The 1,153,433-nt window shown below is 38.4% G+C and overlaps 3 protein-coding genes, 1 non-coding gene and 3 pseudogenes across 20 annotated transcripts; 3 read left to right on the top strand and 4 right to left on the bottom strand.

The window, feature by feature from the left end:
- Nucleotides 1-421,450: 421,450 nt before the first annotated feature.
- UTRN (utrophin) lies at nucleotides 421,451-998,236 on the bottom strand. 14 transcript variants are annotated; one of them, XM_015137213.3, is made up of 75 exons: nucleotides 998,100-998,236; nucleotides 992,017-992,187; nucleotides 883,474-883,535; nucleotides 865,133-865,225; nucleotides 863,465-863,542; nucleotides 863,003-863,095; nucleotides 860,618-860,790; nucleotides 858,135-858,250; nucleotides 857,280-857,440; nucleotides 852,400-852,603; nucleotides 850,949-851,130; nucleotides 849,816-849,966; nucleotides 848,215-848,334; nucleotides 844,026-844,127; nucleotides 841,077-841,184; nucleotides 840,615-840,794; nucleotides 839,608-839,777; nucleotides 835,517-835,640; nucleotides 832,048-832,135; nucleotides 826,855-827,096; nucleotides 826,512-826,692; nucleotides 824,563-824,708; nucleotides 823,028-823,240; nucleotides 812,794-812,907; nucleotides 811,861-812,016; nucleotides 806,686-806,856; nucleotides 804,313-804,492; nucleotides 801,543-801,677; nucleotides 799,351-799,500; nucleotides 798,218-798,379; nucleotides 796,866-796,994; nucleotides 795,963-796,136; nucleotides 793,603-793,758; nucleotides 788,579-788,749; nucleotides 776,813-776,992; nucleotides 773,821-773,949; nucleotides 773,034-773,204; nucleotides 771,465-771,626; nucleotides 770,903-771,040; nucleotides 765,714-765,905; nucleotides 764,693-764,865; nucleotides 756,697-756,847; nucleotides 754,627-754,802; nucleotides 750,206-750,341; nucleotides 748,454-748,603; nucleotides 745,008-745,083; nucleotides 738,963-739,177; nucleotides 736,778-736,895; nucleotides 732,624-732,829; nucleotides 730,236-730,390; nucleotides 710,814-711,003; nucleotides 608,025-608,197; nucleotides 586,771-586,927; nucleotides 550,242-550,371; nucleotides 532,534-532,802; nucleotides 528,977-529,123; nucleotides 526,144-526,222; nucleotides 522,960-523,020; nucleotides 508,898-508,959; nucleotides 506,513-506,587; nucleotides 498,751-498,952; nucleotides 485,996-486,081; nucleotides 480,955-481,112; nucleotides 476,867-477,033; nucleotides 471,676-471,787; nucleotides 454,579-454,715; nucleotides 447,827-447,865; nucleotides 447,537-447,602; nucleotides 446,356-446,421; nucleotides 438,902-439,060; nucleotides 437,982-438,222; nucleotides 435,260-435,371; nucleotides 433,698-433,790; nucleotides 427,719-427,741; nucleotides 421,451-423,465 (listed from the first exon to the last, which is right to left on the bottom strand). In XM_015137213.3, the coding sequence occupies exons 2-75, from the start codon at nucleotides 992,093-992,095 to the stop codon at nucleotides 423,457-423,459; spliced, it is 10,305 nt and encodes a 3,434-aa protein (XP_014992699.3). In that variant the 5' UTR covers nucleotides 992,096-992,187; nucleotides 998,100-998,236; the 3' UTR covers nucleotides 421,451-423,456. The 14 variants fall into 14 exon arrangements, with proteins under 14 accessions (XP_014992699.3, XP_077855618.1, XP_014992700.3 ...); XM_077999492.1 differs by having other exon boundaries at nucleotides 826,855-827,093; XM_015137214.3 differs by lacking the exons at nucleotides 992,017-992,187; nucleotides 998,100-998,236 and adding an exon at nucleotides 953,921-955,857.
- LOC114677418 (rhomboid-related protein 4 pseudogene) lies at nucleotides 887,900-890,979 on the bottom strand (annotated as a pseudogene).
- Nucleotides 998,237-1,003,240: 5,004 nt separating the features above from the next.
- Nucleotides 1,003,241-1,025,284, top strand: LOC100429559 (single-stranded DNA-binding protein, mitochondrial-like; annotated as a pseudogene).
- A 39,691-nt stretch (nucleotides 1,025,285-1,064,975) lies between these two features.
- On the top strand, nucleotides 1,064,976-1,069,049 carry LOC144340292 (uncharacterized). Of its 2 annotated transcripts, XR_013416231.1 has the most exons (3): nucleotides 1,064,976-1,065,418; nucleotides 1,065,900-1,066,851; nucleotides 1,068,411-1,069,049. XR_013416231.1 is itself a non-coding variant. In XM_077999491.1 (2 exons), the coding sequence occupies exons 1-2, from the start codon at nucleotides 1,065,121-1,065,123 to the stop codon at nucleotides 1,065,980-1,065,982; spliced, it is 381 nt and encodes a 126-aa protein (XP_077855617.1). In that variant the 5' UTR covers nucleotides 1,064,976-1,065,120; the 3' UTR covers nucleotides 1,065,983-1,067,694. The 2 variants fall into 2 exon arrangements, 1 of the variants encoding a protein (XP_077855617.1); XM_077999491.1 differs by lacking the exon at nucleotides 1,068,411-1,069,049 and having other exon boundaries at nucleotides 1,065,900-1,067,694.
- On the bottom strand, nucleotides 1,065,032-1,065,114 carry TRNAL-UAA (transfer RNA leucine (anticodon UAA)). The gene has a single exon. It is a non-coding gene; the product is annotated as a tRNA-Leu (tRNA).
- Nucleotides 1,069,050-1,080,619: 11,570 nt separating the features above from the next.
- Nucleotides 1,080,620-1,081,407, top strand: LOC699612 (translationally-controlled tumor protein-like; annotated as a pseudogene).
- A 12,077-nt stretch (nucleotides 1,081,408-1,093,484) lies between these two features.
- STX11 (syntaxin 11) lies at nucleotides 1,093,485-1,131,553 on the bottom strand. Of its 3 annotated transcripts, none has more exons than XM_028846679.2 (3): nucleotides 1,131,209-1,131,553; nucleotides 1,130,477-1,130,783; nucleotides 1,093,485-1,095,506 (listed from the first exon to the last, which is right to left on the bottom strand). In XM_028846679.2, the coding sequence occupies exon 3, from the start codon at nucleotides 1,095,499-1,095,501 to the stop codon at nucleotides 1,094,638-1,094,640; it is 864 nt and encodes a 287-aa protein (XP_028702512.1). In that variant the 5' UTR covers nucleotides 1,095,502-1,095,506; nucleotides 1,130,477-1,130,783; nucleotides 1,131,209-1,131,553; the 3' UTR covers nucleotides 1,093,485-1,094,637.
- Nucleotides 1,131,554-1,153,433: the final 21,880 nt, after the last annotated feature.

The following is a 1,153,433-nucleotide window of genomic DNA, read 5'->3' as shown; positions in this document are numbered from 1 at the left end:
TTCAATGAATGGAGATTTTCATTTTTGGCTTTCTTTTAAAATGTGATGTCCAAGAATACTAGACTTTTTGGAAAAAAAAAAAAAAAAAAAAAAAAGGTAAATTTGATAGTGGGGACTAGATGTAGGTTGCTGGCCCCTCCTTGATCTACAGGGATTTCCTTTTTCTTTTCCCCCTTCCCAATTTAGCATGCAGCTGTTTTCTTTTCCCTTTAGACTTTTACAGTTTCTCCCACAGGGCTAGAGCTGCACTGCTGACCAATCTTAGAATACCAATGCATGGACAAAAAAACAGTGGCAGAGACCAACCAAAACAGCATCCAATTTATCTTTCCTTTCCCGACAATTTTGAGATTTAATAGAAAACAATATAGAAAGAGGAATTTTAATTCCCCCTCCTCACCCTATAACTGGAAATAACTCAGGGAAGTTCAAGAGTAGAAACTAAGAATCACCAAGGAAAGACTATCTGTGGGATTTTAAATTGTTAGGATGCCATTTCTCTTGCCTCTGAGGACTCATCTTTCCCACAGTGTCTCCTAGGTTCCCAGGAGATAGGATTCAGGGAAAACCTCAGGCAAAAGGACTCTGTTTGTGCAATGCTAATGCTACTCCACAAAATCTGCAAGTATTTTATTAACAGAAAAGTAAAATCTTCAAAACTTCAAAACTCTCTTTTCCCCAGGACTATACTCCCACCCACATTCCACACCCTCCTAGTTCCAAACATTCTCCTGAGCAGAGGACCCTCTTCCCCTCAGATACAAGGTTCCAGTTGTCACCTAGTAGAGAAGCTTGAGTAAGCATTTGGAGAAGGAGAACTTAGTTCTTTTATCCTTCTGTAGATGACTCCACTGCTATGCTGACCTCCTCTAACCCCATTGAACACAGGTCTTATGTTTTTCTTGATGGTTCCCCCCACTGAAAGGGTTGCATATTGGAGGAAATAGTATTTAAACAGTTTCTTGGCTAACATCATAGGGTTGAAGCCTACCTCAGTAGTTTGGGGTGGATTCTATTTCTATTCCCATCTTGTTACACAGATCCATCTGCATCCCACACAGGGAAGGTGCTAGTAGGAAGAGGCCTCTTATCTCTCCTGCCTCTTTGTCATGAGTAGGCATGCACTTTGAGAATAAATTTCAAGCTGGCAGCTTAGCCACCATAAACTTAAAGATTTTGATCCATTTCCTCTGTTCCAAAGGAAATATTAAATTGACATGTAAAATACAATCCTGAGCAAGGCAAGCAGGAAGATAAAGGGAGGGTGAAAAGAGAATTGTTGAGCATCAATTCTTTTTCAGTTTTGCCATTACCTTCAAATATACTATCTCGTTAATCTAAAAATCATCCTGTAGGCCAGGTATGAATATTCCAGGTGCGGTGGCTCGTGCCTGTATTCCCCCCCAGCATTTTGGGAGGCCAAGGCAGGAGGATCACGAGTTCAGGAGATTGAGACCACCAGGCTAACACAATGAAACCCCGTCTCTACTAAAAAAATACAAAAAATTAGCCAGGCGTGGTGGCATGTGCCTGTCATCCCAGCTACTCGGGAGGCTGAGGCAGGAGAATCGCTTGAACCTGGGAGGCGGAGGTTGCATTGAGGCAAGACTGCACCACTGCACTCCAGCCTGGGCAACAGAGCGAGACTTTGTCTCGAAAATAAAAAAAAAAAAAATTCCCAATTTTTATATATAAGTAAAACTTAAGCTGACTGGTTTTTTGTCTAAATTTAACTCAATGTCATGTAAATGATAGGATTTATTCACAAATATCCATTGTTTCTGACCAAACACAATATCTCCCAAAAACAAGATAAAACAAAGGAGCACAAGAGTTTATAAAAGGAGAAATTAACAGTCATCTTGCTGGCAATGTAGGCAACTCTTCAAGTGATTTCATAGGATCTGGCAATGCACAGATGATGTCTATGGACAAAATTCCTCTGTTTTGATATAATCGCTTTATCTTTAAAATGATTCCTGTTTTTATGAATAAAATCATAAAAAGGAGTACACTTTAAACAAGCTTTCATCAGTTATACTTTCAGTAAAGGAATCCCCCCATCCTCTGAAGAAGACAAGCTACTTTTAATTTCCTCCAAAGCTGTGAAAACCTGAAACATTTGGAACTTTTTGGCCAGAACTGTCTTTATCAACCACACAAGGGTATCTGTTTCATTACATGTATTCACATATTTTTAAACCCATTTGTTTATCTACTTCTTGTATTGGGCTCTAAATAACTTTTAAGGATTTCCAAAAGTAGAACTCAGTATGAAAGGATTAAGATTGGCTACTTTGGGAAGAAAATTTTAAAAATTTATGTTAGATTCTGAAGACAATGCCAAACACATTTTGTGTAAAAGCAAACAAGAAAAATAAGTCAATGACTTCCAAGAAGTTTATTTTGAAGGGGTCCAAACTTCTCTGAATGCAAAAGTGAGGGTATGTTTGTGATCATTTTCATTACATTAAGAATAGCATTTAGTATTTATAGCATACAATTAAAGAAAAATAAAAATCCTCTTCTTTCTCAGATTTAGGAAACTGGACATGAAACTGTGTTTTTACAGAAGTACTTGGAACACTGCTTTGCTGTGGTATGATCCTTTGCCAGTGTGAAACTGATATGAAATGAAGGAATAGATGTTCTCAGAGGAATTTTGAAGGAGAAGAGAGGAGCATTACGTAATCTGTAAAAATCCAAGAATGAAACAATCAAATGGTGCTGGAATCCTCACCTACTGAGATCTTATCAAACACACAGACAACCCGATTCATTAGTTGCAGCAGACGTTGGCAACACATAAACACTAGAGCTAGAATGTTCACCCAGATAGCATGGGACTGCAGTCTAAGGAATAAGGAAAGATGGAAGAAATGAGATGGCCCAAATACGGCACATGTTTGAAAAACTATTGAGGTTGTTAAGGTCAAAACACAGAAGGGAGAGATTGGTGCCTCTGTACCAGGATTGATTCTTTAAATTAAAAAAGAAAGAAAGAAAGAAAGAAGAAAAGAAAAGAAAACAGTGCTTATTGTCTGACAAGAGAACTTTGTGGAAACGGACAGGCAAACTAAATATTTACCCTTTGGCTGTTAAAAATGAACATTTTAGGACCGTATGTGCTCAGAACTACAGAAGCAAGTCCATAGTGGGAGACAAGGCTCTCATGTTTCTGCTGAAATGCACTGACAATATTTTGTTCTGGACTGTCTTTTCAAGGATGTTTACAGAGCAAACAGATTTTTGGAAGATAGAGAGAGTGTCTCTCTCTGGAGCAGAGGGCAGATTTTTTTTTTTTTTTCCCCTGCTGTCCGGGATAACAAAGATAATGTCTCTCTGGGGCAAAGTTTGAGCATGTTTGCTCACAGTCTTTGTAAATGAATGGGTTTCCTCAGCTCAGGTTCTTCAGGGCTACAGACCTGCTGTGTATGCAGCAGTCTGGGCTGCTGTGTGCTGCCCCGCCTGGGACTAGGGGGAAGGGGAACCAATGGGAACATGAAGCCTAAAAGGCCTGTTGTGCTGTGAATAACAAAGTCCTTTGTCTCTGATCCAAGAGTCTCATTTCTTCAGCTGGCATCCACGAAGCTGTGGTAGGCTACCCTTTTAGCTTGCACACAGGGTAAAATTTCAGACCTTGCACGGTTCTTGACAAAATCTTGACAATTTCCAAAAAAAGAATCATGCAGAATCTCTTGATAAACTCTTCAAAGCAACAACTTTTTATCTACTAGATAATAATTAAAACAGACATATTGTCAATGAGAAAAACAGATACAAGCACAAGGGGATAAAAACACTATCACACGCAGAACAAAAACCGTATTTTAGATGACTTAGAAATGAAGATAAATAGATGGGTTTGTGGATAGATGACAGAGTAACAGAGAGAGAATAAAGTGCATATTTGAAGGTGTGAGTGTATATGTGCATGTGTGTGTATTCATGTGTATGTGTGGAGACTGAACTGTGCACTATTATGCACGTTCAGTATGTATGCACATAATAATAAAAATCCATTTGTAGTTCAGAATTTCTATTTTTAAACAAGTATTTCTCAGGCAAGATATCAAGCCCCTCTCCCTTTGATGAGATGAGTTGAAGGTGAAGTAAGTTGTTTTTCTCTTTATTTTTCTCTTTGGTTTCTATCTTTGCTGGACCTTCAGGAGAAATGATGCTGTATGAAAATTAGGTTTAAAATTGGCTCATTCATTTCAATTTTATTACTTGTTCCCTAAAAGAAAAATGGAAGAGCAATAAATGATGTCTTGCCTCAGCATTATCAATTTGTGTTCACTGTGTTTTATATCTCCCATTCAGACACGGCTGTGTTCTGACCTTCCTTTTAATTTAGTTCCAATATATTGTTAGCATTTTATCTCATGCTTGGTCTCAAACACTTCTGGAACATTTCAAAGCTTTCTGAGGTTACATTTCACGAATACCTCAACCACTTAGTTTAGTTTTTTCACTCCATACCTAAATATAATAAAAAGTGTTGGCTTCATAGACTCCGGATAGTCTTAGCATATTTCTCTCGGACTTCATGCTTCTTCAGAAAGTTTTGCACATTAGCACTTACCTGGACAAGGAAAATATCTTGAGGCAAAATGTAAGGTATATCTAATCTCTAGAAGCCATCTTAGTGCATACAATAAGTGAGAAAATCCTTAATCTCTCTTAAATCATTGACTGTACAAATGAGGCTCACTGCCTTTGAAGGCGCTGCATGTTTTAGTCGGAGCTCCAGAGATGAGCTTCCCAAGGCACACGACACAAAACCTCCAACATGTTTCATCATACTCTTGTGGGATTCTAATGCAGCTTTTCCCACTCACTCTTATTTATTTCTTCTGTTAACACTAAGTCTAGCAATGGTAAGGGCATTGGAAATCCGTTTATCCTCCAAGTAGTCAGCGTTCATCGAGAGTGAGGGTCTGACATCCCTCACCACATGCTCTTTCATTCTTCATGCTGCAAGAGCACCAAACTATTTATATTTGTTATACCCCCTTGCCTTACTATAATATGCATATCTACATAATATAGTTTTAATTTCAAAATTTTAAAAAGTACCATGCTTACACTTCAGGTGGACAGTTAATCTCATTTCTAGCATGAAACTTCTTCAAAACGAGATTGTTCTTTTTCACTTTTCACTTTATTACTCTTTATTTAATGTTGGGTGCAGTTACATTTTCCAGAATATATGCTTTTATAAGTGATTGAAAAGAAGAACTATTTTGCTTTGTTTCGTAAGAAATAAAGTTAAAATAAAAATTTTGCACAACAGAAGCCTTCATGTAGAAAAACTGATCACAATTACTGGTTTTAAATTTCTCCTAAGAGTCCACGATTTCTGTTCTTTATAGATGCTCAGCTTTGGAAGCAAAACAAAATGATAGACTGTCTTCCAGAGTTCACTAAGGTGCAGCCAAGTGTCTCCAACATCATATCTCCACTTAGGGAGTGTCCAGTCCTCCTTACCTTTTTTCTTTAACCCTTTTCCTTTTTTTTTTTTTTTTTTTTTTTCCTACTTTGGATTATCTGGTTCTTTCCCCAAGTCCTCTGGGTTGCAATGACACCTAAAACTTCCTGGTTTTCCTAAATGATAAACCCTTTTCTTGATCCAGTTGTCAGCTTTGTCACCTTCCTGAATGGTCCTTTGATAACATGTCCCTAAGGTACGTGGACTTCCAGGAATCTATCATTGCAGTTTTGTCACAAAACTATTTTAAACATACATTAAGAGCATGCTTTTAATTCCTTCTAATTCTTCCTGCATAATGTTTTCCTTGGGCATTCAACAAATATGTCAAGTGTTCACTACGCACTAGATAAGTTGTTATGCAAAAGGAACATGGAAATTCATTAGACATAGTTCCTGCTTTCTTTGAGCTTACAACCTCTCAGATATATTAACAGGTGTTTTCTTTTGTTGCACATAATCAATTACTAACACTCAAGCTTTGAAATGTCAAATACATTAATCAATTTGAAGCTCTTTTCAACTTATCTGTATTGTACCTTTGACTGCATAATTTGCGTAAATGAAATAATAAAAAAAAAAACTCTTCAAGGCTAAAACTTTTTTTAAAATCTAGGTATACCAGCCTTTTAACAGATTTTAATACTATAAGCTATTTAATAAAGAATCATCTGAGAGTGGAAATAAAAGAGCCCTGAACCAACATTGAGAATGTCTAGGCTTTGTCACACACACACAAAAAAATCTCATGGCTTCAGAAAAGCCACTTAACCTTTTGAATTTCATTGCTATCATCTGTTAAATGATGGATGGGAGTAAATGTTCTCTTAGCTTTCTGATCTAAAATTCAATGATTCTAAATGTAAAAGTATTTCAGGTATGAAATTCTGCTCTAAATACATTTTTCATGGAAATTCAGTGAAATGTGAAAATTCATCCAGCAGATGCATGCAAATTTACTGGATAGAGAGACCAGAAGTTGCACCGCAATTCCCTGCTACAAACAGTCTAGGAGGCTAGCCAGACTTATCCATGGGCACAGGAAATCAGCTCTCAATTGGCTCCACACATCAACCTCCTCTCTCTGCAAGGTCAGGCTCAGTGCCATCAAAGCATTATGAATGTTCTGCGGCTTTTCTTCTACATCTGGTGATCATCTTTCCAAATTTGTCAACAAAATTAGATGGAAAGAACTATTTGTGATTAGATATGCATGACTATCACATTCATTAATCTGATTAAGGCAGAGGGGAATCCATATAATAATTATGTGCATATGATGAAAATTGATCCTTCCTGCATCCTGTGGGGATCTGGCATTCCCAGTGACGTAGTCTGCAGAGGGCCAAAACATTAAATGTGGATTATAAAATCATAACATTTGCAATGTTGATGACTGTAGTATTGCCTCTTCCAAGGACAATGAAATGAGGGGAACAGTAGACATTTTCTCTATGCAATCTTAAATTTATATTGACTCAAAGAAAAATGTTAATGCATATAATTTATTTTCATGCAAAATTGTCTTGGAGATGGATTTCTACTATTTCTACTATTCATTTAATGATGATTTGAAATATATTTTATATGTTTGTTCTAAGAAAAAAATGGTTTTTTTTTCTCTTTAATCATTTTTGTTTATACTGAAGTTGTTAGAAATTTATTTTTAAGACAAGCTCTTCTCAACCCTTGGTACTGTGTCTGCATATCACAATGTTGATATTTGGTTTGTTCCTTATTTTATAATGGGTAATGTCATAACCTTGATATGCATACTAGTGTCCTCTGACTTAAAGGGCATAGAGTCAATGACAGATCTCGTTTTCTGGGTTTTTTTGACAACATAAGAGTTTTAAAAATCAATAAATTTACCTTTATTAAACTTTGACCAAATGTGAAACTGTGTAGCAAATTATCCATAGACATATATGCTATTATAAAATAGTGCCACAGAGTAAGGATTACACTCATTTTCTACATTTTTCATGTTTTATTTAGCAACATAAAACTATTCATCATAACAAAATATGATTTAACTCACAATATTTCCCAAACTGTACTCCCAGAAGGTGATTTCTAATGGTTTTACTATAAATGCATATATAAACACTGCTTGTATTTCATATATGTATTATCACACTTTGATATTATCTCAACCTCTCAGGGGAAGCCCATAATGCTGTAATGGCTAGAGATGTACAGACTATCCATATTAAACAACAACAGCAATTTTCCTGGATGCTATGCAAACCAAGTTAAAGAGCACATTGGATAGAAATAAGCCATTTTATTTTCTTTTTAGTGTTCTAATTACAAAAGTAGAATCAAGCCATGGTTATTAGGTTTCCAGAAATTTAGTGTGTCACAGTAAAGCAATCTGAAAGGGTAATAAATATTTATGAGTGTCTAAGTTAAATTAATGTGTTTGCGTGTTTCCAATTTTTATTTGTTATGCAAAAAAAGACCATATTACTTTAAGGTCATTTAAAGTTATCTTAAAATTTTGTTATCTGTGATTTCTGTTTTTTTCCCCAAAGCTATCTTTTCCTACTCCAAATCTCACACTCTCATAAATGTCTACTGAAAATTGCAGTGTGCTCACATAACTCATCTTGTGGATTGAGGCCATAAATATTAACAAATTAGCTGCAACAGCACTTGGCACCTTAAAGTTGTATTTCTCCTCTTCAAAGCTTGCTGAGTCAGAGCCCTTCAACTGATAAAGGTCAGTCAGGAGATATGAACTAATAATAAATTATAATTTGCTGATTAAGGAAGGAACACTTATGAATGTACAACGTATGCTTGAAACCAGTGGATTTTGAGAGATACATTTTTCATTTACACCTATCTCTCCTGTCAAAAATGGGGAGGTAATAACTGGCATGTATCTCTCCCTTATAAGTCAACCAAAATTGGAACTAATTGGGAACTTCTTGATTCATATCCTGCTAGTGATGACAGGGTATTAAAGCAGAAAGTGCATCTTGGGTTATCAAGTATGTTATTGAGGCACATTGGTCAGAAACTACTTGGAAGAAGAGTCCATTTGTCTCCATTAGAAAGGAACTCCATTGAGGTAATTTATCAGGGGGATTTGGCAAGAATTTGACTAGATAATCCTGTTTGAAGACATGATCTTCTTGTTATCGTCCTGAAACCCTAGAAATGCACTGGAATTTTGTCACTTACAGCAAGTTTGGGTAATTTAAGAACTTATCGATAATGTCATAACAACTGGTTTATGTGGTCATACATTCCAAACTAAACATTCAATTCATTATAAAACAAACAAACACACAAAATGATGCCAAACCATATTTAGTGAATAATTCAATTGAAAGAAAAGCTATTTTTTAAATGGATAATTCAGGATCCTGTGTTGATATTGGTTAGATATGAATTACATAATGTCTCTATATGGAGAAATTTGAAGAAATGATAGGGGTATTATTAAACTTTTAAAAATAGAATGATAGGGAACTAAAGCATTAGATAAAGAGGTACTATAAATGGCATTATACATATATAAAGCAAAAGTAGACAAATATAAATTATGATAATCTAACTTTATATGTGTATTTAACCATGGATTTTTAAGAAATCATGCTAAGTTTTGCACTGTAAGAAAAACATAGTAACGTCACACAAACTGATGCTCCTTATTTCATGTTTCAGCTATCCATAATATTTTAATGATTTTTACCTGAGTACACAACTTCAAATAATTTGACCTATGTCAGTAATGTACCCAAATAAAGCTTTCCACTGAAAGATAATCATACCAATTGTAGAATTCCACTGGGGACTTTTGTATATAAAGTATATAAAGCTGTAAAAAATATAAATTTGGGCATAATGCTGAGATATGCTTTTAAACAATATAAATTTGGGCATAATGCTGAGATATGTTTTAAACATTTTTATCGGTCTTCTTTGTGCCTAAAACTTTGATGTATATGGACATTACATTTGTTTTCTTACTTCTCATAAACTATGCTTGATTCACACATTTTCCAATAGTGATTTTTTTTCATAAAAATAGCTGTATTTGTATTAGTCTCTATTTGAGGTAATAAACAATAAGAGAAATAAGAAGTCAAGTGAGAACAAACTTATGTTTTAAAATCTCAAGAAGATATCTACATATAAAGGTATTATATACAATTTTGTCCTGTGTTGAGGCAAAGCATGGCTCAGACTCATCTTTGGAATTAATATTTACTCTGATTATCAAGATGTGAATGGCTTAAAATTCTAAGCCACTTTTAGTCCTGAATAATTTGTAAGCTTAATTATTATATTTTTAATTCATTATTTATTTGTAGGTAGAACTTGGATTATTGTTATTTTATTTGTAGAATAGCTTTTCTTCCAAAAAAAAAAAAAAAAAAAAACAAATCACATTCAACTTAGGTAAATTGAATTAGGAATTTTGATCTTATCTAAGCAGTTCAGTAGAATACAGTTCTTGAATGAAGCCTTGCACTAAGATTTTCAACCCAGTTGTAGGTTGGTGCCCAGAGACAAGGTTTTTAGATTCTCTTTCAAGGTAGAAGTGAAAATTTATGAAAGACAGAAATTTAGAATAAGGGTTCCTAGACAGGAGAGAAATTTATCTAACTGAGAGAGTTACTGGGGTGGCCAGAACCAAAGGAAGAGTTGAAAGACACTACAAAGAAGGATCCCCTTGGGCTTAAATTCTACAATCCGACAGGGTTGGGTGTTAGGCGCACAAACCAGTCATTCTATGAGACCAGTAGGCATCTTAAGCCGTTAATGCTTGAAGTTTTCATTTCACTCTTATGGAGAGATTTCCCCCATGAGCACTTCACCCATTGGACAATGAAAGTCAGTGGAAGATAAAATTTTATTTCTAAAAATCACTTTGGTGTGTATTTTGCAATTCAAATAATAAAAAAATTCATACCTATATGAGGGTTTTCATCAGCCTTGCTTGGGTTGACGTGGGAGAATGTGTGCCTTTCCATAGTCCTGCTTCCTTGGAAGCTGCAGCATAAACTTGGAATATCATCTCTGTAGAACTACACTTGGGCTGTGGGAGCTGAAGGTTGGCAGGCCTTGGACCTATGGGACAAGAACAACATAAAAGATGTGGGAAGCTTGGCTACTGTCTGGGGACACTGCAGATACTCTCAGTGGGGAAGGGGACAAAAAGAGCTGTATACTTAAGTATCTGCTGAGCCCCAGGGGATGATGATGTGCCTGCTGAGGTTCCTGCCCTGTATCCTTCTATAAAGCTAAGGAAACATAACAGTAAAGCTCACTTGCATCTTGTGAGTCTGATTGCCAGTTCAGACCTCTTTGACTACATTGGTGCAATGCATATGCATTTCTTCCTATATTCATCAACGCTTCCACTCTGTTCCCCCAATCCTGCAGAGGCAGGGAATACCAAGAGATAGCATAAAATAGAATGCAACCCAATGAATATTTATTAAGTGCCTGTTATTTGAGAGGAGGAATGGGATTTTCAGCAAAATCTCCAGAGGAAGCTATTTTTCTTCATAAAAAATGCACACACAGCTGCGTTCTTATAGACATGCACATAGCCTGTGTGTCATCTCTCTGCACTGAGGCATAGTAACATATCAGAGAAAATGTCATTTATTACTACAGGTTGTGACAATCACTGAAAAAAATGTACTGGAGAAAATTAGCCAAGAGTATTTCAGCAGGAGGTACAAAAATTATCTATCAAAGATTAAGAGACCTGTGGAAACATTTCACTTCATTTATTCAAATGCTCTGGGCAAATAAAATTCTGATGAAGCACCTAGCAACCTCCGCGCCACGCATTTGGACAAGCTTACTGCTAATTGACTATTTGGGTCCCACTCACACTATGAGAGAAAATAGATTACTATTGACTTTAGCTGACATTTCATATTAGTGCATACATTTTATTTTTATTTATTTTTGTGGAACTGAAATCAGGCTTTGTAACACCATAGGAGGAAATAGAGGTGTCAGAATTTGGCTCCATGCTGTGGCCTTTAAAAGAAAGGGATAAAGTAGCCATCCCATTAACAGTACCATGAATAAACAATTGGTTTAACATTTGTAAAGCAATGATGTTAATATTACATCATCTAAGCAAGGCTATCATACTTGGCATGGAGAGGATGTTACACAAATAAGAACACAAACAAATTCCCAAATCAGGTTATTCAAGCATACCCACTCTCAACACCCCAGTTGGTCTCTTCACCCTCCTTGGTCTTCATGAAACTTAAATATATTTTAGGAGATATAACAGGTGCATTTGTAAAGAGTTCATAAGGGCTCCCTACATGCATCGGCTTTTAATGCACTAATAAAGCTATAATCTGGACAGCATGTTACATCAACATAATCAACTGTTGTGTTTGCCAAACGTTTATTGAAGATTTGCTGTTATCCCATGCTAGGCCACATGCAAACAACTTTACATTAGAAACAGACCGATCCTAAAAGAGTTCAAGTCTACTGGAGGAGGACAGATGAATAAAATCAGTCAAATGTGGTAACGGTAACAATAACAGTAAGCATGTGCTATTTGGGAGAAAAGATATGCCAAGCCAGTATGCTCAGACCTGATTTCCTCAAGGAAGTGACTGGAGAATAGTACCACCAAATTGTAGAGTATCGAAACCGAATGGGAATTTGAAGGTCATCTAGATCTCGTATCGTGAGTCTCGCTGTCAAACGAGGTGGGAGTGAGAACTGTGTGAGGTCATATACATACTTTCAGAAAGTATTTTATGGGCTTTCTCAACCTACAGAAAGGGATAACATTGCACTAGAGCCAGGGAAGAAAATTATTCCTAACCAGAAGACATGCTCTCTAGGACGCCACTTGTGAGCTGAGGTCAAGAAGCTGAGAAACACTGACCTAGGCTTTGGTTTTACAGATAGGAAGACTGGAAGACTGGAGCCAAAGAATAAGAAATGTCTTTTCAGAAGGCATTTTCATTGAACCTTTATTGAGCTCCTACCACATGCATGAAGGCATTTTACAGATTGGAATTAAAACACGTAGTTAAATCCATTCTATCCAAGGACAGTGAAAGGAAAATTTGCCTTCCGTTTTAAAGGAAGTTATTATGGGTGAGTATATGAACAATCAGACAAAGAAAAAGCAAGTTATGATGGAAAAAGATAATCAGGTCATTCTGTGCAATGGAAGAAGTCAAAAAGGAAGGAATACCAAATGATGTTCAAACAGCACAAAAAAGAACACATATTTCCTAATGTACTGCCATGCAAGGCAAGCCAGATGATGATCGCTGCAAAACTCAACAGAAATAAACACTTGAGACAGAAGGAGAGAAGCACTGAAATCCTCTACCCAGTCAAGGCCTGTGGCCTACCAGTGGATTTTTTGGTATCAATTACCTCTTAGTAATTTTTACTTAGCTTATTTATTTATTTATTTATTTATTGAGACAATATCTCAGTTGGTCACCCAGGCTGGAGTGCAGTGGCATGATCTTTGCTCACTCCAACCTCTGCCTCCTGGGTTCAAGCGATTCTCATGGCTCAGCCTCTCCAGTAGCTGGGATTACAGATGTGCACCACCATGCTTGGCTAATGGTTTTGTATTTTTCGTAGAGATGGGGTTTCACTGTTGTTGACCAAGCTAGTCTCGAACTCTTGACCTCAGGTGATCCACCTCTCTCAACTTCCCAAAGTGCTGGGATTACAGGTGTGAGCCACCACGCCCCACAATTTGCTTAGCTTCTTGAAAAGAGGCAAACACTTTAGCATCATGAAACATATCCCATTTTCCTTGTAAATGTTTTGTAATAAATGGGAAACTGTACAGTAGTTAGTTCAATATTACCCATGCAGAATGAATCCTCTGAGCAATTACCTTGTTTCCATGGCAACAGTCTATCTGCCCATCCTTCAGTGCAATACTGGGAAGTCACCAAATTGGGTCTGCCTAGTAACGCCAAGGAAAACTTGGGGGGAAATGCAAGATGATTGTAAATCTGATGCTAACTGCATTAACAAACAAACAAACCACTATCTCTACTATTTATTTACTGGTTCATTTGAGGAGATCAAAACAATCCACAAGGGAAGATCTGCAACGTTGGAAAACAGAAATGAAAAGCAAAATCTGTGGAAGAAAAGGAGGAAGAAAAGGACAACTAGGCTGTCTAGTGTCCTTGCCCCCACCTACTTTCTTGTCAGGAGGCCTCTGAAGAGTTCTAGGACCTTGAGTGCAGAATGGAAACGAATCTCCAATAGATTCCTGCCTGGACCTCACACTCCCCCCAGAGTTGGCCTGGGCCCAAAGCATGTACTTTTTATTTTTTAGAAAATCCTGAAAAAAGCAAAAGAGGCCAGCAAGTGTGTCTTGGACATCTGTGGAAAACTCATTCTCCTATTTTGGCTGCTACACTCCAAGGTACTGCAAGAAAAAATAAATCATAAGAATCACATCATGCACACTGAGACACAACTCAAGTCCAAAAGCAGAGGAAGCTACTTTAGAGCAAGACTGCCAGGCCTACTGCAGCTACCTTTATAGAGGTGGTTTTAGACAGAGATTTAAAGTTGGAAATTAAAGATATGTTCCTCAGGGAAAATCGGACATTAAAACAATGCCGTGTCCTCTGTTATCACTCTTGATTATAGGCTCTCATGGGAACTAGCTCTCAGACAGTTTTAGAAGTAGGATGTAATTTAGAGACATTTCCTTGGTAGGGATCATAAGGGAGGCTCTAAAAAGGGAGGTGGGAAGAGAATGTGGGAAAGGTCTAGGGAGGAGAGTAGCAGAATCATGACCTGAAACACTACTGGTTGATGAATATGACATGTAATTACATCTAATTATAGGCATCCCTTGGAACCTGGACCACTGGGTTGAAGATAAATTTAATACCTGGGAGAAATACTCAGTCTAATATAATAAAGGTCTTTATTCTATTAAGAGGGATAAATGTATTCATGTAAAATCTCTAAATCAAATGATTATGCTTCTGAGAAATTTGCTTGTTGAAAATTAAAAGGACATAGCAATCTGGGATACTAAAGGGACAAAGACAATAAAAACATTCAAGGGATTATTTCATTGTATAAACCACTCTGCTTTTAAAGTGCTTATCTTGAAGCAACTTGAAAGAAAAGTTAAACATAAGGATAGAAAAAAATCTCTGAATAATTAAGATAGACATGCTTTAAAAATTATCTTAAAAGTAGGATCATAAAATAAAAACTATAATGTGGCCCACAAACTCTGCTGATCTCTGTTCTATATAGGGACATGGAAACAAACTATTTGTACTTGATAGATAAAATTCACCGAGATTCTCAGCAATTACACCTACAAAAGTAATATTCAAATAAAAAATTTGAAAATGTTGTTTTTCTATTTATAAAATCATCTCATCATGTTTTATAATTAAAAATTGTACTGCTTGATGTAGTGTACAAGAAAAAAAATTTGATAACTTATGTTAATATAAACCCTATAATATTTCATATAGAAAAATACAATGTAAGAAACCTATGCCACAACTCACTGCTTTAAAATTATTCACATAATATTTAGTCTGTCCAAAATTAAATTACTCAGTTCAGATATTTGACCAAGATATAGCTAAAGATATAACATTATCAATGGAAAATATTAAATAAATGTTGAATTAATGAACTAAAGGGGAGTGCAAATAATCAGTTATTTTAATTCATCATGTAGTTTGGGATCACAGGCATAGCCACAGGTATGTCTAAACTGGGCATCGTGTATCAAGTGCCCTTTCTCCCTCCTGAAATAGCATTCTCTCTTCTCCATCCCATGCTCCCTAAGCAGGTTCTCCTTAACTTCCCTGGAACTGTGGAATCCTTTTTCCTTTTCCATTTTGTTACATGTATCCTGCACAGTTTGCCAGTCAAGATTTCCTTTGCTTTAGTGGATTATAAAATTCAAACACAACAGATTTACTTAACATCGCCTCTGTGCTCACTGCTATTCATCACTGTGAGGTGTGGGCATGATCTCCACCCTAATCTACTAAGATAAGTAAGACAGATAAATAATAAAACTACAGTAAATTATTGGATAAGGGTAAATAGGTGGTATACAACCAAAAAATTTTTGGTGGCTTAGAAAAGGACAATGGAATGGAATAGGTAAAAACTCCATAAGTGGAGAGATACAGGGAAACTAGTATTTAGTAACAACTGGTTTTTATCAGGCCCCGTGCTGGAGAGTTAACATGTATTATTTTATTTATTTCTCATCTCAAAATGTTGAGATGTATCTCTGATAGGGACAGCAGGCAGGGAAATTCTGGGCAGAAGAGGGAAGGTCCTCAGTGAGGGCCCCATCCTTAAGCCGAAAAGCCTGGGACCACAACCCAAAGTGAGAACCTACATCTCTGTTTTCCTGCTCCTATGTTGCCTTTTCCAAAACCACCCATGGCCTGCCCTGCGCCCATCCTATGCCCATAAAAACCCAAGGTTCAGCTGGCAGAGAGAGGAGAAGGAGCTGGACGTCTGGGACTACGGTTGGATGTTGGAGAGAAGATGCTTGACTTCAGATGGACACCTTGATGGAATAGCTTCAGAGAAGAGTCTACCCCTTGCTGGACTCCAGGGGAAGATTACCTTCCCACACGGTGCCCTTTTCAGCTCTGCTTCCTGCTGAGAGCCACTTTCACCAGCATTAAAATCTCCTGTGTTTACCATCTTCAATTTATTCAAGCAACCTCATTCTTCCTGGATGCCAGACGAGAACTCGGGTGCCATGAGTGTGGGTGCAAAAGGCTGACACTGACCCTTCAATGAACTGTTAACACTTAAGCCATCCACAGACAGCAAAGCTAATAGGGCACTGTAACACTTCCTCTGGGGCTTCTGGGATCATAGGCACCCTTCCCTAGATGCTGCCCTGGGGACAGCATGGAGTTTGCTCTTGCTGGTACCTAAAGGTGCTTACCCCAGCTCTTGCACCTACTCACCTGCACTTCCCTTCCCACAAGGGCTGGAATTCACGGAATTCCCCCTGCTGGCATCCATGCACTCCAGTTCTTACCTGCAAAAATGTCACGGAAATATCCTGCTTCATCTCTTCATAATTTCACAAGATACGAGGCCCAGTAGGGCTTCAAAGCTTACCCAGGACTATATTGCTGGCAAGTCTCTCAGCACACATTCTAATTCAAGTTAATACTATTTCCATTCCAGCCAGAAGGAGTATGAATGTGCACTGAAGTACCAAGCTAACATTATGCACAAGCGTGTTTGACAGATAATGATAGCTGTAGAGGACTACGTGCTTGCAAACGAGACGTTCCCGATAAGTCCTGCTCTTGCTAACGAAGCAGGGCGTTCCTTCCCTGTAAACAAGGAGGACAAAGGAGCCAGCTGCAAACAGCAGACTCTGGGGGCTTGTTTATGTGTAAACATCTTGAAAATCCAGAAAGTCAGGGAAAGGTCAGAAAAACAACAATGTGTCTTGTGACTTGGCAACATTCTACAAATGACTGTATAAAATAAAGCAGAGCGTGCCATTCGAGGCAGCTGCCATGTTTGTCTTGTCTTGTGTAGTCTTGTGTGTTCATTCCTTTGTTTAGGAAACATGTGGACCCCAACATCTGGCACAGTGAGCAGGATCTGTGGCTCCATGAGAGCAAGGAACTGGAGGTGGAACACCCCGGGCAGGTAAATAAAGAAAGGGAGACCCACGGGAAAATTATGGGGAATTCCACCTCTCTGGCCTCTGAATATTTGCGGTTACTCCAGGGACTGTTGATGTCTATAGGAGTAGAAGTTAGTTAAGGAATATAAGACTTTGAAGTGATTGTTTGCCCATGTTGAACAACATTGTTATTGGTTTTAATATCAAACCAAAGTGCAGTTAAATCAAAAGGAATGGTTACAAGTGGTTAAAGTCCTGCGTTGAGCTCATCAGTGAGGGCAAACAATGCCTCTGACTTTGTGGACTTTGTGTAGTTCCATTACTCAGGCATTAGAGTTACTTGAAACTGACTCAGAGCATGGCGATACTGCCACAGGAGGTGAGGTTTCTGAAGCTTTAGAGAGGAATGATCCTAGAGAGGAACATATTTATGCCCCGGTTGTTGAGGACAAGGAATTGGAAAAAGAGCTAATGCCTCCTTCATCTGAAGGAAATTCTGATTTGCAGCGCATTTTAGCGATGTTACAACAGTTGTTAAAATTGCAAGGTACCGCTGCTCCTGTTTCTCCTAGCTCTCCACCATGAGCCTTCCCTGTTACCTTCCCTTCTGCTCCTTTGGAAAAGGATTTCCCTTTGCCTCCACCTCCAACCTCTTTGCCTATGTCAGGTCAGGTTTTCTCTGTGCCTCTTCCTCCTGTAGTAGAAAAGAAGGAATCGAAGGAAAAGGATGATTTAGAGGAATTAGATTTATTCCCAATAACACGGGTTGCTTTTGGCCCCAATGCTCAGGTCCCAAACGGTGGCCAGAATGTGACTTTTACAGCCCTACAATTTAAATTTTTGAAAGAAATGAAAGCTACAATTTCTAATTAAGGACCTCAGTCACCGTTTGTTCTTGGCCTTCTCGATTCCTTCTCTTCAGAACATATGATGATTCCTATTGACTGGGAAACGTTGGGACAGGCTGTCCTTGATTGTTCGCAATGGCTTCAATTAAAAAGTTGGTGGTGGGAGGGAGCAAGAGTACAAGCTAGAAAAAATGCTACCCGAAATCCCCCAGGACCTACTGAAGAGCAGCTTATGGGTTCAGGACAATACGCCATTCTTAATGCTCAGGCAGGCCTAGATGATATTGCTCTTACTCAGATTAAAGCCTTGTTTATAAAAGCATGGACTAAAGTTGAAATAGCGGGTAAAACTTCTTTATCTTTTGTAAAGATCCTACAAGGAGCCACTGAGCTGTATCTAGATTTTGTAGCCCATCTTCAAGATGCTGTATTAAAGACTGTAGGTTCAGGCCCTGCTGCTAAAATTCTTTTGGATACTCTGGCTTTTGAGAGTGCTAATCCCGAGTGCCAAAAATTGCTGCATCCTCTAAAAGCTAGTGGAGCTGATTTAGCTGAATACATTTGGGCTTGTGCAGGTGTTGGAGGAGCTATTTACAATGATCAATTGTTTGCTGGGGCACTTTCTAAGGCTTTAAAACGCAATTCTTTTTGTTTGTTTGTTTGTTTTGTTTTTCAGTAAAAGGCAATTGTAAACAAGGTATATGCTATCAATGTGGGAAACTGGGTCATTTTAAAAAGGAATGCTGAAAAAATTAGGCTCTTCTGCTCTAAAAGAAAAAAGGTTACCATCTAATATGTGTAAACGATGTGGCAAGGGTCGACATTGGACCAATGAATGCCATTAAAAAACTGATAAAAGTGAGAATGTATTGTCACCCCTCTCGGGAAATGGGAGCCGGAGCCTGCAGGCTTGGGGCCCCAACAACTACAATGCAGGCCTACCCCAGTACCCAGTGAGCAGTGGCTTACAACATCAAGGAATGACCTTGAGTCCTCCTTAAAGACATCTTACCCTACTCCAGTTTCCCAGCTTTATGCTGCCACTAAGCAGAGTGCCGCTGCTGACCTAGCTATTGTCCAACCTTATACTTTATCTCCTAATGGAGGAATATATAAGTTGGCTACCAGAATGTGTGGTCCTTTGCCAAAGGGACGTGTAGGACTTTTACTAGGTCGAAGCAGCAGCGCTATGCGGGGGTTAATGGTGGTCCCAGGAATTATTCATCCTGATTTTACTGATGAAATCCTTATTATGGTATAAGTCTCACAATTTATGTGCCTAGAGGCAGGAGAATGTATTGAACAATTGCTTTTATTGCCTTTTTTTTTTTTCCTTTCTTATCTAGAGATGTGTCTTGTCAAGGAGGTTTCGGTAGTACTGGGAAAACTGTTTTCTGGGAAACTTTAGTTTCTGATCAAAAACCTTTATGTTCATTCCAAATTAATGGGATACTTTTTGAGGGATTAGCCGACACAGGAGTGGATGTATCTATTATATGTTTGGCTCAATGGCCTGATCATTGGAAAAAGAAACAAGTATCAGTTACTCTATCTGGCCTAGGTACTGCTTCTATAGTCTACCAAAGTATCAAGCCCCTGAGCTGTGTAGGACCTGAAGGACAACAAGGAAAAGTGTTCTTTTATATTGTTCCCATTAATATTAACCTTTGGGGCCATAATCTTTTACAACAATTTGGTGCCTTGTTAAGCATTCCTCATATTTCTTCAGCTGCCAAAAATATGATGTTCAAAATGGGCTACAATCCTTTAAACTCTTAGCCACTGTCCACAAGCCTCAAGCTTTACAATTAAAGTGGAAACCTACAACTCCTGTTTGGGTGGAACAGTGGCCATTATCTAAAGAAAAACTTAAGGCTTTAAAGAATTTAGTTAAGGAAAGAGGGGCATACTGAATGAAGTACTTCTGCATGGAATTCCCCTGTGTTTGTCTTGTTAAAAAAAAAAAAAAAAAAAAAAAAAAAAAAAAAAAAAGGAAAATGGCACTTATTAACTGATCTTAGAACTGTAAATACTTGTATTCAACTTATGGAGACTTTATCCCCTGTAGCAAAAGAAAAATTATCATTTATAGAAAATAAAATTAGTGAAGCTCACCTTGATTATATTGAACCCAATCTTCCACTTTTGTTGTGTCTTTTTCATACTTCCCATTCACCAACAGCCATTTTACACCAAGATAATAATATTCTGGAGTGGCTGTTTTTGGCTAATAAAGCCATTAAAAAAAAATTCACCCATATATTGATAAATTGGCTAAATTAATTATTAAGGGATGACATCGAGCTCATCAGTTGCTTGGTGCTGACCCTATAAAAATTATTACTCGATTATCTAATCAATACATTGAATCTCTGTTGGAAATTCGTACGGGTTGACAAGTGGCTTGCGCTGAGTATACTGGTTCTTTTTCTCAAAATAAATTATTTGCTTTTCTGCAACAATATTCTTTACTGCCATATAATCCTATTTCTTACACTCTTTTTTACTGATGCTTCAAGCAATGGAAAGGATGGATACTGGACTTCAGACAATTCAAAAATTTCTCACTATTCATTTGAATCAGTACAACAAGGAGAACTTTTTGCCATTCTTATGATTCTACAAGCCTGGCCTATATGTAACTAAATATATTTCTCAGACTTTTTTTACCATTATTTCCTCAAACTCCTTTACAAAAATTATTTTCTTTTTTATTTGTAACTCTTACTTCCCCCACTGCCCCCCTTTTTTATCACTCATATTCGTTCTCATTCAGCTTTGCCAGGACCTTTATCTTTTGGCAATAGTCAGATTGATTCTTTACTTATTCGCAGTGTCCAACGGGCTCAGGATGAGCACCAACTACATCATACTAATAGTTTAGGATTACAACGGTGATATTCTATAACACGCCGACAAGCCCAAGCTATTGTCGGAGCCTGCCTAACTTGTGCTCCTATTATTGCACCTTTTTTAAGTCCAAGTATTAATCCTCAAGGCATTCAACAAAATCACATTTGGCGAATGGATGTAACTATGTTCCTTCCTTTGGTCGTTTAAAATATGTTCATCATACTATTGATATGTGGTCACATTTCCAGTGGGCTATGCCATTACCCTCTGAAAAGGCTGACTCTGTTATTACTCATTTACTTACTTGCTTTGCAGTTATGGGAGTCCCTACTGAATTAAAAACTGATGATGCCCCTGTTTATTGCTCTTGCAAATTGGCTGCCTTCCTCTCTTTATACCATATTCATCATTCCACTGGTATTCCATTTAACAGTGAAGGTCAAGCAATTATTGAAAGAGCCAATGCTACCTTAAAATTACAACTTTTAAAACTAAAAGGGTGAGATGGGCGAGATTCCCCAAAACATCAAATTCTGAAAGACTTTTTTACTTTAAATTTTCTCAACCATTGGCGCCAATTACAGCAGTCTGCAGCAGTGAAACATTTTCAACAGCCTTTAAAAAAGCTGCAAAACAGTAATCTGTGGGTGTATTTTCCTTCATTACAAGAGAAATATTTAAAAGGAAAAGTTTCACAATGGGGCCGAGGCTATGCTCTTGTCCGTACAGGTGCCAGAGACGAGTGGTTTCCATCTCGAGGGTTGAAACAGTGCCATGGTGAAGAGGAGCTGATCTGAAGAGTTCCTGAAGGAATTCCAGGAGCTAAATCTGAGTGCTCAGAGAACATTCACCTTCGGAACTCGACGTGCAGAGCCCCCGACATGGGGACAACTGAAAAAGTTAAGAAGCTGAAGGTGTTGTTCAACAAGCTGGGCAGCCCAAAACCCCACTGACTTTATTCCTGGCTATGCTGGCCATAGTAAATTGTCAGGTAACAGCTGGAGAATTTACATACTGGGCTTATATTCCTTTTCCACCCTTATATCAAGGTGTGGCCTGGGGAGACAGAGAAGTCCCAGTATTTACTAATGATACTGCTTGGATGCCATCGCCTTTTTTAAACCAGGATCCTGAGTTAAACACTGGCACAGTTAATAGTTCATATCAATTTGGGGTTGAAGGGTTACCTATATGTCTTGGGGGTAGTCCACATTGTCTGCATCTTTCTCATGAGGTTTGGGCTGTTTGCTATAATTATAGTTATATCTCTGCCTTTACTATGATTATTGTGGCTCAAAGTTTTAAGTATAATCATACTGCTGTACTTAATGAAACTCTGCCAAGTACATTATCTTTATGCCCTATCCCTGATGTGTCTGGAAGTGTTTCCCAACTAGAGTGGACTAGATATAGAAGTAGTGGGCCACGATTGTTGTTAGAAGTAAAAGGGAAGAGTCATAAATACCTTGTTACAGGTTGGAGTGTACATGGAGATTTTCAGACTAAATTCAGCCATGTCAACCTGCGTTGGCATAAAGGTAATCACAGCATTTCCGCAGATGGCAATGAAACTATTATTTAGCATGATGGTGGTCTATCACCCCCTATGCCACATTTGGCTAATACCTCACAAATACAGGTCATATTTGGAAGTTGCTAGCTGCTGGTAAACCAATGTTCACTTTCATGGGAAACATGCCCTTAAATCTTACTAATATTGCTAACCCTTTCCATATATTTTTGCATCAAAATAGTTCTAGATATGTTATTGCATGTGTAAGAAAGCCCTACTTGTTGTTGACAGGAATTTTTAAATGGGACAATAATACAGGGGTAGTTAACTGTACAAACAATTGTACATTCTTAAGTTGTATAAATACTACTTGGTGGAATAATAATTGGAATGAGTCTCATTCCGATTTATATATACTAAGAGCCAGAAAAGAAACCTGGCTACCTGTAAACTTAATACATACTTGGAGTGAATCTGCTGAGGTTACTCAAATTTACAAGGTTATGCAAGATCTTGTCCACCACAGTGGGAGGATGGTTGGAATCATTGTGACCACGGTGATATGACTTGTAGCAATTGCTTCTGCCACCACTGTTGCTGGATTAGCTCTACACCAGAGTATACAAAATGCAGAATTTGTGCAACAATGGCATGAAAAATCACATTTGTTGTGGCAGCAGCAACGAGACGTAGATGCTCATTTGACTGAACGAGTGGATAATCTGGAGCAAGTGGTTTCTTGGTTGGGAGATCAGCTAACAGTGTTGAATACCCGAGCTTTGTTGAAATGTGATTGGAACACTACCCAATTTTGTATTACTCCTGTTCCTTTTAACAGCACTGTAAATGATTGGACTGAGATAAAGAGACTTTTAATTGGTCATAATAATCTTTCCCTAGAAATACAAGAATTAACACAGAACATTTCTGAAACATTTCACAATCAGTTACCATTGCTGACTGGTGCAGATTTGATGACTGGTATTGCACAAAGTTTGACGTCTTTGAACCCTATGAGCCCTGTAAAAACTTTGCTGACCTCTGTTTCTAGTAATGTATTGATTGTTATTCTTGCCTTTGTCATTTTCACAGTCTGCTGGAGACGGTGCCAAAGGGCAAACACCAAATCCCAGTGAGCCCAACATGTAATGATGGTTTTAAAAGAAATTCAAACTTGTAAATAAGGAAAGGGGAAATGTAGAGGACTACATGCTTGCAAACGAGACGTTTCCGATAAGTCCTGTTCTTGCAAGTGAAGCAGGGCATTCCCGATAAGTCCTGCTCCTGCAAACGAAGCAGGGCATTCCTTCCCTGTAAACAGGGAGGACAAAGGAGCCAGCTGCAAACAGCAGACCTTGGGGTCTTGTTTATGTGTAAATATCTTGAAAATCCAGAAAGTCAGGGAAAGGTCAGAAAAACAACAATGTGTCTTGTGACTTGGCAACATTCCACAAATGACTGTATAAAATAAAGCAGAGCATGCCATTCAAGGTGGCCGCCATGTTTGTCTTGTCTTGTGTAGTCTTGTGTGTTCATTCCTTTGTTTAGGAAACACACGGACCCCAACAATAGTAGTGATCACCTAGAATAGAGCATCAAAGGGGAGACCATGAGTTTGCAAACAGTACATTTGGAGACACCCAAATTATTTAACATGGCCTACAAGGCCCCATGTGATCAGGCCTGGCCTGTCTGTCCTCATCATAGCTGCTCACTCCTTTGCTCACCTCCAAACTCCAGCCATGCTGGGCTTCTTTCAGTACCCCCAGGAAGCAAACTCCTTCTGGCCACCAAGCCAAAATGCTCTCCTATCAAGCTGATGCCTGGCTGACCTTTATATTCTATTAGATCTCACCTGAAATATTGCCTCCTCAAAGGCATCTTCCCTAATTATGGAAAGGCAGGTCCCCCCATCCCATACCTTCCAACTTTATCATTTTATTGTAATGATGCATGTTCTTTTTTTCAATGTACTGATCACAATCCGAAACTTTACATTTATTTGACTATCTTGTTTATGACGATTTCCTGGCTAACGGGAGTACCTTGAAGGCATTAAACATGTAAGTTAATCACAGTTTAACCAGAGCCCAGGGCTATGGCTATCAAACAGAAGTTAGGCAATAGATAATCATTGAATTAATTAAAGTAATAATAAATGAATGATTCCTTTTTTCCAGTTTTAGTTTAGCACAATTTAATACATTGAAAAGAATGTCCATTCCTACTGTTTAATATCTGTTGCTAAATAAATGTTGAATTTGTGACAGATCTATTTAAAAATGTCAGGTGCTCACGCCCAGAGGATGAGAATATATGGCTGTTGATTAAAACAATAACTGTGACACATTGAGAAATCGTAATGTAAGAAAACATGGTGTTTCGAAAGTTAAATGTGGCTGAAATCCTAATTAGCTGAGCAAGTAGTAAGTTACCATTGTTACTAATATGTATAGACATTAACAACTCTAATGCTGGAGTTCTGAAACAAGCAAATGTTTGTTTCTGTGCCCTCTGAAGGATCTGATGCTAACAGAGGGTCTAACTGATCTTCAATTTTGGGTTCTTGTTCAGCTCTGGACTCAGATTAAACCTATCTCCTTTCCCTACAGATTCTTTAAATCTATGCTTTCCCAGTGTCTATGATCCTTGCACTAAGTAGCAGAATTAACATCGGGGTCACCAGCACTAACAGCTACAACCACCCTCAATGTGTGCAATGTGTGTGTAGAAAAAGAGCCCTCAAGAGAAAAATCTGTATGGCTACAGTGGTTGCAATTGGATGGTGGGCCTACGAGAAGTTTTTGGATGCTCCTTCCATTCACTGTTTTCCAATTGGGAAAATAAAGTAAAATAGCTTTATAATTAAAAAATAGTAATAAAGCCAGCATGATCCTTGAGCTCACTTATTGAGAAAATGAGCCTCCATAAGGCCAATTTCCTCACTGTTAAAGCTAATAATAGTGATGATGAATGAAAAGAATAGACTCATGAATTACCCTCCTGATAATGCTGACCAACAGTATTACCAGTAGAAGCAGAAAAGTTCATTGTTGGTATTATATTGTCATATTCAGTGAGCAATTACTACATCAGGCACCATGCCAAATGCTTTGCATAGTACTATCTTGTTTAATCTTTGTAAAAATCCTGTAAAGTGATTAATCTCATTATACTCATTTTGCAATAAAAAGAATAAAATCAAGAGAAGTGAAATGATTATATTGGCCCAGTGTTCAGTTGGACCTTGAGATATCCGATCCATGATTTTTATCTAAATCATTCCCTGATACATCTATTTGATGATACCATTAAGCATATATTATGTGACAGGCACTGCCCTTGGTATTATTCTGTCCTCAGGAATTCAAATCAGTGGGAGAGACAGTTGTATAAACAGACAAATCTAAAGTTATGGGCCTTTACAAAATAGCTTGCTAATTGGAAGATGATGAATGTGAGAACATTTAATATAGTAGGGTCTGAACACAAGCCTGGGACAGGAAACATCATGACAGATAAGAGCAATGGTGTCATGAGGAAGGTAGTGATAAGAAATGAGATGGAGAGACAGCAAGGATTTAAAGATGAATGAAATGTCATGTTTACATTATAGAGATATGACTTTAGAATATACTGAATAATTTGAGATAGACAACACAAAAGAGGCTAGAAGGTTTGTTGGGAAGTTGCTGAAATTTGATAAGCAATAGAAAAAAAAAGAGCCTTAATAAGGGTAGTATGGCAGAGACACAGTGAAAGGGGAAGAGTTGAGAAATATTTAGGAAATTAAATTTGCAAATTTGATTTATAACAAAAAAAGGTACAGAAATAAATAAAAAATAAATGAGTGTTAGCTTAAAACATTGGGGAAATAAATGTTGGCACACTTGGTCCCCTGTAGAGATAGAGAAAGCAGTAATAGAAGCTAACCAAGCAGGGCAGAAATGAACTCAGTTTCAGACTGTGGAACAATGGAATGAAATAATCAATGTGTGGCTGTCCTTCAATATTTGGAGTTTATAGACAGCTTTGAGCTGGGTGTAGATCTTTCATGATCTTTAGTATATTAGTAGTAGATACCTCACCAAGGAATTTGGCGAGATAACTCAAGGAGAGTGAAAAAGATAGAATCTTGCACACAAAATACAGGAATTTTGGAGGTAGAAGCAGAAGAATTCAGTGGGCAATGGGCAATGACAGAGCCTTTGGAAAGAGGCATTTTAAGAATGTGTCAAAGAAGAGGAGCACACTAAAAATACACAGGTAAGGGTCCGTCGTAAAAGCATACAGAGAATCAAAACAGAGTGGTACTATGGAAGAGAAGAAGAAAGATTTTTCAAGAACTGGGGAGAGATCAATAGCAACAGAGGCAGACCCATGGCCCAATTAGGTAAAATTGAAAACTTAATTCATTTGAGAATTAGGCGATCATTGGTGACTGGGTGAAATCAGTAAATTGGTAGGGACAGAAGGCGAGTTGTAGTTGTTAGATGAGTGAATGGAGAGGAAAGAAATGAAAACAGATAGATGGAGGCACTTTCTAAAATTTTGATAAGAAGTAAAGGAGAAAGAATGGAATTGCTAGATAGAATTCAAAGTTAAGAGTTTAGAAGAGATATTTGTGTTTTTTAGTAAGGGAGGGAGATATCAGCTAGATCTGAGAAGGTTTATGGAGTCAAGGGCAGAAAGGGACAGGTTGACCTTGGGAAGGAAAAGAAGTGCCCATCCACTAAGACTGTTGGAAATAAGGGAAGACTGGGTGTGTGTAGATAAATTTGTGAATGGAGACGGAAAGTTGAATAATAATCATTATGCCCGACGACTTCTATGTCGTGAATGGGGCAGAAAAATCGTATAATATAAGGCTCATAAACAGATCAGGGAATAATAGTCCAGTGAGAAATCTTTAAAAAGTCAACAGCAACAACAACAACAAAAAAAAACAGAGGGTGGTTGTTAGTGCCAGGACACCTTTTCTAAAAAGCACTGACCTTTGAACAAACATTTTTAGAAGCTGAGGGTTGGTCTACAATGCAGAATGTTTTATCAATGTCAGAAATCTTCAGTATGGAAGTTGGGCATGAATACATAAAAACAACCATTACAAATAAATTTAGATAAGAAAAAGAAGAACACCTTCCTACACCTTATCAATGAGACCTTTGCACTTGACTCAAAATGTTTTTCATTGGAGGAACCTTGTAAATTCTTTCTCATGAACTACCAGCATTATGTGACATTTAAGTCAACATCATAGCCCTTGAGTCTATCCCTTTGTCCAGTATTAGCAGGTGAGATGCATATGAAAATGACAGAGATTTCCAGATATACATGTATGGAAGAAATTTTGTTAACCAGAATTCATCTTAGTAAGGGCACTGCATTGTTTTGAAGAAATACTTGTGTATACTATTTCGTACATAGGAAAGGTCACACAGAATTCAAAAAATGTGCTTGCCAAAAGACAACATACATAAAAAGAGGAACTAATGTTTGAGAAATAAGTGGGGGAAGGAGTTCAGGGGAGAGATGTAGAAGACAAAAGAGAGTCCAAAAAAAAAAAAAAAAAGTGTTTAAAGGTGTGATGTCTCATAACCTTCACAGCTTTGGTAAATTCAATTAAATTCAAAAATATTCCAGTTCCGTGGAAGTACTTGAGAGAGACGTAAGGAATGTGAGTTTGTTGCCTGTATGCAGAGGATGTGTAGAAACCAAATATGTCACACAAAGATCCAGGAGACAGAAAGTGAGATGAGTGTAGGATTCCCCCCAGCTCGTGGGTATAGTGAGAACTGGAAGGAGAGGGCTAAGCTGTAGACTTTCACATGCTATGGAAGTGAAGATCTGAGCTCAGTCTAACCACCTGTCCTGGGACAACACTGCCATCCATCCCCACTCTCCCCAGCTCACATCTGCCAAGCACCAATATTCGCTAGGGAAAAATTTAGGCAAAATATTTAGACAGAGCTGTTTGGTAGACAACCAGTAGGATGACAGAAGTGTAACATTGTTTACTCAGAGAAAATAATGGGGAAGAAATATTAACTAGAACAGTTTTGACTCCAAATATTTGACAATTAAGCAGAGTCAAAAATAGTCTTTAATGTGAACAGATTGGTCATAGAAAAATAAATACAAATAGCTCATAAACATATGGAAAGATAGTTAACCTTACTCATAATCAGAGAAATACAAATAACATGAGTGAGATGCCATTTTTCACTTAGTAGATAAAGAAGCACCTCACTACTAGGAGGAGTATAAAAATTGACACACCTTTGTGGAAAGTTATTTGGTAATATTTATCCAAATAAATTTAAAATGTTCCTACACTTCAAATCAACAATTCAGTTTCTAGGAATATCCTGTGGGCAACTAGTATTCATGAGAAATGACACATATGAAAATTTTCTCATGAAAGAACTGTCTGTGACAGCCAATAGCCCATCAGCTTGGGAGTGATAAGTTAAAGGTTGATGTAAGCAGACAAGGAAATATTATACAGCCATCAAAAATAATGAAACATATCCCTATCCACTGATGCAGAACAATCTTCTAATTACAGTGTGCAAAGTAGGATGCCAGGCAATATCTCTAATATACTATCAATTGGTGTATACACACACATATACATGCTTAAAAACTGTTTATAGACACATATACACAAATCTATGTGCTCACATTTTATAGCATATTTCTAGGTGGTTAGACAAGAAGTTTAAAACAATGATTATCTTCTAAACTGAAAACTGTCTATTAAAGGGAGAGATCCAGAGGGAGACTCACTTTTCATTACACCTCTTTTTACCTTCAGAATTTTGATGTTGTTTAAGTTGAGAATCAAGATATGAGATCAGCCCAGATAATCAACTTTGGGGTCTGGCCTGAGCAAACCAGAAAGACACCCTAGAGGAACTGATAAAATGTGACAAAACTGCAGTATCAATAGCTTGCAGGTCTCTAAGCTACCAAAACCAGTTACAGTGGGGAATGAGGGTGGTAGGGTACATATTGGACAGTGAAAAGTGTCTGATAAAGCAGTTTCCAAGTGATGACCTGGTGTGGGTTGAGGGTGGCTGATTGCAGAAGAGATAAAGGTCATCTGAGCAAGGAGATCAGGAGTTGTGTTCTAGATGTTTGCAAAATTCATAAAAACACTGCATCAGTTGACACTTTGTTTTTTTTGTTTTTGAGACGGAGTCTTGATGTGTTAGTCTTGATCTATTGCCAGGCTGGAGTGCAGTGGTGCGATCTCGGCTCACTGCAATCGCCACCTCCCAGGTTCAAGCGATTCTCCTGCCTCAACCCCCCAAGTAGCTAGGACTATAGGCACGTGCCACCACGCCCAGCTAATTTTTTTTTTTTTTTCATTTTTAGTACAGATGGGGTTTCATCATGTGGACTAGGATAGTTTCAATCTCCTGACCTCATGATTCGCCCTCCTCGGCCTCCCAAAGTGCTGGGATTACTGGCGTGAGCCACCAAGCCCAGCTGGACACTTTGTTTTCATGAATGTTGCAAACATCTAGAACTACTGGCAAAAGGTAGAAAGGGAAAGTCTATGAACCAGGACGCAAAGTTTTCTTTGATGGAGAGTAAGGGGTGATCCTGAGGCTGGCATGTGATGGGGCAAGGATGAGGGAGAAGTTGTACAGTCAAATGACATGATCCCCACAGGTTCTATAAGATCCAGGTTTCATTACCTCTGACCTAACTCCTACCACTCTCTCGGGGTCACAGTGCTAGAGCCACGCAATAAGGTCCTCTTACTCCCTGGAGAAGTCTACCTCATAGCTTTGGCACTGGTCATTCCCTCTGCTTGGGGAACTCTTTGTGGGTAGCTGCAAGTTTCCGTTGGGTTTTTGCTCAAATGTTACCCCCTCAAAGAAGTCTGCCTGGGCAACCCACATATAAAATAGTACTCCTTAATCAAATCTTTTTCCTTCCTTCCTTTTTACCCATAACACTTATCATGTTCTTAATCTTCTCCGTTAATTGTTTCCATTCTCTGGAATAGAAGCTCCTTGAGGGCAGGAAATGTATCTGGGTTTTTGTTGTTGTTGTTGTTGTTGGATCCTCAGTGCCTAGAACAGTGACTGACAATAATATATACTCAATACTATTTGTGGAATGCGTGGAATTAGCTTTTACATAGGGGTAAATGAATAGTAATCTCAAATCACATTTATTTTCTAAGATGTGTGCATTTAAACATAAAGTGCTTTGAATGACTCACAGATAAATCTCTTCTGTTTCACCAAATGTTTATTGAGCACTTGCCAGGTGCTAAGTAAGCACTGCATGGCAATGCAGATAGAAGAGTCAGACAAGGTTCCCAGTCTCAAGGCTTTCATCACCTTGAGGGGGATATGAACATGTATAACCCCTAATAACAACTCAAGGCACAACCAAATAAGGACAAAGTACTGCATTAATCCAGAAAAATACTTTATTGGTTTCCAAAGTGGGAAGTAAGCAACTCCCTGCCACGTGTGATCACCCTGGGGGTCAGGAAGGGATCATGAGCAACAGCATAAATGGTGATGATGACTAACTTGCTCTCAACACTTGGTGGGATTCTTTGCTCCAAGCACATTATAGATGTATCCAGTTCAACTCTTGTTAACCCCATGAGGGAGTTAACAAGATGAGGACATTGAAACTCACAGTAACTTGCTCAATAGGACTTCATTCTCTCGGCAGTGGAGAGCTGTTGTAAGGGTTTTAGGAAATGACATCATCTGTCTTACGTTTCAAAATAATAACTGACCACATTGTGAAAGAAAGGAGAGGGTGAACGCCTACATTTGTTCAAAGGAAATGGAAAAGAGGGCCAGGTTGGAAGTATTTCAGAGGCATAAATGGTGGAACTAGATTAGGCCATAAGGGGTTGACATATGAGTGTTCTATTCACTGAGAGGCAGCATGGAGGAGATAAATAGAGAATTATTAGAACTCAATAAGTTTTTATATTCATTTGTGTCAATCCTTACTATCCAGCAGCAAGGATAGGAAATATAAGTTTAAGTCATTTCTGGGGAAGACATGGAAATTAAATATTCTTCCTTCCAGTCCAACAGAGATTTTACCACCTACTGGTAAACGCAATTTAAAATAACTGTAGTAAAAGGTGTGCATATGTTTTCTCGAAACTGTTTTAATAGCTTTTGCAGTTTTATGGAGATCTTTACCTGGGTCTAGGATTATAAATGGAAATTTTCACCAACTTTCCCTCTGATATTTGTCCCATAAAAGAAAAAAAAAAACCCCTACATTCTGATAAAGTTATTTTTAATTTCAATTTTATATACTAAAATATTTACTCCTCTGAATTTGGCTCACTTTTTCTTGGACTCCCAGTCTCATCTATACACATCAGGGTAAGAGTCAGCAGGGATCCGGCAGATGCAGTGGGGTGAAGGTGGCCCTGGAAGGCACGAGGTGGATTATATGTCCTCCAAGCAAGGATACCTTGAAGACATCACTACAATCTTTGGAGACTATTTCCTCATCCAGAAATGAAGGTGGTGAATGAGACATTCTAATGTTCATTCACTTCCTAATTAGTCATGTAAGTGATACAGGGCACTCGAGCCCCAAAACTGGGGCTTAGTCCAGGAGAATTCTTGGCTTTGCCAAGGAAAGAATTCAAGGGCCAGCCGGTGGTGTCAGACAGCAGCTTTTTTTTTTTTTTTTTTTTGAGACAGAGTCTCGCTCTGTTGCCCAGGCTGGAGTGCAGTGGTGCCATCTCGACTCACTGCAAACTCGTCCCCCCTGGGTCACGCCATTCTCCTGCCTCAGCCTCCCAAGTAGCTGGGACTACAGGCGCCCGCCACCAAGCCCGCTAATGTTTTGTATTTTTAGTAGAGACGGGGTTTCACCGTGTTAGCCAGGATGGTCTCAGTCTCCTGACCTCGTGATCTGCCCACCTCGGCCTCCGAAAGTGCTGGGATTACAGGCGGGAGCCACAGCGCCCGATCTAGACAGCAACTTTATTGATGCAGCAGTGTATAGCAAGAGCAGAGGTACTGGTCCTTGGGAGCAGGGCTACCCCATAGGACTTGGGCCCAGAGTAGCAGCTCAGAGGCAGTTCTACAGTCATATTCATACCCACTTTTAATTATATGCAAATTAAGGGGCCGATTATGCAGACATTTCTAGAAAAGGGGTGGTCACTTCCAGGTATTCGGGGGGTTGCCATGGAAAGGGGTGGTAACTTCCAGGTGCTGCCATGGCAATGGTAAATTGATATGGCACACTGGTGGGCTTGTTTAATAAAAAGCTGCTTCCACCCTGTCCCTGTTTTAACTAGTCCTCAATTGGTCCAAAGGCTGAACTCCACCACTGGGTGTCCAAATCCCCACTCCTACCTCACAAGGATTCAACAAACATACATTGAATGTTCACCATATGCAAGTCTTAGAGAGATATAGAGCTGAAAGAGTCAGCTCTAGGTCTAAAGGAGTTTTCAGTTTAAGAATCCCAAGCTAAGTAATTCTGATTTTAAAAATTAATATAATATTTTAAAAGCTACAATTATATCTCAAGGAAGTGGTCTCTGCATTAGAGCCAAATTAACCATTCCATTGAAACACGTTCAAAATTGTTGATATTTGTTTCCTAGATAATTTATGTTTTAGGCTTTCTTTCTAAAAATTGAATGACTCAGGGAGCCAAGGGAACAAAAGCCAGACTGCACAAATATTTGCTTTCTGTCTTCAGTATTGTTGTATCATATTTGTAAAAAGAGGTCTGAATTCAAGAAAGCAATGTGGAGATACTAGGAGACTCCCAGTTTTCCTCCAGCCCTTGCTTTTGCATTTGAAAAAATGAATTATTTGCCATCAGGTGTCATCTGGAGCAGCCTGTATAACTGGGGAAAAACCTGTGCTTCTGACCCCATACCCTCTATTACCCACTGTCTGCAGACACAGAGAAAAGGCAGGTCTCCTGTGGAGCATAAAGAATATTTTCTATGAAACATTGCAGGAGGGCTGCATTGGCACAGGTTCTCACAGCCTGCCTTACATGCATTTCTTTTCTTTACTGGAAATGCACCATTTCTAGAAAGAGTGTATCTGGGGTCTGCTCCCAAGCACAGCGGTGACCATGGGAAGCCTGCTCGCTCATAACAGGAAAGTGCTCACTGTTCCCATTGGCATGCAGGTCCACAGCTGTCAGCACAGTTCAGAGAGAAATGCTTCTTCCTTTAGAGCTTCAGGGATCTGTGCAGAGCATCATTCCCCTGGGATAACACAACCAACCAGCTCTGTTGTGCTCTGTTTAGCTTACACAGAAAGAACCAAGATTTTCTTCAAGCCTGCTTCTGAATATGAATAACAGCAGGGAAACCAAGAGTCAGGGCTTCTGATTCATGGCAGCTGAGATTTGTCTTTTACTACCAACTAAGTCCATGACTTGAAAAATGGTAGATGCTTAATAAATATTTGTCAAATTAATTATAGGTGATTTAATAAGCTAATTAATTTATGGGCCTAAGCCTAGCACAATGCCTGACATATGGTTAGTGTCAATAAATAGTTGATGAGTGAATGAACCAAGAGCAAAGTCTACAATGCAATTAAGTGTTGGGCTCCAGGAGCAGACCCAAGGCAACATTATGAAATGGTTGGCACTATTCCAGACTCTCCCGTCCTCACTTTCAGCTCCTGCATACACTTCCCAGGGCCTGCATGGTTCACTCGGGATACAGCTAACCTGTATTTCATTCTTTTAGAGTAATAAACAAGGTTCTGAACCCAGATAAGAAGGGAAAATGGCGGATGCTGCATTTACTTGTTTAATTCATTTGCTTAGAGAATTCCAGAAATATTTGTTGGGGGAAATTATTTGTAGTGGTTCCCAAAGTATAGTCCCATGACCAGTACTGACGTCATCTTGGATCTTGCTAGAAATGTAAATTCTCAGCCCCCCTGCAGATCTACTGAACCAGAAACTCTGAAGGTGGGCCAGTAACTTATTTTATAATAAGCCCTCCGTGTGATTCTGAGGCACATTAAAGTTTGAGAACAACTGCTTGGACTTTTGTTTTTCTTTTTGTTTTTCTGTTCCCAAATAACTAACTGCATGAGATCCACCCAGGAGCGCTCCCTGAACACACAGTTTGGTCTCTCCCCTAGATTCTGAGAATTTGTATCTCTAGGATTATAGCCAGGGAATCTGCATTTTGAACAAACGGTTCTTTTACACAATTGAATCATTTTCCTGGGTGCTTTGCTTTCTTTCCATCAGCTATTAGTCGATTAGTTTCAACAAAAGTTTATAATTGATTAGATTTATTTTATTACCTTAAAGTGACAACCAGGGATATTTTAATATTTGACATATAACTAAAGGACCCTCTGTCCTAAAACCAAGATAATCACTAATGATGGAAATTCAAGTCCTGCCACAGGCAGCACAGGGTGATTCTAGACTGGGGTGAGGGTCTCCCCTTCAAATTAAACAGCATCGATGGTTTCCTATTCAGCAAAATGAAAGGGGAAAGGAAAAAAGCGGATTACATATTGACTATTATGTTTTTAGAATTTGGCTATTAAAAAACTTGAAAGCCACAGGGAAAATTCAGCCTGCATATATGTGGGATTTTTTTTTTTTTTGAGACGGAGTCTCGCTCTGTCGCCCAGGCTGGAGTGCTGTGGCCGGATCTCAGCTCACTGCAAGCTCCGCCTCCCGGGTTCCCGCCATTCTCCTGCCTCAGACTCCCGAGTAGCTGGGACTACAGGCGCCCGCCACCTCGCCCGGCTAGTTTTTTGTATTTTTTAGTACAGACGGGGTTTCACCGTGTTAGCCAGATGGTCTCAATCTCCTGACCTCGTGATCCGCCCGTCTCGGCCTCCCAAAGTGCTGGGATTACAGGCTTGAGCCACCGCTCCCGGCCTTTTTTTTTTTTTTTACCATTAAAACATTATAAACAAAAAACTGTTAACACTACACAAAAATCCGAATTGCCAGAATTTCTTGAAAGAATGAAACCTCTGGCCACATTGATCATCTATTCCTACATGGTAACAATAAACTAGATCTGACAAGTTGCTGCTTTTTTTAATTCACCACAGTTGCCATCATCCCCTAATGCTTCGCATAATCTCCCCCAGTTTATGATACATTGCTGTTCTCTATAGGTATTTGATTTTGTGATTTTTGCTTTACATGGATCCACTACCACATAGCCTCAGAGGGAAGCATTTAGAGAAGAACTGGAATTCCCTAAGGAACAAGAGAAGGGACTACAGCACGGGTATCCCAGTCACTCCACAGTTCTGGCTAACTCACTTAAAACAACGAAGCTGCTGGTGCTACTGTTGCTGCTCCCTGTTGGTCAGGTGTATGTTCACGCAGTTTGGTAACCATTTGAGTTTTAATGTGCTTTTCTTGTCTCCTCATCTAGGTCAGGAGGATTTGCTAGCTTTCCAGTCCATTGAGAGTTCTTGACAAACATTTTAATGCATTTGGTTACACTGTGATATTTTTCCAAAAAAATTAAGTAAGCCTTTTATTACAGACATTTCTCATGTTTTAAAATTGCATCACAACATTTCCTCGATTTGGTATTCATTCGATTATGAGAGTGGTCATTTTTAACCAAGCATGTAATCAGGCAAAACAAATTATAGCTGGTCCACTTAAAAGCCTGTCCCCACATACCTATCAGAAATATTATATGCCTTATACTGTTATTGTACTATGTATAATGCATGAAAAACTAACCTTATAAATTTATACTATCTGTCCCTACTACAAATAATCTCCCCTGAACAAATATTTCTGGAAATATCTAAGCAAATGAATTAAACAGGTAAATGTGGCATCTGCTATTTTCCCTTCTTCTCTGGGTCCAGGACCTTGTTTATTGCTGTATAGTTATTTAACTAGCAATCTGGGAGTGAAAAGATTTAAACTCATGAGCTCCAGTAGCCACACAAAGACATGTCTTGCTCGTGATAGAACAGGTGGATTGAAAGATATCATGCTTTTTTCCCATGGTGATTTTTACAAGGTAGCCATTATTTCCTCCAATGCTCCTCCAAGTGATCTTATGCTAAAATAGAAAAATGTTGCAGAGGAAGAAGATTTGAAACCATGCACACCCATACAAGTTACTGTCGACTTTTAGCAAGACTTTACTATTCCCTTGACTTCATCAACAGGGCTTTACTATTCCAGGAAACTCCTGCCCACAAAGATAAAAGTTGCAGAAAACTTCATTGTTTATTTCAGAGACTTCTCCAAAAATCCACTTAATTTATTATCAGACTGCCCAGCTTTTCAATAAATAGCATCAAATGACTGTTAACTCTCTGAGACTCTTGGAAATCCTACCCGCCCATTTTAAATTAGTATGATTTTCGCTTAATATTAACCCTTACACATACAACCAAATCTCATAAATATTCTGACTTTTTGTTCTCTTCTCCTTGACTTTATGAGCAATAAGCTTGGGTTTGTCTTATCATCAGGTATTTTAATGGTATTATTCAGGGAACCAGCATTAACACTCCAACACACCAGAACTATCAATGACTTAGTTAATATTTTTACCAACAAGCTGTTTTCCAAGCTCAATTTCACCAAAGCTTCTTCCTCTATTTCAATTTGGTTCTTTCCTGCCGTGATGGGAAGTTGTTTCGAATTGGATTCCAACTCTGAAGCTTCCTACGCCTGCCCACGTTTCTGGTCCATGGTGGCTCTCATTTCCATTTTAGATAGCATTTTTATTTTCCTCAGCTTTAACTTCTACTGAAAAAAGTCACTTAGTCACAGAGTAAACCTAATTTTGGCCTCATCCCACATATACTTCAGCCACACATTACTCACTGTTTTCATTTCCAGAATGTAAATCACAAATACAAAGGAACACTCATCTCTGGACCCTTGGCAGAATCCAGTGTTGCAATGCACATGTCCAGCTTAGCAGGTTTATCCCACAGACAAATCCCTCCAAAGAAAGAGCAATCCAACCCACAGCAGTTCTTATGCAAATGTTAAATGCTTTAAATATTTTATTTTAAAGTTTCTTGTAAAAATCATGGCTCATTAATCCAGTGTGTTTTTGAACAAGTACCATATAGATCCCAGAGAGGTCTTGGGTTCAGCCTTGGGGAACAGTGAGGAATAAGCTTAACATAGTGTCTTCACCATAGAGCTCAGTCTTATGATAAGCAGCCATGAAGCAAGCATTGTAAAAATAATTGCCTACATTGCAATTGTATAAAGTTCTGTGGAGGGGGAATACAGAGGACTGCAAGAGTATGTCACAGGACACATTGTGGAAGACAATGTGGGGATTCCTCAAAGATTTAGAACCAGAAATACTATATGACCCAGCAATCCCATTGCTGGGTATATACCCAAAGGATTATAAATCAGTTAACTGTAAAGACACATGCACACGTATGTTTATTGCAGTGCTATTCACAGTAGCAAAGACTTGGAACCAACCTAAATGACCAACAATGATAGAAGGGATAAAGAAATGTAGCATATATACACCATGGAATATGATGCAGCCATAAAAAAGAATGAGTTCATGTCCTTTGCAGGGACATGGATGCAGCTGGAAACCACCATTCTCAGCAAACTAACACAGGAACAGAAAACAAAATGCCCCATGTTCTCACTCATAAGTGGGAGTTGAACAATGAGAACACATGGACACAGGGAGGGGAACATCACAAACCGGGGTTGGAAGGTAGGGAGCGAGGGGAGGGAGAGCATCAGGACAAATACCTAATGCATGTGGGGCTTAAAATCTAGATGACAGGTTGATAGGTCTAGCAAGCCACCATGGCATATGTATGCCAATGTAACAAACCTGCACATTCTGTACATGTATCCCAGAACTTAAAGTAAAATTTAAAAAAAAGAAAAAAAAAAGAGTACGTAAAAGGGGAACCTAGACAAACCTGGGAAGCTGGGGAAGGTCGTTCTACGAAAGTAATCTTTAACTGAGACTTGAAATTATTTCACCCTATTTGTCTCCACAAGGACATGTTGAATGTTAATGACATTAACTAAAAGAACAAAACCTTTAAAAGATAAATATTAGCTATTTTGATTTGGTTTGGTTTGGTTTGGTCGAGATATGTGATATGATAAAAAAAATTTACAAACTATCTGAGAAAAAAGAGAAATTTGGCATGTTGTAAATTGACAGGTGAGGCTGCTTATACCAATTACTGTAGCTAAATGTGTGCAGTTATTACTGATGACTGCTTTTGGATTTTTATTTGCTTGTTTGCCAATATAGATATTCATATATACATGCGAGACATATTGTGGTAATCCTCAAGTTTCAGGCCAAAGTTTTCTGTTCCATCGTCTGAAGTATTATAAAATTAAGTTTAGAAAGTAACGAATGACTTAGTAATTCCTTCTAATTTTTGTTTATCTGGAAGATATTCAATTTTATTTATAATATTTTTACCTTTCACATACTGTTTTCCTTTTACTTATATTGCAGAGAAAATGTCACAAGATGACAGGGCTCTAGAACTTCTTGGAGAGGTTAGACAGATTGTATTATATCTGTTTAGAAAGCATAAATGAGAATTCATGAATATAAAATAGTGTTTTATTTTTTCTAGTGTCACATAGAATAGATCAATTACCTGACAAGTGGCAGTGATATAAACAGTAAAACATCTCCTCATTTCTATGCAAAAATACAAGACTTAATAAGACAAATAAAAGAAGTATTTGAAAATAAAAAGACAAACATTCTTTTATGTCTCTTAGAGATGCAGTTGAGGATGGGTAACAGAGGAGGAGGGTTTCATAACTGTGTGATTCCTGGCTCACTATGGAAATTGACCAACGCTCCTATTCAAGCCTGGCTTACAGACAATGGGTTTCACAAATATTTTGAAAGCCAGAATATTAAAATATTATTTTTGCTGAGTCAATCTTATAATTCTCACCCATATCAGGCAAGCAATGCAACAGGAAAGACGGAGGGAGATAGGGAAGGAAGGAGGGAAGGAGGGAGGAGGGGAGGGAAAGAACAAAGAAGGGAGAGACGAGGGAGGGAGGGAGAAAGGAAGAAAGGAAGGAAGGAAGGAAGGAAGGAAGGAAGGAAGGAAGGAAGGAAGGAAGGAAGGAAGGAAGGAAGGAAGGAAGGGAGGGAGGGAGGGAGGGAGGGAGGGAGGAAAGGAAGGAAGGAAGGAAGGAAGGAAGGAAGGAAGGAAGGAAGGAAGGAAGGAAGGAAGGAAGGAAGGAAGGAACCCTGTCACCTTTGCACAGACACACAGACTCAGTATTCTGTTAAACAAAGCAAGTTGCCCAAAATTTATGTTTCAGTGGAGCTGATTTCTCTCCAACAAAAATGAGGATATTACAAGGATATCCTGAAAAAACTGTCTGAGGAATAACTGGAAAGTCATTATATGGACATTCAAAACCACACAAGCTGTAGATTTTTGGGCCCCTTGAAGGAGAATCTGGAAAGGTGGAAGACTGGGGGTTTTGTGCCTATATCACCTTAAACTGATTCTCTACGAAGTTTCTCATCTTGGTACTATAAGAAATATTTTCTCCCGGGCCTTACAATGGAAGTGCTCCCTGCAGTCAATAGTATGTCTCTCTGTTTAACTGCCCTTTTTCTTTGTTTCTTTGGATTTCCAGTTCAGTAATAAAATAATCTGTTGACAAAGAGTCAAACTCTGTAAAATTCTTGAAGAGATTTATTCTGAGCCAAATATGAGTGCCCATGGCTCATGACACAGCTCTCAGGGGGTCGTGAGAACATGTGTCCATGGTAGTTGGGGTACAGCTTGGTTTTATGTATTTTAGGAAGGCATGAGACATCAGTCAAATACATTTAAGAATTACGTTAGTTTGGTTTAGAAAGGCAGGAAAACTCAAAGCAGGGGTTTCCAAGCTATTGGTAAATTTAAACATTTTGTGGTTGACAATTGGTTGAGGTTGTCTGAAGACCTGGGATCTATAGAAAGAAATATTCAGGTTAAAGATAAAGGATTGTGGAGACCAAGTTTTATTGTACAGAGGAAGCTCTTAGGTAATAGACTTTAGAGAGAGCAGGTTGTAAATTGTTTTTTATTGGACTTAAAAGGGTGCCTGGCTTTTAGCTGATTATCTCCTGGATCTGGGAAGCAAGGAAGGAAAACAAAGGGGGAAGGGGATTCTCTACAGAATGTGGGTTGCAGGGCAATTTTAAAGTATGGCAAGGAAATATATTTTGGGGTTAAATATTGTTTTTCCTTGTCTCATAATGTTATGCCAGAGTCAGATTGAAAGGTAAGCCACAATATACAGGGCCAAATAAAACCCATCGGATGAGAATTTATAGTTTGTAGGGCATGACTCCCTAGACCTCTTAGGTAGGAATTTGGGTAAGGTTAAAAAAAAATTCAGAGTGGCTGGGCACAGTGACTCACGCCTGTAATCCCAGCACTTTGGGAGGCTGAGGCTGGTGGATCACGAGGTCAGGAGATCGAGACCATCCTGGCTAACACGGTGAAACCCCATCTGTACTGAAAATACAAAAATTAGCCGGGCGTGGTGGCAGGCACCTGTAGTCCCAGCTGCTAGAGAGGCTGAGGCAGGAGAATGGCGTGAACCCGGGAGGCGGAGCTTGAGGTGAGCCGAGATCTCACCACTGCACTCCAGCCTGGGCGACAGCGAGACTCCATCTCAAAAAAAAAAAAAAAAGAGAAAAATCAGAGCTTACTCCTCAATTTCCCAATCAGATACATTACCTTAACTTTAACATCTTCTATTTTTAAAGTTTGAATAACATTTTGCACATGAATGCTAATGAAGCATTTTTTTAAAGAAAACGCTAAATTGAACTCCGAGAAATTAAAAGAAACAATTTCAAAATGCCAAGATAATTCCTTTATCTCTTAACTGCTGCAATAGTTTAAAATGAGAGCCAAACAATGTTTTCAAGGGACAAGGTATTTATCAGAAAAGGTTAGGTCCTCAACCCTGTCCAGCATCTCACCCGGCTTCTGGGAAACCTGACTGAATACGTTGCAAACATTCTCACCTTTTGTCAGATTTCCCATAGTTCTTGAGGTGTGCTTGGAGCTAGAAAGATAGAAATGTTATTTTCCAAGGACACATAAATGATGGTAAGCTTAACTCATTGCCCTGGAGCTGTATGGTTAGACCCCCATTTCAAAGTTAATTTCCTTTTTTTTTTCTTCTCAAGATTTTACAAAGATCTTATCATAACACATGAATTAAGTTTGATCATTTGCCTCTCGTAAATCAGTTGTTGTTCTGTCACAGAATATAAAGGAATAGGGTAAATCCGTGCTTCTGAACCAGTAGCCACAGGCACATGTTGCTATTTAAATTCGAATATGTACTAATTAAAGTTAAATTAAGTTAAAAATTCAGCTCCTCAGCCACACTTGCTACATTTCAAGTGCTCAGTAACCACATGCGGCTAGTTGCTTTTGAATTGGCAAGTACAGAAATAGAACATCCACATTTTTGAAAAAAGTTACATTGGACAGTGCTGCACTAAATGGTTAAAGAAATTAGGAAATTAATTGGTGTCTTAACTGGGCTAAGATTATTTTCCATGGTTGTAGGTTTTTTTGTTTTTGTTTTTGTTTTTTGGGACAGGGTCTCACTCTGACAGCCAGGCTGGAGTACAGTGGTGCTATCTTGGCTCACTACAACCTCTGCCTCCAGGGCTCAAGAGATCCTCCCACCTCCGCCTCCCAAGTAGCTGGGACTACAGGCATACACTGCCATGCTCAGCTAATTTTTGTATTTTTTTTTTTTTAGCGGCATGGTTTCACCATGTTGTCCAGCTGGTCTCAAACTCTTAAGCTCAAACAAACCACCTATCTGCCTCCCAAAGTGCTGGGATTACAGATGTCAGCGCCATACTTGGCCTCAATGTATTTTTTAACTTTTCACCTCCTTTAGAAAAAAGGCATGCTCTTGCAACCATATAGCTAGACTAGTATCCAACTTGAGAGTTTAATTCAGTGTCCACTGAGGAGCTTATCAGGCTACATGAGCAGACATAGAACGATGTCATGCAAAGAAGGACCAGTTGAATCAGGCTGTTGATCTGGAAGATGCAGGAAATCAGGTGATCAGTGGTCTTTTTCTGTAGCTGAAACCATGGAACAAGTCAGAGGCGTTAGGGTTGGATGCAGATCACAAGGGAAGTTAAAGGCAAAATGCAGCTGCTGGCAAAAGAGCACAGAAGGATTCACAGATAACAGTTGGAGCTCAATGTCAGAGAGTAGTGGTTACTGACAAATGAGGGCAAGTTGTACTTTCCAGACCATGTCAGCAGACCCCATCTTCCTTTGAAATAGACACTAGAATTTCTAGGTCAGCTGCTCCTTGGATCAAAGGGTCATGGTCATGCCAAGCTGAGAATAGACTAAGTATAATAAAAAAAAAAAAATTCCAATATCTGTGAAAAGATGGCCCTTCTGGACCCTCCCACTTGAACTCTCTTCTAGTTTGTTCCCACCCTGTCCTCACAGACTCTTCTAATCATGAGTTGCAGTGTTCAATATTCTAATTTGTACCTGAAAAAAAACCCTAGCTCTCTCAATTGTTTATTGTAATGAGAATATACACACACATACATATACATACACAGATACATTTATATATAACATAATATATTTTATATATATTATTATATGTAACATAATATATTTTATATATATTATTATATGTGTATATAAAATACATATAAAGGTAGGCTCTACTGACCCTGAAAAGAACTCTTCACAAAGGGAGTGGAAGCTATGCAACACCCTCACTCCCAGGGCTGTGACACCTGAGTAGGAATTTCAGGTTGCCACACATTCATAGACTTGGTCTCCTGGTCCCTTCCCATGAGTGAGGAAGGAAGCAAACAACTTTTCTGATTTAATCAGGTCCATACCCCGCCACCCAACATTCTGCCTCAGCTCACAGTCTGGTCCTGTTTTGCTTATTTCTTCCCTAAAGATTCTCCCATAATACAGCCCAGCACGGGGGTCTACCATTAGTATAAATGACAAGGATCTATTCTATATGTGGAAATTGTTGTTTAAATTAAACTATGTCTTTTGAAGGTATTTTATTACTGCTGATATTTCTCTATTGTTTTAGGAGTTGCAGAAAAGTGTGCATGATTAAAGCATGCAAAGCCACCAATGAAATCATGTACCTCCAAATAGCTGTTTCTTTTATTTAATGCACAGAGAAGTTTAAAAAAAAATCTGCAATGTTTTTGGCCAGAAAATTACTCATTCAAACTAAAGTGACATCAAGAATTGCTTTTGCCCTGGAAATATTATTGGGATACTGACAGATGATATTTGATATCTCATGTGCCACTCATATGCTTGAGTAGTTTTTAGAATACAAAAATATTCATCTTTCCTATTGTGATGTTACATCAACTTGCTCTACACAAGCCTCCCAATTCCAGAGTACAGTAATGTAAAACTACATGGAGATTACTTGAGACAATTGAAACCTCCAAAAATATCTCTACTAAAATTCAAAAATCTTCTACAAAATTCTTCTATAAAGCTTCTACAAAATTTCAGCTGCCTATCCAATGCATTCTATTTTACATTTATTCTAGACTACTGGCTATTTTATTTATTCTTCACCTTCTTTTTCCTAGGTTTCAATATCTGGATACTATTTCAGGTATAAAATATTTTTGTTGCTAATGTGGTCAAATAAGGTAACTTTTTCTTAAAAAAAAAAAAAATACATCTGGCCATCATCATAATAGGGTGAACTTTCCTGTTACACAATGACAGAATATTTCTGGCAGAAGTTCTGGTTAAATTAATCACTATTTTCTGCACAACAAAATCAGAAGTGATATTTCTGAATCCCTCTCAATTGCACTTCCAAGTAACTTGACCCCATACTTCTTGTAAGCAATGTTCAGAGCACAGGATATGACTACTGTTATGTAAAGGCTGACCTTAGTATCAAAGTAGAAGGTTAAAGAGTCATCCTCAGAAACTGAACCTAAAAAACAGCAAGATAAAATGGATGCTGGTTTCCTATGGAACTCTTTCTAGAAAGGATCCTATTCTAATATATATTTTCTTTTAAAAGTATTGCTGATGAGAATAGGGTGTCTTCTAAAATCCATATGCTAAGACTTTTATACAATGAATATAAAGAAAGCTAAGCTTAACTATTTGATACATGATTGTCATTAGAAAGTTGGAGTAATAGGTTCTTTTGCTAGAATGTTGAAAAGAAGTGAGTTGGCTAAGTGAATACTGGTAAGTATTTACTGAGCATCATCCAAAAAAAATTCTGAATTGTTGAAGCACCAGTATTCTAATCACTAGTGTCTTTTTTACTATCTTGTCTGATAACATAAGAATATCTCTTAGGAAGAAATGGTCCTCAAAACAACCACCTCATGTTCCCTTAAGAGAAATGAGACATTAACAGAGGGCATGAACATCAGCAATAGACGTTGTAATTGATTTGCCTGAGAAAAGAAGTGTAATGTGTGGGATTTGTGCCCAAAAGCAAATGGGAAAGATAAGTAAAGAGGAGTGAGAAAGGGAGGATGAAGAGAGGAGTAATGAAATCTCCAGGGATGGGATGGTCTAGATCTCCATTACACTTGTTTTTCCCAGTGCTATTATGTGACCTTCTTCTCTCACTCATTTCCAAAAATCATTAATAAAGTCTACAAGGCATGAACACTTTGTTTGAGAGTGTGTTTTTGGGAAGGTGGGTGCTAAACTTGAAGGGGATGTATTCCATACCTTCGTCATTGTGGTTCATAATCGAGATTGCCAATGTGAACAAGAAAGAAAGAGGAAGAAAAGAAAGAAGGAAGGAGGGAGAGAGGGAAGGAGGGAGAAATGGAAGGAGGGAGAGGGGAAGGAGGGAAACAGAAAAGGAAAGGAATACGTTGAAAATAAAGTATCTATTAGATTAAGATTCCTTCTAGAAAGAACTCCACAGGAGACCAGCATTCATTTTATCTGGCTGTTGTTAGGTTCAGTTTCTGAGAATGGCTCTTTAACCTTCTGCTTTGATACCAAGGGCAGCCTTTACATAACAGTAGTCATACCCTGTGCTATGAATGTTGCTTACAAGAGGAATTTATTTGGTCAAGTTACTTGAAAGTGCAATTGAGAGGAGGGAGGAGGTAAAAGGAAGGGAGAAGAAGGCAAAGGGGAGGGGTAGGAGAGGGGAGGGGAGGAGGGGAGAGAAGAGGGAAAAGGGAAAAGGGAAAGGGAAATTTAAAAAGGAGAAGGAAAATAAAGGAGAGGAGAAAAAGGAGAAAGAGGAAAGGAGAGAAAGGAATTTGGAGAAATCTTGGGGTGTGACTTCCATAGGCTGAGAAACTGTGACAGAGTGCTGGGCTAATGTTGTTTAGATCTCAAAATACAGGTGGCCCCAGCAGATACCTCACTGGCCTTAGGAAGAGATGCTCCTTGTGAGGTTCAGTTACTTTCCTAAACTTTTCTAGAATCTCATTATTATTATTCAATGTCTCTTGCCGTGATGCTGACAGACCCTGCCTTGCCTCCCTGCCTTCATCTTTGACAGTTGCCCAAAGTTAGCCATATTGATGAGTAGGATGGGTAACAGCTTTGTTTCCATCACACAGTGGGAATTAGAATTCACTGTCAGGGCTTGGAACAGAAGCACCAGGGACTACCCTTCCCTAATAAGGGATGGCTCAGTGCACAGAGCTCCTTCTGAAAGTACCCTGGCTCCTCCGTTCCATGTTGCCACTTCTCCTCTCTCACTGGAACCAGACTCTGAACCCAGTGCCATTTTATCACAGCCATGGTTTGATGTCTTGAGAGTTCCATTTTGTGAGGTAAAGGAAACTACATTCTAGGATTTTCTACAATGAGAGTCCTTCTGATACTTTAGTGATCCAACCACCAAATTGAGACCCCTGGTAATGCCCTAGCCTGATGAGTACCTAGACAGCTACTTCTCTGGGGCCCTGCTTCCTGGGGCATGCAGCTATAATTGTTGAAGCCAGCCTTAGCAGCCTGTGATGTTTTCCCCAGCCAGTATCCCTCACCCTTGAGATGAGTATTCCAAAGTCAAACTAACCTGATGACATAATATTATCTTCATTTCTCAGGGGAAACTGCAGTTTAGAGCTGTTAAGAAGTTTCTCAAGGTCATCTAGCTAAATGAAGTTCTCAGAAACTCTTTTGTCTAAATCTAGACCATATGTTCTCTCTGTGTTGCCACCCAGCCTTCCATTATTTATATTCTGAACTATTCCACAAAGAATTTGAGGCTTTAAAAATTAACAACTGAATTATAAATTATAAGTAATCCTCCTGTGCAGTTGGATAACATAAATAAATTCCACTGAGATTTATCTTCGTGAGAAGCTGGTCTTCAGTATTACAGATCCAGAAACTAGACCAATAGTGAATTCACCAAAATGCCAGCCCCCTCCATAAGGCTACCTGAAACAATCCTGTAGTCTTTCCCAAGTATAGGAACTACCGAGGAAACAGCTGGGCCTCCACGGGCATCACCACAGATACTGGGGGTGATGCCTCTTATAAGACTGTTTAGCACTGAGACTTGAGATCCAGTTGCAATTATCCTCAGCTCTCGACAAGTCACCTTAACAGCAAATTGAGTTTAACGATTAAACCTTATGTTTAAGCTCAGAATAGTTGCACTGGGATGAGTTGAACGAGTCAGTCCTCCCAACACATTCTCATCTTAACCTGCCATATTGCAATGCTACCCAGCTGCTAGCACTGAGATACTGCCATAATTCTCCTCAGACTTTTTTGGCTGGATCTTGATTTTTGGAAGCCCAATGGGTATTTTATGTGCTTGACAGACACATTTGGCCCAGTTTCCTATTTTCAAAGTGATTATTGCTGGGTCATCATTAAAGAAAATTTTGAAATGTTCTTCCTTTTTGGTGGACCCATTTTGGTTTTCTACCCTGAGAATGGTCTTTGGCAGCCTAGCTCCTAACACTATATGCTTTAGCTGATTTAGCATCCCAAGTCAGTATGTCAATTTCACTAAAAAGAAGGGATATTTTTTCCAAAATGGCAAAGAGTTTCTTTACTCAGCCTGTTCTTTAGTGCCACAGTGGTTGGGATCTCTGGATTTACAACTGAGTGAAAAAGCCAGCACCAGCATTTACCAATTGTGTGGTCTTGGGCAAATTCCTTAATCTGTCTACACCTAATTCCTTAATTCATTCTAAACTCAGCCTTATTCCACCCTGTGATGATTAACAAAATGTATATAAAGGCACTTAGAATACACTCTTACACATAATTAAGTGTTCAGAAAATAATATTTTTATTAAAATTATTGCCATTCATTACATAAAAAGTGAGAAAATGTGAATTACTCCTTGGAAGGTAGAGTAGAGAAAATCATTTGTGTATCTAAGATATTTATATGAGTTCATGGATTAGGGTTCCATTTAGTTTTAAGAGGTCTGTCTTCAACTTTTTCTCTATATGAATAATATATTTAGCAGGCAACTGACAGAGTAATCTCTCTAAAACTGAGCACTAATCTGGTTGCACACCGTTTAAAAGACATCAATGAATCATCATTGTCAAATAATTTAAACACACACTCTTTGTCTTGACACCCCCACCCTACCCCTACTTGAGACATTAACTATAAAGAGTCCAGAAGAGGGTTTGAAACATAATTAGCACTCATTAAGTCTCACTTTGCCTTCCTTTCCTTGAACATTATTGCCCAACTCAGCAATAACTCCCTCTACACTCCTGTGTGTAAGGACATTTCAGTGTTTCCTGAACACAACCAGCATTTCCCAGTTCCATTTCTCATCCTATCAGTCAAAACCCTGCTTTTCTTCCAAGCTCAGGTCAAATGTAAACTTGTTTATAAATCTTTGCCTGTAAATTCCTATTTGAGGGAACTCTGTGTGTATGTGTTTGTGTGTGTGTATGTGTGTTTTGGAATAACTTTATATTCTTGTATATTTTACTAGTCCTAGAACTCTCCAAACATTCCATACCACTTTGGAAATGCCAGAAAATTTATATGCACTAAAGAAAATGATGCTGGGAGGATGATCTATTAGGAATCCAACACCCTTCCAACCTTAGGACTTAGGCTTGGATGTGTGAAAGAAAGAGCGCAGGCTTCAAGATTCAGCCAACCTGGGTTTGAATCTTATCTCTAGTATTTAATAATTATTTGGCCATGGACAATTAGTGAATGTCTATGAGAATTAATCTGCTCTAATAGGATCATTAATACCCACTTTTGAGGTTTGGTTCTGCAGATTCTAAATAATATAAATGAATTTCAGTGCCTAGCAAAAGGTGTATGCTAAGTAAATGGCAAATGTTATCATTATTTAGTCAACTGGCAAAAGTATTGGCTCTAGTCCTTACTTAAGCCTGTTAAACTGCTCAGGAAGTCCGTAGAATTTTCCTACGATTTAGATGCCGTGTTTCAGTCAAGTAATTCAATTCAGCTATGCCTGTGTATCCAACCCAAAATGGTACCTTGCTTTGAGAAGCCCAGTCAGATTCTTCCAGAGGAATATGAATTCCTTTCATAAATGTAATAAACCACGAAGGGAATTGCTTTGACTCAGTGCCATATCCACATTTCCTTTTGAGAAAACAGGACTTAATAAAAGATGAACTGATCCTATGTCTTACAATTTAAGTATCAATTGTAACTGAAAGGAACTCATTTTGTAACTGAAAAATGTGAGGCGAAAGCATTAATGTGTGTATTTTGTCCAACATCTCAAACCTGTTTAATGACAAAACTAGATCTGGAAACCAGGTCTTCTAACTCCTAACACAGCATAACCCACGTGAGACACATGAAAAGGCCCAGCATATCACTAGCATCCACTGTAAGTATTTTTTTTTTTCTTTTCACCTATTCCAAGCTAAACCTCTACTAATTACAATGCCTCCAAACTTATTTCAGTTGGGAAGTTTTTTGCAGGGGATCTAAAATGATGGTGATAAAGTGTTTTTTCCCATGGTGAAGTTATGTACTGTTCATGCAATGGAACCAAGTTGGCTAATGATTGTAAATTATTATATTTTTTAGATGGAGTCTTGCTCTGATGCGCAGGCTGGAGTGCAGTGGTGTCATCTCGGCTTGGCTCAGCTCACTAATACCTCCACCTCTTGGGTTCAAGCAATTTTCCTGTCTCAGCCTCCCAAGTAGCTGGGACTACAGTTGCACAGCACCATGCCTGGCTAATTTTTGTATTTTTAGTAGTGATGGGGTTTCACCATATTGATCAGGCTAGTCTCGAAGGATATCTTTCTCTAGTGAGTACGAAACAGTCATTCCTTCCTTTTGTGTAGAGAAAATTGAAGTACAAGGATAAAAGCTATGTCTAAAACATATCAAAACCTCTTAAACTTGCATCTGGATGTTTTTGACACCATGTAGAGTCAATCAAAGTAAAATTCTGCAAGTCTTAGAAAATCAATGTAGATGAATAATGAACAAGATCCAGAACTGCTGGGCCTCTTTTTTCATGACTTCATTAATTCAGCAGCAATGCTTCTGTATTCCTAATTGTTTCTAAGTATATCTATAGTTTTCTCTCAAAAATCACAGTGGCTTTGGAAAATGTTTATCATCTTTAAAGTCAATAGATTGCTTCATAATTAACAAATTGAATTTATTCTTTTTTATCAGACAAAGCGGGCAATCATGTTAGACTAAAATTTCCTCATTGATGGATATTCCAGGATGCTTGGGATGTTGGGAACATTCCTTACCCACACGCTTGTTAAAAAAAAAAAATGTAATATTAGATCATTGGTGTTTGTGCAGTTTTTGATGAAGTAGCGTTTTAACCAGACATAATTCAGACTCGCATTTTAAAGCCTTAGTAGGGGTAATCCACATGTTTCTCAAAAACGAGGAAACACTCTTCTTTAATATTTCATAGGGCAAAATTAGGTGAGTCTGGACAAATACAGTCTGCACACTAGAGAGGCCTCAGTTACTCCATCACAGACAACCACTGCTTCACTCTTTCTTCAAAGTTTACACCAACAAAAAGCAGAGATTGCTGTAAAAATTATAGGATTATTCTCAAGGTCGGTGAAGTTCCAAAACCGAACTAGGTTAAAGCTTTATATGCAGATCTGATGTCTTCAATATGAGTCAGCCCATCAACAAAAGCACTCCACTGATTATAGGGAGGAAAGCATGTGGCAGACACTCTCTTGCCTACTAAATACCCATTTCCCTTTATTCCTTACAATAGGAACTCCTATTGTTGCTGTAATATCAATGTTTCCAGATTAAAAACCAAAATCTCAGCCCACCTTGCAGGTGGGCATAGACAGTGACATCCTTCTAGCTAAAGATATGTAAGTGGAAGCCATGAAGTGTGACTTCTCAGAAAGTTATTTGAAAGCAGAGTGACAAATGCCTTTGGCCCTTTGTTCTTTCCATTACTCTTGCATGGAACACTGATGTGATGCTAGAGATGGAGCAGCCATTTTTCAACCTTGAGGAGGTATGATTATGAACAATCTAATCACAAGCTGAGTGGAAAGATAGAAAAAGCCAGGCACTCTGGAACATCAAGGTGCCACTTTACCAGTTCTCAACTTTCTATCTCATGCATTAGTTATTCTAGAAGACAAACAAAAATAAAAACAACTTTAAAGGCTCTAGCTGGATACATCACAATAAATTGCATTTTCTGTTTTATGCATTGAACTGAATTATTTTTCTCTTGAATGGGAACTTTATGTATCCTGTGGAGAGGAATATGAAAAATAACATGGCTTCTTCCTGATGAAGTCATTTTATGACAGGAATAGAAATCTTAATTTATCAGCAGCACAGAGATTCCTATATTGATCATGCCTACCCTGGAAATGTCCACAACCCAAATTAAAATAAGAATTGTTTACTTACATCAGATCCAGCAATAGAACTGATTAAGTCAGCAACTATTTTACTGCATCTATTGAAATGCTTTATATTTTAGGCTGCTAACATGGCAAATAGCATTGATTGATTTTTCCAGTGTTAAATCAACCCTTATTGCTGGTAAATTTCACATGGTTCTGATTTATCCTTCTTTTAATATATAGTTGTATTCGATATGTGAAAATTTTGCAAAATTTTTGTATCTATCTTTATGAGAAATATTGATAAGTATTTCTCTCTCTTTTTGTATTGTCTTCAGTTTTGGTATCAGAGTAATACTGGTCTCATGGAGTGATTTGGAGTCTTCTATTTTCAGGAGGGGTTAGTACAGAATTAATATTATTTCTCCCTTAAATGTTTGTTAGAAATAACTAGTGACCTTTTCGTGGCCTGGAGCAAGCTTTTGTAATTTGTATTTTACAAGAAATTTGTCTATTTCAGATAAGTAACAAATATGTATCATCCTTCTAATGTTTGCATAATCTGTTGTGATGTCCTTTTAATCAGTCCTGTTATTGGTAGCCTAAATCTCTTTTATCTACATCAGTCTTCCTATAGCTTTATAAGTTTTATTGAACTTCCAAATAACTAATTTTGGGTTTTATTGATATTCTATATTCTTTTTGTTTTCTACATCATTGATTATTCCTCATATTTATTAATTCTTTCTTTTGGTTTTGGGGATTAATTCGTTCTTCTTTTCTTAAGGTAGACACTTATACTATTGAATTAAGACTTTATTAATAAATTATTTATTGCTATAAATCTTCCTCTAACCATGGCTTCAGCTGCATGTCACAAATTTTGTTATGTAGTGTTTTCATTTTACTACATAAATTTTTTCTTTGACCCATGCTTTATTTAAAAATGTTTTATTTAATTAGCAAATATCTGGAGATTTTCCAGATATGTTTCTCATGTCTATTTTCCATTTAATTTTGTTGTGATGAGAGAACATACTTCTTGAGATTTCAATCCTTTCAAACTTCTTCCATCTTGTTTTGGGTCCCCCGAAAATGTGCATTCTGTTGTTTGGGTGAAGTATTCCATAAATGTCAATTAGATTAAATAGGTTGATTGTGTTGTTCAAGTCTAATGCATTCTTACTGGGTTTTGTGTGTATGTGTGTCTTCCTCTTCTATTTAATGTTATTGAAATGGCGTGTTAAAATTTCCAGACATAATTGTGTATTTGTCTCCTTTTTTTTGTTCTGTCTGTTTTTACTTCAAGTACTTTGAAGCTCTCTTTTTAAGTGAATACTCGTTTGAGATTGTTATATCTTGATAATTTAACACCTTTTAAATAAGAAATGCCACTTATTATCCCTGGTAATATTCCTTGCTTTGAAATGTATTTAATTTGATATAGTTTTCTATTGATTAAAATTTTATGGTACATAATTTTTCATCTTTTTTGTATTAAACTACCAGTTTCTTATATTTAAACTGTGTTTTTTTCACTTTTATTTTTAGATTTAAGGGTACATGTGCAACATTGTTACATAGGTAAACTGTATGTCATGGAGGTTTGGTGTACAGATTATTTAGTCACCCAGGTAATAAGCATAGTACCCAACAGTATTTTTTAAATCCTCTCCCTCCTCCCCACCTCCACCCTCAAGTAAGCCCTGGTGTCCAGTGTTGCCCTCTCTGTGCCCATGTGTTCTTGTTGTTTAGCTCCCACCTATAAGTGAGAACATGCGCTATTTGGTTTTCTGTTCCTGCATTAGTTTGCTTAGGATAGTGGTCTTCAGCTCCATCCATGTTGCTGCAAAAAACATGATCTCCTTCTTTTTTATGGCTGTATAGTATTCTGTGACATATATGTACCATATTTTCTTTTTCCAGTCTACTGTTGATGGGTATTAAGGTTGATTTCACATCTTTGCTATTGCAAATAGTGTTTCAATAAACATACATATGCATGTGTTTTTATGGTAAAATAAACTATATTCCTTTGGATATATACCCAAAAATGAGATTGCTGGGTTGAATGGTAATTCTGTTTTAAGTTCTTTGAGAAATCATCATCCTGCTTTCCACAATGGCTGAACTAACTTACATGCCTACCAGCAGTGTATAAATGTTCCCTTTTCTCTACAATCTTACCAACATGAGTTCTTTTTTGACTTCTTAATAATGGCCATTCTAACTGATGTGAGATGATACCTCATTGTGGTTTTCATTTGCATTTCTCTATTGATTAGTGATGTTGAGTATTTTGTTAATATGCTTTTTGGCCACAGGTATATCTTCTTTTGAAAAATGTCTCTTCATGTCCTTTGCCCACTTTTTGGTGGGGTTTAAAAAACATTTTTTTAAGGCCATATGTATTAGTTCACTCTCACACTGCTATAAATAACTACCAGGCCAGGTGGGGTGGCTCACACCTGTAATCCCAGCACTTTGGGAGGCCGAGGCAGGTGGATCACTTGAGGTCAGGAGTTCAAGACCATCCTGACCAACATGGTGAAACCCCATCTCTACTAAAAATACAAAAATTAGCCAGGCATGGTGGCAGGCACCTGTAATCCCAGCTACTTGAGAGGCTGAAGCAGGAGAATCACTTGAACCTGGGAGGTTGAGGTTGCAGTGAGCCGACATCACACCATTGCACTCCAGCCTGGGCAACAAAAGTGAAACAACATCTAAAAAAAAAAAAAGAAAAAAGAAGAAGAGGAAGAAGAAGAAGAAGAGGAAGAAGAAGAAGAAGAAGAAGAAGAAGAAGAAGAAGAAGAAGAAGAAGAAGAAGAGGAAGAAGAAGAAGAAAAAGAAAAGAACTATCTGAGACTGGGTAATTTATAAAGAAAAGAGGTTTAATTGACTCACAGTTCTACAGGATGTACAGGAGTCATGGATGGGGAGGCCTCAGGAAACTTACAATCATGGTGGAATGGTGAAGGGGAAGCAAGCGCATCTTCACATGTTGGCAGGAGAAAGAGAGAGAGGCACAGGTGAAGTGCTACACACCATCAAACAACTAGATCTTGTAAGAACTCTATCATAAGAATAACAAGGGATAAATCTACCCCCTCACAATCCAGTTGCCTCCCACTAGGTCCCTCCCCCAACACTGAGGATTACAATTTAACATGAGATTTGGGGTGGTGACGCAGAGCCAAACCATATCACCATATAATTGGATCTTGCTTTTATATCAGTCTGACAACCTCTGCCTTTTAGTTATACTGTTAACCCCTTATCTTAATAGGATTATTCATAAAGGAGGACTTATATTAACATCTGGTTATTTTTTATTTGTCCCATCTAATTTTGAGGGTTTGTCCTCCTTTTTCCTGACATTTTGGTACTAATTGAGTGTTTTTTAATATTTCATTTTACATCCGTTGTTGGTTTATTAGCCTAGTCTCTTTGTAGATTTTTTTATAGTAGCTTTAAAGTTTACCATCTATATTGTTAACTTGTACATTCAAGTAATATTGCACAACTTTATTTATAGTATGAGAACTTTACAACAGTATGCTTGTTGTATTTCCATTTCTCTGCTCTGGCCTTGGTGCTATTTTGTCACAGTGTTACTTTTACATATATCGGAAATGCCAAAATATATTATTCTTTGCTTATAAAAGTCTATTATCTATTAAATTTCTCAAAAATATTTTCATAAGCTTTTAAATTTACCCATATGTTTCCTCTTTCTGATGCTTTTTATTTCTTTGTGTAGTAAATTCAAATTTCTGGTAGTATTTTCCTTTTTCATGAAATATTTACTTTAATCTTTTTTGTAGTAAAGGTCTGATGGTAATACATTCTCTTAGCTTTTATTTATCTGAAAAAGTCTTTATTTTGATTTTATTTTTGAAAAATATATTGTCTGGATATAGATTTAGTTTTCTTTTTCTTTTCAGCACTTTAAAGATATTTCATCATTTCTTCTTGCTTGGGTGGTTCCTGATGTCACATCTGTTGCCATTCCTCTGTACTTGACTTGTCTTCTATTCTCTGGGTGGTTTTAACATTTTCTCTTCATCACTGATATCAGCAATATTACAATAATGTTCCTCGTGGTGGTTTTTTCGTTTTTTCATTTTTTTTCTGCTTTGGGTAATTTGGGAGTAATTTAGCTGCAATACTGAGACAATAGCTTCCTAAGAACTCTACCCAATGCCTTGTATATAAAAATATATCTCCCCTGTGACCTCTGGAAATAATAACTATTTCTGATCCATTAATGAGCATTTACGATTGTTCTGCCTGCTCCTTTCCGTGATTCTATGATGCTTTCCCTTGAGTCAGGTAGTTTTCTTACCTGCAAGCCTACATCACTATTTCACCAAAGACTTTAGAGGATCACTTTGTAACCTCTGAAGATACCTACCTCAATTTCAAATAGATAGGTAGACAGATGACAGAAGGATAGATAGAAGATAGATAGATAGATAGATAGATAGATAGATGGATCTAGAACAATATTATATATCATGTATCTAAATATAGAGATAGGGATAGAAAGAGAAAGAGATAATAGAGATAGAGATATATGAAGTGTCTGTCTCTCTGTTCCTCTGCCTCGCAATGCTAGCTTCCTTGGATTTCCAAACACCAAAATCTTTCTTCTTCCTTCAGTAAGATCACTGGGCTCTAGACATATTTGTTAAAATATGTTAATTTTATATTTGTCACTTTCCTAATTTATTTTCCAATTCCCCTTACATTTCCAGCCTCTTCTTTTCAGGCCTTCAGACCAACACAGTTCCAGTATTTCCCCCTTATGTCCTCAGTGTATGATTTAAAAAAAATATATGTAGCCATAATCACAGTATGATGGAGTATAGGGAAGTAATCTAAGCTTTCCAGGAATCAAGTTTCTGTATTTTAATTATCTATTCCTATCCCTCCAACCCAAATTCCTCTTCCTTCTATGATAGATTATAAAAAAATCTGGACCAAATACAGGAGGGCAATGGTTAAGAGGGTGGGCTCTGGAATCAGACTCGCTGTGTTCACATCTCGCCTCTGCTTCTCACTAGATGTGTGACCAGGGCAAGTCACTTAGTTACTCTGAACCTCATTCTTTCTACTTGTAAAGTAGGAATAATTATAGGTACTGTTAGAAGGCACTGTAGGGATTAAATAACATCACCTGATTAAAGAATTTAGGACTGTGACTAGTGTAAGAAATGCTGTAATGATATTAGGTGTTATTATTATTACTCAGTATGTAACTGATGAACCTCTTAGCACTTTCAAAAGACACTTTTATAGTTTTAGAGGGTGTTTATTAGTCCAGATAAACTCTAGATTTGTCAAATATGTAACTCTTTTTCCTTTGTATTATTCTACTTTCAAACAGCATGGATAGGGAACATTACATGGCAGGTCAATTTTTCCTGTGTTGAGTGTAGTCCCCAAGCCCACAATCTAGCTTGATGATTTGCTAGAGCGGCTAACAGGACACAGCATATAGTCATGCTCATGGCTATGACTTATTATAGTGAGATTATACAAAACAAAATCAGCAAAGCAAAAAGGCACTTGGAAAAATCCAGATGAAACCATGTACAAGCTTCCAAGACCGGAGTCACACAAGACACACTTAATTTCCCCATCTTTGAAATGGGACAACACAAATGTACTAGGCAGCCCATTGAAGATTCAGTGTCCAAGGCTTTTATTGCAATCTGGTAATAAAGGCATTCTCTGCCTAGCATGTACCAAAATTTCAGATTTCCTTAAGGAAAGCAGGTGTTCAGAATAAATTGTATTGTTTGTATAAATAACTTAAGGAGTAAGCACAGTGAGCCACTTGTTTCATTTAAGGAAGTTTTATTAGAGTAGAACGCTGTGTGCCAGTCAAGTTCCCTGATACCAGACAATGCTCAATCTTTCAGGCAGGCCTTTCCAAGAAAAGGAGTATCAGGTCTACTATGTTAATTCTTTTCTCGCATAGTCACCCTCTTCAAGCTTTTAAATCAACTTTTCAAGGCTTCCTGCCTAGCTTAAAATTCTCCAAAACTTCCAATGGTTTCAATGCCAACAGGCTTTCTAATAGAAGGCAATGAAAGGGGAGAAAAGGTATAGTGTCCAGGATTATTTGCACTATTTTTTTTATTATAATTCCAGATGAATACAATGTATTTATGAACCATACATTGCTGCAGATATATTGTATAATGCATTACTGTGTTAGGGGCAAGGTTTTTTTAGATAAGGCCTACTGAAATAAGATAAGATCATAATTGATATTCAAGAATAATATTTTGGCTAGACAGTCTCTTTCTATCTCAGTTGTATTAACTATCAGAACACGTTTATTTTTATAATTGCTACTAGTAATAAAAATGTTTACTGCTCAGATGATAAGTGTACCAAAATCTATCAAATCACCACTGAATAAATTACTCTTGTAATCAAATAGCACCTGTTCCCCCAAAAACCTATGGAAATAAAGAATTAAAAGAAATAAAAATGGTATTATGCTAATCACCTGAGGTTGAATATTTAGGCAAAATAACACCTTCATTTATTTACTTGTAAATATCAACTACTTTTTTCTTTACCTTATTGACATACAATGAAGAATGATACTTATGTGATATGTATATTTATTATAGGATCAGATCTTTATCCATAGCCCTGATAGTAATACATATCTCTCTCTTACTGATTGAAGATGGGAAAATTGTAAGGAGTCATCTTATGCAGCACACTGAGATCTGTAGCTTAACTAATGATGTGCTAATTTATATGATAATTTATCCCATGAAAATTCATTTAGAAAAAGAATATATATATTCTTGGATACAACTGAAATCACATTCTGGTGGATTACAGTGGTGTACCAACCTAGATATTGACTTAGAAATCAATAACAACAACTACAAACCTTATTTTTAAACTTCATATGTATGGAAATTTAAAACCTGCAAGTTTAAACCGTTCATAAGTTCAAGTCGAAGCTCAAATTATTAAAAATTCTCAACTAAATAGATTAGTCAACATACATACACACATGTGTGCATGTATTTTAATTACTAATAACATTGTAAATTGATACAATAATCCTATTTTGTTCTGCTGTATTTGGATTTTACTTTCAGTAGCTTATATTTTAATTTTCTTCCACTTTCTTTAATTTCCAAAGTTTCTACTTTTTCACTATATGTTTTAAGGCTCTAATATTTCCTCTAAATACTATTCAAAACTTTGTCCTATTTCTCCCAATGTGTAACATTTTCATGAAAGTTTTGTCCCTTTTATATTTTTCTTATGATTTCTTCTTTGACCTATAGATTATTTAAACGTCTGGTGTATTTCACATTTTCATTCATATAGAGTAGTAAAATAAATTAGCGATTTCTAAATTAATTGCATAGTGATCAGGACATTTTGTTCAAATTATACTACTTCTTTTAAATTTATTGACACTTGCTTTTTACCTGAATATATGGTCAATTTCATCCTCAAATTGTACCTTTCAGAAATACAGAGCTAGTTGCCATCTCCTAAAAGTGCCAAGCTCTCCCACATGCAATTCTTATTCTTTCGCTTGAAATTGTAGACTCCTTTTTGAATTCATTCCTTCTCATGGTTTACTCCTTATCAGCTTCTCTGACTCCTAATTGAATTAAACACACTTTTCTTATGTTCCCTTATACCTTGTGCTTACCTAGTTTTATAACATCCATTTTTTGTGTCAAGTTTTCGTGTGTGTTGTATGTCCTACCACTTGCATCGGGGATTACTTAAAATACTTCTGAAAAATACAGGTTCAAGGCTTTACTTTCAGACTTATTGGATCAGAAGTAATATAATTGTTTCAAGTAATCAGGCTCTATTAGAGCCCAGGAATCTACAAATTTATCAAATATTGCCAGTGATTTCTATAAACATTCAAGTTGAGGTACCACTAAGGTATGCCATAATCATTTGTTTATTTCTATCTTCCTAATGTTGTTTGCTGATCTATTGTTTATGACTATAACCCCAGGAGCTAACAAAGACTCAATAAATGGTGATGAATAAAATAAACAATAAGTGTGATATAAATTATAAGTAATAAACCAGGCAGTTGCCCATATGGCATCATTGAAGGAAAGGCTAATTGTTCAATCTAATATTAAGTCTGGGAAATTCTATCAGCTTTTAGTGCCCTGAATGCAGTATTAACAGTTGTAGAAGGTTTTAACTGGTCACATTCATTTAAATTTAAATTAATTTATTCATGACTTCATAGAGTCTCAGAATTATAAGAGAACACTGAACATAAATAAGTTAATCCCTGACATTATACAGATGTGTAATATGAGAATGAAAAGTAAAGTTGCTTGACCCAGATGTTTAGCAGGAAGATCACAAAATTGAGACCAGATTCTTCACAATTTGTTCACAAACAAAAAAGGAAACTAATGAAGAATATTGTGGGAGAAAGGGAAGCTGAGGTGAGGAACGGCAAGGAAATTTTACCTGGTTTGTCTTGGTTTATTGAGATGTTAGATAGACCAAACTGTAGAACACAGATGAGAGAAAGAATCAAGCCACAATCAGGCTGATTCACTAAGGGATACAAACAACATGAATACAGAGAATCAAAGATAAAGAAAATGTAAGCAAAAAACTTTCTATTTTTTTAGGTTTTTCTGACATTTGCTTCCATGTCTAAACAATCGCATTTGAATTAAAATCAGATTAGCATTGCCTACTACATTGGGACAATAAATTAATAACTAGACAAAGAAAATACAATTGAAGCCCAAAGTCTTTCTTTGGTTCAGATTAATTTAAGTTACATATGGGCCCAGATTAATTGTACATACATGGCTCCAGGTAAACTAGCATACTGACTCAGTGGAGAAATTTTACCTCCTTAGGTATTTTTAATGGTTCTTTTGGTTTTTTTGTTTTTGTTTTTGTTTTGTTTTGTTTTGTTTTGTTTTTTTACTAATCTAGTTTCTATTTCTCACTCCTCTCAAACATTCCACCAGGTGGCAGTAAATGCACCACCTATTTTTTAAAAAATGGCAACAACCTGCTGAATTATATCAAATTTAACACAAAGTATTTCATAGGGTTAAATTTTCACTGGTGTAAGAAAAAATTTGCAGAAAAAAATGTAGGTTGGATATTTTCTGTGTTAAATTAAGGGTATAGTCATAAGACTAATGATGAAGAAAAAATCAAAAGAAGAACTGAAATAGAGAATACAAAACACTGACCTTTGTAAAAAATCTATAAATTGAGCCAATAAAAGTAAAAAGGCCAAGTCAGCCACATGTTGAATATGTTTTAGTAAAGTTTTGCCTTTCTTTACTTAGTATTATGTTGTCTTTGAATTAGTTTCAAAGATTTCTTTTCCATAGTCCAACCAGAACACGTCAAAAAGATAACAAAAACCATTAAAATTAATGCACATCTTCAATCTACTTGAACGTACTGAAACCAGTCAACAAAATTAAACTTCAGTTCTACCTTGTTAATACAGCAGCACATTGAAATTTATTTGACTAAACTTATTCTGGGTCAATAGCTTCTAAAGCTGTCAAAATGTGCCTGTGCAATCACAGATTGCATTATTAGAATAGGATTCAGAGCAAAAGAGGGGATCGTTTAGTTCTTTTGTTTACATTGGTTAAAATACCCTGGGATGTTAGGCTTTGGGCCTATGACTTTAAGGTAATTGAAAAACTGAAAAACATCTAAAGAATGGCAACCACACTCCATCTCTACTGGACCTTTTGGGTGATGTCAGAATATAGCAGAAAGACCAGCAAGGAGAAATTATACTGAGAGGCCCATGTTAGTTCAATACAAAGCAGATGTTCTTTCACTCTCAGTTCTTACATTGGGAACTGAGATAGGAAGTCACTCCTCCTGCTATAAACAACTAGAAATTTGACATAAAACATAACTGAAAAACAAAGTAAATATAAATGGGCCTGTAAGAAGAAAGAAAAATCTCCATGGGACAGAAATGAAAAAGAAAAGAATGCAACCTTCAGGTGAAGTTGAGATAAGCTGGAGAATAGAAGTTTGGACCCAGAAATTTGCCCTGATAGCCAATGGCTTTAACATTGACTTGATCATGACATTTAAGATCTTGGGCTCCAAAGAGCCAGGGAGTTTGAACAGGACTCCTTGCATAAAGCAGACCCTTGGAAAAGCTACATCCTCAGTTAAAATGTGGCTAGAGAGAACTCAGACCATCAATTCAGAGAGAAGTTTGTCTCTGCTCCAGTGGAAGAAAACTCCTCCAGAGCCCCAACTACCCAGACTTCCCAATGAAAGATTGACTTTTCTCTCAGTTGGTATTTCCCAGCAGTGGTATTTACTGCCATTTGCATCATGCAACGCATGAGTTGGTGAGCTTGTAACCACTTGTACCATGGAAAGAAATCAAGTGAACAATTACTTGGGCAGAGTCTTAAAACTCTAATCAGAATCTGGCAAAGAGAGCCTTTAGATGGGATCCTTGAAACACATTCATAAATACACTTTTTAGTTTTTGTCAAATGACACATCCCATAATATACAGAACTTTTTCAAATTGTGTTAAACCTGTGACACTGCCAGAGTCAAAGCTTAACTTCTAAAGAAAAGGAAACAAAGCCAGGACTCAATGGTCTGGAAAATTTTTACTGTATCCTCTTTTGAGCTGCACATGTTACCCTTTGTAAAAGGAGGAACCTGGCTTTCAGGCCTACTTTGGTTTTATTTTTTGTTTGTTTGTTTGTTTGTTTGTTTTTTGTTTTTTGTTTTTTTTAAGACGGAGTCTCGCTCTGTAGTCCAGGCTAGAGTGCAGTGGGGCATCTCGGCTCACTGCAAGCTCCGCCTCCCGGGTTCACGCCATTCTCCTGCCTCAGCCTCCTGAGTAGCTGGGACTACAAGCTCCCGCCACCACGCCCGGCTAATTTTTTGTATTTTTAGTAGAGACGTGGTTTCACCGTGTTAGCCAGGATGGTCTCGATCTTCTGACCTCGTGATCCGCCCACCTCGGCCTCCCAAAAGTGCTGGGATTACAGATCTGAGCCACCGTGCCCGGCCTACTTTGCTTTTAACTAAAGGCACTTTGAAGTTATGTTAAGCAACTTATTATCTTCAGCTTCATCTAATTAATTATTCCATAGTTGTAAAAATACTAACAACAACAGCTCTCAGGTATCCAGTGAGAGCTTAGTATGTACCAAGAGCACTTTACATAGCTTTTTTGTTTGTTTGTTTGTTTGTTTGTTTTGTTTGAGACTGAGTCTCACTCTGTCGCCCAGGCTGCTGCAGTGCAGTGGTGCAATATCAGCTCACTGCAACCTCCACCTCCTGGGTTCAAGCAATTCTCCTGCCTCAGCCTCCTGAGTAGCTGGGACTACAAGTGCATGTCACCACGCCTGGCCAATTTTTGTATTTTTTAGTAGAGATGGTGTTTCACCATGTTGGCCAGACTGGTCTGGAGGCTGACCTTGTGATCCACCAGCCTTGGCATTAAAAATTGTAACCTCCGCCAGGCATGGTGGCTCATGCCTGTAATCCCAGCACTTTGGGAGACCGAGATGGGTGGATCACTGGAGATCAGGAATTCGAGACCAGCGTGTCCAACATGTTGAAACCCCATCTCTACTAAAAATTCAAAAATTAGCCAGGCATGGTGGTATGCGCCTATAATAATCTCAGGTACTCGGGGGGCTGAGGCAGGAGAATTCCTTGAACTAGGGAGGCAGAGGTTGCAGTGAGCCAAGATCACGCCATTGCAATCCAACTTGGGCAACAAGAGTGAAACTCCATCTCAAAAAAAAAAAAAAAAAAAAAAAAAGAAAAAGAAAAGAAAAGAAAAGAAAGGAAAAGAAAAGAAAAAAAGGCCGGGCATGGTGGCTCACACCTGTAATCCCAGCACTTTGGGGGCCGAGGCAGGTGAATCACGAGGTCAGGAGATCGAGATCATCCGGGCTAACATAGGGAAACCCCATCTCTACTAAAAATACAAAAAATTAGCCAGGCTTGGTGGCGGGCACCTGTAGTCCCAGCTACTCCGGAGGCTGAGGCAGGAGAATGGCGTGAACCCGGGAGGCGGAGCTTGCAGTGAGCGGAGATGGGGCCACTGCACTCCTGGGCGACAAAGCGAGACTCTTGTCTCAATAATAAAAAAAAATAAATAAATAAAATTAAAAAAAAAATGGATCCTCAGAAAAACACCGTGAGGAAAGTATTATTAAAATGATCATTATGTATATGAGGAAGTTAAAGTTTAGAAAAGTTGAAAATGATTAGCCAAGGCCACACAGCGGTAGTAAGCAATAGTGATCGCATGGCTAAATAGAAGTCATGTAAATATACAGATTCCAGGTCTCCGTTTTGGAGATTCTGATTCTGGGTTGAGGTCCAGCTATTTTATTGAAGGATACCCTTGGTGATTCTGATATGCAGCTAGTTTGGATAACAACTATCATAGACAATACAAATTCACGCTTCCAATAAGGAATTGGTGTAGAATAACTCTAATTCTCCTTTCAATCAGAGACGATTTTAATTATTTGAGAAATTATTGAAAACCCTTAAGCCCAGAGAAGTTGGCCATTCAGAATGAAGATTAACCAATAGACCTAAGTTTTGGGTCTATTCTTTTGCTCTTTCTTTCTTTTTTTTTTTTTTTTTTTTTTTCTTGCAAAAAGGATTTCAAGTTTAAAGACGTTTTGAAACACTGCATACTGCACCCTTCTATTGGAGAATGACAGTCCACCACAGTACGTTATAGACTGACAGGTCCCGCCATTAAGAAACTAGTTTTGTTTTACTTAGCCCAGGATTTCCCCAACTGTCTGAGTTGATCAAGCTGTTATAACAAAATACTATAGATTAGATGGCTTATAAACAACGTAAATTCATTTCTTACAGTACTGGAGGCTGGGAAGTTTAAGATCAAGGCACCAGAGGATTTGATGTCTAGTGGTGAGGGCTTGCTTTCTCATATATAGCCATTTTCTCACTCTAACCTCACTTAATATAAGAGACGAGGGGTCTCTCTCAGGCTTCTTTTATATAGGGACACTAATCCCATTCATGAAATCTCTGACCATGACTTAATCACCTCCCAAAGGCTGCATCGCCTAATAACATCAACTTGAGGATGAGGATTTCAACATATAAATTTGGAGGGACATAAACATCTAGATGAAAGCACCAACATAGCTCACCACTAACTTCTTTTCTCTTATAGCACCTGTGAAATCCACAGCAGTTCTTAGTCTAGACTGAAGACATTCAGGGGCCTGTGGAAGCAACTACTGCCAGGGCTTTCTGGCTCTGCTGTGTTAATTTATTGCTTCCCGAATTCAGTCTTCTATTAGGCATGTGCCTTTCTACCCTTGACCAGTTACCTGCTTTCAAAATGACCAGCCAGATCCACTACAACAGTCTTGCCTTCCACCTTGCCCTTAACTTATTGTAAACTGGACTGGAAACCTCTAAGTTATTTAAGCTTTCTTAGCTGGCATTTCTGAACCACTGGTCCAAATATTGGAAAGGCTAGAGAAAGATAGTAAGAGACCAGGAGCTTGGTTCCACCCCTATAGCTGTCTTTAAATATTAAATGGCAGCCTTGAGAAAGAGAAAGCAGGCTTGTAAGAGACTTCACTATCCAACATTGGAATGGAAAGCTCCACAAACTAGTAGTGGTCACCCATTCCTTGACATACTCAAGCGGTAGCTGTATGACCATCTTTTGAAGTTAACTTGAAAAGGATTCTTGCAGAGGGTTGAGCTAAATAATCTAATCCTAGAAGTTGTGTCATTTTTAAAGAAACTGCACGTTCTTTATAGAACATTTGCTATGGGCAAACTGATTAAATCACATCTCCAGTGGCTTTAATATAATTAGTGTTGTCTAGTCAATGAAGCAATGGCATAACCAGATTGACTGCTTAAATATTCAGAGAGAGTCAGCGAGGGCTCCCCAGGATGAGGGAATTCTGCATTCCATTTATCATATGCCCCGTGCTGAATGAGTCTGCAAATTTTACTTCAGTCGTTTAGCCATTTGACTACCTGACTGAAAAGATATTATAGGAGAATTATATGAACACCGTTTGTACTTGAAAAAAGATAAAACATTTAAATTGTCTATTTTTAAAGCAAATAAAATTAAATGCTTATTAACACATCATATTTCATGTGTTGATGGAACATTGCCATATTGTGTCTATCCTTCTAGGAGCATATTCTCTGTGTATGACCATGAAAATAAATGATTTGCAACTAGAGATATATACATAAAAATCAGGATAGTCCATAATGTAAAAAGTAGGTATGTTTGCATTTTATTTGCTAATGAATGAGTGATTGATTCGATTTTTGCAAAATCAGGTTTTTGTATCAGTGATTTGAAGGAAATGAAGTCACTCCACTGTAATAAACCTAGTTGTGCTACTGTATTCTAAAGCTGAAAAGTTTGTGGCTGATCTTAGTTTTGACAAACAGCTCTCAACAGACTTATAAGTAGAATCTTGCAGTGGGATAAATTGATGGGGTTATACAAAGAATTAATAGCAGAACAAGGAGAAAATGTTAGGTGTCCAGAGCCTTATCTCTGGATAAATAATGCCTGTTATATTCTTAGTGAGTGGGTCTAATCTTTGTTTTTAAAAACTCTGGCTTATCATCCCATTATTTGGTATATACCCAAAGGATTATAAATCATGCTGCTATAAAGACACATGCACACGTATGTTTATAGTGGTACTATTCACAAATGCAAAGACTTGGAATCAACCCAAATGTCCATCAATGATAGACTGGATTAAGAAAATGTGGCACATATACACCATGTAATAATATGCAGCCATAAAAAAAGGATGAGTTCACGTCCTTTTTAAGGACAGGGATGAAGCTGGAAACCATCATTCTCAGCAAACAATCCAAGAACAGAAAACTAAACACCGCATGTTCTCACTCAGGTGGGAACTGAACAATGAGAACACTTGGACACAGAGCGGGGAACATCACACACTGGGGCCTGTCGTGAGGTGGGGGGAGTGGGGAGGGATAGCATTAGGAGATATACCTAATGTAAATGACGAGTTAATCGGTGCAGCACACCAACATGGCACATGTATACATATGTAACAAACCTGTATGTTGTGCACATGTACCCTAGAACTTAAAGTGTAATAAAAATTAAATAAATAAATGCATAGAAAAAAAAAACCCTCTGGCCTACTTAGTATTTAATGTTGAGCCAAGCAAATAGAAAGAAGGCAACAAAATGTCACCAGTAAGAGTCAAGGATCCTAGTGATGAAGACAAAAGAATATCAACAGTTATCAAAGCTGTAAACTGTGATTGTTAGGACACTCAGAATGTGCTGGGAATGTGTCGAATGACTTGGAAGAGAATGAATGATTAGAGGTAAATGAGCTCCTTGAGGGCAGACGTAAGTCTCACTCCAGTTTATATCTTCAGAATATAGGGAAACAGCAAGAACTCGATACATTTTTTGAGTAAATAGATGGATGATTATCTATTATTTATAATTTAAATGAGGAATAAAATACTTGGGCAAGATGATTAGCCAAGAGAAAAATTCAACTGTTTATTAATAGAACTGAAACTGAAGGGAAATATTTTAAAACATGAAACGAGCATTTTCAGCAAAATGAGATCTTGCACGAGACAAAAAGGAGCCAAAGTATGGAAGAAGAGAGATTTCAATTTCTTAATTTTTTCAAGCTATTTAAAAAGTTCAAAGTTATCACATCTCTTCCAGCTCTAGTAAATTAAAATAACCTTAAAAGAACGGACATCTTTTGAGGTACTATAAGTCTTAACTCTTTTTACACTAAAATTATATTTTCATTTCCATACTATTTTCAGAGAACTATGAATTCAGATACCTTGAGTCTGGGTTTTTCTTTTTAAATAATAAGCCTACCAATTTAAAATAAGTGAAATAAAATGGATGTGAATAAAATAATGAATTTGGAAAAGTCAGTTTATAAAAATTTGACAAATAATGAAACTGTGTATCATTTCCAACTTGTTCTTTTCAAATGTCCATTCTACATAATTAGTTGTTTATAGAGCACTATATCTTATCTGTCAAAATTGGAACAAGATTAGGACACACGTTAATAAACGGAATGGAGTATTTATCTAGACTTTCTATATTTGTTCTTTTTGCCATTGTCCGATGCCAATACCTCATTGAGCTAGACCATCCCAGAAATGAGGTACTAATAATTCAGAAACAAGAAGCTTAGCTACTCGAGGAACAGGAGGTAGAGGCATTTGGATTCAGACTCTATTAACTGAATTTAAATATCAGTTTAGGAATTACTTGAAGTAAAAACTGAATGAATCAAAAATGTTTTTAATAATATTCACCACCTATGAAACACGATCTACATGAGCAGCTTGCCTCCTGTTTGGAACAGCTCAGACATCTAGAGTTAATATCCTGCAAAGTTTGAGATGGATGGGTGAGCTGAACCCTGCCCATTCTCTGTGTCCTCTGATCAAAATAGTTAATACATTCATGCCTGCACCCTATCAAATATAACCTTCAAAGATTGCCCCTCTTTGTCTTACTACAAAGTGAGATTTTTTTCCCCATCTTCAAATTCTGCCAGTTTTAAAAACAAAAAGAACAGTTTTTTAAAAGTATTTCCCATGTGTCAGGCACTGTGCTATGTATATTAAATACATGACTTCATTGACTCCTCCCTTTAGTACTGCTCATAGATTATTGTCCCTGTTTTTCTGAAGAAATTGAGGCCTCAAAAGACTGCTATTTGTTTACTTGCCAGCACCTGTTTTTCTCTCCAAAATAAGTTTTGGGGATTGGATTAGACCTTGGGAATGTTCTGTCTCTCTAAAGGAGAGTAGATTTGGTTACAGCAGAATAGACTTCATCCTTATTACCAAGTAAGTCAACCATTTGACTTCAGTCTTGAAGGTGATTTGGCCCTCTCTTTACCGGACTGTTCACTCTAGCTTATTAAGTCAGGTGTGGGTATATTCTTTAAACCAGAGTTCAAGATTTTTAGAATAAATATCAGAAATATAAATCTGGATGTTATACATTTCCCATCAGAATGGGAAAAATAAACAATATTTATTTCCATTTCACAGAATCAAGAATGTATCTGAAATCTCAGAAAGACAGAGGCAGAGATTAGAGAAGCAACATGAGCAAAACCAGCCTCTCTCACTGCTGGGAGATAGGGGCAGGACAGAAATGACAGGAAGTATAAATTCCATTGTTATATATTGTTCATATGGCAAAAAATACCTTGGATTCTAGGTTATTCCTCTCTTCCAGTTGGAAACTTTTCATATTTGTACCATATGCTTACATGTAGAACTTAAGAATAGCATGTTATAATGGCAATGTGCAGGCTGAGGGGTCAGGTCAAGAGGCTTGGGACCAGGCCCAGGTCTGTAACTAAATAGCCTGGGAGATTGAGCAGATACCAAAATGTTTTCTCTCTATCTGTATCTATATTGTTCTTGGATCTTACTTTTTCACAAATCAATAAACATTACATCATCTCGAGGGTTCTTTCCAGATATATGACTCTAGAAATACATGGGTTTGCTTTTCTTTAATTTAGTTTTCTTTTTCTCAGTTATTAGTTCATCTATTCCATGCTTAGATGGTATATATCAAATTGCTATCTGCTTTTACTCTGCTAATATTGGAAATGGTCACACATGTTGTGCTCACAGACCCTAGGAACTTTAAGACATATACCGATATAAAACGCCAAATTTTGCTGCATATATATAGACCATATGGATGCATAAACTGATAGTAGACTAACAGTTATTAACTTGAGAATATTTCTTGGTTTATAAGCCATATCTGATGATTTCCATGATCCTGTGGAGTACATATTATTATCCCATTACCTAAATGAAGAAAGTGAGACTCAGAGAGATTAAATTAAAATGCCCAGATTACTCAATCAATGGACAACTCTTCTATTTGTTGAACCATATTCTTCTAACCTAACAAATTCATCTTCTTTCACAATAGCATGATGCTTTTCAGTGGAACAAACATATAACATCTATTGAAATTTGGATGCAAGAGTGAAAGACAGAAGAAAGGGACATGGAAGTTGTATTTCCAGGTTACGTGGAGCCAGAAATTGTTTGCAGTCAGTGAGTAGGGGAGGAAAGTGATGAACTTAAACTGGTCATCAAAAGGGTTTTCAATTTTTTTTTTTTTTTCTGAAATAGCATACAATCCCTACTGGGAAAAGTTGGACTTATTTCTAACACAGTCGAAATAATAGACATTTCTGCTTTTTCCTGCCAAGACCCCGAGTGGTGAAAACTACAAGATCTAAGCATGTGATGTTAGTGATACATTTATTAGTACCTCTTGGAGTCCATCACAAGGCAGTGAGGCAAGATAAAGGGGAAGCAGAAGCCTAATTAAGAGATAAGATGAGGGAGGTGCCGACTGTTCAACAATAGAAAAACAACTGACACACAGGGAAAAGCACATGCTGGGAGCTAAGAAATCCTAATTGCCACACCAAGCATCCTCCCACCCATTAGAGACAAAAACCAGCCCAGCAGAAGCAACCCATTTAAAATGATTTCATTTGCTTTCTCCTGTTAATAGATATAAAGCAAAGTGCATTGCCAATCTTTCTTTGGAACTTTAAGAGATGCCAAATTTAAAGAGAAAGACTATCCCTGTGAAATCTCTTCTCTGATCATGGAGGCTGGGTTGAAGTTGCCCTGGAAAACTTTGTAAAATAATCTCGGAAAAGGACACCCAAAATGAAGATGGCCTGAATGCAGCAGACATGCCTATGAGTATCAATTCAGCACAATCACATTCTTTCTTTCTCACTGTTTCAGACAGAATTTTGGTGAGAAGATTTATTTTTTCCAAGAAAAGGCAGAAAGACTAACAAACCAAGTTAAGATGACACAAGAAAAGCCCCTAAAAAGCTTCATAACTACAAAATTGGTCACGAGGAAGAAAATGTTGCTTTACAAGTCCTGCATAGAGCTTCCTAGCTTGGGGCTATCTCGTGGATGGAGATAATCACCTCCAGCTGACCCATAATTACCTCGTTTGGACTGGATCCACTCTGATTATGTACCAGTAAATGGATTTAACTGAAATTCAGATTTTTCTAAAAATAAAACAGCCAAAGACCCAGAGCAAATAACAGCCTCTAGATGATTCATCATAAAGGCTAAACTTAGCAAGATTACGACGTCTGCTTGCCAGAGCTCTTGCTGTCTTGTTTTTGTAGACATGAAATCTTGTCTTCCTCTAAAATGCTTGAAAGTCAGCAATTCTGTTGAGAACCACATGTACCTGGGAGACTGAAAGATGGCTCTCTGAACACAAACTGGCCCGGTAGCCAGGGGCTACTGCTGTGATGACAGCAAGCCGTGCAGATAGCAGATGAGGTCACTCAGCTACGCTACATTGAGAAGGAAAAACACCATTTCACTAATTCACAAAAGACTATTACCCAGCAGACAGATGACAGCACTTACTGATTTACCACTGTGTGCACAGACTGTCAAATATGCCGGGAGGGAAAGTCGCAATATTGAAGATGCTGCCCTTGCCCTGAAGGACCTCCAATGGTAATTGAAAGGGTAAGGAGAGTAGAGGAAAGTGTGGTTGTGAAAAGAGAACCAGGTGGAGGCTTTATTCACTACTTACCTGCTGAGTGAATTAGGACAATTTACTTATTGACGAGTCTCAGTTATCCCATCAATAAAAAGGGAATCATATTAGAATAATAATATCCTTCTTAAATGAGAATTTCTTTTGTAAACGATGCAAATATGAGTTTCTATTTATTTGAAAAGATGACAGAAATATTTATTGAGGGCTTGAAGTCTCCTGTGTTTGAATTTCTTTTACTTCCTTCCCTCCTGGACAATTCCCTTTCCCTTTACTCTCTTCCTCAGTCCACGTAGGATAGAAGCATCTATTGGGGTTCCAAAAGGATCATAGTTACTAAAATACTGTCCTCTCTAGAGCAAGATGATTGAAACCTTAAAGCAAACAACATTTTTACACACGGTCACTAACAGAAGTGTTCTTGAAATGCATATACAGTTCTACTACCAATCCCTTGTGCTAACTTCCAAAAGCAAGGGGAAATGAACAGATTTAAGGAACAGGTGCTTGCATCGGAGACGAGAGGAGGAGAAGGATCTCAGTTTGGTACACTGCCATTGCATTAATTGAACACAGCACATCTACCTGCACTCACTGACCCAGATATGTCTTTTCAAGAATGGCCATCCTTGGTGAGAAAGTTCGCTTTGCTGCTGAACCAAGGTTGAGATTAGCCAGCCAGTCATTCACTGTCACAAGTAACGAGCTGACATCTACAAAGCTTGAGAGGAAAATCTCTCTAAGATTGATGAAATAAATACCTAGAATAATGGAAAAAAACAAAAACCCATTGTTGTAAGACAGAGGTTGTTTGTAAATAATCCAGTTATACATTATCATTTTATTGTCAATTTCCGTATGTGAGAAGTAATAGCTTTCATTGCAAAAATTTATTGAAGCGAATTTCCAAAGCAAGGAACCACCTCTTACTTGTCTTAGGCTTTCAATGTCTAGAAAGATAACTTCTGAATCAGGGACAATTCTCTTCCGCTTTACACATTTTTGTGTTTGAGATCTCACACAATCATTATTGTAATAAATTAACATGTTGAATCTGGTTGTTTATGTTAGTGGAAAACTAACGTAGTGGGAAGACATGGAGCTAAAAATTCAAGTTGTATTTTCGCCTCTGTCAATTACCCTATGACTAACAAATATTTACAGACTTATTAAGTATATCCTTAAATTACCTTAAACAAGGCATGTACTCTTTTTGAGCCTCAGTTGCCACATTTATATGATGATGACAGTAATATTTATTCCATTCTTCTACCTCTCAGGGCTGTTGTGAAGACAAATAGGAGGATATTTGAGAACACAGTGTCCTTCGAGTAAATGTTTTACTTTGAAGTGTAAAAGACCAAGTTTTGCAAGATTTTTAGTTTAAAAAATGTGGTGCCCATCACAGGTAAAGGAAGCCCTTAGTCCATCCTAGCCTGATTTTTCCAATTTGATATGCTTCTAATGTAGTGGAGAGGAAATGCAATTAAAAAATAATAAGTTCTTCTCTGAGAGCTCTAAACAATAAGCCAAAGGCTATGTGACCTTTCTGCCCTAACAATAGCATGAGGAAAGCCCATTTTATAAAGAAAAAGAAACACAGTGTCACAAGTATATGAGTAGTGAGAGAAGCCAAGGACATTTTATTTTCAATGGCACCATGTGCTCTCTCTGCTTTAGCAGAGGCCTATCACTTATCACTCTAATAGATTAAGTGAATTATTCTGCAAGACAGAACATCACACTGACATTTCCAGTAGGCTACAAAATGCACAAGACAGAAAACAAGTTAGAAAGGCCCCATGTCTGAGGTGCCACGTCAACATAATTTACTGTAAGACTAATTCACCCTCCCCTTGACAATAACCAGGATACAGAGCTATGTGTCAACCCTCTGTAGCTACTATTTCTCTGTTCTGTTTTGAAATGCCCAGAACAGTGCTGGAACACAGTAGGTGTTCAATTAAAACTCACTGATACTAAACCTGTCTTCTTTCACTCTTATTAGCCTTCTTTTTTGTGTTGAGTAACCATTCTGAAGGATCAACTTTTGCTTCTCATTTAAAAAAAAATGTACATGCTAGAAAGCTGAGAATATAATATGCATAAAGGGCATGAAGTTAACAGATTTGAGCCTAGAAATGACCTGTCTTATGGAAAGAAGAGCTGCAAACTGGAGCACTTCATCACTCTGATGCTTCCACCTTATGTGGAAGAGCTACTCTATGGATTTGAAAGAACAACCGGGAAAACAGTGCAGCTCCCCTCACTTCTCAAAGCTCTGAGGTCACAGTTCCTGACCATCCAGCACTCTGTGAGGACTGGGAATCTGCTGTCATCATGATCCCAAAATAGAAGTAGCAAGTGCCTCTGGGTGAGATGTAAAGCTTCTTTTTCTTGGTTAACTATGCTCTTCTCAACAAATGCATGGGTCTTTCAGTTAGGTCAAAACATTGGCTTTAAAAATATATACACTTTGATTATTATTTTTATTTTCAGACATGGTCTCACTCTGTTGCCTAAGCTGGAGTGGAGTGGCATGATCACGGTTCACTGCAGCTTTTCACAGCAGGGGCTCAAGCAATTCTCCCACCTCAGCTTTCCAGGTAACAGACCACAGATGTGCACTACCATGCCCTGCTAATTTTTTTTTTTTTTTTTTTTTTTTTTAATTTGTAGAGATGAGGCCTTGCTATGTTGCCCAGGCTGGTCTCAAACTCTTAGGCTCAATCGATCCTCCTTCCTTGGCCTCCTAAAGTGCTGGGAGAACAGACAACAGGCATAAGCCACCATGCCCAACCTGTACCTGGATTTTGTTTGGGAAATTTTGCTGTTTTGTTGTTTAGTTGTGTTTTCATTAGGTGCCATCTCTTATATTGATGATTTAATGAAATGACCATCTCCATGCCTTCTTTTTCTTGTCAGTATACCTGGTTTATTATTTTGAGTTTCGAGGCACTAATGAACATCAAAAATATATTTTTTCATAGAAAATTTCATGATAACATCAAGTTCTGATCTTGATGTAAATAGAGAGGAGTGATCTCCAAAATTCACAATGACATGATATAATTTTCAGGGGTGAAGTGTGAGATAACTATTCAAAACTTGTGATAAATAAAGCACCAAAATGCCACTGCACTGTAGTCAGGATTCATCTGCAATGCACCACGAGCTGGGCTGACATTAGATGACCTTTCTGAACTGGCTGTCTACAACCCACATGCATTTCTCAGAGTGTCAAATGAAGATGAATAAAAATCACTGAGAAAATAGGGAACAAGACTAACAACTACTCCTCCGTGTTTGCTAGCCTAAATAAAACAACGATACATTGGACAATTTTAGAGGTTGCCACAAGTGGGTCAGCGTGAGTAGTGGCAGTGACCTTGCAGGTCTCAGGAATCTATGGGTTGAAATGGGAATACTTGAACAAATTACCATCAGCATTAGACAAGTTGAGGAAGGGGGGTCTGGCTTATAAACATATTTAAAAAGAAATATTTCCCTCAGTGTGCTATCACTACCTACTTTTATCCTATATTTCCAATTTACATTTTGATGGCTTTAGAAAAAGACAGTAAGAGAGCTCTTCCTGGGAGACATGAGAAGGGAGGCCATGGCTCCAGGCTGCATCAGTTTTAACCTAGAGGTCTAAATAGCTCTCCATGCTTCATCTTTCTATTTTTCTTTCTGTTTTCCTGCTTATTTTTCTGAGCTACTTCTTTAATATCCCGCTCTGTTAGATTCCTTGCTCTCTTTCCTTCAACTAGATGTTTACTGAGCACCTCCTGTGTGCCAGGCACTGTATTAGACTCTGTGGCATAGCTAGGTGCAAATGACAAAATCCCAGCCCTCAAGAAGACACAGTTCAGAGATAATATTATCTTCTTTAATCCTCACCATAACTCTGGGAAATAGATATAATTTTTTCATTCACAAATGAAGAAACTAGGGGTCAGAAAGGGTGGGAAATGTGCTGCGAGTAGTGCAGAGAGGATGAGGCAACAGATGAAGCTGACCCGGGGGCAGAGCCCTGAGCTTCTCCACCAGGACTCAGCCACATGGATTCTCCTCCTCGGTCTGCCCTCGTTCGTCACTTGGTACTTCCACAATCTTCCTTCTAACTCCTAACAACTGCCCTTAACTTCTCCACTAGGAGAAAGCGATTATTTTTTAATTGATAGAAGTTCATTAGTTTCTAACCAAGTTGTTGAAAGCCAAGTGAGAAGAACATGACTCATTTGTCCAGCTTTCCACAGATGATGACGAAAACAAGACCTTGAAAGGAGTCAGAGAAAATTATATCCATTCCTTAAAGGACAATTTCTTGAGTTTCTTTATTCCTGTCTGTTTGTTTTGAAGTATATGGGTGTGAGGATTCACCCTGAGTCCTAACCCAATGCTCTTCCACCTTCTGGTATCTTCTCTAGCCCCACTATAAGAACTGAAATATGCCTTCCTGTAGCAAAGCTGGGAAAGAATAAAGAGGAAGGAAGGAAGGAAGGAAGGAAGGAAGGAAGGAAGGAAGGAAGGAAGGAAGGAAGGAAGGAAGGAAGGAAGGAAGGAGGGAGGGAGGGAGGGAGGGAGGGAGGGAGGGAGGCAGGGAGGGAGGGAGGGGAGGGAAGGGAAGGAGGGAGGGAGGGAAGGGAGGGAGGGATGGAGGGAGGGAAGGGAAAAGGAAGGAAGAGAGAAAAGTAGAAACGGAAGGAGTGGGGAGGAAGGAAGGAAGGGAGAGAAGAAGGAAGGAAGGAAAAGAAGGGAGGGAGGGGCTACCTTCCCCATGCAAAGAAAACTAAAACATCTGCTTTCATGTATCCTGCAAGTTTGTTGTTAACCAACCACAGTGCATTATCACTAAAATAACTTGCACAAACAATTGATCACTAAAAACAGGAAAGTGAGGGGTGGTGGGGAACACAGAAGAAATGAATTCTTTGCCACCAAATAAACAAATATAAAATAATAAAATAAAATAAGATCTGGGTACCATTCCAGAGGAAGGACAGGTGGACTAAATCAATATCTTTGAATCAAACTATAAAAAAGCAATCCAGTTGGAAACAAACAAGCCTGACAGAAATTGATCACTTGGGAAACAGGACAAGAGGAAAGAGCAGAAACCAGAAAAGCTTACAAATTAGTGGAACTGCAATGTAGGGTTAACATTCAGGTCATCAATACCTAACAACTCAGATTAATGACACCCCTGGCAAAAGAGTCTAACTTTTCCGTATCACTAATGCCCAAATGGGAAGGATGTGACTATCAATCAAAACAAGATAACAATGTGAAACTATCAAATCTCACCTATTCTCAGTATGAAATAAAAAGAGTTTATAGACAGAACTGGTGCCTGCCCACTCCTTTCTTTAAAAAAAAGCATTAATAAGAGTTAACCTGTGACACCTTCCTGCCAACATTTACAAACCATACTACAAAACAGGACTTTCTACTTAGAAGCAAACAAGTCTAGAGGTGGTTTAAAAGAAAAATGCAACAACAAAATCTTACCTCTCATTTAATCTGCAACTAAACAAACTATATAAGTATAATACTTATAATAACAGATTGCAAAATTTTCCCCATGCTGCATAGTTTTTTAAAAAAATCATTACTTTTCTGGCAAGTACTCTAATCTAATTATATATCTTTTATTTCACTTCTATTTGGATTTATCCTAATTACATTTATAAACAAATACAAATCAATCCATTTTATAGTCACAATTAGATTAAGACATTCAAAATTTTTAATAATTTTGATTCTGAAATATATTTTTGGTTAATAGAATTTGCAGGAAATTATACTTGGAGAGGAAAAAGTACTTTATCTCCATCAAATAATAGAAGCACATCCATTTGTTATTTTTTAAATGCTGACAGCAAAATCAATTCTAAGGGGGGAAAGGAAAATGAGATTCTGAATTTCTCACCATACCTCTAGTTCCCCTTGACACACTAATTAGTCTCCCACCCTTCTTTTTAATGCCTTACAGGATGTTTGTCTGGAGGAAAAATGAAACTGGCAAAACAGAAAATTGGCAGTGACTAATGAAAAGGACAATAGAGAAGTGACAATTTTTTTGAATAGAACCATTAGCTACATGGTGTTTGCGTTGCTCCAGGCCTCAATAGTCAAGCATTTCCAGTGTTTACAAAAGTTCCTATGGAGGGTTATAGACTGTATATGGCCTCATCCTTGACAGTTTGGTACAGTCATGTGTTGCTTAATGACAGGGTTGCATCCTGAGAAATGCATCATTAGGTGATTCCATCATTGTGTAAACATTATAAAGTGTACTTGAAGAATGTACTTCAGAGTGAACTTACACAAACCTAGATGGCATAGCCTTCTACACACCTAGGCTATATGGCCTAGCCTATTACTGCTCAACTACAAATCTGTGCAATATGTTGTATACTGAATAGTGTAGGCAATTGAAACACCATGGTAAAGATTTGTCCATCAAAACCTATTTAAACCTAAAACAGGCACAGTACAAATACAATATGATAACTTAGGAAGTCACTGATGTATATGTGTTCCATCACTGCCCAAAATGTCATTACGCCGTTAATGACTATATTTGTACAATTAAGGGTAGCATATTTTTTTGTTTTGCTTTTCAAGATTCTTACAGCTCTTCTCCGGAGACTGAAGAGGAGATTAGTGTAAAAGATAGTGTCACCTTATAACCATTACCTTGTAGAATTTAAAAGAAACTTTTTAAGTTGTGAATATCAAGTATAGATGACAGTAAAATTCCCTGAAAATGATAAAAAACTGTTATCTGCACAGTGTGTGGCCAAATTCAATATTTTAAAATGTATAAAGTTTGAATTTTAAATTAGGGGGATTATTTTAACATTTGTATTTTTAGGGAGTTTTTGACACAGTACAGAATTAGAGTTGGGATTTTACTAGAAATCACACATCGAAGAAAGCGTGTGACTGGATCCAAAGTCATCAAGAACTAGTAAATTACTAACGCACAAGAAATGTCTTCATTATTGTACTGTTTCAGGCATGATACTAACCTATCATACTTTTATTTAAATGCCCTGTTATACCTCTGAGAAAAAATAAAGCAAATTTAAAAGGAAAAACAACAATAAAATGTCTTTTAACTCTATTTTTATCATTTATTACATCTTCCAAAATGAACTAAGAAGTGCTAATTATTTATTTTCTCACTACAGTGAGGTCTGAGGTTATCCATATCTGTTAGAATTCTGAAATGTTACAAATGGTATTAGATTTAGCTAAGATGTGATTTTAAAATTTAGAGTGAAAACATCAAATTGACATTTAGGGATTAAGCTCAGGGGGGAAATCCTGTTGCTGTGGAAACAAGTGTGAACACATCCTCTATATACCTTAAGTTTCTCTGTATCCAAGGGCTAATTCTGACTTAAGTTAGTCATCTACACACACACAAACCTAGTGTTCTCCACACAGACTGGGTTGAGAAGCAGGTTGTGTAGCTGAATTAGTCTCCAAAATATGCCTCTCTGGCATGAGGACTATTTTCAGCCAGTTATTATAAGACCCTTTTGTTAGAAAAAAAAAAAAATCAAGTGCAAGTAACTTCCTAGAAGAAGTCACATACCTATTCACCATATTCAAGGATGGTTTCTACTAGTTGGTAAAGAGGAGTGGATCCTAGAAGCCAATTCATTTCCTCAGGGACCACCTGCCTGTGGATAGTCCTGTCTTCTTCAAGAGCTTCTCTTGAATCCGCCCCTCCATGGCCTGCAACCCTCTAAAATTTAGGTGAATTCCACGTGGGCAGAAGAAACACCAAGAATGAATCCAAACTGCTATAAAGATACCAAGAGCTGACAAACTGATTATGCACCTTACCTTACCAACTTCATCTATGATAATATTGATGGACACGTTATTCCTCACTGTACAGTTTTCTGTCTATAAAATTGGGGGAACATTCTTTTCCTACTGAGTTTAGTGTGAAAAACAGTGACTAATTTTTGTTAGAGCTTAGAAATTGCTTATTAAAATTAATCCTGTTAACAGATGAGTTCAGTTGTATAGAGAAGGCAGCTGAAGCATAGGAGTTCTTCCTTATTCAGAGAAAGTGCCTAAAAACATGTCTTTTAAAGGTTCTTTTAAATATCCACATACTATGAATGTGTAAATTTTATTCTGACATGCAGATTAGAATAGCTATTTGTAGTGATACGGAGTTTGGTGCTTAGTTTACATTGTTTCTCTGTAATGAAAGAGTTGGGGGTCTCTTCTTACCAGAACAAGTCAATCCATAAAATGCTGCCTTATTAATTTCTGCAATACCCTGGTTTCTCCAAATGGCAGAAGTAGAAAATCTAACCTCAAAATACTCTGATCTTGTTTTGTTATGCGTTTAGTTATTTCCTTTTATGAGCTTCACTTTGCTTTTAGTTTCCATTCTGTCTTTTCTATCCAGACAATAGATGAACAAATTAAAAGAAAATATATTCCCATGCAATGGAGAATTGCTAATAAAAACATATTGAGTTTTAACTCAGTATCTTTCTTCCTCACTTCCCACCAACCAGGACTCTCAGGGAAAAATGTCAGTTAAAACCTATGTTTTGAAGTTTATTTATTTATTTTTTTATTTGGGATGTTATACTGTGTCAGACAGAAACTGGCTGGGTGCAGTAGGGAGGTCTCCAGTAGGTAAGATTACAAGAAGACAAGGGTCATGGATTCATCTGGATCCAAGAAGTCTAGAACTCCTCCATGTGGAACTCCAGCCAATTTCATCTATAAGAACTATAGACCAAGAATATGTGCTTTTCTAGAGAAATTGGTGAAACTTACCAAAGGTAACTCAGAGACATATTCACTAGAGCATGAAAGTCTTAAACTATATAAAATTGTTCACTTTCAAGGTGCGATAGAGTAAAAAAAAGATTACAAATGCCACAGAAACAATGGAGAATGTATGTTTGGCATGCAGAGCTTCTAAAAGACTAGATGAGAATATATGCATTCTCTAAAATCCTTACAAAAGGCAAAAGAAAAGTGTAAGCAATTAATTGATTAGAAATAACAGTATATTGACTCTCTCCAACTACACTTTCTCTCTTTCTATTCTTCTCTGCCTGCTCTGAATCTACTAACATTTTAGCTTAGTTACCTTCTCACCCTAAAAATAAAAACAAAATTAAACAAGTGCCTTACAAAATTAGGCCTTCAGAACAATCAGATGTGCTTCTTTAACCACCTGTTCATTTTGATCAAAATCTCGAGCACAGAGAAAAAGTGAAATGTTTTCTTGTCCCAAAGGAAACTTCCATAAAATTGCCAAGAAGTTTAGAATACTCACTGGAGTAAATGATCCAAGACTATGACCTTTGGCAACTTTACATTTACATGATACTGGGACCTGGTAAACCCTGAAAATAGATGGCTAAAGCCAAACGGGAGGTACTGAGAAATATATCAAAGATTTGATTACTTAATCTTCCAAGATAGACAAAGAAAAGGGTTAAGAAAATAACCTCTTAAAACCCAAAGTACTTCCTAAAAAACTAAACAAACCCTAACTGATCATTCAATCCTGTGAAAAGAAAAAGGATGGGCCAGGCAAGGTGGCTCGTGCCTGTAATCCCACCACTTTGGGAGGCTGAGGTGGGTGGATCACGAGGTCAGGAGATCGAGACCACCTGAACACGGTGAAACCCTGTCTCTACTAAAAATACAAAAATTAGCCAGGCGTGTTGGTGGGCGCCTGTAGTCCCAGCTCCTCGGGAGGCTGAGGCAGGAGACTGGCATGAACCTGAGAGGCAGAACTTGCAGTGAGCCCAGACTGTGCCACTGCACTCCAGCCTGGACAACAAAGCGAGACTGTCTCAAAAAACAAACAAACAAAAAAAGAACCTGTTTCTGACTATAAGTAAAGGTTAGAAGTATTATTTATAAAAGATTCTAGTCTATCCATGCTGAGTCCATGAAAATGCTCTGTTTGCCCTACTTATTAATGAGCTCCACACTGAACTCAGTAATCTAGTTAAAGAAACACAAATTGGGTTGAGAAGCAGCCTGTGTAGCTGAATTAGTCTCCAAAATACACCTTTCTGGCACAAGGACTATTTCAGCCAGTTATTGTGAGACCCTTTTGTTAGGAAAAAGAAATCAATATATAAAGAATATCTCCATTTGAAAGTGTGGATCTCTCTCTGCACAAGAAAGCAAAAAAAAAAAAAAAAGGCTAAATCACTAGAAACTTTTACACTGGAGAGGTCTCAGCTTAAATCTATAGAACAAATCTTACCTTTGTTTACGTTGCTTTTTTTGGCCATCTTATTTTAACTGGGCCTTTACCTACACCATTCTTTCTGAAAATGATGGTATTAAAGCACAGGTTTAAACTCTGTGCATTTGAGATGTAATTTTTTTGCCTTGTCTTACCTAAGAGCCATTCCTGGAACCCACATGTACAAAAAGTCAGCCCTCCATAGGCATGGGTTTTGCATCCCAGGAATACTGTATTTTCTATTTGCATTTGGCTGAAAAAATATTGGTGTATATGTGGACCTCCACCTTTCAAACCTGTGTTGTTCAAGGGTCAACTTTATTTAGAAACTGGCAAATAAAAAATCTTAAAACTTCTTTTCACAAATAGTAGTAGAAAGTGTTAACTATCAATGAAGAAAATTTTATTTCATCGACCTTCTGATTAATATTATTTTATAAACTACTAGTGAGTTTTTTATTATTGTACATAGTACATGACATAAATTTGCAAACAGAAGCTGATATCATTTGAATTTGTTTCCCTACCCAAATCTCACGTAACTATAATCCCCAATGTTGGAGGAGGGGCCTGAGGGAGGTAATTGGATCATGGGGGCAGATTTCCTGCTTGATGTTCTTGTGATAGTGAGTGAGTTCTCATGAGATCTGATTGCTTAAAACCGTGTAGCACCTCCTGCTCTGTTCTCTTCCTCCTGCTCCAGGCATGTGGAAAGTACCTGTTTCCCCTTTGCCTTCCACCATGATTATAGGTTTCCTGAGACCTCTGCAGCCATGCTTCCTGGACAGCCTGCAGCACTGTGAGTCAATTAAACCTCTTTTTTTTTCTTTCTTTTTTCTTTTTTTTTTTTTCAGATGGAGTCTTACTCTGTTGCCCAGGCTGGATTGCAGTGGTACAATCCATCCGCTCACTGCAACCTCTGCCTCCTGCGTTCAAGTGATTCTTCTGCCTCAGGCTCCCTAGTAGCTGCAATTAGAGGCATCCACCATCATGCCGGGCTAATTTTTGTATTTTTAGTAGAGATGGGGTTTCACCTTGTTGGCCAGGCTGGTCTTGAACTCCCAAGCTCGAGTGATCCACCAGCCTTGGCTTCCCAAAGTGTTGGATTACAGACATGAGACACCACATCGGGTCAAACCTCTTTTCTTTATAAATTACTTAGTTTTAGATAGTTCTTATATAACAATGTGAGAACAGACTAATACAGAAGCTATATGATCTGTATTTCCTTCTGTCTATGTGCTTATGCACATCTATGTATGTATGCAATCTATATGTGATATTCTTCTATCTACAGATGGTATTGACAAAATTAACTTTTAAAAGAGCTTTATTTAATTGGCTTAAGGAAAACTAAGAGCTTATATAAATTAAGTACAGTCATGTGTTGCTTAACAATGAGGATACCATACGTTCTGAGAAATGAGCCATTAGAGGATTTTGTCACCATGCAAATGTAACCAGTGTAGTCAGTTTGCTAGGTTTCTCTAAAAGTAACCCTTCCCTCCCTTCGTTTCTTGCTACACATATATCTAACTACCTGTTCACTGGAGAACTCCAAAGGCTAATCTTAAAACAAACCAGGCATGGGCGGGTGCAGTGGCTCAAGCCTGTAATCTCAGCACTTTGGGAGGCTGAGGCGAGCGGATCATAAGGTCAGGAGATGGAGACCATCCTGGCTAACACGGTGAAACCCCATGTATACTAAAAATACAAAAGATTAGCCGGCGTGGTGGTGGGCGCCTGTAGTCCCACTACTCGGGAGGCTGAGGTAGGAGAATGGCGTGAACCCAAGAAGCGGAGCTTGCAGTGAGCTGAGACTGCGCCACTGACTCCAGCCTGGGTGACAGAGCCAGACTCCATCTCAAACAAACAAATAAACAAAAAACACAATCCTGGCATGAAGTAGAGATGGCAGTTGCACAGTTGATCCATAACCTGATACCAGCCAGGCCTCTGGATAGTCCATTACTCAAGATAACCACTGGATGACAAGCAGATCTATACCCCACACCACTCATGCACCTAGTTTCCATGCCACCTTTCCTCTTAAAGCCCCTTTAGTTAGCCTGAAAGTTTGCCATGGCTTTTTGAGACCAGAATATGGCTGTCTCCCAAGCAGTTACCACTTGAATAAACCTGCTTTCCTTCCACCAAACCTCACTTCCAGTGTCTGGCTTTCTGAGCAGCAAGCAGCCAAACGTGAGTTTGGTTACACAAACATTATAGAGTGTATTTACACAAAACTAGCCAGCATGGTCTGTTATATACCTAGGCTACCTAGTGTAGCCATTTGCTCCTAGCCACAAGCCTATATAGGAGGTTATTGTACTGGATGCTGTAAGCATTTGTAACACAAAAGTATATAGAAAAAGATATGCTATAAAAGATTTTTTAAATGGTGCATTTGCATAGAGTACTTATCATAAATGGACCTTGCAGGATTGGAAATTGCTCTGAGTGAGTCAATGAGTGAGTGGTAAGTGAAGGCGAAAAACAAGACATCATTGGGCACTACTGTAGACTTTATAAACACTGTACACTTAGGTTACCCTAAATTTATATAAAAACTTTCTTTAATAATAAATTAACTTTAGCTTACTCTTTTTTACTTTATAATCTTTTTTAATTTTTTTAACTTTCAGACTTTTATAATAACAGCTTAAAACACAAACACGTTGTACAATGGTACAAAAATATTTATTTTAAAAATCCTATAGCTTTTTTCTATTTTCAAATGTTTTTTAACTTTTTAAATTTTTGTTAAAAACTAAGACAAAGTACATATGTTAGCCTAGGCCTACACGGGGCAAGGATCATCAAGATCACTATCTTCCACCTCCACATCTTGTCCCACTGGAGGTTTTTCATGGTCAATAACATGTATGAAGCTGCTGTCTCCTATGATGATAAGGCTTCTTCTGGAATACCTCTTGCAAGACCTACCTGAGGCTGTTTTACAGCAATTTTTAAAAATAAGTACAAGAAGTACAGTCTAAAATAATGATAAAAAGTACAGTTCAGTATAGCAGTGAAGTAATGTAACAATGTGTAAGAAGGCAGGAACTAGGGAGGGGCAAGGAAGAAATCCAACTCATTGAATGTGGTGATCTGGTGAGTTTCAGATATTCGATACTTTTTTTGAGAGGCCTGAAGGATGTTTCCTGAGGAAGGAACTCAGATAAAACAAATATAAGTTTTAAACTTTAAGACCAGAAGGGTGGATTTCTACGTTTATTTTTAAAAAAAAAAAAACTATCTATGGAACGATTGGGTCCATTTCCATTTATGACCAGTGTCATGCATTATGTACTATACATAATCGTTTGTGCTATAATTTACATGACTGGCAGTTCAGTTGGTTTGTTTACAAAAACACATAGACATGTAGTATCATATAAGCATGTGAGTAATGCATTACACTACAAACCATGCTACAAAGCCATTAAGTAACAGGGCTTTTTCAACTTCGTTATAACCTTATGAGACCTCTTTTTATACACAGTCCTTCACTTACTGAAATGTCATTTTGCAGCACATCAGTACTTTTCTTAAACTCTTGGAATTACAGAAACTAACTCAAAATGTGTTTCAAGTTCTCATGATTGGTAAATCTTTGGTAAATAAGATTAGTTTAATATTGTTCATTTATTAAAAATAGCTGTGGCCAGGCGTGGTGGCTCACGCCTGTAATCACAGCACTTTGGGAGGCCAAGGGAGGCTGATTGCCTGAGGTCAGGAGTTTGAGACCAGCCTGGCCAACATGGTGAAACCCTGTCTCTACTAAATATGCAAAAATTAGCCCGGTGTAGTGATGCGTTCCTGTAATCCCAGCTACTCGGGAGGCTGAGGCAGGAGAATCACTCAAACCGCGGAGGGAGGCGGAGGTTGCAGTGAGCTGAGATTGCGCCACTGCACTCCAGCCTGGGCAACAGAGTGAGACTCTGGTTCAAAAAAAAAAAAAAACTGCATCTTCTGAGTTTTCAGTTTTAGGTATAATATGAGCTAAATATGTTTATTTTACCTGGATTTACTAGGCAGATACATTTATCTCTACTAGATATTTAATATCATAAATAAAATATGTGACGTGCAGTGTGCATTACTAATATATTTCAAGCACAAACAAAAAAAAAAACCAGTATAGTTAACTTTTTAGGATTCTTGCTTTAATGATGGCTGTCTAACATGTGCATGCAGTGAAAATACCTATAGGGAAATAACTTGATGATGGTTAGCTTTGTTTGATGTTATGTCTACTTGAAAACAGTTTTTCAGATCTCTTTGGTAACTTATTCCCTTGCACTTTTACTCAGTTAAATTAAATAATGAATATTTATTGAATATCTAAATCACTTTCCAAATCAGATAAATACTGAAACAATAATTGTGGAACGTAAGTTTTTCTACACTTGGCTTTTTATTACAGAAGAAAAAAAGATATTTGGGTCTGTTAGTAAACATGAACTGTGCCATATTGAAAGAGAATAGGCAAAACTGAATAGATACAAGAAAGGTGGCCGGGTGCGGTGGCTCATGCCTGTAATCCCAGCACTTTGGGAGGCCGAGATGGGCAGATCACGAGGTCAAGAGATCAATATCATCCTGGCCAACATGATGAAACCCTGTCTCTACTAAAAATACAAAAATTACCCAGGTGTGGTGGTGCACGCCTATAGTCTCAGCTACTCAGGAGGCTGAGGCAGGAGAATTGATTGAACTTGGGAGCTGGAAGTTGCAGTGAGCTGAGATCGTACCACTGCACTCCAGCCTGTTGACAGAGCCAGGGTCAGTCTCAAAATAAATAAATAAATAAAAATAAAAAGTAAAGTTGTATGTTTGTGGAAAAATAATCAAATAATGTTAGGAAAGGAATTGTATCTGTGGTTAAGATGGCTAAGATTTGAATGGATTTGTTTATAAGTTATTTTAAAAAATAATCTGCCTTAATATCAAAAGTCCACTGAACTACAACCAGAATTTGATCTTCTCTTTTAAACTAGTTGTGAAAGTTTTTTCTTTACCTTTAAGTAACTCACTTAGGAGAAAAATTCTGTGTTTTATTAAAATAATTTTCTGTGCTTCATGTTATTAGGTCTTCAAATACTTAAGAAAACTGACTCCTCTTTATTCAAATAGTGAAAGGATAATCTTCCCTAAAACTATGTAACTTTCTGCATTTGCCTTTGAAGTCTTTTAACTATCACTCTGGTTAAATAAGTGACTATTGTTTCAAAGTGACCTGTGATTGTCTTTTAAACCTTTGATATGTTTTAAAACTTTGATATTTTTTTTTACAAACTTTCCAAAATTAAGTTCTAAATTAAGTATTTTTGACCTTGAACTAACTTTGAGAATTTCTAGGGATTTCTGGAATATATAAAAATTATTTCTCCCTCTTTATAAAAGGAACGGTATCACACTAATTAGACTTATTTGATATGTTAAATTTGTATGGGAAGCATTGTCAAATAAAAAATGTTGTTGAACCTTCTTTGAATTATATTTATATGGATATGTTATGAGCGTCACAGAAATTACATGAAATTTCTAAAAATTTGGTGTGTCCTGACACTTTTATCAAGCATAATTTTGGTATTGTGTTAAAATATTGTATGCCATAGAAATATCCAAATTTCCTTGTCAATTTCATCATTATTATAATGAACTCTCTCATCAGATCTTTAACTATGTCCATTTTAAGCATTGATGTCCGTAGATGGTTACTTGTTTTACTCTGATATTCGGAAAGCTTTTGCAAGCATCTGTAGTCCTAAAATGTTTCATCATCAAGAAGATTCATGAAAAAGACTCTAACAAATACAGGTTTCTAACTTTAAGATCACACCATTGAACTAGGTAAAGAATTTCCAGGACTCTAATGAAGAAACTGATTGGTTCGTAAAACTGCTAACCCAACAACAGGCAGAACAAGAATTGATTACATGGGACTGAACAAATAGATTATTAATTTTATGGCCTTTTTGATTGAAACATTGCTGGCTCTTTAATGTTTTACTTTTTCAGATTTAAGGAAACCGTTTTCTTTTCCCTTAAGCTATCTATAACTTACAGCAATTTGATAAAGTATACCTCTGTGAAAAAAGATGAAATAATTACTTTTTCTTTTTACCTGATCCCTCTAGAATTCAAAAGCTATCTGTGAGTATTCTTACTTTATGACAATATCATTATTTGCATAAGTTCAATAGGAATCTGCTTGCCTTGTAACAGGAGACAACTGGAAACTTTGGTTATACAGTATCATTAAGGCTTTAAATGGGACGTTACATTTGAGAATGTGCATAGAATCAGATATGATCAGACAGTTTTAAAAAACTAAGGTTGACTTTATGTAGCCAATAAAGGCCCTTGTAAATAACTGGCCTGACATCTGGCGTTAAAGTTTCCCAAGCCTCGTGAAAGAAGGCCCTAGAACCTCAAAAATATTTCGCGATTCTTAAAAACAGAAGGATTGCCCTACATTTGTAGGTATTACAGGAAAATTCTTATGGCAAGTCTTTGGCTTACTAGCAGGGAGAACACTTTTAAAAGTCTAATCAGAGATTCCTTTTTAAAAGCAGACTTAAAAGGGCCTATATGGTTGATCACTGTTCTTGCTACACTTGTGTAAATAATCAAGTCAAGTTTAATGAGACTAGATCTGTTTTGCAAACAAATTGGTCTTTCTCTGATTATCTGTGGTAGAAATGTAGGCATCTGTGGAGATGCATATTCATATAATCTTTTTAAAATATTGCATCTTGGATAGCTAAAGCAAATACTTTATCTTTTAGTCAAATAATCTAAATAGAAAAATTATAGTACTTCATGGACAGGCATCAATAAATATCCATTTAAAGAATAAATGAATGAGAAATTTTTTATTTTTTTAAAGATTAATAATTTTCCAAATTGCAAATTTAAGAACCACAAAATATATTTTGACTAAAAGTACTAAAACATTAATATTTTAAAGTTTGACCAGAAAACAACTTTTTTCATATTTATTCTTCACTGAAATAAAATCATTTTTAAAATTTTTTATTATGAAACATATTACCTATATTACCGTTCTTGAGTTGTGTCTTTTACAACAAACTATGGAATGTAAATAAAGTGTTTTCCCAAGTTCTGCGAGCTGTTCTAGCAAATTATCAAATCCGAGGAGAGGGTGGTAGAAGCCTCTGATTTATAGCCAGTCAGTCAAAGTACATGAGACCCAGATTTGCAATTAGCATCAAAAATGGTGTTAGTCATGTGACACCAAAGCATTTAACTTGTGTGACCTGATGCTAACTCTAGGTAAATAGTATCAGAATTGGATTAAATTGTGAGACACACAGCTGATATCCAGAGAGATATAAAACTGCTTCATGTGAAAAAAAAAGCACATTTGCTATCAGAAGTGTTATATGTGTAGAGAAATGGTGTTTTCTTTTAGCTAGATCCCTAGGGGTAGTTAGGTTATAGGTTATGTATGTACTCATATATTAGTTAATGCCTATTTTCCTAAAATTAATTAATTAATTTATTTATTTATTGAGATGGAGTTTCACTCTTGTTGCCCAGGCCAGAGTGCAATGGCACAATCTTGGCTCACTGTAACCTCTGCCTCCCAGGTTCAAGCGATTCTCCTGCCTCAGCCTTCCAAGTAGCTGGGATTACAGGCATGTACTACCATGCCCAGCTAATTTTTTGTGTTTAGTAGATATGGGGTTTCACCATGTTGGTCAGGCTAGTCTAGAACTCCTGACCTCAGGTGATCCACCTGCCTTGGCCTCCCAAAGTGCTGGGATTGCAGACATGAGCCACTGCCCACGGCCCCTATTTTCCTAAAATTTACACCACCTAAAGTGAGTGGAATTCTAATTAATCAATATCCTCTCCATAAATCTGACATTATTAAATTTTCATTTTTGCCTAATCTGATGGTAATGAAATATTATAATAATTTTAGTTTAATTTCTCTTAATAAGCTTGAGCATCACGTTATGTTAATCAGCTGTATTTCTTCTTAAATAAAATACCTGCTTATTTTAGTTCCCTATTGTAGCTCTAATTATCACAAATGCAATAGCTCAAAACATACATTTGTTATCTTATAATTCTTGAGGCTAAAAGTTTGAAATGAGCCTTATGGAACTTTGTGATATTATAATATATAATAAAAATGTGATATTATAAAATATAATAAGAAAAATATATTTGATCTCTACACACTCCTCCTTTTTTTATATACATAGTCCCTAAAACCCTGAGAATCTTAAAGTGATTAGTGCCTTTTTGTATGCTGATTAGATCCTGGGGGACTAGCTGGGGTATCCTGGATAGCCTCCTGGTGAGGACTTGTCAGGGGAACCAACCTAGTGAAGAAAGGTTTGCAATTTTCAACCTATGGGGAAGGAAGAGAAGCTGGAAGATGAATTAATCACCAATAGCCACGGATGTAGTCAATCATGCTTACATAATAAAACTTCTGTACAGAACCATAAAGGACAGGGTTCCGGGAGTTTCCAGGTTGCTGAACTCCTGAAGATGCTGGGAAGGTGGAGCACCCTGAGGCATCATGGAAGCTCCAGGCTCCTTCCTCCCTATCTTGCTCTTGCATCTTTCATCTGACTGTTTATTTATATGTTTTTATATGCTTTTATAACACACTGGTAAATGTAAGTAAAGTATTTCCCAGACTTCTCTGAGCAATTCTGGCAAATAACTGAACCTGAGACGGTGTCATGGTACCTCTAATTTATAGTCAGTCAATCAGAAGCACAGGTTAAAACAATCTAGGATATTGGTTGGCATTCGAAGTTGGAAAGGAGGCAGTCTTCAGGGACTGAGCCCTTAACCTGTAGGGTTTGCACTACAGTTAGTGACAGAACTGAATTAAATTATAGGACACCCAGTTGGTGCTGAAGAATTGCTTGATACGGAAAACCTCACAGATTTTGATGACCAGAAGCATCCTCTGTTGAGAGTGTAGTTGGAGAAAAACGTTTGCCTTTCTGCCTTTTTCTATTAATACAGGCTTGAATAAAGACGTCAGCATGGCTGGTATTCCTTTTGAAGGCTCTCTGGGAAAATCAATTTTCTTACCTTTCTCAGCTTCTAGGATAGCCACAAAAAATATAGAATTCGTATATTCTTCCATAAAAAAATTATTTTTATGTACTATATTGAATCTTTTCAGATTTTTGGATTATCTTTTTATTATACTTCAAGTTCTAGGGTACATGTGCACAACATGCAGGTTTGTTATATATGTATACATGTGCCATGTTGGTGTGCTGCACCCATTAACTCATCATGTACATTAGGTATATCTCCTAATGCTATCCCTCTCCCCTCCCCCATCCCCACCATAGGCCCCGGTGTGTGATGCTCCCCTTCCAGTGTCCAAGTGATCTCATTGTTCAATTCCCACCTATGAGTTAGAACATGTGGTATTTGGTTTTCTGTTCTTGTGATAGTTTGCTGAGAATGATGGTTTCCAGCTTCATCCATGTCCCTACAAAGGACATGAACTCATCCTTTTTTATGGCTGCATAGTATTCCACATATTGTCATGTAATTCTCGTGTCATGGTTTTCATCTCTATCAGTTCGTTTATGGCCTTCTCTGCATTGATTATTCTAGTTATCCATTCTTCCATTCTTTTTTCAAGATTTTTAGTTTCTTTGTGCTGGGTACGTAGTTCCTCCTTTAGCTCTGAGAAGTTTGATCAACTGAAGCCTTCTTCTCTCAACTCGTCAAAGTCATTCTCCATCCAGCTTTGATCCATTGCTGGCAATGAGCTGTGTTCCTTTGGAGGGGGAGATGCGCTCTGATTTTTTGAATTTCCAGCTTTTCTGCCCTGCTTTTTCCCATCTTGTGGTTTTATCTGCCTTTGGTCTTTGATGATGGTGACATACTGATGGGGTTTTGTTGTGGGTGTCCTTTCTGTTTGTCAGTTTTCCTTCTAACAGTCAGGACCCTCAGCTGTAGGTCTGTTGGAGTTTGCTTGAGGTCCACTCCAGACCCTGTTTGCCTGGTATCAGCTGTGGAGGCTGCAGAAGATAGAATATTGCTGCACAGTGAGTGTTGCTGTCTGATTCTTGCTCTGGAAGCTTTGTCTTATGGGTGTACCCTCGCATGTGAGGTGTGAGGTGTCAGACTGCACCTAGTGGTGGATGTCTCCCAGTTAGGCTACTCAGGGGTCAGGGACTCACTTGAGCAGGCAGTCTGTCCATTCTTAGATCTCAACCTCCATGCTGGGAGATCTATTGCTCTCTTCAAAGCTATCAGACAGGGGCATTTACTTTTGCCAAGGTTTCTGCTGCTTTTTGTTTAGCTATGCCCTGTCCCCAGAGGAGGAGTCTACAGAGGCAGTCTGGCCTCCTTGAGCTGTGGTGGACTCCACCCAATTCGAGCTTCCTTGCAGCTTTGTTTACCTACTTAAGCCTCAGCAATGCGGGCACCCCTCCCTCAGCCTGGCTGCCGCCCTGCAGTTAGATCTCAGACTGCTGTGCTAGCAATGAGGGAGGCTCCATGGGCGTGGGACCCTCCGGGCCAGGTGTGGGATATAATTCCTGGTGTTCCGTTTGCTAAGACCCTTGGTAAAGCGCAGTATTAGGGTGGGAGTTACCCAATTTTCCAGGTGTTGTGTGTCTCAGGTTCCCTTGGCTAGGAAAAAGGATTCCCTTCCCCGTTGCACTTCCCAGGTGAGGCGATGCCTCGCCCTGCTTCAGCTCTCGCTGGTCGGGCTGCACCAGCTGACCAGCACTGATTGTCTGGCACTCCCCAGTGAGATGAACCCAGTACCTCAGTTGAAAATGCAGAAATCACGTGTCTTCTGTGTCACTCAGGCTGGGAGCTGGAGGCTGGAGCTGTTCCTATTCGGCCATCTTGGGCATGCCTCCTCAGATTATCTTTTATAATACTTTTGCCTTGAAGACTATTTTGTCTGATATTAACACAGATGTACTACCTTGTTTTGATTAATATCTGCTTAATATATCTTTCTATAAACATTTATTCTCAAGCCTCCTGTGTTGTAATGCATTAGATGAATATATTTTAAATTCATGCCATTGAGTGTATTTTTTATATCCAGTTGGTATTCTTTGTCACTTTAGACAATTAGGGCCATTTATACTTATTGTGATTATAGTATATTTGGGTTTATTTCTAGAACTTAATTCTGTGGTAATACTTTTTTTCCCCCATGTGTATGTGCATGCATGTATGCGTGTGTGTGTGTGTGTATTTTGTGCCTTCTTCTGGATCAATGGATTATTTTACTGTTTCTGATTCTACTTTTCTCCCATTTGTTTGAATGTGCTATGCTGTTTGTTATTCTTTAGTTTTTAAAATTTTTTAGTTAAAAAATAATTGTTAATTTTATGAACACACAGTATGTGTATGTATTTATAGGATATATGAGATTTTTATATAGATATACAATAGATATACAATGTATAATAATCATATCAAGGTAAATGGGGTTTCAGTCACCTCAAGAATTTATTATTTCTTAGCGCTATAAATATTACAATTTGACTACTTCAGTTATTCCAAAATGTACAACAAATTACTGCTAACTGTAGTCAACTTGTTGTGCTATCAAATATTAGATCTTATTCTTTGTATCTAACTATATTTTTGTATGCATTAACCATCCCCATTTCCCATATCCTCCCCTGCAACTACCCCTCCAAGGCTCTGGTAACCATCATTCTGCTTTCAATTTCCATGAGTTCAATTGTTTTAATTTTTAGCTCCACAAATAAGTGGAAACATGCAAAGTCTGTCTTTCTGTGCCTGACTTATTTCACTTAACCTAATGTCCTCCAGTTCCATCTATGTTGTTGCAAATGACAAGATCTTATTCTTTAAGGGCTGAACAGTATTCTATTGTGTGTAGGTAGCACAATGGAATACTGTTTTTTTTAATCCATTTATCTGTTGATGGACGTTTAGGTTGCTTCCAAATCTTGGCTTTTGTGAATAGTGCTTCAATAAATATGAGAGTGCAGATATTTATTTGATATACTGATTTCCTTTCCCTTGGGTATATTCCCAATAAGGAGCTTGCTGGATCATATGGCAGTTCCATTTTTAGTTTTGTTTTGTTTTGTTTTGTTTTGTTTTCCAGGAAGCTCCATACTCTTGTCCATAGTTGCTGTGCTAATTTACATTTTTACCAACATCGTTTGAGTATTCCCCTTTCTCCACATCTTTGCCAGCATTCTCTATTACCTGGCTTTTGGATAAAAAACATTTTAACTGGGGTAAGATGATATCTTATGGTAGTTTTGATTTGCGTTTCTCTGATGATCAATGAGGTTGAGTACCTTTTCATATGTCCATTTTCCATTTGTATATCTTCTTTTAGAAATGTCTGTTCAAATGTTTTGCCCATTTTTTAATGAAATTATTGGATTATTTCATATAGACTTGTTTAAGCTCCTTATGTATTATGGTTATTAATCTTTTCTGAGATGAATAGGTTGCAAATATTTTCTCCTATTCTGAGCTGTCTCTTCACTTTATTGATTGCTTCCTCTGCTATCTGGAAGCTTTTTAATTTGAGGTGATCCCATTTGTCCATTTTTGTTTTGATTGTCTGTGCTGTTGGGGTGTTACTCCAGAAATATCCAACCAGGCCAATGCCCTGTAGAGTTTTCCCAGGGTTTTCTTTTAGTATTTTCATACTTTGGGATCTTAGATTTAAGTCTTTCATCTATTTTCATTTTATTTTTATACATAACGAGAGATGGAGGTCTAGTTTTGTTTTTATGCATATGGATATCCAGTTTTCCTAGCACCATTCATTGAAGAGACATTTCCCCCAATGCATGTTCTTGATACTTTTGTCAAAAATGAGTTCACAGTAGATGCATAAATTTATGTGTGGATTCTCTATTTTGTTCCATTGTTTTGTGTGTCTGTTTTTAATGCTAACACCATATTGTTTTGATTACTATAACTCTGTAGTATAATTTGAAATCCAGTAATGTGATTGCTCCAGTTTTTGCTCAGGGTGGTTTTGGATATTCTTGTTCTTTTGTGGTTCCATATAAATTTTAGATTAATTTTTTCTATTTATGTGAATAACATCATTGGTATTTTCATAGGAATTACATTGAATCTTTAGATTGCTTTGGATAGAATAGAGATTTTAACAATATTGATTTCCAGTCCATGAATGTGGAATATCTTTTCATTTTTTGTATCCTCTGCAATATCTTTCATCAATGATTCATAACTTTAATTGTAGAGATCTTTCACTTCTTTAATTGAGTTATTGCCTAGGTACTTAGTTTTATTTGTAGCTATTGTAAATCGAATTACTTTTTAGTTTCTTTTTCAGATTGTTTTTTGTTGGCATATAGAAATGCTACTTATTTTGTATATTTATTTTATATCTTTCAATTTTACTGAATTGCTTTATCAGTTCAAATAATTTTTTGGTGAAGTCTTTAAGTTTCTCTAAATATAAGATTATATCATCTGCAAACAGGAATAATTGGACTTATTCCTTTCCAATTTGGATGCCTTTTATATCTTTCACTTGTCTGGTTGCTCTAGCTAGGATTTCCACTACTATGTTGAACAACAGTGGTAAAGATGGGCATCCTTGTCCTATTCTACATCTTAAAACAAAGGCTTTCAGTTTTTCCTTGTTTAGTATGATACTAGCTATCTGTCTGGCAAATATAGTTTTTATTGAGTTGAGATATGTTTCATCTGTACGCATTTTTTAAGGTTTTTTCATGAAGGGGTGTCAGATTTTACCAAATGCATTTTCAGCATTAGTTGAAATGATCATATGATTTTTCTCCTAAATTCTCTTAATATGATGTGTCACATGGATTGATTAGTGTTTGTTGAACTATCCTTTGCATATATGGGATGAATCCCATTTGGTCATGATGAATGATCTATTGAATGTGTAGTTAAATTCAGTTTGCTAGTATTTTGTTGAATGTTTTTGCATCAATGTTTGGCCTGTAGTTTTTTTTCTTTTTGTTTGTTTGTTTTTTATGTGTCTTTGGTTTTAATATAAGGGTAATACTGGCCTTGTAGAATGAGTTTGGAAGTATTCCCTCCTTTATTTTTTTGGAGTAGTTTGAGTTGGATTGGTATTAGTTCTTCTTTAAATGTTTGAAAGAATTCAACAGTAAAGTCATTGAGTCTTAGGCTTTTGTTTGCTGGAAGCATTTTTGTTATAGCTTCAATTTCATTATTGGTCATTGGTCTATTCAGATTTTGGATTTTCCCATAGTTCAATCTTTGTAGGTTGTATGTGTCTAGGATATATCCATTTCTTTTAAGTGTTTCGATTTGTTGGCATATTGCTCATGTTAGTCTCTAATGATTCCTTGCATTTCTGTGATATCAGTTGTTATGTTTCCTTTTTCATCTGTGATTTTTATTTACTTGGGATGTCTTTCTTTTTTCTTAATCAGGCTGGCTAAAGTTTTGTGGATTTTGTTTATCTTTTCAAAAAGTCAACTTCTGTTTTGTTGATATTTTAATTATTTTTTCATTTCAATTTCATGTATGTATGCTCTGGTCTTTATTACTTCTTTTCTTCTACTAAATTTGTGTTCAGTTTTACTTTTCCAGTTTATTTTTATTTTTATGGGCATGTAGTAGTTGTATATATTTATGGAGTTCATGAAATTTTTTTATTGTTTTATTTTTTTGAGATGGAGTCTTGCTCTGTCACCAGGCTGGAGTACAGTGGCACAATCTCAACTCACTGCAACTTCCAATTCCTGGGTTCAAGCGATTCTCCTACCTCAGCCTCCCGAGTAACTGGGATTACAGGTGCCCACCACCACGCCAGGCTAATTTTTGTATTTTTAGTAGAGACAGGGTTTTGCCATGTTGGCCAGGATGGTCTCGATCTCTTGACCTCGTGATCCACCTGCCTTGGCCTCCCACAGGGCTGGGATTACAGGTGTGAGCCACTGCACTGGGTCTGAAATATTTTTTTGCTGTTTTTTGTTTTTTGTTTTTTTTTTTTTTGAGATGGAGTTTCACAGGATCTCAGCTCACTGCAACCTCCACCTCCTGGGTTCAAGAGATTCTCTTAACTCAGCCTTCCGACTAGCTGGGATTACAAGCATGAGCTGCCACACCTGGCTAGTTTTGCATTTTTAGTGGAGACAAAGTTTCTCCATGTTGGTCAGGCTGGTCTCAAACTCCTGACCTCAGGTGATCTGCCTGCCTCAGCCTCCCAAAGTGCTGGGATTACTGGTATGAGCCACCGCACCTGGCCAAAATGTACTCCTTTGAAAGGTCTCACTGAGATTCAAACTCGGATTGCTGGATTCAAAGTCCAGAGTGCTAACCATTGCACCATGGGACCAACCCAAAATGTTTTAATACAAGCATGCTATGTGAAATATCACATCATGGAGAATGAAGTATCCATCCTGTTAAGCATTTATGCTTCATGTTACAAACAATCCAATTACACTCTTTTAGTTATTTTATAATATACAATCAAGTTATTATTGACTAGAGTCACACTGTTGTACTATCAAATAGTAGGTCTTATTCATTCTTTCCAACTACTTTTTCTTTTCTTTTTTTATTATTATACTTTAAGTTTTGGGATACATGTGCAGAAAGTGCAGGTTTGTTACATTGGTATACACGTGCCATGGTGGTTTGCTGCACCCGTCAAATCATCATCTACATTAGATATTTCTCCGAATGCTATCTCTCCACTAGCCCCAGAATGGGGTTTCACCATGTTAGCCAGGATGGTCTCAATCTCTTGACCTTGTGATCTACCCACCTGGGACCCAGTGTGTGATGTTCCCCTCCCTGTGTCAATGTGTCTCATTGTTCAACTCCCACTTATGAGTGAGAACATGTGGAGTTTGGTTTTCTATTCCTGTGTCAGTTTGCTGAGAATGATGGTTCCCAGCTTCATCCATGTCCCAGCAAAGGACATTAGCTCATCCTTTTTATGGCTGCACAGTATTCCATGGTGTATATATGCCACATTTTCTTTATCTAGTCTATCACTGATGGGCATTTGGGTTGGTTCCAAGTCTTTGCTATTGTGATTAGTACTGCAATAAACATACGTGTGCATGTGTCTTTATACTAGAATGATTTGTAATCCCTAGGGCATATACCAGTAATGGGATTGCTGAGTCGAATGGTATTTCTGGTTCCAGATCCTTGAGGAATCACCACACTGTCTTCCACAATGGTTGAACTAATTTACACTCCCACCAACAGTGTAAAAGTGTTCCTATTTCTCCACATCCTCTCCAGAATCTGCTGTTCCCTGACTTTTTAGCCATCACCATTCTAACTGATGTGAGATGGTATCTCACTGTGTTTTTGATTTGCATTTCTCTAATGACCAGTGATGATGAGCTTTTTTTCAAATGTTTGTTGGCTGCATAAATGTCTTCTTTTGAGAAGTGTCTGTTCATATCCTTTGCCCACTTTTTGATGGGTTCGTTTGTTTGTTTTTTATTGCAAATTTATTTCAGTTCCTTGTAGATTCTGGATATTAGCCTTTTGTCAGATGGATATTTTGCAAAAATTTTCTCCCATTCTGTAGATTGCCTGTTCACTCTCATGATAGTTTCTTTTGCTGTGCACAAGTTCCTTAGTTTAATTAGATCTTATTTGTCAATTTTGGCTTTTGTTGTCATTGCTTTTGGTGTTTTAGTCATGAAGATTTTGCCCATGCTTACATTCTGAATGGTATTGCCTAGGTTTTCTTCTAGGATTTTTATGATTCTAGGCCTTACATTTAAGTCTTTAATCCATCTCAAGTTAATTTTTGTATAAGGTGTAAGGAAAGGGTCCAGTTTCAGTTTTCTCCATATGGCTAGCCAGTTTTCCCAATACCATTTATTAAATAGGGAATCCTTTTCCCACTGCTTGTTTTTGTCAGATTTGTCAAAGATCAGATAGATGTGTGGTATTATTTCTGAGACTTCTGTTATATTCCATTGGTTATATATCTATTTTCTACCAGTACCTTGCCGTTTTGGTTAATAGAGCCTTATAGTATAGTTTGAAGTCAGGTAATGTGATGCCTCCAGTTTTGTTCTTTTTGCTTAGGATTATCTTGGCTATATGAGCTCTTTTTTGGTTCCATATGAAATTTAAAGTAGTTGTTTTCTAATTCTGTGAAGAAAGTCAATGGTAGCTTGATGGGAATAGCATTGAATATATAAATTACTTTGGACAGTATGGCCACTGTCACAATATTGATTCTTTCTATCCATTAGCATGGAATGTTTTTCCACTTGTTTGTGTCCTCTTATTTCCTTGAGCAGTGGTTTGTAGTTCTCCTTGAAGAGGTCCTTCACATCCCTTGTAAGCTGTATTTCTAGATATTTTATTCTCTTTGTAGCAATTATGAATGGGAGTTAACTCATGTTTTGGCTCTTTGTTTGTCTACTGTTGGTGTATAGGAATGCTTGTGATTTTTGCACATTGATTTTGTATCTTGAGACTTTGCTGAAGTTGCTTATCAGCTTAAGGAGATTTGGGGCTGAGATGATGGGGTTTTCTAAATATATAATCATGTCATCTGCAAACAAAGACAGTGTGAGTTCCTCTCTTCCTATTTGAATACACTTTATTTCTTTCTCTTGCCTGATTGCCCTGACCAGAACTTCCAATACTATGTTGAATAGGAGTGGTGAGAGAGGACATCCTTGTCTTGTGCCAGTTTTCAAAGGGAATGCTTCCAGCTTTTGCCCATTTAGTATATTAGCTGTGGGTTTGTCATAAATAGCTCTTATTATTTTGAGATACAGTCCATCAATACTTGGTTTATTGAGAGATTTTAGCATGAAGGGGTGTTGAATTTATTGAAGACCTTTTCTTTGTCTATTGAGATAATCATGTGGTTTTTGTTATTGGTTCTGTTTATGTGATGGATTATGTTTATCAATTTGTGTATGTTGAACCAACCTTGCATCCCAGGGATAAAGCTGAATTCATTGTGGTGGATAAGCTTTTAGATGTGCTGCTGGATTCAGTTTGCCAGTATTTTCTTGAGGATTTTCACATCAGTGTTCATCAGGAGTATTAGCCTGAAATTTTATTTAATGCAGTTTCTTCATAGTGTCTATGGTCTCTACAATTTGGCATGTTTTTCCAGTGGTTAATACCGGTGTTTCCTTTCCATATTTCGAGCTTCCTTCATGAGTTCTTGTAAGGCAGGCCTGGTGATGACACAGTATCTCAGCATTTGCTTGTTTGTAAAGGATTTTATTTGTCTTTTGCTTCTGAAGCTTAGTTTGGCTGGATATAAAATTCTAGGTTTAAAATTCTTTTCTTTAAGAATGTTGAATATTGGCCTCCACTCTCTTCTGGCTTGTAGGGTTTCTGCAGAGAGATCCACTGTTAGTCTGATGTGCTCCTCTTTGTGGGAAACCTGACCTTTCTCTCTGGCTGCCCTTAACATTTTTTCCTACATTTGAACCTTGGTGAATCTGACTATTATGTGTCTTGGGGTTGCTCTTCTTAAGGAGTATCTCTGTGGTGTTCTCTGTTTCCTGAATTTGAATGTTGGCCTGCCTTGCTAGTTTAGGGACGTTCTCCTGGATAATATCCTGAGGAGTGATTTCCAACTTGGTTTCATTCTCTCCGTCACTTTCAGGTACACCAATCAAACATAGGTTTGGTCTTTTCACATAGTCCCATGTTTTTTGGAGCCTTGTTCACTCCTTTCATTCTTTTTTCTCTAATATTGTCTACATGCTTTATTAAGTTGATCGTCAATGTCTGATATCCTTTCTTCTGGTTGCTTGATTCAGCTATTGATACTTGTGTGTGCTTCACAAAGTTCTCATGCTGTGCTTTTCAGCTCCATCAGGTCATTTATATTCTACTCTAAACTGGTTATTCTAGTTAGAAATCCCTCTAACCTTTCTTCAAGTTTCTTCGCTTCCTTGCATTTGGTTAGGACATGCTCCTTTAGCTCAGAGGAGTTTGTTACCACATTCAAAAGCCTACTTCTGTCAATTCATCAAATTCATTCTTCATCCAATTTTGTTCCCTTGCTGGTAAGGAGTTGTGATCCTTTGGAGAAGAAGAGGCCTTCTAGTTTTTAGAATTTTCAGCCTTTTTGCACTAGTTTTTCCCTCACCTTCATGGATTTATCTACCTTTGGTCTTTGATGTTGGTGAACTTTGGATGGGGTTTCTGTGTGGACATCCTTTTTATTGATGTTGATGCTATTCCTTTCTGTTTGTTAGTTTTTCTTCTAACAGTCAGGCCCCCCTGTTGCAGGTCTGCTGGAGTTTGCTGGAGGTCCACTCCAGACACTGTTTGCCTGGGTGTCACCAGCAGAGGCTGCAGAACAGTAACAATTGCTGCCTGTTCCTTCCTTTGGAAGCTTCATCTCAGAGGGGCACCCACCAGACCCTAGCCAGAGCTCTTCTGTATGAGGTGTCTCTTGACCCCTGCTGGGAGGTGTCTCCCATTCAGGAGGCATGGGAGTCAGGGACCCACTTGAGGAGGTAGTCTGTCCCTTAGCAGATCTCGAGCGCCATGCTGGGAGATCCATTGCTCCCTTCAGAGCGGGCAGGCAGGAATGTTTAAGTCTGCTGAAGCTGTGCCCACAGCCGCCCCTTTCCTCAGGTCCTCTGTCCCAGGGAGATGGCAGTTTTATCTATAGGCCTCTGACTGGTGCTGCTGCCTTTCTTTCAGAGATACCCTGCCCAGAGAGGAGGAATCTAGAGAGGCAATCTGGCTACAGCAGCTTTGTGGAGATGCAGTGGGTTCCACCCAGTTTGAACTTCCTGGCAGTTTTCTTCATGTTGTGAGGGGAAAACCACCTACAAAAGCCTCAGTAATGGCAAATGCCCCTCCCCCCACTAAGCTCAAGTGTCCCAGGTTGACTTCAGACTGCTGTGCTGGCATAGAGAATTTTAAGCCTGTCAATCTTAGCTTGCTGGGATCCATGGGGGTGGGATCCACTGAACTAGACCACTTGGTTCCCTGGCTTCAGCCCCTTTTCCAGGGGAGTGAAGGGTTCTGTCTCACTGGCATTCCAGGTGCCACTGGGGTATGAAGAAAAAAAAAAACAGTGACAATAACAACAACAAAAACTCCTGCAGCTAGCTCATTATCTGCCCAAATGGCCACTCAGTTTTGTGCTTGAAACCCAGGGCCCTGGTGGTGTAGGCACCCAAGGGCATCTTCTGGTCTGCAGGTTGTGAAGACTATGGGAAAAGCATAGTATCTGGGCTGGAATGCACTGTTCTTCAAGGCACAGTCCCTCACAGCTTCCCTTGCCTAGGGCAGGTATTTCCCTGACCCCTTGTGCTTCCCAGGTAAGGCTCCCCACCCTGCTTCAGCTCATCCTCCGTGGGCTGCACCCACTGTCTAACCAGTCCCAAAAGAGATGAACAGGGGAACTCAGTTGGAAATGCAGAAATCACCTGCCTTGTGCGTTGATCTCGCTGGGAGCTGCAGACCAGAGCTGTTCCTGTTCAGCCATCTTGCTAGTCACCCCTCTCTAACTAACTTTTCATATTCATTAATTATCCCCACCTCCCTCTACCCCTACTACCCTACTCAGCTTCTGGTTTCCATCCTTCTACTCTCTATGTCCATGAGTTCACTTGTTTGGATTTTTAGATCCCATAAATAAGTGAGAATATGTGATGTCTGCTTTTCTGTGCCTGGCTTATTTCACTTAGCATGATGAGCTCTAGTTCTATCCATGTTTTTGCAAATGACAGAATTTCATTCTTTTTCATGGCTGAATAATGGTACATTGTATATATGTACCACATTTTCTTTATCCATTCATCTGTTGATGGTCACTTAGGGTGTTTCCAAATCTTAATGATGGTAAACAATGATGCAACAAACATAGGAATGCAGATACATTTTTGATATACTGATTTTCACTCTTTGGGGTATATGCCCATCAGTGAAATTGCTGGATCTTATGGTAGCTCTAGTTTTAGTTTTTTGAGGAACTTCCAAACTGTTCTCTGTAGAGGTTTTACTAACTTACATTCCCACCAACAGTGTACGAGGGTTCCCTTTTCTCCATATCCTTGTCAGCATTTGCCTGCCTTTGGATATGAGCCATTTTAACTGGGGTGAGATGATATTTCATTGTAGCTTTGATTCACATTTCTTTGATTATCAAAGATGTGAAGCACTTTTTACACAACTGTTTGTCACTTGTATGTCTTCTTTTGAGAAATGCCTGTTCAAATTTTTTGGACGTTTTTTGATTGGATTATTAGTTTTTTCCTTTAGTTATTTGAGCTCTTTACATATTCTGATTGTTAATCCCTTGTCAGAGGGGTAGTTTGCAATATTTTCTCCCATTCCATGGGTTGTCTCTTCACTTTGTTAGTTGTTTCCTTTGATGTTCAGAAGCTTTTTAACTTGATGTAATCCCATTTGTCTGTTTTTGCTTTGATTGTGTGTGCTTGTGGGGTATCACTCAAAAAAATTTTGCCCAGGGCAATATCCTAGAGAATTTTCCCAAAGTTTTCTTGTAGTAGTTTTATAGTTTAGGGTCTTAGATTTAAGTCTTTAACCCATTTTAATTTGATTTTTGTATATGATGAGAGATAGGGGTCTATTTTCATTCTTCTGTATGTGGGTATCCAATTTTCCCAGCAACATTTATTGAAGAGATCATTTTTTTCCTCAGTGTATGTCCTTGGCACTTTCATCGAAAAGGAGTTCACTGTAAGTGTGTGAATTTGTTTCTGGGTTCTTTATTCTGTTCCATTGGTCTATGTGTCTGTTTTTGTGCCAATACCACAACTGTTTTGTTTACTATAGCTCTGTAGTATAATTTGAGGTCAGATAATGTGATTCCTACAGTTTAGTTCTTTTTCCTCAGGATAACTCTGGATATTCTTTGTCTTTTGTGGTTCCATATAAATTTTAGGATTGTTTTTTCTATTTCTGTGAAGAATGTCATTGGTATTTTTATAGGGCCTCTCATTAAATCTGTAGATTGCTCTAGGCAGAACAGACATTATAACAATATTGATTGTTCCAATCTGTGAACATGGAGTATTTTTTTCATGTTTTTTGTGTCTTCTTCAATGTTTTTCATCTGTGTTTTATCATGTTTATTATAGAAATCTTTCACTTCTTTGGTTAATTCCTAGGAATTTAATTTTATGTGTGGCTATTGCAAATGGAATTATTTTTAAGTGTCTTTCTCAGATTGCTCACTGTTGGCATATAGAAATGCTACTGATTTTTGTATGTTCATTTTGTATCCTGCACCTTTACTAAATTTGTTTATCAGTTATAATAGCTTTTTTTGTAGAGTCTTTAGGTTTTCCCAAATAGAAGATTATATCATCTGAAAACAAGAATAATTTGATTTCTTATTCTCCACTTTGAATGCCCTTTATTTTTTTCTCTTATCTGGTTATTCTAGCTAGGACATCCAGTACTATGTTGAGTAACAGTGTTGAAAGCCAGCATTCTTGTAGTGTTCCAGATCTCAGGGGGAAGAATTTCAGTTTTTTCCCTGTTCAGTATGATACTAGCTGTGGGTCTCATATATAGCTTTTACTGTATTGAGGCATATTCTTTCTATACTCAGTTTTTTGGGGTTTTTGTTGTGAAGGGATTTTGAATTTTATCAAATGATTTTTCAGCATCAATTGAAATGATTGTATGGTTTTTTTTGCCCTTCCTTCTCTTGATATAATGTATTACATAGATTGATTTGCATATGTTGAAGCATCCTTGCATTCCAGGGATAAATTCCACTTGGTCATGATTAATGATCTTTTAAATGTATTGCTAAATTTGTTTTGCTAGTGTTTTGTTCAGACTTTTTTTTTTTTTTTTTTTTTTTTTTTTTGGAGACAGAGTCTCCCTCTGTCGCCCAGGCTGGAGTGCAGTGGCCAGATCTCGGCTCACTGCAAGCTCCGCCTCGCGGGTTCACCCCATTCTCCTGCCTCAGCCTCTCTAGCAGTTGGGACTACAGGTGCCCACCACCACGCCCGGCTAAATTTTATGTGTTTTTAGTAGAAACAGGGTTTCACCATGTTAGCCAGGATGGTCTTGATCTCCTGACTTCATGATCCGCCTGCCTCGGGCTCCTAAAATGCTGGGATTACAGGCGTGAGCCACCGCACCTGGCTTGTTGAGAACTTTTGCATCCATATTCATCAGAGATACTGGTCTATAATTTTCTTTGTTTGAAGTGTATTTGTCTGGTTTTGGTATCAGGGTAATATTGGCCTCATAGAGTAAGTTTCAAAATATTCTTTCCTTCTCTGTTTTTATGTAATAGTTTGACTAGGATTGGTATTAATTCTTTAAATGTTTGGTGGAATTCAACAGTAAAGCCATTGGGTCCTGGCCTTTTCTTTACTGGGAGCCTTTTTGAAGTTTTGATCTCATTACTTGTTACAGGTCTGTTCAGGGTTTGGATTTCTTCCTAATTCAATCTTCGGAGGTTATATGTATCTTAGAAATTGTCAATTTATTCCAGGCCAATTTATTGGTATGTAGCTGCTTGTAGTAGCCACTAATGAACCTTTGAATTTCTGCAATATCAATTGTAATGTTTCATTTTTCATTTCTGATTGTATCTATTTGGATCTTTTCTCTTTTTTTCTTAGTCCAGCTGAAGGTTTGTCAAATTTGTTTAGCCTTTTTAAAAAACCAATGTTCTGTTTCATTTATCTTTTGTATTATTTTTCTTTATCTCAAATTCATTTATGTCTGCTGTGATCTTTATTATTTATTTTCTTCTACTAATGTTGGATTTGGTTTGCTCTCTTCTAGTTTTTTAAGAAGCATCTTGCCGGGCACAGTGGTTCACGCCTGTAATCCCAGCACTTTGGGAGGCTGAGGTGGGCAGATCACCTTAGGTTGGGAGTTCAAGACCAGCCTGACCAACATGGAGAAATTCAATCTCTACTAAAAATACAAAACTAGCTGGGTGTGGTGATACATGCCTGTCATCCCAGCTACTCAGGAGGCTGAGGCAGGAAAATCACTTGAACCCGGGAGGTGGAGGTTGCTGTGAGCCAAGATTGCAACATTTCACTCCAGCCTGGGCAACAAGAGCGAACCCCTGTCTCTCAGGGGGAAAAAAAAAAAAAAATTATCTTTGGATTGTTTATTTAAAGTTTTTTCTCTTTTTTTGATGTAGATGCTTATAGCTATGAAATTTTTAGTACTACTTTTGCTGCATCCTACAGGTTTTGGTATGTTGTGTTTGCATTATCATTTGTTTCAAGAAATTTTTCAGTTTCCTTCTTCATTTCTTCATTGACACACTGGTATTTTTCTAGTTCTTTAAAATGTATCATTAGGTGACATTTTCTATGTTTTTGTGGTAGGCACTTATTGGTATAAACTTTCTTCTTATAACTGTTTGTGCTGAATCCCATAGGTTTGGGCATGTTGTATTTTCATTTGTTTCAATACATTTTTAAATTTCCTTTTTAATATATTCATTGGCCCACTGGTCATTCGGGAGCATATTTTTTAATTTCCATGTGTTTGTATAGTTTTCAAAATTCTTCTTGCTATTGATTTCTAATTTTATTCCATTGTGGTCAGAGAAGATATCTAATATTATTTCAATTGTTTTGAGCTTTATAGTATCTTTTTTAAGACCTAATGTGTAGTCTGTCCTTGAGAATTATCCATTATTCTTCTGTTGAAGAGAAGAATGTGTATTCCCAGCCACTGGATGAAATGTTCTGTAAATATTTATGACGTCTATTTCATCTACAATACATATTAGGTCCAATATTTCTTTTGGTTTTCCGTCTGGATAATCTGTCCGGTGCTGAAAATGGGGTGCTGACATCTCCAAGTGTAATTGTTTTGGGGTGTTATCTCTTTCTTTAGTGCTAATAATATTTGCTCTATATGCCTGGGAACTCCAGTGTTTGGTGCATATATATTTAAAATTGTTACAACATCTTGCTAAGTTGATCACTTCATCATTATGCAATGATATTCTTTGTCTCATTTTATTATTTTTGTCTTAAAGTTTGTTCTATCTGATATACGTATTGCTACTACTGCTCATTTTTTATTTCCATTTGCATAAAATGTCTTTTTCCATCCCTTCATTTTTCATTCTATGTGTGTTTTTATAAGTGAAGTGTGTTTTTTGTAGGTATCAGATAATTGAGTCCAGTTTCTTAAATCCATTCAGTCACTGTCTTTTGATTAGAAAGTTTAATTCACTTGTATTCCATGTTGTTATTGATAAGTAAGGACTTAACACCTGCCATTTTGTTATCTATTTTCTCTGGTGGTTTTGTGGACTTCCCTTTCTTTCTTTCTTTCTGCCTTCCTGTCTTCCTTTTTCTGAAAGTTATTTTCTCTGGTGGTATGTTTTAGCTTATTGCTTTATATTTTTTGTGTATCTGTTATAGTTTTTTTAATTAGAGTATATCATGAAGCTTGCAAATAACATCTTATAACTCATTTTTTAAACTGATGACAACTTACTTAATTCTGCTTGCAAAACAAATAAGGAAAGACAAAGCTAATAAAAACTCCACAATGTGACATCATCTCCACTCCTGCTTTTAAGCTTTTTGTTGTTTCTATTTATGTCTTATTATACTGTCCATGTCTTAAAAAGCTGTTGCAGTTGTTATTTCTGATAGGTTAGTCTTTTAGTCTTCCTAGTCAAGATATGAGTAGTTTACACACCACAATTACAGTGTTATTACATCTGTATTTGTCTGTGTATTTACTGATACCAGTGAATTTTGTACCTTCAGATAATTTCTTATTACTCATTGGGATTCTTTTTTGTTTTAGACTGAAGGACTCCCTTTAGTATTTCTCATAGGTCAAGTCCAGTGTTGGTGACAACACTCAGCTTTTGTTTGTCTGGGAAGTCGTTATTTGTCCTTCATGTTTGAAAGATATTTTCACCAGATATGCTCTTCTAGGGTAAAAGGTTTTTCCCTTCGGCACTTTAAATATGTCAAGTCACTCTCCCTTGACATGTAAGGTTTCCACTGAGAAGTCCACTGCCAGTTGTGTTGAAGCTTCATTGTATGTTATGTGTTTTCTCTTGCTGCTTTTAGGATCCTTTCTTTATCCTCCACCTTTAGGAGTTGGGAAATACATGTCTGGAGGTATTCTTAATTGGGTTAAATCTGCTTGGTGTTCTATAACCTTTTTGTACTTAAATGTTGATATTTTCCTCTACATTTGGAAAGTTCTCTGTTATTATCCCTTTGAATAAACTTTCTACCCCTATCTCTTTCTCTACCTCCTCTTTAAGACCAATAACTCTTAGATTTACCCTTTTGAGGCTGTTTCTGGATCCTGTAGGCATGATTCATTATTTTTCATTCTTTATTCTTTTAGTCTTTTTTCTTTTGACTCTTCAGACTGTATATTTTTAAATAGCCTGTCTTGAAGCTCATTAGTTCTTCTCCTGCTTGATCAGTTCTGCTGTTGAGATATTCTGTTGCATTCATTCTTCACTTTGTCAATCAAATTTTTTGGCTCCCAAATTTCTTCTTGATTTTTAAAAATTATTTCATTCTCTTTGTTAAATTTATCTCATAGGATTCTGAAGTCCTTCTCTGTGTTATCTTGGATTTTGTTGCATTTCCCCAAAACAGCTATCTTGAATTCTTTGTCTGAAAAGTCACACAGCTCAGTCACTCCAGAGATGGTCATGATGCCTTATTCAGTTTGTGCTTTGAGGTCATGTTTTCTTGGATGATACTGATGGATGTGGATGCTCATCTATGTCTGGGCATTAAAGAGTTATTTATTCTAATCTTTGCAGCCTGGGTTTGTTTGTACCCACCTGTCTTGAGAAGACTTTCCAAGTATTCAAAAGGAATTGGGTGTTGTGACCTAAGCTTTTGGTCACTGCAGCCTTATCTGTATTAAGGGTCACCCCAAGCCGAGTAACACTGTGGCTCTTGCACATTCATAGAAGTATACTGCCTTTGTGGTCTTGGATAAGATCTGGGGGAATTCCCTGGATTATCAGGCAGAGTCTCTGTTCTCTTTCTTAACATTCCCCCAATCAAATGGAATCTCTCTTTCTTTCTTTTTTTTTCTTTTCTTTTTTTTTTTATTTTGTTATCTTTTGACATGGAGTTTCGCTCTTGCTGCCCAGGCTGGAGTGCAATGGCGTGATCTCAGCTCACCACAACCTCCACCTCCCAGGTTCAAGTGATTCTCCTGCCTCAGCCTTCTGAGTAGCTGGGATTTCAGGTGCCTACAACCATGCCAGGCTGATTTTTGTATTTTTAGTAGAGACAGGGTTTCTTCATGTTGGTCAGGCTGGTCTCGAATTCCCAACCTCAGGTGATCCGCCCACCTCAGCCTCCCAAAGTGCTGGGATTACAGACGTGAGCCACTGCGCCCAGCTGGAATCTCTCTTTCTGTGCTGAGCTGCCTGGAGTTGGTGGAGAGTTACAGAAGCACTCCCATGGCACCACTACTGGAATGTATTGGGTCACATCTGAAGCCAGCACAGTATTGGTTCTCCTCCAAGGCCTGTGGCAACTATTTCCTGGCTATTGCTGATGTTAATTCAAGGCCCAAAGGCTCCTTAGTCAGCAGATGATGAATTGTGCTAGGACTGGGTCTTTCCCTTCAGTGCAGCAGGTTCCATTCTGGTACAGGGTGTGTCTAGAAATGACATCCAGGAGCTAGGGCCTGGAATTAGGGGCTTTAGGAATCTACCTGGTGCTTTATTTGGGGCTAAGATGATATCCAGGTTGCAAGACAAAGTTCTCTTTCCTCTCCTTTTTTCAAGCAGAAGGCATATCTCCCCATGGCCATCACAGCTGGGAATGTGCTGGGGTCACACCTGAAGCCAGCATGCTACTGGGTCTTACACAGTTGCCCATGGCAGCTGCTGCCTGGGTCTTGCTGATGTTTATTCAAGGTCCAAGTGCTCTTTAGTCAGCAGTTGGTGAATTCTGTCAGGACTAGGTCCTTCCCTTCAGTGCTGTGGGTTCCTATCTGGCCCATGGTGGATCTAGAAATGTCATCTGGGGGTTCTGACCTGGAATGGGGGCATCAACACTCTGCCTGGTACTTTATTTTATGGTGGCTGAGCAGGTATCCAAGTTGCAAGACAAAGTCCGTTTTCACCCTTCCTTCTCCCAGAGCTGTGCTGTCTGGAGTGGGAAGGGGTGACGTGTCACAAGTACTCCCTTGGCCACCCCAGCTAGTATCTCACTGGGTTGCATGTACCCCAACTCCACTGGCTCTGAATACATCACAGCACCAGGACTTTTTGGGAATTGCAGTCCTGTGGCGTAGACTGCCATTGCGTTTATTTAGGACCTCAGAATGCTTTAGTCCATAGTGATGAGGCTAGCCAGAATTTAGGTTCCAACCACTGGGAGGGATGATTCCCCTCTGGTTAAGGCTGGTCTAAATGCTCCCTCCATGGGCACCAGTCAAATTGTTGCTTACCCTGTGTTGCTTTGCACTGTGACAGAGCAGCACTGAGTTCTGCTGCAAAGTCCCATGGTAACTTTGCTTTCCCTTCCCCAAGCACACAGATTCTCTCTCTATGCCACATAGCATTGCCAGGTGATGGGGGAGAGGTGTTGTCGGCAATTCAATACTGTGTTTCCTACCCTCTTCAGTGCCTCTTTCCTTGATACCAGGGTAAAACCAGGTACTGTGATTGCTCTCCTGATTTTTGATTCTTATGAAGATCCTTTCTTTTGTGGATAGTTGTTAAATTTGGTGTTCCTGTGGGTGCGGGATGATCTCCAGAGGGTTCTATTTAGTCACCTTGCTATACCTCTCCTAATTATGTTTTTAAATAAGCTTTTTATTTGAAATAATTTTAGATACATAAAGAACTTATGTTATTAGGGTCCAGTATTTTACATATTAAATGTCACTATTGTCATTACTATTATACATTTTGTGTTTGTTTATACTTACTCCTATATGCATTAATATATTTATTCATCTTTCATAAATTTATTTTAAATACTAAACCTAGACATACCTTCCTTCTTGTTGAAGTTGTCCTTTAGAATCCTCTAGCATCCTCTGATGATAAATTCACCAGCTTTTGTTCAGCTCTGAAAAGTCTTTATTTCATCCTCATTAATGAAAGAAAGCTTTCCTGGGGATATAATACTAAATTGGCAGTGATTTTCTCCTGCAATGTTGAAGATGTTATTCTGCTTTCTTCTGGCTTCCATTGTTGCCTTTGAGAAGTCAGAAATCAGTGTAATTTTTGTTCCTTTGTAGGAGGTCTGTAGTTTTCTCTGTCTGCTTTAAAGATATATTTTTTGTTGATATTCAGCTATTTCATGACGGTGTGTCTGTGTGTTGATTTTTTGTTTCTATAAGTAATTCATTGTGTTCCCTATATCTGAAGAATTGTGCCTTTGTACTTTTCAACAATTTTGGTAAAATATCCTCCACTATCTCTTACACATAGCCTCCTCCATTTTATTTCTTTTAATTACCTCTGGAAGATAGATAGATAGATAGATAGATAGATAGATAGATAGATAGATAACAGATATAGATTTATAGATTTTTACATATATTTATATACAGAATATATGAGTCACTTCTATCCTTCATAAGCATAGGAGTTAATCTGCCTTCATTTCTTTCATCTTGTTTTTTTGGATCAGTTTACCAAATTTTTTCAGACCTATATTCCAGTTCACTGAGTTCCTTTTCAGTGTATCCAATCTGCTATTTAATTCATCCATAAAATTTTAAATTTTGTTTGTACATTTTTGATTTCTAGAAGTTCTATTTGATTATTTTTCCAAGGTGTTAGGATATTTTTTGTAATCTCTTGTTTGTCCAATGGGCAAGTTGATTTTCAGCTTATTTAGGCATATTCCATAGTTCCATATTTCATATTTCATTTACAATTCAATTTCTGATAATACCAGAAGTACTTGCGGGTCTGTTTTAATGTCTCACCTCACTTGTTCTCACAGGACCTCGTGTGCTTTGGGATTTTCTACCGTGAGCCTGTTCATTTTCCTTGGAATTCTTTCTGTGAGAATACTTTGAGGCCTGGGTTGAAGTTAAGCTTCTCCAGAGAGGTTTTATATCCGCTTGTGTCACAACCTAGGGGTCACTTGCAAACATGGACCAAACTAATTTGCTGCTTGAAGTTTTTTAGACCACATAGATAGATTGAATCAAGATGATGTATCTTCACTAAGGCTAAATTTCGTTACAAATTCTCAGGTGAGATTATTTTTTCCTCCAGCTCACATCAGAGTAAAAATAGTTAAGTCTTCTTGCTTTCCACTACTAAGAAGGTAAAGACTGTAATTATCTGGAGTCTCAGCTTCAAATAAGTCTCCTGTTAGATTCCCCATCATATATACTCTTGAGTCTTCATATCCATCCCCTTTGCTTGTGCAGCCTTCAAAAGGAAAGTTCAAGGTCTCAGTGCAGATAACCCCAGAGTAAATGCCAGCATTAACATTTGCTTAGACCCCAGAATTTTTGTTTAACTTCGTTTTTGCCTCTCCATCTTTCTTCCTTTTCATCAGTGTACTTAAGAAGCTTTTCAAAACATATTTTATCCAGAATTGTACCTGTTTTAGTCAGGAGAGTCATCAAGGTATCTAATTTGCTATATTGATGGAAAAAGAAATTTCTGGGAGCAAAAGTGCTTTAGTTCCATTTTTAGACTCTGTTTTTGCTTCATAGGGGAAGTTTCCCAAGCTCTGTTATGCAAGTTCGAATAATATAACTCATGAATGTCCTACTCTGGTTTTATTTGTATTACTAATGTGTATAAACTGATGTCTGATATACAATAACACACAAACAAAGTGAAAAACACAGTCAACTAAAAGAAGCCCTGTATCTAGCCTCGCCAATTGGAAAAACTACGTCACCGATTCCTCATCAATCACAGTGTAGTGCCAGAACTAACACTGATACTATGCATATCACTTGTTTGTCAACCCCAAATTATGTGCAAATTACTACAGCATTGCCTGGCACAAAATTGTTTGGAGTAGAATAATGAACAGAAATTGAGAGTCAGGCAATGCTAGGCAGTGCTATAGTTAGCAATGCTAACTATCAATAGTGTGCCTATATAATTTGATTAACATTATGTCCTTGTACTTTTGGGTATTTATTTTTTTAACATTATTTATGAAATTACACAAATAAACTTTTTATAAGTTTTCTGAATCAATGGCCACTTTAAATTATAAACTTTTTAGTCTAAAATTTTTTAACTTTATACCTAAACATCAGTGATTAAGCAGTTTGTTATCTAGTCTTATCAGTACTATTCTCTTTTTTTCCATTCTTTACACCCAACTTCACTTTCAGCAACTGCTGACAACTGTTAAAAGTTTTCTTTTAAATGTAAAGATGCTAAACTAAAATTTAAAACTCTGTTTCAGTTGCTCTTTTAAAATGAAAAAAAAAAATTAACACTCCCTTGATAACCCACTGATAAGTCTGCTAATAATTTTTAGTGCATCAGTAACCCTAGAACTGTGTGAACTACCTTGAAAACTCATGAAAGTGAAATTCTGGTCTTGTTGACAACAAATTTTTATCATCTACATGAACCACTAACAACATTCTAATATCTGCTCTCTGCAAGCTTTATTTTGCCTTGAAAATTAAAGTTACCAAATGACATTGAATACCTGGATTTATTTTAGAAATTAAGCAATAGCATATATGAATTGGCCATAGGCCTTCCACACTTAACTTCAAAATATCAAACACTTTTTTAAAGTAAGCCTATTTATTGAGTGACACTATAAGAAAAAGAGAAAAATACAGAAGCAGCACCAATCAACAAACCTCTGTTAACTTATTCTTGGTGTAAGGTATCTTGTTCCTTTGGTGTTCTTCTGAAAAATAATGTATCTATTAAGCAGTCTGGTGCTGATAACTTCTCTGAACTATGATTTGGTGACTGTTGAGCCATTTTTCTAAGGGATGTTTCACGTTAGCACAAAGAAGCTAGAACTACTCAGTTGCCCCATTCTGAGTTAACTGCTCATTGGAAGCAGACAAGTCATGGGTTGTCCATCTTACCTAAAGCTCTTTCTTTAAAAAGAGAGTTATTTCTCATTGATTTATTTTTTTCTAAGGCTCACTCAGAGAATGAAGTGTAATAATTATTGGTTCAATTAATTTATAAAACTTAAGAAAAATCAAAATATTCTTCCAGGATATATTACTGGTATCAATGACCAGTAATTACTATATTTGATTTATTGTACTTTTAAGCCAAAATAGGCTTAATATCTAATATCAATTCTGTCTGCATTTTATGGCTTTTTTTCTATAATCTTAACAGTGTTGAATGGAATTCTCCTCTACCTGATGAGATCACAAACAGATTTTTAAGAAATCTATTTGAGAATGAAAAGGGCATGCAAGAAACATAGAATGACTTGGAGATTTTAGACCCAAGTGACAAGATCAGGTGGAACTTTTTTTTTTTTTTTTGAGGCGGAGTCTCGCTCTGTCGCCCAGGCCGGAGTGCAGTGGCGCCATCTCCGCTCACTGCAAGCTCCGCCTCCTGGGTTCACGCCATTCTCCTGCCTCAGCCTCCTGAGTAGCTGGAACTACAGGTGCCCGCCACCATACCCAGCTAATTTTTTGTATTTTATTTAGTGGAGACCGGTTTTCACCGTGTTAGCCTGGATGGTCTGGATTTCCTGATCTCGTGATCTGCCCACCTCGGCCTCCCAAAGTGCTGGGATTATAGGCGTGAGCCACCGCGCCTGACCCAGGTGGAACTATTAATAGAAATAAGGAAGTAAATAGAAGAAAGTGAGTCTAGAGAGAAGGGGAAGAGAAGAAAAATTTTTTTTTGGCATATTGATTTTGAATTGGAAATGCAGAAATGAAACGAATCAGTGATCTCCATGTAAAACAAAATGAAACCAATAGTGGTAAGTAATACAGTTAATTAAAAATCTAGGAGCAACTTAAAATATTAATAAATCTGACAATCTAACCATGAAGCCTTTGAATGACAAGAGACACCATAAACAATGTCTCACGATAAATGGAAGATTGAATATAGTACTTTGGCAACTTATAGATAAGACTAGTATCATTTAATACATGCAGAACTTTTAAAAAATGAGAACTTCTTTTAAAAAAGCAATACGAGAGGCATGATTTAAAATATAAATGGACAGTTTACAGCAAAATTGATTCAACTGGCCTTTAAACATAGGAAACAATATTTAGCCTCACTCATAATAAGACAGATATAGATGTTGATTTGCTAAGAAACTACTTTCCCCTGATCAATTAGCAAAAAAATCCATACTTCTCATAAAGGAGGATAAGATAAGACTGAAAGCAAACTTTTCTGAATTTATATACATAATTTGGACTGGAGCCATATACATTTTAATTTATGTAATTTAAATAATAATTTAAAAGTGATCTTTAAAAATCAAAACCAAACTAAAGAAAATGAACCTGCTGCATATGACCTTAACAGCACAATCAAACAGGGAAATAAATTACTTCATGAAGTTAAAATATAGTACCTTAAGAGCAAATCTCTAATGGAATACATTCCAGAACCAAAATAACTGCAGCAAAACTTGAAAGATTTTGTAGACTTGTTAACAAAATTTTAAAATTATTTTCAAATCATTATAGATGCTTTCCATGACAAAGAAAATAATTAATTATATTGATTTTATTAGAATTCAAGATTTTTAGAAAAAGAGAAGAGATTCAAGTATAAAATCCAAGAATTTGAGTAGCAATCATGTAATCTTATATTTAAATTGGAAATATCAGTATAACTAATATTTTATTCTCTTTAAAAGAAGGAGGGTATTTTCTAGTTCTTTCCATCGAAAAAGCAGTAGTAATGACTCAGTAGAAAGAAACACTTCTACAGCTCACATTGTGGTCTTTAAATACCAATTCTCTTTCAAGGAAACCAGGACTCCTTGATAAACATTGCTTCCAGGTATGATCAGGAAATATACAGGATTTGTTCATCATATACCGTGATGCTAGAAAGCTAGCAAAAACAGATGGTATCATGTCTAAGGGGCACAAAAGCCCATTTTAAGAGAGGATCTCACAGCCTAATCTTCAACAATATGAGCAGCATAAAGATTAATGACTGCAAGGCTGGTCACAGTGACTCACAACTGTAATCTCAATACTTTGGGAAGTGAGGTGAGTGGATCCCTTGATATCAAGAGTTCGACACCAACCTGGGCAACATGGAAAAACTCCTTCTCTGCAAAAAATACAAAAATCACCCAGGCATAGTGGTGCATGCCTGTAGTCCCAGCTACTCAGGAGACTGATGTGGGAAGAACGCTTGAGCTCAGGCGATAGAGGCTGCAGTGCGCGGTGATCATGCCACCGTACTCCAGCCTGGGCAACAGTAAGACCCTGTCAAAAGAAAAAAAAAAAAAAAAAAAAAGAATGACTGCAAAGAAATGAATGATATCAGATATTTTTTAAGAATTATGAGAATGTAATGACATGGACCCCTTCAGAAAATAAAACAAAATTAAAAATTTCTTTCTTCAGTATTGAAGTTTGCCAAGGCATCAACTAGTTATTCTGAAAATTCATAAATAAAGGACACAAATCAAATATGTATACTGTCTTTCTTGTATGAACTGTATTTCATGGTACTAAACAGTTGATCAAGGAAGATTCTTATAAAATTCCAAGTAAACAAAGACAAAATAATATAATAAGGATTTTTAACCCTTAATGAAATAGTGGATTTAAATAAGGGTTATCAAAGAGTGCCAAAATCATTAGGTTGATGTTGAACTTGACAATGAATAGATCAGAATTATGTAAACAGAACCCAACGATCAACATTAGCATGAAAAACATAAGATAACAAGTTATTATGTGCCTAATTATGTGACTCATTAGAAAATACACAGCACTCTCTGCGTATGGTATATTCTTTCCTAATGTAATTGAACTTGGATCTGGTATATGTAAAACGAAACTGGCAAAACATTGACAAGCTAGGTGATAGGAATGTGGAGATTCATGGTATTATTCTTTATATGCAAATGAAAATTTCTATTAAGCAGGTTTTATTTAAGGAAATGTAGGGGAATATCTTGAATAAACACAATACCCATGGAAGCCACCTTCATATAAGTGAGGTAAAGAGATAAACCACGAGATAAGAGATCCTTAAAGAGGGCGAGAAAAGAGAGAAGAGAGTCAAAGAAAAAGTTGCAGGGAAATACTGCATTAAGGTCTGTTAGAAGACAATGACCTAGAGAAAGTAGGGAGTGAGAGAGACCTAGCCAGGAGGAAGGTGTATTACAGACCCTTAGAGAAAAGGAAACAAGCCTAACTTCAGAAGGAGGAAAGAAAGAATGGTTGTCACTGTTAAAACTGGGCATTTCAAAGTGACTAGAATGGGAAAAAAAGAAGCTCAAGTTAGGGAATCTCAAGTCTCTCAGACAATAGGAATCAAAAGCATATCCTGAGACTGGTGGTCCCAGGGAAGAATTCTTCTAAGTCATCAAAAACATTTTTTATTTTTTTCTCTGCCTGGAACCAATAAACGAGCAGCTTCCTGGACACTGAAGCATGGGCATAAAAATTGAGAAGAAACTAGTTTCATTTGACATGACAAGAAAAGCCATATCATTGACAGAAATCCCTTTAATGGAGTTTTTATCTCTGGTAAGCAGACACACAAACTACAAAATCTGCCAGAAGAGGAATGGTTGATGGTTTAAAAATATCTCGACGAGAGTATAATATCCTGCGCTGAGAAAACACCATTTCACATTATACTCTACTGTGAAATCTACAACTAATACCACTTATGCTCCCTAATTCTAAGTATAACCACATAAAAAATTCAATGTCTTTTTTCCAATTAGTGGAATATTTGGGTATAAGTATTAGAGATACAGAGTTGTGGAAACGTTTTTTTAAAGGAAAAAAAAATTATCCTCCTTGTTTCATCCAGTTTCTTTTACAGCCAGGCAGCATTTCCCCTAACACATTGAGTTGTACAATGTTCTTTACCCAATCTCCCAGGAATGAAATCCAGGCCTTCTTATTGCTGAAACTTACCAGAAATATTAATTCCCAACATATTGCCATGTATAATACATCTGGGAAGGCAAGTTACTCTGGCCATAATAACATTTTGGCAGGATTTTTACTATCACATCATTAGTGCTTACAAATGGGGAGAACATATGTATTAATAATTAGAGAACTCTCATGTGAGATGACATCATCTATATATGAACTGAAGTGTATTCCCCTATAAAGTGAAGCCAAATATTTTTCTGGAAGCAACCTAACTCGTTAAGAATCCTAAATCATGTTGCCTGAAAACTTAAAAAAAAAAAAGTTTTTCCAAAATCTAGCATACAGGTCAGCTTCAGTAGTTCTCAGATTTGCTCATATTCCCTATGGTGTGAGGGTGTTTTAATATACCACCAACAGGCCCAAGCTTCTGGGGCCCCAAAGATGTCGTTTTTATATATTTTGAAGTATGTTTGGTGGTTTAAGATTGAAGGTATTTCGTGGGGTAGGAATAGGTCAGGCTGCAAATATGGGGGGAATTCCTAAACAAAAAATATATCTCATTAGATGTTAATAACCAAATCAATCTGATTACTGTTCCAGAGTAGATTTTAGATAGGACTAATTTGGTAATATAGGGTAAAATGCTTGAATTTTACCAGTTTGCTCAAGTGTTGATCATACACCAAAATTTGAGTGCCATCCACCTTCAAACCATGGTAAAAAGGGAATACCCTTAAACCATAATAGCTTATGAATCAAAATTCAATTAATTGATCCATTCCATCACTCAACCAGTAAATGCCTAAGATGCTTGTGTTTCCATAGAGAGGTGGGTAAAGCACATGAGAAGAACACTGCAATTAGTCAAAAGATGTAGCTACATGATGTTGAACAAGTTACAGTGAACCTCTTCATATGTCCTTTCCTCTGCTGTAAAATGAACAAAATACCTCACAGAATGAAATGAGTGAATGTATATAAACACTTTCCTCTATTCTAAACCAGTTGTTGACCAGAAATTTAGGCTTTGGGGCCATTCATTTTCCTTCCAAGATGTTGACTCTTTTGTCATCCCATTTTCTTTCTACAGAATTGCTAATTAACTTGAAAATAATTTTGTTTAATTACATTTCATATTTTGTTAACTCTACCTACTTCCGACAGATGCTTAAAAGTTAGTTCTTAGAAGATTGTATTAGTCTGTTCTTACACTGCTAATAAAGACATACTCGAGACTGGGTAATTTATAAGGGAAAGAGGTTTAATTGACTCATAGTTCAGCATGGCTGGGGAGGCCTCGGGAAACTTACAGTCATGGTGGAAGGGGAAGCAAACACATCCTTCTTCACATGGTGGCAGCAAGAAGAATGAACAAAATGGGGAAAAGCCCCTTATAAAACCATCGGATCTCATGAAAACCCACTCACTGTCATGAGAACAGCCTGGAGGTAACTGGCCCCATGATTCAATTACCTCCCACTAGGTCCCTTCCATGACTTGTGAGGATTATGGGAACTATAATTCAAGAAGACATTTAGGTGGGGAAACAGCCAAATCATATCATTCAGCTCCCGGGTCCTCCCAAATTTCATGTTCTCACATTTAAAAACACAATCATGCCTTCCCAACAGTCTGCTAACGTCTTAACTCATTCCAGCATTAACAGAAAAGTCCAAGTCCAAAGTCTCATCCGATACAAGGCAAGTCGCTTCTGCCTAAGAGGTTGTAAAGTCATTAGGTGATCATTAGGTTACTTCCTAGAGACAACGGGGGTATAGCCATTAGGTAAATACACTAGTTTCAAATGGGATAAATTGTCCAAAACAAAGGGACTACAGGCCCCACGCATGTCTGAAATCCAGCAGGGCAGTCAAACCTTAAAGCTCCAAAATGATCTACTTTGATTCCGTGTCTCACATCCAGGTCATGCTGATGCAATAGATGAGCTCATATGGCCTTAGGCAGCTCTGCCACTGTGGCTTTGCAGGGTGCAGCCCTGCTCCTGGCTGCCTTCATTGGCTGGCATTGCATGTATGTAGCTTTTTCAGGAGCACGGTGCAAGCTGTCAGTGGAGCTACCATTCTGGGGTCTGGAGAACAATGCCATCTTCTCACAGCTCCACTAAGCAGTTCCCCAGTGGGAACTTTGACTTCACATTTCCCTTCAACACTTCCCTACAAGAAGTTCTCCATGAGGGCTCTGTCCCTGCAGCACACCTATGCCTGGACATCCAGTCATTTTCATACATCCTCTGAAATCTAGGCAGAGGTTCCCAAACCTTAATTCTTGTCTTCTGTGCACCTGCAAAACCAAAATCACATGGAAGCTACCAAGGCTCATAGCTTGCACACTTTGAAGCCACGTCCCTAGCTATACCTCGGCCCCTTTTAGCCATGGCTGGAGTGGTTCAGATGCAGGGCATCAGCTCCTGAGGCTGCACACAGCAGGGGGGACCCTGGAACTGAACCATGAAACCATTTTTCCATCCTAGGCCTCTGGGCCTGTCATGGGAGGAGCTGCTATGAAGGTCTCTAATATGCCCTGGAGAAATTTTTCCCATTCCCTTGGAGATTAACACTTGGCTGCTCATTACTTATGAAAATTTCTGCAGCCAGCTTGATTTTTTTTCTCAGAAAATGGATATTTCTTTTCTACTGCATTGTCAAGCTGCAAATTTTCCAAACTTTTATGCTCTGTCACCTCTTGAATGCTTTGCCACTTAGAAATTTTTTCTGCCAGATACCCTAAATCATTTATTTCAAGTTCAAACTTCCCTGCCTCTAGGGCAGGGCCAAAATGGTTCCAGTCTCTTTGCATAGCAAGAGTGACCTTTACTCCAGTTCCCAACAGGTTCCTCATCTCCATCTGAGACCACCTCAGCCTGGACTTTATTGTCCATATCACTATGAGCATTTTTGTCAAAGCCATTCAGCAAGTCTCTAGGAATTTCCAAGTTTTCCCACATTTTCCTGTCTTCTTCTGATCCCTCTAAATTGTTTTAACTTCTGCCTGTTACCCAGTTCCAAAGTCACCTCCACATTTTTGGGTATCTTTACAGCAGCACCCCACTCCTGGTACCAATTTATTGTGTTAGTTTGTTCTCATGCTGCTAATAAAGACATACCTGAGACTGGTAATTTATAAAGGAGAGATGTTTAATTGTTTCACAGTTCAGCATGACTGGGGAGGCCATAGGAATCTTACAATCATGGTGAGAGGGGAAACAAACATGTCCTTCTTCACATGGCAGCAGCAAGGAGAACAATGGGCAAAAGAGGGAAAAGCCCCTTATGAAAACACCAAATCTCGTGAGAACTCACTCACTATCACAAGAATGGCATAGAGGTAACCACCCCGATGATTCAATTACCTCCCACCAGGTCCCTCCCATGAGACATGGGGACTATGGGAACGATAATTCAAGATGAGATTTGGGTGGGGACACAGCCTAATCATATCAGAGACTTCTCTAAAAACAGTCATACTCTTTCTTTATTTTTTACATGTTTAAAAAAGTAACTTTTAAAACACCTATAGGATGGTTTCCTCATTCCTCTTTTAGAGTATCTGGAATTTATTTAGCTATATAAGGGGCTTAAGCCTAAGCAATGAAAACTAACTGTAGGAATGTAATAGGCTGATGAGAGAATGATTTGACATTAGATGGGCTTTTCTAGTGAACATAAAATAATTTTTATCAAACTTAAAGTTAAAAATACCTCTGAGTATGAAGGGCATGCATGCTTAGCTAGTATCTCAAAAGAAACTTCCCCACAAGGAAACATTACTCCAGATCTTTCTGGACAGAAAGATCTGTCCAGTATACTTTCTATGATGATCAATGTTCCATATTTGCTTTATCTTAGTCCACTTGGACTTTTATAATGGAACACTGTAGACTGGGTAGTTTAAAAACAACAGAAATTTATTTCTTGTTGTTCTGGAGGCTGAGAAGTCCAAGATCAAGGTGATAGTAGATTTTGGGTGTGGGGTTGGCCCTCTTCATGGTTCATAGATGGCCATCTTCTCACTGTATCCTCACAAGGTGGAAGGAGTGAGTAAGCCCCCTTGGGCTTCTTTTATAAAGTCACTAATTCCATTCATGAGAAGTCTACCCTCCTGACCTAATCACTTCCCAATGGCCTCACCTCTGAACACCATCATATTGGGCAAATGAATTTGGAGGGGGACATAAATATTCAGTGTGTAGCAATCCTATGCCAGTTATTTAGGCATTAAATTATAATTTGGTTGTGCATATATGCTTTAACTCCCTAACTTCATTATAAGTTCTTGATAATATAATATCATCTTTTTTTTTTTCTTTGAGATGGAGTCTCACTCTGCTGCCCAGGCTGGAGTACAGTGGTGCGATCTTGGCTCACTGCAACCTCCACCTCCAGGTTCAAGCAATTCTTCTGTCTCAGCCTCTCGAGTAGCTGGGACTACAAGTGAGTGCCACAACGCTAGGCTAATTTTTTATATTTTTAGTAGAGACGGGGTTTCACCGTGTTAGCCAGGATGGTCTCAATCTCCTGACATTGTGATCCACCCGCCTCAGCCTCCCAAAGTGCTGGGGTTACAGGCGTGAGCCACTGCACCCGGCCCAACATAGCATTATCTTTTATTTTGCTTGTTACAGTACCTACTATTCTCCCAGACATATATTTATTAAAGATATTTTTGTTCTGTGAATGAGACTTTCCTTTTTAAAGTCAATTCGGTGAAATCTAACCACTAAACACTATTATATCATTTTAAAATCACTATTTCATTTACCTGTTTTCCAATGCCTCCATCTAAGGTAAGGATAGCAGTGTTGCTGCCAAACAGCCTTATGATACTTCTCAGCACAGCTATCCAGGCAGTCAATCTGTCAACCTAGGCTGCCCTCCTTGATCCAAGCCAAGAAACCAACATCAGAGCTACAAGTGATGCAGTAGAGGCACAAATATATTCCACATTCTCTCATTCATAAAAATAATTTTATTTAAATTATTATTCTATTTAAAATATAACCAACTTGCACTATCTTGCCCCCTTCAGTTTTAGTCCCTCCAGAGTCAAGCTTCCTGTAAGAATCACATACATACACCCTGTATTCACTTTGTCCCCTCCCATTCTCTTATCAACCCACACCAATCTAGCTTCTTCTCCACTAAACCACTCAGTGGATTTTTGGTAAGGTCCACCAATAATCTTCAGGGACTCAAACCCAATAGACAGAGTTCTGGCCTTATCTCTCCTACCTTCCTGCTTCACTAGACACAGTTGACCATTCTCTACTACTTGAAACAGTTTCTTTTGATTTCTATGACACATCTGTTTCCAGTTTCCCTTATATTAGGTGTATTAGTCAGAGTTCTACAGACAAAGAGAACAAGTAGGATTTATATACATAAATTGAGAGTCACAGGGATTCATTATTAGAAATTAATTCACATGATTGTGGAGGCTGAGAAGTCTCAAGATCTGCAAGCAGGAAACCCAGGAGAGCCCACGGTATAATTCTTGTCTGCTTCTGAAAGCCTGAGAATCAGGGGAAAGAGTGGTGTAAATTCCAGTCTGAGTTCAAAGGCAGGAGAAGACAAATGTGTTAGCTTGAAGACTGCCAGGGAGAATGACTTGTCTCTTGCTCAGTCTTTTGTTCTATTCAGGGCTCCAACAAACTGGATGAGGCCCACCTACGCTGGAGAATGGCAATCTGTGTTATTAAGTATACTGGTTTAAATTTAATCTCATCCAGAAACACCCACACAGACACACCCAAAATAATGTTGAACCAACTATCTTGGTACCCTGTGGCCCAGTTAAGTTGACACATAGATTTAGTCATCACACCACTCCAGCTACTCCATCTCAGTTAACAGTTCCTCATTTGTGGGCGTTAGTGTCACTCAGGGCTTAGTCCTATAAACCAAAAAGTATCTGAGACAGACCTCAATCACTTTAAAAGTTTATTTTGCCAAAGTTAAGGACCTACCCAGAAGTAATAAATGCAGAGTCATAGAAACAGTCTGTAGTAGATGCCTTTCTCCAAAAATGATTATGAGGGATTCATTGTTTAATGGAGAAAAGCAGGTTGGAGGGGAAACAGGGAGGGAATGGTAATCCACATGTTGCAAGAGAAAAGGGGCAGGTAGGGGAATAGACAATTATGTATTCATCTTATGCTCAGTAAATCAGCACTTTACATAAGATAAGGTGAACATAGAACAGGTACCTGTGGAGATATTTCACCTTTTATCTGTAGCTATCTGCTTAGGAACAAAAGGAAAGCAGCTTCTTGCATGACTCAGCTTCCAGCTTAATTTTTTTTTCTTCTGGCATAGTGAATTGGCATCCCAAGTTTTTATTTTCCTTTTATCATCCTGGGCCCTCTTCTCTTATTCACTCTCTCCCTAACAACGTGTATATGACAGATGTATATGTATATGTATACATGTGAATACATACAAACACATATACATACTTGGACACACATAGTTTACATTATCTATATAATGAAATTTCACTACATGTATACACATATATATGATTTACATATATATGTATGATTAGAGATATATATATAATTTTGTTATATGTGTACATGAAATATATAAAATATATGTGTATATTTCACGTACACATATACCAAAATTATATATACATACATACAGTGGAATAGAAAATATCAAAAAGAATTATATAGACTCACAAACTATTATTGTGTGAAGCTGCTAATTTCAGTATATGTGTTTATACTGAATATGTTAATTTCACACTGAATATGTGAATTTCAGTATACACATATAGTGAGATTAGCAGCTTCTCACAGTAATCGTTTATGAGTCTTTATAATTTTTTTGATATTTTCTATTCCACTATACTATATTCACTTCTACCCAGTTTTTAAAAATTTTAGTCTTAACTCACAAAAATGATGTAACATCACTAATGGATTGTGACTCACAGTTCTAAAAACACTGTTTTTCTCGTGACTTTAAACAACGTCTATAGGCTGAGGATTCCTAAATTTATCTCTCCTCTTAGCTACAGGCTTGTAAATCCAACTGCCTGTTTGCCACATTGTAAGAAAATCAAATGTGACTTCATAAAAACTGAGGTCTCCATTTTTCCCACAAATCTTTACTTTTCCCAATTAGCAAATGACACTATCTTGCACCCAGTCGATGGAGCCTGAAAACTCTGTGTTGTCCTCATTTTCCATCTCACCTTGGTTCCCACCCTCCCACCCTCAGTCACACAGAAGCAATCTATGATTAGGTCTGGTCAATTCTACACAGGGTCTAAGATGACAATTAGGATCATTGTGACAACTGGGTTCTGATACCAAACTGTAACTTTTTACCTGGAGTTATGCGAGGCCATCCTCACTTCAGTGTCTTGGGACAGCTGTTTAGTACCAGGTCTGTCAGGAAAGTCCTGCCCAACTTTCTTGTAGGTCAGGAGTTAATATGTTCCTCTCTCCATGAAGCCCCTGAGTCTGTTTCTGCTACCATTCTCTCTGGCGGGATGAAGAAATTCAACTAAGAACTCTACTGATGTGTAGTCCTCCAAGCCTCCATTTAACTCATTCCTTCCTTCCCAGTACTGGCCTTTAGTCAGCATAATAATTTGGTTGTTTTAAGAAAGAGAGGCTACAGTGTCTCACCCCAAATCTGCATCTAATAAATAATTCACCAAGAGGCAATGCACTCAAAGATGAGTTCTTCAAAAAATCAATTTTCCACATTTTGGAATATATATATATATATATATATATATATATATATATATATATATATATTTGAGACAGAGTTTTGCTCTTGTTGCTCAGGCTAGAGTGCAGTGGTGCAATCTTGGCTCACTGCAACCTCTGCCTCCCGTGTTCAAGCGATTCTCCTGGCTCAGCCTCCTGAGTAGTTGGGATTACAGGCATCCCCCACCACGCCTGGCTAATTTTTTGCAGTTTTAGTAGAGACGGAGTTTCATCATGTTGGCCAGGCTGGTCTGGAACTCCTGACCTCAAGTGATCCACCTGCCTCGGCCTCTGAAAGTGCTGGGATTACAGGCGTGAGCCACTGTGTCTGGCCATTTTAATTCTTTATACTGCTTATAATATTTAATATCAACTAGACTGACAGGGTCTAGGAGAATTGTGGGAAGCAATGACTGCAGCGTTTTGGAGCCTTCACACTGTCTCTCTGTCTCAGTCCTACTCTACCCTAAGGCTCCTCCTTTCCTGCGACTGGCAGCCTCCATCTTTTCACCAGTGGGAAGTTTCTTGGCTTTGCCCAGCTTCCAATAACTGAGGCAGCAGGGAGTCTGAACAGATGTAAATCAAACATTCTTTTAAAAGTTGTTATGAGCAGACCAAACTAATCTACAGAGATAGAGGTCAGATCCAGGTCTGAGATGGTTAAGGACTGGAAAGGGAGAGGGTCTTCGGATGCTGAAAATATTCTAGACCTTGATCTGGTTCAACAGGCATATATATATATGTTAAAATCCATTGAGTATAACCTTAGCATTTTTGCATTTTGCTGTGTTCATGTTATACCTCAATATGCAGTAAAAATACTGAAATCCGTGAAAAATGTTACAAATACTGCATGTCATACTAATTGTTACAAACTTTCTAAACAGTTAAAAGTATTATTTTCTATCAATTTGATAAATTATTTGGTCATTACACACACAGCAAAACCTGAACCCTAAAAATGTCAAAATACAAGACAAAAAGTGATTTCAAAACAATTGTGAAAAAGAAGAAATTGAAACTGAAAAACTTCAAAACAGAATTTGAAATGTTTGACTTGGGATCCCATGTTTGACATCCCAAGCTGAAAGTTGAGATGTTTCCTTAAGAATAATATGTTTAACGTATTAAACAAAAATAGTTTCATGAATATATTTAAAGGAAGAATATATACATAATAAGGCTAAACTACCCTTAACTTTTAACAAATTAAAAATTTCTTAAAATTTTGCTAACTATAATGTATTTCTATAATATTTTCATTGAATATATTCAAGAAAAATGCATTCATTAACACATTCATAAGAATATATTCCTATCCATTGCATACATTTAAGAAAATTATTCTCTTTTAAACCATTTTATAAGGTCATTTTTGTATATTCAAACAATTTTCATTCAACCAGTGGATGATGCTTCAGCAAATTGTTCTTTGGAGAATTGTTTTTTAAGGAATTGATCTGTTTTTGGTTTAGATGTAAGACTAATTTTTTTTTTTTTTTTTTTTTTTTGAGACAGGATCTCACTCTGTCACCCAGGCTGGAGTGCAGTGGCACCGTCATAGCTTACTGCATCCTTGACCCTTTTAGGCTCAATCAATCCTCCCACCTCAGCCTCCCAAGTAGCTGGGACTACAGGTATGCAGCACCACACGCAGACAATTTTTGTAGTTTTTGTAGAGACGGAGTTTTCTCATGTTGCTCAGGCTGGTCTCAAACTCCTAGACTCAAGCGATCTGCCCACTTCAGCCAAACAAAGTGCTGGGATTACAGGCCTGAGCCACTGCACCTGGCAAGACTGATTTTTAAAGCCAGAAACTACTATGGTTGAGCAAAGATTAAAGTCAAATTAGATTAAGGTAAGTGGCAACAGGTAACAGCAAAACCAGTGGGTAGCCTCAGAGCAATTGAACAATTTTGAAAGAAGAGACTACAGGAGAAGAAAAGAAAAAAAAGGGAGGCTAGACACCATCACTGCTTAAAAATTTAAAAACAATAAAAGTAAGAAGAGCCTCTAAAAGAAATAAAAAAACTATGTGATCAATTTGGGAGGCAAGGATCAATAGGAGATGCACGGAAGGGACTGGTCTGGATCAAGTCAAGTAGCAACTGTGGAGATCCCTTCAAGACCCAGGGTTTGTAGGTAAACTTGTTCAGAAATTAATGAAGATACCCTGCTGTGGGACGACTGTGTTTCCATCTCTCTTCTCCTGCACAGGTACAGGGCTTCTGCTTCATGCAAATACCTCTTCTCCTTAGGGGAACTCCCACCACAGGCTCTCTGTTCCTGCTGTTGCAGAGCTGGGATTTGCTCTGTATTCTTTCCCTCAGAGAGATGTAAAGAGCCAGCACTTTTGAATGTAGGAGTCCTCTCTGATTCCCTCCCCACACATTCCCTACTCAATTTCTACTTGTTTTGGCAGTCCCTTTACTTACTTTGTAGTTCAGGGTTTCATTTGGAATTTGTGCTTTTGTTTCATATCCTCCTGATAGTATTTGTGTGATTTCCAAGAAAGAAGGGGAAAATTCCAACTTCATCATCATTTTCAAGCCAGACATGGCTAAATGTCTGTGAATTTTAATGAAAGCATGAAGTCCAAGGTTATTGTTTTTAATGTAGGGTACCTTTTAATTTCTATAAAATAGACTTCTATGAGGGGAAAGTATTCCATGTTAAAGCAAGCAAACAAACGAACAGAATACCTTTTAAATTTCGAGTGAAGAAGATGTATAGGAGGAACATCTCAGGCAAAGGGGCAAGCTCCTAGTGAGTCTCCCTAGGGGTTTCTCTGATATTTCCTCTTCCACCCTCAAGCCAGGACCTAGGAGAGCCCACCACCCTCCTTTAAAACCCTGCTCCTAGCTATCCTACCCTCTTTTCAAATGGGAAGTTTCCAAAGATATGAAAGAAGCCCTGAGCAGGAAAGGGTATCTCATCAACTGAGACTGATATCCCCAGAAGGATGAAATCCTGAGAGGGTGTCCTGAGGTGGGGGACTGTGAGTGAGAGTGGGAGAAAAGAGGAGGACTCAGAGCACGGACTCTGTGCTGCACTAGGGATTCAGGATGACTTGACTTAGTCAGTTGTCAGGACACACAGGCTAGACAATAGTTGGCTGATGGATTCAAGCACCCTGAAGATGTGCTGTGATCCATGACCCTGAAAATTTTCCAAAAACCTTTTAAGAAATCAGAACAGAGTAGACCGATGAAACTGACATATCATCCCTACAAGGGGACTGGCCTATGTTTTCAGTAAAAGGTAGGGAATCTGAAGACTGGTCAAACTGGAAAAAAATCTCCTTACTTTAGGAAGACATGTAATCCTCTGCAACCTCACCTCTCAGTAGCTCAACAGTGACTTTTTATTTTTAACGAGACTTTGCTGTTTCCCTTTTTAAAGTTGTGGGGCCTAGCAACATGTCAAATGATCAATCAATCAATAACACCAGCTTGAAAGTCACCAAATCAAAATTTTATGTCCTTGTTCCCCTTAGCATAATTGAGAGAAGAATTTTTCCAGAGGAATTTTATTTTAAAAAGTAAAGGAGCCCCAGATAAATTAAATGTACAAAGAAAACACAAAACGCATAAAATACCTTGCTTCAGAGTGCAAATTTCTAATCCTGCAGTAGTTAACTTCCTAACATATTGACTCATTTGTATGTTAAGCCTGATGAAGTGCCACCCCCACCCACACAGATGCACACATCAACACACATTATGCAGCTAACTCTATTCACATTCATACTCTTGTGTTCTAAATTATTCTCGTCTATATGAGCAGGGCTGTCAACCTGGTTTTGACCTCTCGATTTGTTTCTTTTCTCAGTCCTGCACTCACCCCTCACATCAGATTCTAATCATTGACCACTGATCAGCTCCCTCGTCAGACATGAGCCACAGTTTATCTTCAGATAGCAGCGCTTTCAGATCTACAGAAGCAGCACCAGGAACCCCTCGGTGGTGTTCTCATTGCTCGAATTTACCTTGCAAATCTTGGAAGTAACCTAAACACATTCTGTTCCTTCTAGAAAATGTCAATTCTGAAATTTACATAATCACCTGAACCCTTTCTACTCCGCTCATTCCCATATTGTTTTCTGAACCCTACCAGATTTCTTGCATTCCTAGCAGAAATAATGGAGTGCAAATGAATCAATGATTCTACCTATGTGTTACAAAGAAATTGTCAAGGCATAGAGGCTTCTCCCTTCCACTCTGCCTGCTCCCTGACTCACTACTCTCCCACTAGCAGAGTCAGGAGATTTTTCTTTCCCTGCTGCAGTTACAAGAGCAAAATGCTGTATAAACTGAACACTGGAAAAGCCCTAAGTGTGGTATTTATTATGGGTTACATTGTTGGGTCTCATATCTACTATGATGCTTCTTGAAAGTACAATGGAAACTAGGGGGAAAAAATCATTGAATGTGTATATAAACATATTTTCTCTTAGAATTTATTAAATTCATACTACATGCCAAAAACTACTAAGGATGAGGGATTCAAATAGGGATAAGAAAAATTATCTGCATTTAAAGAAACCAGATAAAGGCACAGGTAATTAAAATAAATGTAATAATAAATATGGGATTGTAGGAGACAGAATAATTAATGTTGGTATGTTGGAGGAAGAATAGCAAAAATTGTTCAGTATTTGAACTGTAGTTGAAGATAGGAAACTGCATGAATTTTCATATTAATACATATAACTAATCTGTAAAATGATATCTGTCTCAATTTTCTTAAACTATATATTTATATATGTAGTACTTAACCATATATGTTTAAATAGAAAAAAAAAAAAAACCACTTAAAACTTCAGTATTCCTGAGAATGCTTTGAAAAGAAGATTTTAAGGATAGAAGTAAATTCAAGTAAAAAGCCAAGGCACCAGGACTCACATTTGTTGTACTAAAGAGGTTTGTCTACTGCCCTTCATGGCACGATAAGAAATATTGACCAGAGGGATCTATTGTACAGGACACTGGCCAAAGAGGAAGGTGACATCTATTCTCAGCTCTCCCACAAATGTGCTCACTGACCTTGGGTAAATCTCTTGACTTTCTTCTGTTCTCTGATTCTCTGTCTGTTCCATTGACATTTACTTTATTTTCTTTATGGGTAGCCAGGATCATGGATGTATCTTCAAAGTGCTCTCAATTCTTAATCAAAATGAAAAACACACATTCAAATGCTTTTGCCCAGATTTGCATACCAAGTTCGAGAGACTCTAAGTCTGTGAAATAAAAATAGTTTCACTAAAGGATAACTAGTGCAATCAGAATAGATTCAAAACTTCCGTAGTGAAACCTGTAGAAAGATTGATTTTTAAGTGATGAATCTGGATACTCCTTGTTTTAATAGCAACAGTCTTCAAAGTGAACAAAACTTAAGAAAAAAAGAGAAAAAGAATGGATAGGTATAAATAGGTAGTGAATAGAGCAGCCAGGATAGGTATACAGGAAATGCAAATGTAATACACAAGGGCCAGCTCTTGTTCACATGAGAGCCAGGTGGAGCAGAAGACAATCTTGAGCTGTGATGCAGGTGTAATGACAGCCTTGTCTGACCACACTGGGTGCCCTGCAGCTACAATGACCCATCAGAGTTGCCCCATGTTGAACCAAAATGCCCTTGAGATATAAACATCCTTAAAGTACAAAAGGAAATTACCCCAGGCTATATTGATATGGTGCCAGTATTTTTATGGCAAATATTCTCTGGGTGTTTTCCTTATCATGAACTTGTATATGATCACTCATATGCCCACTGCACATGGCTGGTCTATCTTCATTCCTAGGTTTAGCTACAATTAGAGTAATAAGTTGGCATTCTTAACAATAAACTCAGTTCTTTGTGAGCCTGAAGAACTGTCTAAGCTGATGGAAATAAGTTTGTGCCCACGTTCAGAAGACTACTACTGCTGGGCCATGTTAAAGGGAACACCCCCACAGCCCTTTCTGGGTTCATTCAGCAGCCTTCATCACCCCAGTTAGCCAGGGACTAATGAGACAGGAGATACTCTAGAGCTCTGTCTTTAACTATGACTATATTTAGGATCTATACCATATATCTACCCCTGCACAGGTCTAGATCTAGGTCTGTAGCTGTCTCTCTGTCTGCCTACTTATCTACCTGTCATCCTTCTTGAAACACTTGCATTAAAAGTGTTGGCAAAGCTTAGATGCAGATTCATGATGGCAAGTTATCTTAGAGTGTGACTTCTTTCTTTAGAAGGGGCCCAGAATCACTCGTAGTCTTATAATTATGAAAAGAATATTCACTTAGTACTGTTGGGGAAGCTAAAATGAGGGTACAGTAATCCAAATGTGTACAACTCAAACTGTATCATTAAGTATTTCTGATGTCATGTAAGGCCTCTTAGAGAGAGAATAAGCATAGTTGAGGGAGATGGGATTTTCAAGCTGCAGTTAGTCTGCAGGAGGTGAGAAAGCAGATGGGATGGAAACAGTGTAAGTGAAGAGGCTGAGCATTGGAGAATGAAAGGACAGCCAGCAGAGGTGACATGTGGTCAGAATGACAGATATAGAGAGTTCCCAGACACTGAGGTCTTGCTGTCTTGCATGTGGGCACTCTTCAGGGACTAGACATATGGATTTTGCTCACTTTACTTCATACTTCTACTATACTGTGGTTCAATCTGACAGATTGGAGAGATGAGTGTGAAAGTAGAACAAGAGTATATTGATTATATGTTGCATGACTTGCTATATTTTAAGGAACAGCAAATGTACTGAATAGAATTATTGATTCTAATTTTTAATGCAATCATTATTATGTGGATAAAGGGAGTCTATGTGTTGATGAGATGCTAAGAATACTGCTTAAAGTAAATCCTGAAGAATAAGCATTAGTGTAAGAAAACACTGGCATACACGATACAGAAAATAAATAATAACAATTACTGTTATCCCACATTTTACAGGTGAGGAAATAAGGCTTAGAGAGATCACACAGCTTGCCCAAGGTCTCACTTCTGACAAATTTTGTTCTCTTGATTTACGCTCTTAATCATTATGTTCAAATTTATTCAATAAACTTATCACAAAGGAAATATTCTAGCCAAAAATACAGTTGAAGAAATTCAAAAATACAATTGAAGAAATACAATTGAAGAAATGGCTTCAGAATCTTGTTTTCAGCATCCTTTCTCATCCCTACTTGCATGGGCCTAGCACGTAAGAACAGAACAAAGGAATCTAATCTATTAGAAAGTTCCCAAGAAAACTGCCGTTTGTCTTCTATCCTATGACTTAATAATTAATGGTGTTAACAGAGTCATTAATTAGAAATAATATTTTATGTGGTCATTTGCAATTTACAAAACGTTTTCATAGACATTATCTCTTCTTTTATCTATGTTTAAATCCTACAAAGCTTATTAGTTCAACTCTATCTGCATGATTCTAAATATTGGGTAAAATGTTTAGGATGAGAGGAAGTGTGAAAATTAGTCATTCAATCATAGCTAGATGCTTTGCATCCTGAAAGTACCACATACGTATGATTGAGTGATTTTTCCCATTCTATCAGGATGTTTTGTTATATGCCTCAATCTAACTTTCAAAAAAACTTGAAAATATATTCAATGTTTCTCATCTGGCAGGTTTCCCAGATATTTCAAATATATTTTATTTACTAGCATCAGAAGTTAAAGTAGGCTGGTTCTCAGTGCTATGCCATTCAATCACTTCTTTTTTTTTTTTAATCTATTCCTACCTGCCTTTTGAAAAACCCATTTATTCATCTGTCCAGATTCATTATCAATAAAGACACATACATTGAAACACACACACACACACACACACACACACACACACACACACCTATTTTCCAAATATATAAAATAAAGTTTGTGTTGGTATAGTCCATGTGATTCATTGACAAATATTCATATAGCAATTATGAGCTCTGATTTGTTAAATATAAAATTTATAATTGACATACTACTTGATTAATTAATACAATTCATTTTATCACTATGCCATTAAACATACATTGGTTGTTTTTGATCATCAGTATTGCAAAATCAAGTGACTAGAAATTAGATAAAGGACATATCACCTGTCCCCAGGTTTCAACAAGATGACTCTTAATCCCTCTGTTTCCACCAATTTGAGCATCTCAAAAATTATTTTTTTCATGTCTTGTAAGGCCATTCATGAAAATTAAAGGTGCTTATGTTACTATGCAACTGCAGAATTAAGTGTTTTAAAGTGTTGGAAAAATCCTTGTGTTTAATAAACTGTTATGCTTCCTTTCATATTGTCGCTACTCCTGTGGTTGTCATAGAGTTATGACATCCAGTTTCTCTGTACCCTGATTCTCAGGGGAATCAGAGCTAAGTGTGGCCTCCATTAGCATGTACTGCTCTTCTTGATACTGGTCTTAGGCTGGGTGCTTCGGGGACATATTCTCTACTATTTTTTACTGAGCTCCTATGTTTTATATTTTAAAAGCAAGTGGTTAGAAATTTTTTTAAAGGTTCCAATATCTCAAGAGTGAATCTCTGTCTCAATTCATCCCTAATACATACAAAAATTCTGAATTTCCACAGAATTCCAAATTCCTGAATGAATTACCTTTCCATCCTTGAATAGAGGATCTATGCATCCTGGGTGTTTCCTTCACAGCTGTGGCCATGGCTGCCATGACCACCTCCACTGGAGTCCCTGGAAGTTTACACAGAAGTACGGTTCTATGAGCTATTGTCACAGAGTGCTTCTCGGAGACAAAATATCTACCTGAACATAAAGGTGGCATCTGATGCTCCTGATGCTCTTGCAATAAGTTAATGGCTCAAGAAATGCTCATGTCAGAAAGATGCCCCAAATATTCACTATTCAACCACCTCTGTGGCCTTGCAGTTCACCGCAGGGTATGCCAACTATTTGCCCACATCACAAGGCCCTGTAGGGGTTGCAATGCTCTTCTGGCTGTAGGTGAGGTCAGACATTCACTGTATCTCAACTGCCACTTCAGAACCAGTGTCCTTTTTCCCAGGAGTAGGGTGATGTTGGGCGTTCCATTCCCCAACCTCTCTACCCACTTTGTTCAGAGGTTGAAAGAAAGCCTTGCTTTCCCTCCGTCTCCCCATATTATTTATTAAATGGCCATTGACATTATTTTCTAAGCCTTCCAGAGAGTAGTCATAGGACAAGGTCTATCCCAATTTAAGCTGAATGCCAAGCAATCTCTCAAAGGTATGCACCTAGCAAAGTGAATCCTGAGAGAAAGACATTTTGAAATAAATCCAATCAGAAAGGGAGAAAGAGGTTTGATTTAGGCAGCAAGACCCCATCCAAGAAGTCTTTTTATAATTCATATTATCTGAAGGCAAGGATAACTGAAAAATATGCCCAGTCATCTATTCTAGCAAACTAGTAAAATGATTATCTTGAGGTTTGAAAAGTCCTGAAACAGGAAGCTAAATTTCTATTCTTAGGTTTTTCTCTTCAGAAATGGCATCATCACAGTTAGTCAGACTATACCTTTAAGTCATATTACAATCTTGAAGATCAAGACTTTTGATTGTCTGTAAGAAAATTACATTTCAAATGGAAAAATGAAAGAATACACAACATAAAGCAAAAATCATACATCATACAGGGATCTCAAAAATAACCCACTGAGCAAATAATTGGTCTTAGAGAAGTCTTGAAGGACATCAGATATTTCAAAAAAAAAAAAGGGGTAGCCAATAACTCTTTTATTGACAAAGATTACAAAACAAACCTTACTATGCCAACAATTTTGAAAAATTTGTAAGACTGAACTGCATGGCATCATTGCTAAGAGACAAGAGTTCCTAATTTTAAAGAGTTTCACTGTGTGCCTAAATTTACTAATTATTTCACCAGCCAATTAGACAAACTAGCAATTCAAGAGATTATAAAATCAATGTAAGATGAAAAAGGGAAGGAAAAAAATGGTGTTTTTTAAAATATACACAATTATTCATAAAGGACACATTGGCTATTTTCAATAGAACATTAAATACATCTCTTTTGCTTATTGTAAAAAACTTAGTTTAAAACATCTGCCACTCTGTTTTATCTCTTATGTATTTTCACATGCTATTTTTAAATGAAACCTTTCTAATTTTTTATAGACTTTGCAATTTCATTCTCATTAACTCTATATTACAGTACGAACAGTTTTTATATTATCAGATATATATAGTCATCCCTTGGTATCTCTGGGGGACTTTAAGACCTCCTGTGGATACCACAATCCACAGATGCTCAAGTCTCTGATGTAAATATATATATGTATACGTGCATAGTTTTTGCGTATAACCTGCACCCATTCTCCCATATACTTTAATTCATCTTTATATTACTAATAATAACTAACACGATATAAAGCCTGTGAAGTAGTTGTTATACTGTATTGTTTGGGGAATAATAAGAAGAAAAAAGTCTGCATATGTTCAGTGCCAAAGCAATTTTTTCAAATATTTCCCATCTATAGTTTCTTGAATCTACAGATGCAGAACCCACCATTGACTGTACCCAGAAATGAGCAGGCAAAAGCAAACCGACAGAAATCAGCAACTTGGGCATGACTATCCAGCTCTACCCTTATGCAGTTGAGTATGTTTTTGTTCTGATTTGTTCCAGGGCATCTTTAAGTGTTAGCCCCATATAATCTTGGCTTTAGAAAATTCTTTTATACCCACTGTCAAGTGCTAAATTAGGGGGAACATACAGCTAGAGGAATCAGACAGACCTGGGTTTATATTCCAGCTCTGCCACCAAAGGTCAATCTATACAAATAATTTAATGCTGGGAGGCCCAGCACCCTTATTTGTAAGAAGAATTAACAGTGCCTGGCTGGGAGGGGTGGTGTGGAATCAAGTTAATGTACTCGACACATCTAACTGTAGTGTCTCTCATAGACATGGTGCCCAATAAATGATAGATTGTGGCAGTAAACATTGAAACAGTTTGTTTTCCCAAATTCACCTAGTTCCTTCATTCTAACTTCCAAAATCGTTACCTAAAATAAACAATTCTTAACCAATCTCTTCTTGGCTTAGTCTCTTCTTGGCTTAGTCTCTTTCTAATTGTATTATATGGGGGTTCCACACATGCATGACCTGTGAACAAATGAATAAACAGAAATGCTGTTACTCTTACATTAATCTGTTTTTTTAGTATCTCCTTTCTCGAGTTCTTTGCCTCTAGTTTTCTGTATCGCTCTACTCACCATCTCGTTTGGTTATTCTTTATCCATTTGGATAAAAAACAAGTCTATATTCTTATTTGAGTCACCCATTACTAAATTATTTATGCATATTTCTTCTAGGTGCAAGAAAATGTCTTTATTAGGCGTTAATTATTTTAAAAATAGTTATTGTTATCCTCAATGATTTCTTGGTTATGTTAGGGTCTTTCAGCAATGAGATGATATATGTTACTATCCAAGAAAGCATGACACAGATTAGGAACTCAGGTAACAGTGAAGTGGTCCCTTGTCATGCTCCCACGCTACTCTACTAAAGGAATTCTTACTCTGTACTGTATTTTTTTTTTTTTCAGCTGATGTTTCCTCCAACAGATAGTGAGTTCTCCCAGGGCAGAGTCTTTGCATTTAAAGAGCCCAGAACAGAATCTAGTTCATATTAGGCTTTCAATACACATTTGTTGAAAAAAAATCCAATGTTTTACCAACATTTTAATTACTATCCCTTACTAATTAAAAAAAAAAAAAGAAGAAGAAGAAAACTCACTTCTGCCTCTCATCAGATTTCTAAATATTTAAGCTAATTAATTCTACACTTGGCTGCTTACACTAAATTGATTAATCCCATTCTTATAAAGAGGTGAAACAAGATATTCATGCTTGGTCTAAAGTATTCCACTTAATCAAAGTAAAGGAATGGTCACCTGGCCATGTCCAGCCTGAAAGAAAATTCATTTATTGTTATTTTAGTCAAGTTCAAAGTCCTAAGATTCAAGACTCTCTGTATTCTGTCAGCAGAGGTAACTGCCCACTAAAGACAGCATTCCTACTGAGCGGCCCTTGGTGATGCCAACAGTGAAACTGGGGGAGTCAGCACTTCCCAACTGAACTAGTCCAGAGAACTTAGGTAAAAAATTAATTTAGAGAATCTTCAGTGAGCTGAAATAAACCAGGCAGAATTGGGAAACCTATCCTTTTGGCAAGGAAGCAAAGAGCCTCTGCCCTTTCACCTAGGTCCAAGCTTCCCTACTAAATAGAATCCCTGTATTAAAAAAAAAAAAACAAATTTTTACCTAATGCATCAAATATTCCAGTAACACTAGAGTGGATTATCACCTAGTAACAGTATGCACTGCAAAATAAATTACCAAACAGACTGTTCTTGGGGATCCCTTCCCTACTTACAATGCCGAATAGCATATTTAAATGTATTTAAATAAAGTTCATTCTAGAATGAATTTCAGGACTGTACAAAAAGGTTATTTCTGTGATGACTGGCAGATGGACAGTTGTAACAGTGCTTTACAGATTTGTTTCCTTGCCCATAAAAATTTTGTTCAATAACACTTTCTGATGAACCATTATCATAATTACTTCCTGACTATGTCAGAATTGGTCTCTGTAATGAAGAAAATGTTTTCTTTCCTTCTCCTGATTTTATTTACTGTAAATGGCATATTGTCTCAATGGAAAAGAACACTATCCAATTTCCCTTTGGGAAGAGAAAAAAAGAGTCCTTGTGGCAAGTTTACATCAAGGTTTTCAAAAGGTCATGGTGTGCATTTGTGGATAACCTAAAGAATCAATTGTTAGAAGGTAGAGGAGAAGTGATTAATTATTTCTGTGGAAGGAGTGAAATTGAGACATGCCTCAGAGGAGGGCTATGAGAAAGTATCTTCCCTCCCAGCACTTTGTAGAGTAAGTTTGCATTAAAATATTTCCTGACAGGTAAGAAACGTTATTAAATACAAAACTAAACTTTTCAAATGTTCATGAAGTGAAGCAAGAACTTAGCATTTGTGAATGCTTGTGCCCAGGAGAGGCAGTGTATCCTTGAAACAAACGTTTATTGACCATCTGCTGTTTGCTGAACATCTGAGTCCCCATGAACATATAACCTTGTGAGGAATATGCGAGCAAATACTGACAATAAACTACACCATTGGAAATAAAAGAGGTGCATATGAGAGGCAATGAAATAACAGAGAAATTAATGCTTCAGATTGCCCAAAGTAATTAGAAAAGATATTATTGGATTTTTGATTCAGTACCTCTTTTTTTTTTTTTCTGTGTCACCTGACAAACAACTTGGACTCATATTTGTTTAATCCTTGCCACCACCAAAATTATTTTGCTGTACCCACCCCACTTCACCCTTCCTGTACCCTACATACAATGCTGTGCTAAGCATCAGGGTAGATTCTCCTCCTGCCTCTTCTTTTCCTTGGGCTCACCAGTCCTCATCATGGAGTGACTAGAGGCTTAACTCTCTGCTTAACTTTAGGGCCTAAGGTGAAGGGCCAAGGATGTTACTAAGTTATTTTTAGTGTATGCCAGAGGCCAAGGCCATCAGCGCATCTTTGCCCTTCACTTATGGCCTGGCCCAGACCCTAGCCGTTTGAGATCAAACTATTTTATTTGTTCTTTCAAGAGATATTTATTGAGCTCTACCAGTGCTGGGCTGTGTTCTAGGAGCTGAGGATACAGTAGTAAAACTAACAGAGAAAGCCCTTGCCTTCCTAGGAAATTGAGGTGGAGAGAGGTGAATTTATTTGCTGAAGGTCAGATTGATGTCACTGGCAGAATCAGGCTTAACCCCCCTAGGTCTCCTAACTTACAGAAATCATGGAGGTATTTTTCTATTGTTATAGTTTTGCTACTTTCACATTGACCTTGGACACTCAAGATCCTGAAAGTGTGTGTATATGTATGTTTATGTGTATTTGTATATGAAGGAGAGAGATAGCATACAAGCACATGTGGTATACGCCCAGCTTCACAGATCCTGCCAGGCTTATTCAGTTCAGCCCATTGCTTATCATAATCTTATGTATGAGACAGTCCATGTCCTCAATAATTTTATTTGGGTAAATTTTAGATAGTACCTTTAAACATAGTAAGTCCTTAATAAATAGTTACAGAATGAATGAATGGACACATGAAATGTGAAATGCCTGGGTAACAGTTTACCATGACTATACTAATTGTGCAGCATCATCCATTAAGATAAATAATTCACAAATGGAGAAGAACCCCAGAATGAGGATGATATGAGAAAGTCAACCCTCTAATTTGGAAACGTTCTATTTCCAAAACAGGCTCCCTTCTAGTTTTTCCACCAATTATTGAATTGACTTGGGATAAATTGATATTGTTCCCAAACCCATTTTCAAATTTAGCTAGAGTTTCTGAAAGGCTGCCAACGTTCATTGTACACAGCAAGTGCACACTCTCACCCCAAATGCCTCGACTGCTGCACAGCAGGAGACTCAATCACTTCAGCTGTTTAGCAATCAATGTGAGTTACTCTCTGCCATCAGTGCTGATTGGGAAAGTGGCTGAAATGGCCGGGACACAGGCATGCATGTGCTCTGCCCAAGTTTGCATATATTTTCCCTCTCAACGTGCCTCTCAAAGCTTCTTTGTTATTAATAATTAGCCTTCATTATAATCTGAAAGATTTCATGTGAAAGAATTTATTACACTTGCTAAAATAAGTGCGTTTTTTGAATTTCTAATATATTCTTCATGACATTTTTTTCCTCTCCTTGCCATGGCTCTCGGGCTAAATTATTTCTGTGATGGCTTATTTCTCTTGGGCCTCCTTTACTCATAAGCAGGCAAGCTTTAACTCTGACATCCACAGTGTATATTCAAGCCACAGTGAAAATTGCATCTAATTTATTCTCTGAAATGTAGAAAACAATATTGAGGAAGAAGCTAGAAATCAAAAGGTAATAAGGTTTGAAGAACAATTCTGCCACGGCTGTCAGAATGCTGATAAAAGGCAGACTCTTCTTCATAATCAGCCCTTTTAAAGTCAGAAGAAGGAAGAAGACAAGGGGCTGGTCCTTTACTTTGTTTTCCCAGTGATTGAAAGGAAATTCTAACAAAGAGACAGACTGAGGCTTCAGTGCTCCGGATGAAGGTACCTGTGTCATTTGTGATAAATCTCATGCTTAAGTGTGAAGAATTGGCACCCTCTTGAAGATCAGAGCCAGAGCCTCCACTATCCCACACCCTCTCAAGGATTTCCCTAATGACTGCAGGGCCTCAGTCCCTAATGACTGCAGGGAAAGAATGCTTTTGAAAAAAATATTCCTGTGGTGAATAGTACTTGGAACAGAGTTTTTAATGCATTGGTGCTTTTGATAAAACATTGCACTAAACAATCTTTATAAATCCAAGGAATGTCCATTCGTGCAGCAATCAGTAGTAACTTTTAATTTTATATTATTTAATTTTATTTGTTTTATGTTTAATATGTTTTGAATTATATGTTTATTATATTTATTGTATGGCTATTAATAAATACTACGTTTATTTATTATGTATTTTTTTAATAGAGAAAAGATATTGCTGTATTGGCCAGGCTGGTCTTGAACTCCTGGCCTTAAGAAATCCTCCTGTCTTGGCCTCCCAAAGTGTGTTAATATATTTTTATATTAAAATATAAGAAATACTATGGGGAAAGTGGACTATTTTACATTGGGTTCTCCATAGGCAAAGCCAGAGACAAGGATTTGAGTGGAAATAGTTTATTTGCAGGGTGATTCTAGGGATCACTGGCAAAGGAGTCAGGAAAGAAAACTGGGTTAGGGAAGAAACCAATATGAATGGGTTAATGAGCAGGTACCACTATGGGCAGCCAGGGCTCTAACTCCAAGGAATCCTCCGAGACACTTTGGAAAACATGGCTTAGAGTTCTTCTATCTAAAAGTCAAGGAAGTTGGGGTACTTACCCACCAACATCTGTGTTATTATTGGTAGAGGGATGCTTCCAGGGATGTTAGCACCAACCAAGGAAATTGAGACCTGAATTTCATACAGACTGAGTACACTCCTGTAACAGAAAGCAGAAAGTTAGAGGTGCCACAGTAAGAAGCTGTGCATGTGCATAGAAACATGAACACTAGGGAGAGATGGGCTGGGCATCAGTAGCATCTCCACAATATGCTGGGTCCAACTCCTGGTTGAGGAATCATTTTCTGCAGGCCACTGATTGGATAGTACAGGAAAGGAAGAGTAGGAAGTCTGTCAAAGGATCAGGGGTACTGCAAAATTGTAGCCCTCTTGTCCTCCATCTTCTACAGTGATTATAAAAAGTGTGTCCCAAAAAAGAAAGAAAAACATTGACAATTGCATGTAATTAAGAGAAATGCAAAAGCATTCTCCCAATATGTCCTGCAGACAACTCCCAGTTTTGCTGCCTTCCCAAGCAATTCTGGCCCTAGCTCATAATAATAATGTATTGTTTTCTACCCTTTTACTTTTCAAAGTATTCTCACTCTTATTAACTTATTTGACCTTGAGGGGGCAGTCTGGTCATTCTCATCTACATTTTCAAAAGAGAGAGCTAAAAGCATATAAATATCAAATGAGTTTCTGAATAGAGCCAGGGTTAGAACTTCAGTCCCACTGAATATGTATGCAGCATCTATATTCCAGAAACTGTGCTTAGTTTGGGGGACATGGAAATTAATAAGACATGGCCCTCATTGTTGAGGAAGTCGCAGTCTACTGATGAAAACTGATATATAAACAATTTAATTATAATGTGGAATTCACAAAACAGATGTTTATGCTTATGGTTATTTAGTAAAATGCTGTGTGAATACGGAGTTAGCAGGTAAATCTTCCTGGATGAGTTAGGTATGTGTTATCAGTCAAGATGGGGCAGATTGTGCAATGGTAACAAATGAGTCCAAACTCTTTTGGCCTTAACAGGGCTGAGATTTACTTCTCACTTATACAAATTCTACTGTATTGTGGTCTGATCACCCACCTGGGTAACTCTTCTCTATATGGTAACACACTGGTCCACGGCTGAAGGAAGATTTGCCACTCAGTAGCTTCATCATCTTGAACACATGGCCTCTTCAGTTGATTCTGCAAGGGAAAAAAGAATCAGGCATGGGCTCTTACACGTTTCCAAGCAGAAGAGAACAGTAAACTTCTCACACTGTATTGGCCAAGTCACATGGCCGTACCTAAGTTTAAGGGAATAGAGAAGTATAGTCTTTTATTTACCTGTAAAGGCAAAAGAATCAAAAATATTGGTAAGAAGCATAATCACTTTCTAAAGGAGATCACATTTTAAATAGTCAGAATAATAATTGGGGAAAAAGTACTTTCGGCAGACAAAGAAACCTGTGTAAAGGCACAAAGATATGACATGGCCTGATGTGTTCAGAGATTCAAAATTCAGAAAGTTTCAGGAACTTGAAGGTAGAAGGTGAGGTTGGTGAGGTTAACAAGAGCTAGATAATTAATGACTAAATTATTTTGGAATTTATCATCATGAACCAGCAGCAGTTTAAAAGCATACAAAACACACGACTAGCTGCCATTTTTTAAGGAAACATCCCATGTTAATGAGAAATGAGTACATTGTGGCATCTCTCAGCTAACACACATTTCTAAGAGTATCTGAAAAGCTACAGAAAAATCTAACAGAAGAAGTATTTGCGTGTGAGAGCAGCAGCAAGTGTCATGATAGATTCAGAGTGCTGGAATCTCTTATACCTACCCAAGACTCATACCCAAATGATGTCTTGAGCACATGGGTATCAAAGCAAGCAAGTATCAATGAACATAAGCAAGACCTTCCCTTCATTTGTCATTGGAATGGCAGAAATTTAAGTACTATCTTTCCCATATGTCCTTGTTTATGATGTTCCTCTGTGAGTCTAGTCCTTTCTTACCTATCCCATGAGAAAGAATGAGGTTGTAGGTATTTTTCCTGTTGCCAAACTTAAATAGAGTAGACCAAACTTTTCATGTAAAAGATAGATTCAGGAGAGGGGTGAAGCAAGATGGCAGAATAGAAAGCTTTACCAACTGTCCCCCACTACAAGGACACAGACTTAACAACTATCTACACAAAAAATAAGCAACTTCGTGAGAACCAAAAATCAGGTGAGCACTCATGGTACCTGGTTTTAACTTCATATCTCTGAGAGAGGCACTGAAGAAGTAAGAAAAACAGACTTGAATCACTAATGCCACTCCTCCCCCAACAACCGGCAGCAGCGTCATGGTGCAGAGAGCAATTCTCCATGTGGGGAGAGGGAGAGCACAGCAATTATGAAGCATTGAGCTCAATGCTGACCTGTTATAGCAGAAAGAAAAACCAAACCAAATTCAACTGATGCCCACCCACAGAGTGAGTATTTAAACAAGCCCTAACCAGAAGAAAATTTCCAATCCTAGCGAGAATTTGGTTTCCCGCAAGTCTCACCACCATAGGCTAAATGCTCTGGGGCTCCAAATAAACCTCAATGCTGTGCTGGCCTCAGGTCTGACCCCTACGGTGGTGGCCACAGGGCTGCATGTGTCACTCCACCCACAGTTCCAGGTGACTCAGAACAGAGAGAGAGAGACTCCATTTGTTTGGGAAAAAGGAAAGGAAAAGGACAAGCGTCTCTGCCTGGTAATCCAGAGATTCTTCTGGATCTTATCCAAGGTCATCAAAGTGGTACCTCTATGAGTCTGTAAGAACCACAGTGCTAATGGACTTGGGGTCCCACTAAAGCAGATGCAGCTTAGATCACAAGACCCAAGTCCTTTCAAATATCAGGAAACTCTTCTGAAGAAGGATGGGTACAAACAAGCCCAGACTGTGAAGACTACAATAAATACCTAACTCTTTGATACCCATACACAGATGAATGACTCCAAGTGTCAAGATGATCCAAGAAAACATTACCTCGCCAAATGAACTATGTAAGGCACAATGGACCAATCCTGGAGAAACAGATATGTGATCTTTCAGATAGAGAATTCAAAATAGATGTTTTGAGGAAACACAAAGAAATTCAAGATAAAACAGAGAAGGAAATCAGAATTTTATTAGATAAATTTAACGAAGATATTGAAATAATTTTTAAAAATCAAACAGAAATTCTAGAGATGAAAGTGCAATTGACATGCTGAAGAATGGATTAGACTCTTTAATAGCAGAATTGATTAAGGAGAAGAAAGAATTAATGAGCTTAAAGAAAGGCTATTTAAAAATACACAGTCAGAGAAGATAAAAGAAAAAGGATCAGAAACAATGGAGCACACCTAAAGGATCTGGAAAATAGCCTCAAAAGGGAAAATCTAAGAGTTATTGAACTTTAAGAGGAGGTGGAGAAACAGATTGGGGTAGACAGTTTATTCAAAGGGAAAATAACAAAATAACAAAGAACTTTTCAAACCTGAGAAATACATTAACATCTAAGTACAAGAAGGTTATAGAACACCAAGCCAACTTAACCTGCAAAAAACTATCTCAAGGCATTTAATAATCAAACTCCCAAAGGTGAAAGATAAATAAAGGATTCTAAAAGCAGCAAGAGAAAAGGAACAAATAACATACAATGGATCTCTAATATGTTTGGCAGCAGAATTTCAGTGGAAACCTTACAGGCAAAGAAAGAAGTGGTTATTTAAAGTGCTGAAGGAAAAAAACACTTTTACCCTAAAATAGTATACCCGGTGAAACTATCATTCAAACATGAAGGAGAAATAAAGATTATCCCAGACAATCAAAAGCTGAGGGATTTCATCAATACCAGACCTGCCTATAAGAAATGCTAAAGGAAGTACTGCAATCAGAAAGAAAAGGATGTTAATGAGCAATAAATAATCACCTGAAGGTACAGAACTCACTGGTAATAGTAAGTACACAGAAAAACACAGAATATTATAATGCTGTAATGGCAGAGTATAAACTACTCTTAAGTAGAAAGACTAAACAATGAACCAATCAAAAATAATAACTACAACAACTTTTCAAGACATAGACAGCACAATAAGATATAAATAGTAACAACGAAGAGTTAAGAAGCAGGAGGATGAAGTGAAGGTATAGAATCTTTATTAGTTTTCTTTTTGCTTGTTTGTTTGCTTGTGCCAACAGTTTTAAGTTGTTATCAGCTTAAAATAAAAGGTTACAAGATAGTATTTACAATCCTGATGGTAACCTCAAACCAAAAAACATGAGATAGATACACACACACACACACAAAGGAGGAAACAATCATATCTCCAGAGAAAATCACCTTCACTGAAAGGAAGACAGGAACGAAAGAAAGAAGGAAGATAAAACCATAAAACAACCAGAAAAAAAAAATAACAAAAATAAACAAAATGGCAGGAGTAATTCCTTAGTTGTCAATAATAACGTTGAATTTCAAAGGACTAAACTCTTCAATCAACAGATGTAGAGTGGGCCTGGCACAGTGGATCACACCTGTAATTCCAGCATTTTGGGAGGCCAAGGTGGGCAGATCACTTGAGGTCAGGAGTTCAAGGCCAGCCTGGCCAACGTGGTGAAACCCTGTCTCTATTAAAAATACAAAAATTAGCCAGGCATGGTGGCAGGCACCTATAATCCCAGCTACTCAGAAGGCTGAAGCAGAGAATTGCTTGAACCTGGGAAGTGGAGGTTGCAGTGAGTTGAGATCGTGTCACTGCACTCCAGCCTGGGCAACAGATCGAGACTCCATCTCAAAAAAAAAAGAAAAGAAAAAAAAGAAAGTATTGATCTATTGCTTGCAAGAAACACACTTCACCTATAAAGACACATACAGACTGAAAATAAAAGGATAGAAAAAGATATTCCACACCAACGCAAACCAAAGAAAAGCAGGAGCAGATATACTCATATCAGACAAAATAGATTTCCAGACAAGAACCATAAGAAGAGACAAAGAAGGTCACTATATAATGATAAAGGAGTCAATTCAGCAAGAGGATATAACAATTTTAAATATATATGCACACAATACTGGAGGACTCAGATATATGAAACAAATATTATTAAAGCTAAAAGGAGAGATAGACTTCAAAACAATAATAGCTGGAGATTTCAACATCCCACTTTCAGCATTGGACAGATCTTCTATACAGTAAATCAACAAAGAAATATCAGACTTAATCTGCATTATAGAACAAATGAATCTAATAAATATTTACAGACCATTTCATCCAATGGCTGCAGAATACTCATTCTTTTTCTAAGCACATGGATCATTCTCAAGAATACACCACATGTTAGGTCACAAAACAACTCTTAAACCACTCAAAAAATTTAAATAATATGATGCATCTTCTCTGACCACAATGGAATAAAATCAGAAATCAATGAGACATTTTTGAAACTATACAAATATATGGAAATTAAACAATATGCTATGGAATGACTAGTCAGCCAATGAAGAAATTAAGAAGAAAATTTAAAATTTTTTTGAAACAAATGATAATAAAAACACATATCAAAACTTATGGGACAGAGTGAAGTGCCTACATCAAAAAAAAAAAAAAAGGAAAAAGAAAACTTTCAAATAAACAACCTAACAATGCATCTAAAGGAATAAGAAAGCAAGAACCAACCAAATTCAAAATTAGTAGAAGAAAAAAAAAATAAAGAGCAGAAATAAATGAAATTAAAATAAAGAAAACAATAAAAAGACCAATGAAACAAAAAGCTGGTTATTTTAAAAGTTAAACAAAGAGAACAAACCCTCAGTCAGACTAAGAAAAAAACCACAAAAGATTCAAATATATAAAATCAGAGATGAAAAAGGAGCTATTACAACTGATAATACAAAAATTCAGAGGATCATTAGTGGCTACTATGAGCAGTTATATGCCAACAAATTTGAAAATCTAGAAGAAATGTACAAATTCATAGACATATACAACCTACCAAGATTGAACCAGGAAGAAACCCAAAACCTGAACATATCAATAACAAATAACAAAATTGAAGCTATAATCAAAAGTCTTCCTGTAAAGCAAAGTCTGGGACTTGAGGGCTTCACTGCTGAATTCCACCAAATATTTAAAGAAGAATTAATACCAAATCCTACTCAAACAATTTCAAGAAATAGACAAAAAGGGAATACTTCCAAACTCATTCTATGAGGCCAGTATTACCCTGATACCAAAACCAGACAAAGACACATCCAAAAAAGAAAACTACAAGCCAATACCCCTGATGAATATTAATGCAAAAATCCTCAACAAAATATTAGCAAACAGAATTCAACAATACATTAAAAAGATCATTCATTATAATCAAGTGGGATTTATCTCTGGGATGCAAGGATGGTTTAACATACACAAAAAAATTGGTAGGATACATCATATCAAAAGAATGAAGGACAAAAATCATTTCGATTGATGCTGAAAAAGCATTTGATAAAGTTCAACATCCCTTCATGATAAAAACCCTCAAAAAACTGGTTATAGGCCAAGCGCAGTGGCTCAAGCCTGTAATCCCAGCACGTTGGAAGGCCGAGGCGGTCGGATCACAAGGTCAGGAGATTGAGACCATCCTGGCTAACAGAGTGAAACCCCGTCTCCACTAAAAATACAAAAAATTAGCCGGGCATGGTGGTGGGCGCCTGTGGTCCCAGCTACTTGGGAGGCTGAGGCAGGAGAATGGCATGAACCCAGGAGGCAGAGCTTGCAGTGAGCCAAGACGGACCACTGCACTCCAGCCTGGGGGACAGAGTGAGACTCTATCTCAAAAAAAAAAAAAAAGAAAGAAAGAAAGAAAAACTGTTATAAAAAGAATATACTTCAACACATATGTGACAGACCCACAGCGAGTATCATACCGAACAGGGAAAATCTGTAATCCTTTCCCCTAAAATCTGGAACATGAGAAGGATGCTCACTTTCACTGCTGTTATTCAACACAACTGGAAGTTTTAGCTAGAGCAATTGGTCAAGAGAAAGAAATAAAGGGCATCCAAATTGGAATGGAAGAACTCAAATTATCCTTGTTTGCAGATAATATGATCTTATATTTGGAAAAGCCTAAACATTTCACAAAAATAACTATTACAACTGATAAACCAGTGCAGTAAAGTTGTAGGATACAAAATGATCATACAAAAATCAGTAACACTTCTATATGCCAAGAGTGAACAATCTGAAAAAGAAATCAAAAATTAATCCCATTTACAATAGTCACAAATAAAATTAAATACCTAGGAATTAACCAAATAAATGAAAGATTTCTATATTAAAAACTATAAAACACTGATGAAGGAAATTGAGGAGGACAACAAAAACAGGGAAAGATATTCCATGTTTATGGATTGGAAGTATCAAAATTGTTAAAATGTCTATACCACCCAAAGCAATCTACAGATTCAGTGTAACCCCTATCAAAATATCAATGACATTCTTCACAGAAATAGAAAAGAACTATTCTAAAATCTGTATGAAACCACCAAAGATCCAGAATAGCCAAAGCTATTCTAACTAAAGAAAAAAAATAAACTGGAGGAATCATATTACCTGACTTCAAATTATACTTCCGAGATATATTAACCAAAACAGCATGGTGCTGGCATAAAATCGGGCACATAGACCAATGGAACAGAACAGAGAACCTAGGAGCAAATCCATACATCTACAGTGAACTTATTTTGAATGAAGTTGCCAAGAACAAACACTTGGGAATAGACAGTCTCTTCAATAAATTGTGGTTGAAAAACTGGATATCCATATGCAGAAGAATGAAACTAGACACATATCTCTCAGCATATACAAAAATCAAATCAAATGGTTTAAAGAATTAAATCTGAGACACCAAACTATGAAACTACTGCAAGAAAACATTGGGGAAACTCTGCAGGACGTAGGTTTGGGGAAAGATTTCTTGAGTAATACACCACAAGAATAGGCAACCAAAGTAAAAAGTGACAAATGGGATCACATCAAATTAAAAAGTTTCTGAACAGCAAAGGAAACAATCAATAAAATGAAGAGAAAACCAACAGAATGGAAAGAAATATCTGCAATCTATTCATATAACAAGGGATTAAAGACCAGAATATATAAGGAGTTCAGACAACTCTATAGGAAAAAAATCTGATAAGCTGACTTAAAAGTGGGCAAAGGATTTGAATGGACATTTCTCAAAAGAAGACATAAAAATGGCAAAGAAACATATGAAAAGGTACTCAGCATCATTGATCATTAGAGAATTGCAAATCAAAACCACAGTGAGACATCATCTCATCCCAGTTAAAATGACTTATATCCAAAAGACAGCAATAACAAATGCTAGCAAGAATGTGGAGAGAAGGGATGCCTTGTATACTGTTGGTGTGGATGTAAATTAGTACAACAACTATGGAGAACAGCTTGGAGGTTCCTCAAAAAACTAAAACTACAACTATCATACCATCTAGCAATTTCACACTGGGTATATACCCAAAAGAAAGGAAATCAGTATAGTGAAGAGAAATCCATACAATTTTAAATAACTAAGAGTATAATTAGATTGTAACACACAGAATAAATATCTTAAGGGATGAATACTCCATTTTCCATGATGTATTATTGCATGCCTGTACCAGAATGTCTCATGTATTTCATAAAATATACTCCTACTGTATATTTTATATTTAAAAAAATATTATAAAAATAAAAGAAGTTAAAGATAGAGGAAAAACTGGAGGTGAGGTCTAAAAATAAAAGGCTTTGTTTTCAGTGGCAGCCAAGATAACTCTATATGGAACTTTTGTCATCATAGGCCTAATTAGAAAATTGCATGGTATCAACTCAATTCTCATATCTGTATTTTGTTTAAGCGTCCTAAAGGAAGATGCACATTCTAGTGTGACTAAGCTCATAATTCAGTGGCTTATTGAGTACCATCATAGTAATAAGAGCAGCAGATATAGCAGGTCCTCTATAAAGAGAAGTGACTTCAACAAAATTATCTATTTATATTTCTTTCCTTGCTATGCTATTAATTCCTCAAAGACAATGACTATTTCTTACGGACCTTTACGTATCTCTAGGGCATAACCCAGTGCCTGGTGCGTTAGATGCTCAATCAATGTTGATTGAATGGAACTGAATTGACCAATAACTACTCACATGTGATAATTGGTGCTACACCAGCCTATAAGAATTAACACATCTTGCCATTGCAGGTATAGATTTCTCTATAGTATCCAATTCAACCGAGTGAAACAGATCATTTGTTTGAAATATGTATCTAAAATGATAAGGGAGAAAAGTTCCCAATTTGGTCTACAAATAAAGTCTTAGAGAATGAATACTTACAATCAGGGATGGGGGAAAAATCTGTCTGCCCTAGCATTCTCGGGCCACTTAAATATATTACTCTAATTCAGCTGCAAGCAACACCCAGCTCACTTGCGGGAAAGGCATAAAAGAAGCATCTCCTGTTGATTCTGGCCAGCCATTCTGCTGAGAACAAAGAGTGTTGTTTTCTAGAGGTGACCTCACCCTTTGCTACCCAAATCCTGCACAAGTACCTTTGTGGGGTTACCTTTGAGCCAAATACCCAATCAGGTAACTATGCTAGATTTAACATCATCATCTTATGACATATGAATAGATGGAAACAGAATTCTATAAATTTAGTAAATATATCCTTGGTGGCTCATTTTGATGTTTCTCATGAATGTTTCTAACATTCTTGACTTCTATGCTTATTATATGCCACAATCCTTAACACCTTTTACTCACTAATCTACCAAAAGCCTGTTGATTTCACTCAATTTTTAAGATTTTCTTTACTGTTTCCTTCTTCCACTATCACTACCACACACCTCCAATCTCTTCTTCTTTCAGCAAGAATATTTTAAAGTTAAAGTCTGATTATGTCATTCCCCTGCTGAAACCCTTTCTATGGTTTTTCAAAACCATGAAAAGAAGCCACAAGACTCTTGCTCTCACTACTGCCTAGGTCACTCACTCATCAACTTCAATACTCATACCACAGATCACCACCTATGCTAAAATGCTTTCCCCTCCAACCCCAAATACACTTTCCCCTTTTGCCTTCTTAACTCCTACTCTTCCTTTGGATTTCTTGAATTTGTCTGTATTAGTCTGTTTTCACACTACCAATAAAGACATAACCAAGACTGGGCAATTTACAAAAGAAAGAGATTTATTGGACTTATAGTTCCAAATGGCTGGGGAGGCCTCACAATAATGTGGGAAAGAAAGAGGCAAGGAGTAGCAAATCATATCTTACATGGATGGCAAAAGGCAAAAAGAGCTTGTGCAGGCCAATTCCCATATTTAAAACCATCAGATCTCGTGAGATCCATTCACTATCATGAGAACAGCAGAGGAAAGACCCGCCCCCATAATTCAATCATCTCCCACTAGATCCCTCCCATAACATGAGAATTATGGGAGTTATAAAACGTATCTCTAGGGCATAACCCAGTGCCTGGTGCGTTAGATGCTCAATCTTTGGGTGGGGACACAGAAACAAATTTGGGTGGGGACAGATTTGGGTGGGGACACAGAAACAAACCAGATCATTCTGCCTGTGGCCTCTCCCAAATCTCATAGCTTCACATTTCAAAACCAATCATCCCTCCCAACAGTCCTCCAAAGTCTCAACTCATTTCCACATTAACTTAAAAGTCCGCAGTCCAAAGTCTCATCTAAGACAAGGAAAGTCCCTTCTGCCTATGAGTCTGTAAAATCAAAAGCAAGTTATTTACTTCCTAGCTACAATGGGAGTGTAGGCGTTGATTAAATACAACCATTCCAAATGGGAGAAATTGGCCAAAACAAAGGGGCTACAGGCCCCATGCAAGTCTAAAATCCAGCAGGGCAGTCAAATCTTAAAGCTCCAAAATTATTTCCTTTGACTCCATGTCTCACATCCAGGTCACACGGATGTAAGAGGTGGGTTCCCATGGTCTTGGGCAGCTCTGCCCCTGTGGCTTTGCAGGGTATAGCTTCCCTCGCAGCTGCTTTCTTAGACTGGCATTGAGTGTCTGCAGCTTTTCCAGGCGCATGGCGCAAGCTGTTGGTGGATCTACCATTCTGGAATCTGGAATATGGTGGCCCTCTTCTCACAGCTCCACTAGGTGGTGCCCCAGTAGGGACTCTTTGTGAAGGCTCTGACCCCACATTTCTCTTCTGCACTGCCATAGCAGAGATTCTCTATGAGGGCCCTGCCCCTGTAGTAAACTTCGGCCTAGACATCCAGGCATTTCCATTCATGTTCTGAAATCTAGGCAGAGGTTCCCAAACTTCAATTTTTGACTTCCATGCCCTTGCAGGCTCAATACCATGTGGACGCTGCCAAGGTTTGTGGCTTCCATCTTCTGAAGCAACAGCCCAAGCTGTACCTTGGCCCCTTTCAGCCATGGCTAGAGTGACTGGAATGCAGGTTACCAAGTCCCTAGGCTGCACAGAGCAGGGGTGCCCTGGGCCTGGTCCACGAAACCATCTTTTCCTCCTAGGCCTCCCAGCCTGTAATGGGAGGGGCTGCCATAAAGACTTCTGACATACCCTGGAGACATTTTCCCCATTGTCTTGGGGATTAACATTCAGCTCCTCATTAATCATGCAAATTTCTGCAGCCAGCTTGAATTTCTCCTCAGAAAATGGAATTTTCTTTTCTATTGCATAGTCAGACTGTAAATATTTAGAACTTTTATGCTCTGCTTCGCTTTTAAAACTCAATGCCTTTAACCACACCCAAGTCACTTCTTGAATGTTTTGCTGCTTAGAAATTTCTTCCACCAGATACCCTAAATCATCTCTCTCAAGTTCAAAGTTCCATGAATCTCTAGGACAGGGGCAAAATGCTGCCAGTCTCTTTGCTAAAACATAACAAGAGTCACCTTTGCTCCAATTCCCAACAAGTTCCTCATCTCCATCTCAGACCACCTCAGCCTGGACCTTATTGTTCGTATTATTATCAGCATTTTTTTGTCAAAGCCATTCAACAAGTCTCTAGGAAGTTTCAAATTTTCCCATATTTTCCTGTCTTCTTCTGAGCCCTCCAAACTATTCCAATCTCTGCCTGTTACCCAGTTCCTAAGTTATTTCCACATTTTCGGGTGTCTTTTCAGCAACACTCCACTCCTGGTATCAATTTACTGTATTAGTCTGTTTTCATGCTGCTGATAAAGACATACCCAAGACTGAGCAATTTACAAAAGAAGGAGCTTTATTGGATTTACAATTCCACATGGCTGGGAAGGCCTCACAATCATGGTGGAAGGCAAAGAGGGGTAAGTCACATCCTATGTGGATGGTGGCAGGCAAAGAGAACTTGTGCAGGGCAACTCCCATTTTTAAAACCATCAGATCTTGTGAGACCCATTCACTATCATGAGAACAACACAGGAAAGACCTAACCCCATGATTCAACCATCTCCTGCTGGATCCCTCCCACAACAGGTGAGAATCATGGGAGCTACAAGATAAGATTTGGGTGGAGACACAGAGCCAAACCATATCATTGTCACACTCTATATATCCTTGGGAATGTCTTTCCTACACACTCTCCCCAACCCTCAGACAAATTTGCATCTCCCTGTTATCTCCATAGCACTCTGCACCTTTTCCTCACAGCCCTTAGAATTCTATTGTTGTGATTCTGTGAAAGAAATAGGAGGAGAACATGATCTGGGTCTATTTTTCCCCCTTTGTATCCCCAGCACCAGGCATCAGGCTTGACCTTCAACATATGCTTGTATCATGTTGAAGAAATGAAGAGAGAGCCTCCTTGTTCATGAATGTGTATGTGGAGTACATGAAGAGGTGAGAGAGCAAGGCTCATTCAGGGAACCTACCTTATATGGAAACCATTTCTCGCAAGTTAATTTTGCTATTTTAGAGATCATTAGCCCTATTTCAATTTCCACATAATATTAAATTTTGAAAATCCAGGGTAGAATGTGAATGCATATTATTTATGGAATTTAAATTAGTTTTACATTGACCTTCTTAGTTGTATTTTTATTTAAAAGCAACTCCTTTTTTAACAGCCAAGTAAAAAAAAGTACTGTATCGAATATCTCTATATCTTCTCCTTCTATCTATGTCTCAATCCATTGCAATCTGGCTTCAGACTTGATTTTTGCGTTAACTAATTCTTCTCAATTTCCTTTGCTAAAGATATTAATAACTTTCTAGTAGAACTCATGATAGTTGTTATCTCATTGGACCCCAAAGGAGAATTTGACACAGTCAACCAAACTCTCCCCCTGCCAGGTCTGAGACCCGTTCTCCAACTTGTCTCCTATCAGTTGACCCATTTGTTGATGATCTTACCTCCATCTACCTACTAGCCTCTTTATCTAACCTTGCACTTTAAAGTTCAGCACAAGGAGAAGAAAAAAGCCTTATAGATTTCCCAAAACATATCACACTCGTTCTTATTTCTATTCCTTTGCACATACTGCTTCCTTTTCCTGGAATTCCATTCTCCTATTTGTTTCCCATGGAATCTTATTTCACTCCAACCTTTTAGGAAAGTCTTCCTCAACTCCCCAGGATTCCACTGCTCCTTCAGCAGTGCACTCATTGAATGTTTTCTATATCCCCATGGAAGTTATTTTCTTGTTGTTTGTTTGCTTATCTCTTTCCCATTCTTTACTGTTAGCTGCATGAGAAAAAAATCTGTGCTTTTCATCTTTGTCACTGCAGTACTAGCACAATTCCTAATATGTGGCATATGCTTCATAAAATATCCGTAGGTTGACAGTTTAGGAGTACAGTTGGAGGGTGTATTTTTTCTTCTATTATAATTTAGATTCACAGAGTGGGAGCATTTGGGGGATGTTACAGTATTAGAAAATGATTACCCCGGCCGGGCGCGGTGGCTCAAGCCTGTAATCCCAGCACTTTGGGAGGTCGAGACGGGCAGATCACGAGATCAGGAGATCGACACCATCCTGGCTAACACGGTGAAACCCCGTCTCTACAAAAAAATACAAAAAAACTAGCCGGGCGAGGTGGCGGGCGCCTGTAGTCCCAGCTACTCGTGAGGCTGAGGCAGGAGAATGGCGTAAACCCAGGAGGCGGAGCTTGCAGTGAGCTGAGATCCCGCCACTGCACCCCAGCCTGGGCGACAGAGCCAGACTCCGTCTCAGGAAAAAAAAAAAAAAGAAAAAAAAAAAGAAAAAAGAAAATGATTGCCCCTAAGGCCAAGACTATGGAGAAGAATAAGTAGTCCCAGCTGCCATGTCTATGACCCTGGGACCACGTTCCCACACATGTTTTATTTTATAAGGAATCAAGAATTACAGATTCTAGTTCTCTGTCACTAAGTATTTGTAGCATTTGACCAATGATGAGATTTCTACTTAATCTCTAATATTCTCCCCAGCTCAGAAGTTATTTGAGGAGGCGACTTGTGCTTCTAGTGTGATAGAATATCTGAGTCAAATCAGCTTTCCCAATGAGAGCATCTGTAAACACTAAATAAAATATGTTAAAAATAGCAGTTTCTAAAAGATGGAAGAGCAACGAAGGTAGCCAACATTTGAGAGTGACAGATCCTGGAAAGAAGGGAGGCACACTGAGTTGCTTCATTTGCTCCACCATTTTTTCTTTCTGGGTATTTGTTGATTCATATGTAGTGCAATAGTCAGAAGCAGAGCAGAAACCCGTGGTTTTAGCTTTTGGAAGTTAAAAGTTTAAGTATACAAAAGCATTGAGTACTTGAGCGGCCAAGATCCTTAAGAAAATGTAATGTCAGGCCAGGCACGGTGGCTCACACCTGTAATCCCAGCACTTTGGGAGTCGGAGGTGGAAGAAACACCTGAGGTCAGGAGTTCGAGACCAACCTGGCCAACATGGTGAAACCCCCATCTCTACTAAAAATACAGAAATTAGCCGGGCATGGTGGTGTGTGCCCATAATCCCAGCTACTTGGAAGGCAGAAGCAGGAGAATCACTTGAACTCGGGAGGTGGATGTTGCAGTGAGCCAAGATCGCACCACTGCACTCCAGCCTGGGTGACAGAGTGAGACTTAATCTCAAAGAAAAAAAAAAAGAGAGAGAGAATATGTAACCTCAAAGAAGTAAGCCTACATTCTGTACCACATTTTCCCTCAAGACATTATCTTATTTTGGAGCTGCAGGTGGTAACAATGGAAATTAGATAATATTTTACCTAAATGATAAAGAAAAACATAACACAACATAGTTCATGTGATGTAGCTAAAGCCATATTTAGAGGAAAATGTATAACCTTAAATGTATGTATTATAAAAGCAAAAAATCCAAAAATTATATAAAGATCTATCTCAAGCAATTAAAAAAAGAATGGTAACTTAAATCTGAAGAATGTAGAAGAAAATAATGATGATAAGAGTAGAAATAACTGAAATAGAAACAAATGTATAATAGAAAACAATTAACAAAACCTAAAGTTAGTCTCTGAAAAGAATAATAAAATTGGTAAATCTTAATAGGATAGATAAAGAAAAAAATAAGAGAGTAGGAACAAATTATAAATACTAGTATTAGAAATGGTACATAATTACAAAACTTATGGACATTAAAAACATAAGGAGATTGTACTATTAATATTATGGCAATACATTTGAAAATGTAGACAAAATTTCTTAAAGACTACAAATATTAAAACTGACACAAGAAATATATACTTACATACATATGTATATGATATGCATATAAAATTCTTAATTTAAAACCTTTCAACAAAATATTCAAGACTCAGATGACATCAGAAGTAATTTATGACATTTAAGAGAGAAGTCACACCATCTTACAGAAGAAATTCTTGCATAGTAGAACAAAAGAGAAAATACTTCAAAGCTAATTTTGAGGACAGCGTAACCTTGATACAAAAACCTGGTAAAGACATTACAAGAAATAAAAATGTAAAGCCAGTCTCTCTCATTAATATAGATGCAAAATTTCTAAATGTAATATTAGCAAATTGGATACAGTGATACATGAAATACGTAAAAATTATGATCAAATTCATGTTTTTAGAAGAATACAAGGTTGCTTCAACATTTAAAAATCAATTAACTCAACCCCTTAGTTTATTTGAATAAAGCAGAAAGACCATACGATCATCTCAATACTTTCAGGAAAAACATTTAATAAGTTATTCTAAGTGAAGTTACTTATGCAGGAGTGTAAAACCAAAACTGTATGTTCTCACTTATAAGTGAGAGCTAAGTTATAAGTATGCAAAGGTATACAAAATGCTGTAATGGATTATAGAGACTCAGAAGCAGGGTATGACAGGGGCCTAGGGATAAAAAAAAACCTACAGTTCAGGTACAAAGTACACTATTCAGGTGACCAGTGTCCTAAAATCTAAGAATTCACTATATAATTTATCCATGTAAGCAAAAAAAATTATTAAAATAAACTTTTTAAATTTAACATTGATCATATTTTTTAAATAAAATAACTCTCAGTAGACTAGAAATAAAAGAAATTTTGTTTTATTCCAATAAAGGTCATTTACAAAAATTCTCACCAAACATCATGGTTAATGATGAAATATTAAAATCTTTGTACCTGAGTGATCAGAAATGAGACAAAGATCTCCATTTCCTTTAAACGTTGTAATAGAAATCCTAACCAAAGTAGTAAGGCAGTATTTAAAATTTTTTAAATGTAAAGACTGAAAAGAAAGAAACTAAGTGGTCACCATTTGCAGAACACATGATTCTATATGTAAAAAAATTCAAGGAAATCTAATGATAAAAATAGTAAGTTACTCATGTAACCAAACACCACCTGTTCCCCAATAACCTATGACAATTAAAAAAAATTAAAGTGGTAAGTTAATGTATTAGGCAAAACCAATCTATGGTGATAGAATTCAGAATAGTAGTTACACTTTGTGGGGGTAAGCTATTAGAATAATAAGTAAAGCTACTAGATTTAATAAGAAAGGATACGAGATACATGGTTAGAATTTCTACATTCTAGCAGAAAACAAACTCCAATTTTTTTTTTTTTTTTTTTTTTTTTTTTTTTTTTTTTTTTGAGACGGAGTCTTGCTCTGTCGCCCAGGCTGGAGTGCAGTGGCGTGATTTCAGCTCACTGCAAGCTCTGCCTCCCGGATTCACACCATTCTCCTGCCTCAGCCTCCCAAGTAGCTGGGACTACAGGCACCCACCACCTTGCCCAACTAATTTTTTGTATTTTTAGTAGAGACAGGGTTTCACCGTGTTAGCCAGGATGGTCTCAATCTCCTGATCTCATGATCTGCCTGCCTCGGCCTCCCAAAGTGCTGGGATTACAGGTGTGAGCCACTGCACCCGATCAAAACCAAAAATTTTTAAATGATATCACTGATAAGAGAACTTTCTAAAATAAAATAGTTATGCATAAACCTAATGGAAGATATCCAAATACTTTACACAAAAATTATAAAACATTATTGAAAAAATGTTTAAAAGCTAAATAGTCATGTATATTGCCAAGAAAAGGCAAGACAATTTTGAAGTTGGAAAGTTGGAATTACATAACAGACATTAAGACTTTTATAACAAAACTTTATTAGTTAAAACAGTGTGATAACTGCTCAAATATAGACACATAAAAAAGTTTAACAGAATAGAGAACCACATATGATCATTTATTTATAAGAAAGTTGACAGAGAAGTGTAATAAGGATAGAATGGTCTTTTCAATAAATAGTAAATTTATTTCTGTTAGTCCATTGGATATCCATATTGTAATATCAGAATCTTGACCTCTACTTCACAAAAATATTATTTTCACACAAAAATATTATTTCCAAGTAGACTGAAGAATGAAATATGAAAGGTAAAACTATAAAAATTCCAAAGCAAACATAGAGGAATATCTTCTTTATTTTGAAATAAGCAAAGTTTTCTTAACAAAGTGCAAGAAACACTAACTACAAAGAAAAAGACTGATAAATTAAATGCTATTAAAATCAAGGTCATCTATTCATCAAAAGATGCAATTTGGAGACTGAAATGGCAAGTCATAGAACAGGAGAAAGTATTTGCAATATATACCCCTGAAAAAACTTTTGTGTCTAAAATATATAAGGTTTTCTAGAGGCCAATAAGAGAAAAATAGTCTAATTTCAAAAGGACAACTGCAACTCTCATGCACCTGGTGGGGGCATAAATTGGTGCAATTACTGTGGAAAACTGGTAGAACCTGTCAAACCTGAGTATACAGAGAACCCTCAACTCAGCAATTCCATGTCTGTGTACTGTGTTCCAAAAGACCAACAGACATGAATGAACACTTCATAGCAGCATTAACTGTGTAAGCCAACATCTAGAAATAACTCCATTTCCATCAACAGAGAATAAGTAAGTGAAATGTGAAATATGCATATAATAGAATATTCTATGCATTGATGAATAAATTACTGCTACATAATGGTTTAATCTCACGAGCAAAAGAGGCCAGATACCAAAAAATACACACTACATAAATCCAACTGTATAAGTTCAAAAATAGCCAGAAGTAATCTATGAAAAAGAAGTCACAATAGTGGTCTCCTTTGGTGGAGGGGATGACTGGGATGGATGATGAGTTAAGCTACTGGGTGTTTGTAATGCTTTACTGATCTGAGTAGTGCTTACATAGGTATATTTACTTGGGAAGAATTAACTGAGCTAAGTGCAACTTATGATTTGTGCTGATTTTCTATATGGATGCTAAATTTTAAGTTTAAAGAATTATACTTAAAAATAAAGTGATACTATTTTTCTGTTTAGTAGTATACACAAGCAAATGCAGAAATTTGGGACAGAAGGATGAGAGAAGCAGAATGGCATTCAGCTACTGAAAGCACTGAAATAGCTCTTCTTTATCAGAACATAACCGTGGGTTACCTGCCAGCCTCGTCTGCACATTTTATGCCATTGCGTATTTGAGCAAGTGGAGAGAGAGCAGCTAGGCAGGCCAGCTAGACCAGTCTCCAGTGTAGACAGAGTATGTGGCCATATTTTGACACCATTAGAGGTTCCTGAAAACCCCCCGCCCACCCTGGTAAAGCCTACTTCCCACTAACCTGCTACAATCCCTGAAATACATACCGGTAGGTTAAAATAGCAGTCTTAAAATGTGAGTCTGACGTTTCCAACCGAATTTTCTAATTTTGTTGTTTCTTGTATGTGGATAAAAATCTTTGAATAGTCTGCCATTATAAAGACTGTTTCTCTTTTGCAGAGACTTTCTTAATAATTTCTTAAACTTGTGTTGGTGAATATATTGAAGTCCAGCTACATATTTTCCAAGGTTCAGGCAAAACATTTTACCTATAAAATGACTATCTCCAGAATGCTGCAGCTAACATAAAAACATAAAATTAAGTTGTCCAAGAAGGATAATTCCTTAATTATTACCACTTATTACTAGCTTAGGTGAGCCAAGAGGAGGGGTGAGCAAATTATGGTCCAGGGACCAAATCCTAACCAATGCCTGCTTTTTTTTTTCTTTTGAGATAGAGTTCTTGCTCTGCCACCCCAGCTGGAGTACAGTGTGGTGCGATCTCAGTTCACTGCAAACTCCGTTCAAGCACTTCTCCACCTCAGCCTCCCAAGTAACTGGGATTACAGATGTGCATCACTGTGCCCGGCTAATTTTTCTATTTTTTGTAGAGACAGGGTTTCGCCTTGTTCACCAGGCTGCTCTTGAACTCCAGGCCTCAAATAACCCGCCCTCCTTGGCCTCCCGAAGTACTGTGATTACAGGGGTGAGCCATCATGCCCTGGCCCAATGACTACTTTTGTATATAAAGTTTTATTGGCAAACAACCATTCCCATTCACTTACATATTGTTCATGGCTATTTTCCAGCTACAAGAGCAGAGTTGAGTAGTTGTGGCAGAGAAAATTTTAAGCTCACAAAATCTAAAATAGTTCTTTACAGAAAATGTTTGCCAGCCTTTGGCCTAGATTTATATATGATCTTTCTCATCTCAGAGGAAATAATAGTCCTATACACATAAAACACAAGATAAGTACCTTTCCTTAATGGCAAGATTAATTAGGTTGATGATGAGATAGAGAGCTACCAGAAAGGTCTAGATAGAACAAGCAGCACAGCAAGGAGCACTGTTCACGTGGAGAGCAAGCAAACCTCGTGGTCAATTTTATTAGGAAGGATTGAGGTTCCTTTGCAGGGTTTTTTTAAAGGCACTGTCAAATAGAAGTATTTCCAAAGGATATGTCTTCTAATGCCTTAGCTAGTATATTTAACAGGACAACTAAATGCAATGTATGATTTTTAATAGGATCTTGGATTAAAAAGAAACTGTACAGAATATTATTGAGATTGATGTGTAAATGTTAATATGAGATATAAATTAAGTAATATTGATCATGTTAAATATATCAACTCGATCATTGTCTTATAGTTTTGTAAGAGAAAGTTACTGTTCTTAGAGGATATTTATTGAAATATCAAGGGCTAAAGTTTCATGATTATCTGCAACTAACATTAAAAGGTATAATCAAGTCATCAGAGAGACAGAGAGAAAGTAAATGTGGCAAAATGTTAATGATTGGTAAGTCTAAGTAAACGACATACGGGTGTTGATTATACTATTTTCTCAAATTTTCTGTAAGTTTGACTTTTTTTTTCAAACTAGACTGTAAGAGGAACATTTTAAAGCATAGATATTGAAAGATTTTTCCCCTGTATTTGGGGAAAAGATGGAAGAGATAAAACAAAGAAAACTCTTTTTTTTTTTTAACTGAGAAGCTAAACTCGTCAGCAGCTAATTTATCTAGATATTCCTACACAATTATATTTCCCTCTCTCTTTATGAGGTTTTATCTCAGACCTCTCTGCATCCCTAAAACTCTTCATTTGATTTTCCACCCATAAGAAAAAATTGTGTTGAATATTTTCCCTAGGAAAACATTATACATATTACACAAGAGTATACCTAAAATGTGTTATAACCATATGCTTCAAATAAACATTTCCTCCAAAAAACAAACCTCAGTTTCAAAATATTTTGCAGAATTTGTCACCTTGTATGATATAAAATGGAAGATAAAAGAGGTTCAAAGGGATCTCAAACACATATCCCTTATTGTTTCTCGGAAATATGGCGCCATATAACCTTGCGAGATTGATGTAGTCACAGATGACAGTAGAGAATTACCAAGGGACATGTAGCTTCGCCTGGCATCATAATATATGTTGTTGGTAACTGTTAACAGATATTCCATGTGGCATTTAGATATGAATCTTGAAGTGTATTTGAGAGCCTACAGCTCTGAGAAAAAGAAGAGGCCTTTTCCCTAAGTTCTTCAAAGCAATTCCTAAATGTTGATGTGCCCACCAACATACGACGAATGTGTTTCAGCAGCTTCATGGATGCCATTCGTCTGTGAGAGGACAAGGCCAGTTCCTAGGTGACTCAGACTCCACTTACCTTGTTACCAAGTAAAATAATATAGGGTATCTGGTCCCATATCCACATCTGGTATGGAAAGCCAGGCATCTCTATCTGGGTTCTAAATTTGAATTCATTTATCTTGTGTGAAGGCATTTTACTTGACCGACTTACAGAGTGGATCCCTCTATGTACTAGTTCTAGTTTCTTTTTTTTTCTTTTTTCTTTTTTTTTTTAACCCCAGGGCTTTTCAGTAGACACCACTTTTCCTTAGAGTTCACAGTTGGAGCAGGGTCGCACAGCACCATTTACAGAGGAGGTGAAGACAAATTGTTACTGGGGAGGGGAAGGGAACAATGGCAGAAGGGGTTTAAAGTGGAATTGAGTGTGTAACAAAAATACTGTGCTTGTCTAATAAGGCTGAAATTGAGTGGTTGCTTGAATATGTCAAGTGAGCCAGTATATCAGAAAGACAAACTCCGTCCTGTCCTGTGTTATGACTGCAACATGGGTAAATGGGGCCACAGAGTCATAACATCTAACTACCACAACAATATAGAACCTCAAAGACATGATACTTCTCAGTTATCATTCATGTTCCAAATATGAAATGAGCAATAATCCTAATGATAAACACCATTTTGATGAAGTGGTCAGCAAGGAGTATCCTTTCTGGGTCAAAATAATGATAGCAATTCCAGGCAATTTACTTATTTTTAAGACAAAAGGATCAATCCTTGATCTTAAATATGAAGTTTGTGAATATTTTTTATACGTCCTAAATTAAGTAGGTAAGATCTAAATGCTGATGATATGGACGTAGATAATCAGTCAGGATAATTATAAAAGAGGCCATGTAAACTTCAAAAATTTAGCACATGCATCAGTTACATTGCAGGAAGAATAAAACACTGTTGGTTTGGGGCTCAGAGTTAATTCAAATAAGCCAAAAAATTATGTGGCTTTTCTGAAGTCCACATAGATGCCACAGTAGTTGAGTACTAACTGCTCTTTTAAAATTCAAAAAAAAATAAAAAACCTCAGTAAGTCAGATGGACACTAATTAGGAGAGAATCATAGACTATCATAACCTAAGTTTTCTTGCTTACTTTTCCAGTCATAATATCTAAGATAAAAAAAATTTCCATTACCCCTACCCTGTCTCTTTTTGAAAAAGAGCTTCCAAATGGTGAATATTGTTTTATGGGTTTTAAGAACAAGCAATGAGATTAGAAAATTTGTCTGAAAGTCTTGGGAAAGCAAAAGAGGCGAGATATAAATGAAGCCCTTATTTTTCTAAAATGAATCTTTTGGAACAATTATTACCTCACTCAAAGAAATAAATATGAAATATGAAACTGTAAAATCTACATCAAAAGCATCTATACCTGAATGGCAGAGTTTGTCAGTAGCAGATGAAAGATCAAACCAAAATCTATTTGGAATTGCTTTCAATAGATAAATATCTATTTCAAGCTAATTGTTCTAATACTTGGAGAGGAAATGAGAACTACTGAAAAAAGAAAACTACAAAAACGAGAAGACTGGATTTTAGGGGTTGGCTGACACTGACTTGCTTTACAAAATATTCTATATGTTGTTTACAACCCAAGCCAACAGCAGAGATTTTATTTAGTGGCTTGCTACATGAATTAGCCAAAGAATTCACCCACCCACAGCATTCATACTCCATGAGACTATAAAGTTCCCAAAGGCAGAAATCCTGTCCAATCTAGCCTAAGCCTTGTACATAGTAGGCACTCATGAAATGGTTTAGTGAATTAAAGTTAGAGAGGAGTGAAAGTGTGAATGAATTAAGAAACAAATGCCAAGCTGATAGGAAATATGATGGCATGAGGAGAATCGCTCACATTAACAAATTTCAGAGCTTCTTTACTCGTAAAGAACCAGATTATCAATCTGTGAACTGTATAGCCATTTGCAACAGGAAGATTAATTGTGCATGATATTTTTTTAAATACATATATTTTGTCTAGACTTCAGAAAAACAAAGCTCCGAAAGTGGTGTCTATCATTGCTGTCAGTTCAGAAATTGCCTTGAGCAAAATTGAATGAGAATTTTCACAAACATTCATGAAAAATTTGGTTTGTATGACTAACCTGTCTCACCAGGTCAGATCACTGCCCTTGACATCCAAAGGCAATGCCGTGGGCATCATGCTCTATAAAGGGGGCTGCTCAGATCTGAGAATGAATGTCTGTCCTTTCCATTTGCTACAGAATTTTTTGTTTGGGGTGTTGCTGTTGTTATTGTAATTGTTTGGTTGTTTGGTTGGTTGGTTGGTTGGTTGGTTGGTCTGGTTTTTTACAGAGCTTTTGTTCTTTTAGTAACCTTATTATTAATTATGGTGCTGATGTTTTTGTCCAAAGTATATTAAAATAGTTCCTACAATACTTTTTTGCAGCAATTTGCATTTCTCAGCCTATGAGTTGTCTAGTGTCTTTTTCTTTGCCTGGTGGTTTGTTTTGTTTTCTTTTTGTCAAAGAAAGCAATCCCACATTCTGGTAAGCTGCTTAAGAAAAATAACTGAATTATCAACATTTTACTTTAGAGAATATACAGATAATCAAATATGGTTTTGTACGCAATTTAGAAGAGCACTGCGTCCAGGTAAGAAGATTGAGGAACTCAAGCCTGAAGCTCTCACGTCTTATAGATGTCTGACTTTGATTGATAACTTATTCTCTCTGAATCTTCTTTTCCTTCACTTCAAACATTTAGGACTGATAAGGGGAGACGAGGTGGGTGGCAGCTAGTTTCCTGCCTTACGTGTTTTCAGGGACTATTGTAGACAGCAAGTAAACTGTGAAAGCATTTCAAAAACAAGAACAGTCCTTACCAATCTCAGCGGGGTGAGTTTCAGCTGTGAAACCTCATTTGCTGATTCTCAAGTCTTCTCAATGCAAACGCCCATTTCTTTTCCTGTCCTAGACTGTTTACAGCCCTGAAAAGGAAAGTTAGTGCCGACTGCTGCCCATCCTTTGCTTTCTTAACCAATCCAAATAGCGGAAATTCCCCCAAATTCACACAGTGTCAGGCAGCAAGTCTGTAGCTTCTTAATTGTTCTGTGTTCTTTCTTGAAGGGCTAAAGTGAGGCCATGGACAAAGGTCGGCTACCTTAGAATGCCCTCAGTAAGATCCAGCATGTAATATTAAAACCCAAGTATGCAACTAAGTTGTGTGACTTTGGAAAAGGTTTTTTTAAAAAGCCCATATGTGACTTAATGTCCTAATCTTAATTCAGAGCCTTTCTTATTTCATTTGCGATGCTATCACGAAATGCCATAAGCTTGGAGGTTTATAAACGACAGAAACTTATTTCTCACAATTCTGGAGGCTGGGAAGTCCAAGATCAAGACACCAGCAGATTCAAAGTCTGAGGGGAGCCTGCTTCCTTGTTCATAAGGTGGCTGTCTTTTTGCTGTAACTTCATATGGCAGAATGGATGAGAGAGGTCTCCGGGGCCTCCTTTATAAGGGCACAAATTCTATTCATGAGGTCTCCACCCTCTTGATCTAATCACCTCCCCAAAGTTCCATCTCCTAATACCACCACATTGGAGATTATGTTTCAGCATAAAGATTTTGAAGGGATACAAATATTCCATCTCTAGTAGAACCTTTCTCATGGGGCTGCTGTGGTCATTAAATCAGATAACAAATGCAAAGCACTTAGAAAAGTGTCTGACTGTAGAGTAGGTGCTTACAGAAGGATGTGAACTTATGATCATTGTTACCACTGTTATTAGCACCACTTGGATTGTCTGGCTGATGTCCTTCCCACTGTCTTCATAGGAGAGACTGAGAAACTGTTTCCTGAGACCAGCAACACTTATGCAGTTCACAAATGGCTGGGTTTCCCAATGCTTATCTGAGGTACTATGTGCAATAACTGATGAATGTCTGTTTGCACCTGCTTGCTTTCATAGCCAGGTACATTTAACTTGATTTCTCTCCGGAGTGAGGTCAAGGATTTGCTCACCCACACATACATGCATTATGCTGAGAATATTCAGAGTCCTCCTAGGTGCCAGGAGCTGTTTCAGCTGCTAATGATATAGCACAATGGCTGAGATTCCTGCCCTTAGGGATTTCTTAATGGGAGAAAGACAATAAACAAGTACATTTTAAATATGACAGATGTTGGTCAGTGTTACCAGAAAATGAGACAGAGTAAGGAGAATGGAGACTGAAATGGGAGCAAGAGCTGTTTTAGTTTGGGCAGCACAGGCATCTCTGATAAGGTGGTGTTTGAGCAGAGACCTGATTGAAGAAGGTAGGGGGTGGAATGCAACTGATTGGGAGAAGAGTCTTCCCTGCAAAGGAAGCTTAGGTGCTAAGATGTGTGGATTTGTGGTGTGTTCCAGGCACATACAAGAGGCCAGTATGGATAAAACGCAGAGGGAAAGGGACAGAGTAATGGAGATGAGGTCAGAGGGATCAAGAGGGGTCAGATCATGAAGGGCCTTCAAGTCCATGATAGGGACTTTGAATTTTATTCTGAGAGAGACAAAAAGTCATTGGAGTGTTTCCATTGGAGAAGGGACTGTTGTAAAAGGATCTAGCTTTTCTAGATCTTTCAGTTTCTAGAACTGTTGGGAGTTCTAGCTGTTGGCAGAAGAGTACAGCAGGGCAGAGGTGAGAGAAGGGAGATTGGGTAGGAGGCAAAAATCCAGGGGAAAGTGATAGTAACTAGAAATATGGTGGTCATTCTGGAATTAGTAAGAAATGGCAGAATCCTGGATACTCACTGAAGAAAGAGCCAACAGAATTTGCCAATGGATTGCATTTGAGAGAAAGAGGAGGGTCAGCAAAATCATCCATTCTAAGATGTCTGTCAGAAATGCTTGTTCTTCGGTGCCATAAAGAAATAGCACTTGAACATAACTTTAATTTCTTCAGCAAGGCCATTGTTTTACTTTCTGCAGAAGGGGTACACTTGCCAGCAGTTTTGCCCAAGAGTACACCAAGCAAAGGAGTCACGGTCTTTTATAATTAGATATGTCCACCTTACTGCTGTGTCCGGGTTCCACTGGCTGGAACGGGACCTCATGTTCTGTATTTATCCTGACTGGCTAGCAACTTAGAACTTTTTAAAAGAGGCAAAGGCAGAGGAGAACAAAAGAAGGAGGAAGTAACTTGTCGAATGTTGAGAAAGGTAAAAACACCTTCAAATAAGGAAGAGGACCAGGCTATGACCTAATGCTTGCTTGGAACAGTATAAGCATGCCAGGGCAAATATTTAGGCTAAATTGTGGGAGCTAAGAACATAAAGTACATTGATTTCTTTATTATGGCTAGCAGATATTTAAGAATGTTAGCACAGGTATTTGAATAAATTTTTCTTCTATGAGAAGCTACTATTTATTGCTGATTAGATGGGGAGGAAAGTCTTTGAAGAGGAACCTCTACTTTACTTTTTACATGTCTAAAACAAATATCCCATTAACAAGGCTTCTTGTTTGCAAGGGGCAGAAAACTAAGTCAAACTAACAAGTTTAAAAAAAGAAAAAAGTATGAAACCAAACTGAAAAGAACAGGAGTGATACTGGTTTCAGGACTGTTTTCCAGTCTCTTCCATTTATGTCTTTCTGCGGCCAACTTGTTCTCTCAGATTAGTTTTTCCAAATGGGAGTAGAGGGGCATAGCTACAGGCATTTCTGAGCCCAGGTTCTTACCCTTTTCACCTGGAGAGGATAGGAATGTCTTGGTTCTGCCAGATCTAGAGATTCCTGGGAGGAGAGTCTTTCTGTTACCACAAAGCAGGCCCCCATCAGACATTGAATCTGTTGGTGCCTTGATTTTGGATTTCCCAGCCTCCAGAACTGTGAGAAATAAATTTATGTTGTTTATAAACCTCCCAGTCTATGGTATTTTGTTATAGCATCTGAAATGGAATAAGAAAGGCCCTGAATTATATCTATTCGAGACTAGGAGATTAAGTCACAAATGGGTTTTAAAAAAACCTTGCCCAAAGTCACAAAATGTAGTTGCATAGCTGGGTTTCAACTATTGCATGCTGGCTCACAAATTTAAATTGTTAACCACACAACCTTAAACTGCAAATATTCTTTACCTACAGTTTGAGATACAGTTCTCATTGCCACTTAGTGTATACACACACAACAACAACAACAACTAAAGTAAAAGCTTTGTAAAACAATACTTTGCCCACTAATGAATTGTGATCAGCACTTCAAAAACTATAGCGATGGGCTCTGTTTTGTCATCCTTTCTTCTGCCATTCACACCTCTACCCTCAATCCTGCCTTTTCAAAAAGATTCTGGGGTGAATTACACTCAAGTCTCTGTTGATTGAAGGATCTTATTAGAGGGCTAACTCTATAAGGAAACGGATGTCTGGGAGGAGCCTCCTAGAGAGAGAGGGAAATGTGGAAAATAGAAGGTGAACAACCAACATCAGCTTCACCTACTACCCAATTTTGCCTAAGGCTAGCCCTGTCCTTCAAGTTGGAGGATTTCTGCCACTCTGCAGAACCAAAGGTGAGTCTCTGTAGTAAATAGAAAGCCTGAACCTACAGAGGCTTTTAACATTCTGCCAGTCTCTTTTAGCCCAGCTCCCTTTCTGCCATTCAGAGGGCAATGTCATTATCAACTGAGGTGCCCTACTAGGATAGGGAGTTTCAGCTATTTTTTAAACTTCAATTGTCTAATTGTGGGGGTTTTTTCCTGCTATTTTTAGCATTACTACTAGACATTTAAAATATTTGTCTTTTTATCCCTTTTATTTGTGCCTTAATACAGAAAAACACTGTAAAAATATCTGAATAAATTATAAACCACTGAATAGAATAACTGTCAGCTTTTATACAACAACCTCTGATTTTCACTCATACTGTCACCATGTTGCCCAAGGTAGTTTAGAAGTTTGGTTCTGCTGGTTCTAGAAAAGAGATTATTTTAGGATGTTTCAAGAGTAACATAACACACTTTATTTGTATGGCAGTTGTAAATGAAAATATTGGAACAAACTAGTTGTCTTTTATAACTCACCATCCTAAAGCCCAACCCAAAAAATCAAATGCAGATGATTTTTAAAACTTGGACAAGTTTTATCTAGTTGCATTTATGGGTTTTGAGCCATTTTCAGCTGATTTTGTGAAACTGTTACAGGACCTCCATAGGCTCTGCATCCTGATTCTAGGTACTTTCCTAATGCTTCACTACCCTTTTTTACATTCCCAAAGGCCTTTTTGGAAAACCAGTCCAGTCCAGGATGACCACAGCTCAGGGCTTGTCTCTGAGCTACAATTTACAATTACAGGCACCCTGGGAATGTAGTCCTAAATTTAATTAGTAATTTCTGCTGTGAAATGCAAAGCCCTTTGGAAAGTTTCTTTGGAAGCTCTAGAATTAGCCTTAAATTGTTCCTCCTTCTACAATAGATCCTAGCATGCACAGTGAAAACTAAACATCTTAGTAGCACTAAACTGAGTCAAAGTTTGTGATCTTGGAAAGAATGATGCTTATAATATCATAAAAACAGAATTAATGGCCGGGCTCCGTGGCTCACGCCTGTAATTCCAGCACTTTGGGAGGCCTAGGCGGGTGGGTCACGAGGTCAAGAGATCAAGACCATCCTGGTCAACATGGTGAAACCCTGTCTCTACTAAAACTACAAAAATTAGCCATGCATGGTAGTGCGTGCCTGTAGTCCCAGCTACTTGGGAGGCTGAGGCAGGAGAATCGCTTGAACCTGGGAGGTGGAGGTTACAGTGTAAGAAAAAAAAAAAAAAAACAGAATTAATGTCCTAAATCTAAATCTACTACTTATGAGCTATGTGACTTCTGGCAAGCCCTCTGGTCATGATAAGTCTCACAATCCTCATCTATAACATGGAAGGTGATAATGCCTACTTCATTGCCATGATAGATATTAGCAAAATTGCATACAAGCCATCTGCACATGGTACAGTGGGGGAGGAAAAATATCCTTTTATTCTCTACCCATCTTAGGTCATTAACTGGGGCCCTATGCAATTAGATTGACAAAAGACAGATTAATAGGAGAAAAACAAACGGAAGTTTGTAGCATGTGCATTGCACATATGCGTGAGAGATCTCAGTGATGAAAAACTCGAAGGGGTCGTTAGAACTTGGGCTTTTATAGCTTCTTGGCAAAAGGACAATAAATTTTAGAGAAGTGACAAGACAAAAGAAAAGGACTTTGAGTGTTTAGGGCAGCAAATTATGGAAAGGTAAATACATAGGAGTAACCAATGGAAGATTAGTAAAGCTGATTAGTGAAGTCTTTTAAGTAAATTCTGCTGAGCTGTTAAGGGTTGAGAGTTTGTCTCTGGTGATTCACTTCTGTCCTTCTTGATAGAGAGGGAAGTGGGGACATCTTTACAAATGTATGTCCTGCTCTTAGGCAAATGAAGGAGGACAGAGAGCTTTTCTTGTATTTGCTTCTTCTCACTTATCTTTAGCTCAAAATAATCAGTATCTGGAAGTGGCATATTTGGGGTGGCCTATTCTGCCACCAGTCATTACCTTGATAGAATGCAAGGTCGCATAGTGGCTAAGAGGACAGGTTCTGGAACAAGTCCAAGTTTGAGCTTCCTCCGTTACTTAACGATAGTAGAGCCTTGAACAATTATTTAACCTCTTTTTCCCTCCATTTCTTCATCTATATAATGGAGATAATAATAATAAAAGCTTCTCCTTTATAGAGCCTTTTTACTAAGAATTCAGAACATTTTTAAACATTCAAAACATTTTAAAAAAATGTTGTCACGTAGTAAAGGTTAAATAAATATTAACTCTTAGATACTAATAATAGATAATGAATATCCCTTGATGTCTTCCAGGAATAACTTGAGGGGCTTGAATATTTTCTTCAAGATATAGAAATTATAATTTTTTCTCCCCAAACATGGCATTGAAAAGAAAAACACTGAAGGAAAATTTCCTCGACATCTTGTTTATGTGCTTGTTTACTGAACATAAGGCCATTAAAATCATTTAAGTTTATAGAACATTAAAACATGTATTAGGCCAAAGGAAATGCTGATGCTGAAAACATTTGCTTTCATTGTGTTGCTGGTTAAATAAAAGGCAAATCTCACTTGGCCAGTGATATACTGCTTTCTCCAAGAACTCCAGGAAGATTTACTACCCAAGTGCCCTCAAATGATGCCTCTGCTCAAAGCCAATGTATCCTAGGGGCATAACCGACAGCAGAAACAAACAAACATTCTGGCAGAAGCTGAGCTTAATGTGTGCTTTACCTGGCAATGAATAATTTAAATAATCTCCCAATTTTGGGGAAATATGAGAGGAAAAGTTTTATTGTGGGTTTGACAAGGTGTAGTCAAGCATGAGTGGCAGCCAGAAATAGTTTCTTCTTTGGCAGTGATGGAAGTGTCCTGGGTTAACTGATTTAGAACAACTGCGGAGACCTTTTTGTATTTGTGTACTAAATCAGCTTCACTTCCATCAATACAGTATACATTTAGGACTTATAAAATGTATTGTGCACTGGCTTGTTTTTGAATAACAATAAATAGTAGAGGAATCAAGCAAAGCAGAGAATAATCTGCTGATGATACAATTTAAACTACTGCCCCTATGTGTTGTCAAATTATATGCTCACTATTATTAGAAGCACTATTATTGTAAGTTGAAATTGACTAGAAGCTATGTTATAGACCAATATGTAGTTTCAACCTCTGTGTAGATTTGGTAAAAATTGCTTCAATCCTATGTGGAGCCCGTGGAATGGATATATATGATTTTGGAAAGTTTACTCCTGGACCAAGCAGCAATTGCTCTTTTTATAATGAATCAAGTTTGGAACCTAAAGAACAATCTGTGCATGGATGTTAGTCACTGGACTAGGGAAACCCAACTGTGTCCTAAGCCCCATCTACCCTTAGAAAGCTCTCATTATTTCCCACTGCTGCCTTCACACTGGTCTCAAAGACCCTGCCACTTTTTCAAATGTTTAGCAGAAGCATCTCTTCAGACCTGTCCTTGTATACCTAATGATATAACTGATACAAAGCTGAGACATTTGAGTAAGATTTTCTCAAAGTCTCAGGCATAACAGAAAGAAAAAATACATTATTATAGTAATATGACAGTAGATATTACTGCTAAATAGATATGACCCATTTGCTGGGCTCACAGTATCTATATAATATTCAGATCTTAAGAAAAAATTGAAATGATGTATGTGGAAGTACATTATTTACAAGGTACAAATTATGGCTTGAATAGAGGTATAACATTCAAATTTTTGGCATTTTATACATTCTATGCCTTAAATTTCACCATGTATTACTCATGACTAAAAATACACGGGGGTAAGCCCTAGTGATTAAAGAAATATGACTTAGCGTGATACACTTATGGTTAGCTCATGAAACTTTGCACTTTTCTTTAAGATGAGAAAGTTTTCACTCCAGATTGTGGTATACAGAAAATACCATTATATGATTATTTATACTACAAGGGAAATGTGGAAATAACTTGAGAAAGAAAGTGGGAAAGGAGGGCGAGAGAAAAAAAAGAAGAAGAAATTAATTCATAAGGCTTCTAGATTTGCTTCATAATTGAGGTATCTTATTAACTGAATTGTAGTTTGTAGTCATCCCTTGTTACAGATTTGGTTCATTTATTTCTGGTTCATTTGCTTGTCATAAATTCTAGAGCCCCAGAGGTACTAGAAATGCATTGCTGAATAGCATCTTGCCACAGTAACCTTTTATTTCACCACTTAAGGCATATATTTTATGATGCTGGTTTATCTTGGATAATATCAAGTGATTCTGATATAATGCAGGCTCAATAGCACCCATTGAACTTTGTAGAATTCAGACAACTTCTTTCTGCCATTGGCCCCACCTTCTCCCTAAATCTACCACCTGCTCATTTTCTTTACCACTCCTACTTGCCTTTCTTTGTCACCAACACCTTTCTCTGACATGCATATTCCTTGGAGACAATGAAACTTCCAATGTTCAACCAGAAAGAGAATGCTCCCTTATTTCCTTCCTCTGCTCCTCTTTTCCTTCCCTCTTCCTTCCTTCTATCTATCCTTGCTGCCATGTTCTTCATGCAATAAACAGTGAGAACTTCATGCAATAAACAGTGATATGACAGATACTGTGCTATATCTAATAGATACAGATATATACAGTCCCCCAACTATCCAGGATGTTGCAGTCTGATGGGGATGACAGAAACTCCAACATGTTGTTACATGAAAGTGAGAAAATGTGTGAACATGGTGCTATGGGTGCAGAGACACTGGACACACACCTGGAGACAAGGGAGACTGCTTCCCAGGGCATGGAACCTTTGAACCTGTAGAAAAGATGAGGCTGAAGTGGAGACCAGAACAAGAGCATGGGAAGATCAACTGTATCAAGGAAATGAACTTCACCCTGTGGAGCAGAGGTCGGCAAACTAAGGCCCTCAGGCCAAATCTGTATTCTGCCACCTATCTTTGTAAATAGTTTTATTGGAACACAGCCATGCCCATTAGTTCAGTATTGTCTATTGCTACTTTCATGCTACAATGGCAGAAGTTAGTTAACACAGAGACCATATGGCCCACAATGCCTAAATCTTTCCTATCTGGCTCTTAAAGAAAAATAAAATGCCAGCCCCTGCTGAAGAGCAATATTTTCCAACTGTTTTCCCCCACATCATGGCATATGAAGAAAATGAAAACATCTGAACAGGAAGTTGAGTGAAACAGAGATTCTGTTTCAGACCAAGGACCTGAGCTACCTAGAGCCCAATCTGTAGGGCCTTGGGCTGGGATGAGGGTCAGCATTTCAGTATGCTGGCATCCATCTTTAGCACATTGGTTGGCAAAGAACTCTCTGATAAAATAAGAAGTCACTGGAGAATATTTTAATCAATAATTTACATATGTAATGTTTTAACCAGAAATTTTAAAAAGCACTGGAAAATGCAAAAGTAACTTCCTTAGGGAAACCAGAGGTTAAAAATGTATAGTTCTAAGCAGCAAATTGACATCAATCAGGCAAAAAAAAAAAAAAAATCTTTTATTTAACAACTTTTATCTGGAAGATACTCTGCTAGGTTCTGATGTGAAATAAAGACATAGGTCTAATCATGGATCTGGAGTCAACTTGGTAGAGCAGATTGTGTAGCTGAGTCCAAGCTCATACCACTCACCACACCACAGCCAGTAAGTCAAGAGACAGGGTGTTGAGGCTAAGCAAGTGACTTTATTCAAGAGCCAGCTGTTGCAGGAAGTCAGGGACCCCAAATGGAAGGACCAGCTGGAGCCACAGCAGAGGAACACAAATTGTGAAGATTTCATTTTAATATGAACATTTATCAGTTCCCAAATAATACTTTTATAATTTCTTATGCCCGTCTTATTTTAATCTCTTAATCCTGTTATCTTTGTAAGCTGAGGATGTACGTCACCTCAGAACCCTGTGATAATTGTGTTAACTGTACAAATTGATTGTAAAACGTGTGTTTGAACAATATGAAATCAGTGCACCTTGAAAAACAACAGAATAACAGCGATTTTTAGGGAACAAGGGAAGACAACCATAAGGTCTGACTGCCTGCGGGGTAGGGCAAAAAGAGCCATATTTTTCTTCTTGCAGAGAGTCTATAAATGGATGTGCAAATAGGGAATATATCACTAAATTCTTTTCCTAGCAAGAAATATTAATATTAATACCCTAGGAAAGGAATGCATTCCTTGGGGGAGGTCTATAAATGGCCACTCTGGGAGGGTCTGTCTTATGTGGTTGAGATAAGAACTAAGATATGCCCTGGTCTCCTGCAGTACCCTCAGACTTATTAGGGTGGGGAAAAACTCTGCCCTGGTAAATTTGTGGTCAGACTGGTTCTCTCTTCTCGAACCCTATTTTCTCTTGTGTAAGATGTTTATCAAGACAATAAGTGTACAGCTGAACATAGATCCTTATCAGTAGTTCTGCTTTGCCTTTGTCCTGTTCCATCAGAAGCATGTGATCTTTGTTCTGCTTTTTGCCCTTTGAAGTATGTGATCTTTGTACCTACTCCCTGTTTTACACCCCTTCCCCTTTTGAAACCCTTAATAAAAACTTGCTGGTTTGAGCCTCAGGTGGGCATCATGGTCCTACTGATATGTGATGTCACCCCCAGTGGCCTGGCTGTAAAATTCCTCTCTTTGTACTCTTTCTCTATTTCTCAGCTGGTTAACATTTATGTATAATAGAAAGAACCTATGTTGAAATATTGGGGATGGGTTCCTCCAATAGCCAGCAAACCAAGAAGATGGCAGATGAGTGTCCTAAAGAACTGTCTTAAGTTAACACAAATTTTAGGCTCCTTCTAGGTTAGGGTAAGCAGGAGAAGGGAGGGAGTTGAAGTTAACAGGTGACCAATGACCAAAGACATCTGGGCAGCAGTGAGGATCTAGGGAGATTGAGAAACTTCTTTGCCTTTGGTCAGGTCACATTACTCCTATAGATATTTAATGTAACATTGTTATTTGTGTGTACATCTTCCTTATCTCCTTGGGAGCTAGTTTGGGGAAGGAACTATTATTATCCTCACTGTAAACTATAAACTAAATTCCTCCCATAGTTAGCTTAGCCTACTTTCAGAAATAAGCAAAAGTAGCTAACCAGAAGAGATCACTACAGAGGGTTGGGGGGTAGGAACAAGATGGAGTTAGTCATGCTAAGCTTCCTTTTCACCATTACAATTACTCTGGAGAAGAAGGGTGATTAAACACATGTGGTGGTATCAGCAAGGGGCCAGATTGCTGCTGAGTATCTTAGCACATGCTTTCCTCATAGGACTGGATAGAGGGGCATCATTTTTCTGCCCCTGGTTTACTCTGGAGCAGAGGAGAGCTGGTGCCAGCTGTGGCAGCTTTCTGTGAGTGGATGCCCTGGATTGAGATAGAACCCAGAGTCCTAGAAATGCAGGAACTGCCTTCTGCTTACAAACAACAGGCAGTATACGACATGACTTCTTCATTGCCAGGCAAAGCTAGCTGCTCCTGTTCCTGATGTGATGCACCACCCATCCTATTGCCAGAAATTCTGTTATTAGAGGCTCTAGCTTTAAGAATGTCTTATTGAATTGTAAACACCTCTCCCTCCAGAAGTGACTGAGCCTCTTTTATCTAACATCTTATTGAAGCTTCCATCACTCATGAAAAATTTATTGAGCACTTTCATGATTCCAGGTGTTGGGCTAAGCCCTGGGGACACAGAGAGAAATTCAACAGCCCCAGCTTAGTGGAGAAATAGCTTCACTAGGCTCTGTAGGAATAAGACTCAGGACAGCTGCAGGAGTTGAGGGGTGGGGGTGATGCATGTGCACATGTTGGGAGGATGTTGGGGAGATGACAAGGACTTTAGAAGAGGAACAGAGGCAGGTGCAAAAAGAGAATGTGACAACCTTTAGCCACTTCACACATTTAGCCTCAGGCTGTCCCTGTAAGACAATTTCTTTCGATAACATAGGAGAAGCAGTACCACCCAAGCCTCATGTGTCTGCATGAAGAATTTACATACTTCTTTTCACTTCGTTCTCAGAGGGCCAATTGCTAATTTTCCAGTTAAAGGACCTGCTTATTTGGAGAGCAAACCAAGAAAGCAACAGAAATAAGAAACAGATGCTTATCAGAACCAACTGACGCACAAAGCCAAACTGGCATTTTGATTGATAGCTACCATTCTCCTCAGTGACACAACGGCCTTGGAGATACCCTTCTTCCTTCATCAGATGACCTATGACTGTCTTTGCTCCTTTTCGCCTTTCACTACTCCTGGTTTCAGGACGATCAAACTAAGCTGCCCCCACCCCCGCTATAAAAAAAAACTTCTCAATGGATAATATTTCAGTAACTTTCTTGAACAACCATTCAGAGAGCTCAAAAATAATGTGTCAAATAATCTAGGGCACACTTTATTGAAGTCTTTTAAACTCTATCTGGTTTCATTCTTTCTTCACTGTCACAAGGCATATAAGAGGCATTTTGATTCCAAGCCCATTTCTTTGTTGGGAGTAAATCTGGTGTCACATTCCTAGCAGGTGTGGGCCATTAAGAATAGATTGTTTTCAAGATTATTTACCTGATAAATGACTTCCATCATCCCCTAGCAATATAGCCAGTCCTTTATATAATTGCATGGTTACAAAGGAAGCAATTTAAAGTCTTTGCCAGCATGGGAGATCATCCAGTTCAATGACTAAATTTATTCTATTAATAAGGCAAAGAGTGAAGCTTGGAAATGTCATCTGATCTTGAGCCTTAGCAGATATGATCACATCTGATTAACCTGATGTGGTGCATTGTCCTATGCTCAAAAGCTGATAGAAAATTGTGATGGCATTTACCTGCTTTGCAAATTGCTCTTGAGATATTGCTACTCTCTGGAGAAAATTCACTAAACACACATTTCTCAGAACTTGCTTCTAAAGTATTCAAGTCAATTCAACCCATACTCCAGAGGAAACTACTATATTATGTGCCGGGTATTGGACTAGCCACTTGGAAGCCAGCAGTAAGCAAAATACTCCTACTTACTACCCTCAGGAAGTACAGAAAAAAAGAATGGGAAGTCTGATGGAATTGCTATACAGAGGTTGCTGAATATTCTGTTTGTGTCCCCTCCCCTCTAATCCTCTCTCTACCTTTTCCAACCCTCCCTACTCCTGAATGCTGACCTATGTGGATATTGCCATGGTTAATTTTATGCATCAAGTTAGATAAGAATGGTTGCCAGTTGTTTGGTCAAATACCATCTGGATGTTGTGATTGGTGAAGGTAGATTTTTAGATGTGATTAACATTTCAAATAGCAGACTTTGAGCAAAACAGATTACCTTTGATAGTGTGAGTGGTTTCATCCAATCAGGTGAAGGCCTAAGGGAAAAGACCAGAATACTCCAAGAAGGAAGGCATTCTGCCTTACGATTACGTTTAGACTCAAGACTGCAACATCAACTATTCCTTGGATTTCCAGATTGACAGACTGCAGACTTCAGACTTGCCAGTCCCCACAATCACATTAGCCAATTCCTTGAAATCTCACCCTCTCTCTCTCTCTACACACACACCCACACACACACACACACACACACACACACACACACACACACACACACTATTGGCTCAGTTTCTCTAAAGAATCCTGAATAATACAGGTCATATTCATAGGCTCTCTTTTCTCTGGCTTTAGATTTGATCAATAGAAGGTGCAGAAAGGAGCTCAGAGAGAGGAAGGAGATGATCCTTTCTTGTGAGGCCATGGGTTAGCAATGACTGCGTCCCTCCTTCTGAAGGCTATGGCACCTGTCCAGTGGTCCTTTCTTATGCTAGTGTTATAGGTCTCCCTCTGTGTCCTGGTATCCACTCTGTCCTCTTACCCTTCAGTCCCAGTGTAAGTGACAGTTCCTAATATTGTTTATTTGGATGTCTACCATACTTAATTGACATTCTTTAATCCTACCTATGTCTATGTAAATAGTTATTCCACCTAAGTTCTCCTAAATGTGTCCATTTGAATGTGCCAGCTATTTCCCACTGAGACTGTGATTCTGGTTCATAAACATCCAACAAAACACCCTATCTTCTACTTCTATCAAAAATAGTTTGAGAATACATAGGATACTTTAATCGAATGAGTGGATCACTTTTTCCTGGTGTCTATGAATTATTTAGGTGGAGAGGTAAATTCTCTTCAGTGTGACCTGAACTTGTTTACAAAGAATTTATTCTTTAATTTTTAGAGCTGAAGGACAATTGATTAAACATTTAGTTCAGTCCTGATCGAATCCTATTTTCACACTCAAGAAATTAAATGCAAAGAAAGGAAGAGACTGCACCAGATTACACCGGTAGCAATAGAACTGATTGTAGAACCCAGGGGAATCTAAAATTGTTAAAGTGGAATTTTATGACTCAGACCATGATTTTAAAAGTATTTTAGATAAGGAGAGTTGTTCTGAACAAACTATAAAACAAATTATTTAAAAGTTATTCTGCAAATAATAATAATAATAATAATAATAATAATAAAAGTCCCACTGAAGAGCTTCTGCTCACTGGATAAGCCAGCATTGCACTTTATCCTCAATTTGCTCTAGTTATGGGTATTTACTCTCCAAAGCATTGGTGGAACACCCTGTTAGAAGCATATATTTATCTGCACAAACACTTATGACTCTACCTGAATGCAGAGGTCTTTTCTTACTACGATAAATTCTATCAACAGATAATGCAACTATGCCTTTGATGGCAGTCAAGGATTAATGAATTAGTAAAACCACACAACTGGTTTCCATCTGAGCAAAGATCTGTGCCTTTGCTTACTTTATTCTTGTTTATCAGTATCAGAGGCTATCTTAATATTTACAATGGTACCATTTCTGATAAATTGGATAAGCCTATCAAAATAAAAATGTGTTTATAAATTCATATCTTAATATATCAATAATAGTTTACATTTGGACAATTATCCCCCATCAACGTTTTTAGGACTTTGGAGTAAACACATATGAAACTATAGCATAGTCAAGAACCAAAAGTAGACTTTTGTAGACTTATAAAAAATGTGTTCAAAGGAACTTAGCCGCTACCCACACTCAATTCTCATAAGCCACTGAACAGCTGACAGGCATCCCTGGGATATTTCTAACTATCTTGCCTGGATCCAACCCACTGAAGCTGAAGCTGCTGTGCTCCACTTGCTAATCCCCTGAACCCTGCAGCTCTCCCGTACTATAGAAGAGAGGTCCTTTTCTGGCTTCCAGCAGGCTCCAGGGGGAAAAAAGAGTTCATTTAGGTTTAGAAAGGCTGGGCATCCACGTGAGCCTGAACACCACAGCAGGCTGTCCTCAGCCAAGGGCTCAGTCATCAGCTCAGCATTTAAGTGCTCCTTGGAAAAGGAGCAGAAGCTCTACCTGAGCTGCTAATATTGCCTCTTCTCCTTCCTTCCCACCTCCAGGACCCTACCATTCCCACCACACACTTTTAAAATATAGATTAAAAGTTTGTGATTCTATTTTTAGTTAAACTGCATTTTGTTAGCTCCAATGTGGTTTTCTCCAAGACATCAGTGTGGAGGTGCTTGTGATTTACCATCAGAGTCACAGGAGAGCAGGAACATGAGTTTCTGAAGCACACTGTCTTCATCGCAGTATTTCAATTTGTTTTTCTGGGAAGAAAACGCATATTCATTTAACATAGAGAAAAGAGGCCTTCCCCTCGCCTTTTTTATCCTCAGACTCCACAGGAAATCTACCACCATAGGAAGATGATTTGCCTGGATTGTGCAAAGCCCAACAGGTGTTCTAGTAGGGCAAAATCCTGTGCAGTTTCAAATGCTCTCAATCAGCGAAGAAGGAAGGGAGGGAAGGAGGGAGGAAAAGAGGGAGAAAAGGAGGAAGGAAGCTCACATTTCTATACACTGCATTTATCCAACCTTTATCAGATTAATTGACCACTAGGTCAAAGTCCACCATATTGAAGGGTGAAGGAGTTAATATGTTTTTGTTGTGTGCTGATCCTTTACATAGTTTTTAATAAAAATATTAGTTTACCCTTTTTAAGGTCTTATGTCAGGCATTATGGAAAGCATTTTCTGTGCTTTCACTCATTTAATGCTTACAACCATCCAGAAACTATTTTTATTTCTGTTTAAAGAGGGGAAAACTGATGCAGTCCTAGGACTTCAGTCAGTGCCTGAGCTGAAATTTGTACATGGAGCACTGCAAAATCTGTCCTCTTTAATTTTTAAAATTCCTCACTAACTTTAAATCTGTTTTAAAGCTAGAAAACTGAGATTAGATGTACTTACATAACTCGTCCAAAACTGGGCATCTATTTAGCTGTGGGCTTTGACACCCAAAGCCCAAGTTCCATCCACAGCACCTTCTTACCTCTTAGATTCTGACTGAAATCAACATGTTTATAATGTTAACAAAAGACCACGAGATCTGTGAAGGAAAAAGGAAGAGCTTTATTTTCTTAAAACAAAACAAAACAAAATCTAAAAATAAGGAAGACACAGTCTTTGGTGTAAAATGAAAGTGCACTCTGAAGAGGGGAGAGGAAGAACTGGCATTTACGTCTTTCGGGGGCTATGTTAGATGTGTATTTAGCAGGTGTGGAGGAAGTCTATGAATATTTATGAGGGAAGTCAAGCCCTGTGGCAGTAGGCAAACATACATAACAAAAATATTGTGCTTATTTTTGGGTGGAGTTTTAACATTAAAGTAAGGTGAAATTTTATGTCAAAAGGTGAACTAAAGAGCAGAAAGATGTTTGCACATTCTCCATGAGCTGGCTGAAACGGAGTTGAAGTCTGTGGCTGTTTATCAGGCAAGAATGTTTGCAAGGTCAGTCTCCTATCCAGTTAGAGTTGCTAGTGGGGCCACAAGGAGGGGTGGGGGCAGTTCAGTTGGCTGCAGTTGGGTTGTACACCCAGATCAGTTGGGAAACTCCCAGTTGTAGCTGTTTTGACAGTTTTTAAGAGCTAGTTTTTGTTTAGTTACAGGAAAGAAGACCTTACGGCAGCTGATAATATAGGGGTACCTGATCAACCCTTCTCCCTGCTATGGACATTTGATTCCATTTCTGGTGTGTCTCCTTTTAGCCACAGGGTGTTCATTTGGTCTGTCAGCTGGGGTATATTTTAACAATAATAATCTAAACCATGCTGGGTAGGTGGAGCCTTTGAATCGCAATTTCTCTGCCTAGCCCCTTTGCACCACTGCCATTCTTATGCCATAGTCTTCGTAGGAACTGAACTTCACCCTCACCAACACAGCTCCCACATGGCCACTATCGCCGTGCCTGTGTTCCTGCTAGTAGCCACACTGCAGCTTGATTACCAGGATCCAAGAAGGGAAGCTTGCATCAGTAATTCAGCATTTTTGCCCTACAGCAAAACTTCAGACATATAGCATTCTTGGCATCTGTTATGCATTCATTCTGCAAACATTTATTAGTATTCCAACATGAACTATGAATGCTCTTAAGTTTTTAGATATGTGCATACTTCAATGAGAGCCCTTATCCACAAAAATCTTAATATTGATATGGACAGGAGGCAGGGAAATACTGAGTAGAAGAGAGCAGTTCCCCAGCAAAGGCCCCACCCTCGAGCCTGGAAACCCATGGCCTTAAAAGAGAACAGGCATTCCTGTTTTCATGCCTGAATGTCGCCTTTTGGACCACCATGGCTCACAGTCGTGTGCCTGTATAAACCCCAAATCCCAGGCTCCATAAGCAGAAGAGCAGCAAAGCAGCAGAGCAGCAGACTGGTATGGCAGAGAAGGAGAGAAGAGAAGATACGTCTGAACTTTGAGAGGAGTTCAACTGGGAATGGTCAGAGAGGAGATCAGCTGTAGGATGGTTGAACTCCAGGTTGATGGTTGATCACCTCCCCACTCTATCCCCTCTCCAGCTCCCCATCCCACTCAATAAAATCCCCACATTCACCATCCTTCAAGTCTGTGTGACCTGATTCTTCCTGGATGCCAGACAAGAATTCAGGGGACACTGGGTGCAGGAACCCAAAAAGGCTGTCACAGTGACTCTTCACTGAGCTATTTAACACTTAAGTTGTCCCCAGACAGCAGGGCTAAAAAAGCATTGTAACACCCCTAGACACTGCCATGGGGTCAGATTCCATGGCTCCTTGGCTCCCGCACCTGCCCACCTGCGTGCTCCTCTTCCATAAGAGGTTTGAGCACATGGAGCCCAAATAAATGAGCCACACCCCTGTTGCACATCTCACGAGGGGGTCAGGGAACTCTCCCATTTCAATATATATTTTGGAAATAGATATGTCAGTCAAACATTTATAAATAAATGCCCTAGGGCCTTTAAGTTAAGTTGAGATGCTATTAGTAGACCAAGAAGAAGTACCTAATTTTTCTTAGGGAGTCCCAAAGGAGCTAGCAACTGACCTGAGTCTTGAAAGAAAAATAAGTGTTTGCCAGGCCTAAAAGCTGACACATCATGCAGAAGCCCTAGCATGAAAAAGGAAAAGTGCGCAAAGAGCACAGCAGATTCTGGAAACTCCACATAGTTCCTTGATGGGAATAGAGGTGTAGGAAGTGTGGGAGATTTTGTTATGTAAAAAGTTTTGTACTGTATTTTATAGGCCTCTGAGTTCTGAAAGAATCTAAGCTCCTGGTTGCAGCTCAAGCTAAATACATGGCTAGCCTGGTTTAAGGGCTTGACATTGGCTCCATTAGATTGAATGCTCAGTTGTCTTGTCCACTTCATCTCCCTCAGATCTAAGCTGATGGAATGGGACCAGACTTTCTGTGACCTCCTGTCCTTCCAATATGGTTAGAACATCTCCAGCCAATGTGCTCACAGTCTTGCTGGCTCTGTGCTCCTCTCTCTTCCCTCCTCCCAGCAAAGCTTTGAATCTAAGATAAAACCACCTTCTGCCTTAGTGAATAATTACAATAATAATGGTATTTCTAAGAGCTTTGTCTCTCTCCTCTTCTGTCCTGTGGAGACCTCAGGGGACTGATAAACTCAGAAAATGTTACATGATGTGAAAACTAAATCACACATCCAAAAGCTCCCCAATGAGGTTATTTTGGAAGGGAACACTACCCAGAAAGCAGAAATCAAAATGCCAAGAGGCAGAGAAAACAATATTCCAATCATTGCCCTGATATCCAAAGCCAAAGGAAATCCAAGAGGACCAGGAATACTTGAAGTTAACAAAAATCATAATACATTCACAGAAAGCTGATCATCATACAGGTGAGAATATGAAAAATAATAACCCTTTACACTTGTGGAGCAGCATAGGACTCAACATTTCCCCAAAAGCTTTCATAACTGTCATCTCAGTTGAGACTCACATCTGTCGTGTAAAGGATGGACGCTCAGAGAAACTGGGGGCCAGATGTTTGAATAATTCCCATGGCCATGTGATGCACAGGTGGTAAAGCTGGGAGAGAACCCAGGACCTGTGTCTATGGTCAGTATTTACATAATAAGCTGAATTTGACTTTTCTTCCTGGAAGAAATTTATATTATTTCACAAATATATGTTAGCATTGATTATGTACTATTCAATATTCTAAATATTTAAAGATATTGACTCATTTAACATTGATACTAACCCTGGAGGCACAGAGGAACTAATTAACTTGCCCAAGTTGCCACAGCTGATAAATAATAGGGCCAGGATTTGAACCCCTGATGTCTGGTTCCAGAGACAGGGCTCTTAACCATCACACGCTGCTGCTCCCCTAAGTTCATTGATACATTCTGTTCAGACCTATACTTTTAAAACAAAGAAAAATGATTCATCTCTGATGTATATCTACTGACTTTCTAAAGACCGATTGACTTTTTAGAAGCTCACTCTTTAAATTTCTTTGAAGTCAGTGCATTTCATTGTTGCAAACTGGGGGTTCTAATGTCTTACACCTGGAGATCGTCTTAAAGCCCTTTCATGGGATCCCTGAGAATAAATCAATTTTATGGTAATAGTAAGACATTATTTGCCCCTTTCACTCTCATTCTGTCACAAGTGTGCAGTGGAGTTTTCAGAGGTTACTTAATGTGTAATATTGCAGTGGATTAAATGAAGAAGCAAATATCATATAGCCCTTGTCTGTTAAGCCAACATTAACTTGCAATAATATAAGACAATCCCACTCTTCTCATTAAATTGTTTTATTTAGAAAAGCAATTATTCTTTATTAAAAATATTCCAACATGTAATGGGCTTATTATTGCCATTTTAAAAGAAATTAAATATTTTAAATTTTCCATTTTTAATTTCTAATAAGTAATTATCAAAGGCTGTAACTCACATAAACAATAGCTATTTGGGGTCCCCAGTGACTTACGGAGTGCACAGGGCTCCTGGAACCAAACTTGGAGAATTCTTGTCTTAGACTATTTTAAATCTAGTATAGAGCCTAGCTATGATGAGCTCTAAGGTAGAGTTCCAGAGATGCTAAATATTGTAACATTTTGGAAGTGCCTTTTTCAATGTCATGTCCACTCCTACTCAATTCTTTATTAATAAGTCAGAAAACTGAGGCTTGGATTGAACATTTTAGTTTAAAACTGGTACTAGAACCCACATTTTCATTATAAATTAAACTGAATTTTTCTCAAGCTTTTGTTTAATAAGTTTGAAGACAGAATGGTAAATTAAAAATAATGATAGGTAAAATGCCACATATTGATAGTATTTTCGAGTTTTCAAAGTGCTTTCATGCTCATAAACTCTGGGAAATCTTGCACTTGTGATGTCTGATTCCTAGGCAGGGTAGATACCCCATTTTTTAAAATTTAATTTTTATCAAATAAATATGAGTGTTTAACTTTGAAAGTTAAATAGTGCTATAAGACTTACAGCTAAAATCAGTGATCCTCTGTTTCACCTGTACTTACCCTAGAAATCTTATTCTCTAGGAACAACCACTTTTATGTGCTTGAAGTTTTTTTTCTTATGTTTTGTATTATTTCCAGCTACGTTTCTGAACTAATATGCTTATGCTACTTATTTCTTGATGACTTTATTTGCTGTTTTTGGACTTTAAATTATGAAAAATAGGATTTAGCAGTTGTTTGGCTCCCCTATTGCTTTATAAAAATCAGCCCCAAAACATAAACGCTCAAAACAACAATCAATTATTACCACTTCTCACAGTTGTGTGGTTCAACTACGTGCAGCTAGACATGTCCAGCTGTCTCAGGGTTCTTCGTGTGGCAGCGGTCAGGCAGTGGCTAAGTCTGAAATCTTCTTCAAGACTTCTGCACTCACACATCTACTGTCTGGACTGTGATGACTCAGATGACTAAGTGCTGAAACAGCTGAAACCTGTGGTCATATATGTCATCTCTCTCTGCGTGGTATGTCCAGCCCTGTGGTCTCAGGGCAAGCAAATCTCTTATATGACAGATGAGACTCTGATAGCAGGAGTTCCAGTAGAAACAGACATAAGTTGCAAGGCCTTCGCTAGCCTAGCCTCAATAGTCACTTAGTGTCACTTCCACTGCATTCTGTCAGCAACAACTAGGTCAGAAGTTTAGTCTAGATTCACCAGAAGTAAAATTGGATTCCATCTCTTGATAGGAGATTGACAAGGTCACATTAGAAAAGAGTGTATGGATGGGAAGTAATGATAGGGCCACCTTTGGAAAATACAATCTACCATGGCACTCTTTGTTCAACCTGTACATCCATACTTCCCTTTCTGCCTCTTCTCAATATTCAGTGTTTACATCCTTATTGCCTTATAAATATTTTACATATTGTATATTATGCTGAGCCACATAATATGCAATAACAACATCACTTTTCTTTTACATAGTTTTATTTTTCTGGAAGTTAGGGATTGTACCTTCTCTCTCTGTGTGTTTTATTTTATTTTTTGCTTAATTTCTGTGTGTTTCTATCACTAATTCTTTCCCAAATATTCAACAGAACTGTCAAAATCACCACATCAGGAAATCTAACTACTATGTTTTGGATATGATTTATTTGGCCCTGCCAATTCTCATGTTGAAATTTGATGCACATTGTTGGAGGTGGGGACTGGTGGGAGGTGTTTGGATCATCGGCGTGAATCCCTCACAAATGGCTCAGTGCCATCCTTATGGGAGTGACTGAGTTCTCACTCTCAGTTCCCTAGGGAGTTGGTTGCTGAAAAGAGTCTGGCACCTCCTCCTCTCTTTCTTGCTTCCTCTCTTGCCATGTGATCTCTGTACACACTGGCTCCCCTTTTCTTTCCTCTATGAGTAGAATCAACCTGAGTTCTTCATTAGAATCAGAAGCAATGGTAGCATGCTTCTTGTACAGCCTGCAGAACCATAACCGAAATAAGCTTATTTTCTTTATAATTTACTGAGCCTCAGATACTCCATTATAGCAACACAAATGGACTGAAACACTAACACATCCACTTTTTTTCTTTCTAGAAATTCTTCCTGAAGGCTTTGTCCTCCTGATCCAGTATGTGCCATGTAAGCCAGCTACTCTGTCTCCGTTATAACCAGGTGTCTTTAGAATAACTTCCTTTAGTCATTAGCTTTTTTCTTTCTCTGTGTTGAATCCTCTGTTTGATGGATTTTATTTTTTTCCTTTTTATTAATTTATTTATCGAACAATGATTCTGTCAGCTTGATGAGAAAAAAATATGAGAAGATGAGATAAAAATTTTGAAGACCTTACCTATATGAAAATGAGTTTATTCCACATTTACACTCATTTATCTAGATATAGAATCCCAGGTTGGAAAGAACTTTTCCTCCACATTTTGAAGACATTATTTCATTATTTTCTAGTTTCAATGCATTGTTGAAAAGTCTAGAGCTAATCTCATCCACAATCTGATCACACAATCATTTGTGATTCCCTTCCTTTCCTTAGTTCTATGTGAAAATTATATGATGATGGAAGTTCTTCCTCATTGTGCTGGACATGCAGTGGGGCCTTTTGATATGAAGACATACTTGATATTATCTCTTTGATCACCACCTCCAATCACCATCATTTTATTTATTGTTTATTTTTTAAAATTCTGCTCTTCAGATATTGTGCCTTCTTTCTTGTTCTTCTAATTTTTTCCCTCTCGTGCTTTCCACCTCTTTGTACTTTACCCCTAGTTTCCAGGAGATTTTATCATATTCTGTGCTTTATTTTTCTATTTATCTCTTTGAAATTTTTTTTCTTTTTTTTATTTCTTTTTTTATTATTATACTTTAAGTTCTAGGGTACATGTGCATAACGTGCAGGTTTGTTACATATGTATACTTGTGCCATGTTGGTGTGCTGCACCCATCAACTCGTCAGCACCCATCAACTCGTCATTTACATCAGGTATAACTCCCAGTGCAATCTCTCCCCCCTCCCCCCTCCCCAAGATAGGCCCTGGTGTGAAAAAATGCTCATCATCGCTGGCCATCAGGGAAATGCAAATCAAAACCACAATGAGATACCATCTCACACCAGTTAGAATGGCAATCATTAAAAAGTCAGGAAACAACAGGTACTGGAGAGGATGTGGAGAAATAGGAACACTTTTACACTGTTGGTGGGATTGTAAACTAGTTCAACCATTATGGAAAACAGTATGGCGATTCCTCAAGGATCTAGAACTAGATGTACCATATGACCCAGCCATCCCATTACTGGGTATATACCCAAAGGATTATAAATCATGCTACTATAAAGATACATGCACACGTATGTTTATTGCGGCACTATTCACAATAGCAAAGACTTGGAATCAACCCAAATGTCCATCAGTGACAGATTGGATTAAGAAAATGTGGCACATATATACCATGGAATACTATGCAGCCATCAAAAAGGATGAGTTTGTGTCCTTTGTAGGGACATGGTTGCAGCTGGAAACCATCATTCTTAACAAACTATCACAAGAACAGAAAACCAAACACCGCATGTTCTCACTCATAGGTGGGAACTGAACAATGAGATCAGTTGGACTTGGGAAGGGGAACATCTCTTTGAAATTTATGCTATCATGTTCTGTTTTTAATTTTCTAAAAGTTCTTTCTACTTTTAGTACCAATTAATAGTATTCTCTTCTCAATTAATGGATATAATACTTTCCAAAATAATATTGTGAATGGGTTTTAAATGATTTCAGTTGTTTTTCTTACTTTTTTCTTTCTGTTTATTTTGTTTATTTCGTATTGAAAGCTTTCTTCACATATCCAGGATGCTTAGTGTTTCATTCATGTTTAATAATTGGGCACTAATAGTTTATTGCTTCTCTATATGGTGATTAAGGAGAAATCAGGCTGTTTCAAGTAAACAATCTGAATGACGACATCTGTTGGTCTTTTCTCCTTGGCCAATGAAGACAAACTGAAAGTTATAAACTTGGTAGCTAGCATTTGGGCACAGAGATGGAAGATGAGGTAAGAAACGTAATGACTTTTTTAGACTTTTACATAATCCTTTGGTTTTTAGCAATTTGCTGCTGCCCCTTAATGTTTTTGGTGCTCCAAGAATACAGTTCCTCCAGTTACATTTCTCCAGAGGAGAAGCTGCTCCTCTTCTTCCAGGTGGAAGAGCAGTAGCTAACTGACTACATGGCATATGGGATGGAGTTGAAAAGATTTGCCTGCTCTTTTTACAACTTGGGACTGATTCTCCTGTTCTTAGCACCTCCACTTACCTTCACCTTCCAGGAATGGATCATTCCAGTTCCAGTGGGATGAGCATGTACCTGCATCCCGTTGGTGCCCCATCCACATTTGTTTGGGTTTCAGCTGATTCGACACTGCTAAATTAGAGACTGCACATTCACATGCTTTTCTTTCTCTAGATATTTGCTTGCATATCAATCCTGTTGTACTTCTTCCATTTTCTTTGTTCTTGTGGGCTTATGCTTTATTTATTTATTTATTTATTTATTTATTTATTTATATGTACAGTTGGCCCTCTGTACCCAAGGATTTCACATCAGTGGATTCAACCAACTATGGATGAAAAATATTTGGAAGAAAATCCACAAAGTTTCACAAGCAAAATTTGAATTTGCCACACTCTGAGTACTTTGTTGAACCCACTTGAATGAAGCAATGTGTAGGCACTGTATTAGGTATCATAAGTAACCTAGGGGTGATTTAAGTACACAGGAGGATGTGCATAGGTTATCTGGAACTACTACACCATTATACATAAGGGAATTGAGCATCCTCAAATTCTAGTATCCAAGGGGGTCCTGGAATCAATCTCCTATTTATATTGAGGGGCTCAGAGGGTTTAGAAGTTAATGAGGGCATGAGTTTAATCTTCTGGAATATTTAGTTATAAATTCTGTTTCCCCTTCTTTTATCTGATATAAAAAGTGATTTTTCCAAAGTTATAAAGATAGCAACTGGTCAAGTAGATCCCAGAGACTGATACTCTATTTCATTCAGAATAAGGGCCACATCCATACTCATTTGGGATCACATTCCAGTTACAGATTTCATATTTTTTATTTCTAAGGATAATATGCAAGTTTAAATCTTTCTTGCAGAAATGTGCCCGAGGTTAACAAATTATAATACCCCACTTGAAATCATCAATACAAAAGGCTTATGAACCTTGAGAAATGATAACAAAATCTTAGTTTTATTTTTTATTTCAATGTGTTCCTGAATTAGTTGATGGAAATCTCTCAGCATCATAGTCCAGACTTACCTGTGATGAAAACAACGTGTCAGGCAAGTGCCTATTTCAATTAATTAGTACTTTCCAAGTACTGTGCTACTACTTTTTAAAATTTGTTTGTTTATTCTCAGGGTTTTTAAAGGAGATAGTGTTTCACTCTGTTTCCCAGGCTAGGGTGAAGTGGCATGATCATAGTTTACTGTAGCTTTGAACTCCTGGGCTCCAGCAATCCTCCCACTTCAGACTCCTGAGTATCTAGGACTACGGGCATGCACCACCACACTCAGCTAATTATTTTTTATTTGAAAAGACATGGTCTCACTATGCTGACTAGCCTGGTCAATATTTGGAACTCCTGGCCTCAAGCAATCCTCCTGCCTCAGTCTCCCAAAGCACTGGGATTATATGTATGAACCACCACACCTGGGCTACTACTTCTTTTGTATTTAGTTTGGAAGGGTATTTTTTATCTTTTGCTTTTCTATGCTTGGTTTTTGTTTCTCCCTTAACTTATTCTTCAGAGCAAATACATAGTTGTTGTTGTTGTTGTTGTTGTTGTTGTTTTTTTTTTTTTTTTATAAGGAAAATAAATGTATTTGGCTCATGGTTCTGGAGGCCGGGAAGCCCAAGAGCAGGGTGCCAGCATTTAGTGAGAGTCTTTATGCTGTTTAATGTTTAATACAACTGGAAATAGTTTTAAATTATATCAATTAAATGCACAGCAGTTCTAAGTAGAGATAAGAATTTGCTTGAATGAACAAAGTCATAGAACTTACACCTGAGTGATACTCTCATGAAACCAGGATGATAGCTAGTCAAACTAATGGGAAGATTTCTTTCAGAAAAGGGTTTCTATTGTTTTTGAGTCTGATAAATGCCATTCTGGAAGAGGCAGATGATATAATATGAAAGGCTATAGACAACACCAGCTTTAAAGGATAGGAAATATAGTGTTTACAAGAGATTTTCCTACCAATGACAAGCAATAATCCAGCAGCTGAGTTGTAGCCACATAGCCAATTAGCCTTTGGTTCTATTTAATAATGTTCATTTGATAATATAGTTATTTCTTTACTAAGTAGAAATTATCTAGCTGAGAAGTGGGAAAGAAAGAGGCATGAAATCAAACATATTCATGTTTTACTTAACAATGAGGATACATTCTGAGAAATACATTGTTAGGTAATTTCATCATTGTGCAATCATCATATGGTGTATCTATACAAACCTAGATGGTATAGCCTAATACACACCTAGGCTAGATGGTACAACTTATTGCTTCTAAGCTGCAAATCTATATAACATGTTACTGAACTTAATATTGCAGGCATTTGGAGTGCAATGGTATATGTGTATCTAAACATGTCTAAATATAAAAAAGGTACAGAAAAATACAATATAAAAGAAAAAAATGTATACACCTATATGGAGCACTTACCGGGAATAAATATTGCAGGACTGGAATTTCTCTGGTGAGTCAATGAGTAAGTTGTGAGTGAATGTGAAGGTGTAGGACATTACTGTTACTACTGTAGACATTATAAACACTGTACGCTTAGGTTACACTGAACTTATTTTTAAAATAATTGCACTACTCTATCACTAAGTGATATAACTTTTTCAGCTCTACTGACATCTTATGGGACTATTATACATGTGGTCCATTGTTGACCAAAACATTGTAATGGGTTGCATGACTAGATTATTCTCTCTGAATACTGACTTTGTTATTAGTTTTAAAGATGGGTTTTGGGGGCGGAGCAAGATGGCCGAATAGGAACAGCTCCAGTCTCCAACTCCCAGCGCGAGCTACACAGAAGACCGGTGATTTCTGCATTTTCAACTGAGGTACTGGGTTCATCTAACTGGGGAGTGCCAGACAATCGGTGCTGGTCAGCTGCTGCAGCCCGACCAGTGAGAGCTGAAGCAGGGCGAGGCATCGCCTCACCTGGGAAGCGCAAAGGGGAAGGGAATCCCTTTTCCTAGCCAGGGGAACTGAGACACACAACACCTGGAAAATCGGGTAACTCCCACCCCAATACTGCGCTTTAAGCAAACAGGCACACCAGGAGATCATATCCCACACCTGGCCGGGAGGGTCCCACACCCACGGAGCCTCCCTCATTGCTAGCACAGCAGTCTGTGATCTACCGGCAAGGCAGCAGCGAGGCTGGGGGAGGGGCGCCCACCATTGCTGAGGCTTAAGTAGGTAAAAAAAAGCTGCTGGGAAGCTCGAACTGGGTGGAGCTCACAGCAGCTCAAGGAAACCTGCCTGTCTCTGTAGACTCCACCTCTGGGGACAGGGCACAGTAAACAATAACAAACCCAGCCGAAACCTCTGCAGACGCAAACGACTCTGTCTGACAGCTTTGAAGAGAGCAGTGGATCTCCCAACACGGAGGTTGAGATCTGAGAAGGGACAGACTCCCTGCTCAAGTGGGTCCCTGACCCCTGAGTAGCCTAACTGGGAGACATCCCCCACTAGGGGCAGTCTGACACCCCACACCTCACAGGGTGGAGTACCCCCCTGAGAGGAAGCTTCCAAAGCAAGAATCAGACAGGTACACTCGCTGTTCAGCAATATTCTATCTTCTGCAGCCTCTGCTGCTGATACCCAGGCAAACAGGGTCTGGAGTGGACCTCAAGCAATCTCCAACAAACCTACAGCTGAGGGTCCTGACTGTTAGAAGGAAAACTATCAAACAGGAAGGACACCTACACCAAAACCCCATCAGTACATCACCATCATCAAAGACCAGAGGCAGATAAAACCACAAAGATGGGGAAAAAGCAGGGCAGAAAAGCTGGAAATTCAAAAAATAAGAGCTCATCTCCCCCGGCAAAGGAGCGCAGCTCATCGCCAGCAACGGATCAAAGCTGGAGGGAGAATGACTTTGACGAGATGAGAGAAGAAGGCTTCAGTCCATCAAATTTCTCAGAGCTAAAGGAGGAATTACGTACCCAGCGCAAAGAAACTAAAAATCTTGAAAAAAAAGTGGAAGAATTGATGGCTAGAGTAATTAATGCAGAGAAGTTCATAAACGAAATGAAAGAGATGAAAACCATGACACGAGAAATACGTGACAAATGCACAAGCTTCAGTAACCGACTCGATCAACTGGAAGAAAGAGTATCTGCGATTGAGGATCAAATGAATGAAATGAAGCGAGAAGAGAAACCAAAAGAAAAAAGAAGAAAAAGAAATGAACAAAGCCTGCAAGAAGTATGGGATTATGTAAAAAGACCAAATCTACGTCTGATTGGGGTGCCTGAAATTGATGGGGAAAATGGAACCAAGTTGGAAAACACTCTTCAGGATATCATCCAGGAGAACTTCCCCAACCTAGTAGGGCAGGCCAACGTTCAAATCCAGGAAATACAGAGAACGCCACAAAGATACTCCTCGAGAAGAGCAACTCCAAGACACATAATTGCCAGATTCACCAAAGTTGAAATGAAGGAAAAAATCTTAAGGGCAGCCAGAGAGAAAGGTCGGGTTACCCACAAAGGGAAGCCCATCAGACTAACAGCAGATCTCTCGGCAGAAACTCTCCAAGCCAGAAGAGAGTGGGGGCCAATATTCAACATTCTTAAAGAAAAGAATTTTCAACCCAGAATTTCATATCCAGCCAAACTAAGTTTCATAAGTGAAGGAGAAATAAAATCCTTTACAGATAAGCAAATGCTTAGAGATTTTGTCACCACTAGGCCTGCCTTACAAGAGACCCTGAAGGAAGCACTAAACATGGAAAGGAACAACCGGTACCAGCCGTTGCAAAAACATGCCAAAATGTAAAGACCGTCGAGGCTAGGAAGAAACTGCATCAACTAACGAGCAAAATAACCAGTTAATATCATAATGGCAGGATCAAGTTCACACATAACAATCTTAACCTTAAATGTAAATGGACTAAATGCTCCAATTAAAAGACACAGACTGGAAAACTGGATAAAGAGTCAAGACCCATCAGTCTGCTGTATTCAGGAGACCCATCTCACACGCAGAGACATACATAGGCTCAAAATAAAGGGATGGAGGAAGATTTACCAAGCAAATGGAGAACAAAAAAAAGCGGGGGTTGCAATACTAGTCTCTGATAAAACAGACTTTAAACCATCAAAGATCAAAAGAGACAAAGAAGGCCATGACATAATGGTAAAGGGATCAATTCAACAGGAAGAGCTAACTATCCTAACTATATATGCACCCAATACAGGAGCACCCAGATTCATAAAGCAAGTCCTTAGAGACTTACAAAGAGACTTAGACTCCCATACAATAATAATGGGAGACTTCAACACTCCACTGTCAACATTAGACAGATCAACGAGACAGAAAGTTAACAAGGATATCCAGGAATTGAACTCATCTCTGCAGCAAGCAGACCTAATAGACATCTATAGAACTCTCCACCCCAAATCAACAGAATATACATTCTTCTCAGCACCACATCGTACTTACTCCAAAATCGACCACGTAATTGGAAGTAAAGCACTCCTCAGCAAATGTACAAGAACAGAAATTATAACAAACTGTCTCTCAGACCACAGTGCAATCAAACTAGAACTCAGGACTAAGAAACTCAATCAAAACCGCTCAACTACATGGAAACTGAACAACCTGCTCCTGAATGACTACTGGGTACATAACGAAATGAAGGCAGAAATAAAGATGTTCTTTGAAACCAATGAGAACAAAGATACAACATACCAGAATCTCTGGGACACATTTAAAGCAGTGTGTAGAGGGAAATGTATAGCACTAAATGCCCACAAGAGAAAGCAGGAAAGATCTAAAATTGACACTCTAACATCGCAATTAAAAGAACTAGAGAAGCAAGAGCAAACACATTCGAAAGCTAGCAGAAGGCAAGAAATAACTAAGATCAGAGCAGAACTGAAGGAGATAGAGACACAAAAAACTCTCCAAAAAATCAATGAATCCAGGAGTTGGTTTTTTGAAAAGATCAACAAAATTGACAGACCACTAGCAAGACTAATAAAGAAGAAAAGAGAGAAGAATCAAATCGACACAATTAAAAATGAGAAAGGGGATATCACCACCGACCCCACAGAAATACAAACTACCATCAGAGAATACTATAAACACCTCTACGCAAATAAACTGGAAAATCTAGAAGAAATGGATAATTTCCTGGACACTTACACTCTTCCAAGACTAAACCAGGAAGAAGTTGAATCCCTGAATAGACCAATAGCAGGCTCTGAAATTGAGGCAATAATTAATAGCCTACCAACCAAAAAAAGTCCAGGACCAGATGGATTCACAGCTGAATTCTACCAGAGGTACAAGGAGGAGTTGGTACCATTCCTTCTGAAACTATTCCAATCAATAGGAAAAGAGGGAATCCTCCCTAACTCATTTTATGAGGCCAACATCATCCTGATACCAAAGCCTGGCAGAGACACAACAAAAAAAGAGAATTTTAGACCAATATCCCTGATGAACATCGATGCAAAAATCCTCAATAAAATACTGGCAAACCAGATTCAGCAACACATCAAAAAGCTTATCCACCAGGATTAAGTGGGCTTCATCCCTGGGATTCAAGGCTGGTTCAACATTCGCAAATCAATAAACATAATCCAGCATATAAACAGAACCAAAGACAAGAACCACATGATTATCTCAATAGATGCAGAAAAGGCTTTTGACAAAATTCAACAGCCCTTCATGCTAAAAACGCTCAATAAATTCGGTATTGATGGAACGTACCTCAAAATAATAAGAGCTATTTATGACAGACCCACAGCCAATATCATACTGAATGGGCAAAAACTGGAAAAATTCCCTTTGAAAACTGGCACAAGACAGCGATGCCCTCTCTCACCACTCCTATTCAACATAGTGTTGGAAGTTCTGGCTAGGGCAATTAGGCAAGAGAAAGAAATCAAGGGTATTCTGTTAGGAAAAGAAGTCAAATTGTCCCTGTTTGCAGATGACATGATTGTATATTTAGAAAACCCCATTGTCTCAGCCCAAAATCTCCTTAAGCTGATAAGCAACTTCAGCAAAGTCTCAGGATACAAAATTAATGTGCAAAAATCACAAGCATTCTTATACACCAGTAACAGACAAACAGAGAGCCAAATCAGGAATGAACTTCCATTCACAATTGCTTCAAAGAGAATAAAATACCTAGGAATCCAACTTACAAGGGATGTAAAGGACCTCTTCAAGGAGAACTACAAACCACTGCTCCGTGAAATAAAAGAGGACACAAACAAATGGAAGAACATACCATGCTCATGGATAGGAAGAATCAATATTGTGAAAATGGCCATACTGCCCAAGGTTATTTATAGATTCAATGCCATCTCCATCAAGCTACCAATGAGTTTCTTCACAGAATTGGAAAAAACTGCTTTAAAGTTCATATGGAACCAAAAAAGAGCCCGCATCTCCAGAACAAAGCTGGAGGCATCACGCTACCTGACTTCAAACTATACTACAAGGCTACAGTAACCAAAACAGCATGGTACTGGTACCAAAACAGAGATATAGACCAATGGAACAGAACAGAGTCCTCAGAAATAATACCACACATCTACAGCCATCTGATCTTTGACAAACCTGAGAGAAACAAGAAATGGGGAAAGGATTCCCTATTTAATAAATGGTGCTGGGAAAATTGGCTAGCCATAAGTAGAAAGCTGAAACTGGATCCTTTCCTTACTCCTTATACGAAAATTAATTCAAGATGGATTAGAGACTTAAATGTTAGACCTAATACCATAAAAATCCTAGAGGAATACCTAGGTAGTACCATTCAGGACATAGGCATGGGCAAAGACTTCATGTCTAAAACACCAAAAGCAACGGCAGCAAATGCCAAAATTGACAAATGGGATCTTATTAAACTAAAGAGCTTCTGCACAGCAAAAGAAACTACCATCAGAGTGAACAGGCAACCTACAGAATGGGAGAAAATTTTTGCAATCTACTCATCTGACAAAGGGCTAATATCCAGAACCTACAAAGAACTCAAACAAATTTACAAGAAAAAAACAAACAACCCCATCAAAAAGTGGGCAAAGGATATGAACAGACATTTCTCAAAAGAAGACATTCATACAGCCAACAGACACATGAAAAAATGCTCATCATCACTGGCCATCAGAGAAATGCAAATCAAAACCACAATGAGATACCAACTCACACCAGTTAGAATGGCAATCATTAAAAAGTCAGGAAACAACAGGTGCTGGAGAGGATGTGGAGAAATAGGAACATTTTTACACGGTTGGTGGGATTGTAAACTAGTTCAACCATTCTGGAAAACAGTATGGCGATTCCTCAAGGATCTAGAACTAGATGTACCATATGACCCAGCCATCCCATTACTGGGTATATACCCAAAGGATTATAAATTATGCTGCTCTAAAGACACATGCACACATATGTTTATTGCAGCACTATTCACAATAGCAAAGACTTGGAATCAACCCAAATGTCCATCAGTGACAGATTGGATTAAGAAAATGTGGCACATATACACCATGGAATACTATGCAGCCATCAAAAAGGATGAGTTTGTGTCCTTTGTAGGGACATGGATGCAGCTGGAAACCATCATTCTTAGCAAACTATCACAAGAACAGAAAACCAAACACCGCATGTTCTCACTCATAGGTGGGAACTGAACAATGAGATCACTTGGACTCAGGAAGGGGAACATCACACACCGGGGCCTATCATGGGGAGGGGGAAGGGGGGAGGGATTGCATTGGGAGTTATACCTGATGTAAATGACGAGTTGATGGGTGCAGCACACCAACATGGCACAAGTATACATATGTAACAAACCTGCACGTTATGCACATGTACCCTACAACTTAAAGTATAACAATAATAAATAAATTAAAAATAAAAATAAAAAAAAATAAAAATGGGTTTTATTGAAGTATACCATACAATAAAATACACTAGTTCTAAGTGCACAGCTCAGTGAACTTTTCATGCGTGTATGCCTGACCAACCACTATGCTGTCAAGATAGAGAACCCCAGGAAGTTACCTCATGTCCCTTTGCAGTCAATACGTCACTCACGGGTGATTACTGTGATGACTTAACTTTGCCTACTGTTGAACTTTATGAAAATATAAGCATACAATTTGTACTCTTTTGTTTCTGGATTCTTTCACTGTCACATTATATCTATGAAATTGATCCATTTTGTTAGGAGTAGCTGCAGTTTTTCTTCCTCTTGTTTTTTCCTTGTTCCATTATAAGAATATTTCACAATTTATTTTTCCATTCCAACTGATGGAGATTTGGGTTGTTTCCAGTTGGGGCTGTTGTGAATAAATATACTATGAACATTGTTACACATAGATTTTTGCGGGTGTATGAACTCATTTCTCTTGGGCATATATCTAGGAGTAGAAGTGCTGGGTCATAGGTCAAGACATCGAGACCATCCTGGTCAACATGGTGAAACCCTATCTCTACTAAAAATACAAAAATTAGCTAGGGGTGGTGGCGGGCACCTGTAGTCCCAGCTACTTGGGAGGCTGAGGCAGGAGAATCGCTTGAACCCGGGGGGTGGAGGTTGCAGTGAGCGGAGATGATACCCTTGCACTCCAGCCTGATGACAGAGCAAGACTCCATCTCAAAAAAAAAGAAATGCTGGGTCATACGTTATGTATGTACTTAGTTTTAATAGATACTGTCATATCATTTTCCAAATGCAATTGCTATGTTCTTCATGTCTATTTGTAAATTCCTAAATCAACTGACATTGTTCCATAAAATTTAAATTAAGACCAATTGACTGAAATGTCTGGTTTTAGGGATTATTGTAGAACAAATCTTCCATAAGGTACCATTCACTCTGACCGCTAACGTTACTTCTAATGCTTCCTACATGACTGTTAAGGGCTTTTTCTAGGTTCTGGCACTTTCTATTCCCTCTTAAGCCATTTTCAATTTTGCTGTTAATTCTCTGCAGTATACTTGAACGCTTTCACTTTACGCTTTTTATAGAAGTGCCTTTTGAGATATAGAAGTGCCTTTTGAGACTGACTCACAGTCATCAAATCTAAATCACTCTTTCTTAACAAGCAGTTTCTTATTTACTTTGTCACCAAGGCAAATTTTTAAGTTGATTCAATTACTTGAAAGAATACAGAAGAAATTGTAATGAACTGCCCAAATAAGAGTATGTAACTCAGGTTCACAGAGTCTCATCACACTCAATAGGATTATTTAAATATTAAAGGGGAATCATTCCAGTAAAAAGAATTCTGCAAATTAAAGATCTGTTCTACTATCTGAGAGGGATTATCTAGTCCATGTCCAAATCTATCTTGTCATTTCCATTGCCTCTCTTCTTCACCTTACAAGTAAAGTTATAAACCTGAATTTGACTTTGAAAGAGGCTGATTCTTTTTATTTTTTATTTAGGTTGGATGGGCTCACAAAGGGAAAGCAATTACCTGGATCAAATTAAAACTTTAAAGCATTATATAGAAAAAAAAAATTGTTAAAGGTGAACTAGTTTATCTTTTTTAGAAAGTACATTTCATTAATCTACTCAACATGTCCAAAATGGTCACATGGGTAATATTTCTTGAACCTATATTAAAACTGTAAATATTGAAAGGAAAATCTCATGGCAATATCAAAGTGCCACCAAAAAGTGGGCCAGGCTGTATCTTTACAAGGGACCAACTATCTCAAAAAAATGTGACATGGTCCAGTTTGTGATGGTAACTTTTAAGTTAAGCAACTTGATTTTGTCAGCACATAGCAAATACGTCTATCTCTTAGGATTAATTCATAATAAAGCAAACTCACAAAAGACTTGTGCACAAATTGGATGTATAATTTATGGATTAAAAATAAGAAGTATAACTCTTTCAATGTCCAGAACACACCAGCATTTTCTGTGTATTTCCTCCCTGTAAACCCAGTGATCGTCATGAGATTGCTTCTTGAGCAATGGGTTGTTCATTAAATGTGTCAATGGCACCAGGCTCAGGTAACTCAATACATCCATTTCTATGGGAAGAAGAGGGAAGGGGCTTTGAAGCACACTTTCTTCTTAGTGCAAATATTTTACCTTAAGCAGGAAAATTTATAAAAGTTATTTATTTATTATTAAAAGCTATTTATTTATTATTCTAGTTTACAGAATCTTTGAAAGACCAAGGCATGGAGGATATGAGACAGGAGTAGCACCAAATCACACCACAGGAGAACTCCAATGATGTCCTTGCTTCCTTGTGTCAGATACTGGACCACTGTAACACATATAAAGCTGTCCAATGTTCTTTATCAATCTTCTTTCATGAAGCTTGAGGTTGGGGGAAATCCCTCCTCAACCCACTGCAGCACAACGTACCTCTTTCCAGATAAATTATCTTGCTTATTTCCAACCTCCTAAGGCACTTCATCATCAGTCCTTTTGTAGCCAAAATGTGAAGAGAACATTTACCACCTGAATCCACATATAATACCCATAATTTAGGGTCATTTTATCAAAATTGAAATAGAATTCAGCGTTAATATCATTTCACACACAATCTTGTCTATAGCCCTACCATCTGAATAAACCACAGTCAATTATTTCATGTATTTCTTTCTTATCTTTTTTTCTGTACAAGTAATTTTTAAAAATTTTACCACATTTCATCAGATTTGTGTTTCCTGGTTTTTAGAAATAACATTTTATCATTAACATTTTAAAGATATTATTATTCTTCAAAAATGTGACTATATATATCTTTATTTACAATAGCTCCACACTGGAAACAATCCAAATAGCCATCAATGGGATGAATTAATACATTTTGATGTATTCATAAAATGGATTACCGTGCATCAATGAAAATGAATTGACTATAATCACATGCACCAACATACATGACAGACACAAAGAGTATGTAGTGTGCAATTTCATTTACATAAAGTTAAAAGACAGGCACAACTAATCAATGGTGATAAAAATTAGAATAGCAGCTACCTTTGGGGAGAGGTATTCACTGGGAGGGGATATGAGGAGTCTTCTGATATACTAAAAATGTCCTATCAGGGTGTTCACTACATGGGTGTATCTGTGTAAAACATATGAAATTCAGCTGGGCATGATGGCTCATGCTTGTAATCCCAGCACTTTGGAAGGTCAAGGCAGGTGGATCACTTGAGGCCAGGAGTTCAAGACCAGCCTGGCCAACATGGCAAAACCCTGTCTCTACTAAAAATACAAAAAAATCAGCTGGGTGTGGTGGTGCACACCTGTAATCCCAGCTATTTGGTAGACTGAGGTATGAGAATCAATTGAACCCAGGAGGTGGAGATTGCCATGAGCCAAGATTATGCCACTGCACTCCAGTCTGGGTGACAGAGCAAGACTACATCTCAAAAATAATAACAAATAAATCAATAAATAATTTTTAAAATATGTAATTAAATATAATATTCACTGTATTAAGTGTAAGTGAATATTGTGTATTAAATATAAGCGAATATTGTATATTCACTTAATACAGTGAATATTGTATTATTGGAGGAACCCCACCCCCGATATTTATAGTGGGTTCTTTTCTATTTCCTAGGCGTCTCGACTGGGTTGAGAAATAAAGGGAAAGAGTAAAGAGAAATTTAAAGCTGGGTGTCCAGGGGAGACATCACATGTCAGCAGGTCCCATGATGCTCCCCAAGCCCTAAAACCAGCAAGTTTTCATTAGCAGTTTTCAAAAGAGGAGGGAGTGCACAAATAGGGTGTGGGTCACAGAGATCACATACTTCACAAGGTAATAAAATATCACAAAGGAAGTGGAGGCAGGGCAAGATCACAGGACCACAGGATGGGGTGAAATTAAAATTGCTAATGAAGTTTCAGGCATGCATTGTCATTGATAACATCTTATCAGGAGACAGGGTTTGAGAACAGACAACCTGTCTGACCAAAATTTATTAGGCGGGAATTTCCTCGTCCTAATAAGCCTGGGAGCGCTACGGGAGACCAGGGCTTATTTTATCCCTTTGGCTTCGACCATAAAAGGTGATTTCCTTAAGGGGGCCGTCTATAGACCTGTCCTCAGGGCACATTCTCTTTCTCAGGGATGTTCCTTGCTGAGAAAAAGAATTCAGTGATATTTCTCCTATTTACTTTTGAAAGAAGAGAAGTATGGCTCTGTTCTGCCTGGCTCACCGAGGCAATCAGGTTCCAAGTCTTTCCTCCCTTGTTCCCTGAAGATTGCTGTTACCCTGTTCTTTTTTCAAGGTGCCCAGATTTCATTGTTCAAACACACATGCTCTACAAACAATTTGTGCAGTTAACACAATCATCACAGGGTCCTGAGGCAACATATATCCTCCTCAGCTTACAAAGGTGATGGGATTAAGAGATTAAAGTAAAGACAGGCATAGGAAATCACAAGGGTATTGATTGGAGAAGTGATAAGTGTCCACAAAATCTTCACAATTTATGTTCAGAGATTGCAGCAAAGACAGGCATAAGAAATTATAAAAGCATTAATTTGGGGAACTAATAAATGTCCATGAAATCTTCACAATTTTTGTTCTTCTGCTGCTGGCTTCAGCCAGTCCCTCTGTTCAGGGTCCTTGACTTCCCACAACATTGTATATTCACTTAATACAGTGAATATTGTATTTAAGATTTGTGAACTTGATGTATGCTATAACTCAATTTAAAAATTATAGAAGATGTGCAGAAAAAATATGATTAATTTGTAAGGGCTGGATGTCACTTCATCATTGCCCTATATTTATTATTTATTCCTTACTAAGTGGTTAGTGTTTATTTTCCCATTTGCCACTTTAATATGAAAAAAGTAAGTGGTGGAACATCTTTGGGTACATACCTTTTTCCATGGGAGACATTCTTGGAAGTGAAATCACCAGTACAAACATGCTGAGCATTTTTAATGTCTTTCTGACCACATGGCAGTCCCAGAGTCACTCTGAACCCATTCTGGTTCTGGGGACTACCTGTTCATGAATTATTATTTGCTCAATTAAATTCTGTTAAATTTAATTTGTCTGAAGTTTTGCTTTCAACATTGCCTAAATGACCATACACAGTCCCAATGTTTTAAATACCAAGTTAACTCATGAGTTTTTCCTCCAGGATTAACCACTCTTCGAAACTTCCTATTCAATTTTCCACTGGCAACCTAACTGTGACACTAAAGAATCTTAAGTTTCAGTATCCTTTCCTTTTGCAGGCCCATTTAAAGAGCCTGTGTGACATATATCCAACTTGTCATCTGTTTTTATAAAATGTGTAGAGTAATATATTTTACCTGTGGTTGTTTCATAAACCTATCACTTTCCACTTCTCCTTCTCATCTGTCATACCTTCTCTTCTGTTGAATACAGTTGTAGTGACCAAGGGTCATTAGGATGACCTTGTCAAAACGGAGTTAGTACTGAAAGAAATTTAATGTTTAGTTGGATACATTTTTGTCATTTGAAGTTACTTGCAGATACAGTTAAAGTATTGCTAGCCAGCTTCATTTAGCAGTGACTTCCAGGAATACTCCTAATGTCCTGAGTGCTGACTTGCCGAGTCATTACATAAAAAGGTAAGACCACAGATAACATGTTCTGTAGACACCTAGCATCAGATATATTTGGGTAGTGGAGGAAAAACAAGTTTTGAAATGTGTGGAGACAGCACACCCACTGGAATGACTAAAATGTAAAAATACATCCAGTTGAACAACTGGATCGGATACATTTCTACTGAGAGTGGAAAATAGCACAACCACATTGGAGAACTATTTGGCAAGTTCTAGTAAATTTAAAAATACAGCCACCTTATGCTTTACCAATAACACTCACAGGAATTTAATTAAGTAAAATGAAAATTTCTATCAAGAAAAGTACTTGTACAAAATACATACAGATGCTTTATTCATAATAGCCCAAAACTGGAAAAATCAAAATGGCCATCAAAAGAAGAATGAAAAAATAAATTATGGCATATTTACACAATGGAAAATTACTCAACAATAAAAAGAAAGAAAACTTCTGATACACACAAAAGACATGGATGAATCTCAAAAGCAGAAGAAGCCTGACACAAATCCCACAATGTGTGATCCCTTTTATAAGTTATAGAACAGTAAGAGTTAATCTGGAGAGATAAAAATCAAAGGAATTGTTGCTTCTATAGGAATTATTGACTAGAAAGTGGCATAAGGAAAGTTTTTTGAGTGATGTAAATGTTCTATATCTTATTTTTAATAATGGTGTACAGGGGTGTATACATTGGCCAAAACCCATCAAAATAAACAATATGTGCATTTTACTATCTGCAAAAAAAAAAAAAATGAAAGACATGTATAAAGCCATCAGGTAGTCTACAGAAGAGTCTTCAATTATCAAAATTTTAAGTGTAGGGTTGGTTTTTGTTGATGTCTTGTCTCAATGAAAGTTCTCTTTTACCAGGAAAATCCTTAATTATGCAGTATGTGTAACTATAAATGCATCACACTTTTTTCCTTTTCTGATAGAAATTGTAAAATTAGAATTTATCAGAATTCCTGTATTTCTAAGACCAACTTTGTAGAAGTACTACAAATAGGAAGTTCCTCTGTAGTTGTGTATAAAGTTGCATGATTTATGCTTCCTGACCTTCATTAATGTTTTTAAAAATTGAATTGAACATACTAGGGAAAAAATAACTGAAATGATACAGATAGGAGACAAGGGAATACTGGTAGAAGAGGGTGGTTCCCTGGCAAAGTCTCCACCCTCAAGCCTGGAGACCTACAGCCCTAAGTGGGAACAAACTTTTCTGTTTTCATGCCCAAAAAGCTGCCTTTTGGCCCACCACACCCCCCTATCCTGTACCCATATAAATCCCGAACCCCAGGCTCCAGAAGCAGATGAGGAAACAAGGAGAAAGAAAGCCTAGAATATTCTCCCTTCTTCCCTTCCTCCTTCCCTTCCTCCCTCCCTCCCTCCCTCCCTCCTATTCTCTCTTCCTTCCTCCCTTCTCCCATCCCTTCCTCCCTCCTTCCCTCCTTTTCTTCCTTCCTCCCTTCCTTCTTCCTTTTCTTCCTTCCTTCCTTCCCCCTTCTTTCCTCCCTCCCTTCCTTCCTCCCTCCCTTCCTTCCTTCCTCCCTCCCTTCTTTCCTCCATTCCTTCTTCCCTCTCTTCCTTCTTTCCTTTTTCTCTTCCTCCCCCCCTGCTTTCCCCTCTTCCTTCCTCCTGCTCTTCCCTAATCCCTTTCTCTCTTCCTTCCTACCTCTATTCCTTCCTCCCTCTCTCTTCCTTTCTTCTTCCCTTCCTCCCTTCCTTCCTCCCTCCCTTCTTTCCTTCTTTCTTTCCTCCCTTCTTTCCTTCCTTTTTTCCTTTCTTCCTCCCTTCTTTCCTCCCTTCCTTCCTCTCTCCTATTATTTAATTTAGGGCTTGGCAAGGAGAAGAACTCTTTGGTATTTAGACAAAAGTAACCCTTCTTAAAACAACTATGAAAAGAAGTTATATGAATTTAAATTATACTAATGTTAGGTTAATTTAAGAAGAATTTATACCTTTAAATAGTGATTTCTTCCATCTAGCTAAAAAATACCCCAATCTTCTTTTATATCTTTCTTAAGCTTTTGTCCTTTTCTTCATATAGAACCTACACATCTCTTTTTATGTTGGTTCATAACTAGTTAATGGTTTGGATGTGTTACAGCAGATGGAAATTTTTTCCATTACAATTGCTTAACAGCTGTCACTGGTATAAAGAAGTATCGATTTTTGTGCATTTCTCTTGATTCACGTGCTTTTTGAACTCTCATTAATTTAAAGTTCTTCAATGGATTCATTTGGATTTTCCAAGACATTTTCAGATGTATTGACACAGAAGATAAGTCATTCTACCAGTATAAGATGTATTTCTTCACTCTGTTTGCAGTCATTTTCTGCTAATTTTTATATTTTACTTTAAATTTAGTTGGTCCTCCTTGTTCCCACACTCATATTGAACACATGTATGCATGTACACACACAGTCATGAAAAACCAATGCCCAAGACATTTACAACATGACAAAGTCAGGACTATCCTTCATCCTCCGCCATGACCAGTTCAGAATTCTTCTAGATGATGTAGTTAACGTGGGAAAAGGGATTATTCCATTTAAAAAGTATGAGACCAATTATAAATGGTCCATGATAAATGAAACCAACAATAGTGACGTGGCGTTAAGGTTGTCTGCTTTACACAATTCTATAGCCTGAATAAACTATGACCAGTTATCTCCAGTATTCTAAGCACAGGCTGTTTCAAAGTACTTAGATGCCATTATTTCTGTCACCAGTCATAAAGACAAATAAAAATGAAGAGAAAGTCATGATGTTATTTAGTATTCTTAAAATTGTAAACGTTAAAATGTTTGAAATGAGTCATGAAGCAATTAAACAACATAGCTCACTCATTCTCATGTGTTACTCATTCCTAAGCAATTTGTAATCCCTGCCGCATCAGCTCTAGGAGTTAGCAGGATGGAGCTAATTTTGTTTTCTTAACATCAGGTGCAATATCAATATTCTTCTGGTTGCAAGAAATGGAAAGTCCAACTCATCCTGTTTTAAACAAAAAAATATATATATATATAATGGCTCATTGAACATAAAAATGCAGACATAGGATCCAGCTTTACGTAAAGCTTAGTTTAGTAGCCCCTCAAGGGCTCACCAAGAGAGATCACCAAGGGCCTGGTCTCTCTTTGTACTTTGCCATAGCGTCTGCTTCACCCCAGCCTGCTCTGCCCCCAAACCAATACACCCACTCCATCCTTTAGAAGCTCCAAGTTTCCTTCTGTGGAAGCCAAAACAAGAACCAATCAATACAAAATAAAAATAGTAACAATAAAAGATGCCGTATTAGTTCTGGCCCTTGCTTCCTTACATTTTTCAAAGAAGAGAAAAAGAGGACTTTCTTTCTTCCTTATAGAAGAAAGAGGGAACTTCCTCTTCAGGGCTGCCCCAACAGATTTCTTCTAACATCTAATTCAGTCCACTGGTGTGACATGATATCCCTGATCCAGTCACTCTGACTGAGGGAAAGAGACCCACTGATGGACAGTCCAGACTTATCCTTTGAGAGAGCAGTGAGGTCAAAGCCATGAACCCAGTGACTGAGAATGAGGAATGGTGGCCAAAGACAATGTGGGAGGGGGAATGGATGCTAAGAAGCAAACTGCACATACTCACCACTGATGGTAGGTGCTACCTATGGTTTTGTTTAATTCCTGTGTTCTGAAAATCTGTACCTACCCAGTTCACACGGTGTTAAGGCAGAGTCCCTTATAAGGATTAAAGTCTCCAAATTTGTGTTCAACCAGCATGAATTCATAGTCACTGTGATTTCAAACTAACCAGTCAAAATATTATGGTGTGTTTATAGTTTTCAACTCCTGTCTCCCCTCTTTTGGGGAGCTGAATATAGACAACTTCATAACTATGAAGCCTGTAGATTTCCTCTATCTTAAAGTCTCAGGCTAAAACACTATCCCTGGATTGCTGCAGGCCTCAAAGAGCCTGGGAGGCAGAGGACAAATAATTCAGTGTAAAGTCATCACTTACTACTGAATTCCAAACTCACAGACATAAATAACCACCCTCTCCCCTACTCCTCTAAGAATATCTTTAGTCCTAAATAGGGAATTTGCTTTTAAACAAGAGTGCAGGCTTGATCATACTCATGCTTGAATTCTGCCACTACCACAGAAGACGCCACCAGTTCCATCCAGATGCAGCTATTCTCTCTGTGATACAAGCCCCCACTCCTATGTGGACCCCACAACTTGCTTTTAGAAATGATCATTTCCCACGAGGTGATGGAGCTGATTCTGGACAGGTCTTATCTCAAAATCCTTGCCTGATTCACTCCACAATCCTTTTGACGCTGCTATAAACATTCTATGTCCTCAATAAATATTTTAATGACTTGATTAATTCAAAATCATTTTGCTGTGAGAATTTTATTCCTTTGGAAGAATTATATACCCCTTGAAATGGAACAAGGCAAGCTGAGACTGCATATATAATACACTCTTATTTCACATATATCTCTCATATGAGCAATGTCTCAGTAAACTCCCTTTTAGATTTCAACACACACACACAAAACAGTGTTTTTCTGTTAACAATGATAAGGAAAATTTTTATATGAATGTCACCAAAACTCATTACAATATCATTAACAACATCATGTGCAGAAAGAAGTCTTAAGTTACACTCAAAGTACAGCATCACCAAGAGTGTAAAGGGGCTGTGAGTGTCTCAGCTGTTAGTGGTGCTGAGAGTAGACCCTAAGAAAGGATCAAACCACAATGAGTCATGCAGAGGCAGTGACAAACATTATGCTGAAACATATTGGTGATATGACAATATTTCTGTTTAACACTTTTTCTTTGAAATAAGTAAAGTTGTTTGCTTTTAGCATTTTTTCATCCTAAAGCCTCAACCAGCTCCCCGGGAGATTGATCACAACCTCCTGTTCTGGAGCCTTTCAAATAGCCTCAGGAACATGGTGCCTCTTTATCGGTTCCTCTGATTCTGAGAGTTTGCCTAAAATTGTCTTGTCACTGCTGTGGTCTGAATATTTGTGTCCTCCCAAAATTCACATGTTGAAATACTAACTCCCAAGGTGATGGTGTAGGAGATGGAATCTTGGGAGGTGATTTGGCCATACAGATGGAAATCTCATGAATAGGATTAGTATTCTTATAAAAGAGGTCTGAGAGAGTGCCCTCCCCACTTCCACCATGTGAGGACACAGTGAGAGGCAATATCTAGGAACCAGGAAGCTGGCCTTCACCAGACACTGAATCTGGACTTGTCAGTCTCCAGAACTGTGAGCAATAAATTCTTATTGTGTATAAGCCACACAGTCAATGGTATTCTGTTACCACAGCCCAAGGGGACCAACACAGTCACCCAGGCACAGCAACTCCTCATACCACCTCTTTCCATAACCCTTGACAAACCACTGCTTCAATCCTTCTCCCCAGTTAAATTCTCAACTTTTTTCAAGCTGCAGATGACGAAGAATTTATTACAAGAAATGAACTTTTTATTGTAACTTTTTGTTTTTTCCCTAACAACTTTATTTATTGATGTGTGTTTATTTCTATGCCTTATCATAAACAAAATATTTATGATGTGGTATAAAAACTGTACATGTTACTGTATACATAGTCATTACTAACATCCTAATTAATTAGTGATCAGAAAGTGATGTTTAAGCTTTTTACTCCTAACATGGTAGTTACTTCTACCTACACATTTTGCTGGGTTTAGTTATCTTTTAAGAAATTGGTGGGTTGTTTTGTGTTGCCATATATTATATTCTTTCTCCTCTTCAAATAGTGGGCAAGAGGTTCTGGTTAGCATTTTCATGCAAAATGCCTGATTTCAGAAACACAGTCTTGTAATTATCATTTCATTACATTAGACTGAACAAAACAATTTATTCAGCATTTATGAAGTTTCTACTGTATTCAAAGAACTGGGCTAGCTGCTATAGAGAAACCAAGATGATCATTATGTGATTCCCCACCTTCAAACAGCCCCAGAATAGTAGGGGAGACAAATGTCTATTCACCAAATCACAATGCAGGTCTAATTGTGGTAAGCAATAAAGTCCAGGCAGAAACAAAGCTCTATGTGAGCAGAGATGCAATCATTCCAATTGCAACAAAGGATGGAGACTTCACAATGAAGCCTAAAACCATCAAGTTAGAAAAAGAAAGTGTATAAGCATTTGCACATGTATTGATACATATTACTGACAGCATCAGTGTTCTAAAGACAACAGCAAATATATCACATCCTCACTGATCCCAGCAGTAGTAGGGATGAGAAACAATTCTGCAATGCTGGTGAAAAGGGAAGTTTATTTACTAAACAAATTGTTTAAATAAGAACATGAATGAAACACCTATTTCCTAAGCAAATGATGTGCTTGGATTATTTTTAAATTATATATTAGTCATAAGATCTTGAGCAAGAACTTCTGTTGGCTTCATTTTTCTCATCTGGAAAACTAGGACTTGAATTAAGTAGTATCATAAGGTTGAAAATGCTGTAATTATATCATCTGCATACAATTCGCCTAATTTTTGAGTGTGTGTAATGCTGTGTACACTGAAAAATAAAAAATTACCATAATGCATAGCCTCTGACTTCAAGAAACATAATCTTTGTGAAAAGAGCCATCAATATCAGGCAGTATGTACCTAAGTGTTGAAAGGAATGGTCCAAATAATAAGCACTGTGGGAACTGAGCACATAGTGTCTAGGAGCCAAGGAAAGCTTCCTGGAGGAGGAAAGTCTTGAAATATAACTCAAAGGAAGTTAAGATTTGAATAGGATATTGAAGGTGGAAGGCAACCACCATCTTCACCCATCTGCTACCCATGGCCAAATGCATCGCCAAGTGGGTGTGCAGGAATCATTCAGGCTCCAAATCACTGTTTGGAAAATATTGTTATTTCATTTCAGCAGTTACCCACTAAATGTCAATATCCAGGCCATGCATTAGAGCAATTGGCAAAGACTGGTTTTCCAGGCTTTTGTAATGGATTAACTTACAAACATTTTATTACTTCTGTTGGCACTGTTCTTAGTTTTATGTAGTCACCAATTTAAACTTTGAAAACAAATCTACAATCTGCAATAGCAGTAGTGATGAAAACCATGTTACCTTATTCATAGAGTTTATTATTAATGATAATAATGCCTGTTCAATGATTCATCCTCCTTCCTACCTGGAGTGCTCATGGCTGCTATTATCTCATCATCACAGGTATTGTAACTGGACATAGTATTCTATGAAGTGTAATGGTCTTGTGATTATTATATTGTGGCATATGAATAATGTAATTCATCAGTTTATAGACTATCCTTTGTGAGAATATGTTACTATTATTTTGATTAAGATTTCTTAGGAAACAAGAATGAAATTTTAATACCAGAGATGCTTTCAGTTAAATACAATGACTCACTCACAACACGATCATCATACATAGTCAGTTGGGAAAATTAGAAAAAATGCAAAATTATTTACCTTACTTTTTGTTTAAAAGATCGATTTTAAAACATCAACCAAAATGGGAAACAAAATTATGCAAATGTTCCGTGGCTTTGTACACAGTTACAAACAAAACCCATTTTATAATATATACACTCAATGTCATATTTTTTTTTCACTCACTGACTGTGTGGCCAGCTCCTTTGTCATCTTTCCCAAGATGATCTATATACTTTGACTTATTCTTTCCTGTTAGTCTGTCTTTTTTTCTAACTTCCTAAATGATCATCATTACATATGCCTTTTGAGATTTGTAAGGTAAGGTAGGTTTTTAGCATTTTTAAAGGGTTCTGAGAGCATTCACCTGTTCATGTGAATGTATTACCATGCATTGTTTATGTCCAGTGAAATACATCAAATTCTACTTTGAGGGAATTTGTACCATGAGAACAATTCTGGCTAATGTCTGGACCACACTAAACATCATGACAGCTTCCCTCCAAGCCCTGAACTTAATTCATAACTTGGTCATGATTTTGAATCCCCAAATCATAAATCTACCTTAGACAAGGTAGAAACTGATAACCAAGACTTCAGATGGGTATATCCCTACTCTATCCCCATATGACAAGGATATTAGAAAACTCCAATGCATCAAGGACTTGACAACATCCTTGCTCATACTGTCTAAGGAATCTGTGTCTCATAATCTCTCATTTGGCAAGAAGCACTAAAATTCCTTTCTGTGCTAAAAGAGTGAAGCTTGAGGACTAATGAGAAATTTGGAAACAAGATGCCATTTGTCAGAAATGCAAAAGCATTGTCAGTTAATGCATGCCTCATCGAGATAGGAGGTGAAGGGGTGCATGAAAAAAAGGGGAATCATGCTTTTGTACATAATACAGCCAAATTTTTCACTTTCATAAAAAATCACGAAGATTAGTTTTTTAACAATAGGAGTAAAGAGGGGCATAAACACTGAGAGTAAGCATTTCTTATGTAGACTAAACTTGGGAAACTTTTGAAAGAAAATATCAGTTATCAAGGTCACCACACTATTTGTGTCAAAAATTTCTAGAAAAAAATGAGACCACAGCTCTGTTATTGGGCCAAGTTTGAACAAGAGAACCTTCTGTTATCTCAAACCCGTCTTCCTTACAACCAGAAGTCCCCTTCAGCCATAAGGAGACAGTACCTGTTAGAGCAGACAAAGCTCTGCTGACATCTACTCAAGCTACCCGAAGACTAGACTGGAACTACACATGGGACTGAGCAAAGACTCTGGTGAGTTGGGTTAGTCTAGAGAGAGATGGTGTAAACACTGAACAGTGAAGGATTAAAGAGGATTGCACGGGAGGGACTATGAGAAGGATTGTCAGGAGAAGGCTGGCATCATGGAAGGCAGGGGTATCCACCTGAGTCATCCTCTGAAGAAAGACTCACCACAGGAGAACCTATGTTTTACCAGGACTTAATTCCAGATATTCAAACTCTGCTCTTGTTCAGAACACTTAGAAAGAAATCAGTGAAAGGACAACTTATGCTTCCTTTGGAGACTAGTGTGTACTTACTATAAGAAGATGGGAAAGGTAATAGCTCTTTGGTCCATGGACATCTGAAGGACAGTTGCCAACTCCAAGTAAAGGAGTGTACCAGTCTGTACTCATCTAATCAGCCTAGGAGATTTTGAATCTGATGCCCCAAACTCCTCCTCATTCCCCTGCACAGAGGAGCTAAGAGCTACCTCCAAACCCCGAAAACCCTGCTAAGCTGAAGTAACATATCAGTCCATTTGGTGGTGCTCAAGCAAATCTTAAAACTATCATGTCTTAAAATGTTTCAGAATAAATTCACACAGTGGTAGGAGTTTGAACAAGATAACTTGTTTGAGTAACCATCTTGTAACTTTACTGGCAAAATTCAGGGTCCTCATCAGTTATCTCCATTTCAGAAAAAAAAAAAAAGAGGGGTAGAAAGAGGAGAATCAGGAAAAAATAAAGATAGGAATGAGGAGAAAAACACAGCAGACAACATGAGAGTACTTTATTCAGCCTTAAAAACCCGTGTTCTAAAGCCTATAAATATTATGATTTTCTTCTCCAGGCAAGATGGTGTTTTGACTTTTATTTATTGCACTGAGCTGGAAAAATCCAGAGTACCATGAGACAGCCAAAAGGGTTTCACTGGACCTTTATTTCCTATTGGATGCAGAACCAATTAATATCCAGACAAAACTTTCACTGCTTCCCACTGCCTGAAGATTGGATTCTGTAATTTTCCAAAACATCTTCAACCCACTTAGGGAATCTTCCCACAAACTTGATACAAGGGATAGCAAAAGCATCAGCAGCCTCTTTCAAGAAATCTTTCCTAAGTCCAGCACATTCTCTCTTAACTGGCTTTGTTGGCTTGGAAGGAAAGATAGCAATTATTTCTTTCCTCTGTGCCTCCCTTGACTGTGGTTCTGTAGATGACTGAGTCAATTTTAAAAGAAATGTCACATTTGGGTGCTGATAGGTTGCCACAAAATGGGGAATGATAGGATGTAGAATTGTCTACACCATCACACCCTCACCTTATACATTTGGAAATACTGTGTTTCCTAAGGTAAATGGCACTGGCACCCAGATTCCTCTGAGTCACTATTGGCTAGGCTTTTGTCAATGAATTAACACAAGTTTTCACACTAAAGTCTCCATGCAGGTTTCCTATGCTGCCTCCCTTCAAGGTTATGATTCTTAATCTTATAGTGAATATGACAAAATAATCAACTTGCTATCTAGAAAAAAATGAACAGATGCACAAATACTCAACATTTCAGAGGGTTCCTGGTCCCCATGAAGGCCATACATTAGGGGCACATCGACATGGAGTTACAAACTCCTACACAATTGAACTACTTCTGGACTTATACCATAAAGATCTCTGCAGCTGAGCTTCTAAAATTAGCAGCTCTAACTCATTTTAATAACTTCAATCACTTGCCTTGGTGCAAATTTTGAAATGAAGAAATGACATTCCCTTAGAGAATTGAATGAAATAGCCCAAAATGCCAGTAACCAGACTTTTAAGAGTGGCATATAGTATCACAAAGATCGAGTGACAGAACTGCAAAAGGATGCATGTCCAAATAATTGAGAATAAATTTAGATAAAGTCTATTGCCTTATGAGCAGACAGCTTCCATATACTTTACATCACTGCAATTCTCAGGAATTACAAACATTTGTCGTATTTCAGACACTGAAAATCTGTGTTTTAGAGGGTTTCTGGGTTCCCTGAAGCCCATGCACTGCTTGCCTAGGGGCCCATGAGTATTTAGTTACTACCTCCTCCACAAGTACATTGCCTCTGGGAATGCTTACACAATTTAATTCTCAATGTGAGAGTTTTGAGTATCATACATTAAGCAGCCAGTGTAGATAAGGTCTTGATAGAACTTTTTTACTTTAACACTAATTCTCACCTTATAAGAAGAACATGATACTTAACCCCAATAGCAAAATTTTAACAATAATTTTGTATGATATTGACATTAAGCAATAAAGTCAATAATAAATAATATCTTAAGTCATTATCAGCAAGAATACACACAAACAATAAGGAAAGACAACGCAGTGAGTCCAGAAGGAGAAAAAAGAAGCAGAAACAGAGAAGCATGGAACTCTATCTTTAGATACTGAGAAAAATACAGAAATAAGACATGAAAGAAGATTTTAAATACAGATTTATATAAACTTAAAAAATAGAAACTTTCAAAAAGAAAGGGCTTGGAATATTCCAAAGTCAGGAAGGCATGACACACACAAGGACAACGGTAGCTTGATCCCCTAAAAATAAACCCTATAGAATCATTTAAAAGTTTAAAGAATTTTCCAGGAGAATCAATTTAACCTGAAATATAAGGTGAAGTTTAGAATTGAAGAAAAGCTGACAAACAAATTTTTTTCCGCATGTTGGTATCAAATTTCGTATCTTTTTAATGAAGAGGACCATCTGGCTTGCTTTACTTATGTATACAGTCTTTGGAGATGTGGCACTATTTACTTCTGCTTAATTCTGTAATAGTCTCTTTTCTCTTTTTATAGCTTTCATTTCAAGCATGCCTTAGAGAACAACATTCTCTAGAAGACTGCTGAATTGCATGACTTCTGAGTCTTGGGAAAACATTTTGTTGTTCTTGCTATGAGGAAATCTTTGAGGGAAGTTATGAGTATAGTACATTAAAACAATAAATGTTTAAGTGAGTAGGAAGCTGTACATTTGTGTTATGTTATACAAGATGCTATGGTTCTAATGGGTCGGTTAGTATTAGAGTATTATGAATTTGATTATATATTTACATTTATCAGTGAATTTTATACTTTCACATGTTTTCATGTTATATTAGGTTGGTGCAAAAGTAATTGCAGTTTTGCCATTAAAACTAATGGCAAGAATTGCAATTACTTTTGCACCAACCTAATAATTAGTAGCCTTTCTTTCCAGCTTGAAGAACTACCTTTAGCATTTTCTGTAAAGTAGGTCTAGTGACAGTGAACTCCCTCAGCTCTTGTTTGTCTGGGACAGTCTCTATTTCACCCTCCTTTCTGAAGGATGCCTTTGTAAAGTATTCTTCGTTGATAGTTTTTTTGTTTGTTTATTTTGTTTTTGTTTTTTTGTTTTTGTTTTTGTTTTTATCACTTAGAACTTAGACTCTGTCATTTCATTCTCTCCTGGTCTGTGAGGATTCTGTTGAGAAATCAACTTTTAGCCTTATTGGCGCCCCCATGCAAGGGATAACACTAATATGCACAGGTTAGAAGAGAGTTTTCCTTCTTCAGGGGACCTGCAATTCAGCTTTCAGACAAGACATAATAGATACTAAATTCAAGGCAGTATATAATCAGCATCAAGTAAACAGTACACACAAGTGTACAGAGAAATCAGGGGATCATGTCGGGTTGGGTGATCATGAAAAGTTTCAAGGACTGGGTAGAAATTGACTGCTAGCTGCATGGACACCTGACTGAGATGGAGCTGAATGAAATATGCTGATTATGATGACATTGACCTAGAACCTCATTTCTTACTCATTTTCCTGGTCAAAATAACATGTACTCTAGTGGTCAGCTCTATACAGAGAATCAACTGCTAATCAAATTTTAGGAACTGAGAAATCATATTTAGATTAAAATCAACCTCATACCTACTTGCTCACTAGAATGAACACAACTTTAAAGAAAAGTGGGGAAAACCTAAAGGATTTAATAGTATATATTTAATTGTATTCCATTAGCCATTTTTCTCTTCTTAAGTGATGCTAAGTGGTTTTGGGAATAAAAGGTTATAATGACATAGGTTTTATTAATTATTCAATTAATGTTGGTGATTAATTAACATGCTATCTTACTATTAGTGTGTTAGTACTTTGAGACTCAATGAAGACATAATACTTTTCACCTTTACAATATTATTATTTTATGTGACAGGTGCATGGGTTTTAATGCCTGTATTTCTCACACAATGGCACATTACCTAACAAATGAGTAATGACTAGAAATGGCTCTGGATAGAGAATTTTTTCTAAGCTTCAAAATATTTATGAAGACAAAGAAAATGGGAGAAGAAGCAGATACATTTTCTGTGCCCTGCTCTATTTCCTTTCAGAATTTAAATACATTTGCATAATTTTTGATCCAGATTGTATGCAGCTGGTCTAATTAGATTTAGACCACTCAGTAAGTCAGGAGATATCTGTAGACTCCTTGTACCAGGTATATATTCTAGTTAATTTCCAATAGAAACATGTCTATTAAAAAAGTTCTGTTAAAAGACCAAAATTTTGACTATATTTGATTAAATGTGATTAAAATACTTGTCCCAGAAAGGTTTTTTTATCATTCTTATCACAAAAAATTCACTAAGTTTCAAGAGGATGCATGGACAACAAGGTGCAATCATTTAAAGCAATATCCTAACTTGCATTTCCAACCCCACATCTCCTTTCCTATCTTCTACCGTCTGGCCCCTGGGTAGAAACCCAGCAGTGTAAACCTCAACTGATACCATGAACTACAAACTAACTGTAACTGAGGCAAAGAGACTCCAGTTTTCTGGACTCTTCAGGCACTGAACACATATAAGCTATATTCACAAGATCTGAGGCAATAGTTCTTCTCACAACACTACAACAATCTGGAAAAAGAAAAACAAGAAACTTTAGAAGCTGACAGCCAAAGTCAATGGGATTCATAGGATAGTATTTTTGGTAGGTTAGGGTTTGGGTCATGTAGGCCAGGTACAGGTGGGGCAGTGGGGCATTTCTAACAAGTCGTCAGATGTTGTCATTGTTGCTGCTCTAGGGGCTTCACTTTCAAAACCACTGGTCCATCGATAAACTCCTTTCTTCCTGTCATCCCACCCATGTGGCAGTTTCTGGGCACACTGAATCATGCAGCATGCCACTGCTCCCTGTCGGCAAGAATGGACTCTTAAATGGTGACACAACATCTGAAGTAACTTCCCTTATTTATTTTTGAAATGATGCAATACCCTTCCTCAAATATCACTAACATTTTTTCTATGAAGACTAATTTTTGAAATTGGAAGTGACAAATTTATCAGAATTCTAACTGTACATTATTTCATATTAAATGCCATTAGTATGATTTCATTCATTCTTGTTCCCTCTCTGCCCCTAACTCTCCATCTTGCCTCTTTGTAAAATGGCTCAGTAGGGAAAATGAAGTATCTTTTTTATTCTCATGGACTTCTTGCTCTAAAGACATTTAATGAAAGAAAAATAATGCAAATGTTAATTCTGTCCTAGTTCTGTTTCCAGCCTGGGCGACAGAGCAAGACTCCGTCTCAAAATAAATAAATAAAATAAAATAATTTTCATTCCAGAAAATGGGTCCCCATCCTGGTAAAGTATTACCTTTGAATTAGTCTTTCAACTGTGTCTTCAATAAACTGTTCTTCTGTTCTATTGTCTGGCACTACTGGGTACTGTAACATACCAACAGTGAATTCTACAGTCATGGATTCCCATCTGTACCTCCTTTGCTGGAAAGTGTGTCCACTAGTCTGATGCAGTGGGATTTTTGCTTGGGAATCAAACACTCTCTTGGCCCCTGCTGGTGATGCTGGTGGGAGCCCTGCAGGCAAGAAAGGCAAACCATCCATATGTGGAATATGTGTCTATTTCTATAAAAAGGAATCACTGTTCCTTCCAGGGTGGAATGATTCAAATGTAATTGACATGCCACAAGTAGATATTGGTCTTCCCAAGGGATGCTATTGGTATCTCAACTGTATTGGTAGCTCAACATTGATCTCTGCCACTGGCATTTTGAGAATGTATTGTCAGCTCAATCAGCCTTCTTGCGCTGTTGGGCCCATGCAGAACTTCCACAACTGCAGTCATGACTATTCATTTCATGCATCTGTGTGACAGCGCTGGATTAAATAGAACAGAAGCTGACTGATTTCAATTCTCTATTTGGTTGTCCTGTGCCTCCTCCAGGGCGTATACCCTTTGACGGGTATTAATAGGCAATATAACAATTTTCACAATTGGTGTTTAATCGAAGGTCCACCCACATGCCTCTCCTCCCAGTTATCTTGGTTCCTGGTCTTCTAATCTGTCTCTTTTTAGGACCCAGGCCAGTCAACCGAGGCATGAACCTCCACTCATGTGTTTGGATATGTTTCATCCTTTAGCCACAAGGAATACCAGATGCACTGCCTGAAGCTCTACCCAAGAACATACCTGAATTTTACTGTAGTGCAGCCACTGTCCATTTTCAGCTAAGCCTTCTGTGAACTTTGCTTGGGCTTTTTCCTCTTCCATCAGCTTGTATAAAGGTTTTCCCATGTTACCACCAATGCAGACTGAGAGGGAGGCACTGAGCCAGTAGTGGTGGGAAAATGGGTGTCCAATGCACATGCTCATCTAGCTTGCTCATGCTCCTGGTTATGTCTCTTGAGTCATCCTAGATGAACATCGCCTATCCTATGAAAAGTTAGCTTCTGAATGTGCCTGACCTGGACTTACTGGGTCTGAACAAACCTAGCTGATAATGGATACTTCTGTCCACATGAGCACTTGGTGCCCATGGTCAGGTGTTCTGTTCTACTAAGGCCCAGAGATATGATGAAGTGTTTTTCAAAAATTGTGTTCTCTTCTTCTTTGTTGCCCTAAAGCCCTGCACACATGCACCACAATTTCCCCAGCAGGGGCTTACCATAAACTCCCTGTGGTATGTCCCCTCCACCAGTATCTCTCACACCACAAGGCCTGCCCACTCACCTAGCCCATATTGCAGAGCAGCCTCACCTACTTTTTGCTGTCAAAGCTTTGCATTTTCTGCATTTAATGGTGTTTTCAGACAGAAGCCTGTTTGGTGATTGTTAGTGAATCCTTTCTTGCCCTGAACCTAACTCAAATTTGGCAGCCTTTTGTGTCACCCACTATATAGACATGTCAGAGCAGTGTTCCCAAGTGTGGAATATGCTGCAGCTAGAGTCCAAACAGGCCTGCCACATGCTGGCCTTTCTTCTTTATGGTAGAAGTTGCAAAATGAATAATTTGTCCTTCATTTTCAGGAGATGTGCTGGTGCGGAGAATGTGTAGCCTTGCTAAACATTTGCAGGCTTGATTGCTCATTCTCTGGAGAATGAGTCCTTACAGAGTTCTCCATGATAGCAATTTCTTGCTTATCCATTCTCTTTAGCATGATATTATCATTACAGAAACCAGTGTAATGTTCTACAGTATGGTCTTCTGGTCAGTATTTGACAGCTGGAGGAGGAAGTGACATAACATTGGAACAAAATGGCAAATGCTAACCTCCATTTAAACACAAACCCTTTCTGTTCCTCTTTTTGGATAGAGATGAAAATAATAAGAATACATGTGACTGATCAGTGGTCAGATATCATGTACTTGAAGCTGTGTTAGTCTAATCTTGCAAAGATATGTCTTCAAGCACAGTATATGCGACCAATCAGTTACTGAGTTGAATTTGCAATAATCTGTCATCATCCTCTAGGGCCAGTCTGGTACTTGAAGGAGCCAAACTGGTAAATTAAATGGAGATACAGTGGGATCAAGACAACTTTAGGACTTTAAAAAAGGCACTCATTTCTGCCCTATACCCCAAGATAAGATTTTTTTTTCCACAGTATTTATTATTGCTAAGGAGGGTAGCAGAACATTTTAGGGATTTTCACCTGACCATTCCTACTATAATAGTTTTACCTCATAGGCCAAAGACGAAGTTGGGTTGAGTGGAGGATTATGACAATTACCTAGTGTGTGTACTTTTGGGTCCCAGGAAAGTAAATGATAGGTTCATCTAAGGACCCATTGAACCTATCATAAGCTGGACCAGATACACATAATGCTCCTACTCTAACAGGTTTCAAGTCTCCAGGAAGTAACTCAGATCCTTGTCCATCAGACCTCAAAATGTTTGGGTGTTGCTCTTTCCTCAGTATATAATTACTCCCACAAATGGCAGAAGTACCATCGGGGGAGGATTGGGAAGATCATGACTAGGTACATTTGGCCAGTATTGCATGGTCTGTCTCTCAGGGGACCTAGCCTTTCTTTCAGTCAATAAATCCCACAAATGGCAGAAGTACCATCGGGGGAGGATTGGGAAGATCATGACTAGGTACATTTGGCCAGTATTGCATGGTCTGTCTCTCAGGGGACCTAGCCTTTCTTTCAGTCAATAAATTCTGGGTTCGAAAACTGTTTCAGGTCCAGAAATCGGTTAAGGAATTGTGACATTTTATTGAATTAGCTGCTCATAGCTTCCTGATTACCCAATTTGATTTCCATTGACTGTACAAGTTCAAGTACACTTGTTGGCTGCCGTCTATTTTGCCTGTAGGTGTGTTTAACCATCTTGATAACTCTCTTTAAGTCAAGCCCCTTTGCTGCCACTAATTATGATAATTGGGTCCACTTGGCTTGAGAGGGTGACATGCTGCTATCTGGATTCTTTTTTTTTTTTTTTCAGGATCCTGTGATTGCCATTACCATTTCTGAGCCCGAATCTGTAATGGAATCTCGCATTACAGATGGAAGACACGACCTATAATGATGTCAGCCCTGAGCTTCTCGGTGATGCTGCCTCCATTCTCACCAGTGCATTCCTCACAGGTATGGCCAATGGCATGTCCCGCAGGCACATCCACAGAATATAGGCATCAAGTGGAATTCCCAGAACTACATATTATATCCTCTCTAGCAAGTCTATTTTTCTGAACCTTCAATTCCTTCTTTCATTGTCTGCTGTAGGAATTCTGGCATTTCCATCTGTTGGTGCAGACCACAGCATTTTCTATACTTCTGAGAGCCATCTGAGAAGAACATTCATGGCATCTCCAGATGCTTTCAAGGTGCTAAATTCTGTATCCTGAGAGAGCACTCTCTAATGATAAGTTCTCTTATCTAAATTTCTGTTATGCCACCTCTTGGGCTATCACCCTCAGCATACAGTTGCACATGTGCTCTTCTAGCTCCTGCTAGTACATATTGCCCAGGAATCCCATATTCTTCAGTGATTACTCCCTTTCCTCCACTGGAAGACCCTGCATAGCCCTGCCTTTGACCTAGTTATTGCTCTAGTAGCCAGGAAGGGAAGATCCTGAGGGAGCAGATGATGTCTTCCAAAAGAGAGGCCTCCAAATGCTCTTCAAACAAGAAAGGAGTCCCAGTCTTTTACCTCTGTGGGCTCAGAGGAACTTAGGGATATAAGATTTACATGCACATTCAACACATAAGTTTCCATCCTAAATGCAGGGTCCTATTCTCTTCTGATCAGGGCTTTTACTTCGACATAGCAGACCAGTCTTTTTTTTTTTTTTTTTTTTTTTTTTTTTTTTTTGAGACAGAGTCTTACTCTGTCCCCCAGACTGGAGTGCAGTAGCATGATCTCGCCTCACTGCAACCTCCGCCTACTGGGTTCAAGAGATTCTCCTGCCTCAGCGTCCTGAGTAGCTGGAATTACAGGCATCTGCCTCCACACCTGGCTAATTTTCTTTTTAGTAGAGATTTATACATTTTAATTTATTTTTAGTAGAGATGGGGTTTCGCCATGTTGGTCAGGCTAGTCTCAAATCCCTGCCCTCAGGTGATCTGCCCACCTCAGCCTCCCAAAGTGCTGGGATTACGGGTGTGAGCCACCACGCCTGGCCAGATCCCCTCTGTTTTTTTTGAGATGAAGTCTTGCTCTGTCACCAGGCTGGAGTGTAGTGGTGTGATCTCGGCTCACTGCAACATCCACCTCCCAGGTTCAAGCGATTCCCTGCCTCAGCTTCCTGAGTAGCTGGGATTACAGGCGTGCGCCACCACATCTGGCTAATTTTTGTATTTTTTTAGTAGAGATGGGGTTTCATCATGTTGGTCAGGCTGGTCTCGAACTCCGGACCTTGTGATCCGCCCACCTCAGCTTTCCAAAGTACAGGGATCACAGGTGTGAGCTACCGCACCCGGCCCAGACCCCGCTTGTTTTAGAGTTCAACCTTCTTTGAACTTTATGAGAAGGCAGGGGTGGCCTTCTGCTTTCTCTGCTGTTCCACTGAAGGAAATGAAAACCTCTTTATAGGCTGCTAAGGAGGCCCTCTGGCTTTCAAATTTGGCTTTTTTTCAACAATTAATCACTCTTAGCTTTAGAATTATCTTTTTTCAGAGTGCAATATTATCAATAGCTGCCTGATTCAACCATCCGTATAGTTCCCAAATTCCTGACACATGGCACCAACTAATGGTACAATTAACTTTCATCAGTATAGCATCCCATTTCATCACCAGTAAACATTTAAATAATTTCACTGTTAGTGCCATGAGCTATCTGTGTTCCACACACCAATAGTTCCATGTTCCAAATGGACAGTAGGCCATCCAACTCTAAAATCCCTTCTCAACCTCCACTTTCATGAATCTGGTACTCAGTTTTGTATTTGAGTCCTCTGGCATATAGACTTTGGTAGAAAGATGAATGTGTACAATGTTAACTAAGGTGTCTTGGAGCCAACATCTGTGCAAAGGAACAGAAGAAAGGAAGATTCGCAGAGGAAGAAAGTGAGCTGTGATGAAGTCCCAGTGAATGTTTTAGCTGACCTCCAGTGAAGTTCTAGAATTTGTCTGGCCGTTTAGTGGTGTCCCAGGTTGAGGCTAGGGATCAAGCTTTTATATTACTGGGTTAATTAGTCATCGATGTGGACTGTCCCTGAAAAGAGGTATGACTTTGAGTGGGGTATGACGTTAACTGAGACAACTTCCAAGTAAGAGTGACAGCTGAGTGTCATCTTGTGTCAGTCCTTCCAGCAGCTATAAATAAGCACTCTAATCCTGCAGGAGGAATCTGGGCAGCACCATAAAACATGTCTATGAAATAAAAATTAAGTATTCTAAGAATTATGGATACAAAAAAATAGAAAGAATAAGACCTACTATTTGATAGCACAATAGGATGACTATAGTCAGTAATAACTTAATTGTATATTTTTAAACAACTTAAAGAATGTAACTGGATTGTTTATAACTCAAAGTATAAATGCTTGAGGGGATGGATGCCCCATTCTCCAGGATGTACTTATTTCCTATTATATGTTTGTAGCAAAACATCTCATGTACCACGTAAATATATATACCTACTATGTACCCACGAAAATGTAAGTATTCTAAAAATCATGATTATAAAAATTATTATCGAAATAATATGACTGTGGGACACATTACTAATCATGAAGTATTTTGACTAATTATATTTTTCCTCCCAAAAACCCTGTGAGGCTATTAGGTTTGGACACTATTATCTTTAATATACAGATTTTTTAAAAACCAAGTCTCAGGGAGTTTAATTCCTCATAGTAGCAAAACTGTCACTCACTTGATGATTGACATTTGCACATTTGATGTTTATATAACTATAAAATGATAATAAAACAATGTAATCGGACTTCATGTTAAGAATGCTTTCCCCTCTACCACTGAGGATCTTTATATGATAAATAAGAGAATAAGAGATCCAATAATAAGAGCATAACATCAAACTTCCCCTCTAGACGATGTGAGTGAAATTTCTCAAACTTTTCATTACGGCTCTGATCTTTTACACCAAGGAATAATTATAAGAACTGACACTCAAGAAACAGGTTAATCAGTGAATAAGAAAATAGATTATTTTAAAAAATAAGAGTTCTTAGCACTTCTTGTGGGCTGTAGGGAGGCATCTCTCCAAACTTGAAATAAATTTCTTCCCTGAGAGTTAAACTTAAAAATCAGGGCTTAAAGATTAGAAAAGAATAAAGTAAATTCCTCTTGAAAAGACATACTTAGGCCCACAAATTTTAACTACAATCGAAATATAAAAAAAATATTTAAAGAGGAATAATGTGCCATTTTAAAGGGGCTTCGTCATGGCAGGAGAGAATCAGGGCTTCAGCAGCAACACTGGCATATTCAGGCTAACCTTGCGCCTAGAAAATTGTGTCCAGCCTAGGAACTGCCTGCCCAGGTCTAGTGAGAGGAATATGCAAAAAGTAAGATAGATGCATTAGATCACCTTAGCTTGCAATCATCAAACATCTTTACAAAAATGAACACTAGGCTATTAAAATTCTATTACCAGGGCTCCTTGCACTCCCTCCTCCCCACAAAGGGATTATTGCATCATCATGCCCTTTTTGCACGGCAGTCAAAACATTTGATGGAAATTCCCCAGCCACTGAATTTTTTTAGACTCTCAATTTTTACACTCAGTTTGTTCTTGGCACCTAGATAGGAGAAGCAATAGCTATCATGAGGCCCATACGGCAGGACAAGGCCATTTGCTTTGCACGGACTAATGGATGGGCTTATTCCAGAAAGCTTCAATTTCTAGGAGGAATGACAAGCCAAAATCTGTATCATTCTTTTCTGAGGAAGCCAGAATTTCTTTAACAATACCCAACCCTTACAAAACCCCTACTGTAGGAAGACCATGTGCTCACCACTGGACTGTCCCCAGAAACAGTAAGTCTGCAGAAACAGCTCTTCCTCAGAAGGCTCTCCTTCCATCACAGCCCTGTCTATGATTCTCCTATTTAAAGCTGACAATAGTTAATTTTTCTTTTCATCAGGGAAATCTCTGTTAAAAGAGAACAATCAACTCAAAGAGAAACTGTTCTTAAAACCATTGAATGAATATATAAATATATTGATATATGGTTTGGCTGTGTCCCCACCCAAATATCATCCTGAATTATAGTTCCCATAATCCCCATGCATCGTGGGAGGGACTAGGTGGAGACAGTCGAGTCATGGGGGCAGTTTTCCCCATTCTGTTCTTGTGATAGTGAGTGAGTTCTCATAAGATCTGATGGTTTTATAAGGGGCCTCCCCCTTCACTGGGCACTCATTCTTCTTCTTGCTGCTGCCATGTGAAGAAGGACGTGTTTGCCTCCCCTTCCACCATGATTGTAAGTTTCCTGAGGCCTCCCCAGCCCTGTGGAATTGTGAGTCAATTAAACTTCTTTCCTTTATAAATTACCCATTCTCAGGTGTTTCTTCAGAGCAGTATGAGAATGGACTAATACAAATATGCATATTAATACAACGTTTTACCTTTACAACTCATTTAGGAATCTGTCATGCCACTCCCATGAACTGGAGGTGGTATATCCAGAAGTAGCAAGTCTTTCTCTTGGAAATGGAGGGAAAGGAAGAAGAAGGAAAGGCCATAGATATCTTGGTGATTGTAGCATCCTTTATTGCTTTTCAGATGTAAGTTGAGCAGTGTCAAAGGATGTACTCAAGAGGCAGTCACTCTATCTAATGAGGCTTCAATGCTCTCCACAGTCCTTGGCTTCTTCAGCACCAAATTAACATAGCTCTCCTGAGAAATGTATTAGAACCCTAAAGTTCACTCCAACATTCTTCAACAAAAATGAAGTAAAGTAATACAATCAAATAATCAATAAAAAAGGAAACATGTATTACTCCCTTTTTTGCTGCCTCCCCTATACCTTTTACTATATAACTCTATTGCTTTATCTTAGTATACGAAAATTCTATGTTTAATAGTGTTTCTCTCCACTAGACTGTAGATCTGTTGAAAAGGTTATAATTGGGAGGCCATTAGACTGCTGCACCTTAAGTTTCTATGTAAGCAACCCAAAGCCCAACATGAACAGTAAAATGAAACCACAGACTTTACCAATCAGAACTGTCAAGTGACATCTAAGAATTTCCACTGTAACCAATCAAATATATTTTCTTTGTCTTGCTCTGCAAATATCATATAAACATTTCTCTATCACCTCATCCCTGCACAGTGGAATGCTAACCTGCTTGCAGTCTGGTACAGCACAATTCATGAATCACTAAATGTTCAAATAAACTCTTTAAAATTTTAATATACCTGAGTTTATCTTTTAACAGTTCTGGTGTCATAAATGAGGACCAGGGTGCTGATGGAGACCCTCAGAGTAATGAACAAACAAGCATAGGTACCTAGGAAGACCACTGTGCTTACTGTTTTTCTTTCTGCACCAAAGGTCAGTCAGTAAGCACCCACTCTCAAATACAAGTTCCACAACTTGGGTCAAGCACCCATAGTTTATCTGATCACTTTTAATCCAGACTAGATTTGAAAGTCATATTGGGTTCAACATCAGATTGGGTCTAACGAAACCTGAACTGGGTCCAGTAAGAGGCCTCAGGCAGGAAAGATCATGGAAAGATATCTAGGAAGAATCTGTGAAATAACTAAATAGATTTAAATAACGGGTTTATCCAAATCCAGAGAGTCTGGATTACTCCATCTTGGAACCTATTATTTTCTAGAAAAATAGGTAAACTTTGCCAAAAATAATTTAGAATTTTGGTGGCCACAGTGGGGAAGTTTTAACCTAATCAAAATTGCTCATCTGTGGAGTTCACCAAAGGAAAAGAGGGATCCCAAATGCCTCAGAAACAATGAGATGTATTTTTGATTATCATGCATAGGTTTCTAAAAGATGAAATAAAAAGTTGCCTCCTAAAGACTCCTTACAAAGTGAAAATAAGAAATGTTAAAGATCTGCTTTACAAATGTTAGTCAAAAGTTTTAGATATTAGGACAGGTAATTTTGTTCCATCTGCCAGAAACAGAATTCACATCCAGATATTTATTTACAAACTAGTAAGTTTTGTATGACTGTACCTGGATCATAACTAAAATTTCAGAATGAAAGCTATAAGATTTGCTTCTGTTCATATGTTCATGTATGTCTATGTATGTTACACATATGTGATATATTTTTCTACCTCTGTATGCTAATGTCAAAATTAATTTATTAAAAAGTTCTATTTAATTGACTTAAAAGAAAAACTAAGCACTTGTATGTTGTATTCTTTAGCCTCTTAGAAAAATAAGAACTAAACCAAAATATTTTAAATTTACATGATCTGATATAACCTTCAGTAAATAAAACCTAATGTATATTGGTTTAATTAAATGTAAGAATGTCTTCAGAGTGTTGGCATTATATATAATGCAAATACACAACTTTTGTTTTACATGGATTTATTAATCAAATGCATTTATGTTATCTGTACTAGATGTTGAAGATGCTAGAACTATAAATAACTTCTATCTAAGAACAATTGTGAAAATGGATGCAATGTTTATTACTTCATATATATCTAGCACAGCATTACAGAAAACAAAAAAATATATATTTAACTTTTTTAGGATTCTTGCTTTCATAATAACTACTGCCTAACATGTGCACGATGTAAAAATAGCTATCAGGGAAAAAACTTGAGATAATAGCCAGCTTTGTCTAATGGCTAGCTTTTGTCTCATAAATTTTAAGAGTAATCCAAGATAATTGTTAAATAGAAGTGAATTAAATAACTATAAGAGAAGTAAACATTTATAAATAAACCTTTCAACAATAATTATGTTTTTATTATGTCTGTTAAAATAATTTTCCAAATCTCTTTCATACCTTATACCCTTAGAGTTTTGCTAAGTTAAATTATGAATATTTATTAAATAATCTAGATCATTTCCAAATAAGGTAAATTACTGAATCCTATTAATTACTGAAAATAAGTTTAACCTTATTCACATTTGGCTTATTATAGAAGAACTAAAAACATTTGAGTCAGTTAGTAAACATTTCTTGTGCCACAATGAAAATTGTACTATGAGGAAGCTGACATTTCTCAAAATTATAAAAATGATGCTAATCTACTGAATGCTAATGTGACAGAAAGTTGACAATTTCTTCCCAATTTTTACTAGAAATTAAAGCTACGAGAAGGTAAGAATTCTAATTAATATGATAATTAAAAATAGAATTAAGGGAAGTGACTTTTGTGTCTTATTAAAATAGTTAATAATTTTTGTCTTTTTCTAGTCTTTGATTACTTCAAAATAAATACTGAGTCCTCTCTACTGAGAGAGCTAAGATTTTCTACAACTAGGTAACTTTCTCTATTTGCTTTTAAGGTATTTTAATTATCACTCTGGTTAAATGAATGACTCTAGTTTCCTAGTAGACTATGATCTTGTTTAATAAAGTATTTAAACATTTTGATTTTGTTTGAGCCAAAATCAAATTCTAAATTAAGTCTTTTTGACTTTGAATTAACTTTAGGAGCTTCTAGAGGGGACCCAGAATATTTCAAAATACTTTATTCTCTTTTCTTATAAAAGGAGAGATGTTAAACTAATTTGAGTTATTGATGTGTTAAATTGCATGGGAAGTATTGACAAAAAAATAAGTGATATTTATCTTTCTTTGAGTTATATTTACATGGATGAGTTATTAATGTGTTCCAGAAATTGTATGAAATTCCTGAAAATCTGATAGTCTTGATATAACTTTCAGTCATAATTCTAGTTATTATCTTAAAATATTGTATGTCACAGAAATGATAAAATTTTCTTATCAATTACATTGTAATCAACTCTTATCAGATCTTTTACCATGGTCATTTTAAATCTTGTCATTCATAGACAGTTATTGTTTTATTCTGCTATTTTACTGAAAGCTTTTGTAAGCAATTATAATTTTAAAGTGTTTTGTATTCAGGGAGATATATGAAAAGGACTCCGACAAGTACAAACTTCTAATTTTAAGGATTTTGCCATTGGAATGAGTAAGAATTTCCAGAATTCTAGTGAAGAAACTGATTGGTTCATGAAACTGCTCACATCAAGCAGAACAAGAATTAATTACATGGGAGTGCATGAACAGATGAAAAAAATGGGTTTTCATGGCCTTTTTGTTTGAAATATTGCTAGTTCTTTAATTTTTCAAGATTTAAGAAAATCTTTTTCTTTTTTCTTAAGTTACCAATAGCTTACAGCAATTTGGTAAAGTATACCTTTGTGAGCAAAATTGAAACATACATTTTTCTCCCTACCTCAACCCTCCAGAACTCAGAAATTATAAAATATTCTTATTTTCATGGCAATATAGTTATTTGCATAAGTTCAATAAGAATTAGTTGCTTTGTAACAGGATGTAATTGGAAATATTCATTATATTACCAAAGCTTTGACTAGAATGTCATATTTAAGAATACGCATAGTTTTAGATATGACCAGATAGTTTTAAAAAACTGAGATTGACTTTATGGAGGCAAAAAAGTTCTTGGAATAAATTGGCCTACTATTTGGCTTTAAGGATTCCCTAGTTTATGAAAGTAAGGCCCAAAAATATAAAAAATATTTTAAAGATCTCAAGAGAGGAATTTACCTAAATCTATATGTATTGCTGGCAAAGTTTGATGACAAGTTCTTGACATGGCTTGCTAGTCTGAAGAGGCTTCTAAAATTCGAATCTGAAAGTCTTTATTAAAAGTTCTGGCAAAGCACCCTGATAAGGAGCCTATATGGTCAACCACTAGACTTGCTGCACTTATGTAAATAATCAGTCCACGTTTCATGACTTATTTCACAAACAAATTTGTCTTACTGTGATTTTTCTTTGTTAAATACAGGGACAACGGTAGAGAGAAAAATAATGTTTCAGTAAAAACTATGCTACACCCTCATAGATACCAGATTTATCCTGTTCATTGTTCTTGAAATTTTTTTATATATGAACTTAACTTTTCACAAAACCCTACAAGCAGGAGCAAGACTATTCAACATAAATTTCACAGGACAACTTTTGGGCCTGATATTGTATGGCCCTCTCAGGGAGTTCACCAAGATGCCTGATGCCATAACTAGTGACATTCAGACTGCAAACTAGGAAAATATGCTTTGAGCTGAAATCTAAACATTCTCTTGACTAACTGCCTTCTCAACACAGAGACTGAGTTATATTCATTAACTTGTTTTTGTTGTTGTTGTTGTTGTTGTTTTGTTTCCACAGAAATGTTAGCTTGTTTGGTTTCTGAAAACCTTGGCTAAGCAGCATACTTCAGTCTCTTGGATTTATCTTCCTGATAGCCCTCATTTAATCTCCCAGGTGCACTGTGTTCTCTCAAGGGCTTTAAATGCATGTTTGCAGCCATCAACGGTACAACAGATGGTCTCCCTGTGGTTAGCGACAAGAAACAAGATGAACAAAAGGAATATTTCTACCAATGAGTCTGATGTCGCGAGTTATGAGTTCCATGCTGAGACCAAGACAAAGCAGACATGATTGTGACAGATATGTGCCAATGCTCCAGTTTTGCCCAATCTCTCATCAGTGAGTGGCAGATAAAAGGAGGAAATTGTTAAAAATATTTTTTTTAACTAGAAGGCCATTAGACTGGGGCAGTCAAGTGGTGTAAGTTCCTACATAAGCCAACTGAAGCCCACTATAAATGGTAAGATGAAATTAGAGAATTTATCAATCAGAAACTGCCAAGTAATCTCTAACTAAGGACTTTCTACTCTAATCAAATATGTTTTCTTTGTCTTTCTTCCACGAACATCTTATAAAAGTGTCTCTCTTCACTCTCACACCAACCCTCACCTCTACAGTGAAATGCTAAACCATGTGCAGTCCTGTGCTTCTCGATTCATGCATTGTTAAATGCTAAAATAAAATCTTAAAAATTTTAACATGCCTAAGTTTATCTTCTAACAGTTCCTTGAGGGACTATGGAAAAAAACAAAGACCACCACTCGAATGAGAATAAGCATGAGTTGCTTATTCAGAGCGTATTGCAGCAAGGGAGTCAGCCACCACCACTTGCATTTAGCAGAGACACAAAAGTAGGCAAGGGAGTGGAAAAGCTTTATAGTTCCCAAAATAGAAAGTGTCAGGTCTGCTCTGATTAGCAGTTATTAGCATGCGGAAGCTAGGGGTGAGCTAAATAGAAGTGGTGCCTCTTATGTGATAGCGGTCTGGGGAGCATATCTGGTTTTCTGTTTGGTCTTGAGTTAAAAGCAGAGCCAAAAACTAGGAAAGTTGGCAGTCATAAGCAATGCTCTGACCATTCTGGGCTGATTGCTGCAGAGGTTACTGTCTGGCTTCCTGTGCTGTTTGCTACAGAGGTCGTGAGTCAGTGTCCTGTATATGCTCTCACCATTACTCATTCGTACATTCAGTCTCTTGGGGAAAATCCTACATCTTGTTTTAATCTTTCTCACTTGTTTCTAGCCCCAAGACTGATAAAGAATAGAAGTTTAATAAGTATTTGAGGAAGAAGAAAGACAAGGAAGGAATTAAAGGGTTCAAATAGCAGTGAACCCTGATTAGGTATTGGGAGCTGGTAAGAGAAGTGTTCATGTAAGAAATGTAATGAAGTTCCTCCAGAAAGCCAAGTGCAGTGGCTCACGCCTGTAATCCCAGCACTTGGGGAGGCTGAGGCTGGCAGATCACTTGAGCTTAGGAATTTGAGACCTGTCTGGGCAACATGGTAAAACCCTGTCTCTACAAAAAAATGCAAAAGATAGCTGGACATGGTGGCAGCTACTCAGGAGGCTGAGGTCCCGGCTATTCAGCAGGCTGAATGGGAGGATGGCTTGAGCCTAGGAGGTCGAGGCTGCAGTGAGCCATGATCATAACACTGCACTCCAGCCTGGGCAACAGAGCAAGACCATGTCTCAAAAAAGAAAAGAGTTCCTCCACAAGATCTCAGGAAGCACTCCTTCAGGTGGTGTTGCTTTGCTTAGCTATGGCTTGATCAGAAACACAAGCAGACCACTTATGGATGTGATGTGCAGCAACCTAAAAGGAGGTCACTTAATCAGAGCAAAGTTACCTGGCAGCCACATGCAAATGAAAAGAGTCACAATGACTGGCCGACAATATTGTCCCCTGCCGGCAAAAGGAATAATCTTTGAGGTAGTCCCCTGTGGGACCAAGTGCTCCAGTGTCTTTTAAACCAACTTTCCCTGAAGAGTGAGCCCTGTTAGAAACTTCTGAAATTCAATGAAAGACAGAGAGACTATCTTCTGTTTAGACTGCTTCTGGATGAGTACTTTCTATTGCTTTTACAAGCACTTAAGCTAAAGAGGACATTGCAGATATGTTTGTCCAATTCCTTTGCTTTTTATATGCACCTGCACACATGCACATCACCACTACCCCCCACACACATAAAAGCCAGAGAGAATGTAAATACGTTCAATGTGATCTGAAGGAAAGAGTGATAGGTTCTTTAAAAAGGAAGCAAATGGGTGCCTGAGATATTTGTGAGAGCCCTACTTAAGAAGTGAGAAATAAGCCAAGGGAGGTGAGCAAAGACATAAATTGTATGTTAATTTCAAATTAGCATTTACACCAGTTTCAGGCTTCAAAGGACAAGGATCTGAGGAAAAGGTAGAAGTCTGTGTAGGAAAATTATTAGTCCTCATTGGAAAAAAAACAGTCTTGAGAGATTCACATTAGGGAGTTGGGTACTTGGGATCATTGTCATCTCTGCTGTTTTTAGCTGAGTTGCATGGAGCGAAAAGCCATTTCCTTTGGTGTGAAACTGAGGAGCAGGGAGGCACTGCAGAGCAGGCAATGGTCAAGGGCATTAAAGACTTGAGGTCATAATTCAGAGCCAAAAGAAAATTATGGAAGTTTTGATACCTGATGTCAAGAGCTGTCTTCAGGGCACTGGAGCTATGGAGATAACCACGAAAATCTAGAAAGATATGGAGTGAGAAATTCTGTAGGTCTTGTACTGGGTTAAGTAATTTCCTATTCTTATAAAGATACCAATCATTCTTTTAGAGCAGGCAGATAGCTAGACATAAGCAGGGGCAGGGAGCCCCTGAGAAAAGTGAGGAAAATGTCACACCCCAGAGATCACCAGAAACATGCATGTTAGAAATGAGCTGAGATGAGGGGAAGTACCTATGCAGAAGGAAATGCTTTTTCAAATGCACCAATAATCATTCACTCTGCAGTTAAAATGTCAGAACGTTGTTAGGTACATGCTAATAAGAAAGGAAAGACAGCAGAAGGGAAAATTCCTGAGAAATATGCTGGCACCATAAGTACAGGTTAGGGCAAAGGGGAAATTCCTAAGAGATACTCAGGTGCAATAAGTATAGATCTGACCACCGTACAACCTTCCTGGCGTGGCAGTAGTGAGCAATGCAGCCATTAGGTAGAATTCAGATCCAACACCGGGCCAACGTGTATGCACCAACTAATAGTAAGTGGGGTCCCACAAGCTTAGGGTGGGAACTAGGCAGGAAAAAGGCAGGGACTTAAGGCAGAAGAAGGAAAACTAGACAAAGAAAAAAGGCAGAGACTTAAGACAGAGGTGGGAACTTCAAGAAAAACATCTGACATCATAAATACCCAAAGCAGAACTGTTGGGCAGCTGTGGGCTCATACTCTTTATCAGCAGCCTGCTCTGCCTCATCTTTCAAAGTATGCTGTCTCTCTCTAAATAAACTCTCTGCTCTCTATTTTCCTCCAATAAATTGTCTTTCATGGAGGCTAAATTATCTCTTGGTAGAACTCTTTCTCCCAAGTAAGACTAAGAACTTCCCGATAACAATTCAATCAGGGCTCACCCAAACCAGTGTGACTTCATCTTAACTTGAGTACATCTGCAGAGGCCCTATTTACAAATAAGGCCACATCCACAGATCTTAGGTAGACATGATGATATGGTTTGGCTGTGTCCCCACCCAAATCTCACCTTGAATTGTAATAATCCCCTTGTGTCCAGGGTAGGGTCAGGTGGAGATAATTGAATCACAGGGGCAGTTTCCTCCATACTGTTCTCATGGTAGTGAATAAGTTTCATGAGATCTGATAGTTTTATAAATGGGAGTTACCCTACACAAGCTCTCTTACCTGCTGCCGTATAAGACATGACTCTGCTTCTCATTCGCCTTCTGCCATGATTGTGAGACCTCCCAGCCACGTGGAACTATGAGTCAATTAAACCTCTTTCCTTTACAGTTTACTCCAACTCGGGCATGCTTTATTAGCAGCATGAGAATAGACTAATACACATGAGTTTTGGGTGGGTCCTAACCAAATGACTGGTATCCTTATAGGAAGATGACAGACACAAGGGAGAAGGCCATGTGAAGACAAAGGCAGAGACTGGGGTGAGGCAAGAGTGGTCAGCAAGAAGCTAGCAAGAGGTGAGGGAGCATGGCCCTGCCAAAACCTTGATTTTAGACCTCTAAACCTTTACAAATGGGAGAAAGTAAATTTCTGATGCTTTAAGTCACCCAGTTTGTGGTAATTTGTTATAGCAACCATAGGAAACTATTGCAGGACTGAGGAAAAAAATTACATGAAAAGTTCAAAAATGGATGCCTAATAACCTCAGTAGCTATTTATTGTGTACTTGCTATGCCCCAGACTGCAGTTGCAGAAAATATAAGGATATCTATGAACCCATTCTGCTTTTGAGGAGCTTAGAATCAGGTAGGTTTGCAAAACAAGTTAAAAATACAATTATTTTATGATAATGAAATAGCCTTTTTTAGCCATCAAATTGGTGAAAGTTTTAAATATTGTAATATACAGTGTGGTAAGCACATAGAGAAATGGGCGATGACAGGAATGTAAAATGGTACAGCTGATTTTGAGAACAACTTGGCCGCATCTTCAAAATTTTTAACTTCCGAAGTTTATACTACTTACATAAGTGGACAACAATGTTTTATTCATTGGCCACATGCCTTTCATTATGCTAGAAGCTGGAATGACAACAATGAAAAAGAAAAACACAAAATCTGACATCAGAGCACTTATATTCCAATAGGAAGATGAGAAAACAACAAATCAAAAGACAAATATTTAAATCAATGAAGGGCTGAAAGATAAAATCGAAGCATTATTTGTACTGGTGAACCAACCTGAATAGTATTAGAAGAATAATTGTATAAACCATGCAGAGTCAGGCATTGGTTAATGACAGAAATACATTCTGAGAATGCCCCATTAGTCAATTTTGTGGTTGTGTGAACATCATAACGTGTATTCGCACAAACCTAGATGATCAAGCCTACCACATACCTAGGCTATGGTACAGCCTATTGTTCCTAGGCTACAAACCCGTGCAGCATGTTACTCTACTAAATACTGTAGGCAGTTGGAACACAATGGTAGATATTTGTGTATCTAAGCAGATTTAAACATAGAAAAGGTACAGTTATAGGGTCTTATAACGTTACAAGACCACCATTGTATATGTGGTCTGTTATTGCCTGAAGTGTCCTTATGCAGCACATGACTGTACATTCCTACTATGAAATATTATGCAAGTGTTAAAAAAGATGAGGTGTACTTTCTGTTATGGGTTGAATTTGCGACCCCCCCTCAAATATTTCTTGAATTTTTTTGGAAATAGGGTCTTTGCAGATATAATTAAGATGAGGTCATATTGGTGTAGGGTGGGCTCTTAAACCAATATAACAGGTTTTTTTTTTATTAGAAGAGAAGAAGGAAAACAAAGACGACATAAACAGAGAGGAAAGCTCCATGTGAATACAGACATGCAGAGGTGCACAGCCATGTGATGACATTGGTAGAGATTAGAATTATGCAGCTACAAGCCAGGGGATGCCAGTGAACACTGGCAACCACCAGAAGCTAGGAAGAGCGAGCATGGCCCTCCTGGACCTTGATTTTGGACTTCTAGTCCCTAGAAGAGTAAGAAAACACATTTCTGTTGTTTGACTCCATTTGTGGTGCTTTGTTACGGCTGCCCCACGAAATGAATACACTGATAGAAACATTCCCGTATCTAAACATCCTTAACATATATAAAGACAGAACCAAGACAGGAATCTCATTCAAACTATATTTTTAAGAACTCTCTTTTTCCACTGGTATTGATAACTAGCATTTTTTTGTTTTGTTTTGCTTTGTTTTTTGTTTTTTTGTTTTTTTTTTTTTTTGATACAGAGTCTTGCTCTGTCACCCAGGCTGGAGTGCAGTGGCACGATCTCTGCTCACTGCAAGCTCTGCCTCCCGAGTTCATGCCATTCTCCTGCCTCAACCTCTCGAGTAGCTGGGACTACAGGCGCCCGCCACCATGCCTGGCTAATTTTTGTATTTTTAGTAGAGACGGGGTTTCACCATGTTTGCCAGGATGGTCTCGATCTCCTGACCTCATGATCCGCCCGCCTCAGCCTCCCAAACTGCTGGGATTACAGGCGTGAACCACTGTGCATGGCTGATAACTAGCATTTCCACTAACATGAAAAGTGTGTTTTATTAAATATTGGGGCTTTTATATGAAAAACCATTCACCAGGTCTTCTTCAACAATAAAACACTCAGATTTAGCCCCCAACATGAAAGGGAGAGGACAGCCAAGAAAGGAGTTCATTGTTCAGACCACAGAATTAGAGCCCAGGCTCCGCTGAGATTCATCTGAGGCCAGTTTACCCAAATGCAGGCACAGTGCTGCCAACTGCAAAAGTAAGCCCCAGTACAAATCATAGTGATATCACTTGCAATGTTTCTGTTTTTCATACATCTGACTTATTTACCTCTACTTCCCCAGTTCTCAGACTTCACTTTACCTAAGAGTTGGAGAATCTTTAAAGAAGTCTTTCAGGTTATTCTTTTCCAGTATTACTGGAAAATCGTCCTGCAAACAAAGCAGAAAGCCCTCTAAAGTCTGAGCAATCTGCACAATGAGCAGCCTGGGAGGCCTCTGCTCTCATGAGCACACTGGATTGATTGAACTGCCTCATCCCCAAATGTTCTCATGGTTACAAAGCTTCCAGTGACTTTGAAAAATACTTTTTTTTCTTCCTTTAAATAACCCTGTCATGTTAGCAATCTAAGCCACAGAATGAGACAAGAGGATTCAAGCTGTATGTGGCAAGCAATATTTTGAAAAGACCTGTAAACCATGGCAGAAAAATACATGCAACCTTATGACAGAAAGGTACAATGCAGCTCTAGAAAAGTGAACTTTCTGAACCACTTTTCCTACCTAATGCCCATTCCTTTCTCTTCAGTAATAAAGAAGGCCAAATTTGAAGTAGCAAGAAAGTAAAAGGTTGGGGGGAGTTAATGACTAATAGCAATATCAATGCTGAAAGGTGCTGGAGGAAACCTCCAACCTCTAGCATTTCTACCCATAACAAACCTGTCATCAGTGAAGGCACTCAAGGAAGGCTCCTTGCTAGTCTTCTGAGCACCAGAAAAATAATTATGGTAATGTAAATGATCTAATAAACATTTCATGAATGAAAAAAGGATGACTCTTCTTCTGAAAATCCCCTTCCAAAATAATAGTTTATCCCCTAGTGATAGAAATTGACTTCTCTCTTCCCCCAGGTAATCGGATTAGAACAATTCCACCTGATATTGATCCCTGAAACTAAAAAAAAAATAAAAATTTATAAACTCTGGAACTGATGATTCCTGAGGTTAATTCTTCACACGGCCTTTCACATTCTCCCAGAAAGACCTCTTTCCAATATGGTGTGGGTTTGGGCTACGGCAAAGAAAAACTGCATTTTCTTTTCTTGTTAAACAAACAAGGAAGACTTTATTTAAGACGATTACAATAGGGGTCAAGTCTGTTCCCAGAGGGAACACAATTCTGGGTACAACTGAAGCAGCTGGGGATTTGTAGCCAATGGGAAGGGTAAGGGCCTAGTGAATGAAAAATTAGTAAAGGAATTTGGTTAGGTATCAGTGGTTGGGGGTGATGGGACTTCTGCTAAACTGGCTTGGCAGGATTCTTACTGAACTTGGCTAGAAGGCCAAGGACGGCAGGCCAGGGATGAAGCTCTCAAGAAGAGAGCTCAGAGGATCCCGAATCAGTTGATACACTCAGCATCTGAGGAATCGACTGCATTGACTCCGTGGTTTTTGCTTTGGTGTTTGTTTGTTTGTTTTTAAGACGGACTCTCACTCTGTCACCCAGGCTGGAGTGCAGTGGCACGATCTCGGCTCACTGCAACCTCTACCTCCTGGGTTCAAACAATTATTCTGCCTTTAGCAAGGGTTACAGGCAGGCACCCCCACACTCAGCTAATTTTTGTATTTTTTTTTTTTTTTTGAGACGGAGTCTTGCTCTGTCGCCCAGGCTGGAGTGCAGTGGCGCGATCTCGGCTCACTGCAAGCTCCGTCTCCCGGGTTTGTGCCATTCTCCTGCCTCAGCCTCCTGAGTAGCTGGGACTACAGGCGCCCGCCACCATGCCCTGCTAATTTTTGTATTTGTAGTAGAGATGGGGTTTCACTGTGTTGGCCAGGATGGTCTCGATCTCTTGACCTCGTGATCCACCCACCTCGGCCTCCCAAAGTGCTGGGATTACAGGCATTTTTATAGTTTTTTAATAGAGATGGGGTTCACCATGTCGGCCAGCCTGGTCTCAAACTCCTGACCTCAAGTGATGTGCCTGCTTTGGCCTCCCAATGTGCTGGAATTACAGGCATGAGCCACCACACCTGGCCCTTATTTTGTTTTTGTTTGGTTTATTCGCCAACTGTTTAAAACATTATAGAGCCTGATATTTAAATCACTCAAGTCATTTTTACTAATTGGTATTTTTAAATGTATAGAAAAGCTGCACTTCAAATAACCAATATGATTATATCAATAAAAAAAAACAAAATACTTAAAAATAACTTTCATGGTGAAGTTGCTTATTTCTTGCTGTTGGTGATAAATTATACATAAAGGACAAAGGGAAGACAGAGAAGACAGGAATGAGGGACACACTCTGTCACCCTTATGCACAGCACCTGGGCCACTCCCTCCCTTGGGGAAGCCTCAGACCTGTCCTCTGACTCACTCAATGTCAAGTGTAGGAGCCAGGATTTGAAGCCAGATCTGTCTGACTCCAGAGATAATATTCTTTCCATTACACCAGTGCTTCCCAAACACCAGGCACTGGACATGGGCCAATTCAGAATTAAGTTATAAGCTGTCAGAGGCAAAGTGAAAAATATAAGGACAATGTGTGAGTTTTTTGTAAAATAAAGTAAATTCAATTTAAGGCACTGTTTCTTCTGAGAGTATGGCCTACTTGAGGTGTTAAAAATGCTTTCTTTTATAAAATGATACTTATTGTAACAGTTATTATTTGTTTTGGTTGTTTAGGGTTTTTTTTGTTTTTTTGGTTTTTTTAAATTGTCCTTACTTGGCAAAATTAAAAATTCAGCAAAGTTGTATTAGCACATCTTTGGTATATCTGGTCACATTGAATAGTAACAGAAAGTATTCTAGTTTTTACTTTTTCTTGCTTGCTTATATGAATAGGACAAAAAGGAAAAAAGACCTTGTTTCCTACCTAACCTGAAGGAGGCAGAATAACGTCATGTTTGAGAATCGTAGAATTAAAACAATTAATGTGTGTACTATCCATTTAGGTGTGTTACTCAAGACAGCTCTCTGAACTCTGGACTTTTCTACTTCCACTCGTTCCAACCCACTCCAGAGACTCAACCTCTCAGAGTCCCACAAGGCTTGCACATGGAAGTGAGTGTGTGCCATGTGCAATGTTGGCTATCTGCCTCATGAGGTCAAGGCATGTTGGTTTACTTTAGACAGTGAAAAGCGCTGCCCAAAGGGCACTCACTTTTGTTAACAACTAACTGTTGGTAGATTGATTGACACTGAGAGGAAATATGACGGCAAAGTGAGGACATGAGTGTTATTCCGAAGACCAATAGTTGCCATTCGCCTACTTTGAGGGAATCCATTTCTGAAAACCTTTCGAATTCTTGATAACTTTTCCAAGTTTATTTCTAGGCATCAATGTCCTTTCTTATTGTTTCAAAATGATCTTATACTCAATCTTTTTTTCTTTTTAGTTTATCATCAGAGTTCATTTTTAAACCAAATGATATGGTTTGGCTGTGTCCCCACCCAAATCTCATCTTGAATTGTAGCTCCCACAATTCCCATGTCTCGTGGGAGGGACCCTGCAGGAGGTAATTGAATCATGGGGGGTGGGTCTTTCCCATGCTATTCTTGTGATAGTGAGTAAGTCTCATGAGCTCTGGTGGTGTTATAAAGGGGAATTTCCTGCACAAGCTCTCTCTCTTGCCTGCCACCATGCAAGACATGACTTTGCTTTGCCTTTGCCTTCCGCCATGATTGTGAGGGCTCCCCAGCCATGTGGAACTGTGCGTCCATTAAACCTCTTTCCTGTATAAACCACCCAGTCTTGGGTATGTCTTTATTAGTAGCATGAGAACACACTAATACACCAAGTTTTACTTTTTACTGAATTTTTTTTCACTGTAAAGTTGATAATCTTATTAGGGTTGACAGATTTCTGAAACGAAGTGGGATTACTACTGGAGGTCACCTAAAGCCACATTCCTTAAGTGAGGTGTCAGCAAACTATGACCGGCAGGCTAAATGGGTCAGCTGCCTGTTTTTGTAAATAAACTTTTATTGGAACATATCCATATTCCTGCATTTACATATTTTCTGTGGCTGCTTTCACACTGCAAAGGCAGATTAAATAGTCATGACAGAGAATGTATGGCCAACCAAGTTGAAAATGTTTCCTCTATGGGCCCTTACAGAAAACCAACTGCTGACCTCTGCCTAATGGAGTCAGACCACGCTGAGGAAAGTTGCTAACATCATAATTAAGTAATCAGTTCTGCCCAAAAAATTTTCCATCTACGTGGCAGCATGCCATAAGATCTGATGCTTGAAACTCTTTTCTGTTTTGATGGTTCAAAATTTTGATGGTTCAAAATTACTATCTTCCAATGGGAATTAACCATTGGAAGTTCTACATTAAGAATCATCTCCTAAAAAAGTCCTTCTGTTAATCAGAGTTGAACACCTTAAAAAACTACCTTGGGATAATTTTGGTAGGAAAATAAGAAAATGGAAACTTAGTCTAAGCCTTGATTAAATTTAATAACTGAGACAAAACTCCAGATTTGAAAATTTTTATACCTAAATCGAAACAACAGTTTAGTTGAAAAAAAAAAATAAAGTTCCTGTCTCTTTTTACCACACTAGAAGGAAGCTATGTATTGCAGTAGAGTCAACAGCAATATTTTTTTCCTCCTGCCCTCTTTATTTATGTTTTTGTGGTAAAAGCACCCTTGTGAGATTTACTGTCTTATGAAATTTTTAAGTATACAATGCCACATTTTTACCTATAGTCACCATGCTGTAGATGATATCTCTAGGATTTAATTATCTTGTGTAACTGAAACTTTATACTTTTTGGCCAATACCTCCCAAATTCCTCCTCCCCCTAGCCCTGGGCAACTATCATTTTACTCTCTGTTTCTATAAGTTTGACTTGTAGGTTTCTCAAAAAATTAGGATCATGTAGTATTTGTCCTTCTGTGTCTGGCTTCTTCCACTTAATGTAATGCCCTCCAGGCACATTTGTGTTTTCCCAAGTAACAGAATTTCCTTCCCTTTTTAAAGGCTGAATAACATTCCATTATATATATTCCTCACATTTTCTTCATCCATTTGTCTGTTGATGAGCACTTAGGTTGTTTTCATTTCTTGACTATTGTGAGTAATGCTGCAATGAACATGGGAATGCAGATATAGTCTTAAGATACTAATTTTATTTCCTTTGGATATATACACAGAAGCAGGATTGCTGCATCAAATGGTAATTCCATTTCTAATTATTTTTAGGAACTTCCATCCTGTTTTCCATAGTGGCTGTACCAATGTATATTCCCACCAACAGTGTACAGGGTTGCCTTTTCTCCACATCTTCTCCAACACTTCATTTTTTTTAATAATAGCCATCGTAACAGGTGTGAGGTGATTTCTCATTGTTACCTCATTTTTCTGATGACTGCTGATGTTCAGCACCTTTTCACATACCTGCTGGCTATTTATGTGTCTTCTTCAGAGAAATGTCTATTCAGTTCCTTTGCCAATTCTTTAATCTGGATATTTCTGACTTTTTGCTATAGGGTTGTAGGAGTTGCTTATATATTTTGGATATTAACAGCAATATTTCTGAGCCAAATCTGAAACCAAACAGTAAGTACTTAGTGTTAATATTAATCAAAGTAATCTATTCTTGATGGTTTGTTCCATTTATGGAATAAGAAACAAAGGATGGAAAAAGGAGACCATGAGATGTTAGGCCAGAAAGGCTACTCCTGGTTCCTCATGAAAGACATTTTTTAAAACTGAAATAAATAAAATATATTTCCTCTAAAGAATCAGAGAGAATGGTGTTCTGTTAAAAAGACAGCTTTCTCTTATTGTTTGTTATTTGTTCATAGTCACTGCCACAAGTTCCATGCATTTTTCCTCTGTGTGGGGGGGTCATATACTGCTAGGTCGCATATGTTCTGAATGATGTTAAGCTTTCACTGACTTCCCTTAATTCAGGCATCAATAAAATTTGCCACCCATTTAAAATTGTCACATCCCTTGTGGAAAGCAATTTGGAAAAATATTTTAAGACAACAGAATGTTCAACAGTCTTTGACCCAATTATGTCATTGTTGGGAATTTATCTTAAGAAAATAATTGAGAAAGAAATTATGCAGAAGAATAAAAATTCTTATTAACTACAAAATTATTTATAGTGGCTAAAACTCTTGACATCCAAAAATAAGGGAATAATTCAATGAACTATGATACATCAACCACAAGAGCTGTTATACAGTCATTTTAAAAATTATGAAAACTATGTAAACACAGAAAGTGTTTATGGCATCATGTTAAGAGAGAAAAGTAGAATGTAAAATTTTATCTGCTTTGTGATTACCATATGAAAAATGACATCTGCATATGAACTAGGACTGAAAGAATCACAAAAATGATTTGTTGGATAAGTCAAAATATAAAATTATTTACAGCGGTCTGTTGAATGCTATATATTTTTCTTTAGGAAATGTTCATTTTTATGGTATATTTATAAGATTAAAAATAAAGGAGAACATCTCATTTTTTCTCTTCTTTACTATTTAAATTAATTTAGCGATGATATCAGTCATAGTCTAGTCAGAGAGCAGATAAAATTTTTCCAAATACCTTAAGCAGAACAGAATTTATTACAGGATCAAGACAATTTATTATAGAATCAAGACCAAAAAAAATAGACTCTTAGTTGAGTTTGTAGGGATGATCCTCAAGGATGTACCACATATATTTGGACCACTGAAATAATTGTTTCTCCTGCCATGACCAGGAAGCAGCTTATAAAACAAGAAAGTTCTGCTTACAATGTGTTATCTTCAGAAGAACATTGCCTTTGTGAGGTCTGCACTTACTCAGTAAGATGGGGTTTCCTGTCCTCTTTTTCTATATAACTCAGTTCTGAATTTAAGTTTTGAACAAGCACATCAGACTGACAGTACTTAAATCATATGCAAAATGCCTTATACATTTCCATGTCATAGGAATACACCAGAAGGAGGCTGAATTAAATAGTGAATGAGCCAGTCTGTAGTACCTGCCATGTAGGATTGCCAGATAAAACCAGAGACACCCACTCAAATTTGAATTTCAGGTTAACAACAAATAATTCTTAGTATAAGTATTTCCCAAATATTGTAAGGGACATACTTATACTAAAAAACTATTCATTGTATACTTGAAATTCAGACTTAGCTGAGTATCTTGTATTTTTATTTGTTAAATATGGCAACCCTATTTCCATGAAAACTAACAGAAATTGAATTATTCCCAATTCATACAAAGTTTTAGTGATATTTATTCTCAGATACGGATTCGTGCAATAGAGTGGCCCCAAATATCTAATGGAAGCATTGTCGTTTTTTTAAACCAATAAACATTCTTAGATTATTTTAAGGTTTCTCCCAAAAATAGGAAGCAGACAGGTGTATATGGGTTAGCTGATCAGAGAGTATCTATGCTGGATGAGACCCTAGAGAGAATGTATTCCTTAGAGATAATCACTTTTATCCCTTTCATGTAACAAACAAGAAGTCAAGTTTGTATGTAGCCTCAGAGTTAGAACCCAGGACTCCCAGATTTAACCTTTTCTAGTTGGATGCCTCCAAAAAGATAAAACTTCCTATTTCAGTTGTGGGTTAAATTCAAATTTAAGTAGCTATTACCAAAATGTAGTGTCTTTGTTTACCTCTCACAATTATTGAGTGCTAGAGAAAAAGGTGAGTTCAACAATTGCAGTAGAAAAATCTCTGGGCCATGGATGGCCTGGATTTTAGCTCTGGAAGTGTTACTAATACACTCAATGAATTTGGATATGTGATAATTCTTCTGAGTCATAGTTCCCTTGTCTCTAAAATGAGATCATTAGTACTTTTTCTGTCTCCCTTATGAATTTGCCATAAGGATCAAATAAGTTCAAATCTGCAGGGTTTTCTAAAATATAAGAGGTGCTATTTCAGAAGCTTTGTACAATCTCATAATTGAAAATTTCTAAAGCTTTAAATATTCAGCTGTAGTCCCTTCCAGGAGTCGGGTGGAAGGGTTTATGTGTGATAATTTTAATTCTTGCTTATTTTACTCTTGAGCAGAACCAACTTAAAGTAGTGATGGAAAGCCCAAAGTAGAAATGGTTCAAACAGGATAAACACATATTTCTTGCATAAGTAAATGAATTCTAGAGGGAAGTGACCATGGGATTAAATGATCCTTAAAGACACTGTTTTCTTCTGTGTTGTTTCTCTGCCATCCTTGTCACATAGATTCTACCTCATTAGCTAACACGACTGATCAAACTCTAGCCATCACTTCCGCATTCCAGACATTGGGGTAGCAGGATGGAGGTAGTTTTGAGGAGAGTATCCATCCTTCCTTTGCATTGTACATGCTTCCTGGAATATAAATACCATTTTCACTTAAATCTTGTTGCCATAACTTCATCAAGTGGCCACATCTCACTACAAAAAGTAGAGAAATTAAGTTGTAATTTCAGGTAGCCACGTGTTCCTCTACAAGTCAAGACCTATATGGCTAAGTCGGTTGGCAGTCTCTGCCACAGTAGGTAAACTCCAAGTATCTTCTCATATGAATTAGCTGGTGATTCAATTAAAGATAATCTTTTTTAAAAATGAAGACACAGCTGGAAAAGCTAAATGATGGTTGCCTTAATCATATAATTAAATCACTGCTAGCTAGATTACAAATGCAATGCAGCAATAGCACAGTATCTGTCACATATTGACAGTTTATAAATATTTGAAGAATGAATTGAATAAACAACTGTTTAAGAAGAAAGAATCTCATATTTTATATCTGCAGAATAAAACTGCCAACACTAAAATTATTCTGCTATTGAGAACGGATATAGAATTAACTTGCAAAACTGTCCTCTGACTCACAAAACAGGTAAAGTATCCCAAATCATTAAACGGAAGCAAATTATCTAAGATCACATTTTTCATCCCATTCAGACCCATATGTTCCAAGATAAAACCACAGATAAACCGATCTAAATTTTCCTGGATTCATAAGCCTTCTGACTGTTCAAAAACACCCGAGTTTACAAATTCTGACCAGAACTCCAGAAGACCTGCCTGTGATTAGCTCCAGCCTACAAGTAATACTGTCGCCTAACTCCCTCTTTTCTGAAACATGGTACAGTAGCCTTGATATGTATTAGTTACACTAATGAATTTAACTTTGATACACCTGTGTTCCTGGTCTTGCTTGGCTAGTGGTCACAGGATTAATTACCTTAACAAAAGATGATGAACATAATTTCCAGGTAATGTTGTATTAAATGCTATGCTTATTGTTAATATCTGATTTCACAGAATATTTAAGGAGCCAACATGTCTTCAGGATGTAGATTGGACAATTCAAATCCTTTCTGGAAAAAGGTAGTAGAAATATAGACAGATAGTGCAACAACTAGAGAAGTTTTTTCCCAACACAAATTATGTGTTATCTAAATTATCCGTGGTAAAAGAGAGAAGAAATTGGCTGAGACATGGTAGCTGTTCAAAAAAATAATGTTATGAGAAGCAGCAGGTACAAGAAAGAAATATTTTGGAATCACTAGTAAACAAAATAGAAAATCACTAGTGAACAAAATAGAAAAATTTTCCATACTGAAAAATATAAGTCAGATACATTTATCTTATGAAAAGTTATTGCATTTCCCTGCTTTTTGTCTTTTCTACAAGCCTTTAAAGGCTAATAACTAGGCAGAAATTGACACCAGCTTTGGATTCAGAATGTATTATTACACATTTTAATTTTGCTTCTTATATGACTTGGGGCACCCATCTGAGTTTTAATAATCTCTTTTGTAAAGTAGAGATATTATATTACATTTAACATTACATGTTTGGCCATATGGCTGCCTTTTATATAATTAGAAAACACTGTAAATTTTATTTTACATCTATACACTATATTATTATATACTCATCTGCATGCATCATGTACTGGTGATATTTATAGTTCTGTACTATGTATGATTCTGCATACAAAATCATATTTATTATTCCTTATAAGCAATTCTAATAATTTTTCACAGATAGTTCTGAAATGTCTGGAAATGTATTGTAAAATAATTTTTTAAACCACTGTAAAAACTATAACACAGGTGAGTGGTTATGAACATTAAAAGAAGAAAATGGTAAAAATGTCGACACACGGTAAGTTCTCCTTTTTCTGGGCCAAATCTGAGTTTTTATTTCCTAAGCCTAAGACAAGCATGTTTTAACGATATAAACAGCAAAAGGGTAACATCTTTTAGCAAAGACAATGGCTGTATTAATGAGAGTCGCCTAACTACACTGAAGGCCACCAGAATATGGCAGTCACATTTCTTCAAGGAATAGAAAGAGACAAATGAAAACAAAGATGACAGATAGTATGGGGGACAAAACTGTTCAGGTCACTACTGGATACTGCCTGTCAGCATAATTCTTTCTCCAGGTAAAGCCAATAAACTTTCTTTATAGGAAGTGCCAGAAACTAAAAAGCATGACCATCAATGCTATAGATTTTGCCAAAAAAGAATATATACGGAGAGTAAAAAAGAGTTCACAATTCACCTGAAACTTTTTTACCAATGGCTTGTTCTCATTCGTCCTAGCACATTCCTCCTCCATGCTATGTCAGAGTACATGGATCCTGAGACAAAATGGAGGGCACTCCTTTGTCGTTTCTTCTAGATTCACTTATTTAAAGAGAAAACACATTTACTGTGGTCAAGAGGTGACACTGAGACCAATTATCTAGTCATTCCCATGTCCTTTAAAAAAGATATTCCAACCTAAAATACATTGAAATCCAAAAATATATATTGTCTGGTCTCTTTTCCAACCCTGAGAACTTAGGCCTTAAGGAACTGGACATAAGCAACACATTGGACCGTCAGGCTATGTGCCTCCTAAAACCCTCTCCTATTTGATCTCTGTGACTTTCAGATGTACCACAAAAGAGATACATACGCTGGGCACAAAAATTCAAACATTCTAAATTGAAGTTCTATAAGAGTTACCCTGCTCTTTTATTTCCTGTCTTTTTGATAAGTTGCGTCTCTCCAACCTATGCATATAGAACAGAAACAATTTAGTTTGCCCTTGAAGAATCCCGCCTCCCCCCAAAAAAGAACACTGACGATTTTCACATTTTCCAAATGTAGATTCATGTAATGCCATTTTTTTCGTTCAGTTTTGAAAGCTTGAAGAGTGGTGAAAGCTCACATTAATAAGCATAACCATTTATTTTCCAAAATTAATGAGTACAGCTCAACATATTGAGTGCACTGCACCAGAATATTTGATGCCTTTGGAATTGCTATGAAACAGAGAGAGATTATGATGACCAAATGGTGCTAAACTAATGATGTTTTCATAGTAGGATAGAAAAAGAGAGACATAAATATTGTAGCACGCATACACAATATTGTTTCAATTTGCTGATGACAAAACACATTTCATCTCAATTAGCAAGTAAACTTTGTTATGCAGTGCTAGCCAGATTGCTAATAATTAAAAACCCAATGTGTCTTCAGTCATTATAACAGCACAATGATGAAAGGTTGTGAAAAGTGTTTGAATTCTGTTTGCCGTCCTTATTTGGGGAAAGAAAAAAACTCCCTTTCTTCCTGATGAATTAGTTAATAGTGCCTATGATTATTCTGGGTCTTCTGGAAAAGTTAAGATATCGTTTCTGTGTTTTCCAGTGATGATACCTCAACATAGAAATTGCATCCAGAGAATCCCCAGGCTAGTTCAAATAACCGCCCACCCCCCAACAACTAACTCCCTGGCACTTGCTCCACATACCTGTGACCCCAATGTCTTTGATAATACTCACTCTTTAAAGTTAGTAAGTAAGAGTTTACTCAGATATGTATGCTTTCTCCTACTTGGGGTTATACTCCTTCTGGGTAACTGGCCTACATGGCAAGTTTTATTTTGTTTGTTTGTTTGTTTTTGTTTGTTTGTTTTGACTTGGACTACATAATTGCTTTAGCAGTTTGTGTTGAGATTACTTTAGCTACCCTCTTGCCGGAATTCTAATTCGCCAGTATCAGTGGCAACGGAGACAGTGAACTAGACCTGCACATGGTGCCCACAATGCCAGATGCTGTCCACAAGAAGCTAAAAAAATGTCCTTTTTGTCCCCTGGGAACTTTCTTTTTGAGATTAATTTGATCTCAAGCAGGATTACAATATGATTATTCCTGACTGAAAAATGCAGACAGAAGTTTCTGGCACAAATATGCCTTAAATTTATTTTGTTTTATGCTGATCCAGAGCCTCATCTTCTTACCAAAAAATTGAAGCGCTCAGCAAATGTTAAGGATATTTTTTATCAGAGTTAGCCATTCTATTTAACCATTATATTTAATTTTCTTTTACATTATACGCACTGCCTTCACCATTTAATCCCAAATACAGACGATTTGCCAATAGGTGATTCTTCTTGACGATAATGGTCAGGCACTAGATTTTCTATCCTTATGCTTATACTTAATACAAACGAGTGAATAACTCATTCAGATCATAAAATTTGAAACTGTAATAATCATCATCACAGTTCAATTCGCATGGAATTTTCATTTAAAGAATCCAAAGTATTTTCCTGTGTTCTGCTTTATTTTCTATAGTCTCCTAAAATGTAATAAGAAAAAAAATACATTTTATTTTGATTTTCATTTTTCTGACTGGCCTTGTACGGTACAATTTGGTTTAATTGACTTGCAATGGTGATTCATTCACAACACAGTATTCAATCAATATTTCCAGAGCACTTATTTCATGCCAGGGATTGTGCTACATGCAGGGAATAGAACACTAAAGGAAAACAAACACAGTCTCTACCCTTGAGCTTTCAGATACTTTTATCACCAATTTGAAGTAGACTCTAGAGATTCAATACCTCAATTTCTTATTTATTTCTTTAACCATTAAGATATGATAACCCAACAGATTTTGTTATTAAATTAAATTTAATTATCTCATATTCGTCAACTCTCAGTAGAATGTTTTGGCAGAAATTTTTCAGATATCATTAATTTAGCAGCAAAATTGCTATCAAATGTGATGATATTGTGAAAGTATTGTTCTAATCTTATAACATTTTCTTAGCTTTCTTTATGGAGTCTTCTTAAATGAACAAGTAAAAATAAGAAATTTCTTAAAGAAAAATTAAGAAATTATTATTGACTCAATAATAATTTTTTTTGAAAGTGCAGGTCTCTTTTAAGAAATATCTTGCACAAGACAGCCAGTTAGTGAATGACTTTTTGAATGAATGTAAGCTCCATGACAACAGACTTGGCCACTTTTGTTCACTTCTCTATTTCCAGTACATTAAACAATACCTGGACCATAGTAGGCACTCAACAAATGTTTGTTTAATGAATGAACATGGCCTAATTGGTAGCAAAATACCAATTCTTACTATTGAACTGAAAAAGAAAAAAAAATCACATGAAATTCCTCTGTAAAGAACATTTTTGTGATAGTTTTAGTCTACTAATCATGTGTGACAATGTATTTATAGGAGGATTTCTTTTTGAAAAATGTATATTGCTTAGGACTTTCCTGTTTTGTAGATCTTGCTTTGTAGATCTCTTTCTTGTTTCATAGATCTGTTTTCAATTCTGGAAAATTCTCACTTATCTCTTTAAATATTACCTTTCATTTTCTCTATTTTTCTATTTCTGAATACATGTTAAATGTTTGTGAGAGCTTTTTTTGTTTGTTTGTTTTTTGTTGTTGTTTGTTTGTTTTTGTTTTGTTTTGTTTTTGAGACAGAGTCTCACTCTGTCACCCAGGCTCAAGTGCAATGGCACTATCTCAGCTCACTGCAACCTCCGCCTCCCAGTTTCAAGCGATTCTCCTGCTTCAGCCACCTGAGTAACTGGAATTATAGGCACCCACCATCATACCCAACTAATTTTTTGTATTTTTATAGAGACAGGGTTTCACCATGTTGGCAAGGCTGGTCTCGAACTCCAGACCTCAGGTGATCCACCCATCTCAGCCTCCCAAAGTGCTGGGATTACAGGCGTGAGCCACCATGCCCAGCTGAGAGCTTCTTATTCAGTTTTCTATCATTTAATCTTTCTGTCATGTGTTTTATTATTTTTATCTCTTTCTGCTGTATTGTGTTAGATTTCATTGTTTGTAGCTTCTAGTTCACAGTTTCTTTACTGTGTCTAATCTGTTCTTTAATCTGTAAAGTGTTTAATTACAGCAATTGTATTTTTCATCTTCTGAAATTATATTTTTATTATTTTCCAAATCTATCTGCTTCATTCCATAATATCTTGATCATATTTTTATTTCATCTTTTATTTGTCACTATTATGTCTCTAAAGAAAATAATGTGAATCTCAGGAATCTATTATTTGAAGTTCTGGGGAAATGTAAATTCGTATTTTGCAACTTCCAATGACACTTATTCATGGCCTGTGTAGAGAGTGTGGCCCTGCTGAAAAAATTTCCATTTGTTTCTGCTTACTGCCTCCGGGGAACAACGCTAATGGACATTATCACCTCAAGTTTTCTCAATAGGTAAACATTATCTTTTCAAAACACTTAATGAAATGAGGCCAGGACTATAGTTAGAAATTCTCGGAGGTGACTTTTTTCTTCCATCCACCATCAAGGCCATGACAGATAGTTTTACCTTTGCTGGTAACCATATATATGTCTATGGTTGTGTGTGTGTATATATATATATGGTTTTTTTTTTCTCAGTTCATCTTTTCACTATGTGTTGTGATTGTGGTTTTCTATGCAGTTAGTTGATTTCCCATTGTATGGAGTCCAGGTTTTTGTCTCCCCCAAGGGCAATTAAAACCTGGTCACTAAATCTAGCTAATGCCCCTAAGAGAACTCAGCTATGACTTTCAGCTTCCTAGTTGTACAAATTTTCCCTTTCTGTCTTTGAAACTCAGCTATGCAATCAAAGTGTCTTGTTAAATTTTGCCTAGTGACTTTTTCTTTTTTTTGGAAGGGAGGGTAGTGGAATACCTGGTAGGTCATATTACTAAAAATAAAAGTCTTACAAGCTATTTTTAGCTTTCCTTTATTATTTTGCTCTTGATCCTGGCACACATAATTAAAAACTGCCATTTCCATCCGAGTTGAAAGTAAGAAAAGATGACAGATAAACTCTCCTCTTCCCAGGGTGCTGGGACATCTGCAGCCCTGCCAGAAAATACTTCAGCTTCCAGAAACTTCCTTCAAAAAGGTGCTGATGCCTGTGCTGGAGGGTATGACTGAAGTGTAATTTCTTCTTAAGTGTAAAAGAATGCTGCCTATCAGTCTGGGTGAAGGTTACTGAATTTTACTTCCTGTCTCTTTTCACATTGCAGTCTGCTTTGCTGATGTCCCCTTGACTTAGATCCCCCTCTGAGTCAAGGACTTTCTTCTTGAGAAAAAGAATCATAACTCATCTAATCCTAGTAGCATAGAAATACCCATTACGAGGCGACACCCACAAATGAAGAGACTCCTAAATCTTTCAAAAAAAAAAAAAAAAAGACAATGCATCCTTGTTTTCAAGCATTTATTTCCTCACCTTCCCCCTCTCCCCCCTTCCCCCGCCCACCACTGCAATCAATTTCCAGTTAAAACTTATGGGGTTTTTTGGGTTTTTGTTGGTGGTGGCTAAATGGAAGTTATGTGTGTTAAAGATAGGAATAGAAGTGAAAACGAGAAAAATCAGTCCTTAAAACATCTTCCTGAATGGAAGGCTCCCACAGCATTCAGACGCCATTCAGTGGTCCTGACAAGTTAAATCACTGGCATAATTATTCTTGCAGAGGAAAGAGAAGTCGTGATTTCAAAAGAATATGAAGAATGCTTATAGAAATCTGCATATTTATCTTATTCTTAAACCTACTCTTTTCAACTCCCACTCTCATCATATTTATGGACAAAGCAAAGGGTGAAGAGACAATTTAAAAGGTCACATGATGTGCAGGCTGATTAAAAATGAAATCCAGATCTGCTGACAATTGACAAAAGATCAGGTCATCATTTATTTAATTGGACTCTGAGTGACAAGAAGGGGAGATGATTATCGAAGAGATGACTCCTTTGTTCCAGCCTCACAGTTTAAGTCATTTCAAATAGACAGGGAACTTCTTCAATTTCTCTAGGACATCAGCCTGAAGAGGTTTTTCAGTTTTAATCCAGGTAATCAGGATCAAGAATACTATTTGCCTCCCTTACAGAAAGAAAAGATTATGGGCCACTGAAATGGAAGGGCTAGGAATGAGAAGGTATTAACTCTTCTGCATGTCAATGAGACACAGGGAAGTGAATAATCAGTCTGTGCAGTTTGACTCTTCCATTTTTATTCAGTGATATAAAATTAGAGCTCAAAAGAGAAGCACTCAACTTTCTTCTTATCATCGGTGTACCCTATGGAAGAATTGGAATTTACAGTTTACAACTGCTAGAATTCTGACCTAGGAGTCTGAGTTCTGGTACAGCAATCTGGATACTGGGGGCAAGTATTTTTATTTTCTTTGCATTAGATATATGAGAAAGAAAGAGAAAAGAGTTAAAATTCACTGGTTATCTAATATGTGAATATGTATGAAGGAATGTGCAAGGCACATTAAATATTTTATTATAGTATTTCTCACAATAACCTTGTTTTAAGAAGAAAATATCTTAAATCTTCATAAGGTTGAAACACTTTGAAAAAAAATGATTATTTACATCTCCAATACTTTTTTGTTGGATTTAAAAGTAAAAATGAAATAAAGAGTCAGCTTCGTGACAGAATGATGCTATGTTCCCTGTTTAAAGCTCAAGTATTGGCCACTCCAAGCAAAAATGGCCTCCCTCAATAGAATATCAACATGTCCTTAAAGCAGACTGTATCACTAGTAACTCCCAGCAGCTAACGGGTACTTTCTGAAAAAGAGGAAGCAGTGACCTGTACTGTAACCCCTCCTTGTGACAGGTGGCACTCCTCACCATGCTAGGGGACTTCATTTCCATAGTTGTAGGGTTGGATTTGATCTGGATAGGCTAGAATCAGGATAAAAGCAAATGGAGAATTTGAAGATTGCTGCTGATGTCAGACTAAATTTTACTTACATAAGTAATGCATGGATATAGGGTACTCTGGAGAAGTGGGTAAGAGTGCTGTCAACAAGCCTTGGGAGATGACAGTGGTATTGTGCAGGCTGAATGGAAGCAGCTGGTGTCTGGAAGGCCACCTTCTATACACCTTCCTCTGCCATTCCAGATGAGTGTAGCTCTGGAAAGACGTGAGTCCGTGAGGTCACCTCAAGACCAATGTCAGCAGGAGAGAGGCGAATTCTCAGATGGTGGCCACATTAAGGCCATAGGAGCTCTCCATAGAGGAAGCTTCTCTACAAGTAGCCCATTAGAGCATCTGCAGAAAGTGGAGGGCCGGGTGGAACTGCACCACAGTCTGTGCAGGTCACTCAGAGAATCTTATGTTAGACTCAGAAAGGGAGAATATCCACTGTGCAGGATCCAATGCCTAAGGACCCACCGGGCAGGGAGATAGACTCTGAGCACAAATTTCAGAGACTGGGAGAACATCTTTCTCTTGATCTCAAAGAACCTCTTGCTATGCAGTGTATTGATATGTGATTCCTACGGGGAGGAATAAAACCAGCAAGCTATGTGTGCGAAAAAACTTACAAGTATGTGCAAAGATTTTCCAGCAGACAGCAATCTTACCAGGATGAACATTGAAGAACACAGGAAACCTCTGGGGTGCAGTATAGGCAACAAGTCAGACCAGCAAGGAACAGGGCAGGGCATTGATTAATTATTTCTCTATTCATGCCCAGAATGGAGAGGCCTTTGCTGAAACTGAAAGCAACTTTACACAAAAGTCTATGAATCCCAAAAGACTGGGAATACAACCTACAACCTGTCCTGGTAATTTTATCCTTCAGGGCTTTCCTGAGACCATCTTTGAATCAGATCCAGGCAAACTAACTCTTGCTGACTGCTAAATTAGATTGCAAAGCTCTCTGATCTCTCACTTTATAGGTTTCACCTGATAACAGAGTATGCAAGCATTTTCCAAACTATATCCCATGGAGTTTCAAGTGTTTCCTGAAAGAAAAATTTCTACATCAAAATAATTTTCAGGATTCTGAAAACAGTGTCTCCCTTGTAGAGAGTCACATGTATATTAGGATATTAAAAGTTCTGAGGAATCCAGCAATAAGGGAATCCAGTTACATTTGTTTAATTCAATGATTGCTAAACTTATCTGACCATTGGACCCTTACTGAATCAACTAATAAAATCTCTTGGAACTTCATTCATCATAATTTAATAGACAGTGATCCAGCAGGTGAGATCATCATTCAAATTCTGTAGACCAATCAGAACAATCAACTTTATTTCATTGTTTCATGGGTTCTGCTTATCTGTTCATTCATAAAGTATTTATTCAGAACAATTTATATGACCCATATAGTAATAGTTGCTGGATAATATGTAAATAAATAGAACATATATGCATCCAACCATTTGGGGAGGAAGGGAAATCAGACAAGAAATAAATACTACAATTACTAATAGTAGCAAGTGCTATGATGAAAATGAAGAGTGAAAAAACATGGTCAGAAAAGACCTGAATTGGGGCCTAGCCATGAAGAATCAAGTGATGTCAACCTTGAGAAAGCTAGTATCAAAGACTCATAACAAACCAACTAAAACTGTGTGCCCTTGGAATACTATTTTTGTTTTTCACACAATAATGAAAGAAACTTCTTAAATTCAAGAAATTGCCTTCTTATTCTACCATTCTAGAAATAAAACGTGGGACATTATCATCGATATAAGTTCCTTACATTATCCTGCATTTTTCTCTCATACTAGTCATTAAGTCTATCTCCTGTTCCACAGGCATCTACTTTGTCTATGGTAAATGAGGCCAAAGACCACGTCTGTCCTATTCCCTATCCTGCCATATATTAGACATTTAAAAACTATTTGTTCCATGAATAAAATATTTACCTGGCCAGGTGCAGTAGCTCACCCCTGTAATCCCAGCACTTTGGGAAGCCAAGGCAGCAGGATCACGAGATCAAGAGATGAGAATATCCTGGCCAACATGGTGAAATCCCGTCTCTACTAAAAATACAAAAATTAGCTGAGCATGGTGGTGCGCGCCTGTAGTTCCAGCTACTAGGGAGGCTGAGGCAGGAAAATCACTTGAACCCCGGAGGCCAAGGTTGCAGTGAGCCGAGATAGCACCACTACACTCCAGCCAGGTGACAGGGTGAGACTCTGCCTCAAAAAATAAATACATACATACATAAATATTAAAAATAAAAATAAATTAAAATAAAAAGTTTACAAATAATTGCCTCAATCCTCAAGAAGGTATCAGGGCAACCCATCACAGAACCTACTACAAATATCTTCCTTTGGATAATATAATCTTTATGTCCAGGGTACTTACTGTGCTTTGTTTTTAAGTACAAACACTTTTAGGTGTCATTAATTTGACACACACAGTCCGAACAGATACAAACGTTCTTTACATTATTCTGTATCTAATAATAGTGGGTTGGAGAGTAGAGAGATGTTGGTCAAAACAGAAAATTTTAGTTAGACAGAAGGAATAAATTCAAGAGATTTATTGTACAAAATGACAACTTTATTAATAACAATTCACTGTGTTCTTGATAATTGCTAAGAGTAGACTTTAAGTGTTCTTACCGAAAAAAAAGTAGGTGACTATGTGAGGTAATGCATATGTTAATTGACTTGATTTAGCCATTTTACAATGTATACATATTTTAAAACAACATGCTGTATACAATAAATATATACAATTTTTATCTGTTGATTAAAATAAATAAATAAAAACTGAACAGTAAAATAGATATTTAGCAATATTTCAAAAGCTGAGGTGATACTCTTTTATTTAATTAGAAAAAATTTAAGGTGATTAATATATATTAAGAATCATTAGCATAAAATTATACCTGCATTTATGTTATGGCCTAAGTTCTCTACACATAAGACTATAACATTATTTAAAGAAGGACCGTAGGGGAGGCAATACCTTTTTCCGACCCATCTTAGGTTCAGGCCAGGGCTCTGTAACTCTGACTACCAAAATACAGATAAACAGAAGAAAAGCAAACACTATTTAGTAATTTTCACATATACATGGGAGCCCTCACAAGAGAAATGAAGACCCAAAGAAGCAGTTAGAGTCAAAAGCTTACGTACCAGGTGGACAAAGGGCAGTAAATTGTGAAAACACAGACTAGAAAAGGGTTTAGGCTGTGGTAGTTAGTTGTGGAAAAATAACTAGGAAGACAAGGGTTGGTTTAACAAGAGTTGTTTGTGCCGATTTATCTCATCTTGACCTCCCATCACTGATGATAATACCTTCCTTCTTCCTGGCACAGGGGGACACACCTTTCACAGGGGAGTTTTATCTCCTGCTTTCAGGAAGAAAATGGAAAGTCAGAATGCCCTTTTTGAATCTGCTATTATTTTTTAATGCCTTTAACTCAAAATACTTCTTATCAATACTCAAAATTCTTCTTTGCATATTTTGGGATGGCATTTCTGCTGCCCTATAGAACCAATGATGGAACAAGACTCATCTTTTGGAGTGAAAGGAGGGATAATCATAAAAATAACATAACTCTGAGTAATTTTAAAGTTACCATTTCAAGGAAAACGAAGACAAACATTAAAAAAAAAAAAAAAAACAATAGAGGAGGAAATTTAATAAGAAAACCAGATGACTTTAAGCTAAGAAAACTCTAAGGAGACCATTTGGGCCCTTTTGCTCAATGGCTCTCCTGACAGAGCAAGTGCTTCTGAGCCATGGTCTGAGGTTGCAGCAACTATGTTGATAAATACTTTTTTAGACTCATTTGCTTGGCTCACACTTTACAGGAAGGAGCCCTCTCAGATCCTCTAAATAAAAGAAACCTGATAATGTCTTGACTCAGTTAAACAGACTGCCATCTCCCCAGAATGGGGTTTTGCAACACAACTGTCATCTCTAAATCTTCAACAGCCTTCTGGATAAGGAGGGCTTGGGAAAATGAGGCAGAGATGTGATGCATGTAAGGATGGCTCTGACTAGGATGTGACCAGGAGAGGCTGAAGCACTGTGGTGGGTTTGGTGTTTTGTCCTTGCTCTCTTCTTTTTTAGCTTTCCACAAAATTCATTGTAACTCACAGGGTAGGAAAGCAAATAGGGACACGGGGTCATAAATAAAGTATCTGCAGACTGCTAAAGCCATGCATGAGCAGATGCTTGGTTGAGGCACAGACACAGAAGGGCAAGGAGAATATTGACTGTGTTTATGTTGCCTTGAAAACTAACCTAAGGTATTCACAGCTAATTTCTGTTACATTTCTCCTCAGCCAAGTAACCAAGTGAATAATCAAAGAATGAATGAATGCTTTTTGAAAATGATGTCTAGTAATTAGCAAACCACTCAGACATATTATAATTAAACTATACTAACTGATTTAAATGCTCTCATTTTATAAAATCTAACAAAAGTAAAACAAACATATTTGTGAAACAAGCCCAATTGTCCCATAGAAATTATATTTAGATTTTTGAATAAACATAGTGATTGACCCTCCTGGTCTCAAAACTTGAAATCTGTGTGTGTCACATCTGAGTTCTTCCCTCAGGAAACTGATCCTCAGGCCAGGGACTAAACCTCACCAGATCACCACATCCAGACAATGATACACCAAACCTCATTCCTTATGATTGCTTCCTTACCCCTCCTTAATTCTTATTTTACATTCCTTCCTCACTATATAAACTCCCCAATTTTAGTTGGTTGGGGTGATGGATTTGAGACTGATTTGTTCTGCTCAGCTGCAGCACCTGGTTAAAATCTTCTTTCCTGGCAATACTTATTGTCTCAGTGATTGGCTTTTTGTGAGGCAAGCAATGGGCCCTAAACCAAATCCCTGACATTTGGGTAACATTTGGGATTTTTTTAAGTTGCTCTAAAATAGACAGAAATAATTCTGACAAATATCCTAGGTCCAGAGCTACTTTTTTGGTTGTGTGAATGTGTGTATATATGTGTATATTTATATATTTTATATGTATAATTATATATAATATATGTGTGTATATATGTGTGTGTATGTTTGTATAATTTAATGATCCTTCAGACACTGTTGTGGCATTCTATGTGGCTAAAATTACATATGATTTGTGCCTTCTTTTGCCTTCACCTGTACCACATGTTGTGGTCACCATTTTGTCCCTGAATACTATGAGATACACAGTTGGAATGCAGATGTAATGTTTCAAGTGCATTTGGATAGTAATATGTCCTGGAAACCCAGAAATGAACAAGTGAATTCTTAAAAGTAACCTGCCCTCCTGACATGCCTCTTTAGGGAAGTCTATATAAGAAACTAAACCTGACTCAAATTATGACTCAGTCATTCCCATATTTGAGTCAGTAACTCCCAGTACTTGTCCCCCACACAGCAAGGCTGGCTGTTAACAACTGTGCTGAGCACACAGCTTAGACCCTGAAGACAAAATGTGGTCATTCACTACCTCCCTCTAATCCTGACTCTTAGAGTTTACCAAGGGCATTTATTTCTGCAAAGAGAGAGATAATGGCTAACCTGCCCAAGGTGAGCCAGCCTGGCCCTGACTAGTCCTCTAACCTGTGACAGCTTAAAGAGAGAAAGCAGGAGAGACAGGCCCTGGAGAGAACTAGAAAACCTCCATGCATTTTTAAACACATAACAACTCTGATGGCCAGTTTTAAAAGTGGCTTGGAATACCCACTTTGGGCCTAATATTTTTCTCCATTAGGAAAGCTGGCAAAATGCATGTGCTTGCACAGGAAAAGGACAGGAAAGATTTACAAATAAAATATTTGAAGTGACTCTCTTCTGGTCTTGGGGTTATATTTACATTTCATATGTTTTATACTTTTCTGTATTTTTCCCAGGGGGCATATATCATTTTTATAATGAGAAAAAAACTTTTAAAAAATGCTGCCTTTTAATATTGGTTTTGGCTTTTAGTTCAAGGACTTGTGAAAATGATAGTCTACAAATTTCAGGAAACATATTATGAGTTTTTTACTGGAGTTTTTACTTTTGATTTGGCAAGAAAAAAAATCATTCTTTAGTTCAGTATTGTTAATGTAAATCACTCATAGGTACATAAATTCAAATTTTTTAGTCATGTCAGCAGTTCCTAGTTGTGTTAACAAAAAGTAGTCTATATTTTAAAATATTTTCCAGGAAATAAGAAAAGGAATTCAAAATTCCTTTTTTTATTCATTCCAGCATTGAACGTATTTATTAGCTACTACACACAGAGTTTATAAAAATGAATGAAACACAGTCCCAAACTCAAAGCATTCACAATCTAGTGGGAAAGACTCATAAATTGACAATCATAAATAATTGCACACATATACATCTACACACACACATAATGTTAGAGAAAAACTAAAAATAACTCTTTTCAGGGGAGATGATGTTTGAGTCTTGAAAAACAAACAAGAGGTAAGTCAGCATTCCAGAAGGGAACACAGGGAAAGAGCTGCTGAGTCCAAGTAATAGTATTTGCAAAGCCATGAATCTGTGAAATACTTAGGGCCTTCACCACATTTCCACTAACTCAGAATGGTTGGAATATGGAATATATGAGTATGACAGAAGGTGAGCACGGAATGTGGATCACATAAGTTTTATAAATTCACTTTGAAGAGATACGATTTAACTTTTTGAGCAATGGGAAGCCAGTAAACATTTTTAAGCTTACAAATGTCAAAGTCACTTCTAACTCAATATATCCAAACCCAGTACATCTAGTTTCCCTCCAAACCTAGCTCTCACCTGGTGCTGCATATTCTGGTGACTGTTGCTATCATCTGTGCTGTTTCATAAACCAGAAATATATGTAGCATTTTTTATATGAAATCACCTTAATCCCCATACTCACTCTGTCAACAGATCACTACTAAATGTCTCTCCAGTCCCTCAGTTTACCTCCTTTTCAATGGTCACCACACCAGTGCAAGTTTCTAGTACTTCTCATCTAGATTATAGTGATAAAGTATTACCTGGTGTTCCCAAATCTCTGGTTTTCCTCCAATCTGATATTCATATTGAAGCAAAAGCTGATAAAAAGTACAAATCTAATTCCATCTTTACTGTATTTAAAACCTGTTACTTTGCAATGCTCTTATGATGAAAACTAAGGACCTTAAAAAGTGCCAGTTATAATTTGCATAACTTGGCCCTTGCTGGATTTCCCAACTCTTCTTCCCTCACTCCCTGGGCTACAGCCATGCTGGTCTTGTCTCAGCTCCTCATACATATACTGGGCCCCCACCCCAACGCTGTTGCACTTGCTGCCTTCTCTGTCTAGATTAAGCTATCTTCCCTCCATAGTTTCCACTTCTCTCCTCCATTGTCACTTCCTCAGGCTAACTTTTTCTGACATCCCCAGAAGATCAGGTACTTTTGTTATGTATTTACATATTCTTCAGTGTAATTATTAGTACTTGACTGTGTGTCTTTCTCATTGAACTGTCTTTTTATCATTATTGTATTTCTGGCATATAATGATGCTCAACAAATCTTTTTGAATAAATGAAGATGATATTAACAATTTGTGTTTTAAAAAGCTTTTTTTGATAGCAATATGAAAAAAAATGAATTTGCATGAACATTATTAGAAGTAAGGATCGAGTTAAGAGATAAGTTTGATAATCAGACTCGAGATGGTGGTGGTTTGAGCCACACATGGAGGGAAGATTAGAGAGAAGAAGGCAGATCTGAGCCCTATCAAATAGAAGCATCATCTTACGTAGCTAAAATTTCCTTCTGAAATCAGAAAATAACCTATCAGTTTATAGAAATTGCTGGATGGCTGTCACAGTGATATTTGGATGCTTCTAGATCTTTGGGCCAGGACCTTTTCCTTATAGCAGAAAGTTTAATTGATTGTTGACGTATAGGTTCTTTTAAACAAGTACAAAGAGGTATCCTAAGATAAATATAAGTTGTTTCTGTTGTCGGAAGAGGACAGTGGGGAAGTGAGAGAGATCCCAGAACACATGTATTTCAAAAAGTTTCCTATGTGAAATTGACATAACCTTTACTCCTACTTCCACCCTTGTTATTGGCCCCCGATATAAGCACTTTGCCTTGACTCCATTAGGGATGGGAGATGAGTATTACCATAATGTTACCTACAGCTTCAAAAACCTGTAAACTCTGAGCAATCAGAGCTTTTTATGTTGTAAAGAGCTTATGCTAGATGAATAGAATAAAATTGCGACTCATCTATGCATGAGATGTCTTAGAAAAAACTTAGCCACTGTGGTGTAGTCTTAGGCTACAATGAATTTCTGAGAAAATATGACAGTGCCATAATCTATTTCAAAGCACTTGGAACAGAAAAGTCATCTTTCTAATTTTCAAGAAAGAATTTGAAGAGTTGACTGTGGCAACACCATGTTTGCTCTTTCAACCTCCATTCAGCTCTTACACATACAACTCTAGCAACCTTCAGTGTGCTTTGTCACCCATGAATGTGCCTATTACAAGAAATTTGTAGAAATTTGTCTTTCAGTTAGTGTGCTTCCCTGTGAATGGGCTCATCTTTTTAAATGTGGAAAAACATTAGGGTCATTCAGCGTCCACTGCAAGATGTCTATTAGGGATGCAAATGTGTAGATATGGACAAAAATAGTAGTCTCACTTGTAAAACATTGAGTTTGGGAAATTTAACTTAGAGAGAAAGCACTGCTACTTTCCATTTGAGCAAAATTTTTTAATTCTTTGTATCTACATATTCTCAGACTTCATTTCCTCTCCACTCCTCAGATGTGGTCATACGTTTAGTCCTTGGCATTCTAACTTTCTTGTTCTATATTTTTTTATCACGAAACTCTCATACAAATTCTTAGCTTCACTATTTTCATCTGCTACTCTGAGATTTAGTCCAACACCTCCAACTGCCTAGTGCTAGACAATTTTACTTAAACTTAAGAAGTCATAAGCCAAGCTCATCATCCTTCACCTACCCCACCCACAGAGACATTTATCAGTGCAATAGACTAGGTTTCAGCCTACACTTAACACTTTCCGTGTTGACTGGTTCAAATGGTAATCAAGTGCTGTTGGCCCTTACCATGCCCACTATTTCACAAACCTGCCCTTATCCACCAACATTCCTTTAACCTTACCCACCTGTGTCTCTGATGACACCACGGTTCATGGATTTTTTGCCCTTTAACCTGAACCAGGCTGTCAGTACTGCTCATCAACATTTTATTTATCTGTAGTTGAATTGTTTAAATCCTCACCACAGCTGTTGCTCACATCCTCCCATAGCCCGACACCTTCATCTCCACAGTCAAGATCCAGGCTACATATCACAAGCTCTCTAAGCTTGCATACGCTCCTTCTCCAATGTATGTTGTTATATTTATATATATATCTTTTTATTTCCAAACACGTGTTTTACATTTTGCCCAGTATATCCATTTCCCAGTGTCCTAAACCCAGTTTTATTCATTTTCCCTGGCAACTTATTTCCTCATGCATCCTCCATAGTTCCTTCATTTCTGTTCACATAACATCCATTGGCATTTTTTTCTCTCATCTACAAGTATATCTAGTTATAAAATTTTCTTAAAAATAAATTTAGAAATGCCTATCTTACCTCTTCTAGCTGCTATACTAGCTCTATCTTCCATTTCTTGGAAAATGTCTATAATCAAATTATTTCTGTATACTTTTAATCCTGATTTCTTCTCTACCTACTTAATGATTTGGCAATGCATAATCAGTCATTGCACTAATAATAAAATCACACTTTCAAGGTCATCAGTAACCTCCTCATTACCAAACTCAGTAACCCCTTTCAGTCTTCCTTTTCCCTGACTACCCTGCATTATCTAACATTTAACTCTTTTCTCTTCATTATCTCTCTTGCCTGGTTTCCATGAGATTACATTTACTGCTAAGCAGATTCTCTCCTTAACTTCGTGACAAATCTTTTTAGCCCCTTATTGGCTCCTCAGTAGTCTACCTCCACAGCTCCTCAGGCTTCTCTCCATGTCCTTTTATTTTACTTCACCTTCAATACGTTCTTCCTTGTTTATTATTATTATTATTATTATTATCATCATCATCATCATCATCATCATTATTGAGACAGAGTCGCTGTATGTCACCAGCCTAGAGTGCAGTGGCGTGATCTCAGCTCACTGCAACCTGTGCCTCCCAGGCTCAAGGGGTTCTCCTGCCTCAGCCTCCTGAGTAGCTGGGATTACAGGTGCATGCCACCATGCCCAGATAATTTTTTGTATCTTTAGTAGAGACAGGGTTTCACTATGTTGGCCAGGCTGGTCTCGAACCCCTGACCTCAGGCGATCCACCAGCCTCAGCCTCCCAAAGTGCTGGGATTACAGGCAAGAGCCATCGCGCCCAGCCCCTTATTAATTTTTTTCTGTTGCTATTGCCTTTACTTAAGTGCTCATTTCTTAGAAATGGGTCTCATATTTTGTATTTCCAGTTCCAATGCCCAACCCTCTTCCTATACTTGAGGTAATTATTCATTACCACCATATTTTCCCAAATTCTACACTTTAAAATAAATCTCATTGTCTTCACCTAAATGCCTCTACCTCCTGCATTTCTTTTGGTTTTCATTTTTTCCAGTTCTCCATATACTAAGTGTGTTCATTCCACATTTACTCTGCTCATTGCTCATGCTGTGTCAGTTTAAGGATCCAAACAGAAAACTAAAAACCACTAAAAATACTTTAAGCAGAAAGAACTTTCTACAGGAAATTGGTTCACAGGTGATGGAAGACACGAAAAGCAAGACAGGATGTCTTAGTCTATTTCTGCTGCTATAACGAAATTCAGCAGAATGGGTAATTTGTAAATAATAGAAATTTATTTTCCACTTTTCTGAAGGCTGGGAAATCTAAGATCAAGGCAAGTTCAGTGTCTGGTGAGGGTTGGGTCTCTGTTTCCAAGATGGTATCTTACCACTTTGTCCTCCAGAGGTGAAAAACACAGTGTCCCTATATGGTGGAAGGTGGAAGATAGAAGGTCAAAGGGGGCCTAAGCTAGTTCCCTCTAGCCCTTTTATAAGGCACTAATCCCTTGCTCAGAGCAGAGTCCTCACGACTTTATCACGTCCCAAAAGGTCCCATCTCTATGACCACCACAGTGGGGATCAAGCTCCAATACGTGAATTTTGGGGGGACATTTAGATCATAGCACAAGGGATGGTGAGGCAACACAGCAACTGCTAATCTTAGCTGGAAGGATGAGGAGAGGAAGTTTTGTAGAAAGCTCAAAATTTAAGTTCACTCAGAAGAAACTAGAACTATGCCAGAAGCTATAGCAACAGAAAAGATGCAGCTGTTCCCAGGGAAGCTGTTCAAGTCAGGAAGAGAGGGTGAGAAGTACCCTAGATTCTCACTTCTTCTTGTCCACCAGTCTCCCCTAGCGCCTCCTACTGGCCAAACCAATCTGGAAGCCAGTGGTGATGATAACCTGGGAAATGCAATGTACAGAAGTCATCCCTCCCTCCCTCCCTCCCTCCCGAAACCTGCTATACAGACCAGAGTCAGAGGAGAGTGAAGACTGAATGTGACAGTAAAATAGGCCAAAAATGGATTATTCTGTATCCATTTTTACTATTCAGCCATCTATTCCTATGCAATACCACCAAGCTTCCACCTAATATGTTGTAACTATTCTTTGTAGAAAGTTGTTCCCATGTGCCCTAAAGAAAGGAGATACAAACCTCTGTGTCTATCCCTATGTCTATCTCAATAATTCAGGGACTCCTCATGATATGCAGTTATCTACATATATTTCAGATGTAATTTCTTGTTGGACTAGTGACTATGAAACTCAGTGGTAAAGTTAAGCACTGCCACCATCCCTTTTATTAAAAAGTAGAGGAAAGAAAAAGAGGAAAACATAATGTCCTTAGCAGCCTCAGTCCCCATTTCTGTAACTGATGCCAAGACCATAGCTAATATTTTTTTAATATAAGAACTTTTCTGAGATGTAATTCGTATACTGCTTAATACATCAATTCAAAATATGTAATTCAATGGCTTTTATTATAGTCAGAGTTGTACGGCTATTGCCATAGTTTTAGAAGATGTTCATCACCCCCAAAACAAACCCTATGCTCACTAATAGTCACATTCCATTGTTGAAGATCCCTCGTCTCATTTCTTTGAAGATCAGTTCAAGACTTAGCCACCTAGGCTTTTGAGCTCTTCTCCAGATTCTGAAATCTGTAGCATTTACTGTCTGGACAATTCATCTGGATTCCCCCTAGAGCCATTCATCTTGTTATGTATGTGCTCTTGTAAGCTCTTAAGAAAAAGACCCTTGTCTTGATTGAAGAGATAGAAAAAATATTTAGAAATGTAGCTCCTTCATCAAATTTAATCCTTTTTCTTTGTGTTTGATTAATTCATATTACTGCATGCTCTTCTCCTAACAAAGATTTTCTTTCTTAATCATTTTCCCAGAGAAAATAATTCAAAACTGCCAGAACAGACTTAAACAGAAAATTTAAAGTGTTCATTAAAATGCAAAAATGGAACAGATTAGAAAAAAAAAATCAGAAATCACTTGTTATTCTCATCTACTGTGAATATGCATTTAAGATGTGCTGGAAATGCTGATGTTTCTTTTATTCCAGTATTAAAATAGTGCCCATTCACTGTCGTATATAACAAAGCGTGATATTAACTAATGGGGGAATAAAACACATTCATTTCCTCTAATAAATATTACATTTGCAAGGTAAGGTCGGCGTTACATCTAGTGCACCTGTAATCAATTCTTTCAAATGTATAAACATTTACATATGTTTTTAAATATGTGTAAGGATACCTTTAAGAGTTTCCTATGAACTGGAACACCTGTACCTATTGTTTATACTTTTCTTTTTCCTCTCCTCTCTTCCCTTCCTTCATTCTTTTCTCATCCTTTCCTTTTTTTTCTTATATCCTCTTGCTTCTTCCATTTCCCTTAGGAAGACATTGGTACAACTTCTTATATTTGTTAGGAACAATCTTGAAAAGTTAAGAAAATTAAAATAACTGTGGAAGAGGACATTCTTATAAAATTAGTATGAAGTTTTTTTCCCTCTCTAAATCTTATGGTCACCATGAAAATAGCAACAGGTCATGTATCCTTTATGTTACACTCTAAAATGAATCCTTACCTTGAAAACTATTTTGAAATATACCAAAAATTTTACATTTGACAGCATCAGGTAACATTTTTATAGTGCTTATTTTGTGTGTGGAATTGCATAAATGGTTGGGAATGTTTTATAATGTAGTAGAGAAAGACATAAAAAGAAAATAATCACAAGGCAGTGAGGAAATTATGTATAAAATGTGATAGGAGCACTGAGCCTGGTCATTCAGTTCACAAGTAATTATGAATGCCCAGTTTGTTCAAGGTACTACTCTAGGTGCTGGGGATACCAAGTATTTTCCTTCAAGCAATTCATGGTTAATACATAGTGACCTTACAGTGTGATAATCCACCCAAAATTTAAAGGTGAATACAGAATGTTATGTGGAAACTAGAGAAGGAAGTCAGGACAGAGAAAGGAATTTCAGGAGTGTCAAGAAAACTTTTGAAAAGAATTTACTTCAGACTGGGATCTTGCGCAATGATTAGAAGTAGAACATACTCTGCCTTGTAGAAACAAAGCAAAACAAAACAAAAAACGGTGTGTGCAGATGAAAAGGACAAGAAAAGGGCATCCCATGCAGAAGGGATAGCACAAGATTGTCTTCATCTACTGAGGCTGCTTTAACAAAGTACAACGAACTGGGTCACAACAGAAATTTATTTCTCACAGTTCTGGAGGCAGGGAAGTTCAAGATCAAGGTGATGATAGACTGGGAGTCTGGGAAGGTCCTCCTGCTAGTTCAAAGATGGCCATCTTCTCATGGCATCCTCACATGGTGGAAGAAGTAAGTAAGCTCCCTTGGACTTCTTTTATAAAGGGACTAATTCCATTCATGAGGGCTCTACCCTCCTGATCTCATCACGTCCCTAAGGCCCCAGCTCCTAATTCATCACCTTGTGGGGATGGGAGTTAGAATTTTAACATATGAATGGGGGCAGGCACAAACATTCAGACCATAGCAATGATCTGTGTAAAGAACCAAGTATTGTCTTTCAAGGACTACAGACTGGTATCTCTGAATTTCCAGGTGCTCCTGAGGAATTCACAGGAGACAAGACTGGGAGGCAAGCAAGCAAGCAAGAACCAAGCCATTGAACCTTCTTGTGCCATGCTAAAGTCATCAGATTTCATTCTGAACACAATAGGAAGCTGTTAAAAAATTGTTAAGTAACATTACTCTCAGGTTTATGTTTTAGAAAAGTTAGTCTACTCCAGTGACAGGATATGCTGGCCAGCTGAATGTTGGAAGAAAATTATGGAGGATAGAAGGAGATTCGTGAAGAATCCCCATTGCAGTTCTACAGGTGGGAAAGTATGAGGGCTTGAATTGAGGCTCTGGCAGTGGGGATGGAGAAGAGAGTAAGAAGGTTAGAGAAAGTTATTTTAGAAACAATAGTGTTTAGTACTTCTAATTGTATAGAGAGGATAGAAGAGGAAAAATCATTGTGGCTTGTGCAGCTGATAAGGAACTAAGTAGAAGAATATTTGAAGAGGAAGAAATGAGTTAAATTTTGAACATACTGTGCTTACCATTCTAAGATAACATTAAATTTTTCAGGAGGCAAGCTGGGCACAGTGGCTCATGTCTGTAATCCCAGCCTTTGGAAGATCAAGGCAAGCGGATCACCTGAGACCAGGAGTTAGAGACCTGCCTGGCCAACATGGTGAAACCCCATCTCTACTAAAAATACAAAAAAAATTAGTTGGGTATGGTGGTGGGCACCTGTAATCCCAGCTGCTCAGGAGGCTGGGGTAGAAGAATCTCTTGAACCTGGGAGGTGGAGGTTGCAGTCAGGCGAGATTGAACCATTGCACTCCAGCCTGGGTGACAAGAGTAAAACTCTGTCTCAAAAAAAAAAAAAAAAAAAAAATTCAGAAGACAGTTGGAGGTATGGGTTTATGTTTGAGGAAAGAGGTCAGTGTTGACTGTGTGTGTGTGTGTGACAGAGAAAGGGAGTGAGGGGAGAGATTGCGAGATTAAATCCTAGAGTAAATTCCCAGTTCTAATATCCCAGTTCACCTCTAATATAGTTTGGTTTTGTGCCCCCACCCAAATCTCATCTCGAACTGTAATCCCCACACGTCAAGGAAGGGACCCGTGGGAGGTGAATCAACCATGGGGGTGACTTCCCTCATGCTGTTCTCATGATAGTAAGCGAGTTCTCACGAGATCTGATGATTTTATAAGTGGTGGTTTCCCCTGTACTCTCTCTCACCTGCCACCATGTAAAACACGTCTGCTTTTCCTTCCACCATAATTGTACAATTCCCGAGGCCTCCCCAGCCATGCAGAACTGCGAGTCAATTAAACCTCTTTTTTGTATAAATTACCCAGTCTCAGGATGTTTTTATAGCCATGTGGAAATGAACGAGTACAATCTCCTTCTATTTCAACTCCTCATCCACCCATATTCATGTATAGCAAGAGGGCTGTTGACCTTTACAAAGAAAGAAGATTCAAGAGAGCAAAGTATTTTGGATAAATCCCAAACTGCAATATCAGTCTGTTAATCAATAACTTGTTCTCTCAAGTATAACTATCCGCTCAATGATCCAGTGTATCATGGATATAAGGATCTCCTGGTGCATGTATTGGCACAGCATAGAAGTCCCTGAGGCTCCCAATGAGGCATAAGAAAATATGTGTGTTTTATGTATGCATATGTGACTGTGAGTAGTATGTGGTGTGTACGTGTGTGTGTATAGGTGGTATGTGCATATGATATATGCATTAGTGTGATACTAATGCTATAATATACTAATACTAATATACTAATGCTATGATAAATAAATCCTACAATATAGTAGCTTAACAAAAAAGATGTTTCTTTCTCTTGTGTCACAGCCCAATGTGAGCGTTTCTGATTGGTGGAAGTTTGCCCCTTGTGCAGTAATTCAGGGACTCTCACTCCTGCCATCTCCTGGCTCTGTATTTCCTCAGATATGAGAGTTTACTGCCTCCAGGCAGAAGGAGAAATAGACAGCAGAGAAGGCATGTTCACTTCTTAAACCGGAAATGATATACATCACTTTCTTTCACATTTTGTTGGTGAGTACTGATCACATGACCTCCGCCTCCTGGGTTCAAGTCATTCTCCTGCCTCAGCCTCCCAAGTAGCTGGAATTACAGGCATCTGCCACCACACCTGGCTAATTTTTTGTATTTTTAGTACAGATGGGGTTTTTCCGTGTTGGCCAGGCTGGTCTGGAACTCCTAGGCTCAAGTGATCCACCCACCTCAGCCTCCCAAAGTGCTGGGATTATAGGCCTGAGCCACTGCGCCCGGCTGGACCTGACATCTTGAGGGCCTTTATTCACCCTACTACTATTAGGGTAGTGGATCATGAACCACATCTGACACAAGGCTATGGGTGGTTGTGTAAGTGTTAAGTATGATATGGTATGTTGGGAGGTGTATTATGGAATATGTATTGGGGGGAATGTGTAGGAGATAACCACATTGTGGCACATGGTAGAGTGAGTATCTTTGTGTGTGTATAATATGTGGGGCATGGATGTATGTTTGGGCTTGCGATATGTGTGCCTAATATTATGTAATGTGTATATTTGTAGAGTATTTGAGTGTATTTTATAGGAATGTGCATAGTTGTGACTCCATATGTTTGCGATGTGCCTTGTGTTTGTGCACATGGGTAATGTGTGTATTTGTAATATTGTTTAGCCTAAGGGTGTTTGCACCTGTGTGAATGCATGCATTTGTGTTTTGTGAGTGGTTTGTGTATATGTGGTATGGCTCTATGTACTGATAGTGTGTGTGAGATGTGCACGTGCATAGTAGGTGTATATGTATTTGTGTGCATGTGTGTAAGATTCCTTAGATCCTCACATCAGCATCTGTTTCACTCCCATTACAACTAATATTTGATCATAAACCCTATGAAATACAGATTTGGCAACAACCAAAACTCGTAACTTAAAATGCTGAAAGGAAGAGGAGACTTGGAGCTTCCAACTATGAGGCTCCTAGTCCTAGAATTCCTCTTAAACACAGTTTCTTATTTTCTTCTAGCCCTCCATGCCTTGGTGCCCCCTTGAGGGCCTTGAGGAATTGATCAGACAAAATTGCTCACCTCAGCCTCCTACTAAGAACTCTGAGTAAGTGGAGTTGGGGGGATGAAATCTGAACTGTGTCCTAGAGTGAAATAGAAAATGTCATCCCAAACCTGTGGCTACCTTATTAAGAGCAATGTGAAGGAGGGGGTTGGAACTCTGGAGGGAAGGGAATGGGGAAGACACTTATTCCTTGCTCTGTCAACTCTACTTTGGCAAAGCAGGGAAGAGCCAGGATTTTCATATACATGAGGTTGTCCTTGTTGCAGCATCTTGTCAAATAAATTAAGTCTTTAATGTGCAGTGTGTTTCCCGCCCCCTCCCAAACGTTCACTTTCAATGAGACACAGTATCAAAGGATGGCACGCACTCAATTTCACGAACCAATAAACACAGCTTTTGCATTAATTACCATTTTCAGCTCCTTGGGAAAGCATGACGAGAGTTATCAGGAAGATGTTCGTTATTGCCAGGCTTCATTTGATGGAAATGGAAATCTGGCTTGTCACCAAGTGAAGATCTCCAAATGAAAACTAGCTATCACTTGTGGGAACAGGTCTGGCTGCCCTCAGATAGTTTCTCAATGTTTTATTAGCAACACTGGGCTACAAGTAAAACTTCTTTCTGCAGCCCTCTCTTCACTGACTGCCTGGCTCAAAATGATGTCAGCATTTCCAGTTCTAGCCTTGCTACTCTGTTCAACCCTCTGCTGGTCAAGACGATACTATGTGACCCTGTGTCCTGGGCCATCATTGGACAATCCAGGCAAGGTATCCATCTTGCCCAAGCTGGATCAGTCAGATCGGCTCTCTTATACCTTATTGTGAGGTCTGGGGACTGATTTTTACTCGAACTGAGTTGAGTTCATGAGTTTGACTACAGGAGACATTAATTTCTGCTGCTGAAACCCCAGAGTAGTACAAGGACCTTTTCTTCCACCTGGAATTGGGAAGGAACTCCAAATTCTCCCTGTAATTTAACAAACTTCCGTAGTATCTTTCCAATGAATTCTTTTTTCCTTTAAGCTCAGAAGGGTTGGTTTATGTTTCCTGCAACCCGAAGAAATCAAATTAATATTTCCTTTGGGATGTAGCTTAGAAACCAACAAGTTAATCATATTTTCAGCATGTTGCTGAAAATGAACCCTAAATCCTCTTGGAGAACAGCCTCAACATTTTTAGTAGCTATATTACCTCCCTCACTCTTTCCTCACTTCCCCCAGATTCTAAAAAAATCTTCAAGGGACTTGAGAATTTGTCACACTCTACCCGGGGACTTGACCTGCTTCTTACCAAAGTGTAGTTAGAATCGGGGACATTTGGGAGGGGAACTAGGAAGCAGAATTAGAGAGACGCCATGTTTGAGTACCCAGAAGCTTCCCCTGATACCCTTTCAGGCAGCTTTATAGAAAATTCCCCTGGAACCTCAGACAGTGGATTCCAGCAAGTTCTGCAAGCTTGGCACCACAATGAGCTCTTTGCTATCCAGTGAGCCACAGCCCTAGAGGGCTCCTTTTCAATGATGTCTGAAGCTCAGCCTTGTAGAGGTCATTTATTTGGGCTCTCTATCTCAACCCTAGGGGTAGTGGCTGCTCTTCACATCTATTATTCCTGGGTTCTACAGAGTTCTCTTCATATCCTATTAGCCAATCCCTCATTACATCGATCCCCTGTTATAGTTTATAATTTTATACTAAACTTCTCCTCTAAAACTTCTGCATAGCTTCTGTCTCCTAGGTAGACCCTAACTGGCTAATATAGTTAGTATCCCCATTTTAGAGATAAGGAAGCTGGGGCTAATGAGGTAAATAAGACACCTGTGGACAGGGAGCTACCAAAGGGAAAAAAACTAGTATGCCAGTTCTGTCTAATGACAAAGGCTGTTCTCCATGACCTGGAGATTCCCACAGCCTACATGATTCCTGGAGACATTCAGTAGTTTAATAGGGTGATTGCAGGCAAAGCCTTTAAGCATAATGTCTTTTAAACCAGTGCTATTTCATCTGATCTTCAGACTTATACCACTTTGCAAACTGTTTGTTACTGATGTGCAATGAAATAAGCACAAAAATTGAAAGGGTACAAAATCTCAATTGGAAGGAAAAACTTTTTATTGAACGTCATTGCACGGCATGGTGACTTATACAACAATAGTGTATTGTACATTTCAAAACTGCTAGGAGTACATTTCGTATGCTCACATCACAAAAAAATGATAAGTAAGAGAGGCCAAGTGAGGGCTGTGGAGAAAAAAAAGAGAAAGAAAAATAAGTGATAACTATTTGAGGTGATGAATATGTAAATTAGCTTGGTTTAATTATTTCATATTATATTCATAGATCATAACATCACTTTGTATCCCATAAACATATGCAAATATAAATTGTCAACTTACAATAAAATCTTTTAAAAAGAAATTTCACATTATGACAACATTCAAGTTCATTTTTACTGTATTTTACAAAAGTAGTGCAGATCCACAACAATTTAAAAAGAAAAGACAGTACTAATTCCTGTACCATGGACAATTTCCTAAACCTTAGGCCAAGATTAAGCATAAATATACCTCTGCAGTTGTTGCTGCTTTTTGAATTGTAAGTGGAGAATCACTTGAGCCTGGGAGGTGGAGGTTGCAGTGAGCCAATATTGTGCCATTGCACTCCAGCCTGGGCAACAAGAGCAAAACTGCATCTCAAAAAAAGAAAAACCTATTATCAGGGTGGAGATAAGAAGAGATTATAACTAGTATAATTATCACAGGACATAGATGTGCAGTAAAGAATATATAAAGTGAATCATCTTTGCCTAGTGTTTGAAAGTATACAGATCTATAGAGACTTTATAGAACCCTTTTTAAACTTCACAATGTTTTACCCAGGTTAGTGTGAGCACCAATGTAGTTCTTGACATCTGTGTTGATAATCAGGGAAATTTCAAGTAAGCAGTTTAGATACAAAATAAATTGATATATTTAACCATATTTAACTATATTAAGTTATTTTTTATTCAAGGTATGGTATAATATGTAAATTTATTCAAAATATGATAATGTGCATATCATATGTCTTTAGTTCTCCATACATTTTCTTATTTGGTTCCCTCTTAAACTTACATTGTAATACATTAACTGGTGATCATACATTTACTGAACAGTAACTGTATGCACAAATCTAAGTTTGTCTTTGTGGGTGATTCAGAAGTATTGTGAGTTACCCTTGTGTTGGTTATAATCTGAACCAATCTCAGTGCTATGAATAGGAGAATGGAAAAGCTACAGTGGAATCCAGTGGCTAACAATTGATTAAGTTCTGTAGCATAAATTACAAGTATTCCAGAAGATAAAAAATGCAGACATCATTATGAGTGAAATAACCAAGTCATGGAAAAAGAGGCTTTGAGTTGGTCCCTTACACCCAAGCCTCCTTATGTTGTAGCTAAGATGACCTGATTTGAGAAACCGTAAAAAGGTAGTACAAAGCCATCAAGATGTGGAAATATTATAAACCAGGAAAACGCCTGAGAAAACATATTGGGGTAGCTCATGCATAGTGCAATTGAGAAAATAAATGGTAGTGTCTGCTTTGATCACTACCCATGGAACATAAATCCTGCCTTTCTTTTAGATTCTAAAGGATGTCACCATGGAAAGAAGAATGAATATTCTACATTTTCTTCCTTGGAAAATATAAAATAGCCCTGCAGCTTCAGTCTGGTAACTTTTTCTTTGGCTGCTTCTCCTTGACTCCTAAGTAGAGGCGTGATTATAGAAGAGAAAAGGAGAAGATTTTGGGGAGAGAGCTGTGATAAATTTATCTATAATCCTATGTCTCTTACAAACATATTTCACTTAACAAAACTCCCCAGCAGAAGCAAAGACTACCCATATAATGACAGTTTCTTCTTAAATTTCTTTTTAAACATGTTTAAAAGAAAAAAAAAATTGACATGTTACACACATCTTGTCTTCTTAATCAAAAGGTGCTAGATATAATGTTGCATTTATGGAGAAGATAATCAAACAATAGTAAGGTTTATGCCCCTATACTTATGACAATGAATGAGATTATTGTATAATGTTTGCAATTTAGAATATTTTGCCACTTTCTTTCATCAGGCTCCATTTTTTTCTTAAGTTATAAATGGAGCCTTTTCTTTTACAACTGCACATTCTTTACCCTCTACTGCCTACTCCTTTTTTAGTGACATGTGCTAACAAAACAATTCAATTCAATGCATTAAAATGGTGTCTAGAGTAAAGGTAAGTAGATTTTGAGTGAAAATGCGTACTGCTTTTTAAGAACTAGCTTTTTTTTGTTGTTTGTTTTTTTCCTGAGATGGAGTTTCCCACTTGTTGCCCATGCTGGAGTGCAATGGTGTGATCTCAGCTCACTGCAACCTCTGCCTCTAGGTTCAAGCAATTCTCCTGCCTCAGCCTCCCAAGTAGCTGGGATTACAGGCATGCACCACCACACCCAGCAAATTTTGTATTTTCTTTTTCTTTTTCTTTTTCTTAGTAGAGACGGGGTTTCACTCTGTTGGTCAGGCTGGTCTCAAACTCCTGACCTCAAGTGATCCACCCTCCTTGTTCTCCCAAAATGCTGGGATTAGGATTACAGGAGTGAGCCACTGTCCCCAGCTGAACTAGGTCTTTGACACAAATTCCTGATCTTGACCTTTTAATTATAAAAAGGACGCAATTTTTTCTTCCATTTAAAAAATTTTTTAATTATTATGGATACATAATAGTTGTACATTTTCATGAAGTACATGTGATAGTTCGATTCAGGAACTCAATGCATAATGATCAAACAAGGTAATTAGGCTATTCATAACCTCAAGCATTTACTATTTCTTTGTGTTAGTGACATTTCAGAAATCATAAAAGTATTTTAGTAATAGGAAAGTTGGAAAAAAAGTAGAAAGTTTAAATAATTGTAATGCCATTTGATTGAAGACAATTTGATTTCTGTGTCTCAAAGAAGCTGAGGTTATCAAACTAGTGGACTTCGGTAGTATGGTCATCTGGATCAGTCACTGCTCACTTAAGACAGACTTTAAGAAGAAACTCTCTTACTCGGAGGAAATCCGACTCCCCATTCCTGCAGTCTGCAACTTGACCTCACAGATTCTATGCTATTCATAAGTCAGCCTCTCTTAGTTCCAGAATGTCCAAGTTTATAAGGACAGTCATAGGTAGAGAGGTACACCCTTTTACTTTGCTGATCCCACACTAATTTGCTGTTCTTCAAGTTTTGGTACTTTTCAAAAGCAAAAAGTCACCCTCAGTATACATAAACACATGTAAAGAAATGTCGTTACTTTCAACCTTAAGAAATCAGTTGGATTACAACCATTTTCTGGTCAGTGGTTCCAGTGGAAATCAAATTATTTAGAAAAAAAATTACTCAGCCTTGGTTAAAATTAAGAAAAAATGTAGCACCTGGTAGTATCTAATAAGCCTTGGAAGGAAGCATCCTGCTGACATAAATCTATTATAACTGGGTTCTGGAAAGATAAAGAATGAAAGATGAGAAAATAGGAACATTCCTTGAAAATAGGATCACAGTGAACAAAAGGCAATGATGAAAGATTATCCTGGTGAATAAAATGTCTCTCAATTTTTACATGTACAGTTCTGTCTTGTTATCCTTACTGAGAGCAAGCAGTGTGCTTTCTGAGATTTTTAACTGTTTACCACAAAGCTTCTGTTTAAAGTCTCAGGAATATAACCCTCAACTACAAAGCATATAAAGATCAGAACGCTCATAAAAATTTTGATTTATGAAATAAAATTAATTCCCATAACTTGTAAAAGAACACTCTAAGCCTTATCTCCAATAACCCTTTTTATTTGGCCATTAATCACCACCATCTGTTAATCAGATAAACTTACACCTTTCCATCCAGTTTTTTTCCTTGAAGATGCGTGAAATAAAAGATGTCTGCAAATTCTAATCCAAACATACAACTGGAAGCCCATTTTCTCCCATCCTCCTAAATATTGGTCTGCACATAAAGCTTCTTTGGTCTGCAAAATCCTGGGGAAAATGAGGAAATGGCATGTTCATTCAACAGATTATTATGGAGCACTATCATGTGCCAGGTAAACAGAGTCAACCCATGTTCCCAACATAAATTTACTTCACTTTTCAGACTCATTTATTCTGGTATTATGTTTTTCTTGCTGTTTTGGGTTAAAATATGGAGATACCAAATGATAATTGGTTCTTTTTAACATCCTTACTTGGAAAAATAAAATGTTGGCGGTCTGATATCAATCCCCACATTTATTTTTGCAATTTTACTCTCCATGAATTCCTCAAAGGCTACAACCACTGATTTTGCTCCTTCCTTCACTCAATCTGTCTATCCATTACTATATGTCCAGCACCTAAACCTATGGCTCCCAATTTATGATTACTGAATAAATAACTACTGGATGGATGGATGGATGGATGGATGGATGGATGGATGGATGGATGGATGAATAAGTGAATATGTCCATCTCTCTGAGACCATTTACTGATTAGAAAGAGCCACAGTTGTACTAAATCAGGAAACCAAGATATGTCAAATGTGCCCGAATGTGCCACCATCCTTTATTGGTAATATTAGTGTGTACTATCACAGCTCTAAGAATTTTGTATTTGCCAACTCATTTAGACCCCAAAATGAATCCCTAAAGAAAATAGTTTTATAACATCATTTTACAGGGGGAAACTGGGTCACAAAGAAGATTTAAAAAGTGCTTAAATGGAGGCATCCCAGATTCTACTCTTAGTGACAACATTATGCTGCCTCTTGTTTATAAGGAGAGTGGTAAGAAAATGAACCAGAAAGGAATATAGAAAATTCACCTGTGACTTCCAGTCCACACACACCAACCTTACTCTCATGTAGCATGTGCTACAAATTCTAATTCATAGTAAGGCTACTCCATATTAATCATAACATCAAGTAATGCCTATATCTGGTTTAAAAATTTAAGCTGCTATCGTTTTAGGCACGTGTCTTCACGTCCATTCTATCTTCTGCAGGGCCTAGAATTGTGTCATGCTCATAGTAGGCACTCAAAAATATTTGTTGGTGATATAGTTTGGCTATCTGTCCCCACCCAAATCCTCATGTCGAATTATAATCCCCAATGCTGCAGGTGGGGCCTGGTTGGCAGTGTTTGAATTACAGGGATCGTGAGTTACTGTGGAATCTGGTCATTTAAAAGTGTGTGGGCCTGGCACGGTGGCTCACGCCTGTAATCCCAGCACTGTGGGAGGCTGAGGAGGGTGGATTATGAGATCAGGAGATCAAGACCAGCCTGGTCAACATGGTAAAACTCCATCTCTACTAAAAATACAAAAAATTAGCTGGGTGTGATGGCGCGTGCCTGTAGTCCCACCTACTCGGGAGGCTGAGGCAGGAAAATTGCTTGAACCCAGTAGGTGGAGGTTGCAGTGAGCCAAGATCACACCACTGCACTCCAGCCTGGAGACAAAGCGAGACTCCGTCTCAAGAAAAGAAAAAAAACGAAAAAAAAGGAAAAAATGTGCGGCACTTCCTCCTTCACACTCTTTCTCTAGCTCCTGCATTCCTCATATGATGTGCCTGTTCCTGCTTCACCTTTTACCGTGACTGTGAGTTCCTGAGGCCTCCTCAGAAGCAGATGCCACTCTGCTTCCTGTACAGCCTGCAGACCCGAGAGCTAGTTACACTTCTTTTCCTTGTAAATTATCTAGCCTCAGGCAGTTCTTTATAGCAATGCGAGTATGAAGTAGTACAGTTGGATTCAGTAAAATTATTTCAGAAGTGCTAAGATGTGAATCTCACAGGTGCAAATTACCAAGCCATACGACCGAAGGCATTGAGCACCAGCTTAAAGCACAAAGTAGCAAATGAACAATTTCTGACATAAGGATGATCCTGAGGGCTTTAAATAAATACATATAGAAATCACCTGAAGTTGTGAAGACTCAATCAATTATGTCACAAAAACCAGGGAAATATACCACCTCCAACAAAGCATTGAGCAGAATCCTCATCAGGCAGTGCTTTCTTGGTGCATTGAAAGCTTACCATTCACAGTACATACCCAATGGCTGTTCAAAGTCATACAAATTATTGCCATGACAACTATGTCTTCACCAATAAAATTATGAAAACCACAATTTCTCTGGCAGGCAGAAGGAGCTTATCATTTTCTATTCAGAATGAGTTTAATGTTTACCCCTCAGCAGTCATCACAGATAAGACACCTGTCTAGTAATGCAGGCACTCACCAATGTAAAAACAGGTCTACCAGAAGAGTATGGACACTGTTTGGATTTCAGGAAGAATTATCCCCTAGAAGCAAACACAGAAATGATGTCAGAGTTCCACATTAGCCCACAGATGCCTAAATAGCCCATAGGATAGCAAAAATGCATTATATTTAAGGAGGGGGATAGATAACATACAATCACTGTATTCATAATTAACAAAAAAACAAAACAGAAAAGAAAGTTAATCTGAAGAAGAACCTCTGGAGAGTGTTAAGGGCTTCAAGGCTGACAGGATGGTTTGGTTGCTTTGCTCTGTTAAGGAAATGTGTCTCCTGCCACTTTCTCTACCCCGCTCTGCTTCTGCCTCACATACTTCTTGTTTTCTTCAACCTTTCCAGACTCTTCTGAGCTCAAGGTTTCTGGAAATGCTGCTTCATCAGTCTCTAAATCTCCCCCTCCTACACCCAGTTTCTTCACATTACCCAGGACCCTTATTCATCTTCACAACTTCAGACCAGAGGGCTGTCCTCTTTGAGTAACATAGTGCCCTGGGCATTCATGCATTTACTTCAATCCTAATTCTTGGTCATAGTAGGGTCACTTGTCTGGATAGCTCTTTATTCCTATCTCCCCAACTAGACTATAGGCTTCGTGATGTCAGGGTGCTCTCTGTCCCTGTCACCTCTATGACCCCATTACCTACCACTGTGTGTACTAAATATTTGTTGCATAAAAGTATTTTCAAACCAACTTTCTCTTTTCTTGACAAAAGTGTAGCCTTTACATTACTCTTAAGCCATGCAGTATTTTGAGGATATCATCTCAGAAACACAACAAAGGAAGAGAAAGGGGACTGATCTAAGACACCTGAAAAGAAGGAAGGTTAGATTTTCCACAGCAAAATAAGTGTTGGGGAAAAATCATTAAAAAGAAATGGGCAAATACATCCTCTGCATGCTCTCATTTCAAAGGATAGAAGGAATTGCTAGCAAAGAACTATTGCATCATACAATTCCCAGAACTGAGCAGAAGGGAATATCATGTGGATAGGTAAAGGCTGTCTGAATCAGGTAGGGGCAGAAGAGAATAAAGGCAAAACACAGCTCACAATTCATCTGTTTAGTACGAACACAACTTAGGGGTTTGTAACTCAGGAAATGCCTTTTCAGGGAAGTATGACTTAAACTTGAAAAATATGTTTAGTTTAGCTTCACTTATTTTTTATCTTTTCTTCATTCATTTAATTCTTGTGAGCCCCTGCTGTATACTAAATCCCGAGCTAGGTCCCAAAGATACAAGATTAACAGGACAAGAGCTGATGAAAAACTCATAATTAGGAAACTGGATGAACAACTATGAGACAATGTCGGAGTCCTGTGCCAAAATTGATTCAAATAAATAAATCATTGCATGGACTTGCCAGAGGGAAAGAGGAAATGGGAATGGGGCACTGGGCAGAGGCAGCGTTTAAGCTGAGACTTAGGGTGAAGGGAGTTTTTCTCTCCAACAAAGGGAGAAAACGCACTCGTAGAGAAGGAAGAGCATGTGCAAGGCAGAAGGGAGAGAGTGTGGCATGTTTGACAACAGAGGAACAGTTTTCGGTGGCTGGAATAGAGGATTCGTATTGTAGGCTGGCAACAGTGAGCCTGGGACAGAAGTTGGACTAGATCTCAAGAAGCCTTGGAAGTCACAGGTTTAAAATGTCTTTAAGATTAATGATTTTCCAAATCCTTAACACTAGCAGCTTCTTTCAGACAATCTTATATCATATCAAAGTCTAGCATATAAAGTAGAAAAAGACATAGCTTTTCCAGGGACCACCTGAGCCCCCACCTCCAACCTCCACACTTAGCCTAAGGTTCATCTTTAAAGCCAAGACCTTTGAAATCTACACTTGTGGACTGCCCAGTGTTGTGCAGGCAGAGCAGGGACCCAATAAATAAATCAACAAGTCACATGATTAAGTAAGGCATTCATTTAGTTCTTTAATTTTTGCTTTAGAGATTACTCTGAACGTCATGGCGAATGAATAGCAGATCAGGGAGCTGGTAGAGCAAAGGGCAGGCATCCAAGTGTGGCACAATGCTAGATGGAAGTATATTTTCCCTTTGTAAATATTCTCACAATATTTTCTACTCCCTTCCTTGCATTCCCCCCAATCTTTTGATCTCCAGTGCTCCAGGGGACAAAAATATCATTACCCCTAGAACAGAAGTTGCCTTCTGGCTTTCTGTCTATGGCTCCAGGCAAGAAGGAAAAGGTTCAAAGAGGAAAAATGAAGATACCTTCCCAAACCAAAAGGAAGCCTAAGATTAGAGCAGGGACACACCAAAGGTTTCACAGGTCTAAGTTGCATACCATTTACGGAATCTTTTTTTAAAAAATACAAAGTTGTGAATACAAAATTAAGGAAGAAAATTAATTGAGAAGGAGAAAAAAACACAACAAATTATATATTTTAAAGGCATTTAAAAATAGAAAGCAACATAAATACATAAATAAATTATAAATATTTTATTTATGAACTGCCCTACCCACCTATATGATACTATTTTTGCTTATGTTTATTAGCTGCATAGTCTTTGATAGCTTTTTCATGTGACAATTGTTAATTTTCTATAGAAAAGGTAGAAAATGTAGTCTTTCTTCTAGCAGAGCTCATTGAATTTTGATGCATTATTGTCTTTAGTTGTTATTTAAACTTCAAAAAATTTTCTTTCAGCTTTACAAATTATTTTGGTAATATCATGTTAATTTTTTGAATTGTCAAATTCAGGAAAACTTCTCTCAAGTTTCTTTTTTATGTGAGTTGTAAGATATCAGGTCATTTCAAGTTTTCTTTGACTGCGATCAATCTTAAATACCATTTCAATTAATAATACTCATTGACCAGTTTGCCATTGATGTCATCATTGTAGTATTGTATTATGCATTTATAATATGATCATTAAAGTCACTATTTCATCTTAAAGTGGCAAGAAATTTAAATATTTTTCTAATGTGTTCACTTCTCTTCGTTAATTGGATTATTAAATAATCCAGGAGCATATTCAGGAATTTCACTTATCCTTTTTACATACAGAGAATTTTTGGAATATTTAAGTAAATATTTAAAAGTCATTCATGAGGTTTTAGTGAAAACAGTAGCACACGATAATAACCAGTTGATCACATTTGTTGTAGATGCTATAATAATATAGTAATTTTTGGTATCTGGCTTACCTGATTTAATACTTTATAAGTTTTCCCATTATTTAATTCTAATGAATAAATTGGGATAATTAAGGCACATTTGGTCATTCATTTTGAAATTTTTTCCAAGCGTTCATACAAAAACAAATCAAATGTAGCATTTACTTAGTAATACGCATTATTTCAATAATTTTCATTACTTAAAGAACACTATTTTTCATTGTGTTCTCTGAAGGGGAAAGCCCTTCACTTAAAAATTTGATAGGAAGAATGACATCAGAAAAATGGCAAAATAAGATGTCTCTAGTTCCACACCCTTTACAGAAAGTTTATCTAGCAAGTATCTATAGACTGGAAGATCCTTTGAAAACCCCAACATTTGGCAACAAGCCTGAGACACCTACGTTTTCCATGGAACTGGTTGAAATTTTCATTAGAAGGATGAGGAAAACAGTCTCATATTGATTATGCTGCCTCATCCCTCTTCCAAGTCTACATGGTGCCAGATTGAGAGGAATTTCTTGGGCCTACAATTTCTACAAGGGGAAAAGAGAAGCTGAGGAAATCATCCAGTTTTCCTTGCATTCGAAGATGCTTTCTGGGCAGCTCACTCTAGTCTCATTTCATGGGAAACACTAGGAAAAATGGCATGAGTAGACCGGTGGAGTTACGTAGAAACAAAGAAAGAAGGCATAGTGACCAGTGCACAGATCTTGGTAGTACCTCTGTGTTCCTGTCAGCTATTCTTGCCAACCAGAGATATCTGAAAACCTCATAGCCCACCTACAAAACCGAGCTGATCCCCTTCAGAAGCATGGTGGGAAGTACAACCTAGCTTGAGTTCCTATACTACTAGTCTTCCTGCGTAGTCTCAGAGCCCTTCCTGATGACCACACCCAGGCAGGGAGACATGTACCTTCCCACATCTCAGGTAAGTGTATCAGAGAGACCAGCCTTACTTTAGCAGTCGAGCAGTGGCTCCACCCAGCCAAAAAGCCTGGCAATCACTCTGCCCAGGCAGAGAGACTCCCACTTTTATGGATTTCAGGAAAGCAGAGGGGCTAGGTCTGTTTGACTCAGGAAGTCAGGCAGTAGCTCCACGCAGCCAAGAAGCACTCCCAATACTCTTTCCAGGCAAAAAGACTTTCACCTCACTGATCTTAGAGAAGCAGAAGGGTTAAACCTGCTTGACCCAGTAGGTCAAACAGCCAGTGAACTCAGCCAAAAGCTCACCACACACATCTCCACCCTAACAGTGAGATAATCCTCAATCATGCATTTCTAAGGATCATAGCCTCTGATACTACCTATCCTGAGCAACAATTCTACCTATCCTCAAAGTCTAGCCTGCAGACCTGCACAACTGTAGATCCCAAAGAGCAGAATTACCCTGCCCAGAAATACATCTTGTGACCAATCTGATAAGAATCCCTCACAATTCCCAGCCAGCAGCTCCACTTGATAGCAATACCTAGCCAGTAACCTCAACAAACAGTGGAGCACAGTCAGTAGCCCAACCATCAGAACAAAGGCAGTGGGCCAGTCAACTGGAGAATTCACAACAAGCTCTCCCCGCCTGGTGTCATTACAAGCTGACCCTTCCAGAATCACAATCTGAACTAAATAATGAAAGTATATCCTCACCATAGAACCCCTGTAAAGGCTGGAAAAGGAGGCAGTCTCTTCACATGTACAGACAGCAACACAAGGACATAAGGATCACAAAATTCAGGGAATCTTGAAATCTCCAAAAGAAACTAATTAAGATCCAATAACAGACTCCAAAAAATGGGGAGCTATAAATAGTATTCATAAAGAGTTCAGTGAACCTCAAGAATATGCAGATAGAAAATTTAAATGAAATTTGAAGGCAATAGAAGAAAAAAAGTTAGAAGTTTGATAAAGAGCTAGAAACAATTAAAAAAAGAGCCAGATAGAAACCCTGGCAATGAAAAATACAGAGGCTAAACTGAAGCCTTTAGTTGAAAGCTTCAATGAAGACTTGATCAAGCAGAAGTAAGAGTCAGTGAGCTGGAAGACAGACACTTGAAATTACCTAGTCAGAGGAACAAAAAGACAAAAGAATGAAAGAGAATGGAGAAAGTCTGTGAGAATTATGAGACACCATCAGGAGACCAAACCTCCACATACTAAAAATCACGAAGAAGAAGAAAGAGAAAGGGGGCAAAAAAAATATCAAAAGAAATAATAGCCAAAAACTTTCCTAATCTGGGGATAGATGCCAACACCCAGGCACAGGAAGTGTAGAGGTCTCTAACCAATTGCAACCCAAAGAGGAGTACACCACAACACATAATAATCAAACTATCAAAAATCAAAGACAGGCTGGGCTTGGTGGCTCATGCCTGTAATCCCAGCACTTTGGGAGGCCGAAGAAGGTGGATCACAAGGTCAGGAGTTCAAGACCAGTCTGAGCAACATGGTGAAACCCCATCTCTACTAAAAATACAAAAATTAGCCAGGAGTGGTGTTGCGTGCCTGTAATCCCAGCTACTCAGGAGGCTGAGGTAGGAGAATTACTTGAATCTGGGAGGCAGAGTTTGCCGTGAGCTGAGATCATGCTGCCGCACTCCAACCTGGGTGACAGAGTGAGACTCCATCTCAAAAAAAAGAAAAAGAAAAAAAGTCTGAAATTAGTAAATAATAAGAAACACATCACATACACATACAAAGGAATTTGAATATGACTACCAGCAGATTTCTCAGCAAAACTCTGCATACCAATAAACAGTGAAATGACATATTCAAAGTGGTGAAAACAAATCCTACCAACAAAGAATACTTTATCCCTCAACTCTGTCTCTCAGAAAATAGGGAGAAATAAAAATTTTCCCAGACAAACAAAAGCTAAGAGAGTTTATCACCTTAAACCTGCCTAACAGGAATTACTAAAAGGAGTTATTCAAACTAAAACAAAAAGCTGCTAATTGATAATGTGAAACATGAAAGCACAAAATTCAATAATATAAATAAAACAGAGCCATATTCAGAGTACTCTAGAACTTTAAAGATAGCATGTAAGGCAATTGTGTCTCTAGTACAATGGTTACAAAACAAAACTATTAATAACCAACGCAGCTAAAATAAATTATCAAAGTATGCACATTGCAAAAAGGTGTAAATTATGACATAAAAACATAAAATGGAGGGGTGTAGAGTTGTATGCAGGCAAATTAGTTGTTATAAGCTTTAAATAAGCTGATATGAGTACAACATGGTCTATGCACACCTCATGGTAACCACAAAACAAAAATATTCTGTGGAAATACAGAACAAAAATAAAAAGGATTCAAAGCATACCACTAAAGAAAGTCATCAAACAATAAGGGAAGATGACATGACAGGAAGAAAGAATCAGCAAAAAATTAGAAAGTAATTTTCAAAAAGTAATAAGTTCTTACCTATCAATAATTACTTAAATGTAAATTGATTAAATTCTCAATATAAAGATATAGAGTGATTTAATGAATAAAAAAGTAAAATCCAACTATATGCTGCCTTCAGGAAAACTCACCTAAGTTTCATGGATACACATAGACTGAAAGTGAAGGGGTAGAAAAAGACATCCCACACAAATGGAAACCAAATAGAACAGTGAGAGCTATACTTGTATCAGATAAAATAGACTTTAAGTCAAAAACTGTAAAAAGAAACAAAGGAGAAAATTATATAATGATAAAACGGTCAATTCATCAAGAAGATATAACAATTTTAAATATATACACTTAACACTGAAGCACGCAAATATGTAAAGCAAACATTAAAGGATCTGAAAGCAGATATAAATTGCAATACTTTAATAGTGGAAAATTTTAATACCCCACTTTAAGCAAAAGACTGTTCACTCCAACAAAGACATTAATAAGGAAAGATTGGAATTTATCGTTTAGACCAAACAGACCTAAAAGACATATAAAGAACATTCTACTCAATAGCATCAGAGTATGTATTCTTCTCAAATGCACGTTGGCATGCCTCTGTTCCTTCTCTGACTTCCACCATGATTGTGAGGCCTCCCCAGCCATGTGGAATTGTGAGTCAATTAAACACCTTTCCTTTATAAATTACCCAGTCATTTGTATGTCTTTATTAGCAGCATGGACTAATGGACTAATACAGAAATTAAAGGCACAAATACACGGGAAGATATTTCACGTTCATGGATTGGAAGAATTAATATTTCTAAAACGTTTATAATACAAAGCAGATCTACAAATTCAATGCAACACCTATCAAAATTTCAATGTCATTTTTCATAGAAATAGAAAAAAAAATCCTAACATTTATATGGAGCCAAAAAAAAATTAATTAAATAAAACTAAAATACAGATAGCCAAGGCAATCATGAGAAAAAATAAACAAAGCCAGAGGTATCACTCTACCTGATTTCAAACCATACTACAGGCTATGGTAATTAAAGCTGCATTACTGGCAAAAAAAAAAAAAAATAGACACATTGACAAATGGAACAGAATATAGGGCCCAGAAATGAACCCATCCATTTTTGAACAATTGGTTTTTGACAAAGGTGCCAAGAATATGCAACAGGAAAATTATAGTCTCTTTAATAAATGGTGATGAGAAAGCTGGATATCCATGTGAAGAAGAAAGAAATTGAACCATTATCTCACTCCATTTACAAAATTCAACTAAAAATGGATTAAAGACATAAATATAAGGCAAGAAACTATCAACCTACTAGGAGAAAATAGAGAGGAAAAACTACATGACATAGATCTGTGTGATGATTTTTTTGAGTTTGACCCCAAAAGCACCAGCAATAGAAGCAACAAATAGATAAATGGGATTTCATCACACTGAAAACTTCTGCATAGTAATGGAAACAATTATCAGTATGCAGAGATAGCCTATGGAATGAGAGAAAATATTTTCAAGCCATAACTTTGATAGGGAGTTAATATTCAAAATATATAAGGAGCTCAAACAACTCAATAGCAAGAAAAAAAAATCAATGACAAGATTGCTACAAGGGACCTGAACAGACATTTTACGAGGGACCGCCATACAGTTTTGTATAATGCCTATGCTAATTGACATACCCCCCAACACGGTACAAGGTTGCTCTTTCTCTACCTCCTTGCCAACTATATGGAGGTCTCTCAATAAACTAAAAATAGAATTACCCTGTGGTCCAGCAATTCCACTTCTGGGTATTTGCACAAAATATTTGAAATCAGTTTGTTGAAGATATGTTTGCTCTCCATGTTAATTGCAACACTGTTCAAGTTATGGAATCAACCTAAGTGGCCATAGACAGATGAAAGAATAAAGAAAATGTGGCATATATACACAATGAAATACTATTCAGCCTTAAAAAAGAAGCAAATTCTGTCATCTGTGACAACATGGATAGAATTGGAGAATATTATGATGAGTAAAATAAACGAGGCACAGAAAGATGAATACCAGATGATCTCACTTGCATGTGGAATCTAAAATGATCAAATTTATAGAAGTAAAGAGTAGGATGGTGGCTACAGAGGCTGTTGGGTGCATAAAATAGGGAGATGATGATCAAAGGGTACAAAATCTCAGACAGGAGGAAATTTTTTATAGTTCTATTTCACACCATGGTAGATATAGTTAATACTAGAGTATTGTACTTTTCAAAATGCTAAGATAATAAATTCCAAATGTCCTCACCACAAATAAGTGTTATGCATGTGTTAACTGGCTTGATCTAATTATTCCACATTATGTTCATAAATCATAACATCCCTTTGTACCTTATAACATTGATACAATTATAAATTGCCAATTACAGTTAAAAAAATAGGCATAACCACTCTTCTAAATGTTTAAGAACAATACTAAACATTAATAATAAAACTGACTCTTCTCTGTTCTTCAAGGTAGTGTCTAGTGCATTTGTTTTTTATTGATATGTAATTCCAGTACCTGCTTGTTTGTGGAGTCTTCCTGACTTTCAGGAAGTTATGTATGCCTATTAAAACACGTTATCAATTACACAATATATACAACATCTTATCTTAGACTCACTAGCTGGGATCTCAAAACAGTTTGAACATTTTTCTTTTGGTGTTGTTCATAATACCAACTTTAAAGATATTTCTATTGTCCCTTGTATATTTGTTAAACTCTCTAATTATTATTGGCATCATAATTTGAAGAGGGAAACAAATTTCTTTTATGAAACAATGCTGGGGTACATTTATCAGGACAAACATGCCACTTATCAAAGTCAATTAATTTCTCCATAAAGCTGTTATTGAAATTCCATCATGCACTGGTAACTATAAAAATTATGTTTTTCTTTGCTATTACTTTCATTTTCCTTCTACTTTTTGTTCACAGCATGGGAGTCTATTCATTTCTTTACCTCTTCTGTTGTCATCCTTATTATCTGTTCATGTTTTTGTTTATCTATCATGATTTTTTTTATGATTTTGACCATCAGAATTCTTAGTTTCAGTTACAATAAAAGAGTTTTTGACATGTTACCAAATTTTGTCTTTTGTGCCAAATTATCTTTTGCCAAGATTGTCTTTTTATTATATTTTCTGGCTTCCATTAGAATATTCTCTTCCCATAGTATCTGGCTTTTTTTGTAGTTAATAATTCTGGATAGCAATGTACAAAATTAATTTGAATTTAAGGTATGTAAAAAAACAGTTCAAACTTATTTTTAGCCTACTGCCATATTGTCATGAGCTCTACAGTTGTGTAATAATAATTTTCTAATATTAAGTATATTAACATAATGACAAATATGTATAGCACATCATTGGACCACTTATTTTTTCAGGGTGTTTTGAAATGTTGGTGGTAATTTTGAATGTCAGTTCATCTGGGATCTCCAAATTACTTCAGGACAATATGCCTCGGATATACTAAGATATGAGCTCATTTGTTGGGAGGCATAAAACGTGATTTCGCACTTAGAAGAATTTAATATTTATGGCACTGCTATGTGGAAAGTATTTGTATTGCGCTACAAATACGAATATTCTGAGTAATAATATTTTCATGCTTTTAGCTTAAAAATAAAAATGTATGTGATATTTAAATAATTGCATATAATGGATTAACAAGTTTATTCCCTTTAGAGAATTTTTTGACTAATTATCAGCAAGAATTGCTTCAATGCTAAACATCTGATAACTGGAGGAATTTCCCATAGAATAGCTTCTGGCTCCAAACTTTTCAAACCTCATTTTTTCTTCATTACCCACATACTTCCAGTGCCTTAGGATCTGTTTATGTCACAATCAACCTCTGGTCCTGCACCACTGTTTTCAACACTGAGCCAGTCATGGGAGCATTTCTGGAAACCATTCCTATACTCATATGAAGAGCAATAATATAATCACACACAGAAGGCACTCAGCATGACCTCGGCAAACTAAATATTTCCTTGATTCAACTTCCATTTAGTACGATTTCCATAATGCCAGGAAACACTCTAAAGCCATCTAACATGAAAAGAAATCAGTGTACACATGCATGTGTCTTTATAATAGAGTGATTTCTATTTCTCTGGTTATATACCTAGTAATGGGATTGCTGGGTTGAATGGTATTTCTGTCTTCAGGTTTTTGAAGAATCACCACACTGTCTTCCACAATGGTTGAACTAATTTACACCCTCACCAATAGTGTATAAGCATTTCTTTTTCTCCACAACCTTGCCAGCATCTCTTAATTTTTTAACTTTTTATTAATAGCCATTCTGAATGGTGTAAGATGGTATCTCATTATGGTTTTGATTTGCGTTTCTGTAATGGTCAATGATATTGAGCTTTTTTCCATATGCTTATTGGCTGCATATATGTTTTCTTTTAAGAAATGTCTGCCAAGATGGCCAAATAGGAACAGCTCCAGTCTGCAGCTCCCAGCGAGACTGACACAGAAAAAAGGTGATTTCTGCATTTCCAACTGAGGTACCTGGTTCATCTCATTAGAACTGGTTGGACAGTGGGTGCAGTCCACGGAGGGTGAGTTGAAGCAGGATGGGATGTTGCCTCACCTGGGAAGCACAAGGGGTGGGGGATTTCCCTTTCCTTGCCAAGGGAAGCCATGACAGACTGCACCTGGAGAAACAGTACACTCCTGACCAAATACTGTACTTTTCCCACAGTCTTAGCAACTGGCAGACCAGGAGATACCCTCCCGTGCCTGGCTCAGGAGGTCCTACACCCATGGAGCCTTGCTCACTGCTAACATAGCAGTCTGAGATCAACCTGTGATGCTGCAGCTTGATGCGGAGAGGGGAGTCCACCATTGCTGAGGCTTGAGTACTCACAGTGTAAACAAAGAGGCCAGGAAGCACAAACAGGGTGGAGTCCACCGCAGCTCAGCAAGGCCTACTACTTCTATATATTTCACCTCTGGGGGCAGGGCATAGTAGAACAAAAGGCAGCAGACAGCTTCTGCAAACTTAAATGTCCCTGTCTGACAGCTCTGAAGAGAGTGGTGGTTCTCTCAGCATGGCGGTCGAGACTGCCTCCTCAAGTGAGTCCCTGACCCCCGTGTAGCCTGACTGGGAAACACCTCCCAGTAGGGGCCAACAGACACTTCAAACAGGCAGGTGCTCCTCTGAGATGAAGCTTCCCAAGGAAGGATCAGGCAGCAATATTTGCTGTTTTGCAGCCTCCACTGGTCAAACCCAGGCAAACAGGGTCTAGAGTGGACCTCCAGCAAACTCCAACAGACCTGCAGCTGAGGTGTCTGACTGTTAGAAGGAAAACTAACAAACAGAAAGGAATAGCATCAACATCAACAAAGAAGATATCTACACCAAAACTCCATCTGTAGGTCACCAACATCAAACACCAAAGGTGGATAAAACCACAAAGATGGGGAGAAACCAGAGCAGAAAAGCTGGAAATTCCAAAAAACAGAGCGCCGCTTATCCTCCAAAGGATCGCAGCTCCTCGACAGCAAGGGAACAAAACTGGATGGAGAATTAGTTTGATGAGTTGACAGAAGTAGGTTTCAGAAGGTTGGTAATAACAAACTTCTCCAAGCTAAAGGAGCATGTTCTAACCCATTGCAAGGCAGCTAAAAACCTTGAAAAAGTTAGATGAATGGCTAACTGGAATAAACACTGTAGAGAAGACCTTAAATGACTTAACAGAGCTGAGAACCATGGCACAAGAACTTCATGACACATGCACAAGCTTCAATAGCTGATTCGATCAAGTGAAAGAAAGGATATCAGTGATTGAAGATCAAATTAATGAAATAAAGCAAGAAGACAAGATTACAGTGAAAAGAAATGAACAAAGCCTCCAAGAAATATGGGACTATGTGAAAAGACCAAATATACGTTTGATTGGTGCACCAGAAAGTAACGGGGAGAATGGAATCAAGTAAGAAAACACTCTGCAGGATACTATCCAGGAGAATTTCCCTAACCTAGCAAGGTAGGCCAACATTCAAATTCAGGAAATACAGAGAACACCACAAAGATACTCCTCAAGAAGAGCAACCCCAAGGCACATATTTGTCAGATTCACCAAGGTTGAAATGAAGGAAAAAGTGTTAAGGGCAGCCAGAGAGAAAGGTAGAGTTGCCCACAAAGGGAAGGCCATCAGACTAACAGCAGAGCTCTTGGCAGAAACTCTACAAGCCAGAAGAGAGTGGGGGGCAACATACAACATTCTTAAAGGAAAGAGTTTTCAACCCAGAATCTCATATCCAGTCAAACTAAGCTTCATAAGTGAAGGAGAAATAAAATCCTTTACAGACAAGTAAATGCTGAGAGATTTTGTCACCACCAGGCCTGACTTACAAGAGCTCCTGAAGGAAGCACTAAACATAGAAAGGAACAACCAGTACCAGTCACTGCAAAAACATGCCGAATTGTAAAGACCATTGATGCTATGAAGAAACTGCATCAGTTAACAGGCAAAATAACCAACTAACATCAAAATGACAGGATCAAATTCAAACCTAACAATATTAACCTTAAAAGTGAACAGGTTAAATGCCCCAATTAAAAGACACAGACTGGCAAATTGGATAAAGAGCCAAGATCCATCAGTGTACTGCATTCAGAAGACCCATCTCACATGCAAAGACACATATAGGCTCAAAATAAAGGGATAGAGGAAGATCTACCAAGCAAATGGAAAGCAAAAAAAAAAAAAAAAAAAAAAAAAAGCAGGGGTTGCAATCCTAGTCTCTGATAAAACAGACTTTAAACCAATAAAGATCAAAAGAGACAAAGAAGGCCACTACATAATGGTAAAGGAATCAATGTAACAAGAAGAGCTAACTGTCCTAAGTATATATGCATCCAATACAAGAGCATCCAGATTTATAAAGCAAGTTCTTAAGACATACAAAGAGACTTAGACTCCCACACAGTAATAATGAGAGACTTTAACACCCCACTATTAATATTAGACAGATCAACGAGACAGAAGGTTAACAAGGATATTCAGGACTTGAGCTCAGCTCTGGACCAAGCAAACCTAATAGACATCTACAGAGCTCTACATCCCAAATCAACAGAATATACGTTCTTCGCAGCACCACATCACATTTACTCTAAAATTGACCACATATTTGGTAGTAAAACACTCCTCAGCAAATGTAAAAGAACAGAAATCACAACAAACTGTCTCTCACACCACACTGCAATCAAATTAGAACTCAAGATTAAGAAACTCACTCAAAACCACTCAACTACATGGAAACTGAACAACCTGCTTCTGAATGAATACAGGGTAAATAACGAAATGAAGGCAGAAATAAAGATGTGCTTTGAAACCAATGAGAACAAAGACACGATGTACCAGAATCTCTGGAACACATTTAAAGCAATGTGTAGAGGGAAATTTATAGTAATAAATGCCCACAAAAGAAAGCAAGAGAGATCTAAAATTGACACCCTAACATCACAATTAAAAGAACTAGAGAAGCAAGAGCAAACAAATTCAAAAGCTAGCAGAAGGCAAGACATAACTAAGATCAGAGCAGAAATGAAGGTGATAGAGACACAAAAAACCCTGCAAAATATCAATGAATCCAGGAGCAGTTTTTTTGAAAAGATCAACAAAATAGATAGACCGCTAGCAAGACTAATAAGGAAGAAAAGAGAAAAGAATCAAATAGATGCAATAAAAAATGACAAAGGAGATAACACCACAGATTCCACAAAAATACAAAACTACTATCAGAGAATACTATAAACACCTCTATGCAAATAAACTAGAAAATCTAGAAGAAATGGATAAATTCCTGGACACATACATCCTCCCAAGACTAAACCAGGAAGAAGTTGAATATCTGAATAGACCGATAATAGGTTCTGAAATTGAGGCAATAACTAATAGCCTACCAACCAAAAAAAGTCCAGGACCAGATGGATTCACAACCGAATTCTACCAAAGTTACAAAGAGGAGCTGGTACCATTCCTTCTGAAACTATTCCAATCAATAGGGAAAGAGGAAATCCTCCCTAACTCATTTTATGAGTCTAGCATCATCCTGATACCAAAGCCAGGTAGAGACACACTAAAACAAAAATAAATAAAAATAAAAAGTAATTGAATTTTAGGCCAATATCCCTGATGAATATTGACACAAAAATCCTCAATAAAATACTGGCAAACCAAATCCAGTAGCACATCAAAAACTTATCCACCACGGTCAAGTCGGCTTCATACCTGGGATGCAAGTCTGGTTCAACATACGCAACTCAATAAACATAATCCATCACACAGATAGAAGCAATGACAAAAACCACATGATTATCTCAATAGATGCAGAAAAGACCTTTGACAAAAGGCAACAGGGCTTTAACAAAATTCAACAGCCCTTCATGCTAACAACTCTCAATAAATTAGGTACTGATGGAATGTATCTCAAAATAATAAGAGCTATTCATAATAAACCTACAGCCAACATCATACTGAATGGACAAAAACTGGAAGTATTCCTTTCGTAAACCAGCACAAGACAAGGATGCCCTCTCTCACCTCTCCTATTCAACACAGTGTTGGAAGTTCTGGCTAGGGTAATCAGGCAAGAGAAAGAAATGAAGCATATTGGATTAGGAAAAGAAGAAGTCAAATTGTCTCTGTTTGCAGATGACATGATTGTATATTTAGAAAAACCTATCATCTCAGCCCAAAATCCCCTTAAGCTGATAAGCAACTTCAGCAAAGTCTCAGGATTCAAAATCAATGTGCAAAAATCACAAGCATTCCTATATACCAATAATAGACAAACAGACAAATCATGAGTGAACTCCCATTCACGATTACTACAAAGAGAATAAAATACCTAGGAATCCAACTTACAAGGGATGTGAAGGATCTCTTCAAGGAGAACCGCAAACCACTGCTCAACGAAATAAAAGAAGACACAAATGGAAGAACATTCCATGCTCATGGATAGGAAGAATGAATATCGTGAAAATGGCCATACTGCCCCAGGTAATTTATAGATTCAATGCTATCCCTATCAAGCTACCACTGACTTTCTTTACAGAAATGGAAAAAACTACTTTAAAGTTCATAAGGAACCAAAAAAAAGCCTGCATAGCCAAGACAATCCTAAGCAAAAAGTACAAAGCTGGAGGCATCACACTATCCTGATTTCAAACTATACTACAAGGCTACAGTAACCAAAACAGCATGGTACTGGTACCAAAACAAATATATAGATTAATGGAACAAAACATAGGGCTCAGAAATAACACCAAACATCTACAACCATCTGATCATTGACAAACCTGACAAAAATAAGCAATGGGGAAAGAATTCTCTATTTAACAAATGGTGCTGGGAAAACTGGCTAGCCATGTGTAGAAAGCTGAAACTGAATCCCTTCCTTACATCATATACAAAAATTAACTCAAGATGCATTAAAGACTTAAATGTAAGACCTAACACCACCATAAAAACCCTAGAAGAAAACCTAGGCAATACCATTCAGGACATAGGTATGGGCAAAGACTTCATGACTAAAATACAAAAAGCATTGGCAACAAAAGCCAAAATTGACAAATGGAATCTAATTAAACTAAAGAGCTCCTGCACAGCAAAAGAAACTATCATCAGAGTGAACAGGCAACCTACAGAATGGGAGAAAATCTTCACAATCTACCCATCTGACAAAGGGCTAATATCCAGAATCTACAAAGAACTTAAACAAATTTACAAGAAAAAAAAAAAAAAACATCAAAAAGTGGGCAAAGGATATGAACAGACACTCCTCAAAAGAAGACATTTATGCAGCCAATAGACATGTGAGAAAACACTCATTATCACTGGTCATCAGAGAAATACAAATAAAAACCACAATGAGATACTATCTCATGCCAGTTAGAATGATGATCATTAAAAAGTCAGGAAACAACAGATGCTGGAGAGGATGTGGAGAAATAAGAACACTTTTACACTGTTGATGGGAGTGTAAATTAGTTCAACCATTGTGGAAGACAGTGTGATGATTCCTCTAGGATCTAGAACTAGAAATACCATTTGACCCAGCAATCCAATTACTAGGTATATACCCAAAAGATTATAAATCATGCTACTATAAAGACACATGCACATGTATATTTATTGTGGCACTATTCACAATAGCAAAGACTTGGAACCAGCCCAAATGTCCATCAATGATAGACTGGATTAAGAAAATGTGACACATATACACCGTAGAATACTATGCAGCCATAAAAAAGGATGAGTTCATGTCCTTTGCAGGGAAGCTGGAAACCATCATTCTAAGCAAACTATCACAAGGACAGAAAAGGAAACACCATATGTTCTCACTCATAGGTGTTGAACAATGAGAACACATGGACATAGGGCAGGGAACATGTCAGGCAGTGGGGGTCTGGGGGAGGTATATCATTAGGAGAAATACCTAATGTAAATGACAGGTTGATGGGTGCAGCAAACCAACATGGCACATGTATACTTATGTAACAAGCCTGCACGTTGTGCACATGTACCCTAGAACTTAAAGTATAATAATAATATATATAAAAAGAAATGTCTGTTTTTGTCTTTTGCCCACTTTTTGTTTTTTCTTGTAAATTTAAAGTTCCTTATGGATGCTGGATATTAGACCTTTGTCAGATGCATAGTTTGCAAAAGTTTTCTCTCATTCTGTAGATTGTCTGTTTACTCTGCTGATAGTTTCTTTTGCTATGCAGAAGCTCTTTAATTTAATTAGATCCTATTTGTAAATTTGCTTTCATTGCCATTGCTTTTGTTGTCTTCATCTGATGAAATGTTTGCCTGTGCAGCACCATACACAATAGCAAAGACATGGAATCAACGTAAATGCCCATCAATGGCAGACTGGATAAAGAAAATGTGGTAGAGCCCATGAAATACTCTGCAGTCAAAACTAAAGAATGAGAACATGTCCTTTGCAGGGACATGGATGGAGCTGGAGACCATTATCCTTAGCAAATTAATCCAGGAACAGAAAACCAAATACCCCGTGTCTTCACTTATAAGTGGGAGATAAATGATGAGAACACATGGACACATAGAGTGGAAAAGCACACACTGGGGTCTATTGGAGGGTTGAGGTTGGGAGGAGGGAGAGGATCCAGAAAAATAACTAACGGGTACTAGTCTTAATACCTGGTTGATAAAGTAATTCATATAATAAACTCTCATGACACAAGTTTACCTATGTAACAAACCTGCTCATGTACCCATGAACTTAAAATACAAGTTAAAAAAAAAATAAAAAGAAATCAGGGTAGACATAGTGGTCTTTTGTAATCAAAAAATTTCACTTCTGAAAATTTTGTAAAACTAATCATGTGAATATATTGCTGGGCCCCATCCAATGACCTGAGAATGTCTTTTGCAAGCGAGGGGTCTTGAATCTAGTTTTATTAGCTTTATAATAGATTCACCTCACATCCAATGAATGTAAAATCAACAGGATCAGAAAATACAAGGAACAGACCCTGCCCAACAGATGACTTAGAAAAAAAGTACTAATAGTTGTGCCTAAGGAAGCTGACATCTTGGCATCAAAATATTTCCTCACCCACGTGAAACATGGAAGCCACATAGACACTGACTTCTCAGGACTTCAAAAACTTCAACAGTTGTGATCCTACAGAAAACTGGAGGGATCACCTTGAAGTTAGTCTTTTGTCATTACTATTGCTATTGCTACTGTTTTCTAATTAACTGGGAACTTCCTAGTCCCCTGGAATGACCAGCTTCTCTCTCATTAGCCTGACAAGAGGTGGATTCAGAGTGGACTATTTGACAACAAAGAAATGTAACATGTCTTGCATGCCCAGATTTGGGTTTATGACTGCAAATTCATGCCCATTATAATATCAGTATTCCATATGAAATACTTGTTATTTCTAAATGCCACCCCAATAAGCAGAGAGGGTAATAACAAATATATATCATTATAGACAAAGGCATGACACTAGCTAAGGAAGAGTATTAAGGACATTATTTTCACTGAGAATATCTTTTTGTTTTGAGACAGAGTTTCACGCTTTCACCCAGACTGCCATGCAGTGGCATGATCTCAGCTCACTGCAACCTCCACCTCCTGTGTTCAAGTGACTCTCCTGCCTCAGCCTCCTAGGTAGCTGGGATTATAGGTACCTGCCACCACAACCAGCTAATTTTTGTATTTTTTAGTAGAAATAGCTTTTCACCATACTGGCCAGGCTGATCTCGAATTCCTGACCTCAGGTGATCCACCCGCCTCAGCCTCCCAAAGTGCTAGGATTACACGCATGAGCCACCGTGCCCGGCCCATTGAGAATACTTTCAAAGGATAGTCCATGACACCCTTCAATATATGTATGCATAGTCTCCTTTTCATAACACTATAAAGAGTGACTTGCTTCTAGTTAAGTAGTTACATTTTGTTTTCATCAGTGTTAAGGCCAAATATCAGAGTGGAAATACTTTAATGGAAAAGAATAGTGTTCTGTCTTGCACTTGGGTTTCTTTAATGCTTCCTCCTGCCCCATAATCAGAAACCCATAGTTAGTCTTGTACCTCCACGAAAATTTCTGGATAGAATCATCATGTTTAAAATACTCCCTGGGTCTCCGACAAGCACTCAGAGAACAGTGAACATTGCACTCACAGCTTTTGCAAAGAACACTGGAAACTACTGTTACAGAAACTGCTGCCTGACAAATAATCAGGGATCTCATGAGTTTATCTCCTGGCACTAAATAAAAGAGAGATTCTGTGTTTCCTGACCAATCTGAAACACAAAATACTTTACGTTTTTGCAGCACTTGTGGAATAATTTCGATCTGCCACTAGTTTGACACTATGAATTAGTGTAACATTGGTTGAGAGAATGATGTATACACGTCACTCCAACTTCCTGGAGGAAAAACAAATTCTAGGTGCCTGAACAAAAATTGGTGGCACATGGAACAGGATGTCAGCAATGATCATTTTGAAATGTAAGTCCCAGTTCTATTGTGCCACAGGGTATAAAATGTGTTGATTTTCCCTTCAGGTTAAAAGAAAATCATGAGTGCCCTGTTATCATTTAAAGGATGATGACAATGTAATCTTTTCATCTCCCAGGGAGACCTGCCTCTAGCAGCTCTAAGAAGTCTGGGTTCTTATAAATGTTTTAGTTACTCTGAGCCTGTAATATTATGCTGCATAAACAGGGGCCTAGAATTAACTATCGATGCCCAGCAACTGAGGTAAGAGATAGCATGGGGTGGATCACTCTGCTCACCCTCACCTGCTATCACAGATGCCTCGGGCTGAAAAAGTGGAGCACAACTGGACCAATTTTTCTCAAAAAAAGAATGTTACTCACTTCTCTTTCAGGCTCATTAACTTGAGGTCAAGCTCCTCCACCAAGAAGGTATGAATTTGCATAGTTGGAGCTGGGTCATCTTGAAGTTATAATGCTATTCCAGTGCTCAAAGTGCACCATTTCTCAAGAACTAGGCAAAGTGGTTAAGAATGGCTTAGCCTGAGCTCAACCTGAGTTCTATCTCCTTGTGATTTTGTAAAAATGACTTGTTCTCTTGAGTCTCTACTTCTTCCTCCGTCCTATAGAGATAATGCCAGTACTTTCTTCTGACGTTAGGCAAGATAATATATGTAAAGTGCCTGACTCATAATAAACATTCAAACAAAATCGGGCTAATATTATGTTCAAACTCCAGATAGAAGTCGATTCAGTTTTCAGTTTTGAGTCATCCATTCAGTCATTCTAAATAATAGTCACAGCATATTCATTGAATATGCATTGAGCACCAACTCTGTGCGAGGTGCTAAAATGGGCACTGGGGATATAGCAATGGGCAAGCCACAGTCCTTGCTTACTGCCCTGCCCCAAAAGGCAAACTCAAGGCATGTCTGAGCAGGACAAACTCTTGACATGGTGTGTGCCTCGCTCAGACATAACGACTTCCTCAAGGAGACCTAAAAGGCAATCATCAGAAACAAACCACACACTTGAAATTATTCAGAGCCAAATAGATCAAACTGCTTTATTGATTTTTAAACACTGAAGACCAGAAAGATCATACTTCACATCAATAAATAAACACACCTTTTGAAGTCTTGAGGCATTTCCTCAAGAGTCTTCATTGTAAGGCTGGGTCCTGCGTCCGAGCACTATTTCAGAAGCACTGCAGACGTGCATTGCACCATGATGACATTAAACATGCAACTCACCAAATCACTCTGGATTCTGAATCTGTGACCCTCATTGTCATTCACTTTCCCAGGAGCTTAACTACAAAGAATCCATTCCCCATGCAGGCCCACATGCTGCCAATAACTTGGACATCCTTCCCTCAATTGACAAGTTTTCCTGAATGCCTACAATGTGTTAACTGATGTTCTAGATGTTGGAAATATGAGAGTGAATAAGATAGGTAAATTTTAAATCCTCTAGGAGCTTACATTCTGATTATCAGAAACAGTAGTTTTTCCATTCTTCATGGATCTGGCTATGGGACTCAGATGGTGGTATTAAAAAAAAAAAAAAAAAAAAAAAAAAAAAGCAAACACCGAAATACTGAATTATCCTATTTATCAACTCTTAAGATGCACTTTTTTTTTTTTCCCCACTTTGTAACCTCTCTGAAATCTAGGTACAATTTATAATCAGTGAATTCTGTAGTCACTGTTATTTGTGTCATAGTTTTATGAGGGAAAAAATACCTTGGTTATTCTAACAACAAGAAGCAAGCCTTTGCACACCGATTGCTGTTAACAGGTAAACCTCATTTCAGCAACTCAAAGTAATAAGTCTATTTCTCTCGCAGCCCAAAGCTAGTGTTCCTTTTTGAGTATCTCTCCCTCAAGTACTAATTCAGGGACTAGGTTCTCGAGGAATACCCTCCAATCAGGACTGTCAGAGTTTCTCTGTGGGTCTTTTCCTTTGTCCAGGCAGAAGGAAAATCATGTGGAAGGTCCTATACAGGAAGTTTCTGTGGGCCAGGCCACAAGTGGTCCACAGGACATTTACCAACGCTCCATTGGCCAGAACCCAGTTGCATGGCCATGCCTACATGCAAAGGAATCTGAGAAATAGGGTTCAGTTACAGGAATAGGAGGAAAGGAGATGAGTCTGTTGATCAGTGAGCTGATCTATTCCACCGGCATTTAAAATGATTCTCCATGCTTTGTCTCCTGTGTTTTCAGGAGCATGAAGTGCTTGGTGAAGTGTTTGCTGATATCATTTCAGCATTCTCTCCCTCTTTTTAAGGAGTGGAAGCCATCAGGTTTTTTTTACAGGAAAATAGCAACAAGGGTATTATCAGCGTTAGCAGGACAGCCCCGCTATGTGATCTTATCAAATCAGAAAGGGTCTTATTTTCCCTCCAAACATAAGATTTAAACCTGCAACTCAATCATTCAACCAATAAGTATTAATTTTCTAGTAGGAGCCATGTTTATCCTAGATTCTCTCAAAGATGCTGAAGACATGAAGAATTAATCAGTGATGTTCAGGAACTGGCAATATGGCCACAATTTAAAAACTGACTTACGTGAAACAACCAAGAAACAATTAGTTAAACTGTGCAATTTTACCTCTAAGTTAAAATTTGGTTTGAAGACAGAATGATTAGTGTAGGGTGAAAGAAATTATCTGCATCATTTCCAATGTGGGAAGGCTTGAGGTCACCTTCTAAGCAGCAGGCTCAGTCAGCTCTGAAGGCCATCTCTCTTCATTTCTCTCTTCTTTTTACTCTTTCTCTCTCACATATGGCACACCTAAGCAGGTAAGTTTCAAGATCTAGATCTGGACTAGGAATTAGAATTCTCCACTCCAGTCTAGTGCTATTCCAGCCACTACCAGAGCTCTGGATGGTGACATGTGCTTTCCCAAATGAATAAAGCGATGCTTCCTCTCCTATTTATTGTTTTTTGTGGGCTTTTTTCTTTCTTTCTTTCTTTTTTCTTTTTTTTGGTACCTAAACTTAATTGGCCAGAATCTTGGTAGGGAGGAGTTATAGATGGCACCTCCAAGCCCCTGATCATACTCACAGAAGTCTTCTTTCAAAAGATGTGGTTTGAGATGGGACTTTAGCTAAGAATACAGAAAGTGAGAGTGATAATGAGAAGCTAGATATTCCACAAGGGGGGTAGAACATGCAGAAAGATTTGGAAGCAGGAATGAGTGTGGTGTGGATGAAAAGTAGTGGAGAGCTTAGCCAGAGGAAAAGAACAAAATGTCTTGCCCATTTTTTTGGCTGAACCTTTAATAGAAAGTGCAATATCTGCTGCTGAGAGCAAGAATCAGGATCAGCTTCAAGAAGTCCACAAATCATTGTGTCTTTCAGACACAGAGCAGGAGGATGAAAAATAGGAAGCTTGTCTAATGGTTTGCACTTCCTAGTATGTTTTAAAGCACTTGTGTTTTCCTTCTCATTCACCCCTGAAAATAGCTTTCTGAGATGAGTGATTTTTTTGCAAATGAGGGATGGAAACACAAATACTTAGTGATTTGCCTGATTCTATATGGCTGATAATTAGGGTGACCACATTATTTATCTTCTAAACCAGTATATTTTTGAGAATGAAAGGGAGCAGTCTTAATAACTACAATGGAGAGCAGGTATAAATTGGGCCAATCCTGGGCACTCTGGGATCTATTTTCAAGCAGTACATGGGACACAGTATGAACTGAAGCATGGAACTCTAGTTCACAAATTTGATGTTCTTCCAACTATACTGGATCTGGTCTTTCAGTCCACTTGAAACTAAGAAATTCATGTGGAAAACAGTTCTTAGTTCATCCTAGAGTACTATATTTAAAATAAGCCTTTAATGATTGCAAATAATATGTTTGCAAAATTTTAACAAATCTCAGAAAATGTTCAATAAAAGTCAGAGGCATTTAATCCATACAAGTAAGATAAACTGGGCTTTAACTACAGGTAATTTAGTTTTATAGTGAAAACCAAGGGGAATACAGATTCAATCAATTCTGTTTTGCTCAGGAGAAATGAAATTAGGCGTAGGACTCCGTGCTGTGATCTGTGATTCATGCGAACAAAGGGAATCTGCCACCAAGGGGATATGTGTGATGGAGAGAGCTTTTCCCCTGGACTTGTGAATAAGAGGGACCATGTAATTTATCATCCAAACCAAAACACTTTTGAGAGTGAAAGGAGATTCGACTTACAGGTATTTCAGGAAAGCAAGTATAAATGTGTACCGCCACCTCAAGCAAACTGAGATGTGTGATCATTGCCTACAACAGGAGAAGGAGATTCTCTTTCTTATCTAGCCATGGCAAATTGTGCATAGGCAAAAACCAGGAGTCATGTCTACTTCACCAGTCCACCTTTATGTTTAGAAGAAAGTTTCAGTTAATGAGGGTTTTCCCAGAAGATGCACTAATTTATTTTCCTTAAATTAACATGGTATCCAGAAACTTCTCTGATTTCTATAATCGTATGAAGGACTCCAAAGCAATCAGAATTCCTGGAAATGTTTTTTATTGTAAATAATGCAAATGTTTAATTTATTTATTGGTAAATGTTTGCTTATTTGTATTATTAATAATAGATCTGCCCTATACTATAACAATGTTACATAAAACTGGCGTCTTCATTCAATAATAGTGCTGAATAATTCTTTAGAAATAAGTAACCAACTACTAAGGGAAATGACCAGTTGTTATATTAAACCAGTAGGCCTATTTATCCCAGAGGTTAATCCAAACAACCTTGCATATAACCAAGCCCAAATCAGTACCTCCTTTCCTAGTCTTTCAGTTCCTTAAAAAAAAAAAAAAAGTGAAATTTTATTCAAAAGCCACTCAATAAAATATCAGCAGAGAACTGCTTGTAGAAGACACAATTAACTTTGATACTGTTACAACTGTAGAAACCGGGCATCCATTGTACATTTTTCTCAATACATTGTTCGCTTTGTTTTTTTGTTTGTTTTGTTTTGAGATGGAGTCTCGCTCTGTCGCCCAGGCTGGAATGCAGTGGCGCAATCTTGGGTCACTGCAACCTCCGCCTCCCGCCCAAGCTAATTTTTGTCTTTTTAGTAGGGACTGGGTTTCACCATGTTGGCCAGGTTCTTCTCGAACTCCTGGTCTCAAGTGATCCACCCACCTCGGCCTCCCAAAGTGCTGGGATTACAGGCATAAGCTACTGTGCCCAGCCTACATAGTTCACTTTGGTTAGATCATCCTGGAAGCCTGAAAATAGAAATCCCCTACCCGCAGAATGATTTTCAACCACAGTTGCTCCAACACAATTTCCTGGGTCTGATCATCCCAGGAAGAGGAACAAAGATCATTTGGGTCTCACTAATCACATTTCTAGTGTTATCTGGGGAGCAATCAGAGAGGCGAGCCTTTTGACTCCGTATGTGATCTGGGTCAGGTGTTATCATTGCCTGTGCTTCGTGTTGCCATTATGTACACACAAATGCTGCTCTGAATGTCTGCCACGATTACGTACCCCAGACATGCAGAGACTCAAATGCAGATAGGATAAGAAGATACAGAAATAACCCCAAAACACTCAGACTCAAGTATTTGCAGAATAACAAGATAGAGAAATAAGCCCAAATCAACACAACAGTAAAAATAGGGGCCCAGGACCTTTATTATAAGGATTATAGTAATAACAGGGGCCATCTTCATTCGTTGTGCTGATGTTTCTTGTAGCAACTGTAACTAGAAATGTTAGGCCATTGCTGGTTTTCTAAGAGGTTGACGTGAGGGACTCTCACTCATGGATCTACCACTTCTCCAGAAGCCAATAACCCAAGCAATTCTTCCCTCTGAATATACAGAGCAAGCATGTGATAGTGATTTTGCGTATACCAAAGGCACTCAAATGTTTATATTTGCAGAGATACTTCTTTGGTATGTATTCCAGTTACGTATGTGTTAAACCTTTGTTAATTTAGTAACATACAACTATGACAGTTTTATTATGCTCACAGATTTTGTAGGCAAGGACTTAGGAAAGTGCATAGTAAGGACAGCTTTTTTTCTGCCCTACATTGTCTGGAGCGTCAGCCAGAAAGACTTCCGAGGCTGAGAACTGGAGCAGCGAGGGTGAGGGGAGCCGCTTCCAAAGTGGCCTCTTCATTTGCATGGCTGGTGCATGGGCTAGGGTGAGTTGAAGGCTGGCTTGACTGGGACTGTGGACAGAACACCAACAAGTCATTCCTCCATGTAGTTTGAGTTTCTTGTGGCGCAGAGGCTAGGTTTTGAGTGGCAGCATACAAAAAAGAGAGCTCCAAGAGGACAGGTAAAAGCCACACAGCCTTTTCTGACCTAGCGTCAGGGACCACCACCTGACCCATGGCACTAGGGGTCAGAGAAATTACAAATCCAACCAGATCCACAGGGAAGGGATGTGGACCCCATCTGCTAGCAGGAGGAGTGGCGAAGAATTTTTAGGCCATGTTTAAACTGTCATGTACGATAGTAGCAAGCGGCCCTTTTTCCTTCACCCTTTTCATCAGAATTGCATTTGGGGGCTAACTATCAAAACCACAACAGTAACAGCTATAATGAGCTATATTTTTAAAATATGAAACAAGTTAAAAGATAATTTGTAAAATAAAAATAATATTGTTGCCGGGTAGTTTTGCCACTTTGAATGTGGTAATGGGTCTGAGAGGGCAAACAAGGAGTGGAGAAAATACTAAATTCAAATTACTTACTCAGGACAACAGTCAAGGCAAACCCATGCAGGACACAGCATAGGCCATTGCTGGACAGGTTTGTACTCTTTTTCTTGTCCACTCTGGTAACAGTGAAGGTTCAGGTGGTCAGAGCCTGAGCTGCTACAGACATTCCTCAGCTTCTCACCTAAACCCTATCTTTAGTCTTACAGTCAGCAGTCATTTGTCTCTGTTTCTCTTATACTAGTCTTTGGGTAAAAATGTGTTCTATGAAGATAGATAGTTACATGATTCCGGGAGACTGGATTGAGGGAACTGTGATTAGAGTCTTCTTCAGTCTTGCTGTCTGGGCCCCTGGAGTTGATAACCCTTTCGTACTTCATAGTACTTTGTTACTGCTTGAGGCAGTGGTTGTCTTAGTCAGAGTAGGTTGCTATAACAAATTGCCATAGACTTAATAAGTGTTTGGTTGGGTGGCTTAAATAGCAAACATTTATTTCCCACATTTCTAAAGGCTGGGAAGTCCAAGATCAAGCACTGTAGGGTGTCTGGTAAGGACACTCTTCTTGTTTGGAGAGGACATCTTCTTGTATCCTCCCATGGTGGAAAACAGAGAGACACTCCTCTTTCATGAGGGCACAAATTGCATCATGAGGTCCCCCCTTCATGATTGAATCAAACCTAATCACCTCCAGATACCATCACATTGGGGATTAGGGTTTCAGCATATATTTTGAGGGAACACAAATGTTCAATCCATAAGATTGGTGATGGTGGTATTTAGCCCAGTGTTTTAATGGTGGTAGAAGTGGTGGGTCCCCTTTTTCATGGTGGTTATAGATAAATATTCCAGAGAACTAAGGACCACTCTCTCGCCCACCCCACTTCCTTTGCTTTGCTACCCTCCTCTAACCAGGAAAACTCAATGCTGTTCTTGGTCCATATACATGGAGACCTAATGGAAGGAATCATAACTATGTATATTCATGATTCAAAAGTTTATGATTTCTATGAATTCCAGCTCTGGCCTTTGCTTTGCTTATTATCTTGTACAACAGTTTTCCTATCTCAACCTGTTTCTCTATTGTTTTCCTTTCTGAAAATTGGTGAGAAAAGTATTTTAAATGGTGGTTGTGTAGTTTAAGTGAAATTATACATGTAAAGTGCTTAGCATATTATAAATATGCAGGAAGTCAGTACATATTAACTGTTCTTAGCTACTATGACTCCAGTCCCAGCTGGAACTGATGATTTTAACTTTTCCCTCTCCCATTATACATAATCACAAGTTTGAAACTTTATTTCTCCCCTAGAGCCATATCATTTCATTGCTTCATCTCTGATTGCCTCTGAATTTACAGAGAGTATTTTTCTCTGAGGGTTACTCAGACATTCTCAAAGCTCACAATTGCCTTAGAGTCTTAGAGTCCTGAGTTGCAGGATGTAACTTCTCAACATCTCCTTTCTTCTCCACCCAAAATCCACTCCCTACATACACATAACATGGAGTGTGGCACATGAGAAGAGATGTTGGCCTGGCATTTTAAAGCTTACCCTCCTAACAGCCCTCATCAAGAGCTACCACTCCCCTGCCAGCATTCCCCTCAAAAGGGCCCATGTATGGTAGAGATGCTTTCTCAGTGATTCACACCACGGACACCTGGGAACCAGATCAGAACTTACTCTGCTGATACAGTCTCCTATTCAAACAGCAACACATCAGAGTCCACACATATCAAGGACAAGTAATGAACAAGATGATCCCTCAAAGCCATGCCAGCTCGAATTGCCCATGATGATAACATTTTTAATACTCATGAGCTATGGCCAGTGGTGCACTGGAGCCCAGTTGCACAGGTTTACAAGAGCCAGTTACTAACTTTTCAGGATTTTCATGAGTCAGTCATTAAATAAAGCCATTATTGAAGGTTAAATTATATATACTTATAATCAAATGAATTATTAAAAATATAACAATGTACAACTATTACGTATCCACAATAATTTAAAATAAAAAATTAAAAAGCAAAGATAACAAATACCCCCAAATTCCTCATATCCTAATTATTTAACTACATTTTCCTATTGTCTATGCCTTTGAGGTTCCTTATGTCTAGTATATCTGTATGGAAGGAATAATATATGCTGATGTGCTATTGTGTATCACTTCACAACTCTGCAATCAGTGATGTTATGTTGGTAGCTTTAAATTGGCCATGGTGGCTACCAATCAGAGCTTGATTTATGCTTTTTCTGATAGTCTAGACATGAGAATGTGATGACAAACATGTTAATAATGCAGATTAAACTTATATGTCTGGTACCATTACAATGTGAAGAGCACAAAAATATTGAGGACTATTCTCCCAGTATTTGAAGCAAACGAGTTGCTCACATCATTAACACACTAAAAATTCTGGCACACATATTTATTTTTTCATTTCACTTTTGTCTTACTCATTAATGCCTGTAAAAATATCAAACAACATTCATATCAGAACTACCTTCATTTATCAATTGCAACCACAGGTTGGCTACATAAGGATAACAATTTCAGCAAATATCAGCTACAGCATTCTATAAAAATCAATTTACAATAAAGAATATGTGTATTTTATTATTTTTGTCAGTTGTATGCTATACACAGGAATAAATATAATATACATATAAATAAATAAAATTTGTGATAAACTTTTGTACATATATGTATGTATACTTTGTTTGTTTCTTTGTTTTCAGAAAGCCTGTTGTGAAACATTTACTAGACACCACTGATGCAATGACATTTTCTACTAGTTCCTTATGGAAGAGTCAGACAAAGCTTAGAGAATGTGTAGAGGATTCCAGAATTCCCAAGGTATTGATCTTAACTTCTTCAAATACTTGTGATGGCCTCTTTGCTTTATAGCATGACTATGATGTAATGAAGCTGATTTGATAACAACAGCCTACAGCTCTTGCTTACCATAAGGAAGAAGCCCTGGTTTCAGGATACAATCAAAGCTCCAGGAGGCACCAGTTTCTCAGCATCTGCCTTTCTGCCTTCTTTTTGGTGAAGCATTAGGAAAAAGCAGCAAAGATTCTCTGCAGGATGTCCTAGGGAAAGAAGGTGCTGGATCTTCTGTCTCCCAATAACTCATTAGGCCAGACCCAGTGACACAAGCAGCTGTTCTTGCTCCCAATATGAGGACGCAAAGAATCTGTTAAGTTCCATCTGATCTGAGATCGTGTCTGATGTAAGCCCAAGGTACAAGAAGAACAGGGCTACAAGTGAGTGGACAAAGGTTCTCAGGTGCATCTGATCTCCTCAGTAACCTGGCCAACGTGAGTAATAACAACCCCTGGAGATGCAAAGGACAGCCCAGAATGATCCAGCAGTCAAATGAGATGGCAAACAAAAAGCCCGGGAAAGCTAAATTTATGTAATCAAAAAGAGGAGACCCAGAAGGACATGGGTCTATACATTCTTTCAAGGTGCCAATAAAAATACAAAAAGAGAATTGTTGGTAGCATGGGTTAGTGGGAAAAAATAGAGATAGCATTTGATGCAAAGAAAGAAAACCTTTGCTTTTGATTATGGAAAATACTTCAGGGATAAGTAATTCATAAACTGTCTTCTAAGGTAAATAGGTTAAGAGTCTTTTTTAATGAATATTAAATAATGGGTTAAAGGATTACATAACCCTAGGAAAATTATAATGTGGAACTTTCAAAGTGAATGATGCTTTTACAGGAAAAGTTTTAATATGATTCTATGCCAATAAGTTATATAAATATGTAAGCTAATATTAAAACTCTAACTTTATTTCATAGGCTCATTGGTCTATGATCATATTTTTCCTAAGGACATTGTTTGCACAATAGAAATCCGCATTTCCCGTTTCCTATTTCTCATGATGACAAGCTCATCGTATATGATTTCATTGAATCACCTAACTGGGAGTACAGACTGGATTTCATTATGATTGTTTGGGTTATAGGATATTAGATTTTTACTCAGTAACTACATATCTTAAAAGGAACACCATATTTAACAGCATGTACATTTACAATTTCTAAAATTGTGTGTTCCAGAAGACTCTCTGAAAGGTTATACCTATTTCTAAGACTTGCAAATAGGCACCTTGTTCCCAAATGGAAACGAGTAAAACATTTAATGATTTGTAAACAATTTGTTACAAATTAGCCTCTTGATTTTAATTTTGAATGTGAAAGTTATCATGAATTTCTTTAGGTAAAATGGTTCAGATTGAAAACATTTAAACCCAGGTTCTAGTTTCAGCTAAAATGAGAAATTTGTTTAATTCTCTCAACATACACAAGTAGAAGGCGTTGGAGAAGCAGGCCGGCACTTCACAGACCTTTCTATACCACAAACTGGAATGTTTGCGGAATATCAGTACCGTCCCTGCTGTAGTGGATGTAGTGGAGCTTGTCAGATGAACTTCCAGAGCCCATTCATTTGCCCTTTGTGACTTAAACCCCACCATCAAAACCAGAATGCTGCCTTTGCTATACAACCAGTCCTGGCATGAGAGAATTGACACTCTTTCTTAGCAATCCTTATTTAAATGTGTTCTTATTTTGTCTAAATCTTAGATAGCATGTTTTATACTTAATTATTTGGCTTTATCCACATGAGCTATGAAAAGAAAAATTATTTATTCTTTGCTTAACATGTCTTCCTGTATTTGAACTTCACCAATCTGTCTTTTCTGAAGAGGAATAGTGTGATGGTTAATTTCATGTGTCAACTTGAGTAAGAGGGGTGTTGTTTTTGGGTGTGCCTGTGAGAGTGTTTCTGGATGAGACCAGCATTTGAATGGGTACACTCAGTAAAGTACTTTCACAATGACATTTCAGTCAAGGATGGATAACATATACAATGATGGTCCCATAAGATTAAAATGCAGCTGAAAATTTCCTATTGCCTGGTGACATTGTAGCCATCATAAGGTCGTAGCACAATTGCTTTTCTAAAAACTTACTAAAAATAAAGTTGAATGTGAAACAGCCTCAGGCAGGTCCTTCAGGAGGAATTCCAGAAAAAGGCTTTGTTATAGGAGATGATAGCTCCATGTCTGTTACTGCCCTTGAAAACCTTCCAGTGGGGTAAGATGTGGAGGTGGAAGACAATGATATCAATGATTCTGAATCTGTGCATGCCTAGGCAAACATATGTGTTTGTGTTTTAGTTTTTAACAAAACAATTTTAAAGTAAAAAAAAAAAAAAAATTTAACTTAAAAATAGAAAAAAATAAGGCCAGGTGCGGTGGCTCACACCTGTAATCCCAGCACTTTGGGAGGCCGAGATGGTCAAATCACAAGGTCAGGAGATCAAGACCATCCTGGCTAATACAGTGAAACCCCGTCTTTACTAAAAAATACAAAAAATTAGCCGGGCGTGGTGGCGGGCCCCTGTAGTCCCAGCTAGGCAGGAGGCTGAGGTAGGAGAATGGCGTGAACCCGGGGAGCGGAGCTTGCAGTGAGCCGAGATCGCACCACTGTACTCCAGCCTTGGCGACAGAGTGAGAATCCATCTCAAAAAAAAAAAAAAGAAAAAGAAAAGAAAAGAAAAGAAAAAGAAAAAGAAAAAATAAGAATAAAAAATAGAAAAAAGAGAATAGGATATAAAGAAAGAAAATACAAACAGCTGTACGATGTGTTCATATTTTAAACTAAGTGTTATTACAAAAGAGTAAGAAAGTTAACAAAATTTGAAAAGTAAAAATGTTACAGTAAGCTAAGGTTAATTTATTATTGAATAAAGAAAACTTTTTTTAGAAATGCAGTATAGTTTAAGTGTACTGTGTTTATAAAGTCCACAGTAGTGTACAGTAATGTCCTAGGCCTTCTCACTCACGGACTCACTCAAAGCAACTTTCAGTCTTGCAAACTCCATTTATTGTAAGTGTTCTATAAGGTATACTATTTTTATCCTTTATAACTTTTTTTTCCTGTATCTTTTCTATATTTATATATGTTTAGATACATGAATACTTACACTTGTGCCACAATTGCCTACAACATTCAGTACAGTGACATGTTATACAGGTTTGCAGCCTAGGAACAATAGGTTATCCCATATAGCCTAGGAACAATAGGCTATCCCATATAGCCTAGGTGTGTAGTAGGCTATACCATCTAAGTTTGGGTAAGTACACTCTATAATGTTTGTGCAATGATGAAATTGTCTAACAATGCATTTCTCAGATAGTATCCTCATGGTTAAGCAATGCATGACTATAGATCATCCTCCCAAATGTGGGTGGGCATTGTCCAGTTCACTGAGGGCCTGAATACAGCAAATGGTAGAGGGTGAGGAATTTGCTCCTTTTTTCCTACCTGTCTGCTTGAGCTGAAACATCTCTTCTTCTCCTGCCTTTCAACTGTGATTTCCCATGATTAGTTTCCCAAGTTCTCAGGCCTTGGAACTCAGACTGAATTACACCAGCAGCTTGCCTGGATCTCCAGCTCGCAGATGGCAGATCATGAGATTTCTCAGCCTCCATAATGATGTGAGCCAATTCCTCATGATAAGTCTCCATATAGATAGATGGATAGATAGATGATAGACAGATGGATAGATAGATGATAGACAGATGGATAGATAGATGATAGACAGACATCATCTTGACAATTGCATGGGGTAGGCCTAACAGTCTCAGTGTGTGTACTGAGGACCATTTACAAAGCCTTCACTTCAGACATTTCCATGTTTCACAGAAGTCCTAAAGTTTAGTTGCTTAGGGACTTAATTTATTTCATGTGAGCCTAATATTAGTTGTGTCACTGTAAGTTAGAGCTTTAGACAACCTCAGAACCAGTCTCCAAACAGTGAATGTCAAAATTCTCTTTTAATTGTAAAATGTGGAATATCAACTCCCAATAAATTATTCAACTCACCACAGTTAAATTTTCTTTAAGCCCACAGGCGTTATCTACATGCAGGCACATGGCACATGGCACATGGCCAAGCCAAAGTTGAGCTATTAGGTTAGTGCAAAAGTAATTGCAATAATTGAAGATTTTGCCATTAATTTCAATGACAAAAACGCAATTCCTTTTGCACCAATCTAATAGATTAAGAGATCACTGAAAGCGACCTAAGATAAAACTTGAAATAAGTAGTTCCCCTGTATTCCTATTCACGGGAAGATAACGAACTTCTTCACAACTCCTAACAATGTGTAGTGAACAATGTAAAGTGAAATTCTAGCGAGGACCAAGGCCATGAGTCATTGTCTGAATTCCACCAAGCTATATTTGCAGTCTCAGAGAGGAGATGCCATACCGGCTAACCAAAAGGAACTGGTAAGCATCTAAGGCAAATGCTAGAAAAGTTTGTAGTGAGTATTCAAATCATCATTATTTAAAGCAGCAACAATCCCTTCCCATCTATTCAGAACACCTTTTATTTATTTAAGGTGTAACATGTTGAAGGAAGTCTGGTCATGAGGGCTTCTCAACAGCAATAAAATAAATTGATGTAAAGTTCTTTTCAAAAACTTTTTGGAAGAACATGTAACAGTACTTATTGAATACAACAGGCACAGTTGAGGGTACAGAGCAAAAAAAAAAAAAAAAAGGAATCTTTACTGTTTCTCATGTTTGCCTTTCCTTCTCTTTCTTGGGCAGATTTCATAGTTTCTCTGGTGCCTTTCACATAATAATAAACAGTATCATCTTTTAAGATAAACAGACTAGTTCTGTCTAACATCAAACTTCACTCTTAACCAATTTAAAGTTTTCTGCCTCCTGACCTGAGCCTGCAGAAAGGAAGGGACAGGCCCTGCCTCACCTCAGAACAATTTCTTCACCGTCCTCCTTCCTTCCTCCTTCCATCTCACTGTGCTACCTCTGGTGTTTGGGAGGAGGGGAAACAGAAGAAGAAAGAAGGAAGGAGGGCCAGATGCGGTGGCTCATGCCTGTAATCCCAACACTTTGGGAGGCCAAGGAGGGCGGACCATTTGAGGTCAGGAGTTCAAGACCAGCCTGGCCAATGTGGTGAAACTCCGTCTCTACCAAAAATATTTTTAAAATTAGCCAGACTTGGTGGTGTGCACCTATAATCCCAGCTACTCGGAAGGCTGAGGCACAAGAATCACTTGAACCCAGGAGGCAGAGTTTGCAGTGAGCTGAGATCGCGCCATTACACTCCAGTCTGGGCAAAGGGTGAGACTTTGTCTGAAAAAAAATAAAGAGAAAAAGAAGAAAAAGAAGGAAGGAGGGAAATGGCTCCCTTAACTAGTATCATAACAAACTATCCCCACAAAGTCCTCTGTTCCACTGTTGGTTCTTTCTTTCCTGGGTCAATTCCAAAAACCCTTTGGCCCCCTCTTTACAGAGACCTCTCACAGATAGTCTCTGTGACCTATGTAGTCTCTGGCTGGACCCCTAGCCAAACCCCTCATTCTTGCTGTCAGTGTTTGCCCCAGGTAAGCTCTCTCTGCTGGGGTCCTTCCTGGGATCAGACAGCCCATTGGAGTGGGACCCGTTTCAAGCCTGACCCTTACTTTGTTCTTCTTCTGGCTCTCAGGAAAATACCCAGCCCCTTTGTCTGCCAAATGAGAAAATGCAGGTGGCCCTCTCCTTTCATGTTGCCATCAGGGGCAATGTCAGCCAGCTTCTCGCCTTTGCCCTTTCCAGGTAAGAACCAGACACAATCTCTGAAACTCCAGCTTAGGAGGCATAGCTCAAGTTCTCCAAGAACCTTCTCTCCTTTCTTTGCTCTGATCCTAGGGTCATCCCCGAATAGCTCTCCAAGAACCTTCTCTCCATTCTTTGCTTTGATCCTAAGGTCATCCCCGAATGGCATGGGGCCCCCAAGTTTTGCATCCTAATGTACAGGGCATGAGAAGAAGACTGAGATGGCAGTCTCTTCCCTGGAAGACATCCCTCCCAACTTAAAGAGCATCCTTGTAGGCCCTCAGCTCCCTTCTTGGTGGGCTAGCAAGCAATCCAATACCATCCTCTCCCAGTGAGGGCAATACAGCCAGCCAGTCACTTATCTCAAGGAAATCCTCATCTTCTGGATACATCAAGCACCCTCTTTAGAACGTGGGGTATTTACCACTTATTGTTCTTAGTTCTGAGGCCTCAACCACAAGCAAACCAGCAAGAATAGTCTCATTTGCCATCCTGTTACAAAGGTTTGCTCGATTCAGGCCCACCTTCCATTGTCTATCCCTCCAGAGGATCTGCTCAGAGTCTGCATTCTCATCACGAGTCTCACCTTAATCTCCAATGACCTGAGGTTGAAAGCAATGTTTTTGAATGCCAGCCACATTCTTTCATGGCTGCTAGAAAGGCACCACAGGTCATAGCCGGCCTGTGGCACACTTACCAATCTGATTAAAAAAAAAATGTGGGGGAGTGTCCACTACCCTTAGCTTGAAAACAGAGCTACTTTCCTTAAAAATCTGGAAATATGCCCCAGCAATGCTGAGGCTGCTGGCAGAGGTGAAAAGACCAATTCCCAAAACATAAAATGGTGGGTAAAACAAACTTATCAAGTATTCGCCAAGGGAAATTCTACTTTCCATAGATGTATAATAAATACAAGAGGAAGGGAGAGAGACATATACAGTGGGGGAGGAAAGAGACTGGGCAATGGTAAAATGAGATTTTTGGAGGGAGGCAAAGTGAGGACTTTTTTAAAAAAACACAACTATCCTTAGACTTGATCAGAAAAGCTGAGTGAGGAAGGAAGTTGTGTGCACACCTGCTTAGGCAAGGCAATACTTTGAAAATAATGAGCCAGAATTTTTTCGGCCAGAAATGGAACTCACCAAAAGTAAAGTGGGAAATGTTTTAAATCTTGTTGATTATAATAAATACATTTACTTTCACGTAATTTGATTTTTTTTAAATAATTTCAAAGGCAGAGCAGAATTGGTTGATGGTGAACTGACCTAGCCTGAATACTATAGGTAAGGGTCTGACATCTGGGATGATTTTACTCAAACATTCTCAATGAAATCATGTATTGAATTCTCCAGTTGAGTTCCTACCACGTGCAAGGCACAGTATCAGTGGAGGAGATAATTAAGCAAAATACAAATGCTATAAACATCAGCTATGGAGAACTTGTAAAAAAGCTATTATATTAAGAATATTTAATATTTGCCTTATTGTCTTCAGAAATTTCCAGTTTCCTATTTAAGAAAAATTTCCAGCTTGCAACTTTACCTTCTGATCATTCTAAATCAAGAGCTTTTGAATATATTTAACACTTTTTTTTTAAAAGGAGCTGGAAAGGAAATGTAGAAATGAGATCAATAAATAGATTCAATAATTTACCATCAGAAGTTTCCTCAGAGCTGCCAGAAAATCCCTTGCAAAGTACACAATTAATATTTATGAGGGAGATATGTAGGTCTTACATCTGCCATTGGTTGGTAATTCACTTAATTTCTTTATGGTTCCATTTTCTTAGCACTATGATAGAATCAATCTACCCCACTCCCTTGAGTGAGGGGGTTGGGATTTGGTGTAAAAAAAAGTAAAGACTTGAAATTTTTAAAAATAATCTGGATTGGGTCATCCTTCCTGGATGGCAAAGATAAACCAGTTTGCACCTAGTAGAGGTTCTTGTAACTTGATCCAAGCTCAGGAAAGAGTCAAAGCCTCTTGCAATAATGATAGAGTTTATTATTCTTCAAGGTCAGGGTGACTATTCTTTCTCTGTATGATATTTGGCTGTACAGTCAATTGCCATATCCACGGGTTCCACATCCACAGATTCAACCAACCACAGATAGAAAGAGAGAGAGAGATTCTCAAGAAAGAGAGAGACAGAGAAACAAAGAAGGAAATGAAAGGAAAGGAAAGGAAAGGAAAGGAAAGGAAAGGAAAGGAAAGGAAAGGAAAGGAAAGGAAAGCAAAGGAAAGGAAAGGAAATAAAGGAAAGGAAAATAAAGGAAAAGAAAGTAAAGGGGGAGGGAGGGAGGAAGGAAGGGAGGAAGGAAGGAAGGAAGGAAGGAAGGAAGGAAAGAAGGAAGGAAGACAATATAATAATTTAAAAGAATACAAACAAAAAATACAATATAACAATTATTATGTAGTATTTATGTTGTATTAGGTATGATAAGTCATCTAGAGATGACTTAAAGTATGCAGGAGGATGTGCGTAGGTTATATAAGTTGACCAAAAAAGCCAGACTCTGTAAAATATTTGAAGAGACTTATTCTGTGCCAAATATGAGTGATCATGGCCCAGGACACAGCTTCAGGAGATCCTGAGAACATGTGACCCACGTGGTTGAGTTACAGATTGGTTTTATACATTTTAGGAAGACAAAAGTTAGAAGCAAAGACATAAATCCATACACGTAAAGTACACATTGGCCTGGAAGGGTGTGACGTGTCAAAGTGGTGTGGGAGATGAAGGTTTCTAGGTCGTAGGTGAGTTCAAAGACTTTCTGATTTGCAATTGGTGAAAGTTAAACTTTGCCTAGAGAGTTGAAGTCAGCTTAAAGAAATGCGTGAGTTAAGATAAGGGGAGCTGTAGAAGCCAAGTTTCTTGTTATGTAGATGAAGCTTGTAGGTAGCAGGCTTCAGAGAGAATAGATATAATAGATGGTAAATGTCTCTTTTTGAAACTTAAAATGTGTCAGACTGTTAGTTAAACCTCCTGGATCAGGAAAAGACCTAGAAAGGGAAGGAGATTCTCTACAGAATGCAAATTTCCCCTACAAGAGATGGCTTTACAGGGGCATTTCAAAAGACATTAGAGAAAATATATTTTAGGGTAAAATAATTTCCTCCAGAACCTGCTATCTTTCACATGATGCTGTACCGGAGTCAGGCTGGAGCTGGTTATCTTATTGCTACAAAGAGTCTGTTTTTCTTATGATCTTTATTTTAATGTTAGTCCTGGTCAGTTGTGCCTAACCTCCAAAGGGAAGAGGGTATAACAGGCAAGTCCAACCCTGTCTTCCTGTCATGGCCTGAATTAGTTTTTCAGATTTTCTTTAGGATTCTGTTGCCTAGGGGGTGGAAGAGTCCATTCAGTTGATTAGGAGCTTACAATTTTATTTTTTATTTATGTGTACAAATACTGTGCCATTTAATATCAGGAACTTGAGCATATAAGGACTTTTATATCCATGAGCTGTGGATACTGAGGGATGATGGTATTATCCAGGAGAAAGTAATTTTAACTGTGACAATGTGTTCTGGCATCTCAGGAAAACTTGTGAGGAAATTTCCCTGCCTATCTCTAGTGGGGAGACTAAAGAGGATTTGAAATTCCCATGTCCATCATCACTTGCAAGACTATAGCTTGTAGTCTCCCTCCTCAAAAACTAATGGCTGAGCAGAGACGAATCTCCAAAATTAGTGTCGTGCTAAAGTTTCAGGAGGGAGAAATGGTGGTAGAAGCATCTCCACCTGGAGACTAATGGAGATTCTCAAGGAAAGGTGTGGGGTTGCTAGAAAAGTTGTTGAAGGGGGAGGCAGCCTAGAAAGGAGAGGGGACTGAGACGAAAGTGTGCAAGAGTGGGGGTCTCATGTGGGTCACCCTACTCTGGAAGGCCAAGTTTTAGGTAAAGCTACAATCTCCTCTGAAGTCTGAACCTTTAGCAAAATTTGTTTCCAACTCCATCCTGATTGAGTATGTGTTGGGTTGGAGAAGACTCAGAAGGAATGGAAGGAGGAGGTGGTGCCCAGGGGAAAGACAATCACCTGTCACTTTTATTCCAGAGGTTTGATCACAGATAGTGAAACCACCTTTGCAAAATTATGACTGAGACAGTGAAAGATATCTAATTTAATGGACTCCATCTTGCTTCTAACCTCCAAGCTGTCCTTGTCCATTCCTAGGTGTAGGCTGAACTCACTTTGGGAGAAATTTAGTTTATACTGTATAGTTTAAAACAAAGACAATAACAGCCCTTTCCCAAAACAGACCTCCTTCTTGCCTGGGGACTAGATTGCCTTTGTAGGACTAACATCAGCCACAAGATTAGAAATTGTGGTTTAGGAGTCATGCGGCTGGAGGCTACAAGATTCTCACCCTCCATAAACTGCTCCTAAGATCAGTGCTTGAGATATTTTGCAGACCCTGCACTTGATGGATCAGCTGGCACCACTCAGATAGATAAACTGGCTCATCTGATCTTGTGGTCCCCACCCAGGAAGTGACTCAGCTCAAGAAGATAGCTTCAGCTCCCTATGATTTCATCTCTGACCAATCAGCATTCTTGGCTCACTGGCTTTCCCCCACCCACCAAGTTGTCCTTAAAAACTCTGCTCCCCAAATGCTCACGGAGACTGATTTGAGAAATAATAAAACTCCAATCTCCCACATAGCTGGCTCTGCATGAATTACTCTTTCTCTATTGCAATTCCCCTGTCTTGAGAAATCAACTATGTCTAAGCAGTGGGCAAGGTGAACCCATTGGGAGGTTACAATGGAATGAAGAAGGACCTCCTGCATCTCTACACTTACCTCACCCCAGTCCTGGGGATTTCTAGACAGAGCTGCCAGTGACCCGCGGAGTGGGGAGATACAGAGGCCTGCAACAGCAGAGAGACTTCACTGGCCCACATGGCTGTCTGCCTTAATTGAGTAAGGAACAGTCTTTAAGACTGGAAACAATAAATCTTCAAAAGTACACTGTGAGTATCCAATTCGACAATTTAAATGAAAATACTTTTCTATCTCTAAAGCACTATACAAATAAAAGTATTATTTTTTAAGTATGTACTATTAACTCAATTACATAGATCTTGACCCAAAGTGTCTGGTCTGTCCTTCTGTCTCTAATATCAAAGTAATTTTTTCAGTGCCTACATATTAGCATTCTGGGTTAAAAACCACCTTGAATCCAGTATAACCTCTCCATTGACTCTATTTACCACTTGGCTTATTCCCAAGGTAGGCTGGAACAGAGTGTGAATACACATCTGTAGCCTGGAGTACAAATAAGAAGGCATTGAAGTAATTCACTGAACTGTTTTGGAACATCTACTTTGTCTTAGGCAGTGTGGGAGGTATCAAAGAGAAGAAACAAAAAAAAAAAAACAATTTGTACTCTAAGGAGATCTAAATCTAGGGGAAGAGCTAGACAACAATTCACTGGAATTTAGGACAGGATGTGCTATGATAGGAGCCTCACTCTTCTTAGAGACAAATCAAAGAGAAGCATTATATTCTAAGGAGTTGGCCTGGTACATTAACAGTGGGGTTAGCATAATACCTTTTACAATATGCCTACAAAAAGGGAGTTTAAATTGATTGCCTAGTGATTCACACTGGCAGATCTCTAGATTTGTTGTGAACTCTGGGTTGCCAAGAATATAAACAAGAATATGGTGGGCTGTGGGGTGTGAGCAGTAGAATAATATACATGGAAATGCAGAGGACACATCTCAACCATATAGAAGTAGTATCAATGGTCAATTAGTGCCTGGGCTGTAAATCTTTCTACCACATTTGAATTCCAAGCTCTCCTCCCTAATCACTATGTGATCTCCAGCAAGCTAATTTAACATTTCTTGCTTCCATTTTCTCATTTGTAAACTGAGATTAATAAAAGTACCTACTTCAAAGAATAGTTTCAAGAATGAAAAAGAATATCCTTGAAAAACTCTTAAAACAACTCTGGCAAAAAGTGAGGGCTCAGTAAATCCATTTTCAGTGTTATATTTTTCAGCTCCAGGGAAAGTTAAATGGCAAGAATTATTGGGAAGAAAATCAATTTCAAACAGGCAGGCCTCATGAAGTTTGCAATATCATGAACTGATAAGTCATTGAGAATCAGAATAGTGCTAATGCTGTTTTTTGTTTCCAGGCCTCCCTTCCACAGGCTAACCCTTCCTCAGCTATAGATCTGTTTGCTTTCACCCAGTCTTTGCCACTACTGTGCCTCAGCTCTTCTCCCAGATCCTGGGTCTATGGCTTCTTTCTTGGCTTCACTGCTGCTGACTTTCCAGTTTCTGTGGGTTCATGCTTCTTCCTCTCTGTGTGGCACTTAATTTCTGCTACTATCACCTACATATTGGTCTGTTTTCACACTGCTATAACGAACTACCTGAGACAGGGTAATTTATGAAGAAAAGAGGTTTAATTGACTCACAGTTCTGCTGGCTTAACAAGAAGGATGGCTAGGAGGCTTCAGGAAACTTACAATCACGGCAGAAAGCAATGGAGAAGCAAGGCAAAAGTCAAATCATCTGAAAATGTCTAGATTTTTTTTATGTATGTAAAGTAACATATTTTATGCACAATTGAATTCCTGTATCATGCCTAAATGCAAAACGAAAGAAAGAATACCTTTAGTTTAAACCCATGGAGGCTGCCCCAGGACAACCAATCCATTTATCATAGAATGAAACATCAATTAAGAGAGCCAAGAGAGCAAACTTATGCTCTCTTCCTGTTGAAATATTTCAGTACAACATGAAAATTCAACTGAGTTCAACTTTACATGCACACATATGCGAACAAGGTGGAGTATTCATTCTTCTCCCTTATGGTATGGACTATTATTGAATTTCTATTTTCTAAGCTAAATAATGGAATTTTTACTTTCTGAAAGAATATATGGAAGGAAAAACACTACCCATTTTTAAAAGAAAAATCTACATCTACTAAAGCCACCCTTGGTAAAAGAAAACAAAATTTTTATCTAACTGCCAGAACTATTCAGTAATTTTGAAATCTCAGAGTTCTGCAAATGGCAAGTTTACTGTGCTTTCTGGGTGACACACAGGTGATCTGTGTACTTGACGGTCCATGAGACCACTCACTTCGACAGTCACTAAGGGCCCCTTGCCAATGAGCTTGGTTTTCTCTATATGAATTGCCAACCCGCTCCTCAAACAACCAGTAAACGAAACCTTTAATCTTGGGATTGCTGAGAAAGATTTGATAAAATGTGTTTGATAAATATTTACTGAGTGTCTACTTTATGATAAGCAATATTCTGGTTCTGAGAATAAAGCAGAGAAGTACAAAATCTCCACCCCTGTGGAGTTTACATTCTACTTACAGGACACAGAGAATAATAAAATAAGTAAGTAAAATATATGAAATGTTAGATGAGATGAGTGCTATGAAGAGAATAAAGCAGGGAAGGAGGATAGGAAAACTTGAGCGAGAATGATTGCAAATCTTCATAAGGCTATCAGGGAAGAACCTACTTAGATAATATTATACTTGTGTAAAGACCTACCTGAAGTTGGTAAGAAAATGAGATGTGCATATTTGTGGAGACAGTATTCTGGGCAGAGAGAACTACAAGTACAGAGAGCCTTTATTAATTATTAATAAAATGAAAGCTATTCTTCATAAGGAGTTGTTTGAGATGAAAGAATCACATGCATACCCAAAAACAAAATCTGTTTACAAACCTGCTTCTCAAACTCTATAAAAATTTTTGCATCCTAAACATCAAAATACTAGGTGAATTTGGTTTTGGAAGTTTTGTTATCCTGCATCTATGTTTAACCAAAGAAAACTCAACTTGATAGAATACAGTAGGAAGCATAGTTGAAGAGTTAGTTATTGTATCTGTTAAATTTTTGACAAAATTTCCTACCTCAAAAAAATAGACCTTCTCAAATGGATGACTTACTCAGTTGGAATTTTCTGGCTTTTAATTTTAGAGGGAAGAAATAAATTAGGAGAAAATAAGCTCAGATTAATCATTAAAGGGGCAAAACTAAACTTTCAGATTATGCCTTTGGGTCTTTAATATTTATTCCAGTCTTTTGTGGTTTTTGTATTTGCAATTATAATTCTAGAAAATCAAAACTAATACTCATATGGAGGCATGGAAAAATTTCCGATGTTCAAGGAAAAATAAATTATCTTGATAGTATTGAATTTACTAAATAAGAAGTATATACATGCTGATATCAGAAAGCTCTCTAATGTTGATACATTAATAAACACTAGTATATTATATATTTATAAGCATATAAAATATCATAATCTGTATCACATCTCTTCGTGAGTCTCAGAAGAGCTAATCACAGATATTACTAAGGGTCTTAGTCAGTTTGGCTGCTATTATGATTACCATAGACTGGGTGACTTAAACAACAGAAATATATTTCTCACTGTCGTGGAGGATGGAAATTCAAGATCAGGGTGTTCTAATGATCTTGACCCATCATGGTCGGATTCTGGTGAGGGCCCTCTTCCAGGTTTGCAGATGATCACTTTCTCACTGTATCTCCACATAGCAAAGAGAAAGATCATCTGTTTCTCACATCTCTTCTTCTGAGAACACTAAGCCCATTCTGAGAGCTTCACTCTCATGACCTAATTACCTCCCAAAGGCTCCACCTCTCATACCATAGCATTGGGAGTGAGGATATCAACAGGTGACACAATCATTCAGTTCATGGCACTGAGATCCTGAATTCTAAGATGGTAGGGCCTTTTCTTCCTCCTCACAAAAACAGACTTGAGTCTCCAAGTGGTGGGATGAGGAAGCATCTCTGATGTTTGCCTCCTTCAGCAGATGGAAGAGTTCTACCTTTATCAAATGTAGGAACACAAACTCTTCTCCTCAGAACTCCAAGAGGTTTAGCAACCAAAATACTAGGATATGAACCTAAAAGTATTAGCTTTTCAGAAGGTGGCACAGTATGGATATCTATCTACCCTTCATACTAAATTGTGAACACAGAGCAGCCCCACTTTTGGAATATGATGGTGCGCCCTTCTTTATGGTGTCACTTAGCAGTATACTAGACCACATCTAAGATCCTTCGGCAGAAGAGAAGTGAATTCATAAAGTCTGCCAATTGTAATACACTGATGTATGAGGCAAGAGGAAAACATCTTTCAGCCTACTCTGAAATGGTGAGTTGCTTACTCTCCGAAGAATGAGAACCGAATTCTCCTTACAATTTTATTTCGCTAGAGTTTTACTATTGCCTGTTTACATTAAAAAAAAATAGTAAAGTCCCTTTGTTAAGCTTAAAATACCCTCAGAGAATTTTAATATACCATGTTTGATGTACCATTCACATAGGAAACTAAAATGACTAAGGTCAAGGTTACAAATAATTCAATCTTCAGAAAGTACTTCTTAACCACCTATTTTGTGCCAGAGCCTGTGCTAGGAACAGAAGCAGACTCTTCCTAAACAGAAGAGCCTAGGATAGAAACAGCTCCTCCCCTCATGGAGTCTATAGGCTCATCTAGGAGGATCTGGCAGAATGACTACAACTAAGATGAGGGGGTTGAAAATGCACAGGGTGCAATAATTACAAAACCTCAAGCACCTGACTTTCAGGGATGTCAGGAAAGGAGTTTCTTCTCAAAGTGCCAATTAACCTGATAGGTGAAGAATGAGCAGAAATTAATCTTGGCCTTAGGAGAATGGCGGAAGGAGTGTGCCAGGGAAAGAGGCTCCCAACAGAGGGATCAGCAGTTAGTGCCTTTCAAGCACCAAAGAGAATGTCTTTTGTGACTTGAACACTGTAAGAAGGGCAGCAGTCAGGTCCCGTAGGACTCCAGAGGCCCATGGAAGTTTCTGAACATCACTGTAAGAGTGCTGGGAGGCTTCAAGGGTTTTAAGCAGGAGAATTAAATGGCAGGTTTTAAAAGTTTGAAAGATTGCTTTGTGAGTGCGTTAGTCCATTTTCACACTGCTGATAAAGACATACCTGAGACTGGGTAATTTATAAAGAAAAAGATATTTAATGGACTCACAGTTCCACGTGTCTGCGGATGCCTCACAATCATGGTAGAAGCCAAAAGGCATGTCTTACTTGGTGGCAGACAAGACAGAATGAGAACCAAGCAAAAGGGGTTTCCTCTTATAAAACCGTCAGATCTTGTGAGACTTATTCACTACCATGAGAACAGTACAGGGGAATCCATCTCCATGATTCAACTATCTCCCACCAGGTCCCTCCCACAATACGTGGGAATTATGGGAGCTACAAATCAAGATGAGATTTGGGTGGGGATACAGCCAAACCACATCAGTGTGCAATCTGAAATTTGTCTTTAATGCTTACAGAAAACAAAAAGCATGAAATGCAGGCTCACGCCAGCCTCCATAAGAGAGGTTGGGTGCATATGGGTGCTCATGACAGGGCAGCCTTTCCTAGCTATTAGGAAAGCAACTTCTAAACATACGCTCTTGTAACTGCCCACAGAGTCATGGCTGGGCATTGCTCAATGTCTCACAAGAACAGATATCTTACTTGACCTTCATTGACATTGACTGGCAGTGTGGATATAATAAAATTCTCCTCAGAGGTTTTAATGGTCTGTTATATAGCTCAGGTCATAGCCCGTCTTGCTAATAACTTTGTCAAAAAGCAAGCACCAATATATCATCAAAAAGAATGTTTTCCTTTCCTTCAGTATTTGAGGGGTGCTGATTTCCTCCAAGCCCAGAGGCTAATGTTTGGTTGTGGCATTAATTAGAGAGCATGTTTGGGAACTTTATGCTGCACTCTGTTTAATATACTGTCTGAGGGAAGAGGTGATATTCTTTTTTTTTCCATTAAGCCCCAGTGCCTACTCCTGGATTCAGCAGGATACCAAAGAGCCTCGGGCTATTCCTGATTCAGTAATAATCCCAAAACTCAGCCAATAGTCTCTAACATGTGGCCTCAATCTGCATTTCCCAGATTCAAACCTGCTTGAGTCCATCTAGAACTCACTAGCCCGCCTTTCAGAACACCTAAGAAAAAGGTCTGTGTTTTGTCTTCCAAGGTATACATGTTCTAGGAAGGTGTTCACCAAGCTTGAGTTCTACATGTTCTCTTGGGGCCCAAGGTCAGGATGAGGCAGAGGATGGCTGAGTCCTTCCTTCATGGAACATGCCTCTTCACAGTCAGGGATCATGACAAAGACAGATCAAATTTAAAGTCTTTTTTGGCTCTGGGACTCCATTTTCACCTGGCCAGCCTCCCACCTTAGATATTTTTATGTTATCAGATCAGAGAGAAGAACTCTGAGTGATATCAGGACTTTCCAAAATGATCTTCACAGGAATCTGCTATACCGGATAAATGAAAAATCAACTCAAGAATAGGCTTCTCCCCAGGAGGATGAGAACCAAGGCCATTTAACAAATGAAGGTTGAAATGACACTTTGCAGTCACTTCTAAATTCACATCTTCATTCCACTCTTTTTTCCTCCTTTTATCCATCCATGACCTTACATTAAAAGAATGCACTGCCTTCGTGAAAGACCTCTGTTTTTTAAAAAATATATACTTTCTTAAAGAGTAATTTTAGATTTACAGGAAAATTGAAAAAAGAAACCACCAGAGAGTCCCCATATTCTCTTGAGCAACCGGCCTTCACCAATTTCCCCTATTGTTAACATCTTGCATTAGTACGATTCATTTATTACTTTCAGGAAATAATATTGATACATTATTATTAATTAAAATTCATAGATTACATTAGGATTTACTCTGTGTAGTAGAGTTCTACGGGTTTTGGCAAATGCATAATGTCATGTATCTACCATTATACTATGATATGAAATACTTTCACTGCTCTAAATCTCCTCTGTGCTTCATCAATCCTTCCCTCCATCCCTCCCTCTGAGACTTAGCAACCACTAATCTCTTTACTGTTTCCATAGTTTTCTCCTTTCCAGAATGTCATACAGTTTGAATCATACCCTATGAAGCCTCTTCAGATTGGTTTTGTTCACTGAGTAATAGACATCTAAGGTCTCTCCATGTCGTTTTGTCGCTTGATAGCTCATTTCCTGTTTTATTGTTGCATGGTATTCCATTCTATGAATGTACCATGGTTTGTATATCCATTCACCTATTGGAGGACATTTTGGTTGCTCCAAGTTTGGCAATTACAAACATTGGTGTGTGGGTTTCTGTATGGACCTATGTTTTCAGCTCATTTGGGTGAATACTTAGGATCACAAATTCTGAATCATATGGTAAGAACATGCCTTGCTTTGTAAGAAACTGCCAACCCATCTTCCAAAATGAATGTAACATTTTGCCTTCTTACCAGCAATGAATGAAAGCTCCTGCTGCTCCATATGCCGGCCAGTGTTTGATATTGTCAGTGTTTGGGATTTTTGGCATTTTAATAGGTGGGTAGTGATGTTTCCTTGTTGTTTTAATTTGGAATTCTCTAATGACATATGATGCAAAGTATCTTTTGATATACTTACTTGTTATCTGTATATCTTCTTTGGTGAGGTGTCTGTTCATATCTTTTGCCCATTTTTAATGGGATTTTTGTTTTCCTGTTGCCGAATTTTAAGGATTATTTGCATATTTGGATATCGGTCTTTTATCAGAAAGTGCTTTGCAAATATTTTCTCCAATTTGTCACTTAACTTTTCTTAGGAGTGTTTTTCACAGAGAAGACATAGAAGAACACACTGTCCTCAAGAAGGACCTATATCAAATTTAATTTCACACACTGTCAGTTCAAGGTAAGTTCGGTTAAGATGCTCAAGACACTTACTGCAGCAAAATCTAACTGAATATGTGTACATGAGCCCCTAGGGTGTGCCAATATGTTTACTTACATCAACTAGTAATGTTACAATACAACAGTTTTCCCAGGGCTCTGTACCTTCAAGGATTTCATACTTAAGTATTGAAAAGGAAAGTATAAGTGGGTATATAGAGACAACGGTAACGTCCTCAAAAATACAGAGAAAAGGGAGAAAATTGTTCCTTACGAGTTAGAAGAATATGAACAAAGCATTTATTAATTTAATAAGCTCTTACTCTATACTAAATAATAGGCTAAGTTTTGCTGATATCATACAAAATCCTCACATTCATGGAACTTACACTCTAGTGGGTGAAACAGACAATAAAAGAGACAAGACAACAGATGATAGTGACAAATGGTAAAGAGAAAAATAAAGCAGGAAAAGAAGATGAAGTGTTGGGGATAGGGTGAAATTTTAGCTAGAATAACAGGAAGTCCTTTAAAAAGTGGCTTTGGGAATGGGAAACGACCTGTAGGAAACGATCTCAGAGAGAGACCATTCCAGGCAGGAATTCCAGCAAGTGCAAAGGCTGGGCATGTCTGAACAACAGTGGGAAGGCCATTATGGCTGAAGCACAGACAACACAGAGAAGAGCGGTAGGGGATGCAGAGAAAGTTAGTGAGGTGCCAGGCTATCCCAGCCCTCAGAGGTCATTGAAAGGACTTTGGCTTTGAAATAAGGAGCCATTGCAAGCTCTTGAGCAGAGGAGCGACATTATCGGGATTATGTCTTCACAAGATCTGCCAACTGTGGAGAATAGACTGAAAGGGGGCAAAGGCAGAGGCAAGGCCCAATTAGAGACAATCAAAATAACCCAGGTGAGAATTGATGGTCAGCTGGTCTTGAGTGATGAGCATAAAGATAGTGAGAAGTAGTTAAATATTTTTCAGGCATTCTGTATTTGCCATCTGTGCTCTCACTTCACATTAGCAAATAACAAAATTAGTTAATAAACAAATACATAATTAAAATGTTGCTAATAGGCCCAGATTATGATATACAACTGCTAGATAACATAGTAGTAGGCTAACCCAAGGAATGGCCAAGGTTTCCAAACTCAATATTATGACCACCTGCCAGAACCTCTGACAGTCCTGTGTGGGTGAGGTAAGAGTTTTAGGAGTTTGGGTTTGGCCACAGAAGGCACCAGAGTGATAGACAGAGAATGTGGAAGTTGTGAGACTGCTGTGCAAGTGTCTGTGGGGCCATTCTCTCTCCAAAGTTTGATTATGCTTTCAGATAATCAAGCCCTCTCCTGGGCCATTTTGAGGTGATTGTTGTGTGTGCAATTTAGAGACAGGTCAAAGGCTTCAGGTATCACATAGATACTGTCAGTTTGGGCTTGGAGCCTGGAATCTTGGGAGAAAATGTAGGGTGTGGAAAACACAGTACCTTATTCCACTCCCTAGAAAACTGCATTATCTGGCCTTCTGGGACAGCCACGCACATCGTTTTTCATTTCTGTCTCTTTAATGCGATGAAAGTCTTTGCTCTGTGTGGAATCCATTTCTTTTACATCTTTTTCTCCTGAAACACATTGTTTCAATCATCCCCACTTTTAAAATGTCTCTTCTCAAAGTCAAAAGGGTGTTTTTCAGCTATCTCAGACAGAGAGTTTTCATGCCCTGCAGCTCTTATGAGACGGGAGAACTTTCTTCCATGTGTTGGGTCACTGAATACTCTCCCTGGCAGACCTAATCTAATCCAGTCCACTGAGGCCCTACACTAGTCAGCCAGTTGTCATCACTCATTAAAGAGATCATTTTAAAGTCATCTCATGAATGATTCACAGACATATCTCAGTGTCCTTCGTATTTCTGATGGCATTGGATCACAGAAGTAAATGTACTTGAAAAATATCCCAGGGCTAACCAGCAACTACTTCAATCAATATTTCCTATTTTAGTTGTCTTTGGCCCTGTCAGGGACCCTGAGTTCTTGAAGATTTTTCTCCCATTTCAAACAGTTTACTTCTTAGTAGATCATCCCTTCACCATTGTTTCCCTAAATCGCATGATTTCTGCTTTAATATTTCTGTGTTCCTGAATTGTATGGTACATCATTCCAAAGCTTTTACCTAAGATTAACATGTCATAATTGGCCATCATTAAAGACTTTTACAAAATAGTTCCTAAAAATATTTTTATTATTTTTTTATTATACTTTAAATTCTAGGGTATATGTGCACAACCTGCAGGTTTGTTACATATGTATACATGTGCCATGTTGGTGTGCTGCACCCATCAACTCGTTTTAAACTTTATCTTCAATTCTAAGGTCAATGAACCAAGCCCAGAAGGAGATGTTAGGCAACTGAAGAGAAATTCCTGAAAATCATGATCCACTGGGTTTCCATAAATTTTTGTTAGTCATAATCCAGAAGGCAAAATAATCATTTGGCATTAAGGTTGACAGCTTAATTTCAGCACTTTCTTCCAAGAATGACCTCAAGATTCTAGCCTGTGTATTTCTAATGCTGGAAGACAGCAGCAATTAGAAAGACCCTTCCTTTACTTGTTTTGAATTCCATACCTCTCAAAAAGCAACGCTACAATGAAAGTAACAGTGCCATCGGCTGCCATTTGTCAGGCTTCTGCTTGACTCAGCCTGGGCTGACAGAGGGGTTACCACTCCAGGTAATCCCTTCCAGCTTACCTGATTTCCAGTGCTAAAACGAAACAGTACAGGCCTTTGGTGTACTCTGCCTCAAATAAAAGTAAACATTTGCTTCCTGAACTAAATCTTTTTGATTTGGTCCTTGGTGTCTGGGATGGGTGCCAGGGCCAGAGAGAGAATAGACCGTGCCAGGGAGGCTCAGGTACTTTGCTCAGCAGTCTTTCCTCACCAGCACCGTCTGTGCTGTGATTCCAGAATGTGTGTTTGACAGTCTTTACAGGCGTGGCGGGACAAGCAAGAAATAAATGAAAAAAGAAGGATACAGTTTTATTAATATGCATTAAATATATAAACTATTTTGAATTATCAATACTGAGAGTATTCGTGAGCCCTTCTTTAGGGTATACTTATGTCAAATCTACAAAGAGAGTGAGATGGAACAAAATAATAACAAATGATTTTTTTTCCTTAAGTCAGCCAGCCAGGGATTTTCTGTCCCAGAATTAGATCTCTAGAATTATGGAGTTTTGGGCTGTAACTTTATCAACTAGACCAACAAGCTTTCCAGGTTCTATAGAAGTAGCTGGTAGAAAATAAGCTGGCATGACAGGTTAATAGTTTGTGAAAAATAAACACCCAACAAAGGGCTTAGGCTGCAGGAGGACAGCCACCACAGAGAGAGGCAATGGAGAAAAACAGGTAAGGATGGGAAGAGATTTAGTTAAAGAGGGCAATTTCTTCTATCATTGCTGAACCAAAAAGACAATTTGAATCTGTTAAAATAAAATTAATGGTTCCCTAATCGAAAGTTGCAATGTTTTAGGTTTCAATTGAACTTTCAATGCTTTGCTCACTGTTCTGACTCATCGCCTTCTCCTGCACTGAAACATGCTTCTAACATGGAACTAGAGTTTGGAGACAATTTCTTTATGCTGTGGTACTGTTAGTCTGGAGATTATTATGCACATGTGTCTGGTTAAAGAACAAACATTTGGGGTCAAAGTCAATCATATCTTTTTATACTCCCTCCAAATGAGTTCAACTGATGAGAAACTGAGAGTTAGCAGAGTTAAGTGATTGGTCTAAGTTTACACAGCCACTAAGAACCAGGATCAGACTTAAGGCTAGCTCTAGACGAGTTCAAGTCCCAAATGTAGCAGTGTGTCTTCTGCAAAGTCTGGTCAACCAATATCCTTTGGATGATAAGAGAGTGAATAAAGAAAAAAAAATTATAATAACTCTAAAACACTAACACTTTGAAAAGAGCCTTTCCATAATACCCAATTTCATTTTCCCATTTTTTAAAAAGATATGGGGATGGGGTCCAGGATTGGATAGAAGAGGAATAAACATTTCTTTTTATTTCACCAACAGCTAAGAGATCTCCTTTGGCAAGTCATTTAATCTCATTTGTTTTGGTTCTAAAGAAAATGAAGACACAGTACTGGACATTCTGTTACATTTCCCAATTAGTTTAAGAACCTCAGATGACCTGCACTGCATAAGAATAGTGACTGGAATTGAAGGCCATGCATTCCAAAATTCTTGATTATTTGTTTTTAAAATATATGAATAACTAGAGAAAGCAATCACAGGGTGTCACCTTTCCCACTTGAACTGATGCCTCTGTACTCACTGAAGGGTCTTAGCACAGAGACCCAGAGAAAGATCTAGAAGCCCACCTGCACCCTGACTCTTTTCCCAGTTTCCCCAAGAGATAAAATTTGGGGCCTGTTGAAAGACAGGCTGTCAGTCCTGACCCCTATACAAAACCTGAGTGAAAATGGCTGATGAGAAGAGAAGGACATTTGCTACCTAGACACAGAGAAATTTATGACCATTAATTCAATTATACTAAAGAAATGCTGATTGAGTGCCTCCTAAGTGGCAGGTACTGTGCTCTGTGCTATGTATACAGTTATGAACAAGATGAGGTTTTGCCCCCAGGAAGCTTACAGAAAAGTTGACTGAATCCCAGACTGACACAATGATGTCAACAGAATAGAATGAGGGCAAAAGGAGGAAGAAAAGAGTTCTGCTGGCTGGGCATGGTGGCTCACACCTGTAATTCTAGCACTTTGGGAGGCTAGGCAGGTGGATTGCCTGAGGTCAGGAGCTTGAGACCACCTAGCTAGCATGGCGAAACCCTGTTTCTACTAAAAATACAAAAATTAATTGGGCATGGTGGCAGGTGCTTGTAATCCCAGCTACTCTGGAGGCTGAGGTAGGAGAATCACTTGAACCCGGGGGCTGGAGGTTGCGGTAAGCCAAGATCACGCCACTTTACTCCAGCCTGGGTGTAAGAGTGAAACTCTGTCTCAAAAAAAAAAAAAAAAAAAAAAAAAAAAAAAAAAAAGAGTTCTGCTAGAGAAGAGAACATCCTGAGACTTGAAAGGTGAGCAGTGAGTAGGAAAAAGACAGAGAAGCATTGGGGACAGCATGTACAAAGGGTTGGCAGCATGAAACACACCGTAGATTTGAGGAAAAACAAATAATTCCATGACAATAAAAAGATCTGGGTAGTATTGAGGAGAAAGGACACAAAGCAGTGTCTGAAGAGGTAACTTTGAGGAGGGGAACAGAGATGATATGATGAAAGACTTACCAGCCTGGTAAGAAACATAAGTTTTAATATGAAAGCCATAGGAATTAAAGATATTTCGTCAGCAAAGGGCATACAAAAACATTTGGCCTGGCAGAGTTGTGGAAACAGAGTGTAGTAATTGTACAGGCAGGTTTTGGGGCCAAGACTGAGACTGTAATAGAAGGGATTGAAAAGTGTGGGCTAGACATCAAGATGTTAAAATTTACATGATTTGGAAATCATTTGAATATGGGTAGATGGAGGAAAAGTAAATTAGATAGGTGAGAGTTCATGCCAGGTGCCTGGCTTGGATAGCAAAGTGATAGATGGGGCCAGTCACCAAGCTAAACAAGACATTTGTTTATTGGCTTATACGCATGTGTGCTGGGATGAGATAATGAGCATTAGATACATCGTGTGTATGGTGCCAGTGGAATGGAAATCTGAGTGAAGATGTCCAAGGTCTTGAACACACAGAGGCCCAGGTTATTATGGGTCTGCAGTTAAAACTTTAAGATTAGGTGATATCATTTAGGGAGAAAATATAGAGTAAAAGGATCAAAGTCCAAAGACAAAATGCTCAGAAATAAACATAAACAAAGTATCAAAAAAGAAGAAAGATATCCAGGGGAGAAGGGTGATATGGCTTGGCTGTGTCTCCACCCAGATCTCATCTTTAATTATAACTCCCACAATTCCCATGTGTCATGGAAAGGTAATTGAATCAGGGGGCAGGTCTTTCTTGTGCTGTTCTCGTGGTAGTGAATAAATCTCATGAGATCTGATGGTTTTATAAAGAGGAGTTCCCCTAAGCAAGCGCTCTCTCTCTTTGCCTGCTGCCATCCATGTAAGATGTGACTTCCTCCTCCTTGCCTTCTACCATGGTTGTGAGGCCTCCCCAGCCACACGGAACTGTACGTCCATTAAACCTCTTTCTTTTCTAAATTGCCCAGTCTTGGGTATGTCTTTAACAGCAGCATGAAAATGGACTAATACAGAGGGTATCCTAGAAGCCAAAGGAGAAAAGGATCTACAGGAGGAAGGGACCCTCAACATTATCAAATCTCACAGAGCAGATGAGAAAACAGCAATGTGTCTGTCAATTGGAAAGTGTGAACATACATTTCTAGGAATGTGAGGAGTTGATGGGCTCTGAATAAATGAAAGCAGAAAGTGCAGACTACTTTTTCAATATTCTTGGTTGCAATGGGGTACCTTGATATAGGGCTTTGACTGAAGAAATATAGAGGCCTAGCAGAGGAGTTCATTTACAATGAGAGCAGCTTTCTCATGTTCACAAGGTGTTGAGAAGTCAGTGAAGAGGAAAAAGTTTAAAAATACCAAAGAGTAGTAAATATAGAAGTGATGGGAGAGGATGAATGAGCTTGAGATCAGCTGTAAATTGAAGCTTCTTTCTCTAAGGCTACAGAGGAAGAAGTGAAGATGTGAGTGAGCCTGGAGTTCATCCCGCTTCAACTTCAGTTATCTTTGGGACGTGGAAAACAGCCTCACAGCTATGAGAAGAAAGTGCAAGGGTGGAATGAGGAACTTGATCACAGCAGTTAAAATCCATGATACTTCTGGGGTGAATGGCAAAGGAAACTGACCAGAGGCAGACAAAGTTCTTGTTCAGCAGTTTAAATGGCTCATCTGAAGCCAAAGACCATTAAAAACGATCCTGGTACCAAGGATCCAGATGTGTTATTTTCTCTACTATTCATTAATTCATCTGTAGAAGGAGAAAGAAAACCAGTTAGATTAGATTGACTACAAGATTTGTGTGGTAGAAAAATGGAGGAAACCATTGAAAACATAGGGAAGAACTGATTGAAGTAACAAATTTTGAAGTCTGCTCTGAAGAGGGAAGAATGTTAAATCATAAAAAGAACAAACAAGGAGAAAAAAAGAAAGGATTGAGGAACTAGAAATCTTAGTGATGGTGAAGAACAGGGAAGTGTACGGACATGTAACATGCAGGAGGAATGGGATGAGTTCATAAAAGGAACTTTACTTTTGGTTCACACTTGCCCTTTAACCTTACTGGGTAGGGGCAGAGGGTAGAATGTCTTCTGTTTCTGAATGATCAGGTTCTCAACTCCCGCTCTGGCCCTTTTCAGGTAGCAAAAAGTTCTTCAGATCTTTTACTTCACAAACAATTCAGTAATAAAAATTATCTGATTCAACATTAACCCACCATTCAATCCAGCTTGGAAGATAAGCCCTATCACCCTATCCCCTGCTCACCTTAGGTTAGGGCCAGGCATAGGTAGGCTGCCTGCCACTTGGGGAGGAGGATGGTTTCTTCTCCCCACTGAACTAATATTTCAGACTTTGACAGAATGGAAGCAGAGGGTGGGAGGAGAGGTAAGGGGGACTCGAAAGTTCTTCACTACTGCTACTTTAACTTGCCTTCATTCTCTCTGAATCTAGCAAATATTTAAAGCTGATTCTTATCTCCAAGGGCTATTTCGTGCCTTTGTTAGAGACTCTCCTTTAGGGACCTCCTGACTGCAATTATCTTGATTCACAGAGTCAGCTTCTCTAGCTAACCATCCCTGATTCACTCAGTTTCTGTCCTTGCTTTTTGTTGCTTGGCCCCTTATCTGGCAAGTCAGAGCCATCTTTAGAGAAGAAAAGAGAGAAAAAATGTGTGTGTGTACGTGTATATATACACATTCATACACACTCACCCCCATATGTGTGTGTTTATATGTAATAAATGTATATGTATATCTGTTTTATACATATACACTTGCATATTTAATTTCTTCCTTTGGATTTCAGTCACTGTCCAGTATCAGTTCTTTCAGCCTGAAAGAGTTTCTTAAGTACTTCAAGTAGGACGATCTGCCAGTAACTAATTCCCTCAGTTTTTGTTTATCTTGGAATGTCTTTGTTTCACCTTCAATTTTTAAAAAAGAATGAACAGGGAGAAAATACATCATTGAATACATCATTGGGTATAGGATCTTTGGTGAATAGTTTTGCTACATTCGGCAGTTTGAATACATCATTCCACTGCCGTCTGTACCCCATTGTTTTGAAGGAGAAGTCAATCATTCATTGTTTGTCATTCCCTTGTATATAATGAGTCACTTTTTCTTGCTGTTTTCAGTATTTTATCTTTATTTTTAACATTCATCAATTTCACTATGATGTCTAGAAGTGGGTCTTTTTTGTTTATTTTACTTGGTATTTGTTCAGCTTCTTGGATTTGTAAATTTTTTCATTAAATTTGAGAAGTTTCCAGCCATTTACTTTTTCTTTTTCTTTCCTTTTCTTTTTTTTTTTTTTTTTTTTGACAGGGTCTGACTGCTTCCCAGGCTGGAGTGCAATGGCACAATCTTGGCTCACTACAACCTCCATGTATGGGGCTCAAGCAATCCTCCCACCTCAGCTTCCTGAGTAGCTGGGACTATAGGCACATGCCACTATGGCTGGCTAATTTTTGTAGGGGTTTTTTTGGTTTTTTTGTTTGTTTGTTTTTGTTTTTTTTGGTAGAGACAGGGTTTCATCATGTTGCCCAAGCTGGTCTCAAACTCGTGGTGTCAGGTAATCCACCCACCTCAATCTTCCAAAATGCTGAGATTACAGGCATGAGCCAGTGTGCCTGGCTACCATTATTTCTGAAAACATTTTTTCTTTATTTCCTCTCTTTCTATAAGACCTATTATTGTATAGATACACTTGATGTTGCCCCTCAGGACTCTAATACTCTGTTAATTTGTCTTCTCTCTTTTTTCCCTCTGTTCTTCAGATTTATCCAGCTTCAAGTTTGCTATTGTTTCTTTTGCCATCTCAAATGTGCTCTTGAGTCCATCTAGTGAATATCTTGTTTCAGTTATTGATCTTTTCAACTCTAGAATTTTTATTGGACTTTTTAGAGCCTCTATTTCTCTCATGAGGTTCCTTTTTATTGAGTCATTATCACAATATTTTTCTTTACTTCTTTGAGCATATCTATGAGAGATGCCTTGAAGCATTTTTCTGCTAAAGCTTACACTTAGACCTATTCTGAGTCTGTTTTTATAAACTGTGTTTTGGGTTTTATTTTAGTATGAATCACACTTCTCTGTTTCTGTGTGTGTCTCATAATTGTAACAACTGTAGATTCTGTTTTATTTTTCCAAGTGTTGCTTTTTTAATAATTTGCTTGGACATAAAATCCACCGTCTGTCTCCCCAACAATATGTACCTACTGATGTCTCCATTCTGTATTCTTTTCTTTTTATTTTTCTATTTTACCCTGGCTTCCTAGGTGTTACTCCTATAACTGCAGTTTAGTAGTCAGCCAATAATGTAGAGTAGGTTGTGTTCAAACCCCTCAAGCCCATAAGTTTTCCTCCTTCTGTTCATTGATCTGTATATGGGCTGGGAAGTACATTCCAAGTTACAGCAAGTTTTCAAGTTTCCCTTAACTTATACTTTATGCTAGGAAAAAGCTAGGATAAATGTAGTTTCCCAGTAAGCAAAGGATATATGAAAAGTATATCTTAGGACTTTCATAGCTCTTCCTCTTCAAGACCTTCTTGTTAATTTTTTTGTTTTTCTTTTTTTATGAGACGGAGTCTTGCTCTGTCACAGAGGCTGGAGTGCAGTGGCACGATCTTGGCTCACTGCAAACTCTGCCTCCTGGGTTCACACCATTCTCCTGCCTCAGTCTCCCAAGTAGCTGGGACTACAGGCGTCCGCCACCACACCTGGCTAATATTTTGTTATTTTTAGTAGAGACGGGGTTTCACCATGTTAGCCAGGATGGTCTCGGTCTCCTGACCTCGTGATCCACCTGCCTCAGCCTCCCAAAGTGCTGGGATTACAGGTGTGAGCCACCATGCCCAGCCATCTTGTTAAATTTTTACTAGTTCACTGCTCACCCTAACCAGGACCACAAATCTAGACAAGCAAAGCTACAGGTCCTCCCTATTTATATTCTACTAAGTTCTTTACTTTTAGCCGACATAGCTATGGGGTTTTGTCTTTTTCCTCAAATTGATTCTTTCCCCTCTGGCAATAAAGTTGCTGGGTTTTGTAGACAGCCCCACCCTGGTAAAACTATACTTCTTGTCAACTGTGCTGGGGCAGGAGGGAGGATGGGAGCAGCCCAAGCCAAAGGGCATAGATGTCTGCGTTTCCTTCCCAAAGCACTCCAGATTTTTAAGAATATGTGATTGTCAAATAGTGGTTTACACACTCTGGGCTCTATGGTCCAGTGCCTGGAAATATTTTATTCTCTTGACAATTTTGTTCAGTTTGGCTAAAAGGATTCGCCAATGTTTTTATGCTACTGTAACTGAAAATCCCTCCAACACAGTCACTTTTAAAATGAGTTAAGGCTAACATTACTAGTGTGATTCCCATATCTGGTCCTTAGGAATCATGCCCTCTGGTCTGCAGTTGGAATGAAGGCAGTGCTTTCACAGACAGTTCACTCCTAACCCACAAGCTACTGCAGGCTTCTCAAGCATGAGTCAAGCCCCACTAATCTGATTCAAAGCCTACGGAGATTCCATATCAAGTTCTCAATGTGATCCCATTGTAGTTTTTCACACTAGACTTGGGATTAGCAGGCAATTGCTCCCTTTATACACACTCTCTCCTTTCATAGGTTGAACTCAACAAGATAGATCACTGCAAAGAAGTCCTCTCCAAATTCTACTTACGATACCCAATACCAGCCACCTTTTATATCATTAAAAAGATCTAAAAAAAAATCGTATGGCTTGAGAGTCATTCCATCAGTGACCTGACTTACATTTTAGAAGGTGACATCTAGTGTCTTTGGCCTCAATTGAAAGATAGGATGAGTCCTATTTTAATGTCCTGTTATAGGAGTAACCTAATGAAATATTTGTACATACATAGGTTGAAGTTAGATGGCAACAAAAGTGTTGTAACATAGGAGCTTCAATATTGACAGCTTGCTTAATCCAAATAGAAAATGATTCTTCCAATATAGGTTCCTTCAATTTAGTTCGCCCTTAGAAATGAATTGACATTTTCCTTTGCTGTGTAAGAAAACAACTGCCTTCATGCACAGCTCATGCAGACAGCTAATTAAATGAAACAAAAGTTGCCACAAACAGAAAGTTTCATTAAGAGGCCCCTGTGGATGATTCAAGTAATTATGTCTGTCAAGGGAAGATATTATAGGAAGAATGTTGTGTGTGGAGACTACACAGTGTTATTAGTGTTATATTTTGGCAGTCTGAGACATCATAGCATCCTTTAATGTATCAGTGCCCTAGAGAAGATCAAAGGAGAAGAAACCTCTCTGCCTGCCTTTTTAAGAGTTAAAAGAGATTTAAGAATGTCAGAGCTTGGCTGTAATACAGTAAGCAAACAACCTGCAGGTATCTAGTGATTTCTGTTTTTACTTTTATTTTATTCACTTAATAATCAATAAAGTAGAAGACAAACATCATCTCTCTCAGAAGGCAGCACTTCAATACTGCCAATGTTAGTTAAGAAAGATTTTTTGGTGTCTCCAGCCTCCTTAGGGGTATCTTCAATCAGAAAAAAAGATTTCAAATGAACAATCATGTATATATGTGTGGTGAGGTGTGAAGGGGTATGCACATTTATAATAAGTACATTCGTTTTCCATATATAGAAATACAGTTTCCTGCTTAGGTATTTTTGGCATCACTGAAAGCATTAAGCATGCTGTTAGACAAATTACCTCTTAAGGTCTCAGTTTCTCTATCTGTATAATGAAAGGAATCACAGATGGCAAATAAAATTTTCCTGCTGAAACCAAATGGTAGAGACTGTATACTATAAAGAAAATGATTTTGAGGCTATTGAGGGCTTAATGGACAAATGTGCTCTGGTAAATAACTAATGTCTTTCATAGCCAAAGGATAGGTAATTTAATTTGCAATTTTGCCATCTCTAGACAATATATCTAAGGATTCTTTAACATCTTAGAAATCTCGAACTCTATATTATAGTCTGTATTATATCTTCAGGAGCAAGTCAGTCTAGTTCATAAACAGAAATAGATCTGAGGTAGGAGACCAGCAGGACTGGTTTTCTGGACACAACCCTGCAAACCAAATCAGGATCTGGTCCAGACGGATAAAGTGAAGAAACCAACAGGAACCAGCAGATGGCAATGAAAGCAATCTCTAGTGCCACGACTATTTACAAATGCCATGACAGTAACCTGGAAGTTACTCCCTCTTTTCATTCCAACAACTCCAAAGTTACTGTCTCTTTCTTAGACAGTTCCAAATAACCTGCCCCTCAATTTGTACTGACCTGCCTCTAAATTTACATGTAACTGAAAGTGGGTTTAAGTGAGTACAAATACACTTGCCAAGAGCCCATACATTGATAAATCTGGGTGCACTGCTTATGATTAGAACTTCTCTGCAAGGAGCAGTACTGTTCAACAAAAGATTAATGTCTAACACCACCAGCTTGCTCTTAAATTCTTTCCTGCATAAACCCAAGGACCATCCCAGATTAACACTCAATTTTGGAATCCATCTGTCCTGACAACAGATTCACTCCATAGAAAATTTAGGATGAAACTGATTTCACTGGTAGGTAGATTGGTCACTCATTTATATGAAGAGATTTGGTGAAGTAGAATAGACAGAAGTTCCCTTGCATCGTTAACAACAGAAGTGTCTTTCATGGGTCAAGTATTTTCTCTACAGTTTATATGGAATCATTCCTAGGAAATTAACTCACCACACTAAAATGTCATTGAATAATATCAATAAACACTTACATTTTTATTACTATATTCAGTTTATAAAATGCTTTTACATTCATTTTTTTCTCATGCACAGTTGTTATTTCATAATAAGCCTGTAAAGTAAATATCTTTATTCATATTTCAGGTGAACAGGTTGATGCCAGTGAGGTTAAGTGAATTAGTCGCTCAAGACACCCTGGCTATAGAGATAGTAAGGGTTAGAGATGGGACCTGAACCCAGAGTACAAAGAGTTTGGATTTTTTTTGTTTTTGAGATGGAGTCTCGCTCTGTCGCCCAGGCTGGAGTGCAGTGGCGTGATCCACATACAGTAAAAATGTATGTGTTTATTGATATTATTCAATGACATTTTAGTGTGGTGAGTTAATTCACTGCAAGCTCCACCTCCTGGGTTCACACCATTCTCCTGCCTCAGCCTCCCGAGTAGCTGGGACTACAGGTGCCCGCCATCACACCTGGCTATTTTTTTTTTTTTTTTTTTTGTATTTTTAGTAGAGACGGGGTTTCTCCATGTTAGCCAAGATGGTCTCAATCTCCTGACCTCGTGATCTGCCTGCCTCAGCCTCCCAAAGTGCTGGGATTACAGGATTGAGCCACCCTTCCTGGCCTAAGTCCAAAGAGTTTTATACCACATCACAGCAAATCCTTCACAGAAAGTAGTGTTCAATAGGAAGAAGAGAAATGGCATAACAGAAATAGTGTTTCCAGAAGGCAGAAATGGAGGAGGCTAGTGGTGGTACAGTCAGATGTTTAGGAAAGAAAAGAAAAATCCAAGTCTCAAAGCCACACATTACTGACTCTCTCTTTTATATCTCAGCATCCTTTACTCTGATTTTAAAACTCATATAACCTACAACCATTTCCACAGGGAGAACTGTTTATTTTTACTCCATGCTCCCACCATGCCCAAATCTACTCTTTCCAGAGTTTTCTATATACTATTACATGGCATATTCATTTGCTAGAGATGCCCTAACACATTACCACAGACTGCATGGCTTAAACAACGGAAATTTATTTTTTCACAGTTCCAGATGCCAGAAGTTAAGATCTAGGTGCCATTAGGGTTGGTTTCAGGGCTGTCTTCCAGGAATGTAGTTGGCTGCCCTCTTGCTGTATCCTCATATAGCCTTTCCTTAGTCTGTGAATAGAAAGAAAGAGATCTCTGGTGTTCTTTCTTCTTATAAGGACACCAGTCCTGCTGACCTATCCTATGACCCCATATATCCTTAATTTTACCTTTCTGGAGGACTTGTATCCAAATACAGTCAGTCACACTGGGATATAGGCTTCAATATATAAATTTTGGGAGAACACACACAGTCCATAACAACATGGAAAAGCTTTTCAGCCAATTATTCAGGTCAAAATACCAGGAGTTACATTTTGAAGGTAGATAGCTTGAATATGAGATGTTAGGGAAAAGAGGAGTCAAGGATAACTCCTAGTACACCAGTGACTTCTCATCACCTCCACTGCTATGACCAAAGACCAAGCCACCTGCCCTCCCCTGGACTACTACAAAAGTCTCCTACTGGTCTTCCTGCCAAAGTGGTCCTTTAACCCTGTAAATCAGATAACTCCTCTTTCTAAAACCATCAATGACTTCCCATATCCCTTAGAATTCAATCCAAACTCTTCCTAGTATTGGGAAGGTCTTGACTAATCTCCAAGTAACCTCCCCCTTGCTCAATGGTTTCCCCAGCCATCCTGCTTCTCTTGCTGGCCCTCTAACACTCAAAATCTTTCCCATGCCAGGAGATTCGCCCTGGCTCTTCTCTCTGGCTAGAATGCTGAATTTCCTAGAACTGCCCACAGGTCACCATTCACAACAGTCAGGCCTCTACTAAGGTTTCATCAACTACAAGGCCTTCCCTGACCACACCAGCTGAAATAGCCCCCAGCACTCAAACTATCTCAACCACACAGCTCACTGTCTGCAGCAACAGGACATCACTCTTCCAGAAAACCCTGGCTCAGGAAAATGAAGTTGCAGATCATGTGATTGTTTCTTTCAGGAACTTCCCAATGTCCATTTATCCAAACAACACTAGTTTTCATTCAAGTAAACCTCCTTTTCTCAGATCAATAGATTGCTCATCTGGGCTCATCAAACACAGTTCACTCTTCCAAACCCAAGCCTCTCTGTGTCCATTCTCAATCAGGCCTGACATTTAAAAGACCTGTCTTAAACCAGATTTTAAGAACTCGGTAATATCCTACCTTTTCTCTTCCCCTCCAAGACCCTCCTAAGATTTTGTCAAGGTAGTAGTCATCTTTCTGCAGTAGTGATAAACTCAGTTTTGCTTTATCAGCAGGTCATTTTAATGATTTGGAGGAGGAATTGGCATTTGAGTTTATTCATTTTCCACTTCCCCTGCTTATGTTTTATTCATATTATTTATTATCAGCAGGTACCTATATAATCATTTACTTGTTTTTCATTTATTATCTTTCTCTCAGACTAGAATATAAGATCTTCAGTGTCAGGGATCTCATCTATCTTATTCTCAGCAAAATTCCTAGCAACTAGAGCAATGCCTGGCACACAGTAAAATCTCATTAAACTTAAATTTAAAAGAGTGAGCTCTGCAGTTGTGCTGAGCTGGGATCAAGGAGACAAGGCAGAAATAGAAGCCTATCCACATTCATCAAGATCAACTGCATTTCTGGGTCCCTGGAAGGATTAGAGAGGCTGTAGAATATCCCTCCGAGTCCTGCACAACAGCACTGCACCACCAGAGCACAGATGCCATGGGGCCCACAGGGCTGTGTCCAGGGGATTCTGTGTGTTCCAGCACCCCTGCCTCCCTGGAGCAAATGCAGAACTTACCAGTGCTCTGCTCTGCCTTCCTCTCCTACCTCTCCTGTTTGCTGAAGGAAAGAGAGGAATGGTGGTGAAGCAACATGTATGGGAACATTTCTGGTTCTGTCAGCTCTTTCTCCTGAGGTGTGTGCCCTACATAAAAGCTGGCCAGAGTGAGGGTGCATGAAAAGCAGACACTGGGCATACTCTCAGCCACAGCTGCTACTGGAGACACAGTCACACTTTGGGAGGAGCATCTATTACCAGGGCAGCCAGAGAAAAGACAGGATGCCAAGTTAAATTTGAATTTTAGATACACAATGAATTGATTGTAGAATAATAGGACAAATAATTCATGAGATATATGTACACCAAAAATTAACGTGTTGTTTATCTGAAATTCAAATTTAACTGAGTCTCCTGTATTTTTATTTGCTAAATGCAGCAACCCTAATTTATACACTTATAAATGGGCACATGTAATAAATACAAGGGGACTACTGAAGGTACATATCCCCAAATATTCATTAAGGATAACTTGTGTTTTTGTGAATTTTAAAAAATATATAAATCCCTATGACATAGTGGTTTCCCATTCAGATACCATAAAAATACAGCACTGACGGGCATGTGCCAAAACAATTTAGTAACATATACAAGCATAAATAGAATTCACTAACTAAATCAATGCTATGTGGAAAGTAAATATTAACCAAATAGAACACAACCAAAGGAGTCAGCCACCGTCGCTCATGTTTTTGGCAGAGACTCAGAGGCAGACGAAGGGGTGGAAAAGCTTGGAATAGAGAAAGGAGGTTTCAAATGTGCCCTGATCAGAGACTGCAGGCCTGGAGCAGCCTAACCCATCATGGAGCACATCATATGGTTAGCTAGGGGTGTATATTTGGCTTTCTCTGGTTGGTCCTAAATGAGAAGTGGTGACAAAAAAGAGGGGAGCTGTCAAGTATTATTGAAGTCCTGGTTTTTTTCTGCTAAATGTTACAGGGGTGATTGGCTTCTTGGATTGTTCTTAGAGGTCTGACTTCATGCAAACCTGACTTGGCTTTTTCCTGGGCAGATCACTCTCTGTAATGAGTCAGCGTTCTGTTTTTATCTATAGCATGGCCATGGTCTGGATATTCAGTCCATCAGGTGTGAAGCTGCACTATCCAATCTAGTAACCACTAGCCACATGTGGCTATTTAAATGTGAATTAATTAAAATTAAATTTAATTAAAAACTCATTCCCGCAGTCAAATTAGTCACATTCCAAGCATTCAGTAGCCACATGTGGCTAATGCACTCTTAAATTGGATAGCGCAGATATAGAATCTTTCTGGCTTTGCAGGAAGCCATATTAGACAGTGCATGAGAGGGCAAAATCCTTTTAAAACTTTGTTCATTAGGCTTTCAAACACCTCTAAGAAAACACAAGCACCATTATCAACCCACTGGAAAAGCTCTACCTTCTCCATTTTCCCTCTGAGTCTCATTTATTCTGTTTTTCCACAACTTTATATTCCTCATTCTCCTTCTTCATTACCAGACTCTGCCTGTGCCCTGTTTTATGCTTTTCTAGTTTGCTGAGTTGATGGTCTCTTTTCTTCACAAATAGTTTTTAAAAGTTACTCTAATGAACACTTATTAAATTGTCTAATGCTACTTTTCTAGAAATGACTTCCTTTTCTGCTACCCACAAGGTTACCCCAGAAGCTGACATATTTCTACAGTGTGTAACCCCACCCTCAAACACTGTGGTCTCATTCATTCAATGCCTGAGACAGCAATCAGTTCCTGTCCTGGCAATTGGGAAAGCAATTCTTTAGATTTAGAGAGTAAGAAAGCTGCTTCCCACCGGGCCACTAGTCTGTGATAAGTAACCACTACCTGGAAGCACGAGGTACCAGCCATTTTATACAAGGCCATAGAACCTGTAAGAAAGCAGTGAGAGTCGTGAAAGAGATGTACAAAAGAGGCAGAAATGAGAGATGGAGAAGGGCTCTGGCTTCCTTGCAGCATTGCAATCTTTACTTTGGTTCCTAAGGTCTAGTTGCTTCATTACCCTCAAATCTGTCCAATAAATTTTCCTTCTTTTTTTTTTTTTTTTTTTTTGCTTAGAGTAGTTTGAATTGATTTTTTATTTGCAAGCAAAAGAGTCCTAATCAATATAAACTACAATCAAGGGAATTTGGAAGTTGCCTTTTTAGACCGTTTTTCTTTCTCAAAGTGTCACATGTGATCATCAAGCCCTTCTTTACTGCTGGCTGGCAGAAGATATGTCATAGCTGAAGCTAATCTCATGAAAAGAAATGAAGAAACACAGGACAAAATGTGGAAAGTGGGGTACACTTGTTTTTAGAATAAAGTAGCTCAATTAATAATGCTTACTTCCCAAGTTCTACCAATAAAAATAGAAAAAAAAAATAGGTGGTGTTTTATGTAATATTATTTAAATCATTAAGGTTCCATAATCTTGATCCTTGAGGAATCGCCATACTGTTTTCCATAATGGTTGAACTAGTTTACAATCCCACCAACAGTGTAAAAGTGTTCCTATTTCTCCACATCCTCTCCAGCACCTGTTGTTTGCTGACTTTTTAAAAATTGCCATTCTAACTGGTGTGAGATGTTATTATTGCGGCACTATTCACAATAGCAAAGACTTGGAATCAACCCAAATGTCCATCAGTGACAGACTGGATTAAGAAAATGTGGCACATATACACCATGGAATACTATGCAGCCATAAAAAAGGATGAGTTTGGGTCCTTTGTAGGGACATGGATGCAGCTGGAAACCATTCTTAGCAAACTATCACAAGAACAGAAAACCAAACACTGCATGTTCTCACTCATAGGTGGGAACTGAACAATGAGATCACTTGGACTCGGGAAGGGGAACATCACACACCGGGGCCTATCATGGGGAGGGGGGAGGGGAGACGGGGGAGGGATTGCATTGGGAGTTATTCCTGATGTAAATGACGAGTTGATGGGTGCTGACGAGTTGATGGGTGCAGCACAGCAACATGGCACAAGTATACATATGTAACAAACCTGCACATTATGCACATGTACCCTAGAACTTAAAGTATAATAATAATAAAAAAATAAATAAATATTTTAAAAAGTTCCATAATCTTTTTTGACAATACAAAAAAATGAATTCTTACCTTTTTATTCACTTTTTTATTTATTCAGTAAATATTTATTGAACACTTTTATGTGCTGGGTACTAAGAATATTAGGATTTCTTTAAAAAATTAATTTCTGAAGTCTGAAATTCTGACTTCTGCGTAATTACAAAATGAATACATACTAAAGATTCTATTCAACTTATTAATAAGATAACTGTCGGAAGGTAATCCTCTCTCTATTACTTAGTATTCTTGCACAGTATGTGTCTCCTTAGTATAGCAATTGATATGCTCTAATGACAGAGAAGGCCTCCTTTTTTCCCTCCCCCAAGCATTTGCTTTTCACATATTAAGGGAAAATGGAGTTGTTTGTCTTCTTTGTGATGAAGACACTTGCTCCGATTCCAAGATGAATAAAATATTTTGCATCTCTCCCAGAACCAAATATTTATTTTCCAGGGAAAAGACCTTCCCCTCTTCCATGACAAGACTTGTTTACATTCTGAGTAATAGAAAACCAAGTAAAAACTAGTATCTCTGTCTTTCTCTAGAGGGGAAGAGGGAGTAGATGTTCCAGCTTCTGTATAAGCTCCAAGCTGCTTCATAATTTTGCAGTTTCTCTCCTGTTGTACAACCCCCTGTACTTAGAGGTATAACCATCTGGCTCTCATGGCACCATCCAATATGATGCTGGACATGAAAAACCAGTGCTACACTGTTATTGCTGTGAATAGCAAAGGTCTGATATCCTGCCTAGAATCTGGTGTTTCTGCAAGTAAGGTAACATCTCAGGTCCTTCACACTTTCTGACTTGGGAAGTAGTAAAATATTAAAAACTGATTCAAAGGAGAATTTGAAGAACAGATACACAAACACACACCCACATACAAAATCAGAAATGCTGAAATAATTTGGTTAATAAATATAAAGCTGGTTAATATCCTTTATGGCAATAAAATGTAATGTTTTGACCATTATCTCTTTGATAAAACATAAGCTATAAGATAAGACCTTGTCTTTGCATTCCCATGCATGGCTATCTGTTTTCTGTAACTTCTATGCATATAAAACTATAAGATAGCTCAGTCAGTAGAAAAATGATCAAAGATGCAGACTCTTAGAACATTGATAATGCTAAGATAGATACTTAGAGAGTGGAGCTGTAAGGGTCCACTAGACCAGTGGTCCCTAACCTTTTTGGCACTAGGGACAGGTTTCATGCAAGACCATTTTTCCACAGACAGGGAGGAAGGAGATAGTTTCAGGATGATTCAAGTGCCTTACATTTTTTTATGCACTTTATTTCTATTATCATTTCATTGTAATACATAATGAAATAATTATACAACTCACCATTATTATCATAATTATACAACTCAGCCTTATTAACTGAGCTACTTTATTCTAAAAACAAATGTATCTCATTTTCCAAATTTTATCCTGTATTTCTTCATTTCTTTTCATGAGATTAGCTCCAGCTATGACACATCTTGTGCCAGCCAGCAGTAAAGAATCAGTGGGAGCCCTGAACTTGTTTTCATGCAACTAGATGGTCCCATGTGGGGATAATGGGAGACAGTGACAGATCATCAGGCATTAGATTCTCTTAAGGAGCATGCAAACTAGATTCCTTGCATGCACAGTTCACAGTAGGGTTTGTGCTCCTATGGGAATCTAAAGCCACCACTGATCTGACAGGAGGCAGAACTCAGGTGGTAATGTGAGTGATGGGGAGCAGCTATAAATACAGATGAAGCTTCAGCAACGTGCCTGCTGCTCACTGCCTGCTGTGTGGCCCAGTTCCTAACAGGTCATGACCAGCACTGGCCCTTGGCCTGGGGCTTTGGGACCTCTGCACTAGACAGTGCCCAGTACTCCAATGAAAGGATACCCAGACATCTCTTGCCTATTTTCAAGGCTTGTACAATTTTTTTCTGGTAGGATAAAAAGAGCAAAATACATGTGGTCCTGAATTTTTGGATCTTACAGTCTTGTGAAAGAGATTGATATTAATCAAGTAATCATAAGAATATGTTTTTATTTTTTATTTTTTTTATTTCCCTGTTCTGAGTCTCCAATGTTTATTATACTATTCTGCATGCCTTCGCATACTTATAACTTAGCTCCCACTTATAAGTGAGACAGTGTTTGGTTTTCTATTCCAGAAGCTACTTCACTTAGGTTAATGGCCTCTAGTTCCATTCAAGTACCGCAAAAGACATTATTTCTTTTTTTTTTATGGCAGAATAGTATATAATGTATTCACTATGTAATAGTATATATATAAAAAGTATATATAATATATATATACTATTACATAGTGTACGTACATATCCCCATATACAATAATGTCATGCTATTCTGTTTACTATAGCCTTGTAATGTAACTTTAAGTCAGATAAAATGATGTCTTCAGATTTGTTCTTTTTGCTTAGGATTGCTTTGGCTAGTTGGGCTCTTTTTGGTTCCACATGAATTTTAAGATTTTTTTCTAATTATGTGAAAAAATGACATTGGTGTTTTGACAGGAATAGCATTGAATCTGTGGGTTGCTTTGGACAGTATGGTCATTTTCACAATATTGATTCTTCCAATCCATAAGCGTGAGATGTATTTCCATTTGTTTGTGTCATCTATGAATTTTTAAGGAATATTTTGTAGTTCACCTTGTGGAGATCTTTCACTCCCTTGGTCAAGTATTTCCTAGGGTTGTTTAAAAATAACTATTGTAAAAGGGACTGCATTCTTGATTTGATTCTTAGCTTGGTCATTGCTGTATAGCAGTGCTACCAATTTTTGTATATTGATTTTGTAACCTGCGACCTTACTGAATCCATTCATCAAATCTAGGAGTCTTTTGGAAGAGTCTTTAGGGTTTTCTAAGCATAAGGTCATATCATTGGCAAAGAGAGATAGGTTGACTTCTTCTCCAATAGGCTGACTTCTTCTGCTAAAATTTGGATGTCTTTTTGTTTTTTTCTCTTCCCTGATTGCTCTAAGATTTCTAGTACTAAGTTGAACAGAAGTGGTGAAAGTGGGCAACCCTGTCTTGTTCCAGTTCTTAGGGGAAATGCTTTCAACTTTTCCCCATTCAGTATGATGTTGTCTGTGGGCTTGTCCATATGTGGATTTTATTATTTTGAAGTATATTCCTTCTATGCCTACTTTGTTGAAGTTTTTTTTCATAAAGAGATACTGGATTTTGTCAAATGCTTTTTCTGCATATATTGAGATGATCATATGGTTCTGGCTTTTAATTCTGTTTATGTGATGAATCACATTTATTGACGTGTATATGTTGAACCATCCCTACATCCCTGATGAAGCCCATTTGATGATGGTAAATTAGTTTTTTGATGTGCTGTTGGATTCAGTTTCCTACTGTTTTGTTGAGGATTTTTGCATCTATGTTCATCAGGGACATTGATCTGTACTTTTCTTTTTTTGTTATGTCCTTTTCTGGCTTTGGTATCAGGGTGATACCGGCTTCATAGAATGAGTTGTGTAGGATTCTCTCTTTCTCAATCTTTTGAAATAGTTTCAATAAGATTGGTATCGATTCTTCTTTGAATGTCTAGTAGAATTCAGCTATGAATCCATCTGGCCCTGGACTTGTTTTGATTGGCAGATTTTTTAGTACTGATTCAATTCACTGTTTATTATTAGTCTGTTTAATATTTCTGTTTCTTCCAGATTCAGACTGGGAGGATTGTACCTTTCCAGGAGTTTTTCCATTTCCTCTAGATTTTCTAGTTTATGTGTATACAGGTGCTCATAGTAGTCTGGAATAATCTTTTGTATTTCTGTATATCACCATTTTCAATCTAAATGCACTCATTTGAATCTTCTGTCTTTGTTTCTTCATTAATCTAGCTAGTGGTCTATCAATTTTGTTTATCCTTTCAAAAAGCTAACTTTTCATATCATTGATATTTTGCATTTCTTGTTTATTTCAATTTATGTTCTGATTTTTGTTATTTCTCTTGTTCTGTGAGTTTAGGGTTTGATTTGTTCTTGTTTCTCCAGTTCCTTGAGGTGTGACATTAGGTCGTAAATTTGCGATCTTTCTGACTTTTTGATGAAAGTGTTTAGTGCCATAAACTTTCCTCTTAGCACCTCTTTTGCTGAACCCCAGAGATTTTGATAACTTGTATCACTGTTATTATTCATTTCAAAAAACTGTTTTAACATCCATCCTGATTTCATTGTTAACCCAAAAATCATTTAGGGGAAGATTGTTTAATTTTCATGCATTTGTGTAGTTTTGAAGGTTCCTTCGGGAATTGATTTCTAGCTTTATTCTGCTGAGAATATTTTTTCTGAGAAGATACTTGATTTGATTTCAGTTTCTTAAAGTTTACTGAGACTCGTTTTGTGGCCTATCATATGAACTATCTTGAAAAACATGTTATGTGCTAATGAGAACAATGTATATTCTTCAGTTCTTGGGTAGAATGTTCTGTATTTGTTAGGCTAATTTGTTCTAGAGTGCAGTTTAATCCAGTGTTTCTTTGTTGACTTTCTGCCTCAATGATCTGTCTAGTGCTGATCACTGAGTAGAGTGTTGAAGTCCCAAACTATTATTGTCTTGCTGTCTACATCTTTTCCTAGCTGTAGTTGTAATTATTTTATAAACATAGGAGGTCTGAAGTTTGGTCTATATACATTTAGGATTGTTATATCCTCTTGTTGAATTGATCCTTTTATCACTATATAATGAAAAAACAAAAATTTTTAAAATCACAAAAATAGTTCAATAACTAATTGAAAATTAATGAATAAAGATACGACATATAATGACATGAGAACATATGGGGAACCTGGTATGGTTGATGGTCAGAAAATAGTCCTTAGCAAAACATTGTCATAGACAAAATTTTTCTATAAAATAATTACTTTCTTGTGGTTAAATGCAGATGGTACAAAATTTCAACGGCACCAAATGATATACAGTGAAAAAAAATTTTCTCTCTAACTTCTAATCCCCAGTCATCCTGTTCCCCTCCTGGAAGAAATTAGTGTCCAACAGTTTTTGGTTTATTTATTCCATCATACTCTAGACACAATCATATGCATTCATGCATACACACATACATACATTTTACACAAATAATAGCACTATTCTGATTTGCTTTTTAAAACTGAATAGTAGATCTTTGAAATTATTTTATATCGGTATATATAGAGTGCTTAATTCTATTTAATGATTACAAAACTGCCCATTAAATGTATGTGCCACAATTTACTTAAAAAGTTGTACAAATTTTTAATTGAAGAAAAATATTTACAAGTATAATAACTTCAACTAAAATGTATATATATTACTCATGTCATATGTAAGATTCACTTCTGTCCAGGCTATAATTATCTGTCATTTTTGTGAAAGAATATTGAGTTTGTTTGATGACGTGTCAGCCCCCATCTTGGCTCTGGTACTTATCACGTGTAAGAGTTTAAACAAATTGCTTAAATTCAGTTGTCTGAAAAACTTGAATTAAAAATGCCTTCCCTATGTAGTTTGAAGTGTAGTGGTAATAGTATATGTCAGTGGTTTTGAAGTTTGATGTATGCAGCTCAAAGTGGTAGAGCCCTTAGTCCACTGAGACATAATTTCATTCCCACAATCTATCATACACACATGTTAACCTGAATATCTCAGCTCTTTAATCTGAGCATCTCAGTTCTTTAATCCATTCATTCATTTTAAGCTTCTGTATTAGTTCATTTTCACACTACTGAAAAAGAAATACCTGAGACTGGGTAATTTATAAAGAAAAAGAGTTTTAATGGACTCACAGTTCCACGTGACAGGGAGGCCTCACAATCCTGGCAGAAGGCGAAAGTCACATCTTACATGGTAGCAGACAAGAGAGAATAAAAGCCAAGCAAAAAGGGTTTCCTCTTATAAAACCCTCAGATCTCATCTACTGAGAACATTATGGAGGAAACTACCCCATGACTCAATTATCTCCCACCGGCTCCCTTCCACAACACATGGGAATTATGGGAGCTACAAATCAAAATGAGATTTGGGTGGGAACACAGTCAAACCATATCAACTTCCAAGCAAGATTTGATTTGAAGGCAAAAAAGAAAAAAGTGATTTTTAAAATTTTCAAATATATGGTAAATTATAAACTATAAAACAATGTATAAATATAATATATTACTGTTACTATCTTTATTAGGATTTAAAAAAACATAAAAGAAAAAGGAAATACGTTAAGGTGCCAGCAAAACTATAGGACAAGTAGTGTAGCAAAACTCAACTCCCTTGAAGTATCCCTTTTTGAGAGTAAGTCATTTTGGAAAAGGCAATCTTCTATTAGAAGCAACTGAAAGGGATCATTTAAGGAAGAAAACAGCATTAGGAAACTCAATCTCAGTTTGATGACTTCAGAACAAAAGCTTGAGAGACGGTTCCAAATGAATGACTAAGTAGGCAGTTCACATTCGAAGCATTGAAGGCCTACACAGAATCCTTGAATAGGTACATTTTCAGTAGCCTGTAGGCCTGATGTTATTTTGAAGTACCCATCTACTCAACCTTTTCCAGAGAAAAGTACGTTTCATCACAAACACAAACCCACAATCCTTGACTTAAAGGTTCTGCAGAGAAGTAGTCTCCTGAGTATTACAAGTTATCTTATTTTTAGAGACAAAATCCCATCGTGTGACTCTCCACATATATATAGCACCACAAAAAAACACTTTTTTTTTTCTTTTTTTTTTTTCCTGAGACAGAGTCTCACTCTGTCACCCAGGCTGGAGGGTGCAGTGGTGCAAACTTGGCTCACTGCACCTCCACCTTCCGGATTCAAGCAATTCTCCCACCTCAGCCGCCCGAGTAGTTGGAAATATAGGCATGCGCCACCATACCTGCCTAATTTTTGTATTTTTAGTGGAGACAGGGTTTTGCCATGTTGGCCAAGCTGGTCTTGAACTCCTGGCCTCAGGTGACCCACATGCCTAGGCCTCCCAGAGTGCTGGGATTACAGATATGAGCTACTGTGCCTGGCCACAAAACACTTTCAGTATATTGAGCAAAGTGACCAAATACACAAACATAAAAATATGTACACAAAAAGACTTCCTCTTCTGAGCATCAGACAGTCAACAAAGAAAGATATTACAAGCTTTCTCCTATGTGCCCAACATTGTGCTGTGTTAGACACTAAAGCTACACAGATCAATGAGACACAGCAAGAGCTTCCAAAACCTGGAAGAGCTGTCTTTGTGGGAGATAACTAAGCAGATACTAGGGAGGGCATTCCAATCAGAAGGATCTGCTGGTGTGAGTTATTAGAATTCACATGAAGAAGCTCCTGCTTCAGGAAAAGGAGTCTAAATGCAAACCAATCATAGACAAAGTAATTGGAAACATTCCAGTGTTTGACTCTCTCTTCTGGTTTCACTTTTCCCCTTGTGGTAAAGTTAATCTTTTTAAACCTTCAGCCTTGCCACAGTTTAGACTAGCTCCTGAGAATGACTCATCTATTTTCTATAGTATTGTTTTTTCATTATTTTTTTTACCTATTAATGGTATAAAGAAATGTTATTAAAGTTTGCATATTGTTGAGCTCTCTTTTAGCCCAAAGAATTTTCCCGTTTATTCTCTTAGTTTGTTGCTTAAGAGACAACAGCATTTTCAAGCAATGACAGTTTTACCTCTTTCTTTCCAATCTTCATACATTTCATTTTATTTCCTTTTCTTATTGAAAAGACTAGGACATATAAATAGGAATAGCAGACATCTTGTCTTATTCCTAAATTTAATGGAAATACATTCTAAGCATTTACCATTAAGCACCACATTTGTTTTTGATTCTTGATATATCCTTTAGCAAATTAAGGAAGTTTCACCCTGCTCTTAGTTTGCTAAAAGTTTTTATTACTAACATATTCATCATAAATTGGTGTTGAATTTTATCAAATGCTTCTTCCTGCATATGACTCTTCTTTGTTAATCTCCATGTAATATGCAACATTATATTGACAGCTATTCTAAAGTTGAACTATCATTTCATTCAGCAATAGATCAACTTGGTTATGATGATTATTTGTAATACATTGTTATATTCAATTTCCTGGCCCACAATTTTATTTTCTTATACTTTTTCCAGTTTTTATAACAGGGTAATAAAAATGTGTCAGATAGCTTTAGCTCTTTTTATATTTTTAGGAACTTTTTTAAAAAGATGTAGTTTAACCATTCTTTGAAAATTTGCAAAACTTCGCCTATAAACAGCCTACTGTATTTTTTGAGTGGGTGAGTAGGTGAGGAAGAAATTTTTGTTAGCATTTGATTTCTCTGATGGTCATTGGTCTCTGCAGGTTTTCTATTTGTTCTTTTCAACTCAATTATGCTACTCTATTATTTTCCTTACAAAAAGTTCGTTTCAAATAAGTTTTCAATTTCTAGATGAAGGATCTGGCCCATGAAGAATCTGGCCCTTGTCTTAACATTTTGCTCCCAAGTGCTTAGCAGATGTTGAACTGCAACAATTAACCATTTCAATTCTCTTTTTGCCTAGGCCCATCATTAACTAGCATGGGCTCACTGCCTTCTAAGGGTGGTATGACACATTGATTCCTTCTAAGCCTGTCAATGAATACTGTGTAACTCAACAATCGTGATGTGATTTGTAACTGTAGCAAGAGAGCTTCTTTGGGGTGATATCTAGTCTTCTACTACCAAAAGAATCAGTGTGGCTTTAGCACAAAAAGAAAATTATTTTTTCCCACTTCTGTGTGTTGTATTTGCAGTTGCTTATTGATTCTTGTGAGGCAGGACAAACAGAAAGTCATACACCTTACCAGTAAAATGCAGATGTGCAGCCAAGCTCTTCTTTACATACTTTACTTTGAATTTTACTTTGGATTTTATAAAGAATAGGGAGGTCTAACTACTTTTGTGGTCTCTCATTTGTATGACACAGTCAAAAAGAACTATGGCCTTAAAGGAATTACAATGAATGAGAAGACGGTATAAAAGTTCTAAACAGACCCAGAGAAAAGCATTTCATTTAGAATATTTAGTTCATGGAAACATCCAACCAGAACAAACAATAAATATGTGCCTAGATGTTGTAAGGCAGGAGGTCCTTTTTCCTTTTTGGAAACAAACAAAACAAAACAAAAATTATTTCCCCTCCCTCTTTGAACTGCATGTTGGCTGACTTCAAAACCCCTGATCACTCCTATTTGCCTCACACGTGGTCTCCTGATCTTTCCCCCTTGCTTCAGCAATTGCTTTGCTGCCTAACTCTCTACCATTCATCTTGGCATAGTTTCTTGTGCAACATCCATTTTCAACATCTTTTCAGGTTCTTGATGTTTCTCAGCCCCAATTATTCTTCTCTCTGCCCCGCCTCAGCCATGCAACTCACTGACAATTAATTTAGCAAAATAGTGCTGCTATACACCCTTAATAAATTTTATCTCCCTCTCTTCAAAATGACTATTCAATAGCTTCTCCTCTCCCTTGACAAAGCCTCTCTGACCAAAGTTTAGTGAGTCACCACTAAGCCCTTTTCTCAACTAGGCCTTGTGCTTGGGCTTTGCTTCAGGCCTCCATAGCCCAGTTTCAGCAAGAATAAAGCAAAGTCAGTTGAGTAAGAATCATTCACTCTTAATATCTGTTACCTTTGGTGTCTCATCAAATCCTCATTTCCCTGCTATCACCCAAGTGATACCTGATCACCTTGGCCTGTCTTCAGCAAGGATCCCATTAGATCAGTTTAGCAAGAATTCCTCCTACTCTTCCAACCCTTGAGGGTTTTTTGTTTGTTTGTTTGTTTGTTTGTTTGTTTTCCCTGAGACCAAGTCTTGCTCTGTCACCCAGGCTGGAGTGCAGTGGCACAGTCTCAGCTCACTGCAACTTCGGCTTCCCAGGATCAAGCGATCCTCCTGCCTCAGTCTCCCGAGTAGCTGGGATTACAGATGCACGCTACCACGCCTGGCTAATTTTTGTATTTTTAGCAGAGACAGTGTTTCACCATGTTGGCCAGGCTGGTCTTGAACTCCTGACCTCATGATCCACCTGCCTCGGCTTCCCAAAGTGCTAGGATTACAGGCATGAGCCACTGCACCTTGCTGATGTCTCCTCTTAGTAATTTTCCATCCACCAACCTTGCCTAGCTGCCACCCCAACATGCTGCTTGGCTATAAATTCCCACTTGTATTTGGAATTGAGTCCAGATCAACCTTGAGGTCTGTTTTCTCCTATTACAATATTTCCTACACAAAATCGTCTGTCTTTCTTTCTTTCTTTCTTTCTTTCTTTCTTTCTTTCTTTCTTTCTTTCTTTCTTTCCTTCTTTCTTTCTTTCCTTCTTTCTTTCTTTCTTTTTTTTTTTCTGAAACAGGGTCTCACTCTGTCACCCATGTTGGACTACAATGGTGTGATATTGGTTCATTGCAACTTGTGCCTCCTGGGTTCAAGTGATCCTTCCACCTCAGCCTCCTGAGTAGCTGGGACCACAGGCGCATGCCACCACGCCGAGCTAATTTTTTTTATTTTTTTTATTTTTTTTTGTTTTAGAGATAGGGTTTCACCATTTTTCCCAGGCTGGTCTTGAACTCCTGGACTCAAGCAATTTGCCCATCTCAGCCTCCCAGAGTATTGGGATTACAGGTGTGAGCCAAAGCACCAAACCTAATAAAATCTTTTACCACTTTATCTGGCTCTGATTTTCTGTAACATCCTCCAATTTTAACATCTTATCCCCACTCCATTCTTTCAGGTGACAATGGCTCCGGTTCACACATAATGGAAAAAATAGTAGCCATCAATGTAGAACAGGGTCTGTAAATTATAGTTTTAACAATTGGGGAAAAATTCTTTTGAACACATGAAAATTCAAATTTCAATGTCTAGTTTTGGAACACAGCTACATTTGTCTATGTCCTGTCTGTGACTGCTTTCATTCACCAATGGCAGTTGAATAGTTGCAACAAAGGCAGCTTGGCCCACAAAGTCTAAAATATTTACTGTCTAACCCCTTAGAGAAAACATTTGCCGATATCTGGCCTAAGACAACCTCCTCCCTGCACGAAGGTCTCTGTGCATGGCCCATCCTTTGACTGCTTTTCTGTTCCAATGAGAGAACCTCCCTTCTCTAGCTCAGGCTCTCGCTCCGTTTACTTCATGCACTCTTACTTTCTCAAAAATTTCACTTGTACAATTAACCTTTTTTATCCTTCATTATCAATATATTCCTCTCTACTATCAAACAATACATTTTTGCTTTTGCATTTTATTCTATTCTGTGGCCGGTTGTGGGCTTGATATAGCAACAGTGTTTCATAAATATTTTATGTTTGAATATAGAAATAGAAATTAGGGAATGTATTTAATGTCCTTTATTAAGGATGGCATATAATAAAATTTCCTGAGTAATAGTACTGTAGCAATTTTGGAAAATGTCTTTAGGAGAGACATGCTAAAATATATAGAATTGTAACGTGGTTATAAATTACTTTCAAATGGTTGAGAAAAGATACAGCCAGGCATGGTGGTATGTGCCTGTAGTCCCAACTACTCAGAAGGCTGAGATAGATGGGAAGGTCGCTTGGGCCCAGGAGGTTGAGGAGCCGTGATTGTGTCACTGCACTGCAGCCTGGGCAACATAGCAAACCACTGTTCCAAAGATAGATAGATAGATAGATAGATAGATAGATAGATAGATAGATAGATTTGATAGATGTTTGCACGTGAGTGTGTTTATGCAGAGAGAGAAAGACATCAAATGTGGCAAAAAGTTCACAAATCTTCATCAAAGGTAGATGGATGCTCACTGTGCTACTGATTTTAACTTTTCTATAGGTTTGAATTTTTTAAAGTAAAACCTTGGAGGGAAAATTATGCCATAGTCAATTTGGGTTCATCCCAAAAATCAACATATCATTCAGCTTTAGAAAAACTATCAATATTTTGATGGTTTAGAAAAACTCTTAACTTTAGAAAATCCAAAGTTTAATGGAGAAAAAAGTAGTGATTTTAACACATACAGGAAAATCACATAATAAATTCAAACCCATTTATGATTTAAAAACATTTTTTAGGAAATTGAGTTTAGAAGAGAACTTTCTTCATTTGAATAAAGAAATTTACCCAAAATCTATAACCAACCTTATTCTGAATGATGAAATTACCATTAATTTCAAGACTGGAGATTCTGGCAAATTAATCAAGGAGAAAAAATACAGATATCCTTGAAAGGAAGAAATAAAAGTGTCGTTCGATGCAGAAAATAAGATTATCTACATAGAAAACTTAATAGACTCATTCATTTCTGGCAATGCAGTATGCTACCAATAACTAGAAATACTCTCTTCCCTTAAAAAAAAAACTAGAAATTTTGGAAAACATAATAAATTTATCCCAAGAACAGTAATTTCCCATGGGCTAGAACAAAGAAGATACTTAAAAGCAAGCAGAAGCTGATGCCGTGGCTGCATGGCGTGAAGGTGCATTGTCTGGTTATCAGAGGGCTTGGGCTCCAACAGCCACACAGGAATAGGAATTAAGGCCTTGAGCTCATGTAAGGCAAAGGATTAGAACCAAAGACCTTCTCATGAAGCCACGACTCTTGATGGGCTCTAGCTCCCATAAAACAGTGGATTAGAAAAACCTTATCCATCAGTCCAGAGATATGACAAGATCTCTTCTTTGCCTAAAGCTAGTATTTTGGTGAAGAAAAAAATTTTCCCCTAAGAGCTCATGCCTGTATTCATACAGTTTAGAGTTTGAACTTACACTACTAATATCATCTGAGAACTCAGAGGGAGAGAAATCAGCATACAAATAGTTCCAAGATGGTGATAATTCATACATAAAGAGATGGATATATTCTCTGGAAGAATAAAGTAAACAAGGTCTCACAAATCATGCACAACAAAACATGAGCTCCCAATTCTGAAATAAAAGACACACAAGGAAATAATTATTTACAAGTCAAACCTAACAGAACAATCAAAAGTAGACTTAAAGCCCTAAGAACCTGAGAGAATAAAATTAGCAAATATAGGTTCAAAAGTTAAAATTATTAAATACTTATGGAAGAAATGTAAATTCATCTATAAAATTAAAATCTAAGTTGATAAGTCAAAGAGTAATTAGGTGCAGCTAAAGAGATAAGTAATAAAAGCATAATCAAGCTCAAGAATGTAGCCCAATTCATCAAAAGAATTGAATAAGTAGAAAATATGAAAGGGAAATAATGAGAGAGAAAGGCTATGAGAAGATGCAACATGCATCTTTTTCATTTTTAAACATTGTTTCAGTAGGAAAGAATAGAGACATTGGGAAGAGATACTATTTTAAGATACAACTGAGAATTTTTCAAAATCGATGAAAGATATGAACTGCCAGAATAAGGAATATTTGAATTTGTTAATCCAAGACAAGGTAGATAAAATAGATCCACAGCTAACATAATTAGTATTTGGAATCCTGAAAATCTTAAAAGAAAATAGACAAAAAATGCTGTTTGCTAACATGGAGGGAATAAGACTAACCACATATACATCAATGTCAAAATTAAAGTAGAGAAGAATGAATAATATCTTCAAATCACTGAAAGAAAACTGTGTATCTAAGATCATGTACTAACTAGCAAAGAATGAAGATAGAGTAAAAACTTTTCAGATAGACATAATCTAAAAAACTTTCTTTAACAGACCTCACTTGAGGATGTACTCCAACAAAAAAAGAACATAAACCCACAGCAGGGGCCGTTAAAAAAGGCCTTCTCTATATCTGTGATTTTTAAAATTCTATCTAAAGGACACAAATACAATAAAAACCATTGCTAATGCTGGGTGGCAGTAATGTAAGTATTTGTTGTATTTTTTTACTCTTTAAAAACTTTTAAATTTAGCAAAATTTATATATGGTGGAGAACCATCAATAAACTCTCATGTAACTCTCCCACAGTGAAGCTGACAATGTTTCTTTGTGAAACTTTTAGGAAATGAAATATTTTTGAACTTTCATTTATTTAAATATATAGTACAAGTGTCTACCGTTCGTCAGACATGCAAGACAAAGGTAACTATGGTCATGGCCCTGCCTCAAGGAGCTTAAAATATGGTAGGGAGATGAAAGCAGCAGACAGATAACTCTCATTCTACAATTATAATCTAAATTAAATGCCTGACAAAGACACAATTAATAAGCAAAAGAAATAGCAAAGAAACCATTATTACTTTCTCTATCTTTACATTATTACTGGAAGTATTAATGTTTGTAACTTTCAAATTTTATTTATTGTCTATGGCCAAAATATAACTTATTAGTCCCAGAAAATCACAGGTAAATTATGAAAATGAAGCAACGTTGCCATTTAGAGACTGCTAGGAATAACTCAGTGTGCCTTTTTCATAGGAAGAAAAATAACTTCTCTTTTTTTCAGGTATATTTCTAAGATAACTGGAGATGAACCATTGACAAAAGATAGGAGCTAATATGACCGTGAACTAGAAAAATAGGGAGAAAAAAACATTTTTTGAATAGGATCTTCAAATCTCATACTGCAAGTGATTTGCGGACAGACTCAATTTGTTTTCTGTACCTGGAATGCTTTCTTTCAATCCAGACAATTGAAAGTGTTTTCAAACTACACCTTACTCTTCTCACATCGTATTCCAAGTTATAGGCAAAGGGAAATTACAAGATTATGTTAACCCTTAGAATAGCTATATGGACATAGGTTTATAAAGTCTTTATTTAATTATTATATTAACAAAAGGCACAATTTTGACATTAGTTATAATGTTAGTGAGTATGATTATTGACCTGATTATTTTAAAATTTGAGTGTAGTGAGATATAAAATATATATAGATTTGTTATGCTAAAGCTGGAATCCCCACTGTTTCTCTAGGAGGAGTCTCCGTGCTGCTCCTGTAAGTCATTGCTCATGAGCTATGGCATAAGAAGTGCTTGGAGGCACTTCCTGTATTGAAACACAGGGAGAGAAAACAAAGAAAACAACAGCCTTGTTACATTGAGAAGATGAAGAGCTTAGAAAAAAACAAAATCAGTGACTTGAAAACATGGCAAGAGAAACTATGCAAACTAAAGCACACAGAGAAAAAAGAAAAAATAATTTTTTAAAAAAACAGTTCCTTAGTGACTCTGGAACAATATCATAGTCTGATACACATGCAATTAAAGTCCCACAGGAAGGGAATGGGTGTAAGAAACTATTTGAATAAATTATGAACAAAAACTTTCCAAATGTAATGGAAACTATAAGTCTACAAATCCAAGAAAATGAACAAACCACAAGTAGAAGAAACAAACAAAAATCACACCAAGACACATCATAATAAACCTGCTGAAAATGAGAAAATTACAAAGCAGACAGGGGAAAAAAGAATGACTATAGACTTTATATCGGGGAATAAAAGCACATTTGAAAACAATGGTATAATATTTTCAATTTATGCAAGAAAATACTGTCAACTTGGAATTCTACAGCTAGCAAAAATATCCTTCAAAAGTAAAGGTAAACCATGTAGAATTAATCTCAGGAAAGCAAGGATGGTTCAACATACAAAAATCTATCCATGTAATATACTGTATTAAAGGAATGAAGGAAAATAAATGAGCAAGATTATCTTAATTGATACACAAAAGCATTTGACACATGATAAAACCACTTAACAAACTTGAAATGAAAGAGAACTTCCTCAACATGATAAAGGACATCTATGAAAAACCCATAGCTAATATCATACTCAATGGAAAAAGACTGAAAGCTTTGTTCCTAAGATCAAGAAAAAGATAAGGATGCCTACTTTTGCATTTGTATTCAGTATTAGATTGGGAGTTCTAGCCTGAGCAACTAAGCAAGTAAAATAAATGAAAGACATTCACTGGAAAGGAAAAAAGTCTGTTGAGAACAGCATCAAAAAGAATACGATAATTAAGAATAAATTTAATCAAGGAGGTACAAGACATGTACACCGAAAACTATAAAATATTGCTCCTGAAAGAAATTAAAGAACACCTAAAAAAGAAAAAACATCTATGTTCATGAGTTGAAGTACTTAGTTGTCAAGATGGCAATATTCCCCAAAGCAAACTACAGATTGAATGCAATCCCTATCATAATGCCAATAGCCCTTTTCAATCATTAAGGAAATGTAAATCAAACACAACAGGATATACCACTTAGCACCCCGTAGGATGGGTATAATAAAAATAATTTTTAAATCCCAACAAGTGCCAACAGTGTAAGAAAACACTGCCAATTTGGAATTCAAGTGCCAACATTTTTGGGATTTAAAAGAATATGGAAATATTGGAACCCTCATACATTCCTGGTAAAAATGTAAAATTGTGCAGCCACTGTGGAAGACAGTTTGGTGGTTGTTCAAAAAGTTAAACATAGAAATACCATATGGCCCAGCAATACACTTCTAAAATAATTGAAAACAGATATTCAAACAGATGTACACAAATATTCATAGCAGCAGTATTTACAACAGCCAAAAGGTGGAAACAACCCAAATGCCCATCAATGGATAAATGAATGAATAAATAAATTGCGGTATATCCATACAATGGAATGTTATTTAGCCATAAAAAAGAATGAAGTACTGATATATGCCACAAAGTGAATCAACCTCAAAAATATTATACTAAGTTAGAAAAGCCAGACATGGAAAGTCATATATTGTATATTCTACTTACATGAATTATGTAGAATAGTTAAGTCCCATTAGTGGTTGCCAGGGACTAGGGGAGTGAGAGAATTGCAAGTTACCACTTAACACGTACAGGGTCTCGTTTGGGAGTGATGAAAATATTTTGGAATTAGATAGAGGTGATGGTTGAATGACATTGTGAATGTACTGTCTCACTAAATTGTATACTTTAAAATGGTTAATTTTATGTTACATGAATTTCACCCCAATATAAACATATAAACAAATAAATTTGATTTTACTCAATTGCCAAAGAAAATGAAGGCAAAATAGACATTTTAGCAAATCGAATCTGAAAGAATTATAAAAACTAACCTAAGAAAGACCAAACCTCTGTGTGTGTGTGTGTGTGTGTGTGTGTTCATCAAAGAAACTTACAGTTAGCTTCATACTTAAAAAAGGCTAAATTCTTTTCACCTAAAATCAGGAATGAAGCAAGTATTCTATTCTCACTACTTCCTATTCAACATAGCACTAAACAGCATAGTCAATGCAATGAGGCAAGAAAAGAAATAAAAAGCATATGAATTGAAAAGAAAAAATAAAATTATCTTCAGATGACATAATCACAGGCATAGAAAATCCTTTAGAAACCACAAGTTACAAAGAACTAATAAGTGAATTTAGTAAGATCCCAGGATATAAGAAAATATACAGAAAATCAATTTTATTTATAAATACTATAGAAAAACAATTGAAAAGTGAAATTTTTAAAAATATGAAAGTTTATTCCAGAAAAGTATCAATAACATGACCTACCTGTGGATAAATTTAACTAAATATGTACAAAACCCATATAATAAAAATATCAAAACATTACTGAAAAAATGACTAATAACATAAATGGAGAAATATACCATGTTTACAAACCAGAAGACTCAATATTGCTAAGCTATTCATTCTCCCCAAATTAATCTGTAGATTCATCACAACTTCATTCCAAACCTCAGCAGGCTCTTTTATCATAGAAATTAGTAATGGTATTCTCAATTTTTTATAGAAATACAAAGGCTTAGAATAAAAATAAAATAAAAGAACAAAGTTGTAGGATTTATCCTACTTGGTTTTGAAGACACATAATAAAAAAATCATCAACAACATATTATTGTAGTAAAGATACAAATATAGGTCAGAGTAATAGAATAGAGTCCAAAAATAGGCATATACACATACACAGTCAACTGATTTTTGAAAAAGTACCAACTGGGAAAGAAAAGAGCTTTCAAAAAACATTGTTTGCAAAATTGACAATTTTTTTTAATGTCAAACAAAGAACTTCACCCCTACTTCATATTACACACAAAATTAATTTGAAATGTTAACCTAAGCATAAAAACTCAATTATAGGCTAGGCACAGTGGCTCACACCTGTAATCCCAGCACTTTGGGAGGCCAAGGCAGGTGGATCACCTGAGGTCAGAGTTCGAGACCAGCCTGGCCAATATGGTGAAACCCCGTCTCTAATAAAAATACAAAAATTAGCTGGGTGTGGTGGTGGGCACCTGAAATCCCAGCTACTCAGGAGGCTGAGGCAGGAGAATTGCTTGAACACGGGAGCCAGAGGTTTCAGTGAGCTGAGATCATGCCATCACACTCCAGCCTGGGCGACAGAGCAAAACTCCATCTTAATACCACACATCTACAGCCATCTGATCTTTGACAAACCTGAGAGAAACAAGAAATGGGGAAAGGATTCCCTATTTAATAAATGGTGCTGGGAAAATTGGCTAGCCATAAGTAGAAAGCTGAAACTGGATCCTTTCCTTACTCCTTAGACGAAAATTAATTCAAGATGGATTAGAGACTTAAATGTTAGACCTAATACCATAAAAATCCTAGAGGAAAACCTAGGTAGTACCATTCAGGACATAGGCATGGGCAAGGACTTCATGTCTAAAACACCAAAAGCAACGGCAGCAAAAGCCAAAATTGACAAATGGGATCTCATTAAACTAAAGAGCTTCTGCACAGCAAAAGAAACTACCATCAGAGTGAACAGGCAACCTACAGAATGGGAGAAAATTTTTGCAATCTACTCATCTGACAAAGGGCTAATATCCAGAACCTACAAAGAACTCAAACAAATTTACAAGAAAAAAACAAACAACCCCATCAAAAAGTGGGCAAAGGATATGAACAGACATTTCTCAAAAGAAGACATTCATACAGCCAACAGACACATGAAAAAATGCTCATCATCACTGGCCATCAGAGAAATGCAAATCAAAACCACAATGAGATACCATCTCACACCAGTTAGAATGGCGATCATTAAAAAGTCAGGAAACAACAGGTGCTGGAGAGGATGTGGAGAAATAGGAACACTTTTACACGGTTGGTGGGATTGTAAACTAGTTCAACCATTATGGAAAACAGTATGGCGATTCCTCAAGGATCTAGAACTAGATGTACCATATGACCCAGCCATCCCATTACTGGGTATATACCCAAAGGATTATAAATTATGCTGCTCTAAAGACACATGCACACGTATGTTTATTGCAGCACTATTCACAATAGCAAAGACTTGGAATCAACCCAAATGTCCATCAGTGACAGATTGGACTAAGAAAATGTGGCACATATACACCATGGAATACTATGCAGCCATCAAAAAGGATAAGTTTGTGTCCTTTGTAGGGACATGGTTGCAGCTGGAAACCATCATTCTTAGCAAACTATCACAAGAACAGAAAACCAAACACCGCATGTTCTCACTCATAGGTGGGAACTGAACAATGAGATCACTTGAACTCAGGAAGGGGAACATCACACACCGGGGCCTATCATGGGGAGGGGGTAGGGGGGAGGGATTGCATTGGGAGTTATACCTGATGTAAATGACGAGTTGATGGGTGCAGCACACCAACATGGCACAAGTATACATATGTAACAAACCTGCACGTTATGCACATGTACCCTACAACTTAAAGTATAATAACAATAAATAAATTTAAAAAAAAAAAACTAAATGATAATACTGTAAAAGAAAAACTAAACTGTTAGAAAATAATGTAGGAAAATATCATTGTAACCATGATAGGCAAAAACGTCTTAGATAGAACATAGGAAGCACAAAGGATAAAAGAAAAATTGATAAATTGGACTTCATTAAAATTAAAAACCTCTGTTCTTTGAAATATGACATTAAAAAAATAAGGTAAGCTACACACTAGCAGAAAAGTTTCACAATACGTATATCTAACAAATAACTTACACCTAGAATTTATTTTTTAAATGTTGTAAATGCAATTAGAAGAAAAGTAACCTAATATACATGAGGAAAATGTTGAAACAAACATTTAAAAATGGCTAAAAAGCACATGAAAATATACCCAACATCATTAGTCATCAAGAAAATCAAAATTACAACTGCAATGAGATAATAATATAAACCCACAACAATGACTGGAATTGAAAAGATGGACAATATCAAGTGTCAGTGAGAATACAGACCAACTGGAACTCTCATATACTATTGATGGGAATGTAAAATGGCACAACCACTTTGTGAAACAGTTTGATGGTTTTCTATAAGTTAAATTACACTGGCCACACAACCCAGTAATTTCACTCCTAAATATTAACTCAAGAAAATAGGATAAATTACATACCAAGTAATTACCAGTATTACATACCAAGTAATTATTTTGCAAAAAATTAATAGACATGTAAATACATAAACAGATGGTGTTACCTTTGTACAATGTAATATTACTCAGTGATAAAAAGGAATAAACGTCTGTTACACATGATTCGCATGGATGAATCACCAAATAAAATTTTTAAATGCTGAGCAAAAGAATCCAGACCCCAAAGAATCCAGCACTCCTGTTTATTTCATTTACATAAAGTTCTAAACAGGCAGAACTATAATTGCAGAAAGCAGATTCATTCTTGCCTAAAGCTGAGGTTGGGTGTGGTCTTTAATTGCAAAGCATGAGAAGGAAATTTAGGGAATAATGGTCAGACTTTCTACCTTGACTGCTGTGATGTTTACATCTCTACATTTGACAAAACTCATTAAACTTTCTCCTTAAAATTACGCATTGTACCTTATGTTAATTATACCTCCATAAAATTGCTTTAAAAAATAAATGCATAAGGAGATACTTAATTAATGTTATTTATGGCATAGGGCTCTCAAGAATGTGTATTTAACAAATATATAGAAAGAAAACTTGTTTGTCCATGCTGAATCTTTTGCTTTTCAGAGAACTCAAGGCACATTTCCTTCTGGCAGACAAATAGGAGTAGAAAGGCAGGGAAACTTTCCTTGTCATAAAAGCCACATATCGGCTGATTCCCAGTTAACTCATCAATTAGAAGAAACTTTCAGGAAACTACCAAAAGCAGAGATCAAAGTCAGATCCAAGAGCAATTTCTAATTCATCATGAAAGAAAACCTCAGAAAATCTGTTTTGGCTATGACAAGAAGTAGTGCACAGGGCCCTGAATCATAGATTTTAAAATCAGAGACACTAAGAGCATCTTTTTTGAATATTTTAAATCAAAGGTGAGGCTATGGCAATTCATGAAGAAAACCTCTGAATCACCCATGGAAATAAGAGGTGCTGACCACAAAGGGCTTTGACCTTCACAGAGCCACAGAAATTTCATGACTGATCCCTAAGAGCTTTGAAACACACCATTTGATCAATGGAATCATAACGGTATCAGGATGAACATACATAATTCCTCCTCTATGCTTCTTCCTAAAGGAGGTGAGAAATTTATGTCACTAGAAAAAGAAGAAATTATTCTATCTCCAATTGACAAATCAGTTGATTTAATACACTTAGGACCGATAAGGGTATTTTTAAAGGTCTGATGTGAGCCTTCGGGATGCTAAGCAGAAGTGTTATTGATTCCAATTGATTCTATAGTTGACTATGGGCTACGTGAGGTAAAGAAAAGAAGGCAGGGTTGAGTAAGAGGTGCAATTCATGGCTCTGTCACTTGCTGGAGTGTGAGCTTGGGAAAATCACTTGATCTCAGTTGTTTCATTTTTCTCATCTGCAAAGCAAATCTTCCTGGGCTGGGCTCTATGAAGAAGGAATTGGAGCTCTGCTGGCCACAGGAGGCCCATCATGCAGGAGGTTCAGCTTTGAAAGTCAAGTTCATGGGTGAAGGCAAAACCAGCCCAATCGCCCCATAGAAATTATGTTTACGAATTTTCGAATAAACATAGACATTGGCCCTTCTGGTCTTAAAACTTGTAGTTTACATTTGTCTCATCTGAGATCCCCCTCAGGCAAGGGACTGAAACTCATCAGATCCCTGCATTCAATGAGATGCCAGACCCTTCTTTCCTCATAAGTGCTTCCTTACCCTTCCTTAGTTCCTGTTTTACTTTCCTTCCCCACTGTATAAATCTCCCAATTCAGTTGGTGGGGAGATGGATTTCAGACTGACTTTCTGTTCTCCTTGGCTGCAGCACCAAAACAAAGCCTTCTTCCCTAGCAATACTCATTGTCTCAGTGATTACCTTTCTGCATGGCAAAGAACCTAGACAAAATCCTTGGTGTTTTGGTAACAAAACATTAAGTTGTAGCACTGGAGGGGTGTGATAGTTAATACTGAGTGTCAACTTGATTGGATTGAAGGATGCAAAGTAGTAATCATGGGTGTGCCTGTGAGGGTGTTGCTAATGGAGATTAACATTGGGAAAGGCCGACCCACCCTTAATCTGGGTGGGCACCATCTAATAAGCTACCAGCACGGCTAGAATATAAAGCAGGCAGAAAAACGTGAAAAGTCTAGACTGACTTAGCCTCCCAGCCCTCATCTTTCTCCTGTGCTGGATATTTCCCACACTCAAACATCAGACTCTATGTTCTTCAGCTTTGGGACTCTGACTGGCTCTCCTTGCTCCTCAGTTTGCAGACGGCTTACTGTGGGACTTTGTGATCATATGCGTTAATACTACTTAATAAACTCTCATATCGATAAAGATGTAGATATAGATATATATCTGTCCTATTAGTTCTGTCCCTCTAGAGAACCCTGACTAATACAGGGGGTGAAGTGAGAGGTACTGTAGCTCAGAAATGAAGTTAATTCCCAGAAAATTTTTATTGACATTCCTGTGGGTGAATCTATTGATGGTTTGGTCTGGCTTAAAGTATCCGACTGGGTAGAAAATCAATAGTACCATTCAGGATCATGGTGAGGATTAAAGAAGAGCATAGGTGCCTATTGCAGTGGCTGGCACAGAGTATTCAATACAAAGAGTATTCAAAATACGCAATACAAAGAGTATTCAAAAATAAACTTTGGTATAGGTAATGGGCTGAATTATGTCCTCCCAAAATTCGTATGTTAAAAGTGCTAATCCCTCTAATAACTTAGATTGTGACTGTATTTGGAGATACAGCTTTTAAAGAGATGACTAAGTTAAAGTAAAGCCATTAGGGTAAACCCTAACCCAAAATGACCAGGGTCCTTATAAGAAGAAGAAATTTGGACACATAGAGACGCTAGGGATGCACACACATAGAGAAAAGACCGCATGAGGATATAATGAGAAGGAGGCTGTCTGCAAGTCAAAGAGAGAAGCCTCAGAAGAAACCAAACCTGCAACAACTTGACCTGGGACTTTCAGCCCCTGGAACTATGAAAAATAAATTTCTCTTGTGTAAGCCACCCAGTCTGTGGTAGCTTGTTATCAGAGCCCTACCAAAACTAATACAGTGTTCAATTTCAATTTAATTAGTTGAAATTGATTAATTACAGTTAAGCTACATATTCAGGCAGTGAGGAGTATGTATTTGTAAGAAATGGGAGGCACCAGAAAAGCAACTTTCTAATTGGCTTTGTGGATTCTGTAACAACAAACAAATGAAGGAACATTAACTGATGTTCCTATCAATAATGTGCTAAAAGACATGTAAAATATCATATTCCTTAGAGTGTTTACAAGTAATACCCTAAAGTTAACCTTTCTGGAAGTAGACTGAGTTGCAAAAGACAAGAATGGAGAATGAGATCCAGATATTTTTTCACAATATGCTCATGATGTCCTAGAACTCTCTAGAAGTGGTCAGGGTAACCCTGAACTAATTGCCTATGTTCCAGTGCACTTATAGGCCCAGAGCTGTGACCAGATTTTTCTAGTGGCCCAAAGACAGCTGCTGGATGGCTTTAGACCAGCAATAGAGCAGAAGAAGCTTAAGTGTTCTTTCCACCCTCATTGACAGAACAGTGAACATAGGGAGTTCTGCCTGAAGAATCAAGAAAACAGAGGGAGATATCAGAGGAATGCAAACTGACAAATGCCCTGCTTTTACTTAGAGAAAGAAATAAAATGGACTATGAAACTCAAAAGCAGGTAGATTTCGTGTTGCTTCCCGGCAACCTCTTAAAACAGAATTACTTCTGCTTTGAATGCCAGACTTTTAAAAGAGAACAGGAAGAGTAAACAGGGCTATTAGGCAGAGAAAAACCCCGCTGAGAAAAGTGAAAATAACAGACTGGAAGCCTCTTTGGTCCAAGGTTGCAGCTCTGCCAGGTTTCTCTCCAGGAGGGTGGAGAGCAGAAAGGACATCACAGATCCCAGTGTGATGGCAGTCTTGGGTGGCTGGAGACAGCTCCCTTGGGGGAGAAACGTCTGGTTTTTGTACTCCTGCTCTGAGCTTGCCTCTGGCTTTTTAATCATGTGTACCAACACGTCGTTAGAATAGTGAAGGCATCTGGCATTTTCCAAACCTGCTAGGCTGGTGAAAAAGCCACCTATCCATCATCCATCCAGCCTATGGGATAACTAATTTCTGTGAACCTGAGGGCTGTTCCTTCAGTGTATTGCAGGTGACAGAAGAATACAAATTACATGTTTACAGATGTCAGTACCTAGCACAGTAGCCGGCTTGGTGGACAGTGTGGAAACATTGACAGATTTTAATATAATGCTGTCCAGCCATGGGAATGTGTACACAGACTCACAGACTCATCCATGACCTTGGAGGGGTGTCCTTTGTTCTTCAGTCTTCAAACAAAATAAACTTTAGCTATGTAAAACAGAACTTATCCATCATTTTCTTTTTCAATCTTCTGAAACAGTGTTTGCAGAGAGCGAACTGTGTGCCAGGCACTGAGTCACGTGCAAGGGGTTAGAGTGTGAATAATTCCAGCTACTCCCCAAGTGGTGCCTGAGAAACCGCCGACTTATCTGATGACCATAGCATCTTAGGGACAAAGCAGGAGCATCTTCCCTGATAGGAAAGGGAATGAGGCAGATTTATGAAATCTGAGACATCTCATTTTAAAACTTCTGGAGAGGGAGAAATCGTATAATCTTCATGAATACTATAGAAAACCTAATCCTCTGGGGAAGTAATCCATTTCCTTTCATTCTTTCTTCACTGGGGCCATCCTAAGACTCAAAACCATCCTCTTACTAGCACCTCACAACAAGCATGATATTTCCCTGATGGGTAAGCCAGTGCATCTCTCTTTTCACCCCATCCTGCATAATAGCTTGTGGGAAAGGAGAGGGGGTGGTGTTGAAGGTGAGACAGTGAGAGGCTCACCCATCCCAGCCCTGCGGAACAGAACAGTAAAGACAAGAAAGAAGCAGCAGCGGCGATGTATGAGAGACAGTGATGCCACAGAGTCAGTGTCACTGTTCCAGGTTTTGGGCAAAAGCATAGAAGGTGGTACAGACAACGTTGAGGGGAATGACTTGAGCAGTGGACTTTTGAACAGGAATTCAAATCCTATTTGGATTCTGAAACAGATCATCTAGAAGCTGTCCTCTGTTCATGGACAGGTAGCAGAACTTCTTCCTGCTCTCTGGTGTCATGGGAAAATAGCTCAAGTAGTATTGCAGGGCCTGCATTCAGCCTATCTTGAGGTAAGAGAGCCAAAGAAAGAATGTGCCAGAGACTCAGAATGGTCAGGAGCTGAGGGGAGCCCAATTAAACGAGGACTCTGGCCAAGGCAGGGAAGATGTAACCATGAATTACACAAGCCTCCAACTTCAGCTATGAATAGTAGCAGGGACTAGGGGTGAGAAACCATGCTGCAGAGACCAGAGGAGGCAGCTCTGAGGCTCCCTTCCGTCTGCTGGGAGGAAGTCCCAGGAAGCCTCTTTGTGCAGCCAGACAGCACTGCTGTGAAGAGAAGCAAAGGCAACAAGATCTGAATGCAAGCATTCAACCCAGAGAGACTGTTCAAATTACTGAATCAGCAAAAGGATGGTCAGCAATACGCGCTTGGTGGCTGCTGAAAAATGGCAGAATTTCAAGAGATTTTTACTTTCTTCTTTACTCTTATGTATCATTTGGATTTTCTACCATGAGCCTGAATTATTAATATAATCAGAGAAATATGCTATGTTTAGCATACTAAGACTGCTGGATTGGATTAAATCAATTCTCCACCCTTACACACACATATCTTATCCCTCCTGCTATTTAGTGAGCAAGGGGTCTAAAAATGATCACTAATGCAGGGAGAATAAAAATTACATTTTCCCTGAAGTCTCAGCTTAAGGCAAAGAAATTTGCAACCACCCCTTATGTGCCACCCCCACAGCCATGTCTGGAACTTCAGACTCCATGCCCCTCTTTGTTGACACACCACATCTTTTGTCTCTCAGAAGCAAACTATTTTGTGATTCTTGATTTCCCATAGTCCTGACATGCTCTTATATTTAGTTATTTATCTCAACGGTCCTCCTTGTTGAGATAAGGATTCATAATGTCTATAAAGAGAGAGAGAGAAAGCAGATTCAACAATTGTTTCCTTTGGTTTTGTTGTTGTTGTTGTTGTTGTTGTTGTTGTTGTTGTTTTTGTAATATTTGTGTGTACTCAAAAACATAGTTCTTACTCAACATCCCAAGTAACCTTTAACTAAATTGCTCATGCCATTCAACAAGAACAAGACAGGACTCCAGACAAAGAGGTGAGCAAATTAAACATAAAGATCCAATTCAATGCCCTCTACATAGACTTAACAGGAGTAAGTCAGCCCTTTAATGTGAGCAAAATGATCAGGAGAAAGGAACAAAGATGAAATGGGCCAAAGTGAATTTTCAACGTACAAATAATAATGACAAATGGAAGAAAAAGAACAACTTCCCGCCCCTGGGAGGTGGGATGGGAGGAGGAGAGACCAGAAACCCTCGCAGCCTGTGGGCCCTGTTTTCTCCGGGCTGAATTTAGCGATCCATCCAAATCAGGTGATTTCAGTCCCCTCTTCTCTAGCCTGAGGAGCCTACCTTATTAGCTCCTGTGTGACAATATTTCAATCACTTCTCCTAGGTCTCTAGGGCTGGGATAGCAGACGCCTGTTCAGCACAGGCATTTAGACCCACAGAGAACCTCCCAATTTGTCATTAAAAATGACCTCTTCCACACCCCAAATCATGATTGCCTTTTTTTTTTTTTTTTGGAATTTTGGAAATTTTAAATATATTTTATCCCTTTTCTTTTATTATTATTATTATTATTATTATACATTAAGTTCTAGGGTACATGTGCATAATGTGCAGGTTTGTTACATATGTATACTTGTGCCACGTTGGTGTGCTGCACCCATCAACTCGTCAGCACCCATCAACTCGTCATTTACATCAGGTATAACTCCCAATGCAATCCGTCCCCCCTACCCCCTCCCCATAATAGGCCCCAGTGTGTGATGTTCCCCTTTCCAAGTCCAGGTGATCTGTGTTCAGTTCCCACCTATAAGTGAGAACATGCGGTGTTTGGTTTTCTGTTCTTGCGATACTTTGCTGAGAATGATGGTTTCCACCTGCATCCATGTCCCTACAAAGGACACAAACTCATCCTTTTTTATGGCTGCATAGTATTCCATGGTGTATATGTGCCACATTTTCTTAATCCAGTCTGTCACTGATGGACATTTGGGTTGATTCCAAGTCTTTGCTATTGTGAATAGTGCCACAATGAACATACGTGTGCATGTGTCTTTATAGCAGCATAATTTATAATCCTTTGGGTATATACCCAGTAATGGGATGGCCGGGTCATATGGTATTTCTAGTTCTAGATCCTTGAGGAATCGCCATACTGTTTTCCATAATGGTTGAACTAGTTTACAATCCCACCAACAGTGTAAAAGTGTTCCTATTTCTCCACATCCTCTCCAGCACCTGTTGTTTCCTGACTGTTTAATGATCGCCATTCTAACTGGTGTGAGATGGTATCTCATTGTGGTTTTGATTTGCATTTCTCTGATGGCCAGTGATGATGAGCATTTTTTCATGTGTCTGTTGGCTGTATAAATGTCTTCTTTTGAGAAATGTCTGTTCATATCCTTTGCCCACTTTTTGATGGGGTTGTTTGTTTTTTTCTTGTAAATTTGTTTGAGTTCTTTGTAGGTTCTGGATATTAGCCCTTTGTCAGATGAGTAGATTGCAAAAATTTTCTCCCATTCTGTAGGTTGCCTGTTCACTCTGATGGTAGTTTCTTTTGCTGTGCAGAAGCTCTTTAGTTTAATTAGTTCCCATTTGTCAATTTTGGCTTTTGTTGCCATTGTTTTTGGTGTTTTAGACATGAAGTCCTTGTCCATGCCTATGTCCTGAATGGTATTACCTAGGTTTTCTTCTAGGGTTTTTATGGTATTAGGTCTAACATTTAAGTCTCTAATCCATCTTGAATTAATTTTCGTCTAAGGAGTAAGGAAAGGATCCAGTTTCAGCTTTCTACTTATGGCTAGCCAATTTTCCCAGCACCATTTATTAAATAGGGAATCCTTTCCCCATTTCTTTTTTTTCTCAGATTTATCAAAGATCAGATGGCTGTAGATGTGTGGTATTATTTCTGAGGACTCTGTTCTGTTCCATTGGTCTATATCTCTGTTTTGGTACCAGTACCATGCTGTTTTGGTTACTGTAGCCTTGTAGTATAGTTTGAAGTCAGGTAGCGTGATGCCTCCTGCTTTGTTCTTTTGACTTAGTATTGTCTTGGAGATGCAGGCTCTTTTTTGGTTCCATATGAACTTTAAAGCAGTTTTTTCCAATTCTGTGAAGAAAGTCATTGGTAGCTTGCTGGGGATGGCATTGAATCTATAAATTACCTTGGGCAGTATGGCCATTTTCACAATATTGATTCTTCCTATCCATGAGCATGGTATGTTCTTCCATTTGTTTGTGTCCTCTTTTATTTCACGGAGCAGTGGTTTGTAGTTCTCCTTGAAGAGGTCCTTTACATGCCTTGTAAGTTGGATTCCTAGGCATTTTATTCTCTTTGAAGCAATTGTGAATGGAAGTTCATTCCTGATTTGGCTCTCTGTTTGTCTGTTACTGGTGTATAAGAATGCTTGTGATTTTTGCACATTAAATTTGTATCCTGAGACTTTGCTGAAGTTTCTTATTAGTTTAAGGAGATTTTGGGCTGAGACAATGGGGTTTTCTAAATATACAATCATGTCATCTGCAAACAGGGACAATTTGACTTCTTCTTTTCCTAACTGAATACCCTTGATTTCTTTCTCTTGCCTGATTGCCCTAGCCAGAACTTCCAACACTATGTTGAATAGGAGTGGTGAGAGAGGGCATCCCTGTCTTGTGCCAGTTTTCAAAGGGAATTTTTCCAGTTTTTGCCCATTCAGTATGATATTGGCTGTGGGTTTGTCATAAATAGCTCTTATTATTTTGAGATACGTTCCATCAATACCGAATTTATTGAGCGTTTTTAGCATGAAGGGCTGTTGAATTTTGTCAAAGACGTTTTCTGCATCCATGATTGCCTCTTTGCTGCTGGTTTTTTGGAGTTGAATCTGTTCTCTTCTGATAAGTCATGCTCTTACCCTGCTCCGTCACACTCAGGCGTATGTTCCCCATTCTGAGGGAATGCACTTTGGTTTTCCTAAGTGCCCTATCTTTGGCTGGACCTTATTGAACATCAGACTGTTTGCTTTTGACCACTCTCCCTAAGTCCCCAAGATCCTTTGTGATCCTGTTTTTTAAGATGCCACTACCACCTGCCTCATTACTTCCTTGACAGCGTCCCCATGCTGAGCACTCCTTTCCATCACTAAGCCTCTAGAAGTTCTCAAGTGGGAGTGATTTTCCTCCCAGGGGACATTGGCTTTGTCTGGAAATATTTTGGGCTGTTACAAAACTGGGGATGGGAGAATTGTTACTAGTATAGAGTAGGTAGAGACCAGAGATGCTAGCAAACATCCTACAATGCCCAAGGCAGCCCTGACAGCAAAGAATTATCCAGCTCAAAATGTCATAGTGCCAAGGTCAAGGGACCACTACCTGGAGGATGATTCAGCCTTCAAGGACCCTGGTAGGTCTCTCCACTGGGGGTGGTGGGGGGGATTCTTTATCCCACCCCCTCCAGCCCATCAGCCAGACATCTTTCTTCCCCATCCTCCCCTTTTTTTAAGTTATGGAATTGAAGAACACAAATGTTGAAATTGCCTCATTTCACAGATGAGGAAGTTGAGGGCCCAAGGGAACATGCACCTCTGCCAAGGTCAAACAGTGAAGCTGAACTGTCTGGAATGTTCAGTTATGGTAAACACTCCCCATTAATCTACCTGGCAGGCATTTTATTCAGAAATGGAAGCTAGGTCAGTCTGACAGGACCCACTCTTGACAATTCTACTCTGGGTTCTTCTGTTGTCTCCAAAGGACATTACAATGCCATTCTTCAGGCAGGCTTCTGAATTATTCTTAAATTATCTGACATCTCTGTTCCCTGTATTATACATTTAAAAAACACATTGGTGTAATTCCCTGTGTGTCTGCATTGCTCTTAGTTTAATTATTGCATATTACCTTCCAAAGCTACACTTTCCCTGGACTGTCGTTTGCATACTAGGACTTTCAGTAAGACAGTGTGGCACCGTGATTATGAGCTTCCGTCCTGTAGTGACACAAATTCGGATTCAGCATCTTATGAGTCTTTTTTTCAGTTGTGGTGACAGAAGCTTGATTCAGACTATCTTAAGCCTAAAAGGGGAATTTTGGAGTTCATTTATTTGGGAAATTCAAGGTAATGACGGGCTTCAGGAATGACTGAATCTGGGGATTCAAACAATGTCACTGGGATTTATTTTCCCTTTGCCCTCCGTTTCCCCCTGCTTTTTTCCATGGGTTTTCTTTAAACCAACACTCTCTCTCTCTCCGTGGCAAAGAGGACCCTCAATGCCTCAACAGCACTAGGCAATCAAGAGCTGAGCTCTCTTCCTTCCAACATCTGAATCATTCTACAAAAACGTCTCTAGTTATCGGTGCGGTGGCTCACGCCTGTAATCCCAGCACTTTGGGAGGTGGAGAAGGGCTGATCACGATGTCAAGAGATCGAGACCATCTGGCTAACAGGGTGAAACCCCGCCTCTACTAAAAATACAAAAAATCAGCGGGGCGTGGTGGCGGGCGCCTGTAGTCCCAGCTACTCGGGTCGCTGAGGCAGGAGAATGACGTGAACCCGGGAGGCGGAGCTTTCAGTGAGTCGAGATCGTGCCACTGCACTCCAGCCTGGGCGACAGAGCGAGACTCAGTCTCAAAAAAAAAAAAAAAAGTCTCTAGTGAACCCACTTGGCAGAAAGGTTGAGGTGCCCCTTTGATTGTCAGGCTTATTAGAATCCTATGAAATGGGAAGGAGAAACTTTACCAAAAGGAAGCATTTAGAAGCAGAGAAACTATTAACAACCATATATACTGACAAATATATGTGCCAGAAAACCATCACCACAATCAAAATAATGAACATATTCTTTTCCGCCAGAAAAGTTTGCTCCATAGTCCCAGCAACGGTGAGGTCACTCTTTTTAATTTTCACCATATGAATAGATTTGTCATGGTATCTTATTATAGTTTCAATTTATATTGTTCTAACGACTAATGATGTTAAGCTTCTTTTTACAGCCTTGTTTGTCATCCATATACCTATTTTGGTAAAGTGCTGTTTCACATCTTTTGCACTTCTTTATTGGGTTTTGTTTTGTTTGTTCCTATTACTGTGTTCCTGGGATGCTTTTGTTTTCTTTGTTTGTTTTTTTTTTGTTTGTTTTTTGTTTTTTTGAGACAAGGTCTTGCTCTGTCACCCAGGCTGAAGTGCAGTGGCACCATCTCGGCTCACTGCAATCTCCATCTCCCGAGTTCAAGCGGTTCTCATGCCTCAGCCTCCCGAGTAGCTGGGATTACAGGCATGCACCACCATGCTGAGCTAATTTTTGTATTTTTAGTACAGATGGGGTTTCACCATGGTTACTGACCTGGTCTCAAACTTCTGGCCTCAAGTGATCTGTCCATCTTGGCCTCCCAAAGTACTGGGATTACAGGCATGAGCCACCATGCTCAGCCAACTAATTGTTTAACTAATATGAGAATCTGTTTACCTATGCCAGGCCAGGATTCTTTATGTATTCTGGACACAAGTTTTTTTTTTAATCAAATAGGTGATTTAAAAATTTGTCACTAATGTTTTCATCCTCTTAACAATATGTTTATAAGAGCAGAGGTGATAATTTTGATAAAGATTATATTATCAATTTTTTTCTTTTTTTGGTTGTTATTAGTGTCATATCTAAAACACGAATTGCCTAACCCAAGGTTACAGATATTTCTTGCATGCTTTTTTATAGAAGTTTCTAGCTTATGGTTTTACATTCAGAATTATAATTTATTTTGTGTTCATTTTTATATACAGTGTTCATTTTTGTTGCATCTTCATATCCAATTGTCCCATCATCAGTTCTTGGAAAGACTATCCTTTCTCCATTAGATTGTCCTTGTAATTTTGTCAAAAGTCAATTGCCAGCTTGGCACAGTGGCTCACGCCTATAATCCCAGCACTTTAGGAGGCCGAGGCATGTGAGTCACTTGAGGTCAAGAGTTCGAGACCAGCCTGACCAACATGGTGAAACCCTGTCTCTACTAAAAATATAAAATTAGCTGGGCGTAGTGACTTATGCCTGTAATCTCTGCTACTCAGGAGGCTGAGGCAGGAGAATCACTTGAATCCAGGAGGCAGAGGTTGCAGTGAGCTGAGATGGGCCCATTGCACTCCAGCCTGGGCAACAAGAGTGAAACTCCATCTCAAAAAAAAAAAAAAAAAAGTCAATTGCCCTCATATGTTTCAGTCTATTTCTTGACTGGATCCAGTTCCATCAATCTATTGAGCTAACATTATGCCAATACACACTCTCTTCATTATTATAGATTTTATTTTAAGATTTGAAATCAGGTAGAAGTCCTCCAACTTTGTTCGTCCTTTTCAAAGACTGTTCTGTATACTTGGCATTGCGTTTCCACATTAATATTAGAATCAGCTTATCAATTTCTACAGAAAAATTGTGCTGGTATTTTGACTGGGATTGTATTTAATCTTCAAATTAACTTGAGGACAATGGACATCAAAAGAAAATTGTCTTCTGATTTATGAACATGGTATATCTCTTAAATTGTTTAAGTCTTCTGTAGTTTCTCTCAGCAATGTCTCATTCTGTACACGGTTTCTTGCACAACTTTTGTCACCTTGATACCCAGGCATTTTCTATTCATTATGCAATGTAAAATGATATTGCTTATAAATTTTTTCAGATTTGTTTTAAAATTGTTTTCAATTGTTTGTTACTTGTTTACAGTTAATCTTTGTATGTTGATCTTGTACTCTACAACCTAGCAAGGATCACTTTTTATTTCTAGCTGCTTTTTGCAGGTTTTATATATTCTTCATAGAGGATCATGCCATTGGTGAATTTTTTAAAAATCAGTTATCATCTGGAGATTCAACTGGGGAAGAATTTGCTTTCCAACTCATTCAGACTGTTGGTAGAATTCACTTAGAGCTCATTCTTATCTCTAAGAAGTCACCTGCAATTCCTTGCTATGTGGTCTTCCTTGGCACGTCTGCTTATTTCATTATGTCCACAAGGAGAATCTCTGCATACAGTCTTCTTAAAAAACAAAGTGTTAAGGTAATAGAACCACAGAAGTGATATCCTACAACCTTTGCCATAACCATGTAGTTAGAAACAAGTCACAGGTCCTGTCACATGCAAGGGGAGGGATTATACAAGGATGTGAATACTAGAAAGTGATCATTGGAAATCACTTACTGTCTGTCCACCACAACTTCTGACATAGGGTAGCAATATTCCAGCTTCCAAGTGTTCTGTGCTTAGGAATAGGAATAGGTGTGTTTGTGTGTGTGTGTGCGCGCGTGTGTGTGACTTTTTGTTGGCAGAGAGAGAGCAATCAGCCCTTTTTGAGCTGCAGTCACTGCCATTTACAATTTTCATTTCCCTGCTTCATCAGTCATTATATGTGATGATTAGTTTTATGTGTCAAGCTGACTAGGCTACAGAACCCATTTATTTAACCCATTTATTGCTACAGTCTAGGTGTTGCTATGAAAGAATTTCATAATGTGGTTAACATGTGCAATCAGTTAACTTTATTTTATTTTATTTATATATATTTTTTGAGACAGAGTCTCACTCTGTCACCCAGTCTGGAACTGCAGTGGTACAATCTCGGCTCACTGTAACCTCCGCCTCTTAGGTTCAAGCCATTCTCTTGCCTCAGCTTCCTGAGTAGCTGGGATTACAGGCACCCACCACCACTCCCAGCTTGTATTTTTAGTAAAGATAGGGTTTCACCATATGGTCAGGCTGGTCTTGAACTCCTGACCTCCGGTGATCTGCCTGCCTTGGCCTCCCAAAGTGCTGTGATTACAGGTGTGAGCCACTGCCCCTGACCACTTTAAATAAAGGAGATTACCCTTGACAAAGTGGGTCAACTTCATTCAACCTGTTGAAGGCGTTAAGAGCAAAAACTGAGGTTTCCGAAAGAAAAACAAATTCTGCCTCAAGACTGCAGCATCAATTTCTACCTGAGTTTCCAGGCTGCTGGCCTGCCCCATGGATTTCAGACCTGCCATTCTCTCTCAATTACATAAGCCAATTCCTTAAAATAAATCTCGTAACATATACATAGGTATCCTGTTGGTTGTGTTACTCTGGAGAATCCTGGTTAATAAACCATACATTTGTTGAAATATTTCATCAGCTGGTAGCTTTCTTTCCATTCTTTTTACCTTGTGAGTTTATAGCTCTTTAAAATCCCTTTACTAATATTTTAATGGAGTCTTTCAAGGGAAACTATACAACCCTGTGCTCGATCTTAAAGCAGATGTCAAGATAAAGATTACTTGGTTAGGTAAGACTTGATCCTCTAATTGCAAATGTGTTACTCTCATGATTTTTTTTGTTTGTTTTTTTGGGTTTTTTTTGTTTGTTTGTTTGTTTGTTTTGGAAGTTTCTTTAAAAGTTTCTTAAAATAATACTATTTATGTGGAAGATGTAAAAGACAAAAGCTAAGGAAAATTACAATTAGAAGCAGCATCCAATATCCAAATAAATTTCTTGAATATCTACTTAGGCCCACAATTCATTCTGAGTGGCCATCTGTCACCAGGGAGAAGCAGATGGCCACTTCAGCTGGATTTGATGTGCTACCTAAGGAAGTCTCTTTTTATTGACTTTTTAATACAAAATTTCAAGGATTTTTCACCAACTTTTCTGTATATCTAATGTATTCACAAGTGAGCAGGAATGTGTTAAAAAGCAAGGCATCAACTGGACTAAGCAATTAATTGCTAGTGAGCAAGCAGGGACAAGAAAGCGTTTGATAGTCAACATGGAAAAGTGGACATGACGGAATAATGGCAGGAAGACTTTAATGTTTCAACTGTATGTGTTTTTTCTCTACCTGCTGAAAAATAGAAATGTATATGTAAGCGCTTTCACTGCATTAACACAGAGAAAAGAAAACATTTTTTATTACATAAGACTTCCCTAGGCAATCATCATAGCTGTAATAGGCATATTTGCACCATAGAGAAAGTCATGTACCTATTTCAGGATAACATAGATATGCATAGTAGCCAACAGGAAAAGAAATAGCTACCTAAGTACATGAGTACATGTTCACAAAAAAAAATAAATAAATAAAGTCTAAAAGTCTGGTAATTACTGAGATACTGACAATTTAGTGCAGTATTGACAATAACTAACATTATTACGTTCTCCCTAGATGCAAGGCACTGCTCCACATGATTTTCATGTATTGTGTCTCCTTATCTCTAACATTTTTTGCTTCGGACTGTCTTTAGCACAAGTGGTCTCAATAGACTATGCTTATCAGACCACACCAGGCCCTCTTCACTGGTCCAGCTTCATTTCTGCTGCATCATGATATGACTCTCATTCTCCCACTGAGCTTTTCTTTATCTTAAACTTTGACGAACTCTGTCCACTCAAGTTCACACTTCTCTTTTGCTCATTCAGCTTCAGACTTTCCTAGCCTTCATTCTAATCATTTTCTGACTGATCCCCTAAATGTCAACTGAAGTTTTAGTTTATTATTACGAAAAAAATCACTCTTAATCATTGCCATTGAACTTTTAATTACAGCAGTAGCCCTTGTAACTCGACTCATGGTGGCTCACACCTATTCCTCTCTTAGTTTAGGATTTCTTGATTGTCTGCTCCATATCCAGAATATTCCTCTTCTCTGCTGTGAGTAAACATGTGTAAGACCTGTCTCTGTCTATGCTGAGTTTAACATAATTTTCCCCTTTGAAAATTTTCCTCTGCCACCTCTACTGACACCTGCTCCTGAATTTCAACAGATGACTTTTCTCCTCCTGCTCCGTTCTTGTATTTGTGGATTTTTCTGCTGGTGTCTTCCTCATCTTGCACTTATTCTGTCCAGTTAGGCAAGATGTGAAATCTTGTCAAAGTAAGCACTTTGGTGGCTCTGCACAGTAACAAACTCTCAGTAAATGTCTTGAGAAGGATTCGATGTACTATAATGATAGAGTTGCATCCTTAGTTCCCATTTTTCTCTTTGGATTTTTCTTGGGGTCATAGAGTATGAGGGAGAGAGAGAGGAAGAGAGAGAAGCTAAAGTTCATTCATGGTAAACCCACCTGGATGGTGGCTGAGTATTCTGCAGGAACAATATATGGATCAGGATTTTTTACATTATTGCATCATTATTCCCTTTTTCTGAACTTCATGATGATGTTTGAAAGAACAGCACTTAGATAATAGTGAACATGAAGGGCTTGGAGACTTAGTTAATGTCCTTAAATACACCAATATGCTTTAGGAGCACAGTACCTGAAAATCTGATGAAAGTCTAATAGATAAAATATAAACATAAATAATTATAGTCCCTGCCCTTGGACATTTCTCCCTTCTTACACACTGAAATGAACATGCCACATTACTTAAGACAATGATGTTAGACTTGTATTTAATTTTTATTTGGACTACAACACCCTTTCCTTTTTTGGTGTTAATCGCATTTAAGAGAATTTAAATACAGACTTGCTCTTAGCATAAGGGAGATGTATAATAACTATACTAAATATGCCAATATTCCTGCTCTGCCCTCAGACCTCTTCTGAAGAGGGAGAGGTGAAGGCTGATGGGGTCAGAGTGAACCCTTGACCTAAGGGCAACCTGGCCATAGGGCAGGCAGCAGCAGTTCAGAGATAAAGAGCAAAAGGTGCTGCTTAGGCAGGTCACACAGACTGTTTCTACATAGAACTTGCATGGGGAAGTAAAAGAAAATTAACTAGTATTCTAGTTCTGGGTGGGTAGTGAGAGAAATAAAAATAAAATACACAAAGACAAGCTGAAAACAGAAAGAAGCGTAGTCACTAAGGTGGAATAAATTAGACTAGCTGGATCATGGACCTGCCTTGGGTCTTCAAGTACAAGTCTTGTGTTTTTCTGGTAGTTCAATCTCTCTTTATGCCATTGGTCTCATGGTAACTCCACTGCTGGAAGCAGTTATAAGCTCTTGACCACCAAATGGCCTAACCCAATACACCATTTCCTATTATCCTTTATTGTTCTGCTTGATTCTCAAATATGGTAATAACTGAGAAGTAGAGGACAAAGTAGTGTGTATTATTGGTCACTACCTAGCATCTGTTTCCTCCTGCAGCCTTCTTTATTAACAGAAACTGGGATGCAGTTGAAAATCCTCCAAGAAGCTTCTAAGAAGTTTTCTTGTTCCTAAGAAAAAGCTACAGGAAGTCACATTCTCCTTTTCTTCTGGTTGCTGCTAGAATGAAGTTGATGCTGAAGAAAGCGAAAGAGAGGGAGAACAGCCTGAGTCATGAAATCAACCTGAAGCTTCCTCTACTCCTGGACTTGCCATTATTCACATTTTTAAATGTCTCTTATATTTCAAACTGTTTGACTCAAGGTTCCTAGGACCTTGTGAAACCTCTAGTTGATGTGCATCGTTTCCTTTATTTTCTGCTGAAGATTTCTTGTAATGAAGATGAGGGGAGAGATGGGGGGCCACTGGAGTTTTCCTACAACAGGGGAAGATTTTAAATAGGGGCTCTGTCATCCCACATCCAGGCCTGGTACTTCATTCATAGTGTGCCAGGAAACACAGGTCAGTTTCCCAGTCCATACTTTGACCTAAGGCTCCAGGGCAAACCCGAGGCAGAGAGTTGATGTTTAGGGTCTGTTTAGTAAGGAGCAGCATCCACTGCATATTTCTTGGTGCCTGGCCACTCGCTTACGTCTTCTTCACTCCTGAGCATCATAGCAGGCATTGTGTTAATTCAAGCAGCACAGCTCAGGGAAAGGGAACATTTCAAGATGATTTATAATTTAGTATAAGCAAATTTGAGATATTTTATTTAAATTGTGTCCTCATATGGAATAAACAGAAGGGAGAAAGAGGAGGAAATAAAGGCTCTTAAAAAGAGAATGTGTTAGTTTGCCAGGGCTGCCATGGAAAGTATCACAGACTGGTGATTTAGACAACAGAAATTTGTTTTCTCACAGTTCAGGAGGCTGGAAGGCCAAGATCAAGGTGCCAGCAGGGCTGGTGTCCCCTGAGGCCTCTCTCCTTGGCTTGCAGGTGGCTGCCCTTGGGCCGTCTCTGCACATGGCCATCCCTGTGTGCACACACAATCCTAGTGGCTCTCTATCAGCCCAATTTCCTCCTCTTAGGCCACCTGTCAGGTTGCACTGGAGCCCATTCGAATGACCTAATTTTAACTTAATCCTCTCTATAAAGGCCCTGTCTCAAATACAATCACATCCTGAGGTCCTAGGGGTCAGGGCTCCAGCACTTGAATTCTGGGAAGACATAATTCAGCCTCTAACAGAGAAGGAGGGGGATGCGGCACCAGTGAAAACTGTCTTTTCCTGGGCACAGGGCGACAGCATGTTGGAAATTACATGTTTCGTAGGTGAGGTCCAGAGGGCCCCTCTAAGGAAGGCCCTGGCCCCTGGTGGGCTCTGCTTTCCTCACTGCTTACCTTGTTCACAGCACACCCCACCTTCCTGATTCACCTGAAGGTCAGGCTGTGGCTCTTCCTGAGCACTTGCCGGTCCAGGCAACCACATTCATGACTTGAACCCTTCAACAGATGTCATGTGTGGATGTTCTTGATGTTGGCAGCCCAGCCTCCATTGGCTGCTTTGAGCAACACTTCCTTCGCTCTCAGCCCTTCCTGCCAGCAGTCAGCCCATTTCTCAGAACTACCTGAATTATTTTTAACTCATGATTTTTAGCCCAGGTGTGGCGGCTCATGCCTATAATCCCAGCACTTTGGGAGGCCAAGGCAGGAGGAACACTTAAGGCCAGGATTTTGAGACCAGTGTGAGCAATGTAGCAAGATCCTCATCTCTGCAAAAAGTAAATAAATAAACTCATGATTTTTTAAAAATAGCCACCAGCAAGGCTTTCTGGATTTCTGTGCCCATGGGCTTATCCTCTGACCTGGCTGGGATGCTGAACTCCTTTAAAAATGTCAAACGCTGAGGACTCCAATGGTAAAAGTCAAGCAGGCTTTATTTCCACATGGTGGGCAATGTTGTTTTCCTGAATGTCTATCAAAGTAGATGAGCAATGCCCAATTGCATGTCTCTTTCTCGTTTGAAAATGTCTGTCTTTTGTGTCAGCTAACAAGCAGGGATTTCTACCAAGCATTCTTTCAAGCACAACAGGCTGACCTTGAACTCCATGAGTTTTAGGAAAACAGTGGGGTGTTTCTTGTTGGCAAACCACAGTAAATATTTCCAAAAGCTGTCACCATCCATCACGATGATACTCCTGGTGCTGTCTCATGCCATCTGTATCAGACAAAACTGGTTATTGGTCATGTACAAAACCAGTGAAGGAAGAGTACTATGTTTCTATGGATTATTTTTCTACTTCTGAACATTTGATTTTATTTTATCCATATTATATTTGCTATGTTTTATTTTCCCTTTCATATTTCCAATAAAGTGTTTACTTCCCAGCATGGCTGGTTTTTACTCAGTCCAGAAATCGTGGTCCTATCAGTCTCCAGTCGTGGAGTAGAGGAGAGATCTTCAAGATCATCCGAGGTCAAGGGAAGGGAAACCATTTGTGGGCTTCCTCCGGTCTTTGGGTCCCTCTGACATTGTGCCTGTGAACCACATATAACCCTCAGCCATAGTCTCCCTTCTTTTCCATCATGAGATGTTTGATAGCTGGTGACCAATTTCACTACGAAACCAGGCTTTCAACATGACCACAACTTCAATAGAAAGAAGCCAGTTGCCGGAAAGTTTCTGTCTGCCTAGCTCCATATTAATGCCTCCGGAGGTTTCTGCATATACTCCCAGTGCCTGTGTCTGTGGGAAAGATAAAGCCCTAATGTATTCATTTGCCTCCAGGGAAGCATTATCTCTCCCCTAGCCCCATCCATCTTTCTGTAAGTGGACACTGTAATAAATATGTACTAGGTGATGGCCCTAAAGGGGAGAGAAAATTCCTTATCCTCATAATTTCAATTCTAATTTCCAATTAAGTAAACTTAGTGAAGGGTGGAGATGAGACTATAACAAAACGAGAAGACTCCCTGAGTACCTCTTGTCTACTGAAATGGAATCATAACATTTGTGTGCCAATGAACCTGAATTGCTTGATATCCATTGCTGTCACAGCTAGCCTTGGGTTTCTTCCTCCAAGGGAATGTGTTCATAATAGCTAAGAGAAATGTGAAACAGAGGAGAGGAAGTGACATTTGTATTGAACCCCAAGTCTTGCTCCATCAAGTTTTCACTTTTTTTTTTTCACATCTATCTTCTTATGAAAAATTGATAGGAGCTGTAATTACTCTTGGAAAGAAAGAAGTCAAACTTTTTTGCTTGCAGAGAGGTCTGCAGAGATGAGAGGTGAAAGAGCAGCATCTAAACAGAGACACTGCTTGCCTCTCTGTACTCCTGTATTGGATTAAAAGCTGGTCAGGACCATCCACCAGGAGAGGCACAAAAAATAAATGTCAGGAATCAGAAAGATTGTCTCTGTCCTTATTGGTAGCTCAGTGCAAGACTACCAGCCCTACACCATTTCAATCCTTCCTAATTCTATTTTTCCAAAGTTTAGAATGATACCACCATTTAAAAATCATGCCATATTATACATAGGAAGAAGCTGCACTGAAGCCTCAGAAAATTGCTGGCAGCAAAGAGTGAAGGGAAGATGAAAAGATCTAGGAAAGTGATGCATCATCTCAGACCAATAGCCAGTTGGCTCCAATATGTCTGAATATTGTGGATGATTTTGTACGTGCTGTGGCTACAGGGCAGATGAAGGATTTCTTTTTCTTTCTTTCTTTCTTTTTTTTTTTTTTTTTTGAGATGGAGTTTCACTCTTATTGCCCAGGCTAGAGTGCAATGGCGCCATCTCGGCTCACTACAACCTCTGCCTCCTGGGTTCAAGCGATTCTCCTACCTCAGCCTCCCGAGTAGCTGGGATTACAGGTGCACATCATCACACCCTGCTAATTTTTGGATTTTTAGTAGAGATGGGGTTTCGCCATGTTGTCCAGGCTGGTCTCGAACTCCTGACCTCAGGTGATCCACCCACCTCAGCCTCCCAAAGTGCTGGAATTAGGGGCGTGAGTCACTGTGCCCAGCCCAGATGAGTGATTCCTTAGATCTGCATCCAGAAGTCAGTTGGAGCTTTGAGAGTATTTTACCTGACAAATGATGGTCACCCCTGCCAACTTTATGGCTGCCTACTACATGGCAGTCTTCCTGTGTCATTATTTCCTGCATCTCTGTGGCTTTCTCAGTGTCCCTTTCTCCAGCCTAACATGGTTCTCATCCCTCACTTTGCCTCTAACAGACTCAAATTTCCAGGGAAAAACAACCAGGTAGGTGTATAAAGCTCAGGGTGAGAGATGGGATTCAGTTGAAAATATTTTAGTGGGGACATTCCTCCACACTTCATTCAGATGTTTGAAAAATGTGGGACTACCTGGACCTCTTCTATTCCTGTGGTTTGAATGTCAGCAAAAGTCCTTGCAAGGCAATTTGATGTAAGTACTAAATTTTTGAAGACCTGTGGCAACCTGGAATCCTCACCATGAATTCTCCTGATTTTTGATGGCTAACTTGCCTCGGGCACCTTCTGTCTCCACCACCATGACAACATGAGCTGCCTCAATCACTGCCCAGGCACAAGCCTCACCTTCCACCCGAGTTCATAACAGATGCACTCACACCATACATGTGGGGAAGTTAACTTTCCTGGAGATACGAGGAGTCTTAGGGAAGGGTCCTATCACACCACATGCAGGCATCGGCAAAACCTCTCTCATCCGTCTTCTTTGTCTTTGTCTCTTCTATCTGTCACCTCCCTTCCCACACCCTTTCCAGAATAAAGGATATATTTGTCTCCTTGTCTCCCATTGAATGGCTGTACTCCTAGGAGCTCATGACATGTCACTGGTTATTGACAAACCCTGATGGGGTATTTTTCCGAACACAAAACCAGTTCTCTTCTTAAGGGGAATTCTGGTGTCAGATGCTCATCTAGTAACATTGGATACTTTTTATCAATTATATTGGCAGCTCCAGAAATGATATTTGTGTCCACTCATGCTGAAGGAGGAACTAGGGGGAACAAGGACCTTAGTGAATTCACTGCCTGCCACCCAAGCAAACCTTTCTAAGTTCTTATGGTTTCCTGTTCTAGGTGCTAGAAAGAACAACAAATAGGTTTTCCAGAATTTCGTTGCTGTGGAGCACATCCTAGGAGGAACAAGTGTTAACTCATTGGGTCTGGTGAGAGCTCCTCTCTGATGCTTCACCCCTCTGCTGTCACGTGGAGCAGAACCGGCAGTCCTGATTTGTGGCTCTCTTCCAAAAGTGCCATCTAGCACACACTAAGTAAAATGCAAATTAATTTCATAGTGAGAATGTCTTATCACTCCAGAACATTCCAGGATTAGGAATCATACTTTTAAAGGTGTTTATTTTTGGTACAAATGATACATTGCAGAAGAGGGTCTGTACATTCATCTGCTTGGGCTGCCATAACAAAATAGCACAGCCTGACTGGCATATTTTCTCATAGTTCTGAAGGCCAAAAGTCTAAGATGAAGGTGCCCTCAGGGTTGGTTTCTGGTGAGGGCTCTCTTCCTGGCTTGCAGACAGCTTCCTTATTACTGTGTCCTTACATGGCTTCTTCCCTGTGAGCACATGGAGAGAGTGAGCTCTTGTGTCGCTTTGTTTTCTTATAAGAATGTCAATCATTTCAGATTAGAACTCTATGATCTCATTTAGCATGTATTACCTCCTTATAGGCCCCATCTTTAAATGCAGTCCCATTGTGGGTTAAAGCTTCAACATATTAATTTTCAGGGGACTGAGCTCGGTCCATGGCAGCCTGAAATCAGACTTCTACATAGAACATCTTCAAAACGTGGCCATCAAAACAGCCATCGCTTTTTATAGCACAGATGATTCCTGAGATAAAACCACACATGTGGGCTTTATAGCTTTCACTATTTTATGAGCAGAAAGAAGGTAGTGTTATCCTTATTTTTGGATGAAGGGATAGGCTCACTGAGAGTAGTTTGCTTTAAAATGTCTTGGCTGGGGAGGGGCAGAGCCACAACTGGAGTCCCCGTTCCTGACCCCAAAGGGGTTCCAGTGCAGGGTTTATGCCTCACGGTGAGCCCTCAGCGTCCTCACACTTGCACAGAAACCACAGTAAGCATTTTCAGAAACACATAAAGTAAAAGGCTGACATCAGACACATTAAGTGTTTGCCTTAGTGGTAGGGGGAGGAGAAGGAAAGTGGATAATGGCAAAAAAAAAAAAAAAAAAAAAAAGAGAATTCTCAGATAAAAACAGGAGAGGGGTCTGGGGCCAAGCTGGGAAACCATGTGACATGAACCAGAGGCTATGATTAACTCAGCCCTCCACACCTGTGGAACACAGAAAAGTCACGGCTCGATGCCCAGAACGTCCCTGATGTGAGAGAGTTGAGGACAGTGATAGAAATACTCATCCTGGTTTATCTAAATCTAAACCACCTTCTTGTAACAAGTATGAAGGAAGCATGGAGCTCTCTTAAAACACTTATTCCCAAAATGTACTTTGTGATGTCCTTGCCTCATTGGAGTTTTAACTTGATTGATGTTAGTTAAACTATCTGTGGCATACTTGCTTCTTTGAGAGGCTGGTTTTTGAGGTGAGAACACAACTTTGGAGTGAGATATATTTGGGTTTAAAGCCCAGGTTTGCCTGTTACCTGCTCAGGAAGTAACCTTGCAGAGCAGGTTCTCTCATCTGCAAAATGGGGCCGTAATAGCCATCCTGCAGGATTTTATGAGAAGTGGAGTAAGGTATGTAATGGGTCTAGAACAAGTGTCTAAGAACATGGCAAGTGTTGAATAAAGGCGAGGTTTATTACTTTTATTTCTAGTAAAGTGCCAGAGAAGAACACATTGGGGAATCTGGAAGTGATCAAATGCATCTCCTCAGTGTTTAGACAGCCACCAGGCAATTAATAAATGACCAGATTTAAGGACAGATTTTACCTTGGGGAAGTCATATATGAAAGTATGAAAGAATGAAATTCTGTAGTTATTAAATATTGGCTATAATTAAATGTATTTGTAAGAATTCAATAGTAATAGGTATGTGTACATTTTTAAACTTTTTCAGAAATTATGATGTTAAATGAATTATCGCATGATTCCCTGAAGAAAACACCTAGTTCTTGCTAATCACAGAGAGAATGGTGACCCTAGGCCAGGCAACAGTGAAATATTGTAGTCCTGTACTGCGTGGTGGTATTTTACTAGATGTTTTAAAAATGGATAATAGGAAAGTTTCTGGTTCATAGGATCACAGGGTGTTCCTTGTTAGGAATGGAAAAATTCCTTCCTATGTTTAAAACAAAATTACTTTCTCAGCATTAAAAATCATCATTTTTCCCTCCTGTTTTGCATGAAGCTCAGTGTTAAATAATGACCAAGTTGGTGTGGTTGCAGGCAAATACGTGTTGTAATTTTTATGTGGCTTTAAAAAATGTTTGGTCAATTAGACAATTAGATCCATCTCCCTTTGTCCTTGAGTTTTGAGTGAGTGAGTGTGTGAGAGAGAGACAGAGAGAAAGAGAAGAGAGAGAGAGAGAGAGACAGAGAGAGAGAGACCAAGAGAGACCAAAACTGAGGCAGAAACAAAAAAAGACTATTACTGGTGGACCGGATATAGGTCAACTATCTGAAGAGAAACTTTGAGTTTTCAAAGTGAAGTTTCACAGCTGCTTCCCCCTTTGTTAACTGCCAAGTAAGCAGACACTGAACTTTCTTAAATTCTATGTTCTTCTTGGGTATTATAAGGATTAATGGAAAGAGAATACTAAGATTCCAAATGCAGTCTTTCTTGCTCTTAGGTTCACTTCTTCTCCCTTATCTTGGCACTTTCACTCTTCAGGCCAGAAACTTCTGTGATATGGACCACTCCATTGAAAGGGATATTGCATGCCTCCATGGCTTGTACCACATTTCCTTTCTCTCTCACAATTATACTTCTCGTGAATTGATACAGATAATGCTAACTAACCTCTTTATTCACTTAGTCTCTTGTGATCTGCATCACTCCCAGTACTCTACTAAAAAATGCACTTTCACAATAGTTAAAAGATGGAAATCACCTAAATATCTATAGAAGTATGAATGGATACGCAAAATGTATCATAAACCTATGATGTCGTATAATTCAGCCTTAATAAGGATGTTAATACATGTTACAATATGGATGAACTTTGAAGACAAAGTGAAATAAACCAGACACAAAAGGGCAAATATTTATGATCCCACTTATATGAAATACCTGGAATAAGCAAATTTGTAGACTAGTGGAATTAGTGGTTTCCAGGGTCATGGGGGAATGCAGGACAAGGAGTTAGTGTTTAAAGGGTACCAAGTTTCATAGTTTCAGTTTGGGATGATGAAAATGTTTTGGACATGAATGTGAATGTACTTAATACTACTAATTGTACACTTAGAATAGTTAAAATGATACATTTTGCAATATGGATTTTACCACAACGAATTTGAAATTCTTTTCCAATACTTTTGTAAGTTTCTAATGATTTCCTAATCAATTTTTATGCTTTCTCTTGGCCTACAGTTTCCATAAAAGGATTGGATACTCATCTATTCTTTTGTGTCTATGCTTTTGCCTTCAGAAAGTTCATGTGTCCGAATGTTTAACAATTGTAAATCTCATCTTGACCTTGTTATTTTTGCTCCAGTATACAAACACAACTATATGGTTTTTAACATCTTACTGGTACTTTAAGGAATGAATCTTTAAACGTTCATTTATATTTGTAGATGAGTCATGATTTTACCTTTTAAAAACTATTCTTATCACATTGGTTTTCTCAAGAGTATGGGGTCTCAATTAAAAATATTTGTATAGTTAAAAATATTTGTATAGTTAAATTGATAAAATAGCACAAACTCTCTCAGCCTCCATTGACTTTCTAATTGGTTTCTTCAGTTCCTGTAATCTTTGGGGCCCAAAATATTCAAAAGAATATTCAAAAGAAGCTTGCTATCTTTGTATCAGAGCAATTGGATTCTGCCCTAACATTAGGAGATTCTCAAACTGGACCCTATACCAGCTGTCAGTCCTCTGAGCCCAAGCCAAGCCATCGCATCCCCTGTGACTTGCACGTATAAGCCCAGATGGCCTGAAGTAACTGAAGAATCACAAAAGAAGTGCAAATGCCCTGCCCCACCTTAGCTGATGACATTCCACCACAAAAGAAGTGAAAATGGCTGGTCCTTGCCTTAAGCAATGACATTACCTTGTGAAATTCCTTTTCCTGGCTCTTCGTGGCTCAAAAAGCTTCCCCACTGAGCACCTTGGGACCCCAACTCCTGCCCGCCAGAGAACAACCCCCCGTGAGTGAAATTTTCCTTTACCTACCCAAATCCTATAAAACGGCCCCACCCTTATCTCCCTTCTCTGACTCTCTTTTCGAACTCAGCCCGCCTGCACCCAGGTGATTAAAAAGCTTTATTGCTCACACAAAGCCTGTTTGGTGGTCTCTTCACATGGACGCGCATGACACCAGGGCTGTTAAATCAAGATCATTGGGCCCAATCCAAGAGTTTTTGAGTCAGTAGCTCTGAAGTGGGGCCCAAGAATTTGTAGATCAACAAGTTTTCAGGTGATGCTAATGCCAATGGTCCCCAAAACACACTTGGATAATCAATATCTGAAAGTAAGCAAAACTTACTGACTATATTGCTGAGCAGGATTATCAGATCTTGGTCTGAAGATTCCACTTTACTGATATTAGCTCTCTTATCTCATAAAATTTGACAACCATTTTCTCAGTCGATTAATGATTATTAGGATTTTAAAAAAATATATTAGAACACCCCTCTCACCCCCTTCACCAAAATTCCTTTTATCCAAAATGAACTCAAACAAATGTGTGCACTGCATTTTCAGTTTCAGTTGCTAGCATAATACAATACCCCCGGCCCTTGCTAAATAAATTATCCATGACATGAGGCTTCCTTAGACTCATAAATATCACAATGTAATTTTCAATGAAAATTTGTGATGTACGAGACGAAGTTATAATGACGATAAATATTATTTAAATCATAGTAATTGCATGTTTGCTAGTAGATTTTAATATTGACATCTCTAAATGTGCAGTCTATTTTCATCAATAATATGACAATTGCATATGCAATATTGGGATAATTACATTTTGTGTATATGCAATGCTCCAAAGGAGATAAAATATATAAATATATATATAAAATCTACCTGTACACAGCTGTCAATGTTAACATGATTTTACTAACATTACTTTAGCATTTTACTGTCTTTGTCTACATGATTTTACTATCTGATAATCTCTTGCCTAGGAAGAAAAAAGTTGCAAGTAACTTCATTGTTTATTCCAGGAACTTCCCAAAACCCAATTTAAAGGAACATCAAATTGTTCGATTTTACCGTAGATAGCATCACCCATCTGTTCACTCCTCAGAGTCTTAAGATTTTGCCTCGGAATTCTTGCCTTGCTATGCCTATAAATTCTAAACTATTATAGTAAGACCCTTACCCACTCCAAAAATTGAAAGATCCTGTATTGAAAGACCCGTCTTAAACCACAATCCAAACCCTTATACGTATACATCCTGTCTTTGCACTCCTCATTCAAGACTGTCAAGTAGTACTTTATTACCAGCTGCGTCTTATCAATAGGTTATTTTGGTGTTTTGTTTTGTTTTCAGGAAATCAGTATTTGACACGCTTAGAGCTCCCACTAGGATTCCTGCTCAAGATCCTTGACTTAATAATAGATACTTGGTGGCTTCTTGAGCCCTGGGAGAACTTGTTAGAAATGCAAATTCTTGGAACGGGGGTAGGGTGGGGAAGAGCATCAGGATAAATAGCTAATGCATTTTGGGCTTAATACCTAGGTGACGGGTTGATACATACAGCAAAGCACCATGGCACACATTTCCCTATGTAACAAACCTGCATGTCCTGCACATGTATCCCAGAACTTAAAATATAATAAAATGAAATATTAAAAAAAGAAAGAAATGCAAATTCTTAACTCCTCTCCACCACTGTCTCAGAAACCAGTGGTGAGTTTTCTACATGCTAAGTTTAACTCTTAGGAATGAAGAATACATTTTAGGAATTATTTGTTCTCTGATCAGATTTGGAAAACTTTTATTCATGGTGCAAACTGCCTTAGTATTAACAACACAACCACTTGTTTCTGTCTGTCCTTGTCACTTTTTGTTGTGTATTTATAACAGGAAAGAGGACAAGCAGAGGTCCCACATTCCTTCACAAACTGACTCTATGGATTGGAAAGGTCGAAAGGTTTCTTCTCAGAATTTGTAAACACCCAAGGGGTTTTTCTTGCCTGCTGCACTGATAAATCCAATTCTCGAAAACAGCATTATTGCAGTAAAGAAGGAATTTAACTAACATAAGACTGGGCAAGCCAAAGGACTGGAGTTATTACTCAAATCAGTCTCCCCAAGTACTCAGAGACCAGAGCTTTTATGGATAATTTGGTAGGCAGGGGGCTAGAGAATGGGCACTGCTGATAGGTTGGGGATGAATCATAAGGGTGTGGAAAATGTCCTTGCACTCTGAGTTCAACTCTGGGTGGTGGGTGGGGACAGGAACCATTGAGTCATGAGTCACAAGTCCCAGTGGGGTCAGTCAGTTGCGAGAATGCAAAAGTCTGAAATACATCTCAAAATACCAATATTAGGTTTTACAATCATGATGTTATACATAGGATCAATTGGCAAAGTCACAAATCTTGTGACCTCTGGCCATATGACTCTGAGCAGTAAGGGATTGTAGAAAAGCAAGTTAGGAGATAAAGGTTAGTTATTTTTTAACTACACCTACATTTTAACAGAATTCAGGCCCCTTCCATACCCCTAATATTGTGGCCTTTCATTAGTTTTATGAAGGGAATTTCAGTCCCTGAACAAGGAAGGGATCAGTTTTAGGGAAGGACTATGATCATCCCTGCTGTAAGTTAAACTAGAAACTAAATTCCTCCCATGGTTAGCTTGGCCTATGCTCAGGGATGAACAAGGACAGCCAGTCTATGAGGCTGGAAACAAGGTGGAGTCAGCCATGCTAGACTTCTCTCACTGTCATCATCTTTGCAAAGGTGGTTTCAATTTTGTTGTTTGAACAAACCTTGTCCCAGATCACTACGCAAACGTTATGAGAACTTTCCATAGTCTCATCTTGTTTTGTTCACAGAAGTCTAATTCTGGAAATGATCTTTTTCCCAAGCATTTCTATATTCCCTAATTAGTTGGGTTTGCAGTCAAGACAGTCTGGCCTTTAGGCTGGGAGGCTTGAGCCATGAGATACACAAACCACACTTTGATCAACAGTTCCAAGATTTCCAGGGTTTGTTTCAGTCACATATCTCTCTATCTGCATCATCTGTGTCAGAGGCATGCAAACCAGAGCAACTGCATTTTGAAAAGGAGCTGTGTAAAATAAGGTTGAGACCTACTGGGCTGCATTCCCAGGAGATTAAGGATTTTTTTTTTTTTTTTTTTTGGCAGAATCTCACTCTGTCACTCAGGCTGGAGTGCAGTGCTGAGATTTTGGCTCACTGCAGCCTTTGCATCCCAGGTTCAAATGATTCTCATGCCTTGGCCTCCCAAGTAGCTGGAACTACAGGTGTGCATCATCACATTTGGCTAACTTTTGTATTTTTAGTAGAGACAGTTTTCGCCATGTTGGCCAGGACGATCTTGAACTCCTGACCTCAAGTGATCTGCCTGCCTCAGCCTCCTGAAGAGCTGGGATTGCAGACGTGAGCCACTGTGCCTGGTCTAGGTAAGGCATTCTTAGTCGCAAGATGAGATAGGAGGTCAGCACAATTTGCAAGTCACAAAGACCCTGCTGACAAAACAGGACATGGTAAAGAAGCCAACCAAAACCAAGATGGTGATGAAAGTGACCTCTGGTCTTTCTCACTGCTGATTATATGCTAATTAGAATACATTAGCGTGCTGAAAGACACTCCCCCCAGTGCCATGACAGTTTACAAATGCCATGGCAACATCCAGGAGTTACCCTGTATGATCTAAAAGGAGGAGGAACCCTCAGTTCTGGGAATTGCCTACCTCTTTCCCAGAAAACTCATGAATAATCCACCCCTTGTTTAGCATATCATCAAGAAATAACTGTAAGTATACTCAGTTGAGAAGACCATGCTGCTGCTCTGCCTATGGAGTAGCTATTCTTTTATTCATTTTACTCTATAGCCTGTCTCCAAATTCTTTCTTGCACAAGGTTCAAGAGCCTTCTCTTGAGTTCTGGATTGGGACCCTTTCTGGTAACATCTGGACCAATTCTGTAGTTTGAGTGTAAGAAATCTGCATCAAAAGGTGGAGCAAGATGGTCGAATAGGAACAGCTCCAGTCTCCAACTCCCAGCGCGAGCGACACAGAGACCGGTGATTTCTGCATTTTGAACAGAGGTACTGGGTTCATCTCACTAGGGAGTGCCGGACAATCGGTGCTGGTCAGCTGCTGCAGCCCGACCAGTGAGAGCTGAAGCAGGGCGAGGCATCGCCTCACCTGGGAAGCGCAAGGGGGAAGGGAATCCCTTTTCCTAGCCAGGGGAACAGAGACACACAACACCTGGAAAATCGGGTAACTCCCACCCCAATACTGCGCTTTAAGCAAACGGGCACACCAGGAGATTGTATCCCACACCTGGCCGGGAGGGTCCCACACCAACGGAGCCTCTCTCATTGCTACCACAGCAGTCTGCGATCTAACCAAAAGGCAGCAGCAAGGCAGGGGAGGGGCGCCCGCCATTGCTGAGGCTTAAGTAGGTAAACAAAGCCGCTGGGAAGCTCGAACTGGGTGGAGCTCACAGAAGCTCAAGGAAACCTTCCTGTCTCTGTAGACTCCACCTCTGGGGACAGGGCACAGCTAAACAACAAAAGCAGCAGAAACCTCTGCAGATGCAAACGACTCTGTCTGACAGCTTTGAAGAGAGCAGTGGATCTCCCAACATGGAGGTTGAGATCTGAAAAGGGACAGACTGCCTGCTCAAGTGGGTCCCAGACCCCTGAGTAGCCCGACTGGGAGACATCTCCCACTAGGGGCAGTCTGACACCCCACACCTCACAGGGTGGAGTACACCCCTGAGAGGAAGCTTCCAAAGCAAGAATCAGACAGGTACACTCGCTGTTGCAGCAATATTCTATCTTCTGCAGCCTCTGCTGCTGATACCCAGGCAAATAGGGTCTGGAGTGGACCTCAAGCAAACTCCAACAGACCTACAGCTGAGGGCCCTGACTGTTAGAAGGAAAACTATCAAACAGGAAGGACACCTACACCAAAACTCCATCAGTACATCACCATCATCAAAGACCAGAGGCAGATAAAACCACAAAGATGGGGAAAAAGCAGGGCAGAAAAGCTGAATATTCCAAAAATAAGAGCGCATCTCCCCCGGCAAAGGAGCGCAGCTCATCGCCAGCAATGGATCAAAGCTGGACGGAGAATGACTTTGATGAGATGAGAGAAGAAGGCTTCAGTCCATCAAACTTCTCAGAGCTAAAGGAGGAATTACATACCCAGCATGAAGAAACTAAAAATCTTGAAAAAAAAGTGGAAGAATTGATGGCTAGAGTAATTAATGCAGAGAAGGTCATAAATGAAATGAAAGAGATGAAAACCATGACACGAGAAAAACATGACAAATGCACAAGCTTCAGTAACCAACTCGATCAACTGGAAGAAAGAGTATCAGCGATTGAGGATCAAAAGAATGAAGTGAAGCGAGAAGAGAAACCAAAAGAAAAAAGAAGAAAAAGAAATGAACAAAGCCTGCAAGAAGTATGGGATTATGTAAAAAGACCAAATCTACGTCTGATTGGGGTGCCTGAAAGTGAGGAGGAAAACGAAACCAAGTTGGAAAACACTCTTCAGGATATCATACAGGAGAACTTCCCCAACCTAGTAGGGCAGGCCAACATTCAAATCCAGGAAATACAGAGAATGCCACAAAGATACTCCTCGAGAAGAGCAACTCCAAGACACATAATTGCCAGATTCACCAAAGTTGAAATGAAGGAAAAAATCTTAAGGGCAGCCAGAGAGAAAGGTCGGGTTACCCACAAAGGGAATCCCATCAGACTAACAGCAGATCTCTCGGCAGAAACTCTACAAGTCAGAAGAGAGTGGGGGCCAATATTCAACATTCTTAAAGAAAAGAATTTTAAACCCAGAATTTCATATCCAGCCAAACTAAGTTTCATAAGTGAAGGAGAAATAAAATCCTTTACAGATAAGCAAATGCTTAGAGATTTTGTCACCACTAGGCCTGCCTTACAAGAGACCCTGAAGGAAGCACTAAACATGGAAAGGAATAACCGGTACCAGCCATTGCAAAAACATGCCAAAATGTAAAGACCATCGAGGCTAGGAAGAAACTGCATCAACTAACGAGCAAAATAACCAGTTAATATCATAATGGCAGGATCAAGTTCACACATAACAATATTAACCTTAAATGTAAATGGACTAAATGCTCCAATTAAAAGACACAGACTGGCAAACTGGATAAAGAGTCAAGACCCATCAGTCTGCTGTATTCAGGAGACGCATCTCACATGCAGAGACATACATAGGCTCAAAATAAAGGGATGGAGGAAGATTTATCAAGCAAATGGAGAATGAAAAAAAGCAGGGGTGCAATACTAGTCTCTGATAAAATAGACTTTAAACCATAAAAGATCAAAAGAGACAAAGAAGGCCATTGCATAATGGTAAAGGGATCAATTCAACAGGAAGAGCTAACTATCCTAAATATATATGCACCCAATACAGGAGCACCCAGATTCATAAAGCAAGTCCTTAGAGACTTACAAAGAGACTTAGACTCCCATACAATAATAATGGGAGACTTCAACACTCCACTGTCAACATTAGACAGATCAACGAGACAGAAAGTTAACAAGGATATCCAGGAATTGAACTCATCTCTGCAGCAAGCAGACCTAATAGACATCTATAGCACTCTCCACCCTAAATCAACAGAATATACATTCTTCTCAGCACCACATCGCACTTATTCCAAAATCAACCACATAATTGGAAGTAAACCACTCCTCAGCAAATGTACAAGAACAGAAATTATAACAAACTGTCTCTCAGACCACAGTGCAATCAAACTAGAACTCAGGACTAAGAAACTCAATCAAAACCACTCAACTACATGGAAACTGAACAACCTGCTCCTGAATGACTACTGGGTACATAACGAAATGAAGGCAGAAATAAAGATGTTCTTTGAAACCAATGAGAACAAAGATACAACATACCACAATCTCTGGGACACATTTAAAGCAGTGTGTAGAGGGAAATTTATAGCACTAAATGCCCACAAGAGAAAGCAGGAAAGATCTAAAATTAGCACTCTAACATCACAATTAAAAGAACTAGAGAAGCAAGAGCAAACACATTCAAAAGCTAGCAGCAGGCAAGAAATAACTAAGATCAGAGCAGAACTGAAGGAGATAGAGACACAAAAAACCCTCCAAAAAATCAATGAATCCAGGAATTGGTTTTTTGAAAAGATCAACAAAATTGACAGACCGCTAGCAAGACTAATAAAGAAGAAAAGAGAGAAGAATCAAATAGATGCAATAAAAAATGATAAAGAGGATATCACCACCGACCCCACAGAAATACAAACTACCATCAGAGAATACTATAAACACCTCTACGCAAATAAACTAGAAAATCTAGAAGAAATGGATAATTTCCTGGACACTTACACTCTTCCAAGACTAAACCAGGAAGAAGTTGAATCCCTGAATAGACCAATAGCAGGCTCTGAAATTGAGGCAATAATTAATAGCCTACCAACGAAAAAAAGTCCAGGACCAGATGGATTCACAGCTGAATTCTACGAGAGGTACAAGGAGGAGCTGGTACCATTCCTTCTGAAACTATTCCAATCAATAGAAAAAGAGGGAATCCTCCCTAACTCATTTTATGAGGTCAACATCATCCTGATACCAAAGCCTGGCAGAGACACAACAAAAAAAGAGAATTTTAGACCAATATCCCTGATGAACATCGATGCAAAAATCCTCAATAAAATACTGGCAAACCGGATTCAGCAGCACATCAAAACATTTATCCACCATGATCAAGTGGGCTTCATCCCTGGGATGCAAGGCTGGTTCAACATTCGCAAATCAATAAACATAATCCAGCATATAAACAGAACCAAAGACAAGAACCACATGATTATCTCAATAGATGCAGATAAGGCTTTTGACAAAATTCAACAACCCTTAATGCTAAAAACACTCAATAAATGCCGTATTGATGGAACGTACCTCAAAATAATAAGAGCTATTTATGACAAACCCACAGCCAATATCATACTGAATGGAAAAAAACTGGAAAAATTCCCTTTGAAAACTGGCACAAGACAGGGATGCCCTCTCTCACCACTCCTATTCAACATAGTGTTGGAAGTTCTGGCTAGGGCAATCAGGCAAGAGAAAGAAATCAAGGGTATTCAGTTAGGAAAAGAAGAAGTCAAATTGTCCCTCTTTGCAGATGACATGATTGTATATTTAGAAAACCCCATTGTCTCAGCCCAAAATCTCCTTAAGCTGATAAGAAACTTCAGCAAAGTCTCAGGATACAAAATTAATGTGCAAAAATCACAAGCATTCTTATACACCAGTAACAGACAAACAGAGAGCCAAATCAGGAATGAACTTCCATTCACAATTGCTTCAAAGAGAATAAAATACCTAGGAATCCAACTTACAAGGGATGTAAAGGACCTCTTCAAGGAGAACTACAAACCACTGCTCAGTGAAATAAAAGAGGACACAAACAAATGGAAGAACATACCATTCTCATGGATAGGAAGAATCAATATTGTGAAAATGGCCATACTGCCCAAGGTAATTTATAGATTCAATGCCATCCCCAGCAAGCTACCAATGAGTTTCTTCACAGAATTGGAAAAAACTGCTTTAAAGTTCATATGGAACCAAAAAAGAGCCCGCATCGCCAAGACAATCCTAAGTCAAAAGAACAAAGCTGGAGGCATCACGCTACCTGACTTCAAACTATACTACAAGGCTACAGTAACCAAAACAGCATGGTACTGGTACCAAAACAGAGATATAGACCAATGGAACAGAACAGAGTCCTCAGAAATAATACCACACATCCACAGCCATCTGATCTTTGACAAACCTGAGAGAAACAAGAAATGGGGAAGAGGTTCCCTATTTAATAAATGGTGCTGGGAAAATTGGCTAGCCATAAGTAGAAAGCTGAAACTGGATCCTTTCCTTACTCCTTTTACGAAAATTAATTCAAGATGGATTAGAGACTTAAATGTTAGACCTAATACCATAAAAACCCTAGAGGAAAACCTAGGTAGTACCATTCAGGACATAGGCATGGGCAAAGACTTCATGTCTAAAACACCAAAAGCAACGGCAGCAAAAGCCAAAATTGACAAATGGGATCTCATTAAACTAAAGAGCTTCTGCACAGCAAAAGAAACTACCATCAGAGTGAACAGGCAAGCTACAGAATGGGAGAAAATTTTTGCAATCTACTCATCTGACAAAGGGCTAATATCCAGAACCTACAAAGAACTCAAACAAATTTACAAGAAAAAAAACAAACAACCCCATCAAAAAGTGGGCAAAGGATATTCTCAAAAGAAGACATTCATACAGCCAACAGACACATGAAAAAATGCTCATCATCACTGGCCATCAGAGAAATCAAATCAAAACCACAATGAGATACCATCTCATACCAGTTAGAATGGCAATCATTAAAAAGTCAGGAAACAACAGGTGCTGGAGAGGATGTGGAGAAATAGGAACACTTTTACACTGTTGGTGGGATTGTAAACGAGTTCAACCATTATGGAAAACAGTATGGCAATTCCTCAAGGATCTAGAACTAGATGTACCATATGACCCAGCCATCCCATTACTGGGTATATACCCAAAGGATTATAAATCATGCTGCTATAAAGACACATGCACATGTATGTCCATTGTGGCACTATTCACAATAGCAAAGACTTGGAATCAACCCAAATATCCATCAGTGACAGACCGGATTAAGAAAATGTGGCACATATACACCATGGAATACTATGCAGCCATAAAAAAGGATGAGTTTGTAGGGACATGGATGCAGCTGGAAACCATCATTCTTAGCAAACTATCACAAGAACAGAAAACCAAACACCGCATGTTCTCACTCATAGGTGGGAACTGAACAATGAGATCACTTGGACTCGGGAAGGGGGACATCATGCACTGGGGCCTATGATGGGGAGGGGGGAGAGGGGAGGGATTGCATTGGGAGTTATACCTGATGTAAATGACGAGTTGATGGGTGCTGATGAGTTGATGGGTGCAGCACACCAACATGGCACAAGTATACATATGTAACAAACCTGCACGTTATGCACATGTACCCTAGAACTTAAAGTATAATAATAATAATTAATTAATTTAAAAAAGACAAAAGATTAAAAAAAAGAAATCTGCATCAATTTTCTTACACTCCAAATTCAAATCATGAGTTTAATTTTCAAAATGTCATAATTACCCAAAGAAAATTTATCATTATATTTGTTCCTTGGTCTGTGGGGGTTGATTCCAGGACCCCTGCAGATATAAAAATCCATAGATGCTCATATAACTTATTTAAAAGGGCGTACTATTTCATACAACCAATACACATCCTACTGTATAATTTTAATCTTTAAACTACTTATAATACCTAATACAATGTGAATGCTATGTAAATAGTTGTTATACTACCCACCTCCCAGGTTCAAGTGATCCCCCAACCTCAGCTTCCACAGTAGCTGAGACTACAGATGCACACCACCATGCCCAGCCAATTTTTGAACTTTTTGTAGAAACAGGATTTCACCATGTTACCCAGTCTGGTGTCAAACTCCTCAGCTCAAGCGATCCTCCCACCTCAGTCTCCCAAAGTGTTGATATTACAAGTGTGAGCCACCATGCCTGGACTATATTATTTTTATTGTATTGTTTAATGCTATATTTTTTGAATATTTTCTACCTGCATTTAGCTAGATCCACAGATGTGGAACCAACAGTCTTGAAACATGTGGATATTTGGGGCAGACTGTACAATGGTCATTTTGGGAGAAGTTTGATATAATCATAATTGTTCATTTGCAAGTCACCTTAGAATTAATGGGAACCAAAAATTTCAAACATCCAATTGTCTGTAATTTTTGATTGGTATAAGGAAGCATTTAAAAGGCATTCCAATTTCAAAATTGTTTGCTTAAGAACACTCTTGGCCAAAACATAAGAAAACGTGAAAAACATAAAACAATCTCCCTTTTTGATACTCTCAAATCACATGATGAATCTGATGTCTTTATCATGCCATTGCTTTTCCACCACACTACACACCCCCATTTCCCTCTGCTCCTATCTCTCCCTCTGAAACACTGCCCTTCCATCCTAGGTGGCCAGAAACCCCCAAAGCTCAACTATTAAATTTTTCCACAGAAAAAGGAAAGCTTCTGTAGGCCAAGGGAAAACTTCTTCTTCACCCTCTGAAGGCTTGCCGAAAATCAACTGACAAAAGGCAGATTAAAAGGAGAAAAGGCATGTAAATATGTTAACATGCATGAGGGAGGATCACAGAGTGATTACCAACGACATATCCCAATGGGACCCAGATACTTATATAGCCTTTTACTAGAGGGCAGGGAGGAGAAAGGGAATAAAAGTAATGTTGATGAGGGTCAATGAATGGTTGCTAGGGAGAATGAACAGGCTGGGGAACAGAGGTTAATTTATAAATGGTTCTCTTTGAAAATTGAATGAACCTGAGAGACAGACATTATCTTGTAAAAGAGTCTGTCCAGATGTGGTTACATTCTTTAATCTCCTTTTCTGCAGGAAGTAATTAGATAAAATAACAAGGAGGGGAAGAAAAATAATTGTCCTCCTTGGTTTGACCCTCTGGTGTTTATGTAGATGGGCAGAAGGTTCTTCTAGCATCTGTTGATCTTGAAGGGTCTTTATTTATTTATCTTTGAGATGAAGTTCACTCTGTCACCCAGGCTGGAGTGCAGTGGCATGATCTCAGTTCACTACAACCTCTGCTACCTGGGTTCAAGTGATTCTCCTGCCTCAGCCTCCTGAGTAATTGGAACTACAGGCATGTGCCACCACGCCTAGCTAATTTTTTCGTATTTTTAGTAGAGATGAGGTTTCTACATGTTGGTCAGGCTGGTCTCAAACTCCTGACCTCAAATGATCTGCCTACCTGGGCCTCCCAAATTGTTGGGATTACAGACATGAGCCACTACTCTTGGCTTTGAAGGACCTTTAATCCAAATACTCACTATACCAGGAAGCCACATTTTGGGGTGAAATACTTTGGTTTCCTTCACTTCTGATGGTTGATTTTGAGTTCTGTTCTCTGAGCTGACAGCCATTTTCAGAAAGTTTTTAAAGCCCAGAAATTTGTGGAGGAATGTAGAATGGTTTTAGAAACAAACCAGTGTGTCCAGTTCTGTACCAATTAACTAAGTCATTAGTGGAAATTCAGATGCAGAAAATTAAAAGAATAGGCAGAACAGGAAGATCTCAAGGGTAACCCCCAAACAGCCCCAATTGCATAGGAATCTAGAGGGTTTTTTTAAAAAGCTAGAGGTGTGGAACACAGTCTTTTGGAGGCTATCCCCAACCACTTTCTTGTGAAAATAGGCTGGACTCTGATAGTCTTGTAGGCAAGAAAGGATGAGTTTATTGCATACTTAAAGGGCAGGTTCTTTACCACCTTTAGACAGAATGCAGAGGTATATCCCAAGGTAGACATCCATCAGCTTTGCGACCGTGGGTGGCCAGAAAATGCCACCCTGAAGTATGACTGTAGGATCTTAGAATATACCACCCCCAATGCAGACAGTCCCTGACTTACATTGGTTCTACTTATGATTTTTGCACTTTACAATGGTACAGAAGTGATATACATTCAATAGATACTGTACTTCTAGTACCCATATAGCCATTCTGTTTTTCCCTTTCAGTACAGTATTCAATAAATTACATGAGGTATTGTATTATAAAATAGGCTTTGTGTTAGATAATTTCACACAACTCTATGCTAATGTAAGTGTTAAGAGCATGTTTAGGTAGGCCAGGCTAATCTATGATGTTCAGTAGGTGAGGTATATTAAATGCCTTTTGACTTAGGACATTTTCAACTTACAATAAGTTTAACAAGATGAAACCGTATTGTAAATCAAAGATCATCTGTATGCCTCTTGACCATAAGGGTTAGTTTGAGCTGATTATTTTTAGAAAAGTTAGACACAGGAGAAGCTCTGAAAATGGGATTATCAGTTACCCTTTGAAAGGAAGATTTACATATATAAGTAAAATCTCCATATCTAAGGGTGTTTCCCTCTCTGTACCAGGAAAAGAAGTATAACCTACATCACAAGAGACTCTCACCAATGGAGAAGCCTGGGACTTAAATCTGCATAACAAACCTTAGTCTTGTTTACCATGCCTTTTCTAGTCATCTACCCAAAACTCACATCCCCCAAACCCATCTTTCTTTGTTTTAGCTAAAGATGATATTAAAGCCCAAGTTCTAAACACCTCTTAGAGTTACTCTTCCCAGACTTTGTCCAATGTATGTATGAAATACACATGTAAACAAACCTTGCTTGGTTTTTCTCTTGTTAATCTGTCTTTTGTAACAAAATGCCCAGCTGAGAACTGAAAAATGTAGAAGGAAAGATTTTCCCTCCCCTACACTCCCCATGTTTTGTCAATAGTCTTAAACTAGAGTAAATCAAAAATAAAATTCTAAGCCTCCCAACCAACTGAATGGACCCCTCCTCTCAGCCAAGGGCATCCTAAAGTAAACCTGAACACTACTTCAGGCCATGATGGGAAAGAGAGCATCAGACATGTCTCATTACATCCTTCTCCTTTTGGAACTCAGGCACAACTGATTAGCATTAACATTACAAGAGACCTTAAGACCGGCAAAACAGACTCTTTGTAGCAATAAAATACCAATGTGACAGATAGCAAGCCCTGATAGAAATCAAAGTATTTTAACCCAAAATATATTTCTTTGACATATTTTGAAATTGCCCTGCAAAGCTGTCTCTTGCAGGGAAATTTTACGCGCTGTAGAGAATTCCTTTCCCTTTCCAAGTTTTTTTCCTGATCCAGGTGAGAATTAACTGAGAGTCTGGCAAATTTTAAGTCTGATAAGAAATTTTTACAATCTATTCTCTCTGGAGACTTCATCTGCGTAATAAGAACCATGGTCTCTATAACCACTTATCTTAACCCCAACAATCCCTTCTATTGATTCTAGGTCTTTAGATAAAACTTTTCAACCTACTGCCCATCAGAAAATCTTTGAATCCACCTATGACCTGGAAGGCCCTGCCTCCAGTTGTGCTACCTTTCTGGAATGAACCAATGTACATCTTACATGTATTGATTGATGTCTTATGACTCCCTAAAATGTATAAAACCAATCTGTTGGCTGACCACCTTGAGCACATGTTTTCAGGATCTCCACAGGCTGTGTCACATATATTTGGGTGACACTTATTTGGGTCAGAATAAATCTCTACAAATATTTTACAGAGTTTGACTCTTTTCATCAAGACTAGAAATGGGGGATTTAATCTGAAAGCAAAAGTGAGACTGGGAAATAGTCTTTTTATCAGGCCTTCAATCCCTCATTGAACATTTTGGAAAAGGCTTACTCCAAAAACAGAATAATACTCAGGATAAATTTATGACTTTACAGGAAAAAAAAAAATACATCTAGATACTCCCATACCCATCATTGTATATGGGAGAAGGGAGCTTCTGATGAAGTCATGGGTAGTTACTGTAAGCAGAAAGACATTGGAAAAATAATTGTTTTGTATTTGCTAGGAAACTATAGGAGAAAAATAAAGTGGATGATCAATGAGGGTACTCCAGGGAGGAATCAAATACTCAGTTTCCTGTTTTACCCTGAAACTCACAAGGAGAAATTTCTCTAAACATTAAAGGGAAAGCTTGCGATTTGTTGCATTGATAGAGATGGTGCTATTAAACTGAAACCCTGTCTCTGTTATGCAACCTCACTTTTGATGTGAACAAACTACTCATGTGGTAGGTGTCTCTAACAATTGTCATACATTCCTTGTGTTCCAGTCCATAACTGTCACCCTCGAATCTTTAACCAAGATGTATGTTTTCCTCCTTAATGAGAACACACATCTGCTAACTTCATAGGATGTGGTTTGTTGTGCAAATTTAATTGCCAAATTAAATATTCTCTTAGTAGTTCTTTTCCTGAAATCCCCAAGGGTCCTCCTATTCATAATAATTGCATAGCTAATTTGAATATCGATTTACCAATGTCTGTGTATCTCAATCAAGCCCACATTGCAGATCTGAAGAAGGTATCAGCCTTCTATCAACAAATGTTCTAGCATTTGTAGATATCATTATTGGGGCTGAGCCCATCAAGGACACACACACACACACAGAAACATACCTATGTGTATATATACATCCAAGGGTGGGCAGGGGACTAGACAATGGCTGCTGCTGGTAGGTTTGGGATGAAATAGGGATGTGGCAAACAGTCCTCATGCACTAGGTGCACCTCTGAGAAGGGTCACAGGACCAGCTGAGTCATAAGTCATGAGTCCAGTGGGGTCAGTCTGAGAAAGATCTCAGGAAAATCAATCTCTGGTTTTCTGATGTTATCTACAGGAGCAATTGAGAAAGTCACAAATCTTGTAGCCTCTGGACATATGATTCCTAATCAGTAAGGGATTATAGAAGCTACACCTACATCTTATCAGAATTCAGGCCCCTCTCATAATCCTAACATTGTGGCCTTTCATTAATTTTTACAATGGCAGTTTAGTTTTGGTAAGAGTTGTTATCATCCCTGCTTTAAGGTTAAACTACAAACTGAATTCCTCCCAAAGTTAGCTTGGCCTACACCCAGGAATGACTAAGAACAGCTTGAAGGTCAGAACCAGGATGGAGCCGATGATGTTAGATTTCTCTTACTGTTATAATTTTGCAAAGGTGGTTTCAAACATGTGGTTGACCTTTTGTTTTGTTCTAAGGATGAGGTGAGCTCTAAGATTGATTCCATCTATCTGCTTTCTGTTTTCAGAGATGGCATAAGGTTTCCAAAGAGAAGTCACAATTTTGTCAAAGTAAAGTTCATTGCCTTTAATATGACTTTTCTCAAATCCTCTCTTAACAGACTTGGCCTTTCAAAACTTTTCCAGATGAATAACTAAGAAACAGAAGATTCCTGGATCTCACTGCATACAGGAGTTACCAGTTTTCTTAAAATCTCCACTTCACTGTATGGTTTAACCAAATTCTTGATGTATTAGTCTGTTTTTACAGTGCTATAAAGAACTACCTGGGACTGGGTAATTTATAAAGGAAAGAGGTCTAATTGACTCACAGTTCCCCATGGCTGTGGAGACTTCAGGAAACTTACAAATATGGTGGAAGGCAAAGGAGAAGTGAGGCATGTCTCACATGGCAGCAGAGGAGAGAGAAAGAGAGAGGTGAACTGCCAAACAGTTTTAAACCATCGAATCTCATAAGAACTCACTTACTATCATGAGAACAGCATGGGGAAACCATCCCCATGATCCAATCACCTCCCACCAGGTTCCTCCCTCAACACATTAAGCTTATAATTTTAGATGATATTTGAGTGGGAACACAGAGTCAAACAGTGACATTTTATGCTGGGCCCTACCCAAATCTCATATCCTCACATTTCAAGACACAATCATGCCTTCCCAACAGTCCCCCAAAGTCTAAACTCATTCCAGCATTAACACAAAAGTCCAAGTCCAAAGTCTCATCTGAGACAAGGCAAGTCCCTTCCACCTATGTGCCTGTAAGATCAAAAGCAAGTTAGTTATTTTCAAGATACAATGTGGGTATAGGCATTGGGTAAGTGTTTCTATTTCAATTAGGAAAAGTTGGCCAAAATGAAGGGGCTACAAGCTCCATGCAAGTCTGAAATCCAGCAGGGAAGTCATTAAATCTTAAAGCTCCAAAATGATCTTCTTTGACTCTATGTCTCACATTCAGGGCATGATGATGCAAGGGGTGGTCTCCCAAGGCCTTGGACAGCTCTGCTTTATGGCTCTGCAGGGAACAGACCCCACAACTGCCTTCATGGGCTGGTATTGGGTACCTGCAGCTTGTCCAAGCACACAGTGCAAACTGTCAGTTGATCTACCATTCTGGGGTCTGGAGAATGGTGGCCCTCTTCTCACAGCTCCACTATGCAGTGCCTCAGTGGGGACTCTGCATGGGGACTCCAACTCCATATTTCCCCTCCACACTACCCTAGTAGAGGTTCTCCATTAGGGCTCTACCCCACAGCAGACTTCTGTCTGGACACCCAGGCATTTCCCCATATCCTCTGAAATCTAGGTGGAGGTTCTCAAACATCAACTCTTAGCTTCTGCACACCCACAGGCCCAACACTACATGGAAGCCACCAAAGCTTTGGGCTTGAACCCTCTGAAGCAATGGTCTGAGTTGTACCTTGGTCCCTTTTAGTTGTGGCTGGAGCCATAGCTAGAGCACCTGGGACACAGGACACCATGTCCCAAGGCTGCACAGAGCAGTGAGGCCCTAGGCCTGGCCCATGAAACCATTTTTCCTTCCTATGCCTCTGGACCTGTGATAGGAGGAGCTGCTGTGAAGATCTCTGACATGCCCTGGAGACATTTTCCCCATTATATTGGCGACTAACATTCAGCTCGTTGTTACTTAAGCAAATTTCTGCAGTGGTTTGAAATTCTCCCCAGAAAATGGGTTCTTCTTTTCTACCACATGGTCAGGCTGAAAATTTTTGGAACTTTTATGTTCTACATCCCTTTTAAACATAAGTTCCAATTTCAGATTATCTCTTTGTGAACACATATAATCGTACACTTCAGAAAAACCCAGGTCATCTCTTGAATGCTTTGCTGCTTAGAAATTTATTCTGCCAGATACCCTAAGCCATCTTTCTCAATTCAAATTCAAATTAGGAAATTCAAATTCTACAGACCTCTAGGGGAGGGACAAAATGCCATCACGCTCTTTCCTAAAGCATAGCAAGAGTGAGGTTTGCTCCAGTTCCCAATAAGTTCCTCATCTCCATATGAGACTGCTTCAGCCTGGACTTCATTGTCTGTATCACTATCAGCATTTTGGTTACAACCATTCAACAAGTCTCTAGGAAGTTTCAAACCTTTCTTCATCTTCCTGTCTTTCTCTGAGCCTTCCAAACTGTTTCAGCCTCTGCCTGTTACCCAGTTCCAAAGTCACTTCCACATTTTCAGTTATCTTTATAAGAGTGACCCACTCTGCTGATAACAATTTCCTGTATTAGTTTGTTTTCATACTGCTATAAAAAAAATCCTGAGACTTTGTAGTTTATAAAGGAAAGAGGTTTAATGGACTCACAGGTCTGCATGGCTGGGGAGCCCTCAGAAAACTTACAATCATGGCTGAAGATGAAGGGGAAGCAAGGCACGTCTTACAAGGCAGCAGGAGAGACAGGGAGGAAGTGCCAAACACTTTTAAGCCATCACATTTCATGAGAACTTACTCACTATAATGAGAACAGCATGGGGGAAATCTTCTCCATGATCCATCACCTCCAGCCAGGTCCCTCCCTCCACATATGGGGATTACAATTTAAGATGAGATTTGGGTGGGGACACAGAGCCAAACTATATCCCTTGGTAACCAAAGCTCTTCTCTGAGAACCCCAACACAAACGCTCCTTTCAAAAGTTAAAATTAACTCTTCAATAACATCCCATTCTATGCCAACCTAATTATCATAAGCTTATCTATTTATATATAATGTGAGAGATTTGAATAAGCCCTGCGTGTTCTAATTCAACTTCTTCTGAATAATCAGAGACCAAAAGCTCACTACAGTTTCTCTCTTATCCCAGTGGCAAAAGTTTACTCACCTTGCCCAGGGGCAATAGCCACAGCAGCTAAACTAGGGAGACTCTGTTCACTTGATTTTTAGAATTTTCTTTAAACTTGATGGTCCCTCCCATTATCTGGTCCTTGTCTCTCACTGAAAATAAACAATAACACTCAGTAAGTAAGCTTACCTCCTAGAAGTTCTGTTTCTCTCTCTCTTTCTTTGCATATCTCTATAAATTACTGAATTCTGCAACTCTTCCATCATTTTCTTTAAAAGATGGACGCCTATGATTCTCTAACCTCTCTTTTCAAACTCTCTATTCCCTGAATAGATATGCTAGAAACTACATTAGAAAATCAAGATTTAGTTTTGTTTGTTGATGGACCATAAGACTAAACAGAAAAATATAATATTAGGTAAAACCTACTGTAACAGATCTCACATTGTTCCTAAAATATGACTCCTTGTAGAAGCAAAATCTACCAGGTGGTAAAACTTATTGCCCTCATCAGAGCTTGACAGTTAGTTAAAGATAAATGAGCTAAAATACACACTGAGAGTAGAAATGCTTTAGGAGTAGTTCACAATTTTGGAAGGCTTTGCAAACAAACAAGGATTCTTGACTTTTGTAGAAATCTCAAACAAAAATGCTCAGCAAATTAAAGGAATTTTGAGTGTGCTAAAGCTTCTTAAAGCAGTAGCTATAATAAGGTAGGAATTGGTACAAAGGAGTTCAGGCAACCTTCACCAGGATCCTACACTAGGAAACCAAATATCTGAGTGTGTTCAAAGAAGCTATTTCAGAATTCTAGGATTTGACTCCAGCATAAAGAAAGGATACTGGGAAATATCTAGTTGCAAACTTCCCAGGGATGATTTCAGGCACTCTACGGATGGCCCTCAGTAGCAAAGGAAATTTGCAGAATTTTACATGGAATTACCCACCCTAGCAAGGACATATTTGCCTCTACACTCAGTCAACATCAGCAGTAAAACTTTACCAAAATGATCAAGGGTCTCTGATACACGTCTCATATGTCAACAGCACAATCGTAGTAAAAGCTATAAAGATGGGACATGGACAACAGCCAACCTTCAGAACCCTTCCAAGTTGATTTCATATCTATGCATTCTGTGATGACTTTTGAATATGTCCTGATAAATATTTGTTAATTTGTAGTTGGATTGAAGCCTTTCATCAGATATTAACAGCTCTAACAGTAGCCAAAAATAATTTTTTTTGATTTTGTGTTCCCAAATGTGGGAACTATTTATCACTTTAGTGATGGAAAACCCATTTTACTGGTGCTTAGCAAGAGCTTTGAAAAGCTCTGCCACTTACTCAGGAGTGTATGAGTCCATATGGATTTAGGAATACCTCTACACGATTGCAAGCAGCCATGGCAAAGAATGCTGGGGATTCATGCAACACACTTATTCCTACCATGAACAGGTGGGAGCTGTCTTTCTGCCTCTTAAGTTATCTTTACATGAACTAAAACCTAAACAATGGGTCTTCTAGAAGTAATACCAAACAAAGACAGCCATAAAACCCTGATCCACAGGACCCCTTGAGGTACTGTTAACAATTAGCAGGACAGTGAAAATCCAAGTGGTTTATTCTGGAGCCATGTCTTTCAGTGAAACATAAACCGTCCTAGAAATGGAAGATGAAGTCCCCTGTGAAGACCTCAAGTTGACCTCTATAAACAGACTTTGGGAGGAAATAGCTTCCACCAAGACTTCTGAATTCACACCTTGGATTCATGGAACAAGGCCACAGATTATCAGCTTTAAAATGAATTATTTTGCTATTTTCCTAGTATTTTGTTTCCACTTTTGCTTGTTTCAGTTTGCCTTTAACTATGTTATCTACAAAGCAACTCTTTCTAATTTTTTTTTTTTTTTTTGCATTCTTAGTCACTGCCAGGTCTCAATTCAATATCTAGCTAGAATTTCCTTGAGAACTGCCATACAACCAAATGTACAGTTTCATTTGTGCACGATCCCTTTGTGAAATATTCTGCTTCTTTTCCTACCATTTATTTGTAATGAGTTGGTTGACTTCTTAGGTACCAGGATTCAACAATAAGATAACTTTTTAGATGCAAACACCACAACAGGACCGATCACTGGAAATCTAAAACCCTTATCACATTCGTATTAGTCAGGGTTCTCTAGAGTGACAGAACTAATAGGATAGACATATGTATGAAAGGGAGTTTGTTAGGAGAATTGACTCACATGATCACAAGGTGAAGTCCCACAACAGGCCATCTGAAACCTGGGGAGCCGGGGAGCCAGTCCAAGTCCCCAAACCTCAAAGGTAGGGAATTTGATAATGCAGCTTTCAGTCTGTGGTCAAGGGCCCAAGAGCCCCTGGCAAATCACTGGTTAAGTCCAAGAATCCAAAAGGTGAAGAACTTGGAGTCTGTTTTCAAGGGCAGAAAGCATCCAGCACAGGAGAAAGATGGAGGCCCGAAGACTTAGCCAGTCTACCCTTTCCATTCCTGCTTTTATGCTGGCAGCTGATTACATGGTGCCCACCTAGAATGAGGGTGGGTCTGCCTCTCCCAGTCCACTGACTCAAATGTTAGTCTTCTTTGGCCACACCCTCACAGACACACCCAGGAACAATACTTTGCATAATTCAGTCCGATCCAGTTGACACTCACTTTAACAGTAGACATCTGGGGAGGCTGTGTGCACCCCTTTCTTTGCAGGTCAGTCACTCACATGATAAGAGCTTGTGTCTGATTTTCCAAAATTTCAGCTCTTTCTCTACAGGAGATAAGACTCTAACTCCAGGCAATCTTAGCAGATTTGAGGCTCAGTATATGCTTCTGGAACAGGGAGTTAGAATCCCTGAGTTCATTGTTTTCCTTCATCATTTCGCCTAGCGAACTTAGTAGCAACCAACCAACTTAATTATATTCCTTGGTTCTCCACAAATAATCAAAAGTATTGTGTAATGAGTCACTAAATTCCTTGCCTCTCACAAGCAGTGAATTAAGAGTACTGAATGCATTTATTTTGCATAACCCTCGAAACAGTTCATGCCAAGAACTATGAGTGTTCTCCACACTATTAGAAGTCAAGTCCTTAGCATTTTGGGGTCTAATAATATTAAGCAGCCACCTCCAGAAACGCCAAAACCAACTAAATAAATTCATTCTTAGAATTGTGCTCCTCTGGAACCACTCACGGTACCAATTTACTGTATTAGCCTGTTCTTTATGCTGCTAATAAAGACATACCTGAAACTGGGTAATTTATAAAGCAAAGAGGTTTAATGGACTCATAGTTCCACATGGCTGAGGGAGGTCTCACAATCGTGGGAGAAGATAAATGAGAAGCAAACTCACATCTTACATCGTGGTAGGCAAGAGAGCTTGTGCAGGGGAACTTCCTTTTGTAAAAACCATCAGATCTCATGAGACTTATTCATTATCATGAGAACAGTGTGAGGGAAACCATCTTCATGAGTCAACTATCTCCACCTGGTCCTGCCCTTGACATGTGGAGATTATTACAATTCAAGGTGAGATTTGGGTGGGGACACAGAGCCAAAACATATCAATATCATACCTAGAAAAGTTGGTTCCTACCCCCACCAAGACTATATTCAGGGAACTTTCATGAAAGCTAGTCTTTGTCACTGAACTTTCACAGAAATAGAATTTGGAAACAGAGGGTATATACTTGGTGGCTACTTAAACTTTTGCAGCTCTTAAAAGGCACACTTTCCCTTCTCTTTATCTAATGATATCAGTACTACCAATTTCCTTGTCTGGTGTCATGCCACTTTTGATGAATTGTATAAAAATTGTTCAAAATTGCTTGGCAAGGGTTCAACAGTGTTTCATAAGGATATTGTGGCTAAAAAAAAAAAAAAAAAAAAAAAAAGATTATTGGATGGTCCCCCAGTGATAAGTATTGGATTTTTGGCTACTGTCTGGATTAGAGGCTCCTTGTGTTGTTAAACTGATGTCCACTTTCTGAATAATCTCTGACATCACTCAGAATATATTTTGGCCAATCAGTTTTTTTCTTGGACAAAGAGATAGTTTGATAACATTTCAAGAAGGCTAAAAATTTCAACTTGATTTGGAGCCATAACTGTTCAAGGAGTGTTCTGGATTACTTTCTCCTCTTTCAAGAGAGATGTCCAAAAGGTTAAGAGAATCATACATACTATACTTCATACACTAGCAGGGGAGTTAGGCAATACCACCAAGGCTATAGAAGCCCTGGCCTGTGAGGTTCAGGAAATTGAGCAAGTGGTGGTTGAGAACAGAGCAGCTTTAATCAGCAGCTCATTTTTATAGCAGCTCTTTTTCTGGGTTGCAGAATTTGGATTTGTGATCCCCAGCATTTTGCATACTCTGTGCAGCCATTGTCCCATATAACGGTCCAACAAATGATCATCCAACAAAAAGAACAGGAAAACTTGACACAGTGGTTGAAAAGACCATCCTGGGAATATAATACACAATCATGACACTGCAAATTGCGGTGAAGGTGTGGCTTGACCCTGCCTCCAGATGTTAATGATTTATTCTTTAACTCAGGCTGAAGAAGCTGAGAACCAAAAGCATCTTACACCCATGCAGCTTTCCCTACATTGACATGATGTTATGAGTTCATTATCTTCAGTAACATAGCTTTGATATTCCTCTGTCTTCAACATCATGACTATAATAACTTGATTATCTGTTCCAAAAATTTTCTAAAACTTCACTTGCATGAACATCAAACTATTATTCAAACTATTATTAACAGCTCTTTTCCCCAAGATTCTTCAAACTCTTTGCTTGAAAACCCTTGCCTTGCCATGTCTTCCAATCTACAACTATTACAGCATTCTCCTTATGCAAACCCAATCAAGCCGTTTCCCCTCTGAGATGCCACAAAAACTGTCAAGGACTGTTCTCTTATGGCTTTTAAAAATAGCACAGCTTTGTACTATCAATAGCTTATTTTGGTGGCATTTATCTGGAACCAGCAGACATATATAACACAGATTCCTGAGCACGGTCTGCGGAGGTTCATATTCAGTATTTTTGGGGAGAGTCTACCCAGACTCCAGATGATTCTGAGGAGGGTGCTATGAGGACCACAATTTACTGCTCTAATACACAGCTGTGTTTAAACTTGCAGAACCAGGTAAGGTTAAAATAACTAAACAATTTGTCTCTGAGGCTAGGACAAATACAGTGACATGTACTCTGGTGTCCTTGTACGTGTGGGTTTGGTCCTAAGCTGTTCTGATTCAGGAACTCCATTTAATTTATCTATGGGTGGTGATAAAACTAAAGAGAACTGATACTTAATGACTAATCTCAAGAGAATTAGTTCCTATTCACAGGGCACATTTCCAATAATTGCTATATAGAATTCCTTTTGTTATCAATATTATGAGAAATAAATTTAAGAATTAGTACATGCTTTCTCAAAACACTAAAGGAATAGAGTTATAAAATATTTCAAATAGGCTGTGACAATCAATCTATGGCACTGTTCTTCTTAAAAAAAGAATAAAATATCTGAAGAGAAATGTGAGTAAGCTTTTACCTGCATGCAAAGGAGCCAGACCTTCAAAATAGAGCAGTTGGAGGAGAGAAAATAAATGGTTCTTATAGTTCTATTTATTACATGGCAGTCACATTCCAAACTGGATAATATTTTATCATTTTTTAGAGAGAGGATTTTGCTCTGTGACCCAGGCTAGAGTGCAGTTGTGTGATCACAGTTCACTGTAACCTCAAACTACTGGACTCAAGTAATCCTCCCACCTCAGCCTCCTGAGTAGCTAGGACTATAGGCAAGTACCACCATACCTGCCTAACTAAAACAATTTTTTTTTTTAATAGAGACAGGGGCTTCACTATGTTGCACAGGCTGGTCTAGAACTCCCAGCCTCAAGCAGTCCTCCTGCCTCAGCCTCTCAAAGTGCTGAGATTACAGGCATGAGCCACCATGCTTGGCCTTGGATGTTTTAGTCAGTTACAGGAGAAGCCGGGAAATTCCTATTCGTAATTAGGCAAAGAAACAAACAAAACATTTAAAAATCAATATTTTAGTATTTTTGAAAAATGGCCCTAGAAAAAATAATATCAAGGACTAAGTGTAATTACATCCCATGGCAACCTGGAAACTCCTCTCATTTAATTATTATGATGGTTAACTTTATGTGTCAACTTGACTGGGGTAAGGGATGACCAGCTAGCTGGCAAAATGTTATTTCTGGGTATGTCTGTGAGGATGTTTGTGGAAGAGATTAGCATTTGAATTGGTACACTGAGTAAAGAAGATTGCCCTAACCAATGTGAAAGCATCATCCAGTCCACTGAGGGCTGGAATAGAACAAAAAGGTGGGAGGAAGGGCATATTTGGTCTTCCTGTGTAAGACTGGAAGGCCATCTTCTCTTGCCTTGAGACATCAGCACTCCAGGTTCTCAGGCCTTTAGGCTGAGATTAGGACTTGCACCATTTTTCCCCCTAGTTCTCAGGTTTTGGGGTTTGGACTGAACTTACCCAGCAGCTTTCCTGGGCTTCCAGCTTGCAGACAACAGATGGTGGGACTTCTTAGCCTCCACATTCATGTCAGCCAATATTTCATAATCAATCTCTTTCTACATATCTATATCTATCCTATTGGTTCTGTTTCTCTGGAGAACTCTAATACAATTACAAATTCAAAATTTGTGATTTCTGAGGACAGATATATGAGGACAGAGCTAAGCTGAAGGCAAATTTTCAGTTCATTTCTCCTAATTACCCACAAAATTCAAAACTACCAAAAAAGCAGCTGTCTTTAAAAGAATGTCTGAATTTAAGCATATGTGTCAACTGCAAATACCCTAAAATATGCCACAATTTGAAGGCCTCCAAAGTGAGAGATTAGAGCTAAGTTTGTTAGTTTATGCAAAGTGCAAATAAATTGCATGTTTCTAAACATGCCCCTTGGGAGGGGCACTGTATCACATGTGCCCTACTGATTTGGTCAAAGTGAGGAGCCTCCTACATGTTGTGTGTTCTTCCAACTAAAATTTTTTAACAATTAAAACTGAACAAAGGTTCATCTGAGCAGTTTATTGTAGCATCTTTATTCCATTTCTCACAGTTTTCTTTCCTATTTTTATTTTTCCTAATTTTGCTGTAAGTTTTGAGGTCTTCTTCTCTTAGGACTTTAGGCACAAGCATGATAATTTTCCTACTTGTTTTTTCTTTTTTGAAATTGCTTTGTTAGCTTGGAGTGAAAGGGCTGATCTTCTTGACCTTTGTTTTAAAAGATGCCCCTGTAAAGAAGCTACTGCTGTTTCCGTCCACTGGAGCAGTGGACATGAAGCCTAAGGAAATGGATACTTTATGTTCTGGCTCCAAGTTCTCCGCTTAGCCTATCTTAAGGTTTACATGGTGAAACCTAATGGCCACCAATTCATTATGCTTTCTGTAGCTATACCTATCCTTTGTCCTTGACTTTTACAGTTTCTCTCAGTACAGACATGAAATGTATTCCCCATACCAAGACTTGTAATTTGCTTTGACCAACAGAATTTGGCTGAAGTAAAGATGTGCCACTTTTCAGCAAAGGCCTCCTTCTGCATGCCCACCCTTCTGCCATTGCATGAGAATATCCCTAGGTTAGTCTGCTAGTGGATCAAGGAACTCATCCAAGTGTTCCCAGTCATCCTAGGTTAACCATGCCACATTGGTCAACAGCCAGTCAGCTCTCAGACCTGAGTGCAGCCCAGCCAAGATCAGCAGAGCCCTCAAGTGATCCAAAGCTGGCCACAAATGTGTGAGCAAGTCTAATTGAGATCAGAAGAGTCTGCCTGGAGTAGCTAAACCCCATATACCATAAGCTAAATAAATGTTTATTATAATGCATGGGTTTTATGGCTCCCATGCAGCATGACTGTGGCAATAGATAACTGATACCACAGGCAGTGGATGCAATGTAATTGTGATTACCTCCTGCTCTCCATAGCAGCCTCATTCTGGTCACTTAATTAACCTCACAAAAACATAAGCTGACGTTATATGTCAGTGAAGCTCTTGGACCCTACTCATAGGTTTAAGTAGTAGTGTTAGTGGTGGTTTACTGTATTATCATTAAATTCTCCACTAATGAATTTAGAAAGGCCTCTGAAAAAGCTGGCATACTGAAACAGCAAATGTGGGTGGGAGAAAAGCTACCCAAGAGCAAACTACAAAGATTATCTACCTGTCTATCTATATCTATCTATCTATCTATCTATCTATCTATCTATCTATCTATCTATCTATCTATCTAATCTATCATCTATCTCTATGTCTTCACAGTATATATAGTATACTGTGCCTTGATTGTAACATATATATATATATATTTGTGATATATAACAACCTGAAGGCACAGTATATGTCTGTAGTCTATTTTGTGTTGCTATAACAGAATACCACAGATTGGGTAATTTAGAAAGAAAAGAAATTTATTTCTCAGAATTCTGGAAGCTGGGAAGTCCAATATCAAGGTGCCAGCATCTGGTAAGGCCTGTCTTGCTGTGTCATCCTGTGGTGGAATATGACAAGGCAGACAGCATGCAAGAGAAAGTGAGAGAACCCAACATGCTTTCATAATAAACCCACTTGAGATAGCAAACACACTTCTGTGATGACATTAATCCATTCATGACCTCTAACCTCATGATCCAATCACTTCTTAAAGGTCACACCCCTCAACACTATGGAATTGGGGATTAAATTTTCAACACATGAACTGTGGGTGACACATTCAAACCACAGCAGTATGAAAGCAAAACTGGTTTGTTCTCACTTCTATTTTCAGCTACCTAGTCAACAAGTTGCTAGAAATCAAGTGTTTTCTCAGGAATGCTTAATGTCAGCAGTACTTAATGGTACGCAGGATTTTTAAAATGTTTGTTCATCAGAATGTATCAGTCTTCTTTATTTTAACAAATTATATTTTAGATGATTTTTCTAGTTCATAGACAGCTTTTAATTTTAGAATCAAGCAACATGATTCTCAACATTGTTTCCCACTGAATGGCTTCAGAAATTGATTAAACCTACTAGTTTGGATAAAAATCACACAGTATTTGAGAGCATGAAACTAAAAGTAGATTTGAAAGGAACTTCATGTCAACAGCATCTAGTTATTAAAACACTCAATAGGGTTTATGTACACACCTTTACATCCAATATTACTTTTATCAAACAGCCTTCTATCTATAAAATAAATTGAGAATCATGTAAGTATATGTATGTGTAAGAGATGGGGGACAGAGAGAGAATGAGAGCAACAGGAGACTGTATTAGTGTGTATGAGAGAAACTGCAGGAAAATATGTAGATATATCAAGATACAGGCTCTCTCTATATCTTTATTTCATAAATGTGCATTCAAAACTCAGATTCTATCAGTGAACCCAGCTGAAGAATATCAAAGTCATCTTGTGTTAAAATCACTTTTATTCAGGATGAAAAATACAATATGTAACCAGATGATGATAGTCTGTGATTAGTTCTTTACCATATATTTCAAAAGAACTACATACTTACTTCCCATTGTTGTTACTACAATATATTTCTTTATATTTATTATTACTTAGAAGGTTACAATGTAGTGTTTTACGTAGCTTTTCCTTAATAGCAGATAGAGGACATTTTGCATACAAATGCAGGCAGAAAGAAAATTAATACATGACTTTTTAAAGTAAGAACAAGGAAGACACCAAATCTACAACTTGGAGTTGAGAGTTCAGGGAATTGTTTTTTCTTTAAATAGGTGCTTTCTTGGGTATGACATGGCCTGATAAAAGCTCTAGACTTTGCAGACTGCAGCAGCATAAAGCAGTTTCCAATGCAATGGATGAAGATGGATCTGAGGTAGAAAGGTGGTCATGGCTTTCCTTTTATATAAAACAATTTTCTGCTTTTCAAAATATCTCTGCTGCAAATAGACACCCTTGCCCCCCAACCCACCCAACCTATTCTAAAATAATAGCAATTTCTAACTTTAAGCCTCCTTCTGGCCAGATCCCAGCTAAAGAGAACCCAAAGTTAAAATGTCTTTATGTTTTAAAAGCAAATATGTTTGAATCAAAACATATTATTTTCACTTTTTTTTTTGGTTCCTCTACATTTGGTAATTAAGTAACATGTTTAAACTGAATCAATTAAACGTTAAATCAGAAGCTAAACCAAAATACTTAATTGAATGCACTCAAAGATGTAGGTGGAGGTACCATCACGTAAGCATTAATTTCATTCTTCTGTAGAAGCAGTGACATAGATTTTTGATAAACATTCTTTCCAAATATATTGATCAAGTGAAGGGTATAAAAACATCTGATCTTTCACCCAAAAGGTAAAACAAGCTGTGCACTAAATGTGTGTCCGCTTTCAGTAAGAAAACAACTAGGAGATTCAAGAACTATTAAGGACTTGAAAATACAAAACAACAATAAAATTATCTTTGAAGGGAACTAAAGGCAATGATGTGTTCTGGTATCACCATAGGTAAAGGTGTGCTGTGCATATAATGATGAAAATTAAGACATGGGAACTAGGAAAGATTGTACTAAAGTTTGTTTCTGTGTCAAAATGAAAACATGCTTAAGTGGGCAACCTTTGGTAATATGATCTTTGAGATTATCATAATGTAGTCTTCTTTATCAAATAGATTAAGACATTAAATAAATAATTAATTCCTACTTACATAAAAAGGGAATAAAATGCAGGAAAAAATTTCCCAAAAGAAATGCCATTTAGGCCCATAGGATTTTTATTACGGTTATCCAAGTGGACAGCAAAGAAGTAAATGGGCAACGTCAAATAAAGTTAAAAGGCATACACAGGGCTGTAGCTTAAACCATATGTGTATATATATAAGATATTTGATTGAAATTTATGAATTTATTAATATGGCCAAATCACGGAAACAAATACATGGGATCTATTTGGTTATATGGCTGATAAATTATAAATAACCAAAACATTGTGGTGAAAGAGTCAAAGAAATAATGAAGTTACTGTGCAACGTTAATAAGAACAGCAGAAGGAATGTAAAAATGTAAAGTGGTCTTCTAATTCTTATGTAAGCTTTGTCATAGTTATTAAAAAGATGGTATCATATTAGAAAGCCCCCACCCACTTTCCCAATGCTGTATACATTATACAAATCCGTGACAAATGTATTACCATTTCCAAATACCTCTCTGTTCATTAATTTACACTTGCATAGAAAGGGAAGAAGAAAACAATAATATATGGTTATTATAAAAACAAAATATCCATTTCTCTTTGGATAGGCAGTGTTTTACTCTTTCAGTAGAACACACAGTCAGCACTCAACACTGTGGGCCAAGGAGCCATGGAGCTTCTGATTAAATGGAACTTGGAATTGGCATTTGCTGAAAAGGGCAACACTGTATCTCAGGAAACATTGGCTGGCCGAATCACATTGCCTGTGGGAAGGGAAAATAGCACTGTCAGAACATTTGCATGAAACATCACAGGAAGCAGAGATTTGTCAATTCTTGAAGAAAATAAAAGTGCTTCTTTCAGGAGTCTTACTTAACTCCCATGTGACTTTTGTTTCCTGCAATGAGGTCCTTCCCTCTCATGATGAAGTTACCTAGTCTGCTTTCTATCACTGCAGCTGATTTAGAGGGAGGTCTGAAAGTCTTTTCTCTTGACCAGGCTGAAAGCTAAGTTAAAATGGAGAGGACTTCACTTCTTTCTGCTGGAGGTGAGTGAATGAGGCTGGTGAGTGAATGAGGCTGGTGAAAATATCCCATGTCTTCCTGGGGGACTGTGGGAGGTCATCTGTAGAGGGGGTACCCTAACAATGCCAACCCATCTTGATCTCAAGCTGGAGTCCAGAGAAGAGGAAGAGAAGGCAGGAATCATAACCCAAGTGTGTGCAGTGGTGCCAGTTAAAGTTAAATGTCCCAGGTCAGAGACAATATAATGTCCCAGGCCACACTCACAGAAGTGGTATCAACCTTTTGGAGGGAGGGTCAAACTTTTGGTCTTCTAAAAGGATTTTGAAATTAGAAAAAAATAAGGAAAATTATAAAATGAAATCATCCAAATTGGACCATGCCTCAAAAACCATAAAACGCCATTCTGGACTCTCAGGAAAGATACTCAACTGCTTTACACCTTATTTTATGGGGGACTTTAGCATAAAGTCCTGCTCCCTGGAAGCATGTTCCTCATTGTTCCTGGAAAAGCTGCCCACGGAGCCCCTCCTTTTCCCAGGTATGCTGAAAGCGGCAAACTCATTTGACTCTGGCCTAGAGCCTATTCTCCATGACTATACAAACTTGGATTCTTCAGACACTTGCTTCTCCATTGTGAACATTTGATTGTCATGTTAGAGGGAGCAAAAATTCAGCAAACATTGATGGGTTCCAGGCATTGTACTGAGGTGAGGCCCTCCTGTGAAGCAAGTGTGGAAGATATCTCAGCCAGGCAGCCTCATTCAATTCTAATATGAGGTAAGTGCCAGACCTAGTAAATTGAAAGTGGTTTGAGGACACAGAAGGGGAGAGATTAACTCTGTATGAGAAAGGAACATTTTGTTACATACTAATATTGATAACTGAAACTCTGGCACAGATTCATGTTGAATATAAAGCCAAGAGGAGTTTTGCATTCTGTCTATATACTCCATTATCCTTGAGAATTAGATGTGTCTATTACTCGGACACACAATATTTCTCCTTTTAGGTGTCAGAATTCTAAAAATTTAAGTTCAGGCTATGTAAGCATTAGCTCAATCCTCCATGTGAAAATATATAATTTTCATGAGTTTCCATTTGACCCAAGACATGATAAATGAAGAAGAGGGAAGAGAAGGAAAATGCTGAAGGGTAAAGCAAAGAACAAAAAAATAAATGGAGAGGGAAGGAAGAAAATGGGAAAGGGGCCTCTTGTATTGAGTTAGATGTTTGCTTCATCCACTAAGTTGCTGTACAACCAGGAACAATTTAGCTCTTTGTAAACTCAATTTCTAAAATCTAGAAACAGAGTAGGAGGAGAAGGCCTCCTAAGATCATTTTCTGCTTTAAATTCCGAGCACTTGTATTATAATAAGTATTGGAGGATTTTAAAAGACTCTCTCTTCCCTCCTTGCCTTTGTCATTCACAGCCTCATTCCACCTGGGGACCATCAGGACTAACCTCATTTTACCCTTTATCCTTAATTTAATGGGCCACCCTAAAAAGCTCTAGACTCCTGGTCGCCTTTCCATCACCTGTATTCTAGTCATATAGATATCTGCATACCCCTTTTTGTGTCCCCATGCCTTGCCCTTCCTAGCTCTTGAAACCCGTCCTATATGTCATGTGGCCTGTGATCCGCAAAATCCAGGTTCCCAAACCCTTCTCTGAATGCTGCCTGCATCTACTTGCTCTAATGAATATCTGCATCTACCTGAAGACACAGTTTCCCTCATAACCCTCTCACATAGCACTTCCCCTCCCTCCCCTCCCCCATTCCTTATACACTGCATAAGTCTTCCTGGGTCCTCATTGAGGCCTTTGGGGTATCTTCTTTCTCTTCTCCCTAAAAACAGCCAGCTTTGAATCTTAAGTCATCAGACCACACCAATCCATTATGCAGTCATCTACTGACTCCGTGGGTCATGTTCCTTCACTTCTTGAAGTAAAAAATGGCTCAATGTCACCCACTCTAAAGCTGTTTTTAAATGTCAGTGATTTCAACACCCATGGAGATGATTCTCCAGCACTCTGGCTTCTCGGATCTTTAGGCTCTTTTCCTCCAATGGTCCTGTCTTCCACCCTTCTTAGCCATTCACACAAAGGTCCAAATATGGATCATTTCCAATACTTGGAAACCCCTCTAATTTCAATATCATTCAATCCAGCTTCTGACAACCACCTCTACCTCTACAGCATACTTCCCCTACAACTGCAAATTTATCCATCCTTTGATAATAGGATCCATTGATCCTCCCGTCTTTATTTCTGTCTCCCACACTGGACATTTCCTCATTCCTTTTGCTACTGAGCTGAAGCATCTGGTTCAATCATTATAATCACTTCTTTGCCTCTTCCCTTGAATCACTGTGCTCACTTTGTCAAACCCCAACTTCAACTTTTTAAATGCAATACTCAGCTCACTCTGGTGCCTCTGCTCATGAACATGAATATGCCTAGAGGGCAACTTAAAACCCTGCAGAATGGCCTCATGTTAAATTCATGAGTGGCATCTTTAATGCTGCTTGTAGTCACACTCTATTTCCCAGGCCATCTGCTCTTCTATTCTCCAAGAAGCTATCACACATCCTCCAGTCTCTCCTCGCACCTCTGACACCTCCTCCCCAACCTCACTCCCTGCTGAAGTCCTAGCTTCCAATTCACTCAGACAACAGAAGCAAGCAGGAGAGAACACCCACAGCTCACCACACCCCTAGTCTACTTCACATACTCTTGTCTTTTAGTTAAGATCCTAGCCTCTCTTGCCAATAAGACAATCATTCAGCAGGTTTATTGTTTCAAAAAGATTAGCAAACAAGTTTATGAAAGAAAATGTTCTCCAAAGCTGCTGTGGCTTTGTGGCACATTATTACTAAAAGTATGTGATAGAAAATGTGAATGGAAAACAAAATCTCAGGATCCCTAACTCACTATGCTAAAGGGAAAAATTAAATGTGGGAACTGAGTCACACAAAAACTACCTTCCTACACAGATAGTTGCAAAGATAGAAGGCCAGTGACCTCCCTCACAAATTGCTCACAAGGAAATTTCTAAGGGCCCCCAAATCTTTACCCAAAAGAGTTTTGTTGAATTTCACCCAGACAATGTGAATTAACAGCTTATCTTTACAGGACAAAGGCAGGACTAGAACTCATCTCTCCGCCCACCCTGAGAAAAATGCATATTTGACTGCTTCTTCTACTCTGGGCATACTTTATCTTACATAAAATGCAGATTTACTGAGCGTGAGACAAATGCATAATTGACTGTTCCTCCACCCCCTCCTGCCTGCTCTTTCCTTTTTGTGAAGTCCTCAAAATCCTTTCTTTTGGGGGGGGGGAAACAAAAACAAAAACAAACAAACAAAAAACAAAAACAAAAACAAAAAACCAACAGCAACAAAAAAACCACACACAGGCTACAAATCCTAATGAAACTTATGTCTCTTTTTCCCGGGTGTGTCCTCAACCTTGGCAAAGTAAACTTCTAAATTGATTGAGACCTGTCTATACACTTTTTGGTTTATAGAAAATACTAAAAGGCATAAGGCTATAGCTGCCAACAGTTCTCAGCAAATTTTTAAGTAAAAACTTGAAATATTTTCCCCCTCAAAGTAACAAAACCATCTCTGTGGTACCAGTCATTTTTTTTTTAGGTCAGTGTTCTGTGATAGCCACCTTAAGTACACATTTGAGAGAGCAGTGGTGGCCAAATCTATCTAGAATGACTTTATGTAGCACATAAGATGCCATTAAAAAGCTGTTAGAACACGAAGGATCAAACACATGGTATTTTCGGTATCTGTGGCTTGGGAGCCACCCCCCACCCCCAGACTGACAAACTGCTGTACAGAATCAACTAACATTTAAATGTCAACTAAGTTTACTTATTTACATGGAGAATAAAGTAGGAGTAAAATCAGTGGTGGATAATCTGCTTACTCTAGGTTGGGATCAGTAACATAGAGCCAACCAACCCATTAACTCTTACCTGTGGCCTGCTGGGAACATTTGCTGAAAGAGAAAACAAAAGAAGTCACTTAATGGCAGTCCCCTTACTTTGTTGGTTCCAACTTTCAGGCACGCAAACGCATGGAAAGTATCAGTCTACATAGGGTAATAATAGCCCAGCTGTTAAATGGATGCTAATAGGAAAACCCCACATTTTTTTTTTTCCCAGCTTAATGCTTCAATGAGGGCTAGTTTTCCTGGTTAGTTTCTCATATCCCATGTGATTTAAGATTTAGTGCATACGCTAAAGCATTTACTGAGCATTTAGTCTTGCAAAAAATCTCATTTCCTATTTAAAACACACTGTGTATTTGGTTTTTGTATCAGAACAGAACATGTTCTACTTACTTTACTCAGCACTAATTCTGACCAAGGGACCACTGGAGGCATAAGTCTTTGGTTTCTGCCTCCCTTGACCCACCCTTGACACACCCTGGACCCTAAGGCCCAGGAAAATGGTGGCCAAGTACTTGTATCAAGGAAAGCACTGGCCTAATCCTCTGTGTCCTTCTGGACACTTGGGATAGTAATAGTGCCTGGGATGGGCCCAGTTAGGAACACTGGAGAAGTTAGAATATGGCATCTAATTCTCCTTTCCACACAGATAGCTCAATTCTTTTTTGGTTCCAGAGCCCATGGCAGTGAAGACGATCTGGCGGGCATTGCAAGGGCAGCCACTAACATCTCTTCTCTAACACATCTGCTTTTCATCCCCTCTTTTGCTGCATGATCATCTCATTCTCAATGCTGGGAGAAAAAAGAGGAGATCTGTCCCCCAATAATGGCAACATCTGTTCTTGGTCAAATAAGAGTTGTCCCTAATCATCTAGCATGCTACACTCCTTCCATCTCTCACTGTTCTATGCTGAGTGGGAGAAAGGACATCAGTGACCATGTGCTGTGTGCCGGGAGCTATGTGAGAAAAAAAGAGCAGGCATGAAGAGTACCCTTCCTATAACGTCTGGAGGGAAAGTGTGAGCCCCAGTATTTGGGGGAGATATCAGGCTAAAAGGAGCCTAGTTCTACCAGATCTGTAAGTTACATCCAGGAGAAAAGAGTGGAGCTCCACAGTGTCCAGGGGATAGCTGAGTTGAATTATTATTAAGTACACCATAGGTTTACACACTCTTTTTAAAACAGACAGAGTTATGTGTCTCTTGCAAGTAACAAATATAACAAATAGCCAAACCCTGGACGAAGTCTAATCCATTTTGCTCCAAACCAATACTTTTAACCTTACAGCCTTTTATCAAATAAAAGGCTATGGGTATTCGCCTGAACAAATCACACAAAAATATTTTAAAAAGGAAATCACTGCATTGCAGTGGGTTTTTGGTTTTTGATGAGTGCCATTCAAGCTTAATAAACATAGGCAATTCATAGTAAAAATATGCCTGTGGGTCAAAAATAATTTTGAAAGCATTTGGTGGTCTATCAGCAAAAATTAGTTGGCTTACTGCCAGTATTCTATACATTTAAAGGACATAAGTAAAAAATGGACAAAAAAATTTTATACCAAAAAATAAAAATAGTTACTGCAGTCAGTATGCATATTTGTTAATTGGCAGTACAGTTAAACCCCCTTCATTATTTCCTTGCCAGGAAGTGACGGAAATGCTTGCTTCTCTGCTCTAAGACTCAACATAAATAATTTAAAAAAGACTTCAAAAGGCCATAATTCAAGGATGTGATCAGGACCAACTGGGATATTAATTCAGACAAAGGAGTTCTAAAGTGTTATGTGCAACAATGTGTAGACACAGTTAAAAAACGGTTATATTAAAGTAGGCAATTCACACAGTTAGGATTTATGAATACAGAGTTTCATTTTAATTCCAAGATTGCCAAGAGTGGAAATTCATTTGGGGCCATGTTAATTTTTAATCCAAAAAGGATAAAAGTCAAGATTAACATGCAGATCAATTCATTGTATGCTGGCGACAAGCATTTTTAAAGTTCTCATTAGTTACAGGGGCTCAAGGGATTGGTTTGGCATTGGGAGGGTGCCAGTCCAATTTGTTTAGATAAATTCTCCAAAGGTGGTTGGTAAGCTTTGGGAATCACAAAAGCTTATTAAAATATTTGCTGGCTGAGCAACTTCAAAGGGACAAAAGAACAAATGAATCCTACAAAACCTTCTGAGTACTATCTAGGAATGCTTCAAGGAAACCTTCCCAGCGAGAAAATGTAATCATTCACTCAAGTCAGAAACATGTACTGAGGCCAGGTGTGGTGGCTCATGCTTGTAATCCCAGCAGTTTGGGAGGCTGGGGTGGGTGGTTCACTTGAGGCCAGGAGTTTGAGGCCAGCCAGGCCAACGTGGTGAAACCCCATCTCTACTAAAAATACAAAAATTAGTTGGGCATGGTGGCATGTGCCTGTAGTCCCAGCCACTTGGGGAGGCATGAGAATTGCTTGAGCCTGGGAGATGGAGGTTACAGAGACCCGAGATCGTGCCATTGAACTCCAGCCTGGGCAACAGAGTGAGACTCTGTCTCAAAAAAAAAAAAAAAAAAAAGAGAGAAAGAAACATGCACTGGGCACCAAGTCTACCTCCCATGATGATTTCTATTCTGCATCAATTTTTAAAAGTTTTAATAATTATAGGCAGAATATGAAAATATGTATCAATTTTATAAATAAGTCAATTCAGCTTTTATTTTTATGGAAAGCTGTCCCTATCTTGTATATGTTTATAATACCAGAGAGAAAATATGAATAGCAGAACTTTCAGAAGCCAAGACTTAAAACATGGAGATTTCAAAGGATTCTAAAATACACTTTTCATCATTTCATATATGAATGTGCTTGAATTCTTGAAAAGAAGACATGACTAGTAATGTTCATTCAGAAAACTATGACTATTATAAATATTTGTGAATGTGCATAGTTAAGACTATGAGAACACGAAGCCAGCTGCTCCATACCAATACTTTGAAACCAACAGCTTTTTATCAAATAGACGGCTATGGGTATTTTACATACAAACATATTTAAAAGGAAATCATTGCATTTTAGTAGGTTTTGAGTTTTTGACGAATGTGATTCAAGCTTAATAAACATTAAGGAATCTTAGAACTCCATAAACCACTCTCTGAACACTGAGAATGACATTGGTGAAGATGGGACCAATGCAGGAGAGAGGATGAATCTCTGTGATGTGGATCCCATTGAAGGTACTGTGTATACTCCTCTCAGGAACCAATATCAACGAATAGCTAACAAGATGCCCAACAAATAGGAATTTTATACTTGCCTTTAAAGGGAGGCCATAAAACAGATACATACATTTACCTCTTACAATTCATTTTTGCTCTAAATTATGATTATTTATTTTTAATAATGTTCTGTTTTAAAGCCACATGGGTCAATCTTTTGTAAAATCTAGGTGTCAGAATATACTTTGAGAAAAATTTAAGAGTAAATTCTTTAGGAAATGGAACTTGTAAAAAATTCTACATTTTTAGAGTAAAAATTTTAATATGGAAATTATATATTTTATATTTATTACAAGGTGTATATTGAAACACATTTCCCACCCGGGCTGTCACTGCCAACTGACTTTTACAATTGAAAATGTCCACCATGATATTTAAATAAAAACTTCTAAACATGCTTTGATGTACAGAATTTGTTTTCAACTAATTATTAAGGTTATTTAGGTACAAGTTGAACTAAGAAGTAATTTCCTTTAAGAATTTAATTCTGGCTCAGAAAGACTATGATGAGGTTTTATCTACTTACTAAGTAACATACAACTGAAAATCAAAACCTCTAAATAAATTTGACCTTGAATTATAATTAATAAACAAGTTTTTATCAGTTTGTCTATTACGGTGGTTACAGAGCCTAGAAAATAAGCAACAATCTGGTAGCATGTGTGCATTCACTGACCCTCTTAAGCTTTTGCGAGACTCTACAGAGTTGAAAGTGTGTCTATATGTGTGCACATGTGTGTGCACATGCATGCATGTGCTTTGTGGGGTAGGGATGTGGGTGTGGAGACTGAAATAGTGTAAATGTGATTCTGCAAACTTTGAGAAGCATCAGAGTAAATCTACAAATAAAAACCTGGGAAACAAAACACTGGCAAAATACAAATAGATATATTCATGTGCTGGTGGAAACCATAATATATCTTTAGGCAAATATTCCTGAAAATTCAGAAAGAAATATATTTTTTATTTATTTTTGTCGTTGTTGTTGCTGCTGTTGTTTTGAGACAGAGTCTCACTCTGTTGTCCAGACTGGAGTGCGGTGGCAGGATCTCAGCTCACTGCAACTTCAGCCTACCGGGTTCAAGTGATTCTCATGCCTCAGCCTCCCAAGTAGGTGGGACTACAACTACAGGTATGTGCCAGCATGCCTGGCTGATTTTTTTTTTTTTTTTTTTGTATTTTTAGCAGAGATGGGGTTTCACCATGTTAATCAGGCTGGTCTCGAACTCCTGACCTCAAGTGATCCACCTGCCTCAGCCTCCCAAAGTGCTGGGATTACACGCATGAGCCACCACATCTGGTCCAGAAACATATTTTAAATAGCTGTTTTCACATTCTGCTAATGATGGCATTTTAAAAATTACAAAGTCTTATAAAATAAATAATAATTTTTAAATGAAGTAAATATATATTATTCATCTACACTTCTGATAATTTATAATCTCTTTTTCCTCATTTCGGATGGCTTTTTTTTTTGGAGAGATAGTCTCGCTCTGTCTCCCAGGCTGGAGTGCAGTGGCATGATCTCAGTTCATTGCAACATCCGCCTCCCAGGTTCAAGTGATTCTCCTGCCTCAGCCTCCTGAGTAGCTGGGATTATGGGCGCATGCCACCATGCCCATCTAACTTTTGTATTTTTAGTAGTGACGGGGTTTCACCATATTGGTCAGGCTGGTCTCAAACTCCTGATCTTGTGATCCACCAGCCTCGGCCTCTCAAAGTGCTGGGATTACAGGTGTGAGCCACCACGCCCAGCCTGGGATGGCATTTTCTAAGGAGATGACAGAAAAGGGTAAAATAAGAGGCTATGCTTTACATGAATTCTTATTTTAGTGACTGCCTTGGATTTAAAATCAGTTTAAGAATAAATCTCTCTAAAATTACAAATAATGTCTTCATATCCTTTGAAAGATTATTTAAAATATAATTGTAGCACAGAGTAATTTATATATATTTGTATGTGTATATATATATTTATTTATATAAACAGTTTACTTGTATGTATATATTCTGTTAGAAACACCAGAAGTGTTTTAGGTGAGAGCTCAGCCAAAATTGCAAGGTGGCAAGAAGCTGAAGACAAAACATTTGGAAAAAATGAATAAGTAAGAATTATTATATAATTTCCCCCGGAATTTGGTTATTTTCTGGCTCTTTGTTGTTCAGATGGAAATTTCACAGGGTCCTAATCTATGATGCCTTAAATTGTTTGGACTTTATATAATGACTATTTTATTCCACGAGAAAAGAAACCAGCAGGAATAAAAAGGGAAAATCTGAAAATAATCCCTTTCTGCACTAGAGTCTGATGACACTGGAGAACAATGTTTGAAGAAAACAGAGGGAATTACACTAGAAAGGCTATTTTCATGCCTTGTTTGGCATGCCACTGGAAGCTTTTCTTTGAACTAAGATGTGTTCCTTATGATAGCTTGCATCGAAGAGGATGATTTCTTCTTAAAAACAGACTTAATTTTTATTTGTCTTCATTTTATCACCCGTCGGGCATACTGAAAAATCTCAAAGAGCAGAACTATGTTGCAACTGTACTCCCGTGACTTGATAGTATCTAGGTTGAGCTTCATTTTCTTATATAATGTTTGCCTTATTTTCAAACAATATTCAGTCCTGTTTGTAATAAGGTTTTTGCTGTCTTAAGGAAGAAGGCGAAGGGCTGCATGCAGAAAAAGAGAAAGGGAAGGAACACGCACAGCTGTGGTGTTGCGATCTTTCCTACTCACGGCAGCAAGATGGAAATGTGCTGTGGATCTGCTCCATGACCTCCGTGAGATCCGTGCTGGTGTCATGCGGTGGGGCCAGCAAGTCCTCTCCCGCTGTGACAGCAAATACAGAGAACAACAAAGCTTCTCAAGTTAATGTCTAGCCTTCCACTAAAACCCAAATTCAGGAGGAAATGCTCCCACCAGCCTCTAAATATCAATGTGAAAAGAGTTCCCGTTGCAAAGGACAATTTTAGGGGAATATACCCAAAACACTTTTGCTTGAGTGTTGGTAAAATAATTTTATATAATGAACATGTACTAGATGCTTGTTTGTGTAGAAAGAATCCACACACCAGGGGACTGAAAAATACGAGACTGAAAAACAAGTAATATAGTCTTACTATTTCAGTGTTTGAATGAGAAATCTATTATTTTTGCACCACAGGTATTTTTTCATACAAAAAAAAAAAAATCCACCAATTTCTTTTTCTGTCCTCCTTTCTTTTTGGAGACTTCAGCTTAGGCCAGTTTATCCTGCCACAAAAGTAAAGGCATCTTATGTAAGATACTTTTCACTAGGATGTATTTTCTATTCTATAATCAATAGTCGAAATAATTCTCTTATTTAAAAAATATGAAAATAATCTTAATATTTTAATATATATATTTTTTGAGATGGAGCCTCCCTCTGTCACCAGGATGGAGTGCAGTGGTGCGATCTCGGCTCACTGCAACCTCCGCCTCCCGGGTTTAGGTGATTCTCCTGCCTCAGCCTCATGAGTAGCTGGGACTACAGGTGTGTGCCACCACACCCAGCTAATTTTTGTATTTTTAGTAGAGATGGGGTTTCACCATGGCCTCCCAAAGTGCTGGGATTACAGGCGGGAGCCACCATACCTGGCCAATATTTTAAATTTTTTCTGGTTAATGTACCAAAAGATATCCAACCAACAAATTAACTTGGTTACAATATATAGTTCTCAATAAAATTCTAGAATTTTAATTTAATTGATAACAAAATGTCATTGGTGAACACCTAGTTTACTGAGTCCTTCCTAGCATCAGTGACAGGTCCCCATGGTGACCAAGGATAGGCTGCATGGGTCCTCTGCCTCTAATGGGACAGGCAGGATAATGTCTATGTGGACTAGGATGAAGAAAAGTGAATAAATGAGTTTCCAGACCTTGGCAGAGAAAACAATAATGTTTGCTATAATATTATTAGTTCTGAATATGTACCAATATAAAATGTTGGAGACAGAAAGTGTACTAAAAAAATCATTCACAAAGCAAATAATTTAATTTCTTGTTCATTATAAAAGGGAAGAGGAGGTTTTTTCATCTTTCGCCAAAATTCAGTCCACTACTATAGATTATATAAACAAGTGTATTATAGCTTATTTGAGAATGTTTGCTTTTTGATATTGTTGAAATGGATTTGCACTTATTTAAGATCGAATACAAAACTTTTTTACTTCCTAAGGCACCAGTGTGTAAGAATGTTACTTAACAGGAAACACAAACAAATGGCAAAGCAGAAAGCAGACTCAGCAGAGGAGCTGTGTGTTGGGGATACCGACCTGCCTGGTGGAACTGTGCGCCAGAGGCATCCAGATCAAGCGAGTAGCTCAGTGCAGAATGCTGAGGAGAAGCCCACGGTGAAACACCATTGATTCGGGTATCAGATTCAGGCTGGAACCACATTCAGGGGTTAAAGCAGAGAAAAGATTCAAATAATCATAAGGAAAAACATTTCCTTTTTAATTTTCCCTCCCTCACCATGGATAATTAAATCATATAGAGGTCTTTGCCTTCAGATGTTTTCAATACATTTTAGCATCAGCGTGGTGGGGGCTTTGGTCCTTCTCTTTCTGCTTGGACACCTTGAAGAATCCACCTGGTTATGCTGCAAGATTCATTTATCAACATCATTTTTGTCCCTCAGTTTTCTATTGTTTTAATGTTAAGTGAATTCATAAGCATATTTCACTCATATTTTAAACATCAGAACTGGGTTTCTAATACAGTAAATTTATCCAATTTCAAAATCAGCTTATATTTCAAGGCAATATTGAAGAGTGGTCAGAAGCATGATTATGGATTCAGATTGCCTGGATTCTAATTCCCACTCTGCCACTCAGAAGCTGTGTAATTCTGGGAAAACTATACCTTAAGTTCTTTACTTGTAAAATGGTGAGGGTAATAATAGTGCTGTGTTATAGGGTTTTGTGAGGGGAGTGAAGAATGACTATTTCTTAAATGGTTAGAACAGCCTGACACCTAGTAAATACTTCGTAAAGGCACTCACACAAATCTTTGATACCGTGATGGATATGCTGACAAGTATGTGGTCAAATTAGAAAGTGCGAGCCACCATATAGGGAATGCAGATGTTACAATTTTTTCATGCAGATTTTTCCATTAAATCTATATTAGTTGAAGCCTGGTAGTTCTGTCAGTTTTTACTATCAGAGTTGAATTTTTCCGTCTACTTCTGGCATTCATCATGCTAAATTGTTTAGAAGAGATAAGAGCTCTGCAGTCCTGGATATAGAGAGCCATTTGGATATCAGTTATCTCTAAAAGCATTACTGTGCGATTCTCAATGCACATGAGCCATTAGGCAGCACTGTCTAATGGTAGGGAGGGAGTAGGGGAAGGCAAGAGTGAACAGAAAAGCCTTTTGCTCTCCTGTGAGCATTAACCAGCCATGGCAAATAAAGGTTTTGAGCACAGCTTCCTTCTGCAGCGATTCCATCTATGCACTAAGCTGTTAACACTAACACTTCATATTCTAAACAAGAGATTGCAAGAGAAAATCCATCCCTTACATAGCACCATTCGGATACTTCAATTTCATGGAATGAAAAATGTAACTTTTTCAATGTATGTGGCTGGCACTAAGTAAGACTCAAACATTCCGGAGGGATTCAAGAAACCCACATCTTGGGTCACTCTTGGGAAACTCTTACTTTCCAAATACGTGAGATTGGGAGGCCCCGAAGTAAGCCTTCCACTGAACGGCCTCACCCAAATTCTGAAACACTGAGAGACATAGAGAAAAGTGTATGGTCAGATTATAAAGAGTGATCCATGTGTAGGTAAGGCAGAAATGACACTGTTTTGAATTATCCTGATAAGTTAAAAAGACTGAGAACAACTGTGAAAAGGTAGTTTTCTAAAATTTGAGAGAATCACTGGAGAGAAAGTTGTTCCTGCTTTGAGACAATAAATCATTCCTGGAGAAAGGCACTCCTATGATACCGCCTGGGAGCTCCACACAGCACAGGCTAGAGAGAAAGACAAAAGATGACATGCATGTTGATGTCAGGGATTCTTCAAGAGAGAGGAGCTCTTGGCCCCTGTGCTGGGACTCTACAGTCTCTGCACCTGCTGCAAAGGTCTCTCCATCACTAGTTCTGAGACATCACTCCTATTCCTAACTACTATGTGCCATCAAGCACTTAAATCCCTGCAGTGTGCTGTGTCTTTATATATGAAAGTATCTTGCCGTGATCTCTAACTAGATGGCAGGCACCAGAAAGGCAGAAACTGTATTGATGCTTCTTTTATATCCCAAAGAACAGTGTTTTTCAAAACTGAATGCAATAACCCATTGATGAGTTATAGAATCAATTTAGTAGGTTCTGACCAGCATTAAGAAAGAAAAATAGAAGGAAGAAAGGGAGGAAGGAAGAAACGGAAAACAGAAAATAAGAGCTGGCATTTCTCTATAAAGGCAAGTATTATTTTGTATTCTGCATACATGTATGTATTCATCATAATGTAAATTGTATTTCTTATTGTTCAGAAAGCTTGCAAGCAACTCCCATAAAACATGGTCCAGTGTTAGGAAATAATAGTAGCAAATTAATAACCATCTTTTCCTCAATTTCTTGAAAATAGAAAACAACGATTCTTGGAGTCAGCAGAATGTCTCACTGGAAGAAAGCTTTAATGCTGATTTCAGGTCTCTTGCTGCTCCTTAATACAGAGGCTTCCCAGGTATAATTTAGGAAGATATATGTCGTAGGATATTTTCTCTCAAACAGTTCAGAGCTGAGGCAGACTTCATTGTTAAACAAGACTGGGAAATTCCATTGTAAGCTCGGCAAACACATTTTTGTGTGCTAGTGAGGATGTATATGCTTACATGTAAAAGGAAAATTCTAAGCCAGTCTAAATTAACTACAGACGTAAGAAATTGAAAGTGGACTTGTCTGCCTCTCCTGACACCTGGACCATGTCCCAGCAGTGCACAGTTGGCCTGGGGAGGTGTGACACTGAATTCTACACACCTACCTGCTCCAGCAGCTGTCGGAGGCGGTGGAGCTGAGACTCCAGCTGTTTATTGTGATCTTCTAAAATCTGCATCCTAGCTTCCAGTCTACCTTTGTGCTGCCTGAGGAGTTTTGCTTCTGCTATAAGTTCTGAATCCTCAGACGTGTGATGGGGAGATACAATCGACTCTGGCGGTGAACCAACAGGGAACCCCCTTCGGAGGTGCTGGTCCTTCAGCTGCTCATACTCCACCTGTAGATTTCTAATACAGAAAGAGGGAGAAACAGAATTACCACTATGAGCATTATCTTCTCTCCAAAATTATCTGCGAAGTTCAAATTTAGCTCATGCTAGTTCCTCTTATATAAAACCGTGTATTAATAGTAGGATGAGCATGCATGAATAAAATTGTAGTTTTTTATTTTTTATTTTTTTTTTGAGACGGAGTCTCGCTGTGTCACCCAGGCTGGAGTGCAGTGGCGTGATCTCGGCTCACTGCAAGCTCCGCCTCCCAGGTTCACAACATTCTCCTGCCTCAGCCTCCTGAGTAGCTGGGACTTCAGGCGCCCGCCACCGCGCCCGGCTAGTTTTTTTGTATTTTTTAGTAGAGACGGGGTTTCACCATGTTAGCCAGGATGGTCTCGATCTCCTGACCTCGTGATCCGCCCGTCTCAGCCTCCCAAAGTGCAGGGATTACAGGCTTGAGCCACCGCGCCGGCCTTAAAATTGTAGTTTTAAGCAAGTATCCCAGCAGACATCATCACTGAACCCCCAAATGCTGCTGTATTGCAGCCAGCATCCCAGTTTGTTAATGTCCTCTCAAATTTTCACTCCACTGAAATTTCTTAGACAATAGTCTTGGAAAGAGAATAAATAGGGGTTACAGTGAAATTCATATGAAAGAAAGGATGACATATTTCCTTCTCCCAGGCCTAGCACACCTTTGTTCTTCCTCTAGGTCAGCAATAATCCTCTCCAGTTCTCCACGTTCTTCCCTCTCTACCGACTTCAGGATCTGAGCTGGGCTTTGTGGCTGGCTCACCGGGGACTCTCCTCCGAGTGTCTGGCAATACTGCTGGATGAGGGCGTGCTCGTCTTCCCTAGCAACACAAAGGAAACAGAACCAGAGGCTCACATCTGGATGGTGATGTTTTTGGACATAAAGGAAGTAGAAATAATGATGGACAGGATAGTGGCTGGGACAAGTTTGTCTTAGAGCTCAGTGTCTCCATGACCTCCCTTTTAAAACTCTAGGAAGAAGTTCATCTAGCAGAGCATGTATATTATACGAGCCAACATTTCAGGCTTTTCTTTCATCTAAAAGCTCTATCTCACAAACTTCAGAAGGGATATCTTAGCATAAAAAACAAAAATAAGGAACAACATTTAGTGTAAAAGATACTGTAGACAAAATCAATTACTCCATGCCTAAAGAGTTGATTAAAAGACTACTGAATTAAGAATCATCTGACTTCACTGTCTTCAGAATTTAGTTGAAAGTAATTTTGAAATGATTTGTAACCCATATGATGGGGTTTATAATCCTTATGTTCTTTTATTTAAATAGCTCAGCACAAATCATAATTGTAGATATTTATAACATCTCTACAGATACTTTATATTATTAGCAGGTCATTTTTAGGGTTGATCACTCTGTATTAGAACAAGAAACTACATTTAATACATGAAGGTTGTCCCACTTATCTAACTAATTATCTAATGAACTAGACACAGCAGTATCGTGGTTGAATTAGTAATTGACATAAGTGAACGTCTAACAGAGTTGATATATTTATGGCAAGAAAATGCTTTCTAGCAGACTCGGAATTTCTTCTCTTCTTTTAACAAGAGAGATCCAGTGAGATCTTATAAATGTGCAAATACCAGATCTCCTGGCTAATGCTACCAGGGCAGATGACACCTGGTCTGTTTTGATGGCTTTTGGTAAACAAGTCCTGGAATCGATGGCTTTACAGAATAGGGCAGCAGGAAAACCTCATGTCAGTTACGTAGGTATCAGAGTATCAAATGGAGCTATCTCACGACTGAAGCAGCCCCTTCCTGTGTAAGCCATGGGGGTTTGCAAACGTCCCTTAGAGATTCTTCTGTTACTCTGGAGTCAGACAGCATCCCAATGCAGCCAGAAAGAACCTGGTGTGGTGCTAGCATTCCCGGGCCTCTCTCATCTTCACCAGAGCCTTGAGATTACCTTGAGCTGATGAGTAACAACTGATGCTGGGGAAGACCTCTGGTACTCGTAATTCTGATTTGAAAATTCATCTCGGTGTTACTGCAGTTTACTCTAACAAAGAAGGACTTGAAATTGTATCAGAAAGTTGGTGAATTCCTAGAAAAGATTTGTCCTAAGCATTGAGATCAGAGAGACAGATGAAGCAAATGAGAAAATTGAATATTTTGGTATTATGCTTGTCAAACAGCCAGAGCAAAAGTTCAGATGTGTCACTTGTTGATTTATTTTGCTTTCTTCATCAATAAACCCTCTCTCTTTTTCCCTCCCTCTAGGAATATATAAATATAGATATAGATGTATATGAATACATATATATTTAAATAAAGGTCATATACTTTGGTTAAGACCACAATATAATAAGAAGTACCTAACCCGACCTTCTTGCTTTTATCAAATAAATTTTAAAAGAGGATGGGGTGGGACCCTTACAGCACAATTAGAAACTGGAAATAAGGAACACCAGTGGGTTAAGGATTGAAGCAAGCTGCGGCATCATCCTTTGATTCCCTTTCCTGGGAAAACGCAGCGTCCCTGAGAAACGAATGAAGGAACCTCTAGAAGAACCCCATGCTTGTTCCTGGGTTTAGAAGGATGAGAAGGAGAGAGTATGGGTACTGCACCACTGCAGAGAGCAGCATTTGAAAGCAATCCAAAAGTTCTTCAGTTGCTCATGTATCTAAATCAAATGGAAATCTGGCAGGGAGATATGGGTCTGTGTATGTGTATACTTTCCTCATAGGAAGTTAATGGCCAACACCCTAAACCTAGCTGTGTTATCCGGGGCAGAAGCAAGCTGTGAGACTAATGGCTCAACACCACTGGGACACCAATGAGCTGCGATGAATTATATAACGCAAAGTCAGTGATGCCTGGAGGCACCTCACCGAGTTCATGTGAAGAGAGAGGTGATAAAAGATGACAAAAGAACAGCTCTAACATATGGATAGGACAAATGGACAAAGCGTAAAGATATAGTAGATATAAAATAAAACAGCAAAATAAGAGTTCAGTAGAACATCTTGTAAATATTTCTCAGTTCTCAGGATGAAAATTATCCGAGTATAGAAACTAAAAAGATAGAGTACCCCAAAATAATAATGACAAAAGAAGCACCTTCACATGTATCCCTGGAAAATGTCTGTATTTTAAAGACAAAGTATCACAAGCAATCTGCCAGAAATCAAAATAAAACAGTAAATCATGTTCAAAGGTGGAAAAATGTTTAGCCTCCTATTTTCCATAATATTAAATGTCCAAAGACAATGGAGCAATATCTACGGTCCTAACCTACCCACTCATATGACCCGGCAGGTCATTCATGTGTATAGGCAAAGCACTTTGTACACATGGTAAATGAAAGAAAGAATGAGCAAGGATAATTCAAAATGGAACTAAAGTAGATGGTAATCTCAGGCATTACGATAAAAAAGAGGTAAACTAATTCTAATATTAGGTAAAAAAAAAAAAAAAAAGAAATTAGTTGGCTGCGCACAGTGGCTCATGCCTGTAATCCCAGCACTTTGAGAGGCCGAGGTGGGCAGATCACTTGAGGTCAGGAGTTCCAGACCAGCCTGGCCAACAGGGTGAAACCCCATCTCCACTAAAAATACAAAAATTAGCTGGGCTTGGTGGCGGGCGCCTATAATCCCAGCTACTCGGGAGGCTAAGGCAGGAGAATCTCTTCAACCAGGGAGGCTGAGGTTGCAGTAAGCTGAGATTGCGCCACTGTACTCCAGCCTGGGCAACAGAGTGAGACTCCGTCTCAAAAACAAAAACAAAACAAAACAAAACAAAACAAACAAAAAATTAGTTCTATGATATCTATCAATAACATACCTAAAAGAAAATAATAAAAATGGAAAGAAAACATTTAAAATAAGAACTAATATAAGGACAACAAGAATTAAAAGAAAACTTGGGTCCCCTAAGCTACGTGGCTGATCTTGTGGCCATGATTTGACCACAGATCCTGGCATAGAGTTCCTCCAAGATCACAAGCCACCATTATGCCCTCCGAACATTTACTACAGCACCTGACCTCATGGATTAACTTCAGTGCTTACTATTAATACCAAGTAAATTTTTGTTTTAAAGATTTGGAGACTGACTATCCATAGTGAAACCAGCCAAAATTAGATTTGAGATGTATTTTTGTTGTCTACATTCATATAGATTCACTTCTCTGGGGAAGGTGATAAAATTTAACGTATTATTATAATTATCATCCCCACTATCTTTGCATTCTTTCGTTATGGTATCTGGAAGAGAGTTAAGGCAGTTTTCACAAAAATAAGAATTTAACAATCATTTATATAAAACATACAATTTTAGTCTTGTTTTTCACAGATTATTAGGTGTAAAAGTTGAATATAAAAATAGACACATTCTAGTTCTTAATTACATATAGTAAAAACCAAGAACAAACTCTTTAAATGCAGATAGAACATGAGTTACCAGATCAGGGATATTAAACATCAATCGTATGTCTTGTGCTAAAATAGAAAATCTTGCAAAAATAATAGGTTTGCACCAATGAAATACCATTAGATAGAATATAATTATACTACAGTTAAGTCACACATAGTACACACGATCTAGATTACAAAATTAGTACATATCAGATGACAAAAACCCGTGATTCATTCAATGAGCTTTTGAAAGTAGACAAGACATAAACAAAAATAATAATTTTCTTTCTTTTAAGGATTGTTCTGTTCTAGGTTTCAGATCTGCAAACTGCAATGCCTGTGTAAACCACAGCCCACCTCCCCATTCTATCTTTCCAGTGTCACCCAAGGGCAGATGGCAGATGGCAGATGAAGCAAGACATCCTGATAGTTATGGCCCAAGGGATTGTCGTCCTTGAGTTCCCGCTTCTGAGATTCCCCAGAATCGTCATGAGTCCTATCCTGTCCTGAGATGTCATTGCTCAATTTTTCCTTCAAAAATATGTGGTATTCTTTTTTTTTTTTTTTGAGACGGAGTCTTGCTCTGTCACCCAGGGTGGAGTGCAGTGGCCGGATCTCAGCTCACTGCAAGCTATTCTTAACATCAATTTCCTTTTAAATTGTGCAGAGTCAATCCAACATACTCATATATCTAATTGTAATAGATATATGGGTGATCATGGACATGCCATATATCTAATTGTAATAGATATATGAGTGATCATGGACTGTCATTTATCTTTCTAAATGTCATATTCCTTGTTTATAAAATAGGACTCATAATAATGCCCATCCAAGGGTTCATAGGAGATTATTTGTCTCCTCACATCATCTAGCACCTTGAGGTCACCTGCATTCCCCATTTTCAAAGTCAACACTGCGGCACCTGGGGATCTCTCTCTGACCTCCGCCTCCATTGCCACGTCTCCTTCTCTGACTCTGGCTCTCCTTCCTACCCTTTATGAGGACCCTCAGGATTACATTGGGGCCACCTGGATTATCCAGGATAATTTCCCTATTTCAAGGTCCTTAATTAAAAACCTGTGGCAAGGTCCCTTTTGCCATGTCAAGTAATATATTCATAGGCTTCAAGGATTAGGATGTGGACATCTTTGGGGGGGGCCATCATTCCGTTTACCACAAATGTCCTCATCATGTTCTTCTGATAGGACTTCTTATCTATTTCCTTTTTAGCCTATAAGATTCATGGAGACAATATCTGTATCTACAGACCTATTGCAGTATTGGGTGCATGGCGGTCGTGAGTTGGTAAATGTTTAACAGGTTCTCCAAGAGAAAAAGGCCTTGATTTGTGGCATTTGCAACTTCTGTGATTTAAATACTTTTATCATGGCCAATTTCAAGTTCATGACTTCACTGAATGTGGAACTGGGAAAATATACATATTTGCACACCACCTGATAGAGATAATGAATCAGGAGTATTCAATCTTTTGGCTTCCATGGACCACATTGGAAGAGGAAGAATTGTCTTGGGCCACCTATTATATACACTAACACTAATGACAGCCAATGAGCTAAAAACAAAAAACAAAAAGAAAATCACAAAACAATCTTATAATGTTTTCAGAAAGTTTACAAATTTGTGTTGGGCTGCATTCAAAGCCGTCCTGGGCCACATGTGGCCTCTGGGTTGTGGGATGGACAAGTTTATAATAAATAATCCCAAGGGCATAGATATTAGTCAAATGAAGTAAAATCATTAGGGTGTGCTGAGTTTTGAGAGTTACTTTTGTTTTTGTTTTAATCTAATTTATGTAATTGTAACTATATATATATATGTACATAAGTTATTTTTAAAAAGGCTCTGTTTAACAAACAGCTTACAAACATCCTGAAAATGTAAGAATCAGCTCTCGGCCGGGCGCGGTGGCTCAAGCCTGTAATCCCTGCACTTTGGGAGGCCGAGACGGGCGGATCACGAGGTCAGGAGATCGAGACCATCCTGGTTAACACGGTGAAACCCCGTCTCTACTAAAAAATACAAAAAATTAGCCGGGCGCGGTGGTAGGCGCCTGTAGTCCCAGCTACTCGGGAGGCTGAGGCAGGAGAAAGGTGTGAACCCGGGAGGCGGAGCTTGCAGTGAGCTGAGATCCGGCCACTGCACTCCAGCCCGGGCGACAGAGCGAGACTCTGTCTCAAAAAAAAAAAAAAAAAAAAAAAAAGAATCAGCTCTCACGATTGGCTCCAGCATACCATTACATGGTAGGTATATATTAATAACAACTATGTGTTGGATGGGTGAATGAGTTAATATATCTAATGACAGTATATTAAAATGTATTTGACTGTTAATCTTCTGACTTTTTTTCTTTTCTTTTTTAAAAAAGTTAATCTTTTCTGAAACAGTGCTAAATTTAAAAATAGTATTTGAGCATTACCTTTACTGTGTTCACAGGGCGTGACAAAACATTTTAAAGAAGTAAGATTTTGTTCTGAATTATTATCTTTTATTTCCTTTAATGCTTTGGCTATGGTCAGCCTTGAGGAAATTTGTTGATTTAGGAGAGATTCAAGACACTTAACTACTTTACATGAAATGTACACTAGTAGGTTAAATATGAAACAAACCTTATGAATACACTATTATTTTGATTTGGGAATTGTTCCACACTCGAATGATAATGTATAAATCTCTACCACATTACGGTCAAGTATTAAGATGCGATCTTTGAAATTTGAAATTGAAAAACCGCCTGATAACTTTTATTTATATGCATAATAATAAATAAAACAACGTTTAGAAAATATGGAAAGAGAACATTCTATATTTGAGCACTTAAAGTATTTTAACCTAGCACTCTCCATAGTTTTTTTTTTTTAGTGAAAACACCCAACTACTATGTTTGACAACTTTTCTGTCTATTTTAAACCTTCCCATCAGATCTAAACCACAATAAAGCTTTGTAAGTCACATAAGCTTGACAGTATTAAGTCTTTTAGATATTATTCAGAATTAAAAATGTGAATTCCAGGGCACACACAAAAAACGAAAAGTTCCAAAGTAAGATGACACACAATAGTAGGATAATCAGTGATAAAATATTTGCTGAGAAAGTTCCACAACCAAGTGGAATATACACATGTGGGGAAATCAGAAATAAAATAATTGGCTAGAAAGCTTTTTAGTATATAATACCTTTTTAGTATTCTACAGTCAATGAGGCTTTTCTCAGTTGCTAATAAAATAAAACATTGGCAAAGGAGTTAACAGTTTTCAATGAAGGGTAGGAGTATACATCTAAGCACGTGTGGGTCAGAGTTGCTAAATGCAGATATTATGGAAAAAAAATGTTAGCTAGTGGAAGGAAGAGGATTTCACAGAAAGGGCAATCATTCTGTCAAATCACCTTTGCTAAATTCATAAGAAATATAAGACAAATGGAATGAATATATATACCTATTATTCTAAATAAAACAATCTGATTTTCCTGGGGTATATGAGTTGACAAATGTAAGATTTTTTTCATTAACTTATATGAAACAAAGTAAATAAACATATTGAGTTTATACTACCATGGCTTGAAAGCATAAAATCTACGCAGAAATTGTTGGAACCACACTTAATAATTTTGATTGGGGTCAAGATTCAGAGCCATGTCAGTGAAGATTGTTTCTGACAGCCATAGTACAAGAACTAGCCTTCCCAGGCAGCACTGATTTCATGATTTACTTACACACTTCCTGTGGTGGAGCTGCTATCAGTGAGAAAAGACCCATTAGTCCTTTCCATCTGTGCCAGTCTGAAAAATAAAAATAAGGAGATTAGACAACGTGGCCATATAGGACACGGTCAATTGGATGTACATCCTTAATCATTTTTAAATTGTGAAAATTCTGACAAAACATAGAAAGATCCAAATCTCCTAACACAATTGTAAAACTAAAACATTTCATGTTGAGCTACCTTTCTATAACCACTGCCTTAATGCCTGTAGGCCTTTATCTTATGCTATGATGTAAAGTCTCCAAACTGACCTAATCTTCTAATTGAGCTCCCAGACCTAGGCTCTCCTTAACCCTCTAGTTGGTCTACATCGAAGTGAGGGTGACATTCTCAAACAAATAAAATGATGTTCTTCTCATAATAAACACTCTCCATGACTTCCTTTTAACTAAGGACATGATCCAACTCCTTAGTGGCTGAGTTTTTCATTATCAGACCTCAACTTTGTCTCTCCACTTTCTCACCTATTTCCCTTTCCCCCATCTGCAGTTCAGTAAACAAACCATGCTCTTTCCCAGCTCAATGCTTTTGAGTATATTATTCCATCAGCCCAAGACTTTCCCCTAGAAATTCTAGTTGTTCTAGACCCAGTTCAACTGTTACCAATTTTATGATGCTTGAATTAACCTTTCTAGGCATAGCTAGTTACTAGAACCACAGACACCTAGTATATACCACTTTTCTGAAAGTTTGTGCACACCATCAAGACCAGCCTACATATTATATTATTTAGAGACTCTAAAATAAACCGCATCCTAAAGCATTACCATAAATTTAATTATATATTATAATTCATATGTGAACCATCTCCTGAGAATACCTGCAATCCCACTTTCATTCACTGAAACTAGGTTACAGTATCTAAATTCTGTTTGTACAGTGTTTGGATTCTCTTTAGCTGGAGAATCACATCCTATTTAGGTTTACTTTTCATAGGATACATAGCAGGTGTTTGGTGAAGTACAAATTGCATCACGAAAATACAAGAGCCCAAATTCCAAATATACTGGAATCATAACTCCGGCAAAACTGCATTCCTTAAATCAAGGTATATTAATGATATTAGATTAATTAGAAATAGATACATTCTGGGTGGCAGTGCAGTGGAGGGCTCTGATCAAAGTTTCTTACCGTGTAGCATATTGTTCTATTCTTGAATGGGTGTCATCATGAAACAGTTGAGGAGATTGTGAGGGGCTTTAAAGGAAAAAAACAAAGCAACAATTTTATGCCCAAGTATTGATAGGTGTTACGATTAGAAATGTTAGGTTACTGAAGTAATGAATTTGTCATGCAAACAAACCACTAGGATTGTTACCCGGAACACAGAAGTATTATTTTAGACCAAGAGTTGAGTAAGACCCCCATGCTAATACCACTGATCAGAACACCTCTCCTGCACATGGACTCTGAATACTCACTCATAGTGCTCTGGCCACATACTGATGAGTGTGATAGGACTGCAAAGAGGGGAGAGGGAGACAAAAGTCACAGAACAAACACTTTAGAGCAATTTAAGACAAAAGCACTGGGGGTGTGGGGAGATTCTCAATTATCTTCCGCTCATATATGTGGTTGCCCTGAGAGCCACTATGGGGAAATCAAAAGTAACAGAAGTAACAGTGTATTCTAGAGGAGTCACTGTGTATTCAAGAGTCTGCAGGGGCCTTTTCACAGATATTACAGGATATTTGTTACAGGATAGCAAATACATCTTTAAACAGTCATACTGGGGAAAAAACCAGAATGCTCGAAAATAACTCAAAATTATAGAATAATTGTAAAGATAATATTCTATATTATACCAAGGGGGGATGCAATCATATTTTTGTTTTTCCTAGAGAAGAAACTTGGTTAGAAACATGAAGTTAAAAATGAAACACTACATTATATGTTGATGGCAGAGGTACAATAAAATTAGATTTTTCTGTTCTTCATCTAATTTTAAATGTAAACATTCAAACCCAGATGTATCCAAAGTACCTCAACTCACAGATCCCTTGAACAAACAGGCAACCTAGATACCACCCCTAGACCCCACCAAAAATGTCACATCATAAATAACACTGAAGGCAACTTCCTGAGATCATGATACATTTTCTTCAAAACAATGTTTTTTAGAAGTTTAAACTATGAATTGATACAAGAAAATTTGTTCTGCTTGATTCAGGGGCTTGTGTCTGGAGCCAGATCATTCGGTGTCACTCTTAATGCTGGGGATGTCGCATACTGCCTAGGAATTCCCAAGTCTCCATGAAATACTTTCAAATACAAGTGATCCTAATCAAAAGCTAGTTCCAACCCTAGCGTTCTGAGGAGGAAGGAGAGTAAATGAATGCAGAAAATGTAAAGTACAATGGAAATTATCTATTTAATTAAATAAAGTCTGCAAAAGCTAATAGTGATTGAAACAAAATTATTCCAAAACTTCTTGATTCTCCTATTTCCATTATACACACCTACTTAGGAAAAGAAAGTAGGTATGTATAATGCCTACTTTTCTCTTCATCTCCTATAGTGAAGTGCAGGTTGATGTCTGCACAGCAAAGACTTGTGAACGTTATCTTATTGGGATGAAAAACTAAGACTCTTGAGATCTATTTTCAGAACCAGGCATTTATCCACACGATTTGCCAGAATATCTATACTGTCAGTAAACTTAATTTATAGATGTGCAAAATAGATACAATAACAATAAAACAACACAGTATTAGTCAATACTGCTTCCACGTCACTGCTCTTCATTAACCCTGAAATATGTTAAATGTCAGGTGAATGATATGCTATAGACTTTCTAAAAACAGTAACTGCTAAAGAGATTATTTCTAAAATTCAAATGTAGCAAAACATATGCCATGAACTTCAAATAGAAGAAAAGTGTATATATTTTTCATCTTAATCAACCTTGGAAAAGCTCTGTCAAATTATTTGACTGGTTCTTGTGAACTTAATCCAGTTAGCACAAAAGTGATCCATGACCTAAGATGAGAATAGCCAGGGTAGAGAGCCGAACTAAAGGGTTTCTCAAGTTTTGTTATATAGTTGAAAATTTTCTAAAACAAGAAATAAAGATTGAAAAAAAACCCTTGGGCTTCATTGACTTCAGAGAATTTTGATTTGTAGAAAAAAAGATTAAATGATAAGCTTTTTCATTTGATTTTGAAAGGGGAAAATAAGAAACTGCATAGATAGAACCTATCATTAAAAGGGCTTGGAAATAAGACCAATGCGTGTGTTAGCCCAGGCTTCAGAATGCAGCCTATCTCTGCTCTCCAGCATGGAGGCTGAATAGGTGATTTTTGTCAATCACACACTGATATTCCAGAAATCAGACTCTACTACAAATATTTAGATATTATATGAAATGTAATGCAGGCCAGGCTTGGTGGCTTGTGCCTGTAATCCTAGCACTTTGGGAAGCTGAGGCAAGAGGATCACTTAGTATCACGTAAAATGCAACCCAGGCCAGGCTCGGTGGCTTATACCTATAATCTCAGCACTTTGGGAGGCTGAGGTGGGAGGATCGCTTGAGCCCAGGTGTCTGAGGCCAGCCTTGGTAACATAATGAGACCCCATCTCCACAAAAAATAAACACATTAGCTGTGCGTGGTGTCATGATGCCTATAGTCCCAGCTTCTCTGGAGGATGAAAATTTTATCCAGAAGTTTAATCTACAAACTGATACGAGAAAACTTGTTCTGCTTGACTCACAGCCTTGTGTCTGGAGACAGATCATTCAGTGTCAACCTTAATGCTGGGGGGACACCCCCACAACTTCACACACTGCCTAGGAATTCCCAATCTTAATGCTGGGGGGACACCCCCACACCTTCACACACTGCCTAGGAATTCCCAGGGAGGAACGCTTGAGCCTGGGAGGTTGAGGCTGCAATGAGATAGTAAGCTGTGATTGTGCCACTGGGAAACAAAACTGGACCCCGTTTCAAACAAAACAAAACAAACAAACAAACAAAAATATATATATACACACACACACTATTATATTAATATATATACACACATATATACATTTGTGTATATATATAAACATGTGTATGTACGTGTGTGTGTGTCTATATACATATATAATAGTTTTATATATAAAACCCAGACTTTGAAGAACTTAGTGACCCTTTTAGTGCCTTAAATTGTCAGTAGACTCTTCCTTGTTCTTTGTCTTCTGTCTTCTTCAATCCATTTGCCCCAGAGCAGGGTAAGTGGGATCCCTGCTGCTTTTACTTAAAGACCCCCAGTGACTCCCCATTGTTCTTAGAATAAACTCCAAACACCTTGGCATGGCTTAGAAGGCTCTTCATTATATAGTTCCATTTTCTCTCTCCACTGCCATTTCTTGCCACTGTTGCTAGTTTTCCACCCCCGTTTCTGAAATTACCTTGCCTCCAAGCTTTTGAAAATGCTTCCTTAGACCAGAAACTGTCCCTCTCCACCTCCCACACCAAACACGCAACCCTTAGCCCTATTAATCTTTCAGGTCTCAACTTAGCTGTCATACTTCCTCCCAGTCGGGTGTTAACTACAATCATAGTGAAACTTACATTGTATTTGGTTCTTGCTACAGCAAAGGCTTAAAAAAAAAATCTTTAAACTCATTTACTCCCCTTTAACCAATACCAGGGAGAGGTGTCTATTTTACTTTTTTTAATCTTTAGGGAAATCAATCTATCTCTTTAGCTAATAATAATTCTCACAACTCTTGAATTACTTTTGTTACTATTTTAGTTTGTTCCTCAGGTTTATTTTCAATGGAGTATTCTTTAATCAAACTCTACTCATTTATTGATTTATTTTCTGAAAAATTTTGCATAATTATAAAATTAATTGAATAAACCTTAGCATGGATTTGTTTACGCCCTTTTAGTAATAACTCATTTTCCCCATAAATCCCCTCCTCCATGCATGCATGGGCAATTACTGGGCAGAGGATAAAACGTTATATTTTGCAAGGATGAAAAAGAAAGAAGTGAAAGAAAATTCTAATTAGCTTCATAAATAACTTTAACACATTTGCCACTTTGCTGGTTTTTCTCCAATGTTCTCCTCCCACAAATAGGAGAATAAACAAAATCAAACTTTTTTATTACCCACTCACATAAATTGTGACACCAGAAGATTAAGCGGTCCTGTACTAGAAAGGGCTCAGCCGAAAAGTGAACTATATCAAATCCCGAGAGCTCGGTCTAAGATTAAAAAAAGAAAACCTGCCCACTACATCCAGTAGTTCATAAATCTTTCCAATAAGGATCTTGGGGCATCTGATGCAAGCTCACACTCCTTCCTTTTTCCTCTTGTTTCCTCTCACTAAAAATGCTTATAAATTCATTTTCAGTTGAATGAATTGAGGTGAGTCATTTTCAGAATTATACCCCAAAATCACAGTACAAAATTATTTGGCATAGTTTTCTGTTAACTTTTACCTAATAGAGTCACTCAGAATAGGATGACTGATGCCAGTGATTATTTTGACATTGAAAGGCAAATTAAAAATGTTTTAAAGGAGTATAAAATACACATCTATCTGCATGATTCCTGTGAAGGGTGTAGGTATTTGGGATGCAAAATGTCAACGGTTTAACAAAAGATTAAAAGGCACATCACTTAGTTCAAACCTATCAAATTATCCCATAAATTAAAGCACCAAGTAATAATTTTGTGCCTCAGAATTATCCATTCCAAGGGTTAATTGGATGGGAGACAAAAAAGGTACAATTTTGTCTTTATCCTAAGGCGTCAGCACAGTTAAAACATATATTAGCTACTAAGACAAATAAGAATCTATTAACACACAGGCTTTTGAAGGAAAGGATAAAAGCATACCCACAAATCAAAAAGAGGACCAAAAGTCTACTGTTCCTGAATGTATTCGAATAGCTCTCTTCAAATTGAAATTGCTTTATTAAAATCTTTTCTAGGGGCCGGGCATGGTGCCTCACGCCTGTAATCCCAGCACTTTGGGAGGCCAAGACCGGCGGATCACGAGGTCAGGAAATCGAGACCATCTTGGCTAACACGGTGAAACTCCGTCTCTACTAAAAAAACAAAAAAATTAGCCGGGCCTGGTGGCGGGCGCCTGTAGTCCCAGCTTCTCGGGAGGCTAAGGCAGGAGAATGGCGTGAACCCGGGAGGCAGAGCTTGCAGTGAGCCGAGATTGCGCCACTGTACTCCAGCCTGGGCGACAAAGCGAGACTCCGTCTCAAAATAAAAAAAAAAAAATAAAAAAAAAACTTTTCTAAATTATACTATGCAAAGGAATGTTTAGAAAGACATAGATCTTAATTGTACACAGTTTGATATCAAGTGGAAAGAATATATCTTAAGTGTACATAGTTTGTTACCAAGCAGAGTAATCATAAAGTTGAAATTTTTTCTTACATTCTGTATGTGTATGTGTTATACATGGACCTATCTAAATATGCATTTGCATTGTATTTCTTTCTGTATCACACACATGATATTACCTATAGAGAAAAAAAAGGTATCTCCTATGCTTTGGCTGTGGTCTTTCTTCCATTTCTTAGCCATTCCACAAATAAAAGAGATAAACCGGCACATAAGTTTACCAAAGTTTGAGGTCTACAGGGATTTTTAAAAAATCGATTTTGGTCTGCAGACCAAATAGTGTATTCTTCTATTTTGACATGTTTGAGACATTGACTATCACAATGCACTAAAATATTACTATTCCCTGATTTTCTCTCATGTACAAAATAAAATGAACTATGAATTTGAAAGTTAAAGTTTCATTTCACAAAAACTACACTTTACATTTTGTATACTTCTTACTACAATTTTCTCTATTTTTTGTAAAGTAGAAAACTTCACACTTTTGAGTTTCTCTTCTCTAGTCATCTGAGACCCTGTCTTTCTCTGACTGGAACTTCATTATGCTGTACAACTAGGCACTCTGTTGATGATTAGTAATAAAAGCTCATTTTCCCCAAGATTCAACCACAAGAAAATGGCCTTAGCAGGAATATTTATGCTGACGTATGAAAAAGCAATTCAAAGATTTAAAATCTATTTTGATCCTAACACATAATTGTTTAGTGCCTTAAAAATACTTCTTTGCATTTTTTTCTGGGTTATTGAAAAACGTTTTTTTCTTTTCATTTCAGGCCATACATTCTTATTCCCTTTGCTTTATAATCCCATAGTAATTTCACCATCTTGAAGCTTTCATCTATGCTAACCAACTCAAATTACACACTTGGAAGACATTTTTTCTATTTTATGTAATATATGAAGCTATCTCAGTTTGCTGTCTTCATTTTCAATAAAAAATAGATTAGAAACATAATGTGATATTTTAAAATTTTAGCATAAATATCTGAATCAACAGATTATTATTAATAAATTTATATTAAAGACATGCAAAAAGAGTATAAAACATACTATGAAAAATAGTAAAATACCCACCATAAGGGGAAAAAAAGGAAAACAAATAAATAAAGGAATGAAAGACTATATAATGCCACAATTTAAGTATTTTTAGAAAGAGATGACCAACAAAAAAGATGACACCAGTGTGTATTAAGTTTGACATATTAATATATATTTTTAAAGCTTAAGGACATGTGCAAGGTTAAAATTGAAATTTTTTTCTATTTTATGTAATATATGAAGCTATCTCAGTTTGCTGTCTTCATTTTCAATAAAAAATAGATTAGAAACATAATGTGATATTTTAGAATTTTAGCATAAATATCTGAATCAACAGATTAAGTATTATTAATAAATTGATATTAAAGAGATGCAAAAGGAGTATAAAACATACTACGAGAAATAGTAAAACACACCCCATAAGGGGAAAAAAAGGAAAATAAAAGAATGAAAGACTACATAATGCCACAATTTAGGTATTTTTTAAAAAGAAAAAGAGATGACCAACAAAAGAGATGACCAGTGTGTATTAAAGTTGACATATTAATACATATTTTTAAAGGTTAAGGACATGTGCAAGGTTAAAATTGGAATTTTGGCTGTGACACTGTCAAAAATGAATAGTAAAAATTCATGTTGTGAAGACTGATTCCAAGTTTAATCCACCTCCTCTAAAATGCAATTGGTATTAAACAATTTCTCGTGTTATTAACATGAAAAAGACAACATCATATATAAATGTTAACACTAGATTTAATATTAAAATCAAACTCACGTCTCTAAGTTGTCACCTTCAAGAACTGTCTGGACAGGCAGGTAACCAAGTCGAGGGTGTTTGGCAAAGTACTTCTTTGACCTGAACTTGTTCTTAAGCACCTTTGTGAAGTCTCGTACATCTTCCCCAGACGTTGTCTATAAGGTTGAAAACAATTACACTTCTCTCAGTAAAATGGAAGGCAATAGCTATCTATAAAAAAATCTGAGCAGATGTAAACTGATGCAATTAAATGTCAACAGTTTTGGTAGCTTTATGCATTTTTGAAATAAAGCACAGTCTCATGAAAACACTTGGCAATAAGAACTCATCACTAAATATATACAGTGATAAGTTTATAATTTTTCATTCTCTGTTGAAAATAAACCATAACTAGTTCATTTCCCCAATACTTTAAAACTTGGGCCAAAAAGTAAAATTAGTTTTGGAAATTTTTCCAAACTAATTTTTCCAAACTACTGGCTGGTGCTTATCACTAAAAAATTTTAAATTTGCTATTACTTTAGTGATGACAGAGTATTGTGGCTATTATGTGGTTTTAACTAAGCTGAGTTAATGGAAATTAGCCATATAGCTGATGCTGGCTACACGCAAGCCAGCATATATTCTAGTGGGGAAAAAGAAAAGACAATAAACAAGCGAGAAAGAGCAAGGCCACATTGGTGCTCTGTTTGGGAAGGAATACTGTCGATTTCTTTGTCCTTTCCTAACTAGGTAGACATATAATTATTTTACCTGAACTATATTTTTAATAGTGGTATAAAATGTTACTGTTCCCTTAGGTATTTCTAAATGATTAGTTTGATAATCATTTAGGGTGATATGGACTAACACTACCCCAACCCCACCTACCCCATCATCCTATCCCACGAACTATTGTTCTCCAAGCCCCAGTTTTCTACTGTACATCACAATTCTAGTTTCTCTTTGCAATACAGATATCAACTGTGATCCTTCTGAAGATGTATTTAAAATATTTACGTTATCTGCATAGAACTTAAGCCCATGATCCTCTGGTTCCAACTTGACTGCTCAACCTACCACTCATTATACCTCACTACCTCCTCTTAGAGACAGAAAGAGAGAGGGAGGAGGAGGAGGAGGAGGAGGAGGAGGAGAGAGAAACTTTCTTGTAATCACAGAAACTGAGTGACAAGTATATTTGCTTACCTGCTGCCTGCTCCCTGTCCCCGCCCTTCAGCTTTTCCTTCACAACATGCATGCCCAGGACTCACAGAAACTTGTTTTGTGGACAGAAACTTTTTTTATTTTTTTGAGACAGAGTCTCGCTCTGTCACCCAAGCTGGAATGCAATGGCGTGATCTCAGTTCACTACAACCTCTAATCCCAAGTTCAGGCGATTCTCATGTCTCACCCTCCTGAGTAGCTGGGACTACAGGTGTGCACCACCACACCCAGTTAGTTTTTGTATTTTTAGTAGATGGGGTTTCACCATGTTGGCCAGGCTGGTCTGGAACTCCTGATCTCAAGTGATTCACCTGCCTCGGATTCCCAAAGTGCTGGGATTACAGGTGTGAGCTACACCCAGGCAAAAATTAAAAAGCAAAACAAAGCAAAACAAACAAACAAACAATTTTTGAAAACTAAGTTCTGAGTCAACCCCTATATAGTTTTGCCACTTTCTATCCGTTCCCATTCTATCAAAACATGTCTGCTTCTAGTAAATAATTAAGGGAACTTTTGATTCTCTCGGCTTGCAAAGCAGAGATGAGGCATGATTAAGCTGCAGCTACTTATCATTTAAAATTCATCAGTTTTTACACTGACAAAACAAAAACCTGCAACAAGGTGCCAGCCCCATGCTATCACCAGGCTTTGCCATCAGATTCACAATGACCAATCTTTTCCTGAATAACTGAATATTAACTACATAATGATCTGCAGTTATATGGATATAGGCCTTCCCAAATGCAAAGCAAAAGTGCAGAAGAAAAAGCTATTCATGAAAAGAAAAATAATTCAAGGAAACCCTGTGGAGGAAAAAGGGTTGTTATAAGATCTGACTATTTGAAGGTATTCAGCTCTTACCAGGCAGAAAAGGAAAAACAAACAAACAAACAAACAAACAACAACAAAAAAACCCGATTGTAGTTGGGAGCAAATAAGGAAACTTTAGAGAAGGAGTATCTGGGTTTCAGAAAAAAGCCAAAAGGATATATCATCTACTATAAATGATTTTCACATCTTTTGCAATGGTTATCACAACTGCAGATAATTTAGTTTAGAGATATGCTTACCCTAAATGTTTTGGTAAGGAAGGAAAAAAAAAGAAGTTTCCACAATAGAAATATATAAAGAAGACCTGTGTGTAAGGATAAGTATGTATGACCCAATTTATTTCTTTGTCTGCTCTTAGTACACTGTTAATATAGACAGAAATACTTAATGAGCAATGGACTCCAGCTTTTACTTGGGAGTAAACTCCATACCTAGCAATGCAAAAGTTTTGATCTCTTAGGCCAGTGGCTTTCAAGCCATATTCAGGTCTTCAACTCACAGCCCTGAGTGGAGTGAGTGGGTGGGAGAAAAGGCCAGGTGGGCAAGGCATCAGGCCCCTTACCCAGTGTACCTCAGAAAGGGTATGGTACAGTTTACACTTCAGTGGTTTTCAGTACCACTGATGGTTAAAAAAACCATCATCACTATCCAATTACAGATCATTTTCATCACCCCAAAGAGAAACTCTGTACTCATGACCCTTCTCCTCCCACAACTCGTGGCAAGCATTAATCTACTGTCTCTATGAATTTGCTTATTCTGGACATTTCATATAAACAAATTAATATAATACATGGTCTTTTATGACTTGCTTCTTTTACTTAGCATCAGTTCTCCTAGTTTATGTATATCTGAGTTCCAACATGAAATCTGGTTTGTGAAAAAATGACAAATTATTCAGAAGTGCAAGTTCAATTCCACAGCATACATTCTTTAGCTAAATATTTTCAAGACATGAAAGACCAAAGCAAAACCAACCAATAAACAAAAACAACCCCTCTCTATCCCATGCACAAAATAACCAACAACTACTTGCTGTCCCAAAAAGTTATAGCAGTTACTGAAATTAGAGTTGCTAATAATACTCATATTTATATGTTTTTTAAAAATAGTACACATTCACTCAGAAATAGCTTATTTCCTTGGGGAAAAGCTAGCATGAAGAGTTGTAATCTAAGAGCATTAACTCACTAGTGCCACAAACTTTATGCAATATTAAAAGAAAAAGTGAAAAGCAATTCATCCCAAGAAATTAGAGATTATATTCAGGTTATCAGAATGTAATTCTTCAGCTGGGGTAGAGCCAATAAAATGAATTTAACCCATTTTTACACCGAAAATGTTAAAACATTTATATATACTTGGTCTGATTTTTATTATATAATGGTAGTACCTAACATTTTTCTATTTTAAAATGCTAAAGTAATGGTTTGTTTAGAAAAAAAGAAAAAGAAACAAAGAAAAAAAGAGAACCACCCACTTACCATAATAAATATAACCAAACTCAACTCTATCTTTACACTAGGTACGATACAGTTTTCTAATTTTTAAGCAAATAACTTTTGATATTACAATAGAAAGATAAAATTGAAAGGAACACTCATTACTACACAAATTACCCAACATTTTAAATGCATTTCTTGGAAGATTTGGTTTCTGTTTATTCCTGTAAGAAAAGGAGAACAGATTTTGCAGATCCCATTAGATCAAACACAAGGGTAACATGTTAGCATAGGACCTTGTACCTTATAAATTGTTTTCCTTCAATCTTATTTAACCATCATGGCCTCTCAGGAGATTATCATCAGGTTTTTGAAGCCTAAGTAAACTCACACTAAGCCTTTGATGGACTCCAGCCAAGTTCAGTAAGGAAAAAAATGTTTTTGAAAACCTGAGTCTTTAGAAAAATGGAACTGTTTTAAGTTTTGAAAGAGAAAGAATCCATCGCCATTCACTAAAATATCTAATATTGCATCCTAAATTTTTCCTTCATATTAAAGTACTGCTTAGATGACATGTGGTTGGTTTTTAAAAAAATTGTATTAAAATGTCATTTTATAAATAGGCTGGATGCAGTGGCTCACACCTGTAATCCCAGCACTTTGCGAGGCCAAGGAGGGTAGGTTGCTTGACCTCAGGAGTTCGAGACCAGCCTGAGCAACATGGCAAAACCCCGTCTCTCTAAAAAAAAAAAAAAAAAAAAAAAAAAATTAAAGAAAAAATGCTAGGCATGATAGCATGTGCCTGCAGTCCCAGCTACTTAAACAATATTTAAATGGCATATGTAACACATATTTGGTGTCAGTACAACTAGAAAGAAAAATAAAATATACATGAAGGAATAAAAATAAAAAATTGCCAGCTATTTGACCATCCAGAGATAGCCATTCATAAAGTTTTGGTGGCTAGACTGATTTATTTTTATAATTCTTTTTATCTTAAAGTGAAACAAAATATTTACACAAAAATGTATGGCTTAATGAAATATTATCAATATACCACCTCAGTTGGAAAACAGAACACTGCTGCACATTCGAGAACCCCTTTCAGGGACAATTATCTTCCTCTCTCCATTATTACCATCAACTTCATTTTCTGAAGTAGTTCATAACTTGAATTATGTTTTAAAAATAGTTTTATCACTCCAATGTCTATCCTTAACTGGTTTTGCTCATTTAAAAAAAATCTGATATATTTTAAATCACTTTTAATTTACAGATCCCTCCTCCACACCTGCCATTTCGCTACAGTTTGTCTGTTGGAAAACTCAATTTGACCTGCAGAGTTTTCCAGAGTCTGGATTTTACAGAATGTCTATTTTTGGTACAGTTCAGCACTTTCGTCTGTCCTCTTGATAACCTCCTGCAAATCTGCAACTTGATCCAGATAATGCATCAGACTTTTGTCAAGACAATTAGTGGTATTTGGCAGTGTTATAGGAGGCACATAATAGCTGTCATCTCTCTTATGTGATCTTAGCAGCTGTTCATGCTAAGTGTCCATATCCATTCATTGGGAATTGCAAAATGGTATCATCCTATTATTCATTTTTCATGTATTAGTTGGAATAGTTTGTGATTGTTAATATTGAGTGTCAACTTGATTGGATTGAGGGATGCAAAGTACTATTCCTGGGTGTGTCTGTGAGGGTGTTGCCAAAGGAGATTAACATTTGAGTCAGTGGACTGGGAGAGGAAGATACACCCTCAAACTGGGTGGGTACCATCTAATCAGTGGGCACCATCTAATCAGATGCCAGTATGGCTAGAATAAAGTAGGCAGGAGAAGATGGAAGAGCAGACTTGCTGAGTCTTCCAGCCTTCATCTTTTTCCATGCTGGATGCTTCCTGCCCTTGAACATAAACTCTAGGTTCTTCAACTTTTGGACTCTTAGACCAGTAGTTTGCCAGGGGCTCTGGGGCCTTTGGCCACAGACTGAAGGCTGCACTGTCAGCTTCCCTACTTTTTAGGTTTGGGGACTCAAACTATCTTCCTTGCTCTTCAGCTTGCAGACAGCCTACTGTGGGACTTTACCTTGTGATCATGTGAGTCAGTACTCCTTACTAAATTCCCGTTCATATATACATCTATCCTATTAGTTCTGACCCTCTAGAGAACCCTGCCTAATACATACTTTTATAAAGAAACACCACCACGTCTAACATTTAGATACTCTGTGGTACAGCTCATTTAGAAAAGTCAGGATAAATGTTTGACTGTGTTGACTAATTTTCAATATCTCGAAATGGTTTTTTATCATTTTCTAAAGACGATCAATGCTTTTGTTCATTTTAAATATCACGAGGAACTCAAAGATTATAATGTATTTGATGGACTTCAATCTATTGCAATTCTCATTATTGAACGTCAAGTTCAGTTGGCAACTTTTAATGTGACTCTAACAGTCTTCAACAGCTTCCTTATTAGCTACTATTACAAGATGTTCCAAGCACACCTTTTAGGCCTTTTCAGTGTTAATAGGCTTTTTCATTGCACAGAGCTGGGAAATATGCATTTGAAGGTGAAATTTCTCTTGAAGTTACATTGATGATTCAAATTCAAATTTCTGATTTAACTTAACTCATTTTTTCAAAACCAAAAATCTGGTTCTCAAGGACACAAGAGATGAAGGACCTAGACAATCCCATAATTATTCATTTGCTTTTTTCGTATTACGTACATAATAGTCTTAGAACACTAATACCAATACTACCACTCATATGATTAGTGAAAACATTAAAATATAGATTCACTTTTCTATTTTCCCCCCATTCATAAAGTAGTTACACTGGCATGCTTTATTTGTCACGATATAATTTTGTTCCTTATCTCTTTTTCTTAAAATTGCTTTATATGAGATTTGGTCTTAATACTTTTGTGCCTCATTTTTTTTTTGGTTGTATAATTAATTTTCCTAAACTTTTATAATGAAGTGAGATTGAGGAAAGCTTTTCTAAACTTTACAGAGATTCCTCTTTTTTTGCTTTTGTGTGGTATTTACAATTACAGTATGTGTCTTAATCTATTCAGTCTGCTATCACAGAATACTATAGACTGAGTGGCTTAAATTAAATAGTAGGAATTTATCTTTCACAGTTCTGGAGGCTGCCAAGTCCAAGATCAAAGGATTGGCAGATTTGTTGTCCAGTGAGTCTGCTTCCTGGGTCATATACAGCCGTCTTCTCACTGTGTCCTCCCATGGTGGAAGGGAAGAGAGAGCTCCCTGGGGTCACTTTTATGAATGCACTAATTTCATTCATGACAGCTCCATCCTCATGACCTAATGCTTCCAAGGCCCCATCTCCTAACACTATCACGCTAGGGATTAGATTTCAACCCATGAATTTTTGGGAGATATATACATTCCATTCATAGCAGTACTTGAGTTTGGGATTTCCTGGTCCTGTTCCCCCATACCCTCTACCAGCACACATGCACATTTTGGACTAGGCCTTCTCCTTTCATTTCTGTTGTCTTGAAATGCTCCATGTTGATTCTGTTCCCAGAAGTTTTGCTCAGCGTGAGACCTTCTTTCTAGCAGGAAGCCCTGATAGGTCCAGCCTGAGAGCTCACAGCAGGCAAGAGCATTCTAGAAATGTCACACCTTTTTACCCTAGTCTCTGTGCATGGCAAAACCCTTCCAGGTTTAGTGCTGCTCTAAAGCCAGCTTTCCATTAAATATCTGTTGCCTATTTTGGGGGCTATCCAGTTCTTAGGCACCCTCACTTCCTTCTCTTTCCTCTCATACAGGCAGTGATGTCTTGTACGTTTTGTGGCTGGTGGTGGCTTGTCGCCACCTGGATTTATTTTGGATGTCTCTTGTCATCTAGTTTGGTTGCAAACATTGTACATTTTAGTTTTGCTGTCTAGCCATTCTCTTTACAAATGTCTCTTTATAAATGTAACTACTTTAGAAATGGAAGGAAAATGGCAAAGGCAAAAGATATGAAAAAACTCTGAAGCCATGCTACCACAATCTTCCCCAGATGCCTCTGGACTGATTTTCAACAAGCACATAAAAATTCACATATACAAATTAGGGTTGTCCTTCAAACTGTCATTTTTGGAAAGCTAATGATGGTGACTCACTGTGAAAAATATTTTAGAACTGAACCTACACAGACAAGTGGGCATGTGAATTCTGAAAATGTACTTTACTCCACTGTATTGTTATTAAGTAGCCGTAAGACAATGAACTTTTACCTGTATAATAAGAATTAATCAATTTTTTATTTGTTCCCCACCAACTAATATAAATGAATAAAATATGGAAAGTATCACTGAACTATGAAATGTACCCTATGATACATCTATTTGTAGCAAAACCCTAAAGAAAAACCCTAAAGAAAATCACTTGTAAGGCAAAATCAAATAATTTTTTACTTTTGAGATTGTATTTTACCAACCAAAATACAGTTAGGAAATTTTAAATTTTCTTGACATTTTATCCTTGATAGAGAACAAATATAGATACTTCACATGGGATGTAATTTAGAGTTAGTCTTTTCCTTGAGTTTGTGTATCTCTATATGAATGCATGTGTATCCTTCTATATGTCCCTGTTCATGTTGCAAAGTGTATAATCTTACTTTATGCTGAAGTCTATGCACTACTGAACTTCAAAAGCATTAATATATGGCTGAAAGTTCCCTTTTCACTAATATGTATCACAAGGAGCAGCAAGGATAAGGTATAGAAGAATCTAGAATGTAGAAAAGCTAACCCCCCCAGTATTCATAATCAAGTGATCCTTGAATAAACAGCTTTACTAGGTCAGCTCAAAGGACTCTTACTATTATCCCTGAAGACCCATAAAGCAGCACACAAAAGGAAACTATTTACAATGCTACCAAATAAGCTAAATCCTGTAACACATAACTTCTAATTACCAAACAATTTAAACAAAACAAGATAAAGAACCACAAAAAAAGAAACAAAACAAAACAAAAAATATTTGTTTTAATTCTCCCAACAATTTTTTTGGGGGGCCACTTCTTAACTTGAGATATCAGTATTAACTAATTCCTTAATGCTCCGAACAGTGGATTTAAACTGTTAATTACAAATACGAATAAGTTACATACAGAGGAAACCAAGGACTTACAAAGAGGTAAATCAAGGTTATATATTAAAAAAAAAAACAGTCATTTGGCACAGAAGCAGAATAATTAAACATTATCATTTGGATCATGCACAAGTGCTAAAATCATTGTTGAACAGCACCCTCATTAGCAAGAGTTACTTCTTAAATATAGAAATCAGTAGTCCCAACTGGTGTACGCATACTGCTAAGCGGTACATTTCATTATCACAAGCCTTATTTTAAAGACATTCTTAACAGGTTTTTTTTTTTAAACTATAAAACAATCTCTCAGTTTTTATTTAAGTTTCAATGATTTCAACAAGTTGAAATTCAGACACATTTGAATTCCATGGATAGGATGCAATCAGTAAGAAAAGCTCAGAGACTTTCAAGTCCTAATGAAAAAATATGAAGCTAAAAAAATTAGCATTAGCAGAATCACCAAGGAGTCAAGAATCAGTAGGATGATAAGTCATCCAAAGTAAAATGGATTTTGCCCAAACCTCACCTGAAAAGCTAATGACAAATCTAAACGCACTGGACCTACTGGGAAAACAACATAAGGTGAGCAGAAGCTGAAACACCACTTCAGGATGCTGAGGTCAAAGAAACAGCCGTGATGCTGCGTTTTCAGTATATTGGCAAACACCCCACATCACATCTGAAGAGACAAGACTGCCAAAAACCAAACTTCCCTAATTCAAGGTAGAGCTTTCCAAAGAATGAATCAGCATTTTTAAAATATTTGATTTTTATAGTCTTACGAAGTACATTGATGTTGGCAGGGGTGGACAGGATTGGTCAAAACAACTGCTTCTAGATTTTTTTTCTTTGTTCTTTTTGTTTTTTGTTTTTGTCTGTGAGTTTTATTTTTGCCAATGGCATATAGTTCATTTAAAAAAGGCATAATTTATCTTTTAACTTAAAAAAGAAATTCGATTTTTTTACTACAAAATTGTAATTCTTCTCACTGAAAATATGATTCTTCTCATGGAAAACATGTAATTTTGGCGTATTTCCCTATATGTTAATCAATATTAACAAGAATGTGTTTGAACCTCTTGCTTTAAAAACAACTGTATTTGCTTAAAACCTGCAATATAAATCTCTTTTGAGTGGTATTAATTTAATAAGCTGCTTCTCATCGAGGTATTTTTTTCTTGTCGTCGCCTCTTCTCACTAAACTCATCAAAGTTACCAGTACAAACTAGTCCTATGTAAAGCTCAGCAATTGAACTATGACACTGACAATGAATCTACCCTTGCAATTGAAATGCTGGAAGTAGCTGATGCTGTTGACCTTTCAAACTACAAAATTCTGCAAATATCCCGTCTCTTCTCCCTGAGCAAACATGTCTCTCAAACCACCTTTCTATCCTGGCTAACCTTTCCTTGCTTATTTCCTCCTTCTTTCCTTTTACTATTTCTTCCATTACCTTGCTCTATTTCACATTTTCTCTCCATGGATGGGGTTACTGTACCTCACCATATGCACACAGCCTATCTACCTTTCTTTCTCCATTACAGTGGATTTTGTGTTCTTTAACACATTCCCTTACATCTTGTTCATAATTACTATTTCAACCTACCTCCTTGAATCAATCCTGATGCTCCCAGGATAATGCCATCTCCCATATAATCTTTTTCATTAGTGGCTGTATAATCTCTCTTTCATAAAAACCAAGAGAAAAGGATGTTTACACTTGGTAAGAGTTCAGGACACACTACCTCCAAATATGGCACATTAGGAGAACAGCAGATGTAGCAAGATCTCTCTGACCTTCTCCCACGCTTCTTACCTAAAGGGTCATAAGACCCTTAATCGAGAGGTGCCCTCCTTATTCCTGGAAGGAAGAAACATCCTTATCACTGAAGACAGGAGGACACAGAGAAGAATCCGAACAAACAGGCCTTGCTAAGTTCCCCTAGTTCATTAGCATTAGGTCATATCTTCTTATTCAATCATACTTTTACACAACTCTCCACTCTTCATCAAACCTAAGCATAAAAATACACAGGCTTCCATGTTTCTTTGGGTCTTCTCTTCCTGATGAAGGCTTCCATGTAATGTAAAATTTATATTAAATCAATTTGTATGCACTTCTCTTGTTAATCTATCTTTTGTTACAGGAGCCTCAACTATGAAACTAAGATGGGAAGAAAATATTTTTTTTCTCTCCTAAACACCCTTTCCCCCTAAGCTTCATCTACTAAAGCCAATGTGCCCTTCCCCTCTCCTTTGATGGTACAATGCCAGACAGGGCTATCACCTGTCTGTCACTTCAATTCTAGAGATGCAGTGATGACTTTCTAAAAGCCGTCTCATTTCTAGAACCTTCTGTGTCCTACTTCAGTCACACATTGGGGTGTGGCCATACCCCAGGCCTCATCATAACTTAAAACAGCTTTTAGTCCAAAATCTCTAACTTGAAAAAATCTCTCACTGACTGGAATCTTCTGACTCTTCTTCTCACTTCTTATATTACAAATAAACCTCTTCTTTCCCCCATCATCTTGATCTCTAGCCCTTTATCCCACCATGAGATTTCTTCAGCATGAGAATACCTCAAATCAACCACAGTATCATTAACACCTTTGAATTTTTCACTCCCTTGGCCTTCAAATATACTTTTCATCTTTTAATTCCAAAGCTGCTGAGCAATGATGGAGTCATAAACTACAAATCCTTGCCAATTAACCTCAGCTGCACTCCTGTGGCAAGGTAGCAATCAGTTTACTCATCTCTGTGTGACTCATGATTGACCCTAGTAGCTATTCTAAACATTTTCCATTCTTCTTAGTATTTAACCCTATCCAGTTCTCTCTCACTGTTGGCAATTGTATGAACTTTTATAAATCATGTGAAATTTAAAGAAGAACTCTCCAATTTAAAGAAGAACTATCTTTGGTTCAGTCATTATGAAAAACAGTCTAAAGGTTCTTTTAAAAATTAAAAATAGAACTATCGCATCATCCAGTAATCCCACTTCTGGATACATATCCAAAGAAAATAAAATCATTATCTCCAGAAGATATTTATACTCCTATGTGCACTGCAGCATTATTCACAATAGCCAAGATACAGAATCAACCTAAGTATCCTATAACAGATAAATGGATAAAGAAAATACAGTGAAATATATCCAGTCATAAAAAAAAAAGGGAATCCTGTTATTTGCAATGACTTAGATGAGTATGGAGGACATTATACTAAGTGAAATAACCCAGATACAGAAAGACAAATACTGCATGATCTCACTTATATGTGGAATCTTAAAAAAAAAAAAAAAGTCAAGCTCATAGTAGCAGAGAGTAGAATGGTGGTTACTAGGGGCCAGGAGGTGGAGGAAAAGAGAAGAGACTGGTCAAAGGGTATAAACTTTCAGTTATATGATAAATAAATTCTGGAGACCTACTGTACAGCATGTGGCTACAGATAATACACTTGAAATTCACTAACAGAGTAGATCTCATCTCAAAAAACAAAACCACACACTATCTTTTATATATCCTAACATATAAAAATGTTTCTCATTTGAATTAAATTTCGGTTACTTACAACAAAGATGATTTTAAAGATCTGAGAAGGGTAATTTTCACAACAAAATTAAATCATCATAAATAAAAAAATTTACATCTGAACATCTTAATATAAGACGTAACTATTTATTTACAAACAATAATCCCTGAATTCAAAGATGTGGTGCATGGATAATATGAAAAAAAAATTGACTACTGTCTTGATTTTTAATCATTCTAAAAAAAATTACAGTCTTGAATTTCTCCACATAGAGGTATTTTTTCTCCTTCATGAAATTTTCTCTGTATTTCCAACTCCTAGCAAAATGCCTGGTATGTAAAAGGGTATTCAACAAACATAATATTCCAGCTAGGATATATATATAAACTCCTATTTTCCAACTGCGTGTGTGTGTGTGTGTGTGTGTGTGTGTGTGTGTGTGTGTGTGTTTCCCTAATGGAGTTACGTCACTAAATCCATGCCATCCACTTTGCACAAACCACTTACCTTCTCTAAGACTTAGTTTTTTCTTCAAAATAAAGATAAGTTAGATGATCTCTTAGAGCTTTAATTCCAGATTTAATATTCTATAATTAGTATTTATAAATTCAGATATGAGCTCATTTGGCTTTTATGAGGCAAATTTAACTAACACAGGGAGAAAAGTATAAAAGTCATCCCAGTCCTCAAGGAGGTAAAAAGATAATTGAGAAGACAAAAACATCGCATAGTTAGAAAATGATACAAGGGAACATAGAATCAAAAGTTAATTGGTAAAGTAGAGGCTATTGGCAGAGGCCGCTGAACTAAGTGCTTTGATGAGGGTAAAACTGGAGGAGCTGGGGGAGATTTCACACACAAAGTGGGAGGTGAGCTGTTTTTGTGAGAAAGTAGGATTTGGACATATGGAGACAGAATGATGACAGGCATTAAATATCATCTGTGTCATGCTGTCTCTTGAAGATCAACTCTTATTAAGCCTAATGAAATAATTCTTAAATGTACAAATTTGGATTATAGAATAGTAGGGGGAAATAAGACAAAAAGTCATTTCCTAGAGAAATAAAAATTCTGCTACATTTCTTCAGATAATTTATATACATATAAATTATCAATATCATAAAACACTTTCATGAGTCATGATATTTCATTTATATACCATTAGTCTTCTTACAGCTAAAGGCAAACATTACCATAAATCATAAGCAGATATATTGGCAAAATATTTAGGGTGCATTGTGGATTTAAAATAAGGTTTCCAAATTGCAGAAAGCTCTTAAAAATAGAAACATTCAGAGTCAGCTGTAAAGGACTTTGAAAAGGAAAGAGATGAAGTCAGTAAGGTGACTGGAGCATCTTCTTAACCAAAAAGGGAGACACACTCTGAGGAATGTAAACATCAAGGTCCATATGGAAAAGTCTGATCCATTTAACACTCAAGTGGTGCTTATTACCACTGTACTGAACAAATCCACACTTGAGTTCATTTTCTAAGGCAGACATGAAATGACTTTAGGAAATGTTGAGTAAAAGATGGATGAACCATAAATAAAACAGTAGAGCAAATGTAAAGAATGTGGGCGAAAAGAAAGAAATTTCAGAAAGCAGTTAAATCAGGTCATTCATTGCTATTAAATGCAAGCATCTTTTTAAAGATTCAATTAATATATACTTCTAGTTATTTTACAAAAAGTTGTAGGGTCAAATGCAGAAAGTGACTTGTCATACAGATGATTTATAAGTAGGCTGTTGATAAGATCACTACAAAGCCTCAGAAATGGGCAAAGGATATCTTGAAAAATGAAGCTATCCTTGTATAATGCAGGATAAGCTGCAATCTTGGAAATGGTAACAGTGACTTTTGAAAGACTATGCAACAAGAACAGTTTTGGGTAACTTACAGATTTCATTTAAAATTGGTAGTTGGAGAGTGGAATTCAAACGTGTATCAGTGATTCTTAAGCATGCACCCACTGGATGACAACTGATGAAGATATGTGGGTTTCAAATTGTTTGGGTATTTTGTAAAGCCATTAAGAATTATTATACATTTAAGACCAAGAAAAAGAGTAATTTTATATATCTTTACTATAACAACATATATTTACTTGATGATATTTTGATACTAGCATTTTATAATCAGCTTTCTAAATTTCTATAATAGCTACTCATGTAAATATTACTATGATGTTTTTCCCCAATCCAAATTCCTTACAATGATCCCCGGGGTTCTATACAATCTGATAGTTGCCTTTCTTTTTAATTCCATCTCCTACTATTGTTTCTCTTTCATCAAATTTGTCCCGGTTTCTTTCTGTTCCCTGGTTACACCCACCTCTTTCCCAGTCTCAGGGTGGGCTTCAAAGATATTGGACCTATGCAGTTGCACAGGGCCCTACAATCAGAAGGGCCTTGAACTTGATTTACTGCTCTGATGTTGCCACTTTGGAAGTCTTAATAATTGTTAAACAAGGGGCCCCCCCAGTTTCATTATGCACTGGGCACTTCCAGTTGTGTAGCCAGTGCTCCTTTCCACGTGCCCCTTGGGGAACAGGCTCCACTTTCTGTAGCCCAATCACGCTAACCTTTTTCCCATCTCACACCACTGTATGTTCTGTTTCTTCTTTCTGAAATATGCTTCTACTAGTTCTTTACAGGCCTGAATTTCCCTCAAACTTGGATCTCAACTCAAATGTCAGCTCAGACAAACCTTACTGATTTCTTTATCTAAAGTGTCTCTTCTAATCATTCTATCTCATTATATACTCATTTCCTTAAAGGCACTTACTGCAATCTATAATAACCTCATTTATTTGTTTCCTTGTTCATTCTCACATATTCTTCCTCCTAAAGGGAGAGTAGCAGGAAAGTCCACAATCTTGTCTTTCTGGGTATACTATGATACATTATCAGAGCTGAAATGACTGACAAGGATTCTCTCCTTGACCAAATTTGTGTTGGCCTCCAGTAAGCTCTGTTTTTTACTGAAACCTTGACCTATAAAAACTGCAAATTTTCAGCACAAATCATTTTGTCCATCCCCTTCCACCCACTTCTCCATTAAAAAACTTGAACAAACATGAACATAATTCCTAACAGTTCAAGGCCACATCCCTAGATTACCCTAAAAAAGGGGATCATTAAGGCATCTGCCCTCTTAAAGCGTCGGCCTGAAAAACAAACTCCAAGCTGCCAAAAGAATTTACTGTTCGCTCTAGCCAACACCTGAAGACAGGTCCCTGCTCACTCTTTCTTAGGACATTTACTAAAAAGGGCTTACAATGGGGAATCCTTCCTCTGTCCCTTTGAGATGTGTATGTATCTCCAACAACTCAGGGGTGTCTTTCTCAAGGACCCGAAAGTCATTTCTCTGAAGTGTAATCATCAGAAAGGATAGGGCCCCTGTCTCCCAGTCTTTCTGGAATGGTAGAATCCTAACTCTTGACAATTGCCAGCTCACAGACACAGCTGGTCTGATGGAACTGATGCTGACCAATGCTGGGTCAGTTTTCACCTTCTTGCCTCTGCTCAAGTCCGTCTTTTGTTTCCCCAGCCTATTCCCTCCTGAAAACACCCAGTCACCTCTGTACAAATAGAAGTATATGTGCATAATCAGTGTATTATTGATTAAAATCTGTCCTTACCATTTTAACTAGTGTCTGGTTTTGTTTATCTTTGACAAGAGGGCCTGACACCTACAAAATGTTCAATATTAATTTGTTGGGTGAATAAATAAGTTAATAATAGTAATAAATGTTGTCTCACAAATTTTCTTGGGGAGCTTTCTTTTTCCTGGTTAAAGCTATTACGTGGTATGGGCACTTCCTCCATTATATTTCAGCAATATTTTCTAGAGATTTCTTCTCCATACATAGGGCACTTATTTATTTGAGATAAGATACTTATGAGTGTGAGATTTATATGTATATCTTTTATAAGTATTGCAGCCCTGCTGTCAATTTATGATCCAAACAAGTAACTCAATTCCCTAAACCAAAGAAAATAGACAGCTTGATGAATACATTTGGGCACTATTTGGAAGGAAGTAAAAGAATAGCTATTAATAGAACATGAGGATAACTTCAAGAAAAAATAGTTGTAAATCAAAGGAAAAACAAGAACTTATATCCAATGCTGGTGGGGCTATAGTAAAATTGAAACTTTAAAAAAGTGTGATAATAATGTAAAGTGGGATAAACCTCTTTTGAAAAAAAACCTTGACATCAAGTATTTTGACCATAAAAAATACTCATATTCATTGACTCAAATAACCTACTTATAGTGCTTTATTCTATTGCAATGTAATTTATATAATATCTGGAATGAGCTACCTTCACAAAGATACTTGTAAAAGTGTTATTTATAACATCACAAAATTGAAAATAAACGAAATGTCCAAATTTAAGGGAATGGTTAGGTAAAATGTAGTAATTCACTCAATTAAAAATTTTGTGACTAAAAAAAAATTATACTGTGTGACAAAATGGAATGTCGAGTAAAAAATATCAGGAACAAAATATATAAATATAAATATGAATAGAATCTTAAAACCAGAGACATGGAAAAATTAGAGGGTAGTTTATATAGGAGCTATAATTAGGAATTATATTTTTAATATCTCCATTTTCTGTATTTTTGCTAATATGAATATAGTATTTAACTAAGAAAGCATAAATATGTCTAAAAGAAACATGATTTTTCATTACATAGTATCATTTTCAATGCAGGTCAGTATCAGCTCTTAAAAGAATTTGCTACCAAAAAAGTTTAAAATCAAAACATAGATGTTAAAAAAAGTTAGTATTTTTTTCTGCACTAATTAATTCAACATAAACGAGTTTACTTAAAACAAAAAATATAATCTTCAAAGTGATATTTTTTCAAAAAAGATTAAGTCTAAATAAACAATAACATTTTAGATATTAGTTAATTCAATGGCAATGTATTAAAAACAAAACAGTGGGTTAGTACTCACAGGTATACAATATTCCACCATTGGGTAATGTAATTTGTGACCTTTTGCTGTTCGACCCGAAAAGAAACAACTCTGGCAGACATCGTAGTTAAAATGCTTAAGGCTTCTATACCTAGAGGAAAGAAAAGAAAATTTATTGGCTTGCATTACTATTATTTAGTCCAAATTTGCGGTAAGAAACTTCATTCATCCAAATTACCAAAAAAAAAAAAAAAAAAAAAAAAATCAAATTTTGGAGTTCAAGTCTCAAGGGAGACAAATACGCATGTCAGAAGATTTCTTTTAATGTTTGAATATGAATGGAAAATGATGGACAAGAAAATAATTATATCTATTAAGTTGAAACATCAAATTTTAAAATATCAATTACACCATCAATAAGAAATGAATCTTAAAATTCCCTCACAAAGATACAGTTTTTAACAATGAGCACTTTTATATTTGGTTTAAATTAGTCACTAGAAAAAAAAGAAATCAAGAAATACTGTGCAACAAAGGAAAAACAAAATAGAGCCTTTATCACAATGCATCCTTGAATGGAAATGGTGTTTTAAAATCTCTGGCATAAGAATGACACTGCACATTGACTTCTACTTGTAGAATCTTACTTACAAAAGCAAAACCTTAGATGACCAGTTTCTATCAGTCTGAGTGGAAAACATCTTCTCCCAAATATATTCTGTCAGCATTGCTGGTAGAACTAAGAACATAAATTATACCCACATCTACAGAAAAAAATTAAATGATACAACCAACAGAATGAAAATGGAAGCAAAATTTAAAGGTTGTGTGGCTATAAACTACTAAGTGCTGAGTAGCTTCTAGAATGACCTGAAAAATCACTTGCAAATCAATCTTAAGGAAATCATTCTGCATATACTACAGCCAGTTTACTTTTGCCAGGGAAGCTACTGGTTTGAATCAATCACATACACTAACAACATCTCTTGGTCTATCAGCATGGCTTGACAGGTATGATTGACATCTTCTTTCTAAATGGAATTTTATCTTCTGCTGAATACTCCCTTGGCAGATAGCCATTCTTCCTTTTTCATTGGTAACATATCCTTGTGCTGTTAGCACATTTTAGCAATGAGCCTTGAGAAAATTGCTGTTTCTTAGCCTCTCTTGCTGATGGTGGTGACCAGTGCAATAGAAACCAAAGTTATTAGGTGGGGATTCTAATTGGAATTTCAAGAGACTGACTCAGTTGGCAAGAGGCATGCTCCCTCTTCCTCCCCACTGGAAAAATGACTCTGACATCCCGAAGAGTCACTTTGTTAGCATGAAGTGACTTTGAAGATGGAAGCCACATGTTAGGGATGACAGTGCATGAAAACAGAGCTAAGGGCCCAGGTGGGCACAAAAAACAGTCTTGGATTACCTAGCTTCACTTTGTTTACAAGAAAGAGAACTAAAGCTCTAATTTATTTATGTGACCACTATTAAGCAACTGTGTATGATTCTAACTGAAAAAATTCCCAGCTTACAAAACACTCTGTAAATCTAAGATTTCATTAACATTTAATTTGGAGGTAATTAGTGAAAACCTCTAGCAGTATTTATAAAAGTTCAGGGAAAATGAATATTTTAAATATATATAAATATATGGTAGAAGCTTGATAGAGAGACAGTCTGAATGAAGTTAAGATTATATAAGATTATTCTATAATAGACATATTTCTCTATCTTTATTTCTGTATCTGCCTTTCCATTCATTCTCTGAAGACACAGAGAAAGATGCATCTTTTTACAACTAAGCTAATCAGACCTATTCCAATTGGACCCCATTTTACTATTGGAACTGTTCTTTTATTCATTCCCTTCATAGGTAATCTTTGTGCAATAATTAAGTTACCATTAGCTTGAAGAAACCTTTGCTCGGCCTTGTGCCTAAACCAGGCATCAACTCTGGACATATTTCTCTTTCATTCAAAAATTAAAAATTTTAGATGTACTACATTCTCAATGTAGAAAACAGGAAAAATATACATGCAAGTAAAAGGAAGACAATATATCACTTACCATCTTCCAATTTTCAATATCCTGACATATTTTCTTTAAGTTATAGTTAGATTTTTTAAACAAGTTGTTTGCACATACTAGCCTATGTATTTTCCTGAGCCATCTTTATAATGACATGGATAGAATCCTCTCTAAGATTCCCAATGACTTCTGATTCAAAGAATCTTTCTGATGCACCTAACACCTCTACCATCTTGCTAAAGCCTTCTCTTTCGATTTCCACAACACTATGCTTCTCTACTTCTCTGAAGAATCCTGTTCTCTCCCTTACTATACCTCTCTCTAATCCTGCCTTTTACTGAGTAACAGCATTGTCCAGGTTTTTCCGGCATTTCCACTTAATGGAAATGTTCAACAATACATTCATAGGTTTTCCTACTATCACACTAATGATGTTATTGGTAGTAACAAAAAAAGCCAACATTTACTGAATGTCTACTCTGTGATAGGTACTGCCCTAGACACTTTCATGTATTAACTACTACTATAAGGAAACACTCATAGAATCTGAAGTTGAAGAAACTCAGGTTCAAGAAGGCCAAGTATCTTATTCAAAGTCTCAGTGCCAAACAATAGATCCAGGATTCAAGTCCAAGTAGCCTGACTCCAGAGCTACTTCTCAATCCACTATCTCCTGAACATCCTCCCATAACCTTAATCTCTGATCTGCTTGTCAACTTCACATCTCTGTCATAGAGACATCTACAGGTCAATTTGATAGTACTAGCAGAAACTTAAACCCTTGAAATTTAACACGTCAGGTTGTTCACTCTTTATAATTGCTCTTACATATTTTTCTTTTGAAATATTTCAAGTTAATTGAAAAGTAGGGAGAATATAATAAACATCCATGTACCCACAACTCAGTTAAATCTTAATATTCTGCATAGTTGCTTCAGGCCTTTTTAATTTAAGAAATGAAACTTTAAAGGTCATTCAAATATTTAATGTTTTTAGAGTATTTTATCCTGTCCTTCACTTTTCACATCCATCAGATGCTGAGAAATATGGTCCCTCATGGCATCTCTAGGTTATACCAATGACCATATATGGCAGATTATACATATACATACATACATACATATATATATACATACATACATATATATATATATGGATGGCAGTCTCTTCCCAAGTCAATTAATGTGGATATTTCCCATCTTCACATTACAGTTTATATCCAGAGTAATATTTTTGATCCAATAATTAATGCCTTACTTAAATCAATTGCTCTTTCAATACCATTTCATTACTTTTTAATATTAAATCTCTCCTCTCCTAAAAATCTAATCTGCTTTTTAAAACCATCTTGATTAAGAACACAAACTGGAGAACCAAAGCGATCTGGATTTGAATCCTAACTTTGTCTCTGCACAGTCGGCTGCCTGGCCTTGGCAAGTTGACTAATCTTGGAGTCTTAGTTCCTTTAGGTAGAGGTAATACTCCCAATCTTACAGAGTTTTTATGAAAAGTGACTAAAATAACAAATACAACACCTCTTAGCACATTGTCTGGCATAAAGTAAACAATAAATAGCAGTGACTATTAGCTTTGATGACTCTCATTTGAATTATCTTCCGAGTAGTAGACCGACCTTGCCACATTCCAGCTATTCCCTCTCCCGTACACCTATGTCTACCAGATACTCCAAATGCAGCCATTCCAAGAACCTTGCTGCATTTAAACTGTGACTTTACCATTTTTCTCTTCCAAGATTTGTGCTTTGACTTCCACTGGGGCATCTATTACCCTGGCTGTCTGCCAGGCTAATGCTCGCTCTACTTCACACTACCTACCTGTCTTTTCATCCTCTTAGAATGCATAGCAGCAAGGCCCTCTGACCTCACAATACTTTAGTCTTCCCAACTACACCATAATGCGTGAGAGAACTTTTGAATTTCCATTTCTTATGTTAGCCATCCACAAAGAATGCAATGATATGCTTCATACAAAGTATTATGCTGATAAAGTCAGTCAAATGAAAGCAATTCTGTTTAATTCAAGCTACTAATACTGATATTATATATAACAACCACCAATCCCAGTCCTCCTGATTTGACTCTCCCTCAGAGAATCACCATCTTGGCACTTTGTCTTCAGGTACGAATAAAAGATACATATAAGGCCACGCATGGTGGCTCACGCCTGAAATCCCAGCACTTTGGGAGGCCAAGGAGGACAGATCACATGGTCGGGAGTTCAAGACCAGCCTGGCCAACATAGTGGAACCCAGTATCTACTAAAAATACAAAAATTAGCTGGGTGTGGTGGCATGCGCCTGTAGTCCCAGCTACTCGGAAGGCTGAGGCAGGGGAATCGTGTGAACTCGGGAGGCAGAGGTTGAAGTGAGCCAAGATCGTGCCAATGCATACCAGCTTGGGTGGCAGAGAAAGACTTGGTCAGAAAAAGAACAAAACAAAAACAGAGACACATAAAATCTTGAATTTCCCTACTGAGTAGGCTTATGTTGTTTCATAAAAGATTTCCAAATTAAACTGGGGCTATTTTCCAGATTCCCCCCAGAAGAGAAATATAATATATTCAAGAGGTCAAATGCATACCTATGTTAAGAGGAGTGGATCAGGATGTCCAAAAATCTCCACCTTAGGACAAAGCATAGACTCTGCACTGTCAGCTTTGGGGTCACAAACTGTAGAGTCTGAAACACTGATTACATTAAAGTATGGCATTCAGCAGTGCTCCTCATGGGAAGAAGTCAGGTTAATGTACTTCATATCAAGCTTGGCAGAAGTAACACAAAGTAATTTGGTTACTTCTCAGCTGGTAATTAAACATTGTTTCCTGTTTGCTAAGTTTGACCCCAAAGACCTCAGAATATTCACCAAATTCCATCAGGGTTATCTATTTATAATCAGCCATACAATTTTCATGCATGAATCATTTTTGTGACCTAAGTAAATGGACATTCATAGAAATCTCTGGTTCTGACCAAAGTAGTGTAAATGAAAATAATAATAGCAACAATAATAAAATATGCTTCATGTAGTAGTTATAAGAAGAAATGCTACTTTTTGATAGATGAGACATGCTGAACACGCCATTTATTTAGAAGGCAAACCTCCAAATGGGAATGGAGGATAGACGTACCACTGAGATTACGCAAAGGGAACAGAAAATAGTCTCCTCCAGCACTGGCACACCTTACCTGAACCCGACAATTGGACATTCTTTGCAGATGTTGCATTTGGCCTGATGTTTTGCAGTCTCTGCTGCTGCCACTCGATGTAAAACTGGCAGCCAAACCATGGACTGTGGTTCCAAACGCATCCAATCTATAAACTCTTTCACACTTATTTCTGGTTTATTGTTATTCTGGTGAAAAAAGATATATATTAAAAGTGAAGAAATGTCTTCATTTAAATGGTAGCAAGTGCTGTTGCTTCATAATCTTCTGAAAATTTGTGCAGAAGAGGAAACTATGTAACTCTTTCCATGTCAGTTAAGTCACAATGCTTTAAGGTTCTTCAAGTCAAGAAAATTCTAGAACTTATGAGTAGAAAAAGCAGAAATTGTCACATAGTAAGAAGTAAAAAAATACCAAGACTTCAATATACTCAGCTTTTGAAAGAAACAAAAGCAAAAACCAAAACCACCCAATTCAAAGTAATCTTTTTACATAAATAATTCTATAAAACTAGTTCGGCCAGGCATGGTGGCTTAAGCCTGTAATCCTAGCACTTTGGGAGGCCAAGGTGGGCAGATTGCCTGAGCTCAGGAGTTTGAGACCAGCCTAGGCAACACGGTGAAACCCCGTCTCTACTAAAACACACACACACAAAATTAGCTGGGCGTGGTGGCATGCACCTGTAGTCCCGGCTACTCGGGAGGCTGAGGCAGGAGAAACTGCTTGAATCTGGGAGGTGGAGGTTGCAGTGAGCCGAGATCATGCCACTGCACTCCAGCCTGGGTGACAGAGCAAGACTCTATTTCAAAAAAAAAAAAAAAAAAAAAAAAATTCATCTAAGACAGTAAAAACTTGTGAAAGACTCACTGATAATTTTACAAACTTGAAGGCCATTATAAATGCTAAATAAAAGCTGTCATTTTTGTGTGTCCTGCTTGCTCCAGTCCCATTATATCATCACATGGGAACCATATTGCTATGGATGTACTTTGCAGGATTTTCAAATTTATCAGGATAAATTACATAAAACTCCCCAATCCCTCTATAAGTCCCAAAACTAAGCAATTTTCCTATGTGCAAAGCTAAAATTTCTAACAATTTCATCCTCCTATTGCTGTTGAGGTTATTCTGTGAACCTATATGTATAACTATAAATCATATTTAGAATTTGCATTTGATATTTTTTGTATTTCTAAAACAAGAAAAAGGGCCATTATAAAATGTAATAACCCATGACATCAATTCTCCTCAAAGATATGGTGTGAGCCTTTTTTTCCCCTAGCAATGATAAATCACTGGCTATGCTTTGCCAAAATATCTGTAGACTTGTACTTTATGCATATGTATAACATCAGTAGTAACATTTCTAAAATGTCTTTATATGCAGTAAACATTAAAAAGAAACTAAAGTGCTTTCTCAGTTTAAAATTAGTAACTTAGATCAGTATAAAACTTTGTGTATCTTTCTTTTGTATGCATAGTTTCAAAGAAAAAAACTGATACTTTAATAACATCTTTAATGTATATATATATTTAAAATCTTGTCTTAAAAAGAACTCAGGACATTTTAATTCAGTTATCTAGCAGATACTTATTAAAGTAGGTATGATGTTCAAAGTGCAGGAAATCTAATAGTCTGAATGTTTTTGTCCCCCCAAAACTCATATGTTAAAAACCTAACCACTTAGGAGATGGTACAAGGAGGTAGAGCCTTTAGGAAATGATTAGGTCTTGAGGGTGGAGCTCTCTTGAATGGGGTTAGTGCCCTTATACAAGAGGCCCAAGACCTCAGAAATAACACCACATATCTACAACCATCTGATCTTTGACAAACCTGAGAAAAACAATGGGGAAAGAATTCCCTATTTAATAAATGATGTTGTGAAAACTGGCCAGCCATATGCAGAAAACTGAAACTGGACCTCTTCCTTACACCTTATACAAAAATTAACTCAAGATGGATTAAAGGCTTAAATGTAATACCTAAAACCATAAAAACCCTAGATGAAAATCTAGGCAATACCATTCAGGACATAGTCATGGGCAAAGACTTCATGACTAAAACACCAAAAGCAATGGCAACAAAAGGCACAGCAAAACAAACAAACAAACCAAACTGTCATCAGAGTGAACAGGCAACCTACAAAATGGGAGAAAATTTTCAAAATCTATCCATCTGACAAAGAGCTAATATCCAGAATCCACAAAGAACTTCAACAAATTTACAAGAAAAAACAAACAACGCCATCAAAAAAGTGGGTGAAGGATATGAACAGACACTTCTCAAAAGAAGACATTTACGCAACCAACAAACATATGAAAAAAAGCTCATCATCACTGGTCAACTGGCCATCAGAGAAATGCAAATCAAAACCACAATGAGACACCATCTCATGCCAGTTAGAATGGCAATCATTAAAAAGTCAGGAAACAACAGACACTGGATAGGATGTGGAGAAACAGGAACACTTTTACACTGTTGGTGGGAATGTAAATTAGTTCAGCCATTGTGGAAGACAGTGTGGCAATTCCTCAAGGATCTAGAACCAGAAATACCATTTGACCCAGAAATCCCATTACTAGGTATATACCCACAGGATTATAAATCATTCTACTATAAAGACACATGCACACATATGTTTACTGCAGCACTATCCACAATAGCAAAGAGTTGGAACCAAAAGCCCATCAATGATAGACTGGATAAAGAAAATGTGGCACATAAACACCATGGAATACTATGTAGCCATAAAAAAAGGATGAGTTCATGTCCTTTGAAGGGACATGGATGAAGCTGGAAACCATCATTCTCAGCAAACTAACACAAGAACAGAAAACCAACCACCACATGTTCTCACTTATAAGTGGGAGTTGAACAATGAGAACACACGGACACAGGGAGGGGAATATCACACACTGGGGCCTGTCAGGGGTTGGGGGGCTAGGGGACAGCATTAGGGGAAATATCTAATGTAGATGATGGGTTGATGGGTGCAGCAAACAACCATGGCACGTGTATACCTATGCAACAAACCTGCACGTTCTGCACACGTACGCCAGAACTTAAAGTATAAAACAAACAAACAAAAAAAGAGGCCCAAGACAGATCATTTAATCTACATGTTTCAGTCCACATTACCAAAGATATATTTTAAGTAAAAGAACACTGTAGGCAGATGGAAGATAACCTCTTGCCTCTCTTTGCAGATCTCTTTAAGGAAGTGGCGGGGCCCACGGAAATGTGTGACCAGAGGCAGCTTTCCATCATATGAGGAAACAGCAAGAAAGGTTGCAATGAACTAGAAGGTGGGCCCTCAGCAGACACTGAATCTGCTAGCACCTTGATCATGGACAGCCTCCAGAACAGTAGAAAATAAATTTCTGTTGTTTAAAAGCCACCCAGTTTCTGGTATTTTGTTAGAGCAGCTTGAACGAACTAAGACAGGATACAACAGTAAAATGATAGCCACAGTCCTTGTCTTCATGGAGCTTAGGTTCTTACGGAAGAAACAAACACTAAGCCATGAATTATATAATTCAGTGTGTAATTATAATTGTGCTGAGTATGAGAAGGAAGAGGTGGAAGATATTAAGGTGAATATAATAGGAAAATATAGCATTATCTGAAGAGGTCAGAGAAAGATTTTCAGAGGATGTGAGAGTTAAAGCTAAAATCTAAAGATCAAATAAGGATTAGGTATGAGAAGTGAGTTAGTGGGCAATGGGGAAGGAAGAATGTCTAAACAGCAGACACAGGTCTAAAGGCACTGCTGAGGCAGGAAACAAGGAAATAAAATAGTGCAGCTGGAAAGTGGAGAGCAAGGAGAGGAGTGGTAGGAGAGGAGGCCAGGAAAAGGGCAGAACGAACAGCATTTAATGGCACAGGTTAAACACTGTAGCTTTTATTAAAGAAAAACAGCAAGTCTCTTTGCAAGGGTTGCTATTTTTTGAAGCAAATGAGCCTTAGGAGATAAAATATACCACTTGTTGGATGGTACCCAAAGTCTTTCAGCATTTGGCTCCAGCCGGAGTTCCCTATCCCATGTCTCAGAACATCCTCAAAACCCTTCCCCAACACATCCTGCGTACCAGTGATCCTTCATGCTTACCTGTTGGAAGCAGCTGCGAACACTAGGCTCAATATTACTGCCTCCAAAAGCTGCCACTTCACCTAGCTGCCGGGGTATCTGGATGGCATCATGAAGTAACAGGCCCAGCTGCCTCTGGTCACACATTTCCGTGGGCCCCGCCACTTCCTTAAAGAGATCTGCAAAGAGAGGCAAGAGGTTAACTTCCATCTGCCTACAGTGTTCTTTTACTTAAAATATATCTTTGGTAATGTGGACTGAAACATGTAGATTAAAAAAATTTCAGAAGGACATGAATCTGATTAGTTGCCTCCTGAATTCCAATGACCTTAATATTCTGATCTTAATATTCTGCATTACATATGATATTAGATTATTTTAAGAAGCATGTAGTTAACCCGTTCCTGCAAGAATGGGTTATATATACATATAAACATAAATCATGCATATATAGTATAAATCAGTAAACACAAATTTCCTTTTTAAAATGATACAATAAGCCCATATGAATTAATTTTATGACCTTCATAAGAAATTCCCTTCTTACTGAGAAAGAATGAGCCAAAATAAAGCTTCCTTCATGACTCATCAAAGGAATAGACGTGGTTGGGTGCTGTGGTGCATGCCTGTAATCTCATCTACTGGAGACACTAGGGCAGGAGGATCACTTGAGCCAGGAGTGAGATCAGTTTGCGCAACATAGCAAGACCCCAACTCAAAAAAAATTAAAAAAAAATAAAAGAATAAACGTAACTTAAATAACAAACCTTCAAATTTTAACAGATTTGTTTACCAACTTTTTGTGTTCACTCCTAAATTCAATATTCTACTAAATGTACGTATATTATAACTTATTTTAAAGACTTTTACATTCACATCTATTTTATATAAGAAGCACTAAAAAGTACAAGAAGGTGTGCTTTTTCTCTTTCGGGCCAGTCTCCCATTCCTTATTAGCTATAAACACTGTTTTTGTTTTACTTTATGTAACGAAATACATTTAATCAAATTTTAAAATGTGTGCATATTTTCACAAAGTTTTTAGGTTTTTCCATTCATTAAAAAGCTGATCTGTTTTATAATTCTCTTAATTCAATAAAATTAAAACTCTTCTATTTTGTCCACTCTTGGTTTACCTTTTATTCACCATATACAATACTTTGAAGATCAAAATTATTATATAATTTTCAACAATAAAGCTAATATCCTAAGATAAGTTACTTTTGGAAGAGGAAGAAATTTCAAATACAAACAATCCATTTCATTATAGAAATTAATACTTTTTGGAAATAAATTCTAAAAATTCAAAAGCACTTAAAATCTAAATGTACTTCATGTGAAATTTTCCAAGAATAGAAGAAAGTGGAGTAAATATTAATTGGATTCTAAAAATATTTTCAAACAGTACCTGATATCAGATCACAATGTATCATTTTCTCTCTCTTTTTTTTTTTTTCTTTTTGAGATGGAGCGTCACTCTTGTTGCCCAGGCTGGAGTGCAACGGCACGATCTCGGATCACTGCAACCTCCGCCTCCCGGGTTCAATCAATTCTCCCACCTCAGCCTCCCGAGTAGCTAGGATTACAGGCATGTAACACCACACCTGGCTAGTTTTGTATTTTTACAGAGACAGGGTTTCTGCATGTTGGTCAGACTAGTCTCGAGCTCCCGACCATAGGTGATCTGACCCACATCGGCCTCCCAAAGTGCTGGGGATTACAGGCGTGAGCCACTGTGCCTGGCCCATTCTCTCTTTTTATAAGGAATATAATGCTAAATCTAATGCCGTCAATGGTGAAATTTCAAACTGAACCAAGCTCAGTGATACTGACACAGTAATTATAATGAAGTATGGCTTTAATTATAAGCATACATAGGGAAAGCAAATTCAATGAAGATAAATTTCATTTTTATTATAATTTTTTCACTTGGATTTGGTTAGAGCTCTACTTGTTTCTTTCCATTAAAAAAAATAAGGCTATCATAGACAAAAATATTTATCCAGTAGTCTTAATATGATGTTTATTTTAAACCAGTCCCTGGGAAGAGGTCTGTTAAGTAAATAAAAGTTGATGAATATGTATAATAATCTTTACATAAAAGTATATGTTTTCAGCAAGATCAACTATGCCCAACTTTCCTCTTTTGAGGCATAGGGCTATACCACTATGCCACTATTAAGGTAAAACTACTCACAAAACATAAGGACAAAAGTGTCCTTAGACATTTTGACATATTTCTATAAATCCTTATAAAAGTTCCTACAAAAGTTCACATTCTCAACATTATAGTCAGATACAAAAAGCAGTGTCAGGGTAAAGGAATGGGTAATAAGAAAGTCATAATCTAAAAACTCAAATTCTAATAAATCAGCACAGAAGAGATGCTAATGATAATTTAAAAGGATGGTTTGAAAATGTGTACTTTTTTTTTTTTTTTTTTAAGGTCTCGCTTCGTCATCCAGGCTGGAAGTGTGGTGGTCTGACTATGGCTCACTGCAGCCTCTGACTCCCAGGGCTTAAGTAATCCTCCCATCTTAGCCTCCCAAGTAGCTAGGACTATAGGCATAAGCCACTGTGCCTGGTCTGTAAATGTGTTTTTGATGAGGCAAGGAAGCTAGCCAGCTATAAGCATAAAGACCAGGGCACTGTTAGAACCTAAACAAGGGATATTCTTAGGAAAGGACCAAGAGAAAAAAGTGTTATGGGGTTAAGACACTGACATTGGGCATTGTATTAATAAAATCAATGTTCAGACAGATACCGATGATCTTGAATGGCGGCCTTGCCGTTGCATTTGAAGAGCAAACTGTCTGGAATATCAATTCTAATAAAGGAAATAATAATGAGGAAGTTTCTGATATCAAGGGGGAAATAAAAACTGGAATCAGTGTGGTGAAGGTCCTCAAAGTAAAAAGCAAAACAAAACCCCAGGACATTCCAAAGTCTGGATATCTCAGTAAAGATTTAGATTAAAGATTAAAACCCAAGAGATTTCTTATTTAATTAGTCCTAAAATGGCATACTTTGTGGATTCAATTAAATATGAGAAATTTCACTGCAGAGGCTTCTGCTTCCCTTGCCAAAATCTGAAAGTTAATGTTGAATTATAGACAATGAAAGCTTTGAGATTGAATTTGCATATATTTCAGAGTAAGCTCTACACTATAACTGTTACTTTCAGAGAACCCTAATTATTTCAGAAGCACAAGAAACCCCAAATCAGAGATGATAAAAAATCCATTTCTAATTTTGTAACATTGATATTTTCATTAACATTTGTCTTTCCTGATCATTATAAAAATGATAACTGGGCCGGGCGCGGTGGCTCAAGCCTGTAATCCCAGCACTTCGGGAGGCCGAGACGGGCGGATCATGAGGTCAGGAGATCGAGACCATCCTGGCTAACCCGGTGAAACCCCGTGTCTACTAAAAAATACAAAAAAAAAAAAACTAGCCGGGCGAGGTGGCGGGCGCCTGTAATCCCAGCTACTCGGGAGGCTGAGGCAGGAGAATGGCGTAAACCTAGGAGGCGGAGCTTGCAGTGAGCTGAGATCCGGCCACTGCATTCCAGCCTGGGCGACAGAGCAAGACTCTGTCTCAAAAAAAAAAAAAAAAAAAATGATAACTTCTTCAGCTTTGGAAATTACATCTTTTCATGATTATGATTCTGAAAACTACTTAAATTCTGGATAAAATGCCACAAAGCAAAAGCTCTGTGCAAAGCCTCCTTCTGCATGGGTAACTAGGCTCTCACTCCGTCATAGCACCCCATCTTGTAATCTTACAATCAGCTTTTCATTTCATATAAATCTACATCTCTTCACTGACATTCCTGTCAAACTATGTAGGAAAAACAGGCCATCACGGTCTAGACCTGAAATTCAAAATCAAATAACCTCACAGCAATCCCAGAAATGAAAAGCTATTAAAATGTACTCATGTTCACATAAGATACAAAACTGAACTAAGTTTACAGGGCCTATAATCAAATATCCTACTGTTTTTTAGTATCTCTCTATTCACAGAATATCCCTAATCCTCTCCCACAAATGTATGGATTTCTCTGTAAAGAATCATCTGGGAATAAGCATGATGGGATCAAATTCACATTTTATCAACAAAAATAAATCAAAATATATGTGATAGTAGTTAAGAGTTTGGGGACTCAGCGGCAATTGCTACCAATTATTCAACAACTGCTATTTCTAGGTACCTTAAACATTACTCCTAATTCTTTTCCAAGCAGGAATTATTAGCTTCAGGTTTCAGTTGAAGAAAATTTGCTAAATTTCAGCTTCCTGAACTGTAAAATGGGAATACTCTTAGTTGGCAATATTCAATGAAATCACATAACCTGCCCAAAGACACTCAGCTACTAAGTGGCAGAAATTTGAAGACAGGCCCCCTTGGCTCCTGAGCACAAGCCTTTTCCAAAGCCAAGATATCTTTCATCAACTGACAGATAAAGGAACACTGTTGATTTATTTGGTAAATCTAAATATAACAAAAATTTAAAAATCATGTTTTATTTTGTCACAATGGTAAAATATGTTTATTTAGGATTATCATCTATGTCCATAAAGGTTCTAGTTCATCTTTTTCTTTTAAGCATTGGAAGTATAAAGAAATAAAAAAGTTTGGGCTTTGGAGTCAGAAAAACCTAGTATCTAATTCTAGCCCCATCCCTTATTGGCTCTGCAGTCTTAGACTAGATTCTTAGCCTATCTCAGCATTAATTTTCTCAGCCAGAAAAATGGAAATCCCAATGCTTACATTATGGAGGGATTATTCTAAGAATTAAATGAAATATAATTTGTAGTTAGGTCTCACTCCATCCAGGCACCTCATCTCTTAGTTATAATCAGTTTTTCATTTCACATAAAGCCCCAAGTCTGTGCACTGCCACCTTTTGTCCAACTTAGTATAGGCACAGTAAGGTTTAAAAAAAAAGAGAGAGAACTATTACTACTAACAAATTATATAATGTAAGTTTCCAGTAAATTGTTATAATCATTATTATTACTAAAAACACTGTTGGTATATGAAAGCTCTTACATACATCTGTACTTTTCTTCCAAGAGACCTTTGGAGAGAGACATCAATCCAATCTTCAGACTCTGCACTCTAATTTTTCCAGTTCGACCCCTAAAATTATAAGAATGTTAATGTATTAGATGCATTTAAAACCATATGCAGCATGTTAATTGCTTCTGAATATCTACTTTCTTGGGGCTAAACCATTAAAAATAATTATATCTTAAAGATGCAACTTTTCTATTAACTTTTAACAACTAGTATTAAAGCTATACTGTAATTTCATGACATATATTAACAGGGTCTTTGGCCAAGTCTAGAAGAATACACAGCTTGAAGTCACTTTGCACATAACACATGAACTAAGAAGGACAAATTAAAGCAAAATGACAATGATAATTATAAAGCTGAAAAGATTTCACCTTTAAAAATACTATGAATTAAACCTATCTGTTAATAATTGTAGATGCAAGATTCAAAATAGCTAGAGCTGCACACTTTATACATGTGACTTCATACAGCAAGAAAAATCTAATCATATATCTAAAAACAAGAACACAAACAAGAAAATTATATACTAAGAGCTTACAACTTGCTGAATACTTATTGGTAATTAAGTATTAATTAAGTATAAATATTGGTATTTAAGTATTCAGCAAATTATAAGCCCTCAGTATGTAGTTAATTTTCTGTCAATGCTGTTTTTATTAATTACTATTGCAATTTTAATAGTCAGTAATCTTAGACAGATGTGAAATCCCTGTTTGGGGAAGTATCAAATTATAATTAAAACCAGAATGTATTAAAAAATCAACACTAGAACATGGTTTTACACAACACTAAGGAGAGATCATTTCTATTTCACTTATAAGTCGACCAGATGAAACATGTTTTTTTAACTTTAAAAGCACAGAGTTTTCTTAATTTCATTGCTTATCAAAGAATTACTGAGTAATCTACCAAATGTTAGTCACAGTAGTCCCACTCCTAGGAATTGGAAGATAATTACAAAAATTAATAAGATATTATCCTTGCTATGAAATAACACATAGCCCAGAAAAAAGCCTTTATTGCTATCTTTATTATTGCAGATTTAGGATCCGTTTTCATTTTAGGTTTTTATTGTCAATTTTCTTATTTGTTTTTAACACACAAGTAAAGCACACTTAAAACCTGTAACTGAAAGTTTACATAAATATATGAATGTATAAAAGTTAACAATTTGTGCTATTTTAAAAACATAAATATTTGAATCATGTAACTTTAATTTTATGCAGTCTTCTTGCCAAACTATATTTAATCACTGATTTTATTGATATTTTTACTAGTAATACTAATTGATATTCCTCCACTGTCAATTATATGTACTAAAGGAATTTTCTGTATGCATATTACAACACGTAAAGTATGCAATAAATAAGAAAGGAAAACGTGCTTAGGGATTGGTGCAATGTATTTTCAAAGTACTCCCTCAATAGGCTAGAGTTGGTAATTTATATTAAATCATATCTAATAAACTCACTGAACCCTTAGTATGTAGGTATGCGACATTCAGAATTAACCTCTGAAATGATTCATACTTAATATTAAAATAAGCATAGTCCTTCTAAGCAGACTTTCTAAATTAATATAATCATTCATTTCTCACAATTACAGAAATACTAGTTTCACATTAACCCTACAGACAGTCATGCTACAAACTGTGTTTCTACTTTATATCTTTTAGAAGTTTCCTAATTATCACATGAAACACAATATTTGCTTCTTTTCAAAAGAAGGAAATGTTTACTCTCTGGACCCAGTCAGACAATAGACTTGCAGAGGATAACAGAAGGCTTTGTGAATGGGCTGAGACAAGTACACGAATGTGGCTAAGGACAAACTGATTCCTACGGGGAAAAATGGTCAAAATAATATGCATTAAAGCATGACCCCCACTCTACTGTCACAATACAAGAAAGGAATATCGAAGATAGCTGAATACGAACAGCTCCAGTCTTCAGCTCCCAGCGCGAGCCACACAAAAGGTGATTTCTGCATTATCAACTGAGGTACTGGGTTCATCTCACTGGGGAGTGCCGGACAATCGGTGCTGGTCAGCTGTTGCAGCCCGACCAGCGAGAGCTGAAGCAGGGCGAGGCATCGCCTCACCTGGGAAGCGCAAGGGAGAAGGGAATCCCTTTTCCTAGCCTGGGGAACTGAGACACACAACACCTGGAAAATTGGGTAACTCCCACCCCAATACTGCGCTTTAAGCAAACGGGCACACCAGGAGATTATATCCCACACCTGGCCGGGAGGGTCCCATGCCCATGGAGCCTTCCTCATTGCTAGCACAGCAGTCTGCGATCTAACCACAAGGCAGCAGCGAGGCTGGGGGAGGGGCACCCGCCATTGCTGAGGCTTAAGTAGGTAAACAAAGCCCTGGGAAGATCGAACTGGGTGGAGCTCACAGCAGTTCAAGGAGGCCTGCCAGTCTCTGTAGACTCCACCTCTGGGGACAGGACACAGCTAAACAACAACAACAACAACAACAACAAAAAAGCAGCAGAAACCTCTGCAGACGCAAGCGACTCTGTCTGACAGCTTTGAATAGAGCGGTGGATCTCCCAACACGACGGCTGAGATCTGAGAACGGACAGACTGCCTGCTCAAGTGGGTCCCTGACCCCTGAGTAGCCTAACTGGGAGACATCCTCCACTAGGGGCAGACCAACACCCCACACCTCACACAGTGGGGTACACCCCTGAGAGGAAGCTTCCAAAGCAAGAATCAGACAAGTACACTCACTATTCAGCAGTATTCTATCTTCCGCAGCCTCTGCTGCTGACACCCAGGCAAACAGGGTTTGCAGTGGACCTCAAGCAATCTCCAACTGACCTACAGCTGAGGGTCCAGACTGTTAGAAGGAAAACTAATAAAAAGGAAGGACACCCACACCAAAACCCCATCAGTACGTCACCATCATCAAAGACCAGAGGCAGATAAAACCACAAAGATGGGGAAAAAGCAGGGCAGAAAAGCTGGAAATTCAAAAAATAAGAGCGCATCTCCCCCTCCAAAGGATCGCAGCTCATCGTCAGCAACGGATCAAAGCTGGATGGAGAATGACTTTGACGAGTTGAGAGAAGAAGGCTTCAGTCCATCAAACATCTCAGAGCTAAAGGAGGAATTACGTACCCAGTGCGAAGAAACTAAAAATCTTGAAAAAAGAGTGGAAGAATTGACAACCAGAATAATTAATGCAGAGAAGGCCATAAACGAAATGAAAGAGATGAAAACCATGACATGAGAAATACGTGACAAATGCACAAGCTTCAGTAACCGACTTGATCAACTGGAAGAAAGAGTATCTGCGATTGAGGATCAAATGAATGAAATGAAGCGAGAAGAGAAATCTAAAGAAAAAAGAAGAAAAAGAAATGAACAAAGCCTGCAAGAAGTACGGGATTATGTAAAAAGAACAAATCTACGTTTGATTGGGGTGCCTGAAAGTGAGGGGGAAAATGGAACCAAGTTGGAAAACACTCTTCAGGATATCATCCAGGAGAAATTCCCCAACCTAGTAGGGCAGGCCAACATTCAAATCCAGGAAATACAGAGAACGCCACAAAGATACTCCTCGAGAAGAGCAACTCCAAGACACATAATTGCCAGGTTCACCAAAGTTGAAATGAAGGAAAAAATCTTAAGGGCAGCCAGAGAGAAAGGTCGGGTTACCCACAAAGGGAAGCCCATCAGACTAACAGCAGATCTCTCGGCAGAAACTCTCCAAGTCAGAAGAGAGTGGGGGCCAATATTCAACATTCTTAAAGAAAAGAATTTTAAACCCAGAATTTCATATCCAGCCAAACTAAGTTTCATAAGTGAAGGAGAAATAAAATCCTTTACAGATAGCAAATGCTTAGAGATTTTGTCACCACTAGGCCTGCCTTACAAGAGACCCCGAAGGAAGCACTAAACATGGAAAGGAACAACCGGTACCAGCCATTGCAAAAACATGCCAAAATGTAAAGATCATCGAGGCTAGGAAGAAACTGCATCAAGTAATGAGCAAAATAACCAGTTAATATCATAATGACAGGATCAAGTTCACACATAACAATATTAACCTTAAATGTAAATAGACTAAATGCTCCAATTAAAAGACACAGACTGGCAAACTGGATAAAGAGTCAAGACCCATCAGTCTGCTGTATTCAGGAGACCCATCTCACATGCAGAGATATACATAGGCTCAAAATAGAGGGATGGAGGAAGATCTACCAAGCAAATGGAGAACGAAAAAAAAAGCAGGGGTTGCAATACTAGTCTCTGATAAAACAGACTTTAAACCATCAAAGATCAAAAGAGACAAAGAAGGCCATTACATAATGGTAAAGGGATCAATTCAACAGGAAGAGCTAACTATCCTAAATATATATGCACCCAATACAGGAGCACCTAGATTCATAAAGCAAGTCCTTAGAGACTTACAAAGAGACTTAGACTCCCATACAATAATAATGGGAGACTTCAACACTCCACTGTCAACATTAGACAGATCAACGCGACAGAAAGTTAACAAGGATATCCAGGAATTGAACTCATCTCTACAGCAAGCAGACCTAATAGACATCTACAGACTCTCCACCCCAAATCAACAGAATATACATTCTTCTCAGCACCACATCACACTTATTCCAAAATTGACCACATAATTGGAAGTAAAGCACTCCTCAGCAAATGTACACGAACAGAAATTATAACAAACGATCTCTCAGACCACAGTGCAATCAAACTAGAACTCAGGACTAAGAAACTCAAAACCGCTCAACTACATGGAAACTGAATAACCTGCTCCTGAATGACTACTGGGTACACAACGAAATGAAGGCAGAAATAAAGATGTTCTTTGAAACCAATGAGAACAAAGATACAACATACCACAATCTCTGGGACACATTTAAAGCAGTGTGTAGAGGGAAATTTATAGCACTAAATGCCCACAAGAGAAAGATTGAAAGATCTAAAATTAACACTCTAACATCACAATTAAAAGAACGAGAGAAGCAAGAGCAAACACATTCAAAACCTAGCAGAAGGCAAGAAATAACTAAGATCAGAGCAGAACTGAAGGAGATAGAGACACAAAAAACCCTCCAAAAAATCAATGAATCCAGGAGTTGGTTTTTTGAAAAGATCAACAAAATTGACAGACCGCTAGCAAGACTAATAAAGAAGAAAAGAGAGAAGAATCAAATAGATGCAATAAAAAATGATAAAGGGGATATCACCACCGACCCCACAGAAATACAAACTACCATCAGAGAATACTATAAACACCTCTACGCAAATAAACTAGAAAATCTAGAAGAAATGGATAAATTCCTGGACACTTACACTCTTTCAAGACTAAACCAGGAAGAAGTTGAATCCCTGAATAGACCAATAACAGGCTCTGAAATTGAGGCAATAATTAATAGCCTACCAACCAATAAAAGTCCAGGACCAGATGGATTCACAGCCGAATTCTACCAGAGGTACAAAGAGGAGCTGGTACCATTCCTTCCGAAACTATTCCAATCAATAGAAAAAGAGGGAATCCTCCCTAACTCATTTTATGAGGCCAACATCATCCTGATACCAAAGCCTGGCAGAGACATAACAAAAAAAGAGAATTTTAGACCAATATCCCTGATGAACATCGATGCAAAAATCCTCAATAAAATACTGGCAAACCAAATCCAGCAGCACATCAAAAAGCTTATCCACCATGATCAAGTTGGCTTCATCCCTGGGATGCAAGGCTGGTTCAACATATGCAAATCAATAAACGTAATCCAGCATATAAACAGAACCAAAGACAAAAACCACATGATTATCTCAATAGATGCAGAAAAGGCCTTTGACAAAATTCAACAGCCCTTCATGCTAAAAACGCTCAATAAATTCGGTATTGATGGAACATATCTCCAAATAATAAGAGCTATTTATGACAAACCCACAGCCAATATCATACTGAATGGGCAAAAACTGGAAAAATTCCCTTTGAAAACTGGCACAAGACAGGGATGCCCTCTCTCACCACTCCTATTCAACATAGTGTTGGAAGTTCTGGCTAGGGCAATCAGGCAAGAGAAAGAAATCAAGGGTATTCAGTTAGGAAAAGAAGAAGTCAAATTGTCCTTGTTTGCAGATGACATGATTGTATATTTAGAAAACCCCATTGTCTCAGCCCAAAATCTCCTTAAGCTGATAAGAAACTTCAGCAAAGTCTCAGGATACAAAATTAATGTGCAAAAACAACAAGCATTCTTATACACCAGTAACAGACAAACAGAGAGCCAAATCAGGAATGAACTTCCATTCACAATTGCTTCAAAGAGAATAAAATACCTAGGAATCCAACTTACAAGGGATGTAAAGGACCTCTTCAAGGAGAACTACAAACCTCTGCTCAGTGAAATCAAAGAGGACACAAACAAATGGAAGAACATACCATGCTCATGGATAGGAAGAATCAATATTGTGAAAATAGCCATACTGCCCAAGGTAATTTATAGATTCAATGCCATCCCCAGCAAGCTACCAATGAGTTTCTACACAGAATTGGAAAAAACTGCTTTAAAGTTCATATGGAACCAAAAAAGAGCCCGCATCTCCAAGACAATCCTAAGTCAAAAGAACAAAGCAGGAGGCATCACGCTACCTGACTTCAAACTATACTACAAGGCTACAGTAACCAAAACAGCATGGTACTGGTACCAAAACAGAGATATAGACCAATGGAACAGAACAGAGTCCTCAGAAATAATACCACACATCTACAGCCATCTGATCTTTGATAAATCTGAGAAAAAAAAGAAATGGGGAAAGGATTCCCTATTTAATAAATGGTGCTGGGAAAATTGACTAGCCATAAGTAGAAAGCTGAAACTGGATCCTTTCTTTACTCCTTATACGAAAATTAATTCAAGATGGATTAGAGACTTAAATGTTAGACCTAATACCATAAAAACCCTAGAAGAAAACCTAGGTAATACCATTCAGGACATAGGCATGGGCAAGGACTTCATGTCTAAAACAGCAAAAGCAATGGCAACAAAAGCCAAAATTGACTAATGGGATCTCATTAAACTAAAGAGCTTCTGCACAGCAAAAGAAACTACCATCAGAGTGAACAGGCAACCTACAGAATGGGAGAAAATTTTTGCAATCTACTCATCTGACAAAGGGCTAATATCCAGAACCTACAAAGAACTCAAACAAATTTACAAGAAAAAAAACAAACAACCCCATCAAAAAGTGGGAAAGGGATAGAACAGACATTTCTCAAAAGAGGACATTCATACAGCCAACAGTTCCATGAAAAAATGCTCATCATCACTGGCCATCAGAGAAATGCAAATCAAAACCACAATGAGATACCATCTCACACCAGTTAGAATGGCGATCATTAAAAAGTCAGGAAACAATAGGTTCTGGAGAGGATGTGGAGAAATAGGAACACTTTTACACTGTTGGTGGGATTGTAAACTAGTTCAACCATTATGGAAAACAGTATGGTGATTCCTCAAGGATCTAGAACTAGAAGTACCATATGACCCAGCCATCCCATTACCGGGTATATACCCAAAGGATTATAAATCATGCTGCTATGAAGACACATGCACATGTATGTTTATTGCGGCACTATTCACAATAGCAAAGACTTGGAACCAACCCAAATGTCCATCAGTGACAGAGTGGATTAAGAAAATGTGGTACATATACACCATGGAATACTACGCAGCCATAAAAAAGGATGAGTTTGTGTCCTTTGTAGGGACATGGATGCAGCTGGAAACCATCATTCTCAGCAAACTATCGCAAGAACAGAAAACCAAACGCTGCATGTTCTCACTCATAGATGGGAACTGAACAATGAGATCATTTGGACTCAGGAAGGGGAATATCACACACCGGAGCCTATCATGGGGAGCGGGGAGGGGGGAGGGATTGCATTGGGAGTTATACCTGATGTAAATGATGAGTTGATGGGTGCTGACATGTTGATGGGTGCAGCACACCAACATGGCACAAGTATACATATGTAACAAACTTGCACATTATGCACATGTACCCTAGAACTTAAAGTATAAAAAAAAAAAAAAGATAAAAAAAAAAGAAAGAAAGAAAGGAATATCATCAGGAAGACAACTGACACTGTCAATCACCCAGTCATCACACCATCACCAGTTACGAAGGCTTACTGTGATACCGGCATTGCTCTGTGTACTGTTGGGACCAAGAGAAAAGTAGAAGACATAATTCCTACCCCAGATGAACTCACACACTAGCTGAGGAAGGTAAGATAAGAACACAACTAGAAAACATGAGACAATCCTTTATGTATGGAAATCAAAAATCAAGTACAAGATGACTGTGGCTGTCTATCATAAGTAATACATAGTCATGTGATACGTAGTCATTACGTAGTTTGACTATGTAGTCTATACTAATACGTAGTCATTAGTTTTTCAACATGTGACAGAGAAGATAAACCTAAAATCAGACATAGAAGGTATATCGTGGCATGACTGTCCCAAGTAGGAGAAAGTGAAGTATCACAGAGAAAGCCTGAGCAAAGGCATAGAGGCAGGGGTGTGAACATCAGAGATAAGACACGTTCAGGCCGGGCGTGGTGGCTCATGACTGTAATCTCAGCACTTTGAGAGGCCAAGGTGGGCAGATCAAGAGGTCAGGAGATCGAGACCATCCTGGCCAACATGGTGAAATCCCATCTCTACTAAAAATACAAAAATTAGCTGGGCGTGGTGGTGCGTGCCTGTAATCCCAGCTACTCGAGAGGCTGAGGCAGGAAAATCGCTTGAACCAGGGAGTCGGAGGTTGTAGTGAGCTGAGATCGCGCCACTGCACTCCAGCCTGGTGACAGAGTGAGACTGTCTGAAAAAAACCAAAACCAAAACAAACAAATAAGATGTACTCAGGTGGGACAGAGACTTGCAACAAGGTTAACTGGTTGACCAAACTGTACAGCTTACGTGGGACCAGACAATAAAGGACATTGACGTAAATGAGCTACCTGGATGTGAGAGACAAGAGGGACACAGTAAAATATATTAGTGAGTGACATAGTCCAGTGTTGAAATATTTAGTCTCCTGATAGTTTTCATAGGCAACTCTTTAAGTTGGTTTAACTGTAAAGACATTTACTTTATAAAATTATATCATCTTTGGAACAGTGGAAAAAATGACACTGCAGCAAATGAGGTTAATATTTTTGGTAGGAAAAAACCATATTTAAACCAAGTACTCCAGACTATTGCTTTATACCATGATTTAAACACTTTTGATGTCCATTAAAGCCAGAAGGAAGATTGTGAAATCAAGACCTTTTAATCTGGGAAGATGACTGAGGCTGCAAATTCATAAATGAAATCAATTTTATCTTTATAAAGTACTTTTTAAATATATTAGTTCATTTGCCCTTCATAATCACCTTTTGTGTGGTAAGCAGAGTGGATATTTTTATTTCAATTTCAATTTTTCAGATGAAAAATTAAGATGCCAATGTTAAGTAGCTGCCAACCCACACAGCAACCAGAACCAAAAATCTGAATTATTGTTATCCACGACAGATGAAAATAAATTTTTTTTACAAAGTTCAGAATATTAGGAGGTGGGTACATGTTAAAATTGGAAAAAAAAAACTGTTTACTTAAAGTACTATGTTTCCTAGATATGGCAATATAATAAGAATAATCAAATGATTATCAAAAGATTCTGAATATTAGTTCTTTAATTATGACTAATAAGTAATAGGTAGATAAATTCTCCTGTCTCACTGGGTAAGGTTTTCAATTAGTAAAGAGAAAAGGGCAGAATTAAAGATCCCCAAATCCTTCTACTTTGAGAATTCTGTGATCTGCGTGTGCATCACTCATTATCAAGAGCTGGCTGAAGCTGAAAACACCAGTTCTGGCTATATCACATGACAGGAAGGAAGGCAGCCACGGATATATGATTAGTGAGTGAATGTCAGGATGGCTGAATGAATAGAAATGTTAGAACAAGGTACCATTCCTCAGATTCACAGATGTATGAGTCTGTAATGTCCTAATTGGAGGGCAGATAGTAATTTCTATCTGATTCTCAAAATTATTGGTTGAAAAGAGTTAATAACTATTATTTAGATTAAAAAATAAATCACGGTTGTTAGAGAAACCTGGGCAACCAGCTCTGGCCATCTGACACTACTGTCATAAGAGTAACTGTTTTTTCCATAGATTAATCCTCAATACTCTTCTCCAAGATAGAAAGCTACATTGAATGTGCACCATTCTGATCCAGCATGGTCTTTGCCATCTTTCTTTTGCATAGAAGGGAGATTAGTCCTGAAAGATTTTTTTTTTTCCTTTGAAATGAAAAATGAGAAATTTTGAGATACTGTCTTTCTAAATGAGAAATAGTGGCAAAGTGTAGCAGTTTCCACATTCCCATTTGATGGTGGGAAGTGGAACTGTGCCAACATTTAACTCCCTCAGTATGAATCATGCCATTTCACACACTGCTTCCTCCCAACCAAGTGGCACTATTCCCTTTAGGCTGTCCGGTGAAAAGAGCATATGTGTGCATTATGCCCTGAACTGTGTCCCCTAAAATTTATAGGTTAAGGTCCTAACTCCTAGTACCTCAGAATGTGACTGCATTTGGAGATAGGGTCTTTAAAGATGTAATTAAGTTAAAATGGGGTCATTAGAGTGTGTCTTAATTTGATATGACTGGTGTCCTTAGAGGAAAAGGAGATGAGCATGCAGCAGACAAGGAAAAATCTTGTGAAGACACAGGGAGAAAACGACCATCTGCAGACCAGAAAGAGTGGCTTCCATAAAGACTCAACCTGGCCAGCACCTGGATCTCACACTCTTAGTGTCTAGAACTGTTAGGAAATAAATTTATCTTGTTGAAGCCATTCAGTCTATCATTCTTTCTTATGGCAGACCCAGAAAACCAAAACAGTATGTCAGAGCCATGGACAATAGAAGGCAACTGAACCTCTTCTCCAGTTCTTCCTTAAAAGGTAGTTCAAGATGTATACCTCTACCATATTCTGTAGGACTGAATGGAGTTCCGAAGTATTCTATGAATTTAGCAATTTTCCTGGGATGTAAAAGTTAAGTTATAGGCTTTGTAGTTAAAACACCTTTGTCCAACTATTTTGGTGAATTTACTATGAAAAAGTATCTTTTGAGGATTTAAATTATTAAAGAGCAACTTAATGGTGGATTAAGGCTAATGGTAATATTTTACCCTAGGAGAACTTAAAATGTGCATTAAAATGAAATGTACTAAAAAATATCGGACAGGGATACTGTAAATCCCATATTCATTATGGTAGCTGAGACTCGTGCTTCAGTGAGTTTCTTAAGAGCCCTCAAGCACACAATGGCTGATTATTTAGAAAGACTTTATTAAGATATTTGTGAACACTGAAAGATAAAATATTTTTCTAATTAAAAAAATAGAGAGAGGAGGATAGGGAAAGTTTCATTAATTGATATAAAATTACATATAGGTGGGGGAATAAGTTCTAGTGTTGTATAGCACTGTAGGGTGAATATAGGAAACAATAATTTATCTCACAGGTTCAAAAGATAGAAGAGAGGATTCTGAATGTTTCCAACATAAAGAAGTAATAAATATTTCAGAACAACAGTTCTAGTTTTCTTTTCTTTTTTTGAGACAGAGTCTGGCTCTGTCACCCAGACTGGAGTGGAGTGGTGCGATCTCAGCTCACTACAACTTTGCCTCCTGGGTTCAAGAGATTCTCCTGCCTCAGCCTCCCAAGTAGCTGAGATTACAGGTGCCCGCCACCATGTCTGGCTAATTTTTGTATTTTTAGTAGAGAGGGGGTTTCACCATGTTGGTCAGGCTGGTCTCGAACTCCTAACCTCAGGTGATCCACCCCCGCACCCCTCGGCTTCCCAAGGATTACAGGCATGAGCCACCGTGCCCGGCCCAGTTCTAGTTTTCTTATTTCATCTTTGCATACTTCAACCCCCTACCAGAACAATGAGTAATTCCTAATGTTTCAGAAATGTCAGCCCACAGTAGGTCTTTCTAGAACTGACTACTTCACAAATGCACTGTCGTTTTCAAAAGGGCCAAAGTAATGGCAAATGAGTTATGCTGGGAGTTGTGAGTGTGCTTTATGTAACAGTGAGTACCTAATTAAATGACAGATATTAAAGTGTCCTGTAGCATAAATTATTTAAAACACCATATATATATACACACGCACACATAACCACTATGCAAATAAAGCGAATATTAAAAGACTATCTCGTTCATTGTCATTCAAATCACTCTTCAGTTGGATTACAAAGATTGTAGAGCAGATTATTATGAGCTAATAAATTATTCTAATTCATAACAATAAATAGAAGATTTTTTATTTTGAAAAAAGAAATACTGTGAGACATTATGAAACAAGAAGGAAGTAGGACTTAGCTATATTGTTTCCCTAGCTTCTTGGCAAAGAATACTATAAATTTGACAGTCTTTGTAAATTGAAGCAAAATTTTAAAATGAAAGATACACATTCTTTTTTGTTCTATCGTTTGTTAAGAGTTCAATGATTTGTAAAATCATTCATTTTCAACAACAAACATAAATATTTCCACTGGGAAAGTAATTTGAAAGCACTTATTAAAAAATACACTTAAAAATCAGACATTTTCCATTAACATATTTCATTCAATTATTATATTTTAATGAGAAAAAATATAAACTTACGTGTCATAGACATTGAGCAACCAATTGAGACACATATCCACACAGAGTGGAACATTGACCAGGTCCTTATGCATTTGCTCAAGTCCATCATAAGTTGTTGTCAGACAGTTGATGACATCTGGAACACTGAGGAGCTGGTCATTTTGGTTCAGCTTGTGCTGTTTGAAAATTTCATTTGTTGTACTCAACTCTAAGAGATCCACTAACCAGGGGAGAAGAAGGAATGTGTACAGTCATTACATTACATAACAACATAAAAACAAAGGCATTTCTAGTCTCAAGTATTTAGTTTGATTCTTCAATTTAAGAATCTTTCCTTTTTAGCTAAATTTCAGCTTTTAAAGAAACAAACACATTTCTATTCTTACATTTTACCACACTTTCATACTTTTGAATCTGGACTCTGTCGCTTCCCAATCTTATCCCATTTTTTTGCTCTTTGGAATATTAATTTTTCCTACTTTCTTTTTCTGGTTTTCCCTTTGCCAGGCTCTTTTTGCTTTTAAATGTAGCAAGGCATAAATCTCTCAATCTACTTCAAATGGCAACACATATCAAATATTACACTGCTCTCCTCATCTTAACTCCTGCAAACAGCCTGTGCACTGCTCTCTTCATTCTTTGTATCATAGCCAAACTAATTGTTCTTCAGCAGTTTTTTATCATGTACATCATTACACACACAGTTTACTGAAAAACAGGTTTTGTAGAAAAATAACAGCTCTCCACTGCCTGCTGAATCAAGCCCGATCTATAAGATTGTCACAATCTGGCCATAACCTGATTTACTTCCGATGATGCTCTGACACAGAGGTGACCTGTAGCTAAGAAGAAGTACTAGGGCTTCCCAGGACAGTCCCCACATCCATTAGTCTTCATAAATTTGTTCCCATTCTTACTCTTCATGTGCACCATATCTATGGTAGGCATGGCTGGTGATAGAGCCAGGAGGGTGTGCACAGGAGGCAAAGGCAGAGCCCCTGCTCTCAAAGACATACTGATGGCTTTACTAAAAGGAAGAGTAAACATGCCCTATAAGAAGAATATGCAAATTTCTGCTAGAGCTACTACTTCTAGGAGAGGAAGGACAACTGGAAAAGGCTCCTTGGAGAGGTGCGATTTGAAATGGGCCTTGAGAAATGGATAAAATACAAGAGATCCACATGAAGTAAGAAAAGAATTCCAGGTTTAGAGAAGTGCTTGAGAAAAGGCAAGAATTCAATCAAGTCCAGAGGCTCTAAGGAATGGTGGACTGCGGTGTGGGTGATGTGTGGCTTACTCATGAGTGGTGTTTGCCTACAGTGAAACAGGAGAAATGCATGGGCCAGGCACACACTGCCCAAGGGGAGGCCTGCAAAGGCCTGAAGGAGGAGTTTAGATGAAAATGACAAAATCTTTCTTTATTTAATCAATTTTGAGTCATTCATTCACTAACTGAAAACAGACAGACAAAGCAGATTACCAAACTACCATGTATCTATACATCTATTACCATCTATCTATTACCAAACTACCATGTATTCTTATTGATTGTAGAGATGACTCTTCCAAATCTAAACATCTGAGTAAGGAAAATTAGAGCCCACATTAACTCAAGGTCTGCTCATAGAAATCAGTTTTTATAAAATTCTTTCTCTGTCTCTGTATTTAAGCTTTTGGCATAAGAAAATTAGACTAGAAGAACTCTAATCTTATTTTTTCTTATTTTTTAACTTTTTAGCATTAAAAAATAAGAGGCAAAGAGAAAATATTTGGTTATATACATATATGTTATATATTTAAATTTTTAGCATTAAAAATAAGAGGCAAAGAGAAAAAATAAGGTTATATACATATAAAACCAACTTCTCTTCGTCTGATGCAAAAACTGTTCTCTCAAAAAAATGACATATTCTGACAGTTAACTAAAATGAACAAATAGCTTCTTTTGTATTTACCCATTTGTAACCATTCAATAACTACTAATTTTGAATTTTTAAAGACATATATGAAATGTGTCCATGCTAGCTCTCTGACTAACATAGAATTATTTATTTTTTCAAGTTATCTACAAATTAAAAGAACTGCTTTAAACCCGTACAGATTAAATGATTTCAAAAACAACTCAACAGGGAAGACTTTTTTTTTTCCTTTTCTTTTTCTTTTTTTTTTTTTAAAAAAAGATAAACATAAAACATACAAGTCTGGATAACGAAACAATTCATTTCCTTCAGATGTCAAATGTATCATTGGTAAACTTAAGCTAATAGCAAAAAAATAAGTCAAATAATCCTCATATGAGTTAGAGATGGTGTCAGAAAAAAACTAAGAACTATTTGGAATTTTCACTGTCATTCTTACCTCGTTTCTTTGCCCTGTACACTTGACTCTTGAACAGCGCAAGTTTGAACTGTGAGGGTCCACCTACACGTGGAGTTTTTCCAATTAAAGTTAACCACTGAGAGTGCCTGCCTCTCCTGCCTCCTCTGCCACCTCCTCTACCCTTTCTGCCTCTGTTACCCCTGAGACAGCAATACCAACCTCTTCTTCCTCCTCCTCAGCTTATTCAACATGAAGTTGACAAAGATGAAGACCCTTTATGATGAGCACTTCCACTTAGTGAATATTAAATATATTTTCTTTTATTATTTTCTTGATATTTTCTCTAGCTTACTTTGTTGTAGAGTAAGAGTATACAATACATAGCATATCAAATATGTTTTGACTGTTAATGTTAAGTTTTGGGTGTCAAGGGTCAACTGTACAGTTTTCAATTGTAAACTTCTAGAGGGCAGAAGCAAAGAGCCTGACAAAGGAAAGTGTTTAATAAAGGGCAGTAGCTAGGGAACTACAGCTCCCCACAGACACCAAGGAACATATTCAAATATGGCCAAAAGGCTCAAAGTTTTCTGAATTCCAACATCAATTATGCCAGTAACACAGCGCTGCTATTGGATCGCCACATGGCATCAGGTGACAACAGACCAAATTCCAAAAAGTCCATTTCCTGCATCAAGCTGTTCCTGTATTTCTTTCTGAAGTCTCCCTGGTGATACACTCTGTAGCTGTGACACTGATTTGCCACATCCCACAGACTATCATGTCTTCAATTTTTAGTGATTTACTCTGACACTTTGTCTTAGTGCCTAAGTCAAGCACAAATCTTCCTGAAGTGTGTCACATTTACGTACCTTTAAATAACTGACTGCATTTAAATCATAGAAAATTATGATTAAGATTTTCTCGTTTAAAAGGGAGACAAATGACAGCTCAGTCATGTGGTAAATGAAACAAACAGCAGAATCATTTTCTATCCAACTTTCTGACTTTTTCTTTAACCCCACATATAAGGCACAGTGGATGGAATAGAAATGCATCATCATTCTCCTGCTCTGCAAAGCAATGAACACTGTTTAGCACCCAATGTTGGGCTTCTCTGACACCTCTCCAGGTGTCAAGCTATGTAGCCATTCTTTATTTTTTTAATTATTTTGTTATTATTATTTTAGCATTTCCCCTATCTCCTCTTCCCCAGAAATACAGGCAGAGCTCAAGGTTTCACAACTGGCCTTTCACTCTGTGAGCCTGAGGCACTCACTCACTCCCCTTATTTCTGTTATTGCTTCTCTTTGGATGGTTCCAGATTCTCTTTTCTCCTGTTGATCTCCTGCCTCAACACTTGACCTGCGTACCATTGCTCTGATCCCTACAAGAGCTACATAATTCTCTTTCAGGAACCTCTACCCATAAAGGCCTAGCCTTCTTGTCATGATGAAATCCAATCTGCAAACCATGAAATATCCTAACATCCTTCCTTCTTCTACCCTCCACAATTTACCAACTACCCAGTTCCCCCAGTCATCAGTTCTCCCTCAGGCAGCCTTAAAAACCCAGACCCTCATCTCCCTTCCTACAACTCCCAGTCAGCTCAGCCTGGATCATCCTTTGCCTGAACTATTTACCCATTCTCTGTTCTCTGCCCTTTGGTCTTGCTTAGCTATTCCCTAAAGCATACTTCCACCTCTGGCCCTATCTGTAAACTCCCACAATAAAGAAAATGCCTCATGGCTTCCCATTCTACAATGAAAAATATCCAAACATGAAATACAACACAGTAAGAACTTGAGGAACAAAATAGAAAGGAATTTCAGGAAAGAAATGACCTTCAAATTGACCTAAACTAACTTTAAGGAAATTTCTGGATATTGGACAAATAGCTAAGCTATTCCATTCAGACTCTATAAGTTGATGTTCCCTGAACACCATCCACACCTTAATTCTCACACAGATAACTCCTTCCCTTCTTATCCCCAATTAACTGCCTCATGCCTAAATCCCAGGTGCCTTTTATAGCCTGGCTCATATGCCCACTAATCAAGGAAACCTGCCTTCTTCATAATGAGGGGACTCTCTTCCTCCTCAGAATATACTTCTCTTTTGCTTCTCTGCTATTACCTATCACATAAAGTTTCAAAATCAAAATACAAAGGAATACAGAAAATACATACATGTAGTCTAAAAGAAAATAATAGAACAAATACCCATTAGTCCATCACACAGCTAAAAAAAAATAGAATGTTACCACTATCTTGGAAGCCCTTTGGAAATCCTGCCTAATTACATCCTCTTACAATTACGGGGCTAACCACTAACCTTTGTATTTCATTTTCAGTTTTTAAAAGTGTCTATGTGTCCCTAAATAATAAAGCAGTTAGCTTTGCATGGGTTGAACTACATATAAATGGAACAAAGTGGTAGAAATTTTTTTCTGCTATTTAATTTTTTCATTTAATTTTATAGTTCTAAGATTAAATCATGTTGATGCTGATTACTAGCTCATTGATTTTTGTTGCTGTATTATATTTATAAATATGCCAAATCTGAATAAGTTTACTATTAAAAAATGCTGCTATAAATCTCCTTGGACACGTCTTCTGGCGTACTGCTATATAACCTTCAAACTCAAATCATTCACTCAGTGTGTCCTAAGCAACCCCTGCTCTGTGCCAGAAATTGTCTGAGATCCTAAGTAGAGAAGAACACAGACTTATCCCTCCCATGATGGAGAAGCAAACAATAACTAATAAACAGATTATTAAAAATTATGACTGACACTTTGCCTTAGTGCCTAAATCAAGCACCAGAAGTGTCATCTAAGGAAAAGAACAGTTCTATGAGGAGCCATAGAAAACCTCATTAAAAGAGAGGTGATCTACAACATTGAGACCTACAGGGATGAGTGTACCAGCCAAGGGAAGAACAGAAGTATTAAGTTGGTCCAAAAGTAATTGAGGTTTTCGCCATTACTTTTAATGAAACACCCTAACTTACTTTTAATGGCAAAAACTGCAATTATTTTTGCACCAACCTATACAAAGAGCTAGGACAAGTGCTTTTTAGGCAGGAGGAATGGAATACAGAGTTTGCCATTTCTATCACTAAGTGGATGATGAAATGGTGATACCCCGGTGGAGCAGAGGGAAGGAGGTGGACAGAGAGGTGAGCCAGGCAAAGACCATTCTGTTCTGAGGGCACCAGGAATCTTTTGTAAGCAGGGCATTGGGTCCCTGTGCAACGTTCTCCAAATATGAGTTCCTTGATTGTGAGAATCAAGTCCCTTTATAATATTTTATTTCCTGCACAATCTTGGGGCCCAACAAATGAATGAACAATGACACTGCCCTCTGCCTTATGCTGGGTGGGGATTTGCACATAATGAGAGACAGCCATGACTGAAAGTAGTTCACAGTGGAGACAGGGCAATCCACCTAACATTATTCGAGCACACAAAGGCAAGCACTTGTCACTAAGGTGAGAGAACCTGCTATTACAGGCAATCATAAACTACTGGGAAAACCATGGAGACAGGTAGGATTAGCTTATAAATGTTTCCAAAAGAGGTAAATCTTTAACAGTATTTGGGAGGAATAAAGGGTTATAGGCCATTGCAGAGAAAGGGTCAGGGTATTTCTAGTAAATGGAAAGGAAGGGAGAGGAAGAAGCAGATTAATAATAAACTGGTGAGCTCCAGGAGTGGCCCACAGGCCTTGGCTGGAGGGCAGTGGGAGAAGGCAGTGGGAAAAGTGAAGGCCAGTTGGCTCTGAAAAAAGCACCTCATATACTTGAAATCCAATACAATCTAGCCCTTTTCTAACTGTCATTTAGTTGTTTGTCACTACCAATTTAGTTTAGAAGTTGGAGGAGTCCCTTCTGTTCATCTCAGGTTTGAGGGGAAGAGCTGAGGAGGGGGTTTTTTTCTTTAGGAACCCAAAGAACCAAGAGAAGAAAACACTAAATGTGTTAATATGTTTATCCACCCAGAAGTGTTGTTGAAAACTGGGACCATGTTCATAACGACACAAAGCAGTCTTCTGTCAATGGAAATTTTGTGGCTGAGTCATCTGTCCCCATTTTACAGCTCATCAGGCCTGAGAAGAACTTCCAGACCCATCAGCTGAATCCTGGAGGTGCAGCTGAGCCTCTTTCAAAACTGCTGTCACCACGGACTCCTGCGCAGACCAAACATCCCTTTTGTGTGTTCATAATTTACTTCCTATTCCCTTTTCACTCAACATACTGATCAGTAGCCAGAGGGTGGTGGCTTTCTTTCATTTGTCCTGGTAATTCTGCAACACTTGCTGCAACTACTACAACCTGCTAATTATCTTTGAGGTTCTGTGGATTATGCAAGAGTCAAGGTCATCTCATTCTTCCTTGCATAGACTTATCTGGAGGTGTCTTTCAGCCCTTTAGACCTCTCTTCCATATATAGCTTAAGCTTTTCTTATTTTCAAGCTTTGCATTGCTGTTTTCTCTGAATGACATTATACCTCTCTTTCCTCAACTCTCTTCATGTAGCCAGCTTAAAATTTATTGCTAATTTCTGTTGACTTTCAAGGAGCAGATTTTTCAACCCTAACATATCATTTTTCAAAGCATAATTTTCAAAGCATCACTGAACTGCCTAGACATATATTAACAGTTAACAAAAGGTAGCAAACAAGAATATTTGGAACTTTTCAATTTACCCTATCTTAAAAGAATAGGTAAATACCACTTTCCATATCAACTATCTGACAAGGCCTAGGGTAGACTCAATCATTAGAACTACAACCACAAATAGAATCCAGGTAGCATAAATCTATATGCTAAGTATTCACATTGCTACTTAATTTAGGTTATTTTGGGGGGAAAATATCCTTTTGATGAAAGGACTGTCACAGAATTCCACTCTGAACACATCCTCCACAGGAAAAATGCATTGATAATACTAAATGTGTCAAGATATATTTAAAAGAAAACAGAGCCTTTTATCTAACTTGTTAAGGTGCCAGTTCAAATTTAGATCAGGAATGTGATTTTTTAGTGTTTCTTTATATACATTTGTCTCATACAAATTGAGACAAAATGGAACTCTACACTTCCAAATGGGCAAAAGGTACTGAAAACACATGACTTAATACTTTCTTTGATTTAATCCTCTTAAACTGGGTGGCAGCACAATTTTTGAAAAAGCTTTTTACATTACTCCTGTGTTTTGGTTAATTTTGTTCTCCAAGTAAGAATGGCATGTGTTCAGTACTGCACACTGATGGGGCAAATAATAAAATATTTATAGAAACAAAACCAACTCCTTGAGTGCGGAACACTGAAAACCAGATTAACTCGGCAAACACTCCATCCTCTTCATTTATCTTTCTCTCTCTCTCTTTTTTTTTTTTTTTTTTTTTTAAAAAAAGGCAATTCAAGTAACAGATTGATTAACTTTGGTAGAATAACTTACAACATAGCGCTTTTTGTAGTCTTCGGATTTTGATTGCTGTACGGTAGGCAGAAAAACGTACATTATTCAGGTCAGCTGAAATAGAAAAAGGAACAATTCGAAGATAGGCTTATTATTGAATATATATTGAATGCCAAGAATGTATTTGGTTACTTTGGATGATGAAAAAATATTATGTCTGCCTGAAATAAAAAGTCTTCTCCCAAATTCCCCAACATGTATCCAAGAAAAAAATTAAATGATCTTAAGGACCATGTTGAGATACATCTCAAAGCAGTGCTACACAGAAAATTCTAAGAAAGTATTTTCAAACAGGTGTCAGGGCTCAGAACATGGTGGGTTGAGTACTTTGAAATGAAGGAGACTGAAAGGCCTCAGAAGTAAGGTCTCTCTGACCTCTGGGTCTCTTGTCTCCTGCCCCTCTTTCTCCTCCCAAAGTGATAAACAGAAATCAGAATTCCTCTTCCCCAACATGGGTCATAAAAACTAGAACTCCAAAGCAAGCCATAAAATCTAGCAAGTTCACTGTGACCTTCACCCTTCTCTCCTGAAGATTCTCCTGCAACAGATATCCTGTCCCTACAGGAATATGTGGCAGGGAGAAGCCAAGAAGAATCTGAACAGATAGGCCTTGCTGGAATTCCCTTCTCAGTCTATTATCATTAAATTATACCCTTTCATCCAATCACAATTCAATGCAGTCATCCATTCCTCACTCAATCTAAGTGTAAAAATAGATACTTTTCCCTGTTGTCTTTGAGTCTTCTGAAGGCTCTCATGTCAGGTAAAACTTTGATTAAGTAAATTTCTTGTGCTTTTCTGGTTGACCTGTCTTTTGTTATAGGAGTGTCACTATGACCCTTATGATGGGTGAGAAAAGATACCACCCCTTTCAGTTCATTGGTAGGAAAAAGAGGAAGGTAATGAAGAGAAAGCACAGCTTATTAAATGCACTGCACAGTAGGCAGAGGGCCCTTCCTTTTTTTTCCCAATAAAGGAGATTTTCCTCCAGGGGCATCTGCCCCAAGGACACTTCATTTTCTTCCAGCCACACTGTCCAGCTCACTATCCATGAAGCTCATCTTAATTCTATGTTCCTCCCATCCTGATCGATTTGTTTTTCTGTCCTTTTGCAGATCTCGTTAAAATGATCCTATAATCAATACTCAACTCTTTGGAAACAACAGATATTGCAATTTCTTTCTTTGTCCCCTAAAGACAGAGTATCAGAGATTAGTAGAGTTAAAAGAAAACTCAGATATCATCAAAATTTGCCCCTTGTTTTACAAGCTAAGCAAACCAGTGATATGTCTTTTGTTTGTCCAACTTTTGCAGGACCCTTCACCCACCAAAATAAAAACTCACACAGAAGCCCAATAGTTGAAGAGATTAAAAAGGGGGCATCCCTTTTATTGAAACAGGAGAGAGAGGCTTCAGGTGCTGCTCTTCTCTCCAGCATCTCCTTAGTTACCCAAAGAGAAAACTTTAAAAAAACCCACGGAACCAAACAGAGGAAGTAGGTTAAACAATAAGTTGAAAGCCACAATGCCCTAGAAATTAAAACAAAATCGGAATTCTCATCTGTGTTTTCTTGCATTTTTGTATAAAAATGAATTTAGCTTTTAAAAATTTAGACAAATTTAAACAAGGTGAGCTAAGTTGATGACATGTACTAAATAAAAAGTGAGCCAAAAGCAAATTTAAGGCAGTGAATTGAAGTTGGCTGTATTGTAACTGTATATTTATGTATATATTTTTGCATGCAAAGCTGAAGGTTAAGATGACTCAATACGAAGGAGGTAAAACCTACAATTACATTCCTCCCTGTAAATCAAGTCCTTTTGGCTCACATGATTTCAAACCACACAATTCTCCTAAGAAAGGCAATACTTGTTTATTGCATTGCCCTTAGAAGTTTAACTGCTTTTAAATGTCAATGACATGATTCTTTTAACATTAACATGCCATGTAAGAAAAGCTGGTGATTAGCTCCTATTTAAGAATATACAGTTCTCGGCTGGGCACAGTGGTTCATGCCTGTAATCCTAGGACTTTGGGAGGCCGAGGCGGGTGGACTGCCTGAACTCAGGAGTTCGAGACCAGCATGGGCAACATGGTAAAATCGTGTCTCTACTAAAATACAAAAAATTAGCCAGGTGTGGCAGCAGGCGCCTCTGGTCCCAGCTACTCAGGAGGCTGAGAAAGGAGAATTGCTTGAATCCGGGAGGCAGAGGTTGCAGTGAGCCGAGATCACACCACTGCACTCCAGCCTGGGCAACAGAGTGAGACTCTGTCTCAAAAAAAAAAAAAAGAAAAAGAAAAAAAGAAAAAGAATACACAGTTCTTAGTTGTTTAGGTTAATTAATTACTATTAATAACACTTACCAAGGGATTGAAAGAGTTCGGTCATTTTAGGATGGTCCCAACAGGTGGTCTGTGTTTGATGGCTGGAAAAAAAAGGTAAAATTGTAAAAATAAACAAAAGATCAAAAAACATCATATAGGCCAAAAAGGAAATACCCAAGTGGAAATGATTTTTTTTTCAAATTTTTAAAAATACATGCAAAATTACCCTCATTATGAACCATTCAGAAACCCAATGTCCAATTATTACTTAATATTTGAAACATCGGCCAGGGACAGTGGCTCTTCCTGTAATCCCAGTACTTTGAGAGGCCAAGGCAGGTGGCTCACTTGAGGTCAGGAGTTTGAGACAAGCCTGGCCAACTTGATGAAACCCTGTCTCTACTAAAAATACAAGAAGTAGCCAGGTGCGGTGGCGGTTGCCTGTAGTCCCAGCTACTCAGGAGGGCGAGGTGGAGGAGGTGAGTTTTGGGAGGTGGAGGTTGCAGTGAGCCAAGATCCTTTCACTGCACTCTAGCCTGGGTGACAGAGTAAGACACTATCTCAAAAAAAAAAATTAATAATAAATTTTAGCTAGGTGTGGTGCCTCACATCTATAATCCCAACACTTTGGGAGCCTGAGATGGGAGCCCAGGAGTTTGACACCAGCTGGGCAACATAGCGAGACCTCATCTCTCTATACAAAAGTTTTTTATAAAATTTTTTAATAATAAATTTCATTTGAGCAACTACATTGTGAAAAGACAAATGAAATTTTTTGCTTTGCCCATTTCAAACAGAATTGAAACTAAAAATTAAAACCTAGATATAAAATGTGACTGTCACGAACCCTTGGGCCTTGACTTGATGTGGCCAGATCAATGCAGGCTCCAGAATACACCCATATCTGTTAAGCAGATGTAGATATCATTCAGAACAAATCCTCCAACAGCAGAGGTAGTGCTGTGAGAGTCACTACCCTTTAGAAGTCTCGTCATATTTCCAAAGGCTGCAGAAACAAGTTTAATCTGAATGACATCATCCCACAATCTATGGAGCCTCCCTCCTCTTCTACCTTGAGTCGAACCATCCTCTGTGCAAATCTACCCTTTCTTCTCTTCATGTGTATCTGGATTCCCCGCTCCCCTCAGGCAAGTGTCTCTTGCCACTTTGACTCGGTGTTCCTCTTCTCAGCTTCCTCCCATTAACCAGTATTATTATTTTCTATATGTATTAAACTATTTTCCTCATGTTCTTCACTTTAAAAGCAAGTTGTATACTTTCTCTGTTTCTGTAAATTTCCAAACTAATTCATACGTTAGATGGAACTTTTGGGGTAATAAACTGAGATTAAAACATAAATGGAATGCTTCAATTAAGTTTCTTAGGTAAACAGTTCATGACTTTGGTGGGTCAGTGGCCTTACATTTAAAAAGAGTTAACTGCCCCTTATCTAGGTCAGGGTATATTAATAACATAATAGTGCTCCAAAGACTTCTTAAATGACACCTAGTTCTTATAAAATTATTTAGTAAGTTAAATGAACCAGCATAGTACCTAAGACAGTGATATTACAACATTCATAAAATCAAATTCAAGAGAAATTAGTTTTTAAGCCTATGTAATATATCAAAAACTGGGGCATGTCAACTGGGAAAAGAACATCATCACTGTTACATACACACAGGTAACAAAAACCCCAAATAACTCAAACTTACCTTTGAAAAATATTTAAAGTGTGTATTTGCAATTTGGTATGTATCCTGGAAATATTAGCAACTGGGTATGTATCCTGGAAATTCCAAGCTCTCAAACAAAATAATATAACTACAATGTGAAGATCTGTCTTAGAAAAAGGTGGAAAGTTGTCTGGCTCCTCTACCCAGATTCTTGACTTCAATGCAGAGACAAATACTTCTACTTCATAGTCCACTACCGAACACCAACAAAACCATTCCACCCTTTTGGTTTGATGGTAGTGATACTATCCAAATTGCTCCAAAGCCCATGGAGTGGGTACTGAAGTTGTTTGACCTAAATTCTTGGTATTCATCATTAGGCTCAGAGCTTTACAGAAATGCAGAGTCTCAGAAAAATTTCCTCCCTATCACCAACAAGTATGGAAGGATTTGCTGAGGAGGTAATGCAATTCCAGTAAGGCATCATGGGCTCCCGGTCTGAGAGAACTTACTAGGATTCATTGATCTCTTGTCTTCTCTTTCAGGGAATTTCAATCCCCATGACAACAGTATTGTCCAGAGACAGACATCCCATCATGAAGGAGCAAACCAAGGCTCAAGAACCAGGGAATTTCAATCCCCATGACAACAGTATTGTCCAGAGACAGACATCCCATCATGAAGGAGCAAACCAAGGCTCAAGAACCAAACTAAAGCCATCGGTCATGTAGAGCCAGACGTTACACTTAAACAACAAATATGCTTTCTCTGGAATTACAGGTGTGGGTCTTCACCTCACACAGCCTCTATATAATCACAAGAGGAAAATACCACTATTTCTCAGTCAGGCTGAGAACTGAGAATTCAAGGTGAACACCACTTGCTAATGGCTCTTTTTAGTGAAACCACTATTGAGAGCTGAGGGGAACACACACATTTGGCAAACAGATGGAGGGAGGGAACGGGCATCTCCCTTTGTGAATTCAATACCAGTTGATTCATTAGGCAGAACTGCCAACACAGAAAATAAATACAGCCTCTGGTTACAAAAGTATAACTGCCGCTTACCAAACAACAGAAATAAAAAACAGGAGATGCAGTTGGCTGCTGGTTTGCTGTTTTTTTTTTTTTTAAAGTCAGGGGAGAAGGTTAAAGCAAAATTCACAATGAACCCAAAGGCTTAAAGTATTTGAACAGCTGGATAGCTCAGCTCCTCTTGCCAAAATGCCTGAAGTTCTCCCAGAGTAGGCAACCAAAACAGAATAGTAGCATTTTACCCCAAAATAACAACAGCTTGGGTTCTAATTAATCTCAAATATGAACAGGGAGTGGGACTTCATATTGTGCAGCTTGATAAGCTCTAAAATAAAATTATGATTTTATTACTAAAAATCCTCTTTTTAAAAGGCAACAGCCATGGGAATCTATCCAAGAATTAAATTAAAAAAATAAAAAATAAAAACCCAACAAAGTAGCAATTAACAGTTAAGTACAAAATCACATGAAGCAAACAATAGTGAGAACATGTGACATGGAACTAGGCTGGCCAGCCATCCAGTTTTGCCTGTGGAGGGAAAAATTGTGAAGGTCTTTGCTGTGGGCAAAAAATCAGTGGGTATCCTGTAAAGCTTAAATTCTCTTTGAGCTATTTTAAGCTCTGCAAACTGAAGAAAACAGATAGTAATGCAAATGATTTCTGTCCATATAAATGCAAATTGTGCCCAGGGGAATGCAATTGATTACTGTCCTGTGGATATTGACCAGTTTGTCAGCTTTGCGTCCAGAGGTAAACTCATTTTAGCATCCCTAATCTGACTATAAATAGGTGACACTTTGTATTCTCTTTGGAACCTATTATAACTTCTTACTGGTTCCCTTATTATGAGTTAAATGAAACATGCTCTTTTTGTATTCATAAAAGAGTCAAGATTTTTTTGCCTATTTTGAAAACTATACTTCAAGCAGCATAAATCCTGCTTTATACTAGATTGTATACAGGAATTGTACATCAGCATCCTGGTATAATTATTAAAAGTGCCCCCTTACTCTGAAGTGCCCCAGCTGGGATAACATATAATCTCTGCATTTTATGGACTTTATCAAAATATTAAGCCCATAAGGTTAAGAAGTAGTATATCCCTCCACCTATTATTATTCATAACAATGTGTACTGATAAGTCACAGAAAGTAAAATACAAATAATATAAGATTGTAGCACCAACAAATAAAACAAAAAAAGTTGTGCTGCAATACTGCCTAATATGTAACACAATGAACCAACAGCAAAGGACATGCACTTTTGATAGACTGGTAAAATATTGATTTCTGGGCAAAGGACTGCTCTGGGGAAGATACTTCTTAAACCCATTTGTCCTCATTAGAGTGGTCTGATATTTTTCCATGAAATCTTAAAGGATGATCAGAAGGCATCCTGCTTGTCCAAAAACTGACACTTACCAAATATACTTGTTACTAGCTATACAATTTTATGCTTACAACTGGATTTTGTGAGGTTTGCTATATATCATTCCATTCCAGTTATAATTATAAAGGCATATAACATAACAAAACTAAAGATGAGTTAAGTAAAAATACAAATGTGGGGACAAGAACTATGTATATTGCCCTGAGATAAGACAATCACAGAAAGAAAAGTATTTCTTCTTTGCTGTGCAAAGTAAAATATAACATACTAGGTCAGGATGTATTATATTAATCACAGTAATAACATGCTACTTGAGTGCTCAATTTGTACCAAGTAAACTTTTTTGGATAAACTTTTTCTATGTGTAAATTCAATTTGGATTACAATTCTGTGATTTGGGTGACAATACTGTCTCCATCTCACAGATGAAAAAAACTAGGGCAGAGAGTGCTTAGATAACTTGCCTGAGGTCCTATAGTAAGTAATAGAAACAAGATTTAAAGAGATAGTCTCATTTTAAGCCTAGACTCTTGATATGGAAGTATATTTGCATAATTAAGGTTTTAAAATATTTCTTGATGAATCTGTCCAAATTTGAGTCCATGGTCTATCATTAGAATCATTACAAATAACTTCATCTCCCTTGCTTCTCTCTCACCCCTTGCCAAGCCTGGATCAGCTCAATTACTTGCCTACTCTGGACCTGAGCAGCTGTGGATAAAAACTGGAGAAAATCACTCAACAGACAGACTTGTTTTACTTTAAATATGTGATTTCAAACCTCAAATGTCCAACTCCTGGCAACTGCACTACATTCCCTAATAAACTTGCCTTCCCAAACTCCAAAACAGAAATTCACTACTGCTATCTCTCTCCCCAAACTGGTTTCTTTCTCTGCCTTAGTATCATTTCACTTTATCTCACGCTTCATTGAAAACCGAAATACCACTAGATGAGGACTCTTTTCTCTCTCCACCAACTCAGGAAACCTCCCTCCATCTGCCAGTTTGTCATCCTCTCCCCCCTTTAACTGAGAAATTATCCCCCTTCTTACTAAAGGCCAATTCTTCCCAACGATTTCTTAAAAATTTCTTATGCTGCACTGTCAACCCCTCTTTCAAGAAGACTATCCTTTGTAGAATATAAATGTTTACAACGTGCCATCCTTAAACACACAAACACACACACGCACACACACACCTACCTCAAATCTACATTTTCTGCTAGTTATCACCTTTTTTCTCTCCTTCACAGACAAAATTCACCGATGAGTAGTGTACCACATCTACTTCCTCGTGTCCCATTCACCACTCAAGCCACTTCTGTTTGGCTTCTATCTTTTCTCCTGCATTCAAACTGGTCCTACAAATATTAGCTATGAACTCCATGGTGCCAAGTGGAGTGGCCATGCCTCAGGATGGGGAAAAATAAGAGACGAGAAACACTGTAAATAAGTCATATAGTGTATTAGAAGGTGGGAGGTGCTATGAGAAAACCAGAAGTCTCCAGAAAAGGAAGTTGACACAAGCAAAATACAGGTTCTGTTAACATCTACTTTATGTACACTTATAGAAGTTAGATATATACAGCAATCAGGCATGAGCTCCCAACTAATCAATTTTGCATTCGGCTGCCTAAAGTATGAAGAGTGAAAACAAATGTTGGCAATCTGATATGACATCATTTATTTGAGTAACACCTTCTTAAAGATCTGAGAGGTGATATACTTACTTTGGAATTTATAATCTTTTCAGTCCTTGTTTCACCCAAGACTAGAACATAGGAAGAATGTGGAGTACCCTCATCAATAACATCGATTCTCACTCTGTGCATGTGCTTGTGTGTGGGTGTGGGTTTGGGTGTGGGTATGTGTGCCTGTGTGGAAAAGCCCCTGGGGAGAGGATGGAGGTAATGGGTGAGAAAGCTGCAGGAGTAACTTATATATTCCTCAGGTTATACTCAACTTCCTCATCCACTCACAAACACTGTCTACAGTCCTCTAAGCTTTTAAAGACAGGAAATCCACATACTTTTAGAAAAAAAAAATTAACTTAAGAGAAAAGTTAAGAAGTGTAGAGGTCAGGACTTCAAGAAAAAAAAAAAAAAAAAACCATTCTGTCAAAATTCAAATAAGATATATGATCCCACTTGATAATAGGTACTGTAAAAGTTTAGAGTCTTCCTTAAAAATGCCATTAGTATCTCATGATAATGAAGACAGGAGGCAGGAAGACAACATTGTAAATAATGAATAATTCTGTAGGATTTGACTATAAAAGGCATTTAGGCTGGGCACAGTGGCTTATGACTGTAATTCCAGCATTTGGGGAGGCCGAGGCAGGAGGACTGTTTCAGGTCAGGAGTTTGAGACCAGCCTGGGCAACATAGCAAGACTCCATCTCTAAAAAAACATCCAATTAGCTGGGCCTGGTGGCATGTACCTGTAGTCCCAGCTACTCAGGAGGCTGAGGCAGGAGGATTACTTGAGGCCAGGAGTACAAAACTCCAATAAGCCATGGTTGCACCACTGCACTCTGGCCTGGGCAACAGAGTGAGACCCTGTCTCTTAAACAAGTAACACTTAAAATAATTTCACACTCAGGAGTAGATTTAAAGATACAAACATGGAAAGGACTATATAAAAATAAGCTACCATATCATACACCCCAAAATACAAGATGTCAATATTTCATTTTTGACTAATAGAACCATTGTTACAAAACAATAAGGCAAAGTTTATTTGTGTTTGTTTTTAAATAAAGTAGTAGAATTAATGATCAAAACTGATGTGCCTATGTGCGAGGGGAGGGATAGGTGATAATTGTCTTGAGGGTACTAGATTGTCTAGAAATACAAACATGCAAATACTCAGTAAACCCAGGGGAGCCTCTAGCTTGATAATATTTCTACATGAGCCCAGAATTCATAGGGAACCCCACCTCCCACCCAACCCTACCCTCATCTCCCTGACTCTCAAACTGGGGAGATTCAGACCATCAGCCAAATTCCTGTAGGTCACTGGTTGTTGCACTGGCCCTGGGGAGCCTTGCATGCCCCTATCTGAAGGTGTTAACACCAGGACTATGTTCCCACAACAGTTGAGGGGATCACTGTATCCCTTAAGTTTGCTTTTAAAAGCTGGATTTGTAGCTTTTAGCTTTTTATTTTAAGATAAATTACTACTTTATCTCTTTCTTTTATGTATTTTTAAAAGCAGGGATTAATTACTTCTAATTTTTTCTATATGGTTATACGAAATCTTTTACTGTATTATTTTACTTTATAATCAGCATATTTCTATTTATTTTACAATTTTAAACATTATTACTTCTGTACTTTTGCTAATTGCAATGGCAGTTTTAAAAATTTAATCTTTATAGAGTATAGGTATTTTTTTCCCTCTCTGAATGGCCCCACAGTGATCCTACCTAGATTGTATGGTAGAATACTAACTGTATCCCTTACCCTAAAATTCAAATTGCCCAGTAAGGCTGATGGTGCCATTATAATGCAATAGAGTTGGGTAATCTAGAAGATTCCAAGCCAAAATACTACTCCATGGCCCAACAATATGTAGATTAATGGCAGTGAAGGTGATATTTTAAGTCCTGAACTACCTAATGTCTCTCAAAGACAATGTCAATTCCACCTAAATTACCTCAATTAACTAGGACACCAGTAATACATAAGATTTCTTCGCAGTGATGGTTTGCTGGCTGCTGCAGGGCAGGCTTTCTGCTGTTTGGATTTTTAGTTAGCCAAGGTATGCTTATGCTCATTTATCTGAAGCCCCTCCAAGCCCAGGACTTTAGTGATCCTAAGGTACTTACATTCTTTCATAGATCAATTTTGTTCTTACCTCTCCATCAGCAGAGTTGGCCCAGTGAGTTTTAAATATTTATTTTCAATAAAAACAGGGTCACAGACTATTAGAAAAACAGACTCTCCAGTACATTTTTCTTATGCTTCTATTTCATTTATTTCTTTATCATTAAAATCAAAACCACAAGCTCCACTTCTGGAAAGAGATTCAAAGTGTGGCCCAACAGTTCTTCACTTAAAAAACTGGAACCGAAAAGATACCATCCCTCATCTTCACGGAAGAGGGAAGGCAGAAATAAAGACTGCTGTAGGGGCCCTTTTGGAGAGAGCTATCTTTATTTTTTCATTGTTAATTATACCTTTGTTATGGGTTTATTCTGTTCTGGGATAAGTTTTCTATAACCTTTAATGATAAAATGCTTTATGTTAATTCTTTGCAGTTGCTGTTACACATACTTTGTTAGCTTTCATTTTCCTGTTAGGTTGAGTATTTGGAGATTGCCTTGCTGATAACTCCTCTCTGCCCTTCTTTAGGGAAGGACTATTTCTCCTGTATTGCCTAAGCTGGTACACACTTCTTCTAAAGAAATATGCATGAATTCTCTCCTCTAGACGGTATGTGTAGTTCAGCCAAGACAAGTTTATGTAATCTACACAAATGAACTGTATGACTGAGATAAAGATCAACTACTCGCTCCCCAAGATTTTACAACTATTACAAACTTCATTTCCTTTCAGTTACTGAAGGATTAGGGGAGGTAGAGGGTGGCCTTGGGAAATGAGAGGGGGTCTAAAAGAGCTTTGCAGGATTATCAATAATGGACACAAGAATAGAAAATAAAAGTAAAAAGAGAGATGTAAAAAATTGAGGATAATCTTCATTTGAATCCTCTCAAAGAGGGAGTTAGAACAAGGGAAAGAAATGTTAAGACTGCGAATTTTATAGATATAGACAAGCTTATGCTGGTTATATTTTGCAATATTGAGGAATGTCAGTTTTAGAAAATGTGACATGCATGGTGTATATATAACCAGAGGTTACTAATATGTTCATAATGAAAGCTGTGTGTTGTGTGATATTGTACATTGTATTTAGGGTTCTATGAAGAATTAACGTGCGCACTTCAGACTCCAGTGGGAAAAACCGAGCTATAGAATTGTTAAATTGTGATGGTGACACCTTGTCACAAGAACAGAATAGTCAACCTTAGCAAAACTAAAGGCTTACTGAAAAGTCAACAACTCAGGCTTTAGAGAAGATGTCATAAGGAAAAAGGAAAACCTTATTTCCTAACTATACCTTACTAAATTCTGTTAAATACTGCGACTTACCAACAGGCCAGATGTATAGAGAACCATCTGTGTTTCAAGTCCCTTAGGACTCACAAGCCAGCTTTGTTGGCCATCTTACCCACAGATACTTAAATCTACCCATTGACAGAAATCTTCGGACCATGTGAATGGGGAAAGATAGAGGAAGGCCAAAGAATATGTTTCCCCACCTCAGAGCTCCTCTCAATGTCCAACTGGCAAGGACTGTGGGAATGACATCTTCCTATCTATGAAAAAGCACCTTTCTCCATTACCAGACCACAGTGTGAAACTGCTTTAAACATTTAGAAAATAGATCCTCCTATAGAAATTAGCCTATGGAAAAGCCTACACAAGGGCAGGGTGGAGTACTGGAAAAAGCATGGGCTTTGTCCTTGGACGGCTGGGCGCAGTTGCTGGCACATAGGAGGTGCATAGTAAATGGTAACCAGTCTACAGTATGAAAGAAAAGATGTTTGCTCATACTTTCTCCACTACTATCCTCCTTCCTAAATATAATGCTTCATCCTGTTCAAAGTTTCCATGGGACTAAAAACTTCCATCCTCTGACTCAACTAATATTGGGGCCAGGACACAGCACCGCATAGTGATCAGGAGTTCAGGAGCTGTAGACAATCCCTGGGTTTGAACACTAGCTCTTCTACTTACCGGCTATGTAATCTCAAGCAAGCTGTAAGTGTGCTTATTAACTACTTTTAATGCAGTTATTGATAATTCATTAAGCCTTATCCGTAAATGCGGGTAATTATAGTACCTATATTTCACTTGGCTAATGAGAGAATTAAAAGTGATCATCTACGCACAAGATTCAGCACAGCACCTGGCAAATGACTGTTCAAAAATGTAATTTATTACAATGATCATTATTATTTCCCACAGCAAATATTTATTATTATTATATGTTACATTATTTCTGTGGCAAACTGAGAAGTGGTGAATTTTACATGATTAATGTGATGCATTAAGAAAGTTCAGCCGAACCCAAAGCTTTCATTCCTCTTATCCCTCATACTCCCTGGAAGTTAACTTTTAGCTGAGGAAATGAACAACTTGTGCAAAATACATAACCAAAAATTTACAATGAGAGAGATCTGGCTTTTACGGCAGATTATCGTATATTGTGAAGGCAGCAAGAACCATTTTAAATTTTCTTTTCCTCTGTCTTTTTTTTTTTTTAAAGGAGACAGAGTTTCACTCTGTCGCCCATACTGTAGTGCAGTGGTGTGATCATGACTCACTGCAGTCTTGACTTCCTGGGCTCAAGTGATCCGCCCACCTCAGCCTCCTGAGTAGCTGGGACTATAGGTGCATGTTACCATGCTCCGCTAATTTTTTGTAGAGATAGGGTTTTGTCATGTTGTTCAGGCTGGTCTCGAACTCCTGGAGGCAAGCAATCCACCTGCTTCGGCCTCCCAAGCATTAGGATTATAAGCATGCGCCACTGCACCCAGCCCCATTTTAAATGTTCTTAAACCCTGAATACAATGAGCTCTCATTGCACTATACTAGGAGAAAAGAAATCACTAGATCGGTTTCAGAAAGTCTACCTTAGGGGCAGCAAATAAAATTTTCGAATGTTAGTATTAACTCAGGATATTAACAAATAGAGGGATTTATACTATATAGACTAGTTTTTAACTTAAGATATTAATAAATTGAGGGATTTATATTATATAGACTAGTTTTAACTTAAGATATTAATGAATAGAGGGATTTACACTATATAGACTCTTTCAGTTCAGATTTATATTCTATCATTTTCTACACACATGAGTCATGGAGCCACTGTAGTGCACTTCAAAATATTAATAAGGAATTACCTAGAGAGACAGAAATGCAGTGGGAAGCCAGCAAAGTGGGTTTTAAGTGATCTATAAAATTAAAATATGACATAAAAATAATTTGTCCTTCCTAGTCTCCTTTCAACTTTCTGGCCATATTTTAACAGTGAATACATAGATGATATACTTAAACATCGAAAACATTGAATATTTCTACCTGAATATTATTTTTTGTTGGCCATAAACATTCTAAATTTGCCCCAGGGAATTCTCCTTGCATGGCAATCATGTGAAATTTGTTTTAAACATTTTTCTTCTACTTTTGAAGTCATGCAAAGGGAAGTGTATATTAAAAGCTTTTTCATTCACCGTTTGCTTGGTTATTAATTTGGGAATTAAACTTTGTTTTCATAACAATTCTTCACACATAAATACTGGCTTTTATAACTCTAACTTCAGAATTTGATGTTCCTTCTTCATGAGGAAATAAACTGTTAAATTACACAATGAAAGATCCTGGTTAAACAAGTTTTGTGAAAATGGGAAATTGCTATATACAAATGGGCACATTTCTAAAAATTTGAAAGACTTAAAAGACATTTAACACTAAAACTACATATATTTTAAACAATCCAATCTTTTACTGGTGATGGAGAAGATTTTTTAGACTGCTACAGTCCTAAACGTTATTATTTAAAATACTGGCCATCATTATATTATATCTATTTTCCAGAGCTGGTAATAGTGCTCTAGCCAATGGGAAGCCAGGTAAAGCTAACTTTTACTCTGCCAATCTGCCCCATAAGAACTCTGCCCCATAAGAACAAGAACACAATCCTATTAGATCCTTCCAAAATTATAAACATTTTGAACTAGAGAAATTCTGATTTAGACAATTTAATTCTCAGTCGTATATAATTAACCTGAACATACGGAAATTCATTTTTAAAAAAGAGCTAAAATTAAGGATGGACTTTAAAAGTGCCAAACCACACAGATAATCATGATAGAAACATAAAGCAAGAGATTTAATATTTTCTTTATCTAGTAAAATCCATATACTAGATCCAGTTTGCATTTTTAAAAAATCAGATGATAAAGGATTCTAAGTCAATTCAATAAGTAATTAATTTCAATTAATTTGCATGACCTTCTTGAGTTTTGTATAGTACATGCATTAATTTTCTATTGCTGCTACAAAAAAGTCTCCCTGGGATAAAATCAAAGTTGATAGGGCTGTATTCCTTCTCTGGAGGTTCTAAGAGAGAATCCCATTTCTTTGCCTTATCCAGATTCTAGAAGTTGCCTGCATTTAAGGATCATGTCCGCTTCCTTTACCTTCCAAGCTAGTAGCTAGCATCCTCAAATCTCTCTTTGTCTCCTCTGCCACTCTTAAAGGCCACTGGGATTACATTAAACCCATCAGGATAATCCAGAATAATCTCCCTAATTAAAGGTCAGTTGATTTGCAACCTTAATTCCATTTACGACCTTAATTCTCCCTTGCTATGTAACCAAATATTTTCATAGGTACCAGGGATTAGGATGCAGGCATCTTTCGGGGGTTGGGAGCAGTTATTATTTTGCCTACCACAGTACATCAGATTTATATCTAAATTTGTAATACTAAATTCAAGTCAATATTCACCCAAGCGAATTAAAGTTCTCTAATACTATTACTATTATTATTGTTATAATGTACAATAAAAATGTAAACAGTTTTAAATGTTTTCAGTTAGACAATCACATCTTCTTTCACTAGAGACATGCCAACTTATCCAGCGTCTGACCTCTTCCCATTCTTACGTGGGCAAATTTGACACCAATCAATTGCTTCAATACCTTGTTCTCAACTCAGTTCACAACTCAGTGCATTGTAGGTTATACACTGATAAAAATATTAAACTCCCATAAGATAATATAATATATATTGCTTATTATATTTATTATATATTAGGCAAACCTGTTTTTTACTCTGAGCTTACATCTCAGACTGAAATAAAAAATTATTAAGAAAAGACTATTTCACTAACATGGACTTCACACAACGTTTTCAGGAAGTATATTGGAAGAGCAGATTATTAGCATTTGCATAGATTTTGGAGATACCACACTCCATGTTAGAAATGATATAAAGGAAACTTGGCCCAGAGATCTTCATCTGACTTACCTGAGGTCACACAGCTAACCTGAGACAGAGCTGTCTTCTGACAATAAGTAAGTGTTGTCATGATTATGATGTTGTTCATCTGACACATAAAATAGGGTGAACTATGACTCATCACTAGAGCACACCGTAAATTAATATCTTTACTAAGTTACACTACAAGGGACTGCAGAAGTAGTATTTTATCATTCTGTTCCATGACAATACATAGCCCTAAGCCAAGGATCAAGGCCTACTAAGAGCCTGTGTAAATTATACAAAACTTATAAAATGTCATATAAGAAGAAGAAACTGTGTGCAAGAAGGAGAAACTAACTGGACAACAAAATCAAAGAATGATGAGCCTATGCTAATAATGCAGATAACTTCTATAAGACAAAGAAAAACTTGACAATATTTAACTTTTTCATGATAAATCATTATTTCCTACTGGTGGAATAAAATAAGAAGAGTATAAGACATTTTTATATGGATTTTCTTGGAGGAGGAAAAATGGCTTAGAATTTGCACAGTTTGGCAAATATCATTGTGTCAAGAGTATTTTGAAATTCTGTCATTTTCTCCAATTTTTTTTTTTTAAATTTTTTAGAGACTGGATCTTACTCTGTTGCCCAGGCTGGAGTACAGTAGAGCCATCATAGCTTATTGTTTGTCTCCAAATATTTTAATCTCTACTTTAAAATATATCAGCTAAACACACCTATATCCCTAACCTAATAAATGAAAAATATAATTATCATGTTAAAACTAGTTTCTTTTTAACATTAAATATATCATAGTTTCCTTCAGATAACAGGACTGAATTCCATTTTTAAAAGTTACGGGGGGAGAAGCCTCTTAAGTTATCAATAAAACATGATTTTCTTGGTATTATAAGGGAGAATTAAAATCAACTTACTTGATGTAATAGGGCACTTTATTATGTGAAATGGATCTTTGCCACGGCAGCTGGACTGATGCTGAGGAAACAAAGGGAGATTATTGGAAACTCTGGAAACCAAAAAGCCTTACACCTTAATGCAAAACAACTGAACATTTTATAGCAAATTCAATGAACTGCTCTGGTTTCTGAGCTGGATTCCTATAATTATGAGATCCACTGGGCCAAACAAAAAATGGCTTTAAGGATTCATTTGAATAAAACAAGAAACAATACAGGTTCAAGGTCTAATGCCAACTAATTTAACCTGTTGATAAAAATACGTTTAAATTTTCAAATGGTGTTGTTTATAAATACTACAGTTTAAACCTTAGTGCCATCTGGAAACTGTACTCCATATATATTTTTGATAAAACCAAAATTAAATTTACCTGGTATATCCAGATTAAAAATGAGATTTTTGAAGACTGAATTTTCCAGATGACTAATAACATTCTTTACTTTGCATCATAGTCACAGGAGGAGCTATTGAGTACAGATGGCATTTAAATATATTCAATTCTACAAAATTTAAAAAGAGGAAATTTAAAAATAGGCAAAAAGTTGTGAAGAACTAAGGCAATCGTCTAGGCAGAAAAATCCCAATTTCTTACTTTCATCTGAAACACATAGAGAGCCCAGTCTCCTACTTTTGCACTAGACCTTACTATGATTGAGATTTTATGGGGGTTTTTAATTGAGGTACTTTTTTTTTTTCAATTCTAGTTACTTCTTACATATAAAAAATACTTTATTCCTACATTAACCAGTTATTTTAAGACTTATTTAAGAAGAATAGTACATGTGAATTTAGTGCCATAAAAGAATTTTGCTAAATGAACAAATACCAACATTCAGATAATACTTTGAATTTTCATACTTTGCAAATATCATCAGATCCTCATGTAGCCAGTTGTCACCAATACTTTTTTTCTCAATTTCATGTCACATTAATATCTTACAACTATTCAGCATTCTAAACTTTGTCAAGCATTTTCAAATATATCTTTTTGGTAAGGAAGCCAGCAAGATACACGTTAAAGTTCCATTTGATAGATGAGGAACTAAATGCGTAGAGATAAAATAACTTGCGCAAAGAGTGATAGCCAGTAAATAAATGGTCGAGCTCAGATGTGATCTCAATTTCTGAATATCAGTTGAGCAATTTTTCTACTCAACAATTCTTCCTCTCTTTATAAAAGGCAAATATTCTTTTCTCAATCTATGCCCACCAAAGTATAAAAAAGGGATGAAAATGAGGAAGTAGGTACATTATATTTCTCATTAGAGCCAACCTCATTTCAGTGTCGGCACCAGGCTAACAGGACAGTTTTTATTTTGTGCCTAACTAAACAGGCTTCTTTTATAACCATGGCTAAAGTCCAAGAAATATAATAAAGCCAAAGATTCCAAGCAGAAAAGGATAACAATTATTAAATTTATTAATTGGGACTTTGTTTATACTTCTCCACTCATTTTAATAATTGTTTTGATTTGAATAACTTCCACCTCCTTGGACTCTCAGTGTTAGATAATACAAGGCCATGTATTTGACTTGCACGAAATGTGTGTAAATTTCACAATATTTCACTTCCAAAAGAATATGTGCTTGATTTCTACTATGACAGTGATTGCTAGGTGAAAGTGTAGCATTTCATCAATATTAAAGATAACTGATACTTAGAACTGCAAATACAGTCTCAATTATTTTGTAAACTCCTCTTTCATTTGATCTTGGTACATAGTTTTACATTTTGAGAAACTGAGCTTTAGAAATCTGGAATATTTAATATCTAATAAGTATACAGCAAACCTATTTACTTCATCAACGTTGATGGTATCCGGACTTTAAAAATGTGTCCTGGCATCTAGATACACAGTATATTCCAGCAAGGCCTATACCACTCAAAGATTAACTAGCTAAGGTCTAAGGTTTGTGAAACAGAAAAACTATATGGTGTTGAGGTAGGGGTGGGGGCAGGGAGGACAGTGAGAGGTAGAGAGGTACAGGGCAGGAAGGGGCAGGAAATGACTGATTAAGATTCTTGAAATTGTAAAAGAAAAGCCCAACCTTTAACTGAGGTAAGGCAGTTTATTAATAGTGACAAAAAGATTAAGAGGAAATATAATGTAATCACTTTAGTTAGAAGATATAGTATTTTTTAGCTATTTCTATGGTTATAGTTGCAAAAAACTGTCATGATTGAGAAACAAGCTTTGTCCTAAGTTTTAAAGTTTACTTAAATTGAATTAAATGAAACAAATTGCTTTCTTACATATATTTGCCAGAGGAAATGAAAGGAAAGGAATTAATATTTACTGAAAGCATTTGTGTCAAGAACTGTGCTAGGTGCTTTGTGTAATTGGATATGCCTTGTCACTGAGTTCTCAAAACAATCAGAAGAAATAGGTAATATGGTATTTTAAGACACAGAAATCAACCTTCAGAAATTCACAGGTCTGGTAAGCGGCAGAATGAATGTTTAAACTAAATCTGTTTGACTATAAATCCTACATTCTTTAGTATCCTCAGCAGTGAATGATAAATAAAGTAGAAGCTCAAATTGTTTATTCAAGATCTCAAGAATAGTCTATAAATTTAAAAATTCCAGTTGAAAAATATTACATAAAATTCTACATAGGTGGTTTGGCTACATATGCAATACTTGAATAGAAGAAAAACTAAATATAATTGCATTGAGCCTAATAAATCAAAATCTTCCCACTTAAAGATTTATGGGGAGTGATTTTTTTACTTTAAAAGTTGAAGGTGTATTTTAAATAAGCACTTTTTAAGCAGAAAAATTAATTTAAAATCTTAAAATACAAAACTGATTTCTTTATTATGAAAAAGTTCATAATCTTTGCCTATGACACAGCAATGATGATATGATACTATGTTAGTTATCATAACAGACATTCCAATGAAAACCCATAGCTAAAGATGAATTCATTTCTGTTCCACCTTGAAGACTTCTCAGTTGTCATTACATTAATACAAATAATAACCATTAAGCAATATTTTCATTGACGTTAGTACCTCCTTACATGCATCTATCTAAATAAACATATTGATAGCAAGGAATACAGCTTCTTCAATTAAAGTGAAAAAAAATGCTAATTCATTCAATTAATGCGATCAGTCCAGTTTATTAGTACTTACTAGAGAGAAAATGCTGAGAGGATGGTCCAAAATCTCTGTGGGCTTCCTGAAGCTGTTTAAGGCGATCATCCACAGAAACCTGTACACATGCACATGTGAGACAGAGGAAATAATTTAATTCTGAAACAATAACTTTAATAATATCTTTGCTTTAAAGACTATAATAAATGATGCTATTGCCCAGGATATGATTGTTTATATAGGCTCCTTCTCTGTCTCTGGTATCAGAGTAATGGTAAAAAAAAAAAAAAAAAAAAAAAAAAAAAGACTCCTGGCCTCAAATAAGAGTAAACAGAGTCAGGCACTCTTCTAAGCAATTTATAGAAATTAACGCTTTAGTCTTCATAATAACTGTAAAAGTTATTTTTATCATCGTCTTACAGATTAAGAAACTAAAACACAAAGAGGTACCCAAGGACATAAAGCTAGTGAGTGGCAACACTCCTGTTTGTATTTTGGTCATACAGTGCCAGAATCTGTGCCCTAACTGTTACTCTGCATTGCCTCTAAGGCAGTACATTATCTCTAAAGCCTCTAAAGTCAAAATGTGGTCATGGAATTAGTGACTACTCATCTCTCTTTTGTAAGGAAGATGGTACAAAGTGTTATAGGGAGCAAATGAACAAGAAGCCTAGGAAACTAGATAGTTAGATAATAGATATATATATATATATGGTGAGAGAGAGAGAGAGAAATAGACAGTACATAGATAGTGGATAGTTAGAAGGATAGAGTGAGGTGGTAGAAGATAAACAGAAAATGAAAAGACATGTGAGTATGCAACATCTTATTTTCCTCCAAATTTATATCTGATCATCTCTACTTGGGGTTGAGACATATATTTAAGTTTGTACAGGCATATTAATGTACTCTCCATATTTTTTCATATACATTTTTGGGTTTGGTTTTGTTTTGTTTGTAAAGACAGAGTCTCACTATGTTGCCCAGGCTGGAGTTCAGTGGCATGATTATGGCTCACTGTAGCCTCGAGTTCGTGGGCTCAAGCAATCCTCCCACCTTAGCCTCCCAGGTAGCTGGGACTACACGCATGTGCAATCACACTGGGTTAAGTTTTTTTTTTTTTTGGTAGAGACAAGGTCTCACTATGCTGCCCAGGTTGGATACTCTACATCTTTTATCCACATCTTTCTTTTTGTTTTATTTTTAGAGACACGGTCTCACTCTGTTGCTCAGGCTGGAGTGCAGTGGCACAAACATAGCTCCCTGTAACCTTGAACTCCTAGCCTCAAGTGGGCCTCCCACTTCAGTCTCTCAAGCAGTTAAGACTACAGGCGCACACTACCACACCCAGCTAATTTTTTCAATTTTTATTTTGTAGAGACAGGCTTTTCCTGCGTTGCACAGGCTGGTCTCAAACTTCTGACCTCAAGCGACCCTCTCACCTCAGCCTCACAAAATGTTGGGATGACAGGCATGAGCCACCATGCCCAGCCTTTGTAAAATACACATTCTATAGTTAGTTATCTGCATTATGAAAATGTAAAGGGTTACTAAACTGAGAAACTAAATGCAAATCAATAACAACTGCACACAGCCTACTGACATTTCCATTTCCTTTTCCTAGCCTTGGTCATGTAATGCTAGTTATTGTTCCACTTAAAAGGACAACCTCATTTGCAGCTGTCCTTAAATGAAACTGTGTATGTCTGGTTCCCTGGACAGCACTAGTTCCTCCTGGTTAGCTATTTAAATTGCATTAGTATGCACTTTGTTCATTAAGGCCTAAAAGCATTCAAATGCCACACTTTATGAGTAAAGAAAATATTACTCCTGTAATTCAACAGTGTTGCCCATCAGCATAGATTTTTCTCTTCTTATCCAACCAGCAACTAACATCTGAGCGCTAGAGGTTACCAGGATCATAGATAAGGATGACAGAATACATATCTTCTTTCAAGTATAACATATTCCCTGACTTCTAATTGGAATGGTGATAACAGAAATAGAATGGTAAGTAAGTCAAGATGGATCATAAGAATCATCACATGAAGATAATGAATTAGAGAAACAAAGCAGAAGAAAAAAAAAGAATAAAGAGCAAATATTTCTGTGTTCCACCCACTAGAAAAACATGTATACATTTAACAGATTTTGCTTTACTAATCCTAGGTTATTAACACTCTTTTCAAAGACTGAGATTGTAAAATATTATACACTAATTTCTTCTTCAATTTCATTAAGAAAATATGAACGATTGAGTGCTTGGATATTTGAATTAATTCAGCAAATCTATTATATGATAAAATATTATCTCTCTCAAATGTTTGTATGCGCTATATCAAAACTGCATATTTAAATAAGGTCTGGAGTCATTAAACCAACTGCATTCGCTGAAATCTGAGAACTAAAGGTAAACACCACTGGTATAAATATGCTATCTTGAAAAAAATAAGAGAGATATTTAAATAGCAACCAGTTAGAAGAAAAACAATAGAGACTTTCCTAATTTTTCAAAATGAAACAAAAAAATACATGACGAAAGTAAGAAAAATGACTCCTTTATGAGCCATTATGTGAAAAATGTTTCTGTGACCTAACACAGGTTTCAATTACTGTGATTTATTTAACCTTTTGCAATTTTCCACAAATATCATATGAATAGTACACCAAAAAATTGAATTAAACTCTATAAATAAAGAGGCCTTTAGGTTCAAGATATTGAAAGACAAATACCTGATGTCATCACATGCTAAATTCATTATCAAATACCATCAATAAAGAAAGAGAAAACGGTGAGTAGTAGAATAGTGAGGTAGGGTTTAAAGGCCACCCAAGGTGTAAGCCTGCATTACGAAAGGGAATAAGCTGACACCTGTAACAGTTTCCATCGCATATTAAGGTCATCTAGCTGGCGAGACATCTTTAGAGAGGGATGCAGGTCAAGTGGAGACAGCTGACTGGATAAATCATTCACTGTTTTAACTTTTAAGTTGATTGGCGCAATTTCTTCTCTAAATGCCTAGAAGAAAAGAACCAAAAATATATTATTGGAAAAGAATATAACAAAAGCTGGTACAGCTGATCCTTGAATAACTTAGATCTGAACTGCATGGGTCCACGTATGCACAGATTTTTCTCAACCAAACTGCCTGGGTCCACTTATGCACAGAGATTTTCAATCAAACATATGGAAAATACAGTATTTGCAGGATGTGAGACTCACGTATATATGGAGAGCTGACTTTTCGTACATGCAGGTTCCATGGGGAAATGTGGGACTTGAAGTATGCATGAATTTTGGTATATGTGGGGTCCTGGAACTCTACTTCCAAATAAATGGCAAGGCCATCTCAGAGGAAATCAACTACAGTTGCCCACTCAACAACAGCTGACTTAATTCAGGTCTTCGGTAACTTGGATGAAGAACCAAAAAGTCACTGTTTATTACCCAAAGAATGTAAATAAGTGTGTGAAGAGAAAAATAATTCAAACTTATTTAAATGATTATGTATTTCCTTTCATGCTTTTTATTATATGCAGTTTACTCTGGAAAATGTTTGCCATTATTTTCTACTTTACTGATATCTAATGTTGATTCTATCTTTAGTTTGTATTCATATTTTCTTTTTATTCTGTTTTAACATAGCTACCTTAATATTTTTTCACCAAATCCAACAACTTGATTTTAACATGTTTCCACTTAAAATTAAGTTAGAAAGTGGCCAGCAGAAACAACATTCCTAACCATGAAACCAATGCCTATTACAGACTCAAGAGGTAAGATCTATCCCTGTCCAAATCATTTATAATCATTCTGTGGTTAGGCCTTGGGCAGGAAGAGTGGAGTCTACAGGAAAAAAGGTAAATGAGTCTTAGAATTGACAAATGCCACCTCTGAGCAAGGTCTAGAATCATCAAAACAACTCACTAAGAACACTCAGAAATTGTAATTATGAGCATCCATATTCTTGATGTCCCCAATGAAGAATGGAAGCTGCTTGGGAACAGACGCTCACTATTCAGTACAGGACATGCAATCCAAAAGAGACAGAATTAATTTCTATTGACAAAGGCCCACAAAATTATATTTGAGCAATACTTAAGCTAAAACAGAATGGAGAACAGAACTGGGATACTAAAGGAAAACAGTTTAAGTTTAAATTGGCCGCAAAATTATAGTTAATAATGTTCCAAACTTAAATTAGAAGTAGTAGGGATGGGGGTAGGGGGTGGGATAGCATTAGGAGATATACCTAATGTAAATGATGAGTTAATGGGTGCAGCACACCAACATGGCACATGTATACATATGTAACAAACCGGCACATTGTGCACATGTACCCTAGAACTTAAAGTATATATAAAAAAAGTAGTAGGTGTTGTAAACATCCCATTAGCTTTGGCCCTCAGGTTTCATCATTTCTACATTGTCCACTCTTTAAGTAGGGAGGCTCTTTAAGAGACTAGAGTCAGCGTAAGAACTATGAATGTTGGAACTTTGAAGTCAACATGTGTACCAACATTTCAAAGACAGGGTAGAAGAAGGGAAGCATACAAATTCATGGGAATTGCTGCAATATGGAAGGAGAAGAAGAGCTGAGGTAGTTTTTCTCCATTGCTGTAGATTTGGCATTTTAATAGATGACAGAATGTGCACACACAAGCCAACACACAAATACAATTAAATAAGAAGAGCAGTTGTATGGTAACAGAGACATTATAAGTGTAAAAAAAATCACAATTAATATAGAAGCACAGGGAAGGAGGAGGTGTGGGTTAGGGTGGGCAAAGGGAATGTTTCACTCTGGACTTTGAAAAGGCCGGGGTCCCTCAGCTTCAATTTGAGAACAATTACAGAATTCAAATCCTTCAAGGTTTCTTCAGTCATGATTTTAACTGTATGCATTAATATTCTCTCCATGGGTAGGTACCTTGGAGGACTCAAGAACTGTAATTAGCTTTTAAAATCAACATCTTTTTATTTTTTATCTATTAAAGATTAAAAATGAAATGCTAGAAAATGTTTTGAGATGCATATAATTTCAAATAATAGCCTATTTTATTTCAAAAGATAGTAAATTTTAAAACAATAGAATATAACTTCAAGACAGGCTTTAAAAATCTTTTGGAACAAAAAAGAAATTTAAATTTTTCCTCTCCAAAAATAATGTTTCTCTATATAAGCCACAGGTTATAACATTTTAAAAGCTTTGACAAACAAGGTCTTTGGTTTTCGTTTTTCATTTTATGGTCAGGTGTTATATGGCAATGAGGAGTCTTTGTATCAAGAAAGTTTATCTTTTGTTTTTGAAGAGCTTCCAAATTAAGGGGCTTGAGATAAAGCAAGTTTTAAAATGGTTTCAGAACTGCTGTGTGTTCTAGTATAAAGAACCAATTTATCATGTTATGACTGCACTTTCCTATAACAGAATAAGAGACTATGTGGCCTTCCTTGCCATAAAAACAGAACATCTGCTAGTATCAAAGGTGCTAACTGGCAGTCTGTTGGCAGGTGTGACTCCTAAGCCCTTCTCCTGCCAGAAGGTGTGTACTCTGTAAGTAAGAATGATTAACGATAATTTCAGGGAGTTGACATAATCTGATTATCCCCAAGGATTTTGTTTTCCAGTTGCTTTGACATATTTAATAATATTTAGCAAAATTCAGTACTTATTTTTATCTGACTACACTGTCAATGAGATTTGGTGTACACTTTAAATCATCTCTTATATCTCTTATTATCTAAATTTTATTAACTTTTTTTCTGAAGCTGTTCTAGAATATGGAGACCAAAGGGGAGGTAACCATAGGTCTAACATCCATAGCTTTGGTCAATTCCTGACTACAAACAGAATTTATAGCTAAACTAATTCTTCATTAATATACAAAAAGATGCAATTTATAGATGAGAGTTCCCAGTAAAAGAGTGTTCTTTTGATTAAATTTCTATCTCCAACCACCAATTTACAAGAGATATAGAGTAGAGAGGAACCTGGAGACTATACCATATGGACACAACTCTGCAAAATCCAGGCTCTGGGAATCAATACAAAACAAACAATGCAGTGTCTTTAACAAATAAACTGAAAAGAAAAGAAAAAAGGAAGAGAGGGGAAATCTGGAGATTAAAAATATTTTTAAAAAATAGGGAAACCTAATCTATATTTTCTAGAGATGCAGAGTTGGATAAAAAATAAAAATAAATGTAAATTATCATAAAAGTTGCATTAGTTGTTATTTCGGGGCAGGAGGTTCCAATGGTGAGGGTCATATGGAAGGCATCTGTCCTGACTCCTGATGGGTGAGGCTGCAGCAGTGTTGGCTTTGTAACAATCCCTTATCACAATTTATATGTGCGGCTCTCTTCATTTATGTTATATTTAACAAGAAAACATTTCTTAAAAATCTTTCAAAGACAATGATGCTGACCATGATTTTTTCAATGTGATCCTGCAGCGAGTCAATGAGTAAGTCTCCCACGGGCTTCCAGCCATTGCGCACGGACTCTGCCTCCTTCATGTCAGCGTCCAGGTCGTCCATAGCTCCCTGCAGGTCTCTGAGTTTCTCCAATGCCTTGTCCACTTGCTTTTGCCAATTGCTAGTTACAGCATTTAGACTTTCCCATTTTTCTTTGACTTCAGAAGACTGTTTGCGCATGGCTTTGGCAATCTTTTGGGCTTTCTCCTCAGGAGTCAATTCTGTGATTAAAAAAAAGAAAAAGAATAATTTGGATGTCTGATTGTATATTCTTAATAGCCAAGCGTGAGTGTTACCATAGCTACTGAGGTATACAGAGAAAAAGTAAGAAAAAATTAATCTAGGATAAAAATTGTCCAGGTTAAGAAAAAAATTCTCCATACTTCATCCATGAATTCTCTACTACACCTAATCATACACTCAAAAGGAGAATAAAATAGTTACTGAGATTAGTAAATTGACCTGATTTTTGAATTTTAACGTATTTGTAAAGCCACTGAAATCTAAGAAGATAACACAAGAAATAAACCAATTTTTCTTTATCATAAATTTAGTTACACAAAATCCAAAGACACTTTTTCATTTTAGTATTCTCAAGATAAATGGTAAGTATAATTAATGAAGAATGACTATAAATTATAAGCAAAAACTCTCAGAAAATAAGATTAATTTATTTTGTTTCTAAAAATAAATAACTGAAGACAAATAACGTACCTTAGATAGTGGTCATCTCTAAGGCTGCTTGGCAGTTTCTTTTTAATAAAGGGCATCATCTGCAGCCCACAAACATTTTAGCAGGAAGATAGCAAGATTTCAAGGACCACCCTAAGTATGTAACAGAACAAGGGGGCTTCCACAATGCCTGAAATAAACTTTTTTCAGATAAAAATAGCAGGCATAACACATGGACAGGCCACAGGATGTGGGCTGGAACCGTCCAGAGGAGAAGCAAAGGATACAGACAGAAATCAAAGTCAAGTTCAAAGCCAAGGGTCAGAAATATAAGAGATGGGGAGCTGGTAAAGCAAGGGCAGAGAAACGCGGTCAACACTGAGGGGAAATTCTCAAGACAGCTTAGAAAGGTCTCCAGCACAGTTCCACACTCCTGGGACTTCACTATCTTCTACACCTTAAAATACCTCCTTTCCTATCTAGCTGGTCTGATGGTGGTATCTAACCGTCCGCTGCAAATAAAGAGGCAGTGCAATCGACATAAACTGTACATTAATTTGAGACAGAAAACACATTCTTCTTTGTGATAACATCTCATCTTTCAGTACACAGCACATTAGCAATTTCCACTTCACCTCAAAATGTTCCATATCACTTGGAAAATGATCATCATAAGATGAACTTCATCATAAAATGCACAGAAGCGAGCTCTCCTAAACCGTAACTTTCATCCTCAGTCTAAATAGTTCTGCCTGACTTTATTTAAATATTATATAAAAGCCAAGTCAAGGGTGGTGGAACACATATGTTTGTCTCTCTAAATTTCCAAAAAAGTCTAGACATTGATATTTAGCAACCACAGAACCACGAGTTGTGCCGCTTAAGTGGTGGAAGTCTACAGGGAAACTTCAAAAATCTCTTGGCAGCTGAATTGAAGGAAAGAAGAGAAAACATCACAATCGATAGATAGGCTGAACATACCAGTACAAGATAAATAAAGAAAATAAGTGAATTAGAGGCCAGGTGTGGTGACTCATGCCTGTAATCCCAGCACTTTGGGAGGCTGAGGTTGGTGGATCACCTGAGGCCAGGAGTTGACCAGCCTGGCCAACATGACGAAATCCCGTCTCTACTAAAAATATAAAAATTAGCCAGGCATGGTGGTGGGTGCCTGTAATCCCAGCTACTCAGGAGGCTGGGCCAGGAGAATTGCTTGAATCCAGGAGATGGAGGTTGCAGTGAGTGGACACAGTGCCATTGCACTCCAGCCTGGGTGACAGAGTTGAGACTCTGTCTCAAAAAAAATAAAAAAAATAAAAAATAAAAAAATAAGTGAATTAGAGAAACAGGTTCAAGTAACCATCAAGGAGCCCAGAGAAAAGCCCTAAAACATGCAACATGTCAGGATTGCAAAGGCTTCTGAGAAGGAAACTCTCTGAAGGCCGGTGTATCATTAGAAAGGCAAACTTTATTTAAATCTTTATACCTGCAAGATATCTAGGCCAAGCACAGTGGCTCACACCTGTAATCCCTGAACTTTGGCAGGAGGTCAAGGCGGGTGGATTACCTGAGGTCAGGAGTTTGAGACCAGCCTGGCCAACATGATGGAAACCCCGTCTCTATTAAAAATAAAAATAAATTAGCTGGGTATGGTGGCGCACGCCTGTAGTCCCAGCTACTCAGGAGGCTGAGGCAGGAGAATCGCTTGACCCTGGGAGGCAGAGGTTGCAATGAGCTGATATTGTGCCACTGTACTCCAGCCTGGGCAACAAGAGCAAAACTCCATCTCAGAAAAAAAAAAAAGATATCTAAAAAATGATATATAATACTTACATTGCATACATTTTATATAAATATAAAATGCTATACCTAAGATGAAAAAAATCATTCTTAGTCTCATGAGGTGGTAACTTTTATGATTAAACACCTGTGTTTGTTAATAAGTTACTTGGGCTTTTTCAAAAATATATCTTAAGCATGGACTACTGTAAAAAAAAAATACTCATTTCAGAACGGACAACTTAATTATGGTAATTTTCCTCAGATAAAGTAAAAACTCATTCTGTCAGACATTAAATAACCTGGCACAGGGAGGCCCATGGGTTCTTTGTCTTGTGAGAAAACATCATCTACTGCCTCTGACATTTTTGTCTTTCCTTAATGTAAAAATCTATTGATTGAGCAGTCCTTGTGCAGTATTTCTTACATAATCCCCACTCAAGTAGCTACTCAGAAGAAAAGAAAAGTTCTATGTTCAATCACCATCTGTCTGCCAGAAAGGAAACATTAACGAATCACTTTTGAGTCAAAATAAGAGATTCCCAATGCAGCAACAATCTCAGCTGAATGCATACTTTAAGCCAAGCACAGAGCAAAGTAAAAAACAAAACAAAAACGTTCTAGAAGTCTGTGAGACACATAAGAAGAAGCAACATGTGAAATATGAAGGTATGACTATTTAGGGTAAAATAAATACATAAATAAATAAATAAATAAATAAATAAATTCAAACATCCAAAAAGCAGAAAAAAAATGAAAAAAAAAGAGGAAATGATTGCATTCTTAAAAAAATAAAGTCCTCTCATTTGAAAATCATAGGACAAATGCTACTTGAGAATTTCTGAATAAGTATTCTGTGGTAAATGCTAAAGCCCACCTACACGAGTAGAGAATCTTCTCCACCAGTGAAGAACCCTGGTGTCATATTAGAAACGACCCTCACAGTGAGGGATTGAGTGAGTTTTTAAGGCTAATAATCCAGGGGCCCTCCCCCAAAAGATAATGATTTGGTCAGCGTAAGGTCTGCCATGGATAGATACCAAAGCTCCCCAGGTGGTTCTAACAGGTTGTCAGGATGGAATGCAGCTAGCCTATTGGCACGTAAATTGATTTCTCTGGACCATGTAGCTGAAGCTCATTGGACATTTTCACTCCATTGGGTTCCTGGGTCAACCCCACACAGAGCACAGTCCCTAAATACTGGAGGCCAGAGAGCAAATGAAGCACAGTGATAAGAGGGTAATCTAATTTGCATTGAGAAAGGTGTAATAGAGGCTAATGCTAGAGACAGAGGAAACAGCAGGAGAAAACCAAATAAATTTGCTAGCAATTCTGAGACCAGAAGACTTTTTTTTCCTATGTCACTTTCCTACTCTCTAAAGTGTGTGTGTGTGTGTGTGTATGTGTGTGTGTGTGTGTGTGTGTGTGTGTGTGTGTACCCTGTCACTCTCCATTCTCCTCCCTTCAGGTCTTCCCATTGAACTGGCCAAAATTTGAGGGTAGAATTATATTTTAATTTTTATTACATACATATACCCTCAGCTACGTAGAAGAAAATATATATATTTATGTATAATATACATAAGTAAAATTATGTATATATTATATATAATTATATATATATATATATACACACACACACACCATTTTTCTTTAGTCAGGGTCTTGCTCTGTTGCCCCAGTTGAAGTGCAGTAGCATGAGCATGGCTCACAGCATCAAACTCCTTGGATCAAGTGATCTTCCCACCTCGGCTTTCTGAGTAGCTGGGATCACAGTTACGTGCCACAGTGGCCAGCTAATTTTTTTTTTTTTTTAGGGATGAGGTCTCACTATGTTACCCAGGCTGGTCTCAAACTTCTGGCCTCATGTGATCCTCCCACCTCAGTCTCCAAAAAGGTCTACGATTACAGGCATAAGCCACTGCACCTGGCCTCTTACTTAAACTTTTATATTTATTATATATTTATACAATATGAACATTATAGTTATTTTATATTCATATTTTATAATTTTAAACGTCAATTTATTTATTGCATTACAAATCTATTTAAGGGAGCACAGATAATTATCTTTTAGAAAGAAGAAGCAGGAAGAAGACAAAGGAAGAGAGGAAAAAGGAAAGATTAATCCTGATGTTTTCTGTCATCCAACTACCTTTACTTCTTCAAATATGCAAATTAGTGGCACAGCATTTATGCCACACTCTCCTTTATACCATGAGGAAAAAGACTATAATATACGTCACTAGAATGCAGGTGAAAAACCAAAGCTGGACCATGAACAGAGACTAGGATTTGGAATCAGTCCTGCTCCCATTTTGCCCATTGCTCCTAGGCCAGTTACTTGACCTGCCCAGCCCAGTTTTATCAAGTGCAAACCCTATTTTCTCATGCTAGAAAAATATTTCAAGAGTCTATTTTACCTCAATTCAATTATTTAAGAAGGTGTAGCCTCTGTACATCTCAAAGAAATCTTAATAGTAGAGGGGAAAAACAAACCTTCCTTTGAGTGCTCATGTAAAGCTATCTTTTAAATTTTAAAAATGAAACTATGTTTCTCCCATGAAATGATAGAAATTTATTAGAATTAGCCCATGTTATTGTTTAATAAACATTTCCCATATGTATTGTATTTTTTTTCTCAATTATGATATCAACATTTATAATCTCCATTGTGGCTTTTCTACTCTTAGGTTTTAAAGCCCAATGTCATGAATGTTTTCTTTCTTTTCATATTGATTTTACAGTAGCCAGTCTAGAGACTGGTGTGTCCTCAGTATATAATTGCTTAATTGAGTTGGACTGAATAGAATTTTTAGCGCTCCTTTTTATTGAGAACATTCAATTTTACACTTTTAAGTGGACATATTTTCACGTCATTTTTCTTCCTCTTTCTCACATCTGTGTAAAACACTTATAAAAAACTATCATGAAATAGAAGCATCAACCTTACAAAGTCATTTCAAGTATGGTAATTCCAAATACCGTATTTATACTATTTGCTTTTTTGCATGTATCTAAAATCATATTGTTTTATTCTACCAAAAGATGAAAAGGAAATATTAAAACAATCAAGCAAAGAAAACAATTCACAACTGGCATTTTTACTGCTGGACAATTTGATAGAAGAAAAGATTAGGAGATTGTATGCCAGTTCTAATACTAACTAGTTACATAATCCTAGATATATTCCTTGTCTCTTTCAACCTCAATTAATACATAGAAAACTACTGGCACATGTGTGGCACACAGTAGGCTCTTGAGGAAGGTTACTCTTCCATTCCTTTTTAATATTTTATAACTAGCTCTGGGAGGTTTAGATATCTGTAGAGATTTTCATGTAAGCAAACCAGGTTGATTAGCCAATAAGAACTCAAGGGGAAAGACTTGACTTGCTCTCTCTCAATCTCTCTCTCTCTTTAGCCCCCTCCTATTTCTCTCTCTCTTTTCTCATGACCAAAAGATGTTTCTGATGAAAATATTGGGAAATACATTATTTCCTAATTTTCTGATTAAGTGATTAAGATCCATTTAGTAACTCTGAAATGTTCAATCAGTGTTTGAGAGGGCCCTGACCATTTCCTACTCTGTACAATAACTGATGACAGCCACTCATTATGAGCCAGATTACAAGTACATCATCAAGTGCCATGGCTGATTACTGCTTCTAATTATGTCAATCTAATAAATTATAAGGATGAGAATAACAAGAGGCTACTCAGAGCAAATTCACCTGTTAATATGCAGCCTAAATCTTTCAATATGGATATGATAAAGACGGCATGGAGTCATCCATGCTGCCAGTGGACTTCTCAAATTCTTTTTTTTTAAAGAAAAAAGAACATAGATATATTTAGAGAACATCAAGACCTCAAAAGTAAATAGACTTAGGGACTACCTTCCACAAATATTAAATGCAAGTTATTAAGAGAGGGGACACAAATGGAGGGGAACTCAGAATACAAAACACACTGTGGAGGGAGCTACATGGCACCACTGACCTGAAGTCAATAGAGGCAGAATTGGAGTCTAAATATATTCAAGGTTTACTCTCCCTGTGAAATGGCCAAAGTAAGTAAGCCCAGCATTGAGTGGAGGAAGAAACAGGGCCCAACCACTAGACAGACACAACTCCAAGGAAAGAAGCAGGAAGATCAAAGAGTCCCTGGAACAGACAATCACAGCCTCACTAAGCAACCTGAGATCTTTCCATTTTCTTCATTCAGGAATAATCCCTGAATTTTCTCCAAGTAGTGGCAGTTTTGCGATTTATTCAAATTAATTCATTTGGGCTGGACATCAACAGATGGGTCACTGGGGGCAGGCGGGTGGCAACAAAAGGAAAAAGGAAAAGCTGAGAATGTTTCAGAAGGAAAAAAACATCTGTTTTGCCCACTACTGTATCCCGAGTATCTAGAACACTCCCTTGCAAATGGTAGGCACTCAAAACGTACTTGTTAAATGCACAAATCAATCTCTGTACAATATCTTTAACTAGAAAAAGAAAATAAAAAAGAAAATTTTCCCCTTTCTCCTTCAAGAATCAAAGGACAGGAGATTTAGATTCAAAGTCTTTTATTTCTTGCCACACAACTGCCCATCTCTCCCAAGGCTGCTTGCCAGCTAAACACAGCCCCTAGTGATTGATCGAGCTACAAAGAAGTTTGGAGCTTTCTATCCATGCTCTGCCATTCTAATAAGTTAAATATGGCTTATGTTTATGTACTGCCAAAATAAGTGATGAGCTTAATTGAAGAGGAGAGTTGATGCCTTTGCTAGGATTATACTTCTTAAAAAATGACAAAACCTCCAATTCTTGGAAGATTCCAGCTTTCTACTAAGAACAACAACAATCACAAAAAATAAGTATATTATACCACACTAAAAGAGCCTTGTATCCTCCTGTCCTTTATGTTTAAATCAGAAAGTAATGTCCCAGATGCTGATTATAATAAAATATACACGTGTAAACTATTGCCATCTTTTTATGAGGCAAATGTGATTTATGAATGGCTGTAACACTGATTAGAGAACATAACAGATGGTAAACAATTAATTGAAAATGCTATGTCCACCAAACAAACCTTTATCATATAATTCTTCATGAAAACTGTTGTTTATTTAAATGAGATTTTATTGCTACCTTTATCATATAATTCTTCATGAGGACTGTTGTTTATTTAAATGAGATTTTATTACTACGGTAGGAGTTAGCATGAAAAACATTTTCCAAATTTTTACCCAATCGATGGGCTTACTCAGCTGGCTCGTTATGTTTTAGAAAAGTTGAAGACTAGACGCATTATATTCATACAGATATTATAGAACTTTAATTTGTGAAAAATCACATTACTCCTCTGTAGTTAAGAACACTGGAAAAGAAAGTAACATTATATTTTTCTGTGCTTTTTCATGCATTACAACTTTATGAATCTAAATTGGACTTGAGAAGCTAACGAAATTATTGTCGTCGTCTATAGGCCTGAAAGCAATTACTTAAACTTCAAGTTTTTATATGAAAATTAAAAAGACAAAGTCTAATATTGCCTAGACACCTTCTCCCTCGGTGTTACGAAATCAGTGAACTGTTTATGATTCCATTATGCAGTGTGGTATTTCAGTGAAGAAAGAGAAACAGTAAAGAAAAAAGCAAAGAGTTATAAACATGTTCAATTACTGTGTGAATTATTTTAAAATCGAAGAATATAGAAAATAAAATGTTGTTTCTACTGAATATCTACAAATATTAACTATTATTGAAGTAGTTTAAGATAGTACACTATGGCAGTTTTAAGAGCATCAAGTTTTGTGACATAAGCCTTAGTTCATATTTTGGCTCTGTCACATAGAAGACAGTATGCCTCTAAGCCTCTCAGACTCTCAGTTTCCTCATCTGTAGAATGGGTGGTAAGTATTCACCCTCAAGAAGTTATTATGAGAATGCAATTACACAAGGCAGGTAAGTTTCCTGGCACAGTGTGTGGCACATGGTCAGCACCTGTGAAATGCTGGCTTGTTGGGAATGTCTGCATTTACCACCATTTTTCACTTTCCCCTTCTTTTATGGGATTGGATACTTCCTCCATTTAGCATGATATTATGAAGAGGGTGGATTGGCAGACCCTGAGTCCCATGTTACTCAAGCCAAGTCAACCAGAGCCCTCTCCTGGAATATTCTGGATCTAAAGAAGGGTGAGCCCTTCCTGGTATGAGGTTGTGAGCTATACGGTTATAGGAAAGCTAAGAAAATCAAAACCTGTACAGAGAAGCAGAAAGGAAGACATGGAGAAAAGCCTTCTGGGTGGTATTCCAGTCCCTGTGGTCAGCTACGTCTCTGCCGTGGTTCGGTTATGGAGGCCGATGCCTTCCCCTTCATGCCTACACTTAGGGAAACTGTGTGCCTGTCATTTACAATGAGTGAGGCTCCAATTAATAAAGTTGTTCTAAGGAAAACAAAAGCCCCGGGAGAAAACACCCATTAGTTCTACTAGCCCAATTACTTGTATTAACTAATGTGTAATTTGTACTCATTTTATTACATACAAGAAAATAATGTTATAACCTTAAGTTATACGGAGAATATAAAAGTAACTTCTACTAAACTATATAAATTTCAAATCTTCACTCATTTAATAACTATGAAATTGTATTTGCCTAAGTTTGCTAATACTGGCATAAAGTGGACTGACATAATAGACTGAATATGTCACTTATCAATTCTTTGTTAGATCACAAAATATGTGAGATTTTACAGAGAAGAAAAATACTCTTAATACTTGGTTTTCTAAAATATCAGGAAATATTTAAAAATTAAACAGTATACCCCGAGTTAAATATTAAATACTACTAAATATACATAGCCATCTGTCAAAGGACCAAAGAGGAAAACTTTAACCCGTATGTACTTTTTATCTGAAAAATCATTATTAACTATTCATCACATATACATTCATACACAACTATATAAAGTTGTATATGCATATGCATATACACACATACACAACTATACCCACTATACTCACCTATACATGCACAAGTATACTAAATTAAGTAATAACTGGGTTTTTCTATGATTATTAATAAAATATTTAAATTAAGCAAAACTGATTGCTCCAGACTGAAATGGAAATGGCAGCTTAAATAAAATAGTAGTTGTAGTGACAGTAATGTTTTAACTGTAATAATTTTAAAGACGATTCCTGAGGAAACTGATGAACAAAATAATGCAATCTCTTTTTTAATCTAAAAATATCAAAAGCAGAGGACAGGTGTTTTCTCCATACATATGTATACAATGAATTGCGTAATTTTCTAAACACATTTAGAGGTGAAATAGCCTATAAAATTGTTAGCAGTTTTATTTAGTGATTGATAGCTTTAAATCATAAAATACGTTTGGTCGTGGGTGCCTGTGCATATGCATGCCTGCCTGCCTGCATCTGTATGTGGTATAGAGAGAGGAAGACCGACAGAAGGCACCAACTCCCCTGTGCATATCTGACTTTTAAACTGAACTGAAGGTAATGAACAGAAGAGAAGACACAAGTATTCCCTGATTCCCTCTGGAGGTCTGGGGGTAGGGGTGGGTGAAGGCTGTTGTCTTGCACAGCTTCATTGTGCAGCAGTGTGGTTCACACAGGAATTCTGATCTGGGACTGAGAACAGCCAGGGGAGGTTGGCAGCACAAGGGAGAGACCAGAAAACATGGATGCAAGGTTAAGAGGCTCTAGACATTGAGATCAAGGAGAAGTTAGGAAGTTAGGGGCTAGATGGCTGTCAGTGAACACAGACAGAGGAGATAGAATTGAAGGGATGAGTCAAAAGCCAGCCAAAATCCAGAGGTTAAGGAAGTCATTGTCATAGATGCTTAGGGATCTATTCTTGAATCTACCTTTCATTAGCTGGATGACTTTGGTCAGCACCATAATACCTTCTTGACCTTTGTGTTTTTATTTATTTTTTTAAATCATACTGTATGATCAGCTCAATTCATTGGGATAGACAGGAGAATGAATATAAAAGTGGCTTGAAAAGTACAAAGAACAATGCAAAGGATGAGAGACTGTTGTACTGTGATACTTTCTAACACATGCAAACTAGGGATTAAAATCAAATGAAAAACAGTTCAATTGCATTAAAAGGAAAAAGTATACATTGACATGATACAAATTAAATGAAATTAAGTATTTCCATATTGCTCAAACAAAAGTCAGGGACTACTGACAAAGTTGTGAACTTGGCAAAATTTCTACACGGATTCAGATAATTTTAGTTTGGCTAAAAATCATATTTACTTAGTAGCCATTTGTAAGCAGAAATTTGAGTAGTTGAGTTTTCCAAAGAGCTACATTTTACCCATTTAGCCCTATTTTTCTATGGTTACCATTTTGGAAGAAAATTTACTAAAATATAATATAAGTTCCTATGCCTTCTCTTAACTGATTTATATTCTGTCTTCAGAAATACGCACACCATAATCCACAGCTTCAGTTTTCTTTTACTGTTCCAAAGACTACCTGGTTTTGTTTCATTTTAGGATTCTTGCATATCTTTTTATCATTTCTTTCTCCTTATTGCTGTCAGACTGCTAGAGTCATTTCTCACCATTGATCTTTGTCCCTGTCCTGTCACTTCATTTTGCTACTTACCTATCACTCACCGGACATCAAGTTCATACCAGTGTCTACAGTAGAAGTTAATACCTCTGAGAAGTACTTCAGTGGCTTCTTTCCCATGATCTAAGAAAAGGATCTGCACTATGTTTTCCACACAATCTCTATCCTGGCTGCTCAGATCATTTTTTTATACTCTTTCAGATTCTGCATCAATGAGGGTAGTCACTAAAAAAAGAGGAAAGGGCTGAGCTTCAGACACAGACATTGGAAAACACAGTGAGAGAGACAACAGGGTGCCAGGGAATCATGGCAGAGAGCTCGGGAAGGGAAAGCGTCCAGGAAGACACAAAGCCCCAGCAGAGCCGGCAGGATGACTAGCAGCTGCGCGGGCCAATGAGGCAAGCGTTGGAAATCAGGTCAGAGGACCTACAGGCAGAAGACCGGGATGGGCAATGGGGCAAAGGCAAGGAAGACCACTACCTGCAGAACGTCGTGAGGAGCCTGGCTTCCAATGAACCTCAAGAGTGGAGTGAAGAGAGGCACGAGGTGGGGCTGGATGGAAAAGCTGAGGCCAAAATGCTGTGCAGTCTTCTGTGCCAGGTGGAGGAGCTCAGACCCCATGGCATGCACTACGGACAGTTTTTGTCCCCAGGAAACCTCATGACAGGTTTGTGCTTTAGGTTTATCATTTTAGGATTTATGTTAGTGGAGAAATGCCAATTAAGAATATATTGAAATAGGCCTGGCATAAGATTGGCATGGAGGAAACTAATGTGGAAAGGTCAATTAATAGTGATTTTTAAATACTTAAAAATACATACAACACTATAAGATAATTAATAATAGAAAAAAATTTTAAAGGAGTTGGAAGGAAAAAAGGCGTTGGAGATAAAAATCATGGAGGAAAGTGTTTTCTAGAATAGTTACTTAAAAGAAAAGAGGTGACTCCATCTTGGTATGTCTTTATAGCATGGTACACATCACATACTCACAAAATGCTTATTGAATAGAACCAAAAAAAATCACTTGATTTCTTCCAGATCTAATCTCTCCAACATTGAGTACTTCGGCATCAAACAGGATAACTAATGTTCAAATGCTTGCTGCTTCTAATAGCAGATGTGCATAAGTCATAGTAAACAACGAAACTATAAAAGCTATTATGGATAGTTTTCTTTGACTTATTTTTAACAACAGGTAAAATCAGCCAGTGTTATAGAAAATAATGTCAGGAAAGGAGGCAGTATGAACATTGCTAATAATAAACAAATAAACAAAAAAACTAACATAAAGTTAAATTGACATGACTTTTTTTTCTTGCCCCCCAAATGTAGTATTAAAAACATGAGGCTTAAAACATCCTGAATGTCGCAGTAAAATAAGAACTCAAAAGCCAGTATCTTTTTTTTTTTTTTTTTCTGTGTATCTTTCTAGACATTTTATTAGGGATTTGAAACATGAATGCCCAAATGTACAGACTTCCTCACCAACACTATGATCCATAACTAGAATGTTCATGAAACTTTTTAAAAATTATACAATATCGTTTTAACCCTTAAATGACTGACCACTGAGGAGAGTCTAGAATAATGTGGAGTTTTAGTGATGTAACAGTTTGTACTGCTTTAAAGTAGCTTTTTATAAACTTTGCAAAGTACTCGAGAAGCAAGGAGACAAGAAAAGCCGACTGAAGGTAGATTTTAAATTGGGTAAGATGAGACAAGTGAACTTCTTATTTTTTTCCCCAAGCTTAAAAAAACAAAACTGTAGTAGCACCTTCTTTCTTGTTGTATGAAGTTACAGTGTTCTGCCTGACTTTCCAGGTCCTCTGTAGTCTGAACTGTTCAGCACATACAAGCATCTCATCCCCATCTGCCGTACAGGCAACCAGGCCAGGCTGTCTACTAACTCCCCAAAATACAGCTGCATTTTCCTTATGGCTGAGCTGTTCTGCTAAGGATCCTGTCCCCCAGTATGGCCATCCATCTTTCTCGAACTTAATCACTTCCTACCTGTCCATACGCCTAAGACTAGCTCAGAAATCAACCTCTCCACTCTGACCCTCGGAGTCCTTCTCTCCTGGAATGCCCACATCACTTAGAATCCTCAGGACACAACTGAGTGCATGAGTATGGACACTTTTACATGGCTTGCCTTCTCACCCTCTGTGCTAGTTTTGATCTCCCACTAAATTGAAACCTCAGGAACATGTCTTATACTTCTTTATCCATCTTGGACAGTACTCAGCTTATGTATGTATTCATTCAAACACTATGTAATAAGCACCTACCATGTTCCAGATAATATTCTAAATATTACAAAACACAGCAGTGGAAAGAAAAAATAACCCTCTGTCTTCATGGAGCTTACACCTGCAGGAAGTGGAATGAAAGGGACCATAATAAGAGACCAGGTCAGAAACGTAACATGGCATCCCCTGGCATAGAGTCTGTGAGCCATTATAAGAATCTGACTTCTCTGAGTCACATGATATGACTTATATATTCAAATGTTCCTTATGGCTGTTGTGTTGGAAATCTCTAATAAGGGAGCAAAGTCAGAGCAGGGAGATGAGTTGAAGGAACCTGCAATCATCCAAGGGGTAGTAGGGGCTTAGACCAGGAGAACATAGTAGATGTGGTGATAAAGGATCATATTCTTGGTACATTTTGAATGTAGTGATGACAAGACTTGCTGATAAAATGGATTTGGGTGACAAAAGGACAAAGGAGCCAATAGTGACCAATGGATTTTAGCCTGAGCAACCCAGAAGATGGAGGGGCATGAGGTAAGATGCAAAGACTGCAGGAAGAATGCTCAGGGTGGCAGGAGGGGGCAGGCGTTTCTTGATAGATATAGGAAAGGAATTTCGTAAATGTTGAGCGCTTATTCTAGAAAAGTTGGGGTTTATTTCCATTTTGTCTTAAAAACCAATAATCCAATTACTCTATTGCTGATAATATCAGTTTCTCCCATCTACAGTTATTCTTTATAGACTCAAGATTGTGAGGAAAAGTAAGTACTGATGAGTTCAACTCTTTCAAAGAATTCTCTACAGTTTGGGCTTGTTTCCTTTTTGTAAATTTTTTGTGGGTACACAATAAGTATACATATATTTATGGGGTACGTGAGATATCTGGGCTCATTTTCCTTGTTGTTAAATATGGTGATGGTGGTGGGAAGAGTGGGGTAGAAAGGAATCATTGTTAAACATCTAGCTCATAAAAACATTCTTGTAACAGGTTGTATATAAAGTCAGAATAATAAATAAATGAATTTCTTTATACCTCTTACTTACTCAGGCAGTCATGTACCCTTCATGAAACTTTTATTGAGTACCTGATATACACAGGCATTGCATAGGTTGTAAAATGATCAAAACTGGATTCCTGAATTTAGGGTAAGTAAGAAAATGTTAACATCTGAAAATCAATACAAATAAAAGCTGCATATGTTAGATATCCAACAGGACTGGGCTGAGACCTGAGCAGTTCATTTTTCCTTGATGGACCTCAGTTTTCTCATCTATTAAGTGAGTAGCCTTGGACTAGTTCATCTCTAAGGCTCTTAACCATTCTAATATTGTATATGAAGGACATAAGCAAGCCTTAAAATGTTCTTTTGAAAAAACTTCAAAAGATGAAAGAAGAGAAGGTCCATGACAAGACAGTTCCAAAATCATTCAAGGAAGTAGATAGTATAGATTGGTTATGGAACTATAAAAATGGTAGTAAAAAATTTGTTGAAAAATCAGGAGGGCTTCAATTACAAAGTTTTTTTTTTTTTTTTTTTTTTTTTGAGACAGAGTTTGGCTGTGTCACCAGGCTGGGGTGTTATCTCGGCTCACTGCAATCTCTGCCTCCCAGGTTCAAGCGATTCCCCTGCCTCAGCCTCCTGAGTAGCTGGGACTACAGGCATGAACCACCAAGCTTGGCTAATTTTTTGTATTTTAGTAGAGACAGGGTTTCACCATGTTGGCCAGGCTGGTCTCCATCCTCTGACCTTGTGATCCACCAGCCTCGGCCTCCCAAAGTGCTGTGATTAAAGGTATGAGCCATCGTGCCCGGTCTACAAAGATTTTTAAAATAAATATGCTAGGCTGGGCATGGTGGCTCATGGCTATAATCTCAGCCCTTTTGGAGACCAAAATGGGAAGATGGCTTGAGCCCAGAAGTTCATGACCAACGTAGACAATACAATGAGATTCCATCTCTACGAAAACTTTTTAAAAACATAGCCTATAATCTTAGCTACTCAGTAAGCTGAAGTGGGAGAATCACTTGATCCTGGGACACTGACGTGCAGTTGGCCATGATTTCACCACTACACTCCGGCCTGGACAACAGAGCAAAACCTGTCTCAAAATAATACATAAAATTAAGTAAAATGAAAATAAAATAAAATAAAATATGTCATGCTGGAGGCCAAGATTTTTTTTTCAGTATGTAATGGAAAGTCAAGAAAGATGTATAATCAGGGGAGAAACATGAATATGATTATATGATAAGATTTACTTATCAGTAGTAGACTAAGTGGACAAGGGAGAATATATGGGCAAATACTGTGTGCTGCACACAGATGATAGAACAATGCAAGGGGACCGATGCTACCAAAAGTAGCAACAGATTCTGCCTAAAACTATTCCAAGTCTACACACAGAAGCCTGAGAATGTGGAATTATGGAATTAATGGCAGTATGTGTGTGCACATGAGTATATTGTGTGTATATGTACGTGTGTGTGTATACATTATATATATATATATATATATATATATATACAAAAACACAGTACTCAGAAGGAATAATTCTTCAAAGACAGAAATAGCAAATGTAAGGCTGAGTGCAGTGGCTTACGTCTGTAATCCCAGCACTTTGGGAGGCTGAGGCAGGCAGATCACTTGAGGCCAGGAGTTCGAGACCAGCCTTGCCAACATGGAGAAACTCATCTCTACTAAAAATATGAAAACTAGCTGGGCGTGGTGGCAGATGCCTGTAGTCCCAGCTATGTGGGGCATGAGGTATGAGAATCGCTTAAACCTAGGAGGCAGAGGTTGCAGTGAGCCGAGATCGCGCCACTACACTCCAGCCTAGGTGACAGAGTGAGACTCTATCTCAAAAAAAAAAAAAGAAAAAGAAAAGAAATAATAATTATGAGTGATTTGTAGACCACCGGATTTGGTGAAAAGTGGAAGACTCAACAATGACTTAGCTTTCTAGGAGGCTAACTGGAAAGATGGTGATACCACCAGCAGAAAATAAAAAGAAATGCCAGACAAGTTAAGTGTGCTCTGTGTGTGTGTGCGTGTGTGTGTACATACACACACATATATAGAATTAGTTTCAGAGAGTCAAAAAGATTATGGTCTTGATGGGAAATTTATTCAGACTGAAGAAGGCTCCTTGCATACGATTCAGTAGGAAAATGGCTACCTGTCCATATGTCCGATCCAGTTCCACTTATAGTCAAAGAAAGCATTTTCCAACTATGCTTCCCTTACAAGTAATAAATGTTTATGATTTACACAGTAAGAGGCAATCTTTCAGGTTTGCTGTTACTATGCAAAGTGAATGATGAAAAATGATTTTGAACGGCATGTTTATTTTAAAAAATGTATCAGAATGATTTTATTGTCAGCAGTGAAAAACCACAATACAGATATACAATGGACCCAGAATTCATTACACATTTTCTCTTAAGTTTATTATATGATGTATTGCTATTTGTTAGTAGGGTAGTTACTGTTTCAATTTTAAGCTAAAGTACATAAATGTTACAGGTTATTTTTATTTTATTTTTATTTTTATTTTTATTTTTTTTGGAGACGGAGTCTTGCTCTGTCGCCCAGGCTGGAGTGCAGTGGCAGGTTATTTTTAAATTAAACAAATGCTGTTGTCTGCTTGTAAAAGAAAAGTATTTAGGTGTCTCATTTTTAAAAGTAACCTTACATATAGATATTTAAATATTTTATATAGTTACTATTATATTTTAATAAATTTCTTCTACTTGCAATTATTATTACATAACATGTTTAAATATAAGAAATTTTTTTTTGCTAGTAAAGTTGCTAGTAAGGTAGTTATCATTTAAATTTTAAGTCAAAGTAAATAAACACTACACTGTGTTATTTTAAAATTAAAGAAATGTCTGCTTGTAAAAGAAAGGACTTTGGTGTGTCATTATCAAGAGTAATCTTACTTATAGACCTTGAAATATTTTATATATTTACTTTTATATTTTAATAACTTCCTACTACTACTTGCAATTATTTATCATGTAACTGGTTTATAAGAAATATAAATTTTTATTTCTTACAGAAATTATTTTTATAGTTACAGTACACTTTTTAGATCAATCCATTTTTTCTGCAGTTAATTTCCTTTAAAATTGATATTGAGGTATACAAAAATTTTATTTTCTTAATTTAAGAATCTAGATATCTGTTAATTAATGACATATTTGAATAAAGTAACACTTAGAAGAAAAGATTTAAATATTAGATACTAAAATGCTATAAGGAAATTTCCTACTTGATTTTGGGTCTTTTGTTCTCCTAGCATGTGTTTTTATGATGTAGCGGAGAAATCAGTCTCACCTGTTTTTGATTGTAGGTTTCTTCTTGGTTCTTCAGGGGCCTCAATCGGCTGATCAGCCAAGAAAACTCGGGCCTGGTCGACAGCATTCAGGACGGAATATTCTTTCTCCTTTAACTCCCGTCTCAGGGCCTTTCAAAAGAGAAGCAAAAGTTGAGTTTGTAACCTCACGTGTTCACCAAATTAAGGGACATCGTCAACTATACCACTTCTGACCACACTTAGCAAGAAAATGACTAATAGCAAGCATTGCAGCTAAGTTAGAAGCCAAAGTGTAAATTTTATAGATATGAAGAAAAATACAAAGGAAAAAAGATAATTTCTGTAAAACTTAACTGTACAAAAAAAGAAACAGCTTTAAAATTTTTACCTAAGGGAAATTGTTACAGTGTATTTGAATTTGCGCAAAATGTACTTTTAGGCTTTTCACAAATGTCAGATTGATAAAATATAATAGCCTTTGCTAAGATACTTTTTTCTTGTAAGACTGACTGACAAAAAAATTACATCCAATGATACAGAGAAAGGTAATTTCACAAGTAGCAATAAGAGCCTCTGAAGGGTTTTACATTATTTAGAATCCATTAAGAAAAAAAACAAATGAGATAGAAACAAAGTACATACATGAAATCAAAACTAAACCAATGAGAGCACATACAAAACAATCTGCAATTATCTTAAAATATGTTCCATCTCTCATGCTGAGGCAATTACTATTTTTCTTTTGTGAGGTTTTTCATGCAAATCTATGATTCTCAGAATAGTTTCTCTTTAGCACCTTTGTTCTTTTAAGTGTAGCTAAACTTTCACCCCTGCACCTATAAAAACAGCAAAACTCCTTCAGCGACTGCTGCAAGATAAGAGTAAATGAAGATTTTCTCAGGTGCAATTTTAATGCTGTTGCCAAATGGAATTTGTTAATATTGTTATCCTCTTAAAATTAAACACATAACCACCTACTGGCTCTAATATTTTGCTTTCAGTGTAGTTTCCTGGCAACCTATTATGAAAAGTCAGACTTTTATTTTCTAAAATACTGAACTTTCATTATATTTTAGAATGAATAAAATATTTCCTTTGGAAGACAACTAAATTTTTAGTAGTATTTGACATCACTATGTTGAGATGTTACAGTATTTGCAGGCTAGATCCTTTTCTTCCGTTGTCAATAAAAAGTAAGAATGAAAAAATCTAGAAATACCAGAATAATCATCTTATGTAAAATATGGATCTAAGCAACACACACACACACACAAACCAATGGTAATGAAGTTGACAGAAACTAATGGGCTACATTTTCTATATCCAGAAAATCTCATGATAGCCTTTAGGAAATCAAAAGATTCAAGGAGGATTTAGCAGTAAATCAAGAGTAGAGTGCTTGATTGAGTAAGGTCATGAAGCATGCACATGCCGCCTGTCACCCTCCTCAAGAACTACTCTAGAAACCACTATTACTGATAATTTTCCTATGCGCGTATAGAGGAGATAAGTCATAACATGGTAAGTGTACTGGAAAGTGCGTTTGGACTAACCAAAGTGTAGCTTAACCATCACAGGTGGGGAGGGATGAGAAGAGCTGACAAGAACTAGTGAGAGATAGAGTGACATAAATACTATTTTTTGTGTGTAAGTATTGTCAATATAATTTGACTTTTAAACTACGCAATTATTACTTCGATAAAAAATTTAAAATAAAGGAGAAAAGTGAACCAAAAAATCCGCAATTAAAATATAGTGATGTAACACAGGATATAGGATAAAATAAAACTTTCTCTAAAATGCAAAGGTACATTTATATATCTTTCCTAGATTCCGTAAAACCGAACACTGACAGCAAGGTAAATCAACTAAATTCGCAGAGCAATTATCACTGATGAGCATTAAATGACTATGTTGGTTGGTGGGGGGGGGGCGGGGGCGGGCGGGGATAGCAAACCTTCCACCATCTCCTGTTTAACAAACGCAGCTTGTGAAGAAGTTGCAGGATGTGACATTCAGGAAATTTAAAAAAAAAAAAAAAAAAAAAAAAAAAAGATTATATACATCTGGCACTTAAAACTTTAATATATGGAAATAAAAAGAGACACAAGAGAAATGGAAAAAAATATTTTTAATCCAAAAAAATACACATTTACAAGTCTTGAGCCAGTTCTTTAACTTAGATTATTATGTTATTAGAGCACGAAGCTCTAGAGGAATAAAAATATTCCTAGTATTTACTTCCAAAATCACCTAAAAATATATAATAATGACATGAAAAATCATGCTACTTAAAAATTGTGAAAAATAGTAGGTAATATAGCAAAATTATTTTTTTAAATTTTAGTGGTCAAGATATCTCCCAAACCCAAATCTAATCAGTAAATATGGGAGCAGTAAACATTCCTTTTTTTTTTTTTTTTGAAATGGAGTCTCACTCTGTCACCCAGGCTGGAGTGCAGTGGTGCAATCTCTGCTCATTTGCAACCTCAGGTTCAAGTGATTCTCCTGCTTCAGCCTCCCAAGTAGCTGGGATTACAGGTGCCCACCCCTGCGCCCAGCTAATTTTTGTATTTTTAATAGAGATGGGGTTTTATACCATGTTGGCCATGGTTGGCCAGGTTGGTCTCAAACTTCCAACCTCAGGTGATCCACCTGCCTTGGCCTCCCAAGTGCTGGGATTACAGGTGTAAGTCACCACACCCATCTAGGAGTAGGTTTTGTTTTTTTTTGTTTGTTTGAGGCAGAGTCTTGCTCTGTCGCCCAGGCTGGAGCGCAGTGGTGCAATCTCGGCTCACTGCAATCTCTGCCTCCACCTTCCGGGTTCATGCCATTCTCCTGTCTCAGCCTCCCGAGTATCTGGGACTACAGGCGCCCACCACCATGCCTGGCTAATTTTTTGTATTTTTAGTAGAGATTGCATTTCACCATGTTCGCCAGGATGGTCTCGATCTCCTGACCTCATGATCTGCCTGCCTCGGCCTCCCAAGTGCTGGGATTACAGGCAAGAGCCACTGAGCCCGGCCCAGGAGTAGTAAAGATTCTTTAAACGCTGTGCAAGCGCTATGCTAGATTTCTTCCTGGGGAAGGGGAAGTCTCAGAAATGTACGGATTTAATGCAAGCCACTGAAGAGAAGGTGAAGACCTTAGAACACCTCTTCACTCTGTTTTATCAAATAGGAGGAAGAATTCACACAATGGCAATTAGAATTTAGCACAAAAGATCAACCAGAAAACAGCAACAGGCAATTATGTGGAAAGAAATTAAAAAATGAGAGAAGACAGGACATAAAGGTAAATGACTCAGAGAAGGAAGAGCAGAGGCAGAACTGGCCCTCAGGAAATATAAAACTACTATGGGCATATATTTCACAGGCAAATCCAGATCTTGTGTTGGAGAAAGAAGACAATATGATCCATGCAACTTAGGTGTACGGTAATTTCTGACTAGGAATTCTAGACTATTAATAGTCCACAAAATGTGCATTGTGTAGGAGTGTGGGGAGGGAAGACGGCAATGGAGAGATTTGTCTTTGAACTTCATTTTAGATTTCAAAAATTGAAATGGAAATATGTATATATTGGTCTATATATAGAAAGGATACTTTGGAAAACCAACCTATCAACTTCCTTTATGGATGGAATTTTATTAGTTTAACATGGAGACTCTGACAATAGAGTAATCTCTTTGGCTGGCTGTTTGCTCTGCCTGGAAAGCTCTTTTCCGAGATTTAGCCACATCACAGATTCCCTCACCCTTTTTAAGGCTGTCTAGAAGGTGAGGCCCATCCACCTGCCTTGTTGAATGTAGCATTCCACCTTTCCCATCCCCTACATTTTCCATTCTCATTATTCTGCTTAACTATCTTTGTATTTCCTAGACCTGTCACCTTCTACTATGCAAGGTAGGTGACATTTCTATATTTCTTGTTCAGTTTCTCTCTTAGGTAAAATATAATCTCCACTAGACTAGAGACTTTTTCCATTTTTGTTCAGCATGGTAAACAACGCACCCAGATTAATGCCATGTCTGGGACCTAGTACAGCCTTGGGGGATCTGTAATGCTTCCTGGGGGAGGTGGTGCCTAAATTGAGTCTTGCAGAGAGAGGAAGGTACTCCCAGCAAAGGAAACTAAACACTAGCAGAGAATGCAGGAGTGTCACAGTATGTGCCCTCAGGGAACTACAAACATTTCAGTACTCAGAGAGTGGCAGCAGCTCAAGCTGAAGGTGTGGGTGGAGGTCAAGCCACAGAGACCACTGCAATGCACTGAGACTTATGCACTGAGACTCACTCATCCCAATCATGGGCTATGGAAAGCCACTGACAAGTTGGGGGGTACTGTCAGATTTTTATTTTTGTTTTTTATATCATTGTCAGGTCTCCTGGATTCATTAAAAGCAAGTCTGAGTCAGATTCTATTTTCCTTCCTAACCACACTAAACTCATGTGCTTCAGGAAAAAAAAAAAGAAAAAAGAAAGAAATGCTCTCTGTGCAGGGTGCTGGCTGGAGAATGTCTCGTGAACTCCTTTGATATACCAATGTAGGGAAGTACAGGAGGCAAGCCTGGGCAGGTGGGAACCATGTCAAGTAAGTACAAATACAGGGTTCTGGCCCTCATGCTAATGCACCACCCAAATATCCTACCAAGCAGCATACATGTAATAATTTTCATTCATATCCTATTTTGTAAATTTAATTTTGTTATTCAATTTGTCCTACTTCAATTATATTTAATTGTATGTCAGACATAGATTTAACTTTCAACAGCTTTACACATATAATCATTTCACCCTTTACCTCTCTCAATTAGACATAAAAGAAAACCTGCATTTCCCAACCACCTGGTGAACACTAATGATAAGATCATTAGACTCCAGCGAGGTGTTTTGTACACAGAGCTACAAAGTGGCATTCAGCTTTAAGTTCCAATATCACGTGACTGATATATGGGCCACCTTAAATACATATAACATAATCTAATTAGAATTTTTCTGTTTTAATGAGTTTATATTTTCATTCAAAACAGTTCTGCTTCAGATAATAACAACTTTTGGTGAGGATGTGAAGAAACAGGAACCTTGATGCTTGTTGGTGGAATGGTAAAATTGCAGCCAGTATTAGTCCATTCTGATGCTGTTAATAAAAACATACCTGAGACTGGGTAATTTATAAAGGAAGGAGGTTTAACGGACTCATAGTTCCACATGGCTGGGGAGTCCTCACAATCATGGCAGAAGATGAAGGAAGAGCAAAGGGACATCTTACATGGCGGGAGGCAAGAGAGCATGTGCTGGGGAACTCTCCTTTACAAAACCATCAGATCTCCTGAGACTTATTCCCTATCACAAAAACAGCACGGAAAAACCTGCCCCCATGATTTAATTACCTCCCACTGGGTCCCTCCCGTGACACGCGGAGATTATTACTATTCAAGGTGAGATGTGGGTGGGGACACAGAGCCAACCCATATCACAACCACTCTGGAAATCAGTTTGGCATGTCCTCAAAATGTTAAACACAGAATTGTCAACATGACCCAGAAATTCTACACATAGGTATATACTGAAGAAAAAGTAAAACACATGTCCACATAAACACTCTTACATGAATGTTTATAGTAGCCTTATTCATAACAGCCAAAAGATGGAGACAACCCAAATATCCATCAACTGTTGAATGAATAAACAAAATGTGATATATCCATAACACAATGAATGACATCTTATTCATTAATAAAAATGAATGAAATACTGATATATGCTATAACATGGAAGAATTTTAAAAACATGCTCAGTGAAAGAAGCTAAACATGAAAGGGCATAGTGTAAGATTCCATTACCATGCAATGCCCCAAACAGGCAAGTCTATAGAGGCAGAAAGTAGACTGCCGGTTGCTTAAGACTAGAGAACTTGGAGAGTGAGGGGAGGGATAGGAATGACTACTTATTGGTATGGATGTTCTTTTTGGAATATAAACAAGCTATGGGCCAGGTGCAGTGGCTCACGCCTGCAATCCCAGCACTTTGGGAGGCTGAGGTAGGAGGATCACATGGTCAGGAGTTCAAGACCAGCCTGGCCAATATGGTGAAACCCCATCTCTACTAAAACTGTAAAATTAGCCGGGTGTGGTTGCGGGAGCCTGTAGTCCCAGCTACTCGGGAGGCTGAGGCAGGAGAATTGCTTGAACCCAAGGGACGGAGGTTGCAGTGAGCTGAGATTGTGCTACTACATTGCAGCCTGGGCGACAGAACGAGACTCCGTCTCAAAAAAAAAAAAAAAAAAGTTATGAATCTAGATAGCAATGATGGTGCACAATTCTCTGAAAATACTAAAAGCTCCTGAATTGCACACTTTAAATGGGTAAATATTATGATATTGAAATACTATCTCAATAACGTTATTGTTAAAATAAAACAATAATTCTGTTTTTTACCCAAAACAATTCTCTAGGTAATGTGCTTCTTTTTTCTTTTTTTTTTTCCTTTTTTTTGAGATGGAGTCTCACTCTGTCACACAAGCTGGAATGCAGTGGCATGATCTTGGCTCACTGCAACCTCTGCCTCCCAGGCTCAAGCAATTCTGTGGCCTCAGCCTCCCAAGTAGCTTGGATTACATGTGTATGCCACCATGCCTGGCCAATTTTTTTTGTATTTCAGTAGAGACAGGGTTTCACCATGTTGCCCAGGGTGGTTTTGAACTCCTGAGCTCAGGCAATCCACCCAACTTGGCCTCCCAAAGTGCTGGGATTACAGACGTGAGCCACTGCACCTGGCCTAATTTGTTTCTTTTCTAGTCTTTATCCCCAGTGCATCTGCAAACTAAGAGCTCATTCTGTATGTTCAGTACAGGCAATAATAAGGTGGCTGCTCCCACCTCAGAGCACTTCCTATTCCTCTAACACAGCTTATACTGTGTTAATATGCATATATTTTGACCATGCATCTGTTCCCTCCATTAAATTGTGAGTTCTTCCATGGTAACATTCAGGTCTTAATCATTTAAAATCCTCTATTGTACCCACCTAGACATATATACAAAACACTCAATAAATGCTTGAGCATAATAAATTAAGGAATAAATGCTTTCAGAATTAAATACTATGTATTTAATATTACAAAATATGTCAGAGCAAGATATAACAAAGTCACCCAATCTGTTCATCTTAAATTGAAATAATTAATGGATTCCAGTTAGGTCTGTATTTTTAAACTATCTATTTTGCAAATTACTGGTAATAATTTTTTGATGTAAAACTAAGTCTGTGCTATTAATAAGTATTTCAGTCTGCTTTTGGTTTTTATTTTAGTAATAGCAAAAATCCTTTTCTCTTTTTAGATAAATAAGGAACTGATCTCACTGTCATGGATGGTATGGATTCACTCTGTCTTCCTCATTTTGTCACATCCTCACCCATGAGGTAACTCCTTAGGGCATGGTTTCAAAATTACTGTCAGTCATTAGAATTGAAGAGTGTTTCCATTATCATGATTGTATATCAAACCTATATAAAGCTTATAGCTTAAAACAATGACAATTATTTTTCATGATTCTGTGGGTTGGCAATTTGACCTATTCTTTGGCTGGTACCACCTGGGATTACTGGTGAGGCTACAGTCATCCTGTAGCTTGGATGGGTGGGGCGGGACAAAACAGCCCCACTCACATGTCTGGAAATCATCACTGTCTATTGTCGGGAGTACCTCAGTTTCCCTCTCTGTGGTCTCTAATTGCTCTCCAATATGGTACCTGCTATTCACACTCGGTTATTTAGTATCTGAAATACGACTAGTACAACTGAGGAACTGAATTTTAAATTTTATATCTAATGTGATTTAAATACAAATGGTTACATGTGCCTAAGTGTTCTTATGTGAGACAGCAAAGCTTTAGAGTTTGCACATCACTGTGTCACATTCTATTGTTTGAAGCATGTCATGAAGCCAGAGCAGATTCAAGAGAATGGGAAAATGCACATCACCTTTTGGTCACAAGAGCAAACATTTCCCTCTGCATAGGAGTGTGCACACAGGGAGTCATGATTCATTATTATAAAAATGTACCACACAGGATAAGCAGGAGAGAGATGGCTGGGCTGAAGATGAGGGTTGGTAATATTTTGTGTAAGTGGTCAGGGAAGGCATCCAAAAGATAGTGATATTTTTAAAAAGACTGGGAGGAAGTGAGGGAGCAAGCCATGATCTGGCAAAAGAGTAATCTAGGCAGAGAAAGTGGAAAGTCAAAGGCTCTGAGGCAAGTGCATGCCTTGCTTGGAGACTGGTGCTGTCACAGCTGAGTGAGTGAAGAATGAGGGTGACTGCTTCTGTAAAAATATTTTCTATCAAGGAAATTAGGGAAAGAGTCCCTGTGGTTGATGGGAGAGGCACCTAGCAACCACATACTTCTCTGTGCAGCAGACATTTGGCTACTTGCTGACTCGAGGCTTGGCCATTGAGCTAAAAGTGCTCTTACATGACAACCTGTCACAAAGCTTATGCATTTTGCATTCCACAGGTTGAGCATCCCTAATCTGAAAATCCCAAATCTGAAATGCTCCAAAATCTGAAACTTGAGTGCTGAAATGATTCCACACCTGATACTATTGCTTTCTGATGGTTCAAATGTATACAAATGTTAGTGCATGAAATTATTTAAGTATTGTATCAAATTACCTTCAGGCTAGGTGTACAAGGTATATCTGAAACAAATGAATTTCATGTTTACCCTGGGGTCTCATTCACAAGATATCTCATTATGGATACACAAATATTCCAAAATTCCAAAAACTCTGAATTTTGAAACACTTCTGATCCCAAGCATTTTACACAAAGGATGCTCAGTCCGTAGTAGGTATGTGAAAAGACCTTCAATTCCCCTCTCAGACAAACTGTATAAAGTGAAGTTTTGGTCTCCAAGCAGTAGACCAGCATCAGTTAGAACAAGTGGGAAGATACAAAATAATCTCAAAAAGGAAAACCGAGGCTGGCTGTGGTGGCTCATATCTGCAATCCCAGCACTTTGGGAGGCCAAGGCAGGAGCATTGTTTGAGGCCAGAAATTTGATACCAGCCTGAGCAACATAGCTAGACCTCATCTCAGTAACAACAACAAAAATTAGCTGAGACTTCAATAGTCTCAACTACTCAGGAGGCTGAGGCAGGATTGCTTGGCTCCAGGAGTTTGAGGCTACAGTGGGCTATGATGGCGCCACTGCATTCCAGCCTAGGCAACGGAGCAAGACCCTGTCTGAAAACAACAACAACAAAGGGAATACTGAAATAGTATTTTAGAAGCTGCATGCTCTGAGGTGTTTAGTAGAAGAAGATATCATGCCAAATACCTCAAGAGTCAAAAATAACAACTGGAGAGCACAATGATTATCTTGAGTCCAAAAAAAAAACATTCACATTTTCTCCCATCCTTAGGCAGCATTAAATTATATAATAGATTTTCCAACAAATATTTCCACCAAAAAAAAATTTTTAAGTACAAATATATACAATATATAAAAAACATGCTAGGCATAAGAGAAGGCAACAATCAGCTATAAACCCATTCTTTAAGAAACTTATAGTCTAAAGGGGAAGAGAGAATACTAGCCCAGAACGTGGTTAAGTGCCACAAATCTTTGAAAGAGGTACGCATGGGGTACCAAGGAGCCTCATTATGAATAAGTACATAGAGGAGGGAGGAAGTTCAACTTCTCAAATACACACGAACTGTGTGTTGAAAAAAACAATTGTAACTAGCTTAAAGGTAATAAGGTGGAAAGCAACTCAAGAAAACAAATAGAATAAATACATTTAAGGTAATGTAGTCTCTCATGGCTTTTCCAATTGTGTACCTTCCAAATACTTACTTAAACTAAATGAAGCTCTTGAAATGGCAGATTAATGAAGACCTGATTGTAAATATCAGAATGTAGCTACTAAAAATCACAGTTTCCATTCTCAACAGAATTTCTAAGAGCCCGAATTCACTTTATTGAAGACACCTTTCCTCCTGTCCCACTCTCTGACTCCTTCGAACTCAGCGTGCTCTTTGGATGCTACAGGTGTGCCTCTGAGTGCCAGGCAGCCGAGTATTGCTGCTTATTCAACTTTAAATATCTATAGAGAGATTCCCAATTATCCTCCTTTAATGGTCTGGGAACATTTCTCCCCACTTGCTATAACTTAGTGGGAAGGACAAGCGATTAAAAGATAAGAAGGTATAAAGAAGTGACTGGCATGGCTTAGGGTAGAAATACTCAGAAGTCAATCAGCTGCTCTTCATTTTCTTCATAAGCGTGCCATCAGTTCACCATAATGGCTGGGTTGCTGACATCACTGACTGAGACCGAATCCTGCAAATCTTTTAATAAGAAAATAGGGTCTAAGAGAATTGGAGGGAAGAGGGGAATCCCTGCTAACCCCTTCTGTCCTAAACTAGCAGTTGGTCATATGGACTGAGCTAAGAACAGACAAAATGCAAACATGTGGGTGTGAAGTAAATCCTGGGGTCAACCCCCTTCTTTAAATAGCAACTCTTTCCTATGCTTTCTTCAATCTAAAGCCATTATCCAAATCGTCCGTATATCAAACATCAAACTTTGCTAGCACACACTTTTCTTAAAATTTTCTAAATTACAAAATTAAAATGATAGATAAATCAGATCCTGTCTTCTGTTTAAAATCCTCCCATGGCTTCCTGTTGCACTTAGAATAAATTCTAAACTTCCTCCCAAGGTCTGGACCCTCCCCACTCTCTGATGTCATCTCCTAATACACCCTCATCTCTAGCTTCAAAGTCCTTATTTCTGTTCCTAGAACATGCCAAGTTATTTCTTTCTCATGGTCTTTGCAATTCAGAAGGCTTTTGCTTCAAATTTTCTTTCTTTCTTTTTTTTTTTTTTTTTGAGATGGAGTTTTGTTCTTGTTGCCCAGGTTTGAGTGCAACAGCGCCATCTTGGCTCACCGCAACCTTCGCCTCCTGGGTTCAAGCGATTCTCCCGCCTCAGCCTCCCGAGTTGCTGGGATTACAGGCAGGTACCACCATGCCCAGGTAATTTTTTGCATTTTCAGTAGAGACGGAGTTTCTCCATGGTCAGGCTGGTCTCGAACTCCCGACCTCAGGTGATCCACCTGCCTCAGCCTCCGAAAGTGCTGTGATCACAGGCATGAGCCACTGCACCCGGCCTTGTTTCAAATTTTCAATAGCTGTGCTCCTTCTCATTAGATTTCAGCACTCAGTATATCCTTTGGATTAATGAATAAAAAAAGAATAAACTGGCATAAAAGAAAATGTGGAACCTCAGGAGGCCATTGTTAGAAGAGGATCAAGGAAGGAAAACTCCTGCAAAACGGGAGCATTTCATACAAAGTAGGTCTGTGGAAGAAAGCAGCATGGAGCAACTCCGCAGCAGGAGAGCGAAGCAGTCTTCCCCTTCCAGCCCCCATAGAAGAGATTATTGTCTCAAGACAACATCTGTGTTGTTTTGCTTTCTTAACAATCTCATTGACCCTCACTGGTGAAAGTCAAAGAAATCCACAGGAGTCACCCCTTTTGACCCTTTAGGGATCCGGCTCCAATGCCACCTGCACCAGCAGCATGAACCACAGCCTTCCCTCCCAGTGATCCAGCATTCACCACACTCCCTCACCTTTTTGCTAACCTGACTCTGGTGCCAGAGTGAGCCCTCATGAAAGGCTGAAATTTGTGCCAGAGCAGGTATAGTGGAAAGGCAATAAATTTTTGTATGAATGAATGAGGAGATGTTAAAAATGCCGTTCTGCAGTAAAGTAAAACCAGATAAAGATTTGCAGCCAAAGCCTTATGTACAGTCCAGTCCACACCACACAGGCACATCCTTACCCATCCTGTGCCCACGAGCCCTTACTTGGGTTTGTCTCTTAAATTCTCTGCATGTTAATCATATCTCTCATTTTACTAACTTCACTGGTGAGACAGTGAATGAAAAGATATTTTGAAACTATTCAGTGCTGTAGAATAAAAAATTACTTTTTTTAAGAGACAGGGTCTCACTCTGTTGCCCAGGCTGGTACGTCATCAAAGCTCACTGCAGCTTTGAACTCCCAGGCTCAAGTGATCCTTCTGCCTCAGCCTCTTAAGTAGCTAAACTACTTGCATGCCACAATACCAGGCTTTTTGTTTGTTTGTTTTTTTGTAGGGACAGGGTCTTGCTATGTCAACCAGGCCAGTCTTGAACTCCTGGCCTCAAGTAATGCTCCTGACTCTTCCTCCTAAAGCACTGGGATTACAGTGCTTTAGGAGGAAGAGTCACACCCAGCCCATTACTATTAAAATGATGCTAATCTAAAATTCTACCATGTTTCTCAGCTCTTCTCTCAGACTGAATTTCTTTCCAAAGCCTCTGTTCACTCTTACTTGTAGAGGAAGGTTCTAGCCATTTTACTTAGAGCTTTAGTTGACCAACGCCAGAACAAAGCCCTCCATTTGCAGGAACATCTGAAAGTAGATGACTTAACTCTTCTAAGGGCTAAATTATTTAATTATGAAAAAAATGGGCTGGCTGTGGTGGTTCAGGCTGGGCGCAGTTGCTCATGCCTATAATCCCAGCACTTTGGGAGGCTGAGGCAGGCGAATCACGAGGTCAGGAGTTCGAGACCAGCCTGGCCAACATGGTGAAACCCCTGTCTCTACTAAAAATACAAAAATTAGCTGGGTGTGGTGGCAGGCACCTGCAATCCCAGCTATTTGGAAGGCTGAGGCAGGAGAGTCGTTTGAACCCGGGAGGCAGAGTTTGCAGTGAGCCGAGATCGAGCCATTGTACTCCAGCCTGGGCAACAGAGCGAGACTCTGAAAAAAGGAGAGGAGAGGAAAGGAGAGGAGAAGGGAGGGGAGGGGAGGGGAAAGGAGGGGAGAAGAGAAGGGAATTATGTGATTCTCCAAGATGAAGCCAAAATGTTTCATAAGCAGAAAACTGTGTTGCAAGACTCTTATATTAGTTTAGATTCTTAGAGAGCAAAGAAATAAATGTAGTGGGTTTTTTGTGAATCAATTTGTTACAGAATAAAAGGGCAAAGCAGTGCTCTAAGGAGGTATAAATGGTCAGCTAGATGACATCACACACACTAATTTGGGATAAACATAAATTTTTTCAACTAATGTGTTTAACAAACCATGGACAGCTTTTCTCCTATCCTTCTAGGCATGACTAACCTAAACATCGAACCAGTTCTCTTCTTCCTCTTTGTGGAGAGAACCTTGACTCAGGTGTCTGATATTCCAAAATTGTTTTCTAAATTTCTACACATTTATGAGGTACTAGTATTTTAATGCTAACAATACAAGGATCACTAAAAATAGAACAAAAATGAGAAATCACAGACCAGGGTACAGTAAAGCTTCACTTTCACACATTGCTGGAGGCAAAAAATTGGTTTGATTATTTGAGAAAGTAGGCTGGTAATATATCAAGAGTCATTATTATGTTCATATTGTGTGAAACAGGAATTTCGCCTTTGGGAATACATCCTAAGAAAATGATCCCAAAAAGCTATAAACACAAAAGTGTTCATTTTAATATTATTTATGATTTTTAAAAAATTGAAAGAAACTTAAATCTCCAACACCTGGAATATATTTAGGTTCTATGATATGGCCACACTAGAGATCATTATGCAACCTTGAAAAATTATTGTGATAATGACTACATAGCAATGTGAAGAAATAGGCATGACATGTATCCAAGTGAAAAAGACAACATAAAAACTCTGCACCCAGCTGAAACTATGCAAAAGGTAAATATGCAAAAAGAAAAGGGTTGTTATGGTGATGAAATTATGGCCATGTTTTTATTCCTTATTTTATAAACTCTGCAATATGTTATTATTTTCATAATTAAAATTATACTTTTAAAAAAGGAATGCCCACTAGAATTGAGCTCATTTAGCATTGAATAAATTACTACTTTCAAAGAACAGTATTATTAAGAATTACAAATGTGTTTTAGAAGCCTATTTTTTATATTTGTAACAATCATAAAACTTTCCCTTTATATTTTGTTTCAGTGACCTCAGGCTAAATTTATTTATAACATATAATGCATGACCACATAGTCACTGAATGAGAGACTCCATATGTTTAAGCTACTCCCTGTGTTTGTTAAAAATCTCAACTCATCTAGCTTTCAAAGGTATTAAATTTCTACAACAGAGAGAAGCACAAACATGGAAGAATCTGGCAATATTCAGCACATACAGCTAAAAAAAATAAGATATATTTTTAAAACTATCTAAACAATTAAAGGTATGCCAATTCATTTTCCCTTACATAAAAATCTTTCCCATTCTTGAGTTGAACGATTCAGGCAGTATTAAGATAGAGAAAAGATAACCTCTGAACTGACTACAATATCGAGGCATAAAGTGCAATTGTGTTATTTAATTTGTTTACATTTCAAATATGTAACTGAAATGATTTCTAGCTCTTGAGAAAAGATTATTGCTTACACTTCTATGTCAGCTATAACCTTTATTAAAGATTCCTATTTAAAGTAGGAATATTTTCAAAATCTAATATTCTTTAGAACGCAAATGAATACAAAAGAATTATTGAGAAATAAAGAGACAAAAGGAACATTCACACCAAAAGACATGTTCCCTTTGGGTATAGTTCTCTCAGTCAACATTCAACTTCTATCGAGCATCCAGAGTACCAGGCATAAAAAAAAGACATAGAAAATAAGTCATTGTGTTATATTCTGATAAATGCTATAGAAACAGAAAGAAGTAGAAAAGGGTCAGGGGGAGGGAGGGAGAGAGAGAGCGAGAAAGAGGGAGACAAAGAGAGAGTGAGAGAGAAGGAGTGCTCAGAGGGAGCGGTAGTTCAACTAGAGAAGCTGAGTTAAAAAAACGGGCATTCTCTGCACCAGGCACGGTGGCTCATGCCTGTAATCCCAGCACTTTGGGAAGCTGAGGGGGGCGAATCACAAGGTCAGGAGATTGAGATCATCCCGGCTAACATGATGAAACCCCATCTCTACTAAAAATTAAAAAAAATAAAATAAAATAAAAATTAGTCGGGTGCGGTGGCGGGCACCTGTAGTCTCAGCTGCTAGGGAGGCTGAGGCAGGAGAACGGCGTGAACCCAGGAGGCGGAGCTTGCAGTGAGCCGAGATGGCGCCACTGCACTCCAGCCTGGGCGACAGAGCAAGACTCCGTCTCAAAAAAAAAGAAAAAAAGGAGGGGCATTCGTGGCAGAGCAGATAGCCTGGCACTGTAACTGAAAGCTCAGCAAGGGACCAGTGAGGCTGAAACCAGTGTGTAAGAGAAAAAACAGCAAGAGAGGAAATGAGCAAGGTGTGAGTAGGGGGTAGGTCAGATTGGGTAGGGCCTTGCAGACCATTCCAAGAACTGTGGCTTTTCCTCTGAATAAGTTAGGAAGCCCCTGCAGAGTTTGATTTATTTTAGTAGGAACACTCTGGTTGCTGGACTGATACTTCCAGAGACAGAGGAGTGACAGGTGGTAGATTCAGGTTCTATATTTTGAACAGAGAACCAACAGGATTTCCTAAGAGACTGAAAATGAGAGAAAGACAGGACTGAAGGTGATCATTATTTGTTACCTAAGCAACTGAAATAAGATTCCTACCAACTGAAATGCAGAACACTGGGTAGAACATGTTATAGGGGTCAATTCAGGAAGTCAGTTTGGTCATATTAAGTGTGAGGTGTTTATTACACACTCAAGTAGAGATGACATGTAAACTGATATATATTTGGGAGTGCTTGGCATATAGATGGCACTTTTAAACCCAAGAAGGAGTGAATATAGAGAAGGTGACATGGCCTGACAAGTGACACATTCCAATTTTAGGAGACAGGGGAGAGAAGGAAGAACCAGGAAGGGAAACTGAGAAGGAGCTACCAGTGTGGTAAGAAAAACATCAGAAGAGTGCAGTGTTCTGGAAGTCAAGTAGAGTGCAAGGAACAATGAATCAGTCAACAGGAAAGGTGAGGTCTTGGAATGCACCACCCCTAGACAAAGCTCAGCCAACACTAACAAACAGAGACATCGCAAATTATAAGCGGCATGGAACTCAGAGTGGGGCTCAGGATGGCTTCCTTACCTGGAAGGAGATAGAAAGATGCTTGAAGCAAGTTTTAAGAGGCATTCAATGTTGTGTTACATTTTACGTGTGTCAGGACATATACGTTAATGTTCTTCGCAATGTAAGCAGGTCTGGCTATGTGATTGCAGACCTCAGCGTGACAGGGTCCCTTGTCCAAATATTACTAAGAATCTCAAGATGGCAGCAGAAGAACATTAAGCCAAGTGCAGAAACCTTGTAAGAGCAGAGCCCTGTGTGACTGCACGGGACACCCGAGAAGCTGGCCCTAAATGCAGGGCAGCTGAACTATAACAAATAGAGGTATTGTTGGTACAGCAGGCTTCTTTAGCTTTTGGTTTCAAAAAAGCAGTTAACTGCTTACTGGAGAATATAAGCAGAAAAAAATAAATGATGCAAACATGAGACAAATCTGCTAGAATGTAATTTACTTTTTTCCCAACTTGCTTTCAAAGTTAAATCAGCATATATGGATCTGAAGTCATTAGAGAATGACAGCAGAAAAGGGCAGAGCACTCATTAAATTTGATAGCACTAATAAAACTACGTGAAAAAAGAGAAAGAAAACAGGCTTACTTTCCATTGGTATACAGACAAAATAAATTTTAAAAAAAAAATCTCCTACATAGTGCTTTGAAAGTTTTAGTTAACATCCCTCAATGAGCAGTTAATACACAAAATTCATTTTGGTTCCACCTCACGGACATCAAAAATAATGCCTGAATCAGAATACTAAATATCAATGTTAAAAATAAGACAGAAATTATTTTGCTTTTCATAGTAATAAAATAGTATCCTTCCTTGTATTTTTTTTTTTGAGACAGAGTTTCGCTCTTGTTTCCCAGGCTGGAGTGCAATGTCGCAATCTCGGCTCATGGCAACCTCCGCCTCCTGGGTTCAAGCTATTCTCTTGCATCAGTCTCCCAAAGTGCTGGGATTACAGGCATGAGCCACCACTTCCGGCCCCCTGTACTCTTTAAAATACATGCACACATAAATGTATTCCTTCATCCAGCTAATACATGCAATACAGGTTGAGTATCTCTAATCCAAAATCTAAAATATACCAAATCCAAACATTTCTGAGTGTCAATATGGTACTCAAAGGAAATGCTCATAGGCACATTTTGGATTTCAGATTTTCTGATTAGGGATGGTCACCTGGGAAGTGTAATGCAAATATTCCAAAATATGAAAAAATCCAAATCTAAATACTTTTGGTCCCAAATATTTCAGCTAAGGGATCCTCAATTAGTACTTATTCTAATGTGGCACTGGATTAGGTGCTGAACTTGTATTTTCTTCTTTCAGCCTTATCCCATGTATCATCACAAAAGGAAGTAAGCAGCACCCCTTACTCTATTGTGTACTCCAAAACATGCCATGGCTAATTTGGAGGATTTTCTCCCTAAAGCATTTTGGCAACAACCTTTAGTGATTTCTTACTTATTCCAAGGTGTCTTTCAGCTCAAAAGCATCTTACTCTATGGAGCCTTTCCCAATCTTCCCAAGCACAAATAATCGTGATTCGTGTCTCCTTGGCTGTGTGTCCATGGCTATATTACAGCACTTTTCATATCTACTGTAGTTACTTGTTTTCATGCCTGCATCACTGCTAGACAGTGAAGTGAGCTCCACGATGGCAAAAATAGTCTTACAAACTCATGCATGCTTGGCACCTAGAAAAGTATGTGGCAAACATCAGGTCCAATATAGAAGTTTCAACCTGAATGAATACGTGAACTGCTAGATAAAATAAATTGTCTCTGGGCTAAATATGTACAGAGGCAGTAAAATGATTGTTTTGTAAAGGGGTTCATTGGTTTTACAGGCCTCTGTTTCTTGCCTACATTTGTGATCCACTCTTAATTTTACCACCAGAGAGTGACACCTATTAGGCTGTCTCACCTTTCCCTCTAAACATGGATATTCTATGGCCCTTTGGGGTAAGGTTGCAATATTACATATTACGATTAGGAGACAAGTCCACGTGCAGACAACTGGGGTGTGGCAGGTAGGTGCAGGCTCACTGAGAGAACCGCTGCTTCAGGCCTGCACACAAGTAACAGCTTAACTAACAGGCTTTAGGGAGCTGAGCGTTTAATAAGGAGGAAGTCAACATAGATTGGCAAAGGTTGGAGAGGAACTTGGAAATTAATTTGTTTTTAATTTCAGAAAAAGACCAGTTTCCCACTGTAGGCAACCTTCTAACACAGCAAGACCTCAAAATTACAGAACTGCAGGCAGAGTCTCCGATTACTTTAGCAGGGAAAAAAAAAATTCCACCACACCTACATTTGCACGCGCGCACACACACACACACAGACAGCCTAAATGTAATGGTAGGGTGTTGTTGTTTTAAAGACAATGTTAGAATTTGTTATTTTAATGAGTAAGTTTGCTAATGTTTCTTGGTAATTCAGCTTAAGGCCAGATATGTTCTGAGTCTTATATAATAAAGCTTGAATATAGGAATCAAGCGGGTTAAGCAAAAGCCAGAGTAGCCCTGAGGGAAAGAACACACAAACAAGAAATTACACCTGAATCATGCACTTTCAGTTATTCTAGATTTGCTTTTCTAACATCAAATATGCGTTCTATTGGAGAAAGGGTATTAGAGCTCTGATAATTGCCCCTATATAACTTAATATTTACATTGTTATGAAAATGAAGTGCAAATTGAACAGTAAAATCTGCATCTGCAATTTTATCCACTCAAGAGTATTTGACTAGAGTAAATCCATAACATTACAAATGCTATATACATTGTAGGTGCATTATAAGTAATTGTTGACTGAACGATAAGCTCACATTCTTGAAAGGGAAGTTGCACATACGTGACCTCAGCTTCTTCAAAGCTTCAAAAATGATACTAAAAATCTGATTTAAGTCATTAGATGGGAAGATTCAACTTTATCCATTTATTTTATTATTTAATTAGTAAGTTAGCTTTTTTGTTTTTTTTTTTGAGATGGGAGTCTCAATCTGTTACCCAGGCTGGAGTGCAGTGGTGTGATCTTGGCTCATTGCAACCACTGTCCCCTGGGTTCAAGTGATTCTCCTGCCTCAACCCCCCAAGTAGCTGAGATTATAGGCACCCACCACCACGCCTGATTAATTTTTATATTTTTAGTAGAGATGGGGATTCACCATGTTGGCCGGCCTAATCTCGAACTCCTGGCCTCAAGTGATCCACCCGCTTCGGCTTCCCAAAGTGCTGGGATTACAGGTGTAAGCCACAGTGCCCGGCCTATCCATTTATTTTAAAACAGTCCTTAAAACACTACATGTTTTTTAAGTAGCAATTTATTTTAACATTTGGGGGAATCAAATATGTACTTACATGAAAAAAATAATATGATTGTGCTGTTTACCAAACTTTACTTGCAAAGACTGGAAGATGACCCTTGTCTAATTTGACAGGTTAATCTAGACAGTAATTGAAAGTTATTTCTGTTGGGTTATACTAGGTGGTAAATAACAGGTATTAATACAGTTTTACTGAGTTAAAACTGCTCATGTAGCCTATATAGTTTTAAACAAAATAAAAATGATCAAAACTATCAGAAAAGACTCCCACCAATTATGGGAAAAGATATCAGCCACCTTTTACTGAGTGTTTACTATGTGCTAGGCCCCAGGTCTCAAATGTTCATGTATTGTTGAAGCACTGAACAAAGTATTTATTATTGATGTTGCTGAAAATATATCAACATTCTGAGACACTGGTTAAAACACCCAAGAAAGTACACACATTTAATTAAGGGTCAACAATACACTGATGTTTCATAATAGCAGTTCCTGGGGCATTTACACTACAGAAGGAAAGGAAGCCAATCTGTGAATCACTCATTTCCGTGTGTAAGAGAAGGGTTTTGAACCCAGTCTTTGCTATGGGGCTTCCTGCCTGCCCATCACCAGGGTCTGCTACATTTTTCCAGCAGCATCAACATCAGAAAAGCTAACAAGCAGAAAAGCTAGTTCGCTTCAACAAGCAGAAAAGCTAGTTTGCTTTTCTGCTTTGTTTCTGGCCTGTAGAATGACTGTCATGTTTTAGAGCCCACAATGCCATGTTTGGTTTTCTGTTTTTTATATCTGATCTATAACTGCTAGGTGTTTGAACATAGGAGATGCGTTAAAGCATTGCTTTATAGTAGCATTCTAAAGGGAAATCTCAGAGCCATCACCTAAACATTTAAATGTAAAGTATTCTCTCTGGATACAGCCAACAAACTACAAGCACAGGGCTTTTGGTAATAGGAATTATTAAAATATATCACTGAGGTGCAGAGGCTGTACCTTATTGCTCTTCGTACATAAGCATCAACTTTAACATTAAGGCATTTGGTGAATAGTGTGGATAGGTGGATGGATGGATGGATGAATGGATGGACGGATGGGGAATGAAATGATTGGCACTACCATTATCACAGACTACCCCTATGAAAAGGAGTCATTAAATCATTTACGTACATATAAAGGACTAGAATATATAAAGATAGTTAGGAATGGGAAGACTTAGAATATATGAGTTTCTATAAATCAACCCCTAAAGGTTGTATACAGTGGCATTCAAAACTTGCATTTATGAGATCATATATTTTGGAATAATTAAGTTAGTGTTAAGTTCTTTGTCTCTTCACAAAATTCCATCTGATATTCTTTAGACATCTTAAATTAGCAGTGAGAGTTTATGTCAAATTAATCAGTACTGTGTTGCTTGAAATAAAGTAATTCAAACTATTACCTTAAGATTAGAGAATGAATTAGAAATCAAGTACAAGGTCCCCTACTTTCTATGGGAAATTTTAGGGAATAAAAAACCTTGGCTAATATTAGTATCAAGCCATCTGAGAGTTGATCTTGACTGATTCTAATTACGTACTTTTGAGCTGTAAGACAAGAGATTTTTGTAGCTAAAAAGATTTTTGATTTTATTACAAAAAGGAAAAGACCTAAAAAGTAAGAGATCAGAAAAAAATACTAACAGAATTTATAATAATATACAAGACTAAATGAAAAGAGAAGCAACTTTATTCCAGTAAGCTAAAACATACCTGAAAAAATTGGTTTTAAAAGTTATTTCATGTTTCGTTTAAAGCTACATCATAATGTTATAATTGAAAAGAGTTCTATATTCCCTTAAAGAAGAGATTAGAAATAAATGGGTACATGAACTGAAAGCTTGCCTGAATCATAACAAAGTGCTGTGGTTTGAATGTCCCCTCCAAAACTCATGATGAAATTGAAGTGACACTGTGCTGACATTAAGAGGAGCCGCCTTTAAGAGGTGATCAGGTCATGAGGGCTGGACCTTCATGAATGGACTAATGTCATTATCACAGTGGGAGTGGGTTAGTTACAGAGGGAGTGGGCTCAAAGGATAAGTTCAGCTTCCATCTCCTCTCTGTCACGAACACTCTCTTGCCTTTGTGCTTTCCACCATGAGGTGACACAGCCTGAAGACCCTCATCAGATACTAGCCCCTTGATTTGAACTTCCCTGCCCCTGGAACTGTGAGCCCAGCCTCCAGAAGTGTGAGTCAAATAAATCTGTTCTTTATACATGACTCAGTCCCTGGCATTCTGTTATAGCACCAAAAGACAGACTAAAACACCAAGGAGAAAAATTGGGGGTTATAGAAGTGGATGACTGGGCAAAGACAACCAGAGCTTTGGGATAACAATGTGCAGTTCACAGCTCAGCCATAACCTCTTGGGAAATGATTTCTCAAAACACAGAGAACAAGAACTCTAAGTTTAAGGATAAGCACAGGATCTCCCTTGAATGTAAATTTCACGTAAACGGGGGCTGTGTTTTTTTTCTATACCAGGACCTCTCTTGTGTCTTAGATCCTAGAAGAACTCAGAGGGGATGAAGGCATGAGGAGTCAGAGGCCTAAGAAGTCAGAGCCTCTAGAGAAGAAAGGAAAATATGAAAGGCCAAAGGCAAAGCCTCTAAATACTTTATCTAAAAAATGGCACTCTTTTTTATTGATTCAGTTTCGGGACTGGAAAATACAGAAGACTTCTTGGTTTATACATGGTCTTGTAAAAGAATCAGTACCTATAGCACTGCTGCAATTCCAAGTATCGAAGCAATCACAGAATTACCTCTAGACTACAAATTTACAAGATTCTCTTCAAGCAATTCAAAAACAGCTGGTTACTATCCAAACCTTCCATTGCTCTTGTCAAATGATGAGACACTGATAACCAAATAAGTTATCTTTACTGAAAAATGAAGTGAAGACCTACATATGCAGCTAAAAAAAGTTAATTTTCAACAAAATACTGTAAAAGGCTTTAAGAAACAAGTTTTTAATGAAAACTGACCAAGAAGTTGATATTTGTCCATAGGTCTCCTTTCTATAGGCCATCTTGATGTTTAACAGCTCTTATTATATTAAAATCTCAGTATCCTAGAACTTAAAAGAACCTTATTGAAATTTTGTATACGAATACTTTTGAGATAAGAATTCACCTGGGGACACACACACATGCACACACACACACATTCAATCTTACAAAAATGCCTAGTCCAGCAGTTCTCAAAGTGTGGTCAATAGACTAATAGCATAACATTACCGGAGAACTTGATAATTCACATTTGCAGGCCCCACCCAAAACTTGCTGAATCAGCAGCTCTGAAAGTGGGGCCTACCAATCTGTGGCTTAACAAGCCCATCAGGTGATTCTGATTTACACTATAGGTTGAGACCATATCCTCCAGAGACTGGCTTAATTGGTCTCGGTAAATATAACTGAGCATTGATATCTTTTATATGCCCTAGGAAAGTGCAGCCAGAATTGAAAACAACTGATGTATACCAATTCTTTCAATTAATAGCCTCACTCAGTCCAGTGAGATTAAGTGATTTTTCCAAGCTATTAGGTTTTATGCTATTACTGTATTCTCCCAAACAAGAAAATAAAGAGACATGATTTCTTCCCTGATGGCACAGCAAGTATGGGACAGAGATGGTCTAGAAGTCAACTATCTCAACCTCCACTCTTACTCATTAGGTTTTTTTCTCTTTAATAAAGTTAAAGGCTATTTAATTTATTTCAACTTTAACCCTTACATTCTCAACTGGAGACAAAAATTGATTCTTGGGGTGAAAAAAAAATCTTAGATATGGATTATGACCTTCCAAAATCATCCTACCCAACAAAATCTTTTAGTATTAATTTTTCTCATTAGGAAGAAATATATAGTTAAAGCTATTTAATTTAATTTGAATTTAATTTTTATAATTGAAAAGGAGGTTAATGATAAAAAAAGGTTGAGAAAAAATGCTTTAAATGGTTTTACACATATACTACAATTCAGGATTGCTGTGTTCTATGTGCTATGTATAGTCCTATTAGTAGCTATTTGTTGCAAGATACTTGGAGCCAGATAATGTTTATACTATAGGTTCCTGGCTACTCTTTATGCTGTAATTTCACTCTATCATGGGCAGTATTAGAAAATACACTGGTTTTCACATACTATCATTATTTTACTTGGATTATAGTGGAGAATTTAGCATATTGATGCATGCAATGGAAAAAAAAATAATTTGTTAAAATTTGAGAATGTTCAGAAAAATCCCAGATATACAGTGGGATGAGTATCTCTGGGTAGATAAAAAAAATTACTGAAAATTTTCCCTCAAAGTCAGTAGCTTTGTTTGATATTTACCAATAAGTTTATGATGACATCCTTGAAATGTATTTCCAGAACATCACTGGAATATTATAATGAGAATACATAATCAAGTTTAGGACTAAATGAAAGATGTTGTCTTGTGTATGCTTTAAATAGGGAATTAATTTCTTTTAAAAATAAACCTATTTTTCCTTAAAAAGTAAAATAAACTGCCAGGCATATAGTAAGTAAATGAAAGTAAGAGAGGAAAGGAGGGATGAAAACTCAGGTTTCCTTAAACTATACTGTGGGTCTCATGTTCCTCTACCATAAATAAGTGGACTGGACTAACTTACTTCTTAGGGTCCTTTCAGTCCAGTAATTGACAATTCTAAATTACACATGCATATACACTAAATAAAGACTCTTCTTGATCAATAGAATATGACAGCAGAGAAAAAGGACATTTTCAAGGACCTAAAGAAAAAAAAAAAACTGCCCTGAAATATAGAGTAATCTCTTACACAACCGTAAGAGATTTTGATTTTAAGAAAAGACTCAGGATAAGTTAGAGACTTATGTTTATGTTAGAACACTGGCCAAAAACTATTAAATAAACTCTTAGGAAGGGAATTGTTGGATGCAAGGCTAGGGTGAAACTATGCTTAGACTGTTCAATAATTATGACTGATGATGTTCAGTAAGATAAATAATTACAGGTAGGTATCACATTTCTTCAAATATTGCTCTGAATCTACAAATGTATAATCATTAGCCCTAATTGTAATAATATAGATTTATATAAGTATGAATTAATGTAATATAATTTTAAAACATTACTCTTGGTAATTGGTAAACAAGGTTGCTTTTGACAGAATATACATAATTGAATAAAATTATATATTGCCCTTCAGCACTTTACTATTCCTAAATTACTTCCATTTCCAATATTTCATTTGATTTTCAGAACAATTCTGTGTAGAAATGAAACTACTTGCTATAGTTTGAATGTCTATGTGTTACCAAAATTTACAGGTTGAAATCCTAACTCCCAGAGGTCAGGAAAAAGATGGCTGAATAGGAACAGCTCCAGCCTCCAGCTCCCAGCACGAGCGACACAGAAGACAGGTGATTTCTGCATTTTCACCTGAGGTACCGGCTTCATCTCACTGGGGAGTGACGGACAATTGGTGCTGGTCAGCTGGTGCAGCCCGACCAGCGAGAGCTGAAGCAGGGTGAGGCATCCCCTCACCTGGGAAGCACAAGGGGGAAGGAAATCCCTTTCCTAGCCAAGGGAAACCGAGACACACAACACCTGGAAAATCGGGTAACTCCCACTCTAATACTGCACTTTACCAAGGGTCTTAGCAAACGGCACACCAGGAGATTATATCCCACACCTGGCCCAGAGGGTCCCATGCCCACGGAGCCTCCCTCATTGCTAGCACAGCAGTCTGAGATCTAACTGCAAGGCGGCAGCCAGGCTGGGGGAGGGGTGCTCGCCATTGCTGAGGCTTAAGTAGATAAACAAAGCCTCCAGGAAGCTCGAACTGGGTGGAGCCCACTGCAGCTCAAGGAGGCCTGCCTGTCTCTGTAGACTCTGCCTCTTGGTGGAGTCTGACAGCTGTCTGACAGCTTTGAAGACAGTACTGGATTTCCCAGCATGGAGGATGAGATCTGAGAACGGACAGACTGCCTGCTCAAGTGGGTCCCTGACCCCTGAGTAGCCTAACTGGGAGACATCCCCTACTAGGTGCAGACCGATACCTGACACCTAACACAGCAGGGTACACCCCTGAGACAAAGCTTCCAGAGCAAGAATCAGACATCAGCACTTGCCGTTCAGCAATATTCTATCTTCTGCAGCCTTTGCTGCTGATGCCCAGGTAAACAGGGTCTGGAGTGGACCTCAAGCAAACTCCAACAGACCTACAGTTCAGGGTCCTGACTGTTAGAAGGAAAACTAACAAACAGAAAGGACACCAACACTAAAACCCCATCAGTACGTCACCATCATCAAAGACCAAAGGCAGATAAAACCACGAAGATGGGGAAAAAGCAGGGCAGAAAAGCTGGAAATTCAAAAAATCAGAGCACATATCCCCCTCCAAAGGAATGCAGCTCATCGCCAGCAACGGATCAAAGCTGGACGGAGAATGACTTTGACGAGTTGAGAGAAGAAGGCTTCAGTCCATCAAACTTCTCAGAGCTAAAGGAGTAACTATGTACCCAGCACAAAGAAACTAAAAAATCTTGAAAAAAGAATGGAAGAATGGATAACTAGAATAATCAATGCAGAGAAGGCCATAAACAAACTGATAGAGATAAAAACCATGACAGGAGAAATACGTGACAAATGCACAAGCTTCAGTAACCGACTAGATCTACTGGAAGAAAAAGTATCAGTGATTGAAGATCAAATGAATGAAATGAAGTGAGAAGAGAAGTCTAGAGAAAAAAAGGAAAAAAAAATGAACAAAGCCTCCAAGAAATATGGGATTATGTGAAAAGACCAAATCTACATCTGATTGCTGTGCCTGAAAGTGAGGGGGAAAATGGAACCAAGTTGGAAAACACTCTTCAGGATATCACCACAAGAACTTCCCCAACCTAGTAAGGCAGGCCAATATTCAAATTCAGGGAATACAAAGAATGCTACAAAGATATTCCTCAAGAAGAGCAACTCCAAGGCACATAATTGTCAGATTCGCCAAAGTTGAAATAAAGGAAAAAATGTTAAGAGCAGCCAGAGAGAAAGGTCGGGTTACCCACAAAGGGAAGCCCATCAGACTAACAGCAGATCTCTCGGCAGAAAATCTACAAGCCAGAAGAGAGTGGGGGCCAATATTCAACATTCTTAAAGAAAAGAATTTTAAACCCAGAATTTCATATCCAGCCAAACTAAGTTTCATAAGTGAAGGAGAAATAAAATCCTTTACAGACAAGCAAATGCTTAGAGATTTTGTCACCACCAGGCCTGCCCTACAACAGACCCTGAAGGAAGCACTAAACATGGAAAGGAAAAACTGGTACCAGCTGTTGCAAAAACATGCCAAAATGTAAAGACCATCGATGCCAGGAAGAAACTACATCAACTAACGTGCAAAATAACCAGCTAATATCACAATGACAGGATCAAGTTCACACATAACAATATTAACTTAAATGTAAATGGACTAAATGCTCCAATTAAAAGACACAGACCGGCAAATTGCATAAAGAGTCAACACCCATCAGTTTCCTGTATAAAGAAGACCCATCTCACATGCAGAGACATACATAGGCTCAAAATAAAGGGATGGAGGAAGATCTACCAAGCAAATGGAGAACCAAAAAAAGCAGGGGTTGCAATCCTAGTCACTGATAAAACAGACTTTAAACCATCAAAGATCAAAAGAGACAAAGAAGGCCATTAAATAATGGTAAAGGGATCAATTCAACAGGAAGAGCTAACTATCCTAAATATATATGCACCCAATACAGGAGCACCCAGATTCATAAAGGAAGTCCTTAGAGACTTACAAAGAGACTTAGACTCTCATACAATAATAATGGGAGACTTCAACACCCCACTGTCAACATTGGACAGATCAACAAGACAGAATGTTAACAAGGATATCCAGGAATTGAACTCAACTCCACACCAAGAGGACCTAATAGACATCTACAGAACTCTCCACCCCAAATCAACAGAATATATATTCTTCTCAGCACCACATCGCACTTATTCCAAAACTGACCACATAGTTGGAAGTAAAGCACTCCTCACCAAATGTAAAAGAACAGAAATTATAACAAACTGTCTCTCAGACCACAGTGCAATCAAACTAGAACTCAGGACTAAGAAACTCAAACAAAACCGCTCAACTACATGGAAATTGAAGAACCTGCTCCTGAATGACTACTGGGTACATAACGAAATGAAGGCAGAAATAAAGATGTTCTTTGAAACCAATGAGAACAAATACACAACATACCAGAATCTCTGGGACACATTTAAAGCAGTGTGTAGAGGGAAATGTATAGCACTAAATGCCCACAAGAGAAAGCATGAAAGATCTAAAATTGACACCCTAACATCATAATTAAAAGAACTAGAGAAGCAAGAGCAAACACATTCAAAAGCTAGCAGAAGGCAAGAAATAACTAGGATCAGAGCAGAACTGAAGGAGATAGAGACACAAAAAACTCTCCAAAAAAATAAATGAATCCAGGAGCTGGTTTTTTGAAAAGATCAACAAAATTGATAGACCGCTAGCAAGACTAATAAAGAAGAAAAGAGAGAAGAATCGAATACATGCAATAAAAAATGATAAAGGGGATATCACTACTGACCCCACAGAAATACAAACTACCATCAGAGAATACTATAAACACCTCTATGCAAATAAACTAGAAAACCTAGAAGAAATGGATAATTTCCTGGACACTTAAACTCTCCCAAGACTAAACCAGGAAGAAGTTGAATCCCTGAATAGACCTATAGTAGGCTCTGAAATTGAGGCAATAATTCATAGCCTACCAACCAAAAAGTCCAGGACCAGATGGATTCACAGCTGAATTCTACTGGAGGTATACAAGGAGGAGCTGGTACCATTCCTTCTGAAACTATTCCAATCAATAGAAAAAGAGGGAATCCTCCCTAACTCATTTTATGAGGCCAACATCATCCTGATACTAAAGCCTGGCAGAGACATAACAAAAAAAGAGAATTTTAGACCAATATCCCTGATGAACATCGATGCAAAAATCCTCAATAAAATACTGGCAAACCAAATCCAGCAGCACATCAAAAAGCTTATCCACCATGATCAAGTGGGCTTCATCCCTGGGATGTAAGGCTGGTTCAACATACGCAAATCAATAAACGTAATCCAGCATATAAATGGAACCAAAGACTAAAACCACATGATTATCTCAATAGATGCAGAAAAGGCCTTTGACAAAATTCAACAGCCCTTCATGCTAAAAACACTCAATAAATTTGGTATTGATGGAACGCATCTCCAAATAATAAGAGCTATTTATGACAAACGCACAGCCAATCATACTGAATGGGCAAAAAACTGGAAGGATTCCCTTTGAAAACTGGCACAAGACAGGGATGCCCTCTCTCACCACTCCTATTCAACATAGTGTTGGAAGTTCTGGCTAGGGCAATCAGGCAAGAGAAAGAAATCAAGGGTATTCAGTTAGGAAAAGAAGTAGTCAAATTGTCCCTGTTTGCAGATGACATGATTGTATATTTAGAAAACCCCATCATCTCAGCCCAAAATCTCCTTAAGCTGATAAGCAATTTCAGCAAAGTCTCAGGATACAAAATTAATGTGCAAAAATCACAAGCATTCTTATACACCAATAACAGACAAACAGAGCCAAATCATGAATGAACTTCCATTCACAATTACTTCAAAGAGAATAAAATACCTAGGAATCCAACTTACAAGGGATGTAAAGGACCTCTTCAGGGAGAACTACAAACCACTGCTCAGTGAAATAAAAGAGGACACAAACAACTGGAAGAACATACCATGCTCATGGATAGGAAGAATCAATATCGTGAAAATGGCCATTGTGCCCAAGGTAATTTATAGATTCAATGTCATTCCCATCAAGCTACCAATGACTTTCTTCACAGAATTGGAAGAAACTGTTTTAAAGTTCATATGGAACCAAAAAAGAGCCCGCATTGCCAAGACAATCCTAAGTCAAAAGAACAAAGCTGGAGGCATCACACTACCTGACTTCAAACTATACTACAAGGCTACAGTAACCAAAACAGCATGGTACTGGTACCAAAACAGAGATATAGACCAATGGAACAGAACAGAGCCCTCAGAAATAATACCACATATCTATAGCCATCTGATCTCTGACAAACCTGAGAAAAACAAGAAATGGGGAAAGGATTCCCTATTTAATAATTGGTGCTGGGAAAATTGGCTAGCCATAAGTAGAAAGCTGAAACTGGATCCTTTCCTTACTCCTTATACGAAAATTAATTCAAGATGGATTAGAGACTTAAATGTTAGACCTAATACCATAAAAACCCTAGAAAAAAACCTAGGTAATACCATTCAGGACATGGGCATGGGCAAGAACTTCATGTCTAAAACACCAAAAGCAACAGCAACAAAAGCCAAAATTGACAAATGGGATCTAATTAAACTAAAAAACTTCTGCACAGCAAAAGATACTACCATCAGAGTGAACAGGCAACCTACAGAATGGGAGAAAATATTTGTAATCTACTCATCTGACAAAGGGCTAATATCCAGAACCTACAAAGAACTCAAACAAATTTACGAGAAAAAAACAAACAACCCCATCAAAAAATGGGCAAAGGATATGAACAGACATTTCTCAAAAGAAGACATGCATACAGCCAACAGATACATGAAAAAATGCTCGTCATCACTAGCCATCAGAGAAATGCAAATCAAAACCACAATGAGATACCATCTCACACCAGTTAGAATGGCAACCACTAAAAAGTCAGTAAAAAACAGGTGCTGGAGAGGATGTGGAGAAATAGAAACACTTTTACACTGTTGGTGGGATTGTAAACTGGTTCAACCATTGTGGAAAAGAGTATGGTGATTCCTCAAGGATCTAGAACTAGAAATACCATATGACCCAGCCATCCCATTACTGGGTATATACCCAAAGGATTATAAATCATGCTGCTATAAAGACACATGCACACGTATGTTTATTGCGGCACTATTCACAATAGCAAAGACTTGGAATCAACCCAAATGTCCATCAGTGACAGACTGGATTAAGAAAATGTGGCACATATACACCATGGAATACTATGCAGCCATAAAAAAAGATGAGTTTGTGTCCTTTGTAGGGACATGGATGCAGCTGGAAACCATCATTCTCAGCAAACTATCGCAAGAACAGAAAACCAAACACCGCATGTTCTCACTCATAGGTGGGAATTGATCAATGAGATCACTTGGACTCTGGAAAGGGAACATCACACACTGGGGCCTATTATTGGGAGGGGGACAGGGGGAGGGATTGCATTGGGAGTTATACCTGATGTACATGACGAGTTGATGGGTGCTGATGATTTGATGGGTGCAGCACACCAACATGGCACAAGTATACATATGTAACAAACCTGCACGTTGTGCACATGTACCCTAGAACTTAAAGTATAATAATAAAAAAATAAAATAAAATAAATAAATCAGGGGTTGCCACAAGAAAAAAAAGTAAAATCCTAACTCCCATAGTGATGGTATTAGGAGGCGATTAGGGCATGAGTGAAGAGCTGTCATCAGTGGGTTCAGTATCATATAAAAGACTACCTTCCACTATGGGAGGACACAGTGAGTAGACATCATCCATGAACCAGATAGCGGGCCCTTAGCAGACACCAAATCTACTAGTGCACTGATCTTGAACTTCTCCACCTTTAGAACTGTGAGAAATAAATTTCTGTTGTTTATAAGTCACCGAGTTTATAATATTTTTTTATTGCAGCCCAAAGGAACTAAGACACTACTTATTTCCATACACTGAAGCTTGGGTAAGTCAAATGACTTTTTCAGGGTCACCCAGGTCATCAGAGACAGAGAGAGCCATTAAATAAAAGTATTCTTACTCTAGCTCAGTACCTTTTCTACTAGCAGTACCTCACTAACACCTCTAACCCAAATTATCACACCTATGAGGAACCAACAACCCTCCTTACCTGCCTCTAGTGCACCCTAAAATCCACGGCCACACACAATTCACAGTAGATTATCTACATTATAGATCTTGTGTCTCACATTTAAAAATGTGACACTGGGGAGGCTGAGGCTGGTGGATCACAAGGTCAGGAGATCGAGACCATCCTGGCTAACACGGTGAAACCCCATCTCTACTAAAAGTACAAAAATTAGCCGGACGTGGTGGCAGGCACCTGTAGTCCCAGCTACTCGGGAGGCTGAGGCAGGAGAATGGAGTGAACCCGAGAGGCAGAGCTTGCAGTGAGCCGCGTTTGCACCACTGCACTCTAGTCTGGGCGACAGAGCGAGACTCTATCCTGGGAAAAAAAAAAAAAATATATATATATATATATATATTACACTGGACTTTCAAACCTTTACTCACAAAGCAACAGCAAATGTCACAACCTATAAAGAAAATATGAAAAATTCATGTTTTGGGGTTTGTTTATTTTTTGTTTTTTTGAGATGGAGTCTCACTGTGTTGCCAGGCTAGAGTGTAGTGGTGTGATCTTGGCTCACTGCAACCTCTGTCTCCTGGGTTCAAGCGATTCTCCTGCTTCAGCCTCCTGAATAGCTAGGACTACAGGTGCATTTGCCACCACGTCCAGCTAATTGCTGAATTTTTAGTAGTGGCAGGGTTTCACCATGTTGGCCGGGAAGGTCTCGATCTCTTGACCCCATGATCCGCCCACCTCGGCCTCCCAAAGTGCTAGGATTACAGGTGTGAGCCACCGTGCCCGGCCAGAAAATTCATGTTTTAAGCTTTTAAGTTTTTCTTTTCTGTAGGCGTAATATCAAACATGATGAAAATTAACATACTTATTAATACATGATGACTACCCTGGAAGGAATCACGGAATTCTCCAGCCCTGCGACTTCAGCTATGACCTACAAAGAATGCTTACCCCAAACCCAGCACACTTTTCTGTACTGTATCATGATCTAGAGGAAGCAGATAGAGGAGGAGGAGGAGGAGGAGGAGGAGGAGGACGAGGAGTAGGGTTTTTTTCTATAAACTCTGTGAATCAATTTATTCAACTAATCTATACTGAGTACTAATTTAGCAGAAAGCTAGCACTATACACTAAAATATTCGTTCTTGAGAATAATATGTTAATATTCATTTCTTTATTGTCCATTTTCAGAAGGCCGCTAAAGAAAAAGATAGGGTGAAAAGGTGACCTCAAATTCTTCCATAAACTAAGCCAGGAAATTGACGTAATGGAGCAAAAAGAGGGAACAGATTCAAGTAAAAACAAAAACAAAAACGTGAGGATATATCCCCAGTGCTTAGAATGGTGTTGGGACATAAACCTCATTTGGTAAAGTAGGTTTTAAATGGATGATGAATATATTTGGAGTCAGACAGACCTAAGACCCACTGCTCCACTTGTGCAATGGATCCCATCCTCTCACTGTTTGAGCTGGTATCCTCTCTCCTGCGTCACTGATTCTTCCCACTTCACAGAATCATTCTTAGCAGCATAGAACATGCTGAATAATGAAATCATATTTATATATTATTTCATAATTCACTACTCAGCAATGAGTTATAAAACCACTACTTGACTCTACATTCTTTCTTCAGCTACTATCTGATTTTTCTGTTACCTTTGTTGTAAAAGTCCTTAAAATGGTTTTCTGTACTTTGGTTCATATTCTCTCTTGAATCTACTCCAATCATGCTTCCAACTCCATCATGCCACTGTAACACCTCTTGTCCAAGGTCAACAAGATGGTCTCGAGATGATTAATTTTCTGTCCTCATCTTATTCAACCGCTCAGCAATGTTTGATCTTCGTGATCATGCCCTCCTTCAAAACACATTTTCTTTCTTTGGCATCCTGGACTCTGTTCTCTCGTGGTTCTTCTAGCCTTCTGGCTCTTCCTTCTCAGTCTCCTCATCTTCTCAGCCTCCAAAATTGTGACTTCTCAGGGCTCATCTCTTGGGATTTTTTTTTTTTTCCCTTGGTAAAATCTCTCCCTATAGGTGATCTCATCCAATCCCAGGGCTAATACACAGGCTGACAATTTTGATCTCTAATCTTGATCTTTCTTCTAACTTCAGATTCATATATCCAACAGCTTAAACATCTATAAGCTTAACATGTCAAACATCGAGCTCTTACATTTCCTTCCCAGACCACTCCTCCAGCAGTTTTCTTCTCTCTCTAAATGGTACTTCCATTTTCCATTTGCTTTGTCTAAAAATCTCTGACTTCTGACATCTTTGTTTCTTCTTCTCACATTCCACACATTCAATCCATCAGCAAATTTTGTTGATTCTTTCCAAATGTCTGCAGAAAGTAGTTACTCTTCATCATCTCTCCTGCTATACCCTTTTCCAATTCACCACCACTTGGATTACTGCAATAGTGCTGAACTCCTCTATATTCTACTCTTCATACAGTATTAGATCACAGCACTATAGACACCTACATCTTCCATGGCTTCCTCTCTCATTGAGTAAAAAAGCCAAAGTCCTTAAGAAAGAATATTCAAGGACCTATATGATCTGAATCCCTTTCTCCCACCCACCACCCCAGCTTCATCTCCTATCTACCATATTTGGTTAAACATTTTCAACCATATTGGTCTCCAAGCTATTCTTCAAATATGCCACAAACATTGCAAGCTCTGTGGCCTTTTTGCTTTCTGCCTCCTTTCCCTAAATGTTCTACTTCTAAGAGGGGTTGCTAAGTGCTTACTACATCACTCCAGGTCTCTGTTCAAAAATCACCCGATTTGTGACACTTTCCTGATCTTCTCCATATAAAATAGCACCTTGGCTTATAATCCCACATCCTCCTCTATCTTCTTGACCTTGCTTTATTTTTGTTATTACTGTGGGACATATATATTTATTGCCTATTTGTCGAGTGTCCATCTCTCACTATCAGGTAAGAACCTGGTTTTGTCCATTATTGAGTCACCAGTGACCAGAATATGCTGGTTCATATTAGGCACTCAATAAACACTTGCTGAATAAATGAACCAATTGTATTACCATCATTATCAGTATTACCTTCATTACCTAAAGGCTTAGGTCTCAAGGACTGAAGCAGAGCAACTGCCTGCAGTGCTCTAAAATGGAGCAAAACACAACGCAAATCCAGGTTACCTTGTTGGGAGGGAGGCCAAAATACAGCCAGGGCACACTGAGAGGCGGATATGTATTTTATGTGCTAAGGCCAGAAGAGGAAAATCATTTCATACTTCAACATTTGGATTTCAGTAAATACTATTAGCATATGGCCACAAGCAGCTTGTATTCCTTACAGAGCACATCTATTAGAAGAGCTTTGTGTTATTCTATTTCATCCCTAATAGTGTAACCCACAAAAAGGGAATACTATATGAATAACTAACAGAAGCAAAAGTTAGAAGAAGTTAGGAGAGAATGTGATTTCCTTAAATTGGTCATTTTAAATCTTCTATTATTATTATTATCTTGCGTATCATACATCAACAGTGTTTTCCTTTTTCTTATCTTGGAGCTATTTCTTTATCATATTCCTGCTTCAAGTAGAAAGAAAAAAATACACCTAAATGGTAATTTTAATAATCTAGTCACAAGGGTTCAAAAATCCAATAAATAAATTTCAGGGTCTTATCATTTTGTATTAAAGCAACTTATTACATAGATTTTCCTTTAGTAGATGTGTGCATTTGTTTTTGTCATTTTTTAAATGGAAATAGAATCATAATGTCACCTTAAAATGACCAGATTTAGAATGAGAACTTTCATTACATGGGAGGAGTAAAAAGTACAATAAAACAAGATGATATGTATGTACGAGAAAATGGGCATAAAGAAATCAATGGAAAGTGAACAAGGCACAAATTTAATAACACAAGGATCTAAGAATTAATGTGTCAGTTGATAACATTTCAGCATATCTTTTGGCTAATCAGAGTAAAAGTATAGATTTGCATAGGAATAGAAATTTGAGCAGAATTATAATTCAAAGAAAGGGCTTGGCTCAGAAAAGTAAAACACATAAAATGATCTTAAATAGTATGGGCTTCATCTGCATTACTTTTTTTTTTTTTTACTACAAGTCCTTATTTTTCACTTTTATTAAACATAAACAAGATAGTTTGTAATTTCTTATGATTCGATGACTTGAATTTAAGATTAAGTTAATTTGTAGTTTAAAAACTTTCTCAGGTCAGTTGAGGTGGCTCACGCCTGTAATCCCAGCACTTTGGGAGGCCGAGGCAGACAGATCACCTGAGGTCAAGAGTTCGAGACCAGCCTGAACAACATGGTGAAATCCTGTCCCTAGTAAAAATACAAAAATCAGCCAGGAGTGGTGGCATGCACCTGTAGTCCCAGTTACTTGGGAGGCTGAGGCAGGAGAATCGCTCAAACCCAGGAGGTGAAGGTTGCAGTGAGCCAAGATCATGCTCCAGTCTGGGCAACAGAGCGAGACTCCATCTAAAAAAAAAAAAAAAATACAAAATACAAAATTAGCTGGGCATGGTGGCAGGCACCTGTAGTCCCAGCTACTTGGGAGGCAGAGGCAGGAGAATTACTTGAACTTGGGAGGCAGAGGTTGCAGTGAGCCGTGATCATGCCACTGCACTCCAACCTGGGTGACAGAGCAAGACTCCGTCTTAAAAAAAAAAAAAAAAGTTTGTCGGTTGTGATGGCAGGCACCTGTAGTCCCAGCTACTTGGGAGGCTGAGGCAGGAGAATCACTTGAACCCAAGAGGTGGAGGCTGCAGTACTCCAGCCTGGGCAACAAGAGTGAAACTTGGTCTCAAAAATAAAAATAAAATTTTTAAAAATTTGATTATAAAACCTATTAGAAATTTAGATAAACTTCCTAATAAGCTAAAAGCAATATTATACTTTAGATACTGGTAGTGTTTGAAAAAAAAATTTAGTTAAATGTGAAGATAAAACTTAATACAAATGGAAACAATGTATGCACTTTAAATGTCTACTGACAATTAAAAGCAGACAGTGGTGGTGGGGGGAATCCTGCGATAATTGGTTCAACTCTGATACTTACCTATAATTTTATTTCAAATATCTACCTCACTAGAATTTGAATTAAGCGACTCACTATAGGTTATCCACTTACCTTACAATGGTCATACTGGAGCTGTAAGGCTGGAACATCTCCTCCAATAGGCATTTGTTTCTTAAGCTCTTCATCTTTCATATTCAGCCATTTGATCAGTTCTTCTAAAGACATCAGCAATCTGTTCCACTTCTCAGCACTGGCCTCCAAATGGGCCCTGTTGAGAAATAATAATAATAATAATAATAATAATAACAACAACCACCACCACATTTAAGAAATGCAAATTACATTCACAAAATTATCTACTTTCCTTTAGCATAATAATCTCATCTGACCAAGTAATGTTTACTTCCACAAAAGAGAGTGACTCCTTGCAAATACATATATATATATATATGTATTTACACATATGTATACACACATACATCCATTTCCTGTAAGAAACAGCTATTTTGAATAGGCTATAATATTCAGAGGATTTATTGGTAATAACTATCAAAATTTAAAACACAGACCTATATACCACGAAGGCTTTCAAGAAGGATGTCCATGATAGAATGTAAAATTATAAACCAAGTTTTAACAGTTGGGCAAAATCACTGAAGTACTTTATACTCTCATTTAAAGGTGAGGTCTTTGTTTCAATAATAATTTCTGTATTTAACACAGAAATGTACCTTCAGGTTCTTAGATTATGAACTCCATAATCAGGGAAATGTTTAGGAAATACATTTTTATGTGGTTAAGTTTCCAGTAAGAGCAAAGGCCCTTGAGAATAGGAGTGTAAATCTGCGCACATGTTCCTTTTTTGCTCTTGTTAGGGCCCTGGTGAAAGCCCACTTATCCAGCCTCAGGCCCACCGTGGGCTGGATTTGAAAATATGAATCAGTCAGAAACGATTCCAGTGACTCAAGGAATCGAACTGGACTTGACTCAATCCTGCATCACCCCAGAGGGCAGATTGTGAATATGGACTTATGCCTTAACTTGGGGAAATGGAATTACTGTGACTCTCCACGATCTTTGAGGTTTAGAGGTGTAACAAGGCACATGTCTGCCTTTAATCAGCATATGCTGATTTTTAAAAAGTTAAGTGTGAAACAATAAAAAAAAAGTTTAAATTCAGAACGAAGTTCAAAGCATTTTGTAAATCTCTGAGAACGGTATGATTAGAAAATTTATTTTCTTGTATTTACTATCAGTTCTATTTATTCCACAGGTGCTACAACTGAACTCATTTTACAAAACTGTGTTTTAACAAGGTCCTGATTCTACTTGAGCTCCAGCTTTTCTGTGTTCATATTGATTAACTTTAGGCCAAATACGTAATTCCCTTTCTCTGATAAACAATAATTTCATTTGTCACAGAGCAGAACTAAATAATTTCAACTATATTAACTAAAAATTCTCTCTGTAGTTATAAGCCATTTTGCAGCAAATAAATTTGACTGAGCTACCGCAATTTATTTCCAATATTTTTAATTGCAAAAGCCAGCTAGAAATCAGATGTCCTCAATCAAGAAGCACTTGAGTGTCTCCGTGTGCAAAATATTTATACGTGTTCCCTGCCTTTTATTTCAGATGATTTGATCCTGCATCTTCAATGTCTGTAGTTTCACTCATTAATCAATAACTAAATCACACATTATATTCATTTGAAATTGAGTTCCAAACACTTATTGTATTGAAATGCCCACAAATGTATTTTTCAATGCAGTCTTTTTTGACTGCACAGAAATAATGAAACTGATCACTGAAACTTACAGTATTTAGAATCTGAAGAACTATCTATTAATTATAAGGATGAAGACAATACTTTTTAAAAGAAATGCTGAGGTGGCTTCGAAATAAAAAAGAAAACGTTGGTATTTGTGTGCTTCTCTACATCTTTGATTTCCCATAGTAAAAAGCAAGTTGATCTGGCAGAATCTTTGTCTGGCAAATCTGTTCTGGTTATTCTCAAATAGATTATAACTATGTGTTTAGTGGATTACTACCATATGCCCAAATAAATGCATGCTTCTGTAGTAGCCTTCAGTGTTCTAGTTTCATTTGAATTCTTTCATCTTGAAAGATGAAAGCCTTTTCTTGGGCAACAGGTCGAATGCTTTGTAGGAAGAAACTTTAAATTTGTGTTCAGCTTAGTGGTACTTTCTCAATTATCCTATAAACATTTTAAAACTTAAATTTCTCTAAGACTATTGATAACCAGTGATCATCCAGAGTTTCAAAATCTTCACTTAAAACATTTTTTTATCAAACATATCTGTGGGCATTCATATTTTTAGACAATTGACTTATTCTAACATCTCGGCTGCTTCAGTTCACTCCTTTAGTACTTTGATATGTACAAAGCAATAAACACTTTTATTGACTGTATTATCAACCTAGGATGATGTCGACTACAGAATATCTTTTACACAAGTTACCCCTTTTAAAAGTGAATCAGGTTTTACAACTCTATAAGCATTTTTAAGTGACCAGTTATTCTTAAAAAATGTAATGCAAAAACGTGTTAGAAGGTAAAGACCCATAAAAATGGTACTTCATCATTTAAGAATAGTAGAAAGGAATTATGGAAGTAACTACAAACCAATATCTGTTTTCAATCAGCAAAAGCCTCTCTGCCTTTCAAAAACACTGCATCTTCAAGCAAGTTATTATTCCTTCTCCCAGTGTACAGATATAAAAGGAAATAGTGTGAGTGAGTGTGAGAAGGAGCACTGGCTAAAATAAAATACAGTTTTTCATTTACTCAGTACAAGCAAACATTTATGGAGCACCCACTCTGGTAGAGATATCCCATCCTCTGTTGTATAATGACTACCCAGAGTCAAATGTCCAATTTGGCATTCTTACTACAAAAGTACGTACATACACATATCTTTTGGTTTATGGTAAAATCTCCAAACTATAAATTGGGTTATAATGAAAGAAAATGCCTTAATTAGTCCAAGAATAACAGGCAACTTTAAAAGATTATTGCTGCTCCCAGGAAACGAATTAAGACATATTAGGAGAAAAGAGTCAAGTCTTCAGAATTCAGTCTGACTGTGCTGAAAAGAACACCAAAGCCGTGATTCCAATATGGTAGACACCAGTAGCATGTGGCTATTTAAATTTTAATTTAGGATAAATACAATGAGTAAATTTTGAAATTCAGGTTATCAGTTGCACGGGTCACATTTCAGGTGCTCAGTAGGCCACATATGGCTAATGGCTATTATATTAACCAGTGTAGATATAGATAATGTCTATCATTGGAGAAAGTTCTATTGGAATGTGCTACACTAGATAAACCAGAAAAAAAAAAGAGACAGCAGTTGGATCTTCCTCTATTAGATTTGGGGAAAAAAAAAATTAGTAGTTTTATAATATGGTTAGGACAACCAACTATCTAAGGCTAAACATAGTGTCAATGACATTGTAAAATGTGGTAACATTAGATTTAAATGATGATGTTAAAGGTTAATCTTCTCTAGGGGCTTTTAAAAAGGTGCCCTGAATTTTTAAGAGACTCATAAAAGAAAGGGAAGATAGAATTTTATCTTTGAACTCTGTTTTCATTAGATTTGACAATTTTGCTGGCCTTTGAAACCATATGTTAATAAAGGTCTATATTAAACATCGTTATGCTGATAAATGGATATTTAATTAACATAATCTCAAATTAAATAAGTTTAACATGAAAATTTAAACCTATGTCATCCACAGCACAGAACGTATTAGTGTGATTCCAATTGACATTTTTTCAGCGAGTAAAAAAATATAATCAAAGTTCCTGACAGCCCGTCTTCTAGCTGACGTTTCAAGTCAATAGCATTCTTCTCTTATACAGATTGAAGTGAAATTTATCATTGTATGTATTGTTCTAGATGCTAAAGAAGATGTAGCATGTTGGATTTTAGCATTTAAAAAGTTTAATCACGGCTATCCAAAAAGACTGAAAAATAATATTTTAAGATATTAACTCGTGGTATTGGAGCCACATATTATTACATTGTTCCAGTGGCCACAACATGGTCAAAGAAGGTAATAACTGTGAAACACTTAGGGTAGATCTAGCATATAAATATTCAATAAGTATTAGCTGTTATTATGATCTTAGCAGACATTTTCTTTTTAAAAAATTATGATAAATCAGAGCAAATGTTCCCTGCCATGACATTTTATGCTATAAAAAGTTTAATATCAACTTTAGCACAATAAAAGCATAATGTGGAATACAGAACCAATTCATATTAAATGCTCCAAGTAGTATAAAGAGTATCAATCGATGGCCTCATTCTCAAAACAAACAAACAAAAAAAATGAAGGCCACCTGCAGAGAGAGAATTTGGGGACTAAAAAGGATCAAAATCTTTTAAAATAGGCATGGTGATATCAGAGCGGAACTGTAGGAGACTGAGACACACACACAAAAAAACATTTGAAAGATCACCTTATCCAGGAGCTGGTTTTTTGAAAAAAAAAATTAATAAAATAGATAGACTGCTAGCAAGACTGATAAAGAAGAGAGAAAACTCAAATAAACACAATCAGAAATGACAAGAGGGATATCACCATTGACCCCACAAAAATACAACCATCAGAGAATATTATGAACACCTTTATGCACATAAACTAGAAAATCTAGAAGAAATGGATAAATTCCTGGACACATATATTCTCCCAGGACTGAACCAAGAAAAAAATGAATCCCTGAACAGCCAAATAACAAGCTCTGAAATTGAGTCAGTAATAAATAGCTTACAACCCAAAAAAAGCTCAGGACCAGATGGATTCACAGCTGAATTCTACCAGATGTATAAAGAAGAGTTGATATCATTTCTAATGAAACTGTTCCACAAAATTGAGGAGGAAGAACTCCTTCCTAACTCATTATATGAGACCAGCATCATCCTGATACCAAAACCTGCCAGAAACACAACAACAACCAAAAAAAACTTCAGGGCCAATATCCTTGATGAACATAGATTCAAAAATCCTCAACAAAACACTGGCACGCCAAATCCAGCAGCACATGAAAAAGCTAATCTACCACGATCAAGTAGGCTTCATCCCTAGGATGCAAGGTTGGTTCAACATACACAAATCAATAAATATGATTCATCACATTAACAAAATAAGACAAAAAACACACGATTGTCTCAATCCATGCAGAAAAGGCTTTCAAGAAAATTCAACACCCTTTAGGTTAAAAATTCTCAACAAACTAGATATTGAAGGAACATACCTCTAAATACTAAGAACCATCTACAACAAACCCACAGCCAACATCATACTGAATGAGTAAAAGCTGGAAGCATTCCCCTTAAAAACTGGCACAAGACAAGGATGCCCTCTCTCACCACTCCTTCAACACAATATCAGAAGTCCTGGCCAGGGCAATCAGGAAAGAGAAAGACATAGAGGGCTACCAAATAGAAAGAGGGGAAGTAAAACTATATCTGTTTGCAGGTGACAAGATTCTATATCCAGAAAACTTCACAGTCTCAGCCCAAAAGCTCCTTAAGCTAATAAACAACTTCAGCAGCATCTCAGGATAAAAAATCAATGTGCAAAATTCACTAGCATTCCTACACATCAAGAACAGTCAAGAGAAGAGCCAAATCAGGAACACAATCCCATTCACAACTGCCACAAAAAAATAAAATACTTATGAATATAGCTAATCAGGGAAGGGAAAGATCTCTACAAGGAGAACTACAAAACACTGCTCAAAAAAATCAGAGACAACATAAACCAATAGAAAAACATTCCATGCTCGTGGATAGGAGGAATCAACATCATTAAAACCAACATCATTTGGGCATCAACATACTGCCCAAAGCAACTTATAAATTTAATGCTATTCCTATAAAACTACCAATAATGTTCTTCACAGAACTAGAAAAAACTATTTTTAAATGTATATGAAACAACAAAAAAGAGCACGATAGCCAAGGCAATCCTAAGCAAAAAGAATAAAGCTGGAGGCATCATGATATCTGACTTGAAACTATACTACAGGTCTATAGTAACCAAAACAGCACAGTACTGGTACAAAAATATACACGTAGACCAATGGAACAGAACAGAGAACTCAGAAATATGGCTGTATGCCTACAACTATGATCTTTGACAAAGCTGACAAAAATAAGCAATGGGAAAATGATTCCCTATTCAATAAATGGTGCTGGGTAACTGCCTAGCCATATGCAAAACACTGAAACTGGACTTCTTCCTTACACCATATACAAAAATAAACTCAAAATTGATTAAATGCTTAAATGTAAAACCCAAAACTATAAAAAAAAATCCAAAAGACAACTGAGGCAATACCATTCTACACATAGGAATGGGCAAAAATTTCATGACGAAGACACCAAAAGCAACTGCAACAAAGGCAAACATTTGATAAATGAGATCTAATTAAGCTAAAGAGCTTCTGCACAGCAAAAGAAACTATCAACAGAGTAAACATACAGAATGAGAAAAACTGTTGCAAACTATGCATCTGACAAAGGTCTAATATTGAGCATCTATAAGGAACTTAAACAAATTTACAAGGAAAAAACAAACAATAACATAAAAAGTGGGCAAAGGACATGAGCAGTCACTTTTCAAAAGAAGACATATATGCAGCCAACAAGCATGTTAAAAAAAAAGCTCAATAGCACTGATAATTAGAGAAATGCAAATCAAAACCACAATGACATACCATCTCACACCAGTCAGAATGGCTATTAGTAAAAACTCAAAATATAATAGATGCTGATGAGGTTGAGGAGAAAAAGGAACACTTTTACACTGTTGGTTGGAGTGTAAATTAGTTCATCGATTAAGGAAGACAGTGTGGCAATTCCTCAAAGAACTAAAAACATAAATGCCATTTGACTTAGCAATCCCATTACTGGGTATATACCCAAAGGAATATAAACCATTCTGTTATAAAGATACATGCACATGTGTTCACTGTTCACTGTATGTTCACTGTAGTACTATGCACAATAGCAAAGACATGGAATCAACCTAAATGCCCATCAATGATAAGACTGGATTGAAAAAATGTGGTACATATACACCATAGAATACTATGCAGCCATGAAAAAGAACAAGACCATGTTCTTTGCAGGAATAAGGATAGAGCTGGAGGCCATTACCCTGAGCAAACTAATGCAGGAACATAAAACCAAATATCATGTCTTCACTTATAAGTGGGAGCTACATGATGAGAACACATGGATATATAGAGGAGACCAACAAATACTGGGGCCTATCAGAAGGTGGAACATGGGAGGAGGGAGAGGATCAGGAAAAATAACTATAGGGTACTAGACTTAATACCTGGGTGATGAAATAATCTGTGCAACAAGCCCCCATAACACTAGTTTACCTATATAACAAACCAGTACATGTACCCTGAACTGAAATTAAAAGTTAAATAAAATAAACATGAAATCTAAATGATAAATAATTAAAAAATAAAATAGACAAGGTGGTGAATATAATAGAAAATCATTGAAAATAACAATACCAATTGTAAGTAGAAAGTATCAAATTATAGCAGGACCAATGTTACCATTTTTCACTTTCTAGTGTAACACTAGGCAGAGTCCAAGATTAAAGGCAAGGGATAGAGAGGGTGTGGACATTGGAATGTCAGAGACTGGGAAACAGAAGAAGTTAAAAGGGGAAAGGAAATTCAAGGTCCTGACACTGTTGAAGTATCTTATGATGGGCTCCAAACTAGGTAGAGGGGATTAATGGAGTCTGAAAAGAGAAAGGGTTTGATCAACTAAAGATTAGAAGAAAGATGTGAAAATTCAGGAAAAAAAAGGAATAAATGTTTAAAAGCTGGAGAATCTGACAGTTGAAAATACCAGAGGATATGCATTTTAATATAATCAAGCTGGGGCTGGGCGCAGTAGCTCAGGCCTGTAATCCTAGCACTTTGGGAGGACGAGGAGGGTGGATCACTTGAGGCCAGGAGTTCGAGACCAGCCCAGTCAATATGGCGAAACCTCGTCTCTACTAAAAATACAAAAATTAGTTTGGCATGGTGGCACGTGCCTGTATTCCCAGCTACATGGGAGGCTGAGGCTTGAGCATCACTTGAACCTGGGGGATGGAGGTTGCAGTGAGCTAAGACTGCACCATTGCACTCCGGCCGAGGTGACAGAGCAAGACTCTGTTTCAAAAATAAGTAAATAAATAAATACACAAAAATCAAGTTGAAATATTGTAGATCTAGCATATAAAGTGAATAAAACTTTTTTTTCCCCTAGATGGTGGATTGGAAGCATTGTTAGCATGCCTCTTCCACTTGGAAAGACAAAATAGTATGTAGAGATTCATACTGTGAATTTATTTCCAAGAAGCAACACAGGAACTTAACAAGGAAAACTGACAGACACCACAGACCGTTTGAAAGAAGCAGCAGGCTGCAGCATACATCACGAGCCAGGCCAAAAATTGTAAGTCCCCAGAGTGTGAGAAAGGGAGAAACTGCCTACAGGACATACACACCCACTGGGGAACCTGGCAATCCAGGTTAGGGAAAAGGCCTTAACCCTACCCAGCTCTGGAGCTGATGTAGTGAGCAATGGGGAGTAGATGAGAAGGAACCACATTGGGATGTGCTGTGTGTGCACTCCCAGTCTCCAGAGGGATGAAGGGAAGTCATTCCTGATTCTAACTCATAGGAGACCTCGTGGAGGTCAGCCAGTTAACTCAGGCAGGGGTCACAGGTTGAGAGAAGCTCCTAACTGAGATTCATGATATAAACTTGAGTGGGCACAGGAGCTGGGTGCCCTTGCTTCATGGGCAGATGAGGATGGGCATGGCCTGAAAGCCCTGCAGTTTCCATCTCCACTGGGAAGGCTTATGATCTAAGGCAGTTTTGAGTTTGAGTGCAGACTGACTGGAACTTTGCTAGCTGTTGCTGCTAGTGGAATGCTGCAGATGTGAGACCCGCCTTGCCAAATGCAGGGGAGCTAGGTGGGGCTTACTGCTGCTGGCTACTCCCCATTCCTCATTTGCACTCTTTTGTGCAGCAGAGGCAACTGTGCTCCTCCTTGTAACACTACCCCAGCAGCCAACAAAATGTCCTCCAATCCCCACGAGAGCTGCTGCTTGCGTCCGCCTGTAGAGAGCCTTGCTTGACCCACCTCCCTACTGGTTTTGCCCCTTCACTCCTCCTGGTAGCTTAACACACACACACAAAAAAAACCCAGAATCTTTTGGGAGCTCTACGGCCCCTCCCATTGCTTGGGACACCAGAGTACCTCCCCGGGGTAACATAAGGCAAGCATAAATCCCGCCACTACCACCACAGCCAGTGCTCTTTTCCAAGTGCCACCTCCTAGCTGGAGGCCAACTGACACAGTCCATGATAGCATCTGCAAGGAGAATCACACTGCACCAGGAAGGGGAAAACTTGTGTGACCTCGGCTGTCACCATCACCTGCATCACCCTGGCTAATCAGGAGGCCCTGAGTCTGCCCACGTGACCTGTTCATTACTGTTACACATGGCATGTGAGAAAGCCAACACACTAAGCCTATTTATAACCAAGGAATATCACAGAGTCTACATCACTCCTCTGCAGCCCCCCTCAGAGCTGGTGCTGGGACTCACTGCTGTGAGACTTCGAGACAGGTCACATCACTGGATCCCTTGCAGACATTCCCCCATACCAGCTTGGACTGTGGCAGTCCAAATGGGTTGCTAGACCCAGTGGAGCAGCAGCATTCACAGTAGTCTGGCCCTCAGGGACTCCTACTCCTACGGGAAAGAGGGAGTGCTCCAAATCAAGGGAGCAACCTGTGGGACAAAAGAATGACAAAAGAATGAAGATGGCAGGCCTTGAGTCCCAGACATTTCCACCTGTGGGAAGTTTCTTTCAGCAGAGGCATGGGTGTAATGCTGGGCTCAGTGGAGAAAGTCTGTAGCTCTGCCCCAACAGTCAGGCAGCCCTGGTGCTCGTGAAGGGTCTTGGAGAAGGGGACTTATTCTCTCCTTCACCCACCATAACAGATACAGCTGGAGGCTTCTCCCACAGGAGCCTAGCATGGGTACACTTGTAGACAGCCTTTCTAGAACAGTGGGGTAACTGTATCCCCACAAGAGGAGTGCCCTCCAGGTTCAGGCTTTCATGAACATCATGAAAGTCCCTCTCTATGTGTAACATCAGCATTCCTACAGATGGAAAGAGGTACCTGTGTCATCTGAATAGCCAGGAAACTGGGTCAGGAGAGTGACACACCAAGCACATTACTACTACAATGAGGATCTGAGAAAGCCATCATACAAAGGCTCCATAACCAAGGAACTCATGCAGAGTCTTCACCCCTGAAAGCATGCAGAGCTGAATTAGGTTACAATAAACTAGAAACATTAAAGTCACATCCTCAAGGAGAGAAAAAGAAATTTAAAAGAACACATAGTCAAATCTAAAATAAATTCAAAAATAATTAGAATAAATAGTCTTCTGCAGTGAGAAGGAGCCAGAAAAATAATTCAGGGAATATGAAAAAGCAGGGTTCTATAGCACCGCCAAATGATCACACTAGCTCTCCAACAATAGATCTAAACCAAGACGAAATCTTTGGAAATACCAGATAAAGAATACAAAAAGATGACTATTAAGTTACCCAAGGAGATACAAGAGAAGTGTGAAAAACAACATAAAGAAATTTTAAAAACAATTCAGGATATGAAGGAAAATTTTTCTAATGAGATAGATTTAAAAAATTAGAACTACTGGAAATAGAATACATATTTAAGGAATTACAAAATGCAATGGAAAGTTTTAATAATAGACTACACTAAGTAGAAGAAATAAATTTCAGAGCCTTATCAAAAGTCTGTCGAAAGCCTGTTGAAAGACAAGGCTTTTAAATTAACCCAATCAAACAAAACTAAAGAAAAAAGAATGAAAAATAAATGAAAACAGTTTTCAAGAAATATGCGATTATGAAAAAGGGCCAACTCTAAGAATCACTGGTGTTCCTGAGAGAGAAGAAAAACCAAATAGTTTCAAAAACCTACTTGAGGAAATAACTGAGGAAAACTTCTCTAGCCTTGCTAGAGATTTAGACATCTAAATGCAAGAAACACAAAGCAGTCCTGGGAGATTCACTACAAAGAGTACATCCCCAAAGCATATAGTCATCAGGCTATCCAAGGTCAATGTGCAGGAAACATTTCTAGGAGCACTGAGACAAAAGCATCAAGCGACCTATAAAGAAAAACTTACTGAACTAACAGCAGTCTTAGCAGACTGCTAAGTCAGACTCAGTAGAAACCTTATAAGCCAACAGGAAGTGGGATCCTACCTGTAGCCTCCTTAAACAGAAAAAATTGTCAGCCAAGAATTTTGTATTCAGCAAAACTAAGTTTCATAAATGAAGGAGAAGCATTTCACACAAGCAAATGCTGAAGGAATTTGTCATATGCATATATATTTAGGATTGTAATATCTTCTTGTTTGACTATTTCATTATTATATAATAACGTTCTTTGTCTTTTTTATTGTTTTTGCTTTAAAGTCTGTTTTATCTAATATAAGAATAGCTACTCCTCCTCACTTTTGATTTTCAATTGTATAGAATATATTTTTCCACCTCTTGACCTTAAGTCTATAAGAATCCTTATGTGTTGGGTGAGAAAGAGAAAATCTTCCCTAACTCATTCTATGAAGCCATTATCAACCTGATACCAACATCAGGCAACAACATACCAAAAAAAATTACAGACCAATATCTCTGATGAACATAGATGCAAAAATCCTCAACAAAATACTAGTAAACCAAATCCAACAGCACATCAAAAAGATAATTCACCACAATCAAGTAGGTTTCATCCCAGAAACCCAGGGATAGTTCAACATATGCAAGTCAATAGAAGACCAGGCATACAAGAAGTGCTAAAAGGAGTTCTCGGTCTTGAAACAAAAGGTCGATGTGCCCCAGAAAAGAACCTTTTAAAAGCATAAAATTCACAGGGCCTATAAAATAATAACACAATAATGAAAATGAAGTATCTAGGTGACAGTAAATATAACTGAAACAGTACCTCACATCTTAATATTAACATTGAACGCAAATGGTCTAAATTTCCCATCTAAAAGACACATAATGGCAGAATAGACAAAAACAAACTAAAGTGTCTCTTCAAGACACTCACCTAACACATAAGGATTCTTACAGACTCAAGGTAAAGTAGTGTAAGAAAATATTACATGCAAATGGAAACCAAAAGTGAACAGTAGTAGCTATTCTGTTTTCCTTTTTTTTGAGATGGAGTCTCACTCTGTCACCCAGGCTGGAGTGCAGCGGCGTGACTTCGGCTCCCTGCAACTTCTGCCTCCCGAGTTCAAGCAATTCTCCTGCCTTAGCCTCCCAAGTAGCTGGGACTACATGGCCTGCCACCATGCCCGGCTAATTTTTTGTATTTTTAGTAGAGACAGGGTTTCACTATGTTGGTCAGGCTGGTCTCAAACTCCTGACCTCGTGATCCGCCTGCCTCAGCCTACCGTAGTGCTGGGATTATGGGCATCAGCCACCATGCCCAGCCAGTAGTAGCTATTCTAATATTAGATAAAACAGATTTTAAACGCAACAACAGTTTTAAAGAAAGACAAAGAGCCGGTGCAGTGGCTCATGCCTGTAATCCCAGCACTTTGGGAGGCTGAGGCAGGCAGATCATGAGGTCAGGAGTTTGAGACCAGCCTGGCCAATATAGTGAAACCCTGTCTCTACTAAAAATACAAAAAATTAGCCCAACGTGGTGGCGGGCATCTGTAATCGCAGCTACTTGAGAGGCTGAGGCACGAGAATCACTTGAACCTGGGAGGCAGAGGTTGCAATGAGCCAAGATCGTGCCACTGCACTCCAATCCAGTTGACAGTGCGAGACTCCATCTCAAAAAAAAAAAAAAAAAAAAAAAAGACAAGGAAGGGACAAAGAAGGTCATTATATAATGATAAAATGATCATTCCAACAAGAAGATATTACAGTCCTAAATATATATGCATCTAGCTCTGGAGCTACCAAATTCATAAAACAATTACTACTAGACCTAAGAAAAGAGATAGACTGTAGCACATTAAGAGTGGGGACTTCAACGCTATACTGACAGCACTAGGCACATCATTGAGGCAGAAAGTCAACAAAGAAACACTGGACTCAACTGCACTCTAGAACAAATGCATCGAACTGATATTTACAGAACATTTTACTCAAGAACTGAAGAATATACACTCCTCTCATCAGCACATGGAACATTCTCCAGAATACAAAGGCCACAAAACAAGTCTCAATTAATGTTTAAAAATCAAAATTATATCAAGCATCTTCATAGACCAATGAAACAAAATAGAGAACCTAGAAATACAGCCAAATGCAACCAACTGATTTTGACAAAGCATGCAAAAACATGAATTGGAAAAAGGACACGCTATTCAATATATGATGCTAGAGAAACTGGAAAGTCACATGTAGAAGAGTGACACTGAATCTCTATTTCTCACCACATATGAAAATCAACTCAACATGGATTAAAGACTTAAATCTAAGACCTGAAATAATAACAATTTTAGAAGAAATCCTAGGAAAAACTCTTCTGGAAATTGGCCTAGACAAAGAATTTATGACTAAGACCCCAATAGCAAATGGAAATCTAGCAAGAACAAAAATAAATAAATGGGGCCTACTTCAACTAAAATGCTTCTGCACAGCAAAAGAAATAATCAACAGAAAAAAAAAATAACCCACAGAATGGGAGAAAATATTTGTAAATGATGCACCCAACAAAGGACTGATATCCAGAATCTACAAGGAACTCAAATTAGTGAGAAAAAACACAAATAATCCTTTAGTGGGCAAATGACATGATTAGACATTTCTCAAAGGAAGATATACAACTGGGCAACAAACATATGAAAAAACACTCAACATCACTATTCCTCAGGCAAACGCTGGTAAAACCACAATGAGATACCACCTTACCCTGGCCAGAATGGCCGTAATTAAAAAGTCAAAAAACTAAAGATGTCGATGAGGATGTGGTGAAATGGGAATGCTTATACACTGGTGAGAATGTAAATTAGTACAATCCCTAAGCAGATTTCTCAAAGAACTAAAAGTACATCTACCATTTGATCTAGCAATGCCACTGCTAGGTATCTACCAAAAGGAAAAGAAGTCATTATGTCAAAAAGACAATGGCACTCATACGTTTATCACAGCAAAATTCACAATTGCAAAGATTTGGAACCAACCTAAGTGTCCATCAATCAACGAGTGGATAAGGAAAATGTGGTATGTGTATACCATGAAATACCACTCAGCCATAGAAAAGAATAAAATAATGTCTTTTGCAGCAACTTGAATGGAGCTGGAGGCCATTATTCTAAGTAAAGAAACTCAGGAATGGAAAACCAAACACCACATGATCTCATTTATAAGCGAGAGATAAGCTACGGGTATGCAAAGGCATACAGAGTGATACAACGGACATATGAGACTCAGAGGCGGAGGAGGTTACCAGGGCAGTGAGAGATTAAAAAAAAAACAAAACAAACAAACAAAAAAACCTACAAAATGGGTACAATGTACACTACTCGAGTGACTAGTGCACTAAAATCTCAGACTTCACCACTATACAATTCATTCATGTAACTAAAACCACTTGTACCCTTAAAGCTATTGAAATTGTAAAACTTTTAAAAAATAAATAAGTAAAAAATAAAAATGAACCGGATAAAACTATAAAGTTACATAATAGTAGATAGATAGGTCCAGTATATAATAAGCTAATGAAGAAGGCACCCCCCTGGATAAGAGTCATAACTTCAATGTGAAGGAGAGCTGTTTTACTGATGAGGTTATAAACAATTCTTATTTGATTTGATACAACAGAGGGATCTTTACTAACTAATCGGGCAAAACAAATTGCATTCGGATGCACATGGCCAGGTCGAATGTAATAAAATAAAATGTGTACTCTGGAAAACAGTCTGCCCTTGATCTCCTGGAGATTGATTATCTCAGGGATGCCAAGATGACAGGAAATGTTAACTGACTTCCAGTGTGACCAGGTCTATGGGACTTAGAACAGGGATAAAGGCATTTACAGGTAAAGCAAAAAGAAACTTGGAAATCAAAATATAAAAAGTTATGAATATGGATATTGCCACCAACAACTGTAGCTGAGAAAAGGATAGAGAATGAAAGGTAAATGGGGCTGAGCAAGGCGGCTCACGTCTGTAATCTCAGCACTTTGGGAGGCCAAGGCTGGTGGGTCACCTGAGGTCAGGAGTTTGAGATCAGCCTGGACAATATGATGAAACCCCATCTCCACTAAAAATATAAAAATAAGCTGGGTGTGATGGCAGCTGCCTATAATCCCAGCTATTCGGGAGGCTGAGGCAGGAGAATCACTTGAACCCAGGAGGCAGAAGTTGCAGTGAGCTGAGATTGTGCCACTGCACTCCAGCCTGGGCAACAGAGCAAGACCCTGTCTCAGAATAAAATAAAATAAAATAAAAAGGTAAAGGGACATTTGAATGAATGAGGAATGTAGAAAGCATGCCCTACATATAGATCAGGAAGAAGCAGAAATAAGATGATGAAGGATAGATTAATGGATGCATTCACTTCTAAGGAGATGTTGCTGAGAGATGGAGAAGTAATGCTTAACAAGTCACAATGAGGCTGGCAATTGTCCCTCTTATCCCTGTGTGACAGGGCTCCCTTTTCAGCCAGTGTTTTCTGGCACCACATTTGATGTTTATGGCTGGTATTCAGACCGTTTGATGTACATAGTAGTTGGTAAAGATTCAGAATATTCTCATTGGCTGCTAGGTGAGGAAAATGAGGAAATTAACCTCGGTTGAAGAGTTTCAAGTAAAGTAGGCAATTAAGGGGAAACCCAACATTTATTTAGAGAGAAAAGTTACGGAAGAGTTTCAAGAAATACTTAAGACATAGGATAATGTGTCACAACAGAAGGTAGTATAAGGGGCAGATTGTACATTAAAGGAATGAGAGGAAAGAACAGAGAAGTAGGGCTGAACAGTGTGCTCCACAGTGATCACTTTCAGTAGGCAATGAAGGAGTCAGGAGCCTGGGAGGTGGACTGCCTCTACAGATTTGTTATGAGAACACTCCTCCCACTCCTTGGGGAGGGATTTATCTCACTAAGCACACTCCGGTCTCTTCTCCACCCCTGAAACTCACCGAGTCCCTGCAGAGGTGGAGTGACGAATCTGATCTGTAAATTCAGGGAGAATAATTGGGCATGCATGTTTAGCTCAGTCCATACGGACCACCTGACAACAGGCCATGCACATACTGAATTCTTTTCTACTCTTCCATGTATGGTTTCTCACTTGGTAAGCCACCTTGCCCAGTGACTGCTGGTGATTCTGCCTCATTCTGGGGTTTGGTTGACAGCCCTACTCACCTTCACTCTAAGTTACCACCTCCAATCTGGCCTCTATCAGTAATTAACATGGCATTTGAATTCTCTATTGGCCGCACGATGAATGCCCTTGAGCACACTTTGTTTCATACTTGTTCAGAATCCAGCCAGCAAAGGGGGAAGCTGTTTTGGAAGACCTTCTTAGAAATCCCCAACATTACCAACCAAGAGGGAAAAACATAGGGTAGAGATAATTTCTATGTCTTTTCAATTAGTGCCAAACAAAGAGGTAATCAATGAGAATAATAATAGCTAACGATTACTGAGCACATACCATATGCCACTATTTTTGGCAAACGTAGAGGCTAAATTAAATAACAAACCATTTTATCTTTTATAAATATGCAAGTAATAACAAATATGCTATTTTAATTTTATCTCATTCATTTTTTAAATATAAAAATGAAGAAGAGATCATTTACGCCTTTAGCTAAACATACCTAATCCAGTCAAAAATGGCTTTTATCCAAAAGTCAGGCAATAACAAATGCTGTCTAGCATGTGGAGAAAAAGGAACCCTTGTGAACTGTTGGTGGGAATGTAAGTTATAAACATTATGGAGAACAGTTTGGAGGTTCCTCAAAAACCTAAAAATAGGGCTACCATATGATCCAGCAATCCCACTGCTGGCTATATACCCAAAAGAAAGGAAATCAGTATATCACAGAGATATCTGCACTCCCATGTTTGTGGCAGCACTGTTTACAATAGCCGAGATTTGGAAGCAGCCTAAGTGTCCATCAACAGATAAATGGATAAAGAAAATGTATTTATACACAATGGGGTACTATTCTACCATTCTGCCACTTGCAGCAACATGGATGGAAGTGGAGATCATTATGTTAAGTGAAATAAACCAGGAGCAGAAAGACAAACATTGAATGTTCTCAGTTATTTTGGGGATCTAAAAAACAAAACAATTGAACTCATGGAGATAGAGTAGAAGGATGGTTACCAGAGGCTGGGAAGGGTAGTTGGTGGGGCAGGGGGGTGATGGGGAGGAAATGGTGATGATTAATAGGTCTAAAAAATAGAAAGAATGAATAAGATCCAGTATTTGATAGCAAAATGGGGTGATTATGGTCAATAATAACTTAATTGTACATTTTTACATAACTAAAAAAGTATAATTGGATTGTTTGTAACACAAAGGATAAACGCTTGAGGGGATGCATACCACCTTTGCCATGATGTGATCATTATGCATTGCATGCGTGCCTATACCAAAATATCTCATGTACTCCATAAATATATACACCTACTATATGCCCACAAACATTAAAAATAAAATTTAAAAATTTTTTACAATGCCATACTGAATCTCTGTAAAAGCAGACAGGTCTATATAGATATAGATACAGCCACCAGCTGTTATAAACTTGCAATAGTATCAACTATAATAATACAGCAAATGCATTCTTCCCTCCTCTTCCCTTCACAGATGAGTTCCTTGAGATAATGAGACTGAGTAGACTCAGTTCTATTGCCGCATCCTCACCTCCCTTTCTATCTCTTTAGTCCTCTGCAATCAGATTTCTCCCTCAACCGAAAAAAACAAAACAAAACAAAAAAAAGGGCCCTGGCAAAAGGCCACCAAAGCCCTTCTAATTGCTCCTGGACTCTGCAGACCTGATCTTGCTCCACTTCTTTAAGCAGCTGACACCATTACTTATGCACTTCTTTTAGAAACCCCTCTTTCCTTGGCTCTTGACAATATTCTCTCCTGGATCTCGTCCCTCTTCAGGATAGGGACTTCTCAGTTTCCTTGCTGCTTCCCTCTCCTTTGCCCATTCCTTATGTATTAGAGTTTCTTGGACTTCTTTGCTTTGCCCTCTTCTAATGTTTCACCCTCTCTAATAACTAACTCACAATGGTTGCCTGCCACCTGTCTCTGGACACCCCCTCCCATCTGTCTATTTCACCTACTGCACTCTTTTGAAGAGCAGATCTCCATCTAATGGCTTTGGCTATCTTCTCCTGGATGTCTCTCCAGTGCCTTAACAATGTGAACTAATTATCTACTCCATCTCTCTTCCCTTTCCTAGATGCTGAAAGTGTCTCTTACCAGGTCTCCCCTCTTCAGAACGGGCTCATCCAAGGCATCCTCCATAGTTGTGTGAGGGATTCCTCCAAAGCCCAAATTTAATCATGTTACTCAAAAGGCTCCCAATTCCATCCACAGTGGAAGGGAGCTTGGTTACACATAGGTATGCATGATTTGTCTCTTACCCCTCTCTCTTTTGGTTAGCCATAGTCTTTTCCCCACGACACCAGCAGCAAACTGTATTCTCAGTCAGACTTAATGTATTGATTTTCATATAAACACAGTGTTATTTCAAGACCCCAGCTTAGTTACCCTTCCCCAGTCATCACCTAGACCATCTGGGGAATAACTATGTATGTTTCAAGGCTCAGCTAAGGAATGAACTCTTTTATGAAGCCTTCTTCGATCATCTGAAGTGAGAGTAACCACTCTCTGCTTTGGACCCTACCTTAATCTGAACAGATTTGTGAGCCTCTAGTGGTAGGGACTGTATCTTATTAATAGCAATGCCTCAAGCATAGAAATAAGTTTGTATTACATGCTTGAATAAGTGCTTGAATCTCTTGAGGTGACTAATCAAAGTAAAAGTTATTTTAATTCATCATCACATTAATTTATTATCACATTTTACTGGAATATCTGATCTACCTTAATGCAAAAGTCCACTGGCACAGGCATATTCCCCCGTCTTCTAAAAATAACATTAACTTACTTATTATATAATATTCCAGCTGTAGTTTATAAGTTCTTTCTTTCCAGTTTAAAAAACAAAAATTTGTCATGATAGGCTTAGGCAATAACTCCCAAGAAAGACCAAAAATTTTTTGTCTATAACTTTTTACTTATCTGTTTATGTTATAGGTCTTCATTAAATTATTCTTCCTAAATAAGTCATTCTCTAACCTCTGAAAATCCCAGCACCATGTACACTTCACTAGGACCAGCTCTGGAATTCTTAGGTTGTTGACAGAGATGACTTTGTTGGATGCTCAGTGAATGCTTTTCACTATTAACATTTTAAATATTTTTGCTCATATTTATAAGGAATGGAAAGTTGCAACCTGATGGGATCTAGGCAGTTGAAAATTCAAGTCTTAAACAAGTATAATCCCTCACTACATAGTACTCCCTAATTGTCTTCTCTTTTTTTTTTTTTTTTTTTTTTTTTGAGACGGAATCTCGCTCTGTCGCCCAGGCTGGAGTGCAGTGGCCGGATCTCAGCTCACTGCAAGCTCCGCCTCCCGGGTTTACGCCATTCTCCTGCCTCAGCCTCTCCAGTAGCTGGGACTACCGGCGCCCCCCACCTCGCCCGGCTAGTTTTTTGTACTTTTTAGAAGAGACGGGGTTTCACCGTGTTAGCCAGGATGGTCTCGATCTCCTGACCTCGTGATCGGCCCGTCTCGGCCTCCCAAATTTTCTTCTCTTATTAAGAAAAAGTAGTTGGCCAATGCTGATCTATTATATTTTCCAATGGGAACTTTATACAGAGCATCCATGTCCATGCTACATTGCTCCCTTCCTCACATGTAAAAGGAACTGCAAATTCCACTCTCTGAGCTCCAGAAGAATAAAAACCTTTGAATACATCTTAGAAAAAAATTTTTTTAATTCATTCATGATAGGTAATCATTGAAGATTCTGTTCTCCATTAAATCTTGAAACCAGCGGAGGCAGACCCACTGAGCCCCTTTATGTATAAAAATATTTCACTAGATGCTTTCTTAGGCAGGATTTACATAGATTAGGGAACTATCAAATCATTCCATTCAATCTTCATAGCAATCGTGAGTGTTAAATATTTCTATTCTGATTTTGTAAATAAATTTAAGGCTCAAAGAGGCTGAGTAGTTTGTTCAAGATCAGAGAGTAAATAGTAAAGTCAGAGTCAAATTCAAGACCATTTGGTTTAAAGGTTGTACACATGGTACGCTGCAAAAAAACAAAACAAAACAAAACAGATCTAGGACTTCCTGTCAATGTTCTGCTTTTAGATTTTTGCGCAATAACATATTTTTCAGCCAGTATTCACTACATTTATATTTAATTAGGACCTGTCCACTATCTATTAAATATGATCTTAAAATATTCTTGACCCCAACAACACTAATCATTCTGTCTCTCTGGGTAATTTTCAAGGTCTTTTCCTAGTCAGAATTCTGGTCCTAAGGTTCATCCTCATTTAATTTTACTCTCTCCAAATGCAGACATGAATCATCAATTTTCCATTTTAGTGTCCATAAGAGATATTTAATTTCTATAAATACATCTTGAATGAGGCATATAAACAGCATGATTAAGCAAAACATGTTCACTGCCAAGAGTCAAAAAGATCTAGATTCAAATTCTGGCTTGGCACTTATTAGCCTCAAAACTTGGCAAGTTGCTTATATTCATTAAACCTCTGTTTCCTCATAGAAGGAATAATGTTACTACCCACCTTTCTAGGATTTTTTTTATTATGAAATAAAGTAACATTTGTAAAGATCCTAACAAGTACATAGTCAAGGTAAACACTCAGTAATTAGCAGATGTTGCTAACAGTATTATTGCTAGTATTGTTAGGTTTACAATATATGAACATTTATGAATAGTCTGGAACAGTTAGTAGACAGTATTGGACACAAATAGAGTTTGAACTATATAACTCAAGGAAACAGGCTTTGCATTTAAATCTTAAACTGCTTCTGATAAAGTAGCAGTGGTGGTAAGGCTGCCCTTTCTCTTTCTGATATACAAAAATCACAAGTATCTGCCCCCTCCACCCCATTATTTTTATTTTGATATTGACTATTCTGACCTGATGCTAGCAGATTTTGCTTTTAAGTCATTCCATCTTTGGTTCATATCATCCAGTCGATGTTGAAGCATAGTAGCCTCTTCAGAATTTCCCAAAGCTTTTACCATCTTCTGCCTGTTTCCGTCAATACTTTTAAATATGTCATTGTGGGCATCAATTTCTGCCTGGATGTCCTAAACAGAAAAAAAGCAAATAGATAATGCAAATATTAGGAATCAGTAATAGGTATTGAAATTTCTGCATAGAACTTTATAGCTTTATATTAACGGAAGAGTTTCTCTCAAGCAAAACAGTTCATTTCACCTTAAATTATAAGAAATTCAAGTGCTTCCAAAATTCTTATTATTCTGAAAATAATAGTCTTTAAATCTTCAGTACTTCCAGCTTTGTTCTTTTTGCTTAGGATTGTCTTGGCTATACAGGCTCTTTTTTGGTTCCATATGAAATTTAAAGTCGTTTTCTCCAGTTCTGTGAAGAAAGTCAATGGTAGCTTGATGGGAACAGCACTGAATCTATCAATTGCTCTGAGCAGCAAAAGAAACTATCATCAGAGTGAACAGGCAACCTACAGAATGGGAGAAAATTTCTGCAATGTATCTATCTGATGAATGGCTAATATCAAGAATCTACAAGGAACTTAAACACATTTACAAGAAAAACGCAAACAACCCTACCAAAAAGCGGACAAAGGGTTCGAAGAGAGACTTCTCAAAAGAAGACATTTATGTGGCCAAGAAACATATGAAAAAGAGCTCATCATCACTGGTCATTAGAGATATGCAAATCAAAACCACAATGAGATAACATTTCCTGCCAGTTAGAATGACAAACATTAAAAACCCTGGAAACAACAGGTGCTGGCGAGGATGTAGAGAAATAGGAACGCTTTTACACTGTTGGTGGGACTATAAATTAGTGCAACCATTGTGGAAGACAGTGTGGCAATTCCTCAAAGATATAGAACCAAAAATACCATTTGATCCAGAATCCCATCACTGGGTATATATCCAAAGGATTATAAATCATTCTACTATAAAGACAAATGCACATGTATGTTTATTGCAGCACTATTTACAATAACAAAGACTTGAAACCAACCCAAATGTCCATCAATGATAGACTGGATAAAGAAAATGTGGCACATATATACCATGGAACACTATGCAGCCATAATAAAGGATGAGTTCATGTCCTTTGCAGGGACATGAATGAAGCTGGAAACCATCATTCTCAGCAAACTATCACAAGGACAGAAAACCAAACACTGCATGTTCTCACTCATAGGTGGGAATTGAACAATGAGATCACTTGGACACAGGGTGGGGACCATCACATACCAAGGCCTGTCGGGGGATGGGGGGCTAGGGGAGGGATAGCATTAGGAGTAATACCTAATGTAGATGATGGGTTGATGGGTGCAGCAAACCACCATGGCACATGTATACTTATGTAACAAACTTGCACGTTCTGCACATGTATCCCTGAACTTAAAGTAAAATTAAAAAAAAACCAACAATTTTTAACTTGTGAGCAAAAATACTTCCAAAAGCATAGAATAACTGATATAGTTAGGCTTATGCACACACAGGAACAGAGAAAGAGGGGAGAGGAAGATTTTGACAAGATCTAGCCTTTATGCACGTATTGAAGTGATGTTATTTGATTTAAAACGATTCTTAAATTTATCAACCTAATTATTTTATTATTGATATGAAAGATCATTCTTGGGAATAAACACAAAAACATATATTTGGCATGTAAATAACAATCTAATTCTTCTGTAACAGAAAAATTTCTGGCTAAGTATAAAGAAAATACAAAGAAAGTCAGTCTCCCTAACTTTACTTGCCCTTAATCTATTTTGATAACTAAATATAAAAGAAAATATTATCCCACTGATTTATCCAAAACAATTGCATGCATTATCTGGGGATTTCAATAATTTATTTATATCTAATATTAAATTAAAAAGCCAAAAAAGAGTTTATCTTTATAAAATAAATTTGGAGGCAGTTTAAGTAAAATTAGAATTATTATAAAATTTTTTTAAATTGGTTCAGATTTTGGGGAAACATTTGATAATCTATATCAAAAGCCACAGACTTAAAATTCTTTTGAGGAAAATGGCAGATAGGAGACAGGTCTAATGCACTGTTCCTGCTTAGATGGACAGAACAGCATCTGGAGACTCACGTTGTGAACTTTTGCTCCAAGAACCACTGCAGGAACACACCAAGAAAATCAAAAGAATTCACAGACCCTTTTAAAGAAGGAAGTTGCCACTGCAATTGCCACAAGACAGCATAAGCTCTTGGGAGTTTTACAGCCTCACCCATCACCTGAGATGACCTGAGTACTCATCCTGGCCAACATAGGGCAATATTATACCATCCTACTACTAGTGCAGCTGGCGCTGTCCTGAAAGCACCACCTCCTGGCTAGAGGCCAACCAACTCAAGTCATGACAGCCACTCATAACAGAACAACCCTGCTCCAAAGAAGGAGAAAACAACAGTTAATTCCACTGCTTACCAAACAGCAGCTTAACCATAAGTTCTGAGTCTGTTCACATGACAACTTCACTGCTAGCATAACTGGCATTCGAGGAAACCAGAGCACTAAACAAAACTACAACCAAGGATTACCACAGAGCCCACTTCACTCCCCTGCAGCCTCCACTGGAGCAGGTGCTGCTATCCATGGCTGGGAGACCTGAGGACAGATCACATCACAGGACTCTTTGCAGACATTCCCTAGGACCAGATTTGAGCCCCGTAGCCCTGCTGGGTATCTAGATGCAGAAAAGCACAACAATCACTGCAGTCTGATTCTCAGGAAGTCCCATCCCTAGGGGAAGAGGGAGACCACTACATCAAGTGATCATCTTACAGGGCAAAAGAATCCAAATAGCAGCCCGTGAGTTCCAGATCTTTCCGATGAAACAGTCTATTCAAATGAGAAGGAACTAAAAAAGCAGTTCTGGTAATATGACAAAATAAACCTCCAAAAGATCACATTACCTTTCCAGCAATGGATCCAGTCCAAACCAACAAGAAATATCTGAATTACCAGATAAATAATTCAGAAGGTTGATTATTAAGCTACTCAAGGAGGCACCAGAGAAAGGTAAAAATGAACTTAAAGAAATTTCAAACATGGCTAAGTGTGGTGGCTCATGCCTGTAATCCCAGTACTCTGAGAGGCTGAGGCAGGAGGGTCACTTGAACTCAGGAGTTTGAGACCTGCCTGGGCAACATGGCGAAACCCCGTCTCTACCCAAAATACAAAAAAAAAATTAGCTGGAAATGGTGGAATGCACCTGTGGTCCCAGCTACTTGGGAGACTGAGTAAAGGATTAGAAAAGATATTCCATGCAAATGGAAACCAAAAGCAAGCAGGAGTAGCTATTCTTATATCAGACAAAACAGACTTTAAAGCAAAAACTAAAAAGACAATAAAGGATATTATATAATGATAAAAGGATTAGTCCATGCACCTAACATAGGAGCTCCCAAATTTATAAAATAATTACTACTAGACCTAAGAAATGGGACAGATGGCAACACAATAATTAGATGGGACTTCAATACTCCACCGACAGTACTAGAGGAGTCATCAAGACAGAAAGTCAACAAAGAAACGATGAACTTAAACTATATCCTAGAACAAATGCACTTAACAGATGTTTACAGAACAGTCTACCCAACAACTGCAGAATATATATTCTTTTCATCAGCACATGGAACATTCTTCAAGATAGACCATATGATAAGCCATAAAACAATCCTCAATAAATTTAAGAAAATCAAAACTATATCAAGTACTCTCTCAGAAGACCACAGTGGAATAAAATTGCAAATTAATTCCAAAAGGAGCCTTCAAAAGTATACAAATACACGGAAATTAAATAATCTGCTCCTGAATGATCTTTCAGTTACCAAAGATATCAAGATGGAAATTAAAAAATTCTTTGAACTGAACAATAATAGTGACACAACCTATCAAAACCTCTGGGATATAACAAAAGCAGTGCTAAGAGGAAAGTACGTAGCATTAAATGTCTACACCAAAAAGTCTGAACGAGCACAAACAGACAATCTAAGGTCACAACTCAAGGAACTAGAGACAAGAACAAGCCAAACCCAAACCCAGCAGAAGAAAAGAAATAACAAAGATCAGAGCAGAACCAAATGAAAGTGAAACAAACAAACAAAAAACACAAAAAGTAAGTGAAACAAAGAGCTGGTTCTTTGAAATGATAAATAAAACTGATAGACCATTAACATGATTAACCAAGAAAAGAAGAGAGAGGATATAAATGAGCTCAGTTAGAAACGAAATGAGTGATACTACAACTGATACTACAGAAATATAAAAGATGATGCAAGGCTACCATGAACAATGTGAACGCCTTTACACACATAAGCTGGAAAACATAGAGGAGATGGATAATTCCTGGAAATATACAACCTTTCTAAATTAAACAAGGAAGAAAGAGACACTCAGAATAGACCAGTAACAAGCAGCAAGATTGAAATGATAGTTAAAAAGCTACCAAAAAAAAAAAAAAAACAGTCCAGGACCAGATGGATTCACAGCCGAATTCTACCAGACATTCAAAGAAGAACTGGTACCAATTCTATTGACACTATTCCACAAGACAGAGAAAGAGGGAATCCTCTCTAAATCGTTCCACGAAGCCAGTATCAACCTGATACCAAAACCAGACATAACAAAAAAGAAAACTACAGACCAATATCACTGATAAACACAGATGCAAAAATCCTCAAAAACATACTAGCTAACTGAAATAAACAGCATATCAAAAAGATAATCCACCACGATCCAATGGGTTTCACACCAGGGATGCAGGGATGGTTTAACATACACAAGTATCTGAAACCATAAAAATTCTAGAAGATAACATCAGAAAAACTCTTCTAGACATTGGCTTAGGCAAAGACTTCATGACCAAGAACCCAAAAGCAAATGCAACAAAAACAATTATAAATAGATGGGACTTAATTAAACAAAAAAGATTCTGCACAGCAAAATAAACAATGAGCAGAGGAAATGGACAGCCCATAGAGTCACAGAGTGGGAGAAAATATTCACAAACTATGCATCCAGCAAAGGACTAATATCTGGAATCTACAAGGAACTCGAACAAATCAGCAAGGAAAAAAAAATAATAATCCCATCAAAAACTGGGTTAAGGACATGAATAGAACAAAAGAAGATATACAAATGGCCAATAAACACATGAAAAAATGCTGTACATCACTAATTATCAGGGAAATGCAAATCAAAACCACAGTGTGATACCCCTTACTTCTGCAAGAATGGCCATAATTTAAAAATTAAAAAAAATAGATGTTGGTGTGGATGTGTTAAAAAGGGAAGTTTTACACTGCTCATGGGAGTATAAACTAGTACAACCATTACGAAAAACAGCATGGAGGGTCCTTAAAGAACTAAAAGCGGAATTACCATTTGATCCATCAATTCCACACTTGGGTATCTTCCCAGAGGAAAAGAAGTCATTATATGAAAAAGACATTTGCACAGGAATGTTTATAGCAGCACCATTTGTGATTGCAAAAATATGCAACCAGCACAAATGCCTATCAGTCAACAAGTGGGTAAAGAAAATGTGATTATACACACACACACACACACACACACACACACACACACACACACCCCATGGAATTCCACTCAGGCATAAAAAGGAATGAAATAATGGCATTCACAGAAATCTGGATGGAGTTGGAGACCATTATTCTAAGTGAAGTCAGTCAGGAATGGAAAATCAAACGTCATATATTCTCACTTATAAGTGGGAGCTAAGCTATGAAGACAGAAAGTCATAAGAATGGTATAATGGACTCTGAGAGCTCCAGCAGGAGGGTGGGAGGTAGGATGAGGGATAAAAGACTATACATTAGGTTCAGTGTACACTGCTTGGGTGATGGGTGCACCAAAATCTCAGAAATCATCACTAAAGAATTTATGCATGTAACCAAACATCACCTGCTCCCCACAAAACTACTGCAATTTTAAAAAGTCATAAAAATGTTGAAATTATCTAACTTAAGAAGATTTATGTCTAAAAATGTTTTAACACACTGATTGTTTTTAGAGAAAAAGAGTGGAAGCTATCATAATATATTAGTGGTGATATATTTTTAAAAACAGGATATAAAACTATATATCATAATAATTTCATTTTTAAAAGTATGTACTTTAACTGGCATATGCATTTGTGTATAATTGTACACATACACAATAGGACTATAAAACAAAAATAATGTAATCTCTATAGAAGAGGATTACAGGTAAGTTTAGTTTTCTTCTCTATACTTCTCTGAGTTTTCAAAAAGTTCTACACAAAGTTTCTTTTTATAATCAGATAAATCTAACAAATTTAAGATATGGAGTGCCTATCCAATTTTCTTACTACTCTTCCCTTATAAAATTGTCAGCAACTATCTATATTAGTTTACCAATTATCTTTTCCTCCTGAATTTAATGGAAGCAACCTAGTTGTAGCTAACTCTGGTGTGACAGCCATTAATGTACCATAAGTAAGTGTGAATCTACAAACAGAAAAATAGGCACCAGAGGTAGCTATGAAGATGTGGTGAGTTTCCATGGCTTTCAGTGGTAATGAACAGTAAAACAGCTCACTGGAGAAGTAAAAAACTTTCATTCAGGCAATGAATCTGAACTAGTAAAGGTGAGCAAACTCCTAAACACTGTAGTTCTATTGTCCTTCTACCTTCAAGCTTTTCTTCATATGACTCTGCTATAGTCTGAATATTTGTGTCTTCCCAAAATTGTTTTTTGAAACCCTAACCCTGACAATGATGTTATTAGGAGGTGGGGCCTTTGGGAAGTGATAAAGTCATGCTCTCATGAATGAGATTACTACCCCTATAAAGGAAACCCCAGAGAGCTGCCCTGCCCTTGCCATCATGTGAAGACCCACCTAGAAGGTGATACCTATGAACCAGAAAGCAGACCCTCACTAGAATATCGAATCTGCCAGTGCCTTGATCTTGGACTTCCCAGTCCCCAGATCCAAGAGAAATACATTTCTGTGGTTTACAAACTACTCAGTCTATGGCATTTTGTTATAGCAGCCCAAACTGATTAAGACGGCTTCACTCATCATAAGTTTCTCTTGTTATAAATAAATAAACAGGGTGAAAATTTACATAGTAATACTTTAAATACTCAGAGTGTTTTTCTTCATTTAAAACTCACTCCTGAGATCCTGAGCAAGATGGCTGAATAGGAACAGCTCCAGCCTCCAGCTCCCAGCACGAGCGACAGAGAAGGCAGGTGATTTCTGCATTTTCAACTGAGGTACTGAGTTCATCTCACTGGGGAGTGCCAGACAATCGATGCTGGTCAGTTGGTGCAGCCCAACCAGCGACAGCTGAAGCAGGGCGAGGCATCGCCTCACGTGGGAAGTGCAAGGGGGAAGGGAATTCCTTTTCCTAGCCAAGGGAAACTGAGACACGCAACACCTGGAAAATCAGGTAACTCCCACCCTAATACTGCACTTTACCAAGCGTCTTAGCAAACGGCACACCAGGATATTATATCCCACACCTGGCCTGGAGGATCCCTCGCCCATGGAGCCTCCCTCATTGCTAGCACAGCAGTCTGAGATCTAACTGCAAGGCAGCAGCGAGGCAGGGGGAGGGGTGCCCGCCATTGCCGAGGCTTAAGTAGGTAAACATAGCCACTGGGAAGCTCGAACTGGGTGGAGCCCACCACAGCTCAAGGAGGCCTGTCTGCCTCTGTAGACTCCACCTCTGGAGACAGGGCATAGCTAAACAAAAAGCAGTAGAAACCTCTACAGATGTAAATGACCCTGTCTGACAGCTTTGAAGAGAGCAGTGGGTTTCCCAGCATGGAGGTTGAGATCTGAGAATGGACAGACTGCCTGCTCAAGTGGGTCCCTGACCCTTGAGTAACCTAACTGGGAGACATACCACACCTCACACCTCACATGGCTGGGTACACCTCTGAAACAAAGTTTCCAGAGCAAGAATCACACAGCAACGCTCGCTGTTCAGCAATATTCTATCTTCTGCAGCCTCTGCTGCTGATACCCAGGCAAACAGGGTCTGGAGTGGACCTCAAGCAAACTCCAACAGACCTGCAGCTGAGGGTCCTGACTGTTAGAAGGACAACTAACAAACAGAAAGGACACCCACACCAAAACCCCATCAGTATGTCACCAACATCAAAGACCAAAGGCAGATAAAACCACAAAGATGGGGAAAAAGCAGGGCAGAAAAGCTGGAAATTCAAAAAATCAGAGTGCATCTCCCCCTCCAAAGGAATGCAGCTCATTGCCAACAATGGATCAAAGTTGGACGGAGAATGACTTTGATGAGTTGAGAGAAGAAGGCTTAGGTCGATCAAACTTCTCAGAGCTAAAGGAGGAACTACGTACCCAGCATAAAGAAACTAAAAATCTTGAAAAAAGAATGGAAGAATGGATAACTAGAATAATCAATGCAGAGAAGGCCATAAACGAACTGATAGAGATAAAAACCATGACATGAGAATTACGTGACAAATGCACAAGCTTCAGTAACCGATTCAATCAACTGGAAGAAAGAGTATCAATGACTGAAGATCAAATGAATGAAATGAAGTGAGAAGAGAAGTCTAGAGAAAAAAGAGGAAAAATAAATGAACAAAGCCTCCAAGAAATATGGGATTATGTGAAAAGACCAAATCTACGTCCGATTGCTGTGACTGAAAGTGAGGGGGAAAATGGAAACAAGTTGGAAAACACTCTTCAGAATATCACCCAGAAGAACTTCCCCAACCTAGTGAGGCAGGCTAACATTCTAATTCAGGAAATACAGAGAACACCACAAAGATACTCCTCAAGAAGAGCAACTCCAAGGCACATAATTGTCAGATTCGCCAAAGTTGAAATGAAGGAAAAAATCTTAAGGGCAGCCAGAGAGAAAGGTTGGGTTACCCACAAAGGGAAGCCCATCAGACTAACAGCAGATCTCTTGGCAGAAACTCTACAAGCAGAAGAGAGTGGGGGCCAATGTTCAACATTCTTAAAGAAAAGAATTTTAAACCCAGAATTTCATATCCAGCCAAACTAAATTTCATAAGTGAAGGAGAAATAAAATCCTTTACAGACAAGCAAATGCTTAGAGATTTTGTCACCACCAGGCCTGCCCTACAACAGACCCTGAAGGAAGCACTAAACATGGAAAGGAACAATTGGTACCAGCCGTTGCAAAAACATGCCAAAATGTAAAGACCGTCGAGGCTAGGAAGAAATTGCATCAACTAACGAGGAAAGTAACCAGCTAATATCACAATGACAGGATCAAGTTCACACATAACAATCTTAACCTTAAATGTAAATGGACTAAATGGTCCATTTAAAAGATACAGACTGGCAAATTGGATAAAGAGTCAAGACCCATCAATGTGCTGTATTCAGGAGACCCATCTCACATGCAGAGACACACATAGGCTCAAAACAAATGGATGGAGGAAGATCTACCCAGCAAATGGAAAACAAAAAAAAAGCAGGGGTTGCAATCTAGTCTCTGATAAAACAGACTTTAAACCATCAAAGATCAAAAGAGACAAAGAAGATCATTACATAATGGTAAAGGGATCAATTCAACAGGAAGAGCTAACTATCCTAAATATATATGCACCCAATATAGGAGCACCAAGATTCATAAAGCAAGTCCGTAGAGACTTACAAAGAGACTTAGACTCCCATACAATAATAATGGGAGACTTCCATTGTCAACATTAGACAGATCAGCGAGACAGAAAATTAAAAAAGATATCCAGGAATTGAACTCAACTCTGCACCAAGACGACCTAATAGACATCTACAGAACTCTCCACCCCTAATCAACAGAATATACATTCTTCTCAGCACCACATCGCACTTATTCCAAAATTGACCACATAGTTGGAAGTAAAGCACTCCTCAGCAAATGTAAAAGGACAGAAATTATAACAAACTGTCTCTCAGACCACAGTGCAATCAAACTAGAACTCAGGACTAAGACACTCAAACAAAACTGCTCAACTACATGGAAACTGAACAACCTGCTCCTGAATGACTACTGGGTATATAATGAAATGAAGGCAGAAATAAACATATTCTTTGAAACCAATGAGAACAAATGCACAACATACCAGAATCTCTGGGACACATTCAAAGCAGTGTGTAGAGGGAAATTTATAGCACTAAATGCCCACAAGAGAAAGCTGGAAAGATCTAAAATTGGCACCCTAACATCACAATTAAAAGAACTAGAGAAGCAAGAGCAAACACATTCAAAAGCTAGCAGAAGGCAAGAAATAACTAAAATCAGAACAGAACTGAAGGAGAAAGAGACACAAAAAAGCCTCCAAAAAATCAATGAATCCAGGAGCTGGTTTTTTGAAATGATCAACAAAATTGATAGACCGCTAGCAAGACTAATAAAGAAGAAAAGAGAGAAGAATCAAATACATGCAATAAAAAATGATAATGAGGATATCACCACCGACCCCACAGAAATACAAGCTTCCATCAGAGAATATAATAAACACCTCTACACAAATAAACTTGAAAACCTAGAAGAAATGGATAATTTCCTGGACACTTACACTCTCCCAAGACTAAACCAGGAAGAAGTTGAATCCCTGAATAGACCAATAGCAGGCTCTGAAATTGAGGCAATAATTAATAGCCTACCAACCAAAAAAATTCCAGGACCAGACAGATTCATAGCCGAATTCTCAGGAGGAGCTGGTACCACTCCTTCTGAAACTCTTCCAATCAATAGAAACAGAGAACCAAATCATGAATGAACTCCCATTCACAATAGATTCAAAGAGAAAAAAGTACCTAGGAATCCAGCTTAAAAGAGATGTAAAGGACCTCCTCAGGGAGAACTACAAACCACTGCTCAGTGAAATAAAAGAGGACACAAACAAATGGGAAGAACATACCATGCTCATGAATAGGAAGAATCAATATTGTGAAAATGGCCATACTGCTCAAGGTAATTTATAATTTCAATGCCCTCCCCATCAAGCTACCAAAGACTTTCTTCACAGAATTGGAAAAAACTGCTTTAAAGTTCATATGGAACCAAAAAAGAGCCCACATTGCCAAGACAATCCTAAGTCAAAAGAACAAAGCTGGAGGCATCACACCTTCAAACTATACTACAAGACTACAGTAACTAAAACAGCATGGTACTGGTACCAAAACAGAGATATAGACCAATGGAACAGAACAGAGTCCTCAGAAATAATACCACACATCTACAGCCATCTGATCTTTGACAAACCTGACAAAAACAAAAAATGGGGAAAGGATTCCCTATTTAATAAATGGTGCTGGGAAAATTGGCCAGCCATAAGTAGAAAGCTGAAACTGGATCATTTCCTTACTCCTTATACGAAAATTAATTCAGATGGATTAGAGACTTAAATGTTAGACCTAATACCATAAAACTCTAGAAGAAAACCTAGGTAATACCATTCAGGCCATAGGCATGGGCAAGGACTTCATGTCTAAAACATCAAAAGCAACGGCAACAAAAGCCAAAAGTGACAAATGGGATCTAATTAAACTAAAGAACTTCTGCACAGCAAAAGAAACTATCATCAGAGTGAACAGGCAACCTATAGAATGGGAGAAAATTTTTGCAATCTACTCATCTGACAAAAGGGCTAATATTCAGAACCTACAAAGAACTCAAACAAATTTACAAGAAAAAACACACAACCCCATCAAAGTGGGCAAAGGATATGAACAGATGTTTCTCAGAAGAAGACATTCATACAGCCAACAGACACATGAAAAAATGCTCATGATCACTAGCCATCAGAGAAATGCAAATCAAAACCACAATGAGATACCATCTCACACCAGTTAGAATGGCAATCATTAAAAAGTCAGGAAACAACAGGTGCTGGAGAGGATGTGGAGAAATAGGAACACTTTTACACTGTTGGTGGGATTGTAAACTAGTTCAACCATTGTGGAAAACAGTATGGTGATTCCTCAAGGATCTAGAACTAGAAATACCACATGACCCAGCCATCCCATTACCAGGGAGAGGGGAGGGGTGAGGGATGGCATTGGGAGTTATATCTGATGTAAATGACGAGTTGATGGGTGCTGACGAGTTGATGGGTGTAGCACACCAACATGGCACATGTATACATATGTAACAAACCTGCACATTGTGCACATGTACCCTAGAACTTAAAATATAATAATAAAAAAAAGGTGAAGAAAGAGAAAAAATAATAATAAAATAAAATAAAACTCACTCCTAGTAAGCACACTCACGCATTCTACCAAGAATCCAGGCTTAGGCACCAGTATCTAAGTGATTATTTTTCAATCACCCATAGACCTCCAGTAACCAGAAACACCCATGGAAGGGCCTTTTGCACCTCACTACTCCCAATCAGCATGTTAGGAAGACATCACTTACATAAGGTGAATGGGCAGCACTGACCTAGTATTACTCCTGACGGGATCTGAGATGTCTAACATGACACTAATAGGGTTACATTTGGAGACTTGGTGAGATGAACACAAAGTTTAATAGACAGCTCCTGCAAGATTTATGGTCCAAATTTGCAAACCCATTGATCTCTGAGGTTATCTGACCCAAATGACAAACCCAAATCTGGTCCAATGCAAAGTGTGGTTTGTAGTTTGCAGAATTAGGCCTAACCACTGAACAAAAACTCGGAGATTGTTGAATCTTTTGCATTTCACAGGCAGTTCTATCCCACAGCAGTGCAGAACAGAAGTGAATAGGGCAGCCGGGAAACAGAGCCAGATAATGATTCAAGGTTCTCAGGAGTGCAACACTATGTATAGAAAATTGCAGTCTCATTATAATCATAGTTTGAGATGTGCCAAATAGAAATTCTCAGTGAAAAAAAGGAAAAGGGAAGTTCTGCTGAAAAGTTCTTTGGTGTCATCTCCTGATACAACTGTTCTATTTCTGTGTCCTGAAGTGCATTTTAAGACATCTAAAGAGACATATTTAAAGGTTTGCAGATAGTGTTTTGCAATGGTTTTATGCATCTGGTGTATATCTGTAGGGTAGCCATCTTTCTCAAGAAGCTCAATGATACAACGAGCAAGGCACCTCTTTGCTCTCTATTGCCAAGGAGAACCTGGCTTCAAATTTCCTGTTTAAGTTCCTATACATCATTATCGATGAACTACACCTAAAATCACAAGACAACTTCAAACGACAACATCCTGATGTAGTCTGACCTATTTGATTCCTTTCATATTGAAGAGAAGAAAAAAGTAAAAGGCCAGGGCAGTGGCTCATGCCTGGAATAGCAGAACTTTGGGAGGCTGAGGCAGGCGGGTCACCTGAGGTCAGGAGTTCCAGATCAGCCTAGCCAACAGGATGAAAACCCCATCTCTAATAAAAATAGAAAACAAATAGCTGGGTGTGGCAGTGCACATCTGTAATCCCAGCTACTCGGGAGGCTGAGGCAGGGAATCACTTAAGCCCTGGAGGCACAGGTTGCAGTGAGCTGAGATCATGCCACTGCACTCCAGCCTGGGTGACAGAGGGGGATTTCTTCTAAAAAAAAAAAAAAAAAAAAAAAAAAAAAAAAAAAAAAAAAAAAAAAAAAAAAAAGAAGGAAGAAGGAAGAAGGAGAAGAAGAAGAAGAAGAAGAAGAAGAAGAAGAAGAAGAAGAAATGCATTAAGATGCATAGTTTTCTAAGTTTCACAAGAGCATACGCAACATCAGGACATTTGGGTGGCAAGAACATAAAGCAAATTTGCCTTCTCACATCAGATCAGGCAACGTGTTTTCCAACCCAGCCACCATGAAGAATGGGAATGAAACAAGACTACATAGCTGGCCCAACCAAGGATGATAAGCAGTTCCACAAAGGTTTCCTTAACTGTGCTACCAGTGGTCGTATGTTCATGTTAGAATATAATTTTCAGAATGTGGAAAACCCTTCCACACATGATTATCATCAAAAGTTGGGAAGAAAATCAACCACCACAAGTGATCAAAGAAAATGAAATCCCATACATTATTTTGTTTTATTTGACATTTGGTGGCATATTAACTTTGCCAAACATACCTGGAGCTCCTCAAAACAGAAAATCATCTTAATATTTCTTCTGTATCCTCGCAGTCTCTGTTACATAGAAGGCGCCTAATGTAAACAGAGTAGATAGATGACACATAGATACACATTATCAATGTATGAATGGATTAATAGGTTTATCTTGATTGACTAGCAAATTGGCCACTATAATGCTAGGAGAAAACCAAACAATTGAAAAATTGGAAGGAAATGTAGTAATCATTTTGTTCAATTTCTTCATTTAAAAAGTTTAATGGGAGAACTTAAAATAATTTAGAAGCCTGCACTGCAAAGTCCTGGCTAAGCTCGCACTGAAAAATTAGAAATAAGTGCAGTTAATGAATCATGTTTCTTCGTAGATCAATATGTAATGATGCACTGATTTGAATCTCAGGATGTCAGCATGGGAGGCTGTCAGATCATGACCCTGATGTGGCGTCAAATGCTACAATAAATTAAAGTTCCATGAAAGACGGCTGACTCTCGCTGCACATTTGGGAGACTTGGCCCTACTAATGCTTACCTCTGTCACCTGCAAGCCCTTCTGAACTTTAAACAGCACAAAATGGTTACTGATAATGAGTTATGGGAATGTAATCCATCTTGAAACACAAAGCAATGCTCTTCCAAGCATTTAACATAAACCGCTCGTGTGCACAGAGGGGCCACAGCAAAATATTCAAGCAGTTGAACTAACATTTGAAAACAGGGCAGAAGCAATGTCTTAAGGATTCACTTGAAAGGTATTTTAAAATAATGTAAGTATAATGTAGAAGGTTAAGAAAAGCCAGGAGTTAGAAGAATAGGACTACACACTTTTCTCTAAATAAAACACCATCCAAAGTATAAGATGCAAACTCTCAGAACAGCCCTCCAGAAGATGGCTACAAAAGTTTACGGAGGTTCCCTGACAAATGGTTAGTCTTTCTGTAAATAACACCCACTAATCAGATCAAGATAAACTTCACAAATATGGGGAAACATTTATTTATTTACTTTTTACTTCTTTAATAATTAGTATTTTAATACAAGTTTTGCCCTTAACTGGGCATTTCTCTAATGATACAACCCATAGAGATATAACTGTAAACACTTTATAATGTATATCACATAACTTGTTTATAATGTTTCATAGTCAAGCTACTACTTGATTATAAAGCTACAAGTAGTAGCTTGATTATAAAACATTATAAACAAATTATGATATATATTATAAAACAAATTAATAAAACATCATGAAAATAAAACATATTTTGCTTAAATATGTAAGCAAAAATATTTCCTCACATTATAATAAACAGAACTGTCTGAAATCTCTGACAGGACACAGAGATTTAGAACAGTACTACCAGGAAGTCTTCAACAACTAAATGGGTACTAGACTAGATTCATCCTTTTTGGTCTTGTTAAAATAATTTTGGATTATTTTTGCACCACCTATCTACTTAACCTTATGTGGCAACAGTGATGCTTTTTCTGAAGGAGTTCTGACCCCTTTCCTGAAGGTGAAGAAGAAACGAGGTTAGAACAACTTCGCTATCATGTCCCAAAGCTCAGACTAACTAAACAAAGTTAATCATTAGGGGAAAATAAATCCACCATTCCTTTCAAAAGTTGGACTGGATTTCAGAATTGATTATCAGCAGCTCAGCAGGATTACTGCCACAGCTTTAGGTTTTGAAAATGAGGAATCATGATTTTAAAAAAAATACATATATATTACTTAAATAATAATAGAATAAGCAAATAATATCAGCTTCAAAGGTTATGTCACATGTAAATATGTTTTGAAACAGTTTGTGAGATTTCTGGGATAGTGAGTAATTGCCATTAATTATTCAATTAATTTATTGATTTTAATTATTATTCTATAAATTTTCTTCCAACAACTAATCTCACAGATTTTAATCACTCTATTGAATCACATTTTTGACTGACAACAGAGGTGGTATCATCAGGTCTACAGCAACATTTCTAAATTAAGAAATTGATGCTAATAATGTTCTTTTCCTGTTATCTGTGATGATAAATATAGGTAAGACTTGAGGTGGGTGGATAGCTTCATCCCAGGAGTTCAAGGCCAGCCTGAGCAACACAGCAAATCCACGTCTCCAAAAAAAAAAAAAAAAAAAAAAAAGTAAGACAACAGAGTAGAAAACAGTCAAATTACTAAGTGGAACAAACTCAGATAATGTAATGAAAACTGAACAAACAAATCAGATCATGTAATCAAAACTGAACAGGTTAGAAAACCCAGAGAAAAATTATTGCATTTCAAATGTTTAAAACTACAAGCCTGGGGCACACAGCTCCTCAGCTTCTGACCCATGTCAAAGCAATCCCTGTGACCCCGAAAGCTCCCAATTTCTTCCCATGACACAGGTCCACCCACGGGCCACACACATGCACACACATTGGTATATAATCTTATTTGCTTCCTTCAACTTAAACTCATCTGTTAAGTCTCAGTTTAAATGTAATTTCTCCAGGAGAGACTTCACAAGTACTGAGATTAGGGCTACTATTACTCTTATAATTTCATCTGCCTTTGCTTAATTATGCAGTTCTCACTGAAAACATCCTTGTCTGTATCCTCCCACTCAGCCATAAGATCAATGTCTTCTCCATCTATACACTTAGACCAGCACCTGGTACATATTTCACAAATATTTGCTAAGTAGGGAATAAATGAGTTGACTTTGAAAAGTGTTTACTATATCTTATTGAGGACACATTTGTTTTAAAATGAGATACTGCAAACTGAGCAATACAGTATAGCTTCAAATTGTAATTTTAAAAATTAGAGTCATGCAAAAGGAGGTAAATGCCATAAAGAAATTCAGCATTGAGTGGTTTCTCTCTGTGTTGTTATGATGGGAAGCATCTTTGCCCAAGGAGTCACCAAGAGAATGGTACTAAGAGAATGGCACTCAGACACACAGCAGACACACACATTAAAAAAAAAATTCCTTAGAGAACTACCATTATCATTAATCATCCAGTAGCAGGTCTGAATAAATTAATAAAAGGCAACAGTCACTCAAAATGTCACTGAGCTAAAATTGGCCATTACACTCTGTGACTAATAAACAAAAGAAATACAGTACAAAATGCAAATGGCTTAAGTATGACAGTATGTTAATAGTCCTTAAAGTCATGAGAGATACTTCCTTTGGGAAGTACTTTCAGGAAAAAAAAAATTAATTAAAATCAGGTTGGCAATAAAACTACCTACTGGCTGGATCTCAGAGTGGTGTGTTGGACCAGTCAACTTTGAGTGCGAACTCTTCCCATAGTCACCCTTGAGCCCGTGGTCACAACTTCTTATCCCTCATCACTTCACTAGATGATTAGGACCTGCTTGCTGGCAGGCACATCTTGCTACGGGGTCATCCTCCCCTGGTAAGAAGTTCTTCCTCCTTAGGTACCACTCTGGAGTTGGCATGGTTCCCTCCAATTGGGACTTCCTAATCTGTAATGAGCTGCCATCTTGTAGGAACAGAATACTTCCTGCCTGCAAGAGACTCCCAGCCTTGCCCTTTCTGGTTCCAGAAGACTAGAAATGAGTACCCAAGGTTAGAAACTGCCCACCCCGCCTGTGCCCAGCATCACACATGCTGAGACCAGGTGCTCAACCACATGCCAAACATTCTTATATGAGTGGATATCCAATAAAAATCACAAAACCACTGGATGTCTCCAAAATTCAAAGATATCAACTAAAATATCCCTTTCAATTTACCTTCAAAAACAAACTGCTGCCTTAACGTTATGCTGAAGGTCTGCTTTCACCTGGGAATTTTAATGGTCTGACCAGTCTATAACTTTCCAGATTAGCCACCATCAGCAGGCCTGCTGCTCAGCTGTTGGCCTCAACTACTGAGTGTATCAGGATTTGAGTCTACTAGTCCAGCAGCGGACTCTCGTTTTCTTAAAGCCTGAAATTGCTTCAGGAATACAGCAAAATCCCCTTTCCACTGTGGTCACCTAAACTTCAGACTGAACAATGACAACTGCTGATATGAAAAGTGGTAAATCGTTAAGGCTAGTATTCTCTCTAGAAACAGGTTACTAATACTGAGAAAGAGACAGGACTGAGAATTGAGAGTAAAGGGACTCTGCCTCTGCATATAGAATGACTGTTACTCAGCTTCTGAAGGGATCCTGTGGCTTCTGCATTATAGCAGTAGGCCTTGGTCTTTCCCTAGAAATGGCATTATTGTTTTGTTCGGGGAAGGTGGTTAGTTGTATTTGAGAGGTGTGAGGTACTGATACTTTTCCGTAACTCCAGTTTTCCTGCCAATAAACCAATGAAGCAACGTCTCAATATATGAGACAGATTTTGTAAGAATACGGAAAGGATTTTAACACTTGGGAAAGAACACATCCATGTATGACAATTTCCTATAAGTAAAATATGGCAAAGAGATCAACTTTCACATAGGTTTGTATAAAAGTGACTAACACAAAAATACATATATATGGAGAACTTCAGACTGAGAATTACAACAGGACTGTTTCTTTGAGTTTGCCTTTGTCTCAAAATAAATAAAAAAAAAAATAAAAATAAAAATCCCAAATCAAGCCTTTGACAGGAAGAAGCCAGTAGATATCTTTTATTGTCAACTCAACTACTAAAATAGAAATAAGAAATATTTAAATATTAAGGCTTGGGAGTTAAAAGGGGAAACATGCTAATATAACCAGAACTTCTAACTCTGCCAGTAAAATGGCTTGAAGGTAGAGGCAGGTCAGGAACCCCTGGTATCTGACCTAGGCTTTTAAGACTAATAGCAGCAATTACAATACAAAAGTCCAGCTATTGCCACAATTACTGCCTCTCAGGGGGTCTAAGTAATGAATCATTCATGTAACATATGCGCTATACCTTTTCAGGAAGAAACAGACAAATCTACACAAAACAAGCTAACAGACCTCTTTATGGTCATAAAGTTTGTCACCTGCTGTTACCAGCTGCCATAAGGAAGATATTCCTGGCTTTCTTCGCCCCTTCTAAGTGGAGAACAAGCTGAGGGAGAACCTCTTTTACTCTCAGGAATTCAGATGCTTAACGACATATTAAAGTGAGAGGTTGAAGTCCACCCTGTGTTACAATCCTTCCATTACAGTAGAGGTGCAGGCAGAGATTGGGAGAAACAACTACTGCCAGGAGGGAGCACCCACCAAGGAGGAGTTACATTCTTCTCTCTCCACACTCATCACACCAAAACGTTCCTGTCATCAAAAGGCAAGCAATGACTGCAATTGTTTTGGAAAAGCTTCCAAACTTTTCAGATGGCATAATACTGCATCTTTTCCCTCTGGCAATTGTGGTTTGTAAGAAAAAGCCCATTATTCTTTTAATGACTCAATCCATTCTTGCTTCTGCAGTATTTGTACTTGCAATGAACCACGGGGCATTCACGGTAAAAGCCACTGAGCACAGCTTTTTAAATATTAATCATTGACTTACATACCAACGGAGGGAGGACTTCACCCCTTTCTGCCTTTCCTTTTCTTTAAAGACTGGAAATTGGAAGAAGATTGGTGCTTGGCATCCAAAGGCTAAAGAGAGCAGGAGTGCACACATGCATGTGGAGGTTTTCTGTTTTAACTATAAATGTAAGGTAGTATTTGGCAGGCTAGACTCCATCTAGAGTGTGCCAGGAGCCTTCCTATGGAAAAAAGAGCTACATGCACATTTAATAATCCAAGCATTAAAGCTTCACAGTGCATGCAAGCACTCTATGTTTAAAACAGACACGCTCAGATAAAAAGCCTGAGGTCAGATGTGCCACTGTCACTGTGAAGCGACTTCTGCCACCCAGAGCTGAGTCTCCAGGCAGAGGGCTGTGCAGGGCAGTGCACGGCAGGCAGGGGCTGGACAGATAAACCTGAGGGGTATGGAGAACAGAACCCATGCCTACGAAGTCAGACTTTGGCACCAATACCCAGTGTTTGTTGCTGGTTTTTTATTTTATTCTCATTTTATTTTTTTTTTTTCCTCCAAAGAAGTTTCAGTTAAATTACCAGCTGACTTGAGTACAAAGAGTTTCTTCTGATGTGGAATTCTAAAAGTGACAGGCATCATGAGAAGCCCTCCTGACGAAAGGAAATAATTGCTAATTAGCCCTTTACTTGAAAAGCATATTTAAAGGAGAGAGCAAAATCAAATATTCTTTATAAATTACACTAAACCACCAAAGAGTCAACAGAATAGCTGTTATCTAAATGTGTAGTGAAAAATAAAAGGCAAGAAAGAAAGGAAAAAAGTACATTCATGAAGTTTGCTTTCTGCATACCTTTTCAAATTTTGTCAGCAGTTCCCGTAAGTTGAAGTTCAGACCAATCATTGTCCAGTAGCCCTTGAAGCCTACATCTTTCTGGCAAACTTCCTTCAGACAACAGCGTTTAACTTCTAAACACCGTATCTTTTCTGGCTATACTTTAAAATCCTTTGTAAAATCCTTTACAAGCCTTGCCCTTGAGCTATGGTCCATCAGCAGCGGCAGCAGCTTGCGCTGGGACATTTTAGCCACCCCACTGTGGGTCCGTTTTTTCATGGACTTCGGAGTTCGCAAGGAATAGACCTGCTTCTGTATTTCCTGGTAGCTGTGCTCCACGAGGCTGGCATGGTCTCCTCTTTCTCTGGGAAGCCCAGGATTCCCTTCTGCTCACCTCACTAATGACCTGCAGGCCACAACTGTTCTCTCCTGGGCCCCAAGCTTAGAGTTTGGTCTCAATTACACACAGCAAAAAAAGAAGCTATATCCTGGAAACTTGCATGAGAGAAGAAAAAAAAAAAAAAAAAAAAAAAAAAAAAAAAAAAGGCCAAGTATTACCAACTTCCTCCATTCAGACTGATTTCAGAATGAAAAAAAAAAAAAAAAAATCCTGGGTAAAGAGCCAGTTTTCAAAGAGCATGACTTGTGTAGAGTTCGAAGGAGGAGTGTACTCTTAGCTGAAGAAACACCAAAACACAGGACAAGAGGCCACCGGTTCTCACTCTCCCAGACACCAGCAGCCTGGGTTGCTATGGTAACCACCAAGCTAGTTTCAGTCCATTTCCCTAGGTCAGCCTGGCCTAAGGGATGCTGTCAATGCAACAGAACTAAAGTTGTTTTAAAAGGTGTTCTGTCTGTCCAGAGAAAAGCTCTCGCAGTAAATCTCCTAGTCCCTTCTGCCGGCTTTGTGGCAGGGGAGAGTAGCCTCAGTGGGCTCTGGCAGCTCCCCTGGCTGATCTGACAGCAGTGTGGTAATCAACTTCTCTTTCCAGCAGTTGTTTATTATTTTAATCAGCATCCTCCCTTTCCACCACCCCTCACACAGTTTGAAGTGAAAGCTCACTCCCACTTCCTGGAGGCCTGCCTGCCCCAAAAGTCAGTTCTCTATCTCTTACATTGTCTCAATCTTGAATGGATCACAGGTTCCATGTTCCAGTTGGGAGCCAACCCATGAAAAGAAAGGGGAGTGAATGTACAAAACAGCACAAATCACAAAAGGAAATACGTGTTGATTAATTTTACTTTTCAAAAAGGTGTTAGCAGGAAACTGACGAAGAAAATACTTTTAAAGTGTTTTGATCTCTTTGATGCCACTGAAAGTCATACAGACTGTTTTCTTACAGGGAATTTACTTGTTTCTGACATAAAACTTAATGAGAGAAACTACTATACTCAAAATATAAGTAATAACTACATTGAATTTGTCTTCCATTTTGATGTTAAATTACTACTGACACTCAAAGAAATACCATCGTCCACAAAGTTTTAAGTGTCATCACTTTAAAAAAAAAAAACTCCAATCCAAATTATAAATTCTTTGTAGTGATATTATGGATATCATTCCAAGGCAAATGTGATTTTGCTTTTGCATTACATAGCTGTACAGTATACCAATAAAGTATAACAGAAATGTCCATTTGAAACACGTTTCTCTAGTTGTATGCAGAATTCCATCATAAAGATGCAGTGCTTATAATGGTGACACTATCACAAATAGAATAATGTAAATTTTAATACAAGTAAGTTTACTTTTTTGCATCAGGGCATAGACCAAAATGGGAGAAAACGCTGAAATTGGAATATGCATCTCCTAAAGGGCTAATGAGTTGCTTAAATATCAATACTGTTAGCACTCATTTAATCATGGGTAGTAAGAGATTCCATTTAACACCAGAAAAACTGAAAACCAATCAGGGAACAATATATAATATTGTTATTATTTTTTGGATTTGCAAATCATTTTTCTTTCCATTTCATTCCTAACTTATTTTCATCAGTATTTAAATAGCATGTGTTTTACATATGCCCATCTATACAAATTTTAACAAGCTTTTAAAATATTTTCATTATTTTTTCATAAAAACCTGCATGTCCCCAGGGGAAAAATGGCTTTATGAGCTTTCTAGCAGAACATGTTTCACCTCAACGCACATTTGATTTCAAAAACAAATGTGTTAATCTAATGGTTATTCAGAAATTCACAAGTAAAAATAATCTACAGTTTGGATCAAAACAGCACGGACACCCGCATGAAGACCAACCATCAGAACTGTGGTGAAGAAACTTACAGGGAAAGCGGCCACAGGGAACTTGGTGTGTAAAGACTCTAGGGCCACATGCTGAGATCTTTCAAGAGCAGCAAATAAACTTTTTACATAAATACAAGACAAAAGAAACCAGAAGCACCATCACCACCACCACCACCACACACACACACACACAAATAAATAAATAAAAGAGGGAGAGAAAAAGAACAATCTTTCTCAGCTGGGCAAACTTCCAGCTACCACCCAGGGTGCTGGATGGCTGGGATCAGAGACATGTGCAAACACGCCATTCCATTCCCCCATGCACAGATCAGAAGGGTAAATTAAACAAAAACTCTGTGGAACAACAGGGAATATCATAGTCTTTCTCTAAAGTAGACCCTTTTCTGTTTAAAGGGCTCTTACAACAAGACAAGAATGATATGTTATTATTAGAGCCCCAAATATCTTGTATGCACACCCAAGGCTAAACCCAAGGCATAAAGATGAGGGAAAAGAAAGAATATCCTTTGTATTAGGCCTTCTTCCCAAAAGATAAGAGCAAGGGAACTTTTATCAGCCTGGTAAGCACCTGGGTCCTGGACAGGAGAAGGGAACAAGAGTATGTTCTCCCATGGAATTCGAGAGTAGAATATCCAGAAGTTGTTGCCTCTGTATCAGCTACCTTCTTAGAACTGACATCCTCTGCTAAGGTAGAAACGAAGACACTTAACGAAAACTCCCTTATATACAGTTATACAGCAACAAAAACTAAGATATTGACAAATCTAGCTACGATGGCAGCCTCTTTTTTTTTTGAGATGGAGTTTCACTCTTGTTGCCCAGGCTGGAGTGCAATGGCACGACCTCAGCTCACTGCAATCTCCACCTCCCCGGGTTCAAGCAGTTCTCCTGCCTCAGCCACCCGAGTAGCTGGGATTACAGGCATGCGCCACCACGCCCGGCCAATTTTGTATTTTTAGTAGAGACAGGGTTTCTGCATGTTCGTCAGGCTGGTCTTGAACTCCTAACCTCAGGTGATCCACCCGGCTCGGCCTTCCAAAGTGCTGGGATTATAGGCATAAGCCACTACACCCAGCTGATGGCAGCCTCTTTACAAGAAAGAGTAGAAAACTCAGTGGATCCATATTCAAAAATGGATCATCAAAAGAACATGGGATCATTCGAAAGAATTTTTTTTTTTTTAATTCTTAACTAGTTTTAATTACAGGGTAACTATACTCTCACGAAAACACAAGAAAGCAACTAAAAATGTTTTTTAAGTGTTAAAGGCAAACAGATTATCCATGTAAATATCCAAAGTCATTCTGTGAAATTCAAATAGCTAAATATTTAATATACTACTCAAAAGTATTGCACTCTTTGATAACTGATAGTTGCTTTAATAAAAGTGAGTTGCTTTAATAAAAGTGAGCACATTTCATCACGAATTTGTGGCTGATATCTATAAGATAGAGTGTACTTTCCATTACCCAGATGTAGTGGCCTATGACGATAATCCCAGCTACTTGGGAGTCTGAGGTGGAAGAGTCACCTGAGCCCAGGAGGTCAAAGCTGCAGTTAGCCAAGATCATGCCACTTTGCACTCCAGCAGGGGCAACCAGAGTGGTGAGACCTTGTCTCAAAAAAAAAAAAAAAAAAAAAAAAGAGTACTTTCTTAGTTTAAAGTCAGTACACAAAATATCATCTTGGTAATATACCTACATTTCCACAGTCCTTTTTTACCAACCAACTCTTTGATACACTATCACCTGTAATCTTGTAATTATTAAAACAAAAAATAGATGCCCAGTGAAAGCAATACATCACCAGAGAGACTTAATAAATTAGATGATGACATTTGAAGTAGTTGACATTTTCCCAATTTAAGCCAATGTGCAAATAAATTATTCACTAATCCTCAGTAGGTGGAATATGCTTGACACTACCAATCCCTATAACAGATCAACACTGAATAACCCAGGAATCTCTAGCTAAACAAACCATGTTTCAAACATAGACATAGAGTTTCATGAGAAAGCAAAAAGGTTCCAGAACCACAGAGAAGCACAGGAAAATTCAACAATGGACTCAATAAAATCTATATCTAAATTGCTCAATAAAAACCACATTCCAATGCCAAAATGAAGAGAGCTATGTGTATGGCTTTGCCAATAACTTTCAAAGGGTAGGACAATTTACAAACTTTTTGTACTTAAAAACTATATTTCATACAATTTGTTAAAAGATGACCTATTTAGTAATTTTATTAAGGCAATAAAATATTCTTTATGGTTCAGGGAAATAAGAACTTTACATCTTACTCCTATAGTGGATCTTAAGGCACCCTTCCCACTAAACACAATTTTTAAAACTGTAAAGATGAAATATGTTTTCTATGTAAATTCTAACAGGTTTCTCTTTATATTGGTGAATACAAAGGACAAAAAGAAAAGAAAAGAAAAGCTTCTTAGGAGTCTCTAAAGTGAAGCATATGGAAGGTCAATAGGTGATTACACATAAATTGCTACATCATGGCTTATTCATTACTAAAATGAGGAGCTTCTGGCATGGAGAGAAAAGTTTATTTGTTGTAAGCCCATTCTGACTTAAAAAAAGATCCAGCTTATTTCTTGTGAAAGAAATATACACAATTATCCTTTTTATAACCCTTCTAACTTGGGATTTATAACTCAAAAATAAAATAGCTTCAAGACCCTAATTGTGATCTGAGTTTTCAACTCATTGTCTTCTACCACTGAAGTTCCATTAGGGAGAGATCACTCCATACATTTCGGCTTTCGAATCAACACCAGCCAGCAGCGAAGTGTGTCAGCTGGTAGCTATTTAAGGTAATATACAGCCCTAAGGGGCAAAAAGTTCAGTCTAAGGATAGAGGCCTGAGTCCCCTGATGAAAGGGAAAACTCTCCTTTTATCCCAGGAAGTTCAGGCACTATGCTTTGTACACAAAGAATTATTTTTAATGTTTGTCTCTTCAATATAATGCCATCTACTTTGATAATTTTACAGGTTGTCATAGAGAAATAAAAATTAGGATTCATAAGAAAAAGATTCAATACTTAGTATATTTTCTATAACACATAACCAGAAGATTCCAACAGACATTTAAAGAGGCACAAAGAGCTTTTTCTTCTTCAGGGGAATGGGTGGGTGGGGTACGGGTTCAGGAGGAGAAATACCAGCTGATTTGCTTCTGAATTAGCCAACCAGATGCTGGAGTCAGCCTTCAGCAACCTTCTAAATATTTAATAATTCAGACAGCACTTTATTAGGTGACTAAAAATAATGCCAAGACAAGTTAATGCTTCCAAACCATATACTTCCTAAAAAATTTGCAGCATCAGACAAGAGGGAAACAATCTCAGGAGGCCAAGTCTCAAATTCCAGATGTCTACTGACAAGCCTGTAGGATATGCAACTAAATCCACAGGGCTCTGGGAAGAAGGCTTTTAAAGGTTTTCCAAAGGTTTCATAAGGGTTTCTCCAGTTTTTTTCAGCTATGCAGATTTAGAAAATTAAAGCCAAAATTAAAATACAAATTTTAATAACAGCAACTAAAATGTCAAAACAAATCAAAATTGAAAGCGCTGTTTTCAGTCACAGGTAAAAAACTGGTACTTTCCCCAGGAGGGCATTGTTCCTATAATCTGAATACATATTTAAGGAACTGAACAGTGGGCAAACACAGAGGAAGTTCAAACTAACCCCATGCAATCAGCTATATTTTTGTGTATAATACTAAGCAGTGGGATTTCTCTCATGCATGGAAGCTAATCCATTCATTGTGGAGTTACTGCTTCAACTCTGAACCAAGTCCCTGTCATCTTCTTACTTAGGAACCCATTCTGGATTCTCTGCAAAATCACACTCTAAACCTACTTCAACTCCCTAATCATGATCCATCTTCACTAATATCACCAATAACCAGTCAATACTTAACCACATGAACCACTCACACTTACAAGTATGGTTTCTCACAAAAAGTCATACACCACAATCATCCTTTTTATTCCCCTCTAGTCATATTTACTTTCTGTACCTTTATCTCTCTTCCTTCAGATGTTTGCTCTGTGCAATGAGTTCTACATAGACAGGTAACACAATGTATTATGCAGCTTACATGGAAATCAGTAGGCTGACTACAAAATGAAGATTTCCTTTATGTTAAGCCATTACATTTCCTAGAGATTATTAGAATCTGCCAAATTTGAGGGTAGGGGATAATTTAACAATGCCCATCAAATATTAAAATGCATATAACCTTTAACTCAGAAATTCTATCACTAGGAATTTGCAAACATGTGTATAGACATATATACAAGGATGCTCAATAAGTCCTACTTGACTTATTGAGCTGAAAACAATCTTTATGTCCATGAAAAGGTAACTGGGCAAATAAGTTATGGCAGACTCACATAATGAAATGCTGTGCAACTATGGAAAAGAGGGAGATAATTTCTTTTTTCTTTTTTTTTGACGGAGTCTCGCTCTGTCGCCCAGGCTGGAGTGCGGTGGCGTGACCTCTGCTCACTGCAAGCTCCACTTCCCGGGTTCACAGCATTCTCCTGTCTCAGCCTCCCAAGTAGCTGGGACTACAGGCGCCCACCACCATGCCCCGCTAATTTTTTCTATTTTTTAGTAGAGACGGGGTTTCACTGTGTTATCCAGGATGGTCTTGATCTCCTGACCTCATGATTTGCCCGCCTCAGCCTCCCAAAGTGCTGGGATTGCAGGTGTGAGCCACTGCACCCAACCAAGAGGGAGACAATTTCTAAGAGCAAATAATCTCTACTATGTATGCAAATGCATATCCTATGTATATGCCTAAAAGAGGGGGAGTGATATAGTTATGTAGTTATGTCCAGGTACAATCTATGAGGTATAGATAATATTTCTGTGAAGATCTATAATATAGCAATAGTGACGACCTCCGAGGGAGGGACTGGAGAGCTGAGTGTCTAGAATGGAACATTTCAATGTTAAATCTTTTATACTGTGTGAAAATTTCACCGCAGCCTGTGTTACTATTTTCACACAAAATTAAATCAATAGATGGAAAATACCCAAGTAAAACACATTTATCTTCCTGGGTAGATACCTATTCCAAAAAGGGTGGCATCATTACATTTGAAAGCTAATGCTGCTGGAGACAATTATTTTTGCCTCTAAAAGTTTCAGAAGTTTTTGACGTGCCAGATGGTCTAACACTCTACTAAACCAGCACTCAATAGAAACAAGCCTTCTGCAGCAGTGGGCTGGTCAATGGTAAGCTTTTCTCAAGGGACACATAGAACAAAGCCTTTTTGTTCTCATAAGTTACTTTATAACTAGTAACTCCTGCTTACTTAAAGGACAACTTTGTGTCTAAACAGGTATTATATAACTCAAGCTATTCTCTTCCCAAGGAAACGAGTATCCCTATTGTCATCTAATACTGTGATACTAGGGTCTAAAGTTTTTTGGAATGTTTATAAAAATCCATTGTTAACACTTGAAAATGAATGTCTGGCCTGATTTGTCCAGGCAATGGAAGCATTGCTTTATTTTTCAAGTAGGTTTAAGTGATCCCACCTAGACTGTGGCAGAGTGAAAGCGCCAGAGTCTACTAGTGTCTAAAGAGATGCTGCAATACGAATAGCACCTTCGTTCATGGATCTAAATTGAAGAAGTGAAAAAGAAAATTATAATTTAATCATGAGGGCAGGTCTTTCCTGTGATGTTCTTGTGATAGTGATTAAGTCTTATTCCCTGGACCCTGCTTGTCAGGTTCAGAGACAGAAGGCTTTATGTGCCATGAAGGTTACTGTAACAAAATACTAAAAGAAATGAACCTCCACAGGTGAAGCACCATCTGAGACTGACATCAGCCACGTTCTTGTTTAGGGATAAGTTAAGCCACAGTAGGAGGGACTTTGCAATGTCTGGTCATCTCAAGCTTTGCATTTGAAATTGCTAAACCAAGGAATTTAAAGTACAATTTCCATCTAGAATTTGATCTGGAGATTGTTTTAACTTTAAAATCGGAATACGGAACAATTAGGAAGTAATAGAGCCTTTACAAGTACAACACCGTGGGGACTCAGGGAAAAGGGCGGGAGGGAGGTGAGGGATAAAAGACTACACACTAGATACAGCGTACACTGCTCGGATGATGGGTGCACCAAAATCTCAGAAATCCCCACTAAAGAACTTATTCATGTAGCCAAACACCACTTGTCCCCCAAAAACCTATTGAAATAAAATATTGTAAAGAAAATAAAAAGGCAAGACAAAAACTGGAAGAAGATATTTGCAACACGCAAATTGACAACACTACACATTGGTATAGAAAAGACTATATATAGTTCAGGATGATAAGAACTTAAGTCATCAGAACATAACTTCCTCACTAAAAATTGAGTCAGATCATTCTACTACCATGATAGTCTGAAAAGCAATAAAGAAAACTTTTTAATCGTATGAGAAAATATTCATTGATGTTACATGTAAACTAGATGACTTATCTGTATTATTTCATCCTGGCCCTATAATATATATTTCATGGGATAAATAAGAAAGAATAACACTCTTGAAATCAAAAGACCTGTGTCATGATTTCCTTTATGACACTTATCTAGCTGCTTGACCCTGGAACTCTTGTCTGAACCTTGATTTTTCTGTGTAGAATGTTCCTCTAACAATTGAGCAAACACTCTTATCAAGAAAGACATTGACTAGTACTACATAATTGTGCATTTGTTTCAACAAAAATTTATTGAGAGTTAGATAGTTTTAGTTACAGGACAATTAAGACTTTCTTATTATTATATGTATACCAGGAATACCGGCATTGACTTTTTCAGAGGTGAGGGTTCCACCAGTTTTCATATATTTCAAAAAAAATTGATAAAAACTCTAAAAATATATTATTATAGTATATTGTTTATGTTGGTTTAACAGCAAAAAACATGATTACTTTTGCACAAACCTAATATTTTGAGAGAAGCTGAGTGTATGATATTTTAAAATATTTCTTCATTTTTTACTACAATGAAAACTTGTTAAGAGTTAACACTATTATTAACAAAAATTTAAAATAAAATATAAACAGATTACATGAAAATTTATCAATGACCAGTAATTATTATTATTGTTGTTGTTATTATTATTATTTGAGACAGAGCGAGACTCTGTCACCCAGGCTGGAGTGCAGTGGTATGATCTGGGCTCACTGCAACCTCTGCCTCCTGGGTTCAAGCAATTCTCCTGCCTCAGCCTCCTGAGTAGCTGGGATTACAGGCTTGTGCCACCATACACAGCTAACTTTTGTATTTTTAGTACAGACGGGGTTTCACCATGTTGGCCAGGCTGGTCTCGAACCCTTGACCTCATAATCCGCCCACCTTGGCCTCCTAAAGTGCTGGGATTACAGGTGTGAGCCACCGCGCCTGGCCTATGACCAGTAATTATTAAAAGCCACATTGAATAATAAAATATTCATCACATCAGTGAAGCCATTCCTAAAATAGCAATGCTACTTTTATTATGAATGCTAAATAGCAATGCTATTTTATTCATTGATGTAGCCCCAGAAATTATAACAGTCTGTAACATATAGTAGACAATGAAAAATCATTATTGAATTACTAAATTTTCTTATACATAACATCTCAAACAACTTTTAAACTTTAAAACAACTTGGAATCACCAATTAATATACCCACATATACACACTACTTAAATATCAAAATATCTTAATATTTTTTCATATTTCTTGCTTCACTTCTCTTTCACCTCCTGATATGGTTTGACTGTGTCCCCACCCAAATCTCAACTTGAATTGTAGCTCCCATAATTCCCACGTGCTATGGGAGCGACTTGGTGGGAGGTAATTAAATCGTGAGGGTGGGTCCTTGCCATGCTGTTCTCGTGATAGTGAATAAGTCTGATGAGATCTGATGGTTTTATAAAGGGAAGTTCTTCTGTACAAGCTCTCTTGCCTGCCACCATGTAAGATGTGCCTTTGTTTCTCCTTTGCCTCCAGCCATTATTATGAGACCTCCACAGCCATGTGGAACTGTGAGTCCATTAAACCTTTTTTTTTTAAATAAGTTACCCAGTCTTGGGTATGTCTGTCTTTATCAGCAGCATGAAAATGAGCTAATACATCTCCTCATAGGATTTCTTCACGCCATAATTCCTGACTCCATTCTCTCTGTATTCTCAAGTTCTGTATGCTGCACAACAAATCTGAGCTCGAAAACTAATGAAAAAGTTACTTCTTTTAGCTCACCTTCTATTTCCTCATTAATGTTAGTATACTAGTAGTTAATTTAAAATCAAAATTAAATATGACAGTTTTTAGAACACTTATACAAAATGTTTATACCTGACAAGTTCTGTTTTTGCTTCATAGAAAACACTTAACATTTAAAAAAAGATTAAAAAAAAAAGAAGTTCCCTTTAAGTTCCTGGCTTACAGATTTAAAATTCAAACATTCGGCTGGGTGCGGTGGCTCAGACCTGTTATCACAGCACTTTGGGAGGCCGAGGTGGGCAGATCACGAGGTCAGTAGATCAAGACCATTCTGGCTAACATGGTGAAACCCCGTCTCTAGTAATAATACAGAAAAATTTAGCCAGGCGTGGTGGTGGGCACCTATAATCCCAGCTACTCGGGAGGCTGAGGCAGGAGAATGGCATGAACCTGGGAGGCAGAGTTTGCAGTGAGCCGAGATTGTGCCACTGCACTCCAGCCTGGGTGACAGAGCAAGACTCCATCTCAAAAAAAAAATAAATAAATAAATAAAATAAAATGAAATTCAAACATTCTTTATATTATCATATCATTCCCTGTTTAAATTAAAACAAAGTAAAATTCAAACATTCTTTATATTATCATATCATTACCTGTTTCTTTAATGATTCTCCATATTCCAACCCCAAAATAACTAAACTGTGATCCAGTGCTTCCAACAGAACTTTCTGTGATAATGAAAATATTCCATCTTTGTGTTGTTCAATAGTAGGATGGCTATTAAACATCTGAAATGTGGTTAATGATGTGACTGGGGAAATAACATTTGATTTTAATTTTAATTCATTCAAATGTAAATAGTCACGTACAACTAGCGGCAATGGTATTGGAGAATGCAGCCCTAATTCCTAACTTTCAAGGTGCCACAATACAGCCTTATCCTACATACCAGGCATCATTCCTACAATGTTCTAAACAACAGACTTTCCTAGCATGCCCTGATGCACTTTGTACTTTTTCTCTGTTGACAGGATTCTATTTTCTTAAATAATATCCTCCTCATGGTTTTTTTTCATCTATTCAAATTTTACCCATCCATTGAGGTCCAATTCAATTTCTACCTTCTACTCAAAGCCCTGCATTATAATCCTAATTCAACGATTTCCTATCCAAATCGGCCATCTCCATTATGCTGTACTGTTACCCTGTACCTTATTTACATGTTGCCTTGGCTTGTTTACAGGTTGTTTCGGCAATGTGCTTTCCCTTCCTTGTCACCCTAAGGGAGTTAAGTTTTTTGAGAGTTAAATAATTAAGAAAAAAGTTAAATTTATTTGTCCCTCAAATAACCTATAGAATCCTACACATAAAACCATTGCTCAATAAATACTTATTTGACAAGAGTAAAACAATGTGAATATATTAAAATGATTCACTCTGCATGTTTTGCCATAATAGAAGAGAAAGACATGATCTTGACAGACTTTTACACATTTACAAAGTTACCATAATAATCTCCAATTCAAATTGCAAGTCAAAAATTCTAGGGCTTGATTTTAATCCATCGTTCCATTTTCTAAGGATCCCAAGTTACCCTGCAGATCTGTACTCATTTTAACTCATAAATTTCCCCCAGGACAGAGAGGCTCCCGTCTTCCTGTAAATCATTCAAGCTTAACTTTATGGGGGAAAACATTAATTTGATTGTATTTTTTGGGTCATACTTTAAATTTTAAAAGAAAGTGCTGCCCTCTTGTGAAATGAGGTAGAAGATTTATCATTTCCCACACTACAAAGGGATTAAAAGTTAAATTTTAACATTAAAACAAAAATAGAGTTTCTCTCAAAGTTGTAAATGTTTCCCCTGAGGTCTCTCCCCACTGTGCTTTTCTGCTCTGTCGGTGAATTTCCCAACCAAACGAGAAATGGATATTAGGGTAAACTGCTCGCCCTTGCACTATAATTGAAAGATAACGAATGAGTGGTATATATTCACTCTATTGGGAATGAAAGGCTGTAGTTTCTTTATATTACTGAAGGGATAAATGGGAACGAGAGCTAGTGAAGGAGAAGATGCATCAGTGACAACATGGGAAGACTCAAGTCAACTCACTGTCTGACCTTGGGCAAGAGGTTAACCCATATGTACTCTACTCTCTTAGCTATAAAGTGATTATTTCAGTAATATTCCAAACTGTGTAGAGTTGTGTTAATGTTAAGTGAGAAGTTTAGGTGACATAAATAGCATAGTGTTTATCATCACATAGTAAGTGCTTATTATAAGTCATTTAAACAATAGGGTCCCTAAGAAAATCTAACAACTGTAATATATGTGGTCCTTTATTCAGGCATTCACTATGTGGCACAGGTACTAGATACCATGAAAAAAATATATATATTAAGTATTATTTTGCAGGAGCTTCCATTCTGAACTATCCATGTGTGAAAGTTTTAGATACCAAAATGGAATAAATTATGTCAAACCCTAGCACATGGAGTTGGAAGGCCGTGAAGGGGGAGCCCTCACTCACAAATGCCTGTAAAGGCCTTATAGTAGACATTCCTGCATTTACTGCACATTTGCCTGTAACAGGACTTATAGCAAGGAAATTCCCCTAGACTGCAAAGCTCCAGATTAGCAGCTTGCACAAGGACACCTGTCTAGTAACGATGTCTTTAACAATGATTTGTCGTCAACTCTTAGAGCAAGCCCTTGTAACCAATGATCTTTCTGGTTTAACAAACAGTTTATGACGACTTCTTCTCTTTGTCTTTAAAAGTCTCCCTTTGGTCCCAACCTTTTTGACGTGCCTGTGATTGGGCACAGCACACATTTTCTGGGTTGCAATCCTCTGCTATTTTCAAATAAACTCCTCTGCTCTGGAAAGCCTAAGTTTCTTTTTAGGTTAACACACAAAAATACATGAACAATTATTCCATAGTTTCATGAAGAACAAGTATGAGCAGATTCACAATTGACAGAAATGACCAGTATAAATCGTATGGGCTTTAAGGATCCTATAAAATATATCAGTTCACTCAAAACCTACTTGAGTGACAAACAGTGAATTATCTCAATTCTAAGGGTTCTAAGAACTAGACAGGAAAAAACAAATCCCAAACTGAGTATTATCCAATAGAGTTTTCTTTTTTTCCAGTGTGTGTTTTTTGGAATAAGATTTTGCTTTTACTCCTACCCTCTGTTTTGGAATTAGGATGAAGGGAGGATGAGAGATTGGCTGGACAAAATAGTATAGCAAGAGCAGACTGAGCTATTTCGACTATTTCTCTAACATCATTAACAAAACTTGAGTAACTCACACATTGGTTTTCATTTACCCACCACATTTGGTCTCACATGTAAATAGGTCCATTTACATAAGAATATTAGGAACAGGTGTGCCCATTTTAAAAGGTATTTAAAATGTAGAACATTCTTTGATTTTCGGTACACTGAGGGAGTTGTCTACATAAAGTAATCTTCAGAAAATTCTTCTGTAATGTAGGAGATCTTTTGTCAAATTAAAAGCCACCCCCTGATACATTTGCTTTCCCAGTTTGAATTTTTATGTGTGAGAGGTTTTCCTTACTTAGGAAAACCTCCCATTTCTTGATGGGTATTATGATAGGGAATAAAGGAATGTTAGCATGGTGAAGTGAAAAAAATGTCTCAAGGAGAGTATGGATCTTATATTTCCTTAATATAATATGTATTTTCTCTTTTTAAGCAAAATCTCTTTTTAAAAATAACCTGTAAGAATGGAGGAATGACAGTCATGTTGTTCTGTTATTCTAATTAGTTGCTTGTCTGTTCAAATAGCAGACAGCCACACAGAGGAACCTAGTAACATGTTGGTAAGCTAACTGTGGAAAAAAGTCTCCAATTAAATGCTAAGAAAGGAAATTAACATGCACACATTTTAAATTAAATAATGCTTTGACTTTACTGGAGTCAGGCAAAAGCAACGTTGACTCATCATACACTTAAGGGAATACTTCTAATAAATAAATCAAGTTTAAAAAGGTGGAAAAACATGCCTCAATAACTTTTCCAGCCAAATAGAACTGCATGACACTGTAACCACTAATTTTCTTAATCTTGTAGAGGGGGTAGAAGTCTGACAAAGTGAACTGTTAAGTAAGTATACAGTAAAATCGAAGGAGTAGACCTAGGCCTTGTTACCATTTATTTAATCAGGTAAAATAGAATCGGTTTAGTGACCCATATGAAAGATCAACAAGAAAAGGATTTCAAGTTCAGAGAATAAAAGAAACGAACCCCGAGAGTGTGTGCTAAATAATATGTTTTCAATAAAGGTGTGTTGATTCAATGTGATGGACCACTGAATACCATTTTGACATAAATTTTTTTAAAGAGTTGCTTTCTCCCCCACTCCAATTACAAGCAGCCAACTCTGCTCTGACCTCCCACTTTTTGCCAGTCAGAACCACGCTTTGAGGAGCCCATAATACTCGCATCACCAACACAGCTTTCTCCATACCTCCGGCCCCTTTTAAAATTTGTTCTCCTTGAGCCCCAACAGCCCCGTTATACAACACAGATTTCTTGATCATCACCTTTAAGGGTGTCTTCTCCAGCTCCTTTTATTTTTTCAGATTCTTATACGTTTCCTCTTAACCCTTCAGATTCTGTCTCTTGTTATTAATCAAAAAACTAACATCACCCATATATTTGCTACCTTGTTAATTTTGAAAAGTATCAATTTATGACGTGAATCCTTTTCCATTATTTGCCTAAATGTTTGTGTTTCTCTGTTCCTTCTAAATTGAACTAAGAGGAAAGCCCAAGGAATAATGCAGAAGTTATCTTTGAAGTCAGTAAGTTTAAAGACATCTTCAAAACAGAATACTTTATAACAAAACAGTATCTAAGGACTATAACTATTTTTAAAGGTACAATTCTATTGAACTGAATAAACAAAATTATTTTTGACAATTAAGGCAGACACAAATAATTCCTTAGAGTGTCCTCAAGAACAAAAATTACTTGGGAATAGAATCCAATTTAATCCCCGGCATGGATAAAACTCCAGGACTTTACAAAACTCTATGCTAATCTCAGCCTAAAATAAACAATAGAGGGACCAACTCACCACAACAAACAGTTTCTTGAGAATAGCAAGAAACTGCAATTCAGGTTATGCTTGCTATGGCTGACCACAGGTGCATGCAAAGAGGCTGAAGCAAGGGGAAGATTTGAAAGAAAAAAAGTCCACATGAACTGTTTTGAAACAAAGACCACCGGTTCCAGGAGCTTGTTACAGGAATCCACATTAGCTCATTGGTGAAAGCAGTTCTTGTTATGCAAATTTCCTTGTGCAAGCAGCTTATCTGGAATACTATGGTTCTGAGGAATTTCTTGGGATAAGTTCCATCGTAGGCATACATGTGTGAGCTCCCTTACTTCATGGCCTCCTGGCTCCATTTTGTTACTGCTTGACATAAACCACTCCATTTTGGTACTGGTAAGTCTTATATCAACTATATTCAAATTTATTATTACTCTTTAATGAAGTTGAGATAAAATTGGTTTCTCTGACAAACTAAGAATTACAAAATGATACAGTTTATTTTTTTAGAAAAACACTGGAAAAATGTTACTAAAACACTGCCAGGGGAAAGCATATAAATTAGGCCCTAAAAATGTACGACTAATATATAGCCAAATATATAATTCCATATACTTTATATTTTATGATTATCATAATTATCTCCATTTTTAGAACTTCTTGAGATTATTATGATATTAACAGTTTGTAAAACTAAATCATATTACATGTGTAATAAAGTATTTATTTTTACTACTTAATGAGTCAGATAAAAAGCATTCATTTTGAATACCCTGGTATTTTATTCAAAAATGCTAATTCAGTTTAGAAAAGTATTGAACCTATGTATGAAGCTCTTATATTTTGCATGTCTGGATCCAAAATAACATGTAAGCATCAGCCATTTGAACAAATCAGGGAGACTTTTCCAATATTAATTTTAGAGTTAATTTAAAATGGCATAAGGGGAGAAAGATTAAGAATTTTTACTTAACAAGCATTTAGTTCTGTGTATAAGGTTTCTACATAGGTCTACATAGGGTTTTACTTTTCCTTCACATGTATTGATTTGCTTTAGCAATTGTGGATCCATGCCTCTTATTCACATATTTCCCTGCTTTGCAAAGGTAAATACAAATTAGTCATACATGACTCAACATTAAGAAGAAAAATTTCCCATTGGTTTTGCCTTTTTCAGGAAGATGACAAAAATAATTAACTGCATTACAAATGTGACATGACACAAACATCATGAACTCAATTGTGTAGGTAAAACAATTTTTAAAAACACATGTGCATATTTCTAGAAGAATATAGTGGTGCAATTATTGATCCGGTGTCAGGACCACCTCAGCAAAATTAACACATTTTTTTTTTTTTTTCAGATGGTGTTTCATTCTTGTTGCCCAGGCTGGAGTGCAATGGCGTGGTCTGGGCTTATTGTAACCTCCACCTCCTGGGTTCATGTGATTCTGCTGCCTCAGCCTCCCGAGTAGCTGGGATTACAGGTGCCTGCCACCACACCCGGCTAATTTTTGTATTTTTAGTAGAGATGGGGTTTCATCATGTTGGCCAGGCTGGTCTTGAACTCCTGACCTCAGGTGATCCACCTGCCACGGCCTCCCAAAGTGCTGGGATTACAGGCATGAACCACCGTACCCAGCCCAATTAACACAAATTTTTAACAAAACAAAATTATTTACAAAATAAACAAAAATCTGAACATCATAACTATCCAATACAACCTACTCTCTTACTGGAAAAAGTTAAACTCTTTTCTTCTTGTTTTACTCAAATGCAATATTTTAAACCTTAACTTACACTTTGGATATTTATAGTCTCCTTAAAATACATTAGTTTCCATTCCTCTCTGATAAACCAAAATCTAAACTTTCACCTTTAAAGTGGCCCTTACCAACTTCCATGACTCTTTCTCTAGTTTTAAAATAACCATTCACGTATGTTACTTTCTAGTCTCCATCATCTTCTGATAGAGACATGAGCTGTTGACTACCCAGAACCTTTAAGTTTAGCTTTGAACTTTTCTCTCATGCACCAATACGTTTTCCAGGACAATCTACTATAAAATAGTAGATACTACTATAAAATAGTAGCTATATAGATACTATAAAATAATAATAATAACTCCAGGAAAAATATCCTGAAGATCATGATGAAAGGAAGACTGAAAAAGAGGATTTGGGATTCTGATAGACTCCATGGAAAAGCAAAAAGTTTATGTAAACTCAGAAGGAACAAAAAAGTATTAAATTAGGCTCACGGTCAAAATTTCTCTGATTATGTAAAATCTATTTGAGAAGCACATCCAATAACACATTTTACAGTCATAAATATAATCTACCCAGGGAAATCAATATTAAAAAAACCATACCAATATTTATTCCCTCAATTCTAGGGGAGATTATATATTCAAAATAAAACAACTACCCTACTGGGAAAAGAAAATCTCCTCCTTGGGTTCGGAAGATTGTGTCACTGTTTTGTAATTTCCCCAAAATAAAGAAGGCATTTCAAATTAAATAGATAAGAAAACCTGACATTGTATAGTCCCCTGAGAGAGTAGAGGAGGTTCGCAGATTTGTGACATTTTATCTCTAGACGAACTCTCCTGTCACTAGTACAAAACAGGAGGAACGGAGCCATTTGCAGCACAACTTATCTGAACAAGGGGAAGGCAAGCAGAAAACTTCTCAAAAATTCCTCAGAATGTATTACTTTTGCCTCTTGGGATTAGAGTTAGGAAAACAAAAGATTGCAAACACACACACAAAAAGATATTAAGGTGAGAATGAAATCAGATCAGCAGAAAATGAAAAAGAAATGGTTTGAAATAAGATCTAAATATGACTAGGGCAACTAAGACAAAAAATTAGGCTTTATACAATGAGCGTAATTTCTGTGGACCCATACTACATATTAAACCCACACCTGTTAATTTTTCTGGCTCATAATACTGGGTATTTATACAAGTAGTCTAAATTAAAGGAAAATTAGCCATAATAAAAAGAGAAGTACAGACCACACTTTTGCAGCTTTTTAACTGGGTCAAAATTGGCCAGTCCAAACACAGACAGTAATTAAGAAAATATCATCATCTTTTCAAAAAGGGACATACACTCTATGCCCCGTTTGAGATCTCATTAATTTGGAATAAGTTCTAGTCAAAGACAAACAGGTTTTACATACCATACTAGATTTTAATTATAGCTAAATATAGTTGCTAATTTTATATTCATGTAAACACTTGCATTGCCTTTGTCAAGATTCCTCAGCAATATTTCTGTGAACCGAAAAACATAAAGTCAACCAATCACTAATCAACTGCTTCATTCATGGCAATATTATTCGGGTCTTGAGTATTTTTTCCTTAATAACTGAGTTCTACCCAATTGAATTTTGAAAGCATAAGATAAACTCAAACTCTAAAAGTAGCATTTTGCTATCTTACTTAATATAAGCATGGCATCCAGAATCTATAATTACCTTAGGGCCAAGGAATCATTTCCATAATGGGTTATGTAAACCCAAAATAAAACTCTACATGCCCCTGCCAACCATCTGAATGGACCAATCCTCTCGACCAAGGGCATTCCAGAGTTAACCTGAAAAACTAGTTCAAGCCAAGATGGAAGAGGGGGTCAACATGCCTCATTATACCCCTCCAGCATTAACATCAACACAGACTTCAAGTTTGACATGAAACATCCATAATCTGTTCTCTCTGAAGTCTGCTACTTGGAGGCTTCCTCTGCAGGATAAAACCTTAGTCTTCACAACCCCTTACTGTAACCCAGACATTCTTTTCTACTTTGAATAATCTTTCAACCAATTGACAATCAGAAAATTTTCAAATCTACCTATGACCTGGAAGCACCCGTCCCTCCATTTTGAGTTGTCCCACCCTTCCAGATCGAACCAATGTAAATCTTACATGTATTGACTGATGTATTATGTCTCCCTAAAATGTATAAAAGCAAGCTGTAACCCAACTACCTTGGGTACATGTCCTCAGGACCTCCTGAGGCTGTGTCATGGGTGCATCCTTAACCTTGGCAAAATAAACTTTCTAAACTAATTGAGAACTGTCTCAGATACTCTTGGGTTCAGAGTTATTATCATTGGTGAGAATGACTTAGGAACCCTAAGATACAATCTAGTGCACAGTTTGTATTATTAATAATTGATCTTCCTCAATTCCAAAGGAAAAAAAACATTTTATTTCACTCTATTTACTTATTAATCTGAAATAAATACTCTTTGTTCAAGGACTTCTGGTCTTTCAATGAAACCGATAACCAAAAGACAGCTGGCATTAAAATCTATTTCAACTGCAAAAATTAAAAATTAGTATATTATAGATTTCAAAAACAATGATCACAGTTGAGAAGTAGTTCTTTTCAAAACATTTTAATTTATAGCATAAATATTGGGACCAAGTTGGCAGACTTTTATACAAACCCCTAATAATAACAGTTGTTAAAACAAGCTTTTACATAGCAATTTTCAGGAGACCAGAGCTTTGAACAAACAAATATAAACTGTACTCCTGATTATATACCTCCCTGCTCAGATCTGTAAGTTGTAAGATACTCTTTAAGGGATAAAAACTTAACACATTTTTTTCTTGCAATTTCTCAATAAGGTGTAAGTTCATGATCTTAGTATAGAAATATATAAATTAAATGTCTGATACCAGCTGAGGAAGATGTAAAATAGAGTTTAGACACTGTAAAGCTTTTGGGGTTCTTTGGTATTATACTAAGGGATACACTTAATGTATCATGTTTAGGATTGGACTTTGGTTGTCCTCTCTAATCTACTCTTTACAATAATTCAATTCCATTTATAATATACTTGATAAGTATATTCTGATTTATCTTTGAGCATCTGACACAATGGGGAACTATATCTTATTAACATTAGATTCCACAACTTCTTATTGATATTAAGGTGGAGGGGGAGATGTTTCCATGATACGTCTTAGCTTCCTCTTATATCACAGAACTAACACATTTTCAAAAGATAATCCTTCCTCTATTTGACTATAACTATCATGATCCCTTGGTTTCTCTCTGTCTCTCTCACTCTCTCTCTCTCTCTCTCTCTCAATCTCTCTCTCTCTCTCACTCTCAAAACCAAAAACACTTTGTTCATTGAGCCATTTTTTGAAATCTTAATGTTGTCTGCATAATCTCTGGCACATGCTGGAGCCTTTCCTGGGAATAGCCTCCCTCTCTCCTGCCCCTGATAATGCCTCATGGCCCTATGGCCAGGATACTATCAATACATTCTTCAGAATTATCTGCAGATGCCCTTCCCTGGAAAGCCTGCTTTAGCATCTCAAAGCTTTGTTAATGCCCCTCTTCCACATAGAAACTCCCACAGCAACACCGTGCAGACAGCCCTAACACAACACAGATCACCTTGTCTGTTGATACAGCTTCATGATTCAAAAAAATGCTGAAAATAAAGGCAATAAGATGAGAAAAAAAAAAGTAAGAAGCAATAAGACTGTGCATTCATTGATTGATGGGGTGTGGAAAGGAATAGAAACAAAGTATTCGAGAATGATACCTAAATTTCTGGCTTGAGTAACTGAGCAAGATTAACAAACAAGGGAATATACTAAGGGAAACAGATTTGAGTTTTAAAGGGTCGGTTGAATCACAAACTTGTATGTCCTGTGAGCAGTTGCATATAATAGTTTAGAGCTCAGGAGACAGTTACGGGATGGAGACAAATATTTGGGAGTCATTAGCAAACAGATCATTACAGAAGCCTGGGAATAGTACATCCAGTGAAAATGAAAGAGATTTAAAGACAGAAATCTGGAAAATCAGTTAAGCACGTAGCAAAGGAAAGTGAACAAAGAATTTTTTCTTTGTTTTTTTCACTTTTTAGTGAAAAAAAATGGCCAAATGTAGCAACAAAACTAAGAGTATATGATAAATCCAGAGGAGAGGACACTTCAAGGAGAGTATTGTCATTGTACAATGGACAGGAAGATGAAATTATGTAAAATTTAGGGAGAGGTAAGCAGTAAGGTCATCCATGATCTTGGCAATGCCCATGCTGTTGTCATTGATGCAGAACATCATTGCCTTCCTTTTCTTTTATTTTTATTATTTTATTTTATTTTTTAGAAACAAAGTCTCATTCTGTCCCTTAGGCTGGAGTGCAGTGGCAAGATCATAGCTCACTGCAGCCTTGAATTCCTGGGCAATCCTCCCACCTCGGCCACCCGAGTAGCTGGGACTACAGGCATGAGCCATGCCTGACTAATTTTTTTTAAAAGTGTCTTAGAGATGGGGGTCTCGTTATGTTGCTCATGCTGGTCTTGAATTCCTGGCCTCAAGCGATCCTCCCACCTCAGCCTCCTGGGTAGCCCCATTGCCTTCTAAAAGGATCATAAGCAATAACTACAACTTAATATATACCATTCTATCATACAAGAAAAAGAAAACACACATAAAGTACATGTGCAACTTCCAAAATTAATTTTAAATACCACTGGTGACTCAGAGCACCATTTAGTAACTTTGATTAATTGAAAATCAATTCTGATGCAATTTTCCAAACAGATATATCCCAGACCTAACTCTTTGCTAAGAAAACGGATGTTGTACTACTATGAAATTCTACATACAGTGACAAAGACAGACCTATGACAGACCTACGTTAAGTGACTTCTTGACTGTTAAACAAAATTTTTGAGTGTTAAACAAAATTTTTTGACTGTTAAACAAAATTTCGGACTGTTAAATAACAATTCTAGTGATTTACTACCTCCGAATCCCTATTTAAAGGAAGCATCCAGGCCCTAGAGATAAGCAGTCCCAAGAGTAACAAAACCAGTTTCACCACATTCAAAACAAAACACTGTGGTCTGAAAGAATGACAAAAAACATGAACTATTTTTTCTATTTAAATATATTTCAAAGAATAAAAACAGTGTGAATACATCAACAAGGATGACAGATGCGCAAGAGCTTGTCTTCCCAGTATAATGAGCACTGTTTTAAAGAAAAGTCCCCTGTACTTCAAAATTGTTTCAAATGTTTCAACTAGAAAATCATTAGTGGTTTTTTAAAACAGTGCTCTCATTAGATAAAAAGCTTTTCTGAGTTTATAAACTATATTAACCATTTGGAGTATTTCAGAATTAACTAACATGGTGGAAAAGAATATTTCCTAAATATTATCTTGCTATCTAGAGCTTCCAGACACTAAAGTTATACAAATACAGCGTAGTGTCTAACAATGTCTGATGCATAAGGTTAAATATATCTCTTCTATGAGCCGTAATTCCTGAATCTTCCTATTCACTCAAGTTGTTTAAAAGGCTCACATAAAGAAGCCATAATAAAACTTTTTTAAAAGATTTTTTTTTAAAATTCAGAAAAAGAAGAAAATTAAATCAGAAAGCGGAGGCTATGGTAGCAACTATAATTGAGCACAGGGCTCCCAGCAAGTGTAAATGAGCCTGGAGCTCCCTGGCTGCCAAAGCAAACAGAAAAGCAGAAATTAGTTACATCATTAGCCAATGTCAATTAGGGTGGAGGGGAAAAGGCAAGATATTGAAACATATGCCATGTACAGAAAAACACCATTTCTTTTTTTTTTTAAAAAAAAAAACAACGTGCATGTGAATACAAGTGCTTGTATATACATACATAAAATGTTCTGGAAAGCTGTATAAGAAACAGTGGTTATTCTGGGTGTGGTACTTAGGAAGTGAAGAACCACAGGGCAGGAGATATTTCATGTTATAACATCTATATACTACTACAGTTGCTCTTTCAAGAAACGTGCATTATTTCATAGTGTAAACGTCTATATTAGATTTATATATAGTTTATATTAAACTATAATTTTATTTTATAATTTAGAAGTATAAATGAATGTAAAATAATAAAGAAGATAGTACAGGGCAGAGTAATCTAAGGGCCACATAACTACATTAGATTCTGAACATCACAATATGATAGAAATCAAGAAGCACTTGACTGGGTGCAGTGGCTCATGCCTGCAATCCCAGCACTTTGGAGGGATGAGGCAGTTAGATGGCTTGAGCTCAGGAGTTTGGGAGCAGCCTGGCCACATGGCAAGACCCTGTCTCTACCAAAAATACAAGAAATTAGCCAGGTGTGGTGGCATGCACCTGTGGTCTCAGCTGCTTGGGAGGCTGAGGCAGGAGAATAGCCTGAGCCTATACAGCAGAGGTTGCAGTGAGCCAAGATCACACCACTGTACTTGAGGCTGGGTGTCAAGGAAGACTCGGTCAGAAGGAGAGGAGAGGAGAGGGGAGGGGAGTGGAGGGGAGGGGAGGGGAGTGGAGGGGAGGGGAGGGGAGCCGGGAAAGGAAAGGAGAAAGGGAAAGGAAAGGAAAGGAAAGGAAGAAAGAAAAGAAGGAAAGAGGAAGGAAGGAAGGAAGGAAGGAAGGAAGGAAGGAAGGAAGGAAGGAAGGAAGGAAGGAAGGAAGGAAGGAAGACTTCAACCACTTCATTACAAAATAGTTACCATAAAAAAAAATAATAAAATAAAATAAAATAAAATAAAAAACCTCAAGGTTACTCTGTTACAGTTTGGAATCAAACTTAAAGATAGCTCAAAGCAGAAATCCAATCATGTTCTTTCACAAGACCAGTGAGAGAGAGAATGAGAGCTCAAGAAAGAGAGAATGAATGAAGAAAAAATAAGGAGGATGTAAATCCTATACTGCAAGCAACTATAATCTCAATTTATAGCACTGGAGTGAGTTATAAAGATTAAAATGTCTGTAAATATGTATTAAAATGTCTGGAAATATGAAGAAAAGAATACTTCTGCTGCTAAAATCTATTTTCTTTGTTATCTTCATTATCAAAGAAAAACTTTCTTAGATAAACCAGTTTAAAACTATTTTTTTTATTATACTTTAAATTCTAGGATACATGTGCAGAATGTGCAGGTTTGTATCATAGGGATATACGTGCCATCGTGGTTTGCTGTGCCTATCAACCCATCATCTACATTAGGTATTTCTCCTAATGCTCTACCTCCTCTAGCCCCCCACACTCTGATAGGCCCCGGTGTGTGACGTTCCCCTCCCTGTGTCCATGTATTCTCATTGTTCAACTCTCACTTATGAGTGAGAACATGCAGTGTTTGATTTTCTGTTCCTGTGTTAGTTTGCTGAGAATGATGGTTTCCAGCTTCATCCATGTCCCTTCGAAGGACATGAACTCATCCTTTTTGATGGCTGCATAGTACTCCATGGTGTATATGTCCCACATTTTCTCTAATTACAAGCATAAGAAAGTATGAAACAAATTATGACAGCTTATAGTTCGATGGAATAGAAACATTTATTAATAATTTACAACATACTATATCTTAAAAATTTCCAGTTTTAAAAATATTATCACTATTACACTCAATTCTAGGGTACTTAAAATTCATACATACAAATTATAAACGCCCGAATACAGTGTCAAAAGTCATCACATTCATATATTTAAAAAAATAATAATTTTCTAACCTGTCACAGCCAAAGAAAAGAATAACTAGGTTTAGATATTTTAATAATGTGAATTATTAATTTTTTTTTAAGTCAGCAGGGTGCCTAGGCTGACCATGATGGCTCATGCCTGTAATCCCAGAACTTTGGGAGGCTGAGGCGGGCAGATCACTTGAAGTCAGGAATTCAAGACCAGCCTGGCCAAATGGTGTAATGTCATCTCTACTAAAAAATACAGAAATTAGCCAGGTGTGGTGGCGCACACCTATAGTCCCAGTTATTCAGGAGGCTGAGGTGGAAGGATCGCTTAAGCCCAGGAGGTCAAGGCTGCAGTGAGCCCAGATCATGCTGCTGGACTTCAGCCTGGGTGACACAGTAAGACCCTGTCTCAAAAAAAAAAAAAAAAAAAAAAAGGAAACCACAAATAACTGAAGATTTTAGATTGTTGATTAACAACCATTTCATACTAGGTGACAATATTCCCATATATATCCAAAAGACTAAAAACATATTAACAGGCCCAGCAATTCTACTCAAGAGGAATAAAATCACACAAAAACTTGTGCATATATGTTCATAGCAGCATTATTCGGAATAGCCAAAAAATGGAAACAACCCAAATGCCCATCAATTGATGAGTGGACAAACGAAATGTAGCCTATCCACAGGGTGGAATATTATTCACCAATAAAGAGAAAGGAAAGTACCACAAAAGCTGCAACATGAACGAACCTTAAAAACATGATCCTCAGTTAAAAAAGCCAGTCATAAAGCACTATAAACTGTAGGATTCTATTTATATGAAATACCCAGAATGGTAAATCTACAGAAACAAAAAGTAGACCCGAGGTTTCCAGCAGCTAGGGAAAAGTGGGGATTCAGAGATAATAGCTAGAGGGTGGTGATGGTTGCACAGCTCTGTAAATACACGAAATACCACTGAACTGCACGATTTCATGGGTACACTATTTAGAATGTGAATTATATTGCAATAAAGATTTTTACAAAATAAAAAATGTATTATCAGATTTTCTACTATTGTCGCCGTTAATCTTAACCTCCTAAGTCCTAATTCTGCGCCAGTGCTGCCAGAAACAGAAAGAATCTACGCCATCCCAGCCATGCATCTGTCGGGGCATATTCAAGTAAAGTCTCCTAGTTGTCACCCACATGGCACCTCTAACTAGGGATGGCCAAAAGATGTCCCTGACGGACAGTCACAAGGTGGCAGCTCATCTGAAGGGCCCCGAACTGATACCAGGACTTCTTCACCCAAGCTACTCAATTCAAGATACTTCAGGGTGGCCCAACAGTTCAGATTTTCTAAACCCAAGTTCTCATGAGCTATTTACTGGGCTCTAAAATCCTGAATTCTTGAACACTGTGAAGGCAGCAGATCCACACATCCCATGCCTGGACTGTCCATGTTCTCACTAGGCACCAGCACCGGCTCGGACACTGTGCTACAATAGCATGACCTTATATTTTGCTGGAATGGGGCTGAACAATAGGAGTTTCCCTGAGCAGCCTGTTCTCACTGCAAGGTTGGGCTTTTTTCCTTAGCTGTGCAGCTAGACATTTAGAAGCAGGCAGAATGCCTATTCCTGCACATCTAACCTAAAAAGTTTCTAGCCATAGGAAACACTATACTAACCATGCCTGAGATTACCAGACAGTCAAGCAGTGAGAAAATATTTTCTGACAAATGCAAAATAATATTTTTTCAAGTATTTTCAGTTTCCCGGGATTGAATAAAACCTTTTAAAAGAATTTATCATACCAAAGGGAAAGAAAAGAATGAAAACTAGTCTAACAGGTAACTAAAAACATGCAGTCAATTCATCATATAGAATATTAGTGTAGTGCAGCCAATTAAATGTTACTTACATGGCTTTTCCTTTTGATGACTACTCTGGTGACTATCTGAAAGAAATGGTGTGTTCACTGAGATAATGTACTCACTACAAAACAATAGATCATTCAATGTCACACTTCTAAGGAAAAAATATTTTGTGAACAAAATGGACAAGCAGCGGGTTATATTTCAAGTTTCCTTATTCCTTAAGAAATGTACTATCTGATGGAATAGGTAAAATAATTATAAATATATATGTCCAATTTATTTTGTTAAATGCCTCGTTGCACATAAACAATGAAGCATTGGCAAGATACTAAATTATGCCATATACTATTGATTGTTTAAAAACATACTTTAAAAAGGTAAAAGTTGGGCCAGGCACGGTGGCTCACACTTGTAATCCCAGCACTTCGGGAGGCTGAGGCAGGCGGGTCACCTGAAGTCAAGAGTTCCAGACCAGCCTGACCAACATGGAGAAACCCTGTCACTACTAAAAATACAAAACTAGCCAGGCATGGTGGTGCATGCCTGTAATCCCAGCTACTTGGGAGGCTGAGGCAGGAGAATCACTTGAACCTGGGACGGGGAGGTTGCAGTGAGCCGAGATCGCACTATTGCACTCCAGCCTGGGCAACAAGAGCAGAATTCAATCTCAGACAAAAAAAAAAAAAAAAAAAAGGTGAAAGTTGAGAATATAAAATTAAGTCTATTCTTACACAGTATTTCTAACATTTGTGAAAATAAATCATGGATATGCTTTTGCTGTTAAGATGGGGTAAAAATTAAATAAGACCACAGGTATCAGAGAAGGGAGTTTTTGCAGTTCAAGACTGAGGACAATATTTTACAAAACTGTACATCTCTGCTGTCAAGAAAGACCATTTATAAAGGTCTGAGTCATGTTTGCTATTATTTCACTTCTCATATTTCTGAAATTTTCAGGAAAAAAAGTAGAAAAAAACTGCACCTCAATCTGTCTTTAAATTTCTATTACTTACTTCCCAGATCTTCAATTTGAGAAGATGTCCCCCATCTTACTGAGACTCTCCAGCCATATTCACAAATGTTTCTCAGCTTTTGATTTCTTTTTCAGTGTCAGTATATTTATAAATATATGTTTAACACTTGGATACAATTATAGAACAGAATATAGACAATATGAATAACCAAAAACCAAATGTTTAAAAAAAGAGGATCCATTTTCATAACTTAGTGCAGTTGAGACTCAAGTTGTTTTTACATAGGATGGAATTAAGAGGAAACTGGGAGGAAACTGGGTTTTCTCAGTACAACTTTGGTTCCCTTAAGATCATCTAAAAGCTATGTGGTCCCCACAGAATTCAGAAAGCTTTCGGATACGCACGTTCTAATAAATGTCTTTACATTTTTGATGGACCCTGGCGCTTCCCAGGTCCCTTACAAGCCAAGATATCTGAAAGACTTTTTCTTAACATCTAAAGGGTAGCAATGTCAGTCTTTTATGATTACTCAGAAAAGGTCAGAATTTCTTCACCATGGAAAATTTAACCTCCGTTCCCTCTAAATTAATTTTCCTTCTTTTTCTTTCTTTCCAGAGCATTAGTATGCCTCAGTGAAGTGTGATATTATTGTATTCCCAATGCCAAGTGGAATAACTTGTAAAACATTTTTTTAATAGAAGGAAATAGAAGATAGAGCCCAATCCCTCCCAAATAAGAAATGTGAAAAGAAGTAAACTAGAGGAGAATTGATCCACAGTAGACAATATGAAATAAAATACTCTACGCTCTTTTGAAATCATGACAAGCACCTCTCTCAACATCCTTGATTACCTGTTAAGTTACCACGATTTTCCAATACATACGCCAAGCTCTCAGCACTCCCTGCCACTGCTTTCCCTCCCAAAACCTTTTCTTCCTTAATTATGTATCCCTAAAAATTAGTCATTTCTGGAATTTAAAGAATGATGAGCCAAGAGTATCTTAAAACTTCTCTAAACTAAAATTTCTTTCCAAACTCCCTCTCTTTCCTCCAATATTTGGAATATAAGCTATACAATAAGATATCCTAAGATCAGCACTGCTGGAGTTAGCCAGGTGAAATAAATGAATGCCAAACAGGAGGTTACTCAGGAATAGTTCCATGTCATCTTCAAAAGAATAGTTATACACACACACACACACACACACTCTCTCTCTCTCTCTCGCGCGCGCGCGCTCTCTCTCTCTCTCTCTCTCTCTCTCTCTCTATATATATATATATATCTTTCTCTCTCTCTTTTGGTTTTATCTTTAGCAATGCAATCTCAAAAACTTGGGTGGATCATGAGGTCAGGAGATTGAGACCATCCTGGCGAACACTGTGAAACCCCGTCTCTACTAAAAATACAAAAAAATTAGCTGGGCTTAGTGGTGGGCACCTGCAGTCCCAGCTGCTCGGCAGGCTGAGGCAGGAGAATGGTATGAACCCAGGGGACGGAGCTTGCAGTGAGTGGAGATCGCGCCACAGCACTCCAGCCTGGGCAACAGAGCGAGGCTCTGTCTCAGAAAAAAAAAAAAAAAAAAAAAAAAAACTTGTCCTCCATCCTCATACTAGAAGGGAATATGACTTAGCAGGTTCAGCTATAGACAAGGAGAGAGAAGGGTCTTTCCACTGCAACTGATATGACACACTCTGCTTTGCCTCAACCGAGGTCAATGGACATGAGCACTAATACCACTGCATATAGGAAGAAAAGGCAAAGCAGGGAAGAGAGAAGAACCAAAACCAAAATAATAAAAGTATCTTCTTTCTTCTAGGTTTTTTTCTACATACAGATGAAAAAAAAATCTGAAAAGTCTTCTTGGGGTGGTTATTGCGAAAGATCAGGGCTGAATGAGGGACAAGGAGGGTGACAGCTGCAGCACAGGACAAGTAAGCAGATAAATACTAAACTCGAGCCTAATCTTCAGGCCTACAAACCGAGAAAACATATTAATGGTATGCAGAGTAACTTAAATATGCATATAACAAACTCTCCAGCTCAATCCTAGTCAATAAATATTTATTAATGACCTGTTTTGTATCAGGATGATATGGTTTGACTCTCTGTCCCCACCCAAATCTCACCTTGAATTGCAATAATCCCCATGTGTTGTGGGAGGTAACTGAATCACGGGAGAAGGATTTTCCCATGCTGTTCTCATAATAGTGAATAAGTCTCATGAGATCTGATGGTTTTATGAAAGGGAGTTCCCCTCACACACTCTCTGGCCTGCCGCCATGCAAGACGTGACTTTGCTCCTCCTTTGCCTTCCACCACGATTGTGAGGCCTCCCCAGCCAAGTGGAACCGTAAATCAATTAAACCTCTTCCCTTTATAAATTACCCAGTGTCAGGTATATCCTTATTAGCAGGATGGGAACAGGCTAATAAACAGGCCCTCAGCAAAGCATGAAAATTAACAAGACAAAGCTCTCTTTTTGAATGTTAATCCTTCCCATAATATATATGTTTAGTAACTACCAATCAGAATGCCACTTTATTTTTTATTTATTTATTTATTTATTTTTGAGACGGAGTCTCGCTCTGTCGCCCAGGTTAGAGTGCAGTGGCGTGATCTTGGCTCACTGCAAGCTCCACCTCCTGGGGTCACACCATTCTCCTGCCTCAGCCTGCTGAGTAGCTGGGACCACAGGCACCTGCCACCACGCCTGGCTAATTTTTTTTTTTGGTATCTTTAGTAGAGACAGGGTTTCACCATGTTAGCCAGGAGAGTCTGGATCTCCTGACCTCATGATCCATCCACCTCAGCCTCCCAAAGTGCCAAGATTACAGGCATGAGCCACGGCGCCTGTCCAGAATGCCACTTTTGAATGCTTTAAAAATTTTTAAACTGTCTTCCATATTCTAGATCTCCATTCTACATTAGCAGGTATTAGCAGGTATAGAATATGCCTAAAATGACACAAATAAATTAAATTACAAAGGTGTCTTAGGTATGGAATTATCTTTCACATATCTAAATCATGCCATGGCTAAAGCAGAAGCAAAGTTTCAGCTCAGATGAGGAGCACAGTGATTACATGAAAACATCTATATTGGAGTTCAAAAGCACAAGGAACAATCCAACCATGCTTAAAGGAATTAGTCTCTAGACTTAAACACTTAGGCATATAGTATGCAACATCCCTGCTTCCTTGCTGGACATGGAATCACAAGACTCAGAATAGAGGTTACTTTTTGAGAGAAGAAGGGGGATCCGATCAAGGAGGCACAGACAGCTTCCAAGGATCAGCAATAACTTGGAATACTGATTGTTTTAATTATGATTCTTCATGCTGTCCATGTATGTTTTATATACTGTTCTGTATGTATGCCACACTTTAAAATAAAAGACAATACAGCAAGTATCTCTGGAAGAACACACAAGAAACTGGTATCGGTGGCTGCCTCTTGCAAGTGCAATGATAGTCTATGGTCATGATGCATCATTTAGGATGCAGTACACTAGATTTTTACCACACATCCTTTTTACTTTTTTTTAAACTAAGAATATGTAGCACCTTCTGAAAAATAAGTAAGAGCAAATAGGCAAAAATGCTAACACTTTGCTCGCGCATGATATTAAGATTCAAGGTAAGCAATGAAGATTTGTACGTCACGGTCAACGGGAAAGATTTTCAAGAATGTGGATAAGTACTGCTATTGGCCACGCTCAGAATAAAAGAAAATTTCATAAAGAGAGCTACCAATGTAATAACCAATTTTCCATATACATGGTAATCATTAATCAAATTTAACAGTAGCAGAACCTTATTCCTCCCGCCCAAAGATTTGTCATATTTTACAGGTACAATGTCTACATGGGTTAAATGCCCTGATCAGTTAAACCAGTTCTCAACTCCAGAACCTCCTATCTCCCCAGGCAGTTTAATTCTGTAACAATGACGATTGTATCCCAAAGAGATGAGAGTTGTGAATCATCAGATCTATGATCCTCAGCCTCAGGGAGCCCTCTGAGGAATCTGAGATTCACCATACTGTAAGAACCCTTAATAGTCACAGACCAACCAAAATGGAATCAACAGAATGTTTCTATGTATTCTTTTGGATGATTCTATTTAGGATATGAGTTAGTAAGCCACGAAATCCAGTTCAGAGAACAACTCAGAATGAAAGAGTTTTAACTAAAGCATGTCTATTAGAGAAAAAGTCAAGGAAAAGCTGAAAATGTTGGAAGTTCTAAAGAAACACAGTTTTAACAGCTCAGAAGGGCTTCTAAAGAGAAGCACTTCAGTGGAATTCTTATGGGACAGAAACCAGTGGTTTCTGGTGCAAGTTTTAAGCACCGGAGCTCTGCATACATTTCAAAAAAAGGGGGGCTAACACCCTCCTCTCAGGAGTACAATAATAAAAGAATATTATATGCAAACAGATTTTTCAAAGGAAGTGAACACTGGAACAAAAGCTTTGAGAGATAAATAAAATATCTGATTAAAACGTCATGTTTACACAGACCCCAAAGAAATGAAAGCAGAGACTCAAAGGAATACTTGTATACCAATGTTCATAGCAGCATTATTCACAATAGCCAAGAAGTCTAAACAACCCAAGTCCCATAGATGATAAAGAGATAAGCAAAATGCAATATATACATAATAATTAGCCTTAAAAAGGAAGAAAATTGGCCAGGTGAGGTGACTCGTCTGTAATCCCAGCACTTTGGGAGGCCGAGGTAGGTGGATCACGAGGTCAGGAGTTCGAGACCAGCCTGACCAACATGGTGAAACCCCGTCTCTACTAAAAATACAAAAAATTAGCCGGGAGTGGTGGTGTGCACCCATAATCCCAGCTACTCAGGAGGCTGAGGCAGGAGAATCTCTTGAACCCGGGAGATGGAGGTTGCAGTAAGCTGAGATCACGCCACTGCACTCCAGCCTGGAGCCAGACTCCATCTCAAAAAAAAAAAAAAGGAAAGAAATGTGGAAACGTGCTACAACCTGGATGAATCTTCAGGACATTATGCTAAGTGAAACAAGCCAGTCACAAAAAGACAAATATTGTATAATTCCACTTGTATGAGGTACTAAGAGTAGTCAAATTCATAGGTTCAGAAAGTACAGTGGCCATTACCAGGGGCTAGAGGGAAGGAGGAAGTGGGGAATTACTGTTTAATGGGAACAGAGTTTTTATTTCAGATAATAAAAAAAATTCCAGAGATGGCTAATGGTGATAGTTGCACCACTGTAAATGTTTCTAATGCCACTGATTTATACACTTAAAATGGTTAAAATGCCATATTTTGTATATTTTACCACTGTTTTAAAAAATATCATATTTATAGTCAGAGTAACCAAATAGAGCAATGAATTCAAAGACAGAAAGATAAGGGTTATCAATATTATTCAAAATGCCTTTTATCTGAAATCATTTGAAGAAACAAAGTAAACTGATAAATGACTGTAGCAGCTATTACTCCCTTTGACAATGCTTTGGCCTTTACAATGGGAATTACACCATTTAGATGCAATGCCCTTGTGCAAAGCACAACTGTACCCAACATCTTCCTCTTGGAGACAACTCTCCCCCCAATCCTACCCCACCCCACCCCCCATCCCATTCATCCTCCCCCTGTGCCATGCTCCTCCCCAGCCTCCTAACCTCCAACCAGCCGACACGCACGCACACACAGACACACAGGTAGGGGAAAAGATTACTGAATGGGGCCTAAAACTAGGTCAGTGTTTTATTTGTTTAGATCAAATCTTATTTCTCAATGATTACAAAGACATAAGATATAAACCAGAGCTGCAAACTGAAATGCCTAAAAGAGACATGCAGGTAACACAAATGCAGACTGTGATTTGTGTGTAACAAAAGCCACAACACAAACTTGCTACAGAGGCAACAACCTCAGTGCTGGGGGAAACGTAGTGGCCTGTAGGCAGCTGTGGCCATGTGCAAACCCACTGTCACCAAATCTACTGATTTTTCAGTCTTAAAAGAGGAATTATTTTTAACTCATGAAGGTGGAGTAGAATTGGAGAAGTGCAGAAAGGCAAGGAGGAAAGTAGATTCACATTTGAGGTAGGAATGTCATTTGAGTTCTTCTCTAGTCTGGCCCTTGACCAGCTGCAGGAGGGAAACTGATTTAAAGGAGGTGAGAGTGATACTTTGTGCCCAGAAAACCTGCAGCTGTTTCTGAAAGCCATGCTTGGGATAACAACCTATTTATTACTGAACCTGTGATAAGGAGAGTTTTTCAGGTATTTGTTGAAATAATTTTTGCAGTACCATAGTAAACAAACTGAAAAGGTGAGAGATAATAGACTAGTTTAAAAATGTAAATCAAGATTTGCATGAATTATTTAAATAAACACCCACCACTGCTTAACATATTTTTAATTAATAACTATACAAAAGTCCACATTTGCTTTCTTTGAAAGTTTGAGGCAATGAAAATAAACTACTGGTCACTGTCAGGCCCTAATTTCTGTGATACAGCTTTAGAAATATTGTCTGAAAGAAAATTGTTTGCTCCGTCCAGTGTCAACAGAAACTTTCAAGTCAGAATTTTTTTTTTCCTTCAAGCTTAGAACAAGGCTTTATAAAATCTCTAGTTTTATGTTTTCAAAACAATTAAATGTAATTTGATGTTTCTCAATTATTTTTGTCATATAAAGGAAGATGAAATATATTCAATTGGCCCCACGAAAGCAAAAATAATCTTAGTAAGGCTGTGCTTTAGGTTTACTTCTACGGCACAGAAGGTAAAGGTTCTAATAAGTAATAGACGACTAAGGGGTCCCAGGGAAAATATGTAGAAGAAATCAATTCATAAGTATTTGCATTAGTACATTCCTTCATAAATTTGCCAGCTTCTCACTGAACATAGCACCAACTTATCTCAGTCCTCCGGCTTTTCAACCACTTCCTTTGAAAAATCTAAATGAATTCTAATGGTTGTGATTTTAAACCAGTATTCTTTATAAACCAAAATAGACAAAATTCTCTGAAAATCAACAAAGTCAAGAAGTCGCAGGTAAGCTAAGGAATCAAATATACAGATAAATACCTCACAAAAAGATTATCCTATCAAATTTCCCTGGAAAGCATAAACCATAAAAGTCTAACTCAAAATAGTATAATTACATAGCTTTCCATAAGACTGGTAGCCAGTAAGGGTATCCAAAATATTTGATGAAGGCAAAAGACAGTTATTTTAACAAGAAATTGACTCTGTGAATTCATTGCTGACCTAGCATTATGGAAGCCTGCTGTGGCTGCTGTACACTTGAAACATCACATTCACTGGTTTCTTTCCAGGGGACATCACACTATTTCTTCCAGACATGTGGATATTTTCTTCCTAATGAAAGTACTTCATTAGGGCCTTTATTGCCAATCCAATAATTCAATGTTAGTAGCCATTAGAGTGCCTTAATTTCAATTTTAGCCACTGCTGTGGAAAGTGAAATGGAATTTCAGAAGCATTATTTTCCTCTCTTATATTGTTCATCTTGTCCTCTCTTCTGACTCTGCCCTCAGAGAGAAAACACATTCTGCTCTCTTTTCTAAAAAGAAATCTCTCAGTCTCATCACTCCCTCAGCTTATTCATGGTATTTGATTTCACTGTCAAAAACGATCTAGACTGACTGCCTCATCAAGCATTGATTTTTAATCTAAGTTCCTAGGGCTATTTACTCAAATGCTCTTGTAAAGACCTGACTTCCTATCCTATCTTAGTACTGTATCACCACTGCCTGCTGCACATTTCTAGCTGGAGAGCTGACTTGGCAGCCAAGATGTCAATGAAGCCAAAAAGAAACTCCTCATCTCCTCCACATTGCCCCTCCTACCTAGCCCCAGCCAACCTTACCCTCACTTCACTTTTCCTGGTAATGGTCCCTGGCCACCCTTCTGATCTTCTGAACTGAAATTTTGGAAGCATCTCCAAATGTTCCCTCTCCTCTCACACACCCATGATAACCAGGTATCGGTGGCTATTTTCTACCAATTCAAACTGCCCATATCTACTGTTTTTCCATTTTTAGTGACATTTCCACTTTGGTTGTTGGCTGACTCTTGTCTAAGCTCTTACTGTCATCATGCTTGGTCTCCCTCTTCTTTCCACCTATTACTTTTCTGTATTACGTTATAATTTGTGGTCAGATTAATCTTTTTAAAGCACAGAAATGCCCTCCCTTGCTCAAAAACCTTCAGTAATATCCTCAAATCTAGACTAAAGTTCACATTCTTTGACAAGAATTCAAAACCCTGTATTATCTGACCTAATTTTACCTTTCTGTCCTCATTTTCCCAATATGCTCCTTTTAACAGACACTACTTGGCAACACTGGCTTCATTCCATTCCCAAGCCACTAATCAAGCTGTCCCCTCTGCCCTCAATGTTGTTTTCTTTCTTTCCCACCATTTCTACCCTTAGGAACCCAGCATAAAACATTTACCTGGTGGACAATTTTCCCAAATAGAAATAGTCTCCCAGTTCTGAATTATTGTAAGACTTTGTTCCTGACTCCCCAAGATTACTTTATTCTACTTGTCTTCTTTTATTGCCCCAGAGATATAGTTTTATCTGCTCTCCAAAATTCCAAAATTCAAAATTCAAAAATTATTAAGGGTATCATGTATTTTCCATCTTCCTATCTTTCAGTCCCCTACCAATGCAGGATAATTTTCCCAGGCTGGGCTATAGAACCTGTTGTTGAATGAAGGGAAAAAATTCCACAAATAATTTTTTAAGCACTGAAATCTAAACACCAACAAAGCAAAGAGTGAATTAGAAATATTAAGATTAAATACATTTTCTATCTCGGTAACTTACAAAGCTCTAAGACATTTTTACACCAAGACTTCCAAACAGCTGACTTAGTAACCTATCTGAAAGAGGACTACCACTTTTCTTCACTAAATTCTGTGTGCCATAATGAAATTAAAGGCAATCTCTGCCAGTATTCCAAAGGGGATCTATTTCAATGTACGAATGAAACAACGTAGTTAAGAGTAACAAGTACTTAGAATCATTTAAAGTCATTTACAAAATAGCCTTAAACATTAACTCTTGCTATCACTGTCATTTGCAAATAAAACACTTTGTAAAAAATTTCCAAAGGTGAATTAAAGGTGTATTTTATATCTAAGTTCCTTAAATGACTGAAAAAACAAATTTATATACATAAGCTTCACTGACATCACTAATATTTCTATTATGATTGATAAAATATATTGCTAAATCAATTATTGCAACCTTTCTCATATTACAGATGAAGAAATTGAGGCCAAGAGAATCTAAATGGCTTGACCCAATTCACACAGCTAATTCCAAAATCAGGACCCAAACTCAAGTGTTCAGTCCTCTATTTACAGAGCTACTACTTAGGCTGATAAAGTAACACCAGTGGGAAAATAAGTTATCTAAGAGATTCCTTTATAATTTTCTGTAAGAAATCTGGCTGATTGGGAAAACTGCCACTGTATTTCTTTAAAATGCCGTGTTACTAGCACTGTCTCTATACTAATATCAATGGAGTTGCCAACAGTCTTGCTTTTCTGTTAATTAATTTTTTCTCATTTTAAAAACAAAGGTGATCCAGAATGAAACAGGTATCATCTACAACAATCACTGTCCAATAGGAGAGTGACAGTCACTTTCCAATGCAGATGGGAGTTCCTACAATCCTTTCCTGTTTTCTAGAGCTAAATTTCCTCTGTGAGAAAACATACTTTAAAAATCCATTTATAAATAAAAGTCTATAAATGTTCATGCTTTATTTCCCCTTGGATAAGGTAAAACAACATTACAATACAGATGATTTCTAATGTACCTGTAATGATATCAGAAAAGACACATTATTAATCCATCTAAAATAATAAACTAGTATATTTTTCTTATCACATGATCCCACAAATATATAAATTGCTATTATTCTTAACTTTAATGGCATAATAATACTTATATCTTTTCTTGATTATAAGATACCATCCAGCCTGGCACAGTGGCTCACACCTGTAATCCCAGCACTTTGGGAGGCTGAGGCGGGCAGATCACTTGAGGTCAGGAGTTAGACACCAGCCTGGCCAGCATGGTAAAGCCCCATCTCTAACGAAAATACAAAAATTAGCTGGGTGTGGTGGCATGTGCCTGTAATCCCAGCTACTTGGGTGGCTGACGCAGGAGAATTGCATGAACCTGGGAGGCGGAGGTGGCAGTGAGCCAAGATTGTGCACTCCAGCCTGGGCGACACAGCAAGACTCTGTCTCCAAAAAAAAAAAAAAAAAAAAAAAAAAAAAGAAAATACCATCTATTGTAAGATAAAACACTGATTTCATGGTAATGAGAAAAGTAATATTATAAATATGTATAAGTAATAGAAAATATTCAACTCTTTATTAAAATTTCATGAAGAATGTGATAAAACATATCATGAATACAATGAAGATCTATTTATACTAAGGATGAGCAAAAATAAGCAAGAGCTTTAAATAAACTAACTATAACCAAAAAAAAAGAGAAGAGGTAGAGAGAGAAGGAAGAAAAAGGAGGAAAAAAAAGAAGAGGAGATGGAAAAGGACAAAAGGAAGAGGCAAAGGAGATAAAAAGAGAAGGCATAGGAAGAAGAATAAACATCTTTTCCATAAACCAAACAGATCAGCTTAACAATTCCCTTGAGCATTACTAGGAAATGAATCAGATAGTTATTACACTCTTATACTGGGGGTCTCATATTCAAGGTAAAAGATATGGCAGTGATTGAGGTATAAGGAAAGTCTGACTTGTGAATCCGAGAATCACTATGCCTTTCCTAATCAAGTATCAGCAACATCCAACTGTTTCACATACACAGGCTACATATGTTGATTATTAAAACTATGAGAAGACTCTGCATTCCCATCAAGGAGAGAATACACAAACATGAGATGAGAATTGCATCATGGTGAGATAAGTGCTAGATTAAAAATAGTCATTAAGTGCTATGGTAGCCCAAGATAGGGCGTAAACTCATTCTTTCTGAAAGGGTTGAGAGACAATTCACAAATGTTATCATAAGATAACATTTGATGTGGGCCCTGAAGGATCAGTAAAACTTTCTAGAAGAAAGCCATCCAAGCAAAAGGATAGGTACAGTGTCAGAAAAAATATGTGGTTTCTCTGGAGAACCATAAAAAGTTTCATATAGAGTATGGTTTGTTCACATTAGTAATAAAACAACTATTGTTCTCTAAAATGGTTCGTAATCAATGTTTTCTAACTCACTGAAATTGCTATTCCAACTCCTAATAATAGTTATTAGTAAAAACGAATATTACAAATAGGCATTTTTCTAAGCACTTTACCTGTAATAGCTCATTTAATCCTCAAAACAACCTTAAGAGGTAATACCACTATTAATTACTCTCATTTTATAGATGGAGAGACTGGGGCCCAAAGAGGTTAACTAGTTTGTCCAAGGTTATGGTCTGACTTCATGATACCCTTAGATCCAATGCTGGAAATCATACAATCAATCATTAACCCTACTAATACCTCACTGGAGCTGCTCTTACTATGCAAGCATCTCCTCACTTACACCTGACCAACCTAAGTATGCTGTGGACAAAAAGAATGGGAATCCCACATATCAAACCCATTTCATGCCTCCTTTGAATCCTTACCATGTCTCTTCTTTTCCTTCTTCTCCCTCAGTGTTTCAGACCTCAAAGTCGTTATTTCGCTTTACAATAATCCTTAATTCCCTCCTCATTCTCATAGTAATATCACCAAGAAGGCAGCAGGATCAAAAAGAAAAAAAGTAAAGAGTTTGTCTATAACAGGTAAATCCCCAGAGCTGTCTTGTCCCCAGCTCCCCACACCTCTATTAGAGGAGGTAGGTTTTCATGAAATACAGACATAGAGATGTGCAAGAGATGGAAAAAAAGTAGTAAGAAAACCAGTATTATCTTGGATGTTATTTCTCATTGACTACATACATCTCAGCACAGTGATGGCAGAAATTTAACATCTCCGAAATAATACATTTTTCAAGAGTTCTGGTTCTTCTTTCCCTTGAGAAGCTATGCTTTTTTTCAAAGTGATTTTTTGAAATAAGAAAGACCCATAGGTTTACCAATTAAGCAGATGAAGCCTTTATTAGAACAGGAGCAGAAGCTAAAATGGCAATGGCATGTACATCCCGATTAATTTACCCAGGCATCAGAGTTAAAGGAACCGGCTCTGGAGCAAAAACATATTAGCCAATAAAATGCAAATGGAGAGTTTAGCAGCACAGGTGGGTACTTAAAAATGATTTAAACAAACTGGCACATAGTAGTGACATTTTCCATTCTGCAATCATGGCCATCACAATGATCTCATTAAATTTACAAGCTAACTCCAAATAAGCCAGGCTCAATATAAGCAGAAGGCATCTAAAGTGATGCAAGAGGAATCCAATACATAACTCTCCATTTACATAGTTAACAAAAAAGATAAAGAGAGACACATTCACATAGACACACTGGATATCTGGGAGAGAGGTCCAGAAATACCCACACTTACACATTACATGGGATGCTGTACTCTAGGTTTAAAGACCTTTCCTATTACAGAAGGAATGCCCTTCCTGGGTGGTCTAGTGTTGAGTCACCCACCTGGTTTTAAAATGCTTCCTTTTTTCTAACTCAATTGCAATAGAAATTCACAAAATTTCACTTTCAAAATGGGGGCAAATATTAAGGCATCATTTTTAAGTCCTCTTCTCTCCGATGGGGTCCATCTAACTTTGTCTTCTCCTTTGTCATCTAATTTTGTCCATCTAACTTTGTGTTAGAAAATTAGTAGAACTGGGATACTTCACAGTTTTGGCACATTTTGACAAACTCAACCGAATTCCACAGCAACTTCACAAAGATTAATGGAAATCTCCAGAAATAAATCACACAGAATAAAAAATGTATTCACCGTTGAGAAATTTCACAAGGCACATTAACACCTTTTTCCATGTAGACACCCAAAAGTTTTAAAGGTAAATTGGGCTTCTCCTATATTCTTGTTTAAGAGGTTGTAAAGGTGTATTCTGCTTCAGTAAGTAGCTATTCTGCTTCATTCTATAATGAGTTGCATTTCTAGACTGACCAAATTGATAGGCAGAGTCCTCAAAGGATAATGGCATCATTTAAAGTAGAAGGCACTGCTTAAATGCCAAGTAATCCTGATGACATAAAAAACAGCTGTACTTTATAATGAATATGACATTATGGTCATACTACCACATATTGATTTAAAAATTAATAATGATAGCCCCAAAACTGACGAGTCTATTGGCACAATATTAAAATGTGTTTATCGACCAATTTGAAATGAATTTTGTTGTGCTTATTTAATCACATAGATAGCAAATTAATAATACGCTACTAAGACCTCGAGGTAGTCATCTATGACTCTAAACTCACTATGATCACAAAGAAATTATATCTAACATAATGGGTTATTTGCTAAGTGTCAACAAAAACAAATGATTCTATTGAAAAGATCAAATAGTTTAATCACATCAAAGTTATGCGTGGTCAACTTAATCCTTATCTTTAAAAAGGCTCTTCTTGAAAGAATACAAATTCTGATGCAAGGAACATAAAAGTTGTTAAATATTATACCTAAATATATCATTTTAAATATTTGCATGTAAATAAAATGTATTTGGTGTGTTCTAACTTTATTTGGCTGTTGTTGTGTTGAATGATACAGCACCATGCTTAGCTTTAAGTAATATAACATATAATATAGAGTATTTTAGTTTCCAAACTTTAAACAATAATAACAGAGTAAAAGACCTGGGAAAAGGTTATCATTGTGCCAAATACATAGTAGGCAAAAAAATAAATACCTGTCAAATAAACGAATAGCTAGATGGATAAATAAAATTAAAATGGGGCTCTTTTTTTAAAGTTTCTTGATTAACTATTGACTACTAAGATTCTTTGAAGCAAATAGATTTTGAAAACCAACTCTAAAGTCTTTTAGTCTGTAACCAAAGTACAGTTAGTGCATGTCTAATTAATAGGCATGTGTTTTGTACATGCCTAATTAATACATGGAAGATTAAATTCAAATGTCAAGCTAAAGACTGGTTTGTGGCAAAGTATTCATACAAATTGAAGAAATATTTATTAAGGAATACACTCAAGGAAGCACTGTACTTAGTAATATCATCAATAAAAAGTAAGTATAATTTTTAAAATTGAAAGAAAAAATTTCAGCTGAATAAATTTCCAAATTTACCCCCAGTGGATATCCCGAAGCTTCCATTTTCCAATTTATGACAATGACATTAAAAATTATGACCCTAATTAGAACTTTCAAATAGTGACAGATGGCTTCTCTGAATGGTCTCTGTACCTTTTAATTTAGTTTGCAAAAAAGGTCCATCTTCTGAATTACAATGTAAGTGCATTAGCACTCACATGTATTCTCTTTTTAAACACCCAGGTGCAATTTAATCAAAACAAGCTTTTAGAGAAACAATACGATACAGTCAAAGTAAAGGATTTCTCAATGTTCTGCTAAATTGAGGGATGGATTTTTTGATTATCTGGAAAAATAGCTGAACTGCATATTTCAAACAATCCTGCCTGAACTACCAAGCAAGCTCTACATGGTACTGAGTGGGTGGCAGTAAATTTGAGATTATGCTCCCCTGCAAGGATACTCCCCAGTAGAACAGTAGCTCTGTGCAGTTTATTCAATGCAAGATGATCATGCTTCAACAACTTGGCTATGCAAGACTGATGGACATTTACGAAGAGCTTAATGAAAAGAACACCTTCCTAAAGAGAAGTCCACCTCAGCTCTCCTGAAATGATCTGAAGAAGAACAGGGACCAAGTTCACTCAATGCAAACCCAAGGGCAATCTCCTACAGTTCATCAACAAAGCACAGCCACAATGACTTTAGACTGGAAGATGTTCAAAGCAAATATAAATCAATACTCATAGTTCTGGTCTCCATAAACATAACCACAGCAGGTCTAGTATTAAGAAATATAACTTGCTGAGGCTGCCAAGAGGAATTGATTGCCAAATGAAAACCTGGATACCAAATTGAGGTGACTTACAGTTATACTACTTTAAGTAGAGGAAATATCATGTGAAATCATGATGATGGTTTCAGAATAGTAAATTGATAGCAGGGATTGGATGGGTAGGCCAGTGGGTGATTACAAACATTCTTAGTTTATGTTTCTAGACATATCATTTGTATAACACAGAATGCTTCTCTTTTTGCTCACCAGAGTGATGGCATGGTGGATATAATTCAGCCAAAAGTGGCATCAAATCATGAAGAACTCACAATGTGTAGACAGATGGAATACAGAACACATTCCTGACTGATCCCAGTGAAAATTATCCACTGATATCTCAAGAGATCATTTCTATTGACCCTGAATGTAACCAACTACAGTATAACAGTATTATGGCACAAGTTCTGCTTGAAAATCAATAATGCAGGGTTTGAATTGAATTCATGGGACTTTATTCAATAATAGATTTCTGCTCACAGATTCAAAGGCAAAAGAATAGTCAATAAAGGCCACAAATAGTCTTCCCGTATTCCTAACAGATTTCTACACCAGGTGGTAGAACGCTATGGCGGGCTGGCTGCACTGATGCCCACCTGCGCCTGGAATAGAACCTGGCACGAGAAACACAGGCTCACAATTTATAAGAGCGGAACTGGCATAGACTTCAGAGAGACTGTACAATGAGCCTGTGGGCATAGGATTTGGGGAGACTAAAGAATTCTTTTCTTGAAAAGGAAGTGGTAAGCCATTCTGGGTATTTTTAGAGGATATTAAATAACTATAATAATATAGATAAAAATCAAAGTAAAAGGCTACCAAAGATGTTCACTTTGGTTAATCTTAGATTGTGTGAAATTCACCTTTATTTTTAAAATCTTTTTTAAAAAAGGACTTTTCCAAAAACAAAAACAAAAACAAAAAAACTATCAGACAAAACACAAATTTCCGAAGCAACCACTGATCCATGAGTACATAGGAAACAAACTGGCTCATATTTGTCATTAGCATTACAAGGCTTGCTACTGCAAATTATAATGGCTTGTGGCTTAATCCAAAAGATTTGCTAACAGTTATTTCTCTCATCTTTATTATACATTTCTATAAATTAAAGGTATCCAACAAATTGTCTTTAAATTCCAGCTACAAACCCTGCTTTATTAAGTAGTTCTTAAGCAATAATGGTAATTACAGTTAACCGTGTGAATTATTTAACAATAGTTCAGAATCAATACTTGTTAAATTATTCAAGATTTCACCTCTATGCTGTTAAGGCCCACTGATTCAGAGTAACTGAATTAAACACAGTATAAAACATTGTACATTCTTAGGGTCCAATGCTACTGCCGAGAAGGAGTTACAACATGGAAATCAGTGAAAACTGTTTCAGGATAATGAGACACTAGTACAAAGATCCTGTAGTAGGAATGCTTGGTATGTACAAGGAAGAGAAAAGAGCCAAATACAGTGGGCCAGGGGACAGGAGTGATGTTTAAAAATTTAAAAAATGTCAGAGAGACAAATGGCCCTGCCTGATCATGCAGGACCGGGTAGGGCAGGGTAAGGGGTTTAGATATTATTGTAAGTGTAATGAGAGCCTTTGGGTTGTTTTAAGTAGAGAACTGACATGGCTTGCGTTATGTTTCTAAAAGATCACTGGGGCTGCTGAGCAGGTTGTAGGAACATTAATCTTAGAAGCAAAAAGAACACTTAGATGGCTACTCCATTTGTCTGGATAAAATGGCATGGCTTTGATGGATAAACCATGAAAATGAAGAGAGACAGATGATTAAGAATATACTTTGGAAGCAGAGACCAATGTGCTAGCTGAGGTGCACCAAATAGGAATACAAAGGGTAGGTGAAAAAATGAGCAATCAAGCATGACTTACAATGTTCTGGTTTGAGCTAAAGGATTCAGAAACTAACTGAATGAAAAAGACAGGACAGGAAAGGGTATCAGATGAGCACAGAGAAACTCCTAGTCCAGGTGTCTAAAGGGAAAGGCAGTGAGATAGGCTTCCCAGGAGAAGTAATGCCTGAGATGGCAACTGAAGTTAGACAAGTGGACTCCTAAAGAGAACAATCTAAACAGACAGAGGAAATCATATTTATGAAGGCTCAGAATTAAAAGATTATGTCTAATCATGTATGAAACTGAATTAATAATGATTAATGCCAAGTAATATAGGAAATGACTTCTAGGAAGCTGCACCATTGAGAAGTGTGTGATTTTATAATATATAATACTGACTCTCCACTGAAACTATAGATCTAGTGCTTTGTGGACATTCTTTCAACGTAAGTATTTCTGAATAATTACAAACAAACTTTTAAATAAACAACGTTTCATGAAATTTAGTATCTTTTCTGTATCTCAACTTTTCTGTCAAATATTTTATACCTTATAAATGAACATCGGGAAAGAGGGGGTCTGTTATTTAGACTATACTCTAATTTGTGTCTTTGAAATGTTCAGGGTTTCTTAAAGATTCATATATTGAAAGCTAGAAGTTATTTTTGTTTAAGGTCAGAAATTGCTTCTGAACTTCTTTAATTATCATGTAAATAACTTTCCTGAGAGGAGAACAACTTAGAAAAAGCCTATACTTCCAACCCTACACAGACTCCACAGCCCAGAGTACAAGAAAGAATTTATTCATCCACATATTTACCACCACTGTGCAAAAGCACATTTAACTTTCTCATTTACAAGCTAATTCATAGAGATCATTCTAACTGAAGTGCTGCTGGTAATGGAAGCACCACAGGCCAAAGGAAGCTGGCAAAGTTCAGGGAATACCTAGCTCCTTTTGTTTATCAATTCGATTGTTCATTCATTCATTTACTTTGCTTGAAGAATATGCAACTGACATGTAATCCATCATATATCTAAGAAAACATTACAATTATTTTAGAATTTGTACTTAATTAGGAAGATGAGCTGAGAGTAAAAGGATGTATTTAACCTAGTGGTTAGGTTCGAAAATTCACTGGAAACCTTCCTAGGAATCTGTCACTGGGGGAAGGTCCTGGAACTCTTGTATTTTTTTCCTATGATTTGGTAGCCACTCTTTTCACTCATGTTTCTCCTTCATTTGCTCTTTCTAGAATCAGTTGGATTTTTTCTCTGTGCTCTACTGTTTCTGTTTTAAGATAACATTTGAATTTATATTCTTGTTTACCACCATGAATCTCACTCAACACCTCCCCACAGCACCTTTTAGAAGCAGGAAAAAGCATTACATACCAGCATTATACCTATTCTTTCAGGCTATACCTGCAACAATTGGTAAAATTAATGACAGGTAAACCAAGCTGCGGAGAAGACTTCAGTGTTGAGTCGTTACTAAAAATTCAGAAAAGGAATAAAAAGGCTCTGACTCATAATGAGAGAATCATTCTTTCCTACAGTCACAGGTGAGAGGAGGAAAGAGGAAATCAATGACAATGTGATGAGTACTTTTAGTATGGAAAAAGTCAGATTAAAGAAAATAGTGTTGGAAATATATATGTTTGCATACATGCATTAGAATATGTTTTAAAGCATGTATATACCTATTTAATTTTACAAAATACAAGAGAATCGTATTACTATTTTTTATAAGTTCCTTCCTCAGTTTTCTTTGGGGAGGGGGTTCTTGTCAGCTTTATTGAAGTACAATTAATTTAAAATAAAATTTTAAGTATACAATTTGATGAGTTGTGGCAAATCTATACAGTAGTGGGACCACCACCACAATCAGGATCAGGTCATTTTTAATCAGACGGTATTTATCATTCTTGACAAATGACTTCAATCTCTTTACATAATGACTGCCAGGCTCATTCATGCTATCACAAATGACAGGATTTCCCCCATTTGTAAAGGATAAATAGTATACTATTATGGTGATATACCACATTTTCTTCATCCATTCATCTGTTAATGGACATTTTGTTGTTGTTTCCATATCTTGGCTGTTGTGAATAATGCTACAATGAACATGAGGGTGCAAGTATCCCTTTAACACCGATTGCAGTTTCTTTGTATATAAAGACCCAGAAGTGGGATTACTTGGTTGTGTGTAGTTCTATTTTTACTTTTCTAAGAACCTTCATACCATTTGACATGATGGCTGTACTAATTTACATTTCCACTCACAATATATGAGTTCTTTTCCTTTTCTCTGTATCTTCTCCAACACCAATTATCTTTCACGTTTTTGACAACAGCCATTCTAACTGAGGTGAGGTAATATCTCACTGTAGTTTTGACTTGCATTTCCCAAATAATTCGTGATGCTACGCATTTTTTCATGTACCTGTTGATCATTTCTACATCTTCTTAGATACATCTGTTTAGATACTTTGTCAATTTTTAAACCAGTTTATTTATTTTCTTGCTGAGTTGAGTGCTTATATATGTTGGCTACCTTATCAGAGGTATGGTTTGCAAATATTCTCTCCCCCTCTGTAGGTTGTCTCTCCACTTTGATTGCTTCCTTTGCTGTGCAGAAACTTTTTAGTTTGATTCAATCTCATTTATCTATTTTTGCTTTTGTTGCTTGTGAGCAGTCATATTTAAAAATTCATTGCCTTACCCAATGTCAGGAAGCTTTTTCCCTACGTTTTCTTCCAGGAATTTTAGTGTCAGGTCTTATATCTAGGCAAATGCTTAAATCGATTTGAAGTTGATTTTTGCCTATGGTGTAAGATAAAGATAAGGGTCTACTTTCATTCTTTTACATGTGGATATCCAGTTTTCCCAACACTATGCATTGAAGAAACTGTCCTTTGCCCACTGTGTGTTCCTGGCACCTTTGTCAAAAATCAGTTGACCACAAATGTGTGGATTTATTTGTGGGTTTTCTATCTTGTTCCATTGATCAATGTGGAATTGTATGCCAATTTTATGGCAGTACTATGCTGTTCTCATTACAGTCTCCCAAAGTGCTGGGATTACAGGTGTGAGCCATGGCGCTGGGCCTTGTCTAGCTTTTGTATTGCTAGCTTTGTAAAATTAATTCGGAAGTATTCCCTCTACTTTGATTTTCTGGAAAAGTTTAGAAGAATTAGTATTAGTTCTTCATTAATATTTGGTAGATTTCAGCAGAGGAGTCATCCAATTCTGGGCTTTTCTTTGGTGGGAGAATTTTTATTACTGATTCAATCTCCTTACTTATTATTGGTCTGTTCAGGTTTTCTACTTCATGATTAATCTTGGTAGGTTGTGTGTGTCTAGAAACTTACTCATTTCTTCTATGTTATTCAGTTAGTTGCTGTATAATTGTTCAGTTTCTTATGATCCTTTGTATTTTGGGAGTACCAATTGTAATGTCTCCTTTTTCATTTCTGATATTTACTTCTTTAGGTCTTTTTTATTTTCTTACTTAGTCTAGCTAATGGTCTGTTGATTTTGTTTATCTTTTCAAAAAAGAATCTTTTAATGTTGTTGAATTTTTTCTTATATTTTTCCAGTCTCTACTCCATTTGTTTTGGCTCTGATATTTGTTCTTTCCTTCCTTCTGGTCACTTTCAGATTAGTTTGTTCTTCTTTTTATTGTTCCTTGAAGTGTAACATTAGATTGTCTATTCATAATATTTCTTCTTTCTTGATATAGGCATTTATTGCCATAAATTTCCCCCTTTCTGCTACTTTTGCTGCATCCCATAAGTTTTGGTATGTTGTGCTTCCATTTTTCTTTGTCTCAAGGCATTTTAAAATTTCATTCTAATTTTTTCTGTGACCCAATGGCTGTTTAGTAGCATATTGTTTAATTGCCACATATTCGTGTATTTTCCAAGATTTCTCGTGTTATTGATTTCTGGTTTTATCCCACTGTGATCTGAAAGGACACTTGATATGATTTCAATACTCTTAAATTTGTTAAGATTTATTTTGTCGCCTAACATCTGATCTTTTCTGGAGATTATTTTATGTTCACTTGAGAAAAACGTGTATTCTGTTGCTGTAGAATGGAATGTGCTGTTAGGTCTATTTGGTCTATAATGCAATTCAAGTCCAAAGTTTCTGCACTGATTTTCTGTATAGATAATCTGTCCACTGTTCAGAGTGGGATATTGTATTCCCTTGCTATATTAGCATTGCACTCTACATATCCCTTCAGATCATTTAATAATTGCTTTATATATTTAGGTGCTCTGATGTTACATTCATATGCATTTACAATTATGTCTGTGAATTAATACGTTTATCATTATGTGATACCCTCCTTTGTATCTTTTATGGTTTATGACTTTATATCTATTTTGTCTGATATAAGTATAGCTCCCCTGGCTCTCTTTGGGTTTCCATGTGTGCGAAATATCTTTTTTCACCCCTTCACTTTCTGTGTACATCCTAATTAGGAAAGCAAGTCTGTAGTAGGCAACATGTGGTTAGATCTTACTATTTCTTTAATCCATTTGGCTACTCTATGTTTTTTTATGTTAGAGAATTTAATCTATTCTTTATTTCCCCATTCATTGAGCCAGTCTTTGTGATTTCATTGAAGAATTTAATCCATTTACATTCAAGGCAGTTACTGATAGGTAAGAATTGCTACTGCCATTTTGGAATTTGATTTCTAATTTAGATCCTTTGTTTCCTTCTTCCTCTCTACTGTCTTCCTTTATGGTTTTCTGGTTTTCTTTGGTTGTATGTTTTGAATCCTTTATTTTTATACTTTGTGCAACTACTATAGGTTTTTGCTTTGTAGTATCAAAGTTGCAGATACCAAGATGAAATTACTCTTCTCAGACCCAAACAAACTGGAACCGGCAAAGCACAGAGGCAGAGGTCGTGTGTGGATGTCTGACATAAAACCTATCTCAAGTACTTTCTAAAATAGCCACACAATAACTTTTTCATGTCTTTCACACATCTCCCTCAAGCAAAGGGTCCCAAAATGGTGAGGAAATGGAATATCCTCCTCCAATTCACTTTTCCCACTGTAGAAACCATGGGTCTAGGGAAATTCTCTGTGTGTGGCAGCTTGGGGAAGGGGTGGTACAGCCAAATAAAACTGTTCTGCTTATTGTTCAGTCACAGCTTTTCTCAGTTCTGTGGTCAAGTGGATGTCTTAAGTTCTGGGATATTCACAATGGTATTCTTGCCTGATGATAGTTGTTAGCTGAATTTCTGGCGGCGGGGGCGGGCCAGGGGGGCGGTGGGGGACACAGAATGAGGCCAGAGAAACTCCTATTCCACTACCTTGCTGATGAGATTTATTTTAGGAAATTTGCTCACATGACTGAAAAGCTTGACAAATCCAAAATCTGCAGAATAAGCCAGCAGACTGGAGACCCAGTGAAGAGCTGCTCTTCAAGTCCAAAGGCCATCTGCTAGTAGGATTCCCTTTTCTTCTGGGGAGGTCAGTCTTTTTCTATTAACGCCTTCAACTGATTGGATGAGATCCATCCACATTATGGAGGATAATCTGCTTTACTAGAAGTTGACCGATTTAAATGTTAATCTCATCTCTAAAAAATAATTGCATAAAAGTCATAAAAAAGGATGAGTTCATGTCCTTTGCAGGGACATGGATGAAGCCGGAAACCATCATTCTCAGCAAACTATCACAAGGACAGAAAACCAAACACTGCATGTTCTCACTCATAGGTGGGAACTGAACAATGAGATCACTTGGACACAGGGCGGGGAACATCACACACGGGGGCCTTTCTGTGGGTGGGGGGCTGGGGGAGGGATAGCATTTGGAGAAATACCTAATGTAAATGATGAGTTGATGGGTGCAGCAAACCAACATGGCACATGTATACCTATCAAACCTGCACATTGTGTACATGTACCCTAGAACTTAAAGTATAATACTAACAACAAAATAATAAAATAAAATAAAATAAAATAAAATAAAATAAAATAAAATAACTGCGTAAAACATCTACCATGTCTTAATCAAGTTGACACATAAAACTAACCATCACAACATTAATGTGGAGAGATAAAAGTGAAATCTGGGGAACAAAGGATTTGTGTTAGAAGGCAGTAGAGTGATTGACCATCCTGCGTTATCTGGAACTGAAGGATTTCTCAGAGCAAGAGGATTTCAATGCTAATGCTGAGACAGTCCCAAATAAAACAAAACGAAGCCACTCTAAAGTAAGGGTATTTCATTAGTCCTTGTTCTTGTTTCAATCTCTTCCAGTTTATCTCTGACCTTCTAAGTTATACAGATTCATGGGTGCAATGGTCTTTGGACAAGAAACTACCAAAATAAATGAATAAACGTATTGTAGTTTATACAGAAGTTTTTGGTGAATTTTGATCATGATGATGAGTGTCCATCTCTCTAAGTGTACTGATAAAGTCTAGCGTCCAAGCCTATCAGGATAATACCATCAAAGTCACAAAGTGCCCAAAAAGTCAGAGCACTAGCCTTTACCCAGTGAAACCTGTGGTCCTTTTTGCAAATTTTCTCAAACAAGATTATCAGTAAAATGTTAGTATAACAGAAACAGCATTTCCTAAACTTATTTTCCATGGTAAAAGTTGGCTCAGGAGAAAAGAAGATGTTTAGAAAATATTGAGATGAACAAAGTTAAATAGCAGAACTTTTCGTAGCCTTAAAAATACAATGTGCATCATGCGGCTCCAAAGGAAGGCATAATTTGCAGAATTTTCCAAATTGGGCCACAGAAATCACTTTCCCAATACACACTGTCTCCCAGAATAGGGTTTAACAGAGATCCAGTTTGTTAAAGACAGGATTAACAAGACATACATAGAAAATATTTCAGCTCATCAAAATATTTGCAGAAACGTAATTTCTGGCTCGACATTGATTCTCATAAGCAATTTTGCAGACTCCAAATTTGTCTATGTATCTTAGTAAATGATTCAAATGTTGATTCGCTAATGAGTTTTACCTTTAAAGAGAAAATTACTTTTCTTCTTTCACTTTAACATATTTACAGACCAGCAAATAAATGGGTAACGGATGTACAATAAGGCCAAGGACATCATGTGGTGGAGCCACAGCCCCTCACTTCCCTCCTCCTTACAGAAGCTCACCTGAAGCATCCTGGGTAACAGATCTCTCTCTGAGTGAGGAATCGCAGGTCACCTGTAAAATTATTCTGATTGACTTACACTTCACTAAATTTTTAAAGTTAATATTGGTACTTAAACCTGAAACAGAAATTCCAGGATAAAAACTTAAGAAAGCTAAGACAATGAGATTTTAGGAAAATGTGTGTTGCAGGTTACAGAGAATTTCTAACTCAGTATCTAAATCATGTAAGATCAAACTTACAGAATCCAATTCAAGAGTATTGGATACTGTATTTCTATGAGTTTGCAAAAATGCTACTTTGACCCACTGGAAATACTGCTTTAAGACCCAGATCAATTTGAGAAAAGGTCTGAGAGACATTTTTAATATAATACAAGGCATTCATGCAACTTGAAAACAGATGAAAATATTGAAAATGTCAGTACATTATGTATAGCACTTAAACTAAGCATTAGCTAATTTTAATGATTGCTTTTTCCTGTGCTACTGCCAATATTGTCAACAACAGATGTTGTTACTGGAAATGCTAATTATTATAGGTCATAGACACCCTCTAGCTCACTCTCTCTCGCTCTGTCTTTTGGTTTGTATTGGTAATTATGTCTGTGCATGGAAAAGCTGCATATAATTTGAAGTCGTGTTTTGTGTAGGATGATGTCATCACATCAAAATAACAAAGAGATCAGTTGTTTAACTTCCCAATGTCAAACGTTGTTTTACAAATAGTACTGAATAAAACTAAGTTCATCTATGATCACCAATCATTGCATTGTCACATTTCAGGTCGGCAAGGTACAATTAGAATATATTTCCATTTGGTTATAACAAGCAAATAACCTCAAATTAAAATGTTAAGACATGAAAAAAATTACAAAACATATGCCATATTAAATTTCCAAGAAAGAGTTTTTGCAGTATGGACATAAATGCCACTAAGATAGGTACACAACTTGAAAATTATTTTTAGTCACTCAAAAATGCAAACATTTACAAAGAAATATAAGGAGAATTCAAAATAAGAGTAAAAAGCTGTGATAAAATCCTCAAAATAATTTCTTCTGCTTAATTTTTAAAATCCTAGATATCAGGAAACTTAGCCTGCATTTATACTATCAAAACCTGAAATTAAGATTTCTTACTTTATACTTAAGTATTAAGTTCAATTGTTAGATATAAAACATGGAATAACAACAACAACAACAAAATGGCACCCACACTGAAGTTAACAAATTCTGAGATTAGCCGCAAGAAACAGCAATGTAGCATTTTAAAATAGAGGTGACACAATAAATAGAATATTGATTTACTTCTTAGTAATTTTATACAAATAATTGACAGGTTATCGCTTGCCAAAACTGAATGGTACTGGAAAAGTTATTCAGTCACAATGAAGTAAGAGTGGGAACAGACCTGGAATTGGAGTTTCATAATGAAATAGCAAAGGAAGTTCTATTATCAATGCCCTGCCTAGCAAACTGGTAGTTATATTCTATCCTAATTCATCTCATAAAGTATTCTTGAATACCTATTATATGCCAATGCTGGATATCAGGGCTGTGATTCTGTGTATAGCAAACCTTTGGCTGATGTGCTATAAAATTTTGATGCAGGAACAATTTGATTTTGTTACAAATTTTGTACCATGTCATTTTGGATATGTAACTATCAGGGAAAACAGGATTAACTGAGAAGGTCCTATGACCCGGTACAAAGGTGATACCATTAGCCTAAGATCCAAGGGGTAATGTTCAAGACATTCCAAAGACAGACCTGTGTTCATTAGTAATTGGAAGAACTTTTTCAAGGCAATAGAGTTTTACTCAATAGCACCAGAGAGCTGCAGGAAAGCCAACGATATATTGTGACAAGTGGATCCTTCCATAAATATTATATGAGACTAGGATCAGATAAAATATTTGCAAACTTTAGTGATTTTTTTGTCTTTTATTTTTCTTTCATTTATTTATTTATTTTGAGATGGAGTTTCACTCTTGTCACCCAGGCTGGAGTGCAATGGTGCAAACTCGGCTCACTGCAACCTCTGTCTCCCACGTTCAGGTGATTCTCCTGCCTCAGCCTCCCCAGTAGCTGGGATTATAGGCGCCTGCAACCATGCCTGGCTAGTTTTTGTATTTTTTAGTAGCGACCAGTTTTCTTCATTTTAGCCAGGCTGATCTCGAACTCCTGACCTCAGGTGATCCACCCGCCTTGACCCCTCAAAGTGCTGGGATTACAGGCATGAGTCACCACGCCTGGCCTTTTTATGCTACCAAACTTTAATAGTCAAAATTGAAAAAAATTACAAAATACTCCACATACTGTACTGGGGAGACACATGACAGAAAAAGACAACTTCTTCATGATAGAAAGAACACACCATTAGTTGAATAATAATAATTCATTTATACAAAGCTCCTGAGTTTAAAAAAATTAATATTTGTCTAGAGTCAGTCTCATAATCTTGCAGATCAGCCTAGAATTTTATTAAGTATGGTAGCAACATGCAGTTTTTAATTCTTTAAAGCCTTAAAATTGGCTAATTGATTGCTTCAGGCAACATCATGCATAATTGAGTGGAAGGTGCTCCACTTCACACTCTTCTTTTTCTTTCATAATCCTATATGACTTTCAGAAGGCCAAAGGGAGTATAACTACAGCATATATGGTATACCTTATACATGTGTAGGCAACGTGCTGGGTAAGACCTGGCCATGCATGGTTTACCTTATGAGCTCAGAGATATGAATTACTGTTTCTACTGCCTAGATGTGAAAAGGGCTCATAGAGCTCCAAAGTAACATAATCAAATGTAAAACAGTATCTAATTTTAAAGACCAATGGATCTGGAATTACAAGGAAGCAGAAAAATGGAGACGGGATGCAGAGGTAGAATTCACATTTTGGAAAGCATCATATTTCAAACACACCCCTATAATTCAAACATTTTATTTGATGGAAATCATATGAGGCTCTGAGTATTGACACACCACTGCTGTGTCAAGAGTTGATGAGACCATTTCCGAATTAATTAAAATATAAAAGTAAATTCCCTTAAAAATACTAGCTATTTAAATAATGCTGGGGCCATTCTTGTACCTTCCACTTTCTTTTTGGGAACTAATGGATATATCAATGACTTTGTATTTTTAATAAATCATTGGAATGTCTACTTTTTTCATGAAATATCAAAAGTTTTTACGACAAAGACTGAAATTCTGTTCTCAAATACTTAGAGAACAATACACCTCATAACTTCATGACAGAACTCCTTCCTAGGAATTTGCATTTCTTAACATCAACGAGGTGTTTACATGTGTTGAAACATCAAACACATGTGTACCACCTCAAGGGAAATAAACAATTTGTCATGGACAGAGTCAATAAAAATAAGAAAAAATTCTTACAAGTAATCACTGTCTGATGCATAAAATGCTCAAATCAACAAAGATTTTAAAATTATAAAATTCAAGGCTAATCAGAGTATGGCGAGATGAGTGTTCTCATACATTACAGGAGCAGACATTGGGATAGCCTTTCTGGAAAGCCACCTCGTGATGTATAACCTTTGATCCAGCACCTACACTTACAGAAACCTATCCTAACAAAACACAATCATTTGTTACAGTTAAAGATTTATGCATGGCCAGGCGCGGTGGCTCACGTCTGTAATCCCAGCACTTTGGGAGGCTGAGGCGGGTGGATCAGGAGGTCAGGAGATCGAGACCATCCTGGCTAACACGGTGAAACCCCATCTCTACTAAAAATACAAAAAAATTAGCCGGGCATGGTGGTGGGCGCCTGTAGTCCCTGCTACTTGGGAGGCTGAGGCAGGAGAATGGCGTGAACCCGGAAGACGGAGCTTGCAGTGAGCCGAGATCACACCACTGCACTCCAGCAAGGGTGACAGAGAGAGATTCTGTCTCAAAAAAAAAAAAAAAAAAGAAAGAAAAGAAAAGAAAAACGAAACCCCGTCTCTACTAAAAATACAAAAAATTAGCCGGGCGTTGTGGGCACCTGTAGTCCCAGCTACTCAGGAGGCTGAGGCAGGAGAATGGCCTGAACCTGGGAGGCAGAGCATGCAGTGAGCCTAGATCGTGCCACTGCACTCCAGCCTGGGCGGCAGAGCGAGACTCCGTCTCAAAAAAAAAAAAAAAAAAAAAAAATTTATGCATAAAGAATTCATTGCAACCTTATAAAAATCAGAAAGTTATTTGTGTGGAACACAAAATGCAACAGAATGTTTACCAGTGCACTAAAAATATGGCATAAAATAGTTAAAGAAACACAAATATGCTTATAAAGTACTAATAGGGAGAAACAAACAAACAAAAAAACAATATCCATAAAAACAAAAGGAATTCTATAAAAGACAATTCTAAATTTGTACAAAGATGCTTTACATGCATGCAAGCATACCTTGAAGACATTGCAGGTTTGGTTCCAGATCACCACAACAAAGCAAATGAGTCACACAAATTTTTTGGTTTCCCAGTGCATAAAAAAGCTGTTTTACACTAAACTAGTCTATTAAGTGTGCAATAGCATTACGTCTAAGAAAAATAATACACAGCAGGTCCTAGAATAATGTTGTTTCATTCAGGGTCATTTAATTTAACATTGTTTCATTGTAATATTGATGAGAAAAAACAATGCTTCCAGTCAGGGCCCCTGTCTGTATGGAGTCTGCATGTTCTACCCTTGTCTACACGGGTTTCTCTGTCTACTCTAGTTTCCTCTCACGTCCCAGAGTCGTGCATGTTAGGTTTACTATTGTGTCTACATGGTTCCAGTGTGAGTCAGTATGACCGTGAGTGTGAGTACGCTCTGTGATGGGAGAGCATGCAGGCCATGACTGGTTTCCTCCTGGCAACCCGAGCTGCTGGGACAGGCTCCGGCCACCCACAACTCTGAACCAGAATATGCAAGTCGGAAAATTAAGGAATGAATCAACACAAATTATTGCCAAATAAAATTCATCAGATCTACCACTGTCATACAAAACATATACCCTAAACCATGTAGTCTGAAAGTGTTCAGTGAGTAGTGCTTGTTTGTGAATGTTTTGGAATTGCATGATGGGAGGAGGTGATATTGAGAATTTTCACTTTGCAAACATTTGCCCCTTTATTAATCTACTCCCACCATGACAGACATCACTCAATTGGGTATTGATTCACCTAAAACTGGGTAAATAATTATCTCACTTTTATTTACTAATCTTTCTTAAATGTAGGCATAACTTAACTTCAATGTTTTAGAAGTATTTTGGTCTTTATTGAGAAGTTTGGTGATCTTTTGTGATGAGAAATGTGCTGTAGGAGGCTAGGTGCGATGGCTCATGCCTGTAATTCCAGCACTTTGGTTGGCCAAGGCGGGCAGATCACATGAGGTCAGGAGTTTAAGACCAGCCTAGCCAACATGGTGAAACCCCATCTCTACTAAAAATACAAAAAAATCAGCCGGGCCTGGTGGTGCATGCCTGCAGTCCCAGCTACTCAGCTGGCTGAGGCAGGAGAATTGCTTGAACCTGGGAAGTGGAGGTTGTAGTAAGCCAAGATCGTACCCCTGCACTCCAGCCTGGATGACAACAGAGTGAAACTCAGTCTCAAAATAAAGAAAAAAAAAAATATGCTGTAGGAATTTAACTCTTCTTTGTATCAACTGACTTATGATAAAACTGGTTTTGTTATATGACATTCTGTTTAAAGTCATAGTTTCCAAGAACCTATCGACAGTGTTAAGGAAGGACTTACTGTACATACCTTAATTTTAAAATACTTTATTGCAAAAAAGATGCTAACGATCATCCATCAGGGCCTTCAGCAAATCATAACCTTTTTGCTGGTAGAGGGTCTTGCCCTGATTTGATGGCTGCTCAGTTAAGGGTTGACTGACATTTTCTTAAAATAAGACAGCAATGATGTCTGCTTCATTCATTGATTCTTCCTGTCTGCTCCATTTATTGATTCTTCCTTTCATGAAAGATTTCTCCGTAGCATTTTATCCACATTAGAATTTGTTTCACAGCTGGATTTGTTACTCTCAAGCCTCTCAAAGCCACTACTTTATCTACTAAATTTGTGTAGTATTCTAAATCTGTCATTATCATTTCCATAATAATCATAGCATCTTTACCAGGAGTAGATTCCATCTCAAGAAACCACTTTTTTTGCTCATCCATTAAAGGCAACTTCCCAATGATTCAAGTTTTATCACGAGATTGCAGCAATTCATTCCCATCTTCAGACTCCACTTCTAATGCTACTTCTCTTGCCATTTCCATCACAGCTGTAGTTATTTCCTCCACTGAACTCTTGACCCCCTCAAAATGATCCATGAGGGTAGGAATCAACTTCTTTCAAACTCCTGTAAATGTCACTACTTTGACCTCCTCCCATTAATCAAGAATGCTCTTAATAGCATCTAGAGCAGTGAACCATTTCCAGAAGTTTTTCAACTTACTTTGCCCAAATCCATCAAAGGTATTACTATCTATAGCAGCTATAGCTTTATGAAACATATTTCTTAAATAATGAGACTTGAAAATCAAAATATCATCTCAATCCATGGGCTGAAGAATGGATACTGAGTTAGTAGCATGAAAACAGCATTAATCTCCATCAGAGCTTTTGGTTGACCAGTACCTTGTCAATAGCAGTAATATTTTTAAAAGAATCTTTTTTTCTGAGCATTAGGTCTCAACATTGAGCTTAAAATGTTCACTAAATCATGCACAAACAGGTGTGCTGTCATCCAGGCTTTGTTGTTCCATTTATTGAGTATAGACAGAATAGATTTCACATAATTCTTAAGGGCCCTAGGATTTTCGGAATGGTAGTTGAGCAATGGTTTCAATTTAAAGTCACCAGCTGCATTAACCCATAACAACAAAGTCTGTCATTTGAAGCTTCGAAGTCAAGCACTGACTTCTCTGCTCTAGCTATGAAAGTGCTAGATGACGTCTTCTAATAGGAAGCTGCTGTTTCATCTACATTGAAAATCTGTTGTTTAGTGTAGCCACTTTCATCAATTATCTTAGCTCCATCTTCTGGATAACTTGCTGCAGCTTCAGCATCAGCATTTGCTGCTTATTATTTCTACTTTCATGTTATGAAGATGGTTTCTGTTCTTCAATTTCATGAACCAACCTCTTCTAGGTTCAAACTTTTCTTCTGCAGCTTCCTTACCTCTCTCAGCCTTCACAGAATTGAAGACAGTCAGGGCATTGCTCTGGATTAGGCTTTGGCTTAAGGAAATGTTGTGACTGGTTTGATCTTCTATCCAGACCACTAAAACATTCTATCAGCAATAAGACTATTTTGCTTTCTTATTATTTGTGTTTTCACCGGAGTAGCACTTTAAATGTCCTTCAAGAACTTTTCCTTTGCATTCACAACTTGGCCAACTGTTTAATGCAAGAGGCCTGGCTTTTGACCTATCCTGGCTTTGGACAGTCCTTCCTTGCTAAGCTTAATCATTTCCAGCTTTTTATTTAAAGTGAGCATTGTGCAATTCTTCTTTTCACTTAAACACTTGGAAGCCAATGTAAGGATATCAACTGGTCTAATTTCAATATTGTTATGTCTTAGTGAATAGGGAGGCCCAAGGAAAGTGTGAGGCATGAATGGCGTGTTGATGGAGCAGTCGGACCACACACAACGTTTATGGATTAAGTTCAGCATCTTATATGGGTGTGGTTTGTGGTGCCCAAAACAATTACAATAGTAACATCACAGGTCACTGATCACTAGGTAAAATAACATATAATAATAATGAAAAAGTTTGAAATATTGCAAGAATTACCAAACTGTGACACAGAGACACAAAGTATATGCTGTTGGAAAAACAACACTGATCGACTTGTTTCACAAAGGGTTGCCACAAACTTTCAATTTCTGAAAATGCTACAGCTGGAAAGCTCAGTAAAGCAATGTGCGATAAGATGAGGGTATGACTGTGTACACACAGAAAAGAAGAGTGAAATGAAATTAAGACATTAATAATATTCCCTTCTGAGTAGTATGGTTAACTGGTAAGTTTTATTTTCTTCTTCCTTTCTTTCTACTACATTTTATAAAATGTGCACTTTCTTTTTAATATATACAAGAGTAAAAACGTAAATGCTATTTTAAAGCTAATGAAATCTATTTTCATTTGCCAAACAAAATTATAAGTGATTTGCTGTACATGCGTATTCAAGCTGTCATTATACTTCTTTGACATTCAGAGGCTTTTCTAAAAAACATTTTTTATACCTCATAAAACCAACTTAGAGAGTTAAAAAAAAACAAGTTTCAGCACAGTTAGTTGACATATCCATTTCACTCCGCACAGTTAAAGCTATGTCCAGAATGATAATCTCCCGCCTCCAACCCAGTGTGCCCCTCACTGCTTCGTTAAGTACCTTATTTGTTTAACTTCTCCAAGATTTTTTTCAATACAAAATAATATCATGAGAACTATTTAATTGAATACTCTTTCTCACTTTCTTCCAGCCCTAACCAACCACCCCATTTCCCCAAATACACCTGTATTAAATCACGTATGTATCAGGAAATATATGGGATGCTTAATTCCTCGTCTTCAATTGCTGTCCTTTATTAGTAAAGAAAATATTCTACTGCTTTACACAGTGCTTTGTGCCTTAAATGAGATTTCTCCTAAACTGCAATAAATATTTGCTAATTTTGATTTAATTTAAAGACCAAGGAGGTTAACCAAGAGCAATTAATCAAGAGCACAAACTAGATGTTATAAATAAATAAATACATTTTAAAATTCTCCAACAACCTTTGAGTTATTTCTAGTCTAGCAATATTCATTCTGATTTGGAAACCAAAAATAAAATTCTATGGCCCCCAACCAACTGAATGGATCCCTCCTCTGGATTGAGGGCATTCTAAAGTAAACTTGAAACTCTAGTTCAGGCCATGATGGGAATGGGTGGTTGGACATGCCTCATTATAACTTGCTCTCGTTGGAATTCAGGCACAGCTGACTAGCATTAACATTAATACTAGCATTAACATTAATACAGTGACCTTATGATTGACAAAACAGACTCTCTGTAGTAACAAGATATCAACATGACAGATAGCAGGTCCCGTAAGAAACGTAAGTATTTTACCCTAAAATATATTTCTTAGACATATTTTGAAATGCCCCTGCAAAGCTGTCTCTTATGGGGAAAATCTACATTCCAGAGAGAATCTCCTTCCCTTTCCAGGTCTTTTTCCCTATCCAGGAGAGAATTCATTAAGAGTCTGGTACATTTTTATGTCTGATAAGAAACATTTACAATCTATTCTCTCTGAAGCCTGCTACCTAGAGGTTTCACCTGCAATAAAAAGAACCTTGTTCTCCACAACGCCTTATCTTAACCCAGCCACTCCTTTCTATTGATTCCAGGTCTTTAGAAGAACTCTTTCAACCAACTGCCAATCAGAAAATCTTTGAATCCTCCTAAGACATGGAAGCCACTTGAAGTTGTCCCGCCTTTTTGGACCAAACCAATGTACATCTTACATGTATTGATGGATGTCTATTTTCTTCCTAAAATGTATAAAACCATGCTATAGCCTGAACACCTTGGGCACACGTTATCAGGATCTCCTGGGGCTGTGTCATGGGCCATGGTCACTCATATTTGGCTTGGAATAAATCTCTTCAAATATTACACAGTTTGACTCTTCGTTGACAGATTCATCCTTGGAAACCAGAATGATACATGTTGTTCCATACAATTTTCAGTAAATAAGGAACAATGGTATGTTTTGAACACAGTAATTCCTATCATTCTTTCACCAGATAAGCAGGGGAAAATTCAGGTTATCTGGCAATGTAGAAATTCTAGATATAAAGAGGTTTAAAATGTAATGATTTAAAAACAACAGTATGTGTACTAAAAGAATCACACCATACATGATTAACTCAAATTATAAAGCACTAGCTTTAAGTAACGACTCAGAGAAATGAGAAAAGCAAAACAAAAAGGTATAGTTATGAATGGGCTTTACAATAACTTATGATGAGTAAATCATTCATTTGACAAAGTTTATGCTTCTTTCATAAAGACAAGGATAGTTCTAGAGCTTAAGAATACAAACTTGATAACTTTCTACTAACCTTGATGAATATGAAAGACAAAAATATACTACGTTAACACCAAAAGAAGGGCCCCCATGCCTATCTCAACAAAAGTTATCAGTTTCAAGCCTTGTTAAATAAGGTTACACACCAACTTTCCTATTACATTGAATTTTAGAGAATGACAGCTTTCATAAAGGACAATTTTGTTGCTCATTTCTACAGGAATTAGTAAAATATAATAAATGAGGGTATCAATCCTACATATTTCATGCTTTGAAAAGTTGCAAACTTTTATAGTAGGCATGCCCAGCTTTTGTAAAACAAAAAATGAATTTTTAAATGTGTTTCACTTAAATGTAAATGAGCAAAATGAATGAAAGCTGCAGACTCGTAAATGTTTATTGCCAGGTAACTTAAGACATTTTTTTTTTTTTTTTATGAGACAGAGTCTCGCTCTGTGGTCCATACTGTAGTGCAGTGGTGCAATCTCGGCTCACTGCAACCTCCGCCTCCCAGGTTCAAGCTATTCTCCTGCCTCAGCCTCCCCAGTAGCTGGGACTACAGGCGCGGGTCATCACACCTGGCTAATTTTTTGTATTTTTAGTAGAGACAAGGTTTCACTATGTTAGCCAGGATAGTCTCAATCTCCTGACCTCATAATCCACCCGCCTTGACCTCCTAAAGTACTGGGATTACAGATGTGAGCCACTGCACCTGGCCAAGGCACTTTTAAGCCATTTTGCACTTGTCACCATCTGAAGTTGAAACATGAAGAATACAAAAAAAAAAAAAAAAAAGCATTTTAAATTCTTTTATGATGCTCAACAGTAAAGTATGCAAGGGTTCAAGTAATCTGACCAGGTTTTATTAGAAGAGGGTTATTGTTACCTATAAGACATTTTATCATAAAAATATTCAAGCATACAGAATAATTGAAAAAAAGTAAAATAAATACCCATATGCTGACAACCAGACTCAACAACTGTTAAGATGTTACCATATGTGTTTTATCTAAAGTGATATATTTCATTAATTAATTTTTGGAACCACCTTCAAATAAATCATTTACTCCAATTATTTGATCATTTGGTATCAATAGTCCAAATTAGAAACATATAAAATACACTTTGGTAGTACAGTCCCATGAAACCCAAAAATGGAATATATCCATATCATCGCAGTTTGGTCACTGCCACTATTAATTAATCCTATAGGACAAATCACTTAACTCCTTTAAGCTTCTGTCTCCTGATCTTGAAAAAATTAGGAAGCTAAACTTGAAAATATCCAAAGTCACCATAAGTTATTAAACGTTATCATTTCAATACCCACAGGAAAACTCTACTCTCACTGCCCTGTTTGATCTGCATATGAAACTCGGAAAAAACGTAAGCGACACCTGAACGACAGCTGGCCAGAAGCTGCCCCGTACCCTAACCCATAAGGATGTGGACACATTTCTAGAAATCACTCCAGCTTTTAAAGTAAGGATGACATTTGGCATAAATAAACTATTGAATTATTAAGTTGTCTAATGAGGTATTGATTCTCAACCACATGCAACTTCCTGAAATTTTGGTTTACATGATATAATTTCTCCAATCTTTCACTAGCTTCCTTCCTATCAAGCTTACTGCTCAGCTTTTAGAAAAAAGCATAATAGGTCATTAGGCTTCCATTAGAAGCAATTACTTCAAAACAGAGCAAATGTTCCCCTTTCTTTACCACCACACCATATAAGGATCTTCCACAAAGGCAGGCTGTGTAATGAAGCAATTTAGGTTTTGTTTCAAGAATTAATGCAAAACAGCACTCGGTCATTATGGTCATTAATTCAGGTTATTCATTACCTATCAAAATCACACTCTCAAAAAACATATTATGCAAAAACCATTTGAGATTTATCAGAATGTTTAATTATTATTGAAATTCAAGAAAGATCTTCTTTCCTCAAGCCTTCCCAGCATCTAAGATTACTAACATATAGATTTTTAAAATTATGGCTACCCTAATTTTGGATGGAATAAAGACTTCAAAATACTTCGTTTGTCTAGATGCTGCAGACTCAGGGGCTATTAGTCCCACTCTGAAGACATGGACCCTTTTATGTAGCCCCAGTTTGAATCTAAGTTGTTTGGAAATAGTATGATTTTACTGGCAGAGAATGTACCTTAATATGGAAGCTGGCTGTGTGCCCTAGGAAAGAAGAAAAATGAACTGACCTTGCATTGCAGAAAGACCTCAGGTGGTTAGTATTCAACATTCTTCCACCTCAGTTGAGACACACAGAAGTTTGAGTCAGTCACTGTTTTCAAAAAGTATTTCAGCAGTGAATGGTGAGAAAATCAAATGTAGGTAAATATTGTCATTGATTGTTATTTGTTGTTTTTATTTATAGGAAATTTAATATTTCGATTTCCATAATACTCTAGCTCTGCATAGCAAATTCATAAACATTAATACACTGGTCCTATAACAGCTTTCTAAAATCTGGGATGTAAATTATTCCCACTGTCTAGAAGACAAAACTGAGGACTGTTATGTCACTTGTGCATTACATAAGATCAAACAAGTAAGGAATCAAATCTAGATATTGTGATTCCAAATTCAGCATTTTTCCCATTATACTTTACTTGTATTGTATTCTAAATAATTACTATTAAAAGTACATCACTGTGCATATTTTATAGATATGATTTGCATATCACTTAACATAAGCTACCCTAGATAGTACTAAGAATTAAAACTCAAAACTATCAAATTCTCCAAGATAAAGCAGTAAATTTATCACAATAAATTAGAATTATATTTCCATGACTTTTACCTAATCCCATGGTTTCAAAATCTACTGCCAATCTAATATTAAAAAGAAAAAGTGCTCAGGGTTGCCTAGGCCTGGGGCAGTGAGGTGGGAAGAAATAGGGAATGACTGCTCATGAGTATGAGGGATTTCTTTTTGCTAAGAGACAAAAATGTTCTAAAATTAGATTATAGTGATGGTTGCACAACCCTGTGAACATGCCAAAAACACTGAACTGTACATTTTAAAAGTGAATTTTACTGAATTATATAACAATAAAACTATTTTAAAAAGAAAAAAACTAGAGTCAAAGCATATAGAACTTCTGCTTTACTGTATTAATTTTTAAATCTAAGAAAAAATTGAAATTTGTTCTATTTATTCAATATTTACAAATACTGTTTTGTTCACAGAACTCGAAAACAAGGGATAGCCCCAAATTCAAGAGTTTACAATTCAGAAGTTCAAACAGAAATAAAATAGCTAATTATAGTACCAGGCAAACTTAAATACAAATTCTACAAAAATAAATGCATGTAAGATGTAGTGAAACATACTAGAGTAATCTCCTGGGAGCTTAAATATGGACTACCAGTGGGCTGTATGACCTTGGGCAGCACAAAAAAATATATTAAAGCACTTTAAGAGTGCTTTATGTAAAGCTCTACATAGATGTTAAGGCACTGCTTCCCTATTTATAAATAAGGAAACCGGTCAAATCATTTCTACAATTTCCATAAACTCTAATGTTCTGCAAATCTATAATTTAATTCTAGACAGACCGACTTTTACTGTGAATTATTTTTCATTTTTACGTGAAATACTGTGTAATTCCCTCATCAACTAAGTCATAACATAAAAGTATAACATTTTTGTCACTCCCATACCAAACTGACTTACATCCAAAAGAAGGCTGTTTCCTTTAAAAGAGGCATTCTGAAGAAGTATTCCTTATTTTAAAGATATAAATATTACGCAATTTCTTTTTTAGAATTCCTTTTCGGAAATGCTGTCTGTGTTTGAGTATCTCCAATATTCCCAAATATTTTTCCTTTGAAAATGAACTAAATTTTGGAAACAGAAAGATCTGGCATACATAGCTGGCAATCAAAAGGGCAACTTTTTTTATTAATATAAAAATGTAAATGAATGCACTTTGCAGACATGTATGATGGACAAGAATCAGCATACTTTTGTGCTCCATGTCTGAGGCAGGAGAAGAGGGTCTGGAGACAGGGAGCCTAAGGCCAAGCCATGGCTGAGTTCTTGGAACTGGACCAAAAGGAAAACCCCATCTCTCCATTCCCAAGTGACAAGGGGCCAGAGGCTCCTCTCTTTACAAAACCCCTCTACCCTACCCCACAAATGGGAAATGCCTCTGACTGGTCGCAGGCAAAGCTTCACTTCAGCCTCTGATTGGTCACAAGCCAAGGCTTCACTTCAGCCTCTGATTGGTCACAAGCCAAGGCTTCACTTCAGCCTCTGATTGGTCGCAGGCCAATCCTTTTTTCACACAGGGTATTGTAACCAATTGGAGGCTTCTAAGGGTACCTAGGGGTGTCACCAAATATTTTTAGTTTAATAAAATCCCTAAAGAAAATTGCAATCAGGTCTTTTGGGTCACCTGTTCAAGCCCATTCCCACTCTGTGGAGGGTACTTTTCTTTCAAAAAAATCTGTGCTTTCATTGCTTCATTCTTTTGTTGCTTTGTTTGTGTGTTTTGTTCAATTCTTTGTTCATTGCACCAAGAACGTGGACAGCTTGCAGTCAAGACTTTGCATCTGGTAACATGTTTACTCATTCAGTCTATTCCCAGAGTTTTCTGCTCTACTAAAATTCTGTCTACTCCTCAAGATCCATATTAGTACTACATTTTCTCCAAATACTTCTCTGACATTTTAAATTCAGATTTTACTGCCCCTTCTTCTATGTTCAAACAACTTCTAGTTTTATTATACTGTATTTGTTACATCCCATTGTAGAAACTATAGTGATTGGGTTCTCAGTATCTGAAATTCAGACAGTTCTGGGATAGAATATTTGATCCCACACAGGTAAATAATTCAACTTGACTAGGTTTTCAGTTTATATTCTATAACATGGTTGTGATTTTCATCTAACAACTTCATAAAATATTTTTAATTGGTATTGCCTATTGTCTGTGAGAGTACAAGAAATTAGGCATTCAAGCAGGTAGTGGTTATGTAAACAGGTGCTACCTTGCAAGATGGAAATCTGGCAATATATATCAAAAGCTTTCCATTGGCTGGGTGGTTTATGCCTGTAATCCCAGCACTTTAGGAAACTGAGGTGGGGGGATCACGAGGTCAAGAGATCAAGACCATCATGGCCAACATGGTGAAACCCCATCTCTACTGAAAATACACAAATTAGCTGGGTGTGGTGGTGCACGCCTGTAGTCCCAGTTATTCGAGAGGCTGAGGCAGGAGAATCGCTCGAACCTGGGAGGCAGAAGTTGCAGTGAGCTGAGATTACTCCACTGCACTGGAGATTACTCCAGCCTGGCAACAGCAAGACTCTGTCTAAAAAAATAAAAAATAAAAATTTAAAAATTTAAAAAGCTTTTCATTGTTCTGATTCTTTTGGTCCAGTTATGCCATTCTAATAACACACCCTGGACATAATCAGGATGCACTTAATGATGTATAAGGATGTTCATCATGGAATTATTTATCATGAGAACATTGGTAACGACCTAGTTACCTAACCATAGTGGGTTCCCTGAATAAATTACGGTGCAGCCACTCAACAGAATTTTATTTACATTGTTTTTAAAAAATCACAATATAAGACATAAAAAGCATTCATGATATACAAAGCATTCATGATGTGTTAAGTGTAAAAGGAAGGTTATAAAATCCCAGAATAAAGCTACAGAGCAAATAGCATCTCCCATACTTCTATATCACAACCACCCTGGCCTGCAGGATGCCAGGGGAGGTGCAGCTACACTGTAGTCTTGTAAAATTCTGAAGCCAGAGTAAATACATGATCAGATAATGTTTTCAAATAAAGAAGTTCCCCTTTTTCTCTACCTCTTTAACTCTTGCAACATTTACCCTGAAAAAAAGGAAAACTCATTTTATAAAATTTTTGAGCCAAGAATCAAGAGCTTTTTTTTTAAGGCTCCTGTATCACTCCTCCTGTATCACTCACAGTAAAGACGGCTTCTTTCCTTTGCTTTGTTTAGTTTCTGGCAATGGAATAGGACTTCTTTTTAATATGAAGTTTTATGTCCATCAGCATTATATCAGTTTCTGTGTGGGTTAACTGGATTTTTAGGGGCCATCTCAGAGCCTAATCTGTAATCCAAAAGAGGCTTCATAAATTGAGGAGCATCCTACAGGAGTTTCTATCACAAGCCCCACTGGTCAAGGGAAATTTTTTCTTGCATTTCCTCAAGCTGAGACTCAGAAAATAACAACCCCAGGGGAAATTACAAAGAATTATTTTCTCCTTCCCTGATGAAAGCAGGAGTTTATGGCACCTTCGCAGGTGACCAGGGTGCATGTGAACTCCAGTGAGTCAAAGTCTGCGGGGGCATGAATCCTTTGGAAAAATTCTCTGGCTGACTGTAATGTGAACATCCTTGTTAAGATTTAAGGGTTACTCCAGAGATAAAGATAATGAAGATGATGATACCATCACCACACCCAAGAGACATGAGACTGTGCTGGGCATGTCAGGTGGATCATCTCATTTGATCCACACTCAATCGAGGTGGGAGAATAACCCTACCAATAGTGGTAACTGTAACAACAGTAGCCAACCCACACAGCAGTTATGTGCCAGCATTTGTTTTTACCATTTTATCAATATTAACTTATTTAACTCCTACAACAACCGTGTGTGTGTGTGTGTGTGTGTGCGCGCGCGTGTGCGCGTGTGTGTGTAGAGAGAGAGAGACAGACTAATTCCAATCCTATCTTCTGAAAAGGGAACTGAAACACAGAGATGTGGAAGGATTTGCCAAGGTTACATAACTGGTAAGTGGCAAAGCCAGAATTGTTTGAATCTAGTCTCACACTAGACTCGTATGAACGACTAAAATTCCTCAGAACAACTTATTTGTACTTCCTTGTTCCCCATGGAAAATGCAACACTGCATTTTACATTTATGCTGCTTAGCACATATCTTTGGTGCATGACAGCCATTCAATACATGTTTTTTGAATTAAAATTTTAAATATATATATATATATTTCTTATTTTAAACAGCTCAGTCTGTTAAGTTAGTTGACTCCTTTCAGTTTCTTTCTTAGGGAGCTATTATATCCTTTTAAATATAATGATAAAAAACTACATTTGGATATGGAGAACTGGGTTCAATGAACACATAATTTAATGTTTGTATTATTAAGAATCAAACCAAATTAAGTTATAAATAAAAAACCAGAAACAACTATATTAATATGGATGGAAATGACACAATCCATCTTTCTTACCAAAGTGTAAAATGAACTCATTTTTAAAAATCTTTATTTCCTTAAAATTATATAGCCAATACTTTAACATCGAACATCAAAATAGTTTTGAAAATAATATATTTCCTTACTTTTAAACTTCTAGGAAAACAAGTACATAGCCACCCGCTCAAAACTGTCAGCAACTTTGGAAAGCCGAGGCAGGCAGATTGCTTGAGCTCCAGAGGTCAAGACCTGCCTGAGCAACATAGTGAGACCCTGTCTCCACAAAAAATACAAAAAAGTTAGCTGGGTGTGGTGGCATGTACAGTAGCTGTGATCCCAGCTACTCGAGAGGCTGAGGCGGGAGGATAGCTTGAGCCCAGGAGGTCAAGGCTGCAGTGAGCCATGATGGCACCACTGCACTCCAGCCTATGCGACAGAGACCCTGTCTCAAAAAAAAAAAAAAAAAAGCTGTCAGCAATAAAACATCCATTATAGACCATCTCTGTTTCCTTATGTCCAAAATGAAATGGTTGAATCAGATGATTTCCAACATCTCCTCATTCTCCAGAATTCCACGTTTTAAAGGAACATGGAATGTTCTCCTCATGCTCCAGCTCATGTTTTAAAGGAGAGTGTAGAGGCTAAATTTCTTTAGACAAGGAAATGCATACGGAGATAATTCAGAACAAAACAATATCTATTTTCTAGTTAATGTAATCTCTCTTTCTATATCTTCTATACTGAATGACCCATTTTATCCCAACATAATTCCTAAAATGATCTATCTAAAATTACATGTAGAGAGACACTGGCTATTGAAGCAGAAAACCTATGTTGAACACAATTTGCACCACATACTAGCTGAGCAACTACTGGCATGTTCCTTCACCTGCTGATTTGCAAAACAAATTTCTTTTCTACCTATCTCTTAGGACACACAATAACGTAATATTGTTAATATTATATTTATTAATGATGTAATATATGAGAAAACACATTGTAAACTCTAAAATACTAAAAATGTAAGGAAACTGTACTAGCAGTATCAAGGTATTTTCCCATCATGACAGCTAACAGTTATTCTATTGCTCTAGTCAATCATTTTTTCTCTTAATTCTGTTAAAATAAAAACAAAATAGTTGTCTATTGTGAAGACAGTTCAACATCGTCTTCCATTTGATGTTTTTCCAAAATTCTTGCTTAACTTTATGAAGCCACAGTTTCACATAAGCCTATTATTTATTAAGCATTAAAAGGCACTGTCTGCTTTTATAAGTGAGCTTTGTTATAAATTAATCTTTTAGAGTTCCATAGAACTAAACAAACTAGATGATGAAAAATGAAAAGCAACCCTCTGATGCACTTCACATCCTTTCCAATTTCAATTATTTGGACTCATTTACCTCGCCCAGAAATGAAAAAGCTTTGTGAAACTAAGAAAGCTACCATGGCACAACATTTTCTACATTCTTTTATCTCTATGGTAGGAACTCTCCTAATTACTTATTTTGGAGAACTAAAAATGAACTACCAAATATACTAAGAGAAGTTGGTAGTGATCACAGTTAAGAGTAAGAGGAAGGAACGGTGTCTGCACATTTAAAATCTAGCAGTACCTACAGCTAGGAAATTTCCACTTGAAATTTAATAAACTTTGCCTCTAGGAAAACACAAATCATCAACCCTTTAAGTTACAATTATTACATAATACTCTACAAATAAAAGAAGACTTTTTATCTGTATCATTAATACTACTTCAATTCCCTCTCAGAAGCACTTTCTATTTGTTCTGGATTTGTACTAGTATTACACTTCTAGACATACACCAATGACAATGATATTTTGGCCATAAAAGAATTTTAAAATGGTACATTGTAGAAAGTATTAGTTATCTTTAATTGAGTGACAAAGCATTGCATCAGATCTAATTATACTGCTTTCAGTTAATTATACTGACTTTATCCAAGTCATTGATGGCATGACTTTTCTGATTAACAAAATGTTAGTTAATTGGATAACTTTTTAAAAACATAATTTTGACAACACACATCAACTTGGGGAACTACAGCAAAACAGAGGTCCAAGAGCCTTCTAAAATGGCACTTGTGTTCTTGGAAGCCACAGGAATCATATCCGATAGTGGCAGGCAGGGGTGCGGGTGTTTTCTCCTTGAACACATCTCACTTTTGTCTGTAATCTTGACCTGACTAGGAACTGCAGAAACAGAGGCAGAGTAGAGAAAGTAGTCTGTGTGGGCATCCCTACAGTTCCCAGAAAGCACTTACGACATCCATGGAGAGGGTTAGATGGAGGCAAACCCGTCTACATATGCCATTTTTCTCCATTAAACCTCAACCTTCACACACTTTCTGAACTAATCCAACCAAGACTTTCTCATGAACCAAGAAGAGACAACTCCTCATATGGTCAAGTGGGAATTCTAACTTCTAGACTAGAGGGTTATGACTCTGAGCTCCGTGGTTCAAACAATTTATATCTGAGTTGATTATTGAGAGAAACTGAGGGAATCCAAGAGTTGACCTTAAAATACATACATCTCAACAATCAGATCATGGTAAAGTAAATCTCCATCGCCCTGGATCACTTCAGGATTTAATTGTTCAAGGAGAGCAGGGTTCTCCATGTGAAAAAAAGGTAGGGAAATGTTTGAGAATAAAAAATACAAAATTCAACCTGTCGAAAATACACCACTCCATTCAGTGTCTTCTAAAAAAACCACATACTCAACCTTAACTACCTCTAAATACAGGGAGCTATACATGTAGATGAAAAATAATGTGTGACCTTACTTCATCAGTGAATCTGAAAACCTGCTGAGAGATTAATGTGCCTTCGTGTTCATTATCTATTACTCATTAGCACTACAAGCAACTACATAGTTCTGTGTTGTCCACACATGAAAACACACACACACACACACACACACACACACACACACACACACAGCCACAAAGCAAGCCTTTTGTAGACATCACTGGTCAATCGTGACTTGTTAGGTAGAATCTTCTGGTCTCTTTCTATTTTTCACAGAATATTCAGAAGTAGCTGCTTTAATACCACAGAAGACACAGTTTTCCGGGGAAGACTTTGAGATCAGCACCACACTGAAAGCTCAAGCCCCCCAGAAGGCCAGGCTAAGAATAGCCATAGTTTCACTCTGTATGTAAATGACTAGTTACTGAAATCGCGTGTGTATACCACATAGAGAAAAAGAATCAACTGGGGTACAAAAAGGCAACAGTAGAAAGTAAGAACAGAATTATACACTACTAATATTTAATATAAGATTTCACCATGGCATATGTGTATAACTTTTAAATGAATACACATCTATATACAACTAGATGTTTAAAATATTTTTGCTGAAGAAACAAGATCAGAATAGTTTGGGGGTGAATAAAACCACTTAAGCTAAAATGATTTACACACACATTCAAGCAAATAGAAGTTACATCATTTAAATCAACATTTTCTAAAATGCCTGAGTCATGAAGAACTCAATTTACAGCACTAAATATTTTTAAATTTTTCTTATTATTCCTATAATATTCATATTCCAATCTACTTTACAGGAAACTGCTTTTTACCATGCCCTCAATTGTTAAATATTTTACAGAATTTGGCACTAAGAAAAAAATAAAGAGGACTTATAAAAATCTCTACCGATTTAACACTAACACAAACAACCCATTTCTAATCTAAAGACTTAATGATATAAAACACCCCAAAGTAATCACATAATAAAAATAAATTAAATTCAATATTATTTTTCAAATCATTTATATAAGCTTTGTTTCTACTGTGCTCTATTAAAAGAAAAATTATAGGCATGAAAATTTTAAAGAAACTAAACAAACAAAACCATATCTGAAAAAATTAGCATCCAGTGTAGGGTGATTTTAGGTCATCAGGGCAATTTCAATGCTGCTAATTATATGTCCAAGTAAGCAGCACTTACGTTTTTGCTTCCTGCTCAAATTTTATTGGATGTATAACAGAGAAGAAATATTTTTAAAGGCAAAAAATACACGTGAATGTGTAAATAGATTGTGGGAAGGGAGTATATTTTAACTCTGAGAGCTGTGACATGCCTTTTTTCATTCCTCCCTTCTCTTTGAAACATATAAGAAAACCCACAAAATGAGAATATTCTACACAAATATCTACTCGTGTAACGCACACGCTATCTTCTGACAAACAAGAGATGTATGAAAATAAACAGAAAAGACAAGCTGCCACAGAGGGAAAAGTCTAATAAAAGACTAAACAAATAATACCTAAAAAGAATGATCCTAAAGAGGAATTTAAAAGGGGATAAAAATATTCAGACACTGAATTTCAAAATGCCAATATGAATTTTAAATAGTCAAGTTTCTCTCAGATGATGCCACATTTTATTCTCATTCATTTTGGTCTCTAAATGTATTTACAATAGACTGTTTCTATATTTTTATGGAGAAACACAAACTTAAAGCATTTCTTTTCTAAGAAACTAAATTTAGAGAATGTGGGAGGAATAAGGAGAGAGAAAGTCAAGACAGCATTTACAATTTAATGGGAAGAGAACTTACAGTGTTTTAAAGCAAATAAATGTCAAACCTATTTAAACTTTTAGATATGACACATGGGCTATTGATAATTAAAATATAATTAAGTATTTTTGCTTGGTATAGCTACCTCTATCAGTATCAGAGATGGCAACTGTTAATATTTAAGTCTACAACTAAATTTTTATTTATTTCATTAAATTAATATAGCCCAAAAACTTAGATCAGTTTTCAAAATATAACCACACAAATAAAATTTATTTGTTACTAGTTTATTTATTTCATAGTAATTGTGCCGCTTCCTAATCTGGATTGCCAGTTCTTTAGGCAAAATCTCATATTATACTGACACCTGCTGGAAGGTACTGGAATTGTACATTTCTCATTGCGTTATCCAGGCAGTTGTTAATTTTGCATATGTGAAAGACTACGTGGAATATAGTATTTCAACAGCAAATAATGTAAATTTTAATTTTCTAAATGAAATAAGTAACATTTATTCTAAACATTTAAATTTTTGTGATATCTTTAGGAAATTATAAATCAAGCAGTCTTCCCAAAAAGCACTTCTGATGGTAATTTATCCAATGACTTCAGTGATTTAACTTGTGCCTATTTGAGGTAGAATTAGGAAACTAATTAGCAACTTTCTCCAGTACTTGACTTCTGCTGTTTCATACTTTGCACTAACTTAATACCTTAGACTTTAGAAAAATATTTGGTTTTGTGAAAGTGCACACACAAATGGATCAGGAAAATGACCCTGCTCTTTTAAAAAAAGAATGCTTTATATATTCATATTGGTGGTTAAAAAAAATAAATAACATTAATTAGTGAATGAGCTTTTCTTATCTATTATCAAAATTGCCTTTTCATGAAAAACATAAATGTTTTACCAGAATAAACTTATCCTTTGAAGTGGAGCAAAACACAACACATTGAAATACTTAGGTTTACAAATCTTTGTAACTGAATTAATTAAGTTCTGTTAAGTTTTAATTAACTTCTTATGCAAAGAAAACTCTTCTAAGTATTTCTGAAAAGAATACCCCACTACCTGAATCTGTCTCCCAAAACGTCCGGAAAAAAAAAAAAAAAAAAAAAAAAAAAAGTCTCCAGACAGCAATACATCTAATTGGCCAAATTGTAAAAAAATTACACTGTGATATAATAAAGTTAATGGAATACTGCTTCCCACCTCAATCTGCTGCCACATAAGCATCATCTAGATGCCTGGACATGCCATATTGTATATCATCAGAAAAATAATATTTTCTTTGAGGCAGTTGTTTTGATCACAAATGAGTTTGGGCAGCTAACAGAGCAACAAGATACATTCTTGAGAACGGTACTAAAAATATGATAGGAAGGATGAATATAGTACTGTGGTAGTATAAAAATTGCTATTATAATTCTCTCCTTTTATATCAAAACACTCTAATTTTGACGCAAGTAATGACATAGTATCACCATAGTTTGAATAAAACTATGATCAAACATATAACAGCTGACTTAAAAAAAATACAGCAGCTGATTGAATGGTTTATGTTCAGGATGATGTAGTATTAGAAATTTGCAACTGTCAAACAAGTTGCCTCCTGTAAGTCTACTTAATTCACCTATCCAAATGAAATTAAATTCTTCCAGTGTAACTATAGTATATGGAGATTCAAGAATATGGGGATGTTTTATGATGAAATTAAGTCTGATCTTTTTTTTAAATGTGTTTTAATTTTTTTAATTGAAAAAGCAATTAGCTATAAGAAGATGGAACATTTTTAAAAAATCGACTGAAAGATTATTTGTCACTCTTCTTTTAATTTTACTAAAATTTACATAAGATTAATTAAGATACTGCAAAGTACCACAGAGGTAACAGGTCTTAATGAATGTAGTAGTTTTGCTATCATATTTTCTCCAAACAGTTCACTAGCCCATCTCGGAAGACAAGATGATGTCAATTGCAAAATAAACTATGTACTAAACAAAATGTAATTATGCAATTCACTTTAACAGATTTCAAAATCAGTTACTAAGAAAGGGAATCTTCCTTGATAAGAACCTGAAAGATTAGTTTTTAGAGCCTGAGAAACAGTACAACTGTCAGACACCCGGCATCCTTATTTTCAATCACTCAGTTACCTTACAGAGCTTCTGATACCGAGGAGAAGAAACTGCCATCCTTTGTAAACGATGCAACAAAACCACAACTTTCTGCAGAGACGTTCTCACCACAGCCATCATTTTAAGTTTACCACACTTCTGGAGACACCTCAGAATTTGCATTATAAATGAAGAGCAACGATCATTTCCTCCCGGTCACTGGACAATGATTTGTCAGTTCTCTGAGCATGCTCGTTTCCAGAAAGCATTTGAAAGATACAGGGGGTTAGGTTCTAGGAAAAAGGAGGCTGGTATTCCTTCAATTTCTCAATTTAAAAAACACAGACAAACGCCACAGAGAAAGCCCCCCAGCAGATGCTCACAGCCAGCACTTGCTCAGCCCGGCATGGCCAGAAATGAAGGAAGCTGTCGAGCAGCCAAGCGCTGCCGGCTGCGGGAGAGGAGTGCGCTCAGTAGCCAAAGAAGATATTAAGTGAAACATTAAAGCTGCAGATAGAAAGCAGACATCCCCTGGGAACAGGGATTCAACATATTACCACCACCACCACGGTGCATGCCTTGCAGCTGGTTTCTATTAAGAGAGTGGAGCATTCACCCTCTCTAAAGAGGGATACATTCACTATGGAAGAAATGCAGCTCTAGCTGTGCTCTGTGAATTAGTGAACAGGAGACCCTGTTATAAATCTTGAGAAGAGCAGAAGGGTACACCTGACTCTAATAACAACAGCCCATACATTAAGTGCTAAAAAATCACCCGCCAGACAGGTCTCAGCCCAAGATCACCTAAAACAAAACAACAACAACAATAAAGCAAAACAAAAAATACTTGTAGGGGTTATGTGACTAAGATGCCCTAAAAGCAGAGGGATCCAGTGGATTCGCATCTGCCTGCCTAGAAGGAAAGCCATTAAAAATGGAATAGGTTAGGATTTATCTAATTAAACAGCTAAGTTAATAAAAAATTAAAAGTCTGTAATTGACTACTGAACATTCCAAATTGCCACATTTCCCCTTAGACAGCATCTTCATGATCTCATTTTATTTGCCATAAAGCTGTTTTAATTTTATGAATAGGAAATATGAGGCCATAATTATATCATATAAAAACCCGGTACAGAATTTTGTGGTTTTATGTGTATATATACACACTTGAGACATATTCTCTACTGCAGCCTGAATATCATTACAAACATCAACTGGGGTAAAGTACTATCAGGAGATGCGCAAAATAACCCTGGATGATTAAATGACTGGGCCAAAGAGCACAGCCAGATATAGAACCCAGATGTTGCTCATTATCAGTGTCCTGCTCAAACTGGTAACTGGGCTAATGCTGCAATTTCACCTCTGTCTAATGTTGTCATGATTCTTTAAAAGAAATGCAGTATTTTCAAGTATTTGTTTTTCCTCCTTTACTTCATTTGTCTTTCTTAGTCCTTCATGTTAGAATGATTTAAAGTCCTATATTGTGTCTTACAGAACGGTGTTTATCAAGCAGCGTTTTGCCGACTTTATTGGGTCTTATAGAACCGTGTTTATCATGCAGTGTTCTGTGGACGCCTGCCTGTATCTTTTTTCCCTGTAGGTCCATACTGAGAATCTACACTGCCTCCCTCTGGTGAGGCTAACAATGTCACCATATCTGTGTAAAGCCAAAAGTGGAGAACATAGTCAAAGGATAGAATACAAAATGTTAAGGTATTTGGCAAATAGATAGAAATAGATTAGTGATTGTTCAGGGGAGAGGGAATTGGCCGGGAGGAATGGGAAATTGATAGTAAAGGGAAGGGGTTTCTTTTTGAGGAAATGAAAATGTTCTAACTTGATTGTGGTGATGATTGTACAACCGTGAACAGACTAGCAACAAATGAATTGTAAAATTTAAATGAATGAACCATATAGTATGTGAATTATATGCCAAGAAAGTTGTTATTAAATAAGTATGAAGCTATAATTCTTGTCCTAGAACCAGCAGATGAAGTCCCCATGAGATAGGCATTCACCCCTCAAACACAGTGCTAAGCATGGAGCTGGGCACAGGAGAAAATCTAAAAAAATCTATAATCAAAGTCTGCACATACGAAACAAGAGGATGAAAATGAGGCTAAAAGCAAACATAGGAGATAAAAGTGTAATAATCATAAAATATAAATTGTTAGAGAGCAAAACCAGCCACCCACGACAACACCACTCCAGAAAGCAGGAACTCAGGATTTTACCCAGGAAAGAATCAGAGCATCTCAGTTAATTGGTAATGCCAAACGTACAGCTAAAATTTTTAAATATAATTAAAAGAATAACAATCTTTTAGAATATGAACATGCACATTAAGAATAAATGCATTTGAACTAATAAACTAGTTGGAAGTCAATAATGGGCTTTCACACAGAAGCAAAAAATAAAGTTTCTGCATCTTTGGCCAAATACTCTTATCTGAATACAGATTCACAGTGACAACTGCATATTAGGCATCTCCTCCTGGATGTTACTCCAATGCTTCATTTCAACAAAGCCAAAATGGATGAAATTTGCCATCCCCACACATTTCCCACTAACTTGCAACCCTGCCCTGACATTTTCTTCTATGTTCCCAGTCTTAGGCTCTAACACCACTTGGCAATCTGCCTTTCCCCTTCCTCAGTCTAGGTATACTATTGAGTCATTAGATCTACTACCCCTGCCATTGTCTCCTTTCTGGTCATTAACACCTGTAGCCTGGAGGGCTACATGAGTATCCTAACAGGCCTCTCTTCTGTCACTCTTGTCTAGTTCAAATCCATTCCTCATACCATCAGCTAAATTCCTATAAAGCAAAAATCCGATTGCATCACTCGTGTTACTATCCTTTATGACTTCTCTTCATTGCCACTGGGTTAAAATATAAATACTTGCATGGCATTTAAGACCCTCTATGAGCTGGACTGCTCAGTTCTCAAGGAGCTTGTCTCTCCTGCAGGTCTCCAAAGAATCGGCTTTTCTCTTGCCAAAAGGCCTCTGCTGGGGAATAAAACCTAACAGCCTTGCAGCAGGACGGATGAAACATAGATACATAAATCCAAATCATCATCCATCCTTAACAGAATGGCATGTATCATAGCATACTCCCAAAAGTTAATCATCTTCCATGTGCTTTAGAACTATCCTTATCAAAATTCACCCAAGATTCACCTTAAACCGAACATAGAATAAACTGCTTTATCTTCATGAAATACTCCGAAGGCCTTGGATCTGGTTGTCACAAGACATGAAGCAAGTATAAACAGTGAATGTGTCAGCTAAGCAGTTCTACATACACATCCTGTGCATGCAGCACAGATACACAGAGCTCCTTATTCCATCTTCCTTAGTGCACAGAGACTGTGCACCACCACGGCCACCACCACCATCGCCGCCACCATGCCACCAGAATTTCTCTGCTATGATTGGCCATGCTTTTTACAGTCATTTTCTCAAACAAACATCTCTCCATTTCCAAACAAGTTTCTATTTTAAATGTCTGTTCACTCATACAAAAGGAGAATCATTAATATACAACACCATAAAAAATTAAAATTATACTGCCTCAGAAAAACTCAGTAAAAGGTAATGAATCTCTAACAATCATCTATCTATATGGTGCTGAAAATAAAACCATAGAATATTTTTTAAACAGAATGGAAAGAACACCTTAAGAGCATTTAATAATGAAGCAAGGGAGGAAAAAATCATGCAAATTACTGTAATATGAAACATTTTAAACATAAATGTACATATTTATCTTTAAACAAAGGAATTTTAGTAGACTCTTAGTAAATGTCCTCTTTATTACTTTCTACCAGCCAAAAGAGACTATTTTTAGCAACACTAAAGTAATAACATGTTATAATATATTTTATAAAGCATTATAATGTATTTTAATATTTTTATCAGCAACCTTTCTTTCTTGATGCTGTTTGCCATAAGTAATCCTGTGCTTAGTTATTTTTATTTTGAAAGATTTTAAACATTTCTATTTACATTTGTCTTCCACTGTTTGAATATTCATTAACTATTGAGAAGAGTCTTAGCCATGGTAAATATATCCTAACACAAAACATGTCAGAAGACATTAAACTCTAGAATAGGCCTGTGTTTTGCTGATGGTCATTACCAGGGTTCATTTAAAGCCTCCTTTACTCATTGTGTATAAACTGTTACCTACTCAAGCCTAGACAGCTATTGAAATTAAAACCATTGCATCAATTAACTGAACATTTATAGGGCAGGCTTTTTCTTGTTTAAATCATTAAAAAAAAAAAAAATCTAGCATCTACCCACACTTAGAGTCCTCTATGACCTCCTAAAATATAGATGATGACTGAATATTTTATCAATTAACATTTATAGTGAACTCATGAGGCTCGAAAGAGTGAGACAAAGGAACAGATTTAATTTTGATACTTGCCTGGTCACACTCATTACCAAGTCACAAATGTATTGTGCAAGGCATAAGAAACAAGCAGCAATGCATTTAAACAGAAATTTTCATCAAATGAATCTTAAGAACTCAATAGCAAAACATCATGAGTTTTCATGCACAGGGACAATTTATAAATAAGCTCATTCCAAAAAGATCTGTTTTTCAAATTGTGTAACTTTTCAGTGAAAATAATTTCAAACTTAAAGAAAAATTGTAAGAATCAGAGTAGTTCAAAGAAAGCCTCTGTATCCTTCATCCAGATCCACACATTTGTTGACATTCTACAAAACAGTCTTTTTGATGTTTTAAGAGAAAAGAGTTCCTAAGAACGGATTTTAAAAAGGTATCAATGCTGAGTTTCATAACGGTGAGTCAAGGTACAAAGACAGCAGTCAATATTTACTTAGGATTTGCACACAGGGCACTGCGTAGGCAACAATATGGATAATATAATCTCTGCCCTTGAAGAACCATGTGATCAACTGGGATAGGAGGAGGAGACATGCATCAAAAGACAATGGAGGTCGCGCGCGGTAGCTCAGGCCTGTAATCCCAGCACTTTGGGAGACCAAGGCAGGTGGATCACTTAAAGTCAGGAGTTTGAGACCAGCATGGCCAATGTGGTGAAACTCCATCTCTACTAAAAATACAAAACCTAGCCGGGCATGGTGGAGCACACCTGTAATCCCAGCTACTCAGGTGGCTGAGGGATGAGAATCGCTTGAGCCCAGGAGGCAGAGGTAGTAGCAAGCTAAGATCGCACCACTACACTCCAGCCTGGGCGAAACAACAACAACAACAAAAGACAAAAGACAATGGAACACGTGTTCACAAGTATGTCAGAAATAATCATTGTCAAACTGATGTGAGAATGGCATGGTATAAAGTAATCAGATGTAATACTATGGTTGACAAGGAGACTTCCCCATTGAAACAGGTTTTTGTTTTGTTTTTTTGGGGAGTGGACAGAGTCTCGTTCTGCCACCCAGGTTGAAGTGCAGTGGCGCAATCTTGGCTCACTGCAACCTCCACCTCCTCAAGTATTCGCCTCAAGTATTACCTCAAGTAATTCGCATGCCTCAGCCTCCCAAGTAGCTGGGACTACAGGTGCAAGCCACCACACCTAGCTAATTTTTGTATTTTTAGTAGAGACGGGGTTTTGCCACATTGGCCAGGCTGGTCTCGAACTCCTGACCTCAGGTGACCTATCCACCTTGGCCTCCCAAAGTGCTGGGATTACAGGAGTGAGGCACCGCACTCTGCCTGTATCAGATTTTGAACTGGAAGTTCAAGAGCACTGAAGCAGAACTACTTGAGGGCAGAAAAAGATTCAGACATATTTCATAAGATTCCTCATAATGTTAGTAAATGAAAAGTTTTATATTAGCACATTTTGTGTAGAAGAAATATTTGAACGTCAGACTACATATACAATCACAGTTATCAAGCTAATGACATAAAAGTAATACCATCAAGCCTAATATTCTTAGTTATAAACTAAGCCATAGAGCTTTTGCAGCTTTTTATTAAGTATGTACAATAAATGGAGAAAGAAACAACTTCACATTAAGGGAAAATGCCCCTATAATTTAGGATTCAATAAAGCTAACTGTAATAGGGCTTAAAATGACAAAAAGCAGAATAGCTGTGAGCCTCTAACTCTAAATAAACACTTATTACTTCCATAAAACAAGGTGGGCTTTTTCCCTCTAATATTAAGTAAAAAGATCTGATAGAGCTTATTTCCAGAAACCAATTATTCACAGGAGAGCACAGATTTCGTCAGAGAATAAAGTGACAACCTCACCTTTTCAGGGTAATACATTTGCCTGCAGAGGGATCAAAAGTGCACAGGACAGACACAAGTACTGGTGTGGTTTCCCATGCACTTACCTGCATCTGCTGTTTGAGTTCCCTGGCCAAGATACTATCCTGAAGAGCATTCTCCCGATGAGAGGCATCTGCAAGCACATTCACTGTGGTCTCTGCTTCTTGGATCCACTTTAGGAAGTTTTCCAGATCTCCGCGAGAGGCCTGCACCGTCCTCCACTCAGCCTCCAAGGCATTCTGTCTGTCAGCAATACTGAAAGTAACGATATGACAGCACGGCTCCATTACTTACAGTAGTGACATCCCATATCACACATCCCTAAATAAAAAACTAACAGGCAGCCCCCAAAGGACCTTTTATTCAAGTCACCATAGGTATTTGGGAGATTTATTTGTATGTGTGTCTTGAATAATCCTTAGTAGAGGGGTCATGTGAATTCTGAGAAGAGTGAAAGGGGGAGAGCCATAAATATATTAAAATCACATCCATATCATAAAATAATTATAACTACATTTTACAGCTCATAATTTTAAGTTAAATTATTCCCCCATATGTTGTAGGTCAATACAAAAAGCAACTGTATTCATCCAGTCACTGAATCCTACCACTCCTTTAAGTATTAAATATTCATACAGTCAGTGACTGTCAATGCAATTGCCTTTTGTGTTGACTTACATAAAGACAATATCAACAAATATTCATACAGTCAGTGGCTAAATGAATTCTAGGAAGAAATGAAATCTGAAGAAATATTTAAGACAAAATAAAAATAATTGAAACAGCTGACTTTATATATTTTAAACAATTCATATCAATACAAGTTGGTTTCTTATTTAGTAATATTTAGAATGCATTGGACAAATGAGCTTCTATAAACCCTTCATTAAATCTACCTCAAAATTAGAACACAGAGCTATCTTGGAGTTATATGAGCTAAGAGATACACACACCTGTAAATTCAACATTTAAAACGTTATATTCTTCAGAGCTCTACAATAAGAAAATAACTCAATTTTTAAAATTAGTATTAATCATTTCACTCCTAGGTATTTAATTCCAAGAGAACTGGAACATATTTCCACAGAAAAACTTGTACACAAATGTCTACAGCAGCATTATCTATAATGGCCAACTAGTAGAATTAACCTAAATTCAGAGAGAAATTAATAAACAAAATACACTATATCTATACATAGAATATTATTCACCCATAAAAAGGAATGAAGTACTGACACATGCTACCATATGGATGAACCTTCAAAACGCTATGTTAAGTGAAAGAAGCCAGACACAAAGGGCCACATATGGTGAAATTCCATTTACATAAAATTTCCAAAATAGGTAAATTCATAGAGAGAAAGTAAATTAGGTGTTGCCTAGGATGGCACAGTGGAGGACAATGGAGGCTGACTACTAATGGTATGGAGTTTCTTTGGAGGATGATAAATTTTCTGAAATTAAGAGTAGTGGTTGTTGCCCAACATGGTGAATATACTAAAAATCACTGATGAAGTATGTGATACAGCAGTGCCCCCTTATCTGTAGGGGATACATTTCAAGATCCCCAGTGAACGTCTGAAATCACACATAGTACCAAACCTTATATAGACCATGTTTTTTCCCATACATCATACCTATTTTTGCATTATAAATTCGGCACAGTAAAACACTGATGATAATAACTAATAATAAAATAGAACAATCATAACAATACACTGTGTAAAACTTCTGTCAATGTGATCTCCCTCTTTCTCAAGATTTGTTTTTGTATACACCACAGGTAACTGAAACCACAGCAAGCAAAACCACAGATAAGAGGGAACTACTGTATACAAATTGTATCACAGTAAAAATCAGCATATCTAATGGACTTTATTTACATATTTTTTTCTCTCTGTCCATCTACTCATCCATCCATCCATCTGTCCTTCTATCTGTATATATACATACAGGGAGAAATGTCTGGAATATTAACTTAATATTCAAACAATTATTTTTGGGTGCTGGAATTTAAGTTGGTTTTCTTTCCTATTTGTACTTTTTGGCATTTTTTAAATTTTATAATGATGCAGTATCTTTTTAAACATACCATTTTAAAAAATGGACAAAAGATTTAAACCTATACATGACCATACAAGATGTTTTGATGACAAATAAGCAAATGAAAATATGCTCAGCACATTAATCATTAGAGAAATGTAAATTCAAATCACAATGAGACATTGTTTCACATTAAAACGGCTTTAAGAAAATGACTATACCAAGGATTGGCAGGAATGTGGAGTAACTGCAACTCTCATACATCGCAGGTAAAAGTACAGCCATTTTGAAAAACAGCTGGCAGTTTGTTATAAAATTAACCACACATTAGTGATACAACTCAGCAATCTTACCCCTAGGTATTTATCCAAAGAAACAAAAACACATGTCTAGATGGGGCACAGTGGCTCATGCCTGTAGTCCCAGCACTTTGGGAGGCCAAGGCAGGCAGATTACTTGAGGTCAGGAGTTCAAGACCAGCCTGGACCACATAGTGAAATCTCTTCTCCACTAAAAATACACAAATTAGGTGGGTGTGGTGGGGCATGCCTGTAATCCCAGCTACTCAGGAGGCTGAGGCAATAAGAATTGCTTGAACTCAGGAGGCAGAGATTGCAGTGAGCCAAGATTGTGCCACTGCACTCCAGTCTGGGCGACAGAGTAAGACTGTCTCACAGACAAACAAACAAACAAACAAAAAACCCACCATATGTCTATATAAAATCTGTATGCCAGCAAATATAGCAGCGTTATTGGTAATGGCCCAAAACTGAAAACAACCCAAATGCCAACTGGTATTATATACAGATAGACAAAGTTTGGTACAGGGATACAATGGAATACTATTCCACAGTAAAAATAAGCAAACTACTGATACATGCAACAATACGCATGGAATCTCACATGCATTCTGCTAAGTCAAAGAAGTCAGACATAAAAGATTACATACTAACATTCTGTTTATATGACATTCTTGAATGTCATCAACTTCATCCTAGCGCTTACTTCTTAACCTGCAGAATCAATTCAAATTGCCTCACCTGGAATTTAATTTCCTCCATAATTGATCCCAGTTTACTTCTCCAACTTTATCCCCTAGTTTTCTTCAATACTCTGTTTAGGTAATAGTGGTGTGCTCCTTTTTCTCTAGAATATTCTTACTACTGTGTCCACACGAAAATGTTATATCCATATAAAAATGTCCTGCTGACCCTCTCCATTTATCGTAATCCTACCACAATCCTACCACTCCTTTAAAGGTTAAGGACTACCTCTTCCAGAACATTCCATCCCAGTTAGGTTTCCTTGTCATGAGTTCATAAAAGGTCAATAATCCTCTTCGAACAACAATTATTCACACGGATCCTGGAAAAAGGCCTTGAATGATGATCTTGTTTCATTCTTAAATTGTATTTTAACTACATTACAGTTTTCGTATTTTTCCACCCATTCTATAAACTCTCTTTCAGCAGAACTTTTTATACCTTCATATTCCTGAATCCTAGTTATACAAGTATTTACAGAATGATAATCTTTCTATAATATTATTTTATTTTATTTTATTTTTGACACAGAATCTTGCTCTGTCACCCAGGCTGGAGTGCAGTGGTGCGATCTCAGCTCACTGCAACCTCTACCTCCCCAGTTCAAGTAATTCTGCTGCCTCAGCCTCCCAGGTAGCTGGGATTATTGGTGCCTGCCACCACACCTGGCTAATTTTTGTATTTTTTTAATAGAGACAGGATTTCACCATGCTGCCCAGCCTGGTCTCAAACTGTTGACCTCAGGCGATTGGTCCGCCTTGGCCTCCCAAACTTCTGGAACTAAAGGCATGCACCACCATGCCCAACAGATTTTTGTATTTTTTTTTTTTAATAGAGATAGGGTTTCACCACGTTGGCCAGGCTGGTCTTGAACTCCTGACCTCAAGTGATGTGTCTGCCTCAGCCTTCCAAAGTACCGGCATTACAGGCTGAGCCACCATGCCCAGCCATGCTATGTCTTTAAAATTAGCTCCTACACTTAAACAAATTTACAAGAAAAAAATCAAACTACCACATCAAAAAGTGGTTGAAGGATATGAACAGACATTTCTCAAAAGAAAACATTTATGTGACCAACAAACATATGAAAAAAAGCTCATCATCGCTGGTCATTAGAGAAATGCAAATCAAAACCACAATGAGATACCATCTCACACCAGGTAGAATGTGATCATTAAAAAGTCACGAAATAACAGATGCTGGAGAGGATGTGGAGAAATAGGAACGCTTTTACACTGTCGGTGGGAGTGTAAATTAGTTCAACCATTGTGGAAGACAGTGTGGTGATTCCTCAAGGATCTAGAACCAGAAATACCATTTGACCCAGTGATCCCATTACTGGGTATATACCCAAAATATTATAAATCATTCTACTATAAAGACACATGCACATGTATGTTTACTGTAGCACTATTTACAACCCAAATGCCCATCAATGACAGACCGGATAAAGAAAATGTGACCCATATACACCATGGAATACTATGCAGCCATAAAAAAGAATGAGTTCATGTCCTTTGCAGGGGCATGGATGAAGCTGGAAACCATCATTCTCAGCAAAATAACACAGGAACAGAAAACTAAACACTGCATGTTCTCACTCCTAAGTGGGAGTTGAACAATGAGAAGGGGCTCTCCTGTTAATGGTGAGAGGAGATCACAGAAAAGACGGTGTGAATCCAAACTGGAGCAGGTATGGGCTGTCTTCAGCATTGCCACCACTCTGTATTCCTGTTTTAACATGACAAAACTTACAAAGGAACACTCAGACAAAATCAGGAAATCGCCCCAAAGAAGAAAACAAATAAACCAAAAAACAAAACAAAACAAAAAGACAAAAACAAACAAATAACACGAAACATCCATGAGATCCAAGAAGCAGAGATTGTAAAGTAGGAGCAAAGCAAATACCCAGCATGATGGCTGTGTAGCAGGCCTAGAAAGCATGTCTCCAGAAGAGACGTCACCAAGGAACAATATTAGAAGTGATAGCCTGCTTAATGCGATTGGCATTGTGGAAAATTGTACTGTCAGGTCACTGGAAAATGTGGGAGCATTAGCAATAGGTGCAAAGAAAATTAGGCATATAAAAATAAGGCAATTATTAATTTCAGGTAAAACAAACACATAGGAAACAAAATTATAGTAAACCTCAGTTTTCAGTTGGTAATAATGTTTAGACAGAGAAAATAACGTCAACACTTTATATTTATTTATCTAAAATTCCATGATGAAGCTGGGAAAAGAACAGTGGCATCCCTAAGCAACTTCCTATGTATTTACCAAAATAGGACGTCAGCAGACAATGTCTAATACTGAAGAACTGAAAGATGATGGCATACTCATCTTATTTAGAATATGGAAATGCAAAAGGTAAAGAGAATAGTTGCCTCTAGGAAGGGCACTGCGGTGAGTCGAGGGAAAAGAACTATATTCTGTTATAAACCTTTCAGTGCTTAGTGGTTGTTGTTGGGGTTTTTTTGTTTTTTTGTTTTTTTGTTTTTTGTTTTGTAATCATAGGTGAATACTTTTTTAATTTTTAAAATTTAGAAGTTACTCACTAGAATTTCAGTGGTTGTTGGGGCTGATGTTTTATCGTTCCCCAAACCCTGTCTATATTTTCTATTTTTAAAACATCAACAGAAAAAACATTAAGAATAGCCAAATGAAGGCTGTACTAAAAAAGGCACTAGAAAACAAAGATTAGAGGAGTGCACATGTGCAATCAATCCACTACGAACAGGTGATTCTCCTTTAAGAACATTCAATATATAACAATTTAGTCATTAAAAAAAATTTACTAAGGTCAAACACCTTCATTTCCCATAATCAGAATTCTGTTTTATTATTTAAAAATATTCATATGCACATAATAGGTTATATGGCAACAGCTAATGTAAAAAGACATCATTACAGAATAATTATATTAAACCCTGAGAATGTCCAAACTAGGGAAGAGGATGTAAATGTCTAAGAACCCTAAGGGTAAAGGCAAAGGATTCTCTTTATATAAGAGTAAGAGATACTTAGATACCTAGCAAGTATAAAGAACCAGGTTAGGAGGGGAGGTGGGCAGCCTAAGGTCATGCTTCAAAGGAAAAGTGAGCTAAGAAGACCATGAGCACTTGGCCTCAGACGGTATTCCACTGGGTTGAGTAATTCCAGCAGCACACTTTGGTCACCAGTGGAACATTCTCAATCCAGAAGCTAGAGCACCTATTGACAAATTATCTACTGATCATCAGTGGGAAAAGAGATACTACTTTAAAAATATTCACTTTGTAGGATACTTTCCTTTCAGAAAAACAAATTTTAGTTGTTCTGGAAAAGATGTCTACTTTGTTGGTTAAAAAATATGGATTTTGGATTAAGGTAGACAAAGCTCCATTGCTCACTAGCCACAAGCGCGTGGGCAAGGATTGTCTTCATCATCCCTAAACTCTGCCTGATACACAGGTTTTCCATGATCTGACTCTGGCTCACCTCCCCAGCAGGCATCTCCCCACTTCACACTTCATGTGTTATTTATCTACAAAAATGAACCAATTATTAGTACTCTGAGAGGTCACTGCCTCTGTCACATCCAGAACTCTACATTTTACTTTTTTTACCTTAAATATCCTCCTGCTCCTCTCCTCCAGCCTCCACTAATTTTCCCCGTCCCACCTGGTTAACTTCTACTGACCCTCCAGACCTGGATGCAAACACTTTCCAAAACCATGGTACCTTCCCCAAGGCATCCCATAGTTTCCCCTACCATAGCTGTTGGTGTTTCATCGCTGCTATCATAAATAACCACAAACTTTGTGGTATAAAGCAATACAAGTTTATTGTCTTACAGTTTTGTAGGCTAGTGATCAACATGGGTCTCCATTAGACTAAAATCAAGTTATCAGCAGGGCTGCATTTATTTTTGGAGGGTCTAGGGATGAATCCGGTTTCTCTTCTTTTCCAACTTCTAGAGGTTGCCACATTCCTTGACTCGTAGCCACTTCCTCCACCTTCAAATCCAGCAACAGCAGGTGAAGTCCTCACATCACATCTCTCTGAACCACTCTTCTGCTGCCTCCTCCACATTTTTTTTTTTTTTTGACACAGAGTTTCACTCTGTCGCCCAGGCTAGAATGCAGTGGCGCAATCTCCGCCATTCTCCTGCCTCAGCCTCCTGATTAGCTGGGACTACAGGCACCCGCCACCAGGCCCGGCTAATTTGTGTGTGTGTGTGTGTGTGTGTGTGTTTTTAGTAGAGACGGGGTTTCACTGTGTTAGCCAGGATGGTCTCGATCTCCTGACCTCGTGATCTGCCCACCTAGGCCTCCCAAAGTGCTGGGATTACAGGCGTGAGCCACCAGGTCCAGCCCGCCTCCTCCACTTTCAAGGACTCCTGGGATGAAATGGGGCTCACCCAGAAAATTCAGAATAATCTCTTTGGGGGCCACTTTTCTGACTTCCTCATTGTATCTCTGATCATGACGGTAAGCAAATATCTTCTTGCCTGTTTAAAGCTGTTGTTCGTCAATGCATCCGGCATATGTAGGACCAGGACCTACCTACAGTAGCAACTCAACAAGTATTTATTGAATAAACTTATACAGCCATAGGAATAACATCTCCATATTGCGGCAATATTTTCAGGAGAAAATGAGGTATACACACATAAATGTATCAAGATATAGTGAATACTCAATAAATATTTTCCCTAACCTCATGTATGAATTTGGCGAAATACTACGAAATTATTTTTGCTTATTGAATGCAAATGTGAAATTTAATGATAAGTGTCCTGGAATTTTTTTAATGCCTACATAGTTGGTATCAAATTTTTATCATAAACTTAATCAACTAATAAACTTAATGACCATACTAAAAGTCAAGCCCTACTTACAGCAGTTCAAATTGACTTCATATTATTATGATGAATATACATGTTTAAATTTAAAATCATAGTTTATACATGTTATTTTATATTCTGATTTTTGAAATTAATATAATTTATAAAAATTTCTAATAGACTATAGCTCAGTTGTTTCCTCCACCTCCAGTTTATTTTTTCTTACTTTTAAAAATTAGATCCTAGGCTAGAGTACAGTATACTCAATATTACAAGATTTTTAATCTATTTTCAAGGAATTTCACATGATTTATTATAATATCATAAGTCAATAAAATCACTGAAATTAGAGTCTCAGTAACATGTATTCATACTTTATTACACAGGCTAATCTACTACCTTTAATGCCATTTGTACACTGCTCTCAGAAGACAATGACCTAATTCTATCACCTCCACCATTTACTAGCTGTATGGCTTGGGATAAATCATTTCAAATCTCCAATTTATCTTTTTCATCCTTAAAATAAGGGGCTTGTACTGGATCAGCAAATGACCCATTTCAAAATCTCCAGAGATCCTTTTAAAACTACATAATCCATTACAGGAATTACAAAACCTACTAGAAATGTTCCTCCACTCTCACCTCCATCCCTAGTTTCAAATTCAGCTTCATTAAGAATAGCTGCATGTAAATGAAACGTGACTGACAGGAATAGATGAGTAGTGTGCCGATCGCAAAAAAGGTTGGGAAGCATTAACACAGAAGAGTTCTAAGATCACATCCAGCACTGAACTTGCATTCGTTTATGATTCTCGATGTAGATTTCATATTTGGCAGTTCTGACTGTTACGTCTCAAGAAAGATCAGAACACAGCTAGAGGACGTATTGAGAAAAGTAACGAGATAATACAAGGGAAGGAATACTGTTAAAGGAAAAGAAATGGTTTTAAGCTTAGGAATTTGTGGCTAGAAGATAAAGGTAAAGAAAAATTTTTAAAACTTTTGTTAAATATACAAATCACAAAGTAAAAAAACCTAAAGATACAACACTTTAAGTTTAGAAGGGTAACATTAGCAGAAATATTTTTTTTTACTTCAAACAGAAGAAGTAACAGACTATAAAAGTCTTTACTGCAAGAAATGATACCAACTAAAAATATAATTAGCTTCCCATAAAAGATTTAAGGATATCCATGGGTGACAGATTTATAATAGTTTACATTAAAGGGAAGTAGGATATTTTTTAAAATGTAAACTCTTAGCTTTTTAAAGATATTTTTGTAATAAAAGCAGCTATGATACCCTATAGCCTACAGTCATTTTGTAACATAATAAAACATGATATACCTGCCTTTTTAAAATGTTATTTTAAAGATGTTAAATAATACTTGATATTTTAAGCTACAAGATATATTATTTAATCAATTATGCATTTACTTATAATTGGTCAAAAGAGTATTTGAACGTGAGTAGGTATGTCTCTCTTTTTAAGGAGTTTAATGAAAAGATCATCTTAGGAAAACCATCAATGTGTGTTGCCAAATTTTGGTGTGCTCAAAAGGTGACCTTTACATTAGTATAAGATTTAAATACATTTATCTCTTTTAGAATGAAAAACAGTAGCATCAGTAGTTTGAGTGGCAGGTAGAAAACTTAATATGAAACAATTCTTTAAACTTTTCAATGAGCACCTTCACAAGGGAATTTTGTTCTTTCAAATAATTCTCACCTGGGAAATTAACATTAAAGCATGCTATGGGAAAAATGCAGTTGAAATGAAGAATCAGGCACTGCACGTATTTCCAAAGATCTATGGTCTTTTAGTGACCAATCCTGGTTACGTAGAGGATAGATCGTCATCATATTTGAAAATTCGCTGCATGGGACTCAAGGAGACCCCGTCTTAAGCTGCTAACCCCCATTAGCAGCCCCACCACAATGCCCTGCAGCTACCCCATGATCCCTGCCCACAGCCCTGCGAATCCAAAGGAGCATCTCTCCTGGGGCTGTGATTGTCAGGAAATAAATAGTCAAGACCACAGAGTCATTTCCTTGAGAGGAATTCCCTCACCACATCCTATTTCCTCTTTAGCTAAGTCACTACCAGATATTTGGTCTTTATTAGTCAACGAGTATTGAACCGTAACTCCAATACCTTCCCCAGTCTGTGCCAATACACTCCCCCAACCCTTCTTCCACCAGCTCTAGAGCTCTTCTTCTACGATCAGCAGACTCTACTGTATCTTCCATCTCCTCGAACCAATCCCTTTTTGTCTTCACTGAAACCAGTTTCCTTAGGGCCATTATTTCTCCTGCAAACTTCTTGTTTTTTCCAGAGTCTGGTTCTGTCACCAAGGCTGGAGTGCAGTGGTGTGATCACAGGTCACAGCAACCTCCACCTACCACCTAAGCCTCCCTAGTAGCTGGGACTACAGGCATGTGTCACCACGCCCAGCTAATTTTTGTATTTTTTGTAGAGATGAGGTTTTGCCATATTGCCCAGGCTAGTCTGGAACTCCTGGACTCAAGTGATCCACCTGCCTTGGACTCCCAAAGTGCTGGATTACAGACATCAGCCACTGCATGGGGTCCCCTGCAAAATTTTCATGAAGTTTTTTCCTTTTTCTCTCAGATCCTTTATGCCTCAGTCTGAGGAGTTGGCATAAGGGTCGTCCCTGCTCCCCACTGCTACCTCCAGGTTATTGTTTACCCATCTTCCAGGCAAAATCCTGCTGTGGAAAGTAAAACACATGTATCCCCTATGTTCCTATACTGAGTTTCAGGTTCAGGGGCACTGTATATATTTATAAAGGTTGACCACTGCCTCAATGAGGAAGTGAAGTTTGAAATCCAATTCAAGATCTGTTTGCCAAGCCACAGCTCCAGTGAGGGATGGCACCACCCAGAGAAAGGGACACATGAGACACCATTATGGACCAGAGGCAATCCTGTTCTCTCATTTCCAAAGATCTTACTCTTCCCTGCTCCATCTTTCTCCCACTTCCATCTGCATTCTTCTTCATTGCCTCATTGGGCAGATGAATCCTATAAAGAGCAGTTCAACAGGGCTACCTTTCCTTACATTTAATAATATAAACCACAAATAGGCACTCATTACTGCCCAGAAATACTATAAATTTACCCTAGGAAACTCTCCATCCCACTCACAAAGATCTGATCTTACACCCAATCCTCTCTCTTCCAACTTCTCTTAGTCCCACCTCCAACCTCACTGACAACGTGCTTGATGGATCATAAAGCTCAGTTCTTGCATGAAGAACCTTTCGTTTTCCACCACTAATGGTCTAGTTCACCTACATCTAAACTCATCTTCTCGTTGCCTTTTCTGGTCATAATGAAAGGTGCATTCCAGTTCTTACCAAACCCAGTTCTCTAAATCTCACTTTCTTATCTTCTCAAAGCCTTCTTGTCCTCCTTTCTTTGTCCCCTCTATGTTTGATCACCAGTCTCTCATCTAGTGGGTCATTCTCATAAGCACACAAACATGATTTACTATAATCCATTTTAACAGAAAAGTCAATCAACTCTCTTTACCCTACAGTCCCCACACTAAGTACTACCAAATCTCTCTGTCCCTCTTCACACAAACTTCTCTAAAGTTGTTTCCACAAACTGTTTCTACTTCTTCACCTTCATCTCACTATCTAGCTTCTGGCCATTTTACTTCCTCCAAATTGCTCTTTCCAAAATCACCAGGAATGTCCAAGCTGTCGAATTCCCAAAATCGTGTACTGTGTCATCTTATTTGATGATTCAGCCCAATTCAACCCAGTAGAACATTCTTTCTTAGACACATTCCCCTATCTCCATTTCCTCTAAGAGATATTCTCCTCCCTCTATTTCTGAACGTGACAAATCTGCAATTTTTTTTTCCACTTCATTGGAAATTTTTTCTGAGACCCTTTTGCTCTTTTCTCTTTTTTTGCTCAATCACCAAACCCTAGGCCTTACGGACTCAGTCAGGCATGCCCTTCTCATCTTCATCTTCACTCCCTCCCTGGTGATCTCATCCAGTCCCACATGTTCAACCTCCAATGTGAATGCTGAGAACTCTCAATTCATATCTGAGGTCTAGAACGTCTGAGTTCCAGATATATATACATAATTGCCTATTTAACTTATATACTTAGATATCTAACAGGCATCTCAAACTTACCATAACCCAACTTATAATTTTTGTTCTTCCAAAACTCCTGCATCCTTTCCCAATTCAGTGAATTGTACTACCGCTCATCCTTTTACAAAATTCCATCTTGGATTGTTTCCAAGCCCTTAAGGCATATATCTAATCCACCAAAATGTCTTTTCTACTTCCATAGCATATCGCAAATCTACCATTTCTTTACATCATTACTGGCATACAATAGCCACGGGGACCACCATGTCCCAGCTGGACCACAGCCATCACTTCCTTTCTGGTCTTCCCAATTATTCTACTATACCCACTAGCAACCTATTCTCCATATAAGATCCAGAGAGATTAAATTTTAATATATACACATCAGACAGTGTCACTCCCTTCCTTAACAATTCCAATAAGTTTCTATTGTACTTTTAATATCCAAACTCCTTCCCATGTGATATGATTAGGTTTTGTACACACACCCAAATCTCACCTTGAATTATAACCCCTATATCCCATGTGTCAAGGAAGAGACCAGGTGGACATAATTGGATCATGGGGATGGTTTCCCCCATGTTGTTCTAGTGATAATGAGTAAGTTTTCACAAGATCTAACAGTTTTATAAGGGGCTCTTCCCCCTTCACTCAGCAATTCTCTTCCTGCTGCCTTGTGAAGAAGGTGCCTTGCTTCCCCTTCACCTTCTGCCATGATTGTAAGTTTCCTGAGGTCTCCCCAGCCATGCCGAACTGTAAGTCAATTAAAACACTTTCCTTTATAAATTACCCAGTCTCAGGCAGTTCTTTATGACAGTATGAAAATGGACTAATATACCATGTCTTACAAAGTTCAGCATGATCCGGCCTCTGCCTTCCTCTCCTACCGCATCTCAAGCTCTTACCATCATATTCATTATATTGCAACCACATGCTATGCTCTTTCCTGCCTCATGACTTTTATATTTGCTGTTCACTCATTTTCTTCAGATAGTTCCTTCTTAGCCTTCAGAACCAGTTCAAATGCTACCAAGTTATGCTTTCTAAATTTGCCTCAGTTAAGCCCCTCTCTTACATAGCACCTCTTTAATTTCTCTCGCCTCCAAAACAATCTCCTATAATTATGTATTATGTTCTTATTTACCACTTATGTACATTGCATGGCTCCTCCTAAGCAATGTAAGCTTCCTGGGAGCAGGAACATGGTGTATTTATGGTTGAATCTTTAGGGCTGGTCACAGAGCTTGGCAAATAGGAAGCTAAATAAATACTTGTTTAACTAGTTGATTAATCAATGAATGGAAAAAGAAACAAATGAAAACAAAAACAAAGACTGTGGGCATTGTTTCTGTGGGCATTGGCTCTTTAGTTTGTTTGATATGGAGCTAAATGTGCTGAGAAAATATCTGCATGCTTGAGTTTGATATTTACAAAATGAAAACACTAACATTCATAGGCATTTATCACAAAGACATTGTTGGCGATTGTTTTTTAAAAAAGTAATAAAATGATACTTGAGATATTAAAACAACATAACAGAAGAGGAAAATATAGAAGACTATAATTTTTATACTTCTCTTTTTGGCCAGCTTTATTCCCAACTTGGAAGGGAAAACTAAAAATCAAATGCTAGCAGAGAAAACAAACAAGTTGAAAAATAAAGGTGATTTTCAGGGAAAGAAGTAAGCTTCCGAGAGGATAAATCAAGTTGACTGACCCAAATCTCCAAACCTCATAGTTTGGGACATGCTAGGAGGATAAGGCTACCTGTACTTTTCACCTAAGCCCATTCATTCGGGAACAACAGCTGCTACAGCATTCGTTTTAAGAGCTTGAAGGTTGAGCCTGGCTGTTATCAGGCCTTATGAAACAATCCCAATATGAGTATCTTCTATTGATGACTGTTAAAAAGAACTGACCAAATTGGACAAAGAATAATTGCTGAAAAAAGCTTCATTTTTATTAATCTATAGGGACAATAAACATCATTACTGAAAAAGTAATAACATATAATAGAAGCTTCCAAATATACAACAAAATTAATTGGAAAATCAATCAAAATTAAATTTTTGAAACTTAACCTGTTTTCAGAATAGTTACAAAATCAATCTTTAGTATACACAATTTTCAAATAACCTTTTGAAAACTATATACACTCCACATGTCTAGCTGGCCATTATTAACTAATAAACATTAATGAGAAAGACAATACCATTTCAAAAGAAGAAAATAAAGTTATCTTACTGGATAAATCTGTATTTGTGCCTCCCACATTAAATAATTGTGTCTTATGAACAGACACTTCTCAAAAGAGGACATTTATGTGACCAAGCATATGAAAAAAAGCTCAACACCACTGAGCATTACAGAAATGCAAATCAAAACCACAATGGGATACCATTTCATGCTAGTCAGAATGGTAATTATTAAAAATGGTAATTATCAAAAAGTCAAGAAACAACAGATATTCATGAAGCTGTGGAGAAATAGGAAGGCTTTTATGCTGTTGGTGAGAATGTTAATTAATTCAACTGTTGTGGAAGACAGTGTGGCATTCCTCAAAGACCTAACAATAGAACTACCATTCAACCCACCAATCCTATTACTGGGTATATACCCACAGGAATATAAATCATTCTATTATAAAGGCACATGTACGTGTGTGTTCACTGCAGCACTGTTCACAATAGCTAAGACATGGAATCAACCCAAATACCTATCAATGATGGACTGGATAAAGAAAATGTGGTACCTACATACCATGGAATATTATACAGCCATAAAAAGGAATGAGATCATGTCCTTTGCTGGGACATAGATGGAACTGGAAGCCATTATCCTCAGCAAACTAATGCAGGAACGGAAAACCAAACACCACATGTTCTCACTTATAAATGTGAGCTGAACAATCAGAACACATGGACCCAGGGAGGGGACAGGGGGAGGGAGCAGGAGAAGGGAGAGCATCAGGATATATAGCTAATGAATGCTGGACTTACTACCTAGGTAATAGGTTGATAGATGCAGCAAACCACCACAGCACACATTTACCTATGTCATAAACCTGCATGTCCTGCACATGTATCCTGGAACATAAAAAATAAAATAAAATAAAATAAATAAAATCATTTTTAAAAAATTGTGTCTTTTTAAATTCTGTACCTTTCCTTCCCAGGATGGTTGATTTTTGCTTTGGCAGAAAATGCTTAATTGCAAGGTAAATTCAGCAACTGTGATAATTCTGCAAACCAAGGAAACTACATTTTTTAAGAAATTTTATGTGTTAACAAAGTTTTAGAATATCTATACTGCACTCAGAAAAGCAGACAATCAAGTATTTTATCATTAATTAAAGTAGAAAGAGTTTGAAATGACTATGAACAAACAACTGACTCAACCTTCTGCTAATTTAACCACAGAAAGTACGGTGCATGTGGCTAAAAGCAGTGGATTTATCAGAAAGGCATATGAAAGAGCAGATGATGACAGTTTGGGCAACTTTTTCTTAAGTATAGACTACCTACTAAGAACTTTTACACATAACTTTTGATATCACAATAACCCTACATATTAGACATGTTCTCCACTTTAGAATCAAGGAAATGGAGATTCAGTGAGTTGAAATAACTTCCTACAAGTTAGCACAAAAGGCAAGTGCATAAGATGGGCTTTTAACCAAGGATTGCCCCATATTCCTTACATTCTGTGCTTTCTGTTCTACCTGTACCAACCTAGAAATACCTTAACATAGGCAAGGTAAAATGTGACTTCATGGGATAAGGACAAGGAGAAAAAGACAGAGTAATTAGTGATTTCTAAGAAATTGTTTATAGCACACAGCTATGCTGTCTCATTTCCTCTACAATACTTCAGTGTAGATAACTGTGTGTGCATATACATGGGTGTGCATATATATACACATACCTGTATATACATGCATGTGCAAACACATCTATACACACATAGTTATACATGTGTGAATACGTGTGTGTGTGTTATAGAATGTTATTTTGGCCCTGGAGTACCAAAATATATACAGCTAAAATAGCATTTCAGACCCAAATCAGGCATCAACACTGACTGTGCTATAAACACATTTCAACAATCACTATCTCAACAGGCACTAGAAAATTTGTTAATTAGCATTAAGAGATGGAAGGAAAAAAAAAGTTATAAGTAAAAAAAGTAGTGGTCAGGATATATAGATTAGTTAGAAACATTAGAGACAGGCCTATTGTACAAAGAATCCAAAAAATCAGGATTCAGTTGTGTTTCAGAATTAAGATTTTTTTGAACATTAGAATACTAATATTATGAAAGTAACTATATTAACTACTACTCCTGAACAGGGTCTGGGGAAGCAATCAAACACATTAATATTTCTGCAGCAAGGAACAAGGCCATTCACACTAATCAGAATAAATAAAGACTTTAATAAATACCTGCATGGCAATTCAAAGCTTTCTGTTATCAAAGCTGTTTTTAGATTTTGGCATTGTAGATAAGGGACTGTGGACTTAAAATTGTGAATAGCCAAATTATTTAGGCTAACTGCAATTTATACAAAACATTTCCTTTGAAAGATGATATTGAACTTCACACATTATGCTGCACAGTATTCCATGTGCAAGTATAACAACCCTTCACCCCTCCAGAATTTGGCTGACAATGATGTATATACAGAATAGGCTGGAAGATAAGAGGGCAGCCATGGTAAAAAGGCCTCTCAGCAGCCATTAGACAGGGTGTGATGGCCATGTACTGGAGTGCATTACATTATGCATAAAAAAGGTCCATATCTTTCATCTGATATGGCTTCTAAACTCAACACAGATAAGAATCAGTAAGCGGAATTATAGACAGAACTGAGAGGCGGGTACACAAAGCAGTCACCAAGAATGTCAGCAAAGGCTGACAGTCTGATTGAAAGAAGAAAAATGAAACTGTTTTTAGAGATGATAAGAGCCTGACTTGCCAGTCAAGCTTGAATTCCAATCCCAGCTCTGCCATTATAAGCTGTGTGGTCTTGAGTGATTCCTTAACTTCTCTGTACTTCAGTTTATTCATCAACACAGGACTGATGAAAATGCTACCTCTCTCCTGCGGTTGTTGTGAAGATTAAACGAAATGATGGGTGTGAAGAGCTTAGTACAGTGCCTGCCAATGAGATGATACTCAAAATTCATATGCACAAAACAAAGCCCCAAATCTCACAAAGTATAGCAGCCTGAATAAATTTACTGCCAATTCTTCAGAACTCAGAGCATGAAGAGTATTACCATTTAGCATAGAAAAATATCATCCTGACTGTGTTGCATGACTTTGAACATGTCATTTAACTTCTCTGAGTCTAACAACATTAGATTAGACCATGTATTCTCAGCAGAGGTAATAAATGGTTATTTCTTTTCAGGGGGAGGGTGAAAAAAATGTACTCTTTTTATATATAAAGCACAACCATACAGTACACAGTATATCATGGTATTAAAATTTCATGGGGGAGATGAGTCTACAAAGGCTCCTTAGGGAAGCAATAATGTAAGGAAAGGTTGAGAAATACTGGTTCGGAAGCACTCTAAGGTCACTTATATCCATCAAAGTTCTTTAATTCTATCTTTGCAACAATAATACCAAGAATTAAAAAAAAAAAAGTTAAATATACATTCACAAGCTTTAAGGAGGCAAAGAAAGATTTATATATTCTACAAAGATGTCCATCTAAAATAGTTAAAAATTTAAATATCACTGTATTTAAAAGAGAAAACTCTCTTTACATATAGAAGCCCTAGTTGTCATTCGTGAAGGGATCCTATGAGCCAGTTTTGCTCTGTTTTCCCTGCTTTATAGATAACAATATATCTAAATCATGTCTAAATATTAATATAATTACTTATTTCCCCCACCACCAAATGCAAAGAAAAACAATAAGACAACCACTTGTAACTCCAAAGCAACTGGAACATTGTGATTGTCTTAGCTATGATAAATGAAAAATCGCCTTGCAATATAATTCATTTTTAATTGCCTCTTCCATCTAATCCAACTACTGCTGTAGGCCGTCTTAAAATATTTACAAAGTAGAAGCAAAAAAAAAAAAAAAAAAAAAAAAGAATTGGAGGTTCTAAATAAACCAGGCCACACATTCCTAAGGGATCAATTTTTTGTTAAGTTACAGGGAAAACAAGTCCTAACTCTTGTACATGGAACTTTTGGAAACACAAAGATAAAGTATATTTAAGGACTATATCTCTTAAGGTTAAAGCTGTTTTTAATTCACCTTCTTCCCCGCGTGAGTTATGATATCTTTACTATATCCAAATAACCTATTATAATAAAAGAGAAAAGTTGTAGTAAAATGTTAGAAAGACCAATATTATACTCACTGTGCTTTAACCACTTGCGAAGTTTTGTCTTTGCTAACCCAATCTTATTTTCTCCAGTATCCTAGGTATATCTAACAACACATTCAACCTCACATTCTGCCCTCACAACTCTCTTCTTCGAGTTTTCAGAGCTTCAGAGATTGTAACTAAAAATAACATTCTGGAAATGTATAAAACTTCTCCATGTCAAAATGTTATTAAATGCTTGGTCATAGTTTATTATCAGGAATATATCAGGAATATAAAGTGCTCTAATACCCATTGTATTCATGGCAAAATAGATGTGTTTTGATACCAAACTGGTTTTAAGACACTTGCATTTTAATAGATAACGATGCACGTGATTTCACTTAGACACAAGCATTCTCAGTACTATATTCATGATGTAAATATCTTTTTTTACTAGTGATGAATATAAATATGCAATCTTAAAGAGATACTAATCACTGTTTATAGTTTCTCAAATTCTAGGTGTTCAAGTGACAGAAAATTCTCTTGTAAACACATATTCTATTTTGGGCTGTTCCAAATACTCTGACTAGACAAAGTAATGGGAAAAAAGATAGTACATTAACTAAAACCCTAAATGCACATAGATTATTTCAGGGGTTTAGTGTTGGGTCCATGTGTGTCTGGTCCTCAACTTAGGATGCCCCACCCAAATAGCACACTATTACAATTACCTTTAGGGATACTATTACCCTGATGCATCTGTAAACACCTGCACTCCTTACATTCAGTGTACTACAAAGTGTATTCCAAATAATACCAAGAGTATAAGATAATCAGAGCACGTAATCATTGGCAAGGTTTAGGCTGATTAAAAAAAACAAAACTCCATTGTAAAAATTCAAATACGTATTGTATAAACATACATTCTGAACTAAGTATGATAATACTAACTCAGCACATCACAATATAAAAACAAAAAAACATAAAATGTACTTGCAGTAGCCACATGTTTGGCCAGGTTTCCATGAGAAAGCCAAAGCAATCAAATTCTCAACTTGACAATATACATTCACCTGCCAGGGCCTTAGAGTTACCTTTGTTTGAGATTGATCCATGACGTTTTTAAGTACTCTGTGGTTTCTTTCACATTCCTTGTGTCATCATTCCCATATTCCTCCAGGAGTTTCTGCAGGATGTTATCGAATGCCATGACGATACCATCTCCAGGACCCAGTTCTTGAAGCAGTATCTGAGGTGCAAATGCAGGTCTGTTTGTTAGACTTGGTCACTCAGTAATTAGTATCATCAAAACAATAGTACTCCCAGCAGATTTTGACATGCTTTAGATACAGATATCATGAGATGAAAACAGACTGGGGGCAAATCCTTTCTTATATGAAGCAGAAACCAAAATTAGGAGAAGTGAAAAGAAACTATCTAAGAAAGTGATCAGGTACATAGATGACAATATTACAAGATTATTATCTTTTTCTTTTTGAGATATTTTCCTTCCTCAAACCATTTGTCTTTTTCATTCCTTCTGTTGTACCTCTGATCCTTACAGGGACATGCGTCACAAAGGACTGAATACAGAGAGAGTTCCTGCATACATGCCTGGAGAAACGTGAAGGATCAACAACATGGACATCTTCCATCACTTGCCCCTGGATCACAAGGTGTGTTTACAAAGAACCACTTGAATGGATCAAGCTGCCAAGCAAGGTTTACTGAGAGTTTACTTGAATAGCCAAACTGATGCTGAATTTGTCCACTGGCATTGGTTCTTTGATATAGTTTTTCAGCCTCTGAGAGTCTCTGGATGAAGGTACTCACCATGAAATCTAAATGACGACTGAAACTTTTAATATAATGCTTTTTGTAGCAATTGGGAAGATTTTAAATCAGCCTAAGGTTTCAGAAGAAAATAACCACACTGCTGATTAGAAAATAATCTTCTAATATGATAACTGAAACACTGACATCATTTTAATTGTACTCCTCTAGTTAAGGGGTCAGGGGCTTCACTAGGACTTAGGAATCACTTGGTGGAAACAATCAGCAGTATCACAAACACAGAGAATGATCCAGAAACACGTATAACTGGCCACCTGCTTTTAAAACTGTAACCCAGTAAAGTCTGCATTTGTGGAGAATAAAAACATACTTCCACATTTTTGATTGTTTTCTACGTATACTCTCTTAAATTCTTCACAGATATACACTTCTATCTTAGGCTAGCTGAAAGGCAAATAAATGTTATACCAAACTATAACCTCACAACCAAAATCTCTAATTCAAGACTATTTTATAATTTTATACAGAGAATCTTAAAAGCACTTTTGAAACTACCATAGTTGTTCAATATTATCAACTCTATAACTGACCTGATGACAAAAAAGATGCTTGCTATTATGAAATTAATAAAACCGTTTGGTTAAAAAGACATTAAAGGAAACTAAACTTACCTGATTTGTTCACTACAGTAGCCCTCAAAAGAAAGTCTTGGAACATTTTATTAATAAAAATAACCTTCAGGGTAAGTAAGTAATATGGTTTGGATTTGTGTCCCCACCCAAATCTCATGTTCAATTGAAGGAGGAGCCTGGTGGGAGGTGACTGGATCATGGGGATGAATTTCCCCCGTGCTGTTCTTGTGATAGTGAATTCTCACAAGATCGGATGGTTTAAAAGTGTGTGACACTTGGGAGGCCGAGGTGAGTAGACTACTTGAGCTCAGGAGTTGCAGATAAGCCTGGGCAACATGGCAGAACCCCATCTCTACAAAAAATACAAAAATTAGCTGGGTGTGGTGGTGCATGCCTGTCATCCCAGCTACTTGGGAGGCTGAGGCAAGAATCGCTTGAACCCAGAGGTGGAGCTTGCAATGAGCTGAGATCGTACCACTGCATTCCAGACTCAGCAACAAAGTGAGACAATGTCTCCAATAAATAAATAAAATCTGTGGCACTTCTCCTTTCTATCTTTCTCTCTCTGTCTTGCTGCCTTGTAAAGAAGGTGCCTGCTGCTTCTTTGCTTTCCACCATTATTTTAAATTTCCTGGTGCCTCCCAGTCATGCTTCACTACATTATCCCTCAAATGAACTGTGAGTCAATTAAATCTCCTTTCTTCATAAATTACCCAGTCTCAGGTAGTTATTTATAGCAATGTGAGAACAGACTAATACAGAACGGAAGGGAGCAAAAGAGCCTTCCTGGAATCTTGAAAATGTTCTCTTTCTAGATGCTGATTTGAGGGTGTGTTTCACTTGCAAAAAGTCATGCACATTCTTACTTGCTACGCCTCCAGAAATTTTTCAGAAAAATCTTCCAGATCAAATTTTTCAATAAATTTCAATATATACTCTAAGAACTTAGGAAAAAAACATGACAGGGTCCTATTGTTAAGAATTACAGTGAACAATAGGAAAAAAAAAGTGTATCCAACAAAATAATACTGCCAAAAAATATCTGATGAGTCTTACTTGGTTATCAGAAATTTGTTTGGTGAGTGGATCCCGTCGGGATTGCTGAAGAATATAGAGTCGAGCCTCATGTTTTCTCATCAGTTCTTCAGTCTCCTCCCTGTGGTCATCCCACTGAAGACTGTCAATAATCATGTCCTCAAGCTGCTGCTGTCTTAGCTCAACACCATGCTGAGTGCCATCCCACTGGTTCTTGACCCTTTCCACTGAGGGTAGCATTATAAAAGAAAAAAAAATCCCAACATGTAACTCTCAGGAGAAAGAAAAAATACCAGATATCAAATGTATCACAAATAAGTCTATGAGCAGAAAAAAGAAAGAAGGTGAGCTGATAAACACATTTTAAAGGAATTTTAATACACATCTGCCATCCTATACAATTGATATATTTCTGAAACCATGCTTGAGAAAAAAAATCTTGAACTCTATTTTCAGTGCTCTAAAACAACTCACAAGAAAATATCTACTATTATAAACAGACACTACCAAAACATTATAAAGAAAATAATTTTCTATTTAATTTTGTATTTATAGTTGTATTTATAGACCTGGTTTGATGAAGGTAGGGTTTAACAGTACTTCATGATAGAACTTTAAGACAGTCACTTGTTACCCTCAAAGGAGATTTTTCTCAGGCAGTCTTGATTTTAGAAGAAAACGAACTGTGTAAGAATATTTTTGCATTATTTTACTGTAGCAGGAAAATTTTCTAAAAGGAATTTTATATGTTCAAGTTCAAGAGAAACACTAAAAGTAAAAGAGACTCATGTACTATGCACCCAGCAGCTCTTCACCATAAAAATTCCACACTGGTTCTTGTCCCTCGTCTTTTATTGTTGTTTATTTCTAGTCCTTTTACTCATTATCACCTTCTCTATTTCTCTTGTAGCTTCCTCTCTTCTCCTTTCTCTATTTTTAACATGGTTTTAAAGACAGAGAGATGTAAGGAAACTTTTTTTTTTTTTTTTTTTTTGAGCGAGAATCTCGATCCCTTGCCTAGGCTGGAGCGCAGTGGCACGAGCTCAGCTTTTGCCTTGCTGCATCCTCCGCCCCCGGGTACAAGTGCTTCTCCTGCCTCAGCCTCCCAAGTAGCTGGGATTACAGTTGTGTGCCATCACACCCGGCTAATTTTGTATTTTTAGTAGAGACCGGGCTTCATCACGTTGGCCAGGTCTCAAACTCCTGACCTGTCTGCCTCGGCCTCCCAAAGTGCTGGGAATACAGGCATGAGCCACTGCGCCCAGTTGGAAACTTAAATTTTTATTTTTTATTTTTATTTGTATATATTGTTTTTGAGACGGATTCTCGCTCTGTCTGGAGTGCAGCAACACGATCTCGGCTTAGTGCAAGCTCCGCCTCCACTTCCCGGGTTTACGTCATTCTCCTGCCTCAGCCTCCCGAGTAGCTGGGACTACATGCATCTGCCACCATGACCGGCTAATTTTTTGTATTTTTAGTAGAGGCGGGGTTTCACCGTGTTAACCAGGATGGTTGCGATTTCCTGATCTCATGATCCGCCCGCCTCGGCCTCCCAAAGTGCTGGGAGGCCTTAAATCTTTTGTAAGTGCTGCACCCAGCCTTAAATTTTGTATTAATCACTTCAGAGTTAGTTTGTAATCTTGAACTGAGGTACTAATAAACAATAACTTAGAATATCTGCAAGAACCTGCTGATAATAAGTAAGTAGAATGTTAAAACCACACTGCTGGAAGATGCTTTGATTATCAGACAAAAAGAAAGGCTATAGTTAAGTACCAGGCCCAGGAGGAATGTAACTAAAACAAAACATTCCAGCTGAGTTATCATGGAACACTTTGGCAAAGTTCTTGGGATAATATATGGTTATAGTAAAACATGAAAGCTATCAACTGGCTGGGTGCGGCGGCTCACGCCCCTAATCCCAGCATTTTGGGAGGCCGAAGCAGGTGGATCACCTGAGGTCAGAAGTTCAAGACCAGCCTGACCAACATGGTGAAACCCTCTTTCTACCAAACATTCAAAATTAGCTGGGCGTGGTAGCGGGTGCCTGTAATCCCAGCTACTTGGGAGGCTGAGGCAGGAGAACTGCTTGAACCCGGGAGGTAGAGGTTGCAGTAAGCCAAGACTGCACCATTGCACTCCAGCCTGGGCAACAAGAGTGAAACTCCATCTCAAAAACAAACAAGCAAAAAAAAAAGCTATCAACTTAAGGTTGTTCAGAAGACCTTAAGTTATACTTACGTGACATCATTCTTTAAAACTTGCTCAATGAGACAATCTGTTTTATGATGTCGTAGCTGTTTAAATAAATTGCTTAAGTTTTAAACTTAAGAGAGGACAAAACTATCATAATGTTCCATCAATTAAAAAGTTACATAAAGTACTTATGACCAATTCTATTACTAATAGAATCTTTTAACATTAAACAAATGAAACCAAAGACATCAAGCGAGAGTAAATATCACAGGTTTGTCATAAAAAATAAGTAAATTGTCTCATTCATTGTGTGTTAAGCCCTAAAACCAGGTTACTATTGGTAGCAGGACATTCCCGCTGAGAAGAGTTTTTCATATAATGAGGAGTGATGAAGGCTATAGAACATCTACACACACAGAAATATTTATATATAGAGAGAAAATAGAGTGTGTACATTAAATAGGAAAGGGAAGATATTTAGGAGAAGGAAAGTCTTGTAAAAACGAATACACAAACAAACAAACACCTCAAAGAAGTTTTGGACAAAAAGAGAGGTGATGAAAAAAAAAAAAAAAAAAAAAAAACATCAAGATGATAGAAAAAGCAAACTGGAAATGGTTTTGTCGATAGTTTAGTATCACTAGAGCAGAGGAGCTCCCCTGTGATGTGAGGGAAACTGGCTCACTCCAAAGTTCCATAATAGGCACAATCCATCCATTCACAAAAAGAGAAAAGAAGGAAAACAATGTATTTAGTAAAAATAAGCCAACACTTTCATACACTAAAAGTTCTTTTCTAATGTATCTCCTATAATACCCTTGTTGCTACCATGATTTTTTTTGAAATCAAAACATACTTTTTACAGGAAGAGTAGCTGACTTCCTTCCCTTGAGAAAGATTAGGCGTTATCCTTCCAGTTTATATTTTGCCACAAGCATTTATTAGGTAGTTAATTTGTATTGGGAACTGTGAAAGGCCCGAGGGCAGAAAGATGGATATTCACAATCTATGGAAGGGAGACAGAATTAAAGTAGTTGTGAGATCTATAATAAAGCTATGGGGGGAAAGGCCATAGAAGGAACTAAAAATAGAAATTAACATTCACCAGGGACCAGAAGAGGAGGGAAAGACATCACAAAGTGGGTGACATTTTAGCTGCTGCGTAGAATTTCACCTGGGAAGAAAAGGCCAAGAGAAAAAAAAAATAATGTGAATAAAGGTAAGAAGACCAGGAAATGTCAGGATATTTTAAGGAATAACAGCATAACTACAGGCTGGACTGAGGGCTGAAGTGAGAGAAGGGGTAGTGGCAGCAGATTGTGACAATCCCTAGATGTCACTCTTGAGAATTTAGACTTCGTTTGCTATTGGTAGTACATTTCCACTAAGAAGGGTTTGTAGAAGCTAGATGCTTCTGAGCTAGAATGCAAACCCCAAGCAAGAATCTTTGTTTGCTATTGTTTTGTATGTTTATTTTTTGTTGTTGTTTTCTCTCATTTTTAACTAAAGTATCCCCAAATTAATGTCAGTCACATAAGCACATAGTAGTTGTTCAATAAATATTTGTGGACTGAATTTTGGGTTGAGTTAAAATACATACTAAGACCTGATTTTAGAGAATACAGTATAATGAGAGAAAGGATTTGCATTCTTGTGCGTTTCTCTGACTTTTTTTTATTCCTCTAAAAGAAAGCCTAAGTTAAGAGAAGAAAACCCAACGTGTAAGTAATTACTTAAGAGTCATGATCGTAATAATTAAGGGCTTCATAAGGTCATTGTAACAATGTTCACAAAAGATAAAAACAAGAAAAAGCTACGTTTCTGTATAAATAAAGAGTAACAAATATTAAACACTATTACTCTAAGTTGAATAATCTTTGAAAATGTGTGGGGTTTTTTTTGTGTGTGTATGTGTGTGTGTGTCACCATTTGCAGGGAAAGTGGATGATGATACATAACTTTTTAAAAAAAAAACTTACATTTTTCTGTAATTGCTGTTCTCACATCGGAACTGGAAGCTTTATTTTTCAAATTCTGTGCCAATGTAAAAACATAATCGAGCTGAGGATGGCGCTGTTCTAAGTCAGCCTTTGTAATCTGTTAAGTAGAAATGATTATTCGGATAGGTTAATAAGCCATATGAGAAGAATAATAAGCAAAACAGATGTGCTGACATCAAAGTTGTCATTATTTTCCTTCTCCCGCACAGTGAGGCATCAGCAACATGGCAGAAAATGAGTGCATGATTTAAAGTCAAAGATCCTGCATTCAAATCTCAGTTCTTCCATTTAGCACCTGAGTCACCAGGCAAGGACCTTTACCTCTCTGTGTTTTTGTTTTCACATAAAAGAAATAATAAAATACTGACACCTCAAGTACATCCAGTCTGAGGACATTAAATAAAGAAAATCCCTTCAAAAGCTGAAAAATGCCCTGAAACCATTAGCAGTTAGTGCTGCTGCTGATGCCTTGCATATGTGTTCTGTGTCAGATATGAACACAAACTAATGTCGTAGGGTTGGGGATGACATAGAAAAGTGCTAAGAGGAATAACTATAAATTAAATCCTCTTAGACATGAAAAACTGCTGCTGTAGGTGGTTTGTCTCTCAGTGATGATAAATATGGGAGAAATGGCAACAACATCAGGAAAATCATGTGTTTTCAGTACAGAACTAATAACAGTCATAGAGACTAAAAAACAATTTACAAAAAATACAAATAGTAGCAAATGACTTTTTCCCAGTCCTTCCTCTTTACAAATTCACCAATTTTGTAGATTTCAGCTACTCCTCTGGTGTCAAATGATTGCTCACAACTTTCAATCCTAAATCCCAGGGCACATGAATGTTGATCACTTCCTTCTAAATGGCATAAGGACTCCTCACCACAACACGTCTGAAACTAAATCACTCAAACTCTCATTCACACTCCATATCTTCTATTCCTCATTTCCACTAATTGCAACAGCATCATCTTAATCATTTCAGAAAGGGCTCTTTGCCTTGATTTAAGCATTTCTTGCCTCCAATCCATCCTAGTCTTCTACTAAAGCAGAGCATTGCTATCATGAGTTTCTAGCCATAATTTTAAAAAAGAAAAAGAAATGGGAAGAAAATACTTACCAATTTCTTACAGACTAAAAATCCAAAGGGCTTTGCACAGCCTGCAGGCTCCTTCACAAAGGGAACTTGAACTGCTTTTCCTGCCTTGCTTCACACTATATTTCTTAATTGCACAAATGTTGGCCCTACTGTCCTTCGTGCCTCCTGTACCACATGACTTTATTCACTCTGTTCCCTATACCAGGAATGTCATCACTTTATCCTAGATACCAAAACCCCACACAGTTTGCTTTCCATCACTAGAGAAGGGATCCCCTTCCTCATCCCGGCTCCCCCAACAGGTTGCTTGTACTTGTCCTGAGGCTTTTATTAGACTCTTGCCTTGCCACAGTAATTTGTCAACTCATATGTACTCAGTGCCTCTGCCTCGGTGTGGGCTTATTTTTAATGTGGGGATAGAAACAGTACCTACCTCACAAGATTATTACGTAACTGAATGAGATAACATGTATAAAATACTTAGAAAAATGACCAGCACACATGAAGCACTTAATAAAAGTTAACAATAGCTATTATTATTATTTTGTCGATTCCCAATTTCTACCTAATTCTTGTCAGTATCCTTGTACCACTTGCAACCCAGAACTTAGCACACACTAAATAGGGAAAAATAATTTTACAAATTAATATTAGATGGTACATGTATAGTAATAAAAGTATAGGAGATACTTCTCAAATCAGAAATTAATCTCATTATGAAATATATGTTACAAAGGCACTTTAGGAGATTATCCTACATCACACAATAGGCATGAAATGTTAACACCAGCTTATGTTTATACTAATGTGCCTAGCTTTATGGTATCAGTTTTAGTTTTTAAAAATGCACTGGGTCTTTAGTTTAAGTCATATCACAACAGTATAAATGCAAGAAAGGTTCTCTGCTTTGTAGTTAGCCCTGGATGGTTGTTTGACAGATACAGAATTTTTCAAACCTCATTCTCTCATAGTTTAGGATAAACAAAAGGGATTCAAACAGATCTAGTCTACTTCTGGGTTGTGGTGTTTCCATGACAAGGCTTTATACCCTATGCACCTACTTTCATTCGGGAAACGGTCTTATTGATCTCTTCTACATCCCCGACAGTGACAATGTTGGACTTCAGCATCTGGTCGATTAATACCAGCCAGTCGGCTAGTTCTGTTATAGTTTTATCAAGATCAGCAGGAATTGAAATTTCTGAAGTACGATGAGACTGAACAGGAATATCTGACGCAGATGATACTAGCACCACCTTTTGGACACTAGGATGAGCTGAAATAAAAAACGTAGCAAAAGAGAAATCAATCAACAGGATGTTTTAATTATGGTGGTGTCACGGTGCATATGTATGTGTATTTAAATAAAATTTAGTTTAAGTAAAAAAACTCTAAGAGGTTATTTTTTTCATACTGAAATGGCTATGGCATTACCTGTAATATCCGTATGTCTTTGGTAGCTATCAAGCCAACGAAACAGTTTTGCAACATTCTAGAACGTAATCAACACTGACACTGAGAAAAACTAAAAATACAAATGTGGGAGAATTGGAAGTATTATTTTATTTTGGCAAGATGATTTTAATTATAAAGCCAACTTATTCAAAATTTTTATTCTTTTTTCATTTAACTTTATAATGTGAGCATATTTTATTCTTATTAAATACAATTGTGAATATCTATGTAATAACCTATACCCATGTTCACTTTTATTTAACCCTTTGATATTTAGATTGCTCCTGAAATTTTATTTTAATTTTAAAAAAACTTGGAAGGAATATCTTTTTGTGTAGAGTATGTTGCACATTTCTGATCCCTATCTTAGTATAAATTTCCCAAGTAGAATTACTGAGTCAGGAAATACAAAAAAAGTATGTATTTAATATCCATTGCCACATTGATTGGTTTTGATACAATAAGTAGTTGAATTAGTAACTAAAACCATCTGTAACTGACTTCAGGTATATTAGATGAGGCTTAAATAATTTTCTAAAATGTACAGCCAATCTGTAAATTCAGCACAATCCTAATAAAAATCCCAACAGTGTTGAGTGTAACTTAACAAAATCATTAATTGAAATTTCTGGTTATAAAATTAATATAAAAGAGAAAACGACAAACAACAGTCAATTTTATTATGATTATTATTTTTGGTAGAGGAATATGCCCTCTCAGATACTAAGTTATATTATTTAGCTAATAATTATTAACTCAGTATATTATGGACTGAGACATTTAAAGAGACCAACAGAAGAGAAGAGTCACAGTGTGTAGGTGGCAGAGAAATCTGACCTTGGCAGAGACTGAATTACAGATCAATGAAGAAGAATTTACTGTTCAATAAAGTGGTGACTCACGGCTGCAGCAGGGCAATGATGGGACTGATTTTAACCTCACATGCACCATAGAAAAATTAATTCTTAGTGGATTAAGGACCCAAATATGAAAAACAAACTTGTTAGTTAAAAATATGGAATATTTTTATTACTTCAGAGGACTGAAGTAGCTCTCAAACAAAACACAAAAAAGGGAAGCTATTAATAAACCATTAATGGTTAAGAATTCCAAAGAGCACCATAAGTAAAGATTTTAAAAGCCTTTGAAACAAGAAAGGAGATGGTATTTGCAATGCACATTCCACACAAAGAACTGATAACCAAAATACTTTTTCTAAAACTTAAAAAATCGTCTAAAGACAATCCACAAAAGAGGAAATTTAAAAGGCAATAAACATAAAAATGTGAAATAAATGTCCGACCTCATCTATAACTGAGATAGTACAAATTAAAAGGAAATACCCTATATCCAATGACCACCATCAGCAAAGTGACATCTGAGAAGCTCCAGGTTTCTAGAGACCCTTCCAAGGGTCGAGATGCCCTACACTATTACCATCAGCATATTATTTGCCTTTTTAGGCTCATTCTCTCCCAAGTGTACAGTGTGTTTTATCTAAGTCTACATAACATGTGATATCACAAGAGACCAAATGCAGAAGCAGAAATAAGAATACAGGTGTGTTCTATTAAGCTAGACATTTAAGAGATTTCAAAAAATATAAAACTGTAGCTTTCCCAGGTTTTTGTTTGTTTTAGAAAATAGTTGGGTTTTTGTTTGTTTGTTTGTTTTTTCTTTGAGATAGGGGCTCACTCTGTCACCCAGGCTGGGATGTAGAGGCATGAAAACAGCTCACTGCAGCCTCAACCTCCTGGGTTCAAGTGATTCTCCCACTGCTGCCTCCTGAGTAGTTGGAACTATAGGCCTGCATCACCAAGCCTGGCTAATTTTTTTTTTTTTTAATTTTTTGTAGAAACAGGGTCTCCCTATGTTACCCAGGCTGGTCTCAAACTCCCTGGGCTGAAGTGATCCTCCTGCCTCAGCCTCCCAAACTCCTGGAATTATAGACATGATCCCCTGTGCCCAGCATCTTATACTAATATGTTACAAAACATGCTATTTTTGTTAACATATAAAACCTTTATTATTATTATTAAAGAACTTAATAAATGAATTAATGGAAATGTTTTCTAGTTAGGTAAATATCGATAGATATCACTTACAAAAACAAAAGCTCTCTGAGCGTCCTCAATAATTTTTACAAGCGTAAAGGGGTCCTGAGAACGAAGTGTTGAGGTGCTGGTAATGTTGTAGAACAATAAGAACCCATCACACACAGCCAGTGTCAGTGTAAACTGGGTCAAGTAATCTAGACAGCACCCTAATGGCAGCTACTGAAGTAGAAGGCACCCATACGCTATAACCCAGTGATTCCGTCAATAGATACACACCCTACAGAATACCTCACACATCCTTCTGCCCAATTTTCACTTTTAACTTTTTTTGTAGTTAAAAAAATTTATTGTTTTAATTCACCAAATACCTATCAAGAACCTATTATGTGTAAGGTACTATTCTAGATGCTGCAGGCATGGGAGTGTGCAAGACAAAGTTCGGGCTGAAGGGCAATGGTGCGATCTCGGCTCACTGCAACCTCCACCTCCTGGGTTCAAGCGATTCTCCAGCCTCAGCCTCCCAAGTAGCTGGGATTACAGGCACCTGCCACCAGGCCCGGCTAATTTTTGTATTTTTAGTAGAAACAGACTTTCACCATATTGGCCAGGCTGGTCTCGAACTCCTGACCTCAGGTGATCCACCCGCCTCAGCCTCCCAAAGCGCTGGGATTAGATTACAGGCGTGAGCCACCACGCCTGGCCAGAGTTTGCATTCTATAGCGAAAATGGATGTGTATTATGAAGTAAAATCAATACAAGAAGACAAAGAGAGACAGGGTGTATCTGAGATATTGTGGGTATAAAAGGGCTATCCTAGAAAGGGATATTTGAAGAAGAACTAAAGGAAGTGATTACGTGAAACATGAAAATATCTGAGAGAAGAACATTTGGGGAAGACAAGAAGAATGGCAAGCACAAAGACCAGAAATGCATATGTTCCTGGCATGTTTGAAACAGCAAGAAGACCAGCGTATTTGAAACAGAATGAACAGAGGGAAAAGTAATAAGAAATGTGATTAGAGAGACAGGCAGATATGCATGGTGTTCTGGACCAAGACCAGACTTTGGAACTCATTTATGTGGATGGAAGTGATTAAAAGACTGTGATCAAAGAAGCAACACAATCAAACTTATGTTTAGAAAGCATCACTCTATCTGTTATCAGAGGAATAGGTCATGGAGAAGCACTGAGGCAAGAATAGAATCAGGATTTTGAGTTAGGGGTATATTCCAATGAAAGATGAGGGTGTTCAAGACCATGGAAGTAGGTAGAATGGAACATGGAAATGATACTACTTGCTGATGGCTTGAATATTAATTCCAGAGAAGAGTTGAGGTTGACTCCAAGTTTATTGGCCTAAGGACTGGGTGAATCATCTACAGTTAAAAAAAAAAAAATTGTCTACAGTTCTGGGACTGGTAAGCATAGGTACAGAAGAGACTTTACAGGACTGTAGTATATCCAATGTTATATAATATTGTACATCAGTTTAAATGAGTACACTAGAACTACATGCATCAAAAGGTATGGCAATAAGGATGATCCAGTAGAGTATTAGATAAAGAGGATATGTAAGCAGCCCAGAGAAGATGGGATCCTATGCATAAGTGGAGGAGTTTGTCTTAGAAAGGAAAAGAGATAATAACCCTTTCTCTGAACAGGAAGGAAGTATGTAGAGTGTGTGAGTACAGCATCAGGTAGCTTGATGGATTCTCTGGTGGGAAAACGAAAAAGATTTTATCTGGAAAAAGAAAAAGTTTTTTTTCTTCCTTTAAAAATGAGATGAGGTCATTAGTTGAGAAATGAGTACCAAGGAGTACTCAGAAGAAAGTATGGTAGGACTGTCTCTTAGTGCTGAGTGCTTATTTGAGATAGATAGTCATAGCTCTGAAATGAGTACAGTCAGCAAGGTGTTGGCAAGGATGAACCTCAAAAACATTATGCTAAGTGAAAGAAGCATCGTACGATTCCATTTATATGAAATATCCAGAATAGATAAATCCATGGAGACAGAATGCAGATTGGTAGTTGCCAGGGGCCGGGAGTAGGAGGGAATGAGAAGAAACTGCTTAATGAGTAAGAGGTTTTACTTTGGAGTGATAGAAATATTTTGGAACTAGATAGAAATAGTGGTTGTACAACATTTTGAATGCATTAAATGTCACTAAATTGTTCACTTTAAAATGGTTAATTTTATTTTCTAAATATAATGTTAAAAAGAAGAAGGAACTGCATTAAAATATTGTGCAGGAGGAGAGAGACATACTAAGATTAGCTTCAGGTCTCAGGCCCGTCCCAAGAACAAATAACTTGTTAAAAATGAGCCATCCACCTAATGGAAGTTGTAGCTTCGCTGTTAGCTTTTTATACTTCTAAATATGTATTCAGATTTTCCCTGCTCTTTTACCATAATGAAGTTTTAAAAAGAAAGATAACCCATGACGATTTTATAAAATGCATCAAATCCGTTCCCTATGATTATGGAGTTGAGCTTGTATTTGCAAAGCAGCAGTACCCAAATGTCAACTCAAGTGTTCTGAATATTAATCAAGAAACTTGATCAGGCCCCCAGGTATTTTTTGTGCAAATTTCCAGAAAGACAAGTAATAAAGAACACAAACATGGCCCTCAATTAGCTTGCAATCTCAAAAAATGAAAAAAAAAAAAATCTTGTCTCTCATCACTTTTTCCAAAACTTGAGGGGAAGGAGGAGGAGAAGAAGAAAAGAAAAATAAGAGGAATAAGAAAAATAAACAGGACCGGAAAAAAAAAGAGGCGGAAGAGGTAGAGGTGGAGGGAAGAGGTAGAAAGCAGAAGGTGGACATGGAAGTCAAGGAGGAGGAGAAGGAGGAGGGAGAAGAAAAAAAGCAGGGAAGAGCAATAAAAAGAATCAGCAGAAGCAGCTGGCAGGGTGTGAGTGGACAGTTAGTCACATTTGGGGTTTTGCCACGTGACTCAACAGAGGAAGAGCAGGGCATGATGGTTCAAAAAATCTACAAGGCAGTGGCGACAGTGGCTATGGGGCAGCAGCCTGCGATCTAATCTGGATAAAGAGAGAAGGAAATAGTGGAAAACATTCTTCTTTCTCCACATCCAAGTGAGAAGTATTTGTCTCCTAGCATGGAGAATGCTTCTAAATCCCCATCTCCCACCTGCTTCCCAGGATATCTAAGCCTTTTGTTCTCAGTCACAATCAAGGTCTAATTACATATCCTAACCAAGCTCACATTAACACAGCAAGTTATAGCTGATTTCCTGCAAAGCTGCATGGACCCAGAAAACTAGTCCCCAGTTTTTTCACCTAGCCTCTCATCTTCCCTTCAGCAGGACCTGTGGATGCCCAGGTAGCCCTGGAGTCCAGAGAAAGTCCAGCCTTATCTACCGTGAGAACAAATGCCTTGCCCATACTGGGCAGCCAAATGTGTCTTGGGTTTAAGAAGATGTTTTTTTCAAATCATTGAAAGTAGATTAAATAAAGAAAATGGCACAATGTTACTAAATAAGTCTTTCTAATTCATATATGAGGCTCATATCACAAAATTTTACTTTATTGATTTTTAAAAAAATTTTGTTAAAGATAAACTATATCTTACCAGCAATCCTTGTCTGTGAAACAGAACTAGGCTCCTGGATGCACTCCTTCAGGGTGGTAGGCACTTCTCTGCAAATCTACCACATCAGGACAAACAGAAAGAGAAAAATACTATATAAATAAAGATGACTGTAGTTCAAAAGAGGAGGTGTTATTGTGAATGGCAGCTCTGCCACTCTTCTTCCCCTAACCACCTAAACTTCTGGCTCTACATTCACTCTCCACTGCAATCTTGTTTGAGCCCCTAACTCCGCTGACATTGCTAACAAAAACACCAACCAGTCCTTAGCTGTCCTGACCCATGTGTACCAGTTAATGCTGACCACTCCCCCTCCCTGGAATTTTGTTATCACTCTGCAATTCTAGCTGTCCTCCTGCCTCTATGGCTGGCTGGCTCTCCTCAATTTCCTTCACCAGCTCCTTTTCTTCTGCCCATCCATCAAATACCAATATCCTCCAGGGTAGGTGTGTTGCTCTTCTAGCCCTTCACCCTGGGCTCTCCCTGAGTCCTGGTTTCCAAAGGTTTCAGGAATCAAATGGAGTTTTGAGAGGCTATTTTGAGAGGCTAAAGACTGCCCAAAACATATCTTCAGTCCAGTCCAGCCCTTTCTGTGAACTAGATATTCAGACATGTCCAAATCTGAATTCCTTTTCCCTGTCTTCCCTGATACCCATTTCATAAACTCTTCCGAAGATTCTAATTTTTCTGTATCAATTCTTAGGATCACTCCATCTATCTCTGTAGTAAAGCTATAGCAATATTTCAAAAATATGACTTTCCTCTGCTTAAAACCCATCAATAGCTGTCCACTACCCTCAAAGTGGTAGTTTGCAACATAGAGCTCAAATTCCTTGTGATGCACAGTGAGTCCTCCAGGCTCTCATCTCTGAGAACATCCCTCAGCCTTTCATTCTACATTGAGCTACTTCCTGGACCTATATATACACTGTGTTCATTCTCTATCTCTTCTAGACACTTTCATTTGCCACTTCTCTCTACATTGCCCTTTCCCTCATTCTTCACCCGACCAATTCCTATTCATCCTTCATAAATTAACTGGAATGTGATCTTTTCAACAAAACCCTCCACAGCTACCCCTCAAAGCCAGGCAGGTGCTCCACCTTTATGTGCCTATCAGTACCTGGATATTAGAATTGCTTGTCTACTGGTCTCATCCATGATAAGCTCCTTGAGTTAGAAGGAATGCCATGCTCTTTAATACATTCCTATCTCTTAAAATGATACCTGGCAGAAAGTAAGACTCCAATAAAAACCTATTGAGTGAATGAATGAGTGTATGAATGAATGAAATATCCCATGTTAGAATTAACCAAAGTATGTTTGTTGAGATTTTCTGCACAATGAGCATTCTTGGCCCCAGACATTCATAATTCACCACAGTGAATTATATTAAAATCTACATGAAATCCTGCAATAACAAAAGCTCTAGCTTTGTCTGACATAGTGCACCCAAATTAAGCACTGTGCTCTTTTCTGCAGAATACCCACTGATACCCTTCGTGTTAAATAAATATGTGTGCTTTGACTGAATATGGACAGCCTTTCTGGCAAGGGACACAAGACCTAATATGTCTGGAAAGGAATGTAGGGGAGAGAGAGCAGTGGATATTGTAGGAGAGATCAGATGATGCCAGGCCATGAGAAGTCTTATAAGCCAAAAATGCATTTTGGCTTTGACCCTGAGCAAGAGAAAACCATTGGTGGACTTTGCTCAGAGAAGTCACTTGATCTGAACTGTGTTTTAACCAATCATATTGACTGCTTTGTCTAGCACAGAATAACAAAGGGCAAAGGAAGAAGCAGGGGAGATCGGTGGGGCAGACTTTGTAGTCATCAAGGGAAGACATAATGGCAGGCTTGAAACAAGTTAGTGGCAATGGGGGTAGTGAGAAGCAGTCAAATGTATGATATTTTTTGACCTAAGAAGAGTTGAAAGAATTGTAGTGGAAACATCTATGTGCCATCTGACATCTACAACTGTCAAACTTCTGCTACGTTTGCCTTATCATATGTAGCCATCTGGCTAGCCAATAAACCATCCATCCAGTAGATATGCACTTTCAAGGAAAAGCTCATAATGGTGACTGAGGTATAGTTTTTGGTTTGGGGGTTTTCTTCGCTTCTTTTTGTGATAGAATTCATATACCATAGAATTGATTCCAATGTTTCCGACCTAAGTAATAATAAGGATGAAACTTCCATTGACTAAGGTGGGAGATGTACATGAAGGCACAGAAGGGAGAGGGATATCAAGAGCTCGATTGTGTATGTTAGTTTGAGGTGCCTACTAGACATTTAAGGAGAGATAGGTAGTTGTATATGCAAGGTATATGAGCAGGTAGTTGTATATGCAAGTCTAGAGTATGGAGAAAGGTCCAGACCAGAGATACACATGTGTGAATCACAGTGACTCAACAGGCAGTGAGACCAGATCAATAAAGTACCTGCATCATTAGCTATAGGATACTGGCTACCATTTAAAGAGGATGAGAGAGAAAATGACTGATGTGGAGTCCATCCAAATCAAGGACAGAGATATATCCATTTAATGTCCTATATAGACCTCATACTCTGATATGGTATGTACCACGTCTAACAAAAAAAAAAAAAATCTATGATTTTATCTACTTTTAACAGTTCAATGGCAAAAAAATAATAATAATGGTAGGAGGGAAAAATATCTTAGCTGTATTTGTAGTCATATGCCATTACATTTCACTGGAACCTAGTAAATATATATTTAATGAATGAAATCATTGAAAATAAACATACATGTGTGAAAAGTCATGTGCAAAATCAGGATGCTATTTTCTGTTTGTTTGTTTGTCACCCAGGCTGGGGTCCAGTGGAGTGACTGCAGCTCACTGCAACCTCCACCTCCCAGGTATAGGCAATTCTCGTGCCTCAGCCTCCCAAGTAGCTGCGATTACAGGCATGTGCCACCATGCCTGGCAAATTTTTGTATTTTTAGTAGAGATGGGGTTTCACTCTACTCTACTAAAGTAGAGTGTTGGCCAGGCTGGTGTCAAATTCCTGGACTCATGTGATCCCGCCCATCTCGGCCTCCCAAAGTGTTGGGATTACAGGTGTGAACCAATGCACCCGGCTCAGAATGCTATTTTAAGGTCTTCATTTTCAGAATATAATCACTGGAATCTTCTTACCTAATTCCAACATATATTCATTATTTAATGTAGTATATAATGTATAAATTCCCTAGGCCAAATAGTTCCATATAAAATAAAAAGTATTCTTCTAGAATATATGCCTCTGTCTATGATCGATAAAAAATATAAACATTAGTAAGCTTTAGTAAAATTTGTCCCATTTGGATATACTTGAAAGTAAAGCAGTTACATGATCCCACATCTCTGACAACAAAATCAATCAGTTTGAGATATGTGTGATAGTAACTTTATACACACCTTATTCCATGTCATATTTACAGTCCTTAAGCTTTCTGAAATTTTATCCCTTTCAGGTAAACTCAGACTTTTATCTGAAAGTATCTCCAATTCAGTTCTATTCAGCCATTTGAGTTTTTCAGCGTGTACTTCCATTTCTTGAGTTAAGTCCTGGAGAAGTTAAAAGACAGGTGTAGTTAGAAGGTAATCAGATAAAGGAAAGTTCAAGAACTGTATTAGAAACCTTTTTGACATTATATAAATGTAAATTTCTAATTTGTTAAGTGAAAAATAAACTTATAAGAAGCTTAAGCTCATGCTAACAAATGATGACTAACGGGAGTGAGCACGTGCCTTCCGTGTGTATTTTTGAAATCCTGGGCACAAATGCGCTCTCTGGTACTCACTGTCTCTTAACCAGGTCATATATTATTTTTACATTACTAATTTAACATTCTGTTCTTATCTCCTCCTTGCTATTCCATCCTAATATACTGTCCCACCTTTTCTAACTCTCCCCAAATTGTTTACAAAAGAGACATTCCCAAAGAAACTATTGAAAATTTTAGATAAAAAAGGAAGTTTGTTAGATATTGTCACATTTTAAAAAGAAAACATAATATATGTTTCACAAAATATTTTTCATCATTATTCTATGTTTCTTTCTCAAAATGTTTCAATCATACTCCTTTATAGACAAAATTTCTGATTGAATTAGTAAGTAACCTTTCACATACACTTTTATGCTTGTACATGTATGAATACACACTCATAATTTCTTTTCTTTTTTTTTTTTTTTTTTTTTTTGAGACAGACAGAGTCTCGCTCTGTCACCCAAGCTGGAGTGCAGTGGCACAATCTTGGTTCACTGAAATCTCTGCCTCCTGGGTTCACGCCATTCTCCTGCCTCAGCGTCTCGAATAGCTGGGACTACAGGCACCCACCACCAAGCCCAGCTAATTTTTTTTTTTTTTTTGTATTTTGAGTAGAAATGGGGGTTCACCGTGTTAGCCAGGATTGTCTTGATCTCCTGACCCTGTGATCTGCCCGCCTTGGCCTTCCAAAGTGCTAGGATTACAGGCATGAGCCACAGCACCCAGCCCACAATTTCTTTTTTAAAATAAAAATGTGAGCATATTATGCTGAGTGTTCTGCAACAAGTATTTTAATTTTTAACACAAAAAATAAATATTTATGAATACAAAATTTATAGATATTTAAATATATTTATACATCTATATATGTATGAATTTTTATAGATTGTATACATATACAACCATAAATAATACTTGTTAGTTGCAAACCAACAAAGAAAATCTGATTAATACAACCATGATGCTAAACCCATTGCAAGCTGCATTTTGTTTCTCAGCAATTCACTCCGATAATTACTGATTATTATCTATAAAGCTGCACTCAGCTTTATAGATAATAATCAGTAATTGTCTTCCAAATCTAAAAACAAAAAAACTGTATTTCATAGCCCTATTGTATTTTAAAATGATAAAGTCAGTTTACAATATCCTAAAAACCTTTGGTCTAATACTGACACCATAATAGTTTGTTCTTTTTATGTAAGTGAAGTTTAAGCTCTGCAAGACCAAAATTATAACTGCTCTTTAAAAAAATAAAAGATATTCCTCTTTCAAGTTCACCACATTTACCAAAAAGTACCAAGTTTCTTTTCCCTTTTCTTCTTCAGACATGCAGTATATGATTCTGAAGTATAATGTTTGGGCACCAAAGGCATATAGAGAGAAATAAACAACTTACTCTTAATTCTTGCAGGTTTTCTCCCAATTCGGCGGTCGATCTCTTTTGCATAGCATGCTCAGCCTTTGTTAACCAACAGATAATCCCATCTAGCTGATGCCTGTACTCCATCACCTGCTTGCTTTCTCCTTTCAGCCTAAAAGAATATATTATTTTAAAATATTGAGGAAAAAATGCCCAATTAAGCAGAAAGTTATATATTTGCTTTGGATATCCTGAATAAAGATTTCCCAAAATAAATAATTTCTAATAATTATTTTAATATGTATTTTTAAGTGAAACTATGTATTCTACAATGCTAAAGACTGCTTAATAGACCAATAAGTTTTTTTCTTCATTAAATTCAAAACCATTGAAACTAAAGATTATTATCTTCCCTCATCATAAAAAATTATGTAGAAATTCAATACAAAAGACTTTTTAAAAGTTAGATACCACTCTGCAACATAATGGAAATTTTTTAAAACATGAAAAATGTCTTTATCTAAAATAATAGGGAAAAAGTATAATTCTCTTTGAGTGTTCCACGAATACTGAAAGGAATCATTATATGACATGTTATCACATTAGGTGGTAACTATTACTCTACATTATTCATAGGACAGAAAGAATAAGAAAAAAGCAAGGCACAAAGAATGGGAGAATCTTACAAGTATTAGGGAAGACAAGAAACATGTGAATTTGGCTTGTTTATTAAAATAACCATTATATTTGAATATAGAACTAAGTTACAAAAAGATGTAGAAAAAAAGCAGAAATTTTAAATGATGCAAGGAAAACAGTCAAATGAATATAAAAAAGGAACTGCCTCAATTAGATCTTTATAGTGTTGTAAGAATAACATTTATAAGAATATAAACCATCTGTCAAAAGATAGGAATATGATTAGAACTCATATGACAAATAAGATTATGTGTTTTTTAAAAGGATTTGAAAGCTATTAAAAGCCTGGTGGTATCTTTATTTTTATAGCTGCTATGATTAACTGCTGGTTTAAAAACTGAATGCAATTTTTAAGTGAATTATATCATATCATCCCTAATAAGAATTTATGGTTTAACAGCTAGGAGTTTTCATTTTTATTCACAAAAGGTCTAACATAATCTTGCAATACATGTAATAAAATACTAAATAATACTCACATATTTAATAAACAGTCAATATTTGATGTATAATGTTTAAAAAATGAAAATAACTATAAAATCATAATTTTTAAGTATCCATTGAGAAAGAATGCTCCTTTGAGATAAAAAATAAATAAATACAGCAATAGCACTAATTACTAAGACTAAACCAAGTAATCTACCCTCCATAGTGAAAAGTATGTAACTTAAATAATGACTTTGGAAACACCCAAAATATTATTATAGGCCTTTGTTTCCAAAAAACGGTTGAAATTTCACTTTCCAATGTTTCATGATCATGACTAATTTAGTACTTTGAAAACAGAACTATAAAGGAAACTAGCATTATCAAATGATTTCAATAAGATATATTTGAGTCACCCAATATTTTCATCTGCAAATTAGCTAAATATAATATACCTTTTAAATGTTACCTCCAAGAGTAAAAACAAATTATAAATTCATGTTCTAACAGAAGATAACAATTGCTCACTAACGAATAACCCACTGGGCATGGTGGCTCATGGCTGTAATCCCAGCACTTTGAGAGACTGAGGCAGGAGGATCACTTGAGCCTAGGAGTTCGAGACCAGCCTGGACAACATGGTGAGACCTTATTTTTACAAACAGTTTAAAAATCTGCTGGGTGTGGTGGCACACACTTGCAGCCCCAACTACTCAGAAGACTAAGGTGAAAGGATTGCTGGAGCCCAGGGACTCAAGGATGCAGTGAGCTATGACTCCACCATTCCACTCCAGCCTGGGTATCAGAACAAGACCTTGTCTCCAAAAAAGGGAAGAAATAACTCCGCAGGTTGCTGAACTATGCAAATTCTTAACTACAGGCACTCAATACAAAAACAAATTGAACTGCGTGATAATTTTCAATGACTTTATTAACAATATATATGCAATCTACCCAAGATGGTCCCAATTTAATATAGATTACAAACCTAAAATGAAGTTTAGCATTAATTTATGAAGATAAACATTGTTTTAGTCAAAATATAAGCTGTTGGAGAAGAGATTCATTATTCTTTTCACTTCCACAAGATGAGTAAAAACATGTATTACCTTCACCTTGTGAGTTTTAGCAGCTGTAATTACCACACTCCACAGAGATCTATCTTTAGAAGAATTTCTGCATTTATGGTTAAAACGCTCCCAGCAGGTACATGTTTTTCCTTAAAAAGGTCTAGGAGAGGACAGGCACTGTGGCTCATGCCTATAATCCCAGAATTTTGAGAGGTCAAGGCCAGCGGATCAACTTGAGGCCAGGAGTTCTAGACCAGCCTGGCCAACATGGTGAAATGCCATCTCTACTAAAAATATGAAAATTAGCCAGGCATGGTGGCAGGCACCTGTCTTCCCAGATACTAAGGAGGCTGAGGCATGAGAATTGCCTGAGCTCAGGAGGCAGAGGTTGTAGTGAGTTGACATCATGTCACTGCACTCCAGACTGGGTGACAGAGCAAGACTCTGTCTCAAAAAAACAATAAAGGTCTAGGAGATAAATCATTTCAAGCTAAGACCCTCCATGCAAACTGAATAGCATGACATATAAGATCTTATGGGACCTCATTTTCCAATCCTTCCCCTGGTCATTGAACCCTCCTCTCCTTTCAATCCTTTGCAGATCTCTCACACGAGGATGCCATTCATACCTCCCACTTCTGCTGTTTTACTTCTTCTGCCTAGAAATTTATAGGAAATTGCTATAAATGCTTTAAAACTCAGCTTTGGCATGCTTCCTCTATGACACTTAAATTCCACAGCCCATCATATCTGCCTCTGTGACACTCTTATCTCTTTAATGATGTTTTCTTTCATCATTTTCTTATTCTTAGAGTTCCTTAATCATACTTGTATCTTCAGTGCTAAACATAGAGCTCAATAAATACTGATCAAGTCATTAATCAATCATTGGCAAAATTCAGCAATATGCTTAGAGAATAAGTTCTAAGCTAACTTGCTTTCATCAGAAATAGATACTTTAAGTGTTTACTATGAATAGTCAAGGCATGTACATTTTGCAAACACTATTGCATTTAATCCTCATGACAATCCTCTGTGGTGATATCATAGTTCTCATTTCCAGAGGAAGACACTTTGGCCAGAGAGTTCTGTGTTCTTTCTAAATTTGTACAGCGTAATATTTGAGAGCAAAAGGTAGCACGATCACTTACTTTCTATGACATCTTGGACAAGTTACTTAACCTTGCCTCTTAGCCTCAGTTTCTAAAGCTGTACAAGGCCTAATAGTTGCCTAAGAGGTGAGTCATGACTCCTAAACAAGGCAATGTGTGCAAGGTGCCAAATACTCTCCCTGCCATGTGGTACTCTCTCAACCAAAACATACAAATTATTATTTGTCTCTTAACAAAACACACAAAATTATAGATTTTTAAAATGAAAAGCAACTGTAGGTCACATGATCCTTGAATATTTTAGGTTGCATAATACTGGATCTGATAAAGTATTAGATTGGCCTTTCACAAAATGATAGCTTATCACTAAAATAATACTTCATCAACAGAGTTAAAATTAACAGAAAAAAAATATAGTGGAATTTTTAACCCTAAACTACGAAAAAGAAACAAACAAAAAAGATCATTAATGACGAAATACATGAAGCAAAGTAGAAATCATTCATTAAATCTTGACTGTCTCAGAAAATAATGTCAAATAATTTTAAATATGGAAATTGTATATAGTGTTGAGCATTATATTCCTTGGTAATCAAACATATTTGCAACCAGAAGATGCCCAAATAAAATCTGAGTCACTGTAACATAATCTGACATAAAAATTAATAATACTATATTATATTAGTATATTACATAGATGAAGAACTTTATTATTTGCAAAGCACGAATAGAACACAACATTTGACACTAAAACAACTTAGTGAGACAGATTACTAAGGTAGGTTCAGTCAGGAAATAAGCAAAGGGAAGGTCTGATCTTGAACCCAGACTTTCAAACCTGAAACCTGGAGTTTCAGTTATTTCAACTACTTTAAATTCCCACCGTAATCACCATATCATAATAAGCAGTTGTAAATAAAAGGAATAAAGGTGTTTGGTTTTTACATATGTAATATTTGAGTAGAAAAGTGAGACTTTATGGACAGCCTAAAAATACAGGAAGGGGGAAAGTGGGCAGCAGAGGTCTTAAATGTCAGTAAAATTCCTATTATAATGTCAAACAATAAAAGAACTCATTGGATTGCATCTTTAAAGATTCTATTCAAAATATGTTCACTCTTGTGCCTGCAAACAATCATAGCTAAATCACCTTGGCTGCCTATCCTTCACTTCTGCAATAATTGCATCCCAACGTTGGTTTAAACCTGCCAGTTTGTCTTTCAAGAAGCTTCCATCTGCCTGGGAGAGTTTCTGCACAATCCCATCCCCAGTTCTGTTTAGTGCTGCAAAACTGGGCCGGTGGCTGCTGATGCCTTCCTCAAGTTCCTGTAACAGAGCACAACTCAAGATTAATTTCACCAATAATTAAATGATTCTGATGCAAGGAGTCCACCCAAGTATTGTGGTATCAATTTAAGTGTGACAGAAACAAATTCCTGGGAAGATATTTTATGTTAAAAAAAAAAAAAGGCATTTTAAAACAATTTAATTACATTTCAATGAACATGCTAAATGAAATCTATTTTGAAATCTAACCCATCCTCATGAATGTCATCAGGCAAAATACAAGGAAATAGGACAGCTTAATAACTAAAATGAATAATAGCTGTTTACATTAAAGCATAAGAATCAATCATGTTTGATGAAAATGAGTTGCTCACCTTCTTCCAAACAAGTACTTGAAAGCACTGCTTTAAAAAAATTATATACCCCAATATATCCTTATATCCTTGTGTCCTACCATATACAAGTAAACCTAAATGTGCATTTTACTAAGATATTGCTTCACTGGTTGATATGGTTTGGTTGTGTCCCCACCTAAATCTCATCTTGAATTGTACCTCCCATAATCCCCACATGACATGGGAGGGACCCAGTAGGAGGTAACTGAGTCATGGGGGTGGTTACCCTCATGCTGTTCTAGTGGTAGTGATCTGATGGTTTTATAAGGGACTTTTCCCCCACTTTGCTCAGCACTTCTCTCTCCTGCCGCCATATGAAGAAGGACATGTTTCTTTCCCCTTCCACCATGATTGTACATTTCCTGTGGCCTCCCCAGCGATGCTGACCTATGAGTCAATTAAACCTCTTTCCTTTATAAATAACCCAGTCTCAGGTATGTCTTTATTAGCAGCATGAGAACAGACCAATACACTGGCCTACAAGTGTTTAAGTAACAGATTAAATGGATATTTTCAAGTCAAATTTAAACACTTATCTGTAACTCCAAAAATAAGAAAAATGCCTTAACACAATTATTTATTTATTTATTTATTTATTTTGAGACAGAATCTCGCTCTGTCACCCAGGCTGGAGTGCAGTGGCACAATCTTGGCTCACTGCAACCTCCACCTCCCAGGTTCAAGTGATTCTCCTGCCTCAGCCTCCCAAGTACCTGGAACTGCAGGTGCCCGCCACCACACCTGGCTAATTTTTTGTATTTTTAGTAGAGACAGGGTTTCACTGTGTTAGCCAGGATGGTCTTGATCTCCTGACTTCATAATCCACCTGCTTTGGCCTCCCAAAATGCTGGGATTACAAGAGTGAGGCACCGCGCCCGGCCACATTAACACATTTATAAGAAAAATAAATGAATTATCTTTAACTTGTCGTGTCCTTCTAAATAAAATACATTTTAAAAATTTAATAAAAGAGAAAATATTTTTATCAACGGTAGAATTAAAATTGTGTGTGCTTTCTATTGTTATTTTTAAAGAGCTGTTGTCATCAGCAGAACTAACTTTGTGTTATATTTTCCCAAGACTGAATTAGACTTACATGAGCAGCTGCCCTGCTGTCGCTCCAGGATAATTTACTTTATGATAATTATCAATGATACAAAGAAAAATGAGATGCCTAAGTGTTTTAAGTACAAAAAACACAGGTGAGGCATGCAAATATTTTTTCTGTTCTTAATATAGTCTTAGGCATAACATTTTACAAATCGTATTCTAAACATAAAATTGTTTAAATAAAATTGTATTTCACATTACCCACTAAAGAGTATTTTTATTTACATCTCTTTGAAATCTTGATTGAAAATTGTGATTGACCAATTTCTTAAACTTTTATAACTGGTAACAAGAACTGGAACAAAAATTACAAATTGTCCATTGGCTTCTGAAAAAATAATATATTTTGTCCCTACTTCTGAAATCTGTCTTAACAGGCATACACTAACCATATGTGTAATTCCCCTCCTCTAACAGAAAACACTCACCTGCTGATGTATCCTGGCTTTCTCTAAGTCCAGGCTGCCACCTGGAGCACAGGTATCAACCAGTAATTCTTCAGCCTCTGTTATCCACTGTGTGAGGTCATTAAGGTCACAATGGAACTGTCTCCATTCTTCCATAGCCCTATCAAAATAACTAGAGGAAAACAAACAAAATAAAATAGGTTTCTAAACTTTCCAGGACTGCCTAGGAGCAATTTTTCTAAAAAAGAAAATCAAATCTCATTTAAACAGAAAGACCTCAAAAAACTGAATTCACAGCCTATTGTTCCACAAAACCAATTTTCGTAGTGGGATACAGGTAATAATTCCTCTTAGAGATATAGGCATCACACCAAGGGCAAAGCAATCTGCTCACACCACCAGCTACCAAATCCTCTCTCTCATACATACACACATGCACACTCACATACACATACACACACACACACTCATGAACACACTCATGCACATTCGAGCAGCTTTTCAACTAAAAAGACGTAGCCTTTTCTGGCTTGAAAAATCAGGATCAATTAGTCCTAGGCATGTTAACCCATCCAACTTTATGCATTTAACATTTAAATACCATGAAATATAAAATATGATTCATTATTTTCTTGGGGAAAAATATGTCGTTTTAATACCAGAACACTTAATTCCTGGCAAGAATAAAGCACAAAAAGCCAAAACACTTCAAAATGCCCATATACTCCATTATCTATATGTTATATACAGAATTGTGTCCAATCAAAATTCTTATGTTAAAGCCCTAACCCCACAATGTGACTGTACTTAGAGATCGAGCTTTTCAGGACACAAATAAGGTTAAAAGAGGTCATAAGTGTGGGGCTCTAGTCTGAAAGGACTGGTGTCCTTATAGTAAGTGGAAGAGGCACCACAGAGCCCTCTCATATGAGGACACAGCAAGGTGGCCATCTGCAAGCCAGTAAGAGAGTCCTCACTAGACATCAACTCTACTGGCACCTTGATCTTGAACTTCCAGCCCTCCAGAACTGTAGGAAAGTAAATGTCTGTTGTTTAAGCCACCCAGTCTACGTTATTTTATTATGGCTGCCTGAGCAGATTAACGTACTTCGGGTAATCACTGGTCCTGAGGGTCCCATTTACCTAAATACAGCAAAGTATAAAACTGTATGCAGAGCCCAAGTTATGCAATGAGACAGAGGGCTATTGAGATTTCTGTTTAAACCAAATTCTTCTAAAGATGGCAAAGTAAAACCGAGTGCTTGTCATATTCAGAATACATGAAACAAGTATAAAAAGGAAAAGCTTTATTGGACTAGGATCCTAAATAATTTTTTCTCCTATCTTTTTGTTTAGAGTAATGGAGCTGAGTTTTAGAAATGATCGCTGAGATCTTAACAATGTTAATAAAATTTATATTTTATGTAATAAGATACATATTTTTTTAAATAAAATGGCTCCTAATATCAATAACTCCTAAATAATGTGTATATCATCTTTTTCCATGAAAATTACTTTTAAAATTTTGCTAACACTGCCCACAGTAAAGCAATTTTCTATTAAGCATGAAAAAAAAAAAAGCACTTTAAAAAAAGGGCACTATGAGATGATATTAAGACACTCATTGTCACTTGCAAAAATTCACAGTAACTACACAACAATCACAATTTCCAAATTCGGGATGCTATAAGACTGTTTCAAAGATCTAAAGACTTTGAAAATATAAACATTAAACTTAGAAAGTATCATCAGTGAAAGAGAGAAAAAAAGTGGTGGATAGAAGGAAGGACTAACTTGCAGCTCCCACTCAGACAAACAGCAGCATGTGCAGACACACAGTGGACTTTTGTCCCAAGAACTACTGCAGAAACATATCAGGAAAACTGAGAGAATCTACAGACCCTTTGAAGTAGGCGGAATGCTGCTGCATGCTGCATGGGAGAGCCGAGGAACTGGAGACCAGCTTGTGCTCTCAGCTGGGAGACTTGTCACCTGGGGCAAGTTCTGAACCCTGCTCACCAGCTGCCTGGAAATAAACCCAGTGCTGTTGGGTGGGCTGGGGGGTGGCAGCAGAAGGAGGTCCTGATAGGAGTGAGACTGGCCTTTTGGGCCGTGGGCTGCGTGGAAGCTGAGTGAGGCCTGCCGCTGCAGGCTTTCCCCCACTTCCCTGGTGACCTGTGTGATGCAGCAAAGACAGCCATAATGCCCCTGGGAACATAACTCCACTGGCCTGGGAACCACACCCCTATCCCCTACAGCAACCACAACAAGCCATGCACAAGGAGAGTCTGACTCAGATACACCTAACCCTGCCCCAACCTGATGGTCATTCTCAACTCGCCCCAGTAGCCAAAGAGAAAGAACATAATCTCTTAGGAACTCTATGGCCCTGCCGATCACCTAATCCTGTCTATACTACTGCAGCTGATGCTCTCTTGTAAGCACCATCTCCTGGCTGGGGGCCAACGAATAGAAAACCAGCGAACTTAACCAAAATACAACCAAGGACTCTCACAGAGTCCACTTCACTCCCCTGTTACTTTCACCCGACCAAGTGCTGGTATCCACAGCTGAGACACCTGAAGACAGATCACATCACATCATGGGACTCTCTGCAGACACTCCCCAGTACCAGCTCGGTGCCCAGTAGCTCTGCTGGACAGCTAGCTTCAGAAGAGAAATAACAATAACTGCAGTTCAGCTCTCAGGAAGCCCCATCCCTAGGGGAAGGAGGAGAGCACCAAATCAAGGGAGTTCTTTGTGGGACAAAAGAATCAGAAGAGCAGCCATTGAGTCCCAGACCTTCCCTCTGACATGTTCCACCCAAATGAGAAGAAACCCGAAAACCAGTTATGGTAATATGACAAAATAAGGTTCTTTAAAACACCTAAAAAGATCATACTAGGCTGGGCACAGTGGCTTATGCCTATAATCCCAGCACTTTGGGATGCCGAGGCAGGCAGATAACCTGAGGTCAGCAGTTCAAGACCAGCCTGGCCAACATGGGGAAACCCCGTCTCTACCAAAAATACAAAAATAAGCTGGGCATGGTGATGCATGCCTGTAATCCCAGCTACTCAGGAGGCTGAGGCAGGAGAATCACTCAAACCTGGGAGGCGGAGGTTGCAGTGGGGAGATCATGCCATTGCACTCCAGCCTGGGCAACAGAGTGAGACTCCATCTCAAGAAGAAAAAAAAAAAAAAAAAGATCACACTAGCTCACCAGCAATGGATCCAAACCAGGATAAAATCTCTGAATTGCCAGAAAAAGAATTCAGAAGGTCAATTATTAAACCAATCAAGGAGGCACCAGTGAAAGGTGAAGTCCAACTTAAAGAAATCAAAACAATGACACAGTATATGAATGAAAAAATCTCCAGTGAAATAAATAGCAAAATAAAAAACAATCACAGCTTCTGGAAATCAAGGACACACTTCGAGAAATGCAAAATGCACTGGAAAGTCTCAGCAAGAGAATCAAACAAGTAGAAGAAAGAACTTCAGAGCTCAAAGACAAGGTTTTTGAATTAACACAATCTGATAAAGAAAAAGAAAAAAGAATTTTTAAAAATGAACAAAGCCTCCGTGAAGTTTGGGATTATGTTAAAAGAACAAAGAATAATTTGTGTTCCCAAGGAAAAAGAGAAATCTAAAAGTATGGAAAACATATTTTAGGGAATTATTGAGGAAAACCTCCTGGCTTTGCTAGAGATCTAGATATCCAAATACGAAAAGCTCAAAAAGATCATTGCCTAGGCACATGGTCATCAGGTTACCTAAAGTCAATAAGAAGGAAAGAATATTAACAGTTGTGAGGTAAAAGCATCAGGTAACCTATAAAGAAGAACCTGTCAGATTAACAGCAGATTTCTCAGCAGAAACCTTACAAGCTAGAAGAGATTGGGGTCCTATCTTCAGCCTCCTTAAACAAAAAAATTATCAGCCAGGAATTTTGTATCCAGTGAAACTAAGCTTCATCAATGAAGGAAAAATAGTCTTTTTCAGACAAATACTGAGAGAATTTGCTGCTACCAAGCCAGCAAGACAGAAGCAGCTCTAAGTTGTGAAACAAATCCTAGAAATAGAACAAAATAGAATCTCCTTGAAGCATAAATCTCAGCCAGGTGTGGTGGCTCACATCTGTAATCCCAGCACTTTGGGAGGCCAAGGCAGGCAGATTACCTGACGTCAGGAGTTTGAGACTAGCCTGGCCAACATGGTGAAACCCCATCTCTACTAAAAAGTACAAAAAAAATTAGCCAGGCATGGTGGTAGGCACCTGTAGCCCCAGCTACTCAGGAGGCTGAGACAGAGAGTTGCTTGAACCTGAGTGGCAGAGGTTGCAGTGAGCCGAGATCATGCCACAGCACTCCAGCCTGGGTGACAGAGCAAGACTGTCTCAAAAAATAATAAAAGCATAAAAGAACCTGTTAACTATAACAAAAAAAAAAAAACAAGGTATTGAGGCAAAAATATCATGATAAATAGAATAGTACCTCACATCTCAATACTAACATTGAATGTAAATGGCCTAAATGCTCCATTTAAAAGATACAGAATAGAAGAATGGATAAAAATTCACCAACCAAGTATCTGCTGTCTTCAAGAGACTCACCTGACACATAAAAACTCACATAAACTTAAGGTAAAGGGGTGGAAAAAGATAGTCCATCCAAATGGACACCACAAGCAAGCAGGAGTAGCTATTCTTGTATCAGACAAAATAAATGTTAAAGCAACAGCAGTTAAAAAAGACAAAAAGGGACATTGTATAATGATAAAAGGACTAGTTCAACAGGAAATTATCACAATCCTAAATATATATGCACCTAACATGAGAGCTCCCAAATTTGTAAAACAATTACTACTAGACCTAAAAAATGAAATAAACAGCAACACATTAATAGTGGTAGACTTCTACACTCCACTGATAGCACTACACAAGTCATCAAGACAGAAAGTCAACAAAGAAACAATGGAATTAAACTATACCCTAGAACAAATGGACTTAACAGATATTTATGGAACATTCTAACCAACAACTGCAGAATATATTTTCTATTCATGAGCACACAGAACATTCTCCAAGATAAACCATGTGATAAGCCACAAAACAAATCTCAACAAATTTAAGAAAACTAAAATTACATCAAGTACTCTCTCAGACCACAGTGGAATAAAATTGGAAATCAACCCTGAAAGGAACCCTCAAAACCATACAAATATATGGAAATGAAATAACCTGCTCATGAATGATTATTGGGTCAACAATGAAATCAAGATGGAAATTTAAAAATGTTTTGAACTGAATGATAATAGCGACAGAACCTATCAAAACTTTTAGGATATGGCAAAAGCAATGCTAAGAGGAAAGTTCATAGCATTAAATACCTACATCAAAGAGTCTAAAAGAGCACAAATAGACAATCCAAAGTCACACCTTAAGAAACTAGAGAAACAAGAACAAACCACACCGAAATCCAGCAGAAGGAAAAAAAATAACCAAGATCAGAGCAAAACTAAATGAAAGTGAAACAAACAAAAAAAAATACAAAAAAAAATAAATGAAACAAAAAGCTGGTTCTCCAAAGAGATAAATAAAATTGATAGACTATTGGTGAGATTAACTAACAAAAGAGAAAGGATCCAAATTAGTTCAATTAGCAACAAAATGGGTGATCTTACAACTGATGCCACACAAATACAAAAGATCAAGGCCATTATGAACACTTTTACATGCATAAACTAGAAAACCTAGAGGAGATGGATAAATTCCTGGAAATATACATCCCTTCTAAATTAAACCAGGAAGAAACGGAAACTCTAAACAGACCAATGACAAGCAGCAAGATTAAAATCATGATTAAAAAATTACCAGCAAAAAATAGTCCAGGACCTGATGGATTCAGAGCTGAATTCTATCAGACATTCAAAGAAGAATTGGTACCAATCCAACTGACACTATTCCCAAAGATAGAGAGGAAATCCTCCCTAAATTATTCCATGAAGCCAGTACTACCGTAATACCAAACCCAGTAAAGGACATAACAGAAAAGAAAACTACAGACTAAATCCCTGATGAAGATAGATGCAAAAATCCTCAACAAAATACTAGCTAACTGAATCCAACAGAATATGAAAAAGAGAATAAACTATGTTCAAGTGGGTTTCATACTGGTGATGCAGGGATGGTTTAAAATACACAAGTCAATAAATGTGATACACCACATAAAGAGACTTAAAACAAAAATCACACAATCATCTCAATAGACTGAGACAAGGCATTTGACAAAATCTAGCATCACTTTATGATTAAAATCCTCAGCAAAACTGGCATAGAGGGAACATACCTTCAGGTAATAAAAGTCATCTATGACTTTTAGCCCATAGCCAACATTATACTGAAGGAGGAAAAGTTGAAAGCATTCCCCCTGAGAACTGGAACAAGAAAAAGATGCCCACTTTCACTACTTCTATTCAACATAGTACCGGAAGTCCTAGACAGAGCAATCAGACAAGAGAAAGAAAGAAAGGGCATCTGAATCGGTTAAAAGGAAGTCAAACTGTTACTGTTTGCTGATAAGATGATCATATACCTAGAAAACCCTAAAGACTCATCCAAAAAAGCTCCTAGAACTGGTAAATAAATTCAGCAAAGTTTCAGGATACAAAATTAATGTACACAAATTAGTAGCACTAAAAATTAAAAAATAAAAATAAAATTGAGGTGTAATCTATCACTATTACATTGGCAAAGATTTTTTTAAACAATTAAAAAAACTGTTAATGTTAGTAAGGGCTCAAAATGAAGGGCATTTTTACAAATACTGTTGGCAGGGGTAAAGTAACCAATTTCAGGATATAACACAGAGGTTTAAAATGTCATTATTTTTAAAGAAATTTGTCTGTATCTAATGATCAAACCTAAAGAAATTTAAGTACGGATAAAGATGTACATAAAAGAATGTTCTCCAAACGTACAAAGGGGAAATTTGTAAAATCCAACCAATGAATATACCAAAGGCCACTAAAAGCTATCTTTTCAAGGATTAGTCACATTGAAATATGTGGGCTAAAATAAAAAAAGACAAGGAACATGATGCCTAGTTTTGTGCGTATGTCTCTCATTACCCAAAGTATTATTCTGTGCTCCCTTTCCTCTTATACAGCACTTTCCATTGGGTTATTTCATAATTTATTTGTCTTTCCATCACATCCACAGCTACTGGCAAAAATCTCAACTGTTTTCATTTCTACCTATTAACAGGCCTGGTCAAAATCTAGTAAGAAGAAGGCTCAAAAGCATTCATTTAAACAGAAGATTATTAAAAAGAGTTTGGTATTATATATGGATTCTAATTATCTGTAGCTGCCTCTGTTCTTCACTCATATTAATTATCAAGCGTGCTGAGAAAGTGAACATTAATGAAAAATTTATTTAATTTTTTTAAAGAGAATGGACACTATTTAGACACTAAAAATTTGAAGTGCTTCCATATTATTAAGATATTGTGTTATAAATGGTCATCTATATATGATCACATTTCTCCTTTAAGGACCTATACTTATCATAATTTATTAAACAGGGCATACAGCCGGGTACAGTGGCTCACACCTGTAATCCCAGCACTTTGGGAGGCCGAGGCAGGCCGACTGCCTGAAGTCAGGAGTTCGATACCAGCCAGGCCAACATGGTGAAACCCCATCGCTACTAAAAATACAAAAATTAGCCAGGCGTGGTGGTGTGCGCCTATAATCCCAGCTACTTGGGAGGCTGAGGCAGGAGAATCTCTTGAACCTGGGAGGCAGAAGTTGCAGTGAGCCGAGATCGCTCCATTGCACACCAGCCTGGTGACAGAGCAAGACTCCTTCTCAAAAGAAAAAAAAAAAAAAACAGGGCATCCTACAAGGATATGAAACATGTTCTCATTAATCTCAATGTCCACACGACTCATTTCATGGCCCATGAACTTGCAGGCATTTTTTTAACTTAAACATTAATTTCATTTACACCTACCCTTTCCGATCACTGTACATTCTATTAATTCTGTCCCATTTTGCATTCAGCTGAGTAAGCGTATCTCTGATCTGAATGGCTTCAGGTCCAGAGGCTTCAAGGATGACATCTGGCTGTTTTTCATGAATGACTGCAATCTGCTCTCCAAGTTTGTCCAGTTGGTCTTTGATATTCTAAAAATATATTGTCATAGATTAACAAAATCCAGCAAAGTAACAAAAAAAAGGAATCACAGATGACCAGAAATTTATATTGTAGAACACTCATTTGAAATAATAATGAGACATAATCATTGTTAATCACACAACTGGAAACTTTTTTAAAAAATAATACCCTGTTTTGGCCAAAGTGTGTGGAATATGCTACATAATATACTCATGGCAGGAAAAGAAATCCTCACAATAGTAGCATTTGTACATGACACATGAAAAGCTTCAGTAACATTCTCTATAGGTAATGAGGTATTTGAAGCTGGAAATACTGATATTTTCAAATATCTAATAATGCTAGTTTAAATGAGAGGAATGCACTATCAAATCCATATTATCAGTGAGTTTATTGTGACTTTAAATATAAATGCAATCAAGTTACATGAAAATGCCTTGCTAGAATTTAAAAGTTTAATTAACTTACAATCAAGATGCCATTCCACACCTCAACAACTGGCCAATTTTAAACCATTATAGATTGCCTGATAAATGCCGACAATTAATATCAACTGACAATCTAGTTTACAAGACAGGAAGGTGGTCTGTGTCTCTGTTTAATTTTAAACGAAGGCTCTGATGTTGCAAATAATTTATAGCTGTGCAAACTTAACAATCCATACCCACTTTTTAAAAATTCAAAATGTTTTATGTTTTCTTGGACAATATAGGAAAGCTTTACTAGTCATACATATTATTAATCCCCTGGCAAAAACTGTAAAAGATATAGACCATCTAAGTAGGCATGAGAACAAATTTCTTCCTCTACTTCTGCATTAACTGTGGCCATTCAAACACAATGCCCGGAGGTCTACCTTCAGAGAGTCTTCCTGAAAAGAGAAATCTTCGTAGATAGCAGTGTTGAGCTCTGGAATATTAAGCGATAATTCAACATCATCCATGCAAAGTAAAATTTTGTTAATTTCAACCAGATAATCTGTAGGAAGAAGTGATGATCTAATTCCAGAAGCAAGTTGACCCATTTTCCTCTGTTGAATAGGGAATGCCTACAAAAACAGCAAAAAAAAAAAAAAAAAAAAGGATTAAAATACCCCCACAATGAATAATAACAAATTAAGAAAATATACGACTATTGTGTGAAGGAATGAAATATCATGAACCAAATTTTTAAAACTTAGTTTTAATGTTTTATATTATAAACCTACCTTGCAACAGAAACCCTTAACAATCTATATTCTAATTTTCATCTGCAGCATGCTATTAAACAGTATAAGTATGTTAATAATTTGACAGGCTTTAAGGTCTATGTCATCTAAACTCAGCAAACAAAAAACATAACAATTCCTTTCTTGAGTTGTTGAAAGAATGAGAATATGCTGCCAATCATAAAGTTTCGTATGAAATAAAACATGTTGATACCATTATTATTTCACTCTTTTAGAAATATCACAATTTTAAAATTGCACCTCACTGCTAAAAATATAAGCAAGTTAAACATGTTTCCATAACACAACATGGAATGCACAAAGGGTTTTGATTAAAATAATATCCAGGTAATTCAGTATGTAATCTTAACCTCTGAGAATAATATTACAGAGCAGGAATATCCTACATGAGAAACTAGATCACGAAGTGCCATATTTAGACAGACTTGAGGCTCTATGGACTACTCATCTGCCCTAATATAGATTTTCTAGATCCTCTTCTCAGATCTTTCTTTTTCATTTTTATTTTTTTGGTGGGGTGGGAACAGAGTGTTGCTCTGCCTCCCAGGCTGGAGTGCAGTGGTGTGATCTGGGCTCACTGCAACCTCTACCTCCAAGTTCAAGTGATTATCCTGCCTCAGCCTCCTGAGTAGCTGGGATTACAGGCATGCACCACCACACCCAGCTAACTTTTATATTTTTAGTAGAGATGGGGTTTAACCATGTTGGCCAGGCTGGTCTCAAACTCTTAACCTCAAGTGATCAGCTGACCTTAGCCTCCCAAAGTGCTGGAATTACAGGCATGAGTCACCGCACCCAGCCCTCTTCTCAGAGCTTTCTAAACAATAAAGTGCTCTCTGGGATGGACCATCAGTCCTTCAGGAGTTCAAATCCTCTACTCCTAGATGGCCACAATTTAATAAATGCTGTCTATTACCACTTCCAAAGGGCCAAAGTGCAGCTGCTCATGAATTAAGGTACCTTCCTTGACACTTTCACTTCTCCTATGTTGAACTTCTAAAAAAAATATAATCATCTGTAAATTTGAGATGATAGTTAAAATGATCACAAATGCATGTTAATTTAGTTAGTGATCTTGAAAATGGTTACAAGGCAATCTCTAAATGAATCCAAGACTCATGACTAAAATCATTGAGTGGATAACATGGTGTTGAACCTAGAGGACTGCATTATTGCCTCCTAGAATTTGTAAACTGTTTTCATCAATTGATGGGCAGTTCTGGATAGCCAAGTTACAAGCAGGTCTATAGATTTTTTGACTTTAACAACAGAACTAATTATACTTGTCACCAAGATTAATTTTATCCTAATGCCACATTTTTACAATTTAGTCAGAAAGCATTTCTAGATGTTTACCCATATGTCTAAGGAAGCAAATTCTGTGTTTTAAGCAAATATAAAAGAATGCTGAAATAAATAACATATCTACCCAGAAACCAGCTACGAATAAAAAGATGCTAGTATTTTTTAAGAAAAGAAAAAATCAAAAATAATTCTTTCAGATTTTCATTTCAAATAAGCCAATGTTTTTATTTTGGAAGATCAGAAAACTAGGTTCAATTGTTCTCCCTCTTAACTTTAAGGAAAAGAAAATAGCTCAGTGAAAGTGTTTCTAGGTTGAGTAATCATGTCAAAAAAGTAAAAGAGAAAACTGGGACCCATTTTCCTTCTTGGCTTCCCATCTATTAACCAAAATTTTGCTGGAAGGTCATCTGTTTTCCAAAAGACCAAAAAACTCCAGACATCCAACTACTTTATTATACTTGTAGGACATTTACCTTTGTAGTACTTTCCTCATTTAGCACCACTATATAATACATGTCACATAGGTAAATGTTGAGAGCCACTTTTATACCTCAGCTACTACTACAAGACTGGAAGTCCTGTGCTGCTTCTTCAGTTACATAATGGATCATCATTCTGCAAGACCACATGTACCTGAAGCTTTAGAATAAACTAGGGAGGTCAGTAGGTATCATAGAGCTCCAAGTTTAAAAAATTCACATTCATTAAGACAGTCTCTTTTTCTTTTCAGACTATAAGACAATCCAAGATTTTTCTGAGTCTTCACACTCTTACAGAAGCAGCAAGGCAGTTCAAGATTTAAACATGTGCTTTCTGTATTCCTGAAATTGATTTTTTTTTCCCCCAACAGAGTGATCAATCAAAATGCCCTAGGACTAAAAAAATGTCCTCAAGATCTGACCGAGACGTTACTTCTGGACAATTTTATTTTTAAAGAATTCTCCTAGGACACGGAAACACAAATATACTAGAGGTCAGTACTGACATGAGACAGTGTTACATGATGTAGCTCACATCATATAGCAAAGTCCAGATTAAAGAGATTTTTAAGTGACTGTTTTATTAAATTTCTAAGTTTTGTTTTTACCAAACCATAGGAAAAACCTGGAACTAAACAGAATTGAATATTCATCAACTTTCTGGAGGACAAAAACTTTTTAGATCCCAAAACAGGAACCCCCAAAAAATCACTAAAGAAAAACATTGTCACCTGTGGCTAAACAAAAATTTTAAATGGTTGCATCTTAAAGGTAAAATAGTTAGAAGATAAATATCAATAAGTAATATGTTATAGCAACTATGGCAAGTGGTTAATATCTTTAAAAAGTGCTCATACATAATTTAAAAACAGTAATACTCTAGTAAACAAATTGGAAAAGGTCACTTAACATATTTCAAATAAGACAATGAGTCCTGTAAACTAGTGCTTCTCAATCCGAATTGTATATAATAATCTACAAATGTTTTGTGTTTTGCTTTTGTAAATGCCCACACCTAGGTCCAACCTGAGAGATTCTGATTTAACCGGTTCAGGAATTAGATTTTGGCACCGTAGTTTTTTTAAAGCTCCCCAAAGTAATTCTAATGTTCACAGTTAAGAATCATATCAGTTTGAAAACTATAGATTTGAAGTATGTATCATAGTTGGCCTACCAATGTTAGTAAAGCCAGAATGAAATTAGCTTGTATAATATACATTAGTACTTTTAACAAATTTATTTATGTATTAAAAGCTTAAAACTTATTTCTATTTTGTGCCAGTAATAATTTCTGATTTCAGACCCAAAGATGAAAAAGATATGGCCTGAACTTGGAGAAGCATTAGGGAAGAAAGATACTTTAAAAAGTCACAATAAAGCAGAAAACTATAATATAATCTGACAGAAGTTAGAAATAAAAATGGAGCTGAGTCTTAAAAGATAATGCATTTTTCAGCTAACCTAAAAAGACAAAACTCACTCTAGGGAATGGGAATAAAATTAGTAAGTTCCCAGATGTGCATACGATGTGTTTAGGAAAATGTAAAGAAAACCAGCGTAGCTGTCCTACATGGCAAGTGACAGGAAATCAAAGACATAAGGAGCCAGGGGTTAGACTGAAGACTTTGTATGTTGTTATATTGACGAATCTTGCATTTAAAGCTTTTTCTGTATTTTGCAATATTTTCCTAAACAGTTTCTTAGATGAAGGAATGACATGATCAGCCATGACTTGGGGGAGAATAACTCTGAGGAAGATACAAAGGACGTGCTAGAGTGAGAAAAAAAACAGACATAAGAATATGTCCATGGGATATAATATCATGGGAGAAAATCATAAGTCTAAATTATGGAAAGGATAGTGAAGTAAAATAAGCTAAGTCACTTTCTCATGATCATAAAACAAGCAGCTGGTAGAGTAATATCTAACTTGAGGTTCAAACCTGTATGTTGCTTCAAGCAGACCCAACGGTTTTAATGCCTACTCAGTGTGATGTGAGAAAGTATGTGAGGAACAAGAAACAGTTAACAAGGATGTTGAGGCTTCAGCCTTGAGAGAATGGCTAGTTTTTAAAGTATAGTCATGCATTGCTTAGTAACAGCAAGGACATGTTCTGAGAAATGTATCTTTAGGTCATTTCATTTTCATGCAAACATCATAGAGTGCGCTTACACAAACCTAGATGGTGCAGCCTCCTGCACACTTATGCTATGTGGTATAGTCAATTGTTCCTAGTCTAAAACTTTACAGCACGTTATTGTACTGAATACTAGAGTCAATTTTTGAAACACAATTGGAAGTATTTATGTATCTAAACATATCTAAACATAGAAAAGGTACAGTAAAATTACAGTACCATCATTGATCTACTTAATTTCCAAAGTCATCAAACAAAAATCATTCAAGAAGGAACTACCAAAGAACAGACCCCAGGGAACAAGAGCACACTTTAAATGCAGATAGAAAGATTGCCATTTTAAAAAGAGCTGGAGCTGGGTATGGTGGCCCACACCTGTAGTCCCAGCAACTGGGGAGGCTGACACAGGAAGATCACTTGAGCCTAGGAGTTCAAGATCAGTCCGGGCAACATAGTGAGACCCCATCTTTTAAAAAAAGAAAATATAAAGAAATAAAAATGGAGCTGGTAGTGAATCTTTACTAGAATATAAATCAGATTACATCAGTTTCACAAATTTAGTTATTTTTAAACTAGAAACTTTTTTTTGCCATAGCCAAGACCTTCACAAATAAAAGAAGGAACTGGAGGAAGCCACTTCTGAAATAGATAGATCTCTTTTAGGTTTGATACACAATCAGAAATTCAAAAGAGATGGCCAATAATAACGTTTTACATTTCTATTTTGAGTTCTGCACCATCCAAAAATATGAACACGTCTAGTAACACACACTAGAGGAGGAGATGATATTCCAGCTGGTGTGTTTTAAAGCATCTGTGATGCAGCATCACACATCTGAATGGCAAGAGTTAAGTAAGGTATTTAAATGCAACAGAGACTCTCCAGTCATAATACCTTAATTTTGTTGTATCTTGTATGCAAAAGTAATAACTGCAAACGGATCTTTTCTTTTTTATTATCTTCCATAGGTTGATGTAACATTTCTTCTCCTCTTTGTAGAACTTCCTCAATCTGGGCTCTCTCCTCATCCATCTAAATGTTTAAAAGGAAAAAAAAAAAAATGACTCAAAAGAAAAGTGCTTAAGGTCACTTCCTAGCAGCTCCTAAGGAGGAAAACCAACCTACTTCATATAGTGTAAGTCAAGATTGTTAACCTGAACGATCAAAAAATTTATATTGTTTAAAGATATTTTATATTTGAAGATAAAATATCTCAAAGAGAGTTTAGCAAACATTAGATAATACTAAGAATTATGTTTAGTTCAGAAAGTGTGTCTATTTTCTTTTTAAGTACATGAATCATGTGACTCTTACATCAACACACATCAAAAAATCACATTTGAATCTGTTTCATCATGTTTGACAGATTATATGGGTAAACATCATTGATGTAAAAATAAAATTAATAGAGAAGAAAAATGAGAACACCATGGTTTTGAAATCTCCTTGAACCAACCTTTTCATCTTCATCACTGGATTCCAAGTGTTTTTCCACAACTTTTAACATATTTTCTATGTCATTTTCTAATTTTTCCAAGTCAGAGAAAGGCACACCAGTTTCAAATGTTTCAGTGGTGACCAAACATCGGTATGATAATGGTTCCTGAGCAATTAGCAACTGTAGAAGGAAAAGAATTCTCTGAAAATAGATTTTTAATTTGACTTTCCATCACTAATCAGAGAGATGGTGTGTCAAGAGAGAAACTAGCATTTTTTTTAATTGACTTTCCTATTCAACTCAGATAACATTAGTTTCATTCATTTATATGGCAACGATTTTACCAGTTTAGACTTTTCTGAATTACCCGTTTTCTTCAAACTCTCGCCAGGGATGTGATGTAGTGTTGCAATTCATTGTGGCTGCCCAGAGTGTTGTGGCGTGGATCTGGAGACCACATGCGAGCATAGTAGGAAACTATGGCCATGATCCAGAAACCATCTTTACCATGGCTTCAGAAAGGAAGAACAGCCACCCAGCCCCCTAGGGCAGGGTCACCTCACAGAATGTCTCCCAGTTAAGTTTCCTCAGTAGAATTCCCCTTGAATTTTCATACACAAACGTCAAAGAAGTGCATATTTCTCAATGTCATCTTTTCAGATAACATCTACATAGAAAAATTTTATATTTAACTAAAACTCAATAAAACATTTTTAATAAAAGTAAATGCAGATAAATACCTTCTGAGGTTGGCTAAGTGTGGGAAAACTAGCACTCTCTCATAAAGCTCCTATTTATTACCCTCTTAATTAAATGTATAAAGCTCTTTTTTAAATTTATAAAATCAGGTAGTACTTTCCTACCTTAGGTTTAAATTGTGAAATTATCCAACTTTTAGATTTGTCATCATGTAAAACACAAAAAAATAAGTTCTGTGCTGTGTGCAGTGTGAACATATATATAGAGTATGACCATAAAATAAAGGGTTTAAATATTTATCCCTAGCTTGGGAATTAGTTTAATCATTTCTTAACCAATTCAAACCTTTGATTGTGTCTTTGAAACCTTTTCTCAAATAGGTTATTTTCTTCAATACTAATTGCTTGTTTCCTCTCCTTCATACGCACAATCACAAAAAAAATAAGGACAAATTCCATTCAAAGAAAAAGTGATCGAAAATATTTTAATTTAAAAATCGTTGGCCGGGTGCAGTGACTCACGCCTGTAATCCCAGCATTTTGGGAGGCCAAGGCAGCTAGATCACTTGAGGTCAGCAGCTCGAGACCAGCCTGGCCAAGTTGGTGAAACCCCATCTCTCCTAAAAAAAAAATACAAAAATTAGCTGGGCTTGGTGGCAGTCGCCTGTAATCCCAGCTACGTGGGAGGCTGAGGCAGGAGAATAGCTTGTGCCTAGAAGGCGGGGGTTACAGTGAGATCATGCCACTGCACCCCAGCCTGGGTGACAGAGCGAGAAAACAATAAAATTAAAATAATAAAATAAAAATTGTTTATGTATATACTGTATGACTATCATTTAGATACATACCCATAGGAAAAATGGTTTACCCTAAAAACATAATTACTCACTTTGGCACTTTTGATATGTTGGGACACCTTTTCAAAGTTCCTATTCAGCTCAGCTAACTTTGGTTCTACAAGCTCCCTGCTTGAGCTTCCACGGGCATTCATCAAAATAAGGGCTTGATCGCGGACATTTTCAACCTGGAGGTTAGCATCATCCAGCTCAGATACTAAACGCTAATTATAAGAAAACACAAAATTATCTCATGGGAAAAATCAAACCCAAACATGAGTGTGATGCTTTTACAGAATGAAAGGTAGTTTAAATAAATATCTGGGATCCCCAGTAAGAGATTTCAGCATAATCAACCAGGCAAGAGCTGTTCACATAGGGCTCATTGGAGAACACAGAGGTAAGCAACTCTCATTGGAGAATACAGAGGTAAGACTCGCTGGAGAATATAGAAGTATGTAAGACATATTGGAGAGTACAGAAGTAAGACAGACTCATTGGAGAATACAAAAGTAAGTAAGGGTCACTGGAGAATGCAGAAGTAAGCAGCACTCAGTGGAGAATGCAGAAGTAAGCAAGACTCATTGGCATCTTATGTGCATAGCTTTTACTCTTGTTGATTGTGCTGAAGTCTCTTACTAGTCTTTCGATTTCAATTCAAGTTTGTCTCTTATTGAGTTTGTCTCTTATTGTCTCAGTTTCTCCCATCAAAATAAATGTTAATGAATCTAACGCTTGGGAGGAATAAGAGCATAAGTAACTTAGAGCATTCCACAAGAGAAAACATGACAACAAAACATTCCACCCCAAAAGTGTTACTGATGTCTCTATGTTTGCCACCTTCACAATTTCTTCCCGTTTACTTGCTGGTTTCTTTTCAATTTCATCCAATAGAGCTTCAGCTTGATACAGCCAGGTACTTATGTGGGCCACATTTCCATCAAATATTTCCAGCTGGTTCTGATGGTTCTACAAAGGAATTAATAAAATGCTTACATAACCACATGAAATATTTAAGATGATAATCTTAAAAGAGATTTAAAAGACCTTCAAAGAGCAAACTTTATCATGAATTTAAAGAAAAGCTTTCACCTTCCTGCAGAGCTCTTCTTCAGTGAATAAATCTCATTCCTAAAAATGCACATCTATGCTGCTTAACACTTCTTAAATTTATCTGATTTAGACCTCAGCACAATAAAAAGTTGAAGTAGAATAAAAGTTGAAAGTTTTTTTTTCAATTTCAATGCAAGTTCATCTCTTATTCCTCATTCTTATATTACAACTGATCTGATTTGCCCTCCTCAATCTTTTTTTTTTTTTTTTTTTTTTTAAGATGGAATCTTGCTCTGTTGCCAGGCTGCAGTACAGTGGTGCAATCTGTGCAATCTCGACTCATTGCAATCTCCGCCTCCCGGGTTCAAGCGATTCTCCTGCCTCTGCCTCCTGAGTAGCTGGGACTGCAGGTGTGCACCACCACCCCCTGCTAATTTTTGTATTTTTAGTAGAGACAGAGTTTCACTATGTTGGCCAAGATAGTCTTGATCTCTTGACCTCGTGATCCACCCACCTCAGCCTCCCAAAGTGCTGGGATGACAGGTGTGCACCCGCACCTGGCCCATATTTTTTAAACACTCACTTACTGAATAATTTTTTTAAATGATGAAAATATGAATTGAAAAAAAGATGCTGTATGCTCTGCTTAAAGGACAGTGCCTTTGTCTCCTTACCTCTATATCACCAGCCCTTAATATTACATCTGGCATAGACCACAGCAAGATGTCCTGAAGCAGGACATGAAACGTGCTTGACAGAACAGATTTGAAAACAGAAGCAACAGTTAAGCAGATTATGACTGGGAAAAGCAGTTAATCTAAGGCAAGAAGTTAGAGTGTGACCGAAAAGGGTAAGGAGGCTTATGATAAAATTAACATTTAGCAATTATATGTTGTGGGATAAAAGAAACTGGAAAATGCTTAGACAGTAAAAGTTTTTACAAAGAAAGAAATTATTAATCTATAATATGAAAAATAGTTGAAAAAAGAAAATGTAGGCTGGGTATGGTGGCTCACGCCTGTAATCCAGTACTTTGGGAGGGCCCGATGGGAGGATCACTTGACCTCAGGAATTGAAGACCAGCCTGGACAACACGGTGAAACCCCATCTCTAAAAACAAATAAAAAAATTAGCCAGGTGTGGTGGCGCATGCCTGTAGTCCCACCTACTCGCAAGGCTGAGGTGGAAGGATCACCTGAGCCTGGGGAGGTCGAGGTTGCAGTGACCTGTGATCATACCACTGCACTCCAGCATGGGTGACAGAGTGACAGCCAGCCTCAAAAAAAAAAAAAAAAAAAAAGTGAACAAATAAGAGACATAAAAATAAAAGAAAACAAACGTGCACTTGTGCCCCTGTATTTAAAATAAACATTAAAAAAAAGAAAATGTGAACTAATAAATGATATGAGAAAATATCAACAGTGATCTGGATCCTAAGTAGGAAGAACTGATGAGCACCAGACTTGTTTACCCCTTTCAAGCAGGTAAATCAAATGTTCTAACAGCGTTAGAAAGATACTGCTTGAATGGAGAGTTTGAAAGGTATAGACAGAAGAATACAGAAATCAGGGCCATGAGAATGTGAAATAAAGCTAGTAATTAAAAATTAATATATAAAATATTTAATGAGCATATTCTATGAGCCAAGAATCTCATGTTCACTATTTTATTCTCTGTTAGGTATATACTTTTGTTCTCATTCTCTATATATGGAAATTTCAGCTTAGTAACATTAAGTAACTTAGCTAAGGTTAAACAGCTAATAAGTCATGGACTGTGGATATAAATCTGTTAGAGATCAAGAGCAAAGTCCATGCTCTTCACTGCCCTACACATCCTGATGAATTTAAATAAATATTCAAACACACAATAATGTATGCTTGTTGTCTCTATCCATTACCTAGTAATTCTATAAATTTGATAAAAGTCCTATCTCAGGTATTTCAGAATTAAAAAAATATATATTTTTAATTATATATATTTTATTAGAATTTCAGAATTAAAAAATTTATATATAAATGACAATGCCTTCCTCAGCAGGGGAGGGTAGGGTGGCCATATATTCACAGTTAGTATCATAGGAACATAAAACCACTATAAAAATTAAATGATAACTATTTCCATGAGATAATTTACAGAGTAGTGGCATAACCAAAGACTAACACATATACAATATTTAATAATTATAAATATAGCAAAATCTAAAATTGGTTGTTTTGGTTATTTAATTGGTTATTTAAGAGCACTACATGTTTAAGGCTCATAATTAATCATTGCAAAACTGTCTGAGACAGACATAATAATGTCCATTTTACAAATTAAACAATTGAGGTTTAGAGAATGTTTGAGTAACTTGACCAATGTTACTGAGCTAGTAGTGAAAAATTTTACATAGGCCATCAGATGCTAGAGCCTGTGCTCTTAACCAGTATGCCATTATTCAAACACTATAAAGATTATATATAAAAATAGCTTCTGATAGTATGAAAATTAAATACAATATGAAATCATTAAAATGAAACAAATAAGGTGCATTTACTAAAATATGAAAGTACCTCACTCCATGTAGATCATGAATATTTTAGAAACATTGTAAATTATTTCGTTATTACCTTTTCAAAGAAAAAACAAAACCTAGTCTAATGAAATTAATTCACAAGCAAAATATTACTGTGACACACAGTAAATAGGACTTGAAATTTAATCAAAGTTGTACTCATTTAAAAAATAACTAGAAGAGAGGAGGAGATTTCATCATTAATTTTTTCCTGAGACATACCATCAAGGTATTGCACCAATCTTCAGTCCAGGTACGAACTCGGCTCCACCCAGCGTTAAGGACGCAGAGCTTCTCTTCTAAAATAGGCTCGCTGCCCTCAATCAAGTTTTGCAGGGCAGCACTACTCTCTGTGATGGCATTTAAATCAACTTTTCTCTTTTCCAGATCCTTCAGAACATTCTAGAAAATAAAAAAAAAAAAATCAAATACTTGATCCTTCAGAATATTATAAAAGTGTATACAACCTTAAATTATTAAAAACTTTTCCGCCACATATACAAAGTAGTCCATGACTCCCTAATTTACAATGACAAAGTTTACAAAATTCCTAAACTTATTAACATAGTGAGAATTTTTAAGTTCCAAATGAAAAACAAAATGTGTAATTCAGCAAATACCAATGAGTGTTAATACACTCAGCTGTGGGAAAGCAATTATTTCATTTATTTAAATATAAATCCATTTATTACATATGAATGCCAATTACCTTCATCATCTCTCTAAATGTAAAGGCGCAATTTCATTTTCAGTAACTACAAGCTGGCAAAGCAGAAGGATCCTAGAACTCACAACTTAAAAAAATTCACAATGAATTTATCTCCTAGATTACCAAAGGAAACTATTGATGTGTACTATAGGTACTTACAAGGGTAATATTTTATAGCTGGCTGATTTCACATATAATATCTCAAATAAACATTACAAAAAAACATTTCATATAAGTAATTCACAAGAGAACAGCAAGTCTAAGTTTTGGTCTTACAACTGCCATAAGTGCAAAGATAATACTCTGGATAGTATGATGATAAAGTGATTGGCACATTCATAAGTTTTACCAGGCAAAGTGTATAGTCACAGAATTGTAGAGAGAGCATGAGTTCCACAATTAAAACTACGAAGCTCTTTCAGTCAAAAAGCATATGCATGTATCTACCCTACTGCTACTATTAATGATCATTTTTTAAATCAACATTCAAACCAATAATTTTAAGGAACTCAAGTTTATATTTATACATTAAATCACACCTTGGAAAGCATACCAATTACAAAATCACAAGTGAGTTCAGGTTTAAACATTCACTTGGCCATGTCAATTACTGGTATATTTATGAAGGAACTAAAATACTACTTTCCAAAGTTCTTCTCTAGTGGAGGGGGTGGGGGAATAAAGGATACCCAATATCCATGCGCTCAGCAATTATTAATAAGAACCTTTCATTTCTTCAGTGGGTATATACTGATTGACTAGAATAGCGTTTAAGAACTATAAAAAAAGGAACTACAAGTAATTACATCTAAATAGTACACATCCTTTTTTATAGTAAAAAAGATTACATTGAAAATAGTGATATTTAAGTTATGGAAGAAGTTATTTCCATTTCATTCAGAAATGAAAATATTATTTAAGTTTTGCATTGAAAATAATTTTACATAATCTTTAAGTGCAAATACATCAAAATGCTGTGAAATCTGCATGTTCCTTAAATCTGAAAAGACAATGATAAAAAGATGGTGGTTATGTTATTAATACATACAGATTTTTCATTTGATTAACTCTAATGAAGAGAACGTGCTGTGAATTTATGTCTTGTATATATCATCATTATTTCAATTCTGAAATAAGATTAAATGGAAACTTAAAAGCATATTATTCCAAAAGAAACAAATTTTTCATTGCTTTCAGTCTTTACCTAAAAAAGCTATGAGAATCAGCTGAAAACGAATTGAATTTATAAGTACAGGACCATGGATGTTTAAAAATTAAGTATATAAAATCAGTATCACCTATGTACCAACAATAAGCAGTCTGTAAAAAAAGGAAAAGTATATTTTTACATAGCAATAAAAATAGATATGTAGGAATAAACTGTGCATACATGAATAATATTTGTAAAGAAAAAAATCAAAACATTATGTAGGAATGTGAAAGAATTTGGGAGAAAAATGAGATATGTATGTTACCAAATAGAATTAATATAACAAACATAGCAATTCTGCACTAAACAAGTATATGAATTTAAGGCAATTCAAATCAAAATTTCCAGTAGAATTTAAGAATTTAACAATAAAAATTCTAAAGTTCATATAAGATACCTACCAAAAATGAAGCATAAAGAGAGAGAATCCATTAACTGCAGTTAAAATTTACTATAAAACATGGCTAAACACTCTAAACACTGGTACATTTCACAGGGTCAGATCAGTGGAGTAGAAAACAATGAAAGGCAACAGGAAAATAAGAATATATGAACTTAGCATGTCAAATCCGTGGGGACAAGGTTAATTATGCAACCAATAGTGCTGAGATAATTGGTTATCCTTTTGGAAAGAAGGTTAGAGCCTTACCTCATGAAATATACCATAAATTCCCTAAATTCCAGAAAGACTAATGCATTAAAGATAAAAAGATGAAACTATGAAAGAGCTAGTAGAGGAAGTAGCTGGCAAGATAGCCAAATAGGAACAGCTCCAGTCTGCAGCCCCCAGCAAGACCACCACAGAACGCAGGTGATTTCTGCATTTCCAACTGAGGTACTTGGTTCATCTCACTGGAACTGGTTAGACAGTGGGTTCAGCCCATGGAAGGTGTCACTTCATCAGGGAAGCACAAGGGGTTGGAGAACTCCCTCCCCTGTCCAAGGGAAGCCATGAGGGACTGTGCTGTGAGGGACGGTGCTATCCAGCCAAGATATTACACTTTTCCCAAGGTCTCTGCAACCCACAGACCCAGAGATTCCCTCAGGTGTCTACACCACCAGGGCCCTGGGTTTCAAGCACAAAAGTGGGTGGCTGATTGGGGAGACACTGAGCTAGCTGCAGGAGTTTTTTTTTCATACCCCAGTGGCGCCTGGAACACCAGCAAGACAGAACCATTCATGCCCCAGGAAAGGAGACTGAAGCCAGGGAGCCAAGTGGTCTAGCTCAGCAGATCCCACCTCCATGGAGCCCAGCAAGCTAAGATCCAATGGCTGGAAATTCTTGCTGCCAGCACAGCAGTCTGAAGTCAACTTGGAATGCTGGGGCTTGGTGGGGAGAGGGACATCCACCATTACTGAGGCTTGAGTAGGCAGTCTTCCCCTCACAGTGTAAACAAAGCCTCCAGAAAGTTCAAACTGGGCAGAACTCACCACAGCTCAGAAAAGCTGCTGTAGCCAGACTGTCTCCCTAGATTCCTACTCTCTGGGCAGGGCATCTCTGAAAGAAGGGCAGCAGCACCAGCCAGGGCTTATAGATAAAATTCCCATTTCCCTGGGACAGAGCACCTGGGGGAAAGGGCAGCTGTGGGCACAGCTTCAGCAGACTTAAATGTTCCTGCCTGCTGGCTCTGAAGAGAGCAGAAGATCTCCCAGCATAGCACTTGAGCTCTGCTAAGGGACAGACTGCCTCCTCAAGTGGGTCCCTGACTCCCGTGCCTCCTGACTGGGAGATACTGCCCAGCAGGGGTCGACAGACACCTAATACAGGAGAGCTCCAGCTGGTATCTGGCCAGTACTCCTCTGGAATGAAGCTTCCAGATGAAGGAGCAGGGAGCAATCTTTGCTGTTCTGCAGCTTCCACTGCTGATACCCAGGAAAACAGGGTCTGGAGTGGACCTCCAGCAAAGTTCAGCAGACCTGCAATGGAGGGACCTGACTGTTAGAAGGAAAACTAACAAACAGAAATCAACAACATCAGCATCAACAAAAAGAATGGCCATGCAAAAACCCCATTCAAAGGTCACCAACATCAAAGATCAAAGGTAGATAAATCCACAAAGATGAGGAAAAACCAGCTCAAAAATGCTGAAAATTCCAAAAACCAGGATGCCGCTCCTTCTGCAAAGAATCAGAACTTCTTGCCAGCAAGGGAACAAAACTGGATGGAGAATGAGTTTGATGAATTGACAGAAGTAGGCTTCAAAAAGTAGGTAATAACAAACTCCTCCAAGCTAAAGGAGCATGTTCTAACCCAATGCAAAAAAGTTAAGAACCTTTATAAAAGGTTACAGAAACTGTTAACTAGAATAACCAATTTAGAGAAGAATATAAATGACCTGATGAAGCTGAAAAACACAGCATGAGAACTTTGTGAAGCATACACAAGTATCAATAGCTGAATCAATCAAGTGGGAAGAAAGGACATCAGAGATTGAAGATCAACTTAATAAAATGAAGTGTGAAGATAAGATTAGAGAAAAAAGAATGAAAATGAACAAACGAAGCCTCCAAAAAATATGAGACTATGTGAAAAGACCAAACCTACATTTGATTGGTGTACCCAAAAGTGACAAGGAGAATGGAACCAAGTTGGAAAACACACTTCAAGATATTATCCAGGAGAACTTCCCCAACCTAGCAAGATAGGCCAACAATCAACTTCAGGAAATACAGAGAACATCACAAAGATACTCCTTGAGAGGAACAACTCCAAGATACACAATCATCAGACTTACCAAAGTTGAAATGAAGGAAAAAATGTTAAGGGCAGCCAGAGAGAAAGGTCAGGTTACTCACAAAGAGAAGCCCATCAAAATCGCAGCAGATGTCTTTGCAGAAAACCTACAAGCCAGAAGAGAATGGGGGCCAACATTCAACATTCTTAAAGAAAAGAATTTTCAACCCAGAATTTCATATCCAGCTGAACTAAGCTTCATAAGCAAAGGAGAAATAAAATCCTTTACAGACAAGCAAATGCTGAAATATTTTGTCACCACCAGGCCTGCCTCATAAGAACTCCTGAAGGAAGCGCTAAATACGGAAATGAAAAACATGTACCAGCCACTGCAAAAACATACCAAAATGTAAAGACCATGGACACTATGAAGAAACTGCATCAACTAATGGGCAAAATAACCAGCTAACATCATAATGACAGGATCAAATTCATACATAACAATATTAACCTTAAATGTAAATGGGCTAAATGCCCCAATTAAAAGACACAGAGGGGCAAACTGGTAAAGAGCCAAGACCCATCAGTGTGCTGTATTCAGGAGACCCATCTCTTGTGCAAAGATACACATAGGCTCAAAATAAAGGGATGGAGGAATATTTACCAAACAAATGGAAAGAAAAAAAAAAAAAATGCAGGGCTTGCAATCCTAGTCTCTAATAAAACAGACTTTAAACCAACAAAGATCAAAAAAGACAAAGAAGGGCAGTACATAATGGTAAAGGGATCAGTGCAACAAGAAGAGCCATCCTAAATATATATGCACCCAATACAGGAGCACCCAGATTCATAAAGCAAGTTCTTAGAGACCTACAAAGAGACTTAGACTTCCACACAATAATAGGGGGAGACTTTAACACTCAACTGTCACTATTAGATAGATCAGTGAGACAGGAAATTAAAAAGGATATTCAGGATTTGAACTCAGCTCTGGACCAAGTGGACCTAATAGACATCTACAGAACTCTCCACCCCAAATCAACAGAATATACATTCTTCTCAGAACCACATCACACTTATCCTAAAATTGACCACATAATTGGAAGTAAAACACTCCTCAGCAAATGCAAAAGAACAGAAATCATCACAAACAGTCTCTCAGACCACAGCACAATCAAATTAGAACTCAGGATCAAGAAACTCATTCAAAACTGCACAACTGCATGGAAACTGCACAACCTGCTCCTGAATAACTTCTGGGTAAATAACAAGATTAAGACAAAAATAAATAAGTTCCTTGAAACCAATGGGAACAAAGACACAACATAACAGAATCTCTGGGACACAGCTAAAGCAGTGTTTAGAGGGAAATTTATAGCACTAACTGCCCACAGGAGAAAGCTAGAAAGATCTAAAATCAACACCCTAATATCACAATTAAAAGAAGTAGAGAAGCAAGAGCAAACAAATTCAAAAGCTAGCAGAAGACAAATAAGTAAGAGCAGGGCAGAACTGAAGGAGATAGAGACACAAAAAAACCCTTCAAAAAAAATCAATGAACCCAGGAGCTGGTTTTTTGAAAAGATTAACAAAATAGATAAGCCATTAGCCAAACTAATAAAAAAGAAAAGAGAGAAGAATCAAATAGACACACACAAAAAAAAAGATAAAGGGGATATCACTTATGATCCCACAGAAATAAAAACTACCATCACAGAATTCTATAAGCACCTCTATAGAAATGAACTAGAAAATGTAGAAGAAATGGATAAATTCCTGGACACATACAGCCTCACAAGAGTAAACCAGGAAGAATTTGAATCCTTGAATAGACGAACAACAAGTTCTGAAATTGAGGCAGTAACTAATAGCCTACCAACCAACAAAAGCCCAGGATCAGATGGATTCACATCTGAATTCTACCAGAGGTACTAAGAGGAGCTGGTACCATTCCTTCTGAAACTATTCCAAACAATAGAAAAAGAGGGACTCCTCCCTGACTCATTTTATGAGGCCAGCATCATCTTGATACCAAAACCTGGCAGAGACAACACAGAAAAACAGAAAATTTCAGGCCAGTATCCCTGATGAACATCAATGCAATAATCCTCAATAACGTACTGGCAAACCAAATCCAGCAGCATATCAAAAAGCATATCCACCACGATCAATTCGGCTTCATCTCTGGTATGCAAGGCTAGTTCAATGCAAATCAATAAACATAATCCACATGCAAATCAATAAATGTAATCCATCACATAAGCAGAACCAATGACACAAACCACATGATTATCTCAATAGATGCAGAAAAGGCCTTCAATAAAATTCAACACCCCTTAATGCTAAAAAACACTCAGTAAACTAGGTATTGATTGAACATATCTCTAAATAATAAGAGCTATTTATGACAAACCCACAGCCAATATCATATTGAATGGGCAAAAGCTGAAAGCATTCCTTTTGAAAACCGGCACAAGACAAAGATGCCCTCTCTCACCACTCCTATTTACACAGTATTGGAAGTTCTCGCCAGGGCAATCAGGCAAGGGAAAGAAATAAAGGGTATTCAAACAGGAAGAGAAAAAGTCAAATTGTCTTGGTTTGCAGATGACATGATTGTATATTTAGAAAACCCCACTGTCTCAGCCCAAAAAATTCCTTAAGTTGATAACCAATTTCAGCAAAGTCTCAGGATACAAAATCAATGTGCAAAAATCACAAGCATTCCTATATACCAATAATAGATAAACAGGAAGCCAAATCATGAGTGAACTCCCATTCACAATTGATACAAAGAGAATTATATAGCTAGGAATCCAACTTACAAGGGATGTGAAGGACCTCTTCAAGGAGAACTACAAACCACTGCTCAAAGAAATAAGAGAGGACACAAACAAATGGAAAAACATTCCATGCTAATGGATAGGAAGAATCAATATCGTGAAAATGGCCATACTGCCCAAAGTAATTTTTAGATTCAACGCTATTCTCATCAAGCTACCATCGAATGTCTTCGCAGAATTAGAAACCAACTACTTTAAATTTCATATGGAACTAAAAAGAGCCCATATAGCCAAGACAATTCTAAGCAAAAAGAACAAAGCTGGAGGCATCATGCTACCTGACTTCAAACTACACTATCAGGCTACAGTAACCAAAACAGCATGGTACCGGTAACAAAACAGATATATAGACCAATGGAACAGAACAGAAGCCTCAGAAATAACACCACACATCTATAACTCACTGATCTTTGACAAACCTGACAAAAATAAGCAATGGGGAAAGGATTCCCTGCTTAATAAACGGCTTTAGGAAAACAGGCTGGCCATAAGGAGAAAACTGAAACTGGACCCCTTCCTTACACCTTATACAAAAATTAACTCAAGATGGATTAAAGACTTAAATGGCAACACCATTCAGGACACTGGCATGGGCAAAGACTTCATGATTAAAACACCAAAAGCAAAGGCAACAAAAGCCAAAATTGACAAATAAGATCTATAAACTAAAGAGCTTTTGCAGAGCAAAAGAAAGTACCATCATAGTGAACAGGCAACCTAGAGAATGGGAGAACATTTTCGCAATCTACCCATCTGACAAACGGCTAAAATCCAGAATGTACGAGGAACTTCAACAAATTTACAAGAAAAAAACAAACAACCCCATCAAAAAGTAGGTGAAGGATATGAACAGGCACTTCTGAAAAGAAGACATTTATGTGGCCAACAAACGTATGAAAAAAAGCTCATCATCACTGGTCATTAGAGAAGTGCAAATCAAAACCACAATGAGATACCATCTCATGCCAGGTAGAATGGTGGTCATTAAAAAGTCAGGAAACAACAGATGCTGGAGAGGATGTGGAGAAATAGGAATGCTTTTACACTGTTGGTGGAAGTGTAAATTAGTTCAACCATTGTGGGAGACAGTGTGGTGATCCCTCAAGGATCTAGAACCAGAAATACCACTTGACCCAGAAATCCCATTACTGGGTATATACCCGAAGGATTATAAATCATTCTACTCTAAGGACATGCACACGTATGTTTATTGCAGCATTACTCACAATAGCAAAGACTTGGAACCAACACAAATGCCCATCAATGTTAGACTGGATAAAGAAAATGTGGCACATATATACCACAGGATACTATGTAGCCATTATGTAGCCATTAAAAATGTGAGTTCATGTCCTTTGCAGGGACCTGGATGAAGTTGGAAACCATCATTCTCAGCAAACTAACACAGGAACAGAAAACCAAACACCACATGTTCTCACTCATAAGTGGGAGTTGAACAATGACAACACATGGACACAGGGAGGTGAACGTCACACACTGGGGCCTGTCAGGGGGTGGGGGGTTAGGGGAGGGATACCATTAGGAGAAATACCTAATGTAGATGACAGGTTGATGAGTGCAGCAAACGACCATGGCACATGTATACCTATGTAACAAACCTGCATGTTACGCACATGTATCCCAGAACTTAAAGTATAACAATTAAAAAAAAAAAAAAAAAAGAGCTAGTGAAAAAAAATAAGTAAATAATTAAATGCACCTGGAGTAGAGGTGGTCTTTCTAAGCATTAAAGGCAGAAATAATGAAGAAAAAGATGGATTTTGTTGATTAAAAAATATTCACAAGGGCTTACTTTTTTTCCAAAGAAAAAAGCTTAAAAAAACAAAAAAGGAAGCTATAGTAATAAAACAATTTTTTTGCAGTCAAACACAACTCACTAAGCATTGATAATCAGAACAGATAAAAAGTTTCAAATTAAAAGACCAATTTGGTGATTTTAAAAAAATGGTCAGAATTAGAGGAAAAAGCAGTATTTTTAAAGGAGCTATAGAAGACTTATAAACTAGTGAAAAAATGTTCTAATTAAATAACCAAGACATGATGTCAAGTAGAAATTCTCATTCTCATGTGGTGGGTGCACGATTTCTGAAGGACAATTGCATAATTTATATCAGACTTAAAAATGGATATATTCCTGTCCCTTGACCAATAATTTTAGGGTTAAGAATTTATCCTCAGGAAATAATTATGAATGCATGCTATGGTTTAGTATATTCATCACAGCAGTATCTATAACAGAGAAAATGGTAATAATTTAAATGGACATAAATAGAGAAATGAGAGAATAAAAACATTAAGAGTGAAATACTACACATATCTCTAGTATGCTATACAAAAACAAGTATAGGTAAAGAAAAATGTTAAAGATGTAAGTTTTTAAAAGAAGGTCAATAAATGCTAGTTACAACAAAATTTATTTTTAAATACATGCTTTTGCATGTGCACATCGATATGTGCCCCCAAAAATGAAAAAAAAAACAGTATTATTTAATTATAGGTGATTTTTGCTCCTTTTTTGTTGTATTACACTAGGCAAATTTCATTCAAATAACTTCTATTACTTATGTTACTAATAAAAATGTAATGATTTTCAAAGTGTACTGCACGAGGAAGATAATATTTCCTTGAAAAACTTGAATTTAACAAAAATAAAGTTTGGTGTTTTTGTTTTGCATTCATCCACAACACACTGATGACTTGCAATGTTCATTTCCATCATACATTCCTTTCTTCACTTCCGTCACACTCACACAGCTCATGGCATGATCACGCTGTTCATGAGCTTTTTTCTAAACTGAGAATAGTCTTTCCAGTGTCTACTATCTTAACTTTCTCCCAGCTGTCATCTCCATAGAGCATTCAAAGTAAGTAAGAGTTGTGTCATCCCACAACCTCTCAGCGCCTTCTCCTCAAGGCCCACAGCAAACATGTGTAGAGCTGTAGAGGATGTGAAACTGATACTTGTGGCTTTATATCAACATCAGTATTGATTGATTATAAATGATCACAGGATTGATCTTTATAATCACCACTTCCCACTAGTATACTTGCTTCTTTCTCAGGAAAGAGTTAGGAAAACAGAATGCCTTGTTAAAAGAGCCACTCATGTTCCATTCAATTCTTTGTCTACTGCAAATAATTTGCCTACTGCAGAAGCCAGAACCAGCAAATCAACTTTCTAATCTCTGTGATTTCAAAGTATACAGCTAAAGAAAACTCATGTATTGATTTTAAAAAATTCTATTCCTATGTTCTTTACATCTGTAAGTTTGCAATAGAAAGGTTAGTTATTTGTTTTAAAATGTTATTGAAGAAGAATTAAAGTCAGCACAATTCTTTGTAAATACTCTGTAAATATGTGTCATTGATTTTGAAGGTGGTGAATTAGGCTTTTAAGTACTATATTAACATAATACCTATAAAGTCCTCGATGATCCATGAATGTAATGCCTTTGGAATCAAGATAAAAATATCTTATTAAATGAGCTGTTTTACAAATAATTCCATTAAAAAATGGGCAAAGAAAATGAATAGACACTTCACTAAAGACATACCAGCAGCCCACAACACATGAAAAAAATGCGCAACATCACTAACATTAGAGAAATGCAAATTGAAACCATAATGAGATACCATCTCACACCATTCAGAATGGCTATTATTAAAAAGTCAAAAAATAACAGATGTTGGCAAGGTTGCAGAGAAAAAGGAACACTTTTATATGCTGGCGGGAATATATATTAGTTCAACCTCTGTGGAAAGCAGTTTAGAAATTTCTCCAAAAGCTTTGCAAACAGAGTTCTGATTACTGACCCAGAAATCTGATTACTGGGTATATATGCAAAGGAAAATAATTGTTCTACCAAAAAGATACATGCACTCATATGTTCATCAGCACTATTCACAACAGCAAAGACATGTCATCAAACTAGGTGCCCATCAGTGGTAGACTGAATAAAGAAAATGTGGTACATATACACCATGGAATACTATATAGCCATAAAAAAGAATGAAATTTCCTCTGCAGCAACATGGATGCAGCTGGAGGCCATTATCCTAAGTATCCTAATGCAGGAATGGAAAATCAAATGCCACATGTTCTCACTTACAAGTGGGAGCTAAACATTGGGTATGCATGGCCATAAAGATGGGAACGATAGACAATGGGGACTAGCAGAGGGGAGAGAAACAGAGGGAGGCATCAGCTGAAAAACTACCTAGTGGGTACTATGCTCACTACCTGGGTGATGGGATCATTCATACCCCAAACCTCAGCATCACACAATATATCCATGTAACAGACCTATACATGTACCCCTTAATCTAAAAGTAGAAATTATAAACAAAATAAAATATAATCATTGTTTTAAAAATATGTTTTCTTAGGACAGAGAAGTGGATAAACAACGCAAAAAAAGAAAATGCTAGACTTAATATGAAATGGAGGGTCATGGCATCCACCCAGATCGCCCAGAACAAATGTCATGTTACACTGGCATCATGCTGGTGTTTCATCGGAACTGCAACTTACTTTAGCCCAGGAAATTTCTGTATCCAAGTCACCAAGCAGACCTTCTGAAGTGGACTTCTGCACCAATTCAGCTTCAGTGGCAGAAAGCCACTCAGAGAGAGAAGCAGCCTCTTTCTTCATTTTCCGGGCCAACTGTGATGCTCTTTCCAGATCCTGTTTTCCTTCTGTCACCTGAGACGGAGAGAGAGACAGGGCGAGACTGAGCGTGAGATGAGAACGAACATAAACGGGAATGAATCAGGATATTAACTAAAGATGCAAACTGATTCATATATAACCCCCAAGACATACATAACCTTTGTCTGTAGCACCTTAGAATCCTCTAAGCTTGCATTTCTGCAAGGAGGCAATATACTGTAGTAGTTAAGGGCCAGGCAATCCTGGGTTTTCATCTTAGCTCTATCATTAATTTCCTAAGTGACATTTGTAGAGATGTAGCCCTCAAAATATTGGTATGAGGATGGGCGCAGTGGCTCATGCCTATAATCCCAGCACTTAGGGAGGCCCAGGCAGGCAAATCTCTTGAGTCCAAGAGTTTGAGACTAGCCTGGGAAACATGACAAGACCTTGTCTCTATAAAAAATACAAAAAATTATCTAGTGTGGTGGTGCATGTGCCTGTGGTTCCAGCTACTCAGGAGGCTGAGATGGGAGAATCGCTTGAGCCCTGGAGGCTGGGGCTGCAGTGAGGCGTGATCCTGCCACTGCACTCCAGCCTGGGCAATAGAGCAAGACCCCATCTCAAAAAAAAAAAGAAAAGAAAAGAAAGACTGCTATGAATATTAAGTGAGAAAAACACATATAAAAAGGGCTGAAACAAAGTTAAAAATCACTAAATAGTATCTATTATAATTTTGAACACACGATATCTTAGAATCCTCTCCACAAAGGAGTTTGTTTAAAAAATACTGTATTATAGCAATCTGAGGGGAAAATGGCACCATTTTCACAATGATATGTTTTATAATTAACCAAATAAACTTAAAATACAGTACATTACTATGCATCCTAAACCTTATTAACATTTCGCTCTTACTGTTGTTGACAGAAAGCAAATGAACTTAACTAACATTCACCAAGCTCTTAACGCAGCTTCTGTGTTGTGCTAAGGAATCTTACACATGTATGCAATAAAAAATCACAAAACCTCTTTCTACTTTATGGATAACGAAAACGAAACTTAACGAGGTTAAGACCGGCAAGGCGCAGTAGATCATGCCTGTAATTCCAGCATTTTGGGAGGCCAAGGCAAGCAGATCACAATGTCAGGAGTTCGAGACCAGCCTGACCAACATGGTGAAACCCTGTCTCTACTAAAAATACAAAAATTATCCAAATGTGGGAGCGCATGCCTATAATCGCAGGTACTCAGAAGGCTGAGGCAGTAGTACTGCTTGAACCAGGGAGTCAGAGGTTGCAGTGAGCCGAGATTGTGCCACTGCACTCCAGTCTGGCAACAGAGTGAGATTCCATCTCAAAAAAAAAAAAAAAAAAAAAAAAAAAACAGGTTAAGGCCAAGGCCGGGGTGGTACAATCTTTGGATTGAGCCATGCCATTCTGGCTTCTACCTCCATCACTCCTCAGACATTGCCCTTACTAAGTTCAATACTGACCCCAGTGGCAACTGATCCCCTGGCTTCCCAGACCTAGCACTCGCCTGTGTGCCTACCACGTCTTGCTACTTATGTTAGTTTGTTTTGCAAGCTCATCTTCCTCAGATTTCTTACTAAGTGATACAATTCCTAAGACCTGGTCGAGGGCCCTCTTCTTTCACTATATCCTGTTCCTAGACAATCTATCATCCCTGATTACTTTAATTACCACCTCTATGCAGATGACTCATAAAATCCACCTCTTCGGTCCAGATATATTCTCCAGACCTGAATAATCATGTGAGTACCCGACATTTCCAATTAACATTCTCAAAGGTACTTAAAATATCAACATGTCCAGCCAGGTGCCGTGGCTCATGCCTGTAATCCCAGCACTTTGGGAGGCTGGGCGGGCGGACTGCCTTAGCTCAGGAGTTCGCGACCAGCCTGGGCAACACGGTGAAACCCCATCTCTACTAAATACAAAATTTAGCCAGGCATGGGGGCATGCACCTGTAGTCCCAGCTACTCCAGAGGATGAGGCAGGAGAATTGCTTGAACCTGGGAGGTAGAGGTTGCAGTGAGCCGAGATTGCACCACTGCACTCCAGCCCGGGCAATAGAGCAAGACTACATACCAAAAAAAAAAAGTCAACATGTCCAATACATACCTGTGATTTCTGCATGCTTCCTTTTTTTTTTTTTTTTTTTTTTGATGGAATTTTCACTCTTGTTGCCCAGGCTGGAGTGCAGTGGTGTGATCTCGACTCACTGCAACTTCTACCTCCTAGGTTCAAGCGATTCTTCCTCCTAGGTTCAAGCAATTCTTTTGCCTCAGCCTCCCGAGTATCTGGGGTTACAGGCACACGCCACCACACCCAGTTATTTTATTTTATTTTATTTTATTTATTTATTTATTTTTGTATTTTCAGTAGAGACGGGGTTCCACCATGCTGGCCAGGCTGGTCTCGAACTCCTGACCTCAGGTGATCTGCCCCCTCAGCCTCCCAAAGTGCTGGGATTACAGAAGTGAGCCACTGTTCCTGGCCCTCTATCTTTTCTTACAGCACCCATCTCAATGACCACACTATCCACATCATCAAGCCAGAAACCAAGGAGTCATCCTTCTTCTCTTCTTCTGCACCAAGTCCTGTTGATTTCACTTCCTACATATGTTTGAAATCAGTTCCCTCACTCCGTCTCCACTGTCCATCCTAGTTGAAGGTACGACCATCTTTCACCAAGAGTACAACAATGATTTCCTAACTGGTCTCCTCACATCCACTCCAGCCTCTCTCCAATTCCTCTTCCAAACTGCAGTGAGTAATCCTTTAAAAGACATATCTGCGTATGTGATTTCCCTACTAAAAACTGTGCAATAACTGCTTAAGACACAGATTTAAATCTATAACACAAACTCTATGACATTGGCAAGAATTCGTCTCATCCCGTCTCCCTAGCACCATGTTCCCCACACTGGCTCTCTCTGCTCTAGCCACATAAATGTGCCACACTGCCTCCTGCCTTAGAGCCTTTATATATACTGTTTTATCAGTCTTGAAATCTCCTCTATTTTCACCCAGGTTACTCCTACCCAGACTTCGAATCTCAGCTTACGCATCACCTCCTCAGGGAAGCCTTCCTAACCCAAGACTGGGTGAAATCCCTCTTTACCTATACTGTTAAAGAACCATGTACATTCTTCATAACTCTTCAGACTGATAATGTAACATCATTTCATGTAACTACTCAATATTTTCCTCTTTCACTACCCTAAGTTCCATTAGACAAAGAGATAATTTATCTTTTTCCTCACTGTCTCCTTTTCCCTCACTGTCTCTTTTTCCTCACACTCTCCGCACTGTATAATTCCCGACACAGAGTTAAGTCTCAATTAAGTGAAACTTTAAATGATTAAATCAATTAATACTAAAATTATAGTCACAATTGGAGAAGTAGTGCAAAAACCAGCAATATCATTCCATTCATAAAATGCCCAGTGAATAAATATAATAATATTTAATGAATAACCAGCTGTATAATTCCAAAAAGAAGCTCTAAGGTATGCGTTTCAGACATGTAATGCATCAAAATGTACCACATCAACAATTTAAACTTGAGGAAGTAAGATCAAAATCACGTAGAAAAAGCATAAACCGGTCATTCTGATTTCAACTGAAAACAAAATTTCAGCTGTTTTTCTCTGGGCTTATGTAGAAACTTCAATATTACCTCAACTGGAAGTAAATATTTCCTAACTGAAGAAGGATCCAAAATACCATCAAACATGGTTTTCCAATATTACCTATTAAGGTTTCACACTTCCACACATTCTTTACTCTCCTGGTTTCAGGACAAAGATTCAGTCACTCACAATAAATGCTCAACAACTCCTGCATGGATTTACTAAAATGCCCAAATTAGAGATATTTCTTGGCAGGATTTCAAATCCTGGTAGATTAATGTGAACTTCTTGCCACTGGTTATTTACTAGAGCCCTGATGTTTTAACATTTCTCAGTAGACTATTTAGGAATCTAAGGACAATAACTTGAGTATTTACAGGGACTATTATTTCCCATTTTTCCTACATGAAATGGGAAAACATTAGGACTAAAAACAGAATGTTTATCACAATTAAAATTACACTTAGAAAAACCTTACATGTTATGACTAGAAAAAAGCCAACACTGGCTACTGCTATCCATTGAAATTTGGAATTATTAACATTGATTGTTTCTCTTGTATTTCGTTGAAGTACTAAGTCTACCACAATGAACATATATTACTTGTAGTTTCCTTAGAATAACTTATGGAATATCAGTAGCCATTGAAAGTGTAACTATCAGCTTGAATTAAATATTAAAAATAAAATTTTTTGAAAGAGTGTCTCACTCTGCTGCCTAGGCTGGAGTGTAGTGGCGTGATCTCAGCTCACTGCAACCTCTGCCTGCCAGGTTCAAGCAACCATCCCACCTCAGCCTCCCAGGTAGCTAGGACTATAGGTATGCACTACCATCGCTTTTTTTTTTTTTTTTAAATTTATTTTGTTTTTGGAGGTTTTCGTTTGTATTTTTTTGTAGAGACAAGGTTTCTTCATGTTACCCAGGCTAGTCTCAAACCCCTGGGCTCAAGCCATTACCCACCTTGGCCTCCCAAAGAGCTGGGATTACAGGCGTGAGCCACTGTGCCTAGCCAAAAATAAATTTCTGTGTAACTATGAATCACTGTAATATTAGCACGTACATTTAAAGAAATATAACAAAAATTACTACAATAAATTGAAAACACATATGAATCTCCTAATTTTCAAACAAGCATTTTCCAAAAAGTGAAATTTAAAAATACATGAGAGAGAAAGAGAGAGAGAGAGACAGCGAGTGAGAGAGAGAGAGAGAGAGAGAGAAGAATGAGCTGTGGGACTGCTCTCCTTACCTGTGCGCCCAGGTCATTGTAAAGGACCTTCAGGGAAGTCAGCTGCTCATCCATCCCTTTTGGGTTGTCCGTTTGCTGTTTCTGGACAATATGTCTTCCTGTTTTAATTACAGTTTCCACTTCAAGTTTGACTTCACTCAAAGTTTTATACAGTTTCTTTAAAACAAACAAAGAAAAAGACAAATTACACACTGTGGTGACAACTTGCCAACTGGCATCATATCAGAAGACAGCTTACGCAGACTGACAGCCAAGACCTAACTATGGCGATCAGAGGCCATCATCTTTCTCAGATTTGGTCTGAAGGTCGAGTCAAATGAAATCAAGCTTGTAATAACTTCTTCAAATCTGACAAGAAAATAAACTAATAGAGTTGATGCTCATTCTTTTAAAATCTCAGACAAATGTTTTAAATGTTTATGAAAGTACTTGATAATATAAATATTTTTGCTACATAAAATGGGAAAACATCAGGACTAAAAACAGAATGTTTATCATAATTAAAATTACATTTAAAAAAATCTTGCATGTTATGACTAAAAAAAGCCAACACCGGCTACTGCTGTCTGTTGGATTTGGAATTGTTAACATTTATTCCTATTTCTCAGAGGTACTAAGTCTACCATAATTAGCATATATTATTTGTATAATAAAAAATACAAAACTCGATATATCAAGATGTATATGATTATAAGTAAACAGATTTCTGATGTAAATCAAAACCACAATAAGACACTGTCTCATACCAGTCAGAATGACTATCATTAAAGAGTCAAAAACAACAGATGCTGGCAAGGCAGGAGAGAAAAGGGAACACTATACACTGTTGGTAGGATTGTAAATCAGTTCAGCCCCTGGGGAAAGCAGTTTGGAAATATCTCAAAGAACTAAACACAGAATTATTATTCAACCCAGAAATGCTATTACTGGGTATATATGTAAAGGAGAATAATTGTTCTACCAAAAAGACATATGCACTCCCATGTTTATCACACCACTACTTACAATAGCAAAGACATGTCATCAACCTACGTGCCCATCAATGGGGGAATGGATAAAGAAAATGTGGTACAAATACACCACGGAATACTACACAGCCAGAAAAAATGAAATCATGTCCTTTGCAGCAGCATGGATGCAGCTCAAGGCCATTATCTTAAGTAAATTAATGCAGGAACAGAAAACCAAATACTACATGTTCTCACTTATAAGTGGGAGTTAAACGATGGGTACACATGCACATAAAGATGAAAAGCAAAGACACTGGGACTCCAAAAGATGGGAAGGAGGAAAGGGGCAAGAGCTGAAAAACTACCCATTGGGTACTACATTTATTATTTGGGTGATGGGTTCAGTCGAAGCCCAAACCTCAGCATCATACAATATATCCATGTATCAAATGTGCACACGTACTTCCTGAACCTAAAAGTCTTCAAAAATTAAAAATTAAAATAAATTTAAATATAAAAAAAGAAATCAGAGCTCTGTAGGTCAAATTCAGAGCTGTCGTCATCCTAGTTACCTGAAACCAAAAAGCTTTATTCTAAACAGCTTCTCTTGACATCATACATCATCATCTCAACATCTCATAGGATGCTGTCATGTAACAGACCCCTGAACTATGTTCCATGAAGTCAAGGACAGCACTTTCTCCAATTACCATTATGTCACAATAATCAAATAAATACTTATATACATGCACATATATATTAAAAGGTATCCTTTGTTTTGAAAAGCACAAAGAACTGACCCTATACCTCTCCTATCCTAAAGAGTCTCATCTTAAGTTTTGTGATTCTCAAGCAGAACACTAATTCTAAGATTGTGTCCCCTTAGCTACTTTATTTTTAAATTTCTACTCAATTGAATTATAAAGTTCAAGACTAAAAAAGTAATAAGGCCTTATATATCATTTCTTCTTTCCTATCTTAAGATTTAAATTTCTATTTGAACTTCTATTTTCCTAGAAAATGAAATTTTTATGATATCCATTGTAAGTATGGTTCTTCTAGCTAACTCAAATTTATCCTTGAAAACTTTGCTTATTAGTCACATTCTGCTGAAGCCTTCCTAACTTCACATGGTGATTAAGACGTGTTTCTTTTGCTTTGGTTTTTGTTTGTCATCATGTTATATACATGTCTATTGCAGTTTCCTCTGCTATCTCTCTTATCCCTTCTAATGTCTTTGGAGGGAAAGACCACACTTCTTATTTTTTAACATGTTTTCCATCATCAGTCCTTATGTTTAGCACACTCTAGACTAGTGATCATTGGACACAATAGGCATGTACTTGCTAGACCAAGCCATAACAGCTGCTGAAAAAGCCACTGCATGTGCCAATCACCCAACAACCTCACCATACACTTGTCCAGGTGGGTCTGTATGACATCAGGGTCTACGTCCTTCACATCCAGAACATGAAGTTCTGCTTTCACGCCATCCAGCACACGCTTGCAGTCCAGCATGCGCTGTTCGAAGTTAGCAGGCTTCTGGAAAAGCTGAAACTTTGTGGACACCTCTCGGAGTTTCCTCTGTTTGCAGAAATGAAAATACGCAATTCCCATCAGGATGATTATCTCTCTCATCATGAGCATAACACATACTACTAAAAATTTGTACCATAAAGTACCAAAAAAAAAAAAAATTCAGTAATATGACCAAAAAAAAAAAAAAATCCTAATGAAACTTGGTGAGGATACCCTATCGCCTAAGTGAACTGCACAGCCCAGCATCAAAAATTACAACACTCAGTGTCTTAATCTCAGAAGTAATGGATTTGGATAAGAAATTTAGATAAAGCTGGCCTCACTGGAATTAAAACTTCATGTTCAAAAAGATTGTTCAGGAACCTAGAACTCAAAATGCCCTTCATCACAAATTCAGAGTGAAAGTCAATGTCATATCGACCATGAAAGAACTAAATGATGCATCCAATTCATGCTCAGCCTGCCCACAGTATCAGCCACACAATACTGACAGAGGCTCTGCATTAAAGAAAAAGTCTATACAAAGCTAACTTCTAAATCTGGCTCACTCTCCCGTTTCTCAACTCAATTATCAAAATCAGATTTAATATTTTTCCATCCATGCAACAATTTGTTTCTGCTGTCCTGGGATGCAACCTTCAATACATCACTCCCATCCCATGGTTTACATCATAAAGAATATCAACGGTGCCCAAGTAATCAATTCTTTCTCTTTAAAAAAAAAAAAATTCCCAACATGTTGAAAAGTGAAAGGAAGCTCCTGGCCCTCTTTACCTGTAGCACATCCATCTGACTTCCTCCTCTGGCAGTCCTACTCTCTGGGGAGGTCGGGGGCTGAGAACGCATATTTCTTCTCAACTCCTCTAGGGTTAGCTCGTGGGCTGAGATCTCTGCTTGGATTTTCTACAAAGAGATTGGAAAGGGGAGAGGATGTCCTTTTGTTTTCTTAAGTATAAAAGGAGACAATACAAAAGTTCTATATCGTTGTATTATACATGATATTGTATTTTACATAATGTTGACCTCCACAGAAGCTTTAATAAGTTTTTGTAGTCCGGGAGCGGTGGCTCACGCCTGTAATCCCAGCACTTTGGGAGGCCAAGGTGGGTGGATCACGAGGTCAGGAGTTCAAGACCAGCCTGGCCAAGATGGTGAAACCCCATCTCTACTAAAAATATAAAAATTAGCCAAGTGCAGTGGCAGGCGCCTGTAATCCCAGCTCCTCAGGAGGCTGAGGCAGGAGAATCACTTGAACCCGTGGGGCAGAGTTTGCGGTGAGCTGAGATCATGCCACTGCACTCCAGCCTGGGTGACAGAGTGAGAATCCGTCTAAATAATAATAATAATAAGTTTTTGCATAATAATAATATGGCCCACTGCATGGTATGAATATTGTACGTGACGCCCATGCTAAGGTCTTTGCATTTGTCGTTTCTAATGTTCACAACTTATTTATAAGGAAGGAATTGTCCCAACTTCACAGCTAAGAAAACTACAATTTAAAATATACAGGACTTTTCAGCCAGGCACAGTGGCTCACACCTATAATCCCAGTATTTTGGGAGGCCGAGGAAGGCGGATCACCTGAGGTCAGGAGTTTGAGACTAGCCCGGCCAATATGGCAAAACCCTGTCTCTACTAAAAATACAAAAATTATTGGGAGGCCAAGGCAGGCACATCACTTGAGGTCAGGAGTTCAAGACCAGCCTGGCCAATATGGCGAAACCCCATCTCTACTAAAAATACAAAAAATTAGCCAGGCCTGGTGGCACACACTTGTAGTCCCAGTTATTTGGGAGGCTGAGGCAGGAGAATCACTTGAACCCAGGAGGCAGAGGTTGCAGGGAGCCAAGATCGTGCCACTGCACTCCAGCCTGGGTGACATAGTGAGACTCTGTCTCAAATAAATAAATAAATACATTTAATTTAATTTAATATATAGGACTTTTGCCAGAGTCTCACACAGAAAGCAAGAGAACTCCAAAACCCAAATGCTGCCCTGTAAGTAAGTCAATCTTTCCCATTGACTCTCGGTTTTGGATGGCAGGAGGGGTTTTCTTATGGTTGAGGAGGCAACTACATAAGCTCTCTTTACAGCTCAGAAGCCCTCAAATACATGGCAATACCTGAGCTTCCTGTGGAACTTGGAAAGCATCTACCCTGTCAGTCAGGTACGTGGTGAGCTGTTTGTCCAGCTCCCCCAAGCTCTCTTGCAAGACTTGAAGCATCTGGTCAGTTTCCCGCAGGACCTGGAGTTGCTTTTCCAAAGAAATCTGCTTGCTCTCTGCCTGCACAGAGGAGAAATTGAATCATTAGTTGCCCAACACAAATATAAATAGCAGAATATATATATTCTGGCCATTAAGAAAAGACTAGAAAAGCTTTCCTCCAAGACTTTAGCCTTCTTTATAAATAAATAATAATTACTAATGATAACAGTGAAAATGTCCCACTAGGATCTTATGTACCATGCAGCTGAATTACTAATTATTACTTCTTTCTATATACAATGTCGAAATACAAAAATGTAAAGGTTTCCCAAAAGATGCATTAAACAGAAGATAAAAATTTGCTATTTATTATAATTTTAAAGCATTTTTAGGAATCAGCCAATGTCTGCCAATAAGAATATAAAACATAAGAAAAATGTCTATTAATACATAAACATCAGAGTCTCTTTTTTTCCAAAGCCTAAAACAAATTCTATAGGTGTATATACATATCAAACTACTATTTACTGCACTTTTGGTTTAAGCTTGATGTTATTCATGGGCTGAACATCAACAGTTATTATTTAATGTGTTTGGAAGTACCTAATATTCATACCCAACCTTCCTATAAAAGAAGTGCTCTTTCTCTAATTCGTGATACAAATATGTATGTTACAACCTAGATATGAACTAAGAGACTATGGCTTTGCAGCTTATGTCAAATATCATGGCACTAATATTTACTAGGATAGTATGAGTTGTTGTTCTTAGATACAGCTATCATATGATCCTTAATGAAAATTAAATATTTTTCAAGTAGGAAATCATCTCAAAAATAATTTTTTTAATCATCAAATTCTGCCTTAGAGTGTTAGATCTATTCTTCCCTAGTGAGTACTTCAATACCCTCAATGCCCCTGTGAGCACTGGTTACCAACTTTAACCAACATTAAAGATTTTCCCAACATTAAAGCTCTGTGATATAGAGCTTAGGGCCAGCTCCACTTCATCAATACCTAATCAACACCCATGCACATCCCAACTCTCACCAGGTGACTTAGATCTTCATATCGGCTGTTGAAAGCCTCCAGTTTCTCACTGATTATATCATCCAGGATCCCCCCATCGATCAGAGTCTGGCCAAGTTCTCGAATCTGAGTGCGATTATCTGCCGGGTGGCGCAGAACAGATTCCAGAGACTGGAATGGAGATGGGGAAAAAAAATAATAATGCATTTACTAAGGCAAAAGGTATCAAGGATCCTCAAAATGTCTATTTGTTAAACAAGTAATTCTATTTTCTAAAAATCTACCTAAGGAACAGAACCAAAAATTAAGAAAATTACTAATTCACAAAAAATACCCATCCCAGTATTAAAAAATGCATAAAAATGAGCAATTAGCACACGTGATATATAATAATATAATTTCACAAAAATAATTTCAACTATTATTAATTATGGGAGGGTAAGACAGGAGGATCACTTGAGCCCAGGAGTTCAAGGTTGCAGTGAGCTATCATACCACTGGAATCCAGCCTCGGCAACAGAGCGAGACCACGTCTCTAAACAATAAATAAGTGAATAATAAAAAGTTAAAAATAATTATTAATTATACGAGGAAATGTTTACAATCTGAAACAAAGTTTAAAGGTGGAGACAGTACTATGCAAACAAAATTAGCTCAACTTTTATTAATTACGTTACTAAAAATAAGTACTCATTTTTCTACAATATACGCAGAATAAGAGGCATTGTTTTATATAAACACTTTTTATATACATAAATCTAATTAACCATATGGGCTAAATAGCATTCCCAGTTTACAGATGGGAAAACTGAAGCTCAGAAAGGTTAAATAACTTGCCTACATACATGCAGTCAAAAGAAGAGGAAAGATACCAACATGGCTCTAAAGCCTTTAAGACCCCAAAGCCTGGCCAAGCGCGATGGCTCACACCTCTAATCCTAGCACTTTGGGAGGCCGAGGAGGGTGGATCACTTGAGGTCAGGAGTTTGAGAACAGCTTGGCCAACATGGTAAAACCCCATCTCTACTAAAAATACAAAATTAGCTGGGGTGGTGGCACACGCCTGTGATCCCAGCTACTCGGGAGGCTGAGGCACGAGAATTGCTTGAACTCAGGAGGCGGAGGTTGCAGTGAGCCGAAATCACACAATTGCACTCTAGCCTGGTCAACATAGGGAGATTCTGTCTCAAATAAAAAATAAATAAGTAAATAAAAGATCCCAAAGCCTTTGATCCAATATACTACCATCTAGTATGCATATATAAAAGACAGTAGTTAGGAAGAAATCTACAAACCATTTTAAAATGTTTATCTTAGAGTTTTGCTTTACACTTTTCTTTATTTTCCATATTTCTAGCATGTACATGTATTCACTCTTACATTAGGAAAAAAAATTAAGCTTTTCATATTTTTCATTCACTCTGTCTCTCACTCTGCTATATTTGAGAAGTGACATCTTTTCTCTAGCAGAGCATCCATCTCCTGGAATGTAAGTGCCACATTTTACTCATTTCTGACCTTCAATCCATTTGTCCACTCAGTTCCCACATGGTACCAAGACATTTTTAAAAGCATATCTACCCCTTCCCCTTTTATTTTTTGTTAAGCAGACCCACCCCCTTTGTATTGTATTTCATTTAAGAAATGGTTATTAAATTAGCATGTGCTACACACTGTGGTGGGAACAGAAGAATAACAAGGTATCGGGTACATTTCCTGTCCTCAATGAGTTCAAAGTCCAGGCTTGAAGATAAGCTCCTACGACAAGATCCCATGCCTCAACCACTGTCTTTTAACTTCTAACATCTGAAGGTAAGAGACAGGAAGCCCCTGTAAACCGTCAGTGCTGTGTTTAGTGAGTAAAAATAACTTGTTGACAAAACAAGAGAGCAGTTGTCCTAATAACATATGGCAGAGCTTTGTCCAGGGCCTAGTAAAATAAACTGGAAAACCACTAGAGTGCTTCAACATGTCTAAAATTTACAAATTGTGAAACAGCTAACCACATCTTGAGGCTGATATAGTGGGTCACCAATAATCTAAATACATATGATTGTATAAACACTTCAGGCTACGAAAGAAAATGCAAGTGACATTGAAAATGACTGAGGAAGCAAATGCATTTGCCTGCGTAAAGCATTACATTCCTCATTGTAAACACGTGTGGCCTCATCACAACAAAGAGAAATGCCATGGAGACTGTGGGTTCCAACCTCCAGGGCTTCGTTGACAGCATCCGTCTTCTCAGGCAGGACCTCTGTGCTCTTCATCCGCTCTTCCAAAGTGTTTAACCAGGTGGTTTCAAGATCCAAATAGTGAAGCAGTTCAATCCAACAAGACCAGACCTCCTAAAGCATGAAAAAGTTTAAATTAGACAAAAAGCCATTTCATATATCGTGTATCTAGTGCTACACATTCTCTTTAATCACTAATAATTTCATCTGAATGTGAGTATATCTAGGAATTCAAAAACTGATGGAGTTGAAACTTCAAAAATAAAATAAAATAATCCAAAAAAAATCATATTAGACCAATTGGTGAGGGGTGTGGAGCAAAGAGTGGGCAAGAGGCTGCCTCACTCTTTAAAATAAATTCCATGATCTGATTTAAATGTCAAAAATACAACTATATAGTTAGTAGGAAAAACAAGAGAGAAACATTATTTAGTTTGTTTTTTAAAGGCGAAGTTCACACCTGTAATCCCAGCATTTTGGGAGGCCAAGGCAGGTGGATCACCTGAGGTCAGGAGTTCAAGACTAGCCTGGCCAACATGGTGAAACCCCATCTCTACTAAAAATACAAAAATTAGCCGGGTGTGGTGGCAGGCACCTGTAATCCCAGCTACTCAGGAGGCTGAGGCAGGAGAATCGCTTGAACCTGGGAGGTGGAGGTTACAGTGAGCCCAGGCCACACCACTGCCCTCCAGCCTGGGCAACAAGAGTGAAACTCTGTCTCAAAAAAAAAAAAAAAAAAAAAATTGTTTTTTGAACAAAAGAAAAATATTACTCACAATTGTAAATTTTAAAAAAATTATCTCATAGAAAATTGAAATCTCCTGGGCCCCACCCAATTCCAACTCAGAGCTAACTGAAAAAGTTTGCAATGTAGCCTTCCCAACTTTTTTCTAAGTTCATGAGGCCATATCAATATAAGAAGAAAGCCACATTTTACCAAAACTGGAGTTATACTGTTCTTACTATATTGGTTTTGATCACTCATTCCCCTCTAAGGTTTCCAGAGCAGGGACCCAGGGGTTGTGTAGTGGGTGGATACATTTATAAATTTATAATCCCTTATAAGAGGAACTTATTTGAGTGGTAAGTTTAAGAGAAAGAATTCAGCTGGATGCCTCCTGGGCTGGTCGTCTTGAATGTACTAAATGAGTGAAGGCATCTGCTGGTCTACATAAATGAGTGAAGGCACCTGCTGGTCCACACTCCATATGAAGTATGCTTACCAGATCGGGGGCAGTACATTTTTCTACAAAGGGCCAGACAGTAAATATTTTAGATTTGGGGGACACATTTGGTTCCCATCACAGATTCTTCTTGGAGGGGGTTATGTGTTGTACAACCCTTAAGAAATGTATACACTACTCTTAGTTAACCAGGTATCCAAAAACCAACCTACAAGTTAGATTTAATCCCTCAGCCAGTCCAGGTGCAGTAGCTCATGCCTGTAATCCCAGCACTTTGGTAGGCCAAGGCAGGAGGATGGCTTGAACCCAAGAGTTCAACACCAGCTTGGGCAACATAGCGAGACCCCCATCTCTATGAAAACATTAAAAAATAATTAGCCAGGTGTGGCATTGCAAAGCTGTAGTCATAGCTACTCAGGAAGCGGGGACAGGAGAGTCACTTGAGGTTACAATGAGCTGTGATCACACCACTGCACTCCAGCACAGGTGACAGAGCAAGACCTTGTCTCAAACAAAACAAAACAAAATCCTCAGCCATAATTCGCCTACCACTGAATTAGAATAAAAGAAAAGAGTTTCTATTCCCCTATTTCTACAAGCAAAAAGCAGACCAAAAATCTGCTCAGTTGCAAGCATGACCTCTTTTCTAATGGGAAAGCAAAGATGACTCAAAGAAGATCACTCCCAAGAAGCAGATGGATCCCAAAACAAGTAGCTTTCTTACTAACTTGCCTCAATGATACATATTTATTTTAGCACAAAATTGGTTTAGAACAAGCAATGAATGAATTTACAAATGAATGAATGATCAAAGTAATGAATGAACTTAGGTTAAATATTGCAGTTGCCATTTTTTACCATTTCAGGATTTACCACAATACAAATATTTGTTTTACATTAAATTGAATGTAAATTAAACTGTTGTAAATTGAAAGCCTTCTTAAATCTTCCAACAAGCAATAACAATCATACTACTATAAAAACAAACAAGCAAAACCTTACTGTTAGTTTAAAAAAATTTCATAGAATCATCTACATTTTACATGTAATGGCCAGGAAGAAAAAAGAAAGGTATTTTATCTAAGGCCCAGTAAAACAGTCACATATTTAAGTACTGTTTTTCCTTCAGATGACTCTCGAACTTTAATACCACTCAAAAGAAAATAATTCCTCTCTGTGTACTCAACCAGACAAGACAAAACAAAACAAAAGAGAGGCTTGCAATGTGCTCTGCAGTTTTTGGACTGGAACAGGCTCTACAGATCATCTGCTACATGAAAACCTGGATTGCACACATAAATAAAGTTTGAAGATATAAAATGACTTGTCCAAGAACCTTCTGATAATTAGGGACAGATTTTGGTCTCCTATTTTTAACCCCTCTTTCATTTTTATCAAACTATTTCCCAAGAACTATTTTTCCTTTATGATCCAGAATTTGAAAGAAAAGTGAAGTTTTCTCCAAGATTTGAAAATGGCCAAAACATTACAGAGTTTGGATCTCAGAAATACATCACTGAATAATAATAATAATAATAATAATAATAATAATAATAATAATGTACCTCTAGTGTGTGGCACTTTCCTCGAATTCTGTTACAAAGAAGTTGGTAATTCTCCAGCACAACATTCAGCTCAGACGTCAACTCCTGGCCACCAGAGGGCACCTTGGCAGCTAATAACTTGATGTTGTCCTTGAGAATCTTCACTCTCACCTCCTTCTGCAACACATCCTCTTTTGCCCTCTGTTCCAAGAAAGGATGGATGAACTTGAAAAACGTCTCCCTTTCTCAGTAACCAATTTCTTTTCTTTTTTTTTTTTTTCAAGAATTAAACCAAAGTTAAAACATCTGGATGATTCTAACTATCAAAACACTACATTACATAGGTAACAGTGAATGGTTCTTTGTGGGGTTTTGCTTTTGTTTTTGAGATGGAGTCTTGCTCACTGCAACCTCCGCCTCCCGGTTCAAGAAATTCTCCTGCTTCAGCCTCCCGAGTAGCTGGGATTACAGGCGCCCACTACTACGCCTACCTAATTTTCATATTTTTAGTAGAGACGAGGCTTCACCATGTTGGCCGGGCTGGTCTCAAACTCCTGACCTCAGGTGATCCACCCACCTCGGACTCCCAAAGTGCTGGGATTACAGGCGTGGGCCACTGCACCCAGCCCAGTGAGTGTTTTTGAAATAAGAATGCTAACTCTAAAATTTCACTCATGCATCCAATGTACTCAGCCCCCACAAATGTTTTCATTTCATAACAGCAGTGTTAACATAAGTTATCCCAATTATGTTTACTGACATGAAGCATTTTCAAAGTCTGGGTCCAAGATCGGAATTTAAGTGAGTGAATTTTGATTATCACTGGAGGGCTGAGCAGATTACACTGCGATAAATACATTTTCACAAAAATTGAGGTACACTATGGTAGAAGTATCTTTAAAGGTTCTCTAAATAATTTAAACTTTTTTAAAAATTCTAGAACACAGGTACATGTATCCTTCTGCTAATTAATAGCATTTCAATGATAAAGTTAGACTGAGATGATCTGATCCAGAAATAGCTGTTTCTCAGTGCTCAAGATAAACAATCTGACATTCAGGAAAATCAACCTATTAGGTTGGTGCAAACGTAATTGCGGTTTATGCCATTATTTTTAATGGCAATAAATAAAAATAAAATAGCCTTTCACTTTCCCCTTTACTTTTCTCTACTATTTAATGGTTTTGAACTTCCTTACTTTGGGGGAAAGTAATTAGGTGTAGTGGTTTTCTAAGTCTTAATGGCTGTTTGAAAGAATAAAAATAAATAAAATGTTGCCCAATCAAATATTTAAATATCATTTTTCTCAAATCTCATCTATAGCAACTTTTAAAATCCAAAGAACTACAATGCCAATAGTGTAAAGAAAGATAATAAATGAGACAATTCTTAACATGGTAGCCTATTTTAAAATACCTATGTACTGAGTATTTTTAAATCTTTCAAAAAAAGCTGCACTTACAACAAGTCTCCTGTCATATTCACTTTGATTCATGTATAGTAATGTATGAATGTCACATAATCCCTTTTTTGAAAAAAACTCTGCACAGAGATTTTTGCTTTAGTTACACTTCTAGGCAAGTTAACTTTGAGGTAAAACAGTCACTGTGTTGCTTAAGCTTATAGGGGAAAAAAGCTTTGAAAACATAATCTCCTTTGGCTTGAACACTCAAGGACAGTTGAAGCTGTGTTAGAAATTTGGGAATGATGCCCAGTTCTTTTATTATATATAAAAAAAGAGTGTTCAAGACTATCAACATAGGAGTACAAATTTACAGGAAATGTATCCAGTGAATCCAACTAATAAGAACTCCCTTGATGCATTCCTACCGCTACTCCTACCTGCTCTAATGAAACGTCGGTGTTCATATGTGCCGTAAGTATTACCTGGAAGATCAGTACAAGGAAAATAATAACAAACCTCAGACAACTTGGGAGGTCTCTTTTGTTCCCCTTGCAAAGAATAATTCTTCGTGAAAATTTTTGGAAATAGTGATGAATGCAATTAATGCCACTGGATTGTGCACTTAAAAATTAAAATGGCCAATGTTATATGTATTTACCCCAATTTAAAAAAATGATCATTCTTCCTCACGCCCACTACCATAGGGTTTTAAATCATTCTCTGTAGCCTCCCAGAGGTCTAACTTAAGAGCCTGTCTCACAGGCCCTCATGGACTCAACTCATGGGCCAAGCCATACATGCGGACTCCTGGCTTCCTTCCCCTGCTAAAATCAGAGCAGCTACCCTGTTACACTTTTTTAATTCAAAAATCTACTGTGAAAGATGCTATGTGCACACAGTGCTTGACAGTTGGAGAGACAATTGATGGGCTGGTTTTAAAGGGAGGAGGGAGGCATGAAGTCTGTTGGCACTGGTTGTCCCCGCCTCACCTTCATCTCTTGCACAGCACTCTCAAGCTCTTCCGGTGACTTGTACTCAAAATCCCGCTCCAGGTATTCTTCCTCAGCCTGGGTCATCCATTCCTGCATCTCTGCCAAGTCTTTCTTTAGGTTCGCAGCTTTTTCTTGACTTTCAGACAACCTACTTTTTTGAGTAGCGATCTACAAAGGAAAAACCATTCCCCCAAATAAACAAATGTTAATGTGTTCAATATCAAGTTTTAGCTCTTCATATTTAAAGGCACGTGATAACTTTCCACAACAAATTGCATGCTTTAAAAATTCAGATAAAATGTCATACACTTCGTGCTAATGCTGTGGAATATAAGCAATAATGAAAATAATCTTATGACTGGAATTCTACACCACATTTGGATAATACTCTTATCTCAAAATATCTATTATAATTTTGAAAACGCATAACTGTTGACTGTAATCCCAGATGTAGGAATCTATAACAGTAAAAGCACATATATGAAGTAAATTTAATGTAGCACTGTTTATAATGAAAAAAAAAAAAAAAGGAAAAACAAAAAACCTAGAAGCCGGTCAGGTTTGGTGGCTCACGCCTGTCATTGCAGCACTTTGGGAGGCCAAGGCAGTGGGATCACCTGAGGTTAGGAGTTTGAGATCAGCATGGCCAACACGGCAAAACCCCATCTCTACTAAAAATACAAAAATTAACCAGGCATGGTGGCACATGCCTGTAGTCCCAGGAAGTGGAGGCAGGAAAATTGCCTGAACCTGGGAGGCAGAGGTTGCAGTGAGCCGAGATCACACCACTGTACTCCAACCCAGGGAACAGAGCAAAACCCCATCTCAAAAAAAAAAAAAGCCCAGAAGCAACCAAAATGTCAATTTTCTTCTTTTTAACTGCACTTCCCATTAAGATTTCACTTTTAAAAAGCAGCGAGGGATAGGCTGGTATTAAAGATGTCATAAAACACTGCTCTGTAAAATTTTGGTTTTGATATCTACTATATTTGTATATGCCACACAGACACAAAAAAGTTACAGTAAAAAAATAAATAGTTGTCTGATTCTGATTCAGTAACTTAGTTAAAAATTTCAGAGAAGTCAAGAAATATTTTCAGAGCACTCCTCCCCATAACAACAAACTGACTTCTACTGTGAGAGAAGGCATCATTCTGCAGTCACAGTCCAACCCCTACGTGACAAGTTAAGCCTTATGCTCAAATTAAATGCTGCAGTAGTGGCCACACTGCCAGGGCCTGCTTGGCTGCTAGGCTGATAGTAGCCAAAGGCCAGCACAGGAACTGGATGGTTCTCACGGAAGTTATAAAGTTAAGCAAGAGATAGAGGCTCCAGTCCCTCTCTCCAAATAGGATCTCTGGCATAAAAATAGACAGGACCAAACAAGAGCTTTTCTTCCACTGTCCCCACAGGGTAACCAAGGAACTGGTGCCAGCAACACTCACAATCCCATTCCCAAGCCTGGCTGATCATCAGGTTAACCTGGTAAGCTTTTCATTAAAATACATGCACACACACAGAAAGAGAAAGAGAGAGAGAGAAAGATTCTTGGGCCCCACTTCCAGAAAATTCTCTGTATGTGTACTTTTTGAACACTAGTCAGCAATATAATTTTCACAGATCCAAACACAAATGAAGAAAATAAAGACACTACCACAACAACCACAAAACACCCTCAAAATTATCTTTAATTATCCTGAGAATATATACTTTCTATTTTTTGGCATTCAAATGTTCCTGTTTTACAGGATATCACGAATATAATAGACAAAATAAACTATCTTTGTTGTTGATTTGTTTTATATGCCTGTTCTTTTCGCAAAATGAAAATTTGACAAAATTGTGTTTGTCCAAAACTACTTCAACATTTGTACTAGTCAATGCAATGCAATAGTCTGGAAATGCTCTAGATAATTTTCACACCTCCTTCCTAAGGACACTTTAAATTTCCCATATATTTATTCCTGTATTTTGAATCAGCAATTCACAATGAATTCTTTGTTGTCATATTTATGTGGGTGGATGGATGGATGGATGGATGGATGGATGGATGGATGGATGGATAGATCGATAAAGATACAAACTTCTAATTATCACCTTCCTTGATCCTCACTGCCACTTCCAAACCATTCTCTATGTATTTCCTCAAAAACCCCAGTTCCTTAAGGCACATGCCAATAGATTACAGCATATTGAGAAAAATTTGAATTTAGCTAGGGTAAGAGGTGAGAGTACAACATTATTAGTTTCTTAAGTGTGATCATGGTATTGTGATTTTGCAGAAGAATACCTTCATGCTTGGAGAATCATGCTAGAGTATTTAGGGCTGAAGTGTCATGATGTTTTCAATTTCCTGTTCAAAAGTACCCAAAAAAAGGGTGTGTGTGTGTGTGTGTGTGTGTGTGTAAAGAGAACGGCAGAGAGAGAGAAAGCAAAGGTGATAAAACATTAGCAAGTCTCTGAATGGATGGATATACAGCTGCTCCTTTTATCATTCTTTTAACTTTTCCTTACATTTGAACGTGTTCAAAATAAGTTAGTTGGGTAAAACAACAAAAACAAAGCAAAATATTCAGTTATGCAAATATAAATTTTTCTGATACAAACATTAGCCAAAAGCATTTTATTAAGAAATATGTACTATCCACATGACTGTGGGGTATGCCTATATTTCACATTGACTTCTATTTTTCACTGCTTTGTCACTCACTTCAGCTATATATAGCCTCACTATTATTCCACTAATAAAAATCAAAGCAATCGAGACAGAATACCTTCCAGTTCTACTGTTCCATATCATTTCCTCCCTTCCATTACCATGGAGAAACCATATCTCTAGCAACATCTTCACTTAGATCGTGGATCTCACCCTTACATAATCACAGACTTCACTTGAGAAATTCTCCTATCTCAATCTCTTTCTGCACCATCATGTTTTTCTAAATGAGAGGTCCTCTCATTAATATCTCTCATTTAATATCTCTCATTATAAAAAATAACAAAACCACCTCTTTGGATTCCCATCACCAGTACCCACCCATTTATCTGCTCCCCTGAAGAGAAATTTCTCAAAGTTGGTTATGCTTGGTGTCCCAGTTCCTCAGTTCCCATACCCTCCTTGACACTCTCCACTATGATTATTTTTCCCACCAGATCGCTGACCCTACTTACTCAAGGTTATTAAATGCCTCCTTCTTATCAAATTTAAAGCTTGATTTTCTGTTTTGATTGGCCCCTGCAATCCTCAGCATTAGGCACTGTGAAGTTTTCTCCACCTAGCATCTGGGACCCCACATTCTCTGTTACTGATTTTTCCTCCTTAGCTTCTAGCATCAAATTTACCCTTCCAGAATGGTAGTCATCATTTCACCTACACCCACAAAAGCTTCTCCTTCATTATTGCAGTAAATGACAACACAATTCACACAAAGTGGAAGCTTTGCAAAAATTCTGAGTCATGCTTGACCGTTCACTTTTTCTCCTATCACACATCCAATTCTTTCCTTAGGTCTCTTCTTTATTTTCAAACCTAGTATTTCTCATGCCCTCCATCACTACTTCTCTAGCCTCTCTAGTACATGGGGCCATCCTCTCTCTCCAAGATTGCAGTAACCTTATAAGGATTCTTTCTATTTTCATTCTTGCCTTCCCCGAGCAAACTACTCACATGAAAACTAGAGAGAGGCTGAGTGCAGTGGCCCATGCCTGTGATCTCCATGCTTTGGGAGGCTGAGGCAGGAGGATGGCTTGAAGTCAGCAGCATCTGACCAGACTGGCATCTGGTCTCAAACTGCTGACTTCAAGCCATCCTCTTGCCTCAGCCTCCCAAAGCATTGAGCCAGAACCCCATCTGTACAATTTTTTTTTTTTTTTTAGACAGGGTCTGGCTCTTTCGCCCAGGCTGGAGTGCAGTGGTATGATCTCAGCTCACTGCAACCTCCATCCCCTGGGCTCAAGCCACCCTCTCACCTTAGCCTCCTAAGTAGCTGGGACTATAGGCACATACCACCATGTCCGGCTAATTTTTGTAATTTTTATAGAGATAAGGTTTTGTCATGTTGCCCAGGCTGGTCTCAAACTCTTGAGCTCAGGCAATCCACCCACCTCAGCCTCCCAAAGTACTGGGATTACAAGCATGCACCACTGCATCTGGCTCAAAAGTATTTATAAAATTATCTAGGCATGGTGGTGAACACCTATAGTCCCAGCTACCCAGGAGGCAGGAGGATTGCTTGAGCCCAGGAGTTCAAGCCTGCAGTAAGCAAGGATCCTGCCACTGCACTCCAGCCTGGGTGACAGAGCAAGATAGTGTTGCTAAAAAAAGGAAACAAAACAAAAAGCCAGAGTGACCTTGAAAGATCTATATCACATGTCACTTCCCTGTTCAAACCCTTCAAATTCCTTTCTGTGTAATATCATACTTGAAATAAATCCCAAGTCCTTTCCTCCAAGGCCATAGCTAATCCATCCTCTGCCTACCTCTAACCTCAAATATTCCCATTCTCCAACTCACTAACTCCTCTCTACACTGCCTTCATTCTCTATTAAACAGACAAAGTTCATTCCCACCACAGAGTTTTAAAACTTGCTATTCTCCATGCCTGAATGTTCTTATCTGAACTTTACAAGGTTAATCTCTTACTTTACTCAGTTCTTTATTCAAACGTCCCCATCTCAGAAAGTCCTTCCCTGACCCTCCTATTTGAAATAACCCACCTAGCCCTAACTCCTTGCTACTCCTCCATGATATTATTTGTTATCCATCTGCCTCACTAGAATGTAAGCTCCTTAAGAGGAGTTTCTTCTTCCTTGTTCAATGCTGTACCTGCAGTGCCTAGAATGATGCTTGACAGTTGGCAACTGATTAAGAAATATTTGCTAAGTAAATAAATGGTCACACTCAAATGTTTTAGGGGTAAAGCAAGTGTCATAAATGTGTTTCAAGACAGGTTTAAGACAAGAATGGGTAAGCCGTGAGCCAAACTGCACAATCAGCACCCTCTCTTAATTCAAAAAATGATGCCCTTTTTTTGCCCCAGCTTGCTACCCACGCTGGAGTTATTTTAGACCATTGTTTTTCAAACTGGATGGGTCATAATACATTTAGTCAGTTAAGAGCAGCTACAGTCTACATCTCTTGAAAACCACAGATAGCAACGTTGAGAAACTCACCTCCTTGCTAAGTTTCTCCAGTTGGGTTTGGTAGTCACTTAGTCTTGTCTGCACCCAAGTTTTTATTCCAGCAATGGGACCACTTCGAAGATTAGTCTCTATTTCCTTCATGTTTTTCAGAGATGATTCAATTGTTTCTATTTCATTAACAAATGCCTAAACACATAAAAGATGCATGTTGAGTTCATTACTATATAAGTGGATGCCATAATTATAGTTTGTCTGCTTATCTCCCTGCAAATATTATAGAAGCAGACTGCTTAAGAGTCATTAGTTCTAACTACTTAAGAAATATTGTGCCATAAGAAACTCATTTCACCTGGGTGCTTGATATAGCCATCTGACAAATTAGATCAGAAATACCTGACTCTCAGCAGGGAACAGTCTTTTAATTAATGTAGAGAAGCCTAATGATTTAACCAAATATAAACTGCATGCACTATTACTAGCAAATTCATTTTCTGGGAGGGGTTGTTTTTTCTTTATACTTTAAGTTCTAGGGTACATGTGCACAATGTGGAGTCATTGTATATTGCTTTTCTTGTGCCACATGGTGAAGATTTAAGAAAAACATACTTAACAAATGAATTTGATGAACAGATACTTCTCAAATTCATTTGTTACATTTTTTTTTTAAATCCTCACCATGTGGCACAAGAAATGCAATATACAATGACTTCTAATGAACTAAAATTGTTCTTGTTCTCTATTCTATAACCTCTCTAAATTCTATAACCATGGCCAGAAGTAAAAACATGAAGAATCTTTCATTCTTTTATTAGCTATAAAGTCATAAAAGCTTTATGATGAAAGATATTTTATCTAGATTTAATGCTATGTTATATTCTCACAATTTTAATAATAGCAGCAAAAAAACATATAAAAAGAACAAAACATTATTTATGACAAATTCCCCAGATCAGCAAAACTCACAGAGCACTGGTCTAACTGCCTCTGTAGATCTGCATTGTTTCCTCGGGCAGCCTGCTGTTTCATTAAGAAGTCTTTCACGCCATCCATCCACCTCTCAATGACTGTTGAATCAGCCTAAATCAAACACGACAACGGAGGGGGATATTACTCCATGACGTTCAGTCTACTACATCTCAAGATCTACCGCCACTGGAACAAAGGCAACTTCTTAAAGCTCCGATGGTATCATTTTCACTTAGTTTATTTCTTTTTTTAAGGCTTCCAACTTTGAAAATGATTACTTTCTTCATTCTTGACTAAAATCCTCAAGAGACGACAGGCTAGTAACCATTCTAAAAATTTCCAAACACTAGCTCTTTTTGCTTAAATGCAAACAATAGGTATGATTTAAAATGCAAATTACAGGGAAAAATGCATTTCTAAGTTTAATCAGCTATAAAATATTTTTCTCTGATATAATTTAGAACAATTTTTCTTTAAAGTTAGTAACTCAGAGCAGGAATGAACAAATAGCACGGTGGAGGGAATACAATAGACAGCTCTCATTCCTGCCGTTGGATGCCTTTTTATCTGAGAACTCAGGACAGTCACTGCTCTGCTCCATTCTTTCATCCAACATTTATTAAGCAGCTACTGTATACATAATCTAGTTACTGTGTATGGTGATAGGGGTTCAAAGACATATGTGAAAGCAAACATTTTGCAAAGAGAAAGAGGCTTTAGAGAGAAGGTAACATTGGAACTGGGCCTTAAAGAATGCAAATAAGGGTCAGGCATAGTAGCTTACGCCTGTAATCCTAACACTTTGGGAGACCCAGGCCATGGATCACGAGGTCAAGAGATTGAGACCATCCTGGACAACAAGGTAAAATCCCATCTCCACTAAAAACACAAAAATTAGCTGGGCATGGTGGGGCGCCTGTAATCCCAGCTACTCAGGGGGCTGAGGCAGGAGAATTGCTTGAACCTGGGAGGCAGAGGTTGCAGTGAGCCAAGATCACACCACTGCACTCTAGCCTGGCAACAGAGCAAGACTCTGCCCCCCCCACCCCAAAAAAAAGAAAAATAAAAAGAGAATTCAAATAAGTAGATATAATTTGAGCTTTTGAGCTCTAATACCAAAGTCATTTCTTTCCATAGGTGGGCAACTGCCATGTTTTTCTCCAGTCTTCTGCTGATGACATGTTCCCAATTCCTTCCATGATGTCTGCAGGACATGACATCTAGGTATTGCTCACTACTCTGATCAACATGCTCTGGAATCTACATCAGTTTTTTAATGTCCTTAAAATATGCCACCCAGAACCACCTATTCTGATCCTTATAATGTTTGAATTGATCACAAAGATCTAACTAGTTTATACAAGGTTATGAGAGATTATCTCAAACACTTTGGTGAAATCAAGACTTGCCAAGAATGTTCATTTGTGAGCATTATTTGAACTAAATGAGAGAGCATCTCCAAATGTGAGATGTTATCACTCTATGCATCCAATAATCTAGTCTTCCTCCTCAAAAAGAAAAAGAAAAAAAAAGAAAAGTAGTACTTAAAGGAAATGAGTCTGGACAAGGCCTATTAGTGGTATCCCTGTTGATTCCTGGTGACCACCACATTCTTTCCTAAGCACATATAAAGATCTCTAGTCGGTTATTTATCTTACAGTTTGGCTAGGAACTGACATCAAACTTACTTTATAGCTTCAGCTTCTAAAAACTAATGTGTCCTCTTAATTAGGACATTTCTCCATCTCCATTTTTCTGGTAATTTCTCACAAGTTTATGGCATGACTGACCCTGAGATCATGGGTAAAAATCCCACTTGGGATGCAGATTTATGCATCTGGAGGAACTCTGAGTGTTTTTGCGTGTGGTCCTTAGTTCAGGCTCTAAAGCACTCTCAGTAATGACTATTCTATACTTTCTAGTTTTGAAGGCCATTCTCTGATGAAGATGGCAAGTAAAAAGTGCTTATCTAGCTAGGTTTCTCTGTGTGTCCTCCATTAATATTACACCATCCTGTTTAAGCACCTCTGCATCTAGTTTATTCTTGGCACAGTTTTGAAAGCCATTTCAGTCCCATTGCACACTTTCCCCAAGCTGCTTCCTCCTCTCTTCTCCAGTCTGTCTGACATGATTCCATAGGTCCATGCTACCCTTATATATTTTCAGTTGGTTACAGGTCATTTCTGTGTTTGCTCCAGCATTTCAAGATCTTAGCATAGAAGGCATCTTGGGAAGACATGCTCAGAGCGGGTAGAGTGGGGCATCCAAAAAAGACAGAAGTGCAAAAAGACAGAAAGTGTGAAGACATTCATAGAGTTCATAAAATACGACTTTAAAAATTCTCGCTTAACTTGTCACCACAGATTCCTGCACTGCTAATCTCCATTCTGCACTGTTAAAGAATGCATTACTGGGGCCAGGCGTGGTGGCTCATGCCTGTAATCCCAGCACTTTGGGAGGCTGAGGCAGGCAGATCACGAGGTCAGGAGATTGAGACCATCCTGGCTAACATGGTGAAACACCATCTTGACTAAAAATACAAAAAAAATGAGCCAGGCATGGTGGCGGCGCCTGTAGTCCCAGCTACTTGGGAGGCTGAGGCAGGAGAATGGCGTGAACCTGGGAGGCGCAGCTTGCAGTAAGCCGAGATCACGCCACGCACTCAAGCCTGGGCAACAGAGCAAGACTCTGTCGCAAAAATAAAAATAAAAAATAAAATAAAATTTAAAAATGCATTACTGCTATATAACTGGGAAATTCATTAACTGTACTTTGAATGAGGAAAAATGATGGTCTCCTCAGCCAAAAATTTTCAAAGTGTATATGGAAGCATTATATTTCAAGGAGGTTTTAACCACAATTGGCTTTGACTTGACAAAATGGCCTTAACTACTCCAGTCACTGGCATATGAGGAAGTTTTATGGACTTGACTGCCTTCCTTCCTCCCTCCTTCCCACACTCTCTCTGACACACACAGACCCATGAGGGAACACACATTTCACATGTATCTGTTCCTATTCTCCCTCTTAAACTTCGACGTGAGAAAAAAGAGAAAAGCAACAGACAGACAAGCCATGTAGGCCAATGGATCATCCCAACAGTGAGGAAAGGAATAGAAAGGAATCTGTACACACTGTAATATTTTCACTACTAAAAATCCTGCATGTAATTCTGACCATGCTGTGTTCTAAAAGAGACAGTGTGCCCAAATAAAGAAATTCTAAGGTCTGACTACCAAGCTCAACACCTGCCTAGCCATGGGGCTTTGAGAAACTAATTTTTCTTTGAGCCTTAGTAACTCATCTGTAAAATTAGAATCATAACAACTATCTTGTCTGGTTGTTCTGAAAAACAGAGATTCCCACATAGAAGAATGCACTAAATGGTAGTGATTATTATACTAAGATCTACAAAACTAACTCCTTTATTATTACCAAGATTAAGACCATAAGAGTTACCACATCCAAGTTTTGGTGTTTATGTCCCATTAGAGGAACCACAGGAATGAACGGACAAGATGAGCACGTGTTTGAGTAAGCATCGATTTCACTTTTTTAATTGCTGCCAACATTAATGCTTGTTCTATCCTGTAACTGTTTCAAACTGCTACTGCTTATATATCTGGCCAGACCTGGCCAAATACAGCTCATGGGAAGGAATCGGTACAGAAGGAAAGGCCCACCCTTCAGAAGTGCTTAGCAGCTGCTTGACACGGCACGGGAAGGGTTATAAGTCCCGAAGATCAATGCTGTGAGGGTGAAGGCAGGAGACAGGGAGCTCTGCTCTGCCTTCCATTCTCCCTATCCTATCTCCTCTTTGCCTAAGCAAAATATTGTCACAGTCAACCTGTAGCAGATGTTTCCTGTGCTTTTCAAACATACCAAAAGGCAGTTCATCTTTAAGACAATTCCACAGCAAAGAGGTTGGTTACAAAGATCGTGGAACAGCTCACATGAAAATAGTGTTTCTCTGTCCATTTAAAAATTACCCAGCTGATGCACTTAAAGGCTTCTGATCTACAATAATGATGATTTTTTTTCTTCACCTCCATCTGCTTACAGAACACACACACACTTTTTTTTTTTTTTCTTTTGTTTTTTGAAACGGAGTCTCACTCAGTCAGTGGTCCAGGCTGGAGTGCAGTGGCGCGATCTCGGCTCATTGCAAGCTCCGCCTCCTGGCGTGAACTCATTGCAAGTTCACGCCATTCTCCTGCCTCAGCCTCCCGAGTAGCTGGGACTACAGGCGCCCGCCACCACGCCCGGCTAATTTTTTTGTATTTCTTAGTAGAGACGGGGGGGGGGTTCACCGCGTTAGCCAGGATGGTCTCGATCTCCTGACCTCGTGATCCGCTCGTCTCGGCCTCCCAAAGTGTTGGGATTACAGGCTTGAGCCACCGCGCCCGGCCAACACACACACTTCTTTAAGGGACTTCAGTTCTTATAAACCAAAACAAAATATAAAAACTGCTAGTAAATTTCTAAAGCAAATGTCATTATTTCACATGCAAAAAAAAATAAACTAAGTACTAATCTGGGGCAGCCATTTCTCATTCCTGTTTTTACTCACAAATATTCAAATAAATATAAAATTACTAATACAGTATTTTTTGAAAATCAAAATATCAAATATTCTAGTTTGGAAGGGTCAAAGTCTACACGGACCACCACTGCTCAAAAGCAATGATTTCTAAGCATTTCACCTGGGCAACACCCTGCTATGGGATCACAGAAAAGGAACTGCAAGGTCATTAAAACAATTCCTTTGATCCTGACTCACATCGTCTCCCACCCCCAATCCTGTCAGCTAAGGATGGAGGTAATTTAAAGCTTGGTAAATCTGGATTTAAGACAGTAAGATTCCAAGGTACACAACTACCTCCAGAGACTTGATTACAGCTAAATTCTTGGAATTTTTTTTGCTCCTCCCCCATCTGTTGGAATGTCCACAGCTTTTTAAGACATAGACCAGAAAAAAAAAAAAAAAATACTGTGAAGCCAGAATTAAAACAGTAATTTAAGGTAGCAAGGTTCCTATTTTGTTTCACTTTATAATATTCAATAACCTCAAAATCACAACCTTGAAAATGTGCTCTCTCACTTAGTAGGGAAGATAAACAATGACATTGCTACTACACTTATTTATCAAAAACTAATAAAGTCCTTAAATCTAAGGTAGGGAATATATGAATATTCCCTTCAGTAAACTAAAATGTGTTCACAAATAAGAAAAAAAAAAAACCCTTATGAGAAATCAATTATATATTACCTAAACAGGGTTAAATCATCTGTACTAATATTACTCTTAGAAAGTATTGCATTTTTACCCTAAAATGCTTTTCAAAGTACTTTTAAAACCTGGTTCTGCCTGTTGGAGCTCCAGCACCCCCGCTTCCAGATTCCGGGTCAGAGCAAGTCCATTCATGTGTGCCTTTGACTGTTCAACAATCGAAGGAAGAGGCATGACTACACAGGTGTCCTGCCACTTAGGATAACCAGGTATTTAGACTGTATCAATCCACTCTCACTAGAGAGGCCCGACACATCAATTACATTCACATCTGCTAACTTGCTCTATGCCTGACGGGGAGCCAACCCTCAAAGAGCTCATGCCTAGTGGGAGGAGAGACACACACTTCTCACCATAATAAAAGACGGCCTGAGATGGGTCGTGAAGGTGTAAATGACACGCAGTTGAATCACAGAGGAGGGAATGATTATCTAGCTGTGGGTGTAGTGATGAGCTGGGCTGAAGACAGATGAGCAGAGAGGAGGAGGAGGATGTGAATTCCTAGCAAGTATGTGACATTTCCAGAGAAAGGCTATAGTCTAGGGTGGTCTTTGGTGACCCACTGTATTCTCCCCACCTGATTCAGCTCACAGTGGAGATGCAGGGAGGGCTTCAGGGCAAGAAAGGGACATTTTGTATTAATGGCACTTTGTATTAACTTGTATTAATAGTGAAGACAACCAGATCCTTTCAGAAGTACACCTCTTGTATTGGTGTGAAAGATGAATTCTAGAGAGAAGAGACAGGAAGTGGGGGTCAGATTTAAAGGGTAATGAAATTGTCAGGGCAAGAGATTGCAGGAGAGCCTGAACCCAGAAGGAAGGGGTTGGAGGAGGAGCCTGAAAAGACAGGAGCGCTGGAAAATAGAAGACAGTTTGGTGTGTGCCTTGGGGGCATCTTTCATGATTTCCCAGTTATACACACGGCAGAAGCTCTTGAATAAGGAAAAGGAAATACGTAATATGAAATATCTTGCAGCCCCTAATTCCAAAGATATTACTGCTGGTGAGGAGAGATCTATAAGCAGCCTCTTAGGATTTTATAATATTTTATCCCTATGATTCACAGGAAAATCCAGTCAGTAAAATCAATAATGGAAAAAAGAAATACCCATTTCATGTATTTTCAAATGTTTTGTCACCTGGAAGGGGTACAGTAGTTTATAAAAGTAACAATGAATATTTTACCTCGTAAGTACCAGAATGGAGGTTATTGCTTTGGCATGGCATAAATAAAAATAATTTAAGAATGTATTTGGGCATGACACAATGAGTAAGAATATGTAGGTCCAATCGCTACATGCACAAAAGGAACCAGCCATGGAGACAAAGGAAATGCAGGCAAAAGAGGAAAAACACTATGATGCCAACAAATAACAGAAAACTAAAATTTGCACACAACTAACAGCCACTTACAAACATTGAAGGATAGCAGAAAAAAGCAAGCACATAGCCACGAAAACACCTTCAAAGTTTAAATGTGCTGTATCAATGAAAGATGTTATTAAGTAGTGGGATTCACTTCCGAACTCTATCTGGACTATAGATTTAAATGTACCTCACAGAGTTCCAATATCATTTGTTTCCATAGTGTGGGGAAAAATTATAAGAATTAGCAATATTTGTCCATTTTTCTTGTCCAATTTCAATGTACAAGGATCCACTGTTAATATTAGCTGCCCCCAGGAAAGAAAATGGTATTGGGGAAGAATAGGAACTCTAAATGTTCACTGTAAGTATTTCTGTGTTATTCAATTTCTTCCCAATGTGTAGGCTTCAAATGCTACTCATATATGAAAAATGCATTTTAAAAATAAACAAGTCAACTATTTTATTCCTATGAAACATTATTATGAATTGGCATTGAATCTAAAACCTACTGTGCTTCATGCCTTAAAGACAAAAATAATTAAATGCCTAAAAAATTATCTATCAGGTCATTGAAAAAGGGAAAACAATGATAATCAGCAAGTAAATATTTATTATAATTATCTAATAATTTGAGGGCTGGAGCTTAAAGTTTTCCCAAGTAAATCATGAGTAGTTAAGTAACCAGCAATTCCTGTAAAGCAAAAAAAAGGAGTTTTCTTATGAATTTAAAATAAAACATGTATTTCAATGAAAGAGTTGTACAATTAAGAAATACAGACACTGTATTCCTTAACTATAATCTTGCAGTTAGTACACAAGAAGCAAATAAAAAAATAACTGGACATTACAAATCTGCTACTGTAACAACAAACACTTAAATATCCAGACGCATATAGTTTATGTTGGATATTTTTAATGGAAATAAATATTTAGCACACACTCCAAGTGACCACTTTTCATGCCTGGATTTGCTACATTAATAGCAACAACCCACCAAAGCCTAAAGCTGGATTACTATAACCACAGGACTCTTTTGTGTTTTGGGAGAATATTTATTCTCATTAAGCTCCATATTGAAATATTAGCATACATTTAGCTAACCCTAAGATACACTTTTAAGAGGCAGAAGAAGACTAACCCTGAGGTTAATCTCCATTTACACTTGGGACTTAAATCTGAAAACAAAGGGATGATCTTTTGAAAAGATGGGAAATGTTTAAGCGGCATTGCTAAACGTTGGCACTACTGACATTTGGGACCAGATGATTATTTTGGTGGGAGGCTGTCCTGTGCATGGTGGGATGTTTAGCTGCATCCCTGGCCTCTACCCACTGGAAGCCTTTTCCCAGAGTTCCGACAGCAGAAATGTCTCCAGAAATTTACAAGTATCCTCTGGAGGGTAAAATCACCCCAGCTGAGAATCACTGATAATACAATGCTGGGACCATAACCAAAAATTTTAGAATTATAGAAAAGGTCAATGCTCATTTTGAAAGCTGGAAACAATTACAACTGATAATACACGATGAGAAGTGAGACCATCACAAAGCATAATGGGCCAGGCGCGGTGGCTCATGTCTGTAATCCCAGCATTTTGAGAGGCTGAGGAGGGCAGATCACCTGAGGTCAGGAGTTTGAGACCAGCCTGGCCAACATGGTGAAACCCCGTCTCTACTAAAAATAAAACTTTAGCCAGGTGTAGTGGCATGTGCCTGTAGTCCCAGTTACTCGGGAGGCTGAGGCAGGAGAATTGCTTGAACCCGGGAGGCTGAGGTTGTAGTGAGCCAAGATCGCACCATGGCACTCCAGCGTGGGGCAACAGAGTAAAATTCCATCTTAAAAAAATAAATAAGTAAATGAGTCAAAAATACTAAGCCACACAAAACACATTTCTCTCCCTAATTACTGGTTTATTTGAATGAGATCTCCATCAAGAACTGCAGGTTACACCTAGAGAAAAACTACCTCCTGTCACTACAATCACACACAGCTACCCACACATACACACAACCCCTCCATCTGTGTCTTCTGCTGATCATTCATTGGAACTACCCATTAGTTCCTAAGTCAAAGAACGCTCCTCCAAATTCAGTGGTGACCACTCAGGGAATCTGGCTGGATCCCTTCCACACTAATCTGTGAGGTCTTCCAGCTCCTCTTCTACCACGTGTTCTCTGACTTTGATTTTCAAAACATACATTTTCATTAATTTTGTCTTCACTTTCAATCTTTGCACTTTTTTGGGGGCAACATTCCTTCTGCAAATTTGCTTAGCATCTAAATCCAAATCTATATATATTTACATGTAGATCCAAATATATGTAGATATAATATTTAGATGTAGATCCAAATATATGTAGATATATATGTTGTATCTACATATATTTGGATCTACATCTAAATATATATAGATTTGGATTTAGATTCTATATATAGACATATATACATATATACACACATGCATATACGTCTATATATAGACATATACATACATACATATACATATACATACATACATATACGTCTATATACAGAGAGAGAGATATAGCTCTATATTTGGATCTATATAGAGAGAGATATAGCTACACATATTTGGATTTAGCTTCCAAGGGAATCTCTCTCTCTCAGTATATAGATATATAGAGATATAACTAAATCTAAATCTCCTATTGCTAATTTCATTTCATTCATTGAAAAATATTGATTGGATGCCTTCTCTGTGCCAGGCATTGCTCTCATTAAGAGTACATCTTGGTATACATCAGTGAATAAGAAATTTCAAAAAGACAAAGATCCCTGACTGATGGGGAAAAAAAAGAAAAAAAGACTAAGGTAAGGAGTCACTGGGAGGATAGGAAGCCTTGCAGGGAGAGAGTGTGATTGGTTCATTCTCCACCCAGAACTTTCCTATTAAAATACCAGGTGACCTGGAAACTCTGCTTCTCCATTTTTCTTATGGGCAGAATGTTAAAATCCAACCTGTCCTATCTGACACTGACTTCTATTGACATTGACTCTCTCCTTATATGTCCTCACATTTATCCCTTCCTCTTAAACTTTATCACTGCTGCATCTGTCGACATTTTCAGGTGTAGTGAAGGATCCTGCTTCTGCATTTTCATGTCCCTGGAACTATTTGCCTTCCCACTCTCTCTGACTTTTGACTTCAAATGTCAAAAACCTGCAAAAAGTAGTTTCAAGTCCTCAGCAATTTACTACTACTTGGGCTATTACTACCACCCCAACCAAGTTACCACTATAATCTAATCAACAGTCTGTATTTCACACAGACCCTCCATGCCTGAAACATTATTCTGACCATTTTTAAGCTATTTTCTCTTATCTTCAAGGTCCAGTTTACTCTACTTTTGACTTTGCTTCCAGGCAAAAGGAAATAAATGTGCTCTCCAGCACATTAAAAGTACATCTTTGATAAGTCCCAACTTAAATACATAATAAATGTGGGTCTAGAAAGAATGTAAAATATTCAAATAATAAATATGTGAATCTTACAAGACAATTACTATTTACTCTGTAATAAACTTAAACTCCCAGTGGCCTCTGGATTTACCTCAAAAGCTCTGAGTTTGAGAGTAATTTCTTCAAGCAAATGCAGATCTTTGGAAACCAAGACCTTTAGCTTGTTCCACTTTCCTTGCACATCATCAAATTCTTGTTTATATAATTTTTCTACATCAGGATGAACATTTGTCTCCAGAGCCTTTGTTTCTTCTGCAAGTTTATGTAATGTAGGTTTCTGATTCTCAAGGATTTCATCAAGGGCCTAGAAAATGTTTTAAAATATTAAAAATATGCACAACAATGTGTCTGCACAGATAATAGTAAAATGGGCTATATAAAGTCAAAAGTCACTTTAAAATGCATTAGAAAGAATTTTTATCTAAAAAGAACAGTGGGTGGGAGTGTAAATTAGTTCAACCATTGTGGAAGACAGTGTGGTGGTTCCTCAAAGACCTAGAACCCAAACCAGAAATACCATATGACCCAGCAATCTTACTGGGTATATATCCAAAGGAATACAAATCATTCTCTTATAAAGATACATGCACACTATGTTCATTGCAGCACAATTCACAATAGCAAAGACAAGGAATCAACCCAAATGCCCATCAATGATAGACTAGTTAAAGAAAATATGGTACATATACACCATGGAATACTATGTAGCCATAAAAAGGAACAAGATCATGTCTTTTGCAGGGATATGGAAGAGCTGGAAGCCATTATCCTCAGCAAACTAATGCAGAAACAAGCAAACAAAAAAAACAAATACTGCATATTCTCACTTATAAGTGGGAGCTGAATGATGAGTGCACATGGACACATGGTGGGGAACAATACACACTGGGGTCTGTTGGAGGGTGGGGTATGGTAGGAGGGAGAGCATCAGGAAGAAGAGCTAATAGATCCTGGGCTTGATACGGAGTGCAGCAAACTACCGTGACAACACGTTTACCCATGTAACAGACCTGCACATCCTGCATGAGTACCCCTGAACTTAAAATAAAAGTTGGAAATCAAAAAACAAAACAAAACATGAACGACTCACAAAAAAATAGGCATAATCATAAAAATTAAAGCTTTTTCTTCATGAGTTGTGTGTGAGCAATACAATGTATTCTCAACACTAAACACCGAGGGAATGGCACAGCAAGTGTGGGCCAAGTGTGCAGTGCTCAATGGCTGCTCTCCTTTTCATCTGATAAAATAGTGCAGAGCCATAAAGCTGCTCAACTAAATGACCAGGGCAATACTCCTATTCGATGCAGAAAAAAGTATACATCAACACATTGACTGATAGTCCTCATTTCATTAAAGATAGTTTAGCAGATTATGAACAGGTTGAGAACTTTAAGCTAATCACAGCAGAAGGAGAAAATATGCTTTTCTTCTATGAAAAAATATTTAACAACTGTATTTTCTTTTATGTGAGGTCAAACTAACCCTCAAATCATACATACATTTTTGGACCAGTGATGAACAAAACTGACCAATTGTTTTTAATCTCTGATAAAACTTTTCAAAATATGTAAGAGGAGATATTAGAAGAAGCACTAGAGTTCTAACACGGAAAATATATGTTACCTTTTTTTCTTGCAGGGCCTTCTCCACCTTGGCAGGATCATTAAGGACACTCAGAGATGCCTGGGCCTTATTTTCTGAATCATTTAGCACAAATTTCAGTGTTTTCAATGTTTCCAGATATGCATGTCCAGGTTGGCCCTTCAGTTCTGTTGATTTAAAAATATTTAATTTGAGAAAATCATGTTAGGAACCCAATATGATTACATAGACCATTATCCTAAATGAATTCCAATACATGGCAAAGGAGACCCCATGACTAAAATGTAAAAGGACCTCTGTTAATAACATAGATCATTCCATTGGCATTTCTGAGAGTCAGACAGTGACTTCATTCCTGCGGATGTTGACATTTGAAATATTAACTAACCCACTATAACTTTTCTTCATTTCTTTATGATGAAATGTCTCTCTGAAGATGGAACAACAATGTCCCTTTTGTCCCATATAATCTCCTCTTCCTTAGCAGCTACACAAAGAATAAAAGAAAGCAAAGATCCCGTCAACCAGTCTTGCTGTTAAGCTCCGCCATATAGACAAACCCATCTATGGAGTGGAGGAGATTATATGGAAATACTGCCACCATGCTGCCCAGGTACCCTGAGAAATAATGACTGACCAGCCAGCTGGAACAGTGCCTACCTGAGTCAGTAACGTAAAAATCTCGTAGAAGTAACACTTATGTGGAAAGAAAGTGAGTTCTCTTGAAGCACAAAGAGGTGAAATCAACTAGCAGCAAAAGTTAAACTGCCTACTGATCCTTGTCAAAAGTGAAAGCATAGTTTGTACCAATAAGTGGAGAAAGAGGTACCCTCAAAAGATTTACTTCACATAACTGAATTCAAGGAACAAAGACACACTGTCCTGATGCACTTTCGGAAGAAAGGCAGCACAACACATTTGCCTAGCATGTACACATACAGGTACTTCCAGTCATCACACAATCTACAATTGCTGAAGTTAGGCTGGGTTACATGTGGAGCTTTTCAGTGTGCACTACCCAAAATAATAATGCACAATGCAACACAGTTCCTAACTCAAATGGCAGCTAGGAAGTAAACAGTGTAACGTAAGAGGAAAGAGCTTTCAAAACCTTTAACAGTGAACCTTCCAAAACCAAGTGTATTCCAAAAGTAAGAACTCTAAAATTTTTCTGAATTTGATAGTGGAATACGATTTCTTTTAAAAGAGACTACGGGACTGCTAAAACTTTAACTATTTTGAGGAAACAGAAGTAAGGGATCATTCATTTTAATCCTCCTAGCAATGATATTAAGTGGCCTCCTCAGCCAAAGGAAGAAATTGTACCTGTTTCTTTAAAAAAAAAAAAAAAAACTATTTACAAATCATTACATCCAGGTCAGGTACAATGGCTGACTGACACCTGTTATCCCTGTTATTTTGGGAGACTAACACCTGTTAATTTGGCTAATACCTGTTATTTTGGGAGGCTGTTATAACACCTGTTATAATGGCTAACACCTGTTATTTTGGGAGGCTGAGGTGGGAAGATCACTTGAACCCAGGAGTTCTAGACTAGCATGAGCAACATAGCTAGACCCTGGCTCTACTAAAAATAAAAAACCAGCCAGGCATGGTGGTGCATGCCTGTAGTCCCAGCTACTCAGTAGGCTGAGGCGGAAGGACCACTGAAGCCCAGGAGGTCAAGACTGCAGCTATGATTGCACCACTGTACTCCAGCCTGGATGACGGAGTGTATCCTACTGACACAATTTTAGAGCACATGAAACTTATCTATATATTTACAAAAAGGTGTGAATCTGGAAAAGAATCTGAATACAGGAGACTTTAAGACTTTGAACAATACAGGCACAACGGAAAATGGAGAAGGTTGGTGCAAAGCAAGCAAGCGTACTCAAGTTCTAAATGTCGGGAGTCATGTTTAAATTAAGGCAAACTGAGAGAGGAGATATTAAAATTGTTGGGTTTACCATTCTCTAGCTGTTGTTGACGATCCTTTAAAGCCTGTTGTACAGCTTGGTAGCGGCCCAGAAAGCTATCGAAGCCCTGCTGGACAAAATCTGGGGCAGAAGGCTGAGACTTCAGGGCCAAGCAGCTTGCACGCGCCATTTCAATTTTGGGGTGGAGGCCAAGAAGATTTGTCAATTCCCACTAAGGAAGAGAAAATATGGTCACATAACTCACTGAAGATGAACATCCTCACAGGGAGTTAATCAGGGCAGCATTAACTTGAAGTTCATGATACAAGAAGCCCTCCTTAACTCTGGGACTGCACACAGAATTCCTCCATGTTCCAGACAGTTGGCTCCTTACCTGACAGGAATCCTTCAAGCTTGGCAAGGACTGCCAGGAAGATTCAGAAACGGAAGTGTGTTTTACCCACTCCTCCTTTGTCTTGATGACCTTTTCAAGCTCATCGAGCTGCTTGAAATAAGCATTTATATCTTCCTGTAGCTGAATTTTTCTTTCCAGATCTTTCAAATGTTGAGATACATTCTTCCATTCTGATAAAACCTTCTCCAGAACATTTTTTATCTCTTCAGTAGGAAGGCCTTCTATGCAGTCATGAAAAACAAGCAAACAGTCTATATATTACAAAATGCGTCTTGAATTTATTCTAAACATTCTAACATTCAGAATAGTTAGGCAATGTCACACATAATGATCACTTTCTTAAGTCCCTTTTAATACAACAACAAAAATGTATAATGATGCACTTAAAAATAATTACGCTTATTTCAATTCCTTGACCAAAGAAGGAAGACATTTTAAAATAACGATTCAGGAGCAGTGCGGCTATTGCAAAGGGCACATCAGTAGAACTTCAGCCACTGCCCTTTCTAGGTAATATATGTTTCCATCCATACCAGGCTTCCACTCTGCTAGTTTATCACCTGAGCCACTGAAATAAGATCAACTACCTTGATCTGTCTAGGCCCCCGACTTCAGAAAGAAGACCCTTTGTCCTAAGAAAAAAAAAACAGCTGGCTAGAAAAACTACGAGGCAGTTCAAGTCTTGGTGACCAAAGCATAGTGTCGTATAAATTAAGAAATGAATGGCGAGAATGCCTTATGCTGGGAAGCAACCTGGTGAGTGCAGGAATATTAAGCCAGCAGCCAGGCTCTAGAAGCATCACAAGCCCATTGGAAACCTTGCACATAAATAAGCAAATACCAAAAGACTGAGGCAGCAATAAGATGATCTACTTTAGAAACACATCAGGGAAAACAATGCCACCATTTTTATTACTGAAATCTTATCATTTTATTTGTCTGATATTTTTGAAAATTAGAGAATGTTCCTAAAAATAATAAAGTTATATATTATAATAGACTTTATCATAGTCCTTCCCTTAATCTAAAATACCTTCAAATCCTCTAAAATGACTATGAAAAAGTCTGGGAATTCTTCACAGGAATCTTTCTATTAAGAGGAGAACATGCGTAGTGAAAGGATGGCTTCACATTTTTACTGAGTAGGAAGGCAATAAACAATCCTGCTTTATAAACATATATAATCAAAACCCAGGATAATGAGAGCTTGAACTAAAAAAAAAAAAAAGGCATAAAAACAAAAAGTCATGTATGATCCACAGACAATGAAACTTTGAAAATTTTATAATACACTGTGTCCACTAAAAATTATAAATGAGGGCATATCATGCTGTAATTTGAATGTGTCACCAATGTCAATTGCAGAAGCTCACTGTTTACCACCATCTCTCAGGTAAGAGAATATGAGACATAAACAAAGCATTCACACCACAAGCCATGCTGCATTATCCCTGTTAATGGGGACAGTATACAAAATAAATCACCATTTTCCTAACAATCTGAACAATGGAGATATGGGCTGTGCCTTTACCCTGTCATTTCTATCCTAGTTAGGCAAAGGAATAGTAACACCAGCCACATCATCTTTAGGTTGGACAATTTATACTAATCCAGGAAGAAAATTCAGTAGGTAAATAAAATTTCTGAGATGGAAAATTATCACTACTCATCTAGAAAACTGGAAAGAGGTGCTCACTTCAAGAACAAGGGCAGTTAAAACAACTTCAGGTATTTTTTCACTGACAATGTCTTATAAGACATTCATTTTGCCTCTTTAAACTGATTTTAAACATCTGAATCTCCCCTTCTCTAATCCTGAGATATTGCTGGTTACAGTGATGTCCAGTAATGATTCAAACACAATTTACATCTTATAAAAGGAAAACTGCCATTGTCTTTAAAAATAGTTGTTTTACTCCCAGAGATCCAGAGTTTAAAATTTTCTATTTCTATAAAACACAGAGTTCTTAGACAATGACTAGTCAAAAGGCAAAATCAACAGCATATCACTTTATTAATTATCTAAAAGAGAGAAAATAGAACACATTCCTGCCACTTAGTCTCACTTGACTTTACACTTCTCAGTCTATCACTATTGGAATCAAGGGAAATGTTTACAAAACATAGAACCTTCACCAAACTTCATGGGCTTATATGCTTAGGCAACCACAATGGGTATCAACTTATAAAGCCATGTTATCCAGATGTCCAACTACTGTATTTTATTAGATGAGGATCTCTAGGAACAAGGTAAGCTAAACAAAGAAAACCAAGTATATCAGCTGTGAAAGTCAAATGAAACACATTATTTTATTTTAATTATTTTTATTTATTTATTTATTGTTATTTATTGATTGATTTATTTATTTTTGAGACAGAGTCTTGCTGTGTCACCAGAATGGAGTGTAGTGGTGCGATCTCAGCTCACTGCAACCTCCAACTCCCTGGTTCAAGCGATTCTCCTGCCTCAGCCTCCTGAGTAGCTGAGATCACAGGCACGCACCACCATGCCCAGCTAATTTTTGTATTTTTAGTAGAGACGGGGTTTCACCATGTTGGCCAGGATGGTGTTGATCTCCTGACCACATGATCCACACACCTCAGCCTCCCAAAGTGCTGGGATTACAGGCATGAGCCACTGCGCCCAGCCTCATGCTATTTTATTTTCTAAAAACATTTTTATGCTCGATGACATATCTCAAAACTTACCTAAAATGCATTAGGCAGGAAAGACCTATCAGAATTGGCTATGGTGGGCTGTTTGATGGAACTGGTTTCAGAAAAACAGTGACATGATTATTCAAACATGGGTTCTACTGAAGAATTTGACATGCCTCCCTAACTGAACTGGAACATACAGAGTTTATTCAGTTCAGCTCCCCCATTTCTCAGCTTCCTACTATTGTCCTAAAAAATTTTTTTTAAACAGATGCATCTTTAAAACAAAAAAGAATTAGGGTCCTCTAAGGAATGTATTTCTAATTCCACCAATGCTTGAAAAACAATTGATAATACAAAATATAAAATGTTTCCTGTGAAATTGTACAAGTATATATTAGGTGACAAAAGCCCCATGTCATCTATTCTCCAGTGTTGCCTTTGGCCTTTTGCAAGTAGCACTTTCATGTGAATTCAATGTCCAGAATGTGTCTGTTTAGGACCCGTTTATGGTAAAATTTTATGAACCAAAGCCTATAGTCAGCTAATAAACTAATAGTCAGCGGATAAACTAATAGCTAAGAGTCAGCTAATAAACTCCCTCACTTTCCAGACACCAAGGCAAAGAAACGCAAGGGTTCCAAGACTTTCCCAAGGATAAGAAACTAGAAAAGGACAGGACAATCCAAGTTCGTCCGTTCCCCCAATCACTGTTATTCTCACTGTAACATCACCTTGCACCAACTTCTCATCTACATCAAGTCTCCCCCATCTTCATAATTCTGCCACACTGCTGAAAACCTGACAGAAATGGGAGTAAATTCAGTGCACAGATTCAAGAAGTTATCCCATATTCACATCAGATAAAGTCAGAGTCACTTGCTGAGGTAGAAGTAAAAAAAATTTATGCTTGTAAAGGAAATAAATTCAACATCCAATGCATTAAAATTATTGAATGAACCAGCATCTCAAGGGAAGTTATCATCTGTTTGTGTCTCTGGATCTCTTTAAGTAAATACTGGAAAGAGAAACCTCCAAGTGGGATGCCCACAGGCAGGACAACTAAGACAGTTTGCTAGAATGGATTTTGAAAGAAAGTATTAAATACTATTCTATTTAATTTATTTAAGGAAGAAATTAACCTTTATTAATAATATATGGATTGATAATACATTTGCATAATTTCAAAATAAATGGACATACACTGTCCACATGGTTTACATTCCGTATTTTATGTGTATGTGTATGTATCTATATATGTTTGTGTTTGTATATATGTTTGTGTGTGTGTGTGTGTATATATACACATCCAGTATACCTACTAAATAAATAAACATATTTGTTAAAGGCTGGAAGCAAAATAATCTAAGGTCAAAACAACATCAACAGTTGTTTTCTGGAGGGAGGAAGGTGACTAACCCGAAAGAGAACTTTCTGGAAAGGTGGACATTTTCTACATAGTGATGTGTGTGTGTAGGTTACACAGGTATATCTATTTATCAAAACAGCACAGCTAAGTCATGTATTTCAATGTAAGTAAATTTATTTCCAAGAAAACTGTAAAAACAGTAATACTTGAGAGGCTGAGGAACGAGTAAAGGTATAGATAATTCAAGAACGGCAGAATTGTCAATTATTGAACTAGGTAACTGATACAAGGAAGTTCATTATAGTATTCTATTTGCTTTTATGTAGTTATATTTTCCATAACAAAAAGTCAAACAATAAAAAATTAAATGCTACTGCTTTGAAGACTCTTGTCAAACTAATATTCCTAATTCTATACAGATATCTGTACGAGTGTCAAGGAGAGCTGCAGCAGCCTTCCAAAGTGCTAACTATTACTAGACCAAGGTACATGGAATGCAAGAAATGTCTTTCAACATTACTCTAGAACAAAGAGAGATTCACATGCAAAACTGCACAGCAAGAATATTAATTTTTAGCTTATTCTAAGCCACTGGGAGCTACAGCCAAAAAAAAAAAAAAAAGTCTTGGACACAGTTAAAAATTTCATATACAAGTAACACTTTATCAAACTTAACTATAAAAATACTGTAGTAAATAAATATAGTAAATATAATGCATTAAACATTACCAAAAATCAAAAACTCTTGATGAATTTAATATAACTTCATTTCCCAAATGTTGCCAAATAAAGTTTTCTTTTGCTACCCCCCTGCAAAACAAATTCCCAATATATAATCCCAAAGGATACAGTTTTAAAATCTACTATGCTAGTGGGTTTTAACTGTTCTGCTAAGGTATCAGGGTGTCCAGCCCCGACCCCATATAAAATCAGAAAATCTTTGCTTTTATCTGTTTTTTTACAATCAGCTTCAGAATAAAATTTCATTTTTTAAAAGATTCTGCTGCCTAAAAACATTTTTGAAAACATTTATCTAGCCAAAAGGGGATTAGAATGTTAAAGCAAAATATTTAATAGGGCAAACTGTAATATTATTCGATGCCACCATCTGAAAAATATGGGGAAAAAAAAATCAAGGATTTTACCTTTTCCCATTTGCTCCACAAGGATTTGTCCCGTTTGACTTAATTCATCTGCTCTGGGGATTCTTTCTCTCTGTTCTTTTTCTAATGCCTGCAAATGAAGTCCCAACATAAGAATATTGAAAACTTTCTTCTCAATATAATATTGCTGTTTTAAATGTTTAGGTTTAATGTCCCTCCTACATTCTTTTTAAATCTGAAAAGGTAAATTCAAACAGTAATCATAGCAACTAAAAGACATTGGTTTCTTTTATGAGAAAAAAATGTACATGATAATTATAAGCTCCTATCAGAAGGAAATAATTAAAATTATGTTTTAGATCCAGTATATCTATTTACATACATACATTGAGTTCGCCATGCCATAAAAATAATGATTTGAGTCAAAAGAATTGAATGTGTTATGACAGAGGTTGCTGAACAAAAATTAACTAACAAGCAAAAGAATAGGCGGGCATGGTGGCTCACACTTGTAATTCCACACTTTGGAAGGCTGAGCGGGGTGGATCACTGGAGGTCAGGAGTTTGAGACCAGCCTGGCCAACATGGTGAAACCCCATCTCTACTAAAAATACAAAAGTTAGCAAAGCATGGTGGTGCTTGCCTATAATCCCAGCTGCTTGGGAGGCTTAGGCATGAGAATTGCTTGAACCCAGGAGGCAGAGGTTGCAGTGAGCCAAGATCGCACCACTGCACTCCAGCCTGGGCAACAGAGAAAAACTCCCATCTCAAAAGAAAGAAAACAGGAAAAATGGATAGAAATATTTTGAGGCTCAGCATTATTTGTTTGCATTATATTAAGTCTAGGGTTTAATGTAAACTTCAAACACAATCATATTTCATACATAATTTTTAAATAATGAAAATAGAAAATATGCTTTAGAACCCAAACCAAAGCATTTTTTTTTCTTTTGAGGCAGTTTCTCACTCTGTCACCCAGGCTGGAGTGCAGTGGCACAATCGTGGATCACTGCAGCCTCAACCTCCAGGACTCAAGGGATCCTCCCACCTCAGCCTCCGGAGTAGTTGGAGTTATAAGTGCAAGCTCATGCCCCGCTAATTTTTTTTTTTTTTTTTTTTTTTTTTTTTTACTTTTTGTAGAGACGGTGGTCTCCCTATGTTGCCCAGGCTGGTCTCAAACTCCTGGGCTCAAGTAATCCTCCCTCCTTGTGCTGGAATTACAAGCGTGAGCCATGGCAAGCCCAGCCCACATTCTGTTCTTTATATTTGAGAAATGCTTCTTAATTTCATTTTTTTATCTCTATAGTTTGATATTCCCAAGACAAAATTCTTTCCAGAACTAGTAAGAATGAAGCAAGTAAAATCAGGTATACATGCACAAACACAAGTATATGTGCACACAACTCAGTATTTGAATTTTCTCCTGTTCCTCCATCCTCAACTGATATTTATATATTAACTATTCAAATAGTATCCATCATAACAAAATCAAAATTTCTGAGCAACCCATATTACTTCAACCAGACAATCCAGAGAAGAATCCCAATTCTAAATTCTTTACATGTCAGTGCTATCAAATAAATTCAGCTATCCTACTTTGATTTTCACAAAGTTTATTGTGACTTGGTAGAACAACCTTCTTATAGTCAAAGATCAAGGAATATTAGCAAGAGATTCTAAGAAACACCATTTACTTTTGTCTAACTAAGGATCAATGTAAAAGTCACCATCAAACTCGAGAAAAAGGCAATTGTCTCCTTTTTACAAGTAGATATTTTGCTTCCTCTTAAGATGGCAGGAGACTAGACTACAGATTCTCCACCCAGGTAATTCATCTGTTGGAACAAGATACTCCTTCACTAAATAATAAAAATAAGAAGAAAAATAAGTTGATCTTTCCTCAGTTTGCAAGAAAAATAGGGGATTAGAATAATGCTGAAATTTTCTTTGTTTTATATATTTTTTTCCAAATCTTTGGCATCTGTTACTACTCGTCTGAAACAAAATAAATGAACTTCTAGATAAATATTAAATGAAACACAAAGGAACGCCAATCACGCCTTACATACTTTATCCCCCCAAATATAGTAACAACTTCTGCCAGTAAAATGTTCCTGGGTCACAGGATAGACTTTAATTTATCAATATTTTGTGGAACTTGTTCCATGAAGATCCGTTACTACTAAATTTTCTGCCACCTGAATATCTTTTAGAATTGGGTGGTCAGTGATCATTAAAATCATCTATCCATCTTTCAGAACTGTGAGAAGCATATGAAATGATGTAACACAGGCCCCACTTCTGGCTTTCCCAACTCTCTGTTCAGAGAGGGCTCTGATAAAGTTGCTCCCTGCACAACCAACATCCCCATTCCCCCTGCCTACCCACAATCATCACACTCCGCTTCCATGAGCTACAAGAGCTTTATTAAGTGCTGAATAAAAAGGGTGCAATGGAAAATTATCTTCAATTTCTAAGCCCTCACAGGCAGACATATAAACAGGCAGACATATAAACAGGCAGACATGTAAACAAACAACAGCATAAATGCAAGGGCTTTCATGGAGACATGGCCAAAGCCACATGAAGTCAAAAGATTAATCACTGAACTCTTTCTAGTGAGGTTAAGGGAAGCCTCCTGCAGTGGGGACATTTCAACCACACAGAAAGGTGCGTCATTCTGGACAAAGAAAACAGCTCCCTGTGCTTGGTGTGCCCTAAGCCTTCTTGCAAGTTCGAGCTCAGACCACCTCGCCCTCTGGACTTTGTGATTGCAGGGAGACACCCGCAATCCCAGCCTCATCTTAATTCCCATTTCACCCACCACTTTCCAACTTAAACTTTAGATATTTATGCACATCTTGTTTTTAAAATATCCTCCAAACTCTTTAAAAATGAAACTCCACTGTTGATACAAAAACCATTGCAGACTTACACCAGGTGCCCAAATAGTTACTGCAGTAATGTGTAGGAGACGTATGAGCACCAAGGACAAAAAAGTTCTACAAGCTCCCATCACACTCTTCAGAAACACACATAAGCATGGAAAGCGGCAGGGCTAAGATCCCACAGCTTTTAATTGTATTTATTTTTTACAACTCTAAAGAAAATATATTGATAACACTTTTTGATTTAAAATAGTCTGTTGTATTCTGAAAGCAAAACATCTTCAGCCTAACGTTAATATAAAGTCATAAATTATTAGATACCAGATTAAGAGTGATCTAAACTAACTAAAAAGTAGTACCACTAACTGGATCACCATAAGAAGTGTTCCTCACTGTACATCTCCATGATTGATAAAGATGAAAACAAAACCCTCCTCCAAATAGGGATCTGATGACAGCTAGCATGAATGGATTCAAAATTCACTACAATGTACTAAAAGCTACCTTCTGCCTACATTTATTTTACAGGAGGCTTTTGAATTCCATAATGTCTTTATGCCAGCAGAAAATCCAGCATGATGAACTATTTTTGCAGTAGGATATATGTGGTTTATGTTTTTTACCTTCAACTTCTTTTTCATTTCAGAAGTGTCTTGCATCTTCATATACTCTTTTATCTCCGTGGTCTGAATGGCAGGTTTTGATTTCAAAATCCAGTTCAACAGCTCGGCACTTACAGCATCAAACCTGTTTGAAGATTCAGAGGTGACCATTTGTCATGTTTTCTTCTATTGTTTTACTTGACTCCAGAAAGAGCAACCCAAATGATCATCAGGAATAATTTTTATCACTCCCCCAAAAACAGCAACCCATAAATAGGGTAATGATGCAAAATAAGATAATATATTTCCAATTAAAAGTATGAAAAAGTAATAATATTATAGGGTTAATAAATAATTGAAGAAAATAATTAAATAATTTGTTGCTGCTGCTGTTGTTGTTTTTTCGAGATGGAGTCTTGCCCTTTCACCCAGGCTTGAGTACAATGGCTTCTCGGCTCACTGTAACCTCCGCCTCCCGGGTTCAAACGATTCTTCTGCCTCAGCCTCCCGAGTAGCTAGGATAACAGGTGCCCGCCACCATGCTCAGCTAATTTTTGTATTTTTAGTAGAGACAGAGTTTCACCATGTTGGCCAGGTTGACCTCATGATCCGCCTGCCTTGGTCTCCCAAAGTGCTGTGATTACAGTCATGACCCATCATGCCCGGCCTTAAATAACAGTTTTTAAAACTTTATATATTAAAACAATGTTTACCTTTACAAAGAATCACTTGTATTTTTATAAATGCTTGTAGATAATAAAAACCAGATTTGGTTAGATCGTCAGCAAAGAACAAGTACAGACATTCCTAAGGTTAACATCTTCTTTTGTTCAATATGTAATGATTGAGCCTTACTAAATGTCAGGCATTGGGTTGGACTCTTGATATGAAAGTGAACCAGATAAAAATCTCGGCTCCCAAGGAGCTTCTAGTCTAGTAAGCAATGGAAAGTAACAGGCAATAACAAAAGAATTTGCTGGGTGCTAATTCCAGGAATTCACAGGAGTGGCTTCTAATCCAATCGGGGCACAGATGGCTTCCTAGAGGAGAACGACAGCATTATACTGAGGAATTTCCCTTGCCAAGGGAAAGCAAACAAAGGGAAGATCACATCTTGCAAACTGCAAGTATTACTTAGGCGTGTCTGGAATAATGAGTACTGAACTCGCAAGGGAGGGACAATTGACGATGTGGCCAAGAATCACATGGACCAGCTACAGGAAGGCCCTGCAGGATGTATTAAGGAGTTTGGACTTAACCTAAAGGCAGCTGAGAGCTTAGGAAGAGTTCTATGCATGGAACTGACATGATTCTATTTATCCTTTACTGTTCACCAAGGAGAAAGCATTAAAGAGAGACAAGCGCCGAGAACAGGCTGTGAAGCAACAGGAGTCACAATTAAGATAGTAACAGTGGGAAGGAAGACGAAGGGACAGGTTTGACTGGTGTTGAGAAGGTTGGTCAAAACCACAGCAAGGAGGAACAAGAGGAGCCACGATCACTGATGTGATCGAAGTGTTTTATGTCTATTATTAACTCAAGGAATCCTCACCAGCACCCTATGAAGTATACACTATTATTATCCCCTTTAGAGATGAAGGCACTGTACTCACAGAGGTTTTCAATAACTGTCCCATGTCACAAAGCTAACAAAGGGTGAGGCTGGGATTCAAACCGAGACTCTCTGTCTTCTTAACTAGTACCCTCCCCACAGAGCTTCTCGGTACGTTAAGCACAAGTCGTTACTGCTGATTCTTGTGAGAAACTTTGCTTAAAGTGTTTCCGGTGAATTATGAATATTTTATCTTTTCATCAAGGTAGATTTTCCCTGTAATATGTGAGGGATTTTGTGATGCTCTAGATAAATAACTGGGGTCAAGGTACTGCTCAAACAGGGATACGTTCCTCCTGTCATCTTAACAGCAGCTTTCTATTTAATCTTTCAGAGAAGAGACGGTCATCTAAAAATCACACATTTACAATGACCTTGGAGACTCAGTCAGCAACTGCTTTGAATACAGGCAAGAGTGACGCAATGATCGCAGGTCACAGGAACAGGTATCTACATTCTAGGAAATGACTGTCCCACTGTACCCTGAGCTGGTAAAAACCACCACCACAGCAGCACCAAGCAAAGAGAAGTGGAAATGAGCCGCCATTTTTTAAGCATATATTTTAAACTAGGCACTGCATTAAGCAGTCATTTAAGGCCCTCGATTATTGGGGTAGTCCATTTTAAGGCAAACTAACAGTGATTTCCAGAGCAGACAGAAGATATAAAAGGGTCTGGAAACCATTTTAATAGTAATGGTTAAGGATCTCCTGCACTTTATGACAATAAAAACTGGGATATAAAAGGCTGAGGAGGTCACATATTGAAAAAGGCTATGTGGCTCTCCCTATCATTCCAAAAGAGCTAGCACATGTAGGTAGACTTAGAGGTGGCAGAATTTGAGCATGAAAATGACCTTTCTATAATAATGAGATTTAACTGTAATGAATGGATGTATTCAAGCCTCTATTCATCCAAGAATCCACTGAAGGAATGTTTGCATCAGTCAAGTGGTGGAGTTGATAACTGGCATCCTCGCAGCTGGTTGCCCACACGACAGACACCCTCTCTCCATAATTCTTCCTTGCAGTTGGAGTCCCCAAAACACAACTACAGAGACTCAAAAGGCCAGATAGTTTCAACTTCCCATGCACCAGGGGATCAGGGAGAGCAGGGCAGAAGTCTGCTAAGAAGACAAGGGTAAGGGTAAAAGCCTTAGAATGACAAGAATGACAAGAGACTGCAGATGAAGGGTTGCTGAACCACACCCTTCCATTAAAACAGAACTTCCCTACCTCCAGAACTTTTGTAATATGGGATTACCAATGATCTCATTGTTTAAGACACTTTGGGCACGGTATTCTGTTTCTTGCAGCACAAAGTACCCTATACAATACAGTCATGTTTAAGATTTCACAGTTTTGTACTCTAGTCTTCGACAACCTTCTGTGCTTCCAAATGCACAAAGTCAGTATTGGAGAGATACACTGCCAGATACACCTGGCAGATAATATCCACTGAGGAAATGTGAGATCTATGCTAATATTAACATTAGAAGCATCTTTTTCCTGTGCTGTCTTGGCTCCAAAAGTAAAGGTTCCACAACTGCTGCTTGCAACTCAGAGGTACGCTTGTCCTACAAGGAGATGCTATTAGGAGGCAGAAACATAGCCTTATTATCAAAATAAAAACCATCTGGTAACACTGGAATGCTGCTTTCTTAACAAAAGCTAAGTTGGAGAAACGTATAATTTTTATTCAGGCCCAAAATAATTGCCCATTTACCCAAGCATAGGATTCTACTGTAAGAGGGAGAGAATAACACTACTACTCAAAGACTGCTTTGAGGATTACCTGCTGTAGTTCACGTCAGGCACAGTACCTGCACACAGTAGAGTTGAATAGAATAGCTGACATCAGTAAAAGCTCGATATATGTCAGCTGTGATTATTCTTCTTCAAGAGATCCTGAGTTTTCTTTTGAATCAATAAGACTAAAAGAAATATTTTATGCCAAAGATGGATCTTTAAGCCAAATACAAAGAATATGTTAATTAATCTGACAAATTAATAAAGGAAACAACAAAACATGAAAAAGAATAAGGAAGGGGAGAAAAAAGGACACTAGAAATGAATTATTTCCCTGAATTAAGGATTTTTTTAATGGTGAGAGGAGGAAAGAGATTCACCAAAAATACAGATGTCTACCTAAAGCAAAACTGTCGAGTCGTGAACAGTGAAAGAAAGAATAAAAAGACAGTCATGGACAATCATATCCTTCCAAGGAGAATGACGGGAAAGGAAGAAAGAAAGGTTTGATCACAGAGTTCTCCCAATTGAACATAGGATAAATAAAATTATCCAAGTAGATGCTTAGCTGGTGCCAAGTAGAATATTCAGAAGACAGGGGCGGTGGGTGGTTCAGTAGTTGACTTTTCATAATAATGATAATTATTATGTCTAGACTTGCCTATGATTAATGATTAGTACGAAATAGGCACCAAGTAGAAAATACAGTATGTACAATATTGAGTTTGAACAATTACTCTATCTCTTCTCACTTTTTCTTAGCTTCAATATCCACATGGATCTGTCTCTTCTTTGGGGGAGGAGGAGGAGGCAGTTCCTGCTTAGATTTTTTTGTAGTTGCTTGTTCTCTTACACGAACAGTCTCCAAAAGGTCCTTCTGAGGAATCTGAGACATCCCCAGCTTTGCTACAGCCTGAGTCACCTGAAATAAAAGCCATCCAAAATTTCAATTTTTATAGCAACTTCATTGAGATATAATTCACATGCTATAAAATTTTCTTTGAAATATATAATGTAATGGTTATTAGTATATTTATACAGTTGTATAATCATCCTCACACTCTGTCTCCAGAACATTTTATCACTCCCAAAAAGAAATCCCATACCCATAAACCATCACTCTCCATTCCCCACTTCCACCAGTGGCAACCACACATCTACTTTCTGTCTCTGTGGATTTTCCCCTTGTAGACATTTTCTGTGAATGGAATCATAGTGCATATAATCTTGTGATTGGCTTCTTCTACTTAGCATAGTGTTTTCAAGGTTCATCTATGTTGTAGCATGTGTAAATACTTCATTATTTTGTATTATCAGAAAATATTGTATTGTATGTATACACCCCATTTTGTTTATCCATTCATCTGTGTATGGATATTTGAGTTGTTCCAGTTTTTGGCTATTATAAATAATGCTGCTAAGAACATCTGTCTACAAACCAATGTTTTATGTTTGACTATTTCATTAAAATATTTTTAAGATTAATAAGATTACTTAAGATTTAAGATGTTTAAATTATTTATTGGCTAAGTGTAATCAGTTACTATGAATTAAATTACAGGTTATTAAGAGAATCTATTAAAACTTACTTTAGAAAACTGAAGGCAATTTTCACATGTCAATTTTTCATCAGGTATAAGGAACCAACTTTTTAGTTTGTCTACTACTCTTTTATTTCATACAAATTAAAACTAACCTGAACATTTAAATTTTAAATGTTTACTTCATGGTACAACATACCATCTAAATCAAAAAGTACCTGGTTGGAGGAATCTTCTAGTCTCTGAACCAAAGAATCCCATCTTTGAGTCAGTTCCTCTGAGTCACTATTGATCTTCTTAGATGCCTTGGAATTATCAAGTAATTGTCTCACATCCTGGCCAATCTCACTCAGCTGATCCAATGTTTGACGCTTCATTTCCATGTCTTCCTTCAAAATCTAGTATTTCAAAAGTTTATTAGATGACTCTTTTTAACAGGACTTTATCTTCCCTTCCTCAGCCAAAAATTTTAAACATGTATATTTTATAGTAAAATGTACATGCTTTGCAGCTCACTATGCTAAAAGGTAAGACTTGTAGTTCCAGATTGTTACAGGGCAGCAGTCTAATGCTAGGTAATGAGCTGTAATCTGTATTCACTAAACTGTATTAACCATTAGCTAGAAAACATTAAGATATTATAGGCTTACAACACAGATGCTGACAACCCCATGACTTACAGCCAAACGTCGAACACTGACACTCAGTTCCTTTTGGTCTTTGAAGTTGCTTGTCTGGACTTTATTTAAAGCCTCTTCCTTTTCGGTTAACCAAGCTTTCAACAAGCACTACAAGTAACAAAAAAAATTGAACTTTATCTGCAGAATCATTTGATAATTCAATTAAATCATGCATCCAGATTTCTAACTTTTATTTTATTAGAGGCTTCACCCTTACCTGGGGATAAGAAGGCCTTCAAACACCTAAGTCTGAGGCACAAATGACCCAGAAAGACACCTTTCTTTAAAATATTATCCTTCTCAGATTTGTAACAGAACAATCTGACATTAGCCTCCTACCTAGGGAATTAAACCTAATTCTCAAGGAGATAAGTGGAGGGAAAAGGGAAAATCCAACTATGCAAGTCTCCAAAGGAGTTACATTATAACTTTCTAGAGGCAGAAGAAAGCTGGGAGATTGTCTTGTACCAGCCCCTCATTTTAGAGAGGGAGGAAAGAGAAGTCAAGTTACATGTCCCAGATCACTTGGCTAGTTAATAGCAGAGCTGGGTCAAGGGTCCGCACCCCAAAACCAATGGTCTTTCCATGGCATCATGTAGGAAATCCACCCTAGCATTCAAGGTTTAACAGCGATTATGATTAAAGGAGGGAGTTTGAAGATCGCCCAAAGCCCATGTAAAATTTTTAAACTTCACTGGCCAACAATGCGTGTTTTCTAAGCAGAGGATATTCAATTATGTAGAGAGATAATCCTGAAGAAGGGATGGAAAACAATTCTAGCTACATTTTGATAATTTTTCCCAAAATGTAGCATTTAGGGCAGAAACCCTTTTCTATTTAGTAGGGAGGGAAAAAAACTGGTTCTGTATTTGCAATGGAATCAATTCTTTCTCAGTGATTTTATTTATCAATTAAATATTTAACAACTATTCCTTGCCTCTATATTTCACCCCCCAAAATAATGAACATTGGGAAAATAAGAGACAAATATGGATACTGTCCTCAGTCTAGTGAGGCTGGTAAAATATGCACATAAATAATGATGCCATAAGACAGAAAATGTAGATACTACATACACACACAAAATGCATAGTTAAAATGTCAGATCATTATAGAACACGATTGAAAGGTCAGCCACTCTACTTTTAAACTATTTTTTATCATCAAATTAAAATTATTTCCAAATTTGCAATTGTTTTACTGGATAGAAGAGTAACACAATGGTTTTCTCTAGTAATCAATGTCTTCTACTGCACTTATTATTATTACTATTATTTTTATTTTTTGAGACAGAGTCTCACTCTGTCACCCAGACTGGAGTGCAGTGGTGCCATCTGGGATCACTGCAACCTCTGCCTCCTGGGTTCAAGCAATTCTCCTGCCTCCAGGGCCTCCCAAGTGGCTGGGATTACAGGTGCCCACCACAGACCTGGTTAATTTTTTGTATTTTTAGTAGAGACGGGTTTCACCATGTTGGTCTGACCTCAAGTGATCCACCCGCCTCGGCCTCCCAAAGCGCTGGGATTACAGGCGTGAGCCACTGCGCCCGGCCTTTCTACTGTCATTATTGAAGTAAAATTTTAATTATTCTATGAGGCTCTTCAGCCTAAATATAAGGTTCACAATAAACGTAAATATTTATAAAGTGAAATGTAAATATTTGCAAAGTGAAATGTAAATATTTCAGAAATCAGAATCAGGTCCCTTTTGTGATTCCTAACAAGATAAATCTGACCACAGATTGAGGGAGGGGGAAGTAGTCATTACCAATTTATATTTGGACAAATTCTGCAACCTACTTTTTAAGATGTACTATCTGCCACCATATTTAGTAAGCCACAAAACATCATACACTTGGGTTTTTTCCCCTGAAGAGAATATAGTTGCTTCTTATAGACGGAAATGAAAAGTATTTAAAAGAATCAAAATGGACACTGAGAGATGTGGGAATAGAGTATCTGCTTTTTTTTTTTTTTTTTCTTTGAGAGGGAGTCTTGCTCTCGTCTCCCAGACTGGAGTAAAATGGCGCAATCTCGGCTCACTGCAACCTCCGCCTCCCAGGTTCCAGTGATTCTCTTGCCTCAGCCTCCTGAGTATCTGGGATTACAGGTGCTTGCCGCCACGCCTGGCTAATTTTTATATTTTTAGTGGAGACAAGGTCTCACTACTTTGGCCAGGCTGGTCTTGAACTCCTGACTTCAAGTGATCCGCCCGCCTCGGCCTCCCAAAGTGCTGGGATTACAGGTGTGAGTCATCTCGCCCTGCCAGTATCTGCTTATTTTTTAAACCACAACTGTTTGGCATTTGGGAGGAAAAGTTTTGCTTATTTGTATTTTGTTTCGATGGTTGCTTTTCTAGAAGGCCAGAGAACGGGCAAAGAGCCACCACTCCTATTGAAAAATTAAGGTGGCAGCTTTGTACAACAGACTCACTTGCTGGGGTAACACTTAGTGGAAAAAATATGCAATTAACCCAGTGTTAAATCAAAGGTTTTGCTAAATAATATTTTCTCATTAATTTCAATATTTGTTAAAAATCAAGAAAAAATCTAGGGAATTAAAGTTCATAATGTATTGAGTAGATTCATAATTCATTATTTATTGAGCACAAATTATATGCTAGGCCTTGTGTCGACACAAATTCAAACACATCACCCAACACAAATTCACTAATAACTATAATGTCAAACAAATCATGAAAATAGCATATCCAAGTACTAACATTCCAAGTAATGAAAACAGGTCAAATTAATGGAGTCAAATGACATAATCTCTATGAATAAGCTTCATGATCAGCTACCAACTGGATAGAAATTTGATCTTTAAAATAATTATTTATATATTTCCCTTTCAAAGAAAAGTAAACAAGGCAACTTTATTCTAATGTCACAATAAAAGATGGGTTACTTTTCACCATTTATTTTGCCCCTTATGGAAAACAGTTTCATACCTGTTCTTCCAATAATTCCTGCCACAATATATTGATTTCTTGTAACCTATTCCAACGTTCTTCAGTCCAACGGCATACTGCTGTCCAGCGCTCACCAAGTTTCTAGGAAAAGGAGAAACCATCCTTTGTCAACACAGCCTTAAGAGAGAGTTATCACAATCCTTGAAGGAATTCATGATTTCTATTGTTCTTTATTATAGCATAGCAACTTATAAAAAGTATTTTTATAAAAGTTTCTTTAAAATAACACAGACTAGAACTATAAATGTATGAATTAGAAAAACTAATTTCCATAGAATTAAACAAATGATTTCACATAGCTAGAAACTAGCATAACTAGAACTATTGTCTGAACTATTGTCTGAACTATTGTCTGAATTGTTTTTATGACAATATGACATTTTTACGTATTATTAAAAAAAACAGCAAACATATCTACATTTTGTGCTTCAAATTTTTCCAATTTTTACAATTTTTACCTAAAAAATCCAGCATGTCCGTTATATTCCTTAACTCTCTTTTACATGACAAGAAAATTTTCATCTGTAGTACCAAAATTATGAAAAATGTGTAACTTACAAAACTGTTTTGAATAAGAGAATTTTTATGAGACAATAAAAACATCAAATGATTTGTTCTGTTTACATTATGTGATCCATAAAAAAATTCCCCATAAGTTACATAAACTAGCAACAGAATCTTATTAGTATCAGCAATACTAAATAGATAAATGTTATTAATTATAAAAAATCACTCTTCATGATTTTTTCTGCCAAAATCATTTTATTACAATTTTATAAATGATTAACAAATATTAAAATTTATTTTTGTACTATATATATGTGAACAAGAATTATTTAATTCATATTATACTATTTTGATACTTAATACGAGAATAAGCTTTTCATAGCTTATTCATAGCATATTCATAGCTTATTCATAGCTTTTCATAGCAAAGGGTAGAAAACTTAAGAACCAGAAGATAGATTTCTAGTCTCAGCATGATAACTCATTGTCTATTTAAATCTCAGGAGGACTACTTAACCTCTCTGAATCTCAGATTCCTTACTGCTAAATAGTCAAGGCATGAATACTTAGCTCTCAGGTTATAATAACTAACTACCACATACAAGTCTTGGAAACACTGGCTGACTTTAAATATTACAAAAGCAAAAGGACCTCGTGTGATGAAATTACTCTTTGGATTGCCTCACTTAATGAGGCATCACATTTAAATAAATTGGCAATGTCTTATCAGGAAATCTAAGTATTGTTCAAATGAAATACCAATAAATTTATTTGTTAAAGACTTATAAAGATCCACTATTGCCTTGTGCAAAAAGAAACAATTTTGGGGGGTTTCCAAAACTATGTGTTGAATATATGTGTTGAAATAATATGTGTTGAAATTCACATATTAATCTATTGAAAACGGTGAGATATTGAATTCTACTAGATGAAATTCTCAAATTTTAGTATGCACATAATTTTTCTTACATTGCAAATTCACTGCACCCCTCCCTCACTTAGATTTAGGTTCTGGGTAGAGCCTAGGAATCCACATTTTAACAAACTCCTCAAGTGCTTCTGAGAAGAAGTCAGTGGACCACTTAATAAGATCAGTTCCTGTGTGATATTGTTTGCCTGTGTCTCCATCCAAATCTCATCTTGCATTATAACTACCACAATTCCCACATTTTTTGAGAGGAACTTGGTGGGAGGTAATTTAAGCATGGGGGCAGGTCTTTCCTGTGCTGTTCTCATTATAGTGAGTAAGTCTCACAAGATCTGATGGTTTTATTAAGGGGAGTTTCCCTGCACAAGCTCTCTCTCTTTGCCTGCCGCCATGCATGTAAGATGTGACTTGCTCCTCCTTCCTTTCTGCCATGATTGTGAGACCTCCCCAGCCACATGGAACTTAAGTCCATTAAACCTTTTTTTTCTTCCCAGTCTCAGGTATGTCTTTATCAGCAGTGTGAAAATGGACTAATATAGTACATTGGTACCAGTAGAGTGGGGTGCTGTTGAAAAGGTACCCCAAAATGTGGAAGTGACTTTGGAACTGCATAACAGGCAGAGGTTGGAAACATTTGGAGGCCTCAGAAGAAGAGAGACAAATGTTGGAAAGTTTGAAACTTCCCAGAGGCTTGTTGAATGGCTTTGCAAAAAAATGCTGATAGCAATATAAACAAAAAAATACAGGCTGAGGTGGTCTCAAATGGAGATGGGGAACTTCCTGGGAACTGGAGCAAAGGTGACTCTTGTTATGTTTTAGCGAAAAGGCTGGCAGCATTTTGCCCCTATACTAGAAATTTGTGGAACTCTGAACTTGAGAGAGATGATTTAGGGTATCTGGTGGAAGAAACTTCTAAGCAGCAAAGCATTCAGGAGGTGACTTGGGTGCTGTTAAAGGCATTCAGTTTTATAAGGGAAACAGAGCATAAAAGTTTGAGAAATTTGCAGCCTGACAATGCAATAGAAAAGAAAATCTCATTTTCTAAGGAGAAATTCAAGCTGGCTGCAGAAATTTGCATAAGCAGCAAGGAGGCAAAAGTTAATCACAAAAACAATGGGGAAAACATCTCCATGGCATGTCAGAGGGCTTCACATCAGACCCTCCTATCACAAGCCCAGAAGCCTAGGAGGGAAAAATGGTTTCGTGGGTTGGGCTCAGGGTCCCCATGCCCTGTACCTAGGTACTTGACGCCCTGCATCCCAGCTGCTCCAGCAATGACTAAAGGGGCAAAAGCACAGCTCAGGCCATGGCTTCAGAAGGTGCAAGCCACAAGCTTTGGCTTGTGGTGTTGAGCCTGCAGGTACACAGAAGTCAAGAATTGAGATTTGGGAACATCCACCTAGATTTCAGAGGATGTATGGAAACACCTGGACGTCCAGGCAGAAGTTTGCTGCAGGGGTGGGGCTCTCACGGAGAACCTCTGCCAGGGCAGTGCAGAAGGGAAATGTGACCCAAACAGAGTCCCTACTGGGGCACCACCTAGTGGAGCTGTGAGAAGAGCGCCACTGTCCTCCAGACCCCAGGTTGGTAGATCCACTGATAGCTTGCACCGTGCACCTGGAAAAGCCGCAGACACTTAACACTGGCCCATGAAAGCAGTCAGGAGGGGGATATTTCCTGCAAAGCCACAGGGGCAGAGCTGCCCAAGACCATGGGAACCTACATCTTGCATAGGTGTGACCTGGATGTGAAACATGAAGTCAAAGGAGATCATTATGGAGCTTTAAGATTTGACTGCCCCACCGGATTTCATACTTGAATGGGGACTGTAGCCCTTTTGTTTTGGCCAATTTCTCCCATTTGGAACAGATTTATTTACTCTTTACCTGTATCCCCATTGTATCTAGGAAGTAACTAACTTGCTTTTGACTTCGCAGGCTCATAGGCACAAGGGATTTGCCTTGTCTCAGATGAGACTTTGGACTGTGGACTTTTGAGTTAATGCTGAAATGAGTTAAGACTTTGGGGGTGCTGTTGGGAAAGCACGATTGGTTGTGAAATGTGAGGACGCAAGATTTGGGAGGGACCAGGGGCAGAATGATATGGTTTGCTTGTGTCCCCATCCGAGTCTCATCTTGAATTGTAACTCCCACAATTCCCACGTTTCAAGGGAGGAACCCAGTGGGAGGTAATTGATTCATGGGGGCAGGTCTTTTTCTTGCTGTTCTTGTGACAGTGAATAAGTCTCACGAGATCTGATGGTTTTAAAAAAGGGAGTTTCCCTACACAAGCTCTCTCTCTTTGCCTGCCACCATCCATGTAAAATATGACTTGCTCCTCCTTCCCTTCCGATATGATTGTGAGGTCTCCCCAGCCACATGGAACTGTAAATCTATTAAACCTCTTTTTCTTCCCAGCCTTAGGTGTGTCTTTATCAGCAGTGTGAAAACGGACTAATACACTGTGCTTCTAAATCTTGTCATTATGCACAAGGAAGCTGGGGACTGCAACAAGTCTCACTCATTCACCCCAAGAGCTTAAGTAAAGGAATCAATACCTGGGTACTCCTGTAGCCCACACACTGTAGAATCCCAACTGGGAAATACAACCAAAGGTAGGTTTTTCTACCCTTCTGGATAAAGAATGAGAAAGTACATGAAGAACAAGAGCAATATGTAATTGGGTCTCAGATCACAGGTCCCTCAGGATTATCCAACTTTACAGGGCCCTTACCTGTAACTGGTCTTCTAGGATAGCTGTAGCACTCTCACCACTGTTTTCATCAACAATGACCACCATGTGAGTTAGCGAATTTACTTTCACCTGTTCAGCCTCAAGATCACTTTGCAAACTCTAGAGAAAAAAATTAAGATAAACCATTATTTCTACTCTTTCACATTTACCTATTTAAAATGCACTCAGTTGTCAATAGTAATTAAGGACAGTTATGAGGCATCGTATTTAAATTTCCAGTCAGTACCCCAAGTGTTCTACTAATGAAACTAATCCTATCTTACATCTTTACATTCCATTATCAACAAAGGCAGTTTGAGGATGCAATGTTATAACAGACTGCAAATGGAGATACCACCACTTTTATTCAAGTTCTGACCCTCCCTCAGAATTTATAGCATAAAGGAGTTGAGTGCCCATACTAAGAATTAAGACAAAAATGTAGAGGTGATAAAGCAAAAAAGTCCAGAGCTTAAATATACCAAGTCAGAAATCATTTTATCTAGTGTAGGACGGTATAAAGAGATAAGTAGAATGCTACATGATAGTCAAAAGTTACTCTGATTAGCTACCCAATAAAGCGGCTAAGGAAGTATGGACACTTTAGATTCTCTCACCTTTTCCATGGGAAGAGCATAGTCATTGGATACATGTGTATAGAAAATTTATAGGCTGGGCATGGTGGCTCACATCTGTAATCCCAGCACTTTGGGAAGCCAAGGCAGGTGGATCACTTGAGGTCAGGAGTTCAAGACCAGCCTGGCCAACATGGTGAAACCCCAACTTTACTAAAAATACAAAAAATTAGCCGTGGTGGCACACGCCTATAGTCCTAGCTACTTGGGAGGCTGAGGTGGGAGAATCGCTTGAACCCAGGGGGGAGCTGAGATTTTGCCATTGCACTCCAGCCTGGGTGATAGAGCAAGACTCCATCTCAAAAAAAAAAAAAGAAAAAAAAGAAAAGAAAGAAAATGTATTTAAACACTATCAATAGTGTTCTCACAAGCTTCTCAGAGGTGTGTTTAATGTATTCCTAAAATTTTACGCATCAGTTACCTCAGTGTTTCACTGATCAATAAAAGTCTTCAGTTTACAGAGAGCATATTTTATTCTACCTTTCCTTATCTTAACTATGAAAAGTTTATCTCCTAAGCTTGTGACCAAATTAAAAGCCCAACTAATATCAGTTCCTCCCGTAACGCTTGATGCTTTCCTGGATCACAGACAAAGAAACAGCTCTCCTTAAAGGTTTAGGTACAGACACCTCTCAGAATTTGCTCTTCACCCACACACCGTGTGAACGCCAGCAATGGTAGGGTTCTTCACCACTTACAGGGTCAAAAGAACCCTTCTCCAGTTGTATGAAAGCTATGTACTTTCATAAGAAAACTGCACATCACATATAAAATTTTACCCTGCCCTTTTATCCCTGGCTCAGAAAAGTCTCATCCCCATCAATTCCACCGTGAGCTACTAAATGAAGAGAACCCTGAAGAAGTGTTGCAACTTCATGTTAATGATAGACATCATCAGCCTCTGAGATGCTAAGTGCTGCTCTTTCATATTTGGTAAGGTATCAAAGAAATACGAGACAGATTTACTTTATGTTCTTCTAGCAGCTTTTGTAGGGATTGTACATCATCGTCCAGGGGGCAAGTTTCCATCTTCTGAATGCGCTCCTCTGTGAGTGTTAACCAGGTGGAGAGCTGCTGCAGTTGCTTCTTCTGTAGTTCCATCAGCACGTCGTGCAGCCTGCCCGTGGGGAGCACAGCATTATTCCTACAAGCCTTTTCCCTTTGCAAAGTCAAATACACATTCTGGGCACCAGAGATACAGGGCAAGGGAAAACACCCTTGTCTAAACATTCTAGGTAGCATTTAGTCTTTAAATATAGAAGCCAGGAAAGTAAACTTTTATTTTTTCCTAAATGGAGTTCATTAAATGCAGACAAAGAATGCAAATAACAGCACCCTGTATTCATATCAGAATCATTATTTCTTCAGTCAGGAATTCCTACTTATTAAATAGGTGGAAGTTTGCTCCAGAAGATACAATACATGAAATAAAATAAACCATGAGAAAGCTTTAAAATAAAAGTTACAAAATGGAAAAGTAGATCAATACTACATAGTCCTGTCTTCACACCAAGTTAATGTTTAGCTGATTTTAATATTGCAAATAAGTAACTGCCCATATGAAATGTCTTTTCCTTTTTCTGGAGACAGTCTCACTTTGTTGCCCAGGCTGGAGTGCAGTGGCTGAATCTCAGCTCACTGCAACCTCTAACTCCTGGTTCAAGGAATTCTCAAACCTCAACCTCCCAAATAGCTAGGATTACAAGCGTGGCCCACCATGCCCAGCTAATTTTTGGATTTTTAATAGAGACAGAGTTTCACCATGTTGCCCAGGCTGGTATCGAACTCCTGGCCTCAAGTGATCCACCCGCGTCGGCCTCCCAGGTGCTGGGATTACAGGCATGAGCCATCAGGCCTGTCCTCTTTTCCCTTTTTGTTAAGTTCTGTATTCCAACTTTTACCTTCTGGTACGGCTAGCACACCAAAGGGGAAACAAAGATCATGCAAAATTCCAGCAATATTACCCATAGAAAAGAGTCTTACTTTTCCGAGGCAAGTTCTGTAATCATCTTGCTTTCACAGACATGCAGACATCTCCTAGAGTTCAACTGTGCAAAGCAGCCTGTGGAATTAAGTGCATTTCTTGGCTTTCCACTCACCGGGACTGTCTGTCCATACTCTCCACCCTAAGAGCCTCCCATCTAGCATTCAGCAGAGTCATCTGTTCCTGAATCTCAAATTCCTCTTCGTCTGATAGAGTTCCTTGTGTTATCAGTTGGTTGCCTGCCTGCAGGACGCTGCCCACACTGCTCTGGTGTGCAGTCAGTTCCATCATAAAAGCCTAGAAAGGGACATTTGGTATAATTTGTGAGTTACTCGGTGCAAAAAAAAAAAAAAAAAAAAAAAAACTGAACAAATTGCTAATGCCTAACCTAAATGTCAGTGATGCAAAAAAAGGTAGCCTAGTAGAGTGCAAACAGTGCAGACATTGACCCCATTTTTTAAGCTCTGAAAATAGGAATAATCACCTGCCATAAGTTAAAAGAGACATAGCTAAAAGCAAGCAATGTTGCACCTGATAATACCAGCTATTTTAAAGTAAATGCTGACTACACTACTCATAGACCATGGACATGAAATTCTAAATAAATACAATAAATAAAAGGCCGGGCATAGTGGCTCACACCTGTAATCCCAGCACTTTGGAAGGCTGAGGTGGGTGGATCACTTAGGCCAGGAGTTCAAGACCAGCCTGGACAACATGGTGAAACCCCATCTCCACTAAAAATACAAAAAATTAGCTGGGCGTGGTGGCACATGTTTATGGTCCCAGCTACTTGGTAGGCTGAGGCAAGAGAATCGCTTGAAGCCAGGAGGTAGAAGTTGCAGTGAGCCGAGATCACGCCGCTGTACTCCAGCCTGGGCGACAGAGTAAGACTCTATTTAAATATATATATATATATATATATATATATATATATATATATAAAATATAAAATAAAATACCATACTCACCCAAGAGGAATTATTTAAGAGATGTTACCACTTATATTATTTTCCATCCAAAACAACAAATAAGATCTGTCAATTAACATACTTATACAAAAGAAAAATTTAACCAAAAGAAATCTCCATATAGTGAAATTCACTATGCTGCAATATAGTATGTCCTCAAAGGAGCAGGAAACTTTTAAGATATAAAAAAATACAGGAACCCTGGGTATGACATTTGTCTAATCATGCAATTAAAAAGAATAATCATTTCCTAGGGAACACTCAGATCTTAAAGATTTGGTGTACTGGTTCACTCCTTCGCTTTTCAAATATAACAATGCACTTCAGAACTGAGCAGTACTATGCAATGATTTTCATCAGTGGCTCTCCAAAACATACAAGGAGACTAAAATCTAAAATCTAATTCTGAGGCACAGTTTAATGACCCATACCAATTATGTAACAAAGCACTATTTAAATATCACAGTTCCTGAAATAAACCATTGACCTTTCCAAAGAACAGAATTCGGTAGATAACAAATAGGAGAGTAGAGTCCCTAATTAAGACTCAGGTACCGTGGGGGACACACCCTGCTAAGAAACTACAGATATTTACTTCATGGGTTGCAAACTGGTCTTTGACTTCTTCAACATCATCAGAAATATCATCCTGCTCCTGGAAAGTGTCCTCAGCAGAAAGCAACCAGGTCAGCACTTCCTCCAATGCTATCTGATAGCTGTCCAGATCCGCGTCAACCTCAGTGACAGTGCTGGGGGTCTCAGCTCGGGGAATCTCATGCTTCTCCTCGGGCGCTGTACTCTGTAAAAACAAAGCCAAGAAAAACCCACACTTACAATGAAAGCAAGAGGTGTTTAGCGAACTCACACTGTATGGCAAACCCAAAGTAGACACCACTCTGTCTTAGGCACTAATCCAATTCTCAGGAGCCAGGTGGGCACAGCCGTGAATGAGTCTGAAGCATTGAGTAAGTGCACTAGGGTAGCAAAGAGTATAAAAGCAGCATGCACTCATGAATTCTGTACTCAAGGAGATTCTAATATAGTCAGGGACAGAGAACCTACATGAATCACTTCTGAACAGAAATTAAAAAACAGCTATTAGAAAAGTTGTAAATGCCATGCATGGTCCCAACAAGGCATGATATTTGAGTTCAACAAAGGCTAAAACAGTCAGGAAAGTTTCATAGAGGAGTTACAGCATGTTGGGCCTTTTCTGTAATTTAAAGAAAAAGAAAAGTGAGACTTCTGCTTTGACCCTTAGGTAAATTGTTTTTGCTGAACTGCATTCTATCATTGCATTTTAGACACTAAAAGACAGCCACACAGGCTGTTGTACTGATTGTATTTTTCTTAGGCAATTGCCCTCTGGTTTATTTGATGGCCTTTTAGGGCTCATGGAATAAATTTCTTTCAACTTCTTTCTAAACAACTGAGTATTTCCTTATATACTTTAAGAGCTTATAACCAAATTGACTCTCCCTAGTTCTTTTATTCCTTTTCAGAGCAAGACTTCTTTAAGACTTGCCTACATTCCGTCTCTACTTTATCAACTCTCACGCATAATTTTTAAGTAGAATATTTCAAACGTACAGAAATGTATAGAGAACAACACAAAAAATGCTCAGGTATTTAACAGCTACGGTTTGTTAACATTCCCTCTAACTTCAACTTGCTATTTGCCCCATGACTCAACTGAAAACGCTTTTGCCAATGTCACCAATAACCTTCCCATTGCCAAACGGACCTTTCCAGCATCATCTTCACGGTGACCATATAATTAACCAACAAACTAATTTTTGATAATAACGATGCTCGAACAATAAATCTAAATCAGAACTGCCCAAGAAAGCCCAGAGAGCTGGCCACCCACGTTCCTTGCTTCAGCCCTCGGTAGCATTCCTCAAGGCTGAGCAACCTCAGCTTCCGGAAGCTTCTTTCCCTGCTTCTGCGACACTGCCCTGGTTTCTTGCTGGTTCAACAGCAGCTGCTGACTCATAAGTAATGAGTCTCCCCTAAATTAAGTCCTGGGCTCTTTTTTCTCCCCTCTCTATAGTCTGAGTAATCTCATCTACTCTTATTGGATTTAAAGAACCATCTAGAACCACCTAGGAGTCTGGATTCCAAACTCTCATATCCCACTAATCTTCATATCTCTACTTCAATGCCTCCTAGGAATATTAAACCATGTTCATATTCAAACCCTTCACTTTATTCCAATTGTTCCTCCTCAGGCTTCTCCATCTCAGTAGAAGCTCCTCCCTACAACTAGGTACTCCAGCTACAAACCTGGGAGCCAGTCCGGCTTCTCTCCTTCACCTTCCACATTTAATATGTAAGTAATTCTGACCTTCCTTCAAAACTTATCTCAAATCCATCCAGACCTTTCCCTTTCCACGACCACCTACATCCATCTTCTGAACCGGAATACCTGCTAACAACTGCCTTTACTTTACTGTTTTCCCCCACCCAACACTCTCACCTTCATAATCCACAGTCCTTTTCTCACACAGCAGCCAGAATGATCTTTCAAAAATGTAATCCCATCATAAGACGTACCTGCTGAAAACCTTTCGCTGGCTTTCCCAATGCTCTTAAGATATAATTTAAAATTCTTAGCACAGTTTACAAAAATACTGTGATAGCAAGAAACCAAGATAGAGAGACAGAAAGAGAGAGGCAGACAGAGCGTTGTATTTTGATAGATTAATCAGAAAAGACTTCTCTGAAAAGGCTCCATTTAAACTGAGGAAAAATGTGCAGCCTGCCATATAATGGTGGGTGGAGAAGCATTTAACAGATGGGAACCTGCACGAACAAGAATCTTGGGGAAAAAGTGGAAAAAGTCCACTCTAACTGCAGGGCAGAGTGGCAGAGGTAGGCCACATCTTGTAAACTATAGGAGAAAATGAAGTCTTTAATTAGTATGAAGGCTGGAATAGAATGAAAACACACACAAAAGACATTTTGGAGGAAGACTTGAAGAATCCAGCAAACTGAATATATGAGTTAAGAAATGAGCCAATCAGCACAGAGTTGAAACCATGGATAATTGAAAGACAGATGGTGCCAAAGACAGAGAAATAAAAATGAGTTAAGTTATGGACCAAAAATCCTAAAACTGCAGAATTAAAATAACCCCTGGAGATCATTTAGCTACAAACCTCTATACTAAAATGAGAATATCTAAGAACCAGGAAAGTTAGTGACCAGCCAAAAGTCACTGAGATAGGCACCAGTATCCATGAGGTCGAGAAGGAAGGCATTATCTAAACACAAATGTTCAGATGGTATTAATTCAAACACATGAGGAAACTTTCAACTGACAGATATTTAAAGAGTGAATATCTAAATGCAGGAATTATTCACTGACCACCAGCGTATGTTTGTAGAAAGAATAGGGCAGAAGAAGTCTGGCTATTAGGAGAGTAGTGGACGGCAAGCTATGTCAGAGAGATGATTAAAACTTGATCACGGCTGGGCGCGGTGGCTCAAGCCTGCAATCCCAGCACTTTGGGAGGCCGAGACGGGCGGATCACGAGGTCAGGAGATCGAGACCATCCTGGCTAACACGGTGAAACCCTGACTCCACTAAAAAAAATACATAAAACTAGCTGGGCGAGGTGGCGGACGCCTGTAGTCCCAGCTACTCGGGAGGCTGAGGTAGGAGAATGGCGTGAACCCGAGAGGCGGAGCTTGCAGTGAGCTGAGATCCACCACTGCACTACAGCCTGGGCGACAGAGCGAGACTCTGTCTCAAAAAAAAAAAAAAAAAAAAAAAAAAAACTTGATCACATTTTAGTTTTCAATTAGTGTAATTCAGCCTCTAAGGCACTAATGAAAGCTTGCAAATGATGACGTTAGTGTTAACACACTTGCACCTAATCAGATAGCAAATGTTTTCTGAAGTTCTTATCATGCCACCCTGAGCCCTAAACATAAGTGATTATTTTATCTGCACATCACGAAAAGTAAATGAAGTCTCCCTCCTTTTTAAGAGAGAAGGTCCTTAACTATAAGAGCTAAATATCTCCACCTTCTAACAAAATGCAATAAGGAAATGAATCTAAAACCCCAAAACAAACCCAGAAGATCATCTGAGCCAACTAAAAATGTGCATCATTAATGTAGAATGATAACTACACTTGTAGAGGCAAATGCTTCCTAGCACTTTTTTCAATTACAGTAAGTTAGGAATTTTCATCAGCATCATTTGATATTCACTTCAAAAGAGTGGGTTCACAATTAGGCCTCATTTCTCAATCCTTTCTTTTCAATAAATGTTTTTTTCTTTTTCTATAAATCACTCTATTTTTGAAATGGGGGAAATAAAAGGATTGGTACACACTACCCAAATAAAATTTAAAATAATAAGTAAATTCTCTGAATTTCAGAGGAAGGAAAAGGATGCTGTGTCAATTCAAGACTAGTATCATAATATGAGAATTAAATAATTTTTTAAAGAAATCTGTTAAATGAGAATGCCAAAACAAATCCAGAAGAAAAATGATAATAATGATAGCTGTTGCTTGTTGAGTGCTTATCAATGTCATTTTAGATACTTTGAATTCATTATCTTTATGAAGTAGGTGGTTTTAACCACATTTTGCAGACAAAATGGTGATTGAGAGTTTAAGTAACAACCCAAAACAAGTAGCAACAGGATTAATTTAAGGTCTGGAACCCAAGCTTGCTTTCTCTCTGAAATGTATTTCTTATAATTTTGAAATCTACATGTATGTCTTGGTTGCTTGGTCACCAGAATATTGAACCAAGTGACTTCTAAGGTCCAACTCTTACGACTCTCTCATCTTATGAATTACAAGGACTGGTTGGACTAAAACAGAATGAGATTAAATATGGATTCATTCAAACAGTATAACTAAGTAAGAAAATAAATTATGATTTTATTTCTCTCTTTAAAAATTCATTTATATCCTGATGAATGAAATCATCATAATCCCTTCATGAAAAGCTCACCAGTAGTTTACCATACATTACTGGTCCTAAAGGAAAGGGAAAATAAGGCTTACATTTTGATAGCCCTTGTGAGACATATAACGGGAAAAAAAAATCTTTTTTTCAATGGCGAAAAAAGAAAGACAATTAGTACTTAGAACAAAAACTAGGCTGATATGAGAAAAACCATCCTTAGCACATGACAGAAATAAAAGCTGGCAACCAGATGATGTAAAAACATAGATTCTCAGCATGTCATGCAGCAGCATGATCAACAGCCCAGTTTTTCTGGGTGAAATAAGGTATTTTCCTTCTTAATAAAGTCCATTGAGTTATGGTTTTTCTATTACATGAATGTGACAGAATGCTAACTGCTAAACTGAACTTCTTATGCAAATGTAAGCTGAGAAACCAAGATGTTCTCAGTCAAGAAAAAAACCCTCTGAAAGTGTTTTTATCTACTGCCTAGGAGAAAACAAATAGGGCGAGCCAAACACTTTAATAAAATATTATCTGTACCTGTATATTAATTGCTTCTTCCTCACATTCTTTCTTATATTTCCTTGGGAGTGTCTCTACCTCACGGATGGCATCTATAGTGACTTGCTGAGGTAGCACCTCAAACAAAGATGTTAAATACATAATTATGGATTTCTTGTCAGGAAGCTGAACGGCAACATCTAAAAGTGGAAGAATATAAGAACCAGCTTAAATTAGGTGTCCAAAATACATGAATTGCTCAATATTAGATATAAAATAACTCTCCTTAGTACCCATAAACAATACCTAATATATAATCTTTGCAATACCACAGCTCAGTAAATTGCCACTTCAAAATATATGAGACAAAGGCAAAAGGGATTACTTACTCTTGTTCAGTATATCATTTTTTAAAGTCTTCCCTAAAAGCTTCCCCAAAATGGTCAAAGATAAGCTACCATATGTTACCATTTAAGATAAAGATACAGACTTTATTCATACTATGAAAATAAGTCTAGAATTCAATCCTGCAACATTTATAACTAAAGTCTTTACATCACATGCAAGAAGCTCACATAAAAATGCTTTTTAATGGACTAACCAGATACTGAATTTATCTAATAATTACATTTTCTTAAAACTTTAATTCTTACTTAATTTAGATTAACTATTGTCCAGTGCTGTAGTTAAATTTCTACCTAAAGGATCCTACAAATTGCTAAGTACAAAAGTATTAATAACTGTCAGTAATAAAATGACTTGCACCTATACTCCAAAAAGGAAAAGGTTCTTCAAGTCTCATAATTCATTTTTAAAAGGACAAAGAGACACTGCTTTTCAAGAATGCAAAACTATAAAGTAAAATCAAGGTTGAAATTCAACACTGAACAATACCTTCAGGATCTAACAGCTTTTCAATTCCCAAATAAGTTTGAGCCTTGCTGAAGGCATGTTCAAGTCTCTCAATTGGTGACATTTTGACAACTTTATCCCAGCTGAAGAGATCAGGTCTGAAAACCATGCAAATAAAATGCAATGAAGATGAAATATGTGGAAACAAAGTAGGCATTGTTATACTATAATACATTTTAGTTTTAGATTATTTTTATTTGTGAGGATTTTTTGTGTTTATTTTTATATTCCAAAGACTTGTCAAATACATACTTGAAATTAATTCACAAATATGAAAATAACAGATAATACTTTCCAAGGATCTTGTATTAGCTAAATAGGACTGCTATTTTCTGTGGTAACCATTAAGACTAGAAGTAGTATGTAATATTTCCCAAAGAGCAGAAGAAAAGGGGGTAAGGGGGAACCTACCAATACAAAAAGAGATAGAAAGTAAAAATAAAAAATAAAAAAAAACACAGAAAAGATAAGACAAATGAGCAGCTCACACTATGTTGTAAAAATGAACTTAAATATATAAATTATCACAATCAATGTTAATGGACTAAATTCTTCAATTAAAAGATCAAGATTAGCAGAACACAAAATCCAGCTCTAATCTGTTCTCAGGATATTCCTAAAACAAAAGCCTTGGAAAAGTTTCCCTCCAATGCCCCGCTTCCATGCTACTATATTGTCTAGTACTGCATTTCATTTCTATCTTGGTTTTCTTTTAATACCACAAATTGGACATTATTGTTGCTTTGACTTACCCAAAAGTTCGTCATTTTCCTTATTCTGTATCTGTTCTTGCATGTTAGATCCACCCACCTTCTGAGATGTACTTCCCCCACTTCCCTCCCTGAATTCATCTCCCATTATTCCCCCAACTCAGGTCACTGCAGCCACTGGCCTCTCTTATCCCAGGTGCCTCCTCTGCTCTTGTCTGATGTATTTTTCTTCAGTGTGTGTACTATTTCTACATACTACACAACTTTATTATTGTCTATCTCCCTCTGTTGGAACATAAGCTCAAGGAGAACTAAGACTTTTGCCCGTTTTGTTCTCTGCCGTATACCCTGTGTCTAGCACGTAAAAGGCACTCCACGCATATTTGTTGAATCAATTAATTAATAAATTGAAAGGCATATTGGCTAAAACTCTACACTTCCTTGATAAAATCCCTTAACCAAGTAGAAACCTAGGGCAACCTTCTTAAACTGACAAAGGAGGAGTGGATGAATACTGGCAGGGAGGGATTCTTTAACCTCATAAAAAGTGTACCCAAAAAGCTACAAAAAACATTGTTCTTATGGTAAAACACTAAAAACACTCCTTTTGTTATCAACAACAAAAATTCTACCCACTATCACCAATTCAAATCAACACTGCATTGAAGGACAAGGCACAATAGAGAACAAAAAAGAAAACAGAAGAAATAAAAGGATCATAATTCTAGGACATTCTAATCCCTCCTCTCCCAAAAAACCTACAATCTACAGAGACAAACTTACTAAAATGTGTAAGAACTGATTAAGTTTCCAGATATAAGATGTAGAAACGTCTATTGCACTTTTATATACCAGCAAAAACAATAGAGGAAATGAAACTTGAGAAAAGTAATCATTTACAACAACAATAAAACATAACAAATTTTGCCTTTGGCATTTCAATCCCTGATTCATGTAGAAATTATTATTATTTTTTTTAGTGTGGTGAAGTAAAGATCCAATGCATTTATTTATATATGGGTAATCAATTGTCCAAACCATCTATTAATCTGCAATGTCAGCTCAAGCATATATCAGATTTTCCTGTGTAATGGAGCCATTTCTGAGTTCTTAATTTTATTAGGTTGAACCATATGAAAACACCACTCTTATACAGCAAAACAGTCACGTAGGCAATTTCATATGGTTCAGCTTACATTGGTGTGTATATTGATAGTACTGCATAGTCTTAATTAATACAGCTTCATACTTTCTTTTTGGAAAGTATTTTAGCCTGGTTCTTCTTCAGAAGTCTACTGGCTATTCTTGGGCCTCGTCTTTTATATAACTAGAATCTGTTCACAAGTTTCATTAAAGACAATTTGGCTACTTTTAATTTTAATTGGGAATGCATTGAATTTACAGAGTTTTACTTTCGGTATGAGAAGAAAAGCTAACACAATTTTTTGTATATATTATCAGTTAGTGCTGAATGACTGGGATTGAACTATGTGAGTTATTTCATATTTTTTAAATTCATAAATATGCAGGAGAAACTATGGACCTTGTATTGTGGCATTTAATTCCTAAGGAAATAAAGACTTGATGGGTAGTTTTCTTCCATGATATTTCTTTTCTTAAGGTTTTGGTAGAACATGTGCAGAAAGGAGAGCAGTGGGACTGGAGAAGGGGCTTCAGGGAGTAGTGGTGGCAGCAAAGGGGCAGAGAAGAAACATGAATTTGTAAAGCCCACTTCTAGATAGAGTAATGTCTCACTTATGTCGGTGGAGGACAGCATTAAAGGCGAGTCCATCTGTCCAGCTGGTGGTGAAGTTGAGGACGTTGACTTGGCTGTAGGGCCTGGTGGTCTGACGCACCCAGCTGAGCAGGATCTTTTCACTGTTGGTCTGCTGCAGGTCCGACATGACATCCTTCATGACATCTTTCACCTATGTAAGAGAAACCAGGCCTGTCTATAACTAATACTTCAATCGTTTACTTCTATTTAATTCAATGAAGTCTTTGAAAAAGCAATATTGCACTAATTAACCATTATGGATCAGGTAACTGGCATTCATTTTACTTCAGATTTTTCTGTAGACACTGGAGCAATAAATTTTAACAGTGATTATTTTGGGGGACAAAATTTGAGGTGATTTTTACCTCACTGTTATACATTACTGTGTTTTCTATATCTTAAGCAACACTTATACTATGTTTGGTTACAATGAACACTACTTTCATAGTCATAGAAAGTCATAGTTTATGTGTTTACAAAGACCTTTTCAATTTAAAAAAGTTTATTTTCTACAAAAATTAGAAAGGAAAAACTTTTGAGTACGTAAAAATAAAGTATCTTTCCTGATTGCAATCACAATTATACTCTAGAACTAACATTTTAAATTATTATTCTAAATTAGTAAACATGTTTCAAGAAAGTGCTCAAAGAATGACACAGATCTATCTAAGGGACACAGGAGCCAATTTAAGAGGCTCACACTGGCCAAATCTAGGATGACTTGAACACTCAAATGAATACTAGTAAAAGATTATAAACCTATGCAAATGTCCATGAATCTATACTGATATGTAAATGACTAAATGAATGGAGAGAGAGAGAAGATAGACAGAGAAACAAGAAATAAGGGGAAGCTCTTCCTTACAAGTAGAAAGCCAACTAATGTAGAAGGAATCATGAAATTAGAAAATCATGATCTATCAAGCATCATAATAATAGCTGGTCCAGGCAAAAAGTATGAATGGGTGCTAAAACTAACGAATAAAACTTCGATAAAAACTAAATATTTATACAGTCTCAAAGTATATCCCCACCCGATACTTTTAATAACAAAGGGTAGTCAAATTACAGGAAGAAACTTGGTAAATACCACCTTAGTCAAACAATCAAAGTTAACACTGCCAGAAAAAGAACTGACGGACATCCCTATCCCCGATATGATGCACTAAGAAGAACTCACGTCACTTTTGTGACGTCCCTGCCAAAAGTGAACAACCTGAACTTAATCATAAGGAAACCTCAGCCAAGCCCAAGCCCACCTAGAGAGATATTCTACAAAATAACTGGCCAGCACTCTTCAAAAATATCAATATCATGAAATACAAAGACTCAAAAACTTCCAGATTAAGGAGGACTAAAGAGACATGAAAAATAAATGTAATGCATGATCTCAGATTTTCTTTCACTACTAAGGATATTACTGGGACAACTGACAAAAATCTAAGATCTGTAGATTACATAATTGTATTATTTCAATGTTATTTTCTTGATTTTAATAATTGTATATTAAGTTTTCATATTTAATAATCAATGATTGGCATTTTAAATATCAGTATTTCACATTTCATATTATTATACCAGTATGCTATTGTGTTTACATATGAGAGTTCTTGTTTTTAGGAGAATGCCATGGTTTTAGAAAATACACAGTAAATATTTTAGGCAGATAGGGAGAGAGTACAAATGCAATATTGACAACTGGTAACATTTAGGAAATGTGAGTGAAAGGTACTTGGGAATTCTTTGAACTATTCCTGCAACTTTTCTGGACATGAAATTATGTCAATTTTTAAAATTTAACATAAGAAAGGTACGTACTTTTTTTCCTAGACCACAAAAATAGGGCATTTTGTCAGCCTCTTCCATTGAAAATTGTTATGAGTTGAATTATGTTCTCTAAAATTAATATGTTGAGTACTTCAGAGAGGGGCTCTATTTGGAAATAAGGTAATTGCAGATGTCACTAGTTAGAATGAGGTCACACAGGAGTAAGGTGGGCCCTAAATCCAGTATGACTGATGTCTTTACAAAAAGAGGAAATTTGACACAGATATGCACACAGGGAGAACACCACGGCAACACTGGAGCTATCTTATCACAGGTCAAGGAACCGCAAAGATTGCAGACAAACCACCAGAATTTGGGGGCAAGGCATGGATCAGAGTCTCCCTCAGAGACTTCAGGAAAAACCAACCCTGCTGATGCCTTGATTTTGGACTTCCAGCCTCCAGAACTGGGAGACAACAAATTTCTGTTGTTCAAACCAAGCAGCTTGTGGTAGTTGGTTATGGCAGCCCTAAGAAACCAAAAGACAAACAATACATTTTCCATCTCTATTAAAAAGTGATTGGAAATTTCCCCACCTGCCAGTGCAAAATGATGCTCCAAAGTAAGCCCAAAGTCAGTTTGTGATTTCCATCCACAATGTCAGTTCCCCCTATATTCACTAATTCCACCTATTAAGAAAAAAAAACAAAAAACCAAAACAAAACAAAAAAACACTTTTAAGACAATTTATTCACAGAACTCCAGGTTTTCATTTTAGCACATTTGGACAGCAGTATAAGTGAGAGATAAGAGAAATTTCATTTTAGAGAATCAGGTGAACCTAAATCTCAAAAATGTATTATTTATACCACAGATCAACATAGCCATCAGAAAAAGCACATGACTGTTTCTTCACTCACAGAAAAAGTTCAATATTTCTCATAATAAAAAATGTTTGCAAGAATCAGTGGATGCCAATGCATCAAGCAGTTGGCGAGTTTCACAATAAATAATGCTGATGGCAGCACAGACCCCCAAAACTCACATTACAAGCTTACATTGTTCTGATGTAAAACCTGCAGCACTCTGTTGACGTTATTTAAGGCATGTACCCTTGTGGAACCACGTTCCTTTGGCTGGAAAATAAAACACAAAAGCAAGTAAAACTAATTGTCCCTCCATATGTCTGACAAACACTAACACTGAGATATACACAGAAGAGCAGCTCAGCGTGCAGGGCCCCTCAGAGGCAGGAGCTCTGGCTGAAGTCTCAGGTTACCACCCTGGAAGCTGGTGTTCACAGTATGTAAATCCCTCAACTAACAACATCTTAAGATACCAGTTCCCTTGATACCAGTTTCAAGCATATTGAAATGTCCTAGGCAGCTTCATAAAAACACCAATCCCTCAGTCCAACCCCACCCCCAAAGAGTGTGGCTTAATGGGTCTAGGGTGTGGTCTGGACTTGGAATTTTTAAAAGATTGCCTATAGTTCTAATGTGCAGACAAGTTTGGAAAACAGTGCTCTATGAACAAAGCTTCCTGTCTCTCAATTGGTATGGCTGCAGAAGGATTTTAGAGAAGCTGTGGCCTCTTTATTCTGCACAGATGTGAACAGAGCAAGGAGGATTCAGAGGCACCATCCCCAGGCTCCAGGTAGCATTACAAGAGCCCTTGGAAGGCAGGGAATCCCCACCTGGGGAAAGATAACCTATGCAGCTTCTTTCTACTTCACTGGCCAGGGAACCTTATCTGAGAGAGGGATCAGCCTGTCTAACAGTTATCTACCCACCACCTGAAGGGCAAAGGGAGAGAATGACACCCCACACTTCTGCAAGAAAGAAATTCATCTTCAGGAGTGCATCTGTCTGTCCTGTGATAGTACTTCTACCTCTAGAGTTAACATTTGTACCCATAAATGCATCCTCTTCATTGGCAGTTTTTTCTGCATGACTATGGAGTATCCTACACATAAAATAATAGAGGTGTATTTAAAAAATAAATAAACAAAATACAATCCTGAAAATCTGAATAAAAAATGGATGTCATTGTTTTTGACAACTTTTTGTGTTTTTTTAGAGACGGAGCCTCGCTCTGTTGCCCAGGCTGGAATGCAGTGACGCAATCTCGGCTCACTGCAAGCTCCGCCTCCCAGGTTCAAGCAATTCTCCTGGCCTCAGTCTCCCGAATACCTGGAATTACAGGTGCATGCCGCCACGCCCAACTAATTTTTTGTATTTTAGTAGAGACGGGGCTTCACTGCGCTGCCCAGGCTGGTCTCGAACTGCTGAGCTCAGGCAATCCGCCCGCCTTGGCCTCCCAAAGTGCTAGGATTACAGGCGTGAGCTACTGTGCCCAGCCTGAACAACTGTTTTAAAAAATATTTAAAATTTCAATGTGTTTGTCTCCAGACTCTGCTGTTCAAAACATTCTGCCCTCTCTATAACTCCATTCTTTTTTGTAATTTCTCTCATCCTGGGCTGTATCAGAGCAATAAACAGTTCAGGTAATTTTATCTTCAATAAAAACAGAGCCCTCAGAAGAACCGAAATGCTGTTGCATCAAAGCACTCATTAAAACACTTCATTAAAAATGTTCCCAATTTCAGCCTTTACATTTGAATGTAAAGTAAAATGGATACTTTCACTTTAATGGGTACCCACAGTGGGTCATCAAGTATCAGTAATGACTGGAGACTCCATTGTTTACAAAGATGACTTGCTCACCAGTGATGTTCCTGTGAGGCCTTCTAGAAGATCCAATAGCTTCCTTCCATCTTTGAGGTCTGTGAACATATCATTGATTGGTGGTTTCCCACTCTGTAAAAGAAAAACACAAATAAAGTATGGGGTATGCCAACAGCAGAAACTCCACATATACCTGCAAATAAATGAGTGGCTTCATTTTTTGCTCAATTAAAATGTTGTGGATGATCTGCAGACTATCCAAATTTGTCTTTCATAGAAAGAACAAGTACAAATACAGAAATTTTCAAATCCCATAAAGAATATTTTAAACTGAAATAAATTACACTTTTCCTTATAAAGAAAGCAAATCAAGCTGCTGTTAACATTGATAGGCCTTCGGGCATCGTGGTTCATGCCTGTAATTTCAGCACTTCGGAGGCCGAGGCGAGCTCAGGAGTTTAAGACCAGCCTGGCCAACATGGTGAAACCTCATCTCTAGCAAAAATATAAAAATTAGCTGGGAGTGGTGGTAGGCACCTGTAATCCCAACTACTTGGGAGGCTGAGGCAGGAGAATTGCTTGAACCCAGGAGGTGAAGGTTGCCGTGAGCCAAGATTGCACCACTGCACTCCAGCCTGGGCAACATAGCAAGACTCCATCTCAAAAAAAAAAAATCTACAAAGTCTGGACATAATTTCACACAAATATACAGTAAAGTGTTAGAAAGAACAATGAACGACAACAAAATAATAGACCTTGAATATGATATATGTTCCTGAGAAAGCAATGATAAGGAGATGCATTAAAAATGTAAATGAGCCTACAACATCCGGGTGCAGAGGCCAACAAAAAGTATGAGGATTGTCACTTCATCACTGCATTTCACATCACAGTGTGACAATGTCTTCCAGCATTTCCATTATGGGAGCACGTGATTTGGTCATCAATTTCAGGGCTGAGGTGTTCAGTCTGTATTTCTGGTTATTAATTTCTTAACACTTAAGGCACTTTGGGCTTAACAATTAAATACTTTTTGTGCTTAAAACTAGTACCACTCCAAGATTTTGTCGGTTGAAGCTTATAGAATTCCTAAACTCTTGTCCCTGATAAATAGCCTCAACTCCCACAGATAATCCTGCTCTAGTGTCTGATGCCAGAAAAGTCCACTCCATTCACTGTAAGTTTGGTAGATCCTTGCCTGTCTGTGACACAATGGGGTATTGTGCAACGGGGCGATCACCACATAGAAAATCAGGAAGCCTCGGCTTTAAGTCCAGTTTGACCATTAACTACCTGGTGAACCTGGCTCAGCTACCTAAACTTTTAAATCGAAAGTCACTGTAAAGATCAAATAATATAACATTATAAGAAAATGCGCTGAAAACTATAGAGTACAATTTAATATTTAATAAATGTTGTATTATCTTGTATCAAATTACTGCCTTGTATAATAAAATCTCCACAGAGATTAACAGTTCCACTTCCTGTCAATAATAGATATTTTTTAACGAATACTTCTTTTATCTTCTTCATTTCTCACTTTAAAAAATAAATATGTATCATTTATATGAAGCAAAACTTTACCGTGAGTTTGAAATGGAGGAGGGGGAAGAAGGAGCCATTCTGCAGCTTCCTAAAATTTGGCATTACTCCTTCCTTCCTCCCCTCGTGATTCCTTATCTGTTTTTATTGTGTGTGTGTGTGTGTGTGTGTGTGTGTGTGTGTGTGCGCGCGCGTGGTGTGCGCATGCATGCCTGAAGAGACCTGAATTGCAAAGATGAATAAAGATTCCACATTTCTGCACACTCAACAGCTTACCATTCGGTGGAAGAGATACTCTGTTTCAGAAAATAATAATTACAGTGCGATGTGTAAGGTCTGGAATAGAGAAGTGTGCCAGTGCTAAAGGAGCACAGAGGAGAGAGAGGCCCCAAGAGCACTGCAAGCCAGGGAGTGGGCAAAGGCTTCAGACAGGAGTTGACCCTTGAACTAGACTTGATTTAGTTTTTTACAAGGCATAATTTACTTATCTTTTAAAAAATTTAGATTCAGGAAGTTCATACGCAGGTTTGTTACATGGGTATGTTGTGTGATGCTGAGGTTTGGGTCTCGAATGATCCCGCTGCCCAAGTAGTGAACATAGTACCCAGGAGGTAGTTTTTCAACCCTTGTTCCCCTCCCTCCCTTTATCTGTTTTTAAATAAGTATTAGGTATTGTCAACTCATCATTTTTAGCATGTGCCTTCTTCATTGTTCATATACTCCAGATGAGGCAAAGTGCAGTAAAGTTTTCACCACAGAATCAGTAAAGAATACACTGTTACTTATTCATATCTGAAACAAAGCTGCTTTTCTATTCCCAGCTGCCTTTTTCACAGACAGCAATGGATTCAGGGTCAAAGAGATTTTCTCCATCAATCAAAATAACACAGAGATGTGCAAGATGCAGGAACCACTTTCCAGAGGCAGAATTCCAGGAAGCCAGGCAAGGGGTAATGTCTCCCTGAGGGGAAAGTCCCGTGAGGACTTGCTACCCAGTGTCAGTAAAAGCAATGGGCAGAAGTGGCCTTCATCACCTGCCTACCTCTAATCCCCCTCCCCCACCCAACTAGAAGAACAGTTCTGCAAAATAGCCAACAAATAACCAAATTCACTTTCAGGTCTTAGGCATAGCAAAAATATATCATACAGGTAAAGCACATGGGAGAAACAAATGGGGGTATATAGGCATAGAAAGGATCTTAGAAAATACTGATGATGGCAAGGGCAACTAATATAATACCTGGGCATCCTGTAACCTTTCTCAAATCCACTCTCCACTTTCCAAAAAATAATATAATACAAAACAACTGGTTGGGCGCAGTGGCTCATGCCTGTAATCCTAGCACTTTGGGAGGCCGAGGCTAGAGGATCACTTGAGCAGGAATTTGAGACCAGCCTGGCCAACATGGCAAAACACCATCTCTACTAAAAATACAAAAACTGGCTGGGCGTGGTGGTGCACACCTGTAATCCCAGCTACTTGAGAGACTGAGGCAGGAAAATTGCTTGAACCCAGGAGACAGAGACTGCAGTGAGCTGAGATCATGCCACTGCACTACAACCTAGGCAACACAGCAAGACTGTATTTCAAAAAAACAAACAACCAAAAAAAAGCATTATATAAAGGAAATATAAATATTTATTCATATTATAAATAATTATGGATATCCATCAATGACCTCATCTGTAAACAAGAGGCCTCTTGTTGGCCATAGAATTTTGGGCAAGTTACTTGGCCTTTCTGCATCTATTTGTTTACCTGTTAAAAACTAAGATGACAGATGTTCATCAAATGGTTGATGTGACTATATCACAAGCATAACTTTAGTGTTTTCTATTGGCAGAAAAGTATAATAAAATATCTACAATATCTAAAAGGACTGAGACAACAAATAAGCACTTCTTCATCTCAGGCAGGAGGGCAAAGCAGGCCCTGAACATGAGAGCATGGTAGTGTCAATTCACGGAGAAAGATCTCACAAGTCTGAGGTTTCATTAATGTGTCATATGATGATCTGCAGGAATATACGTCATTCAAAAACAATTAACTACCTTTTGTTGTAAAATGAAAGCAGCCATAGACAATACATAAACAAATACACCAATTGGAATGACTATCTTCTAATAAAGCTTTATTTGTGGACACTAAAATTTGAATTTCACATAATTTCCACATGTCACAAAATATTACTCTTCTTTTGATTTTTTGTAACAACCTAAAACTGTAAAAACCATTCTTAGCTCATAGGCCATACGGAAACAGGCAGTAGAAATATGAAATGTTCTTAGACATAATGATAGCAAGCATTCACTGTATCAGATACGTTCTAAGAGACTTATAAAGATTTAATTGTATTATTTAGATGTATTATTTATTTCCTTATGATAGTATTTCAAGAAAAATAGCATCATCTTCTTCATTCTACAGGGGAAGAAACTGATGTGGAGGTGACTTAACAAATGAGAGGCAGAACCAGGATCTGATACCACAAAATCTGACTCCAAATCTATGTTTTCAACATCTGTGCTATACTGCTACTAAACTTATGAAGGCACAGGACTAGGACAGATGGGGAAGAAAACATTTCATCACTGGACTGGGATATATAACGAAAAAAATATTTAATCACTGGGGTGGGTGGGATATATTTAGTGGCCTCCCAAAGAGAGCAACAAGATATATACTACATTTTGATGAATTCAAAATGCAGACTATTTTTTCCTAGTACGCAACTTTAAAGTGTGTCTGGTGCTTTGGTATCACAAGCTGTAAACTTGGGATCCACTCTGGCAAACAGCTTGGAAATGTCAGAAGTCATCTATGAATAAAAATAAAAACTGATTCATCCTGACAGTTAACCTCTTATTTCGATTTTGAAATCTTTGCAAAGACTCATTTGCAGAGACTTCTCTGACAAAGAGAATACAGTTGAATAATGCATTTGGACAAATATTTAGTGAATACCTCCTTTGTGCTTGGCCCTGTGGAAATGCCAAGTTCAGGTCATTCTCCTTATTCTCAAGACAGTTTCCATAGTTTTCCAATAAATACAAAAGGGTATAAATGAACAGTCTTGAACTTGAAAGGTATATAAGCCTTGGGTCACATTTAACTTTAAAAAAATTAAACAAACACATTACATGACTCTAGATGACAGATACTACAGCCCTGGCATGGCCAGCTTTGGCTGTACCCAAGTCTCAACTCCCCCTACCATCACCATTTGGACAAGTGAGATCAGCATTCATACTTGCAGCTGGGACACTACTGCTGCTGGATTTTAAAATGTTAGAGCACAAAGGCAAACGATCATCACAATGCACGGGGAGAAGCCAGGGTGTCTCGTGGGGAGCAGGGGCTGCAAACAACTGCAGTGATGACACATTTGAGGGAAGCAAACCTGATGGGCCCCAGGCACATCTGGAAAATCAGCTGGCTCTGCAGGCTCAAATGGCAGCTCCTGCTCAGTTCTAGTCCAGAGTGGCCATATGGGAATTCAGGTTCACTGTGGGCAGAACTTCTCATTTTTAAAAAGAAGGTGGAAATCTGTATTTATATGTATAATCTCCTGATAACTATAATTTCCTAAAACACTGTGCTAAACAAATAGATCTTGTCTACAGGCACACCAGGTCATAGGGTGACTGATGAGCATGCATACAGCCTGACTACATATAGGTGAAATATAGGATTAATCAAAGAGGAATGCCTTAAGGAACTGGTCAGTTTTGGAGAAAGGCCACACACAAATATGCACATACACACACACACACTCACACATCCATGGACTATAGAATATGAATAATTGCAAATATATATCAAGAAATAATCACTCTTGCTCAGGCCAAAAACACAGGGAGTCATTCCTGATTCATTTCCTTTCACTTATTCTCCATCTCTAACCCACCCACAAGCCCTGTCCTTCCACTTCCAAAAACACATCCCAAACGTGATCACTTCTTACCACGGTCATTGTGTCAACTCTAGCCCAAACCGCCATTATCTATTGCCTGAACTCCAGCTCCAGCCAACTGATCTCTTTGCTTCTACGTAAGAGCCAGAATAATTCCAGTTTTAATGTGCAGACCACATTGTGTCATTTCCCTGATTTACCCTAATGGGAGTCCATTATAGGCAAATCCAATCCAAACTCCAAATAAAAATCTTGTGAGATCTGGTCCCACCCTCTCTCTGATCTGATACTGTATTATTCTTACCCTTCTTCAATACTCCCAAAGCACAATTATTAATATTTCTATCACAGATCATGTTTTTCAGCAACAGTAGTAGTAATGGAAAAAATCTATAAAAGATTGAATAAGGAAGTAAGATTTAGAAAGTACAGTTTGGATTTTTTAAAAGAGTGAAATTCTAATTCTTTGTATCAATAACAAATCAGAAGCAGAATTGGGCCTTGGATTTTCCAGTAGGGAGATAGATCAGTGCCTACTTTCTGTCGTACAGTATGCAATAACCAAGGCTGATAAAAGCAGCCCTTGACTTCACGGCACTCAGACTCCAAATACAATCATGAGTCACTTAAGGACAGGGATACAGTCAGAGAAATGCATCCTTAGGTGATTCCATCATTGTGCAAACACCATAAAGTATATTTACACAAACCGAGATGGAATAGCCTACAACACACCTAGGCTAGATGGTATAGCATATCACTGCTAGGCTACAAACCTATAGAACATGTTACTGTACTGAATACTGCAGGCAACTGTAACACACGGTAAGTATTCATGTTTCTAAACACAGAAAAGTTACAGTAAAAATATGATATAAAAGATTTTAGGCTGGATACAGTGGCTCACGCCTGTAATCCCAGCACTTTGGGAGGCCGAGGCGGGTGGATCACCTGAGGTTGGGAGTTGGAGACCTGCCTGGCCAACATGGTGAAACCCTATCTCTCCTAGAACATAAAAATTAGCTGGTTGTGGTGGTGCACACCTGTAATCCCAGCTGCACAGGAGGCTGAGGCAGGAGAATTGCTTGAACCTGGGAGGCAGAAGTTGCAGTGAACCAAGACCGCACCACTGTCCTCCAGCCTGGGCAACAGAGAGAGACTCCATCTCAAAAAAAAAACAAAAACAAAACAAAAATAGTACACCTGTATAGGACACTTAACATGAATGGCGTTTACAGGACTAGAAATTGCTCTGGGTGAGTGGTAAATGAATGTGAAGGCCTAGGATACTACTGTATACTACAGTCGACCTTATAAACACTGTACACTTAGGCTACACTAAATTTATTTTAAAAATATTTTTCTTTCTTCAATAATAAACCTTAGCTTACAGTAACTTTTTTACTTTATAAGCTTTTCAATTTTTTTAACTTTTTGACTCTTTTATAATCACACAGTTTAAAACACAAACACATCACACATCTGTGCAAGAATATTGTTTCATTTTTTCCTTATTCTATAAGCCTTTTTCAATTTTTAAAACTGTATTTTTTTAGTTTTTAAACTTTTTTATTAAAAACTAAGACACAAACATACACATTAGCCTAGGCCTACACAGGGTCAGAAACAGCAATATCACTGTGTTCCACCTCCAGATCTTGTCCCACTGGAAGGTCTTCAGGGGCAATAACACGCATGGAGCTGTCGTCTCCTATGATACCAATGCCTTCTTCTGGGACTCCTCCTGAAGGAACTGCCTGAGGCTGTTTTATAGTTAACTTTTTTTTTTTAATGAGTAGACGGAATACCTTCTAAAATAATGGACTGGACACAGTGGCTCACACCTGCAATCCCAGCACTTTGCGGGGCCAAGACAGGCAGATCATGAAGTCAGGAGTTCGAGACCAGCCTGCCAATATGGTGAAATCCCGTCTCTACTAAAAATACAAAAATTAGCCAGGCATGGTGGCACATGCCTGTAATCCCAGCTACTCAGGAAGCTGAGGCAGAAGAATCGCTTGAACAGGGGAAGTACAGGTTGCAGTGAGCCATAATTGCACCACTGCACTTCAGCCTGAGCAACAGAGCAAGACTCCATCTCAAAATAAATAAATAAATAAAATAATGATAAAATTATAATAAACACATAAACCAGTAACATAGTTGTTGGTTATCACTACCAAGTATTATGTACTGTACATAATTGTATGTGCTAGCTATTTCTACAACTGGCAGCATGGTAGGTTTGTTTACAACAGCATCACCACAAATACCAGATGATACGGTTTGGCTGTGTCCCCACCCAAATCTCGAATTGTAGCTCCTATAATTCTCACATGTCATGGGAGGGACCCAGTGGGAGATAACTGAATCATGGGGGTGGATCTTTCCTGTGCTGTTCTCATGATAGTGAACAAGTCTCATGAGATCTGATGGTTAGTTCCCTGCACATGCTCTCTCTCTCTTGCTTGCTGCCATGAGAGACGTGACTTTGCTCCTCTTTTGCTTCTCACCATGGCCTCCCCAGCCATGCGGAACTGTGGGTCAATTTAACCACTTTCCTTTATAAATTACCCAGTCTCGAGTATGTCTTTAGTAGCAGCATAAGAACAGACTAATACACTCGAGTAAATGGCATTGTGCTCTGCCCTTATGACAGTTACAGCATCACTAAGTTATGGGAATTTTTCAGCTTCATTATCATCTTCTGGGACCACCACCATATATGTGGTCCATCAATGTCCAAAACATCCTTATGCAACACATGACTGTAGATATAAACAAAAAACAGTACTAACATAATATGGCAAATATGTTAAGGTGAATTTGCAAATCTAGCTTGGTACTGCCAAAATTATACAAAGAAACAGATATAGCAGGGAGACAGAATCTGTCCTATGACTTACCTAAACCCATTATAAGCAATCAAGTTATAACTGCATATAATAAAAAGAGTTGGAAGATAACAGATTTTAAATGCTTTCAAAAGTAATATGTCTGATGAGTGTCATCTTACAAATGAACAACAAATTTGAGCCCTTTGACACTGATTATTCTATTATTTACACCGTTTTCAAAACAGGATTTGAGACACTCTATTTAATTCAATTACTAGTCCCATCATTTACTGTGTGTCTATGTGTGTGTGTGTGGGTATACAGTATATATATACACACAAACATACATAGTGTACATATCGTAATATATTCATACTCTCCTCAGATTAATCTGATGCCCCTGATAGTTCAAAATGATGCCCCAGCATCTGATAACATTGTAAATTTTATGGTCTCTCTCTCTCCCCCTCCTCATCTGTTTTTTGCAAGAAGTTGGTTAATTTAAAAATTCCAATAGAAATAACTTAATTCAATATTTCTCAATCTTTTCAAATTAGAATCTTTAACTCATGAACCCCAATCTCAACACTGACACAAATGTAGCACCCTTTTACATTCTTGTAATTCTTCAATTTTTAAATAATCAATATTGCATCAGTAAGCACTATGTACAACATCATCTTAGTTAATGATTATATATTTATATGATAATACATTTTTAAGCCATTATACAACAAAATGCTACACTTTTTCTCTTGGTGGTGGAATTAAAAGTAGTTTGAAAATTTTTCTTTGGATTTACTCTTTTATCTAATTTTTACAAAGTTTATGTATTATTGCATAAATTAAATAATAGAAGTCTTCAAAAGAATGTTGGCTCTAGTCAAGATTAAGCAAAATTATAAAATTAGGTTCATCTCAATTATAAAATGTGTACCTTAATCAATGAAATGAAGACTGTATGGTATTTAGTATTTACTTTTATGATTCAACTCCATGGTAAAAGAATAAACACAGCATTGCTTTCCACAGAGAAGACTAAAAGCAAAATAAGGGCACTGAAATAATGCCTAATGAGTTCCTTCCACACCTCAACAACAGAAAACCAGCAAAATGTGCTCCAGTCACTTAAACAATTAGTGAGTGCAGATCTCTCAGCCGTCCTCTTTAAGAATTCTGGGTGGTCAGCACAAGTTGTTAAGAATTGAAAAAGATTCCTTTTAGAAGCTTGCTTGGAAGGAGGGAGGGAGAGAAGAGGAAGAGAGAGACAGAGACAAGAGAAACAGACGGTTGCAGATCATCACAGAGTATGCCACATTAACTACAGAGCAATGATTTACAGTGTTTACTGTAAATGTGCAGAGAACAGTCCAAATCAGTAAATGTGCACCTACCTTCAGAACTACAAAATACTGTAAAACACATGCCAAACCAAGTAATATCTTTCAGGGAATCACAAGTCACACAGACATGTAACAGAATGTTTACCTTGATTTTGGTAAGTTATTGGTATAGTGATGATAAAATCTGGAATGATAAGGAACCAATGTGGGGCTCAGATACCTGGTGGCCAGAGGCAGGGGCCACTAGCGTACTCCATGGACAATCAGGTGAGGTCTGGGGGCTGAATAAGCTCTGACTCCAAATTAGCAAGAAAAAAAAAAATGGGCTAAGGACATGAATAGACAATTCTCAAAAGAAGATATACAAATGGCCAACAAGAATATGAAAAAATGCTCAACATCACTAATGATCAGGGAAATGCAAATCAAAACCACAATGCGATACCACTTCACTGCTGCATGAATGGCCGTAATGAAAAAATCAAAAAACAACAGAGGTTGGCAAAGATGCAGTGAAAAGGGAACACTGCTGGAAATGTAAACTAGTACAGCCACTATGGAATACAGTGTGGAGATTCCTTAAAGAACTAAAAGTAGAACTACCATTTGATCGAGCAATCCCATTACTGGGTATCTACCCAGAGGAAAAGAAGCCATTATACAAAAAAGATGCTTGCACACATATGTTTATAGCAGCACAATTCGCAAATGCAAAAATATGGAATCAGTCCAAATGCCCATCGAACAATGAGTGAATAAAGAAATTGCAGTATGTGTGTATATATATGTGTGTGTATATATACTATTAATACTATACAAATAGTATATATACTATTATATATATTATATATTTATATATTATATATTAATTAATATATATTAATATATAATATTTTTGCAGTTGCAAATTGTGCTGCTATAAACATGTGTGTGCAAGCATCTTTTTTGTGTAATGGCTCCTTTTCCAAATGCCCACCTCTGATGGGCATTTGGGCTGTTCCATATTTTTGCAATTGTGAATTGTGCTGCTATAAACATGCGTGTGCAAGCATCTTTTTTATATATAATATAGATATATATTATATATATACTAATAGTATAGTATATATATAGTACATGAATAATACTATTCAGCCATTAACAAGAAATGAAATAATGGTATTTACGGCAACCTGGATGAAACTAGAGACCATTATTCTAAGTGAAGTAACTCAGGAATGGACAACCAAATATTGCATGTTCTGACTCATAAGTGGGAGTTAAGCTGTGAGGATCCAAAGGTATAAGAATGACACAATGGACTTTGGGGACTGGGGGTGGGAGGGGGTGGGTGGAAGTGGGGGTGAGGGATAAAATTCTACAAATTGGGTACAGTGTATACTGCTCGGGTGATGGGTGCAGCAAAATCTCACCGAATCACCACTAAAGAACTTACTCATGTAACCAAACACCATCTGTTCCCCCAAAAACCTACGGAAATGAAATAAATAAATAAATAGCTCTGACTGCACATGCATACCAGGCAAGGTCTGTAGGCAAACTCAGGAAACAATACAGCTTATTCCATGTATACACAACTGGCAATACAGTAGAAATGTTTGAAGAACGCAGTCCTTCAAAAGATAGGCTTCCATGGGACTAGGGTGAGGCACTGGTAATGCACTGATTCTGACAGTGTAAAGGTAAAGAAAATGAAAGTTCCTTTGTTCAATATATATAAAGGAGAGGCAGCTACACTGCTCCTTCCCTTCCCTTAGGGTGTCTCCTTAAAACAAAATAGACCCAATTTTTGTGATCAGGAAATAGATAAACCCAGTCTCGTTTTCCAAGTTAAGTTAAACACAGGAGTTGTTGAGAAGTTGGACAGAAACCATCACAACATGGCACATCTAGTTGTCTCTCACAGAGACAAGTGTTCGTTGTTCTTTCTCCTACTTTACTGAATATTTGTGTGAAATTCTGTCTAGACTTTGTCGTCTTTAACCAACTGCCTGCATGCACTTAACCACACATGCGCACTTAATTGTAAATTGTATTTTCTCTGTATTCTATGTTGGTACCAAGAGGTACCAGTGTTGGTAGGATTTTTTATTTCTCCAACAAATAATAACAAAAATAAATGTCAGCTTCCCCCCAAGTGTGACTCCCCTTATGGCTGGTGAATTGTTACCTGTGGCAATTGCAGCTAAAAGTTTCCCAGGCCAGATACGGCTGGTAATGGGTCCAGTGTCTCCTTACTCTGTGTAATAGGTAGAGCTTCTCTCCCCTCAACCACTACCTCTCAGCAATCCCCTCTTGATACCTTACTTCCCACCCCGGCATAAGCCCACCCTTCCCTGCACCACCAGAGCCCATCTCTGAAGCTAGAGATGGTGGGGCCACAAAAGGCTGAATGGAAAAGCACAAGGAAGGTGGTCCTGCTCACTCCTTCCTAGGTGAAGGGTGAATAGTCATTTCCTCCCAGTTGATCAATTTCTAAACTGATCATCAATTATAAAGACTACCAAATTTGCTTCACAATTATGAATACCAATAGGCCGAATCAAAACCCTTTATTAAGTACTCATCAAAGCATAGCATATTAAATAATACTTAACAGTTTTAATTTTAATCATTTGTTTTTAGTTTTAACCAAGGTGAAGTTCATTTTATAAACAATTTTGAGATAAAAATCAAATTTTAAAAATTCAAACTGAATGAAAACAAAACAAACAGCAACAACAACAAAGCTTGCATAGGTACAGCCAAAGTATATCTGGAAGCTGGTGTTTAAGAATATGGAGTATATTTTATTGTTTTCTTTTTAGAGGTATTAGTGAATAGACACTAATTCACACTTCTTTTTAAGGAACCACTTGAATGTGAATGGCTCCTAAAACAATCAGTTGAGTTTCCATATGCATACTCATGAAATAAACCAATGGCAGACCCAGTGTGTAGCTCTTCAAGCTCAAGCCTCTACTACAGATGGTATTTATCATCACATAGGAAGCCTGTCAGCCTGTTTATAGTACTAAAGAGAAGATTGAACACCTAGAGGTGGAAAAGGGTTTGGGCTCCTTTTATTGCACCTCCTGTACAAATCTCTCTCCTCATCTTTTCCCACCCCTATTTTAGTGATCATTAACTTCCAACACGAAAAAAGTAGAAAAACAATATCTAAAAGCAATGTCTCATTGTCTCCTAAAGGAAAGCATCTTAATAGCTCTCCATATTGGAATCCATAAAAAAAAAAATGCTTCATAGCTTTTCTCTCTTAGGTTCTGTCAATTTAAATTTCAAATTTGGAATTGTAACTTACATGAAAACTTGGCTCATCTGTGTCTTAGAAAAGAGAAAAGCAGAAATTTGCACAAACTCAAGTTCAGCATTTCTAAGTTTGCATATTTTCTACCTAACCTTTATTTGTGAAGCCTCTTTAGAGAACTGTCTCACCAAATTGATAAAATAACTTATGCAATTTGTATGTTTTCAGCTCTGCCAGATGAGCAGCTCTGAAAGTCAGCCAAAGAAAATGCAGGCTCAAAGTCAGAGCAAATTTCCCAACAGCAAAGCAATGAGGCCTTTGCTGCCTCCCTTGGGAGACCGGCCGGCTAACAAACCAGAGGCTCTGAAATTCAGAAGGGGCAAAAAACTCAAGTCATATACACCATACAATGGAAGAACGTGAGCTTAATGAGCCAATGCTTTTTCCCTTTTCTGTTTATATGTGTCGCACAGATCCACAGATCAGGAGTATCACAAATTCAAGGTACCTGATAGGTTTTTTATTTTGCATTCCTAAGTAATTATCATCTCCTATACACTTCACAGCAATGCCTCAATATTTCTTCATGATATAAGGCAGGTAATAATGACCAATTGTGTCTTATGGCTATAGAAATGTAGACCAGGTGACCTGAAAAATTTGACTAATAATTTGCCTGAGGTCATAAATAAATGAGCAGGATATCCAGAAATAAGTGTTTAATTTCCTAACTTTTTGCTTTCTTTTTTGGATAATCACTTTTTTGAGCTCTTCATAAGTTTTAAAAATCCAAGAGCCATAATTTACTGTACACTATGACTTCTCAGGATCCTTGAATTCCAAAGCACCGTATACTCTATGATATGTTAACAAGGATTTGCGGCAAAAAGAATACATATTTTGAGTGAGTGCTGTCTTGGCTACTGTATATTCATATGCAGTTACAAATTAAAAGATGGTTTTAGACCAATATTATTGTCAAGTTCTTTACCAAATCCCTTATCAAGAAAAGAATTGTGCTAGCCTTAAGTTTTTAGTCTTATTTTTCTTCACAGTGAATGTAGTAGTTAGATCCTATGTGAAGAACTGTACTGGGTAAATAAAACAATAATATACATTAAGTCCAAGTGGTCATTTAACAATCACTGCAGCACAACTCCAAGAAATCAGGTAAACAGGGAAAGTTTGGATAGCTGGATTTGCTTATTTTTGTGAAAAATGCAGCAAAAGCCCTGATGCATTATATTCATATCCAGGACATAGCACAATTCATGCCATGTTGCACTCAGTCCTAAACTCTACTCTTGTCTCTTTCCAATGCAACCATCCCCAAGTGGCTTGTGAACATATAGAATTAGGCATATTCAATGTATGTCTATGTCATTGTCATTCATTTATTTATTAAGCCTACAAATACTTTACTGGATACCTACTAAATGCCAAAAGATATGCCAATGAGCAAATAGACAGTCCCTGCACCCACAGAGCTTATGCCTAACCTAGGAAAAAAGACTGGCAACTATTTAAATTACAGTATGGTAAGTGCTTCAAATCATAACACTTTGATAGTATACAGCTTTTCTACCCTAGTCTGGAAGCTCAGAAAAGAGATCCTTGAGGAAGCAACATTTAAGTTCAGGCAAGAAGGAAGGGTAGGAGCTGCCCAGGAAGAGATAGAGAAAGGACTGTGTGCAAAGGCCAGGAAGGCCACCGGGATGGTAAGCAGAGACAGAGTGGCTGGAGCATAAAGAGGGAGCGAAAGGAAAGTACAATAAAATTAGGAGTAAATTGGGAGGTAGCTATTTAGAGTGTTAAGAACCAAGTAAGACCAAAACATCACACTATATATCAAAAATATGTACAATTTCAATTTCTAATTTTGTTTTTTTTAAAAAGGACAATGGGCACCCAATGAAAGAGCTTACAGAAGAGAAAAACGTATTCAGGTTTACCCTTTAGAAACACTATAGATACTCTCTTGAAAATGGAAGGGGAGGCCGGGTGCGGTGGTTCACGCCTATAATCCCAGCACTTTGGGCGGTTGAGGCAGGCAGATCACTTGAGGTCAGGAGTTCGAGACCAGCCTAGCGAACATGGTGAAACCCCATCTCTACTAAAAATACAAAAATTAGCTGAGCGTGGTGACATGCGCCCATACTCCCAGCTACTAGGGAGGCTGAGGCAGGAGAATCGCTGCAACCTGGGAGGCAGAGGCTGCAGTGAGCCAAGATTGGACCACTGCACTCCAGACTGGGCGACAGAGCAAGACTCTGTCTCAAAAAAAAAAAAAAAAAAAGAAAAAAAGAAAAAAAAAAGGATAGGGAGATGGAGAAGGTGGGGCATGGAATGAAGAACCAATTAGCAGATTCTCACAGTGGTCCATGTATTCAACGATAATTTTCAAACAAGGTAAGGTTATCACTCTCAAACCAATGTGATAATAATGTGTGTTAAAGACTTTATTTAACTCATTAATTAATGAGGGACCCAATAAGGTGTTACAACCAGTTCAGGGGAAAATTTTTAAAAACACATGTTTTATATAAGAAAGATGAAAACTGAAGTAGATTTGCAATAGATCAAAAACTGGTCTATCCAAGGAGCAATAATTAACTGCTTTCCAAATAATTTTCATTTTTATGGATAAGAATCACTTGCATACCTATTTTCTACAACTTACCTAGTTGTAATATAGCTCAAAAATAATTAAAGGCAGAGATAATTCAGATGCCTGAGCTAACAGGACACCCACTAGTCTTTCTTGCCCATTGTAAAGTCTCTCACCATTTTTTCCAACACCAATAACAATGACTTAGAAAAGAGACATGTCACTCTACATAGAGTAAGTGGACAATTTTGAATATATGTACATATTGGAATTAACAAGACTTGATGTTTGATTGAGACTTTTGATGGGAAGGAGGCCACAAAGGAAATATCCAAACAAATGCCTGTTTTAAAACGAATTCCTAAATGGCAGAAGGTGCCATCAGCACAGGGGCCCTGTTGCTCTGTTTAGGAACCCACACTGTAGGGGAGTAGTGGACCCACTGAAAAATTATATTGTAAAGCTCACCACAATGTGCCAAAGGACACGGATTTTAAAAAATTCATTCCCTTCAATGGGATTTTTTTTTCTTGTTCTAGCCTCTGCATTACCTAGTAATACCAGGCACAAATACAGTCTTTCCCCAGCTCAGCAAGGGTTAAGCCACATGGGAGTCTATGGAAATCTCCCGGTCTAGAAATGTGTTACTCTCTCTTTCACTATCCCCAATTGGAAGCAGTTCAGCTTATGGTCTTAAGACAGCCAGAGGAAAGAAAAAATAATGTGAATGTTTAGTGTCACTGCCATGAGCCTCCCATCTCCAAATATTCATAATTTCTCAGACAAATTCCTTCTAGGTTTTGATTTCTTGCTAGATGAAAATAAAAGTTTTCAGAGTCATCCCACTTTTGGTAGTTTTTCTCCAAACACCATCTCCAAACACTAACACAGAAACTGAGCTCAGAAACTACCATCTCCAAACACTAACACAGAAACTGAGCTCAGGAACTACCATCTCCAAACACTAACACAGACACTTTTAGCTAAAAGTTCTGTGTTCCATAACTATAACTTTTACTAAAAATGATAAAAATTACCAAGTCTTTTCTAGTAGTTTGGTAAGAAATACAAATATCCCAGGGCAAACAATTTAAATGGGACTTAAAGCCCCCATTTATATTGCAAAATAATAGACATTATAAATGTACAAATTTAAATATCAAGTTCGTTTAATAAACTAGTCTGGTACTACCAGAGTTTGTTTTATGTGAGGTCTTTTTAAAGGTGTCAATGATCCGCCATAAACATTGAGAACTTTCTTTTCAATTATCCTTTCTCAGTTCTCATCTCTCTTCCTCTGCAAACCCTTTCCATGTCCTATCGTACTACCTATTGCTCTCCATTGTCATAAATAGGTAAAAAGTAATTTACCCAGTTTCAAATGCTTTCTAAACTTAGCTCTACCAAGTTTAATGCTTTCAAAACAATCTTCAAATTTAGTTCTAAGGCAATTCTTCCCCAAAGACTAAATTAAGCTGCTAAAAACTGCTTCACTTGTTCTATCTAAACAATTCCCGTGTTATCCTCTTGAATAACCAGGATGAATAATCTTACTTACACGAGCAATCATGAAACCACTGGAATAAAGCCCCTCATATCAGACTCCCAGTTACTAAAACTACATTCTCTGGAAAATGGTCACATGCAGATGAATACTTCAAAAGTTTTTATTCATGTTAAGCCCGAGATGCACATATGTTACCTGTGTCTCTGGAATAAAACAGATTAAAATTTACCAAAATATGCCTACATGTGCTTTGGAATAATCCTACACATATAACTGCCAATTATGCAAGCACCTTTATGTTCTAATTCTCTATATTTTTAAACCTCTGTCAAAGTTAATTTTCACATTCCTTACATACTCACAGGCAAGATAAAATATCCCTCAAGATAAACTTGTAAAGCCTAAGAAGCAGTGAAATCAAATAACCAACTATAAATATTGGGATGTGGGGCATTTTTTAAACTATGCTGCTACTCAAATTAACCTTAAGATATCCTCATTTTTTCCTCAGGAAATACCAATGTTTGTCTCCCTGACCTTTACAACTTTCGAAAAGCAACCAAAAATTTTGAAAAGCAAGTCTTCATTAAAATAGCTTTTATACTGTTTAAAAGACCATAACAGTGTTTCTCTGAGAAACTTCTATTTTTCATCTTGCTATAGAAGAGTAACACAATCTGTTACCCTGAAAACTCTCTTCCCACCTGAGGCTTAGGGCACAAAATTCCAACACCAATAACTAAGAGATAATCATATTAGAACAGATTTGAAAATAGCACTGACAATTCCTCTCTTCAGCATGGTCTGCCCCTAAGAAAAATTATTGCTCAAAGCATTGATTATATTCTAAATAGTCAGAAATGCTAAGAGCAGATCTTTGCAGGGGAGGGGGGATGGAATTAAGGAAGTACACGAGAAAAAAAAAACCACAAGGCAGATAAATATTATTAGCCACATCTACAAGAATAAAAATCCATAAATATTTTTGACAGGGTAGAAAGACTTCCTGAATGATAACATTTGGTTTTAACCAGGCAAAATGAAATCATAATCCTCTTAACCAAGGGAACACAAAAATTTTCCCAATGATATATCCTTTCCCAGATGTACCCAGGATTTGCAGAATCGAAAGCAGCTAATTGTTGCCTTAAATATCTGGAGAAGGCCAGGTAAAAGTCAATAGTGTCCCATAAACTATGTATGTGAGAATTTCCATTTAAACATATTTTGGAAGAGAATAAAAGAAGAATAAATGTATCTGCATACTTAGAAGACTTCTGCTAGGTGACATTTCCTGGGGAAAATTTACTGCACTTCCAACCAAACTCCTTCAATCAGAATGACGCATCCGAACCATCAAAGTTTTTGAAAGTGTCAGTTACCTTTGAAAATCGAGCATTTATCCATTTGGTAAAGGTTTTCTTCTGTACATCATTGTGTTCATCTGTGGAATGGAAAAAGAAAGAGAAGGAAAAAGTATGAGAGTCTGTACCTTTAGTAAAGCACCAAATAAGGTTATCTCTATCCTCGAAGAGTTTAAAATAGTCCTATTAGTCAAGCTCCTGGAGCACAATGATGCGCAGCTGATGCAGAATGTGATGACTGCCCGGTTCACCTATGGAGCCCAACACTGCCTACAACAGAGGGAGGCTCGGGCACCTTTCCCAAGGGACCAGGCTGTCTCACCCTAAGCCCCGGAGTCCTGCCATCAGAGACCAAATCCAGGTTTATGGGATCGAATCAGGGACCTACTTTCCAGCTAGTACCCACAGCACTTTCTGCTACATTTTGTTGAAGTAAAATTTCAGCATAATCAAAATGTCTTCATGTTCAAAACAAAAATTAAAGTTATCCAATAAAAACTCAGGAATTCGTGACTTCCTCTCTCTTCATACTGGTCCTACACCCTCTAGAATGACAGCATAAGGTTTATGGTCAATCTTGTAACCCATTTTCCTGTAGTAAGATTGACATGAGGTTTTAATGATCTTGATCTATACAAACTTTTACAGGTAGAAAAAGCAGAAGAATTTAAAACCATTATCAATTTTGGTTTTGATTACAAATTAATTTTATAAGCCATAAAAAATGAAAAGTTACTTTAAAAGACTGACCACCCTGAACTTTTTAAAGATGGGTAGAAGGATTTGGTTACATATAAGAAGGCCGTGTGGCTAACAAAAAGAGAAAAGGATTTTCTCTAGAACCAAGTAGACAGTGTCCCAATCCATTTATTGTGTGACCTTGGGTCATTATAACATTGCCTAGCCTCACGGTTCTCATCTGTACAATAGGGATAAATAATATCTAGTTTGCAAGAGCACTGTAAAGGTTAGTGAATATAAATGACAATCACTTGACGAAGAGCTGGTGTCCAGCTTGTTATAATGATTATAGTAAAAGTGTAAGCAAGGCAGATAAATATCCATTGGACCTCTTCAGATCATACTCTCTTCCATCACCACTCGATTTTCTGTTAAAGCCAGTAAAAGAGTCATTGTTGTCTTAAAGCCTACAAAACAGCATTTTGACAATCTCTATCAGTTGTTCAGAAAGCTGTCCAAGGAGTATCTACAACAGTGCAGAAAGGTGAGGCTCCATCCATATGTGTGTCCTGCCTCCTCTGCCACCTTTTATACTGCTGGGCTGCCTCCCACATCGGAACAGCAAAATAATAATGGAGGAGGCCCAGGTGTGCTTGGCCCTCCAGCATCAATTCCACATTAAATACAGACCTGCTCACAAACCTCTACTAGGATCATTAGACGTTCATCTACCACTTCACCCAGTCTGTGGTCTTTGATCCTCACCCCTTTGTGGAAGGAGAGTTTGTAATTAAAAGGTCATTCCCAGAATAAATATAGCAGCAGCTTCAGAAAAAAAAAAAAAAAAAAAAAAAACAAAAAAAAAACGCATTTACAACTCCATAAAGGTAATTGGAGACCTTCTCCAAGACACTAAGGGAGCAAGTGGTATAGAAAACAAAACTGCTGTTTAAGAAACTCCTTGATGTTAATGGTGCTCAGAGGTGACCTTCCTTCAAGAAAGGACAGCAAAGACAGCAACAATCCCTATTTCAAGCTTTATATTATCCGATCAAGGCCACATAAGCCATTTATTAGCCAAGAGAAAGTGCTTACACACTGAATGACCCTTTGCCATCTTCATATCAAAGAGGGACACAACAGAGATTATACTCAGAATACAAGGCTACCACCACACATCAACCTGAAGAAGGCGCTATACCAGCCTCATCAAAATGAATTTAATATTAAATATCAGTGTTTAGGGCATTTGGAAAATCCAATTATTTGTCCCACTACCTTAAAAAGATGTATTTTTATAAATCTGGTTATATGCAGTTTTATTTAATCCTATGAATAAAAAATATAGAAAGGTCATAAATAAGTATTAAATTATCTTAATTTGATAACATTCACACAACTTAAGAATTTGAGGCCATAAAAAAGGAAAAAATTATAAGAAATCTCACTACATTTTACATTTTCTTAACCTATTTCCAGAGCATTTAACTTTCTTATTTCAAAAACATATTAAAATATCTCATACTATGCAGGTTTCTCCCCAGATATAAAGTGGACAAAGAAATGAGCACTTTTACCTTATCAAATGACAATAATCTTTCCATTTTATCACATATACAATGAAATCAAATTTATGGATTCCCATTCTTATGTTTGTAAAAATGAATAAGATAATGTTTCAACAATAGTCTTTATTTTATGGGTCAAGTCACCGTCAGAATATAAGTCCAAGTAACAAATAAATTATTCGTCTGTAAACAATACATTTTCTAACATCCAAATGTTTCAAAAATACTTCAAAGTTTATAAATACACTTCTGCATTCATTCTCTTGATACAGTTAAAAATGGGGGAAAGGGTGTACATATTTCAAAGACTAGTTTGCATTTTCCTTTTTTCAGACACACACACATACAAACAGACATACTTATTATTTTCTACTAGACAGGAATTCGGTAAAAAAACAAGAATTTGCCTGTGGCTTTTCAATTGTGAGATTTAAATGTAACAAACTTGCCACACTTACTAACCTCCACATCACAACAATTAAGGTAAACAATCTTGGCCTAGATCTGGGGGGCGTAAAAATAGCAGACGGGTAACGGGATAACTAAACTTCTATCATGCTATTCTGATCAGCCATTTTGTCTGCCTAGAAAGTTACATGGAACTTCCACAGTCTCAAATTATTTCAATCCTCATTATCAAGCCAATTCGTTATTTTAACTTCTCCAAAACAAAAATGTGTAAGAATACAACAAACTTACATATAATTTGATTATAAATAGATATGTATAATATTAAGCGAATGAGTATAATTTCTACTGCACATAAACCTTCTCCAAATGTATTTTCAAGCTTCCAAATTCAAACCAGTGTTTTCCTTAGGCTTGGATTTTTGAAAACCATTTTGTTTCTGAAAGCCTTTGCTGGCTTAGCAAATCTTATCCATTAATGACCTTTCTCCATTAGAGGGATGAACACGAGACTGAATTAGAAGAAGAAAAATGTGTTAAATCCCTTAAGGCTGCTTTTCCAAATTCTTCCTCTAAATATTTTGCTCTTCTTAAAATGCTTTTGACATGCTCACACAGATCCAAAGGCCTTCACTGCTGCCTAGCCTGGAATTTTATTTCTGTGATAGGTAAAAGAAGTAAAGCAAGATGCATCAACAAAACTGCTTGATAAATCCTCAAGGAAACTGGTTTGAAAATGTTTTCACTTCACCAGCTCAAATGCGTATTGAAAATTGTTTTAGCAGAATGTAGCAACATATCTCAATTTAAATCCTAAACTGGAAATGTGGCAGAGAAATTAGGAGTTGTTTCCCCTATGAAAGCACACAAATCACCTCTAAAACTCCACTGTTATTAGAGAGAAAGCATTATCCTCTAGTACACCATTTGAAGCAATTTAAGAGTGTCCAGTTGGCTGGCACTAACGTAACATGAGTTCCCTAAAGTGCAGCTATTTAAAAAAGAAGCACCTAGACCTTTAGCCAAGAAAGAAATCTCTTATTGGATGATTTTAAACTTGGATTGATTTTATCAAGGCCTCTTTCACACACACAAAATTTAACACACCCTAGAAAGCCAATTTCTCATTAGCAAAGAAGATTATTTTGGGAGCAACAAAAGTATTTCAGATCATACTCTCGTTTCTTCCTTTTGTGGGCCCTACATGTGAATCACCCCCAATATAAATCTGCTGCTCACACTTAGTTATGCCATTATGCTCTCTTGTTTCATCATACCCAATCATACCCAAACACTAATTCATTTATTCAAACAATATGTATTAAAATATCAAATGAAAATAATAAATATTATATAATAATCTATAAAATATTATAAATATGTAGACAAAGAAACAAAGCCAACAGGAGACAGACTGCTCTCAAACAGAATGTTTAACCTCCCTGAGTTTCTTTCAAAATCTGACATCCTCAGAGGACCTAAAAAAAGCTAAAATTAAAAATGTAGTTTTCAGAATTGTCAAAACTACCTAAGTGTACAAGAAGTTTAGATAATTAACATTTCAAATGATATTTTTGTGAGTTTGCCACATTTAAACATTGAAGTTATTAAAGCTAAAACCCACATTTAAAACAGACTTTCACTTCACTCTAAAAAGCTAAATACAAGTTGATTTTTTTTAACAACATACTTTGCTTTAGTTTACAATGGACTAGTTGCGTGGGGAATGAATCTGATGGGTAATAATAACACAAGTGGACCATGTCTTCCCAAGATGCTGTGCCACCTCACTGGCTATCAAACCTGTGAAGCCGTTATAGTCTCATTTCTTCTGAGAGAAGAAGCCCGCAAGACAGTGAGCTATTCCTGGTATTTCCTCGATCCCAGAGGCTGGCTCTTCATGCTCTAGCCAGCTGTTCCTCTTCTCTCAGTCCTGCTATGTATACATCATAGCTCCTGGGTGCTTCTTCATAATAACCTGACCTGCCATACAGATAATGATCCTGATATCCAGACTGGCCTGAACAATTGAAGTAGTATCATTGTCCTGGATAACCAATAATTGGAGGGGAAAAAAAATGCCTGCACATGCTTCCATGATACTCTTCAGAGGCCCTTGAGTGTGCACTAATGCAACAAGAATCCCAGCCAGATGCCCAGTGAAGGAAGTCCCTGGTGAGAATAAGTGAAAAGGCACAAGTGTGGCCCGACAAGCAAATCTGTTTAGTACAAGGAAGCCTAAAATGTTGACAAAGGCTCCAAGGCAATGATGGTTGTTAAGAACCTCTAAAGCAAACAAAACTCCTGGGAAAACCTACAGCACAATACCTTCCGAAGCCAGGTTCTTCCAGAAATTAAAGAAGATTACAAGAGCAGGTACACCACCCCAGGGAACAGGGAAAATGTGGTGATGACACAGGCAAACCATCTACTTCCCAGTCTTCTTTACAGATTATTCCTTTCCAGAGTGTGGACATCGTATTAAAATACAAATGCCAATCATCAGCAATGGTGAGCAGGAAAGAGCAGGCAATGCTGCCTGCCAGTCTTTTTGCTAGTAACTCCTCTCCGCCCTAAGGCAAGGAGAGGTGGAAATGGTGGAAGTGAGAAGGAAAAAGAAAACAACTCCACTTGTCAAAGAAGAAGGCTGAGGCAGAAGTAAATGAATTGTCCAGCATCACCCACCCAGCAAATGCTGGACCACAAACAGAACTAGGTCTAACTGACTGTGGAGTCTGTGTTCAATGCACTTCCATGTAGGAGGAGGTTAAAGAGGGTTTAATGAAAAAAAGAAAGCTTTAAAACATATCTTGAATAATAGACGAAGTATAGTTCATGCAAACATGGGAAGGGCATTCTAGACAAAACAAACCTTATCAATACCTCTTCATTTCAGCCTCAGATTCAATACCTCACAAAAAAGAACATGTTTAATATAATCGTGGTATCTACAAGAAAACACAGAGGGCTATAGCATATAATGATGTCAAAATAAGGCTAAGATAATCCAAATTTCAGGAAGTTTTCAATCCTGAAAACTGTTTATGCCTATAAAAAAAAGAAGAAGGGTATGGAGTTAAAATATATGCTTTAAAAATGTTCTTGTAATAAAATAGAGATTATTTGGAAAAAAAATCAACCTCCTTAAGCAAGCACATGCTCTGCTGGCATGACCCAGTGACCCATCCACTCTGCCTAAAACTGAAGGCAATTATGGAGCCTTGGGGTTCTAGAATGTCTACAGCCACATCTGGACTGCATTTAGAATTTACATCATTTTCAGCATCAGAGGTCAGAGGAATTTTTTTTTAAGATGGAATTTCGCTCTTGTTGCCCAGGATCGAGTGCAATGGCGTGATCTCAGCTCACTGCAATCTCCGCCTCCCAGGTTGATGCGATTCTCCTGCCTCAGCCTCCCGAGTAGCTGGGATTACAGGTGCATGCTACCACGCCTGGCTAATTTTTGTATTTTTAGTAGGGACAGGGTTTCACCATCTTGGCCAGGCTGGTCGCGAACTCCTGACCTCATGATCCACCTGCCTCAGCCTCTCAAAGTGCTGGGAGTACAGGCGTGAGCCACTGCACCTGGCCAGAGGATCATGTTTGTTCCAGCTGAGAACCAACCTAACCCACCAAAACTATCCGCCTTACTATCACGGAGCCACAGAGGATAGAAGTAGGAAATATGGAAGAGGGTGCCTGATGGGATCCCGTCCTGTGACCAGAGAGGTCAGGGGCTTACCCCTCATGACACACAGTTGAATGGTGCCATAAATCAAATCAGGATCCATGTCTCCTTACCTAGCTCTCCTCCTACTCACAAGACTGCCTCTTTTTAAAAAACTGTTTTATGAAGGTATAAAATTCACCTACCATACAATTCACCCACATACCTACCATACAACTCACCTACCATGCAGTTTACCCATTTAAATTCACCTACCATATAATTCACCCAATTAAAGTTTACAATTCAATCGTTTTGGGCCCATTAATAGATTTTTTAATTGTGGTAAAAGATATATAACAATATTTGTGATTTCAGCCATTTTAAATCATACAATTCAGTGGCATTAGTTACACTACAATGTTATACAACCATAACCACTATCTATTCCCAAAACTTTTTCATCACACTGAACAGAAACTCTGCAGTCATTAAGCAGTAAGTCCCCACTCCCGCCAGCCCCTGGTAATAGCTAATCTACTTTCCATCTCTATGCATTTGCCTATTTAAGATATGTCATGTAAGTGGAATCATACAATATTTGTCATTTTGGGTCTGGCTTATTTCATTTAGTATAATGTTTTCAAGGTTTCATCCATGTTGTAGCTTGTATCAGAACTTCATTCTTTTTTAAGGGTGGAAAATGTTGCATTGTATGTATAAACTACAGTTTCTTTATCCGTTCGTCTAAAGAGGAGCACTAGTTGACCACTTTTTGGCTATTCTGAACAATGCCACAATGAACACTGGTGTACAAGTATCTGAGTTCCTGATTTCAGTTCATTTGGGTATAGATGCAGGAGTTGAAATTGCTAGGTTAATATATGGTAATTCTATGTTTAGATTTTTGAAGAACCAGCAAACTATTTCCCATAGCGGCTGCATCGTTTTACACTTTCACTATAATGCATGAGAGTTCCAATTTCTCCTATCCTTGCTAACATTTGTTATTTTCTTTAAAAAAAAAAAAATGTATAGCCATCCTAGTGTAAGACTGGCTTTGAAAACAGAAACTACCAAACGAAACCCCCAAACTTAGAGACCTCCTGAAGACTTTCTGAATGAGTTCAAGTTTAACAGCATGCTAACCTGAAGAAGCTGGGGTTCAGAAATTGCTTTTTCACATTTAATCCATACCATATTGCCAAATGATTGATTTACTCTCAAAATAATTATTTTCAGAATTAAATGTAACCATTAATTCCATCTTCTAATTTTAGTTTATTTACTTCTTAACCTATTTTCTTTTCAACAAACAAGTTTTTTTAAGCAATGTATAGGAATATAGGAGATAATGTTCTTCTACTTTCGCTTTCTAGAGCTGCTAAACTTAAACTGAAAGAATGTTTCTAAGATTTACAGGCATCTGCTACTGTTTGAAACCTTTCCTCTAGAAATATATTTTGCCAAAAAAAAAAAAAAACCTTTTCTATCAACCATATTATATGTGTTGCAAATGTGGAAAAACAGACTCCATTTATGGGGGTAGAGACTGTAAACCTTACATACAAATACTTCACTTTGAATTTTTTTCCTGGAGTGAAGATTTTCATTAAAATTGCTACCAATGTCATAGAGCAAGGAGGGATTATTTAGGAGACAGTGAATTAGTCATAATGATATGAGTCACCGTCATGAAAAGCCAACAGAAACTATTTTTTTATTGATTGACAAAAGGCTAACCTTACGATAGAAAATTTCTATGAAATCAAATTTGTCTCTTCATTATTATCAAATAAACATCTATTATGTTCTACAAACTGTCTACAGAAATCTCAAGAAAAAGCAATTATTTCATGAACATATAATTCTAGATGTATGAGCCTCGAAAAAAATGAGGAAAACATTTTGAATGTAAAAACCATTCCAGTGATTTGACCTTCAGACTTTCTCATGACAAGTTCTACTTGTCAAAATAGCAGCAAAAATATGTCCTTGCAAGACTGCTAATTATTCAAATAATATTTTTCTCACTTTAATTACTTTATTATTTTCCTCATGTTATGAGGGATCTTCCTCATATATTCATAGAATAAAACAATATCCAAAAAACAGCAATTTTCAAACAAAAAGAAATGTATAAAATATCCGAAGAAAAAGAGAACAACACTTTAAATATCTAAATATCTGCCCGTATGCATATGTAGGAATGCTATGATTTTCTATAAAGCTAATGTAGGAAATCTTTCACTGTATGCCATGTGTCTTCTAAGATCATGACACTGGGTCATCACAGTCAAATAAAAACTATATTGTGAGAGAATACATATTGATATGGTTTGTCTGTGTCCTCACTCAAATCTCATTGAATTGTAGCTCCCATAATTCCCATGTGTTATGGGAGGAACCTGGTAGGAGGTAACTGAATCATGGGAGTGGTTTCCCTCATACTGTTCTTGTGGTAGTGAATAAGTCTCATGAGATCTGATGGTTTTACAAAGGGTTTCCCCTTTCCTTTGCCTCTCATTCTCTCTTGCCTGCTGCCATGATAAAGACCGTTTTGCTCTTCCTTCATCTTCTGCCGTAATTGTGAGGCCTCCCCAGCCACGTGGAACTGTGAGTCCACTACTCTTTTTCCTTATAAATTACCTAGTCTCCACCATGTCTTTATTAGCAGCATAAAAACAGACTGATACACATATATATTAATATATATGATAATTCAATAATAAATGGAAAAGCATCAGGCAGTGAATGAGCACTGTAAAAGCCAATGATAACATTCTGAAGCCAACAACTCCAGTGAATCAAAAGGACCAGCAATATAGTTTGGCTTGCTTCCTTACTTCAATTTAGTCCTCTGTGTGTCAGAGCCCATATGACACCTTGAGAAAGGCAAGACCCAGACAACAACAATCCACATACGTTAAGGCACTGGTCTTTCCATTCTGCCAGACAGGAGAGTCCCCAGGTGGCAACAAAGAACAACGCAACCTGGAAAAACTCATGGGTCAAAGGAAAGTGTCTCCAGCTCATCAGGATTAGACATCTACAAAACTTTAGATAACCTCAAGGGCCACAATGAACATCCCCTCAAACAAAGCTGCCAAGCCTTCTTTACTACACCCCATCATTTGGAGAATCACTGGAGCAAAGACTCTCCCCCTCTTTCTCTCCTCTTCATTTTCAGAACCCACCTCCTTCTGCCTGCTCTACTTTTTCGAACATTGAAACCTCCCTCCGTCATGCATCGTTGAATATTCTTTTTCAACACCCTTCTCTGGACCTGTCGTGACACAGGCCGCCATCTTGGAATTCTCAGCCACAGAGTCTGCCTACTGTACCAGTCTGGGCCCCTTGCACCATATGGGTCAGTCTCTTTCTACCATTTCTCTTCTGGATTGTCTTTTTCCATCTTTTATTTCTCTTCTTAAAACTTCCTATATAATGTCTATAATATACTTTAAAAGCTTTCAACATACAAAGTGTAATATGCTTGTGTTAAACTAGTTTAAGTCAGAAGCTTCAAACACTCTTGTTCATGAACCTCTAAAAGAATTTCTGTGCACATTTTAAAGTTGACAATTGATATTTATCATAAATTTAAATCGTCAAAAAAGATGTAATTTCTAGCATGTTGTTAAGGAGTTGCAAATTTAGCTCATTCAATTAATAGAAAATGCCTCCTCTGGTACCTAATTAGCAAAAGTCGTCCTCACTGTCAAACTAATCAGCCAAAGCAGATTTATTTTCTGACAAGAGGAGTCTGACTTGGTTTTGGATTTAAAAACCATGTTACAGGTGTTTCCAAATAACATCTCACTTCAGAATTCTCATTCTAAGATAGAGGAATGGATGGATGGATGGATGGATGGATGGATGGATGGATGGATGGATGGATGGATGGCAGGCAGCTGGACACAAAGCCTTGCCCTGGATACAACAAGGCACCAGTCATTTAAAAAAAAATTTAAGGAGTGTTCCTTGTTTTGCATTCTTAAATTGTCCTCTTGTTTGATATCTCACAGCAATGCAGCACAGTAAAGTTTGGGGAGAGTGAGAGGTATGACTTTCTTTTATAAAGTGGAAAAGAAGAATTATGAAAGAAAAGCTAAGAAAGGAGACAGCTAGGTTGCTATCTTGAGTGCCTTAACCACTAGAAAAGCTTGCCACAGTCACAGTAAGACACACATATTCTAGTGTGCAAACCACACTAGAGGCTCACATTTGTCCCAACCCAGTATAACATTCCAGAGAAGTTCAGCTATAATTTAATTAGAAAGGCTAAACTCCAGAATGGGCCACTGAAAAGGCGTCAGTTATCTTTATTTTCATCAACACCAGAGACTTTGTTAAATAATCTAATGAATGTGAGAAATGTGCTTTTACTGTGGCTTAATAATTGGCATAATTAGAATGTTAGAAGTATCCTCCTACTGGTGACTTTAGTGTTATTCAATGAACAAGGATTGGTCAAAATATTTTCTAGACATGCCCCACCATTGATTAAACAGAATATGAAAATCTAGTGAGTCTGGGAGGCTAGATCCCTAAAGGTCCTATGTTCAGCCATTGGCTGGAGGATTTTAGTTATCTGCTGCTGATTATAAGACTAAATCTTCTCCCTAAGACAATATTGTCTAATAAAAATATAATGCAATCACATACATAAATTTAAAAGCTGCATTAAAAAACAGGTAAAATGAATTCTTAGTAATATGCGCTATTTAACCCAATATCTCCAAAACATTATCATTTCAACATATATTCAATATTTTAAAACATCTTGAAAATACATTTTATAGTCTTTATTTCTTACTAAGCCTTTGAAATCCTGGGTGTATATTACAATTACAGCATCATCTCAATTCAGACGATCTACAGTTCAGGAACTCAGCACACAATGCACCAAATTATACAGCTCTAGAATATTGCTGCATTTACTTTAACTGACCTTCAAAAGGACACAGAGGTGCCGGGCGCAGGGGCTCATGCCTGTAATCCCAGCACTTTGGTAGGCCGAGGCGGGCGGATCACAAGGTCAGGAGATCGAGACCATCCCGGCTAACATGGTGAAACCCTGTCTCTACTAAAAATACAAAAATTAGATGGATGTGGTGGTGCATGCCTGTAGTCCCAGCTACTCGGGAGGCTGAGGCAGGAGAATGGTGTGAACCTGGGAGGCGGAGCTTGCAGTGAGCCGAGATGGAGCCACTGTACTCCAGCCTGGGTGGCAGAGCAAGACTCCATCTCAAAAAAAAAAAAAAAAAAAAGACACAGAGCTGCAGCTTACCTTACCAACTTTATAATGCAGGCTGTATGAACTGTTTTTCAAATTGTCTTATGTCATTTTGTAATACTTCTAGTCAAATCAACGGACATAATAAGAACTGGGGGCCAGGCAAGTGACTCACACCTGTAATCTCAGCCCTTTGGGAGGCCATCCAGGGAGGATCCCTTGAGCTCAGGAGTTCAAGATCAGCCTGGGTAACACAGGGAGACTCCGTCTCTACAAAAAATCAAAAAAGTATCCAGGTGTGTTGGTACATGCCTGTAGTACCACTTATTCAGGAGGCTGAGGTGGAAGGATTGCTGGAGCCCAGGAGTTTGAGGCTGCAGGGAATCGTGAATGCACCACTGCATTCCAGCCTAGGTGACTGAGTAAGACCTTGTGTCAAAAAAAAAAAAAAAAAAAAAGAACTGGGACTATTTCAAACTCTTTGTTATGTTCGTTGTCTTAGGTTTTATATTTTCTAGTCATTTAATAAAAATTAGTTGTACAACCATTTTGTGAAAAACATTGTACAAAGAAATAATAACATTTACAGAGCATCTAATATGTGTCAGTCCCAAAAGAGATCCAGATGTTGCTTTCAAGGAAGCTGTGGTCTGGCAGCCTGGGGTGGTTGGGGAAGGGACTAAGACAACAGAAAATTATAACTAATATATCAGGTACAGATACATTCATAAATTCATAGAAAAATATGTCTTGATGGGGATGAGAAATGGATCAGGGAAAGATTTGACAAACAGGTTGCATTTGAGCTAGGCCTTGAATTACTATGTTTGAGGCATGTAAAAATTGTTAGAAAGCCATTTGTAGAAGAGAGAACAGCTATAGCAAAGTCCTAACAACATGATGCAGACACAACTGTGAAGAGGTTCCTTTGGCTAGATGGTTTTTGATCAGAGCTGTGATGCCACTGAATTTTCAAACAGGCTGCATTTAAATTGAAGAGGACTTTGAAGGCCACAGCAAGGGGTTAAATGAGCAGGCAGTGTGGGCCATTGGCTTTTCCTGAGCAAGAGCGTGACATGATCAGAAGGGTGCTTTAGTGAGATTAACATGAAAAATGGACTTGTGGGGAGGGAGGCCGGAAGAAAGTAAGCCAGTTTGAGGCTTATTAGAATTGCCCGTGCTAGACATCAGAGAGCCTGAAAGAGTAGAGGAGTAATGAAACAAGAAAGGGGGAGATGGACACAATGGGTATTGAACTGAAGAGAGAAGGTTGCTGCTGGGACTTGGTGAGGTGGGTGGGCATGATCATTATTATACAACCTGCCTCCCATTCTATTCTCAATTAGACTCTATGGCTCTTAAGAGGCAAAATTTTATTTATTAGTGCTTTTGCCTCACATATTTACCATTTATTTGTGATAAGAACACTTAAAATCTGCTCTCTATGCTATTTTCAAATATACACCAAATTGTTATTAACTATAATCATCACCTTGTACCATAGATCTCTTGAAGTTATTGCTCGTGTCAAACTATATTCTTTGACCAATATTACTCCAAGTCCCCCACCCTCATGCTGGGACTGGACTACTGAATTATTATAAGAGTAATGAAGGACAGGACAGGCACAGTGGCTTACGCCTGTAGTCCCAGCACTTGGGGAGGCCGAGATGGGTGGATCATCTGAGGTCAGGAGTTCAAGACCAGCCTGGCCAACATGGCAAAACCCTGTCTCTACCAAAAATACAAAAATTACCTGGGCGTAGTGGCGAGCACCTGCAATCCCAGCTACTCAGGAGGCTGAGGCAGGAGAATCGCTTGAACTTGGAAGACAGAGGTTGCAGTGAGCCGAGATCATGCCACTGTACTCCAGCCTGGGCGACAGAGCCAGATCTCATCTCAGGAGAAAAAAAAGAGTAATGAAGGGGAAACGGAAGTGCAAAAACTTCTAAAACTTTGGTAACTTAAAAGATGGTGTCTCTCCATTAAAAAATAAAAAGTGTGAAAAAAACTTTTAAGCACAGAAAGAAATTGATTAAGGAAAGAAATTCCTCTTTGCACCAAAAAATGTGAGAGATTAGCAGGATACTCAGGTGAACTTATCAAGGAAGCCCAGTGTGAAAGGAAAATAAATCTTGGGGCCCCAAAAATCACTAAGCTAAAGAGAAAAGTCAAGCTGGGAAATGCTTAGGGCAAACTTGCCTCGCATTCTATTCGGTCACCCCTCTGCTCACTGAGATAAATGCATATCTGATTGCCTCCTTCGGAGAGGCTAATCAGATATTCAAAAGCATGCAACCATTTGTCTCTTATTAACCTATGACCTGGAAGCCCCCTCCTCACTTTGAGTTGTCCCGCCTTTCCGGACCAAGCCAATGTTCATCTTACATATGCTGACTGATATCTCATGTCTCCCCAAAATGTATAAAACCACACTGTGCTCTGACCACCTTGGGAACACGTTGTCAGGACCTCCTGAGGCTGTGTCACAAGTCCACGCCCTCAACCTTGGCAAAATAAACTTTCTAAGTTAACTGAGACCTCTGTCAGATATTCAGGATTCATACCAGGAAAATGCAACGTTAGAACTGACAGGAGAGCGTCTTCACACTAAGGAGCTCAAACTCTCACAGGGGGCTGGCTTTCCCAGTGTCCATCCATGAGAACTGTTTAAAAGTATATTTTCATGCATAAAGACAACCATTAAAAAGGATACTAGCAGGCAGGGCAAGGTGGCTCATGCATGTAATCCCAGCACTTTGGGAGGCCCAGGTGGGTGGATTGCTTGAGCCACCAGCCTGGGCAACATGGCAAAACCTCATCTCTACAAAATAATACAAAACGTAGCCAGGCATGGTAGCGCACGCTATGGTCCCAGCTACTCAAGTGGCTGACGTGGGAAGATCACCTGAATCTGGGGAGGTGGAGGCTACAGTGAACCGTGATCGCACCACTGCACTCCAGCTTGGGCAAGTGACATCCTGTCATAAATAAATAAATAAATAAATAAATAAGCCAGGCATGATGGTCCACACCTGTAGTCTCAGCTACTCTGGAGGCTAGGGTGGGACAATTGCTTGAACCCAGGAGTTTGAGGCTGGAGTGAGCTATGGTTGCGCCACTGTACTCCAGTGGGGCAAGAGAGCAAGACCCTGTTTCTAAAAAGAAAAAACAAAAGGTTAAAAAAATGATATTAAGGTACATATAATGAATATGTAAAGACATGGAAGGATTTTCACCATGTATTAAGGGGTAATAAAGCAGGTCATTAAAGAATATACACAGTGCTTCATTTATACATATGTGTACGTATGACAGAAAGCCAAGAGCCAAAATGTTAACACTCTATCTGTAAATTAGAAGATTCTGACTCTTATATTCTATTATTTGTTAGCCATATTTTCTAAGTTTGTAATAAATACGTAATACTTTCTGTAACATTTTTTCTTTAATGCACTCATCTTGTAAAAGGTGTATTTTTCTCCACTTTAATGAAGACGAGTAGGAAAGGAAGAGAATTTGTCAGCTAAAAAATAAACTGGGCTGACACAAGATCTGTCTGTCTGCGAGTCTGTCTGCTTTGGTGGAGGATGGTGAGAATAAGGGAGACTTCTGCATATCTGCAGTTACATGCAGACAGGAAGGATCTAGGAGGAAGGAAGATACTGCAGACGCCAACACTCAACCAAAAACAAAAAGAGCTCCCAAATCCCAAAGGATGGGAGAGAGAAATGTACCATGAGCTAAGCTCCTAAACTGGATAAAGCCCACATATTTCTAAAACTGAAACTTGCCAGGTTACACTGCTTTATTTGCACCTGCCTGTCCAATGGGTTTTCCACTTGGAACTAATTCTCTCTTCAGAGAGAGAATTAATGTAAATAACTGTGTTTATGGAGGTCACTTTCTTCCCAGCTTCCAGTCTATTCACTACAGAAACACCATGGAAGAGGGAACTGAATCATTTAAAATACCCTTTTTGCAATAAATTCAAGTATTTTAAGACAAAATAATTAGTTATTAACATGGTAAGAAGCCCGGGCGCGGTGGCTCACGCCTGTAATCTCAGCACTTTGGGAGGCCAAGGCAGGGTGATCACTTAAGGTCAGGAGTTCAAGACCTGGACAATATGGTGAAACACCATCTCTACTAAAAATACAAAAATTAGCCAGGCGTGGTGGCATGTACCTGTAATTTCCACTATGCAGGAGGCTGAGACATGAGAATCGCTTGAACCCAAGAGGCGGAGGTTGCAGTGAGCCGAGATCGCGCCACTGCACTCTAGCCTGGGTGACAAAGTGAGTGAGACTCCATCTCGAAAAAATAAATAAATAAAATGGGAAGAAAAAAATAGAAGATTAAGGCAAAGCAAAATGCTACCAACAGATCACACCAAACTACCTAGACTTTCTCCAAAGTCTAATATTTTATTCACTTTCAGAAAAAGAATAGAAACTTGGGAAAAAATGAGGAGTATCTGTCCTTTGCTTATGTACTTTGATGAAATGCCAACTGCTACTATAAATAGCATTCTTTTAAACAAGAAAAAATGGAGTATTTCAGAAGTGGTTTTTGGGTTTTTTTATATTGAGTTTTTTTGTCTTTATTTGGACAAAATTTTGTCTTTATTTGGTTTTAATATCCACCATGACAAGTTAAAAACAAAATGTGAATTCATAAAAAAAGGAAGAAGAGTCATTTTAATAATTAAATTTGTAAAATTGCATGTCTGCTAAAATACAATCCTTTGTCCAAGAAAAATATTTATAATAAGCAGGAAAAACAAGTCAGAAAGGAACACTGCATTCCCCTTCAAAACTCAGGGCTAAAAATTTGTTCCCATGGACTTCACAGTTTAAAAATTGGCCCATAAAGCACAGAAATTTTTGCCTCAAAGGGTATAAATTGAAAGTCAATAAATACAAGAATTGAAAGGTTAGTCTCATATTGAAAAATGCATATTCTTATTTTTAATTTTCATAACTATGAAAAAGTTCACATAAACTACTAATACTTTTTGTTTGAGACAAAGTCTCACTCTGTCACTTAGGCTTGAGTGCAGTAGTATGATCATGGCTCACTGCAGCCTTCACTTCCCAGGCTCAAGTGATTCTCCTACCTTTGCCTCCCAGGTACCTGGAGGGCATACGCCAACATGCCTGGCTAATTTTTGTATTTTTCTGTAGACACGAGGTTTTGTTATCTTGCCCTGGCTGGTCTCAAACTCCGGGGCTCGAGCAATCCGCCCGCCTACACCACACAAAGTGCTGGGATTACAAGCATGAGCCACTGCTCCCAGCCTTACTAATGCATTTTTTAATTAAAAAGCTTATTCAGGTAGGGTTGGACAAGGGGGTCAGATAAAATCCATTACCTGAGCAAAAGTGCAAGAAACTTCATTTACAGGCCACTCCCCTTCCTGATGATCATGTTAACTTCCTGTAACTGTTAAAAATTAGGGTTCTGGGCTGGGCGCAGTGGCTCATGCCTGTAATCCTAGCACTTTGGGAGGCTGAGGCAGACAGATCACCTGAAGTCAAAAGTTCGAGACCAGCCTGGTCAACATGGTTAAACCTTGTTTCTACTGAAAATACAAAAACTAGCCGGGCGTCATGGTGTGCGCTTGTAATCCCAGCTACTTAGGAGGCTGAGGCAGGAGAATCACTTGAACATAGGAGGCAGAGGTTGCACTGAGCCGAGATCACACCTCTGCACTCAAGCCTGAGCTGAAAGAGCAAGACTGTCTCAAAAAAAAAAAAAAAAATGCATTTTGCCCCAAATCAGCACTATCTTTATTTAACAGTCTACTGTGAGTCTGACATTTATTTGCCTTTAAAAGAAAAAATTTGTAAATTTAGTCTCTACTATCACTGGGTACTGCAAACTTGCTAATTATATCTTCAGTGTAAAATAGCTCTTCCTCTCATTTGTCTTGAACATGTGCTGGTCTTTTAAGCATGAGAAAGTCCAGATAACAGTTGAAGGCTGGAAGAATAAGTTTATGTTTGCTTTTCTGAAATAATTAAGCTTAGAGCTGGTAAGTATGTCTTCTTTCCACTTTCATCTTTTTAGAGTGAAGAGTGCTGATCACTTGAGTCAGTTTTACAAAAGGAACAAATGCATTCGCTTCTGGACTTGGGTTGCCTTCACCGGAATACCTTCCACTGGTAAATCAGTTAAGTAGGAGACCAGAATCTCAGATCGTAATCCATGTGCACAGTCAACATGGCTTTGTAAAAGAAGGATAATGTTCTCTGTTTTCTTTCTTGTTTCTTTCCTAATGACACCCCAAAACCTAGCATTTTTCTGCATTGCAGCACCGCAATGGCATCTTTTAGGAACACTAGAATTACTTCCCTTCCCTGAGCCTATGGATTGTATAGAATATAACCAATGATCACAAATTTTTCTTGGAGGTTAGCAAGAATGAATCAAACAAAAATTTGGATGAATGATCTTTCCTCAAAACTTTAGCATTTCCCTCAAGACAAGAATAAGCTAACCACCATTATCTAGGGTTCTGTCAAAGAGAAACAGTATCTGAGGAGAAAGCATATGCAATGATATAACCAAAAGCACTGAAAGCAGAATCTCAGAGATATTTGTACATCATGTTAATAGGAACGCGATTCACAAAAGCTAAAAGATGGAAGCAACCCAGTGTCCACCAAGAGATCAATTAATTAGCACAATGTGGTATTTACATAAAATGGAATAATAACCAGCCTTGAAGGAAAGGAAATTCTGACACTTGCTACAACATAGATGAACATGGAGGACAGTATGCTAAGTGACACAGCCAGTCACATAAAGAAAACTACGGTATGAGTCCACTCACATGAGGTACCTTGAATAGCGAAAGTAAAATGGTGGCTGCCAAGGGCTAGGAGGAGAGGGGAGTGAGGAGTTGTTGTTCAATGCAGTAGTCCCTAACCTTTTTGGCACCAAAAAGAGACCAGTTTTGTGAAAGACAATTTTTCCACGAGCGGACAGTGTGGGAGGCAGTGGGGGAGTGGTTTCGGAATGAAACTGTTTTACCACAGATCATCGGGCATTAGTTAGATTCTAATAAGGAATGTACAATCTACATCCCTCACATGCCCAGTTCACAATAGGGTTCGTGTTCCTATGAGAATCTAATGCCGCTGTTGATCTGACAGGAGGCAGAGCTCAGGAGGTAATGCTCGATCACCCACCACTCACCTCCTGCTATGTGGCTTGGCTCCTAACAGGCCACAGACTGGTAGCGATCTGTGGCTCAGGGCTTGGGGACCCCTGGTTTAATGGGTATACATTTTCAGTTATTCAATAAGAAAAGAATTTGGGAGAAGGATGGTAGTGATGGTTACATAACAAGATGTACATACACTTAAAATGGCTAAAATAATAAATTTTATGTTATCTATATTTTGCTGAAATAAAACATAGAGAAAAAAACATATGCAATAAACATTTTTCATGTCCATTTAACGTGTGATTTTTTTTCAAGAAAAGAGATGAATTTATCTCAACTTTTCATATATTCCCCAATAAGACAAATGGAGAAACTGTACTTGGTTCCAATTTTGTCTTTTAAAACTCATATTTTCAACCTATCATTCTTTCAGAATATAATTACAGGTAACCTGAATTCTAGAATCAGATTGTTTTCACTATGACCATGCCTCTAGACGTGGTATTTAAGAGAGAACTATTTGCTGAAACTCACTATGGTAGACAATCCTAGTTGCCTACTCAAGCGTCCTTTCTCTCCTTCTCACTTACAAGATTAATCCCATTTTTTCCCCTGTAGCAAGGCGGCCAGTTAAAATATTTGCCTCGCCTTGCAACTAGAGATAACCATTTGGCCCAATTCTGCCCAGAGGAGGGGAGAAGTATATTGGGTGGAAGACCCAGGAGAACTATTAGTTCCCTGATAAAAATTAACAGACTTGGCTGGCATGAACATCTTGCCCTGGGCCTTTCCGCTTCCTCCAGGAAGGCAGAAGCTTCCAGTTTCCCTGAGCAGGTAACTAGCCCTGGGTTGCCTACCTACAGACTGAAGCTTACTTGAGAAAAATGAGTTCTTTCTTAATTAATCTTTAGTAAAAGGGTTTCTCTTACTTGCAGCTAAACTCAATCCTCACTCAATCTGGCACCACTGAGATGAGTCTGAGGAAAGAAATTCAGGAATATTTCTGGTCTACAAGTTGGAGTTGGATGTTCCAGATCTGTAAAAGGAATGTTAATAAGGCTGAAATGGGCTGGGCGCAATGACTCATGTCTGCAATCCCAACACTTTGGGAGGCCGAGGCAAATGGATCGCTTGAGCCCAGAAGTTCGAGACCAGCCTGGGCAAAATAGTGAAACCCTGTCTCTACAAAAAGTACAAAAATTAGCTGGGCATTGTGGCATATGCTTGTGGTCCCAGCTACTTGGGAGGGTGGGGTGGGACGATCGCTCGAACCCAAGAGTTCGAGGCTGCAGTGAGTCATGATCATATCACTGCACTTCAGCCTGGGTGACAGAGTGAGACCCTGTGTCATGAAAGAAAACAAGATAAAATAAGCCTGAAATGCAACAGTCCCCAGTCACATGTCCTATAACTCCGATCTAAGATGTAACACTGAAGGACAGATGACTGGAATAGTGAGATGCATGCACTAAGGATGCTATCAGAGCATCCATCCATAAATCATGTTTTCTCATAATAAAACTGACATTTATTAAATGCTTTCTATGTGCCAGACACAGAGCTAACTACTTTGTACACATTATCTCATTTAATCCCAACAGCCTTATAAGGTAAAACCCAGCTCCCAACTACTTTATTGAACTGCTTTTTGACTGCTTTATGTCTTGAACAATTTATTTTTCTCCTATATACAAAGGGGGTAAAATTACAACCCTTAAACAATTGTTATGAGAATTAAAGATAATAATCAGCATGCCGCAAGAGCCACATGGTTACTTCTCAATAAAACCCAACTGTCATCATGGTCAAAAAGAATAGCAGACTGCACAAATTCCCCGATAAAGCAAAACATCAGAATCCCCTGGACAACTGTCTTAGAATACAGACTCCTTGACTCCAGCCAGGCTTAAGGAATCAGATGGGGCCCAGTCATCCAGAGATGTGAAGGAATCTGGTCTAAGGGAATACCAACTGCTGTATTCTCAAGATACTAAAAACTTTACCACTTTGTCACACCACATCATCACAAAGCTTACCTAAGCCACATATAGGAATCCACCCTGTGCCCACACAACTGCCTTCACAGAACCTACATTTAAAAGTATGCCCTCTGTTTTTCCCAAGATTTAAGAACGTCTCTGTAGTTTATGTGAAATTGCTTTAAATAAAAGAAGACATACATGTGGCCAACAAGCATATTTTAAAAAGCTCAACATCACTGATTATTAGAGAAATGCCAACCAAAAACACAATGATATACCATTTCACACCAGTCAGAATGGCTAGTATTAAAAAGGCAAAAAATAACAGATGCTAACAAAGTTGAAGAAAAAAAGGAATGCTTACACACTGTTGGTGGGAGTGTAAATTAGTTCAAGTATTGTGGAAGACAACATAGCAATTCCTCAAAGACCTAAAGACAGAAATACTATTTGACTCAGCAATCCCATTACTGGGTATGTATTAGTCTGTTTTCACACTGCTGATAAAGATATACCCCAAGACTGGGCAATTTACAAAAGAAAGAGGTTTAATGGACTTACAGTTCCATGTGGCTGGGGAAGCCTCGTAATCATGGTGGAAGGCAAGGAGGAGCAAATCACATCTTACATGAATGGCAGTAGGCAAAGAGAGAGCTTGTGCAGGGAAATGCCTCTTTATAAAACCATCAGATCTCATGAGACTTACTATCACAAGAACCACACAGGAAAGACTTGCCCCCATGATTCAATTACTCCCACTGGGTCCCTCCTATAACATCTGGGAATTCAAGACGAGATTTGGGTGGAGACACAGACAAGCCATATCAAGCTATATACCCAAAGGAATATAAATTGTTCTGTTACAAAGACACTGCAGCACTATTCACAGTTACAAAGACTTGGAATCAACCTAAATGCCCATTAGTGATAGACTGGATAAAGAAAATGTGGCACATATACACTATGGAATACTATGCAGCCATAAAAAGGAATGAGATCATGTTGTTTGCAGGGACATGGATAGGGACATGGATAGAGCTGGAGGCCATTATACTTAGCAAACTAACACAGGAACAGAAAGCCAAATACCACATTTCTCACTTTTAAGTGGCAGCTAAATGATGAAAACACATGAACATATAGCAGGGAACAATATACACTGGTGTCTATTGGAGTGTGGAGGTTGGGAGGAGGGAAACAATCAGGAAAAATAACTAATGGATACTAGGCTTAATACCCGGATGATGAAATAATCTGTAAAGAAACCCCCATCCTGTGATATATATTGACCTATGTAACAAACCTGCACATGTACCCCTCAACTTAAAAGTTTAAAAAAGAAATCCTTCCACAGAAAAAAAAAAAAAGAAAGAAAGAAATTGCTTTAGAGGGCAAGGTGCCTGCCTCACTTCTGCTCACTTTGGGGACCAGGCATAATGAAGGCTGTCTTGACAAAGATCAGAGATCTTCTTTGTATCACTTTGTCTTGGCTGCCAGGAAGTTCAGAGCCAAATTTTCTACTTTAATTTTTCTCAATCAAGTTTTTTTTTTTTCTTTTTTGAGGTTCCAGGCTGGAGTGCAATGGCCCAATCATAGCTCACTGTAGCTTTGACTTGGGCGCAAGCAATCCTCCCACCTCAGCCTCCTGAGTAGCTCAGACTACAGACATAAGCCACCAAGCCCAGATAATTTTTTTAAAAATTATTTTAGAGGTGGAGTCTTGCTATGTTGCCCAGGCTGATCTCAAACTCCTGACCTCAAGCAACCATCCCACCTCAGACTCTCAAGGTACTGGGGTTGCAAGCGTGAGCCACCATGCTGGGCCCCTCAGTTGAGTTTCGAGTATAATTATTTTCATTATTTTTCTTTATTTTGGGAGGGGATATTTTCAAACATTTTATTACAAAAGCAATTCCCATTTATTAGGGAAGATTTAGACAAACCAAATGAAAGAAATTTAAATCACCCATTTTCCCTCTGCCCAGAGATAACCAGTATTAACAGGTTTATATATATCCTCCTAGACATTTTTGTCTGCTTCTTCCTTACATAGTATTTTATATTTATTTAAAATACATTATAAATCTGTTTTTATTAAGTGCATATTCTTTAATAATGTCATTTTAAAGCTTCATAGGTATTTTATTGTCTGGACATTAAATAATTTTAACAATACCTCCCAGCCTGGTATTAGGCATTCCTAATGCTGATTTCTGCTCTTAATTTTATAAGCATTTCAATAATAACCATACTTAGAATTAAAATTTTGAACATATACATGACATTTATTTATTCGTTCTTCATTCATTTAGAGAATAAATTCTTAAAAATGAAAATCAAATACACATTCCAGTAGGCTTCCACTGAGTAGAACACTCCCTGCCTGAAAAATTCTTCTCATCTTCCCAGATTCCATTTCTTCTTTCTCCTCCACTCCTACACAGCAGATCCTCTATAAGTCAGATTTCCTAAAGGATCAGTCTTGGACCTCTTCTCTCTTTTACTAAGTGGTCACTCATCTACTCACTCCACAGCATCTATGCGCAAAACTCCTGATGTCTTATTTCCAGCCCAAACCTTTCTTCTGAATTACAAAATCATGTGTGGTGGTTTTAAAATACATTCACAAATCAGTTTGGTGGCTGTCCATTTAAGTGAGGGGCTTAATTCCCCACCCACTGAGTATGGGCTGAAATTGGTGACTCACTTCTACGGAATTCTATGGAATAGAATATGGCAGAAGTGATGATGTGGAACTTCTGAGACTAAAGGTATTACAGCTTCCCCCTTGCATTCTTTCAAATCTCTCACTCTAGGAGAAGCTCACTGCCATGTCATGAAGACACTCAAGCAGCCCTAGAGAGAGGTTCATGTGGCGAGAAACTGTGGCCTTCCACCAAGAGCCAGCAGGGAACTGAGACCTTCTGCCAAAAGTCATGTACATAAGCCATCTTGGAATCAGATCCTCTAGCCTGGGTCAAGCTTCGGATGATGGCAACCCTGGCCAACATCTTGAGTGCAATCTCATGACAGACCTTGGACTGGAATCACCTAGCTAAGCCACTCCCCAATTCCTGGCCAAGGAAACTGCATGAGATAATAAATATTTGTTGTTTTAAAGCACCAAATGTTGGGGTGACTTGTTACAGAGCAATAGATAACTAATATAGATTTCCTGCTAAGTTTCATAATAATTTACTATGCAGCAAGAGATAAACACATACTATGTATCTAACCACCTACTTAACATCTCCACTGAGATAGCTCACAGACTCATTTCAACCTTAACATATCAGAAAACTGAACTGTTGTTCCTCTCTCAAATCTATTCTGCCTCTAGTCTTTCCCAACTATGGGAAAGCACTTTCATCCATTCACTTGTTCATGCCAGGATGCTGAAATGAATCCTTTCTTCTAATACCACAATCTAACCCCTCTATCAACTTTTGTTGGTTCTAATTCCTAAATACAGCTTGAGTCCATCCACATCTCTTCAGTTCCACTGTCAACCCCCAGTCCAAGCTACTGTTATCTCTTGCCTCCAACCTAAAGCCAATAAGCTTCTGACACTGTCTCCTAAATTCTCTTCTTATTCCTTCTAATCGACTCTCTGAACTTCGGAAAAACTAAATTAACATGGTTTATAAGGCCCTGAATCATCTGACCACTCCTATGCCAAGCCTTGTCTTGAGACACTCAGCCTCCTCAGTCTGCTCCAGCACACCGACCTTTGTGTTACTCTGACAAACCCAGCCCTTTCCTGCCTCAGGATATTGGTTCATGCTGCTATGCCTGCCTCCTTCACCCTGTCTCAACCTGCTTAATTCAGATGAACACTGCAGGTTTAATTTTCAACATCTTCTCTTCAGAGCAGACTTCTGGACGACCTCTCCAGTCTCTAAAGACAACTTGTCTTCCTTCCTTGTGCACCCAGTACTTATCTTAATTTGATTACATATTGTTTTGTGTAAGCCCAAGAGGGCAAGAAATGTCAATTTTGATCTCTATAATATATGCAGCTCCCAATACAGGTTGTCAATTAAAAAATTTTTGAATAAGTTTATTTAAAGTGTTCATTAAGTCTAAACACAGTGTGTATTCAATGTAGACCTCTAACTTGTCCATTTCAATAAAAAGAACATGCATCTGTTATATCTATTGCCTTTTCAACCTTCTGCAAAATTGCAGGACCATCATCATCAAGATGATCCACTGTCTTTCTCATCTTTTTCACATGTTTAAGGATCCTTTAATTCTTGGCATAGATGAAATTGTGACTTCTAGAAACATTAAAAAGAAGAAAAGCTGGTATAATCATAGTCCCTAAAGGCGGACCAGAAAAGCAATTCTAAAAGTTCATTAGAAAATTAAGTTGGCCCCTGATTGATCTAAATAGGAACATTTTATCCTAGTGTTTAGAGTTGTGATGAGTAATCATTTCCCTTTCCAAAGCTCAGTGTTTTGTAAAAACAGGGAGGATCATGACTCTGTGCAAGATTATTTTTTGGTGAAGAAATCAGAGACTCACTGATGGAAGAACCAAGAAATACTAATAAGGGCATGCTGAAGCACAGTGTAAATCAACAGTGCCCTGTCTCTTAACTTCCAGTAAATAAGACACTGACTTGTAACCAGAGACAGAGTAGGTCTGGGAGCCAGCCGACTCTGTGGGTCCTGAGGCAGAGCCATACACAGGGAGCAGCCCCACAACAGTGTTCACAGCAACTATCCAGAAAAGAAACTGTTAATAATGGCACTCCGGTAGAAAAAAAATAGCAATCATCCATGCCTCACTTTTGCCATCCGCATTCATACACACAGACTCTCAGGCTAGCACCAAGGCTCTGAATTCAAAGATCATATAGGTTTATATATATATATGTAATCACACCAAACTTTGATAAGTGGCACAGATTTTAACTGAATAGATTTATGGGAAATACATGGTGACAGAATATGATAAACTCAACTCTGTAACAAGCACATGTATATTCTTGCACACAGAAATAAATGTTACTTGGTACAGGCCGGGCACCATGGCTCACACCTGTAATCCCAGCACTTTGGGAGGCTGAGGCAGGTAGATCACTTGAGGCCAGGAGGTCAAGACCAGCCTGGCCAACATGATGAAACTCTTTACTGAAATACAAAAATTAGCTGGGTGTGGTGGTGCATGCCTGTAATCTCAGCTACTGGGGAGGCTGAGGCACGAGAATCACTTGAACCCAGGAGGTGGAGGTTGCAGTGAGCTGAGATCACACCACTGCACTCCAGCCTGGGCGACAAAGCCAGACTCTTTCCCAAAAACAAACAAACAAAAAAAGAAGTGATTCGGTATAGAAAAATATATAATAGTCATAGATTTGAAATACTATAGCTTTGGTCACTTCATTTATTGTGACAAATAGGGTGCATATTTTTCTAATCTGTAGTTTAGAGTATACAGTATTGTTAACATACTGTACTATTAACTATGATTTATTTATTTCTGTAAACCAAGTAATAAAGCTAGACCATTTTTACTTTGGTAAATTCTTCAGTTCTCTAGAAGTGAAATCTTGGTAAAAGAATTTAATCATAGGCACCTATAGCAATTTTATACATAATTCTTTAATTTGCAAATTACCAGTAGTCACTAAACTATTTTTTTCTAAGCAATAAAAAGTAAAGAACATAATGCTATAAATATTTAGGATACAATAATCATTCTAGAAAAATTCTAGAAATCATTTTAGAAAAATTCAAATTAGAATGACACTGGGAAGCCGGGGCATGGGAGCTTACACCTATAATAATCCCAGCACTTTGGGAGGCCGAGGATGGCAGAGTGCTTGAGTCCGGGAGTTCGAGATCAGCCTGGGCAACATAGTGAGGCCTCTGTCTCTACAAAAAAACTTTTTTTTTTTTCTTATTTTGAGACAGAGTCTTGCTCTGTCACCAGGCTGGAGTGCAGTGGCACGATCTCAGCTTACTGCAACCTACACCTCCCGAGTTCAAGCGATTCTCCTGCCTCAGCCTCCTGAGTAGCTGGGATTACAGGCGCACGCCACCATGCCCAGCTAATTTTTTTATTTTTAATAGAGAGCAGGTTTTACCATGTTGGCCAGGCTGGTATCGAACTCCTGACCTTGTGATCTACCCACCTCAGCCTCTCAAAGTGCTGGGATTACAGGTGTGAGCCACCGGGCCCGACCCAAAAAACTTTTTTAAAAAGGTAACTGAGAATGGTGGTGCACACCTGTAGTCCCAGCTACTCGGGAGGATGAGGTGGGAGAACTGCCTGAGTCCCAGAGTTCAAGACTGCAGGGAGCTGTGATCGTGCCACTGCGTTCAACCTGGGTGACAGAGTGAAGCCTTGTTTCAAAAAAAGAAAAGAAAAATGACAGTGGGTATCAAAAACCCACTACAACATACAAAAAGCCTGCTACCCTATGTGGGAGGGAAAAAACATGCCATCAAAAGCCAGGCAGAACGTGCTAATTGACATAGACCAGGCTGTGCACTAGACCAGAAGAGAGGTACCCTCAAACAAAGAGGAGGAGCTAGGAAGCAAGGGCTCCAACATCTAAGGCCTTCAATGGATACATTCCAACCAGCAAGCAACACCAAGGCAGCCGCCTGGCAGGGCAAGGCTAGATTCTTCCAACCAGGTGAATCCCCCTAAAAATGAATCAGAGTCACAGCTTTATCAAAGGTCAAAGTGAAACACTGAGAATCAGTAGCCAGGCAAAAGCAAACAGGGGTACAGATATATAGCAATCAAAGACAAGTCAAACAAGGCCACATATCCAAACAAAGAGCCTGGAAAAAAAAAGTCACCATGAAGCCCAACTACCAGGAAACTGTGAAATGATCTTGAGATTGATAACAATGAAATTAGAACACCCTTTAAGCTTGAGGAAAGAAATCCAGAAATGAAAGGTGTAGCCCAGATCACTTTTAGATCTGTGCTAGATAGCTAATGTGCATTTCCCTAGCCATAACCAAATATTCTAACATGCCTATAAACCCCGAATGTTTACACACTTGCATAAATATCATTTAGCTCTTATAACCACAAAATGCCCCCCAGTCGCATCGGTTAATAGTTATCAAGGATCACAGCACTTAGGATATGGCTGACGCATTTAGCAAACATAATCCAAACGTTAAGTCTAGATAACCAACTAAAGAATAGAGTCCATCTGGGACGTGTATTTTATGTAAAATGTTTTCAAAAAACATTCAAGTGTGATTACATTAGCATAGTGCACTACTAGAAGTCTCATACTATGTAGCTACTGCCCCAAAGAAGGAAACACTCCTTGTTTAACTATGGGAGAAAACATGAAAAGGATATTTCATCAAGATTGAGGAATTCCAATTTTTTTTAAGTATTTACTTTTAGTTACCTTTAATTTTTGAGACGGAGTCTCACTCTGTCACCCAGGCTGAAGTGCAAGGCACAATCTCAGCTCACTGCAGCCTCCGCCTCCCAGGTTCAAGTGATTCTCCTGCCTCAGTCACCCAAGTACCTGGGATTACAGGTGCGGGCCACCACACCCAGTTAATTTTTGTATTTTTAAGGCTGGGTGCGGTGGCTCATGCCTGTAATCCCAACACTTTGGGAGGCCGAGGCAGGCAGATCCCAAAGTCAGGAGATTGAGACCATCCTGACCAACATGGTGAAACCCCATCTCTACTAAAAATACAAAAATTAGCTGGGTGTGGTGGTGCGTGCCTGTAGTCCCAGCTACTCGGGAGGCTGAGGCAGGAGAATCACTTGAGATCGGGAGGCAGAGGTTGCAGTGAGCCAAGATCACACCACTGCACTCCAGCCTGGTGACAGAGTGAGACTCCATCTAAAAAAAAAAAAAAAAAATTGTGTTTTTAGTAGAGACAGGGTTTCCCCATATTGGTCAGGCTGGTCTTGAACTCATGACCTCAAGTGATCTGCCCACCTTGGCCTCCCAAAGTGCTGGGATTACAGGAGTGAGCCACAGTGCCCAGCATCTTTTAGTTATATTTTAATATCCATGCTCTTTTTTGTTCTGTCTCCACTGATTAATTTTTAAATTTTGTTGTTTTGTTATATGTACTTTTTGTAATCCACTGAACCTGGAACAAAGTATAGAGCTTTTAACAAATGTAAAATATTTACCTTATTCCATGAAATAAACTCAAATTATTCAACCAAAAATAAAAAACAAAAAGAAGATTGAGGCATTCCTTAGCGTTATCCTATTCTTGGTTTCTTTGCTTTCACTCCATCATGTGAGTTGAGAGTACCCAATTATATAAATCAAATAAAAGAAAGTAAGAAGAAAAATCTATAAATGCCATATGTTCTGCCAAGAAGTACTTTATTTTATAGTAAGAAGATGCGGTGTAAGCAAATGGATAACACATAAACCCACAGTAATTCAAAGGCTTTCCATCCCAGGACCTGTTCACAAATGCAGACCTTTGAAAATATTCTGCAAGCACTGAGTGCCTAATATTTGTGTAATTTGAAGAAAAGAACTAGAAATAATATAACCATAAGAAATTGATATTTTTAGGAATCATGAATGAAATTAAATTTGTAGTAACAATGAAGATGATGACAGCAGCAGCAAAAATAACTAAAACCTAGAGTGCTTACCATGCGAGCGGCATGGTACCACCTCCCAACTATTATCCTATTTTTTGTCATCGGGGATATAATTCACATGCTATAAAATCCATCCGGATTTAATGGATGTACGATTCTGTGTTTTTTTAGTGAATGCACAAAGTTGTGCAACAATCATCCAATCTTAATTTCAGACACTTTCATCACCCCAAAAAGAAACCCATTAGCAGTCACTCCCTCATTCCCTGCCAGCCTCCCAGCCCTAATAAACCACTAGTCTACTTTCTCTCTTTATGGATTTTCCAATGGCAGACATTTCATATAAATGGAATCATATGATATATCACCTTTTGTGCCAGACATCTTTCACTTAGCATTATGTTTTCAAGGCCCATGCATGTTGCAGCTTGTAACAGTCCTGCATTTCCTGTATGGCTGGATAATACTCCATTATATGAAATGACCATATTTTGTTGATCCATTCGTCGGCTGATGGGCATTTTGGTTGTTTCCACTTTTTGCCTATTATGAATAATGCTGTTATGAATATCCATGTACAAGTTTTTGTGTGAACATATGTTTTCAGTTTTCTTGGGCATAAAACTTAGAGAGAAATTACTGAGATATATGATAACTCAATGCTTAACTTTTTGTAGAACTGCCAAAATATTTTCCAAAACTGCTACACTATTTTACATTTTCACAAGCAATATAAGGTTCTAATTTTCCCACATCCTTGCCAACACGTATTTCTTTCCATTTTTATTACATCCATACCAGTGGGTGCAAAGTAGAAAAATCTGGCTATGGTATTGATTTGCATTTCCCTAAGTGACTAATGATGTTGACCATCTTTTCATGGGCAATAATTATTAGCCATTTGTTTATCTTTTCTGGAGAAGTATCTATTCCTTTGCTCATTTTTCAATTGGGTTACTTGTCTTTACATTGTTGAGTTATAAGAATTCTTGGATGGACATGGTGACTCACGCCTATAATCCCAGCACTTTGGGAGGCTAAGGTGAGCATATCACCTGAGGTCCGGAGTTCAAGACCAGCCGGGCCAACATGGTGAAACCATGCCTTTACAAAAATTAGCCAAAATTAGCCATGCATGGTGGTGCATGCCCATAGCACCAGCTACTTAGGAGACTGAGGCAGGAGAATTGCTTAAACACGGGAGGCAGAGGTTGCAGTGAGCCGAGATCGCACCACTGCATTCCAGTCTGGGCAACAAAGCAAGACTCCATCTCAAAAATAAAAAAGATTTCTTTATCTATTGTGGATACTAGACCTTTATCAGATACTTAATTTGTAAATATTTCCTCCCATCCTCTGGAATGCCTTTTACTTGCATTATCTTATTTTAATCCTCATAAGAGCCATGAGGTATTATTGTGGCTCTTACTGTCCCATTTAACAGATGGGAAAACAGAGCTGACATACACAACTAATAAGAACTGGAGCAGAGTCCAACCCAGGCAATCTGCCCCCAAGCATCCGTAGGATATACTGTCAGAAGTATTGAGCTCGTTAGATGCTATAGCAATAGGCACTAAATAAAATAAGCAGGATTAAAAATGATAAACTTAAAAAGAAACAGTATTACTGATGCTTTGCACAGAAATACCAGAAGGCCCTTCTTAACTTGAGAAGGAAGAGTGGCTTAAAATAAAGCACATTCAGCCTTAAAAGGAAGGCAAAACTTGGCCTTTAAACACCGTCTATTCTTTTCAATTGTAGGAAGCTTTTTTTCTTATTGAGTTATGTAGTTGAAACAAAGGAATTCAGAATACAAATGGTATTTTTGCTGAGATGCAAACATTGTAAATAGTCACAGTGGGTGTTCTGTTAGGTGGAGGCCTATTTCTTAGTCAACAACCCCCTCTTTTCAAAATGTATGCCTCCCCTAGCCCTATGCACCCACTCTCTGAGACGATGAACAAAGCAGAGTTTTAGCAACTAAGATATCACTCCAATCTGTCACTCCTTCTTCTACCCTTATTTCTGCCATCAGCTATGTGAAATATAAAAGTTAATCTGCAAAGAACTTTAGTATGTCTGTAGAATTATGTTCATGGTAAATAACGGGTAATACGGGGATTTAAAAGAGCATGCTAGATCTACTAATACTGGCATGGAAACGAATTCAGTATATTTAGCTAAAGAAAAACAAAAGCTATAAACAATATGAATAATATCATCTTGTATTTATTAAAAATAGGCAATATAAATTCATATTTTAATACTCATGTTAGTAAATGCACACAAACAAAAAAAAATAATCAGTGGGGAGAGAAGACCCTATTGAACTTGACTCTATTCTGGCACAGTGAAGAGACATGAGAGGTGTAGAATAAGTGGGAGGCCCCCTTGCAGGGATGAGTCAGGAGACCCCCTTGCAGGGATGAGTCAGGACAGTGCTAGGTGGGGAGTTTGACTGGGGCAGTACCTCTGTCAAACAGTAATGCAGGTGTCCTAAAGTGAGCTAAGGGAGGACAGAAACATCCCATGGAGCAGAAGGGCAAAACTTACTTGATCTTAATTTTCAGTATGAATACAGTCTGAATAGATGCAAGTCTGAAATCGAGCAGGGGCAGTCGAATCATAAAGCTCCAAAATGATCTCCTCTGACTCCATGTCTCAAATCCAGGAAATGCAGATGCAAGAGGTGGGTTCCCATGGTCTTGGGCAGTTCCACTCCTATGGCTTTGCAGGGTACAGACTCTCCTGGCTGCTTTCACGGGCTGGCATTGTCTGTGGCTTTTCCAGGTGCACGACTGTCAGTGGATCTACCATTCTGGGATCTGGAGGATGGTGGCCCTCTTCTCACAGCTCCATTAGGCAGTTCCCCAAAGGGGACTTTGTGTGGGGGCTCCCACCTCACATGTCCCTTCCACGCTGCCCTAGCAGAGGTATTCCATTAGCGCTCCGCCCCTGCAACACACCTCTGCCTGGACATCCAGGCATTTCCATACCCCGTCTGAAATCTAAGTGGAGGTTCCCAAACCTCAATTATTGACTTCTGTGCGCCTGCAGGTCCAACACCATGTACAAGCCTCCCAGGCTTGGGTCTTGCACCCTTTGAATCAACGGCCTAAGCTATATGTTGGCCCCTTTTAGCCATGGCTGGGACACAGAGCACCAAGTCCCAGGACTGCACAAAGCAGCAGGGTCCTGGGCCTGGCCCACTAAACCATTTTTCCCTCCTAGACCTCCTGACTTGGGATGGGAGGGGCTGCCATGAAAACCTTTGACATGCCCTGGAACTATTTTCCCCACTGTCTTGGGGATTAACATCTTTCCGGGAAGCCCTCCAAATTGTTCAAAGCTCTGCCTGTTACCCAGTTCCAAAGTCGCTTCCTCACGCCTGTAATCCCAGCAGTTTGGGAGGCCAAGGCAGGCAGATCACGCACAAGGTCAGGAGATCGAGACCATCCTGGCTAACACAGTGAAACCACATCTCTACTAAAAATACAAAACAATTAGCCGGGCATGGTGGCAGCGCTTGTAGTCCCAGCTACTTGAGAGGCTGAGGCAGAAAAAAAAAAAAAAACAAAGTCGCTTCCACATTTTCAGGTATCTTAATTAGTAGAACCCAACTCTACCAGTACAAATTTCTTGCATTAGTCCATTTGCATGCTGCTGTGAAGAAATACCCAAGACTGGGTAATTTATAAAGAAAAAGAGGTTTAATGGACTCATAGTTCCACATGGCTGGGGAGGCCTTGCAATCATGGCAGAAGGCGAAGGAAAGGCAAAGGTGTCTTACATGGCGGCAGGCAAGAGATCATGTGCAGGGGAACTGCCCTTTATAAAACCATTAGATCTCATGAGACTTATTGAATATCACAAGAATAGCATGGGAAAAACGTGCCCTCATGATTCAATTACCTCCCACCAGGTCCCTCCCACAACACACAGGAATTATGGGAGATAAAATTCAGGATGAGATTTGTGTGGGGACACAACCAAACCATATCAGAGGGTTCCCCACTAGGAGTAGGGTGTAATTTTTTTTGTTTTTTGTTTTTTGTTTTGAGATGGAGTCTCACTCTGTCGCCAAGCTGGAGTGCAGTGGCGTGATCTCGGCTCACTGCAACCTCCACCTCCCAGGTTCAAGCGATTCTCCTGCCTCAATCTTCCAAGTAGCTGGGACTACAGGTGTGCGCCGCCACGACCAGCTAATTTTTGTATTTTTAGTAAAGATGTTGGCCAGGATGGTCTCGATCTCTTGACCTCGTGATCTGCCTGCTTCGGCCTCCCAAAGTGCTGGGATTACAGGTGTGAGCCATCACGCCCAGTCCAAGGTATAATGTTTATGCAATGAAATGTTTGGCTTTTAAAATACAACTATACAATATTGTATTTAAAAAGAAAGAAAACAACTAAGGGTAGCACTCTGTCAGATGGTCCTACAAACCTTACAAGCCATGGAAATGAATAAACAAATATGAATAAAATGAACAAATGAACAGATCTGGGTAAGTATTAGTGACTTTCCAAACTTCTTAAAGTTATAAGAAAAATAATGCATGTCCTCACATATGTGAATTTGAGCACATTCAGAAATTCTATATCCTCCACACCAATTTTTTTAAAGAGCTCTCAATCCAAAAAAAAGTTTATGAACACTATCTTTAGAGACTTCTATAAGATCTCATTTTATGAAAGGTCAAAACAGAAATTAAAAGACAAAACAAACAAAACAAAATCCCTTAAGTCAAACACAGTAAAAAGACACCTTGTAAGTCACAAAAGAACTGTCATTAGGTTCTCTTAGATCCTGATCTGTAATTTCCAAATTGCCACTAAACTGACCCTAATTTTAAAAAACCTTATCACTTATAATCCTTTTTTTTTAAGACAGAGTTGCCCAGGCTGGAGTGCAATGGCATAATTTTGGCTCACTGCAACCTCCCTGTCCGAGTTCAAGCGATTCTCCTGCCTCAGCCTCCTGAGTGGGACTGCAGGCGTGTACCACCACACCCAGCTAATTTTTGCATTTTTAGTAGAGATGGGGTTTCACCATGTTGGTCAGGCTGATTCAAAACTCCTGATCTCAGGCAATCTGCCCGCCTCGGCCTCCCAAAGTGCTGGGATTACAGGCATGAGCCACCCAGCCAAGCTTATCATGTATATTCCTTAATGGCAAAGATATGTTTCTCTTTCCTTGAGATATAACATGAACTCCTTTCCTAAGGCCAAAAAACAAGTAATCCAGCATATAAAAATTAACAAACTAACATATACAAACAAATTATTTGGTTCGTTGCTTTAAAAAACATTTATTGAGCATCTACTCTGTGCCAGGCTCACTGTTCTTTTAATGTCATATGTCTTTCTGGTTTGATACATGTCACAGTTTTCTTTCTTCTACACACTGCAGGATAAAGAAACTGAAGAAATCAATGGCCAGAATTAGATTATCTTCAATGTCCATGTGATAATTCCCAACAGGCTGTACCATGGCTTTTTATGGGACATGAAAAGGGAAAGTAGCAACAAGCTTATAGGATCTCAGTCTTTAGATCACTAAGGATTATCAGTAATGAAAGAAACAGAAGGCGGGGCACGGTGGCTCACGCCTGTAATCCCAGCACTTTGGAAGGCCAAGGCAGGTGGATCACGAGGTCAGGAGTTCGATACCAGCCTGGCCAACATGGTGAAACCCCATCTATGCTAAAAATACAAAAATTAGCCAGGCTTGGTGTCGGATGCCTGTAATCCCAGCTACTGGGAAGGCTGAGGCAGCAGAATCGCCTGAAACCAGAGCACAGAGGTTGGAGTGAGCCAAGATCGCACCACTGCACTCCAGCCTGGGCAAAAGAGTAAAACGCCATCTCAAAAAAAGAGAAAGAAACAGAAACTTCTCCTTATATAGGGGTTTTCACATTCTTAGGATTTTTCTCCTGGCCCCAACCCAACAAATAACTGTCTTCTTGAAGATAAATTTCTCCTTGAAAAATAAAAGCTAGTAGAATTTATCCATATAAAAACAAAAGATTCAGGCAGTATCTAACCTAGTAGGTTACCACGCTATCGCTACATCTATTTGTCTATTACAAAATCTTTACTTAATTCTAACAGTAACTTGAATTTTTCAGAAATGCATAATAGAAAATATTATATTATTCTAAATAATTTAGATATTATTTAACAACAATTGCATTGTCTATATAAGAATTGAGGAAAGTCATAAAAACAACATATCTATAAAATAAAATTCACATCTGTAAAATTAACCAAAAAAAGTGACAGGTCTGAGTAACGTATCTATAATTATCTTGGAAGGATTTTTTTTTTTAAATAAATCCTGACTCATGTATAATCCTTTATTAAAAACGCAGGTAGAGGGGCCAGGCACAGAGGCTCACACCTGTAATCCCAGCACTTTGGGAGGCCGAGGCAGGCAGATCGCTTGAGGTCAGGAGTTCAAGACCATCCCGGGAAACATGGTGAAACCCTGTCTCTACTAAAAACACAAAAAATTAGCTGGGCATGATGGCACACGCCTGTAGTCCCAGCTACTCCGGACACTGAGGTAGGCGAAAAGCTTGAACCCAGGAGGCAGACACTCACTGGAGTGCAGCGAGACAAGATTGCGCCACTGTACTCCAGCCTGGATGACAGAGCGAGACTCTATCTAAACAAAAAACAAACAAACAAACAAACAAAAAATGCAAGTAGAGATACCATCTCACATCACTCAGAATGGCTGTTATCAAAAAGTCAAAAAGTAATAGGCACTGGCGAAGTTGCAGAGAAAAAGCAACACGTACACACTGTTGGTAGGAGTGTAAATCAGTTCAACCATTGTGAAAAGCAGTGTGGCGATTCCTCAAAGACCTAACAATAGAACTTCCACTCAACCCGGAAATCCCATTACTGGGTGTAAACCCAAAGGAATATAAATCATTCCATCATGATGATACATACATGTATATGTTCACTACAGCACTATTCACAACAGCAAAGACATGGAGTCAACCTAAATGCCCACCAGTGGTAGACTGGATAAAGCAAATCTGTTACACATACACCACAGAATATGTGTAGCCATAAAAAAGAACAAGATCATGTTATCTGCAGAAACATGGATGAAACTGATGGCCATTATCCTTAGCAAGCTAACGCAGGAACGAAAAACCAAATACCGCATGATCTCACTTCTAAGCGGTAGCTACGTGATGAAAACACATGGACACATAGAGTGGAACAACAGACACCGGGACCTACCAGAGGCTGGAAGATGGGAGGAGGGAGAGGATCAGGAAAAATAACCAATGGCTATTAGGCCTAGTACCCGGGTGATGAAATAATCAGTACGACAAACCCCTATTACACAAGTTTACCTCTATAACAAACCTGCACATGTACCCCAGAACTTAAAATCAAAGTTAAAATATATAGAGGTAAACATTTATTGAAAGCAACATCTCCCATGAGTATACTCTCCAGGCTTTCAAGTAAATAAACATGAGCTGTACTGATTTAACACATCAACTTTTATTTTCATGTGATTATGCTGTTTATTGTGTCAGAAATAGAATGTGATGCACATAAATCTCTATCAGCTGCCATAATATTTTAAGTTAGTGAAAATAAATTCCCAGACTGGGTGCAGCGGCTCACGCCTGTAATCCCAGCACTTTGGGAGGCTGAGGTGGGTGGATCACCTGAGGTGAGGAGTTCAAGACTAGCCTGGCCAACATGGCGAAACCCCATCTCTACTAAAAATACAAAAAACTAGCCGGGCGAGGTGGCGGGCGCCTGTAGTCCCAGCTACTCGGGAGGCTGAGACAGGAGAATGGCGGGAACCCAGGAGGCAGAGCTTGCAGTGAGCTGAGATCCGGCCACTGCACTCCAGCCTGGGTGACAGAGCGAGACTCTGTCTCAAAAAAAAAAAAAAAAAAAAAAAAAAAAAAATTCCTTCCATGAATGAAATGATCATTGAATCCACAGATCACACACACACAAAAAATACCTTAAGTAATCTCTGAACTTCTTCACTTTTCAAAAAATAGGAGTCATTTAAATCCCACTTTCAGTTTGGCTACTCATTTTCTTTCCAAGTACATTTGAACACTGTGGTGAATGTGTGTCGCTTGGTAACAATCCTGCCAATGACACTGAGAAAAAACCATTAAATCACATTAACTGAAGCATGCAGTTTCAGAATAAAGTGTGAAAAGTGGAGAATCCTAAGTGGTTTAGGTACATGCTTTTGTCACAAGAAAGTTGACTATCTACTCCTCATGATCTACTCCAGAATTCCAATCCTAGGCTGTCCCTAAAGTTGAAAGTACTTGAGTCATTCCTTCCCTTTTTTCCCACCATCAGACATATGCATCATGACACACACATGAACAGGAAAAGCTTCTTCTAACATTATTTTTTAAATAATGATAAAGTCAACTGCCAAAAGAAAGTGATGAAATTTATTTCAGGAGAAAACAGGAATGACTGGAGAATTATCCACCACTCTCAATTCTTTCTGCAGATGCTCTTTTTTAAAAGAAGTGAAAATCAAGAGCTATGCAATGTGGCAAGCAGAATAATACATCCTCTTCCTCTCCACTTGCAAAAGAGGCCCATGTCCTGTGAGTACCTTAGGTTACACAGCAAGGGGTAAATTGAGGTTGCAGATGAAAGTTTTTGTTTGCTGATCAACTGACTTTAGGATAGAAGGTTATCTTGGGTTAGCCTGGTGAGCCCACTGCAATCACAAGGGGTCTTCTAAGTGGAAAAGGAAGAGACAGGTGAATAGCAGAGCGAGCAACGAGCCACATGAGAAGGACTCAACCCACCATTGCTGGTTTTGAAGACTAAAGAGCGTCATGAGCCAAGAAACATGGGCAGCCTGTGGAGGCTGGAAAAGACCAGGGAAAAGAGTCTCCTCTGGAGCTTCCAGAAGGAACATGACCCTGTCAACACCTTCATTTTAGCTCAGTAAGAACCATGTCAGACTTCTAACCTCCAGAAATGTAAGATGCTAGGTTGTGTTTTTTTAAGCCACCAAATTTGTGCTAATTCGAAACAACCACAAAATGAAACAAATACACCCACTCTTCTGCAACACTTCTCAGTCATTCATCCCTGCTTGTGAATCACAAACTGGAAAACAGAAGATCAGAAGTAAAAACATGAAGCAAGGACAGCAAAGCCATAGGTGCCTGAGCTTGTAGCCCCAGCTAGCTATAAGTACATTAGCACCCACACACAAAATCTATACCAGGAGTCATCCCACACAAACCGACCCAAAACAAAGACATTTGACCCAAATCACTCCTTTTACCTTTCAACGGAAACATAAGGGAAACAGTGGGGAGAAGCAGGTCCCAATCAGAAGCAATTTCTACAGCTACCAATTGAGTTCCTAATCAACAAACCAATAATAGCACAGACCTAACAGGAGGGAGACTCTCACACGCCAAGTTCCTTCCATTACAGTTACACTGAAAAGAAGAGTGAGCTCAGCTTTCAGAAGTGGAATCTCAAATATTAAAATCCATGAGGAGAGCTTTGTCATAACTCAATTTAATTCATCAACAGAGCCCAGATATTCCCAGGCTACCAACCTCAACATCCAGGCCCTCAGTAGCATTCTCTCAAGGTACCACAATAACCTCCCATACTCTCTATCCTTTTTCGCATCTTAAACACCTCTGACAGATTCACCTTCTTCTGATCACAAAATATCTTACACTCCAAACCTCCGAATATCACCTGCTGCCTTTAAATTCAGATATATCTATATGCTACAGGGCTAAATGCCTACCTAGCATGGTATTCAGCATGCTTTCTATAGCCACCCCCTATTAATTCTGTGCCCTCTACCTGGAACATTTTGCTTCAGTCCTAATGCTGCCATCAGCATCTGCAGCAAATGGTACCCCCTTTCATGAAGCCTTTAGATGGTTTCTCTTCCAGCTCTAAACCCATCCCACCCTCACCTTTTGAATTCATATGGTACTTTATTCCTTATTTATAACAAAATATTGTATATATACATGCCCATATGATCTCCTCTCCCTTTTTTGTTTTGTTTTCTTTTATTTGTTTTAGACACGGAATGACTGTAATGGGAGCTGACTGAGGAGTTTGTATCCCTGCCCATCTGCAGTTTTTGCTACTACACAAATTCCTACCAACTGAGTTGGGACCTAGACACTATCTTGAGATGTAAGACCCATGTAGAAAATAAACCAATAGTAATAATGCTACAAAGAAACAGGACCGACCAGGCCAAGTCGGTCCTCAACCATTTTACACCTCACCAGTTCTGGAAAACCAAGCTCTCTGTGTGTCAATTTCAAAATGATTTTAAAGTTGTAGCTACCAGGTCACTATACAAATGGACATCTGTATAGAAATATTTCAGTGCTTCTCCAAGTGGGAAAATTAAAGATGGATAGACTCTTTCCTAACACCTGACTCAAAGGCCTAGAAAACACATAGAAAACAAGCAAAAAATACGGTTCTGTAAGATACTGTGTTTTGCGTGCCATGGTTTCTCTATTTTTAGAGAAAAAATAACTGTGTGTCCATCAGTTATTATGTACAATCATTAAAAAATCTTTTGAAAACATAAAATTAAAAGTGCTAAGTACTGAAAAACTTATTCAAAAATCATATTTCAAATAACAAACAATACCCAAAAAATTAAAAATATATTTTTTAAAAATAGCAAACCCATATAATACAAAACCTAAGAAAAACTGAGAACTTAACAAAATAAGCATAAATAGAACACATTACTTGGCATAGAAAACTCATTCTAAATGACCTGGCACACAGTAAGTCCTCATTACACCTTTGTTTTAAAGTCCTGACTCAGTGCAAACTCCTTAGCCTCACAGGTCAGATGTTGTAAGGACCCAAGATAGTGCATCGAGTGGAAATCAACTTTCACATCACATAAAAAATGGCATGTCCTTTTTTTCCCTTCTCTGCTGTATTTCTAAAACTATTCAGGTGTTGATACAGACCTTTTTCCACATCTTGGCAAAGTGTAATTTGAACAGGCAGTTTCTCATGACCTTCAAGTCTGTGTTCAACAATGAAATCATTTGGCTTTATATCCTATCCAGTTATTAATCACAAACAACAAAAGAAGAACTTTCACACGGAAAATGTGAAACCTATGCTGGCCAGCACTGACTCTGGGTCACTCCAGGTCACACTCACTTGGTGCTAAGTTCACTGAAGACCATGCAATGACCTCAGCTATTTAGAAAATACATTCAACATTTTCCTGGAGAGGAAAAATACAGCTATGTGACTTTAAGACAAGTGCTCCTGGAAGTCAGCAGTCTGAAAAGGGTACAATGAACAACACGGCTGGGTCCTGGGCAGATACATGGTGGTGTGCACAGGTCGCTGGGTGCCCCCAGATGGGCGGTCACATCACCTACCCTCCCTCAGTTGGCTCCTTCACTAAGTGCCTAAGCAGGAAATTTCTACCCTGGCATGGAATGCTCACACCAAGATCTCAGCATTCCCACTCTACCCATGTATGAAGGAATCCAGCAATTCTAGCAAGATTTAACTTTATATAAATCAGCTCCAATGAGTTGATATTTTTAATAACAAACCAAACATTTACAACTATTCTCCTGGTCTGATCTTTCCTCTTCTTTCATCAATCAAGGTCAAAAGAAAAGTTGGCTAATATCTTAGTTTGGTTCTTCCCCCAGAAGCAGACCTTGAGACAAGGATTCAAATTTAAGTAGTTTATTTCAGAAGTGATCCCAGGAAACACTGGTAGGGAGTAAAGAAAGGAGACAAAGAAGGAAAGGCGGCCAATAAGAAAAGGGTCATTATCCAGCAAGTTACCATTGGATCACAGCCCAACTGGGAACTTGGAGATGCAGTATAAAACGTTCATCTCAAAAGCAGCTGACCTGAGATGCAAGAGAGCTGGAGAATTTATACTATAGCAGCAGTCACTGGCTATGGGTTGCTGGCCACTGACACTTCCTGCCAGCCCTGAGTGTGAACTTTCCAGCCAGAGAATGCCCTCAGGCAAAGTCATGCAGGTGTGGGCAGCTGGAAGTCCCAGTCCACCAGAAGTACTGATGGCAGACAGTGGGGTCACCAGCAGCCTCTGCTACAGCTAGGATTGGGGTTATCTCTAAAACGGTACTTAAACAAGGTCTGGTACAGTGGCTCATGCCTGTAATCCCAGCACCTTGAGAGGCTAAGGTGGATGGATCACTTGAGGTGAGGAGTTCGAGACCTGTCTGACAACATGGTGAAACCCCGTTTCTACTAAAAATACAAAAATTAGGCAGGCATGGTGGCAGGTACCTATAGTCCCAGCTACTCGGAAGGCTGAGGCAGGAGAATCCCTTGAACCTGTGAGGTGGAGGCTGCAATGAGACAAGATCATGCCACTGCACTCCAGCCTGGGTGACCAAGTGAGACATGAAGAAAAGAAGAAAGGAAGAAGGAAAGAAAAGAAAGAGAGAAAGAGAGAAGAAAGAGAAAAGAGAGGAAAGGAGGAAGGGAGGAAGGAGGGAGGGAAGGGAGGGAGGGAGAGGAGAGGAGAGGAGAAGAGAGGAGAGGAGAGGAGAGGAGAGGAGAGGAGAGGAGAGGAGAGGAGAGGAGAGGGAAATAAAAGTGTACTGAAACCAGAGGCAATCATTTCTGTTATAGGATACATATCACTGAATACAGAGTTGAATTCTTTTCCACAAAATTATCCTTATATTTAAATTTTGGAAGGTTTCATATTATGCAGCATCACTGGGAAAAACACAATAATCCAAAAGGATCTGAATCAATGTTCTACTCAGAGGCTGTTAAACATCAAGCAATGAAATGTAATACAGGCTTGGCTACTGAGGGATGAATTTCATTCAACTTTAACTGTTGAATGGCAGAGCAACCAAAAAAAAAAAAAAAACAGAAGGGGAAAAAAAAAAAAAAAAAGGTGAGTAGACAAAGGTTGTCACCAGAATCTTCAAATGTGGCAATGCAAATAAAAAAATATCATAAATGCTCATGATGACTAGTAACTACAGAAATTGAAGACAAAACAGTATTTTGGGTACTCACAATTCAATACTGGCTGGGCCTCAGAGATACTGACATATTTATATAAACTGATGATGTTAAACGTGTTACAGTCCTCTGAAGGGCATATCAGAAACCCTAAAACTAACCTCTCATCCCATAAATTCTGTTTCTAGGAATTTACCTAAATGAATACCTGAAATGAAGGATGGTACCAACAACAACAATAATAGTAGCAAATATCTACACTGCACTCATCAGGGCAGTGCCAGGCTGTTCCGCTGACTTTATAGCAGCGGTTCTCAACCGGGAACGGTTTTGCCCCTGCGAGACACCTGGCGATGTCTGGAGATATTTCTGTTTGTCACCACTGGGGAGTGGAGGCCAGGGATGCTGTCCAGCATCCCCAAAGCACAGGACAGCTCCCACAGCAAAATGGAACTGTATCACGGTAGACCAACCTGCCTCATATCTATCCCCTCATACAATCCTTACAACAACCCCGGGGTACTAGTATTATCTCCATTCGACAGATCAATAAAGATAATTTTCACTGTACTATTATCCATAATGTTGAAACTAGAAGTAAACTAAAAACGAAAACAGGAAAATCGTTAAATAAATGATGGTATAACTACCTAACAGAAAAAAATGGAAAATGCTTATAAAGTAATGTCAAACTAAACCACCAGAACTAAAAATTAGAAATATTACATAATTCCAATTATTTTTATGAGTATAAAGACTAGATGGGAAAATAACAAATGAAAGTTACTATTGTATTAACATGGTAGAAATAGAAATGGATGCTTCTTTCTTTTCTAATTTTTAAAATGTTATTACAATTTTTAAAAGAAAAAGCACTCAACAATGAAGATATGAATACTGGAATATTCTACTAAGGAGGCTGAAGTCGGAGGATTACTTGAGCCCAGGAGTTCAAGGCCTTCCTGGGCAACATAGTGAGACTCCCCATCTCAAAAAACTGAAGAAAGAAAGAAAGAAAGAAAGAAAGAATACTGGAATTTTTTTAAACAACGCAAGAGTTAATAGAATAAGAAGAAGATGGTTAATATTAAGAAATTATGAATAAGAATTTCCATAGGACCCCACCAAATATTGGTGCTTTAAATTTGAAGCCATAACTCTTTCATGTAAGGCTAAAAAATCTACGTGTTATATCTACATCCTTCTGTATTTTACTTATTTCATGGCTCACTATCACCTACAGTAAAGAGGCAAAAATAATCAAATTTCAATTCAGCTAAACCTGATTCATTTTAGCAGCTCCATTATAAAAAGTGTGTGTGTGTGTGTGTGTGTGTGTGTGTGTGTATACACACACTGTTACGGTATTTCAACTAAGATAATTTATACTGTTACATAGTTTTAATATATATGGTAATTTAAACTGTTATTCTAAATTTATCAAAAGTAGCAGCCATATTAGTAGTAGTAACATTACTGATGTTACTATGAACAACATTTACTGAATGTTTCTTAAGTGGACTACCATATAGTCTAATACTCACAATATCCATATAAGATAGATGCTTTTGTTGTCCACATTTTTCAGCAAAGAGCACAGACATTTAAAGTTAAGCAATTTGCCCAGTTAAAAGTAGCTGAATCCAAATTCAGGCAGTCTGGCTCCAAAGCCCAAGTGCTTGAATCAAAAGAGTGTATAAGAATGGTTGGGGACAAGATGGTGGTGAGGCAGCCATAGGCTCCTACCCTTCCTCTCCCTACAGCAAGGAACTGACTGTCTCTGTTCTACCAAATGTAAAACCTGGGTTTTGATACAAGTTTACTAAGTTGAGTAGACTTAACAATAATTTTACCAGCAGCATCTCATTTGAAATAATAATTATTATTATCAACCAATGTCAGCAAATGAATGTTTCCCAAAAATACCTAAGTGGATTCAAAGGAGGAAAAAAAATAAGGCTGTCAGTTTCTGTAGAAAGTACTGAGATCAATGATTCTAACATGGGGAGATTTTTATCTGATCCTCATATCCCACTGACTACTCCGTTCTCGTAGACTTGAGGATTAAAAAACAAAATCTTCATCCTGTTAATAGGAAATTGGATACTGTAGAATCAGTAATAGAAGGAGTGTTTACACAATGTAAGCATCTGTTTCTAGAACACTGAGGAGGAAAGAATAGGAGGACTACAAATAAAACACTCTTTGTGGATATTAAATTGTTGGGCTTCAATGTCTCTAAGTCTAGTCTCACCTGCTCAGAGCATATATTATGAAATGAAGCCACTGTAAACAAAATGCTATGATCTTCCGAGATTCCTGAAGCACAGCTTAACTTAACAAATAACAGGGATCAGGATACTAATAACATATCACCGTGCGGAAATGAGAGGAATTTGGTATAAGCCGAAGTACAGGCTCCTATCTTTGCTGAGCCACTATCAACTAAAAGCAGGTTATGGGTAGATGTGAGGAAGTCTGGAAGAACAAGTGGTCTACAAATTCCACACTCATGTGCTCCAACAGCCTCAAACCTTTCTCGAGGCTGCAGTGTCAGGAACATGGCAGGTGAGGACGAGTAAAAAAAGTTGAAAATCTCCCTAAAGAATAGAACTTACATTTCTTCCTACAACAGCCTATGGGTTTCTGACAAATTCTGAATAAATCTTACAAAAAATGTGACTTTATTTTTTATGCATGTGGTGATTTAACTATGTAAAGAAATCCTAATATGTCTTGCTAAGCAGTATATGTATGTGTGTATATATACACACATATCTATATATACACACATATACACACATATACACACACACATATATATACACACACACACGCACACATATATATATATTTATATTTATATTTATATTTTAGATGGAGTCTTGCTCTGTCGCCCAGGAGGGAATGCAGTGGTGCGATCTCGGCTCATTGCAGCCTCCGCCTCTGCCTCCACCTCCCAGATTCAAGTGATTCTCTTGCCTCAGCCTCCCAAGTAGCTGGGATTACGGGCATTCACCACCACACTCAACTAATTTTTGTAATTTTAGTACAAACGGGGTTTCACCATGTTGGCCAGGCTAGTCTCGAACTCCTGACTTCAAGTGATCCACCCTCCTCAACGTCCCAAAGTGCTGGGGCTAAGTAGTATATGTTTAAAAGTTATCAGAAATAACAAATGAAAGATACCAACAACAATAATAATAGTGAATATTTAGAAAGCAGTTACTAGAGCAGTGCCAGATTGTTCTAACTACTTTATATCAGGAGTTCTGAACCAGAAGTGATTTTGCCACCTACGAGACATCTGGCAATGTCTGGAGACATTTTTAGGACACTTTAGACATTAATAGGACCAACACATTCACCAGCCACATCCCTTCTGATTATGTGAACAGCAATCTGATTGGTTGAGGCCTATGCCAACCTGTTAAATATTTTGAATAGCACCTCTGCCTGAATATACTATAAATAATTAAAACAAATATCATATCTAACAAAACCTGAGACGTCGATAAGTAGTGATTGCCATTCATATGGAGTACTACAGATAGATTAAATGAATGTTGGCCTTTGAAAGTAACCTCCCCCCTTTCAAGGTTCCAGAAGGTGAATGACACCTGAAAAACCTGTTTTAGAATCATTCTCACAAGAATTGGTCTATTTGCTTTGTGGATATAGTCCCAACTATGACTACATATGAGAATTCAAAAGTTTTAATCCTTAAAATCAAAGAATTTAAATTTTAAAATATTTCTAATTCAAAGCTGGTGTGTTCTAAATATTATTTCATCTATAAACTTAAAAATCTTCAACAATAACTCTTAAAGCCTTTAATAATAATACTATTGATATCAGTTCATTAATTGTGATCAATGTAACATAGTAATGTCAGATGTTAACAGTGGGGAAAACTGGGTAACAGTGGGGAAAACTGGTAACTGGGGAACTTTACATACCATCTTTGCAACTTTTCCATAAATGTAAAACTATTCTAAAATTAAAAGTTTATTTCAAAACAGGTGAAAATATTAATCATAAAGATACAGTATTATTTTCTTGGGCCAGAAAATAAGAAAAGCTATTTTTGTATATCCACATTAAATTTTAGGTTTCACATAATGTTGATTTACAAAACAACATGGAAAAATGGGCCGGGCATGTGACTCATGCCTATAGTCCCAGCACTTTGGGAAGCAGAGGCAGGTGTATCACTTGAGCCCAGGAGTTTAAGACCAGCCTGAGAAACATAGGGAGTCCCCATCTCTACCAAAAATACAAAAACTAGTGGGACATGGTGGTGTATGCCTTTAGTCCTGGCTACTCTAGAGGCTGAGGTAGGAGGATCCCTTGAGCCCAGGTTGCAGCGAGCCGAGATTAGACCACTGCACTCCAGCCTAGGTGACAGAAACTCTGTCTCAAAAAAAAAAGAGAGAGAAATGAAAAATGGTCGAAAATCCTTCAAGCGACATTTGATCACATTGCTGGATTTGGATTCCACAGGCGGTAACAGGAATTCTATCTCATTCACTGAACAACAACAACAAAATTACAGGAATTCTGTGTCATTCACTGAGCTACAACAAAAATAATTTGAGCAACTGAAAAATGTGCCAGGAGCTAGGGAAAGTTTAAAGATTCAAAGACAAGAACAGGACCTTCTTCAAGCTCATGGTCTAAAGGAGAGGTTCTCAAACATCCACAATGGCGACCTGAAGATATTATTAAAAGATAGGTTTCCACCTATCTCACAGCACCGTGCAGAGATAGACCTCGTTTTCAAAAACACTGATCGGTAACATCCGTCATGAACGCTGTGACAGACGAAGACATCTTAGAATCTCTGAATTTAATCCAAGCAGGGAGGGAGAAAGCAGAGAAGAGGGACACCCAACCCACACTTGGAGGTCAGCAGAGAATTCATAGAGAAGGTGTCCTTAACCGGCCATAGGAGTGAATGGCTGATGACCTAAGGGCAGCATGAACCATGAGGACAGGCCCGGCATCCAACAGAGAACTGCTCAATACCAAGAACATTTACCCTGCTTCTGAAATTCACTGGACACCTGCTCCAAAGTATCAATCAGAGCACTGGAAACCACCTAACTCAGGCTACTACCCAGCCAGAGAAAGGCGCTTTGTTTTAATCTAGTTGGGTCCAACAAAATATGAAAACAGGATTCTAGAGCCTGGTGGGATGCTGCAGCACAGAAAACCAAACTACCTGCCTTAACTTGCATGGTCCTTTCGGTGGAAGAACTTTTTCACATGCTAATTATTTCTCCAATGTTAGCCTACTTGAGTAGCAAAATATAGCTTCCTATTGACCCAGGGGGCAGAGCTTTGAGACATTTTTGTCCTGCCCTTTATTTTTTCATCTCCTCTGCAATCAGCCTGTCAACAAGCATATCATTATTGTCAGGGTGTCAGTTTATAGCAGTACTCACACCCACTACCTTTCTCATTTACTGCTTTAGATCTAGAAACTGATACCAAAGTGTGAAAACAGTTGCAAAATTAGAATCTAAGGCACTTCACCGATGTGCCTGCACTGCACAGGTCAGGAGACAAGTGTCCATCATCTCTGCAAGGCATATGCAGTGGTTCTAGGCTGCCAGTAAGTAGACTCCTTAAGTTTAAAACCAACTTTAAAACATCCCAGCACCTTCAACAACTACCACAGCACCCAGTAAACCACAGGTGCTCAATAAATGTTCACTGAGTCATTTATTTTTGGCTCCTTGGGGTGTTTTTGTTTTTGTTTGTTTGTTTTAGTCTCGCTCTGTTGCCCAGGCTGGAGTTTAAAGGCAATATCTCAGCTCACTGCAACCTCCACCTCCCAGGTTCAAGTGATTCTCGTCCCTCAGCCTCCCAAGTAGCTGAGATTACAGGCGTTCGCCACCACACCCAGTTAATTTTTGTATTTTTAATAGAGACAGGGTTTCGCCATGTTGGCCAGGCTGGTTACTGTTTTCTTATTTCTAATTCCTAGTCATGTGTGGCATAGCTGAAGTTGACAGAAAAATGAGTGCTGCAGTAATTAGGAAACATATATAGCCAGGCACAGTGGCTCACGCCTGTTATCTCAGCACTTTGGGAGCCCAAGGTAGAAGGATCACTTGGGCCCAGAAGTTCAAGACCCTAACCTGGCAATAGTGAGACCTTGTTTCTATTAAAAAAAAAAACAAAAAAAATTCAGAAGGGCTGGGTGCGGTGACTCACGCCTGTAATCCCAGCAGTTTGGGAGGCAGAGGTGGGTGGATCACAAACTCAGGAGATCAAGACCTTCCTGGCTAACATGGTGAAACCCCATCTCTACTAAAAATACAAAAAGTTAACCAGGCGTGGTAGCATGCACCTGCAGCTACTCAGGAGGCTGAGGCAAGGGAATCACTTGAACCTGGGAGGGGGAGGTTGCAGTAAGCTGAGATCGCACCACTGCACTCCAGCCTGGGTGACAGAGCGAGACACCATCTCAATTTAAAAAAAAAAAAAATCAGAGAAATTAGCTGGGTGTGGTGGCACATGCCTGTAATTCCAGCTACTCAGGAGGCTGAGGTGGGAGGATTGCTTGACCCCCGGAGGTCGAGGCTGCAGTGAGCCTAGATCATGCCATTACACTCTAGCTTGGGCGACAGAGCAAGACCCTGTCTCAAAGAAAAAAAGAAGAAGAAGAAGAAACATAAATAAATGAGAAAATTTAGAAAACTACTGGAAAATCAATGCTGACAGTCTTCCTAACACAAACCCAATATGATAAAAATGATTCATTATAAAACACCAGGCAAATTTTATTTACTGAATGACTTCCAAATTATGGGAAATAAATGTCAATACTTTATTTCAGTAATCAAGACATAGATTTACCTTGAACAACCTCAGAAATTTTGCAGCATAAGGCCTAGTAACAAATTCAGCAAATATACAGAATGCAATCTCAAGGACTTTTTAAAAAACTAGTGCACACTTCACTTAGTCACCAAATAAATTCTCATCATAAAACATAAGATCCTCCTTGCAACAGTAGGAGAAATGCATAGGAGGGAGGCAGACAGATACAAAGGGTCCCATGGGACGTGAAAAGGAAAATAAGAACCATTTCCTCAACCCACTTGCAAAATATCCGTTACCTCCCTCTTTTAAATACCATCACTATGAAATTTTTAATGCATATAAGCAAAGTGAGAATTTAATAATTATTTTAAAGAATTCACATGGGCAAAGATAAAATACAATAATTCATTTCAAGATGTTTATCTCCTCTGTCCCCAAAAGTGCCTTAAACCACATTCATACACACACAAAAAGATTCTACTTTTCCTGCTATAACACTCATTACTCAGAGTTAGATAATAAGTACTGATTAACAATCAGCAGGTCTCAGAGTATTGGCAGATGCTAGATTGCATGGGTGGGTTAGAGTTAGCTCAGTAGAAAGTGAATCTGCTAGGGGAATAAATTTCTTCTCTCAAACACAATACAGGAGCTACTAATACCAGAAAGAGAGTCATGGCCAATGAGTCCAAGGAGAAGCTAAAGGCACAGAATCCAGAAGTCAACAAGAAAATAGGCCAGGGCAGAAGCCAAGAGACTAACTCTGGCAGCAGGTTCCCAGCAAGAGACTGGCTGAGCCAGAACAAAAGTAGCAGTGTCGGTGTGATAGGAGGAGTTGCTTCTCAGAGCGCCAAGTGGATCGCTATCTGATGAGGTATTTCTACTGATGATTAAGTGCAAGTGACCTGGAAGAATCTGTGCAAGGTGCCTATCTTACAAGTGTCACACAGCCCAGCCTCTCCAAGTATTTGGATCAGCGGCATTCAACTGAAATCTATCACGTTTCCAGACTACTATGACAGTTCACCTCTATTTGGAGAAATAACCTCTCTGCAGACTAAATAAAGCTTTTTATATAAGGCACCAAAGGCAAATAGGTCATACAGCACAGAATCATAGGGGAGGCGGCTGCGTGCCCTTTTCCTTTGCTTTCCTGCTTGCTTGCAAGCAATAAAAATCCTTCTGAACAAATGATACAAACTTTGAAACCAGCAAAACATTTTGGGCACCTTGCCACAAAGATATCCTCCATGCAACTGCAGGCCATTTGCTGTCCTGTATAGCTCTCTATTTCCTGCCATTTACTGGATCTGTGGTTAAATGAACCCAGCATAGAATTACAGCCTCAATGCTTTGATGTGAAAAATCACTAACAAATCTTAATTGAAGGACGAGGACAAACTGGTAAATTTTCAATATGATGGTACATACGGGGCTCATTTAAACTAATGTCTTATCTTCACTTAGCATCTAAATGTATTTTTTCCTGTATTGACTTGAAAGGCTCTGACACAAACAGCCACCAATTATTATAATCCTCCTTGCAATCTGTCAAGTTATGTGCAAAAAATTTTAGAAAGATGCACCTTTAAAGACTGACAACAGCTCCACAACAGGAGGTAGAATCGTTAGGACTTAATTTTAAGCCTAACTCAACAGCATCTTTCTGCTAACTCCATGTTCCATAAAATATACAAAAAAAATGTTTTTTTTTTCATAAATAAATCTAGGACTTACCATCCATATGGAAATAATTTATCAGTATATGAAAATGTAATAAAATAGTGTATCTAAATAATTACTAGTCTCAGTACAGTTTGGGATGATGACGTCTCCCATATTAGCCAAAAAAAGAAAGAGAAAATACGACAGAATCTAAGTCCAAAGACTCAAACCTCTGTCCTAGAGATCTAAAAATAATATCTATCTTTTAAGGTTGCAGTTAACCATTTTAGAATTCAAAAGAAATTCAAATAAGTCATCCCAAATCTGCCATTTTGTAGGAATTTCCTTTGGAATCATTAAGAGTATAAAAGTCAGAGATCCAAGCAACAGAAGAAAATGAGCAATATGTGTATGAAAAGTCAAATCACTGAAGAATTCATACAAAGAGCCAATAAACATATGCAGAGAAGTTCAATTCCACAAAAAAAGAAATGCAAGTTCAAACGACTATAGACTACATCTCATCTCTCTACATGTCATCTGTTGTAGATGATGATTTGACAGTAAAAGCATATTTGCCCCAGCAATTGCCCAAGTAAGCTAAGATACCATGTACACAGGCGGTTTTAATAATTTTTTAAGTGGGATGCCACCAAATCAGGATGGTTTCAATTTTAGTTCAAAAAAGAAAAGCCATGCTTACCCATAGAGGCATATATTTTTGCATTCATAGAAAACAAGTGTAGCAGAAGAAACAAAACTATTAACAATGGTTTTGGAGAGAGGAAGGAAATGACAATTTTCTACTTTGTAGAATTTTCATTTTGCGTTACTTTTTTTTTAGAAAACTGTCTCATTACTTAAGATATTTTAAAAGATATTTGAACTATATTACTAAAAATTAAATTTGAAGTCAAAAATGTATTTAAACGCTCCTTTTCCTTGAGAGCAACTCCACACAGAGGGCCACAGGAATTCCTGCCCAGCTCACAATCCAAGTTTCAGTACTCTGCATCTCAGACAGAAAGTTTGGCCTGTGTTCCTTTGGTCCTAGACTAAAATTTCACTTTAGCACAATGGTGGAACTCGGCTATGAGTCATCTTCCTCTGCAAAACAATGAACGTTCTAGTTCAGTGGGAAAAAACGACTTGAGTTGCCAGTTCATTGAACTGTTCAAATGAAGGTCAAAATACTGGAGCAGGAGCAAGGGAGTCGCTGTGTCCAGATCCTATCTAATCCCACACCAGTCCCCTCAATGGCCCTCCAACCAAGTCTTGAATTTGCAAACAGTTAGAATAGGAAGCACCTGGTGCCCTCTAAGTAGGGGTCAGAGAACCCAAGTGAAAATATGAAACAGATCCAAATCCAGTTTCATAAGCATGCCTTTCAAGTAATGTCAAGGAAAAATATACCAAAAACATGATAGAGTATACAGCTTCAGCTTAAATATATTTCAAGTACCATGATGAATATAATGTTTGATTTCCTACCCTAGAATCTACCTAAAAGAGCCCATTATCAACAGACTAGGTTTTTATAATTTTTACATAATTTATTACTCCATTTATTTACCTGGAACTATTACTATAGCTTGCAAAGAACTTTAACATGTGTAACATCATGAACCCTGACCACATCCTCCTGGGGCATCCTCCCTGGTTGGGAGATCCTGTGATCCTCCTGGTTGGGAGTCCCCTTCTCAGGGGTTCAGTGACTTACCCTGCCGATGGCAGCGGTAATGGAAACCCAGATCTTGAGGGCCAAGTCCCATCCCTTAAAGAACTGCTCAGGGCTGGGCAAGATGGCTCACGCCTGTAATCCCAGCACTTTGGGAGGCCAAGGCGGGCGGATCACGAGATCAGGAGATCGAGACCATCCTGGCTAACATGGTGAAACTCCATCTCTATGAAAAAATACCAAAAATTGGCCGAAGGTGATGACAGGTGCCTGTAGTCCCAGCTACTCGGGAGGCTGAGGCAGGAGAATGGCATGAACCCAGGAGGTGGAAGTTGCAGTGAGCAGAGATCACACCACTGCACTCCAGCCTGGGCAACAGAGTGAGACTGTCTCAAAAACAAACAAACAAACAAACAAAAAACTGCTCAGTACCATGTCACTCTTTCTACTCTTTTTCTCCCAACTTAACAATTCTCATTCTCTCACCTCTGTACGTTATAGTTACCTGGCCTTCCTAACCACCTACTCATTTTCTCTGTAATTATTAAGATCTGCAAAAAATTTACAAGTCCTAAGATACCTTCCCAGACAAATATCACTGCCCTGTGATCACTACAAATTCTATGTTCCTTTATTTGGATACAGTCAACTGGTGGGTCAGGCAATCCCTAACATATGGCAAAGATGACGACATTCCTTCCTTTCAGCCACCAGCAAACCTAGCATTCACTTTCACACACCATCCCTTCCGGGTTCTAACCTTCACAGAGGAAGAACCAAATCACCTTCATTTTTATATCCCCATACCTCCCCAGAGCTGGGCATATGCCAGGCACCTAGCAAATGCTGACTGAATAGATGAGTGTGGTCGTCAACTTCCTGGAGTTCCAACACAAAAGACTGGAGTTCCTTTAAGAGTGAGTCACAGCTGGGCATGGTGGCTCAGGCCTGTAATTCCAGCATTTTGGGAGGCCGAGCGGGGAGGATCGCTTGAGCTCAGGAGTTCAAGACCAGCCTGGGCAACATGGCGAGATCCCATCTCTACAAAAAAAAAATATTAAAAATTAGCCAGGTATGGGAGCACATACCTGTAGTCCCAGTTACTTGGGAGACTGAGGCGGAAGGATCACTTGAGCCTGCGAGGTCAAGGCTGCAATGAGCTAAGACTGTGTCACTGCACTGCAGGCTGCGCAACAGAGCGAGACTTTGTCTCAAAAAAAAGAATGAGCCACAGTTCAGGAGATTCTCCCAGGAGTGTCCCCACCTGGCCTCACATCCACATTCACACACACACACCCCCAGCCCCTGATGAAATTCTCTTTCCCAAAGTTCTCAACCTGCCTTGTCTCTTCTGAGAGGTCTGTTCAGCACTCCCCCAGATCAGCCACCTGTTCCCCTGTGACTATTTCCTAGAGTGTCTTCCAAGATGACAACCACTGTTCAGCATAACATAGCACACTCTCTTACACCAGCAAAGACCATAACTAAGCCTCTGTCCAATCTTCTTCCAACTTCCTGTTACTCAAAGGAACTCATTCATTCATTCATTCCACAAGCAGCTACTGAGCCTCTCCTGCACATCAGGCACACATTCAGGTGCTAGGGGGCAGCAGTAACGAAGCTGCCTCTAGTCCCTCCCATGGAGCTTTCAGTCTAGTGGGGAACGAATACATTACCCTGTACCCTCCACACTGGACACCCTTGGCTGGCTTTTGACAAGCTGCAGAGCAGGGCCTCGGTCCAATCAAGCCGCGATCTCTGACTGTGGGGCACCAGCATGTTGATCATTCTAATGGGGAACCCAAGTAGTAAATCTTTTAACCCTTCCATCTAAAAAGGAAACAGCTGACACAGAGTCCTGTCGGCCGGCAAGAAAGCAGGAAGGATGGCAAGACGAGCAGGGCTCCCAGGAGTGGCTTCCTGAGCAGCAGCAATTTCCAGACATGAGTCATCTGGGCCTTCATAGATGCCTAAATGTCCAATCATGCCTCCAAATTATTCATTTCACATTTTCAAGCTTTTCTTAAAACTTTGGTTTATCTCAGTGATATTATTGTTAACATGTAGTGAAAATAATGATAGAGCTAGATGATAGAGATAGAGATAGAGATGAGATAGATGATAGATAGATAGATAGATAGATAGATAGATAGATAGATAGATAGACAGACAGACAGATAAGCTAGAGAGAGTGATAGAGATAGTGATACAGATAGAGATCTTTTTTTTTCTTTAAACAGAGTCTCATCCTGTTGCCCGGGCTGAAGTGCAGTGGCTCAATCTCAGCTCACTGCAACCTCTGCCTCCCAGGTCCCGGCGATTCTCCTGCCTCAGCCTCCCAAGTAGCTGGGATTTCAGGCACCCAGCACCACGCCCAGTTAATTTTTGTATTTTTAGTTGAGACGATGTTTCACTACATTGGTCAGGCTCCTGGCCTGAACTCCTGACCTCAGGTGATCTGCCCTCCTCAGCCTCCCAAAGTGCTGGGATTACAAGCATGAGCCATTGTGCCTGGCTGAAAATACTATTTTTAACATTAAATTTAATGTCCTTATTTCTAAGAAGATCACTAAAGAGTCTATACTATGGACACACAAAAAAAATTCAGTTCAGTAATAACTGATGACAATCTAGGCCCTTGTGAAATTCGAAATCATGTACACATTGGTTTTCTATTTTTATTAAAATAACATGCACTGAAATACATTTTATTTTTTAAAATGGTATTTTCCTAAAAAGCCTTTTGATTGGTCATAGAGCAGGAAAGAACGTTATCTAAATGAACCAGAACTCAACCAGCACAGCAATTAAATATATTTAACACTGTAGCTACTCATTTAAAAGCCTGCTTTTTTTTTTTTTTGAACAGAGTTTCACTCTGTCACCCAGGCTGGAGTGCAATGGTGCGATCGCTGCTCACTGCGACTTCTGCCTCCCAGGTTCAAGTGATTCTCCCATCTCAGCCTCCCAAGTAGCTGGGATTACAGGCACCCGCCACCACGCCCGACTAATTTTTGTATTTTTAGTAGAGACCAGGTTTCACCATGTTGGCCAGGCTGGTATAAAACTCCTGACCTCAGGTGATCCGCCCGCCTTGGCCTCCCAAAGTGCTGGGATTACAGGCATGAGCCATCACCCCCAGCCAAAGCCTGCTTATTATTTAAAGGTTTGTTTGTACTTTTCTTCTAGTTGTCTTCTGATTTCAAACACTATGGTTACCCCAGACCCTTTGTAGCAAGACCCTTTGATGAAGACTAGCTGACTACAGAGACTCTCAATGTCGGGGAAAGAGAGAGGATTTAGTAACAATCAAAGGAAATCTTCGAAAGGTCACAAGTCTGCAATAGATGCTCCTATGCAGGCTTTTGAGACAAGATATCCCTCTGTTGTCCAGACTGGAATGCAGTGGCATGATCATGGCTCACCACAGTCTCAAACTCCTATGTTCAAGCTATCCTCCCACCTCAGTCTCCTAAATAGCTGGGACCACAGGCACATGCCACCATGACTGACTGATTTTTTAATTTTTTGTAGAGATGGAATCTCCCTATGTTGCCCAGGGTGGTCTCAAACTCCAGGCCTCAAGTGATCCCCCTGTCTCAGCCTCCCAAAGTGCTTGGATTACAGGTATAAGCCATCATGCCCGGCCCGCATGGAGTTTTAATTTAGGTCCCTGAGAGGTATTTTGATTTTGTGTTGGGATCACATGGTTATTTAAGAAAGAAGTAACAGCTAATGATGAGAATTGTAGTACACCAATCTTCTATGCCACTTGTTCAAGACACCCAATTCACTAAGAAAATATGAGCTGCTCCAATCATTTTGGTTTGAATTTGCTCCACAGAGACAACACTTACAACCCCTTACCACCTCATTCGCTGAAGCTAAGAAGGAAAACATTAAGAGGGAAAGAGTAATTCCACAAGAAAGAAAAACATTAAAAAAGAAAACCAACCAGCCTCAAAGTTTTTCATAGTGACAACATTCATGCATGATGTGTATAATCAAATAAAACACATCACTTGGGGTTATTTTTCTCTCCAAAAGTTCATACAACCAGTACACACATGTATACATTAAACAAGATATGAACATCTAAACTGATCAGAAAAACTAAGTCACCCCGGAAGTAAACTTCAGTGAGAGAAAAGTGCATGACACTTTCCCTACACAAAGTTACGCATATACACGTCTCATAGAGAAGCCTGCACTGAAACAGAAACCCCAGCGCTTATACAATCCCCCAAAGTACAAACGTTTTATTCTCCCCTTTCTCAGGTTGAAACTAAATATTTCAAGAAGTAAAATGCCTTTTTAGCCAACAGAGTAAATCAAATACAATATGGGATGAGGTCGACCAATACTCAACACCACACAGGAGGCTTCTTCTCTATACGGCAGTAAACGGTCAGCACAGAGTAAGCTATTTTGAAAATCTACAGGGAGGTAAAGTGAAGCACATTTGCTACCACAAATGTAGGGATCCTGGAAATCTTCTTTCAAAGAGGCTAATAACTCTAGTGAATTATCACCTCCTGAAGAGAAGTGCAAAGCAGACAGCGTTAGTCTCTACTCTTCAGGGTCCACAACAGATGTGGCAGCAGGAAGGACAGGCTGTCTGTTCCCGTCACCAGCCTGGTCCTAAGCTTTGGTACTTAACAAAAGTGAACGAGAGAGCCCTGTCTTCAGAGGCGCTTCCTATGAAAACCTCACTGGCTGGGAGTAGCACAAGTTGACAAACTTACCTGGTAATCTCTTGCAAGCCTCGACAGCTACATGCCCTGGCAAATCCAATCTGCACTTTTTCCAGTGAAACGTGGTGGCTGCCGGGCTGCTCATCACCTACATCTGCTTAGATGACAAGGAAAAAGATGTGGAGGAAGTGGACAACAAAAGCAGCCTTCGAACTGCACACTGGGATGTCTTTTTTTTTTTTGTGGCTTTTATTTTTCTCATGAGAGGATCTGACTAAACCTAACTAACCCCACCTCCTCTAAACACCAGACAGGAAGTTACACTTTGCAGTCAGTGAAAACTCCTTAGGTAGGTTTTTTGTTTTTTTAATAGTCACAACTAAGGGCCTCTATTCATGTTCCTGTGACAGAGATTATAACTTTGCTTCCTGTTTTGACAGTGTCAGCTGGGAAGGGGCACTCCACCCACCTTCCTACCCACTGTGTACATAAATAAAGGTGTTAGAAGGTGATTGCCCTGGGTATACAACTGGCCTTAGGAGTTTTGTTACATATTAACTATACTTCAAAGAATAAATTGGGCTTATTATTTCACTGTAGTAGTTATATATACCTTGGGGAAGTAAAACTCAAAAGGATTTCTTCTTCAACCCTTAGAAATTGCTATTATGGAAAAAATAAACCTAACCACATGCAGCTATAAGATAAGAGACCACCATTTAGACTATTTTTTCCAGCCTATTCTCTTTTATGGTCGCTTTGCTCTCTTTATTATCATAGTTTTTTTTTTCCACTCTTGTCACCCAGGCTGGAGTGCAATGGCATGATCTCGGCTCACTGCAACCTCCGCCTCCTGGGTTCAGGTGATTCTCCTGCCTCAGCCTCCCAAGTAGCTGGGATTACAGGCATCTATCACTACCCCGGCGCTTTTTTTTTTTTTTTTTTGTATTTTTAGTAGAGACATTGTCTCACCATGTTGGTCAGGCTGGTCTCGAACTCCTGCTGTCACTTCTGCATGTGTCCTCCACATACATGCAAAAAGCAAGGAAAATCATTATTCATATGATCATTATCTACTTTCTAGTCCTTTTCTCATTCTTTTTCTTGCTTGTTGTGAAATAGAAATTTTCTACTTATTATCAAAGACTTTTCATAGAATATGTATCTTTGTCAGGATACACACAGGTTTGAATTCAAAGGCATCTCTCATCCTGCTACTGTACTGTGGTACAGAAAAGAGAAACTGACAGTACTTCCCCTTCGCTCCTCCTCTTCATCTCTACATTTTCCTTAGACTAGCAGCTGTATAACTCTGGCAAAATACTCTCTCTCTCTCTCTCTCTTTCTCTGTCTCTCTCTCTCTCAGCCTCAGTCTCCAAATCTGTAAAATGGACAAGCTGACTTCACCTGTCTTCTAGGACTGTCACAGGCAGAGAGACCAGGAAAAGCGCAGTGATACAGATGATGTCACATAGTCAATACCCAATAATCTCTTTTTGCATCAAACTTTATTGATATATAATTTATATATTATACAATTAGCTCATTTACACTGTATAACTTAATGATTTTTAGTATTTTCAAAGAATTCTACAACCATCACCACAATCGATCCCCATCCCTTAGCCCAACGCAACCACTGAAATCTACTTCCAGTCTGTAGAGTTACCTATTCTGTACATTTCATATAAAAGAAATCGTACAGTATATGGTTTTTTGTGACTAGCTTATTTCACTTAGCATGATGTTTTTGAAGTCCATGCGTGTTGTAGGATGTATGGGTATTTCATTTCTTTTTAAAATATTCCATTGTATCGATAGACCACATTTTATTATGTGTTTATCAGTTCATGAACATTTGGGTTGTTTTTATCTTTTAGCTAATACCAGTTAATTCTGCTATGAGCATTTGTGTACAAGTTTTTGATGTGGGCATATATTTTCATGTCTCTTGGGTGTGAGGTGAGTGTGTGTGTGTGTGTGTGTGTGTGTGTGTGTGTACCTAGAAGTAGAACTGCTGAGTCATACGGCAACCCTATGCTTAACCTTTGGAAGAACTGCCAGACAGCTTTCCAAAGTGGCTGCATCCTTTCACATTCCCACTAGCAGTGTATGTGGACACCCATTTCTCCACATCCTCACCAATATTTGTTATTATTTGTCTTTTTTATTATCGCCATCCTACTGGGTATGAAGTGACATTTCATTGTGGTTTGATTTGCATTTCCTTAATGGCTATCGAAACCCGTCTTTTATCCATAGGCCAAAAATGTCTTCATTTCTAGAATCAGGACTAAATATTCAAAACACAAAACAGCCAGGGAGGCGTGGGCACCACCTACTCAGAACAGATACTGGCTACAATCCTGAAGTGAGGTCCTGAAGGTGTGCATCTTTAACAGTGGCTATTTTCCAATAGGAATCAAAGATTTTCAACATTGTTCCTGGTACAGCTGTCTGGGTTCACACCAGCTAAATATTGCTGGACTTCATATTTCTATCTACAGTAAGAGGCTGTGAAAGAAGTTGGCCCTGTTTCCTCTACCAAAGGGTTCTTCTGAAAACTGGTAAGGAAATGAAATTCTGAATGTAAATATGACATTTCAATCTTTACAAATCAGTTCTTTCCACCTGTCTCTATGTGTCTTCCTCTGAAATAGAAACAGGCACAATAAAAGCAGCCTTTTGTCAGTAAATAGTCATAACTGTTTATAGGAAGAATTTTTAGACCAGATGTGATTTAAGATTCAGGATCTCAAATTTTGAAGGTAGCCAAGGAAGACAAGTCAAGATCTAGACACTAGCAACAATTTCTCCTTCCCTCTCAAAAGTGCAGTACTGGGAGAATAGTAATTATTGAAACAAGTCTACATCAAAGGGAAAATCTTTTTTTTTTTTTCAGACCTTACTGTGTTAGAGCAAATTCATGTACAATGATGTTAATTACCTTTTTCCTAAAACATTCTATTTCAGTATTTATTTTTTTGATCCCCCCAAAACTAAACAGAACAAAAACTATACAAAATATAACAAAGAAAATATCAGAAGGCTATTAACTTTAAAAAATTAAAAACTTTTTTCCTTATTTTTTGATGTAAGACCTCGGGCCTTGCAGCATGTATTAATAATATGACTCATCCATCTACTAAAAAATTTCCCGTGTCGCAAGGCTATACTCTGTAATCCATTGTTTTATTTATTTCTTGCCCTAGAGCTGACTATGAAACTGACCATTGAACTTTCATATGTCAAACAGAACTTTCCATGGTGGGAAACTCCTAAAACATTCGTATTAAGCTAAGTAGAAATGCCATGATAACTCAGGAGCAAATAAGGTCTGTAATAGCCAATATAACTTCCAAACTAGATGCTATGGAGGAAAAGCAAACCATTGCACACACACAAGTGCAAAGGCTTCCTTGGAGTTTCTGTAAATACTTGATGGTGAGGAAAATCAGAAGCTAAAATCAGTTTATCTGAAGGTTCTTCTAAAAAGATCGATAGGAGGGCACTTTTGAAAACCGTTGTGCAATGTCAGGGCCCACTCTATTCACAGATCTGTTGTTCTGCTAGATTACACAGTGGCCTCATTTTCTAGTTCTTGTGAAATCAATAGACCATTTATGTTGCAAGTATCTGTCTAGGGTATGCACTTTCTTATTCAATCTGGTGTTGACAGCAGTAATCAAATTTTGTTCATACCACTAGCTCTATTATAGCTCAATAGCAACTGGCTGCCAGCCTAGGTCTACTCTCATCAAAAAAGAAAGAAAGAATTGGAGTGGAGAGAGAATTACAGAACAAATTAGCTGAAACTACAGGAGGTAGTGTCGAAGTGAGAGAGGGAAGCAAAAGAATTCAGAAACCAATCCTCTCTCCATGGAGAAAATATACACCCAGCAGCATCAGCACCACAAAATCCAGGCGAGCTGACCTTGGCCATGAAAGGTACACATCTTCATTCTTCCCTGTTATCTGTAAACCCTCTTGGCTTTGAACATCATATTATAACTGTCAGTCCTAACTAATAAACCTACACCTCACCTTGCAGAGCTACAAACAAGAACTAGAGCCAAACCACACCCTCCAACACCAGAGAGACTAAATGCAAGGGACAAGTTATGGCACTTCCCATGAGCTCTCCATTTTATAACTCTTCTTTTTTTTTTCCTTGAGACGCAGTCTTGTGTCGCCCAGGCTGGAGTACAGTGACGTGATGTCAGCTCACTGCAACCTCTGCCTCCCGGGTTCCAGAAATTCACCTGCCTCAGCCTCCCGAGTAGCTGGGATTACAGGCGCATGCCACCACGCCCAGCTAATTTTTATATTTCTAGTAAAGATGGGTTTCACCATGTTGGTCAGCCTGGTCTCAAACTCCTGACCTCAAGCAATCTGCCCACCTTGGTCTCCCCAAGTGCTGGGATTACAGACATGAGCCACCACGCCTGGCCTAGAACTCTTCTTTGTACACTTAAACTACAGTCAAGCATTTTTCTCAGATCAGAATATAAAAAGTTAATCTTACAATAGAAACCAGGTCAGCTTTTTTAAAAAGCAAAAATTGGGAGGGGGTGAAGACCTGACTGAAATTTTACCCGATTTGCACTTTTAGACTTCGAATTCTCCAAGAAAACTAGACTTCTGCTCATAGATACTCTCTACTTAAAAGCATCATGGATGATGCCATTCCCTGATATGACAAACAGCTCTTTTTTTTGGTCATTTTTCAAATGTTTATCTTGAAATAATTTTAGACTTATAAAAGAAGTGGTAAAGAAATAAAAGAAAAGAGTACACAGAGTTCTCATATTCCCTTCGTCCAACTTCCCCAAATATTACCATCTTACATAACCAGAGTACAATGATGAAAACCAGAGAATTCACATAGAAGCAAAACTGTGAACTAATCTATAGGTCTTTTTCAAATTTCTGCAATTGCCCCCTTTTTCTGGCCTACGATTCAGTCCAAGATCACATACAAGCAACACTTCAAAAATTCAAGATGCATCCTTTTCAATAAATCATGCCTATATAATGAATATTTCTGACCCCTTCTAAAGTTCTACTTCCCTTCAATGTTAATGAGGCGGTGTCATCATTAACTTTTGAGTCTTCCCAGAAATGTTCTTTTCTTCCATAGATCTTGCCTTCATTTCTTATCAGTCAGTTTCATCAACCTTATCCTGTAAACACACGTCAAATAGTTTCACAACCTCTTTTCCAAAACCCTAGGGCCAGGGGTGCTGCTGAACCAGAACTCTTCCCATTTGAGAAAAGTTATATAGCACAAGTCATATATTACAGTGAAAACAAAAAACAGCAAGATCCAGGGCAATTTCCCCTAATCAAACACATGAATAGCCCTGCAGCAAATACATATGTTTTATGAAGGATGCCTGACATACGTAAGGACTTTAAAAGTGTCCCAGTTGTTCAAGTCAGGCTTCAACACCGAATGAGTTCAGGTCAAACTCAAGTTTTCCTGCCAAATGAACTACAAATAAAACGCCTTCTGGTTTTCAGAGGTCTTCTTCAATAGCGTAGCTGCAGATGAAGGATGATGAATCTTTACCTATGAAATCCACAGCTTCATCCATCTCCCACCCACCCTCACCACATCTTCTACCTGGTCTCCTGGCAGAGCCACCTGCAATGCTCCATGGGCCTCTAGGGGCTCTTCCCTCTGAATCACTCTCCCACAGAGCCTAGAGTGATCTTTCTAATAACCTGTACCTGCCCAACTTCAAAATCCTTAAAGGTTTCCCATGCGAGGATGGAGTCTCATCTGCTTCATGCAGTTCACACAGCTCCCTACAATCAAAACTAAATCCCATGACTATACTGATCAACTACACGGTGCCCAAGAAGAATGCAAAAATGAAAAAGGCATCAACTGTCCTCAAGAGTCTTACAGTCTAATTAACTCCCCTTAATATCTTCATCAGACTCATATTGTTTAGAATACAACTTAACCAATAATGGAAGAGTATGTCAGGTTTTTTTTTAAACTCATTTGTGTCTAGCTAGGAAATTCCACCCTAGTTCTTGATCATAGTAATGATTATAAACAAAACTCTTCGTGTTGACACAAAAAGAATTTTCACATGATTTTAACAGCACATCTAAAGATACTCATTATGCTACTATTGATACGATTCAAAAAATTATAAAAAGCAAAAGCCAATAAAAACTGTTTTAAAAACAAGCAAACCCAAAAAAGTAATGTCAAGGATGGTATTTAATGGGCTGAGTGATTTCTCCAAATCATGCTTTGTTTTTCCAAAGCATGAAGATATAAATGAAATCTGAAATCATGCCTTTGTTTCCATGTGAGTATACAAATGGAATTGAATGACAATATAATCAACAAAATTAAGTCAGAGAGAGTTAAATCTAAGCCGCCATCATCAAAGAGCTTAGAAAATATTCCAGGCTGGGCTCAGTGGCTCATACCTATAATCTCAGCACTTTAGGAAGCTGAGGCTGGCGAATCACCTGAGGTCAGGAGTTTGAGACCAGCCTGGCCAACATAGTAAGACTCCATCTCTACTAAAAATACAAAAATTAGCCAGGTGTGGAGGTGTGCGCCTGTAATCCCAGCTATTTGGGAGGGTGAGGCATGGGAATCGCTTGAACCAAGGAGGCAGAGGTTGCAGTGAGCCGAGATCGCACCACTGCAGTATAGCCTGGGAGACAGAGCAAGACTCCATCTCAAAATAATAATAATAATAATAAAGTATTCCAAACCACACGGAGTCAGATGTCAGATGCAGACCTTAAATAGCACACCAATAAAAGCAGGAAAATCACATTTAGGTATTAGTTTCATCTTCTAATGTGCAAACAGACAAAGACGCCTACTTGGAATGATGAATTTAAAAGAAAACTCCTAGAAGTTGTATTTCAGGATTAAATTATAACCTTTCTCAAGAAAGCTGCCTGCAAGTAGTGAGATTAAAAGGGAGACAATAATCGCACCGAAGCCCTTAATGAGGAGGTAAAGAGAGGTAGTAATAGGGACACGCAGCTTCTTCCTCCACCAGGAGATAGAAGGAGTGGGCTGAGACGGGGGAACTCAGGGTTTCATCCCAGGGTGGCCCTCCTCTCACGTGTGTGTGTGTGTGTGTGTGTGTGGTGTGTGTGTGTGTCTCTGTGTGTGTGTGTCTCTGTGTGTGTCTGTGTGTATGTCTCTGTATGTGTGTCTCTGTGTGTGTCTGTGTGTGTGTTGTGTGTGGCAGGGTTTCTCACTGGCAGTGTTGCTTCTAAACGAAGTGGCAGCTGTCTGGAACTCAGTGAGTGAGGCCTCCAGTGGCCAACAGCGATCTTCAGGAAAACAGAAAAACACTACATGGAAGCCAAGTGATGCCACCAACTTGGTAGAAAGTGGATTCAATCTGCCAGGGCCACAGGCGCAACCCTACATGACTGGCTGCTTAAAGCAGTCATCCCTGGGATGGCCCTTCTAGCTTAGAACTTCTCACTCTAGTGGCAGGAAGGAAGGCCAAGAGTTCTTCAGGGAGACAAGAATTGTCATTTAAGGCAACAGTGAACGAAATTAATAAAACAACCCAACTACTTTAAAAAGAAAGGAATTTTAAAATGCTACTTGAAAAAAAAAGAAAGAGGGAGTAATTTTTCTGGACTCTCTTCATAATCTGTTTTTATAAATCAGGTGGCAACCTGCTGGACTGTGGAACAAAGGTCAGCAAGTGAGTTTTCTGGAAGCACACTTGCTGTCACAGTGAGGAAAAGTTTTCTAGTTTCTGGTGAGCTTTAGAACTTTCAAGCTTCATGGGGAGGAGTGAAGAAGAGACACCTAGAGATTACTCTTTGGTGTTGGCAGGAGAAAAAAAAAAAACACACACACACAGTGGGAAAAGTGACCAAGTGTCCTACAGGGCCACCAGCCTATGAACCCCAATGTGGTCTTCATAATATTTTGTTCCTTGGTCACCTACAGTCACAATCTCTACCTCAGAAAACTTGTGCTACTGCCTGTCTTCCGTCTGGCTCTCTGCAGGTGAGTGTGCCGATGTCCCCAAGCCCTGAAGGTTGTTTACTGTCGTTTGGCTTGCCCATGATGATGTCGGAGTCTGGACTGAAGTTCCCACCATATCAGGATCACCCTCCATGAGGCAACACTTTCCCTGCCTACAACCTTTCTTCCACCGAGCGCCACCTGCCCCAGTCCAGCAGACACACCTGTATGCATCTCAGCCCTGATCACAGGATCTGTGTGCTTCCTCTTGCAAATGCCCACATGCAAATCTGAGGATGTTGGCCACTCAGAAGATGTGTGAGTCACTGTAGATCCTGCCGCAGCCGGTACTACACAAAGATAGTCCTGTCTAACCATGGGCACACCCACCCACTCTCATGTGTCCTATCTCTACTTGGGAATGAGACATAATCATCTACTTGTGACAACGTAGAGCCGAAAGTGAAGAGACAATGAAGAATCTAGGTGTTCGTTAGACAGAACTGATGCTGAGGAACTGACCAGAGGTATTTCAAATCAGTTCCAGGGTTTCCAAGACAGTTCCAGGATGATATTAAGAGGGAGTCAGGTGAGAACTAGAGAACTCAAATGACAGTTATCACTTGAGAGTTTATTTATGAGCTATGACATTCAGCAGTGGGTTCACAGGGCCAGAGTTCCTGGAAAGAGCATTTGGGAGAGCCAGGCCCCTGATAGGTCTAAGAAGCGCCTACTGTGTTCCATGTAGTACAGCAGTAAAAGAGCCGGTTCCCAGGCCAGGCAAGACAAGTGCTATAGATGGAGAGTTGAGGCATCTGCCATATCATTGCCTCAGGGATCAGGTTCAACTATGGAGGCAGGCCAGAGCATGCCAAAAGGGGGAAAGGAGAAGGCAGAGGCTGAGGAAACAGGTGAAAGTGAGCACTGCAGAGGCAAGACAGGCACAAACAACCTATTATTAAAATACTCTACAGAGTTGCAAAGGAGCAGGTGGCAGATGGGAGGAGGGAACACAGAAACAATGTCAGAAGGTACAAAGGAGAAAGGGTGATCCAGAAATAAGACAAGAACAAAGCTGGTCTCTCTTATTCCAGGGCAGTCTTCAGTGGTGAACAAGCCGTTCCTGAACTTGCAAGTCGGGACCACTTATGTGCCATTTCACATTAAACTTTTTCCATGAAATTTTTCTCCACCAGAGAATGTCCAGTAGTAAATCTGTCTATCTATAAAAGTCTTAATAAATTAAACATGACAAAGTTGGTTTAAAATTAGGAATATCAGGCTACCGTAACTTCCTGGAGGTTGTCAATGCACTACAGTACTGGAACTATGGATGTTCCTACTTGATCATCAGGATATAATTTGGTCTGTATTAACTTTTAGAAATCTCTGAACTTCAAAGTGCATTCAATTTATTTTCACTGATGCCTGCAAAATTCTTACAAGTTAAGCTGTGTCAATATTTCAACTCTCACTTGAAAAATAAGGTTACTGAGGTTTCAGGACACAAAGTAAAACATCAAATTCGTGCTGTGAGTGGATTTAACCTCAGGGCCAGGTCCCAGCTCTTGAGCCGTTCTTTCAGCCATAGCACGCATCTGGCAAAGCAACTCCCTGGCTTTCGAGAGCATCGCCTGAACCAACATGAAGCCTAGAGGTGTCAGAGTTGTTTCTATGAAAGTAAATGATACTATGCAATACCTCCTGTCTTCCTCAGTCATAGCCAAACAGCAGATGAAGCCAAGAGGAAATACATGTTCCTCAACAGCAGTAAGGTTCCAGGTATCGGGGAACCTTACTGAAAGCCTGTTCCACTTCACCCCTCCCCCAGAACCCCAAACTCAGGTATAAACCCATGTCTCAAACTCTTGAGGCTGCCGGATTATGAGTCTTTCGGCGACAGATGACAGAGTGACGCAACACTACGACTCCTGGGGGCGCTAAAATCATAGCCTTGAAGGAACAGGAAGGTGGTGACTCTTCACAGGAGCTACTAATCTGCCGCCCCCCCAACCCCCCACCCCCACCCCAACACACACACACAGACCGGAAAGAGGGAGCAGGAAAAGGAAATGAAAGCAAGTGACTCTAGGGCCTGGATTTCATATGCAAGAATAGCCAGCAACAGGTGCAGCGTTCCAGTGAAATTAAGACACTCAAAACACCATTTGCCTCCACAGCATAAAGAGCCCAGGCACAGAAACCCAACATTAGGTAATGATGTCAGAAGTGCAAATCATCATCATTCTCTAGCCAGTAGCAATTTCGTAGGAAAAAAAAGTTGGGGGGGGGGAGGACATTTCTCTGTTGATACATAATTTCTTTTAATTTAGGAGTGCTCTCTTAAAACAGTTTGAAAATAATTTTAGCACTGATCATCAATATACTTTTTTAATGCCTAGTGACTATCACAGTGCCTAGCACATAGTAGGTAGGTAGATGAATATTTACTGAACAAATGAATAAAATGAGAGGTAAACAAAAAATTTCTTCACAAATAAAGATAACCAAAATCTACACTTGTAGTATATAAGTGTATCTTTTTCTCCATTTCTCCAAGAAGAGAACAAAAGGTTGGAATCAGTAGCCAAGGACACTGGCTTCATCATGTTGCTGATGAACACATCAGGAGGTGCAAACCATCCATCCCTGGCTGAAACTGAGAAGCCTGATCTGCTACCCCTTGAGGGATTTATGCAGGGAATCCTCAACTGCAGAAGATCCAATGGGAAAAAAAAATCACGATCCTTTAAGCAATCCACCTTTAGACTTTCCTTTCTTTCAATGTGCCATTTCACATAACATTTTTTTACCTGCCATTATAAGAGAATTTACAAGATAAATCTTCCTCAAAGTGATAGAAATCATCAACTCATAATATGTTATGGAAAATGTCTTAAGCTGTGTGTGACATGCTATATGAAAAATCTGAATGTGGGATAAGATGTTGTAGAAAGGAAGCCATTTTATAGGCTCTCAAAACTGGCAGAAGCAGGAGAGAACAAAGAGCAATAAAAATGAGCCCATCGATGGGAGAAGGTCTGTTACAGGAATACTGTATTGAATTAAAAGGTTAATACCAGGCTGAACTCAGTGGCTCACACCTGTAATCCCAGCACTTTGGGAGGCCGAGGTGGGTGGATCACCTGAGGTCAGGAGTTCGAGACCAGCCTGGCCAACATGACAAACCCCATCTCTACTAAACATACAAATACGAAAATTAGCCAGGTGTGATGGCGGGAGCCTGTAACCCCAGCTACTTGGGAGACTAGGGCAGGAGACTCGCTGGAACCCAGAAGTGGAGGTTGCAGTGAGCCAAGATCACACCACTGCACTCCAGTCTGAGTGACAGAATGAGACTCCATCTCAAATAAATAAATAAATAAATAAATAAAAGTTTAATATCAGCGTCAGAACATTACTGATTACATAAGTTGAAAGGTTTCAGTAAGTTAAAAATAACGATATTAATTATAAGAATAAAGTATTCAGAGCACAGATAAGAATAAATCACCAAAATTATCAAGATTTTAGAGAATTGCGAATACACATAAAAAGCAGTGTCATAAATAACTTAACAAAATTACTATTAAAAACGGTTTGACTTAATGATACTCTTTGTTCAATTATTTTAATCTATGAATTTTTCTTGTGTTTGTAACTTAAGTATTCTGAGTAGGAGTCATCTCTTCCCTATATATTCAATTTAAAGAGTCCTTATATTTTTTTCAAGTTAACTTCCAAAGATCCAAAATACTCCCACTTTGTTTTACTTTGAGGTAATACCCAAAGGTCTTGACTACGGTTCTTAATGAAGATCCTAAGTGGCTAGTTAAGAATTACTCCAAATTTCAAAGGATAAACAGGAATAGGAAGTGCATTACAAGTGCTTTTGTTCTTTTAAGTGACTCCGCCTTTTCATTCATTCATTCACTCATTCATTAATTCATTCATTCACAAGGATCTATCACCCCTACAGAACAGACACTGTACAAGGCACTATGGACACAATCATGAACAAGACAACCTTGGTCCTTGCCCATATGGAGAGCACAGTCTTGGGGACCTATCAACACTAAAGTAAATGAACAAGTGAACAAAAGCAATGAACAATGGTGACAAGTGTGGATCATGGGAACAATAGTACAAAGTCTACTTCAGGTGAGTGTCAGGACAGGCTTCTCTGAGCAGGTGCAATTTCATCCAATGCCCAATCCCAGAAGGAGGAGAAGGAGATAGCCAAGAGCTGGGGACCGGTATTCCAGGTAGAGGAAAGACCCTGTAAACAGAGGTTGTTCCCAGAGCTGAAAGCTGACCAGTGCGGCTGGATGGAGCAATGATGGACAGTGAGCAAGGAGGTGCATTACACATTTGAAAATGGCATCTCACCATATGACTCACTGAATATTTGCCTTTCCAAACACTTTCTCCTCGGTCTAGAATTTCTCCCTTCCACATTCCTCTCTGCCAACTTGCAAGTCACTTCTCTGGGAAACATTCCTTGACCCTCCGAGGAAGAGTAAAAACTCCAGGAGTTTATCCTTCCTAACCTGTGGTCCCACAGCACATAGTATGTATCATGAGCACACGTCTTACCACGCTGCTGACTCGCTGTGTTTGAAAGCCTGCAAGCAGCGATCTTGCTTGTCTGCCTCCCAGCAGCCTATCACGTAACTTGGCACCAGCTGAGAGAAATAAATGACAGTGAACGAACCAAGAGATAAATGGACAAATTAAATGGATGCAGGGGCACTAAATAACTACTCAATTGTTGGAGATTTGGAATAGTGTCAAGGTTACAGCTCCTTAACTCATTTACAGTTTAATTTCTACCCCATACGATTTTCATATCACACACACTTTTGGGCAAATCTTTTTCCATCACAGAGAAGTGATGGAATAACTTTCACAGTGTATCATTAGACACTGGACCCAATCCATTCATATTCAACAAACACGCATTAAGTGCCAGGTTCTGTGCTAGGCTCTGAGGCTGACAGTGGTCCTATCCTAGATGATTTATGAGGCCAGTAAGCAGAATAAATCATATTCAGAAAATGTTTTTAATGACTGACCGTGTTAGATTCTTTACATGTAACTATCTTATTTCATAACATTATTAAGAAAAAAACGTTTTTTAAAAACTTCCTAGGTCACCCAGAGAACAAAATAATTTAGAATCTGTTAACTCAGTAATTTTCACACTAATTCTTGTCAGAGAGTCATGCCCAGGCTTCCTTTCAATGAACAGGTGGACAAAATTTAAGTAACCACATTCTCAATGAGTCTTCTTTACCTGCCTGTGACTGTCTGCCGTCTCCGTTCGTGGATTCAGATCTCACTTCCATTTCTCGTCGGCTCAGCATGTCCTCCAAATGTAGCTAAGACTCCCAAACCAACAGTGCATGATTTCTGAAGTCACAAAGGGATGTGTACCCCTCGGCTGGAGAATGTGCTTTGATGGAGTCAAATTGAAAAACAGGGTCAAACAGTATGGGAACTGTGGATAGATGTGTTCTCCTTCCCCAACTGCCCGGACCAGAATGGCCACATTCCTGCCTCTGTGAAGAGCCCAATCCTGGTCTGCTCTGTCTGAGCCTCTGCCAGGTGTGAAGCCTGTCGCCTTAAAATCTGAAGACGTGTGACAACACTTATCTGCCTAGGAACAGCAAGGTATGCATTTCTACAAACACCACTGCTGAAATTGCTCGGTATACAGAGAAGCCAAGCCCTTCCTCTCTTCTCCTCAGGTTTTTCTTAGATTCAAGCCAAATAGAAATCTGAGTGAGGAAAAATGTTAAGAAATTTAGCATTAGAAAAATTTCTTTTTTATGTTTCTAACTCTTGCAAGAGTTTGTTCTCATCAATTTTATAACCTATTTTTCAACCTACATACTCCAAACTAATTCCTAATGCTTTTAGGGATCCATCCATTAATGCACTAAATAATACATGCCCTCAAACTAAGAGGTAAACCATGCCCCTTCAATCAGGATAAGAAATACTACTGAGTGAAACGCAAACTGCATCTTTCTGCCAATCTCAATGCACAGCCTTCTGCTCACTTCATTCCCAATCACTGTCCTCACTCAGGCGTTCTCTGGGCCAAGTTCTGCCAACTTACAGCCTGCACACAGCTCTGCCTTCAGCCAGCGCCCTCCACCACCTTGAACTATGGATTTGAATAGCTTCCTCAAGAAGGCCTTCCCTGACCACTCAGACTACCACTCATTCCAGGTCCCTGTGAAGTTCCCAAGTGATTTGCCATCACAGCATTGCAGAATGTCTACCCCCGAAGCAGTTAAATAACTATCTGTATGCTCTGCAGTTTGATGTCTGGTTCTTGTACTAGTCTATACACTCAAGAGGCCAGATGCCATAATAGAGCTCATCGATTTTGTCAACCACACCCAGGGCAGTGCCTGGCATATGGGGCACTCACCCAAGACTACTTTCCATTTAAAATTGTTTTCTCTTTTAAAACACTCTGTGGCACACTGCTGCCATTGCTGAGGTCTAAGGAAACAAATACTCTTTTTAAGCCATCATCTTTATCAGGAGTTATTACTAGGCAGGGGGTCCATGAACTTGGGACAGGAAAAGCAATTAGATATTTTCACTGACCTCTAACAGAAATTTGCATTTCCTTCCATTGTGATGGCAGATCACAAAACACATTATTAGTGGTAGCTTTGACAGCGTCACCAACAAAAATCACAACCATTTTCATATCACTTTATAACTCTAGCAGGTACCTTGAAAATACCATTTGGCTCATTGTTATTTCAGAAGGGTACAGAGCTTAGATATGCTAGAAGTTCTTACTGAACACGCTAATCAAACAGTAAATATTACTCTCTCACAGACTTTTTCAGTATTTTGGTAACTGTATGCATGGAATGCCACGTACTCTATTTTATGCATTTAAAAATATTTGTCAGGACGGGCGCGGTGCCTCACACCTGTAATCCCAGCACTTTGGGAGGCCAAGGCAGGCGGATCACAAGGTCAAGAGATCAAGACCATCCTGGCCAACATGGTGAAATCTTGTCTTTCCTAAAAATACAAAAATTAGCTGGGCATGCTGACACACACCTGTAGTCCCAGCTACTCGAGAGGCTGAGGCAAGAGAATCACTTGAACCCGGGGGTGTAAGTTGCAGTGAGCCAAGATCAGCCCCCTACACTCCAGCCTGGTGACAGAGTGAGACTCCATCTCAGAAAAAAAAAAAAAAAAAAAAGGCTGGGTGCGGTGGCTCACGCCTGTAATCCTAGCACTTTTGGAGCTGAGGCGGACGGATTACCTGAGGTCAGGACTTCAAGACCATCCGGGCCAACATGGTGTAACTCCGTCTCTACTAAAAATACAAAAAAATAGCCGGGTACAGTGGCTCGCACCTGTAATCCCAGCTACTCGGGAGACTGAAGCAGGAAAATTGCTTGAACCTGGGAGGTGGAGGTTGCAAGGAGCCGAGATAGCGCCACTGTACTCCAGGCTGGGCAACAGAGCGAAACTTTGTCTCAAAAAAAAATTTGTCTGGCTTCACTAAACTGCCAAAGGAGTCTATGGGGGCGATGAAGGGGGGATGAAGATAAAGAATAAAAACCCTAATCTATTAATAGATCACTATCTTGAGACATAAACATCTGATGCACCAAGAAATAATTATATTTTGTTCTGAATGGATGTATTTTTACTCATTGTAAAAGGAAATAATATTTCCTTAAAAAGACAGTGCAAAATAAAATTAAGATACTATTTTTAAAACAAAAAGATATTTATTTCCTTGGTTTTAATACAAAACAACTATAAAAGAAGAAATTCCCAAGAGACATTAACAAGTTTAAGGGTTACTTAACAGTTCAACTATGAGACACCCCTGGCACTCCTAAGAATATTCTTGATTTGATGAAACTTGTGGTAACACCTGGAAGCTTTTCCTTTGTTCCATCACCTCTCTAAAAATTTATTATTCCTTTGTTAAGATGCTAGATAAGCCCAGTTCTAACCAACCCTTTGAATACTCATGTCTGGGTACTCCCATGTGTATGCACTACGCATATCTTAATAATCATATTTGGGTACTCCCATGTGTATGGGAGTACTCCACATGTCTGGGTACTCCCATGTGTATGCACTACGCATATCTTAATAAACATATTTGTTTTTCTTTTGTTTAAAAAAAAAAAAAAAAAGGAAAGAAACTTCTCCCCCTTTTTTCCAGAAAGACTCATCCTTGAACCATTAAGGCCCTGAGCTTGCAAAGGGAGGCTAGCAGACAGGTGGAGTTGCGGAATGTATTACACTCTGATTTCCACCACAGTGTTGTTCTAGTTCTCGCCTAGCAGTTGGGGATTCCGCCCCATCTAACTTCTGTTGTTTTTTTGTTTTGTTTTGTGTTTTGAGACAGACTTTTGCCCTTGTTGCCCAGGCTGGAGTGTAATGGTGTGATCTTGGCTCACTGCAACCTCTGCCTCCCAGGTTCAAGTGATTTTCTTGCCTCAGACTCCCGAGTCACTGGAATTACAGGCACCTGCCACCACGCCCAGCTAAATTTTGTTATTTTTAGTAGAGACAGGGTTTTGCTTGCTGGTCTCGAACTCCTGACCTCAGGAGATCCACCCGCTCGGCCTCCCAAAGTGCTGGGATTACAGGCATGAGCCACCACATGCAGCGCGGCCCCATCTTACTTCTGTAACAACTCTGTGAATATACACACATAACCACCCGAAAGAGTTATAATTAACACCTTACTATGAACTGCTTTCATCAGCCAACCATTAAAATCCAGGGAAAAAAGAGCTTTGATGAGAGGGGAAAGGCCGAACCTGAAGGGAGTTAGGCCAGTGGGCAACACCCGGAGGCTGCCTCAGCAGAAAACGGGCTCAGAGAAGACACCAAAACCAAGCTCTACAGAACCTCAAGGGCAGCCAGAGGGCCCTGGTTGCATTATGCGGGCTTCTCTGGAAGAATAAATACCACAGCATTTCTTTTACACAAATTAAGACAGGTTCTGACCAGTTCAGTTCAGCAGCTCCAGTTACATTCAGGAGCTTTCTCACTCTCTCCCGCCAAAAGGAAAATGCGTAACAGGAAAAGAAAGGATCCTGGCACCCCTCCTCCTCCTCCTCCTCCCACTTCCCCTCTCCTTCACCCCCTCCCTGTTTTCTGTCTCTAAAACTTAGACTCCAAGCCCAAGGTAGACCTGATCTGTCTGCTTTCATCCACAGGCGTCACATCTCTTACAGAATACTCACAAAATCCCCTCGACTTCACACAGCAAACAGAAGCCTAAAATCCCTCCCGAAACATCCCTTCTCAGGTACAAATCCACCAGACGAGCATCAACAATGGCATGAGATTTGAAGGAAAGTCAGAACTCTCCTTCAGGTCCAGGTGGCCTAGAAAAGCAGAAAGAATGCCAAGTTCGGACCCCTAGTCATCTCATAGGAACAGTTTCATCTTGAGAAAATCATTTTCTCCCTCCTTGAGTGGGATTCCTCAGGCATAGGGGAAAAAAACTGGACTGGTTGGCACCTTAAAGCATCTTCCAGATCTAAGATTCTGTGAGGGTCTGTGTTACAACAGCCATGCAAGGTTACGAGTGAAGGGGAAGAGCAGAAGGAAGCCACTTACTATTAAAAGTGGTGTATCGGCCAGAAAATGTTGGAAAGAGACCATTTCAGCTTGAAAGTCGGCTCGCTCTTAGTTCTCATTCAGGATTCCAAGTTCCTTGCATTTGTATTTCACTACTAGCGAGTTAAATATACCACGAGTATAAAATGTCTCACAGAAAACACTCCCACCATCACCAGCAATATGGAAAATACGTGGCCGTCACATCGGAGGAGAAACTTGCCTCGAAATAATTTGGATATTTACAACCACACACACAATGTGATGATTTAGATGATTTCTAAAGCCATGAAGCTTCTCAGGCCTGGCAGAAAGTATAAAAAATATTAGGATCACTGTGCCTGACAACAGCAAGAATTTGGTGCTGACAAAAGAGAGCTACTAAAAAAAAAACTAAGGGACCATGTTATTCACAGAGGTTTATGAAACTGCCAAAATAAGTAACAGTGCAGCGTTTTCTGTACTATCAATAAAATGTTTTAATAAAATGACTTGTACAGTCAATCTCATTATATATTTCTCAATTTTTATCCAAGTAATAAATGCACATAAGTTTGTTTTCAATAAAATAAGATGATAACACAATGCAGCAGGCTTGGGGAATCCCCTTTCCTCTGTTATCTGTTTCTTCTGACAACGGTTTATGCATTTCTAAATACTATGCTTCTAAAGCTCCTTCCTGATTGCAAGTCAGACATTATTTATATTTTTTACTTACCACTTTTATATCCACTCTTCCAATCTCTACTTGAGATCTTGTTTCTGACATCACACTTTTAATCTACAATATCTCTTTCTTATTCTCTGATTTTTTTTTTAATCACATTCTGTTCTTGTTTCAAAGACAATTATTTTCCTACTTCTCTGAGGATACACGCCAAATTCCTGTTTCCCCTAAGTGGCTCCTTCCTTTTGTTTGTGTTAATGTAGGTTCTGTTGGTGGAGGCTTTCAAACATCTGCTGACTCCTAGCAGCCCTTCCCATTTCAAAATGAGGCTCAACAGTGCATAGGCTTGGGTGTCATCTACCAACTGGCAGGCTCAAAGTAAGGTAATCAATTTACGTGCTGTAACTATACTGCACTCCCAGTAAAAGCACTCTTTAATTGGGGGCTCATCGGCGATGGGAGGCTGTCTTAGTCCATTCGATGCTACTATAACAGAATGCCACAGACTGGGTAATTTATAATGAACAGAAATTTATTTGGTTCAAGGATCTGGAGGCTGGGAAGTCCAAAAGCATGGCACTGGCATCTACTGAGGGCTTTCTTGCTATATCATCCCATGGAGAAAGGTGAAAGGGCAGAATGTACTGACAGCAAGTAAGCAGGAGAGAGTCAAACTCACTTTTATAACAATGACATTCTCAAGATAACTAACCCACTCCTGCAATAACAACATTAATCCATTCAAGAACGAGAGCAGAGCTCTTATGACCTAATCACCTCTTTTAGGCCCCACCTCCAAACACTGTTGCACTGGGGATTAACTTTCCAACACATGAGCTTTGGGGGACACTTCAAGCCATGGCAGACAGGAACTAGGGGAGCTCCTGGTGTCAGTTAATCTTCCTGATGTCTATTCAGAGCCTTACCATGCTCTCTGGGCTAAGGGTCCCAAGTCAGAGTTCAGTTTTTCCAGAAAAATACACAAATCTCTGTTCTCCTGTGCAGGTGAGGAAGAAGGGGAAAGCTCTGAGAGTCAAAGTGCGCCGTTTACAGATTCTCAACCAAACTCTCAGTTTTCAGTTTCAAACTTCTCCCACTTTCCCCTGACCCAACCTCAAACAGTACTGGCAACTTTCAATCAGAGGGCTTGCAAAATCTGTGAGATGCATGAGAAAGCCACTCCACCATCATCTTTCTTCCCCAGCAATGACTATTTCATTTCCACTTCCCTTTGACCACAGGAGTTTATTCCTTTTTGTTCTTTTATTGTAATTATAGGAGCAACATGACAGCAAGCAATGATAAACACAAATTGCTCTACCACTTTTAACTGTAAGTTCTGCTCTCTTTAATTTATACACAGGAAGACTCCTAAAATGGTCCCATTTCCATGAGACTGGCACTGAGTTTCAAATGGCAGCAGTGTGCAAGCAAGATATGGGTCTCATAGTCTTGAATTCCAAAAGATAGTCTTGCTAAATATTTTATGGTCAAACCCAGACTTTGTGCAGTAATATTAATAACATCAGCTGTAACTGTCAGTTAATTATTCTCTTTATGATTAAGTCCAATTTGAAATATGCAATGATTTCCCAGAGAGAGAAATTTTATAGTCATAGCATAAAATTACTTTTCCTTTCCTTTATTTTCAAATGTGAAATTTTACTTTAGACTTGGTAAATCAATAGAGCCAAATTGCAGCTGCTATTTTGGGACCTCGATGCAGACTTACTTTTACTTTATGTGCTGAAAATCCTAAATTGCATTAATGTTTTATTAAAAATTTAAATAAATTTTATCGCTAAAAATGTGTGCTAAATACAGAAACTCAAAGTTCACCTATGTGTATTAAAGCAAATCTATAACTGTATCAAGATATTAACAATGAAAGAAAAATACACCCAACGTAAAGGTTTCTAGAACCCAAATGCTCAGCTTTCTCCGACCCAAAAAAGTCTGCCTCTAAGTTCTGAAAACAGATAGCAATTCTCATCCTGGCTGAAAGGAACACAAATGTTGTTGATAGTAATATGGTGAAATACAGAAATAATTTCTCAAGACCACCTTGTAGACCAGAAAGAACTTAACATCTGATACCAATGTTCCCCACAAAACCCAGTAAAATTGTCTTTGGCTACCTAAGGATGGGGAAAACTTCCCAAGCTAATAAGTAAGATTTTCCAACGAATTCATAAAATTGCAAGCTTTCGCCCAAAGTACTTGGTTTAAAAGGGCACATACAGCCAGTTTGATTAATCCCCTGGCAATCAAGGAAGCTTGTAAAAAATATTTTGCCCACATTGTGATATATGTTTAATATATGACCAAAAAAAAAAAAAAACAAGCAATGGAGAGAGAAATTTTAATAAAGTGTTCTTTCTTTTATTTTCATTAAACCTTAATGTTTCTGAGAAAGCTTAAGAAAAAGATAAAAGTAATTGCTACTAAATGACTGCAAACTTTTAAGCAAAATAAATATTAATGATGTGCTTCATGGATTCTGATACAAGAATATTTAAAATTCCCTAACATTCAAAACAGATTATCACAAAAAGTGATCTCCTTGCTCTTTTCCAGCCCATCATTAATTGGAGGGAGGGCGGGCTCTTCTGGCTCTCATTCAAATGATAATAATTTGTCTATTAGTCTTGATAAGGGGATGGAGGTGAATGATGTTGGAATACTCATAAATAATCTTTATAGTAGTTAATCCACCATTTACCTAGTGGTCATGATGATTTAATAGCTTACTGAAGGACATATAGTCAATCCAATCCCCAAATCTAAGAATTGCCAAGGTTATGCTTCATCAATGCAAACATCTTTGTTACTTAAACGTAAGCATTAGACCTTGAATTGCTAGGAAGCCAAAATAGTGCCACTCTCCACATTTAAACTGGATTTGCCTCTAAAAGGATCAGAATCACACACTCCATACACATTTCCCTGTGTGTATCCTGCTCGCTAATCCTTTATACACAGAAGAGTCCCCATGTACAAAGCACTGCTCAAGACAGTGACTTACAATGGCCCATGAAATCCACTTTTCTTCTCCTACATTTTGCCCACCAGGATGTTAATTTCATTTAATGAGTCCCTGTGTGGAGCATATTTCTGAGTTAAAGTGTCTTGAATTTCCAAATCCTACTAGAGAATGATAAAAGCTCTTGGTGATGAGTCACAAGGGTAGTTTGGTGGTCAAAATAAATTCCTGCTCCACAAAGTCCCCTGCAGGGCAGCTGGGAAGGGCCACTCACAGATTTAGGGGGATTAGCTGAGCTATAAGTTCACAGATGAGTGTAGTAAATCCATCGGACACACTCAACGAATGCTCACTAGGTGCTCACTAGCACAGGACACACTGCAGAGAGCCACCAAGATCACTTGCTACATAAACACCCAACTAAAATATTTATTTAACAAATGAAAACAGTCAGCTCCCAAACAAACATCCATCCAAGGTAAACAAAAGAAACCAGTTTCCATGTGAAAAAACTGTATCATTTCATAAATTTGTTTTTAATAAAATAACTTTCGGCATATTGTGGTAATTATTTAATTATCATTTGCTTGGAGTTACAGACTCAGCACTGAGAAGTACTCCAGGGTAGTGATTAAGAGTATAGGCAGCCGGGTGCTCATGCCTGTAATCCCAGCACTGTGGGAGGCTGAGGCAGGTGGATCACTTGAAGTCAGGAATTCGAGACCAGGCTGACCAACATGGGGAAACCCCCATCTCTACTAAAAATGCAAAAATTAGCCAGGCGTGATGGTAGGCACCTATAATCTCAGCTACTCGGGAGGCCGAGGCAGGAGAATCACTTCAACCCCTGAGGTGGAGGTTGCAGTAAGCGGAGATCACGCCACTACACTCCAGCCTGGGCAACAGAGCAAAACTCCATCTCAAAAAAAAAAAACAAAACAAAACAAAAAAAAAGGCTGGGCGCAGTGGCTCATGCCTGTAATCATAGCACTTTGGGAGGCCGAGGTGGGCAGATGACAAGGGCAAGAGTTCAAGACCAGCCTGATCAACACGGTGAAACCGTCGTCTCTACTAAAAACACAAAAATTAGCCAGGCATGGTGGTGCACACCTGTAATCTCAGCTACTCAGGAGGCTGAGGCAGGAGAATCGCTTGAACCCGGGAGGGAGAGGTTTCAGTGAACCGAGATCATGCCACTGCACTCCAGCATGGTTGACAGAGCGAGACTCCGTCTCAAAAAAAAAAAAAAGGTATGGCACAGCCACTTGGGTTTAAATTCCACCTCTGTTCCTCATTACCTGTGTTGGGCAAGCTACTTACCCACTCTCTGACTTGGCTTCCTGGCTGTAAAAAGGCAATAATAGAAGTGCCTCTTTTATAAGGTTATTGTGAGGATCAAATGAATTCATGTGTGTGTACATGCACATGTCTGTGTGTATATAGACAAACACATATACCCAGATATGGGTGTATATGGGTGTGGGGGGGTGCGTGTGTGTAAATAATAGTAAAACTGTTAAATAGTGGCTGGCATAGAAAACATGAAAAACCATTAAGCTACTCTTCTTATTACTACAATACTTCTTATACATCAAATTATTTCATACAGTGTTTCAGGTTAAAATTAAGCAACCACTAAACGTGTGAAACTGTGTTTAATACGATGAGCTAGAGATGCTTGAAAATTATCAGCTGATTCCAAACAGCTGTGCCCTCACAGCCACTGCTGCACAGCGAGCTTGTCTGAGTGCCTGCCACAAGCACCTCTCCCCACTCCATCCCCATTGGCAGCGAAAGACAATAAGTGAATCTGGTGAATAAGGTGCAAATAGAATCTCAACAGTTAACAGATTTCAAAAAGCAGACTCGGGTAAATAAAAGTTCCCAGTATTAAATGAGGCACATGGTAGTTCATTATCAGCCTGAATGCGAAAGCTCAGACCATGCCTGAAAGGAAGGGGTGGAAAATCGAGTGAGTGGTGCACTAGTTTTTTTTGATCAATGGTTCTACCTCTGTAATTCTACCTATGGAAACTGTCCTTTGCCCCAGAATACCCTTCTCTCCTTTGATTTCTCACTGCTCTGTTGTTCCCTTGCTTCCTGCACAGAGAAATCTAACCAGAATGTCAAATTGTGTGTATACGTCTGAGCATCAGACACATTCCAACCAATTTATAATTTATTATTTCATAATCATTCTTTGTATATGTATTACTATTTATAACATTCACAAAGGCAAAATTCCAGTGGCCAGAAACGTGGGTCAGAGTCCATTCATTCAGACCTTGCAACCTGGATTGGGAGACATCCCGTCTCACTATCAGCAGCCTGGAGACAGTCAGAGGCAACGATACAAAGAGGGAAAGAGGGACAGGAATGAAGCCAGGACGTAATAGTAATGGTAATAATAACAACAACAAAAGCAACAGCCTCTAACAATATTAGCCATATACTTTGAACTCATTTAATCTTCACAATTCTAACGATCTGTTAAAACATAATAGAATAATTATTTTTATCTGAGTCCACAGAATTTACACCTTTAAAAATTTACTTAAAGGCCAGGCATGGTTGCTCACACCTGTAATCCCAGCACTTTGAGAGGCGGAGGCAAGCGGATCACGAGGTCAGGAGTTCGAGACCAGCCTGGCCAACATGGTGAAAGCCCATCTCTACCAAAAATACAAAAATTAGTGAGGCATGGTGGTGCGTGCCTGTATTCCCAACTACTCAGGAGGCTGAGGCAGGAGAATTACTTGAACCTGGGAGGTGGAGATTGTAGTGAGCCATGATTGCGCCACTGCACTCCAGCCTGGGCGACAGAGCCAGACTCCATCTCAAAAAAAAAAAAAAAATTGACTTAAGGCTGGGCACAGTGACCCATGCCTATAATCCCAGCTCTTTGGGAGGGTGAGGCAGGCGAATCACTGGAGCTCAGGAGTTTGAGACCAGCCTGTCTCTACAAAGAGTACAAAAATTAGCCAGAAATGGTGGCATGTGCCTGTGGTCCCAGCTACTCTGAAGGCTGAGATGGGAAGATCATTTGAGCCCAGGAGACCAAGGTTGCAGTGAGCCGAGATGGCGCCACTCACTCCAGCCTGGGCAACAGAGTGAGACCCTGTCTCAAAAGAAAAAAAAAATTACTTAAAATAACTTGGGACCAAAAACTGAAGGTAGAAACATACAATGTTTCAACTAAATCTTATAGCATATAAAATTCTACCAGAAAATGTACTAGGCTTCCTCCTTTGCAGAAGTGATCATGACGACAGGAAGCAGAAAGATGTTAGTCAACCAAGTTATTCTGAGAAACAATCATCTAAATGTCTACTACCAAGCAAATGCCTCATGAAACAATTTGCCATTTTACCAACAAATCCTTAAGTGTCGAGGTCTCTGCCAAAAGACAACACACAAGTACAGAAAGTCTAACATACCCAAAAACAGCATTTCCAAGGAAAATGTCAGACCCACAACTTAACAGCCTGATTGGCAGACAGACTACCCTGGGCCACAACATGAAAAGAGTAAAATTCAAGTACCTTAACTTGGAAAATGTGAAATAATAATGAGGGGGAAAAAAAAAACCTAACTAAATATTATAAAAATTACCTCTAATTCAAAAAAAAAGTTAAGCAAATTTATTTTTGTTTGTTTTGTTTTGAGACAGTGTCTCACTCTGTCACCCAGGCTGGAGTGCAGTGGCAACACCATAGCTCACTGCAGCCTCGACCTCCAAGGCTCAAGTGATCCTTCCACCTCAGCCTCACAAGTAGCTGGGACCACAGGTGCGGGCATCACATCCAGCTAATTTTTGTATTTTTTGTAGAGACAGGGTTTCACCATGTTGCTAAGGCTCAAACAATCTGCCTACCTACACCTGCCAAAGTGCTGGGATTACAGGTATGAGCCACCATGCCCAGCTAGATTTATTTTCAATAAACATCATAGGCCAGGCACAGTGGCTCACGCCTGTAATCCCAGCACTCTGGGAGCCCGAGGCAGGCAGATCACTTGAGGTCAGGAGTTCAAGACCATCCTGGCCAACATGATGAAACCCCGTCTCTATTAAAAATACAAAAACTAGCCAGGCGTGGTGGCAGGTGCCTATAATCCCAGCTACTCAGGAGGCTGAGGCATGACGATCACCTGAACCTGGGAGGCAGAGGGTCCAGTAAGCCGAGATCACACCATTGCACTCCAGCCTGGGAGATAGAGCGAAACTCGTTCCCGAAAAAAAAATAACAAAATAAAATAAAATTAGCTAGGTGTAGTGGTAGGTACCTGTAATCCCAGCTACTCAGGAGACTGAGGCACAAGAATCACTTCAGCCCAGGAGGTAGAGGTTGCAGTGAGCTGAGATCCCACCACTGCACTCCAGCCTGGGCAATAGAATGAGACTCCATCTCAGAAAAGAAATGAATAAATAAATAAAAATAAAGACACTATAAAGGAATTAAACTAAGCAAGACTTTATTTCTTGGTATTCCCTAAATAAACTCGAAGAAGTAAGAAAGACGGAATACACTGAAGGAAAATTTTCCCCTGAGAATTGGGAGTTACAGAGAAGTCCACAGCACTTCATCATTAACAGTATTATTGTACAGGCTCTTAACAGTGAGAAATATTTTCAGTATATATCACAGGGTGTTAAAACAAAATCAGGTACAAGCAGAGTACCTAAGCCAAAAAATGAAATTCAAAAGGAGATAATAGGTCAAAAAATGGTGAAACATACAGTTGTGAGGTTTGTCGAAAGAAAACAATCCCATCTGGAAGCTATTGCAGGAAAGGAAAGGACAGAACAAAGCCCAGAAAGAAATGCTTATGTTCAGATTTACTGACTGTGAGAGCAGAAATTTATATAAAGCAATGGAAACAGTACCATGCAATATGATCAACTATCAAAGGGTTCCTTAACAGGAAAGTGTGAGGACTATTTTTAAAAATTAATTTATAAAAAGAAAGGTAAGAGAAGGTACTAATCTCTATTATAACAATTTGATAATTTATCAAGACACCAGATTGGGGCTGGGCACAGTAACTTATGACTGTAATCCTAGAACTTTGGGAGGCCAAGGTGGGTGGATCACTTGAGGTCAGGAGTTGGAGACCAACCTGGCCAACACAGTGAAACCCCAACTCTACTAAAAATATAGAAATTAGCTAGGCATGGTGGTGGGTGCCTGTAATCCCAGCTACTTATGAGGTGGAGGCAGGAGAAGTGCTTGAACCCGAGAGACAGAGGTTGCAGTGAGCCAAGATGGCCCCACCGCACTCCGATAAGAGCAAGACTCCATCTCAAAAAAAAAAAAGATATCAGATTGCAATGCTTAAATTGGCTCCAGGATTAAGGCAAATCGTTGGCAAACTTCCTGAAATCTCTCTTTTCTTAAAATGATTTTCTGTATTGTAACTGGTTTACGGTATGGGATGCCACAAATGAGAGTTGTATTAATCTAGATTATCACCTGTAGCTGAAAAAATAGCTTCCTCCATATCATTCACTGTCCTATTTATGAGGTTCTGAGTTTGGGGGGGCCTCAGAACCAAGAGAAACAAAAACTGCCTCATTTTATCAAATGTATTTATGAGAATTTATGAATTATGTCAATCTTAAAACTAACCATTTTCTTATTGCTTTGTCTAATATGACATTTTGAGACAAATTTACATCCAAAGTTTAACAAGGCGTGCGAGCACGTTAGAGAAAGCAAGCAGTTTCTGTGAATTACCCATGGCCTTATCTTACCAATCCACTCATTTCTTCCTCTCTGCATTGTTGTTGATTTTTGTTTTTTCAAAATCCTACTTCCTATGTGGCGCTCTGTAAGAATTCAGAATTAGATGGGGCATTTTTTTAAATATGACAAAAAACGTACTCTAACTCCTAACAAGCATATCCTCATCTATGAAACACTGACAATTATATCTTCCCCATAAAATTATTGTAGGGAGTAAATTAAATAATATATTTGAAAGGCCCAACACATACACCCAGCTCTCTGCCTCCCTCTGTTATTTTAGGAAATATTTTCTCCATCTAAAATTAATTGCCCTTATGTGCTCCAGATTAGCAAGCGATCAATTCATTCACACTTTGCTAACTTTTATAGTGAAACTAACTGGATACAATTTTAAAAGTTAATGTATATCCAGATACTTCCTGTGAAAAACATTGACTTGGCTAAGACTCCTGAACCCATACATTATTGGAAGTAAAAGTTTAACAGATTATGGTTAATTTTAAATGAAAGCAATGTAAGCGAAGAGACTGCAAACAAAGCAACTGCTATACTACTAATGTATTTCCCCAGACCCTCTCATTTCCGATGCTTTCTTTCAACATGACAGCGTTTCTCAACTCAAATGGCACCAACATTGTGCCCACTATCGCACAAACCACCAGAATGAGAGCTATGGGGTCAGTAAGAGCCACCAATTGCCACATATATTCAAATAGGAACCAATATCGGTCCATCCATTGTTTTGTTTTTTAGAGACTTTTTTGTTTTCTTGCAGAGACAGGGTTTCACTATGTTTCCCAGGCTAGTCTCAAACTCCTGGCCTCAAGTAATCCTCCTGCCTCGGTCTCCCAGAGTGTGGGGTTACAGACGTGAGCCACTGTGCCAGGCCCCACTTTTTAATACAACCATGAAAGATGAGAAGGCAGTGCAGAATGAAATAATTGAGAGAAATATATCCTGAAATCCCCTGGCTGCCTCTTCCATTTCAAAGGAGGGAGTGCACAGGGAACAGTCCTGTCCAGATAGCAATGGAGCCCTGAGGCAACTGTCAGCAGCTCATAGCACCATGACATTCTCATCTGTCAAATCATGGTAATACCTATTCTGCCAGATCATCACCAAATCATGCCAAAGATTCAAACACATATAAAGTGCTTTTCAGGTAGATTCCTACTAATGCCAAGCTGCCTGAAATCTGTCCACTGCATAAAGGCATGAGGCCAAGGTGGCAAAAGAGGCTGAAATCCAGCCAGTACAGCAGCACGGAGGAAAGAATACCTTTTGCTTTGCACAAAGGCACAGCCCACGAAGTACTGTGTCCTTCAGACTGTCTCTCCAGAGTGGTGGCCTTTGTCTAATTGCCCACCCAAAAGGGCTGCCTTGGTCTCAGTTAAAATAATGCCCAGCAGCAGCACTAGCTAATGGCAATTTCTAGGTGAGAATAGGAACAAGAGTTTGGCATCGGGCCCTGTCCAACTAGTGTCAGAACCTCAGCCAGTAGCCAAGTCCCCCTTCCCTGACCTCTTCGATGCACATCAAGCACCCGAACCTTCCTTCCTCTCTTCCCATCTCACCACAGTGCTGCCCACACTGCCACTGGCTCCTGGAACAGTGCCCTGACTGACCTATTGCCCCTGTCAGCCCTCCAGGAAGGAAGATAAGCCACTGGTCAGGCCAAGGACTCCACTTCCTGACCCCGCTGGTTGAACTTAAGATGTCTTTTCTTAAGAAACAATGTTAGGATAATTACAACCTATGGCACTTTTACTGAGGTATTGTCTTTCAGCTACCATTAAATGTGAAACAGGATTCTGCAGGCTGGCTTATGTTTCAACGTTTCAAACAAGCAAATTAGAAACTCTTACAGCCCACTAAGTGCCCAGGCCCTGGGTCCTGGCCTCTGTATGCAAAGAACATCATCTCCTCTTGATCTTGTGTAAGCCATTCAAGCTCACGAAACCTGTTTCCTTAGCTGTTAAAAAAAAAAAAAAAAAAAAAAAAAGGAAAAATATATACATGTGTATTTTCTTCCTAGGTATATTTGTTGTGAAGACTTAAAATGCAATACACGTAAAGTGGCACCAAATAGACACTGAGAAAGCAGTCACCATACCAGGTACACAATCCCTTATCCACAATGCCGGGATCTGAAAAGCTCTGGAAACCAAAGGCTTTTTCATAACCCATTTGGCAGCAAAATGTGACCTGAACTGACCTGAGGCTATTTATAACCCTGTTTGTGTTCTACTTAGTGTAAATATTCATCTATTTTGCTGCAGAATTATTAAGATATTGGATGATAGGGTGCTATCCCAAACTCCTCTGGAGGCTTTATGTAACATGGGCATATGGGCCATAGCGTTTCTGAAATGGGAAAAAGAAAAATCATAAATTCTGAAGCTTATCTGGTCCCAAGGATTTGGATAAGAGATGGAGAGTTTTGCCATGAAAGAAGTTTGCTGGCCAACCAAGAGCAGCTTTTTGTGCTAGACTCTCAGCTCCATTTCCCAGCAGCAAGTTGTCATGACGTCTGAGCACAGCAACAGCTCAGCCCTGAAGAGGTCAGCATCCAGGTCCTGGGTCTGGGCTGGCCAGCTCTAGGGAGGGGACAGGGTTAGGAGCTAAAAGGCTGAGCAGAGAGGGAATGCGGAAATCAGGCCCGCGCCGTACTTCACTTGCTCTCAGACAACCCAAGCCATCAAGCACATTCTTACGACTCGTGTAGTCATTTTTTTTCCTAGATTTTCAAAGTGAATCTTAGTTTTTATTCCCAACACTGGCTCCCTCTAGTCTGGGCAAGCTGCCATTTAATCACAAGGGCCACTCAAAAGTTGTTTTTTCTTTTTTTTAAGCTGTTGAAAACATTAAGCTAAATAAGTGAATATTCTCCAGCCTACCTCCCTGAGTCCCTCCCTACTTTTCTCATCCATTAAAACAGCATTCCATTTCCTTCCAAATATTCTACTCCTAGTGCATTAAAGATATAACATGTATATTATAAAACGTAAATGTGAATATTAATGAAGCAAAAGCATGAGGAAAAGGGAAAATTTTAAGAATTGAATCAATGTAACGTTCTCTTTGTAGCATCACCTGTAGACCTAGATAAGCGAGGACCTTGCCTTAAATCCTGCCTTTTAGAGGGCCTTACTCTACTCTCTTCTATCCCCATCTCTCCCCCAGAAATAGAGAAATCAGAGGACCAAGGGGATATGCAAGTCCTACAGAACGGTCTAGAGGCACAGGATCCCGGTACTCCCTGCTCAAATGAGCACTGGGCTCATTTTCCAAGGGTAGACTACACTACTGCTTGCAAGTAGCAGAGAGTGGGAGACCATGGGTGCTTGGCCAACTGACCACAAACTTGAATGCAAAGCCCTTCCCAGTGCCAAATGGAGCTGGCATGGGCAGACAAAGGGGAAAGTCTGCAAACTGGAGCCAGAGGTCAGCTCTCTCCACCACCATGTTCTGTTACAGAATATGAGGACCTGGAGAATTCCAAATTCAAACCTGGCCCATGAAATTGTTGTAAACGTATATGTATATTTATTATTATCCATTCTTCCTTTCTATTTTCTTTTCTTTTGTTTTTTTTTTTTTCAATATCAGAAACCTGCTCTTCTCCTCCATCCCCACAATTCTAGCTCAGTGGAAGCCCCATTTCTCAACCTCCCTTGCAGCAAGATGAGTCCACATGGCTAAGCAGCAGCCAGTGGGATGTAAAAGAAATCAGGAATGCAACCTGAGGGCCATGCACTTTTTAAAAAATTGCTTATTTTTGACTTCTCTTTTTTCTTTCCTCGGACTAGAACTTGGACGTCGTGTTGAGGGGCAAGCCTCACCAAGAAGATGAAACAACACTTTGGAAAGGCAGAACAAGAGAGAAGGAACCAGGATCCCCAAGAGACCATATGAAGCAGAGCCACCTTCCTACCCTCCATCAGCCCCCAACTCTGAACTGTAAGGAGAGAAAGAAATAAAGTTTGATTTTATTTGAGCCACTGTATTTTGAGGTTTCTTTGGTACGCCCATGGAGCCTCTCTGTAACTAATACATTTGCAAATGATCTACGTAAATTGGCTGGAAATTAGTTGTGTGAACCCACTATGGTGATTTCAGCCAAAAGAATATAGTATCCAGCCTCAGCAAGTAAAATAAAATAAAATGGAAGAGGAGAGCTACTGTGTGATACAGTTATTTTTTTAAGAATTCTACCAGAAAATCATTCAAATATATAAACATGGAGGAGAAAAACTAAAAGAATTCCACAGGACAATTAGCCATGAAAAGACTTAGTCTATCCTAGAATGTCTTGTTATTAAATATAAAGAAGCGGAAAAGGGGAAATTCTGTATATTTAAGAATAAAAACAAATTATCCTAGAGCAATATGATTAAAACTATTTTTAAATGCTTATTTTAAAAGACTGGAAAGAAATAAACTCACATTACAATAATTATTCGTATGGAGGTAAGGCTTACATTTATTGAGTGTTTCTATGTTCCAAATTGCTTTATCTATGTTAATTCACTTACGTTTTACAACACAAGGAGGTTGGTGCTATTCCTATCCCTACTTTATTCAGGCACAGAGCAGCTAAGCCATTTGTCCAGGTTCACAGAGCTAGCAAGTGGCCACGCTTATACCCACAGCACCTGATACTGCCTGAACCACTCCCTAAAGTATTTCTACAGAAGAGTACTAATAAGATTTTTAAATCCTGCAGGATTTTTCTTATTACTCTTTTCAAATATTGTGTAAACTAATACTGTGCCGTCCCTGATATCTAATTCATTTTAGAGATAAAAATGCTTATCCTAAATACCATCACATAATCTATATTGCTATAACCCCAACAGCAATATTTCAGGTAAGAATCCAAATGTGCAGAATATTTGTGAAGATCAGTGTAGATAATATTGAAATGACAGTGATGAGGAAAAAGGTACTAGAACACAGCCCTTTCCAAGCACAGCTCTCACAATTAAGCATTAACAATTAGGTTCTCTGGAGCTTAGAAAGTGATCAGTGTGAGGTCATCTAGTCCACAGTCCTTACCTTACAAACAAATCAATTAATTGTGCAGACAGATTGAGTGACATATTCAAGGTCACACAGCTGGTGATCTGCAGAGCTAAAACTAGAACCTAGTTCCTCTTTGACACTAAGGTAAGCTCTTTTTTTTAAATAGGGCATCCAGGTTTGCTAGAATTTAGCAATTGAAGCAGTGACTTTTAAATTGTGTTCCAAAAGACATGAAGGACCCTCAGAAGCCTGGAGTGAGCTACTCACCTGCCATTCCCACCCCCCAAACCCTGCTGTATAGAAAGCCACGTCCTACCTATCAGCAATGCATCATCACATTACTAAAATGAGCCTCCACCAAAGACTTGTTTGCGGAAAGACTTCTAAGGCAAAAATAAAAATCACATAACAAAGTGAAGTATTCGCATCATTACTTTCCGGAGCCCCATAACCTGGGGCCTTTTGGAGCACTTAGTCATCTGAAAAAAGCTTCTTATGCCAGAATTCATCTCATAGGAAGATGACTCCCATCATTTCACTAAATGGGCATTTTCATGCCAAATAAAAATGTAATATAATCACACAATAAAGGGCAATCTTAGAAGAGGAAAGGCAGTTGGCAACCACGCTGACAAATATCTATACTACACTGACCTCGGTCTGCTCATTTCATGATTGCCTGTTGAAAACAACATCAAGTGATCTGTCGTGAGCATCTGGGAAACACAGTTAAACGCTGACATGCAGCTAGTCAATCAGGACAGTGAAGATACCACAAAGATTGAACTGATATTTTGCTCAGGGATTGCATACTTGTCTGTTTTTTGTGTGTTTGTTTGTTTGTTTGTGTTTGAGAAAGCATCTTGCTCTGTCATCCAGGCTGGAGTGCAGTAGCACGATCTCAACTCAGTGCAACCTCTGCCCCCTGGGTTCAAGCGATTCTCGTGCCTCAGCCTCCCCAGTAGCTGAGATTACAGGCGCCCACCACACCCAGTGATCCCCACCGTCCACCTCAGCCTCCCAGGTAGCTGGGACCACAGGCATGCACCACCAGGCCCAGCCAATTTTTATATCTTTTGTAGAGATGGGGTTTCACCATGTTGCCCAGGCTCACACTTGTGGAAAGCAATGAAAAACGTGATTTGCTTCTGCACGCGACATGTATTTATCAAGCACATACTATGTGCCAGGCACTGTTCTAGAGACTAGTGATTCAACTCAGACAAAACACCTGCATTCTCGTGGAAAGAGACAATCAATATAATCCAATAAATGCTATGGGAAAAAATAAAACAGGATAAAGTGGGTGGAGAGTGCTAATGCGGGAAGGATTTGCTATTTTAATTGGCACAGTAGCTCTCTGAGAGGAGGGAGTTAGCCACAAGGTTATCTACTAGAAGAGGGCTGATGCCTGCCTCATATAGTGAGCACAAACAAGTAAGGGGAGATGAAGCCAAGTAGGATAACCAGGGTCCTATAGATCACTGTAAGGTCTTTCACATTTATTACAACTGGAATGGGGAGTCACTGCAAACTTGGAAAGATAAAGCTACATATCCACTTCTGATTTGAAAAGGATCCCTCTACTGCGGGGTTCAGACCAGCCTCCATGGGCCAAGGGAGGACACAGAAAGATGAGTAAGGAGACAATTCTGGAAAAAGCAATGGTCCCCTAGACCAGGGTAGTAGTGGTGGAGATACTAAAATATGACCAGATTCTTATAAATTCAGTATTAGGAAAATAGAACCAGCAGGATCTGCTGCATTGGATGTGGGTATAAGAGAAAGAAAGGACTACAAAGATGACTCCAAAACGGGGGGTGTGGGCAATTGGAAGAATCACATTGCCTTTATCTGAGACAAGCAAGGCTGTGGGATCAGCTTTGGGGTTTAGGGGAGATCAGGAGTTCAGATTTTCAGATTTCAACATAGAAGATATGAAGTAAACAACTGGAAATGCAAGTGTGCAGTTCAGAGGAAGAGGTCTGGGCTAGAGATAGAAATTTGAGACAGCATTCAGATAGTATTTAAACCAGGAGACTGGTGAGATGACAAAGAGTATCAGTGGGGACAGAAAGGAGGTCCAAGGACTGCGTCCTAGGCCCTCCAATGTTAAGAGGAAGAATCAGCGAAAGAGAATGGTTGGGAAACCAGGGGTGTGTGGGGTGTCCTAGAAGCCAAGTGAAGAAAGCGTCATGGAGGAGGGAGTGATCAATGGTGTTAATGCTATTGAGAGGTGGAGTAAGGTAAGGACTGAGGACTGACTGCTGGATTTAGCAACAAGGAGGTCCCTAGCAACTTTGACAAGAACAGTTTTACTGGACTGGTAGGGGGTCTGTCTGATTTGAGTGGTCTTAAGAGGAAATGAAAGGAGAGGAACAGCAACTGTTGGTATATACAATCTTTGAGGAGCTCTTTCATAAAGGAGAGCAGAGGAATGGGGTGGTAGCTACAGAGACAGGTGGCATCAAAGTGAAGATTTGCTAGAAGAAAAACCATAGCATGTTTGTAAGCAGATCCACTAGAGGGGAAATCGTAGGGATGCAGAAGAGAAAAGGGAGGTGCCCTTGAGTAAGTAAAGGAGGATGGGTACCATGTCCACTGTTAGGGTGGCCTTAGGCGGGTTCTGGTTGAGGATAATGTGGTATTGGAGTTTCTGGATTCCTCTTTGGTTTGCTTCCATTTTCTTAGGACAAGAGTAGGCAAAGTCAGCCCGACATGGTGGCTCACACCTGTAATCCCAACACTTTGGGAGGCTGAGGTAGGTGAACTGCTTGAGCCCAGGAGTTTGAGACCAGCTTGGGCAACATGGTGAAACCCCTTATCTACAAAAAAATACAAAAATTAGCTGGGCATGGTGGCACATGCCTTTAGTCCCAGCTACTCTGGGGTGGGGGGGACTGCTTGAGCCCAGGAAGCAGAGGTTGCAGTACCAAGAAAATGGGACACTTAAAGTCGGATGACAGAGGGGCTGCCACCATAAACAATGACCTGGTCCAGCCAGAATATACCCACTATAGTGGGAGACAAGATCACTAGAAAGAGAACTTGGAGAAATTAAGAGGACAGAGTATTAGAAGGATCATCAATGTTTACGCCCAAATCACTAAAACAAGAGTAACTTTTAGAGAGAGTGACAGAGCTAAACTCACTGAGAAATGAGAGAGTGGTGGAGGGAGGGAGTGACATCTCACCAATGAGGTTGAGGTGGTGATGTAATCCAATGGCAAGAGATTGCAGCTAGGGAATCTGGTCTGGATGTGGAATGAGGAGCAAAGGGCCACTATCTCTCTCTCCTGTAGTAGGAGAGGGCTGGGAGAAAAGAACCCACACAAAAGGCAGTCACAACAAACATATCTACACTTTGACAAAGAAATTTCTTTTGATGTCAGAAAAAATAAAGCACTGTGATACCCATTCCACCTGAGCTTGATGAAGCCCAAGTTTCATTAATTAAAAAAAAAAAAAAAGCCTGAGGCAGACTGTTAATTAGTAATCTATGTCTGATTATTTGCCACTTTTAGCAACAAAAGAGAAAGATTCATCAACAAATAAAAATTCATTATATGCAAAACTGGGTCAAACATTATCAGAAATTTTGCCCTTCAAACTTTGTGTCTTCTCACTCTAATTCTAGCAATCCGGTCTTTTGTTTGGGTGGCTTTGAGGCAGTAGAAATAAAGTAAGGACCAGAATTTGAGTTACAGCAAGACTGTGAGACCCTCAACTCATGCCAGGGTATTGGACTGCCAATTTAATTTCAGAAAAACAGAAACATTATGAAGACATAACCCTAATAATATGTCACTCTTCCTCTAACAAGACTTAACTTTTCATTACGTCATAGGTCTCCTTTGAGAATATAATGAAAACTGTGGACCCTTTTTCCAAGAAAATATGCAGAAGCACAAGTGTAAAAACTTCTGCACGCATTGCAGGATTTATTGTTAACCTCTTCTCTCCCTCCCCAAACATCCAATCAGGCTAGCTAGAGTGATATCTGCAAGGGGGCTTCCTATGCCCTTGGGAGATAAATACAGTCAACAACTGTGGAATCAACTAATAATATCTACCAAAAAATATTACAAATCAAAAACCAGTTCTTAATTCTTCATCTTCCACTGCCATCATCTACCATCCAGATGCTCATTCTAGGGTCAAATATCTCAGAAAATACAAAGAGAAATAAAATATGCAACTGCTGTTGATTTTTTTTCTTTTCTTTTCTTTTTGCAACAGAGTCACGCTCTGTTACCCAGGCTGGAGTACAGTGGCATGATATTGGCTCACCAGAGCATCCACGTCCCAGGTTCAAATGATTCCCATGCCTCAGTCTCCCAAGCAGCTGGGACTACAGGTGCACAACCCCATGCCCAGCTAATTTTTATTATTTTTTTTTTTTTGTATTTTTAGTAGAGACAGGGTTTCACCATGTTGGCCAGGCTGGTCTTGAACTCCTGACCTCAGGTGATCCACCCGTGTCCACCTTTCAAAGTGCTGGGATTCCAGGCATGAGCCACCACATCCAGCCTCTTGAATTTTTAACATTATCTTGCAAAGAGCTCAAAAAATGACTGAGGAAAGTACTCAAGACTCCAGCTGCCAGTTTTCAAGGGCAGATCCCAGCCCAAGCCACTCTCATAAATGTAAGAGAAATATATATATTACATATTTTTCCCAGATATCTCTAAGCACCTCAAAACTCAATCTAGGACTTCACTTACTAACCCCTTATGCACTGCCCTCTCCACAAAACCTAGAAAGAAAGACTTTGTTTGCGAGTGTTAAAGTCAAAACCTAGGCTTCTCTCTCCATCCCATCTACTACCCATCATTGGAAGACCACCACCATGTCCTATCAGCTCTGCCTCCTACCTAAAGCTTCCAAACTTTCCCCCTCCTCCTTCCCAGCTACCTCACAATCAGTTTTGGCTTCAATGCCTCTTACCCTCTGACTGTGACAGCCACCCAAAGGTCCTCCAGAACCCCAGCCTTGTCGCATCCAGCACCCACCCCACACTATCCATGCTCCACGTGGCTTCTAGAGCACCACTCAAAAAAGCAAATCTGATCAGATCAGCCCTGTGTCACAACCTTTCAGAGGCAGCAAGGCCTTCCTAAACCAGGAGTGAGACAGAGGAGGCCATCTCAAGTAACCAAAAACACAGATAAAAGGGAAAATAAAACAGAAAGTATGTAACCTGATATTACAGCTACGGTTTGGGGTATGTAGTGTGTGCAGGGTGTGGGGTATGTGTGTGTCGGGGGGGGGGGGGTTGTTTGGTGAGTACTGCTCCTAGAAATTGGAAGCTTTTTTAATTTAATATGTCATGTTTTTCAGACATACAAATAGACAATAATAGGCAAAATAAAATGGTACAAGGTCCATGACTGTAGTGAATCCCTGATCCAGATCTGCCTTTCAGGCAGGGCAATGCACAAATTCATTCCCCCAGCAGCTGAGGGCTCATAGCTGAGCATCCCTCCAGGAACTGCCCTTGGCCAAGTTGCCTTGCCCAGATTTTCACCTCACCTCCTTCCCAGGGTCAGCCTAAAGCCTACCCGTCAAGGCAAAGGTCCCAAGCCTCAACAACATTGCCTCAAGTTGGGAAATCTCTGAAGGGCCATCCTTCTTCCCTTCCCTGGCCCAATCCTTCTTCCCTCATTTCTTTCATTAACAGGAATTGTTCTCAAGTGTACACAAATCTCTGTCTCAAATTCTACTTCCAAGGAACTGGGCTTAAGACAATCATCACCTAGTTCACAAGTCAGTATTATTTCATATTAGTTTAAGATTCTATTTCTATTTTCATTGAGGAATTAAATATTATAGATAAAACTGAAGAACCTCCTCTCTCACTATCTCTAAAGAAATCTAGTGTTTATAATTTCCATAAAAATTTTTATATTTTGCTATATATTTATAATATGAACACATAAACACTGCAGAATAATTTCCACAGGTATATGAGCTTTATATACAATACCATTCAATACTTTGTGCAGTCTGATTTTCGTTTGTAGTCAAATTGTTTTTAAGATTTATCTATGCTGACATAATTAGCTCTTTAAAATACAACCTAAATCAAGTATGTAAAAATATTACCAGCCTGACCAACATGGTGAAACCATATCTCTATGAAAAACACAAAAAAATTAGCTGGGCATGATGGTATATGCCTGTAATCCCAGCTACTCGGGTGGCTGAGGCACGAGAATTGTTTGAACCCAGAAGATAGAGGTTGTAGTGAGCCGAGATCGTGCCATTGCACTCCAGCCTGGGCAACAAGAGCAAAACTCTGTTCCAAAAAAAAAAAGTCAAAATATTAACAGCTGACAAATTTCAAATGAGGGCACCAGCATATCTGATATATCATTTATTGTACATTTTTTTAGATTGAATACTTCAGGATTTTAAAAATGATAAACATATAAATAATTTTTTTTTTACATTTTAAAGCCCTTTCAAAGATTCATCATTATGCTTAGGATACAATCCAAACTCCTAAAGATGGTTTATAACACTCTTCATTAACTGGTCTCAGCTTCATTCCCCAGCATCCTGCTTTAGCCATATTGAAAAACTCACAAGTCTCACCTCCAAACCTCTTGCCATCAACTTTCTCTGCCTTAACAGCCTCCCCACATCCCCACTCATTCTTTCAGATCTCAGCTTAGATATTCACTCTTCCAAAATGCCCTCCCTGAAGCCCTGGGATGTCAGGTACCCCTCCTGAGAGCTCACACAGCAATCTGTGCTGTTTTTACTTTTACAACTGTGTAACTGCCTGTTTAATCTGTTTTCTTAAATTCCTGTATACCTGCCCTCTCTAGGTGACAGACACTTGACAACTGGAACTGTGTCTTAGTCACCATGTGCCAATCCATAAGCCTAACACGTTGTAGAGGCAAGGCAACAAAGTACTATGCAAAAGTCTCTTACTGGCCAAAGCAAAAACTTGGGTACCACCAAGAGACAACCCAAGAATGTTTGCAAGAGATCACAAATGAGAACTTTTGCTTTTTCTTGAGGGTTAAAGGAACCACCATTTCTGAGATACCAGCACATATACTAGATTTTAGTTATCCACTGACTATAAAGAAAGATGAACTTACAAACAATATGACAATAACAGCCTCTTCTTTCTTCTATTCCCAAAACCTCCACAGCAGAGCATCACATTAAGAAAAGCACCTGTTACCTGAATTATTATAATTTCTGAGCATCCCAGCTTCATTAACTGAACTCCAGGGCCTTTCTACCACTTAATTATTCCCTAAATGTAAGACATTTCTCAACATCTGCTCCTAATTTATTTTTAATTTGCATTTATTCTATCCTATTTGTTGAAGCTGAAATTAGTAATAGAGGATGACATTATCTTCACAGCATCACATTAGACTACCCTTCAATTAAAGTTCCTCTGAAGTAGTTTTCCAAACTCTTTTAGTATACAGATTTTCTCTTAGCTGTGTAAGAGTTTTACCTTCACTTTAAGATGAGATTAATATTATATTTCTTTGCTACTTTTTCAAAGAATTATTATAGTATACTGCATAGACATGAATAAACCATCTCTTTTCTCCTTTTCATCAACTTTTTCCTAAAGCGTGACCCTTCTTTCAGAATATATATAGAAAAAAAATACAGATCCTACTGCAACTGAACTGAATTGGAAGTTCCCTATATAAACTGACCAAGAGGTACTATGAGAAAAACAGCAGTAGTCAACTTCAGTAAGAAGTAGAAGTAACTGTAAATGGTTAAGAAATTGATCAAGTTAAGAAAAGTAATTCTAAAGCAAAAGCTAATAACTGAAAGTGTTGAAAATTTGAATTACAGTAGGATTGGAAAAACTATGTACCTGATTGAAAACATAAAGCAAATCCCACCAAGGTGAAGTTTACATTGAGGCTTTACAGATACTGCTACTAACAAGTCCCACAAAGGTGAAATGTACCTAGAGGCTTTTTACATACTGTTACTAACTAACAGATCCCACAAAGGCCAGGTTTACATTGAGGCTTTGCACACACTGTTACTAACTGCTAGCCACTTTTCACATCCTTTCCCCTACTCCGTGTCCAAGTCCTTATACTCCTTAACCTCAATTTTTTTCACAACTCTTACCTATTCCCTGCCTTCCCCTAACTCTGCTACCTTCCAAATTTATCTTTCCTACTGCCAGCCAAATTATCTTTCTGAAAAACAGTTCTGAGCCATTCATTAACTCACCTAAAATCCTGTAGTGGCTTCTTACAGGGAAAGATCAAATAAACCCTGCTTCAAAAGGGCTTTTGAAATCTCACCCCAGCTTCTCCCATCATCCGCATTACCCCAGCTACACTCAGTTACCAGGGACAGACTTCAAACGCCTTGCTCTTTTCCCATCAATCTGCACTGTTCTTCCCACATTGTCCACAGGGCTGCCTCTTACACATCCTTCAAGACACACCTCAAATTCCTTGCCTCTTTCACGCTCTCTTACTCAAACCTACCCTCATTCCAACCAAAGCAAGAACCTATCCTTCCTCCCTCCGTGTTTCCCTGGTTTGTGTGGGGATGTTTATTAATGTCTTTCTTCCCAGCTAGCCTGAGAGCATCTTAAGAACAGAGGTGGGTTTTGTTTATCTCTGAGCTCAGCATCTAACAATGAATAACAAATAACCACTTGCTGAATGAATGAGGTATGTATGTAAGCAAGTGTACTTTTTAAAAAACCATTAAAAGGTATAGCAAGTCTTTTTTTTTTTTGACAGAGTCTCACTCTGTTGCCCAGGCTAGAGTGCAGTGGCACAATCTCGTCTCACTGCAACCTCTGCCTCCCGGTTCAAGTGATTCTCCTGCCTCAGCCTCCCAAGTAGCTGGGATTACAGGCGAGTGCCACCATGTCTGGCTAATTTTTGTATTTTTAGTAGAGACGAGGTTTCAGCATGTTGGCCAGGCTGGTCTCGAACTCCTGACCTCAGATGATCCGTCCACTTTGGCCTCCCAAAGTGCTAGGATTACAGGCGTGAGTCACTGCACGTGGCCACAAGTCTTTATTAAGCACTTACTGTGTGTGTGGGGACTAAGCTAAAGGCTAGCATCAGAAAGTCAGATGAAAAAAGACATATAGACATACACAAGCCAGTAGGGCCACAAACAGAAATGAAGAGTGAACACGTGGGAAAGATTGATTCTGGCATGGAGGGAGCAGAGAGAGTAGAACACTTAGTGGCACTGATGCTGATGTTTTAAAGATGGAGGTTGAAAAACTAGGGGCGCAGGGAGAAGGAGAACAATCAAGCCCAGAACACAAAACAAGCAAAGTCACAGAGGTAAGAAAAGGACCATGGGCAGTCTTCACCTGGTGCCCTCTGCCTCCTTCGTGGTGGTTTTAGGGGCGAGGGGGAGGGGAGGGCAGTGCTGTTAGAAAGTTGGATGGTGGCTGCGAGCAGTGGCTCATGATTGTAATCCAACATTTTGGAAGGCCGAGGCAGGCAGATCACTTGAGGTTAGGAGCTCAGGACCAGCCTCAGCAACATGGTGAAACCCCGTTTCTACTAAAAATACAAAAAGTAGCTCACAGCCAGCTAAAAATACAAAAAGTGGCAGGCACCTGTAATTCCAGCTACTTGGGAGGCTGAGGCAGGAGAATCATTTGAACCCGAGAGGCGGAGGCCGCAGTGGGCTGAAATTGAGCCACTGCACTCTAGCCTGGGCAATGGAGCAAGACCCTGTCTCAAAAAAAAAAAAAAAAATGAAGAAAGAAAGATAGGATAGCATTAGACTTCCCTAAATGTCTCCCTTAGACATATATGCAGAGAGTCCCCCTCTTCGAGCAATCTGCCATGATGCCCAAGGCCCTCACAATAAGATATGTCTGACACCAAATGCCCAACAAGGCCGCCCTGAGACAGCAAGCCTATGTGTGTGTTCCGAAAACACCAACACTCTTCTAATTTACAACAGCTTACATATCTTGAAAAAGCACATGCAAGTTGAAATAATTCAAGTCAACTCTGATTTTTCCATACAAACTATCAAAATGGGAGTTAATATATAATTAAGGGTCTGATATGTTAACATTATAGAACTGGCCATTGATATCACATGTAAAAACACAAAAATAAACATTTTTTATATGCAGTAGTATGTCATTTTCTAATCACCTAAAGGAACTAGATGAGGTAACAGAGTAAACTAGAGCACCCACAGTTTTATTTATGAACCCCCGCAAAAGCTGGGCTTTGGGGTAAGGCCAGGAGTCTTTAACGCTAAATAAGATGGAGATTCATCCTCCCACCTCTGAGATAATATTTACATTTCAAATTTTAAAAGATAATACAATTTCAAAACTGGCAATATAACAATCACTTTAAGAAACTGGTCATATACAACTTAGGACCAAATGTTGTTTTAAAGTCTATTTGCTTGGGGGTAGATTTTATTACTTTTATTTTGCAGTTTCTTAGTTTCAAATAAATCTGAAAAGGCTTCCTCCTGTTTCATGAAAACCTACTCCACACTTGAACATGGCCAACCTCTGCACCAAAGTCTCTGTTCTAATATAGATTACCAGCCCATTCACACCTTTCCAGTGGCTCCCTTTTTGATCCTTAATCTTAAAACTGCCTGAGGAGCAGGTCTCATTGAATTTTGAGACGTGATCTCAAATACCACACAATGATATATGAAGAAGCAATTATGTATCTCAAGTCACTCTGAAGGTTATTTTATCAATGAAGAAATAAAGATCCCTTCCTGTATCTTCAAAGAGGTAAAAAATTAAAGCTCAAAAGACAGGTAAATAACCCCAAAGATCTACAAATAACCCAAGGTCTATGAAAGGGGTGGGGTTTGTTATTTGCCTTGATTTGGTTTGGTTAACTGAATATAAGGATATCACAAGAGGCCAGGAACCATGGTTCATGCCTGTAATTCAACACTTTGAGAGGTTGAGGTGGGTGGATCACTTGAGGTCAGAAGTTCGAGACCCGCCTGGCCAACATGGTGAAACCCATCTCTACTAAAAAAACAAAAATGAGCCGGGCATGGTGACACATGCCTGTAGTCCCAGCTACTCGTGAGACTGAGGTGGGAGACTCACTTGATCCTAGGAGGCGGAGGTTGCAGTGAGCTGAGATGGCGCCACCGCACTCCAGCCTGGGCAACAGAGCAAGAGGAAGATTACGGCTCAAAAAAAAAAAAAAAAAATCACAAGACTTCTGGGCTGTTTTTACAAATCCGTAGGGAAAATGCTATGGTGGTCTATAAGTCACTTAACTCTTTAATTCATCTTCACATAAAAATCACTATTCATCTTTTAAAATTCACTCATTTTAAAGAATGGTAGGCAAATTATTTCAAAAGCAAGCAGAGTTATATTAACTATGTCACCGATTTAGAATTAAAAAACAGGGAGACAAATATTAATACATATGTAATACATTTCTCTAACCCTAAAGAAGATAAGAAAACTAGCATAGAGGATGAATGTGAGGATATTTTTTCCCACCATGATTCAAAAACACACCTATCTTTGAAATAATGTATTAGAAAATATACACAATACATTTTTATAGTGAATGCATCAGCAGACTTGAAGGTGATGCATTACCCAGGAAAAGAGTTTAAGATGTGATGTTAGGCTCACAGCAAGAAGATCTTAAATACACATTGCAGCAATGACTAAGGACTTCAGTGGAGAAATATGTCGGCACTAGATATATTGGTATCATCTTCTGGTTCAATGGGCCAAAATAAGAAACACAAGGTTTCATCACTCTCCTGACCCACTCTCCTCAGTTTTAACTTCACCCAACACAACCCAAACTCTTCAAAATACAGTGTAAAAGAAAAAATGCCCAACATCATGAAATCTATTATCTTTTCAAATTATTTAAAGGAAAGTGTTTATAAGTAGAAATAATAAACATTGTAGCTTCCCTTGCTCCTCTAAAATGCAGATCACTTTCACTTTGGTTCTATGACTTGTAAACCTCCCTTCCTTGTTTATAAATTAAGAGCACTAAAGAGAATAGCCCACAGAACTTGTTAAAACTCCAGATGCTGGGACCCCACCCCATATAACTGAGTCTGGATCCAGAAGGTGGTTCTGACATAAAGCTTGAATTAGGAACACCATATGTGAGAAGCTCAAAACCTAGTTTTCAAAATAAAAGCATGTGCATAAATCTACATATTGACTGGATCAATGTTAAATAACATGACTCACACATAGCCTTTGAGGGGCAAGTGAACAAATCAATTAGTATCAACATCAAAAATGCTATTTCCTGCACCGAAAGTCTTTTGAATATAAATGTTGTATACCAAAATCTTAGAGAATGGAGTTGAAGAAATTTGCAAATATCAAGACTATGAAATTAAAGAAAAAGATCTAAAGAGATCATACTTTTGAAATTATACAGATGTGTTAATTTCAAAGCAGTATCACTTTAGAGACACAAAGTCATATTTTTATTGGATTCCTCTGCTACATCAGAAATGCCCTTATATGCTTTTTTCTACACTTTGAAAAAAGATTTTGTTCCACAATTAAATGTTAAAAGGATTGAACTGAATGTAAGTAGCCACCCATCCACCTACCAAAAAAGGCTCTTGTGAAAATGTTCACACAAAAAATGTGACTCTCATGCTCTATGTGTTGTTGAATTCCACTGCTATGAAAGACAGATCTGCATTTTTTTTTACACTTAATTTCTTAAAAGTGACGGTGAGGTTATACCACCATAAACCTTAATCTTAGCTGCCAGATGCGCATATACAGACATTTCCCTGATTAGCCAGGCCAAGAGAATGTGCTTCTGATAGAAGAGTCCCACGGGATATAAATAAACCTCAGGTATTTGGTTGTTTAAAGGCACAAACGCAAAGATTGGAGAACCACATGGATACTGGAAACTTCACCTGCTTCCTGGAATTGACATGTGCAAATCTAGTCAGTGTCACAGGAAGTAAAAGTGAAAGGACTGGGACCTGGTTTCAATTTCTCAGTCCACAAGCCATCATCTCGAGAGTAAATATATATTAAGAACTCATACTGCCTCATATTTCAAATATTGAATTAAGTTTATTTATTATTAAACAGTTAAGGCATATAAAAAGATAAAAATATAACATAGTAAATGTCTATGCCTCCACACAATTTAAGGGAAGAAAAAAAATCTAGCCAATGCATCTGAAACCACTTGAGCAGAGTAGCCTTTCTCCATTGCTTTAGATTAAATTTTAACTAATATTTACAACTGCTCAAATGGTCTTGCATGTTGACTTGTTCCCATAAAATCATCATATCAGCATCTAGTTCAAACTTCTGGGTTCAAATAAGGTTCAATAAAATTGAGTTCTCTGTTCTGTCTATATAATTAATGTACTTCCTTTGCTTAGAATCATCCTCAGCAATTCACATTTTCCAGTCGTGAATGGATCTCTTCTAAAAGTTTCACAACCATAGTAACAGGTCATGAGAATCACATTAATACAAAAAACTTTCTCATGATTGCACTACTTCAGCATAATGAGGTAACAACATGGAGAATATTTTTACAAGCAGGACAAGAATAGCTGCGCTCCTCTGCCAGAGTTGAATTTCCATCAGGGTTACTGTCTATCACTACAAATCCCCAGGGCTCACGGAAAAAAACAAACCTGCTCAAAGGCCTCCCTTCAAAGCACAGGTATTCCAGCCAAGGAAAGCTTCAGGAGAAACAAAAAATGAACTATTTTTTCATAGTCCCTTGAGCTGCTTAGAAAAATCCCCTCACAGATACTGCTTTAAATGTAAAAGAAAGAAATAGACGGATGACTGCCTAAATACAACTTAACCACTGTCTTTCCTCAAGAAAGGTCTCAGAAAGATAAACAAATAAGGTAATCCTCCTCAGAATTTTCATAAAACTGAATCTTGTTATCAATTTTACTTTCCAAACATAGCAGATTTTCAGGAGGCTTGCTATAAATGTAACCAGGTATAATATTTCATATTTAATAATTTGTTTCATTTTTATTTCACTGGTGTGTCTTTGCTTCCTTCCCCCACACTCCTCAATCAACCCTTTCATTACCACAGATACCTATCTGGGCATCGAACCAAGACCTCCACTGTGCCAAATGTCAGTCCTTCTGAAATTCACTACCTTTTTTTTTTTTTTTTAACTTCAGCCAGTTAAAAGCCTTGAGCAGTAGTCAGAAGAAAAGAGAAAAAGGAATTCACGTCAGAAACACATTATCCATTTCTCTATCTTCCACCCAAAGGACTATTTGTCCTCTGGTATTTTCCCCTTTGCTAACTCCACAGAGAATGACAGAGACTAGAGCCAAAAATCAAGAAAGGCTGCGACTGGCCAGAAGCAGTAGGCTGTGTCTCTTACAATTAGCCTTCCCTTGACAGGGCTCTGAGATGCTAACCTGGGGTCCAGAGGAGCTCTACCTCACAGCCCAGGGTCCCACCCCTGAAAACTACAAAAAAAGAGATAGAAGAGCTGTATGAATACAATTAATACAGTGCAAAATGTGTAAGGGACAGAATTAGGCACAAAATGAAAAAGAATCACCCAGCAGCAATGGAATAAAATGCCTTGTTAATTAGGAGATTGGGCACTCCATAGAGGTCAAATGCAGGGTTTCTAGAGTCAGATCATCTGAGTTCAAATGCCACCTCTGGCACTTCCAGACTCCATAGCCTTTATCATTGAAGAAACATTTATTGCTCACCTATTATGAGCCAGGCATTCGGCTCAGTACCAGGGAAGTATTGGTCCCTGCTCTCGGGGAGTTAATTATAGTGCAGCAGTCCCCAACCTTTTTGGCACCAGGAACCAGTTTCATGGAAGACAATTTTTCCAAGGGATGAGGGGAATGGTTTTGGGATGAAACTATTCCACCTCAGATCATCAGGCATTAGATTCTCATAAGGAGTGTGCAACCTAGATCCCTTGTGCAGTTCACCACAGGGTCTCGCTCCTATGAGAATCTAATGCTGCCGCTGACCTGATAGGAGGCAGAGCTCAGGTGGTAGTGCTTGCTCAGCCACCACTCACCTCCTGCTGTGCCACCTGGTTCCTAACAGGCAACGGACTGGTACCAGTCCAGGCCCTGGGGGTTGGGGACCCCTGTTCTAGTGGGAAGTCTATTAAAGAACACACAGTACAAGAAAAGGTGCCAGAGAGTGGTAAGAACAACACAGGGAACGTAAATACAGTGATGCAGTCAAGAGTGACTGTGAGAGCTACTTTCTAAAGTCAGCAAGGAAGATCTCAGAAGAGGTGACATTAGGCCTACATCTAAATGACAAGAAGGAACCAGCCAGGCAAAGATGGAAGAAGAGAGATGTGCGAAGGCCCTGAGGCAGACACACTGGGCCTTTGGAGAAATGGAAAGAAGGCCAGTGCCACAAATCACTTCAGTATGGCTCACATTTATCAACTGCAAAATGGTGGTTGTGAGGATTAAACTGTTAGCACCACATCTGCACACAGAATGTGTTCAATAAGTATAAGTTGCTAGAATCGTCATCATCATCATCACCAGTGAGACGCCATCATTGGAGGTGTGCAAACAGAGACTGGGTGAGCACATCACAGGCATGGCTGGGTTATAGGGCCTCTAAGGTTCCCTCAACAATTAGACCCTAGGATTAGATAAGAGAAAATGCAAAGGAAGAAATGATAAAATTATTACACGCAGGTTTCCAGCCCAAGGTCACTTAAAGAACACATTGAATTATCCAAAAATGTGAAGCTTGCCCAACTATTTCATTCATCAAATAGTTCTTTCCCAACTGAGGGTCTATAATCCCAAACTGTCAAGAACTCCACATGGAACCAGCTGACACACTGTCCTTAGCCCTGAGGTCTACTCTTTCTATGGCGCTCTGGACTAAAACCACAACAACACTGACAGCAACAGAAAAGGATGACTTATTCTATGTTACTAGGTTTAATGTATGCAATTATTGAATGAAATAGCAGTGAGGATATTCTTCGATTGCATATGTATCCCAAACCATTTTATTATTTCATGTTTAATATGTTCCAAGCACAACTTTCTGCATCACATACTCTACAGGTAATAAATTTCACTTTTTAAAAATTCTTACCCTTGGCCTATTGTTTCAAAATATTTACTAACTTGTTGAGCTTTCTGAAGCCTACTAATTAAGGCTGTTAATAATACAGTCCTTGATGATGAACTTGGCATATGGGCCTTTAAGTTAGAGAAAGGCAAGTGTACTTTTACCCAACACCAAATCCTTGATCATTATAGATCGAATTCTTTCCAGTTCCTTTCTAAAACTCACCCAAACCCAAGGCAAGTATACTACAACCATAAATAAATACATGGCTTTGTATTTTGAAACTACTTCATTACCTACCCTTGATAACTTCCTATTTGTTTAGATGGTGGGAATGGCTTTAAAATTATAAAATTAAAAAAATTATAATATTCACAAATGGCATGAAACAAAGTAATACTAAGTGAGGGCAATAAAAAAATCACAATAATTTAACATAAAATGCATATATATTTTTATTATGGCAATTTTATTATGCCAGGCTTTTGGATTGTCCAAACTCAAGGATCTGGACAGCGGAAATCACACTCTCCATCTCCCCACTCTCATCCACTTTCCCCCCAAAAAAGAAACCTGGAAGAGCAGATGAGGATCAAAATTTTCCTATAGGAAAGTGTTCCCTTTTAAAAAATGGAAAAACAACAAATTTGGCATAGAGTATGTAGACAGAGGATCTTTAAAATACATATATTATATGTAGACAATTCCTATGACTTAATCTAAACTAAAAATCCCTTAAAATATGTAAATTTTGGAGTACCATGAAATACTACCTCTGTATACTAAGCATCTGCATTAAAAGAGTCAAAAAAGTCCCTGAGAGGAAGCCAGATTGGGGCTAATGGGCTCATTCAAATCCAAATTTATCTACTGGCTTTTGCAACATAATTCAGCCAAAAGAATGTGATTCATATCTGAGCTATGTAACAACACATTTTCAATGTGTTTTGAAGTAGACGCCACCACAAAAAAAGTAATAGTCATAACCTTGGCATCTAAACATCCTAAGCAATTTGATAATCTTTAAAAATATAAGAACTTAGTAATGTGGGTTCATTGAAGAACTTTAGAAAATATAAATCATCAAAAAAAAATAGTAATAATCTCAAACACCAAGATGACCACTATTAACATTTATTGTATACTTCACTAATTTTTTAAAAAATATTTTTCACAAAAACGACTTCCTATAATACATACTTTACTTACTATATCAAGAACACATTTCTATGTTCCTACACACACACACGCACAAACACACACACACAACTGTATCACTTTTTATGAATGCTTAATCTTCCACTTTATGGATATAACCTAATTTAGTGAGCTCTACTGGGATCATGTATGATCTGTTCAGATGTGCTAGAGTAAAGAAACAGAATAGGTTTAAACAACTATTTCCCAAAGCTATTTGACTATAACATCCTTTTGTGAATTACACATTTACAATCCTAGAACTTTTGATCTTTTCAAAATACTTTGGGAAATAACGATCTAACCAATTCCTAATATTAGATTTTCATGGTGTTTACAATGTTTTCTATTATAAATGATACTGTGATCAATTTCTTAAGTATACCTTTTTATGTATTGCCTAGGGAAAAACTCTAGAAATAGAATTACTTAGTTAATTGGTATGCATGTGTTAAAAATATGTTATCATTTTTGCCAAACTGTTCTCCAGCAATATTTGAGGTTTGTCAGCCTTTTTAAAAGATAATTTTAAATTTAAATAGTTTGGGAATTTATATGTCCAATATATATACACAGTAATTCTGAAATTAGATAATTACTCTTTTAAGGACATGGTTAAAGTACAAGTTATAAATATCAAAGGTCTTACTAGAATGAAGGTTGACTCAGAAAACTATTTAGGAATATACTTCCTCACAAATTAAGGAAAATGGCAAGTATGGAGACATTAAATCGTCTCTCTTCCATTTTCCTCTGTTATATTTACATATGCCTGAATATGTATTCCATACTCCTAAGAAGATATTAATAATCCCTTACATTTTTATACCACTAAAACATTTAAAACAAAAAGAACTTTACAGGAAGAGAACATCCTCAAAGCATATTTTAAAACAAGATATTAAGCTATACCTTCAAAAGACCCATCAAGCTACTCAATAGTTGCTACATATTTACAGCCAAATCTATAATAACTAAAATCTTTATCAATCAATCAACACAGGTATCATGGAGGAAAATGTGTATTCTAAGATAGTTAATTTAGATCTTCTTTTCACTATGTATTTCTACAGTTTCACATAATAAGAAGTAAGCTCCTAACATAACATAAAGATGGTTCACACAGCAAATACAGGCTTTGGGTTCCTTTTTTGTCTTTAAAGTGACACTGGATGTAATTTTATACCTCAAAGTAACTTTTCAAAGTTACTTAAGTATAGTGTTCACACTCAGGGTGGAGTTCTGTGTAATTTTCAAAGCTGAGAAGTGTTCTGCCTGTTCAAAAATATCTCCCCTTTGAGTTTGTCTCAGAATCATATTTGAAGCTTTTTAAAAATACAGAAATTTTTCTTCAATGGGTCTGGAATGGAGCCAATGCATCTGCGTTTTTTAAAACTCCCCAGTTGATTCATCTGTACAGCCAGAGTCAAAAAGCACTCAGTTATATAAAAAGATTGGAGGAGGGGGTTGTATCCTGAGGACCCCGATTTAACTGTTCACATGAAAACCATGAATCTGAGTCTGGTTTATTAGATTACCTAGGTGAAAATTTTACCTTGAGAAGGTTCATAAGATGTTTCAAGGTAGGACACCTGTTGGCCTATCAATGGCTACCAACAGGGATGGGGGTGAGGATATATGGTAATGAAATCAAACTGTGAAAGGATCCTTCCTGCCAGAAACTGTGGCACTTCCTACATTAAGCATATAATCCCTTCATTTTCCAAAAAATAGAAAGAAAAATGCTCAGTTATATTTTGTTTTAATGGAGTAGTCTTCCAAATGAACAACCTTTAGCTATAAGCAGCAGTTTCACTAAGCAATGCCAGTCAACATACAGTGAGACAAAATTCTGTTAAGAAAGGATAGGACACTCAGAGATATTATACCTTTTACATATACCTTTTACAAAATTATAGTCATTTGTCAGAATTCAGTTTCTCGAAAGAACTTCACCTCCAAGAAGTGCTTGCAAGAACAATGCAAATCAATATAAGAAATATAGGTTTTCTAAATACATAAAAATCCATAACTGTCTTGAGCTTCCTTTACCTACCAGATCTGGACTTAATGATATCACTGAATTCGTTCTGCCCATTGTCAGGACTGGCTTCATGTTCTCCATACTTGGCCATCTTGCCTGAGTTTCAAGATAATCCAAAAACTTTACCCAGTCCTCTTTCTAAGACTTTCAACTTCCTACGATGGTTCAGCTTGACATCAATACCTAAAAGGAAAAGGGAAAGTACTGACTTGAAAAAACATATTTATATCTTTTATATACAATTATGCATAGTAACTATTCATTCACCAAATATTGAGTGCCTGTCATGTGTAAAGCACTGAGCCAGGGAATGGGGTTATGACTATCAACAAGAGACATAACCTCTGCCATTATGGAGCTTACACACACTAAGCAATTAATTATACAATGAATTATTTCATTACAATACTGATAGACTACAAATCATACAAAGGAGAAGTATAGAAGAAGCAAAGGAGAAGCATATTCTACTAAGTACAAAGAGCATACAGCAGAGGAATCTGACCTGTCCTGGGCAATTAGAGAAGGCTTTCTTAAAGAGACATTTGAGCCAAGCCTTTAAATATGATAAGAATTTAATTAGCCAAAAAGGGAAACACAAAGAGAAAAGGTAAGAGCTTCCCATGCAAAGTGGCAGAAGGAATCATGGAGCAGTCAAAGAGTGGAGCACAAGCCAGTGTTTCTGGAAGGAAGACAGCCAAGAGACAAGTGTACCTGTTGAACCAGGTGAGGAAGCTGGGCAGGACCAGGGACAGGACCATGGAGAACAGGTCAAGGGTTTGTGTCTTTATCTGAAGAGCAATGGGGAGCCAGTAGATGGTTTGAAAGAGGGAACCAACATTGTCAAATTGGCCTTTTTAAAAGATCATCAAGGGCCGGGCGCGGTGGCTTACGCTTGTAATCCCAGCACTTTGGGAGACCGAGGCGGGTGGATCACGAGGTCAGGAGTTCGAGACCAGCCTGGCCAGCATGGTGAAACTCCGTCTCTACTAAAAATACCAAAAAAACTTAGCCAGGCATGGTGGTGTGCACCTGTAATCCCAGCTACTCAGGAGGCTAATGCAGGAGAACTGCTTGAACCTGAGAGGTGGAAGTTGCAGTGAGCTGAGATCATGCCACTGCACTCCGCCCTGGGCAACAAGAGTGAGACTCTGTCTCAAAAAAAAAAAGAAAAGAAAAGAAAAGAAAAATCATGGCTTGTAGGCAGACCATGGTAATATGTCGGGAACCAGTGAAGACTATGGCAGAATATAGCAAAATGCTAATTAAGGAACCTAGGCCATGGGTATATGAATGTTGAATGAAAATTTCTTGCAACTCTTCTGTATGTCTGAGAATGTTTTCATAGTAATATGTTGGGGAAAAATTCCTAACCTTAACCAAGTGATCAAAATTAACATAACCAATCATGGGGCATCATGCAATTCAATGGAAAATTACCACATCATCTACACAATATCCTTGCCAAGATGTTGAACATGAATCTTCTCATAAGCAGACAAATCTAGACTGTGGCTAGTTTTCAAAAAAAATGACCTGGTCTCTTCAAAACTGTCAGTGTCTTGAAAACCAAAATTACCTGGGAGAGGGGGAACTTTGTGAATTAAAGGAGACTAAACAAACATAACAACTAAATGTAATCTTTGATTGAATTCAGAATTTTAAAATAAAACATTTTGAGGATCATTTGAAAAATCTGAATTTGGACTATGTAATAGACAATATTATTGTATCAATGTTAAATTTCTTTAACATTAGTTAATGGTATTGTAGCAGGAGAATGTCTTTGTAAGACATATGGTGAAATATTTAGCAATGAAGTGTGATGGCATCTTTAACTTAAGTTCAAACAGAATAGCATATATCTGTCTATATTGATACATACATATTTAGTTTGATATATGTATGTAGATGTATATATGCATATACACACAGACAAGCAGAAAGATGCAGCAAATATTGTAAAATAAGTGGGAAAACTAGGCCGGGCATGGTGGCTCACGCCTCTAATCCCAGCACTTAGGGAGGCCAAGGCAGGTGGATCACCTGACTTCAGGAGTTCGAGACCAGCCTGGCCAACATGGTGAAACCCCGTCTCCACTAAAAAAAAATACAAAAATTAGCTGGGTGTGGTGGCGGGTGCCTGTAATCCCAGCTACTTGGGAGACTGAGGCAGGAGAATCACTTGAATCCAGGAGGCAGAGGCTATAGTGAGCCAAAATTGCGCTATTACACTCCAGCCTGGGTGACAAGAGCGAAACTCCATCTCAAAAAAAAAAAAAATAAAGTAAGTGGGAAAACTAGTTTAAGGGCATCTGGGGCTAGGCGAGGTAGCTCACACCTGTAATCACAGTAATTTGGGAAGCTGAAGCAAGAGGATTACTTGAGCCCAGAAGTTTGAGACCAGCCTAGGCAACATGGTGAGACCTTGTCTCTACTCCATGTAAATAAAAATTTAAAAGAATAAAATAAAAAGGACATCTGGGTGTTTATTGTGCTAGTCTTTCTATTGTAATATTATAGGCAGGAAACAATTGTGGTCTAAACAAGAATAGATGGAAAGAAATGGGTGAATATGTGGGATATTTAGATATCAAAGAAAGTCAATAGGATTTGGGAACTGATTGGATATGAGGGATTCATATCCAATGTGCAAAATGTACAAAACAACTCCCCAGTTTTGGCTTCAGCAGTTAGGTGAAGTGTGAGTCATTGAGCTGGGGAACACTGAGGATAGTGGGCTGGGAGAAAGGAATCATCAATGTGGTTTGGACTCACAGAGCTTGAGGTGCCTCTGAGTTATATAAGCAGAGATGACAAAAAGATAGTTGGGCTCAGCATGGTGGCTCATGCCTGTAATCCCAGCTCTTTGGAAGACTGAGGCAGGCAGATCACTTGAGGTCCAGAGTTCAAGACCAACCCAGCTAACACTTGAGATCAGGAGTTTGAGACCAGTCTGGCTAACATGGCGAAACCCTGTCTCTACTAAAAATATAAAAATTAGCCAGGCATGGTGGCAAACATCTGCAATCCCAGCTACTCAGGAGGCTGAGGCAGGGAAATTGGTTGAATTCAGGAGGTGGAGGTTGCAGTGAGTCGAGATCGCTGCCACTGCACTCCAGTCTTGACGAACGAGTGGGTAAGACTTCATCTCAAAAAAAAAGAGAGAGAGAATTGGATATAAAGAATTGGATCATCAATTTGACAGATTTTATGACAGTCTAAGAAACTTTTTTCATTTTTTATACGCTCTACTACTGCTAAAAATTTATGGATTATTATGTGATTACGTTCTTTCATTCAACTACATAACTATAAAGGATTTGCTAAATTCTTAAGTGTATTTTATTATATTCAAGAACCAAAAACTTTGTTCAGAAGAATGTCTATAAAAGTTTATTATGGAAAATTAAGTTTGCCCAAGGAAAAATTCTCTTTCCTGGAAAGATCTACAGTGTATCACTTTGGAGTGGTAAGTCTAATGCTTTTCTTCACAATTGGTCTTAGCCAAGATCTCCACTTCTATGCTTCCCAAAGCCTTTATTCACCCATAAAAGAGAAAAGTAAACTTTTTACACACTACTATATTCCATTTGCACACTATCAGTAATATTTCTTCACTATAATGTTTCACTTGACACTCTCCTCAAGGTGATTTTTCAAATTTTCTCTTCTTGATAATGAAAAGCCCTTACAAGTTGCCAAAGATACAGCAGAAAAGGTGATCAGAGTACAGGGGAAAATGGGGAGAAAGAAGAATAACAGAAGGCTATTTAAGTACTGATAGCCACTGAGGTTACTTGTTGCCATTAATGGCCAGAGGAATTTGAGTAAACTTAAGGCAGACGATGACTCCTTCTAATTGCCAAATGCAGCATCTTTGGTTTTCAGGAGACAGAATCAAAGTTTCACCACGAACAATGTATCCCAGTGTGACTCTCCCTCTTCCACACCGATAAAACGGAGGGAACACCATCTTCACAGAAGGCTAGGTGAGAAACTGAGAATCAATGAATGAGATGTTGCTTTAGAAGCTTTAAGCCCTATATAAATGCAATTTATTGTTACCTCTGCCCTAGATTTCCCTTCCCTCAAAATGATATTCTGTAAAATTTAGCCAGATGTTCTTACTGAAACCGATCCAGTCAAATCGATATTCACTAACTCTCCCTTCAGAATGCTTCCGGCTGTCATATAGACCACAAGGCAAGAATGTATGAAATAAACATAAGGTGTTTAAAAAATAAACATAAGGTGATGGCCTTAAAGACAAAACTAATGTTTTAATTTTTTAAGATTTAGGAATTACACAGTGAATATATGTATATAATTTTTATTTTGTACTATATTTTACGTATATAGCACATATATATCCAACAGTGTGCATTTTGATGGAAATGCTGTGTAAATTGAAACACTATTCATTAATTTACTCTAGGAACCAAAACCTAGGAATGCTCAAGACAGTAGAATAGGAAGCCAAGCGCACAAGAGTTTCCTGCTCTGCTTGAAACACAGTAAAAGAAAACCGTGAGTGCCAAGAACTACCATTTACAAAAAAAAAAAAAAAGGCGCTCCAGGGAAGGTTAATACTACTGTGATTAATACTGTTTACAGGGCCAATAAATTTTAGGTAAACACCCAAAGGAGAGTTAAAGTGTTGTCTCATCGGTCCCATAAAGGCTGATAAAAGGGGCGGGGAATGGTTCCACGTTAACCCTGGCCGTCACCGCAGAAGTACCCACAAGCTTTGCATTCCTCCAGCTCTCCCCTGACCCTGAGCTATCTGCAGGCTGCGTCTTCCCATGCCCACAGCCAACGAACCGGGAGGACCCAGATCGACTTCCTGAGGCCGGTGCAATTTACAAAGGAATGGATGCTGTCGCTGCCGCCCGGGAGGGAGGCCGGGAGCTCCGGATCAGACCTAGGGAATCCGGCCTCCCCAGCGCTCCGTGCGCTCTGGCCGCCGCGACCGCTGCACTGACCCTCCCAACCGCGGCATGGGGAACTGGCCCGCAAGGCCCTGGTGATCCAGGTGATCTGAAGGCTGGGAAAGAGGAGGCCCTGTCCTGGACACCTCAGAGAGCGGGGTCGTGGAGTTAGAACCCGGGCTCTGCAGTTCATTGTAAAACAAAGTGCTGGTCCCACGGCTCTCTGGGAGGTCGGGCAACGTTTTCTCCCTCCTCCTTGAAAAACGCACTGGAATGAGTCCCTTTCGTAATCTGAGGCTTGGAGAAAAAAAAATCCCCTTGAACAACCTGCGATCTAAAAGTTGCACAGCCTTCAGCTGGTGCTTTGTTGGTTTTTAAGTGGCCTTGAGCAACCAGAACCTCGGACCCCGGGCCGAAGAGGGGCATGGATTACCTTGTCAGTTGCAGCAAGAGATCCCCAGAGTCCGGAAAAGGACAGCCGGCGACTGCGCCGGACTACACACCAATGGGGCGCCCCCCTCCTCCTGTCCCCTCAGCCTCTCCACGGCCGCTGGCAGGGAGCTTGGCGATCGCGCCACACTCTCCGGAGTCCCACCCTTGGGAGCAGCAACCACCCAGAGGTCAAGCATGCTCCCCGCCGGGCGGCTAGCTGGGAAGCGCTTTGCTGGCCGCCGACCACACAGTCACCCTCTGCCCACCCTCTCCTGTGGACACCGCCGGGGCCCCGCCTTCCCCGGGCCCGGGTGTCTGTGACAGACTCTCCTAGGAGGCCACGTCCCCTCTTGCAAATCACTGGCCCAGCGCCCTGCACCACGCGATGCACGGAGGGCGACCCTGTCACCCCGGCGGGGAGGAGGATTGGGGAGCAGGGAGGCAGTACAGAGCCGGTCAGAGAAGTTTGAATCGTTCACAACTAGTACGGATCCCCAGCTCTCCACGCCTCCGGCATTCTCTCTCGCACCGCGGGAAGCTAAACTGAGGCCCCGAGGAAAGGGCACGCAAAAGTTACTCCCATCTTCGACTCTGGGACTTGGGAAGGAGCTCGGGACGCCGATCCCACGCGGAAGAACCGCAGAAAGCCATCCTCCTCCCGGTCCCCGCCCCATTCCCTCGGGGGCTGTAGTCACATTACCAGCCCTAGGCTTCAATAATGCATGGGCTTACCTGGTGCCCGCGGGCCGCCTCGCCTGCCGGCCGCCACCGCCGCACCCCGAGCTGGCCAAGGGCTCCTCTAGGAGTTTGAGACGGAGTAATCGCGGGGGTGTGTGCGAGTGTGAGTTTAGTGGTGCGATGTATTTTTTTAAAAAATAAAACTTGGAGAAGCAGACAAGATCCGAAATTAAAGAAAAAAAAAAAGAAAGAAAGAAAGAAAAAGAAATTGACACCCGACTGAAAACGCCCCTTACTTGTGCAATCTTCCTGCCTGGTAGTTCCGCCAAAAACAAAACAGTCAAAGCGCAAACCTGGAACGGGCGCGCAGGCACCAAGTTTGCCAAACGCCACAGAGTTTTCCGTCTGCAGAAATGACCCAAAAGAAGGGGGGCGCCGCTCCCCGTGATCCCCCAATCGGCTTCTGGAGCCAGAGGCTCCTCCTCGCCCCTCGGCGGGAGAAAGCCCGCGGCCGGCTGCTGCTGCCCGCTTCCCTCCTCCGAGGAAAAACGACTCCACAACTTTGTGCGCGAGAGCGCCTCGCTCCTCCGGCTCCTCCTCCTCCTCCTCCCCGCTGCGGGCCTGCCCCTTTGTTGCAGCCCAGCGCAGGCGGAGGAGGAGGGAGGGTGGGGCGCAGGACCGCTGGATCGCTCGTTGCCGCCCCAACTCCCCGGGAACAGGCTCGCCTCCGGGCAGCCGGGGGTCCGCTCTCCCCAGGAGAAGGGAGCAGATCAGCGCCAGCCCTCCGGCCCGCGCCTTTGCAGCGCTCCGGCTCCCCTTTGGCTCTCTCGCCCGGCCGCCGCCGGCCCAGCAACTTTGTTCCAGGAGATCAGCCCCACTACGCTCCAGGGTCAGCGTCCGCCGGGCCTCGGCAGTGACCGCGGTCACCGTGTCGGGAACTTGGCGCCCCAAGTCACCTGACCGCGCGCCCCGTCAATCAGCGCAGGCCCTGCGCACCCTCCCAGCCCGCAGCAGCCGGGCTCGGCGCTTGGCTGGCCTGGGGCGCGCGCTCCAGTGTGAACCGTGCGTGCCGGGAGCCGGGAGTCCGGAGACCTAAGCCCGAATGGATGCCTCGAGCAGACACAATTCCCCTTATTCAGATTATCTGAAAATGTGAGTCACGTCCCCCTAGGCAAAACAGGTCTCTAGTTAGGGCGATTTTTTTTTTAAGAGATAAATTCCAGTCTGCCTTCCAACTCACCCCATCTCAGTTTGCTGACGTTGCTGATTTTTTTAACCCTAGTTCCAACCGTACATTTATTTTACATTATTTCTCTAGTGTCGTTTTTAATATTAAAAAAGAAGTTTTCTCTTACATTAGTTTGTATTACAAGTAGTGTTTGTGCTGACCTTATTTTTCTGTTTTCCAATATGCACACACAAACGCACATGGGGAAGCTTGAGAGATTGACCAAAAACTATCTGGGAAGAAATGAGCTCGTGATGTGTGTGCATTTTTCTTATTTACACATTTCATTGCTCGTGTGTTCCTGTGATTGTTTTACACGATCAGCACACGTGGGAGGGGAAAGAAAACAACAACTTGAGTTCCTAGTTCGTATTAACAGAGAAAAGCATGGTTGATACTCGAGCGTCGGCTTATTGCTGGCTTAATATTTGAGTTAATTTACACGACAGTAAAGATTAAACCACTAGGGGCCTTAAAGGAATTTTCAGAAAGAGTTTACTCGTCTTTTGTTTTAGTGAAAGGTTCCCCCATCCATCCCTAAGTGCTCCAGGGAGGGGGCAGGTAGGAGATTCCCAAAAGAGACTCTTCCTTATAAGGTTTCTAGGACAGCTTCCTTCCTTTTGATGACTTTCTACGTATAAGCCAAATGAAATCCGAAGGATTAACTTGAAATGGGTATGATTTTACTCATTCACTTCATTCATTCATTTAACAAGCATCAGTTTATGGCTGTCAGGTCTGCTGGTTCTATGGATAATGCAAAGATAAATCTGATAGTGATCTTACCCTTAAAGAACTTGGAATGTAGTAGGTGAGATAAGGCATGTAAAGAAGTAAATATATACAAGATCCGGGAGATAAATGGCATAAGAAAAGAACAGATCAAGTGCTAGCTGAGTATGGTCACATAGAGGGACGCCAGGATTTGTTTTTTGTTTGTTTGTTTGTTTTTAATTTTTTGACAGAGTCTCTCTCTGTTGACCAAGCTGCAGTGCAGTAGCGCGATCTCGCCCACTGCAAGCTCCGCCTCCCGGGTTCACGCCATTCTCCTGCCTCAGCCTCTCTAGTAGCTGGGACTACAGGCGCCCACCACCACGCCCGTCTAATTTTTTGTATTTTTAGTAGAGACGGGATTTCGCCATGTTAGCCAGGATGGTCTCAATCTCCAGACCTCGTGATCCGCCCGCCTCGGCCTTCCAAAGTGCTGGGATTACAGGCGTGAGCCACCGCCAGGCCCCCAGGTTTTTTTAACTGATCATTTTGCAGACACCAAAAGTTGCTTCTCACTCACTGTATCCTGGTTGAGTTGATGAAACTCAGACTTTCTCCTTCAAAATAGATAATAAGGGCACACTGAAGTGTTTGAGGGTGTTGTCACTTAAAATTTGTGACGCACTTCACAATTTACAAAGTACTTTAATACATCATTTTAGCTCAAAAATTTTGAGAAACACGTTTAGGGTCCTATGATTTCTGGTATTGTAAGCTCTGAGGAGATGTTTAGTCGAGCTTCCTCAACTCCTGTAAGAGATGGAACATGAGGCCAACAGCCACCTTCTGTGCAGGAGTGACCTGCCCGGCATATCAGCCATGGTGGCTTACAGCCAGTTTTACCTGGGGACCTGTGCCCTGTTTCTAGCCCTTCCTTCTCTCCAGGCAGAGACTGATGCTCTTTGTAGATAATGAGCAAAAGAGGCTAAAGAAATTCTTGTTGACTGGGTGCAGTGGCTCACGCCTGTGATCCCAGCACTTTGGGAGGTCGAGGCAGGTGGATCATCTGAGGTCGGGAGTTCAAGATCAGCCTGGCCAACATGGAGAAACTCTGTCTCTCTAAAAATACAAAAATTAGCTGGGCATGGTGGTGCCTGCCTGTAATCCCAGCTACTCAGGAGGCTGAGGCATGGGAATTGCTTAAACCCCGGGGTGGAGGTTGCAGTGAGCCAAGATGGCACCACTACACTCCAGCCTGGGTGACAGAGCAAGACTCTGTCAGAAAGAAAGAAAGAGAGAAAGAGAGAAATAAAAGGAGGGAGGGAGGGAAGGAAGAGGAAGGGAAGGAGGGAGGGAGGGAGGGAGGGTGAGAGGGAGGAATTCTTATTGATGGAACGATCAAGAGATCTCAAGCTGGTCCTGTGCTGGTCCTGTCCTCCAACACTTTCTTTATTTGGTAGGGAAACCACATTTGGTGGGCGATCTTGACCACAGAGGGCTTTATTTCCATACAGCACAGTGGGATCTTCCTTTATATCCAGAGAATCTAGGTGAGGCGCGGTGGAGACAGGCCTCTGAAGTAATGGGCCTGCAAGGAGGATGCCCAGTGGGGTTTTGTCTGCTCATCCCAAAGATCAGCTCACTGTAGAACATCTGGAAAGAATGATAGGAATGTGACCCTGGGTCTACTGTTAACCCAAAGTCAGAATTGCCCTGCAGTCACCATAGAATGGTGAAAATTAAGGAAAACAGAGTTAGTTCACTGGAGGAGAGAAAGCCTGTGACAAAGGAGAAAATTATGATATGAGTAGTGTATATATAGATTCATATATAAAGATATATGTATATGTGTGTATAGTGTATATAGACATGATTCACATAAATATTGTTCATATACAGGGACCTGCATCCTAATATAAGAACCAAAAAGAAAACATTTGCTACTAAACTTTGTGCAAGACTGTATAAATGCAGTTTCTCTTTAAACAGTAGACATGGGAAAATACACAATGTATAAAAAAATCAAGACACTTCCTTAGCTTTACCTTTACTATTGACTATGATTAAAGCCCCACATATAAGCATTTAAGAGAGGAGGAAAGGTTAGAGAATTTAGCCTTTCTTATATTTTTCAGGTGAAAAAAGTATAAATCTGGAGCTTGTGTGTAATAGATAGTGGATTTTTGCTGAGTTTTGTTGGTAAATTCTTCAGTCAAACATCTAGTATTTGCGCAAGTTGATAAAATTTTATCATATAAATAAATTTTTGTAATAGAATTAAAGAAACAAAAAATAATAGCACATGAAACTTTTAGAAAATAAGTAGCACAAAGGCTGAGTTCCTTACAACTTAGTGCACTCATGAATTACCCAGAGAATATATTTTAAATTCAGATTGACCGCCATTCCCCAGAAAAATTCTGATTGAGTAGGTCTGGTGGGGACCAGGAAGTTGCAGGTTTGACAGGCAACTGCTTAGGTTTAGATCAGGATGGCCGAGGAGCCACACTTTGAGCCCCTGTGCTCTGGGGGACTCGCCTCAAATAGGTCACTTTGGATGATTGGAGGGGTCGAGAAATTACCCTGCCAAAAAAAAGAAATCCATACTGGATCAATCATAATTGTGAAATACCCATGATTATCTTTATCTCTTTGAATTCAAGTGTTTCATTCTATTCAGACCACCCTGGAGGTTACCTACAATTGTTAACACCCTAGGACTATTCCTGGCAATTTAACCTGCACAGGTGGTAGGAAGCATGGCCCAGTTCTGAGGAAATAAGGCTCTGAAGAGAAAGTCTAATGACGAGAGGACAAAGAGGACAGAAATATTGAGAATACGGGAGCTGAAATGTGAAATCCAAAGAAGGGCAAAATAAAAGCACTAAGTTGTTGGGCAGAGAAGAGCAACTGATTGATCTAAATGGGAGAATAAAGGAAGCCCCAAAAAGAGAAGGAAGAGATGCAGAGAGGGTGGAGGGTGGGAAACCCAAGAGATGCGGAGAAAGTGGAGGGTGAGAAACCCAGAGCACCACCTTTGGGGTAAACTTGAACAAAGCACGGTCTACACTGAGTTTATCCTACTTGTAAATTTTTCTTGGCTTAATTTAATTTGTATAATTTTATAATGTTGTTGCTGAAAAAGATTTTACAGAGTCTTTCCATCAACCCTCTGATTTTACAAAGAAGCAAATGAAAGACACAAAGCAGATCAGGGAATACCTTTAGGTAAAATAAAACCATCTATTGGGGGAAAATGTCGGAATTATTAAGAAGTGAAAAGAAGATCCCTATGTTACATGAGTTCATTGTTAACCAGAAGAAGAGGGGAGGAGGTGGGGGAAGAAAGCAAGCGTAGCTGAAAGAGAACTGGTCTAGATTTAAGTTACCTAAGTGCTCATTATGATATTGAAGGCTATCAGCCATGTAAGTTTGTGGAACTTAACCTTTAGCTTCCTACCTGTAAAGTAGAAAGAATAATACCTCCTGCAAGTGTTGTGAGAATCAAATGAGTTAGTTAATATAAAGCATTTACACCAAATCTGGTACTTTTTACTTTTATTATGTTCCTTTCCCCTTTCTCTTAACTCAAGAGGACTGGCTGCCATTTTGTGATTGTCTTCATTCATTCTTTATTGAAAACATTCCTGGAACTTCCATTATCTGCTGCAAAGCAGGATATGCAAATGGTATAGCCCACAGTGCTTATCCTCAAAGAGCTCACTGTCTCACAGAAAGACCAATACATAGATAGACAATTATAAATTAATAGGGTACACCAGCACAGCCAAAATGTAACATGAGCCAAAAGAGAGACACATAACCCAATAGAAAGGACAGGAATGGGCAGTACCAAGAAGTGACACCTGAACTGAGCCTTAGCGGTTGAGTAGGAATTCTAAAAGGTACCTGTTGTCTTGCCTGTGCCCAGCATCTTTCTTCTCTTATTGAAGGAATATTATCCCTTCCTTTGGAGATTTCCTTTTCTGCTCCAATTAGATTTTATGTGGCTGTCAATCATTTTGTGGGACTGTCAATCACTTAGCCTGAGGGTGGGCTCCAATCATGGGGCCCCTTCCCCAACCACAGTAATTAGTCTAAGAAGGGACCAGAGATTCAAGTTAAGCCCATCATAGTCCTTGCTAGGCTTTTTCATGGTAACACTGAAAGGGAAAGATACCTTTTTCTTTTTTCCTTTGGAATTAGTAAACTGGAGTGACATAAAATTGAGACATAATCCCTCCATTCCCCTCTCCTGCTCCTACTACTGGCTGGAGTTCCACTTCTATAGAAGGAGAAAAATAAACTATTGCACTGGGAGCTAAAAATATACAGAGAAAGTTGAAGATGCAAGAGTCGCTGGCTTCCATGCCCATCGGTAGTGCCCTATCACTCCCTTTATCCTGAATGTTCATGTGTATTGGAATTCTGTCACTTGCAACTGAATGAGCCCAGTTCAATATAAAAATTGACCAGGAAAAGAGCAGTCCTATGAGAGGGCTTCAGGCAAAGGAAGACATGGAATATGTATGAACAGTGGCAAGAGGCAGGAGGAACATTTCCTTTTGTTGGAGTCCTGCATGGTCTCCCTAGCTCCCTAACACATGCTAACCCAAACACATTTGCAGCCTTAGCCTGGTAAGCAGGGGGTGGGGGATCACCATCTAGATTTCCAGGCCATGGTCAGACATCTTCTATGTCTGGTTTTGCACTGGTTCTCCTGCCAGACTCCAGCTGGCTATTGGAACTAGAATGTGCCCTAAATCAGCCTATTTGGCAAGAGCCCTAACCTTCAGTGTAGCTCTGCAGCTTCCTTTCCCAGAGGCAAGTTTCAGGTTCCTGGACACACCCTTGCAATTCACTTGCAAGAAGATACACCGCTCTAGCCTGGATTGTACCTCCTCCTGCTCCAGTGCAACTCATCAGACAGGAAGGCTGGATGAGGTCAGTTCAATGTTTTTGATGCCCCTCTGGAAAGCCGACTCTAAACTGTCAGCTGATTTGTAATGAATCTGGTGTCTCCAGGGCCCGTCGCCCCACCTCCCTCCCTGCTTCCAGGACTCCTCCCTCTGGGCACCGCCTCTCTGTATTGAGGAGAGATGGCCAACAAGACTTACACCTGCGCTTGATCAAGTTATGGTATTAATCAACTGGCCCTGCCTTAGCAAGCATTATTTCCTTCTAGAAAACTCTCATAGTTTTTAGATGGAAGCCAAATTCTTCTGTGTTCTTACTCTGCTTTTCAAAGACGTGGCCAGGTGCAGGGACTCATGCCTCTAATCCCAGCACTTTGGGAGGCTGAGGCAGGGAGGATCACTTGAGCCCAGTAGTTAGAGACCAGCCTGGGCAACATATTGAGACTCTGTCTCTACCAAAAAATAAAAAATAAAACAATACAAATTAGCCAGGTGCGGTGGCACACACCTGTAGACCCAGCTACTTGGGAGGCTGAGATGGGAAGATCGTTTGAGACTGGGAGTTCGAGATTGCAGTGAGCAGTGACGGTGCCACTGCACTCTGGCCTCGGTGACAGGGTGAGACCCTGTCTCAAATAAATAAATACTGCTACATGAGTTTCCCATCTTACACTGAGGGCCTGGAGGGCAGGACCAGACACTATGTGGATTTCTTCTCCAGGGAACTAGCAGGGGGATCTGATGCACTGATAAGTAATACCTCCCAGTGATTGCTGGGCATTTCTAGCTATGTGAGCGTAGGGGAAATCCCAAGGAGTCCATTTCAGGAAAAGAGGAAAATATTGGAGTTATGCAGACAATTTTAAGATATTGATTATTTTAACAAAGTCAACTATTTTGATTTACAAAATCAGATCCCATTGCTTTTTAGTATAGTTCAAATTACCACAGACCTCAAACTGGTGGCCGTCTGCCCGAGAATGAAATGGTATTGACACATCAAATGTGCCCTTCTCCCAATAGGCAGCTCTATTAGCCTAGTATTTGCTCTTACTTTGTGAAGAAAATCCAGGAAAAGGTGCTTTTCATTTCTGTAATTCTACATAAGTACATACTATTTTCCTGCTTTGATAAAAAGGTCACCTTCTCCAGGAAAGCTTCCCAGAGAGCTAAGGACCAACTAGTGTCACCAGTCAACTCATGTGGGCAGCACAAACATTCCTCAGAAAATACATTTAAATTAAAAGAAGAGCAAAATGCTTTTTCACATTTATGATCCCCTTGGCATCATGAAGTTGTGTCATATTTGTTAGAGACTAATATAATAAGAACAGATGCAGGCTCAGAAGGTAAAAGATGCATTCTTGCTAAGTCATGCTTGTATGGCAACAAATCTTGCTATCTGAAAAATGATTTGTCTGTGTTTCAAATTCAGGGAGAGATGGATGAATTTGTCTCTCATGCAACACATTGTAGCAGATGGATGAAGAACTTGAAAGAACCCAGGACACAGCAATAAGCACCATATTCATATTTAGAGCAGCAATGCTGCTCCATTAAAATAATCTATCACATTAAATTTATGTTGTTAATTTGAATTAAATACATGCTTTTGTTGAATTGGTTTTTTTGTTTTTGCTTATATAACTAGACAAGAGCTGTAAGTATAAATAGTGGATGCTTGTTTGTACACATGTAAATAATGTTGTAATTAAAATAATGTAATTCGGCACCAGGAATCTATAGATTTCATTTTTCCTTAAGTAGGGTTAGAACATTACTCAAGTTTGCAAAACACTAGGTTAATGCAATAGCTGTGTGATATAGTTTGGATATTTGTTCCCTCCGAATATCATGTTAAAATTTGATCCCCAATGTTGGAGGTGAGGTCTAATGGGAGGTGTTTGAGTTCATGGGGGAGGATCCCTCATGACGCACTTGGTACAGTCCTTGAGGTAATAAGCGAGTTTTCACTCAATTAGTTCCCTTAAAAACTGCTTGTTAAAAAGAGCCTGTAATCCCAGCATTTTGGGAGGCCGAGGCAGGCAGATCACCTGAGGTCGAGAGTTCAAGACCACCCTGACCAACATGGAGAAACCCCATCTCAACCGAAAATACAAAATTAGCCAGTCATGGAGGCGCACACCTGTAATCCCAGCTGCTCAGGAGGCAGACGCAGGAGAATCGCTTGAACCTGGGATGTGGAGATTGCAGTGAGCCAAGATTGTGCCATCGCACTCCAGCCTGGGCAACAACAGCAAAACTCCGTCTCAAAAAAAAAAGAGCCTGGTATCTCCCTCCCCTTCTCTCTTCTCCTCTTTGGCCGGGTAATCTGCCTGCTCTGGCTGCCTTTCCCCTTCTATCATGAGTGGAAGCAGCCAGAGTCCCTCAGCAGAAGCAGATGCTGGTGCTTCCTGTACAGCCTGCAGAACTGCAAGCCAAATAGACTTTTTTCTTTACGAATTACCCAGCTTTGGGACTCCTTTATAGCAACACAAGAGGACAAAAAACACTGTGTTAAGACTGGCCAGATGATCATAGATGCTTATAAAATGTTATCCAAAATTTCAAAAGCCCCATAAATTATTGTATTTATACAAAAAAGTAAATACTAAATACTTTTTTTTTTTTTTTGAGACAGGGTCTCTGGAGCCCAGGCTGGAGTGCAGTGTCGCGATCACTGCTCACTGCAGCCTTCACCTCCTAGGCTCAAGTGATCCTCCCACCTCAGTCTCCCAAGTAGCTGGGACTAGAGGCGTGGGTCACCACACCTGGCTAATTTTTGTATTGTTTGTAGAGACGGGGTTTCACTTTGTTCACTTTGTTCACCCAAAGTTCTGGGATTACGGGCATGAGCCACCTCTCCTGGCCTTCAAATCTTTTTTTTTCTTTGAGACAGGGTTTCCCTCTGTCACCCAGGTTGATGTGCAGTGGCATGATGTCACCTCACTGCAACCTCCACCTCCTGGGTTCGAGTGATCCTAATGTTTCAGCCTCTGGAGTAGCTGGGACTACCCGCCACCACGCCTGGCTAATTTTTTTATTTTTTTGTAGAGGCTGGGTTTCGCCATGTTACCCTGGCAATAAGAGGCTGTTCAAACTTTTAATAATCAAAAACTCAATTGCAGTGACTTCCGGTAAAGATAGAGATTGAACTCTCTTTGCTTCTTCCCAAACCCTACTGAAACTACACCAAAAGGACTTATTTTAAGGCATAAAACACCAAGGAGAGGGAGATAATGACAACAACACCTTTGAAGGAGGAAAGAACATGGCCAAATGGAAATTGACTTTGCAGGTCTGAAAAAGCCTAACCCTAAGTTAGCAGCAAGGGCAGCTAAGAAAAATACATATATAATATCCACTGAAATGTCAGGCAAAAGCCCAGGAATTGAAGGCACCAAGTACCCTGGAAGTGGAGGGTGGTGAGGACAGGATCAAAAGGATTGGTTGAAAGAAATAGTTAGATTCCTCAATTCCTTGGCCCACCCTACACAACTAGGCAGCTGCAACCCCAGAAGAAGATTAGAACTGTGTTCTTCGAACAGAGAAATCAGAGGATCTCTAAACCAGGGAACCAAGTCAAGGTAGGGGAAGTGTATCAAACACAAGGGGGATTGACACCACCTCCCTCCTCTCCCAGTACGACAACCAGAATACAGGGAGCCAGGCCTTCCCCATTCATACAGGAGACTGAAGGTGCCTTCTGTGGGGAATCCAAACAGCCCAAGAGGAAACACCGTAATAGACAGTGGAGGTTCCAAACCAAAATAGCTGACCCATGTCAGTGAAGAAATGAAAGCCACCCATGTACGGAGAGCTTCTGCTTGGCTTTTTATTGTGATACCCTTAATCATTAGCAGACAATTAAGAATTATCAGACATCTGAGGATAGCCTCCTGCACAAATGTTGAAATAAAATACATAAACAGCAAAAGGCAACTTGAAGGAAACAAAGACTAGGCTGTCAGGAAAAAAAAATGTAAAACTTCTTTTTAAATTAGTATTAATATCTATAGAGAGGAGTCCAGCAAGGTAGTACATGCCTATATTCCCAGCTATGCAGAAGGATCACTTGAGCCCAGGAGTCAAAGGCCAGCCTGGACACCATAGCAAGACCCCAATACGGTTTGGCTGTGTCCCAATTCAGATCTCAACTTGAATTGTTATCCCCAGAATTCCCACATGTTGTGGGAGGGATGTTCCTGTGCTATTCTCGTGATAGTAGATAGGTCTCACGAGATCTAATGGGTTTATCAGGAGTTTACGCTTTTACTGTTTCTCTCATTTTCTCTTGTTGCTGCCATGTAAGAAGTACCTTTCACCTTCCGCCATCATTCAGAGGCCTCCCCAGCCATGTGGAATTCTAAGTCAAATTGAACCTCTTTTCGTTCCCAGTTTTGGGTATGTCTTTATTAGCAGTGCGAAAATGAATGAATACAACCTCTCATCTTTTTATTTATTTATTTATTTATTTATTTTTTGTGAGACGGAGTCTCACTGAGTCACCCAGGCTGAAGTGCAGTGGTGCGATCTTGGTTCATTGCAACCTCCACCTCCTGGTTCAAGCAATTATCCTGCCTCAGCCTCCCTAGTAACTGGGATCTCAGGTGCCCACCACCATGCCCGGCTAATTTGTTTGTATTTTTAGTAACGATGGAGTTTCACCATGTTTGTTGGCCAGGCCGGTCTCCAACTCCTCACCTCAGGTGATCTGATCACCTCGGCCTCCCAAAGTGCTGGGATTACAGGCATGAGCCACTGTGCCCGACCTCCACTTTTTTTTTTTTTTTTTTTGAGACAGGATCTTGCTGTGTTGCCCAGGCTGGAATGCAGTGGTGCAATCTCAGCTCACTGCAACTCCACCTCCTGGGCTCAAGCAATCCTCCCACTTCGGCCTCCCAAGTAGCTGAAACTACAGGTGTGTATCACCATGACTAGCATTTTTTTGCATTTTTTTTTTTGTAGAGACATGGTTTCGTCATGTAGCCCGGACTGGTCTTGAACTCCTGAGCTCAAAGAATCCACTCACCTCAGCCTCCCAAAGTGCTGGGATTACAGGCAAGAGCCACTGTGCCTGGCTGTTCCCACCCGTCTTTCAATAATAATAATAATATAGAGAGAGAGGTATTCGAAGATTTTTAATTAATGAAACAAAAATTAATGAAACAAAATAAACTTAAAGAGAACAAAAAATAAATTTAAACGTTGTAAAAATGAAAACTCAATAGATGGATTGGAAGAGAAGGTTGAAGACATCTCCCAGAAAGAAAGAAAACAGCATATAAAATAACAGGTAAAACATAGGCAAAGTAAAAGGCCAGTCCTGAAGAAATTCCTCAAAGATAGATTAGAAAAAGCAATTATTTCATCAATGAAATAATTTAAGATTTCTGAAAATTGAAGGATACATGTCTGCAGTGTGAAACAGTTCGCTGAGTATCCAGCAATGAAAATATATCCACACCAAGACACATCACAGAGCTATTTCAGAACACAGGACTTAGGGACAGAATGTTTATGTCTCCCCTGCCCCCAGTTTATATGTTGAAATCTTAACCCCCAATGTGATAGTATTAGGAGGTGGGTCCTTCGAGAAGTAATTAGGTCTTAAGGGTGGAACTTCTTGAGTGGGATAAGTGTCCTTATAAAAGGAGACCCCACAGAGCTCGCTTTTCCACCTTTCTGCCGAGTCAGGATACAACCAGAAGAAGGCCATCTGCAATCTAGAAGAAGGCCCTCACCAGAACCTGACTATGCTGGCTCTCTGATCTTGGACTTCCAGCCTCCAGAGCTGTGAGATAAGAATTTGTGTTGTATATACGCCAGTCTATGGTACTTTGTTCCAGCAACCCAAACTGACTAAGACAACGGGGTCAATGAGAAGATTTTAAAGTTTCCAGTGGGATGGGAGAAGGAAGATTGCGTACAAAGTATCAGAAATCAAAAGGGCTCTGAACTTCTCAGCAGCAACACAGGAATTTACAAGAAAATGGGGTAAGGCATTCAAAATTCCGAAGGGAAATAGTTTCCAAATAGTTGTTTTTTTTTTGTTTGTTTGTTTGTTTGTTTTAGTAGAGACAGGGTTTCTCCATGTTGGTCAGGCTGGTCTTGAACTCCTGACCTCAGGTGATCCACCTGCCTTGGCCTCCCAAAGTGCTGGGATTACAGGCGTGAGTCATCGCGCCGGGCCAATTTCCAGATAGTATTAACTATCTAGTCAATTTCTTTTTTTTTTTTTCCTTTAACTTTTATTTTAAGTTCAGGGGTACATGTGCAGGATGTGCAGGTTTGTTACACAGGTAAAGATGTGCCATGGTGGTTTGCTGCACAAATCATCCCATCACCTAGGTACTAAGCCCAGCATCCATTAGCTATTCTTCCTGATGCCTTTCCTCTACCCACACCCACCCCACCCTGACAGGCCCCAGTATGTGTTGTTTCCCTGCCATGCATCCATATGTTCTCATCATTCAGCTCCCACTTATAAGTGAAAACATGCAGTGTTTGGTGTTCTGTTCTGGTGTTGGTTTGTTGAGGATAATGGCTTTCAACTCCATCCATGTCCCTGCAAAGGACATGATCTCATTGTTATTTATGGCTGCATAATATTCCATGGGTATGTATATACCACATTTTCTTTATCCAGTCTATCATCGATGGGTATTTGGGTCACCTCCCAGGTTTAGGCGATTCTCCTGCCTCAGCCTCTTGAGTAGCTGGGATTATAGGCGCGCACCACTACACCTGGCTAATTTTGTATTTTTAGTAGAAATGGAGTTTTGCCATTTTGGTCAGGCTGGTCTCCAACTCCTGACTTCAGGTTATCTGCCCACCTCAGCCTCCCAAACTGCTGGGATTACAGGCATGACCCACCGCGCCCAGCCTACATTTAAGTCTTTAATCCATCTTGAGTTAACTTTTGTATAAAGTGTAAGGAAGGGGTCCAGTGTCAATTTTCTGCATATGGCTAGCCAGTTCTCCCAACACCATTTATTAAATAGGGAATCCTTTCCCCATTGCTTGTTTTTGTCAGATTTGTCAAAGATCTGGTGGTTGTAGGTGTGCGGTCTTATTTCTGAGTTCTCTGTTCAGTTCCACAGGTCTAAATATCTATTCTTGTACCAGTACCATGCTGTTTTGGTTACTGTAGCCTTGCAGTATAGTTTGAAGTCAGGTAGTAGGATGCTTCCAGCTTTGTTTTTTTTGCTTAGGATTGTCTTAAATATCTAGCCAATTTCCGAACTAAGTGTGAGGGTGCATATCTTTTACTCAAAAGCTTTACCCCTCTCCTATACACATATTTTTCTGAAGGAGTTACTGCAGGATGTGCACCACCAAAATAATGGAGTAAGTCTTGAAAAATAAACACAAGAGTTACAGGGTAAAAGAGATATAACATAGGAGAAATGCAAAAGGAATTCCCACACTTACTCAGGATGATGTACCAAGCATGGGGGCAACTCATCTGGACACTATTAGGCCCAAGTGCTCCATAAGAAACTTAAGACAATAAAACTGAGGTAATACTCAACATGAATGAATGTATCAAGAAAAGATTTGGCCAGGCGCGGTGGCTCACGCCTGTAATCCCAGCACTTTGGGAGGCCCAGGCAGGCGGATAAGGAGGTCAGGAAATCGAGACTATCCTGGCTAACATGGTGAAACCCTGTCTCTACTAAAAAATACAAAAACTTAGCTGGGCATGGTGGTGGGCCTCTGTAGTCCCAGCTACTGGGGAGGCTGAAGAAGGAGAATGGCGTGAACCTGGGAGGTGGAGTTTGCAGCGAGCCAAGATTGCGCCACTGCACTCCAGCCTGGGCGACGGAGGGAGACTCTGTCTCAAAAAGAAAAGAAAAGAAAAGATTTAACCATCTGGTGGGGAATATGGATTAGGGATAAATGTGTACAAGGAAATTGGGCAAGTGAGGAAAGATGACAATTCTTAACTGAGGAAAAACTACAAGTTGTACAGTCAAGAAAAAGTCATCATCGTTGCCCATATGGCTCGACACTGAATAGCCTACAGAGTCACAGCAATGTTAACCCTGAACATTGAGTTATTCAGAAATAAGATAAATCTAAATAAGGAGAATGAGTAGCTTAGAAGTATCTATCACTTTATTTGGTAAGGGTGAAGGACAAAAGATACGTAAATCCTCATGTTCATGAAGGGAAGTCAATAATGTCTAAAACAAAAAAACAAACAAACAAAAAACAGAAGTAACATTACAAGTACATTACTTAGAGAAATGGAGTTACATAACGGATGAAGCATCTTTAAAAGTTAAAAATAGATACCTCTGGGAAAAGGGATATGGAAAATAAGGGGTTGGGAGACTATTTGTCTTTGCAAACTTTGTGGAACTTGGTGATAATTAAAATTATGTTTATGGGCCTGGCACGGTGGCTCACGCCTGTAATCCCAGCACTTTGGGATGCGAGGCGGGGCAGGGGGCAGGAGGATCACCTGAGGGCGGGAGTTCAAGACCAGCCTGACCAAAATGAAGAAACCCCATCTCTACTAAAATTACAAAATTAGCCAGGTGTGGTGGTGCATCCCTGTAATCCCAGCTACTTGGGAGGCTGAGGCAAGAGAATCACTTGAACCTGGGTGGTGGAGGTTGCGGTGAGCCAAGCTAACACCATTGCACTCTAGCCTGGGCAACAAGAGTGAAACTCCGTCTCAAAAAAAAAAAAAAAAAAAAAAAAAAAAGGTTTATATATATTTTAATAAAAATTGAAAAAACAGGATCACAAAGTGTATAAATATATGCAGAACAATGCAAAAAGCCATGGTTTTATGGTTAGAATTGATGACTAAGATTTAAATACAGGAGGCAGGGCTGCATTATGACTGTCATGAGGCCTAGGCACTTTGACTATGTGGGCCCCTCACACTATAATATCAGTATTAAAATTATTTTTGATATAACTTTAAGTATTTCAATTTTTTTCCTTCTCAGGTAAAATTTAGTAGAATTTCATAGGCCTCTTAAAAGTTTCATGATCCCTAGGCATTATGCCTTCTGTGCCAGTGGATAAGTCCTTCCTGGTTAGAGAAAGAAAGGAGGAAAACTACAGAATCCTGTTTACTTCGTAGTTAACAAAGCTCCCTTTGCTTTGTGGCTCAACATTTCTAGGTCACAATAGTGGCAAATTAAGTGACTTTATAAACAATGAAGCTTCATTTGATCTGATCCCAACCCTATTAGTACACGACCATCTTACACAATATTTTTAAATTTTATTTCATAAGAAAAACATCAGGTTGAAATGTTTAAACCCAGTAGCTTAACAAAAAACAATCATAAATTCATTGACTGCGTTTTTCATTTTCCACAGGAATATTCTCAATTGAATAGATTACTCAAAGCTTTTATGTCTCCAATTATTTCTCCATTATTATAAAGTAAAAGTGACATTTTGTAACCTTTGAGTTACAAGCATTCAACTTCTGTATGAAGAGTATGTCATACATTGTGATCAACTTAATCCTTCCCATCTCAGCTGGTTAAGTTGGTGAGACCAATACTGTTGAAACTATGCCCAAAGATGCAGATAGAAACCAAAAGCATTTGTTGAAAAATGTTTTGAATATTAATGCCTTGCAGTTGTACAGCTCTCTATATTTTTTAAAGGACTTTCTCTTTTCTGCTTGGATGTCTATTTTTTCCATATTGGCATATCTAAAACCGAAATTCCCTTCAATATTATTTCCATCTCTTCACTTACCCAATCCATTCAACTGGAACCATATTTCTGGTCACTCCAGCTTGAACCTAGTATTCCTGCCTCTCTTCCTCACACTCAAAATCTAATTGATTAAAAACTTCTTTTTCCTTTTTTTTTTTTTTTTTTTTGAGACGGAGTATCACTTTGTTGCCCAGACTGGAGTGCAGTGGTGCAATCTCGGTTCACTGCAACCTCCGCCTCCCGGGTCCAAGCGATTCTCCTGTCTCAGCCCCCCGAGTAGCTGGGACTACAGGCGCATGCCACCACGCCCGGCTAATTTTTTCTATTTTTTTAGTAGAGACGGGGTTTCACCGTGTTAGCCAGGATGGTCTCCATCTCCTTACCTCGTGATCTGCCCGCCTCGGCCTCCCAAAGTGCTGGGATTACAGGCGTGAGCCACCGCACCCGGCAATTAAAAAGTTCTATTAGGCACTCCAGCCTGGGCGACAGAGCGAGACTCTGTCTCAAAAAAAAAAAAAAAAAAAAAAAAAAAAAAAAAAATTTCCATTGGTTGTTCATTATATTTTTTTTAACATATCTACATTATCAATGTCCAATCCTACCACCAAACTTGAACTTGCCTTTGTACTTGAACTTTTGTACTGGCGTCTTAACTAGCCTCACTCAAACAACTCTTCCTCCTTCAATTCATCCTACACTTTGCCATCAAATCAACTTGTTAACATGGTAATCGTGTTATCCGAAAGTCTTCAATGGCTCCCAATTGCTTACAAGATAAAACTGGCCATTTGTCTAATATCTGATAATATCAATGTGTAATGGCCATTTATCTGTAGTATAATACCAACCCATGCTGGATACTCTGAGACTTTTCTAGTCACTTTTTGCTGAATGTCTTTTACAGCTCACCCCCATGGTCACTCTGTTCTTTCATCTGGAGTGCCTACTCATATTAATGTAGCTCAAGTCTACCTTCTTGTTGAAGCTTTTTCTGAGTACTCATCTCATAATGATTGTGTCCTTTGGATTCTTCACACTTACTGTGAACACCATCATTTAAAACATATCAGATACTGCCTTGTATAGTTATATTCTGTTTATATATAAGTCTCCTGAAAAAATGATAAGCTTTGAGGGCCCAGAGGCTGTCTGATCCCACCATGTAGGGTCACATGGTATGTGTCCATTAAATAACTGACTGATAAGGGGAAAGACTTTTTTTTTTTTTTGAGATGGAGTTTTGCTCATGTCACCCAGGATGGAGTGCAATGGCATGATCTCGGCTCACTGCAACCTGCGCCTCCCAGGTTCAAAAGATTATCTTGCCTCAGCCTCCCGAGTAGCTGGGATTACAGGCGCCCGCTACCAAGCCCAGCTAATTTTTGCATTTTTAGTAGAAATGGAGTTTCACCATGTTGGCCAGGCTGGTCTTGAACTCCTGACATCGTGAGCTGCCTGTCTCGGCTTCCCAAATGAGCCGGGATTACAGGTGTGAGCCTCCACTGCCTGGCTTGTAGGATGAGTGGATGGATCCACTAGATGACCTCCCAAGGCCCACCGAGTTCTAATAGTCTGTAACATTATATCTCTCCGGAGAGCACACATCGTCTTTAAGAATTATGGGAGAATATCCTCTATCTGGCTCCTGTCCCAGAATTGCAAACTGAGCCACACTAAGTGAAGAGAACCTGTTCCCCTCCCAGCCCTGCGGCTTCTAAAAACAGTTTTGAAACTGGTAGCAGCTGTGAATTTGGAGGACTCTGCTTCTGCCCCACCCCAGCTGTGCCTCTGTTTTGGGAATTCCGGCCGGGCTTGTACTCAGCCAGCATCCTGTCCTAGTAGCACTAACTGTACCCAGGCTTACTGGAAAGGGATAACCCTTTCGGGGCCCACTTACCAAGTCTCTATTTCCAGCTCCTCCTGCTGGATGGGGGAGGGGTGGGAAAAAGAGCCTTTTCTTCCTTCAACTTCAAGACAACAGCGAGTGTTTGGGGAACAGGTCTCATTAATTAGCTCAGCAAGATTTTTAAACTGTTTATTAACTTCATATTTTAAAAGTTGGGACATTTGTCTGTTTTGCAGTTCCAAAATCTTTTAAAGTATATATTTTTTTCAATTTTCCCACTTTGGGGAAAGAATACTATTCTGATGGTTGTCCTTTGAAATTAATTACGAAAGCTGAGATTGTTGGGGGGATTTTTTTTTTTTTTTTTTTGCTTTTTTCTGAAGTAAGAGCAGTTTTTGCGTATTTGCAAAAATCTCTAGTTCATTTTTTAGCTCAGGGTAGTTATAATAACTACCCTGATATACAAATTTATCAACCAAAAAGGCAGTAATATGAATAGTCTTTAACAGTGCTAGCACATTGTAAAATCCCACAGGCCCAACTTCTAAATGCAAAGAAGGGGGGTGGGGATTGTCATCTTCATTGTAGATCACTCGCCTACCAAGGCTTACCCAGAGTCCTGAACAATGGGGAAAGCCAAATACTTTAGGCCTGAGATCACCCACTGTCAACCAACCTTCGTTTAAAAAGAGAAGAGAAAGAGGGAGATAGAAAAAATTTCTTCTGTCGTTTTCTTAATAAGTATTTAAGTATTTAGTGACCTGCTGATTTCTCTATGGGATTTAAGGCTATTTATATAAAGATTAAATAACATTGAAACTAAGTGAATGAGGAAACCTGTGCTAAAGAAAAATTATAGATTGGAAAGAAAAGAGATTAAGACACAAAAATATATGAGGACATTTTTGCATATTTCTTTGGTGAGAATATTCACTTAATCATCACTAAACATTATTTGTTACCAGGATGGTACTAGTAGTAAAAGGCTCTTCAAGAGCTATTCTGTTACGTGGCCCACTCCAGCTGTGTCAAAGCCCTGCATATTTTGCTTATCTTCCTTTGGCTCATGATAAGGTAGTGAATACCAGAGTGTGGTTTGTTTAATATTAACCTGAGAGTTCGATGCCATTAACAGAGCCAAGATTCCAGGGACTAACCCCTTTAAATTCTAGAAGTTGCAATTTTCATTTTTCTTTGTGATCGATTAACTGTCTCCACTTGGCTGTATGAATAGTGTGGTTTCTACGTGCTACCTTCCTGAACTTGACCTCCAGCCTCTCAGTGGTTACCTTGAGAAGCCAACTGTTTGGATCCTGCCAGAGATCCAGGGGTTGCATTCATTTTTCTGGTTCTGTGGAAATGAGGTTTTTCTGTCAGAGCTTTTGTTTCTAATATCACTTGCATAGTTTCCTGATGATGCTGCAGTTTTTTTAGAACACTTCAATACCATCTTATGTTTTTCGCACAAATTCCATAACCAACACATGACACATTTTTAACACATTAAGAGTAGAACTGATTTTCTTCAATCTAGAAAATATTCCTAAAAAGGGAACTCAATCCCAGCTTGTTTATCAGTTTCCCCTAAAACTAAGCTTTTCTCTGTTTAAGCATGATGTTCCTTCAGCGTGTAAGCTGGGATGTAGGTGGGAAAACTTGCCGAAGAATTCTTCTGGAGGAGAGAGTATAAATGTTTCTACACCCTATGACTAATCAGAGATGGAAAACCAGGGACTGGGCGACAGCTCATACACTAAAGAATTCTAGCACTGGAAAAGAATGTTGCCCTAGGGCCAGTGTTTTCACAGCTACATTTCTTCCCTCAAAGTTGGCCTTGGGTAAACGTGGAGGAACAGGCATCAATAGTGGAAGGTTGACATCAAAGAGGGAGGGTGGAAGGAAGAGAGAGGCAAGAAAGAGAATTCCACTTCTGGGTTCTTTTTGGGCCACCTTGTCCCATTGAAAGAGCACGTATCCCAATTTTTACTCAGCAGAGAAGGTGACCATAAAGGTGAAAAACGGATTTCTCTCCTACTATTTTAAGTAAAAATCCATTTAAATTTATTTTGTGAACATTTAAATAATTGTTTGCATATTTCTGTCTAAAAAGAGACAACAGACCACCTCAGAGCGCATGCCCTGGCTGTAGGCTCCACTCCCATTTGGCAGTTGTGACGTCAGGAAAATATTCAACCCCTCAGTTTTCATCATACCTACTTCATAAGGGTGATGGAAGATTAAATGAATATAATACATAAACCCATTTAGCATAACTCTGAAGACATAGTATTCAATAAGCGATTTTCATTCTTTACATTTTATTCAAAAGTACCTGATACATAGTCAATACCTATTTTGAATGTTTTCCTTTGGTTTTATTACGAGACTGGGCTAACGCCTATAAACATCTTATTTCATTCTCAAACCTTATAAATAGGTGTGATACATACTTTGCAGATAAAGAAACTGAATCTTAGTGCAATGGATTGAATGTTTGTGTCTCTCCAAATTCAATATTGAGGCCCTAATCCTCAATGGGATGGTATTTGGAGATGGGACCCTTTGGGAAGTGTCAGGTTTAAATGAAGTCATAATGTTACTGGAGAAGGGTGCCCAGGTTCTTGGCACCTTGCACAAAGAATTGGACAAAACGCATCACCAAAGCAAGGAAAGAATGAAGAAATTTATGGAAAATTAAACTGGACTCCACAGTGTAGGAGCAGGCCCGAGTATAGGGGCACTAGGGCACCATTACAGAATTTGTGGGAGTTTAAATACCCTCTAGAGGATTCCATTGGTTACTTGGTGTACACATTATGTAAATGGACAGGATGAAATAAAGTTACAAAGTCGTTTGCTCAGCGAACGCCCTATGGAGAGGATGTTTCCTGTCATAGCTGAAGTGTGAATCGGCCTTATGTTCCCTGCCTCCAGACCCTATTTTCCTGCCTCAATATGGATGGAGGCCTCATGATGGAATTAGTGCCCTTATTAAAGAGGGAGAGACCAGAGACCAGAGCCCTTTCTCTCCCCGATATGTGAGGATATAGCAAGAAGGCGTTTGTCTTTAAACCAGAAAGAAGCCCTTCACAGGTACCAAATTGGCCGGCACTTTGGTCTTGAACTTCCTAACCTCCAGATCTATGAGAAATAAATTTCTGATGTTAAATCACCCAGCCTATGGTATTTTGCTATGGCAGTCTGAGCTGACAAAGACACCTAGCAAGGTGAAGGAAGGTCACCTGAGATGACATAGCTACTGAGTGATTGCGCCAGATCTTGAGTAAGTGTCTCATGCCAATGCCTAGCCTTTTTGCATAAAACCACGCTGCCACCCAATGTTAGAGGGAAGCAAGTTGGGTTTCTCCAGACAGCCTGAATCTACCTGGTACACTCTGCTATGCGTGATACTGTTGTCATACGTAAGTTACTTGGCTTCTCTTTGCCTTGATTTCTTCATCTGTAAAATGGGGCTAATAGTCATACTATATCCCACAGAACTGTAAACAGTCTTACATGAAGACATGAAATTTTGAAATCAGTGTTTGGCATATGGTAAATTATAGTATTATTAACTTTATCATTGTGATTACTATATATAACCCTGGGGTCAAACCAGATTAGCTTTCAGGAGATAGGAGGAAAGAGCAACAAATATTATATTTTCAGCACAGTTTGTAAAACTTCATGTAGTGCAATACTTGTACAGGTAGTACAAATGTATTACTTGTGGGCTATTAACTGTGTTTCCTAAAATCATCCCTGAGCACTTTAGAGCAGAACATGACTCGTCCCCCAGCAGAATCATGAGGGGAGCTTTTAGAAAACACATCTCAACCCACACTCCTATCCCTAACCCCAGGACCACCTACCTCCACTCCATTCCCCTCCCAGACCACTAATCAGAAGCTGAATTTTTAAAGTATCTCAAATTATTCAAATGTCAGATGTTAAACCTTTTTTTTTTTTCTTTTTTTGAGAGAGGGTCATGCTGTCTCACCCAGGCTAAAGTGCAGTGGCACGATCATGGGTCCCTGTACTTCAACCTTTCTGGCTCAATGGATCCTCCCTCCTCAGCCTCCCAAGTTTTTGGGACTACAGGCACAAGCCACCATGCCTGGCTAAGTTTTTTTTTTTTTTTTTTTTTTTTTTTTTTGAGACAGTTGCTCTGTTGCCTAGCCTGGAGTGCAGTGATGCAATCTTGGCTCACTGAAACCTCTGCCTCCTAGGTTCAAGCAATTATTCTGCCTCAGCCTCCCAAGTAGCTGAGACTAAAGTTGCATGCCACCATGCTTGACCAATTTTTGCATTTTCAGTAGAGATGGGGTTTCACCATGTTGGCCAATGCCTGGTTGATTTTTACATTTTTTGTAGAGACAGGGTCTTGCTATGTTGCCCAGGTTGGTCTCAAACTCCTAGCCTCAGCCTCCCAAAGTACTGCGATTACAGGTATGAACTACCATGCCTTCTAATTCAGTCCACTAAAAAAACCAAAAAACAAACAAACAAACAAAAAACAAGAAGAGAGAGAGAAATTAAGAGATTTTCTCATTTCCCAGGGTTCCGGGCTTTTTTTGTTGTTGTTTCTATTTTTTTTTTTTTTTAATTTTGAGACAGGGTCTCACTCTGTCACTTAGGCTGGAGTGCAGTGGTGTGATCATGGCTCATAGCCTCTACCTTCTCAGGTTCAGGTGATCCTCCTGCCTCAGCCTCCTGAATAGCTGAGACACAGGCACGTGCCACAAAACCTGGATAATTTTTAAATATTTTTGTAGAAAAGGAGTTTTGCCATGTTGCCCATGCTAGTCTGGAATTCCTGGACTCATGCAATCTGCCAGTTTCGGCTTCCCAAAGTGCTGGGATTACAGGCATGAGCTAACCATGCCTGGCCAGTTCGGGGCTCTTTCTACCGTAAGGAGTTGACATCCACTCAAATGTACAGCCTGATTACTCCAGGTCTATTGTCTTTTTTCCTTGTCAGTCAAAAAATATATGAAGTCAATAGAAATGCTAACTTCGTCTCACAGATTCTTCCCTTTACAGCAGGGATGTTAGGAGGCTGCGTTTGGGAGAAGACTTGAGTGCCAAAACCCTCTCCCCTCTTCTGTGAATGAGGGTGACAGAAAAAAAGGAACTCACATAAATGAGCTGATCTCCGAGCCTGTCATAATTACTATTAGGATTCTCCATGAAAATCTGTAACTTATCTTATTTTTGGCCTAGTCCTGGTTAAAAGATAATGCTAGGTTATCCTTTTGAAAAGCAGTATACCCTTTTGAATAGTAGTATCTCCCTTTGGTGTTTTTAACCAGATGTGACCCACTTTTTTGTTTTTCAGGCTGCTGTTAACACTGGGGTTGAGGTTGGCCCATTGATTCTTTGGAAGATATCAAGCCATTCATTTACTTATTCCCTGTCAGGCTGAACTGTGCTTGTAGATCCGCCAAATGACTTTCATAGCAAAAATGCTTCTGTACTGTTGACTTGTAAACGTGGCCTTAGAGTCAACAGGGTCTTTTCTCTAAGACCTCCCAGGCATTTCAAGAAATCTAAGACCAACAAAATCTCTTCATGTATCCCATGAAACCCATTTGTAGATATGACCTAACAACTGCCTTAACTATTGTTTAAAAACTAAGAATGCAATCATTTTTTGAGTTTGTTTCTAAGTATCTCCCAAACAGTAATAGTTTATAAAATGTGAAGAACAGCTATAGCCACCAAGAGAAAATTAACAGAATTGTTACAAATACCTAATCTTAGTAGTGAGCAGCTGTAAGCTAGAAATATGCCTAATGCTAAAAGGGATGTTTCTATTTTCTTAAAAAGGAAGAAAAAAATATTCATAGGGACTTGTTTCTATTTCTTAATACAGATACTCCCTATGTGAAATCTTTCTTTTGGGGTTGCCAGGAGTAGGAAATTAGAGAGGAAATATCGTCATAGTTTTTAACCCAGTGGTTTATTCTCCTGAAGCCCAGAGGGAAAAGAAATGTTCCCATAACAAACATTCTGAATCCCTTTTATTATAATACTCATCAACCTTACAATTGCTTTTTCAATTATCTATCTTCCCAGTTAGACTATAAATTCCACGAGAGTGACTACATTTTTCCCATTCACTATTCTGTCTCTGGTACAGAGCCTTGGCACATAGTTTGATGTGCAATTAATAATATCTTTTGAATAAAAACGTTGAATAAATTACATTGAAGCAATAGCCTTCAACAGGAATAATGGGAGATATGGAGATTTAAATTGCAGATGAAGCCACTGTGTGGAGTTGGAGTTACTGGATGTGTTCAAAGTGATATAGTTTATAATGCGAATAATTAGATGAAAGAAAGGGAATTTCTGGTTTTGAAGGCAAAAACAGAGAAGAACCTGACACTGGTAATCATTAAGAATCAAAGAGAAAAACGTATTTCAAATTGCACCTAAGTCTAATTGTCTTGAAACATTTTTGCTATCTATTATACAGTACATAGTAGTGTTTTAGGTTTCATTTGTTTTAACAAAGAGGGGTTTTAGCTTTTTTTAAGTACTAGTGTAAAAGTAGTCACATCCGTGGTTTAGACTGTATAATTTCAACAACACAATCAGCATCCTAAAGCCATCTGAGGTAGTGTACATCATTGCTGGTTTTATTGTTGATAGATAAAGCTCTTGAAAAATAAATCTCCAAAGTTAAACATATGAGTATCTACAATAATGTTATAAATGCCACTTTTTAAAAAATTAAGAGAACAATATCATTTCATACAACCACCTTTTTTTGGTGGGATGAATATCTGAAAATGTGATGATGAAAAAGTCAAGTTGAAAAATAGTTGAGAGCATATCTCTTCATCAAACTTCAGTCCCTTGATAGTGCTGCTTCTCCTAGAGAAAAGTGAGAATAATTGACTCAGAATTCCAACAGCAGATCAGTGCCAACATTTGAGAGCTATGAACATGTAAAGTAAAGGAGACACATGTACCCAAAGTGAATTCTTAAAGAATTTTGAAAGACTACCTTAGAATTAAAAGATCATTGAGGACCAGACATTGTGGCTCAAGCCTGTAATCCAAGCACTTTGGGAGGTCGCAGCAGGAGGATCACTTGAGCCTAGAAATTTGAGGCCAGCCTGGGCAACACAGAGAAACCCTGTCTCTACAATATATTTTTAAAAATTCTCCAGACATGATGGTGTGCACTTATAGTCTCAGCCACTTAGGAGGCTGAGGCGGGAGGATCACTTGAGACAGGGAGATTGAGGCTGCAGTGAGCCATGATCACACCACACACCACTACACTCCAGCCTGGGTGACAGAGTAAGATACTGTGGCAGGAAAAAAAAAAAAAAAAAGGAATATAGCATAAAATTTACCATCTTAGGGAAATAACTAGAGCGGGGATAAGTAAAATTGAGAAGAGAAAAATTATTTTAAAAATCAATGAAGCTAAGATCAACGAAGCTAAGAGCTGAAAAGATTAATAAAATTGAGAAACCCTTACCTAGATTAACTAAGGAAAAAAAGACAGAAGATTCAAATAACTAAAATCAGAAGTGAAATAGGAGATATTACAACTGATGCCACAGAAATGAAAAGGGTTATAAGAGTGCTGTGGTTTGACTATGTCCCCCAGCAGTTCATGTGTTGAGACCTTAATTCCTTAATGCACAGTAGTGTTAGGAGGTGAGGCCTAGTAAGAGGTTTTTGGGTTGCAGGTGTGGAGCCCTCACGAATGGACTAATGCTGTTCTCTAGGAACTTGGTTAGTTACCTCAAAAGCAAGTAGATATAAAGCCAGCCCAGGCCTTTGTACTTGTCTCTGTTCACATGGCTTTCTTCCCCTTCCCCTTACTTGCTATGCTATGTAGCAGCTCAAGGCCCTCACCAGATGTGGCCACCATTTTGGACTTCCCTGCTTCCAAAGCCATAAGCTAAAGAAACTTTTTTCTTTATAAATGACCCAGCCTTAAGTGTTCTATTATAGCCACAAAAGACAGACTAAGACAAAATGAATACTATGAACAACTGTATGCCAATACATTGGATAACCTAGAAGAAATGGAAATATTGCTAGAAACACACAAGCTGCCAAGACTGAATCATGAAGAAAAAGAAAATCTGAACAGACCAATAACTAGTGAGGAGGTTGAATCAGTAATTTAAAACCTCCCAACAGATCCTCTGGCTTGAGGCTGTCCAGGCTAGAGCATCAGAAAAAGACAAAAGATTGGATTGTAAGAAAAGAAAGCAGAAGCCGTGTTTTGAAGACCTGTATTGCAGATGCTTCATCAGTTTGTAAGACATGAGTCCAAAATATCTAGCAGTTTGGTTTTTGAAAGATCTCTGAATGATGTGCAGTTACTTGGGCAAGTGGGCCAAGACCTTGTGATTTAATAGTTGGGGGGAAAAAATCTAGTCACAATATTTTCTTTACCCACAAATGAGATATAGCAATCAAGGGAAAATGAGGTATAGCAAATGGGTGCTTAGATGGGTTAATTTAGTTGTTAATATTAGAGAAATAATGTACAGTACTAAAGAGCTAATTAGGAAGATGATTATTAGGGTATGATCATGAAAGGAAATGAGTTTTTCTATAATAGGTGATGTAGTGTCTTGAAATCCTAGCTGAAATGGATATGCCAGTCAAAAGTCAACACGGCACAGAGCATCAGTATTCCTACCCAGCCTGAGAGATGTGGCATATCAGTATATGAAAAAGAGGTCTAGAAGTTATGTGGGAGGGAGGTAAACTATGATGAATACTTGGATACAAATAACATGAGGCGACAATCACAGCTGATAACATTATATTTCTGAGGGACCAGACAAAAGAGAAGGCATAGAGTGAGTAATTCTTCTTTGACCATTGTTTGGTACAGTCTCAATTCCAAATCATGTACAATCTTTATAGTTTCTAAGGACAAGACTTAAAATGTTCTTATTTTGAAAAAAAAAACAAAAACAAAAACAAAAAAAAACCAGGGTTGGGCACAGTGGTTCATGCCTGTAATCCCAGTATTTTGGGAGGCCAAGGTGGGCAGATCGCTTGAGTCTAGGAGTTTGAGACCAACCTGGCTGACATGGTGAAACCCCATCTCTACTAAAAATGCAAAAATTAGCTGATCATGGTGGCGAGCACCTGTAATCCCAGCTACTTGGGAGGCTGAGGCTTGAGAATCACTTGAACCCAGGAGGCAGAGGTTGCAGTGAGTTGAGATTGTGCCACTGCACTCCAGCCTGGGTGACACAGTGAGACTCTCTCAGAAACAAAAACGAAAACCAAAAAACCCACACTACTCCCAATAAGGAAAAGCCCAGGATCAGATGACTTCACTGAATAATTCTATCAAACATTTGAAAAATAGTCAACAACAATCCTCCTCCAAATTTTTCTTTAAAAATTTAAAGAAAAGGAACACATCCCAGCTCATTTTGTGAGGCCAATATAATTAACCTGATTCCAAAGACAGATAAAGACACCATACGAAAAGAAAACTAAAGACCAACATCCCTGATGAATATTAATGCAATAATCCTTAAAAAAAAACTAGCAAACTTAATTCAATAGAATTTTAAAAGGATAATGTACCATGACCAAAGGATGTATTTATTTCTAGAATACACTATAGTTCAATATATGATAACCAATAAATGTAATACAACTCATTAACGGAATAAAGGATAAAAACACATGACTATCTCAATTGATGCAAAACCAAAAAAACCTATTTGGCAAGATCGACACCCTTTCATGATAAAAACACTCATCAAACTAGGAATAAAGGAAACTACCTCAATATAACAAAGACCAGATATGAAAATTTCATCATTAATATCCTACTCAAGGTGAAAGACTGAAAAGTTTTCCTCTAAGATCAGGAGCAAGACAAGGATGCTTATTCCTGCTGCTTCCATTCAATGTAGTATTGGAAGTTTTAGCCAGTCATTAGGGAAGAAAAATAAAATAAAATAAATAAGTAATAAGAGACGGGGCTTGGTGGCTCATACCCATAGTCCCAGCTACTTGGGAGACTGAGATGGGAGGATTCCTTGAGCTCAGGAGTTCAAGGCCCCAGTGAGGTATGATCATGCCACTACACTCCAGCCTGGGCAACAGAGTAAGACCCTGTCTCAAAAAAAAAAAAGTCAGACTCTTACCTTATACCATATGTAAAAATTAACTCAAAATGGATTAAAGACCTAAATTAATACCTAAACCTATAAAGCTCCTAGGAGAAAACACAAGGAAAATGTTTTATGACATTGGAGTTGGTAATGATTTCTTTGATATGAAATCGTTTTGACACCCAAAGCACAAGCAACAAAAGGAAAACAAATAGCGATACATCAGACTTAAAGATTTTTGTTCATTAAAAGACACAATCAAGGCTGGATACAGTGGCTCATTCCTGTAATCTCAGAATTTTGGTGTGCTGAGAGGCAAGAGGAACTCATGAGCCCAGAAGTTTGAGGTTGCAGTGAGCCATGATTATGCCACTGCACTTCAGTCTGGGAAACAGAGTGAGAACCTGGTAAAAAAAAAAAAAACAAAACAGAACAAAACAAAAAAAGAAACATACAATTAACAGAAGGAAAAGGCAACCTACGGAATGTGAGAAAATATTTGCAAAACATGTATGTCTGATAAGGTGTTAATATCCAGAATATATAATATACAATTTAACGATGATAAAAAATCAAATAACCCAATTAACAAATGGGTAACATTTCTTCAAAGATCATATACAAATGGGGCCAAAATCATATGAAAAGATGGTTAGTATCAATAATTGTCAGAGAAATGCAAATTAAAACACAATGCGATATCACCTCATACTCTTTAGGACGGCTACTATAAAAAAAACAGAAAATAACAGGTGTTGGCAGGGATGTTGAGGTGAAACCCTTGTGCATTGTTAGTATGGTTGTAAAATGGTGCTTTGGAAAACAGTTTTAGTTGTTACTAAAACAAGTAAAATTAGAACCATTGTATGATGCAGCAAACCCACTTCTGTGTATATATCCAAAAGATTGAAAGCAGAATCTCAAAGACATTTACACACCCAGGTTCATAGCATCCTTATTCATCATACTCAATAATGAGTATGACCATTACATCAGATTCTTCAAGCCAAAAGGGTAAAGAACCCAAATGTCCATTGACACTTGAATGAATAAACAAAATGTGGAATACACATACAATGGAATACAATGCCACCTTAATAAAGAAGGAAATTCTGATAGATGCTGCAACATAGATGAACCTTGAGGATATATGCTAAGTGAAATAAGCCAGTCACAAAAGAACAGATACTGCATGATTCCACTTACATGAGGTATCTGAAGTATTCAAATTCAGGCCAGTTCGGTGGCTCACACCTGTAATCTCAGCATTTTGGGAGGCTGAGGCAGGTGAATCACCTGAGGTCAAGAGTTCGAGACCAGCCTGGCCAACATGGCAAAATCCCTCTCCACTAAAGATACAAAACTTAGTCGGGCATGGTGGCAGACACCTGTAATCCCAGCTACTCAGGAGGGTGAGGCGGGACAATAGCTTGCACCTGGGAGGCAGAGGTTGCAGTGAGCCAAGATCATACCAGCGCACTCCAGCCTGGGTGACAGAGCAAGACTCCTTCTCAAAAATAAATAAATAAATAAATAAATAAAGTATTCAAATTCTTACAGACAGAAAGAATGATGGTTGCCAGGGGCTGGGGAGACAGAACAAAGTGGAAGCTGTTATTTAATATATAGAGAGGTTCAGATTTGCAAGATGAGGAAGTTCTAGAGATAGGTTTCACAACAACATGAATATATTTAACACTATCTGACAGTACCCTTAGAAATGGTTAAGATAATAAATTTTAGGAATGTTTTAATTCACAATAAAAATTTCTGTAAATGAGTAAATAAATAAATAAAACTGACCACACCAAGTGTTGACATGGATATAGAAGAACTGCAACCTTCATACATTGCCAGTGGGAATGTCCATCCACTTTGGAAAACACTTTGGCAGTTTCTTAAAGACTAAACATATATCTCCCACACCACACTAGGTATTTATCCAAGAAAAAGTAAGGCATACGTCTGTACAGACTTGAACAAGGATGTTCATTGTCGCTTTATGAGTAATAGTCAAATCTAGAAACAATCCAAGCATACATCAACAGTGTCTAAAGACAACATTATAACACATTTAGTTATAATTGGCTTTTATTCATGACTTATGAATCAGGGTAACCTTCATTCTACAAAATAGAATGAGAGCTCCACTGAGCAACAGTGGGGGTTGCAAGGTGAGAGCAAGAAAACAGAAAAGAAAAAATAAGTAAACTAATCGTTTTTTTGGTAAGGATTAAAGCAGAGGGGACTTCCTTATTATGCTGGTTCAGCTAGACTGGAATCTCCTGTTTTCAGGAAAACTGATTTGTTTTGGGATCTATCTGCTTCCTTAAAGTTTCAACTTGATTATGTAGCATTTAGCATGAGTGACTCCATTTTGGTTTGATCTGATCTGTTGGAGTCTTGTTCAGGAGCTCAGTACAAATTAATGGCCTCCGCAATTTTCGTTTAACAAAAGTGAATAAAGAAATTGTGTATATCCATACAATGGAATATTACTCACAAAGTAAGTACACTTTTTACATATAATTTATTGAGTTTTTATTATGTACCAAGCACTCTGCCAAATGCTTTAAACATGTAATCACAACAACTCAGTGAGGTAGGAATAACTAGCCTTATTACGCAAGTGGTGAGGCTGAGTTTTGTAGAAGTTTAGTAACATATACAAGGTTACACAGCCAAGCTGTGTCAAAATCAGAGTTTAAACTTAGGTCTAGAGTAATGGCAAAAATAAGAGTGTTCAATCCCTACACTGTATTTCTTGAATTCAAACAGGAGCTATATGCTCCTGATGATAGTAAACATCCTATACACTCTTGATGATAGGTTGATGATAGTAAACATCTCTGTTGATGAATTTCTCAGCAAACAAAGCTCTGGCTGTTCGCTGGTCGTGTTATCTGCCACTATAGTGCAATGGTTTAGAATGTGAACTGTAAACGTCAACAGCCCAGGTGTGGATTCCCACTGCTACCACTTTCCAGTTGTGTGAGCTATTTAATCTTTCTGTTCTGTTATCTCTAAAATGGAGATAATAGAATCTGTCTCATTCTCTGATTGAACTTCTAACAGTTTCTGGCACATGATAAAACTTTACCCATCTTTCTTTAACTTCTTGCATTTAACTTTAAATGCTTCTTGTCTCTGTCAAGAAAGATAAGCCACTCTTTAAAAAATGTATTTAATTTAATGTGTTAAAGCCTGTTATATGCAATGTCCTGGACATTGTTGGGGATACAAAGATGAGTCAGATAGGAGAATCTCAGATGGGAGAATCCCTGTCTCCAGGAATTTTGCAATCTATTAAGCAAAAGCCATGCTCAGTTAATTCAATACTCTTAACATTCATGTGACCTGTGCCTTGTGGTTGGTTGAACTTTATATTTAAATTTTTGACTTTGCAACATTCTAACGTATTTTGCATTATGAAATATTGTGTCTGGGCCTATTCTCATTTAGGCCTTCTTAAATTATCAGCCTTTCCTCCTTGAGAGCAATATTTGTTGATAATAATATTTCATTTTTTTTTTACTGTAAAAACTTACTGAAACTTTCCAAGCTTATCCCATTTTGAAATAATTTTTGTAAAGTCTTTTAAGTATTATCAAATTAATATGTAGGTATTGTAATGTTATACACAGTAATGGCCTGACTCTTTAGTGAGGGACAGACAGAATTACAGGTTGTGACAGCTTAAAGCAAACCAAGCTTTTCATGTTGTGCAAGTGACCTCTTTTGCTTTCATGATTGACTGAATCTACTGAAGACAGAAGTAAAACCAGCTTCAATTTTGGTAACCCTGTATGTGTTACTGAACTCCAAAACCTGTATCATAAGGCTAGTTATTCCTATCTCACTGAGTTGTTGTGATTACATATTTAAAGCATTTGGCACAATTCTTGGTATGTAATAAAACCTCAATAAATTATATGTAAAAGTATACTCACTTTGTAATATTTCCTTGTATGGATGTACACAATTAGTTTATTCACTTTTGTTAAACAGAAATTTTGGAGGCCATTATTTTGAACTGAGCTCCTGAACTTGTCTAAATTGACCATTTCACCCCTCTGCAGTGTTGCCTTTAGGAAAAGGCAAATAGGAAAACTACATCAGATTCTCTGGTTTAGGGATCAGCATTGTGATAGAAGCTACACAGTAGAGTGTTAGAGATTGAATTGTATTTTCTCAAAATCCATATGCTGAAGTCCTAACGCCCAGCTCCTCAGAATGTGACCTTATTTGGAAGTGGGGTTGTTGTATATGTGATTAGTTAAGATAAAGTCAGTAGGGTGGGCCCCTAACCCAATATGGCTGATGTATTTATAAAAAGGGAAAATATGAACACAGAGATTCACACATAGAAATTGCCACATGAAGACGAGTTATACCGCCACAAACCAAGGAACTACAAGAAACCAGGAGAGACACCTGGAACAGAGACCTCTCCCGTGTCCTCAGAGGGAGTACGGAGCAGCTGGCATCTTGATTTCACACTTGAAGCCTCCAGAACTGCAAGACAATACACTTCTGGTGTTTAAGCCACTCAGTTGGGAGTACTTTGTTACAGCAGTCCTGGGGAACTTACGCAAGATGGGAGGCGAATTCTGTTTTCTTCTTTTGTTCTTTTCTCCATTATGATACACAAATGCAAGCGCTCTTCTGTAACTTGACTTTTTTTTTTTAACTTAAGGATACAAAGATGTAATACTTCCCCCATGTTGCTTAAGGCCTACTATGAGAGATAAAACAGATCAACTGGGAGGTCATGGCTTAAATCTAGGCTCTGTCACTTTATTCTGTAGTTCTAGGCAAGTTACTTAGCTTTCCCAAATTTCAGCTTGTTTATCTATCATATGGAGATAATAATATCACTTACCAGTGTTATTGAATAGTTTGAGATAATGTGGGTAAATAGTGTGTGCTCACGAAATGCACCCATATCACAAGGCAACTGCAGTTTAAGGCAGAATGATCTAGACAGGAACGGAAGTATAGCAGGTGCTTTGGGATCTCAGTGGGGAGAGATTTCACATATGCCTGGAAACCTGGGTGAAAGTGATGGCATTTAGGTTGGTCTTTAAATAATTGCAAATTGAGTCAGTGAGAAGGCACTCATGGTGAAAGAAACAGCATGAATGAAGGCAGTAGGTCTCCCAAACACAGAGCACATTCAACAAGTAGTGTGGCTTAGGCTGGAGTATTGGATATAAATTTCAGCTTAACTATCTTCCTCGAAGAGCTCTCTTGATGACGCTGGTTTAGTTGCACACCTCCTCCCCATCCATCTCCAGCACATTGCTGTATTTATTTCCTTCTTAATATATATCACATGTGGAGTCCTAATTAGGGAGGGGGAGTTGGGCTGGCAGGACCTAGGGAAGGCAAAAGAAGGCAGGTAATGTATAAGCCTGCCTTTCTTCATGGCGCAGGACACATAGCCCTCCTGTGCAAATAACTCATGATCTTCTTACACCTAGCGACCCTTGGCTGATAGAAAAAGTCAAGTTAGCTCACTGCAACCTTGGCATTATCAATACTACACAAAGCCCTCTTCAGCACACAGCACAAACACCATTCTATAAAATCCCCGGCAAGCTTTTGTCTCTTTGCAGTCAGTTCCTTTTTGCTGACCTGCCCATTGCACCCTTGCAACATATTTTCATGCTTTCTCTAATAAATCTGCTTTTCTTTACCTACAACTGTCTTGGTAAATTCTTCGTACTACCATACCTCCAGCCCCAAATAGTCGCTAATTACCAGTGATGTCACAAATTGTAATTCTCCTGTTTATCTGCCTGTTTACTTAACTATTGTCTGTTTCCACTACTAGACAAAGGCAGGGACTAGCACTTTTATTCAGAACTGTCCCAGCATTTAACACAGGAGATGCCCAACAAATATTGAGCAAGGAAAAAAGGAAGGAAGAAAAGGAGAGGAGTGGGAGGTAGGGGGAGAAAGGAGGAAACTGCCCGGAGTAGTAGAGGAGTGCCATCAAATCCGTTGAAGTACTAGCTTGGAACCAGAGGATGGAGGGGCTCTTGGAAGGCAGGGTTATTAAAAATCTCAGCTCAGGCTTCTGAATCAGAATTCCTAAGGGAATGATTTGGTAGTCTGCATGTACAACAACCACCCCAGGTGAGTCAGATTCAGGCAAATTTGGGAAATACTATATAGACCCAGCAGTACCAGCATCAGCCGGGAATTCATTCGGAAAAAAAACTTCTCAGGCCCAATTCTCAACCTTCTGAATCAGGATCTGCATTTTAACAAGGTCCCCAGGAGATTGAAACGTGATTGAAATATACTGAGAATTATGATCCTGCCTCTTACTATAATGTCGTTAGATGCCACCCACCGCTTTGCTTCTTCCAGGCTTGAGTGGAGAATTGGGCTAAATGTGTTTTTGAAATAATGGGAATCCTTGAGTAGAAATCAGGGATATAAATATTCCTACTCTATTTGGTGTCTATAGATAGATCTCAACTTCAACCATGAGACTTCCTTAAAACTGCAATACACAAAAAGTCTTTTAACCAGCAGTTATTCTGGGACATTCTAGTTTGAAGCCAAAAATGATCTCCCACCCAAGAAAGGAACTTGAAAGACTCATACCAGTAACATAAATCACCACAACTAGGAAAAAAAAAAAAAAGACTACACAGAACACATACGCACACAAATAAACTCAGAGAAATAATATCTCCATTCAGGAAAATACTGAAATCTGTTTGTGGGGAAATCTTTAGGATAACTACAGAGGACTAAAGGAATAGGAACAAACCAAAATCCTTTAATGAATCATGGAATCTGTAAATTGGTATCAGATGTTCTCCAGTCAAAGCGCTGCAGAGAGCCCAAACAACACTCCAAATTCTTCCAAATAAGGCAGCCCCAGCTACTGCTCTTAAACACAATTGTGCTCTACCTGATTGTCTGTTTGGTTTGGAATGAACCAATTGTTTTCAGAATTAAAGTGCATTTCTACATATAAGATTAGAAGATCATGAAGAAGGCTTCTTTAAACACACACACACTTATTTACTGAGTCAAATTTTCCAGTGTATCATTTAGGGAAAAGGGTAGCATAAATCCAAGAAGCTGTCTTTGGTTTCATTTGGTGGTCAGGGAGCAAGGGGGATTTGCTTTCCTGTTGTAGCGTAGCAACTTGATTTCAGTGCCACTCCTCTGTTATATGTGTAAAGGGAGATACAAAATATCTCACGAGAGAATTTTCCAGAAGGTGTAGAGATGGTCTTTAGTCAGCCTGTGAGCTCTCAGACATATGCTAAAAAAGAAATTACTTCAAGGAGTGTTTGAAGCAGATACTTAAAAGAGTTAATAGTATAGAACTATAGACTCATAGAAAGAACTCTCAATGGAACATTAATTGGGACATTTACCAGTGTGACAATATATCCATCTTATCTGCTGCAGGTGGGGTGGGGGTGCTGCCTGGGCTGGAGTTAGCTCCCTTAGGCCAGTTAACTCACATGATGAGCAGCTGCCTTAGTTTACCCCAGTGTGCCAACAAATATAGTTCTGTGTGTGTGACAAGTTGTGAAAAGATTAGGAAGCACTAGTGTGAATCACATCCATACTGTGGGCTTTGAGAATGTGTAAATAGATTGATGATTTTAGGTGGCACATAGGCATATTATAAATGTAAAATTGCTTAGTGAGATGATTTCCCATTCAATTGTCTTTCAATTCATTGGAACACAGAAAGAGAAATGATCAGCGTGTTATCATAGCTTCAAGTATTAATGTCTCATTTAACAAAGAGAAACTACATCACAGGTATATTTTTGCTATTTAGATCTGAATAACTTTTTTTTTTTTTTTTTGAGGCCGAGTCTCGCTCTGGGCCCAGGCTGGAGTGCAGTGGCACAATCTCGGCTCACTGCAACCTCCACCTCCCGGGTTCAAGCAATTCTCCTGCCTCAGCCTCCTGAGTAGCTGGGACTATAGGCACATGCTACCATGTCCAGCTAATTTTTGTATTGTTAGTAGAGACAGGGTTTCCCTGCGTTAGCCAGGATGGTCTTGATCTCCTGATCTCGTGATCTGCCTGCCTCAGCCTCTCAAAGTGCTGGGATTAGAGGCGTGAGCCACCGCGCTTGGCCCATTGTTTTATTTTATTTATTTTTGGTCATTGGTACTTGTTTTTCATTTATAGTAGTGATTTAAAGTTTCATCTTAAAATAAACTTATTTAGACATAAAAGGGGGCTGATGCAAAGAAAATATTCCACAAAAAGTGGTACAACTTATGTCTTTACCATATGGCAAAAATTGTGAAGCTCATATTCAAATAACTGAAGTTCCAAAAGCATCATCCATTAAGTTGCTTGAATCCACTCTGCAATATCTCTGATAAGTCACTTAAAACCCTTCTAGACACAGCAGACATATTATTAGTGCAATTTATTCCATTTTAGGAAAGGTTAAACTGTTAAAATTTTAACACTTTTAGTTGAAATCTGTTTTCAGGATCTTCCTATTATTAATTCCAATTTATCTCCCTGGAGCCCAGTGGAACAAATCTAATCACTCTCTACACTGAAACCCTCTTACATATTGGAAAATGACTCTATGTTTAGTATCCACCCCCACACCATTATCATTCTTTGTCTCTTGGGACACATACACACTAGACCTCCTTTCATCAAGCCAAACAGCCTTCAATTTTCCCCCTCTGACACAATTCTGATCATACTCACCCCCTGGCCATTCTTTTCTGGGCTTGTTCTAATTTATCAGTGTCTCTCTTAAACCGTGTGAATCAATTAAAACTATTTTGGTTGCATGTGGCAGAAAACCTAGTTTAAGCTAGCTTGCATAGTTTAAATCTCCAGAGTAAGATTCACTGAAGGCATGATTTGATACAGGGGCTCACAGAAGACCCAAGAATCAATATTCACTGTCTCTCTTCTCTCCTAGCTCTGTTTTCTCCTAAGAAGGGCCTACATCTAGGCAGGCATTTCATTCAGCATAGCAAGATGGTTAAAGAGGTCCAGACTTACCTTCTTACAACCTCAAGTCTAGTACAGAAGGATGGGAATCTCTCAGAAATCCCAGAAAAAGTCTCACTGCATCTCAGGAGCTCTGAATGTGTCAGATGCTTTCTCCTGGACCAATTACTCTCAGCAAAGGAGTGCAATATCCTGATTGGTCAGAAGCAAGGAGTAAAGACAACTTTATCAGCAGTACAGGGCTTTACATGGGGATAGAATTCATGTCCCAGAGGGAAAGCAAGTTGTGTTTACTAGAAAAATTCATATAATGATGTCCAGATAAAAACTCAGTATACTGGGTGAGGTATGACCAGAGAATAAAGCAAGACAATCGCTTCCTTTGTTATGAACTTTATATGTCAACATGGGAGTAAGTGAGATAGAGTATTCTCCATTTGAAAACTATCAGGGGCTGTTATTTCTATCTTCTCTCTGTGCTGGTAGCCTGTGCATGGTGGGGACATTACATCAAAGTAAAACATTGTTTCTTGGTTTCCAGACCAAAGCATATAATGAAGATGAGCTGGTTTTAAAAGAAGAGATAGTTATATAATTGCTTACACCGATAGCAACCAGGTATGGGAGCTCACAGCAAGAAAGGAAATAGAAAAGCCATACCATGTGGTGGTTATAATTTAAAAAGCAAAAAGATAAAGTTTCCGACTTCAAAACTTCATATAACTTCATATAACTGCAGTAATCAAGGAAGAGGACTGAACCACATGGCCAAATAGAAGCTTTTGTCCACCCAACAGGAACACCAATTTAACAACTACCTACACACAAAAAGCACCCATTTAACAACTCTCTCCACGCAAAAATCAGGTGGAAACCACAGAACCTGGTTTCAACTTTAAATTGCTGAAAGAGGCACTGAAGAGGGGAGGAAGGACAGTCTTGAATTGCTGACACCACCCCTCCCCTGTCCCCTGGCAGGGCTGCGTAGCATGGAGAGAGAATCTGTGTGCTTGAAGGAGGAGAGCACAGCGATTGTGGGACCCTGCTGTGAACTTAGTGCTGCCCTGTCAAAGCAAAACCAGGTTAAACTCTGTTGATGCCTGCCTATGAAGGGAGAGTCTAGACCAGCCCTAGCCAGAGGGAAATCGCCCATCCGAGGAGTCAGAACTTGACCTTGGCAAGCATCAAGGGTTAAAATGCTCTGAGGTCCTAAATAAACTTGAAATGCATCTAGGCCACAAGAGCTACAATTCCTAAGCAAGCACTAGTGCTGTGCTGGACATAGAGCCAGTGGACCTAGAACACCAGTCAGAGTGGCTAAGGAAGTGCTTGTTCCACCCCTCCCGTAACCCCAGACAGCACAGCTTGCAGCAACAAAAGTGACTCTTTTCTTCTGCTTAAGCAGAAGAGAGCAAAGAGAAAAGAGGACTTTGTCTTGTATCTTGGATAGTAGCTCAGCCATTAAAGGATAGGGCAGCAGGGAGAGTCATAAGGCCACCATTCCAGGTCCTAGCTCCCAGACAATGTGTCTAGTCACACCCTGGGCCAGAAGGGAACCTGCTGCCTTGAAGGGAAGGACCCAGTCCTGGCAAGATTTATCATTTGCTGACTAAGGAGCCCTTGGGCTATCAAAAACCAGCAGCAATACCCAGCTAGTAAGCCATGAGCCTTGGGTGAGTCTCGAAGAGTCTTCAGGTATCAGCTCAACTACAGTGGACTAGAGCACCAGGCGGGCTCTTGGGGTCCCCAATTCCAAGACTTGGCTCTTGGGCAGCATTTCTGGACCTGCCCCAGACCAGAGGGAAACCCACTGCCCTGAAGGGTGAGTCCTAGGCCTGGCAGCATTCATCAAAAGCTGATTGAATGCCTTGGGCTTTAAGTGAACATTGGTGGTAACTTGGCAGTACCCGGTGGGACTGTGGTGGTGGTGGCCACAGGGAGAGTGCCACCTGCCTGTGGAAAGGGGAGGCAATAGTGAGAAGGACCTTGTTTCATGGTTTTTTGTGCCAGCTTAGCCTCAATAGAATAGAGTACCAGGTAGATTTCTAATGACTCCAGTTCCTGGCTGCTGGATGCCATCTCTGGACCTGCCTGGGGCCTGAGAGAATTTGCCACCCTGAAGAGTAGGACCCAAGCCTGGCTGGTTTCACCAACTGCTGATCATAGAGCCCCAGGGCCTTGAACAGACACAGGCAGTAGCCAGGTAGGGGTTAAACCTGGCCTTGGGTGAGACCCAGTGCTGTGCTGGCTTCAGATCTGACCAAGCACAGTCCCAGTGGTGGTGGCCACAGGGGTGCTTGTGTCTCCCCACTCTCAACCCAGGCAGTTCAGCAGAGACAGAGAGAGAGAGCAAGAGAAAGAGAGAGGGACAGACTCTGTCGGAGAGAAAGTAAGGGAAGAGAACAAGAGTTTCTTGCCTGGTAATCCAGAGAATACTTGATCTTATCCAACACCACCAAGTTAGTACCTCTATGAGTCTGCAAGAACCACAGGATTATTTGGCTTGGGGACCAAGTCCCTTCAAATACCTGGGAAGCCACAAACAAGTGGCTTGTTTGTGGACACAAACAAGTCCAGACTACAAAGACTACAATAAGTACTGAACTTTTCAATGCCCAGACTCCAATGAACATCCACAAGCACCAAGACAAATCCTGGAGAAACAGGTATGTGACCTTTCAGACAGAGAATTCAAAATAGCTGTTTTGAGAAAACTCAAAGAAATTCAAGATAACACAGAGAGGAAATTTGGGATTCTATCATAAATTTAACAGATTGAAATAATTTAAAAGAATCAAGCAGAAATCCTAGAGTTGAAAAAATGCAATTAACATACTGAAGAATGCATCTAAATCTCTTAATAGCAAACTTGATCAAGCAGAAGAAAGAATTGATGAGTTTGAAGACAGGTTATTTGAAAATATACAGTCAGAGGAGACAAAAAAAAAAAAAAAAAAAAGAAAAAGAAAAAGAATGAACCACACCTACAAGATGTAGAAAATAGTTTCAGAAGGGCAAATCTAAGAGTTATTGGTCTTAAAGAGAAGGTAGAGGAAGAGATAAAGATATAAGGGTAGAAAGTTTATTCAAAGGGATGATAACAGAGAACTCCCCAAACCTATGGAAAGATATCAACATTCAAGTAAAAGAAGATTATAGAACACCAAGCAGATTTAACCCAAAGAAGACTATCTCAAGGCATTTAATACTCAACTCCCAAAGGTCAAGGATAAAAAAAGCATCCCAAAAGCAGCAAGATAAAGGAAATAACATATAAGGGAGCTCCTATACGTCTGGCAGCAGACTTCTTAGTGGAAACTTTACAGGCCAGGAAAGAGTGGCTGAGAGAAGAAAACTTTTACCCTAGAGTAGTATATCTAGCAAAAAATATCCTTCGAACATGAAGGACAAATAAAGACTTTTCTGGCCAGGTGCAGTGGCTCACGCTTGTAATCCCAGCACTTTGGGAGGCTGAGGTGGGTGGATCACCTGAGGTCAGGAGTTCAAGACCAGCCTGGCCAACATGGCAGAACCCTGTCTCTACTAAAAATACAAAAATTAGCTGGGCATGGTGGTGGGCGCCCGTAATCCCTGCTACTTGGGAGGCTGAGGAAGGAGAATCGCTTCAACCTGGGAGGTAGAGGTTGCAGGGAGCCAAGATCGTGCCACTGCACTCCAACCTGGGCAACAGAGCGAGACTCCATCTCAAAAAAAAAAAAAAAAAAGACTTTTCCAAACAAACAAAAGCTGAGGGATTTCATCAACACCAGACTTGTCCTTCAAGAAATGCTAAAGGAAGTTCTTCAATCCAAAACCTGAATAGAACAATAACAGGTAATGAGATTGAAACCATAATACAAAGTCTGTTAGCAAGCAAAAGTCTAGGATTCAATGGCTTCGCTTCCCTGCTGAATTCTACCAAACATTTAAAGAGGAACTAATACCAATCCTACTCAAACTATTCTGAAAAACAGAGGAGGGAATACTTTCTAATTCATTCTATGGTGCCAGTATGACCCTGATGCCAAAACCAGACAAAGAAACATCAAAACAAAACAAAACAAAAAGACAGAAAAGTAAAGAAAGAAAACCACAGGCCAACATCCCTGAAGAATATTGATGCAAAAATCCTCAACAAAATACTAGCAAACCGAATTCAACAACACATTAAAAAGATCATTCATCATGATAGATAGGATTTATCCCAGAGATTCAAGGATGGTTTAACACACACAAATCAACCAATGTGATATATCATATCAACAGAATAAAGGACAAAAATCATATGAACGTTTCAATTGATGCTGAAAAAGCGTATGATAAAGTTCAATATCTGTTCATGACAAAAATCTTTAAAAAACTGGGGATAGAAGGAACATATCTCAACATAATAAAGGACGTCTATGACAGACCCATGACTAGTATCACACTGAATGAGGAAAAACTGAAAAACTTTCCTCTAATATCTGGAACATGACAAGGATGCCCGCTGTCACCACTGTTATTCAGCATAATACTGAAAGTCCTAGCTAGAGCAGTCGGACAAGAAAAAGAAATAAAGGGCATCCAAATTGGAAAGGAAGAAATCGAATTATCCTTGCTTGCAGATGATATGATCTTATATTTGAAAAAGCCTAAGGACTCCTCCAGAAAATTATTAGAATTGACAAACAAATTCAGTAAAGTTGCAGGATACCAAATCAACATACAGAAATCAGTAGCATTTCTATTTGCCAACAGTGAACAATCTGAAAAAGAAATCAAGAAAGTAATCCCATTTACAATAGATGCACATAAAATTAATTATCTAGGAATTAATTTAACCAAAGAAATGAAAGATCTCTCAATGAAAACTATGAAACACTGATGAAAGAAACTAAAGAGGACACAAAATAATAGAAAGATATTCCATGTTCATGGATTGGAAGAATCAATATTGTTAAAATGTCCGTACTACCCAAAGCAATCTACTGATTCAATGCCATCCCTATAAAAACACCAATTACATTCTTCACAGAAATGGAAAAATGAATCCTAAAATTTATATGGAACACAAAAGACCTAGATTAGCCAAAGCTATCCTGAGCAAAAAGAAGAAAACTGGAAGAATCACATTACCTGACTTCAAATTATACCACAGAGCTATAGTAACCAAAACAGTGTTAATACTGGAATGAAAACAGACACATAGACCAATGGAACAAGATGGAGAGCCCAGAAACAAATTCATACATCTCCAGTGAACTCATTTTCAACAAAGATGCCAAGAACATTGATGAAAAGACAATATTCAATAAATAGAGCTGGGAAAATGGAATATCCATATGCGGAAGAATGAAAATAGACCCGTATCTCTAGCCATATACAAAAATCAAGATGGATTAAAGACCTAAATCTAGGACCTCAAACCATGAAACTACTAAAAGAAAACATTGAGAAAACTCTTAAATCTAGACCTAAATCTAGGACCTCAAATGATGAAACTACTAAAAGAAAACACTGGGCAGTGGGCAAATATTTCTTGAGTAATACCCCACAAGCACAGGCAACCAAAGCAAAAATGGACAAATGGGATCACATCAAGTTAAGAACTTCTGCACAGCAAAAGACATAAACAACAACAAAGTGAAGAGGCAACCCACAGAATGAGAGAAAACATTTGCAAACTACCCATCTGATAAGGAATTAATAACAAGAATATATAATGAGCTCAAACAACTTTACAGGAAACAATCTAATAATTCAATCAAAAATGGGCAAAAGATCTGAATAGATATTACTAAAAGAAGACATACAAATAGCAAACAGGTTTATGAAAAGGTGCTCAACATCATTGATCATCAGAGAAATGCAAATCAATACTACAAGGAAATATTATCTCACCCCAGTTAAAATGGTTTTTATTCAAAAGACGGGCAATAAAAAATGCTGTTGAAGATGTGGAGAAAAGGGAAACCTTGTACACTGTTGGTAGGAATGTAAATTAGTAAAACCACTATGGGGAACAATTTCGAAACTCCTCAAAAAACTTAAAATATAGGTACCACACAATCCAGCAATCCTGCGGCTAAGCATATACCCCAAAGAAAGGAAATCAGTATATCAAAGATATATCTGCACTTTCATATTTATTGCAGCACTATTCACAGTACCCAAGATTTGGAAGAGTATTAGTCCATCCTCACACTGCTATGAAGAAATACCAGAGACTGGGTAATTTATAAAGGAAAGAGGTTTAATTGACTTACAGTTCCACATGGCTGGGGAGGCCTCAGGAAACTTACAATCATGGCACAAGGCAAAGGAGAAGCAGGCGCCTTCTTCACAGGGTGGCAGGATGGAGTGAGTGCAACCAGGGGAAATGTCAGATGCTTATAAAACCATTGGAACACGTGAGACTCACTCATTATCACTAGAATGGCATGGGGGAAACTGCCCCCATGATCCAATTATCTCCACCTGGTCCTGCCCTTGACACATGGGGATTATTACAATTCAAGGTAAGACCTGGGTGGGGACACGGAGCCAAACTGTATCAGGAAGCAACCCAAGTTTTCATTAATAGATGAATGGATAAAGAAAATGTGGTACATATACACAATGGAGTATGATTCAGATCCTGTCATTTGCAGCAACATGGATGGAACTGAAAGTCACTAAGTAAAATAAGCCAGGCACAGAAAGACAAACTTCACATGTTCTCACTTATTCGTGGGAGCTAAAAATAAAAAGAATTGAACTCATGGAAATAGAGGGTGGAAGGATGGTTACCAGAGGCTGGGAAGGATAGTGGAGGGATGGGGGGAAAATGGGGATTGTTAATGGGTACAAAAAATACTTAGAAAAAATGAATAAAGTCTTGTATTTGGTAGTGCAACAGGGTGATTATAATCAATAATAACTTTATAGTATATTTAAAAATAACTCAAAGGGTATAACTGGTTTGTTTGTAACACAAAGAATAAATGCTTGAGGTGATGGATATCCCATTTACCCTGATGTGATTATTATGCATTACATGCCTGTATTAAAATACCTCATGTACTCCATAAATATATATACCTACTATGTACCCACAAAAATTAAAAGTAAAAAATTATTTTGGCCAGGTGCGGTGGCTCACGCCTGTAATTCCAGCACTTTGGGAGGCCAAGGCGGGTGGATCACAAGGTCAGGAGTTTGAGACCAGCCTGGCCAATACAGTGAAACCCCGTCTCTACTAGGTATACAAAAACTAGCCAGGTGTGGTGGCACATGCCTGTAGTCCCAGCTACTAGGGAGGCTGAAGCAGAAGAATCGCTTGAACCTGGGAGGCAGAGGTTGCAGTGAGCCGAGATTGCGCCACTGCACTCCAACCTGGGCAACAGACGGAGATTCCATCTCGAAAGAAAGAAAGGAAGAAAGGAAGAAAGGAAGAACTTTTTGCACTTCAAAAGACACCATTAAGGAAATGAAAAGGGCCAGGCTGTCTTGGCTCATGCCTGTAATCTCAGCACTTTTGGAGGCCTAGGAGAGAGAATGCTTAAGGCCAGCAGTTCAAGATCATCCTAGGCAAGATGGAGAGGACATATCTCTACAAAAAATTTAAAATTAACCAGCCATAGTGGCATGTGCCTGTAGTCTCAACTGCTTGGGAGGCTGAGGCAGGAGGATCACTTTAGCCCAGGACTTCAAGGATACAGCAAGCTAAAAAGATGCCACTGTACTCCAGCCTGAGCAACAGAGTGACACCTCACCTCTAAAAAATAAAATAAATTTTTAAATTTTTTTAAAAGAAAATGAAAAGATAAGCCACAGAATGGGGGAAAATATTTTCAAGTCATATATTTGACAAATGACTAGTATCTAGAATATATAAAGAACTTCTTCAAATCAACAATTTTAAAAACTCAATTTTTAAGACAAAAGAATGGATGGACATACCAGCAAAGAAAATATGCAAGTAACTAACATGCACATGAAAAGATGATCAACATCATTAATTATTAGGAAAATGGAAATTAAAACCACAATGAGCTACCCACTAGAATGACTATAATCAAAAAGTCAGACAATACCAAGTGTGGGCAATAATGTGAAGAAAATGGAATACTCTACACTGCTAATGGGAATTTTAAATGATAGGGCTACTTTTCAAAAGAGTCTGGCAGTTTTCTTTAAAAATTAAACATCAATTTAACTGCCTGGTATCGTAGCTCATGCTTGTAATCCCAGCACTTCGGGAGAATGAGGAGGGAGGATTGCTTGAGCCCAAGAGTTCAAGACTACAGTAGGCTATGATCTTGCCATTGCACCCCAGCCTGGGCAACAAAGTGAGACCCTATCTCGAAAAACAATAACATAATTTTACCATACAATACAGCAATTCCACTTCTGGATATTGACCCAGAGAAATGATGATATAGACCCACACAAAGACTTGCACATAAATGTTCACAGCAACATTATTTATAATAGTGAAGGTGGAGGTTGCAGTGAGTCGAGATCACTGCATTGCACTCCAGCCTGGGCAACAAGAGTCAAATTCCATCTCAAAAAAAAAAAAAAACAAAAACCTGACAACAAAAAAATCAAAAAATATAAAAATTAGCCAGGTGTGATAGTGCACAACTGTAATCCCAACTACTCAGGAGGCTGAGCCAGGAAAATTGCTTCAACTCGGGAGGTGGAGGTTGCAGTGAGCCAAGATCGTGCCACTGCAATCCAGTGGCTGACAGAGTGAGACTGCAGTCTCAAAAAATATATATATATATATACACACACACACACACACACACACACAATTTAGTGAGTGTTTTTTGTGTTTTTTGTGTTTTTTTTTTTGAGGTAGAATCTCACTCTGTTGCCTAGGCTGGAGTGCAGTGACGTGATCTCAGCTCACTGCAACCTCTGCCTCCTGGATTCAAGCAATTCTCCTGCCTCAATCTCCCAAATAGCTGGGATTACAGGCATGCAGCACTACACCTAGCTAATTTTTGTATTTTTAGTACAGATGGGGTTTCACCATGTTGACCGGGGTGGTCTCAAACTCCTGGCCTCAAGTGACCCGACTGCCTCGGCCTCCCAGAGTGCTGGGATTACAGGCATCAGCCACTGCACCTGGCCTGAATTGTATACTTAAACTAGGTAAATTGTATGCTATGTAAATAGTATCTCATTAAAGTTGTTTTTAAAAGCAGAATACTCATAGCCACCTAGAAACAAACGTTGTAAGTAAAGAAAATAATTTTTTTTTTTTTTTGAGGCAGAGTCTCTCCCTGTTGCCCAGGCTAGAGTGCAGTGTCATGATCATAGCTCAGTGCAGCCTCAGACTCCTGGGCTCAAGCAATCCTCCTGCCTCAGCCTCCTGAGTAGCTAGATCTACAGGTGCAAGCCACTACGCCCAGCTAACTTTTAAATTTTTTGTATAGATGAGATCTTGCTATATTTCTCAGGCTGGTCTTGAATTCCTGGCCTCCAGTGATTCTTCTTCTTGGCTTCCCAAAATGCTGGGATTACAGGCATGATCTACCACACCTGGCCCAAGAAAACATAATTAAGTTCCAACTAGGTGGTGAAATTATGAATGATTTTTATACTTTATGTTTTTCTGTATTTTACAAGTAAAAATATTTTTCATACCTGAAGAAACAACAATGATAATTTAAAAAATTATCCTCTGAGAGGCAAACATAAACTCACTAATAACAAACCAGAGGAGAGCTGTGTAAAGTCACCTTGATAAAGAGACAGAATTACTCTCAGGCCATATGTGGCAGTAACCTGATTAAAGTTAATGACGTGTAAAGAATGAAGAATCAGGCTGGTTGCCGTAGTTTACACCTGTAATCCCAGCACTTAAGGAAGCCAAAGTAGAAGAATTGCTTGAACTCAGGAGTTTCAGACCACCTTGGGCAATATAGCAAAACCCCATCTCTATTAAAAATACAAAAAATTAGCCTGGCATGGTGGCACATGCCTGTAGTTCCAGCTACTTACGAGGCTGAGGTGAGAGTATCACCTGAGTCCTGGAAGTTGAGGCTACAGTGAGCTGTGATTGTGCCACTGCACTCCAGCCTGAGTGACAAGAGTGAGACCCTGCCTCAAAAGAGAAAAGGGAGAGAAAGAAAGGAAGGAAGCGATAAAGAGAGAGAGAAAGAAAGGGAGAAAGAAAGAAGAATCAATCAGCAGAGAACATTCATCAATAAAGAAAGCAAAGAAAACAGACAGTTGCAGAGGCAAGCATTGCAGGGCTTAACCAATCCCATGCAGCAAGGTGAGGGCTGGTCACAGAGCCGGCATGTATAACCCCATGGTGGAGATGGACACCATACATCTCACAGAACTTTAGAACATTAGGCATTCTAACTGTGTGTCTTAGTCTATTTCTTCTGCTGTAACAAAAACACCATAAACTGAGTGCCTTATAAACAAGAGAAATTCCCACAGGTCCGGAGGTTGGGAAGTCCAAGATCAAGGCCATACATCTGCTTTCTAGGTCATGGACAATTTCTCTCTGTCTTCTCGCAATGGAAGGGATGAGGGATCTCTTGGGCCTTGGGTCAGCTTACCTTTCTTGGTGACAATCCAATTTTGAAAAGAACGTTTCATTCAATCTTCATTATAAAGACATCCAAGACACCAAAACATATTAAAAGTATTATATGTTCAGCATATTTTATTTAAGAACTCACTCACTGGAAGAATTTAAATTCTTTAAATCTTGTACTAATTGGCCCCAGACCATCCAGCTATATGAATGAAAATTCTAGCACTAGCTGGTTCAGTTTCACTCTAGTCATAAGACCCATCCTGGTTAAATAGAGAGCTTCCTTCTAATGACTGTTGGTGGCGTAGATGCTAGAAAGAGCCTTTGGCTCTGTACCTAAGTCCTCTGCTTCTGGGGACAATGGAGCATATCTGAGTGTGAGCTATAGTGTCCTGCAATATATAGGCACTGACCTTTTGTTCTGGTTCATAATTTCTATTCTTATTCCCATATGAGACTTTGAGGCCAAGACACTGTGCCTCATTCTGTCTGCCCTCTACCTCCTTTCATAAACCCCCATTCTAGCTGTACCCCAGTGAAATCCCTGCTCTGATCCTGGATGAATCTTTTGATTGCAGCGCTTGTTGGATGCTCTGAACCACCTTTTCGTAGAATAGTGGTTCTCACACTCGGTTTCTGTGATGCAGCAATTCAGTTCTAATGCTGATCACCCAGAGTTAGCATCAGAATCCATAGGTTTACAGGAAGTCCTCAATAAGACTGCCCTCATTTCCGATGCCAGCTGCAAGTTCAGGAGTCCCCAGGTCACCTGCACTTCTGACCAGCTGGCTACAAATTTGGGAGTTCCTACTATCTTTTCAGGTTCAATGATTTGCCAGAATGACTTAGAGAATTCAAGAAAGTACTATTGTTATGATTACAGTTTTATTTCAAGCGACACAAACTGGGACCAGCCAAATGACAATACACATAGGGTGGGATCTAGGAGGGTCCCAGATGCAGAACTTCCATGCCATCTCCCCAAGGAGTCAGGATACGTCAGTATCCCTGCACAGGAAGCTCCCCCAAGCCTTAGTGCCCAGAGTTTTAATTGAGGTCTCATTACATAGACATGATTGATTGAATCATTGGCCACATGATTGAACTGAGTCTCCAGCCACTTTCCCCACACTGGAAGTTGGACTAATATCACTGTTGTTCAAAGACGCAACCTTCTAATCACATGGCTGGTCTTCCCAGCATGCCTAGTTCCCATTCTGAGTCATTGCCTTAGTGTAAATTCAGGTGTGATCCAAGGGCCCACCATGAATAACAAAGACACTACCATCACTGAAGGGAATTCTAAGAATTTGAAATCTCCCTCTCTGGAACTGTAGACAATGCCAGCCAAATCCTTTCTTACAGAACAGTTGCATGTTGCAGTCACTTAAGAAGGTTTTTAAAAATGTTCATGCCCGGACCCCACCAAAAGAGTCTCATTTAATTGGTCTGGGGAACAACCTGAATATGAAGATCTTTAAAACCCCCAGATGATTCTAACATACTGTTTAGTTCCATTCAGGCTGCTATTTAAAAATACTGTAAATTGTGTGACTTATAAACAGCAGAAATTTATTTCTCACAGTTCCGGAGGCTGGGAAACTCAAGATACAGTCACCAGCAGATTTTGTGTCTGGTGAGGACCTACTTCTTAATCCATAGATAGCTGTCTTCTTGCTGGGTCTTTAAATGGTAGAAAAGGCAAGGAAGCTCTCTGGGACTTCTTTTATAAAGGTATTAATCCCATTTATGAGGACTATACCCTCATGACCTAATCACCTCCCAAAGGCCTCATCTCCAAATATTACATTGAGTATTAGGATTTAACATATGAATTAGGGTGGGTACATACACATTCAGTCTGCAGCACATACCCTATAAGCTGTGCTGCTGACCCTCCTTCATCCTCTTACTATGAACTCCTAGGATCTGTGTGCTCCTCCAAATTAGACTGGACTTGTTAGTTTAGTTAACAGAGCTCAAAACATGCCACTTGGCTCGGGCCAGACATCTTATGATCCAAGTTAAGTCTAGGGCCTCTGTGTTGCACAACTCCAGGGAGCCCAATTCATATTATACTCTGTATAAATGGCACCCCCGGATTTATGCAGTGTACACATTACACTGTATAATGGGGCAAAGTCTTGTTCAGTCACCACCCATCAAATTTACACCAAGCAAATTTGCCAAATGACCAACTTATCAGGTTTATCAATTTTACTTACATGTTTATTAGCCCTATCAGGAATATTTTCATAGTTCTATCAGTTTTAAATTTTAAGTTTAAAACCATCTAAAAGTAAATCAGAATTTAGCTAAAATGACTTTGTATATTAAGAAGAAAGTATGGACTGAAGGACTCCCATAGTAGATGCTGAAATTTTGAAAAGTTGAACATTTTGTGAAAGCCCATAGTGAATTTAACATTCTTATTAAATTCACTATTAGTAAACTTTGTAAATTCATGTAAATTTGACATGTCAGATTATTTGATAAATTAGCTTTCAGAAAACCGGCTTTCAGTGAGTGGGAATTCTTGAAATTATTTTCTCAGCTTCTTCTTGTGAGAAAGAAAGATTTTTTAAAATTATCTAAAACAATTGCTTTTGTGAGAATGAGTTATACCCTAGTATTTTCCAAATAGAATGCAATTTGGAGATTTCATTTTGAAAACATTTAAAATAGAAAGGGCAGGAATAAAGAGGATTAAAATATGAACCACTTGTGAGAACCAAGGCCTTTTCCCAAGGGACTGGGAGGTGCTCCCCGGCAATGAAACAATAAACTTTTCCAGCAGAAAAAAAAATTTAGCAAAACTTGGCAACTATGGTGGGGTAAGAGGTTGTACTCAACATTAAAGTCCCAATGTGATACATTTCCTAAGCATAAACAGTGATTACCTTTATCCTTACAAAGTCAATTCAAGGTACTTATGTGGGTCATTTTTTGTTCATTTACCTGAGGAAAAAAATATTAGAAAGCTCTTTCTACCTCATACTAGAATAGGAAATCATTTTTAGCAATCTTCCTTTTCTTTTTTCCCCATTTTTGCAAGGAAAGAAGATTCAAATTTGTGGCTATAATTGCATTTTAAGCTACCTAAGAAAATTGCTCATGAGAAAACATTTGCCTTCTAAAAATAAAACAAAGCAACCTAATGCAAACATGTCTAGCCCTAGCTTTGAAAGTTCTCCCTGAATTCCAACCTCTCGTTTTCTGTTTGTTTCTGAGTTTGTTGATGAACTAGCCAACCCTGAAGATTGACACTGCAGGACTCAATAAAAATCCTTACAAATATACAGGTATGGTTGGTTGCTTTTGAAAAATAAAATTTCCCAGCTCATTCCACAACCTCAATTATCTCATACTGCTGGAGGGTCTGGAAATACAGAGCCAAAGTTAAGGGTTCCAGCAGTCAGTTTCCAAAGTGTCATTGGTGTGGGCTAAAGGTGCACATTAGTTTGGTCTTACACCTCCTGTTCGTTTTCAAGAGCGTGAATAATTACAGTGATTTATCTGTGAAATGTGCAGCTTGGAGTTGGATGTGGGGAAGCCACATAATGCTGTCAATGCTTCAGCCTGGAGTAAATAAAATGGTGAAATATATTTAGCAAGCAATAATGCAAGGCATTGAGGAACAGAAATAAAAAGCAAAAACTGTCTTTACACGAATAGAGAACTTTACAAAATACCATGTATTCACAAAAAGGAAATAATTACAGAAAATATAAACAGATGAAAAAAAAAAAAAAAAAAAACCAGGAAGTCTTCCAAGTTCCAAATTTCCATTCTGATTCCAACTCCAAAAAGGCAGGTCAGTTTCTCAGGAACTTTATTCCCTCCCATTTTCCAGCCTGTCTTCATGTGTAAGTGACCAATTCTAGATAAAATGAAAAACATGGCTTAGATGATAATACCTTCCCGGGTCAAGGCCAATGTGAAGATTCAAGTCAGGGTTAAGATTGGAGTTAGTGATTCCCTTCCTTTTCCCAGATGCCTCTAAAGAAAGACTTTGGCAGGACTGTAGTGCCTGATATAAAGAAGGTTTTCCCTTCCAAAAAATGCTGCTTTCCTGGTTTTGCTTTTCTCTAACATAGATTGGGCTTGCACACAAGTATTAATTTACTTCAAAGGACTTGGAAAGTCTAATCAAAAACTGACTTTACAACTGACTTTGCCACAGAATGCAAACAAAAACCAGCCAAATTAGTTTGCGTGCAGAGATATATCCAATGATATATCTAATATCACCTAAATGTGAACTTTTTTGGCTTGGCATGGTGGCTTATGCCTGTAATCCCAGCACTTTGGGAGGCAGAGGTGGGCGGATCACTTGAGATCAGGAGTTCAAGACCAGCCTGTCCAACATGGTGAAACCCTGTCTCTACTAAAAATATAAAAATTAGCAGGGCATAGTGGCACATGCCTGTAATCCCAGCTACTTGGGAGGCTGAGGCACAAGAATCACTTGAACCTGGGAGGTGGAGGTTGCAGTGAGCTGAGATCACACCACTGCACTCCAGTCTGAGCAACAGAGTGAGACTCCATCTCAAAAAAAAAAAAAAAAAAAAAGTGCACTTTCTGCAGTACTCTCAAGTTCCTCTTCTACCATCCCCTCTTCTTGCATAACTGTATTCAGGCCTTTGCTTCCATTGCCACCTATATATTGATGACTCCCATCTTATCACTCTCTTGAGTTTTAATCTCATACATTTGAGGATCTTTGGAGAAGCAGAGAATGAGGGATCCAGAGCCTTCAGTTTTAGAAACTTTTTTGCTCCTTCAACATTCTAAAGAAACTTTAAAATAAATATACATACAAGCTGTTGTCTGCTCTGCTTGGCATCGTAATGTTCATATTATTGGCTGTATTTTCAATTAGACACATTTTCTTCTAAGTCAATTGATATGGTTTAGGTCTGTGTCCTCACCCACATCTCATGTCTAGTAATCCCCAATGTTGGAGGTTGGGCCTGGTGGGAAGTGAATGGATCATGGGGGCGTGCGTCCATTTTGGCGCTGTTCTCATGATAATGAGTGCATTATCACGTGATCTGGTTGTTTAAAAGTTTGTAGCACCTCCCCACCTCGCTCTTCTCTCCTGCCCCAGCCATGTCAGATGTGCCTGCTTCCCTTGGCCTTCCACCACAATTGAAAGTTTCCCGAGGCCTCCCCAGTCATGCTTCCTGTACAGCCTGTGGAACCGTAAGCCAATGAAACCTCTTTTCTTTATAAATTACCCAGTCTCAGGTAATTCTTTATAGCAGTGCAGGAACAGACTAATAATTGATATTCAGGTAGACAGGTTAGGAATCCGACAATTTCCCGAAACTGTAGGCCATCATTTCGTAGCAGAATTGATAGGATGTGTAATACATAGAAAATGCTAAAGCAATAGTATGCAGAGGATGGTTAGTGACTTCTTTCTTATATTTTTAATACTCATACTAATATTTATATTGATTTGTATTAATATCAGGCAGGATTAACATTGGCTGCAGGTAAAAGAAGCCTTCACCAAATTACAGTTCACTTCTGCCTTCAAGGGCGTCTGAAGGTTGATAATCCAGGGTTGGGATGGTTGTTTTGCTTTAACAAGGCCTCAGGAAGAAGTTCTTTCTAGCTCTCTTGTCTTCCAACCGCCCCAGCCTGTGGCCTCCATCCTCATGGTGCAATGTGATGGTTGAAGCATCAGCCATCATATCCATGTTCCCAGGAACAGGCAATGGGCACTCACATGGTGTCCTGAGGATGTTTTCCTGGAAGCTGTCCAATAACACTTCTACTTATAAGTCACTGGCCAGAACTTATTGCCATTGCTGTTCACAGCAGAGAGAAAAGCTGGACAATGCAGGCTTTATTCCAGGCAGCTTTGTGTCCAGTTCAGCATCGCGCTGCAATTTCTACAGAAGGAATGGAGAATAGATCGGGGGAGGGAGCAACCAGCAATCTTGGCAACATTGTTTTCTGAACACTAAATAAAACCAGTAGAAAATATCTAGATTGATTGGAGGACACCGGGATGGGACTGTTAGTTTCGCATGAAGATTTAGTGGAGAAACAATTTATTTGTATGAATGAAATGAAATGAATGGCCTGGCAGGGTTCTTTTCAAGGGCTCTCATGCGTGCTCAGCCTCAGATGCATCACATCGGTAGCATCCTGTGCACCACGAGGACTTAGGGACCCACCGGCCATTTTCCTGAGAGACAGCAGCCAGCTAGCCCCGACCCCGGGAGCTCAGAGAGCCAGACAGCCCTAAGCAGCTGAGTCTGGTGGGCGAACTTTTCTGAGTGGCTGCCAGTTTGTGATGGTCCCCACAGAAGCGCCTCTGTTATTTTGTGCAGTGCGTCTCTAAGTATTCCAGTGAGGACACCCACCACTTCTCTTGAATGTACAGACTCCTCTGTGGGGATTTTTCTCCCTGCTTGTCAGCTTCAGTCTTCCTTTGTTCAGAATCTTTCCTCTTCCTCTGGACTTAGCCCTTCAACACGACCACAACCTCAAGAATGTGATTTTGCACTTACAACGTTCTATGAAATCCAGCAAAACAGCCTCAGTAGACAACACTTCTACTTAAGGAGATTGTTGTTTTTCTCTTCTCTTGTTTAAATCTAGCATAGACACCTTTATCAAGTACATGGGTGTGTCTTAAGTGACTTTTTGGCATTTCTAAGCTTTAATATGCCTTAGATTAAAGGTGTTTAAAAAGGAGAAAACAAAGACAAATGTTGAACTCTCCTTCAAACTAAAAAATTGTGCTGAACTCCTTAATATTTGAAATATTGATATTCTGAGAGGTAAAAGAATGTTAAGTAAATATTTCACATGGACAGATAATTTACTGTCCTAATCGTCTTTTAGAAATGCTTTGCTCATAAAGAGACTTCACAGCTGCCTTTCTAGTTTAGGTTTCAATCTGTACATCAAATGGGTAATTCAGCAGCAGAACATCTTGGTACAGAGTTCAAGAAGCTGTTAAGAACAGTTGCTTGGGGAGGGTCATTTGCGCCCAGGAGTTCTAGATTACAATGAGCCATGATTGCACCACTGCACTCCAGCCTGGGTGACAAAGCAAGACACTGTCTCATTAAATTAAAAAATAAATAAATAAATAGAAAAAGAACAGAAAAACAATGGCTGCCTGTATACCCCCAGGGAACTGAAGCAGTGCCCTTGAGCATGCCTACGGGCCAAGAACTGCACTCTGACAATATCTCATTAAATTGGCAAGAAATAAAAACAGAAAAAGGAGGACCTTTTCCTATCCCAATGAAAACGGATGGAGGCATTGTGGAAAGGGCAAGGTTTTAGCAATATATCAGCCTAGGTTCAGATTTCAGGTCTTCACTTACTAACTGCACTATGAACAAGTTACTTAATCCCTCTCATAAGAAAGCAATGAGTAGTAGAAGCCAGCATAGATTCATTCATAACATCGTAGGCCAAACCGACATCATATTTTTTTATAAGGTTACTATGCATAGCCAGAATGTAATTGAATTTTGGCACAGTATTAGAAAGCACATCTCCAGATATTCTTATGGTCACAATGAATAAATGCCAGATCAGGTAATCATTAAATATAAGTTTGGAGCCAGTCGAACAATGACATACAAAAAGTGTGTATTAATGTATTAATTCCATCAGGAATTAATTCCAGTTGTGTTCAAGATTTGATCAACAACTTGAATAAAAATATATTAAATGTTCTGATAGCCCAGAGCTAGAAGGGGCAGTGAATGCAGTGGATAACATAATCAAAATTCAAAATAATTACTTAAAATAGCTAAAATAAAGACTATTAAAAGAGATCTATCAAGTTCAGCATCATAGCTACCTGGGATCTGGGCATGACCCAGGGTTAAGGATGGTGTTGGGTCAGTATGACCAGAGCAAGCCGACTAGACCTACTTGACCAGCAGGTGTGGAGTGAGCCAGGAAGAAGAGATGATCCATGTGACTGGAAATTGGTTACATATTGGGAGATTATGTGAATATGGTGGGGACAATGGAAGGCAGATTTCTCACTGTTGTAGAAAGTAGGTACAAATATTGAAGTGGAGAAAGTTAGAATTAACCCTGTGCAGTTGTACTGGAATTGGAGGTGTATGTAGATATACATATATATATATATATATATATATATTTCAATGCCCTATCTGCTGAAAGGGACTAGAAGCAACGATATCCCAGTATCTATGAACATATTTGGTACCCAGATTTTGGTTCTAAATACCATTTTCCTCTAAAGAAATCATCTCCTTGGAAATCGGAATGATTCAAGGCCACCGGAGGGAAACATTCTAGATGAGCCTAGAACACTTGCATCAGAAAGCAAGAAGTGTTCAATGAAAACTATTGAATGAATACAAGAACCAGCCTGAAGGAGCTCCTATTGGCCAAATGTGGAAATTTGAACAACTAAATTTTAGTAGTGATTATAATGGATTAAAACTAACTGAATAAAATAGGAATCCACGAGCCAATATTGATATAAACAAATAAGTAATGTCAACTAGTAAATGTAGAAGGAATAATGGACATAGAAATCATCATTTGGTAAGAATCACAGTTTAAGAAAAATTGTAAGGTAGATAAGAATAATTGTTTCAGACAAAAATCATGAATGGATGCTCGTACTAATGGGAGGAAGTACAAAAACGTGGTAAATAAGTTTACAGTGGAGAAACCTGTCCAGTATCATTTTATCTAAGTTGTAAAAATCAACATCACCAGAAATGGGACAAATTGACATCATGTGCCACCTGCTATGATATACTAAAAAGAACGTGGCATCACGTTTGTGGTATTGCTGGATCTAGTTATGACAATGTGTGAGACAAACATAAATTGAAGAACATTCAACCAAAAGAACTGATCTGCACCTTCCAAAGGGTAAAGGTCATGAAAGTCAGTATGTAAATGCTAGAGCATGATTATAAAAGACAGAGCCCATCAAGTCACAGGAATATAGCAGCTGCAAATGCACACTGATATGGATGTGTTGAGCCAGGGACTCAAATACCATGGCTGCTTTTACTGTGAGTGATGTGACTTTCCTATGTGGAAACATTTTTTCTTTTTGAGACAGAGTCTCACTTTGTCACCCGGACTGGAGTGCAGTGGCGTGGGCTCGGCTCACTGCAACTTCTGCCTCCCCTGTTCAAGTGATTCTCCTGCCTCAACCTCCTGCATACCTGGGACTACAGGTGTGCACCACCACACTAGGCTAATTTTTGTTTTAGTAGAGACCAACTTTCAGCATGTTGGCCAGGTTGGTCTTGAACTCCCAACCTCATGTGATCTGCCCACCTGGGCCTCCCAGAGTGCTGGGGTTATAGGCACAAGCCACTGCGCTCAGCCAGGAACTAACTCTTGATGAAATTCTGAGTAAAACAAAGTACAACTTTCCCTTAATGTACATGGTAGCTGTAGTACTTGCGAAACTAACTGTATAAAGAAAGCTTGCAAAAATACTTCGTGCTTAATATGAAACATAGACTTAGTCTGTGGGTCCAGATAAACAGCCTTTTAACCCATCCTGTTGAACATTCCAAAGTCTTGCAGGATGCAGGATGATTAGTTATTGTGTGAGACTCCCAGATATTGCAGCATGCCCAGCAGCCCTGGCTCTCCCTCATGGCAGAAGCCCCCACAAGCCAAGACAAGCCGAAAGTGCTCCCATACTTACGAAAATGTCTCCCGGGGCCAGCGCCACTGCTATTAAGAACCACTGATTTAGAGACTACTTTACCACTGTTGGAAGTGATCAGTGGGTTATTTCTGTTTTATTGGAAGATTTGTTCAAGTAAATCCCTTCCAACTCTTACGTTCAACAAGCCCATGATTAAATCTCATTTAGCCATTACCTGTTCCCCTTCTGAAACATTGCAATTTTTTTTAATCTTTTGATGAAGATATTCAAATATATATCAATACTTTAAAAGCTATATTAGTTAGCCAGGACTCTTTCAGCTGCAAGTAACAGAAACCAGTACCAACTACTATCTATCTATACATGAGAGGAATTTACTGTCTTAAATTGGAAATGCAAGCATGGGGTTGATTTTACAGATCAGAAATTCAAGGGAGGTTTGGGAGGTGCCCTCCCTACTTCCTTCCTCTTCCCCTTCTTTCTACCTTCTTTTCTCTTCTCTTTTATGTTCCCTTTCTCCTTCCTTCCTTCTTTCTTTCTTTCTTTTTTTTTTTAAACAGAGTCTCACTCTGTCACCAGGCTGTAGTGCAATGGCGTGATCTCGGCTCACTGCAACCTCTGCCTCCCAGGTTCAGGCAATTCTCCTGCCTTAGCCTCCCAAGTAGCTGGGACTACAGGTGCATACCACCACACCCAGCTAATTTTTGTATTTTTAATAGAGACAGGATTTCACCATGTTGGCCAGGATGGTCTCTATCTCTTGACCTCGTGATCTGCCTGCCTCAGCCTCCCAAAGTGTTGGGATTATAGGTATGAGCCACTGCACCCGGCTCTTTTTATCTTCTTTCTTTCTTTTCCTCTTTCCCTCTCTCTTCTCCCCCTCTCCCTCTTCCTTCTCTCTGCCTCCTCCTCCTTCTCCCTCTCCCTTGGCTGAATGCAGACTGTCTCCCAGTAATGGGTGTCCCTCATTCACATTCTATCACTTCTGTGAACAGCCTCCACTTCTTCTCTACTGCTCTGAACTGTACCCCACAGTTCAAGGAGAGATCCATGAAATAACTATGAAATAATCAATTGTATGATTTTAGTTGTTTAACACCATGAAGGCAGAACCTTGTCTTCTTATTCATTGCTATATCCCAGCTCCCAGCAAAGGTGGACATGCCAATTCTGGCCACTTTTGAAATACTTATTGAGTTAATGAATTGCCTAGTTGGAACTAGAGGTTGCCAGCTTTCAGTGCTTGTATCTCTCTACAAGACTTTCCCAGACATTTTGAAAAAAAATGGGTAAATGGCAGCAATAAAGTTGTGTGTTCTGGAAGGAGCCTTTAGGCTGGCTCACAGTGCTGAGATATAGAAGCAGAACAGAGAAATCCAGTGGGGGAAACACTTTTTACTCCAAATCCACCCAAGTTGGCTTCTCCACCCAGACTTACACAAGTTCATCCTCATCTTACTTTACTCTGAGGGCCACTCACAGGAGACTAAAGAAATTGACTAATTGACTCAATTAGTATAATATTGAGGTCACTTTAACTCATTAGGCCACTTTAAAACTTCATTTGTTATCTGCAGCTAAAAGAGAAGATTTGTGCATGTTGTTCTTTGTAGAGCACTAATGGAATTAGGCATTACACTGAATCACAGTAAAAGAGCTTGCCTATATAATAATAGACTTCAATTCCACTTTATACTCTCTGTGCACTTTGCTGCTCTTAAAAGCAGGATAAAATATATTATTTTGCACATCTTCCAAGTGATACGGGTTTCTTATTTTTCTTATGTGGGATTAAAAAAATTTTTTTAAAGTCAGGTTGCATTTAAAAAGCCGAACTGGGTGGGTCCAAATTGCTAGTGTTTAAAAAATGTGAAAAACATCCTTAATATAGCTATTTGTGACTAACCCAGTGGGTGTGATACACAGAGAGAAACAATAAGCTCTCTTATTGTACATTTGAAAAGTTAGAGGTTAGAACTCTGCTATTTCAGAAATTATTCATGGAATTACCCAGACTTTTCTTTAAGAAGAGGTTGCTGATGATGAAAAATCAGACATTTCAAAACTTTTAAATGAAAAAAAAGCTTAATAAGTCAGAAGAATGCAATCCATGTCCCCCTCTCAATTTTCTCTTTTAAAAATTATATATTTTGCTGATGATCTCATACTCCCCTGCAATTGCTGTGGCAAATACAATTGTCAACTGAAGAATGACAAGGTTCTTAAATTTGGAAAGGAGAGCTTTATTTCTCATAAAGAGTTCCAGCCTGCAGGATGGCCATTATGACAGGCTGGGAAATATAGCCTCAGGCCACAAGCCAGAAACAGACATTTCGAGGAAGGGGCAAAGGGAATAGGAATTTATGCTGGGCAGGATGGCAAATATAGAATACATATTTAATAAGCCAGAGGAGGACTCATGCACACTTATGAAAGGAGAAACATGTGCATGATCATTTGAGCTTCATGCCCCTTCATGGGTCCCAGGTACAAAAAATGGCGGTATTAGCATGATCCCAGAATGCAGTTTTCAGCCCTCTGATGGCAAAAAATGAAGCAGAGGCCAGATGTGGTGGCTCATGCCTGTAATTCCAGCACACATTGGGAGGTCAAAGCAGGAGGATCACTTGGGCCAAGATTTTGAGACGAGCCTGGGCAACATAGTGAGACTCTGTCTCTATGAAAAATAAGAAAAAGTTAGTTGGGCGTGGCAGCCTGAGCCTGTCATCCCAGCTACTCTGGAGGATGAGGTGGGAGGATTGCTTGAGCCCAGGCGCTTGAGGTTGCAATGAGCTATGACCATGCCACTGCACTCTAGCCTGGGCAACAGAGTGAAACTCTTTGTCTCAGGGGGGGAAAAAAAAGGTAAAGCAGAGTACACAAAAACTTTTACTGTACCTCCTCCACAGACTGACCAGAACCACTCCATGCTTGGTGGTCTCTTATTAGGCAAAAAAGGAGGGGCAGGGTCAGGCCGTTGGTTGATGTCAGTGGTGGAGTCTTTTGAAAAGGCTGGTTTCTGTTTAGGCCTTAGGGAAGAAAGCCTGATCCTGGTAAGTGAGGAAGAGGATATGAGGAGGCATGTCTGACCTCTCACCCCACAATGAGTGACAACTCAGTTTTCAAGGTTACTCTGGGGTCCCCTTGGTTAAGAGGAGGTCTGTTTAGTAGGTAGGGACTTAGAATTTTATTTTTAGTTTACACACACAATATACATCCAACAGAATCAATTCCATGAGCAACTTTTGCCTTTACAGCAAAACTGATCTCACAGTCAATCCATATATACGCTTTATAAGAATCACTAGAGTATAACAATAGCTTCATCTATTGATCATTTTATATGCCAGGCACTTTCTAAGCATTTTTTCAACATTACATTTATCTCTTACAATGAATTGTTTGATGAGTACTATTATTGTCAACTCCATCTCATAGGCGAGAACACAAGGACTTGGAGAAACCGAATAGCCAGTCCAAAGTCACACAGCTACCAAGGGTTGTAGCTAGGATTAAAAATTGAACTGGCAGACTTCTAATCATAGTTCTTGTTTTGCCTCACAGGATCTATGCTGTGTATTTCACAAACACACACAGTTCTGTGTTTATATATAAATTAAATTGTGGAATTCAGGCAAATATTCAACACTCTTTTTAATAATCCATCTTATCCATGCAAACTTAAAAAAGTTACCTTATTCAGTAACTACCAACCTTACCATGCTATGGCAATGAATAAAATGGCTGAAAATAAAACCTAAACCCAAAGATAAACTTAGAACTTGAATTGCACAAGTGTACTGTCTAGCCTACCCAGATAGAAATGACTCAATGACTCAAAAACTACTTAAGTGTTGCCTCTTTGGGCTTCTGAATGCTCTTTTTTTTTTTTTGAAACAGGGCCCCACTCTGTCACTCAGGCTGGAGTGCAGTGGCACGATCTCACCTCACTGCAGGCCTCGATCTCCTGGTCTCAGGCAATCCTCTCGCTGCAATCCCCTCGCTCAGCCTCCTGAGTAGCTAGGACTGCAGGCATGCACCACCACACCCAGCTAATTTTTGTATTTTTTGTAGGGACGGGGTTTTGCCATATTGCCAGGCTGGTCTCAACTGCTGGGTGCAAGCTATCTGCCCACTTCGGCCTCCCAAAGTGCTGGTATGGCATGTATGAGCCACTGCTCCCGGCCGACTTCTGAATCTTGATTGGTAAGGTCCACCCTAGCTGAAGAAAGAAGAGGAGAGGGAAAAGAAGTAAAAGAAGTATGAGAATACCTGAACCCACACTGTATTAACTATATTTTTAAATTTCCTGTATTTTTAATGCTCTGGCATCTGGGGTCTTACCGATTGGGCAGAGATTGTCCCTCCCAAGGTCAGCTAATTCCTAGAGACAGGAGACAACTCAGAATAGCCCTTACACCTCAGAGCCTGCTGAAATTACTCGAAACAGCCAATGTTAAGCATGCTTACCCTTTCTTGCCCATTTTCTTTCTGCAATAACCACAATAAAGGCTGTTTTAAAAAATCTTATTGTTTATTCATTCTTACTTTTAAAAAATGTTGTGGTTGCATAGAAGCTGTATATGTCTGTGGGTACGTGAGAGGTTTTGATACAGGTGTGAAATGTGAAATAATCACATCAGGAGAATAGGGTATCCAAGCCCTCAAGCATTCGTCCTTTGTGTTACAAACAATCCAGTCACACTCTTAGTTGTTTTATTATATTTTATTTTTTATTTTACTTTATTTTTGAGAAAGGGTGTTGCTCTGTCACCCAATCTGTAATGCAGTGGTGTGATCATGGCTCACTGCAGCCTCGGCCTCCTGGGCTCAAGTTATCCTCCCACCTCGGACTCCCGAGTAGCTGGGACTACAGGTGCTCACCACCACACCTGGCTACATTTTGTATTTTTTGTAGAGATAGGATTTTGCCATGTTGCCCAGGCTGGTCTTGAATCCCTGGGCTCAAGTGATCCACCTACTTCGGCCTCCCAAAGTGCTGGAATTACAGGTATGACCAACCGCACCCAGCCACAGTTTGTTATTTTAAAATGTTTAATGAAGTTCTTATTGACTATAGTCACTCTGTTGTGTGACCAACTAGTGTGTCTTATTCATTCTATTTTTTTTTTGGCACCCATAATAAAGATTGTCACTCATGCTTTCCCTTCAATCTTTCTGCCACTGACTGACCCCACTCCTTCGCCATGTGGCCCTGCATGGTGTGGTGTGACTCCTGTGTCTAGGTATCTGTGACATAAAAATTGCTTCCTTCACGACAGTCATTTTTGTGTCCTACTGTTTCTGATTAAAATAAATCCACAGGACATTTTAAAACACATACCCCGAATAAAGATTAATATGTGTACAACACACAAAATGAATTATGAATACTCAGTAGATTTCAGGGTAGTTCACTTATTCAGCAGGTATTTGTTGAGTGCATGTAATGTACTGGAGACACTCTGCTGGACGAAGTTTTCGTTTAAGTTCTGTAAGGACCCAGTGCTGACCTTGACTGGTGTACAGTTCTGGCCCTGGCTGGCTTACATTCCACAGTCATAGGCTGTCACTGCCCACTGTAGCCTGTTCATACTGGGACACCCACTTTTTGCCTCAGAGCTCTTAATATTGAGTTTAGCCTTTGCCAAATACTAATCTACAACCTAGGATTCTGTCTCAATGTTATTTTCTTTTTAAATAATATAATAACAATAATAGAATCAATCATTCCTCTCTGCCAGGCACTCTGATAAATGGTTCAGAGGCGTCAAAATCTATTTTGATGAAAATGAAATGTAGGCTGGGTTGGTTTGCAATTACCCTTTATCTGGTAGCAGAGTAATGAGGAGATGCAAGGCACCTGGGATTATGTTCTCTGCCTCTTATACAGTATCTTTGAACTAAACAGACTTATTAAAACATGGGGCATTACCATTTATCCCACTTGAACAATTAACATATGGGTGAGGTTCATAGCATGTATTGAATTTGTTCTTCAGCTAGCTGCAATTGTATTTGAAAGTGAAAAGAAAAGAGAAATAATTAAGGTTTCCAAATTCCAACTTCCTACTGAGGACCAAGAACGCTACTTGTTCAGGATCTCTCAAATTGGACTTGACTTCCGTGTTTTAAAATTGATGGCTAATCCAGATATCTATTATCCTTCAACTTCATAGCCAGATTTGGCATTGGAAAATAAACTGAAACAAAGAAGATGCAGTGCGATAAACCTTCTATTGATACAACTAAAATAATGGCTCCTGCAAGTTGTATCAGTGATTCAGTATTATTTTCAATGGCAGGTTTATCAATAATGATTAAAAGAGAAAAAAGAAAGTCAATTTACTGGCTGGCATAGATATCTCCTGAATCTGCTTCCAAACACAGTAACTGTGGAGCAAATTATCAGAATTCTATAGTTGGAATAAGGCAGACAGAATTTAACAAAAAATTTGCCTCAAATTAACCAGTAGGTGTCACTGCTTAAATACATTGGTAACAGCTTTTCCTACAGCCATCTATGTAAAAGCCCCATAGAAAATAATCAAACAATTTTGAATGACTTACAACTACTTCAAACCCACAGAGAATGTTTATAAATCCACACTGTTACTTTATAATTCAAAGGATTGACTTAAGTTCTTTTTGTTAAAATAATTACTAGAAAATCATTATAAGCTTAGTGGCAGTATACAAATTTAATGATTAATTTAATGATCAAATTTAACTGATTCAACTTTAATTTAAGCCAATTTAAATTTAATTCAAACTAAGTTAACAATTCAAATTTAACTTCAGTATATTTGCTACGTTTTAAGAACCTTTGAAAATATATAAAAAGGCTAATACAACAGATCTGCTTTTCAAGGAAAAAATCCTGGGCTTTTAAGGAGGAAGAGAGAGAAAGACTGAGCTCTGTCTAACTGGTTATTAACTGAATTAAACAATTTTTCCCCCAAAATATTTTCTACCAATTCAACATGTCCCTCATCCCAAGCCTATAAAGACAGACCAAGATTCTCTACATCAGTAGACACAGATACTTCCAAATGTAACATTCGTCAGGTTCCTTCTGTTTCAAATCCTTGAGGGCATCCTGGACATCACACTTCACAGGGCCCCCAGTTGGCTCCCAGGTGGCTTACCCCACCCGCATCTGTCTCCCTCTCCCCCTTGCCCCTCCCTCATCCCTGCTTCTCCTCCTTCACTTCTCAACTAAAGCTGGCTCTCTGAGGAAGAGTCAGGCTTTCCCAAACCACTCCTTTAGCACCTTGGGCATAATTCTTATCTTTTCATTACAAATGTGGCTTATTAAAATCTCTATCTCTTGCTATCTGAGCTCACTGAGATAAAGGTCAGGTTATTTATCTGCACATCCAAAGTATCTACCAGCGAGTGGTTCAGAGCCTGTTCTCAGTTGCTGGCAGGATGTTTATTTCCAAAATATGTAGACACTCTTTTTCTCTTTCCTTTTTGAACAATTCAATTCTAAAGCCATTAAATGAGCTTGAGCAATGTATAGATCTGCATTGGGAAGGTAGGAATTCAGGGAGTTACAAACATGTACGGGGAGAAAAAATAGAACAGAGATATTATACAGATATATAGATAAATAAACAAATAGATAAATATGCACAGACACACACACACTCCTTAATTCTGTGTACCCAGAGGGCCTGGGAGTAGCAACACCTCAAAAGCAATGAGCACACCTAGCATTGAGACCTTGGTTTCTAGACACCGTTCTCCACTAAAAGGAACCAAGGATCTTTGGAAAATGGCTGATTCTAGCACTGGGTCAGGAAAGTACAAGTAAGTCGGGACTATCTTGGAGTAGGAAGTAAGGACATGCTAAAGAATAATGCAGCCCAGTCTCTATTAAAAATACAAAATATTAGCTGGGCGTGGTGGTGGGCACCTGTAGTCCCAGCTAATCGGGAGGCTGAGGCAGGAGAATGGCGTGAACCCGGGAGGCGGAGCTTGCAGTGAGCCGAGATCGCGCCATGCACTCTAGCCTGGGCGACAGAGTGAGACTCCATCTCAAAAACAAAACAAAACAAAAAGAATAATGCAGACAGGTCAAAAGTCAGCTTGAATGGGCTGTCACTGGCCCAATCTGAGACACTTCGAGCATCAAAAGGAATGAATGGTTATTAACTAAAATAGAGCGCCATGAGTACATAGGTACATAGCTTATAATTCCATAAATAATTGAATAAAATGAAAATTTGATAAGGCATGGGATATTACACAGCTTCAAGGCACTTCCCTCTAAAACATGTGCTAATCACAAAGTGAAAAGAGTAACTTTATAGAGGAGAAGCCTGGCAGAAAAGCAGGCCACACTGAAATCATGCAGCCTGAGAGGCTGCCGTGAGAACACCGCATGGCTTCTGTGGAAGTACTGCTAAATAAACAGAGCCTGGATCTCATCAGGAGGAAACACCAGAAAACCTAGACTGACAAAGGATATTCTACAAACCGGCTGGCTTGTCAGCAGAAGTGTCAAGATCATGAAAGTCAGCAGAGGCTGAGGAACTCATCCACACGGAAGAAGTCGAAGGAGACAGGACAAGTAAATGCAACGCATCATTCTGAAGAGGAGCCTTTTGCTATAAAGAACATTCTTGCGACAACTGGTGACCGAATGGGGACCGAGGATTAGACGGCATTAAATCATCAATGTTAATTTCCTGATTTTAATAGTAGTACTTGGGCATCCACTCGGTATTTTACTTTTAAATGATTCAAGAGAGGAAAAAAAGTTATTTGCATTGTGCTTGCAACTTTTAAAAATTCTTAGAAGGCTTTCATTAAACAAACAAACAATTTTAAAGGAAGAAGAAGGAAAAAAAAAAAAACTTGACCACGCTGTATTTAAAAATTCTAAGCCGAACCCAAGTTGGAGTGCATTTTACATCTAGGATGATACAGTCTCCACCTTCTAGGAGTTAAAAGAAGAGTTGTGCGCACAAAATTAACATTGACGGGGGTAAAAAAAGGAAGAGAGAGAGAAAAAAAGAGAGATGCATTTTTTACTTTTTTGCAGAGGCAGTTTTAAAAATACCCTCCAGGTCACAGCCCTCCCCCTCCCGGCCGCCTCCCGCCCTGCAGTTGGGGAGGTGAGCGGAGCTCCGCGGGCCGCCGCCTGCGCGGTCTCTTGGGAAGCAGGTCTTTGCGTGTGAGCGTTGCGCCTCTCCCAGCCAGAAGTCGGAATTCTAATGTCCAATGCGTGCTGTGTTCGGTGAGATTCGTATTTTTAAAATAATAAAATAATCTAAGAGAAAAAAACCTCGAACTACCAGGAGTGGGGTTCGAACCCACGCGGACATATGTCCATTGGATCTTAAGTCCAACGCCTTAACCACTCGGCCATCCTGGTACAGGCATGCGACGTTACTTTCGCTCTTCCTACAAGGCGTCCTCTACCTCCTCCTGCCCGCACCCTGCCTCCAGAACGTGGAGAGTTTTCGCCGCCACTCTCTCCGCTCTCCCATCCCGGGCTGGGGCGGCCGCCACGCAGGTACTTCGGTTTCTCGCCGCCGCAGCTCACTGTTGCCCCCGGCCCGCTGCGGCAGTGAAGACAACTGCAGCGGAGCTGCGCGCTCTCGGCGGGGACGTCGGCGCTCGCGGGCCTTTGGCTGGGGGGAGACTCCGGGCCCTCCAGTTGCGCTTTCAGTTTCGAGGTGCGCGGGCGCCGCAAACACACACCAGCAAACTTCTGGGTTCCTGGGAGCGCGTTCTGGAGGCCCCTGGCTGGTGGTGCAGGCACGCGGCCCACAGGGCGGCGTTTAGTTTGTGTTGTTCTAAACAGAGTTGGCTTCAAGGAATGAGGTGCCCGGACAGCAGCAGAGTTCCTGGACTCCTGCCCCTAGGGGCCGCTTTTCTTCTTCGCATGTGCCACAAGTCACACGGGAGGGAAGCTTTGTAGAAATGTGCGTGTCGCCTGTGCCACGCCACATGCAGGGGAGCGTGGCACAGTCGCCCTTCCTGGTGCCTGCAGGCCCATCCCCACTGCACGCCTCGGATGCAGTACGGTGGCCTCCTCTTTGCCCCCGCAACCCTACAAGGCAATGAGATATTTTTGTTCCCTTTTCTTGTTTTGCAGTGTTCTCCTTACTTTCTGTGTACATGAGTTTCAGTTCGTCCTGTTATCCCTTTTCCCAGGACTTCCACTGCATTCCCCGCTACCCAGGACCTCATATCGACCACAGAACGAAGAGCCCAGGCTCTGTGTTGTGGAGTGGTAGGGGCCTGGTGGCTGAGCTGGGATCCGGCAGCCACATGATTATCCGGTCACGCCCTTGTTCATATGGTGCAGACAGCGACTTCTTCATCAAGAACTTCTATCAGCCTGGAGACTGCACACACCAACCTCACTGTGCGACACCTCACCAATGGCTCTCCTGCTGGGTCACATTGTAAGAATTGTCTTGCCTCTTCTTGGAACTCCTGTGATCCCTGGGAACAAGGGCTGTCACGAGCCTGCTGCCCTGGTTCACGGAGTTTCCGCCAACTCCTATAGAACTGTCCCTGCGAGAGGGCCTCAGGATAGTAACCAGGAGAATCACCACTTTCACACTTTGCCACACAGCATTGTAAGCTGTCAGAAGCCTGCGTCTATGTCCTGACCTCAATAGCACCCCTCCTTCTAAGCGCCAGGCCCGGCCCTCCGGAGTACACGACAAGAGCTCAGGCAAGAGCAGTTCCTCAGGCCTTGCCCTGGGATGCTGAGAGATGAAAGGGAACTTAGACTCTGCCAGGGTCAAGGGGCAGCCACGTGGTGATGACATGGGGTCACCAGAGTGCCAGCTGCCACCCTCCATCTCCGTTGTATGGCGCCAAATTGTCAGAGGCCACAGACTTCATAAAAATGGCTTATTTCAAGGCACTGAAATGATAATAACAACATGGATTGAGAACATGTCACTATGTGACAAGCATTGCTTTAAGCTCTTTACATATATCATCTTATTTCAGCTGGGCGTGGTGTTGCGTTCCTGTAGTCCCAGCTACTCGGGAGGCTGAGGCCAGAGGATCGCTTGAGTTCGGAGTTCAAGGCTGTGTGTGTCAAAATTGTGCCTGTGAATAGCCACTGCACTGCAGCCTGGGCAACATGGTGAGATTCCATCTCTAAAATAAATAAATAAAAATTTCTTAACAACCTTGTAAAGTAGGTGTGTGAGGGACGCATTCAAACCACAGTGTTATTTGAATGACATTTTTGTTAACCCCAGACTCAACTTCCAACAAGCCGCTAGTATAAGATAGTTTGGAGTAACACAGCCGCGTCGTAGGGTATCCCTTAGAAATGCACCTTCTGAAGCCTCAAAATTGTATTAAAATTTTCTGGCTGCTGTTTAAGGATGGGCCTGGTACAAGTTAGTTTATCTTTGGTCATCTTTGGAAAAATACAACCTGCCACACAGCAGAACTATAATAGTATCTCCCATTCCAAATGCTTTTCTTCCAGTGTTATTTTGACACCCCTCCCATTAATAGATGGAATGTGGGGGGATGGCGTCTATGTTCTCATTCATTGAATCTGGAAAGGGGCTTGTGTCTATGGAGGAGTGATACTATGTGACTTCTGAGGCTAGGTCATAAAAGTTGCTGTAACTGTACTTCACTTTGTTTTTTTTTTTTTTTTTTTTTTTTGAGATCCTTGATCTTGGAACCGAGCCACCATGCTGTGAGGAAGCCCAGGTAGCCACATGTAGTTGTTTCAGGTGACTGCCCTCAAACAACAGGCAGTATTAACTGCTATAAATATGACTGAATGAGCCTTCAGATGATTCCAGACCCTAGCCATCAAGTGACTGCTCCCACACAGCCATTGATTCCTTCCAGTTAATTACCCCATATTATTACGTATGCAGGTAGACAAGTTGTCCCCATAGTATCCTTTTCCAATTCCTGATTCACAACATCTGTGGAAATAATAAAATAGCCATTATTTGCACCACTGTTTGTTCATTTGTTTAAGTGAAGCAATTGATAATGAAAATTCTGAGAATGATAAACTGGGAGTGCAGTGATGAGGCACTAGGAGTACTGGTAGAGACAGGTGATCTGAGGAAAAGCCGGCACAGGGGGAAGCAGAACCCCGAGATGGAGAGAGTCCAAGGTCTGATTCCATCATTGGAGTCATTTACTCCATCCTTCCTAGAAACTGGACTCAAGGCCATACTGCCGTCTTCCAAATCTACATCATACATGGAAGTGTCTGCGTGGAAGAGCAGAAGTTCCATCCCTGGATGCTTGCTGCAAGGGTGGATAGGAAAGAAAGTTCTGGCTTCTGCCTCAGGAAGCAGTCCTGAAAATGGAAGAAATTCTGCAAGCATAGGAAAAGTTGCCGAACTTGCTGGCAACTACAAGGCATCACAAATACCCACTTGAGTGTTGGAACAAAATGTGAAAAGCACTGTGCCATGGCATTTGTTATAACTGACAATATTGGAGAGTAAATGTCAATATTAGGACAGATTTTGTAACATCAAAATGGCTTCACGTTCAAGAAACTGCGTTTAACATACTTCTTACTGAGAAATGTACCACGCTATTTAAACTAGTTTTCAGTGTGTATGTATGCTTATTTAAGCCATGATATTCTTCATACATTCTGCGATGGTTTTAAAAATATGTCCATAAATGCTTTCATACTTCTGTCTTCAACAGGGGAAGACTACCTTTCCTCCCCTTGAGTGCGGGCTGAATTTAGTGACTCATTTCTAATGGATAGAATAAAATGAAAGTGATGGTCTGCAACCTTAGAGATGAAATCATCAAAAGGCACTACTGCTACCACTGTGGTTGCCCTCTCTTGGAGCATTCACTCTGGAGGATGCCAGCTGTGATGTCCCACATGGAGGCTCTGAACGGAAGCCTCTACTAACCACCACGAGGACCTGAGGTCTCGCATGAGTGAGCCTGGAGACGAATCTTCCACCTCAGGCAAGCCTTCTGATGACTGTAACAAGAGGCAGCAACTTGACTGCAACCTCAGGAGAGAACCTGAGCCAGAACCACCCAGCTAAGCCCTGATTTCGTGACCCTCAGAAACCAAGTGAGATAATGAATATTTGTTGCTTTAGGCTGCTAAATGTTGTGCTATTTTTTACACAGCTATGAGCACTAATACATTAATATTAATACTCTACTAATACTATAATACACTAATTCTAATGCTACTACTATAGCACTAATACTAGGCAAAGTTAGTTTCTCTAGCACTGATGATGTGCTCACAGGCATATATTTTGTTTCTTTACATCTATTTTATTATTTTCAGAGTTGTTTATATATATTTTATTTATTTATTTATTTATTTATTTATTTAGAGACAGAGTCTCGCTCTGTGGCCCAGGCTGGACTGCAGTGGCACGATCTCGGCTCTCTGCAACCTCTGCCTCCCAGGTTCAAGCGATTCTCCCACCTCAGCCTCCCAAATAGCTGGGACTACAGGCGTACATCACCACGCCCAGCTAATTTTTGGATTTTTGGTAGAGACTGGGTTTCACCATGTTGACCAGACTGGCCTCAAACTCCTGACCTCAAGTGATCCAACCGCCTTGGCCTCCCAGAGTGCTGGTATTACAGGCGTGAGCCACCACACATGGCCTGTTTATATATATTTTAAATTTTTCTTTCTTTTTTTAAAAAGAATTTTAGATTCAGAGGGTACATGTGTAGGTTTGTTACATGGATATATTACATGATACTGCGGTTAGGGCCTCTAATAATCCTGTTGCTCAAGTAGGGAACTTAGTACCTAATAGTTTTTCTACCCTTTTCCCCATTCTCTCACGCTCCATTGTAATACCCCATTGTTTATTGTTCCCATCTTTGCATCCGTGGGTTTCTACACATCTATTTTAAAAGAAAGAGTAATCCTGCTAACCTTGATAACATCCAACTTTCCTTTTTGCATTTGTTGTCAAATTCTTAAAGAGATTGCCTGTACTTTCCAAGCCTACTCATTTGCTTTCTGTTTTTTTTCCAGAATCCTCTGAAATGTAGCTTCTACGCTTATCTTTCTCTCTCTTAATCTTTTCAGAATGAAAACATCTTTACCGAAACAGATTCAAGTTGTAAACGTTGTATGACATCGAAACAATATAGAAATAAAGTAGAATGTGAAACCTCTTATTCACAACCCCTATAATCCAAGTCATATTAAATTGGGGTCCCTTGTCTTTTGAAGTCGCTAAACCATTTTCTGTCTCTCTTCTGCTTTTTCCCATGCCTGCTCTTCCCTGCCTAACTCTCTTCCAAGGCCCCCATAAATTCTATCTTCCCACCACACACACAGTAGTAAAGTTAAAGGAGTAAGAATAAGCTGCACTTACAAGTGTGAGTGTACAAAACTCAGGAAGCTCCAAATTACACTCTAGAAATATCCTTCTCACTCTGCCTGGCCTTATTATACAGCAGCGCCCCATTAGCTGCAGTTTCGCTTTCCTCAATTTCAGTTACCCACAGTCAACTGCGGTTTGAAAATATTAAATAGAAAATTCCAAAAGCAAACAATTTGTAAGTTTTCCATTGAGTATCGTTCTGAGTAGTGTGATGAAATCTCACACATGGAATGTGAATCATTTCTTTTCCAGTATGTCCACTCTGTCTATACTTCTCGCCTGTGAGTCACTTAGTAATCCTCTTGGTGGTCAGATCACAGTATCATAGTGTCTATCAGATTCAGTACTATCTGCAGTTTTAGGCATTTGCTGGGGGTCTTGGAATGTATCCTCAAGAATAAGGGGTCCCTGCTGTAATAGAAATTATGGTTTGTGTTATCATTAGAAATATATTCTTTTTGGTGACAGAATTTTCTCTTTATTTACTTGTAGAATTCAAATTTTTGTCTCAAACTTTTATGAAATAAAATCTTGCATGGTATACACATATCCTGCATGGTAAGCAGGATATAAATTTGCCTTTTCTCCCTAATAGAGGGTTTTCATTATAACAATAATTTTTCTGAACTATAGATAAAAGGCAGTAGTGCACAGTAATGTAAATGTATTGTTTAAACTGTCAAGTCAGTAGAGCTAGTTCAAATCATAATTCTTTCCTAGCTGTATAGACAACTTATTAGTTTCCTCAAGTCTCATCTGTAAAGTGGGAATACTAACTCCTACCTGAGAAAAATATTGTGAGAATTAGTGAAATATGTGTGTAAAATATCTCCGCTGGTTGCCTGGCATTGTAACAGAATCCAGGTTTGCCACTTAAGCCAGAAACAAGAAATGAGGGTTAATGGGAAGAAAAGCAGGTTTATTCAGAAAACCAGCAAAACCAAGAAGATGGTGAACTGGCGTTCTAAAATACCATCTTAAGTCATTACAAATCTCAGGCTCTTTTTATGTTAAGGGCAAAGGGAGGAGGAGGGAGTTGAGATCAAGAGTTAACCGGTGACTGAAGACACCTAGGTGGCAGGGAGGGTCTGAGGAGGTTGGGAAATATTTGTCCTTGGTCATTATGCTTCTACAAATCTTTAACAAGGACCAACTAGACACAACCAGGTGGAAAAGCTGCCACCAAGGAGTGGAGGAACCAGGATAACTGGCACACTAGCTCCCACAGGAGACTTTAGTCCCAGGGGAACTGTCAGACCTGAACTCTGCAGGGTGGTCTTGCCCATTAGACTGGACTGGTCTGACCTGAGTAATCCTTGGTCTTCTGGCCCCTTCTGGGACCCCAACCTGGCAGTGTCTGCTTGCAGGGCAGCCTTGGGTGCCCTGGGGGCCCACCCTATAGCTTCTGCACTGGTGGACCATACTTGACTAGTGGAGAGCTGCAGTGGGGTGGTCTCCATGGTCACACACCAGTCTATCCACTCCCTCCCTGCAATGTAGCTTCCCCGGAGCCCATGGCCACCCCCCCCCCCATTGCTTTGTCAGCATGTATGCACATTAGCAGATTTTGCTTTCCTTGCCCCACCAGCATGTGTGTACACATGCACCCTGCTTCACCACTGCTGCTGGCAGGAGTGCATTTGACCCCACCAGCCTCCCTCCCCCACCATACTGCCATTGCAGTCAGAGCCTTGGTGGGCATAGAGCACACTAGCCCTGTCCCTGCCAATGCCTTGCCCCTGCATCAACACTGCCACTGGAGTGAGAGTAGGCACAGAGAACAGCAGGCCCTCCCCAGCCATCTCCACCTGCACGAATGTGCACAGATGGCATACTCAGACCTGTGCTGATCAGCACCCAAACCCCATGCTAACACCACCACCAGCACAACTGCATGCACAGTTGCCAGTGGGGCCCTCCTCCTCCTCAAGCCGTGCTTCTTCCACTGCAGCTGTGAATGCCTACATGGAGGCAGGCACCCTGGCATCCACTAGCACCCTGCTGCAGCCAACAAGCATGCACCCCACCCCACCATACTGCCACTGCTGCTTGCATGTGAGAACGAGGACAATCCTGCTGTCACCATCCTGAAAACGCTTTGGGTAACACCACCCATTGCAGTGTAGTGAACAGCTACCTGGGAGCATATCAGCCCCCCAGCACAGTGGATTCCTAACCTCGAGGAGACAGATTACAAAGTTGAGGCTGTCCCCTAGAGTTAGAGCATACAGTCCAGGAGTTGGGAACTGAGCTTTGGCCCCCTAAAATCTTCCAGAAATGAAGCCAGTTGGCTGAACTCACCTTCCTTCACAATAAAACCCTTAAGAGCCTCAAAAAAATAGGATAAAAGGAAAAAAGCCCATCCAAAGAACAGCAGCTTCAAAAATTGAAGGAACATTAGCCTAGCAAGATGAGAAAGAACCAGTGACAACTCAAAAAGTCAGACTGCTTTCATTCCTCTAAACAACCTCACTACATTGCCAGGAAGGGCTCTGAACCAGGCTGAGATGGCTGAAATGACAGAAATAGATTTCAGAACATGGATAGGAATGAAGATCATTGAGATGAAGGAGTACATTGGAAACCAATCCATGGATACTCAGAATCATGATAAAACAATGCAGGAGCTGACAGATGAAATAACCAGTGTAGAAAACAATGTAGCCAACCTGATAGAGCTAAAACACACACTACAAGAATTTCATAATGCAACCACAAATATTAAAAGCAGAATAGACCAAGCTGTGGAAAGAATCTCAGAGCTCAATGAATAGCTTTCTGAAATAAGACAGTCAGACAAGAAAAGATAAAAAAGAAGGAAAAGGAATGAACAAAACTTCTGAGATATATGGGATTATGTAAAAAGATCAAATCTATGACTTATTGGTGTCCCTGAAAGAGATGAGGAGAATGGAAGCAAACTGGAAAACATATTTCAGGATGTCATTCATGAGAAATTCCCCTACTTAGCTAGAGAGGCCAATATTCAAATTCAGGAAATGAAGAGAACTCCAGTAAGATAATTCACAAGAAGATCACCTTCAAGACACATAATCATCAGATTCTCTAAGGATGAAATGAAAGGAAAAATGTTAAAGGCAGCTAGAGAGAGAGGTCAGGACACCTACAAAGGGAAGCCCATCAGACTAACAGTGAACTTCTTAGCAGAAACCCTGTAAGCCAAAAGAGGTTGGGGGCCAATATTTAAGATTCTTAAAGAAATTCCAACAGATAATTTCCTATGTGGCTAAAGTAAGCTTCATAAGAAAAGGAGAAATAAGATCCTTTTCAAATAAGCAAGTGCCAGGGAATTCGTTACCACTAGACCTGCCTTACAAGGGCTCCTGAAGGAAGCACTAAACATGGAAAAGAAAGACCATTAACAGCCACTACAAAAACATACTGAGGTACACAGACCAGTGACACTATAAAGCAACCACACAAGTCTGCCTAATAACCAGCTAATATAATGATGACAGAATCAAATTCACAAATTTCAACACTAACCTTGAATGTAAATGGGCTAAATGTTGATTGCACAGAGTGGCAAGCTGGATAACGAAGCAAGACCCAATAGTATGCTGTCTTCAAGAGACTCATCTCACATGCAGTGACATACATAGGCTCAAAATAAAGGAATGGATAAAAATCTACCAAGAAAATGGAAAACAGAGAGAAGCAGACATTGCAATCCTAATCTCAGACAAAACAGACTTTAAACCAACAACAAAAAAAAAAAAAAAAAGAAAAGAAAAAAGAAGGACATTACATAATGGTAAAGGGTTTAATTTAACAAAAAGACCTAACTATCCTAAATATGCACCCAACACAGGAGTGCACAGATTCGTAAAGCAAGTTCTTAGAGACCTTTGAAGAGACTTAGGTCCCCACACAATACTAGTGGGAGAATTTAACACCCCACTGACAATATTAGACAGATCTTTGAGACAGAAAATTAACAAAAATATTCAGGACCTAAACTCAGCACTGGAACAAATGGACCTGACTGACATCTACAGAACTTTCCACCCCAAAACAACAGAATATACATTCTTCTCATTGCCACATGGCAATACTCTAAAATCAACCACATGATTGAACATAAAACACTCCTTAGCAAATGCAGAATAACTGAAATCATAACAACCACAGCACCACAGCACTATAAAAATGGAATTCAAGACTAAAAAGCATGCTTAAAATCCTACACTTATATGGAAATCGAATAACTTGCTCCTGAATGACTTCTTGGTAAATAATGAAATTAAGGCAGAAATCAAGAAGCTTTTTGAAACTCATAAGAACACAGACACAACACACCAGAATCTCAGGGACACAGCTATTTCAGTGTTAAGAGGGAAATTTCCAGCACCAAACACTCACATCAGAAAGATCTCAATTTAACAACCTAACATTACAGTGAAAAGAATTAGAGAACCAAGAGCAAACCAATCTCAACTAGTAGAAGACAAGAAATAACTAAAATCAGAACTGAACTGAAGGAGTCACACAAAAATCCATTAAAAGGATCAACGAATCCAGGAGTTTTGTTTGTTTGTTTGTTTGTTTGTTTTTTAAATAATAAAACGGTTAGCCTGCTAGGTAGAATAATAAAGAAGAAAAGAGAGACTATCCAAATAAACACAAGTAGAAATGACAAAGGGGAGATTACCACTGACCCCACAGAAATACATATAACCATCACAGAATATTATGAACACCTCTCTGGACCCAAACTGGAAAATCTAGAAGAAATGGATAAACTCCTGGACATATACACCCTCCCAAGACTGAACCAGGAAGAAATTGAATCCCTGAACAGACCAATAATGAACTCTGAAATTGAATCAGTAATAAATAGTCTACCAATCCAAAAAAGCCAAAGACCAGACAGATTCATAGCCAAATTCTACCAGATGTACCAAGAAGAGCTGGTACCGTTCCTATGCAAACAATTCTGAAAAACTGAGGAGGAAGGACTCCTCCCAAACTCATTCTATGAGGCCAGCACCATCCTAATACCAAAAGCTGTCAGAGACACAACAGAAAAAGGAAACTTCAAGCCAATATCCTTGATTACCATTGATGTAAAATCCTCAACAAAATACTGGCAACTCAAATCCAGCAGCACATCAAAAAAATTCTCCACTACCATCAAGTAGGCTTTAATCCCTGGGACGCAAAACTGATTCAACATACACAAATCCATAAATGTGATTCATTGCATAAACAAAACTAAAAACAAAACCACATAATTATACCATATTTGCAGAAAAGGCTTTCAATAAAATTCAACTCCCCTTTATGTTAAAAACTCTCAACAAACTAGGTGTTGAAAGAACATGCCACAAAATATTAAGAGCCACCTGTGACAAACCCACAGCCAACATCATACTGAATGGGCAAAAGCTGGAAGCATTCTCCTTGAAAACTAGCACAAGACAAGGATGTCCTCCTCTCTCACCACTCCTATTAAACATAGTATTGGAGGTTATGGCCAGAGCAATCCGGAAAGAGAAAGAAATAGAGGACATCCAAATAAGAAGAGAGGGAGTCAAACTATACCTGTTTGCAGATAACATGATTCTATATCTAGAAAAGCCCAGTCTCAGGCCAAAAGCTCTTTAAACTGATTATCAACTTCAGTGAAGTCTCAGAATACAAAATCAAAGTACAAAAATCACTAGCATTCCTGTACATGAACAATCAAGCCGAGAGCCAAATCACGAATGCAATCCCGTTCACAATTGCCACAAAAAGAATAAAATGCCTAGGAATATAGCTAACCAGAAGGTGAAAGATCTCTACAATGAGAACTACAGAACACTGCTCAAAGAAATCAGAGATGACACGAACAAATGGAAAAATACTCCATGCTCATGGATAGGAAGAATCAATATCATTAAAATGGCCATACTGCCCAAAGCAATTTACACATTAAGTACTATTCCTATCAAATTACCAATAATATTTTCCATAGAACAAGAAAAAAAAAACTATTTTAAAATTCATATGGAACCAAAAAAGAGCCCAAATAGCCAAGGCAACCCTAAGCAGACAGAACAAAGCTGAAGGTGTCACACTACCCAACTTCAAACTATCTATAGGGCTACAGTAACCAAAACAGTGTGGTACTTGTACAAAAACAAAAACATACACCAATGGAACAGAATAGAGAGCCCAGAAATAAGGCTGCACACCTACAACTACCTGGTCTTTAACAAAGCCGACAAAAACAAGCAATGGGGAAAGGATTCTGTATTCAATAAATGGTGCTGGGATAACTGGCTAGCCATATATAGAAGACTGAAACTGGACCCCTCCCTTATACCACATACAAAAATCAACTCCAGATGGATTAAAAACTTAAAGGTAAAACCCAAATCTACAAAAACTCTGGAAGACAACCTAAGCAATACCATTCTGGGCATAGGAACAGGCAAAGATTCCATGATGGAGATGCCAAAAGCAATTGCAACAAAAGCAAAAATTGACAAATGGGATCTAATTAAAGAGTTTCTGCACAGCAAATGAAACCATTAACAGAGTAAATAGATAACCTATAGAATGGGAGAAAAATTTTGCAAACTATGCATCTGACAAAGGTCTAGTATTCAGCATCTCTAAGAAATTTAAACAAATTTACAAGAAAAAACAACCCCATTAAAAAGTGGGCAAAAGAACATGAAGAGATACTTTTCGAAAGAAGACATACCTGTGACCAACAAACATATGACAAAAAGCTCGACATCACTGATCATTAAAGAAATGCAAATCAAAACTGCAATGAGATACCATCTTACACCTGTCAGAATGGCTACTAATAAAAAGTCAAAAAATAACAGATGTTGGTGAGGTTGCAGAGAAAAAGGAATGCTTATACACTGTTGGTGAGAATGTAAATTAGTTCCGCCATTGTGGAAAGCAGTATGGTGATTCCTCAAAGAGCTAAAAGCAGAACTACCATTCAGTCCAGCAATTCCATTACTGGGCATATATACCCAGAGGATTATAAATAATTTTACCATAAAGACATATGCATGTTCACTGCAGCATTATTCACTATAGCAAAGACATGGAATCAACCTAAACACCCATCAGTGGTAGACTGGATAAAGAAAATGTGGTACATACACACCATGGAATACTAAGCAGTCATAAAAAAGAATGAAGTTATGTGTTTTGTGGGAATGTGGCTGGAGCTGGAGGTCATTATCCTTAGAAAACTAAAGCAAGAACAGAAAACCAAATACTCCATGTTCTTATTTATAAGTGGTAGCTAAATTATGAGAAATCATGAACACAAAGAAGGCAACAATATGTCTACTTGAGGGATAAGGGTGGGAGGAGGGAGAGGATAAGGAAAAAACAACTAATGGATATTAGGTTTAATACCTGGGTGACAAAATAATCTGTACAACAAACCCCCATAACACAGGTTTATCTGTATAACAAACCTATACATATAAGCCTGAACTTAAAAGTTAAAAATAAATAATAAATCTTAAACAAACCATATTTACTTCCCCTTTAACCCTAGACTTTACTGGTTGTTTTTGCATATTGTCTCACTGCTCTAAAATTATCCTAGCCTATGTGTAAGAATGGGCAAAGCCCTCTTAAACAAAAATGGAGTAGTTATGTCAGCTCTTTTGCTGTTTCACTGCTACAGCATGAGGTGGGCTCTTTTGGTAGCCATTGTTTGTTGCTTATCCAACAGCCATTCCTCACCTTTCTCCCTGATAAAGGAAATCTTATTTTATTCAGGCAGTGGGCAGAGACACCTTAATTTCAGAGAAGGTAGACTTATTCTCCAGCCCCAAGGAATGAATCCTTATTAGTGTAAGCCAGTAATTGTCATCTCATCCCTTTGGTCAATACAGTAATTGGTTGGAAGACAGTAGCAGAGTGGTGTGTGATCCAGTTCTGGCCAATGAGAGATAAAAGAAAGCTGGTTGGAAGTTCTGGAAAGGATTTTCTTTTTTGAAAAACAGAGTTTTGATTTGAAAAACAGAGTCTTGGGAAGTAAAAGTCTTGTGCTTGCTATTCCTTCCCTTTTTCTTCCTGCCTTGAATGGGATCATGTTGTTGGAAGCAACGCTTGGAGTCACAAAGAAAATGAGCACTCAAACAAAAGATTTCTCAGCAAGGCAAATTTACTTCTGCAGAAGGGTGCTTCTTGCAGTTGCCATGAGAGCACACTGAATAAAGGAGGGAAAGAGTTTTTATTCCTAACGCAGCTTGTCCCTACTACTGTGTCCTGTCCCTGTTGGCTGGCGTTGGACAACACAATCTAAACTGAACCCAATTGGTTAACTTGAAAGACAGCTTTGGCGGGAAGAACTGTTACAGTGGGAGGGACAAATTACAGAGTGAATAGCAGATGTGGGCTCTGTAGATAAGGACCGGTGGGAGAGTTGTTTACTGGAACCAGGTGCAGGGAGGCACAAAGGATAAAGAAGCTGGACCTTGAAAGTAGAGAATAAGGAAACTAAACAAACTAAACTTTTGAAGAGGAACTTCTCTTGGATCTGACAATGTGAAGATGGAAGCCCTGGAACTGTGTTGGCAATGCTGTGACCACAGGGCCAGGATGGGGGGCAGGGAGGTCGCATTTCTACGGATAAGGTGCTAATACCCAGAGATGTCAGAACAGTAAATTAGAAAGGGATTTTGCCTTTAAAGACCTTATGGAGCCATAGCCAACCAGAAACCACCTACCTCCAATCTTTTGTTGTACAAGAAAATTGTACAAGAAAATGCTTTTAAATATAAGCCTGTGGCTCTCAAAGTGTAGTCCTCTGACCAACAGCACGAAGATTATCTGGGAACTTGTTGGAAATGCACATTCTCTGACCCCACCCCAATGTCTGAATCTTCATCTCAGAGTCCAGTGATACTGAAGCATGCTCAAGTTTTAGGGTCACTGTGATCACAGTACAGTTTCTGTCAAAGGCATTCCTAGCTGAATCTTCATACAAGTATATGTAGACCAGTGAAGAGATCTAAAGTATTCCCTAGAAGTTGCTTCCTTGACTAAGCGCCTGTTATTGGCTTGATTTCTTAATATTTATCTCTATTTTATAAGTAAGCCTATCTCCAGAGGGTGAACTTGCTGTCTTGTGTTGGGGGGTTATATATGAAATATATTTATACATATATAGATTTTGTATGTGCAAATATATATATATAAATTATTGTGTGAACCTTAATACTTCCTTTTCCTAAATTGTGTTCTTGTCCTTGATAGAACCTTCACTTTCACTTTACCATAAATCTCTCACTTCCTAGCAACATTCTAATACAACTTTATTTAAACATTAGTTAAATGCTTCCACTTCCAGGTGACTTTTAAATCCATTCTTTAAACAGATTATGAAGAAATATGGCCATCTCATAGATCTTCAGAATATTATCACTAACTACCATTACTACTCGGACATATTTTTGCATCCAAGGATGAGAATAGGAAGCCATCTGTGCTTACACTGAGGACTACCAAATACTTTCAATGCACTTCTGGATCCCTACATGAGCTATTCTTATGGATCCCAAAGAAAAGAGTTGGTGGCTCGACAGGTGTGAAGTCAACGAATCCAGTTTGTGGTGAGGCTCTTTCAGACAGCTCTGGGTCCCCTCTGATGGATACCATAAAGAGATGCAAGATTACTGGGGATATGGGACGAGGACAGAGGGGATAGAGACCTTGTATTCCTCTGCGCTTGCTATCTCCCAGCTATCCAGTCCCTAACTCTAGAGAAAGCTAAGTGAAAATTTTGCCAAAGACTCCTCGTTTGCTTTCACTAGGACTCTTTACTCCTTCCTCCCCCCATTATCCCCTCATCTTTTATTTTCAAATTTTATAAAAGATAAGTGTTGTTTTATAGAGCAACATCTCAACATCACTTTACTGTGAGAAGCACTTTACATATATTATCTTATTTCATTTATTTTATCTAATTTCCCCATTTCAATTTTACTTGTCTATTCTTTTTTTTTTTTTTTTTTTTTTTTTGAGACGGAGTCTCGCTCTGTCACCCAGGCTGGAGTGCAGTGGCCGGATCTCAGCTCACTGCAAGCTCCGCCTCCCGGGTTCACGCCATTCTCCTGCCTCAGCCTCCCGAGTAGCTGGGACTACAGGCGCCCGCCACCTCGCCCGGCTAAGTTTTTGTATTTTTAGTAGAGACGGGGTTTCACTGTGTTACCCAGGATGGTCTCGATCTCCTTACCTCGTGATCCGCCCGTCTCGGCCTCCCAAAGTGCTGGGATTACAGGCTTGAGCCACCGCGCCCGGCCTACTTGTTTATTCTTTAAGTATTCTGCCTCTATTTTGTTTTTCCTACTTTGTCTTTATTTATATTTCTGTTAAAAATAATACTTTCACATCCTTTTGAAATTATATTTATTCCTAGTTCAGCTTAGAATTTCTGTTTTTAATCCATAATTATATTTTTCATAAAATATAATTTTATATTTTTTCCCCCCCACCCACTCCCCTCTCCACCCTAGCACTGCTCAGGCTGCACCGCGCTCGCTGCAAGCTTCAGGCTCCTGCTAAGCTAGTGCCGCATTGTCTCCCTTCAGCCGCCATCATGATTATCTACCGGGACCTCATCAGCCGCGATGAGATGGTCTCCAACATCTACAAGATCTGGGAGGTTGTGAATGGGCTGTACCTGGAGGTGGAGGGGAAGATGGTCTGTAGGATAGAAGATAACGTTGATGACTCGCTCATTGGTGGAAATGCCTCCGCTGAAGGCCTCTAGGGCGAAGGTACAGAAAGTACAGTAATCACTGGTGTTGATATTGTCCTGAACCGTCATATCCAGGAAACAAGTTTCACAAAAGAAACCTACAAGAAGTACATCAAAGATTACATGAAATCGATCAAAGGCAAACTTGAAGAACAGAGACCAGAAACAGTAAAACCTTTTATGACAGGGGCTTCAGAACAAATCAAGGACATACTTGCTAATTTCAAAAACTACCAGTTCTTTACTGCTGAAAACATGAATCCAGATGGCACGGTTGCTCTACTGGACTACCGTGAAGATCGTGTGACCCCATATATGATTTCTTTAACGATGGTTTAGAAATGGAAAAATGTTAACAAATTTGGCAATTACTTTGGATCTATCACCTGTCATCATAACTGGCTTCTGCGTGTCATCCGCACAACCAGGACTTAAGACAAATGGGACTGATGTCATCTTGAGCTCTTCATTTATTTTGACTGTGATTTATTTGGAGTGGAGGCATTGTTTCCTGTTATGTGGGTTGTCTAAAAATAAAATTCATTTAAACTAAAAAAAAAAAAAACAAAACTAATGAATCCAATTCATATTTTTATTCTATTTTATATTTTATAGCTTTTTATTTCCTTGGATCATCAGTCTAATTATTTTATCTTGTCATTGTTGCATTCATATTTAATTTTGTATTTTAATTTCAATTTTTTTTTAATTTTCTCTTTCTTGTATAACCTCTCTTTAAATTTTTATTTTCTTTTCTTTTTTTCTTTCTTTCTTTCTTTCTTTCTTTTTTTTTTTTTTTTTTTTTTTTTTTTTTTTTTTTTTTTTTGAGACAGAATCTTGCTCTGTAACCCAAACTGGAGTGAACTGGTGTGATCTCAGCTCACTGTAACCTCCACCTCCTGGGTTCAAGCAATTCTCCTGCCTTAGCCTCTCAAGTAGCTGGGATTACAGGCTTCTGCCACCACATCTGACTAATTTTTGTATTTTTAGTAGAGACAGGGTTTCACCATGTTGGCCAAGCTTATCTCGAACTCCTGACCTCAAGTGATCCACCTGCCTCGGCTTCCCAAAGTGCTGGGATTACAGGCGTGAGTCACTGCATCTGGCAAATTTTTCTTTCTTCGTGAAGAATATTTATTTTACCTTGTGTTTTTTTGCTAGCAAGAAATATGGGCTTGGGACCTGGCAGTGAAGAAAGCCCACATCCTCTGTCCCCACCTGCTCTATATCAGAGTGCAACAATCTAACTAAAGGCAGGGTCTTTTCGCAATTACTCAGGATGGGGTCTCAGACTAAACTGGTTAGAAATCCAAGGGCAGAGTGGACTTAGAAAATGTCAAACAATGGTACATCCAGATTACATATCATATGTATGTTGGTTGACAATATAATTTTTATCACCTAAACACAAACACTCCTGAAGGTGAAATAGGTAGCTATTAAAAATCATTCCGGGACAACAGGTCTACAAGAAGCTGGTCCCAGGTAACTTACAAATGTGTAAGAAATATGTATGCAAGGTAGGACCAAAATTAATTAATATCAGTTCTGTACAACAGACATCTATTAAAGGAGCAACCATTAACATTAAGGATTATGTAAATTTAAGTGTGAATCAAAACAATTCTCTGATGTATAAACCACTGCCTTTTGGGCCAATTAGAAAAATCCAGACAGGAAATTATAGTTGTCTTTACATTTCAGGTATCTGGTGTGCATTTTAGATGACATCAGCCATATAGTAGTCCACAGATATTAATTTTTTTAGTATTGGCAATAATTCTTTAATTTCACTTGGCTATGAACAGAGATGATGGAAATGAAAGTGATTTTGATGTTTTTGCCTCTAAACTGGCAGAATGAAGAAGGTCTATAGGAGGCAAAACAGAATACTGAGTTTGAGGAACCTGTGGAACATTCAAGAAGAGAGGTCAAGTAGACAGTAGGATATGGATGATGCTCATGTAGTCTCTGATTATCCCATGCTATGTAATATGGTTTGGTTGTGTCCCCACCTAAATCTCATCTTGAATTGTAATCCCCATTATCCTCAGGTGTCATGGGAGGAACCTGGTGGGAAGTAATTGAATCATGGGGGCAGTTTCTCCCATGATGTCCTCGTGATAGTGAGTGAGTTCTCATGAGATCTGATGGATTTATAAGTGTCTGGCTTTTCCTTGATGGCTCTTCTCTCTCCTGCCACAATGTGAAGAAGGACGCGTTTGCTTTCCCTTCCACTACAATTGTAAGTTTCCTGAGGCCTCCCCAGCCACATGGAACTGTGAGTCAATTAAATCTCTTTCCTTTATAAATTACCCAGACCAGAGGCAGGTCTTTATAGCAGTGTGAGAACAGACTAATACACTATGCTTGGGTAAGACCCAACTGGAGCCATTATGAGCTGACCCCTGCTACTCAAAAACAGTCTTTTACCAATGGTGAGAATGAGAGCAGTCGTGCACTCAAAGGAAAATGAGTCTCGCTTGGATGCCATCTGCCCAGGGACGTTGCATACTCATTCTGACAGCACGTGGGAATCTTGGGTGATATTGACACTGTGTCAGCTCCTTATCAGTCAAACTAAAGACCCTGATGCCAGGGTCATCAGGGTCAACTATCTCTCCACAAAGGTTTAGCAATTATCAGGATAAGGTAGCAAAGCCACAGGGTAGATGAGATCACTTAGAAAGGGAGGAAAGAGTTAAGGGTAGAATCCCTTGCCATTTCACACTGCAGTGTGTAGGCTCACACATTTGACCCAACACCATGAATAATGGATGTGGTAACTGTGTTTTTATGCTACCAAGCACTGGGTAGCAGTAAATTTTCCTGCTCCCCTTAAGCACATTGATGATTTATTGCTGTGTAGTGTGCAGATACAGCTAAGGAGGGGGAAAGAACTGTCAACCAAGTCCACACAGAGTATATGGGCTGTTGGCAAATCCCAGCCTCTTTCTCCTGTCAAATAAATCAGAGGAGTTGCTAATATATATTTGAATGCATGGATATTTCCTTTTGTTTGTTTTTTACATAAAGTTTAAGATGGAATTCAATTACTTACTTGCTACATGGTATATTTCTATTTCTCGGAGTTTTCGTTTGAGGTAAAAAACACAGTATCTACTTTGTTTTTGTTTTTTTTTTTTGTTTTGGTTTGGTTTGTTTGTTTGTTTTGAGATGGAGTCTTGCTCTGTCGCCCAGGCTGGAGTGCAGTGGTGCGATCTCAGTCCGCCTCCCGGGTTCACGCCATTCTCTTGCCTCAGCCTCCCCAGTAGCTGGGACTACAGGCGCCCACCACCTCGCCCGGCTAATTTTTTGTATTTTTAGTAGAGACGGGGTTTCACTGTGTTAGCCAAGATGGTCTCGATCTCTACTTTGTTTTTAAGACTTTGTGACAATTTTGAAAGTGGAAAAACATATGTGTTCTTAAATTTTTCTTCTGAATAAAAAAGCAGAATAAGCAAATAAACAATAAACTAAATAGAATTAATAGCATTGTTCTCTCCCAGTTTTACCTATTAAAGAGTAATACAATAAGAAGATAAAGAAAAGAATAGCATTTATATTTTATCAGACTGACAAAGGGCAGGCCCTAATTCTTTTTTTTTTTTTTTTTTTTAACAAAAGAAGTAAAAGAGGCCAAGCATGGTGGCTCACACCTGTAATCCCAGCACTTTGGGAAACTGAAGCAGGCAGATCATGAGGTCAGGAGTTTGAGACCAGCCTGACCAACATGGTGAAACCCCGTCTCTACTAAAAATACAAAAATTAGCTGGGCATGGTGGCGTATGCCTGTAATCCCAGTTACTCAAGAGGCTGAGGCAGGAGAATCGCTTGAACCCAGGAGGTGGAGGTTGCAGTGAGCCGAGATCATGCCATTGCACTCCAGCTTGAGCGACAGCAAGACTCCGTCTCAAAAAAAAAAAAAAAAGAAGTAAAGGAAAAATAAAATAACACACAAATTAGTGATTAATGCAAAGGCTTTGAGTTAGAAATCTGTAAATACCTTTAGTTGTTAGAAGAAATTTCCAAAATTTTTATCCCACTGATATTGAATTTAAGCCCAGACAATATTATGCCATAGACTATCATAATATATAATTTTACCAAATTATACTCACAGGGCATACACAGAGGAAAATGAAAACAACTTACCAGCTTCTAGTTGTAACTGTTGTCCCTTTTGACGAGATCAGCCAAGCAAGTTGCTTACTTACTCTTTCTGTTTGTTGGTACACAGATGAAAATAAACTGAACTAGTTCACAGGAGAGTCTGTGTTTTGTATTCTCAGCTTCCACTTTGTAAGTTTTGGTCCACCTCAGCCATGCCCTCTCTTCTTGGTCTGCCCTTCTGAGTGCAAAAGCTTTTCTTGCTTTCTGACTTCTTATTATTTTCTTTTTTTGAGATGGAGTTTCCCCTCTTGTTGCCAAGGCTGGAGTGCAATGGCACGATCTTGGCTCACTGCAATCTCCACCTCCCGGGTTCAAGCGATTCTTCTGCCTCAGCCTCCAGAGTAGCTGGGATTATAGGCATGTGCCACCATGCCCAGCTAATTTTTTTGTATTTTTGATAGAGATGGGGTTTTACCATGTTGGCCAGGCTAGCCTCGAACTCCTGACCTCAAATGATCCACCCACCTTGGCCTCCCAAAGTGCTGGGATTACAGGCATGAGCCACCACTCCTGGCCCTGACTTGCTTTCTGTCTAGGAACAGGTCATCCTTCTTTCTTCCTTTCTTCTTTTTCATTTTATATCTCAAACTCATTCACATCACTGGATTATTTCTTCCAAAAATATTTATTTTAAGCCTTTTTGTCTCTTAGCAAGAAGGAAAGGATCTCTCCTTATCACTCCCATACCCACAGTACATTCTGCCAGGCCATTTTTAATGTGGCACTGACACTCTTATCAGAGAAGAGAGAAGCAAATTTTTCTAATAAAGCTGTGGTTTCCTTTTGGAAAACTACTTGCAAAGTCACTTCAAATATTGATAATGGCCAGTGCAGTGAGCCAAAAACAGGAGAAACTACACCTCCTGTGGAGTTGCAGCCTTAAAAAAATGGCCATGTCTTTCATCTCCCAGGCCGTTTACCTTCTCCTAGTAACTGCATGTCCTAACATCCTGCCACTAGGTAACATTTCTTGTTTGACAGGTTTCTTCCATAAACCAGATGACGAGGTGTGGATGAAGATTATGAAGAGAAACCATGTTACCTCATCTATGCCCTTCTAAGGGTTCGTGAGACCACATAGCAGAGCCAAGCAATGAATTAGTTAAACATTCCTACCCACAAGAGAAATTCCTCTGTCATGTAGAATCTAAGTAGTTTGTTTTTATCTGGGGGTAACATTCCTTTTATAGGCACCACACCCTGGAGTTTCTTTGCTTGATTTGGTTCACAGTCATGTGTTTTGTTTGTTTGTTTGTTTTGAGAGAAGAGTCTCACTCTGTTGCCCAGGCCAGGCTGGAGGGCAGTGGCATGATCTCGACTCACTGTAACAACCTCCGCCTCCCAGGTTCAAGGGATTCTCCTGCCTCAGCCTCTCAAGTAGCTGGGATTACAGGCATGCGCCCCCATGCCTAGCTAATTTTTGTAATTTTAGTAGAGATGGAGTTTCACCATGTTGGCCAGGCTGGTCTCAAACACCTGCCCGCAGGTGATCCTCCCTCCTTGGCCTTCCAAAGTGCTGGGATTACAGGCATGAGCCACCACACCTGGCCCAAATCCATGTTTTCAAAGAGTTGGGGCACCAGCTGCTGGTGGCTGTGAGGCACTTCAGGCAGTTGACGTGCAGGGTCGGCTTCAGCAAGGAGAGAACTTGCAGCTCCAAACAAGGACAGTTTTGGGTCCTCCATTCTCTCCTTGGTCTTTAACTCTTGTAGGAAAAGAAGACCCTTGCTGTTACTATTCTGCACAACCTACAGCCTGTTAGACATTTTTATATTGAGTAAGTATTATGGATTCATAAGCACTCTGGATGCGTGTGGGGTAAGGGGTGGTGGGGTTCCCTGACATATTCAGAGGCATGGACTGAGGCATCTCAGGCCATTATCATACCAGGGGGACTGCAGTGGCTGAGGGCATTTCAGGACTGAAGCCCAAAGCTGCCACACAGCCCTGTAGGATTAGGAGCAGGGAACTAAGTACTTTGCACAAATTACTCTACTGGATGCCATGTTAGATGAAAATATGTCCAGCTGAAACTCAAGCCAACACATTTTGTCCAAAATTAAAAAAAAACACACTTTGTTTTACATGTTTGGAAGAATAAAAAGAAAAAGAAAATCAATTCCAGATAAAACTTAGTTTTACAACTTTCTTTGCATCCAACTTGAGTCTGTACCTTGACTAATCTATTTCTTCCAGGCTCTGCCACACAGTGCCCAGTCCCAGGCTCTGTTTGCTCCCAGTTCTGCTGGCTTTGGTGCCCGTGACTCAGAACTTCATTCTCTTTCCGCTCAGCTTTTCAGAGTGACCATTCTCCTGCATGATCTACTTCTTCCCAAGCAGTCTTTCTCCAGTCTCATGTCCCCTCCTCTCACCAAGTCTCACCCCTATTCTCAGGACACTGCCCCCCGCCAATCCCATCCTGGCCTTAGCACCCCGACACAGATCTCTGGGAGGAGAAACTAGATACCATGCTTTATGCTGTAAAATAAGCATCTTCAAAAAGGTATACAAAAAGTCACTCATAGCAGAAAACAAATTCTGAATATCTCTGTTTCTGCATGTAGAATGCAAATACCCAAATGCCTATAAAAGGTACTAAGTGCTAAGATCCCAAAACAAGTAAGATGCTATTGGTTGTCCTTAAAAATAAAAAAGCAGTTTAGTAGCAGAAGCACACATAGCACCGTGAAGATGGGGGTGATGCAGTCCTTAAATATGCACTTCAAGGAGCTCCTACAAAACAGTGTAACTGAGAGGGTAGGTGCAGTGCTCTGAAATAGCCAGGGTCCTGTCCGGTGCCTGTGGTCCCAGCTACTCAGGAAGCTGAGGTGAGAGGATCACTTGAACTTGGGAATTTGAGGCTGCAGTGAGCTATAATTGTGCCACTGCACTCCAGCCTAGGCAAGACCCTGTCTCTAAAAGGGGGGGGGGAAGAGAGAGAGAGAGAGAGAGGAAGAGAAGAAAAGAAAGAAGAAAGAAAGAAAGAAAGAAAGAAAGAAAGAAAGAAAGAAAGAAAGAAAGAAAGAAAGAAAGAAAGAAAGAAAGAAAGGAAGGAAGGAAGGAAGGAAGGAAGGAAGGAAGGAAGGAAGGAAGGAAGGAAGGAAAGAAAGAAGCAAAGAAAAAGAAAGAGGAAGGAAGGAGGGAGGGAAGGAAGGAAGGAAGGAAGGAAGGAAGGAAGGAAGGAAGGAAGGAAGGAAATGAAACGCGTCGGGGATGAAGCTGAAAGTAAGCGGCGCCTGGCTCCTGCAGGGCCTTAAAGAACCTCATTAAGGAGATGGGATTTTATCCCAACAGCAATTGGCAGCCACTGCAGAGTGTTTGTTGTTTTTTGTTTGTTTGTTTGTTTGAGACGGAGTCTTGCTCTGTAGCCCAGGCTGGAGTGCAGTGGCGCAATCTTGGCTCACTTGAAGCTCCGCCTCCCGGGTTGACGCCATTCTCCTGCCTCAGCCTCCCGAATAGCTGGAACTACAGGCGCCCGCCAATTTTTTGTATTTTTAGTAGAGACAGGGTTTCACTGTGTTAGCCAGGATGGTCTCGATCTCCTGACTTCGTGATCCGCCCCCCCCCCCCCCCCCGGCCTCCCAGAGTAGCTGAAATTACAGGCGTGAGCCACCGCGCCTGGCCCATTACAGAGTTTTAAGCAGATGAACTGCTCTATTCACAGCAGCCAAAAGGCGGGAGCAACCTGTGTCCATTGACAGGTGAATGACTAAACCAAATGTGCTCTATATTACAATGGCACATTATTGAGCTTTAAAATCTGACACGTGCTACAAGATGGATGAAGCTTCAGGACATAATGCTAAGTGAAATAAGCCAGACACAACAGGACAAATACTGTATTATTCTACTTCTATGCGGTATCTAGAGTATTCAAGCTCATAGAGATAGAAAGTACAATGGTGGTTGCCAGGGGCTGGAAGGATGAGCAGTTTTTGTGTGTACCCACCCAAATCTCATGTCAAATTATAATTCCCAACATTGAGGAAGGGAGCTGCAATTAAAAACAGCAACATAATGACAACAACAAAAAGGCACTGTGACTGTACTACAGCATTGTACAGAGATTAGACTGGAGCAGATAAGACTAGAGGCCAGAGGCCAATTAAAAGCTGCTGAAGTAATGGAAGTAAGAGAGGATAATTGTCTAACCTGGGCAGGTGGCAGTTGATTGATGCTGCCATTTGCAAGTTAAGGTAGACAGAAGGAGCAGGGAATGGGGATGATGGTAGATTCTGTGTGAGTGTGTGTGTGTGTGTATACTCTATTATTTTTACCCTCTATCAAACATTATGGCATGCTGAGATACAGAAGGGTGGATATGTCTAAAGAGTTGGCTATAGGACCATGAAAATGTAGAAATATAGAGTAAGAAAAATAGAAGAGGTCCAAGAAGTATCTATGGATGCTTCAAATAGAATATAAAATAGAACTTAAAAAGAAACATCAGGAATTTAAAAGTACAGTGTTGGGGACTTGTCTCTCAATCCTCATTATGCAGGACATCACTGGTTTTGTTGTTGTTGTTTGCTTGTTTTTTGAGACAGGGTCTCACTCTGTTGCCCACGCTAGAGTGCAGTGGTACGATCTCAGCTCACTGCAACCTCTGCCTCCTTGGTTCAAGTGATCCTCATGCCTCAACCTCCAGGGTAGCTGGGATTACAGGCATGCACCACCAAGCCCAGCTAATTTTTGTATTTTTAGTAGAGAAGGGGTTTCACCATGTTGGCCAGGCTGGTCTTGAACTCTTGGCCTCAAGTCATCTGCCCACTTTGGCCTCCCACAGTGCTGGGAGTATAGGTGTGAGCCACCATGCCCATCCAGATATCACTGGTTTTAAAGTATCCTTTGTAGTCTCACTCAGAACATCAGTTCAGAAAATCTTTATTACCAATAGATACATGACTTTACAAAAGCTTCTAGTATATAAGGACATCTTGCCCATTCTTAATAACACGTGTTGTTAATAAAGACACTCATCATTTATATGATGAAGTTACATTCTAGATCCTATTCATTTTCCATTTCTAATAGCCCCATTTTATTACTTGCAATGATTTTCAACTCTGCTATCAAAAGTAAGTCAACTGTTGCTCTGATTACAATTGGATGTTTCAAACTATCATCTTGATTACAAATGAATGAGTTGCATGCTGCTGTTGGAGAAACTTTGCATATTTCAAAGAAAAGAGTAGAAATATGTCTGATGGCAAAATATAGTATGATAGCATTTATACATAAAATCAACACTATAGTTACCCTATTTTATTATTTTTAAGCTGTACACAATCTTCAGCGGTTTCCTGAACTTTATATGTTAGAACTTTATTTTTTTTTTATTTTATTTTTTTTTTTGAGACGGAGTCTCGCTCTGTCGCCCAAGCTGGAGTGCAGTGGCCGGATCTCAGCTCACTGCAAGCTCCGCCGCCCGAGTTTACGCCATTCTCCTGCCTCAGCCTCCCGAGTAGCTGGGACTACAGGCGCCCGCCACCTCGCCCGGCTAGTTTTTTGTATTTTTTAGTAGAGACGGGGTTTCACGGTGTTAGCCAGGATGGTCTTGATCTCCTGACCTTGTGATCCGCCCGTCTCGGCCTCCCAAAGTGCTGGGATTACAGGCTTGAGCCACCGCGCCCGGCTATATGTTAGAACTTTATATGTTAGAACCTGAACATATTTGCATATGACATTTCAGTATAAAGCATTAGGACTATTTTTAAATAAATGTAAAGGCATTGATATAAAAAGAGCACTGTTCTCTTTCTAAATTGTTCCCTTAAAAGGCCTTAAAATTACTTCTGTGATGTCACAACTCAAAATTTTTGAATGACTGACATTTTAAAAATTCTAACTCATCCTGGATACCAATGCACCCGAGATAAGCACCTTTCCTAGTTATGACATTTCTGGAGTTGTCACCACCTATTAACTGTGGCTTGGTTGGAGTTGTAAAATTTGATATTTGGCTAGTAGAAAGTAGTCACTGCATATGTTAAAATAGCTATAAAAGATTCTTACCTTCAGCCCAGGAAGGATCTATTATTCTTTGTGATTTGTTCTTTCATTTTGTACCCTAAAAGATATTAGCGTATGAAATTGGCAGAATTGCCCTTGGCCCATGTCACCTTTCAGAGTTGCCAAGCAAGCATCATGAGATTGGTAAAGCCAGCTCTATCGCATCTCTTGGTGGCACTAGAACACACTTTCTTAAGGAAAAAGCCAGCATTTCACCCACTGCCTGGCATGGCAGTCAGAGCCAGGAAGGGCTTTGGTGAATATGCCAGGATGTGCGGTGATCCAAATGATCCCTTTCCTTAGGTGTGTGACCCAGTCTCTACAACTTCCTACAACTCCTTCCAGGACTTTCTGACTCACAGCTTGGGAAGAATTAGGAAAGAACACCTGCCAAGCTGAGCAGAACAGCTACTTCCTGTTTATGTGTTTCTGCTGGAACATCTCATTTCTTCTTCAGGACATGTTTGGATATACACGGGAATAGAAATGCCAGAGTGAAAACAGATTTATCACTGTCAGAAAAAAAAAAAAAAAGCCCTAATATTCACGGAAGATGGGGTCTTGGTTTCTTTATTCCATGTTATTATTTGTTAAGACTGTTAACAAAAAATAAGGCTTTTTTTCCTCTGAACTTAAAAACTATAAATTTACTTGAGTCACTAACAGTGCTCTCAGTCTAAGAGAAAATTACATAATAACAACAATAATGAACAAAGCACTTAGCATGTGCCAGGCACTGTTCTAAGTGCTTTTACATATTCAGTCATTACTTTTCACAACAGCTCTATGAGGTAAGTACTATTATCTCCATTTTACAGATGAAGAAACTGAAGCACAGAGAAACTAAGGTTAAGTCAGACAGCTAGTATGTGGCAGAGTCAAGATTTAAATCTAAGAAACAGGGTCTGGAATCTGTACTCTTAACCATTATGCCACACTGAGATGGTTCCCAGACAGCAGGAAGAAGAAGTGTTCCTTCTCCATAGGCAACAGTTCACTCATTCTTTTGGTGCAGTGATGTACAGTCTGTACTGAACTCTCCAATATAAAACGTGGGGAATTAAAACGTATACAGAGCCTGAAAACTCACTCACTTTTATAGTGGTTCTAAGCAAAGAAAATGCTTTATGGGTTCAAACAAGTCAAATTTATGAACTCAATTTTTTTTTTTTTGTGGAAACTGGCTGGCAGTCTCTATTTACAATATCTCTCCTCCATTATAAAAAACATTGCAATGGAACTATGTGAACACTTTTTCCCCTTTCCCTTAGAGAAAGGGAATTAAGTCAAAGGTGATACATATCCCTGGAGTTAGCTGAAAAAGAAATGGGAAGAAATCTGAGAATAGCGTTGTGAAACTTGGTTTCCACAATTCTCAAATTTAACCATGAAATTAAAATTAGATACAGGGGATAGACTGTCCTGGCCATAAGCAAGTCAGGGAGTGAGCGCCAAAGAATTCATATACTCTTCCTTCTACTTCTTTTAAAATTCCACCTTCTGAAGGACCTGAGAAATATGATCACTACTAAACTCACTCGTGTATTAAATAATGATTAGGAAGAGCTAAGAGTTGACACAGAGGAAGGCCAGGAAACATGGTAAATGTGGGTAAGGGCATTAAAAAGCTAGCAGACTACACCATATCTCTAAAGCCTGATGATTTTGCTGAAGTATTGTAACTCAGGAGAGAAAGCAAGACACCCTCATGGGAACTCTTTTGAGTTTTTCATTCTTTTCCCCCTCCACTCAGTTCCATCCAGATGTGGCAGCCTCAAGTAGCTAGAAGAAAAAAATTTGGCCAGAAGCAGTGGCTCAGGCCTGTAGTCTCAGCACTTTGGGAGGCCAACATGGGCGGGTTGCTCAAGCTCGCAAGTTTGAGACCAGCCTGAACAACATGGCAAACCCTGTGTCTACAGAAAATACAAAAATTAGCCAGGCATGGTGGCACATATCTGTAGTCTCAGCTATTTGCAGGCTGAGGTGCGAGTATCACTTGAGCCTGGGAGGTTAAGGCTGCAGTAAGCCATGATTATGCCACTGCACTTCAGCCTGGGTGACAAAGGGAGACCCTGTCTCAAAAGCGAAAAAAAAAAAAGGTCAGGAACTGTGGCTCACGCCTGTAATCCCAGCACTTTGGGAGGCCGATGCGGGCGGATCACGAGGTCAGGAGATCAAAACCATCCTGGCTAACATGGTGAAACATTGTCTCTACTAAAAACACAAAAAATTAGTCAGGCATGGTGGCATGTGCCCGTAGTCCCAGCTACTCCAGAGGCTGAGTCAGGAGAATCGCTTGAACCTGGGAGGCAGAGGTTGCAGTGAGCCGAGGTCCCGCCACTGCACTCCACAGGCAACAGAGTGAGACTCCATCTCAAAAACAAAAAAAAAGGAAAAAAAAATTTTGACAATAATTGAGAAAGTAAACTAAATGATCAAGACAGATGTATAAAAATATATGTATAATGTAATGTTTATTAAGCTTGCTTGAAAAACGGAATTCTTTTACTTTAAATTTCTCCATTTCAATGCATGAAAGGAATGGTCCACAGTAAAACAAAAGCAGTATTTCCAAGAATGTTAGTTGTCTCTAGCTCTGTATACATTTTCTACCGTCATATGTCTACCACCATAACCAATGCAGAGTTGTTTAACATGAAGTTTTGACCCAAACTGGACTATGAAGGGGCAAACTGGAGTGAAACAAACTCAAAACAAGCAAACCAACACCAACAGCCAAAAAAGTGTTCTTGAAATTTATATACCATACTTACATAAAAGAAGTTAAACCAATTGATCATTATGTACATACATTAGTGAATATTAGTATTTTACATTTACAAATACATGTGCATATGTAATCAAGTAAAAAGAAAAATGTTAAATAATTTTTATCAGTGAAAAATACATAAAACATGACTAATACTTCAATTTGAGTGCTTGTTCGATTCAGTGCTTAAAAATATTTGGAAAAATAATCCCAAAATATAACCTGGTGAAAGATATTTAAAAAGTGAAAGAGATAAGAAAATAGTAAGGGTTTGGTGTGATTTTAATAAGTAGGGGAAATGAGCAGAAATAAGATCCATATTTGGGGAGGAATCGCATAGCATAGACCGGATGAAGAATCGGAAAGGAAGAACGTGGTTTTTCCCAAGGCCAGTTTCGCTCAGAATGGAACAGAACCAGGGAATTTTCAGGACAAAGCAAATGAACTGAAGTTTCCATCATGAGTTCATTCTATTAGCAGATGAACAACTGACTCCTTCCTTGAATTTTTATTAGGAGGCAGGCCTCAGACATTCACCCTACAGTTAGATACAACGTCAGTTCCTTACTTGGCTTCTGTCTAGAGGCTAAGAGTGCAAGGTGACATATAATGACATTGCACAACTTTGTAGGAATCTATCTTTACTGAAGAACCATTGGACGGCATCAACTAACCATCTTTCCAAGCACGGGCTTGTTTGCAATTCTTGAACCTCGCGTTTCTTCTCTAAAGACTGAGTTCCGGAAAGAGTTGGGGCAACTCCCTGCAGGGCAGAGATGGTGCGTCCTTCCCAGCGTGCTCCATGGTCTGGGATGGGCGGTGGCGGCCCGGGCCGGCCTGCTACTTGAGGCAGGGACAGCAGAAGCAGCAGAGGGTCCGGCAGGGGTTCTTTTTCTTGTACTGCACGGCCTTCCGCACCTGCGCCTTGGCCTGGCCGGTGTAGTCGACCGTCTTTTGTACGTTGAGCTCGATGACGTTCAGGGTGTCTGCCTGCTTCTCCACCAGCACTGCCATCTGCAAGAAGAGCTCGTGCACGTCGCGGATGCGGCTCTCCAGGCGCAGCAGCTCGCGGTGGCGGCTCTCGATCTCGTTAAGGGCGGCCCGCGCGCCTTTTACATCAGCCAGCAGGTTCTCGGAGAACATATCCCACTTGCTCTGCTCGAACATGTCCTCGATCTGGTCGCCCGAGACGTCCTTCCCCATGATCTCCAGCTGGCGCTGGATGCGGATCTTGCAGTTGTCGCGCTGCTTCATCTCGGCCTGGTTGTAGTCGTGCATGGCGCGCTGGAAGGTGAGGGTGAGCGCGTTGTACTGCGCCCGCGAGATGCGCGCCACCGCTGAGTGCGGGCCGTGCTGGGCTTCGGCGGCCTCGCTCAGCTCCTTCATGGCGCGTAGCTTGCAGTGGATGACCTCGCCCCGGGCCTTGATGGCCTTGGCGATGGAGTTGGTGTCGCGCTTGATGCTGCTGAGGCGCCGCATGGACGTGAGGAAGCGGGCGTTCTGCTTTCCCAGGCGCTTCACGTCGGCCACCAGCAACTGGTTTTCATCCTGGATGTCCTGGATGTCTCGGTACAGGGACTCCAGGATGTGGTCCGTCTCGAACACGATGTCCTCGTGGGGCGAGTCAAATTCATCGTCCCCGTCTGGGAACTGCTGGTCATATTGCTTGGACAAGTCCAGAAGTTCTGCTAGCCGGTCTTTCATTTTGCCTGCAAGTAGAGATAATTCAGTTAAATTTCTCTATTGAGAGTGAAGTATTTGCCTACAAGGGATTGAAACTTAACATTTTACTCAGCAGTCCCAATTTTTTATTCCTAGGTGTGGGAAATAAGTGCACTAAAGGAGCTAAATGTTCTGACATTTTGCTTACAAGGAAATAAATAAGATGACTGGACAACATGAAACAGTTGCATTTTAAGGCCCATATGCACCTGCAGTTCAGTATCATAGCCGTCTAGAACTCAATCAACAATTTAAAATTTTAGATTGCATTGGGAAACCATCTCTTTTTCTTGCTTTATGTTTTTCAATCATCGCAAATTAAAACAGACACAGGAAAAAAAAAAGGAAAAAAGAAAAAAGACTTGCAAACTTAAGCATTTTTAATTGAGGACAATCTACAAGGCCTTGGGGCCAACATCTAAATGTTGCCTATTTTGTGTCTATTTCAGCACTGGTAAGCATCCCCTCCTGTACATACTAACAACTCTTAAAATAGTTACCATGCAAATCATGATTTAATTTTTTTTCTCTTAAAGATGTTGTAAAAGTAAAACATGCTTAAGGTAAAATGATAACAACAAAATACAGAAATCTAAGTGTAAAATTTAGAAGTTGAGGTTTCCTGACTCCTCTTTTCAATATCATTCCCTAATGATAATCATTGTAAATAACACTGCTTTTTAAAATGCTTTCATATGGAAAATTCCAATCATATGTGGCCTAGTAGCAATAATATAACACATTCCCATTCATTCATCATGTAGCAGCAATGTTTGCCCACTTTTAATACCTTTTTGAAACAAATTGGCAGCTCAGGCAGAATGTTCATGTTTTTACAAGGATGGTTCTGGTAATTCCTCTGCTTAATAAGGCAAAGTAATAGTCTCTATGTCCATATTGTTTTTCAGTGAAGTAAAAAACTTCCATTTTTAGTAGCATGTATATATGCTAATATAGGGAACATCTTGAGTTTATACATGAGACTTCATGATGAGAAAGATTCCTTTTCTACTACACAATTTGCAGCAAAGAGGGGAAAAGTAATAACACTTAATGGTTACACAGTCTATCAGGGTTCTTGGTCTCAAATTAAAAGCTTCTTTCAAGTTGAAGTAATTCATTTTATATCACCACTAATGTAATGCTGACAAGTTGGATTTGGTGATAAATGGAAAATGGTGAAATATTAACCATGGCCTTTCATCTACCGTGATCATTATTTACATAAATTAAGCAGAAGTTTTATCTATGATGGTGATTTTTAATATAACAATATAAGCTGCTTAAAGTGCCACCATTTCTGATATCTGGTGGCTATAATCAATACCAGACGTTCTCAATGATGGGGAAGATGATTCTCCTAGCAGTATGGTTGACAGGCAGAATAAAGATCCAGGACCAAAACTATGCCTTCCCTTGGTCTGAATTTCTTGATATTCAACTGTTTCCTCACTTTGAACAAAATTGAAAGACAAACCACCAACTGGGGAGAAATTATAATATATGACAGACAATGGGTTAAGATACTTAATATATATATATTTCTAAGCTACCAAAAAATCTACTTACCCCAAGACAGTGAAAGGGCAATTCAGAGAAGATATAAATGACAGAGAACATAAACGTATGTTATATATGCCTGATATTTTCTAGGCATCTTTCATGTGATACCCTCTTTAGTCTTCACACAGATTCTATGAGTAGGTACTGCCATTATCAGAGTTGGTGTGACCATAGGGAGATCAAGGAATTTACTCAAGGTCACCAGTAAGTGAACACTCAGGCTTTAGAACAGCACCACTTAACCACTGCACGAAATAATCCTTAGCAAAAGTATAAAAATATAGTCACAAAAGACTTCTGTATTAAACAAGGAAATGCAAATTAAACTGCTGAGAATTTTTTTGCCCACAGAGTTAGCATGAGTTTTTTAAAAACAATAATTTTTCAAATGGGTAAGCATTCTGGGAACTCTTAAAACATACTGGTAATTCCATCTCATGCCAGTCAGAATGGTGACTATTAAAATGTCAAGAAACAATAGATGCTGGTGGAGGCTGTGGAGAAATAGGAATGCTTTAACACTGTTGGTGGGAATGTAAATTAGTTCAACCATTGTGGAAGACAGTGTGGCAATTCCTCAAAGATTTAGAACCAGAAATACCATTTGAGCCAGCAATCCCATTCCTGAGTATATACCCAAAGGAATATAAATCATTCTATTATAAAGACACATGCATGTGAATGTTCACTGCAGCCCTACTCACAATAGCAGAGACACAGAACCAACCCAAATGCCCATCAATGTTAGACTGTACTATACAGCCATAAAGAGGAATGAGATCATGTTCTTTGCAGGGACATGGATGAAGCTGGAAGCCATTATCTTCAGCAAAGTAATGCATGAACAGAAAACCAAACACTGCATGTTCTCACTTACAAATGGCAGCTGAACAATGAGAACACCTGGACACAGGGAGGGGAATAATGCATAGTGGGGCCTGTCGGGGAAGGGCAGGGGAGGGGAGAGCATTAGGGAAAAGAGCTGATGCTTGCTGGGCTTAATACCTAGGTGATGGGATGATCTGTGCAGCAAACCACCATGGTACATATTTACCTATGTAACAAACCTGCACATCTTGCACCTGTACCCCGGAACTTAAAAACATGAAATAAAATAAAATAATATAATCAATATTATCATTCAGGGTCCTGAGACCTCTCTCAGGTTCTGCTGAACTAAGCAATTAAATTAAATTTTCTTCTAGATTAAAAAAATAGTCTAATTTAAAACTCCTGTGGTGTCTTTGTTTTTGCAACTTAATGATTTTGCAAATAAAGTCTATTAATTATTTCTAAAAATTGGTAATTGATAGAATCTTTCTGGAAGAGTTTAGTAATATGTATCAAAAGCTTTTCAAGTGTGCATTTGTTTTGACATGTGCATTTATTCTAAAGATATAATGCAAAAGTGTATGAAACTCATTGCTCTAAATATTTTAATCACCACCTTGTTTTTACAGAAATTCAGAAATAAGTTGAATGCACAATAATGAGGTCCTGGCTTCTACATGAGTCACAGAGTTTAGAAGGCTATCTAATGGCATGAAAAGCATTTATACTCTGTTAGGCAGAAAAAGTAGTTATGGAGAAAGAGAATGTGCAGCATTCTGAAACAGAGACTTGAAAAATACACATCAAAATGTTAACTATAGTTTTCTTTCAGTTGTGGAATTATACATGGTTTAAATTGCTTACTTTTGCTTTTCTGTATTTTCCAAAATTTTTATAATGTCTATACAGATTTCATAATTTTAAAACCCATACAAAACAATAAACACTATTTGTTTAAAGGACTAACTCCTTAGCAACTTAGTCTATGCATTGCAGTCAAGTTAACATTTTGTGCTACCTGGGGAAAGCACATTAGCTAGTTTGCATAGAGTTGAGCTGTACCCATCTGCTTAAGTTAGTACCCAATATAGTCTACCTTGCAACAAGTGGATGAGATGGAATGGATGCATTTTGATGAACAAGGCAAGAATAGGTGACAGATGCCTTCCTTCCTCACATCTTGGCCAAGCCTTACAAGGCACTTCAATGGAAGGAAACGGGTAGAGATAAGGGACTGTGCCATGCCCTGGGGCACTAGGGATCATTTGTAGGTATCCTGCTCATCCTAGACAGGTCCTGTGCTCTGTATTGCTCTCCTAGAGCCATTAAAAAGCTATTAGGGGAAATCATCTCATCACAATATGAAGAGTCGAATACAATTCAACCATATAGAAAATGGTTTTGGAAGATGTCCAGGGACAGTCATTCCTTCTCAAGATTGAACAACCATAAATTCATAGATAACAAATTATAAAACAGGTAAGGGCCCAAGCTCATGTGAAGGCGCAAGTCCATAATGTGCTAACAAGAGAAAAAGAAAGGGTATAGGAGATGTAAAGATTCTCTACTGAGGTGTGGTCAAGGAGAGAAGGGGGCCTTCACCTTGCCTTCCTGCCCACCTTTCTTGGCTCAGCCAGCCTCAGATGAGTTGCCTGCACTGACATAGAAGGTCTTCTGGTCACCAGGGAGCAAACATTAGGAAAAGTACAACAGAGAGTCAATGAAGAGACTGCTATTCCTAAGAATGTCTCCTAAAAGGTTAAAAGTGTACACATTGCTGAAGTTTTACAAAAATATAGAAGTGGGCACAAATAGAGCATCAAAATAACCTATATATCCCATAGCTTGATTCTGTACTATGAATTCCTAGAAAGAGAACTATGGTAAATGAGAAAGAAAAATAAGACAATTCCACTGACCTTCCTGTCCTATTATAATAAAGGATAGTGTAATAAACTTTGGTAAATTGCATTAATCAAGTTGCTAAAAAATAAGTCCTGCTTCGATTTGCATGGAGGTAAAGGATTCAAAAGAAAATTGATAACCAACTACCAAAAATCTGCTTCTGCTTTCTAATTTTCTTTTCAGGCATGCATATAATCTGTACTGAAAACTAGATCCAATAAGGAAGGAAGGGGGAATTGCTTAAGCCTTTTTTCATTGAGCAATGAAGTTTTGTGTAAGAGAAAACAAAGGAACAAAGAGATGATGGCAGCTCAGTGGTCCTCAGTCTGCAGGAGGTGACAGAGTCATCTGGAGAGCTTCAAAGATTACAGATGCCTGGGCACCTAGAGTTTCTGATTTGGTAGGCCTAGGATGATCTCCAGCTGATTGTAATGCATACCCAAATTTGGGACCCATTCCATAGATACCTACCTATCATGTCAGCTTTTTTTTTTTTTTTTTTTTGAGGTGATCTTGCTCTGTTGCCCAGGCTGGAGTGCAGTGGTACAATCTCGGCTCACTGCAACCTCCACCTCCCGGGTTCAAGTGATTCTTCTGCCTTAGCCTCCTGTGCAGCTTTAATTACAGGCATGCACTACCATGCCCAGCTAAGTTTTTTACTTTTAATAGAGACGGGGTTTCACCATGCTGGCTAAGCTGGTCTCAAACTCTTGATCTCAGGTGATCCACCTGCCTCGGCCTCACAAAGTTCTGGTATTACAGGCATAAGCCACTGCACCTGACCCATATCAGCTTTTTATTCATAATTATCATGCAATTCTGGAGAACTTATAATAATTCCTATAGCTTGGGGGCAGTCTCGATGAGCAAAAAACTGATAGGGAAGGAAAAGGGGTAGCTACTGGCCTCTCTTCCCCACTGGAAAGATGGTAGCTTTCATAAGCACTGCCTTCTGGCTCCCTGGTATGGAGGCTAAATAAGAAAGTCAGCTGAAAACTCATTCTCATAAAAACAATCTCTGAAGCTCAAAAGGAAAAGGAATCAAGAACGTTTGAAATAGTTTATTCTGATCCCTTCATTTTATGATGGAAAATTATAATTGTTGCGGGCATTGACTAAAGGAGAGTATGAATAAAATAGAAAACTGAGCTTACTATGATGAGGCACCCTCAGGTACATGAATAAATTCTCTGATAGCATTCACAGAGAACAAGGAAGGATGGTGATATTCTATTAGTTAAATGTTCTAGCCATTGAGACTTAGATCCTGCTTTGAAGAGCCTACTATATTTGGCACATAGAATCTTAAAATTTTCTGTCATATCACGAAGGAACAATCAGAAAGCAGGTTTCTGCCTACCTCAGAAGACCAAAGAGTGGAGATGACAACCACATTGTATTAGTCTGTTTTCACACTGCTGATAAAGACATACCCAAGACTGGGAAGAAAAGAGGTTTAATTGTACTTATAGTTCCACATGGCTGGGGAGGCCCCAGAGTCACAGTGGGAGGTGAAAGGCACTTCTGACATGGTGGTGGCAAGAGAAAATGAGGAAGGAGCAAAAGCAGAAACCCCTGATAAACCCATCAGATCTCGTGAGACTTATTCACTATCACGAGAATAGCACAGGGAAGACCAACCCCCGTGATTCAATTACCTTTCCCTGGGTCCCTCCCATAACACATGGGAATTCTGGGAGATACGATTCAAGTTGAGATTTGGTGGGGACACAGCCACACCATATCACACATCAATAACTAAGACAGTGGATGCTGCAAAGAACAACTGTGAAAGTCATTGTTCCCAACATGCCTCTAAGGGAATCATTTATAAATGAAATATATAGTATCTCTCTGATCATAAAGGGGAAGCTTTATTAGGCAGCCCCAAAAGACTAACATATGCATTCAGCAAATTTTGCCAAAACCAGGAAACAAACCTTTTCCCGTTTCACAGCAAGATGTTAAAATGGTTTTACAAGTAGTGAGAAATTTTCAGATATGGGAATATGCAATACAGACAAGCTCAAGGCACACAGCAAACCTTGTGAAGCTTATTATGGGGATCAGCTTATAGATACAGAAACACGCACACATCTCTCTCTCTCTCTCTCTCACACACACACACAGACACACAGAGAGAGAGAGAGATCGGGAGAGAGAGAAACAGAAAGAGAAAGAAAGAGAGAGAGTCTTTGCAAATGGAATTCAGTTATTTCAGAAGCAAAACAGATCCTGTCCCCAAGATATACACTCCATACAGGACTTCCCCACGGTACCCAAGCTCTGATTTTCAGATTCTATGACATATCTCCTATGTCCTAATTTTATACCAATTGTAAAAGTATGATTAAAGTGACTATTACAAATCAGAAGGTCCACTATTGGTCTATCGGGTGCCTTAATGAGGCTTTGTGTACGGCTTATATAGTATCTTTGTGAAAGCTAGGAAAGGGCCCCTTTCTGTGGGTGGATGCAGCCCTGCTCCAGGGCATGTGGCCTGGTGAGCTGAGCATGGTTGGATTGCCAGCCTCTCTCATCCATGGTGAGATCACAACCTGCACAGCCCCATGGGGTCGCCCTGTGTACACCTTTCTCAACCACCTCATCCAGTCTCTCCTGCCCACAAATCCCCGCCACCAGAGGCACCTGGAAATTCTACAGGCACAGTGTCATTGTAATTTAGCAGTTCCTTTCTAGCATACCCCATAGTAACACAGCCCTTGAAGAACAACAAACGGACTTTCCCCAACAGGTTCACAAACAATAATTTCACTCAAATGAGTAAAACTGGTGCTCTGTTTCTTGATATTTAAAATGACACATCTAAGAGGGTGATATGGTTTGGCTCTATGTCCCCACTCAAATCTCATCTTGAATTGTACTCCCATAATTCCTATGTGTTGTGGGAGGGACCCAGTGGGAGATAATTGAATCATGGGGGTGGTTTCCCCCATACTGTTCTGGTGGTAGTGAATAAGTATCATGAGATCGGATGGTTTTATTAGGGGTTTCTGCTTTTGCGTCTTTTTCACTCTGTCTGCCGCCATCCACATATGATGTGACTTGCTCTTCTTGCATTCACCATGCCTCACCATTGCCTCACCATGATTGTGAGGTCTCCCCAGCCATGTGGAACTGTAAGTCCATTAAACCTCTTTCTTTTGTAAATTGCCCAATCTCCGGTATGTCTTTATCAGCAGCATGAAAACAGACTGATACAGAGGGAAACACTATTCTTTGAATATCTAAACATTACAGGTTAAAACTAAAAAGTTCCTAATGAATAGTTCTAGTTTTCTTGCTGCTCCAAAGTTAATTTAAAACAAAAACAAAAACAAAAAAACCTTGTATCGTATCTTAAAGTGCATTGGGCAAGAACACGTTTAATATTGTCTTAGGGCTCATTCAAAGCAAAATTTGAAAGGTTGAAGAGTATTAATTGAAATGGTTTAATAACGATAAAAGTCTGAGGCTAGAAGAAATCATTTTTAAATGTCTCTTGCTTTGTCTTTGCTCTAAAGCAGAAAGCAGGTAGGAGTTATTCAAAGCATTTCTGGAGGAGATAGTCTCTACTTTTCAATCACTCTACTCATTTGATGCCCTCTGACATAATTCACTTTTCAGTTTCCTCAATCAGAATTTTCTGCCGGTGTGTGAACAGAAAAAGGCAGTTTGATCTGCACAGTTGATAAACAGCCAGTGGGCAGTTGGGATTTCACTTTTAGCAATATGCTTTCAGATGCTTTCTGTAGAAATGCACGGGAAATCAAAGCAGCTACTCCTGTGTAGGTTTCATATATTCTGCTCTACAGTAAACATTTATTAAGTATTTGTAAAATGCCAAATGCAGTGCCAGCAATGTGCAGGTATTAACTCATTTATCCCTTACGAGGTATTATCATCCCCAGTCTACAGGTTTGAGACCTAATGAGTTTAAGCAGTTTGCCTAAAGTCACACAGTTATGGAGTTGAGATAGAAATCCCGAAAGTGTGACTTGAGGGTCCATGTGTAATCCACCAAGCTACACTAGCTTCTTTTTCCTAAACTCACCACAAGTTTCTTTTAAAATCGTTAGTCTAATAGAAAACGTATTCCCTAATTGAGCTTTTCTATTAGGAACAATTATTAGCATCTAATTCTTAGATCTGGATTAACACATGGAAATATTGTCACCACTAGAATCACTACTTTCTTTCCCACACAAGTTTCTTCATATCAGAGTTTCCCCAACATTGCAACACTTCAGTGGTTACAGCCCTAAAAACAGGGAGTAAGTCACCACAACTTTCCAAAAATCCATAAAATTATTAACTCTGTGAAATAACAGAGCACAGATACTTGGAGACATAAAGTTTACAGTCGGGTGCATAGAAGCCACAACAGGAAAGGACAGTAGATGAGCTTTCTTTCTTTCTGTTTTTTTTTTTTTTTAGAGAAAGAAAAAAAGGACTCCCAGGCTGGAGTGCAATGTGATCTTGGCTCACTACAACCTCCGCCTTTCAGGTTCAAGCAATTCTCCTGCTTCAGCCTCCTATTGGGATTAGAGGTGTGCGCCACCATGCCCGGCTAATTTTTTTTTGTATTTTTAGTAGAGTTGGGATTTCACTATATTGGCCAGGCTGGTCTCAAACTCCTGACCTTGTGATCCGCCTGCCTCAGCCTCCCCAAGTGCTAGGGATTACAGGCGTGAGACATTGCGCCCAGCCAGTAGATGAGCTTTCTAAGGGATAAAGACAGGGGCACTCAAGGGTCAAGGATCAAGGCTCAAGTCATCTATGCAAGTTTTTCCACTTGTATCTCTATTAGTATTTACAAACCAAAACAGTTGTTGTAATCTTACATCTGATTTCCCTTTGGCCCTGGAATGTGAAGCAAAATTTTGCCTGGAAAATACACTGAAGATCTATGTTTAAAAAATGATGGGGAATAGATTTTGAGTCCAGCTGGAAAATGTATATGCCTTTAAGTAATTCCTTTATATTTTGTAACTATTCCATGAAGTATCTTTTAAAGGGAGAAATCCATGGAGTTTCCAGAATCATCAATGAACTTTTCTTTTCCAGCTTATAACACCAGTTAAGGAAAAGTTCACAGAACTTTTACATTCCTTTATCTATTCCCCCTTCTCGTAAACAGTGTCCTTTGAGCCACTTATTCTAGTCTCATTGCCTGGTTACTCCTGTTAAATTCTTCCAGAAAAAAAATATTCTTATATATGGCTGATATCTTTTACTGAAGGTGCAGAAATATCTGAGTTATCTAACATCATCAATGCATGAGGGTTTTCCATGTAAGTAACCTTTACAGTAACTGAAGTTTCTCCCTTCAAATGTCAAAGGCATCTACTTATCTTTGTTGGAAATCCTCTTCTAAAATGTATGGACACACTTCCTTGCTTTTTTAAAAAAGAGAGTATTGGACACAATTTATTGATGACTCAAATGGCCATTATTAACATCTTTGAATCATGTAGTGATACAGTTTTATTTGATTTAAAATGTTTCTCTTTCCTGGGAGTTAAAATAACAAACCCTTCCTCAGTTGTCTCCACTTACCACTGACAATCATCTCACTCCCTTTGCAGACTGTGGCAAGCAAAGAAATTTGAGAAGCAAACATTCAATAATAGTAAGCTTCTGCGTGGGTCTGCAGCCCTCTAGAATCAGCCCGCTCCGTAAAGCAAGGAAAGAAAAATGAATCTCAGTGACAGACTGTGTGCACCCCAAACCAGTCACTGTGCTGGAGAACTGATATAAAATCCACCACAATCCTCACAATAACCTCGGGAGGAGGGTAACATCATTTTCAATTTACTACTATCTGGGTCTCAGAAAAGGTAAGTTTGCCCAGTGAGTAAGAGAGAAGGCTGGGATTTAAACTCACATCTGTCCAGGTCCTGAGTTCATGCCCTTTCCACTCAATCCTGCATTGAAGCTGTTGGGGGAGTTAGGGTGGGAGGTGCTAGTGTGGGGAGGTGCTAGGTTGGGAGGCGCTAGTGTTGTTAAGGAGCAATATTCTCTGCTCTGTTTCTTCCCTTCTCTGGCATCCCTCTCCACCTACTCCTGCAAAGGGGCATGGAGTTGCTTATCTAATTAGTGAATCTAAAAGAAGAACCTGTCTGCAGTAGCCTGGCTGCTTGTTTCTTTCTCCTGAAAGTGGGTTTACCAGAGAAACTGTGTTGTCTCTGCAGTACCCTTGGGTGGGGTGGGTGAAATCAGCTCTGGCCAGGGAGGGTAAATCCAGCTAATGCTGGCTTCAAGATCAGAAAGCACAGTCCCCCAGATGTAAGCCACATCTTCCAACCTTGTCTTTATCGTCACTAATGAGACCCTCTGGCCTCTGCCTGCTTTTCCTTTCTTATTTCTCCACGGGGGTGGAAGTCGGGCAGGTAAGGAGCAGCTCCTTATTGTGTTCCTCCCTTAATCAACCCAACAACCATGTTAAGTAAAATCAAAGGAAGTGAGAGCAGAAAAAGACTAATGATGAACTTGCACAGTGCCTTCACTGTAAAGATGAGGAAAGAGAGGCTCGTTATATTAACACACAAATAATGATTAAAAGAGTGTTATTAAGGCCGGATGCGGTGGCTCATGCCTGCAATCCCAGCACTTTGGGAGGCTGAAGTGAGTGGATCACCTAAGTTCAGGAGTTCAAGATCAGCCTGGCCAAATGGTGAAACCCCATCTCTAATAAAAATACAAAAATTAGCTGGGTGTGGTGGCGTGTGCCAGTAGTCCCAGTTACTCGGGAGGCTGAGGCAGAAGAAAAAAAAATGTTATTAGCGAAGTGGAAAAAACTCCGATGTAATTGCCATTTCCATTTATAGCAATAAAATTCTAACATGTATAAAGCATTTTCATGAGAGTAGCATATGTTGAGACTTCAACAAATGATTACTAATTTTACTATATTATCATTATAATTATTGTTTGACACAGGGTCTCACTCTGTTGTCCAGGCTGGAGTACAGTGGCACAATCATGGCTCACTGCAGCCTCTGCCTCACATGTTTAGCAATGCCTAAGCCTCCTGAGTAGCTGAAACTATAGGCGTATGTCACCACGCTCAGCTAATGTTTGGCATTGTTAGTAGAGACAGGGTTTCATTACATTGGCCAGGTTGGTCTCGAACTCTTGGCCTCAAGTGATCCACTCGGAAACTGCAAATCCGAGTAGCTGGGACTACGGGCTAATTTACGTATTTTTTGTAGAAATGGGGTTTTGCCTGTTGCCCAGGCTGGTCTCCAACTCCTGAGCGCAAGTGATCCCCCTCTGCCTCAACCTCCCAAAGTGCTGTAATTACAGATGTGTGCCACTGTGCCTGGCCTAATTTTAGTATTGTAGTACCAGATAGTATCTGAACCATGAAAGCATCAACCAAGATTATTTCCATGATGTGGTGAGCATCTGTTCTCATCCCACATTCTTGATCTGACCTCCTAGGTGGCCCCATTCTTTCCCCTTGACTTTGTACATACTCTTTGTGAAAGGTTGCAAAAAAAAAAATTCTGGCCAGGCACAGGAGCTCATACCTGTAATCCTGGCTTGGGAGGCCAAGGTGTGTGGATCGCTTGCACTCAGGAGTTCAAGACCAGCCTGGGTAACATGGCAAAATCCAGCTCTACAAAAACACAAAAATTAGCTGGGTGTGGTGGTACACACCTGCAGTCCCAGCTACTCAGGAGGCTAAGGCTGGAAGATCACTTGAACCTGGGACACAGAGGTTGCAGTGAGCTGAGATCACACCACTGCAATCCAGCCTGGATGACAGCGTGACCCTGTCTCAAAATAAAAATAAAAATATTCTTATTACACAATCTTTGCAGCTTCTCTGATCAAGAGGTACAGACTATTTCTCAACTCCTTGAGTTTGAGGGTGGCTATGAGACTGAGATTTGCTTTGAGTATTAAGATATTAGCAAATATGATGCAAGCAGAGGTTTGAAAAGCACTTGTGCAAAAAGGCTTGCTATTGGTTACCTTAATTCCACTATATGACGAAGCCTGGGATAGCCTGCAGGAAGATGATGCCCAGCTGAGCAGTACTCGAGGCTGAGCACAGCCACCAGCTAACCCACCAAAAGACTGAAAATGAAGAAGCCGAGGAGAGCCCAACAGAAGACTGCTCAGGCAATCAACAGGAAAGTGAGAAATAATAAATCGTTGTGTTTGAAACCACCAAAATGGGTAGCAGTTTCTTATGCAGCATAAGCTAAACAACAGAAAAATTGGTACCTAGAAGTGGCACGCTGCCAGAACAGAAACCTAAAACATTCCGCCTTGGCTTTGGCACCAGACAGCAGGCAAAAAGCAGTGATGTAACTGTTAAGGAAAACTGGAAAGACGGCATGCAGACTGTCAGAGGAGGGTGGCAGTGGTGAGGAAACTGCGAGAGCAGTCAGGGGAAAAGGCAGCCCATATCACAGGCAGCCAAACACTTGACAACACTGTTGCCTATGGCAGCTCCAAAGGCTGAAAATGTTGGTATGAATTTTGCATCTCGCTGCAAAGATCTCCAGACAATTGAAAGTGTTTGAGTGTGTCTATAACTACACAGAAGTTCTGCAAGATAGAGACAAACTAAAAATTGAATCATTTAGTTTGCAAGCATTATTTAGAGAAAACCTTTCTGGTTTCTCTCTATTTTCCTATCACAAGATAGGAAAATAAAAACTTTTTATCTCTCCAGTTTCTTCAACTGGAAGAAACAATTCTAAGTAAGAAATGGCCTTAAAGACCTTGGTAAAATTGAATAAGGTGGCTCGAAGACCTTCTCAGCTAGACAAAGTGAGCTCTAAGACTCTAAGTGTGTTGTCTCAAACAATCTGATCCTCAGCCTGAAGTAGACAGAGGTCTAACATGAAAACAATTATGAACGTAGGTTTTAGGGGAATGGAGCCTAATTAGATTATTTGGAAATCCATAAAGTTTTTAAGAGAATTTTACTAACAAGCACACACACAATCTTGGCCTAAAAATACAAAAACTTTTCAAAGGAAAAGAGGCCTCTGGGTCCCCAACTTTTTATGATCAGGATCTAGGCCAACGAAGCTATTTAGGAACAAAAATAAGCCATTTGTTGTGGGAAAAGAAGAGTTTCAGAGGGTAGAGCCAAGAGCAGTGGAGGACTATAAACCAGGAAACCACTTCTGAAAAGCAGAGCTGGGTCCTAATCAAGGAACATGGCCTAGTCCAGGAGCAGGAGCACCTGGTAACATGTACTTGGACAGAATTGCTATGGACCAGTGATTGTCATATGAATCCTGTTAATGGCTTTATTTTGTTTTTTAATGGGGTGTCTACTTTTGTTATCCTTTTCCTATCTCATCATTATATGTTGAATGTGTATGGGAAAGACAGCCTGTTCATTGTCTTGGGATCAAGAGGATCAGCATAAGAAGAGCTATCTCTGAGGAGTTTGAACTGTATCTAGATCTTATGCAGATCAGGCGTGAGTCTCTAGACTTCGAGGCTAATACTATAATCTGATGAGACTTTGGGGAATCCTGGGATGGGAGTGAGCATATTTTTCTTGCAAGAGAAATGTGAATAATTTTTGTCAGCGACAGACTATACTTGATTACAACAAATGGCAACAAATTCTTAGCAGCACCTCCCATCAAGAAGTGGTGTCAGTCTCTCTGCCCTTTGAATCAGTTTCTCTACCCTTGGCCATGAGACGTGCTTTGACCAAGAGGATGGGAGCAAACATGGAGCAAGCAGAGGCTTCAACAGCACTAGTACCTTGGGGCTTATCCGCCCTGGGCACACCGAAACCATTATGTGAGAAAGCTCAGGTTAGCCTCCCGGAGGATGAAGACGGCATGGAGAGCTAGGCTAGCCCCCAGCTAACCCACCTCTACAGCTGCATGACTGAGTCCCGGGGAGATCCGTGGAAGAAGCACTAGTGCTTACTATCTGCCAGAGACTGTTGTGGAAGGTTTACATGGATTATCTCATTTAATCCTTGCATCCATGAGAAACAGAAAATTGTTATTTGGGGGTGGCTTGTTATACTGACAAAGCTACCTGATACACCTCTCCTTGTGTTTCTCTATGCTCCTTAAGGTGTATTCTTCTTTAAAGAAGACTTGGAGGCTGTTGTGAATCATGGATAAATTATAATTTCTGGAAAGTAAATTGTCATGCATTTAAAACAAAAGTTTATAACTATGATTTTAAAACACAAACATAAGCAACATGAACCAAATAGTTGTCCTTATGAAGTATGCCACCTATCCAATAATTGTGACTTAAGGTATATATTAATATCTTGATTTTAATTCAGTAGACCTTTGTGATATTCTACTCATATTGTATGCAAAAGTTAATGTAAAGCATACACATTTTTTAAAAGCACATGTTTCTTAACACGTCTGAAGACAGCGCTTCTTTTTTGTTTGTTTGTTTTTTGAAGACTGTGGTCATAAACATGGTGAGGAGAAAAAAAATATGCTAAAAAAAAGATTATCTCACACACACACACAGCTTCCACACAAACACTCTGCAAAAGCTGTTCGATAATACAGTGTGCTAAATAGGAGTCCTTGAGCAGCGGGGTCAGGAAAGTACAGAGATACTTGGCAGTTTTAACCTTGGCTGAGTTTCAGTCTAATAAGAGGTTTTGAGAACCTGAACAGCCAGTTTTTAAATGGAAGTGGATAGTTTGAAGTACATCACAAGTCTATCATTCAGCTCACCAAAATAAACAGTACGTAGGCACAGTGCAACTTCCCAAACAACACAACTCCACTGCCACATCCCAAAGTTTCCTTCATCATCAAAGACTGGACCAGAGATGTTTCCTGCTGCCATGCAAAAAACAGCAAAAATTAGTGGGATGTGAACTAGGTTTCTAAGGAATTTCAGAAGTTTATTATGGCCTTACCCCTTTCAAAATGTTAACGGCTATCAGGATACTTCTTTTCAAAGCTGTAGGATCAGCTTAGAACTCCACATCTACTCAGGGACGTACAGGAGAGGGGCTAAGTGTTCAAGCCTGGGGAATTATGTGGAGACATATCCACATCTCACCTCTGACGCTACCTGGTCTTGCCTGGGTTTCCTCACTGGTTTCAGGGTTCCCAACAGTTAGGGCAATTCTCAACAGATGAGTGCAATTCTTAACTGATGAGTACTTTTCAAGCCTCTGCTATGTTTTGTATTGTTGTAGGCCATCTTCTCTATACCTGGTCTTCCCCATGTATAAATAATTACTTCATAGGATAGTAGAGGGGATTAAATGAGGTAAGCCATGTAACGCTCTTAGACTAGAACTTGGCAGAGAGTGAGCACTCTGTATATGTTACCTATGGTCATGTATTCCTGTGATTTAAATTCCCTCAAATAACTAATGTAGAGTAGTAACTATTTGTGTAAATGATGCATTTGTTAATTACACTACTAACAGTTTATTTTCTGTCTCATCTATGATCATAAGTGAACACTAATACCTGTGCATTACTCAATTATTTGAGGTTTGAAATACCTTTCTTCCAGCTATTTTATTGCAAAATATCTCTTTCTGATTATGAAAGCAACCCATGCTCTTTGTAAAATATCATAATAATAATAATACAGATTGAGCATTCCTAATCTGAAAATCTGAAATCTGAAATGCTCCAAAATCTAAAACTTTTTGAGCATTGGCCACAAGGGGACTATTCCACACTTGACCTCATGTGACAAGTCGCAGTCAAAACACAAGTAAGTACATAACACACAGTTTACTCAGTGTTCCCAAGGGAAAAAAGACCCTCCCATCCCCCTTCAGCTGCAGTATATCTTTTCTGCACATGCCCAGATACCCCTTCACAAGGGCACACACACACAAAGGGCAATAAAATGGCACATGTACAGCAGGCTGGATGCACCAACAGCAGATTCTCCACCATGCCCCACATGGCACCAAGAACTTCATGTATTAATCACTATGACTCTTTGCTTATACTCTGCTCTGACATTTTTGAAAATGTCAAAAAGGCCTGCAGATACTTCTGTGAGTAACAGTGATAAGAAAAAGGGGAAGCATTTATGTTTATCTGTAGCAAAGAAAGTCAAGCTACTGGGGAAACCAGACAGAAAAATATGGTGTTGGAATGACCACCTTATATGACCTGAAGAAACAAAAAGATAAATTGTTGAAGTTCCATGCTGAAAATGATGAACAAAAGTTAATGTTAAAAAATAGTAAACACTCCATGCATGATGACTCGCACCTGCAATCTCAGAGTGTTGGGAGGCCAAGGCGGGAGGATCATTTGAGCCCAGGAGTTCAATACTAGCAACATAGTGAGACTATGGCTCTATGAAAAACAAACAAAAGCCAGGTGTGGTGGTGTGTGCCTGCAGTCCTAGCTACTCAGAAGGATGAGGTGGGAGTATCACTTGAGCCCAGGAGTTTGAGGCTGCAGTGAGCTATGATTATGCAACTGCACTCCAGTCTGGGTGACAGAGCAAGACCTCATTGGAAGGAAGGAAGGAAGGAAGGAAGGAAGGAAGGAAGGAAGGAAGGAAGGAAGGAAGGAAGGAAGGAAGGAAGGAAGGAAGGAAGGGAGGGAGGGAGGGAGGGAGGGAGGGAGGGAGGGAGGGAGGGAGGGAGGGAGGGAGGGAAAGAAAAGAGAGAGAAAAAAGGAAGAGAGAGAGAGGGGGAGGGAGGAAAGCACTGTATAAAGCTAGAAATGAAGATCTTGATCATGTATTGAAAGGGTGGATCCATCAGCCTCACAATGAACACATGCCACTTAATGGTATACTGATCATAAACATGCAAGATCTATCACAGTGAACTGAAAATTGAAGGAAACTGTAAATAATCAAAAGGCTGGTTGCAGAAATTTAAGAAAAGACACAGCATCAAATTTTCAAAGATGTGTGGTGATGAAGCATCTGCTGAACACAAAGCAGCAGAGAAATTCATTAATGAGTTTGCCAAGGTCATTGCTGATGAAAATTTGACGCCGAACAGGTTTACAATGCTGATAAAACATCACCGTTTTGGTGTTATTGCCCCGGAAAGACACTGACTAGAGCTGATGAGACAGCCCCTACAGGAATTAAGGATTCCAAGGACAGAACAACTGTGCTGGGATATACTAATGCAGCAGGCATGCATAAGTGTAATCTGGCTGATAGGCAAAAGCTTGTGTCTTCGCTGTTTCCAAGGAGTGAATTTCTTATCAACCCATTATCATGCTACTAAAAAGGCTTGGATCACCAGGGGTATCTTTTATGATTAGTTTCATAAGCACTCGGTACCAGGAGCTTGTGTTCACTGCAGGGAAGTTAGACTGGATGACAACTGCAAGAATTTGTTATTCCTTCACATCTGTCCTGCTCATCCTCCAGTGGAAATTCTCATAAAAAATAATGTTTATGCCATGTACTTTCCCTAAAACGTGACTTCTCTACTTCATCCATGTGACAAGGCATCCTTAGATCAATGAGGAGTACATAATGCTTTCTTGAACAGCACGCTAGCAGCAGTGAACAGAGGCATGAGTGTAGAAGATTTTCAAAAGGAGTTTAGCATGAGAGGATGCCATATATGCTGTTGCCAATGTTTAGAACACGTGACTAAAGACACAGTTGTGCATACCTGGCACAAGCTCCAGTATGTGACTATGTTCAGTGATGATGATGAACAAGGTGGTGACTTTGAAGGAATTCCGTATATCAGATGAGAGAAAAAAATGATGTATGACCTCCTTACAAATGCAAAAAATATACCTTCAGAGTCAATCAGTAAGCTGGAAGAAGATATCAATGAAGTTTTTTTTAACATCAACAAGGAGGCTACAGTTCTTCATTTATTGACTGACGATGAAATCGCTGAAATGGTTCTCAATGAAAATGACTGTGATAATACTGACAAGGAAGATACCATTAACACTGCAGAAAAAGTGCCTATAGATGACATAGTGGATATGTGAAGAGCTTATTGAAGGACTAGAGCAGTGTGCATGTATAACAGAACAAGAAATGATGTCAGTTTATAAAGTCAAAGAGACTTCCAAGACAAAATCCAATGTTAATGAGGCAAATGACTTCGGAGGAAACATTTTAAAAGGCCATCCAGCAGGATGCCTCCTCATCCTCAGAGGACCCACTCTCTGGTCCCTCAACTATTACTGATGTTTCTTCTCACCTAAAAAAATATAGTGTACAGTAACTTTTTAATCAAAATACATAATTGCACATGGAGACTGAAAGCCTGCCATTGTTGTTGCTGTTAACGTGGATACAGGTATTTGGTGATGCTACTGGGCTTAGTTACCCTGAACATATTATTTTTTTCACTGTATTAATGGTATGTTATTTTTTTTTTTTACTATTAAGTACTTATGTGTGAATAAGTCTAAGAAAGTGACTGTAGTCAGGCATGGTGGTTCACACCTGTAATCCTAACACTTTGGGAGGCTGAGGTGGGCCGGCTGTTTGAGTCAAGGAGTTCAAGACTAGCCGTGGACAACATGGTGAAACCCCGCCCTTACAACAAAATACAATAATTAGCTGAGACCAGTGGTGTACACCTGTATTCCCAGCTGCTTGGGAGGCTGAGACGGGAGGATCACCGGAGCCCAGGAGGTTGAGGCTTCAGCGAGCTGTGATCGTGCCACTGCACTCTAACCTGAGCAACAGAGCAAGCTCTTGTCTCAAAAAAAGACAATAAAAAAGAAATGAAAAAAAGAGAGAGAAATGATTGCTTATCAGTAGCATGTAAACTCAGAGTCAGGAATGATAGTGATACCAAGCAAGCACAGATGGTCCATGTGGGTGCCTGACATAGTCACACCTTTGTTTTCTGATGGTTCAATGTACATAAACTTTGTGTCATGCACAAAATTATTAAAAACATTGTATGCAGTTATCTTCAGGCTATGTAGATAGGTATATATGAAACATACGTTTCTTTTTTTATTATACTGTAAGTTCTAGGGTACATGTGTACAACATGCAGTTTTGTTACATATGTATACACGTGCCATGTTGGTGTGCTGCACCCATTAACTCGTCATTTACATTAGGTATATCTCCTAATGCTATCCCTCCCTGCTGCCCCCACTCCACGACAGGCCATGGTGTGTGATGTTCCCCACCCTGTATCCAAGTGTTCTCAATGATGAAACATAAATTTCATGTTTAGATTTGGGTCTTATCCCCAAGATACCTCATGATGTATATGCAAATATTCCAAAATCCAAAAAAATTTGAAATCCAAAATACTTCTGGTCCCAAGCATTTCAGATAAGACATACTCAACCTGTAATAATAAATCAAATACGACAGAATTGTTTAACATGAAAAGCAAAAATATTCCATCATCTAATACAACTGTATATAATAACTCTATAAAATAACCAATGATAAAATATAATACATATTCTTCCAGATTCTTTTCAATGCCAGAAGGTTGCGAACACTTAAGAGACAGTGTTCAGAAGAACCAATACTGCTACTGTGAAATTTAGTTTGTTTGCCTGGAAAATCACAGGAGCTCTCTAGGATTTCTTCTTCCCAGGGGTATCCCTCAGAGGTGCAGGGCCACAGGGCAAGTCACACCGTACTTTCCATCAACAAAAGTTTTGTGCAGGTAAAGTCAGGTAAAAAGAAAGAAAGAGAGAGGTAGACAGAGAGGAAAGAAAAGAAGGAAAGGAAGGGAAGGGAAGGGGCAAAGGAAAGGAAGGGAAGTGGGAAGGGGGACGGGGGTTCCAGGCACGGTGGCTCATGGCTGTAATCCCAGCACTTTGGGAGGCCAAGACAGGTGGATCACTTGAGGTCAGGAGTTCAAGACCAGCCTGGCCAACATGGTGAAACTCCATCTCTACAAAAATTAGCTGGGCATGGTGGCACATGCCTGTAATCCCAGCTACTTGGGAGGCTGCGGCAGGAGAATCATTTGAGGTTGCAGTGAACCAAGATCACACCACTGTACTCCATCCAGCCTGGGCAACAGAGTAAGACCACCTCAAAAAAAAAAAAAAAAAAAAAAAAAGGAGAAGAAAAGAAAAGAGAAAGAAAGGAAGACTGAGGGAAACTTGGAAAAGGAAATTTTAGAATACAAGAAAATCTTCATGTGTGCTTTCATGTTTAAGAATCTTAAGATGTTTACCCCAATTCCACACATTGCGAAAGAATCTTGAAGTGTCTAAGCCAGTCTGAGAAGTGATATTCTTTAAGACTTAATGTTTATAAAATTAGTGGCTAGGTTTTCTTTTGGAAACAAGTTAACAATTTTAATGCATCACATATACATTGAACATCTCTTCCTCATAAGTGTCTCATAAAGGTAAGCTGTATTCCCCTCACCCCCACCACCAATTAATAAGGCTTCATTGTTAGTGGTGGTAGGTTGTGTTTAGTTTTTTAGTTAGATTCAAGTAGTGAAAAGATCTTTTCTTCATCTAACAGATAGAAGCCTTAAAAGTACTATTTCCAAACAAGAAGCAAAGCGTAGATACTCCTACTGCTGCTAATATCATTTGAAAAGCAAATGCCATGTAGGAGAAAGGGTACTTGGCCTGGTAAGCGAGGGCTTATTCCCATTTCCATCTCTAGCTGCATAAAGTTGAGCAAGACATTTAACATCTCTGTCAGTTTCCTCATCTGTAAAATGGTGATAACTCTACTTACCTCACAAGGGTTACTTTTTGGTTGTTAAGTAACATAAGTTATGTACCTAAAAGCACTTCATAAACTTTAAAGTATTTTACAAACACAGTCTTAGGAATTATTATTTTGAACTACTGCCATCCATAATCAGTTAATTTATCAGTTAGCTTCTTGAAGATACTATAAGTACTACTCCTTTGGAAGCATGTGCAGATCATATGATCTAAAATGATTCTATAAAACCAAAGAATGATCCTATTATTAGTTTTTATATTACTCCTATGACTCAAGTGACAGCATATTAATGCTCTATTCAGCCTAAACTTCAGGAAGACAGGAGTTAGGTGCTTTGTACTCACTATATAAAAGGGTCTAAGAAAACAAACTCACTTATTGTAAAGAAAATTTTTCTTCAAAGTGAATATATTGCATTATACCTGTCAAAGAAGACAAATAACCAATACCTCCTTGCAAAACAAAACCAACTAAACAGCAGTCAATCAAATTTCTTATACATTTACCCCAAATGAAAACTGTTCCATGTAGCAACTGTGCTCTTTTAAGCTATATAGGCTGGGCACGGTGGCTCACACCTGTAATCGCAGCACTTTGGGAGGCCGAGGCAGGCAGATCACCTGAGATCAGCAGTTCGAGACCAGCCTGGCCAACATGGTGAAACCCTGTCTCTACCAAAAATTAAAAAAATTAGCCAGGCATAGTGGCATGTACCTGTAATCCCAGATGCTTGGGATGCTGAGGCGGGAGAATCGCTTGTACCCATGAGGCTGAGGTTACAGTGAGCCGAGATTGTGCCACTGCACTCCAGCCTAGGCAATAAGAGCAAAACTCTGTCTCAAAAAATAAAAAATAAAATAAAATAAAGTTATATAGACTCAACATCTATAGGTATTGAAAAAATATTAAACATTTTTTAGTACTAACAGAATTTTAATTTTCCCTTATATGTGAGCTTCTAATTTGGATAAAAGGGATGTTGCATGTTTGCAGTGATACTGGTAATGTTTATCATGGGAATCAGTAGATATCTTTCTATACATCCAAAAATGCAGAAAATTCTGTAAAGAGTAATATAATTTGTTCTCTCATGAACAGACTATCAGTATCCGTGCAGAATAATTCCCAGAAATCATGAAATGCATACAACTTTAAATACCGTAACTTTCACTTTTACTTACTGTTGAGTATTCTTTATCATTTGATTTTAACATAATATTAAAATACCTCAATTCTATTCGCTAAAATATACACAACAGCATAGAAACAATGGCATCCATTAGCTTTATTTTATTTTTATAAACCAAGTTGGGAAGCCTTTTAATGAGCTTTTAAGTAATATTTATAAAGTAGACTATGTGATTGATATTCTTATCCACATCTTTCAGGACACATGTCTGCATAGGCTACTCTGACAGGGACTTTCATGAATTTATTCAACAAGTATTTATTGAGTATTTATGTGCCAGGCCTGGGATATGATGAGGTTAGCTTGGTGAACAAAAGATAGGTGGTCTCAGTACTTTTAAAATATATTTTCTAGATAAGCAAAAAAAAAAAAAAAAATTTAACATAAACCTTTTTATGAGAGAGAGAAAAAAGGTCTTGCTCTGTTACCCAGGCTTGAGTGCAGTGGCACAATCATAGCTTACTGCAGCCTCCACCTGCTGGGCTCAAACAATCCTCCCACCTCAGTCTCCTGAGTACTGGGACTACAAGCCATGCACCACCACACCCAGCTAATTTTTAAATTTTGGGGCTGGGCGCAGTGGCTCATGCCTGTAATACCAGCACTTTGGGAGGCCAAGGAGGGTGGATCACCTGAGGTCAGTAGTTCAAGAGCAGCCTGGCCAACAGGAGAAACCCCGTCTCTACTAAAAAAAAAAAAATACAAAAATTAGCCAGGCATGGTGGCAAGTGCCTGTAATCTCAGCTACTCAGGAGGCAGAGGCAGGGAGAATCGCCTGAACCCAGGAAGCGGAGGTTGAAGTGAGCCAAGATTGCGCCACTGTACTCCAGCCTGGATGACAGAGTAAGACTCCATCTCAAAAACCAAAGATTAAAAAAATATTTTTTAAATAAAATATTTTGTAGAGATGGGGTCTCGCCATGGGCTAAGTTTTAAAATTTTTGTAGAGATGTGGTCACACTATGTTGCCTAAGATAGTCTCAAACTCATGGGCTCAAGCAATCCTCCTGCCTTGGCCTCCCAAAGTGCTGGAATTACAGGCATAAACCATGATGCCTAGCCCATAAAGCATTTTTAAAGAAATAAATTAAAATGTTATAAGTTTGAAAGACTGATGAGATATTTTAAATATAGACACAGTTGAAACCAAAGTTTTCTATGTACGTACAATGAATTTATTAATTTCAGTCACTGGTATCAACTATGACACAAAGACTAGCTTAGTGGTTAAATAAGGATGCAGAATCGAATAAGCCTGCATGGGACTCCTAGCACTGAGCAAACTAGAATAAGACAATGAACCTCAAAAAGTATTTACACACGGTGAATGAGTTCTCAACAAATGCAGGTATTTTCTTAGATAATACTTATGTTGTCACTCATGTTGGTAAACATACACACTTTCTATGAACGTCAACCAGAAAATGTATAAATAATAGTCAAGTAATTTTTTACTACCTGCTCTTAACCTGTCTTGGACTACAGAAACTCCACCATGGCATGCCACCTTATCCTGCCTTCCTTCTGGAGATGTTCTCCAACCAGAGATGTCCCTCAACCTTTCCCATCCCCTATCCAAATTCAAATTTGTCCATCAAAACATCCCATGCCTATAATCCATCCTCTACGTTTTAAGGCAGTAAACAACTGTTCTGATGAATATATCTGCTTGTAAGTGCTAATAGCTTAATATACTCCTCCATCCAGAAAACATATTTGCATTTTTGAAAATGCTTTCTATATTCTGGGTAAAAAAGCAAATTGAACATTACTTTTGCTCCCTTCCAAAACTCCACTAAAGGAACTTTCTAAAGGCATAAGCCAACTAGGATAAATAAGAGAGAAGAAAGCAGCAACACAATTTTGGAAATTATGAAGCAAATAGAAAAACGAAAGTTGGTCTAGCAGATTTAAGAAAGTCAAATCCTCAGTGAACAATGGAGAAGTACAAGAAGCAACTAAAGTTACACCATCAAATAAACTCCCAAAGACTCAGAACTCATAATGAAAGGCCGAGTACCTATGGAAAAGGGCGTGATGGTGGGGTAATAACAAGTTGGGTTTGGATAGAAGCTTTTTTTTTTTTTGTGCTCTTTTCTTTTTTTTTTAAATTTATTATTATTATTATTATACTTTAAGTTCTAGGGTACATGTGCATAATGTGCAGGTTTGTTACATATGTATACTTGTGCCATGTTGCTGTGCTGCACCCATCAACTCGTCAGCACCCATCAACTCATCATTTACATCAGGTATAACTCCCAATGCAATCCCTCCCCCCTCCCCCTTCCCCATGATAGGCCCTGGTGTGTGATGTTCCCCTTCCCGAGTCCAAGTGATCTCATTGTTCAGTTCCCACCTATGAGTGAGAACATGCGGTATTTGGTTTTCTGTTCTTGTGATAGTTTGCTAAGAATGATGGTTTCCAGCTGCATCCATGTCCCTACAAAGGACACAAGAAGCTTTTTAAAGAAGTGGAAGTGCCCTCCATCCTCTGTTCCACCTGGGCAGAAGAATAGACAGATGACAGATTAGACTCTGAACAGGGTAAAAGAGAATCTAGACTGCGGTAGAGGTACCCAACTGAAAAGAGGACGATTCAGTGAATATTTTTACATGGAATGTTGATCCTTCAAACCCTCCCCCTTCACCTACTTTCCAGCACACTGACCTATATCTTACAGGCAGAAAAATAGAAGATCCTTTTCTATAAAGGAGAAAGAAAGAAAAAAGAGGTGAAAAAATAAGAGTAAAAATAAGGAGCTTAGAGGTCCAGTCCTTTACATTCAAATTCCAAATAATAGGAATTTCAGAGAGAAAACATCCTATGAATAAAAATATTTATTGTGTTTATGCTGCTGTTAACAGTGGTGGGTGCAGGTATCTAGATGTCAGCAGAAAGGCAAACTATCCACAGCACTTGAAGTTGCAGCAAAAGGCAGTTAATAACTTCAGAAATTTTCTTAAGCCACCGGGCGCGGTGGCTCACACCTGTAATCCCAGCACTTTGGGAGGCTGAGGTGGGTAGATCACCTGAGGTCAGGAGTTTGAGACCAGCCTGACCAACATGGTGGAACCTCGTCTCTACTAAAAATGCAAAAATTAGCTAGGCATGGTGGCAGGCGCCTGTAATCCCAGCTACTAGGGAGGCTGAGGCATGAGAATTGCTTGAACTCAGGAGGCGGGGGTTGCAGTGAGCTGAGATCATGTCACTGCACTCCAGCCTGGGCAACAGAGTGAGACTTTGTCTCAAAGGAAAAAAAAGTAAATTTTCCAATTAAACAATACCAAAAATATGCTGACTAAACAGGATTTTCTTCCACTAACTGTTAATCTTTTCAGATGAAGTGACGCTATTATAACTTTGATTCCTTAAGGAATACGTTTCATCCTCTAACGAGTTTACTTTCAAAAAGAGAAAATACTCCATTTTACCATCATCGTTTCTTATTTAAAAATTCAAATTCTTAATGAAAATATAAAAATGGAGCTCATTTGCAGCTAATAAAGTATTCAACTGGATTCACAGTGGTTAAAATCACTACCTACACTTCAGCAAAACCGAGTTCAACCTATACAAAATAAAAAGTGCAAGAACAAATGTCTAGAATTATTTCCTTACCATTCATATGCTCCTTCATATAATATTTATGGTAAAAGTAAGACAAAAAATGAGAACATGAATCAAGTTATACTTGAGATAAACCAAGGAATATGCCAAAGGAGGTGAGGAAAGATATGAAAATACATGGCAAATGGTCATCACAGGACCTCATACATCCATTCACGTGAAGTCACACTTCAAGCCTGAGCTAAATTTTCACTAGCACTATAATTTTTAGTTCCATTTTTTTTTTTTTTTTTTTGGTGTCAGTGTGGTCAAGATGCTGAATGGTATGTATATGTTTATCCACTTAAATGGGACACAGCGGAGCATTACATAACTCCACCTACATCTATAAGTGCTGCTTTATGGTGAATTAATCCCTCCCTCCCTGCAGTCAGCCAAATGGTTGGTATTCTTAGTACTTAACGTAGAGGTTCATAGGTTAAATATGCACATATTAGCACTTGGCCTATTTGCTTTGTGATGTCAGGTTAAACAAGAAATAGGTTCTCACTAGAGAACCAATCTGGTTACTTTTTCAACCTAAGATTTGCCTGCTAACTTATATATTAAACTTAAGGTCTTTTATCTATTTAATATAATAAATGTAAATAAATTGCAGCAGAAGAGCTGCAAAGGTTCAAAAGTTAAAAATCAGGAAGTCTCAATCCTTACCCTAAGCTTACAATTTATGGGAAGAAATAAGCAGGTACAAAAATAATTTTTAAAAAGGCCAGGCACAGTGGCTCACTCCTGTAATCCCAGTACTTTGGGAGGCTGAGGCAGGCGGTTCACCTGACGTCAGGAGTTTGAGACCACCCTGGCCAAATATAGTGAAACCCCATCTCTACTAAAAAAATACAAAAATTAGCTGGGCGTGGTGGTGCACACCTGTAGTCCTAGCTACTTGGGAAACTAAGGCAGGAGAATCACTTGAACCCAGAAGGCAGAGGTTACAGTGAGCAGAGATCGTGCCATTGCATTCCAGCCTGGGTGACAGAGCAAGACTCTGTCTCTCAAAAATCATAATTTTTTTTAAAAAACAAGAACAGGCCAGAAAAGGAGAAAAAGGACCAGCATGACCCACCAAGCTGGGTGGAGGCTGAAAATTGCAACACTGGGGTTGTGGCCTCTTCACCCAGGGCTTCAAAAGTGACCTGCAAAGATAAGAAACCTCAGTGGATATGGACTTCTGGGGCAATGCACTTCACCCACGGTCTCCAACAAGACCCAAAAGCAAACCTGTCAAGCACACTCCTAGGCCGTAGTAATCAGATCCTTGAGAGTAATTTTTAAAAGGCTGTGATGTAAGTTCATGATTTTCAGAGCTTTACATTTATTTTCTTCCACTGTATATTACATATTAAAATATTAACAAAGTACTTTCTAGCAATGGTGCATTGAATGAGACACACAGAAACTTCCCTCTCCGTTCCTTGTTACCTATTTTACCTCATTAAATGAAAGTGTCGTTTTCTCATACTCTCTTTTTTCACATACTGGACACACACACACACACGATCAATTTTGAACTAGCTCAACCAAAAGATCTTCCTTTGTTAAAAAGTAGTCTCTTGTAACCAAAGCCAACCCCGTCACTTCTATTTTGATATCAATTATATTTCAGGAAAATGAAACACTTCCTCTGACCTTAGACTAGGCTGGGTTTCCAGCTCTATAATTTCACTTCTCTTTTTCTGGTACTCACCATATTTTATTGCTAGTTGTTTGATAACATATTCAATTGTTACTTATCTTCTCTGCTTGCCCATGGGGCCAGGAGTTGTACCTGTTGTGTCTGCACCATGTACCCCAGAGCACCTGGCATATAGAAAAGCCTCGATAAATAGTTGTTGAATAAATATGCTCACCAGAATCGTTATTTTTTCCCCTCATTTTTGATGAGGCTAGGTCTTTCATACACGAAAATGAAGAAGACTGTTCTTGCTCTTACAGGGTGTTAGAGAGAATAATGATAATAAATGCCATATTAGAGGGATCTATGGGAATACTTTGAGAAGTCAGTCTGGCCAAAGGGGAGGGAAGGTGGTGTCTGAGCTTACCCTAAAAGGTTTAAAAGGAGTTAGCTTGGTAGGGAGAAGGGAAAGGGACCCAAGCACAGACAACTTCAGCGAAGGCACGAAGCATGGGATGTGTAGGAACCACAGCAATTTGGTGTTTCAGGAGTAAAAATTGGTAAGCTTAAAAGTGCTTTTCCCTTCGAAGAAAAAGTCATTGCCAAGGTCAGTGAATCAGATAATATACTATCCCACATTTATGAATGTTTAACATTCTCCTGTAAGTTATCTCTGATCCTATTAGACAGTTATTAAAGTTTTAAGACAGCACCTCAAAGCTTCCTCTGGCATAAGATTTCCTGAAACCCTCTTTATTCTCCTAGAAAGTTTACTGATTCCTCTAAGTTCACTGATGCCTGTCCCCCATCTGCAACTATTCAAAAAATTTGGCATCTCTCACTCTGCTATCTAAGATAGTATAAGGCCAAGCCAGGGACACCTCTCTCCCTCTTGCAATCTTGGTCAGAGGCCAGCAAAGGAATTTGGGCTGTGCTGTCTGTTGGCCACATCAGGAATTTAAATGAAAAACAAGGAATGACTCTCACTATACCAGGCCTGCTGGCACTAAGGCTCCGGTGCTCCTCTGCTGTTTCATGGTTCCCATGACTTCTGGATAATCTGAAAAAATCTCAACAGAATTGGTCACCACGAAAGGCCTAAGAGTTTAGGGTGAAGGTTCTCAAACTATAGCATGTATCGAAATCATCTGGGGAAAATGTGTTGAAAATGTCAGTTCATGAGTTCCACCCCTAGATTGTATTCCAGTGGATCTAGAATGAGACCTTGGACTTTTATTTCTCTTTTCTTTTTTTCCTTTTACCCCTGTTTTTTTGTACTGAAATATCCTTGGTAATTCTGCAGGTTATAATCTACAGACTACATACCGAGATTGTGAGATTCTGAGGTTATAATCTACAGACGACACACTGGACTGGTTTGAGGACTTTCAAGGGCTTGAAAGACAGAGAGAGAGAGATTGGGGGGAATCCCACTATCACAAAATTGTTTAACATTTGACAATGTTAAAGCCTAGCATTACAGCAAGGACTGGTGTGTGTCATACTTTTGTTCTGGGTCTGGACAGCCACAGTTGTTTGCTACTTGGATGCCAGAGTTTAGCCTTCTTTGTTAAACACCACTACTGCCCTCGCCACGGCCTACTCTCCCTGGCTCTTCTGCTCCTAATCTTCTTGGGATTAAGACTACTTTGTCTTGTTCTCTGGTCAGTTACTCTAAAATCCTTAAGGGCCTTGGACAAAAATGACAACTTTCTGGGCTCCACTCTGCACGGTGATGGTCTGGGCCATCAGACACAAGCAAGGCCGTTGCAGAGGAGGATGCTCTCTTGGCTACAAATGTAGTAAATGATGTGGTATCCAGATCCCCTTCCGGATCAAGATCCTCGGTCCCCCAGGTACTAGGAAGGTTGGCTGCTGAAGGCTCCCAGTTCCAGAAATTGCCCTGGACTGGGAGCTGCTGCCTGCATCCAATGATTAGTTGATGTGGGTATGAATGCTGAGCCTCTTGCCTCAGGAGGCAGAACAATTCTGAACAACAATCTCAGCTTCCACGTTCCTCACTGTTGAGGCCGCTGTTGTGCACGCCCCACAGTTCAGTTTCTCCCCCTGTGTAATCCCGCTTCCCTCTCTCCTACTGTGTGCTGTCCGCAGAGCACTTCCCAATAAAAACCTCCTGTATGGAAATCTCGAGTCTCGGGGTCTGTTTCCTAGCAACTTGACCTGAGACGCTGAACTTGCGCCTTTCAGTCAAGTCCTGACAGCATAATGTAGCAGGACTCTGCACTTAACTTCTTGGGCAATCTTGGGTGGTCGCTTAATCTCTCCAAGTGTTTCCCACCTTATCTATAAAATGTGGATAACGGCAACAGCAACAACGAATTCTTATTTTTCCATTCTTTCTGGCTGTTATGAGAATTAACAGAAATAATATATATGACAGTACTTCATAAACAATAAACAGCTAAATAATATTATCAACTGAACATCATTATATGTTGGTTTAGCATGAAGTAGTCAAGGAAGAGGGGAGGAGGAGGTGGGAAATGTTGTACTATTACAGAATTTAGCTAATACACTATGTCCTACTTACCTCAAATCAACAGATTTGGGTCACTAATCAACATAACGAAGTACATAATAGAAAATTAGAAATACAACCATGAAAAGAGATGCACATTGCTGCAATCCTGAAACTGAAACTGAAGACAGAACTATTTGCTTACTGTTTCCATAGGAAGATAAAAACAGAGCTATGTCACTATTCTGAAAAGCTGAAAGTGACCTGATTACACAGTAAGTTCTGCAAGGAGTAATGGAATATCTCTTTGCATCCTTGAACAGGGAACAAGTAAAACAAGTATACAAAATGGGAAATACTTTTCTAGAAGACTTAATATTTTCTGGATTATTTTGATGTCCTATCCACTGAAAAGAAGGAAATGAGGCCGGGCATGGTGGCTCATGCCTATAATCCCAGCACTCTGGGAGGCTGAGGCAGGTGGGTTGCCTGAGATGGGGGAGTTGGAGACCAGCCTGACCAACATGGAGAAACCCCATCTCTACTAAAAACACAAAATTAGCCACCCGTGATGGTGCATCCCTGTAATCCCAGCTACTCAGGAGGCTGAGGCAGGAGAATTGCTTGAACCAGGGAGGCGGAGGTTGTGGTGAGCGGAGGTCACACCATTGCACTCCAACCTAGGCAATAAGAGCGAAAACTCTGAGGAAAGAAAGACAGAAAGACAGACAGAAAGAAAGGAGAAAGAGAGAAAGAGAAGGAAGGGAAGGGAAGGGAAGGGAAGGGGAGAGAGAGAGAGAGAGAGAGAGAGAAAGAAAGAAAGAAAGAGAGAGAGAGAGAGAGAAAGAAAGAAGGAAAGAAAGAAAGAATAAAAGAAAGAATAAAAGAAAGAAAGAAACATTGATTAAATTTTAAAACACATTTAATTAGCTCAAGAAGGGCAACTGAAAATTACCAATTCTAAAACTACATCATTCTAAAAATTACCAAATTACGGAGCCTTACAAAGAAGTTGAATGAAATACACAGTCTGGTATCCATAAACTCAGAAGGAGTGCCAAGAAATGGCTTACTCTGACAGACGGTCTCATTATTAGTAAAAGTCACAGAATGGTTATTAGAACTGGGAGGAGTCTTAGAGGTGGCTTAACAGAGCCCCTAACTCTAGCTATTCTCTTCTCTCAGGGAAACCACAGTTGAATTGAACAGCCAAGACAAACCCACATGAAATATTAACCAAAACCCTTCCCTTTCTTGTGATCTGAGCACTGAATGAATTATAGGCAGGCACATAAAAGCTCAGACCAAGGGGCAGACATGTGGGCTCTATTACCCTGCAAGGCTTCATGTCACTCTCATTTCATGGGCAACTATAAATATGCTGATTTGCCACTCAATCTGAAGAAATGCTGAACAAAACATTCAATTCATGTGATTGATGTGTGGAGAACATATTTTAAAACTTCAAGTTTTAGGTATGTGAACATTCTCCCCTGCCCCTGCGGCTGCCCCCAGGCTCAAGCAATCCTTCTGCCTCAGCCTCCCAAAGTGGACATTTGAACATTTTAAAGCTTCAATAAGTGAGTTTGCTGATTCAGTTTGGGTACAACATTAACTGGGCGTTTTAAACCTTACATGGTCCAAAGTAGAGGTCTTTGAGGAAAAGATAACCAAGGCAGCTTTGTGGACACAATGGTTTCAGCTCTAGGAACCTTCAGACAGTCTCCACTAAAATGGAAATTCCCAGGAGAAAAGGTCTGATTGTTCCAGTTTCTTCCTAGATCAATTCTTAGTCCCTGATTGCTGAACAAAAAATCAGGATATTAATCCAAGTCAGGGTTGGTTGAATCATCAAACAATGAGAACAGTTAAGAGTTGGGATCATTTCTTTGGGAGGCAGGGGGCGGGTGGACAGGGTTGTTGGTCAAAATACTTCTGTTCAGACTAAATAATGCACCCAGGTGCCCCAAATAGAAAGCAAGTTCTGAATGCAAGATACTTTAATTATTTTGCCAAGCTAAAGTCAAGAGGACAGGAGACACAGCAGGGCCAGACTCACTTAATAAGATTCTGGAAGTTAGAGGCAGGTAAGGCACCTGCTTCAAGGTAAAATTAGAACAAAATTGGATTCAGAAGGCAGATCACAAGTCAGGAATGTAAGATCTGGAGTTGTTATGTACCTGTCTGCATTTGTTAGTGGTTCTTCCACCATTTGACCCTGTTCTGTAGATTAATGCCTCCCTTGCTAGCCTTTCTGCTTCCCTATGGAAGATCTTAGCAACAAAACATTGAGTGCATCTGAGAAATACGAAAAGTTGAGCATTCAGTGTTTAGGATGGGTGGAAACCAAGACAGCTCTGGAGATGCAATGACTGAAGCACTTGGAACCTTCAGACACTGTGAGTCTCCATTAAGACGTTTCAATTCCCAGGATAAAAATGTCTGATTATTCCAGGTTTCTTCCTAGATGAATCAGGTATTTCTTGGAGTGAAGGTTGGAGGTGGGATGTCATGTAGCACAGTAGGGATACTGAGGGCCCATCTTATGCATCAAGACCATTCTTGGGATAAGGAAGAATTATTAGGGGCAGGAAAGTGACTTCAACCTGAGCTTACCACAAAGTCCAAATCCTCATTGATTCATTCATCAAGACAGCACATCACAGCAGAGTGCTTCAGAATGCAAGCTATGGAACCAAGTGCTTGGGATGCATTTCTGGCTCTGTCAGTTACTAACACTGCACTTTCTTCACCAGTCAAAGCAGTTAATTTGAGTGCCTATCTCACAGGATGGTACTGAGGAGTAAAAGGCTTAATGCGCATAGTGAGCCTAGGATAGTGTGTGGCCCATAATAAGTACTCAACAAATTTTAGCTATTACTGACATTCATTTGAAAAATCTTAATGAGCACTGATTATGTGCCAAGTACTGTGTGAGCTTCTCACCACCCTTTAGCCCAAATCTACTCTTCCACTGAGTAGGATATTCTTATCCTAGTCATTCATTAGAAATGTGGGAGTCATCTTAACTTCTCCCACCTCCTCATTGCCCACTTCTAAATATACACCCGACTGGGTTCCACCTATTAAACCTCTACCAGCCCCTTTCCTCTTTTCCCGTCTGCACTGTCACTGCTCGATTCAGGCCTTCTTTAATGTCCCATCTGCAATATGACAACAGTTTCCAAGGTGTCTCCCTAAAGTCAATGCCACTGTCATCTAATCTAAGATTTTTTAAATTCCAATTTTTGTTATAATTTTTTAAACACACACCTGACAATATCATTCACTTGTTCAAAGGGCTCAGTACTATAAACCCTCATGGGGCCTTTGTGATCTGGCCCTTCCTGTCTCCCCAGCCCTCGCTCTGTGCTGTCACTAAACAGGCTGGAGTTTCCTGAATGTCCAGTGCTGTTTCACTTCTCTATGGGTGCTGTTCCTTCTGCTGGGTCACTGAGCCTTCCACTTGCCTGCCAATTCATCCTCCTACATGAAGGTTCATTATTTCATCAATAAACACTTTCCAACACTTCTCATGAGTCGAGCCTGGGACAAGTTCAGGGAGTACAATGCTGAATGACACTTTCCAACACTTCTCATGAGTCGAGCCTGGGACAAGTTCAGGGAGTACAATGCTGAATGACACACTCAACCCTTTGTCATAGAAAAAGTAACTTCAGGGCTTTCAAAGGAGGAATAAAGTTTGGAAATTAAGGTAAAGTTGTCTGAAATTTAGCAGTGTTGCCTTTATTAGTTGGATATCTTAGCAAACTGTGGAAACTTGGAAACCTTGATACTTGGGCATCAAGTTCAAAAGTGTCTCAGCAGATTTCAATTGTAACAGTAAACTGTGATATGGTAGATTTATTCATTTTGGCTCACAAGGCTATAATGTGCTAAAAAACATTGATTTGAACTACAAAAACAATGATCAAAAACTTGCTTCAATATAGTGTTACAAATTTATAAAGTATTAGGCAGGGCATGGTGGCTCACATCTGCAATACCAGCACTTTGGGAGGCCAAGGCAAGCAGATCACCTGAGGTCAGTAGTTCGAGACCAGCCTGGTCAACAGGGCCAAACTTGTCCCTACTACAAATACAAAAGTCAGCTGGGTGTTGTGGGTGCCTGTAGTCCCAGCTACTTGGAAGGCTGAAACACGAGAATTGCTTGAACGCAGGAGGAGGAGGTTGCAGTGAGCCAAGATTGCACCACTACACTCCCGTGTGGGGCAAGAGAGTAAGACTCTGTCTCAAAAAACAAAACAAAACAACCTATTAATTAGTCATACCATTTCCTAAAAGTCACGCTGCTAACTAAAGGTGACTGCAATGATCTAGGGATGGTAATCTGCTGAGTTTACTCTTTAAATACACTGGAACCCAGCAGATTGAGTTATATTGGGACAGAAACTTCACTCTGGGTATAGATTTACCCTAGCACCTTGTCAGCAGGATCCTATTATTCATGGTTGTACAAGCAAGGTTCAGGGAAGAGGCTGGCACAGAGAAAGTACCTGTTAACTGTTGTTTGGGACTGAATTCAGCTCAACTCAGCTCCAGTAGAGATGGTGCTCCCTTCTCTACCGTGTTGAGATAGTGTGCAGTCCCTTCCTAGGTGCTGCTACCCACCACAGTGGGGCCTGTCAGCTTCAACTTTTAAATTTCTCTGCTCCCGCTGGGACCCACCCGCTTCAAAAAGCACCATGTGGTTTTGGCATCAATTTAGTAAACACACACTGTCTGAAATATTTTGATTTTAGAGAGTTACAATCACCACATTAAATGATACATTTCTACTATTCAGTGAAAATGGTAGCAAAATGGTCATTGAATAATGAAATTAATTTTCTCCTGGGCTTCTGAGGCAAAGCACATGATTTTAGTGGTTATCTTAAATCAACCCAGTGACCTTTACTGGCATGTTGTAACATCAGGCGCCTTAGGAAACTGAAAACTCAATCGTCACTTCCCATACCACTGCCCCAGGTCAGCAGGGCAGGCATTTCACATCTACAGTCTCATTTTAAATACAGACAGAGCAAGCCTCGCTTTTCAAAAGTTCATTAACAAAGTCTCACAATTAAGAGAGCAGCCCTGTGACTCATTTTTGGATACCTGTAAATAACAGCTCCTCCCTTTGCTGAGAAACGGCTGAAACAAGCGCGTGAGAACCACAGGAAGTAATACAGATCTCAGCTGGTGTCAGCGGAGTCTAGAAAAAGGCAGAATTCCCTCTCAGGACGGCGTGGTTCTCGCAGGCATTGCCACTACTTCTCTCCATTTTTCTAAAACAAAGTCTTACGTGGGCTGCGAAGGGACTGCTCCAAGGCTCTATCAATTTCTCCGTCTTTCTTGGCTACTGAGTGACACTGCCAAGTTCAAGTCAAGAAGTACCCATTCTGGTGTTTTTGACACAGTCACCCTAATAGGAAGTGAAGAGGTGATAACACAAAAACACTTCAGTCTTTCGATTTAAAATAAAATAGTCTTAGGTGGACACTTTAAAAAGGCAGCCTACCGACAGGTATCCCTAAAATAATTCCTGTGAAGCACTAAATCCTAAATCCCTCAGCCTCTGAAATTAAAAGTAATTTTAAAAAATCATTCCGCTTTATATGAGGAACCCAATCCTGTGTTTCCGAAGGTGCCCAGAGGCGGCGTGAGGACCTGCGCCAGATCCAAAATCCCAACTAAGGCGCAGCCGCGGGTCCCGAGCCCAGACAGTGCCCCCGCCCGCCTCCCGGATCTCTCAGCGCACGGGGAATAGTCAGGAAGAGAAATGGGGGGTCAGGAAGAGAAATGGGGGGTCAGAAAGAGAAATGGGGGCTCAGGGAGAGAAAAACAAACCTGGACCCGGAACGAGAGCGCGAACTGAGAAGCCTCTCTCCCCGCAGGGCGCGCGTCCCCTGTGGGCGCCGCGATGGGGAAGGAAACCTGTTGCGCGACTCCCGGCGGCTCTGCTCCCGGCGCCTCCTGCGGCCGAGGCTGGGCTCCTCCACAGCCGCCCGAGCTCCGCGCCGCCGCGGCCGCATCTGGGCGCCGCCGGCTCAGCCCCCGCCGCTTAGGAAGCTACCACAGCTGGGGACCAGGCCCCGCCCCGGGATGACAGCGCCGGGGCGCGGCAGCAGCCGGCTCACAGAGCACGGGTTCCCGCCCCACCCGGAGTCCGTGCGCTCGGGACCGCCCGGAGCCGGGGACTCGCTCCAGCCCCTCCCGCGAGCCCCGGGGCGTTCCCGGGGGCGGCGCAGACCGGCGCAGGGAGTGGGATGTTAGCCGCCCAAGACACTTCCTCCGCTCATCCTCTGGTCCCCAGGTCAGGGAGTGCGATGGACTTTCCCCGGGAATCCCCGCTGCGCCGGTGACATTTGCAGTCCGGTGCGTTTCTGCGGCAAGGACGCTGGAAGCGGTCTCTGAGCGTGGGTGTGGCTGCGGAGGCTGCAGCAGGTCCTGCATCCGCGGGACCCTCGAGGAGGCGGGCGAGGAGCCTGCGGTCACACAGAGGCCGAGCACAGCCTTCCCAGAACCCGGCCGGCCAACCCATCTCCAGTCGGCCTCAACACCCGCCAGGCTCATCATTCCCTGGATATCAACTGAGCGGCCCCTTGTATTCCCAGGATAACACCGCGCTCAAAAACACTGCCAAGACCCTCCCTCCAGGTCCCGGCACTTTAACGGGGAGAGATAAACATAAAGTGTGGATTGTGTCAGGTGATGGTAAAGCACCTTGAAAAACAAGGCTGAGGCTGAAAAGTAAGGAAGTGATACTCAAGAAAGGAAAAATCGGGCCGGGCGCGGTAGCTCATGCCCGTAATCCTAACACTTTGGGAGGCCGAAGGGGGCGGATCTCTTGAGCCCAGAAATTTGAGACCAGCCAGAGCAATATGGTGAAAGCCTATCTCTACAAAAAATAAAAAAAAATTAACTGGGCGTGGTGGCACGCGCTGTGAGCCCAGCTACGCGGGAGGCTAAGGTGGGAGGATCACTTGAGGCCGGGAGGCCAAGGATGCAGTGAGCCGAGATCGCGCCACTGCACTCCAGCCTGGGCGACAGAATGAGACGCTGCCTCAATTGAATGAGAAGAAAAAAAATAAAAAATAAAAATAAACGAATCCTGTCTTGATGGGAGAATGTTTAAACACAGGAACCACCTGAAAGAGCTCCCAGTTGCCAAAGATGGAACCACTGAGCAACGAAGTAAACTGAACAAAGTAGTACTGGATTACAAACCAAAGTAAAAAATATCCATGAGTCTACACTGATATAAATAAATAAATAAATGAATAAATGGCAGAGAGGAGACAAATCTCCTATACAGAATAATTCCAAATAATTTATGTAGATCATCTACCCTAGGCTGTGCACAGTGACTTCCTCCAAAATAGTACAATGTGGAAAGGGGAAAAGAGTAGCTTTACAATGGAGAAAGCCAACAGACACTACCCCAACCAGATGTTCTAAGTCAACGTCAACAATCATGACTCATATTGATGGCGTGTAGTCAACATGATGTGATGAATATGGCATATTACCTGTGTGGTCTCCCTCCCCAAAAACCATAACCTCAGTATCATAATGAGAAAAATATCAAACAACTTCCAACAGCGGGACATCTTACAAAATACTGGACCAATATTCCTCAAAGTTGTCAGGTTATCAAAAGTAAGGAAAGTACAGTCCAGACGTTGTGGCTGTCGCCTGTAATCCCAACACTTTGAGAGGCTGAAGCCAGAGGATTGCTTGAGGCCAGGAGTTCGAGACCTGGCCTGGCCAACATAATGAGATGCTGTCTCTACAAAAAAATTAAAATAAAGAAAGTCTGAAAAACTGCTGCAGCCTAGAAGAAACTCAGGAGATGTGAAACGAAATGTAATGTGGTATCCTGGATAGGATCCTGGGACAGAAAAAGGACTTGGGGAAAAACTAAGGAAATCTAAATAAAGTGTGGACTTTCATTAGTAATAAGAATCAAGGTTGATTAATTAGTTGTGAGGAATGTAATGTAAGATGGTAATCATAGGGAAATCTGAAATGGAATCTATGGCAATTCTGTACTACATTTGCAATTGTTCTGTAACTCTAAAACTGTTCTAAAAAATAGTTTATTTTAAAAGAAAGTGAAATAAGAGGGATGAGGTATGTTATATTTTTAAAAATAGGTATATTGCAAAGCCCTCTGTGATAGGAGAATCATTGAGGGAGGAAACAATGCAGCTATTGGGATTAAGATCATTTCAAGCCTAGGAATCAGTGGATGTAAACGCCCTGAGGCAGGAGCATGCTTGGCTTCTGGGAGAAATATCAGCATGGGCAAAACAGAGTCCAGGAAGAGTTATGGTGGTGGGACTAAGAGTGGGGAATAGAGCATGTAGGGCATTGGTAGTCATGATAGTCTTTAAATTTTACATTGATTGAGATAGGAAGACTGAAGAATGTTTAACAGAGAAGCTAAATGATGTGGCTGGTTGTTTTTTTAATCTACCGTTTTGCTGAGGATAGATTAAAGGACAAAGATGAAAAGAGGCCAGCGAGTTAGAAAGCTGTGATGGTTAATCTGATGTGTCAAATTTATTGGACCATGGGGTGCCCAGATATTTGGTAAAACGTTATCCTGGGTGTGTCTGTGAGGGTGCTTGCTGATGACATTTTTATTTTTATTTGTTTTTTGGTTTTTTTTTTTTTTTTTTGAGATAGTGTCTCACTCTGTTGCCCAGGCTGCAGTGCAGTGGCATGATCATGGTTCCCTGCAGCCTTGACCTCCCCTGCTCAAGTGATCCTCCTGCCTCAGCCCCCTGAGTAGCTGGGACTACAGGCATGCACCACCACACTTGGCAAATTTTTTATTTTTAGCCCAGGCTGGTCTCCAACTCCTTAGGTCAAGTGATCCTGCCACCTTGGCCTCCCAAAGTGCTGGGTTAACAGGCATCAGTTACCATGCTCAGCTGAGATTAACCTTTGAATCCATGGAGAAGACTGCCTGAAAAAGAGTCTAAGTTGTGCATGGGGAAAAAAGGGGAAGATTGCTGGGGATTCAGAGTGGCATTTTGGACACCTTCAGTTTGGAGTTGTCAAGTTGTCACAAAGGTGGTTGGTTAGGTGAGTCTGGGATGGTGGTATATATTTGGAGTTCTTTAGCATATAGATGGTGTGCAGACAGGATGGGGATGTCTGAAATCTGAGTCCTGGCATGCTCCGAGGTTAGGAAGATAGAGAATCAAAAAAAAGAGAATGAGAAGTTCTGATTAGTGAGATAGATAAACCAAGAGAGAACATGTTCCCAGAAGCCAAATGAAAAAAATGTTGCAAGAAAGAATGATTAACTTTCAAATGCTGCTACAGTGTGTAAAATTAGGATGCAAAACTGAGCAATGGGCTTGGCCACATGGAAGTCAGTGGTGAGCTTGGTAACAAGAGTTTTAGTGGGGGATGACCAAAGCCTATTTGGAGTGACCCCAGAAAGAATCAAAATGGCAGATGAAGACAAAGAAATGGAGTAGAAACTGGAAGGAATCATATAGTCAAAGCAGTTTGTTCGTTTTTTTTAAATTAGAAGTTATACATGTTTGTACACTCACCAGCATGAACCAAAAGGAAAGGAAAGAGGGATAATACAGGAGCAAAAATATGGGTTACATACTGGAGCAATGTTCTTGAGTAGATGAGCAGGTGTGCAATCCAATGCACAAATGGAAATTTGGGGTAAAATAGAAGAAAGAGTTCATCCCTGGTAATAGGAGAAAACAACTCCAAACTGAACATGTCCAAAATGCCACTCTTAATTCCCGGCAATCTTCCCCTTCCCTCCCCATCCGCAATTTACTTTTTCAGGCAGTCGTCCTCATAGATTCAAATGTTAATCTCAGCTGAGTGTGGTAGCCTGTAAACCCAGCACTTTGGGAGGCCAAGGTAGGAGGATCACTTGAACCTGGGAGTTGGAGAGCAGCCTAGGCAACATAGGGAGATCTTATCTTTACTAAAAATCAAAGAATTAGCCGAGTGTGGTGGTGCATGCCTGATGTCCCAGCTACTCGGAAAGTGTGGCAGAGATGCTGGTAAATGTGGAGGCAATAACATATTTTATCAATGAAATTAAAAGCAAAGGCCAGGCACGGTGGTTCAGGCCTGTAATCCCAGCACTTTGAGAGGCTGAGGTGGGTGGGTCACCTGAGGTCAGGAGTTCAAGACCAGCCTGACCAACATGGAGAAACCCTGTCACTACTAAAAATACAAAATTAGCCGGGCATGGTGGTGCATGATGACAGGGTTTAGCGTATGGCCAATCTAAATTATCTTCTGCAGTTGATCTGCCCACACTCAGCTGAAACCCCAGCTTATTCTTGGGTTATTCTTGTTTTACAGATTTTCTGGAAACCTTAGCTCTCCCCTCCAATCTGGAGTTTTTCAGAGGTGATGACTGATAAGGACCTTAGGGTGAAGCTCAGATAAAGCAGAGCTGGCACTGGGTGCGGGGTGTGGCCATTGCATGGAGGTCTGTCAGCCGCAGCCATCATCCTGCACACTAGTGCCGTTCCTAATTTACAGAGCTCATAAACCCATTGAATGCTAGGGTTGGAAGGTCCTCTAACACAGCCACCCTTCTGAGGTGCAACTCCTTCACAGCTCTCAGTCAAATAGTCATTGCGTATCAACTACCATTTCTTTTTTTCATGCTAGTTCGAGAACTCTTTGCAGACAAAGAATGTGTTTAAACTTATTGTATTGTTGTGATAAAATATTTACAACATAGAATTTACCATTGTAACTATGTTAAAGTGTACAGTGGCATTAAATTAGGTACATTCACATTGTGGTGTAACCATCACCACCATCCTGAACATTTTTATCCTGCCAACTAAAACTGCACCCGTTAAACACTAACTCCCTAGTCTCTCCTCCCTCTTACCATTAGCAACCACCATTCTACTTTTTTTCTTTACTAACATCTCTCTCAGTCCTTGATAACCACAATTCTACTTCTGCTTCTATGAGTTCAACATTTTTAGATTCCACATGTAAATGTCATCATGTGGTATTTGTTTTTCTGTGCCTGGCTTATTTCACTTAACATAATGTCCTCCAGGTTCATTCATGTCATTGCAATGACAGGATTTCCTTCTTTTGTAAGGCTGAAAGTACCCCATTGTGTGTATATGTATATCACATTTTCTTTATCCATTTATTCACTGTTGAACACTTATGTTGATTCTATATCTTGGCTATTGTAAAATGCAGCAATGAACATGGACGTGCAGAAATCTCATCACACTGATTTCGTTTCCTTTGGATGTATACCCAGTAGTGAAATTGCTAGATTCCATCGTTTTACTTTCTGCCTTAATGAATTTGACTGCTCACATACTACCTCACATAAGTGGAATCATACAATATTTGTCTTTCTGTGACTGGCTTATTTCACTTGGCATTATGTCTTTAATGTTTATCCATGCCGTATGGAGCATGTGTCAGAATTTCCTTCCTTTTTAAGGCTGAGTGATATCTCATTGTATGTATATATTAGATTTTGTTGATCCATTCACCTGTCAATGGACACTTAGGTTGCTTCCACCCTTTGGTTATTGTGACTAATGCTGCTATGAACATGAACATACAAATATCTCTTAGAGTCCCTGCTTTCATTTTTGGGGGTATATACCCAGAAATGAATTTGCTAGGTCATATGATAACTCTATGTTTAACTTTTTGTAGAGTTATCATACCATTTTCCACAACAACCAAGCCATTTTACATTTATACCTGCAATGCTCAAGGGTTCCAATGTCTCCACCTCCTTGCCAACACTTACTTTCTTTAGGCTATCTTTGATTTCTATTTCATACCCTGCAGGACACATGATATTGTATGAGTAAATTATTGACCCTGTTATTAACCCTGTCAAAAAGGAAATGAGGTTAAATGAAGCAACTTGTGCTCAGCAAGTCTCAGTTAGTACACCTTGCTCTAGATTTGCGCTGTTCTTTACCATAGCCGCATGTGGCTAATTAAATCAAAATGAATTAAAATTAAATAAAATTTAAAATTCAGTTCCTCAGCCACATTAGCAACATTTTAAGAACTTAACAGCCACCATAACTAGTGTCTACTATTTTGGACAGTGCAGAATATAATATTTCCATTATTGTAGACAGTTATTAATATTTGGCTTCTATATTGGACAGCACTTTCTAGATTCTGGTAGCCACCTCTCCTCATCCTACAATAATATTTGAATAAGCTTTTCCAGAACTGGCCAACTTTAAATTTAAGTTTAAGATCTTTCTTTCAGGAGAGAAAAAATATGCTGCTTGAAACTCTGTGACTTTTTTGTACCTCAACGGCTGCTCTGTAAACTCTCTAATTTTCATGTTTAAACATTGTATTTGGACACTCAGTGGTCATGTGGATCTGTTGCTCTTTATTACCTCTGTGAATGCAGACTTACAAAACTAGTTAAAGCTTTGTCTATATCATTCAACTCACCTACTAATCATAAGTTTCAAGAAGGCAAGGATTATGTCTGTTTCACTTACTCCTTTTTACCTAAAGCCTAGCACAATACCTAGACCATTTGAGATACTCAATAAATATTTGTTGAAAGATAATTTAATGAATGACCATAGTAAGCACTGAGATGAGGTCCTGATACAGCCTTTTGGAGGGAGGCACCTAGACATAACAAGACCTGGGAATATCTATCTAGCTCTCATATATTAATAGTTAGAAAAGATGTTTTTTCTTACAGAGCATAGATTTTTAAGCTAGGGTCTTTTCCCCATTATTTAAAAAATGACTTAAAATTTAATTCCTATAAGGATCTTGTCTAATGCATGTTTATAAAGCTACTACTCTGATTTGTAAACACCTGTTACCATAAGTGAATATAATAATGAGAACAAATAAATTCTAGATTTGTATAGCATCAGCATGTGTGCAGAGATCTCCTTTTGCCCCTCCAATCCACTTTCTGCCTCCCTCCTACCTGTTCTCTGACTTGGGAGTCTGATCTGAATGGATTATTCTGACAGCTCCCTGTGCCCCATAGCTTTCCTGCCAATAGGAAAACTCTGACAGGAGGCCAGGGGCAGGGAATGAGGTCAGGAAATTTATTCCAAATAGAAGTTCGTGTGTGCCCCTCAAGAAAACATCCCAATTCCTCTAAGGTAGTCTCCTCTACATGTCTCTCTCTCCCTTCCTGGTTTCAGATACTTTTCCAAACTCGTGATTCTCAGTCAAAGGTTCCATTACAGTTCCCCTCCACCCTGTCCATATCTTTATGATAGACCCCTTATTTAAAACCTCTGCTTGAATTATCCTAATTTGAATATGCCATTCATTTCCCTTTGGGACTTTAACTAATACAGTTTTCTTAATTAGTAGCTAGAGCATAGTCTCTAAATCCCATCTCTGAAAATTTTATAAGTACAATCCTGACAGAAATGTTCCCTAGTGATATTATCATATCATTATTTCAATCCACTTGTTAGCTTTATGAAGAAGCCAGACTGTATGTCATATAAATTGTTCTCCAGTACAAGCAGACTAGAAATATATTCCCAGATTCACAGGCAAATCTTTTTGCATGTAGCTTTTCTACATAAAAGGTAATTTATGGAAACATACAAACGAGAAATGTTTTTGTGTTTTGAATTGGTACCTAATATTTAACATATTATGGGGTACATATGATATTTCATTGCATGCATAGAATGTATAAGGATCAAGTCCAGGTATTTGGGGCATTCTTCACCTTGAGTATTTATCATTTCCATTTGTTGGAATCATTTCAAGTTCCCTATTTTAGCTAATTTGAAATATACAATGCATTGTTGCTAACTGTAGTTATGAACTGTTACAGAACATTAGAACTTACTTCTTTTGTGCAACTGTAATTTGTACCCTTTGACCAGACTCTCTTCATCCCCCTTTCCACTCACACAACCTTCCCAGCATCTGGTATCTATCATTCTACTCTATACCTCGATGAAATGAACTTTTAAGCTCCTATGAGTAAGAGCATGTGAAATCTGCCTATGTCTGGCCTATTTTACTTAACATAATAACCTTCAGTTCCATCCATTTTGCTGCAAATGACATGATTTCATTCTTTTGTGGCTGAATAGTATTCCATTGTGTTTATATACCACATTTTCTTTATCCCATAAATGGGAATTTACAAAGTAAAATCAAGTTAATTGTTAAAGTTTTAAATATTTCAATATGTAATAAAAGTGTTAAATATTTCAGTATGTAATAAGCATATTTTAAATTACTTCTAGATATGTGATGAAATCTGCAAAGGTTTCAGTACTGCAAACAAGTCGTCATTACTCACATACCAGAGAACACAGTTTTTATCCCTTGAAGCTTTTTTTAAATGTACAATTTTTAGCAAACATGAGATCATTAAAAAATATAAACCTAATAATGCTGATACCAATATTAAAGATAACCAATACTATTATTTTGGTTACAATGTGCCAAGTATCATGTTCACATTGTTGTATATTATTTAATTTCTCATCACAAATTTGTGAGATGTACACAACTCAACCCTATTTAAGAGAGGAATAGACTGAACCATACAGCCTCCTGTCCACTGTCCAGGAAACAACAAGCAGAAGACTTCAGATTCAAATACTAGTGTGCAACACAAAAATCCAGGTTCTTCACCGTTAATAATTCAAGAACAATGTTAGAGACCACAGAAGAGGCCGGGCACAGTGGCTCTCGCCTATAATCCCAGCACTTTGGGAGGCAGAGGTGGGCAGAGTGCTTGAGCCCAGAAGTTCAAAATGAGCTTGAGCAACATGGCAAAACCTCGTCTCTACAAAAAAATACAAAGAAATTAGCCAGGTGTAGTGGTTGGTGTCTGTAGTCCCAGATACTGTGTATCTGGGAGGCTGTGTTGGGAGAATCACCTAAGCCCAGTAAGTCGAGGCTGCAGTGAGCCATTATTGCACCACGCACCCCAGCCTGGGCCATGGAATGAGAGCCTGTCTCAAAACAACAACAACAAACTGAAAATAATGACTTTCCAAAGCAAATGATTTTTTTCATCCTGTTATCTGCACAAAAGGGTAATATGAAACTCAAGGTAAGCTTAGAAAAAATACTAAAAAAAAAAGAAAAGTATGCAACAGATAACTCTTAGAGAAAAGCAAACTTCTTGTTACTTACTAAGATCATTTCTTTTCCCAAGCTTAGTACACCCATAGGGGTAGAAAACATGTGGCAAAAAATTGTATTATGTTGGTATTTGTTAAATTGTCCTCCTGCCTACAATTCCTGAATTGACACTATTGCATCTTTACTTTAACCCAGATTTCAATTAAGTAAAAACTTTTATCTGATATATTTGCTTACTCGTAAGAGGCCTGAAGTGTGATATGTACTGGTTGCTCTAATGTATACAAGTAGAACAAAAGTTTTCTGTGAAGGAGATTGGATTTTTAAAAAATCTGAACTAGAGATAATCTAGTTGATCCGTTTAATAGCTCTTGATGGAAACCAATTTTTCTGCAACTGTGATTTTGCATAACAAGTTGCAAAAGTATTTTAAGATCAGACTGTTACTCAATACTTATTTCTGGTAAACTCCTTTTTGCACCATTGCCTTCATCTGCAGAACAGATAAAAGCGAAACAGAAAAGCACAAACAGAATGTAACACATAAGCCATGGCTTTTACAGATAATAGTTTAGCCACAAGCCTTGAAATACTGGTTTTGAATGGGAATAATTAGTTTTCAAAAAGTATAATTTTCACAAATACATTAAGCATTTGCACAGCCATATTCTGTTCATTTAGATGAATTTGTGCCATCTATTTAGAAACTCTGAACTTCCACGCCAAGAAGCCTTACTTTGGGGCTGAGATCTGGCTTTCTTCTCTTCTTCCTCCCCTTCCTCCATTTCATCCCCTGGAGACTGCTCCATGTCTTTGTCTTACTTTTCCCTTTGGCACTGTTCAGATGGACCCCTTCCTTCTTCACGGATGGTTTATAGTTTCTGTGAGTTCATGGACCACAGCCTGCTAGCAAACTTCCATGACCCTGAAGAAAATTTGAAAGTACAATACTGGCACGACAAAAACAAGTTATTTCAAATGATGAATTGGGCCAGGCCCGGTGGTTCACACCTGTAATTCCAGTACTTTGGGAGACCAAGGTGGGAGGATCACTTGAGGTCAGGATTTCAAGATCAGCCTGGCCAACATGGCAAAAACCCATCTCTACTAAAAATACAAAAATTAGCCAGGCATGGTGGCATGTGCCTGTAGTCCTGGCTATTTGGGAGGCTGAGGCAGGAGAATCGCTTGAACACAAGAAGCAGAGGTTGCAGTGAGCCAAGATCATGCCACAGCACTCCAGCCTGGGTGACAGAGTGAGATTCTGTCTCAAAAAAAAAAAAAATATATATATATATATATATATATATATATGTATATATATATGTGTGTGTATATATATGTATATATATGTATATATGTATATATATGTGTGTATATATGTATATATGTATATATATGTATATATGTGTGTATATATATGTGTGTGTATATATATGAATTGACCAAAAATGGCAGCGTAAACAGGTTGAAGTCTGAGCAGTGAACTCACTGATTCAAGGGATAGTCTTTCCTTGAGACATCTGCCTCTGTGGGTGATGATCTTGTTGATACCTTGCAGAAGTTGACGGATGTTCCTCTCAGTCCTCTCAGTTCCTTTCCTTGTGTGCCCCGGGTGTAAGGAGTGATCTTTGCTAGGGTCTAACATGGCTTGCATCACTCAGGGTGTTGAAAACATGCCGCTGTAGCTGATTTCTTTAAAACCTATTTTTCTACAGGTTAGTGATGAAGAAAGGTGAATTATGAAACAGGAACTTTTGTCACAACCCTGTATCCCTAGTCACAAAGAAACATTTACAAAAGCCCACATGCAAACCAGAATTCATAATTGATTACTGTACAAATGTGGGTGCTAGACATAATTTATTTACACCTATTACACAGACCTGGCACAGCATCTCTGCAAATTAATGAGTGGGTTCCTTTTCAAGAAAAAACCAATGTGGCACCCAGTGTTGACAAATTATTTCTACCACAGTGTTACCTGAATGTAATATAAACATAGTGTTACTAAACATAAACAAGCTATAAATTCCTTATGACTGTAGACCCTTTAAAAAACTATAAAATCCAAACCAATTTGCACAATAAAAGCATAAAATTAATAATAATATTAAAATAGACTGGGCACAGTGGCTTATGCCTACAATCCTAACACTTTGGGAAGCTGAGATGGGTGGATCTCTTGGGCTCAGGAGTTTGAGACCAGCTTGAGCAAGGCCCCATCTCTACAAGAAAAAATAAATAAATAAATAAATAAAGCAAAAATTAGCCAGGTGTGATGGTGCAAGCCTGTAGTCCCAGCTACTTGGGAGACTGAGGTGGGAGGATCACCTGAGGTCAAGGCTGCAGTAAGCCATAATTGCTCCACCAAACTCCAGCCTGAGCCACAGAATGAGACCAGTCTCAAAATAATAATAATAATAAAACAATATTAATTTAACATTGTTTGATGAAACTAAGCCACGAAAGTTTATTCTAAAAGTAAAAAAGGTCATTTGGGTGTTTTGTATTTCACTTGTTAGCTATGTGATTCTCTTTATTTTGAATATATTTGAATATGAATTTGGCTACAGAGAGCTGCTTCCTCTGAGGTTACACCTTCCCCCAGCAGCTTGTGTCCTGTGCTAGGGATAAAGTTGGGGCCATGTCAACTCTATGCAGGATACTCTGATGAGCACAGTATGCTACAGAGCTCCCGGTCAGGTTGATTGAGGATTTGTCAGTCTTCCATACCAGTTTCACTTCTTCCTCTGCCCAATTCTGCCTCCAATATCTTCCTTTCATGGTTGTTGATGCCTAATAAACATCTTATATCCCAAACTGTGTCTCCGCAAATTTTTCTAGACAACCCAATCTGCAATACTGCACCACAAATTTTTGGTTGTTTGAATTTGGCTAACTAACTTCTCTGTGCCTCAGTTTCCTAATCTATAACATGAAAATATTAAAATTATATTTCCTTTAATATGAGACACCTTTGCTTGTAAGATACACTTCTGTTTCATATGGCATTAAAAAAGAAAAAACTGGTTGGGTACGGTGGCTCACGCCTGTAATCCTAGCACTTTGGGAGGCCAAGGCAGGCATATTGCTTGAGCCCAGGAGTTCAAGACCAGCCTGGGCCACATGGTGTCTACAAAAAATACAAAAATTAGTCAGGTGTGGTGGTGCCCTACTGTAGTTCCAGCTACTCATGAGGCTGGATCTCTTGAGCCAAGGAGGCAGAGGTTGCAGTGAGCTGTGATCCTGCCACTACACTGCAGCCTGAGTGACAGACTGAGATCCTGGAAAAGAAAAGAAAAAGAAAAAGAAAGAAAGAGAACTTACATGAAGGAGGCACTAACAGAAGATCTCCATACAGAGCTGACACAAGTTGAAGTGGTTAGGCTGTGTCTCCACCCAAATCTCATCTTGAATTGTAATCCCCAGGTGTCTAGGGAGGGAAGTTATTGGATTATGGGGGTGGTTTCCTCCATGCTGTTCTTGTGATAGTGAATTCTCAAGAGATCTCATGGTTTTATAAATGGTACTGCATTCTCACAGTCACTCCCTCCAGCTGCCTTGTGAAGAACATGCCTGCTTCTCCTTTTGCCATGATTGTAAGTTTGAAACTTACATGGCCTCCCCAGCCATGGTGAACTGTAAGTCAATTAAACCTGTCCTTCATGAATTATCCAGTCTTGGGTATTTATAGCAGTGTGAGAACAGACTAATACGTAGGGTAAGGAAGAAATCAAACTACTCTACAGAAAAAGATAAGAAGAAAGCTTTTGTATCTTAATCTTTTTTTATAAGAAAAGAGATTTTATAGTTATTATTTTTATGATATATCATATTATTGAATATAACAGATTGCATTTTCACAAATGGCAAATGAAACAAAGAATAACATTTCTCTTTGATTCCCAGGAATCTCAAAATCATCTGCCTTTTGGAGGGTTCCGTTTTTTATGACTCTGTGATACTATCCATGAGGATACCAACAGTGCTTAGTAGTAACGAACATTTTGCTAAGCTGGTCTATCTGGGTCCTTGCTCAAGGTGCTCATATTCTTCTAATCTGGTTCTGAGCACCTGGTCATGTGTTTCTTAGTTATTATGCACAGGATCTGTTTAGAGGGATAAGTTTGGTATGTTCATATGGAATGTCCACAGAAGGGTGGTAGCATAATGTCATCCTGCCATCAAATATCAAAGCAAGCTCTACTTTGCATTTATAGTCACCTGAAAGAGAAGAATACATGGGATTATTCAAATACTCAATTGATCCGAAAGAAGCAGAAAAAGAGGAAAGGGGAACAAAGAACAGATGAAACAAACAGAAAACAAATAGCAAGATGTTAGATTTCAGGCTAACACATAAACAATCACATTAAATATAAGTAGTCTAATAACTCTAGTTAAAAGGCAGAGATGGTCAGACTGTACAAAAAAGAAAAATGCAACTATATGCTGCTTACAGAAAAGGTACTTGTTAAATATAAAGACACAAGTGGTGGGGCGGGGCAGGGGATGCGAGCAAGATGGCCAAATAGGAACAGCTCCAGCCTCCAGCTCCCAGCACCAGTGACACAGAAGACGGGTGATTTCTGCATTTTCAACTGAGGTACCCGGTTCATCTCACTGGGGAGTGCCGGACAATCGGTGCTGGTCAGCTAGAGCAGCCCGACCAGCGAGAGCTGAAGCAGGGTGAGGCATCACCTCACCTGGGAAGTGCAAGGGGGAAGGGAATCCCTTTAGAAACTGAGACACACAACACTTGGAAAATCAGGTAACTCCCACCCTAATACTGAGCTTTACCAAGGGTTTTAGCAAACGGCACACCAGGAGATTATATCCCACATCTGGCCGGGAGGGTCCCACGCCCATGGAGCCTCCCTCATTGCTAACATAGCAGTCTGAGATCTAACTGCAAGGCAGCAGTGAGGCTGGGGGAGGGGCGCCCACCATAGCTGAGACTTAAGTAGGTAAACAAAGCCTCCAGGAAGGATGAACTGGGTGTAGCCTACTTCAGCTCAAGGAGACCTGCCTGTCTCTGTAGACTCCATCTCTGGGGACAGGGCATAGCAAAAAAAAAAAAAAAAAAAAAAAAGGCAGCAAAAACCTCTGCAGATGTTAATGACCCTGTCTGACAGCTTTGAAGAGAGCAGTGGCTCTCCCAGCACGGAGGTTGAGATCTGAGAATGTAGCGTCTGCCTGCTCAAGTGGGTCCCTGACCCCTAAGTAGCCTAACTGGGGGACATCCCCCACTAGGTGCAGACCGACACCTCATACCTCACATGGTGGGGTACACCCCTGAGACGAAGCTTCCAGAGCAAGAATCAGACAGCAGCACTCGCTATTCAGCAATATTCTATCTTCTGCAGCCTCCACTGCTGATACCCAAGCAAACAGCATCTGGAGTGGACCTCAAACAATCTCCAACAGACCTACAGCTGAGGGTCCTGACTGTTAGAAGGAAAACTAACAAACAGAAAAGACACCCACACTAAAACCCCATCAGTATGTCACCAGCATCAAAGACCGAAGGCATATAAAACCACAAAGATGGGGAAAAAGCAGGGCAGAAAAGCTGGAAATTCAAAAAATTCAAAAAATCAGAGTGCATCTCCCCCTCCAAAGGAACGCAGCTCATTGCCAGCAATGGATCAAAGCTGGATGGAGAATGACTTTGATGAGTTGAGAGAAGAAGGCTTCAGTCGATCAAACTTCTCAGAGCTAAAGGAGAAACTATGTACCCAGCGCAAAGAAACTAAAAATCTTGAAAAAAGAATGGATGAATGAATAACTAGAATAATCAATGCAGAGAAGGTCATAAATGAACTGACAAGATAAAAACCATGACACGAGAAATACGTGACAAATGCACAAGCTTCAGTAACCGACTCGATCAACTGGAAGAAAGAGTATCAATGATTAAAGATCAAATGAATGAAATGAAGTGAGAAGAGAAGTCTAGAGAAAATAAAGGAAAAAGAAATGAACAAAGCGTCCAAGAAATGTGGGACTATGTGAAAAGACCAAATCTACATCAGATTGGTGTCCCTGAAAGTGACAAGGAGAATGGAACCAAGTTGGAAAACACTCTGCAGGATATCATCCAAGAGAATTTCCCCAACCTAGTAAGGCAGGCCAACATTCAAATTCAGGAAATACAAAGAACGCCACAAAGATACTCCTCGAGAAGAGCAACTCCAGGACACATAATGGTCAGATTCACCAAAGTTGAAATGAAGGAAAAAATGTTAAGGGAAGCCAGAGAGAAAGGTCGGATTACCCACAAAAGGAAGCCCATCAGACTAACAGCAGATCTCTTGGCAGAAACTCTACAAGCCAGAAGACAGTGGGGGCCAATATTCAACATTCTTAAAGAAAAGAATTTTCAACCCAGAATTTCATATCCAGCCAAAGTAAGTTTCATCAGTGAAGGAGAAATAAAATCCTTTACGGACAAGCAAATGCATAGAGACTTTGTCACCACCAGGCCTGCCCTACAAGAGCTCCTAAAGCAAGCACTAAACATGGAAAGGAACAACTGGTACCAGCCATTGCAAAAACATGCCAAAATGTAAGACCATCAATGCTAGGAAGAAACTGCATTAATTAATGAGCAAAATAACCAGCTAATATCACAATGACAGGATCAAGTTCACACATAACAATATTAACCTTAAATGTAAATGGACTAAATGCTCCAATTAAAAGACACAGACTGGCAAACTGGATAAAAATTCGAGACCCATCAGTTTGCTGTATTCAGGAGACCCATCTCACATGCAGAGACACACATAGGCTCAAAATAAAGGGATGGAGGAAGATCTACCAAGCAAATGGAGAACAAAAAAAAGCAGGGTTTGCAATCCTAGTCTCTGATAAAACAGACTTTAAACCAACAAAGATCAAAAGAGACAAAGAAGGCCATTACATAATGGTAAAGGGATCAATTCAACAGGAAGAGCTAACTATCCTAAATATATATGCGCCGAATACAGGAGCACCCAGATTCATAAAGCAAGTCCTTAGAGACTTACAAAGAGATTTAGACTCCCATACAACAATAATGGGAGACTTCAACACCCCACCGTCAACATTAGATCAACAAGACAGAAAGTTAACAAGGGTATCCAGGAATTGAACTCAGCTCTGCACCAAGTGGACCTAATAGACATCTACAGAACTCTCCACCCCAAATCAACAGAATATACATTCTTCTTAGCACCACATTGCACTTATTTGAAAATTGACCACATCGTTGGAAGTAAAGCACTCCTCAGCAAATGTACAATAACAGAAATTATAACACACTGTCTCTCAGACCACAGTGCAAACAAACTAGAACTCAGGACTAAGAAAATCAATCAAAACTGCTCAACTACATGGAAACTGAACAACCTGCTCCTGAATGACTACTGGTTACACAACGAAGTGAAGGCAGAAATAAAGATGTCCTTTGAAATCAATGAGAACAATGACACAACATACCAGAATCTCTGGGATACATTTAAAGCAGTGAGTAGAGGGAAATTTATACCACTGAATGCCCACAAGAGAAAGCTGGAAAGATCTAAAATTGACACCCTAGCATCACATTTAAAAGAACTAGAGAAGCAAGAGCAAACACTTTCAAAAGCTAGCAGAAGGCAAGAAAAACTAAGATCAGAGCAGAACTGAAGAGATAGAGACACAAAAAACCCTCCAAAAAATCAATGAATCCAGGAGCTGGGTTTTTTGAAAAGATCAACAAAATCGATAGACCGCTAACAAGACTAATAAAGAAGAAAAGAGAGAAGAATTAAATAGATGCAATAAGAAATGATAAAGGGCATTATCACCACTGACCCCACAGAAATACAAACTACCATCAGAGAATACTATAAACACCTCTACACAAATAAACTAGAAAACCTAGAAGAAATGGATAATTTCCTGGACACTTACACTCTCCCAAGACTAAACCAGGAAAAAGTTGAATACCTGAATAGACCAATAACAGGCTCTGAAATTGAGGCAATAATTAATAGCCTACCAACCAAAAAATGTACAGGACCAGATAGATTCACAGTCGAATTCTACCGGAGGTACAAGAAGGAGTTGGTACCATTCCTTCTGGAACTATTCCAATCAATAGAAAAGGAAGGAATCCTCCCTAACTCATTTTATGAGGCCAACATCATCCTGATACCAAAGCCTGGCAGAGACACAACAAAAAAAGAGAATTTTAGACCAATATCCCTGATAAACATCAATGCAAAAATCCTCAATAAAATACTGGCAAACTGAATCCAGCAGCACATCAAAAAGCTTATCCACCATGATCAAGTGGGCTTCATCCCTGGGATGCAAGGCTGGTTCAACATACGCAAATCAATACATGTAATCCAGCATATAAACAGAACCAAAGACAAAAACCACATGATTATCTCAATAGATGCAGAAAAGGCCTTTGACAAAATTCAACAGCCCTTCATGCTAAACACTCTCAATAAATTTGGTACTGATGGAACGTATCTCAAAATAATAAGAGCTATTTATGACAAACCCACAGCCAATATCATACTGAATGGGCAAAAACTGGAAGCATTCCCTTTGAAAACTGGCACAAGACAAGGATGTCCTCTCTCACCACTCCTATTCAACATAGTGTTGGAAGTTCTGGCTAGGGCAATCAGGCAAGAGAAAGAAATCAAGGGTATTCAATTAGGCAAAGAGGAAGTCAAATTGTCCCTGTTTGCACATGACATGATTGTATATTTAGAAAACCCCATCATCTCAGCCCAAAATCTCCTTAAGCTGACAAGCAACTTCAGCAAGGTCTCAGGATACAAAATCAATGTGCAAAAATCACAAGCATTCTTATACACCAGTAACAAACAAACAGAGGGCCAAATCATGAATGAACTTCCATTCACAATTGCTTCAAAGAGAATAAAATACCTAGGAATCCAACTTACAAGGGATGTAAAGGACGTCTTCAAGGAAAACTACAAACCACTGCTCAGTGAAATAAAAGAGGACACAAATAAATGGAAGAACATACCATGCTCATGGATAGGAAGAATCAATATCGTGAAAATGGCCATACTGCCCAAGGTAATCTATAGATTCAATGCCATCCCCATTAAACTACCAATGACTTTCTTCACGGAATTGGAAAAAACTGCTTTAAAGTTCATATGGAACCAAAAATGACCCTGCATTGCCAAGATAATCCTAAGTCAAAAGAACAAAGCTGGAGGTATCACACTACCTGACTTCAAACTGTACTACAAGGCTACAGTAACCAAAGCAGCATGGTACTGGTACCAAAACAGAGATATAGACCAATGGAACAGAACAGAGCCCTCAGAAAAAATACCACACATCTACAGCCATCTGATCTTTGACAAACCTGAGAAAAACAAGAAATGGGGAAAGGATTCCCTAGTTAATAAATGGTGGTGGGAAAATTGGCTAGCCATAAGTAGAAAGCTGAAACTGGATCCTTTCCTTACTCCTTATATGAAAATTAATTCAAGATGGATTAGAGACTTAAATGTTAGACCTAAAACCATAAAAACCCTAGAAAAAAACCTAGGTAGTACCATTCAGGACATAGGCATGGGCAAGGACTTCATGTCTAAAACACCAAAAGCAATGGCAACAAAAGCCAAAATTGACAAATGGGATCTCATTAAACTAAAGAGCTTCTGCACAGCAAAAGAAACTACCATCAGAGTGAACAGGCAACCTACAGAATGGGAGAAAATTTTTGCAATCTACTCATCTGACAAAGGGCTAATATGCAGAACCTACAAAGAACACAAACAAATTTATGAGAAAAAAACAAACAACCCCATCAAAAAGTGGGCAAGGGATATGAATAGACATTTCTCAAAAGAAGACATGCATAAGCCAACAGGCACGTGAAAAAATGCTCATCATCACTGGCCATCAGAGAAATGTAAATCAAAACCACAATGAGATACCATCTCACACCAGTTAGAATGGCAATCATTAAAAAGTCAGGAAACAACAGGTGCTGGAGAGGATGTGGAGAAATAGGAACACTTTTACACTGTTGGTGGGATTGTAAACTGGTTCAACCATTGTGAAAAACAGTAGGGCGATTCCTCAAGGATCTAGAACTAGAAATACCATTTGACCCAGCCATCCCATTACTGGGTATATACCCAAAGGATTATAAATCATGCTGCTATAAAGACACATGCACACATATGTTTATTGTGGCACTATTCACAATAGCAAAGACTTGGAATCAACCCAAATGTCTGTCAGTGACAGACTAGATTAAGAAAATGTGGCACATATACACCATGGAATACTATGCAGCCATAAAAAAGGATGAGTTCGTGTCCTTTGTAGGAACATGGATGCAGCTGGAAACCATCATTCTCAGCAAACTATCACGAGAGCAGAAAACCAAACACCACATGTTCTCACTCATAGGTGGGAATTCAACAATGAGATCACTTGGACTCTGGAAGGGGAACATCACACAACGGGGCCTATTATGGGGAGAGGGGAGGGGAGAGGGATGACACTCGGAGTTATACATGATGTAAATGATGAGTTGATGGGTGCTGACAAGTTGATGGGTGCAGCACACCAACTTGGCACATGTATACATATGTAACAAATCTGCACATTGTGCACATGTACCCTAGAACTTGAAGTATAATAAAAATAAATAAATAAAATAAAATAAAATAAAGACACAAGTGAAGTTATGAGAAAAGATACAGCAAGTTAACATGAATTAACAAAAAAGCTAGAGTGGCTATATTAATATCAGACAAAGTACATTTGAAAGCAAATGAGAAGTAGCTGGGACTACAGGTGCATGCTTTTTTTTTTTTTTAGAGATCAGATTTTACCATATTGCCCAGGCTGGTCCCGAACTCCTGAGCTCAAGTCAAGTGATCTGCCCACCTCGGCCTCCCAAATTGCTGGGATTACAGGTGTGAGCCACTATGTCCAGCCTTGTAAACGTATTCTCAAGAGCAAGACACTTGGAGAGTGTTTTGTTATAGTATTGAATTCATGAGTTTTAAATCTGCCAACTTTTTGAACTAGATGCAGTTAGTGCTTTGACTATATTGAGCTGACGGCTTTCTTACACTATTACATGAATGTCATATTAGTCCATTGTACACTTTCACCTTTAGAATAGTTGAATTGTATTTTCAGTGCCTAACTGTGAGTTATTGTGACTCAGAACACTTAGAGAAGTTGACTAACAGTCAGAAAATTTATGAGTAATAGTGAGTAATTTATGAATGAGAACATGGCAGATTTCCATACATCACTTTTATTTAAAGTTGACTCACTTTTTGTTATGAAAATAATTTATAGGGCAATGTTCCATTTGAGAAAAAAAGAAAATGAATGGTATTTGTCCAAATGATGAATATGGTTTAGCTTCAGTGAAAAAGAGCAAATTTCACAGAAAATATAAACCCTACATGAGTTTATTTATTGTCACAACTATTTCAGGTTCTTTTGGTAAAACAGCAAGAGGTTTGGCTGAATTAGGTATCACTCGCACCAGCTATTTTCTGTCTCCCTAAATCCATTCTCGGCCATTCTCTCTGCTGCTTGGAGCCTCAGGAGGCTTTGGCAGGAGATCAGAAGGCAGAACGAGGCTGGGTCAGGGTATTTCTCTACTCTTGCCAGGTGACACCAAGGTTCTGGCACCAGCAGGGTCCCTGCACACCACGGCTCCTTTTGGCTCCAGGCTGCACAGGGCTCTGGGAGGGAAAGACTTCCTACTGTTGTTTCTTCCAATGCCCCAATTTTCCTTCTTGCTTTGCTTCACTCTACCCCCATCTGCGTACATTTACTAGATTTCTGTCAAAATTCCACCTGGGAAAGACTTGTTTTCTACTGGGATCCAGCCAGATAATATTCTCCAGTAAGTAGGGTTGATGAAACATTTCTGGGCAATCAAATCTAAAGCTACCAGATATACATGCTGCTTTTTCCAGATGGTTTTCAGCCTGCCTCCCTCCCTCCCTCCCTCCCTCCCTCCCTCCCTCCCTCCCTCCCTTCCTTCCTTCCTTCCTTCCTTCCTTCCTTCCTTCCTTCCTTCCTTCCTTCTTTCCTTCCTTTTTTGAGACAGGATCTCGCTCTGTCGCCCAGGCTGGAATGCAGTGGTGCAATCATGGCTCACTGTAACCTCAAACTTCTGGGCTCAAGCAATCCTCCTGTCCCTGTCTCCCAGTACCTGGGACTACAGGTGCATGTCATCACACCGAGATATATATATATTTGTGTGTGTGTGTGTGTGTGTGTGTGTGTGTGTGTGTGTGTGTGTGTGTGTGTGTAAAGACAAGATCTCACTATGTTGCCCAGGCTAGATTTGAAATCTTGGGCTTAAGTGATCATCCCACCTTGGCCTCCCAAGGTTCTGGGATTAGAGGAATGAGCCATTATGCCTGGCCATTTCCAGACATCTTTATCACCATGTCCACTTTGTTAAAATTTTGCTAAAATAAACTGAAATATTACATGTGAGTGTGGAGCTCAATTACATTTCCTAAAATTCCCCTCAGTGTGCATTTTTGATTAGGGAGGGTCACAGGGGAGAGTCTTATGTGAGATTAAGAGGAAATGAAGAAGCAGACATTTTTGTAGCTCATACACATTGTCATTTATCATCTGGATCTCCTTACTGGTGGGAGACAGCAGCCAGGCCTTCAACTGCTCCACCTTCCCCAAGGTCCTCCTTCACCTTTTCTGACTTCTGGCCCAAGTGTGTGTTTAGCTCCTTCATGAAGAATCTCAGATTCTGCAGGACACCCACACCACCAAGACCCCAGGCAACAGAAGCTGACATGGTTCCAGTTTGCTCCGTGAGCTTTAGCTTATTCTTGCTCTCCTCATCCTCTTGGCATCCATCTTTCTTCCCTGCATCAGCCACAGCCATCCCTACAGTGCCAGCATCGGCCAT

Source organism: Macaca mulatta, chromosome 4, assembly GCF_049350105.2.
Source record: "Macaca mulatta isolate MMU2019108-1 chromosome 4, T2T-MMU8v2.0, whole genome shotgun sequence".
NCBI classification, from domain to species: domain Eukaryota; kingdom Metazoa; phylum Chordata; class Mammalia; order Primates; family Cercopithecidae; genus Macaca; species Macaca mulatta.
This window is presented reverse-complemented; position numbering and strand designations above follow the sequence as displayed.

Bases quoted from the DNA above. Each gene is read 5' to 3' on its own strand.
- UTRN (XM_015137211.3), bottom strand. From the start codon at position 940,791: ATGAGCAGCCCGGCAGCCACCACGTTTCACTGGAAAAAGTGCAGATTG. The intron at 736,896-738,962 runs GTAGGTGCATAG...TCTACTTAACAG, and splicing joins AGACCGTTTCCCGAATGAAA to ATTACAAAGGCTGACTTAGA. The intron at 471,788-476,866 runs GTAAGGTGTGCC...TCTTTCCTCTAG, and splicing joins TGTCCAATTGTCGGGTTCAG to GTATAGAAGCCTTAAGCATT.
- LOC144340292 (XM_077999491.1), top strand. From the start codon at position 1,065,121: ATGCGACGTTACTTTCGCTCTTCCTACAAGGCGTCCTCTACCTCCTCC. The intron at 1,065,419-1,065,899 runs GTGCGCGGGCGC...CCCTTTTCCCAG, and splicing joins GTTGCGCTTTCAGTTTCGAG to GACTTCCACTGCATTCCCCG.
- STX11 (XM_028846679.2), bottom strand. From the start codon at position 1,095,501: ATGAAAGACCGGCTAGCAGAACTTCTGGACTTGTCCAAGCAATATGAC.